At 39.4% G+C, this 1,153,433-nt stretch overlaps 7 protein-coding genes, 1 non-coding gene and 1 pseudogene across 15 annotated transcripts; 6 read left to right on the top strand and 3 right to left on the bottom strand.

The window, feature by feature from the left end:
• The first annotated feature begins 212,075 nt into the window (after positions 1-212,075).
• On the top strand, positions 212,076-396,358 carry SLC25A13 (solute carrier family 25 member 13). 4 transcript variants are annotated; one of them, XM_047844756.1, is made up of 19 exons: positions 212,077-212,274; positions 226,065-226,129; positions 242,549-242,602; positions 252,108-252,250; positions 283,175-283,290; positions 304,769-304,908; positions 320,481-320,627; positions 322,733-322,871; positions 323,621-323,714; positions 323,935-324,019; positions 327,807-327,894; positions 328,392-328,550; positions 342,083-342,135; positions 343,692-343,772; positions 365,241-365,381; positions 383,149-383,287; positions 394,326-394,484; positions 394,578-394,668; positions 395,186-396,358. In XM_047844756.1, exons 4-19 carry the CDS (start codon positions 252,141-252,143, stop codon positions 395,370-395,372), a joined length of 1,929 nt encoding a protein of 642 aa, XP_047700712.1. In that variant the 5' UTR covers positions 212,077-212,274; positions 226,065-226,129; positions 242,549-242,602; positions 252,108-252,140; the 3' UTR covers positions 395,373-396,358. The 4 variants fall into 4 exon arrangements, with proteins under 4 accessions (XP_047700691.1, XP_047700712.1, XP_047700701.1 ...); XM_047844735.1 differs by lacking the exon at positions 226,065-226,129 and having other exon boundaries at positions 212,076-212,274; XM_047844745.1 differs by lacking the exon at positions 226,065-226,129 and having other exon boundaries at positions 327,810-327,894.
• Positions 396,359-412,258: 15,900 nt separating this feature from the next.
• Positions 412,259-725,912, bottom strand: DYNC1I1 (dynein cytoplasmic 1 intermediate chain 1). 3 transcript variants are annotated; one of them, XM_047847119.1, is made up of 17 exons: positions 725,778-725,912; positions 694,716-694,832; positions 687,385-687,499; positions 684,298-684,388; positions 669,900-669,959; positions 651,080-651,195; positions 538,969-539,058; positions 531,493-531,655; positions 529,358-529,457; positions 520,562-520,687; positions 483,900-484,046; positions 479,622-479,735; positions 477,007-477,140; positions 473,358-473,502; positions 434,511-434,651; positions 430,233-430,358; positions 412,259-413,189 (listed from the first exon to the last, which is right to left on the bottom strand). In XM_047847119.1, exons 2-17 carry the CDS (start codon positions 694,821-694,823, stop codon positions 413,079-413,081), a joined length of 1,887 nt encoding a protein of 628 aa, XP_047703075.1. In that variant the 5' UTR covers positions 694,824-694,832; positions 725,778-725,912; the 3' UTR covers positions 412,259-413,078. The 3 variants fall into 3 exon arrangements, with proteins under 3 accessions (XP_047703075.1, XP_047703083.1, XP_047703093.1); XM_047847127.1 differs by lacking the exon at positions 725,778-725,912 and adding an exon at positions 724,086-724,162; XM_047847137.1 differs by lacking the exon at positions 669,900-669,959.
• LOC125161386 (small nucleolar RNA SNORA62/SNORA6 family) lies at positions 512,412-512,565 on the bottom strand. The gene has a single exon (XR_007150591.1). It is a non-coding gene; the product is annotated as a small nucleolar RNA SNORA62/SNORA6 family (small nucleolar RNA).
• On the top strand, positions 663,181-663,919 carry LOC125159168 (60S ribosomal protein L7a-like; annotated as a pseudogene).
• A 137,607-nt stretch (positions 725,913-863,519) lies between the features above and the next one.
• PDK4 (pyruvate dehydrogenase kinase 4) lies at positions 863,520-876,223 on the top strand. Its single transcript, XM_047849802.1, has 11 exons — positions 863,520-863,872; positions 864,814-864,955; positions 866,342-866,413; positions 867,181-867,365; positions 867,528-867,614; positions 868,098-868,175; positions 869,897-869,973; positions 871,988-872,086; positions 872,286-872,396; positions 872,698-872,811; positions 873,945-876,223. The coding sequence occupies exons 1-11, from the start codon at positions 863,743-863,745 to the stop codon at positions 874,086-874,088; spliced, it is 1,239 nt and encodes a 412-aa protein (XP_047705758.1). The 5' UTR covers positions 863,520-863,742; the 3' UTR covers positions 874,089-876,223.
• Positions 876,224-914,140: 37,917 nt separating this feature from the next.
• On the bottom strand, positions 914,141-973,185 carry ASB4 (ankyrin repeat and SOCS box containing 4). Its single transcript, XM_047850294.1, has 5 exons — positions 972,999-973,185; positions 963,459-963,758; positions 925,332-925,822; positions 915,483-915,596; positions 914,141-914,400 (listed from the first exon to the last, which is right to left on the bottom strand). The coding sequence occupies exons 1-5, from the start codon at positions 973,183-973,185 to the stop codon at positions 914,212-914,214; spliced, it is 1,281 nt and encodes a 426-aa protein (XP_047706250.1). The 3' UTR covers positions 914,141-914,211.
• A 52,435-nt stretch (positions 973,186-1,025,620) lies between these two features.
• On the top strand, positions 1,025,621-1,054,429 carry PON2 (paraoxonase 2). The gene is made up of 9 exons (XM_047849816.1): positions 1,025,621-1,025,770; positions 1,035,719-1,035,789; positions 1,042,014-1,042,069; positions 1,046,938-1,047,103; positions 1,047,643-1,047,769; positions 1,049,246-1,049,446; positions 1,052,032-1,052,113; positions 1,052,854-1,052,982; positions 1,053,620-1,054,429. The coding sequence occupies exons 1-9, from the start codon at positions 1,025,697-1,025,699 to the stop codon at positions 1,053,776-1,053,778; spliced, it is 1,065 nt and encodes a 354-aa protein (XP_047705772.1). The 5' UTR covers positions 1,025,621-1,025,696; the 3' UTR covers positions 1,053,779-1,054,429.
• A 9,085-nt stretch (positions 1,054,430-1,063,514) lies between these two features.
• On the top strand, positions 1,063,515-1,098,871 carry PON3 (paraoxonase 3). Of its 2 annotated transcripts, none has more exons than XM_047848704.1 (9): positions 1,063,515-1,063,650; positions 1,065,169-1,065,239; positions 1,072,763-1,072,818; positions 1,078,090-1,078,255; positions 1,081,778-1,081,904; positions 1,085,855-1,086,055; positions 1,087,070-1,087,151; positions 1,087,404-1,087,532; positions 1,098,753-1,098,871. In XM_047848704.1, the coding sequence occupies exons 1-9, from the start codon at positions 1,063,577-1,063,579 to the stop codon at positions 1,098,807-1,098,809; spliced, it is 963 nt and encodes a 320-aa protein (XP_047704660.1). In that variant the 5' UTR covers positions 1,063,515-1,063,576; the 3' UTR covers positions 1,098,810-1,098,871. The 2 variants fall into 2 exon arrangements, with proteins under 2 accessions (XP_047704660.1, XP_047704659.1); XM_047848703.1 differs by lacking the exon at positions 1,098,753-1,098,871 and adding an exon at positions 1,090,432-1,091,361.
• A 12,954-nt stretch (positions 1,098,872-1,111,825) lies between these two features.
• Positions 1,111,826-1,146,290, top strand: PON1 (paraoxonase 1). Of its 2 annotated transcripts, XM_047849212.1 has the most exons (9): positions 1,111,826-1,111,903; positions 1,118,839-1,118,909; positions 1,120,308-1,120,363; positions 1,121,593-1,121,761; positions 1,127,142-1,127,268; positions 1,131,183-1,131,383; positions 1,132,568-1,132,649; positions 1,143,345-1,143,473; positions 1,145,965-1,146,290. In XM_047849212.1, the coding sequence occupies exons 1-9, from the start codon at positions 1,111,830-1,111,832 to the stop codon at positions 1,146,121-1,146,123; spliced, it is 1,068 nt and encodes a 355-aa protein (XP_047705168.1). In that variant the 5' UTR covers positions 1,111,826-1,111,829; the 3' UTR covers positions 1,146,124-1,146,290. The 2 variants fall into 2 exon arrangements, with proteins under 2 accessions (XP_047705168.1, XP_047705169.1); XM_047849213.1 differs by lacking the exon at positions 1,143,345-1,143,473.
• The last annotated feature ends 7,143 nt before the right edge of the window (positions 1,146,291-1,153,433 follow it).

The following is a 1,153,433-nucleotide window of genomic DNA, read 5'->3' as shown; positions in this document are numbered from 1 at the left end:
GCCTTAAGGAAGTATCTCTTTGTGGAGATGCCCTTTCTGTGGGATTCCCCACTTAGGGCTGGCCTCAGGCTTTGCTTTTGTTTCCTGCATCTCTTATAGCTATCAAAGTGGAAGTGCAAGGTATCCAGGGTGTGTCAGAATTCCTTAGAGAAGAGGCAGCTTTGAAATTCACTCATCTTCCTGCTCTCATTTGTTTTGGGAATTTATAGATTCCTTATTTTCTTGTTAGGTCAATAATTCATTTAAAGGTATTGTTAAAAGCTTTCCCCAACTAGCTGTTCCTCTTGAGATCTAATCTGCCATATTTCAGGAAATAGAAATTATTCAATTATGTCTTTACTTAATGTTTCTGTTTTAATTATGCTTGCTCTTTATCAAGCATATCAATTATATATATGAACAACCTCAATTCTCTGCTTCCTAGCAATGACTTTTTTCATTCTCCTGTTTTTCTTTTCCCCACTGTGTTTTATTAGAGCTGCTTATATGCTTGTCCCATTTCTCCTCTCATAACTCTTGGCAATTTCAATATCCAAATAGAAGACACTTCTAGCACCCTGGACTCGGGATTCCTTACTCTCCTCTCCTCTGTACCTCAATCAGTCACTCTGTTAGTTATATCTTAGTCCTTGTCATTACCAATAACTGAAATTAGTCCATAATCTCAATTTCAACATTTCCCCTCTGCCCATTGCCTATCTTTTTAGCTCACTCCTTCTAGGATTTTAACACTAGTAATTCTTCTATTCCTCAAGAATCTACAAGCTAATGATTGTACAGCCTTTTAGTCTCTCATGTCTATCCTCACTCCTACACTTACCCAGTTTGTATTCCATGGTCTAACATTAAAATCACCCTCTTGCATAAATCAACTCCCTGGTTCTTCTCTGGTTTTGACACTGTCAGTCTTGGCAAATCCCGATTTTTCTGTATTCACCATGTACCACTGTACAGCTGAATATGGCTGGAGAAAAGCACATTCATATCGACTGGCTTCCCTTAAATTTATGGCCATTAATGTTAAGAGGATTTTTTTGTGCTGCCTGATATTCATATTGCATTTCTCATGACTATTTATGTTTGCATTCCCCTATAATTACTCTTCTACATTTTCTCTTTCCTCAAACCATCCTTCCCCATACTCACTCTTTTTTTAATTTATTTTTTTTAATTTCAAGTTTTTATATAAATTCTAGTTAGTTAACATATATGATAAAATTGGTTTCAGGTGTAGAATTTAGTGATTCATCACTTACATATACCACCCACTCCTCATCATAACAAGTGCCCTCCTATATTCCCATCACCCATTTAGTCCATCTCCTGCCCACATCCCTCTATCAACCTTCCATTGTTCTCTATAGTTAAGAGTCTCTATGGTTTAATTCCCTCTCTCTTTTTTCCCCCTTCCCATATGTTCATCTGTTTTATTTCTTAAATTCCACATGAGTGAAATCATACGGTATTTGTCTCTGACTGACTTATTTTGCTTAGCATAATACACTGTAGCTCCCTCCATCCATGTCATTGCAAATGGCAAGATTTTCTTCTTTTTGATGGCTGAGTAATATTCCATTATAGATAGATATAAATATAGATATAGCTATAGATAGATATAGAGATACAGATATAGATACATAGATGATATAGATATAGATATAGATATAGATATAGATATAGATATAGATATACACACACACCCCACAGCTTCTTTACTCATCAGTTGATGAACATTTGGGCTCTTTTCATAGTTTGGCTATGGTTGATAATGCTGCTCTAAACATCGTGCATGTACCCCTTTGAATCAGTATTTTTGTATCCTTTTGGTAAATACTTAATAGTGCAATTGCTGGGTCATAGGGTAGTTCTATTTTTAATTTTTTGAGGAACCTTCATACTGTTTTCAAGAGTGGCTGCACCAGTTTGCATTCCCACCAACAGAGTAAGAAGTTTCCCCTTCTCTGCATCCTTGCCAACATCTGTTTTTTCCTGTGTTTAACCATTCTGACAGGTGTGAGGTGGTATCTCATCATGATTTTAATTTGCATTTCCTTGATGATGAGTGCTGTTGAGCATCTTTTCATGTGTCTGTTAGCCATCTGGATGTCTTTGGAAAAATGTCTGTTCATGTCTTCTGCACATTTCTTAACTGGATTATTTATTTTGGGGGGTATTGAATTTGGTAAGTTCTTTATAGATTTTGGATACTTACCCTTCATCTGATATGTCATTTGGAAATATCTTCTCCCTTCCATAGGTTGTCTTTCAGTCTTGTTGTTTCCTTTGCTGTGCAGAAGCTTTTTGTTTTGATGAAGTCCCAATAGCTCATGTTTGCTGTTTCTCTTGCCTCCAGAGACATGTCTAGAAGTTGTTGTGTCTGAAGCCAAAGAGGTTGCTGCCTGTGTTTTCTTCTAGGATTTCACTGGTTTCCTGTCTAACATTTAGGTCTTTTATCCATTTTGCATTTATTTTTGTGTATGGTGTAACAAAGTGGTCCAATTTCATTCTTCTGCATGCTTCTATCCAGTTTTCCCGACACCATTTGTTGAAGAGACAGTCTTTTTTTCCATTGGATATTCTTTCCTGCTTTGTTGAAGATGAGTTGACCATAAAGTTGTGGGTCCATTTCTGGGCTTCTATTCTGTTTTTTATTTTATTTTATTTTATTTTATTTTATTTTATTTTATTTTATTTTTATGAAATTTATTGACAAATTGGTTTCCATACAACACCCAGTGCTCATCCCAAAAGGTGCCCTCCTCAATACCCATCACCCACCCTCTCCTCCCTCCCACCCCCCATCAACCCTCAGTTTGTTCTCAGTTTTTAACAGTCTCTTATGCTTTGGCTCTCTCCCATTCTGACCTCTTTTTTTTTTTTCCTTCCCCTCCCCCATGGGTTCCTGATAAGTTTCTCAGGATCCACATAAGAGTGAAACCATATGGTATCTGTCTTTCTCTGTATGGCTTATTTCACTTAGCATCACACTCTCCAGTTCCATCCACATTGCTACAAAAGGCCATATTTCATTTTTTCTCATTGCCACGTAATATTCCATTGTGTATATAAACCACAATTTCTTTATCCAATCATCAGTTGATGGACATTTAGGCTCTTTCCATAATTTGGCTATTGTTGAGAGTGCTGCTATGAACATTGGGGTACAAGTGGCCCTATGCATCAGTACTCCTTTATCCCTTGGATAAATTCCTAGCAGTGCTATTGCTGGGTCATAGGGTAGGTCTATTTTTAATTTTCTGAGGAACCTCCACACTGCTTTCCAGAGCGGCTGCACCAATTTGCATTCCCACCAACAGTGCAAGAGGGTTCCCGTTTCTCCACATCCTCTCCAGCATCTATAGTCTCCTGATTTGTTCATTTTGGCCACTCTGACTGGCGTGAGGTGATACCTGAGTGTGGTTTTGATTTGTATTTCCCTGATAAGGAGCGACGCTGAACATCTTTTCATGTGCCTGTTGGCCATCCGGATGTCTTCTTTAGAGAAGTGTCTATTCATGTTTTCTGCCCATTTCTTCACTGGGTTATTTGTTTTTCGGGTGTGGAGTTTGGTGAGCTCTTTATAGATTTTGGAGACTAGCCCTTTGTCCGATATGTCATTTGCGAATATCTTTTCCCATTCCGTTGGTTGCCTTTTAGTTTTGTTGGTTGTTTCCTTTGCTGTGCAGAAGCTTTTTATCTTCATAAGGTCCCAGTAATTCACTTTTGCTTTTAATTCCCTTGCCTTTGGGGATGTGTCGAGGAAGAGATTGCTACGGCTGAGGTCAGAGAGGTCTTTTCCTGCTTTCTCCTCTAAGGTTTTGATGGTTTCCTGTCTCACATTTAGGTCCTTTATCCATTTTGAGTTTATTTTTGTGAATGGTGTGAGAAAGTGGTCTAGTTTCAACCTTCTGCATGTTGCTGTCCAGTTCTCCCAGCACCATTTGTTAAAGAGGCTGTCTTTTTTCCATTGGATGTTCTTTCCTGCTTTGTCAAAGATGAGTTGGCCATACGTTTGTGGGTCTAGTTCTGGGGTTTCTATTCTATTCCATTGGTCTATGTGTCTGTTTTTGTGCCAGCTTCTATTCTGTTTTATTGATCTATGTATCTGTTTTTTGCCAGTACCATACTTTCTTGATGATTATAGATTTGTAGTAGAGGCTACAGTCTGGGATTATGATGCCTCCCAATTTGGTTTTCTTTTTCAATATTACTTTGGCTATTCGCGATCTTTTGCATTTCCATACAAATTTTAGGATTGTTTGTTCTAGCTCTTTGAAAAATGCTGGTGGTATTTTGACAGGGATTGCATTAAATGTGTAGATTGCTTTGGGTAGTATAGACATTTTAACAATATTTGTTCTTGCATCCATGAGCATGGGATGTTTTTCAATTTCTTCATGTCCTCTTTCTTTCCCAAGTGTTCTATAGTTTTCAGAGTACAAATCTTTTACCTCTTTGGCTAGGTTTATTTTTAGGTATCCTATAGGTTTTGGTGCAATTGTAAATGGGATCAATTCCTTAATTTCTCTTTCTGCTGCTTCATCATTGGTGTATAAAATGCAACAGATATCTGTACATTGATTTTCTATCCTGTAACTTTGCTGAATTCATTTGTTAGCATGAATTCAACAATTTTTTGGCAGACTCTTCTGGATTTTCTACATAAAGTATCATGTCTGCGAATAGTAAAAGTTTGAAGTCTTCTTTGCTGATTTGATTACTTTTATTTCTTTTTGTTGTCTGATTGCGGAGGTTGGGACTTCCAGTACTGCATGAAATAAGAATGGTGAGAGTGGACATCCCTGTCTTGTGCCTGACTGTAGAGGAAAAGCTCTCAGTTTTTCCTCATTGATGATGATATTAGCTGTGGGTCATTTGTATATATCACCTTTATGATGTTGAAGTATGTTCCATCTATCCCTAATTTGTTGAAGGCTTTTATCAAGAATGGATGCTGTATTTTGTCAAACATTTTTTTCTGCATCTATTGAGAGGATTATATGGTTCTTACCCTTTCTTTTATTAATGCGGTATATCACGTTGATTGATTTGCGAGTATTGAGCCACCCTACAGCCCAGGAATAAATCCTGGGCTGATCATAGTGAATAATTCTTTTAATTCACTCTTGGATCTAATTTGCTAGTATCTTGGTGAGAATTTTTGCATCCATGTTCATCAGGGTTATTGGCCTGTAATTCTCCTTCTTGGTGGGGTTTTTGTCTGGTTTTGGAATCAAGGTAATGCTAGCCTTAGAGTTTTGGAGTTTTTGTTTCATTTCTATTTTCTGGAACAGTTTGAGAAGAATGCGTATTACCTATTCTTTAAATGTCTGGTAGAATTCCCCTAGGAAGCCATTTGGCCATGGACTTTTGTTTGTTGGGAGACCCATTCTCACTCTTAGCACTAACTTTACTTCCTATTTCGCTGAGAAGCAGTTAGAATAGACTTTCCAAACTCTTCCAATGCCACTCTACTTACCTATTTGAACCTAGACCAGTCTGTTTTTCTTCCTTTCATGAATGAACATTCTGTTTTAAGGCCATTTTTTACATGTCACATCTTGTCTGCTTGGGAGCATCATTCCAACAAAACTTCTCTCTCCTCAGCATCATCATTTCCCCCCTGCACTTCTCCATTATTTCCTTCTTACCTCTATTAATCAGTTCTTTGTTTAGCAGCCACAGTGCTAAAACGTTCTTTGTTTAGTATATAAATGTAAATCAGAACATTTCATTCATCTGCTTATAATCCTCCAGTGGCTTTCCTTCATACTTGGGATAAAATTTAAATTCCTTAACCCAATTTGCAAAGCTATCTGTAATCTTGCCCCAAACTATCTGTTGAAACCCTGTTGTACTATGTTCTGTCTTGTTCACTATATTCCAGTCACAGTAGCCTTACAATACTTCCCACCCTATAGCTTTGTTCCAGTTTTTCTGTCAAGCTACAAGTCTCTTTCCTTGATATTCATGAGTATCTCTCTTTCCATTCATACTTTTGCTTGAAGTTATGTTCACAGAGAAGTTTCCATGATCATCTAATCCAAAGGAGGCAATGTCTATCACATTACTTTTAATTCTTAGTACAGCACTTATCACTCAGTGTGTGATATTTTCTTATTTATTGCTTATTTACCAATTGTTAATCCCTTCCTTCTAAATTTTTACCTCCATTATAGTGTGAACTTCCCCCTGCTATATATCCCTAGTACACAGAACAGTACTTTATATTAGACATTCAATAAATATGAATGAATGAATGAATGAATAATAAGTGAATGAGTGGAAAGCCTTCTAACTTACTTTTAACAAATTCCAGTGAAGGTAAGTCAACCTTCTTACTAAGACATATGTTACATTGCCTTATTTTAACACATTTATGTAATTTTAAATTCATTTTGTATGTATTTTGAATTCATTATAACAAGGGAAAGATGGATTTCCATTAAACTTTAATTTTACTAAAGGAATTACATGTGGCTAATAGGAATCATAATTAACAGAATTACTTGGATTTCTTCCATGCTGTGGATGTAAAAAGAAACCAGTGGTAAATGTTCTGCCCTTTTAGTGAATATGATAGAACAAATGTACCAGACATAGTTAGAAAGATGGAGTCCTCACTTTTCCATCTCAGGTGCTAAGGACATGTAAATGTAACTTGAGAACTTCAGACCACCAGAGCTTTCTCCTTTTACCCAGGGAAAGTGAGTCTCTATGTACTTGTCACCTCTCCATCTATAGCACATCTTTAATGTTTCACATTTTATATTTCCTTCAGCTGAGTATGGAAATGTTTAGTTACTTAAATGGTTCCAAAGCTACTGTTAAGTGAAAATACTTAAATCTGGAACAGATGTTCAAGTATTGGGGTAATAAAGATATTATTTAGGGCAGCTGAAAAGCAGATAAAAGGATAGGGAAGATCAACTCATGATGGATGAGCACCTGCAGCCAAAGCAACTGCAGTAAGAAGCAGCAGGCTGTCGGCATCCAAAGGTGTGGGAGCCTCTGCCATTTTGTGAGGGGACAAAGGCCATCAGTATAGAAGAAAAACCATGAGGCTCATCTGTTTCTGTTTGCCTCATGACATTTACTGATGGGAGAGAGTGTGTTTTAGAGCATGAGGAATCGCCAGAGTGGTGGTTTCTCAAATTGTTCCCCAGAAGTTGTAGCAAGAATCCTGTGGGTGGATGAGTAGATAGGACTTCAGCTCCCCCATCCCCACCTCCATTGCTTCAACCTAAGCAGTTCTGCAGAAGATTTCATTTGGATAATAATATTTTGTTGTATGGAAGTTTACAAATTTATTCTAATTTATCTCGAAGAGTTAATGTAGAAATATAGCTACAAAAGTCCTATATTTCTTTTTAAAGAGTAATGGGCAAGAGGCTTTGCACTAAGTTCAGTTATTCTAAGCCTGTAATAAATAAAATGGCATATATTCTAAGCCTATAATAAATAAAATGGCATATACTGGCTTAGTAATAGACAACTAGATCAACTAAATAAGAGGTACACAAACATATTAATAATACATAGAAATTTTTTATATAATAAGGTATTATTTCAAATCAAATAGAAAATGATAGATCATTCAATATATGATGTAGGAGTCCTATCACACAATTACTGGATAGGTTAATAATTTAACTATGAAAAATAAAATCCTATAAGTACTTGAATAAAACATAGCTGAATGAATGTATTTTAAAACTTGAGATGGAAAGAAGTAAACAGCCAATCAGGACACCAAAACCAGAAATGATAAAGGAAACTTTTTAAAAAATGTTTATTTATTTTTAAGACAGAGAGAGAGAGAGAGAGAGAGAGAGAGATCATGAGTGGAAGAAGGGCAGAGAGAGACAGAATCTGAAGCATGCTCTAGGGTCTGGGTTGTCTGCACAGAACTCGATGATGCAGGGCTTGAACTCAGGAGCCATGAGATCATGACCTGAGCCAAAGTCAGATGCTTAACCAACTGAGCCACCAGGGGAACCCCCATAAAGGAAACTCTTAATTTTAACTATGTAAAAAGTAAAGATGCCTATATGGCAGAACACTAAAAGAAAGATTAAAAGATAAAAAGCAACTTGTGATGAGCACTGGGTGTTGTATATAAGTGATGAATCACTAAATACTACTCCTGAAACCACTACTACATATATATTAACTAACTTGAATTTAAATAAAATCTTGTAAGAAAAAAAAGACAAAAAAAAACAAGGAAAATATTTGAAACATACAGGCAGATACAGGATTGATATTCTTGACATGTTAAGTACTATTACTACTATAAAACAGCCAAATAGAAAAATATACTATAAGATGTTAATTGTACTTTACTAGAGAATTTAAATGGCCAATAAATACATGACCTCATTAGCAGTCAAAGACATTAATTTTAAAAACTTTGGTTGATAATGTACAATTTTGTCAAACATATATAATAAAAAGTACTCTAATATACTCTAGGTGGCTTTACAATTTGGATACAACCTCTGTTGGGGTACAATTAAGTCAATTTCTATTGAAAGTTAAACTGCATACCTTTTAGCCCAGAAATTATATTTCTAGGAATTTATTCTAAGGAAATAATCAAATAAATTTGAAAAAAATAATATAATAATACAGAATACATATTAATTATATAACCATATTAATAAATAATATATATATTCTAAGTATATTATATATATATATATATATATATATATATATATATATACACACACACACAAAGATGTTCAGGGGTGCCTGGGTGGCTCAGTCGGTTGAGCGTCCAACTATTTTTTTAAATGTTTATTTATATTTGAGAGAGTCAGACAGACAGACAGAGTGGGAGCAGGGGAGGGGCAGAGAGAGAGGGAGACACAGAATCTGAGCTGTTAGCACAGAGCCTCACGCGAGGCTCAAACCCATGAACCCTGAGATCATGACCTAAGCCAAAGTCGGAAGCTTAACCAACTGAGCCACCCAGGTGCCCCTGAGCATCCAATTATTGATTTTGGCTCAGGTCATAATCCCAGGATCATAGGATTGAGTGTTGCATCAGGCTCCATGCTGAGTGTGGAGCCTGCTTGACATAGTCTCGTTCTGTCTCTCCCACACACTGTCTCTCTCAAAAAAATTGTTCATTGCAGAATTGCTTGTAATAATGAGGAATTTGAAATAACCTATGTCCGCATATAGACTATTATCCTGTATGTTAGTCAGGATAAGCTAGACTATGTTGCTGTACTAAGCAAATTCTGAAATCATGAAAGCTTTATATATAATTTTTTTTTTCCTTGCTCACATTGAGTGAGTGCATTGTAAGTCTGGTAATCTCCTCAGGGCAGCTCCTTGTCCAGGCTATCTCCATCCTGTAGCTCCATCATTTCTATTAATGCCACTGTGGCAGAGCTGAAGGGCAACACAAAGGCTCTTCACTGCCTCAGGCTGTAAGTGACAACATCATTTCTACTTACAGGTAATTGGCCAGAACTAGTCACATGGCTCTGCCTAACTTCAAGGCAACTGGGATGTGTATTCTTCAGTGTTCCTGGAAGAAGAAAATAGGATATGGGTAAACTGTAATGATCTCTACCATATTTGGCATTAAAAATGCTATACATCTTTATTTACTAACACTAAAGGATGTCCACAATACATTATATAGGAGGAAAACATATTTTGGATAATTCATTTGTATAGGGGATGGGGGTAAATGGCAATGCAGACTGGAAAAATGTGGCAGTATATATCTCCACATACACATTGAAAAATGTGGAAGGAGTTATATACTAAAAAGTTAATAGTAAAGGTTTTTAAGTGATGGGATTATGGATACCTAAGTGTATTTAATTCAGATTTAGATGATAGCAGCGGTCTCAATCAAGCATAGTAATAACTAACACTGTAGACCACTTTAGTTTACACTGTGCATTAACATATTCTGGTTCACTTAAGCCTCTCAATAATTACCTGCTTATCTGTGTTTAACACATGGAAATCTACCTCAGAATTTGAGTGATTTACCCAGTATTAGTAAGTAGGATTACAAGGATCCACCAACTCTAAATAGCATGCCCCTTATTTATTTATTAAGAAATGTAGTAATTTCTTTTGGATCCTGATTGAATCTGTTATTCCAGCAGACTCAGTCTTCCCGGATTCTTCCTATATGGATTCTGCTCTAAGTCGGAGATTAGCCGAGAAATGTATTTTTTTAATAAAATAAACAAATGTGGGGTTCAGGAAGACCTTATATCTTTATGTTTCTGCCCACTTTCTTTCACATTCATCCCATGCCTTGTGAAATATCTTCCACATTGATCTCTCATGTAGACAGTTTTTCAAGAAAGAATTAGGTCAAGGTCTTCACTTTCTTTTCTTTTTTTAAATTTGAATTCCACTATAACTAACATACAGTGTTATATTAGTCTCAGGTGTATAATATAGTGATTCAACACTTCTTTTTTTTCTTTTTTTTAAATTTTTTTTCAATGTTTATTTATTTTGGGGACAGAGAGAGACAGAGCATGAACGGGGGAGGGGCAGAGAGAGAGGGAGACACAGAATGGGAAACAGGCTCCAGGCTCCGAGCCATCAGCCCAGAGCCTGACGCGGGGCTCGAACTCCCGGACCGCGAGATCGTGACCTGGCTGAAGTCGGACGCTCAACCGACTGCGCCACCCAGGCGCCCCGTGATTCAACACTTCTATACATTACTCAGTGCTCATCGTGATAAGTGTACTCTTCATCCCGCCCGCCAACCTCCCCCTACACCTTCCCTCTGATAACCATCAATTTGTTCTCTATAGTTAAGAGTCTGCTTTTTGTTTGTCTCTTTTCTTCTTTGTTCGTTTTGTTTCTTAAATTCCACCTCTGGGTGAATACCATACTGAAATCATATGGTATTTGTCTTTCTCTGGATAACTTACTTCACTTATAGCATTATACCCTCTATATCCATCCATGTTGTAGCAGAGGGCAAGATTTTATTCTTTTTTATGGCCAACTAATATTTTCTCTCTCTCTCTCTCTCTCTCTCTCTCTCTCTCTCTCTCTCTCTCTCTCACACACACACACGCACACACACACACACACACACACCCCATATCTTCTTTATCCATTCATGTATCAATGGACACTTGAGCTGCTTCAGCAATTTGGCTTGTAAATAATGCTGCAGTAAACATAGGGGCACATATCTTTTCAAATTAGTGTTTTAGCATTGCTTGAGTAAATACCCAGTAGTAGAATTACTGAATCATATGGTAATTCTGTCTTTAATTTTTTGAGGATCCTCCATACTGTTTTCCACAGTGGCTGCAACACTTTGCATTCCCACCAGCAATGCACAAGAGTTCCTTTTTCTCTACACCCTCGCCAACACTTGTTGTTTCTTGTTGTTTTGATTTTGGCCATTCTGACAGGTAGGAGGTGATATCACATGGTAGTTTTGATTTTCAGTTCCCTGATGATGAGTGATATAGGGCATACTTTCATATGTTTTTGGCCATTTATATGTCTTCTTTGGAGAAATGTCTGTTCATGTTTCTGCCCATTTTTAAATTGGGTTATTTGTGTTTTTTTTTGATGTTGAGTTGTATAAATTCTTTATATATTTTGGATACTAACCCTTTATCAGATATGTCATTTGCAGATATCTTCTCCCATTCAGTAGGTTGTCTTTTAGATTTGTTGATGGTTTCCTTTGCTGCACAAAAGCTTTTTATTTTGATGTAGTCTCAATAGTTTATTTTTGCTTTTGTTTCCCTTGCCTCGGGAGTCATATCTAGAAAAAATGATGACACTATAGCTAATGTCAGAGTAAATACTGCCTATGCTCTCTTCTGGGATATTTATAGTCTAGGCCTCACATTTGGGTCTTAAATCCATTTTGAGTTTATTATTGTGTATGGTATAAGAAAGTGGTCTAGTTTCATTCTTTTACATGTAGCTATCCAGTTTTCCCAACACCATTTGTTGAAGAGACTGTTTTTTCCCGTTGCATATTCTTGCCTCCTTTGTTCAAAGATTATTTGACCATGTAATTGTGAGTTTATTTCTGAGCTTTCTATCCTGTTTCATTGATCTATATGTCTATTTTTGTGCCAATACCATACTGTTTTTGACTACTATGACTTTGTAGTATATCTTTGAAATCTGGGATTGTGATACGTCCAGTTTTGTTCTTCTTTCTCAAGATTGCTTTGGCTATGCAGGGTTTTCTGTGGTACCATACAAATTTTAAGATTATTTGTTCTTGTTGTGTGAAAAATGTTGGTATCTTGATAGGGATTGCATTAAATCTATAAATTGCTTTGGATAGTATGGACATGTTAGCAATATTTGTTCTCTTGATCTATAAGCATGGAGTATCTTTCCATGTCTTTATGTCATCTTCAATTCCCTTCATCCATGTTTTATAGTTTTCAGAGTATAGTTCTTTCACCCCCTTAGTCAAGTTTATTTCCAGGTATGTTGTTATTTTTGGAGCAATTTTAAATGAGACTGTTTTCTTAATTTCTTTTTCTGCTACTTTGTTATTAGTGTATAAAAAAGCAATGGATTTCTGTACACTGATTTTTATATCCTGCAACCTTACTGAACTCATTAATCAGTTCTAGTCATATTTTGATGGAATCTTTAGGGTTTTTTTATATATAGTATCATGTCATCTTCACTTGTCATGTTTTTCACATGACATGTTTCACTTCACATGTCATCTTTTTTTAACCTTACTGCTGGTCCTCTGCTCTATGCTGTCACCCATTCAATTCATCCTACTTCCTATTCAGTGATCTAAGTGTGCCACTTTCTTCATCTAAGGAGCCTTCCCAGATTCAACTCATTCTAAGCTGACCCTTTCATGGTTTTGGATTCCCTTGGAATTTATGTATAAATAATCCTGCTTTATAAGCTATATGCTTGTATTTCCATGTGTGTAACATCCATTACAGAGTTTTGGACAGAGACCTTTATACTTAATCCTTTTTCCCTCTCTCATATGTGTCAGACCTGCATTTTTCTGAATCCCCTCTCTCTCTATTCCTACTCCCTTTCTTTTTATTCTCCTAATCACTTCCCCCAATAAATCTCTTGTATGCCTATTCCATCTTGGCAAGTATGTCTTCTTTTTATTATTATTCTTGTTATTATTATCATTCAATTTATTTAAACTAAAGCGAAATAAAACAGAGCTCTGAATGTCAAAGTGAAGTAATTCATTGAAGTGTGGGTAAATGGTGAGAATTACCATGACTCTCCTAAGATGAGTACTTCTTGAAGGACCTGAGCTGCCACACATAGTGTCTGGTAAATGCCTAATAACTGTTTTTGAATGAATATTGGTGAAGAGTTTCTTCTGTCCACTGCACTTCAGTGTAGAAATAAACTGGATGTTACGTATAACATCCTAATTTTCCTGCTTTATGATTCTTTCTTTTTGACAGTGTAGACCAGTCACTCTTGTTTGTTTTTTTTTTTTTTTTTGAAAGAGAGGGGTGTGTGCCCGAGTTGGGGGGGAGGGGCAGAGAGAGGGTGAGATGGAATCTTAAGCAGGCTCCACACCCCGTGTGGAGCTGGACATGGGGCTCTGTCTCACAACTCTGAGATCATGACCTCAGCCAAAATCAAGAGTCAGATGCTTAATCAACTGAGCCACCCAGCCATCCCAAGACCAGTTTTTCTTTCTTTTTTTTTTTTTTTTCTACCCAGGACAGTTATTCTTAAGTTTTTTTTTTTTTCTACCTTTCCATGTGTCACACTCCCTAGACAGCTGTACAAGAATGTAGAGTAAGCTATGGACAATCCTGTCCTGCTAGTTCAAAACCCATTCCTTTTCTCTCTCTCAAGAGAGTACGGCATCATAAAATGACCTGGGTAATCCAGAGCTACTTTAATTTATTTTAAACAGTAAATGATTTTTAAGCTTTGGACCCCTTCCTATTACTAGTTACAACTTCTTTCAACATACTTCATAATCAATTCTGACATACCAGTGTGTGTTGCAACATCACAGTGAGGATATTGCTCTAATCACAAGAAAACAGTCTGTAAGTGTCCAACAGATGACTGAGCATGAATAAAATCATGCTTTGTGAATGAAATCATAAAACATTTTGCAATCAAAGTAATAAATGTAGTTCAGAAGATATTAACGCACTTCAATTGGTAATTGCGTTTGTCATTATCAAGTGCTCTATAATATAGTACTTAGTTATTCCAAAGTCACTAAGGTATATTAAACAATTAAACATGAGTCTGGGGAATAGCTTTGTTTAGTCTTTTTCAATTATAGAACCATGTATCATGTTCAGTGTTTTCTCTATCAAGTATATGAGACAATACTATTTTAAAACAGAGTTTAAAATATATAAAAATATATACAATTTTTGTAATATAACAGTTGTTATTTCAAATGATTTTTACTCATATCTTTCCCCCAAACTTTCTATACTATCTTGCTGGACTTATTTTAAGAAATAAAATATTTAAACCCTAGATGTTTTTCATTGATAAAAACCTATTTTTAAATGCAAGAAAGTTTAGGGGTTCCTGAGTGGCTCAGGCGGTTGAGCATCTGACTGGCTCAGGTCATGATCTCATGGCTCATGAGTTTGAACCCCACGTTGGGCCCCGTGTTGGGTTCTGTGCTGACACTCAGAGCCTGAAGCCTCCTCCACATTCTGTGTTTCCCTTTCTCTCTGCCCTCCCCCTCTCACGTTCTGTCTTTCCCTCTCTGTCTCTCTCTCTTTCAAAAATAAATAAACATTAAAAAAATTTTTTTTTTAATTTTTTTTTTCAACGTTTATTTTTATTTTTGGGACAGAGAGAGACAGAGCATGAACGGGGGAGGGAGGGACAGAGAGAGAGGGAGACACAGAATCGGAAACAGGCTCCAGGCCCTGAGCCATCAGCCCAGAGCCTGACGCGGGGCTCGAACTCACGGAGCGCGAGATCGTGACCTGGCTGAAGTCGGACGCTTAACCGACTGCGCCACCCAGGCGCCCCCATTAAAAAAATTTTTAATGCAAGAAAGCTTAGCTTTGAATAGTCTTGTGGTCTTTGAATGGTGACCACTGGCCACCATGGCAACAGCCTCATGACAAAAATATGAAGCTCAGATCATTTATAAATTAAATTATTAAGTAATACTATTTCATTACATAGCTAAATATTGTTGTATACATGTAAAAGCGTTCCAACTAAACAAAGCATTTTATGATGAAATAATCAGGTCCTGGATTTCTAACACCACAGTCCCACCCTACCCCATCCTATCCATCTTTTTGTTTGTTTGTTTGTTTGTTTGTTTGTTTGAAAAAAGGATAACTAAATGAGTACATTTAGAAACAGCAGTCATAAAAATTGTATCTGGAAATGAATTTAATTTAGGAAAATTACTCTATAACTTTAATGTGTGAAAGTTATTTCTGGCAAGGTTCTGCTCAGGTCTTGGGGCAGTGTACTTTTTTTTTTTTAACTTATTTTTTTGAGAGAGAAAGACAGAGTGAGTGGGGAGGGGCTGAGAGAGAGGGAGAGGCTCCGTGCTGCCAGCACAGATGCAGATGCAGATGCAGGGTTTGAACCCATGAAACCGTGAGATCATGACCTATGGAAACGGAAACCAAGAGTCAGATGCTTAACAGACTGAGCTACCCAGGCACCCTGGGACAGTATACTTTTAAGATAACTCAAATATTAGCACCTTTGGGGCAGCTTCTGATGAAAAAACTTTTAGTGAGCCATTCTCTTTTGAGGAAAAAAAATACATATTTATCAAAAAAGACAAAAATAAAGGATTCCTTTGTGAAATTAATGGGATTTGAGCCACTATTTCACGGGTGGACTTGAGGGATCCACCTCTAGATAAGTTTTTGCTTTGGGACATTCTTTGTTGAATCACAAAAGTCCAAGTCCTCCACCCTTTGACAGAGACTCACAGCAGATATGACACTCCAGTAAACATTCAAGTAGGGTGAGAAACTTTCCCAGTTTGCCCTGGGACTGAGGAGTTTCCTGAGACATAGAAGTTTTCATTCTAAAACCAGGACAGTCCCAGACCAACAAGAATGAGTTGGTCATCCTACCAACGCTCTGGCTCCTGAACCTCTTCGGTTGTTTTTCCAGCAGTCCGTGTTAGGTAGTATTCTTAAGGAATGTTTTGGCTCAGTTGGAATGCATTACATCTTGCAGCAATTCTGACAACTCTGCCATTCTCCAAAAATCTGGGGGAGGAAAGTTGGAGACCCCACTTCTTCCCTAGACAGTCAAGCTTTCCTCTGGGACTAGCAAAGCAGTATGATCTATGAACTCCTAAACTGCCTGTCTCAATTTCTCCCTTATCCACATGGCCCAGGTATGGTATACAGGGGCATTGAGGTTCTGAGGCAACCCCATGGGATTATGAAACTTGATATGCCAGGCCTTTGTTACTACACACACATTTTATCCACAGTGGGTCATTTATTCATTCATTTAATTCAACGAATATTTGTTGAATATTAATATGGGATGGCACTATTCTACATGCTGCAGATACTGTAATAAACAAAGCAGAATAAGTACCTGTGCTCAAAGGGCTTGCATTTTAGAGAGAAAGAAGTGGTCAATAAAAAAATATAAACAGATAAAAGAACCAGATATTTCTGTTGATCATAAGTGCTGCAAGATGCTCATTAGCAACTACTAATAAGTAGCAAATAATAAATTTCTAAAGTAGAGCTTCTCAAAGAGCTTTTTAAACTATAATGTGCACATGAATTGCCTGAAGATCTTATTAAAGTGCAGATTTTGATTCAGTAGGTCTGGAGTAGATCCTGTGCTCCTAACAGGGATGGTGATGCTAATATTCCTGGTCTGTGAACCATACTTTGAATAGCAAGATTCTAAAGACATGTTAGGGAATTATGCTTGGAATTATACTTGGAAGGGAATGCTCAAACTACCAACCCTATTTAAGGCAGATAGGCTCAGAATGGGCATTGCTCTAGGTTTCTTAGCAAATCCCAACTATCAGATGGGATTTGAAATTGAAAACAGAAAACATGGAAACTCCTAAGAGGACAGGATGTTTTCCAAAGAGCAGTGGAAGCCATAGCATACTATCACATTCCATCTAGCTATAAACATTAAATGAAATTCTTTTTTTTTAATTTTTTTAATGTTTATTTATTTTTGAGAGAGAGGCAGAGGGGCAGAGAGAGAAGGAGACACAGAATCCAAAGCATGCTCCAGGCTCTGAGCTGTCAGCACAGAGCCCGATGTGGGGCTTGAACTCACAGAGTGCAAGATCATGACCTGAGCTGAAGTCAGAGGCTTAACTGACTGACCCACCCAGGAGCCCCTAAATGCAATTCTTATATTGTTCATATACAGGCATCTGCTGTGTTGAGACTTCATCTTAGTTCTTTAAAACCATAGCTCAGTGTCAGAAAGTGAGCCAAATACAACCCTCTTATTCTGCCCACTGTCCCACCCCACCTCAACTTCGACCTAACGTATCACTTACAAATAAACAACAGGATTGCAGGGGGTACAGGTGGACTGATCATCTATCGCCACAGGACATGCCTCGCAAGGAACAACTTCCTTTGCAACCTCCTTTTTAACTGAGCCGTGAGAAAGGGCAGTGGAGTAGCAGTGAGTAAGCAAGAATCCTATGCGTGTGGAAGATCTGGGCCCACTGTGGCTCATCTAGGTACCACTTTACAACTCCCATCATCACATCAGTGGAACCACAACAAGCTCTGTGCAAGCCAAAGGGGAAAGTGTCATTGTGTAACTGAAGACAGCTGCTTCCATAATAGAACTAATTGCACACTGCATCACAGAACTAAATTAGTAGTGAAAACAGTTATAAAACCCGACAGACAGTGAAACATGACTCACTTAGGAACTGCTGCCAGTCAGGCACATTGTCATTGGCCACTGTTCAAAAACCCACACCTGCATTTTTTGAATAGTAAACATATAAGATGTAATTACTAGTAAAACATATGCCACTTTTCAAATGTGACAACGCTATGTTTTGTCCTTGGGACCATGAGTGGCATGGGACTAAACTGACCACAGTACTCATTCATCCCCAGGAGTCTTAGTAGATGAAGTAAAACATAACCAAACGTTCTGAGCCCCTATTCATACATGAAAGGCTGTCTTTAGATTAAACAGTCCTAAGGGATCTATGCCTTCTGGGCTGTCAATCAAGGAAAAAATAACATGGAGATATAAGAAATATCCATTCTAAAAAAGTGTGTGAATATATGGCCCAACTTAAATATTCAAGCTTCAGTGAGTTGGGGTGTCTTCCGTGGCTTCCCTCACAGCTACACAGTAATTGCTGTCTCAATAAAAACCAGATGTTCCAAGAAGACTTCATCTGTTCTTGCAGGCCAAACTCCCATTTCTGACTTCTCTGCTGCAATCTGCTTTAGTACATCTATACTTCATACCAGATACAATTGAGAGGATGTTACTCCACAATGGGTAGGTGGTTACTAGTGATAGCAAACAAACTCACTGGCTTCTGACCAACAAGGTGGAGGGTAATGACCACCGGAGAAATGCTTTGGGCTAGGGCATGGCAATTTATCTTTAAGCAACAGTTCACACCTTCATCTGACATTTTTTAAGTATCCAAATTGTGTTGAACTACACATGTCAGCTAAGAAGGTGAGTGGGATTTTATTCTGAAACAGTTCACAGAAGAAAATCTGTTCAATGTCCTGGTGAGAATTCTGCCTGTAGAATGTTCCTGCTTTCGCTAATGGAACCCTGGTGTTGCTGATGAGTTGCAAAACCATATAGTGACTAATCCTTCTTTTACCTACTAATTAATTAGTCAAACCTAAACAATAAATACAGAAATACTTAAGAGAATTCTGCTGGGGTTTTTTTGGCACATAAAAGGTGGGTACTAAAAACGATCAGTGTTTTCTTCATGCGAAAGACAGCAGAGAATTATGTAAATATTTTCCAAAGGTCATAATACTTTACGAGTTCTAGAGATGGTTGTGTAAGCAAAAGGAGAGATGTGACAATTGATTTGAGGGTGTGAGGGTGTGTATTCCATTTTATTTATTTATTTATTTTTTTAGTTAGTTATAAAATTTAATTGTAAAGATCAAGCAGTGGTTATTGGTCAAACCAATCCACATTAATAGCTCTGAAGTGTACAGACATTAGTTTTTAAATAAAGGTGACAAATACCAATCAGATTCTTATAACACTGTTCAGGATCTAAATAAACGTGATTCTGGACATAATTCAATCCACAAGGCTAGTTGAGTGATAGTGCAATCATCAATAATTAAACCAAAAGCATAATTTTCCAAATCACTTTTTTTTTTTCCAACGTTTATTTATTTGTGGGACAGAGAGAGACAGAGCATGAACGGGGGAGGGGCAGAGAGAGAGGGAGGCACACAATCGGAAACAGGTTCCAGGCTCTGAGCCATCAGCCCAGAGCCTGATGCGGGGCTCGAACCCACGGACCACGGGATCGTGACCTGGCTGAAGTCGGACGCTTAACCGACTGTGCCACCCAGGGGCCCCTCCAAATCACTTTTAAACAGAATAAATTCTAGCTTTTGTAAAGTCTAAAGCTACAAAAAACTCAAAGCAATGTAACTATTTTTCTACCTGAGATCAAAATAAGTTTCTTTTTTTTCGATCTAAACATAATTCTTGGCATTGAGGTAAATCTGAATTCACGTGATACACTTTGTCGAACTTTTCCAAAAAATTTAAGCCCTGCTTTAGAGATAAATCCTCATGTTATACATACATATTTACATATTTTTTCTTCAAAAACTAATGACAATTTTATGAGGTTAATAGGCATGTAATGGGACCATGATAGTACTAATAATGTGAAAATAAAAAACCATTCTTTTATACAAAGTGTTCCTATATGGTGCAATATAAAATGCGATCACAGAATCTATGTACATACATGAATCACCAAAAGTTCAGAAACTAAGCTCACTTTAAGAAAATTAATTTTGTTTTTTTGGAGTAGAGGTTGCCAAGTTGTGTATAACAAAACTTTTGTGCATAAAAGCTCTGAAACCAAGTCTTAGCCTAAATTGGCAATAAATGCAACTTAAGTGAAAAACTAAACCGAACTAAATCTTTACTGTGGCTTTGCAACTTTTGCTTTGTGGCCTGAAGGTTTTCCTGAGGTAACAACCTCTTATCTCTTGCCTCTCCTTCTTGCTGCCCCCCCTCCCTGCCTCCAGCTTCCTTTTTCATGGCTGTCTTTGGTAATGCTTCCAAATCTTGAAAGCAGAAGAACCTGCTAAAGTAAATGGGAAGGATGAAAAATAATACTGTATATGTTGTACAAAAACCAATCTAAGAGTATAAACCGAGGGAAAAAAATACTAGAAGGAAGGCTGAGCAGTTGTATTGCGTTTTAGATGAGGAACCTGTGTGTAGCATTTATAACTTGTGTTGCAATTGGTTACTTACTTGCTTCTTTTCAAATAGTGAGTTCCTTGAATATAGGAACCATCTTATTCATCTTATTTTTCTTAAATATGCAAGGCCCTGGATTAGGCCTTATAGGGGAGATAAAGATGAATGAAATATAGTACTCTGCCTTTAAGAAGCTTACCATGGAAAAGATAACCTCTCCTACTAATGTTCTCTGACATGTAAAATATTTCCCCCAACCTTCCATTGCTCTATCCTAAACTTCCAATCTTTATTTTTTAAATTGACACAAAATTGAAAATATACCAGTGTATTAGTTTTAGGTGCACGACATAATGATTTGATATATGTATATATTGTGAAATGATTACCACAATAAGTTTAGTTAATATCCATCCCAACACAGTTACAATTTTTTTCTTGTGACGAGGACTTTTAAGATCTACTCTTTTAGCAACTTTCAACTATTCAATGCAGTATTATTAACTATAATCACCGTGCTGTATATCACCCAGAACGTTTTTATATTACAATTAGAAATTGTACCCTTGGACCATCTTGACCCATTTCATTATCTTCTTATTCATTTTATTTCTAATCTTATTTTTTTTTTTTTGAATCTCCAGTTAGCAGTAGGTCACAATCAATCTTGATATTTGTAGGGTCCTTCTTAGGCGAATTTGCCTCATTGGTCACTCCCAGATTCAAAGTGATTGACAGGCGTGGCTAAGAGTAACTTCTGCCCCAGAAGCCAGAGCATGCTGCTTCTCCTCAGAGCACCAGAGAAGTCTGCAGAGCAGCTGCTCATCCTACAGGCTGATTCAAAGGGTAAGGCACGAATGTTCAAACTAATCAGATTCTCAGGTCTCACCCTTCAGGGGCCATTTCTGAAGAAGGCAAGAAGAGGATCTGTTAGGCTGAAGTGTCTCCTTAGTCTATAGCATTGCTAGACCAGTCATTGAAATGTAAGCATGACGATTTGGATCCCAAACCTCTTTTCAGCTTTATCAGTAGTTACAGAATTGAAATGCTAAACTGGCGGATTTACAGCAGAGAATAGAAACTTTCATCCTGTTGTTGGCATTTATCTGCATGAGCCAAATGTGGATAGCTTTGGAACGTGTAAATATTAAATAGTGAAGGTTCAGGGCTGTGTGCGTAGCTCTAAAATAACTAAGGTAAAATGTTTAAGAAGCCTAGATTTTCTGGGAGTGTTTACCATTAAAGTATAAAACACTAAGGAGTAAATGTATTTGTCAAGCATTGAAAATCTTTCAGAAATCATGTTATCAGCTTCTTGTTAGCAATAACATAAAACATGGTGCCAGCCAAGTGCTAATAAATAGTCTTTTATGCTGGCAGCACACTAATTCCTCGGTCTTAAATTTTTTTTCCCTCTCATATGGCAATATTTTAGCAAGCTGTTGAGTTTTACTACTTCAGCTTCAGAAACTGTAACTTCCAAAGCATTGGGAGCTTGTGATTTCCTTCATTTAATCTTACTTAAAAATATATGAACTGTTACTACTCTTTAAATAAAATTGGTAAGGAAATTAGAAAACATTGGTCTAAATTTTTGAAATATCAATTCACTAAAAGACTAGCGCCTCTACAATCCCAGGATGTGGGAGTCAGGTTTCCTTTTGGATCATTAAAAAAAGTCCCAAATGCCATGAGTGGAAGGGCTGAGAAAAAAGCACATCTACTTCCTAATTCTCCTCCCTCCCAGACTTCCTACAAAGAGAATGAACCCATGGTAAGTTATAAAACAGACCCAAGAGATTCTAAGACTAACATGGGGCTTGGAATGGAGACAAGGGTGAGCCTAACCACGTGGCCTGCTCAGCAGAGTTTCTGAAATCTGTCCTCTCCATTCTTTTCCTGCCTTCATTGCCCTAGTTGAGTTATAAGATCCTTGCATACCATTCCCCTGCCCTATTCTCTACTATGCCACCAAACCAATCTTACAAAAATCAAGTCTGACAGTGTTTCTTCCTTGTTGAAAACTCCTCTGTGGCTCCTAATCACCAAAAAGGAAACTTCTAAGTTCCTTAGCATGGTGTAAGACTTGTCCAGGACTCCCCTTTTCCCCGGTGCCCAGGTCCTTTATGCTTTGGTGGTATAGGTCTGCAGGCTGTACCTAAATTCATTGTGCTTTTCAGGTCTTCAAGGCTTCTTAATGCTGTTTCCTCTGCCTAGAAAGTCTTTCCTCAGGACTAATCTCATCTGGAAGTTCTTGCTGAAACACATCCCCTTTCCTATCTTCCACCCATGTTCCCTCCCCCACCTAATTAAATTAAACTCCACCTTTGGATATCTCTCTAACTGGTAAAAGCTTCAACTATTCCACTTTATTATTATTACTACTACTAACATTATTAGTGTTATTAGCAGATTGTCTTCCTTTTCTAGAATAAGTTTCTGGAGGGCCTTGGGAGCAGGTTTTTTTCTTGTTCTTCCCTATACATCCCCACCCTACCACAGTGCATGGTACATGCAGCAGCTCAGTGCATGTTTTAATAAAGTCCCAGAGTAACTGCGTGACAATCAACTATCTAAAAGAATAATCTTAAGCCATGCTATGTGCCATAGAGACTTCTAGGTCAACCTCACATTACAAAATGAAACTTCATGTTTTCTTTGTTAGCTCATGCAAATGATCTAACTCAAAATGCCCTTTTAAATTTGACTGCCTAGAAACTCAGTCATTAATTTCATTTCTCCAGGATTAACGGAACCATCTTTAGCCCTTCATTCTGTTTTCCATCCCCCAGCCATCTTCATTATTTGGTTCTTGTTTTGCTTTTGTATTGGTCTGTACTTCTTCACTTATTTTTTATTATGATGTCTTAAATATTTTGAAAGTAAATCATAACAAAATCTCAGAAAAGAATAAAGAAATCAAATAAAATTTCCCAAAAGTTGGTTTACTTTCAAATATATATTAAGTATGGGTAATAGTTAAGAAAGACAAATGAAACAAAGTTGAACAGGACAAGGAAAGGGAGAGAGTGGAGCATAGGGACAGACAGAAAGCAAAGGCAAAATGTTTATTATTCCAAGTATGAATGTTTGTCTTCCATGGTACAGTCAGTGTGACTATAAAATAAATGTGACATAGAAGATTTATTAAGCACCAAACTATGTAGGAAATGCTAAGAGTAGGAAATACCATCTTAATTGTTCAGATTCCAGAATGATAAATGGAAGGAAATTTATGTTCCCTCTTTGTCAATTAAGCAGGTAGCACATGTAGCTAACAAGACTAACAGGCAATTCTTCCCATCTGTGAAATTCAGGTCTTGAAAACTCCTTTGGTGAGGTTCAGTAATTATTTTATGGAGAAGTAGTTAAACGTAAAGTATCATGAATAAGCTTTTAAAATTTGATCAATACTAATCTTAAAATTAAAGATAGTTTGCTAAATAAAGGAGTATGCAATACTATTTTTAAAGAATCTATTAAGCATCATTTATAGGGAGAAAACAAAGATCTTTTATTTAAACAATGACTTATTTCTCTATAGCACTTTCTTTTTCAACGTTTATTTATTTTTGGGACAGAGAGAGACAGAGCATGAACGGGGGAGGGGCAGAGAGAGAGGGAGACACAGAATGGGAAACAGGCTTCAAGCCATCAGCCCAGAGCCTGACGCGGGGCTCGAACTCACGGACCGCGAGATCGTGACCTGGCTGAAGTCGGACACTTAACCGACTGCGCCACCCAGGCGCCCCTCTCTATAGCACTTTCAATTTACATTATACTTATCTGATCCTTACAAAAATCCTATGAGAGAAGCAGAGCATACGTTAACAAATTTTAAAGAGACAGAAGCATAGTAGGTGCTTAATACTGTAACTGAATATAGAATGTTTCTGTTATTGGTGGAGATGATTAAAAAAATGGATTTATTTGGAACTGAGCTATTTATGTTAAACGTGAAAAAATCTATACTATGGAAAATTATGAAATAAAGGGATAAGCTAGCAAAGGTGGTTGCAGGATTGTGTTTCTCAGAAGCCTTTACAAAATAAGGGATTCTCATTTCATGGTAATGGTTTAAAACTGATGAATCCAGGGGCGCCTGGGTGGCTCAGTCGGTTAAGTGTACTTCTTCAGCTCAGATCACGATCTCATTGCTTGTGGGTTAGAGCTGCGTGTCAGGCTCTGTGCTGACAGCTCAGAGCCTGGAGCCTGCTTCAGATTCTGTTTCCGTCTCTCGGCCCCTCCCCTGCTCGTGCTCTGTCTCTCTCTCTAAAATATAAAATAAAAACATGAAAAAAAATAAAACTGATGAATCCAGAATATTGGAGCCAGGAGTAATTGGTTTCCTGCGTTCCATGCTATGATGCATAAACCATTATATTTAGGCAACAGTGGCAAAAGAAAAGAAAAACTTCAAATCCATGATAAACATAAAATGCAATTTGCATTTAAAGACTTAAAATTTATTATAAAAGTGATACACATTTTAAAGAATTTTAGAAATTAGCCAAAATAGCAAAAAACATAAATCACTCATAATTTTACCATCCAGAAGACCACTGGCAGCATTTCGGCTCTTGGAGGATTTCTTTCCTATTAACCTCCGTGTGTGTGTGTGTGTGTGTGTGTGTGTGTGTGTGTGTGTGGCATATATATATGGCATACTGTAGGAGGAGAAAAAAGCTGGTTGAATGGATATATTTACTTTATAATTACACATGTAAATGGATTTTTGTCCAACTTTTGATTTCTGATACATGGTTTATTAGTTATCTATTACTCCATACCAAATTACTCCAAATCTTAGTTGCTTAAAATAACAAACAAGTATTATTTTACAGTTTTGGTGGGCAGGGAGTTGGCCATGGCTTAGCTGGGTTCTGTGCTTTATGCTCTTTCAAAATCCTGAAATCAGCAACCAGCAACTGTGGTCTCATCTGAAGTGTTCACTAGAGAAAGATCAACATTCAAGCTCACTCACTTGGTTGTTGGCAAGATTCAATTCCTTGAGGGCTAGAGTTTACCTTTAGTACTTTGCCAGAGTCTCCAACCTGGTAGCTTGCTTCATCAAAGAAAGCCAAGGAGAGAGTCTGCTGGCAAGAAGGAAGTGGCAATCTTATGGAATAGTTTTAAGGGAATCCCCACACTTCCATGTGTTTCAAGGAATCTCACTTGGTTCTATGACTGAAAATGTGAGAACGATCCTTCACAGTTCTGGGAAGAAAAAGGGAAGAGTAATCATTTGGAAATATGACTAGTGTTCTTCATAGCAAAAGCACACTCTCCAGGGGTTAAGACTTGACCAGAGCTTTATCCCAGCTGAGGGGCATTTCTTCTGCTCTCCTCTCCTCTAGCCTTTCTGTTGCACCAGAGAGGGGGAGGGGGAGCTATCCCTTGGAAGAAACACTTGTGAAGTTCACAACTCAAAGACATAGGTCTAAAAAATAGCAGTTAATCATAAGATTTTAGAACGTTCCCTCTCCCCCATATTTTAGCATCAAACCAACATCCGCCTCCCAGATGATAGTGGATTACCGCTGAAATTGGTGTAAGGAACAAATGTGCTCTGAGAAAGAGTGTTTAGGAAACCCAAAGTGAAGAGGGGAGACAAAACTTTAACATGAAACACAGCCCAACTCTTAGTCAAATTAACATAAATCCTCACACTAAATTTCTAGTGTTTGCTTCAGTTTCTGTGTACCTCAGTTTCTATTACTTAATATAATATGCTGGCCATCAGCAAAAAATTACAAAGCATCTTAAAAGGTAAGAAGAAACACAATCTGAAGAGACAAAGCCAGCCTTAGAATCAGACTCAGAAATGACAAAGCTTTCGGAATTATCAGAGAATTTGAAATAAATGAGACTAATAATCCAAGACTTCTGGGGTGCCTGGGTGGTTCAGTTGGTTGAGCATCCAACTCTTGATTTAGGCTCAGGTCATGATCCCAGTGTCATGGGATCGAGCCCTGTGTCGGGCTCTGTGCTGAGCATGGGGCCTGCTTAGAATTATCTCTCTTTTTCTCTCTCTCAGTCCCTCTTCCCCTCTCAAGTGCTCTCTCTCTCTCTCTCCCTCTCTCTCTGTCTCAAAAAAAAATAATCTAAGTCTTCTAGTAGAAAAAGTAGATAGCATGCATTTGGTAACATAAGCAGAGAGTAGAAAGTATAAGAAAAAATCAAAAGGAAATGCTAGAACTCAAGAACACTATAACAGAAGTTAAAAATGTCTTTGATGGGCTTATCAGTATACTCAACACAACCAAGGAAAGAATCAGTGAGCTTGAAGATAGCCCAATAGAAACTTCCCAAGCTAAAGTACAAAGACAAATAAGAAAACAAAACAGAACAGAACCTAAAAGAACTGTGGGAAAAATTAAAGGTGTAACATCATCATAATTGGAATACTAGAAGAAGAAGAAATGAGGATAAAGCAGAAGAAATGTTTGAAATATTAATGGCTGAGAACTTTCCAAAATTAATGACAGATACTGAACCATAGATGCAGGAATGTCAGAGAATACCAAACAAGAGAAATACAACAAAACAAAACAAAACAAAAAACAAAACAACTCCCCTCCCTACCAAAGCACCTAGGAATATCATATTCAAACTTAAGCAAATCAAAATCAAAGAGAACACTTTGAAACAAGCCAAAGAGGTAGGGGAGAAACACCTTACTTATAGAAGAATAAGGATAAAAATTACAACATACTTCTCATCAAAACTATACAAGCAAGAAGAGTAGAATTAAATATTTTAAAGTGCTAGAACAAAAAAAAAAAATCACACCAACCTAGAATTCTATAGCCAGCAAAATTATCCTTCAAAAGTGGAGGAGAAACAAACTTTCTCAATCAAAACTTGAGAGAAGAAACTACTAGTAGACCCATCCTGCAGGAAATGTTAAAGGAAAATTTTCAGGAAAAAAAAAATTACACAGGTCAGAAACTTTAAGGTATATAAAGAAAGGAAGAGTTTCCAAGAAGGAATAAATGAGGAAAAAATAAAATATTTTATTTTTCTTATTCAAAATGCATTTAAAATAACTGATTTTTAAAAACAACTCTAGTAACAATGCAATAGGTGATTATAGCATACAGATAAGAGAAATGAATGGCAGCCATGTCACCAGGGACAGTAGAGAGAAATTGGAAATAGTAGTCTACTACAAGACACCTCCATTAAATGTTGGTGTATGATGTTATTTATTTATTTATCTTTATTTTTGAGAGGAGAGAGAAAGCATGTGAGTGGGGGAAGGACACAGAGAGAGAGAGTGAGAGAGAGAATCCCAAGCAGGCTCTACACCCTCAGTGTAGAGCCCTATGTAGGGCACAATCTCATGAACGTTGAGATCATGACCTGAGCTGAAAGCTTTAAAGCATCTAGGGCAACCACTAACATTTTTAAAAAAGAAATAAATTGATACATTAAAAGATGAATTAAAATGGAATTATATAAAATTCTCAAATAAAACCAGTCAAGTGGAAAAAGAGGGGACAATAAACAACAACAAAAAAGCAATAATAGAAATGTTACAAATACAGTAGATATTAATCCAACTCTATCAATAGTCACTTTAAATGTGACTGGGAAATTGTCAGAGTGGATAAAAAAAAAAATTAAAAAAAAAAGGACCCAACTATGTTGTCTATGAGAAATCCACTTTAAATACAAAGACTCAGATACATTTAAAGGGATGAAAAAAGATTCTAAGACTAATAAAAGTAATCTGGGTAGCGATATTAATTTCAGACAAACCTAACTTTAGAACAAGGAAAGTTATCAGGGGTAAAGAATAGAGTGGTCAATTCTCCAAGAAGACATAACAATCCTTAATGTGTATGTACCTAACAGAAGAGCATCAAATACAGGGCAAAAACTACAGAAGTTCAAGGACAAGTAGACAAATCCATTATTAGTTGGAGACTTCAATGCCCCTCTGTTAGTAATTGATGGATCAAGCATGAAGACAATAAAGACTAAATTACTGGAATAGCATGATCAATTCACTTGATCTGATTGACTTATGTAGAATGCTCTATCCAACACAGTCTTCTCAATATCACATGGAACATTCCATAAAAGATTTTAGAGCCATAAAGAACTTAGAAGTATTGAAGTCATAAAAATTATGTTCTTGGGGCACCTGGATGGCTCAGGTGGTTAAGCATCCGACTCTTGGTGTTGGCTCAGGTCATGATCTCATGTTTGTGGGTTCGAGCCCTGTATCGGTCTCTGTGCTGGCAGTGTGGAGCCTGCTTGGGACTCTCTCTCCCTCTCTGGCTGCCCTCCCTGCCTCTCTCTCTCAAATAAATAAATAAACTTAAAAAATTTTTAAAAATATGTTTGGATCACAATAGAATTAAATTAGAAATCAGTAACAAAAAGCTAGCTGAAAAATGTTCCTAAATATTTGGAAGTTAAGTAATACACTTATAAATAATACATGAGTTGAAGTCACAAGAGAAAAAATTTTACATATTTTGAATTAAATGAAAATGAAAACATGACATCAAAATTTGTGGAATGTAGCAGATGTTTAGAGGATGATTTATAGCATGAAATGAATATATAAGAGAATAAGATGGACCTGAATTTAGCCAGATCTGCCTAAATGTTTTGTTTATAAGCAAGATTATTTAACATACTAACAAATTTAGTGGTCTAGGGTTATACAACAAAAGATTTCACAAATTCAACTTTACATAGATTATTTAGTAAGGTACATAAAAATATTATTGAAATTTAGCCTATTTTTTGCCATACATGCAAAAAATACAAAACATTTGTTTGCAGATAGCTATCTTGAAGTGAGAATATAAGTTAAGCAATAGCCATCATTATTTTCTATACAACCTATGGTATGACATAAAATAGAAGTCTTCAAATTTTGAGGCTTAGGATTTCCTTTGCACTTTTGAAAATTATTTGTAACCCCAAAGAAATTTTATTTATGTGGGTTTTATCCATTTGTATCTACCACATTAGAAGTTATAACGGAATTTTTTTAAATTTTTTAAAAATTTTTATTTATATTTGAGAGAGACAGAGACAGAGACAGAGACAGAGCACAAGCGGGGAGGGGCAAAGAAAGAGAGAGAGAGAGAGAGAGAGAGAGAGAGAGAATCTGAAGCAGGCTCCAGACTCCAAGCTGTCAGCACAGAGCCGGATGCAGGGATCGAACTCATGAACTGTGAGATCATGACCTGAGCCAAGGTTGGATGCTTAACCGTCTAAGCACCCAGGCACCCCCCCAGAAATTTTTTAAATAATTATTTATTCATTTATTCTTAAATAATAATAATACCCCAGATGTTAATGTAAAGAACATATTTTAATGCCAAGTAACTATATTTTCAAAAGCAGAAACAGTAAAAGGAGTGACATTATGTCTGTTTTTGCAAATCTCTTCAATATCCAGCCTAATATAAGGTCATTAGTTTCTCATATCTGTTTCTGCATTCACTCTCTTGTGGTATATTATTTTGATCAAAGTATATGAGGAAAATCCAGCCTCATTACAGATGTGTTATAGGAAAAAGGAGGAATATTTCTTAAAGAATAATTGCAAAGTAGAATCTGAAACTGTATCAATGGACTTGCCCTGATTTTCATACAATAGTAATACATTAAGTGTATTTTGTACTTTTTCTTATACCTCATATCTTTTCCCCCTATTAATAACATCTTACATTAGTTGGTATATTTGCTGCAATTGATGAACCAATATCAATACACTATTATTAACTGAATACGATACTTACTCAAATTCCCTTAGTTTTTACCTAATGTCCTTTTTTCTATTCTGGGGTCCTGTTGAGGATCCTATGTTAAATTTAGCTGTAACATTGGATAGCCTCCTGCCTAGACAGTTTCTCTGACTTCCCATGTTTTTATAACCTTGACAATTTTGAAGAATTTTATAGAATAACTTTCTCTTTTTTCAAGTTTATTTATTTTGAGAGAGAGAGAGAGAGAGAGAGAGAGAGAGAGAGAGAGAGAGAGTCTGTGCACATGTGAGCGGGGGAGGGGCAGAGGAAGAGAGAGAATCCCAAGCAGGCTCTATGTTGCCAGCACGGCTTAATCTCATAAATCATGATATTATGATCTGAGCTGAAATCAAGAGTCTGTTGCTTGATTGACTCAACCACCCAGGTGTCCCTAGAATGACTTTCAAATGGAATTTATTGGATGTTGCCAGGATTCTCTTCTTAACCCCCTTTCTATACTGTACTCTTTGGAAGCAGCTCACTTTGCACGGCTTATCCTTCAAGAATGAGGAACTTGCTCAATCTCCAGAGGGTAGAGTGGTTTAGTTTTTTTAAACTGAATTCCACTTAAATCCAGGACAACTCGCTGAGAGAAGCCTGAAGTAAATCCTCTGGAAACGTGGACTCTTCTTATTCTGTGAATACCTATAGTTCTCAGAAAAGTGTGGAATATGTAGCATATGTTTAGATTTTCATTTTGGAGAGAGGGCGCTAACAGTTTTCCCTGGTAACAGTTCTGTTCATTCGTGTGTGTGTGTGTGTGTGTGTGTGTGTGTGTGCGCGCGCGCGTGCGTGTGTGTTGGGGGTGGGAGGGCGTAGAGGGTGTTTATGAAATCCTTCTAGGCTATTTTTTATTTTTAAGCATGATTACAAAAATAAGTCAAACTATTCATTGGAGTTGATCTTCAACTCAATTTTTTTCACTAACTGTATCATGGAAATCTTTCCAAGTCAGTGGATGAAATGGAAAAGTATGACTCCAAGAGAATGGATAAAGAACTTGGTCTTTGACAGAAGGAAAACCAATTCCTCCACATCCTGAAATTGAATATAGTCTTTGGTTTACCTCTGAACTTTGTTTTCCTGGCTCTATTTCTACTTTGCAATCCATACTATCTTCTGTTAATTTTGTAAACTTAGGTTTTTTCTTCTTTTTGGTTTTAATGACTGGCAGTATGAATCTCAACTTTTATTGAATATTTTTATGCTTATTCTTACCTACTTATCATTCTAGATTAAAATTAAAATTTGATTCATATGCAAAAAATTAGAATCCTAGCTGGAATTAAATTAATTTCAGAAATTTACATGGGGATAGTTTTCATTTTCCTTCTCTTTTGTGGCCATCAGGTACAAAGAATTGAATTTATATTACTTCTCAGTTCATAGCATATTATTATTATCAATCACATTTTACTTGTTTGATTTCATGTTTTTTTTCTTCCTTCATTCCTTATTGGTATTTACACTTCTTTTTCATGATAGGTACCCATTTTAGTATTTGAAATACTATCTCAAGTACATGTGCATCCTTATATATTTCTAGTGACTTTATTGATGTATTTTTGTAAATGTATTTTTTATTTCAATGTATTTAAACTAAATAAAATATTCACCCACTTCTACTATGCCCACACCCACCTCTAGCAACCACCAGTCTGTTCTCTGTATTTATGAGCTTAGTATATATATTTAGATTCCACATATAAGAGAGATCATGAATATTTGCTCTTTCTCTGCCTGACTTGTTTCATGTAGTGTAATGCTCTCTAGGTCCATTCAAGTTGTCACAAATGGCAAGATTTCATTCTTTTATGTGGGTGAATAATATTCCATTGCATATAATACTACATGTTTTTATCCATTCATCCATGGATGGACACTTAGGTTATTTTCATATTTTGGCTATAATAAATAATGCTGCAATGAACATGGGGGTGCATATGTCTTTCTAATGAATGTTTTTGTTTTCTTTAGAAAATACCCAGAAGTGGAATAGTCAGATCGTATGGTAGTTCTGTTTTTAATTTTTTGAGGAAGCCTCATACTGTTTTTCATAGTGGCTGCACCAATTTACATTTCCAACAACAGTGCATGAGGGCTCCTTTTTCTCCACATCCTCACCAATGGTTGTTATTTCTAGTCTTTTGAGTCTAACAGATGTAAATGATACTCATTGTGGTTTTGATTTGCATTTCCCTGATGATTAATGATATAGAACATCTTTTCATATATGTCTCCCATCTTCATGCTTCTTTGAAAAAAATATTTATTCAGATCTTCTGACTATTTTTTAGTTGGATTGTTTTTTCTTTGGGGGATTTAAAAATTTTTTTGCTATTGAGTTGTATGAGTTCTTTATACATTTTGGATATTAGCCCCTTTTCAGATATTTGAGTTGCAAATATTTTCTCCCATTCAGTATGTTGCCTTTTCATTCTGTTGATGGTTTCCTTTGCTGTGAATAAACTTTTTAGTGTGATGTAGTCCTGCTTGTTTATTTTTGCTTTTGTTACTTTTGCTTTTAGTGTCAGATTAAACAATCATTACCAGTACCTTTGTCAAGGAGCTTACTGCCTAAGTTTTCTTCTAGGAGTTCTATAGTTTCAGGTCTTATGTTCAAGTCTTTAATTCATTTTGAGTTAATTTTTGTGTATGGGGTAAGATACTTGTTCAGTTTCATTCTTTTCAATATGGCTGTCCACTTTTCCTAGCACCATTTATTGAAGAGGCTGTCCTTTGCCCCATTTTATATTCTTAGCCCCTTTGATGTAAATCAATTAACCATATATGTGTGGGTTTATTTCTGTGTTCTCTGTTCTGTTCTATTAATATGTGTGTATATTTTTATGCCAATACCACATTCTTTTGATTCCTACAGCTTTGTAATGTAGTTTGAAATGAGAATGCATGATGCCTCCAACTTTGTTATTCTTTCTCAAGATTTCTTGGGCTATTCAGGTTCTTTTATGATTCCTTACAAATTTTAGTACCATTTGTTCTATTTTTGAAAAATGCCATTGGAGTTTTGATAGGGATTGCATTAAATATGTATATTGTTTTAGGTAATATGGGTATTTTAACGATATTAATTCTTCCAATCTATAAGCACAGAATATCTTTGCATTTATTTTTGTCTTCTTCAGTTGCTTTCATTAATATCTTGCAATTTTCAATGTACAGGTTTTTCACTTCCTTATTTAAATTTATTCCTAAGTATTTTATTATTTTTCTTTTGGTATTTTAGTCTTTTTGACGCAATTGTAAATGAGATTGTTTTCTTAATTTTTTTCTGACAGTTCATTATTAGTGAATAGAAACACAACAGATTTTTTTATTTTTGTGTATTGATTTTGTGTCCTGCAACTTTACTGAATTTGTTTATTAGTTCTAACAGTTTTCTGTTCAGGTCTCTATGTTTTTTATGTATAATATCATATCATTTGCACATAGTGGTAGTTTTATTTCTATTTTTCAATTTGGATGTCTCTTATTTCCTTTTCTTGACTAATTGCTCTGGCTAGGACTTCCAATACAATGTTCAATAAAAGTCCTGTCTTTTTCCTAATCCTAGAGGGAAAGCTTTCAGCTTTTTACCATTGAGAATGATGTTAGTTATGGACTTGTCATATATGGCCTTTATTACATTGAGTTGCATTTCTTCTATACCCACTTTGTTGAGAATTTTTATCATAAATACATGTGTGATTTTTTAAAATGCCTTTTCTGTTTCTATTGAGATGATCCTATGATTTTTATTCTTCATTTTGTTAACATGGTGTATCACACTGATTTGTGAATGTGAATCATCCTTTCATCGCTGAAATAAATCCCTTTTGATCATGGTATATGATTCTTTTAATGTGTTGTTGAATTTTCTTTGGTAATATTTTGTTGAGGTTTTTTTTTTGTGGCTGTGTTCATCTGTTTTTGTAATTTTCTTTTCTTGTGGTATCCTTGTCAGGTTTTGGTGTCAGGGTAATGCTGGCTTCATAAAATGAGTTTGGAAGAGTACTTTCCTATTCTGTATTTTGGAAGAGTTTGAGAACTGGTTGTTAATTCTTCTTTGAATATTTGGTAGTCATCACCAGTGAAGCTGTCTGATCCTGGACTTTTGTTTCTCACGAGGTGATTCAAACTCCTTACTAATAATTAGTCTGTTCATATTTTCTATTTCATCATGATTCAGTCTTGGTAAGTTATATTTTTGAAGGAATGTTTTCATTTCTTCTAGGTTGTCCAATTTGCTGGCATATAATTGTTCATGGTGATCTCTTATGATCCCTTGTATTTCTGTGGCATCGGTTGTAACATCTCTTTCATTTCTGTTTTTATTTGAGTCTTCTCTTTTTTTTCTTGATGATTCTAGATAAAGGTTTTTAAATTTTGTTTATATTTTCAAAGAACCAGCTCTTAGGGGCACCTGGATGGCTCAGCCGGTTAAGAATTTGACTCTGGCTCAGGTATTGATCTCATGGTTTGTGGGTCTGAGCACCACTTTGGTGTCAGTGCAGGGCCTGTCAGTGCAGAGCCTGCTTGGGATTCTGTCTCTCTCCTTCCCTCTCTCTCTGTCCCTCCCCTGTTCTCCCTCTGAAAATAAATAAATAAACTTAATTAAAATAATAAAAAATATTTAAAAAAGAACCAGCTCTTAGTTTCACTAAACTTTTATATTTTTTAGTCTCTATTTCCTTTATTTCTGCTGTAATCTTTGCTATTTCCTTCCTTCTACTAACTTTAGACTTTGTTCCTTTCTTTATTTCTTTTTCAGGTATGAAGTTAGGTTTTTGAGATTTTTCTTTTTTCTTGAAGTAGCCATTTATTGCTGTGGACTTTCCTCTTAGAACTGCTACACTAGAGGTGTTTAACAGCAGACTAGATGAAATGGAGGAAGGGTTCAATAAACTTGAAGACAAGGTAGTGGAACACAGAGCAGCAAAAAGGAAAAAGTATGAGGAAAAGTGAATAAAGCTTAAGGGGTTTGGGGGAGAAGAGAGAGAGAAAGGAGAAGAGATCACATTTGAAGAAATAATGGCTAAAAAATTCCCTATCCTGGGAGTGCCTGGGTGGTTCAGTCAGTTAAGTGTCCGACTTCTACTCAGGTCATGATCTTGCAGTCAGTGGGTTCGAGCCCCGCATGGGGCTCTATGCTGGCAGCTTGGAGCCTGGAGCCTGCTTCAGATTCTGTGTCTCCCTCTCTCTCTGATATTCTCCTTCTGTCTCTCTCTCTCTCTCTCTCTCTCTCTCTCAAAAATAAGTAAACATTAAAAAGAATTTTTTTAATTCCCTATCCTGGAGAAGAAAATGGATATCCAGATCCAAAAAGTCCACAGAGTTCCAAATAAGAGGAACTCAAAGAGATCCACACCAAGACACATTATATTTAAAATGCCAAAAGTTAAAGATAAGAAGAAAATATTAAAAACAGCAAGAGTAAAACAACTTGTTATGTACAAGGGAACCCCCATAAGACTATCAGCAGATTTTTCAGTAGAAACTTTGCAGACCAGAAGGAAGTGACATAGTATATTAAAGGTGCTAAAAGAAAAAAAAAAGAAAACTGCGGAGCAAAAATACTCTACCCAGCAAAGTTATAATTCAGAAATAAAGGAGAGATAGTTTTCCAGGCAAGTAAAAGCTAAAGGAATTCATCACCAGCCTTACAAGAAACGCTAAAGGGACTTGTTTAAGTTGAAAAGAAAGAGCACTAATTACTAGCAAAAACACATATGAAAGAATAAATCTCACTGAGGAGGTAAATATATAGTAAAGGAAAGTGGATAAATTACTTATAAAGCAAGTGTAAAGGTTAAAAGACAAAAGTAGTAAAAATAACTATGATTAATACAATTAGATAAAGGATACACAATATTTAAAAATGTAAAATGTGACATCAAAAACATAGTACATGGGGTGGGGTGAGTAATAATGTTGACCTTTATAATGTGATAAACTTAAGTTCTTATCAACTGAAGACTGTTATAAATATAAGTTGTTATATGTAAGTCTCATGGTAACTACAAAGCAAAAACCTATAGTAAATACACAAAACATAGAGCAGAATATAAGCATACCACTAAAGAAAGTCATCAAACCACAAAGGAAGAGAAGAATAGAGCACACTACAAAAACAGCTAGAAAACAATGAACAAAATGGCAATAAGAACATGCCTATCAATAATTACTTTAAATATAAATGAATTAAATTCTCCAATCAAAAGACATACATACATAAAGAAATAAGAATACATTAAGAAATAAGACCTGTCTATATGCTGCCTACAAAAGACTGACTTCAGATGTGAGGTCACACAAAGACTGAAAGTGAAAGGATGGAAAAAGGTATTCTATGTCAGTAAAAACCAAAAGAAAGCTGGAATAACTTACTTATATCATAAAAATAGACTTTTAAACAAAAACTGTAATAAGAGGCAAAAAAAGGGTATTATGTAATGATAAAGGGGTCAATCCAACAAGAATATAAACACTTGTAAATATTTATGTACCCAATATAAAGCACCTAAATATATAAAGCAAATGTTAACAGACCTAAAGGGAAAAATAGACAGCAATACAATAATAGTAGAGGACTTTAATATCACACTTACACCAAAGAGTAACCATCCAGAAAGAAAATCAATAGGGAAACATTGGCCTGAAATGACACATTAGATCGGATAGACTTAACAGATATTTTGCACTTTGAATGGATCTTTTACTCATGTCTAATTTTATAACATGATGCATTGGTCATTTGGAAAATGTTGCTTCATTGAGCTATACAGAGTTCCTAAATGTTGACACCTTTTATAATTCAGTAGCAACAAATCACATTCATTAATATCACACCAGTCTTATCCAAAAAGCCTGTGAGTATTGGGAAGCTGTCAAGCTCACAGTGGCAGATACAAATTTTCCAAAATTCTAATTTTTGCTTGAAAGCTCAAATTTTATTGTCGGCAACAAATACTGTCAGTTGTTTTCCTTGAAGTGACAAGTTCACTTTGTTCATTTTTGACAAAATGTCTGCCAGATACCCAAGTCTGAATAACCATAGTTTTTCAGTCATTCTTTCAAGCAAAAATGGCATTCTATTAAAAAAAAAAAACAGGTAGTCTAGCTTTCAACTCAAATATCTGCACAGATGCATATAATACTTCTGTATGCGGTAGAAGTGATTTATATGTACTTTCCATTTTGTCATACTGTAAAGAAGCAAAGTCATGCATTGAGACTTAATAAAATAATTTTTAGTACTTCATCAAAGATATCCTGGAGCAACTCTGACTTTTTTCCCCTATAGGTGCATGATGATGAAAAATATGACTATTAGTTTCATGCCACTGCCTCTATTTGGACTAAGGCAATGGCACTAATGCCCACCATTGCTTTTGCCCCATCAGTTCAAATGTTAAGACAGTAAAAAAGGCAGATATTGCCTTAGTATTTTTATGAAAGTAGTTTTGATCCAGTGGGCTTCTTGACGCGAACCTCACAGACTTCAAAAATTCCTATAAGATATATGAAGAAAATAAAAAGGCCCATGCCATTCACATCCAGGTAATTCAGTGCCCGTTCTGTCTGCTGCCATCATAAGGGCATGATAATCTTCTGAGGGAGCATCTATAAGCATGTTAGAATGGAGAAACTAAAGTAGAAGTAACCATAATCCACTAATGTGAGGGGTTTTAATTTTATCAGAGAGAAATTGTAAATGAGGGTAGTAATCTAAACAGCCTAAAGATTCAGGGTCACTGTACAGTATGGTAATTTTGCAGGTGACTGTTCTAAAAAGTAATTATAACATTTCACTTTTGTCAAGTTGACGTAAGATTGATGGAGATGGTAGGGGGAGAAACTGCTTTTTAGGGGAAATGTGGGAAGAATCAGCTATCAATAGAGCTCAGGCCATCACAGGTCCTGTCATTCCTGAAAATGCACAAAGCTAGCAGTGAATGAAATGTTGGGCCCAACTTCATTTTGTTGAAAACGGAGGAGAGCACATCTGAGTTGACATAGCAGTGTTAAGAATGTGGCTTGTTCAGATATCTGTGGTTTTGGATATCAGCTTGTTTTGCCCTTACAGTCATGTTTCTCTATCTATAAGAAACATAACCTCTGCTCAGGAAGTGGTGAGTTAAAGGCAAGTGAAAGACATCCGTGCATTCTGGATGTCTGAGGAATGCATTAGTACAAGTAGTGATACCAATCTATACCAGGAGGACAGGCCTTTTCTTATTAATAAACATGTTTCAGGGGATATTAACCAATACCACAGCCTCCTCCAGTCAACTGCTTTAATCCTCCTTCTCAGTTTTATGGAAAAAAAATCTTCTGGGGGCTGAAGTAAAAGCAGAAGTGGATGTAAACAAAATTAAAAAGTCAGGTTTTCAGGCTGTATCTGTAATAAGCTTTCAGCTGAAATGAAATGTAATTAGTAAGCACGATAATGCAGTTTGCTTCATTTAGCTCTTCAGTGGGTTTATAAACAAATTCTATCGGTTAACTTGTAAAGCAGATGCATCCACTTACACTCTGGCTAAGCATGTTAGAGAAGACAGACTCATGCAGGTGCAAGGAAAGCAATGGGATGATCCATTTTTCAATTTACCAGTTGGGAATGTTGGCAGCAATGACCATGCACCATTTTTAAATGCTCCCAGTAAAGAAAGTTAAGAAATATTTCATCTGAGGGATTAAGGAAGAAAAACTGGGGAGCAGCACTCAAATTCTTAAAATAAACATAAATGTTACTCAACTGTCATTTGGAGTCTGAGCGTATATTTAGTAACTGACTACTGTTTACTCCTACCAAAATTTAGCAGTGAGTGTGAGGTGGGATTGAAATCTTTTCAAACATTTCTGTACTTTTATATTTTACTCACATTACCTTTTTGATGCAAAAAAAATAATTTATTTGAAAAAGTGAATAAAAACAAAACTTTGGGCTCATCCCAGAAAAGATTTTTAAAATACTAATGAATTATCCTTTTAAATAACTTTTAGTCTGTTTGGATTTGGGAAAATCAAATCCTTTCACTTTGGAATGGTCACATGGAAGCCCCTGAAAAAAACTATGCTATTTTTTATTCGAATTATATGATCCACATGCTTAATTAACATGAGAAGAAGTTCTAGTTTTCCCAAATTAGAAATTTGCATTTTCATTCATGTAAAACAAATTAGGGAGTCAACACATTGAAGGGCAGAATATACTCCTAGCTATTTTGTAGGGAAAAAAAAATCAAGAAATATTAAGAGACTGAGAATGTTCCCCCCCCCAAAAAAATTAGAAGACCAGTTAGAAGATATGGCTGGCCTAAAGGAAAAACTCTTCAATCTTTATTGTGCCAAATTTTCTCAAAATTTAGATCAAATTCTAACTGCTCCAATATAACCTCCACTAATTCTCATTCCGACTTCTGTGAAAATTCTATGGCTCTTCCTATCTGTGCTATTTTTGTGGCCCTCAACCCAGCTGCCCTGTGCTATTTATGTGCATGTCCCACCCCCACCCCACCCCCAACAAGATGGAGCAGAAACCGTGATTTATCTCTCTTGGCATTCTTAGAGGCTAGCACCATGCTCTATGGTTGGGAATCACATATATAGTGATGCTAAGAGAAAAGAGTATGTGTGTATCTTTAGGAGTGGCTCAGACACAAGGAAATGATTTTTGACAGAGTGGACTTCTTTACCAAAATTTCACAACAGGTTAGATATTATAAATGCAGGTCATATCTCTTTGTCTTGATGGATTTAGCCTCAATAATGGCTCTAAAACAGCAAGTACTGAAAATGACTACATTGTACTTATGTAAAAGCCTTCAACTAAAATGAAAAAACATACTTACAAACTAGGGCACCCTAGGGAGTCAGCCTAAAATTTGTTCATCAGAAATAACTGTGATTGGGTTTTTTTTAAAGCTTTATTAGGACTGGCTCTGTCCTATGAAACATCCTTATCAGAACATTTTGCATTAGACTTGTGATGTTTAATGGTGGGTGAATCTTATATTCTGACACTTGATGCCCACCTTGAAGGTTGTAAGATAACACTATCCATCTTTTTTGTAACCTACTAATGTGCAGATCTGTGAACTCACCTAAATCTTTGAGTCTACTTTCCCCAGTGAACAAAACAAAAAAACAGATGTTTTGACAGGTTCTCATTCATTAATACATTTATTCAACAAATATGCATTGACCAAATACTACATCCCTGCTTCTGTTTTAGGCATTCAGGATATAGAAATGAATGAAACAGGAAAAAAACTTCTTGCTTTCATTATGTTTATGTTCTATTGAGGAATAAAAACAATGAGCAAACATAATAAACAATGAGCAAACATAATAAAAACTGATGGAAAAAGAGAACAGGATAAGAGAAAAATGGGAGTATGAAGCTGGGATGGGAGGTTCAATCTTAATGGTGTTAATCAAATTAATGGGATAACGACAGTTAAGCCAGCACTGGAAAGAGATGGGAGTTAGCCATGAAAATATCTTCTTCAATTTTCTAATAATATTTGAAATTTTACGTTTGGTTCATACATTTGGCTCATTACATTTGGTTCAGACATACATTAAGTCTGTGCATTTGGTCTTAGCACACACATCTCACATTCTCAACTTGCTTTTTTATTCATTTAACAAATATTTACTGATTACATAGCATATGCCACATACTACCAGGTTTTAAGGATATATTAACATAGTCCCTGTATCAAGGAGCTCAAAACCTAATGGGTGAAGCAGACAAGTGTATAAATAAATTATAATGCTCCAAGAGGGCTGAGTAGAGGCTATGGGATCCTGAGAAAAGGGAGAGTAACTAACTTTCCAGAAAAACTAGAAAGTCTTCTTAGAGGTGATGGTGACATTTCAATGAGATCTATAAAAACACTTGATAGGGAAAAAAATCCAAGATGATAAAAACATTGGGAATTAATAGTACGATGATTCTTATACACATAGAAAGTACATAGGATTGCCATTCATAATATTTTCTGGAAATACACAGAGAAATTCTGAAATGTCTAGATTCTTGCCATATTAACCATCAGTAATAATAGGGTAAATGCTAACATTTCTTTAACACTGAGCATCTATGTGTTTTGATCCTTGTCATGTATTCTTATTTCAGCTCTCAGGAAATTTTCTTTCAAAGATTGATAGACATATGAACAATTATTGAGCATTTTCAGTGCAAAGCCATTAGACTGGATCTCACACACAAAGAATCTTCACTTACATTTTTCCTATCACAAGATAACTTTCATATATGTATTATATATTTATAATTTTAAAAGTGCTTTCATGCTGTATTACATGGTCATCTTTCTATATCTATGGCCATTTTATCCACAATATCTCCAATCTTTTAGTTCTAAGATACTGTAATCCCTAGAAGATAGGCTTTCTTCCTGTCATCATAGCTAAATTATATAATACAAATCCAGATTATTACAATAGTTCTTTTTATTGTGGGCATCTAGCATAATGCTTAATAAGAATCTGTGAATGTAGGGGCACTTGTGTGGCTCAGTCAGTTAAGTATCTGACTCTTGGTTTTGGCTCAGGTCAGGATCTCATGGTTCATGAGTCTAAGCCCCATATCAGTCTCTATGCTGATAGTGTGGAGGCTGCTTGGGATTCTCTCTCTCTCCTCTCTCTCTGCTCCTACCCTGCTTGCACTCTCTCTCAAAATAAATAAACTTTAAAAATTAAAAAAAAAAGAAATAAAAATCTGTGTGCTAGATAAGTGTTTCCTTTTCCTTCCTCCCTGAAGGAAATGATCATATCCTTTAAGACCCAACTTAGCTTATTAGAACTAGGAATCTTTTTGCCCTACTCCACCCCACGTGGATTGTTCTTTTAATTGTACATAGTTTCACCTCTTTTCATCTTCTCTTGCCCATCCCCTGTACATCTCAGCTTTTTAAATTCTACTCTTAGGTGTCTTATAGGCTCTATAATTTTTCTCCAGTTCCATCAAGATTTCTGATGGAATTCAAGAGGTGACACCTGCTTAGAAATGTTACATTGAATCATTTTCTGGCCTTTGGCCCTGGAGAGGAGTCACTAGGAATGATGGACCACTGGAAATTTTTGTCCCTCATTGGGTCACTGATACTAGAAGTGTGGTCATGACTTCTGAGCAAAATTCTGGGGCTTGTCATTCTTTCAACCAGCACTCAACTAAGGACATGCTCCAATCTCCCTACCATGTTCTTGAACAGACTTCTCAGAGCCACACTGGGATCATGACACTCATTCCCACTCCACCTGGACCTGGTTTCAGCTCCCAAGTTCCCTAGATGTAACCTCCATGTTGCCTTTACCTATGGTGGATGTAGACAAGCTCTGCTACATCCTGGGTACTGTTTTATAGCCTATCCTAACCCCTATCAGAGCAACAACTCTTTCTTCATATTCCCTTAAGTTGTTGCTAATTCTCTTCCTGCTTCTTCCTTCTACCACCATCTATCCACTGCCACGCTACCCCTTCCTCCCCTCCTCTCATCTCCAGGCTGTTTTTCTCAGTCAAGATGATCTATAAGATCAAGTTTTGATCTTATAGACCCTTTCCTCACACTCATCTCTCTCCTCAGCATTAGAGCCAACCCTGCTGTGGTCTTCATCTTTCCTTATCGCCATGCTATAGCTGTAACACCAACTGGAGCCATAAAGAGCAGCTGCCCTAGAACCAACTCTAAAACCAATCAAAACATGACATCTACAGAGATCCATGAATATTAGTTGAGAGTTTTTGCATTACTAAAGTACTGTCTTCTGCAGAGTGTTTCAGGAGGAGCAGAACAACTATTTTTATGCTAGGAGTTAGGGATTCCCAGAGCTGCTCCACAGTAATTCAGAATGCATTAGTACCACGGTGAAAGCTCTTCCTGTACGTATCACCAAGGGGATTTTTAAACTCAAAGTGTGTATTTGTTTTTAGAAAAGAATCACAGTTACTATACATGAAAAGCATTTTATTTGTATCTCCCCAAAGATGGTTGAAGTTAGTGTAAAACACCTGGAAAACTATTTCTGTAAAGTGATGGTCCTTTTTAGAAGTGCTACTTTTCTTTGCTCAAAATAATTCTAAGTGAGAATGCTTCTCCAAGAATTACAATTTCCCTTTTTTCTTCCTTCCTTCCTTCCCTCCTTCTTTCCTTCTTCTTTTTTTGCCAAGAACTACAGTGATGTGAATGCTTTCCTAATGCAAAGAATTTTGCCATACTTGTGATTATTGCAGTGCCACATTATTTGGCCTGAGTAAGGGGGAGAAAATTCATTTTTCTTAATTTGAGATGAAAATTAAAAGATAAATGGCATTATTATATGCAAAAGTTACTTGTAACTGTGATCCACCAAATAAATACCCAGTGGTGTTATCAGTAGAAGTAGCATCTGAAATAAGCTACATTCAGCATGTTATGAAATTCAAGGAGGACTTCATGGTAGGGAAGAAAGTGGATTTGAAATTGGTTTTAATTTTAATTTTATTTTTTAATGTTTATTTATCTTTGAGAGAGAGAGAGAGAGAGAGAGAGAGAGAGAGAGAGAGAGAGAGAGGAGGGGAGGGGCAAAGAGAGGGAGACACAGAATCTGAACCAGGTTCCAGGCTCTGAGCTGTCAGCCCAGAGCCTGATGCGGGACTTGAACTCATGGACCACAAAATCATGACTTGAACTGAAATCAGATGCTTAACTGACTGAGCCACACAGGCACCCTGAAATTGGGATTTTTACTTTACAAATTAATATTTTTTAAAATTTAAAAGTGTTTATTTTATGTACTCTTTCATCTTTTTCTTTTCTAAAATTCGTTTTTGGGGGAAGTGATGTCTGCAGTCCACTATACCCTGGTGACTTTTTCATTACTTGACATTAGTAATCTCTAGAGCATGGAGTAAAAAGGTGATTGAATCATAGAGGATAAAGTCAGTTATTTAGTGACCATCTAACATATTTTTTTTTCCTCTAAACTAATATGAGTTGCAGGATAGACCATCTTGGTAATAGATGTTTTTGTGCTGTTCACTTTTTGAGATAGATACTGGATAAATTGAATTCAATTTCTTCAGAATGGAATATATATTAGAATATATTTTCTAAGTGTGTCAACATAGTATATTTCAAAGTTTTGTACAGAAAATCATGGTGACAGGCTGCTGCTGGTGGGGTTGGAAATCTCTACTCCATACTTGAGCAGTGTTCCTCAAACTTCAGTGTGCATACAGATCAACTGGAGATGTTAATAAAGTGCAGATTCTGATTCAGTAGATTTGGGATAGGATTGAGATTCCGCATTTCTAACAAGCTGTTAGGTGATGCCAATGTTGCTGATTCAGAGACCACACTCTGAGTAGTAGCAAGGCCTAGAAGTCAAATTGTTTTATACTAGAGATAGGAGTACACACATACATATATATATAACTGGCAATTAATTTTTGATAACATGGGGCCAATGTGAGTGTGCAAAAACTCCTATCCATATACCATAAATTGTCCCTGAGGGATAAAAAGCACTTCCTATCCCACTAGATTTAAACCTGGGATCTGAGTTTTACCAAATCAACTAAGTGCAGGGAAACTACCCTACAAGGACCTGACATTATGACCCACACTTACTCTTACTGTGAGAATTACTGGCAAAAGCAGAGGGAAAGGAAAATTTCTTGTAGATTTTAATTATTTCCAAAGAGTAATAAACAAAAATAACTCAGAATATGCCATCTGGGGCATGGGACTTAGGACAAATAGGGTTTGCTTTCCAAGAATGGTACTCAGGAGAGAAACCAACAGCTAAGCAGGGTATGTCTGAGAGCTAACAGCCTGCACATTTCACTATCTCATGAAAAGCATAATTTACAGAGTTGTGGTAATAATAACAATGATAACGATGTGAATTAATAAACTCACCAGTGAAACCACCATTCAAATACATTTTCAGTAATTTAATTAGCCTCAGCTGCACTTTCTCTGTCAATCCCAAACTTACAGGGATTGAATTGTTAAGTACATTTTTCACTCTGTGATTCTGAGAAGTTTATTTTTACCTGGCAAATTATTTTAAATGTGAGACAAAGCAGGGCCACAGTAGTGAAATCATATAGGAAGTCTGCGTTCCTGCTCCCTGGGCCTGGGCCCTGGCTGCCCCCGGACTCTGGTGCACAAAGGGCTGGTGTGAATTTCAGATCCTGGGTCTGCTCTAAATCACAGCAACTGGAGAAATTAGAAATGACACCATTTACCCAGGGGCCTTTGCCGAGGAGTATTTTTTTTGGAACTTTTACATCAGTCTCAGAACTCACTGGCTTCATTAAGTCATGTGTGTCATTGTGTTAGGAAGGAAGGAAAGAACATGTTATTAGCTAGGGATTTTTTTTCTTTGCCCTCCATCAGGCTCCTTTCTCATTTCATTTCATTGCATGTGGTATTTCCCTTCCCTCCCAAGATATCTTTTGTATCTTTCATCTCAAGATTCTTGATGAAGTAACCTATGTTCACTCTCCTGGTGTACGCTCTGAGGAAATAGATTTCTTTATGTATACATAGTTTTGGAAGTAAACTCCACAGCGTAACTTGAGAGATGGTTCTATGGGTCATCATTTAACTTCACGGTTGATACAATCTTTTTCTTAACCACATCTTTTTTTTTCCCTTTCCCTTTAAAACTTGCATATGCAGAGAGCAAGGGAAGAAATCGTGAGAAATAACATTTGTGTCCACGTGTACGTCTGCGTGTGCGTGTGCGTGTGTGTGTGTGTGTGTGTGTGTTAGGAGGATGATTGTCATTGAAACTGATAGGTCTAGTCGATAACAAAAGCTGTCCTAGCCTCCCACGGAACACAAGCCCTAAGGGCTGAAAGAACAAAGCCATTCTCAGAGATGAGTGGGAAGGGATGTGGGGTCAGGCACAGCCTCTCATCCCTGTGGCACCAGCCAGAGCCCACAAACCATTTTATCATCCTCTGGCCCTAGGAGATCAAGGAAGGCAATGTTTGGAAAGTTCACTTCAAGGCTGAGTTAAATATTCCAGTCTTTTGTTTGTCCTAGTGGCTTTCCCCTGACTTTTCCTAGGATACTCAGCATAGTCTGAGTCAAAGGAAGCTTCTAGGCACCCCCCCTTTTTTTATTCTTTTGGCTTGGTTTGGGTAGAGGCCTTCATTCAGCATTCCCTGATTTGCTTCCATGCCTGCCCCTGTATAAATTTAGACCTTTAACTAATAGTTGGAATAAAAAGAAAATCTTTTCTCTTTACATTGAGGACCCTGTTCACTTATATGTCAAAAGCAGCTTTGACTATTGTTTGTTGAAACTTTGCATATTTTATGTTTTTTGAAAAGTTTTTTAAAAAAAGTTCTAGGCCTAGAGAAGTACTTTGGACTCAGAGAGATATTTTACTGTTAAGATTAATATGTCTGAAAAATATTCTTTGCATAAGTATATCATGCTTAATGATATTATTTCTGAAATTTCTAGTAACAGAATGTCCATCTAAAAAATATAAAAGTCTGGGGGTGGTTGAGGGCAGTGGGAGTGGCTATTAATAAGTATGGGGTTTCTTTTGGGGTGATGAAATTGTTATAAAATTGGGGTGATAAGTTGTACAACTCTGTGAAAATACTAAAAAAATATTGAAGTGTGTACTTTTTAGAATCACCGGGAGAGCTTTTAAAATTTACTAAGTTCCAAGCCCAACCAAAGACCAAAAGAAACAAAATGAGTATGGGGAAGAACCCATTAGTATATTATAAATATCTTTTTATTTTTTAAAACTTTGAGTTGACCATTTGATTCCAAAGTTGCAACAGTGTAAAGAGTCTCACCTCCAGCTATCTCTCCATCCACCTTTTCGCCTGCCCCCCACACTAGAGGTAACCATGTTTAATAGTTTTTGTGTATCTTTCAAGTGCACTTTTCTATAAACTAGTGGTTTTCAAACTGTAGCATACATAAGATCACATGGAGGGCTTGTGAAAAAGACAACTGGGCCCCACCCTTGGAGTTTCTGATTCAGTAGGTGTGGGGTTAGGCTGAGAATTGCATTTCTACCAATCTTCAGGTGATGCTGCCCGTAGAACCATGCCCACAAAAAAAGGAAAGGAATCACAACAAGGAGAAATCACTGATGGGAGTAAGAAAAAGGGGGAGGGGGACTAATAAATGAAACAAGATTCTGAGGTTGGTAGGGAGGGTTTAGAAGAACAGTGTAGATGAGACGAAGATGGTTAAGGAAGACCTGTCTTCCTTAGACAACCTAGTGAAGGAAAAGCAAGACTCAAAATATTGAGAGACCTGAGGCTGGAGATAATATCACACCATCCATTTAGCACTATCCAATATGGCAATCACTAGCCACATGTGGCTACTGAACACTTGAAATATAATCGATGTGACTGAGGAAATAAAAATTTTAATTTTATTTAATTTTAATTAATTGGAAATGAAGACAAAAAGCTGATACTTGATTCAAGTAATGGCAAACTTTTAAATATGTTTAGGACAACTTGGTGTATGAATCTATATTTTTAACTGTACATGTTATGAAATCTTAATACAGTAAAATATTTCTTATGAAAATCTAGTGTCTGAACTGATATGTACTGGAAGCATAAAATATATACCAGATATTGAAAACTTAGCATACAACACAATACAAACCTCAATAATTTTTATATTGATTACATATTAAAATGATATTTTGATATATTGTGTTAAAATATATTGAGTATATGGAAGTAATATTATTAGTTATATAAAATTAATTTCTACTATTTCTTTTTACTCTTGTAATGTAGCTTTTAGAAAGTTTGGAATTATATATGGACAGCACTGGTCTATATGGTATCCAGTAAAGTAACCACTAATTACATGCTGCTATTTAAATTTTAATTAAAATGAAATTTAAAAAATTCAGTACCTCTGTCCCACTAGCCCCATTCCAAGTGTTCAACAGCTGTACATGCTCAGTGACTACCATATTGGACAGTGCAGATATTTACATCATCACAGGAAATTCTATTGAATGGTTTTGGTTTATACCTTTTCAGTGAATTAAGAGATCCTTTCCCAAGGGTGGTGTTGGGAATTTTGAGGAGAAGAGTAAAGGTCTAAAACAGTAGATGTAGAAAATGCTTCAGGGAATTCTCAAGAGATGAATAAAGGGATTGGAAGACTTCACTGAAGCAAGGCAGTTGAAGGTCGACAGAGATATAATGGCAGTATATCAAGGGATTCTACCTGGGAAGCAAGTGCCTTGTTTAACAGGCTAACTAGAACTCCGGACCAGGAAAGAGAATAATTAAAGCCAAAATTGGGTTGGAGGTAGTACAAGATTGTTTAGGATCAAGGTACAGAATGAACATCAAAATGCTGACAAAGAACAAGTTAGTTAAATATAAGATGATAAGAGAAATGGAAGATGGGTGAGGTACATCATCTGACAGAGAAATTTCCAATTTGCATTATTGGCATAGAAAATTTCAAGTGGTGAGAAAGGCTAAAGTTTCACTTTTTAAGTGTGTAGCTGAGTTTAGAGTCAATAATAAAGGGTGCAGCCAGCATACTTGAGTGTTAGTAATGTGGTTATTAGAATTTCTAAAGATGATAGCTGGTAAGAAAGAGAGAAGATCTGCTAGGTACTGATATTGGAAGAGTGGCCAGGAGTTAGTGGGTGGCTGTGGTCAGAAGAGGGAAGAGTTGAAACAAACTGATGGTCAGAATCCCAAAAGAGAAGTTGTGGAGGAAAAATATGGGAAAGATGATCAGAAATCATAGAAAGCAAGGAATATGCTGCTTCATAAAGCCACTCTTAACTTCTACCATCAAATGTGATCTTTCCCTCTTTTGAACCCTGAGGCACTTTGCACTTCTTTGGTAAATGTTTTGCATTCTTTGAACTGTGGCTATTTATATACTCACTGAACCACTCCTCCTACTCCTCATCTCCCTAACTCCCCTATCCCTTACCCTTTATCTGATACACACACACACACACACACACACACACACACTCTTCATCTGGCTATCTGACTGGAAGTTCTTTGAAAGTTGGAACAATGTTTTTCCTCTTTTATTCCAGTTTGTGGATATCAATAAATTCATACTGAATTAAGCTTGATTGAGATTCATATAAATCAAAAATATAGAGGCTAGATGTACAAATATAGGTGGAAATCAGAAGCATATCTGTAATGAAACATCACAAAGCTCTGTCCTCTATGTCTTCTTGTTCATTATTTTCATCAGATGTTTGAATGAAGACATCCTTAGGCAAATAACACAAAGCTGAGCCACAGTACATCATTACAGAATTTTTTAAAGTTCATTTATTATTTTGAGAGACAGAGAGAGCATGAGTGGGGTAGGGGCAGAGAGAGAGAGATGGAGAATTCCAAGCAGGCTCTGTGTGGTCAGTGCAGAGCCCAATGTGGGACTCAAAACCACAAAATTGGGGAATCATGACCTGACTCGAAATCAAGAGTCAGACACTCAGTTGGCTGAGCCACCCACGTGGCCCGCATCATTACGGAATTTTTAAGCAGAAGAAATCTAGTGCCAACATGCAGGACAGATTCATGATAAAGATGGGGCCCTGGAATAAGGGTGTGTAAGCATCTCAGTATAATTTACTCAGCATCTTTTTGTAAGGTACTATGCTCAGCTGTGCACATGTATGTGGCTATGGCAAAAGTCCCAGGATAGAGTGCTCATGGTGCAGGTGCAGTGTAGGAAGTGCAGTGAGATAAAAATGGGGAGGCAGAAGAGCAGTGACCACAGTGTTCTGGTCCTCAGGACAGTGCCAACTAGTTGACCTGCGTGTTACACTTAGAGCAAACTAAAAGTCCAGGGACACAGAAAGCCAAATAGAAGAAGTTAACATCCACCTACAAAAGGACAATAGTTTGAATCCTGTGACTGATATTTTAATCCCCCAGCACCCAGAGGTCAGGGCTTTATGTGCCAGGAATGGATCAGTTACACGAATATAATGGTAATGCAGAGCATGTGCTTGGGGCAATGTGTCAGTCTATGTCACCTTGGATGTCCTGAAGACTGCACATGACATATGCCAGGATATCCAAAATGCTAACATTGACTTCCTTCTTACATCACTTCACATCCTTTCATGGATAATTAACAATTTGGCAAAATTGATTTTGAAAAGAGGGGAAACAAAGACAAAATTTTATTTATTCTTTTCCTTCTTTTCACTTAAGATCTGTTTCCCTCTGTGCTCCTTGCAGTTCAAGTTCATTCTGTAGACAATTGAGTCTCATTTTGCTCTGGAATTTTGGATAACTTTATAGTTTAAGGGCAATCTGTGAGTCCCCTATCTACGTTTGCTTAACCTGGACCATCAACAGGAAAATGAAGCCTGGTGAATTCTGCCTCAGGCTCTGGAAAGAGCATGGCAGCCCTCTGGAAGTGAAATGGAAAAACTTAGTTGGCCCAGGGAGGCCTCCATTTTGGGCTGCAAATTTGGATATTTGGATCCAAATCCTCATTCCATGTGACTCCAGGGGAGCTTTGGTCAGTGTGTAATTCAGTGTGGGTTGGGCAAGGAAAAGACAGAAGAAAGTGAAACTGCCAAGTTTGAGGCCTATTACGCATTTGTGACCTGACCTAGAGTATGGTGCCGAGTTGTGTGTGGGTAACTCAACCATAAAAAGGCAGCTGTGGTCTTATTAGTCGTGAACTTGAGATCATTTTAGTAGAAGACGAATTGCCCCTAAATGATTGATCTGGTATTCAGAGGAAATGCTGTTCTCCCTGCTTCTCCCAAGTGGAGACACTAACCAGACGCTTGTCCCACACCCAGAATGTTATTTGTGGTGTGGCTGGTACTGTGGCCTGCTGGGGGATGATGACCTTGGACTGACAGTTCCCCCTTAAGTAGCAAACTTATGTTTTTCATCTTAACATGATATGCCAGAGGCACTGAGTAACAACCTACATCCTTTCACACACCTCATGTCTGTGCCAGGTTTAAGCTGATAAAAGCTGGAGGGTTTTTTTTTCTAAGTAGCCTGACTGAGGCTAGAAATGGGGACATTCAATAAGAGACAGAAAGCCCTCTCTTTTTTTGCCTATAGGCCCCCTTGAAGAAAATCACAGAGACATTCTGTGAGCTTGGACTCAAAGTGGCTTAAAATTTCAAGCCAAGGGAAATGTCCCTCCCCTTTCTTTGTGAGGTTTTGCAGCAAAATAACCTGTTTGCTTGAGATTAGATTTGTCAGCTTCAGCGCTCTATGGGAAGGTCTGACCTTGAGTATTACGGGGCTCTCAGGAAAATCAGCAGTGGAGGAGAAAAGCAAGCCTGCGGCCAACATCACCTGGCCCAGCTCACATCTGATAAGAACCCGGAAGAGGAGAGCCAGGGCAAAGGTGAGCCCAACCTACCAACCTCTGTCTTCTAAGGCACAAAAAAATAAAAATCTGGGAGCAGATGCTGGAAGATTTTCCCAAAACATAGACATGGCCCCCTTTTATTTCTGTTCTAGAAGAAAAAGTAGAGCATGGATTTTCTTCCTATGCTGCTTCCAAATCTATGTGATGGTGCTAGATTTTCTTCTGAACTTTTTTCCTACCCTTTGGCCATTATAGCCATTGTTGTTGGGGGTGGAGGGACAACTGGACAGTAAACCAGCAGGACTGAGGTTACTTTCATCCTGAAAATGCAGACTATTTCCAGGTGTGAACTAAAAGGAATCACACATTATATCAGGTATTTGATGAAAATAAAAGCCTTGGGAATAAAAATATCTTCTGTTTGGATAGCATTTGATTACTTACAGAACAGTTTCTCCTATAACCTGATTTGATTCTCACAAAAAGCCCTATGAAGTAGGTTGGCCTTGTGTTGTTATTTCCCAATTCCACAGATAAAGCAACTGAGTCTCCAGCTGATTCTTTAACTAGTCAGAAATCACAGAAGTATGGAACAGAGTAGGCGTGGTCTGGGGATCTTGTCATTTCACACTGTCCTCTGCCAAAGTCTTGTCTTAGGCTGCAAAATAACAAGTGATGATGAATGACCCGTGGCATCCTTTGGTGTTATGCTTCCACTGTGACCCCCTCTACTAGGGTGATTATAATGTCTTCCTTCTAGTTACATAAAGCCTTACCTCCAGAGATCCATCAAAACTCTTTCTAGTGGCCCCTTTTCCCCCATCTCCTCTTCTTGAAAGTACACAACTGTCAGATGATCCTTTTCATTCTCAGTAACCAAATAACCTTGCTCTTTTTAGTCTCTGCATGTGATTTAAAACTCCAGGAATAAATATTCATTACTTTTACCGTTTTGGCCAGCATAGGGAGGCTTTGTGGATCTTTACAGAAGAGTTTGTTTGTCTGTTTTTTTTTAAACACAGAAAACTTTCACGATGGCAGATATGCGAGGGTCTTGTACTGGTGGCTGTCTCTTCCTAGAAGGTTGTGCCTCCACATACCCAAGTTTTCCTTCCCTCACCTCCCTCAAGTCTTCACCCAGTCTCCTGAATGGGCCCCTCTTCCCTACCACCAGCCTATTTAAAAATGTCGACCCACACCCCACCCCTACACTCCCAGCCCCACTCACATTTCTTTTTCCATGGCATGTATCACCTTCTAAAATATCATATAGTTTATTTCTTCACCAATCACATTTTCTTAATACCAAATAACCCCAAGCCACTGATTTGCCTCCACTTATGAATATTACCATATGTATTATATACATTGATATCTATCTTGATTTCAGCTCAGGTCATGATGTCACAATTCGTGGAATTGAGCCCCACATCAGGCTTTATGCTCACAGTGTAGAGTCTGCTTGGGATTCTCTCACACTTTCCTTCTGCCCCTTCTCCACTGGTGCATGCTTGCTCGCTTGCTCACTCTCTCTCTCTCTCAAAATAAATAAATAAACTTTTAAAAAATAAAGCTATTCAGTCTTTGTTAGCATAAGGACAGAATAATGTGTGATGGAGCCATATGGATGATGGAGGCACATAATGTACTATATGGGCCCTTTTTCATACCAAATAAATCTGTGAGTATGGGAACAATTAGTGAAGGGAGGAAAAGATGATGTAAAGCATCACCTCCTTTACTAAAGGACTGAATAATTCACAAAGAGACATATATCTGCCAAGCTAATCAGAATATTGATTCTGTTTAAGTTGATCATTGCCTTCCCGATAAGATAATCTACTTAGGAAACAAAATTCTGAACTGAAGGTTGCATGATGAATATAGATTCAGAGCAAAGGAGCTTGGTTGTATCTGATGGGCAGCAATGATATCCCAACTCCAGTAACTACAGATCTGAACAGTGTACACTAGAGCTACAGAGAGTGGGCCAGATATTCACACCAACAATCACTTGGTTATATCTGCAGCTACCACAGACACAATGACATTGGCTGCTGGCCCTAATTCTTCTGTTCTTGACTTAATGATGACATTACCCTTCTGTTGTACTCCTTAATCTGTCACTCTTTCTCATCCTAATATGTACATGGATTTCACTTACATCTTTCAGTTTACAAGCTCCCAGTTTATTGTACAGGTTGGTATCCCTGTTACTAACTGGAGACAATGTGCAATTCCTTTCCTTCCCAGACCCCTATTTGAGTAAGGGGAATACAAGGTGAATTCATCTCAACACATGTCTTCAATACATGCACCCAGTAGCATTAGGGAATGGATTGTAATATACACTATACAGATTAAGTGAACTGTGATTTGCCTCAACCAAAAAATTCACCAGTCTGGCACTAGCCCATACTGTTTCCTCTAATTTCTAACACCATCCTACATGATAATTATTCCTGTACCACCTAGCCTAATGCCTTCAGCTCCTTAAATATAATACAAGTACTTACACATTTAAGATCTATGCCTTTGACTCTATATGTATCTGTCTAAAGCTGAAATATACCACCATGAATGAAAAGATTGACGGATGTGACTACTGTCAAATTAAATATACTAGAGGCATGTTATAATAAACATAATAAAAGTTACCAAAACCTTCTATTTGATATTTAACAGACTAAACTTAATAGATGTGGGGGAAATATTTGTCATGACTATTTTGTTACTATCCCAAACATACAAAATACTTAGTGTTATTCATTAGAAAAAAAAAAAAGACAGCCATCAAAGATGAGCAAAGGACATGAATAGGCAATCCTCAAAATGTGAACATCAAATGGCCAGAAATTAAAAAAAAAAAAATGTCAATCTTACTGGTGACCATGGACATATTGGTGTTAAAAATAATGACATTCTGGTTGTTTATCTTCCAGGTTGGTAAAAATTTTAAAAGATTTTATGTTGAAAAGAGTGGAGAAGGAGACACTCTCATGCCACAGCTGGAGTGTAATTGAAACATTTTAAAAGAGAAGTTTGATAAGATCATTAAGCACAGGAATCTTTGACTTTGCAATTCCACTTCTATATCTTATAACAAGACTCTCAGAAGAGCACAGAGATATTTGAAAAAAATATATTAATGGCAGGATTGTTTGTAATAGCAAATTCTTCTTCCCCTAAATATATATCATAAACTATATGCAACATCCACAAAATGAAATCTATGCAGCTATTAAAATGAAAGAGCAGATCTATATGGACTGATGTTGGAGAATGTCCACAATATATTTATGAAATGAAAAAAGCAAGTTATAGAGTAATATCTACAGTGTAATCTAATTTTTATAACAAAGATTTTTAAAACTTTCTAGTATAGTTAACATACAGTATTATATTGGTTCTTAGGTGTACAATATAGTGATTCAGCAATTACATACATTACTCAATGTTCATCCAGATCAATTTACTCTTAATCCCTTTCACCTATGCTTCCCACCCACTACCCTTCTGGTAACCATCAGTTTGTCCTCTATAGTTAAGAGTCTGTTTTTTGGTTCATCTCTTTTTTTTTTCCTTTGTTTATTTGTTTTGTTTCTTAAATTCCACATATGAGTGAAGTCATAGTATTTCTCTTTCTCTGACTGGCTTATTTCACTTAGTCTTATACTCTAGATCCATCCATGTTGCAAATGGCAAGATTTCATTCTTTTTTATGGTGAATAATATTCCATTGCACGTGTGTGTGTGTGTGTGTGTGTGTGTGTGTGTGTGTGTGTCACATCTTCTTTATCCATTCATCTATCCATGGACACTTAGGCTACTTCCATAATTTGGTTATTGTACATAATGCTACAATAAATATCTGGGTGCATATATCCCTTTAAGTTAGCGTGTTTGTGTTCTTTGGATAAATACCCAGTAGTGTGATTCCTGGATCATAGGGTAGTTCTATTTTTAGTTTCTTGAGGAAACTCCATACTGTTTTCCTCAGTGGCTGCACCAGTTTACATTCCCAGCAATAGTGCATGAGCATTCTTTTTTCTCCACATCCTCACCAACACTTGTTGTTTCTCGTGGTTTTGATTTTGGCCTTTCTGACAGGTGTGAGGTAATATCTCATTATGGTTTTGATTTACATTTCCCTGGTGATGAGTGATGTTGAGCATCTTTTCATGTGTCTGTTGGCCACCTGTATGTCTTCTTTGAGGAAATGTGTGTCATGTCTTCTGCTCATTTTTAATTGGGTTGTTATTTTGGTGTTGAGTTGTGTAAGTTCTTTATATATTTTGGATACTAACCCTGTATCAGATATGTCATTTGCAAATATCTTCTCCCATTCAGTATGTTGTCTTTTAGTTTTGTTGGTTGTTTCCTCTGCTGTGCAGACAAAGATATTTTTATGAACATAGAAAAAAGGCCTGAAAGTAACGACATCAACTCTTTTGATAAGGACATTAGTTTCTCCTTTTTTTTCTTTATTTTGTACTTCTCTAGTGTCGAATTTTTTTTGTATAGTAACATATATTACTTATAAAGGTTTCCTGGGGCTACTATAACAAAGTTCCATAGACTGGATGGATTAAACAATAGAAACTTATTTTCTCCCAGTTCTGGAGGCTGGAAGTCTGAAATCAGCATGCTGGGAGGGTCGGTTCCTTCTGACATCTGTGAAGGAGAATCTGTTCCATGTCTCTTCTCTGGCTTCTGGTAGCCTCAGGCATTCCTTTGCTTATAGATGGTGCTTTTCCTGTGTCTTTACTTCATCTTCTCTCTCTGCATCTGTCTCTGCATACAAATGTCCCCTTTTTATAAGGAGACAAATTGGATGAAGGCCCACCCTAATGTCTTCATTTGATCATCTGTCCTCAGTTTGTCTTAATGTCCTTAATCTGATCATTTTCTAGGATCCTGTTTCCAAATCAGATCACAAGTACAGGTACTAGGAGTTAGGATTTCAACATCTTTTGGGGTGAACACAATTTAACCTATAGTGCTAATTATGTAATGAAAGCAATTAAGAAAACCCAGTTTATGCTCTTCACTTCCACATTAACTTCTTCACCTTCCTTCTGTATTTCTGTCAGTGACTCCCTTGTGAGTCAATATCAAAGTCTGGGCTTCTTCTCTGATGCTTTCTCCTTTCCAGCTTCCCATCCCATCAGGGGTAACAGCCCATTGATGCTTTTTAATAAGTGACCGCTTGATCACAAACCCATCAGTACACAGGACACAAAGATTTTTATCAACAATAAATAGGGAGTTTAGAGCATCTGCATTTCTACTAAGGATATCAGATCAAGAAATAATACATGTATTACAGCTCTTGGGAAAGCTTTACTCGAGCCTCTTTCCCTTTTCTCACTAATCCTTCATAATGCCCCAGTTTCATAATGTGATTTAGTGAAATTAAACTCGAACAGCCCCAAATTATATAATTAATTACATTTGGCTTCAATTACATTGACTAATTGATCCAAGCCTGCTCCAGGCTACCTGCAGCCTGAGGTGGAATGAGGCAGGTGGTGAGGGCTCATTAGCTTAGTAGTTCATGTGTGCTAGCTAATTTGATTTTTTAAATTGTTATAAATCTCAGACAGATCATACCATAAGTCAGGTGAGTCTCACTTATTCCAAGCACTCCATGTTATATATGTTTCTATGATTTCTCATCAAGGGGTTATGTGGCCCATGGGTACAACCTCCAAAAGTTGTGTCTGCTTATCAATTTATAAGGGAGTATGTGGATGAGATGGTTGAGAACTTTAGATGCTAATGATACAACTTTAAAGCCTGGCTACTCGACATGTCAATGCTTGAGCCATAGCAGCAGCACCTGAGACCTTTCCAGAAATGCAGACTCTCAGGCCTTGCCCTACTAGACTAATGAATCAGAATCTGAATTTTAACAAGATCCTTGAGTGATGTATTTGCATTTTATTTTTAATTTTAAGAAACCCTGTTTTAGAGGAAGTTTTGTGAAAGCACGTAATTCTCACACCAGTGGTCCAACTGTGAGACCCAGAAAGAAGGCAATCAAAAAGAGCAATGGTCATTTTACATACTGACTCTCCACACCACCATCTTTTTCCAACCCCTCTTTCAGGTTTTCTCCCTCATGCAAGAACATGCCTATGCTTCTGACTATAATCACTCCCCTTGGGGCACCTGGGTGGCTCAGTTGGTTGAGCGTCGGACTTCGGCTCAGGTCATGATCTCACAGTCCGTGAGTTTGAGCCCCACATCACACTCGCTGCTGTCAGCCTGCCAGCACAGAGCCCGCTTCGGATTCTCTGTTCCCTTCCTTCTGCCTCTCCTCACTCGCACTCTGCCCAAAATATATTAAAATTTTTTAAAAATCCCTCCTCTTTTTCATACTCCTGAAAAATCTTCAATCTGACATTCTATATTATGTCCCCAACCTAACTTTCTTGTCGTATTGTCTCTTCCAATTTTTACTGTATACGTCAGCCTATAGATATATTCTTTAGACAACTTGGACGAACACCATGTATTCTTTATTGGATTTATTTGCATAGCCTCTCACACTGTCTTCTAATTGCAGTGTCTCTTTCCACAAAACCTTTTCATAATTCCTCAGTCAAAAATGATCTCTTTGAGGGGCTCCTGGGTGGCTCAGTTGGTTAAGCATCTGACTTCGGCTCAGGTCATGATCTCACAGTTTGTGGGTTCCAGCCCCGTGTCCAGCTCTGTGCTGACATCTCAGAGCCTGGAGCCTGCTTCAGATTCTGTGTCTCCTCCTCTGGCTGCCCCTCCCATGCTCATGCTCTGTCTCTGTCTTTCAGTAATAAATAAACATAAAAAATTTTTAAAAATGATCTCTTTGAATCCTTATCAAATGTTGTACCTCTCTTTAACTGGTTATATTGTCTTATAATCATTATCTCCTTACAAAACTGGACCAGCACAATGCCCATACATAGTAAGTGATTAATAACAATCAGATGACTGACTGAATGAGTGAATGAATCTGTGAAGTCAGGACTTATCACATTATTTCTTAAGACCAGTTACATTCTAAGAACTATGATTCTATTTGTTTTCTAACTTCCGAGGTGTTGATATTCAGCTCCTTCTCACATAATATTCTCAGACAGGAATTAGACTCCACCAAGGACACTGCCCTGAATCAAAAACACAAGACGATACCATATGTTTTCACTCTTATGTGGATCCTGAGAAACTTAACAGAAACCCATGGAGGAGGGGAAGGGCGGGGGGAAGAGGTTAGAGTGGGAGAGAGCCAAAGCATAAGAGACTCTTAAAAACTGAGAACAAACTGAGGGTTGATGGGGGGAGGGAGGGAGGGGGAGTGGGTGATGGGTATTGAGGAGGGCACCTTTTGGGATGAGCACTGGGTGTTGTATGGAAACCAATTTGACAATAAATTTCATATATTGAGAAAAAGAAAAACAAAAAACAAACACACAAGACGATGTCAGTCTTCCTCAGTCTACATGAAGCCCAGACTGATGGTGGCTCCAGTGGCTACAGGCAGTCACAGACAGAGGCAATCTTTGTATGATTTGTGTGCTGACAGCCCTTCTACCTCACCCAGTTACTGTGAGCCATTCAGCTTTCAAGGCATAAATTTACCCAAATAATACTCTTGTTAATTTAGAAAGGATCTCAAAGGAGCATTGATGGGAAGAAGACAAGATGTTTCTAGCCAGAGCTAGAAGATGAAGTACCTGAACTATTTGCAATGACCACTTATAGAACTTCTCATCTGGATTTTTAAAATAGCATTTTTAGACATGAACCTTGGAAACAGACCTTATTTTATAAAAGTACATCACATTAATTTCACCTTCCTTGATATTGGCATGCTACATGGTGGTCCGGATTATACTATTTGAATTCTGATCCAAGTTCCAGCTTCTCCTTTGAGAGTTGTTACTTTGCTTAAGCAAAGTAAGAGCAAAGAGAGTTGTTTTTTGCTTAAGCAAAAAACTTCAAAGGTAGCCATGAAGGAACTATTTGTAATGTGAATATCAATGTTAAGAATAGGTAAATCAAATTTCCTGTGGACAACTCCAGAGTTTATATGTTTAAATTAAAAGTAATTGATAGGATTGGTAGGATTTTTTATTATGGTAACCTATACATAACATAAAAATGTACCATTTTTTTAGTATTTATTTATTTATTGATGGGAAAACTGATTTTTTTAATTCAATTTTTTAAATTTACATCCAAATTAGTTAGCATATAGTGCAACAATGATTTCAGGAGTAGATTCCTTAATGCCCCTTACCCATTTAGCCCATCCCCACTCCCACAACCCATCCAGTAACCCTCTGTTTGTTCTCCATATTTAAGAGTCTCTTATGTTTTATCCCCCTCCCTGTTTTTATATGATTTTTGTTTCCCTTCCCTTATGTTCATCTGTTTTGTCTCTTAAAGTGCTCATATAAGTGAAGTTATATTTGTCTTTTTCTGACTGATTAATTTCGCTTAGCATAATACCCTCCAGTTCCATCCACGTAGTTGCAAATGGCAAGGTTTCATTCTTTTCCATTGCCGAGTAATACTCCATTATATATATATGTTATATATATATATATATTATATATATATATATATATAATATATATATATATATGGTATATATACATATACCACATCTTCTTTACCCATTCATCCATCAATAGACATTTGGGCTCTTTCCATACTTTGGCTATTGTTGATAGTGTTGCTATAAACATTGGGGTGCATATGTCCCTTCGAAACAGCACACCTGTATCCCTTGGATAAATACCTAGAGTGCAATTGCTGAGGCCTAGGGTATTTCTACTTTTAATTTCTTGAGGAACCTCCAGACTGTTTTCCGGTGTGGCTACACCAGCTTGCATTCCCGCCAACAATGCAAAAGAGATCCTCTTTCTCTGCATCCTCGCCAACATCTGTTGTTGCCTGAGTTGTTCATGTTAGCCATTCTGACAGGTGTAAGGTGGTATCTCATTGTGGTTTTGATTTGTATTTCCCCGATGATGAGTGATGTTGAGCATTTTTTCATGTGTCGTTTGGCCATCTGGATGTCTTCTTTGGAGAAGTGTCTATTCATGTCTTTTGCCTATTTCTTCACTGGATTATTTGTTTTTTGGGTGTTGAGTTTCTTAAGTTCTTTATAGATTTTGGATACTAACCCTTTATCTGATATGTCGTTTGCACATATCTTCTCCCATTCCGTCGGTTGCCTTTTAGTTTTGCTGATTGTTTCCTTCACTGTGCGGAAGCTTTTTATTTTGATGAGGTCCCAGTAGTTTATTTTTGCTTTTGTTTCCTTTGTCTCTGGAGACGTGTTGAGTAAGAAGTTGCTGCGGCCAAGATCAAAGAGGTTTTTGCCTGCTTTCTCCTCGAGGATTTTGATGGCTTCCTGTCTTACATTTAGATCTTTCATCAATTTTGAGTTTATTTTTGTGTGTGGTGTAAGAAACTGGTCCAGGTTCATTCTTCTGCATATCATTGTCCAGTTTTGCCAGCACCACTTGCTGAAGAGACTGTCTTTATTCCATTGGATATTCTTTCCTGCTTTGTCAAAGATTAGTTGGCCCTACGTTTGTGGGTCCATTTCTGGGTTCTCTATTCTGTTCCATTGGTCTGAGTGTCTGTTCTTATGCCAGTACCATACTGTCTTGATGATTACAGCTTTGTAGTATAGCTTGAAATCTGGGACTGTGATGCCTCCTGCTTTAGTTTTCTTTTCCAAGATTGCTTTGGCTGTTCGGGGTCCTTTCTGGTTCCATACAAATTTTAGGATTCTTTGTTCTAGCTCTGTGAAGAATGCTGGTATTATTTTGATAGGAATTGCAATGAATATGTAGATTGCTTTGGGTAGTACCAACATTTTAACAATATTTGTTCTTCGTATCTAGGAGCATGGAATCTTTTCCCATTTTTTTTGTGTCTTCTTCAATTTCTTTCATAAGCTTTCTGTAGTTTTCAGTGTATAGATTTTTCACCTCTTTGGTTAGATTTTTTCCTTGGTATTTTATGGTTTTTGGTGGAATTGTAAATGGGATCGATTCCTCGATTTCTCTTTCGGTTGCTTGATTGTTGATGAATAAGAATGCAACTGATTTCTGTGTATTGATTTTATATCCTGCAACTTTGCTGAACTCATGAATCAATTCTAGCAGTTTTTTGGTACAATCTTTTGGATTTTCCATATAGAGTATCATGTCTTCTGCGAAGAGTGAAAGTTTGACCTCCTCCTGGCCGATTTGGATGCCTTTTGTTTCTTTGTGTTGTCTGATTGCAAAGGCTAATACTTCCAATACTATGTTGAATAACAGTGGCAAGAGTAGACATCCCTGTCTTGTTCCTCATCTTAGGGAGAAAGCTCTCAGTTTTTCCCCATTGAGGATGATATTAAGCACTGGGTCATTCACATATGGCTTTTATCATCTCGAGGTATGCTCCTTCTATCACTACTTTCTTGAGGGTTTTTATCAAGAAAGGATGCTGTATTTTGTCAAATGCTTTCTTGCAACTTTTGAGAGGATCATATGGTTCTTGTCCTTTCTTTCATTGATGTGATGAATCATGTTCATTGTTTTGTGGATATTGAACCAGCCCTGCATCCCAGGTATAAATCCCACTTGGTCGTGGTGAATAATTTTTTTTTTAATGTATTGTTGGATCTGGTTGGCTAATATCTTGCTGAGGATTTTTGCATTCATGTCCATCAGGGAAATTGGTCTATAGTTCTCCTTTTTAGTGAGGTCTCTGTCTGGTTTTGGAATCAAAGTAATGCTGGCCTCATAGAAAGAGTTTGGAAGTTTTCCTTCCATTTCTATTTTTTGGAACAGCTTCAAGAGAATAGGTGTTAACTCTTCTTTAAATGTTTGGTAGAATTCCGTGCTCACTTCAGCAGCACATATACTAAATGTTTGGTAGAATTCTCCTAGAAAGCCATCTGGCCCTGGACTCTTGTTTTTTGGGAGATTTTTGATTAATAATTTGATTTCTTTACTGGTTATGGGAAAAATGTACCATTTTTAAGAATACAGTTCAGTGGTATTAAATACAGTCACATAATTGTACAGCCATTGCCACCATCCATCTCTAGAAGTTCATCTTTTCAACTGAAACTCTGCTTGTTAAACACTAACTCCACATTCCCTGATTCCTCACTTCCTAGATAACACCATTCTACTTTCTGTCTCTATGAATATGATTACTCCAGGTGCCTCATATTAGTGGAATCATACAATATTTGTCCTTTTGTGATTATTCATTTAGCATAACATCTTCAAGTTTCATTCATGAAGCATGCATTAGAATATCTTTGCTTTTCAAGGCCGAATAATATTCCATTGTATACATATATACCACATTTTGTTTATTCATTTATCTGATGAATGTGTTGCTTCCACTTTTGAGCTATTGTAAATAATAATGCTATGAATACGGATGCACTAATTGTAGTATGGGTTTTTAAGACAATCTAGCAGTTTGAACATGGAGCCAATGTGTTTGGAGGGAAAACAAGCTATAGGTTTATTATCCCATTAATTCAATGTCAAAATTTGCGTCTATGCTGATCACTCACCATGCATTAAGTAACTAATTCTGACCATCAGTCGCCAGCTTATGTAGCATATAGTAACTATTAATGTGAAAAAGAAATCTAAGCAATATAAATGAGCATTGTATGGATTTCACTTGAGTAGTAAAGATAGTAAAGATTATCTTTTATAGTAAAAATTGGTATTCAATTAAAAAATAAATTTCTAATCAAATCATTATACTTTTTAAAAAATCCCACATGATTTGGAATTACTAAAGCTGAACAAATCTTAATTTAAAATAAATTTTTCCAGTTTTTCCCTTTGACTCTCTGAAGATTCTCTACAGTAGCACTACCTAGGAGCTTCCTCTCATGTCCTCTGGTATTTGGAATGAGGGTGATTTTCCTTGACCACATTCTATATTGTATTTATCCACCTTATGCCACTAGATTTGTTGCCAAAAGTGAATGTGGTATTAATGGGATGCAGTCCTATTGACAATAATAACAGCATGGATTGCTAACCACATGATAAGATCAAGATGCATTTTTGAATTGGCTGTATTTATGTTCCAGATGCAAGATGATTGTCTGACAGCAGAGGCAACATGATTTAATAGTTAAGGCCCATGGCCAGGAATCGGGAAATCTGGGTTTTATTCCTGGCTTCATCACTTAGGCCATGTATACATGAGTGGAGTATTTTGTAATTGTGCTGTTCTTCTTGACCCCAAATTGTTTCCCACCCTGCTCCTGCCACCAAAAGTGTTTTACTATGTTCAGTTATAATACAATTGCCTCTCTTCCTGTTCCTTCTACTTCTTTTTCTCTTCTTTTCTTACTAAATTGTATCAACTTTGTATTATATAAATACCACATTAATACATTTTATTATCATTTAAAAATTCACAGATGATGTTGACTCTTCTTTAATATTCATTTTTCCAATCCCAGGCACCTCTCCATCTCTTGTTTCCAATGTTGTTCCTTTTCCCTCTTGCTTTTATTTAATTCATTTTCTGGTTGTAGAGACTCATTCCATTTCTACCCCACCCTCTTTTCCATATTTACACCAGTTTGAGTTCTACATATCACCATAAAATTCTTTTCTAAAATACATCATGGTGGAAATTCAATTTCTAATCTGACATGTAAGAAGCCTGGAAGTTGCCACTCTATCCTAACATATCAAAAGCTAAACAAACTGAAAAATCAACAACTATTCTTAGATCCATCAGAGAAATGAGGTCACAGGGCAAACTGTTGCCTCCCAAATGGGAGAGATCAGCAGGTGAATACGGAGAATCCCAACTTACTGAAGTAGAATTCCACAAGTAGCAACCTCCAGGGGAACCATGGCCAGGGTAGGGAAATCTGTACTGTAATTGATGAATCGCTGCAGGCTCAGTGTGGACAATTCTGAGAGTTAATCTCTAAGGAGTCTGAGTCATAGGAGATCCTCCATTGTTTTGTGAGTTTTATCCCCAAGAGTTCTACCAAGTCCTCACAGGGAACTTTAGAGAAAAATTTCCTCATGCCAGTAGGGGAAGGGGAAAAGGAACCATTTTGAAATATGCCAGAGCATTCTTTTCTTCTTAGCAAGGTCTGCCCACAAGAGAAACTAATTAACCAGAGCCTAACCTGCTGTGGTTTTATCAGAGACTAGCCTGCCTGGGGAAAGGGAAATATTCAAATCCAGGTGGATCTAGACTTCTATGAGAAGTAAGGGAAACACTCAACTCCAGCCCCTTCTAGTCTTCTATATGGGGGAAGGGAAATAGCCAACTCCAGCCCACACTAGGCATTCTTTACCACCTAAAGGGAGTAAGAGAACTGAGAAGCACATGTAGAATTTACGATCCAGAAGTATAAACTTACTGAAAGACTGGGACCTAATCATAGGGCTGTGGAACACTTCCCCCTCTTCCACACCTCATATTAATAAAGGCTTATTAACAGCAATTTCTTTTACCCAGTATAACATGTCTGGCTATTAAGGAAAAAAATCACAATATACAAAAAGGCAAAAAAACAAAAAAACAAAAAACCCAGACGCTGAAGAGATTCAGCATCAAAACCAGACTCAAATATAGCAAGTATGTGGGAATTATCAGATCACAAATTTAAAACCACTATGATTAATATGCTAAGGGCTCTAGTTGATAAAGTAGACAGCATGCAAGAACAGATGGATAATATAAACATGAGAGGGAAATTCTAAGAACCAAAAAGAAATGTAAGAGATCAAAAACACAATAATATTAATGAAGAATGCATGGGCTTATTAGTAGACAGGACATGACTTTGAGGAAAATCTCTGAGCATGAGCATATCTCAGTAGAATCCTCCAAAACTGAAAAACAAAGGAGAAAAGGACTGAAAAACCAGAAGAGCATATCCAAGAACTGTACCAAGAACTGTGGTACAACTACATACACATAATAGGAGAAGAAAGAGAAAAAGACAAATTATTTTAAACAATAATGATTAAGATTTTCCCCCAAATTAATGTCAGATGCCAAACTACAGATTGAGGAAGCTCAGAGAACACCAAGTAAGATAAATGCCAAACAACAGCAACAATAAAACTACACCTTGGCACATCATCTTCATATTATAGAAAATCAAAGATAAAGAAAAATCCTGAAAGAAGCAACTCATGGGGGAACACCTGGCTGGTTCAGTTGATAGAGCATGTGACTCTTGGTCTCAAGGTCATGAGTTCAAGCCCCACATAGAGCTTACTTAGAAAGAAAGAAAGAAAGAACGAAAGAGAGAAAGAAAGAAAGAAAGAAAGAAAGAAAGAAAGAAAGGGAGGGAGGGAGGGAGGGAGGGAGACACCTTACATATAGAAGAGCAAAGACAAAAATTGATATCTGACTTCTCTTCAGAAAGCATGTGGGTAAGAAGAGAGTAGAGTGAAATATTTGTAGTGTTGAGAGAAAAGACTCAACGACCTAGAATTTTGTATCCTGTGAAATTATCCTTCAAAACTGAAGATGAAATTAAGACTTTCTCAGACAACAATAGTTGAGGGAATTTGTTCCCAGTGGACCTGCCTAGCTAGTTAAAATGTTAAAAGAAGTTCTTTAGAGTAAAGGAAAATGATATAGGTCAAAAACCTCGATCTGCATAAAAGAAAGGAGTGCATTAAAGAAGGGATAAATGAAGATAAAGTGAAAAATTATTTTTCTTCTTCTTAATTGGTCTAACAGATAATAGTTTGCTCAAAATAATAACAGCTATGTATTTGATTATTATGCTTATAAATATGCTTATGTATGTTGATATATAAGCAAAATAAGAGACAAAAATGATACAAGGGATGGGTGAGAGGGATTAGGAATATTTTGTTATTATAAGGTATTCATACTACCTGTGAAGTGGTACAGTGTTGTTTGGAAGTGGACATAGATTAGATGTAAATGTATATTGAAACTCTAAGGCAACCAATAAAATAATTTAAGAAGAAGCACAACCAACATACTAAGAAAGGAGAGGAAATGGAATCATATAAAATGCTCAATGTAAGGGGCCCCTGGGTGGCTCAGTGGGTTAAGCGTCCGACTTTGGCTCAGGTCATGGTCTCACAGTTTGTGGGTTTGAGCCCCGTGTCAGGCTCTATGCTGACAGTTCAGTCTCTCTCTCTCTCTCTCTCTCTCTCAAGAATAAATGAAACACTAAAAAAAATTTTTTTAACTAAAAAAAATGAAATGCTCAATGAAAGCTATAAAAGACAGAAAAATATTGAAGAAAAAATAAGAAGAAAGAAAAAGGGCAACTAATGGAATACAGTAACAAATATGGTAGATATTAATCAAACTGTATGAATTATATCACTTTGAACAGCATTGGTCTAAATGGACCAATCAAAACACAAACATGTCAAAATAGATCAAAAAACAAGATTCAACTATATGTTGTCTACAAGAAACCCACTTTAAATGTAAAGACACATATATATTAAAAGTAAATGGATGAGAGAAGATATACCATGCTGAAACTAATCAAAAGAAAGCAAGAGCTATATTAACTTCAGACAGAGCAGACCTCATAGCAAAACAACAAAAGTTATCAGAGTAGAAGAGGAGCACTACGTAATGATAAAGATGTCAATTTTCCAAGAAGACATAACAAGTCTTAATGCGTATGCCTGAAAGATGAAAATGAAGAAAGCTCTAAGCATATACCAGTGGGCTCCATGGCAGACCTAATAGGAAGTGAGCAGTTGTGGGCACTGCGGGATCCTTGGAAATGAGATTATTTGGCAGTACCCACAGGCAGTATTAATGGTCAGTCTGTCCCTTACTCTTCTTGCTGAAAAGATCATCGTGAATCCTGACCCAATGCAAGCCCACCAATAATCGTTGTCAGTGTCTTTACACTGTAACATCAGCAATCCTCATTTAAGGGAATTATGAGGTAAACATTTTCAGTTTAGAATATCTGTTGGCCCTGGAATTTTCTAATACTTCATAAAGACCTTGATCATTGAGAGTGCTTCTAACACTAAAATATGATGCTAAGAATTTAGGAAACACTGTGTTATTTCAGCACACCAGACATCTAAGAGCAATAGATGAAATAGAAACCTCCAGGGACATTTACTTTGGCTAGACTATCTCAATGATTTATCTGTCTCCATTATTCATGCAATCAGTGATATACTGTCTCCCAGATGAAAACAAAAGTGATGAGTTTTCCTAGATTAATCCTTTTTCTCTTACAAAGTAACCAAGGCTTTTTGTCTAGTTGGAAAAGAGTGGCAGTGGGGATATGGGCAACCAGCATGAAGATGCTTTCAGAATAGCAAGCAGGTTTTCACTTTCAAGTCTGTGCTATAACCAATGGACACAGAGCTCCAGAGCTCTCTTACTCACCAAATGTTCATAGTTCAAGAACAATAATAACTATAAAACAGAGTAGTACATAGATTGTTAAGTCCTTGGAAGTTACAAGTGGGATCAAATAGTTTAACAACTTATTAGGCATGTTTTTAACAAGTGAACTAACTGATTACAGCCATTGGGGACCTTACTTATCTAAAGATAAGCTTAGGCTTCTAGTAGAGAAATAATGGCCAGCACATTTTGCTGCTGACTCTCCTGGGTTATTTTATTCAGCATTTGATCAATACTTGATTGTTAGAGGACTTTGCTAATCCATTATTTAATAGTTATGACTGCTGAGTCTTAGATTAGCCTGATACAGGGGGAGGCCCCTAGAGAAACAGAGAAATCCAAGCCATTTCTAGGGCTGAATCAAAATGAATTACCTACTATGAAATGTCTCTTATGGTGAAGTTAGATAGCTAGTCCACATTCATTTGGCCCCTAACTCAGAACACAATGGCCAGTTCCAAGCACAATGCTTTACACACAAAAAGCCCTCAAACACATGTTGAATGAATGACTGCAACATGTCAATGAATTTGGGCATGAAATTATTTTCTGTTGGCCTGGAATTTATTCTTTCATTGGAAAATACAGGAGTAGAAAACATATCAGAATATTTGATATACCCCAAATAATAGTAGCTTGTGCTTTTTTGTGGGTTTTTTAAAAAATATTTGCTGTAAACCAAGTACTATCCTAAACATTGTATATGTGTTAACATCTTACATGTGTTACATGTGTTTATATGTTTGGGGTTTACATGTGTTAACTCATTTTACATATTATATATGTAAATATCTCACAATAAGTCTGTGATGTACTTTTACAGATAGAAAGCTGGAACACAGAGATTTTAAGTCATTTGTTCAAAGTCATATAACTTGTACATGACAGAGCCTGGATTCAAACCTCGGCTGTCTCTTTACAGAACCTGCCATCTTAACAAGTATTCCAAACTGCCACTACTTATCCATAACAAGTGAACAAAAGCCTTATTAAAAATCTACATTTATTTTGTGAGGGCATTTCATGGAAAATTTTCTCTGTGATAGAGATGAAATATAATAGAGTGGCTTGAAACACTAGCATTGGAATCAAAAGTTTGACCGGTGACCCTAAGCAGGTTATCCAGCCTCGTCAAGCTGACTTTAATTTGGAGCTAATACTACTTGCCTCAGAGGACGTTTCTGAGGATTAAGTGAAATAATTCACATAAGGCACTTAGTACAATGTTAAGTACACACACAAAATAATAATGTAATAATAATAATTTGCACTTTTTGAGCATTTACTATGTACTTTGTAAATATCCAATAAACTTTAATTAAAATAGTTAAGTGTGCTCAGTGTAGCTCAATGTCCACCATATTTGGATGATTTTTAATCTTTTAACAATGAGGGCACACTTTTCATCACTGATTCAAGGACTTTATGGGACAATCCTTATTAGCCTCAAGCTAATAGTTAATCTAAAATGATGATTCTTTCTATGAAAGGTCTATATATTACTAAGATGCCCTAATCAGAGAGGTGAAGAAGGCTAGGCCATTAAACTTTGCTCAGACCCACTCCCTGTTGCCTATGAGTTAATGTTACCAAATGATCAGTGAGGAAACATTTCAAGACCTGCCTTGACCATTTCTTTCCACACAGAGAAGTGGACTTTTATGTTGACTCTGATGTTGTCATAACTCTTAGGCATGCTTGGCTTCTGTGGTAACGCAGGACAGTGAAAGGTATAAGTCTGGACTAGCGGGGATGAATTAGCTCTACCAAGTACATAATGATCTTAACTGGGACTTAAACTTAGGATGTGACAGGAGTAATGGTGACCTTAGGTATGATTCCAACTTCCAGTGATATTCAAGAAGTCTGATCTCAGAGTAGGACACCATGGCAATAGTCTTTAGACAGCAGTAATAGCTAAAGGTCAGCTGATAACATCTTGGTTCCTTGAGTTTCATAATAAGAGGGTGCTTGTTCTTTCACACCATCCAGTTGAAGCTGGATGTAAATGTATGGTAAAGAGAATAGGGACAAAATCCAGACCTTAAGAAAAAGGTGTAAGAGCTAAATGGGTTGTCAGGGCCCTTGCCAAATGCAGTCCAGGCATGGTAGGGAGCTGGATGGAGAGAAAACAAGGAGCCAAGATGAAACTCCAACCTCCAGTCCAAGAACATGCCTTAGGGCATATGAGGGAAGGCTGCAGCAAAGATGGTGAAAAGAGCTTCCTGGGTATCATATGGAAACTAACAGTATAGGGAAACACAGATGACTTGGAATACTAGCGGTGAATACTTTGAATCCCCTCATCCACTAAAGCTGAAATCTCTACTGGGATATATTTGTGGGCTTCAGGGTTTCCCCTGGAATATGTGCAAAATACTTGTGTGTGTATGCAAATTTGTAGTCTTAGGGGGAGAAAGAGTCATAGATTTCATCTGATTTTCCAAGTACTTTGTGACCCAAAAAACCATTTATAACCACTAGTCTAAATGAAGTTCATATAGACTTTGTAATTTGGTAATTACACTAATGAAAGAGAGATATACCCCACATTTACCTACTTTTTACCTTCAAGAATAGGGTAAATATAGGTGGTGAATAATAAAATCATAGCACTTCTGTATGTTATTTATCTTTATTTTCAAAGAGGACCCTCAAGAATAGGGTAAATATAGGTGGTGAATAATAAAATCATAGCACTTCTGTATGTTATTTATCTTTATTTTCAAAGAGGACCCACCTGGCAGTGAGAGCTACCTGCCTTCAGTGACACATACAAAGAGGCAACACTCTGCCTCCTTCAAGACTGCCCCCTGGCACATGGGTGCACCTCTCTTTTCTTAGTCCAATGTTGTTTATATCACTGATACTAAAGTGCATCTGCAGAAATTGTTCTTAAACCCCTATTTGCAAGGGAGTGCCAGTGTACAAGGTTTTCACTGATCCATGATGAAATGAGAACAACAGGGAAAATGTGATGGGTTTTCTTTCATAAGGTTAAATTTATTCAATTCAAAGAACTATCCTTTACTTTGATATGGACAAAAGGCTGTGTTCTTACGATTTATTCTATGTTAAACAAAATTCTTGTATGTGTTGATAGTGATAGTCGATGGTAGTCTGCTCTCTGATTTTTTTTCTGCTTGATCTATGTTTGTCCTCAATTTAAAAAATTTAATCAAAGTGTAGTTTACATGCAATACTATATTAGTTTCAGGTGTACGACATAGTAATTTGACAATTACAGACATTGCAAAATGCTCACCCCAATAAGTATAGTAACCATCTGTCCACCATAAAAGTTATTACAATATTATTGACTACATTCACTATCCTGTACTTTTCATCCCTGTGACTTATTTTATAACTGTAAGTTTATATCTCTTAATCCCTTTCACCTACTTTGTGTATCCCATCACCTTCCCTTCTTGGCACCACCAATTTGTTCTCTGTATTCATGAGTCTGTTTCTGTGTATTTGTTTGTTTACTTGTTTTGTTTTGTAAAAAGATTCCATATGTAAGTGCAGTTTTATGGTGTTTTTCTTTTTCTGTCTGACTTATTTCAGTTAGCATAATACCCTCTAGGTTCATTCATATTGTCATGCATGGCAAGATTTGATTCTTTGTTATGGCTGAGTAATACTCCATTATATATAAATATATATGTGTATATATATTTATATCATTATATATAAATATATATATATTTATATCTTTTTTTATCCATTCATCTACTGATGGATACTTGGGCTGCTTTTATATCTTGACTATTGTAAATGATGCTGCAATCCACATAGGGGTGCATGTATCTTTTCAAATTAGTGTTTTGTTTTCTTTGGGTAAATACCCAGAAGTGGAATTGCTGGAGCAAATGTTATTTCTACTTTTAGTTTTATGGGAAACCTCCAGATACTGTTTTCCATAGTGGCTGCAACAATTTACACATCTGCCAATCATGCATGAGGTTTCCCTTTTGCTGGTCCTCAATTAAAAATATATACATATTTCTAGCCCATGAAATGAAAATTGTGGGAATCAGTTCCTGATTGATTCAACAGCAATGCATCTAGCCTAAAAGTCAGTGCCACTCTCAGATCAAGTGGTTGTTTTTTCTACTCTGTGACTTGTGATTACTCATTTGATGGATTTTCCAGAGGAGAATGTGAACTAAAATAGGAACAATAGCCAATTTATTTATTTGTTAAGATATCTGGAGTAGACAACTAGAATAGCTTCTGGAACTTTGTAAGTGCTCAATAAATGCTCATTGAAATGGAATGAAATTTGAAATTGTGCAAGGTATAGAAGAAAGCCTCATTCAGTTCTCTCCTAAGCACTGGGAGTCATGCCACATGACTGCCAACGATGGAGGGCTTCTCACTTCCTGTGATTGGAAAGTGGCTTTTATGAAGAGGTGAGGTATTACAACAACAATCTATTTATGAGAATCTCAGTTCTGATTTTATTCCTGACTTACTTATTCAGTGGCATGACTTGAAGTGGACTTACCATCCTACTTGCAAGGAGAGAAAAAGGGTCAAACTGCCCCTGTGGTCTAACAGTCTTGAGATGAGGACTTTAAGGATAAGTATATGGACATTATTTTATTTTATTTTTAATTTTTTAATGATTATTTATTTTTGAGAGAGAGGCAGACAGAAAGAGTGTGAACAGGAGAGGGGCAGAGAGAGAGGGAGACACAGAATCGAAAGCAGGCTCCAGGCTCAGAGCTGTCAGCACAGAGTCCGACGTGGGGCTTGAACTCACAAACCTTGAGATCATGACCTGAGCTGAAGTCACATGCCAAACCGACTGAGCCACCCAGGCACCCCGGAAGTTATTTTTAAAAATTCCTTGATATCATCGTGGACTTCAGGAATTGTGAAGTCAAAACATTTTTATCTTAAGATAGTTAGACCCATGTATTTAAGTTCATGTAATTTTGAGAATAAATGTAATTATTATCGATGCCATTTATAGTAGTATATTAAGACATTTTGGTTTTTTAAAACATCTATGTGCCTTCATTCTTTATCAGGTGAATAGTGTGTTGTCTATAGTTAAGGCTAGCTTATTAAATAGTCTTTTTATAAAATTATATTATATGGAAAACATTAAAGTAAATGTCTTATACAAAAAAAAGTTGTGATGGAGCAGAAACTGTTATTAAACTCTCTTTCAAAGATGACTCTATGTACGAAATACTTTGAATGGTCTTTGTCCATGTAACCTTGGGCAGATCAAGTACCTCTCTCTGCTCCTCAACTGTATATATAAGAGTAGAATCTACCCAAAAGGTTTTTTGTAAGGATTAAATGTGGTAATACATGTACTTTAGTACAAAGCATGACAATTATTAAGTAAACTTTACCTACTATCATTATATTCTTATAATTATTGCCACACTTTAATTGAAGTACCAATTGTAGAATATTCTAACAGGAAGAAAAAAGAGCTGTGAACAATCTTACATTGTTTTGTTCTACTATTAAGTTGCAAGTTCCCTTCCACTCATTTCTATCAGAACTTCCTGAGAAAATTCAGGATATAAATACATTCAATCATTCTCCATCTCAACTCATAACAACACTCTGAGAAAGATCTATCTGATCTCCAACAAAATGTACACCTAAATCATGTAAGCATGCATGTATGTGTGTGCACACACATAAAACAAAGTATCGTTTTTAATGATATCCTTTAAAGAGTTTCAGTAAACTTCCTCATGTGAGGTTTATTTTTTAAACTGGCTTATATTTTATTGCACACAGTGCTATAAACAATATAGAATGTTGCTTAAAAGCATGAGCCTTGGAGGTGGACTGCCTGGCTTCAAGTTTCAGGTCTACGATCATATACAATTAGTTATCCTTTCTAATCCTCAGTTTCCTCATCTTTAACATCTGCCTTACAGAGGTGAGGCTAAAGATAAATGAGATACTGCATGTAAAATACTCAGCCTCATGCCTGGTGCCCAGTAAGTGCTCATGAAACTTTAGCTATTATTACTTTTCATTGTAGATGTTGTATTTTATTTTTTCTTACGTTTATAAATATTTTGAGAGAGAGAGAGAGAGAGTGAGAGAGAGAGAGCAAGTGGGAGAGGGGCAGAGAGAGAGGGAGAGAGAGAGAATCCCAAGCAGGCTCGGTGCTGTCAGCACAGAGCCAGATGCAGGGCGGGGCTTGATCCCATGAACCATGAGATCATGACCTGAGCCAGGATCAACAGTCAGACGCTTAACTGACTGAGCCACCCAGGCGCCCTTAGATGTTGTATTTTCATTTCTAGAAAGTCTATCTGGGTCTTTTCATATCTTACATTTTTGTTCTCACCTGTTTATGTTTTCCTCTAAATTCTTGAGCATATGGAGAATATAATAGTTGGTTAAAATCCCTGTCTTCTAGTTCCATCATCTTTGTCATTTCTAAGTCTTTTTCTACTGATTGATTTTTTCCTAGTCACAGTTCATAGTTTCCTGCTTTATTGCACACCTGGTAAATTTTATTACAGGCTAGGCATTGTAAATTTTGCCTTTGATTGCTGGTTGTTGTTGTATTCTTTAATTAATGTTAGATTTCAATATGACATGCTGCTAAGTTACTTGGAATAGATTGTTCTTTGCAAAGCTTGCTTTTAAACCTGATTAGGGTTGGTTCAAGAGACTTTGGGCTACAACTACGTTAGCCTCCTACTGAGACAATATCTTTCTAAGAATTCTATCTCCTATGTTATGAGTTCTTTCCATTTTGGTTGATGGGAACACAACTATTCCTATCTCCGTTGATCTCCCTACTCCTTTCCGGTGGTTCTTTCTTTGGTGTCAGGTAGTTTACTCTTGTGCATGTACAAATCCCTTCTCAGCCAAAGACTCAAAGAGACCCCTCTGCAGATCTCCAGAGCTCTCTCCCTTTCTTCCCTTCCTTTCCCTACCCTTGTTTCCCATCTCTGCTACCCTGTCCTTTTTTCTTCTCTCTCTTTGCCTATATAGCTCCCTCTCCCCAATACTCTGTCCCACAAACTGTATATGTTTTGGCCTCTCTGAACATCAATTAATCTCCTTCAATTCACTAAGACCACCAGATCCTGGGTTGCCTTTCTCTGTGCCACAGCTTGAAAACCACTTTATTCATTAAGCTAGAGGACTCAGCTTGTTTGCTCCCCTTCTCTCGGGGATAACTATCCTGTACTGCCTGTTGTCCAATGTCTGGAAATTGTTGTTTTACATATTTTGTCCAGCTTTCAATTGGCTCAAGGTGGGAGGTACATCCAATCCTTGTTACTCCAACTTTGCCAGATGTGGAAGTCATTGGTCGTTATCTCTGTGAATGCCAGTTTTAGGAATAAGACAATCCTTAGGCTCAAGTCAAGTTATAAGGAGTAACAAATGTGAAACATCACAGACTGTACACGTTTATGCATGTGGTTACAGGCTGTTATCAAATACACGCACAAATCTAGATCTGCAATATCTTGTTTTTCTTTTTGGTTTTTACTTCTTTTAATATTTGGCTTTTGGATTATTGGTGATGACCCAGTCATGAAAAAAACACAAATTAGGGAAGATTTATATAATTTAAATCCTGTTAAAAGTATGATTAAGGCTTTTATGAGTGACTTGGTAAATTAAAATTTTCCATTGGAGAGGAAAATTTGATTTTTAAAAATTTTGATTTTACTCTGAATATTGATACCATGCAATCCTCTGATTATTGAAAGTTAGACTGCTCTGACATAAATACATTATAATAATTAAGCATGAATATGGATCTAAAGTATGGAACCCACCCATGCAAGGTTTAATTTTTATTATACAAACAAATACTAATATTAAGCAAAATTACATTGTCCAATATTAGATGAGCTTGTAGGGTGTGTGTGTGTGTGTGTGTGTGTGTGTGTGTGTGTGTAAGAGACAGAGAAAAAGCATGCACATATGACAGGAGTGAATTAAACTAAACTTCTTGCTTAAATAAATATTTTAGTCTTTCATATAGTCTTGCATAATCTTCAAACTGAGGATTATAAATCCATAATGGAAAATGAGGAATTAAGACTTCACAAAAATTGCCCTGAGAGTTTGATCACTCTATTTTTAGGCAAATCAAATGTACTACAATGAGTGAGATGGCTCTACAAAATATTCATTACATAGAAATTGTTCAAATGAGAAACACCTCCCGGATCCACAAACTGTGGTAAAATGTCTTATAAAAATTACTTTTAAATCTTACACTTCCCCTTTGAGACAATATTGTTCCTTGAGAAAGTAGTATTTTTTTTTCTTATTCCTAAATCTGTCTTCGATTAAACTGGAGAACTCTATAAATCAATAATAACCTTTTAGATATCAACCCCTTCATAATTATGCCCTCCAAATCCAGGGAATTGTTTGCACACTTTCTACAGAAATAAATGGAGGAGAACATATGTTCCGTTGATTGGGGCAGTATGAAGATGGAGATTATTTTCCAGGACTTGTGAAGTTTGGCTTTATTCTCCTTTATATGACATTTGAAAAATTAATTTATTTCACACAGAGAAACAACAGGTCAGGTGATGCTATGCAGTTCTGGAGGGAAAAAAAATTGCCTGTTAAAAACTGATAGGGTTTTTATGATAATAAGGCTTTCATTAAATCTAATACTATACACCCAGTGAGTTTAAAGGAATTCTTTATTTTAGTCAATTCAGTCTCTGCGTATCTTTCTGATGCTTCTGGTACATTTCCCAACAGGAAGCGGCTAACAACCCAAATAAGAGTGATCTCAGATTAAGAAACAACACAGGCATCTTAAAGGCTCTCTATTTGTAGGATGAAATGACAGCAAGCAGAGAAGCCTGAGGCTGTTTTCCTAGATGCCTACCCTGTGTGCCAGCCATCTGTGTTCATTTAGATGGAGTGTGTGTGTGTGTGTGTGTGTGTGTGTTGCGCGCACGCCCGTGTGCGCGCATGTGTGTGTGCATGTTGGGGGAGGGATCTGGAAAGGGGGGGCGAGGGACAAATCTCAGGTTGCAGGTCTGAATGTGGGCTCTGATACAGAATGCAACCTTCTGCCTGTTGCTTCTCAAACAAGACCCCTCATCTGCTGGTCCCTCCAGAGAAGTAATTTCACCAGTACCAGCTGCAAGGGGAATGTTTTGTGTTTTCTTTATTCAAACTGAAAGATGTTAAACAGAAATTTTCAGAAGCACTTTTGTTTGGAAAAGGGGAAAGGAAGATCATGGAAACTGGAAAACATCCATGAAATTAGCCCCAAATCATGGCCAATACTGATCATTTCCTGACAGGCTGTCTATCAGCAAAGCCACAACAATAGTTTATTCAGGATCTTCTGGTGCCAACAGTGATATACCAGTACTAAATGTTGGTACAATTGTGAATGTTTTTAACTTTCATAACTGCAACAGCAGGGAGAATAGCACTTTACTGTTAGGAGTCCTCCAGATGCTTTGTGAATAGTCCTCTCTAACAGACTGCGTTAGCAGGAGTTGGAGGAATATCAGGTTAAGCCAAAGGCCCCACATGCCTATTTAACTTACCTAAGGATAATGAAAAGGAAGAGAATAGAAAGTAGGGATGCACTTGGCTGTGTTAGCTACAAATTTGTTATTTGTGAAAAACCTATTTAAATACAATGTCTATAAATAGGAGATGGAAATGAGCTAATTTGACTGTATGATTTTATTTATTCATTATTCATAACCAAAAAATTTTAGCTGCCATGAGTTGATGTACTTATCTATAAAATTTCTCAATATTTCTATGGTCTGAGATACCATTGCAAATTTCTTCCAATGTTATATGCTCTCTATTTATCTCCTTATTTCTCTATGTCTATCTCTCAGTTTCTCTAGTTCTTATTTATCTGACTTTTTTTTTACTTATTCTGTTTTTAAACATGTTTTAGTCAATGTTGCAATTCTAACACTCATGCATTGGTCAATGTTGCAATTCTAATGCAAGAGGAGGGCATATCAAATGCTAGGATTAATCTTCTGGATGTCACATCTGCTTACACAGGAATGATTGGTATTCCCAACTTAGTGTGAACTTACCCATTTACGAATCTGTTATAAGGTGTGAAACTGTCCCTTATAAGCCCTCTTCAAGGAGAAAAAATTGTTTATTAATGGGACTTAAAAGCTTATTTTGAAAATAGCTCCTAAATTTAGTTGTAGAAAGAACATTTTATATATCCTATTCTGGCCTGTATTTAGGGTTTGGACATCATCTGGACCCTTAGGAGAAGAGAGGGGACACTTACTATTTCACGTATTTTGAGAATTATTTAAAATGAGAAACAGACTCACCTAGGTAACATTTTGCCTTGAAAATTGACTAGCCGTAGTATGCACACAACAATGCAAAAAATACATAAGGAACTATTTTAAAAGCTGCACTCTTGCTATTCTGATAGTGGACAACTTCTCTGAGAGATTTCTTCCTGAGTGCAAAGTGTTTTTTGTCTGAGGGCTCTGGTACAAACCTGTCTTCACATTTTGCAATCTGTGCACTCCTGTTACTTTCTCTTATTTCATAAACCAGCAAACACTTACCTGTGAAAATCCTAAGATTCTCACAAAATTACAGGGCAAACGTTTTATATCCAAGAAACTTAGCTTGTGGTTGGGGGAAGCAAAAACTAATAAAGATAGGAAATAAATAAAGACCATATATGTTTTGCAATAAGAAATGACTTTGCAAGGGTATTAGGTGAATGGAAAACAATGGCATAGATTGGAGAGAAAGCTTGCCTTGTAAGGCTAACCTTTTTTTTTTTGTATCATTCCAAATTAATTTATTCATATTTCTTGTTGGCCTTAGAAAAGGTGAATCATAAATGAATGAATGACTTGTAAATGAGTAGATGCATAGGTAATTCACATAGATCTAGTTTCAGATTCTTGCAGAACCATCAATGCATGTTTAGAAGTACCCACAATGTTTTGGGTAGACACTTTGCAATCTCCTATGAGTTAATGCTATCTTTTCTTAACTGACCGTGACTTTAAAACTAAGAAGGTCTACTACTCAACAGCACTAAAACAGTCTTAATAAGAAGTAACTGAAGTGACATGTTGTCCCTTTTAAATAGCATATCAGTCACATAATATAGAAAACAAATATGTGATCATTGAGCATGTCTAATTATACCAGCTGAGATAAAATGTAAAACAAAAAGAAAGTTTGATTTTAAAAGAAGAGTAAAGTGAACTTAGTGTAAGGCTAACACTGAAGATAGTCCTTGGAGGAGAGAAGAATTCAGGGAAGAAGCATAAAATAATGTTGCATAGATGAGAGGAAATCAGATAATTTACTGCTTTTAAAGGCAGACAAAGCAGCCTTAGTGTCTGTTCAATCATTTAATGCAATATTTGAACTTGAACTTAATGCCACTGTAGAATCTTTAGCAGGGAGTGTCATGATGAAATTGTTGTTTGTTTGTGGGTTTTTTTTTGGGGGGGGGGATCATCTCTTTGACAATGATGTTGGAGGACTGGTGGCAGAGTGGTCTGGTGTTGGAGTGATCCACAGTGGTCAGACCTGGGTAAAGTTCATGTCAGAGTTAATGAGAAGAATCCAATCTGTGGGAATTTTGAAGGAATGCATCATAAGATATGATAGACTAACTATAGGAGGAGATGAGTGGCAGAGTCCTAGATGACATCAAGAGATCTCAAGCTTGGGAAATTAAGGAGAATGGTGTTATCACTCAAAGAAATGAGAAAGTTGGGAACATGGTCAGGAAATGCATTTTTTAAATTGTAAAATATATTGAGGCTATGGTAGCTTCGGTTAACACTTAAGTATTTTTTTTAACACATGTTTTTTTAAAAAAACACTGTAATGGGGGCACCTGGGTAGTTCTGTCAGTTAAGCTTCCAACTCTTGATTTTGGTTTAGGTCATGATCTCACGGTTTGTGAGTTCAAGCCTGCGTGGGACTCCATGCTAACAGTGCAGAACCTGCTTGGGATTCTCTGTCTCCCTCTCTTCTCTGTCTCTGTCTCTGTCTCTGTCTCTGTCTCTATCTCTGTCTCTCTCTCTCTCTCAAAATAAACTTAAAAAACCCCTCTAATGATCTAGAAATTCCTCTTCTGTATATATACCCAAAATAATTGATAGTAAGGACTTGAACAGATACATATATGCCCATGTTCGTAGCAACAGTACTCATAAGAACCAAAAGGTGGAACAACCCAAATGTTGACTGACAGATAATAGATAAACAAAAGGTGATACAGGCATACAGGGGGATATTACTTAGCTTCAAAAGGAAGGAAATGCTGGTGTATGCTACAACATGGATGAACCTTGAAGACATTATATTAAGTGAAATAAGCCAGACACAAAAGGATAAATATCACATGATTCCGCTTATACGAGGTACCTGGAATAGACAGATTAGTAGATACAAAAAGTAAAATAATGGTGACCAAGGACTGGAAGGGATGTTAATGGAGAATTATTTTCTGATGGGTACATTTTCAGTGTGGGATGATGAAAGAGTTTGGTGATAAACAGAGTGATGGTTGCACAACAACGTGAATGTACTTAATGTCATTAAACTATACACTAAAAATGGTTAAAATGGTAAATGTTATGTTTTGTACACTTTACCACAATTAAAAAAAAGTCACCATATTAAAGAAAGAATATGCAAACATTAAGAATGAATGATGGAAGTGTTTCCAGAAAACAAACAGAATCTATTTGCCTGGGTTCAAGTTTAGATTCTGCCCCTTACTAGCTGTGTGCCTCCTTTTTCTCATCTCTGAAATGGGGACAATAATGAAAATTAAAACCAATAATGTATGTGAAGCTCTTTAGCACTTAGGTGTTCCATAAATATTATTTTCCTTTTCAGTTAAAAAAAATCACTCTACAGTTTGAACTTTTCCCCTCAACATAATTAGACTTAAGATGTTTTAATGTACATCTTTCTTGCCAAACAGAGACTAACTTAAGAGATAAGATAGGATGGCTCTCAGGGAATAAAGAAATGCCATGCTTATATGGGAAAGGCACCCTCTTTCTGATGCAAAGACTGAAAATACATGAAATACGTGGAATGAACCAGTGAACCAGTAAATACAAGACTATCTGTGACTGGCAACTACCCCCGCAGCATAAACCACCTGTCCTGATCCCAGAAACATCTATCACATAAAATTAATTGTGTTTGATTTTTACCTTAAAAAATCTTTATAAGGGATTTTTATAAAGTATTCAGTATTATAATAGAGATGTGAGAACTAAACTAGAACTTCCCAGTCCTCTGAAAGCTCGCGTGGTCTACCCTGAAATGGGTAGATGGCTCAGTCTTTCTCAATGGAGTTCATTAGCAGAGAAAATGGGTTAAGAGAGAAGTAAGACAGTGTTCTGTTGAACAGCTGTCACGGCCAGTGCTTTAAAAAGGAACTGGAAATTATTATAACTATTACGTGTATGGCTCTAAAGATTTTTTAAAACATCATAAATGTTACAAAAGCACTTACATATTCTCATAACTTCCAAATGCTGCATGTTCCTGGTTTATTTAAGAAGGAATTTTCTATCGTAAAGGGTGTCAAAACCAGGAATACACCAATGGAAAAATACTTTTGAATAAGTGATCAAATCTCCTAGGTTATTTTTTTCAGAGATACCTGCATTACACAGACACAGTGATACAAAGCAGGATATGTGGGCTTAGATATGTTATTAATTACATTGTATCCCCCACATCAACATATTTAAAAACTACAAAGAACTTCAGAGATCATTTGTGGTAGAGCTGAGACCAGAATCCAAGGCACCAATTCTCAGTTCATTGCATATCCCACTCTATACACAGCTGCTCCAAGGGATCACAGGGCAGGGTTCATGGAGCCCTATTAAGGCCCCATACCCTATATGGGCACACACTCAGAGACATTTTGACAACTCTGCCTGTGACCCTTAGAAGCCACCTTATCCAACACTAGCCACAGTCACTTTCTGATTTCCAACTGTACTTAGAACACCATCATACCTCCCAACATGTGGCCACATTCTTCTTGGCTTTGTTGCCTGGTTGTTAGCCAATGCCTACCTCAACCCTGTGAATCACGGCCTCTCCTGCACTGATGTTCAGACAACAGGTGTCTTTTCTCCTGCTTTGCATCACAGGTATTCTGAAGAGACACCCCTGTAGTCTTAATTCATGGAAAACAATCATTTTACTGTACAAAATTCAAAACCCTAGGGAGGCAGTTTAGTAATTTAGCATTTTTGTTTCATATGAAAATATTATTTCTAGTTTATAATGGGAAGTTCAAAAACATTGTTTCTTATCATTAAAAGCTTTCAGCAGTGTGTAATCTGGGCTCTTTATGGGTAAGTTTCTTATAAAATGCCCTGAGGAACAGCATACCAGTCTTTTACAAAGAGATACCTTCAGTATCTTCTGTTGCCTAAGGAAAAAGTCTTTAATTTAGAGCTGAATTAGTCATACAGATGAACACTTTAAAGTCCTTGAAATCTGCAGTTAGTTTTAACAAGCTTTTAAAATAAATTAGGAGTGTGTTGTATCTGTTGTGTTGTGATGACTGTGAATTAGAAGAAGAAGAGAACATACAGCCTTATCCATTCAAGAACTTTTTTTAACTTTGGCATCATACTCTGTGCTAGACTGTTTATGGAAGTTGGATAATATATGGATATTGCCCTTAGGGATCTTCCAATTAAGTTAGGGCCCTATAGTGAGTGGAATATGTCCCCCTTCCCCAAAATTCATGTCCACCCAGTATCTCAAAATGTGACCTTACTTGAAATAGTGTCTTTGCAGATACAATTAAGATGTAAGTTAAGATGAGGTCATATTGGATTAGGGTGGACCCTAAATTCAATCATTTGTGTTCTCATAAGAAGAGAAGAGGACACACAGACATAGATACACAAAGATATATGGGCGAGAAGGCCATGTGAAGGGAGAAGGCAGAGATTGGAGTGATGCATCTACAAATCAAGGAATGCCAAGATTGCTGACAACAACCAGAAGCTAGGAGCCCCCACCCTGGATCCTGTAAGGGATCATGGCCTTGCCAACACCTTACCTTAGGACTTCTGTCCTCCCGAACTGTGAGGAAATAAATTTCTGTTGTTTTAAGCCACCTAGTTTATGGTAATTTGTTACAATGACCGTAGGTAACTAACGTATGCCCCATCTTCAAAACAGTCTGACTTCATTGGTCTGGGGTGGACTTGGGTGTCAGTATTTTTATAAAAGCTCCCAGGTGATTCTTTATTTGGAAACTATCACTGTAGTTTGATACATTTCGAAGTTTCCAGGGTACTAGCAGCAGCAACTGGAAACTTAATAGAGATGAAAATTCTCAGGCTCCAGACAGCCCTACTGAATCAGACATTCTGGGGGCGGGGCCCAGCAATTTGTAGTTTATCAAACTCTCCAAGTGACTGTGATGCCAGTATTTGTGAACTCTGGTTGAAAAGGGAGGCTTCGTATGAAGCAAAGGAAGGTAATCAACAAACAGGAATGGAGAAGAGCAATAGGCAGGGACATTTTATAAAGTAAGGGAAGAGTGTTTATGTGTCATGGGTGGTGCTAAGAGAATGCACCTGAGAACCTCAATGCCAGGCATCGCCTAGAGGCAAAGATGTGTCTCAACAACCATCTTCTAAGTTCAGTTTTTGAAGACAAATCTTTCAAATCTGGGGACTTTCTTTATAATGTTATTACTATTAGGGATTAGGATATATGGCCACCCAGACTCTACATTAAATTTTTTTCTGGAACAAAAATGCCACAACAGGAAACCCCAGCCTCCATCACCAACAATGATCAACAATTAGAGAGCTACCCACAAACAAAAACAGTTCTGGGAGAGCTCGGGTAATTGCAACACATCCGGTGCTCATGTGTTGGAAGATTTAATATTGTTAAAATGTCCATACTTCCCAAAGCTATCTACAAAGTTAATGTAATTTCTATCAAAATTCCAATGAAAGTTGTTCACAGAAATAGAAGAAAACATTCCTAAAATTCATGTGGAACCTCAGAAGACCTCCAAATAGCCAAAGCAATCTTGAGAAAGAAGAAAGCTGGAGGTATCATTCTTCCTGATTTCAACCTATATTACAAAGCTAAAGCAATCAAAACAGTATGATACTAGCATTAAAACAAACACACAGACTAATGGAACGAAATCAAGAGCCCAGAAGTAAACTTACATATATATGGTCAACTAATATTTGACAATAGAGTCAAGAATACTCAATCAAGGACAGCCACTTCAGTAAATAGTATTAGACAACTGGATACTCACATGCAAAATAATGTGATTGGACCCCTATCTTACACCATTTACAAAGATTAACTCAAACTGGATTATGGATTTAAGCACATACCTGAAACTGTAAAATTCCTGGAAGAAAACATAGGAGAAAATTTCCTTGACATCAGTCTTGGCAATGATTTTTTGGATATGACACAAAATGCATAAGCAACGCAAGCAAAAAAGTCAGCAAATGGACTACATCAAATTAAAAGCGTTTGCACAGCGAAAGAAACAAGCAACAAAAGTAAAAATCAACCTATAAAATGGGGGGAAATATTTGCAAAGATATATTTGATAAGGGGTTAATATCCAGGATACATAAGGAACTTATACCACTCAATAGCAAAAATAAACAATCTGGTTAAGAAATGGCAGAGAACTTGAATAAACATTTTTCCAGAGAAGACATACAAATAGCTAACAGGTACATGAAAAGGTGCTCAACATCACTAATCAAAAGGAAAATGGAAGTCAAAACCACAATGGGATTATCACTTCACACCTGTTAGAATGGCTATTACCAAAAGACAAGTGTTCTCAAGTCTTTGTGAGGATGTGAAGAAAGGAAACCCTTGTACACTGTTGGTGAGATTGTAAATTGGTGTAACCACTATGGACAACAGTATAGAGGTTCCTTCAAAAATTAAAAATAGAACTACCATATGATCCAGCAATCCTACTTCTCAGTACGTATCTGAAGGAGGTGAAATCACTCTCCCAAAGGGATATTTGCACTCCCATATTCACTGCAGCATAATTCACAATAGCCAAGATAAGGAAACAACCTACATGTCCACCAGTGGCTGAATGGATAAAGAAAATGTGGTGTGTGTATATATATATATATATATTTATATATATATATATACACACACACAATGTAATATTATTCAGGCATGAGAAAGAAGGAAATCTTGCCATTGGTGACAACATGGGTGGAACTTGAGGGCATTTTGCTAAGTGAGGTAAGTCACGTGAAGAAAGATAAATACTTTAAAATCTCACTTACGTATGGAATCTAAAAACCTCAAACTCATAGAAACAGACAGTGCATTGGTGGTTGCCAAGGGCTGGGGGGTGGGGGAAATGAGGATATGTCGGTCAACTTTCAGTTATAAGATGAATAAATTCAAGGGATCTAACATACATATGGTAACTATAGTTAACAATACTGTATTGTATACTTGAGAGTTGCTATGGGAGTAGAATTATAGTATTCTAACAACAACAAAATGATAATTAAGTGAGGGGAGGGATGTGTTAACAAACCTTATTGTGGTTAAACATTTCACAATATATAGGTATATCAAATCATCATTTTACACCTTAAACTTATTCAAGGTTATATGTCAATTATATCTCATTAAAGCTAGAAAAGACAAAAAAAAATGCATCTGTACCCACATACCTGGAGGTAGAGGACAAAAGCAATCTGAGCACTTGAACACTGGCTTTCTTTGCCACTTCTCTCACCCACAGCCCAAGGAACAGACAGGCCAATACATCTCACTTGGGCACAGAATTCCACTCTTCACAATCAAGCTGTGCAAGGGTAAAGTAAACCACTAAGGTGGGGATAGCTGGAAAACATGTACCTAGGTGAAAAGCTTTGGAAAATTCACTTGGCCAGCATTTGGTAGAAAAAAAAAAGTCATCTATTTTGGGGGGAGGGGGCGGGTTTCAGAGATGAATAGTTTAAGAATCCAGTTTAAATATTTTTATTTGTTTGCTTGATTTTCATGCTCTCGGCCTCAAGCAGAAAGCTTTCCCTGGCAACACTGACAAGATTCCTTCTCAAGTTGCTTTCATTGTATCCACATATTCAGCCTAACTTTTCTTATGTCCTTATGGCCGGGTAATATGCTTGCAGCTTAAGTTATTGTTTCTACAAGCACCAAGGTAAAAAATACTAATTTTTTTATTGGTCTTTTTCTCACTTGATCTACAACAGGGGTTAACTTCTCCTTAGCCCTAACCCACACTGGCAAAACTATTCAGTAGGCAAAGTTTGTCTATGAGGTCATGATCCCTCTCCTTTTGGGGTGCTCATCCCAAGTAGCCCATACCATCAAGATGACTCACGATTGCTCAGGGTACCCCATCCAATACGGGTGGTCCCCATCTATCTGCCATGCCTCAAAGTGCATCAGTCCTGTGGATGAAGACCCTGCTTTCCTTTAATTAACAATAGTGATGATGGGTTAATGGTTGTTATTTGTTAATTGCCGAGGTTACTCTTACCAGAGAAAAGTAGTATTTTAACCAAAAGGAAGTGCAGGTATCTTGTTACCAGCAGAAATGTTAATAATCAGAACTTCAAGCTCTTGCAGTAATGCGTATGCAGTCACAGCCTAAAGCCCTGAGAGTTGCCCAAACAGTGGTGCATTGCTCACTGACACCAAAATCATCTCATGTGAGTATCTAAAAATGCAGATTCTCGTGTTCTACCCCAGACCTCCAGAATCAGAGTCTCTGTGGTTGGGAACTCAGGATCTGGATTTCAACAATCTTCCTATATCATTGCTGGTACATTGGAGATTGAGAATCTCTGGCATCATAGGAAGAACTCTGGATTCAGAGTCAGCAGGCCTGAATTTTAATCTCTTGTTCAACAAGTACCATGTGGTTCTGAGCAGTCTGTGTCACTCATTTTGTGACTTAGTTCCCTACTATCAAATGCAGAGCATAATACCTGCCTTGCCCACCTTATAAGGAAGTCATGAAGCTCAAATAAGTTAAAGCCCCAAAACTGCTGTATAGACTGCAGGGCTGGGAGTAGGGGGGAGGAGTGTGAGACATTTATCCCAGGACACAAAATTTAAGGAGGCACAGAAAAATTCTGTAATCAAGATAAATATTTTAATGCAATATTGTTAAAAATAAGAATTACTGCACCAAATCCATGATGAACAAAATGTGAACATTGCCAAAAAGACAGGATCGGTGTGTCTGAATTTTCCTTTGGCTTCAAGCTCTAGTATGCCATAGCAATGACATCCTTGATGAGCCGATCTTTATTTAAAATGTTGATGTTTTGGGGTGCCTGGGTGGCTCAGTCGGTTGAGCGTCTGACTTGGGCTCAGGTCATGATCTGTCTGTTGAAGAGTTTGAGCCCCGTGTCAAGCTCAGAGCCTGGAGCCTGCCTCGGATTCTGTCTCCCTTTCTCTCCACCCCTCCCCCACTCATGCTCTGTCTCTCTCTGTCTCAAAAATAAATAAACATTAAAGTGTTGATGTTTTGTTCATTGTGGGGACTTTTCGTATTAATTTTGATTTTTAAAAGATACTCCATCAACATATTATTTTCTTGATTACTCAATTAAATTTTGTGCCTGAGGCAAGCACCTCACGGACCTCACTGGTCTCACCCTAGTCTAGGCCTTAGAAGCCAGAATGGGTTGTGCATTTGCAGGTTATTTTTATCTGACTCCCAGTCTTCCAGCTCCAAGTTTCTCTCAAACAGTCGCATGCACGTGTTAACAGATCATCCTGGCATCTTGGCTGAATTCTGACTGAATGGTGGGAACAGGGTCCCAAGAGCAGAGGACAGTGCTCTCAGTGCTTTTCAGGAGGCCTTCCTTCCCAGCAGCACTGGAGAACTCTTTGTTGGGATGTTTGATGTGTGAACCAGTCTAAGTCCAGTAACTAGAAAATCTGCCCTTGTTTTGGAGGAATTCTTCCAGCAGTTACACACCCATACCAAGGAAGTTTAGATTTGCAAGTTCTCTCACCCATAGCTTTCTACTTCAGAGGCTGTTGTTACGGATCAAGGGCTGGCTTCCATCCCCTTGAACTGGAGGCAAAAATAAGTGATACCTGGCCTGGATAGCTGGTGACCAGGGATTGGAAAGATAAGTAAGGAGCCTGAAGATGAGGGAGTGGTGTCTGTGATCTACTGAGCAGAAAGCAGCCCCCTCCTCTTCATGCTGCTGCTGGTCTCCCACCCCCATCACTCAATTGTAGCAGCTTAAAATCTGGTGATAGGACAGAGGTCAAGGTGGAAGTCTCCAAGGTGGGTGTCTCCTCCTATCAGCCTAAGAGATCAGGGATAATGTCTTTAACTTCTTTCACAGGACCCTGATATTCATGCAATGTCTGTGATATAGGGATGAAAAGGGAGGGCAGTGATAATATAAAAAGGGAAAAGGCCCAGCATGAGAAACCCAGCTGGGCAAGCCCCCAGGACTCTGGGACCGTAAGAGTAAGCATTAAGCCTCTGCAAAGCAGCAGATATACTTGGAGATGCTTAACTCCACAGCCACAGTTGAGTGAATGTGGTTCTGAGAACAAGAGGATGACAGCCCCCAGAAGGCAAAGAAAGTAAAAAAACAAAAACAAAAACAATTAACTCTTCAAGTCCTTGGCACTAGACTCTGAAACTAGAGACAAATAGTGTTACATTCTCAGTTGTGTGACCTTTCCATCTGATATTTTCCTTTCTTGCTGCCCTGGTCCCCATGTAGTGATTTGTTTAGGGTAAAATGTTACACATATCTGAAAAACTTCAGTGGGTGCGGTAGGCCAGATAATGCCCCATAAAAATATTCAGGTCCTAATCCCCAGAAACTGTAACTATGTTACCTTACATGGTAAAAGGGATTTTGCAGACGTGATTAAGTTAAGGATAAGGAGATGAGTAAATCATCTTTAGTTTCTTGGTTAGCCACTTCTGTTTTCCCTTTGCTTTGCTTTTCCTTTTTGCTTGCACTTTTTTGTCTGAAGATTTATCCTTTCCAGCTGCATTTTATTTATTTATTTATTTATTTATTTATTTATTTATTTATTTATTTTTTACTATGTTGCCACTTTTGCAGAAGCAAGTTTAGCTGACAACTTTGCTGATCTCCTCTTGGGCCTCTCTGTCACCATCTGTTCGGTGGGGCCGACCTTCCTCTTTGGCATCTTGGCAGCAGGTAGTACACAGGCTGGGTGCCTGTAGGCTGCAGCACAGGACAGCCTTTGCAAAGCTGGACTGCGTGGGTCTGCCACCCCTGTCACCACCAGCCAGGTCTTTATAAGAGGGCGGCAGGAGAATCTGAGTGAGTGGGAGGAGATGTGAAGACAGAAGCAAGAGTCTGGACTGATGCACTGGAAGGGACCTCTAAAAGCTGAAAAAGTCAAGGAAATGACTTCTCCCCTGAAGCCTTGTGGAGGAGTGCAGCCCTGCTCACACCTTTATTTTAAGTTCTGATGTCCAGAACCGTTAAGACAATATATCTGCATTGCATGAAGCCACTAGTTTGTGGTAATTTGTTACAATAGCAATTGAAAATTAATACAGTGGGTAATTGGTTAACACTAGTCATTCTGATTTTTTTTTAATTGTACCTAGATTTAAGCAAGCAATGATTTTTGCCTTGGGAATAATTTGGTAATATAGGCTCAATACTGGCAGAATATTTATTTTCCTTTGTACCTGGAGGACCTCAAAGTTTGTAGGGGCTGAACATGGCATAGCGCTCAAGCCTAACACTTCGGCAGAACACAGGATGATGCTATATGCAGTTAGGCACCTAATGCATGCTTTTTGTCAGTCATAATAAAAATAACAACTGATTACGGCTCAACTGATCTTTGCCAAAGGAGCAAAACCAATACAATGGAGCAAAGATAGTCTTTCCAACAAATGGTGCTAGAACAATTGACATCCACATGCAAGAAAATGAATCTAGACAAAGACCTTACACCCTTCACAAGAACTAATTCAAATTGTATCACAGGCCTAAATGTAAAACACAAAAATATAAAATTCCTAAAAGATACTATAGGAGAAAACCTAGGTGACCTAGAGTTTGATGATGACTTTTTAGATCTACTACCAAAGATAAAATCCACAAAAGAAAGAATTGATATGGTAGCCTTCATTAAAATTAAAAACTTCTGCTCTGAGAGTGACAACATCAAGAGAATGAGTAGATTAGCCACAGACTGGGAGAAAATATTTGCAGAAGACATAGTTGATAAAGAACTGTTATCTAAAATATACAAAGAACTCTTAAATGTCAACAATAAGAAAACAAACAACCCAATTAAGAAAATGGGCCAGAGATGATAGCAAATACCTTAACAAAGTCGATGAACAGATGACAAATAAGCATATGAAAAGATACTCAATATCATATGTCATCAGTGAAATGCAAATTAAAACAACAATGATTAGGGGCACCTGGGTGGCTCAGTTGGTTGAATGTCCGACTTTGGCTTAGGTCCTGATCTTGTGGTTCATGAGTTCAAACCCTACATCAGGCTCTGTGCTGACAGCTCAGAGCCTGGAGCCTGCTTCGGATTGTGTCTACTCTCTCTCTGCCCCTCCCCTGCCTGCACTCTCTCTCTCTTTCTCTCAAAAATAAATAAACATTAAAAAAAATTGAAACGACGAGATACCACGACACACCTATTGGAATGGCCAGAATCCAAAACACGGACAACAACTAAATGCTGATGAGGCCGTGCAGCAACACTCATTCACTGCTGGAAGGAATGCAAAATGGGTCAGCCACTTTGGAAGATAGACTGGCGGTTTCTTACAAAACTAAACTTACTTTTACCATATGATCCAGCTATTGTGCTCCTTAGTACTTAGCCAAAGAAGTCGAAAACTTGTCTACACAAACACCTGCATAAGGATGTCTATAGCAGTTTTATTCCAGTTTCCAAAACTTAGAAACAACCGAAATGTCCTTCAGTAAATGAAAAAAGGTGGTACATAAATTTAAAAAGGTGATGCATTCAGACAAGGGATAATTATTCAAATAGTACTAAAATGAAATGAAATACCACGCCATGGAAAGACATGAAGGAAACTTAAATGCATATTATTATGTGAAAGAAGCCAATCTGAAAAGGCCACATACTGTAGGATTCCAACTACATGACATTCTGGAAAAGACCAAAATGTGGGGACAGTAAAACGTTCAACACTTGCCAGAGGCGGGCACTTAAGGAGGATAAATAGGTGGAGAACAGAATTTTTAGGGCAGTGAAACTATGGACTTGGGGTAATTATAATATGTCAGTGTAGATTCATCAGTTGTAACAAATGTATCACTCTGATGAGGGATGTTATTAATAGGAGAGGTTGTTCATGTCAGGGAGCAGGTGTCACATAGAAAATCTCTCTACCCTCTGCTCAATTTTGCTGTGAACATAAAACTGCTCTAAAAATATAAAGTCTTTATTTGAAAAATTGGGGAGTAAATAGGATTGTCCTTATATGGTTATTGATCAAAGAAAAATAATGAATATTCAAATATCAAATTCAAATGAAGCTTCAAATTCACATTTCAATGTCAGTTTTCAAATAAAATAACAAGTATGAAGTCATGACATCCTTGGTAAATTTTAGCTCCTCAAACTAGCACAAGGGAAAGAAATGAAGCCATGACATCCTCCTAAGCTGTTTCTAGGACTGTATTACCTCTAAACTGTTTAAAATGTTTATTTATTTATTTAATTTATGTTTTAATGTTTATTTATTTTTGAAAGAGAGAGAGAGAGAGACGGAATATGAGTGGGGAAGGGACAGAGAGAGAGGGAGACACAGAATCCCAAGCAGGGTCCAGGCTCTGAGCTGTCAGCACAGAGCCCAACACCAGGCTGGAACTCACAAACTGTGAGATATGACCAGAGCTTAAGTCGGACACTTAACCACCTGAGCCACCCAGGCACCCCATGTGTTGTCCCTAAAAGGTCCAACTTACCATTGTAAGTTTCTGCTAAAGATTAATAGCTCGTCTGGAAAACAGACTAGTCCATTCTCTCCTTCTATTAATTCTTCTTGCTTAGCATTTGTCCTCCAGTCATCTCTTTGCTTAGAACAAAGCCAGGCAGCTTGTGTGTAAGCTATCCATCATCAGGACAGAACCTGTTTCATAATTCTTAAATGCCCTCTGCTGTGTCTAACACTGTGCTTTGAATTTTATTTCTGGATTTTTATTTATTTAAGTGCTTTGACTGGTGTCTTAAGTTTAATTTCTGCACTGTACTCACCAAAATGAAAAAGAGATCATTCCACCAACTCTAAGGGTGTGAAATTCCACGATGGGGGCAAGTGCTTATAGTATTTAAAGAATGCAGAAGCTACACTGATAACTTCTCATATGTGAAAACAAAGTATAGGAAATAACTGGAAGGAAATGTTACAAAATGTTAGCAGTAGCTTCTCCTGGAGAGTCTGATTATAGCTGATATATATAGAACCTCCCTCAGACCTAACTAAGCAAGAGGTATTTTAGAGTGGTCCGCATATCACAATCACACACAAATAAATTTATTAAAAATACATGGGTGCCCCTATCACTGAGGATCTGGTGCTCAAGCTGGCACAGCACAGCCCATAACTCTTAACATCCACCTTCATGGCCCCACTGTTCAGGCCCCAGGGAAATGCATTTTCACATCTCTCACCCTGTATCACTGAAAGAAAAGGTGGCAGGGATTGAAAGCTACGAAGGATCATGGGTTATGATGCTGACATTGCTTTGGAATGCTTGGGGGATGTGAGAGGAAAAGAGCTGGGTTACAAGGAAAGTCAAGCTTGTGAATTACTCCTCTAAGGTAACAAAGTATTATTTCTCATAATGCCAAGAATTCTTCTGACTTCTCTTGTTTTAATTTCTGGTTCCCATGGTATTCAATTATCACAATATTTCACAAAAGCTGTAAATGGTGGCTTAAGAACATTTTGCAATTTTAACATTTCATATTACTCTTAAATTTGCCTTCATGTATCATGCATGTGTCATGGTACCAATGCTCTATATTGGCAACTAGATGGACAATAGAATGTTCAAAATGTGAATAGTTTTATTTTTATAAAAATAATAAGATTGAATTTAAATGTTAATATAGTCAATACAATTTTGTCATCTATTAATTATAATTTGTATTTTACCTTTTAAAGTTAGTAGACAATTCTGAATATTTTAAAAGAAAAATTTTTAGAAACATATAAAATAAATTTTAAATTTAATTTATATGTTCTCATAAATATGTTCAATTGTGTATACTTTGAATACAATTATAATTTTTGAAACACTTTAGACCAGCACCATGAGTTGAAAACTCATGGTATCTATCTTGAATATAACAACAAAATCAATGATTTTGCTGAAGTAAAAGCAAAAAAATTAATTTTATGGAACAAATACATAATCTAGAAATTATATTAATCTTTATCACTCCTTCAACTATCACCAACCTAGTGACAGATGAGTTGGATATGTACAATAATAATTAAATTTAATAGATTGATATTTTGCCAGACCTCACATACATTAAAACCATAGATTTAGGGGCGCCTGGGTGGCGCAGTCGGTTAAGCGTCCGACTTCAGCCAGGTCACGATCTCGCGGTCCGTGAGTTCGAGCCCCGCGTCAGGCTCTGGGCTGATGGCTCAGAGCCTGGAGCCTGTTTCTGATTCTGTGTCTCCCTCTCTCTCTGCCCCTCCCCCGTTCATGCTCTGTCTCTCTCTGTCCCAAAAATAAATAAACGTTGAAAAAAAAAAAAAATTTAAAACCATAGATTTATACATATGCTTTGGTTTTTATCATTGTGAAAGTGTATTTGTCAAGATAGGAGGATATAATACGTTTTCTTTACCAGTTTGTATGAAATCCCATCCAAGGCGTCAAAAAAAATCCCTTTGGGTCTATGACTGAGGGAGTGTCCATTCAGTCTCCCATGCCATACAAGATATAGATTAAAGCCATGATGGATTGTCCTCAAATGGGAATATCCCTGGCCTGTGGCAGAACAGGAAGAAGGTGGTCTGGAGTAAGTGACCGATTCACCCTGAAACAGTGGTTTCACCAAAACAGAGACTTCCCAGCAGCTCCAGACCGGGATTATAAAATGTGTTAGGAGCCAGATCCACTGGGAGAGGGCCACTTATTTCCCCAGACTGACATGATAAGAACGATTCACAGAAAGATAAAAACCTGGGGGAAATTGATCCCCACAAATAATGTGTCTTGTGGTGAGCTTCCTTCAGTTGTTTCCTTCGCCCCAACACTCTGATATGTTTAAGATAAAAAGTGCTTGAACTTGACAGACAGCTAAGAGAGTACCGATTGTCTCAAGAGCAGAGATTCTTTGGAAATGATAAGGTGCAAACACTGTCAAATGGCTCCCTTTGCATTGCCCTGCAATCTCCAGCCATAAAGGCTGCCGGGACCAGCGGGGGCAAAGCTCTCAGCCATCCCCCAAACACCAGGCTCCAGCTGTCTGAGGGCTCCCTGGACTACATAATGACAGAGGCCTACTAAACAGCCTGGCCCTGGGTTGTGTTTGTTGGGGGAATACTGGTCCTAGTAGACAGAGGGAGAAGTGACCCTTAGAGGATGCTGTGTGGTCCTGGTGGGGAAGGCTAGTAAGCAAGGTAGCCCCAAGATGAAGCCAGCTGGGAGCCTCCTGCTCTTCACCTCTCCTTTCTTGTTTAGCTGGGAAGCAGGTTCACTGCTGAAGCCAGGTCTGGGCCCATGGATCTGTGTCTTCTGGGACCAAGCTGCCGGAAAATATGTCCCTTGAGAGAAATGATAGATTTTCGGCACTCCTCAGGATTCCAGATTGTATGTAAGGTGTCAGTACAACCTGAGGGGACTCTTGTCTCATGAGCCCAGACAGAATTTGGTCTAAGAGGCTAGAATTAAGGAAGAGGACAGGAGTATTGGACTAAGGACTGAATGTTGCTTATCCCTCATAGTGGCTCATACACTTGAGAAAGCCTGCCAGCCTCTACCCTGAAGCACCGTATATGTATCTTCATAAAACATCTGGGTATTGGTACCTTTGTTGTTCAAATTCTTCATCCCTGCACCTATTTAACAAATATTTGTTTAGAGTCAGCTATGTGCCAGAAGATTGAAACACAGTAATGTGAAAAAGCACAATATTGTTGAGCCCCTTGGATTTCTTTAGAAATGTCATTCTCAGGGCACCTGGGTGGCTTAGCCGGTTGAGCGTCTGACTTTGACTCAGACCATGATTTCACGGTTCATGAGTTCAACCCCCGCATTGGGCTCTGTGCTGACAGCTCAGAGCCTGAAACCTGCTTCAGATTCTGTGTCTCCCCTCTGCCCCTCCCCTCTGGCGCGCACACGTGCTCTCAAAAATAAGTAAACATTAAAAAAGTTTTTAAAAAGCAGAAGCGCATTTTTATCTAGATGGAGTAGTTAAGGTATAATTTGGTTTGAAGGGGGAGGGAAGGCTTAACCTCTCTATGCCCCAGCTCATCAAATCTATTAATTTAGTATTGTAAATTTTAATATGGAAGTACTGTCTGTCAGGATCCTCTAACTTGTGTTACTGTTTTAATCTAATCCTTCTGGAGCAGCGGTCCCCAGCAAAGGAGGCCTTCACAAGTGAGTGTGTTTGAGCAGTGTTCCCCCAAGGGAGAGAAGGAGACTGTGAGGATAAGGTGTGAGCAAACCCACTTTTGATGATGTATTTTCTTGGGCAGGGTTCACCAAGAAATAAAACCGGTTCTTTGCAAAGGTCCTTACTTTTGATGTTACAAAATGCACTCTACAATGCAAATTTTCCACCTGAGAGGCTCGGTCTGGCCCTGTGCATCCTTTGCTCACACATTTGCTCTGTGCCTTCTTTCCCTGCGCAGCCCCAATTCTTGTTCTTGACACTCTGTATACACCAAAGGCCAGTAGATTTCCCAGCGGTACTGCTTTCTGATAGTAATGATAGAATAAATAAATAAAAATTTACAGCTAATTTCTACTTTGCTTTTGTGTGCCAAGTACTTTTCTATTTCACTTATCTTCACCATCTATCATTTTCCTGATGAGACACTGCCACAAGGAGACTGGTCCAAGATCACATCGCAAGAACACAGCAGAAAGCAGAGCCAAATCTGTTTGATCCTCAACCTGTGGTCTAGATCAAAACACTGTGTGCCTCCTCTCAGCCCCTCCAACTCCATCGTGTCCCCTTTTTCATTCCTTATATCATTGATCTGTCTCCTATTTGGTTTCTTTAAACCCATTACAGTCTTTTGTCCATTTTCGAAGTGTCTTCAGGGAACCAACCTTGACAGCATTGATTTTTATTTTCTATTTTCTTAATTTCACCCTATATTATTTTTTCCATCTATTTTCTTTTTTATTTTGCTGTACTTTTTAACTTCTCCTGTCTGGTGATTAGTCCATCCATCTTTAGCTTTTGTCAATACAGGCCTTTAGGGAATACATTTCTCTCTAAGTACAACTTTTCCACAAGGTTTGATATTAGTATTTTAAATGATTCAGTTCTGAGTAGCTTCTAGTCTCCATTATATTAGTTCTCTGATGCATATGTTATATGAATTGCTTTTTAACTTACAAGTGTACATTTTAAGTTGTCTTTCCTATGTCAATTTCTAACTTGATTATACTATGATCAAAGAGTACTAACTGTCTGATACTAGTCCTTCCTGTTCCCACTCATGGTCACTTTTCAACATTTCCTGTGTGCTTGGAAAGAATGTGTATTTGCCAACTGTGTAGCATGGTGTTCTATATAAATTTATTCTATCAAATGTGTCAATGTGTTGTTCAGTTCTTCTACATTGTGACTTTTTATTTTTTTATCTGTCAGTTGCTGCAATAGTTGTGTGTATTACATCTCTCACTGTGGTGGTGAATTTAACAATTTCTCCTTTTCATTGCATAAAAAGTTCCTTTCAATGAAATGAGACTATATTTCTAGGTCTAGATATATCTGAAATGGGTACAACTTCCTAGTGAATGGCATCAGTAATCATCACATAACAACTACCTTCAATAATACCTTTTTTAAACACTTAAGGCCTATGATGTCTGATATCAATATTACACTTGTCTTCTCTTAAGCAGTATTTGTCTGGTATATCTCCCTCTATCCTTTAACTTTCAACATTTCTGGTGAAATGTCTCTATGTTATAGGAGTGCTTTTGGGAATGCATTACTGAATTGGGTTTTATTTTTTAATTCAGTATAATAGGAGAGTCTAACCTATTTACACTTATTTTGACTTGTGATGTATTTAGACCATCTTCTCATTTGTTCCCTCTTATCATATTTTTCTGATGTTGTTTTCTCCTTTTCTATCTGAATTTAAATTTTTTCCATTTAATTTTTTCTATTGGTGTAAAAATTGTACATTTGTTTTATATTATTTTAGTAATTTTACAAATATTAACATGAATAATTTTTTTTAACATTTTTTTTCAACGTTTATTTATGTTTGGGACAGAGAGAGACAGAGCATGAACGGGGGAGGGGCAGAGAGAGAGGGAGACACAGAATCAGAAACAGGCTCCAGGCTCTGAGCCATCAGCCCAGAGCCTGACGCGGGGCTCGAACTCACGGACCGCGAGATCGTGACCTGGCTGAAGTCGGACGCTTAACCGATTGCGCCACCCAGGCGCCCCAACATGAATAATTTAAGCCAAATGTAATATCTTTGTTTTTTTCAGAATACAAGTCCTAATAATGCTTCCATTCCTGACTCACACCACCTCACACACAAATGATATGCAGTTGTTATTACCTTATTTCTTTAGCTCTACATGTTAAACATTTATTATCATCTTGTATAGTTGATATTTATTTAGATATGTTGACATGTTTGCATTTTCTTTGCTTAACGTGTCTTCTTTTAGGCTTTCATTTGAGGCAGTCTTCTACTTATGAATTTTTAGAAGCTATCTTGTATGACCTCTACCTAGAACAGAGAAAAAGTTAAGCAAGTTTACTCACTTTCTTCTTCTAAGGAATGTTTTCTCTATTCTTTACCCAATTTTAAGAGGTCCATGCTTTTTTTTTTTTTTAATTTTTTTTTTCAACGTTTATTTATTTTTGGGACAGAGAGAGACAGAGCATGAACGGGGGAGGGGCAGAGAGAGAAGGAGACACAGAATCGGAAACAGGCTCCAGGCTCCGAGCCATCAGCCCAGAGCCTGACGCGGGGCTCGAACTCACTGAGGACCGCGAGATCGTGACCTGGCTGAAGTCGGACGCTTAACCGACTGCGCCACCCAGGCGCCCCAAGAGGTCCATGCTTTATACAGTTGGTATCTGATCATACCTTCCACCTTAGGTGTGCTCTTGACTTTGTCACTTGCCCCCCATTACAGCCCTTGGAAAACTAAGCTCTAGGCTTCCAGGCAACTACCTACATCCCTCACCTCTCTGGACTTCTATTTCCCTCTAAGAATTTCCTTTATGGTTTGGCCAGTTTAGCTATGCATTTAAAATTATTTTCTTTTTAATAATGGCCACCAGAAATAGGTAACAATCAAGTTACAGGTGGAGAAATTACAATGCAAAAAGAGATCCAACTTGATTTAGGATCACACAGGATACCTATGTCATGGATCTTGCAATTTACTTATGTTGTACCAATCTTGATGCATTCCAGAGTCATCTCGACAGTACCTATGAAATGTGAGACCATTTGACGTTGGTGGGTACTTTTCCTGCAGAAGTTGTATCGCCTACTACAAATCAATTACTTAGGATGAAATGGGGTGTGTGTGTGTGTGTGTGTGTGTGTGTGTGTGAGAGAGAGAGAGAGAGAGAGAGAGAGACAGAGAGACAGAGAGAGAGACAGAGACAGAGAGGAAGTGTGCATTATCCTAGAGATCTTTTTCTTCTTAGCATTTAGTTTACTGACTAGTGTTTGACTGAACAGGAAGCATAATTTTCAATCTGCAAATAAAACTTTCGTTCAGCAGACATTTTGCAAGCACTCAGGTTACAAAAATGGCTAAAACATTATTTCCCTTGAAAAATGCTGTGTACTACAAGAGAACACATTAACAATTATATTGCAATGTGATTAGAGCTATAATATTAAAATATATCAAGTACTGTGAGAATAAAGTGGACAAGGAGTTATAATGGGGTGAGAAGGGAACACAGAAATTTTCACGGAGTCCTGAAGGCCACATTGGTCCAAATGGGGATGGGGAGGGAAATCAGGGCAGAAGGCATGGAAAAACACACCTTATTCCTGAAATGCAAATAGTTCTACACGGCTTAGGTAGAAAGTAAAATGGAGGGCATTCAGGTTAAGAGTAGTTCTTGTGGAAAGCAGTACAGACAGAAAAAACCTAAGTTTTGGTTAGGAGATGGTAAGAAAACTCAGTTTATCTAGAGAAAATGGTTTGGGGAGAAATGTAGAGTTAAAAAGATGTTAGAAAGATAGAAGATACCATATTGCACATGATTATTGACAAAGAATAAAGATGCAAAATCTCCTGTGTCACAGATTTACTATTTAGACTAATGCTTCCAAATGTTAATGTACATACAAATTTGCCTTGGGTCTTATTAAAATGCAGATTCTGATTCAGTAGGTCTGAGTAGGGCCTGAGACCCTGCGTGTCTAAGAAGCTCTCAAGTGATGCTGAGGCTGCTAATCCATAGACCCCACTTTGAATAGCAAGTATTAGAATATACCATGGTTTGCCCCAAGTCACTTATATAATTTTAAAGGTAGGTTCTAGTGCTATCCGTCCAAACTCACGGCATATTACTACTATTTTCTAATAACCTATTTTTTAAAGCTGCATATGAGATGTTCCATATATATTTTATTGCATTTAAACTTTAGAAGTAGAGGAGAAGAAAAATAACTCCTGTATATCTTTCTCTTCTTTCAGGATGCATATGCTTCTGGAATCTCATTTCTTCTTTTACCAAATGCAAAATCTCTTCCAAAAGCATATTTATTAACTTAAGATTTCTCAATTTATGAATACTTTATGTCTATACCAGATAGTCCCTTTAACAGAGAAGTCTTAAAACTAACTAGAAATTGGGGCACTGGCGTAGCTCAGTTGGTTCAGAGTCTGAGTCTTGGTATTGGCTCAGGTCATGATCTCACAATTTTGTGAGTTCAAGCCCCATGTTGGGCTCTGTGCTGACAGTGCACAACCTGCTTGGGATTTTCTGTCCCTCTCTCTCTCTGCCGCTCCCCCCCTCGCACTGTCTCTGTCTCAATAACAATGAATAAATAAACTTAAAAAAAAACTAACTAGAAATTTATTGAAGTCTGTAACTAGATCTCAGAGAATTTTATATGTCCCACAGTACCTAGCATAGGATTTTGTACTCAGTGCATGCTCATCTGTCTGTTGAATAACCCACATATACCCTAAGTTGTTTCACAAGAATTTCATGACTACATGGAAATAGATTGTACACATGATCGTTTTGCCTCACATTCATGTAAATTTTGCATTTGAAAATACTGGGGTTCCTTCACTTCCAATGTGAGTTTTGCACACAGTCTATAAATCTTGCTGTTAAGACATTTTCCTTCATTATCCTAAATTTATCTTAATTTCAATCCAATTAAAAACTGTTTACTAGAGTTTCCCCCCCGTATAATTGAGCACAGTATAGTTGATTTTTTAACTGTAAACATACATCTGTGAATAATTCCTAAATGCCACAGTGTATAGGAGATCCTGCAGCATAATGGAAGTAATTTATTTTCAAATTGCTCCTATTTCTCTTATGACTTGTTTGCAAAGCTTTAATAAAATCAAGTCCAGCAGGTATGACAAGAGGTTGACCTCGTTTCCTAAGCATTATGCATGCTGCCCACACAAAAGACTCTTAAGGGCCTTACATAGCCCATAAATTCATACATCCCAAAATTTGTGTCCTGAGTTAGTGATCACAGCCAAGGGTAGTGGCAATACAGCATGGTACTTAGAAGCAGGGAATCCAAAATCAGACTTGTGAGGTTCACATGCCATCTCCACCACTCTCCAGTTGTGTGACTTAATTTTTTTTTAAATTTTTTATGTTTATTTATTGTTGAGAGAGAGAGAGTCTGTGTGAGTGGGGGAGAGGCAGAGAGAGAGGGAGACACAGAATGAGAAGCAGCTCCAGGCTCTGAGCTGTCCGCACAGAGCCCAACATGGGACTGAAACTCATGAACCGTGAGATCATGACCTGAGCTGAAGTCAGACACTTAACTGACTGAACCACCCAGGCGCCCCTCCAGTGGTGTGTCTTTCAGCAAGTTATTGAACCTTTCTCAGTGTTAGTTACCTCATCTGTCAAGGAGGATGATAACAATATCCACTTCGCAACATTATTGTGAGGATTAAATGAGTTGGTGCATGTAAAGAATGAGAAATGTCTATTAGTAGCCAACCCCTATAGCAACCAAGTTCCATCCAGGCAGCAGATGGAGTTGCCACACAGACAGTAAAAATCAAACATAAACATCTACCAAATGATTATGCAATCATATCTACATGGTGTGATTATTCTGATTACCTTAGTGGTCTAATGTCATTGACTAGCAGAGTCAAAAAACCCCATTTTTCAGCAAAGAACCTTTCAGCAAAGAACCTGTTTAGTTCCTAAACAAGCTAACTGTGGTACTCTGTGTCTCAACAGATCTGCATTTTCCATAGACACTTGAGCAATGTGCCAGTTTGATCTGATTCATCAAATTGGTGTTGAGCTTCCACTTTGTGCAAGGCACTAAGTTAAGATGTGTGGAAGGACAGAGAGATGAATATTGATGCCTATTAAAATGCCTTTCCAGGTGCCAGGCACTGAGCTAGGTGATGAAGATATAAAAGAGAGCAAGGTACATACAGTTTCTGTCCTTGGGGAGTTTCTAGTTTAGAGGGTGAAAAAAAAATTATAATAAAGTCTGCATGCTGTACTGGGGAAGACAAAGTGTTATGTGAGAGAAGAGTGAGGTAAGGAGGAGGTCAGGGATGATGTCCAGATGGAAGTGGCATCTAAGTTGAGAACCAAAGCATGACTAGGAATTGCCCAGGTGAAAAGATAGGGGGAGTACCAGGGAACAGCATAGGCAAAGGCTCAGAAATAAAGAAGGGCCCAGCAGTCTTCACTGGAGAAACTAACAGGAGTTAAGTATCTCTGGAGTGTATAATCCAAGAGTTAGAAGAGAGAGATGCTGGTAGAACCTTGTAAGCCATGGTAAAGAGTTTGGATTTTATGTTAAGGGCAAAGGAAAAATATTAACAGTTTTAAGCAGGGAAACGAGATGTTCAGATAAATAGGCATTTTAGAAAAAGCCCTCCGGGGCGCCTGGGTGGCTCAGTGGGTTGGGCATCCGACTTCAGCTCAGGTCATGATCTCGCGGTTCATGAGTTCGGGCCCCGCATCGGGCTCTGTGCTGACAGCTCAGAGCCTGGAGCCTGCTTCAGATTCTGTGTCTCCCTCTCTCTCTGCCCCTCCCCTGTTTACATTCTCTCTCTCTCTCTCTCTCTCTCTCTCTCTCTCTCTCTTTCTCTTTCAAAAATACATAAACATTAAAAAAAAATCTCTCTGACTGCAGAGTAAGGAATGAATGGACAAGGCTTGAGTCAGGAAAATCAATTAAATTATTGTGATTATAAAAGCAAGACTTGGTTGTGGCCTAGACTCAGATAGCACTGTGGAAATAGAAAGTAGTGAATGGTTTCAGGCGATATCAAGAGAGAATCAGTAAGAGTTCATGATTGATGAGACGTAATGAGTGGAAGAGAAGAAAGACTCAAAGGCGACTTTGAGATGAGATAGATGGAGGACACACAGTAGAGATCAAAGCTTCCTGTTCCCCGTCGTGTGCAGTAGGAGTTAGGACATAATGTGATCATGGACCTGACAGAGATGCAAACATGCAAGAAAAGTGTGAACAAATAATTGTTTAGGGACAAGGGGCTTGGAAACATCTTCAAGGTTAGGAGGCATTGGAATTGGATTACATTTAGCAGGGACTATTAGTTTGGAAAGCTCAGAGATATTTTCATTCTTCAGTGGTGTCAGTCCTATAGCTTGGATCCTTTGCAGTGGCCAGAGGCCTCAGGGCAGGCCAGGCTTTCATGAAAAAGCTCTGACAGTCAAAAGTCAGAGGTACCTCGATCTCGTCATCAGGACCTGGAATTCCTGCCTGAAAACGTCTGTGGCTCCATGTAGCATTTCTCAAGCTGCAGATATCTGAGGTCATGTCCAGGTCTTTGTCAGCTGTGGAACTGCTGCTCTAAAAGCGTGCTTAGCAAAAGCCTTTCCAAAATTGTCAGAAACAAATCACTCTCCCTACCCCCTTAATATTTCTTTTTTTTTTTTTAAGACAAAAGCCAAATTTTGATGTAATTTTCAAAGCTTTGCATACCAGATTCTGTCCTGGTGTGGATGTTAATGTAACATCAGATCTCCAAGAAATAAGCATTGCTCTCAACCTGGAATCTGAACACTGACCCTTTCTGCTTCAGCCCTGCAAACCTGAGCTCTGCAATCAGAACTTTCAGCAGCACTGTGAGGGCTCAGAGAGGAGTTATCCGGCCTTTTAAATTGCTAGCCCAGCACATGTGGGATACATCTTTAACCACAAAATATGTTTTCTTTAAGGCCTTTCCTCAATTGTGAAAACTTAAATTTAATAAGGACTGAGGAAGCCTATAAATCAAACACAATAAAATATTAAATTATGCACCTTACTCCAAGTGGGGTACATATATTTTATCATTGAAAAGTATGGGTCTGGGTATTCTGGAAATTCTGATTTCTTGGGCAGTCTGGGGGTTGGGGAACAAAGCTGCATTAGTTTTCAATTTATAGAACATGATGTTAGTGATTTCATTAACTTAATCTAATATTATTTCCCATATTTAAAGACAGAATGAGAACCTTGTGTTTAGATTGTTGTTGGCTTTAAAAACATAAATGCGAATGTACATGTGTGAGTGTGTGTGTATGTGTGTGCATACATAAAGAAATAAGGGCCTGGCTGGCTTTCCATATAATGGGCTGAGTTATTAGTACAGCTGCACATTCTGTGTCTCAGGGGATTAGAAGTGCAGCCTGAAATCTCATTTAATTACAGAGCATTGACTACCATGGACCTCTTGCATCTGGACCCAGGAATAATAGAGAGAATTTTCTTTGAATGGTTTGTAGTGTTCAGGATAGAAACACATGTAGCTCAATTTCTTACATTTGGTTAGGAACAAAAAGCAAAAGTTCACAGATGGTTAGCTCAGCCTATTAAATAATTTTACTAAAGTTCCTTGACTCTCTTCTTTGGAGGCTTAAAAAAATGCAGTTCTATTCTCTTTTAGGTATGGAGGTAAAAGGACACAAAATTCCTCAGCTGACCTGTAAATGAGTGTAACAATAATACTTATGTAGCAGGTTATCATGGGGATGACACCTTTTCAGGTAATGAAAAGGAAGGAGACCACAAAATAGCAAGTGCTATTCAATGTTGGTTAAACACTACTTTACTCGTTCATTCCTTTATGCATTCAGTAAAAACTTTTGAGCACCCACAAGTTACCAAGAACTACTTCAGATGAGGGAAATAGAGTAGTGAATATGAAAGACATGATTTCAGCTCTAAGGCAGTTTACATTTTGATGGGGATAACAGATGATAGGATTCTAGAGAGTAATAAATTCTGTGCAAAATATGAAGCAGGATAAAGAGATAATCAGCAGCTGTGGGGTTCCTTTGGGAAAGACCCTTTGTAAAAGTAACATTTGAACTAGAGACTGAGTGAATTAAATGACAAGAAGCCAGCCACTGGCAGAACACTCCAGACATAGAGAAAAACAAACACAACAGCCCTACGCTGGGCCCATTTGAGGACAAGAGAAGACCACAGTGGCCAGATGGTACTAGGCAGGACGGTGGTACAAAGTGAGTCTTGAGGGAAAGGCAGTGGCTCAGCAAGTAGGGGCAGCCTTGTAGGCCTTTCTGGAGTTTGGACTTTATCATCAGAGTTTTGGGAAGGTATTGGAGGATTGAAGCAGGTAAGGGACATGTTCTGGATTGCATTTGAAAAAGAAAATCATTCTGGCTACTGTGTGGAAAATGGATGAGAGGTGGGGTGGGGGATGGCCAGAGTTGTAATGGAGACACCAATTAACAGGCTATTATAAGAGCCAGAGTGAGAAGAATGATGGCTGCATGCTGATGGTTACATGGAGACAGAGGAAAACAGGCATCCCAGTGGGTACATCAAGCAAGAAGCTGCATCTGTGACTGGAGTTCAGGGGACAGATCTTAGAATTGTGAACATGAGGGTCATCAGCAAACCGAAGATTGATAAAGTCTTGGGGCCTGATTGTCACATGGAGAGATGATAAAAGGAGGAAAAATGGGCAGCGATGTACTTGGGAATCCCCAAAAATATAGTGGAGGAGGAAAAGCCAGCAAAGGAGTGACCAATAAACAAGGCAGGGAAAAGTGTGTTGTTCTGATAGCCAGAAGAAAGGATTATGAGAAGGAAGTGTGGTCTATGAACCAAGTGAAGTTGAAATGAAGATGAAGATAAGAATTGGAAAAACTCAATGGATGTGATGACCTTGACAAGGGGACTAAAACCTGATTACAGTAAGCTGCAGACTTGAACCTGAGCGATGTGGAGAACAATTTTAGGCCACCCTTCTGCAAAGTTTTATAGGAAGGATCAAAGAAATGAGACTTGGGTCAAAAAACATTTCCTTTAGTAACTAATACTAGGTACTAGCTACCATTTTTTACCCACTCACTATGTACCAAGCACTATGTGCTTTATATCACTGACATCTTAATCCTTAAAATTCTGTCAGATAGATTTTATCATTTACTTTTACATGAGTCAACTGAGGCAGAGAGAGAGAACTGGCCCAAGACCTTGCAACTAGTAATAAAAAAAAAAAAAGAACTAACATTGGAACTCAGATCTCTCTTATGTTAAGGCCCCTGGTTTTTCCATGAAACCGTAATAGCTGATGACACATTGGCTAGTGTGTGTCAGTGTGTGTGTGTGTGTGTGTGTGTGTGTGTATGTGTATATGAGTGTGCACGCTCCAAGTGTGGGTGTATTTGGGTATCAGTGGTCACACAGGTCCTGGATTGCAGACAGTATGAATGAAGCAAGCTCAGGGGGACAGGGACCAGCAGCTGTCACTGCTGTTCTCAGGCATTTTTACTCTATTCTTTTTACACCTTCTCTACCTATTCTTCTTTTTTATTTTCCTTTCTCTTTCTCTGGATTTAGCCTTATAGTCTTTTTTGATTGTCTGTTTGGTCTTCTTTTCTCCCCTTTCATCTTTCTCTTTGTGTAGGACCAGGCTCCCTGCCTTCGTTTCTTCCAGAGTTACTTCAACAAACAAATCAAAGCACACCTGGTTGAAGGTCCAAACACTCCACCACTACAAGCAAGGAGGAGCTTTGCAGAGGACTGACCAGTGGGATAGAGCAGCCAAAATGCAACAACAGAGTGTGCTCAACACACTCCAAAAACACTTCCTGAAGTGCCAGGCCCTGTGGCATGTATGAGCCCTTTTTAAAAGAGTAGTACTGGGGCGCCTGGGTGGCGCAGTCGGTTAAGCGTCCGACTTCAGCCAGGTCACGATCTCGTGGTCTGTGAGTTCGAGCCCCACGTCGGGCTCTGGGCTGATGGCTCAGAGCCTGGAGCCTGTTTCCGATTCTGTGACTCCCTCTCTCTGCCCCTCCCTCGTTCATGCTCTGTCTCTCTCTGTCCCAAAAATAAATAAACGTTGAAAAAAAAAATTTAAAAGAGTAGTACTCACAGGCACAGGACACATAACAAGCTATTAAAATATGCAAAAGACAGAAACTTACCCAAATTAACAAAACAGAAGAATTCTCCCCAAAAGAAAATTCAGAAAGAAATCACAGTCAGAGAATTGCTCAAAACAGATATAAACAATATATCTGAATAAGAATTTAGAATAATAGTCCTAAGACAAATAGCTGGGCTCGAAAAAAGCATAGAAGACAGCAGAGAATCTATTGCTGCAGAAACTGCAATGAATCCATGCATACACTCTTACCCATATTCTCCAGCAGAATGTGTACACACCGGAAGCTGAGGATATTGACTCGATATGTTAGCTAATATATTCTTCGTCTGTATGAAACATATCTGATACCCACTCACACTGGCCAGTGATCTCATGTAACTGGAGCTTCAGAGGTGAGGCAGGCCTCTGGATGATATGAACCGTGGCTCATCAAGGAGCCCTCCTCCTTCCTTCTCTGTGCTCTGTAGCCCTCAGCACTGGCTTCGTCTTCATGCACACTGGATACCTTCTGGTGTAAACATGCCATATGTTCCATTGTTTAAATCCAGAACAGATAGGAAAACCTCTTTTCAAGCATAGAGTGTAACTATGCTCTACTCGAGACAACTACAACCATGTTCATCCTTTTATCAGTCATTGGAGAGTTGTAAGACAGTGACTGGCTTAGATGAACTGGAACCTTTCTTTGGAGCTCAGGCTCAAGGATAAACTGTCAAAATCTGGCTCTATTTGGAAACAATAGGAGATAGATATTGGATACAGAATTCCCAGGGTCTGCCTGTAGCTGCAAACCTGTGTAAGTAATCTGTGAAGGGCCACTTTACATGTGCCCACCCCACAGGATCTTAGGAAGCACAGCAACACAGGCTGGGGAGTTACTAAAAACTTTGCCATATTCCTTTATGATGTTTCTGAAAAAGGAATTCTTCCATATTCCTGAATTTGTTCTTATTGGCTATTTTCTTCCACTCTAAGATCTGCAAAATTAACTAAATCTACCCTTGTCATTTTGTCCTTTCCCCTTCCAAAGCTAGTCCTTAAATTTATGCTTTGACCTTCTAACTAATCCACGGCAACCACTCTTACCAGTTACCCACAGCCTCCTTGCTGTGATTCAGTGGATGGGTTCTATCCTTAGCTTATTTGATCTCCATGAACATCTTTGTCCTTCCTGAAATACTTTTTTCCATTGATTTCCCTAACACTACACTCTCCTGGTTTTCCTACTGCATCTCTGTCCTTCCCTCAGAGTATCTTCCTCTACCTACCCAATAAGTGTTCTACTATGAATCTCCATCCTTGGTTATCTTCTCACTTTACATAGATCTGCTGAGTAATTCACCCATTCCTGTAATCTCAACCACCATAAATATCAGTGCTCCTAAACCCTTTTGGTTCGTGGGCCCCTTTGAGAGTCTTATGAAAATTCTGGACCTTGTCTCTAAGAAAAAATGTGCAGGGACACCTAGGTGGCTCAGTTGGTTAAGCATCCAGCTGTTGATTTTGGCTCAGGTCATGATCCCAGGGTTGTGGGACTGGGCTCCACACTCAGGGTAGAACCTGCTTTAGATTCTCTCTCTAAAAGAAAAAAGAAAAAGAAAAAATATGCATAACCACAATTTTTTCCACACCATTTTAAGAGGTTCATGCTTCAGCCCATTAATGGATTTTTTCAAAAGGTAAATCCTGATCTACACCACCAACAATCCCGAACCTTTGTCTCTATCCATCTCTCTTGGTCAAGACTCATCTATCAAATTGCCTAGTTGATATCTCTAATTGAATATTCCACCAGAACCACATATTCAACAAGTTTAAGACCTACTATCTTCTTCTTACCCTAAGCCTGACCCTTACAGATTTAATATTTTTATCCTCCAATAAGATTTTATATTTTTCCTTGTTGGGTCTTGTGCAATTCTTGTTAAGTTTATTCACAGATATTCTGGAAGTGCTTATATTCTGGAATGACATATATTTACCATTTCTATTTTTAGGTACTTACTGCTAGCACAAAATAAAAGCTATTTTTGTATATTTATCAAATATTCAGGCACCTTATTAAATTTTGCTAGCCTTTTCATTATAGTCTCTTGGATTTTCTAAATATAAATTCAAAGAATTGGTAAAAAAAACGACTTTATTTTCCTTTTCTAATGTTTTTGCTGATTATTTAATGTTGTGATCTTACTGCATTTGCTATTCTTGCTACTGAAAGTGTGGAATCAATAGAATGAGCATTATCTAGGAGCTTGTGAAACAAGGAAGCATCTCAGCCCCATCTACAGACCTACTGAGTCAGAAGCTGCATTTTTAAAAGATACCTAGATGACTCATGTACAGTAAAGTTTGGGCAACACTCCTACATAATATTCAAGCATTATTGAATAATAATGATGATAGCAGGTAGCATTATCTAGTTACTAATTTTAATTGAAATAGGCTCTATGTTTCATCATTTAAATGATCTTGGTAAATAATTTTTGTAACACAAAAATAAATTCCTTCTCTTGCTATTTTAGAATTTTTTATTTAGAATGACTGCCTAATGTTATCAACTTTTATATAAATGATAATAGCCTTTCTACTTTAATTCTATTAGTTTAATATAATTAATCATATCAACAAATGGTGCAGTTCGTTATACCAACAAAGTAAATGTATCTTTTGACAATTACTTGATCTTATTTCCTAATACTTTAATTTTTTCTACATCTGTAAACAATTAGTCTCTAGTTTTCTTTATTGGTTTGAGGTATTAAATTATAGCTGATTTTATAAAATAATTTGGGGACTATCTTTACCATCTTTGTCAATAGACTGGCACAGTGGTTGACAAACCTAGTTTGCACAATATAATTACCTGGGGAGCTTTAGAGAAATATTAATTTTCAGGCCCTGGCTCCCAGAGATTCTAATTTGAGTAGTCTGGGACTCACCAGAAAACAGTAATTTTTAATTAAATTAAAATAATAGTAATAATAATAACAATAACAATAATAACAGCTCCACAGGTAATTCTAATGAGTTTCTAGGACTGAGGAATATTGGTCTAGAATCCTTTAAATAACTTCAGAAGTTGAAATGCAATTTAACCATTATCTTGTCAATGGATGCTATTTAGTCACCTTCTCAATTTCTTCTATGGTAATTGTTCCATTAAAGTTTACCATTTCTTTAGGAATGAATTTTAATAAACTATATTTTGCTCTTTATTAGGTTAAGGGCATTTCCTTCTATTCCCATTTTGCTGAGAGTTTTTATTATGAGTGGCTATTCAATTTTGTCAAATGCTTTTTCTGCATCTATTGAGATGACGATGCATTTTTCTCCTTCAGTTTGTTAATATGGTGAATTACATTGATTGATTGTGAAATGTTAAAGCAGCCTCTCATGCCTAAGATAAATCACACTTGATTGTGAGATGTTATCCTTTTTATGTATTGCTGGATTCTATTTGTTAATATTTTGTTGAGGGGGGAAAAGACAGAAGCTCACCTTTACTGGTCATTCCTCACTTTCCTTCCTATAGGTCTGTTATTGTTTACTTCTCAAATTCTTCAGATAGGTGTACTCTATCCAGATTTTGTACTGTATCCAGATTTTCAGTTGGAATCACTGGAAGAGATAGGTTGTGGCAGGTTTACTCCATCTTTACTCACACCAGAAGTCTGTCACTCTTTTTGTGTATTTTTATAAACAGTACCCCAATCTGTTAGTCTGTTTTTAAATGGGAAAATCCAGCCAATTTACTCACATGGCTCACATTCTTGATTTTGTTTCATCTTACTTTGTGTGTGTGTATATATATAGTGTATATAGTGTGTATAGTTTATTTCCAGACTAGACGTATTTGTTTGCCTTACATGACCTCTATTCCAGGATCATTGTCTTAGCCTTGCATTATGTGTAATGATTAAGCACTTAGATAGATGGAAAGATACTTTATACTCCTTTGCTTTTCTCTGTGTCCTCTTTCTTCATCTTCCCTTATCTTGAATTCTCTGTTCTGTGATTTTATTTTGGTTATAGTGTCTTCTCAAGTATTTTCCTCAGATTTGATGAAACGATAATATATTCAGTAATACTTTGTACATTTGCAAACAACTTTTTACATCCCAGTAGTTGAATCTCAGAAACCTAATAAGCAAAAGAAGGCAGACACAAATGCATATATGCTGGATGATTCCATCTGTAGAAGCTTAAGAATAAGTAAAATTGATCTATGTGACAATGATTAGAAAAATGGTTACTTTGGAGAAAGGAATGAGAAAGTCTATTGGGGTGCTGGAAATGTCTGTTTCTTGTTTTATGCGGTGGTTACATGTATTTATACATAAGTAAAACTCACCAGGCTGTATGCTTAAGATTTTTGCACTTTACTGTATATGACATATACCTCAATAAAAAAAAATAACAGCTTTGAAGGGAATGAAAAACATTAATAAATCAATAACTTAAGTATGAAAGAAAATTGAAAAAGAGAACCAAGAATGCCTTTACTCCATAAAAGGTACCAGACTAAAAACTGTTAAAGGCAATTTCTAGCAAAACTCTCAGGAACAAATATATTTAATGCTATCTAAAATGTTCTGATTTTTAAATATAGAAAATAAAAAGATTCCCAAATCATTCCGTAAAATGAAAAGATGACTTCGTATTTTTGTCCTTAAACTGGCTAGAAGAAAGAAGCATCAAGTACCCATATTCTAAGGAAAGCCACAAACATTGGAGACATCTGGACTTGTTAGGAGTGGCTGAACCAGTCCTCCTAAACCAACCCTATCTCCCCCCATTTAAGAGTGGTAGAACAAGGGAAAAGCTGAAAAGGCAGCGAGGCCTCCTCATTCCTCACCCCCTCCTCATTTTGCCACTCCCCACCGCCCAACCCCAGGACCCTTTGGCTACAGGTTAAGCTTTATCTGGAGGAAAACAGATTCAAACAATTAAGAATGTACATAGTTGACATCTATCCTGTCAAGTTCCTCAAAGATCCATAATACCCAGTCAGAATTTCCATCAAAAACTGGTCTCCATGTAAATAAGTCAATAATCCATGAAACATGACTTTTTAAAATTTAAATCTATTTAAAAGCTAGAAATCAGTTGGAAAGCATGACATACCAAGTGCATGCTACTCTTTTACAGAAGATAAACATGAATTTTTAAGAGAACGATCAGTGAAGACAAAATCTGTTTATGTCAATCCAAGTTCCTCCTATTCTAGAAAAAGCATCTTCTGTAACATGCTTACATTTCTTCACTAAGGGCCCACTTTCATCCTTTCTTTTTGAACTCTGTGCAAATGAAATTTCTGAAGCAATCATTGCATTTGCTGGAGCTGAGGGTCTGTTTGCATTTCCATTTATTTCCTCATTTCTGGGTTCTGCATTCAGGCATAGGGAGAAAAAAAGTTAATAGAGCAGCAGGCCTTGGTCTGAAATCAGCACTGAGAGTATCAGTGCACGTAGAAATAGATCTTTTTGCAAGGTTGAATGGGGCTGATAAAATAATAGATTGTCCTGCTGTGTGGAAGCGACAGGGATGCAGCTAATGGGACTCACACAGGTTCCCAGGACCCACCTAATAGTTGCACGGTTGCAGTGAGAATCCGATGAAAAAGCAAGCTCTAAGTAAGGTGCTAGAGTTAAATTAACCCAATATATAAAGTCTCTCTCTCTCTCTCTCTCTGTCTCTCACTCTGTGTGTGTGTATTGGGAGGCAAAATTAACCATTAACATACACTAGTTTGATATATCCAGCTTCTGTTCCGAGTTCTAGCAATGTTTTAGCAGTCCTTTTGGAAACACGCCTCATGTTTCAACCATATCCTGCTGAAAGAACAGGCTCCCAGGGACATGGGGGTGTATATGCCATTAAAACCCATCAACTGCATTGTTAAATTATACAAATATCTCCATGCAGTTATCAACAGAAATGTAATCTTCTGAACAACATCACACAAATAAAATATTTCAGGAGACACGGCAGAAGTCAAAATGCCCATTTGGAATCCCCAATACTTAGACTGTTCTTGGTGATTTCTAGCTCATTCAGCATCTTAAGAGCCAGAGGGACATATTCTGCAACTAGAAAGGGCAACATATCAGGGCAACTTCATTCTCTCCCCATAGGCTGACCTGTGGCTTTTGGCTCTGTCACTCCTATCTTGACAGACAGAAAGAATGCACAAGGAATGTGTCATTTGGATTCGGGAGGTAAAGGTGGTGGTAAAAAAAGAGTTGGTAACCATACAATGAGTACTCATCAGTCAAATTAAGAAGTGTGTGTGGTGGGGCTTGGGGGGAGGCACCTGTTTTAAGAGGAAAGAATAAATAGCTCTAGCTAATAAATGCGTTCTCACAGTAAAGCAAAGTATGCACATATTATTTCCTTTTGTAGGGTTTGTAACCACTTCCTTTAGCTTTGTTCATTTTTACCAAGAATAGAATCTTAAGTTAAATGGAAAGAGCTAAAATGCTGGAATATGGAATCTTGGGATTAATGAACTAGTAAGGGACACTGCCCTTCCAGGGGCCTGGGGAGGCTGTACTGTGTAGCTTTCCCTACACCCCTGAAAGTGCAATTCCTGACCCTACCTTATTTCAAGGTCCTACCAGGATACAGGGCTATGTGTGTTTCTCCAGTCCCTGTATAAAGAATTAGAATATTAGGACATAATGCAACTCCTCAGTGTAACTCCATGTTAGGTCCTGGAAGAGTCAAACATTGAGGTATTGAGGAGGCAACCAGGGACAATCCAGCAGGTCCTAACACATGCCCCTGTGAGCAATGTTGCAATCAGCTCACAAGCCAAAAGAACTTGAGTTTATAGAGAGCTGGGAACAATAGCATAGACTAGGCAGGCTTGGCCTTGCAAAGAATCTGTGAGACACCCTCAACATTACCTTCCTCTGAAAGGCTTGGAGACCTGGGGGACGTTAAGAAGACTAGTAGTCATTCTAGATGCTTGGAACTCGGCCTTTCTCCTACATGCACTTCTTGTCTGGTCGCATCAAAAAAATGTAAGGTTGAGGAATGACCTGAATGTTAGAAGATTTTGCTCCAGATAGGAGCAAAGGAGCAGAGCCCAGCATCCATGTAACTGTATGCTCTATCCGCTTCAGTTGCTCCCTGAGGTGTATCTATGTCCTCACCAGTGCAGCCTGACCAAACTCAAATTCTGCCATGGGTGCCTCTGAGTGACATGGGTAGTGCTACTTCTTAGAACTGTTTCTGAGCTTATCATGCTACCCATGGTAGGTTTTCAATAAATGCACTGAATGATAATATTCCACCTTGAGTTGTTCCTTACCTATGACTTGTTTCCCCAATAGGATCATAAGCTGGGACAACATGTTACATTTCATCACGTGCCTCACAGTTCCTCAGCGAGCACCACACGCAAGAGTGCTCTGTAGAAACACTGATTCCTTAATAGTTTTCTGTGCTTACAAATAGATGGACATTTTCTATTTATGCTTATTTCTTCATTTACATTATTCAATGTGTGGCCTTTCAAACTTTCACCAGCAATGACTGCTAGTCTAACACACCAGCCCTAAGTGGATTTAGTCTTCCCAGTTCTGGTAGAGAAATGCAAGAGACAGAACATCTCATCAATTTTATATATTTTGGTAATTCATATCCTCTTACCGAGAATTACAACCAAAAGAAAAAAAAAAAAAACAACAGAAACATTGTCCGGTAGGTAAATATAAATTTTCTCTCATTCCTTATATTTATCCATTTTCAAGACCACTTTCCATTTATTTAGTTCTTTTTTTCTGAAGTGTTTCTAAGGAAAAATAAAAGCATATTTCCCTTGAGGTATACTGTTTGGAATGAATTATTCAAAGGGCAACCCAGCAATGTGTGGGTTTCCATAGGTAACATGGCCATCCACCACTTTAAGGAAACACAATATAAATAGATAAAGCAGTTAGCAGGTAATTACATGCATTAAAGAAAGATTTTCCACTTTCCAGAGAATTACTGCAAGCTCCCACGTTGCACTGAACATGAATTTCAACTTTTAAATTCTGATTTGCATAAAACTTTTCATAACAGAGGAGTACCTATCACAAGAATTTCTCCTTTACTAGGATTTGGCTTGGCCCACACAGACTCGTTAAGTGGCAGCAGATATGCATTTCAAAGCTTTTTTGGAAATGCCAATCCTACGTTGAAAAACCTGTGTGAGCTGCAATTAGGAAAGCCAGACCTAAGGATGAACATTATCTGCTAATTATAATGAGGAGGAGCCTGAGGGAGAATCTTCTAAGCCCATGAGATTGCATCTGCATTTGAAAGAGTGATGTCAGACCCCTCTACAGCTGTGACCCTCAGGTCTAAGCCAATCAAAGGCTCAGTGTGCAGCTGGGCTAGGTCATTTGTTCTCCTAGATCTTATCAGACTTGACTCCTCCGTTAGAACTCCCCTTTCTCACTTTCAGCCTCAATTTTCCTCTATTCACAAATACTCAGAATAGAAAGGAGCTTAAAGGTCTTCTAATCCACTGATTTTCAAACTTTTTTTTTTAAATCAAGGAATCCTTTCCTCAAATGAAGGTTCACCCAGAAACCCAAGAGGTAAAACAGAGACACCTGGATGTGCTCTGGTTGATGAGGGGAGCTGGGCCAGCAGCCTACCTGTGGCACTGACCTGCCCCCCTCCCAATAAAGACTTCAAGATAGAAATGCCACTCCCTCCACATACAAATGAAGAAACTGGAGGTTGGATTCAGTGTTTCTCAAGAGGGGCATTATTGGCACTCGGGGTCAGAAATAACCTTCCTGTGTAGGATTGATTCTTCATAAGTCACTGAGCTTCCCTCGCTAGGTGCCTGTAGTACCCTTCCATACTTGCTTTGACCAAAATCAGGTCTGGTTCTTCCTGGGCTGAGAATCACATGACCCTGGTATGATTTGCCCATGGTTAGTCAGAGGGCAAGGCCAAGATGAACACAGCTTTCCTGATTCTCAGCCTGTTGTTTCCTCTCCAGCATGTGACTTTCCTGCCATCAACAGATTTCCCTCCTTCACCCCTTTTGAAATTTGCCCTAACAGGCCCCTGTCTACTGAAGTCTGGCTTCTACTGGTCCATGAGGCTGCCTTATTGTACCACTGCCATTGTTGCTCCTAGTGTGGAAGCCAGGCAGGCTCTCCCATCTAGAATAGAGATTAACGTAGACAAAGAAAAGATATCCCCAGCACTTTCTCAGTTTATAATTAGCACAGATTTAACCCCTGTCCCCATGGCCAATACAGCTTCTTAGTGAGATGTGCTTTTCAATTTGCTAGCCCAGAACTGATTTTTTTTTCTTCATCCCAAATTGTACTGATTCTGAATCATCTGTATTTTATATAACCTTGATTCTAGTAGATCATTTCTTGGCTGCAATCCTCAGCAAATAGCAAAGGCTTTGGACCAAAGAAAGCTGGTTTGGTTCTTACCTTCTCCATTCGTCAGCTGGGTGACTTTCTAAAGGACATCCAGATTTTCTGAGCCTCGGTTTCCTCATTTGTAAACTGGGGAGAAAATTTCCCTTGCACGATCCAATGCAATAATGCACATACAGTACTTAGCACTATTAATTGCTTGTTAAATGGCTGGTGTCACTGTTAAGATTATCACCTTCACCATTTCACCACCTTGGTGTAATTTGTTGAATAAAGTAAATTCCCCCTAAGGTAAATTTCATAAGGTTGTCACATGGAGGTAGTTAAGCACCCATCCTAGCTACCTTGCTCAGAGTTTCCCCATCAACTTTCAAGCTTACCCAGTAATGTCAGCCTGTATTGGAGGAGAGCAATAGACTCCCGTCCTCCTCCTGCATTAAGACTGGTGGATATCCCTGTAGACGCCCAAGAGATCTTATTTCCCACTGATAGAGGGGTCGGCAAATTTCCAGACCTTTTAAAATGGGTTTTTACCAACAGTCTATCAAGTCTCCAGAGGGAACTATCATGTCTGAGACAGCCAGGATCCTTTTATTACTGACAGTTTGAGCTGTGTGGTTGAAATCATTTTTGACAAGAAAAAAACAGGCTCAAGTACAACGAAAGCACAGACTGTCCACAGTGACCAATTTTCAAACTTCAAAATCTGCACAAGTGCTTAATTATGCCACACAAAAAAGAATTTCCATCAAAGTTTGATGTAAATTTTTGTCTTTTGCACTCAGTGCTCAAAAACAGTTGAACAATTTCAAAAATCACAGCTATTAAGTCATCTAAACCAAACACATTGTTCTGAGATATTTGCCAAAAGTTGTTTCCGCACACAATTTGCTTTGCTGAATCAATTAGTTTTTGCAAAGTTTTATTTGTGTAGAGCATTTGTTAGATGCCTGCTTAAAATCTATCCATATGGTTAGCGTTTTAAACAATATGTACAGATGTTAAGTGTGTTTATGAAAATGTACGCTTTATTGAAAATAGTTAAGACTCAATAAATCATAACAAATTGAATATTACATTCCATGTTGGGATTCTTTTCATAGAACAGATTCAGCAGCTCTTCTTAATAGAGAGACTGCATGTGTTTCTGAGGAAATTTTGCCTAAGGAAAGACTGGCGCAGATTCCCTAGCTACATTTCCTTGCTCTTTTTATTCTCAATGAAACAATAATTATTCAATTAATCTTGTCAACAAGTGGAGGCTGGATTCATTTCAGTTGTTTACTAATTATTGTTGGATAGATCTTTAGATCCTTGAAAATGTTGTCCAATTGCGACAAACTACTAATGAAGCAAGACTTGGTTAATTACGGAATAAGAGCAATTAGCTTGTCAGCAGTTAATTCCAACCGTCCCTGGAGAAATGCTACATTTAGGGATACGTACCACAGGAGCTATTGACCTCTAAACCTTCCTCCTTTTTCTGTCACTGCTGTTTAATGGAAAGTCACTTATTTTGTCAGGCTAATAACTGAGATAATGAAGTAGCCTATGGCTCCAGCTTGCTACTCTGTTTTTCTCTTGCTAATTTTAGAAAGTTTAAAAATAGATGAATGGATCTATTTTGGACATTATTTAAAAAGGAAAACCAAGGTGGGACTTCACAGAATCCATTCAGGCCTGTTGCCCACCCCCAAAGTTATCTGGATCTCATTAGTCCTCACAGAGCTTTCTCTGCCAAGACAAGTTGGTTGTGAAATTTTTTAATTAAAAAGCTTTTTTGATCCAAGCCAGTTGTGTTTGAAAATTTGATTTAATGGGATGTGGGAAGATGATTCTAAAAGATATTCTCTTGTTTCCATGTTTACTGACAAAAACTATCTTTAAAAAACAATGGAATTAGGTAATTCAGCTGTAGCTTTTGTGTGTGTGAGGGGAAGGTGGGTGAAGCTGGAATGAGGGTTACGTATCATAATAGATCTTAAAAAATATCCTAGGACAACTCGACAAACTTGACTTTACCAAAGAGTAATAATTTAAGCCAGGATGATTGTTCTAATCTTGGACCTCCCAGTTTCAGTGTAAATTCTCTGCAGAACATTCCCTTCACATCTAGACTGTGGCTAAATCTGGCTGAGACTCAGACTGAAATATTTCACTGAACCAATTTGCTGTTTCCTGTCTCCCCATTCTTCCAAAAGGCTGGGATGGGAAAGTGCCAGCCGTGCCTCTTGGAAGACCAGTCGGGGCCATGTCTGTCTTCCCCATGGTCTGCTTCAGAACTTTACTTCCCTCACCATTACCTTTCTCCTTGGGAGCAAAGGATACAAAAGTAACACAGAAGAGGAAATGAAATGGGGGCATTTTAAGACATTTCAAAACACTCAAAAAAAAGACTATGCTAATTATAAAATATTGTTATCTGTTGATGTATCTCACATAGCGTATGTATTTTGTTCTTACTAGAATAGTGGATATGCAGAACAAAACTAACTCAATTATTTTCATCTGACTTCTTGATATGCACATATTCCACCAATATACTGCACCTTCAGTTTAGTGATGAGTAAAGAAAGACTGAAAGGAAAAGGAGCTATGGGCTGCCTTATCTTCCCCTTTCCTTTATGTCATCATTTTCAGCATAAGTGATTGACTAATACAGCAGTGATACAAGTAAGAGAAGATAGGCCTGGGTTCCCTGGTATTTGTGTGTCTTAGAACACTAATGCTTTCTCATGTGTTTGAAACAAATTCTGGTCTGAATAGAAAGCATGGTCTTTTGGGGCTGTTAATAGTAGCCCACACTCACTCGTAGATGTAACATAATTACTTTGTACTTGCTTTCAGTGTTGCTGAACTCTCAGACATGGTAGGTTCACCTGAACTGAGTCCTTACAGGGGCATTGTGAATGCTATCTGCGAATGGGGCATCTGGGAGGAGACGCAACTTTATTGCATGTACCTTCTCTGCTCAAATGCATGTTTTTTTGTTCCATTAGACTTCATGCATGAAACATAAGTTCCAAGACAAAATTACTAAGAATTTCAAAATAGAAACAGCGGAGAGATAAACCAAGCATGGGGGCTTTCCAGCACAGAGTTCTGTGCAATGGCACAGGTCACATGCCCATGAAGTCAGTTCTGGGTAGGTGGTTGTACCAAAGGGAATGCAGGCTACAGAATGGAATGCTGAATCCCAGGATAGGGAAAATGAGGAACAGGGGAGGTGAAACACTCCTAATCCTTGTTTTAAGCAATTGCTCTCACTTTTGCCAGGAAGTGAGAGTACCAACAACAAATGGGCCTTGTACCAAGAGAACACCAGGCTGCAGGCTGTTGCTGGCAAGAGTATCAGAGGTGACTTACCCCTCAATAAATACAAAGTAATTCCTCTCAAGTTGTTATTCAGCATTTTATGGACCCAATTTAGCCTTTGTGCTAAATTACCTTCTACTAAGCACAAAAGTATGTGAATTTTTGTTTCATTTTTGTGGGCATCTGGCAACAACCAGTCTGGTTAAATAAAAGTTTATTATAATTTTTCAACTGATTTAGTAAAATTGGTATAAATATGTAGGTTTGGTAAATTAAACAGCTTTCAAAGTCCTTTAAACTCATTACATTTGCAACCACTTTAGAATTTACAAAGTGCTTTTACCTTTAGAATCCCCATTTAACCCCCATAATAACTCTGTGAGGTAGAATAGGCAGACGTCATTATTCCTGCGTATGGGCACGTTTACCAGGCCTCTGAATTGAATTTCATGAACCTACAGCTCTCCATGGCCTCGGCTGATTAGAAAGGTGGAGATGCTTAATGCAAGGGAAATCAGACCAGAAGCTAGGCAGTGCAGGACCTTGTGCGACCAGACTCTGAAGATGAACTGAGTCAATTGGATATATCTCTCAGCAGAGGTAAGGTAATTTGTGCAATACAGACCTCTTTATAAAGCTCATACTGAGTCGCAAATTTCTAAAACAGATCTATTGAGACACTTTCTCAAATTGCCTCCTTCCTGGTATTCTCCATTTCAGTAAAAGGCACTTCTATCCACGTATTTGTTTGGCCAAAGCCAAGGAGTTTTATCCTTGAGTCCTCCTTTTCCCTGCATCCAAACTCTCAGCAAGCTCTACCAGCTCTGTTGATAAATTTAGTCTATCTGCTTCTTTTCATCATGGCTGCCCCCCCCCGTGACACCAGCTACAATCAGTTCTTGCCTACCTTTGCAATAGCCACAAAGCCGGTCTCCCTGCTTCCATTCTTGCTCCATTGTAATCCATTCGCCACACAATAACCATGTATAGACCTTTATAAAATTCAAGTCAAACCATTTACATGCTTCAGAAGTTTCAGAAGTTCTTTATTGTTCAAGAAATCATTGCTCTAACTTCCAAGGGTCTGCATGATCTGGAACTTGTATCCCTCTACAAACCTGACTCATACCAATCAGCCACACTGGCCTTCCTTTGGTAATGGGAGCCCATCAAGCTCTCTCTCCCTCAGAGCTTTTGTACTTGCTAGTCCCTCTGCCTGGAATGTTCTTCTGCCAACTCTTTGCAATGCTTATTTTCTAATATATTCATTTAAAACTTATTTATTTCTTTTGGGGGGGAAGGGCAGAGAGAGAGAGGGAGAGAGAGACTCCCAAGCAGGCTCTGAGCTGTCAGTGCAGAGCACAAAGCGGGGCTCAAATCCACAAACCCTGAGATCATGACCTGGGCAGAAGTCAGATCCTTTACTGACTGAGCCACCCAGGTGCCCCTACAATGCTTATTTTGAAATCATTTGGGGGGCGGGGATTAATTTAAATATCACCTCCACAAGGAGGGCCTTCACTGATGTCCCCATCTGAAGTAATTCTCCACCCCCAGTTATGTATGCCCTAGCCATCTCCTATTTATTCCCATCATAGAATGTGTCACAATCTGTCTTATTTATCAGTGACTTAATTTATTTATTGATCTTCCCCCCATGAAAATATAAGTTTCATGAGAGCAAGGACCTTGTCTAAATTGTTTATCATTGTGTCCCTAGCACATAAAACAGTACCTGGAATATAACAGGTGCTTAATAATTTTTTTTATTTAAATGAAGAATAGGGAAGTAGCCAAATGGATATATCAAAGTTGCCTGATGTAGTGGAGATTGGGGCAACATGAAATATATTGAAGACTATGTGCAGGTGGAGGAAATAAAAATTATGCATCAAGAAAGGAGAAATGGAAAATGAACATGATTGCAGAAATGAGCCAAAATCTGAAAAAGAATGAATACATGCCCTAGAGCTGCCTTCAAGTGAGAAGAATGTCTTAACTCAAGCACGGGTGTGTCCTAATAACAAACTCCAGACACCAAAGTCCCAAGATTTTTAAAATAGAAAACTAAAGGTAATTCTGCAATCTTTTCTTCTACTACTGTGGATTTCATCAAGATTCTTTTAGCTACAAATAACAGATATATAATTCAAGCTAGCATGAAGAAAAAAGAGGCTTTTATTGACTAATAAAACTAGGAAGTCTAAGGACATGGTTTAGACTGGTTTAGGCATGGCTGGACCTCGAAGCTCAAACTATATCATTTACTCTCTCTCTCTCTCTCTCTCTCTCTCTCTCTGTGTGTGTGTATATATATATATATATATATATATATATATATATACACACACACACACACAGTATATATATATATATATATATATATATATATATATATATATACAGATTAGATAGATGGATGGATAGGTGATTGATAGATAGATAGATATCCATCCCCATTTCTTAAACTTGCTTCCCTCGGTGCTATGGATTCACTCTTAGACAAGTTCTCACCTTTTGGAAGAAAACATAGCCATAGTCACATCCAAATCCATATTCTTACAACTCTTGATACTCTCTCTCTCCCAATGAATTTCACAGGACTCTTTTAGCTGACTCAATTTGTGTGAGTCCAGAAGGCTAAGTCACTGTGAATGGTGACTTGTCAAATCTTCAGGCCAGCAAGCCAGGCACAGTGACAAACAACCCATGAAGACCACATGGAATAGGTGACATGTGGCTTCCCCAAGGAGGAGATGCTATCAGACAAAAATGACACATTTTCTACTATTGTACTCGGACCCCCTCCCAAATGCCTCACAATTCTCTCCATATCCCTGCTCTTTATTATGACAAGGGCTTTGCCTTAGATTCCCTTCTCTCTCAGCTGTCTGGTGAATTCAGAATAAGATGTTACTCTGAGAGTACTTCATGCACACCTCCACGATAGCCAATTCACTGCTCAGTGTTCTTTACCTTTGTTTACATGTACCTTTCTTTGTCAGATTGTGAGAGTCTTAACTTCAGGATCAGTGAATCAGTGCTCAGCATCATAGGTGCCCCATAAACAAATGGATGTGTGACTATTCACATTTAAAGGTCACACAACTAATGAATTCTTCAAAACTTACGTGACATTATAAGACTTATGGAGAAGAGTTGTGACTTTTTCAGCTACTGCAGCAAAAGCCTTAATTTGGGAATTAATGTTGAAAAGAAGCAAAACAATTCTCCACTGAGTAAATACAAAAGGCCTTAGAACGTTCTACTGAAGTAACTTGCATCATTTGAGTTCTGGAAGTTCAGGGTACTTTTCAATTTTTGAGTTCCTTTCACAGTCCTTCCAACTGTCAGTATTCCAAACAAGCAGTTGTCCAGTGCCCACCTAGTTAGTGGATGCCATAGGAGTCTGACTGCACCAGTGCCTAGGGACAGAAAGGTGAGTGAGACATGTTACCTGACATTGAGGAGATGCACTATAGTCCATAAAGCAGTCAGACACAGCAGCCTATGTGATCCTTTAACATCAGGTAAATCATGTCACTCTTCTGGGCAAGACCCCCACTGATTTCCCTTCTCACCTGTGATAATCTCCAGACTTCTTACCATGACCTACAAGACCCTCACAGCATGGCCTTCACCTACATTTCTGACCTCATCTTCCACCACTTCAGTACAACCAGGTTTCTATCTTAAGCCCTTGAACTATTTCTCTGCCTGAAACACTCTTCCCCAGATATCCATAGTTCAGTCCCTCACTTTAAGCATTAGATCTATGCTTAAATGCTTTCTTTTTTTAAAAAAAATTTTTTTTAACGTTTATTTATTTTTGAGACAGAGAGAGACAAAGCATGAACGGGGGAGGGGCAGAGAGAGAGGGAGACACAGAATCGGAAGCAGGCTCCAGGCTCTGAGCCATCAGCCCAGATCCCGACGCGGGGCTCGAACTCACGTACCGCAAGATCGTGACCTGAGCTGAAGTCGGATGCTCAACCGACTGAGCCACCCAGGCGCCCTTTAAATGCTTTCTTAACAAAAAAGACTTTCCTGTCCAGACTACCCAACACCCAGTTCCCAGCACCATTCCCAAGCCCCTGTACCAGGCATTCTCTTTTTTTCAAGTACTTACAGCTAATTGATGCATATATTTTTTGACAGTATCTCTGTCTCTCATACACACACACAACTGTAAGCTCCATTAAATAGGAACTTGCAGTTTTATTCATATTCAACAAGTAGCTGTTGAGTTAATGAGTGAATGAATACTTTAATACAAACTTTTTCAATGTATATTATATACAATTACAAAAATTATTCTCTTAATACTGCACTGATGATAACTTTTGCTAATGAAAACTGAATCCCAGTGTTTAGCTAGTGCCTGGCTTTAGCTAGTGAGGCTATTTCTTATTTCTAAAGAACCATTAAAAGCAAAACACTGAACCAGATAATGTGAAGGGCTCATATAGGGTTAAAATAAGATTCAGACTTTCAGGAGACTGACCTGGTAGAAGAGAGAAAATCCACACCTTGTCATACAAATGCAGTCAGCAACAGGAGTCTAAGGACAGACCGTGAAGGCTCAGAAGAGAGAGAGAATTTTTGTGGGGAGGATTAGAGAAGACTTGAAGGAAGAGCTGGTGTTTCAGTTAGAAACTGAGGAATAGGTAGACATACAGGAAAGACAATTACCCACAGAAGAGACTTGGAAAACAAAGTTATGATCCCACAGGAGAAAGTCCAGTCTAACTTGACTAACACTTCTGGGAATACAGGAGAAAATATGAAATGATCCATTGAGGTCATAGGAGCCTGTGAAGATATGAAGTAATTTAGGCTGTGGGAGGCTGGTGTGTAAACCTGTGCTCAAATATACACTGGGCCTCTTAGACAAATGTAACATTTTGAACCTGGTTCTTTAGCAAAATTCAAGTATCAATGCCTCCTTATCAGAGTTCTAACAAAAGAGCATAGTTGAAAGTACTGCCACACGTTATATTTCATTAATGTGGGGTTTTTGTGTTTATTATTGAGAAGACATTGCCTAATCATGGAAGCAATTTGAACAAAGGCATGACACAGTTAGAGCTTTTCCTTATTATCAAATTACTTGACAATATAGTGTGATTTGGTTTTCTTGTGAACCAGCGTTTTTGAAATGCCAAACACAATTTCCTATTCCCCTATGTCAGCCGAAGACATAATGATAGCATTAGCCTCTTTTTTATACATAGGCCACAACATGGAGTATCTGAACTTAAACATTCAGAAAAAGTTGGAAAAAGTTATGATGTGATACAGCCTGACTACAAGTTTGATGCTGCCTCTTCCAGGCACTGGCTGTGTGACCACCCAGGACACAATTTCTCTGTGTCTAGTGGTTGGTGTTGTGAGAATGAAATAAAATAATGCATTAGAAGTACTTAGTATAGAGCTGGGCATATAGTGAGTACTTAACAAATATTAGTTATTGTAATGTGATTGAAGTTTTCTTAGATCCTAGCCTGATGAGGATATAAAACTTAGTAAATTGGTTTTCACACTCCTTGTTAACAATATGAGCTATAAAAGTTGGAGTTTGGAACAGTAGTAAATTTCATAAGTTTGAAAGGTATGAAAAATTAGACTTCATCAAAATAAAAAACTTTTGTGTATCAAAGGACACTGTCAAGAAAGTAAAAAGACAACCGGTAGAATAAGAGAAAATATTTGCACATCATACATCTGATAAGGGTTTAATATCCAAAACATATAATGAACTCTTGCAATTCAACAATAAAAAGACAAAGAACCTTATTTTAAAATGAACAAAATACTTAAATAGACATTTTAGACATTTCTCCAAAGAAGATATGCAAATGGCCAACAAGCACACGAAAAAATAAATGTCACTAGTCATTAGAGAAATGGCAAATCAAAACCACAATGAGATACCACTTCACACCCACTAGCATGGCTATAAAAATAACACACACACACACACACACATGCGCACACACAGACACACACACATGCGCGCGCACATGTGCGTGCACACATACACATACACACAAACCCAGAAAATAACAAATGTTGGCGAAGATATGTACCTTGCCGGTGAGAATTTAAAATGATTCAACTGCTGTGGAACACAATTTGGTAATTTCTCATGAAGTTAAATATAGAATTGCCATATGACTCATCAATGCCACTCCTAGGTACATACCCAAGAGAAATATAAACATGTACTCAAACAAATACATGTACATGTATGTTCATAACAGTACTATTCACAATAGCCAAAAGATGGAAATGGCCCAAATATCCAACAACTGATGATTGGATAAACAAACTGTGGTATATACTTGCAATGGAGTATTATTTGGCCATAAAAAAAAAAGTATGGTACATACTACAATGTGGTTGAACCTAGAAAACATGGTAAGTGAAAGAAGCCAGACCCAAAAGATCACATATTGTATGATTTCATGTGTATGAAATATCCAGAACAGGTAAATTCATGGAGACAGAAAGGAGATTGGTGGTTTCCAGGGCCTGGGAAGAGAGGAGAATGGGGAGCTGCTGTTTAATGGGTATGGGGTTGTGAAAGTGTTTTGGAATTGAATAAAGGTGGCAGTAGCAAACACTGTGCATATTCTAAATGCCACTCAATTGTCAATTTTTAAGTAGTTAATTTTATGTAAATCATACTTTAAAAATACATGAAAATAAAAATATTCCTTCTGTAAGGATATGAGCATTATAGCCTTTCCTAATTAATCTCCCCTGCTTTATACACCCATAGCATCTGTTTCCTCCATCATAGCATGCCATTCCAACGTGTCCTATTGGTTTACATACACATCTACTCCGGGGGTCAGTAAACTATGGCCCACAGGCCAGATTTGACCGACTACCTGTTTTTGTGTGACCCACAAGCTAAGAATGGGTTTTATGTTTTTAAATGGTTGAAAAAAATAAAAAAGAATAACATTTTGCAACACATGAAAATTATATGAAATTCAAGGATCAGTGTCCATTCAGAAAGCTGTATTAGAATATGATCACTCTTACCCTTTTATGTATTGTCTCTGGCTGTTTTCATTCTACAATAGCAGGGTTGAATGGTTACAACAGAGATTACATGGCCTACAAAGTGAAAACATTTACCATTTGCTCCTTAACAGAAAATGTTGTTGACCCCTGATCTACTAGATAATAAACTTCTAAGGGGAGGGAATCTCTCAAGCACTCAGCCTTATAGTCATCTATTAGAGGTTTGATAAGTGGCTTTTGCTTTAACACCACTGTAAATTTTTTGGTATTCAAATGTGTGCCACGTGATTCCTGCTTCTATGTGCTAATAAAATTGAAAGCACTAATTTCTTTATATTTCTACAAAATTTGACACTCACTTAGTTTGGTATTTAGCATATGAATTCTACCAAAGATTTTTTTAACAGAAACTCATGCTGCAATAAGAAGTTATCATTCCCAAAAAGAGAAGTAATTTTGCAGTCTTTTTAAAAATATATAAAATAGATGTTCATGTTGAAATCTTGAAAATTACACTAATGTACCATTCAAACTTTAAATGTCAGTACATAAAACTATGTTAGTTTTCTAGCACAAAAAATAAATTAAGGATTAAAAAGTTCTGATCCCTAGCATCACTTTTCTTGGGGATAAATTCATAACTAGTATAACATTAGTTTTTAAAAACTTCTATATTTAATATTTAATTTATTAGGACAAATTGAATCCTATAATTGGTTTTACAAAGTAAGACTATAGGTAAAGTGAGAATATAGGTAAATATGTAATCACTAAACATTCCCGGAGTAGATTTGGGGAACAAAAAGAAGCAAAAAAACTCCAAAAATAAAAAAAAAAAAACAAAAAAAAACCCATAGAAACTAGGTTTTTTTCCTTGGTGTAGGTGACACATGAGCCAGAATCTTTGTAAGATAAAATGGTACTGAATAGAAATCTCTTATGTTTCTCAGACATTTTTCTAGCAATTTTTTTTTCTGTCTCTGACTTTTAATATCTTTCATTACTTGTATCTCTCTATTTTGCTCAGAAGATTGTCTGGGTTGCATGGGACTGTCAGTTTCATCAAACAATCAGTTCAGTAACATCAATGTCATACGAAGAGTAGCTTATTGGGGGTCTGGAGATCTCAGTGTGAAGCCAAGTGACCTTGGGTCTGTCCTTTCAACCTCTTATCATCCCTGAGAAAGAAGGTGACTCCATGATCTCTGAGAGTCTTCCATCCTAACATTCTAGGAGGCGAAATAATAAGTTAAATTTATTTTTGACACTGTGGTTGACAAATTATTCAACAGGTATAGGTGAATCACATTTTTATAGCAATATATAGTTTGGGTCTTTTGATTTCTTATTTCTCAAATATTCTACATGTGCCTGTTAGTGAGGTAGCCCTATATTTAACAGGGCAATATGAGTTTTCAAAGTATGAAAAAGCTATATAAATGTAACTTATTGCTATTAAATAAAATCACACATTGTTAGGGCTAGAAGGGTCTAGAATTCACCTACATGACATCTTATTTCACAGATGAGAAAACTGAATGAGGTCCAAAGAGACGAAGTACTGGAGATTCGAGCTTTTCCATTATTCCATTGTTGCCCCATTTATGGTTAGGAATTGCATTCCAAATGTTTGCAGTTCCTGCAATATTTGCCTATATTGGCTTTCTCAATTATAATTTTTCAGGCAATAGTCTATTTTCCCACACTTTTAACTTTCCTATTCCCATGGCTTGATTTCAACCTAGTCTGTATGTCTGCAAAACACTGCATTCTCCGGCTGGGCTTATCAAATAGTGACATCTAAGTAGTGTATTTATATTTCATCCAAGCATAAGAAGTATATCGCTGATTAGAATTCAGGGCTAATAATATAAGATGAAAAAAAAAAGAAACAAAGATGAAGTAAGGGGGAAATTTTTGCCTTATTTGGACCATTTTGATGTCAGATTTTTCTTCAAAACTATGGTTTTGTATAAAAGGACATAAATTAATCTGTCAGATTATACCTTGTTAACAACAACAACAACAACAACAAGAATCAGCAGCAGTAGTAAGATACTCCTGGCAAAAGTCCATTCACTCAGTCATTTAAATATAGTGGACCTCTGTAAATAGCAAGGCATTGTAAGAGACTCTGAATGAAATGAACAGAGAGAGTCCCTTCCTTCCTAGGAAGGAATTTAAGAAATAATAATAATGACTTATATTTACTGAGTTCTTACTATATGCCCTATGCTATGTGTCTGACATGAATGATCTATTTTGATTCATCTTTATCATAATATGTTATATCCTATTAGATTATATTGATATCAAGTTTAAATGAGATCCTGGATAAAGCTTCTAGGACAGTGCCTGGAGCATATTAGATTCTCACAAAATATTAATTACCTCCCTGTCCTCCTTTTATTTTACAGAAAATATCACCATTTTTCCTTCTAAAAAATATACAGTGGATTTCAGGGTGAATAAATGATGTGACCAAAAGAACCAACTGATTGAACATAAGAAAAAACCCCAAATCCAAGGTGCAGCTTGGGCAGTACAATGAAGTTCAGCTGAAGGTAGAAATGGAAGAAATAGCCATCTGAAGGAGACAAAGGCTGATGCACACAAGAGATGCTTGGAAATGGGAGGTAAACATAGTTGCTGTACCATAAAGAGTTGAGACAAGAAGAGGTCTGGGCTCTGCTTAGTCATGGAAAGGTTCCTGCAATCGGGGGAGGCCCAGGTCCAAGGAACACACTGAAGAAAATGTGGGCAGAGGCACAAATGACAGATTGGAGCCTGTCTCATGATGCCCCAGCCTAGAGCCTTAACAGCATGGCTTCCAGAACCACAATAGACCAACATTTTCCACAGAGATGGGGAGGAAGTTGCTAGAACAAACACTATCCTGAAACTTGCCCCAAATCTGAACCTAATCAAACCCCAATGTTTTCTTGAGGTTAGAAAAGGCCTGGCTTAGCATTTTTAAAACAATATCTATTTGCCTTTTGTCTCCCATTTGCAGCCAGAAGTGGAAGTTCTAAAAAGCCATTAAAAACTTTGGGTTTTATTTTGTATTTATTTCTTTACTATATGCATTGCCTAGCCAAAACCAGAAAATGCTGGAATGGCACAAGTTCATTCTCCTGAGATATCTAGATCAAAGTCATTTGGAACTGCCTTGGCTAAGCAACTGAATTTTTCCATTCTTATCCAAACCAGTGCTTTAATCCCTCACAATTTACTCATATGCATCCACCTTCTCAAGTGATCCGAGGCATTTCTTTCAGCACACACGTTGGCCTTCAAAGGCTAACAAGCAATTGTGTGCTGGCTAAAGCTATATTTTCAAGTCTGTACCTACTATCATCCAACAAAGAGAACAAGAACTTCTGGCAACTTTGTCCACTCTCTATATATTCTATACAGAATGAAAATACAGGAAAGGCAACGTCAAAGCCCCTCTTGCGTAGAGATTTATTATTTTTCCAGTGTGTTTTACACTGCTAAATTACCCTCCCTCTTATGTTTAAAAATCACTTTGACCAAGTAAAATTTTAAGGCAGTTCATGTCATTCAACCACCAATTTACTAGAAAACTGGTCTCATTTTTTTCATAAGGTCTTAGAGAGATATCTCTTGGGTGTCATCCAAATTTGCCCTATCAAAAAAGCGGCATTTCTGTTGGGTAACCGACAGAAATTGTCTCATAGGTCACCTTATTGCCTCATAGGTCACCCTCATTCTAAATGACTTTGATCTATAAATGCATTACCTTTCAAGAAATTTATTGAGAGTGTAATGTGTTGCATGTCACAGTCTTAATCTTGTCTTCATAAAAAAATTTTCAGTTTATCTATGGTAGATTTTTGCTGTGGAATTTCTTATTTTGATGTTTTTCCCCATGGACCACAATAGCAAACTAGAGTTTGTCTTACCAAAATGTCAATTTTCAGAGAACAATTCCACCTTTTCAATAAGGTGAAGAAAATTTATGATGTCCTACTCAAATCTGCTGAGAAAACATCACAGTAATGCCCATCCTTACCTATGACCTATTTTAGCCTCAGCTCCTCTTTGGGTACGAGTATTTCTTCAAGGATTTTATACAGCCTTGGCTATTCCAGCCTGTGTATTTGAAGCCATGTTCATTAGCACAAGCTTTTTCTAATGCTAAATGAAAAACATGTTTATGATCAGATAGATGAACTTCTAAGGTCAGCATCCCTGTGTCAATTTCTGATGTTTCCAAAATATACAAGTGATTCTTAAGCTTTATAAACCTCCACCTGCTTCTTCCTTTCATGTAATTTGCCTTTGTTCAGTTATTTTGTGCCACCCCTGGAGTGTTTTCAAATATATTTCAAACCCCCAAGCAACCCCATTTCAGCTGATTGACTTCAGAGAACTCTAATGCTGGCCAGGCATTTTGCTGCAACCCCATTTAGACTCAGCAGGAAGAGCAGATTTAAAAGGCAGATTACGTTTTTAGCTTTTTAAAAACTGCTTTATTAGAGAGGCTAAAAGCCACAGTGGTGGTAAGCTGAATTCTTTTGAAATACAAGCAACTTTAAGACATCTAGGGAGCAGTTCCTCGCCCGTGGAGCTCCTCCCTTTGGGTTTCAATGATGGCAGGGACTAGCTGATTTCAGGCATTTTCCTTAAGGGTCCTTGTAATTCCAACAACAGAATTCATAAAAGCACCAAAGAGGTTTCATTTAAGGGTCGGAGACCTTTGAAAAGCAGCTCACCGAGGTTCCCACCCCTGGACTTCTGGCAGGCCATTTTGTGTGAAAGGGTTGGTTACATACTGGCCTCCATTAATTGTAGGGGTTGGCCAAGGGACAGTAGGTAGGGAACCATGGTGAGGATGTAAAAAGTCACTTAGAGAAGAAAAGTGAATATACTTGTAGGTCTGATTCCTATGGCAGGCAGCTAGGAGCCTAAATGGATAGATATGTAGGTAAGTAGGTGGTAGATAAATAGATGATAGATAGATAGATAGATAGATAGATAGATAGGAGGCCACAGTAGTGACTACTGCTTCAGCTGTCATCTTAAAACATGTGCTACAGGTTATCAATGCTTTCCCTTTCATTTATTTAAACTGTACCAGGAGCTGCTTGTAAAGTGGTTGACGGTCCATGCAAAGCAGGTGGGTATAATGAGATTTCTAGAATCAATGAGATCCTATATGGAAGATTCGTTTTGAGATTTGGGCATGAAATGAATTGTAAAGGGCTTCAAGAATGTTTATAGAGAAAGTGCACTAAGAAACAGTGGATCCTATTTAAAGGTAAGATACAGGCTTAGACCAGCGATCTAACTAATCAGAGAGGGCAAATATTTGGCATCTGTGTCACCACCCACTCCCTCTGTGCCCAAATAGAACATTAGCAACTAATCATAACTTGTATGCCAAGCTCAGACACAGCCTTAGAATCCTTCTCACAGGCTGTTGCAATCTGGATTAAGCAGGGGGTATTGGGAAAGATGCATATGGGATCGGATGTATATAGATCAGCCAACAAAAATTCCCGTGGGTGAGGCAAACAGGTGACAGAATTGAGTGCCGCTGGCAGGCTGGGGACTAACAGAATGTCAAGTGCAAGCCCCATCTGGATAGGGCAGCAGGTACTCAGCTTCAGACTTTACCCCATAGGAATCTGGGACTCATGCCACCAGATTTTTCAAGAGTAAATAGATATCCAATTTTGACTTGGAGTGTCTTTAATTTTAAATGTTGGTCCAGGGGAAAAGTAATGCCATGTAAGCCAAACCAAATACAAATGCTGTAAAAAGTAAATTAAAATACACCTGCAGACTAATGTAGCCTCCAGGCTTAGAAGAACTGAAGAAAGATTCCAGTTTGCTCTTATCTTGCCTGAACAACTTTACTATCATCCACAGCTTAAAAACAAAAGAAAACCATCTCACCAGGGCTTGAAGAGGGCATGTGACAAATTGCAGAAAATTATAGCCAACGTTTTGTGGTTGCTGATCTCCCTTGGGTTACATACTAGCAGACTCCTGAAAAAATAGGCAAACTTCAAAGATCAAAGTTTCCATGACTGTAGAGGGGACCTTTTTAACCAGCTTGCTTTTGTCCAGATCCTCCCCTTCCCCAACCCCTTTTTGTCAATCACAAAGCAGTTGTCTCAAAGCTCAAATTCTGACATTGTCAGAGACTAATGACAACATCAGAGCCCATTTGTTGCTTATTTCAGTATTCCAACCCTCTCTTCTTGGTCTCCCTTTGGGTTGTTTACATACAATTTCCTTCTGGGTGGAACTTTGTTTTTCCTTTCCTTCTTTTGAGGCTGTTGTTTTTTCTTAAAATAGGAGGTCATTTCAGGCAGAAATGTGTTTTCGTCTCCTTGCTTCCTCTATGGCTGGGACTGGGGCCCTTTTGGAAAGAAGGAAATTTCCACTTTGTTTACAAGGAGGGATTGGTTTTCTTTGGATATGCCGTTCATTTGCTGGGTAGGGAGCTTGGAGTTCCTAGGATTATCTAAGGAGATCAGCAAAGTCATTTTAAAGGCATTTGTTTGGTTTTTTTTAAATGTTATACACTCTCCTTTACTTATTCTCTAACGGGTTCAGGTTTTTCCAATGAATCTAAACTTCCCATATGTCTGTCCCTGCATCTCAGCTCTCTACGTTGGCTTCCCAAGATCTTTCTGCTTTACTTGTCAATCTGGATAATTTGACCAACATTCTGGACCAATTCCAGCATGAGTCATAGTTTTATATTTTGAGTTGGAAAAGTAATTTTCCCTTTCCCTTTAAAATGCAGCCATGACCCATGACTATTACTGGAAAAGACAGACTTGATCACGCATACCTTTCTCCATCCATCCTCCATCTTCATGGGCCATATCTGTGAAGCAATCAATCCATCATTTGCATCAAATGATGTCAATATGCACCTAGATGGGTGTGGAATGTTTAGGCACCATTGACTGTTTACCTTGGACCTCTGGAAGAATACACTCTAAGTTAGAACATTAACAACAACAACAATTTCAAGCATTTCAAAGTCAAACAGAATCAAATCCCTCTAGGTAAGTCTTGTGATGACTGGTAGGTTTGATGTAAAAGAAATATTAATTTTAAAATAGTGTATTCAAGGCCACTCCCAATATGTGACTTATTTAAAGGACAATGTTCACTAACAAATAATACTCAAAAACCTCAATTAAATGGATTCAAGCAGTCAGATCTCAATTTTGATTGTTCGGTGCCATCCCATTCTATAAATGCTTGTTGTTTATTCTAACCCTGAGAACAGAGGTAAATAATAAACAATAAGGTGTTGATAAGAAGGACTGAAATCAGAAAATATGTGAGCAAAGCAGTTTAGGATGGTGGTTAGGACAATGGATTTAGAGCCAGGCAGATGTGGGATGGGCTCTCAACCATGTTGGTACGAGTGGCCTCAGGCAAGTCATTCACTGTCTCTTATTCAATTTTCTCATCTGTAAAATAAGGATAATAATAGTACCTACTTCACAGCGTTGTTGTGGATTAATAGGTTAAAGACATAGTAAGTGCTCATCACCACCTCCATCACAATAATTCTAACCTTTATAGGGTACTTACTATGCATCATGCACTGCCTTCACTTGAATAACTCTGTGAAGTAGGTATTATTTTTCCTCTCTTCCTTTTACAGATGAGGAATTTAGAGGTTCAGTTAAGTGACACAGAGCTACTAAGTACCCAAGCCAGGATTCCAACCCAGGTGAGCTGGCATTGAGTCTGAGTCCTTAAACATTATGTTGCTTTTATTATTAACATCTTTTTAATGTGTAATGAGTCTTTATTATTCTGGGTGATGTTTAAGGTTATCTCATCTTTGACTCAACCTATTATGTTGCTCATGAGTGCATATACAGTGTTGTACATTGAGCAGAGATGTTCAAAATGGCAGTTCTGTTCTCTATTATATAATCAGTTCTGTCACACACACACGCACACACACACACGACCTCTACTTCCTAAGTCAAAGGAGTAATTGGTGTAATTCAAAGATATTTTCTATGGTATAAAAAGAGAAAGAGGTTTCTAATACATTTTGCTTTTTTAATTAACCAAGAATTAGTAAACTAAACTTCTTGCTCCACTTAGCATTCTGGTTAACTGAGGTTTTCCTGCATAATAAAATAAATACACATGGTTGAAATTACACAAATAGCTTCTATTCCAAAAGGTACAAAGTGAGGTGCCTGGGTGACTCAGTCAGTTGAGCATGACTGACTCTTGATTTCGGCTCAAGTCCTGATCCCAGAATTGTGGGATCAAGCCCCATGTCAGGCTCCATACTGAGCATGGAGCTTGCTTAAGATTCTCTCTCTCCCTCTCCCTCTCCCGCTGCCCCTTTCCCCCACTTGCACACTCTCTCTCTAAAATAAAATTTTTTTTAATTCAAAAGGTACAAACAGCTCTAATTTATCTAGTTTCTAAAGAAGTAAAAATTTTAAAGTAAATTGTTGGTGAAAGTCCAAATAACGTTTTCATGGTTCTGAGAAATGAAATTTGAAGAACTGGAAGGAGAAGGAGGGTATGACATCAGAAACATAGATATAAAACAGGGCCACAGGTTTGTCACAGTAATGATATTCTAATAATCAAGAAATTAAACATCACAGGATATGTTTACACTTTTATAACAATATGCTATTTTTTAATAGAGGTTGCATTTATTTTATCATGTGTGACCTTATTTGATTTGCACAGGAGAAACAATATTTACTATTGGATGAAGTAGGTATCAGAAATAGTATCAATTCATTTTATGTAGGAGGAAACTGAGGCTCAAAGATCAAATGGCTTGACCTAGATCACATGGCTAGTTATTTGCAGAGCCAGGACTGATCATTTCCTGCTATTTCTACTAAATCTCAATTCTCACTGGCACTTTTTCTAACCTTAGTTTGATAGTTTACTTAGACCAAGATGGCTGTTCCCCAAGGGTTGGGAATCAGGAATGATTTGTGTGGGGAAAAGCCCAGAATAAGAGGTGGTTATGCATATGCGTATGCCCCCCCCCCCGCCCCCCGCAAACAACCTCCAAAAGTCCTAGGCAGTGTTGGAGGAAAAGAGGTCATCGGCCGAAAAGAAAGAAGTTGCAAAGAACAAATGTCCCGGTTTTCCTACATTTGGCTATACTCATCCCATATTTTATTTTGTGTGAGAACTAGTGACTCTCCAGTTAAACTGCAGTGATTGAATCCTGGCTCCACTATTCACTAACCTCTTTTTTTTTTTCGGCTTATTTATTTATTTGAGGAGAGAGAGCACAGCATGGGAGTGGCAGAGAGAGAGAGAAGGGAGAGAATCCCAAACAGGCTCCAAGCTGTCAGCACAGAGCCCCATGCAGGGCTTGATCACAAGCCATGAGATCATGACCTAAGCTAAAATCAAGAGTCAGATGCTCAACTGACTGAACTACCCAGGCCCCCTGCTGTCACTAACCTCTTTATGCCTCATTCCTTTGTTGGTGGTGTGGGATTTATAGTAGTACTGATTTTGTAGGGTTGATGTGAGAATTCAACAAGAGAGCCTGTCTAAAGGTTTAGCATTGTAACTGACTCATGGTAAACACTTACTGAACATCAACTATTATCATCATGATTATTTCATGCAGAGGTGTAAGTGGCAGAGAGGATTTGAGCCTAGCCAACCAAACTCTAGAGACCAGTTTCTTAACCACAATCCCATACTGGCTTTGTACTTGTACTGCCTGCGCATATGGAAAGCACTTTACCTGGATACCCATCAGCATGGCTCATTTCCTCTCTGGATATAGACCACTGCTCAGATGTCACTTCCCTTCCTGGCTGTCTGATCTAAAACAGTACTCCTTGCTTTATGTGCTGCTGCAGGTTTTTCATAGTACTCATAGGAACTTGATAATATGTTGAATATATTCATTTGATTTTTCATGGATTGCTTTCTCTGCCATTAGAAAGCAAGCTCCATGAAGGTAGCATCTTGGATTTGGCTCACATCACTATCGAGTCTAGTACACATTCGATTGTTTGCCACATCAATGTATAAATTAATGAGGAAAACACTCGTTAGTAGCTAACATATTGAACCACTATCAACAAAGGAACCAAAATATGAATAGAATCTAGTTCCTTCTGTAAAGGACTTGCACTTTAGCTAGGGAGGGGCCCTGGGAAGGTGGATAGAAACACACCTAACCACTCTGATGGAGTATGACAAAGTTGGACGAGTGTTGCCAGGCTTCTGGGCACTCATACTCTGTGTCTTATCTTCTTCCTAAGGTGCTGACTTCTCCACCAAGTCAGTCTGACTGTTTAACCTTCCCTAATGAAATGTTCCAGAAGTAAATCTTATAAAATCAAATGATACAATTTCAGAAAGCTGTTTCAAGAGAGTTTAAATGCTCCACCCCACTATCTCTATAAATCAGACATAGCATTCTCTCAAGGGTGACATTCCCCAGAGAGCATAAGAGAAAGCACATTAAGTTCTACTCAAAGCACATTTCGTTTTGGTATAATCTACTCCCAAGAGTAAACTGGGGAAGTGGATACTTTACAATTGTTAAAGATCATGGGAGAATGAAAAGCAAAATAGGCACTCAGCCTCATTCAGCCAAACTACTGGACTGTGTCTCCTGTGTGTGAGTCATTAATCAATCCCATTAAGTTATAATTCTTTGCCAAGCTAAGAAAACACAACCCAAACAGTAGCGAACACTTCCTCCCCTTGCCACTTACCCCTAAATGTGAAGAGCAGCCTTCTAAAAACTTCAGTCTTCCTGAGATTAGCAGGTCTGCAAAATGTCCATTGGATTTGTCCAGAGAGAAAATGTGCCAGATTTGATGAAGTGAGAGAACACTGCTTGATTCTGACCACTCACACTCAAAACTATTTCCATAGCCCAGATAAAGCAATGCAGAACTACACAGGATGACATGACTGAAATAAAACAAATCATTTACAACATGACTTCCTGCTAAGCAGTGTTCAAGAAGTCCCATGGTGGATAGTTGTTAGCTAACACAGAACAGACCCAGGGCTCTTGAATAGCAAATCCTTTTATATGACAAATGACATTGTGTGTGTGTTGATGAATGGTGACCACAGGAAAATGGCATGATATAATAGAAACATCAATGGTTACAGCTGAGGAAGACTAAACTGTACTTCATCAGAGAAACTCACCTTGATTGGGTGTGATAGACCAAAGGGATATATAAGCCACTGGGGCAGTCAAATCCACATTCATAAATAAGGACATAGCAAGTGCCTAGTGTGGCTTATTTAAAGGGCAATACAGGTGAGCATAATTAATCAACTGTCTGGTATATATAATATTATGAGTTAGGGGTTAAAGAAATTAAGGAGCACAAGACACATTCCTGCTGCTAAGGAGGAGGAAAGTACTAACTTCAATGTGACTCATTTAATTTGATTCTCTTAAGAATCTAGTCGGGTAGAAAATCTATATAAAACCCTGTTCTATAAAGCCCCGTTTTATAGATAAAAAAGCTAAGGCTCAAAGTGGTAAATGATGTGCTCAAGTCTTAACATGAGTGAACTCCACACCCGAAAAACAAATAACCCAGTGAAGAAATGGGCAGAAAACATGAATAGACACTTCTCTAAAGAAGACATCCGGATGGCCAACAGGCACATGAAAAGATGCTCAATGTCGCTCCTCATCAGGGAAATACAAATCAAAACCACACTCAGATATCACGTCACGCCAGTCAGAGTGGCCAAAATGAACAAATCAGGAGACTATAGATGCTGGAGAGGATGTGGAGAAACGGGAACCCTCTTGCACTGTTGGTGGGAATGCAAATTGGTGCAGCCACTCTGGAAAACAGTGTGGAGGTTCCTCAAAAAAATTAAAAATAGACCTACCCTATGACCCAGCAATAGCACTGCTAGGAATTTACCCAAGGGATACAGGAGTACTGAGGCATAGGGGCACTTGTACCCCAATGTTTATAGCAGCACTCTCAACAATAGCCAAATTATGGAAAGAGCCTAAATGTCCATCAACTGATGCATGGATAAAGAAATTGCGGTTTATATACACAACGGAGTACTACATGGCAATGAGAAAGAATGAAATATGGCCCTTTGTAGCAACACGGATGGAACTGGAGAGTGTTATGCTAAGTGAAATAAGCCATACAGAGAAAGACAGATACCATATGTTTTCACTCTTATGTGGATCCTGAGAAACTTAACAGAAACCCTTGGGGAGGGGAAGGAAAAAAAAAAGAGGTTAGAGTGGGAGAGAGCCAAAGCATAAGAGACTGTTAAAAACTGAGAACAAACTGAGGGTTGGTGGGGGGTGGGAGGGAGGGGAGGGTGGGTGATGGGTATTGAGGAGGGCACCTTTTGGGATGAGCACTGGGTGTTGTATGGAAACCAATTTGACAATAAACTTCATATATTGAAAAAAAAATTAAAAAAAAACATGAGTAAGATGTGGAGCTTGGACTTGACCTCAAGTCTTGGGCTCTTACTGCTTATATCACTGTGCATCAGGCTCCATCTTTAGACAACTGGAAAAAGGAAAGCCTTCCTTCAAACCTAATCCTGAGGCATATTAGAATCTAACTGATAACTTTAAACGTTTAGTCACTTCAATATATCCTTGCAAACATTATTTAACTTTCTTTTATAAAACTATTGTATGCCAATATGACCAAAATAGCCAGATGATCTCAAAACTGAAGCTCTGCTTCCACCTGTAGTGCCATTCAGGATTCAAGGGTGGCAGGCTGGATGTGAGGTGCTTAGGAAGGTAGACAGCCCTGAAATTCTGATTTTGCTCTGTATTGGATCCTGCACTGTGTAAGTGGACCAGAATTAGTGTGTTTACTTTCTATGACTTACAGTTGAGGCTGTCTTTCACTTCCTTCACTTGGCTTCCTTTCAGGGAGCTCTTACTGCACTTTTGGTTCATATACCACCTCTGGATATTTTTGACCATCAGAAGATATTGTGCCTTCATCATTGTGATTATGGTAGCACTTTTACTTCTATTTCTCTTCCTACTGGAACAATGTTTTCTACTCTGTGTTACCATTACCTATGTATATTTTTATGTCACATCTGCACTTAAAAGCCCTTTAAGACAGTATCTATAATCATATATTATCTGTTAAGAGATGACCATCATAAAGTCTTAAATTTGATAAGTTTCAAACTCAACAGTTTGTTGAATAAATAACTTAATATTTCTCTAGTTTTCACTCAGCCTTCTTTCATCTTCCAAGGATTTCTGCTTGACTTCAGTCTTGCCTACAGAAGGTCCCTTTTCACCAGTTGTCTTTTTATATTGCTTGAGTTCTATGGTATTTTTTTGTTTCTTTTAACCATTTCTTGAACCCATCTTGAGGCAAAGTTCATAAAATTTTCAGTTCTATCAAAAATGTTACTAGTGATCCAGTCAAACCAGGTTCATTATAGAGGAAGAAAAATTGCTGATCGGTATTTGAGGGAGAGGTACTTTTCTTTTTCCCACAGCTTTGAAATGCCCCAGTGAGCAAAAGTGTTAGATTTACCTTAGTCCTGAAATCTTTGGATCTTCTGTCAGATTAGGAATTCCTGACAAAGTATGTCTTAAAGAGAAAGATGGGAGTTGAGACAGATAGTAGATCATGTAATTCAAGTCTCTTTATTTTACCTATAAAATGGAATCCCAAATGGTGACGTAGTTTGCCTGAACTTACCCATCTGCTTAGTGAAGCCCAAACTAAACCCAGGTGTCCTAGTTACTGGTCTTTGAGGTGTTTTGTTTTGTTTTGTTTTGTTTCTACCAATATGAACTGCCTCTTTTAAAGAAAATAAATCCTACTGATATTTTAATTCCTGTTTTTATTAGATGGTTTTGTTCCTTCAATCTTCCTCCTGTCCTCCTGCCTATCCAGAGTGCTAGGCCACTCTGAACTAAGACCTCAGTTCCCATGGTTCCAAGAGACCCAATGGAGAAGGCACTCCCAAGTGTCCATTGACTAATGAATGGGTAAAGATGTAGTGTGTGTGTGTGTGTGTGTGTGTGTGTGTGTGTGTGTAGATATATATACTGGAATATTACTCAGCCACAAAAAAGAATGACATCTTGCCATTTGCAACAACATGGATGGAGCTAGAGAGTATTATGCTAAGTGAAATAAGTCAGTCAGAAAAAGGGAAATGCCATATGATTTCACTCATGTGTGGAATTTAAAAAGCAAGACAAATGAGCAAAGGGAACAAAAGAAAGAGAGAGAGAGAGAGAGAGAGAGAGAGAGAGAGAGAGAAACCAAGAAACAGATTCTTAACTACACAGAACAAATTGATGGTTGCTAGAGGGGAAGTGGGTGAGAGGATAGGCCAAATAGGTGATAGGAATTAAGGAGGGCACTTGTTGTGATGAGCACCAGGTATTGTAATAAAGTGTTGAATCACTATATTGTATACCTAAAACTAATATTACACTGTATGTTAAGTAACTGGAATTCAAATAAAAACTAAAAGAGAGAGAGAGAGACAGATTGAAAACACTCATCTCACCCCTTGGGCCATGCCACTTTCCGTATTTAGACAGAGGATCTTTGTTTTAAATCTGTCAGCCTAGAGTTCTTCAATAAATGGCAGAACTAAAAGATCATGCCCAGACTTACCTTGGTTGGTAGAAACTAATCTACAACTTATGAGGCGAGTGATATTATACTCACTGTAGCATACTTTCACTTAAGAAGCAAATGGTTTTATTAGAGTCTTTTGTTATTATATTATCATCTTAGCTACCTCATTTTCTAGTATGACCTTCTATCTTTTTTTTTACCTTCTATCTTTTAATATTTTTCCTTTGTCATATTTATTCTTGTTTGTTTTGAGATATGATTATTTTGTAGGATATTACTTGAATTTTAAAGATTAAAAAATTATATAAAAATGAATTTATCAAGTGCAATGTATTAGCATAAGCTCTAATGGAAAGAGCCCTAGATGTGAAATCAGAAGATTGGAGTTCAAATCTAGCCTTTCACCAGCTCTATGATGGTTGCCAATGACAACTTCTCTGAGCCTCAGTGTGATCACTTGTAGAATAAAGATAATAATCTATAATACAGACTCTGGGGAAAGATGAGCAAGAAGTCATTAAATGGGTCTGGTGTGGTGCCTGTTGTGGTCCATATGCTCTACATGTTGACTCAATCTGAAACGGAATGATTTTCAGGAACATAAGAGCAACTTTGTTGATCAGAGTTTCTTTCACCATTGTTCTGGTTTCTCTTTTCTTCTAGTATCAGCACTTTCTATCGTGTGTTTTAGAAATGCCAAATTAATTTTTAAAAATCAAATTTAAATGAAATGGAAAGATATCATGGTCCACATTACTATACTACTTATTACAAATGTACCTCTTAAGAGTGTAGAAAAGTGTTTATTCAGAAGTAGAGAAGTAGGGGCACCTGGGTGGCTTGGTCGGTTAAGTGTCCAACTTCGGCTCAGGTCATGATCTCACGGTCCGTGAGTTCGAGCCCCGCATCGGGCTCTGTGCTGACCGCTCAGGGCCTGGAGCCTGTTTCAGATTCTGTGTCTCCCTCTCTCTCTGCCCCTCCCCTGTTAATGCTCTGTCTCTCTCTGTCTCAAAAATAAATAAACGTTAAAAAAATTTTTTTAGGGGCGCCTGGGTGGCGCAGTTGGTTAAGCGTCCGACTTCAGCCAGGTCACGATCTCGCGGTCCGTGAGTTCGAGCCCCGCGTCAGGCTCTGGGCTGATGGCTCAGAGCCTGGAGCCTGTTTCTGATTCTGTGTCTCCCTCTCTCTCTGCCCCTCCCCCGTTCATGCTCTGTCTCTCTCTGTCCCAAAAATAAATAAAAGTTGAAAAAAAAAATTTTTTTTTTAAATTTTTAAAAAAAAAATACAGAAGTAGAGAAGTAGATTAAACAGTTGTTAAATTCAGGCAACATTGCACTTAGGAGGGCAGCAGAAGTGCGAATGTCATCCAGAGGAAAACATTAAACAGGGAATGCATAATCTTTCAGAGTGTACTAGAAAGTGAGAAATCTGCCCTAAATTAAACATTGAAGAGGTCCTGGATTTTTCTTCTTTTTTATGGAAATTGAAATGGCAATCTGAACAACCATTTTTTTAATTGAAAAAAGCAACATTGATGTTTTTAAATGCAATTCCAAAATAGTGTTAAAACTAATAAGTTATCAGCAAGCACATGACCCCACAATCCAGATATTTTCTTACTGCATTTTACCTTCCACATATACACAAGTTTCAGATAAGGTGCAATCATATTTTGAATTCTACTAAGTCTCCCTTATATTATAAACATTTTCCATTTATTTAAATGGCAGCATGATATATTTCACTGTGCTGTTAAATCTAAATTCAATTAACTCTTCTCCTAATCTTAGACATTTATTTGGGAGTTGATTTAAATTCTGTGATTAAGAGGTTTTAAGTAGCTCCTATAGTTTTCATGTCAGAGTTTTCTTGCTGTCTCAGTCCCAGGGATCATCTCAGTTATGCAGAATGTGACAAACACATGTATAACAAAGAGGTGAGTAGGAGATAATCAAGCTCTCCAAAGTACTCTTATGGGTGAGGGAGGATAGTGAGGAGCAAGGAAGGCACAAAAACATCTCGTTGTTTGTTTTTTAAATTTTTATTTATTTACTATCAGAGAGAAAGAGTGAGAGAGCATGAGCAGAGGAGGGCAGAGAGAAAGGAAGAAAGAGAATCCAAAGCAGGTTCCATGCTGTCAGCAGAGAGCCCAACGCGGGGCTCAAACCGCAAACCATGAGATCATGACCAGAGCTGAAATCAAGAGTCAGAGGCTCAACTGACTGAGCCCCCAAAACACCTTGTTTAATGTTTGTCTTTAGTGATTAGATTGAATGATTATTTGGTTCCCTTATGTGAATTTGTTTCACCAGCCGCTTATTCTAAAGCTGTATTCCCTTTGGCCAGGTAGAGACAGCCTAAAAACAGGTGTAGGAACGAATTCTGGACATATTCTAATGTATATCTGAATTGTTTTATATCCTGTCTTGTTATAAATAAGATTTAGGACAGTTCTCTTTGGGGATTTTCTGAAGGACTTAAGGCCTTTAACAATGCTTTTTTCCCCCACTATTCTTATTTCCACCAGCTATAGAAGTTGAATTATATTTCTTAGAGTTTTACTTCATATTACAGGTATGTAATATCTTAATTACTTTTTATTTACTCTCTGTAGCACTCATGAACAGTTTCATATTAGCATTCAGGGGTTATTGACAAATGGTGTCACATTTGTCTTTGTTGTATCTCTTGTGTAATTACAACCTGGATAGAGTATTATTTGTTCAACCTTCTGAGGGCACAGAGCAATTTTTTCTGGTTCATATCTGTGCTAATCAGCTAAAAGTAATGGGTTAGGTTATGAAAAAGCTAAATGTTGAAGATTTCTGAGTATAGACTTCATGATCATATGCAACTAGCAGGTCTTTGGAACCCCAGCTGCATAGGACCAGGAACGTCCCATCAAATTTCTATATTTTGTGCAGTGCCAGGAAGGCGTTTTGGAAATACAAGGAAAAGGATATGAGCACTAACAAATATAAATCTTTGCCCTCTATTGAACTTTAAAATTGAAAAACTTGTTTTCCACATGTGGCCCTCACAACAACCCAGTGAAATAGGACAGGAATGATTATCCACATTCTATAAGAATGACACTGAAACTCAAGATTTTGTGACTTGCTCAAATCCATCAGAGCTAGAGAATGGAAGACACTGGGTTCAAACCTTGATACTCCTGTCCGTAATCCAACCTGCTTTCCATCATTCACAGCTGTAATTAAAACATTTACTAAGTAATTCTTCCCTTTGAGGGTTTTCTGTAATTCCTAGTTGCAAATTTCTTTTACCACAAAGTCAATGAGAAATCTGTGCTTGTGAAAAGACTTCTTCTTTTGATGTGCTTTTACTCCCCATGAAATGGCCCCAACAATTCTCTCCCCTACTTAAGAGCTCATTTTATTTGTTGCAATGGTACCCAGTAGAGAGTGGGACTTCTCAAAGCGGCTAACAGATTAGGGCTTCATATACCACATCTTGAAGGACAAGATACATTGCCCTCCCTGGCTAGTGGTAACTCTTCAACAAACCCAGGTTGCTTTTCTCCTGGGTTCCCATATTTCCTGTCTTCACTCAGCCAAAGTCCACATTCCTTTCCCTGTCACCACACACAGTTTGACCCCAGGCCAGTGTGGCAGCTTCCTCCATCCCTTTGAGGTCACAGCCAGTGCTGCTCTGTGGACTCATTGGCAGTGGGCATTTGGGGACAGCTGCTGCCAGAGCCTTCTGCAACAGCCCCTGCACCTTGACAATGGCCTTGTGTTCTCCCTGACTCCCTGAGTGGAAGACCCATTCTGCTCAGTCTAGGCCTCCCACCAAGTGTGTTACTTGGGGCCCTCAACTGAAACAGGATGGTGGTTGACTACTGGAAGTTACTTGACCACCATTACCTCCTCATCACCCCCCAGCTGCTTAATTCAGCCAAAGGTGTCAGGACTCCACCCTAGAGAGGTTTGGGATTGTGGTGAAAAAAATGTGAATATCTTGTAAGTCTCCACCCCTCCCCCCCCCACCCCCACACACATACCACCATGTTGCTTGAAAAGATGAGAGGGGTGGCTGAGTGCAAAGATATTTTTGCATCTAGTTTGAAAAAAAAAGTTCTTGCCCAAAGATCTGAGAACATTTTTATTATGAAAACCTGGGATGGACCACTATGAGGAAGATTGATGCTCCCATCAGCAAGGTCAGAGAACAACAGTACCTTCTACTGGACAGAAGACTGAGTTTACTGGTGGTGCTCTGTGTAGTGGCCCCAGGAAAACATGGATGTAACTGTTGGCTAGTGTACAGAAAGAGAATTCATGACAGAGGACCCACCATTTCTACACTCAGCAGATCCCATGAAAGGCCACTGCTATGGGGGTGGGTCTATTCCCACAAACAAGTTCCAGGTCTTGAGAGTCACCCTTAAAAAATAATTAAAGTTATTCCCTATATATCCACACCACCCCCAACTATCTACTGTAATTTTTATGAGGCTGCTTCCACCATCAACACTTATTAAACACCCTCTCACCTTGACACCCACCTATTCATTCCTTTATTCATTCATTCAGCACCAGACCTGTGCTAGGCAGTAGGGATAAGTAAGACCCAGTGTCGTTGAGCCATTCTGTGAGCATCCAGGACTGGGCTGGGCAGGAACCTCTATTCCCACACTTTCTCTATTAACTTCCTATTAATTCTTGTCTTGAGTCCTGTTCTTTGCTAAGTGGAATGTTGGGAGTAACCATATAAATTAACCAGGCTGCTATACTAACCAGGTAATATGTTTCTCCTCCCCTGTAAATTCAAACATTTGGGTTCTTAAGAAGGTTATTCAAGAATGATCCTAATGCTGGGGATCCTGGGTGGCTCAGTCAGTTGAGCATCCAACTCTTGATTTTGGCTCAGGTCATGATCTCACTGTTCATGAGTTCGAGCCCTGCATTGAGCTCTGTGCTGACAGTGGAAAGCCTGTTTGGGATTCTCTTTCTCCCTCTCTATGCCCTTCCCCTGCTTATGCACGCTCTCTCTCTCTTCATACACAAAATAAATAAATAATCTTAAAAAAAAAAAGAATGATCCTAATGTTAAGTTCTTCAGGCAATTTGACCAATAAACACAGAAGGTAAAGGGACTGGTGTGTTAGTTATATGTCCCTCAACCAATCACTTATAGTTAGTGGCTACCTTTTGGTTTGTTTGTTTTTAGTGGCTACCTTTTTAATTGATGCAAATACTAGCTCTGGCCAACAGGTTAGAACACAAAGAAAGCTTGAATTTCCTTAGGCAGAATTATTTGGTATAAGTATGTCTTTTTAGATTTTTTCATTATTCACTAATGTGTGTAAAAAATGTGTAGCCAAGTCGTTAAAAATCAAGTAAGCTACAATGATATCATCAGGAAGAGAAAATAAGTAATGTTAATGTTAAGTCAGAATACTTCTTTGTACATGTTGGAGAAATGAAGGAAAATAAATAACTGAGCCATATCTACTCATCATTAGAACAAATTTCCTCCTCGATAGAGATTATTTGCAGGATAACAGAGGATAATTGCCCAGGGCTTTCTAACACTAAGATGAGGCAAGACCCAAGGTATGGTACAAACTCAAGGGACTGAAAAAGTTTTCTGGATTCCCTCCTTCACCTCTCTCTCTCTCTCTCTCTCTCTCTCTCTCAAAAAGAGAGAGAGAGAGCACATGCACACATGCACATGTGTGTGGGGAGAGTCAGAGAGAGGGAGAGAGAGACTCTCAAGTAGTCTCCACACCCAGCCCAGCTTGATGTGGGGCTCTACCTCATGACCCTGAGATCATGACATGAGCAGAAGTCAAGAGTTGGTTGCTTAACTGACTGAGCCACCCAGGTGTCCCCATCCCTCTCTTTGAAAAGCCAAACAACCCCAGACCAATAATATCAATCTCATTATTAAAAATGTCTTAAGGGGGCGCCTGGGTGGCGCAGTCGGTTAAGCGTCCGACTTCAGCCAGGTCACGATCTCACTGTCCGTGAGTTCGAGCCCTGCATCAGGCTCTGGGCTGATGGCTCAGAGCCTGGAGCCTGTTTCGGATTCTGTGTCTCCCTCTCTCTCTGCCCCTCCCCCGTTCATGCTCTGTCTCTCTCTGTCCCAAAAATAAATAAACATTGAAAAAAAATTTTTTTAAATGTCTTAGGAAAATTTATTTTTTTATGGTACCACTGCAGTGGTTAAAATATATGTGTCAGGCACACCTGGGTGGCTCAGTCAGTTAAGTGTCCAACTCTTGGTTTCAGCTCAGGTCAAGATCTCACGGTTTGTGGGATTAAGCCCTATCTTGAGCTCTGAGCTGAGCATGGAGCCTGCTTGGGATTCTCTCTCTCTCTATCTTTCTCTATGCCCCTCCCTGACTCTCTCTCTCTCAATATAAATAAATAAATATTGTGTGTGTGTGTGTGTGTGTGTGTGTGTATAATCCAAAAAATTATCTAACATTTAATTTAGAGATTTCAATTAAACTTAAACCCATATTCTGGGGGGAAGGGAAGATGAGAGGAGGTAGAACAGAATGGAGAACAATAAATCAGATTTTTCTTTGAAATAGTACTTGTATTCTTGAAGCTCATGTCTAATTTCATTTATAAACATTTCTTTTCCATTGTAAACAATTCCAGGTCGATGGGTGGTTTCAAGTAAGCCATAGTCTCTTCAAATTTTCATTAAATATGTTAATAATAACTCATGGAGTTATGGCAAATTGAACAGAGACCTTCTTAGGCTTTGTAGTCCTTTCTCTTTATTCAGGAAAGAATTATGGGTATTGGAATACTTATAGACATCTGTTAATTAACCCTTTGCTAACTTGTCTCATTAAGAATCACAAATTTCAAATTAAACCAAAAGCCCTTGGTTTAGATTTCTAATTACTGAAAAAAATGGCAAACTTTGAAATAATGATAACAGCATTTTGAGAAATAAGACTTTGCAGTCACCCACATATCTTGAACCGTGTATTACATAAAAGACTAGTTTCTGCTGAAAGTAGCTCCCGCATTTGTCATAGGATAGGCTTTCCTCCTATCCTGCAGTTCGGTGTGTTAGAGTTTGGACATAGGAAGGAACTCTCATTCACACCAATTCCTGCCTGCAACTTTAACTTTCCAGAGATCAAAGTGAATCTCCTGTGGATGTTGTCACCATGAGTGACAGGCCAGCATTGTGCAGTGCAGTAGATCCATTCACAGCACAAAAATAATAGTACTTCTTCTTTAACTGGCTCAGTAAAATCAAAGTGATGGTCTTAATTTAATTTCATCCTTCAGAAGCAAGTCATTCCTGAGCCTACTGTTACTTAAGAGAGGGATAGATTGTGTATAATTGCTTCCTAGTTAAACGTTTTACTGCTATCCGTCAACTTTACCCTACTTTTGTCTGCATCTAACCATCACTTTAAAATATAGGTCATGTGAATATTTAAAAAATGGAAGAAGAGAGAGGGGATCATTCACAATGAGCAAAGATAAGGAATCTGTATTCCTTGAGTTTCAAAATAATCATGAGTCTTGGAAACCCACTATTCCAGCTAAGAATCCGGTCATGTGGTTGGTTGTCTAGCCATTTTTCTTGAATGAACATTTCTAGTCAACTATTACTCTTTTCAGAGCATTCAGTTTTGTCTTTTACTGACAAAGACCCAGCATTTTAAAATCAATAAAAAAGCATTTCCAGTGCCGTTCTATTTTCTAGTAGAATCCAAGAACCTTTCAGAATTCCCATGCAAGATAGCACATTTTACTAATACAAATTTATACAACCTTTCTGATGGCCAATATTATGACTATAAATGTGTGTATAGTGTGACTGAGTTCCACTTTCAGAAGTATATTCAATGAGATAACTGAATACATACAGTAAAATATATGTACAAAGATGTTCATCACATTGCTGTTTATAAAAGTACTGGGAAAACTAAAAGTCCATCAGTGACCAAACTGATGATATATTCATGAACTGGAATATGCTATAGCCAGTGAAAATGATGAAACCTCTCTACCTCTATGGACGGTGAAATATGTGTGTATTTTTTTCAGGATGTGTATGTATTCAGGTTATCTATAGTTGTATAAACAAATGTATGAGGGTATGTTTAATTTTTTTTTTCAAACAGTGTTTTATAAGATGTGTAAGAGATTCTGTGCATAGAAAAAGCCCTCAGAGAAATATGTCAAAATGTTAACAACAGTTGTACCTGCTTGTACCTGTTACACACCAGCAGTTGTATCTGGGATCACAGGTAAATTTATTCTTCTAGTTTATATGTTATGTAATTTTTTTTAGCAAGCATGATTATCTTTCACAGTTTCTTAGACCTATGTTCACTTTAGAGGAAAAATATCTCTTAACAACAGAAAATATTTTATCAGGGTTTTGTGTTCCTTAAAGGAAACCACTCATGCGAGGAAAAAATTCTGTGCATAAATATAGTACATTTTATTCATCAGGAGTGATTAAGGAATGGGGTGTTATAGTTAACTGAGAGTAACTGTATGAACTTATGTGGGTACAGGTCAAGGACACATTAAAAAAGTACTACAAAGTGGCTTTTATCCAAACTTTTAAGACCTTCTATTTTTAATGACTGGACCCAAACCAGAAATAGGCATCTCTGGGTCCAGCCACCGTCACTCACCTACATGCTTGGCTGTAAACATACCCAATTCATCCTCCCTCTTCTCACTCACAGACTCACATACAAAACAACTTGAGGGACTCTAGCCAGTGGTATTCATGCTGGGTTTCACACAGTTGCTGACCAGGGGCTTATCAGCAGAAGAGAGACTGAGGTCCCTCTCCTCCACCTTTTTAATCCTGGAATGATGCATAAAGCATCTTTTGAAAGAAGGGTTCCATGTCAACAGCAACAACAACAGGCTGTAAGGCACACTCTTATTTTACAAATAGGGAAGCTGATGCCTAGAGGGAGTAAGTTACTTACTCACCAAAATTTAAATGCCAGGACCAGAATGCAGGTTTCCTGACACTGTTCTGTTAGCCACAGTTTTCACAGAACCATCCAGGCTCCTCACAAGAAAGGATATCGGATAAGCAAAAAATCAGACCCAACGAAAGAGGAATGTTCTTGTCCCAAATCTGAGGTATTTGGTTTCTGGCTGAAAAGTAATTAACAGTGCTTCAATTATTATGGCTTTTATGGAAAGCAGCAAACCAAAATATAAAACTCTTTAAAATATCTAATGCAAGGCCTCTGAACAGCCATTGTGTTAAATGTCACAAGAGATTTTCATCTTAGTATTTAGTGGCTGGCAGGAGATGACTCAGGACCATGGAATTTAATTTTAAATTGTTTTCAAATAAATTCACAGGGTCCAATAACATGAAACTTTGGAAGGTGACAAGGTGGTTTTGGAGATTTGAAAGTTTTTGGAGCCATATATCAAAGGCTACCTCTGACAGTTATGGGGATTTATCGTGTTCTCAACCCCAATTGTTTCTAAAAGCTCTCAACCATGCTTCTCTGTGCAAGAGAATTAAATTTGGAATTCTTGCCGTCTTCCACTGCCTGGGACTTCAAAATCTCTAACCTCATGTACCTAGAAACGGCTCAAACATTCTTTTCCGGGGCTGTCATTAAATCCCCATTTTCTGGATGGGGACACAGAGGGTGCAACCATTGGTCAAGGTCACCCAGTGAGTCAGTGGCAAAGCTGGGAATGCAACCCAGACTTTCTGACTCCCTTGCCTGTCCTCTGACCATTAAACCACACGCTCCTGACCAGGATGAAACAAGCTTGTCTGTGTCAGTGTTTGGAGGGAACTGAGTGAAACTGCAATTTTTAAGCATTCGTATTCCATTTATTTCATCAGCTAATGGGCAGATTGCTCCAGATCATTTTTCACTCTAAAAAACTTAGTTTTATTAATTTTTCAAGAAAATACCATCTTAATTTGGAAGAGCAAGAAGGACGACTTTTTTCCCATTGTATCACACTGTATAACACTGGCAGTGTGGCCACTTGGAAAACCCACAGAAGCTGCCTCCTTTTCTCTGCCGATGGCCGGTTCCTTTGCCAGTTTCTCCATATGGCCTTCCTTGTACTGGGGTCGGGCGTCCCGTGGTTTCTGGCAAAGGCAGGTCCCATGGACAAGCCAGGCCTTGACGTGGCTGTTCCTTCTCCTGCTCTTTTGAATGCTCCTTGACCACAAGAGAACCCAGTTCTCCCGCCAGCTACACCCCACATGCCACTTGAAATGTAGTCAGTGGTGATGATCCAACAGGGCGCCAGCCAGAGTCCAGAGCAACTTTACTAGGGACAAGGGAAAAGCAATACAACCAATTCTCCTGCCAGTGAGTACCATCTCCTGCCAAAGACCACAGCGGGGAGAAAGCTTTTCAAAGCTGAGCAATGGGACCAGCCCCTGGGTAAACTCTCCCTCTATTTCCCGAAGCCCATGAAGTTGTTTCTCCCGGTGTTGTATACCTGTCATGTTTGATCATAAATATTTCTTTCTCAAAGTGAACTAAATTGTTTATTCTCTAAGACCTGTTGCCATTTTGGGGACAACTTTGCAAACTCTAGGCTGGGGTTTTTTACCAGCTTGCTCAGTGTCCTCTCCTTGTGTTGGCCATTAGTTCTTGTGCTCTGCGATGACTTCCCTCCCACGAGTTGTCCACGGAAGCTGGAGCAGCAGAGAAATGGAATCAGGGAAGGAAAGGGTATGCCATTATGGGGCTATCCAGAATCCTCTTTCTTCTCCCTGTGCATTTGTTAAACCTGCTCAGTCCAGGCTAACCATGCAGTGGTCAGGTGACTTTGCCCAAAGTGTCCTCAAAATTTAGTGCTACCCCCCAGGGCAAGTGCCCCACCTGCCTCTGTGCCCAGCCGCCTGTCCTCTGCTCAGTGGGAGACTTGAGGACTAGGGCTCTCCCACTACATTTTGGAAGGGAGTCCCAGCTGACACACAGGGTGGCCCCAAATCAATTTCCCTAAAGGTCTTAAAATCACTAATACTGAAAAAACTGATTCTGCTTATCTACCCATCACACATGGCTCCAAACGCATCATACTATCCTATTCTGCACTCTTTCTGCAGGAGCTGTCAAATGTTGTATTCCCATGAGAAGAAACAAGTTTGCTTAATGTGACAGCACTGGATGTGCTCCAGGGAGAGTGACAACATAATTTTGTTTACTATTCACTCCAAGTTCTAAAGAAGTAAACTTCATTAACTTTTCTGATAAAACACAAAGACTCTATTATTTGCCTTACCCATAAAATTAAAAAAGAAAAAAAAAACAACTTTGATGTCCTCAAGAAGGCAGGGTTTTTTTTGGTTTTGGTTTTTTTTTTGGTTTTTTTTGAAGTTTCTGTTGCTCTACCCAGGTGATCTAGAGGCTGATACTGCTTCAGTTGGCCTCTGACCTGTGATGAAAACGCCCAGGTCAGCAGTTCTGTGCAGCGCTCAGCATAAACCTGTCTGCCCATCATGTGTATTTAATGGTCTACCTGGCAATGTGATGGGTAGAACAGACAGGTGATATATCTCTGGCTAATGTTATATAGGTATACATTTTTCCTTCACAGGGCAACAAAACTATGAAGGTAGATATCTTATTCAAAGTAGTCTCTCAACCAAAAAATAAGACATTTGAAAATAAAACATAGCCACAGAAACCTGACTTAAGTCACAGATGGGTTTAGAGAGACTGAGGTCCCAGGAAGAGAAAGTGGGGAGAGCAAATCAGCCTGGTTCTCCACCTTCCAAATCTGGTAGAAAAGCTGATGAGCCCTGTTGAAGACTGTGTCTTCTTGAGTCTCTGTCCACGGGGTAGAAATCTGCTCCTAGGATGAAAATTGTAAGGAAAAGTATCTGGAAAAATAATTTTTAGAAAACGGCTTTCAGTTCGAAAAAAAAAAAATTAGCTACAAAACCAAACCAAAGCAAACCCCCAAATTAGATATTGGAGCAGATTACCTTATTTTTTTATGACTTTTTTTCTGCCAAAAGAAAATGGTCATGTGTAAGATTGTGTTAGCAAGCACAGGCCCCAGCCTCCGACTGCTCACAGAAATTAAACTGCTTTCAAAGGGAGTAGCAGGCGAGACGGCCCAAGAAAAAGAGTTTAAGGCCTTTTGCATTCATTAACATTTATTTGGAGCATGATAAATCTTCCATATATGTCAACCAGTCGTCTTTTCTGCTTTGTTTTAAAAGTGGCATTTGAAGATCTGAGAGTAAACAACTATGTGAAAGTTTCCTTCACAAGACTTTCTTGTTCTATTTTTCCTCCCCTAATAAAATGGTGTTTATGGCTTAATATACAGAGTTAGAAAGAACTTGAGTAGGAAGGCATAAAGATTTAAAAATCTACAGACTCAAAGAATAGAACTGTATTTGGAGTAAAACAAAAAAGGCAAATTATGGCTTTTAATTTAATTTTTTATTGTGGTAAAATATATATATACCATAGCATTCATCATTTTAGCCATTCCTAAGTGTACAATTCAGTGGCATTAAATACATTCACAATGTTGTGTAACCACCACCATTACCTATATCCAAAACTTGATCATCTCCGATAAAAATCTGTCCCCATTAAATAATAGCTCCCCATTTCCTCTCCCCCCACAGCCCCTGGTAACTTCTACTTTTTTAATATAAATTTACCCATTCTGGGTATCCCATATTAAGTTGGATTCACATAACACTTGTTCTGATTTTTATCTGTTTTATTTCACCAAACGTAATCTTTGAATGTTCATCCATGCTATAGTGCGTATCAAAATTTCATCTCTAAAAAAGACAAAATTTTACCGTAAACAACCAGGATTTTGAGCTATTTTCTTCTTATCTGTAGCCCTTCTGCTCCGGGGCTTGTTAAGTCTCTGTCGAGAAAAGCAGAGGTCTCTGGTCTTCCTTGGCTTTGCTTCACTTTCAGTGTCCTGAGCACTTGGAAGTTTTTCCCTGTTGCCAGAGAAGCCCAAAGAGATGCTGGGCTTTGTTTTTATTTCTCTTTCAGATCATTTGGTATTGTGAACAGACAAATTCCTGTCTTAAAACCAAAGGACTAAAAATGTCATGTTGAGGTACTTATGGTCAACCCCAAAAACATTTTTTGGGGGCCCTCTTTGACCTGAATACTTGCTGTGATTTTCCTTCAGTTAAACTGGGGAGAGATATAATGTGTAGGCAATGGACGTTTAATACAACCCACATTCACGACTTCTCCCCCCTTTTTTTATTACCTTTTAGCCTAGTGTTTCACAACCCCATTGGGCCTGAGTATCTCTTTACAAATATTTTGTTAAGTCCCTTTTAAAGTCCTAAAATGAAATTCATAGGCAATAAAACTTGTATACACCTATTTTTAAAACTCAAGATAATGCCTTAAGCATGATATAAATTAGATATAAAAGGAGAATGATTTTTAATAAAATAATATATATTCCAATAATATGTACCCCAATTTTCTTGGGAATAACTACATTGAAAGACAGGATGAAGTAGTCAGAAGCTGGCATTTAGACAGAGAACCACCTTTGACTTCAACAATTATAAATACAAAGCAAGACAGATGTGTTATATAGACAACTAAATCCCTTGAGCAATGTTGCAGTTTCCCAGCACTTACATAAATTTCCAAAACAATGAACAACATTTTTTAAAAAGTTCTGAACAAAGCACAAATTTTTTAATCCTAGAAAATTTAGAGTGTGATAAAGCTGTGCAATAAATGCATTGTACTTGTATATAAAATGGGATGGGGGTGCCTGGGTGGCTCTGTTGGTTAACATTCTCTGACTCTTGATTTTGGCTCAGGTCATATTCTCATGGTTTATGAGTTCAAGCCCTGCATCAGTCTCTGCTCTAACAGCATGGAGTCTGCTTGGGATTCCCTCTCTCCCTCTGTCTCTCTGCCCCTCCCCTGCTTGCTCACTCTCGCTCTCTCTCTCAAAATAAATAAATAAATAAACTTTAAAAAATGGAATTGGATTTTTAGTTCAAATAGTAAATAGGTTTATCCAAATTCATGACTGTCCAGTTGGACATTCAAAAGTCATATGGGGTACAGAACAATTCTTCATTGTGCAAGACTGTCCTAAAGGACATATTATTTTCTATACAGCACTGTGCCAGGACTGTGTTGCATAATGTTGACATCCCTAACATTTGCCCAGTAAATGTTAATAATGGTCTCTAATCAGTGTGATAATCAAAAACCAAACTCACAAATTTTTGTAATAACCCAGAAGTACAGGTAGAACTGATCTAGTCTTCTAGAGGAGGGAAGCCAGCAGGTGATTCTAAGTGCCTCTAATAATTCCCAGGTGTGTTTGTATGCCCAATTTCCAGAGGGGTCTGGAGAGAGAAAGGCTCCAGGGACAAGTCAGGCAGGAATGCTCCTTAGATGGTTGCAATTTTTTTTAGTGATTTTTTCGTGTCCTTACCCATGCCATGGGCCTGAGATCTTATCTTCTGCCTTTTTCTTCAGACACTCCATCCACCACTACCTTTGCCAAAGTTCACAAAGATAAGAAAGTACATAAACAATTTTCCTGTGGTGTAGTGGAACCTCTGGGATGAACATGCAAATTATGTTGTTAAAGCTTCAAAAAAAGTTTCAGGTTCTTTCCTCCATTTCATTCTTCCCTTCTAAGCTCACTCCTAATTGTAGCCTCCAGACTGATGCTGCAAGTCTTGGCGTAGCTCCCATACCATTCAAAAATCTAATAATTCCTTTCTGTATGTGTCTCCAGTCCCACCTCCAACTTGGTTCCTTGCCTACAATGTTCTCGTAGTTTGCCCGAACCAAACTTGGTGGCTTCCTGCGTTCTGTGGCACAATCACCCTGGAAACTGAACTTTCCACTTTCCAACATTTTAGTGTTCCAGGTCCTCTCTACTGAGTGGCCAGTCTTGCCACATTTCAAAAATATGTTCTTACAGAGCAGATTCCTTGTATGCCTCAGAGAGTCTAAAATTTTTCTCCATCCCAGCTCAGTTACATTGCCTGCTCAGATCCCAAGATAATCCTATCAAGTAGATCAGGAAAGTGACATCTTATCACTGAGGTCACTGAGATGGGGAGATTTATTGACTTGCCAAAGTTACATAACTAATAAGTAGCAAAAGTAGGAAAATAACAGATTTTGGTTTGCTTATTTGATTTTGTCTTTATTTTCTTACTTTAATTCAGTAGACTTTTTAGGGATTAGTATCAACCCCATTAAAATAGAAAACCTCTTTGGTGAACTATTTCATATTTACCCTTTCTACTCTACTTCAAGATTTTGCAAGCCTCTCAAAAAACCTTCTTGCTTTTCTGTCAGTGCAGTTAGAAAAAAACCCTCATTTCCTAGTCTATCATCATATCCCCAGAAGTGCTTCTGTCCTTCAGATGGTTTAAGGTGCCCTTCCTTTGACCCCTTCCACCATTCTTATTTTTTCTGGACCCACAAAAGCCAGATTGCCACACCAAAACATGTTTGTCCTATATTTTGGGAGCAAAGGTGTGATAATATTTGACATTTTACCTCTTGCACTGTTGGTGGAAATGCAAACTGGTGCAGCCCTCTGGAAAACAGTGTGGAGGTTCCTCAAAAAATTAAAAATAGAATTATCGGGGTGTCTAGGTGGCTCAGTCGGTTCAACATCTGACTTCTCAGGTCAAGATCTCGTGGTCCATGAGTTTGAGCCCTGCATGAGGCTCTGGGCTGACAGCTCAGAGCCTGGAGCCTGTTTAAGATCCTGTGTCTCCCTTTCTCTCTGTGCCCCTCCCCTGCTGGTGCTCTGTCTCTTTCTGTCTCTCAAAAATGAATAAACATTAAAAAAAATAATAAAAATAGAATGACCCTATGACCCGGCAATAGCACTATTAAGAATTTATCCAAAGGATACAGGAGTGCTGATTCATAGGGGCACATGTACCCCAATGTTTCTAGCAGAGCTATCTATATCCAAATTATGGAAAGAGCCCAAACGTCCATCAACTGATGAATGGATAAAGAAGATGTGGTTTATATATACAATGGAATACTACTTGGCAATGAGAAAGAATGAAAACTTGCCATTTGCAACAACGTGGATGGAACTGGAGGGTATTATGCTAAGTGAAATAAGTCAGAGAAAGACAGATATCATATGTTTTCACTCATATGTGGAATTTGAGAAACTTAGCAGAAGACCATGGGGGAAAGGAAGGGGGGGAAATAGCTTCAAACAGAGAGGGAGGCAAACCACAAGAGACTCAAATGCAGAGAACAAACTGAGGGTTGATGGGGGGGTGCGGCAGAGGAGGGGAGAAAATGGGTGATAGGCATTGAGGAGGGCACTTGTTGGGATGAACACTGGGTGTTGAATATAAGCAATGAATCATGGGAATCAACTCCCAAAGCCAGGAGCACACTGTATATGCTGTATGTTAGCTAACTTGACAATAAATTATGTTTAAAAAAAATATTTGCCATTTTAGTTTTGAAGCATACTGTAGGCAGAAGAGCACTTTGGGCTTGGACTTTTTGGAAGAGTAATTGCTGTATATTCACCATTTGCTGAGGTGCCAGCTTCCCATGGGTTTTGCCCTGGCCCTGATCCCAGGACTGCTCTTCAGCCCCTTCTTGCCCTAATATCCAACCCAGTTTTCAATGCTTTGCTTGCGTGCTGCCTCCTCTGTAAAGTTTTCTTTAAACTTGCAGAATAATTTATTTCTCCCATAGCATGTCATGTGGTACCTGCTTAGCACCTGTTTCATTCTGTGGGATATTATAATTAAATGCTCACAAATATTTGTTTTATATTCCTTCTTATTTATGCTTTGCATTAAATTTCACTCATTTCCTTACTCATCATTGTTATTGTATCTCTTGGCTTTTTTCTAGAGTTTCTTCTTTCTGGAGTAAACTCTTTCTGGAGTAAACTCTCTCTGAAAGGATCTGTGGGTGTTAAATGTCTTGAGTGCCATATGTTTCAGTTAAGAAACTTTTGACTACACATAACACAAATCCCTACTCAGATGATTTTAAAAATAAAGGAATTCAATTGTCTCACCAACAGGTCCTGAGATAGGGCAGCTGCAGCCACAAAGACACCATGGAAAGGAAGAGTTCTTCTCATCCTCTCATGCTGCCATCCTCCAGCTTTCTCTTCCGCTCTGGAATTAACTCTCTGATTGACAATGGTTACAATCCCAGGTATCATAGGCAGACATGACAATGTCCAAGAGAAGAGTACACTGCCTCTTCATCTCTTGATCTCTTGAAAGGAAAAGAGACCTTTCACAGAGTCCCCTGGCAGACTTCTCTCCACATCTAATTGGCCAGCACTCAGTCACCCAGCTCTTTCTATACCAACGACTGTCAAGGGCAATGGGATTACTATAATTGGCACAGACTAATTAAAATTGACCCTTTATTGAAGCAAAAATAAGATAAAAACAGGGAGGGAGACAAACCATGAGAGATTCTTAAATACAGAGAACAAACCGAGGGTTGCGGTGTTGGGGGGGGGGTGGGCTAAATGGGCAATGGGCATTAAGAAGGGCACTTGTTAAGATGAGCACTGGGTGTTTTATATGTAAATGATGAATCACTAAATTCTGTTCCTGAAGTCATTATTATACTATACGTTAACTAACTTGGATTCTTAAAAAAGAAGTAGTTAGTTCTATGAACAAAATTAAATGGGAAAGAGTGATATTGGAGTAATATTTCTGCAAATATGATGCAAATGCAGCAGCTGCATGAAGTTCTAGCTAAAATGTATTTTAGTATATATTAAATAGCCATTAAATAATTGCTAAAGAAAGTATGCATATAAACTGCATAAAGCAATGATTGTGAAAAGATATGGATAGATAGGAAGGAGCAGGTTATGTTCATTAGAATATTGTGATTTTTGGAGTCCAATAGAAAGTGATTCAAATAACACTGTAATCTCAGCTTCTTCTGTGAAATAAGAATAATATTTACATTCATAGTATTATTGTGAGCCTTTAGTGGTTTTAAGAATATAAACAGAATAACTTGCATATACTAAGAATTGCTAATGAGTATAATCTCTCCTTTTCTTTGGGTTTACTGTAGTATAATATCACACATGGTACAAATATTGAATATTTTCTCAAGGGAAAAATATGAAAAATATAAATTAATTTCTGACTCCTGCTTTTTAATAAATGTTATAAACAAACTAGAAGACATTTTTTCTAAAAAAAAAAAAAAAAAAAAAAAAAAAAAAGATTTATCCTATTTGGGCCAGAAGGTGAGGGCAAACACCACTATCAACCTGAGACATGGATAACACTTGGTTTGTTGGAAACATTTACAGGAAGGCCTTCCAAGAATGTGCATGCCCTGAGGAAGAGATTTCAGGTCTGTGCTGCTTTAGCATGTATGAAGAAGTGAGGGCAGCAGAGATATTGGTGACAATAAGAGTTCTTAGTGAGGGCAGCAGCCTTGCTGGAGAGAATGATGGGAAGTGGGACAGCAGCTACCTGCAGGACTTTCTTTCTAGCTCTGGTGTCAGCTAGAGACTTCATAGGTCTCCCCACTGAACCAGCTTGTTACTAGGTTACCTAGGGAAACAGGGACAGAGTTCCCAGGATGTGTGATAGAGTTTGTTCTGCCTCATCCTTAAATCACATGGAGGAAGAATGAGCATCTCAGAAAAGCAGGGCTCTACCTGCAAGAGAGAAAGCTTTTAGAGTAGGCTATTGAATGTACTCTACACCTGCAGGCTTGAAACCCTCACCAATTGTGGTTGAATCTTAATTCTAGACTCTAAGGTTCTTTTTCTTTCAATACTCTGAAGATTTTGCTTCATTGTCTAGTCTCATCTAGTACTGCAGGTGAGAAATCTGTGAGTTATCTGTTTTGATTCTCTAGAATAGTTTTTGCAATTTTTTAAATCTTTAATGTGCCAAAATGTCATAATTTTGTGCAAATATGTGAAGTTGTTTCATCTTGTTTGGCGCACAGTATTCCTTTTCAATCCAAGAGCATGTTTCTTTTTTTTTCAGGTATTATTTCTTTTGTCATTTACTTGAGGGTTTCCTCCATTATCTCTATTTTATTCCTTCAGACTAACCCAGGAGACCCATGCATCATTAAACAGACTTTAGAACTTGCAAATATCTCATCCAGGTCTCTTAACTTCTCTTGCTCACTTTTCATTTATTTATTCCTTGTGCTCTGTTCTGTAAGGACACTTGCCCCAATTTTCAGCTCACTATTCAGCTCTTTCGCTTTTCTTTTCTCTGCTCAACCCTCCACTGAGTTTGTTTTCCTAATAAACTTTATTATTGAAATATAACACATAGAGAGAAAAGTGCATAAATCCTAAGTGTACAGGTTGATGAAACTCACAAAGTGAACACACGTTTGTAACCCTCGCAGACAAAAAAAGAGGACAGCACCAGGAAAGTTGCCTTTGCTGCTTTAATATATAAGGTGTATTTTTCTGTTGTGTTAACTTAGTGAAGTGAAAGAGTAAAAATAAAATGGAACTGCTGTACACCTCTTTAACTTAGTTTGCTATTCTGGCCAAGTGTTCCTTCTGTTAGCGCCTCCATTCTGTTCCTAAGGCAAAGAAAAGTTTTGTTCAAATGAGATAAATATGAGATCTCAATAAACCTACTTTACTTTGGATGCCTGGGTGGCTCAGTCAGTTAAATGTCTGACTTCTGCTCAGGTCATGATCTCATGGTTTGTGAGTTCAAGCCCCACATTGGGCTCTGCATAGACAGCTCAGAGCCTGGAGCCTGCTTCTGATCCTGTGTCTCCCTCTCTCTCTGCTCCTCCACCACTCATGCTCTGTTTCTGTCTCAAAAATAAATAATCATAAAAATTTTTTAAATTAAATAATAAAAAAAGATCTAGTTTACTATGATATTGCTGATAAAATTCCTAATTATTCCCTCTTGCTCATATAATCGTTCTCCTCACACTTCCACTCAATATCGTTCATGACTTTTTATGGGCAAACCAAACCGAGTGGAATTTTTTTCTGAGCCACACCCTCTCCTAGAAATCTAAGAATGGCTTATTACACAAGGGCCCTGCCCTAGTTGGGAGGGTTAAAAGGAAAGAACTGTTTCCTCTCAGTAAGAGATGTATGGAAATGACAATTCTCCCTGGACCATCAAATCAATGTAGACTGGCCTGCCTGTTTCCTTAGGAATGATCTGGAAGAGGGTGCTTCAGAGGTATACTATCTTCCTAGCTAATGCTAGGAAGCTAATGCTTCTTTCCTAATGCTCTGCCTGCCCCTCTCAAAGTTATCATTCATTCTTCTTGTGGAGGACTGACTGTTTTAGCAGATACTCCCAGAAGGAGAAAAAGCTCAAGAAATTGATCACAACTTGCAGCTCCCATGTGGGTCCAATGAACTCTCAAAAAATATCTAGGTCATTCAGTGGCTGGAAATTTCTGTAATTAGTTCAATTCAGCAGATGTTTATTGAGCACCTACCTTTTTAAAAAAAACTCATTTAACAAATATTTATTGATGAACTACTCTGCAACAGGCTCTGTTTTAGGAGCTATAGCAGATACAGAAAATAAGATGAGACCTGTGTTGAAGGAAATTGCTGTTTAGTCAGAAGGAAAAGGCATACAGAAATAATGAAAACCTGTAACAGAAAAAGGCACTGCCCTGGAGCAGTATAAGCAAATGACCTTGGGAGAGGAAGATCGCACTCAGATCATCAGTAAATCAGGAGGGCTTCATGGAAGATAGCATTTAAGATAAACCTTGAAGCTAGGTAGGAATTTGACAGAGGTGGAGGAAGGAAGAACATTCCAAGAGAGAAAACTGATTAAAGAAAGGCATGGGATTAAAGAAAGGCAAAGGAGTTGCATGTGCCTGGAATGACAGTAGAAACAAGTAAGCAGAAGTTGTTTTTAAAAAAGAGAAGAAATTGGTTTATGGGTACCATACTTCTAGATGGCAACTCTAACCAATAGCCAATGGAGGTTGTAACATCCAAAACAAACTATTTTATAGAAAAGGATAGGGTTTCTGAATAAAAATAAATGATATTTTTGTTAATCTAGTATAGTCTGGATTAAGAGCAAAGTGTTAAGATCAACCTTTTCCTTAAGGAATCTTCTTTTTTTTTTTTTTTAAGTTTATGTATTTATTTTGAGAGAGATAGAGAGAGTGTGAGTGGGAGAAGGAATAGAAAGAGGGAGAGGGAGAATCTCAGGCAGGCTCTGTGCCTTTACTGCAGAGCCCAACACAGGGTTAAATCCCACAAAACTGTGAGATCAAGATCATGACCTGAGCTGAAATCAAGAGTTTGGGCACTTAACCAACCAAGCTACCCAGGCACCCCAGGAATCCTCTTTTTAATAAATGGATTAGAGGAACAAAAATGTTGCCCACTTCCCGTAGGTAAAATATATGGATAAGCTAAGTTAAGCATTATTAAACAATTAATTCCAGCTAAAAGGACCATGGAAGACTTTGTAGAAAATACAGATTTAAGCAGGGTTTTGAATGATGGGGCAGGGGCTGGAGAAGAGGCACATGGGAAGATCAAGCTCCCAGTTCTATTTATAATGCTCATGGAAGAAAGCACGGAGATCATGGGCAGTTGGTGCCTATGGAATCACTTGCTCTCCATAGACATAAGCTACGGGAGCACTCTGGTCCAATTAACTGTGAATATCAAATGAGCTTCCCATTAGCTTCAATTGCTATGATTGATAGACATTTTGTGAATCCTGTGCAATCTTCCAGGCATTTAAACAGGGCTTTCTTTAGCTTCTGTAATCATTATTACAAAATAATACCATGTGTGGCCCCATCCCTATAATGTGGGGGACAAAGGAGAGAAGGTGGGTAAGGCTTCTGGGAGAAGTGGATGATGACTTTAAGATCCCAAGGTCAAGATGAAGGTAGAGAGAGGGAGGGCATCCCAAGCAAAGAGACTGGCAGGTAAGAGTGGCAAGACAGAATTTTGTAGAATCAAGAAGTGTCAGTAATTCTGGAGGACTGAGGTAGAGGAAGATTAAATAAAGGGAGTATGAGCCACATCCAAGGTCTTGTATCCACCCTAAGAAGTTTAGCTCTTATCCTAAAGGCAATGGGAGTCATCAAAGCATTGTCAATGGGAGCAAACTTTCACTTCAGAAAAACCCCTCTGGCATCTGGAAGAAAGAAATGAGTGGTAGGAGGAAGGAGGAAGGAGGAAGGAATGCACCTTCCATTGCAGTTTCACAGCCGCAGCCGAAGCAAGGTGGGCCCACATCAGAGTCTGGTAACGAAGACTTGTTTTTAAGAGCTGGAGAACACACTTACATTTCAACCGCCTGGTTATGTCGTTACGGTCTCTCAACACCCCTGGTTTGTCAGATCATTGCTCAAGCCAATTTCTTAAACCAAAGGGCTTAGGAATAAGAATATCACATACACTGAGGAAATTTTACTTTAACTTTCCTGAAATTGGGAAACCAACCTCTTGCACAGTTCAGCACATTCCTCAAAGCTGCTCTCACTTTCCTGCCTGGCTGCATCAGGCAGCAAAGAGGGCTTCGTTGCTAAGACAACCCCATACAAGGCCCTCCACACTACGCTGCCCTCTGCTGTGCTCTCTGGCTTAAACCCTTTGGGATTGCTTGGAAAATTACAACTAAAACTAGCGATGCTACTTCTTCACTTACCTTTCTCAGAAATCCTCCTAGACATCCTGTTCTATCAACCATGTTATTTCTGTGTCTGTCTCTCCAGCCCCTAAGTCTTTTTCTTTGAAAGGAAACATGGACTTTCCATTCAAATTAGGTTTCGTTTTCTGATATTTTCAGACCTTAGTTGCTTTAATTCTGTTTGTTTCAAACAGGTCCAAGGAAGGAGTGGAAAGGGAAGGGGAGAGGATGCATCTGATCTAATATATGTTGCCCAGGCCTAAATGTTATGAGGCATCCAGGTACCAAACCTAAATGCACTTCCTTGTTAAAACATATGACACCATATGTTAAGTAAGAGCAATATAGTACATCTGGATTCAAAAAAGGTATTTGGCAAAGTTTCAGTATAAGGAACAAGGTGAAGAAATGGGGAATAGGTAAGTTTGTGTGGTTAGCATGATCCAAATTTGACAACACCCAGAGAGTGTTGATTAATGAATTGCTGGCATCTTGTAGGAAGGACTCTAGTCTTAACCCCATCCTATTTATCAAATTCATAATCACTTGGATAGCAACATATACTATTAATTTCTTGAATGAGTCAGTGCAACTAGTGCAATGCTAGGAACTTAGTAATTGCTCAATCAATGTTGAATTTAATGGAGAGGAAACTATTGATACTTTACCTGACAGAATCACAACTGGGCTGAAAGAAAGTAAAAACACAAATACAATAATATTGAAAAGGGATAGATTAGTTTTGTGCTCTTGGGCTCAAATAATCAATGGTACAAGTATATGATTGAAAAAGCCCAATTTAACATGTGATTTAAAAATTAGGATTTAGCTGACTACAAGACATGCATTAATAGGTTGCTTTTCTCTCACTACAAAACTAATGCAGGCTACATAGCATCATACACAGATCAAGGGAGATAACAGCCTATTTGCCACTGAGCTGTTTAGACATCTTGAAACTGTGTTTCATACTACACTCTGCATTTTAAAAAGATTATTAATCAAGAAACTGTGCCCAGATGAGAATATGTACAGTGGAGGTCCTATGAAGAAAACGTAAAGACATTTGGATTATTTGCCCATATTACAAAATAAAATTTATGCCAGAGTTTGATGGGAGTCTTCATGATAGCTACCTTCACCTGTTTAAGACTATCATGTACAAGCAGGATTCAAATTATTCTTCGTTGCTCTAGAGAGCTTAGCTTAACTTAGCTTAATTATGAGTTTGAAAGAGGGAAAATAAAGTAAATTTTGGCTGTAGATAAGAAATAATCCCTTAGCAAATAAAATGGTCAACAAATGAAACAGTGTTTCAAAGTAATACTGAAAAGCATGTTTCTTTTAGAGAGAATTATTAAATGAAATAGATTGTTGGATTTTAAAAAGTACTTTATATTTTGAAGTCCCTTTCATCTCTAAGACTTCCTGATTATGATCATAGTTATGTTGTCTGAAAGGAAAAAACCAAAGTGTTAAACCACCACAACCAATTAATCATCATGCAGGCCAAAATGATGCTCAGATTTAAGAAATCCTAGCTCAGAGGAGCCTGGGTGGCTCAGCCAGTTGAGCGTCGACTCGGATTGCAGCTCAGGTCATGATCTCAGGATTGTGAGATTGAGCCCTACATTGGGCTCCACACTGAGCATGGAGCCTGCTTAAGATTCTCTCCTCTCCTCTTTTCTCTCTCTCTCTCTCTTTCACTCTCTCTCTCTCTCTCTCTCTCTCTCTCTCAAAAATAAATAAATAAATAAATAAATAAATAAATAAATAAAAGGTGGGGGGGGGCACCTAGGCTACTTAGTTGGTTAAATGTCCAACTTCAGCTCAGGTCATGATCTCACAATCTGTGAGTTCGAGCCCCACAACAGGCTCTGTGCTGACAGCTCAGAGCCTGGAGCCTGCTTCAGATTCTGTGTCTCCCTCTCTCTCTGACCCTCCCCTACTCACTCTCTCTCTCTCTCTCTCAAAAATAAATATTTAAAACTTTTTAAAAAGAGAGAAATACTAATTCAGTTAAATTCCACAAGTTTTTTGGGATTACTTCCTTTGTACTAGGCACTTTGTAGGTGTTGACTTTATAACTCAAGCTTACAATCTTGTGGTGAAGAATGATCTAAGTAGATAACTTCAGTATGTTTCCCATAACAGTGCCTGCACATAATAGGCACTTGTATTAGTTTCCAAATACTACTGTAAGAAATGATCATAATTTAGCAGCTTAAAACATCACAATTTTATTAGCTAATAGTTCTGGAGGTCAGAAGTCTGAAATGGACCTCACTAAGCTAATATCAAAATGTCAGCATGGCTAGTTCCTTTTGTAGGCTCTAGGGGAGAATCTGTTTCTTTGCCTTTCCCAGCTTCTAGAGACCACCAGTATTCATTGGTTTGTGGCCCCATTCTTCCAACTTCAAAGCCAGTGATGTCAAGCACAGTCATTACACTGCCCTCTGTCTGATTCTCTATTTCCTACCTCCCTCTACCATACTTGAAGGCCCTTATGATTATGTTGGTCCCACCCAGATAATCCAGGATAATCTCCCAATTGCAAGGTCAATGGAATAGCAATAATACCTTTGCCACTGTATTAGTCAGCCCAGGGTGCCCTAATGGAACACCACAGACTAGGTGGCTTAAAAACAGAATTTTTTTCTCATAGTTCCAGAGGCCGGAAGTCCAAGATTAAGGTAATAGCTTAGCTTATTGAGCTAAGAGTTGGTTTCTGGCGAGACCTCTCTTTCTGGCTTGCAGACAGCCACCTTCTTGCTGTGTCCTCACATGGCCTTCTTTCTATAGACACGCAAACTCCTGGTGTCTCTTCCTCTTCATAAAGATACCAGTCCTATTAGATTAGGGCCCTACCATTATGACCTTAATTGCTTCCTTAAAGACCCTATTTCTAAATATAGTCACATTGGAAGTCAGGTCTTCAACATATGAATTTGCAGGGGGACACAATTCAGCCCATAACAACCATGTAACTTAATATATTCCCAGGTTCCAGGGATTAGGGAATGCATGTGTTTAGGGGGCCATTTTCGTGCCTACCACACTCAATGAATGTTTGTTGAATGAATGACTGAACGAATGCAAAGGCAGGAGTTCTCACAGGGAAGCTCAGAAAAGATCCTTAGGTCAGCTTGGTATCTAAGGGAAGGATTTCTAGAAAACTAACTGTGGATGAATATAAAGTCAATAGGGAAAAGAGTAGGAAAGAATATTAAGCATCACACAGTCCAGTGCTCAATTTACAAACAAAAAGTGAAGGGTAAGGGAGGTTAAATGATTTGCTATTGGACCTGTTGATGAGAACTTAGATAAGGGTGTGAGCCTCTGTTTCATCATCTACAAAATGGGAGAGTAACAGCTTCTACTTCATATAATTATTGTTGAGTTCAAAAAATAAGTGTGCTTGGAATAGTCTCTTGTGCATAATAAATACTCAGTAAATGTAGGTAACTACTATTATTATCATTATTATTACTATTACTAGCAACTTCTAATGCTCTTATTATAAAACGGTTGAAGACCTACCCACTGACTGGTGCTGAACTAGTACCAAGACACAGAAATAAACAAGAGTTTCCACCACTGTGGACTTCAGTCCACAATGAGTCACAAGCCTAAATGCCTATGACGGCCACACAGGCATCTGTGATCTCTGTGAGTGAAGTGAGCCAGATGGGCCTATGGCAGGAAAAGGGCCCATGTCTGATGTATGTGTAGCACCTACTGAGTTCCAGCCAACTCTTGCCTCATAGCGCCTAGCCCAGCGCTATCAGATATACCATTTTTTCAAGGGAAGCTGCATATCTGAGTGTATATATATATATATATATATATATATATATGATAGCAACTCTTTACACTGGCGACTCCTATCACAAACATCTGTGGACCAGATTTGGCCCATAGACTACTAGTTTGCAATGTCTAAGGTGAAGAAAGGACTTGACTGATTAACCAGCAGTTCTTAACCTGGAGTCCTAGATAGAATTCAGAGGTCTGTGAGCCTGCGTGGGGGAGGAAAAAACCTATATTTATTGATGTAACAATTTGCATATCTCTTATATATCTATTTATGTTTCTTTTTATTAAATAACAGAAAATAAATTACATATTTTTCTAACCCCTAGTGGAAATTTAGCCTCTCCTTAATTACAAATATCAACAGACCACAGGAGTATTAGGAGTACCTGTAACTATCACCCTTGGAAACCACAAATATTTTTACATCACATTGCAGTGTTGTAGCATCTCAAAGTATTTTCTATGCTCATCACAGCTTTGCAATTACAACAATTTATAGATCCACTGTAGGTCTTGTTGTTTAATTGTATAATGTATTTAATGTGTGTGTGTGTACATATGTATACATGGCACATATAATACCGTATCATGAATTTGCTTTTATTCTAATATTTTGATAACTATTTCATCATGTTCGTTTATCTTTGCAATACTTTTTCATTTTATGAATTGAGAAAAATTATTCTGAGAAGGGTTCCCTATGCTTCACCAGCCTACAAAGGAGTCCATGACATGCACTACACACACCCCTACACACACACACACACACACACACACACACACACCAAGAACTCTTGAATGAGGGCTCAATGAGGGAAATGAAGGATAAAGGCGAGACAAAAGACTTCTCCAAAAGCAATACTCATAATTGTGCATCTTGGTTTGCTCTTTGATAAAGTATTAGTATGTAGCCATGTGGCAACTGCCAATCCCTAACTGTCACTTCAGCAGTAACATTAATTCTTTTAGTCCTCTCAGGTACTACAGTTAAGTCTAACTTCAGCTACCGGGAGTGACTGAGTCTTGGTGAAACCCAAGCTTACTGTTGTCAAACTTGATTATTAAAGTGTGCCGCCTTAGGAACCGCATCTTGTTCAGTAAACAGGTCATGCTGGAACTTCAGCAGTAGTTACAGATAAACTTTTTTTGTTTAGGTCTTGCTGGGCTGAGGAGCTTTTGATTGTTTGCTTGCCATCCCATTCAACCAAAGCCTCTCTCTGCTGGTAGATGTGGCTGGTTACTTTCCCGGTCTGCGAAATATGTTTGGCCTGCTCCAGTCTGGGCTGTCTGCTCTGCTTGCTGGGTTTTGCAAATCTGAGCTCAGTTGTGGGTTTATTTAGTTCCAGGAGAGTGGGTTGGCTTTTCACATTCCTAGGTCTCGTGTGTCTGAAGACCTTCAGTTTGGCTTTGCGAATGATCCTATGGTGTAACCCTAGCTCCTAAATGGTAACATAAGTTTGGTAATAATAATAAAACAGAAATAGGGAGCTATCAGAGATTATTAGTACTGGCATATGAATTAAACCATATTGTAACAAATCTGTTTCAAGGGTAATAATCTTAGTTTGGACAGAACTAAATTCGAGACCTCAGCCTCGCTGGCATTTTCCACATCCACTTCCTCTAAATATAAAGCTTTCCAGCTAACCTTACATGATGCATGCTCTCAACTAGTTTTCAGATAGTCCTCTAAAAGGAAGTCATTTCTACCAAACTCTGCTTTCAAATGTCCTGATTTTTTTTTTGAGTTCCAGGCAGCTGAATGCTCCCAAAGTCATAAATAAGAGGGCCCCCATACCTATGTATGGTCCCCAAGGGCAGAAATATTTGTTTTGTTCATCGTGGTATCTCTAGCTTGGCACAGGATAGGTGTTCAAAAAATATTCGTTGGTTTAATAAGTAAATGAATCAATGCAACATGAATTAAGTATAATTACAATGCTTATTTCAATAATTATTGAAATGATTATTTAAGACACCATTTAAAAATATTCATAAACTCCTAGGTCCTATAAAAGTGAATAAACTGGTTTCACTAGTGCCATAAACCATGGTTAACCTCACACCCTCCTTCATGTTATATGAACTCTAATAGTTTCTTAGTTATATAAAAGCCTATTGGTAAGCAAAACTGTGTATTTGGTATGTTTTTATTGATGCCATTCCATTCTCCTTTTATCAATGCTGCCCTATCTTGGGGGTCCCAATTTCCAGTGGCTCAGAATCCTTACAAAATCTGGTACATTTGATATAATTCACTTAGAAGATAGTTCCGTCCTTACTCCAGACACTGAACATCTCCAAGCATTGCTTCCCTACCATCAAAATCTATCTTTTTTTTTTAATTTTTTTTAACGTTTATTTATTTTTGAGACAGAGAGAGACAGAGCATGAATGGGGGAGGGTCAGAGAGAGGGAGACACAGAATCTGAAACAGGCTCCAGGCTCTGAGCTGTCAGCACAGAGCCCGATGCGGGGCTAGAACTCACGGACTGCGAGATCATGACCTGAGCCGAAGTCGGCCGTTTAACCGACTGAGCCACCCAGGCGCCCCCAAATTTATCTTTTTATGTGCTATTTATTCTCCGCAGTACAAAGCTAACCTGAAAAGCTTTATATATGTAGGTATGTCTCAGCATGTTATTATTTAATGTAATATCCTTCTCAGTTGGTGCATGTGTCTTTCATTAGGGGCAAATATTTCAGCCATCCTGGCTAAATGGCAAGAGAATATTGGCTTTTCTGGGACCATTACATATTGTAACACATTGGCAGCTACCTACTTCATCTGTGCATAAATCCAGGTAATGCATGCAAAGGCTTATTTTGCCTCTGTCCCACCCAAGCGTTCTGGGACACTTGGGCAAATTGTTCACTGTCTCTTGAAAAGGGAGGATAGAAGAGGCCCAGATAAACCTAAGAGAGCAATGGTTCTGGTTGTCTAATATGCTTCATATGAAATAAAGCAAGTTAAATGAGAAATCTGTAAGAGATGCTAATGTTTTCTCACCTCACTTGACATCAGACTTTGACAATAATTTAGGAGCCATAATAATTTAAGAGCCTATATATATATATATATATATATATATATAATCTCACAGCTCACAGTATATAGGATTTATGAAGACAATAAAATGATGATTGAAAAATGGCCAAACTCACATCTACAAGGACAGCTATGTAAATCTTCCTGAACCAGAGGTTATATATGGCATAGTGTGTTCTGATAACTATTTCTACTTCCTCCACTGTCAGGATCTTTGACATCTAGAATGACTTTTCAGGCCACTTATTTATTACTGGCCATACAGTTCTGATGCAGGTTTCAATACGTCTAGCCTGAGCTGTCTGAGTCTTCAGTCTCATCAGGATTATCATCTTCACTACTCATTAATGGGAAGGAAGTTCTAAATTGACATTTGTTGTAGAGGAATTACTTCCTACTTGCGATTCCTTCAAAATGCAAAAGTATGGACATCAGGATACTCCCTATGTACTAACGTTAAATATGCCTGTCATGAGCTTGGAATGCTATTACCCAATCATTCTCTGTCCTGCCTAGTGTAGGCACATATACACATCTTTGTTGGTAAGAGTAATGCTAAATTGCTACAGCAAAGAGACCTCCTCCCCAAAAAACTTACTGGCTTAAAGAAACAAATAAATTGACTTCTTGGTCATGTACCGGCCTGAGGTCAGAATTGCTGGCAGGTATTTCTGCTGCATGGTGATCATTCGGGAACACAGGCTGAAGGTGGCCAAGAAACCTAGTAACACCCTAAATTCCATGTACGAAGTTAAAAATAGACCAAAAACTGGTAGTTTTATCACTTTATAATTTAAAACATGATTCATAAATTGACTTATCTCTTTACTCTATAAATTTGACTCTAAAAAAAAAATCATGGCATGGTGACTATTTTTAACTTCACATGTAGTGGGCAAACTTGATGAAACCATACAGAATTGTCTTTTTTTTTTTTTAGCTCTACTGAAAACCAAATAAATGAATCAAAAAACTTATTTCTTGTATACAATTCTTCTGTTTAATACAAAATGCCAAGGGTTGATAACAAAGGTCTAGGTTTTTAATGTCTTATTTGCCATCATGTTACTATGTCACTGCCAGGTTGTCCATTTTGTAGAGGGAGCTAAAATTTAAAATATAAACAAAGGCATGAGTTCCTTTGTGTTCCATTTTTGTTGACACTGGATTTTTCTTCTGAACAAAAATAAAGCCTTTCCCCCCACCATAAGTAGTGACTTTAAATTGACCAAAAAGGAAAAATAAAAAGACAGTAATGTGTTGTCATATGCCAGGAGACAGTGGTGACAGTTTTTATTTTTATAGTGCATTGTGAAAGGCATCTAACAAAAGAAGTTTGAGGGACTGCTAAGAATAAAATACATTTAAATGTCTCTGGCTTCCTTTTAAAATATGACTAGAAGGATGATCAGCATTTATCTCTGAGGGATAAATAGAAAGTCAAGAAAAGGAAGTCAGCTTACAAATGAGCATATTTACCAAACCCAGAAAATAACAAAGTCATGCTCTTCACCTTCATTGAATACAAATTTGCTTCTGTCTGTGGAGAGCCACGATACTTTATTCGCTAGAACTGTCACGTGGTTTCTCTCCTTGGCTACATGTTTTGGGCAAGTAGACCCACAGCAGCTGAGCAAACACACTGGAGTTATATGTAGCTCAAGACCACCGCAAAGGCTGCTGGAGGAGGGCAGCACAGCCACCCTGTGGAATCTGGGGAGTGGCTTCTGAGAATGAGGTGGTCTCAGGGGCATCAGAAGCCTGTTATGGATGCTGTGCCAAGATGCTGAGACTCCCAGATCAGCAAGGTCCCCCAGATCAGGTTAAGTCTGGGGTCCCCTGCCTGCCTCTGTCAGACAGCCAACGACTCTCGGTGTTAAGTCCCAGGGAGCTGCTTCTCAGCCCTCCCACGGCTGTCTCACAGTAGTTTTGGCCCAGATCATTTCCTGCTACATTTCCTTTCTCCATCGCCATGTAGAAACGTGTGATGGGGCATGAAAAGTAGTATTGCGAGCCAAATAACACACTCTATTTGAAAAGATTGGTTTGGTATCCTCAAATAAAAAATAATTTTGCTTGTAATTTCAAATGCTAGCCTACAAACTTGAAAGAAACCCAAATGACCACAGGATGGGGTGGTATAGACTACAATGTGGTAGAGAACATTAAAAGGAGATATGGTAAGAGCCTGGGAAGAAGGGTCCTTAATTAGAAGATGTGGCTCTGGTGTTGGGCTTGAAGGCATTTGACTATAGTCAAGGCCTTTCCATGACTCAAAAGTCTGAGGGGAGGTTAGTTACACATAAAATCTCTGCTTACACTGTCTCTAAAAATTAATTATACCAAAGTATACTTTTTCATTTGTATTGTTGACAGTCAGGATGTGGCCTCATATCTTGTAGTATATCCAACATTAACAGAAATAGTTACAAACTAAGGTTATCAAATATACACGTATATAGCTAATGCAAAATATTCTTGTCAGGTAATTCCGTTGGAAAGCATTCTCTTCTTCAATAGCGAGTGCATACGTGTGCACACACACAGAGCACTCAAGGAAGGACTGAAAAGAGAGAGATGAGTAAGGAAAAAGAACGCAGAAGTGGGGCAAAATTGGAAATCCAAACAAATTTATACCTGAAATGATGTGATTAATAAAGTAGCCAAGGAATTGTCCTCCAACGTGAAAGTAACACAAGAACAGAGTCATTTTCCAAAGCTCCATGAGAATAAGAAAGTCATTTCACTGTGTGAACTACAACAATATACACAACACTAGCTCTCTTTTCTAGTCATAACAAAAATTACTTGAAACATATACAGAGTGAAGGAAAGAATTTTGGTTTTGAATATTGAGAATTTAAAAAGAGAGAAGTTATTTCCTCCGAAGGCTGAAAATCTAGCCATATGTATACACACACACACACACACACACACACACACATATATATGCATATATATATGTATATATATGACTTTATAAGTTAAAATTATTTTTTCCTCCTGTACTTTGAAAGCCTGAAATAATTTAATCTTCTTGCAATTTTTTTAAAAGAATAGACATAAACATTCACATTATTGAGCATATATTTAATGGAGATGAAGAGCAAGAAGAAAATTTTTAATGGAGGCATTTTTGCCAAAAAAAGATTTGAATGAATTTCATGATGGTTTAGAAAAATAGAGTAGGGCATGTTCCATGTAGATTAATGCTGTTTGGAAAGTTATAGGCTAGATTTTAAATCCATTTTATGATAATGACAAGTTATTTTAAGTATTGTTATTATATGCTGTTAATAAGGTAAACAAATTCATAAACTGAACTTACCTTCTTTCATCATAGAAGAATTCAAAAATGTTAATGCCTTGAAAGACAAATAGGAAAGGAGATTAGCCTAGATTAAAGGAAACTAGAGTGACATGACAATCATATGTAACGTATAATCCTTGATTGTATCCTGAAACAAAAATAACTGCAGTTAACTGTATTTTGTGGAAAATTGGAGAAATTTGGATACAGACTCTTTATTAGATATTTATTGAATCAATATTAAATTTTTTGGATGGTTTTGTAGAATATCTTAATTCTTAGAAAATACATGATGAAATATTTATGAGAAAAGCGTCAAGTTGCTTTCAAATATACCTACAGATATAGACATATGTGTGTGTGTGTGTGTGCGTGTGTGTGTGTGTGGAGAGAGAGAGGTAAAAGCAAATGTGGTCAAATGTAAACAATTGGTGAATCTGGATAAAGAATATATGGGTTTTTCTTGTACTATTAACTTTTCAGTTGATTTGAAATTGTTCAGGACAGTGGGTTACTAAATAATAGATGAGAGGTATTTCACTTTTTAGCAGTATTTCAGGTAATAAATGAAGAAAGGATGATATAATTAGTCTGTCTCCATTTTGCAATCCCTAATGTGCTCATGAATCTAAGCACTGAGCATCAATGGTCATGAAAGGAAAGACAGTCGGATATCATGTGCCTTTTAAGAGAACACACCACTAAAATCATACCACTCCTGGGGCACTCAGGTGGTTCAGTCGGCTAAGCATCCAACTCTGGGTTTCAGCTCAGGCCAGGATCTCACAGGGGATGGAGACCTGTGTTGGGCTGTGCACTGACAGCATGGAGTCTGCTTGGGATTCTCTCTCTCTCTCTCTCTCTCTCTCTCTCCCTGCCCCCCCACTTGCTCTTTATCACTTTTTCTCAAAATAAATAAACATTAAAAAAAACAACACACACCACTGTTGTAAAGTGGTCTTGACAAGAAAACAGGTATCAAACCTGAGTTAAACTTCTAGGTTAGCTTTTCTCAAACATCAGCAAAATCAGAATCACCTAGAATCATGGTTAAATCACAGATAACTGGACTACAAGCCCAGAGTTTCTAATTGGACTAAGGCTTGGACGAGGTTTCAGTGATTTGCATTTCTTTTTTTTTTTTTTCAACGTTTTTTATTTATTTTTGGGACAGAGAGAGACAGAGCATGAACGGGGGAGGGGCAGAGAGAGAGGGAGACACAGAATCGGAAACAGGCTCCAGGCTCTGAGCCATCAACCCAGAGCCCGACGCGGGGCTCGAACTCCCGGACCGCGAGATCGTGACCTGGCTGAAGTCAGACGCTCAACCGACTGCGCCACCCAGGCGCCCCATTGTGATTTGCATTTCTAACAAGTTCTCCAGTAACGGTGAGACTGTGGTCTGGGACCACCCTTTGAGAACAACCTTTCCATATCAACATATTAATTTACAAGAACTACAGATGACAGAGGGATGTGAAATAATACCATAGGGATGCTGTCAACAAAAGGGGACTGTGGGTAAGCAAAGGAAAAAACAATCTGTGTTCTTAAATACATTGCAATTTAAGCACAGGCAAAAGGGGAACCTGTAGGTTAAAAAAGATTTAAAAAATGTACCAATCAGGGGCGCCTGGGTGGCTCAGTCAGTTGAGCGTCCGACTTCGGCTCAGGTCGTGATCTTGCTGTCTGTGAGTGCCAGCCCCATGTCCGGCTCTGTGCTGACAGCTCAGAGCCTGAAGCCGGAAGCCTTTTTTGGATTCGGTGTCTCCCTCTCTCTCTGCCCCTCCCCCGCTCATGCTCTGTGTCTCTCTCTGTCAAAAATAAACATTAATAATTTTTTTTAATGTACCAATCAATTGCAATATGTAAAATTTTACTTGGATTCTTATTTAACTGTTGTTTTTTTTTTTAAACGTTTATTTTTTTTTTGAAAGACAGACAGGGGCGCCTAGGTGGCGCAGTCGGTTAAGCCTCCGACTTCAGCCAGGTCACGATCTCGCGGTCCGTGAGTTCGAGCCTCCCGTGGGGCTCTGGGCTGATGGCTCAGAGCCTGGAGCCTGTTTCCGATTCTGTGTCTCCCTCTCTCTCTGCCCCTCCCACGTTCACGCTCTGTCTCTCTCTGTCCCAAAAATAAATAAACCTTGAAAAAAAAAAAAAAAGACAGAGACAGAGCATGAGCAGGGGAGGGGCAGAGAGAGAGAGAGAGAGGGAGACACAGATCTGAAGCAGACTCCAGGCTCTGAGCTGTCAGCACAGAGCCTGATGCGGGGCTTGAACTCACAGACCGTGAGATCATGACCTGAGCTGAAGTCAGACACTTAACCGACTGAGCCACCTAGGCACCCCACTGTTTTTTTTTTAAAGCATTTCTTAACATTTATGAGACAATTAGAAATTTGACCATTAACTAGATAAATTCTGGTTAATTTTTTAGGTGTGTTAGTGGTATTATTATTATTATTTTTTTTTTTTTGCAAAAGAAAGTTCTTTTTAGGTGTACTTCTTTTGAAGTTCTACTTAGATGAAAATTTTAAATGTACATATTCAAATATTTACAGATAAGAAAAGTCAGAGGGGAAAAATGAAATAAATAAATAAATAGCTTGGTAGCTTCACTGATTTTTATTCTCCACAAGAATGTTTTTTTAGTCTTGCTTGTTTCATCATTAATATTCCTGTCTAGCTTTTTAAAAATCCTCCTTTTCCCCTATGATGACTCAGTTCTTGGACATCTGAGATGACCCTCACAATTATTTTCATGGTTAAATTCTCTTTGCATTGGTGCCAGTATAAGTGTTTCCTGAATCCAGAGTACACATGTATTGATTTCCTCATTATTTTGACATTTTGAAATGTCAAAATACTAAAATACCAAGCATACCCACATTCAATATAAGTTCCATTTTAATTGCAAGCAAAAATATGAAAAATTATGTTTAGTTTTATTGAAAATACCATATATAGAGTATATGACGAATGTATGCATACCTTAAACAATAACAATGAAAACCAACCATCAACCACCTTCCAGCTTAAGAAATAGGAGACTGTTGGGGCGCCTGGGTGGCTCAGTCAGTTAAGCATCTGACTTTGGCTCAGGTCATGATCTCATGGCTTGTGAGTTCGAGCCCTGCGTCGGGCTCTGTGCTGACAGCTCAGAGCCTGGATCCTCTTCAGATTCTGTGTCTTTCTCTCTCTCTCTGCCCCTCCTCTGCTCATATTCTGTCTTTCAAAAATAAATAAACATTAAAAAAAATTTAAGAAATAGGAGACTATCAGTACCCTAGAAGATCCCTAAGTGCCCATCTAAATCACATTCCCCTCCCTGCTCCCTGAAAGTAACCACTAGGCTGAATTTCATGCTAATTAGTCCTTTGCTATATTAGAGTTTTACCATCTAACACTATAGTTCTGTCTGTTTTCATATTCATATAAATAGAATCATACTATATGCATTCTTCTGTGTATTGTTACTATTTTACATTATGTTTTTGAATTTCAGTCACATAGAAATGTACAGCAGTGGGGTGCCTGGTGGCTCAGTGGGTTAAGCAGCCGACTTTGGCTCAGGTCATGATCTCACAGTTCATGGGTTTGAGCTCCATGTCGTGCTCTGGGCTGACAGCTCGGAGCTTGAAGCCTGCGTCAGATTCTCTCTCCCTGTCTCTCTGACCCTCCCCTGCTCATGCTCTGTGTGTGTGTGTGTGTGTGTGTGTGTCTCAAAAATAAGCATTAAAAAATTTAAAAAGAACAAAAAAAGAAATGTACAGCAGTAACCCATCCATTTTAACTGCTGTATAGTATTCATTTATTCATTTGTATAGATATTCCAAGATTTATCAGTTCTTGTGTTGATATTTTACCTCTTCCTTTCTAAATTTTAAACTTTTTAATTTTTTTAAGTTTATTTTATTTTGAGAGGGAGAGAGAGAGAGAGAGAAAGAGAGCAGGGGAGGGGCAGAGAGAAAGGGAGAGAAAGAGAAATCCAAGCAGGCTTCACACTGTGGGGAGCCCAATGTAGGGCTCGAAACCACGAACCCATAAGATCATGACCTGAACTGAAACGAAGAGTCAGATGCTTAACCAACTGAGCCATGCAGGTGCCCCCCAATTTTAAACCTTTTTATTTGATAGCACTATTACCTCAATTACAAAATTACAGTAAAATGGCAATGGGCAGCTGACTTATTGAAGTCAATTCTTGCTGACTTTTGTGGAATGACTCCAGTGTTTCCATTAATCCCGGCGCTGGCTTTTGGAACCTTTCTTTATTCATTTACTCTGTTTCTTCTGAGGATATCATTTTGTCTTGATTTTTCTGTGTCTTCTGATGTCACTTTTGGTATGTTATATTTTCCTAGTTAAAAGTTATTCTATTCAGCCAGATTTTCAAATATATTTTCAGAGCTGAGTGTTCCCTTTGACTCTTTTTATTTCCTCTGTTTCTGCCATTATTTCCCTGTTAACATTTCTTCTTTCTTTCTTTGTTTTTTTGTCCTTTTTAAATTAACTTTCCTAATGTTTTGTCTGTTTTATACTTTTAAAGGAGTTTTTACATTTCTGTATTAGTACTATATTTTCTATATTCTAAATCATGAATTACCTTGTTTTTAATTCCTTCCATTTGCTTTGCTTTGCTTTTTTCCAGCCAGGTGCCAAAACTTTATTACTTATTTACTCTTTAGATTCTTCTACTAAATTATTTAGAGCTATTGAATTTTCCTCTAAAGACTGCTTTAGCTGTATCCCATGTTTTGATAGCTAGCATTCTCATTATTGTTCTTTTGTGGAAAAATTCTGTGATTTTAGTTTGAATTTCTTTGTTGACCCAGAAGTTGTTTAAAGAGAACTTCTAAAATTTTAGGCAAAAGAAATTTTTTTCATACTTAGTTGGGAGTATATGATTTCTTTTAAAAATTATTTTAATGTTTATTTATTTTTGAGAGAGAGAGAAAAGGGTGTGAGCAGGGCAGGGCAGAGAGAGAGGGAGACACAGAATCTGAAGCAGACTTCAGGCTCTGAACTGTCAGCACAGAGCTTGATGTGGGGCTCAAGCTCATGAACCTTGAGATCATGACCTGAGCCAAAGTCACATGCTTACCCAAGTGAGCCACCCAGGGGCCCTTGTAGTTTATGATTTCTGGTGTATACTCAGAAAGCAGCTGAAAATATTTTATATTTTGAGGGTGCAGCTTTTGTGGTAATATATGTATCAGATCCATCTTATTAACTATTGTTTTTAGGTCTTTATATGCTTACATACAGATTTCTCATCCATTTTGCCTGCCGTTAACTGTGTCTTCTTTCCAAGCAAATGGCAGAAGTGTTCCACCTGCGTCCTTTCAGTTAGAGATGGCTGTACTGATTGCTCTGGATAATAAAATGTGAGCAAAAGCAGCATGTGGCACTTCCAGGGAGGGGCCTTTAAACACTGGTGCACTATTTATTTACCCATTAGCTTGCCACAGAACCAGAAAAGGAATTTGTAATGAAGGAGACTTCATCAGCCTGTGTCCCTCAGTGAAGAAGGCATTGAGAATAGGCCCCTGTTCACCCATGATGGACATGTCGTATAAGCAAGAATTTAATTTTATTAGTCTAAGCTGCTGAGAATTGGGGACTGTTTGCTATTTAGCAGGATACGCATAACCCAATTCACATGAATACAGCAAGTGTACAGCAGAGTTCAAGGTAGATTGATTAAGCAGCTCGGTATGTCATCAAAGACTCAAATATTTCCACCTTTCACTCTTGACTTCAGCTTCTCACTGATAACAAGGGGTGCAGCAGTTCTAGGACTTATACTCAGAACGAAATAGCAAAAACAAGAAGAAAAAGCATATTTTCTCTAGCTCTCTCTTCGGAGACAGGAAACTCCCTGATGCAATCCAGCAGAGGGCCCTTTATACCTCATTGACTAGAACTGTGTCCCAAGCCCATTTCAGAACCGATCACTGGCAAGACAGATGGAATTTTCATGACTGACATAGACTAATGGTCTAGGATAAAACAGATGCTGGGGTAACAATCAGAATGTCTTCTACTGAAAGCAAATAATCTGTATTAGTTTGTTTACATATGTAGGAACCATTATTTTTAAATATTTTAATAGTTAAAAAAATACACTCTAGAATTATCTTTAAATATAAAACACAAGAAATGTAAAACAGTCATTAATTTTCTCCAAATTCTGAATTTAAAAAATTTTGTTTCTTTGGTGATAGTTTATATATTATCATTTTTATCTCACATAGGCCTTTTATTTATAAAAATATCTACTTACATGCTGTGAATAAAAACAGAAATAGTAAAAATATGTAAATTTATAACCCAGGATACGCAATGATCAGAGTGTATTTGTATATTGGCAAATATATATTTCATGTTACCTGAGAAAGACAACAAGTATCACTTTAACCAAGGTTCCCACACTTTCTGACAACTCAGCTAAGTTTGGCTCTTTTGTTTTACTTGGCTAAAATATTTATTCTTGTCCAGACATCAATCAATTACCATGTTTGTTATCTCCTCAGACACTGCTCATGTTCAGTTTATTTATTTATAGCAAATGGTAGATAATGTTAATGATACTGTGGAATTTTTGTAAGTTAATGACCTTAGATTTCAATTTCCTTTGAAGTTTTAAAAAATTTTAGGGGTGCCTGGGTGGCTCAGTCAGTTAAGTATCTGACTCTTGATTTTGGTTCAGGTCATGATCTCACAGTTCGTGAGTTCAAGCCCCACATCTGGTTCCACCTCCTCACTGACAGTGTGAAGCTTGCTAGGGATTCTCTCTCTGCCTCTCTCTGCCCCTCCCAGGTCACTCATGTGTGCACTCTCTCTCTCTCTCTCTCTCTCTCTCTCAATTGCTCTCTCAAAATAATAAACTTAAAAAAATTTTAAATCAAATTAACAAAGATTTTACATTTAAATTAGTTAAATTTTTTTGTTTTATTACCTGAAGTGTAACATGGGCATTAAAAATTATCTTTTGGTTTTTATTTATTTTTGAGAGACAGAATGAGAGCAGGGGAGGGGCAGAGAGAGGGAGACACAGAATCTGAATCTCACTCCAGGCTCTAAGCTGTTGTCAGCGTCAGATGCGAGGATGGAACTCTGTGAACCACTGAATCATGATCTAAGCTGAAGGAGGATGCTGAACCGACAGAGTCCCCCAGGCACCCTGTAACATGGGTATTTAAAATTACAGTCTTTTCATTGGTTCCCATTGAATGAAAATTACAGTCTTTTCATTCATTCCCATTGAATGAAAGGTAATTCAGAAACTTTTAAAAGCATTTAAATACAATGGGTTCATATTAGAATCTAACAAACAGTTGGCAAAAATCACTCCCAAACTAGATTATAAGCTCTTAGAGGATAAAAATCAAGTCATAAAGCTGCTGCATCTGGTATACTAAGGCTCAAGAAATACCTGTTGACAATATGATGAAATGAGAAATAATCAATTTTTTCAAATTAACTACTTTTTATTGAAATAGCTATCCATATTCATGTTTTTAAAAAATGAGGCAAATATTACCATTTTCTTTCAATTTACTTAGAGACTATGCAAACAGGTATAGGCTAGTAGTTTACAAATGGGGGTGTACTATACAGTGTTTTACAACTTTGTTTTTCACTTGGTAAGATATTTCAGAGATCATTTCCCATTAGTACATAAATCTTTTTAATACGTCATATCTTTTTGTATGAATAGATCTTAATTTAACCTGCACCCCATTTATATGTGTTGAGGTTATTTCCAGTCTTTTGTTTGTATAAGCAATGTTGCAATGAGCATCTATTTTTGTACACTTGTATACGTGTATCTGTAGGAGAAATTCCTAAAAGGGAGGTGTGTGTTTTCACCACTTTACAAAGCAATGATATGAGTCAGACTTGCCATTTTTAAGACATTATTCAGAGGATATATCCACAAATAACTAACTCTAAAAACATTACTTGATTAGTAGGAAGATATAAATGTTGAATGAACCCTGTTCTTGTATGAAAACACATCTCTATTTTTATCTCACCACTTTTTCTGGTGAGTTCAACCAGTTGCCATTACCACAGGATGATTTACTCATGATTTTCAACATGACTTAATTAATTTGGGAGGGTTTAGAGATATTTCATACACTTATAAATATGAGAATAAGTGACTATTAAAAATAACAAAATAAATACCACTATCAGGAATGTGTGAGAATAAAAAGAGTAGTCTGAAAAATAATGTTTTTCAAATGCTCCTTGTATTTCCTTTGAGGCTCATCTCTCCTAGGATTACTTGGTTATTTGTTTTAATGTTTTATGGGTCCTTTGTGAAATACTGAAGGTTACTGGATGTATGACTTAAGTTTTGCAAATCAAATGTTTCTTTAAAATTCAACAAATTTTCAATGAGGCTTAATTAGGCAGAGAGGTGGTTCAGAACTCATTTTAAAACATGCATGATAATTAGGGAACATCAAAGAGTATTGTTACATTCTAAACAGTAAACAACCAGATGTTAATGATTTAACAAATTCTAAACATTATCCCACAGTACAGAGAACTGAAGCTTTGTTTTTTTAAGACAAGTGTAGATTAAGTAGATGATTTACTCAATTCGTCTTCTCAAAAAATAGCTTCACCAAAGACAGCATCTATCATTGCAAGGTCGAAGTTCATGGAATCTAGAGCTGAGAGACCATAGGTATCTTCCCATCCACCAACAAATGAGAACACAGAGTTGGCCAATGTCATATTTGGTTACCAACAGTCTGAACTAGGACACAGTTTCCCTGGCTCTTAATCTATGTCACTTTCTACTATATTGTGCTGCATCTGCGTTGAGGTATGTAAAAGACCTCACAACACTAAGTTTACTGTGGTATGTAATTTTTTTCAATCGACTTAAAAAAGTCTTTATGTTGAAAATCATGGATAAATTATAGAGATACACCAATGAATTAGGGAGAAAAAGTTTCTCTCAGGAGCCCACGTTCTGGTGGGAAAAGGGCATACCCATGATTAGAAAACGCACTAGGGAAGAATTAGAAATCCTGCTTGGGCTGATTAGCCTTTCTCCCCTGGGCTTGCTAGGAGTGATGACATGTGTGTCCCATTATGTCATTGTTGCCATAAGATCTACCACATTTTAATTACAATCATAATCTCTTACACCCTTTACAGATTTTAAAACATGTCTCCATTGCTGTGTGCGATCCTCACAGTAAATTGTGAGGTGGACGTTGTTATCTCCACTTTCTAATTAAGAAACCCACCCTTACAAGGGAATGACTTGCCCCAAACCCCCCAGCCAGAAAGAGGTAGAAGTAGGACTGGAACCCCAGGCTTTCTGGTCTTTGGTCCAATGAGTTGGCCAATATAAATCAACCTGAATTTCCCAAATTCCAAATATTTAGTTTTCTGGGAATTCTGAGGTTACTTGAGAAGGGAGATCCTTCAGTGGAAGTTTGGGTAACCTAAATTTCCAAATTATAGCATGCGTTCTTGGAAGAGGAAAATAGTAGCGCCCAAAAGTTCCATGGAAGTGCTTGTGGCTGTGAGTGAGCTGTGAGGACTACATTTTGCTAGAAGCATGAAACCACAGTCAGCTTTGAGCTCCTCAGTTTGTTTGTTCCACTCCTTGTCATGGGGATAAGGAAACTTGAAAATAAAATATCACTGAAATTGAATGTGTCTGGAAAGAAGTTTACCAAAATGTTACCAGTCTCTGGGTGGTTGGGTTACAAGTTAATTTTATTTTCTTTTTCTGCATGTTCCCACATTTCCTACAATAATTATATTACTTTTATAATCAGAAATTATATAATTCACTGATAGCTATTTAGAATTCCCAACCTATCCAAAAGGGAAATTTGCACTTTCTTGAGCTGGATACTTAGATGGACAGATATTTGGAATCTCTACTGACAAACACATCCTTTAAAAAAAATCAATCTGTGAGTAAGCTATAGAATTCATCTAGCTATCCACCCATTCTTCTAACAAATATTGATTGAGCACCTACAATGTGTCAGGCATACTTAGACACTGGGACAACAGCACTGAACAAAACAGATAAAAATCCTTGCCTTCATGGGTCTTCCATTTCAGAAAGGGAGAGAGACCAAAAAATGAGTGTGAAATGAATATAATATAATATGTTAAATGGTGCTAAATGATAAGACATAAAATGAAGCAAGGAAGAAGAAGGGAGTGGTTGGGTGGGAACATTTTGGATAAGGCATCCAGGGAAGGCATATCTGAGTTGGTGACCTGTAAGAAATGAGGTAGTGAGCCTGATGGATTTCCAGAGGAAGAGAAATCCAGGTAAAGAGAGTAGCAACTACAAAGGTCCAGGACAGGAATATACTTAACATGTTCTACAAAGGTGGCAAGGGTATCTAGAAGATAGTGAGGAACAGGCCAGAGTAGAAGATGCCATCAGCCAGAAGGGAATACAATCTGACTTGTATTTTAGGACCATTTTGGCTGCTGTGGTACCGATGGGTGGAAGGCAAACCCGAGGCAGAAGCAGGGAAGCAGATCGGAGGAATACCGCAAACCTCAGCAAGTGGAGTCAGTGGCTTGAACCAGAGTGGCAGGAATGAAGGTCTTCAGAAGTAGAGAGTGCCTGGATATGCTTTGAAGGCAGGGCTACTGGGATTTGTTTATAGATTGAATGAAGGTTGTAAGACAGTCAACAGTGACTCAAAAGTTTCCAATTGAGCAACTAGAAAATTGTGTTGTCATTTCCTAAAATGAGGAAGATCATGGGAAAAGCAGATCTAAGGTGGACAAAATCAGGAGCTCACTTTTGGACATGCTAAAATTCAGATGCCTATCCTATATCGAAGTAGAAATATTGATTTGACACTTGCATATACTGTCAAGTTGGGAGTTGCCGGGAGTTGAAGGGAGTGGTTTGAGCTAGAGATATAAAGTTGGGAGTCATGAACATCCAGATGACATGTGAATCCAAGAAGCCAGATGGGAGCAACCAGGAGCAAGTGAGAACAGATAAGAGTAGAGACCCAAGGAGAGCCCTGGGTCCCACCTACATAGAGAGAGCAAGGAAACAAGAACCAAGAGACAGCCTATCCTGGCCACCAAGTGAAAACCCAGTTTAAAACAAAGAGGACATGCATCAGGTGGTGATGAGTCAAATGTAGCTGAGAATTACTGTGCCTCAGTATTCAGTTATTTCTCAGATAAATTTGAGTAGTGTTTGTTCCAGGGATTAACAATTCTTAATGATTCTGCCAGAAGAAAAACATTTTAAAGCCCATAGTATCACTTCTTGGCATTTTGGCTAAGATTGAGAGTAGAGGCCATGGTACAATGAAAAAAAAGAAAGATGGGAAACATGGATGGGAGGACCAGCTCCACGATTTATTGGCTGTGTGACCTGAGAGAGTCATTTAGCTACTTTAGTTCTAGTTTCCCACATCTGTAAGATGAAAGCAATACTAGCTATCTCATTCCATTACTATGAGGAATAATGGGAATAAAATCTCTATCGTTGTTTCTTTTTTTTTTTTTTAATTTTTTTTTTAACGTTTATTTATTTTTGGGACAGAGAGAGACAGAGCATGAATGGGGGAGGGGCAGAGAGAGAGGGAGACACAGAATTGGAAACAGGCTCCAGGCTCTGAGCCATCAGCCCAGAGCCTGACGCGGGGCTCGAACTCACGGACCGCGAGATCGTGACCTGGCTGAAGTCGGACGCTTAACCGACTGCGCCACCCAGGCGCCCCTCTATCGTTGTTTCTAACAAACAAGAGACACTCAATAAATGTTAGTTTCCTCTTTGTTATTAAATGGCATATTTGTTGAGGGCAGTGTGATGGATAGAAATATGGTTAGACCCTATACTATATTTTAGGCTCTATAAAATTGGTCCTTGGTGACCCAAGTCCCTATTGTCCCCTCTTTCTATATTACTCAGGTGCCAAATATATGTCCCTTGCTAAACTTTAAACTTGGCTTCTCGAGCTAACAAACACCAAGCTGAGGAAGGTTTATAAAATAACTAGCTCATGTTCTCCACGTTCTTAACATCACCAAAGCAAAGAAAGGCTTAGGAACTGTTCCAGAGCAAAGAAGAATACAAAGACATGACAAACACATACAATATGTGCTGCTGGACTGGATCCTGGACTTTTGGGGGCAGGGGGGCTGCTGTAAAGGACATAATAGGGACAACTGACAAAATTGGAATATGGACTGTATACTTGAATATATATTGTTAATATATTAATAATATTAAATTCCCTGAATTTGATAGCTGTGCATGGATGTCTAAGGGAATATCCTCTATTTAGGAAATGTCACTAAAGCATTTCAGAATCAAAATTCTTCAAAAATTATTATATATAGAACAGAGAGATAGAAAATGAAAAACAAACCTAACAACATGTTAGAAGTTGGTTAATCTGGGTAATAGGTATACAAAGTATCTTTGTATTATTCGTGCAACTTTTCTGTACATTTGAAATGATTTCAAAATAAGAAGTTGAAAATATTACTTTCTGGGGTATGCTGTTAATTACTTCATGCAAAAAGCTTCTTTCCCAGGGGCGCCTGGGTGGCTCAGTCGGTTGAGCCTCCGACTTTGGCTCAGGTCACGATCTCGCAGTCCGTGAGTTCAAGTCCCGTGTTGAGCTCTGGGCTGATGGCTCAGAGCCTGGAGTCTGCTTCCGATTCTGTGTTTCCCTCTCTCTCTGCCCCTCCCCCATTCATGCTCTGTCTCTCTCTGTCTCAAAAATAAATAAACGTTAAAAAAATTAAAAAAAAAATAAATAAAAGCTTCTTTCCCAGATTGGGTTTGGGGCAATTTTTCTTTCACATACATTTTATATGTTCTTTTGTATATGTGGCACATTTCACAACAAGAAATTAAGCAAAAATAATGAGGAATGTCTAAATGTCTGTATTTCCACAGAAATATGAGGGATGAAAAATGAAACTGCCTTTGAATTACAAACACCTTTGGTTATGGAAACATCACACACACACACACACACACACACACACACACACATGCATGTTATACTTGGTTTATGTCTGGAAGATACAAAACAAAACAAAAAACCAAACACTTAAAAAGTGATTACCTCTGAAGAGTCCAATTGCAAATTTTTCTAATAATTTCTTTCCTGTTTGAATTTTTTAAAATGATTGTTCTTCTAATTTAAAATATATTTTAAGATGGATAATAAATGATACTGTTAAAACTTGAGACTCAGATGACACTTTTGGAATTTGTGGCCCAATAATGAGGGGGTGGATTTGAAAGAGAGAAGCAGAGAGTTTCTCCTGATGCAAATATACAGATGAGAAAAACTAGAATTTGTCAGTCTTCATCTTTTGTCTAGGATCTTCCTACAGCAGGAAGCAGAGGTATCACTGAGCATCGACAAAGCAGCTGTTGTTTAAGAACTTACTGGCCTGCAGATATTTAGGTAAATTATTCTTAATCCCCAGTTCCCTGGCTTCTGAAAATCCAGAACTTCCTAGGATTTCTGCTAACTTCTGATTTTAGGATTCTGATTTTTTTCTGCTCCTTCATCATCACGAACCAACTTGTTGCTGCCTAGATTTGCTCTGCTGCCTTTCACAAGGAATCCAGGTACACTGCTAGTTTACAACTGAATAATTTAAATAAAAACTTGAAGAGTGGTTGAAGTACCTTCACCAGACATTGCCAAACCCTCCACCCTCTCCCTCCTTCACATTTCACTGACTCCCAAAAATGGATGCTCCCATCCTATGAGACTAAAGTTATGTGCATACCCTCAGAAATGTAGTTAAATTCTATCCTAGCAGATGTATCTCCAGTGGACCAGCTGGGCCAATCTCCTTGCCCAACTCCTCTTGGAATTCTGGTGAATAAAGTGCTCCTTAATAAAAGTTTGTGGTTATGGTTTACACATGAAACATCCAATCAGGCACAGTTGTGTCAGGAAGTGAAACGGATTCATAGAAGTCAATAGGTTTTTGAATTATCAAAACACTTACCTGAAATGCCCTGATATCCCCTCTGCCCTTCCCTCATCCCCCCTCAATCTTTAAGACTTGATTCTGGGATCACTTGGTGAAATTTTTTTTTTTAACTCTCTTCTCCATCTGCTGATGGAGGCTGATCATCTTTAGACACACACCGTAGTTGAAACCGTGCAAGTAAGTGAGGTGGTCCAAAGCGTCTGTGGAATACAGAACAACAGCAATAAAAATAAATAACTTCATGATTAGAGATACAGGCTTTAGATGCTGGCTGCCAGAACCCAATCTTTGTTCCTTTACTGTCTAATTTCATCATGCCAATACTTGCTAGACTAAGTGAAGGGAAAAGAGAATGATACAAATTCCTTTGAAGATTTTGGGCAATTTGTCTCATTTATTTCCATGAAAATGAGGACATGTAGGGAGGTGGGAAGAGTTTATAAGGAAATCTACTGACAAAGTTTAATAAGTCTTCCAATGAATTGCTGTTTTGCTTCTCACCTTCAAGTCCGCCATACATTTCCTTCATTCTTTTCCTGGTTATTGACCAAAACATTTGTGTTTGTCTCTCACCAGAGCAGGGAAAAGGTCATGAAAGGTCTTTGAAGACCTATCCCAGTAGGAATATTGAAGCTAATTAAAATCCAAAATAGAAGAGTAATGTTCATCTCTAAGTTAACATCTTTCCTAGCCTTCTAAGCTATAGAACTCCTCATGAAGTGTGGCAAGCAAAATAATGGCTCCCCAAATATGTCCTCATCCAAATCCCTGAAACCTGTGAATATGTTACCTAATATGGAGAAAGAGACTTAGAAGGTGTAATTAAATTAAGGATATGGAGAGATTATCCTGGATTATTCAGTGGGTCCAATGTAACCATAAAGGTCCTTGTAAGTAGACACAGGAAAGTAGGAGTCAGGAAAGAGATTTACAGGTGCTGTGTTTCTAGCTTTAAAGATAGAAAAAGGAACTGTAGGCCAAGGAACACAAACGGTCTCTAGAGGCTGGGAAAGACAAAGAAGCAGACTCCTTGCTGGGGCCTCCAAAGAGAACAAAGGCCTGCCAAAACCTTGACTCTAGCCCAGTTTAGACTCTTCTGACCTCCAGAACCAAGTCATGATAAATTTGTATCCATGAACCAAGTCATGATAAATTTGTATCCATGAACCAAGTCATGATAAATTTGTAAGCTACTAAATGTGCGTAATTTGTTACAGCAGCAGTAGGAAACTAATATACCAAGTCACCTACATTTTCTTCTTGTACTTCCCTAACTGAAATTCTGTTGTTCAATTGATTTGCTTGTTAGTTGTCGCCTCACTACTCCACTCCCTTAAGAATGTAAGGATCTCCACAAGATGAGGAGAAATCTCATCTCATAAGATGAGCTTCAGACTGAGCCCATTGCCTGTCCCTCTGAGTGACAGAATTACTAATAACACTGTTGAAATTAGGCAGTAACACCAGAGACCAGAAACCAGTATTCATTGTGATGTGTTCTTAGCAATCTACTACGTGCCAGGTACTTGGGAAGTGTTGGGATGGAGAGAGCTATAAATGTAGCTCCTGACACCTGGGACATCTCAATCCAATCACATAGAGTAACAAGGTAATACTTACTGTAAAGTTGTTTTTTGAGCAATTAAGATGCAAATAGAAAGCAATGTTCTTTACAAGAAAGACATGGTGGCATCGCGGTGAAGAATTGTGGCTTTAGACTCAAGGCATTTAGTTGAAAATCTTGACTGTTACTTCTTTCCCCCAGGATGACCTGGAGTAGTTAATTAACTTCTTCAGCCTTACCTCCTTGTCAGTAAAATGGAGACAGTGAGATTTATGCCACAGATTATTGTGATAATTAAATTAAAGGAGAGCATCTATACAAAAGCCTTTAGTGTAATGGCTGGCACAAAATAATAGTTCAATAAATGACAACTTAAAAGTACAATTAATTTGTCAATATCCAGAAGCAATATTTACAAAAGTAGATGATTTCCTAACGTTTCCTCACCAGGAACCTCCAGAACTGAGTTATTTTACTTTGAAGAACTTTGCTTACCATATGTTCCCACTTCTTTCCCCATTCCCAAATCCATAGTTTCTGCTCAATGCTGAAATGAATTGCCCAATCAGATTTGTCAGCTAGGATTTCCCTATGCCTACTTTCTTTTAAGGGATGGACCCCAGCCAGAAAAAGGATTTTATTCTCCAAATAAAAACACAAATGTGGGTTATGGGCCACCATAAGAAAGCAGAAATCTATAAGGACACCAAGATTCTTCCTTTAGGGTCAGGATGGATGAGGTACATTTGTTAGGGAAATTGTGTGTGTGTGTGTGTGTGTGTGTGTGTGTGTTTATACCATAAAATCCCTCATTGTTCATTTTGTGCTGGACCATTCTCAATATGACTTTCATTGTTTTCTTTCCAACACCTCACTGCCAAGCTGATTGGAAAGGCAACTGATTCTACCTTTCAAAGGTTAAATTGTAAAGTTAAACACATATGCCAGATTTTCTCTTTAACACATAAAAACGCTTTGTCTTATTTATTTTCCATCTAACTCAACACACAAAAATACTCAATCTTACATTCTGAATTTTCACCAGCTAATGCAAGAAATAATTCAGAATAATCAACAGACAAACAGACAAGTGAAATAGAATGGAGACCCCAAAAGTAAACCCAAGTATATATGGTCCACTAATATTTAACAAGGGAGCCAAGAATACTCAATGGAGAAGAGATAGCCTTTTTAATAAATGGTGCTGAGAAGATTGGATATTCACAAGTAAAAGAATGAAACTGGATCCCTATCTTTCATCATACACAAAAATTAACTCGAAAGACTTAAATGTAAGACCCGAAACTATGAAGTTTCTAGAAGAAAATGCAAGAATAAAATCCCCTTGACATGGCTATTGGTAATCTTTTGGAAGTCACCCCTAAAGCACAGGCAACAAGATCCAAAATAAGCAAGTGGGATTACAACAAACTAAAAAATTTCTATAGCAAGAGAAACCATCAACAAAGTGAAAAGACAACCTACCAAATGGGAAAAAATATTTTCAAAGCACAAATATGATAAGGGCTTCATATCCAAAATATATAACATACTCCTACAACTCAAAAGCAAAACAAAACAAAACAAAAAATAGAAATAATCCAATTAAAAATGGACAAAGGACCTGAATTGACATTTTTCCGAAGAAGATACATGAAAGGCCAACAGGTCCATGAAAAGATGCTCAAGATCACTACTCATTAGGGAAATGCAAATTAAAACCACAGTGAGATATTACCTCATACCTGTTACAATGGTCACCATCAAAAAGACAAGAGATAATAAATGCTGGTGGGGATTAAAGACAAAGAAACCCTTGTGCACTTCAATGGGATTATAAATTCGTGTAGCCATTATGGTAAACAGAATGGAGGTTCCTCAACAAATTGAAAATAGATCTTCCTTATGATCCAGAAATTCTAATTCTGGGGATATATACAAAGGAAAAGAAAACACTAACTTGAACAGATATCTGCACTCCTATGTTCATTGCAGCATTATTTATAATAGCCAAGACATGGAAACAACTTGTGTCCATTGATAGATGAATGGGTAAAGAAGTTGTGATATACATATACAACGGAACATTATTCAGCCATAAAAATTGAGGAAATTCTACCATTTGTAACAACATGGATGGACCTTGAATGTATTATGCTAAGTGAAATAAGTCAGAGAAGGACAAATACTGTATGATCTCACTTACATGTGGAACCTAAAACAAAACAAAACAAAATCAAAAGAAACCCACACCCAACTCAGAAAAAGAGACCAGATTTGTAGTTACCAGAGGTGGGGGGTAGGGGAGGAGGAATTGGAGGAAGGTAGTCAAAATGTACAAACTTCCAGTTATAGGACAGATTAGTACTGGCAATATAATGCACAATGTGATGGCTGTAGTTAACACTACTGTATGGTACACAAGAAAGTTGTTGAGAGTGTAGACCCCAAGAATAGTCATCACAAGAAGCTAATTTTTTTGTGATGAGTATTCTTAGGATCTATTCTCTTATCAACTTTTCTATATAATGCAGCAATCTATGTGTGATGTTGTTAACTTTTTTCTTTTCATATTGTATCTGTATAAGGTGATGGATGTTAATTAAACCTATCATGGCAATGAGTTTACAATATATTTAAATGTAATTCTCATGCTGTACAACTTAAATTTGTAAAGTTACATATGTCAATTACTTCCCAGTCAAGTCCCTTGATTTTTTTTTTTTACTTTTCTTTTTTTTTTTTTAAGTTTTTATTTTAATTCCAGTTAGTTAACATTGATTAGGTCTTAAATGGCGTAATTACAATGTGGAAGCAGATGTGTCTCCTTTCCTTTGTTTCCCAAATATAAAAAAAAAAATCAAGTAACAGTCCCAGTGCTAAAGCCAGAGCTGTGGAATGAGGGTTATCACCTGTAATCTCCTCATATGCGGGCGTCTTTCAGAAAATCCAACCTTCCCACTGAGTGAAGGATCTCGTCAAATATGGCACCTTTCCTCCATTTATTATGGCAGCTACCCAGGAATCTATGATAGGGTCATTTTCCTTTTGGAGAGGTGGGAAATTTGAGGAGAGTAGTCTATGGAGTCATGCTTGGACGCATATACCCCTGGAAGAGTGCTTGTAATTTATGATGGGCAGTGGCTGGGAGCTGCTGTTAATCAGAGCACAGTCTCCCCTAGAGAACACAGTGACTATTGAGTCTGCCTTTCTGGCTTGCCTGCTGAGACCCATGTGGAACCTCAGCAGGCACAGTACGTGGTATGTAATTCCTGGGCTCTCAGAAGGCAACAGAAGCCAACTTCAAACCATTGCAAAAGAATTCAGGCTGTTTAACAGTGGGGATCTTCCAATCAAGGCACATGAATGAATGTCAGCCTCCCCCATTCAGAAATATAAAACATGGCATATATTTTGCCAAGTGTGTAAGTGTGTGTAAAGACTGGAATCTTTCCCTAGCTCAGCGTACTGAAATCAGTTCAATTCGTCAAAACTACTTATTGAATTCCTTCTTTATGTATAGCTCTGCATACCACATTGATCTGTGGTAAACAGAAATGAGTGATGAAGTCAGAAAGAAAGCAAAGTCATGTTTGTAGAGTCCATTCTAGGTATCTGCTTTAATTGTTTCTTAACTGTTTCTCACAACACCCCTGAGAGGCTGTGCAGTTTAGATGAATGGTCCAGCCTTGTGTAAAGGAAAGTCAAAATACTGCAACTTATGTAAGATAGAAATTTCTTTTTTTTTTTCCTCATCTAACAGTCCAGAAGTGGGTGCTCCAGGCACTCTCCATCTTATGCTCAGCCATCTCTAGGGTGTTATTCCCATCCACATAATCCAAGATGGCTCTGCACCTCATCTACATTCCCTCCCGTTACACCTATCACTTCTGCTCACAGTCTGTTTCTTAAAGCTTACCCTCATGGCCAAATCTACCAGGGAAACATAGGCCTTCCTAGAGGCAATCACATGCCAGTCTACAAAGCAGAAATTCATTTACATGAGAGATAAGGAAGAAACAGATCTTGTAGAACTTAGATCATTATAATGATTTCCATTTCACAGGTATGCTGAGATGCATACAGGTTAACTAACCTTCCCAAGATTCGCGGGCTTCACTATATTATACTGCCTCTCTGTAATGTCATACACTAGTTGCTTTAGCCTTGTGGCTAAGCTGTTTCTGTCAGAATAGAGTCCTGGATGCCAGAATTATGCATTTCTGAAGTTCTGCATCCTTTATGTAAAGGGAAATGAGACTGTGATGAAAACTATTTAAGGTAGAGAATTTTTTAAAGGATTTGGGGATTAATTGTTTTATGGGAAATTGGGAAGAAAGGTTTTTTTTTAATGTCTATTCATTTTTGAGAGAGAGAAAGAGAGAGAGAGAGAGAGAGAGAGAGAGAGAGATTGTGAGCGGGGGAAGGGCAGGGAGAGAGAGGGGAACAGAGGATCCGAAGTGGGCTCCATGCTAACAGCAGACAACCACTCAGGTGCCCCTAAGGTAGAGAATTTAAGACATTCCAAAGCTCTCATTTAGCAAAGGAAAGTCAGATTTTGAGTAAAGGGCAAGAAGTCACACAAACTAAGCAGCTAGGGTAGCAAGGTAGGAAATAGGAAAGACTTATCTAGGAGAAGTCAAGGCAGAATCCTCCCTCTCTCTGGCTTTATACCCTCCTGACAGTGGTAACCGTCACAACTGTTCGTCTGTCATTGTAACATGAAAGTAGCCATATATTAGAGAATACAAAACAAATGAACATGGCTATGTTCCAACAAAATATTATTTATGGACACTGAAATTTGGCTTTCATGTGTGAAATAGTTTTCATGTGCCACTAAGTATTATTCATCTTTTGATGATTTTCAACCCTTTCAAAATGTAAAAATCATTATAAACTTCTAAGGTATTTGAAAACAGTTAATGGTTACATCCATACCATGGACTACTACTCAACAATAAAGGAAATAAACTTTTGATACATATGACAACTTGCATGGGCCTCAAGGGTGTTAAGCTGAGTGAAAAAGTCACTCTCAAAGGTCACATCCTTTATGATTACATTAAATAACATTCTCAAAAAACACAAAATTACATAGATGGAGAACACATTAGTAGCTAGGGATGAGGATGTTTGGAGATAGCCGTATGGTTGTGACTACAAAGAGGTGGCATGAAGGAGATCTTTGTGATAATGGAATAGTTCTGTGTCTTGATGAGGTGGTTTCTACATGAATCTACACATGTGATAAAGTGGCAGAGACATACACACACATGCACATACGTTGTGCCAATATGGATTTCTTGCTTTGACATTGTATTATAATTATGTAAAATGTAACCACTAGGGGAAACTGGGTGAAGACTACATGGCATCTTTCTGTACTGTCTTTGAAATTTCATGAAAATCAATAATTATCTCAAAATTTAAAATTAAGGGGCACCTAGGTGGCTCAGTCAGTTAGTGTACAACTCTTGATTTCAGCTCAGGTCATGATCCCAGGGTCATAAGACCCAGCTCTGCCTTGGGCTCCCCACTGAGCATGGAGCCTGCTTAATATTCTCTCTCTCTCTCTCTCTCTCTCTCTCTCTCTCTCCCTCTCCCTCTCTCCCTCTCTCCCTCCCTCCCTCTGCCCCTCCCCTGCTCATGCAGGTACACATGCTGGTGTGTGCTCTCTCTCTCTCTCAAATAAATTAAAAAATAATAAGAAATAAAATGGACAAGGGACATAAGTAACTTGCAAAGAAATACAAATGGCCAATAAGGATATTTTAAAAATAACTAAGTCCAGTAATTAAAAATTGATGGCAACAAGCATTTTGCTACAGTATCAAAAACATACGATTAATATTATCAAATGCTGGCAATGTTATGGAGAAATGGATAGTGTCATACATTGTTGGTAGGACAGTAAATTGGTGAATAAAATTTGGAAGATAAGTTGGTGGTTTCTGTGAAAATCTTAAAATAGGCATGTCTTTGGTCCACTAATTATACATCTCAAAATTAGTTCTATGGATATACTTATACGAGACCACAAAGATGAGTATAAGAATGTTCACTGTAGTTTAGTTGGGTTTTTTATCTTTTTATTTATATAGAATAAAATTATCTCACTTAAAATAAACAAGTCAATGATCTTTAGCCAGTTTATAGTCACACATTACTAAAATCCAATTTTTAACCATTTCCATCACCCCCAAAAGATACCTCCTATTCATTTGCAGTCACCCCCTGTTTCCATCCCTAGCCTTTGGCAACTACTAATGTATTTTGTCTCTATATATTTGTCTTTCCTGGATATTTTATACAAGCGATGCATTTTAGTTTTAATTGAGACATATTCAATATTCAACAACATAAAATTTCTTTCACTAATGCTCTGGTACCTATGGACGAGTAACTATGGACATAATTTAAAATCCTGCTTAAATTTAGCTTAAAAGCATCAAGCATACAGCTTCAATAGGAAGGAGATTGAAGGATATTAAATATTTGTAAATTTGCATGTATACGGTCTTCCTTCAGAATTTGATAAGCAAAATCTGTTGAACTTTGTCACTGAGTAATGCCATGAAACTTTTATATGGTTCCCCTTCCATAGGGAATACAAAATTGATCTGTGTATTTTCAAAGTGGGAGGCATTGATACTTTGACAGAGTTCTATTACAGTGACAGTATTCTTATTATGCCTAGTGTCTAATGTACACCTAATTGTATTATACCCAGAGAGCTGTTATGCACTGATTACCAACTGCTGTTTATAATCTTTTGAATGCATTTTTCTGATGCTGAAAAAATTCATGGGAAAAGTCACAAGAGGGAGAAAATGGAAGAGAAAGTGATCCATAAACAATGGGGCTTCATATAGCTCCATGTGGCTACATCAAGCCTCATGATGTCTCAGAGTCTCTGACAAGTTCTAGGAGCATAATAAAATTCTAGGCTTAACAGCAATAAAGCAAATGGTAGCTTCTGATTTAATATGTACATGGGTGTCAGGGTTATGGTAACACTTGATATCATGAGTCCTTTGAGAAGTAGGCCCAGTGGCAACTGCTGAGCCTACTACACCCCAACTATAAATCATCAGTCATCCTAATCAATCAGAGATCAATTTTCCTGTAGGGAAACCGCTTATTTAAATGTTCAGGGCTATTTTCTATGTTTGTTATGATCCAATTACATTTTCAAATATTTGAGAGGTTCAGTAGAGAGAGAAAATAAAAGGATTTGGTTTCTTTGAGCAGCGTAGGTGCTATTGATACCTGCAAATTGAGCCATCGTGACAAGAAAGCAGGAAGCATTGGGTTGTTCCCAATTGGGACCAGATACTGAAAGTCTGCTATGTCCTTTCCATGTGGCAATGATTTGGGAGGAAAAGTGAGAGAGTAGTGACAATAGTAACATCTTCCCCGTGGTGGAATGAACAACATTGGAAAAGAGAGTGGGAGAAGAGTTTGAGAAACTGAAATGAGTGCAGCTTGACTAAAGGAGAAGTTGCAGGGAGGAAAGTGGCAAAAGATGAGGCTGAAGTTGTATACAGGAGCCAGCAAGCAACATTATGTTCTTGGGAATTTCAGGACAACAGGGAGCTATTGAAAGATTCTGAATAAAGGAGTGGTCTGATGAGGTTTCGTTGCAGGATGAAGAACAGTGTGGAGGAGAATAAAGTGGGGCAGGGAGATCATTTAAGAGATTTTCAGAATTCCTCAGGAGAGATGATCCTGCTTACATTACCATAGTGGTGGTGGTATAGAGAAGGGGTATTTACATGGTAGAATCTACAGTACTTGAATCTACAGTGATTGAAGCGATGTGGAGTGTGAGAGAAAGAGTGGAGTCAAGAGTTCCCCCCACCCACAATTGTAGTTTGGGCAACAAGATGGCTGATGGTGCCATTTGTTGAAATAGAGGTCAAAATGAGGAGGGGCTGTTTGAGATAGTGTCCAATTTGGACATATTAAAAAAGTACTTATGACCACAAGATAAATACATACATAATTAGTATGAGTCAGAAGCTCAGGAAGAGAGATAAGGAAAGAGATAAATATTTGAGAGTGAGACATTGAAGCTATACAGATAGATGAGATGGGGCAAGACTATGGAGAAACTGGGACCCAAAGAAGGTAAAAATATCACAAAGATAGTATTGTTGGAGCTGGGATCACCATCCTTGTATAATGGCCTTGCCTAAGGACCAGAAGAGAAAGTAATCCAGCATGGTAGTTGAGAGCCTCAATTCAGGAAAAAGAGAGTAATTTGAATCCCAACTTGGTCACATATAAATCAGTGATATTAGGCAAGTGACCCAGTCTCTTTATGCCTTCCTTTCTTAAGGTGTGGTCAGATAATAATAATAGGAGCTTCAAGAGTATTGGAGACTGAATGCAAAAGCATATCTAAAGCATCTAGTTCAAGGTATGACATATAATTGGGTATCAATAAATGGTAGTTCTTACTATCATATTCAATAAATGGAATGAAAAGTTCCTTTGAAGATCTTTACCTATAGATTATGTTGAATGATACTGTCTTTAATATTTTAGTTTAAATTTTGCCAACTTTTCCCTTTAATTCTCATTTAAAATTCTTAATTGTAATTGACACAAAATTGTCACTTTTTCTTTAAATGGTAGTTGTGATATTGGGGATTGGTTGGCCAAAGACCAAATTTTATGTGCTAGAGATGACAATTTACAGTCTATTTTGAATAGGTCTGCCTAAGGTGGAGAAAGACACAAGAACCACTCACAGTGTCACACTTATTTCCATTAGGGGTATTGGTATTACATATAAAAACAGTAAATTTCTCTATAAATAATAGAGTACCATACGTGGAAGGGAAAGTGCCTACAGCATAGGCAGTACTGCTTAATCTATTTTGGGGAAGAAAGAGCCCATACAAAAAGAACATGATAAATATGCTAAATTTATACAATATGTGCTCAGTGATAAATATTCTAAGCATGTACTTCAATAATTCTCTCATCAGCACAGCCTTGTTACCCCCACCATCAGCAGATACTGATAATTAATCAACTGAAATGAATCTTTACAGAATAAACAAATCTGTTATACATGAATGATGATTATGTCTCTTTCAGTTGTGAAGGCTTTTCATAACTTATTCATGCCAGCGTTATGAAGACTTTTCCCTCAGGGAACAAATCTTTTTGGTGAGGCCTCCTTTTAGACTATTACTGGTGATCAGTGGCATTTCAGCCATATTCAGTGGATGTAGGTAATTGTAAGGAGCATGTGGGTGTTATTCCATCCCGTTCTCTGGGAGGGAGAGGGTAAGCCCCTTAATCTGTTTCCTAAGCACTTGCAGTCTTGCTGGCAGAGCTGGGATGGCTTGCTGTGACTGCACTTGTGGAAGTGGACATGATAGCTTTGTATCTAGATCTGGATAAATATCTATACAGGCTGCTTTACAGCTTATTCATACACACATTAACTTATGTGGACAAGGAATATGGAAAGAAAATACAGTATGCCAGACAAAAACAGGGCTTGGGTTGGTTCTGATGGAAATAAAAACAGTCTCATGAATAAGGTGTCCAGATACATTCCAACCAGTTCCTAATACCATCTTCATGCTCCTATTAAAGATAATTCTTGGGGTGCCTGGGTGGCTCAGTCTGTTAAGCATCTGACTCTTGATTTCAGCCCAGGCCATGATCTCGTGACCCATGAGATGGAGCCCCATGTTAGGCTCTGTGCTGACATCACAGAGCCTGCTTGGGATTCTCTCTCTTCCTCTCTCTCTCTGACCTTGCCCTGCTCTCTCTCTCTCTCTCTCTCTCTCTCACTCTCTTCCCCTCCAAAATAAATAAATAAACTTAAAAAAATTTATTCTATACAGGTCTCTTGCATGTTTGCACATCTAATTAGTAGAGGCTCTATGGCCTTTGCTCCAAATTATGTAAGGACATTTGTATAAGAAACAGCCTTGGAAACTCCTGGACACAGAACAGCATGCTTACTGTCTCTTATAAAAGATTTAGGTTTCCTAACTCAGGGTTCCTCCCCTATAATGCAAATAACTGCATGTACAAGTATCATCTGGCCCTCTTTGTGCTGTCCTGTGGGAACTAAGGCTTAGGGAAACCAAAACTGATACCCTGGCTATCGCTATTACTGTGAACAATAAACTGTCCTTTATCTTTGACCCCGGAGTCTCATGTCTTTTGCCGGCATCCATGGAAACTTGTTAGCTTGCAAGTAGACTAAAATCTCAGAGCCCTTTACAGTTTTTGACACTGGATTTCAGCATGTCTGATATTTAATATGAGTTATTTTCAGTTTTAGTGTACCTTAAAAGTTTGTCTGTGTTTCTAATTCTTCTAAAGTAAATGTGGGATAGAGAGAATTGATTTGTAGTCATTACAGAGGGAAGATATTTCTGAAAGTGGAAAGCTAAATGGTCAAAGCATGTTCTAAATCATCACAGTATAGAAAAATTATAAAATGCTTTTCTGTATTTTAAGAATGAAAATTAAAAGAATGAAAGAATGAAAAATTAAAATGTTTTTCTAAAGAGTCAGACATAAAATTTCAAAATAGGAAGAAAACTTAAAAATGAGTTGATTCAACTGACTCCCTCTATTAAAAAAAAATAAGGCATATGAGGACACTCATTGACCTCCTTTGCATTCTCCATAATGGCTTTTGTAAATAAATATTCTAAGCATGTGCTTCAATAATTCTCTCATCAGCACAGCCTTGTTACCCCCACCATCAGCAGTGGGGGTTAGACAATTAGAACAAATATGTAGAAAGGTATTTATCATATTTTACCAATGATAGAGAAAAATGACAAATGACTTAAAACTCCCAACCATTAGAGAATGGTTGAAGTGTTGACAAATTCTTGTGATGTAATATCAGGTAACATTTATAATTATGTTTTTCGAGTGTTTTAATTAGTGACACGATATAATTTTTATGACATATTGTTAAGTGAGACAGTAGGATATACAAACTGTGTAATCCCAATAATATGACACATCATTATAACACACACTCATGCATACAAAGAAAAGAACTGGAAGAAAATTACTTTAAAATATTCAAGTAGTTATAACTGGATTGGGGAAGTATGGATGATTTTATTTTTCTTCTTTGTTGTTTTCTGTGTTGTTAAAACTTCCTATATAGAATCAGAATTTTAAAATAAATGATCCTTTATGAAACAAACTCAGTCTATGTTTAGTCCACCACCAGGCTTATTTTAGCCTTTCTCCTTCCCATTTATAACTCTCTTTGCCAGTGTGCAAGTGTTGGGTGTGGTGCAGTTTTGAGGGCTGGGTGGGGTAATAGAATTGTATTTCATTTCTCAGCCTTCTGCTTCATCCAGTTCATCTTATCCTATCTTCACGTGAAGTCACATATCCTGAAAGTCCCTCAACTTTTTACCTCTGGGATTCCAACCCCATGCCCTGGCATTGCCAACCTTTTCTTAGCTTGCTGCCTGATGGTGCGCTTGAGTACAGACTGGGGACACGTTAGGCAGAATGTCTCCTTGACCCACTCCCATCTCCTCCATCAGTGTTCCCTTTGCTGTACCAACTCTTCCACCCTCTCCCTCTCTCTACCTGCCCCTTCCCCATGCATGCCTGCATGCACACACACACACACACACACACACACACACACACACAACTAGCTCTAGATCAGCACTATTCAATAGCAACATTATGTGAAACCCTCAGTAATTTAATATTTTCTATTAGCTACATTAAAAGAAACACATAAAATATATTTTAAGAATACATTTTATTTAACCCAACATGTCTAAACTATTGCTATTTCGACACATCATAAATTTAAAAGTTATTTAGGGAGACATTTTATATCTGCTTTTCTATACTAAAATCTTTGCAGTGCAACAGGCATTTTATATTTTCAGCACATCTCAGTTCACACTAGCCCCATGTCAAGTGCTCAGTAGCCACATGCAGCTTGTGTTACAGCATTGGGCAGCAAAATTCTGGAGGGATCTTTCCCCCAACAACTTCTGTTCCATGTCCCATTATCCTGGGCCTTCCAAACGTGTAAATGGCTCTTTGGCTGGCTCTACTGGGACAGCTGTCTACATTAACCAGGGGCTTTGGAGGAAATACCTGTAACAGTTTGTGACAGGAGATCATGTACCTTTGGTGGTTCTGCCTTATGAAGTAGGCAGTCACCTATCCAATCTATGAATCTTGCCAGAGTGTGTGACTAGATCAATAGAGATCTGTTCCCTTATTAAAGGACAGAGGCCATCACTGTCCTTGATACATCCCATCCCATCCCACTCTCACTAAAGTATGGTTCCTATTCCACCTATGTCTGAGGTTGGCAGACTGGCTTTCTGTTTAAATGAATCAGGAGAAGAAAGGTGATCGAGCATCTTCAAAATTAAGCACATTCACTTCATCGGTAAAAATACTGAGTCCTGGAGGGGGAGAAGTGATTTGCACACAGTGATAAAGCCACTTAGTGGCAGACTTGGTTTGGAACTAAAATCCAGGTCCCCTCTTGGTCCATCACATGAAGTCTCAAGTTATTTACTTTTGGTGATGTTGATCAAGTTATTGAATCAGGTCATTTACCAGGAGAAAGGTCCACGATCTACCCCAGAATTAGAGCCCATTAGTCTGATCTCTGTCTAGCTCCAATCTTTTTGTCCCAAGTAACTTTTCACACCAAAGCCTAGAAAACGGACAAGCAAACAAACACAAGCGATTAACTCACTGTCACAAAGTGCTAAAAAGACCAGAAACGGGATGCAGACATAGAGGGTAACAGGAGTTCCTTCTTTGGAAAGGAGGTCAGAGAAGGCACCCCTGAGGACCTGAGGATGAAGAAGAGGATAAGGGAGTGAGACTGTGGTGTTCCCAGCAGGCCAAACGGTCAGTGCAGAGGCCCTGGGCCGGGAAAGCTCTGCCCGTAGAGGAACTGGAGGCAGTCAGGAAGTAAGGCGTGAGACAGCCTGAGAGGCAGGAGGAGCCACATTACGTGGAGTCTCATGGTGAAAAGCTAGACATTTCAGTAAGAGTTTGAATTCTCCTGCCCCTTTTGGTATCTGGTGAGTTTCTTCTTAATTTTAGCTGTTGATATTTAAAGATCTTGGCTGCATTACGACCTTAAGAGAATGAGCTCCACCACCTACAAGAGTCCTTGGAGGGTGAATGCGCTGGCCTCTCTTTCCAGCAGCAGATCCCTAATGGACTCAGGCAGTGACAGCAGGAGGTAAGATAAAGCACTGTAGAGGCTGTGGCCCTGAGGCTGGAATTGTGATTGTATCCAACTGACAAACAAGTTCGGACATGGACCATCTGGTCCAACATCCTTAAATTGGGAACCTAGGGCTAACGTTAATAGGTTGTTCATAAATACTCAAGTGCTCTCCTGTTCTCCGCCTCATTGCTGTTTCAATTTTCAGCTTCCAAAGTAGATTTTCCAATCCTTCTAAATGGAATGAAAGATTCTGGGACAGTGAGCCTAGGAAGAAACAGTCTTCATCCGCGTAGCAGAATACTGGAAGCAGTAATGCTAGAATAGAATCAGAGAACATCAGAACAGCAAGGAGTCAAGGAGGACAGCTGCTCTGACCCTTTCATTCTAGTGTGACTATTATTTATAACATATTTTTACATGCCAGATGATTTATACATTCAGTTCAATAGCATAGCAACCTTGCAAAATGGGTATTTTTAAAAATTTCATTTACAGATCAGGAGACTGAGGCTCAGAGAGGTTTACTACTGACCAAAGGTTGCACAGCCAAAAGTGACAGAGCTGGGTCTCAAATAAAGGTCTGATTTTTAACTCACCATGCTATCTGAAGCTAGTTAAACAAATAGACAGATGAGAATATAATAATAAGAGCTAGTGGTAGAATCTACATGACCCAACTAGTTCTCATTTTTTCTACATCTTGATTAGCTATAAAGAAGAGTGCAAAAGAGATAAATAATACCTGAATAGAGTTCATTGCTGTTGTTTTGGTGGTGGTGTTTGCATTTTATAAAAATATAGGTCTCCTTAAACCAGTTTTGGTAAGATTGTTTTACTGAGTATTTTCTTCTTCTTTTTTAAATGTTTTATGTTTATTTATTTTTGAGAGAGAGAGAGTAAGCAGCGGAGGGGGAGAGAGGGAGGGAGCGACAGAATCTGAAGCAGGCTCCAGGCTCTGAGCTGTCAGCACAGAGCCTAACACAGGGCTGAAACCCCTGAACTGTGAGATCATGATCTGACCTGAAGTCAGATGCCCAACTGACTGAGCCACCCAGGTGCCCCCCAAGTATCTATTTTCTTAAAGAATTATAGAGCTCTTGATGAAGAGTTTTAGGAATTATTGCCAAAGAAATGGCTACACTAAAAGAAATGTTCCATACTACAAATGGCCAGGGATGGAGAGCTCCCTGTGCATATTACTGGCTTCTGCTCCTTTCTGCTGATCTGACGCTGGCCTGCTGAAGCACTTGACTGTTCTGATACACCCCTCCTGAGTGCACTGAGGGCCCAGGGTAGCCTAAGCGTGATTTGCCACTGCTTTGAGTAGCCTGCTGGACTCAGGGGATCTCAGCCAGATTCATAAGCACAGACTTGGACCTGGTGAAAGATTTGGGGTATTCTGGTTCCAGGCCATAGAAACAGAGCTCAGTCTCTTCAAAGACTTGACATAAGTCCTGTGAGTAATTACTGGGATCTTATGGAACTATGGTTAAACATATTAAATATTCTACTCTAAGAACTATGACTTCTCTAAGATTTGCTACACCAATGATACCATCTTCAGAACCAGGTGTGTTAGGCAGAATAATGGCTTCCCAAAGATGTTCATGTCCTGATCCCCAGAACCTCTGAAATATGTTACATTACATTATATGGCAAAAGAGAATTGAGGTCCGAATTGGAATTAAAGTTGCTAATCAGTGTGAGCTGAATTGTATACTCCTCAAAATTTATATATAGAAATCCTAACTCCCAGTACCTAAGAAATGTACCTGTATTTGGATATAGGGTATTTAATTAAAATGAGATCCTTAGGATGGGCCTTAATCCAATATGGCTGGTATCTTTATAAGAAGGAAAGATTAGGACACAGGTATGTACACAGGGAAGACCATGTGAAGACACAGGCAGAAGACAGTTGTCCGTTAACCAAAGGGAGAGATTTACTAACCCTGCTGAAGAAACTAAGTTTGCTGACACATTGTTCACAGACTTTTAACCCCCAGAATTATGAGAAAATAAGTTTCTATTGTGTAAGTTACCCAGTCTGTGGCACTTTGTTATGGTAAGCCCTAGCAAACTAACACACTGATCGATTGACCTTAATATTGGAAGGTTATCCTGGATTATGTGGGTAAGCCTGATGCAATCACAAGGGTCCTTAAATACAGAAGAGCAAGGCAGAAGAAGCGATCAGATTGATGTGGTATGAGAAGAACTGGACCCACTGTTGCTGGCATTGAAGATGGAGAAGGAGGACCATGAGCCAAGGAGTGTAGGTAACCTCTAGAAGCTGAACGAGCAAGGAATAAATGGATTCTCTCCTACAGCCTCCAGACAGGGAGTAACACAGCCCTGCCAATATCTTGATTTGACCCATTTGGAACTTCTAAAGTGTAAGATAATAAATTTATGTTGTTTGCAACACTAAATCTGTGGTAACTTGTTCCAATTGCAGTAGGAAGTCAATACACAAGGGTTCTGAGCATGGTCTGTACAACACAGCAGGTTACAAGGCATGACCCTTACTTCAGCATGGTTTGGACATCTGTTGCACTCATACCATTAGATGCTCTTCAAAATATTCCTACTATTTCCTATTTACCCACTTCTTTTGTTAGTGTTGTATAAGATATTAGTGAACGGTGCTGGAATAAGGTACTGGGACAAGCAAATGGTCTGGTCTAACACCTTCACATAGGAAATTTCGAACATGCTTTGAAATTGTGGATGAAGCCAGGTCACCATGGTGTCCTTAATTTAAACTTCTACTCATTGGCCCTTGTCGGGTGATCTTCCTCAATCCTTAGAGGTATTGATGCTCTAGGTGTAGGACTTCATGTTTTCGAAGCATACGTTAAACGGATTTTTACTGAGTGCCTTGTACATACCAGATAGTGTTGCAGACACTGGGCATGCGGCAATGAGCCAACAAAGATACAATCTCTGCTTTCATTCCAGTGGGGGGAGGGAGACAACAAATACCTAAATAAATGTATGCCAGGTGATGCTAAGGGATAGAATGGAAACCTAAGCAGGAGGTGAATGAAGTGGGGGCAAGAGATTTCTCTGATATGACATTCGACGAAGACCTGAATGGTAGATCTGTGAATTCTCTGAGGGTCAAGACTGTGTCTTCTTCACCTTTGTTTCTGTGCGCAGACCACGCTGGCAGGGGCTGTAATGATCAACGCTCACCCCATGGAAGTATAATGTATATAGTCCCATGAATACTGGTCAGCATCAGCTATCTACTCCATTTCACTCAAGAGTCCTTTATGCTCTTGAGATACACAGCAATCACATAACTCAGAACTTTTTGGGGTACTGTGTGCCATCTGTTGTCCCAATATCTTATTTAGATACTCTCACCAGTCAACACTGTACCCTGGGGACTTGAAACTAATTTAAATTCATCCGCAAATTTGTAGCTGCCGTAGAAGACTTCAGAGGTTTCCTATGCCTCCTGCCAAGTGTATAACTTCAGTGCTTGGGAATCTAATCATTTATGCCTGAATTGCAGTATTTGGCCCTTGACCATTAGGATGAATTCTGTGTAAAGTTAGTAATTGTGATTCCTTTTCCCCAGCAGAAGGCTGGTTGCTGTTATGGCCCCTATTTCCATTTTTGGGTAACTTTTGATACTCGCATCTTGCATTTGGTGAAACTGAAGGTCTACCCACGAGGGCAAGTGTTCACATGCTTGTGTATACCTGTTCTGCTCCCAGAAAGTAGCTGTTCAAGGCCTTGCTTCCAGAGCATATCTCAAAGCTTTGGGGATTTGTTTTAAATCACACTTTTCTCAAGATGTCTTGTTTCTTTATCCTGACTACTTCCTCCCTCCCCTTCTTTCCTTTTTAACTAAAAAAAATGTTGACATAGCTTTCTCTGTTGGATTTACTAAGAAGCTAGGTCATATTCATTTCTGACCTATCTTTAGCCCACTCTCGGGGAAGGCTCATCATGCTTGATCTGACATGTGGCAGGATTCCAAAAACAAAGGACTGCCACAGAAGGTCCTGGAGCCTGTGCAAAGTCAGAACTTGGGAGCTCTTCATTTAGTTATGTCATGGTGCTCCTTTTGCTCTGTCACACATGTCCTTTACCAGCCTGGCATTACCTTTGCAAAACGCAATCCATACAAAGGATCATACTGCAGTTTGTAGTACATGGTCAAATTTCCGGTAGATGATGTGTTTTGCTGGAGTACCCTTTCCAGCATGCTGTAATCTGGTGGTGGTAGTGGCCACAAGAGTGGCCTCTTGTTTGCTTGTTTGTTTTTCAGGGAGCTGAGGAAAAGAGCATGGTCAAAGGGCACCAACAAAGTGTGGCTGCCCTGGGAAAGGTGAAAGCTCAGAGCAGGACACACTGTTCACTCTTCTGAATTCCTGGGGCTTGAGCTCATGCTCAGGCTGTGTGCCTTCAGAGCCCATGAGCGTCCCTCATGATTTGGACTGGCTTTCCTGGCCGGCCAGGTTGGTGTCTGGTGCTTCAAGACTGATGGCTTTGGGACCTGTATTGGTTTCTTTGTTGCAACAAAGTACTGCACACAGGGCAGCTTCAAACAACAGAAATTTATTGTCTCATAGTTCTGGAGGCCACAAGTCCTCAGGGGAGGTGATTATCAATCAAGTAGAGCTGTGCTCCCTGTGAGACTCTAGGTAAAATCCTGTCTTTCTTCTTCTTGGTTCCTGGTGCTGACTGTTGATTGTTGGCATTCCTTGGCTTATAGCCCCATAACACTAATCTTTGTGGTTTTTTTTTGTTTGTTTGTTTTGTTTTTTACCATCTGGCCTTCTCCCTGTGTGTCTCTGTGGCTTCTTTTTTTTTTTTTTTAACGTTTATTTTTGAGACAGAGAGAGACAGAGAGAGACAGAGCATGAAGGGGGGAGGGTCAGAGAGAGAGGGAGACACAGAATCTGAAACAGGCTCCAGGCTCTGAGTAGTCAGCACAGAGCCCGACGCGGGGCTCGAACTGACGGACCTCAAGATCATGACCTGAGCCGAAGTCAGTCGCTTAACCGACTGAGCCACCCAGGCGCCCCTCTGTGGCTTCTTATAAGAACACCAGTCATAGTGGATTAAGGGCCCACCCTACTCTGGTATGACCTCATCTTAACTGATTACATCTTCAATTTCCAAATGAGGCACATTCTGAGGTAAAAGGGATTTGGACTTTGGGGGGACACAACTGAACTTCCAACCCATAATTTTTGGTCAAAATTTAGTGTCAGCTACTTTTAAATTGTAGGAAAGAGGATAGTCTGGGGGCAGAAAGAAGGGGTGAGTATGAGACATGTCGCTTACCAGAGTGCTCCTCAGCCTGTCAGGACATGATGAGTGGTAGGAGGCAAAGTGGCAGGTGCCCAGGCGACTTTATCTTCCTGGATAATGTTTCACATCATGTTAATGTTTAAACGTTATGTGGAAATCAAGGAGCATCTTTCCCATTTCAGGGCTTGTGACGGTTAAACTTCTTTAAAATTTCATATTTTGGATAATTCCAGAATGAAGGAAGAAGCTTAATAACTGAGTCTGACTCAGTTGAAGCACACTTTGTTCCATATGTGGATATACCTGCACCCACAGTGTGGTAGGCTTGGTAGGTGGACTAATGGCTCCCCACCCCCAAAAAGATGTCCACATCCTAAACTCTAGAGCCTATGAATGTTACCTTATATGGTGGAGACTTTGCAGATATGATTAAAGATCTAAAGATGGAGAGATTATTCTGGATATCTGGGTTGGCTCTAAATGTCACAGTAAGTGTCCTTATAAGGGGGAAGCAGAGGAGATCTCAGACAGAAGATACCATGTGAGGGAAGCAGAGTCAGAGACAGAAGATACTATATATGTTAGCTTTGAAGATCAGGAAAGGGGTCGTGAGCCCCTGGAAAAGGTAGAAAACAGATTCTGCCCTAAATCTTCTGGAGAGAGCACAGCCTTACTGACACATTGATTTTAGCCCCTTACAGCTCATTTTGAAATTCTGGCCTCCAGAATTGTAAGAGAATACATTTATGTAATTGTAAGAGAATACAAGTATGTGGTGGCTTTGTTACAGCAGCCATAGGAAACTTATACACAGAGTATGATTCCTTCTATTTAAATTTAAAAATGCAACTCTCGGGGCGCCTGGGTGGCGCAGTCGGTTAAGCGTCCGACTTCAGCCAGGTCACGATCTCGCAGTCCGTGAGTTCGAGCCCCGCGTCGGGCTCTGGGCTGATGGCTCAGAGCCTGGAGCCTGTTTCCGATTCTGTGTCTCCCTCTCTCTCTGCCCCTCCCCCGTTCATGCTCTGTCTATCTCTGTCCCAAAAATAAATAAACGTTGAAAAAAAAAATTAAAAAAAAAAATGCAACTCTCTCTGAAAACTTACCATGATGAGCACTGAGTAATGTATAGATTTGTTGAATCACTATATTGTACACCTGAAACTAATATAATGCTATATGTTAACATACTGGAATTAAAATAAAAAATTTAATAAAATTAAAAAAAATAGATCTCTCTCTTTCTCTCTGCATAAACACATAGAGATATCAAGACTTGAAGAAAATACAGTAAAATGTTACCAGTGACTAACTCTGGGGGTAGGATTATAAGTGATTTTTTTTGGTCATTACTATGATTTCTTAAATTCTTTGAGACTTCTAGAGAAAATCAAACAGATTCTTGATTCTTTTTCTTTTTCTTTAAAAGTTAAGGAACTATTACTCAGTCTTAAAAAGTCTTAAAACTCTGGCCCATGCTGCCAGATGGATGAAAACTTGCAGACATTATGCTCATTGAAATAAGCCGGTCACAAAAAGACAAATACTGTGTGATTCCACTTTTATGAGGAACCTAGAGTAGTCAAATTTATAGAGACAGAATGGTGGTTGCCGGGGGCTGTGGGGGAGGGGGCCTGGGAGTGGTTGTTTAATATAAAGCAAAGAGTTTTAGTTTTGCAAGATGGAAAGAGTTCTGGAGATTGACTGCACAACAATGTGAGTGTGCTTAACATGACTGAACCATACGCTTGATATTGGTTAAGACAGATTTAAACCACACGTAAATTTTTTAAAGTTCATCTACATTATAAGAGGAGAGCTTCAGTGATGCCCTTAAAAACAAACGTGCACTGAACGATGTGCTTTCTGTTACGTGAGGTTGCGTTTTCTCTGTAACTTTTAAATTCTTTTTTTTTTTTTTAATTTTTTTTTTTCTTCAACGTTTATTTATTTTTGGGACAGAGAGAGACAGAGCATGAATGGGGGAGGGGCAGAGAGAGAGGGAGACACAGAGTCAGAAACAGGCTCCAGGCTCTGAGCTATCAGCCCAGAGCCCGATGCGGGGCTCGAACTCACGGACCGCTCACGGACCGCTCACGGACCGCGAGATTGTGACCTGGCTGAAGTCGGACGCTTAACCGACTGCGCCACCCAGGCGCCCCTTTAAATTCTTTTACAGCAGCTGGAGCCACCTCTCCACATGAGCTTTAGGTTCATCCCCTGCCATTCTTTTCTCTGTCAAATCTCTTGTGTTTTGCTTTTGTCTTTATTCTTTCACTCTTTGCGTGGTTTTTCTCCTCCACCTATGAACATGTTCAAGTTTTGGGGGGCTTTGTTAGATCTCTTAAGGGTATGTTAATCAATTGCTCCTTTTTAAAATGCTTCTTTTTCTGGCTTTTACAACATAATTTGTATATTGTACATCCTTTTACAGACACACACTTGTATAACTGATCTTCTATTACTGATCTGTGGTGTCTCTCCAACATCCATACCAGGGATGTATGTGCAAGGCAGGGTGACTCCCTTTCTTTCTCTTATCCCCACATATAATTATTCAGCACCGGTGACTAATTTTATCTCCTCTGTATTCTTTTAGCCCTATCCCATCTCTGGTTTCAGGCCCTCAGCCTGTCCTGTCAGAATGTCCCAATAGTTCAGTCTTGCCTCATCTTCCACACTGCAAGCAGAGTGATCCATCTATATTGTAAACCTTCCCATGCTTCTTCCTGTCTAAAAGCCTTTTGGTCAAGGTGCCTACCCTTCAGCATGGCACCCAACACCCTCATGACATGGTCCCTAGCTGTCCATCCAGACTCTTCATCCACCAGTTAAACAGCTCATGTCACCTTTCATGATCAACGACTTTCATAACTTGCTGTGGTTCTCCAGCAATTTCTGGGCCTCCTGCCTCTCCTTATTTTCTCTGGCTGGGAAATCTTTGCCTTCCACTTCGTTGGCCCAAGACACAGCCACTTTCCTACATTCAGCTTAGGCACCATCTCCCCTAAGGGACTTCCAGAGTCCTCAATGTCCCTACAGTGTCCTGGGAACAGGTTGTTGCCTTAACAGGTTATTTACATAGAAGTTAACTATCTATGTGTCTGCCTCCTCACTAGCCCTTGAACTCTTTAAGGGCTGAGTCCATCTCAAGTCATTTAGGTGTTTCCAGCACCTAGCACACTGTAGCCCCTCAATCAGTGTTGATTAATTAACATAATTATGTAATAAACACTTTTGTTTAAAGGTTATATCCGTAATTAACAAAATATTTAAAACACTTTTCCCTGACCACTATTGCCTTAATTATAAATTTTGATGGCAGAGATAAATGAACGGAATCTTGATGAAGAAAGCTAAGATATCTGGAGGTTATACATTTAATTTTTCCATTATAATTTTGACCTATTTTAGTAGGGCCTATCTGGTCGGGGGCGGGGAGATCTTTTGACCTCTATGATCCTAATAGGCAGCGCTGAAATCAAATAGCCTCACAAATATATGTTCTGCATTATACATACCCATTTGGTAGTTAAGAGTTTACAGATTTGGCCTAAAAGTAGATTTGCTAGTGATACTACTTTCCTATCTTCCCACTGACTGGCCAGTGCTTTTGGATGCATTATAGCATAATACAGAGTGGAGTCCCTTCAAAAGGGAACCTACGAGGAAATCTGGCTGAACAGTGACCCAAGGGGACTTCCCACCCGGTGCGTGTCCCTCCTTGCGGGTCTCAAGGGCCCTGGAATAGCCCCTGGTATGGCGGAATCCGGCAGCTTCCCTCGCAAGGCCAACTACCCCTAGGAGGGCGGATCGCACCCCACCACTGCCCCACGGCCCTCGCCGCTGGACAGCGCAGCCGGGGTCACGTGCGTGAGGCCGGTCCACCGCCCCCGGACCCGAGCCCGCCCCGGCCTCAGGGCAGAGGCTGTAGGATCACGCGCGCCCGGGCTGCTTGGGCCGGGCGCAGCCAATGGGCTGGCGGCGCCCGTCTGACCCGCGCCGCCGGGAGGGCGTGGGGAGGCAGGCCGGGCGCGCACGCTGCCGGGCTGTATCGCCATCCCTGCTGCCGCCGGGACGGGAAGTGAGCCGCCTGGACCCACAGTGAGATCCAGCCGCCGAGAGGGTCCTGCAGCGCCCGGACCCGCACCCGGAACGAAGCATGGCGGCCGCCAAGGTAAGCGTAGGCCCGTTGCCCCGGGGAGCGTGCCGGCCGGCCGGGGCCCGAGGGCTCGGGCGTTCACGTGCCGCCTTGGTGCAACGGGGAAAGCAAATAGAGAGGGGCCCGGGGCAGCTGTTCCACCTTGCAGCAGCGGAGGAGGGAGGTGACCGCTTCTCCCGGGCAGCACATGTGGCCCATGCGGGGACGGAGGCCCGACCTTGCAGTAGAAACTTTGTCGGCTGAACCCTCCCACTTGGCCCGGGAGGGAAGTCGGTGCCGGGCTGGCGCTCGGCGGGCTGAGCCAAGGTCGGCTTAGAGAAGCCAGGTGCGCCCGGGGCGAAGGAGGGCCCGGGGTCATCAGGTCCCCTCGGCCACCTCAGAGCACACCTGCTTGTGACCCCGGTTGTTATTGACTCGGGCTTTTTCCCGGCGGCACCGCCCGGGCTGAAGCCGGATCCTATTAGGTTTCAAAGGCTCCGCCCTCCCGAGGGTGGGGAAGTCACCTTGACTTCCGTTTTAGAGACTGTTCGGAATAGTTGGCCTGCACGCGTGTGGGTAAAAATGGAGAGGGGCCCCGCCCCGCTCCCCCCTTCTCATCTTCCAGCCCCCTCTCCCCATCTGACAACACTTACATACCGGCCTCTGAGCATTTGAGAGGCTTCTTTTTAGAAATGACAAAACAGATTGTCCTGGGAGCCTGTAACTCTTGTGAAGTTTTACTTAAAAGGAATTCTGCGTAATGTGAATCATTCACTAACCCGGAGGAAAGGCAGCTCCGACAGCTTGACCTTTCCTCTTTTCACCATTTTTTGAAACCTGGACACCATTTCAGTCTCTTTGGACTCCATTTCAACTTTTCTGGCAGAATACCATACTTAGTCCCAATCACTTGAATCATTGGAATTTATTGCTTTTAATTTTAAGTTCACGAAGGCAGCCCTTTAATCAAGCCTATACAACTTCTTAGTTCATTTTAAGTGCAATGAACTTAAATATACCCAACATTTCAAACATTTGTCCTTAATCAAAACTCTGTGATAACCCTCAAGAGGAAAACATGGCCAACACATCATACTCCTATTTATTCAAGCAAACTAATCACATTTGCAATGGAAATTGTAAGCAGACAAATATATTTAAATGCTGTTCTATGACTTAAGTTTCTCCAGACTCCCCAAATCTGCAGGCTTCTTCATGTTTCTAGACTATGTGGCCTAAGTGGCCTTTTTCTTTTCTGTAATGACTCTTGAGTTCCATCCTCAGGAGTGTGTTCTTGGGTGTGTGCATGAGTGTATTTGTGTGTGTGTGTGAACATATTGGTATATATAACCATTTTTAGGTAGATTCTTTGAGGATCACTGGTATTTATTTTTGGTAACTACATTAACACTTTCAAACTCAATGGCTCTTGACCTTTTCTTTGCATTAAATTTGTATCCAGTCAAGATTTCAAGGCCTGATGTGAATTCATTCCTTCCAAGTGACTTCTTCCAGGAGACAGGTGAAAATAGATTCCCATGCTCTTATTATTTTTTATATCTGCATGTGAACTAAATAATTATACTTAATTTGGAGATAAAATAATTGAGGAGTCTAAACTGATGAATGTACATGTAATTTGAGTATAAGAAAAGGATCATGAACTAGTATGAAGTAAAATAAGTGACATGGAAGCAGATTTAACTTTTTGGTTGTATATTAAGCTATCACATCATATCAATAAGTGCAGTTGAATTGTAACCAAGTAGTGAGGGGGAAGATGAAACATTTCATTTTTACTCTTTGGGAACTTGTGTGTTTGTTTATTTATTCATTTAGCCTTGCCTCTTTTCAGGATTTCTGATGGCTCATATTATATATACATATATTTATAATCCAAAAAGATATCAAAATCAAGTCAGAGTAGATGAGAAAAGACAGGATAAAGGGAAAGGAAGATGCAGCCATGACTAAAATTAGTGGAAAATAAGGAGGTACTTGCTAGAGGTGACTGCATTTTCTAGCAGCCAGAGTAAAGAGGAAATGATCGGCAAGGTCAATCAGTTACTTGGGAGAGAAGTCTCCTTGTACTGAGGGCAGTTTCTCCCCATGTCCTTTTATGTGCTGTGAGCAAACTGCATTCAGAACTAGCTCATGACCACAAATATATGTCTGTGGGTTCCATAAGGCCATTTTTAATAATGTCCCTTCTTGTAGCTCCAGGGCAGTGCAGTAAATGTAGTCTTAAAAGTTCCCAAAACGGGCTGTGCTGGTCTACTTTAGTCTAAGAATGCCTCTTACTTAGTGGCCTTTGGGCACTATCCTTGTGAGGTGATTCTGTCAGTTGCGGGTCAGTGCTGGGTGGACTGAGTTAAAGGCTGCGCTGTTAGCCTTTTCCTGGCGTGCAGTTAGTCCATGTTGCTGCATTGAACACAGAGCCATGGGTTTAACAGTCTCATTTACAAGCAGGATTGACATCCCCTCTTAAAACTTGAAGAGCCTGCCTAGGAGAGAGCCCACTCCGATGGAATGTCCCAGAGGTTGGGCCAAGAATCTGAAACTCAACAATTGTAGGTGAATTTCAGCACTCACTGTGGAGAATTGTTTGAATATTTAATTAAGCAGGTCTGATATTTTCTGGATGAACTTAACCACACCTAGCAGTTTCTTGATCTCTTGATCATTTATTCTGAGTTTCCTTGTTCTTTTTTTTCCCCCTCCAAGTGTAACTAATTATTCATGTCCCTCTTCCTTTAAATAGTTCGCATAGGAAGGCCAAGAGGCCAAGAATCTAGTCTTTGGTCTGCTTTTATTTTGATTTCTGCATGAAGACTTCTGCATCATGATGCAAAAGATACTTGTTTTTTCGTGAGGTAACATTGATTTAAAACTCTTATTATTTTGAGACAGACTCAAAAAACTTCCATTCTCTTGCTGCCTACTTTCTTAAGGTTCCCTTCCTATATGGCAAATGGTAAGTGGTCTGCCTGTACTATTTGTGTCGTTTTCAGTATTTCTTTTAAAACCTTCCAAGCACTGCCCTGCATGTATTAAAATGTAAATGAGTTTTTTAAATGATATTTCATGCAACTTCACAAAAAATGCATTTTTAAAAAGTAGTAATAAGGGGAAACCTCCCCTTCCCCTTTGCCCCCATTTGGTTGTAGCGAACATTCCCTCTTGGTCATTGGTTGAATTTGTACATTAATAATGATGAAATGAAACTAGATGAAACTTAAAAGTTAGAGAATGCTTACTTGAGTTCAGGCGTGAGAGATGTTCAGATATAAAACTGGACATGGACTGATAATTTGGCCTAGAACTAAAGGAAATTTGGAACAAATTGAAGCATTAATAATAATGAAAATTTGGTCTGTAGGACTAGAACACTTAGGATTGATACTGCATTCTTGGAGGAGTTGTTGCTATGATCACTGATCACTGACTGCTTCAGAGTTGTATATCATGTTCTTTCTAATGTTCCAAATGGGACTAAACTGAGGATGTGAAAATGAATTGGTCTCCTTTTGGGCCTTCTAGAAAACCACAACTATACTATAGGCTGAATCCTGTCATGGAAGTGCCCTAAGTAGTGGTTAGTGCCACAAAAGGGGCTATGGAAGCACTGGGGAAGGAGATGGATTCTGTGGGGGTGGAAGGAGGAAACCTCTCAAAAGTGGTGGTATTTCAGCAAGAATGGCTGGGGAAAGAGCGAAGACCCGTTCCAGTGATAAGAAACCACAAATGTAAGGCTGAAGTGACAATACTTGCTACTTGTAGGGGATAGGAGAGCAGGTAATGAAATCCATAAAAGAGCAGCGAACCCTCCCTGAGTACTTACTAGATAAGAGATTTGGTCTAATGCTTCTTGTTAGTAACTTACCTGTATCCTGTAGCAGTCCTGTGAGTTACATGCTATCATCCATGATTTACAGATGATGACTCTGGACACCAAGAGTTGATGTAAGTGGCTGAAGAGCAGATAATTAGGAAGTGAAGGAGCTGGAGTTCAGGTCCAGCCAGTCTGGCTCCAGAGTCTGCTCTTACCCTGTGCTCCCTAGGGTCTGCCTGCGTGGTAGTTTGGGTAGAGAATAGAGCGCATGAGAGAGGGGAGATGGCTTAGGAGGGAAATTAGGTGCTTCAGAGTAAGCCAGATTTTTATGTAAGAACCACTTACACAGTGTCTGCTATGTGCCAGGAACTTACCCAAGTGCTTTACAAATAATAACTCAATTACTTTTCATAATAGCAAGGAGGGTGCTATTTTTGTCCTTATTTTAATAGGTGAGAAAACTGAGGTCCAGAAAGGTTAAGTAATTTCCTTAAAGTTATATAGTAAGTAAGTGATACAGCCTGGATTTGAACCTTGCCAGTATTTTTTCAGTGTCTTTGCTCTTAACCTGTCTCCACCTCTCCCAGGCCTTAAAAAGAGTTCTGTTTGCAAAGGTGCATGTGAAAATTCACATGCTATCAGTTATGGACGTATGTATTTCCTGGTCTTCCTAGTCCAGTAGTTTGTAGCACACTGTGACACTCAGTGTATGTTTCATTGCAGTGTTGATTTGCTATAGCTTTCTTTAAAAAAAAATTTTTTTTTAATGTTTATTTTTGACAGAGAGAGAGAGAGGCAGAGCTTGAGTAGGGGAGGGGTAGAGTGAGAGGAAGACACAGAATCCAAAGCAGGCTCCAGTGTCTGAGCTGTCAGCACAGAGCCCGATGCAGGGCTTGAACTCACCAGCTATAAGATCATGACCTGAGCCAAAGTCCGATGTTTAAATGACTGAGCCACCCAGGCTTGCCTGGCTTTCTTTAAAAAAAAAAAAAAATTATTTTTATTTTTTAAATTTTTTTTTTAACGTTTTATTTATTTTTGAGACAGAGAGAGACAGAGCATGAATGGGGGAGGGGCAGAGAGAGAGGGAGACACAGAATCGGAAGCAGGCTCCAGGCTCTGAGCCATCAGCCCAGAGCCTGACGCGGGGCTCGAACTCACAGACCACGAGATCGTGACCTGAGCTGAAGTCGGCTGCTTAACCAACTGAGCCACCCGGGCTCCCCCCAAAAAAAAAAAATTATTTTTGAGAGAGAGAGCGAGTGAGCACAGGGGAGGGACAGAGAGAGAGGGAGCCACAGAATCCGAAGCAGGCTCCAGGCTCTGAGCTGTCAGCACAGAGCCCCACGTGGGGCTTGAACCCACTAACCAGGCCGTGTCCTAAGCCGAAATTGGACGCTTCACTGACTAAGCCACCCAGGCACCCTGATTTGCTATGGCTTTCAAACCACATTGCTGAGGCCAAGAATTGTCATATACCTTTTTTTAAAAAATAGCTTTATTGAGAATTCATGTACCATACAATTCACTCATTTAAAGTGTACAATTCAGTAGTTTTCATATATTCACAGAGTTGGGCAACTATCCATGCTGTCATATGCCTTTGTAGAAATCTTAATCCACTGTTTACTACTAAGGACTTGGACTGTATTTTTAAGCTCCATGCTTTTCTCATTTCTCATCCTATAACAATGCCCTATTCAAACGTTTGTTAATGAGGATGAAATGAGATTTGGGCTTATCACAGATCTTCTTTAAATGGGAAGTTTCTTTCCCTTATGGTAAAACCACTAGGTATTTAGTGATATCATAACATCATAATAAAGCAGAGCAGTTTTTGTGCTAGACAGGAAGGAAAAAAAAAGTTTGAATTGTTTTTATGCTACCACGATGATGGTAAGTTTCTGTGGTTCTGCTGAGGTTTGGATTTAGAGTTTCTTAAATTGATGGAGCTGGTGAGGAATGGGTTTAAATAACACAGTGGTCCTCTCTCCTCCATACCAGTCCTGTCCCCTCTTGCTAGGTAAAGAAACGGAGTCCCAGAAAAATGTGTAATTGGACCAAGTCCCCTGATAAACCCTTTTGCTTTTTGCACACAGGCCACATGCCTTCACCAATGTTGGTCAGCAAATAGAGAACTGGGGTGGGTAGGAAGGGTTCAAAGCCGAGCTATGGTGTAAGAAAGTCAGGGAGCAGGTCTTTTTGAATATTGAGTTCTTCATAAGATTGGTGGAGGGGCTCTGACTCCTGCTTCTTTGACCTGATGTCCTGTGTCCAGCCTCTGCTTTTGTTGAGTTCTCAGATGGAATCATTCCTCCCTGAGTTTTCCACTATCTGTGATGATTAGGCCTACTGAGCATGGTTTCTTCCTACTCTCCTTGCCCAGCATTTGCTGCTTCCTAAGCACCCATCCTTCCTGTCATGATGCCTTGGATGCCTTTGAGTGAGTCTTGGAACAGAGGAATGTGTGAATCTGCAGACGTGTGCTGGTTTTGCTGGGGAGTAAGGAGGATGTGCCCTTGCTGCAGTGATATAATTCCCTTAGCAAATGTATTTAACAGCAACTGAGCAAGCACTATTTTCATGGCCTGTTTAACCAGACCTTCTTGTTGGGTTAAATCGCCCCAATTTATGGTGGCTCTGGTCTGTTACCTCAGAATTATTCCCAGTGGTTTATTTGTAGCGTGGTGGTCTGGTTTGTTGATTAGAAACGTTTATAAGATAGAGTACTGGTACTCACCATTTCCTTTGGAAATTTGCTGTGCAGTTGCATGAGTGAAAATAGGCCCTGATGGTTCCTTTTGAGTTGAGGTGCTGACAACATAGCAAAGTTGGCAGTGTTGAAATTTTTAGTAATTTAGCCTAAATAAACCACTCTGTTTAATGACTGTTATTAGGCTGGTAGCTTTGTCTTGGTTTCCACACGTAGTCACAGTTTCCACATGTTATCCATGAATATTGTTGACTTGATACAAGAGTCAGATATTTCAAGATACACTTATTGTTCTATGGTAAAACATCTTTTGTGTCAGACTTATGCAGTACAATTTGTAAGAAAACTGTAAAGTGTAGGGGAGGGAAAAGTTCTCCCGGACTCTCCTAGGGTCCCTGGCTGGATCTGAATATTAAACTGACAGAAACAGACGGGAGAAATGTATACAAGTTTCATTGAATTTTTACATATACATGGGAGGCTTCACAAGAGAATGAAGACCCAAAGAAGGGACCAGAGTAGGAAGCTTTTATTCCTTTTAAACAAAGAAAGAGTGGATTTGTGAAGAATTGACAAGACAGAGGCATTTGGGCTAGGAGTAGTAAATGGTGAAGAAGTAACTAGGAGATAAGGGTTAGTTTAATGATGTTTAATGATGTACAGTTTAATGATGTACAGCTTTCTGGGTCCCCAATTCCCCATCTCTGGTGATAAGAATGTCTTTTCTCCTCCTAGTGCAGGGAGGGTACCCTGGTACCCTTCACATGGGGATTCTATGACTGATTTCAGGAAAGAGGGCTGTGGGGAGAAGGTCAGAGTGACTTTCCTCCTTTTGCTGTTTTCTCAGACTCCTTCAGCTTAAGATTTTCCATATGCCAAAATGCTACATTGTGGTGCAATATGTCCTGAACTCCATCATGAGCCTGATTTGAACAGGCTTGTAGCTCCAGGTGCCTGTTTAGAAGTTTCTCCAAGTTAGACACGTGATTTTTATATTGTCTGATTCTGGTCACAGTTCTAGACTGAGCAGTTGAGGAGCTCAGAACTGCTTTCTTATATGGGAAGAGGCTGCAAGAATGTTTTGTTTTGTTTATTTTTAAATCAGTAGCTCTGGTTTCGTGAGGAGCTAGACAGGCAGGAGTGGTTATATGCCCACTTCTTCCACTAATGGTGAGAACTTGGACAAAGTCTAACTTCTCTGGGTACTTAGTGTCACCTTATGGAAAACAGGGACCATCTGTGATGTGTGTGATGAGCAAATGCAATGTAACATGTGAAACCACTGTGAATTATCAAGGAATGTCAAGAGATGTTGTTGCGGGCTGTGGGACATTTCCACCTAACTGAAAACCGGGGGACAAAGATATTATTTGACATACCTGAACAAAACGTAGCGTGCTTTTCTTAAGCTTGTGATCCATTTTAGTATTCACCATAATGGCTAGCCTCTGGCTGCTTAGCCAAATTCTCTGAGTGGTCCACCTGGAGCTTGGCTATTAGAAGTTTTGGTCCATGGACCCGCAGCATTGGTTTACTTGGGAGCTTGTTAGAATTGCAGCATATTTTGAGGAATCTCCATAATGTTCTCCAGAGTGGCTGCACCAGTTTGCATTCCTACCGGCAGTGCAAAAGGTTCCCCTTTATCTGCATCCCCGCCAACATTTGTTGTTGCCTGACAACGTTATCCATTCTGACAGGTGTGAGATGGTATCTCATTGTGGTTTTGATTTGTATTTCCTGATGATGAGTGATTTTGAGCATCTTTTCATGTGTCTGTTAGCCATCTGGATGTCTTCTTTGGAAAAGTATCTGTTCATTGCCTGTTTCTTTACTGGATTATTTGTTTTTTGGGTGTTGGGTTTGATAGGTTCTTTATAGATTTTGGATACTAACCCTTTATCCGATATATCATTTGCAAATATCTTCTCCCATTCTGTCAGTTGCCTTTTGGTTTTGTTGATTGTTTCCTTTGCTGTGCGGAGGCTTTTTATCTTGATGAGGTCCCAGTAGTTCATTTTTGCTTTTGGTTCCCTTGCCTCCGGAGACGTGTTGAGTAAGCAGTTGCTCTGACTGAGGTCAAAGAGGTTGCTGTTTGATTTCTCTTGAAGGATTTTGATGGTTTCCTGTCTCACATTTAGGTCTTTCATCCATTTGGAATTTATTTTTGTGTATGGTGTAAGAAAGTGGTCCAGGTTCATTCTTCTGCACGTCGCTGTCCAGTTTTCCCAACACCATTTGCTGAAGAGACTGTCTTTTTTCCATTGGATATTCTTTCCTGCTTTGTCAAAGATTAGTTGGCCATATGTTTGTGGGTCCATTTCTGGGTTTTCTATTCTGTTCCATTGATCTTTGTGTCTGTTTTTGTGCCAGTACCATACTGTCTTGATGATTACAGCTTTGTAATACAGCTTGAAGTCTGGAATTGTGTTGCCTCCAGCTTTGGTTTTCTTTTTCAACATTACTTTGGCTATTTGGTATATTTCTGATTCCATACAAATTTTAGAATTGTTTGTTCTAGTTCCGTGAAGAATGCTGGTGTTATTTTGATAGGGGTTGTAAACTACCCTACAATCTATCAATTGCACTGCTACGTATTTATCTGAAGAATACAAAAATGTTGATTTGAAGGGGCACATGCACTCCAATGTTTATAGCAGCACTATCAACAATAGCCATATTATGGAAAGAGCCTAAATGTCCATCGACTGATGAAAGGATAAAGAAGATGAGGTAAATGTATATAATAGAATATTACTTGGCGATGAAAAGGAATGAAGTCTTGCCATTTGCAACAACATGGATGGAACTAGAGTGTATAATGCTAAGTGAAATAAGTCAGTCAGAGAAAGACAAATACCATATGATTTAACTTATACGTGGAATTTAAGAAACAAAACAGATGAACATAGGAGAAAGGAAGAAAAGATAAAAAGAGAGAGGGAGGCAAACTATAAGAGACTCTTAAATACAGAGAACAAACTGAAGGTTACTGGAGGGGTGTTGGGTAGGGGGATCGGCTAGATGGGTGATGGGCATTAAGGAGGGCAGTTGGGATGAGCACTGCATTTTATATGTAAGTGATGAATCACTAAATTCCACTCCTGAAATCATTATTACATTATATGTTAACTAACTTGGATTTAAACAAAATTTAATGATTTAAAAAAGAATTCCAGCATTTTTGACTTATGCCAGGCCAAAGATTCTGTTGCATTAGAATCTGCCTTTCAACTAGATCCTCACGGGACTGCATGCACATTAAAGTTTAAGGAATATTGGTCTGGAGCTCTCATTACTGTGTAATTAAATGTAGCTACCTTTCTAAACCAAGGGTGCAGCACCTTTTGAATTGGTTGGAAGTTAGTCCAACTTTTTGCAGAATTAAATACATAGTGATAAAATTCAGTATAAATTTTAGGGTTTTTAGGGATTCATTTTGATTCCACATTGGGGTCAGGGTATTATTTTTGGAACACATGTCTGAATTATTATTTAAGGAAATGTATGATTATTATACAAGGGTTGTACTTTTCTCCATTTCTTAACTACCCACACATACTTAAAGTTCCCGAATATGAACTTACACGTATTCTCTTTTTCGATATTCTCTCCTAAAGGTCACCAGTGACCTCAGTTCTGAAACTGTTGCCCTATCTTCTTTATTACTGGCCTGGTGGGACCCCCCCCCCCCCATGTCCCACCCCTTTCTTCTTATAGCACCTTCTGTCAGCTTTCATAATGTCCCCTCTCATGGGTGGCCTCTTAACTCATATTATTGCTTTATTCTCCTTTGTGGGCTTCCTTTCGTCCTTCTTTTCCCCCCGAAATGTTGGTGTCGTGAGACTGTCTTCCCCCTGGAGGGTGATGGCTCCATGTAACTCAGTCTGGGCAGCTCTCTCAAGCAGCAGCCTTGCGTTTTCAGCTGTTTGTTGGAAATCTCAACTTTTCTGCCTCAGAGATAATTCAAACTCTGCTTACCTAGAATTGAATTCATCTTCTTGGTCATTCCTGTCTTTCAGTCCGTAAATTAACTTTCCTGCTGATTAAAATGTCCGATTAGTTCAATTGAGTACCTGATGTGGTCAGCCAGGAGAGACCATCAGCAGTAATTTGGATATGGACAAAGAGATGGGTCTGTGAAACCCTTCTGCTGCCCTTCTTGTGTCCTGTCTCTTCCATTTATGCCCAGGTCTTCATTACCTTTTAGCCACAGCGTTTCTATAGCTTCCAAGCTAGTCTTGCCTTTGGTCTGTTCCCTTTCCTTCCATCTCCATGCTACCCAGAACCGTCAAAGGCAGCTTCTAAGATTTGCTCTTGTTCCCATGCTAATAGCAGTACTGTGTTCACATGGACAGCACCTAACAGTTTTTAAAAGATGTATTCGTGTGTGCGATTGATACCAACTATCTGTCAGCTCATACTGTACTGGGCTTCTAAAATGAGTCAACTATCAGACTTGTTTTCAAGAACTCACAGTCTAATGGGATTAAAATAACCAGATGATATGAAGACCCAAGCTTCAGTATTTTATCTTTATTATCAACAGGGTAGCCGGGAAGGTACTGTAGCCTTGTTTGACAGGGCAAGTTAAGGTTCAGAAAGGTTATGCAAGTAACAATAACAACAGCAGGTTCCATTTATTTAATACTTATAAAGTCAGGCACTGTTGTAGGCACTCTGTGTATATGAAGGAATCTAGTCTTCTCAACAGTTTTATGACATATAAGTGCTGTTCTTATCTCCATTATAAAGATGGGCAACTGCATCTGAACAGAGTATTTAATATTTAAGTCTCTTGAGGACAGAGAGGTTAAATGATTTGTCCAAGGGCACAGAGTTTAGAATTGGCAGATTTGAAGACAAGCAGCCTGGGTCCAGAGTCCACGTACATAACCACTGTGTGACATTGCCTTCTTTAATTTACCTTGTCACACAGTGTAGTTTCATGTTGCCTACAGAATAAAATTTAATCTCTGTAGCCAGCCAATGCCTCTTTGATCTTGGCTGTTGTCTAGTTTTTCCAGTATTACTGCACACTCATTCCCTTCGGATATCCTTCACAGTGGTTTATGAATGGGACCCCTGTTTGCATTGCTGGCCAGAAAGCTATGGCAACAGTGTAGCAGGGAAAAAGGGAGTCTGTTTGTTTGTTTGTTTGTTGTTTAACTTAGAGCTCAGTCAGAGACAGATATGTTTCTTGTCATTTCTCTATGTTGGTCAGCTGGGTTTTTTTCAGTTCTCTTTAGTTCTTAGGAAAAGGGGTCTTAGTTTTATTTCGCCATTCATTGAAGCACCTGTCAGGATGTTAAAATCCATGTCCTAGGTTTACAGTTATTATGGCTGGTGTGTTCTAATCAAGATTCAGACACAAGCCACACATGGCATTTGACTGATACACCTTTTAAATCTTGTTAATCTATATGTTCTCCTACCTCTCTTACTCTGTTTCCTTGAGGTTTATTTGATGAGGGAATTGGGTCATCTTTCCTATAGTTTCCTACAATTTGGATTTTGCTGATAGCTTCCCCCTGGTGTTCCTCTGGCCCCAGTGTTTTCAGACAAGTGATAGATATGGAGGCTTGATCAAGTTTAGGGTTTTATTTATTTTTATTTTTTGTTTTGGCTAGAGTACCTCCTAAGGGGTGCTGGGTGCCTCTCTCAGGTTATGGGGTACTTGGTACTGGGTACAGCATCAGGGGGCACATAATTCTTGGTTGTTTCCTGTGTTGTTATGTTTGATCAGTGGGGCTTGGATGTTGCTTTTCTATGCCAACAAATGTTTGCATAATGGCTTATTTTATTTTTAAGGTTTATTTATTTATTTTGAGAGCAAGAGTGAAAGAGAGAGAGAAATATCCCAGGCAGGCTCCACACTGTCAGTGCAGAACCTGATGCAGGGCTCAAACTTATGAACCATGAGATCATCACCTGAGCCTAAGTCAGACATTTAATTGACTGAGCTACCCAGGTGCCCCAGAATGGCTTATTTTAGTTGGCTAAATTTTAATATTAACAGTCATTCTCATGTATTATGATTTTCATTCTTGAAACACACACGTGCATGTATATATGTATATATATTACAGTGAGTGTGTATCACAGTTATTACAAAAAATAATGGCTATTAAAATCATTTGGATGTTAATGGCTGTAGAGTTTGGAATGGTGAAAAGATTATTGCTGATGGTTGCCCAATATTGTGAATACATGAAATGGCACTGAATTGTACACTTAAAAATGGTTAAAGTGTTAAGTTTTACGTATATTTTACCATGATAAAAACAAATCAGTTATAAATGGATTGTAATACATTGAATTAAAAAAAACAAAACAAAACCAATACCATCATTCTATGAGTGAATAGTATTCATGCTCCAAAAAGTGAAACTGAGGTAGAGGGTAGGAGGTAAAGTTCTTATTTAGCGAAGAATTGCCAACCAATAAAGGTAGAGGGCTTGATTGAATTAGAAAAAGGAAAAAAAATCATTTTGCAACCTGCAGGTAATAATGGATTCGCACAAGGGTCTCCAGTCGATGCCAAAACCATTCAGTGAAAGATAGTTGGAATTCCTATGGTCTCAAAGTATCTCCTTGTAAATTACTTACTAATTACAAAGGAGGAAGAAGGTACCTTTACAATGAAGGACTCTGCCGCAATCTGTGATCCAATTTAACATCATCAGGAAATGGGACAAGCTATCATCACTGATGTGATGTAGTAGGAAGTACCCAGCATATGCATAACTTTTGGAAACTTCTTGCTAACAATGTTGAATCTGAATCTAATCATGGAGAAACAGACAAATTCAGAAAGTAGGACTTTCTGTAAAACCTCTGGTCTGACTTCAAAAATGTCGGTGTTATGAATGAAAAGGCTAGATTAAAGGAGACCTCCAAAGAGATGTGACAGCCAAATGCAGGGCTTGGGCTTGGATCCAAAATAAATAAGCAAAACAGTAAAATAAGTAAATGAAAGAATGCCCAGTTGGCGTAACTCGAATAAGGAGAATATATTAAGCGATTCTGTATTAGTTTACTAGGGCTGCCGTAACAAAGTACCACAGAGTGGCTTAGACAACAGAAATTTACTTTCTCACAGATTTGGAGGCCAGAAGTCCAAGATCAAGGTGTTGGCAGAGTTGGCAAGGTGAGAGAAGATTTAGAATTAGCTCTTTGGCTCCTCGGTGACCTTTTTGACCCTGTGTCTTCACATGGTCTTCCCATTGTGTCTGTGTCCTGATTTGGTTTCTTGTGAGTGTTCACACACTTATTTTATTGCAGGTTGATGTTGACTCTGAGTTTGCGGATTCCTCTTCTTTCCATTGCCCACCGTCTCTGTTCCAGAGGTAAAAAAAGCTCAACCCCTGGTTCTCTTTTTTGGTGGTTCTTGAAGATTTGTTAGCCCTATTTTGGTGTCCATCGGCAGGTCGAGAAGAGCCTGGTCTTGACCTTTGTCCAGTTTTCTGTTGGACTATTTGTCTTTTCACATTGATTTGTTCTCAGAGCACTTTTAAATTAAGAACCTTGGCCCTTTGTCCTATCTGTTGCACATTTTTTGTGTAGTTGTTTGATGTTTAACTGGTTCATACTCACTTTTGATTTCTTTTTTATGTTACATATTAATCTTTTTGTTTATGGATTCTGGGCCATCAGTCATGTTTAAATACAGCTTCCCCACTTCATATAAGAAACCACTTGTGTTTTTCTAGTACTCTTTCTCTCTTTTGGAAGATTATTTACTAATTATCTGCAGTTATTTTGATACAAGATGAAAGGTGGGGAACCAGTTTAATTTTTGTTGTTGTTGTTCAACCCCAGGGGGTCACGAACTTTCACTAGTGCCACATCACCAGCTGGCATGACCTGCTGCCAGCCCAGGCCAGACCTTCTGCTGGCTGAGGTTCTAAAGGGAAAATACCGTCAGTTCAGAAAGCCAAGAGAGCCTCCCTTGGGGCTCAGCTGCCTTCCAATGACTCAGTCAGCTCTGCCGCTGGGAACATGGAAACGGTGTCAGTAACTGGGAACCAAGGCACTGGTAGATTCTCCCCCAGCATCCACCACTTTCATTCAGTCCTTCCTTCCCCTGTCTCCTCCACACTCACGGATAACACAGGAAGTCACATTGCTGGTTAGTGATAGGGTGAGAATTTAAATGTCCATTTGCAAAGCCCATAAAATAGGGGCAGATAGCATTCTGTGAGGGAAATCTGGTTGGACAATCTGGAAAATCTTCCCAGAAGAATTGGCATTTGACTTAGGTCTTGAAAGAACTGCAGCATTTTTAAATTTTCCAGAATGTGCAAAAAAAATATAGAAGAATATAATGAACCCCCCATGTTCCTATCTAGTCAGTTTCAGGAATTATCAGCTTATGGCCAATACTGTTGCATTTATATCACTGTCTCTCTTCCATCCATCCCCCTGGTGTTTTCAAAGCAAATCCCCAACATATTGTATATGTAAATATCAGTGTTTATCTCTAAAACAGATTTTTTAAATGAACAACCAAAATACTATCATACCTAAAAAAATTCGGTGATTCTTCAATATGATCAAATATCTGTTCTGTACATGTTTTATACATTTCCCCCTTTCTTAATAATTTATTAAATAGTTTTTTTTATTGTTACCTAAAGAAGGCCCAGGCATTGCAATTGGTTGATGTGTCTTAATATTTCTTAATGTCTAGGTTCTCTTGCTCTTTCGATCTTGTCTTCTCTCTTTTTTCTTCTGAAAGCCAGTATAACATAATGGTTGAAATCCTGGACTCTGTGTTCAAAGTATGACTCTGGGCAAGTTACTCTATTTGTACCTCGTTTTCCTCATTTATGAAAAGGGGCATAGTTGTATTTCTTTACTGGGTCAATGTGCTCATGTTTGTGAAGCTCAGAGCCAGGCCTGGGACATAGTAAGCTTTACAGAAGCGTGAGCTGTGGGTTTGGAATCAGAGAAGTTGCTCAGAGTAACATTGCAAGTCAGCAGACTGTGGGAGAGAGCAGAGGAGGGCTCATGTGAGTGAAATTTTGTGCAGTCTTGAGGATGCGAATCCTGGCTGTGCAGAGGGCTCCTATTTCTTTTTCTTTTGGCTTCCTGCTGGGTTCTTGATATTTCTTCAGTTCTATGATGTTGATGCACAGAGGAATTTTGAACAGGTAAGGTATTATTTAGTGGAAGCAACTTTTCTATTGTCCTTTTGATTTGCTGCTTTCCCTTCCTCTGCATTTATTAAGTTAGCTATTCTCTTGCAGAAGCCATTTTAACTTTCTCTGGCATTATCTGGGCTCCAGCAACTTGTGATCTCCTAAGTAGAACCTTTCAGCACTTTATAAATATGTCATATACTTTTTATATTCCTTTGTTCCCCATCAAGAACATACATCCCAGTCTTCAGAACAGCACAATCAGTTTTTATTCATTTAAGGAGCAGTAGTAATTTGACACTTGCTAATATGTAACAAATTATATTGGGAGCTGTAATTACAATTGCAGCTGGTTCCTAATTATACTGTAACCTTGATGCTTTAAAAAAATTAAGACTGAGTTCAACCTGTAATACTGGAGAATAATATTCTACATTAGACAGGTCTGCCTTCTACTGAACCATGGGCACTTAAGTATCATAATGCCAAATTAAAAATACTTTTTTTTGAGAGAGAAGGCACAAGTGAGTGAGGGGCAGGAAGAGAGAGAGAGAGACAGAGAGAGAGAGAGAGAATCCCATGAGGGGCAGAGAGAGGGAGAGGAAAAGAGAGAGAAACAGAACTCATGTTTACCCAAGGCGGAACTTGAACTCATGAACTGTGAGATCATGACCTGAGCCAAAGTCAGATGCTTAACCCACTGAGCCAGCCAGATGCCCTTTAAAAGAGTTTAATTTGAATTACTTTCACCTACAGTGTTGTCCAGAAGTACCCTTCATAAGGATAGCTTCAGGTCCCCATCCTGGCTTGCCAAATTCTTGGCACATCCTCCCGGTATTAAAATTAGTGTCAAAACAACCTGGGCTCTTGGGTCATTTTTGACTCTGTGATTTACTACTACTCACTTAAGAGTAAGAGTCTTATATCCTCAATTTCCTTATGTGAAAAATGGTGATGTTAATGACTCTTCACCTTAAATAGTTTTAGTGATGTTTAAATGAGGTCATTTAACTCATGAAGCCTTCTAGCATCATGCCTAGCATAGAGTTAAGGACTCAATAACAGTTAGCTGATAAGTGTTCATTACTATAATCAATAATGAACAATCCAGCTCCAAAGACTTTTACCTCTGCAACCCCCAACTCCAGCAGAATGATGATCTTAGTTCTGTCACCACTCTAATTTGTGATAGCACGTATCTCCACCCACATTGTATCAAGCACTCATTGGTAAGCCTGTCATTTCCCTCGTGGGGCAGGGTCTCTGGTTTATTTGGCATTGTCTCCTCAGTGCCTGGCGCTGGGCCTGGTACATGGTATGCTTCCCAGAGGCGATTGCATTGCATGAATGAACAGCACCATCTAAGGCAATGGTCTCAAATCAGGGTGGGGTAGTTTTGCCCCCAGTGCATATTTGGCAAGGTCTGGACACATTTTTGGTTGTCACATCCCCGGTGGCAGGGGGGAGGAGGGGGAGGAGGTTGCTACTGGCATCTAAAGAGTCATGGCAGGGGATGTTGCTAAACATCCTACAGTGCATCTGATAGCCCCCTATAACAAAGAATGATCTGATCCAAACTGTCAATAGGGCCAAGGTTGAGAAACTCTGGTTTAAGGCAACCTGACTGCCTGGGTTGTGGCCCTGTGGAAAAGGCATGGGGCTTAGGGTAGATCAACCTGTTTGACCTGCATTTTTCTCAGCTATAAAAGAAGAAATTCCCACCTGCTTCAAAGGTTCTTTGAAAAGAAAGGGAGATTATAGAGGTGGGTGCCTAGTGACTCAGCCTACTTAGGCTCATCTTCATTGTCCTGGCCACTCATGATTTTTTTTTTTTTTTAAGACTTAGTATTTTTGAATAGTTTTAGGTTCACAGCAATGTTAAAAGGAAGGTTCAGAGAATTCTTATATACTACCTGTGCCTACACATGCATAGTCTTCCCCATTAGCTTTCTTCAGAGTGGTACGTGCATTACAGTTGATGAACCTACACTGACACATCATTATCATTAAAGTCCCTGGTTTACATTAGGGTTGACTCTTGGCAGTATACGTTCTATGGGTTTGGACAAATTGTGTAATGATACGTATCCATCGTTGTAGTATCATACACAGTATTTTCACTGCTCTAAAAATCCTCTGTGCTCTAACTGTTCTCCTTCCCTACTCCCTAACCTCTAGCAACCACTCATCTTGTTACTATTGTCATACTTTTTGCCTTTTTTAGAATATCTTATAGTTGAAGTCGTACAGTATGTAGCCTAATCAGATTGGCTTCTTTCACTCAGTAATATGCATTTAAGTTCCCTTTCGTGTCTTTTCATGGCCTAATAGCTCATTTTTTTTTAGTGCCAAATAATATTCCAATATCTGGATGTGCCACAGTTTATCCATTCACGAAGTATACCTTGGTTGCTTTCAGTTTTCAGTAATTAGAAATGGGACTGCTGTAATTATTAAACATTCAGGTGTAAGTTTTCGATTCCTGGGTCGTATGGTAAGAATATTTCAATTTTTTAAGAAACTGCCGATCCGTCTTCCAAATGCTGTACCATTTTGCATTCCTGTCTGTAATCGATGAGAGTTCCTTTGGCTGCACATCCTCACCAGCATTTGGTGTTGTCCATGTTCTGGATTTTGTCAATTCTAACATCTTGGTGTTTTAATTTGTATTTCCCTGATGGCAGATAATGTGGAACATCTTTTTATATGTTTACTTGCTATCTGTACATCTTTCTTGATGGTTTTGTTAAGGTCTTTGGCCCATTTTTTCTTTGGGTTCTTTTTTTTTCTTACTGTTGAATTTTAAGAGTTCTTTGTGTATTTTGGATAGAGGTCCTTAATTGGCTGTTCTATTGCAAATATTTTATCACAGTCTTTTGTTTATCTTCTCAGTTTCTTGACTGTCTTTTGCAGAGCAGACATTTCTATTGTGATGAAGTCCAGCTACTCAATTCTTTCTTTCATGGGCCATGCCTTTGTTGTTGCATCTACAAACACCTGAGCGGAGCCCAAGGCCATCCAAGTTTGCTCCTGTGTTATCTTCTAGGAGTTTTACATTTAGGTCTGTAATCCATTCTAAGTTAGTTTTTGTGAAAGGTGTAAGGTCTGTATCTAGAGTCTTTTTTTTTTTTTTTTTTTTTGCATGTGGATGTTTAGATGTTCAGCACCATTTGTTGAAGAGGCTGTCTTTGCTCTGTTGTCAGATCAGTTGCCTGTGTTTATGTAGATCTATTCCTAGGCTATCTATTGTATTCCATTAAAGATTGGTAATAATCTTGTTGGAAAATTGACCCTTTTGTCTTTCTGTAATGTCCTTCTTTATCCCTTATAACTATTTTGGGATAGTTTGCTTCAAAATGGGCTCTGGCAGAAGTTAATATAGTTACTTCTGCTGTCTTTTGATTAATATGTTTGTGGCATATCTTTCTCCATTCATTTACTTTTAATCTGTAAGTTTTTATATTTACAGTGTGTTTTTTGTAGATAGCAAATAATTGGGTCTTATTTTTTGATACATCTTACAAGCTCTGTCTTTTAATTGGTGCTTTTAGACCATTGATGTTTTAAAGTAATTTTGATTATCTTGCTTGGTGTTTTCTGTCTTCATGGTTTGTGGTTTTGTGTCTGACATTGGTTTGGAGGAAGTTCTCAGTCATTATTATTTCAAGTAATTCCTTCTGTTCTTTCTTCTCCTTCCGGTTTTCCTGTTATATGTATATTATACTTTCTGTAGTTGTTCTGGAGTCCACTCCGTTCCCCCCCCCCCCCAATTCCTTTTTCTCTTTGCTTTCAGTTTTGGAGATTTCTATTGAGATGTCCTCAAACTCAGAGATTCTCCCTTCAGTCCTGTCCAATCTACTAATAAGTCCATCGAAAGCATTCTTTATTACGCTTACAGTGTTTTTGATTTCTGGCATTTCTTTTGGTTCTTCCTTAGCATTTCCACTTTTCTGCTTACATTGCTGACTTGTCCTTGCATGCTGTTTACTTTATCCATTAGAGCCTTTAGCATATTAATCACAGTTGTTTTATATTCCTATTTTGATAATTTCAACATTCTTGCCATATTTGATGCTGGTTTTGATGCTCTGTTTACTCAAATTGTTTCCTCAGATTGTTTTGTTTTGTTTTGTTTTGTTTTTTTGCCATTTGCTATGCTTGTAACTTTTTCTTGATAGTCAGACGTGATGTACTGGATAAAAGGAAGTGCTGCAAATAGGCCTTTGGTAGTGGCATGGGGGGGAAGCGGTAAAGGCAGAGGAAGTGTTCTGTAGGCCTGTTATTAGGTCTCTGCCTATTAGAGAGCCTGTGGTTCTGGCTAGTGTACTTCACAAGTGTTTCTCAGTTTTTTTTTTTTCTCTCCTCTTAGGTGGGAGAGAATGGCTAGAGGTGCCTGGAATAGGGTATTTACCTTCCCAACGGTAAGCTAGGCTCTGATAATACCCCAGCAGGTTAGGCTCTTAGTAAATAATTTCTCCCGAGTATAGATTTTGTTATAAAGAACAGAATGCTTGGATGCCTTTCAGAATGGTTCCGTTTTCTCTCCTCCTCCTAGAAGTGCAAAATGAGTTTTCTCCTTTATTCACTGTCAGAAACAGGTTGAGTTTCAGGAGGTAAATATGGAGTTTCAGGACACAAATATGGAGAACCCCCTATGGCTGAGTCCCTTTACAGTTTTTAAATCTCTGTCTTGTCCACACTGAGCCTCCAGTGGTTTGTCATTTACAGTGACAGGTTTTTCCTACACTGACACTGGTTCTTGGCTTGGGTTCTAATTGGTCCTTCAGGTAACTTTCTGAAATAGATAAGTAGATTTGTCACTTCACCCATTTTATAGATGAGGAAACTAACTTGGAGACGTTAACTGACTTGTCCAGGGTCACCAGGTTAGCAATACACTGGAACCCAAATCTTTACCCTGAACCTGGTGATGTTTGATTATGTCACAGTGAGCAAACACCTCTGTCTCCAGAAAGAGTTGAAAATATAAACAGAAATAGATCTATTTTAGAAAAGACTCATAGTCAAATTTTTGACTCTTGGGAACATTTACTGGAATGCTAACTTTAGCTGAATAACAATAATAAAATCTAAAATTAGTGTGTTGAAAGTAATTTTAGCATAACAGCACACAGCTAAAATACCACCATTCATTTCTTAACAGTTGTACTCTGTTTCTTAATACAGAATTGTAATGATGATGGCTTTATCATTGTTTAATATTTGTCTACAACAGTGCAGAGTTAAATCCAACACACTTCACAGGCTACTGAATCCTTCTGATAAACATCTCCAGCACCCCTGAAATGACCCATTTGTGTAATTACCTGGCGGGTTAACATTTGTGGTATCTGCTGCCTTATAAGTCTCCTGTTGAGTGATATGAACTTTTGAGGGTTGATGACACAGAAAGGTTGTGGTTTGAAGCATGCTTAACAAGGCATCTTGCCTGTATACTTGTTTATATTTCAGTAACTTTTTCATAATCACTGCTCTTCCTTTATTAGAACTTAGGGAAACTGTAGGGTGAGGAATGAGGGACTTAGTGAATTCAATGAAAAATAACTTTTCTTACCTTTGATGAGACACCTCATTCTTTCTTATTTTCAAGTTAATGGTAACTGTGGTTTTGGGGAATTCCAAACTTTCTTTGCAATTACTGATTGTATCAGTCAAGGTTCACTTACAGAGAACAGCAGAATCCACTCTAGCTGGTTTAAGCAGAAGGAGATTTATTACAGGGTATTAAATGGCTTACAGAATTTGTTGGGAAGGTGAAGAAACAGACTTAAGGTTGAGCTTTCAAGAGTGCCTCCCAGGCACAGCAGAGCAGGCCACCAAGGGAGCAGTCCTGAAGTGGCCTGCCAGAAGGGGAGTGTCCAGAAACATCCTGCCACTGACATGGGTAGGAAGGAGGTTGCCACAGGGAAATCAGACACTCGTAGCCATGATGTTGCTGGCAGAAACAGCAGAAGCATGGCCCCCAACTTCCAAATCTTTGCTTTCCAGAATTTTGCTTCCCAATCTCCTCCAGCTTCACCTGATTGACAGCACTTAGGCCACGTAGCTGCAAGGGAGTCTGGGAAATGTAGTTTTCACCTTTCCAGTCTGTACAGTACATGAAGATGTGTGGTGATTCAGTTCAGGAAGATAGAGGGGAAGAAGAGTTGGCCCCAGTTTCTCAATTCTTAGGCCACACCCTAGTATTGCTTTCCCTTGGGATTCAGGTCCACCCATGACACTTACTTCCTCAGATTCAAAAGACCAGAAAGGAACGTTTCTCCCTCCACCCCCTTTTGCTGCTTGTCACTACATGCACTCCCGTGCTTACACAGGGACTAGCTCACTTTTGATGAGCTGCCTCTTCTGGTTTTTATTTCATATCTAAGGTAAATAATTACTTCATGACAGTAGAATTTTCCGGGTAAACCTGTGCTTGCCTTGGCTTTCAGACCTTTTAGGTTTGGGAGGGCTGACTGAAGGCCTGGTTGTGCAAGATGAAGTTGAGATCTTGGGCCCTAGCTCGGTAGTTCTCAACCGAGCCCCACATTATCATCTCGTGATGGAGCTTTCAAGGTACCCATTTTAGAGATTCTGCTTGGATTAGCCCCTGCAGCCTAATTCGATAGGCCTGGACATTGATAAAACCCAGAAGTCCCTCAGGAGACTTGAATGTACAGCTGGGACTGAGAACCGCAGTCCTAACCAAACTAATGAATTGGACATTAGCTAAAGCTGTGGTTCTTTTTTTTTAATTTCTTTTTTATTGTTTGTTGATCTTAGAGAGATACACACAGAGTGTGAGCGGGGGATGGGCAGAGAGAGGGGGACACAGAATCTGAAGCAGGCTCTAGTCTCTGAGCTGTCAGCACAGAGCCCGACGTGGGGTTCAAACTCAGAAACCACGAGATCATGACCAGAGGTGAAGTGGGATGCTTAACCGACTGAGCCACCCAGGCACCCCTAAAGCTTTAACAGCATCAGCGTCATCATCAGGAGGACTTGTTAAACTGTGAATTGATGGCCCCACCCTTAGAATTTCTGATTTGTAGATCTGGGGTAAGGTGTGATCATTTGCATTTCTAAATGGTCCCACTGGAGGCTGATGGTCCGGTGCCCACACTTTGAGCACCAGCAGCCTAGAGGAAGGTATCTATTTTTATTGACTGGATTTGATTTCTACTTGCCTGGAAGACTTTCTTCCTTAGTCAACATTTTTGGAGCATCTGCTTAGTTTCTGTTCTTTGCTGGAGTTGGGGATGTGGACATTTGAGGAGGTCACGATCTTACATCTCTAGAGCTTTTCACTGGAAGAGGAAAGCTTTTCTTTTCTTTACATTTCCTTCTTCAAGTTAGTATCCCTTATTCTGTGTAGGTTTTCTTATGTTCTTCCCCGCTGCCCTCAGACCTTGCAAACTGTTTGGGGCACACAATTCTGTACCACTGCGATTTGTTAATGAGCCTACAACTGTGGCTTGATTTCAGTATTAGAAAGCCACTTAAAAAAAAACATTCTTACGTGTAGGAAAATCTTGCCTGGTGTTTTCCTTTTTTTGGCTGCTTGGACTCATATTAAAATGAGAGTGAATTTATTTGTCCTGTAAGGTATCTTTCTGGTCCTCCTTGCCATGTTTCCTGTCCCCGCCTTTTCAAAACCGGTCATTTGAAGTTATGTTATTGTTATTTTTTTTTTATATATCTAGGATGCACCTAATTCATGTATCTGTTTCGCAAGTGTTATTGACAGCCTGTGTAAGCTATTATATCTAATGTGTGTCCTGTCAAAAATTTTACATATTCAGTGGTCCTCAAACTTTGCCCCATGGAATGTTGATTCATAGAATTGATCTGAAATTTCCATACTAAAGTTCAATAAAGGTAAACCTTTCCCATTTTGTGGAAAAAATATACAATGCATAGTTTTTTTCAGTTTTAACCCCCTCCTTTTTCCCGCCCCCTCCCCCCCCCCCCAGGCTTGGCTATTTATGAAAGTTAGCTGCTACAATACAAAATTCTCTATTGTATTGATTTAAGTAGCAAATGGTGATATTTCATAGTATCTGCCAAGAACCCTTCACCTCCTTGGTTATTTTCCTAACTATGTTTGAAAACTAGTTCCTTTATTTAAAATACTTGCTACAAAATTTTTGTTTAATGGTGAAATCTGTTCTTACAAATGCAAATTCAGAAGAATGATGATCAAATCAGGTAATTAGATTATAAGAACAGTAGCTGTAAATATTTACATGCTGTTAGTATAAGAAAAAAAATACCTAACAATGAAATTCAGCCTTCTGGAAACAATCTCAAGTTTGATGAATCTTCAACAGGCTTGTTAAAGTGATGCAGAGTGTGCATGCTGGGCAGCTGTTTGAGTTGGCTTAAAAAGGGAGACTACATTTCTAGAGTTCCCCTTTTCCAGCTCCTAGAACTTTCTGGGTATTGATTTTGCCACCAGGTAGGCTCCATCTCAGTACACCTTCAGCACACTGGTACTTCTAGCTCTAACTTTCTGTGGTCTTGAATAAAGCTGTGTAAGTTCTTCCTTGACTGCCCATGATACCAAAACAAGAAGATAAGATGGGAGGTAGAAGTAGAACTGGGAATTCTGAATAGCCCCACAACACTGGGGAAATAGATGGGATTAGTGCAGAGGTGAGGAGACCCAGGAAGCTGGTAAAATTTTTTTCGGAATCCATCACCTATTGAGCCATAGTTACTTTGTGCTTCAGTACAGTGTATGCAGGACCTAATACATATTTCAGTGGGCCTCTGGGAAATTCCATGGTGTATCTAACTTTGAATCCAGTCTCAAGAAGTAGCATTGGTTGGGGCTAAGCTAGCAGAGGAGGTGAGTTAGGAAAACCTCTATGTTTAGTGGTTTGGTGAGTGTTCTTGAAGATCCATGAGTTCTTTTCCCCTCCTTCCTTAATTTTTTCCTTCTCAAGTTATGAGCCATCACTTCAAGAGTAAGCATGGTTGAATATAAACACCTTTCCATAAGAATATGAATAATAGATTCCACACGTTTAGTGCTTTAACTCTGTGTCCTTTTTGGTACTAAGCACTTTATGTAATTTTCTCTTATCACTCTTTCAACCATCCAGGACTTCCATTTTGCAGATGAAGAAAGTGAGGCTAAGAGATCAGGGATGTAGCTCAAGGTCACACAGTTAGTGACTTTAGAGGTCACACTTGATCCCCAATCATAGGTGGCCTGACACTAAAGCCATATTCTTAATCACTGGATGGACACTATAAATTGGTGGTATTAGGAGAAACTGGGAGATTCTTGATTTCTAGGCATGTATTTTGTTAATGGTTAACATAAGTTATGGTCTGTTTGAAGCTTCCTGCAATGTGGCTCAGTGGAAAGACCAATACAGTAGGGGATGGAAGATTTGGGATCTGATCCCAGCTCAGACAACACTTAGAAATGCAAGTATGAATTAGTGACAAATCTGACTTTTGGGGAAAAAATTGACTCTCTCTGAGTCTTAGTTTCTTCTTCTGTAAAGTGGGGCCAATATTATGTACTCTCCACGTCTCAGATTTTGCTGTGGGGATCCAGTGAGGTAATGGTCTTACATTGAAAATATAAAATGTTCTATGCACATTAGATGACATGACTTAGAATTGTTGGGTCCCTATATGGATTTTTTTAATATCTATCTTACAGTTTCCAGTTTCTTTATCCTTTCATCCATGGATGGACAGTTAGGTTGTTTTTGTGTCTTGGCTATTGTAAATAATGGTGCAATGAACCTGTGGGTGCAAATACCTTTTTAAGTTAGTGTTTTCATTTTTTTCAGATAAATGCCCCAAAGTGGAATAGTTCTGTTTTTAATTTTTTGAGGAACTCTGTACTGTTTTCCACAGTGGCTGCACCAGTTTACATTCTCACCAGCAGTGTGTGGGGTTTCCTTTTCTCTACATCCTTGCCAATACTTGTTATATCTTATCTTTTTGATAATATCCAGCCTAACAGGTGTAAGGTAATATCTCATTGTAGTTTTGATTTGCATTTCCCTGATGATGAGTGATGTTGAGCATCTTTTCATGTGTCTGTTGGCCACCTATATGTCTTCTTTGGAAAAAGGTCTCTGGGAAAATCTTCTACCCATTTTTTAATTGGATTGTTTGTTTTTATGTTATTTAGTTGTAGTTCTTTATATATTTTGGATATTAGCCTCTATCAAATACATGTTTGCAAGTACTCTCTCCCATTCAGTAGGTTGCTTTTTCATTCTGTTGATGGTTTCCTTGCTGTGCACAAGCTTTTTAGTCTGATGTAGTCCCACTCAACTTATTTCTGCTTTTGTTGCTTTTGCTTTTGGTGTGATAGTAAAACAAAACAAAACTCATTGCCAAGACCTGTGTCAAAGGGTTTACCACCTGTGTTTCCTTCTGGGGATTTTATGGTTTCAGGTGTTAGGTTCATTAAGTCTTTAATCCATTTTGAGTTAATTTTTGTACATGATGTAAGATAATGGTCCAGTTTCATTCTGTTACATGCAGTTTTCTAGTTTTCTCAAAACCATTTATTGAAGAGACTATGCTTTCTTCATTATCTCTTTTTAGCTGCTTTGTTATAAATTAATTGATCATATATGGCTGGGTTTGTTTCTGGGCTCTCTATTTTGTTTCACTGATGCATCTATTTTTATGCCAGTACCACACTGTTTTACTCACTATAGCTTTGTGATATGGTTTGAAATCAGGAAGTATGATGCCTCCAGCTTTGTTCTTTTTTCTCCAGATTGCTTTGACTATTTGCTTTTTGTGGGGTGTGTGTGTGTGTGTGTGTGTGTGTGTGTGTGTGTGTGTTTGTTTTTGGTGGTCGCATACAAATGATAGGATTGAAAAATGCCATTGGGGGGCGCCTGGGTGGCTCGGTCGGTTGGGCGTCTGACTTCAGCTCTGGTCGCGATCTCACAGCTTGTGAGTTCGAGCCCCGCGTCGGGCTCTACGCTGACAGCTTGGAGCCCGGAGCCTTCTTCGGATTCTGTGTCTCCGTCTCTCTCTCTCCCCTCCTCTGCTCATGCTCTGCCTCTCTCTGTCTCAAAAATAAATAAACATTAAAAAAAAATTTTAAAAAAGAAAAAAAAGAAAAATGCCATTGGAATTTCAATTGGAATTGTAATAAATCTGTACATTGCTTTGGATAATGTGGACATTTTAACAATTGATTCTTCCAATCCATGGGTCCAGAATATCTTTCCATTTATTTGTGTTCCCTCTGGTTTTTCATTAATGGTTTGTAGGTTTTAATATAAGATTACTCGCCTTAGTTAAATTTCTTCCTAGGTATTTTATTCTTCTGATGCAATTGTAAATGGAATTGTTTTCTTTATTTTTCTAATAATTTGTTATTAGTGTGTAGAAATGCAGCAGATTTTTGTGTATTGATTTTTATATCCTGCAACTTTACTGAATTTGTTTTTTAGTGCTAATGGTTTTTTGATGGGGACTTTAGAGTTTTCTGTATATAATATTGTGTCATCTGCAAATAGTGACAGTTTTGTTCTTCCTTTACAATTTGAATGCTTTTAATTTCTTTTTCTGGCCTAGTTGCTCTGGCTAGGATTTTCAATAACTATGTTGAATAGAAGTGGCAAGAGTGGACATTCTCCTCTTGTTCCTGATCTCAGAGGAAAGGCTTTCAGCTTTTCATTGTTGAGTATGATGTTGGCTGTGGGCTTGCCATATATAGCTTTTATTATGTTGAGATACATTCCTTCTATACCTACTTTATTGAGATATTTTTATTATAAATAGATTCTGAACTTTGTCAGGTGTTTTTTCTGTCTATTGAGATGAAAATATGATTTTTATTCTTCATTCTGTTAATGTGGTATATCATATCAGCTGATTTGCGGATGTTGAATTGTCCTTACATCGCTGAAGTGATTCTACCTGATCATGGTGTGTGGTCTTTTTGATATACTGTTGAATTTCGTTTGTTAATATTTGTCGAGGATTTTTGCATATGTGTTCATCAGGGATATTAGCCTGTAATTTTCTTTTCTAGTGGCATCCTTGTTTGATTTTGGTATCAGGTAATGCTGGGCCCATGAGTTTGGAAGAGTTGCTTCCTCTTCTATATTTTGTAAGAGTTGGAGAAAGATTGGTATTAATTTTTCTTTTAATGGTTGGTAGAATTCACTAGTGAAGCTAGCTGGTCCTGGACTTTTCTTTTTTGGAAGTTTTAAATTACTGGTTCAATCTCCTAACTAGTATTGATCTCTTTAGATTTTTCTATTTTATCATGATTCAGTCTTGGTAGGTTTGTAATGTGTTTATGTAATATGTAATATGTTTCTTGAATTTATTCATTTCTTCTAGGATGTCCCATTTATTACTATAATTGTTCATAGTAGTCTTTTATGATCTTTTGTATTTCTGTGGTGTCAGTTGTTGATGTCTTCTCTTTTGTTTCTGATTTTGTTTGAGTTGTCATTTTACTTGGTGAGTTTAGCTAAAGGTTTGTCAGTTTATCTTTACAAAGAAACAGCTATTAGTGACATTGATGTTTTCTATTGTCTTTTTAGTCTCTATTTCATTTATCTCTGCTCTAGTCTTTGTTATTTTCTTCCCGTATGGATGGTGTTCTCCTGTGCCTTAGATCTTAGCAGAGTTACAGAGTGAAAGCTTTGTTTCTTTCTCTCAGAGAGGTGTAGTCCTGGTGGGGAACACTGAATGTGCATGTGGGGGTTAGTCATGGAAGAATGCTATGGGAATTTAGGGCAGGGGAAGTTCACTCTTCCCAGGGAAGACTTTATGAAGTGCATGGCATAATGAATTAATTAGATTTTAAAGGATGTGGTATTCAAATGGAGCAAGAATTGTTCACTTTGTGGAAACTTACCTTTGCTTTTAAAAGGAAACTCAGCTAAGTACCTAGGGTCACCATATGCCTTCTAAAAAATACTTATGGACTGTCTTGAAATGTGGAACTGGAGAGTATTTCTCTGCTGTTCAGAGGGTTGAGGGGCGCCTGGGTGGCTCAGTCAGTTGAGCGTCCGACTTCGGCTCAGGTCATGATCTCTCAGTTCATGAGTTTGAGCCCTGCATCGGGCTCTGTGCTGACAGCTTAGAGCCTGGAGCCTGCTTCAGATTCAGTGTCTCCCTCTCTCTCTGCCCCTTCCCCGCTCATGCTCTGCCTCTCTCTATGTCTCAAAAATGAATAAATGTTAAAAAAAAAAATTAAAAAAAAAAAGAGGGTTGAGGTGTTTTTATGCTGTCTCATCTTCTCCAGTGGTGTTTGGCCTATTCTACCTTTCTCAGAATATAAACCTGAAAGGAGGGAATCTTCTCCTGAAACCTTTAGGTTGGCACTATCATTATTCTTAGATTGGTTAGCATTCTGTTTTTTCCTCCTTAAATGAACACCAAAGAACACTAATTCAGAATTTTAAAGATTACCAAATCTTATGGATAAAAGTAGCATTGGTGGTTGCAAGTACTCAGCTGAAATTAAAGGAGTTATCAGTCTTGCTCTGGGAAACAAGGTGACCAATCAACTTGTTTCAGAAAAACTACCTCTCCCATTCCAGTGATTAGTTAATAAAATTATTCCTGACAGTGGCAGGCCAAGAAGCTCAGGCAGTTACATATTTAGAGACAGAGAACACATTGTCCAAAGATCTCAGAAGAGCCTTTGCAAACACACAGAAAGGATTTAGAACAATTTGCATAAATCTCCCTGTGGATAGTGCCATGGCTCCGGTATTAGGGTGGTTCCAGGAACCCCTCCTTGGCTGTATCATGGGGTGACGCTGTGCTTGGTGAGAATTCAGTCTCATGACGGTTTTTGCCAGCAGGATTGGGTGATGGGACACTGAATAAGCCCACTGTTTGGTTCCACATAAGGACTCTTTTGTGTTAGCCTGGGGTAGCCATATTCAAGTTTGTCTTGCTTTTTCCCCACTAATGTTTTTGGACTTTGTGGGCTGGGGAATTAAGCACAACACCTATTCTGAGCTAATCTGTCAAATTTTGTTCTTGAAAGGTAACCGTAGCCCCTTGTATTTCGAGAATGTGGAGAATAATAGTCATACCTTTGGAGACTTCTGACTTCTGAAATTAAAAGTCGGGGAAAGGAGGAGAGCTCACATGGCATGCCCAGATAGGCGTTCATGTGTATTCCTGGCGGAACTGTGGGAAGTAATTCCCTTGGTTGTTAATATGATTTGCCTTGTTCACTAACTTCCTTAAGAAGTATGTTCTCTTGCATAGTTAACAAACAAGTTGTACTTTGATATTTAATATTCCTCTATGAAAGGGTATGGGTCACTTTGGTGTGTAGTTTAAAAAATGCCAGGTGATTCCAAATCTGTTTCAGCTTTTCTTTTTTTCTACTTATTTTTTGGAAAAAATGATATTCATTAGACCACATATTAAGAGCTTTACTGGTTTCTTGCACAGCCTGTTATCATTCTAGAAGCCACATAAGGAGTCCAATTTAAAATCCAGGGAGCAGTTTATGCACTGGGGAAATTTGGTGCTCTAACTACAAAAACGAAATCCACTAATTTCTAACCTGGAGTTTATTTTCTTTCAGTCTGCTAGCTTGATGTCTCAGCTTTGTTCTAATAATATAAACATTTTTATGTTTATTTATAGGTGGTTTTAACCAAGAGAGCAGATCCAGCTGAGCTTAGAACAATATTTTTGAAGGTCAGTATAAAAGAATCTATTTTGTTTCTTATTTGATTTGTGTTCTCAAATTTTTAAAGATTATTTTCAAACAGCTCTTTATTTCATTGTTATATTTTTTGAAAAAAATCCCCAAAGGTATCTTTACATAAGACTTAGGAAAGAGATCTGTTACAATTATATGTATTTTTTGAAATGCATCAGAAACTAGTAGGTGATTGTTTGTGATGGTAATATGGTTTACATTTTAATTCCTTTTCTCTCATATGGTGTCAGATATTGGAAAGGAGTTGCTGGGGCATTTAGTCTCACGACTCATTTACCTTTCCAGGATTCACCTGTGCGGTTTGATGATCATGCTTTTTCTCCTAAGATGTTTAAAGCTCTTTGTAAAATTCCCATGATCCTTCATCTATCCGGAGACAACTACCCTTGCCTCTCTTTGTAGAAACCCATTGTTGTCACCCTCATTGTCATTACCCTCATTTAATTGCAACTGTAGTGCCAGGTGAGGAGCCCTTGGTGTGAGTAACAGTACATATTAGATCACAACAGATATCACATATTTCCTTGGTGTCTTACATTTCCCCTAGGTTGTGACATTGGGCAGTGAATGAATGATACTCTAATTAAAAGTCTACCTCGGGTCCCAGACGGTGAACCACATGTAATGTTACTCACCTGGAATTAAAGGACTCAGAAAAGGACACTTTTATAAAGATCATTTTAAAAGCATATATGTGAGCTTTTTCTAAACATGATGGAAAACCAGCTGTGCTGTACAGATAGAGGACCAGGGCTTCAAATGAGAAACTTGACTGTCTGTCATGTCCCAGATAATATGGCTCAGAAAGTTACCAATGCTGTGAGCATCACTTTCCTCATCAAATTGTGTTACTATTAAAAAATAACCAAGAAATCAGAGAATTTGAACACTGACAGGGTTATCTGGTGTTAAGGAATTGTTACTGATTGATTTTTAGGCCGGATGATGGTATTCTTATTGCGAGAGCTACAAAGAGTTTTTTTCTCTTAGAGATACACACTGAAGTATTTACAGATGAGATTATGATGTCCGAGATTTGCTTTTAAATCGTCCAGTTTTGGTGAACTATGGTTGGTGTGGTGATGGTTTTTGAAACTGGTAGATGGATCATTACATTTCTTACCCTGTTTTCTCTATATTGTACATGTGTGAGCATTTTCATAACAAGTTACAAAAATTTTTAAAGATTCAGTGAAAAAACTTGGATGAAAGTGCCCAGTACCTGATTTGCATTAGATACTGATTCAGTAAATGCTTGAAATTAAATGATTCAAACACGACAGAGAGAGGCTTCAAAAGGAAATGGTTAAAAATATGAGCAGTTTTTGGGGGAGGAAACGGGATAGATTTGTGAGGAGGTTTGGATTATGTGTAAGAAAGTAGAGTTGTTGGGGCGCCTGGGTGGCACAGTCGGTTAAGCGTCCGACTTCAGCCAGGTCACGATCTCACGGTCCGTGAGTTCGAGCCCCGCGTCAGGCTCTGGGCTGATGGCTCAGAGCCTGGAGCCTGTTTCCGATTCTGTGTCTCCCTCTCTCTCTGCCCCTCCCCCGTTCATGCTCTGTCTCTCTCTGTCCCAAAAATAAATAAACGTTGAAAAAAAAAAATTTTAAAAAAAGAAAGTAGAGTTGTTTATAAATTTGGTTTTAGCCCAAGAGGACAACACTGTGTAGAGATTCTAAGGTAGAAAAGGATTCTAGAGAATGAAAGGACAAGGAACAGAAATGCTTTGTTTCTCACCTTGGCCTAGTTGTTGCTCTGCATTCAGGGCCCACCATAATTGGGATGAGGTGTGTATGAGGGAACCATAGACATTGTTAGTATGTATATTTAAGGTCTATATTATAAAACTCTTACGATGTAATTCGGGAAGACCTCTTGCAGGAGAAGAGCACTTGAGCGGGCTGCCAGAGAGTCTAGAAAAATGGATAAAGCTCATTAACTTGACCTGGCAAAGTCATAATCATTCTTTGAACTCTGTTACTTCGGTTTAGCAATAGTTGTGGGCACCCTTCTGACAGGAAATGGGGACAGCTCAGAGTGTCTTAATAGGTGGTGCATCGTGGATACCTACTGGTCTTTTGGCACGATTTGGTGGAAAGGCTCCAGGTAAAACCTGCGTCTACCTTTTGAGGCCACATGGCAGCTGGCGAGGTTAGTTTAAGATCCTCCTTTGGAACAACGTGTCTTTTCCAGCTGCTCCATGTCAACAGCAGGCAGGTCTATGGTGGAGGCAAATATTGGTCAGGGAGACCAAAGGAGGGTAGGAATTGCATGCAGAGTTCTGGAGAGTCACCTGTGAGATTTCTGTGGATGTGGGTCTGAGGGCTGGGGTGGAGTCATTGGGACCAGCTAGGGAAGTGCTGTCTTCTCTTGGGGTGGCTAAGACAACGTAGCTTTTGAGTGAGAGTGTGGCTTTGAGTCCAAGGGGACGATGGTGCCAGGAAGGGAGGCAGGGGCTGTCTGTGAAGAAAACAGCGATCAGCAGTTTCTGGAAGGGATTGTGGATCTGGCAGAGGTTCAGGTGATCTCATAGGGCCTGGGCAGTGTAGTACCAACACAAATCCACCTTGGCTCAGCATGCGGGGGATCTCTTGTTTACCATCTGGCACAGATGGTGTTGTGGTGGGAAGAGAATAGGGATCGGGCTTGTGGGGGCTGTGCCAGGCACGTCTCCACTGTGGCTGGTCTTTCTAGTTATGTATGGATCAGCAGTAAGCACTCTATAAACCTAACTACTTTGCTGACTCTCTGTGACTTTTTCCTGACTTTTCTTCCTAACAAATACCCTACCTTCTGTGTATTAAACTAGTTAGAAGGTGCTTCTGTAGGGGTGCCTGGGTGGCTCAGTTGGTTAAGTGACCGACTTTGGCTCAGGTCATGATCTCGCAGTTTGTAGGTTCGAGCCCCGTGTCGGGCTCCGGGCTGACAGTTCAGAGCCTGGAGCCTACTTCAGATTCTAGGTCTCCCCCTCTCTCTACCCCTCCCCTGCTCACGCTCTGTGTCTCTCTGTCTCTCAATAATAAATGAATATTAAAAAAAAAAGAAAAAGAAGATGCTTCTGTAGCTTGGGGGAAGTAGACCTCTGGACCAGATGTGCCAATAGCAGGGAGTTGGCAACTGCGGAAGTCAGAGAGAGCCAGAGGATCTGGGAGAGATAAGGAAAGCGGGGTCCTGGAGGACTGCACTGGGCCCAATTCTGACTTATTTTGTTTTATCCTTAAGAACGATTCAAATCAATGCCACTTTCTTCTTTCTTTTTTGGGGGGGAGTTGCTTACTGTGTGTTAAGTACAGTGTTAAGCGTTGGGGATATAAAGATGCATAATTCATGGCCCTTGCCGTTTACTATTTCACTGTGTGTGAGTGTAGAAAAAAGCCATAACATGGTTGATAAGCATTATATGGCCTTAATTAGTAGGAAGCTGATGTGGGGCTAATTACATCTTGCTAGCAAGGGTCATTGAAGTTACAGAGAGGTTGTGGTGTCTCAGCTGGGCTAGACAATGAGTAGGTACTTATCAGATGGAGGAGGTAGTGGAGGGTTGTGGGGCAGAGGAAGACTGTTCTGGGCAGAGGAAACAGCAGGTGTGAAACAAAGGTTTCACTCAAAGTTCTGTGAGAATGCCAGGTGGGGGGGTGGGCTGCAGCACAGGCCCCTGGGCAGTGCACTGGGATGGTCGGTAGGACGGGACTTGGTATAGGGCACTCCTAGCCCGAGGCATTTATTATGCAGCCTGTTCTGGTGATAAGTGGGTGGTAACATTTTGTCTGGGTGAAAGTTGAAGTCTAGGTGTGCTCAGTTTTGCTTCTAACCTAAATGTTTACATGCGTTTTTTGCCTGCCTGACACTTCTGGTGCTCCTTCGTGTTAATTTGGACAGATGCACTGAGTGCTTACAGTTTAAATAAAGCTCCCAGAAACTTTGCAGTGAGTAGGATGTGCAAAATAAGTATAAGCTGGGACCATGTCTTCAAGGAGATCAGCTTGTATACAAGAGGCCAGATTTACAGGCATGCAGCAGGTAAGAAAGAATGTAGGTTGACCTACAGGTATGTGGTTTAAAAATGCCACAGGAAATGGAGAGAGTGGTCCCCGTGGTGGGGAGTGGTCAGAGGAGGCTCCTTGGAAAGGGAACTTGGGGAGCCCCGGGATGAGTGGGGCTGGAGAGGCAGGGAGGAGGGCAGGTGGGGAGTTCCAGGGGAGAGGGCCACATTTGACAGAAGGCCTGGAGATGGGTTTGGGAGCAGACAGCCTCTCCAGGTTGAAGGATTCTTGCTCCTTCTTCAAATGTTTATTTAAATTCAGCCTTGTGCCAGGGAGTCTGCCAGGCATTACAGGGTGTGGGTGACAAAATTAGAAAGATAATTGGGAATTTGACGTGTCTGCTGAACAATAGGAAGCCATCGGAGGTTTTCCGAGTCATCCAGTGACACTGGCAGGATGGGTTTGAGATTTGGTTGGTAGTGCAGGCCCGTGAGTTTGGCAGTGTTGGGTGCATCCCTGGTGTGAGGCCCTAAAGACTTGATTGGGGTTGTGGCGGCAGGGGAAATGGTGAGTGGGCAAGGTAAAGACATTTTGAAGGACTGCTTGATGAAAATGGTCTTGTGTGATGAGTGAGAGGGAACAGGGGATAAATATGACCATTGGATATACCGTCTGGGTGAGAGAGGTGCCAGTAATTAAGAATGGGGAAATTGAGGAGGAAACCATTAGCTCAAGGGAGACCAAAGCGGGTGATACCTAGTGTTTACAAGTACAGAGGTGGACGTAGCTGAATGCCTGTAGTGTAAGATGTGGGAGGTGGGAAAACTGGGTAAAGGGACTAGACAAGGGGAATAGGCCATATTACAGTTTGTAATAATAATACATACTGGGTTGCACTCGGGTTTTTATAATGATTCTTTGTCAACAAAACATGTGTATTTAAAATTTGTGTTAACAAAATTGGAAAAACTTCTTTTTTGAAAACTATTGAAGTGAAAACCTTTATATTCATTGACGAAAATTGAAAAAGCACAAGTGTGTAAAGAAAAGTAACTTGTGATTCCACCCAATAGATACAATCTATGTTTATATATAAATGTGTATTTTATATACCTATCTCTCTGTATTTCTGTCTCTGTGTATGTATGTAAATCTTTTTTTCCTTAACAGGAGAAAAAATACCGTTTTATCCAGTTTTCCTCCTCACCTGATGCGTTAGGAAACCCTTTTCCTGTCATTGATTGCATTTCTACAGTATTTTTAGTGTTGTGTGCTCTTCCACATACAGTGGTTTTACTCTCGCTCATCTAGCGGCTTCCTGTTATTGAAGGCTTTGTTGTCTTGTCTCCTGTGCTAGCAGTAATGCTAGTTCAATACTCTTGAACCTGCATTTTTGCATATAACTTGTGTATGTTTAATCATATTAAAACTTAAAAAAAATTGTAAGGAAGAGAGCCTTCAGGTCACTTGTAAAATCTGTTCCCAAAGAAGAATCCGTGGTAGCTGTGAAGTCCACTCCCCTGACAGGGGCCCCTCTGTTCCCTGCTGCAGGAGCAGTGGAGCACCTTTGTCAATATATTCTTATTATGATCGTTCTGTCCATCAATTGGAGGAACAACCTTTGATATTTTTACTATAATCACAAAGCAGACTACTCCAGCCTCGGTGATGAGCTGGTTTTGCAAACTGAAGGAAACTGTTTTCTGTGTTCAGATTAACATGTTCTTACATTTACAAAATTATTTATCACTTCCAAAAAATGGGGCAGAAAATATCTCAATGATTTTCTTTTTTTTTAATGAAAACTATTGAGGTATGAATCAAGTGCACAAATCATGAATGTACCGCTCCATTAACATTCACGAAGGGAGCACACCTATGGAACCAGCACCCCAGGAGCCATCTGATGCCCCTTCCAGTCACTATGCACCCCTCCTAAGGGTAACCAGTTGTTTGGCTTTCAACTTTATGTAAATGGAATCATACACCATGTTTTCTTGTGTCTCATTTCTTTTGCTCTTGCTCTAGTTGTTCAGATTCATCCTCCTTGTGTATGGTGGTTTATTTTCATTGCTGCATTATATGCCATTGTGTGACTGTCCTACAGTAGTTCATTTACATATCCTACCGTTGGTTGACATTTGAGTTATTTTTCATCTTTTTGCTATCCAAAATAATGCTTCCGTGGACATTAAAATGCTAAAGTACGTTTTTATTCTTTCTATATATGTATATACATATGTGTGTATGTACATATACATAAACACCACATATGTATATATACACACGTTTCTTTTAGACATACTTGTGATCGAAATTGCTATTTCTATGGTTGTCTGTTCAGTTAGAGTACATATTCCCAAGCAGCATTCTAAAGTGGTTTAGCAGTTTACTCTTGTAACACCAGTGTATGAGAATTGCATTTGCTCCACATTTTTGCCAACACTTGTTATTACTTTTTAATTATCCTGTGTATGAGTTAGAGGTATGGGATTGTAATTTTATTTCGCACTTTCAGTAGAATTTTTTTTAGGGGTCAGCAGCTTCACAATGATTCTAAAGGTCATTTCGGGGAAAACCAAAGAGTGATCATGGCCCAGAAAATTCCCAGGACGGAAGTAGTGCGTGCCTTCATTTGACAGATGTTTATTGAACATGTTTCACTCTCTGCCTGCCACCAGTCCGGGATGTTGAGGATGCTGCAGTGAGAAAGGCAGGAGAAAATCTTGCCCTGACAGAGCTTTCCCTCTAATTGTAGCAATTAAGATCCATGTAATCTTGCAAGGATTCCTGGTGCAGGGATGACAAGAACTGTCAGCCCGTCCGGCATTCCTCCCTGGAATTTGGCAGCCACCTCGGAGGAGAGCCTCTTTCTACCTTAGGGAGCCATTCATTGCCAACTGGTCAGAACTGGTGTTGAAGATGGACTTACTTGCCAAGCTGTTCCCTGATGACCATATGATAATCAGTATGTGTTGAACATGTCATAAGAATGATTTCATTTGTGCTCCTGGGACAACCGAGAAATTAAGTGGGGAAAACTAAAGTTGAAGGATCCTGACCTCAAACCACGTGAAAAATCAAGTACCAATGTATTGAAACTTAAAAGATAAACCTACTTGAAAAAAGCCCAGAGAAAATATGGGTGAATATTAGTCTTGAGATGAGGAAGGCCTAGTTTCTAGACTTAGAAGTAATAGAAGGAATTGCAAAGTAATAGAAGGAATAGAAGGAATAGAAGGAAAAGAATCTGTAGACTCAATTATATAAAAATACCAAACTGGAAAAATGTTTGCAACAAATCTGAGAGACAAAGGACGGGAGAAAGGGCATGGTCCAGCACTGCTGGTGGGAGTGTAAATTGGTACAATCTTTTCTGGAGAGCAGTGTGATAATAAGTATCAAGAGCCTTCAAGTTCCTCTCCTTTGACTCAACAATTTCTCTTCCAGAAGTCTACCCTTTGAAGATTGTTAGGAATTCGGATAATTGTTATGTGCAAAGCCAGTTACCTTAGCTTTATTTAGAAATAACCTAAACATCTACTGGTGGGAGAAGAGTGAAATTGCATTTTAAATAAATTAATTATTCACCACTATGAGCAAACATAGGTATAAGTCTAAATCATAGGATCGCTGTAATAATTAGCAGCAACATTCCCTTTATATTTCTTGTCCTCTTTTGCCTCGGGAAAATCAAAATCTAATTCTTCTGCATTTCCAAAAAGACATTTCAATGCTAACTGAAGAATACTGGGATTCTTGGACCATTTTTGAGCTTTTCTTTTGTACCATGCTAGAAAATGTTCAAACTGATAATACAGAACATTTATAAAGTGCTTATTGTGTGTAGCACATTGTGCTAAGTACATTACATGATTATTCATTTATTTCTAGCATCAACTTTATGAAGCAGGTAATGTTGTTACCCCCATTTCATAGGTCAGGAGCTAGAGACCCAGAAAGCTTTACTTCCCTGAGGTCGTACAGGTGGCAAGAGGTAGAAGCAGAGCTCGGTGCAGGCTCAGCCCAGGCCTGAGGGACTCTAAAGCTTGTTACTGAGTATCTAAGCAAGAGTTTATCCTGCATTGGAATTAAAATGTAGAAATAACAAGGGACTTTTAAAAACAATTTTTATATTTATTTATTTTGAGGGGCGGAGAGAGGGAGAGAGAGAGAGAGAAGGAGAGAGAGAGACTCCCAAGCAGGCTCCTCGTTGTCAGCACAGAGCCCGATGTGGGGCTCAATCCCATGAATGGGGAGATCATGACCTGAGCCTAAATCTAGAGTTGGTCACTTAACTGACTGAGCCACCCAGGTGCCCAGAAACGGTTTTAATGGGACGAGCTGCAGAGGGAATGGAGGTGCTGTCATCGGCACTTCACGCCACTGTGCTCCCCACATCGTCCATTGTGGTTCCTGTCACCCATCCAGCCTTGTTCTTCCTGTAGCTCACAGTCCTCACTCCCCCAGCCCCAAATCGCTCTTCTGTCCTCAGTATCAAGAGGTCCTCTCCTGCTCCATAAGGATACCATATGATCCCATGTTGTTTCTCAGCACTTCCCATGGCCTGAGGGACTCCACAGAACAGGAATGAGCAGGTTCCCGCTTTTAGGAGTTGGACTGTGTCGCCAAGGCAAGAGGAACACTGTGAACAGGCATTGGGTGCCACCTGTCTCTCGTTGACCACTTCCACTCTAGAGCACCCTTTCACATATTCTTCTGTGAAATCCCACAGGAAACCATGCAGTTCATAGTTTGCTTTCTAGTTTAGCCTGTTTGTCCTCCTTTCCTGCATTATTGATGCCCTTGAAACAGGAATAGGGGTAAAAGAATTAGGTCATTTCCATCCATGATTTTATAATTAATTTTTTTTTTTCTATGTCCTTGCCAAAAACAAGATGTAATTTGTTTTTCCAAATTTCTGTAAGCCAGAAATTTTCATTCTCATTCTCGGCACTGATGACGTTTGGGGCTGGATCACTCTGGTGTAAGGGGTCACCCTGTGCCTTGTAGATGTTTAGCAGCCTCCCTGACCTCTACAACTAGATGCTAGGAGCATCCCTCCCCCCTGGTTATGACAGTCAGAACTTGTCATCAGACACTGTCAGATGTTCCCCTGTGAAGAAAAATAGAAACAATGGAGGAAGTACCAAGCTAGAGAACACCCTCCCCATCTCCTGCCCACCAAAGACAGGTAACATATAGAAAAGACTGGTCCTCATAGGTGGACTTGGCTATTAGGGGACATTGATGTTTGTAAGCTGGACAGTCAAGCTAACCTGCCTTCTGTTGAGAACCACTGTTATGAACCTAAATCTTGGCAGACTTCATGTGTTTTTGTTTTTTCTATGAAGTGTTGGGAAATAACTGTCCTTGGGAAGAGTAGATTATCTTATCTGATGTTTTATCCTTTGAATATTTTCAGCTTTTTCAAATATTGATCTCATGATTATATGCTTTTGAGGGTAAAATATCTTTTTTCTTTTTTCCTATACAGTATGCAAGCATTGAAAAAAATGGTGAATTTTTTATGTCTCCCAATGACTTCGTCACTCGATATTTGAACATTTTTGGAGAAAGCCAGCCTAATCCAAAGACTGTGGAACTTTTAAGTGGTGTAGTGGATCAGACCAAAGATGGGTATGTTGGTCATTTTATTTATTTTTTTGTTCAACAGAGCTTTCTGTTGTTTTAAAGATTAAGAAGTCACTGAATACCTTCCCATCTCTTAAAAGCATTTTCTCTACCTATTAGAATTAATTCATTATTTTAGAAATAATACCTTTAACATTTCCTTTAAAGTCCTTATCACAATTGACGATTCTGTGTGTGTATTTTTTTTTTTTTGACGGTAAAGTGGCTTATAGTTCCAGAGACTTTTTAAAAAAAAAATTTTTTTTTAATGTTTGTTTATTTTTGAGACAGAGAGAGACACAGCATGAGCAGGGAAGGGGCAGAGAGAGAGGGAGACACAGAATGTGAAGCAGGCTCCAGGCTCTGAGCTGTCAGCACAGAGCCCGATACAGGGCTCGAACTCCCGAACTGTGAGATCATGACCTGAGCTGAAGTTGGACGCTTAACCGACCAAGCCACCCAGGCACCCCCCAGAGACTTTTCTTTTAACATTTGTTTATTTTTGAGAGACAGAGAGAGAGTGGGTGGGGGAGGGGCAGAGAGAGAGGGAGACAGAATCTGAAGCAGGCTCCAGGCTCTGAGCTACCAGCACAGAGCCCAACGCGGGGCTCAAACCCAGGAACCATGAGATCATGACCTGAGCTGAAGTCAGATGCTTAACCAACAGAGCCACTCAGGCGCCCCTATAGTTCCAGAGACTTACTATAGTTGATGACTGGTGTGAGATATACCAGAGTGTTTATATGTATACTGGTATTTTTCAAGGGAACTGTAAAAATTGTGAGTAAATGTAAAACATAGCTCTATGAACATAACTTTTCTATGATTGTTCCCTCTGCTCAAATAACTTTTGAAATCTTCCATATGATTAAGTCATATGAATCTAACATACAGAATAATAGGATGATTCCAAATCTCCAAGAAAGGTATTTTACCCAAGCTGGAAGAAAGAGACAGACCATCTAAAATTAAATGATTCTTTGCAAAAGGCCTTTGGGTTTTTTTCCCCCTACCTGTGTTCTCACATTTTAAAAATGAGCTTTGCCTGATTTTGCTTAAGATTGCAGTTGGCATTTACCATTAGGTGCAGAATTTTGGGCTCCAAACTCTTACTAATACAAATAACAACATCCCCTAAGAGCCACATATTTTTTTAATATGAAATTTATTGTCAAGTTGGTTTCCATACAACACTCAGTGCTCATCCCAAAGGTGCCCTCCTTAATACCCATCACCCACTTTCCCCTCCCTCCCACCCCCCATCAACCCTCAGTTTGTTCTCGGTTTTTAAGAACCTCTTATGCTTTGGCTGTCTCCCTCTCTAACCTCCTTTTTTTTTTTTTTCTTCCCCTCCCCCATAGACTTCTGTTAAGTTCCTCAGGATCCACATAAGAGTAAAAACATATGGTATTTGTCTTTCTCTGTATGGCTTATTTCACTTAACACTCTCCAGTTCCATCCACGTTGCTACAAAGGGTCATATTTCATTCTTTCGCATTGCCATGTAGTATTCCATTGTGTATATAAACCACAATTTCTTTATCCATTCATCAGTTGATGGACATTTAGGCTCTTTCCATAATTTGGCTATTGTTGAGAGTGCTGTTATAAACATTGGGGTACAAGTGCCCCTACGCAACAGCACTCCTGTATCCCTTGAGTAAATTGCTAGCAGTGCTATTGCTGGGTCATAGGGTAGGTCTATTTTTAATTTTTTGAGGAACCTCCACACTGTTTTCCAGAGTGGTTGCACCAATTTGCATTCCCACCAACAGTGCAAGAGGGTTCCTGTTTCTCCACATCCTCTCCAGCATCTATAGTCTCCTGATTTGTTCATTTTAGCCTCTCTGACTGGAGTGAGGTGGTATCTGAGTGTAGTTTTGATTTGTATTTCCCTGATGAGGAGTGACGTTGAGCATCTTTTCATGTGCCTGTTGGCCATCTGGATGTCTTCTTTTTTTTTTTTTTTTTTTTTTTAATTTTTTTTTCAACGTTTATTTATTTTTGGGACAGAGAGAGACAGAGCATGAACGGGGGAGGGGCAGAGAGAGAGGGAGACACAGAATCAGAAACAGGCTCCAGGCTCTGAGCCATCAGCCCAGAGCCCGAGTCGGGGCTCGAACTCACGGACCGCGAGATCGTGACCTGGCTGAAGTCGGACGCTTAACCGACTGCGCCACCCAGGCGCCCCTGGATGTCTTCTTTAGAGAAGTGTCTATTCATGTTTTCAACACACATTTTCTACATACAAATATATGCACACACATAATTTTCTTTTTTGGTTGTGCCATTTGATTATAAATTGCAGACATCATGATAGTTTAGCATCTATCTTTTAAGAATAAGAACGTAGGAGAACAAGAATAAGTAGGAGACCACGTAACTGCCATACCATAATCTTTTAGGAGAATTAACAATAATGTGAAGTATCTTCAAAATTCCAGTCTGTATTCCAGTATACTGGATCTCTCCACCTCCCTCCCACTTCAAACGGCTCATTGTGGTTTTGTTTTGTTTTCTTTTCTTTTTAAATCTAGGATCCAGACAAGGTTCTTGTACTACCTTTATTTGTTTTATCTCTTTTAATCTAGAACAACCTTCTAATTTTTTTTCATGATATTGGCTTTTAAAACCTGGGCCAGTTGTTTTATTGAAGGTTCCACATTCTGGACTTGCCTGATTGCTTCTTCAGGCCTGGATTCACGTTAAGGGGCAGGTTAGGAGAGATCCTGTACTTTCTGCTGTACCTCGTCAGAAACATGTTGCAGCATCAGTGATGCTAAGTTTGATTGCTTGGTTAGGGTGGCGTCCCCCCAGATTGTATATTTATGATAATTTTTGTTTGTAATTAGTGAACAGATACTTTGAGGACATGTGCATATCCTGTTTCTCAGCAACTCTTCATCCACTGGTGTTAGCATCCACAATGATCGTTTCCTGAATCGGGTATCACATTGTGGTGATTTTTCTAATTCGGTCATTTCTCCTATATTTATTGTCTAGCACTCTTTGTTAAGGAAAACTTTTCTCTCCTCTACCCCGTTTTCTTTCTCTCTTCTTACCAGTATAAATTCGTGGAAGTTTTCATTTTAAATTCAGTGTATTATAATCTATTACTATTGTTCTCTTAGATGCTCAGATTTGGCAAGGGGGGGCCCTTGGGCCTAGCTCCTGTGCCCTCGTCTTTGAGTGCTCTTTGCTTTAGGCAAATCAGCCATTCTAGGCTCTGGGTGGGTGTTTCTGCCTCTAACCTGGGAATCACTGTTCTCTTCAAGAAGTCCTGGTTCCTTTAGATTGGGAATGGTGCTTAGAAACTGAGAGCTGGGCACTGGCTTCTTGTTACAAGGTTGTTACTACTTCTCTGTTTTCTCAGTAAAAAGAACAGAGAAATATACTTTAAAAAATCAAAAGTTCATAATGACATTTCCTATTTAAATTTAACATTACAGGATTTTTTTTTCTTCTATTTTTAACTCAGTGAACATTTTGGTTCCTAATTATATTAATATATTTATGGATATTAACTTCTATAATTGTGATACCTTCTAATTTTTTTTTCCCATCTCTATCACCATTAACATACATGCTTTTCCTATTTACTTTTGTATGTACTCTCCAAAAATAGTAGCCTTCGATTCAATGAGTTAGAACAATGTGTAATATATGTTGTGCATATATATATATATTCAAAATCTTATCACAAATCTCAAATGCTGGCTTTGTTTTCCTGGTTTTGCAGATGAGACAGCTGAGGCTCTTAGTGATCAAGCAATTTGCCCCCAAAAGGTGCCCAAGCTTGTCTGGCTTCAAAGACCTTGACCTTTCCAGTGTCTCAAACTGCCTCTTCTCTCATAATCTCATCATCCTCTTTAACTTGACATTTTTTTTCAGATTTTGTATTAACTTAAATCTCAGTTTTTCACTGTGACAGAGAAAATCTTAGATGGCCTCAGTCCATTGCCTTGTGACTTTTTTTTTTTTTCCCAGTTGCAGAAACCTGAGTTTCGAAAGGGAAAATAACCACCCATAATCTTTTCATCCCCACACGGTGGTTTAGAGTCTTTTTTAGTATCTTCTATGATTTGTTAACCTGCATCAATATTTTTCATAATCTGAATGAATATTAATTGCAGTTCTTTTATAATCTTTTAGACTATATCAATCAATTTCCATATTTCCATATGCTGTTCACATTAACAGTGTTAAATAGCTTCATAGTCTATGAGATTACATACCAACCATACTCTATGAAATCATGCCCTTACAGAGTTGTTTCAGTGTTTAGTTTTCCTTTTGTTTAATTAATTCCTTTGAAAGAACTTAGAGCCGTTCCTGGACACAAGGGTAGAAGTATTTTAAGTTTCACCATATGTAGTGTGGTAATTCTTTCCAAAAGCACTGATCATGTTGAAGAACTTGTCCAAACTATTTATGCTTTCTGAGCCAGTAGCACACGGCTGCTGTTTGAGCCGAGACCTGCCTAAGACCCAAGACTGTTCAGATGTTCATGTGCCATTTTCCCTGACCCTGACCCAAGCTCCGCAGTATTTCCTTCACAAATAGGTATAACCATACATCTGTTCTCAATGTAAAACTGTGAATGCCTTCATTTCCCCTTCCTTTGGAAGCATAGCATTTCTCAAGTTCACAAGTCACAAATCATCTTCCCAAATCAACTACTGTTCTTGAAAAAATTACACGGTGAAGCCACATGCTGGCCCATGGAAGCACAGCACATACACCAAACAAAGGGAAAACACTGGCATGGGCTCCATTTGGCCAGGCTCTCTTTGGGTGTAATGACATCTCTTGGCTGGCCAGAGGGATTCTAGTGCATAATCTTTTTCAAACTTGAAAAACTGTTTGTAGATTGGTAACTTTAAGATTTCAAAATAACGGCAGCTGTGCTGACCCAGATGTCATGGTGAATTGAAATAGTCATTTTTAGGTAGATAATGGTCCACCAGCTGTGGTTTCTGGAGTGGATAAGCCAGGTCCTGCATATTTTAATATCTCCAGTGTCTGATCCAGTATCTGGCCTCTGGTTCACAGCAATTTGTTGACCAAATATGAGTAAATCTACTAAGAAGTATTTACTCCCTTAAATTATGAGAGCCCAGGAGTATTGAGGAATGGAAGTTCTAGTTCAAATTCTAGGTTACTCACTGTAGTAGCTGAATAGTGTCCACCTGGAGATGTCAAGTCATAATCCCTAGAATTGGAAATGTGACCTTATTAGGAAAAAAGTGTCTTTGCAGATGTGATTACATTAAGGATCTTGAAGAGAGCACCCTGGCTTATCCATGCCTTAAATGCTGTAAGTATTCTTTTAAAAAAAAATTTTTTTTAATGTTTTTATTTTTGAGACAGAGAGAGACAGAGCATGAGCAGGGGAGGGGCAGAGAGAGAGGGAGACACAGAATCCGAAGCAGGCTCCAGGCTCTGAGCTGTCAGCACAGAGCCTGACGCGGGGCTCGAACTCATGGACTGTGAGATCATGACCTGAGCTGAAGTCGGACGCTTAACCGACTGAGCCACCCAGGCGCCCCTGCTGTAAGTATTCTTATAAAAAGTAGGGGCGCCTGGGTGGCGCAGTCGGTTAAGCGTCCGACTTCAGCCAGGTCACGATCTCGCGGTCCGGGAGTTCGAGCCCCGCGTCAGGCTCTGGGCTGATGGCTCAGAGCCTGGAGCCTGTTTCCGATTCTGTGTCTCCCTCTCTCTCTGCCCCTCCCCCGTTCATGCTCTGTCTCTCTCTGTCCCAAAAATAAATAAACGTTGAAAAAAAAATTTAAAAAAAAAAAAAAAAAAAAAAAAAAAAGTAGAGAGACGTAATACAGACATCAGGGCTACCAGCAGCTGGAAGAGGCAAGGAAGGATTCTCCAGTGAAGAGTCTCCCTTTGGTGGGTGTGCAGCCCTGCTGACACCTTGCTTCTGGACTTCTGGTCCCCAGAACTGTGACGGAATGAATTTCTGTTGTGTGGAGCACCCTAGTCTATGGTAGTTTGTTACAGCAGCCCCAGGAGACTAATACCCTAACATAGCTCTTTTCTCCGTGGTTCAGAAAGCCTGTACTTGCAAAGAATATGCGGGGGATGGAAACCAAATAGCCTGATTCTGACCAGTTTTTTTTTCCAGTAGTAACTTTTGGCTAGATCCCGACATTTTCCAGGCAGAAACCTCTGCTGCAAACCCTCTCTGTGAGGGCACAGTCCCTCTCTGGAGGCTTCACTTATGTATAGGGTTGGGCTGAACTCTAGGCATGGAAGCTTAAACATCTGTGCACTGCTAGAATTTATGGTAAAGGGATTCGGATTTTCTGGAGCACTCTTGGTTTTGATTCAGTGTTTCATTGGGTAGTGACTTGGTCAGACTTCCGTTCTATGAGCTGCTTGCTCATATTCTGTAATGCAGAGGCTGGCATACCAGGAGCACAGAAAATGCAGAGCATAGTGGAGGGAAGTACATAGGAACTTGTACTTCATACTAAGGATTGTAGGCCTTTATTTTGAGAGCAATGAAGAGCCATCAAAGGATAATTTGAGTCTTGGCCTAATGTGCCTGTCTTACAGCCCACATATAGTCTCTGATTTCACCTGTCCCCACTTCTCTTCTAATTGCCTGTTGTGTTTAGATTCCCCAAATTCCATTCTTTTAATAGATTTAATAATGGGTTTAATCAATTTGTGAAATTCCTTGAGAGAGATGATAAGAAACTTTGAATGCCCAGTCCTGGAAGCCTTTTGTATGGTGGACCTCATGGGTAAGAAGGGCTTGTTGCATTAGGTAAGAAGGGTTGAAGAGAAAGGAGAGGAGGAAAGCAAGGAGGAAGAGGAGTAGAAGGACTTCTAGGGCCCAGACCCTCTTACTTTAGCTAAACAGTATGAACTCTGTGCTTGACTTTGGATTTGTCTGTATGATTTTTGATGTGTGTTTTAGATTTCTCATCATTATGTTTTTGTTTAAAATGGGAATGAAGGTTTTTTTTTGTGTATCATCCAAGGGTAATTTTTATACATTATTCACACAACTATCTACCAAGAGCAAGTAAAAATAAATTTTATGTGTGTCCCTTTGAGCTTTGCAAACATGTTTTCTGTTTGTTGTTTATTATTAACTGATATCTCACTAGAGACAGCTGGGACTCAAAAGCTGTTTTTCCTAGTACGTGACCTTCTTACTTGGGGAGACTAAGTGGGGGCCAGAATAAGCTGGATGTGTTTGGGTGCCTGGTCTCTTGGGCTCAGGATGCTCACTATCTAGTATAAACTGACCCCTGTCTGTGTGGGTGGGCCTTGGCCAGCTCTGGCATCTAATTGGTTTGCTGAGATCATATGTATGAATTTAACACATACACGTTTTCCATCTCAGGCGTGGAACTTCTTTGCACTCCATGCAAGAATAGAAGTTGGCTCTTCTTTTGAAAAAAGGAATATCACTGGAATCTTCTCCTGAAATCATTATTGCACTATATGCTAAGTTGGATGTAAATTAAAAAAGAAAAAAGGAAGATCAGAAACCCTGATTTCTTTCTTTTTTTTTTTTTTTTTGTTGTTGTTAATGTGTGTTTATTTTTGAGAAAGAGAGAGAGGCAAAGAGAGAGAATCCCAAGCAGGCTCCGTGCTGGCAGCTCAGAGCCTGACATGAGGCTCGAACCCACAAACCGGGAGATCATGACCTGAGCTGAAATCAAAAGTCGGACGCTTAATTGACTGAGCCACTTAGGCGTCCCAGAAATCCTGATTTCTTAATGAGCTGACATGTCCCTTTTACCACCATCTCAGTCCCCGCTCCAGGGACAGTGCCAAGTGGGGAATTTGGTGCTGTACACCTGTCCTCCTGTATCCCAGGTGTCCTAAGGTGAGCTCAGGGAGGACAGAAGCCCCCTGTGGAGCGGAAGGGCAAAAGCTTCCTTGATCCTGATTTTCATTACGAATACAGACCATGAAAGCCTTCTGACCTTTAGGTTTATTGAATCAAAATGATAGCAATATAATCAGCAAAGAATTGCTTTCTCTTCAGAGTACAGAGAATCATTCCTGGGCCAATTCTCATTTTGAGGCATAAGGAATAAGGGTGTTAAAGAAGAAACAATAAAAAAGAAATTGATGATTTAAAAATGTGTGACTAAATCACACATAAATCAAGTCTGTTCTCTGCCTTTCGCATGTTTGATCTTAATCTGAGGGGAAAAAAAAAGTATGGCCTTTAAATACTTCACAAGGTGAAGGAGGATATAATAATGTTGTTGATGATAAAATCATTTTTATATACCTGTTTTCACTTTGTGAGGTTGTTGCCATGAAATCCAGGCCTTGGCCACATGCTGGGAGTTAATGAGGTTTACAATTGGCAATGCTTAAAGAGTATTAGGGTAATGTATTTAAATATCAGCAGTTCATAGTCTGAAATGCTCATCTGTCAAATATAATCCAGAATCAATAAGAGGAGGTCTTTCAATTTGCTAATGAGGAGCGTTTTCTACATACTGGGGTGGACACGGATTTCAGATAAACACCTGAAATTCATAAGCTATAGAATTAAGCAAAGGCATCTCTTTCATTAAAAAAACTTGATAATAATCAACAGCAGTCACCTGAGAAGCTTAAATTTTCTTCTTAGTCATCAGACTCCCAAATTAACCTACCAAAACAAAAAGCCTCATTAGCAGCTCTCATTGAATCAGTGTTATTTTTTTCTTTCTCTCAAGGTGTCTGATTAACCCCCTTTCTTTTTGCATTTCTCACTTTGTGTTAATATTTGATGTCTGAAATCATAGGGGGGTGCGTGCGATGTGGTGGCTAGACGGTGTCTGCAAGGAGCAAATTAAAAAGAATTCTTAAAAAGGTTTGTATTATGTCGCTGGTATATTAGAAAACCTTTAGGAATGTCAGGTGTCTGGGTTTATTTTTCTTTTTAATTCGGGAAAAGGTTGATTAATGACTGGGTGTTGATTTCACTTCTCATTCATATGTAGGGACATCCCTCCTCTTCCCCCCATCTTCTCTTACATACCAAATGCAGCCCCTCTTGGAGAGTGTGGCTGTCAAGGGAAGGTGAGAAGTAGGGGCCATTCCTGTAGGGGAAAGGGGAGTGAGTTTTGGACAGATGACAGCATGACGTAAGCTCAGGGGAATGACTGTAGAGTGTGGAGATCTGGCACGTGAGAGAGAAAAGGAAGAAATTCTAGTGCATTGTCTGAGGAGGAGGTGCGGTCTTGTGAGAACTGGGTGAGTTCATCCAGAACAGCTCTTCTCAAAGTGTGGTCCCTGGGAGCCTCTGAAAACCTTTTGAAGGAATCCGTGAGGTCAGAGCTGTTTACATAATAATACTCAGAGTCACATCTGCCTTTTTCTAAAAGTGGTGAGTAAAACTTGTGAAGCCTTAACACCAGTTAAGGAGTGCCACCAAGCCAAACGAGAGGAGGGAGTAGTCATGCTCTTTGCTAGCACACATTCGCAGTGACGGTAGTGATGAGGAGGTTAATTCCACTTCAGAATGGCCTTGGAGAAGCAGTATAAATCATTGATTTTTATTAAGTCTCACCCTTGAGTACACATAATTTGAAAATGCTGGGTGACTAAATGGGAAATAGGCATAAAGAATTGCTGCTGGTTATTGTCATGTGGTTGGTCGTCTGAGGAAAAGCATTTGAGCAGTTGATTTGAGTTGCTAGCTGAGCTAGGCATTTTTTTTTTTTTCACAGAACGCTGTTTTTATTTGAGAGAAAATTTTCATGTGACAGCTTCCCAATGCTTAGACTTTTCTGATGTAATTAGTGGGGGATATTAATGAATGTGAGTTTTTAATACAGTGTAATGAAATGTGCCAACATTTCGAAGATTGGCATAACTTAGTGAAAGTATTTGCCAGCTGTCCAGTATAGGATGTTTCAAAATCATGCACGGGTGGAAGACATATTCACAGTGCCTGACAGACCTATGGATTTTAATGTAAGAGTGGGATACTGTTTCAGATTCCACATTGTAACTAATCTGTAAGGAACTATCACTTGTTAGGATTTGGTGGTCTGTAGAATAGCCACAGTGATCTGAAAAGGCTGCTGAAATACTCCTTCCTTTTCTACCTATGAATCTGCATAAGGGTGAAATCCTTCATATCCCTCTAACAAAACAACGTATTATAGCAGATTGAATGCAGCTGTCTTCCATTAAGTCAGATATTTAAGAGATTTGCAACGACATAAAATGCTTCTTTTCTCACTACATATTCTGTTTTAGAAAATATAGTTATTTTTCATATAGATACATGTTATTTATATTGCCATGTAGTAGACTTATTCACTTTTAAGTGAATTAATCAATACTTTAAAATTTTGCCTGTTTAATTTTCGATACAGTAGATATGATACATATAACCCACATAAGTAAAAGCTGTTTGGAATCCTCAAAAATTCCTAAGAATGAAAAGGGGCCCTAAGACCCCAAAGTCTAAGAAATGCTGAGCTAGAACAATGGAATGGCAGGCAAAGTATAGGGCAGAGACATGTAGATGTGGTGGTAGGATTTGGAGGAAGTTTTCTTCTGGTTTCCTTGGTTCTGCTCTGGGAAATAGATGAGAGGGAGGATGTGGGTTGAGGTACTAGCGGTTTGAGGAGAGAGGAGAATATATTATGGTTCCAGGTCTGGTGCTAACACTTTCCATCCCTTTTCTTATTTAATCTTCATAACGAGTCTTTAAAACAGGTACTTTCATGCCCCACTTATAAAGGGAGGTACAGAATCAGAGTTCAAAGCCACCTAGTTAGTGAATTGCTGGAACTAGAATTTGGACCTAGTTCTTTTTGGCTTGTGCCCAGTCTACTCTACTGAACTTTCTACACATAGAGGAGAATATTGAAAATAGAGCATTGCATGAGAACTCTGCCTGTGTCCTTGCTTAGGAGTTCTGATGCCCTTTGAATGATTCTTAGCCTCCAAGACTCATGATTTGGCTAGCATAACGTGGACTTAAAAGCTCCATGAGCACTACATCAGCCGTCATTCACACCCACAGACCTTTGAAAAACTGCCCTCACATTCTTCACATCTATTGTTTCTAACCCAGGAATAGTTTTTGGATCACTCTCCCCCTTTCACTCTTAGACTCAACCTTGAGGTCCCGTTGCATACCATATTCTCAGAATTCTTCTCTTTCTTTACTGGGCCAACTAAAAATACCAACCCTTCCTCCACATTCTTCCCAGCGTGTGGAGGTGTTCAGAAAATGAAAGAGCCAAAACACGTTCCCTCCCGCTTTCTTTGCTTGGTTGTTTAGTCTTGCTTTAGTCTGTACTGGTGGGGTTTAAAACTCACATCTAAAAGGCTAAAGGAGAGGGAATCATGCGTACGCTCTGTTTCCTGGCTACTTGCACATCTGTTTCTCTACCCGTGGCAGTGTCCTAGGCACAAGATGTGGCAGTTGCTGAAATTAAGAGTCTTGCACGAAGCTGTGAGGGATTCCTGAAGTGAATCATGAGGAGATTTTAGTGCCTATTAACTTTCCCATTCATTGTGGCATAATTGTCAGAGCGTCACTTCCTAGTAAATAGATTGAGATTCTCTGACTTTAATGAAGGTTTCTGAGGGTAACGTTTCCACCACAATCTGATAAAAAGGTTTTGGGATTTTCAGTCTAGAAGAGTAAGAGATGGCAGAGGATAACTGTTGAACCTGCGTAGAAATTATAGAGTAACTTAGTATCTGTAATAAAGGATGTATAGTACAGTAAAGTAGCCTTGTGTTACAGACCTGAGGGAACCTCAGTACTTAAAAAATCTAGGTTAATTTCATATTTAGTAATTCACTTAACCCATACTTATTGGCATTAGCTATGTGCCGGGCATAGTTCTAAACCAAATGGTAAGCAGTATGCTCTGATATAGCAAATGGACAATGTAAACCAATAGATCTATGGTATAGAGGCAGGTAACTGTATGTATGAAAGCACGGGAAGGAGGTGGTGAGTGAGTGCTCAAGGGTGCCATGGTGGATAGGGTGGTCAGGAAAGACCTCTGCAAGATGCCATTTGGGCAGAGACCTCAGTCAGAGTGAGCTATGTGGGAATCTAGGTCTTCAGTTTCTGGGTGGAGGGAATAATAGATGCAGATGAGATAGGAAAGTGTTTGATACGTATGAGAAGCGGCAGGGGGACTCGAGACTCGCAAAGAGCAGGGAAGTGAAGGAAGCCAAAAAGGTATCCAGGGCCAGATTTTATTAGATCTTGTACAATTTTATTCCACGTGTAGTAGAGGTCATTGGAGAGTCTGAGCATGGAACTGACATGATGTGAATTAAATGTTGAAAGGATCTCCCTAGCTGATTTATGGGGAATAGAATGAAATGGGCAAGAGTGGAAGAAGGCAAAAGATGGCAGGCTTAGAGTGCCAGTTGTGGAGATGGTAAGAAGTGGTTGAATTTTTTGCCAAGTGGTTCAAATTTTGGGGTGTTCTTGCTAGATTGGCCTCAAGACTTCTGTAGAACGTGTCAGTATTGATGTGCTCATTACACATACACGCGGAGAGCTAGGCTGTTAGATGTTTGGGTCTGGACTTAGGGGAGAATCATATTTATCTCATTTTGGTAAGTGGGGGCCCATTTATATTTTCTCCTTAGCCCTTTTTGGTAGGATCCATTTGTATTTGATAGCTTACTTGCTTCCTGGCAAAGCAGAATGTTGTTTTATGGACTTACTGCTCTGGACCTGGAATTGTCCACTCTTCATGGAGTCTTTATTCTTTTTAATGGGCACTTGTATTTAGAGACCACACTGTAGGTATCACATGTGCTTCTTTTGGGTTGCCATTGCTTTGAGGCCTTTCCAGTGGCTAATGGGGGAAAAGTTTTCAGTCCACACTGGCATTTCTAACTCAGAGTTAAACAATTGACAAAATTAAATTCAAAGTATTTTTATTCAAAGTATTTGGTTTAACTCTAACTCAGAGTTAAACAATTGGCAAAATTAAATTCAAAGTATTTTATTCAATTTCTCTATCATCTCTTTACTCTTTCATTGAAAAACTCTTGGCTCCCGGCAACATTCATGGAATTACCTATTTGCAATATGTAGGTTACATTCAAAACTATTAATAACACCAGTATTGCTGCTAACAGATATTGAATGAAGTTTAAGATTCTTTTCAGCTCTGTTTGTGCATAGAATGTGTCTCACTAAATACTTACAGTAGAAAGACTGTATTCTAAAGTTATTTGAAACAATTCATTCCTCTGTGTGGGTTGGCCACCAACTAGATATATGGTTAGGTTCATTCGTTTCAGTTTGTCTTCAGTTTTTAGGGATTGCTTTTTTTCTTTTAGAGTTAATTTAATTCTTGAATATGTAAAACATGTTTCCCAAGTCAAAGCTGTATTGACAAAAGCAAGGTATACTCAGAAATCTGACTTAAGATGTCTGCCTCCTTCACCCTATCTCCTCTCTTCCCTTAGAAGAGATAACATCAGATCCTATGGGTTGAGGGCTCAGTCTCACAAGACCACCTCCCTCTGGTTTCACTTCGGATACCAGTTGCAAAGTGCAAGTTGTTAACTTAACTGATCACCCATAAATCAGAGGTTCTTATGACCCCCACCTTGAGTTTGGTAATTAGCTAGAGTGGCTCCCAGAACTCAGGAAAACAGTTTGCTGTTTACCAGGTTTTTATAAAAGGATATGATAAAAGGGGCACCTGGGTGGCTCCGTTAGTTAAGTGCCTGCCTCGATTTCAGATCAAGGCATATTTCACAGTTTGTGAGTTCGAGCACCATGTCAGGCTCCATGCTGATGGTACAGAGCCTGTTAGGGATTCTCTCTCACTTTCTCCCTTTTCCTCTCTCTCTGCCCCTCCCCTGATCACTCTGTCTCTGTCTGTCTGTCTGTCTGTCTCTCTCAAAATAAATAAACTTAAAAAAATTTTTAAACAAATTAAAAAATGGGATATGATAAAGGATGCAGATGGTCATCTAGATGGAAGAGATGCATAGGCATGGTATGGGGCAGTGGATATGGAGATTCCATGCCCTCCCCCAGAGCTGCCACATGTTCACCAATCTGGAAGCTCTCTGAGCCCTTTTGGGATTTTTATGGAGGATTCACCCATTTCTAGCACCTCTGTCCTCTCTAGAGAATGGGGGATGAGCTGAAAATTCCAAGCTGTCATCACGGCTTGCTTTTTTCGGTGACCAGCCCCTATTCAGGAACCCACCCAGAGTCATCTTACTAAAACAAAGACACTGCTGTCACCCAGGAAGTTCCAAGGGGGTTAGGAGCTCTGTGCCAGGAAGAAGGGGCAGGGATCTGTCTATTTTTTCTGTTCTATCACAGATCTGCATAACAAAATCCAGTGATAATATTTCTCTTCAGGTTAACATATTTTCTCCCTCACACCTTCTGGAAATACTGCTTTCGGGACACCCATCCCATTCTCTTGCCTCCCTGATTATTCTTTCTGAGCCCTGTTTTCAGATACGTCCTCATCTCCCATTCTCAGAGCTCAGTCCTTGGGACTTCTTGTTTCTTCTCACACTTCTTGGTGATCTCATTTCCCTTACCTCATGGTTCTAAATACTCCATAACTTTTGCTTTTATATCTGTAGCCCTCTCTTCCCGGTTGAACTCCACAGTCCTCTCTGTTCAGCTGCTTCCTTGAGATTTCCATTTGCATGTTTAGCAGGACTTTGGAAACCTCAAGTGTCCTAAACTGGATTCCTGGTTCTTTTCTCCAAAAGCATTCTTCTTTTCTTATTTGCTGTCTCAGGACGTTCTGTCTCACAGTTGCTTAGGTCCCAAACCCTGGAGACATCCTTGCTTCCTCCTTTTCCTCTCACTTCACATTTAGTCTTTCGTCAGATCTACTTGGCTTTACCCTCAAAATATGGTAAAACTCCTTCCCTCCAATTTCTTAGCATGGTGACTAATATCAGCTGCTTCTCAGGTTTCACGGTACCAATATAGACAGTACGAAAAAGGAAGGTGCCAGAAAGTTGACGAAGAAAGGCAAAGACCTAGTAGAAGTCCAAAAAATGAGAGAAGGTCCAAAGGAAAACTCCAAGACAAGCTCAATTGCTTTGTCTTGTTTCCTTAAAGGCAGAGGAGACAAATTATAACAAGTGTCTGACTCCAAGTTCATAACTGCTGTGGCCCTCTCTGGAGGGCTGATGGTTTGAGGCTCCCTGACTGGAGCATGCTAACAAAGAGCCCATGTAACCCGCACTGGGAAAGATAGTGATGCACCAGCTGCTGGTGAAGATGCGTAAAAGCTGCAGCAGGGAAGCAAAGGTACATACCACTGAAGTTCAGCTTCACTTTTCTCTTTTCTTCAAGCTCATCTAAATGTAAATTTTCAAAAAGAAAACTGTATTACATGAGCACCAAAAAGAGAAAAAAAAGGGAGAAGAAACTAAAACTCTTCATTAACTCACTCCATAGTGATTCTGTGCAACTGGTGAATGGCATGTGGCCCCCAGTTGGCTAGTTCTTTAGATTGATTGCTAGTGAATAATCGAGCTCCCAGTGTGACCCTGCATTTCACATGAGTTAGGTGTTTTTTTTTTTAATTCCATTTGTAGCATTGTGGCAGACAGTTACAGGATATCCAGAATGTGACCATTTCTTTCCTTCTGTGCTGCTAGTATCATTGTCTGAGGCAAGATCATCTCTCACTCAGATTATTGTCATAGCCTCTTAACAGATCTCCCTGCTTGTAGATTTCCTTCAGTCTGTTCAGCACAGAAACCAGAGTGATCCCGTTCATACCTAAGTTGGATCATGGCACTCTCTGGCTCTCCATTTCACTCAGATCAAAAGCCCGAGTCCTTACTGTGGCCAGTGAGGCCTAGCAGTGGCCACCCACTTTCCTTCCCTTCCCCCCTACTTCATCTGCTTCTGTTCTTCCTCCTAATACTTTGTCCCAACCCCTTTATTGATCTTGCTGCACCTTGAGCACATCATGATTAGTCTCACCTCAGGGCCTTTGCACTTCCTCTTCCCTCAGGAAGCTCACTCATTTCCTTTAGGTCTTTGCTCTGATAACACTTCCTTAGGGAGGTTTTTCCCTGCGCATACTATTTTAAGTTGTACCCCCACCATGCCTTTTCCTTCATAAGGATTTTATTTATTGTTTTATTATCTCCCTCTCCACCTTCTGGCACACACTTGCCTGTAAGCTCCAGGAAGGCGGGGATATTTGTCTGTTTTGTTCACTGCTGACTCTGCAGATCATAGGTCAGTGGGTTGGCACATGGTAGCACTCCATCAATATGTTTTGAATGACTCTGAATGGATTGGACACATAAAGTGCCATGAGTGTATGACATATTAGTATTGAGATGATGAGGGGATGAGATTCTCAGGTTCTCTTTTTGGTTCCATATTGAAATTCAGCATGTTAAAATCCCTGATTGTCCTTTTTCTCCTAGGAACACTAACATTTTATGCAGGCTGTCTCTGTAACAGGTGCTGAAATTTTTAGCAAATCTTTTATCTTCTCCTGTCTTCACTTTTATCTTCTCTAAATAGGCTGGTGCCACCATAGTCTGGGGTCATTCTAGTTTTTGTAAAATTGCTCTGAGGAATTCTTTGCATCGAGAAAACCACTCATAGGATTAGGTTCGTGATCCTTTTTAGACTCCTACCCTGCCCTTCAGCACCTTGTGAAGGCCTCAGTGTTCACTGCCTGCTGTCCCCTCTGGTCCATTCAGCTCTGTCCCCTGCCCTTCTCCGTGTTTATGGTCTAGTGAGTTCAGACCTTCTGCAGTAGAGTTAAAGAAATATAGTCCTGTGTTACCTCTTAATGCATTTTAATTCACATTATCCTTCTGGTTATTGATGTAGAATATAATTTTTAAATTCACTAAGGGTGTTACATTTCCATGGGAGAAAACCCTTTTTGAAAGTATCTGAGGACAGGGTGCCTGGGTGGCGCAGTCGGTTAAGCATCCGACTTCAGCCAGGTCACTATCTCGCGGTCCGTGAGTTCGAGCCCCGTGTCAGGCTCTGGGCTGATGGCTTGGAGCCTGGAGCCTGTTTCCGATTCTGTGTCTCCCTCTCTCTCTGCCCCTCTCCTGTTCATGCTCTGTCTCTCTCTGTCCCAAAAATAAATAAAAAACGTTGAAGAAAAAAAAAATTTAAGAAAGTTTCTGAGGAATGTGTAATTCATATCGAAACCCTCTTTCTATGCCTTTTATGATGTCCTGACCAGTGCTTGCTTTCTTCTTACAGTTTTTGGGTTTTTTCTGTTTTGTTTTTTTTTTTTTTTTGAAGTCAGGAAGTAAAACAGTCACCAGCTTACTGAAGGAAAAAGCATTAAAGCGCTGATGTTGCTTTTCCACAATTAGCAATAATTATAGCCAGAAAAAGCAAAAGCGCCTCTTATAAAAAAAGTCTCTCTATAAAAAAGTCTTATAGCTTAATTTGCTTTTGCAAAAATATAAAGTACTCCCAACAGTTTCTAATTTTGATTACTCTTTACAATCGCTATTCTGTGTTGTAATTGTCTGCTTTTAAAAAAGCTTGGTATTGTGAGGAGACCTTTAGAAATAGGACTTGTTAATGAATACAGAGATAGTGTGGAATAGGATGGGGAAACCTGTTGGGCAGAAAATTTTTCCTTTCTTACCTGTTTTCAACATTTATATAGGTTCTTCCAGAGAATAAAATAAAATGTAAACCTATGTAGACCAGGCTCAAGCAGTTATAATAAATGCTTTTGGTTCTTTTCATGAGAATCTACATTTGTGGGTGGCCTGTGTTAGCAGGTGAATTCATTATATTTTGTTAGTGTTTATTTGTGTAGCAAAATACAATTAAATATGAAAAATTTCTTTTTTCTTTTCTAGACCTTTACCAGTTCTTAGGCAAGCAAATTTTGTTCATGTAGTAGAATTTTAATTAATCTTTACTGGGGATAAGGATGGAAATAGCATTTTGTATATTGTGGATTTGGGGTAAAATCCAGAAACATCACTTCCACTGTTAGGAGCAGAAATCAATTTTTGTTTCAATTCTCAGTAACATTTCTGAAGTGATTAGGCTACTTTTTGCAATTATGGCAGTTTATACAATTTAGTTTTAATTTAAAAATTTTATTTGAAATCCTAGAGTGTCTTAGATAATCATTAAGAACATAAATTCTCATAGAAGCTTCAGTGATGTGACTGAATCTCTGCTGATCCCAGTATATCCTTGGAAATGTTTGACTTAAAGATTGATTGGGGCTATCAATTTGTTTCTCATGATTTACCTCATTTTAGAGCAGAGTGCTAAAACGAAAATGGAATATACATTTAATATCAAATATATATATATATATATATATATATATATATATATATATTTGATGAGCACCATTTGGAGCTCATTTGGTGCTCATATATTATTTGATATAATATCGTATGTGTGTGTGTGTGTGTGTGTGTGTGTGTGTGTGTGTTTTCTGACCACATCTCAGCCCATGGACCGAACACAGTGATTAAGATTTTATTCAAGCAGCTACATGAATATTCGTGGAATAGTGGAAGGGGAAGCTTGGTACCTGAAGCTAAGTCATTGCATTTTGTGTGGCCATTTCTTCCTTGTTGTGGATTAGAAAACAGATGTGGGAGGGAGAAAAAAAAGATCTCAGCTCATCATCCTAGTTGTATCTGGGATCTCCATCCCCATTACCAAGAACTCATGTGTTCTTGGCAGAGCTTTCTTTTTAGTTACTCTTAGGTTGACCTGACAGCTTTGCAGCTCACTCCTGAGCCTGGAACACTTTTGATCTCCACCCCGGTCGGTCTTGAACCCCATCCTCTACTTCCTTTCCAGGCCTTTGAAGCCTGTCTTCCTCCTATACTGGGAAAGGTGAGAAAGTATATCGGAGATGGCTGTGCCCTTTGATGACTTGTTTCCATTTTGTGCATGCCCTTTAAAATTAACATAGAATATTTGGAGGCCCTTTGTAATGCAGGTGATAGAGGACAAACTGTAATTGCTTTTTGACTGAAATTTTAGACTTACATAGAATTACCACGTGCCTCAGAAAAATCAGAAGTCTGTTGTTTTGGAACGGAAAGGTGTGTGGGGAAGTTCTAAGTGTGGAGACTGTGTTTGTAAAGCAAGCGCATTGTTTTGCTTTTTTTTTAATGTTTATTTTTGAGAGAGAGAACATGTGTGAGTGGCGGGTGGGGAGGCGATGAGGGGTGCAGAGGATCTGTAGTGGGCTCTGTGCTGACAGTAGAGAGCCCAGTGTAGGGCTCGAACTCACCAATTGTGAGATCATGACCTGAGCCAAAGTTGGACACTTAATCGACTGAGGCACCCAGGCGCCCCGCACATTGTGTTTCTTAGACATGGATGTTTGTGTGGAGTGGCATAGGATGGAGGGCTGATGCAGATTATTGGGGATGGTGGCTACTCTTGATGGAGGCCGTTGGCTCTGAAAAACTGTATAAACTGCATGTTGCCATATCCGAGCTATGGAACACATTAGTAACTTTTAAATATTTAAGATATTTTAGATAATGCATAATGTCTCCCATACTTTCTATTTATTGCTACATGCCTTGATTTTTAAGTACCTTATCCTCTAAATTAATGGTGGGGTGTCTTCTCCCCACCTTGTCAGAAAACAGTAAAAGTCTTATGATCTGAGATGCAAGTGCTGGAATTATTTTGCAACTTTGAGTAAATTTAAAGTAAACTTTGAGTAAAAAACCCAATCCTTCTTTGCTTACATTGAATATTATAAGAAGTGTTATCCCTGAAACTTGGTCTGAATTCTCCTATGTTATCAGAAATTTCTGCAAATTCAATTTGGAATCAACACGTGGGCATTGTTTTGTTCTTTTTCGTCGTCTTAAATACAGAAAATCATAATCTATTTTAAGCTTCCTATAAATGATGGAGCACTTGTTTACATGGGTAAAATGACTCTATCTAAGTAGTGTATTGAAGTTCATGTTAATGTTTGCTATTTAATGACACCTAATGATATTCAATGAAGGGTTATGCTAAACCGAAGAGAAAATGTGTTACCCAGGCAACTGCCTCAGGCACACTAAAGATGCAGGCATATGGCTCTATAGTACACATTATTTCAGCATCTTTAAGCATAAAGAGCCACACATGTAATTGACTGTGAAAAATTACTGCTCAGTTACTGTATTGTACGGTCATAATAGAAGTAAATGAATACGTCATTGTTGTTGGAACAAGTCTGTTGGGAATCACTTGTAGACTCTACTATTTAAGAAGCAAAAATACAATAAGAAGAAAATAGCTGGTTTAATTAACATGTAAAATTGGGTTAATTTGAATTCAGCTGGCACAGCAAATATTAATGTTGGCTTTTTTGTGTGTGTGATATTTGGGCTCAAGCCTGTGTACTTTATTTCTTCTTGCCCACAGCATGAATAATTTTATTTCTTAAAATATGATAAAGGCTATTTCAGTCACTTAATTTTTGCTTTGCCAAACGCTTATGTCATCACATTGAAGAAGGTTTTCATGTGTATCCATAATGTAAGACTTACAGTTGAAGGGAAAAAAAAGTTAAAATACTTCTGAGTAATCGATAATGTTCCCTGAAAAGGGACAGTAAAACTTAATTTCATGTGTTTTGTAAAAATTTAGTTTACTGCTTATTTTTGATTTTTTTTTTTAATAGATGAACCAGGAATTGTTGTTGGCAGATGCAAGAAAGTAGCACATTTGCTCTTGTCACTTTCTGTGTGTCTGTGCTTAGGTGCTTATTTGTTTTCAGACATCACTGTAATCATCATTACCTGGCTTCAAAGATGCAGAAAAGTACACTGAGAGAGGCGTTGTGTCCCAATTAAAAAATCATTTAACTCAGTCGATATCTGGTGTTTTCAAATGCTATATAAGCAAAGAAACACCCATAGTTAATATGGGCATCTGCTAAAAGTGTTCATGAGAAAATTCTGTTCTTCAGCCTGTCTTCCGGGCTTTTTAAGTACTCACACAATCTCTTGAGTGGAAGGTACCTTTTGTGCTTTTCAGCTCTGAACCAAAGGAACAATCAAACTGAAGACTCAAGTCAGATAAGTAAAGGGTTCCACAGTGTGTGCTCTACTGGAAGCGTTTAAACCACCTGGTTACTCTGTGGCAACCAAACAACTAACCTGCTGCTTTATGCAGAGTGATAGCCAGTGTATAGTGGTCACTTAAAAAATGCTAGTGAACAAATTCGGTGCTTACTCGCATTTCAGGTCCTGATTTCTTACCTAAAGCTTATATCCCCATTGTCCTTCTTCATTTACCATGTTAATGAAGTTGAAGCCTTCTCATCCAGCCTTAGAAGAACAAAAGAAGATCTAGGAAATATAAATATATTTTCAATCTATTTTGCTTACCTAAGTGAATTTTCCATTGTGGTTTAAAACTACTTCCCCCTCCCTTTAAAGAAAATTTTTTTTTAATGTTTATTTATTTTTGAGACAGAGGCAGAGCATGAGTGGGGGAGGGGTAGAGGGAGAGAGAGAGACACAGAATCTGAAGGAGCCTCCAGGCTCTTAGCTGTCATCACAGAGCCCAACGCGGGGCTCAAACTCACGGACCACGAGATCATGACCTGAGCCAAAGTCTGACGCTCAACCAACTGAGCCACCCAGGTGCCCTCTCCCTTTTTTTCTTTTAAACGAGTGGTCTTTCTATTCCCTTTTAATTCTTTTCCTCCTTTAAGGCAACCTCCAATTTAAAATGACTTGTTTATGTTTTTTTTTTAAACTTAATACCCTTATCCTTTTAAAAGAAATACGAATCTTTGGGTAGATCTCAAAATGCCGTATACCCCATGATGTAATTAAGGTACAGGATATTTATGCTGCACATTATTAAATTCTGTCAATATTGGTTATTAGACAAAATGGAAACAATGTCATATAAGATAGCTTTTTAGGTTCACCCCCCCCCCCCCCGCAATGCTTATTGGCATTTAAGAATGAACAGGATATTTGTCTAGAGCCTTACAAGGATAGAGAACATGATTTGTCTCTGGGGGCATTCTTTTCCTTGATCCAGTACTACTCTTGTGGGCATTGGCCGTGATCAGAACTTTTTTATGACTCAAGGTTTAAAAGGTTGGAGAGGTGACAGGACATGACATATTCTCCTGAGGTCATTGGGGAGTGGATAGTAGTATTTAACAAAGAAGAGAAGAAGGAATGGGGTATAGAATGTGTATAGGTGGGAGACATTTTTGAGTGTGTAGTTCAGTGAACTATTAACAAAAAGTAGAATGGGGGTGAGTCATACCTGTTAAATATGTTTGATCCCTCTGATAAGGAAATGTTGGAGGTATAAGAATGCCCTCTATAAATCCCAGTAGTTGGCACAGGCAGCTTTGGGTAGCCCAGCGCTGTTTGGAGTGAACTGCAAGGCGTGGACAGACAGGTAGATCTGGAAGTATGGGCTTATCACTTACTGGGTCAAGGTCACAATTACAAGGGAGGGCCTATGATATTTATCTACGTTTGGCAATGATACATGATAACACTTAATGACCCACCAAACCCACTGCCCACCATAGAGGCAGTGATCTATGCAGAGGTGATATTTATAGGCTAAACTTGTGATAACAATACAGTAAAGTTGCTAATAAAATCTTTAATAGGTTTTCAAAGCCAGGCAGTAGCATGCTTGTTTGAACAATATTCAGTCTGCCAGATTTCATTGGAGCCAATGAATTTAAATAGCCCCTTGGCAAATGCTGCAGTGAGGTTTGAACCCAAGTGCATGTAGAGCTGAGGAGCCCAGCTGGCCTCTGGACACATATACTCCTGGCAATGCCAAGGCCAGTGCTGGAAGAAAACGGGATAGTAGACTGAAATGCATTGGATAGATCCTCCCTCATAGATCGGGAGAGGAGATCTGCTCCAACTTGTCCAGCAAGATCATTCAGCCACTTAGGCAAAGGAAGAAGTAGAACTTGGGCCTTTTTCCACTTTACTGCTGATGATTTTAGGACGTAAAATCCATCATCTGCCTAACTAGTAGTTTTCATATCCTCTGTAACTACAGGGCCTCAGAGTTTGTGCCTCTGGTTGCCATAATCTCTGCATCCACAAGCCACTGGGCTTCCGGGGTGGGGAGGGGGGTGGGGGTGGTGGTGCCTGATTTGCCCCTGGGCTTTATAAATTGTGTGCTGTGACTTCTTGGACAGAGCCTGGATTTGAACCCTTTCCATTCTGTTCTCTCTCCTGCTAAGCTTTAGGCCTAGCCTGCTGCAGCCACTGGGGACTGGGCTCACTTCTTCTCCGTGCAATCCGTGTTCCTCAGTATCCTGAGTGTTCTTTCCATGCAATCCCATCACTGCTGGGCATAAAGCCCTCCAACAGTGGCTGTCCCCCATGCATGCTTGCATTGAAATCCACATAGCCTCCTATGCTCAACGCACTCCCTCATCCCCGTCTCCCTTCAGCTTCCCTCCTCCCCTGTTTCCGGCCCTCTGGTGGCTCCCTGCCCCCGGCCCTCTGGTGGCTCCCTGCCCCATGGGTCTTGCCAAGATTGGCCTGTCTTAGGGCCAGCCTCTCACCGAGGTTCTTCTGTCCCAAATACTCTTGCTCCATATCTTCCCAGTGCTTTCTCCTCATCATTGAGACTTACTGCCACCTCCCAAGAGGCATTTGCGGGCCACATAGGCAGACAACCCATGTCCCATCCATATCATTCTCAAGCTTGGCTATACTTGGGAAGGTTGAAAAAAAAAAAAATGACTTCTCAGGTCCCTCCTAAGACCAATTAAATAGGCTCTCTGGGGCTGAGAAGCACTGCTTTAAAGCATTTCTTTTATCTTCTACACAGAAGTTAGCTGATTATGAATCATCTTATTTTTACGTATGTATATTTGTGCTCATTGCCTGCCTTCTCCACTACAGTGGAAATCCTTGAGATGTGGATTCTGTCCATCTTCTTCATTTTCATGGTGTCCTTAGTGCCTAGGGGCTTGCCTGGTATATAGAAGGTGCAGGGAACATATTTGCTTGGTGGCCTGAACAATGTATATTTGCAAGGCATTTGGGAGGGAGATAAGGAGGTGGAAAACCCCCAAAGCTATTAAAGATGTTAAAACGATAGAGGCCAAAACTCTTTTGCTCAACTGGAGATCTCAGGAAAGCCGAGTTCTGTGTTTGTTTCCCCCCCCCCCCCCCCGACATTCTCAGATACTTGAACCTGGGTGGTCTGGTGGTTGGGACCCAGTTTTTGGAGTTCGATTTTACTTTTATCTCTGCCATTAATCCTGGACAATCGTTTGGCTTCTGTTGTAACACACGGAAGAGGGTTATAAGGAGAAGTTATTTTTGCGAAGCGCTCTTGTGGTTAGGAACCTTAAGTAAAAGTGGTAATTGGGTTTTGATATGGTGCATTGTCTACATCCAAACTTCCTGAAAGCTGAACAGATCAGATCCTTATGTGCAGTTGCTTAAATTTTCCTAGCCACAGAGTTGGCCTGGAGGTGGGAGCCAGGCAGGAGATGAAAGGGACCGCATGGGGCATAAGCTGCTGCTGAGCGAGAATAAGCAACAGCAGGAGGAAGAGAGAAACTGGAGGTTGTCCACCTCAGATAGCCAGTTAGTGTGACTCTTTCCATCATTTGTTTCTTTTTTCAGTACCCCCCTCCAAACACCCCCATTCCTTATTCAGGCCTTCTGCCACTACCTAAGTTTATTAAATCCTTGATGTTTGGTTTCATATAAATTTTAATTTTTCTCTTATTACAAAAGTAATTCAGTATGTGTATTACTGAAAAGAGTAGAAAATATGGGCAAGCAAAAAGAGAAAAACCCTAAATTTCTAATATTTTAACTACCTAGAGAGAACCACTGTTAATACTTTGGCATACATCCTTCACACTTTTGTGTATGTGTATAAAGTATTATTTTTGTCCATTTTTAACAAAATGGGATTGTTTTTTAGATACATTTGTATAACCAATTTTTTACCTAATGTGAATTTGTGTATGTAGCAATTATAGTGGTTGGATAGTATTCTATATATGGATGTTCCTTTATGTAATCAGTCACATATGTTTGCATATTGAGGTTGTTTTCACTTTTTGCACTAATATCAACAATGCCACTTGGACATCCCTGTACATAAGTTTGTACACCTTCATTTGTGGGGTCAAAGAGTGTGGGCGTTTTTAAGACTGTTGCTGTGTCGTCAGATTGCCCTGTCCTGAGGGTGTGGCACCATATACTTGCATGCCCTCGTTGTAAGGAGCCCTTCCTTCCCTTTAGGTCTTCATGGTTCTTCCCTGGGTTCAACCAACATGTCTCCCCAACTGCACACTCTTCTCCTTCCAGCACTGCCAGATTATGGTTTGAAGCACAAAGTCATGTTACTAAGCACCACTGCACCTGCCCTTACCCCAGTGACCTTGCACTTCTAGTGGCTCTTCCCTCCAGCCCTCCTTCCTTGGTTCCTGGCTTGCCATCTGCCCCCTGGGCCGTCAGTTCTTGGGGGGCAGGGGGTGCACTTTTCCCCCATGTATTCCCAGTACTGGCCTCTGCTCAGCACATAGAGGAGGCACTGATGCCTCATTGCCGTTGCCAGCCTGTCCTTCTCCCACCCTCCATCTCTCCTCTAGCCCGTCTTACCTCTTCTGCAAGACCAAAGGTACATGTCCACTTGGTCATATCTTCCCTCTGATGTCACTTGATCTTACTGACATTCTCCATCACGTTCCTCTCAGTGTGATAATAATCTTTCCTTCCTCTGAATTGCTAAGTAATTTATCTCCGCTTCTGTTACTTGCCACTTTTCCCCATAATATCATGGTATTCTCTATATTTTAAGTGTCTCCAGGCTGAGAGCTATTCCTTGCAAAGCTGAGAGGAGGAGACCTAAAGTTACACCACTGTAAGGACACTCAGGCATCATTTTGGTACGTGTCCTTCTAGTATCTTTCTGTGTGTATAGGTGTGTCGTCTTACACAGCCCTAAGTACAGCATACTGATGCAGTCTACTCTTAATCCCTCTTCTCCTTGGCTCTGTATTTGGTTGTAGTATGTGGTGTTTGGGCTACCTTACCTGGACTTTCAAGGAGTTGTAAAGTTGCTGCTGTTAAAAATGGCTTTAGAGTAAAGAGAATGATGGCTCTGGTGGTTTGAACACAAAACAACTTCCTTAAAAAAAAATCTCTGGAGGGGCGCCTGGGTGGCGCAGTCGGTTAAGTGTCCGACTTCAGCCAGGTCACGATCTCGCGGTCCGTGAGTTCGAGCCCCATGTCAGGCTCTGGGCTGATGGCTCAGAGCCTGGAGCCTGTTTCCGATTCTGTGTCTCCCTCTCTCTCTGCCCCTCGCCCGTTCATGCTCTGTCTCTCTCTGTCCCAAAAATAAATAAACGTTGAAAAAAAAATTAAAAAAAAAAAATCTCTGGAGCCAGGAAATGGAGTAGAAACCTACTCCTCCCTCATCTGAGTGGTTGTAGGCCTGTGAAAAAAGTGACTTGTGGGTTTGCTTCTCTTCGCTGACCCACGTCGCACTATCAGTTGCTGTAGGTGAACACTGGTGTCACACACTGTTCCACGGACACAGTCATGGAACAGTCATCAAACATGGAACATCAAACATGGAACAGTCATCAAAGTTGTGTGATTTATTTCTGAGGGCATCCGGTGTTGTCAGAGAAGTTTTGGGTGGAAAAGGAACCAAGTGAGCTCACCAGCCAGGTCTGAACTTGATTAAGCTTGTATTCTTTGTTGTAATTGACGCTAATACCCATTAAATCTGTAAAGCAAGACCGAAGGACTGTTTATATGAAATATGTGTGTGCGTGTGTGTGTGTGTTTAAATAGCATGCTGCAAATGAATATATAGTACTATGTAATTATTCTGATAGCTTTCTAGTCAGATTACTTTGAAAATCCAAAATGATCTTGCTGAACAGTAAGACATTATGATTTCATGGTTCATCTGTATACCTCCTACATAGATGTATAATACTTGTATCTAACAGGATTACCAAATTACATACCTTTTTGGTATCTGTAACATGCCTAAAATACCAGAGTATTCATTGGCCAGATATGGTTATGAAACCACATTGACACTGCCAGACAAGGATTTGTTCACCCACATAGATAATGTTCAGGTTTCTCAAACCATTTTGAGAGAGGAAAGATGCTCTTTTTATATATTTAAGCCTTTCTTTCTTCAGACCATTAAATTAAAAAAAAAAAAAGTGCCTCTTTTCTGGAGAACACACTGCTCAATTCGCTTTTAATTAACCTAACGTCTGTGCAAGGATAATTGAGCAAATAGGATTGTTTTCTGCCTTGACAAACTGCCAGCAAGTTAAACTGGGGAGCACTGTGGCTGTGTGGTTGTTGGTACCTGCTCAGAGGAGCCCTGGGGTTGGAGTGGCAGTTAGAAGCAAGTAGCCCAGAAACACCTTCCCCTCTCTGCTGCGGCCACGTCGTAGAGGATGCTGAGTGTGCCTCTGGATGGAGATGCTTCTGGACAGTTTCATTCACAGCCTTAAGTAGCCTTTGTTTAAAACCTCCCAGATCTGTGTTTCCAATCTTGGCCTCTGTGTTGGTTCTCTACGGCTGCTGTAACAAAGTACCACAAATGAGATGACTTAAAACACAATAATACATTTACTGTCTCACAGTTCTGGAGGCTGGGATCCAGGGTGTCAGCAAGCATGGTTTCTTGTCAGGGCCATGAGGGAGCATCTATCTGTTGCACGCCTATCCCCTAGCGTCTAATGATTTGTTGGAAATCTCTGGTATTCCTTGGTTTGTAGAAGCATCTGCTCACTGCCCCTTTATCTTCACATGGTGTTTTTCCTGTGTGTATGTCTGTGTCCACATCTCCCTTTTTTATGTGGACTTCAGTCATACTGACTAGGTGCCCACCCTCTTCCAGTATGAGCTCATCTTTGCTCATTGCATTTGCAACAACCCTATGTCCAAGCAAAGGCATATTCTGAGGTCCTGGGGGTTAGGACTTCATCATGAATTTGAGTGGTGGGGTTCAACTCCTGTCAGCTCCTCTCCCGAGTTTCACGCCGGTCCTTTTGGTTTCCTGCTGGACACCATGTTCAGTGTCCCACTGGTACCTCAAATGCAACATGGTCAGATTTGGTCTTACTGGCTCACAGTCCCTTCTCTCTTTTTCATTTTTTTCTCTTCTTCTTTATCTTTGGTGGTGGTATCATCGTCTCACTCAGTTATCCAGGTTGGAGGTCTTGGGAGTAGCTAGACCTCTTCCCTGGCCCTCAGCCTCCAACATCCAGTCACCACGAAATTTTGTCATTTCTGCCTCAACTGCATTTCTCTAGCCTTTCCTCTCTTTTCAGTCTTGGTATGGTAGCTCTGGCTTACACCCCTGCTGTCCCCAGCTCGTAGGCTGTCTCCCTGCATCTCGTCTTTGTCCTCTGTGAAATTCATCTTCCACACCAATTCCTTTTCTGTGATATGAACTTGATATTTATTAACTCCCAAAGCCTTCAGTGACTTCTCACTGTTTACAAAAAAGTCGAGATTTTGTAAGGTGACCTTTAAGGTCCTGCTCAGGTGGCCAGCGTTATAGCTCAAGCCACTCTTCACTCCTCACGACCTGTTAGATGCAAGGTCGGCAACACGTGCAGCCTTCCCTTAACCACAGCACACCTCATTTCTTGTCACCTCTGTTCTCTGCTCCGCTCTTTCCTCAGTGTGGAACCACCTCTCTCTGCCCTTCACTCTTCTTTCCACTTTCCCCTACCAGCTGGAATTCTGTCTCAGTCAGATGGAGACCAGGACGCCTGCTGTTTAGGCCCAAATGCGACAAGTGCTTCACCATCACACAGTCATTAACTTCTGATTTCCTCAAAAGTAACATAAGGAGGTTGAAGTAGATGATCTCTAAGATCTTCTCAACTTCAAAATTTCTTCTTTAGGGGCACCTGGGTGGCTCGGTCAGTTAAGCATCTGTCCGACTCTTGATCTTGGCTCAGGTCATGATCACACAGTTTGTGGGTTTGAGCCCTGCCTCAGGCTCCGTGCTGACAGCGTGGAGCCTGCTTGGGATTCTCTCTCTCCCTCTCTCTCTGCCCCTCCCTGTGCGCTCTCTCTCTCTCTTTCTCAAAAACAAACACACATTTAAAATCTCTTCTTGAAATGCCACACTTCCATGAGGTGTTCCCCAGTTTTGTAGCAGAATGGATTGCTCCTCCTTTTATGCCCCTAACACTTTATTTCTTCTTTTACCTTTGACCCTCAGCTTGTGCATTCTGGTGGGTATATGTGCACATGACTGCCTTGCCCTCGCCTAGTAGGTTGTGAGCTCCTTGAGGCCCAACTCCGGCCTTGCTTGCACGTAGATTCTCAGTGAGACAGACTGAATGGTAGAGAAGGTGCTCTGGGCATGCATTCCTCTGTAACACCTGCTGTTCCCCAATGTCTCCGTGCATTCAGAAGGTTGTGTTTTGGGTGGTGAATGACAGCGATAGATAGTATATTGAACACTCCACAGGATTTTCCTTTCTTTGTGACATTATTACAATCAGGTGACATTCTGGGAAACAGCTAACTTTGTTACATGTACTTTGTACAAAAATGTGTTCTCTCTATGAGATGTTTAGAAGTAATTGTTTTGAGAAACATAGGAAAATGCTTCTGTTTTCTTCCTCTATATCCTCCAGAAACTTGGACTATTTCAGTGTATCATTGGAATATTTGGACAATTAAAATACAAAATAGTGACAAAGAACATTTCTAGAAAAGCTTTTGTTGGTGCATGTACTCCTTGGAAGGCACAGCATCTGTGACTTGTCATGTTGTTCCAAACAACCAGATTTGATTGTGTCATGACCTTGCTCAAAGACTTTCTTTCTTTTCTTTTCTTTTTTTTAACGTTTACTTATTTTTGAGAGATAGAGAGAGACAGAGCATGAGTGGGGAAGGGGTAGAGAGAGGGAGACACAGAATCGAAAGCAGGCTCCAGGCTCTGAGCTGTCAGCACAGAGCCCAACGTGGGACTCAAACTCACAGACCGCAAGATCATGACCTGAGCCAAAGTTGGACACTTAACCGACTGAGCCACCCAGGCAGCCCATCAAAGACTTTCAATAACTGCTTGCTTCCTAGAGAGGAAAAACCAGGCCCTTCTTTTGTTTTCATGCCCATCTCTGGCCTGACACTTCTAATCTCATTTCACCATCTTTTCTTTCATGTACTCTACAGTTCCTTGCCATTTTCCTTGTACACGCCCTAGCTTTCTTGCATCTGCTTTTCTGTAAGCATCCCCCAACAGAGTGCCTGCCCTTCTGTGCCCATTACTATACACCTGAATTTCACTCATTTTTCAAGGCCCAGCTTGTATTCCATTTTTGCTACAAAGCTTTTTTTTTGCTTTCCTACCGCAATTCTGTTATCATATTGGTCCCTGTCTTAGGTTGGTCTTCCCTTTATACTATTTCTAGATCTAGGCTAGTGTTATGTGCCTTAGCAGACTAGAAGTTCCTTGGTGTCACATTTCATATCCATTTGTATTCCATCACCCCTAACCATATTATCCCTAGTTGAAGCCACATGCGGTCAGTAGGTATCGACAATAAATGAATCTTTGTGAACCATTTTTACATGGTGTATAAAGGTATCAATGAATGACAAAGCTGTGCTGTTTTGCTGCTACACAGTCACATCTTAATCTAAAATAAGCTTTAATTCTAGAGTCCAATGATTTGCCTGAAACAGAAATGCTATGTTGGCTAATACAGTTTACATTTGAAATTATAATTCAAACCTGTCATGTTCTTTAGATTCTGTACATTGTTATTTCAGTCCACTGTATATGAAAGGAAATGCTGAGTGTTTATAAATGTTTAGGTTTGAATTTAATTTTTTGACAGTGACATTTAATTTTTTTCCTCAGTGTGTATTTGTGTATGCTTTTATTTTCTGCAAGCTACTGATTTTATGCTTTGTGCTTGTTTTATGTTGCAGATTAATATCCTTTCAAGAATTCGTAGCATTTGAATCTGTCCTGTGTGCCCCGGATGCTTTGTTCATGGTGGCTTTTCAGCTATTTGACAAAGCTGGCAAAGGAGAAGTTACTTTTGGTAAGGGGTGTGAGTGTGTGTGCACCGAAGTAAGTGCACACTTGAGTGAGCATTTCTTTGCCCCCGTGAATGAAGTGTACGGAAAGGCTTTTAAGAAGTTCAGCACATCCCATTGAGCAAAGATATCTCCACGATTTGGTGCTCCAGTTCAGGTCTTGTTCTTGTTGGGAAAAAAAAGGGGTTCTGGCTCAGTTTTGATACTCTGGTTTAGTTTTCAGGCGAGGGAGAGTGCACCTGACTTTTTCACAGGGTCGTAGACTGCGTGAATGCGGCAGGACTTCTGTTGGTCCTCTTCATGATCCGTGGTTCTTCCCACCCGCACGATGAAGGCAGTCATAAACTGCCCTTGAACAGAAGGTTCCGTGCACCCAGTCCTTGGAGTGCTGACCTCAGCTCCACAGGGTAGCGTGAGTGCAGAGCCCTGCACAGGACGGCAGCTGAGGGTAGTATGCGCAGAGCAGTGTTCTTTCGAACGGTGCGTACCCCCTTAGTCGGGTTGGTGGTGGTGGCTGTGCTGCCACCTTCTTTATTTTGAAAAGCCAGAACCAAACTCACTGGGATCAGCTGCAGAGCTGCAGAAGACCCAGAAGTCTTTTAAGTATTAGGAGAAAGGAAGTGGCAGCACAGTGGTAGGTTCCTTATGAAAAATAAACTGCTTACTGCGGTTTTTAAAAAGTGCAAAAATAAACTTTTTACACCGAAGATAGAGTTGACAGAAAGTACCACATCTTTCTTGGACCATGTAGGATCCAGCATATGGTGCTTGTGCCTGCGAACCTGCTGTAGATGCCTTGCATCTGGGAAAGGGCCCTGTAGGGCTTATGGAGTGGTCATTCAGGGTCGAGATAGCTCATGTGCCTATTTGAAATGTCTTTTTTCGGGCGCCTGGGTGGCTCAGTCAGTTAAGCGTCCGACTTCAGCTCAGGTCACGATCTCACGGTCCATGAGTTTGAGTGCCACATTGGGCTCTGGGCTGATGGCTCAGAGCCTGGAGCCTGCTTTCGATTCTGTGTCTCCCTCTCTCTCTCTGCCCCTCCCCCATTCATGCTCTGTCTCTCTCTGTCTCAAAAATAAATAAATGTTAAAAAAAAAATGAATGTCATTTTTCATAGTTTCTAATCCATTTGGACTTCTTGGGCTTGTCTTACTTGACAGATTGTCTTACTTGATGGGAGAAATGCACAGATGGGAGGAAAATACAGATGGTATAATAGAGTACCTTCTATTCTAGAATGGTTCAGGAATTAGAGAGACTCACCTACTTCTAGCTCTGCCTCTTTCGTCTCTGAGCAGGTTAATTATCCTCTCAGGTCTTCATTTTCCTTATCAGAAATGAACATAATAACTACATAACATATAGATAAGACAGCATAATAGACTTATTCTAGAAGCCTTCCCCTTTGACACCCTTTTTTCCATGCTCCTTTGACATGACAGTTATTTACAACTAGATCAGCTAGCTTTGCAAGCGCAAAGGCAAAACATGGTTTTGTTTCATGCGATCCAGAAGCTCAGATGCTTTTCATTAGCACTTCATGAGGATGATTTCATATTTAAAAATACCTAGAATAATTTTAGTTTTTTTTCCCATCACCTGATTCCTCTTAGTGTCACTGTAACCACAGCTTTTCAGTGGAACCCCAATAAAACATGTCCCCATTGAAACTTTCAAGTAGTTAATGAGTCGCTAGCTCACGGTGGTGTTGATTTACCCAATGGAAACCAGTTGGATGGAAGTGTTACAATAGCATTTCCTGGGAATGAACCGAGGAACGCCTGTACCTTTGAGTGAGTTGAGCACCAGCGTTCACCCTTTCTGTAGCATGTCTGGAGGGAGAAGTGTGAGAGAGCCGGGATAGAGATGAGGGCACTGAGAAATGGACTGTAGATGCTTTCCTTCCATCATGAGCATGAAGCAGGAAGGGCTCTTGGTGGCACCAGCCACACCACTGGCCTGGCAGAGGAAAGAGGACACTGTCCCCAGTACAGGGACGGATGTGTGTTAGTGTGAGCAGAAGAAAAGAAAGGGTGAAGAAGCAAGAGGCAGGAGAGGGGGTCATCTATGAGGTGTAACAAGAAGAGTGGCCTGAGATTCTGTTTATGCTTCCTCCTAGCAGTTTGTTGATGGGTTTCAACTTCCTGAGCCTTATTTTACTCATCTATAAGATCAGGGTAATAATAATTTGCTTTACCAGGACTATGTGAAGATGAAAATATATACTGCATGTAAAAGTGCTGTCTGGGGAACAAAGGCCTCTATAAAAATACTACTAAAAGAAAAAACTTGAAGAGAGCAAAGGAGGATTTTCTTTTTCTTTTTTTTCTTTTCTTTCTTTTTCTCTTTCTTTTTTTTTTTTTTGGTGGTTGGGGGGCAAGCCCTGCACTTTTAACTTGCAGCATAACCACTGGCCAATTAGCCAGTAATTTTCTTACTATCTGTTCTGTCCCATCTCTGAAGGCATAAGAGATTGAAATAAGAAATCATGGCTTCGAGGAACTACAAGTCTGATTACATCAGTTGCATGTAACTTGTAGAAGAATGTGTGGCTTCTCTCCCAGTACCGCCCTCCACAGGCAGTTTGTTATAGAGCCTCCCTATCTCACAAAACATATACAGGATATGTGCTGTATCCATTTATGATGAGCTGATGGGGCCCTTGCCCAGTGTGTCAGCAGCAGCGGGGGGGGGGGGGGGGGGGGGGGGGGGGGCAGGGAGTCATACAATGTAGCCTGGTCCTTTCTGAGGGATCCATCCCTATTTGGGATTAAACTAAAAGGGTTATGCATACTACAAGGAAGATCCCCAAATGACCATCAGCTTGCAAAATAATAGCTGACTTTCAACATTTTTTCAGAAAGTAGAGAAGCATCATCCAGGAGAGGTGGGTGCTGTGTATAATAGGGTTTTACCCCAGTAAACTGACAAAATCATATGGGGGACATGGGAGCCTAAGGAGTGTTTTGACATCAGGTATCTTTAGAAGAAGCTAGCAATAAGTATGTTTTCCAAGAAAGTCATAATGGGGTTGAAGAAATTTTTTTAAAAAGTGGAGTTGGGCAGAAAAGAGGACTGACTTAATCTTGGTCTCATAAACCCCCAGAATTAAGAGAATCCCAGTCTGTGAACTGGGTGTCTCTCTGTGTGATGCTGTTTGAGGTCTGTGCAGTAACACTCCTATGTCTGGTTGCATCCTTAGCTCCTTGTAAACCCTTCACCCAAGAATGGCCCTTTTGTGTTTCAGAAGGTTGCCTGGGTGTGTGTCTTTGGGAGGGGTAAGCCTGAAGAGGTGAGAGAGGAAGGGCTCTTTTTTTCTTTTTTTTTTTTTTTTTAACCTCCCAGATTGGCTCAGTCAGGTGGGGTCATGAGGGAAGCACTGTTTCACAGGATACAGAGGTTCATCTGGGGCCTTCCCTTGGCCCTGTAGGCAGGCAGGAGAGTGGCCTCAGCTCCCCAGGTTTCCTGGCCTTGCATTTCATCCAGAGGAGAGCAGTAACATTCTTCATCTGTACACATAGTGGGTTTCCACGTGAGGGCTTATTGGAAGCCAGGCTTCCATGACTGAGCTCAGTAGGCACCAGTGTTTGTCAATAAGTCAGCAGTATTCATGCTCTCACTAATGCTGATTCTGGTACACACCAAACAAAAATCAGGTGGTGTGAGGGGCAGATAATCAAGTGTCACATTTCAGTGAAGGCTTGCCCCACTTTCTCGAGGCCTCATTTATGTTTAGCATGTTTTCATGTCTAGATTAGTCCCTGTGTTTGCTACAATGAAAAGATCCTGATTAGGCCAATTTTGTTCCTTTGGTATCTAATTCATTATGTTCACCTGTTTCATTTGAGGGAAAGTGTATCTCCAATATTTTGTTCTTACCGTATTTTCTTACTTTGATACCTGATATTTTTAAATGCATTCTGAAATGTCAACAAATGTGTAACGTGGGTAACAGGATTTCAGCATAAGAAAAAAATTCTACTTAACAGTTTGCAGTTCTGTATGTGTAGAGAAAAAACATTTTGTTCTATTTTTTTTTTTTTGCATTTGTGGCCTATTTTATATATGATGGTGATTTTTTTACTTTTAATCTTTAAAGCATACTGTATATAAGCATAGCATCTGTACAGATGAATGCACAAATCATAAGTGTACATCTTGATGAATTTTTTCACAGTGTGTATAGTTGTTCTGTCATCATCCAGATGAGAAAGAGAATAGTGCCAGCACTCCCTGGGCCCCTTCCCAGTTATTGTCCCCCAGGCCCAGTTGTCACAGCTGACATCTACCGCCATTAGTTGGGTTTGCTTGTTTTTAAACTTGACAAAAATGGAAAGATACAGAGTATACTGTTCATCCTGACTTCTTTTACTCAAATAATATTTGTGAGATTCAGCCACGTTTGTGTTGTGTGTATTTTTACTTTGTTGTTTTTCTTTGTTGTATGTATAGTATTCCTCTGTAGGATTCTTTCCTAATTTGCTTATTCATTTTGCCATTGGTAGACGTTTTCACACTTCCAGTTTTGGCAGCTGCAAATAATGGACTTTGAACATTCTTTTATACATCTTTGGGATGTGGGTGTGGCGAGCATTTCTAGGAGTAGAATTTCTGGGTCATAGAAAATGTGTTTATTTGGCTCCCATAGATACTGCCAAACAGTTTTCCAGAGTGTTTGTGCTAGTTTACATTCTCACTGTCAGTGTGTAAGAGTTCTCTTTATTCTATGTCTTGGCTAACACTTGGTATTACTAGTCATTTTTATTTTAGTGATACTTTACCATGTGGCTTTAATTTGCATTTTTCGGATTATTACTGGGTTGTGCAACGTTTAGAAAAGATTTACTCGCCATTCGGGCATCCTCTTTAGTGGTGTCGTGTTTGTCTGGTAGAGAGTGTTCACAGGTTGTGTATCTCACAGATAACTTCACTCTCAGACTTGTACTTCCACTCACTTAATAGAGCCCCAAGGAGTAGAAATTCTTGATTTTAATGTAGTTAAATGATCAGCATTTTCTGGTACAGATACTGCTTTCTGTATCCTGTTTAAGAAATCTTTGCTTACCACAAGGTCATGAAGATAGTATCTCCTATGTTCTCTTCCAGAAGTGTTTTCGTTCTCCTTTCAGATTTATATTTTTACTCTTCCTAGAATGTGTTTGGGTTTTTTTGTTTACTTTTGCGTGTAGTGGGGGTCACTCCCCAGTCCCCCCCCCCCCGGATATCTAGTTTCCCAGCACCATTTATTGAAAGGATTGCTCTTTTATTGTCCTACAGTGATACAGCGATGATAAATCATTCCTCTGTTTGAACTCTGTTCTTCTGTAATTGTCTTTCTGCAGCATCCTATACTTTCTTAATTACTACAGATTTGTAATAAGTCTTGATTTCAGATGAATCCTCCAACTTTATTTTTTAAGATTATCATGGCTGTTTTTGGCCTTTTGAATTATCAAAACAATTTTAGAAAAAGTAGTTTTCACAAAAATCCTGCTGAGATTTTGAATGCTGTTGCATTGAATGTTTGTAGTATGTTTATGTATATCTATATGTGTATACATTTTTGACTGCCGTAAGGTTTCTTTGAAGTATTTAAATAAAAACTTATTTAGTAATAAATGTTAGTCTGCCTGTTGCACTGCATTTGGAAAATGTAAGTTGACGAAGACACAAATTTTGAAGGGGACAGTATATATCTGTGATTCATCATCTAAAGATGCTAGTGGATGTCTGCCATTTTGTAGATGGGTGTGTTGCCAATAGGAATCCATGCTAAACCTTTCAGAAGGAAGGAACAGGACCTATATTTTACCTCTGAACTGAAGAGTAAGCATAGTTTTTTAAAAAAATACATAAATATTAGTCGATTTATATTATGTTAACACATTGAATATAACAAATGGAACGGAACTTCAGAATACTCAGAATTTGAACATCATTGACACTGTCAAATTTTGACTAATGTAGTGGGAGAGAAGGATGTACAAAAGAGAGTAAATCATGGTGGCAAGCAAGCAGGATAGGAAGAGGAAAGAGGAAATGGTATTTTTTGATGGTCTAGTCATTTAACCAAAGTAAAGAAATAATAAATAAAGTCACATTATATTAATCATAAATCTCTACACCATTATATAAGGAGATATTCATAAAAACTTCAATTTGTAATATTTAAGGCCTTACCTCTTTAAAATATACATTTTTTGAGTATCAACGTGATTTCCTTTTTTTTTTTTTTTTTTTGAGCATTGCTTTTATGCTAGATCAGGGACAATAGACTTTTTCTGTAAAGGACCAGAGAGTAAATAATTTAGAACTTTGTGGGCCTTAGGGTCTCTGTCACAACTAGTCAACTCTGTTGACTGTTCCCATGGACAGTGTGTAAATGAATGAGTATGGCTATCTTCCAATAAAACTTTGCTTATCAAAACAGTTGGTGGACTAGTGGAACATAAGTTTTCTTACCGGTCCACCAGAGTATTAACAGGAACATATACAAGTTGATGATGTTAATACTAGGGATTAAGACACTTAATGGGTATGTTCTGATGATATTTGGGTGATTACAATGATTTATGAAACCAAGAAGGTTCTCCTCTGTACACAATATGGTTTGGTTGTCTTTGTTGAGAAATGGCTTTTGGGGCACCTGGGTGGCTAAGTCAGTTAAGCGTCCAACTTCGGCTCAGGTCATGATCTCACAGTTTGTGAGTTCGAGCCCTGTGTCAGGCTCTGTGCTGACAGCTCAGAGCCTGGAGCCTGCTTCGGATTCTGTGTCTCGCTCTCTCTCTCTGCCTCTCCCCTGCTCACACACTCTCTCTCTCTGTCTCAAAAATAAATAAAACATTAAAAAAAAAGACTGAGAAAGTGACTTTTGAGCACAAATTTGAAAGAGGTAGGGGAATTGATCATATAGATACAGGGATGGAGGAAGGGGAGAGATTGTCCTAGACTAAAAGAATGGCTGTCGTCCAGGTTCAAAGACTGGACTGTAGTTGGCACATTGGAGGAACTAGAAGGACGACTTGTGTGAGTCAGAGAGAGCCTCATAGGAAAGGAACTCAGAGAAGTAACAGATCAGATGAAGTAGTAAGGCTCTTCCGATCAAGGTTAGGGCTTGGACCTTGATGGTAAGTGAACTGGGAAACCATCACAAGATTTTTATTTTTTTTTTTAATTAATTAATTTTTTTTTTAGCAGAGGAATGATATGAGCAGGTTTATGTTTTAACAGGATCACTTTGGCTGCTCCTTTGAGAATAGAGCATGGAAGGGACAGAGTAGAAAGAGAAGGATCAGTTGGAAAGCTATTGTAGTAATCCAGGTGAATGATCATGGTGGCTTGGACCTGAGGGGGGTGAGGGGTATTTTGAAGAGAAAATCAACAGAGTTCTCTGATGGATTGGATGTGGGCTGTGAAAGAAAGAGAGGAGGCAAGAATGATTCCAAAGTCTTTGGCCAGTTGGAAGGGTGGAGTTATCAACCAAGATGGGAAGGGCTGCAGGCTGGGGGTGGGAGGAGAACAGGAGCTAACTTTTGGATGTGGTAGTTTGATGCCTAATAGATACATCAATGAGGATGTCAAATAGGCACTTAAATTGAGTGTGGAATTTGGGAGATAGAAATTTGGTAGTTATCAGCAAATAGTGCTTGAAGGCATTTAAGTGGATGAGAGAAAAGAATTAGTAAAGCGGGATGTCTCTCAAATCTGACTATAAGAGTGGAGATACAGAAATGACAAGATTAAAAAATCTTCCTATGAGGGTTTACATTTTAGGGAGAAGGTAAACAAATCTATGGTGATCTGTAACGTAAAGCAGTCTAAGTGGGTAGGAGAGATAGATGCTATCTGAGCTGCCCTAGAGCAACAGTGTCTGAACACTGAGGTGACATGTGGGCTGTGGATGCCAGGACCTTGGAGCTGTGGAGGTCTGGAGGTGATGTTCACATGGGAGGTGCTGTGACAGTCTAGGCAGGAGATAATGGAGTCCTGGACTGGACTTGTACCTCTGGACCCACCAGGGTCATTCATGAGAATCAATCATATGTGACTTGGCTGTGGGGGAAAAGGGGGTCAAAGAAAAGGAGGGAGGACCCAATGGTAGCTGCTGAGCTTGTTCTGCTCTAGAGATATATGGTGTTACATAATCTCTTTAGAGAAGGAAAGTACCTGTCATTTTTATCTTTAAGTTTATTGATCACTTATTACATACTTGCCTCTGGTCTGAGTGCTTTCTATGTAATTTGTTACTTAATCCTCACAACCTAGGAGGTTTATACTATATAATTCTCATTTTTCTGATGAGGAAATGGCCTTGGGTTTTTTTGTTTTTTTAAAAATTTTTATCTTAGAGAGAGAGAGAGAGAGAGAGAGAGAGAGAGAGAGACAGAGCACAAGCGGTGGAGGGCAGAGAGTGAGGGAGACAGAAGCAGGCTCCAGGCTCTGAGCTGTCAGCACAGAGCCCAATGCGGGGCTCAAACCTATGAACCGTGAGATCATGACCCGAGTTGAAGTATAACCAACTGAGCCACCCAGGTACTCCTCCTTGGGAAGTTTAAGTAACTTGTCCACAGTCATGGAGTTGCCAGGGTAGCAGCCTGGTGACAGCCAAGTGTTTGTTGTTGACCACGTCCTGCTGCCTCCCTCTGGTGGTGGTTGTGCTCTGTGAGGCGGGCTGCCTTCTTAGTGAAGGTAGGTGCCAACTGATCGGTAGTGGTTTCAGTCTATATCAGACATGAGGGGGATTTAATAATTTTTCATGAAGTAAAGAATAATAAGCAAATGCATTAGTAAGGAGTTTGTTTCTATGACTGCAGTGGAAAGTAATGATAAGGAAGAATGTACCTGGATTAGAGTTCTTGGTATATATAGAAAGTTGCCCTGGTAACACACATGTCCACGTAATTTGTTGCCGTGCATTTGATATAGTCTCTACCCAGGAAGCTTTATCTTTTGACATGACCAGAATTCTAAGTACAGGGGGAGTCCTGGAGTGGTGGGAGGTAGGGAAGTGGTCCACGGGTGGAGGATGTTAGAGGAAGCCTTTGATTGAAATATGCAACATAAGAGCTATGGGTGCCATTTGATGGAGTGCCCATCACAGGCTCCTGGGCAGGAATTTTTATTTAATAGGAGAGGCAGTTGGGAGTCCCACAGGGTCTTCAGAGGACAGGAACCAGATCCAAATGATCCTTGGAAAAGGTAGGTTTTCTTGCATTAATTGGAGTGGGGCACAGCCAGAGGCAGACATGCCTATGATCATTGTGTGGGCTTTGCAGTACCCGTGTGAAGCAGGCAGATGACCACTCCCTTTATGTGAGTAGAGGAAGTGAAGGTCAGGGTTTGAAGGTGTGGCGTAGACACATTGTGAATAGTGATTTCCCACTTTCATTTCCCCAAGTTTCTTATTTGAGGATGCTCGGAAAGCAAAGCCTATTCCTTAGTATGAATTTTCAGAAAGAGTGTGTGTGTGTGTGTGGGGGGGTTAATCTGACATATTTAGTGCACCCACCAGTGATTGGTCTCTTCATGATGTTAATTTAACTATTCCTATCCTTTGATATTTCTTCTGTTGTTGGATCTGCAGGAGGCAACAGTAATAGCTTAGCTCAATGGTAGTGGAGGACCTGAATCTTACTTTTGTCTGGCAAACATCACAATTGGACCCCTTGAAAATCCAAAGTATATTCTATACCACAGCACTTCCTTAGGTTGAAATCTAAAATTTTTACTTGCCTAATGCTATTGCATGTTTTTCTGTTTCTTTAACTTTATCTTTTCATTACAGTGAACAAAATTTCATGAACCGTTTTATCATGCAATTTTAACAGGACCTTTCTTTTGTGTGTGAGACCTACCCACGATCTACAGAACTAGTGGCATGATCTCTCATGCCCTTCTCTAGTTCATTCTTTGATGTGGATGGTGACGTGTCTGGAGGGGCCTTTCTGGGCTCACGGTTAGATTTGTCCCATAACACCTGCTGTGGCGACGGTGGAGTTGGCACGCTCTGGGGATAGGCAGGCTGGGTGATGTGACGACATATGCGGAAACAGTCTGCTTCCGTCATTTTGACTCAGGGTGCAGAAAAGGAGCAGTTAAAATTATGGAAATAAATTTTTGAAGGTATGCACCCAAACTTAATAATAAATATAAAAAGCTAGAAGAATGGAAGTGTTAGACTAGAAGAGGACAGAACTCACCCAACATTTTTTTAATAAGCTCACTGGGAAGAAGATCATTTGTTGTCATGTTTGTAAAGACACTTGGAAAATGAAATATTCAAAAGCTAAGCGAGGGGAAAAATAGTTAAGAGTTGGAAGGAGCATTATTTGGGGGAAGTTCTTTGTTAATATTGATTCTGATTTGGGGGTTTCAGAAAAATTGTGTGTTATTTTGGTGAAAGAGGCTTACTGCTGTACAGTAGATTTTAGTTTTTATGTTAACTCTGAGACTCAAGTCCGTTTTCTTATACACATTCCAATAGAGAGTAAGAATATTGAATAAGAACAGTGTGAGTCTTGAAATAATTTCCACACTGATAAGAATTGTGGCATGCCTGGGTACAGAGTGTCTTGACTGAGTTCCCAGACACTGCTCAGAAGCTGTTCCAGTTCATTGGGTCAAAAATCCACTATTTACGAAAAGCTAAATACGGATTTGCACGATTGACCATAATGGGTTCAATTTTCAAAGATCGTAGTATCAGGGAGCACTTCCAGGTGGTGGGATAATTTGAGAATCGTCCGTGCTCAAATGGCTACAATATTGTACTTGTTGCTACTTCATCACTCCATTTTAAAAATAGGGCAGGGGTGGGGGGGAAGGCCTGTTGAGAAGGTGGAAGAATGTCAATTGGGGACTAAATCACAATAACCCTGTGAAGCCACTCCTTAGTTAACAACTGCCTGAAGGTTAGCTGTTCTTTAGAAGGTGTGGAGAGGCTGACTGGGGGCTTCTGCCCCTATGGTGTGCGTGTGCATGTGTGGGTCAGGTGGAGGGAGAGGAGAACGTGTGAATAGGGGAGAAGGTGTCGAGAACAGAAAGCTAACAGTAAATCCTAAAAGTTGGAGCACTGGGAAAATTTGACTATTTTAAGCTGTACTGCTCACTTAAAAATAGGAAAATTACACCATTATTCTTTCAGTATGAGGGAGAGATAAAAATACAGTTTTTCTAAATTGGAAAATTTGCTGTAATCTTGCTGCTAATGACTGATTTCTTCCAACAGTTGCAAGGCAGTTTTTGCTCTGATAGGTTGATAAAGGAAACAAAATCAAGAACATATTGGAAGTTCTCAGAGAAAATTACAGTTTAGGTATGTGTTGGGGGTGGATAGTTAGACATTTTAATTGAAATAAAACAGTTTTATACTAAATGGGATCACTGTGGGTGTGCATTTGTAGTACATCTGCTCTTGAAACATTTCAGTAGGGTTAGATATATGTTCATGCTTTTGCAAGAACATTATTTTTGATTACATCTGTCTAAGGAAACTAGCTTAGGAAATTGGTTTGTAAAACAATATAGATATATTTGCATTTAGAGAATGAGGGATTCCAAGTACTGCTTTAAAAAGTTGGAATGTTTCGGTTGTGTTCTCTAGGGGTGAGGAAAGTTAACAATAATTAATGCAACAGATGATTAAAAACAAGCTTGTACGTCTGGAGAGTGACTAATCTGTGCCTTCAAACATCACTTTAATGGACCTACTTTTGATGTTATTAAAGACTGCTAATGGTTCATTCTACCCAACTGAAAGTAACTCTTCTAGCATATAGATTGAAAACATCTCAGTTGACCACTCACTTTTAATTAAAAAAAAATTTTTTTTAATGTTTATTTATTATTGAGAGACAGAGCATGAGCATGGGAGGGGTAGAGAGAGAGGGAGACACAGAATCAGAAGCAGGCTCCAGGCTCTGAGCTGTCAGCACAGAGCCCGACGCGGGGCTCGAACTCACAAACCGCGGGATCATGACCTGAGCTGAAGTCAGACGCTCAACCGACTGAGCCACCCAGGCGCCCCGCTGTCTATTTTAGATAATGCATGTGATAGAAGATTAATACAAATGCTAGGTATCTGCCAGCCTTTAACTTTTTTTTATTTTTGTGTACCAACATTTGCAGTAATGAGTTAAACAGTGTAGTAATCTTGTGGATTCATAGAGCCATCAGATTTTAGAATAGGAAGGATTCTTACCAATAAGATCATGGGTTTTTGTTGTGATAGCGTGGAGGTGTTCATTACCACTGTGGACTCCCTGGTTCCATCTCGAGTCTACTGAATTAAAATCTTAGGGCGTGGGGCTTGGGAATTTGTTTTAAAGAAGCTCTCCAAGGATATGTCATTTACACTGCAGTGGAATAATGGCTGGTGTAGTTTCTGGCTTTCTTTCATGAATATGGAAACAGGCCCAAAGAGAAGGGAAAGTGACTGGTTTTGTAGGAACAACAACTTTGTTTTCTGGCTCTGTGAGGTGGAGGATGCTTTTTCTAGGATGCCCATGACTTCATCAGAGTAGTCCTGTCCCTCTCTAAGTACAGAATTGGAAGAGTTGGAAATTAGCCCTCATTTTTACATTCACCAGCATCACAAAAGTATGACTTGGGTACAGTATTCAGCCCAGCTTGCCTGTGTGTGTGCAGTGTGCGTGTGTGCTTACTTTTTGAAAGCTACTTATCACCACTGTACCTACATGTTCAGAATAATAATAATAGCAAGTATACGGGGGCTTACAGAGAACTCAGTTTTAATGAGAAGGGCCGCATGTGTGAAGTACTTACTGTGTACTTACTCTATTTTAATGGCACTTTCCCCCTAGAACTTTCTTGAGCGAGTGTGAATTGTAGCCAGAATACTTCTTTCCTCTCCAGACCCTTAACTGTGATTAATATAAAAAGGCACTTGTCAAAAGGGTTTGAAATGGCAGCCTTGATACTGGAGCATGTGGCAGTAGAGATAGGTCTCCATCCACTCACTCCATTATGTTATTTAACTTACGAATTCAACAATTTGTCTTTTGCTCCCTGCTTAAAATACGATGGCCATATATGCTGTTGTTAACAATATCAGCAGGGTGGGATATTATTTCCCTTAGAGTGAAACCATGACTTTCTTTGAGGATTAGGCACGTGTTAGAAAAAAGCACCCCGGCAAAGCTGTTCAGAGAGAACGTGCGGGTTGTTCGCCAACTCTCCCTCTGCCTCCAAGAGGGATTTCTTTCCGGTTTAATAGAAACATCCTTTTTGTGTTATTGTATTAATGAAATTTTTAGGATCCATGGGAGAGATATTATGCTTTAGTGTTTAAAATAAAGTGGCTTGATGAACCTTTTTTATTTGAATGGGAAACCAGTTTTCCTTGATTTGCAGCTTCAAAAAGTGGATCTTTTGGAAATTAAAGTGCATTAATTTAGTTATTCTGTGTGGAAACAAGAACATAGAAAGTTAAATTTGCATAAGTGAAGACCTCGATGATTTCAGATTATAGTGTGGTGGAGGTTAAGGAATAAGAGTCCATAGAATTTGTAAAAACAAATTCAGTCTAACCACTTAATGGCATGTGCAAGTAATTTGCCAATTAAATAGTCCTACTGTCTGAAAGATCTTCAAAGTAAAGAGTGGAGGTTCTTAATCGTTCTTAATTTCATACTTTCAAAAACATAATAGAAAATTACTAAATTTTTGATCACTTTTCATTCAAAAGTTTAATGTATGAGCTAAGAGAAGGATGGATTTTAAGTATTTGAGGAAAATTATTGCTTTTTGAGAAATGTATATGATATTTCCAAATCACACTGTGCCTGCCTTTTTTTTTTTTTTTTTGGTATCATTTGTAAATATTTGATTCCCAGATAACAATTTTTATCATCATTAAGACTTGAGATTTTGGAGTTTTACCATTTTGATGGTCACCTACTATGTTTAGAACATTGTGATAGGCACATTTAGCTCCAGAACAGTGCTCCAAGATAGATATTTTACTCCCATTTTACAGAGAGAATTGAGTCAGAGTAAATCATTTGCTTAATGTTAAGAGGCAGATCTGACAGTCCCAGGTTTAAAAAAAAAAAATTATTGAAATATAATGCATCCACTTAAAGTGTATCATGTAGAGGTGTTTAGTATATTCACAGGTATGTGCAACTATCGCCACAATTGTAGAATATTTTCATCACCCCAAGTATATTTTTCTCTCTCCATACCTTAGCAATCCTTACTCCCCCTTCCTGTTTTCTCCTTGTCCCTCTAGTCATAGGCAACCACTAATCTAATAAGCATTTGCTTATTCTGGAAATCTCACATAAATGGAATCATACAAAATGTGGCCTTTACAGACAGGCTTCTTAATATGTTTTCAATGTTCATCCATGCTGTAGCATGTTACAGTACTATATTCCTTTTTATTGACAAATAATACATCATTATGGACATACCACATTTTGTTTATCCATCCTTTAGTTAATGGACATTTGGATTGTTTTCGCTTTTTGGGCATTATAAATAGTGCTACCATGAACATTTGTGTACCAGTTTTTATGTGAACATATGTTTTCATTTCTCTTGGATGTATACCTCGGGGTAGAATTGTCAGGGGATTTGGTAACTATGTTTTAACTTTTTGAAGAACTGCCAAAATGTTTTGCTAAGTGACTACGTGGTTTTACATCCTCACCAGCAATTTATGAGGGTTTTGATTTCTTCATACCCTCACCAATGTTTGTTATTAGTGGGGATAAAGTGATTATCTCATTGTGATTTTGGTTTGCATTTCCTTGATGGCTAATGATGTTGAGCATCTTCTCGTGTTTATTGGCTGTGTATATGTCTTCTTTGGAGAAATGTCTACTCAAATCCTTTGCCCACTTTTAAAATTGGATGATTTGTCCTTTTATTATTGAGGTGTAAGCGTTCTTTCTATCTTCCAGAGTCCTTTCTTTATCGGATACATGATATGCAAAATTTTCCTCCCATTTTGTAGTCTATCTTTTCACTTTGTTGGTGGTATCCTTTGGAGGACAAAAGTTTTAAATTTTGACAAAATTCACTTTATGTATTATTTTCATGTGTTACGTGTGTCATAATCTAAAAAACCATTCTTAATCCAAAGCCACAGAAATTTATGCCTATGTTTTGCAGTAAGAGCATCATAGTTTTAGCTTTTACACTTAGGTCTTTGCTCTGTTTTGAGTTAGTTTTTGTATATGGTGTGAGGTAGGGTTTCTAACTTCTTTCTTTTGCATGTTTGGATATCCACTTGTCCTACAACCATTTGTCAAAAAGACTGATCTTTCCATTTTGAATTGTCTTGTCATTCTTGTTGAAAAGCAGTTGACCAAAAATGTGTTTATTTCTTGACTCTCAATTCCATTCCATTGGTCTGTATATCTGTCTTTAGGCCAGTACTACACAGTCTTAATTACTGTAGCTATGTAGTAAATTTAAAATGCAACTTTATTCTTTTTCAAGGTTGTTTTGGCTATTCTAGCTCCCTTGAATTTCCACATGAATTTTAGTATTAGCTTGTCAACTTCTGCAAAGAAGCCAACTAGAATTTTGATGGGATTACACTGAATCTGTTGAGCACTTTGGGGGAATAGGTCTTCCAGTCTATGAAAATGGGCTATTTTTCCATTTATTTAAGTCTTTAATTTCTGTCAACAATGTTTTGTAGTTTTGAGATTATATGTTTTGCTTGCCTGTTGTTAAACAGGCAATAAACATTGTATTCTTTTTGAGGCTATTGAAAATGGAATTGTTTTCTTAATTTCATTTTCGTGTCTAGAAATGTCTTGTTGGACTAATTTATTGTATGGTTTTAACAGTTCTAATCGTTCTAATAGTTTTTTAGTAGATTCCTTAGGACATTCTATACACAACATCATATTGTCTGTGACCCAGCTCTAAACATCACAACTTTTTCTACTATAACCATACTCTATAGCCTGGGAAATTTATTATCTTAGGAGAAATTAGTTGACTTTTTGAAGTTATATTTAGGAAGAAACAGTTGCCAGTTTCTAATTGTCTTTTCATAATCTTTAAAAAACTACAGTAGACTTTTAGGCCGGAAACATTTGTGGGGAAAGCAGAGTCCCACAAATAAAATCAACGGATCCTTGTGCTTATTTGGTGAGGTCTTGCTTTCAATAATATTGCCGTTATTTGGTGATATTATGGGAACTGTATGCCTTCCAAACATAGTTTGTTTGGCACAGACTGAAATAACAATGATTATACTTTAAGAGATAAGCATTCTAATTTGTTTTTACTTTCAGGAGGAGTAGTGCCTGAGCTAAGAAAAGTATGACTTTAAATACCCAAAACATATAATCTGATGCTTCATTGCGATTTCAGTGCTAATTCAGTTTTGCTTCTTTGCCTGTCTGACCTCAACCTGGGGGTAAGATTTTAAGCCTTGTGTTTTAGACTAGGAGGGATCTTCTAGTCTTCCTTTTAAGTTAGTTAACTCATTCCTTTTAAGTTAGTGATAAATCTGCCATGTGATGGTTATTTGAAAGCCATCAACTGGTAAGTTACGAGTTCTAGTTACATATGCAGTTCACTGAGTCCAATAAGTAACCAAAAAGCCTAGGATATTTAGGGTTTCCACTTTCCCATCTAGGAATACAAGTTAGGTTTGGAAAGGCCCCGGGATGGTAAAGGTGTAGGTAGGATGGCCTTCAGGTTGATTCCTGGAGTCTTTCATCATAAAGCTCACAAATTTCCCATGGGAGCCAGAAGACAGAGCAGAATTTGAAAATCACTTTGGTTATTAGTTTCTGATTTTCCAGCTATAAAATAGGAGGAGTACTCTTACTGATCATTGCCTTACGAGGCATGGAGAAATCTTAAAACAATAAAATGTTAAATGAGAAAGCTATTTGTGCTTCCTGAAAGGAAAAAAGAATATTAACCTGAGGTGTCTTCCAAAGTGAAGGGGGGAAATTCCAGGACCCTATTGTCACTATTGGTCTCATAGAGGTTTCTGTTCATGAAGCTACAGGAAAATGTGGAGCCCAAGCATTTCAGAAAGCAGGTGCCCCAGAATGACTTATCAGAGCAGGAGGAAGTGCTCTCGGACTTAGGAACCCATTCAGTGTTTTTGGAGAAAATGTGTGAGTTTTCAGGGTGGTAAAATTTAATGTTTTAATTCTTTAAAAGAGTTGATTAGTGGTGAAAATGAGTAGAAATATTGGTCGTTTTCCTCTTTAGTAAGAATCCTCCTTTCCCCTCAAACAGTCATCTGGTTTGTCCAGCTAGAACGACTTGGCAGTCTCACGATAGCAGAGTACGTAAACCTCTGGTAGGTAAGTGAGGAAACTTTTGTAGAAATTATACTAAATGGTAAAAAAATAAACAAAAAACAATGAACAAACAGAAACCCCTGGGTCTTTTTCTCTGCAGTGTCCCAGGATCAGCTCTTCTTCCCACAGCAACCTTTCCTTCACCATAAATGTGGCATCCACATTTATGCTGGTGAGTGAGGCTAGTGTCTGCAACTACCCGGAGCAGGATCTGTCATGTCTCAATGACCCCAGGTGGCTTTGGTCCAGAGCGCTCTGATTGGAGCCTTAATTCACTTCAGAGGAAATGAACCCTTCTTCATGCTATTTGCCCTCCACTGAAAAACTCCCTCACAGATTCATCTCAGTAAATCCTTGCCAGCCTTCAGGACCCAGTTCACGTTCTATCTTCTCCAAGAAGCCTCGTTCTCTTGTGTCAGTGCCTCCCTCCTTCAGCTTCTGTTTCCTTACCATAAGTAGCAGGTTAGCACTTAAAGTGGAATAGTTTTGGGATCTGCTGTTTAGTTATGTCTTGTGGATTAGACTTGGATACGGCACCGTGTCTTCTACCACCTTTCCACTTCCCACATGGCTGGTGCAGTGCTCATAAGCTGGTGCTACTTCCAGGTTGATAGCTTGCTAGCTGGGGACTGGCGTTCTTACCATAGCCAGAACATCTGGGAGCTGGTAATGGAGCACATAATGATTCAACCATTCTATATGTTACTTGGTGCTCACCATGATATTTAAATTTTTTTTTAAGTTTATTTATTTTTTGAGAGAGAGAGACACACAACACAAGCCAAGGACAAGGAGAGAGAGGGAGAAGGAGACACAGAATCCGAAGCAGGCTCCAGGCTCTGAGTTATCAGCACAGAGCCCAACGTGGGACTTGAACTTACCAACTGTGAGATCATGACCTGAGCTGAAGTTGGATGCTTAACCGACTGAGTCACCCAGGCGCCCCTACCATGATAAATGTAGTCATCATCTGTCACCACACAGCACTGTTACCATCTTATTGACTGTATTTCCTATGCTGTACTTTTCATCTCTATGACTTACTTATTTCATAACTGGAAGTTTGTATCTCTTAATCCACTTTATTTCACTCATCCTCTCATACACCTTCCCTCTGGCAATCACCAATTTGTTCTTTGTGTTTAAGAGTCTACTTTTTTAATCTTTTGGATGTTGCTCATTTGTTTCTTAAATTCCACATATGAGTGAAATCATATGATACTTGTCTTTCCCTGTCTGACTTATGTCGCATTATACCCTCTAAGTCTATCCTTATTATTGCACATGACAAGATTTCATTCATTTTTATGGCTGAGTAATATTCCATTATTTACACACATACATACATACATACATACTATATCTTCTTCATTCATCTATGGATGGACACTTGGGTTCCATATCTTTGCTATTGTAAATAATGCTGCAGTAAACATAGGGGTGCATATATCTTTTCAAATTAATGTTTTTGTGTTCTTTGGATAAATACCCAGTAATAGAATTACCTAATCATACAGTGTTTCCATTTTTAATTTTTGAGGAACTTCTGTACTGTTTTCCACAGTGGCTATACCAATTTGCATTCTTACCAACAGTGCGTGAGGGTTTCTGTCTTACTACATCCTTGCCAGCACTTATTTCTTATCTTTTTGATTTTAGTCATTCTGACAGGTGTTCAAATAGCTCATTGTGGTTTTGATTTGCATTTACCTTTCCCTAATGATTAGTGATATTGTGCATCTTTTCATGTGTCTGTTGGCTATCTGTATGTCTTCTTTGGAAAAATGTCTATTTGGGTCCTTTGCCCATTTCTTTTTTTATTTTTTTAGAGTGAGAGTGTAGGGGAGGAGCAGAGGGAGAAAAGGAGAGAGGGAGAATCTTAAGCAGGCTGCAGGCCCAGTGCAGAACCTGATGAGGCAATGGATGGATCTCATGACTGAGATCACAACCTGAGCCAGAATCAAGAGTCGGCTCAACCGACTGAACCACCCAGGCGCCCCTCCTCTGACCATTTCTTAATCAGATTGTTTTTTTGGTGTCAAGTTGTAAAACTTCTTTATATATTTTCAATATTAACTCAAGATATATTATTTGCAAATATCTTCTTCCATTCAGTAGGTTGCCGTGTTGTTTTGTTGATGATTTTCCCTTCACTGCACAAAAGCTTGATATTTTGATGTAGTCCCACTAGTTTATTTTTTCTTTTGTTTCCCTTGCCTGAGGGTATATATCTAGATAAATGTTGCTATGGCCTATGTCACAGATATTTTACTGCCTATGCTTTCTTCTAGGAGTTTTATGGTTTTATAAATGTGAGACACATTTAGGTCTTTAATCCATTTTTATTTTATTTTTGTCTGTGGCGTAAGCAGGTAGTCTAGTTTTATTTTTTTGCATGTATCTGTCCAGATTTCCCAACACCATTTGTTGAAGAGACTCTCTTTTCCCCATTGTGTAATCTTGTTGCCTCCTTTGTTGTAGATTAACTGACTCTAAAAGTGTGGGTTTAGTTCTGGGTTTTCTGTTCTGTTCCATTGATTTATATGTCTCTTTTTTGTGCCAATACTGCACTGGTTTGATTACTACAACTTTGTAATATATCCTGAAATCTGGACTGTGATACCTCCAGCTTTGTTCTCCTTTTTCAAGATTGGTTTGGCTATTTGGGGACTTCTGTGGTTCCATACAAATTTTAGGATTATTTGTTCTAGTTCTGTGAAACATGCTGTTGCTACTTTAATAGGGATTGCATTCAATCTGTAGATTGCTTTGGGTAGTGTAGACATTTTAACAATGTCCTTCCAAACTGCACTGGAAGGAAATAGAAAATTTGGACAGACCAATTACTAGTAATGAAATTGAATCAATAATCAAAAAGCTCCCAGCAAACAAAGGTCTGAGACTGGATGGCTTTACAGGTGAATAATGCCAAACATTTAAAGAAGAGTTATTACCTATTCTTCTCAGACTATTCCAAAAATAAAAGAGGAAGGAAAGTTTCCAAATTCATTCTACGAGGCTAGCATTGTGCTGATACCAAACCAGACAAAGCCACTACAAAACAAGAAAACCACAGGCGAGTATCTCTGATGAACATAGATGCAGAAGTCCTCAGCAAATACTACCAAACTGATACTATATGTAGAAAACCATAAAGACTCTGCCAGAAAACTCTTAGAACTGATAAATGAATTCAGTAAATCACAGGATACAAAGTCAATATACAGAAATCTGATGCATTTCTGTGTATTAGTAAAGAAGTAGCAGAAAGAGAAATTAAAATAATCCCATTTACAATTATACCAAAAAGAATAAAATACCTAGGAATAAACTTAACCAAGGAGGTTAAAGACCTGTACTCTGAAAATAAGAAAACACTGATGAAAGAAATTGAAGACAGTGCAAACAAATGGAAAGGTACCCCATGCTCATGGATTGGGAGAACCGATGTTATTAAATCCTCAAGAACTTTTTAATAACTTGATAAATGACTGTGTTTAAGACTTGTATAGTGCTATATGTGTTTATGTATATGTTTCCTGCCACTAAAGATTGAATTATATCCAGTGTGTCTAGAAAATCATATTTGTTGAAACAAAACATGTGATATGATGATGTTAGATTTAGCTTATTACTTGGGTTTGGTTTCCTGCTGCCTTTTAAGCGTGTGTGTATGTGTGTGTGTGTGTGTGTGTGTGTGTGTGTGTGTGTGTGTGTCTTTTTTTTTTTTCTCTTTATGGGTAGGATTGTTAATTTTGATTTCTTGACTGCATGAAGATTCCAACTTTTATTTTTGCCATGGTTTTATAACCTGTGTGGTTTTATTTTTTTTATTTTTATTTAAAAAAAATTTTTTTTTAACGTTTATTTTTGAGACAGAGAGAGAGCATGAACGGGGGAGGGGCAGAGAGAGAGGGAGACACAGAATCGGAAGCAGGCTCCAGGCTCTGAGCCATCAGCCCAGAGCCTGACGCGGGGCTCGAACTCACGGACCGCGAGATCGTGACCTGGCTGAAGTCGGACGCTTAACCGACTGCGCCACCCAGGCGCCCCTAACCTGTGTGGTTTTAAAGTTGAGTTACTTTTTACAAGAAGAAAGGAGCAATGCCCTTTTAATAACGGATTGTACAAGGATAAACCTCATTTGTTTCAATCAATCTTTCTTTTCTCTTTTCAGAGGACGTTAAGCAAGTTTTTGGACAGACCACAATTCATCAACATATTCCATTTAACTGGGATTCGGAATTTGTGCAACTACATTTTGGAAGAGAAAGAAAAAGACACCTGACATATGCAGAATTCACTCAGTTTTTACTGGTGAGTGTAGCTCTTAGAGAGTAAATAAGTAAAACTGGGGTCCTGGTTTACCTGAAAACTGCTAACCTGCCCAGACCATTCTTTTGGAAGTATTTGCTTATTAGTGTGTAGAACCAATAGGATTAGATGGGTTCGTATAGACTGGGTAGAACCCTTTCACATTGAAAAGGAATATTCACTGAGGCCCCAGGAAATCAAGTGATTTGCTGAAAAGCTACATAAATCAGGAGGGGGCAGAATTGGAACTTGAATTTTTGGCTTATGATTGGTTCCACTGCTATTTACCAATATTTTGTTTTTCCTTGAGAAATGAACATGTCACCATCAGCATCTAACTGCAGAATTATTTCTCTTGAGGCCTTTTATAGATGAAGCATGGGGTCTGCAACCTGACTCCATATTGAAATTGCCTGGCAAGCTTTAAAAACTATTGTTATTTAGGTTCCCCACCTCTAGAGGTTAGATTTGATTGGGGAGGTGGGCGGGGAGAACCTGGGCATCGGGGTATTGAAAGCTTCACAGGTGCTTTTCATGTTTGAGATACCAAGTTTGAGAATCACTGTTCACTTTTGTCCTCATCCAGGGTTGAACTCTGGGAGTTGTTTACATTTCTGGAGTGAACCTTCCTTGGCCTAGTTCTTCACACCTTCCTCTTATCACCCCCACCCCCATTATGTTCACATCATTGAGCCACTGATGATGCCAATGGAAGAGTAGTAACAACATATGTTACAGTCTAGTTTTCTCCCTGAAGCATGCTTTGTTAATTATTTTAATTCTAATATTAACATTTAGTCACTAGAGGTCAAATCTGTGTGGTCTGTAGGCTATATGAGAAACCACTCTTTCTTTCGGACTTCATGCATTTGTTTTATTTCTCTAACAATTAAATTTTATTTCTGTTTTATTAAATATAATTTTAAAAGATATATGTAAGGCCATTACTTTTCTGTGTTTAAATTCTGGGTCTTGAGGGAAGATTTACCAGGGAAATCACCTTTTATTCACTAGAAATGTCCTCAGGAAGTATCCTGATGCCCCTGTTTCTTTTGTGTGCCCACAAAACTTTGCCAGAGCCTTCTGAGAAATGGTTGGAAAATGGAGTGGGGTGGATATGGAGGGCACAAGAACACACACCTGTCCCATATGCTGTATTGTGTAGGCAGTTAGCATTTTGTGGTATCTACACCTAGGCACCAGCATATGTAATAGGTGGACTTTAATAGGTACTTCTCTTTTTGACTTTTAAAGGTATTGTTATGATATATAAAATTTGTCATTCTATTTTGTTTGCTTTTATTTTCCCAGCCTTAAAACAAGATATTTTAAGCATACCTTTGTATTTTTATTTTAAATGTTAATGTCTACGAATCCCCATTTTCAGTTCTATATAAACACAAACCTACTTAAATAACTCAGGAGGAGCATGGAATGTGAGTTGTTGGATTTTGCTGTTGTTTACACAAGACATTGGCGCGCAGTAGGAGGTGGTATTCATTTTGATGAGGAATAATTACAATAATGCTATTGAGACAAATGCCTCAAATTGACTTTATGGAACACAGCCTAATTAACTTTTAGCCTTAATGGGATGTTAGCAATAGTAAGGATGATCATGTTTCCCTTTTAAGCAGGTATCAATTATGCTGAATTGAGTCGGCTGTAAGCCACTCCAGCGGCTTCTAGGCCTTCTTCAAGATATGGAGAAGCTAGAGTCAAAGATTAGATGACTCAAGGATTACTGATTGTTTCTAGCTACAACTTGTATGGCATTCACTTACATTTGACTCCTTTTTACAATGGTAAATGGAAAAACATCCCACAGTCCTGCATGGGATGATTTTGACTTTGTAGCCCGAATACAAGTGCTTGCTGAACATACACTAGGTTCAAATGGTAATGGTGGATAATTATCTGTTAGGGCCTTGCCTTTGTGTTCCACTCTAGGTCCACATTTAAAGGAATTAATGGATGTATCATGGTAGACTTTATGTGAATGTCAGTGAAATAGCCAGTTTTGATGTCTACTGTAGGGTCACCCCTTCTCCCCACCCAACCCACCCACTCAGATGTTTTATCTGCTTCCTTTGAACTCTTTTCTGAATGCAGCTATAGCTTCAAACCTCTACTTCAAATGCTTTGTTTGCTTCCTTTGGGCTCTTTTTTCTAGGCAGGAACTTCTTAAAGATATGAGAGAGCTTAATCTCCTATATATTTTGGGCTCTTGCTTTGTCAAGCATGCACCCGCCTTTCTGCTCTAGGGCAGGGCTCACAAATAGGCACCAGCTCCCTGGCTGGCGCCAGGGCTGTGAAAGCAGATGCTTGGCCGCTTAAGACGTGAAAGGGCTGCCACCGTGCATGCTGCTACCTGTCACCTGACGAGGAAGAGGAGCGGCCATAGGGACAGCTGAGAAGTGTTTGTGTTTCAGGGAGGCTTAGTGGTATGTAGAGAAAACACTGTTCAATCCCACAGAAGGTCTTAGACGGGAATTCGGGTTGGTTCCAGCCAACTCAAGTCTCACGTGCGTGAGTTTCTTCTGCTTTATGTGTGTACACCTGTTTGTGACTGGTGAGCAGAGCCATTGTCTGCAAGGTCAGGTTTCTCTTTTCTTCATTTAATAAGTGTTTTACTGTATCTAAGCAAGTGTGAGTGTGTTATAAGCCACCATGTGGCTGTGAGGACTTCCTGTGTTCACGTGTTCGTCTGCATACTATGTGGGCAGGCTGTGCGCTCACCGACCTGGTGCTGCTCATGGGCATGACCTGAATGCTGTGTTCTGTGCTTTGGTTTTAAATTAGTGAAGTGGTGAATCAGTTTGGTACTTTTGAGCAAAATTTGCCTTGCTTCTACTTTACATGTAAATGATAGTGTTTTGGCAAGAAGCAGGGATTCAAAGCCTCTTTATCCTAGAGTCTTGTTCCTGGCTAAGAGGGATTTCAGAAACGAGGGGACCACGCTCCTTTTACCCCGTTATTGACACTATTGTATTTACGGCTGCTGTTCATCTCCCGGTCTGTCGTCTACCCTTAACTGCGTGAGTGATGGTGTGTATGTGTAAATGTGAGTACAGTTTTATACGTGGGTATGTGTATGTGTATTTTTTAAAAATTATAAATGTTTCCACATCCCTCTATTCTTAGTGCTAATTTTATGTTTGCCAGTTGAAAAATAGATTTTAATATGCTTAATTTTTCAGAAAACGATTTGGAGGAATATTCTTTTATGCCTGATGGAACTCCTGTTCATAAGTGGTATTAACTTTAACTCTCTGTCCTATGCAAGTATTTCTCGTGCTGTGATTATTACTTCCTTCGTTGGGATAAACCACCCAACTGAGCAAATGTTTGCTGAACATGCAAGCTTTGTTGAGAGGCCTTGTGCACAGAAAGGGCCAAGAAAGAGGTGCAGAGATAACAACTTCTTGGATACTTGCAGTGCACAAGTCTAGGGGTTGCTCTGTGCTTATCCGTCCCAGGGGCTCAGAAGGAACAACTGCAGGCAGGTGTGCACGGCCTACAAGGCCACTCTCTTGCAGCAAAAACCCTTGGGAAGGATTTTCAGCTAGAAAGCCGAAACCGACATTCAGGGTGTGGTTAGGGTAGCCGTCCAAAGCACAAACTCAGGAGCCAGATATACCTAGTTAAGGGCCCCATTTTCCAGATGAGAAACTAAGGCCTTTCACTTTAGAGTCTCTTTGCAGTATCTCATTTATGATTTTGATTTGCATTTCCCTGATGACTAATGATATTGAGCATGTTTTTATGTGCTTACTGGCCATTCGTTATCTTCTTTGAACACATGTCTATTCAAATCCATCTCCAGTTTTTTACTGGGTGGCCATTGGAGGCAAATGTGAGGACAGAGTGAAAGGCCTCTTCAACTTTTCTGCCAAATTCTTCTGTAGAGTTGGTACTGAGATTCACTCTGGAAAATAGAAGTAATAGTAGTAACAATCTTTATAATTTACAAAGTGCTTTTAAATATTCTATTTCTGATAATAGCATCCCAAAACTCTGAGAGGTAATTATCGTTATCCCCTATTATATGCAAAAGAATAAACGGACTCTAGGTAAAAGTTTGCATTTACAGGTAATTTTCTGGGGAAAATGCTCCTGGCTTTCATTGGGTTCCCAAAGGAGTACCCCAAAAGAGTACACAGAAACTATTCTAGAGCTAAGTTTCTTCCATAAGATCATACACATGTGAGGGATTCAAAAGTACTGTGCCGTTGCCATTTTATTACATTGTCTCCAGGGCCTGGGCTATGAAGAGTTAGTTTCTGTTCTTAGAAGGGACTGTGCTTCTGAATGGGGGAGTACAGCCATGCCTTGCTGGACACTGAGCATTCCTGACGCCTACCCCTTCAGATATGATTACAAAAAGACCCTTAGTAGGGATGTGTGTTACTGTCATTTCCAGTGACTATTTGATGATTTAAAAAATTTTGTTTTCTCTAACATTTATTTATTATTGAGAGACAGGGAGACACAGAGCGTGAGCAGGGGAGGAATAGAGAGAGGGGGAAAGACAGAATCGGAAGCAGGCTCCAGGCTCTGAGTTGTCAGCACAGAGCCCGACACAGGGCTTGAACTCACAAACTGCAAGATCATGACCTGAGCCAAAGTCGGTCGCCCAACCAACTGAGCCACCCAGGTGTCCCTTGATGATGTTTTATAGTCATATATTTCACATATAATGATAATAATTTTAAAATAATGTACACGTAGGAGAGTCTAGCTGCTCCAGACTCAGAATAGAAAAGTCTAAGATTGCTATCAAATGTAATATATGTCTCAACTAGAAATCTGTTGTTCTTAACTGACTCTTTCATAGCATTTTCTGGCTTAGAAAGTGCTTTTACTTGTATTCATCTTTACAGTCATCTTAAATGTTAAGCATTTCCTATTGTTTCTGTATGAAAGATGAGCAAACAGAGGCTTGGAGTAATTTTCTGGACTTGTTCAAGGTGAGATAGGTGAAACTGAAGTTGATTTTAATTTTCCTAAATGTCTAGCAATGTTTTTCAAATTCTGTGTAAAATTTTTCCAAAGTGATTATTTTATTTTTAAGTTTATGTATGTATTTATTTATTTATTTATTTAGAGAGAGAGAGAGAGAGAGAGAGAGAGAGCACATGTGAGTGAGCTGGAGAGGGGCAGACAGAGCTGGGGAGAGAGGATCCCAAGCAGGCTACTCACCATCAGTGCAGAGCCCGGTGTAGGACTCCATCTCACAACCATGAGAACATGACCTGAGCCGAAACAAGAGTCGGATGCTTACCCGACTGAGCCACCCAGGTGCCCCCCGAGGTGATTATTTTAAAAAGTAGAGTCCTTGGTCTCTCTGCCCATCAAGGGTCTGATTCAGTAGGTCTGGATAGGGCCTAACAACCTTTCAGATAAGCATCCTGAATTGTGCAAGGGCCATACATTGAGAAACTGGTCTGGACTATAAAATCCTTACTATTTAAAAGCATACAGAATCAGGTCTTCACATTTTCATCCCAGTATCCATAGGAAGCTTAGACAGGTAAATATGATCAGATTTATGTTTCAGAAAGATCACCCTAGCTGTTGTGTGGAAAATCCAATGGAGAGGGATCTCACTGAGGACAGGAGGACCTGTAGGTCACTTTCTAATCCAAGAGAGAAACAACAGTGGCCTGGGTTGGATGGTAATGGTGGTGAATCAAAGCCAGTGGATTTAAGAGAAGTTGAGGGATAGGCCTGATCAGGCTTGGTGATTTAGTAGCATGGAGACAGTTCAGGATAATATAAAACTCACAGTTCACACCTTTTTTTAGGTGAGTTTTAGGCTTGGGCAAGTGGAAGGATGGTGATGGTTTACCGAAATGCGGAGCATGGAGGAAGCAGTCTTCACGAGGGGCTGCAGACCAGTGCATTGCTTATAATCACTGTTCACTTGTGTGTGGCTGGATTGTCTCCAGCTCTTCTCCTTAATTCCTTGGAATTAAGATAATACACTAGGAGGCCCACCTATGGGCCCACAGACTTAGGCATTTCTAAGAAATTCTGTTCCCCGTTTTATGGAGCCAGGAAATTTCTTCTGTTTCCAAAGGCCTTCTTCCTCTTGCTCTAGGAGAAGGAATTATCAAGAAATCAGCAATGCTCTGAATTGGTGAAGAGGCCAGGTTTTGAAGTTTGGGTTGCTTTAGTTTCCCAAGAAAACAGGATTGCTATCTTGGGAGGGGATGGGGCTATAAATGTCTTTTCCTCAAACAGAGCTTAAGAGTTACGTTGCCTGACCCAGTGGAGAGCCCTGAACACAAAGGTGTGGGTGCTTTACCATAACTCTTTATTCAGGTCCCCCTATTGTCAGAAGGGGATGATGGAACGCGGGGAGGTGAATGCTAGTTGATAGAGCTGGGAGTAGCACCTGGGAATCAGCACTGTGTCTCATGCCCTAGACTGGACACACACACTGGTAAGGGCTCTTGTCACATCTCGAGTTTCATGGCAGTCCCGTTGGATGCTAAAGCATATTCATGCTAAAAATGCAACCGAACAACTTTTGTTCTTTTTGTTAAGTGAAATTGACCATTATTTTAGCCTGTGAGTCAGCGTGGCCTACAGATCCAGCCTAGTCTTTTCTGTATAAAATGGACATTTTGGTTATTCAGATCTTGAGCCCTAGAGAGTAGAGCTCTGCGAGTCCGCTGTTCCCAGGTGCTGGTGGTTGTCCCATGTCCCTCCAGGGGTCATAGATTCACTAATTAGCTGTCGTCTAGGCCTTACAGTCACCATCACTTATGGTTTGCTGCTCTATTTGCTGTGGCATCCTGGTAGAAGGCAACACTTTGAACACAAAAAACAAAGTGTTCCCCATCACCACCAAACAAAAGGAGACATAACCTTCAACCATGGCAACATCAAATTCTCAAGTTTTGGAATCGATAGAACACTTCGACTGTGAACAAAAAACAATCACTAGTAGTGGAACTCACTAAAGCCACAATTGTTTAAGCAGGTTAGTGGACAATAACAAAGTCATTGTTTAGGACTGAGAAAGCCAAGTGATTTGTACCTCCCTTTTGTCCCTCACTTTGCCATCTGTATTAGTTAAAATCTCTAGACCATGGATCTTTAGTAGAGACCATGATTATATCTGCATTTTTAACATGTGAGTGCTTTTTATGTTGATCTTTAAGTTGGACCAGATGGGGTCTGTAGTACAGCTTCGGTACTGTTTCCTAAATACAGCATCAACTTGATATTTCAAAATGAAATAATGAGTAAAAGTAGCTAATGTTGTTTGCCCTCAGCTCTTCCAGGAGATTAGATTCTATTTTGCATTCAGTTGGAAGCCATTGCCGGTTTGGTGATGGGTGACCAGAGATGTGGTAACATCCCAGTCAGTCGGAGAATTAGATGCAGGGCACTTTTCATTCACGTCGCACTTGCCCCTCTCCGGGCAAAGGAAATCAGAATTCATTGTGCTGTTGTGCCCATGGTGTTCGCCAGCTTGCTGTTTTGTTGAGCAGCCTGGTGTGCAGGCTTTTACAGTAGCATCCTGGTAAAAATGAGCACTCTGTACAGCATCTCCCCAGCTGCTACCCACTGTGAAGTTTAACATTAAATCAGAAGAGCAAGGAAATCGAGATGAAAACGTCTGTACTTGGTTTCTGCGGAGGTGTTGCTGCGCATGTGGTGCCACAGGCAACACCACTTCCAAAGACTGTTTTAATTAAAAGCCCCACCCAGTGAATTGGGGGTCAGATTTCACCCTGAACTCTGCAAGTCTGACTGCATGGGTGGGATATGGGGGGGCACAGAATTTGGAACTATTCACAGTGTGGGAACTGCTCATCTCTCTACCTGTTCTTTTGCAAGGTCTCTTTTTAACTCTGTTTAATATGTGGATCTTTATTTTAACTAGACTTTCCCCTCCAAATTCGCGTAGGATTATGAAAGTGAAGTGCACGCATATATGTTGGACAGTTTACAAGTTCTGATACTCAATGTAATACAGAATTTATTTGAAGTAGGATTAACTGTGATACCATATTTTTAAAGCAAACCTTTATTCATTTTGTTTCTTGTTTTCATAAAGAATTACCTGCATTTTCTCTGGAATTCTTCTACCCCCCCCCCCACACTCCTAAACAAGAATTCTTTTGCATCATGTCCTTATTGATAACACCCTGCTTTTTATTAAAGTTTTAGATATTTTTTTTCTTAAATTTCAAAACTGTACAAAACATAAAACATGCAAACTAGCCAGGGGTCTTTTTTCTTGTTTTGGTGTTCTTGGCTTTGTAATATAAATCATCTGGATCTGCTTGCTTGTTTTGAAGGTCTGTTGGTCTGTTTTTTGTTGTTGTTTTGTTTTGTTTTTGTTCTGATAAATTATCCTCAGGCTGAAGCATAAAACTTGCATGTCTGAATAGAGGTGGAGAGAATTTTTGCATTCAAAATATACCCACCTGAAAATTGGAGATTATTAAGGAAATGACAGGCCTGGAACTATTAGAAGCATGAATGTTGGACCTGAAGTGGTGTAACCCCCTCTATATGTTTATTTCTGTACAGCTAGCAATTTTGAAGAGTTTGATTTTTTTCTTTCCCTCCAGCAATCTGAATGGGTGTGTTGAAGTAGGTGGAAACTGCGGCAGTAAAAGCCTATTCCGTTAATCATCACGCACCAGAATAGCGGGAACAGAAAACCGTTCCCTGGCAAATAAGAAAGAGAAATTGGGCCTCCTTTCACATGCTTGAGCAGAACTGCATTCCAGATAGCTGTGCTGCTCCTTGCTCGGCGACCTTCCGGCCTCAGGTGAAGGACGGCCCTTTCTCCTTGGTCCCCGCCGTCCCCATCAGCAGCACTTCGCGGGCACCCTGTGCCTGGCACCCATGGGCTGTGCTGTCTTCCCAGCTCTCTGGCTTTCCCACAAGGTCACAGACCCTCTGGTTTGTTGTCTGTACTCCCTTCTTTAGATATCAGTTCCATTTTTTGTCATCTGTCTGCTCTGTGTCATATTTGTGTCATATGTACTGTGGGATGACCTCATCTGTTTTCTGCAACTGTTATTTCTTTCTTCTGGTTTTTGGGAGGCTTTCCCCTAAAGGGAACATGCAGTCCGTGTAGGTTAACAGGTTAAGATTGTGGGTCCACAGCCAGATCGTGCAGGTGCCACTCCAGTTTCATTCTCAGCATCCTCTGACTCTCAGCTGCTCTTTTCCTCATTTTCCCATCCACAAAATGGAGATGATGGTAGGGCCCACCTTGCAAGGCTGTTGGGAGGATTCAGAGAGATGAAACAGGAAACACAGTAGTCCCTGGAGCAAAACACACTCTTAATAACACTTAGTAAATGTTAACTTTTGGCTTTCTTCCCCCTGAAATCCTCCTATCTACATTTCCCAAATTTACATTTCTGTCTGTATCTCTAGCTTTCTTTTGTTTATAGCTCAAGTTTTTTATTTTTTATTTTTGAGAGAGAGAGAGAGAGAGAGAGAGAGAGACAGTACAACAGGGGAGGGGCAGAGAGAGAGGGGGACACAGAATCCGAAGCAGGCTCCAGGAGTTGAGCTGTCAGCACAGAGCCCGACATGGGCTCGAACCCACGAACCGGGAGATCATGACCTGAGCAGAAGTTGAGACGCTTAACCACTGAGCCACCCAGGAGCCCCTGTAGCTCAACTTCTGTGTATAACTTAAACTCATCTGCTTCAAGTTTCTCATTGTGGTCAACCACCTCGTCTTTTTCCTTAGGTGTTTTCCTTTATGGTTGATTTTTCTATCTCCCTCATCATCCAGGGTGAGAATTCTTTGAGATCTATCTTGCTCCATTTTTATATACAAATCCTCACCAAAACAGATTTTCTTAAAATCTCTTTTTCAGTTATCTGTTACAGTGCTCTTACATTATGATTTTACCCAAGGCAGCATATAAGCTAGTGGTTAGAAATCTCATTTTTGGAATCAGAAGGTATCTCGGCATAGATCCCGGGCCTGCCGCTTCCTAGCTGTGAGACCTTGGACTTGTTAGTTAACCTCTCAGAGCTTCAGCGGCCTCTCTGTGAAATGAAGATAGTATCACTTCAGTGAATTATTGTGAGGCTTAAATGAAGTACATTTTTTAAGTTCTTGGCATGCCCCTGGCCAATAGTAAGTGCTTAGGCATTCAGCTATTACCACTATTCTCCACTGTAGCTGGTCTTCATCTCTCTGTTTTTATGGACAGTTCAGAATGACTCAGCAGAACCACTGTTCCTTACTAGGGGATTTTTTGAAGGACTCAAAGAAATTATACTGAAAGGGTCTGTAGAGGATTTTAAACCATTCACCTTGACAAAAATCAAAGGTACCACTTAGTAAGTGGCCGTCATGCATGATGTGTGGTTTTTACAACCCTGTGTGTAGATACTGCAGGGGCTCTAAGATACATACACCCCTAATCCTCCTAGGAGTGTCATGATTGATATTTGAGCTCTTTTCATTCCTGCTCTGAACTTCAGATTTTTGTCATCGTAACATATTGCTTCCATAACTCCTTCACTTAAAATAAATAAAATAAATTCCTTGACGTATGTTCCCCAGCCTGTAGTTGGACAGATATTGCCAGTGACTGGAAACGTGCTACTTTATAGTGTAGCCCATTTCATTGCTGAACAGCTGGACAGATTAAATACTTTTGTGTTTTGTGCTAAAATCTGATCCCTATGTATTTTTTTCTCTGTTCTTTTTTTTTTTTTTTTTTTTAAAGAAATACAGAGAGCCAGTCTGACTTCTTTCTTTTACCTGATGGTCCTTTAACCTTTAAATATTTGAGTGTAACTCTTGGTTCTCTCATTGTTCTCTACTTCTCTGCTCATTTTGGAAATGACCGCAATTTTACATGTGCCCTGCCCCGTGCATACCAAATACTCTGTGTCTCACTTTTATCCCCCTGGGTTCAGATCTGGGAACCATCAGGGTCTTGGATCTACATGTATGTGTTAGGTTTTCTTTAAATAGCTTTAGAGGTGTCAGTGAAAAGCTTTGATTTTAAGTCACTCTGCCATCAATAGTAAGCCTGAATATTTATTTCAAAAGTCATTCATTCTCGTGTTAAGTATTTACAGAGTTTCTTTCTGTTGGCTCCCACAGGCCTCCTTATTTGTCTTTCTCTTCCACAGTCTCTTGCGGCTGTGAGTAGGTGAATAAGGCCAGGAGAAGAAGGCCTTTAGATTTGGTTCCCCTTCTCCACGGTCTCTGCTGTTGGGAAAACAATCCTAGCACTCTGCGCACACAGAAGACTTTTTCCTTAATGAAAAAGTCTCAGAGATGTTATTGTTTTCTCATGAAAGCTGGCAATGAAAAATCTAGAGCATCAAGAATAATTTAAAAGCAAACTAAATTTTTGTCTTTTCGTAGTTATTAAGATTCCTGTCAGATGTATTTTGTAGTTAGATTCCTGACAGCAGCATTATTCAGGCTCCCCAGGTGGTATATTTGGGTGTCGGGAGCATTGTCAGCGTGCACAACTGCTTGGGTTTGCATTCCACCTTCACTGCTTCCGGTAAGACCTCAGTTTCCTCAACTGCCACGATGAAGTTCATTAATACTGCCCATCTCCTAGGGTTGCTATGAGCAGTGAGTTTATTACTGTCAAATGCTTTAGAACAGCATCTGGTGCATAATATTTTTTTTTCAATATATGAAATTTGTTGTCAGATTGGTTTCCATACAACACCCAGTGCTCATCCCCAAAGGTGCCCTCCTCAATACCCATCACCCACCCCCCATCGACCCTCAGTTTGTTCTCAGTTTTTAAAAGTCTCTTATGCTTTGGCTCTCTCCCACTCTAACCTCTTTTCTTTTTTTTTCCTACCCCTCCCCCATGGGTTTCTGTTAAGTTTCTCAGGATCCACATATGGTATCTGTCTTTCTCTGTATGGCTTATTTCACTTAGCATAACACTCTCCACTTCCATCTACATTGCTACAAAAGGCCATATTTCATTCTTTCTCATTGCCACATAGTATTCCATTGTGTATATAAACCACAATTTCTTTATCTATTCATCAGTTGATGGACATTTAGGCTCTTTCCATAATTTGGCTATTGTTGGGAGTGCTGCTATAAACATTGGGGTACAAGTGCTCCTATGCATCAGCACTCCTCTATCCCCTGGGTAAATTCCTAGCAGTGCTATTGCTGGGTCATAAGGTAGGTCTATTTTTAATTTTTTGAGGAACCTCCACACTGTTTTCCAGAGTGGCTGTGGTGCATAATATATGTTCACTAAATGCTATTAACATGGTTGTTATATTGGCTGAGGTCATAGCTTCATTTCTTCACCCAGGAGAAGAAATAGTCACAACATAAACAGATGGCCTTCACAAGACAACCCACATCTTCTGTAGGCTGCTTTTAGTTTGAAGAAACACTTAGCTAAATGTTTTCACTATATCCTACTATTTAGAGAACTGTGTACAGTTAGCTTCTTGCTTTTCGTGGAATTTATGATGTCCTCAGTCTTTCAGAGCTGTTGGAAGTGTATTCTAAAGTTGTTCATTGGAGTTCAGAGTGTGTTCATGTTCTGTGATCGAGGGATCCCTGCTAGTAAATGCATAATCCCAAAGTGTAGGCACGGAAATGGGTAGTGACACCATCCTTACTACATACAGATGCACTCCCTGTTCTGCCACATGAGCATCCACCCCCACTGTGATGTCTGTTCCCCACTTCGAAATTTCGAGCAGGTTGGTCTTAGTCTAAGTTCTAAGGAAATGATGTGGCCAGGAATTCTGAGAAATGGGGTGGTCAGGGAAAGGGATGCCATTTTTGGTGTCATGGTCTGAGGATCCCTAAGACTAGTTGAGTTATAAACTAGGGGAAATGATAAATAACTGAACATACCTTCTGCCGTTATTGAGAGTAATCTTGCCTTACAATAGCTTTAGCAGTGGGTCTGGCAATTCAAAGGAGACTGTTCATTTACTTCCAATTGAATACATACTGTGGTCATTTTTCACTACAGGGTGTTTAACAGTTGGTTTCTTCCTCTTAAATTGGAGGCACTTGTACAGAGAACCCCTTTTTGTTCAGTGGAGTGTGATTTCTTCATTCAATTGGTTTTATAGACTACCTATCATTGAAGATTATGGCTGTGGTTTATTGAGTGCCTAGTATGTCTAAAGTATTCTGCTTCCACCAGGAGAGGGATGAACAGGACACAATCTCTTTTCCCTAGCAAGGTTGGGGAAACACAGGAATCTAAACAACTGATTCAAATAAGAGGAAATAAGACAAGTCTTATAATTGAGGTTAAAGCAGGGAGCCACATGATCAGATCAGTTGTTTTCAGTTAAGAGACCTACTTATATTTACCTAGGTGGTGGCGTTTGAGCTAAGCCTGGAGGATGTGGTAGGATTTCAGGAACTAGAGAAAGAGGCTGCAGTCTACACCAGGAGGAGGGAGGAGTGTGGACAGAGGTAGGAGTGTGTGGAAGCGCTGGGAGGGCTGAGCATGGGTGCTGGAGACTAGGCTGAGAGTAGCTCCTTTCAGGGTCTTGAGTTTAGTGATGTGTGATTTCATGGTCTTTACAAGATGTCCACGTGGAGGTATACTCTGAGCCGTTATGGATTCTGTTCCTGCAGATAGTGGTGGGAGATTGGGATCTGAGAGTCAAGCCTTCTGAGAAATCCTTGAGACCTAGGGGAGTAGAGTAAGGAGACTTGAGGACAGAGCGCTGACAGATGCCTCCCATTTAAGTGGAAGTGGTACCAGGGAGGTAAGGGTCCCATAAGAGACTTTGGGCAGGGACAGGCTCGGATCAGAACTGGCAGATGCTGTGACTGAGAAGAGGCTTTTGAGCAGGATAAAAACTCTGATTCTGACTATTGTATTGTCTTTTAAAATTTTTTATTGTAGACATTTTCAAACTATACATAAGTAGAAAAGTATATTATACTGTGACCCACCATGTCCCCATTGTGCAGCTTCAATTATTATCAATATTTTATCAAGCTTCCTTCATCTCCCACCTTTCAAGGGAAAGAGAAGGGAGATAGGGGACTTTTAAGCACCATCAGGCTTTTATCACTTCTGCTGCGCTTTAGTTTGCACTACGTCATAAGGACAATTTGTTTTTATACTACTCTAAGTCATTATCTAGCCAAAGTTTAAAAAAATAGAGAATAGTAATTCTCTGTCAGCCAATTAAACTTCTTTTTGTTTAAATAATTTGAAGTCCTTGAAAACCACATCAGCAGTGCTTTTTAATTCTATAGAGATTATATCTTACTCTTTTTCTTCCTTCCTCCCTTTCTTTCTTTCTTTCTTTCTTTCTTTCTTTTTCTTCCTTCCTCCCTTTCTTTCTTTCTTTCTTTCTTTCTTTCTTTCTTTCTTTCTTCGAGAGAAAGGTGGGTGGAGAGGGGCAGAGAGAGGGAGAGAGAAAACCCCAAGCAAGCTCTTCACTTGGATCACGGAGCTCGATGCAGGGCTTGAACCCACGAAATGTGAGATCATGACCTGAGCCAAAATCAAGAGTCTGAGGCTGCAACGACTGAGCCACCCAGGCGCCTGGAGATAAGATCTCACTCCAAGGGCGCATTTGGGAAACAGGCAGTGTCGTGAGGAAGATAACAAAACGTTGTGGAAGGGATGCCTCTTCTACATGGCACGTGATGCGTTTTGATGGGAGGCTGTTTATTTTATATGTACACTTACTTCCTGTGAATAGCACTGGACATCTAAATCAAGCTTCCTGTCTTTAGATCATAGGACTTACAATAATAGTGGCAGTTTTGCCACCTCTGACCCACATACCATTCAGTTCCTAATCCTGGAGCAGGGGTCCTTATTTGGGACCTGTGGCCGTCTCCGGAGACTTTTTTTTTAGTAAGCTTCATGCCCAGTGTCAGGCCCAAGACCTGAGCTGAGATCAGGACTCAGATGCATAAGCAACTGAGCCACCCAGGCGCCCCAGCCAGAGACATTTTTGACTGTCATGCTCTTGGGCGTGAAGGGGCTACCATCATCTAGAGGAAGGAGAGAGGAGAGGGATGCACAGGGCAGCTCCCCATAACAGAGGCTTAACCTGCCCCAAGTACTAGTAGTGTCAAGGTTGAGAAACTATATATTAGCAGAATACCGTATTTCAGAGGAGAACCGCCCTTTTTAGTTTGGTATTACATCACATGTTTGTGTACCAGGTTACTAATAAGAATTTTTCTATCTCCTTTGGAGAGAGGTTAATGTCTTCTAGATGTTTCAAATTGGATCTCCTGTATCATCTAAGTTGGGTTTGGCCATGTCTTTGGGCCTACCAAACTTCATTCCAATTTTTGTTTTCTTTGTGTCCTTGGACTCTAGCAGAGCATGGAAGTGATTTGGTTTCTCTGGGTAGGAGATTTTAGGTAGAATGCATTTTCTGAAGACATGCTCATTGGTCTGAGCAAAGTTCTCTCTTTGGAGGAAGATGATAGCTTGAAGGTGTTATTTCACAACAGGTGAGTTTTGTTAAGTCAAGATATGATCTATATTTCTTCACCCTGATTTGAAATTGAGCAGTCTTTTGTAGTAATTGAGAAACATAAATTATTCCACTTTCATTTTTTGTAGGAAATACAATTGGAGCATGCAAAGCAAGCCTTTGTGCAAAGGGACAATGCCAGGACTGGAAAAGTTACAGCCATTGACTTCCGAGACATCATGGTTACCATCCGCCCCCATGTCTTGACGCCTTTTGTAGAAGAATGTCTAGTAGCTGTAAGTTGTAACTTGACCTAAGTTGTAACTTGACCTAAGTTGTAACTTTTACCTGGCAAAAGCTCGGTAAATAAGGGATTATAAAAACAATTCTTAAAAATTATGTAGAGTTTTTCAATTCAAACTAACGTTTTCTTAATGTGATCTCATATATTATCAGACTTCCCGACAGGGTATGTTTTGGCTAGTTTTAGTGGGTAGGTTGATTTGTTACCTGGATAATATGGAATATCTCAAAGAAACGTGTGAACTGGGTTTTTAAAAAAAGGTAAAAACAACTTTATGATTTCATGTTAATTTTGCTTTATATCTCAAAGTATGTCAATATGTCATATTGTCATAGATCATATGTCAAATGCTAATCTTCACTTTTGTCTATTCTCCAAGGCAAAAATTTTTTTTTAAAAATAGTGCATGCAGATGTATTTCTTTGGTCAACAGAGCAGAATCTCTAAACTTTAGATTCACTCATTCATTCACCATGTGTGTTTTGAGGCAACAGTGACACATAGGATGGGTGAGCCCTGTTCCTGTGTTGTACCTTCCATGCCAGTGGGTGCCCAGCCCCTTTCCCTACCTCATGGACCTGGAAGGTATCCTATAACATTCTCTGCTGGAGGTTCTCAAGCCTTGGTCACAAAGCATAAGAATCACCAGGGATGCCTTTCTTTTTCTTAAAAATTTTTTAACATTTATTTACTTTTGAGAGAGAGACAGAGCATGAGTGGGGAGAGGCAGAGAGAGAGGGAGACACAGAATTAGAAGCAGGCTTCAGGCTCTGAACTGTCAGTACAGAGCCTGACGTGGGGCTTGAACTCATGAACTGCGAGATCTGATCTGAGCTGAAGTCGAACGCTTAATCGACTGAGCCACCCAGGCGCCCCAGGGATGCTTGTTAAAAGTACAGATAACTAAGTTTTCTTCCAGGCCTATGGTTTTATCATCTACAGGTGCTAAGGTCCTAGAATCTAATCTCGAAAGCTTCCCAGATCATTCTGACAATCACACGGTTTTGGAAACCCTTACACTGTGGTTTGGTAGTCCCGGGGAGACTTTTGGGGTTTTTTCACCATGCTCTGGGTTTCCCACAATGCTTACCATAGGCAGGAACTCAGGATAGCTTTTCACTTTTTTTTCCCCTGGTGCCTCTTTTTGGAGGCATGGAATTCTGACAAGGCCTTTTCCACTCTGGCACTGTGTTAATCTAACTCCCTTTCTTGCCTTCCTCCTACCCTTCGCTATTCCATTTTAAACTCTTATATCAGCTATTTTAAATGATTACTAAGTGAAGATTTATGTGGTTGTTACTTTATAAATAAGTGCTTTCCTAATAAAAATATTTTGCCTTGTTAGGGAAGGATAGAATTTGAAACCCCAAACTGAAGTTCCATTCATAACGGACATGCTATCTGTTTCCCTTGCCCCCCCTTGTGAAAAAAATACAGTTTCTTACAAATTCCGATTATCAGAATTCTGACCAATTTTAACTCCTTTCAAAGCACGTGACATCTCATAATTTTATCATAATACGCTCGTTTGCTAGAAATCCCACCAATGTAAAGTCTGTACTTAAATGATTATTTATTGCTAGTTATAAGTAACATGACAGATCATGATATTAATGTTGGCTTGACCACTTTTCATACTGTGTTTGTGTTGGAATAATATAGTTTTACATGTATAAGCACACACACATGTGTATGTGTATGGTGTAGTTGTGCATGTCTGAGCCTCTCAGAATTGCTCATTAGGTGAAATAAACAAACTTATAAAACATTTCCAATTGAAATTTGAACTCTGTAAATTACTACTGGTCCTGTTGTTATAATCCTACACATGTATTTATTTAGTGTTCCAGGACTTATGTGTGGAGAGTATAAGCTCTGGTCATGATTAGTTGCAGTTACTTTTAAAATTCACTTATAGCTTTTTTATTTTTTTTTTTTTAATGTGAAAGGAAAATACTTATGGCCATTTCTTCTCAGGCATGCATTCTTGATTACTTCCAAAACTAGCATTTGATATATGTACTTCAGAATCTTCTTCATTCTATAAATCTTTTGTTTATTGTTCTTCTCCCATCTCTTATTTTCCACTTATTTGAGGCTGCTGGAGGTGCTACGTCCCATCAAGTTAGTTTCTCCTATTTTAATGGATTTAATTCACTCCTTAACAACATGGAACTCATTAGAAAGATCTACAGCACTCTGGCTGGCAACAGGAAAGATGTAGAGGTGACTAAGGGTAAGTGAGAATAAGTCTGAATTTTTGCCTGCAAGTATCTTGGTGTATTATTATTAGGGTGAAGAAGGCAACGGAGAGTTTATGTTATAGATTTTTCTATCCCATTGACACATATTAACCATATGGTACATGTGTGTTCTCCATCCTTTGATCAGACAAACAAAAGTAAAACAGTCTTCAGCAGGTTTTAAATAAACTGAAGACAGTCTTTGAATGAGGGAACCATGCAAAATTTCTTAAATGTTTTCAAATCATGCTAAAACCTGAGCTAAATTTGCAGCCTCTAAAGTGGCCTTCAAAAATACGTGAGGAATTCCATAAACTTATACTGGTGACAACCTCAGAACAAGATATCAGCACATTAATAGGATTTTTTTTTTCTTTTAACTGAGAAGTCCCTTAAGAATCCCACAGCATCATTAATAGAACCTCCCAGGACAGATGCATGTGAAGCTTCATACCTGCTTCCTTGTTTTCTCGGACTTGTGATTTCAATAACATAGTGTGTCATTTTTTCAAAGCCTTCAGATGAGACACAAAGCGTTTAAGGTCAATATTAGAGAAACTGTTCTGCACACTCCTTCCAGATGAATGAAAGAATTGCAAAAATTCTTACCCTATTTGGATTTACTTGAATTCTGTGATAGTAAAGTTTTGTGATGTTCACTCATTCCAGTGCCTTGAGTTAATGCTGCATTTAGTGGCTATTCCTTGTTGAATCTTTCCCTTTTAACTCTTTTTCCATACAGAGGAGTTTGTTCTGGCAGCTCAGAAATTTGGTCAGGTTACACCCATGGAAGTTGACATCTTGTTTCAGTTAGCAGATTTATATGAGCCACGGGGGTAAGTTGGCCTTTTTTTTTCTTTTTTTCTAATTAGCTTAATAAAAGGAGGTTAGGAGTTGGGGGTGGGAGGGCAGCAAACTGGGAGAAAAAGAAGCCAAATTAAAGAGGACTCCAAAATATGGGAAACAAACAAGGGAACGTTTTAAAATTCCATAACACGGATTTTAATGAACTTGTATTTTGTTGTCGCTTGTGCTTGTTTTTTTGTTCCCCTCCAGACGTATGACCTTGGCAGACATTGAACGAATTGCTCCATTGGAAGAGGGCACTCTGCCTTTCAACTTGGCTGAGGCCCAGAGGCAGGTGGGCAAAGGGAGCAGACTTGCTCCCTTATGTTTCTGTAGTAGGGTACCCCCAGACCCTTTCTACTTGGTGGTGCCTTGTTGGTGCTGGTGTCTCACCTTCTAATTTAACATCTTGCACCAACAGTCCAGACGATTTCCAAAGGCTACAAAGAGAAATTACTTTAGAAAGGTTCTGATTAATAGACACTAGTTACTTTCGAAGATGGGGTGATTTCCTAACTGCATGCAAGTCTACCTCCCTTCCTCCCCACCCCCCCAAAATAGACAGAAGCTCTTTTCTTCTTCCCTAAATCTTGTGTTGAGAGATGTGGGACAGAAGTCCCATTTTGGTGTCGCTGTCCCGGCAAAGCAACACATTGCTCACGGCAAGCTGCCTTTGCTCCGAAGAGAGGAACTTCATCAGCTCATCGTGTAACTGCCATGCCTTCCGTTTTTCTGAATATCAAAATGAGATAATTTTGTTTAGTCTGGAGTAATAGTTTGAAGGCTTTTAGACTTCTTTTCTCTGTGAAAGGATTCATAAGTTATGTGGAAACAATTTGAGGAATGCTAAATTTTATTTTATGGTTAACAGAAACCAATCTCTTGAAGTCATGAGAGTCAGAAACTTAAGACATGGGCCCTCCTCATTTAACTCTTGCCCTACTCTCTATAGATCAGGATTAGAGAATAAAAGCTTTCATAGCATGTGTTGTGCTTACACGATGTTTGTAAAGTAAATCCAGTCACAGAAGAGCGTCATTTTAGAAAAATACCTCCTTTAAGGCAAAGCCATCTCTGAATCCTATGAGACTTAACAGTTTTTGGCTTGGAGCTCTGGGTCTGTACAGAGACGCCAGTTTGACCACAATGGGTTGATGCGGGCTGCATTTTTAGGACTGGCAGGCCTCAAGCCAGCACCCCTTCTTTCAGCCCCCCCTCCCCCCCTCCCCCACGCTGAATGCACTGGCAAGTTTTGTGTGCAGCATGTAACTCAAAGTGGTGGGTGTGTGCTCAGTAAATCCTAACTAGGCACCTCTGGAAAACCAGCTGGCTGTTGTTAAAAGAGGGAGCTGATTTCCCTGAGTGCAGGGGAGAGAAGTGTATAATCACGTGCAGCGGTAGAAGCAACATTGGTCTCCTCCCTTTGATTTTTAAACACGGCTTACCAGATGATTATCTCTTCGTCTCTATGTGACTGGCTGTTATAGAAATTTGGGGATTAAGAAAAAGCAGAGGTTTTTTTTTTTCTTTTTTTTTTTTTAAGCTTCCTTCTGTCCTCCAGCTGACAGTGGTATCCCACAATTTTTCCTTCCTGCCCTCTGCAACTTTTGAGAGATTTTGATGGGTGCTCATTGATACTGGCCATGCAAGGTTAGACGAGATTGATGAGATTTACAGCAGGAAATGATTGGCTGCGGCTTAGAGGTGTAGAGCAATTCACAGTGGCCTTGCCTGGAATATTCTTTGCTATGTGAACACCAGTAGGCCTGACAACATTGACAGGACTCAAGCAATGGAGGTCATCCACCTGGTAGGCTCTGTGCTACCATTTATCCTAAACAGAGGAGTGCAGGAATAGGAATCTTTCTTGTCTCATGAGCTTGCTACATTTCGAGCTTCAGAAAAGTTACATGAAAGTCTGGGATTTTGTTTATTTTGTCTTTTAGATGAAGAATTAGTGGTAGCTGTACATCTGCCTCTGCCACCCCCATCCATTATTTTCAAAATACTTTCACTCACTATTTTGATGCCAGAACCTTTCTGAGTATTACCTATTTGTATCTATATAAGAAGTAGTGCCTTTCTTAGGGATGCATTTGTCAAAATGAGGGTTCTCGTGATTTCCATCTATGCAGAGATAGAACTGGAAACACCCCATGGCATTTGCAGAAGAAATGTTTTACATTCCTGAAGATGCATATTTCTATGTAAAGCTATTTTCAGTTAAATGACTCTAAAGGAGATTCCAAGTTATCTCATTGTATTAGAATTGTGTTACATTGACAGCAGCTAAAATTCAGTGGGTTGATAGCTGGGGTTGGTAATTATTTTCATTGTTCATTTATTTTAATTATCATGACTTTTGGAAAAACAAATTTTACTGAATATATTTATTCATTCAACAGGTATTTATTAAGCACTAACTATGTGCCACCCTCATTTGACAACTTTATATGACATAAAATTACTTGTATTTATGTAGACAGAAAAATGCAGTGCTCTAAAATGTTTTGGCATCAAAAACACAGTAAGGATAATAAGGTCCAAAGAACAAAAAAATAACAACTGACTGGCCTGAAGTGTGAATTTAGAAAAAGTGGGTAAAAAAGAGGAGAAAGTAACAATTACCTGCAAGACAACCTCCTTGTTAGGTCCACTGTAAATATTTTGAGTTATCTTTGTGTATTGAGGTAGCCAAAATGTTTTAATGTGGTTTTTTTTTGTTTTGTTTTGTTTTTTTAAGGAGAGAGACAGAGCATGAGTGGGGGAGGGGCAGAGACAGAGGGAGACACAGAATCCGAAGCAGGCTCCAGGCTCTGAGCAGTCAGCACAGAGCCCGATGCGGGGCTCGAACTCACAAACCGTGAGATCGTGACCTGAGTGGAAGTCAGAAGCTTAACCAACTGAGCCACCCAGACGCCCCTTAATGTGTTTTTATATGCATACACATACCCACAAATAATGTTGAATAGAAATAACATATTGCACACGGTCTTTAACATTGTTCTTAAAAGATTATGAGATATTTCAAACATTTATAAAGTTAAAAAGAATCATATCCTGAATACCTGTCTACCTGCTGTATTCTTTTTAACCTGTTTTCACTTTATAATACCTTATGAACATTTTTCTTAACATTAAGAACATTTTACAATGACATGCAGTTTCATTTTAAGGCTGTAACATTTTTTAAAGTTTGTTTATTTATGTAATCTCTACACCCAGTGTGGGGCTCAAACTCATGACCTTGAGATCAAGAGTCGCATGTCTCCAACTGAGCCAGCCAGGCACCCCAAGGGTGCAACATTTTTAACTGGTCCTCTCTTACTGGACATTTAGGTTATTCTCAGAGGTTTTGCTCTTAAAACAGTGTTGCTTTTTAACATTCTGTTAGCTTGATCCTTGTTTACATACATGATTATTTTCTAGTCTGATTTTTTATAAGTAGAATTGCGGGGTCAAAGGTTATGTACAAGAGTTTGGGTGTATATTACCAAGTTTCTCTTCAGGTTTATTCTAGATTAAATGGCAGGTTTGAGAAGCCCCATTTTTATCAACTCTTGCCAGACTGGGTGTTGCCATTAGAAAAGAAACTGTGGTGACAGATGGTAGTTAGATTTATCATGGTGAACACTTCACAGTGTAGCTCAATGTTGATTCACTGTGGTTTACACCTGAAACTAATACATTGTATGTCGACTATACTTCACTAAAATGAATAAACAAAAACCTCCCAAACCTGCCAGTTTGCTTGATGATGAATGATGTATCATTAATGTTTTTAAGTTTGTGTCTCCTTGATCACTAATAAGAATTAAACATTTGAAAATAGGTTTATAACATTTGGGGGGGGTACATAGTGGTTTTCATTTTGTTCAAATTTGATTTTCAGTACTAACAACAGTAATAGCTTTTCCTTAATTAGGACAACAGAATCTAACCCTACCTTCCTCTTTGATGTTTCAGTTTGTGTCCTGAATTTGGAACCCGGTGGGCAATTTAAAAAAATCATATGTGCTGATTTCTGTTCTGTCCTTCTTTCTGTCTCCTGTCTTCCCTCCCCGATTCCCATGTGTGCAAAGAAGAAGGCCTCCATCGACTCATCCCGACCAGTTGTCCTGCAGATTGCAGAGTCGGCCTACAGGTTTGGTCTGGGTTCCATTGCTGGAGGTTAGTCATGGATGAGTGCAAATTTTTCACTTTTATTATGCCTCTGATATTTTTTTCTCTGATTTCCACCTTGCAGTATTAAAGGACAAAGCCTTCTTTGGTCTTTCCAAGCCAGTTACCTGTCTTCACCTCTGAGATGGAACAAGAGCAAAGGGAACTTCCCCCCATACCTGCATGTGATCAGGGATTTCGAAGTGGCTTTTTCTCTTACTTATCTCTTAGCATCTACTATAGGCTTTTTAAAGATGGGTGAATAATAAGGTTAGGCTGTAGGTAATGCGTAGGTAAAACTTTGAACTGTCTATGACATCATTTTATCAGAGACACTTGAATGAAAATCCACAATTGTTTATTAGGAAAATGAGTACAGTTTTAAAATCCGTACATGCAGAATTTGTTTCTTTCCTTGATCAGGCTTCTCTTTGATGTTAACCACCTTCCCTTTTCCTCTGACTGACATTTCTTCCTTCTGAAATACTGGTTTTATTTGATTTTAGCTGTCGGAGCCACTGCCGTGTATCCCATCGATCTTGTAAAAACTCGAATGCAGAACCAACGATCAACGGGCTCTTTTGTGGGAGAACTTATGTATAAAAACAGCTTTGACTGTTTTAAGAAAGTGCTACGCTATGAAGGCTTCTTTGGACTGTATAGAGGTTAGTGCCATTTGCTGAATTCATGTAAGGTGAAATAGTAGCCGAAGGTTTGGTTTTCCATCTGTGTGCCTGAAAAGTATTAGGGAGACTGCATTACAGTGGAAATGCAGCAGATTCTCAATTATCCATGCTAATGGGAGTAGGCTGGAGGCATCTAGGGCATGGCTAATCAAAACAGCCCATAATCTGAAAGCCATTTATATTGCTCTGTAGTATGTTTTATTTCTTAAAATAATTATTTTTTATAAATATCTTTAGTGGGTTTTTTAGAAGGCTCATATTGTTTGTCTTCTTGAAAGAATTCCACTCACCACCTAAGAGGGAAAGTCATCTTGGGAACAGGACTGAGCCTACTTGGGATTAATGATTGTCCTTGAATATACCACATAAAAGTCTGTCAAGCGGATAACCAGGGGTTCAGTGGAGCCCTCATTTACTGCCTTTTAGTTAAAGTTGCCCCTTCCTTCCTCTGACTCTGTACCCAGTGGAGTTGATTCACACGCCACTCTAACAGGGGGTCCTGTCCCACTTCATCTAAGCCCTGTCCTTCAGTCATCTAAGGTTCATGAAGCAATGAGAACAGTAGTGAGATGTATGTCATCACTAATAGAAAAGATCCCACAGGTCCTGACTACCCTTCCATTGGCATTGGCCTAAAGAGGCTTGACGTGGCTTCCCCACCTCTCTGTATTGCCTTAGACAAAGAGAAAAGAAGAATTTTGCATCAGCTAGAATACAGTATTGCAGGGCGGTTCCAGCTGAGCCACTTTGCCATTTGGCAACTGCGCGACTGGCGGGGTCTTCCCTGCCTTCCAGTGCTTGCTGTAGAAGAAAACAGTATTTAGTACTCTGCAGAGACAGACCTTGAAACTGGCAGTCATGTAGACCTGGGCCTGTAGGCCTCTTCTGCCATCTGCTGACTCTAGTCTTCATCTTAAGCACCCAAGTTTAAAAAAAAAAAAAAAAAAAAAAAAAGACCCCTCTTGAAATCTCTCACCTTAGAAACTAAGAGGTTTTAAACTCCAGAGAAGGTCCGTTTTGCAGGTTCTATTGTGTAGGTAGATAACTCCCATCAAAGGCCTTTTGATCTTTTCTCTGCCCTCTTTCCCTCACCCCCTGCCTCTTCTTACAGTTGAGAAGGTCTTTGACCCCAGGTGATTGATGATGACCCTTACAGGGTCACTGCCTTCCATTTGAAATACTTTTCTCTCCTGGTGACAACAAACCTCACAGATGAAATGTCTCCCAAGTAGTACAAGGTTAATGTCACAGTGCCTGCTTTGCAGTGATTCAGGCAAAGGCTGCCACCTTACCTGTCCGTGTGGGTTTTCTGCCTGGAAACATTTGAGCCTCAAGCCAGAAGGAGGACAGAGCCTTGTCGTTGCTTCACAAACTACTTTTATGGCCTTCTCTTGGTATTGGATTTAAATGTCAAGAGTGCCTTTAGGATTGTGAGAAATACTTTTTGTCTTGCTGAATTTCTTTAATATGCTTGTGTTGACCTGGTTTGATTTAACATTGAGTCCCTTCTCTTTCCTCTTTGACCAATGTGACAAATCTTGATTCTTGGTTGCATCTGGATTTTCTTCCTTGACCTATTCTTTTAACCCCATAGACAGAACAGCTTAAAGCATACCTGAGTACTGGTTACTGGGCTAATAATACAGGCTATCCCACAAACCTCTTGCTGTTTCAGTGATTACATCTGTAAGATGAGGGGGACTGGTTTTAACTCTTAAGGGAAGGGGAGTCAGCCTACTAGAGACGGAGGTTCACTTTGAAAACCAAAGAGGCAGTCCTTACCTTTTTCCTGGTTTAGTAATTTAAGCCATTTATCTCACCTGTTTTGGGTGCCTAAACCCTAATGGGTTCTCTATCAGAGGATGCTAAATAAATAGACTGTGAGTCTAAGAGTAATTGTGGGAGTCATCTGTATTTATTTCTCTGTTTTCTAGTAAATAATTATAAAGCAACAGATCTACTGTAAAACCTTGTTTAGCTTTGTTCTATAGTTTGGATCTTAAGAGCAAATAGATGATTGGCAGTTCAGGTTTAAAAAAAAATGACTTATAATCTTGCTTTCTAAAAATGACCTGTTCCTCTTATTGACTGGTTGGGGACCACTTCTTCTTAGTGCCTTACACATAATCATTAATTAATAATAATTGTATGTAACTGCTTATTTGTAAATGCTGGGCGAGAGAGAGCAGATGAAAATGGGAATCTGTCAGTACTAGCAGAAATTATAATGGAAACAACAAAGACCTGATGTATTCCTGGGAATCGGTATTATAACCCGTGTGTACAAAGTCAAGATAGAACACAGCCTACATGAGATTCTTTGACTATAAATTTCTTATTAAATGTAATTTTAGTGTTTACAAATTTTATTCTAGGGCGCCTGGGTGGCTCAGTTGGTTAAGCGTCCAACTTTAGGTCAGGTCGTGATCTCGTGGTTTGTGAGTTCGAGCCCCGCATTGGGCTCTGTGCTGACAGCTCAGAGCCTAGAGCCTGCTTCAGATTCTGTGTCTCCCTCTCTCTCTCTGCCCCTCCCACACTTGCGCTCTGTCTCTCTCTGTCTCTCAAAAGTGAATAAATGTAAAAAAAAAAAAAAAAATTAAAAATTTTATTCTAGGGGAAACTTAAATTTCAATTTTGGGAATTTAGAATCGCCTCTGATAACGCTTCATCCAGCAGGAATGAGAAGGTGTCAGAGGACATCTTGGATTTATAAACATGTTTTGAAATATCAAGTCTATTTTTTCCTATTATGGAATTTTGCTTAATGTGTAATTTTTCTGCATCAATACATATATGATTGCTAATATTTCCTGAATAGTGTAATTTGGGAATGTTGCATAAGTAAGGTCTCTCCCCCTATTTTAAAATTATCTTTATGCATATTTCAGAAAAAAGTTGACAGTTAAGCTTGAAAGAAGGTGCTTGCAGGGTGTATCTATTAGAAGGTTAATAAGCATCTCTCTCCCTCTCTTTTTTCCTTTTCTTTCCATAACAAGAATCCAGCCCTCTAAAGGGACACTGTTTTTGTACTGAGAAGTAATTCCTTGTGGCACTAAGTAATTCCTTAGTTCTTTCTAAGGAACTCTTGAGCACACTCCACCGCAGGTTATTTTTCACTTTCCTCTCTCTGGCAGTCACCAGCATCTGCATGCGGTCCTGGAGGTTGTCCAGTGGTGAACAGGGAGTGAACTGGGATCACTGCCCTGGCGTCCAAAGGTGACTGATAATGCAGCTGTGGGGAGTGTCAGCAACCGCAGCAACTGTCCTCAGTGGACATGGTGCAATCCCGTGCCCCACCCCCACCCCTGAGTGCCACGAGTGATTTTAGTATTGGGGTTTCTTCCGTATGACTATCCATGTCTCTCTGCAGTTCCCTGTCCCCTTGTCTCCAGGAGTTTCTTATTTGGTGTGTGTTGTGGGCGGGGGCGGGCAGGTCAGCAAGGATCCCCTTGGAAATCCTGTAAGACTGACTCTACAGACCTCCTCTATTATGTAGACTACTTTCTTTACAAGAAAATGATCGATATTCCAAGGTTTTTCTATAATATTTGAAAATCAGACCCTCCAGGCTGAGTCTGTCTGTATGGAGGGAAATAACACCCAAGGTAATCCAGATCTCCCTGAAGTACTTATAAAAGTCTTCCTGTGTTTCCTCCCCACTCTGCAGCTTGATTTCATGCTCTCAGGTGTTTAAAATCCTTAATGAATTACCTCACAGTTCGTTTGGGTTGAATGAACCACATGACCAATGAGTCGGTTATTAGCCTGCTGTCGACTGGGCATATTAAAGAGAAACAATTGTGAGGCACCTGGGTGGCTCAGTCAGTTAAGTGTCCGACCTCAGCTCGGGTCATGATCTTGTGGTTCACGAGTTGTAGCCCTGTTTCAGTCTCTGTGCTGACAGCTCAGAGCTGGGAGCCTGCTTCAGATTCTGATTCTCCCTCTCTCTCTGTTCCTCCCCAGCTCACCCTCTCTCTCTTTTTCTCAAAAATAAATAAAAAAATTTAAAAAAAATTAAGGAGGAAACCATTTAGTGGGTAATCATCCCCAAATAAATGCTCTTGCCGGTCCAGGAATAACTGATTTCTGCCTTTAAACTTTGCTATACTCTCCTCCCTCAGATGTTTCAGGTAAAGAGATGAGCAGCCTTAGAAACTGGGAAATGCTTGGGGGAGGACCTTTGGGGAGAATGACAGATTCAAGAGAAATCAGAATCTATGAGAAATACTTCTTTTTTTTTTAATGTTTATTTATTTTTGAGAGAGACAGAGACAGGATGTGAGTGAGTTGGGGCAGAGAGAGAGGGAGGCACAGAATCTGAAGCAGGCTCCAGGCTCCAGCTGTCAGCACAGAGCCTGATGGGGGGCTCGAACTCACAAGTTGTGAGATCATGACCTGAGCCGGAGTTGGATGCTCAGCCGACTGAGCCACCAAGGCGCCCCAATGAGAAATACTTCTTAAAGGAAGGTTTTTGTTTTTGTTTCTGTTGGTGGAAAGAGCTATAAAGAAAACCTGCCAGAAAGAGAAATTCAATCATTTTATGAATTAAACTTAATTTGGAGCACTACTTAATCTGTGAGGTAACTGGCAAAATAAAAAAAAAATTTAATTAGACTACTGATTGTTGTGAAGTCTTAAATGGGTCTATTTCAAGTTGTCTGTGTAGTGCAAAAGCAGTCACCTTCCATCCTGGAATGTTCTCAAGGTGACATCTAGAGGATATTGTGATGATATCTCAGGAAGTTATTGATATGTTTGCATTCTGGAAGGAAGTTTTATCAAACAGCTAATTTAAGTGAGGCCTCTTGTGGTTAATGTCTCTACAGAAGGGAGTACCCAAATTACATGGGTCCATGGTGAAATTCCTTCTTGCGTAATTCTTGTGTATAAAAATAGATTTAAAAAAAATTCTAGCACCCAAATAATGGATTCGAGTTTCTACAACTGTTTTGCATAACTTAAGAACACATGTGTTTTGGAACCAGCTACAGGGAGTCCTTGAACTGCCCCAGTCATGGGTGTCTGTCCACATCCAGCAGAGCTTCTAATGAGCACAAACTAGATTGGTTTGAACCTTATTTTTTTCAGGTAGTTTTTGCACATTTCAATTTAGGGTAATAAGGTTTTGAAAGGATCAGAAGGCAGATATTTGCTTCTAGGAAACTGTAAGCTTGGATAATCACATCTGCAGAAATCTACAGTGAGCCAACTGTACTGAGCACAGGGTGTTAACGTAGGAGGCAGAAAGAGCACAAAGTCAGACCAAGGTGGGTGGGTGTGTTGTCAGAGGCCTGACAGGGCCAGATGAGAACAGCAGCGAGCTTAGAAACTTGGGAAAGATGATGAAAAGATTGAAGGAAACGAAGCCCAGCAAAGAAAAGGTTGAGTGAGGTAGCTCCTGGCCTCTAGGATGGTAATTTATAACCAGCTGCTGCCACTGCTGAGGCTGAAGCAAGGGGAGCGGATGAAACCTCGGCAGCAAGGAATTAGTTGAGCTGGAAGGAAAGATAAGCATGAGTTGCCGTGTACCAACCATAGTGAAAAACTGAAGGAGGGGGATATGACCTTTCTTCCCAATGATCTTCACTTCTAGGAAACCAGCCCCGGAAACAGAGGAGTCAAAGGAACTAAATCCTTCCTAGACTATAGTCAGCATCATTCGTTCACATTTTGACAGTCTCTCAAAGGCAATCTGAGCCATGGCTGAGATATCAGATGGTTCTTGACATGTGCAGTAAAACACGTAACCCGGACGAGCAATCATTTACATCTGAACATCTGCACCCTGCCCCACTCCCCCTGCCATTTCCCCAGCTCAACTGCACAGTCGAGGGTGGGGTTGGGGTGGTTCCCCAAGAGCCCGCTGCAGACCTGGAGTGAGCCCAATGATCTGAAAGGGGATAGCCGAGGTTGAGGGGGGTGGGGTGGAAGCGCCTCATGCCTCAGGGCAATATGAGTCAAAGGTGGACAGACAAGCAGTTGGAGGGGGAGGGAGGAAAGAAAGCTTGAACAAGTGAAGAGAGAAGGCCATGGAACTAGGAGCAGGAATAAAAGCTGTGAGACTGGGTGCACAGAGTGCTGATAGGTCCAGAATGAAGGGTAATCTGATGTTGAAAGCAAGGAGGGGCTCTTTGGGAAGATGAGGGCAAGTGTGGTGGCCCCTACGGGGAGGTCAGGAGGGTAAGAACGTAACATCAGAGGGGTTTCCTCCGGGTTGAAACTAGATAACACAAGAAAGTGCTTCACATGCCTTTTGCCAGAGGAGATGCCCTGATCTCCCCTACCGAACTCTGCTGCTCGGCTCTGCCCCACATGCCTTCTACCGTGTTGGACATGCTCTGCAGTACCTGTGTCCAAGCTTGGCTTGTTTTTGTCTGACCTGAGATAGAGATGCTGCATCGGTTATGGAGATTCTTCCTTGTTGTGGCCCCTTGGTGTCTGTGCCCCCACCTGTCTCCTCCAGCCTGGTCTTTTGGGATAGCTACTGCATGGTGGTAACCCTTCTCCATGGACTGTCCGCCTGGCTCCCGACCTGCTTGCTGCTCCACCTGAGCCCAGTCCACAGTGCGTTCTCGACTCTGACTCGTTCACCAGGTTGTAACCTGCCACTTGGCCCTGCTGTTCGGTGCCTTCAGTGTTTTAAAGAGCCTCATATTCAGGACCCAGGAGGGGTGGGTGGAGGGATGATGTGGATGCCCACCATACATCCACCCTCCTTCTGTTGTGTGAAAGGGCCAGTCCACGCACGGCGCTAGCCCAGTGCCAGGCGGGACCCAGAGAAATGTCTTGGAACAGTCTGGGCCAGAAGAAAAGCCTTTACAGAGCAAAGGAGAAAATTGGAGCAGTAAGTCTACCCGAGTGAGCAGGGAAAAGCAGAGCACATGGGGGCTTGAGTGCGGTGGGGGAGCTGAATTTAGCTGAGTGCTGCTGCACAGTCACCAAATTCTTAGTGACTTGGGACGAGCTGCTTAGCCTCCCTAGATGCCAGTTTCCGTGAAGGAAGAGGATAGTGATGATGGTGATGTTGATGAAGATAAGAACAGACTGCAACAAAAATCACTTCTGTGGTACTTCCTGTGTGTTTGGAGGGCTTTATGTATATGAACTGATTTCATCTTCAGAACTACCCCACGAAGATGGTACTGTGTTTGTGTCCATTTTATAGATGTAGAAACTAAGGTACAAAGAGATTGGGTAAATTGTCCATAATCCCACAACTAATAGAGAACGGAGCCAGCATTCAGACGCGGCATCTGGACCCAGACTCCACACTCTTAATCATATGACTCTTCGGCTGCTCAGTAGAAATTGCATGGTAGAGAGTTGCTTATCTTCAGAGGTTGGGCACTATTTAACTTTTTTTTTTTTTTAATTTTTTAATGTGTATTTTTGAGACAGAGAGACAGAGTGTGAGTGGGGGAGGGGCAGAGAGAGGGAGACGCAGAACCCAAAGCAGGCTCCAGGCTCTGAGCTGTCAGCATGGAGCCTGACATGGGGCTTGTCACAGGGCTTGACACGGGGCTTGAACTCACGAACCACGAGATTGTGACCTGAGCCGAAGTCAGACGCTCAACCGATTGAGCCACCCAGGCACCCCGAGCAGTGTTTAACTTTTTAACGGAAACATTTTATTTTAACTTAAAAACGTAAAGATATGTTATTTCTGTGCTACTTCCTTATCTTTGCACAGAGTAAGCAGACTCTGTCAGACCAGATGCGCCCTCACATCTTGGGCACAGATCTTCTAAGGATAGGCATAATGCTATGAGGACAGCATTATACTCCTTACTTAATTCTGGACTGTGAATATGACTCAGGCCGAATTGCCTCTTGTAAGGAAGAGAATCAAGGATATGCCTTGGACAGGTTGATGATAGAAACATGACCTTTTTGGATACATTAAGAAGGTTGCGAGTAGCATCTAGCTCTTTGTATACATTTACTCATATAATTATTGTAATAAACCAGTGAGTCATCATTAGCATCCTTGGTTTTACCAGTGAGGAATCTAGAGTTCAAAGAATAACATCCCCAAGATCACTCAGCATGAAAAAGGTACAGACCTGGGAGTCAAGCCCAGGTCTCTCAATCTCCAAAGCCCAGGATCCAAGCCATTCATTTTGCTGCCAAGCCATTGGAAATAAATAGCTTCAATTAGGAGCATTATTAATGAGTTTCTTTCCTAGTTCCTTCCAACTCTGAGACTCTATATTTCTGAAAGATTTTTAAGTAAAGAATAGCACAGTAGCCCTCTGATCCAGCATACTGCTCCCAGGAACCCCTTTTTGGGTGCCAGATGAAGCTGGAGTTGGAGGTTCCTGATGTGAGCTTCGTTCCCACATCTTCAGCTCAGTTCCCATTGGGTTGCAAAAGGGATAGTGTGATTTATATCTCAACCCCATGAAATTTGAAGACAAAATACTATATTAATATTGTACCCTGTAAATCTTTTCTCGCATTAGCAGCCTTCTGGTAAAGTTTGCCAAAGAAGCATTGCCATATGTGCTGATGGAGCTGAACTAAAATGAGAAGATTAGAAAACTAACCACACTAATAAATTTCATTTGAGGCACTTGGAAAATAGACTGCTGTTTTGACAAGTTAGAAACAACACACACATCCATTCTCTGTTTCTGATGGTTAAAATGAGTTTCCAGACTCCAACAGAAACATCTTATATTAGAAGCCTAATTTTTCTGCTGAGTTACCCAGATGTCATACATATATGTACTTTCAACTTCAGTGTGATCGTACTGAAGTGCTGTAGCAAGACTGGCTGTTTTGGGCGTTACTGAGCCATGTTCCCCTGCCCCCTTGCTCCCCCCCCCCCCCCAAGCCAAGGAACCAAGAGGGTTATTGAAATTCCCAACTCTGTGACTTGCCATTGTCCCACGGATCATGACCACTTGCAAAGGGCATTGGTGTCAAGGCCCACATCTGTAGTGCCACTCAGATTGCCGTCAGATTGCCGTCCACAGCCACCTTTGTTTTCGCATTTAGCCAGGCCAGTTGCCACACGAATGGTACTTACCCAGGACTCCCCATGTACCAACATCTGGCCCAAGTCTTAGGCATGGATCTGTACTTTGGTTTTATTCTTACTGAGTTGAAGGTATTCATTTGGTGAAACTCAGGGCTTCTAATAATATTACTTTAACCTCTTAATTACTCTCCGAGTCTTAGCTCTCTGCCTTGATCATCTGTCTTTCACCTGCCTCTAGAACTTTTTACTTTTTAAACTTTACTCTCTACTTTAAAAGCCATCCCAGGTATCTACAGAATTTGGTGCACTCTTCTTCACGTGACATGGGAGAGAAGTTGTGGTACAGGGCACCAGGTAGGGTAACCCCCTACAATCAGACCGCCTGGGTTCAACCTGTTCCCCCATCTAACAGATGAGCGACCTTGGGCAGGCTCCTTGCAGTCAGCTTCAGTGTCTGTTGATGGGATAAACATAACTTTGCACTGAGTTACTCTTTTGACTCGAGTGGATTAAATGTTGATTCACAAAAAGCCCATAGAGCAGTGTGTGGCATGTAGTAAGTGCCCCCCAATACCGGCCGTTGTCATCGTCCCTACCGCTGCTATTTCTGACCAGCCTTCACTGATCTTGTCCCAACCCTGAATGTGCCACGAACTTGAGATTTGGGGGCCTTTCACTCACAATTCCCTCTGCCTGGCCACATTGCCCTGCATGCTACCCACATCCTTAAAGATCTAGGCCAGGGACCTCCTCCTCTTTGACGCCATCCTCCCTCCTCTAAGAAACTGGTGTTCTCCAACACGTTCACATAGTTCTTTTGATACCTCTGGGCTGTGGCACTCACCGCTCTTTTTTAAGGTGGTTTATCTCCTTTTGGGCACACCAAGACACCTAGGGTTCCCTTTTCTTTTAAACTGAGAATCTCTCCTGGGGGCAGCACAGATTTACTATGTCCGTCCCAGTTCCTTCCAGTCCCAGGCATGCAAAAGGCACTTGGTAAATGTTTGCTGAACAAATAAATATTTGCTGCCCTATATTTAGTCTTAAATACAGGTTTTTTTCTCTTTTGTTTGGTTTTGATTTTTGCTGTTCACGGTGCATTACTAAATTTGTAGTGAGAAAGACAAATCTCAGTAGCTGAAAATGCTGGCTGAAGTGATTGTACCTAACACCGTAGTCATTCGGCTCTGTGGGCTGTTTTTTATTAGTCATTTTAAAAGACTGTCACAGGGTAGTTCTAGAGACAAGAGATCATCATTTAAATCACAGTGCTTTCAACTCATCCATGGTTTTGGTCTACAATTTAATGATGAGAAAAATACATCTAGAAAGTAAATATTTAACTAAACATTTTGGTCCCTGACCTGAATACAGAGTGACATGGGAATCGTAAATGCTAAGATGTAGTTACAGCAGCTCATCCTGATATTCTACCTGTAGAAATTAACATTGTACTTTCATAACATAATAACAAAGCCTCTCTTCTCCTATTAGAGACATCATATTACCTCATAGGGTATAAGTAAAAGATTCACAAGCGAATGTAGTTTAGAAGGAGAGAACACGGCCTCCTTTGAATAAGAGCACTTGCTTTGCCCGATAGTTCATGTTTTCTGTGCTGCTCTGGGTTATTTAGATTATAAAGAGCAAAGCCCTATTCAAACTAGCGAGAGCAGAGCTTGGGTAAGGGTTTACTTGAGAGAGAAGGAAGGCAGAGCTCTCGCAGTGATCCCAGGGCGGGAATGTCCCTAGAAGCTGGCCTCGGAGGGACCAGAAAGAAGGTGGTCCAGGCTCCTCCTCTCATCTGCGCACCTTTCGTGGGCTGTGTTCTCTCTCTGGCATTTGCTTCCCATTGTCTCCTCTCTGCCATCTCACTTCCTTTTCTTGTCCTTATTTTCTTAATGCTTCACTGTGGCATTAGCACCTCCAGGGCTTCAGTTGGCCACATTCCCCACTCCACAGGGCGTCTTCTCAGTTTGTGCCTCTGTGCTAACTGGCTCTTCACCTCTGAGGACTCGGTTATGCTCCTGGGGGAAGATTCCTAACTGGCTAGCTCTACTTCTCTCCCCGCCCCCACCAGGAATAGAATTTAATGATTCAACACTTACACATAACACCCAGTGCTCATCCCAACAAGTACCCTCCTTAATGCCCATCACCCAGTCAGCCCATGCCCCCACCCAATTCCCCTCAAGCAATCCTCATTGTATTTAAGAGTCTGTTATTTAAGAGTCTGTTAAGGTTTGTCTCCCTCTCTGTTTTTATCTTATTTTTCCTTTCCTTCCCTTCCCCCTGTGTTCACCTGTTGTGTTTCTTAAATTTCACATGAGTGAAATCATATGGTATTTGTCTTTCTCTGACTGATTTATTTTTCTTAGCATAATACCCTCTAGTTTCTTCCATGTTGTTGCAAATGGTAAGATTTCATTCTTTTTGATTGCTGAGTGATACTCCAATGTATGTATAAACCACATCTTTTTTATCTGTTCATCAGTTGATGGACATTTAGGCTCTTTCCGTACTTTGGCTTCTATAGATAGTTGGCTGGCTCCACTTATGGTACCAGATCACAGGGCCCAGGTTGCTGAACTCAGTGGCTGCATCTATCTTAGGTGTCTTACCCTCGTCCAATCAGCTGTGGTCCTGGGGTGCAGCAGGCTCAAAGAGTGGCTGCCTAGAGAAGACCTTGCAAACTCATATGAGGATTAAATGAGTTAGTAAAGTGCCTGACACACAATGAACAATTTGTGAGCTGTTTTCAAGTTAGTTCCTTTTAAACAACATTCTCATTAGCATCATCCTCATCACTCAGTTCCACAATGAAATGAGCTTTCTCACATTTTTTGTAAATGATAAAGCTGTTTCATATGTACTTTTTCTAGCACCAGAAGCACAGAAAAACACCTCTTTCTTGTAATGATATCAGCAGAGCAAGAAAATGATGAATGACAACTGTCAGTTGTCCTCATTGCCATGTTGGCATTGGGGGGGGGGGGCCCTTGGTGAACTGATGCTCAGACCCTAAAGTGTAGAGCCTTTCCCAGCTGGAGCAGATTACCATGATGTCGGAAAGAGGTCCAGGGCTGTCAGATGGATGGATGGATCAATCGATTGATCGCTCTGTCTTTACAACAAGCTCAAATTATCTTTGAAACCCTGCGCTACTCAATAAAACATGTCTGCAGGCTGGATACACACAGCCCTCATGCTAGTAGCAACTTTTGTCCGTGGGCTTAGGAAGAATAGTGTGTGCCAGTCTGGTCTCTCAGAAGACTTTGCAAGTGAACCCTTTTATGTCGATGAATTAGAAAATTGTCCTTGATAAACAAAGGCTAGCATCATGAAGCCCCTCTCGAGGACAGCAGTATGACACCGGGAACAATGTATTCTGATCCTCAGGGATAGCTTGCTGCGTGTTTCCAAGAAAAGGCATATGCCTTTGATTTTATTTTCTCAGAAAGAACAAATGAAAATAATAATATTTTTTAGTTTACCTATATAGGTCCGCTCCTGCTCTAAGTTCCTTTCCTGGAAGCGGCCATAACCTCTCCCTTGTGCTCTGATTCGTAATTCCCACTCAGCCTACATGTTTAAAACTGAACTCTTCACTTCTCACCCCTTCATCTCTACCCAGGTATTCATGTCAAACCCACTTTTTCTTTTGCTGTCTCCTCTCCTGACCCACACACGCACGCGCACACACACACGTGCGTGCATGCACCCACACCCATTAGTATGTCCTGTCTTTTTTCCACCCAGCAGCAAGAATTGGTCTTTTTAAAAATATGAATTAGCATATCACTCTCCTGATTGAAGCTTGTAATTACTTTTCATTGAACTTAGAATATTATCAAACTCAGGACCCTGGCCTACCATGTGGCGGTAGCATCTGGCCCTGACCTGTGTCACGCCTCACTCCTGCTTTGTGCGAGGCAGCTCACCAAGGTTCACCCTCATTTTTGAGCACACCAGGCTTGTTCCTACTCTGCTTTCTTTGCCTTATCTGTTCCCCTTCCAGAAATGTATTTTTCCCTAGTTGTCACATCTTCGGAAAAGCCTCTCCCTTGCTTCTGTCTGAGGCTGGTCCGAGCAAGAACCTTGTTTGTCTTGTGCTTGTTGCTAAGTGAATGAATGGCTAAACTGTGGGCCTTTGGGGGTAGGAGGGATGAGAAGAGTGTTAGAAAAAATAATCTATTCACTACAGTGCACTTATTTCACTTACTTCAGAGGCAGAAGGGAAAAGAACAAACTTACGGAATAATGAGATTTCCTATATCACTAATACTGTTGACTTACCCAACGTGCAAACGACCCAGAATATGAGAGGGAATTTGCTTGGGCCTGATGTGGCTCTGAGACACATTAGTACTTACACATACCATTCTGAGTATTCTCGTTAAAAGGAATAGCAGAAAATCGCCGCAAAGATTGCCCCAGTTTTTAGATGGTGATCCCCTCTTTAGAGCTGTTGATTTGTTTAGTTAACAGTAATTTATTTAACATACTTCTACTTTTTGTTGTCTTTTAGGTCTGTTGCCACAGTTATTGGGAGTTGCCCCAGAGAAGGCCATAAAACTTACAGTAAGTCTTTTGAGTTGATGCTTCTTAGGAAGGGAGTTTGCATACACACAGGAGTCCAGCAGATACTCTCATGGGAAATAGTGGGTTTGTGTTTCCTCAGAGGCGCTGGCTAATCTCAACCGAGGCCCTCGTGACACCCAGCTTCCCGCTGTCCTCCACTGAACACCGAACATCCACACATGTGATGTTGTATTTGAACAAAACTTACGGCGGCTGCTACCACCACTACCGCCACTGCCACAGCGGCAGAGGGGGCAGCACTTGCCGCTAAGTTTGCCTTGAGACCGACCGTATGAGACACAACACGTATGATCTGCTAGTGTTTAATCTCAAGCAAAGTGTGACCCAGAGGTTAGATAAGGAAAGTGTGGTCCACGGGGTTTAAGTGTTTACCTGTGTTCACACAATTCATCACTGGGAAGATTAGAATTCAAAACCAGATTTTTCTGACTCTGAAGTTCAATTACATGTGCTGTTTATAGAATTCATGTTTTGGGTATATTCTCTGAGCATCTGCTGCACCACATGTTCAGGAGTCTGAGTTCTAGTTGAAGTTGATCCTTTATCCACTGCTAGGCTCTCGTGTAACAGACGGGCGATTTTCAGGAAGTTTGTGGAATGGGTGGATCCTGCCTTTCTATCACGAAGGTCATAAAGCCCCAGGAAGTTCAACTCTACTTTTAGACTGGGCTCTGTAGCCATGGTGCCTGAGATTTTTTTACCGTGTTACTGCGTGACCTTGGGACACCTAATCTTCTCTAGCTTGTAGCTTCCAAAACCATGATTGATTTTTAAAATTGCTTGTAGTACATACCAATTTGAGTAGATGGTACTTAATTAATTAATGTTACTGATGTTGAGAATCCCTAGATACTGAATTTCTATCAAGCTGAAAATTCTGCTTATTCAACTTTGTCTCAGTAATGAGTTTTGTTTTAGATTCAATTTTGTTAGAAGACTTGAAAGTGATTTTTAATCAAACTCTGTGAAATAGTTTTTAACTTCTAAATCATATGTTTTTATTTTGTCCCTCATGTCACTATGTCTCTCTTATGCTCTTGTGGTTGCCAGACATATTTACATTTTAGGCTTATAAGTCATCTCTTTCCCTTTTCCTTCTCCTTCTCCTTCTCCTTCTCCTTCTCCTTCTCCTTCTCCTTCCCTTCCCTTTTTTCTTTTCTTTTCTTAACATTTTATTTTTAAATAATATCTTACTTAAAGAGTAATTTCCACCCCAATGTGGGGGTGGAACTCACAACCCTGAGATCAGGAGTCACGTGCTCCACCGACTGAGCCAGCCAGGTACCCCTGGCCATCTCTCCTTCAGTTTCTTTCTCCCTGAAACATCTGGAAGATACACAGATAGATAGACAGACAGAAGACAAACTACATATGTAGTTGAGGGTACTTCTCAAACTCTTACGATTCTTAATTTACTCAGTTTATGATTACTTCAGTATACTTAGAAAAAGAACATACTTACAGTTGTATATTTATGTGTGTTTAATGCCTTTCTTTATGTTTTTCATCATCTTCCATAAATATTTTTCTTTAAGGTGAATGATTTTGTGAGGGATAAATTTATGCACAAAGATGGTTCGGTCCCACTTGCAGCAGAAATCCTTGCTGGAGGCTGTGTAAGTACCTTTTACAGAACTCTGTGTTTGAAAAGATTATTGCACATGTATATCCCCACCATGGTAACCTAACGTGGACTAAGGCTTCTGTTCAACCACAGATCCTGTGCAAGGGCAGAGCCTAGCCTTCACGGACAACCATTCCTGAGATGGAAGGGTAAACGTTCCTGATCTTATTGCCTGTTAAGTCATGCCTGTTAAATCCATCATTGCTTTTGGTTGGTTCTGCAGTAGAGGTCATTTGTGGCAGAAGTGTTTGGCCTTTGAAAAAAACCTTTGCTAACCTTTTTCTGAAGTTAATTTCTAGCACGTTCTTTCCTCATGGCACCCTCTGCTGGGTCAGGCACTTAAATTTGTCGTTTGGAGTCAGCAGCCATAGCTCTGTGCTTTGCTTTACCTTACAATACCAGCGACTCCTCAAGCTTCTCTGTGCTTCTGGAAAAAGGACACTGGGAAAAAACTGGCTGACTGTGTTCCGCATTGTCAAAACTGCTTGGAATGAGTATTTCTTTATATGAATGAACAACCTGCATCTTGTTCTTAAGCTCTGCAAAACATGATGTCTTGTTTTATCTCATGTACAGGTTTGTTCATGTGAATGCAAATACTTTAAGTAAATTAAACTCTTCTACAAAGACTGGCACTATTTAAAGATAAGGTTGGTTAAGTAAACAGACTTTGATCACTAGGGCAATACAATATCGGTATATTTTCCATCTAAACCTATGTTTCTTGTGAGAAAGATGAGGTCACTTACTTTTTTTAATTAGCTTGTTCTCTGCAGGGAGTGGTACTCACGAAATAATCTTTTCTTGAAAATCATTGCGTTTAGATGGCAATGGCATCTAAAGGGCAAACACCTGAGAATATTGAACCTTTGTTTGGAAAGGGCTTATTGTCCTCACATTGAATGGGGGTTCCTTGAATGCAGCAGGAACTAAGAAGTCCTAGTCCTGGTAGTTCTTAAGAATTAGGTGGAATTTGGCTAGTGCCTGACTTTCTTTCTGTTTGATCACTGACCTGTCATAGACGGCCAAGTAGGATCCCCTTGTCCTGTAACTTTAGGAGCATTCAGGATGGAAAAAGGGAGGCTTTAATGTCTTAAATAAAAAGAGCACACAATAATAATCAAAAAGAATATTATTAGAAGGTATAATAGCTACTCTTCCTGGTAAGCAGTCTTCATTTGAAACAACCATAGTGTTCATTTGAGTAACTAGATTTTCTCATTGCAAAGTGGCATGGCCACAGTCTGTCTGGCCTGGCCTCCAGGCTGGCGCACGGGACTTGAGCTAACAGGGTGTTTCTGTAAGTCACACGGGTTTGCTTTTCTGAAGAAGTCAGGTTTTAAACCTGCTTGAAAAGACATGATTGTAGATCTCTGTAAGAATTTAAAATGTGAAATTAATTATGTGAAACTGCTCGAGATTTTGGCAATGATCTGGAGGTTTATTTTCTTTTTAATGAAAACATTTTGCCTGCACCCGGGCCTGGGTGCCGGGGAGATGGGTTGTGGCGCGTCCTGTCTGCCGTAGGTGGTCTTGTTCTCTTGTCTGTGGTCGCCCATTTTAAACCCAAAGCACAGATTGGCATCAGAAGTGGATGCCTCGTCATTGTAAAGAGGCGTAGCCCTTCTTCAAACTTGATCTAAACACGGGCTTAAAACTGGAGCCACTTGGGCTTTGCAGCTACTTAAACTATCTGTGAAAGGAGGTCTGCCGTCCTTCATCTCAAAGGCTGGTAGACAGCGGGGTCCTCGATGTTTCAAGTCTCCCGTGTTGCTCCCGCCACCAACGCTGCTTTAAGATGAGAGAGTTTATTTTTCGAGTAAGCAATCCTGTAGGTAGCAAACAATCCAGACCCTTCAGATCTCTGAACAGTGGGACGGATGATCCCATCTTCAGTGTGTTTTTAAAGCAGCTGCACCTTCCCTTGCCAGCTGCGACAGCATTTTCCCATCCTTGGAGCCAGACACACACCTTAGAAAGTCCTGTGAGCTCCAAAGCCTCGTCTCTCCACCTGGGAATACAAAGGGCTTTGAAAGCTTGGGTCACGTGGCCAGTCCCCCTTCTTAGTTCACCCGAGCATGCCAGGCAATGACTTCTGAGTCCCCGGGGAGCTCCCCTTGCTTCGTTATTACTGAGAATTAGTACACATGGCTGACTTTTCACTTGTAACTGAAGCTGCTCATTTCTTTGAAGAAAGCCTTTTCTGTTTCATTGTCTGTTTTCTGCAAAAACAGGGAAAATCCGTCAGGAGGCCTTTGTCTCGTTACCTTCTTAGCACTTAGCAAAGCTAATAGTCTGTTTTATTATATTGTTTCAGAAAAACAACCACAATGATAGTAAATTGGGAGGAGGTTTTTGGAAGAAAAGGGAATAAAATTAATACCCTTTATTAATTTATTTTTGAAATAGTAGAATCTCTAACTGAAGAGATAAATCTTCGGTGTCATTGATGTGGATAAAAGGGTTAAATCTGGCTCAATTTTTAATGTCATTGTTTGCACTGAGATTACATTTCAGTTAAAATTTGATTTCAGTTTTCTGAGCATTTCTGTAGATTCACACTTAACAGTAGTGATATGTTCAGCACAGTTCAAGACTAAACGAAATGCTGAGCCTGGGGTTTGCAAACTCTGAGTCTGAAAAGTTCTTTGTGGTTTGTGTTTTCTCCATACCTTGGTTTTCTACAGGCTGGTAGTTGTAAGAGTTTTGACAGAGACCCAGATCCTCAGGCATCCCTGCACAAGTATATACCTTCTGTTTCTTTCCATTTTTCCCCTTCTCGGGTCAGGAGCTCAGCCCCTGTAGGGGGACATGATTGGGGGTCACTGTCAGTGATGGTGGGGCTCACAGTAAATATGGCAAAGGGAAAGGGGTCTGTCACTACCCATTTCCAAGTAGATTCCCAGTGACTTTAAAAACATACTATCTCTCACCACGTTGTTATTACTGTGTTGCTGCTTAGAAATAACACAGGTAATGCCATCTGGTCTGGAAGCATCTGTCCTTAACATAATAATTGTGTGTTGACTGTCTTCTCTGTATCCAGTGAAATAAGAGGATTGAAATCCTGAGAGGTCTGGGATCTTCAATTCTTGATCCTTCGATCTTAACAAGTCTTCAGATAAGGAAATGCAAGTGGTGCCATTACTGTTTTCAAGGACAATATAAAAATGATGATTAACTTATTTGGCAGGAAAATAAATCCCCATTGAAATAAAAAGAAATGAAATAATATTCACCAGGAAAAAAAAAAAGTCAAAGGATGAACCTCTCTCTTTTAAAGCTCATAGTCAGTAAAAATTACTTGCATACCAATAGAAAATAATAGCATTCTGTAATAATTTTTAAGGAGACAAGTAAACATGCTTTTCGAACAATGGTGCTTTGACGATGGGTCCACAGTAGTCTCTTCCTGTTGAGATCCATACACATAAACACACAGATGCTGATTGGTATGTATGTGTGTGTGTGTAATATATCTAATGCTTATGGAAGTTTATATTCATTTCAAGTGACAGAAAGAATTGATGTGCTCACATCACTGGTTTTGAAAGGGATCGGTGAGATTATGACCACTGATGAAACATGGCATGAAGAGCAATCTTAATTGCAGTCTCCTGCAATATGACCCTGACGTTGTTGCCTGTATTCCCATTGTTACCGGTGATTCCTGTATGCATATTTCTATGCCTGTATAGCAGTGTATCAGAGACCATTTTTTGAGGCAAGTTTTATCATCCATCTTTTTTACATGACATTCAGCCGCAGTTAATCCTCACTGTTTAAAAAACAAAAAGAGGGGCGCCTGGGTGGCTCAGTCAGTTGAGCGTCCTGCTTCGGCTCAGGTCATGAGCTCACAGTTTGTGAGTTCGAGCCCCGCGTCGGGCTCTGTGCTGACAGCTCGGAGCCTGGAGTCTGTTTCGGAATCTGTGTCTCCCTCTCTCTCTGCTCCTCCCCCGCTCATGCTCTGTCTCTCTCTCTCTCAAAAATAAATAAACATTAAAAAAAATTAAAAAAAAAAACCGATACAAGACACCGATGTGCCTACCACTTAACGTAAGACATCAAATTTAACACATGCAACTGGAGGCCCTCCCATATCTGACACAATAGGTTTTCCCTCTTCCATCTCCCAAGAGATAACCCTATCCCGAAATTGGTGATTTTCATTTCCATGCATGTCTTTATACTTTTTATAAGTGTAAACTTGAGCCGCATAAATATTTGCTTTTGGAGGCTTCATTCTGGCTCCGTGCTACAGGAGCAACTCATGATTCTTAGGTTGATGCTGTTGCATTTTTCCCACTAGCGCAACTCCTATGCTTTGCTCGCAAGAAAAGAATATATTGTAAATGGGGATATTCTATTCAAATGTTGTCATGTGGCATACAGTGAGTATGCCTGTTACAGATGTGTGGATTTACATGATTTTATACAGCTATGATTGGAACAGTGTATTTATTTAACCAATTTTTTGTAACTTGGAGTTTCTTCCCTAAAGTCCTTTCTTCAGTCTCACCATTTAAACTGCTGCCGGACACTAAGTAGGTTTAAAATGATAACCCTCCCCACTGCCAGCACACATGCTCCCTGTGTGCCTTACTGCCCTCACTTCTTGCCTCCTTCCTAGTGGGAATCATATTAGTGTTCATGAGGAGGACAGGCGCTCTAGTTATCTATTGCTATATAACAGGTCATCCTGAAACTTCTTTTATTGTCGCACATTTCTGTGGGTTGACTGGGTTCAGCTGGGTGCTTCTCATTTGTGATCTCCATGTGATATAGCTGCAGATAGCAGCTGGGGCTGCAGTCATCTGAAGGCTTGACTGGGATGGATGTCCAAGATCACCCCCACTTGTGGCTGGTACTGATGCCAGCGAGGCTGTTGTCCAGAGCACCGAGTGTGGCTTCTCTGGGTAGCTTTGGCTTTTCAAACCTTGACGGCTTGATTCTAAGCAAGTGCTTCCCCAAAGTAGGCATGCTAAGAATCCTGGGCAGAAGCTGCAAGACTTCTTAGGACCATCTGATTTTGAATGTCACTTCTGCTCTCTTCTCTTTGTCAAACAAACCACTTACACCAAGGTTCAAGAAGAGAAATCAGATTCTATCTTTCAATGGGAGTAACGGTAAAGAATCTTTAAACTATCTTTGGAGGGTTCAATAGGCAGTATTGTAGGACGAGAACATCCTCATTGTCCCCTACTTGATACGATTTTATAGTTAATCCCACGCCTTCTCCGAGGATCTGTTGCTGATTCTAGAACCCATTCCTGCTCCAGATTGCTCTTGATTGCAGGGGCAGAAACTCATTAAAGTAGCAATAGCTGAGTGAAGGTTTACCTTGAGGGTGTACATGACATTAAAGGCTCTTGAGAATTGAGGCAGCCCTGGGAACTGGCTGCTTCCTGCATTTTCTCCTGTTGGCCATCTTGGTTTTTCTCACAGTGACTTTGCATCTCTCTGCACATTTCTTTAAAGACTGTTTTTTTCAAAGCAGCTTTATGTTCACAGAATTGGGAGAAAAATATAGAGATTTCCCAAATACCTCCTACCCCTACACATGCATAAAGTCACCACTATCAACATCCCTCACCAGAGTGGTATGTTTGTTACAATTGATGAACCTACATTGACGCATCATTACCATTCAAAATCCATACTTTACCTTAGGGTTCATTTGTGGTATTATATGTTCAATGGGCTTGGACAAATATATAATGAAATACATGTATCATGTTAATAATCACACAGAGTATTTTTCCTGCCCTAAAAATCCTCTGTGCTCTGCCTATCTCTCCCCTTTGCTTCCACCCCTAGCAGCCATTGATCTTTTTTACTGTCTTCATAGTTTTCCCTTTTCCAGAATGTCCTGTAGTTGGAATCATGTAATATGTAGCCTTTCCAGATTATCTTCTTTACTAGTGATATGCATTTGAGGTTTATCCATGTCTTTCATGGCTTGATTGCTCATTTCTGTTTATACTCAGTAATATTCCTTTGCCAGATGTACCAGCAGTTTATTAATTCTCCTACTGAAGAACATCTTAGTTTCTTCCAAGTCTCAACAGTTATAAATAAAACTGCAATAAACATCCTGGTGCAGGTTTTTGTTGAAAATGTAAGTTTTCAACTCCTTTGAGTACATATGGAGTACAGTTGTAGGATCTTACATTAAGAGTATGTTTAGTTTTATAAACAAACGAAAAAGTATGTTTCGTTTTGTAAGAAATTCTCCAAACTGTCTTCCATACGGCTGTACTATTTTGCATTTCCACCAGCAACAAATGAGAGTTCCTGTTGCTCCACCTCCTTGCCAGCATTTGTCATCATCAATGTTCCACATAACTTTTTTTTATTTTTAGAGAGAGAGCATGTGAGTCAAGGAGAGGGGTGAGGAGTGGAGGGAGGGAGGGAGGGAGGGAGGGAGAGAGAGAGAGAGAGAGAGAGAGAGAGAGAGAGAGAGAGAGAAAGAATCCCAAGCAGGCTCCAGGCTCAGCACAAAGCCCAACACAGGACTTGATCCCACGATCCTGGGATCATGACTTGAGCCGAAACCAAGAGTTGGACACCCAACCAACCAAGTCACCTAGGTGCCCCTCCCCTTTTTTTCCCTTTTCTGCATAGCTGTTTATTTTGTTTATTGTGTTTTATTTTGTTCCTGATGGTGTTGACTTCTTCAAGAATTCTCTTCATGTCCTTGCTGGCCATCTTGCCTCTCTCCCTAACAAATGACTTTCAGCTTCTTTTCATCCTCAGCCCCAGCTAATTAGTGCAAGTAGCTCAATTTTGTTTCGTTTTGTTTTTCATTTAATTATTAGAGGGGGAATTTGATTGGCAAGCATCAGCTTCATGTGTCAGGCTCTAGATCAGCCTTGAGTCATGACCCCACTCAAATATTAATAACTTTGCTAAACAAAATCATTTGTTTCAACCATCTTTAAATGCATTCAAACACTTCTTGTACTTTTATTTTGGTTTTAGCTTGAATTCTGTATGGATCCTTTGAATAATAGTGTATGTACTTTTGTCATAAAGTATACCCAAAGGCATATTCTTTATGACTGAGTTTGAAATCCCTTGAGGTTTTAGACCAAATCATATCAGACCAAGGAGAAAAATTCCTCATGGAATGAACACATAGCTCTGATAATCAGCTTATGAGTCAGATTGCCTGAAGTGGATTTAAGTCCTTCTTCTGTGATCTTTCTCTTCTCAGGGTTTTATGTGAAGATGTGGTCTCACAATGTAGTTTTCTTAAGGCAGACTTTTTATGTGTGATGGGTCTTTGCACATCTCCTACTTATAAATACAGAATGATGTAAGTCTCAGTCATTAAGTTCAATTTCTGTGAGGTTGCTCCTGTGTGACATGTCAAGTAACCAGGATTTATTATGATTTATATTGAGGCTGTGGAAATAAGGTTATTATTTTTTTAATACTTGCATATTTATTTGTTTATTTTTAGTTTATTTATTTTGAGAGAGAGAGCTTGAGCAGGGGAGGGGGAGAGAGAGAATCTGAAGCAGGCTACACACTGTCAGTGTAGAGCCCAATGTGGTGTTCAAACTCATGAACTGTGAGATCATGACCTGAGCTGAAATTAGGATTCAGACACTTAACTGACTGAGCCATCCAGGTGCCCCATTGCTTGCATCTTTATAGTTCACTTATAGTTTAATGAAAATCTAATGGTTAGTTAGCTCGTTTTCAGATTTTTGTCATTGTTATTGTTTGGAATGTTCTCTGGGAGGTTTTTTGGCATACCCCAAAATGTATGCCCATATTGTAAGTTTCTTTCCTTCCTCCCTCCCTCCTTTATTCATCAATGGCAATTTCTATTTTAACAGATGACTTTTAACAAGATTGAAGTGAACTAAATTATTTTTGTTTTCATAAGCTTTACATTATCTACATTACTTTTCATTCATTTCCATATATTTACAAACTTAAAATTGTACCAAACACATATTTTAGTCAAGATCATATCATAAACATTTTCTATATATCAACATATATTGTGCCTTTTAATTATGAAAAAAATAGCCATATTAAAGCTAAGGTAGAAAACAAAGCAAAAGAAACTGGCCATAATTCAATTCTGATATTGTAAATTGTCTTAATTTGTGCATATGCTTTATCCCTCTCCTTCCACTGTGTTGATGCCAAGGCTTAGAGACTGTATGAGGTATTATGTAGGACCTGTTATGTTTGTCATTTATGGTCTGGCTTTGCCACTTAAGGAGCTCTTCCTTTATTAGCCTTGTGCTGTCAGCTAATTGCATCCTGGGGATCATCGGTAAATGTTGCCTGAAATAAGACATCTATAAATGCTGAGGACAGGACCTACATCAAACTATTATACCTGCCCCTAGCATTGTGTCTGATATATGGGAGAGGCTTTAAAATACTTACTGAATGAATAAATGCTTGACTAGAAGGTCTTGAGACAGCAGTGAACATAAGGCAGTTATTTGATATACTGAGTTGCTATTAATGTAGATAGAAATAGTCATTGAAGGAGCAGTAACTATAGGAATCAGAGTGTGAAGGAATTGATGGACTTTAGAGAATAGCAGTAACACGCCTACATATGTAAATATCTAGGATGTTTCCTAAGAAATGTTTTCCATGATAACTTGGTAAGGGAACCAACCTTTAAAAAACTTCAACTTCTGTTTATTTGGCTTCGTTCCAACCCCTATCTTTATACAGAACCTTAGGAACAGGATGAATATAAAACACTTGGGGCATTTGATAGAGTTTATGTATTATTACTTATGTTAGTAGAAAAGATTTTATTGAATGGTTAACATGTGAAATTATCATGTCAGAATCATGAAGGAGTCATACAAAAGAGTGGCTTTAAAAACAAAAGAGACTAACAATGAGATTCCACTACCCATCTATTAGAATAGCTGAAATCTGGAACACTGACAATATCAAATGCTGTGGAGCAAGAGGAATTCTTATTTATTGCTGGTAGTAATGCAAAATGGTGCAGCCGCTTCAGAACATAGTTTGGAGATTTCTTACAAAACTGAACTTACTGTAAGATCCAGCAATTGCACTCCTTGGTATTTACCCAAAGAAGTTGAAAACATATTTTCAACAAAAACCTGCACAAAGATGCTTATAGCAGCTTTATTCATAGCTGCCAACACTTGGAAGAAACCAAGATGTCCTTCAGTAGGTGAAGGGATAAATAAACTGTGGTACATCCAGACAAAGGAATATTATTGAATGTAAATAGAAATTAGTTACTGAGCCATGAAAAAACTTGGAAGAACCTTAAGTGTATATTACTAAGTGAAAGAAGCCAATTTGGAAAGGCTACATACTATGTGATTCCAACATAGAATCCAGAATAGAACATTCTGGAAAAGACCAAAACTGTGGAGACAGTAAAAAGATCAATTGTTGCTAGGGGTGGAGGAGAAGGGGAGAAATGAATAGGCAGAGCACAGAGGATTTTTAAGGCAGTGAAAATACTCTGTGTGATACTTTCATGATGGATCTGTGTCATTATACATTTTTCCAAACATACAGAATGTACCAAGAATGAACCCTAAGGTAAACTATGGGCTTTGGATGATTATGTGTCAGTGTGGATTCATCAATTATAAATGTAGCGCTCTGGTAGGGGGAGTTGATAATGGGGAGGCTATGCATGTGGCGGGGTGGGGGGGGGGGGTGGCGAGGGTATAAGGGAAATCTGAACCTCTCCATTTTTTTGTAAGCCCGAAACAACTCTAAAAAAAAGTAAAAGAGTCAATAAGTAGCAAAAAATGTTAGCTATGGCAATATCTAAGTTTGGAAGTTTCTGAGAAGCCCATCAGGCAGCTCTATCACAGTTTGACCAGAAAGTCTTCTGGGGGTGGGACTAAGGGACTGGGCTAGATGGGAATTCTGCTGCCTTTCTGTTTCTAGGAAGAGCCCTTTCTCCAGATTTCTGCTTGACTTGGAGCAAAAATAAAAGAGCTATCGGATGGCACTAAGGGTCCATCAGGATGGCCTCCCTAGCTAAGAGCTGCCCTTTGGTGGCTCAGAAATGTCATCTCATTAGGGGAAAGTTCAACTGGTGAGAGACCCTGAGCCAGCCTGATGTCTCTTTTCTATTTTCTCCCATCTGTGGCAGAGCCTGAGCCTGATTTGACTCAAAACAGTTCAAACCCCAGGCCATCCTTCTGGTTATCTAATAAATAGGGGAGGGGCTTGTTATGATGTGAAAATATGAAGAAAGATTGGGCCACAGCTTTCGTATGCTTTAGACACTGAAGGTCTGTAAATCATTAAATGATTCTGGTAGTAGCAGTCAAAATAGACATGTATCACAGCCAGAGCCCAAATGTGAACATATTTGACAGATCTGTAACTTCATTGCTTTTTAATGTCAGTCAAACAGATTCCACTTTGGTTTCTTAGCCAGGCTTCCATACGCCTATTAAAACCCTATGAAGTTGAAAATATGAAACTTAATATTTGTAAAACATGTGAACAGCATAGCCTTTTTCCACCGTGCCATGTAGTTAAGAAATTAAGAGTAGGGAAATTTCAATTTGGCATCTCTTGAAAACAATTACATGGTGAGAATCTATTCTCTTTTAAAGTTTCCTAATAGTCCAGTTACAGATTTTTTTTACTTAAGAGCTTAATTTACACACCAGTCAGGAGACAATCCTGTTTTGTTTCATGTTTAGAGGTGTGCAATTAGACAGTCAAATTGGTTCGCTAGGGCTGCCATGACCAAATGCCACAGACTGCATGGCTTCAATAATAGAAGTTTATTTTCTCGCACTTATGAAAGCCGGAAGTCCCGGATCAAGGTGTCTGCGGGTTTGGTTTTCTTCCGAAGTCTCTGTTCTTTGCTTGCAGATGGCCGTCTTCTTGCTGTGTCTTCCCATGCCATCCTTCGGTCTGCATGTTGCCTGTGTTCTAATCACCTTTAAAGACTCCAGTCTTGTGGAACCAGGGCCCACCCGTATGACTTCATTTTACCTTAATCACCTCTCTGAAGGCCCTGTTTCCAAATACAGTCACGTTCTGAGGTATAGGATTAGGTCTTCAACACACAATTTTGGAGGGACCCAATTTAGCCTATAACACTAAGGGTTAGGCTAAAGGTTCTTTTCTCAACTTGCAGTGAGAACTGAACTTCTTGACTGTACAAAGTGATAACCTCTCCTGTGATGGCACTGGGCACCGGATCCAATACTTTCCTTTCAGAGCAAGTTAGAGGGTGCGGAGCCTCTTGGCCTCACATCCCCTCACAGTTGCCATCTTCTTTGTGAGATTGTTGAATTCCTGTATTCCGTGTTGCGAAGTACCTGACTACTGTTGGGTACTGTGTTTTAATTTAATTCATTCACTACTATTTGCTGAATACTTCTTTTGTACCTGTGATCTTTTTTTTTTTTTCTTCAAGTAAGCTCTATGCCCAACATGGGGCTTGAATTCACAACCGTGAGATCAAGAGTCGTACACTCTGTGGACTGAGCCAGGCACCTCCCTGTGATCTTTCTATATGATGATAATATCTGTACTACATACAAAGTATTTTCATGTCTCCATATAACATTGAGTTAGTAAGAGAATAAATAGAAAATACCTTAAATCTTAGATTTCTTAAGAAATCTTTATTTTTCACTTTAAATACCAAATACTGTCATCATTTGAGTGTTCATTTTATATGTAATGTGTATCATTAGTAATTTACTAGTGTAGACCTTTTTTGTAGTTACAATCTTATTTGTATCCAAATAATCAAAATACTGTATTTAGGTTTTAGTTTAAAAAAGCCATATTCCATAACTTCATATTAATCTATTTTTGACACATGTAAGCACACATTTTAGAATGTCAGTGTGCAATTAGATATTCTTAGCACATGTCATTTGTGAAAAGCACTTTAAATCTAAGTACATTCAATTGAGCATAATTAAAATATCAAGATACACATTCTTCATATACATTTTGCCACTTAATTTTTTAAGTAGCTATAAGTATCTACCATGTGAATTCAAATTAAAGGGAGGTGATTAAATACAGTTATATTTAATGCTTTTAGTTTAAAATGTAGCAGGAATTGCACTGTGTTAAAAAAAAAATACCCCGCTATGTTTTCTGTGGACAGCAGATTGATGACAGGATTGATTTTTTTTTTTTTTTTTTTTAATGCAAGACTGTTAGTAGTTTCTGAATATTCTCAAGACTTTTGGCTAGACTGGTTTGGGGAGGCAGATCATACGAAGCATGCCTTTTCATCTTGTGAGTTCTTCTGACTCAACTCCCCAGGTCCCAAGAAAGAATGTTCAAGGATACTATCCAGGTTAGGAAAGAAGCCTTGGAGAAGGGCTTGTTTAGTTCCTAATAGGTGAAAGAAAATGGATCCTAGGGAAATAAGAACTGGAGCTTCTGGACCAGACCTTTACATAATGTGTTTAGGCTGTGGCTATTTTCCAAAGTTTAATAATAAGCAGGCTTGGTAAGTCATCTTCAAGGCATATAACTTTAAAACCTACTTGTTCACAATTATTGGACCTGAACTATGTTAGGCTCACTTTAGTGCGAAGGTCCCTGTCCTTGGAGAAATTGGGCAGTGCATTAGGGTCCTGTAGTATGTTGCCTTTCTGAATGTTTCTTGACATTCTGTTTTTAAAAAAGCAGATGAATCACCTCCCAGAATAAAATTACCTATGCAGCATCCGAAGTGTTAACAGTGAACTTAATCATTACGTAACATAGCAAGAGGAATTTGGGTGACAAAATCGTGAAAAAGAAGAAATCAAGCTTATAGTCGCATCTGGTCAGTGAGCCAAAGCTGTGACGGAAGCCACGTTTCAGGTTCTTTGCAGACTATCTGGCCCATTTCAGAGAGGGGGTATTAGAGGGAAAAAACCTGTAATTTTACTTTGAGCCATGAGGAGTGTGTCATGAAAAATTAGAGCATTTGGAAATAACGATGCTTGTGTCGATAGAGCCCTATTCATTTGAGAAGCTTGGTGCTTGGGCTTCATGCTGACATAGTTGTAGCTTCCATAGTCCTATGTCCCTTTCTGGTTTCTCTCAGCCCTCCTGGATGTAAAGGTGAGTTTATGAAGATCATGGATTTTAGACAGGAATCACAACCACTGAAACTGCCCTGGAGACATGAACTTGGATTTGTATTGGTAGCAAAATGGGGCATCCAGCATTCACCTGGGACAGCTTTAAAGGCCCGAAACATTAGAAGTTGATCATAAAGGGCATCTGTGTGGCTTTCCTTCCAGCAGTCAGATTACCTGGTCAGAAGAATGTGCACTGTGCCTCGTTTTCAGCAGTGGGAACCTAGTCTCTGTCTCAGTTCCTTGTGCAACCGGTGGTGCTCATTTTCAAAGTGGTGTGCTAGTGTTGGGGGCAGTTCACACCTACATGGAACCACAGAAAGCATCCCCACAGGCAGTGTATGGTCAACTCTGCTGGATAACTCTCTTAGCTAGCCATTGTCATTTTTACCAGCTCCTGCAGCAGGACGTGATTGACCATTTCTCTGTAACAAAAGTATTCAAAATTAGAAGTACCCACTTTTATGGAGTGTCCGCTTGAATTTAATTAATAAAGTTAAGTGAATTTAAATTAAATAAAAACTCTCTGGTTATGTGGGGCACCACTCTATCACCCATCACTTAGGGTGGGCCCCCGCCCACTTTGGCCCCCGCCAAACTTTTTTTGCTCGAGACTGCTACTTCCTGCAATCCTCAGTATAACTATGTTTCCCTCAAAAAGAAAGTTTAATGTACAGGTTTCTAGGAAAAGAAAAAATCGGAACTCATTTGTACTGGTTGAGGGAGTTTGGTAAGTTGAATGGTAAGCAGTATCATTGATTGAGTAGTATGCCAGGCACCGGGATGAGTGCTCTATGTACCTGTTTCCATTTTATTTTCACACAGTCCTGGGAGTAACAGCCAGAAATGTGCTCTGTCAGGTGTGTGTGTGTGGGGGGGGGGGGGGGCTGTTCATTAGTTTTGTTCAGTCTTACACATCTGCTGTGGAGTTGGCACACAGTTTCCTTTAAAAAAAAAATGCTACAAAGCATTTTGTCACGTTGATACTAGCATTCACTGTTAGTGCAGTGGGCAGTAAACATACCTAGCCTCGTCCGTGTGAGAATCCACATAAGACTGAACTGACTCATTCCTCATCTTCAGGCCTGTGCACACAGTGGGGTCTTAATGGGGAACCCACTGGGTGCTGCCCCGTGGCTCCAGTCCTTTCAGGCAGGTGCAGATAAGCATGCCTAAACAGCCCTTCAGCACACTGCATCCTGCTGTGTCTCCCGTCCGTTTGAGCTGCGGGGTGGCAAGCATGGGCCACTGCATCAGACACCTCTTTAGATGTCACTAGGTACCTCAGTGTCCTCCTGTCTGCGCACATCGGACTAACTTCACTATAACTTTGTATAACTTCTGGAGAGCCAGAATGTGATGTTACTCTTGTTCTCAGGGGTCATTTGTTGTTTTGTGTTCGGTTTATGCTTCAGAACTTCCGTTGTCTCCTTGTGCCAAATCCTGATCCATTTGATTCTGTTTGTCTTTGAATCATAAATAGTAGGGAAATCCCGGCTTCACTGTCTGTCTGCCTTCCACTCCCCTCCCCCACCCAGAACTTGTGTGCTATTTTGCGTAAGTGTGACCTAATCCTCCTCAGCTCCAATTTATCTCTTCACTGTCCCCTAGAGCTGCTCTCCTTCATGACCCTAAATGCATTTGCATTCTGCCTTGCTTGCTTCCATAAATGACATCATTCTCTCTCTTTCCCTTCCCTTAAAAAGGTAGATTAACACATGGGACACCTGGGTGGCTCAGTCGGTTAAGCGGTTAAGCGTCTGACTTTGGCTCAGGTCATGATCTCGTGGTTTGTGAGTTTGAGCCCCACGTGGGGCTCTGTTCTGACAGCTCAGAGCCTGGAACCTGCTTCGGATTCTGCGTCTCCCCCTCCCTCTGCCCCTCCCCTTCTCGCTGTCTCTCTCTCTCTCTCTCTCTCTCTCTCAAAAATAAACATTAAAAAAATGTACATTGCACAAATTCTGATTCCCCAGCATCCACTTTTCCATCTTTCCAACCACAGATCACACGGTGAGCTGGACCTTGCCTCCCTGTGCCAGCAGATATTGTTGGCCATTTTGTCGTTGGCTTTTTCCCTTCCAGAAGCCCCTCTCTTGACCTCTGTGCCTGGATTGCTGTGCTGTGTGGCGGAGGCTTCTTGTCACTTAGGTCTCCACTGTTGGTGTTTCATCTCCCTGCACCCCACATGAGCTCCTGCCTTCAGTTAGCACAGATAGGGGATGACACCCTCCTCTGACTCCTTCCCTAACTCCCAGCTCGCTTTCCCATTGCCTTCTGGATGTGTCACCCTTACTCTGTGCCCCTTTGTTCCTGTTACACACCTGTAAAAATATGGGTCCTTTCTTTGATCCTACACATTCCTTCTCCCGCATTCTCAGCAGCGGGGCCCGGCGTTCTCTGCTGCATCCAGTGCTCAACCATCCACCCCCATACCTTCTTGCTGGTGTAATTGTTCCAATTCTGACCTTTCTTCTCTCTCATCTAGTCTGCTAAAACCCTAATTGTTATCCCTGGCTTTGGGCTCTTCTCCCCTACTGAACTCTCCCTTCTACCACCCGGTCCATCTTTCCGAGACACAGATGGTAGTCACGACACTCTCCAGGTCTAAACCCTTTATAACCTGCATTCCTCCCGCCGCACGAGCACAGGAAGGCACTATCGAGGCCTTCTGTGATTTGGCCCCAGTAGCCTTCTCCAGCCTTCTTCTCTCGTGGCCTTAAGCAGCTGGCTGGTTCTTCTGTGCTGCCAGGATACGTAGTGATAAACGGTGGAAGTGCCTGTCTGGCTTCGGGCAGGTCTGCTTTGAATATAGACTCCATCTTCCTAGCTCTGTGATCTTAGGCAGATTATATAAGCTCCTTCACCCTTTCGGTCTCCATTTGCTCACTTATAACACTGGAATAGTATTATTAGCTACCTTATGTTATGAGGACCAACGGAGAAAATTCATACAGAGCTCTTGGTGTAACGTGTAGTACATAGTAAACACTCAGTAAATGCTAGTGGATGATAATGTTGATCTCCTCATAATTATCATCCATATTAAAACTTCACTGGACACACGGTGCCGGGTCTCTTTGCTCTCTAAGTGTGCCAGGCCTTTGTCACTGTGCCTTTGTGCCCTTCTCTGCCTGGATTAGCTAAATCCTAATTGCACTCAGTCACCAACTGATGTGTTACTTATTTACGTGCCTTACCACCTCCCCAGGTTATCCCATCCAACAGATATCTTACCTTTCTTCAAATTGCCATGGCAGTTTATCTGGACCTTACCTCTTCTTGTTTGTTATAATTCCCTTTTCCTATGTGCCATGTTTTTTCTTCGTAACACATATATTTATTGGACTCCATAGAAAATCCTTTGCTTGCTGGCTGTGTAGCTTTGTGTAAGTGCTGTATTGGTTTGCCACCCTGCCATAACAAAATTCCACAGACTGGGTGACTTGATAACCAATTTATTTTGTCATGTTCCTGGAAGCTGGAAGTCCAAGATGGTGTCAGCAGGGTTGGTTTCTTCAGAGGCCTCTCTTGTTGGCCTGATGATGGCCCCCTTCTCGCTGTGTTCTCACACTCTCTTTTCATTGTGCACATTTGTGTCCATATCTCAGTTTCTTCTTACTATAAGGACAAAGGCTGCATGGGAGTAGGGGCCACCCATATGACCTCATCTTACCTTAACTACTTTTGTGAAGGCCCTGTCTCCAAATACAGGCACTGTCTGAGGTACTGAGGGTTAGGACTTCAGTATATGAATTTTGTTGGAACACAGTTCAGCCCATAACAGTTTCTTTAATCTTTTATGCCTCAATTTTCTCTTATGTAAAATCTGGAAAAAATACCTCTTTAGTGGGCTGAAGAGCTGTACTCTGTGCAAAGCAATAAATACCCTGATAGCCAGTAATGGATGCTTAATGAATATTTATGACCTCACTCCTATTTCAAGCTCCTTGAGAACAGGAATGTTTTCTCACTCATCTTGTGCCCTTGCAGCTCTTAAGACAAACTTTGAGCACGATTGCTTATAAATGTTTGGGACTTTTATGATGTGAATGAATGAATGAATGAATGAATGAATGATCAGGTAGCAGAAGTGAGTCTGCAGTAATAAGCATGTGTGTTTCTTGGATAGATCCAGATGCTGGGTAGGAACTAAGGTTTCAGTAATAAAGAACCTGTAGAAAGGAAACTTATAGACACCTCAGCGTCCCCACTGTAAATATAATGTGCCATCCACACAGAACCAGTTCTAGTGCAGTGTAGAAAATCTCTGCCTGTCCTACTTGCCGCAGATTCCAGAAAGTCACAGGGAAGTGATTTGTGACAAAATTCCACACACACACACACACACACACACACACACACACACACACACACAAAACAGCATCATCACACAGCCAGGTCTCTCAAGTGATGAGGGACACAAAGACATGCACAATAGGTGTTCCTGTTCGCGGTCTGTGGATTCAGCTATCTTTGATCTCACGGAGGAGGGACACAGGTAAGGCACTGTGAATGGACAATAGACTGGGAGAGCGGCAGCCAGTGTGCCGCTCAGTGATCAAGTCGTGGTGATGCCCAGACACTGTGCATCTGATGATAAGCATCTTCTCTTGGTGCCTTGGAGTCTCTCATTTCCTTCCAGCCTGACTCCAAAGGACTGATTCATCTTTGGTACCTGTACAATGTGCCACTTTGAGTCTGGAAGTTCTTTCTTTCTGAGCCCACCCGAAGCCAGGAGTACATCATTATTTTTTCTCAGTATCACTACACTTTCTTCCCACTGCGTCTGTTCCCTGCAGCTGTCTGAAGTGGATTTGACTTTTGCATTGTCCTTAGTGATTAGAATTCACTGTGCCGTGCTAAAAGAATTGGTATCTATCGATTGGCTGGGAGTCAGGGAATTGAGTATTAAGTTCTTATTTTGTATATAACATTAACTTTTACAACTATTAGTGCAGATATAAGGTAACGAGTAAGACAGCGATCGTGCCTAAGGATTATACCCTTTAATAACGGCACCACTTGGAGACGTACAAAAAGTTTGTTGTGAGGTCAGATGTGAAACATAAAAGTTGCCCTCTGAAAGAAACTGGAGAACTGGAATTAGAAGTCACAGCTGTAAGTAAGCCTGTCAAGCAGCCTCTCAGAATTTAAAGGGATCATGGAGGTGATCCAGTGAAGTAGAGCGATTCTCAAATCTCACTGCACATATTAATCAGGTTTTTTAAAGAGCAGTTGCAGAATTTCTTATTTATCTGAAGTAGGATTTGGAAGCCAGTACTTTTTCAGAGCTTCGCAAGTGACCGTAACATGCAGCAGAGAGGGGCACCATCACTTTGGGAGAGAGGAGAAAAAAACTCTACGGTGACACTACTGTGTCACAGACATCGTGCTGGCTGCGGTCCGTTTGCCATCTCCGCAAGCCTCATATTGAGTGAGGTGGTTTGACAAACGGGACAGGGACTCAGTGTGCACATGCGCGCAGGTGCCTCTGCAGCCGCTGTTGATGAGTGTGCCTTGCATTCCTGTGCTGTTCTTTAAGAAGATCGACAATGCAGATTCCTGTCCGTTCTGCCCTTGATAGAGATGCTGTTACCCACATTGGGACTTTTATAAATCAGCCTCGGGTTGGATTAATTCCAGCTCAGCAAATCTTTCTCATTCTGCTCCCATAAAACAATTTTTACATATTTATTTTTTATTCATTTTTGCAACTCAAGAGCTTGGGTCAGGAAGCACAGGCATGATCCTCATTGTACCATTGGTGCTGTTACTAAGCCAGGTCCATTTCCTCCCTTCCTTCTGACAACTTTAACTCCCTTATGTCATGTGGAAAGATGCAGGTGCAAACCCACAAAATACTGAGGAGCTGTAGACAGGTGGGGACTTGGCCTTTCTGCCTACCCGCAGGTCCCAGCAGTATGGGAGCAAAGAACAGCTGTTCTGAGCCAGAGAAGAGGGAGCCAAATGTCTGTGGGACCAGAAGAACACACCAGCCTCTGGGCATATCGCCTCATGCTCTCCTTCCCGCTATCCAAGGGCCTTTCTTGGACCTTTTGATGAATCTAACCTAGGTTTTTTCCTGCCAGGATTGTTTGGCCCACCTCCTGAGAGTCACGTAGGAGAGCCAAAGGTGAGGGGTGAAACAAATAAGCAAAGAGAGGTGGTCTGTGTGGCCATCAAGACACTGGACCATACTGCTGCCTTCTAAACAGTTGTAATGTGGTGAGAGGGGTGGGCTTGGTCTGTTTTTAAGATCAAGTGTGTCTTGATTAAGATATCAAGTTGGTAAAAATAAAAAAAACAGTTTGATTTATAGAGAATTAATGGGTGAACATATTTCTTTACTTTTTTTAGCTAACATTGCTATACATATCAGATAAGTTATGCAGAGGTATTTATTTTTCTTTATAGAAGTAATATATAATCTGTGTAGAAGAAATAAGAACACAGCAGAAAAGAAAATAAACCACTTGTAATCCTACCACCTAAAAAGCACTACATTGGTGTATTTTCTACACGACGGTAAGGGATAACAGGGGGGAAAGCTGTAGATGCATTTGAACATGAGAGTTTATACTTCCCAGTATATATATATATTGGACCTTTTCCACAGTATTTTCTTTGGCAGCGTAGTATCTCCATTGCATGACATACCCAAATTCATTTAATCCATCTCTCATCGTTGGATATTTATATTGTATCTAATTTTTATTTCCAAGTTAATTATAATTTCAAGATCATCTTTGTTTCTCCAGTGTTGATTAGTACTGGCCATTTTATGAGGGCACATACATTGCTTAATGGGGTCAGAGAATCTAATAAGAAGTAGTTTTGTATGATATTAATCCAAATTATGCTTGTTACCGTGATGGCATCTACTGAGCTGTAAAATATCAGCACCATATCTGGTCTAGCGTGGTGGCGTCACTAGGTAATAAAGATTCTGAACTATACTGTGTGTCAACCTTAGTTTGGAAGAAATAAAAATTTAATATATTTGTGACAAGAAATAACAAGCTGAAGTACAGTGAGAAAGAATGTAATTGCGTATAATAAATACAAGCTGAGCTTCAAAATAACTAGCTTAAAACTTCCCTTATAATACACTTTATTGTTTAAGTACGTTTTATTCTTTTTACTTTTATTTTTTTAAGCGTATTCATTTTGAGAGAGAGAGAAACAGAACACACAAGCAGGGCAGGGGTACAGAGAGAGGGAGAGAGAGAATCCCAAGCAGGCTCTATGCTGCCAGCACAGAGCCTGATGCGGGGCTCAAACCCATGAACCATGAGATCATGACCTGAGCTGAAGTCAAGAGCCAAATGCTTAACTGACTGAACCACCCAGGTGCCCCAAGTCCACTTTAAAGATTTCCACTGATGATCTCGGAGGTGGGGCACCCAGCCACTGCTGGAATGAAATAATACACATTGCTCAGAGTTTGGGGCATAATTGATTTGATGCATATTTTTACTACTTTGACATTTATCTTCTATAAAAAGATTAATCTATACACAGGTAATACATACATAAAATTATAAGAATATGCAGCTCCATGAAATGGTGTTTGATGATGGACCTGATTTTTTAAGAGAAGACAAAATAGCTTTCATCTAAGTTTACGTGTTCTCTGGCAATTCTTGAATCATTGCCAGAATCATAGAGTCCATCACGGGAGAACCTGTGTCCTCCCTATCTCCTCCTATTCTGACAAGCAGGTTTGTGTCTCTTTATTTGGATACTATTTGATTTTCATTTTAGTGCTGCCTTTGTGCCCTTGGCTTTGAGCCCTGTGATAGCAGTTGTTTGTGCTTCAGGGACTCCATTTCATTTCCATGCAAGGACTTTGGTGAAGCCACGAGACATCTGTCTCTCCTCTTTGCCCTCTTTCAACGTCTGCATGAGGGAAATAGGACCTCAGTACCCAAGACCTCCTCCTTGGCAGTAACTGTATTTTGATTCAGACTCATAGTCACTGTCTTTTTTCTTTTTTAATGTTTATTTATTTTTGAGAGAGAGAAAGAGACAGAGTGCAAGCAGGAGAGATATGGGGGACGGGGGAGATATAATCCAAAGCAAGGTGCAGGCTCTGAGCTGTCAACCTAGAGCCCAATGTGGGGCTTGAACTCATGAACCACAAAATCATGACCTGAGATAAGTCAGATGCTTAACTGACTGAGCCACCCAGGTGCCCCATCTTAGTCCCTGTTGTAATTGATGGAACAAGGATGGAAAACTACAGTCTCTTGAAGATAGAATATTCTGAGCTCCATAGAGGATAATCACACCCTCTTCCCGACCTTCCTTACCCTTACTCTTCTGTGATGCTAAATCTTTACTTTTTTCTCTTTTTCTAGGCAGGAGGCTCCCAGGTGATTTTCACAAATCCTTTAGAAATCGTCAAGATCCGTTTGCAAGTGGCTGGAGAGATCACTACTGGTCCCCGAGTCAGTGCCCTGTCTGTCGTAAGGGACCTGGGGTTCTTTGGGATCTACAAGGTAACTGTCCCTTTTAGTCATTTACTTGATCTGTGTTCATCTCCTAAATTAGCAGATGGGGTGAACTATGTAAATAAACTTCTCATCAGCATGAAATTGACTCCTCACATTTTGGTACCTGGAGAAGGCATTCTGCTGGGGCCCATAGGGTGCCTTCATGCATGCTATCAAAAAGCCATCCTTGGCGGCCGCCTGGGTGGCTAAGTCGATTAAGTGTCCAACTTCAGCTCCGATCATGATCTTGCACTTTGTGAGTTCAAGCCCCGCGTCAGGCTCTGTGCTGACAGCTCAGAGCCTGGAGCCTACTTAGGATTCTGTGTCTCTCCATCTCTCTCTGTCCCTCTCCCGCTTGTGATCTGTTTCTCTCTGTCTCTTAAAAATAAATAAACATTAAAAAAAAAATTTTTTAAAAGCCATCCTCAAAATATACTAATCACAGATGACTATGATGTGAGTATTGCTCAGCAGTTAGCTCTTTCCAGCAACAGTGGCTGGAGCTTTATTTGGATTTGTTACCCATACAAAAAGCTAATTCTCAGTGCTGTCCTCTGTGAAGGATAGAAACAAAGATCACAGGGTACCATTTTTCAGAAGATAAACTGAGCTCAGTTAAAGGAGAAGCCCGTACTAGATTGGGAATTTATTTTCTGATCCTGTATATTCCAACCTTGTCCATATATATGCCTTTGTCATAATTCTTTTGAATCTTAATCAATTGTCATTTAGAAAATAGTTTTTCAGAATAATTGCAAAACCAGGCTTTCAGAAAATTCTTGAAATTTATTATTCACACTCCTCTACCAAGAAGTTGAACTGGAATATCCTAGAACTACCTCCATATATCCCCAGCCATAAGGCTTTATCAAACATAAGGTGTTTACAATTTTTCAGTAAGAAAGTTAAAAAAAATTTTTCACGGCCAACTTGACTAAGTAAAGTTTTAGGGATAAATAAACCTGAAGTCAGATGTTTACTCAAAATAGTTTTCATTTATTTACACACAAACATACAAATTCCCATCATAGGAAATTGATATTACTTTTTCCTGTCCATACATATCAAGAAATATTTTATTCAAACTCTTTGTAAGAATTTTGAATCAGTGTTTGGATCGCCACCTTGTGAATCAGCCATTCACATGGTATTGCCGAGTACATTGTCTGCGTTTTTATCCCACGCTGGCAGGGTGAAGCACTTTTGGGCTCCGTGTGCAGCATTGTCCCTGGAAATTTTATCCCACAGACACACAGCATGAGGACAGTTGTTTCTTTTTTCCTCTTCCCAGTTCATCCTGAATGGACATACCTGGTCCCATAAACAACTTATCGTATTGCTTTTGAGAGTCCGTGTAAAATGCCTTGTTTTGACATTCAGCATTTATGAGATCCTACCCCCAGGAATACTCCCCCCTCCCCTTTTCTTTAATTCAAGTTTTGGAGGTGATTTTGGTATAAACATCCAGTGTTAGTGATGATTGAGGTTGTTGCAGGCAAATCCGCCTGTCCCCAAATGCTACTCTGTACTTCTCAAGGTCAAGTGATTGTACCCCATGATCCAAGACTTTGTTAGACTTGAATATAATGTGACACACCTTTTCTGGGGTTAGTTTTAGGGGGGAAAACTTGCCTTATATTTAGGCATGTGTGGTTAGGAATAAGCATGCAGATTTTGTAAGTAGTGCCCAAAATACTCAGCCTGTGGTTGTGCAGGGAGCACACTGTTAGAGGCATTTCACTTACCAAATTATTCTCCAGCTGTAAAGGAACAAGCAGTATTATCACAAAGCACAGCACTGATAAATTTGAAGAAGAGTCGTCTTTTCTAAATTTTTAGGCTCTCTGCAGACTGTAGCAAGCGTGGCAGCACGTACGTCATTTTGACAAGATGCCAAGCAGTCTTTCAGCAGGTTGTCTGGTGAAAAGCACTTAGGTACTATGGCAATGACTGCTATCGAAACGTCTCGAAAGATAAAATGGTAAAAACTTGTTTGCTGACACAGAAACGGAGACTGTTAAACTACCTGCAAATGATATAAGACTGAGAGTCCTTTTCATCTTCACAGTATTTCAAAATCTAAATCCCTGCTAACACCCCTTACAAGAAGTTGGTCTCCTGATTTTGCAGTTCGGAAAATAGAAGCTGCCGATGACGGGTATCTGGGCTGAAACCGAGGCTCAGAAGTTTCTTGTTTCCACTGCTTTCCTGAAATGAGCAGGATTGCTCAAGTTTGAGCAAGAGACCTCTCCCATATAAAGGTAGTTTAATTACTAGCCTGGTGGTTTAATCCAGTTCAGAGGCATTCCATGGGGCTTGTTGCTGCCTTAAAAACGCTGCTTTTGGAGTATTGGTAATTACCAAGTGAAGTCACTAACACTTTGAGCTTCTGGAAACTCGGGTGTCTGTGCAACTCTGCAGTCCCATCCTTTCTGCAGGCCATTGGTGTCAGCAGCCAAATTCACTAAGACTGAGTCTAGACTTCACTCAGCAGAGCTCACCTCTCCATTCTGTTGGCTCAGTCCAGCATTATCACCCTCGGCGACCCTCCTTTATGTTCCCCTGTTCCAGCCACGGGTTTTGTTTCTTGCGAATCTCTCCTCTCCAGTTTTGCTCATCTGACCCCACCCTTCCCTGCTCAGAAATCTTTTAGCAAGTCAAGATCTATCGTTTTGGGGAATGCTGAAGCATTGGAGCTTTGGGACTTTAGCATTTCCATGATTTGCTGTGATTTTGTTTCAGGGTAGTGCTTTTTAGTCATAAAGGTTTTTCTCTGTCTCTAAAAAAAATTTTTTTTAATGTTTTTATTTATTTTTGAGATAGAGAGAGGCAGAGCATGAGCAGGGGAGGAGCAGAGAGAGAGGGAGACACAGAATCTGAAGCAGGCTCCAGGCTCTGAGCAGTCAGCACAGAGCCCGACGCGGGGCTCGAACTCATGAACCGTGAGATCATGACCTGAGCTGAAGTTGGAGGCCCACAACCGACTAAGCCACCCAGGTGCCCCTCTGTCTCTAGTCTTTTTAAGTTGGGCAGAAAAATGGAAATGGCCTGGAGTGACCTAACAATGTAGAACTTGGTATGTGTCCCTGCAGGTGGGTCTTTAAAAAGAGAACTACTGTCCAGGTTTTAGTGGGGACTGGTGATCTTCATTCTCCTTCCCTTGGATCTTTTGTTTGCTGTTGTTTACATGACAATGTAAGACCCGGGAGGAGTGTGTGGTGAGTGGCTCTGTCTGTGTGTTTAGGCCTGCTGTTTAACCTCACCTAAATTGGACTTAACCAGTCTTTCTCTTTTTCTCCTGAATTGACTTGCAAATTACCCAAGTATTCTGTGACTTCCCAGTAAATGGTAATTAGGACGTTTGCTTTAGAAATACATTTACAACTGAAAAAAAAAGTGGATTTGGTAAACATTTCACATTCCTGAGGTTAGAAATGGTTTAGAACAGATATAGTGAACTCTGCAAACAAAGCTCCCCGCACCCCCCCCCCCCCACCTTTTGGTAACATTTAGGGAGATTTAGTCACAGTGCAGACTAGGTAGGTAATTGAAGTAAAGGCAAGAAAATTAACTGCCACTGAACGAGCTATTTGAATATAATGTAGTTTAAAAAAAAAAAACTACAACATATATTACTTTTCTTAAGAATATATGAGCATGTATTTCCCTTTCCCTACATAAATTTTGTTTATTGCATAAGCCCCTGGAACATAAATAAAATCAATTCCGTCATAGAAAAGAAAGTGGTATGCATCTTTTGAATGGTACCTTGCCCATAGGAGCCAACAGAGCTTTGACAAGGGAATGGTTTACACTGTAGTAATGGAAGGAAACATCATTTAACATTAATAAGGGCAACACAGCTGATATAGGCTAAAAAGTTGCTTCCTTAAGCAATGGACAAGTTCATGGTGCTTTGTAAAGGCAAAAACATGGTCCGTGAAGCGGTGACAGCCAGGATATCAAGCATTGTTGAAAACTGCTTTCAGATTATGTAATCACAAATTACACTCCAGCCTAGAAGGTGGTCACTCAGGAATAGGAGCCGTATCGACTGTGTTCTCACCAAAGGCATTTGTCCCTCTGCATTTAACAGAGCATTCAAATACAATTTTCATCTACATGCAAGTATGTGTGTATGTGTGTTCATTCACATAGTGTGTATAAATCAGTCACTGGAGCTGCTCTCCTTAAAATCAGAAAGCAAGTAGTGATACATCAGTACATTCTTATTCTGCTAATTATCTCAAAGAGATGTTGTTTGTGTGTGTTTAAAATAGAAGTTTACCTTTAAACAAAAATCAAATAATTCAAAAGGTATGTGAAAAAGTAAGACTCTCAAACCCTTACTGCTTCCTTCTCTCTTCAAAAGGTAACCACTATTTTCTTACATATCCTTAAGAAAAAAAATCTAATTACATCCGTATTTATCTCCTTTTCTCTCTGTGTATCTATCACAAATTGTATCAGTTTCAATGTTGTATGTGTGTGTGCACGCTTTAACAGAAAGGGAATATTTTTTTTTTAATGCTTATTTATTTATTTTTTGAAAGAGAAAAAGGGAGCAGGCCAGGGAGGGGCAGAGATAGGGAGACAGAATCCCAACCAGGCTCCGCGCTGTCAGCGCAGAGCCTGATGTGGGACTCGATTCCACGAACTGTGAGATCATGACTTGAGTTAGATGTTAACCAACTGAGCCACTCAGGCTCCCCAAATAGAATATCTCTAAATACACCATATATCTTTTTTAAGTTGAAATGTATAGTTGACACACAATGTTATAGGAGTTTCAAGTGCATGCAGTAGACCTTAAAACTCTTTCTTCGTTGTACTTAATAGCTGTGTACATTTTTTTTTTTTAAGTTTTTCTAAGAAGTTTCCTATTGATGAATATTTGTGTTGTTTCTAGTTTGGGGATACTATAAGCAATGACAAGGTGAATATCCCCTAAAGTGTATTTTGACATAATTTTGTGAGTATATGCAAATGATAAATTCCTAGCAATGAAAATGTCTAGGTCAAGGGGCATGTGCATAGTTTCAGTGTGAATAGATGTTGTCAGATGACATCAGTTTATCAATTTGAGCTTGATAGTGTATGAGTACACAAGAATACTCAATTTAGGAGCTTTTAAAAATACCTATTTTTCTGAGTTCCTGACCCCACCTGAAGAAAACAGTTGTCCCATCATTACTTTGAGGACACTTGTGCCCTGCTAATTTTCTAACATCAAGGGCCATTACATGGTTTTACAGCCACCAAGGTGGTAGTTCTCACCGTCTTACTTCTCCCACATTTATCTTTCATCTGGGTGTCTGTGAAAGCCTCCTCATGGATTGATTCATTTTGACTCTTGACTCCCTTAAATCCGTTGTCCCCACAGCAGCCAGAGTTGGTCTGTTTAAAATGTAAATCAGATTAATTAATTCACTCCACACACTTTTAATGAAAGCTGACTACTCTGGTAGGTTCAGATGCAGCTGTGAAGAGCCAAGTCCCTGTTCAACGTTTGGTGGGTAGAAAAAACCATCAAGAAAGTAAATTTGGTGAGAGGTGGGGTGGGGAGTGGCAGAGATGGGCAAGACAGGTGAAGGGGTGGGAGATAACAGGCTTCCAGTTATGCCGGGAATATGCCATGGGGATAAAAGGTACAGCATAGGGAATATAGTTAGTGACATTGTAATAGTGTTGTATGGTGACAGATGGTGGCTACGCTAGTCGTGAGCACAGCACTAACATCTAGAGATGGTGAATCACTATGTTGTACACCTGAAACTATCAAGTTGTGTGTCACCTACACGCAGTTCAACAAAAACAAATCTCTGACATCAGGTGGGTGTTAAGACTTTGAAGAAAAAAGAGGCAGATGAGGGTGAGGAAAAGGCTCAAGGCAGGATGGGATGTGGGGCAGGGGGTGCATTTTTTTAAAAATTTTTTTTAACGTTTTATTTATTTTTGAGACAGGGAGAGACAAAGCATGAACAGGGGAGGGTCAGAGAGAAGGAGACACAGAATCTGAAGCAGGCTCCCGGCTCTGAGCCGTCAGCACAGAGCCTGACGCGGGGCTTGAACTCACGGACCGCGAGATCATGACCTGAGCCGAAGTCGGCCGCTTAACCAACTGAGCCACCCAGGCGCCCCAGGGGGTGCATTTTAATAGGTGATCAGGAAAGCCTCTCACATGAGATCTTATTAAGCAGAAACCAGAGGAAATGAGACACGAGTGTGCCCTACAGAAACCATGTCTTCCTAATGGAAAACCATCTAGCAGCTTCCTGTTACACCTAGAATAGAACCCCAGCTCCTTCCCTGTGGCCCTATCTTCTCCACCCTCCATTTTGTACCATCCTCTGCTAGCGACACTGGCTGCCTTTCTTTTATTCAGATATTCCAAGTTCACTCCCTCTTGCTTTTCCCTCTGCCTAAACATTCTTCCCTTCACATCTTAGGTCAACAGACGCTTGCTCAGAAAGACAACCACATCACTTGCTGTCATGGTCTCCCTGGGTGTGTGTGTCTGCTCATCTAGAGTGTACTTTGATACCAGAGACCTACCTTGTATAACAGTTTCTGACACATATATAGACATTTGATAAATATTTGTTGAGCAAATGAGTGATAAACAAAAGCCAGGTGTTTCCAAGTTATAAACAAGGATATTAGAGCACAGATAGTGAGTGAATTACTTTGGCAAGTAATGACCAAACACTATGATGGTGGGACGTCAACTGTAAAGAAAGCAGCTAATTATATGAGAACTTGCTTTCTCCTTTTCAGAGGCATCCATTCCTTCACCCAGCAAGCTCTGCCCTGGGTGCCGGGGATACAAACATAAATAAGAAGTGCATGGTTTTATCAGAAGTTTACCATCTCGTGGGGTGGTCACACCAGTAAAAAGACCCTCGGAGTACAACATATATGCAGTTGGGAAGGGCTGTCAGGGGTGTGCACGGGTTCTAAGGGAGGTGGGGCTAACTCCACAGCAAGGTCTGGAAGGCTTTCTGGAAGGGAGATAGCCTTAAGGGAGGAGTCATCGTTCACCAGTGGAAGCCAAAGACAAATGACATGGTCAGGTTTGGGTTTGAAGAAGGATAATTCAGTTTCAGTGTGGACAGTGCCATGTAGGAGGGCAAGACTGAAGGCTGGGTAGCCTTTTAGGGGGCTGTAAGCCAGGGATGGTGGGGAGAAGGGATGGCATTAATGTAAAGTGATACCGGTTAGAAATTCACAAGAGGATATCAAATACCTCAAGGGGCTGGGGTTTGTATCTAATATGGTGTGAACTTGAAATAATAATGGAAATCATATGATGTTGTCCATATTATGCTTAAAGGTTGAATTAAGAGAAAACAAAAAAAAACTTTTTAAATCTTTCTGTTGCTGTGTTTCAGCTGCCATCATTTGTAAAAAGAGGATAGTAATAGAACCTACATATTCACAGGATTGTTGTCAGGATTTACTAAAATAATGCATTTAAAAGACATAGGCTAGAACTGAGCACATAGTTTGCATGATGTGTTAGTTATTATTAATTTTAAATTATAGCATGTCAACTAATAGATTCTTGCAGAGATATCTAGCTCCTTCCACTCTGCCCTAGTCCTAGGTAATTTTCCCTGCTGTGTGCTCAACAGCTATCTCTAGGTCATGCATTCTTCTTTGGACTTTAGAAAACCAAATAAAAGGAGACAACTTGAAAAATAATTATTTTTATAAAGCACTACTCAAAGGAATTGAGTGTGCTAAAGGGGACTAGAAAAGATTCTTAAAAATATTAGAAAATCGGGGTGCCTAGGTGGCTCAGTCAGTTAAGTGTCCAACTCTTGATTTTGACTTGGGTCATTTTCTCAGTTTGTGAGTTTGAGCCCTACATCAGGCTCTGCCCTGACAGTATGGAGCTTGCTTGGGATTCTCTCTCTCTCCCCCCCTCTCTCTTTGCTCCTCCCTTGCTCATGCTCTCTCTCTGAAAATAAATATACTTTTAAAAAAATATTAGAAAATGACTCTATTTTACACCCAAAACTAATATAACACTGTATGCTAACTGTATTGCAATTAAAATTTAGTACTTCATAAAGAAAAGAAAAAGTATTAGAAAATGATTAATTTTCTTATCATTTTTCCATTTGTTGACCAAATATTTGTTGAGGGCTAACTCTCTACTAGGAGCTGGAGTTACAAAGATGAATATGGTACCATTGCCTTCAAAATAACCAGTACTAAGGGAAGTGAGAGAATATAAACATGTAGCATCATAGTTCTTTAATAATTACTGTCATAGAGTTTGTTAAAAATTAATTTTGGTAGGCAAAATAGTTTTTAAAAGAAGAAAATTCAGATAGAAAAGAGTAAATAGCAATAAAATGTTGGCCTCCTAGTCCCACAGATAACCTATTTTTCCAGAGTCAAACATTTTTACCAAGGTTGCGTTTTATTCTTTTGTTGTGAGTTTCTTCTGTTTCTGTTTTTTTGCCAAGTGCATGCAGGATTAGTTTGAACACAATACTTTTTTATTTTAATTAAACTTTTAGAATAAAATATGTGGTCTTTCATGTTTAAAAGTATTGAAAATTATGCTACTAGTCCATTGTTGATAGAGTGCTCTGAATATATTTTCTAGAAGTGATAGACACATTTCTGCTAATCTGTCCTTTCATTTATCTTGTTTCTAATTGTGACTAAATTATGCATTTAAAAGGTATCCAGTTTAAGAAATGTTTATTGACTGTAAAATTAAGGAGATAATATGCCATGTGACAGCCCACAAGTCCCATGTGGAGTATGATCATTTAGCAAACCAGTGTAAACTTTTTGGTAGGATTAGGTCTTTTGCCAAATAAAAGACTGGCTCTTAGCCTGATACATATAGAACTCTACTGTGATTCAGGTATGAAACCATATAGTAATCATACCTCAGCTGCAAGTTGTTTAAAGAATATATTAGCTGTTTCCATTTTCTGCTGCAACAGGGCAGTGTGCTTTTCATTGATGATGGTAATTACCTTTTCATTGTCACCTTTTATGGAAAAATCCTTTTGCTAAGTATTATACTGAGTACTTCATACCATTTGTTGGATCCAAATTCTTACGTCAGTAAAAATGTTACTCACATTTAATAAATGAGGGACTTGAGGTACAGAGATTTTACGAACTTGTACCGAATACCAGCTAGCTAAGTGGCAGAGTGATAAACTGAGCTCAGGTTTCTGACTCCAAAGCCTGTATTCTTGTTCCTACAGTGTCCTTCTGTTGGTGAGCAGTGGCAGAATTCAGATACAGATCCATATTTAAGATGGCACATGTTGGGGCGCCTGGGTGGCGCAGTCGGTTAAGCGTCCGGCTTCAGCCAGGTCACGATCTCGCGGTCCGTGAGTTCGAGCCCCGCCTCGGGCTCTGGGCTGATGGCCCGGAGCCTGGAGCCTGTTTCCGATTCTGTGTCTCCCTCTCTCTCTGCCCCTCGCCCGTTCATGCTCTGTCTCTCTCTGTCCCAAAAATAAATAAACGTTGAAAAAAAAAAATTTTTTATAAAAAAAAAAAAAAAGATGGCACATGTTGACTATGTGTTTTTTAATGTTTGTGTATTTTTGAGAGAGAGGGAGCGTGAGTGGGGCAGGAGCGCGGCGGTGGGGGAGGGGGACAGAATATTCAAAGTGGGCTCTGCACTGACAGCAGACAGCCCAATGCAGGGCTCTAACTCAAAAACTGTGAGATTATGACCTGAGCCGAAGTTGGACACTCAACTAACTGAGCTACCCAGGCATCCCATGACTTTTTTTTTTTTTTTAGTAGAGTCTCCTTTTCTCTGAAAAGTCATTTTCTTCAAGAAGAGTGGCATGTAGGAGGATAGAACACGAAGAGAATACCCAGCTCAACTAGCTGATCAGCCATAATGATTGATGATGCAGAGAAGTGGCCTTCATTGAATGTGCTGAAGGATATTGGAATAAAGAGCTTTTTCCTTCTCTTTGGACTTTGAAATCTACATCAAGGAGAAAAAGTTAAAAAGGAATTATCAAGGGTATTGCCTGTGTAATACTGCAACATTTTGAAGGAAACTTGTTGAGGGAATGTGTCAAGAACAAGCCAGCTTGAGCATCTTCTCTTTAAGGTATTAAGTTCTCCCCATAGGGTTTCGAGCCATTGGCAGTTAGGATATTTGAACTGATAATCCCATTGAAAATAAATAAAAATGGGTAATATACTTTAATATATTTTGTTCAAGCCTTTTCAAATTCATGAGCTAGTGAGGAATATTCAAGCCAAAATTTAGGTGGGATAAGCAGAACCCTAAAGCTGGCTTTGGCCTTCAAGGCATTTGCCAAACACCTGAACTTGAGCATTAATTTTTGATGTCCCAAGGGACAACCAGGTACTGCCTAAAGTGCTAAGTCTAAAAGAAAGGGGTAGAAAAGGTGAGGCAAGCAAGACACTTAGGTCACAAAATGTAAGGAGGCACCTAGTCTCGGGTGCTGACCTTGTATTGAACATCTCTGGTACTGAGTGCCTCCTTCAAGTCTCTACATTAGGGACCAGTCTTGCCTTATCCAATTCCTGGTCCTGAAAAAGTTCATCTTCCATAAAGCTGGCCCTCAAAGGGTTATACTAACCTCAGTGTAAGGGCAAAGTAAAAATGCTCACTTTTACTATTCTGGGCTATAAGGAAACTTGCTTTGCTTTTGGAGGGAAAGAAAAGGGAGAGTGTTCCCTCCCCTAGAGGTAATTAGGAATTTTAACCTTGTCTCACATGGGTTTGAATGCTCAATTTATGTTTCTTGGGTGATATGAAAACTCTCAAGCTGGCAAAATCTTAAATTGATAGTATCCACAGGTATCTGACAGGAGCAAACACACATTTTCTCAAAAGGAGCCCACCTTCAACCCAGACCTCAAAGAATTTTCATAGATATTGTTGCAAGGAAACTGAACAGCTCATAGTCTAAAATCTGAAGTCACACAAGGCAACAAGGTACTTTAAGAAAAGATAGCAAAAAACAACAGGCAGCATTTTAAACCTACTAAGTCTTAAAATTTCAAAATTATCAAAAATAAAATTAGTGTTTTTTATTTGTTTTAAAAAATTAAAAAGGGTGAAAATATTTTTAATGATTAAAATTTAAAACTGAACATTTCAAAATTCTGGTTTTAACAACAGATTAAACACAGATGAAGAGAGAATTAGTGAATTGGAAGATTCTAGTTAGAACTTAGCAATGAGAGACAAAGGGAGATTGACATAGAGGAAAGTATGAGATGGTTTAATAGGTATAAAAGAAAACCAGAAGGAAAAGAGAGATGATGGCTAAAAATGCTCCACAACTATTAAAAGCTATCAATCCACAGATTCAAGAAGTACAACAAATAGCAAGTGGGACATTAAATAAAAATAATCTAGACTAAACATGTCAGCGTGAAGCTGCTGGATACCAAGGCTGAAGAGAAGCTCATAGATGGCCAGAGAAAAAAGCAAATCGCCTTCAAAGGAGAATGGTTGAACTGACAATTAACTTAAAAACAGGAACAGTGGAAGCCAGAAGACATAGGAATGGTGTTTTCCGTGTGTGAAAGAGAAAAACCTTTCAACCTAGAATTCTAGACCCTGTAAAAATGTCTTCTGGGAATAAGGATAAAATAAAGACATAGCAAAACTCAGAATGTATATAACCATCAGGCCCTTACTAAGGGAAATTCTAGAATACTGCAGGTAGAAGGAACGTGATCCAGATGACAGTTTTGAGATGCAGTAAGGAAGGAATGACAAAGTGGTAAATGTTTAGTCTAAGTAGAATTGTGTGAATTTAAATATATGTGTAATGGTAATTATAATGTGTCATGATTTTAAAGCTAGAATTAAAATACATGACCATAAGATGGGAGGGTTGCTTATAATGTAAGTTGTATAAAATGCATGTATTATACAGGAGGAAGTTAACAAAGACCATTAAGTGTGTATATTAAAATTTCCAGGGTATAAACTCTTAGAGTAGTAACAGATTGTGGAACTTGCAAATAGTAGGGAGATGTCAGGGGAAAGAAGGCAAGAAAGGAAAGAAAGAAAAATTGAAAAGGTGGATGTGTTTTATAGATTGGATTTATGAAGGTGACATGCTCAGAGACCAAAATTTCATGTCATAAAACTGTGCCACTAACTAGGTTTCCAGCCTGTCTCACTATGAGCATCATTGGTGGCAAAGCAGTGTGCAATAGACGAGTAGAGAACCAGAACCAACATAGGAGTGGCATTTCCTGCAAAAAACAAAAACAAAAAAACAAACAAAAAAACCTTGAGTTGCCAAGATGCTTTGGTCAGAATTGCAGTGAAATTAAGGAGAAACCAATATCCTGAAAGTCCCTGGCCTAATGAAACTAAATAATAGGTTTTGATATTTTATATTCAAATTGAAGTAATTTCAGTGTCACTGATACCAAGTCTCCAGTTGTTGGCTGGTTCATTTGGTTATAACACCGGTGACACAATCACGTAACGGGTCTTGGCACCAGTGATATTTCCCATCAAGATACTGAAACTCACCCTGTTTAAATCCCAGGCACGTGGGCCTAACTCTCCCTTGACTGGGCAGGAGCAGTGCTGCCAGACTGTGTATACAAGGGTTAACTCACTTGGGAGAAACCAAGAGGCATGCTAAGGGATCAAGACATGACATGCTGCCCATTGTTTGTAGCTCCAGGATCAAAATATACAATTATACATGCCAAATAAATTCTAAACCTGTAAGGTAGAAAAGGAGGGGTGGCTCTTACTACAGGTGCCAGAAGCATTAAATAACCTCCGCAGACAAGGTGCACCACTGTTGTCTTGAATGCTGCAGGTCCCTCCGTCTGGCATTTTCCCCCATGCTAGACAATGTGCATTCACTGCAGGAGTCTCTGTTAAGCCTCTGTCTCCCAGACCTGCTGGCTCCTGGTGCCCGGCCCTGACACAGAGGTGCCTTTGTGAATGTAATTACCTTCCTCTGTATTAGAAATGTTCTGTTTAGAGCTGTAGTTGCAGGTACAGCTACAATAAGCAGGAATTAGCATGCAAAAAGACCTGCTGTGGCCCTGACTTCTTTATCAGCAATCATTCTTAAGGCTTGTTTTGTTCCTCAGATTGATTGGGTAGGTGTGATACCATCCAAGATGAAGAGCTTTAAAAGAAGAAAAAAAGATATTGGAGATAGCTAGCTAGCTGTGTGTGTGTGTGTGTGTGTGTGTGTGTGTGTGTGTGTGTGGCAGAGAGAGAGAGAAATCCTGTTGTATTCTATCTTTTGACAGTTTCATGCCTGACAGAGCTGCCAGAGTAAACTTGCGTGGATGATTCCAGCAACTTAAGAACTGATTAAACTCCCTTGGGCTTTCCACAGTGTCCATATCAAAAAAAGCATGAGAAGCAAAAGAAAGAATTCTGATGCCATGGTGATACTATGGCCAGTGTCTCTGAGCCTAACTGGCCTGTGTCAGTTTTAGATTCCTAACTGTAAGTTAAGTGAGACCAACCCTTGAAGAAGTTTTCCTAGACTTTAAGTAGAATGATGATGGAGAGGGTTTAGAATGGTACAAAATAGGAATGGAGCCAGAGTGGATAATTAAACTAGATCTGAGTTTTGATTCTAGTTTATTTATATATAGGTCTCCCCTGAGATGCCTTTTACTGTTCCTGTCTGTTACTTAAGAAGGCCCACTAAATTAAAAAATACAATAATTTTCCCTCTTTGGAGAAAGTGCTTTAATGAATAGTAAGAGATTAGATGATTGCTTATTGTATTTATGAATTTCCCCCCAAGTGACTCTACTGTGTGCACAAAGGAAATTTGGGGCTAACCAGAGTGTCTGAGGGCAGAGACGTCCAGAGAACCAGTGAGGAAGACCTAAGGCAGGCAAATGTGTAGATTTTCTTATAGGGCAAGAAGATTTAAAGATTTATTTTAGGTGGCACACACTTTGTAATTCATTAATTTTTTAATGGCCAAAGTAATGATTTTTGTGTTGCTGACGCAGGCTGTTGGACAGCATGGAATGTTGCCCTTTATTATAAAGTTGCCTGTTCAGAATGGCAGATCACTTAGTAAAAATTGTAAGTGGCACAAGTAGATTTCAAGTCAGACAGGTTTGTGTTGTGATGTAAGACTGGAGAATGGGTATTCACCGTGAAGTGAAGGATTTATCAAGGAATCTGGGAGAGAAACATTCTCCCTGTTGGAACTTTAAAAGCCTTTTCCACATCCTGCTTCCCTTTTCATTGCACTGGAGCCACAGGTCAGGTATTGCCTGAGGCAGCCTTACAAATTGGCACCTGCCTTTGTGTCTTAGACCTGAAGACAGTGGTGGGGAGAGGAGGCCAGGGAAATTTAAGAAGTCTTTTTCTCTAGCCTTTTGCAAAGTTAGCTCTCCTTGGGAATTGGACTTAGATGCCTGTGGTGTGAGAGAGGCCACGGGCACCTCCTGACCCTGGAGAGTGATTTGCTGCAGGGAGACGCCTGAGGTGCTGTGCTGTTGAAGGGTACAGGCTCCAGGAGAGGCAAGGAGACACAGCCGTCCTCGTCCCCCTCCCTCCTTACGATAGTACTGCAGGTGTTACCTCCTCAGGACTTGTGTGGTTATTCCCTCATTTATTCCTAAACCCCTGGCCCCGTAGGATAGCTTTCTTTCTTGGCTTTTCCTTCTCCCTTTTCTGAAATAATTAGAAACCTATGGCCTCTCTTCACGGTCTGACGTTCAGTCTCCAGCACGCATAGATTACTGGACCACATTGTCTGATTCCAGGTAGGAAAAATACGGCATCCTCCTGACCATTTTTCCTTTGGTGTTTCATAGTGCAGCTCCACTCTTTCCTTAGATTTGTTCTTGTTTGTCTGTGTTTTGATCAGGATGTTTCTAATTTCAGATCATGTCTTCCCATGGCCTTCTGATCATATTGAAGACACATAACATTAGAGGGGCTAGCAGCTGTCTTCCTCTCCTTTTTTCAAATTTTAATATCCCAGTACAAAATTATCAACTAAGCGCTGTTGTATCCCCCTAAAATTATAGATCTTTATTTGAAAACTAAAAGCTTGGCTTTGGTTTCTAATATATTTTTCCAAGAAATTGAGTTTGTTTTCCCAGTAGGAGCCTGACAGCATATCCCAGAGCCTCTCGTTTCTCTTTTTCATTGTGTTTTCTTTTTTGTGTGAGTTGGCAAAGTCAAATCAGTGTCACCAGAAACATGCCCCAACTGACAGCCAAAGATTTTGCCGAGTGTTCTCTAGCCCCTGGTTCCTGACCCCAGGTTGCTTATTTTCTGAATTAGGCAACGCTGATATAGGCAAGATATAAGAGCATGAAGAAAACCCAAAACATCACGGAGAAAGTGCAGACAATGTGGAGCTGTGTGGAATTCACTGCCTGTCTACCTTCTGGTTAAAGAATACTCCAACCTCCCAAGAAAACCCCACAAAACCACATACCATGAATTTAAAGAGAAGAAACGGATAACTCAGAACCACAGAATGATGGTCTCAACCATGGAATGGTTATTAATGCTACTGATGAAGGAAAAGCTCCAAAACATGTACAGTTGCAGTGGTTATCTCTAGCTGGTGAAAATTAAGCAATTGTAATTTCTAATGCTTTTCTATATTGTCTGTGATGAGCAGTAAATATTTTATAATGAGGGGAGAAACATTTTGAAGGAAAAGTATTACCAGCAAAAAAATAGACTGAAGTTTGGCTCTAAAATGTGAATATTTGGGAGGTGAGGGTGAAAGTAAAAACTAATAGGTTTAGTAAAAAACACGATTTGTGGGAGGAAGAATTGTATCAGCTTATTAAAAATTACTCTAAAGAGATTGTTTAAAAAGTCAGCATTATGGCAGTGTTTCTTTCACTATATATGGAGAGCCAGATGTGAAGAAGATTTAACTGATCTTAATTTAAATTGGTTATTTGGCATCTAATTTGAATATCTCCCAAACACTGTCTGCATGGGAGTAAATGACTAGCACAACTCCTAGGAAGGTTTGGAGGCAAAATGAGGAAAAGGAAGTGAAAATAGTGAAACAAACGGGTGAAAGTGTTACCCTCACACAGTAATGATCACAGGGGAAGGACTGGATGCTGTGCATGGATATTGGCATTCTACTGTACTTTTCATCCTTGAAAAAGCTGGGGGAGGTGGAAAGATTGGAGAGTCCTATCCTGAGTTTTGGACTTTCTCTGGGCACTGCCTCCAAGGATCTCCCCTGAGGAAGCCAATAGTTTGGCCCTTAATAAATGTGCAGTTGATGGATTAATCATCCTGAGCATCACTTTGCATGTATAAAACCACTTTGTGGTTCTTCTTTTCAGTTAGGCATTTAACAGTTTTGGGGGTAGACAAGATACAAAAGTGTGGGTTGATTGGCAAGCAGTACATGATGTGGATTTGCCCTCCCCCTTTTTTTAAATATCTATATAGAAAGGACAAAGATATCTTAACACATTCATGGGTGAGTTGACTGGGAAGTAGCCAACACAACAGAATCCAGATTCCAAGCATTTGTTCTGGTTAGAAGGATGGGCGAAGCTAGGATGAATTTAAATAGGGTGAAACAAAGTCCTAATTATGTTACTTATTTAAGGCAACTAATTAAGTTATAGTAGACCTAGGTTACTAGCAATTCGTATGAAAAAGACTATGGGTCTTATTACCCACAGTCGCAGTTTGAGTCAGGAGTGTTAATGATGGAGTCAGAAAGCAAAGGCTGTAGTAACAGATCTGTAGTGTTAAGGAACCTTGACAGTGGAGCCTAGCATCAAGCAAAAATACCTGCGATCCAACATCACTAGACCTTACTAAATGTCACTGGGCTTGGCTAGTTCTGTTGAATCTGGATGGATTCATTATTTTCTTTGAAGAATCTCTCAGTTTAGTGGAAATTTTTAGGTATTAGAAATCTGTGAAAGAAATGGTATTAAATCATTAGGTGTTGAAAAGGGGTGACTTCCTTCCCATTTGGCCTGCCTAAAGTACAATATATGTCTTGTGGTTTTCATCAGAACACTACATTTCTAGGCACACATCAGTTCTCAAGGCCTCCCCATGCATTATTTTGACACTAGAAATTGTTTGAAGATTTTGCTCTAGTTGTTGATTGCTCTGTACACAGCTCTTAAATGGTAGGAATTATTGTAAATATTTTAAGGCTTTAGAATAAGCATTTATCAATGTTTCATACCCTTGGGGAGAAGGGGCAAATATGTGAATAAATTAGGGGATCCACGAACCCCTTCAAAAGGTATATAATTTTTTACGTATGTGTAATTTTTTTCTGGGAAAGAGTCCAACACTTTCATCAGAGTCTTAAACAATATAAAGAACAAACCTCTTCCCTTGCCACCTATATAATTTGCTTCCTAGTATGTAAACAAAGGGGCCTCTTGGTTTTTGCTGTCCATCTTCTGAGTACAGACCCTCCTTGAGATGCCAGTGACTGACTTGCCATCGGTAGGGATTTAAAGAGATGTTGTGGGCAGAGTTCCAAAAGTGTTTTAATCAAAATCTAGCCATTGCAATAAACAAGAAGTGCCTCCCTCTTTCTCACATCGCACAATGAAATTTGTTTTATTTTTGAAAAACAAAATTCAGATTTGTTACTTGCAGAATTTGGGTTATTTTTTTTCTGTTCCCCTTTCAGTTTGTGAGTACAAATTTGGTCTTCTCCAGGAATATTTTGTCCTGAGGTAAGTTCCAGAAAAGCTTGATCTTCTCAATGGGATATGTGTTTCATGTGGTTTTTCTTCCTTTTCAAATGTACAGGGTGCCAAAGCATGCTTTCTGCGGGACATTCCTTTCTCAGCCATCTACTTCCCGTGCTATGCTCATGTGAAGGCTTCCTTTGCAAATGAAGATGGGCAGATTAGTCCCGGAAGCTTGCTCTTGGCTGGCGCCATAGCTGGTGAGTGGCCCTCACAGGGCTCTGTTCTCCCCCTCTCCCATGTCACTACCTTGGAATTTTTTGCCTATAGTTCTTGATTGGGCACATGTGAGGTAGGCTACAGATTGCTTTGAATGGCTACTGAAAAGAAAGGAGAAGAAATTAACCTTCTGGCAGAATAGATTAGGCAAACTTAATTTCTTGCCAGGAAAATTTGGTGCCAGATTAGGCAAGCTTAATTTCTTGCCAGGAAGGTCCAGAAAAATTTGGTGCATTTTTTGGCATTGTTGAATTCCAAGTTCCCTATAGTTTCATAATTCCACTTCACAGCATACCAGTGATGACTGTTTAGCTGAAAGTTTTTACAAATTTGAATCATTGTGCTTTAAAGTGTCTAACTGAAATGGTACATAAATGCTTGTCCAGAATCTAGATAAAAGTGACGTAGTACTGACTACTGACTCCTCATCGCTGTGTTACAGGAACAGGGTGTGTGTGTGTGTGTTCATTGAATCCCAGAGGGAAATGACTCTCCTTGTTTTTAGTGCTACAGTGACTGTGTCAATAGAAAAAAAAAAAAAAAAAAATGATGAGGGGGAAGGTTGTCCTCTACAACCCAATGTAAATTCCCAGAGGAAATTTGATTATAGCCACAGCAGGAATCAGTTGGATCTTTGATGCCCCTGGTTCAGAGATCCTAAAGGCTGGAACAATCCGGATTCGCTCTCCAGGTGGTAGCAAACATTTAATGAGTTAACAAACCCTAAGGCAGTCCTGGGATGGCTGGGTCCAAACATTTTTGATACAGGTGTTGTTCTCCAGAGAGCTGTTGACTTGAGTCTCAGGAGAGCAAGCCCCTGATCTGAGAAGTTGTTTGCTGTTTTGTGGACCTGCCTGTAACCTGGGGAGCCCCTAAGGCAGGAACCCATGGAGCTTTTCTTTAATTCTTAGTTAATCCCTTTTCTTTCAAAGGCAGTGATGTTGGTAAATGAGGCAAGGTTGCCCTTTCCTGGCTGCTCAGGGACCCTTGTTGTACAAGGCCACTCTACCTCTATCAAGAAAAAAATAATGATTTCGAGACTATAATATAGAATTCCCAGTTTTAATACCAACTTAGCCATTGGTTGACTGTGCCCTGTTGTACGTCACTTACATGTGTATACATGATAATATTTTCTGAACCAAAAGGTTATAATGCAGTGCATTTTGTACATTGTACAATATAAATAACTTATTTGAAATAAGGTAGGACCTACTGGGGAGAACTGCTACACCTGTTGGTAGTGTGCTGCTTGGGCAAATTACCTAACCTACCCCAAGCCTCGGTGTCCTTGGCTGTGAATGGAGATGATAAGTGTACTGACTACAGAGTGTGCCTGTGAGATACAAGTGGGAACACCCATGTGAGGGACTTAGCATAGTGCCTTGCATATAGTAAATACTCAATAAACGTTGGTCAGTATTACATCAAAATCAAGAGAATCTGTCTGTAAATTATTCCAGGTATCGGTTGTAAAATCAGAGGATATGTATTAGAGCTCAAGATCAAAGTCTAGGCCTCTCTCCAAAATACAACAGAAATAGTGCCTGTACTCTTCTCTTGAAGGCAGATAGCCACCCAGAAGGGATTTTATCTTTGGGTAGGAATTTCCTAGGTAATCCGTGCTACCAGAGCTGTAGAAATTACTAGCAGGTGTTTTTGGGTTTTTTTGTTGATGTTGTCATTTTCTCTTTGGAGGTTTATTTTCTTCCTTCAGTTTTTTTTTCTTTGTTTTTTTTTTTTTTTTTTTTAATGATTAGGAAAATAATATTGCTAAATTGTAAAACACTTGGAAAGTGTGGAAAGTAACCGAAAGGGTAAATAACAAAATACTATCTGTTACTCCACGACTCTAAGATAATCCCTATTTAACATTTCTGCTAATTTGTTCCCCCTTGCATCATTTTTAACCATGCATAGTTTTGGGGGTTTTTTAATTTTATTTTTTATTTTTTAAAATTTACATCCAAATTAGTTAGCATATAGTGCAACAATGATTTCAGGAGTGGATTCCTTAGTGCCCCTTACCCATTTAGCCCATCCCCCCCTCCCACAACCCCTCCCATAACCCTCAGTTTGTTCTCCATATTTATGAGTCTCTTCTGTTTTGTCCCCCTCCCTGTTTTTGTATTATTTTTGTTTCCCTTCCCTTATGTTCACCTGTTTTGTCTCTTAAAGTCCTCATGTGAGTGAAGTCATAGGATTTTTGTCTTTCTCTGACTAATTTTGCTTAGCATAATACCCTCCAGTTTCATCCATGTGGTTGCAAATGGCAAGATTTCATTCTTTTTGATTGCCAAGTAATACCCCATTGTGTATATATGCCACGTCTTCTTTATCCATTCATCCATCGATGGACATTTGGGCTCTTTCCATATTTTGGCTTTTGTTTATAGTGCTGCTATAAACATGGGGGTGCATGTGTCCCTTCGAAACAGCACACCTGTATCCCATGGATAAATACCTAGTAGTGCAATTACTGGGTCGTAGGGTAGTTCTATTTTTACTTTTTTGAGGAACCTCCATACTGCTTTTCAAAGTGGCTGCACCAGCTTGCATTCCCACCAACAATGCAAAAGAGATCCTCTTTCTCTGCATCCTCGCCAACATCTGTTTTTGCCTGAGTTGTTCATGTTAGCCATTCTGACAGCTGTAAGGTGGTATCTGACCATGCATAGTTTTAACTATGATCACACTGTGGATATGTGGTTTTCACTTAATTTCATAGCTGAAGCATTGTTAGCCATCACAGCACAATGGTTAATGGCATGTGCTGTGTGCTGTGAGGCCAGACTGGGCAGATTCCAATTCTAGTTTCCCCACTTAGAACTGTGTGACCTGCAGTTGTGTAACCCCTCTCTTCTTGTTTCCCATCTACACATGGGTAAAAAACGGTCTTAGTCTCATAAAGTTATTTTGAGGTCAGTAGGTACACATTAATAAATGGAAAGATCCAAGAAAGTACCTGGCACATAATAAGTATTTTTAAATGTTCAATAATAACATTATATGTTTTAAAACTTTGTAAACATAGTTTTTAACTGTCGTATAGTTACCTAACCCTCAATCTTAGATTTTTAAATTTTTTTCAAAAAAAATTTAAATGTATTATATTGTAAAAAATATCTTTGTGCTTAAAGGCTTTTCCCCTACTCTGGGACATTTTTTCCTTGGAGATATAGACTCTCTAAAGTGAGTTTGCTGGTAAAAAGCATGACTGTTTTTAATGCATTACTACATTATTCTTGGAAGTTGGAACTGGTTTATGTCCCCATGCTGCCTTGTTAGCGGTGCAGCTGTCCCAGCATCTTTCAGAGCTGTTGTTCAGATACCTTCTCTGTTCGTTATCTATTGCTGCATAACAGATTACCCCAGCACTGACCAGCTGGAAACAGCAAACACTGATCATCTCACAGTTTCTGTGGACTGGGAGCAGCTTATCTGAGTGTCTCTAGCTCAAGGTCTGGTGTGAGGTTGCAGTCAAGATGTCAGCCAGAGGCTAGGCTGAAGTTGGGAGGATTCACCTTCAGGGTGGCTCAGTCACATGGCCATTGGCAAGAGGCCTCAGTTCCTTGCCACATGGTCTCACTGTAGGTCACCTTGGATGTTCTTGTGACAAGGTGACTGACTCCCCTTCCCCCGCCCCCCCCCCCCCCCCAGGAGCCAGCTCAGAGAGGGATGAAGGGAAAGGGGAGACCAGGGTGGGGAGAGAAGACAGGGGAAGAGAGCAAAGCCCCAGCTGCCATGTCTTTTGTGACCAAACCTTGGAAGTCACACTCCTTTACTTCCACACAATCCTATTGGTTACACCCATCAGCTCTGTGTCATGTACAAGGAGACTGAACAGAGGCTGAGGTGTAAATGCAGGAGGTGAAGGTCATTTGAGTCATTTGGGAGCTGAGTGCAACACTTTCATTATTATCCATCTGGTTCCCTATAGGATGGAAAAATACAAGACAGACTGTCATCCGTTTTTTTTTTTTTCTTCAAAGAACATATTAGCCTCAAAGCTTGGTGGGCTTGCATATTGCACAAATCTGTATAAACCATATAAGGAGAACTAAACCACTTTCTTAATAACATCTATCAAAAGACAGGGGCAAATAACTACTATTCTCATTGAAATTAGGGATAAGACAAGGATGTCTCTATCATCCTTGTTTTTCAGGCTTATTTTGGAGGTTCCAGCCAATGTAGTAAAATAGGAAAAAGAAGTAAGAGGCATAAATATTATCAAAGAAGAAATGAAATCAGCATTATTTGCACATGATTGTTTAGCTTCAAATCCAAACAAAAAAATGCCTAAAAATGCATCTGAATTAATAAGTAATGTATTTTGTTATAAGATGAACATAAAAATCTGTATCTAGTGATAAGCAGTTTACTGATGTCATGGAAGGAAGCAGGACAACCAGCTGCTGAGTGTAGATCCTTGCTGGCGTGCTCGGCGGCCAGATCACAGAATTCAGTGTGGAGAAGGGCAAAAACACTTCTGTTTACACATGTGTGGTGCCCAGTGCAACATCATCATTAAGGGTAGTGAACACAAAAATGCACACTTGTGTGGGCTGGTGTATGGAAGATGGGTCAGGCCCCCGCATTCCCTTTGGGGATGCTAATGAGAACAAAGGCATTTCCTAGGTAGAAGACATACTGGTGGAGGATGCGCAGAATCCCCGGAAGTATGTCTGTCCGAGGGTCAGGGTGATCTTTGTCATTAGGAGAAGGGAGAAACGCTTATCTCAAAATAAGCACAAATAGCAATTTGACCACTGACTTTTTTATTGTAACACAAAAATGTCTTACTACTATTTTTATGTGTATTCTTATATAAAATATCTCCTACACAGAATACATGTATTTTTTGTTGAATAATTGTATTATAAATAAGATGGATCTGGGATTAAATTAATATGATCATGCTTTCTATGTTTTGATAGTAATTTCAGTATTTAGTAAGTACTGTCTTTTTCTAAAAATTTTATTTGACCTGAAGTTAGATTGTTTTAGTAGTATTTTAACAGAGGTGGTTTTTGATATCTCAAAACCTGGAGAATATTGATTTTTTTTTTCAGATATATGTATATGATTGTAAACTGGGAATATCTTTACTTATTTTTTAGAGAAAGCATGCATGCAGGGGAGGGACAGAGGGAGAGGGAGAGGGAGAGAGAGAATCTTAAGCTGGGCTCAGTCTCAGGACCATGAGATCATGACCTGAGCTTAAATCAAGAGTCAGACACATAGCTGACTGAGCCACCCAGGTGCCCCAGAACATCTTTAAACACTGAGAACATCTCCATTATTTCACAGGATAGAGTAAGCCTAACCAATATTTGAATTTATGTTCATTGGCCAGCATGCCTCTGTGTGTTAGAAGGTGGGAGCCAAAGCAGAGAGCCTGAAATTAAGAAACTAAGTTTTAATTCCCTGCAGTGAACATGTTGCTTTTTGATTATTGAAGGGCATTTCGATATGGCTTACAGAGAATATCAAATAAAAGATATCTAGTATTTCTCAAATTTTAGAGCTTCATCATTGGAGGTGATCTTAATTGACAGTGATGAGATAAAGGATAAATCAAATTTAGATTAAGTTGTAACTCAGGAGTATCTTTAAAAGCTATTCAATACACAGTTAATGGAAGTGCTGTATGTGTGTGATTGTCTGGATGGTTTTGCAAACGTATTAAAAGAATGAAGTTAGGAGAGAAGTACTATTGACATAAATTTGTTAGTTATGTGGACATAAAGGTTAAAATAACTTAAGCAATTCTTAGATCCTTAAAAAAAAGTAATAGGAGAGATTGAATCAAAGTAATAGACTGAGTATATTCATCTGTCTCTCCTTTCAACCCAAATACCTTAAAATGTCGGGAAATACATTTTTTAAAACTCGTATTGGCACTAGAAAATATTAGCACCAGCCCTCGGAAGGCAGGAAACAGAAGCATATTGACTCAGAAACTGGACTGGAGGGTGCCACAACCCAGAACACAGGCAGGAAAAACTGCTCTTAAGGTAAGAGCAGAACCAAAGAATTTTAACCAGTGAGTGAACAATAGAATACCAGGAGTGGGGGAGGGCGTGAGGTAAATCTTTAACGGGAGTGAAAGAGCCGCATTCCTGGCAGGAAGGTGGGGCTCAGTCCTCCCTACTCCTTTTTTGTACCTACTCCTTTTTTGTACGTAGCTTTGGGCAACAATTGAATCCAGGCTGAAAGCCCCTGGCTTTTCTCTTAAGAAAGGCACCGATTGCCTGGAGAAGGCTGAGTGTAAGGAACTGAAAAAATGCCGGGTAAGGCTTAAGGTTCCAGACCTTCACCACAGATGGAATGAGTGCATGCCTGCATGCATGCATGAATGAATGAACCAACGAACACACGAACGAACGCAGCTCTTCGCAACAGGAGCATAAGATAATATCTTCGACTCCCAGAGTGAAGCACTCCACGTTTCAGCAGCTTGGAAGGTCCCAACCCTGCTAGGCCACCTCCCCAACCCCTGTCCCCAGTTAACAGGAGTCCCTCGTTTCACGAAGCCCATTGCTGGCCCCCAACCCCCTCCCCCCATTTGGGAGAGAAACCTGCCAGTGAAACTGACCTAGGTGGTGGTAGAAGCCAGCACTAAGGTAATCAGTCTGTTCTTTGAACTTGAATGTATCAATAGACAGCCAGAGGTCCCCAGACAAGGAGCAAGAAGAGAAACAAACCGAGGAATTCCAGGAAAGGCAGGCAATTCAGAGAAAAGGGGACTTTTAAGAACTAAGGATCTGCAGAGAGATTTGAGAGGAACATTCTTAAGGAAGCTTTCTTGAAAATTAGTAAAAGAATTGCCAAAATTAAAAATCCATGCATCATCTGAATGATAGAATGGGCATGCTCAAAGTCCAAATTAGACATCTGGAAAATGAAGCCGTGGAAAAACAGAAACAAGAACTACAATATGGAGCGAAAATATAGAGATAAGAAAAGGAGAAAATGTGTTAGAGACATGTAGGATTAGTCCAGGAGGTCTAACTTCTATTTCATAGGAGCTCCCTAGAGAGAAGTATTATAAAAGGAGGACAGAAAACAAATCAGTAATAAAAGCTCACTTCTCATGTTTTCATCTGCAGTCCTAGCCCTTTCAATTTAAAATGCCAAGGAAGGGATGTCTGGAACCTCGATGGCATTCCCAGACACACCAGCATTCAGGAGGGGGGCAGGTCTCAAGTTCATTTCTCCCATAACTCAAAGTTTACGCCTCACAGATATCTCTAAAGCAAAATGAAAAGTGAATTTAAGGAAGAAAAAACTATGGGATATTTGAAACAGAGCAAATAAAAGTTAAACCTGAGAGTGATTTCAGTAACTGGTGACTTTGATAATATGTATTTTTATATAAGAAGGGCTTGGGGCGCCTGGGTGGCGCAGTCGGTTAAGCATCCGGCTTCAGCCAGGTCACGATCTCACAGTCTGTGAGTTCGAGCCCCGCGTCAGGCTCTGGGCTGATGGCTCAGAGCCTGGAGCCTGTTTCCGGTTCTGTGTCTCCCTCTCTCTCTGCCCCTCCCCCGTTCATGCTCTGTCTCTCTCTGTCCCAAAAATAAATAAACGTTGAAAAAAGAAAAAGAAAGAAGGGCTTGCTGGCAAAGGGTGCAAATGTACATTTATTGTACATATTGTAAATAGTGTACTATGTGATAAATGTACATAATATTTAAATTGGGTAAGGGTAGAGATCAAAAGGGGAACAATTAGAAACAGAAAATAAAAACCACAATATTGGATAGCAGAAATAAGTCTAATAACCACAATTATAACCACAATTGAATGTATTCAGTGCCCCTAGTAAAAAACAAATGCCTATTCTAGACGAGTTGTGAAAGGAAATCTAGTCATCTGAAGTTTGAGAAAACAGTGACATAGAGCAACTGAAAGAGAACGGGTTGAAAATATGTATTAGGCAAATACCAACAATAAGCAAGTTTAGCAATATTCATGTCAGACTGAATGGAATTCAGGGTTTAAAAATAGCACTTAGAAGCACAGAGGCTTATTTTGCACTTATAAAAAATAAAATTCACTAAGCAGATAGTGTCTGCCTAAATAGAGACATAAATTGAGACAAGCTGCAATGGACCAGAAATTGGGTCTATTCGGAACCAGCAGGAAAGTTGCAAAGGGGTGGGGGAGGGAGAGCACAGCATGTTAAAACATTTGATGGGCGTTCAGGCAGCATCCAAGCAGTATTCCTTGGCTTAAGGATGAGGAGAGATTGCTTGCCACATGTTCATTGGTTAGGAGATAGATCTCAGTCTTGTGCAAGTCAAGCATTTATGGGTAATTAGTCTATCTGTTCTCAAGTTCTGTTCTTCTGAGGGAGCATGCCTGAGAATCTCCTACTCTCATATCCTCTGGTTCTATTTTAAACTAAAATCCTTTCATGGTATATTGCCATCAACCCCTATGTAGTATCAACGTAATATTGTTTTATAAAACCTCAGCTTAAGGGTATGATAAGAACATGATATATTCCCATTCCAAATCTTGACACTTTCCTTAGAAGCTGATCCATCAAATAGATACTATATATAAGGACGAGGAGGGAATTTGTGAATCCCTTCACCTTGATCCAAAATAAACAGATATTAAGTTCGTATCCCATAAACAGAGAAGCACAGTCTTTACAAATACTAATGGGATATTTATGAAAATTGAGGCTGCCTTGCCCCAAAGTTATATTTTGCTGGTTGTGCTTTCTTTTTATTATAAATGAACTTCTACTCTCTAGGCGCTGGGCCACCTTTAAAGCGTTGTAATTTTTTATTGGCTAAAGAACACCCCCAGTTGTTCTTGTCACAGAGGTAGTAGGTAGGTCTCATCATCTGTGTCATTACTGAAGCATCCGTCAGGCTGCTGTTGAGGAGCCTAGACGAAGCCTCTCTGTTTCCTAGCCTCCACTTGCTCCCCCGTGTTTGGGAGTAGAGAAACCGAGACCTCTTGGTTAGTGTTGTCTTAGCCTTTTGGAAGCCAGGAGAGACCAGGCAAATTTATTCAGAGTCTTTGCCAACCCTGGCCACCAAAATCAACAGATTTCTGGTGGCCAAGCTCTTTCTGGTAGATACTGCTTTCCTGGCCTTGCTTCAGAGCAACATAAGGCTGTTCTCCAGGTTAGTTTCCCTAGTCTTCTATCAGAAATCCCCATCCACAGTAACTCCCAGGCCCTCCCAGCTGTCAGCCTGGGAGAGGTGAGGGTGAGTGGGATACGATGAGAGTCCCGGGCAGCTGCCGTATTTCCAGCCCCCAGCTCTCTCTCTCTCTGTCTCTGTCACACACACACACACCACCACCACCACCACCACCACCACCAATCGGTCTTGCCAGATGAACTTGCTAAGCGTCTTACACACGTTTCTTTTGGCATATTTATTTCATAATCGGGATCTTTCCTCTCTGCCCCCCAGTACTTACTTCTCTCTTTTTTCAAAACAAGGAGCTATTTATGAAAACTAACCGAAGGAGACTTTTTTACCGATGTTATGTATGTCCCCTGTCACTCTGACATCCCTGCCCACTGTTGCAAGGAGGATTTTACTACATGTTGAAAGCAGACAGCCTTGTTAACCTCTTTCTAAACCAGGAAGTAAAACGTAATGGGTGGTGTGAACACAGTGGGTTTCTGAGCATTTTTCCTGTTTCCTTCCATTATGTTGGAGGATAAATTCCTGGCTCAAAGTTAAAATAATTCCTCCAAGTTAATAGGAAATTCAGTATGACTTATCCAGTGAAGCATTGGATATAAAGTGAGCTTTTTCACATGCAACAAATGTGATTAATTTTAGAAAAAACAGTTACTTACGTTGGGAGTTTGTGAGGTGGTCCGTGAAGATGGAGGAAGAGCTGTACCTTTAGTAGGATAAATACAGACGTGTGCTGTGCAGAGCTCCCCAGGCGCGTGCACACACACACGCACACGCACACACACACACACGCTGTAACCTTAAAGCTGTCTGTTAGAAGGATGAGATGTACTTGTGAGCCAGACCACGTTGGTTTGGACAGAAATTCTTACAGAATTATTAAGCCTTAAAAAAAGCAAAGGAGATTTATGCATCTGCATTTGACCAATTTGGTTTGGAATAGGTTCATAATGGAAAAGTAATAAAACCATAAGAGACAGTGTCTTCTGAGTACAGTCTCGCTTTTAAAAAATCTAAACATGGGCTGCCCCATTTTGGATAAAATGACTGTAGAAAAATTTCCCACTGGTAATTTTGGGAGGGTTTTGTTGCTGTTGTTGTTCCTTTTTCATTGATTATTAGCCAGTATAAATTTTCAGCTTTCTGTCAAATATTTTTTCTGGAGATGTCAGTTTTAGGAAAAAGGAATCCTGAAGTGTTATCTATGGGAGTCTCCACCTCTGATCACCACCCCCCTTCCTCCCCCTGCACACACACACACACACACACACACACACACACACACACACACAGCTTGCTTAGCCCTCAGCCCTCACTGAAGTCTTTTTCTGGTGTAACTGGAGAGGTTAGGCTTTGGTGGGTAAAGGGTGGTTGAACATGTGCACGAAGGCACCTCCCGTGACTGCCAGCAGCCACAGAAAAGCGTGAAGAGGAAACACATAACAAACTTCACCTCTGAAAATCGGACCTAATAACTTTGCAAGTGACTGATTTAGATGGGAAAGTAAAAAAAAAAAAAAAAAAAAAAAAAAACCAAAAAACAGCCTTTCTCCATTTGTTCTCAACCACTTGAAGTAGTGTTACTGACAAGTCATTCCTTAAAAGTATTAATAAATATGAAGCTCCCAAAGTGGTTTGGGGCAGGGAGGTGAGGAGAGTCTTAAGGAGCCTCCATCACTGCAGACAGGACAGTCCTGGCCCTGCTTCCCAGAGGACAGCAGAAGAGGCATTTGATTTCATCAGACTCTTAACTTTCTTTCCACGACCAGCAGTTCAAAGCACAGTGATTTTTATATAGTGAGAATGTGACCAGACTGTGATGGTGGTGCCTTTCCTGCAGGTATGCCGGCGGCATCTTTAGTGACCCCTGCTGATGTTATCAAGACGCGATTACAGGTGGCCGCCAGGGCTGGCCAAACCACTTACAGCGGGGTGATGGACTGCTTTAGGAAGATACTGCGGGAAGAAGGCCCAAAAGCTCTGTGGAAAGGAGCTGGTGGTATGGAAATAATTTGTTCTTAACTAAACCTTTGATATCAGGTAAATTTTTGAAAAATCTAATTGTATCTATTATTTCCCCATTTTTTTAAAGCTCGTGTGTTTCGATCCTCACCCCAGTTTGGTGTAACTTTGCTGACGTATGAATTGCTGCAGCGATGGTTCTACATTGATTTTGGAGGCGTGTAAGTATCCCGCTAGATCTGCAGCTAAGTTTCAGCTCTTCCAGTGCCCTGTCATTATTAAGATGGGTGCATTAATCTAATTCCTAAGAATGAAGTAGAAAGGACGTAGGAAAGGGGCTCCTGGATGGCTCAGTCGGTCGGTTAAGTGTCCGACTTCGGCTCAGGTCACGATCTCACGGTTCGTGAGTTCGTGCCCCCCGTCAGGCTCGCTGCTGTCATCGCAGAGCCTGCTTTGGATCCTCTGTCTCCCTCTCTCTGTGCCTCCCCAGCACCTTCTCTGTCTCTCTCTCCCGCTCTCAAAGATAAATAAACATTTAAAAAAAAAAAGAAAGAAAGAAAAGATGTTGGAAAATACTGAAATCATGTAACCAAACACATTTCAAAGGGGAACGTACAACCAACTAGAACTCCACAATTTCTTTATATGAGGCAGATTTTAACAACTTTTAAATGTCATTTTTACCAAGATAAGAATGATACAAAACTCAGGTTCTCACCCTGTTTTCTCTCCTTTTAGGAAACCCGTAGGATCGGAACCGGTTCCTAAATCCAGGATCGTACTACCCGCTCCCAATCCTGATCACGTTGGAGGCTACAGACTGGCCGTTGCAACGTTTGCAGGGATCGAAAACAAATTTGGACTGTACCTACCTCTCTTCAAGCCATCCACATCTGCGGCACAGGTCACCGGTGGAGGCCTGTAGTGGGAGCAGCCCCAGGGTGCGGCTGCAGCTCTGTCCACTGTGGTAGAGAACACCTCACCTCCGATGGAAACAGTGTTTGCCTCCTTTCATTTCCATCTCTTGTTTAAATTCGAGTCTTTTATAAGGTGAAATCATTCATTTTCTGTGTGCTTTCTTAACCAGAGCGTTGTGAAATTACTCCTAATTATTCTTTGGGCCTCTGCTCACACATCTCTGTTTATAGCTGACATTTACTGGGATTTGGTCAACACTAACATGATTTGGGGAGAAGGAGCAAGTCTGAATAGAAACTAGTGCTGCTCTCCTCAGATTAGGATTATAGTCCCAAAGAGACTACTGAATGGCGATCATGGTGCTCAGAGCAAAGTGCTTCATGCATGTTTAAGCTGGTAGGAAGCTGGGTACATATTTATCACAATAAAAAAACACTGGAAGAAATGAAAACAAAATTATCAGAAATAGCCAGCCTTGGCTTCAGATTTTAAACATGTACGAATTCTGTTCATGGATTATATTATGAAGATTTTATGTGAAACCATTTTTTTTTTTTTTTTTGGTGTCATGAAAACCACATTGAAGATATCATACTCTGTTAGTAGTACCAAGACTTATCAGGCAGATGTCTTTGTAGTCAGGGAAGTCCTTTTGGTATTTTATTCTATAGACAGAGAAACTATGAGACGCAGCACCTCTCCTGGATGTGCTGATTTGGGGCAAGCTCTCATATGATGCAGTGTGATGATCACTGCCTATTTCAGGAAACATTGCAGGGAAGGGCACATCCCTCATACTCGTATCTACTTTACTGCCCCCATCCCCTGCCCCCAGCAGTCGACACCTGTTTGCTTTCAAAATCCCACTTGTCTTGAATCATGTGTAAGACAAATATATTCTAATACACGTTTTTATTTAATTTGTGGTGCCTTGCATCATGGTCAGAAGGCTCAAGCGTTTGTGAAGGAGGAAATAAACTATTTTTAAAGCTATTGAATTGTTTGCTCTTGTGTATGTCACGTGGTGAATGACTAATAATTGTCACTATTGGACTCTATATGTTTCATTTTCAGGGTGGTTTTATTCATATTGGCGTGGATATATCCTCCTGGCCCTTCAAGGTAATGTGTAGCCTGATTTCCACTGTGCCGACGTTCAGAGTGAGTAAAAGAAACGACATTTAACCCTCGATAAGCAAGGAACCCAGCTGACACTTTTTCTCCAGTCATCCCCGGTGCTTTGGGCCAGTTTCTTACCATGAGAATCAATATAAATTTTCATTTTATAATATTAATTGGAAGTTTCACTGGAAATTGGGCATGAAAACTGGCATGAAATGACAATTGCATTTTCTAACCTTTCTGACTCTTCCTCATATGAAAACCAGATATCACTGTATCTGACATTGGGTGTTATCTGGCCAACCCTATCATTTGGAGAATGAAGCTAGTCTTGAACAGAATCTAGGGCTTTCAGACTACTGAGTGACCTAAGAGCAGTCACTTTGAACTTTCTGAGACTCCCAAACTTCCCTCCATGAGTCAGTCTCAGTCTTTAGGTCAATAGGTTGACATTAAAAGATATTATTCAAAATTGGGGAACATCAACACCATCCACGAGTCTGGTTTTTTATTCTAAATGAACAAAAGCTTTGTTCTCCTCACCAGAAACAGGACAAATACATATGTGGCTCCCCTCCCTACCACTCCCTCTGTCTACCCATCCTTCCCCCCAACCCCTACTCACTGTGACCAGTGATATTTATATTTTAATCTCAAAGACCAGGCACAGAACTCCAAATACGTCTTAGAAATGTGGGTGGTGTTGCAATACCAAATCAACTCGAGCTATATGGCATTCTGAATGCAGACAAAAGTCCCTGAGTGTAAGTAAATCTTGGCATTCCTTTTCCTGCACTTGCTGGAATTTTGTAGAAGATCACATTCTCACGGTATAAACGGTGACCCAAATGTCAGAAAAGGTGTACTGCACTGCCCGCTTCTTTAGGAGCTGTTGCTCTATTTACCTGTGGCTGAGGGCAATTCTCTGCAGTAGAGGAGAAACCAGAGGAACCAGGAAGTCAAAGGAAGGAGATGGGGCCAGGGGACTGTGTTTCTTTAAAATCCTGGGCTTATTCTGTCCAGGATAGGCAGTGACTGGAGACACTTTGAAGGAGGCCTCATTTCCATCTGAGTTCTGCTCAGTGGGTGGCGTGACTGTGACATCCTTGAATAGGCCTGCAATCACCATGTGGTGAAAACCACGTCAAATTTGTTCTGGGTTTTCCTTCTTCCTGAAGTGACAGCACAATGCATCGGCAGTGCTGCGGCTGCCGCTGCCGTTCGTGCAGCCGGTCGTTTCCCTCCTTAATGCTGAGGAACTGAGGAACTGAACGAACAATGTGTGACTCCCACAAGCTGCCTGCCCACCCAAGGGGTCAGCCTCCCCCTGCTGTGCCAGCCTCGGAGTCTTTCAGCTCTGCCCTAGGCCCGCCTCCTGGTTGCTTTGGGGGTGGGGGAGAGGCCTGATTTTTGTAGCAGCTTTTTTTTTTTTTTCAAGGAGGGGAAAAAATGTGAAGCTGACCACAAAGTGAACACACTGATTCTTGGGTTCCAGTCGTGGCTGGGTTTCTTGAGGCTGGGTGGCATCCTGTCGCCAAGCTCATGCTGCACCTCATAACCCACAACCATTTGCTGAGCTCCCTGGGGTCGCCTTAATCCCAGCAGCCAGGGTTGCACAGGGGAAAATAAGAATTCTGGCACAGAAAGGAGTCATTTAAGTGCTTATTGCATTTCAAGCTTCAGTTTTTACTTAGCTAAAATATTTACCATTGCTGGAAAACAATGTTGAAAATTTTGTGCTTATATGTTATTTAATGGTGTGGCCTATGTAAACCTCAGGATGCTTACATTTTGACAGTCTTCTGGAAATGTTTAACAGCACATAACTCAGTGAGCAGGGAATAAAAACGGGAAGAAATTGTGCTTGAAACTGTTCGTAACCTCGTCCGGCTATATGTCTTCAGCAAGTCGCAGTGGAAGAGGGAGCGAGGGTTCCCGTAATGGAATTTGAGGAGTCGGCTGCCTTGCAGGCCCCGTTTATCAGCCTTGTAGATAACCCTCTCTAAAAGTCATCCTGTGCCTTTTTTAACGGCAGAAGCCATTCTTTTGGGGATGCATTTGTATCTCTGCCACTGAGCAAAAGCCCACTTTAAATTCAGGGTAATCAAATGCTTTCAGGATGTGGATTTTTCCAAAGATGTTTAAAAGACACGTTCATTGGTAAGAGCAGTGAAATGTTCTTTCCCCAAATGGTCCTGCCCACAGAGGGGGTGTGCCTTTTGTTTCCCCTTTGGGGAATAACCCAACCCTCACCAGAGAGTTCTATTTTCAATGTTAGGGAGGCCGCAGGGGGTCCACTGCTTCATTTTAAAGGCCAAGGCAGCTAAAAAGCATTGCACCCCTGTCTTTTAAAACCATGCAGTCTTTACTTCGAAATCCCAGACTGGGCTTGAACAAGGGTGGAGACCGAGGCTTTTGTTCGGTTTCCACACTACCTGGAACTTAGTAGGCTCTTGGTTATTATTTTCAAGGATGGATGGATGGAGTTTTGGGACATATGTTTTGTTTTTTTTTTTCCAATGAGTAATCTCTGTTACTTTCCTACTTTACAAGCCTTTTCCGCTGCTGGAGTTAAAACCATGACTGAAAACAATCACAGTCTTCTGTATTGATCACATCCTTTAGAAGTCATAAATAGGTCTTTTATTATTAAAGTTACAGCTATTTAAAATTGGTTTTAATTACTTATGTTGACTTAGGAACTGTCATACAAACGAGAAGATATTTAAATTTCCTGATCGTTGTTAAAAATAACAGCCTTTAAAAAATCGTATCTTTTGAGATTAGTGTTACGTTAGGGTTGAGATATGTCACTGTGTCGTATGTTTTCCTTATCGGTGAATATTAATTATTTACAACTCATTCTCTCTGTTTCTCTCACTGCCTGATGTTTGTGTCCGTAGGAGCACGGTGGCAAGCTTTCCTTTAGAAGCTGCTGGGACAACGGGAACTCTCTTTCAAAAGGGTTTGTTTTTAGCTAATGCATTAATTGACTCCAAAAAAGAGTCCAAATGGAACACTCCGCTTTCATCTGCTGGGGTAACCTAATAAAATAATGTTTGTTTTTAGATTCCCGGCTGTTAAGGGGGTTTTGCTCAAGGCAAAACCACAGTCCCCTCGAATAACTTCAGAAGGAAAGCTAAGAAGACACACTAATTGTGCCTGTCTGAGGCTTGCTTCTCCCGGGTCCCAGGCACACCCCTAGCACACTGGGCTGGCCACCCGGGCCTCAGTGCCCACCACCACTTTGATTCCATTAGACAGGGCTCCTGCCCCTTTGCAGGACGCTTAGTTTGGCAGTGGAGCTGTTCTAAGGTGATCTTAAAATAGACGCAAGCTGTCAGAACAGACTTGTGCAAGCATACCATAGTCTGTCCTGTATGGCAGGGAAAGGGAAATTCGGGGCTTAAGGCAAAAAGACTGATTAAAACACCATTCCCTGTCTCTTATCACTCCCCTCCACCTTCTTTGCTACCTATCCCAGCTCTTGCTCTGGTCTTGCTGGGCTGCTTTCAGATGAGAGAGGGACAAGTCATTCTGCCTCCACCCTGGAGTATTTTGGCCACTAAGAACTCACTCATTAAATATGAGGCTTGACATGCCAGTCATGATCTCATTCAGTCCTCTCCACAACCCTTAATGTAGGTACTGTGCTTTTTCCTATGCTACAAATGAGGAAACCCAAGACTCACAGAGGTGAAGTGTCTTGTGCACGGTCTCTGCTAGCAATGAGGGGGCTGGAATTGGAATTTGGGTCTGATGGCAGCCCAAGCCCTGTCCTTTACCTACAAGGGTTGCTCAACAAAACTCAGCCCCTGAAATTCTTATGATAGTCTTTGCCCAGATTTCTTATTGGCCCCAGTTCTCAGAATCAGACGTATCACTCCTTAGCATAGAAGGGAAGGGTGATCACTGATTATTTACCATAGTAAGTACATTTGCTGATTCAGAGAATTGCAGAGCCTGAGGACCAGGTGAATCCTAACAAGCCTTTTGAGGTCCATCTTAAACTATTTTATGGCCTATTAAAGTCAGTAAAGAGAGCATTAAGGTAAACTCAAAGCATCTGCCCCATGGTAAACGTCTAAGATGGAAAGGTAATGTGGAAAAAGCAGAGATAAATTTACAGACTGTTACTGTGCAACGCGATATGATGTGAACTGAATTGGACCATCTTAAAAATCTCTACTATAATTAGAAAATGCCATTGTTCTACAGAAGTTGGAAATAATGGAAAACCAAGTTAAAAGTAAATATCTATGGGTACTTGGCCTCAAATTATGTCTGGAGACAGTTTACAGAATGTGGGATTTGCTGGAATTACTTTGGGTTGTAAAATGTCCGTCACCACTAATGGTGGAAAAGTCTTACTGTATTCCCAACAAGTTCCCTGCACTCCCTCAAGCCAAAGGAGAGGACATGTCCCACTGCACTCTGCTGTCCCCTCCACTGTTCTTATGTAAACCAAAGCAGACTAGTGACTGACCCACACTAAAAATTAACTGAAAACATATATATATCTTACAGTGTGAATTTCTGTTTTGAGGCAAGATTTACCTACATAAGTTCTGAATATACAGGTGTGCTCTATCAATTTGAGAATTTAGATCTGACAGCCACTCGTGTAAGAAACTACTTTTTCTGATAACTTTGTCATTTGAATTAGCTCCAGAGTTATAAAAGGCTTACCCTCTTGTTAAAGTAAAATCAGAAAATGAAAAGTTGGGGCTGAGAAAAATTGAAACGGGGTTCTTTTTTTTTCTCTTAAGACAGAGGTGAAGTGATTGCTGATGCCTGTTGAATTTTATTGCAGAAAGTAGAGATTTCTCCACATGTACGGTCTCAGCCTTTGTCCTGCCTCACTACGCAATGTATGCATTTCCTTCTTTCTAACTAAAGAAGCAGTTCATAGGCTAATATCTTGGTTGCTGTAGTCTGAGGTAATAAATAGTAGGGCAAACAGTAGAATAACCAAAAACTTTAGAGGATCATCTGGGGCATGAGATATCCATGGGGCTTTGAATAGTTCTACCGCATTCCTGAGCATCTGGAAGGACACACAAACATACTCAGAATAGTGCATATGCTCAGGAGAGACCCAAGAAGGCCCTAAGCTCTCAACTTCCTGCTAGCCTTGAGGCTCTCCAGAAAAAGGAAGTGAAGACTAATGCAGAGTTGTAAACGGCCTAGCTGAGTGTTAAAAGTGCACCTCAACACACACGAGCCCTTTGGCAAACACTGGAAGAGTCTTTTGGTTTTAGGCATTTACAGAAACCTCTGTCCACTTGTTGGCTAAATATCAAGTTAACAGAGATTTCTTTAACAAAGGGCCACACATGGCACAGAATACATATTGTATGGAATTCAGAGAATTTGCTAAACAGTGATTACAATAAGCAACAACAACAAATCCTGGGGAGGGGAAGAAATCTGATTTCCAGAGTTGTACATTATAAATATTCAAAACATCTAGTGTTCAACGAAAAAGTATAAGACATGTAAAGAAGCAGAGTATGGCATATACCCAAGAAAAAAAAAAAATCAAGAAGAACTCTGAGGAAGCCCAGATACTGGATTTTTCTTTCTAGACAAAGGTTTTTAAACCAGCTATTTGAAGTCTACTCACTGAATGGAAACCAAGTCTAAAGAACTAATGGGAAGTATAGAATGTAGTAGGCAGAAGAAAGAAGAAGCAAATGCAAGGAAGGAGCGTTTGAAATATGCAATCTAAAGAACAAAAAGGAGAAACAAGAAATTGAACACAGACCTGTGGGGCACCATCATGTATGCCAACATTGCACATAATGGGAGTTCCACAAGGAGACAGAGGAAGGGCAGAATTGTTGAAGAGAGAAAAGTTGAAAACTTCCCAAAGTTGATGAAAAACAATCTGTCATTCCAGAAGCTCCATGAAATCCAAGTAGGACAGACTCAGAGATCCAACATAAATACATCATAATCAAACTGTCAAAAGTCAAAACCCGGGAGGCCATCTTGAAGCTACAAGAAAGAAGCAACTCCTCATATACGAAGGAGCCTAAATAAGATTAGCAGCTGATATCTTATCTGAAGCCATAGAAGCCAGAAGGCAGTGGGATGAAATATTCAACATGTTAAAAAAAATCTGTCAATGAAGATTTCTACCTCTGATAAAATTATTCCTCAAAGATGAGGGAGAAATAATATTCCCAGATAAGCAAAACCTGAAAGTTTGTCACCAGCAGCCCTGCCTTATAGCAGGCTCCAAAGAGTTCAGGCTAAAATGAAAGGACACTAGAGGGAGATTTCAAAATAATAAAAGGGTCAGTTATCGAGAGGATATAATAAACGAAATATTTAAGTATCTAGTAACAGAGCTTCAAAGTGCATGAGTAAAAACAGAACTGAAGGGTAAATAGACAAATCACAGCCATATTTGCATATTTTAACATTCCCTTCTCAGAAATTGATAGAACAGAAAATAATCAGTAAGATTACAGAAGATTGAAACCATACTCTCAGGCAATTTAATCTATTTGACATTTTTAGAACCACAGGCCCAGTATCTGAAGAATTCACATTCTTTTTAAGTGCACATGGAACATTGACCGAGCTAGACCATATGCTGGCCCATAAAATAAATCTTAATAAATTTCGGAGGATTTGAAATATAGAGTATTTCTTACTCTGTATGTTTTCTTACCAAGCAGAATCAAACTAGAAATAAAAACAAAGATACCTGGAAAGCTTTCCAAATATTTTGAAGTTAAACACATTTCTATAAAGCCCATGGGTCAAATAATACATTACAACGGAAATTAGAAAATATTTTGAACAGAATGATAACAAAAACACAACACATCAAAATTGGTGGGATACATACTGTAAAGGCAGTACTTAGAGGGATTTTTATAACTTTAAAGGCCTAAATTAGAAGAAAACAAGTGTTTTACAACCAATGATCTAATTTCCACTTTAGGAAGTAAGAAAAAAGGGCAAATTAAATCCAAAGTAGAAAGAAGAAAAAATGGACAAACTAAATAGAGAAAAATAGGCAATTCCAAAAGCCAATTCTTTAACAGATTAACAACATTGATAATTAACAAGACTATTTTTTTAAAAAGACAAATTACCAATATATCAAGAATTAAAAAGAAGACATCACTATGATCATATATATATATGTGTATAATGATGGAATAGAAGATGAATGTTAATGAATTTGACAAATGGACACTTCTTGAAGAAACACAACTTGCCAAAATGGAACGAAAAAGAAATAGAAAATCTGAATAGCTCTATTTCTATTAAATAAATGAATTTGTTGTGGAAAAACTTCCTTCTAAATAAAACTCCAGGGCCACATGTCTTCACCAGTTAATTCTATCAAAAATTTAAAGAAGAATTAATACCATTATTACACTCTTGCACAAAATAGAGGATGTGGGAACATTTCTCAGGTCCTCATGTAAACATAATCATATAATTAAGACTGACAAAGACATTACAAGAATAGAAAATTAAAGACCAGTATCCTTAAGGAAAAATTATGGGAAATTTCTTAAGTTATCAGCAAATAGGGGACACCTGGGTGGCTCAGTCAGTTAAGCATCCGACTTTGGCTCGGTTCATGATCTTGTGGTTCATGAGTTCAAGCCCTATATTGGGCTCTGTGCTGACAACTCAGAGCCTGGAGCCTGCTTCAGATTCTGTGTCTTCCTTGCTCTCTGCCCCTCCATGACTCATGCTCTGTCTCTCTCTCAAAAATAAACATTTTTTAAAAATTATTAGCAAATAGAATCTAGTAATGTATTTTGATCAAATGACATTTATTCCAGGATGGCAAGGTTGGATTAACATTCAAAAAAAAACAATCACCCAGTGTAATTCATCACATAAATAGAGTAGATGGAAAAATTCTATGACTGTATCAGTAGATGAAGAACAGAAGTATAACCTATTCATAATAAAGCCTTTCAATAAGCTAAGAATAAAATGGAATTTCCTCATGATAAAAGTGAAACATTGCAACTCTTATAGTAAGATCAGGAAAAAGGTAAGGATGTCTTCCTTTACCTCTTCAGTACAACATTGAGCTAGAAGCGCTAGCTAGTGTTGTAAGGCAAGAAAAAAAGAGGCTGGAAAGGAAGAAATACAGTTTTCATTATTCTCAGTACAATTTTATATGTAATAATAGGATCTATGAAATCTAGAAATAATATACTTAGTAAATTTGCAAACTATAAGGTCAATATACAAAAAACATTTTATTTCTGAAAACTGGCAAAAACTATTTGAAAAATAAAATCTAAATTACAACACTTACAATAGAATAAAGAAATTAAGTACCTAGGAATAAATCCTAAAGATGTGCACAACCTACATACTAAAAACTGTTGTGAGGTAAAGAAGACTCAATGAATGGAAAAACATAACCTGTTAATGGGTTGGAAGATGCAAAATTGTTAGTATGTTCATTCTTCCAAAATAGCATATAGATTAAATGAAAGCCAAACAATACGGTTTTCTTTTTTACATTTTTCAATGATTCTAAAATTACATAGAAACACAAAAGATCTAGCATAGCTAAAACAGTCTTTCAAAATGAATAACAAATTTGGAGAACTTACACTACCTGATTTCAAGACTTAGTAAAGGCTATAGCAATAAGACAATGTATTACATAAAAACAAATTGCTCAATGAAATAGGATAGCGGTTCCATAAAAATACCTGTATGTAGGGGCACCTGAGTGGCTCAGTCGGTTAAGCGTCTTGATTTTGGCTCAGGTCCGGATTTCGTTGTTCGTGGGAACAAGTGCAGAGCCTGCTTGGGATTCTATCTCTCCCTTGTGGCTGCCCCCCGACACCCCGCCATTCTCATGCGCACACACATGCTCTCTCTCAAAAATAAACATTAAAAAAAATTACCTGTATGTAATCATCAATTGACTTTTTACCAAGGATGCTAATTCAATTTAATGATCAAAAAGAAAATGATTTGTTCGTATATATTGCCAGACTAGCTAAATATCCACAAACTTAAAAAAATAATCAGTTTCGACCACTGCCTCATTCCATACGCAAACATTAAGATTCATCATAGAGCTAAATGTAAAGCCTAAAATAGTAAAATGTTCAGAAAAAAAGATAGTATCTTTGTGATCTGAGGCAAGCAAAGAGTTGCTAGGAAGAACCATAAAATACTAATCGGAGAGGATAAAAATGGGCAAATTGGATTGCAACAAAACGACATTTTTGCATATCACAGTATTTTAAGGGAATGAAATTCTAAGTCACAGATTGGGAAAAATATTTGTAACACATATATCTGACAAAGGAGTTCTATAGGGATTATATAAAGAACTTCCTTTAATAATAAAATCCAGTGTTTAAAAATTGCCAAAATATTTGAGGAGCTGTTTCACAGAAAAAGATGTAATACGACACGTAAGAATGGCCAATAAGCACATACAGAGGTGCTCAAAACCCCCAGTCATCACATATATGCAAACTAAAACCACAGCCTGATAGTGTTTCATACCCACCCAAATGGCCAAAATGAAAAAGACCAACAATACTAGATACTGGAGCAGTTTGGTACAGCTGGAACTCTGATGCTTTGTTGGTGGGAATGGGAAATGGTACAGCCACCTTGGAGAGCGCTTACCAAGTTTCCTGGAAAGTTAAACAAAGATCCACATATGACCTAGAAATTCCACTCCCAGTTTACCCAAGAAAACATGTTGCCTACAAAAAGAACTGTACTAGAATATTCATAGCAATGCTAGACAAAAAGTCTTCCAACTCGAAATACTAATGTTCAATAGCTGGTGAGCGAATAGATGAATTGCAGACTAGTTGTAAAATGGAATACCAGTCAGCAATTAAAAGGAACATATTACTCAAATATTCAGCACATGGACGAATTTCAAAGGAATTCTGTCAAGCAAAATAATCTAGTCATAAAAGTAAGACATGCTGTGTTATTTCACTTACATGAAGTTTAACAACGTAACAGGCAAAACTAATCTGTGTCGACAGAAATCAAAACAATGATTGCAAGAAAGGGCCATGAGAGAATTTCTGTCCTTATTAAAATGTTCTGTATCTTGTTTTGTCTGCTGGTTACGTGAATGTACACAGTTGTTAAAACTTGTTGACCCAAACACTCCACATCTGTGTATTTTATTGTATGTGAATTACACCTCAATAAAAATAGAAAAACACTTTTTCTCATTTTAATTTCACTTATAATTTTTAATTATCCCTCTCTTTCAGTACTCTAATTGGGAGCATCAGAAGCTTTTAAACTCATCTTCAGGTGTTTGTTGTTACTTTAAACTATGACTTCTTATTGATGTTGATGTTAAGCTGTTAGGGAACCTATTACTTTCACAGATAAACGGTTAGTTGAAAAATCAGAGGAATGACCTTAATTATATTAAAGGGTGAAATTTTGAAATATGTGCATGGAGGTTTATAAACTCAGGGCTTTCAGCCTTCTGGACAGAAGAAACAATGAGTACAAAGGCCCTATGACTAGAAGTGCTTGATGTGTCAAAGAGTGAGGTCAGAGAAACGGGAGTGGTTTAGAAAAGATTAAGTAACAGGATGTAAGTAAGATCAGATAACAAGTAAGAGTCAAATCTTATGGGGGCCTGTGGGCCGCTATCAGGATTTTGACTTTTACTCCAAGTGATGTGAAAGCCATTTTTGTGTTTTGTTTTGGTTTGTTTTTTATTGAACTAGAGTTGACATCTCATGTTATATTGGTTTCAGGTGTTCAACATAGTGATTTGACATTTAATACATTACAAAATGCTTAGCACGGTAAGTGTAGTCACCATCTGTCACCATACAAGTTATTAAAATATCATTGACTATATTCCCTAAGCTGTTCTTTACATCCCTGTGATTTATGCCATTGGTATGCTTTGCCTGAGGAGTTAAGTGTTGTAACAGTATCATTCAAGTGACTATATTGAGAAGAGGCTGAAGAGGTCACAGGTGGAAGCCAGGAGGTCAGTTAGGAGATCACTTCAAGAATTCATGAGTGAGGTGATGGGGGCTTGGCCTAGGGCAGTGATGCGTATATGTACTTACTTCTGGCCACTTGTCCTTCCACACAAAGTATGTGACTGTGTGTATAACTCACAGCTCCATCGATTGGAAAGTTTTTCCCTCTTTACTGTCTTCCAAGGTCACCCTTGAAAATGGTTATAATGTAGCTGTCATCCATTCTTTTTTCCTTTTCTTTTTCCTTTTCTTTTTCTTTCTTTCTTTTTCTCTTCCTTCCTTCCTTCCTTCCCTCCCTCCCTCCCTCCTGCCTTCCTTTCTTTTCCTTCCTCTCTCTCTCTCCCTCTCTCCCTCTCTTATTTTTGAGAGAGAGAGAGAGCCTGAGCAGGGGAAGGGCAGAGAGAAGGGGGTGCAGAGGATCTGAAGCAGGCTCCGCCCTGACTGCAGAGAGCCCACTGCAGGGCTTGAACTCATGAACCATGAGATTATGATCTGAGCTGAAGTCAGATGCTCAACCAACTGAGCCACCCAGGTGCCCCAGCTGTCATCCATAGGTAAACCAGGCTCTGACCTTTCCTTTTTTTTCAGCCAGTCCTACCAAACCCATAATCCCCACATATGACCATGTACACAAGCATGGCCTTCCTTCTGTGTAGCATGGGAAAGAGGTGCTGGTGAAATCCTGTTGGGTGACATTGGACTTCTGGGTTCCTTGCTCATGCAGCATCCTCATGCCCTCTGGTTCTGCTCAGATGTACATCCTGAATGCACAATTTCCTTCTTATGGAAGAGGTTTCAGGTGGATCTTTCTGACTTTATGACATGGTGAGGCTGACAGGAGTCGACTTATAATGGGCTGTTTGGATGTCTGGTATCTTCATATTCCATGGTGAAGAGCTCTACCTCTTCCATCACCCAGTCACATGCCAGGAGCTATTTCTCAAAAGTCACCTAATTCTTTGCTTCAGATAGCATGACTTTCCTTTGGAACCCATGGGCCACTGTTTTAATTTCCCTACTGGGGCCTGCCATAAGTTGCCATATTTTTTTCCCACCATTGACATTTCTAATACCATGGCATCAGCTGGTTGAATGGCTGAGTAGAGCTCCTTGCACTCCAATTTAGATCTGCTGCAAGGTCCTTTCTTATTCTGAGCCCTACCCAAAACCTTGGAAGCCACCTGGTATAACAACAGACCAGAGCAGTATTCTTAGACATGGAGTGTGTTGCCTTGAGAACCCACAGAGGCCTACCAGGTGCTGTGCCTCCCTCTTGTGTTGGGAGTTCTAAGGGATATCCCAGCATAGACCTATCCATTGGATTTCTAAAAACTCCCCTGAAGTAGCGAGTTCCCACATCTTCCTTGAAATTATCTCCCACCCTCTGGAGTATATATACCTTATTGGACTTCTGGTGCATTAGTCAACCCTTGTTTATCCTGCCCAATCAGTGTGATGCCATTGATGTGATGGATTAGTGTAATGTTCTCTGGGTGTTCAGTCAAGTCCAGACCTACATAGAATATGGTGTAGGATAAGAAGTGAACAGAGACAAAAGTGTAAATGAATATTGTTCTTATTCCCGCATAAGTATAAACTCTTTCTGATCTTATTATATAGTTGGAATAGAAAGTAATGCATTCATCAGTCAGCCACATACCATGTACCAGAGGCCTTATTAATCTGTTCCAAGAAAGATTTCACATATGACACAGCAGCTATGATCAGAGCTCCTACTTGGTTTACCTTGCACTACTCCAGTTATTCTCCAAGATCCATCTAGTTTATGAAGGGGCCAGACTGGTGTATTAAATGAATAAATGTCAGGGACCACCACTCTGCATCTTCTAGGGCTTTAAAAACATCACTAATGTTTGCCATGCTCTCAGCCCTACCCTGAGATGTAATGTTTTTCATTTACTGTCTTGGCAAGAGGAGGCGGAGTGTGGCAGTTTCAGAGATCTCCACTTGGCCTTCCTTCTGTGTAGCTCTTACTCCAGAGAGGGACCCAATGCCAAATATGTTAGTTCCAGTTGAACACATAGGGATTGGGGAAATGGTCACTGTGTGGGTCCACAGACCTAATAACCCCATTGTGACCTAGAAATGAGTGAGGACTTTATATACTGCCTAGTCACCATAAATTACTGGTCTAACTGGGGACTGTGACACAGATTTGGGTTTCAGTCTGAACTGAGACCCTGTATCCAATAGTTGTCGAGGTATCTGATTTTTCTTTCTGCGTTGTGCATTGCTCTGAATCAATGGCCATAGGTCCCTTCAGGGAAGGACTGAGGAAGTCGTCACAATACATGTTTGCCATGATGTCCTTCCTGCTAGCAAGCTAGACACGTCTTCAGTCGGTGAGTTCTAGATCAAAAAAATTCGCTCAGGTCTGGGTAATGAGCAAAGGATTGTGATTTTCTATTGAGGTAACTGCCTTCAGCTTCTTGCTCCTCCATTCTTGCTTTTATGTTTTTGGTGATAGATGTTAAGCACCATTTGAGCTGACCTGTTTTTCTCTTAGGATGCCTTGTTCTTTGGATGGGTAAAGCCTCCTTAGCTGTTCCTCTGATCTAGCTGGCCATTACAGTCATTGTGGCTTCCTGGCTTCTGGGGGTTGACTACCACCAGTTAACTAGCCACTGTTATTCTAGGGTCTTATCATCCCCATAGATACTAAGAAGTCCTGCTCTGTGGCTGCCTCTCAGCCTTGGTGTACAGAGAAGGCCACCACTAAAATTCCTAAAGATGCTTATGCTTTTCTCACTGGCTCGTTGCTGATGGCGTTGGTGAAGAGTGTGTGCTCTGGGCCTCCCTATGGAATATAATTCTTGGATGTGTCTTCTAGCCTTACATAATATATCCATTCTAACCTATATACTTCTTTCAACCTCTTTGTTCCTTTCTGTACTATCCGTCAGGGCAACTCAGACATTTTCACTTCATGAAGTGAAGGCTTTTCAAGACTTCTAAGAACTACTGTATCAACCATCCTCCTCTGGGGTCGTTGCCAGAGTATAAAATCACATATCCTGAAAAAGTATCTCAAAGTCAGTGGATTCTTGCCTATCCAGTCTTACATTCTGGTTCCCTTAAACTCCTCAAAATCCAATTTCAGTGCTACTCCCCTGGCCCCTAATGGTATATGTTAATTCTTGCAACTCTTTTGGCGAATAGTCAATCTCTTTACTCTCTTGTCAGGCCCAGCATGTCGTCCCCACCTAGATCATGCTGGGCAAGCCATCAGACAGTGATATTGGTCTGACCCTGAGAGAGAGAAGATAGGAGGGAGGGAGAGAAGGAGGAAAGAAGATTAGTTTTAGATTGCAGTACAGTTCTATAAAGTTTCAGTAGTGCTTATGGGGAGTCCCTGAGCAAGTTACCTCTCAGGGAAGTTTTACATCTCCTAGGAACAGGCCTGCCTCAGTATCCCTGCCGTGCTGTAGTCAGCTGAGAGAAACCTGTGGAAAGCATGACCTTCAGCAAACATGGGGGTGGATTTCAAAGCAAAGCAGGTGGAGCTGTCAGTTATACTCTCTGCAGTAGGAGATCAGAGAGGCAAATTTTCATGGCCGCCACATCCCTTCCAGGACACAAGCCGGGATGACTTGAATAGTTGCGGGCTGGCTGGGAGTCTGTCTATCCTCATGGCCTCTACATGGTCACCTCAGGCCTGTGTGTGGCCCAGAGGTCTCAGGATAGTTGTGCTTCTTTTACAGATACTTGTACTTCTTGGCTTAGGGACCAAGAATGAGTATGCCCAGAGACCTAGAAGGAAGCTATAAGTCTTCTCACAACCGTGTCCTGGACCCCACACAGCATCACTTCCTCCATATTCCATCATTTATACCAGGTCAGCCCAGATTCCCCATGGAACAGCACTATGCAAGACTATTTTGGAGACTAGCTACCACAGTGGGATGCATATGTATATAAACTCATGTAATGTTTCACGTGCTTACTACAAGGGGCTCTGGCCTTTGTACTTTTCAGTCTTTACTCATGGAATCATTCAGAGTTTGGTCTGTAATAGCTACATATTGGTTATTGCTTTATTCTTGGTCGTGTAGTATAAGCTTGAGAGGCTTTTTTTCCCCCTGATGCTTTTATTGGGTTGTTTTTAAACCTATTTAAGACCCTCATATTTTATTTTTAAAAATTTAATTCCTGCCTTCAAAGAATTTCAATATCTATATACCATATGGCACTTCAAGAAAAAGCATATCATTATTTTTAAAAGAAATCTCACAGTTCAAGGAGTCCCTACCACCAAAGCACCGTGGAGATTCTCTCCCTGAAAAACTGAAAGTCTGTCTTGAGATGTTTTAATTCTCTCTAGGCATGAAATGATTTTTGAGAAAATTTTCTGTTAAAATTGTTTACAGACATATTTCCAAGTCCAATAGCAAGAAACATAAATTTACGGTGTAAACTTTTTAAAAAGAAATATGTAGACCATTTGGTATATCTCCATCTTAACCTGTTTTTCTTATTTTAACATTTGAGACCGTCCTGGGGCAAGAGTGGCTCGGGTAAAGGAGATAAGGGAAAGCTTTCCAGAAAACCACACACATTCCCTCGTAAAAATAAAACCAGAGTCTTGGTTTAAGTCCAACCAGGCTGGTTGCCTATAAGTTCATTATCAATCTTTAACATGGCCCTAACGTATCTCCCCCACCCCCTTGTCATAGCAACATTCGAATCAGTCTTTCCCCAAGCACAGGATTTATCCACGCTGGTGCAGACCTGGTTTGGAACGTTTTATTGGCAATACTGGTGTCATATTCAGGAACCACAGACTCTTGTTGGACTGTGTTAGCTTGAATGACAAGTATCAATGGTCAACTATATTTGAAATATTGTCAAAGTACCTAGAAATAATAGGCATTAAAATTCATTCCGTTCATTGCAACGAACCTCTAAAGATTTCTTGTCCTCCGTGGAACTGGCATACTGTAATTGTTCTTTGGAACTTAATGTAACCTCAACAGCAGCAGAGAGACAATACAGTCCTCTCATTATGCACATGCTCTAGGATCGTTTATTTTAATGCTTTCAAATCAATATGTTCCATGCAGCACACCACAATAAATAAGGAGCAGCAATGTTCTTCTAGTAAATCCGTTCATAATGTGAGTCACCATGTAAAACACCACATCTCAAGTCTTTGGCCCTGTGCCATATCATGAAGCACGCCACATCTGCACCTGATCATATCTGGCTTCATATGGATTTAATAGGACTATGCCAGAAGTGCATGTAAGAACAAATTTAACCAGAGGTTTCCAGCTATTAAATACAGCTACTAAGTAGTTAAAAGGCAACAACTAAACCCGTAAAGCCTCCCCCTCCCCTCCCCCCCCATTTTTGAGACAAATAGAAAGATAGAAATGATCTGGTGAATTTCAGGTCAGGGGAAAGCAGGGTGGGATACATTTGGAATACTTGGAGCAAAGCTGGCACAATATGACACCCAAAATGTCACACAACACTGTTACTGAATGGACACTGGATACAAGTGGAATCGATGACTGCAGAGCTGAGTTCTAGAAGGCGAAGGTGGGGGCTAGGGTGGGGATGGTTGGTTTCCATTAGGCAGATAACTCAACGGTGCCTTCCTCCTCGCTATCAGCTCTGTTGGCACGAATCTCCACGAGGGTCCTGGCAAATCGGGTCCATTCATCATTGTGGGGAACTGCAAGCTGCAAAGTGATTAATGGAAAATGGTGAACAAGGGATCTTAAAGGACTGAGAGCTTGACGCCCACAGGACTGTTCCTCCTGAAGCAGCCATTTCCCTTGGAATATAAAGGAAACCAGATCTTCGTCTTCCTTGAATTGGCCCTGAAGTGTTGCTCTTAAACTGACAACTTAAGAGAATAAAGTGACTCATGGAATTTATGAAACTTAAAAAAAAAAAAAAAAAAAACAACTTTTGTAAACTATACAATTACAGTAGCCAGTTAAAGAACTTTCAGTAATGAAAATTCATCATAAGACCAGAGTTAAAGTGAACATAGCAGATAAAAACTGCATATAATTGTCTAGGATTTTGAAATAACTGTGGTGTTGCCTTTCTAAGTCAATGCTATTGATCCTTTCTTAAAAGTGTTGCTAATGTGCTAATATGCATGGCAAAAGTATAGCTTACATATACAAAGAAATCTTACTATGAAATAATGATACGGCTTTTTCAGCAAGATCTTACATGGTGATAAGTAGCTAACATTTGCCAAGAGTTCTGTTCTAAGTGCTTTACATGTATTAACCCATACCTCACAGCCCTAGGTAGGGTAATCTTGGTATTTCCTTTTTACAGAAGAAGAAATCGAGGCACAGAAAGATTAAATCATCTAAAATTGTGTAGCTAGCAAATATCAATGCCAGTGCCATCTAACTCCAGTATCTGCATCTCTAGACGGTATCCTATACTGGTTTGCCAAAAAAGGGAGGTTTATAAAATTTCCCAAAGCATATCTTCTTCTATGCACAATTCAGTGAGGAGAAAATCCCACCGGATACAAGCTACATGTATAAATTCTGTTAGCTGATTTAAAGGATAGTGATTTCTCTACACAGCATCCAGAAATGAACTGCTTAAACATACATTGCGAATGTTTGAAATAGAATAGATAAGTATTTGATGATGAGAAGCATGATCAAGTAGAAGTCTGAATGGTTTTTATATAGAATAAAATTGATGTAGAATGTAGAGTGATTTTCTTAGAGGATTGCCCTGTAAGAGGGTATAATCCATCTATAGGTACTAGGTTCTATAAACATTAATAACACATTCGTCTCAATATACATTTTTGAAAATAAAAAAACAGGAAGCAAATAAAGCTAAGCTTTGAGATCATTTTTATAGCTGAAAAGTTACCCACTATATACAGCTAAATGATTAGAACTTAACATTTTTATTACAGGGGATGATAATGTCAGATGCTAAGACAACTTTTTGGGGGATGTCATCAGCAGTCTACAGAGTATATCTTGCAATTAGTGTTGTAGTACTGAGGTTTAAATGTTTCACTAATATAATTCTGGAAATGATATACAGGTAGGGGAATAAGTTCTACTGATTTTGAGAAATGCATATGAATTTAGTCATATGAATGAGTTTTGAATGGTTACTTCCCTAGTTATTGAAATGAATTCAAATTTCTTCTTAGGCAATGACATAAGTTCACAATAGTATCGAATGACACTGTTACCCCCTTTGCTCAGTCCATTTTCCCTACTTTGAGCTCTTTTCCTAGGTTCCACCAATCTTCATTTTTCTCTTCAATTTTAGAAAATACCGTACTGGGGAAATGAAGCCTTCAAACTTCAAATGCTACTACAAAAGAGCTAACAAAAAGCCTGAGCAGCAGCGGGTTGGTATCATATTTATATGAAAGAATAGGTTCACTACTTCCTTTCTCTCCTCCAACTCCTAACAAGTCCTCCCAAAAAGAACCACAGAACTAAAGCCTAGGAAGAGACAAAGCCAATCATGATAACATGATTATGACTTTTTCCAATACATAAGGGATAATGAAACTCTAGCTAAGGCACCTCATAATTTCATATCACTTTAAGTCCTGGAAAAAAGCGGTCCTCACTAATAATACATTATACAATATATAATAGAGTATATTGCTCTAGGAGTTTGGCTCCTTAACGTAACAGTATATTCTTGGTTGAAACGGTACAAGTTAACATATGATGCCATGCATAATGTTTTATTGATAGCAATATATAGAAACTATATGCTAAAATAAGAAAACAGGTAAATATGTTTCACATAGTTTCATTCAGTAGTAATGGCAAGGCCATTAAGAAACGATACTAATTAAGACTGTGAGCCATTAAGGTTTGAATATATGCCCAGATACATACAGTTTGAGACAGAACTGAGTATCATTTATGACGTTTATGTTGCACATCTAACTGGTTAAAAGTGAATTTTATCAGATTTAAATGTTTCTAATAAAGGAACAAAAATACCCTACAATAGAACTACATTTGAGCTTTTCCCCAGGGGTGGGAATAATAGTACTAGAATACCAACACCTGTCCTTAAAAGTACAGGTTTGCCCTCACAAAAGCATTAATAGTATTCTAACATATCTTGTCCTCTCTTTGATCTGTGAAAGTTCCATTTAGGTTGGAAATATTAGAAGTTTAAAAAAAAAATCCTGCCAAGTATTTTTCTGTCTAGAATACCATAAACTTCACAAAAATGTTAGTTTGCTTTGGTTCACAAAACACAAAACCACAACAAAAAACATTCCAGAGTCACACACAGTGCAAGCACAACAGCTTCTAGAAACTTAAATTTACCTACCTCATCCTATTACACTTTCTCATTTAGTTGACTATAAAAATAAGCCACAATGACTGTAATGTTAGATTTAGAAGGTGAACTGCACACTGCCCCGTTTTTAGAATTAAGTATCACCGTCAGGAAGCACTTTAAGAATAATCTTAGCTTGAATGTGTGAGCGTGCATTCACAGGCTGTTTCCACACCCAAAGTAACAATTTTTGGCGTTTGAATTACTTGTAGGTAAGATCAAACAGTGGTCCTAACAAACAAGAAGACCAATCCTTTCATTTTACATCTGCGGCTGTAACCAGCATCCATTTGGACAGAACTGTCCCTCTTATCCTTGGCGGTTCCTGGCTTTTCTAACCTGGTTCTCTCTGATTAGAAATGGCTGGAAAGGGGGCACCTGGGTGGCTCAGTCGGTTAAGCGTCCAACTCTTGGTTTCAGCTCGAACCATGATCTCATGGTTCGTGAGATCGAGACCTGCGTCAGGCTTTGTGCGGACAGTATGGAGCCTGCTTGGGATTCTCTCTCTCCCTCTCCCTCTCCAAATAAATAAATAAACTTAAACAAACAAACAAAAAACAAATAGCTGGAGGCTCAAGAGCAAAAATTCATTTCAGACTTTCTCTAGGACATCTTTAATCCAGTAATACCCTAATCATTAAGTAGGAAAATTCTTTGTTCATGTTTCTTAGTTAAAGAGTAAGACTGCTCTCATGTTCTTCTAACCAGAACACAAACGCATTCAATCAGCATGGACTGAGGACCAACTCTATGCCTGGTACTGTGCTAGGGATTAAAGATACAGCAGTGAATAATATTTTCTTAGGTCAAAATGTGTGAATACTGGTACAGGTGGGGTTTTTTTTGTTGTTTTTTTGTTTTTTTAACTGACATTCAAAACATGCATAGCCTAAAATTTATTTTCTTACAGTGACAACCGTAACATGTCCCGATGTGTGTTGTGTGTCAAGTAAGTAGCAGGAAAGCAAATGGCATGTTAATGACAAGGCTTCAGCATCTCTTTAAGTTTCCATCAAGGCATTAAAGGCTAAACCTAGAGCATCACTGTGGATTTGTTTTCCACTTGAAAAAAACAGTTTAGAATAATTTTTGAACAATATTTCATGATAGGAAAAATAGTCACAAGTTTTTCATCATGATGAATAATTTTAATTAAAATAAAAAAAGCACTGTGAAGGAAATGTCATATCCCATTGTTATATCAAGGGAATACCATAAAGAAGGATTTGTAAAAATTCTTCCAGTATCGTACTGAACCACAGTGGATCTGGAAACATTTTCTGCCTTCAGATTCATCTGCCAAAGTCCACATCCTAGGTCAGGGATGATTCAGATTTTCCCAGTGCTTCATGTACAAGGTGCACCCAACAAGCCCATTCACACCCCCTACTAGAAGACTTTTCTAATTTTTTTTGTGAAATGTATAAAGCATTTTTATGCCACAAGCACCCATGGCTCTAATTCCCGAGATGATAAAATCTTCCCTCTAAGGGTGATGACCTTGTATAGATATGATATGAGCCTATTTTTACAACCGAGGGAACTAAGAACATAGATAGTTTCTGAGGTAGCAATTTGGCCATAAGGAGGAGGTAAAATGGAGCTCAGATTTGGACAGGAGACTTAAGTCCCGTTCTCATCTTGGTTACTGGCAATGGTCAGGCACTTAACCTCTCATTGCCTCAATTGTAAAATGGGGATGATAATGTCTGACCCATTTATCAACAGAGATGTGAAGAGGATGAGAGAGGTAATCTAAGTGAAGAAAATACCATGAGTTCTTCATGGAATAGTCATGCATTCTTTCTCTTTAAACTGTCACTCAGATTGAACACGTTCTTCCGAATGATATATGTAAATGGCATGCATACCGATTCAATAGCATTTTTGTGGTTTTGTTTTTATTTTCTTAAAATAATTCTGATGTTTACTATGTGAGGACATTAAGGAACAAGGCATGGACCTCTTTTAACAGGTAGGAAATAGAAGACCGGGGAGCTAAATGATTTGCTAAAGATCGCCTAACTTTCACACAGTAGAATGGGCCAATCAGGAGCCTCGCCCCTTTAGGAAATGCCAGCTTACTGGCAGAATGGCAGGCAAGTAAGTGTTTTGAATCACCTGCTAAAAGAGTCTAAAGACTGTAGTTAATCTTCTAAGATTCTTAGAAGATAAAAGGTCAAAAATAAAAAGCAAAAGTGTAAAAGCTGTGGAAATTTTATGGAAGTTGATCATTTTAGTCCCCTCGACTCCCTACTTCTGAGGCTGTTTCATGGATCTGCCCCTCCTGTCTGCCTGAAGGGAAGAGAGGGCACCTCTGGATGCTGCCCCAGCCCGTCCCCCCAAAAACTAGCCTAACCACTAGGTGTCTGGCCTGGGTTTCTGGTGCACTTAAAGACAGGCAAAGATTGCAGAATAACTAAATTTTGAGAATGGAGCCAAGGTTGACTTTTTCCACCTCCAGTATCAGCCAGATCACAGTTTCTTTCCCTGCTTTGCCACTTACTTGCAGTATGTCCGTATGAAGACTGTTTTAACGTCTCCGATCTTAACTTCCTCATTTGTGAGAAAGGAATTATGAGACCCATCTCCTAGGAGCGTTGCGAATATTAAATAAGACACATGCACACCCCCTCCACTGCCAAATATAATGGGTTTAGCACAGTGCTTGGCACATTATGAAACTGGAGGAAATGATGTTTTTTTTTTCCTATTTGTCCTTCATGCTTATTCTCTTTTCCATTTGGAGGGGGTAATTTTTGCTCCTTTCCTTTTCTTTCTTCCATTTCCTTCTTCTCACCTGTATAGAGCTGCATTTCTTTTTAGAAATATACCTTATTTTTATTACATTTGATTTCTTGAAAACCCACACAAATACTTTCCTAAATAGCCATACTTTTAATAATACCTAAAGTTCATGAGCTGGATATGAGGAAAGGGTTCTTTCAGATCACAAGAAAAATTCTGCCGGAGTACTTTTTATTGCTCATTTAAAAAATCAAACTTAAAGTATAATTACTCCTTATAAATATACACATCCACAGATATGTCTACATATACATGCATATTTTTAATTTCTCAGGTATGCCAATCCAGCTTCCCCTAGCTCTGTCCTTGTTATGGCACTTTCTACAGTGGGATTCTACATTTTTAGCTCAAGTTATAAAGCTTTGTAACCACTGAACACACTGTTATAAAAATCAAATGGCTTTTTATGACCAGGGTTAAATATCATTCATGTGTCCCTTTTTATAAGCACATGGCTAACAATTTTGAACAGTCCACAGTCAAGCCTCCCTCATTTGTTAGTAATTTTAAGGGGTTTATAGTACCTGGCAGCTGATTTGAAAAAGCTGCATTATCTGCAGTAACTCCTACCAGCTCAATGCTGATTTTTTTATGGTAAAAATATGTCTCGAGCATTGCTTATATAAAAGTAGGTTAATTTTTAAAAATCTTGGACAATTAAGACAGGAAGCTATTTTGTAATTTCAGTTTGGTTTCTCAGACACATTAAGCACGGCAAACAAATGAAAATGAGTAGGACTCCAAGTTTGGGGACAAGTATTCCATCGATGTGTGGTTCATCAGCATCTTTATAATCTTTTAATTAAATGGAGTCACTATAAAAAAGCCTGGGACGATTACGTTAGCCATCGATTCTGAACAGATAAATGACAACTTCTGTATGAACCCCAAAATTAAAGTTTTCTGTTAAAAAGATATCTTGCAAATCACCTTTTCACTTTAATATGCATTGGTTTTTTGTTGTTTTTAATGCATTTACAGAGACCGTGGAAGCGAATGTGGGTTTCCACAGAGACTAAACCCCTCTAAGCTTTAAAAGGTTTTTTAAAAGTGCAATTATTAACGGCACCCCAATTCAGGAGATTGTGGATTTACTGGTAACACGTTTGTGTTCAGAGGAAGCCGATATTTCTTAGGACAATTCCCTTTGCCACACACACAGAGGGAAGCAAAGTGGGAGGTAATATGCAATGAAACAGCCGCTGGAAAGACCAAGCTTACTCGCTTCACATAAATACAAGCTCCACTGTATTTAACTCTTGGGGGAGTCTAGCATCACTGGTAACAACGGATGAAACCACGGACCAAAATTCCAAGCCAGAATGCAGTATACAGAAGGGGTAAATACACTGCAGTATTCCACCACAAAAAGATAGTCTGTGTGGTAACTTAGTATTTACAGCACTTTTAGGGAAGGCCAGAAAGTAGAAGTTACATTAGTCTCCATTCTGTAGCATCTGCTGTTCCCGGTCAGTAGGTTAAAATTTCTGTGAAATTTAGCAGCATGCAAACCTAGAGTAATCTGATGATTATTTGGCTATTTTTGGTGAAGAAAGAAAGAATTTATTTTATCATAAAATCCTATTCTAAGGGACCCCTCATCCACCCGTGAAGCTTGAGATCTCTCTGCCAAAGTTCTCTTTGCTAGTATCTTTAAATGGGTGGTTGATTTTTATAGCAGGTTAGAACACTACTTTAAAAAAAAATCCATTACCACCCAATTAAGGAAAGAGGGACGAGACATAAAATCAAAGGTAAATAGTAATAAATATGGGTCTATATCAATTTCAATAAGTCAGCAACCATTGAAGGAAATTATTTTAAACACTTCTTTTTTTTTAATTTTTTTTTTCAACGTTTATTTATTTTTGGGACAGAGAGACAGAGCATTAACGGGGGAGGGGCAGAGAGAGAGAGGGAGACACAGAATCGTAAACAGGCTCCAGGCTCTGAGCCATCAGCCCAGAGCCCGACGCGGGGCTCGAACTCACGGACCGCGAGATCGTGACCTGGCTGAAGTCGGACGCTTAACCGACTGCGCCACCCAGGCGCCCCTAAACACTATTCTTAAAAAATAAACACTTCTTCATGTTAAAATTTCACATTATAGGAAGCATGAAAAAATTCTGGAGTTTTTACCTGCAGAGAGGGAAAAAAATCACACAGCTGAAGAAGAAAGAGTTAATGTACTAAGGTCTACGGACGACCTTGTTCACATTTGTATTAAAATCTCATCCTTTTTTTTTTCTTGAGAAATCTCTTAAGCATTATTTTTTTCTATTATTTGGAACAATCTATTCCTCTGTCCAAAAGATGGAAAAAGTGCTAAAAACATTGGCTGATGGGCAATAATGGAAAATAAACTTTTAAAACTTCAATTACCACTCTTTTTCTAGAACAGAAAAGATCAAGAAAATGACAGGGAAATGAAAAAAGCATGGGCTACTCAAGCTAGTCTGTCATATTAGCTGACTAAACATATATCCTTTCTCTTCCTGATATTATTAACTATAGGTTTTCTAGTAAATTCCTAGCAACCACTGCATCTAAGCAGTTTTGACAAAAAGAAAGCTTATTGCTAAACACCTTAGAAACATTTACCGAGGTAATAAAAGAAATGTCATTCCCTCCTACTGAATGTTTGGGCATAAAAGAGGTATTTTTATAATGTAGTTCATGATTTACCATATCTATAGTGTCCAAAAAAAGCACAATGAAAAGGAAGCGTTTTTCCAGTGGTTTGACAACTATTTGAATCAGCTGTTAGGCTTTCATTACACTAGTGGCCAATCGCTCACTTTTAAAAGCACAAGAGGGCGGGGGAGTGGGATAGAGATTGGGGAAGAAGGACAAGCCCTCTTTTTAAAATGTTTTCTATATATCCTTCTCAGTGCAAACATAGTTAAATGGATTATTTTTCCTGTCCATCAGTCGATAGCCAACTTGGAGGCTGCATTCTGAATGCTTCACACAATTAAGCTTTCCCTTAACCTTCAACTTTCACGTGTGAAACATTCACCCAAATATTTATAGAGTGCCTGTTATGTGCCAGGCACTGTGCAAGGCTGGGCTATCCCACTCAAATAGACAATTAATTGTTAAGTATCTACTTTGTGTATGTTTCTGTGGACATGCCACTCTAAACATTAGAAAAACCTTACTGAGGAATGTGATTAACCTAAGGAGGGCTGCCAAACTGAAAAAAAAAAAAGAAAAATCTAAATCAAAAGGGTGGCTGGTTTTGAGGCTACTAGAACACGTTCACTTTTTTACCAAAGGTTCCTTAATGTTAAGATAAATAAAAATGAAATATTTCATCTACATATTGAGAAACTATTAGCTGGCGATGAGGGAGAAAGATTTTAGGGAATGGACCACTGATCAGTTTTATCTGCCACCCTAAAAAGGAAGGGTGCAAAATTTCTTCAACAATGTTAAGCTTTGATATTTCCTAAATGATAAATAATTCATGTTTTAAAATGGAGAAGATGTTCTGATAGCTGACATTCTCAGAAATCCATGCAAACCTTCTTTGAAATTAGAATAGAATGATTCACTCCCTCACTTTGCAAGTCCCACCTATATAACATATAAATATTTACACATAAACACGCATAGGCAGGTACTTGATTTCCTATCGTATCTTAGATGCACCAATAGTAACACCTGTACTCCTGTAAGAAACAAACAACTCTCCATTTCCATCCAGGCCAGTGTTAATCTAGCCTCACAGATGATTGGAGCCGCTTCATGCTCGGCTGGTCTAAGCTGTGATTTGAGGCTACTGTTCTAAGCAGTAATTTTTCAAGATAAAATTTAGCAGTTTTGAAATTCTAAAACTAAACAATTTTGTCAGCCATGAAAAAATTTAACACTATAATTAATGACTGCTTCAAGATCCAAACTGCTATTGAAGATGACAGTTTGAAATTACAGAAGAATCATAAAGATGATTAATTATACAAACTGGTACTTGTTGCAGAAGGTTTATATTCATAGGCCATTTATCACCAAAATGGGAATATATGAGTTTCATTGAATATTGCAAATTAGTATGCACACATTAATTTGGTTTTTATAAAGTTAGATATTAGGGTTTTCTTTTCATCAAATCAACTTCTCCATAATACATAAAAGTCGTTAAGTGTTTTCTTATCAATCCAGAGAAAAAGTAGATTGAAAAGATATTAATCCTATAAATTCATTTTTATAAACTAATGTACCTGAATAAGCATACTATTTATATAATAATTAGTTTAATTACAGTCTTTCACATATATAATTATCAAAATGAAAACCATGACTACTACATTCACTATAAGATGAGTAATTATAACATTAATTGGAATTAATAGTGCTTTTTCTTTTTCCTTTTTCAATTAAGCACTTTTCCTAGAAGAAATCAAGTTAATATTAAAATTACAATCTTACATTTTAACCAAATTATTTTATTTCAAATACATGTAATTTATTATGACAAGAAAATGAATTAACATATTACTTCAAAGTAGCTTATTTTATGTAATTATATTTATTAGCACCCCAAATCTGCTCATACGGATATGCCTTGGTGTTTTTTGACTTAACTGCACAGTGTTGTGGCTATGGCAATTAAAAATTCAGGTAAAAACTGAAAAGTCCCATTGAAAATCCCAATGCTTTGTTTCTATGCCATCGAATATCTAGATATTGTCGACAGAACTAAGTATTTGGATTTTCAGTTTTTATCTGGAGGTTTGGCACCACAGAATAACTTACGCCAAAGTCCTTTCTTCTCCATGGAGGGATATCAGAAGAAGTGTTTGGCATCAGCTAAAGAAAATAATATTGTTTATTCACTGAAGAATAAGCCAGGACTTGCAAAGACCTTCAAGAATCTAGCAACTTGTGGCCACACTCACTTAATGAGAAACACAAGTGTTTGGGGTGATTATAACTGGACCTTCGTAACCCGAGCCCAGCTCCCTCTCCCTTCTGGAGGCTCAGCCATGCTCTCAGCTTCGTCATCAGCGGGGGATAATAGCCTTCATAAAGCACCATCATTAAATGAACTGATTTCAAATCCAGTTCTTTTTCATTATGGGACTCTTATTTGAATTAACCCCGAAATCTCAGTTAAACTTCATATTTTGTGTTCTGCACACCCCTTCCCCACGGAGCGGGGATTATTTATATTCAGGGCACACACTTCTTGTGGAAAATTGACCTAGGCCCTGTCCTACTAGCAAACACAAAGTAGTTCCACAAAGCAAACAATTATCGACTAAGTGTAATCCACTTACAAACCAGAAACGTATTGTATTTATTTTGCGTCACTCAAATTCTCTTGCACTCTCAGCACTTCCAGTTTCTCAGATGCCTCTATACTGAACTGATATTTTAGGTGCAAGAGAGATGGCTGATCGAATCGCTTTCTTTTATCCCTGTGCTAGCGGGCTACGGAAACTGTTTGAGGCACTTTTTAATAGTCCCTGGACATTACACCTGGACTACCATTCTGAAGTGTATTTCACAGGCCATTTTTCCTGTCGGGATCCCAAATAAACTGTCATCCTAATTTTTCATTTGAGCTTTAAAATGCACTCAGATGAAGATTTAAATCGTGCAGGTACATTTAATCTCTCCTATTCACCTGCAGTTTTCCTTTCCAAGAATTTTGCAAGACCCTTGTAATATATTAACAAATGTCCAATTTACTGTATTTATTGAAATCTGTAATAAAATGACTGCTATTCTTTTAGCCCCCAAAGAGTCGTATGAAACAAGCGATTTGAAATGCCGTCAAAGTTCAGGGTTAAAATGCAAAGATGAATTCATGTTTCCTTAGGTAATTAGTGCGTGGGATACCAAACCAATAATAGCTAAGGGTGCACAGATTTATTCGTCTCCAAGTTTGTTTTTAAGTTGCCGTTTTATTTTTCAAGTTCTGCTGTAAGCTGAAAATGACTTTGGAATCTTATCATTTGGCTATTGTAGAAATATAATCAGGGATTTGAAACTTATGTGTGTTTATCACAACTGAAAACAAAATCTTCCCTGGAAGAGGTTAATGGAAAAAGAAATAACAGGAGGTGGAGAATAAACTGCTTTTTTTAAAACTGGAGCTGCAAACAGCATTCTAACTAATTCAGATAAGCAGCAAACATAGTTGTTAGGGGATATTTATGACAGCCCATCTATGTGACAGCACTGAAGCATTAACAATAGCAACGGGCTTTCTATAAAACACATCTGCAAGACAGACAGGTAGATAGGCTGACTATCAATCATCAGGACACGTGAATAATTCTATACTCACTGGCCCATGTACTATTAAAATCAGCTTCATATATATATGTATATGTATATATATATATATATACACACACACACACACACATACATACATACATAAAAGCTTGCTCTTCAGTAAAGGAGGCATGGTGGTGGGTAATTCTTATTTTTAATTCTTTAGAATATGTGTGTTCACACATCATTTAAAAAATCCAACAATGATTAACAGTCCTCTTTGGGTGTATTCTGAAGCAGCATACACACAGTGTTTTCAGGTTATATTTGGAGTTAACTTATGACTTGTTATCTTCTCCGCGTTTCAGTTAATTGAATGGGATCATACAGCTTCACAACAAACAGACTGCATCCCACAGTTTGAAGAGAAAGATCCTCAAAACTTATTCAAGAGCGAGGCTCATCTTTAACTTTACATTTTAGAAAATGTAAATGGTGCATGCAAGCACTGTCTATTTTAATAACTTTTAAGATGCACAAACAGAATAAAAATTATAGCCAAATAATAAAAGGGATCTTCTCTGTCTTTCACTGAATTCACATAACTTCCATTTATGCTAATGGGAGTTGAGCACCTGCTCCGCAAAGAAAATAGACCCCTGTCTGTGAAAATAAATGTGTGCAGTATATTTTCCAGCTACAATGCTAAAATCAAACAACCAAAAATGTGTGCTATATAAACAAAGCATCATGTGGCCTACCTGGAAACACTGCTGTTTTATACTCTACCTCATTAGTCATATATCCCAAGATATTACTCATACCTTAGCCATTTAAATGCAACAAAAAGGAAAAAAGGGGGTAGGGGGCAGATGGACATACTCAATCTGCTGATTTCAGTGAGCTCATACACAATCCTCTGTTTACCCCTTCAGAAGTTCATAATAAATTGCATCAGCAAATCTGGATTCGAGCCATTTCTCTCTGCCATCATCTTAAAAGTCATGGAAGATAATTGTACATAATAGAAGAGGGCATGATCGTGTGCTGAGACTCCCGGTGGCAGCTGCAGCCTCAGCTGGGACAGGAGATGAGGCAGACGGTTGTTAACCACCGGTGGCACCCAAGTCCCTTTCTGCATGGCTCTTCTGGTTGGGCATCAGGTCTCAGAGGAAGCAGGTCTACCTAGATTTGAATAGGGACATCTCCACTGGTAGTCACAGAAATCTCTTATCAGGCAGTACTTGATGATGGTGTGACAATTAAGTGACAGAGAAAGGCTGTCCCTCTCCACTCCAAATCATAGTAGGCATCATAGAGATCTTTTCCCCAAACTCTATTATACTTTCGGTTAAAATTACGGTATGATCAAAACAAGGGTATGGGGAGTGAATGAGAATATCCATACGGTTTCAGCTCTGTTCTTCTGGGCCTCATGATGTTTATAATCTACAGCCTTTGCTATTCCATTCAACATTTTTAAATAGTCTTAAGACATAAGTAATAAGATCATACAACATGTGCTACAAATGACCACCTTTCTAAAGACTTCTCCTTTTTCCTAACAGTCTAGGTCAAGGCCATAATTTTTCATTTCTGATTTGCATCATGAGTAGAATTAAGAACGATACTCTTGTGGCAAGACTGGCTACATAATTTTGCAGGGGGGTGCAAACATGAAAATGTGGGGTGCCTTGTTGAAAAATTTCTGAACGGTTGCAAGACGGTGACAGCCAAGCATGAAGCCAAGCTGAAGGAACCTCTATGCACAGCACCTGTGAGACTGCACAGGTAACCCAAGCAGGAAGCAGGAAGCCAGCCTCACTCTCGGAATAGGACCTTGGTGAGAGGGAGGCTGCTGCCCCCTCCCCTCTCCTCAAATCAACCAGGGAGAAATGGACATGAGGTGTCTTCCTGCAGACAGACACCTATTCAGTGTACTGAGGTCTCAAAGAAAATGGATCAACAAGGCATACTCTAGAAACTACCATTTACTTTCTTGTGCAGATTGTATTATAAGGCTTATTTAAAAGTGTTTCATCTTCTTTCTGAGAGGGTTCCATAAAGCAAGATTTTCCATCCAAAGGCCAGCATGACCCTGGTGAGGGGTTCAGTTTTAATGGGGACCAGAGGACCAATTCTGAATACAGATAATGGTAGCACAGTCTACTAGCAATTTGATCCTCAATGCCATATGTTTTCTTTCTCTCTATATTTTCCCCTTTTTAAATCACTTCCTGCTCAAACCCCTTCCCTCTTGTCACCCATGCACGAGCCTTAGATTTGACCTCAAATTCTAAATGGGGCCAGTTTGCTGTGAAGACACTCTGTCTGGCTTTCTGCAGTTTAGGTGATTTGGAAGGCTGAGGACACACTGTTTAGAGGGTGCCCTTCTCTAGTAAGTACAGCTAAGCTCTGTCAGTTCTAGACTGGTGAACGAGACAGCGGTAATTACAATAATGGCGGCATTTGCCCATGAAGTGATCTACCGTCTCTCAGAAGTGGACTTCAGCTAAGGTCCGCTTCCCTTTCAGTACATGGAGACTCTGTATATAGAGTTGGCCTTCAGAGATTTAGAATAGGCATTAGAGATGAGCAAAGAGAAAAGGACCTCTCCCCTTTATCTTTCCAAAGAAACAAATATGAGCTACATTTGTAAATACCTTTCAAAAATACTTAGGAAAAAAAACTACAGTGAAGACAAAATTATCTTAAGTCTGAGTTTTTCTGAGCTATAGATTGCTTTGTGTATTGACTAAACAATACAGAAAAAAAAAACTGTTCAAATGTATAAGCCTATCCTGATTTTTTTTTGGTCATTCAGGGAAGGACTAGAAGATTATATAATATTACCTACTCTCAATAAAATAGTATATCCTTTTTTTTCCGGGTAGTGAATTTGTAGGGATAAACAACCCTACAAATTGTTTGGCCTATTATGTGTCACAGAGATTTTTCTATAGCCTGTCTAGACTCCAGACAATAGACGAGACTGGTCTATAGTTGCAGACATTTCTATAGTCTGTAATATCACTTAGGAAAGTAAGAGCAATAATACAAAAATGAAAACCAGGCTGACCTGCCACTACGATAGTAGAAATATGAGTATAACAACACTTTACAATTTCGAAATGATGATAGCAACCTAGAAGGAAGTTTTAGCAGCCACATATCAGCCAAGGCAACTTTTGCAAAATCATTTTTTGCTCCTAAAATATGAGTCATATTTGAGTAATTCTGTCCACAGGCTATAAAATCACTTTATTACAGAACATTCTGTATATATGTCATATTGTGTTATTGCATGGGGATTGTGTGTATGTATATATGTATGTATGTGCATACACATTATACATATATGTTACATATAGATAACAACAAATACATATATGTGTGTGTATATATATATACATATATATGTATATATATATAATATCTGTGGTCAACGTAAAGATTTTTCAAAAACTTTTCTTGAAACAGACCAGATTGTTAAACTATTCTACTTTCCATCCCTTTTGGACAAAACATTACTGTTGCATATGATCTTAAGAGGATTAAGTGACATTATGTATAACAAGCAAGGGAGGTAGAGAACAGAGTTTAAATTTCATCTACTTTCTGCCATTTCATCTCTGAGCATGCCTCCACATCTATTTCTCTCCCACAATTACACTTGTTATAAACAAAAGAGAGAGAGAAAAAAAAAAACCTTGTTTTTTAATGTTCTTCTTTGCTAGCTTTTTAATTTTTTAGTAAATGAACTAATGAAGAAGGTTTTTGTTGTTGCTTAGTTTTATTTTGATGAAGACAGTGTAAAAGATGCATTGAATATAAAGAATAATCATTGAAGAAAACATTGCTATAAAGCCATTGGCAGTGTTTTTGATTCAGAAGGTATTCTCTTTCCCAAAGACTCCAAACTACGTCAATAGTCACCAGACCATTTGTATCTTCACCACTGGGGATGAATATTAACAGAGTCTTTGTTGCTGTTGGGATGACTCAGCTTGTGGCATCAGGAGTGGTTAAGGAGGTGTCTAATGAAATAGATAACATGCAGTAAAGCTGAGAGGTTTCTGAATGTTTTACTTAGCAGTGCACATCCCCAAATAGAAAATTCCCATCTCAAGAGTCCTTCAGTTTCTCTTTCTGGCTGAATTAAAAGCGGCAGCAACAACAACACCTAGTTCGTTTCAACATAATCAACCCCACATACAGTAGTGTATAATAAATCGTTGCAGTGTAGGACAAACCATCCGGGACTCTGCCAAATGTACAGAATGCCGACTGATGAAACCATACGGAACCTTGTCAGTGTGATCAGCTAAACCCATCCACCAGGCAGGCACAGAGTACTTCCTAGGTCCAGGGAGTTATACATACAAATGTGGTACATTTTCCCCCTGGAATGCAAATTCTAGATTCATATTACACCAGAATAGCATTACACAGCACTCTTGTTTTGTTTTGCTTGAAAGTTCAATATTTTCTTTGTCTTTAAGGAAAAAATTCTTTAACCTCATTGCAAATGAAAGCTTTTGTCAACACTTTCCCATTTAGTAAAAATAGATACGTTTAAGTACAATTGATTGATAATGTAATATTTAAATAAAGATAGCATAAAAATTTAAAGAGATTTATCTGAAATACAAGATATAGATTTTTGCTCTTCGATATGTGCCATGATGTTCAGGAATACTTCATATATAATGTAACACATTATGTATGTAATACAATGTAGCTATACCAGAGATATATATCTCGTAGAATAACTTTGAATATCATGAAAATAGTACAAATTCGGATTCACTTCAGCTTCTTTAATATATATACTGTGAAGGGAGCACAACCTCAGCCTCTTTAATTGGCTACATTTTAACTAAAGAGTAATAGTATACACTTTAAGTGAACATAATGAAAACTGGACTTTTTGTTTGTTTAACAAATTCCAAATTCAATGCTAGCATGATGCATTGGACAAACTTTCCATTCTCGTGAAATTGGTGGGAAGTGCCATGCTTTATCACAGGATGGGTGGGAATTCTATAGCTCTCTGAAAGAGCCTGGATCATTAACTAAAGCGGCCCATGTATGGAGACAGAAGACCAAATTAGGCCCTAAGGAAGTCTTACCAAACTCCCACTGAAGTCAATGGAAATTTGCAAACGCACTTGAGAGGGCTCTTGTCGCCCACAGGTCATGTCAATAATTTCACTAGATCTTTAGACACACAAGTCAAAAAAAAAAAAAAAAAAAGAAAAAAGAAAAAGAAAAAGAAAAAGAAAAAAAAAAGAAAGAAAAAGGAAAAGAAAAGAAGGAAAAAGAAAAAAAAAAACCAAAACACCCAAACCTGTAAACCAAAAAATATGTACCTCTCCAACATCGTAGATCCAAATTCGGCCTTCTGAGTCTCCAACGGCAACTTCTTTCCCGGCTTGAGCCCAACGAACACGGTTTAGGGCAGAAGCCCCTTCAATGGCCACACTTGCTGTCGGGACCTGTCAAAGAGGTTACAACAGCAATAAAGAATCTCTGAATATGAATTTAGATACACAAATTTAGCATGATACGTTTAACTGGGTGAGTCACCACTGCCTTCACGTGCATGAAGTAATATACGTCCCTGTGCAGGGGTAAAAGGATTCATTGTTCTTAAATCACATGCTCCACTGAATTAAGGGGTAGAGAGGAGACACTTTAACAAAAAAGGAAAAGAGGGAGAGTCTTTTTCCACAGTCAATGGGCAATGAGTGACAAATATTTCTCCGGATTATGCAGGGTGTACATCCAACATACAAACACAGCAGCTAAATGTGATACTTCACGATCAGGTCAAGATTTATGGATCGATGGAGAGAGAGATTTCAGGATTTACCAAGATTAAGGATACTATAAAAGGCAGGAAGGGGGTTTATAGTGGAATAAAGGTCATATTAATGTGTGTCTTCAGGGAAAAAATATGTATTGATCCTCCAAAACCTCATCAGGGAAGGGATGATCAGAAGAAGACAAAAAGTGCAGGTGGAAAAGCTTCAAAACCTCAAATTCTCCTCTTTTTTTCTTTTCCTTTTTCCTATTTCCCCCCTTCCTGTCAGTACCAGGATGGACGAAGCACTCTATAAGTTTGGAGATGTCCCCAGGCTGATACCCTGATGGACTGCAGCCCCTGTTTGTAGAAGAGGCCTTCCATGTCCTTTAACAAACACTGAAACCTGTCAATGCTGATAATTACTATCATACTAGTTATTGAAATACACTGAGGTGCTGAAATGGAACCTGCAGCATTTATGACAAGAGCCGTAGTATTAGGAAGACGTTTTAGGGGGCCCACCCCTCTGTATCAACAGTTGTGTAAACTCTTGTCTTTAAGTTTGGAACTTTATACCTGATGTAAAGATCGCATCTCTGCTTCTTCTCCAAGAACGTGGAATGGGAAATGACAACAGGCCATTAAAAAGCAAAAGAGTAAATGTTGAAACAAAAAGAAAAAAATAGAGTGAAAGGAGGGCCCTAGAGATCATCTCATGCCACTGTTTAAGACCTGTGTCTCCTAAACAGGTCGTTTTAGGATGGAAACTCGACGTACTGTGCCTCAGCTCTCCCGGCGTTCTGCTATTCAAGGAATTGAAACCATCTGTTTATGTGAGATTATTGACCCAATACCTATCTTTAAAATAGCAATAAAAACTCCATCATATGTAAGAATCTATGTTTAAACTTAATCTTGAAATCAATAAAAATTCTTTTACCTGCTTAAATCACTGTATGTCAATTGTGAGCAAAAATGTAAAACGAAAGTCCCCAACTCATTTATTTTTTTAAAAAATACACAATTTCTACAATAAAGGTGCCTGCTGTGCCGGCAGGAGGTTGAATTTTTAACCAAACCTTTCAAAGGCCAAAACAATGTGAATTTAGATGGGCCATAATTCTGTCAATATGCTTTATTATTAGTGCGCTGCTCAGAAAACAAATCTGAGATTCAGCCATACAGTTTTCAGAGTTAGTTTTTAACACCATAATTTAGGGAGATCGTACAGGATCATACTTTATAAACCTAACTCTGTTCAACATCAGATTTTATCAATGAACAATCTCAAAAATTGAATAAAAATGTTGAATCTCAATATGAATGTTAAAAATTAATCATTCAAAATAAACTGATTTCTGATACACTTTAAATTATGCCTAATACATTTGAAAGAATCATATTTATTAAGAATTAAGTAATATAGCAAACTGGGACAAATACTATTTTAGCCATTTAAAAATACCTTCAGTTCAAATATTATAAATGGTTAAAAAAAAGACTATCACAGCCTATTATATGTGCTAAAAAAGTATCAAATGCATGAAGTAAATGATAAAATATATTTTATTAGTTTTACTCATAATGACCCTTCAACAGGTGATCAGTCTATAACGAAATTAATCCATATATTGAACTCTATCTCTCTTACTTCTGTACTTTGCTTTCACAGTTATATTCACACTTTTTAAGGCTCAATCATTTTAATTGCAAAGACAGCATATCTACTGCCTAAATTACTACATTGTGTGGAGTGATACTCAGGTAGGTGAATATGAACTATCCTTGCATAGGAGCAATTGGAATAACTTGGTCTAAAGGTACAGTAATTTCAACAACAACAGCAACAAAACCCACTGGGAATTCAGGTTCTCTCTCTTTTTTACACAAATTTACATCCTAATCCAACAAACACTTGAAAAATCTTGTTCAACTTGATAGGAGGTAAAAGTCATTCGAGAGTTTAAAAAAGTGTTCAGTTCATTACCGGATTTGAATCAGACTCGACATTTCTACTAGTATTCTGAAAGCAGAATTATGGTTACCACAAAACTAAGCAATTTGCATGGCCCATAATGATTTTTAAAAAATATTTATCTACAAAACTCTTATGTGGTTGTCCCTTGATACCTAGAGAAAGAGAAGGGAAAAATTATATTTGGCAATTAATTTCCTTTTTGACAATTTCATTGTGGACATGTTAAGTTCATTTTACCTAGAAAGCAGACTACAAACAAAATAAGAACAGCTACATAGGAATTATTAAGGCATGTGTAGAACTCACTCCACTGCATCGTAGTTGGGCATCACCTAAGCATCATTTCTACTAAACCTGATTTCTGATACAAGGGGTCTCCTAAGCCAACCTGGAAAACGTGTGTCTTTTGGTTGATTTAAGTGAATGAGTTTATTCTAGCAGATAGAAGCAATATGATTTTAATCAACAGTGATGAAAGACCTTGGGAAACCATCACAATGTGGAATAACAGCATCTTTCTATGAAGAGCAATAATGTTATGAACATTTCAACATCCAAAAATGATGGGCATTGCACACATTTATGCCTTTTGCTTATTTTCAAAGATACTTCATCACATAACTCTTATCTTTGTCACACAGTTCTTGTAGCCAAAAGAAAATAAAAAAGACTCAAACTGAAATATTTGAAAATGTAACTATTTGGCAGTGGTCAGAGATGCATATAATTTTGCAAGTTACAGAGGCTCCATAATAACACCTGAGGGATATTTCCCTGCCCCCTCCCACAGAAAATACTAGGGGGCCTGCTCCTCCTCAGATCCTCCAGCTATAGGCTTCCTAATTAAAAAGGCTGAGCTGCTTCCTGCTCAAAACACTTCAAAAGACCTTTCTCTTGTTCTCCACTTGTACAGTTTACATGCTTGTTCCCCTTACCTGTCCCTTCTTATTTACGGAGAGGTGCCCTGAATCAGAAGCCGGGAAGTGCTGAAGAGAACGTTTTATTTTTTAAATCGAAGGACATTTAATATTCATGTTAAAAAAGACACAAGCCTTCTCCCCAGTAGCTGAGTTAGCACCTCAGTACTGTTGAGGGTGTGGGCAAAAGGAAAAATGCACATGGCAGAATTTTTTAAAACATAAATGTATATAGCATAATTTTTAAAAAGAATATTTCCTTATTATTCATTCCCCCCTTTTAAAAAAAAGGGGGGGGGAGGCCATTTTTCACTTCTCTAAATGTGACATGTTGATATCCTGCTTTTTTTTCAAACACTAAGTTTAACATGTTCAGAGTTGCAAACTATTGTAAAAGTCTGCCTGTAAGTTCAGCATTTTAGATAAAGATGATTTTACCTTGTAAAAATCAAATGGAGGATGGATCTAAACATAAAGGGTCAACAGAATCATCTCTTATGAATTTAAAATAGAAAGTGTACCAATAGCAAACACTGACAAATAACCCTTTTTAAAAGCTCAATCTCGGGTCAGCGTCCACAAAAGCTTACTTTTCCAAGTGCTTGCCAATGGAGTTATTTCAACACTGCTCTGAAATATGCCTGTGTATCCTTTCCCGCAGGGAAAGGCGTGAACACACAGCGTTTTGCTTTTTGCAAAGGGTCGTCCATTGTCCAGGATCGGCCACGGTTTGGGGATGACGTGAGATGAAATGATTTGGGGCCAGTGCATCTGCCAGTTCCCTTCAGAGCAGTCAAGAAAGGGGGTCGGCAGCCCAGCTGCAGTTGAAGGGTCAGTCCAAAAAAGGCCATTGGGAAGAGAGAGGGGGAGACGGAGAGAGGCCGGCTGCGCCCTCCTCCCAGCCCTCCCCCCCCCCCCCAACTCGGGCGCCTGCGCCGCCGCTCACCTCGGTGTCATTGTTGAGGTTCCAGAGGTCCAGGCGCCCCATCCCGTCCACGCAGGCAAAGAGCGCGGGATGCACGGGGGACCACATGACATCGTACACATAGTCTGCATTGTCTTCAAAGGAGTAGAGCGGCTTGTTGTGCTGTAAAGCAGAGAGACCGTGAAGACTTTGTGGCGCTGCCGCTGCCTCGGGCTGTCTAGCGAGCCTAATTAAAAACTTTGCACATTCACAAAGTGTCATAAAACTTCCCGAGATGAAAGTCCTCGAAAAGGTGAACCGCAGCTTTAATGTGACTAGAACTGTCCAGTGGCATAAATAAATACCGGGGGGCGAGGGGGTGGGTGGGAAGGGGGGACTCTTAGGGGACTGGGGGCTGGGACCGGCGGGGGAGGCGGTTTCAGACACAGGCGTACGAGACATTCCATGCAGGTGGACGGGGCTGCCCATTAGCTCGGAATTCTCGCCAGGCTACGCTCCGCGAGTCGCTCGGAGCCCAGACCCAACCGCGCTCGGCCTGCGGGGATCAGACCCGCGGGGATGCTCTGGAAGCCCCCGCTTGGCCCGGCGGCCCCGGACCTCTTGCATGGAAGGCAACGCCTGCCACCTCGTGGTCTTTTTCTGTAGCTGCATGCCTGCTTCCAGGCCAACTCCAGGCCAAATTCGTACTTTAATGGTTCCTTTGCGGCGGGAATGGGAACACATATTTTGAAGGGATTTGTGTAGCTCTTTTGGGAGGTTAAAAATCTCGCGGTTCTAAGACCCTAGTTTCTTTGCCTCGTCAGGTGGACTGGCGTGGCTCAACGTAGAATCCCTGAACCTTCACAGAAGATGAACCACATTTTCTAGATCACCCAGTATTTCCAACAGCCCTGAAATTGGTGTTTTGGGGGAAAGCATTAGCACACCCCCCACTGCATACAAATGCTTCTACTCCAGAGGGATACAATAAATTAAAATGGCACTCTTGATTTCCAGTGAATATTGTCACATCAAAATAGCACAGAAGTCAGAGGCAAGTTTGAAAGTACACCAGAAATAAAACGTAATTGGACTTCATGAATTATTCATTCCATCTGGCTTGTCTTATTCTAATTTCTGCATAATGGCTTTACTAATCCCTGATCAATTAATGTAAAATGAAATTTAAATGATAATGAAAGCCCTAGAGATAAAAGAAATTAAGTATTCTTATATCCTCTGACAGAAATCTAAACAATGGGAGTTTTTTTCCACAATGTCTTCTTCATCCAGTCAGCTGTCTGTATTCTCTTCCTGGGTTCGGCTAAATGCCTGTGCAGGCCAGAGGAATAAGATCAAAAAATATAACACACAATATGAACAATCAAATCCTTTATGCATAGAATGTGCAAAGAATGTTTCTGTAGGTAACAGCTCCAAATGTTCGAGTGAACTCCCAATGTGTATGGTTAGCAAAGGTAAAATGCATAGAATGCACTTGCTGATGTGAAAGTGAGAAAAATCGGTGAGAGACAAAAACCTAGAGCAAAGATTTGTTAGGGTAGTAACTGTGATTTCTCTTTCCATGAATTATATCGCTTTGACATTGCTCAGAAATGAACACAATTCTAATACTATTGTAGCAACACAGAAGATTTTAGATGGGCCATTGTGCATGCAGGGGGTAGGCAGTAGATGTGTGAGATGTGCTGTATTTGCAAGAAGTGTCTAATGGGGGAGTGATTTGAAAAAGAACATATGATATTGAGACCTCAGAAAGAATTAAATGGACATCAGCCTTACATTTTTGTATTTTAATATTCTATAACTCTTTTATGCCAGAATGTTTATCGTATACCATGCTTGCAGTGTGATTCTGAGGTAAAGTTAATTGTCAACTTGCTATTTACGAATAGCTTCTTTCTTCCTCTTGAGCTTTGGACTAGGTGATTCAAACTTCCTTCTCCAGAGAATCTGAATATCCAGTGACAACTTAAAGTGGCACGATTGTATCATTTTTCCTTACTGAGATGGAGTAGCTGGTCCTTCACTGACCACTTGTAAATATTAAATTCTAACTCTTAGTACAAGACTATTCCCACCCCAAATTCTTGATTTTGTAGCTAGCCAGTCACTATTTGTTAAACAACATGAGTGACACAATTTTCTCAAAGTCAAAGCATGGAAAAGACATACTGAAAAAAGTCGATTCTCAGTATCCTCTCTCAATAACCCAGCTGATAGCAGAACTGAGTATACAGAGGTCTAGATATAGACTTACACATACAGACAGACATTAAACACAGATCATATTTACGATCCTTGTTTTGATCAATTATAAAACCACCCAACCTTCAACAGCCATTTTCTAGAAAGCTGATATTATTTGATACATTAGTTCTCCCAATAAATTACCCCATTAATCTCTACTTTGCTTCTTTCCTTTTTTTTCTTTTAGTTGCTGCTTCTGTGAGAAACCCAATCAAAATTGTAATACATCCTGGAGACTTCACTTTTTAAACATCTGGAAATAACAGCCATTGTTCATGCTACCAAAATCCAATTGTCTCATGTTTAATAGTATTGTATTGTAATGCTAGTACTGTCTAGGTTTTTCTCCAATTTCCTTATTACCCCAGCCTCTAAGACTGAAGGTTGCATCGCAAAAACCACTGCCACGTTATTCTAGGCTACAGTGTGTGCAAGTTTAGGGGAAGGAAGAAGGGCATATGTTTTCAAGGGCTTTGTTTTAACCTTGATAGATTCACAGGTTGGGAACGTCTTGGTCAGGATTGAACCCACTGTCAGGGGACCAAGTGGACTGACAGCTAGGAACCCCTAGTTCCTGAGTACAGCATTGTGTGAGCTGTAGGCATGAGCTAACACCCGTCTTACATCCTTAGGCAGTGCTATTTTGAATATTAGCTGTACTTTTTTTGATCAAGGAATTCTTCATTCTCTTTTCTTTGGGGCTCAAAAGGTAATCTGAAAACCTCATTAAAAGTTTGGTGATGAGTGCACTTGTGTTGAGCACCTGGTGATGTATGGAAGTGTGAATCACTGTATTGTACACCTGAAACTAATATAGCCCTGTATGCTAACTAACTGGGATTAGACTAGACTTAAATTTTTTTTGCCTCAAATGCTTACTGTAAAACATTTTAGAGTAGATAAATAAATCATGAAATATCAACTTTTTCATCAAATGTATCAAAAGCATCAGGATCTAAAGATTCTGTTTTTGAAGTTTGAAACATAAATGTCTGCATCTACAAAACTGCTGTAGCTTTATCACCGGTATTAGAATACTACAAGTTTTGAAAAGGTGCAGAGTGTGGGGACAGATCTGACCAACGATTTTTGAGGAGGATCCAGTCATATCATTTGTGTATATTAAAGCTACAGAAGCTTGGGGATTTTAAATATTCACTCCGTAAAATACTCAAGGCCATCTAATAAGCTAAATATGGCTTCACAGCACATTACTGTAGAAAGTGTTTTTCAAAACCTTCAAATTTCATGAGACAAAAACCTCTTCACCTGTGTGTCTCCATTCCCAGTGCCGTGTTTAGTATCAGCACACTGTTAAAGAAGAGAGACAAGGACGCTGCACTGTTACCTGACGTATTGCATGTGTGACAGACACATGCCAGTGAAATAAAGCCACGACACCCTGTGCTTTAGACAAGTTTCCGGGGCTGTGCCAAAAATCCAAAAATATCCAGACACAGATCAGCTTGACTTTAACATCCTGCCTCGCAGAGCAGAGAAGCAGGCGACCAGTCACCTCCCAGACACATGAAGGGCAGGGAAGGGTAAATTGTTGGGTGTTTGTTCTGCATGACTCTACACACACATTGTCTAATTTAATCCGCATAAAATCTCTGTAAGGTAGACGGTATTTACAGAAAAGAAAATTATAGTTCGGGAACGTTAGTAGCTTTCTCAAGGCCACGAAGATTGTAAGCAGTGGAGGTGGATTTGGTTCTCTGGTTTTCCTAGCTGTTTAAGCACATCCTTTATTTGAGGGAACCGTGTGGTCCTCTATAAGACATAGCAGTGGTCTTCGGTCTTCAGAGCAAATACAGCAGCTCTGTTACCTGTCGTTCTATTCAGTGCAACCAATATTTACTAACCACATGCTGTATAACTTGTAGAAAGGGTTAAAAAAAAAAACACCCTCACAGAATGTCGGTTGCATTTCCCGAGTTGATTATTAATAGTCGTGAAGATGTTACCCATACAATTCCAAGCATCCTTAGCACTTTTTGACACCAGCAGAAATCTTTTTCTTCAAAAAACTGGGAATAAGATGGAATGGCCCTTTTGCCAGCAGGGATAAACAGGAGGCCACGCGATACAGGGTCTAATAAAACGATGTCAGGAGGCAGAGCTCCGGGTTCCAGCTCACCAAATGTCTATATAGCTTCGAGTGAGGGGTTACAATTACACGATCTGAAAGCTGAGGATAACATGGGGAGCGTGGGCCAGAGAAGGTAGTAGGAGAAAGTGTACACAAACTACAGACCATGGAAAATTTCACTGAACAGCCTTGGACCTTAGTGTTTTCATCTATAAGATGGAAGGTGGGAGCTACTGACCTTGAGAGTTGCTGCTGGCTTTCTACGACTCTGTTCTGCACTAAGGATTGACTGGAATAAAGTTTGCAAAAGTTTTTTAGAAAGAGCTATTCAGAGATAAGTATTATAATCAAAGCCATCTTACTTGATGCTCTGTGAAATCCGTTTCAGTGATTTTTAGAAATTTTTTGTTTCATAAAAATATACATATAAAAACGTACCAGTGTGGTTTTTGGTGAAACACCGAACATTATGAAAGTAATAATAGGTCTCTTATTTGACCAAGTAAAGAAGGCATAATGGATATTATGTTTACATGAGAGAAGGAAGCAAGGAGTGAACTCTGTTCCAGAGTGAACCTGTACAACATCCATGAACGTTTTACAATTAAGACTTGATCTCTAGATTTGAGCTTTGATTTTATAAGTATACTTCTGAAAATGACCGGAGCTGCATATTTTTCCAATCAGTTAACTATAAAATCATTTCATGAAAGATTAATTTCTATTTCTGATGTCAGATATTTATATATACTGAAGTCACATTTAGAGAATATAATGTTTGTTTTATTTTCTCTGTGTTATTTATTTTCCTCTCATCAGAATCTCTAGGCATCCCAATAGGGTTTAGAATTTTGAAGGTTGGTGAATAGGAAGATTTGTGTTAAAATGCCTCCTAACGCCTCCAAACACTGTGGTTCTTGAGGTTGTATTTGCCTCTAAATGATTAGCTTTCAAAGCAGATTTAGTAGAAATGTTTACCCAAACCATGAAAATTTCTTTTGGAGTAGAGGGGAAGTGGGGTGGGTGGTGGGGGGTAATGCATGGGTTGGTGGGGAAGGGGCCAGAAAACTAAATGTAGAATTTCTGTATCTTTATTCTGAAATAAAAAGAAAACAAATGGAATCTTACCTTGAAACTGTATCCTGTTGGGAAAAAATGATGACCAAAATACTAAACAATGAGTAATAAGAAAATGTCCTTCAAAAATTGTCATGTGGGTTCCTGTCAAGTAATTAAAATAAATAGCCAGCCAGTTCTTCCAGGAAACATTAAAATGTGAGACCACAATATCACTTTAAAAAAACCACCAAAGGACCCCAAAACTTCAGGCTCACACAAAAATGGATGCCTCTACCATAAAAAGAAAGTGCTTAAACAAACAAACAAACCAAAACTCACAAACCAAACCAAACCCAAAAAAAACCAACTTTCTTGGCCAAAAAGAGGTGTTGTGAATTTGGTACTATCATTAGAAAACATTATTTGCAACTTAATTTGGAGTCCTTGTAAAGCATGAAGTATCCTGTATTTAATCGTAATTTCTATGGCTAAATATTAAAACAGTACAGACCATACCTAAATGGCAACTTTGCCTGTTTCTATCATGATCAGAAATTCGAAAGTAGCCATAAACACTTTGGGTGAGTTGAGCTTAACAGCATATGGATAGTGCGTCGGTTTGCCGTTTACATGTATTGACCAAAAATATATTAGGACTTTAATTTGAATTAGTAAATTTACAGTAATTGCAAAGAAATTTATAGAAATCCAGGAATGTAGCATTTGTCTCTCAACAAATGTAGAAGTTTTGCTAAATAAGTACTGAAGCCACATAAAAGGTGTTCTTTGTTGCACTGCCTTCCTCGACTGCTTATTTGCATGGAAGAATCCTCCTAATCCAGGAGGCGCCACCAATAAAGAGGATAATTATCCATATAAAAGAATGTATACATATTCACAGGTTTTGACTAGTATTTGAGTGTTTAAAGCCACGATAAAAACTACAAGCTTTGCCTAATTCATAAAAGGAATATTTCCCGCACTGGCATGATTTTTATGAATATCAGGTCTACCTAATGGTTTTTTAAATGGGCATTTTCGGGGCACCTGGGCAGCTCAGTAGGTTAAGCGTCTGACCCTTGATTGCAGCCCAGGTCACGATCTCATGGTTCGTGAGACAGAGCCCTGCGTCGGGCTCTGTGCTGACAGTGCCACAGAGCCTTCTTGGCTCTCTCCCTCTCTCCCTCTCTCTGCCCGGCTCCTGCTCATGCTGTGTCTCTGTCTCTCAAAATAAATAAATACACTTAAAAAATAAAAAAAAAATATGGGCATTTTCATAGCACGAATCTGCACAGAATCCATTCAAAAACACTGAACAAACTGGGATGCTCTCTTAAATTGCTGTTTGTGTCCATCTCAGCTGCTCTGGCTCTTTAGGTATGTTCTGCCTTCTTGCTTGAGTAGAGGGAGGGCAGAGAGGGTCACTGTATTGCCAAAACCAGGGGCAGCAGAATTGCCTCCTGAGTGCCATGGAGGTGGCTGGTCTCTAGACTGATTCTCTCTGGACTGATAATTCTAAGGACCACGTGGCTGTAGGAGGCAAGGCATACAACAGAACCACTTTGGTTGCTGCTGCCCCAATTCTGTTTCTCCTATGGCTAAGCGGTTTCATATCCAACATGGTATCAGTTAGAGTAAGAAGCATTCAGTATATGTACATAAAGATCAGGTTGCTTAGAGGCTGTATTAGAGGTGGGAGGGAAGGATGTTGGTATTAAGGATGAGGGGGTGTAGAAGATGGTAACGGATTGGACCTAGAAGCAACCAGAATTGTGGTTGCATTATTGTCTTGGAGACTTGAAAAGTTAGAAGAATGAATACATAAGGCAGCACAGTTTTGTTTAATCATTTATTATTTAATGCCAAATTGTTTAGCTGCATTTTACTAGTGGGTAGATAAAGTGGCAGAACATTTCGCTCTTTTTTTTTTCAATGTTTATTTTTGAGAGAGAGACAGAGCGCGAGTAGGAGAGCAGCAGAGAGCGAGAGGATGAGAGAGAATCCCAAGCAGGCTCTCACTTCAGCATGGAGTTGATGTGGGGCTCGAACCCATGAACTGTGAGATCATGACCTGAGCCAAAACCAAGAGTTGGACACTCAACTGACTGAACCACCCAGATGCTCCCAGATATGTATAATTCTTAAAGAAAGATTTAAAATGTATAAAATTATAAACCTAGATACATGCATTATATCTTGATTCATATTTATTTCTAAAGTGCCAGGTAAACATTTGCTATTCTCCAGAGCTAATCTGACATTAGTGGTCTCACTACACTTAGTAAATATGACATTTAGACAAATTTCGTTTTTGCTCAAGAAGTCCCATAAACCAGATTTGTCTCATCAAATGGGTTTAAAATCTAATGGTAAAATTATTTAAATTAAAAAAAATTTTTTTTAAACATTTATTCATTTTTGAGAGATGGAGGGAGACAGAGCGTGAGTGGAGGAGGGGCAGAGAGAGAGGGAGACACAGAATCCGAAGCAGGCTCCAGGCTCTGAGCTGTCAGCACAGAGCCCAACGCGGGGCTCAAAGTCACAAACTGTGAGATCATGACCTGAGCTGAAGTCGGAGGCCTAACCTGACTGAGCTACCCAGACACCCCAAATTATTTAAATTTTTGATTCTACTTCCTGCATCAGCAATTGATTTTATATATATATATATATATATATATATATATATATAATATATTATACACACACACACACACACACACATACACACACATAAAGGGCATATTTTCAAAGGGTCAAAGCAAGTAGGTTTGCACTCCTGTGTCTTCTGGTGTTAAATGTAATATATCTTTTATATTGTATCTAGGGGTCCCTGGGTGGCTCAGTCGGTTGAGCGCCCGACTTCTGCTTGGGTCATGATCTCATGGTTTGTGAGTTCGAGCCCACGTTGGGCTCTGTGCTGACAGTGCAGAGCCTGGAGCCTGTTTCAGATTCTGTGTCTCCCTCTCCCTCTCTGCCCTCCCTCCCTTGCTCGTGCTCTGTCTCTCTCTCTCTCTCAAAAATAAATAAACATTAAAAAAAATCTATCTATCTATCTAATCTAATATTAGTAGAGCTGATACTTGTATTTATTTCAATCATGGCATGGAAAAAACCAGTAAGGAGAATCCCACAAAGCAAAAGTTCAAAATATTCTGTTTAAGTGTTTATTTTTTTTTTATTTTTGAGAGAGAGAGAGAAAGAGTGTGCATGTGCACAAAAGTGGGCAGGTGGGGGTGTGCAGAAAGACGGGAGACCAGAGGATGTGAAGCCTGACGTGAGGCTTGAACTCACAAACCATGAGATTATGACCTGAGCTGAAGTCAGATGCTCAACTGCCTGAGCCACCTAGGTGTCCCTAAAATATTCTGTTTATCTGTAGAACATATACTTCCTATTTTGCAACAGATTTTCTTACCTCATTCTGTTTCACCTAAGCCAAATTGAAATTAATTTCTTTAAAAAAATTTTTTTAATGTTTATTCATTTTTGAGAGACAGAGAGAGCACAAGAGGGGGTGGGGCAGAGAGACAGAGGGAAACACAGAATCTGAAGCAGGCTCCAGGCTCTGAGTTATCAGCACAGAGCCCCATGCAGGGCTTGAACTCACAAACCATGAGATCATGACCCGAGCCGAAGTCAGACACTTAACCGACTGAGCCACCCAGGTGCCCCTGAAATTAATTTCTATTCAAAAAGCAAACAGAAGCTAAACGTGACGTAAAGAGATTCAGGACATTGTAAATGGTCATGGGAAAATAAACTACATTAATTATGAGCTCTGAACAAACTGCAAGTTGAAGAGGTCACATGAGGCTGGCCAAGAGGGATCCACACTAGGGTTTGGTCCCAAAACAATTTCTTCGGGTGGTAAAGATGAGTTTTAATTTATCTTCCAACATCAGACATACAATGTAGTTTAGATCAGGAGGTGGGGGTGGAGACATCTTAGAATCTCACAATCATGAAGATAGTGTGTCTGTTATTTGTTATTCTCATTCTCTCTTCAGTATTGTTGCTTGGAAGGAAAAGGGTAGGGAAGGCAACTCATGAAATAAAAAGGCAAATGTTTCCACTCAGGTTAAAAGAGCAAAAGAAAGGATTCACAGCCCTGCTTGCACATTGGGAAAGCCCAGTCAGTTGAGTGAATCTTAAGTCTCAAAAGTGTTTGTACTTAAATGGATTATTCACAACTTCTGTATAAATAACAGCTACAGGTACGTGTTGGTGGGTGAATATGGGGGTGTGTGGGTAGGGGTAAAAGGACAGGAAGTATGAACACAGGCTAAGTCTGGCTATGACTTGATGATCACATTCTTGTGGTTTCTTTCAAAGTTAAAGTCCTCTCCCCGAATGAGCTTAATAAAGGAACCCCTCATCCCCCTCAACCCCCACTCCCTCCCCCTAAAAAAGAAAAGAATTTGATGACTGGCACATGTAGTTTTATCGAAAGCCAATTTTAATGTTTGCTATTTGGTGCTTGGAAGGGAGGGTAAGGGGGACTGAAAATAAGGATGAGGGGAGAAAAAAGTCAGACGCCACCTGAACGTCGTGTTTATCAGAAAGGCAGCCAGCAGGGCTTTGGGGTTGTGGGGGAAAAAATGCATTCTGTCATCCGGTAAGTGTTACTGGCAGTGAACTATTGATTTTGTTAATCTTCTTTCCTATTTTAAGTGTTATGCTTAGATACTGGAATAGCAGAAACTTTAACTTGTGATTTTTATTGTGTTCTGGTATTTTAAACATTTCACAAAATGTTAGCAGAAGGAAATACGCTCAAGGCCCTTTGTTAGAATTATGTAATTTTTAGATGTTTTCATCTCAGTTTAAAATAATCTAACCCATTTTAACAAAGTAGGTTGTTTTACTTAGGATACCCACATGTATTAATCCATCAACAGTGGATTATTAAGGACCTACCCTACGCTTTCCACTTTGGGCAGTCAATAGAAGAAATATAAGATCTACCTCTGTTCTTAGGGACTCACAACCCAGGTAGGAAAATGAAAATTGTGAAATAAAAGGAGAAGGATATTATTTATTTGGAGGTCTATTTTCTCAGTTTGTTCCAAAAGGATTTATGGTGTCTTACAAATTAAGTGTTCTATAAAGTTAAGAATAAACACACCACAGAGGCAGGTAGAATAGATAACTTTTACTAGGATTGTGAGATAAGCTGATTATTACAATCTGGTACTGAAACAGCCCTAAATGTCCTGATAACTAAGACAAAACACGTCGTAACACAAGAAGGTATGTAAATTTCACCATCTGAAGAAAGAAAGATTACAAATTCCTCCTCCCAGACACATTTTTTGGGAAAAACTCAAGGAGGAATTTACCATGTCTGTGAATCCCTGGAAAAGAGACTGGCTTTCTGTCTTGTTTATACCAAAGAAAGAGAACAAGGATGTAGCCAGGTGCTAAATTCTGTGGTACAGATGTTCGGTGCCAGAGGAATTCGGAGATTCGGGGTGGGTGGGGTGGGGGAGTGGGTGTTGGTGGTTACCATGGTCTGATGTGGTCAAGGAAGGGATTATCTAGGACAGGTGATGGAACCCGCCTTGAAAGATGCCTAGGCTTTGACAGATGGTAAGGAAGCCCGTCAAGGAGGGGAAAGCAAAACATGCAAAGACCTGGCTGTGTAAATCGGCATGGAATTCCCAGATGAATGGAAAGGTGAAAAGTGGGGACAGCCTGGTGGACTCTGAGAATTTGTCCTAAGGAATAACAGGAAATAATTTGGGTTTGTTTAGGGCAGGATTGGGGCCATGTTACGAATAGTCTTGAGTACAGCGTTCACACTTTTTGATGCAACGAGGTACTAAGCTATTAAACATGTATTGGTCAATGGGCAGAGCATTGTAGTTTGTGCTGAACAGATGCAGAGATGTCTATATTCAAGTGTTTTCAGCTTTTCCAGTGTGGGCAACTGAATGATGAATATCATTAATTGAGTAGAAAGAAGAACAAACCGAATAGAGGAGGAAGATCTAGTTTGTAATATTTTAAACATGGTGCATTTGAGTCTCTGGAGATGACACTCAGGTGAAGTTGGCAGTGGGAATGTAGGTCTGGGATTCAAAGAGAGGACAGGCTTGAAGTCCATGACAAGGAATCATTCACAAGAAATGCTGAGGGACAGGAGAGAGCAGGGAGGAAGGAGAAAAAGAAGACTGTGACAGAAATTTTGAAAAACTGGGCCAAGAAAGTGAAGAGGAAAGAACCAGTGGAGAGCTCTAAGGCAAATCAAGAGACATAACTAGGGCTGGAGAGGGCTACAGGAATGAGAGGTGGAGAATATGAGTACTAAAAAGAAGCCACTGCACTTAGCAGTTAGGGGCTCATCTTGGTCTCGGAGCAAGAAGTGTCTGAAGATTAATAAGGTTTGTTGAGGAGTGGATGGGAAATGTGGCAGAGGTCGGTATGGATGCCCATTGGCTCTTCAAGTGGTTTGGCAAGCTAAACCAAATTTTAGGACATGGTCGTGATATTTTAAGTTAACCCATCCATTAGATATAACATCTTTGACATTTTAGACCATTTCTTATGAGGGTATATCTCTTTTTAAATCTTTTAAAAAATTTATTTATTTATTTATTTATTTATTTATTTATTTTAATATGAAATTTATTGTCAAATTGGTTTCCATACAACCCCCAGTGCTAATCCCAACAGGTGCCCTCCTCAATGCTCATCACCCACTTTCCCCACCCTCCCACCCCCATCAACCCTCAGTTTATTCTCAATTAAAAAAATTTTTTTTTAATGTTTTATTTTTGAGACAGAGAGAGCGTGAGGAGGGGAGGGGCAGAGAGAGAGTGAGACAAAGAATCCGAAGCAGGCTCCAGGCTCTGAGCTGTCAGCACAGAGCCTGATGCGGGGCTCAAACTCACAAACTGCGAGATCATGACCTGAGATGAAGTCGGATGCTTAACCGACTGAGCCACCCAGGTGCCCCTATTCTCAATTCTTAAGAGTCTCTTATGGTTTGCCTCCTTCCCTCTCTGTAATGTTTTTTCCCCTTCCCCTCCCCCACGGTCTTCTGTTAAGTTTCTCAGGATCCACATAAGAGTGAAAACATATGGTATCTGTCTTTCTCTGTAGGACTTATTTCACTTAGCATAACACTCTCCAGTTCCATCCACGTTGCAACAAAAGTCCATATTTCATTCTTTCTCATTGCCAAGTGGTATTCCATTGTATATATAAACCACAACTTCTTTATCCATTCATCAGTTGATGGACATTTAGGCTCTTTTCATAATTTGGCTATTGTTGAAAGTGCTGCTATAAACATTGGGGTACAAGTGCTCCTATGCATCAGTACTCCTTGTATCCCTTGGGTAAATTCCTAGCAGTGCTATTGCTGGGTCATAGGGTAGGTCTATTTTTAATTTTTTGAGGAACCTCCACACTGTTTTCCAGAGCAGCTGCACCAGTTTGCATTCCCACCAATAGTGCAAGAGGGAGATTTATATCTTGAACACTTGGCATCAAGCCTTGCAAGTAGGAGACAGACAAGATGTATTGAAAGTGGGTGATGAAGCAGGAAGCATCTAGGTGCAGTCCCATTTCTGCCTGACACTCATGAGAAGAGCCTTGAACTTTCCTCTAACTCTTTGGACCTGCAATTCTTTCTTAGTCTCCTCAGGGTTAAAACTCTGCCTTCCCTGATTAAGTTTTGATTCAGCATCCTCCTTGGCCTACTTCTTGTTCTTCTGGTGTGCTACTTTGGTTTCAGAACCTTTCCCCTCACTCTGGTACCTTGAAACCTAATCTCTGATGAAGGTCATGGTTGCTGCTCAGTCATGGCCAAGATTTCAGCAGGCTTGTCCACTATAGGCAAGGAGCCAGGAGCAGGGTACTGTTTTGAAGAGGAAAAGTGATATGAAAAATAGTAATAGAAACTAGCCTACTAGAGACTTGGACAGCAGGAAATCTAGGCAGGAATTTCCTGTGTACTATAGGAAAATGTATGTCCTAAAAAACAAACAAAACTTATCCCTGGATTGAAAGCATCAGTATGTGCCTGAGATGTTTTGTAAGATATACATGTCAATTGGTGTGTGAGTATTTGTATGTGTGTGTGTGTGAGACAGACAGACAGACACACACACATACATACACACTTTTCCATGGAATATTCTTATTCTTATATACTTGTCTGGAGAAGAGCAGTGATGTCCAGGAAGAGGAGAATGGTGGACTATGAAAAACCTGAATCAAAATACCACCACACAGCAGCCTGATTACCCTGCACCAGTTAGTAAATGTATTCTGAACATGGTGACAACGGTGAAATGGGTCTTTGGATTCAGCGATCACAAAGTCACTTCTTACATTAACACCATTGCACCAACCATTCTTGCTACTGTCTCTCAACATCCACAGGTCCCTCAGGATTCTGCTGCCCCTGGGAGTCAGCCTTGGGTGGACTGGAGCTCTTCAGGCACTAGGAATGAGGTGTGTGTATGTGAAAGAAACTCATGGGGAATTTATTACTGTTAACTTTTATTACTGTTAACAAAAGCTTCAGTTCTGAAGAACTCCCTCTCCCCAGTGCCCACCCACTCTGCCAGCCTGACTCTCTCTCACGCTTCAGATGGGTGAGAGCCAGGAGAGACTGTCAAGTAATTTTTACCTCCTGCTGAGCTAGTGACGGACTCAGTACAAATAGCTAATTTATAACTGTTAACAATTGACCCTTAACCAAGGGTCAATTGTGATAATGAAATATTCTTAGCTCTTGTTATGGGCTGAATTATGTCAGCCCCAAAATTCATATATTGAAGGTCTAGCCCCCCAGTACTTCCCATCAGTACTTCCAAAATCCTGATGACAGGATCTTTAAAGAGGTAATTACAGTTATGGCGGGCCCTAATCCAATCTGACTCGTGTCTTTCTAAGAAGAGAAGATTAAGACACAAACATGTACAGAAGGAAGAGCATGAGAAGACACAGGAAGACCCCCCACCTGCAGGCCAAGGAGAGATGCCTTAGAAGAAATCAACTCTGCCCATACCTTGATCTTGGACTTCTAACCTCCAGAACTATGAGGAGATAAATTTCTGTTGCTTTAGCCCCTCTTCTGTGGTACTTTGTCATGGAGGCCCTAGCAAACCAATACAGTTCTCAAATGAAAAGGAGCCTCTCTTTCTTCTTGGCCTCTAAGGCACAGCCACATGGGCACATTCACCCTACAGTTCTGCACAAATGGAATTGCCCCAAGAGTGCAAGACACATACTGCTTCTGAGCAGCTATTTTCTCCTTCCTGAACGCGTCCCCTTGTGGTCAGTGATGGCACTATCTTGCATTTTACTGCACCTTCCACTAAGGGGGCCTCTGGCGAATATAAAAATATCCTCCTTTTGGAGACAGCAGAGCCTCTTTTAAATTTCTCACTTAGCTTTAAATCATACCTGTAGTTCTGCAGTGTTGTTGAGACATTGGGGACAGGTGAGGACGGTGTGGGGGTGGGGGTGGTGAGAGGTGGGGTGGAAAACTGTGGAATTCAATGCAATCTCAATACAAATGGGCCAAACCATCGCAGGGATGGAACTAAACAGGAACCAGAAATTACAGTTCTGTTCAATTCAGTCACTTCAGCATGAAGACAGAACTATTTTTTTCCGTGCTTGAGATTCGAGTTTATTTTGATTTAATCTTGTCACCCTCTGCAGGCTCAGTCTTGGCTCCCGTTTTTTTTAGGAAAGGTAGTTGGAGGGTGAGATGGGGGATGGGGTCAGAGGGCAGGAAAAGGCAAGGCAAGCAGGCAGGGCAGACGGAGAATGACTAGGGTCCTAAAGCTGAACACTCTCATCCAGGGGTTGGGCTTAACCTTTAAACTCGAGCAGGCAGGCCCCTGCCCAGCTTTCCTTATCAGCCTCCTTAAAGGCTAATTACTGCTGAATGGGTTCGTGAGGTTGGAAAAATTTCAAAGAATTTTTGAATACATCTCTACAGTTCTCTTCTCTTTAACAATAGGATCTATCAAACAGCGAGGGGAAGGCTCTGTTTAAAAGCACCGACAGGGGATCAGAAGAATGTGTTTGATTGCTAAAGTGACTAATTTATTTTTACACAGTGTTAATGATGCTACAATAACCAATATCTATAGCCTGGTTTTGACAGTTTACTGCACGGGTTCTCATTGTTTAAAAAAAGAAGAAAAGGGGGAAAAAAAAGAAAGTACGAAAGAAAGAGAGTGTTTTATTTTGCTACATTTCCATTTGTTAACAAAACTCCTCATAAGCAAAACCAGAGGTCATTAGCAAACAACCAAAACATGCCTGTCTCCAGAAGAATACAACTCCCTTCATCATTTAAAATAGAGCTCTGCCGAAAACCCAAATCATGACAAATCCTTAACATGAAAAATTCAGTGCAGACTTGAAACCACCTGACTTTACTTTGGGTTTGTGTTCCTTAAAATTACCTAGAAAATACCATAATCTTCTCTTCGTGGGGCTGGATGGGGGCCAGGGCCCTGGCTCCAGAGGCAAAGGGCAAAACTAAAAATCATGTCTGAACAGACAGCTCCACCCTCTCTCCCAAGTCCACTTGGCCCCGTGACAAAAAGCGAGGTCTAAAGCACATTCATCCACGGCCTGGGTTTTTGGCCAAAACTCAAGACTCTTATGGGACAAACAAAAATGAAATCCAAAATGTTATCACCCTCGCCTTTAGAAGTCAAATGGGCTTAAATGATCACACCGCATACGGTGAGTAGTTCACATCTGCAGGGTGATAGGGAACAACAGAGCCATGTTAACATGTAGCTTTGTTTAGAAGGATCCTTAGCTGAGAGTTTAAATTCCAAATAAGTTTGATATTGTGTGTGTGTACATATGTGTGCATGCGTGTGTGTGTGTGAGAGAGAGAGAGAGATTTCCACACCAAACGAAACGCTCTGAGAGTGAAAGGTAGAAGGCAGGCACTGGGGACTCCACTGTGGGGGCCTGTTTGCTTGGCACCCCCAGACCATGGCTAAGCCTCTCTATGCCCTTCATTCTCCTTCACCGAAAGCTTCAGTTCTGAAGAACTCCCTCTCCCCAGTGCCCACCCACTCTGCCAGCCTGACTCTCTCTCACGCTTCAGATGGGTGAGAGCCAGGAGAGACTGTCAAGTAATTTTTACCTCCTGCTGAGCTAGTGACAGACTCAGTACAAATAGCTACATTGAGAAAGCACCTCCACGCCACAGATCGCAGGGCCAGTTCTCTAACAAGGCAGTCCCGGACTATGATACCACCATCTGGTCCCACTGGGGCAGATCAGTGCTGAAATGGTAAGGCCAGGCTTTCCAAATATGCTTTCCCCTCGTCCCCTAATCAAAACCCTGTGCTCTAGCCAGCCGTCTGCGTTCACAATCTCCTCTGCACTCTGAAAACCTTCTGGCCTTCAAAGCTTTGTTCGTGCTGCTTTCTACCCTTGGAGAATATACTACCCTCTCTCCTCACACATTGTCCAATCCTGTGGTCCCAATCAAGCCCTGCCTAACCCACATTTCCCCCTCAAATACCCACACAGGCACAGAGATGTCTCCGTCCCCCAGGCCCCAGACATTGTTTTCTGACTTCTTTTTAGGCACTGTGTCTGGGGCTGCCTTGGAGTCTGTCTTATGCAGTTATATTTAAATATATTCTTACTTCATTCCTAAATTGTTGTTTAGTTTTCCATGTAGAGTGAGGTTTTTTTTTTTCCTTAAGACTTCATTATTCAGAGCAGTTTTATATTCATAGCAAAATTCAGCAGAGAGTACAGAGGTTCATTTCCCACATATCCACACCCTTCACCAGAGCGGTATATTTTTACAAGTGCCGAATCTATATTGATACATCATTATCACTCAAAGCCCATAGATTACATTAGGGCTCACTCTTGGTCAGATACATTGTATGGGTTGGGACAAAGGTGTAATGACATATATTTATCACTGTACAAGGCAGTTTCATGGCCCTAAAATGCCTCTGTTAGGGCAAGGTTTTTCAAACAATTCTGGAGGGCTGGGGGTTTAATTCTTGGGGGGAGGGAGATTCTAGGAGTTCTCTGGGAGAAATATTAATTTTATATTTTCCTTTAGGGAAGAGCCAAGAGATTACGTTAACCTGCTTCGGATCAGCCAGATGCTGCTTCCTTGTAGATGTGCGTGTCAGGGTCAGGCCTGCGGGAGTGTTTCGGTTCAGTCATGGCAGCCTCGGGAGGGGAAACACTGAGGAACCGTGAATAGAAAATGACCCATTCGTCACTCTTGGAGTCATCTCACAGCAGTGAAGACACAGTCACTGTATCACCACTTCACTTTCAGAGGAACCTGATGTGTCACACAAAGTTAATGTGGTTCATGTAAGTGATTATTTTGGGGGGTAAATTTAATTTGTAATTTTGGGGGAGCCATAAAATTATTTAAAAGTTATAAGCTATGGCTGATATATATTTTAAAACCCTGGGTGTCTTCTCATTTCTCTTTAGAATAGAATCCAAGCTCCTCCTTAGGCCGCAAGGCCATGTGTTACTTGACCTCTGATTGCCGTCTCAACCTCCTCTCCTGCCATTCTAGTTTTGCTGAAAACATGGAGGCCTTTGTCTCGTTCCTCATACAAAACAGGTCAAGCTTTCTCCTTTCTTCTCAGCCATTTACATTTGTTCCCTTCACCTACACTAGCCTCCTTCCCCTCACCTTCACAGAGCAAACTCTTTTTCATCACTCATGTCTCTCAGGTGTCCCCTCCTTGGAGAAGACTGCCTCAGTCATCCATCTAAAGTAGCTGTCCCTGGGGCACCTGTGTGGCTCAGTTGGTTAAGCAGACAACTCTTGATATTGGCTCAGGTCCCGATCTCACGGTCGTGAGATTGAGACCTGCATCATGCTCTGTGCTGAGTGTGAAGCTGCTTGGGATTCTCTGTCTCCTCTCTCTCTTTGCCTGTTCCCCACTCGTACTCTCTCTCTCTCTCTCTCTCTGTCTCTCAAAATAAAGAAATAAGCATTTAAAATAGCTGTCCCTAATGTTCTGTCACTCTCTACCCCAACCCTGCTTCATCAGCTTCCTAACGCCTACCACTATCTGAAATTTATTACGTGTAGATAGTCCTTATTTATGCATGGATTCTGTATTTTAGGATTTGCCTACTCTCTGGGATTTATTTGTAAGCCCCAAATCAGTGTTTTGAAGTCATTCATGGACAAGAGCAGAGAGGAGAAAAATTTGAGTCACCTGACATGCACATTCTCAGCTAAGGCTGAATAAAACAATGCTCTGCCTTGTTTCAATTCCCATACCATAAACGAATGTCCTTTGTGTAGTTTATTTGGTGCCATGATTTTTCATTTTTGTAGTGTTGTTGTTGTTGTTGTTGTTGATTTCACTGTTTAAAATGGCCCCCAAGCCGGTGCTAAGTATTGTCCAGTGCTCCTAAGCACAAGAAGATTGATGTGCCTTACTGACAAAATATGTATTAGATAAGTTTCCCTTAGACATGAGCCCTTGGCTAGAATTCATCGCTAACGAATCAACAATACATATTTCATAAGGTGTCTTTCAACAAAAATACACTTAAAACAAGATCATGTATTGATTGGCTGATGAAAATGTGGTGACCAGAGGCTCTCAGGAACCTTATCCTGTATTTCCCCTAGAAGCAATGGTTATGTGATTATCAATTCATTATGGCAACTTTACAGAACACAACTGCCATGAATAACAATCGGTTATGTTTGTTTCTTTCAATGTGAACGTTTTTTCTTCCCATCCAGAATGAACATGCCTGTGAAGTCAAGCACTTTGTCTATCTTTGTTACTTTGTTATTTTGTTCATTGCCTGGGCCACAGTAAGTCCTCAGTAGTTATGTATTAAATGAATAAATACAAGGTGTGTATACCTTATTCTCTGTTTATATGCATTTGAATTGTAAGAAAATAATTTATATAATAATAATAAGGTAATGCTGGAAGTTTTTTCTTTAAAGAAATTCTATTCTTTACTCAAGTTTGAGTAACAAAATGTATACTATGCATCCATTCGTAGCAGGAAACATGTCTCTTTTCTACTCTTGTGGAAGTCCTTGGCAGGAGGTTGAACACATATTAACTCCTTCTTGACTGTTGGTTTAATGAATGAATAATCAATCAAATATACTATTCCTTTGATTAGAAGGATAGAGAAGGCAAAATTTGCCTTTACTTAATGGAAGAATCTTAATTGTTATCATGGGAGTGAGAACACAAGCCACAGACTGAGAGAGGATATTTACAAAAGACACATTTGATAAAGGACTGTTATCCAAAATATACAAAGAACTCTCAAAACTCAACAATAAAAAACAACTTGATTTAAAAGTGGGTCAAGACTTAACAGACGCCTCACCAAAGAAGATACACAGATGACAAATAAGCATATGAAAAAATGTTCCATATCATGTCACCAGGGAAACACAAATAAAAATGTCAATGACATACCACTCACACACCTATCAGAAGGGCCCAAATCCAGAACACTGGCAACACTACATGCTGGTGTGGATATGGAGCAACAGGAACTCTCATTCACTGCTGGTAATAATGCAAAACACTACAGCCATTTGGGAAGACAGCTTGGAAGTTTCTCACGAAACTAAACATACTCTTACCGTAGAATCCAGCAATTACTCATCGATATTTACCCAAACGAGTTGAAAACTTATGTCCACACAAAAGCCTGCACCCAGATATTTATAGCAGATTTATGCATAATTGTCAAAATTTGGAAGCAACTAACGTGTCTTTCAGTAGTAAAAAAAAAAATATCCTATGTCATATGAAGACAATGGAATATTATTCAGCACTAAAAAGGAATGAGCTATCAAGCCATGGAAAGACACGGAAGAACCTTAAATGCATATCACTAAGTGAAAAAACCCAATTTAAAAAGGCTATCTACTCTAGAATTTCAATTATATAACATTCTGGAAAAGGCAAAACTTATAGAGACAGTAAAAAGGTCAGTGGTTGCCAAAAGGCAGGGATAAGGATGAATAGGCAGAGCACAGAGGATTTTTAGGGCAGTGAAAATATTCTGTGTGATAATATAAGGATGAATATATGTCAACCTACATTTGTCCAAACCCACAGAATCTACAACACTAAGAGCAAACCTTAATGTAAACTATGAACTTCAGGTGATTGTTAAAAGAAATTGCACTGTTATTATATTCTTACATGTTTTGCAGTGACAATGTGTAGATCGGTATGTATACATTTATGTGTTCATATGGCTGTACAGTTGGTTGGACAGAAGGGGGAAAAGATCAGTGGAGTGGAAGGATACATGGAGAATGCAGTTTTCAGAAATATCAATAAAGAAAGAACAGTGGTGTCTTTGTAGGTCTGTAGGATGCAATTGTATTTCAGTCACGGGGGAGCCTGAATGAGGATTGAAATAAATTTGCAATAAATATAAAACTTCAGAGTTTATTCTATTGTTAATCAGCAATATAACTGTTACTGGATTAATTTAATTTGTATGTAATTGGTTAAGGAGATAATCAGCCTACATTAGATGTTAACCATTTACTACTCTGACTGAAAGCAATGGAGAATACAGAATAGATATGAAATATGGCCACCGACCTCCAGAAAGCTCATAGTTCAGTGGAAAGAGGGAAACAATTAACAAATAAATACAACAAAAGACATTTACATTGTATTTGAGTGCTCAGGTTTTTGGTGTTGATTAAAGTTATGATAAGAATAGTTTCATGACCATAGAGTGATGCATTATTAAACCAGAAAAAATGGTTAAAGTTATTCAAGCATCTGAGTCCACTACTAAATGGCAAATAAAAATATTAAATGTTAAAACTGTTTTTTGTTTGTTTGTTTGGTTTTTAAAACACTGATTTCTGACTGACTCCATTATGATCCATGTGAGACAGAAAGAGAATGGGACTAAAAGGATATCTGAATCACTCCTCTCAGGACATTGGTTTTCTTTTTGAGAAAATTTGGGAATTAAACAGGGGATCTGTAGACTTCTCCTCAGGTCTGATACCTATGACTTAAACCAGATTTTCTCGTTGCCTTTCTTTCTGATTTCCATACATGGACTTTGATTCTATGAAGGACATGAAGTCTGTTTATTTTAAGTGGTGTATTTATTTAATCATGATTCTATGTGGTACTGGCATCGGACCTGACTTCACAGAAAGCTCTTTCCATGGCTTTCAGAGTCTCGTCACACACCTCCATCTCCAAATACTGTTTCTAAACACTTAATTCTTCCTATACTTCAGTCTCTCTCTATTTTCTCTCTAGATATATTCAAATTCATTAATCACTTCCATCCTTACTAGATTTGTTTTTATTTTTGTTTTTTTTTGTGTGTGTTTTTTGCTTACTTGTTTGACATTATTACTGGAAACACAAATTGGAAAGATTGTGTTTAGAACTTTTGAGACTAATGGTTAGATGTTTGTCCAAAAGGGTAGAAAACCATGAAATGCAGGTTGAGGTGTTTGAAATGATTAGGAAAGCAAGTAGGGCCATGTCAGTCAGAGTTTCCAGAGCTATGTTCCAAGGAATACTGTTCTCTCAGTATGCTTGGGCAAAAATGAGTCCCATATCCAGATAAATTTGGGGATCTCTGCATGCCATATATCCAGCCCATTTCTGAAGAATAAGTTAAAAAGACCTCCCTGCTAAAGATATTCGTTCACTTTAACTCTTTCAGTATCTTTTAAAATCAAGGAACTCTTTCTCCCACCATTAAAAAAAATTCCTGTTTATGTTCCACAAAATACAAACACTGTTTCATGTTGTACTAAAAGGAGATGGTAGAATGAAAGGTTATAGGAAGATTACCTAGGAGGATTATGTAGGAAGAATGAACATGGAGAGACACCAACCTCAGAGACATTGGTATTAATTTTGTCACAACCTTGACATGGTCATTCCCTGCTCTTAAGGAACTATTTTTCCAAACAGACAGACTTTCTGAAGGGATGGTGGGGGGCATTGTTAGAAAAGAGCATGGCTGTTCTAATTCATTACAGATGTAGATTAACACAAAATACTGTAGAAAGAAGAAACAAGATCATACACACACACATACTCAATAGATATTTCACATTTCATTTTGATGGTGCATTTTGATAGATTGCTATATTAAAGAAATTGTCTTAATAGCAAAAGAATTAAAATCTCAGTTCATTTACAGATCTTTGTTAAAGGAGGGCAATTAAAGGAGAGAAAAATCAAACCAATCAGGCATAAATTAAATTTCGTAAGTGGGTAGAAGCCAAGAGCCTCAAGCATAACCTTCCTGGATTGGTGACCCATTACACCTCTTAATGTAGCTGGGTCTGGCAGAGTTGTAAAGGGGAAATCTGGTTTAAAAGTTAAGTTTTTAATCATTAAGGAAGGTCCTAAGTGAGGAGGAAACTGACAACTTATAAGAGACTTCTTCTTACTTTTGACTTGGGCTTAGTTCAAGCCAATGAACCAGGGGACAGGAGAGAACACTATTTCACTCTACCGCCAATTCCACAACATTCCTCTCCAGAAACTTCCACAGAGCTGGTGAGTTTCCAGTAGTAAACACTGAGGTCTGTTTCCCCAGAATTTATGGGAGGGCCTTTTACTCTCCTTTGGAAGAGAAAATAAGAGTTTTCAAAGATTAAGTATATTTATTTTTCCTCTACAAAACTTTTATTTATTCTTTACAAAGTACTAGAAGAATGAGAACTTTCTCCCAATTTTTATTGTCCTAAATTGATAAAGTAGTAATTTGTCCTAAATGGTCCAATTCTACTCGTTCCATACTGAGTATAACCTTGGCAAACTAAAACATATCAGACACAGGATAGAGATGGACAAAGTAATATCCTCTCCAAAAAAAAACTGTGCAAATTGTACTAAACAGTCAACAAAGTTAAAGAAATAAGTAGAAATTGTAAAAGTAATTGGCATTAGAATATGCTAAGAAAAAATCCTTACACGTACTTTCTTTAGACCTGGGACAAATGACAGTTTCTCCATCTTCTTGTCCTGCCATATTTAAATCCTCTTTGAGAAGTCAGGACATGATGGGGCAGGGACAGGTATGTAAAAACTAATGGGCTCCGGGTGAGAATTGGAAGCACCAGTGACACAAGTTTCTTGAAACTGGGAAAGATGAGGAAGAGAACATACCTTTGGCTCAAAAACATAAAAATAATTATAAGTTGATAAAAAGAAAAGCCCAATTGCAGATACACTGTAAGAATAAGTAGGGGCGCCTGGATGGCTCAGTCGGTTAAGCGCTGACTTGGGCTCAGGTCATGATCTCACGGTTTGTGGGTTCAAGTCCTGAATAGGACTCTGTGCTGACAGCTCAGAGCCTGGAGCCTGCTTCCTATCCTGTGTCTCCTCTTTCTGCCCCTCCCCCACTCACGCTCTGTCTGTCTCTCAAAAATAAAATAAACATTTAAAAAAATTTTTTTAAAAACAATGGAAGAACAAGTAAACATAAAGCTGGCAGAAAGTTCAGATGAGACAATTTTGCAGCAATCCATTCAAGATGGGGTCCCAGGGCAGCGTATTTACAAAAATACACCTAAAATTATGTGACAGCACTAGTACAATGCCAGTCATGTGGAAGTGTTCAGTTGAATGCAGCTTCTATTATTATGATTATTATCATCATTATAATCTTTATCATCATGATTGGGCTTCATCTGCATATTTACTATTTATTTATTTATTTATTTATTTATTTATTTTTGAGAGAGAAAGAGCATGAGTGGGAGAGGGGCAGAGAGAGAGAGGGAGACAGAGCCTTCTGAAGCCGGCTCTGTGCTGACAGCAGACAGCCCGATATAAGGCTCGAACTCATGAACCATGAGATCATGACCTGAGCTGAAGTTGGATGTTCAAGGGACTAAGCCACCCAGATGCCTATCATCTGCATATTTAAGTGTAGTGGTGAATTGGGAAGGAAGCCTCATGAAGGGTTGCAAAGGGTCAATCAAGATGCTCCTATTGAATATGGTAGAATTGGAAGAGTGTTCATTAATGCTCCAATTAAGCAATGTTGGGATAGGAGGGGCTAATGGATGTGTGGAGGAGTTAAGGTGGAACCTACATATTGCTGGTAATCTGATGAAGCAGTCATCACATGTAGCACATTATGCTAATGCTGTGGGTCAGAGTCCTGAGGGGAAGCTGACATGTCTTCAGTGCTTAGTCTCATTCTACATGACATTATGCAACAGGCCATGAGGCCCCATTTACCATGAGTTATGGTTCTTATCATCTTCAGAGCAAAGTCTATCCTCCAGCATGGCATCACAGACTGTCTTCCATCATCTGGTCCCTTTTTGTCCCCAGAGGCACCCTTTTATTATTCCCTTCTAGTCACCTTGCACCGCTGCTCCAGCCCAACTAAACCAGTTTAATATCTAAATATCAACAAAAACTATATTTAATAGTAATAACTATATTGCTACTTCTTTCAATAGTACTTACTACTCTCTGCCTGGCATTGTTTTGAGAGCTTTATATAGACTTAACTCATTCAAGCTTCCCAAGTCCCCTATGAGACAGGCAGTATTGTAATTGCCATTGTATAGATGAATAAACAGCAGCACACAGAGGCAGAGTAACTTTCCTAAAGTCACACAAGTAGGGTGTCAATTATCCCATGCTTTGGTTTTTGGATATTCACTTCCTTTTACTTGAACGTTTTTCCCTGTTCTCCCTTGACCTAAATCCTTCAAACCTCAGTTTGGATATCACCTACTTTGAGAAGGTTCTTTAGCACATTTCCTTCTCTATCCTTTCCCCACCAGCTTCAGTTTGAGTTAAGAATTTTTCTTATAAGCTATGATTTAGAGAGAGTCGAGCCCCCTTCTTTCGGGGGAGGGGGAGTCATATTCCACAAAGGACAGACTTTCCCAGGGGTATCTTTAGAAAGCATTCCTGCATGCACCTGGGCACCTGCATGCACTGAAAAGGGATCGTCAGCCTGTTGAGGAACCTCTTCCCTTGCTCACTTGGGTAAATACCCTCTTGAGTGCAAGACATGGCTAAGGACACATATTCTGGTTGCCCAGCTCTTCAGATCATTCTCACAAATTAATTGGAATCCTACTCATCTACTTTGTAAGAAAAATATTTAAGAGGCCACTCTGCTCCTGGATGGTTGCCTTAGATTTTTTTCCCCCAAAATTATATTTCTTGAATATTTCCTAGGAGGATTTTTAAAGCTTAACCTCAGTTTTCTAATTATTATATTTCTAAATTATGACTATGAATTTTACTGCTCAAAACCACTGCTAACTAAATATTTGTTACAGTATGTCTTTAATATACATCTCTTAAAAACCCAGGGATTATTCATCCATGTATTAATTCAGTGATTTATTAAGTGCTTACCAGGTGCCAAGCAGTATGCCAGGTACTGGGGATACAGACAAAATAATATGAGCCTACTTTCAGGGAGCTCATGGTCTTACAGGGAGAGGATAGAAATTCTACATACACCAAATGTGATTCAGTGACAAGACAAAGCTATTTTTATTATTGCAGTATGTGTAATAACATTTTGTGTATTTAACATTTATTATAATACATAATCATCTTTGGTGAATTCATTTTAAAGGGAAAAAACAATGTTTTTCTTAAAAAAATTTTTTTTTCAACGTTTATTTATTTTTGGGACAGAGAGAGACAGAGCATGAACGGGGGAGGGGCAGAGAGAGAGGGAGACACAGAATCGGAAACAGGCTCCAGGCTCTGAGCCATCAGCCCAGAGCCTGACACGGGGCTCGAACTCCTGGACTGCGAGATGGTGACCTGGCTGAAGTCGGACGCTTAACCGACTGCGCCACCCAGGCACCCCCAATGTTTTTCTTTAAAAACAAAATTTTTCCAATTTCTTTTATTCATAAAAAATTGAAATTATCATTCCTTCCTAGTAGCTAAGATGGAAAAAAAATCAGGTAAGATTGTCATCTTGTATTTAAACTCTGGCAGAGGATGTCATTGTGAAATAGGTAATATTTATTGATTTCACAGTAGTTGCTTGGCAATTGAAGATTATCTTTCTAATTTGTGCAAAGTCATCATCCTTCAGGCACTTGGAAAATCTGGTTCTTAGATACTCCGTTTCATTAAAAGATTAGAGAGAGGACAGAGAGGACTGAGATTAGGTTAATTGTACAGTGTCAAGACACATTTGAGAGAAGTCCATGATTTCCATCAGTCAAATGTGTGACGTGAAAGGTTCTTGGATAACAGCATCCCAGGGTGCTGTCCGGAAGCCACATCCAATGCCAACACATGGGTTAAGTCAGACTGTATACCTGACCAGTCAACAGAAAAGAATTGAATTTTAGGGCCCAAAGTTTTAACACAGAAAGGATTCAGAAGCTATGATCCATACAAGCAGAAGAAATTCAAATTCTTTGAAGACTAAAGGAATAGACTGAGCTGGCCAATACACAAACAGTATCAAGAACCTAAATCCTTACGAAGCTGTACCAGGACCAAAATAAATATTAACTCAATATTTAATTGGAGCCCAATGAAACTTTCCAAACTGGATGCAATGATAAAAAGTCCAAAGACTCATAACTTGTCTAGCCACTAAGCTAAACTACAGTACAGGAAAAAAATTACCCAAAACCTCAGCAAACAGAAAAGCTGAGTGGAATAATGAATGTTTTAATCCAGCCAAGAGTTCATACTTCATTTCTAAGTATCAACTCCAGTATTTCTTGATGGACGGGAAATGTAATGGGCTAAGATATAGTAAAAGGTAAGAGTTGGTACTCAATTGAATTTATTCAGGCAATGCATTTCTTGTTATTATTTTTAAAAGAATCATCAAAGATAGACTTTTAAGTATGCAGCTTTTTACTACTCTCTTAAAAACAGCCTCACTGATATATTAAAGAAGGATGCTCCAAGGGACTATTCAACATTACTGAAACAGCAAAGTCATGAAAGGAAATGAAAATGGCAAAATGCCCACAGATCAGGCAAGAAGGAGGTCAGGGCAATTTTTGAAGGAGGAGGTTTAGTGGTGATTATGGAGATAAAGAGGTTGTAGGAGGTAAAACTGCAGTTTGGTGGGAAAAGGCAGAAGATAAACAGGATGGGAAAGAGGCAGCAAGGTCAAGAGTGGGTGTCTGTGCTTTGTTGTGTTTTCAAAAAGTTAGAGGGAAGGGCAAGTTGGGCATATGGGGAAGAGAGACAGATGATGCTTATTGTGGGACTTCACATGGGAAGATCTCCCACGAGAAACTTCCATGTGGACAGGTAGAGAATTCACACTCTCTGTAACTTCCATGCTCTACCCGCACACACCCGTTAGGACATGTCTGATTGTTTGTTCTACCTATTGAGGTTCATTTGGACCCTCTCATATACTGCCTCTATGATAACCAACCATAACAATACTATTTTTTTAAGTTGATTTATTTATTTTGAGATAGAAAGAAAAAAATAGAGTGTAAATAGGGGAGGGACAGAGAAAGAAGGTGAGAGAGAATCCCAAGCAGGCTCTGCAATGACAGCGCAGAGCCCGTCTTGGGGCTCAATCCCAGGAGATCATGACCTGAGCCTAAATCAAGAGTTGGAAGCTTAACCGACTGAACCACTCAGGCATCCCAACAGCACTATTTTCTACACATGGTTATATTTTTACTCTTTATCCACTACAGCAAGGGTCATTCTTTCTTTCCCTTGCATGGAGTTAAAATACAGTATGTTGATAATCACAGTGATGAACAAAGCTCTCTCACTATCAAAAATGGTTGTGCTACTATGCTTAAAAAAAAAAAAAGTACACCATTAATTATTTTGCCTTAGTTTCTGACAAAAAAAAAAAAAGAAAGAAAAGAAAAGAAAAGAAAGAAAGAGCGAGCCTCTGTCACTACTTATTCTTTCTTACTAAGTTAACTCTGATAATGAAACCAGAAAGAATCGTGTTAAAATTTTAAGGTTCTGTAACACCATTAGGTAGGTTAATTTTCCACCTACAGCCAATGCAGTTAGTTAGTGTTCATGGACTAAACCACTCTTTTGGGAACTGCTCAGAAGCCCAAATGTCCCCAAAATATACAGTATTATGTCTTTCCTTTAGCCTTTCCCAGTTCATAAATTCAACCTGTACGATCTTCATGGGAAATTTAAATGAAACCATATATAAAGTTCACAGTAATATTAATTTTTCAAATCACAAAGAGGATTGGCAATGACTAGCATTTTCTCCAAATAAGCTTTTCCATTAAACTACAGTATTTCTGAAATCCTAGGTACAGAAATTTTATGTTTTGGTCTTGATCTTTGAAGTCATAGCTTCTCTCTGTCTAAAAATGTGTGAAGTGCTACTGTCTCTTTGGCAATCACATTACTTATGCAGAGTGAGTGGATATGGACTTTGCTGCAAGCCTCAAGATTGCATGCATTTTGCTCAGTGTGCTAATTGCAGTGTGACGTTCTCCCCTGGAATACAGATGTTCTGTCCTAATATTTTATATTTGTGTTAGAAATGTGAATTCTTGGTAGTAGAATATATGAAATGCATGTGTGGGGGTGCCTGGGTGGTTCAGTCGGTTAGGTGTCTGACTCTTGACTTTGGCTCAGGTCATGATTTTGCAGTTTTATGAGTTCAAGCCTCGTGTCAGGCTCTGCACCAGGAGCACAGAGCCTGCTTGGGATTCTCTCTCTCTCTCTCTCTCTCTCTCTCTCTCTCTCCCTCCCTCCCTCCCCAGCTCATTCTCTTTCTCTCTGTCAAATTAAATAAATAAACTAAAAAAAAGCTTTTTGGGGGGTTATCTTTGAGCTATGCTTATTTTTACACACAAAGTATTATATTGCAGCTACTTTTAAAATTTTACTCCTGACTGGTTCAAAGTCTTATTTCTTAGCATCAACTCTTTCTACCATCTGAAGGATTCTTTTTTATGTTATTCAATTTGCAACTTGCTATGTTCTGAATGTTTGTGTTCTCTCCAAAATTCATATGTTGAAATCCTAATCTCCAATGTGATGGTATTAGAAGGTAGGGAACTTTGGGATATACTGAAGCCATAAGGGTGGTACCTCATGAGCAGGATTGGTGCCCTTATAAAAGAGACCCCACCGTGCTCCCTAGCCCCTCTGCCATTTGAGGATACACAAGGAAGTGCTGTCCGTGAACCAGGAAGAGGGACTTCACTGGAACATGACCATGCTGGCATCTTGATCCTGGGATTCCCAGCCTCCAGAACTGACTGAAATATATTCCTGTTGTTTAGAAACTGCCCAGCCTGGGTATTTGGTTATAGCTGTCCAAAAGGACTGGGACATAATTTTAAGTGTGAGGGGATCACTAACTTGATTATCAGTGACCAAAACCTTCTTCACCTTTGTTTAAATGATCAAATGACTCCAAGTTGCACAATGAGTTTAAAATAAAGATTACCAAGTTAACCATTATTGTCAGAAGCATCCCAGAAATAATTACCCATCTGATTTTTGTCTCTGTTCTCCACCTATCTGAAAATTCTCATTGTCAATAAGAATGGAAAAAAAAAAACCTCAAAGCCTTGATATCCAGTATTTTCTTTCTTTCTTTTTTTAATTTCCAGTATTTTCAGAACAGTGTTAATATTTTCACTTTGCCCTTTATATGAAGACTGAAAGTTTCAGTAAGTCTTGCAAAAGCGACTAGTAATTTTAGATGTTGCTACCATTTCCTTTAAATTTTACACATGTTTAGATTAAGAAGAGGAAAAGGACTCTAGCAGGTGTTGCCAAGAGTATAAAGTGTAACCATTGCTCCTAGGACTTCATCACAAGAGGTTATGATTAATTTGGTGTTTCAAATATATTCATAGTACAAATCTCTGACCAGAACAAGAAGGGTGTTAATTGTACCAGGAAACCTGATTTGGGGAGTGGGACAATGATTTTCATTCTCCTCCCTGCCTCCTGAACTAGCGCCCCAGTTTCCTAACACAACCCTGAGGAGAAAGGACCCCTCAAAATAAACGAACTGTCCCACCAGCTCTGTAGGATGGGAGTTTCAGACCGAAATTCACATTGGATTAGAGCATGGCTCTTCAAATTCTGGCAGCATGGGGATCACTTGGAGGCTTATTAAAACACAGATTGCTGGCTCCTTCTGTGCATGTCTCTAGACATGCAGAATGTCTGGGGTGGGGGAGCATTAGACATCACCTATGAAATTCATCTTTGATATTTGGCCCCAGCTGGTCCTCAAATTGGTACCATTCAGACATCTTCTGGAGGCAGGGGGCTGTCCCTTCTCTTACATGACCTGCAGCTCCCCTCCTCTCCCTACCGTATCCCACTTCCCATAGTCATCAGTGGATGAGCACACCTCTGACCTCACCAGAGAACAGGGACCTTCTCTCTCTGCTCTGCCTTCCACTTGCATTCAGCTAAACCCATCCAATCTTTCTCCAGCCTCAGCAGTGTCCTGCCTCTACTCCCCTCCCCAACCCCACACTGGCACCTGATATCATCCTTCTCAATTTTCAGTCTACTCACTATCAATCTGCACTTTTCACTGGCTCCTCCATAAGATAAAAACAGAGAGGAAGACAACCATAAAAGACTGTTAATGATAGAGAACAAACTGAGGGTTGATGTGGGAGGGGGGAGGGGGCATGGGCTAGAGGGATGATGGGTATTAAGGAGGGCACTTGTTGGGATGAGCACTGGGTGATGAGTCACTAAATTCTACTCCTGAAATTGATACTACACTATATGTTAACTAACTTGAATTTAAATAAAATCTTGGGGGCACCTGGGTGGCTCAGTTGTTTAAGCATCTGACTTCGGCTCAAGTCATGATCTCAGTTTGTGAGTTTGAGCCCCTCATCAGGCTCTCTGACGCTAGCATGGAGCCCCCTTCAGATCCTCTGTCCCCTCTCCCTCTGCGTGTCCCTTGCTAGTTCTCTCTCTCTCTCTCTGTCAGCATAAATAAATAAAATCTTGGGAGAAAAAAAAAACATAATAACCAAGTCCTTCGTGGGCGTGGCTTTTCCTGCTAGCCACCACTCTGTCTCCTTCAGTTCTGGCCCCTAGTCTGAAAGAGTGATCTTTGTTTTCTTGTCTCCTGTCTGCTCTTCTTGTTCTGCAACCAGCCTCAGTCTGTCTTGAGGTCAATGTCACCTTCTTCTTGTCTTTTCCATCCATGTATTCCTTCTCTTCCTGAAGCAGTTGTGGTTCCCACGTTGCACCCTCTCTTCTTCAATTGACATTTTCTTCTTAATTTTCTCTTGGAATCAATGACTGACTATAGGTTGATCACTGCCATATCTAGATTTTTTTAAAAACGTAAGCTCTATGCCTAATGTGGGTCTTGAACTCACAACCCTGAGATCAAAGCAGATTTTTACCTACACTCTTAACCCTGAGTTCCGGTATTTTCCATTATCTTTTAGGAATTTCCAGGTGCCTCAGCTGGAGCATGCCCCAGACTGCTAATTTTCTGCCCCCCAGCGTAAGCCTGCTCTTCCTCTATTTTCTATCTCATGTCACTGGCACCATCAGTCTTCTACTCAGATGCCTAAGGCAGAAATATCAGAATCATCATTGACTCTGCTCTCAAATCCAGTCACTTGGTCACATCTGCTTGCTTCTTTCTCTTAGACTTGTGTTCTCCACAAACTCACCATTGCTGCCACTGCCAAAATTCTGACTTTCACCTGGATGGTCAAACTAGCCTTAAAACTGGATGTCCTGTCTCTGGGCTTAGCATGCTGGTGTGGAAAAGATCACAGCTTTGGGGGTCACACTCATTTGGGTTTGAATACCCCAGGCTCTCATTGAGCACACCAGGGATGTTATTTCAACTCTCTTATGTCTATTTCTTCTTCTACAAAATGGAGTAATGCAACTACTCATGAGTTTACTGTGAGGAATTAATGGACTATATATTGCATGTAGTATATTTAGCATAATGCCTGGCATACTGTATGACCTCAGTAAATGGTGTTCTTGCTCCACCACCCCCAGTTCCTGCAAATTCATCTTCCATAGAAAACTCCCTAGAATTAAGTTTTGATTAATTTGGTCCTAAAATGACTTGCCATAATTTATAAAATAAAAATAAATCTACACAACCAAGTATAAACCTATCTTTCCAGTTCATCGCATGTATTTCCTGAGTGGATCCCTACCTTTTAACCATTCAGATGAAAATGGCTTCTTGTTGATTCAGCTGCTAGAATGCAGCCTTGTCCTCTGTTTGCCAGGTAAAGTGTCCTAACAAAGTTTCTGCTTCAATGTGAAGCCTCCCCTGACTGTGGTTTAATGATGAAATCTGGTGTGATGGGGAGGTGGAGGGTGGGCAATGCAATGTACTTTAATCTTTTCTTCTTGCTTGCTGTCCTCACTAGAATTTGCAAAAATTAGCATTCTGTTCAGAATTCCAGGCTCCTTTTTTTTTGTATCTCCCCTCCCTATTTTTGCTAAATTCTCATAGCATTGTCTAGAAATCTCTGTTAGTACTTGTTTTACCTGCACCAACCACTCAGTGCTCTCCCCCTTTCTAGATGTTTCCACCATGCTCTCCATGTCTCCCATTCCATGATGAGCTCACTTGCCTCCATCTTCAGGCTTTTCATGGAAAGCTCCCTCTGCTTCCTGTCTCAGGGGAACCTCCCTCCCCGCTTCTCTCATAAGCTCACCACCGCCCCTGCTGTGTCCTCCAGGAGAAAGTGTTCATTACTAGATATTCTATTTCAGAAGAGGAAGAGGGTCAGCTTCTTATTTGCTCTCCAGGGTGTAGATGTCCTATAAAAAGTCCTGCTTCTTTTAAGCTCAGGCCATTCTCTGTATCATCCTTACCTTTTCTGATCTCTCTTCCTAATTCACAGGTGACTTTAGCATGGGGCTCGCTATGTACTTTTCTATCCCAGTCAGATCCCCTCAGCTCCAATGAACTTCACGTCTGCTTGACTTCAGTTACAATATGACCACACCCTGGAGCTATTGCTTTGTTTTGTTTTGTTTTTACCACTTGGAATTATTTCAGCCGTTCATTACTAAATCCAAACATCCCACTTTTTAACAATTATCTCTTATTTTACTAATTCTCTTACTCAATTCCTTCCTTCATACCTATTCTTTGATCTTCTAGGGGCTTCCGACCCCTTGCTCTTTTACCTTCTCCTGTTTTCATTTCCCTTCAGCTCCAGAGCATAGAATCCTTAGCCTCTAACATCACACATGCTCTTGTCCTTATTTCCAATCTCATGTTCTATTGTCTCGCCATCGCACTCTGGGAAAGCTTTGGCCCTGGATCCAACTAAGTGTCCCCCTCATCCATATCCATATCTCTGCTGCTAATCTCTCTTGGAGGAAGTCGGCCCTGAAGATCGATGCCACTATAATTAGAATGACACCTCCCAGAGTCCATCTTTGCTTCCTTAATCAGCTCTTCCTCTTCTCTCCCATGGCCAGCTGCAACCTGCTCCCTTCAGCACCTCGGCTTCCCACTCAGCAGACTACCTTACATCCTGCTTCACTGAGAAAACCCAGAAGGGTTCCCTCTGCTTTTGTTCATCACACCTACGCACTTGCGTATTCACACCCTTCCTTTCCTGTTCCTTTGTTACAACAGATGACATGCCACTGCCCAAATATCAATATTACCCGTTGCCCATGCTATGCATCTCATTTACCCCAACACCTTAGGGCCCTTTCTCCGTTTTACACTTGCAGGTTTTCTACTCTTTTTCTTTGCTGGCTATTCTACAACAGCAACATCCTCAAGCGTCTCTGTGATCTTTAAAAAAAAAAAAAGAATAGACAAAAGGAAAACTCTCTCTCTACCTCCCATCTTCCTCTCCTCATAGCCAAACTTCTCGAGTTTTCTTCAATGCTTCCTTCCTTCTCACTCACTCCTTAACTCCTTGTTATTCATGTACCATCCTCAACATGCCAGTGGAACTGTACTTGCCATGGGCACAGTGAGGCTGCCAAATACAATGGATGCATTTTAGTCTTGACAATACTTCCATGAAGTATTTGTTACTGTTGGTCATTCCTTCTCTTTTATTTTTTTTTTAGTTTTTTACTATAGAAAATTTTAAATGCATTCAGAAATAGAAGAATATCAATATCCAGCTACAACACTTATCAATATGTCGCAATTTTATTCATCTATATCCACATGCTCTCCCTTCCCAACTGATTATTTTGAAGCAAATTTCTTACATCATGTGATTTCTTTTGTAAGATTTCAGTGTGCATCTCTAAAAGGTAAAAACACTTAAGATGATCAAAATATAATTATCACATCTAAAAATAATAATCCATAAATATCATCAAATGTTATAGTCAATTTTCCCATTTTCCTGATAACCTTCCACTTTTTTCAAAGGGTTGCTTGTCTGGATCAAGATCTATACAGGATTAGTATTTTAAGATTGGTTGAAACGTCTCAAGTATTGTTTGGTTCTATTTTGTTTTGATACATAGTTTCCACCTCCATTTCTTTTATTTTCTTTGAAAAAAAGGTTTTCAAAGAAAATGTTGCAGAAAGGAGATCAGCTGTCCCATAGATTTCTCCACAGCCTTGATTTGACTGATTCCATCTCTGTAGTATTATTTAGTATTTAGCTTATTTATCTCCAATTGCTTCTAAATTTAGAGATCTGGTGGATCGATAGGATTTGAATTTTATTTGGGGGACAAACCTACTTCAAAAGAAGTATTCTATACTTCCATAACTGTGAAAGTTGTTTCTATTTTTATAATGTTATCAGCAATAATCATTACCTAAATCATTAGAGGTTCCAGAGTGGTGATAAGCAAATCTTATCTTCCTCTATTAGCTGGAATATTTCTAGAACATAACTTTATCAATTGTTTAGTAGCCCTGACATACAAATCATATAGAAAAGACAGAATAAATGTTTAAATCTTTCAGAATAAATAATTGATTCTTTCTTTAATTTCCAAAATATTGAATTTGTTCCCCTAAAATTCTCCAAATATGACTAATGAGGTTTTTTCCCCCTTTTTTCAGTATTATTATGAACTCATGAATCTATTACCCTTATTGATATTCTTTGGACAGCAGAAGCTTATTCAAATTGGCTGCTAAGACCTTTGACAAGAAACATGCAGTGTTTGGTAGCTTCCTTGATTTCTATTATGATGAAATATTCCAGCTTCATTTTATACATTTCCTGCTCCAGATCTAGAATCAGTAATTTCTTTTAGAATCTCTGGTTTCTTTTAGTGAAACTGGTATTTAGAGAGCACAATCTGGACACCAGGAGTCTCATTGCTATTGAATTGCTCATTGTTTCTGGACCTTTTTGGTAAATAGAGCTTTGAATATGTATTTTTTAGATTTAAAGGTTTTTTTTTAAACATTTATTTATTTTTGAGACAGAGAGAGAGCATGAACAGGGGAGGGTCAGAGAAAGAGAGAGACACAGGATCTGAAACAGGCTCCAGGCTCTGAGCTGTCAGCACAGAGCCCGACACGGGGCTCAAACCCACAGACTGTGAGATCATGACCTGAGCTGAAGTCAGACGCTCAACCGACTGAGCCACCCAGGTGCCCCTATATTTTTTAGATTTAAAGGTAACATACACCACAAGTTTTTACTGATGCATACAACCTGTCTTCAGGATTACTACAGAGATTTTACTCAATTCATGCATTTGTATCTTCTTTCAACCCAGCTGATATCACTTTTCAATGACACAAATGCAGCCATTTCATTTATCTCATGATACAAATACAATGGTATGAGAGTAAAGTAACAATACAACCACCAGCAATGTGAGTATGAAAAGTAGTTAAAAATTTTCATCGAGTTCCTGCTATCTTTAAAATATATCCTTTTCGGGCTGTAGAGTCAAAATACAGGATTTTAAAGTCACTTTGAATCATTCCATACTATAAGGGTTTGCTTCCCATTTGAACCACAGTAAGGGTGATTCATTTCATGTTACTTCACATTTTTTAGGAAACACTTTTAAAATTTATTTCATTTTGTAATTATTAAAAATATTTACATTGTTCCCAAACCAAAAGTACACAGTATTTAAAAAAAAAAAAAAAGTATAGCTATTCTCTTTGTTTCTTTCAGCCTCCTGCCTCCCTATGAGTAATAATTTTGTGTATATATGTCTATCATTCCAACATCTTAAACATGTATAAATATTAAACAATGACAATGTACTATTTATACTTTTCTCCACCTTACTTTTCTCATTTAAAAATACATCCTAGGCACCACTCCATACTAGTATGAAGAAACCTTCTGCATTTCTTCCTCTCCTTGAATGGTTCTCTCTTGTGTGGATGTTCACTACTTTTGATTTGTCCTGAGCCCTACTGACGGACTCTTGGGTCCTTTCCAGTCTTTTGCTATTCAAAGTAGCCTTTCAATGAATCTCCTTCTGCAGATGTCTTTTCTTATTTTTGCTAGTATACCTTTGGCATAGATTCCTAGAAGCAGGAATTGCTCTAACAATGAGCAAATATGCATGGTGAATTATTTTTTACATATTACCAAATTCTTCTCTCCAGTGTTGTGCCATTTTCCATTTGCACCAGCAATGTATGAGAATGGCTGGTTCTTTCTGTCTTATCACAGATTATATTGCTTTTGAATTTTTGTCAGTATGATAGCTGAAAAGAAGTTTCTCAACTTGGTTTTAATTGAATTTCTCTTATAGGTGAGTTGTTTTTCTTACAGTTGAGGCCAATTATGTCCTCTTCTTCTCCATTAATACCCCAAAGTTATAATTTTTCCCCCTATTTCTTGGGTTGGTGCTCTTTTAAAAATTTTTCTTTTTTAACGTTCATTTATTTTTTGAGGGACAGAGCATGAGCAGGGGAGGGGCAGACAGAGAGGGAGTCACAGATTCCAAAGCAGGCTCCCGGCTCTGAGCTGTCAGCATAGAGCCCAGTGCGGGGCTCGAACTCATGAAATGCAAGATCATGACCTGAGGTGAAGTCAGATGTTTGACTGAGCAACCCAGGTGCCCCAAGGGTTGGTGTTATTTTAATCTTCTTTTCTAGTTCTTAAACAGTCCTGTTTTTCTGGATCTGCTCTTCACATTTATTTTTTTTAAGTTTATTTAAATGATTTACTTTGAGAGTAAAAGAGAGAGGGAGAGAGCATGAGCATGCAAGTGGGGGGAGAGGCAGAGAGAGATAATCCCAAGAAGGCTCTGCACTTCAGCATGGAGCCCTATGCTCCATGCCCTATGCAGGGCTCAAACCCACAAACCATGAGATCATGACCTGAGCCAAAGTCAAGAGTCAGATGCTTAACTGACTGAGTCACCCAGGCTCCCTGTTACTCTTAACATTTCTTTTAAAATACACTCCTTGGACTATAATAATGATTGCTATTCTTTTTTTTTTTTTAACGTTTATTTATTTTTGAAAGACAGAGAGTACACCTGCACAAGCAGAGGAGGGGCAGAGAGAGAGGGAGACAGAGGATCTGAAGTGGGCTCTCTGTCCCAATGCAGGGCTTGAACTCACAAACCCTGGAATCATGACTGAGCCGGTCAGATGCCTAACTGATTGAGCCACCCAGGTGCTCTGTGATTGCTATTCTGACTGCTACTAAGTACGTACCCGCAGCCGAGAGGTCTCCCTCTGCTTCCGTCCCACATATCAAACCGTCTGATGGAGATCATGAATCGTGCCGCCCAGGCACCTTAAATTTAACCCGCACAATGCTCTTTGCCGACGCGCCCTTCCTCTAATGTCTCCATGCAGTGAATGTCTTGATAGATGAGCACAGATTGCTAGTTGCTCTAGCCATAACTTGGGTTTTTTCCTGATGACTCCCTCTCTCACCATCTTTGTATCAGATCAGTCACCAATTTCTGTTGCCTGTACCTTATAAACAGTTCTCAAATCCATCTGTTTCCTTCCACCCCAAACTACTGGTTTATGCTGCTTTCATTTATTCCCTGGACTACTGCGCCGTTCTTTTAGATGGTCGTTCCTTTCTTGGCTATCAAACATGGTCAGAATTGCCTTTGAAAGCACAACTAATACAGTGCCATTTGCCAGCTTAAAAGCCACCAAGGGCTCAAAAAACAAACAAACAAAAAACCCAAACCCCCAAACCAAAACACAAAGTCTCAAGTCATATTTCCATAAGTACATATGCATGTAAGTCAGTGCTTACAGAATCCACACTAAACTGCTACAAGAGCGTCACCTCTGGGGAGAGGGCTCAGATGGTAGCACAGGAGGGGATGTTGTGGGCAGGATTAGTGTTAGCAAAGAAGGATTTCCATTTTATTATTATTTGAACTGTTGGGATTTTTCCCATTTAGAATGCTTTCAAGTATTACTTATATATTTTAAAATAAATAAAATGGATGGAGAAACTGAGCTTTTAGCTCTGAGGCAGACTGCGCTCACCAGCAGGCTGTGAACAATAAAATTGTCCTCTTTGCCTATGTGTTACCTGAGATCTTAAATCAGGGTATTCTTACCTTTGTGGTCCACAGTTTGACGGTCCAGTCAAATGATGACGTGACAAACAGGTGTGAAAAGTCAATTGGGCCCACAGCCATGTGGCAGTTAATTCCAGTCACTGGCCCTTGGTGACCTTCAAAGACCTCACCAATACCTGCTTTGCTGCACGAAGACCACACATGAATAGAATTTCAGTGACCTCTGCAAAGCAGCGATTAGTTAAAAAAAAAAAAAAAAACCAAACTTGTCTCTGCATGATTACTTCTCTGTAATTTAGAAGAACAACCATAAACCACCAAAAATGAAACCACTTTCACAGTTATCTTGAGAGAAGTAAAATTCTAGACTACTTTTAATGATTAAAAAATAATATGGAGCAATATAATCTTTTTAACCTTCACAATTTAGTATCAAATTTTGGCATTTAAAATTCCTTTTTTAGAAGTTTCTCAAATCCTATCATCGTTGGTATAGCACATCAATGGAAAACATACATACTTTTTTATCTCAGAAGCTTTCATATTTATTTAATAAGACTCTTATGATGACATTGGGCACACATTCCATTTTAACTCCTTTGGGAACCCCATTGGCTACAAAACTCCACATATCCTTGTATACTTGCATTTATCTTTTCAAGGGAATTTCTTAAATAAAGTTGACTATCTGAAAAGGTGCTATTTTGTGGAACCCCTTGCCCACCACAATATGATATGCAAAACTTCAATGTGATACTTAGAAAATAATGTTTTTGCTAAAAGAAGTTTTCAAGTCTATGAAATATAACTTCTATAAGGGCTGGTGCCTGTTTTTTCTTGTTGCCAAGTGTTTGGCATATAGTATGTGCTCAATAAATATTTGTTGAAAGAAACCACAAAGGAAAATAGACAAACATAGGCCTTCCCTCCCCACCCACCAAAAAAAAAAAAGAAGCACACTTGAGAAGTAGTGATACACATTTTGAAAGTTATCCGAGGACATATGTCGCTTATTTAACTAAGCTGGGATTATTTCCAGCCCTGTTATCACACAGTAGTCTGCACATAATCATACCCACTTAAAAAATATACCAGAAATTCTGGATTTTAAAAATCCATGTGCATGAGGTTATAAATATGACAAATACTTAGGGATTGTGGAATCTAAATATTATGTCAAGAAGAGCGAAATGAATTAAGTTATTAAAACATTTGCGTTTCTGGAACACCAATAAATGTCAGTGTGCTCGGCAAAATCTGAAATCATGAGAAAATGCTACAGTGCATGTTCCATGTAACAGGCACTCAAAAATTATTCCCAGTGAAACTGCTAACAGCAGTTCCACACGTGATCATTTAAACTGTTCTAAAGAACACGAGGAACTGATCTTTGAAGTGGCCCCTGGTGAGACTCCACTTGCTCTTAACAGCATCCTGAAAGAGTTTATAGGGTGCAAAATGAGGACCTTATTTAATTTATGGAAGTGGATTTTCACCTTCTCTATGTTAGTTGAAATATAGAAATCTCCCACCACTTCCCCGTAGCCCTATGTGACCCATTTAAAATTACTAAGTCAAATTCTTGCTATGTTACAACTTTATTAAGATCTGTATTTTATATTTCAGATGGATGGACCAATGTAAGAAGCAAAATCAAGCTCGTTGTAAAAAGATTTGTGGTTTTTACCTTGGGTACCCTTCTTTGGAACCATAGTGCATATTCTGATTGTGCTTAAAAAGGACAATAGCCACAGAACAAAAATGTTCATCATGTAAAACAGTATTCACATTAGAGAAACTAAAAAAGAAAAAAAAAAAACCCTGAAGGTTATCAATGAACATGTTCTGTAGCCTTCAGATAATTAAGGTCCTGAATTACGCCACCGGAACCTATATGCCTGTTGATTCTAATAAATGTGTAGATAGACCTGTGACTCCATAGTTGGTCCACAGCACTCTCTGGGCCTCTCTCATACCATGTATGACATTCTACCTGTATGGCAGATATTTGTGCATTTATCTTTCCCACTATCATCACTTTCTTGAAGGCAGAAACCAGGTTTAAATAATGTCTGCGTGCCTGGAAGCATCGAACGATGCGCTTTGTTCAAAGTAGGTGTGCTGCGAATGTTTGCATGAATGAACAATTTTATCAGATCTTTTTATGCTCTCATAAAACCTTAATGCATGGTTTTCGTCAGTTTTATGGGCATGGAACCATGAGGCATATCTTCCTACTCATCTTTAAATCATGTGAGCAGGGGAAATACTGCTTGTTGCTATGTGTAGAACAGTAGGAGCGTCACAGCTCATATTGTGTGAATGGAAGAATCACATCACTTATCGCTTCTACAAATCACAAAAACACAGGAGTATAAACTTGGAACAATTTCTGATTTCTCATTAAATCTAAATAGCCTGGGCTGAGTAGAAGAGATGAAAAATCAATTGAATTAGAACTCCTAAAGTGAAAGAAAATTAAGCACCAGGGCGAACACAGCGAACCTTTCAAGAGATGGTGAAGCCACTCATTAAGCCTTGCATGCAATTTTACAATAATTCTAATTATTGGATTCTACTTCATCCTGATGGTTTTCCAGGGGCATCTGCCGATCTCTCAACCAAGGCTGAATTCTTACCACTTACAAACTTCATGGTGACTTGTATCTCATACCATTCCAGCCTCCCTGAAGGGGAGGAAGAGCCCCAAGGCATTTCTCTATATTATTTGGGGACTGTCATTTCTCTATGCTCCATATAGATTTTTAGCTCCTCACATACCATGTGTCAGGCCCCGGGCAGAAAATCAATGATGAAATGGAAAGAGTTTAGTAAGAGAAAAATGGCAAATGAATGAATAGTTGAAATAAAACTAATTAATGGATTAGTTAATGCAATTAATGCAATTAATGCAATTAATGGATTGTAGAAGCAGGTATAAAAATATACAAAATAGCAAACCTATCTTACAGCCCGTGGTCCCATCTCATTTATTCTACTTACATGTTCTCTATAGTACTATCATCTTAAGCCACATATTTCCTTGTGTATTAGTTTATTGTCTTTCACCCTCAATCAGAATATGATCTCCACTTCTGTTTCTTTCCTTACCGCATCCGCATGATGCAAACGTGCTGGGCACATGGAAGGTTCTTAGTAAGAATTCCTTGAGGACATGAGTGAATGAAAGGAATGAAAATTCTGTGAAGCCGTAAAGGAGGAAGTGGTTTTGTCTGCTTAAGAGAGTCAGGAGAGGCTTCAGTGTGGAAGGACCTCTGCTCTGGCTCTTGAAGTCCAAGGAGTTAATCAGGCCAAAAAGAGAGAAGTGCCAGACCTGACGGAAGAAATGGAGTGTGGGGACATACGGAGGTGTGTGGGATAAGCAATATTTGGGGGCTGTCATCCCTGGTGTGTGCGTGGCTGCTGCCTGAAGGCTGAGGCTTGCAAGGCTCTTACATGATATGCTAAGAAGCTTGGACCTTTTTCCTCAAGGCCTGTGAACCATCCAAGGCTCACTGTGGTTAATGATCAGAGCAGATGGATGCCATAAGGTAACAGAAACTTGAGGTATGCTTTGTATGCCTGCAGATATCGCCTTTCTCATAACGCAAGGTGGTTATAATCCAGAATGCGATAACAGACTTTCGGAAATGAGAAACACGTCATCAGTAAGAAAACACAAAATCACCTTCCATGACGGCAGGCTGTGTAGACCGTACCCTCCTCACTGCCAACCACGAAGTTATTGACGTCTCCCGTCGGGAAAGCCATTCCGGTAACAGCCACAGGCTTGGACTTATTGTACACCAGCTCCATGCTCTCCTACCAAAACACGGCGTGGTTATATTCCTTCTGTCAACTCCTTGCCATGCCAAAGACAGCATGGAAAAATCATTTGGCTAAGTCGTCTGTTTGCTTTTCACACAGCGTTACAAAAGACCCTGGCTGTGCCAGAAACCACGCTTTACTGCCCCTGACATTCATGCTTCTGTGTATCTCTGGTTTCAGGCCGGCTGGATCTCATCAGCGTGTGCTGCTGCTTCTTAAGTCAGGCAGAGATGACAGGTGAGAATTTCAAAACTAATGGTGCAGAAACTAAAGATAATACTGTAATGGTTACACTTGTCAGCCCCAGGCTTTAATAAAACACACAATACCCTTGTATTTACAAACATTTTCAAAATCAATTGTTCGTGAGAATACACGTGTATTAATATCAGATGTACTAAGCATATTGTCAAAGCAGGAGTGTGTGTCCTCCATGGACTAAAACCAGAAAGTTGTCACTCAAGTCATAAAAAACAGATTTCAAAGGGGACACGATTTCATGAAGGGCAACCGTTGGGTGTATAGGCTATATGCCTACAGAGGACGGTATTTAAATAAGTCTTTAAAATAACAAAGGAAAGCCTTTATTTTATCTAAGATTATTTTCAAAATCAGGAATCCATGTATCTTAAGAGACATTCTGCTGAATGAAGTTTAATGACAGTGAAGAGTAATTAAGTGTAACCAACATCCCTAAATGTTTCTGGCTATTTACATCAAAACAGCCTACTTTGTGTACCTGAAGTAATTTTAAAAACTCATTCTAGGGGATCATGCCATTATAGTTGCTAAGGAGTTTAGTCTTTTTGTGCAAACGAATAAGCCAGGTTGTCTTAGCCAAGGAGTCCAGAAATTGGCTGTGTGTGCTAACGGTCTGGGTAGATGGTGTGGTCATGTGACATGCTCGCAGTACATGAGATCCACACACATAGTGAGCGCATCAGGGAGGGGGCATTATGACAATACAGAAAACGGAACCATCCAGTGGTCTGCTCCATTGCTAAAATTAGCAGCAGGAAAGGTACGGTCTCTCGGTCACCCACTTGGAACACAGAGGGACCAGGGTGACGACTGGATGCTGTCTGCTTGCCATCCATGGATATACCATGAAGCTTTCAATCTCTGTACCAGGACAGGAGTCTGTAGGCATGCTAAAATTAATAAGAACCATCTTGTATCCCCTGTACGACTGGTTTTAACTTAAACAAGTACACATTTAATCAGCCAAATGGGCAATTAAAAATTCCTAACTAGAGGGTTCACTCTTATATCTGTTTGTAATCTCCATGCTTTTAAAAGCAGAGAACATATTGCTGAGAATTTTAAGACAAAGCTATAAAATACCCACACACAACTCCCAACTTGTATAATGGTAATGCTTAGTCAGAATAGATGAACTTAAATAGTAAGGAGCCTATTAGCTCTCTCTCCCCCCACCCCAAATTATAAAAAGAATTTACTTAGTCTTAATATTCTCCACATCTGTATTTTTGGAGACTTATAGGAGGTTGTTTATGGTTTCCACATTTCCTTATGTGTCTTGAAACTCCAATGTCTTCGAAAATTGGGAGGCAGACATTCTAGGGTCATTATTCCAGGAAAGGGAATAGGAATGTTAAAATTTCGAATTATCTCCTAGATATGTTTATAATTTTCCTGATGTTTCCTCACATTTTTGTCAAAGTCTCTAACAGTAAACTCCTCTCTGTGTTTTTAGTTGGAGGACAATGAACTATGTTTTTTCCCATAAAGAAATGTGGACAGAGTGTGTCTATGCATGTGTGTATGTGTGCATGCATGCATCTTGAATACATAGATATATTCTGCAAGTTGCATTTCGATGGCTCCCTGCAGTGGTCTCTTACCCTTGTGCTTATTTGTTTGGTTTCCATTACTGTAATCAGTAGTGGTTTGGACGTTTTGGAACATTTTCATTTTCAACTTCTCATTTGTTGAGCAAGGAATGGCAGGAGCCATCCTAACAAACATTCCAGAGGAGAAAACAGATGGTTGGACAAATTCTTCATACACACAGGCATCCGTCTAGGCTAAGGATGCAAGCAAGGGCTTGGGTTTCTGTTTTGTGGGGATACCTTTCCTTCAAGGCAAGTGCCCTTAAGGGATTGCTCTGTTGAGCTCCAACTTCGTTTGCATTTGTTTAACAATGCTTTAGGGTAAGTACAATTCATACCACAGGCAACTTCTATAATTACTATGCTTTAAAATGGATTATTTCATTTTCACTTGAAACTGACCTAAGGATTAACGTATTACAATAATTACATGATTTGTGGTAAAGGAAATGGGTTTTGGCTTCGGGAGGAGACTGCTGAAAGCAGGCCCCACTCTTTCAAGTGCATCCATTGGTTTTAGCTCCCATAGGATGTGAGGGTTTGGCTTTTAGGAACTATGTTCCATTAGGCAAGTATCTCTTTTAGCCAGGATGCTCTTATGTGTAGGGGAAAACAAACCCACCTGTGGAGTTGAGAGCATGTCCAGGCTCCAGGAACACATTTTACCATCGGTAGAGACAGTGATGAGGTTATGAGCATTCTGGGTCCCAACAACATTTACACAGTACACGGGATGCTGCAAAAACATAAACATGGAGGATTAGACGCCAATCCAGGAGGAAATGCTTACGCTGAAGTGTCAAACACATTACTCTAAAACAAGGATTAAAGGGTGACATAAGCCTACAATAATACAAGCCTCAGGTCATTTGCCACTTTTGATTTGAACCTGATTTCTTTCTAAAAGCTCTGGCATCAACATGTAGTAGTGGAAATACTTACCAAGCTTCACCTTGCTCAGTCAGAGGCGGTCCAACAGAGCCGAAGGAAGCTGCAGCCAATGATGACTGATGGGGCAGAAGCAGCACATAGTTTGGCTTCTAAGCTCACCATGAGTGATGAAAACAGACAGCTTTCAAAAGAGTGGAACTATTGACTTTTGGAAGGAATATGTGTTACTAAATCTGGAGTTTAATGCATTCTAGTCACCGTGCCAAACATTTGTTAACATTCTTTGTAAAAAGTGGTTAATATTCATCAGCCTCTTTAATTTGAGGGGGAGATATTGGTAGCAGGACTTACTGGCACAGTGCACCTTGTGATAAAATTAGGTTCTTTTATGTTACTGCAAAATCTAGGATAATGATAGATTTATTTTTCAAAATATCATCTGGGCTACTACGGAGGCTTCGATTTGGCCAGGGCCTTGATAAAAGTCACTTATACATCCCGGGAATCATAAGCAAGATGCTCTTACCTCCTGTCATAACTCTAGCAGGCAGTCCCCACTCTGTAGAATCCTAAATGGTAAGCTAAAATCATTTGCAGCTGCACATTAAATACTAAATGGAAGGTTAGCATAAGCAGAACCTAGCAGTAATGTGGGTTAGATTTCAGGCAGTTTAGCCATCACGGGCCAAACCACAACTTAGTTGGTGCCTCTCTGTGCAAATAGCTGACAGCCTAAGTCTTACTCTTGATGAGTTACTGTCCATAATACCTAGCCACAATGACAATGAAACAATCTTTAATATTGGAAAGTTGATATTATATACAGGATGGTTCCCAAACTATTATTATCATATAAACTCCTGGTCAGAAGGAGTCATAATAATCATCGAGGACAGCTACTCATTTGTCTCCACCAAGAGGTGGATCCAAACTCTTCTGAAACACCTTTCTCAAGGGTAACCAGTTTTTTGCCTTGATTCCTGGGGAGTTCTTCTTTCCACCACTGGGGATAAAGAAAGCTCAAGGAGATACTTTAGTTCAGTGCCCTCTGGGATCCTACAGATCAAGTCCAAACAATATTTATAGACTGCTGTTTTCTCACCCCTCCCTTCTAGTCTTATATAACTCAGACTAATCATTGCCAATTCCTCCAATGGTTCTCAAGTACCTGGCTTTCAGGCTTTCAGTTCCCTCCTCATCCTGGTCACTCTGTTTTGAATATGTTATATTTTGTCTGAGCTCCTCTTACAGTGAAGTTATGAGAAAGAAACACAAATGTCGACCTATATTCTGGCCAAGAGAATATAGAAATCTAGGGAGTGTTGAATTGTCACCTCTCATATGATAAAAAGTACACCAGTGGTATTGTATGCTAAGATTACATTTGCTTTTTTGGCAACTGTGTCATCCTCTCTTTTACCATGCTGATGGGCATCCAACTAAATAAACCCCTAGGTCTTATCCACACCATATTCCTGCAGAAATTTTCAATCAGCCTTGGTGGATGTGGACAGTGGTGAGTACAGCAGGGATCTGAAACTCAATGGTATCTTGATCAGGTCTCTAAATTTCAAGAGGACCGACTGGTTGTGGGACTGTGGACAAGGGTTTTTCCCAAGCCTCTGGTGTGTGCAAAACCTGCAGCAGTGAGCATTCAAACTCAAGGCCCAAGTCACACAGCATTCAAATCAACTAGGAGAATGGAGGAAACAAATTCCCACCTAAAAACAGCAGACAGAAGAATGGAAGGGGAGGTCCAAACACTGTTATGAATCTGAAATCCACCTAGTGTTTTTCAGCAAGAGTCCAATGGGGTTTCTTTGTTAACCACCAAGCATCAACGCAAAGCACTAAAATCCTAGTGGACTGGGACTCCTAAGGGTGCATATAGAAGGGAAAGGAAAGCATCTAGAAGAATGTATAGAGCCAACTGCCTGGAGTAAGAATGTGCATGGTAGCCCCTCCCTGGCTTTAATCAGTACTACTGGCCTGTGCTTTCATGAGTAATAAAACTTGGCTTAAAAGAAAAGAGAGAGATGTAAAGAAACCAGAAGTAGACACGTGGGCATGCCTACACACACACACATACACACACACACACACACACACAACTCTATTTAATGGAAAGAAAAAAACTCAATGCTACAGCTCATTTTTCCAGTATAGATGCCAGATTGTTTTTATTTATTTAAGGAATAAACTTACTGTGTGGCAGAAGGGTTTTGCTTTAATTAGGATTTCCTGTTGTCCCAAATGCATATGTGTGGTGGGTGTGAAAGGAAATTAGTAATCTGTGGCAGGCCTCTTTTTCCTTAACCACTTTTGATCCTGGTACCAATCAGCCAGGCATTAGTGGAAGTTGAAAGGCAGTCACAAAATTAACTGTGCCCTTTTAGCTATGGATTCAACAAAATGCAGCAAAAGAGAAAAAAAAGTTTTCTTTTCAAACAGAAATATGTTACTGTTTGATAATAATAGTATTTAATTTTTTTTTAATGTTTACTTATTTATTTTGGGGGAAAGAGAGAGAGAGCGAGAGAGAGCTCTCACAAGTGGGGAAGGGTCAGAGAAACAGGGAGAGAGAGAATCTCAAGGAGGCTCCATGCTGTCAGCGCACAGCTCAATGCCAGGCTCCATCTCACGAACAGTGAGATCATGATCTGAGCTGAAAACAAGAGTCGGACGCTTAACCGATTGAGCCACCCAGGTGCCTGATAATAATTGTATTTTAGCTGTGATGATCATATCCTAAGTTACTTGAAAAAGAAAGCTTAACTCTTTGGAAGAGCTCCTGGATTTGGATTTTCCCCAAAAGCTTATTGCTCTAATGTTTGGATTTATAATATTTGCAATTTCACAAGATAGGCTCATAAACACACCAGATATGCACATACAGCCAGGAAGAGGATTCATGCTACTTGAGCAAACACCTGCATCAAGCCGTCTTCTCCTGGGTCACAATTTTCTGTTATTAGTTTGGAGAAATGGGGTAGGCAAGAGCAATTTTCCAAGATTCCCAAGAACTAGTTTCACCTGCATGTGTCTCAGACCCAAGTCAATCAGAATTAGGGCTGACTTGGTATTTGTCACTTCCCATTGTCAATCTTACAAGAATGGAAGAATTTTCCTCTCCATGGTCTTAGCTAAAGCAGCTCCAGTCCTTTTTTAAAGCTAGAATGGTTTTGAGGCCAGCTGATGAAACAAATGAGGTGACCACATTAAGGAAATTGAAACAATAGTAGAGCTGTATTTTTGGGCATAATTTGGGCATTTCAGAGAAAGAACATCAGTTACTCTGAATGTCAAGGTAGCAAGGATTGATGGAGACATGCCTGTCTTCTCATTCCTCCTAACAACTGCTAAACACACCTGTCATTCTCTTAAAGGAAATGACAGAGTAGTTGTCTTATGAACACTATACTGAACCTCTTCTGCTAAATTGTGGGTAATGGTTTTGAGATGTTGACTTTTAACCCGAGGGATTATATTGTCACTGTAGACTTTACCGTTGAAACTTACAACCATGCATTCCAGAATTTAAAGTCATAGCACTCCCTCAAATCACAAATGGAAAAGGACTGTTGGCAAAAGTCCCGTATACCATCCCTCGACATGAAATGCTTACTCCTCAGGGCCCATTTGAAAATACGAGTTTCCATGTTATACTGTTAACGTGAAGGGTTACTTTACAGCAATTTCACCGATGCCTCTTCCAAAGTTTCTCCCTGTGTCTTTTTCAGTTTTAATCCATCCTCACCTCACCGATGGTCTTTGGATCCAAAGAGATCCTTTAGATGTGTGGAAACTTGTAGACCATTAAGAGATTTTTTTTTCCAAATTCAGTGCTTCCTTCGCCTACTTTTCACGCTGCTTTATTGGTCAGTCAGGTTACAGTCACTATAAATTACATACATTCCGGCTTGGAGTTACTGACCGCATCCGTACTTCCATCAGTCATCCCCTTACAGGGCTTGGGTGGCTGACAGGGAAGTGACAAAAGCTGACTTACGGTGTGTGCAGCAGCTGACAAGGGTGTCCTCTGCACTGGTGTCCTTCGATGACTGCGATTATCCCACAGGACAATCTGGCCCGAGTAAGTCCCACCAACCACCAAGTTGGGATGGAAACGAGCGAAGCACACTGACATCACAGAGGACTGGGAGGAGAAAGGGGGAGAAACGTGTACTGTGAAATGGTTGGAGAAGGCTTGTTTCTTCCTGAAGAGAAAACAGTTCATCACATCAACTCAACACATCCTGGAAAACAAAAAGCAGTTGTTAAATGCAAAATTAGTAGACCGTTTTGTACCTAAATGCAGACTTTTTTCTTGAGAAGGTTGGTCAACGGTTACCCCTTGAAACTTGAAATTTGATGTCCTGGCCATGTCCTCAAATAGGCATAAAACCTATCTTATGTGCATCTTTGTTTTGTGGTATGTAAAGCTTGGTTTGTGGACAGTTCCCATTTATCAATAAAATTGCATCAGAACAAATATTAATTCTCCACTAAAATCTTTACAAAGTAATTCTTTACTCTGAGGGCATGGCTACATGAAATTATACTATATACAGGGTTGGCAAAGCCTCAAGGACTTTGAGACGTGGTGCTTTTTTGGGATTTTTGTTTTTGGCTTAATGTAGACTTCTAGGAAGTATACTGACCTCAGACTGATCAACTGGTTCCTCCCTAAATTCCCTTACCTCCCATGGGCATTCTCCTGACCTTAATCCTGCCCACTTCAGACAATTCTTAATGTTATTCTTTGCCCTATTTTAACAAAGTCAGGAGTGGATTTCAGTCCAACTCTACCAGGGCCTGTCATAGCATCACGAATGTGGTTTTTGAAATTCCACAAAAGACTACTGGACACTACATTATATAGGAAATTACTTAGGACCAGGATACACTTAAAATCAGGTTAAGTTGGCTGTTTCACATTTGTTAAAAAGTCCATTTTTATTCCCATAGAGCTTTCATGTTTGCATTTATTTATATGTGGAAGCAATTATTTTTAAGAAATGCATTTCATCCTTCCAATTAAGTTCAATGAATGACCTTGTGTATAAGAAAGGCACTGTACCAGGCATAATGGGAATACAAAGGTAGTCATTGCCCTCAACAAACTTGCGCCCTGATAAAGGAAACTAAAAAGCATGCATGCTGATGACCAAAACTGCATTTGCTGCTAGTTCATACGTGCTAGTCCAAGCCTTCATATGAAATAGAAAAGGGTGCCTCTTTGCATAGACATAGTCACGTGGGAGAGGTGCCTGCCATGGCTAGTGGAGAGTGAGGTGGATCTTTGTCCTCACTTGTCCCTTGGGTTTGATATCCTTGCACAATTTGCACACACAAGTGTGTGAACGTGATTCATGCCATGACTAAATCACAGCAGCATGTGTGTGTGTGCATGTATGTCTTTGTGTGTGTGTGTGTGGGGGGTGAGTGTGGAAGATTAGCTGGGAGAGGGGAGAAAAGAGGAGAGTGGAAAGAGTGGATGGTTCAAGAGACCTCATGAATGGGAATGAATCACCCCTTGAAGTACAGGTGGAACACTCAGCACGTGGAGAGGAAAAGAAGCAGGCACTCCTGGGAGATGAGATGATAGGGAGAAGATTACAGGCACCCAAACAGAGGCTGGTGAACAGCCCACAGTCTTGTTTGGCTGGGAAGAAGGTTGCATGGTAGAGGCAGACGGTAGGGAATGTGGCTTAAAAGGCCACCCGGGCCAGACAAGAGAGGGCCTTGAATGGCAGGCACTGTTTGGAATTTTTCCCACGAGCAACAGTGAGAAATCACAGCATTCTGAAGAAAAATGGGAGAGGATCAAAGGTTGTAGCTGATAAGCCAGCAAAGTAGGAAAGTGAATGAAAAAACATTATGATTTTTTCCTGACTGGAAAGCTAGACATCCATTTCTAAAAAGATCAGATCGACTATCAACCTAACTCTTCCTTGTCTGAAGCAGCCTCAGCTACGCTGAGGTAGAATAAAGAATGCAGACTATTTTTCAGTGTCATGTTTTCCTAGTTTGAATGATTTTCAGTTCCAATTCCTTGAACACGATTAGATGGAGAACATGCTTGTGCCCCAATCTGGTTTTCATAAAGTTCAAGAATAACTCTCAATAATGATACTGAATTAAAGAAAAAGAAAATAATGCTGGTCAGCTTCTTGTTTTACACATCCCACAGAAACGATTCTTAGTTTTCAACTGATGAAATTCTTATGTTGTTTGAGCTATGTTGGAAACATTTTCTTTAAAGCTTCAGACTTAAAATTATCCAGGTGGTATCAGCAACTGAATTTACCAAAGCTCCAATCAATATGGATAAAGGAATACCATTAAATTAGGAAAATCTAGAACTCAACCACTTGATTGCTTTTGTGTTTGACTTAATTCCCAGCAAACACTGTTCCAAACTTTGAACAGTTTGCTAAGAGACTAAACTAGAGAAAAGTAAGCAGTGGATGTTCTTCTACGAAACTGAAACGCATAGTTGTCAATCACCTAGAATCCAACTCCAGGAAGTGAGAATGCTTTCTAATCCCTACTTTTTCATTCATTCACTTGTTTTTCATTCATTCATTCATTCATTCATTCACTCATTCATTCATCAAACACAATGATGCCCACTGAGTACTAATGAAACCATTTCAAAAAATTTTAAATGTGATAAAAGCTCCCACTCTTGAAATCAGAATTCTATTTGCATTTGACAAAAAGTCAAATTCATGCTAAACAGAGTCACAATCCCTTAGAGCCCTGGAGTTCTGCTACCAGAGTCTACTTTGTTTTGCTGCAAATTAATCTTTACAACATCTCCATGAGGAAAAAGAGTAGACACATTTATTTTTATATTTGGAAGATTAGAAATGGAAGAGTAGTTATGTGATTGTCAATTTCACTTATATTTTAAGCTCCATACATTAATTATAATATGCATTCTACATATTATAGACTATAAAGGTTCAAAACAGATCTCCAGGGTATGCTACACTTGACATACTATCATTCATATGGAAACACTAAGGCAGTATGATCTCAATTATCTAGATGTAAAGTTTAAAATTTAGTCATTTCTTGAGATGTTTTTAAGTGCCCCAATGTTTGATGTAATGGTGACAAACATTTGGATGATTGACTGAATTTTTTTATTTTTCATCCGAATATTTAGGTTCTGTCAGTCACATGGAAACAGTCCCCTAATTGCAGAGAAAGCTCTTCTTATTTGGAAAGTCTGCATCAACCCCGAGGAATAAAGTCTTGGAAAAACCCCTGTGATCTCCTGCTCTTCGTACAGCTCCTGATCTACTTGTTGTTGCCAATGGTCTTGGAATTTATTGACTGTCAGCATAGACAGCAAAGGATGATATCATCCTGTCAGTTATATCGATTTGGTAAAGGGTAAAAACAGCATTCCAGAAGCATTGACTGACACTATTAAAATACGTGGGTTTTCTTGTTGTTCTCATTTGCACACTACATTTTCTGAAGACATATTTTATGGAAAACATTATCAATAATATTAATGTTACTTTAAAAAATGTCATCACTTTCCTAAGCATTTAAAATTTTGTAATTAATTCAGTTATTCAGGGTCATAATAAAGTGCTATTAAGTTGTATGGTAAATACAATTTAGACAAGCAAAATTAATTGAAAACAAGAAGCTTCCCTACCTTGTTATTCTTAGTTTTATAAGAATATGTAACTATATAGATATTTTTGGAGTTTTAACTTATTACTTATTTTATTTTATTCTTTAACATATAAGAGGCTTAGATTTATTTTGAGAAACAGCATATGCATTTAAACATTCAAATCAAGTAGTTTACACGAGTAGAAAAATAGTGCTAAAGTTGATGAGAATTTCTGGATAACAATGTTATGTTAATAACATTAACATTAATTAACATTAACATTAATGTTAATAACATTAACAATGTCTAATCAGTATAAGTTTTTCTGACACCACAGTCGAACGTTTTTATAAGGCTAGTGATTTCATCAATATGGCTCAGAAATATGATTAACTAGTTACTAGTACGTTAAAAACTTGATGTAAAACTGGTGAGTGTGACCTGATATATTCCAACACAGGTGACACAGAGACAGTATCACACCAGGAACCACTGTATCCAAGGGGGCAAGCACCACATTTTGATTATTTCTGTATCATAGTTCCATCAAATCAGGACAAGCAAGATTTTGAGACTATGTTTTAAGGATCAGGGCGTCTCTAGTGACAGGTTCTGGTTTCCTACGCAGACATGGCAGCCCAGATGGTCCTGGGGAAACTTTATTTTTCAATCTTGAGCAGACCGCATGGTTACTGGCCGTCCCCGCAAAGGCAGCCTCTTCCCCTATGCCTGTTGCCACACGTTCACTTGCACACGAGCTGACCCACTATAAAGGATTCCATACACTCATCATCTATTTCAAGAAAAGGCAGTTTGTGTTCCCCCATTCACAGGGTGAATTCAGAGACGAGACGGGTGGAGACGCCACTTTCAACGTCTCCCTTCACTCCCGACACACACAGCATCAATTGCAGTCGGCCCCAACCCCTCCTTCAGCGGCTCTGGGGGCTGTTTTCTATTTTATAGAGCTAATCCTGGCCAGTTGAGGGTCGGTACTTCCCCTTAACCACAGACCCAGATGCCCAGGGCAAACAGCCTCTGGTCACTGTTGGTTGGGCAGCTTGCTCCTTATGTTCACATTTGATACGGTTGCCCGAGTCCTTTTGTGTATGGCACCCTGCCCACTCCCCAGCCACCGTGCCTGGGTTGGTGGGGAGAGGGGTCCTGCATTCAAAAGCATCTCCTATTTCAAGTACCATCTCTTCTGGGGAGAGGTTGGTCCCAAGAGGGAATGGCCATATTGTTGCCATATGCTCTTTAATGGTGGCTGACATTTTATTTGCCTAAAAGTAAATGCTTAACTGTCAGAGGGCTGTGAGGCAGACAGATCAGATGCTTCTGGCTACTAGTGAGCTAGAATATATTTCTGCTAAGTACCTAAGAAACCCACAAAGATATTTCTTTTGTTAATGAAAACACGCATAATTAGAGAAAACTGCTGTCGAAAACCCCTCTTACAGGCAATCATGTAGCACCAGGGATCTGACAACATGGAAGGTGCGAAGGTGGTAAAGCCAAGACATGAGTCATGAATTGGGCACTTAACTTTAATTGAAATGAAGGAACGGGTCTCTTTTCCTTTCAGAGCTCTCTTTCCTTTTGCCTAAGTCTCTATCCCAAGGTGCACAGTTCATTCATCTAAACTCTAAGAGTGACCATCTACTGAAAGTTCTCACCCCATTAGTAATGGAAGTGCCCAGGAGCAATGACTAAATGAGCTTGCTTGCTACCTCTTGACTCAGTTTATATGAAAAAAAAAAAAAGCAGCTGATTTTAATATTTGATTTCCCAAAGATTAGGAACCTCTCATTATGATCATCTTTCCTATGATCCCTTGGGATTTTTGTACCTTTCAGTAGTGAGATGCTTCTGTGTACCAAGAGACAGACATGGACTGTGTACTGAGAATACAAATTTGGTGGACAAACCACAATGAGATGCCCACGAGGATGGCTATGATTTAAAAATGTTTGCATGTCAATTACACCTCAAAAAAGCTGGGGGTGGGGGGAACCAAAAAAGGGGGGAATACTAAACACTGGTGAGGATATGGAGAAATGGGAACACTCACACAATACCAATAGGAATGTAACATAAGGCAGCCATTCTAGACAACATGCTGGCAGTTCCTGAACAAGTTAAACACAGAGTTAACATATGATCCAACAATTCCACTCCTCGGTATACACCTAAGATAACTGAAAACATCTGACAATGCAGAAACTTGTACACGCATGTTCATAGCAGCATTATTCATTATAGCCAAACAGTGCAAATAACCCAAGCATCCATCAACTGAGGAGTAGATAAATAAAATGTGGTAAATCCATACCATGGAATATTAATCACAAATAAAAAGGGACACAGTACTGATACAGGCTATAACATAGATGAACGTTGAAAGCATCATGCTAAGTGAGACAAGTCACAAAAGGCCACATATTGTATGATTCTATTTATACGAAATGTCCAGAATAGACAGATTCATAGGGACTGAAAGCAGATCAGCGGTTGCTTAACATGGAGGTCAGGGGGACAATGGGGAATGACTACTAATGGGCATAAGGTTTATTTTGGGGGTGATAAAAACTTTCTAGAATGATGTAGTGGTTATGGTGGCACAACTTGGGGAATACACTAAAAAAAAAACCCCACTGAATTCTATGCCTTAAAAGGGTGAATTTTATCTCAATTTTTAAGAGAGTTAGTGTGCAGACACCTTCTGATTTCATGGAGCTTACCAACCTTATTTCTTATCTTTGGGACAATTGTCTGGACTATTTTGATCATTCTTTCCTCAAACAAAGTTATTTGATTTTTTTTTTACTTCCCCTTGAACATTCCCTTCAATTTCTACTCTTTGAGAGGCACTGAGGTGGAAAGGGAGGGTTGGCACACTTGAAGTCCCTAAAGCTGACCTCCTGCTCTGACGCCTGCTAGCTGTGTGAATCTTCTAAGCCTTATTTTTTTTATTTTGTGCACATTTTCAAATTATTTTAAAAAAACTATGGTGAAATACACATAAAATTTATCATGCTAACCATTTAAAATTTTTTGTAATGTTTATTTATTTTTGAGAGAGAGAGAGAGAGAGAGAGAGAGAGAGACAGAAACTGAAGCAGGCTCCAGGCCCTGAGCTGTCAGCACAGAGCCTGACGCAGGGCTCGAACTCACGGACCGCGAGATCATGACCTGAGCCGAAGTCAGACGCTTAATGACTGAGCCACCCAGGTGCCCCTCATGTTACACCATTAACCATTGGTGTAAATGTTACACCATTTTTAAGTGTACAGCTCAGTGACATTAAGTACACCCGCACTGTTGTGCAACCACCACCGCCATCCATCTCAGAACATTTTCACCTCCCCCTACTGTAACTCCATGTCCGCTAAACACTAATTCCTCATTCCTCCTCTAAGCCCTTAGCAACCACCATTCTACTTTGTTTCTATGAGTTTGACTACTCTGGGAGACTCACATACATGGATTAGTGTAGTATTTGTCCTTTTGTGACTGGTTTATCTCACTCAACACAATGTGCTAATGGTGTTAGTACACCCATGTAATGCTCCAAGTGTTACTACATTCATGCTGTAGCAGGTCCCATAATTCCCTTCCTTTTTAAGGCTGACTGATATTCCATTGTATGTTTATGCTCCTGTTTTGTTTATCTGTTTACCTGTCAGTGGACATTAGGGATTGCTTCCACATTTTGGCTATTATGAATAATGTTACTATGAATATGGGTGTACGTACAAATATTTCTTCAGGATCCTGCTTTCAGTTATTTGGGGTATATAACTGTAGGTGGAATTGCTGGATCATACTCTATTTCTAATTTTTTTAAACTGTCATACTGTTTTCTATAGAGGTTACATTTTACATTCCTACCAGCCATGCACAAACGTTCTGATTCCTCCACATGCTTGACGGCCCTTGTCATTTTCTACTTTCATCCTGTTTTGTTTTTTATAGTAGCCATCCTAATGGGAGCCTGAATTCTCAATTCATAACAGGAGAATGATAGTTCTCACCCTGCCTACAAGCAGGTCATTTTCTTTGCCTCTGTTCCCTGGGGCTGTTGGAAGATTTGAATTTAGTAATGCAGTTTAAGACTGATAAACAATATGCCCCCATATAGTGCCACACATGACTACTTTGCGATTTGGAGAAACATTCCTGTGGAAAATGAAGGTCCAGAGGACTCCTCATTTTGCTTAACGAATCCTTCCTAAGCAATTCTCATAGTAATGCTTGCTCCTGCCTTGGTGATCGAGGTTGACAAACTGTCTCCAGAAGTGTTACTGCACCTTTTGTTACATGGTTTAACTCTTTGGAGTCCTTATTTTTGACAAGCCCTGCTTCCTGTCTGGGACACTGACTCTATTTCCTGTTCCACAGACCTTCATGGCTGGTTATACTTCCTGTTGCGGGTGGCAATTCCAAGTCCTGATATTTAATAACTTTGGATAATGAGGAAGAGAAGGAAGAGGGAAAATGGTGCAATGTTGGCACCAGAAATGACTGCAATAAAGACCAAGATTAGATTCATGTCACATTGTCATTCATATGCATGTTCATAAGGCAAGCACTGCAATTTTGGGTGACATTAGGATCTAAATTGTAGTTGGTAGTACATTCAGTGCAAGTACTTCTGAATACCACAAAATTTCAGGGCAATGGGATAATCTGCACACTACTCCCAAAAAGTTTTCTGAAATCAGATTCTTTTTTTTTTTTTAACCATATTTCACACCTTGAATCAGTGCTGGGAAACTACTTATATGTGATGTGACTTTGTATCTAATTTTTACTTACTCATCATTCACCTGTATCATCCATATAGGTGTGTGGACCCCTTAGGCTGTGTTCTAAATCATTGTTACTCCAAATTTGCTTGTACCTTAGCATCATCTGAAGAGCTTAAAAAAAGATTCCTCATGCTCAAGGCACATCCCACACCAACTAAATCAATTTCTGGGGGTAGGATTCAGGCATCAAAATTTTTAAAAGTTCCACAGGAAATTTCATGCGTAGTTAAGTGAAAAGTACGGTTTTAAATCAGTGGTTCTCAAACTTATCTGAACACAAGAAGCACTTAGAGAGTTTATTAAAAACAGATTCCTGGGTCCCAGCCTGGAACTACTGAATCAGGATTTCAAAGAGGCCTGGTGGTCCATGGATTTAACACATGCCCAGGATCTTGTTGAATTGTTGTTGAGAAGTTTGGAGAACCCAAGTCGAAAACAATGAATTCGTAGACTATGACCCAGTCACAGTGGGATGCGTTTCCTTTTGCATCAATATAGGCCATGCCTGGGTTGTTTCCTTCATGGATCACATGCTTTGGTCACAACCTGCCCAACAGAGACACATGTAGTATAATAATTGTTCATCTGCTACAATGCCTCGCTTAATTCCCTTCAATTTTATTTGCTAGTTTTTACATTTCCTTCCCCTTTCTTCTTCCTCTCCCTTCCTAAAAGATTGAGCTCTTAGAATAGGATCAATAAAAAGGGCAGTGAAGGTTTGGTTCCCAACTTCCCTTCAGCATCACTCTTCACACTGGCACCAAACATCTGAAAGTTCTTATTTATTAGTAAGAGGGATAACAAACATCATCATTGTCACACCATTTACATTGTTATGCGCTGTGGGGGTGTTCCAAAAATTTTGAGTACCTACTAAGTGCCAAACCTGGTATATATTGCTGTATCAGTCCTACTAGGTGAGTAATTTTTGCCTTCATTATTTCAGATTAGGAAACCCAGGCATGGACACATAAAGCCACTGACTTGGGTCAAATGAATACTAGGTGGCAAAGCCCAGATTTGAACTACAGGCTGGCTGATTTAGAAGCCAGTGTGCCACGAAACATTGTATCAGTTGAAAACCAGGTGCATTTTCTCTTGGAGGTACACAAACTCCCACTCCTAAGCACCACACCTCTGACTTCACACTGCGGACTGATAATCACTGACTAAGCCTCATTCATCCCCACATGGCAGACAGGGATTTGGGGCACCCTGGCTGCTACAGTGGCCTTGAGTCTCCAACCCCTCTCCGGTTGGACTTATGTTGCCGGTATAGAGAATGATCACGTGACTCAGCTCTTAGCCTACCAGTTGTGACAGGTGACAACAGAGCTAATTAGTACCAATTGTGGTGATATTTACCATGAGGTGGGTACTTCCTGCTGCGAACTGATTGAGACCAATTAATCATTTCATAGGAGTCTACTGAACAGCTAGCAGCTGGAAACCGATTGCATCACTACTGACAAGCTCTGTATTTATTGTCACTGCTTTGGGAGAAAAATGTTGTGTTTGCATCTTGTCACTATGCAGCCACACCAAAAATGCCGTTCCAATACAACAATTTCTTCGTAAATGAGTGTTTATCCCCCAAATAATTATGTGAATTGTTATTAATTATTGTAGAAGGGAAGAGTGCCCCTGAAAAAGCATTAACAAGACCAACCCAACAGCAAGGTGGGAAATCTTGGCAAAAAATCCTTTAAAATGCAAAGCCATTCTGGGATATCTGGGGTGGCTCAGTTGTTTAAACAACCGACTTTTGATTTTGGCTCAGGTCATGAGCTCATGGTTGTGAGACTGAGCCCTGCCCTGGGCTCTGTGCTGAGCCTGGGGCCTGCTTGGGATTCTCTCTCTCCCTCCCACTCTGCTCCTTCCCTCCTCTCAAAATAAATAAAGAAACATTTAAAAAATAAATAAAATGCAAAGTCATTCTTAGAAAGTAACTGCTTCAGACTATCACCTGCACAAAGCATTGGAAACATTCCTTGTGCCAGGTGTTGGCCTGGATAGGACCCACCTGGTGTTACACTGAACAACAACTGGGAAATTCCTATTTCTTTATAAAAGGAAAGTTTGTTTCCTTTACAAACTTGGTTTATAAAAGGAAAAGTGGCTCCTACACCCCCTTTTTAAATTAATATATATATTTTTAATTTTAGTTAACATAAAGTACAATATTGGTTTTAGGAGTAGAATTCATTTATCCATCACTTACATACAACACCCAGTGCTCATCACAACAAGTGCCCTCCTTAATGCCCATCACCCATCCAGCCAACCTCCCACCTCTCCCTCCGTCAACCCTTAGTTGTTTCTCCTTCATTAAGAGTCTCTTGTGCTTTTTTCCCCTCTCCCTTCTCCCCCACCTTCCCATACGTTCATCCGGTTTGTTTCCTAAATTCCAATCCTATTTTAGTCATCACAACTAGTAAGAGTTCTATAGAGAAGTTGGCACAAATTTATATTTTATTTTTTCATAAATTCCTTATAATCTAGATTTTTAGAAAAGTAGTGAATATAGAACAGTTTCCATACACCTCACACCCTTTTCCCTACTGTTAACACCTTCCCTGTTGTTACATTCATATAGCACATTTTTCACAAGGAATAAATCAATATCGATACACTGTTACTGAAATCCATGCTTTGTTCAGGTGTTCTTAAATTGTACCCAATGCCCTTTTCCTGCTCCAGGATTCCATCCAGGAGACACATCACCTAGTCATCATGTCCCCTAAGGTGTCTCTAGACTGTGACAATTTCTCAGACTTCTCCTGTTTTTGATGATTTTAACTGTTTTGAAGAGCACTGGTGGTCAGGAATTTCCTAGAATGTCCCTCAACTTGGGTTTAATTTTTTTTCTTATCATTAGGCCTAGACAAAAATCTTTTTAGGTCTTACAAACATTTGAACAAAAAGAAACCCGAGTTCCAGGTCAGTTAGTGAAAGGGGATTATAACACACACACACACACACACACACACAGTCCATTTTTATAAATTTGTTCTAAAAACTTTACTATGGATAAAGCAAGGTGGGGCTGTACCCCCATATCTGGAAATAAGGCTCACTAAAACATGCTCAGGTCAAAGAAGCTTTCTCAGTACAGACTTCTAATCATTTACTCATCATTTAGTGTGTCTTTTTCAGGGAATAAGAAACCCAGTTGCTATGCCTGGGCTGGAATAGGATTGTGTTGCAAGCTGAAAGTGAACTTTTGCTTTATAAAAAGGACAAAAAAGCATAGGAAGAGATGAATATAGGGGTTGCTTTATATGTTAATGAGCACCAGCTTTCTTCAAATCAAATGTCTAAATCCTGCTTAATTAAAAAAAAAAAAGGAAGTTGATATTTGGATATGTCATGTGTTGACATCCACCACTTTGACTTACGGGGGGTACGAACTAAAGAGAACAGATTACTTTATTCAAGAGAGAAGGAAAAGACTTCCAATTTGACAGGAAAGAGTGTAGGCGGCATTAACTTCAGTACTTGTTAAAACATGAAGGATTAATAGCGAAAAAAGGGAGGGAAGAATTGTGAATGTCTCCAGTTCAGTATCTTCAAAAATGTTTGTGGTTTCTGAGAATGGCACACCCGACCACATGAAAGTGACGCTAAGGGACTCAGCCACACGACTTCTCTAAATCCAGAGCTGGGACTGCTCTCCTTCTACCATCAAACCATCTTACTTGAAGTGTAGCCACAAATTAAATTTATTTTTTATTGAAAAAGTACTAAGTCCTTACCAAGAGGGCAAACACAGCATTCAGAAACACTGGTCCCTCACCCCCTTCCCTGCCTCCTGCCCCCCCCCCCCCACAACCTTGACAGAGTAAGCCATGTAAACCACGTAAAGAAGAGCCAGTTCGTAGTCTATGAATTTTTCCTTGGCCATGTACACAAGGCAGTGATGGCTTTCAGCTGAATCTAACAGAATCCGGTTATCAGCTATTCTTTTTTACAAACACAATAATAAACAGGCTGATCAGATTCAGACCTGTTGTATTGTCAAAGAATGTCTAAAAACGATTGCACGATAGATCTGTCTTGCTTTGTGGACAATTTCTTTCTGAATTTGTAGGATTTGGGTTTTACACTTGAGATGCAAAAAGGAGGAAGAAAATACAGCCTCCCTCTGTCTGTCACTCAACAACCCCCTGCTGATAAAATAAATCTACATTTGGAGCATCCACCCAAAGAGTCATGGAATGTCCCACATTAGATTATTACCAAGCCACTTAGATCAGAAATTATAGGGGGACCATTAAAAAAAAAAAAACCTAAGGCATTCCACTATGCAAACGCTCTTCACATGGGTTTTTTGATTGACTGTAGTGGTTTTGCCAGCTGTGACAGTGGATGGAATCAGTTGGATCGTTTTAAATTTAGCAAGAAAATAAAAGAATTTTGCAAAAATAGGTCCTTTTTCATATTAAAACTACATGGTGAATACAGACCTCGGGGGAAACAAATGGGAAGTGAGGTCCTCCAGCCAAGAAGTGATGTGGCACAAAGGCAGAAGCAGTCTTTGTCTCTTTTCATCTGCCTGGAATTACTTAGATACGCTGATGCCTGCAGCATGGAGATGAACCAGATGACCTGTTAGACTGTGTCTAGCTTGGTGGTTCTATTGATACATTACTACTTTGAAGTGCTGAGAAGGACCAGAAAAAAATGGTGTAAGTGCCTGCTAAAAGATGGATGCAAGAGACAAGGGTGAACTGACTTTTGTGATTGTCACCCAATCCCGAGGCCCACCCAGCCCCCAATTTCCACACCAATGTTTTTTCCACTGAAGATTCTTTGATGTTTAACAAGAGACCCAAAGAACGAAAGAGACTAGAGTGTGGAAAGGGTTAGAAATCTGTCCTGGTTGCTCATTTCTTTTTTTTTTTTTTTTTTTTTTTTTTTTTAATTTTTTTTTCAACGTTTTTATTTATTTTGGGGACAGAGAGAGACAGAGCATGAACGTGGGAGGGGCAGAGAGAGGGAGACACAGAATCGGAAACAGGCTCCAGGCTCTGAGCCATCAGCCCAGAGCCCGACGCGGGGCTCGAACTCCCGGACTGCGAGATCGTGACCTGGCTGAAGTCGGACGCTTAACCGACTGCGCCACCCAGGCGCCCCCTGGTTGCTCATTTCTAAGCAGAAAGAAATCCCCTCTCAACATAACATGTAGGTGTACTTAGAAGACCAGAGGATAAATAGGTATCAAATTCCCCAGTGTTCAACCTGAGCTGGTTTTTATTTTTTATTTAAAAATTTTTTTTAATGTTTATTTATTTTTGAGACACAGAGAGAGACACAGCATGAGCAGGGGAAGGGCAGAGAGAGGGAGACACAGAATCTGAAGCAGGCTCTAGGCTCTGAGCTGTTAGCACAGAGCCCAATGTGAGGCTCGAACCCACAAACCACGAGATCATGACCTGAGACGAAGTCAGATGCCTAACTGACTGAGCCACCCTGGTGCCCCAGTCTGGAGCTGGTTTTTAAAAGAGTGACAAGGGGCGCCTGGGTGGTGCAGTCGGTTAAGCGTCCGACTTCAGCCAGGTCACGATCTCGCGGTCCGTGAGTTCGAGCCCCGCGTCGGGCTCTGGGCTGATGGCTCAGAGCCTGGAGCCTGTTTCCGATTCTGTGTCTCCCTCTCTCTCTGCCCCTCCCTCGTTCATGCTCTGTCTCTCTCTGTCCCAAAAATAAATAAATGTTGAAAAAATATTTAAAAAAATAAAAAAATAAAAGAGTGACAAAATAGAGAAATAAATTCCGTGACAAACAAAAATGTATGAATAAAAAATCCTTTGGGATCAAATGGCTAAATTTATAGCACTTTTGAGATTTTTCTCTGTCCTTTTTTTGTCTCCTAGGGGAAAACCCTACCTCACAAAACTCAGAATGTACAAATTAAAGGCCATTCACATGGAGTTTGAAGCTTCTAGTTTTGGGAAAAGAGTGTAGAGCCATATGAAAGGCTGTCTGTCAACAGAATCCTGTCTGAACCATGTCCTTCATTGGATGATATGGGTGATAGTGCTGGTCAGCTGGAAGAAAGAAACGTGATGGTAATTCCTAAACACATGTGTCAGAGTAAATCCAATATACATGCCAGTCAGTTATGATAATGGAGTGGAATACGTTACTTTGTGCATATCTAAATAAAAATACACACGGACAATATTTCTTTTCCTTTTCCCTAAAAAAAATGATTTCCCCCTAAAAAAATGTAAAAAAAAAATGATCTCCCCTAAAAAAAATGTAAAGAATAGCAGCAGTTTTTCATAGTAATCTGAATTTTGTTTATAGACTTGTGATGATGAGCATTTTATTTTTGGAACTGGTTGCTACAGTTTGCTACAAGATTCACAAAGTGCCCAGCGTTATTTCTCAAGTGTTGAAAAAAGAAAGGTGTCCAGTGTTCCTGGGGAACCAGAAACAATATGAAACCAGATGATGAAGAGTTAAGAAAAACTTCTCAGCCTGCTAATGAACTCCATCCTGCCTTGGTGAGACCACCCTCCTTTTAAGTAAGAGGTAATTTAATATGCATCTAACTCAGTTGTGTTTGGGTTTCATCCAATCTAAGAGTATCAGTGTGATAAATTATAATGAATTGTCTGCAATACTTCACAAAGTGACTATAAGAGAACTGAAAAACAAGATCTCTCAGCCTGATTTTCCAACTCCGTTTGAATACTTTTTGCCTTATTCCTGTCAGACCACTCCGAAACTTGCAAATGTTTCTTATAGCTCCCTCACACTGAAAAGTTATGTGCTTCGAGCTCCATTTGATTAGATCCACAATTGTTGGCTGTCTCTATTAAATCAAGCCCCACACTTGAAAATGACACCAACTGTGAGACCAGCCAAATAATAAAGCAAGAGAACTAACATGGCTTCTTTAGTTTCCAAAAGGTTTCTTTACATGTTAATTTCCTTTTGTAATCCACACTGTGTGCTCGGAAGTAGGTTAGTGAAATGGCCTCCATTCCTACTTCAGCTTTTGAAAAAGCCAGCTGGATCCAGACACTGTAGTGTCTGTAGGAAAAATGGGCAGAGGCTGAAAAGGGGGTCAGGAAACTCAAATTCTAGCAGGGGCTTGTGGTACAGCTGTGTGACTTTGCTCACGTGACTCAACTCCTTTAGGATGTACTTTCTTCATTTAGGTTAAGAACCACTGTCTGAGGGAAAAGGCCTTTTCATTTAATGGCTTTAGGTAGCTCCAGCTCTTCAGAATGCAAAAGCAGGACTGTTATTCTACAAATGATCCGTCCTAAGATCTATAGATGATCTATCATAAATAAAAACGAGGAGATTGGCATTAAGCTGTTTCCTGTGTTGGTTGGAAGACAGCAGTCTTTAGGGTGACACATGAAATTTGTGCGGGAGGACCAGGATGGGATTTTTTTACCCCTCCTATTCATAGACTACGGATGGGCTGGTGATCAAGACCAATTTTCTGTGTGAAAATCCTGTTAATTCTATCAGGCTTAACGTCCTCATGGGCAAAATACTGGGCATATTGGACTTGTAAGCCTCACAAGGGCAAGAGGTATGCTTTTCTTTTCTGTGTTGAGCTTTGTGCCTGAGACGGTTCCTGAGAACCAGTAGGTACTTGTATTCATTTCCTATTGCTGCTGTAACACTTCCACATACTGAGTGGCTTCAAACAATACAAGCTTATTACCCTATGCTTCTGGAGGCTAGGAGGACTAAAACTGAGGGGAGAGCAGGGCTGCATTCCTTGCTGGAAGCTTTAGGGGAGAATCAGTTTCCTTGCCTTCTTTCCAGAGTCTACAGGCCGGCCCCATTTCTTGGCTCACAGCCATCCTCCATCTTCAAAGCAGCAATGGCTGGTTGAGTCTTTCTTCTATCACATCATTTTGATTCTGCTTCCACCATCACACTTCCTTCTAAGCCTGGCTCTCCTGACTCCCTCTTTCACTTATAAGGACCCACCCTTAAAATTACATTGGGCCCACCCAGATAACCTGGAATGATCTTTTCTTAAGATCTTTAATTCAATCACATATACATAACTGCCACATGAGGGGACATATTCACAGGTTCCTGGTATTAGGAGGTAGACATCTTTGGGTGGCCATTATTCTTTCTGCCTACCACAGTGTTCAATAAGTATTTGATCAACTTGTAAATATTTTGCAAAAACGGTAGGGTAAATACTTTGAGTTATTTGTAAGGTTAGCCAATTCCCATCACCCATCACTAACCAAAGTCATAGTCACGTGTGCATGTACACTTCTGATCTCTCTCAAATCTACAACCTTCATACTCATTCAGGCTCATGCTCACCTGACCTTGTTTAGGCTTTAAAAATGCATGCTGGTTCTATTTTACTCTCTTTCATCTGGTAGACAGAATATAATCTGTTGTGACAGATTTTCCTGACCAAGTTGAGTGAATTGCTCACTGTCACACAGAGGCAAAAACGGAGCCAGAATAGAGATGTAAAACCCCTTTCTACTTCCCTTGCATCCCATCTCATACTCAACTCTTTTCTCCAATTACCATTGCAAACAGATCAACCAACAAAGAAGAGAGGGGGGAATCTTCAGGCAGAAGTAAAGATGCATGCATCATATTGCAATCCTACCAGTGAAAACCCAAGCTTCGTTCTGTTATTAACAACCTCCAAGTCATGTACCTTCCCCTCCAAAATAAATGCTTCAAATCGAGGCCACAGTCCCCGAACTGCTCTCCCACTAGAGATGCTACTAACCACCACGTCGATCAAGACCCATACACCTTCTGTCGAAACTCTTTCAGGTTTTTCTCTTGGCATTAAAATATATATGACAGCAAACTACCTCCAACTGCCACCCAATCCTCCTCCCACCAACACAGGTAAAGTTTCAGGATGATTTTGGCAGGCAACCCATAGGAACCTTAGTGGTGGACAATTACCTATTTTCATTTTGAAATTTTCAATTATTTTGAAGCAACTGATATTTTATGCAGGTTAGTTTGTGTCACTTAGGGCAAATTTCTACCACTTCTCAGTCAAAGCAATTACAGGAATCCTGTCTTATCTTTGACTTAACTGTAACATTCAGAAAGGGATGACAACCTAATGTATTTGTTTAATGCCTATTCTATCAAGGCAGCATATATAACTGGTATCAAAGAGTAACTGGGAATAATTGTAAATTAATTTAACACTGCACTTAAGATAACGACAATAAGGGATAAGTAATGAAAACTTGATTGACACGCAACAACACTTCAGCATTCAATACCCCAGGCATTCTCTTCTTCTAAATCTGGCAACCAACCACACCACATTATATCAGTGACAAAGTCCACAGATTTACTTACTGGTTATCTCAAGTACAAATAATATATCTCTCTGTGGCCTAGAGGAAATAATTGTGTGAGACTTATAAGGTGTAAATTCTCCAGAATAATTTTTCCTGCAGTTCTAGTAGATCACCAAATATTTAAAACCTACTGTTTGCACATATAAGCTTCCTGCGGTGGGTCTGACACAGCACATAGGCTCTCACTAAGGAATGTGAATTTCTATGGGAAAATCTAGTTCAAAGGTAAATAAACCTCTAATACGTATTTTTTTTCCTTATTTAATTCCATATTCTTGATCATGAGCCTTAAAATGTAAAGAAACTGATCCGGAATTAACATCAAGAGGCAGGGAAAATAAACACAAAATAAAGTTTAATTTCTAAATAACTACTCCTGGAGTCAGAAAATGCTGTAACTTGGTGGTGATAATGTCTTTCACATGGCAAATACGAGGTACTGTGGAAAGTTCCATCTATGTCTATATTGGCCAGCTCAAATGTAGAGGTGAAGAACTTTGTCAAAAGGCAAAACAAACCAAAAAACCCCCAAAACCCTACAACTTTTTAAGGCAATGAGGCTAGGAAGGCAATGAGAGTTTCATTGTCCTGTATAATTTGAATAACAACCTGAGTTTTTCACCCCCCCTTTCCAAACTGTAGACTAGGGTATAGCTAGCTACAAGCTGTCACACATCTGGAAGACTATTTTAAAACACATTCAAATGTTTTGACTACATGATGCCAAGCATCTGGCAATACAAACTTCTCTTAGGTATTTTTCTGCTATAGAATTCAGTCTGTGTAGACAGTGGTTGTGCCAGATTTTGAACTACATGTTTTATTTGCAGAATGACAAAAATATATATGCAAAGGTAAGGTTTTCCTTATGCTTTTGATTTAGGTAGACTTAACTTAATGATGTTAACAGAGTTGCCATTGATTCTTGCATTACTTGAACTACTGTCTAGTGGTGTTCTCCCCCTGTCCCCAAAAGCCCTTCAGTGGCCTCTACTGGTCAGTTCCTCCCCAGGAACATTCTCTCCCAAACGGGCAGCATTCACTCACTTGTCTAAATAGTAACTGACTTTATTGGTTTCATTCCACAGCAAGGATGAGGGAAGGCGAGGTTTCTAGTTTTCCCTGTCTAATAGGAACCAGCCTTAGGCATACCTGTGGTTCACCACCCATCCCCAAACCATTTGCAGGATCTTGAGGTAGGAGGTAGGTATTCTTCATGTGAGGTCGCCCCCCTCCTAATGCAAGCTAGCTCAGGCTTCCAAAGGCTGTTTCCACAAACTAACCTAACCATCCCTATCTCCACACCACTTTCACCTTTTCACACTAAGTCTTAAGTCAGATGACCCCCACAGTGGGGGGTGTTCTGGGTAAAATATGCACTAGTTATTTCAGTTTTATAGCTTGCAATCTACTGCAGATCGCTCATTCTTGTTTTTGACCTAAGAGAACAGGGATAAATTCCTCACAGGCAGGGTACAGACCATATTCATCATTGTGGCCTTGGCACCTAAGCAGGGTGCTAGGCACAATAAAGGTCTGTTCAATTGTTCTGGATAAAATGCAGTCCATTCCGATGTTGAAGTAAAGATCACTACATTTCAACCCTGAAATTAACTTAGCCAGGGAGTCCAGTTTGGGCCTAAGCAGTGTTCGCAATTTGGATAATCATGAAGAGCAGGCGCATGGGGTGGGCCTGCCAGAACTCTAATAGCATTAGGGTGCTACTGGTAAAATATAAAAACTGTATTTTTTTTGTATTATGTATTATGTATTATGTACTTTGTATTATGAACTTTGGAGCAATGTATTATTAAGGCCTCCTTGACATAAAGACTACACACTTAGGGGAGAGAATCTCTGTCTCCCTGTTTGTGGACCACACCCTGACTGGCTTGTTCTGGAAGCTGCTGGGCTGTTCAGGGCTCTGGAACACGATCAGCAACAATGGCTCCGCAGCAATGAAAGCCAGCACATGGCTGTGAAGCTCACTCAGGAGGTATGTGACAGCAAGCCCTGGGTGTCTGATGGGGTGGGAGCACAGGGGAAAGTGGTGGGGCTTGGATGCTGGAGGTCCAGCAAGCTGCCTTTAGCATCATGGGCCGTCCTTGAGACCTTATTCGTGAACATACTTGTGACTCCCACTGGGAAGGCCCAGAAAACAAGAGGGAAGATTTGAAGAGCCCAGAGAGCTTAAGTTGCAGATGGGGTGAGAACTATAGATGTATGGTTTGTGCTGTTAACAAGACCTCATTAAATCAGTCTGGTGTGGCTTAGGAAAGCCAGGATTTGACAGATAGATGGACTAATACATAGAGGGAAAATGAATTCGGTGACATCAAGCAATATAATATTTTTCTATTTTATAATATATTTAATAGCATAAGATGTTGCTAATATATTTAACAGCATAAGATGTTGCTATTTCCCTTTTAAATATATTCCAAATCAAGTATTTGAAGCAGTTTTATAATCCTCTGAGCTGAAAATATAGCTAAGAAACTCGTAGAAAGTCTCCTAGAGGATTAACAGTTCCATGGTGGAGAATGTATTTTAATTCAGAATTCGTCAAGTAAAGCAGCCTCCTCTGTAGGTTTTACAAATAAAAGCAACTGGTGGCTAATATTTCTAACCTTCAATCAGTTTTCTGTGGATGAAAAATCAGAATCAGGGATTATTGCTTTTACAAAGAATGTTTAGACATCCCAGTGACATGATCACTATATAAAATATAATTCAAATGATCTCAGTTTAAACACTGACTTTGACAGTTAGTAAAATCATTTAATTTTCTACTATGGAAACTATTTTAATAATTTTAACCACTTTTAGATTATATCAATTCTTTGAGATGAACGACGATGAAGAAACAAACTAATCTCTGTAAATTGAGCTCCACTGCAAAAATGATCTCCATTCTTCAGCAGGGATATTAATGGGTAACCTTTTGAGGGCCTCTTCCTTGTATTTCTCTTCTTCTGCCTCTTCTGTCTCACACGGCTCAAAGGAAACCTAGCTCACGAAAACAGACTTACTTAATGATCCCCTTCCCTCGGCTTTCTCCCATTCTCTTTCATTCACATTCCCAACTTTACATCTCTCTTCTCATTTTCCTTGTTTCTTTCCGGGGAATGACCACCTCAAAGGATTAATTCAGAACAGGCAGCAGAAAACGGTAACAAGAGTGGGCAAATCAGGATGTGGATTTAAAATCAAGAGGTATTTTAAAGGAGGAGAGTTTCTCAAATTAAACATATGTTAAGAATATGGGTTTGTTGTTCATGGCATACCTGCTGCCTGTGATCCCACCCTCATCGGATCAGCCTTCAAGGGCAGAGCATTCCCTAGTGGAATAATAAATACAGCGGCTTGAGTGAATATGGATCTGGGCAGCCCAGCGACCCTCCTTTCCTCTTGGTCTGACTTCACTGTTGGAACACAGGTGGTCACTGAATGGGCTGAAGTAGTGAAATGGATCGTGGCCCCTTGGGCTCAGAGCCAGAGATAGAGAGAAAATTCAGGTTCCAAGGAATCAGGCTTTGGGCACATAAAAATTCTAATGTTCAGTCCTGGCATTTATACTAAACTTTGCTTTAACTGATATTGCCTGTTTTCCAAGGCATCGTCTTTCTTACTTTGTTATATGTGAACTAGGCAACAAAAATCCATTAGACTTTCGAAAAATAGGTTGTACGGATGCTTAGAGTGCTTCTCTTCGCGCTGACCTTCCATCAACCTAACAGTATGGCAAGCTGTATTCTGTAGGTAAAAATGAAAGCCTTGCCTTATGTCAGCACTTTCATTCTTCCTGGTGTATCATATCAAGTAGTTCTCTGCTGTCCCAGAATTATGTGCCCAAATATTGTTGATAGGAACCAGTCATACTTATGCTCATTAAAAGGTTTCAGTAGGAACTATGCAGAATAGCGATATATTATGTATTTGTTCACATATATCCTTCCTTGCTTTAGAGGAGTTTTGAGGTGGAGAGCAGTAATTAAGATACTTATGATTTGAATGCTCTCTACTGATAGACAAGATTCAACAGTCTTGGATCTCTCAGGATAAGCATCCCTGATATGAACATAAGAAATCCATGTGGGTTTTGAGGGAAATATTTTTAGTGTGGTGTTGAAATAATATAGGTATGAGAAGCTCAAGACCCCTCTCTCCCATTTGTTTTGATATTATTCTTAGGAAACAAGAACTGCCTAACAAGCTGTGAAATTACCACAGAAGAATAAAGGATAACTGGCTTCCCTTTACACTGTCTGAAAAATAGTACTTTCTAACTAAATGAATAGTGTTGGGTAACAAATGATTTCTAAGTCCCTCAAGCATTTCATAAAAGTCCACTTATGAAGTATAGCATATAGACAACAAAACCTTCCTAACTCTTCGTTAAAGCAGTCAGGCCTCTGACATTTGATTACTAGTTCAGGTTATCACACAGTCTTGGTGTTCATATATTTTCATATTTCTGTAACAATGTCCCAAATCAGCAGAGAACCTGATATATGAAAATTCCTATATATACAAAAAATAGTTTAGAGGATGTGATTATGTGCTTTTCAAAAAAAAATTCATTTATTTATCAAGGTCTCCTTTAGTGAGCCATATCTGATTGAGAACTGGCCTTCTTTCTCCATGTTGTCTGAATCTGTGATGTTTTAAAGAACTTGGCTCAGATGTCCCCCTCACAAAGGGAAGAACATATTATAATGTTCTAAAGGCAGGAGGTTTGTGTTAAGCCTGTCTCAGCAGCTTCAATACAGAGACAGGAAAATCCAACGAAACCCAGTTCCAAAATTTAGCAAGTCCTCATAATTTGAGCAAACACATTAAAGAAGATGCCATGAAGCAGGTAGACAGTATGATCAAAAGTGTGGCTTGGGAGGTCATGGGAGGAGAGAAGGTAGAACACAGGTAGAACTTTCCTTCCACTGGTCACCTTCCCCCAAAGTGAAGTCTCATCAATTTTAATGGCCATAGGTTGATACCACATCGTTACACCTTCAATGAAGTGATGTCAAAAAAAGCCAGCTGAGGACAAAGATGGTGAGACACATGACGAAGGGGGTGGAAGGGAGAATATTGTATTTATGTGTTCATCCCCACTCTTGCAGAAACCCAAAGTCAGCTGCCTTGCTTGAGGGATTGTTCCCCTTGACATTTCAAGGTCATGTTGCCTCTGTCCGTGATCCATAATCCTTTAAGACAAAATGCCATTCTGCTGCAAGCACACTGGAAAACTCTGCAGCACTGGCCAGAGATGGGATGGTTTGCTCTGGGACAGGAGCATGAGCAATGCTCAAGCCAGGCAAGATGACAACTTGGCAGGGGAAGACAGAATCGAGAAGAATTAGAGAGAATTCAGGCATCAAATAGGTGGTTGGCCCAGAAAATCACGAAGTTTCCTTCAAACTCTGAGATTCTACAATTCTGCATATTAACAGGTCTCATGGAAAGGGTTAACCCATATATGAGAAACAATGTACACACGAAAAGCAAAAGGGAAAGCAAAAAAAATCCCTTCCTACACCCCTTAGATTACAACATGGCTAAACTATTTAAAAATGGTAATTTGACTTAGCTAGGGATTTCCATTTAAAAATGATTATAAGATGCAACAAAAATATAATCTCTGGTTACAAATATTAAATGGGTATGGATGCAGAACTATGGGTCAGTAGTTAACATTGGCCAATGCAATGTCTCTGCTGCTCAAACAGAATTCAATTAAATTTATGATGGAAATCTCCATGAATGCTCACGAAGTATGTGCACAGGGTCTGTCCTCTCTCGCCTACATTTCTGTGTGTGTGTGTGTGTGTGTGTGTGTGTGTGCGCGCATGCACGTGCGTGCGTGCTTGTACTTTGCTGCTAACAGAGCACATTTGCTTTGACTGTGGAGCTCTTTCCAGACATTAAAAGCCACAATTCTAGTTTTTATACTTAGAAAACACTCAAAATGTGTTTCTTTCTAGGGGAAAAAATACTGTGCCACCTTTGAGAGTCAAGCCCTTTGAATCCCATCAACTGTTGTGGGAAAACTTCTGATTCTATTTTTGCAGAATCTTTGTCTCGTATTTTCTGAAAGGCTTTGAGCTCTTGCACGCACAATCTTCTAGCGGCAATTTTAGCACAGTTGAATGCTTTTATTTGTGTGGCAGGTAGGACACACGATAATACACACCACTAAATTAATACTGTTCCCATACAAAAATTTTTTTCTAGGACCTGCTTGCTGGTTGCCTCACTGTGGGATCAGAAGGTGGGATACTTTGATTTTAAACACAAGGGAAGGGACAGTGGGAACCAGGCTTTTAGTGATGGAACTTTTCAGGGCCCCAGGGTAACTGTTACACATCTCGTGTGGAAGAACACAGTGTGTGACATCAGTGTCCACACACAGCCCCCACTGAGATTAAAAACCACATATAAGGCAAAATAATTTACTAAAATGTTGATAAGAGCACTCTGTTTACAAAACATGTGCAGGGGGAAAAGCTGACTAAGTCAAAGGGAAAACTTGCGTGTAAGCTGCTTATCAACTATCCTTAGTAAGGTGAGGAGATCTTGGCAGCACTTTGGGGGACATTTTGACTTCTCTTTGCTTCATGCTCTGGAGTTATTTTTTCTATTTTTTTTTCATGCTGTCTCTGTAACACAACCTCTTTACACAGTTTATCTCAGGAAATGACAATTGGCCGTCGAATCCCATACAAATTGATTGGATATGACAGCTCAAAGGAATAAATATTCTGCAGGGAAGAAAGTTTCTACTTATACTCTTGTATTTTCAATCCTTTTTTTTTTTACCCCTTCTTCCTTAATTTTATTATTTCAATTAGATCATTTAAAAATCAACACATCACATACCAACCTCCCCTAAGAGCAATCATAAGATTTGATGATTTTTCTGATACACAGGCTAGGGTTTCAAATTTGCATTATTTTATCTACTGAATTAACTATGAATTCTAAACCAAACTAATGCTGCCATGTGTTTTTAAACATCTCTAATCTAAACCATCTGGAGAGGCATGGTTTTGCAAAGGCATCCTTTTCAGGACACTCTGTGGATTTTGTCACTGCTTGAGGTTTTGGCAAACCATCAACATTACTATAATTCTCTTTTATGAAATATAGCTTTTGACTAGGATTTTAGAGTCTTGGGTGTGTGCGTGTGTATTTATATGAGTGTGGGCACTTGTGTGCAGTTTTTGCTTCTGTCCCTTTCTTTTTTCAGAAGATGATATTTACAATAAACTTATTTTACTTTTTTAAACTTATTTAAAGAAACAAAGGTTTTTATTGCGTATAAGGAATAAATTTTATTTCATCTACTCAACATAATGTCAGACCAAGTTATTAAGAAATGGAGAAGGACTAAGGAATCTACTCCTGAAATCATTGTTGCACTATATGCTAATTTTGATGTAAATTAAAAAAAATAAATAAAATTAAAAAAAAAAAAAGAAGTGGAGAAGGACTTTTAAATAACCCACCTTACTGGATGTAGGTGCTGGGAATACTTTCTAAACAACTCATTAGAAGAAAACATATCAGCTTGGGGCGCCTGGGTGGCTCAGTCGGTTAAGCGTCCGACTTCAGCCAGGTCACGATCTCGCGGTCCGAGAGTTCGAGCCCCGTGTCAGGCTCTGGGCTGATGGCTCAGAGCCTGGAGCCTGTTTCCGATTCTGTGTCTCCCTCTCTCTCTGCCCCTCCCCCGTTCATGCTCTGTCTCTCTCTGTCTCAAAAATAAATAAACGTTAAAAAAAAAAAAATTAAAAAAAATAAAAATAAAAAAAGAAAACATATCAGCTTTAGAAACCACAACAAAAAAAGTGTAGATATAAAATTATTATGGCAACAATGATTTGTGGGCATGTAAGATATGAACTCAACACATTTATAAGGAGATTACAACTGAAAATTGACTAAGTTAAATATTTTGCCTAAGAAAAGCAACACCTTATTTATTTCTTTGGCTAATAATGCCCATTTCCTTTAAAAATTAGAAATCAAATACAAGCATGGTAAAAGCAAAGTGTAGACTACTTATTACAACAAAGGTTAGAAAACTTCTCCCAGAAGTAAGGATGATGATTCTACTTCCACGGATTCTCTTCAATAATAGTGCTTTCAGGTAATTTCAAGAATTAATCACAAAAAAATGGAATGGATAGCCTTTTGTTGAGAGTCATTGTCTGAAATCAATTAAAATAATAATGTGACTAATGGGGAATATGTACATCTCTGTAAGTTATAATGACGTGGCATGTTCAAACAACCTCTTTCATCCAAAAATATTAGGCAACTTAAAGATACACATAAATCAAAAGGTTTTGGTCAAGTTTGTAGAGGGGAAAAAAAGGTCTATTTTTAAGAAATACAATGGCCTGGATTCCAGAAATGGATCTGTGCTTATGAGATAAAGATGCCAAAGCAATGCACTAGCACTCCTCTCAGAGGTGGTAGCACCTAGAACACTCTCAGTGGGTGCTAATGTGGCCTGGGGCAATACTACAGCCCACCTTTCTGTTGTTCACTGTTTCCTTTCCCAAAATGACATCCTCCATAGCTACAACTTTGAGGGAGAGGGTTCCTTCTGAGACTCCTTTTTTTTTTTTTTAAGAATTCCTGATATTTTTTTTAACTTGTTTTATTTTTTTTAATCTACATCCAAATTAGTTAGCATATAGTACAATAATGATTTCAGGAGTAGATTCCTTAGTGTTCTTTACCCTTTTAGCCCATCTCCCCTCCCACAACCCCTCCAGGAACCCTCAGTTTGTTCTCCATATTTATGAGTCTCTTCTGTTTTGTCCCCCTCCTTGTTTTTATATTATTTTTGTTTCCCTTCCCTTATGGTCATCTTTTTTTTGTCTCTTAAAGCCCTAATATGAGTGAAGTCATAGGATTTTTGTCTTTGACTGACTAATTTCACTTAGCATAATACCCTCTAGTTCCATCTACATAGTTGCAAATGGCAAGATTTCATCCTTTTTCATTTCCGAGTAATGCTCCATTGTGTGTGTATATATATATATACATATATATATACATATATACATATATACATATATATGTGTGTGTGTGTGTGTGTATATATATATATATATATATATATATATATATACCACATCTTTTTTATCCATTCATCCATCGATGGACATTTGGGCTCTTTCCATACTTTAGCTATTGTTGATAGTGCTGCTATAAACATTGGGGTGCCTATGTCCCTTCGAAATAGCACACCTGTATCCTGTGGATAAATGCCTAGTGGGCAATTGCTGGGTTGTAGGGTAGTTCTATTTTTAGTTTTTTGAAGAACCTCAATATTGTTTTGCAGAGTGGCTGCACCGGCTTGCATTCCCATCCTGATATTCTTTCAAACCTGCTTCTGTCTATATTAAAATGCTGAAGGATAAAGGAAAAGCACAGTCTGATATTCCAGAGAATGAAAGCCCCATGTAGGGGGGCCCTGGGTCATATGTCTTTAGGAGGGACAGCTCTTAACAGGCATGCTAATTTGGTCTTGGAGGAAAGTAGAACATTTGTCAACCCCATCTTCCTTACTCTTGCTTCAGGGTCTCCAGAGTGGGTTCAGTATGGCAAATGGCCAGCTAGTCTATATAGACTTCAGTGAAGCCATATGAGCTATGTAGAGACCAGGGGGTTCCTTTATGAAGCCTGTGCCTGAGGCAGTCAGTATGAGAAATTAAGCCAAAGAAGCAAATACATCTGTACCTAGCACATGGTGGAAGCAGAGTAGCAGGGATGATATTGAAGCTGTGCACACCAGTACAGCATTACCTGTTATCAAAATTTCAAGATCATTTTGTGCTTGTTGGTAAGATGCCTTCCTCATGTTCTCCCAGTGTTCCCCTGCTTCCCAGTCACCGTGGTCCCTTCCTCCTGCACCTCTAAGTCACCATCTCCCCCATTCAACAACTACAGATGGAACACCTAATACAAAGCAGGGCCACATCTGTGCTATCTGGATGGTGCCATACAGATTACTACATATTTGGAATTTCATTCCTGCATGTTACATCACTGTAGCTGACACTGAGCAAGCACATACTCTGTGCCTGCCACTAAGTGCTTTATATATATTCATTTATTTTACTGTCGTGTATGACTTGCCCATGGTCACAGAGCTTCTAGGTGGTGGGACCCAAATTACAATCCCAGGCTGTATGGCCTTATATAGTGTTTACCTGTCTCCTAGGACCCAGTAAGTATCTCATCATCATCATGTTATGAAACAAACATTTAAATGATTGAGATAAGAGAATTTTGGAATTGTCTCAGATTCCGTCTTCACCTGGCAGATCATACAAAAAGCACACACAGGGATCTGACCAATGTGAGGGGAACTGGCCGAGTGATGGGAAATAGGGCATGGTGGGGCCTGGGAAAAAGTGAATAGCTCTTGGGGAGGAAGGCGGCTTCTTCCCAGCTCCAGCAAACTGCTGTGAGGACCTGGTCATGGTGGGTACTCCATAAATATCTGTTGAATGAGTGAATAAGTGAATGAGTGAATGAATGAATCTAAGTTAGGTGAAATTCTTTAGGAATATATTCAAGCAAGAAAAATAAGAATGCCAAGGTTTAAGCTTCTTCCCACGTGACCATCATGCAATGATACTGAAACAACCATATGTAAAGAAATGTTCACCTACTACTATAAACCAAATTGTATCCCCCACATTTTTTTTACTTGTAGAAAGAATTACTATCAAACTCCACTCATTGGGCCAGAGAGCCTTGTGGTGTTAGCAAAAGACTTGCCCTTCATGTAACGCACTACCAACACTTGTGAGTTCTTCGGCCAGCCAGCAGCTTCAACTCCAAGCTCTCACAATGTCCAGATTCCTTCACAAACATATGTTGAAGTCCTACCCCTCAATGTGTTTTTAATGGGAGATGGGGATTTTGAGGTAATTGGCTTTAGATAAGGTCATGAGGATGAGTCCTTGTGATGCTATTAGGCACCAGAAGAGCTTGCTTTCTTTCTCCCTCTCTCTGCCAAGTGAGGATATATCCAGAAGGCAGGTGTCTATAAACCAGGAAGAGAATCCTCACCAGACACCAACATAGCTGGCACCTTGATCTTGGGCCTACCAGTCTCCAGAATGATGAGAAAATTATTTTCTGTTGTTTAAGCTACCCAGTCTATGGCATTTTTTTATGGCAGCCCCAGCAGATTAATACCCCTATAGAATCTCTTTTATCCCAACAATAATCTTCAGAGGTAAATAGAATTCGTTCCCTGAGAACACCCGTTCCCCTTAGACCGAGGCTACCCTGACCTCAGTGAATGGCTGGGTGGCAGGGTGGTGAGGACAAAGGGAGGGACAGGCTAGAAAGCTTGCTCATATTGCCGTCTGGCTCTCATTGCACAGCATCAGTAATTCCTGGGGCAATTCTCTGATGAGGCACACCTGGAGAAAGCCCAGTTCAGACAGTATTAGTCCAGGGCATGGGAAAGGAAAGAAGGGCATTCAGGGACTGAATAATCTTCAGTGTTGGGGTTCTGTGCCTTCAGTAATATATGCACATGAATGGGGCAGAGCAGACACTAGTTAGTCTCAGGTTTCATCATAATATTACACTGCAGCATGATCACTTGCAATATGAGATGGCAAGACAAAGGAAACACTTAAGAAATGATCTGTTCAAAGGTGTATTCTCATGGCATTCTCTGTATCAAATAGCTCACTTGGTCCCTCGTAAGGTGTGCAGCCTCCTTCATTGCTATTTTCAGATAATGGATCGTCTACGATACAATCCGTTTTGCTATAATCCTGCTGATAATTCTAATTTCCCTAGATGGATTCCAATGGTCAATTCTGCTTGTGCTATTTTTGGGGGAGAAGATTCCAGAAAGAGGGCAGATAAAGAGTGAGAGCTGGCAAGGCATTTTCCCTGCTTCCAGCTTCCTGGGCCAAAAGAGAAAAAGAAGCCCCTGCTGTTTGATTTAATAAGGATCAGTGTCTAGCTCAAGCCTCAATCATCAGACCAGTCATACTCAATTGGTATAAAAGAAGTATTTCCGAATGTCCGTGTTTCATTTCAGCATGTACATGTAAACTCCCTTAGGATTTTTTCTAAAGGCACAAAACAGCCGCTGTGCTGCTGTTCCTCTTGTCCCGTCTATATAACTTGTATCTTTTTTGTAAGAGCTTAATTTTACATTTACACCATATGCATTCTTCAATTTTCCATAACTGTGTACTTCAAAAAGTGTATCACAATCTACACAGCAATGGTTGAGGTGTCCTCTTCCGGGCTTCTCCAGCCTGCAGTACCTTCATCATCACAATGAAAACTGGGTTTTAATTACATTAGTTAGCATGTTCTTTGTCCACTTTGTTCTCTAATGACTAAGCACCTATTATATACTTTGATTTTGTCACCCCGGGAACTCATTTTGAATATAGAGTCCTACTTGTCAGAGAACTTTCTTTTCCTTCATCCTGTTACCCTTAAAGGTAAAAACTGCCAGTTATTTTACCAGCAAAACATGGGTTTATTCAGGAAAAAACAGAATTGCAATCCAAGACAAACAAGGTGTAGCAAAGCCATAGGCAAGTGGGGGAACAAAGGAGAGGCATGCTTTTTGAGGAGAAAAGGGGTAAGTTGGGAAGGCTGTTGTGAACTAAAATCCACTGGAGTAACCTGGGAGCTCAAAGTGTGGTGGCTTTTCATTGACTGTTGCCTGTGCGGGGGATGAGGAAAGTGCTTCCTCCCCTGGCTGGAGTAGTAGAGCAGCATCCTTGTGCAAGGTCAAGTCCGTCTCTTCCTCTTGGGTCTGCAATTGACTATGAGCCATAGGGTATGCATGAGACCTCCCCCTGTCAAAACCTCCTGACTATTTTAGTGAAGTTTCCTGTTATTAATTTTCATAATCCCCTCCTCTTTTTTACTTCTACTAAGTAACCTCTCCTTGCTATATTCCAGAGAAAAGCTTAGAAAATACTTTTTCTTTCCTTTTTTTTTTTTTTTTTATCAGCCAGGCCATATGAAAGTTACCCTTCCTTTAAGTAAAATAAAAATCCCTGAGCGAGATTCTAACAATTCTATGGTCATAATACTCCTTGGAAGATGCATTTAAATTAATTTATGTCTTTGTGTCTATAGCTGTTTTGTTGACTTGGATTATGGACCACCAGCTGGGCTGGGGAAGGGACAAAAACTGATGGGAGAAGAAATCAAGTTCATTGCAATAAACCTCATAATTCCATTGAGATGGCAGGAAGTGTCTTTTCCACAACGTGACAACATGGCCTCGACGACTCCCCCAGGTGACTCAGCAGTGTGGTCAGCTAGGACCAGGGCTGCAAGTCCTGACTTTCCGTCCCCCTGCTGACCACCAGTCTACATTCCCTCCTGTGTTATCATCACTCTTCATGAGGGCAGCTCTCTTCACGGTCAGCGGGAACCTCACCCAGAACCAAACACTGTAAGGCCAAAAGCCATGAATTGCAATCTCATCTGTACCCTTTACAGAATCTTAAGGAGAAGCAAAGCCACACATAAGAAGAAAGTTAAGTGAGGATTTTAAACACTGGCACCAATGAAATGAGTTGGGATCACTCCACTTCCCGGTTCTGCTTTCCCTCTGAAATGAGGAGGGTTTCAGGTCATTGTCAGTTTCAGGCCATTGTCAAATAATCTTTAAAAAGAGAATGCTAAGAACAAAGAAACCAAATCAGGAAAAAATAAAAGTAAAAATAAAAACCTCTGACCAAGCCAAGCCTCTAAATATAGCTTTTCCACTTACCTCAATGCAGATAATTCTAAGATCTATATTCCTGATTCTATTCATTCCATTTAAAAGAGAAAGACCACACCAGGGTAAGCAATGCAGGGTGGTCAGAATGCATAATCTAATGACAGTGTGTGCAAGCCACTACAGAGGATGTCAGGAGCACTGCCAGACTGTGTGGTGGGCTGACTGGCTGATTTCTATGCACAGTCCACCAATGTTTTCCAAGTATGGACACAGCTCTTACAGAAATGAAAATAGAAAATGCAGGACCAGAGCCCACACTAAAAATTCAGTTTAGCAAAGACATGAAACTGCCCATGGAAGTAAAAGGTATTTGGCCTTGCTTTTCTTAACAGGGAGAAACGAATCTTCATACTGCAATCTTTTTATGATTAGGATAAAAGCCTGTCAGTCTTTGCAAAAGAACACTGAGCTGATGTCTGTGTTTTCTGCATTTGCTTTCTAGGGCCTGAAATAATGCTTTTCTGAGCTATTGGATTTGTTTGCAATTATAGTGTTCTGGAGATTATGAAGAATCAACAAAGATCAGCAAGAAATGGATAACTAACGCAATATTTAAAAATGATAACAGTATAGTCATCAAAAGGCACCCATTGCTTCTTCCTATCTACACTCCTTTTTCCTACTAAGCAAACTCTCTAACTTTGAAATTACTGGAACATCACAGATGAATGAGGAAGCACATTCAGACTACCTGATTTCAGCGAGATAGTGTCTAGAAGGGACCAGTTGTAGTAAGTAAATTTTACCGAAGATCAGAAAGGTTGTAGAAGAAAAGTGATAGGTCAGTGAGTTGTGGTTTTGGTTTTTATCCTATATATTTTAATTCTGTGGGCTCTCCAAATTCTCCTTTATGTTGAGAAGATGGTAAGGAGAGCTATGGTAAGGGCCATGTCTAACTGATCTCTTATAAAATGGCAGGCTGCCGAAAATACATCTTGTATGAACTACACAGCCTTTGCTCTCAAGCCCCACCTGGCCCCATCACTGTGGAGCATGGCCTAGCTGATGGCATGATATAGCTGGTAGAATGGGCCTTGGTTCCAGTATTGGTTCTACTGCTCATGAGCTGCAGAACCCTTCAAGTACAACAAAGAAGTAACATCTTGGCTCCTTCCCTGTTGTAAGGATCAGTGAGATGATAAAGGGAGAAGCACAAAAAACGTAAATTATTTGAGTTCAGTGCATGGTAACCAAACTGCCCTTATTATTGCCCATCCCCCACAATAGTCATCCGCTAACTCATCTATGACTTCTCTGGCTGCCAAGTTACCCCTGGTTTGGTCTCCCACTAGCTCAGGCATACTCAATATTATAGCACTTAGGTTTTCTTTTGGTAGCTACTGGTATTACCTGGCTTTTATCCTACTTTCGAGGATATCCACTTAGCAAGGTGTCTCACTATCCCAAAATAAATGGTACTCTCCAATTCATATTCTCTCTATGTCATATTCAAGGGGGTCTTGAGCCCATTCCTGGAAAAACAACTCTGGGTCTTCTGATCATTCACCACAGAGGCAGATCCCAGCAATGAGTGAGTTGAGGAAAAGAGTGTGGGTCTCCGGGGCGAGGATGGGTAAGTGGGAAGGGGCAGGGGCAGGGGAATTGGTTAGGAAATTTCTCAGTTTGAGTCAAGTAGGAGACCAGTGTCAGAAAAATAAAGTCAAGACACAGAGCTCTAGTTTGGGTCAAAGAGGAAAAGGGACGTGTGGGGCAAGAAGAAAAGTCCCACACTTCCAAATAAAACAGCCAACTAGTTTTGCCACCTTATCATCCCCCTTCTTCATATCTCCTCTACATCCTGGTAGTCCCTGCATATTCATATTACTGCATATTCAAATGAGCTGGCAGCTTTTAAAAATGCCCAGGCTGGACCTCAGACTAATGAAATCAGAATCTCTGTTGGTGGAATGCAGACATCACTAGTTCTTAGAGGTCCAGGTGATTGCAGTATCAGATAAGAAGGTGAAAGCAGCTCTGATCCATTTCTTCTCTATTCACCCGTCCCCCATGACACATAGCTAGAGATGTTACCTGGCTGAATCCCCTACTAATGTGGCAGGAGGCAATACATGTGCTTTGTGGTAAAAAAGACCTGATTTCAAAATTGGCTTTGCTATTCACAGATACCTGCCCTAGTTTCATGACTTCTCTGAGCTGCGGGTTCTCATCAGGAGAGTAACAGGGCTTTATGACAGTGAATGTAAAGATATAAAGAGTAGATTCTCAATACGTGTTAGTACCTTTTTTTTTTTTAATAAATTCAATGTCATGGAGACATTTTCCATGTCCTCAAATTATTGCTTTTTCTCATGTCTTAGGAAAGCTCCCACTCACTTAAAGTCTAATAATTTCAAGGTTGATCTCTCTAGGTATATTTGCTTATTAGCCCAAAGTGATATGGAATCAGTAGGACTCCAGGAGTTATTAAAGACATTGATTTCCTGGATCGCTCTGAGGTGAAATTCAGGTATGATGGTTAATTTTATGTGTCAACTTGGGTAAGCTATGGCACCCAGGTTTTGGTCAAATACAAGTCTAAATGCGGGTATGAAGGTATTTTTAAATGTAATTTACATGTAAATCAATAGACTTTGAGCAAAGTAGATTATCCTCCATAATGTGGATGGGCCTCATCCAATCAGTTTAAGGCCTTAAGAGCAAAGACCAGTTTCCTGAAGAAGTACCAATTCTAAACCTCTGTCTCTGTCTTTATATCTATCTATCTATCTATCTATCTCCTATTGGTTCTATTTCTCTGGAGAAGTCTGACTAATAATACAGCAGGGATCCTCAGAAGGGCTTCATAATAATGTTTGCTGTGCCCACTTCCTCCTTTTCCTCCACTTCAGAGAGGGATCAAAGCTCTTTCTCGTTCACCTTCCCAAAGTTGGTGATACATTCTACCCCCTACACTTAGGTCAATTTAAGAGAAATAATTTAGGATCAGAAACTAGGTACTGTGATGGTATTTAGCAATTAGGTTTCCTTAAGATTTTGTAAATGCGTCTTTCATGAATATGAAGGGCCATTTATATGAACTACTTGTTTATATCTGAGTAGCACAGTCATGATGTTCAATATCTTGAAATGTGTGTGGTTAAATTCTGTAGCTATCATTTGATACCTAGAATATCAGAGTCTTCTCGGTCTTTTGCACATGTCATTTAACCAACTCCAAAGTTTAAAAGTATTAGAATCCTCACTTTTCTCCCAGTGAGAAGGCTGGACAGAGTTTAGAACCTTCTGGTCACCATAAGAAGTGAAGATAATAATAGGAATTTGGGGGATAATGGAGATATTTTAGTCAACATCTTTTGGTCAGATATGGAGGGTACCTCTTTTTTTTTTTTTTTAATCAGGAGTTTATTTTCTTCTAAAATACATATATTGGATCATTTAAGGGAGAAACTAAAAATGATATTAAATGTGCACTGGTGAAATCTTCAGTAAATGATCCCAAAGTTACCAGGACAGGAAACAGAGGATGCTCCTTTCAGTCAATACTGGTATTAACTATTGTATGATAAAATAGTTAATTTTAAAATTCCAGGTAATTCCAAAGACCTAGGAAGTCTGCTTCTTCATTCAGCATTATTAGGTTCCTACTGACCCTTACTACGACGCAATGTTGTGAATAGTAAGCATATTATTAAGTGGTTATCGTCACAGGCTACCTATAGCCAGTTAATATAATAAATCTAAAATATAATAGACATGTACATTGAGCAAAACAATAAAATGTGTTACCTCATGTTTTTAAAAAATCAAGATAAGCCTTTAACAGAATGAAAGTAGCTTAAATGGCACTGTTTTACAAAAATGTGCTTCTGCTTATCCCATAATCCTTTCAGTATTTTCCTGGTAATTCAGCAAACTTCTTAAAACTGAACAAAATTAGGATTTTGTGCTTCTATGTTTACAGAAAGAGCATATCAAACTGACAAATTTGATAATCTTAAAAAAAAAGAAAGAAAAAACTGTTCTTATTTCAAAGGTCCAAAAAATAAGGGTTATTTACTATGCCAACCTAGACTTCTTGTTGTTTTTAAGATAGTAAATTAGAAAAACATGGCCAGAGTTAGAGGTTACTCAATCAGGTTGAAGCTGGGACTTTTATTCCAGCAGCTCCTGTTCCCCAAATTATATCTGATAATGTTCTAAGTCTAAACATATTTGAGTTCAAAATGATACTCAGCTCTTAGATATAAAATGTCACTAAGCTTCCAAATATCAACAGGTTTACCTACCCTCCTCAGCTGGTGTATTTGTATTCAGAGTAATCTGCCACTCAGTACCTCTGAATTGTAATATTTGAGGAACTGAAACTTTGAGCTGGTATGTTTGTTTTGTATTTTCCTATGCATAATCACAGGATAGGAACATTAATAAAGGGGTTGGTGTATTGGCCACTGTGGAGGCGTATGATTTAGGTAGAGTCATGGCAACAAAGCAAAGCTGAAGGTGTGCAAGTGTAAAATAGACCTCAGCCTGTATTGTGTTGAATAGAAGAGAAGACAAATGTGTCAAAAGACACAAGGAGTAAAATATCCAAAACCGTTTGAAATGATCATTTCTCAAAATTCAAGAAAGGTTCATAAGTACTCCCCTACACCAACTACAAAAACATTATTATCTGGAAGCAAGATGGCACCTGTAAACTTAAAATTGGCCAAGTTCCTTTGAACTATATCTCAAAGAGAGGAAGAAGCTTGAAATGGTAGTGATCTGAGGATGTCCACGTGGGTTGGCAAGCATATGTTGCTGCTAAGCAGAGGAAGTGGTACACCAGGATTTCTTCATAAGCGTGAGCTCTTTATAAACTCATCCTCATGAGGGCTGTTTTAAATAGAAAGAAAATGACACACAGTCCCTGACCGGGCTTCCTAACTGTTTGGAAAGAGTTGCCACTTTCCCCAAACGTTAGGTTACTGTGGGGGAATTTTCCAAAACTGTCAACAATTCCATTTTTATACTGGGTTCTTCCTCTCCACATAAGACAGATGCAAGGCGGCATGAACTATATTTGGTCTTGTAGGAGACGTAAGTTATTTTTACTATGCTGACTCCTACCTGACAGTGAAAGACGTATTCTGGTGTGGTTTTCTTAAACTTCATGTTCCAGACCAAAGCCACTCCATCTGGTTCATGGGGAGCATCTTCATTGTTGTTGTAGGAAGCAACCATCAGCTCGGGGTACTGGATGGAAAAGGTCACAAGGATGAATTATGTCAAATTGCCAACATAAGGAAACTTCCTTATTCCTACAGACACATGCTATATTACATCATTTAAATGACACTGTTTTAAAAATATAATTTATTGTCAAATTGGCTAACATACAGTGTGTACAGTGTGCTCTTGGTTTTGGGGTAGATTCCTATGATTCATCGCTTACAAACAACACCCGGTGCTCATCTCAACAAGTGCCCTCCTCAATGCCCATCACCCATTTTCCCCTCCCCCCCACCATTGGCCCTCAGTTTGTTCTCTGTATTTAAGAGTCTCTTATGGTTTGCCTCCTTCCCTCTGTGTTTGTAACTATTTTTTCCCCTTCCCTTCCCCCATGGTCTTCTGTTAAGTTTCCCAAGTTCCACATAGGAGTGAAAACATGATATCAGTCTTTCTCTGACTGACTTATTTCAGTTAGCATCCAGTTCCATCCACATTAGTGCAAATGGCAGGATTTCATTCTTTCTCATTGCCAAGTAGTATTCCATTGTACATATAAACCACATCTTCTTTATCCATTTATCAGTTGATGGACATCGAAGCTCTTTCCATAATTTGACTATTGTTGAAAGCACTGCTATAAACATTGGGGTACATGTGCCCCTGTGAATCAGCACTCCTGTATCCCTTAGATAAATTCCTAGTGGCGCTAGTGCTGGGTCATAGGGTTGTTCTATTTTTAATTTTTTGAGGAACGTCCACACTGTTTTCCAGAGGGGTTGCACCAGTTTGCATTCCCACCAACAGTGCAAGAGGGTTCCCATTTCTCCACATCCTCTCCAGCATCTATAGTCTCCTGATTTGTTCATTTTGGCCACTCTGACTGGCGTGAGGTTGTATCTCAGTGTGGTTTTGATTTGTATTTCCCTGATGAGGAGTGACGTTGAGCATCTTTTCATGTGTCTGTTGGTAAATGGCACTTTTTTTTTTATGTTGTGGCATACTTAATACCAACGACTACTTCAGCCTCTTACAATCTGCCGTCTGTTTCCAGTGTTCCAGGTGTGCTTACCACAGTCACCGATAAGTACCAAACTGCACACATTACGGGATCTCTCTGCATTATCTGACACTTGGGCTGCTCCCTCCTTTCTCTTATATTGGTTTCCATACATCTTTCTCTCCTGATTCTTTTCCTCACCATTCTTTCTAGTCGCTATAGGTTCTCCTTCTAATACCTATATTCCAGTGGGGCGGTGGACTGTTTTCTGCCCTTTTTACAAAACTCTGTCCATACATTCTCCCTGGGTCATCTCATCTACTCCAATGACTTTAATAAGCTTTAAAATGCTAACAATGTTCAAATCTATATCTCTAGCCTTGTTTTCTCTCTCAGCTACAGGTCTTTTTCACACTGGAGATTTCTCTGAGCTACCCACACACACATCAGATACAATGCATACAAAATGCATACGGATGAGCTTATTGCCTTCTATAAAAACCTCTTACTCTTCTACTGTACTCTGTTTTTGGTGCCTTTCATCTAACATTCACCTAGCTGCCCAAACCAGACACTCCATGTTCATTTTTACTTCCCATTTACTGTGTTTTACTACTTCCTTAAAACCTTTCAAAGGCATATTTTCCTTCCACCCTTAAAGGGAGGATCTCCTAAACTAATTTCTTATCTGAATACAAGCTACAGCTGCCTAAATGGCTTCCTTCTTGCAGACTTTCCAGGCCCTACCCTCACCACTCCATTCTCCATCCTTTGTTAATATGACTTTACAAAACAAACATTTGGCTAAGTCACTCCTCTGCTTAAAAAACTTTAATGGCTCATCATTACTCTCAAGAGAAAATCCAGGTCATATAGAGTCTTTCATGATCAGTCATTTTCCACCTTCTCTGCTTAATCTCTTACCACCTGGCCTCCCTCCTCAACCCCCACACCCTCATGGACTAGTTCTGGGGTTCATAGGTATAGCCTCTATGCCTAGGAGTTTAATACTCACTCTTACTAGAATACCTCTTATGTGTTGTTTCATTAACTCATTCTTTTAAAAAAAATTTTTTTTTAACATTTATTTACTTTTGAGAGACAGAGAGTAAGCGGGGTGGGGCGGATGGTCAGAGAGAGAGGGAGACACAGAAACAGAAGCAGGCTCCAGGATCTGAGCTGTCAGCACAGAGCCCGACACGGGGCTTAAACCCATGAATCGTGAGACCATGACCTGAGCAAAGTCAGACAGTCAATTGGTGGAGCCACCCAGGAGCCCCTCTTTTTTTTTTTTAAGCGTTTATTTATTTTGAGAAAGGGAAAGTGCATGAGCAGGGGAGGAGCAGAGAGAGAGAGAGGGAGAGAGAGAGAATCCCAAGCAGGCTCCACACTGGCAGTGAGGAGCCTGACGTGGGACACAAAACCATGAACCGTGAGATCATGACTGGAACCAAAACCAAGAGTCAGATGCTTAACTGACTGAGCCGTCCAGGTACTCCTGACATTAATTCATTCTTTAAAATTCAACACATGCCTCAAGTCCTTCAAACAGTCCTAACTTTCTACCACCCTTCCTCATCTCTCATAGGCTCCCTTAGCATTATTGTGTGTCCCCCCATTAGAGCACTTGTCAAACTGTACTATGGTGTTTTCCCACTTATGTCTCTTACTAGTTTGTAAGCTTTCTGAGTGTAGGGACTTATTCTTATTAACTTTTAAATGTAGTATCTTGTAACCTCTAGCAAATAATCAACTTGTGTCAAAATCTGTTGAAATACAGATGCTGTTTTTATTTTAGTGACTCTGTGCTCAGTAGAAAGACATATTTAATCCTTTGTTGTCAAATAATGTCGACAATTAAAAGCATAAGTGCAAGAACCACAATGAGTAAAATAATAAGGACTCTAAAGTGAACAGAAATACCTACTTACCCTGTGTGAATTCTGTGCTGTGTATGTAATTAAACAAGCTGGGGATGAATCTTGTGAGGGGTGTTTATGAGTTAGAATCCATTGCATGAAAATGCCATTCCTACTTGGCATTCCCATAAGGCGGCACCATTAAAAATAGCATCAGGATTATAGCAGATTATATCACTCTTTGCTCACAGATAACTTAATTTTCCATCCTTTCTATTATATATATATATATATATATATATATGTATATACATACATATATTTATATACATACATATATATGTACACATACATACACATATACATATACCCACACATACATCTTCTATTAGAAGATGGTCCTTATAACTTTAAACATCAACTTTTTTTCTATCAAAAACAATTAAACCTGAGTCTTCTAGTTGGCTTTATTAATTTTGCAGCAACCTCAGCTTAAGAAAGCTGCAGGAAGTTACAATTGGTTGGTGCGGAGGAAGTATAATCCTACAAGACACATGTATACAGCCACCAGGGGAAGTAATCATTCTTTATTAGAAAACGTTCCTCAGTGACTGAATCGAAAGCCCATTAGGAAAGGCCTTTGATTCAAAGCCCATTCAAAGAAACTAATATCCAGATAAACACAGAAGTCTCCAGGTTATCCATCTGAAGTTTAACTATGTCACATGTGAAAGGCAACTCTATAAACACCAACAGCCCTGCCGCAGTGACCAATGAGCAGCCAGATGTGTCTGCAATAATATCCCACAGCTTCACATCTGGGTCTCATAGTTGGCTCCCACTTGTAGTTTTTTTTTTCTTTTTTCCATTAAAAATAGTTAAAATCATTTGGCTTTAAAGCTTATTTTGAAAATAGGGAGGATTTTAGTAAAATACCAGTGAAATACCTTTCGTGTAATTTCTATAACTGGCATCACAAATCCCAAAGATACTGATTTAACTCATATCTCATGCAAGCTTTTATGATTTCAAAGTCCCTTCTTATGTGCCTTTTCCCATTGTTTGTTTGAACATGACTAGTCCTATTTTCTTACTCTCAAATGAAAAGCAAATATCTGAACAATTATTTAAAACCTGAATGTTAAAATTATGATGTCAAAGGGAATATGAACAACTAGGAAGTTTATAGTTACTCATCAGGCTGGATTATCCAATCTTTAACCTAGGAGAATTTTACCTGGAGATTACCAGATCTGTTCTCAAGCTATTTGTTCTTACAGAGAATAAAATCAGACATTTATCAGAGAAGAAGAAACCAATATGTTTTCAGGCCCATTACGTGTCAGACGCTGAGCCGGGTGATACATTTACTCATTGGCTCCTTGCCATCCCCAAGAGCAAAGGTGGTTTTACCAGCCTTACAGATGAAGAAGCCGAGGGTCTTAGAGTAAGTAACTCATTGTGAGTTATGTTGCTAATAAATGAAGATGTGAGAGCCTTACTTGAAGTCTGTTTGGTTTCAAAGGCCATGTCCCTTCTAGTCCACTGTGACGTGTCCAGTGCCTCCTACGTATATGTAATTCACTGCACCAGGTGAAATGTGGGACAAGAATGTCAACAATAACATGCTTAGCTCTATAGAAGCTCACCCTTACGTAGAGGGAGGAAAGGTAAGACACATGTATGAATAACTACAATACAAACTTAAAGGCAGAGCATGATAATGTGCTACGGTGGAAGTGTAGAAAAGGTTCCTTGGAAGTACAGAGGAGGAAAGAACCACCTTAGTTGGGATAGGATGTGGCAGGGAAAGAAACTGGAAAAGACTTCTAAGAAGAAAGGATCCATGCATTGGGCCTTACCAATGGGTAGATTATTAGGAGAGAAGAGAAAAGGGAATGTGGGCAAGGGTACAAATATGAGTGCAGGAGATGTATCTTGGTCATCTGCCTGGTTCACAATAATTCTCTCATTTTTGGAGATTCCCTCAGTACATAGGTATCTAACTTCTCAGGGACAATTAGTTCATTGCAGGGTTGATACTTGACCCAGCACAGATCACATCCCCTGAACTGGCTATGGTAAATTTTGAACTGAGATACAGAACCTATGGGCTGGCATATGAGTCAGGTTATGACAGCATCCTATTGGTGAGGTCCCTCAAGCAGCCTGGATCTCTACTCTTCCCGAATCCCAGTTCTTCTTTTCTGTGGATTTCCTAAGTGCATGGGTGCCTCTCCAGTAAATCACCCGTTTTGCTTACGCTAACCAGAGGTGAAATTTTCTTAACGAATGCAGCATGGAGCACATTCAGGAGGCTTCAGGTTGTTGCATTTGGCTTGGAGGTAAGTTATATGAAGATGTAAACAAGCAGAAAGAGCTGGAAATGCATCTGGGCATCCTCATAGATGTTGCCAAGTACAGGCTGATGATTTTAGACTTTACTTTGGGGACACTAGGAGTTATATTCAGCAACTACTAATACTACTGCCACTACTACTTTCACTGGCCACATTTATGGAGCACTTTTCATGTACCAGATGCTTTTTAAGTCCTACTGCTTTAAGTACATTAACTCATGTAATAGTCAGCATATGAGCGAGGTATTATTACCATCATCTTATGAATGAGGAAGCTAAAAGTAAAGAGAAGCTAGGCAACTTGCTCAAGGTGATACTGAGAGTTTATAAGTAATCTTTACAAATATTAATCTGGTCAAAGTGCTTATAATGGCTCAACAGTATACAGACTGGAGGTAGAAAGACCAGTTAGGAAGCCACTTCCTAAGATAAGCAAGAAGTAGAGGGCATGGCATAAAGTCAGTGTCAAATCCACCTGCTAGTGGACTTGAGCTGGTATCCATGGGAGTCTTCTTGCTACTATAAATTTGATTGGATGTGGAAACTAAATGAACTATCAAAGATTACTCAGGTTTGTACCCTGGATAGCTGCAAGGTTGGAGGATGCATTTTACATGGAAGAGGAGTATATATGGTAGGAGTAAGGTCATGGATGTGGTTTTGTACAAGCCTGGAAAAGCTACCATGCGGTATGTGGACAGTATTATTGGCTCACACTGTTCAGCAATGGTCAGTGAACGACAGGGCTGACAGAATTGCCCGAATGCCACTGTTTCTTCCAGGGAATGATGTTTGGTGAATATTTACAAATGTTATAAAGTTTAAGTGTTCCTGCTCCAGAAGCCCAGAAGATCAAAGCAAAGCCGCGCAGAAACCTTACGGTTTCTTCCTTGTTCTCCCCTCTGTTCCACTCAGGTAAACACCCTAGACATACAGGCCACTATTAGACTCTGAGACTGTGCCTCTTGCTCTTCTTTCTTAACATTACTGAATTGCATCCAGAATCATTTAGAAGAGTCTGCATCCCATAACCATATAAACCTGGTCCTTGGAACCCCATAAAAATCTTATGATGTAGGAGCCAAGGATTCCAATTCCTTTTTCTCATGCTCCAAATAAAACATGCTTTTCAGAAATGCAAACCTCTCCTCTACAGTGTAGATGAGTAGGTTATACAAAAATGGTGAAAAGTACACGTGGTCTCTCCATGGTAGAGTTTCTGCTCTTTATAGTTTCAGTTCTTGCAAAAGACGATCACACAGACCCCCGTGTGGAAATAAATCCTTCCACGGCCAATACGGCCATCACATGCTGCAGCCATGCAGGCCCCAGCCCCGTTGATGCTCTCTCCGCCAACTCCTCAGGGAGCATTACCAACCGGCCCCGAGAACACGGTAGAAGTCACCTTTGAGGAATGTGTCAGATAAGGTTCCTGTGTAATTTCCAGACTCAGAACAAGTGAACAAGCCGAGCTAAGTGTTTCCTCAGGCTTGGATCCGATTTCTGTGCATACACCCGAGCGTGCTCACGGACCACCCACACGCTGGCGGGAAGTGGCTGGGCCAGCCCTGCTTATATTAGTCTCTGCACGATCATGCACTGTGTGCTCTGTTGTTTGCATGTAAAAGGAGGTTCAAGAGGAGAGAACACCGGCCCACTTGGTGGTTGATGACAGTCCAGTTGTGAGGGATTACACTCCTCTTCAGTTCTCCTGTTCTCCAGTAGGATTAAACGGGGCTCTTCACATCATCTGTTTCACAGCTCTGCCTAGAACACACTCTCCTCCCCTCCATTGGTCTAAATCCCAGTCTCCCAGAGAGATCCTGCACTTGCTATCTGCCTCATATCATTCAGCACTTATAACCTCTCTTGGTTCCAGATTCAAAAGTCCTTTGTGAAAGGCAGTGGTAAAGAGAATAGCCCTGAAGTGCAAAGGACTTGAGTTCAAATCCCCACACTACCACATCCTGACTGAGTGACTCTTAGCAAGTTACTTAGCTTCTCTGAGCCTCAGTTTCTTCAGTTGCAAAATGGAAATAGTAATGACTGCTTCATCTGAGTTATGAGGCTGAAATAAGGTAATGCCTTCAGAGAAGCCGGCAGAGTGTTTAGCACATAAGAAACACAAATTAAAAGTTAGCCATGATTTAAAAAAAAAAAGCTAGCCATGATTATTATTCCCAATAAAAACATACCCTATAAGAAAACAGAAACTGTGTTGCACATCCATGCCCAGAACTTATTCCTATTTTCCTCATTGCCATTATATCGTTGTCATTGCAGGAAGGAACATAGCGTGGTTGTTACAAACGTGGGCTCAGAGGTCAGACCACCTGGGTTCAAACTCTGGCCACCTCACAACTAGGCTGTGTGCACATTATTTAACTGCTCAGTGCTGGGTAATCTGTCAAGTAGTTGAGTTGGCTCTTCAGCAAAGTGACTTTGATAAATTTGCCTACTTTCACTCTGAATACCACACTAAGGAGCATAGGATTTTCTCTTAGAGGCAACAGGGAGTTTTAATCCAGGGAGTGGCGTGATCAGATTTGCATTTTAGAAAGATTATTCGGCTAGGGGTCCAGAGGGAAAACCATAGATGAACAAGCACGGATGTAGAAAGACCACTTAGAAGGTTAGCATTATCACAGATGTAAGGTGATGCATATGAGTGGAGACAGTCTATCTTGGTGACAGACTGGGTCTGGAAGATTAAGAGGGGAAAGTTGTTAATGTTAATGATGAAAGTTCTGCTTTAGGGCCTTGGGTATATTGTGATGTCTTTCACTTAAAGAGAATGCAGTAGGAAAAAAATTCAGATATGTGAAAATAATGAATTAGTGATTACAGATTCTAGGAGACACCTGAGTGGATCTGTCTGGTGTGTAAAGTGGAATTTAGGAGGGGGATGGGTGGGAGATATCAATAGGCTACCATGTAGTGCTTGAATCCACAGAAGTGGAAGAGGTCTCCACCAGACAGCATATCGGGAGGAAAAGGAGAGGCTGGGGGCACGACCACGAGGACCACAGCAGTGTGCGAGAAAAAGAAGTTTTGGGGAAGTCTGAGAACTAGCAGAGACTAATGTTGTGGAACTCAATGGAAGGATATTGTTCTTAGAATACGAGGAAGTCAACTAAGCTGGATGACAGAGAAGTCAGGGCAGATGAGGGCTTAAAATAGCCCACAGGATTTGATGGATAGGAAATCCCTGGTGACCTTAATGATAGCAGTTTTACAGACAAGATGGCCTGGCTCCTTGTCTGGTACCTAACACATAGTAAGAACTCAATGCATATGGATGACAGGGTGCAAAATTTAAACTGAAAGTTTAGTAAAATGGGAAAGAAAACCAAGAGGCATAGAAGAAGATTGTAGGTTGGCGAACACATCTAAAGTAACGGAGAAAATCTCTCATTTTTAAAATACAAATGCCACGAGGACACAACCCAGTTTGTCTCGTCCCAACAATAATTCTTACCTGCAGGGACCAATCCATGCAAGTGACTACTCGGTGCTTGGACCAATGCTCATCGTAGAATTGACGATTGAAAGAAAGGTTGGCTCCAGCCTGGACATCCCTAGGAGGGTTTAAACATCAGAGACAAATGTGATGCTTCAGAAAGGGGCTTTATCTCTGCTGCTCATATGGAAAGAATGAAATGGCAAGAGCATGGCACTCGCTGAGGCCAAAGCATCAATTTACATAGCAAGCACTGATCATAAATAAATGAACTAACAGTGGTGTCCTTTATGAAAAGTTTTCCCTAGCCTGGCCCAGGAAAGGTTTCCATGTGTTGTTTTAAACCTGGTATGAAATGTCAAATAATTATCTGGCTCTCACCTTGACCAGTCCCGAAAGCCTTCTCTTCCTCCTAACAAGTTCTATCTTGAAGCAGAGTTTACTAGAAATCTCCCAGCTATCAAGGGAGCAGAGCCCACTTGCAGATTCTTTGATATCAATACCACCTCATCTAGCCTTAGACCAGAGATGATACGCATGTTTCTATTTACCTGTAATATCTGAGTGGTTGTAGTGTTGCCTCCCTGCTCAATAGCAAGTGGTAAGTTTTATCATGAGACAGGCATAGTGGAGAGTGGGGGATTCACCAAAAGTAATAGATACTTAACATAGACCAAAACATTATCTGGGCCCAGGAATACATTTTGGCCAGTGTTTGCTTGGCTGATACTCAACTGGCCACAAAACCTCCTTTGCAGAACCCTGCACTGGTCATGCATTTGCTCCACAAGACTGAGTGCAAATTGAGTAATGCTGCTTCTGTGCCAGTAGCTTTTGGACCTGCACAAAAAGCTACCTATATTTCTTTAGCATCAGTTCAAAAATTCCTCCACACTCACTTTCTTCTGTTCATTTGCTTCATCCCACTGCCTTGCACCCTGTATCACTTGTCTTATACAGCTCTTGTTCAGATGGTGACTTGGCTCCAGACTATTTACTTGGGCTCCAAATTGGCCGACTTAGGACTCTTTTTTTCCTGCTAACCCTTCTTCAACTCCACCACTGCAAACTCAGGCAAGAGGTATGCACACCCAAGTAACTGCCAGGCACCCAAAAGGAAACAGGACACAGAAAATCAACTGAGCCACAGAATAATGGCTTTTTCAAAGAACAAAAGCATCTCATAATGTGTATACGCAAACTATTACTGTCTCTTTGGAGTAGTCTAATGATGTTGTCAACTGCTTAGAATATTTTCAGAACCTCCTTTTGAAACTGCTTTTGGAGCCTCTGTTACATTCCCTTAAGCATCCTCAATGATGATACACTGTTCTTTGAGAATGTATTTGAATTCTAGAAACAGCAAAAAGCCAAGTCTGATGACTAAGGCAGGTGATCTCAACTTTTCATATTGTTGTTGGCCAAAAGAAATCAGTGGCTAGATTTATTTCTTATAAATTCTTATAAAGTGGCTAATAAACCTGGCTAGATTTATTTCTTATAAAGCTCATAAAGTACCTTCCAGTATACCCACAGTGATGGTTGACGGCTGCTGCCTTTCACATTACATATGCTACAGTCTCAGATAAAAGTCATTTGGAGGATCATTTGCTTTTATTGATTAGTTTTTAGTTTATCTTTAAATATATCCCTGCACAGGTGTTGCCTATAAGACACATACACATATACTCATGGTATCAAAAAGAAGAAAAGGGTTGCAGTCTCTCTTAGCTGTTCCCCACATCAGTGAAGGGCTCCCATATCTCATGTTTATTTTGTTCAGCTTCCTGTTTGCTTAGACATCAAAAATAGATCTGCTGGATACAACACAAATCTCCTTTGCTGCTTATAAGAATGTTTTCTCAGAGGACAATGTACGTGACTCTGCCAGTCTCTATCACCTGGACTGTTCCCCAGATATCAAGTTCAAAAGCATTTCACGGAAGCACATGATAATTACAGGGAAACTCTAAGCCAGAAGTTATAACCAAAGCCCTTAGTCAAAGCTGTTCAGCAAGATCAACCCTGGAATTTCATCCTCCTCTGATTTGTTTGGTTTAAGATTTGCCTAGTCAATACATAAGTGAATTTAGAATCAACAATAATTTATCGCAGTATTTTTTTTTAAAACAACATGCACACAAGAAACTAACCCATCTTTTTCCTCTAACTCTCGACCGCTGTAGTCAAAGAAGATGTCAGAGTCTTCTGCTAGTGCTCTTTCAATTACCCGTATTGTCCGATCAAAAAAGATGAGAAATTCCTCTGAATGAAGGATCTGCTGTTTTTCTTCCTCTGTCAGCTCCCGTGGAGGGGCTTTTTAAGTAAAAGAGATTGTCAGGAAAGAAGAAAAGGACAATTAAAACATTTCAAGAGGAATCCAACTCTTGAAAGAGACTATTTACCAGAAAAGTGATCAGACAGTGAAACAAACCATTGTTAATATTGATTCTAAATAATTCACACCAAAGGTTTTTATAGATGTTTCCCCTGATAATTACAAAAAAGATTTCATATCTAGACTAATTACTACTTTGAAGAGTTGAAAAAGATTACAAATGAAAATAAATTGGTGTTTTTAGCAATCAATTCTGAATGTTACTTTCTTTAAAACAGAACTTGAAAAACAGCTCAAAGAGTACATAATAGAAAAATCTGTAAAACTAAACATATTGCATACTACTATAAAGCTGCACATGTGAAATCACTAAGAAGTATCTATAATATCATCTGGGTAGCATCTTTTCTCTCTACTAGATACATTCATTCTATTTTAGATGGTTAGTTGCTAAGGCCGGCTGACTGTTATATAGGTTCCATTCAAAAACTGAAACATGACCTTCCAAACCTGCTTTCACCTGAGATACCTTCTGCTTCTTTAAAAAAAATTTTTTTTAAACATTTATTTATTATTGAGAGACAGAGAGTGAGTAGAGGAGGGGCAGAGAGAGAGGGAGACACAGAATCTGAAACAGGCTCCAGGCTCTGAGCTGTCAGCACTGAGCCCGACGCAGGGCTCGAACTCACAAACCACGAGATCATGACCTGAGCGAAGTCAGATGCTTAACCGACTGAGCGACCCAGGCTCCCCGATACCTTCTGCTTCTAAACAAACGTGGAACAAATAAACACTTCTAGAAGACACCTCAAAATAATTTTTATGCCTTCTTTTCTAGCATGATTAATCTTACTGAACTAAATTTGAAGACATAAAATGAGAAAAAAGAGATTAAATAATTAGCAGTATGTCACAGTGTCTGAAAGTCAGCTAACCTCAGAGTCATGATTAGGTAACACAGACTGTTCCTTCAGTGGCAAGGTTTACATAAAATGATAGAGAAAAGATTAGGAACTCCCCCAGACCGAAAAGCCCTCAGAGGTAGAAACTGTCAGCTGAACTTCTGTGGTTCTTCAGAAACCCCAGGTCAACAACCTTGCAGAAAGCACTCAATACATGTTTGATGGCTTACTTTCTGTAGGACCAGACGGTCCTGGAATTTAAGTGACAGGAGGAGGGTAGTGCAATGCAATCAGTGTCGAGTTCCTAGAGGAGTCTCTCACCCACAGTCTTGCCCAACACTTCCGCTACCATCCCCATAACCATTTCTACCTGACCACTGGCTCAGAAAACCATGTAGGTGCAGTCAGTGGTAGCAGGTTTTATGCAACTTTTATTTGTTTCAATTACTAGCACCCCGAAGCCATCGTCCTGTGAAATCTGAACTGTCTGGAAGCCCTCCTGTAGACCCAAGGATCTCAAGCCTTTGATGTTCATAGTGTCTTTCCCCTTCCCACCTCCCCGTCCCTGACCCAGACCACAATGCAGGGCATCTAGCAGGTCTCCAGAATCTGTATATTTACAAGAAACTGGAATTATTATAATGCAGTTGGTTCACACCTTGAAAAATGCTCTCCGGACAATACTATAATGAAACATGATTCACCTACTAGAACAGATGATCATTTCACAAAACAGTTTACCCTGCAGTTTCTAGTAGCCCTGCATATAGTTAGACACATTTCTTTGCTGCTGAAGCCTCCAGGGCCCTTAATATGCCAATGTGTATTGGGACTCTCCAGGAACCTCCATCAATACCTGCTGAGCAGAGTTGCCCACACACTAGTTTGTGAAACGGTGAAACTGGCAATGCGTGGCTGTCAATAACAAGGACTCTACAAAACCAACCTGGAATCCAACATTGACTCTGCCCTTTGCTAACTTTGATTTTTTAATCAATTAAAACTCTCGGAGTAGCAGTTTTATCTATAAAATGAGGTAAAGATACCAAAACTTTAAGTCAAGCGTTCAGTAACTGGTAATTGAGTAGTAATTTATTAGTCTACTTTCTAAAACTCCCATAAATGAGGCATTTGGATTTTTCACTCTTATGTAAGTTCAAGAAAATAGTAAAACTACTAAATGTAACCGGGCAAAAGGAAAAAAAAACCCAAAAAACTTTAGGTTCATGTTGTTTCGATAGTACTGTCACATAAATAAATAAATTTTACTAAACAAGGATACTATAGGGTCAAGAAGAATGTCTTATTCTAAAAGCCCATGTTCATATCTTAGTTACTATTGATGTATGACTTGAGACCCATCTGAAATTAAGCAGAGAAATGGTCATTTGTTTCTCCTTATCCTTTTTAAAAATAATATTAAAAGTATATAACCTACTCTCTGTTTATCTTTTTGAGTTACTTCTATTTCACCTGTATCTTTCCTTACAGGTCTATTACCTTGAATAAAAAGTAGTATCTGTGTAATTTTCTGTAATTTTTTCTTCCCTGTATCTTATTGTCACTTTGATCTCAGCTTTCAAGACATACAACTTCTTCTCTAAGAGAAACATAAATGGCTGATCAAAGTGTATTTGCAGAGGCCAAGTTCAGGTAGGTGAAGCAGTAACCTCTCCAGATATTATGTTTGACAATACAATATTTGGCTTGAAATTAAATTGCTACTGAAGCAAAACAAAGGATATATTTTATATTAAGCTTTGATGTCTAACAGGGATCAAATGACATGACTTGTTAGCATAAAATAATAAGATGCATGTACAGACAAGTACTTTTTGAAAGTCATAAACAATATTCAACTTAGGAATTAAATAGGGCTATAGTTATTTTTGATAAAAAATCCCAAACCTCCCGTATTTAAAAATCTTTAAATTGATAAGTGTTGTTGCAATGTAATGAAAACATAATGGAGTATCCAGGAACCGCAACCAAAAGCTGCATTCAGAGATAAACCTCTCCAGACATCATATTTCATGAAAGAAAATTGGTTGATTAATGGAATCCGCAAGGTTCAAACTACAAGCACAAACAATTAGAATCAGAATTGTATTACTCCAGGGTAGACCCCAAATTCTCCCTGATATATCTGTTTCTGTAGCTTTTCCCTATCCCTGACCCCTAACGAATTATTTTCAACATGTTCACTGCATAAAAAGGTATTAATTAATGTAATAGCAAAAGACATATGAGGGCAAAATATATAATTTTTGGCATTGACAATCATTGGTTTTTCTTATTAAGTTAAGCAGAGCTATTATAGCAGGTTTGTTGTTTGTTTTTGCAACACAAAACGTAGAGTATTTCTGCCAAGAGTTAAAAATATTTTATGCATGTAAAGTGGCCTTTTTTTCCTTAAAAAAAAGAGAGATTCTTTATGAAAAGTCGAACACATAGATAAAACTAACATATGATCCAAATGGAAAGACAGTTTTCATACTTGCCAAAATTTACCTGAACAGTTATATTTAGCTTGAATAACAGCTGTGAAGACAATGTACTGAATTCATGAAATCTGAAGTTTAGAAGATGGTCTAAGTCTATGACTTCGTGGTTGCAAGATTAAAATCTAGTATACGTTTTATTTTAGAGTCTTCTTTTTTTATAATAGAAATGTTAATTTCTCTTAGTTTTGTAGATGAAAATATTTGTATATGTGTCTTTATGATGATTCTATCCTATTTGGTATGTTTTCTTTAGTTTTTTTTTTTTATTGACGTTAATAGGTATTTTTCCATTTATTTCTTTAATTTACTCTATTTACTATATATCATATTTTTTGGTTTCGGGCTTGGGGGATTTTTTTCTCTGGTAAATCTATAAAATTCATAATGAAATTCACAATTTATATTGAGTACTTTACAATCTTTCCTTGAGTTCAAGAGCTATTTTACAAAAATATTCATTTCAGAAATGTCTTGCTTTGTTTAAAAGATACAGCTTTGAGTTTCAGTATGAAAAATTAAATCTTTTAAATAGTCTTCAAGAATATATGTAAAAGACAAAAAATAAAGAAGTAAATTCCCACATAGCTTAAATATTAAACCCAATTAAATAGGGACAGTGGCTCTTAAGGGATTTTACTGTGAGATCATTGCATAAATATGAGCAAGAAAACCAAACCAAGCTAATAAAGAAGGATATCCTCCTCTGAAGTTAATGTGAGGTTTATGAGTTAATGTGCATTTACAAGAGCTAGGTCTGATTCTGTTGTTTTAAATCTCTAAACATGAAGATCCCTGAACACTTACATATAGAAATTTCCTAAAATTTGATTAAAAGCTAACATGTACCTGCTGTTTTCTCTACTCCATTGTGGAAAAATGGAGTGAAAACAGTAAACTATCAAACCCTTATTTCTTTACTGCTTAGTGCATTTTGATATCATATGGGCAAAAATGTCAAAAGCTAGTGAGCACTGTTTTTTTTTTCCCATCTCCTGTTCACCGTTTTTTTTTTTTTAACTCCAAAAAAGGCTAGATTTCTCAAAAATGTGCTCCCTGGTTTGAAACCGTGGATGTCAAGTTTCAGCCCAGAGCAAATTTTTATGGCTGAGTAATAAATCCCTGAAACTCAAGGTTCGTAAGGGAAGTGCTGACACAGCCCTAACTACTATGCAGCCGTGTGAATGGCGCCACGATTATATCTGCTAGAGATTCTTTAAAAAGTTTGCAAAATACTGTCTTGCTTAAAAAAAAAAAAGCCAGAGAGAGTCTGATGCCAACATAAACATGCTTTTAACCCATTATGTGCTAATTTGCAGAAAAGCCATTAATAGAGAAAAAGGCACACAGAGCAGCAGTACAGGAAATGTACTTCAAACTCCTTTTTGACTTTTAACAGGACTTTAATCAATTCCATGAAGCATGAGTAACAGTTAAAACTGGAGGGTGTTTTTGCTCAGAACTTAAGAAGGGGGTTGCAGTGCTTTGCCAGAGAAGACAATTTGGGGATTGGGGTGGGGGTGGGAGGGAATCTGCCAAGACACACATAAGACACCTTGGCTCCTTATCACCCAGAATAGCTTATGGATGTTCTGCAAGAAGAAAAACCTTTTATTTGTTTATTTTAATAAATCCTGACTTGGTTTGTCTCTTGCTATACCTGTGTTAAAAAAAAGTTCTTACAATTTGAGGTAAAATCTCTCCAATCAAATGCATTTAGACTCTCTCAGAAAAAATAACTCTCATGCCCTCTGTGGATGCCACTCTTAAAGATGCTGAATCTATTCCCTGCCTTTAGTCGTAGCCCAGAACTTGACAGTAATCAAAATCATTCAATGCCTGAGCAGGCTGAAGTGAGTACATATGATCAATGTGTACCCATTCCTATAAAAGTCCCCAGCGACAACGATGTGCCACATACTATGCTGGAGCCACAGGCATCTTTAATTTAATTTTTTTCTTTATTTCAGAGACAGAGAAAGAGAGAGAGCGTGAGTGGGGAAGAGGGGCAAAGGGAGAGAGGTAGAGGACCTTAAGCAGGCTCTATGCTCAGCACAGAGCCTGGCGCAGGGCTGGACCCCACCACCTCTGGGATCATGACCTGAGTTGAAATCAAAAGTCAGATGTTCCACCGACTGAGCCACCCAGGTGCCCATCACAGGCATCTTTAAAATTTAAAAATCAAATGAACTTTTTTTTTTTTTAATTTTTTAATGTTTATTTATTTTTTGAGAGAGAGAGAGAGTTTGAGCAGGGGAGGGGCAGAGAGAGAGAGGGAGACACAGAATCCGAAGCAGGCTCCAGTCTCCGAGCTGTCAGCACAGAGCCCGATGTGGGGCTCGAACTCACAAGCTGTGAGATCATGACCTGAGCCAAAGTCAGACGCTTAACTGACTGAGCCACCCAGGCCCCCTCAAATGAACCTCTAATGAAACTTCTGTTGGTCTATATTTGGGACTTAGCAGGGAATATGGAAGTATCTTTTAATTTTTTAATAATGTATATTTATTTTTGAAAGAGAGAGACAGACTGCAAGTGGGGCAGGGAGAGACACAGAATCTGAAATGGGGTCGAGGCTCCCAGCTGTCAGCATGGAGCCCAACATGGGGCTTAAACCCACAAATCACAAGATCATGACCAAAGTCTGATGCTTAACCGACTGAGCCACCCAGGCGCCCCTGGAAAAATCTTTTAAATCTGCACTCTGTGTTCAGACATACTTCGTTTGTCAGTAAGAATGACGATTTCAAAATTCTTTTATCTCCATGGGCTAAGAATTTCACAGGGATACAAAATTAGATTTTTAAGGATAGAGCACCCGGAGGATTGATTGCCTTCCCTTTTCTTTTTTCTTTCTTGCTTTTGACACCCAGTGCTATGTCAGGATGATACCATCATGATAAAAGGTATAGTCTTTGGTGTCAACAGCAAATCCTGCTCATGCACTTCTACAATGTGTGTCCTTGGGTAAGTTTTTAGACCTCTCTCTTCCTGGTTCTCCATCTATAAGGTAAGAATAATAATAGTATCTGCCTCAAAAGGATGTTCTGAGATGTAGATAATACCTGTAAAGGGCACAGGAGAAACCTGAGTACACGGGAAGCCCTTAATAAATGCTCATCATTATTATCACTGAAACATGGAAAGTTTCGCTCTTCATACAGGCAGAGCTATGGAAGCACACTTTGAACAGTAGAGTTAATAGTAATGATCATTGCTAATATTTCTGTGTAGATCACATGAATAAACTTCAGAATTTATTAACAAAATAATTATATCTGCTTCTTCCCTTTACTATTATCATTCAGAATATCCGATGCGGTGCACTAGGTAACATGACAATTGATAACAATTATCTTATGTTTTCACTCTTTAGTAATAATTTTACTGAATTGTGACTGGACTTGTTGCTGGAATTGTGGCTAGCTTGCATTTTATTTACTTCTTTCTCTCGCACATGAGAAAGTGGCAAAGAAAGAGGGAAGGAGGGAGAGAGAGAGGGAGGGAGAGAGACACAGAGAGAGAGAGAGAGAGAGAGAGGGTGGGGGAGAGAGAGAGAGAATCCTCAACAGGCTCCAGACTCAGCACCAAGCCTGATGCAGGGCTCAATCTCATGACCATGAGATCATGACCTGAGCTGAAATCAAGAGTCAGATGCTTAACCCACTGAATCACCCAGGCACCCCTCTATTTTATTTACTTCTATCAGTCAAAAAATAGATGACTCTTGCTTTGGGGATTACAGTTTATGGTGCTAAATGTAATGTGCGGAAAACCTTCCACATAGGGAGTATGCGTTTAATTTTTACTTACCAGGATAGCCCCTAAGTTGGTAAAAAAAACAACAATAACAATAAATTGATGACTAATTTACCTCCCATACCATACCTTCTTTCACCTCCTGTTTTTGGTCTTGGTTTTCCAGTTCTGAATCATGGCCAACTTTAGGTTCTACCATTTCCTCATCTTCCTCATCCTCTAGAAGAAAGAAAGAGAAAAATGCATTATTTTCTTTCTTTCAAATCAAAGCCTTTGGTTGATGGTGGGAGGTAGGGCCAAAGGGTAAAGTTCCAATCATTTAGGGCAACTTCTAAGTAAATCAGTCCTCAATGAATGCCCAAGATATATGTTCATGAATATATGAATAAATTATCTCCAAAAGGGGCCTCTTTGAAAGTCCCCCAAGCTGCTGAGAAAACCACCCGAGTCGGCACCTGCTAACATCCATCTCCAGGCCCTCACCACATGGGATGTCTTGGAATTGCCTCTCTGACCTCTGAAGCTTCTTCAGAGATGACCCAGGAACAGATCTCAAAATGTTTCCACCTGGGGCACATTCTCCACAGGGAACACCTGCTGTACAGACGACTCATTTCCAATTTAATTCTCACCAAATTAATTTGTTTTTGACCTACAGGAAAGGGTTAAATACAGGTCTGACCCTAGGTCAAATGCCATTGGCAAGTAAACAACCAGGGGGTAGAGTCCCAAAAGTCACTGCCATTGGCCTGGGAGAAAGCAACCAACCTGAAATCGCATTTACACATTCAGAGCAGCTCATGCATTAATGTGAATTTAATGAGCACCAACAAATGGACCCAGTCTGCTACCACTGCCAGATGTTATAGTGCCCTTCCTGCCCTATGCAAATGTGTGCTCGTTCTGTCTGCTCTCAACCTGCCTTTCTTAGAGGCCCCTTTCATTATAGAGTGCTTGAAATTATCAGCCACAAAGTAGAAGAGGTAGGGGGGAGTCAGGGTGTCACAAGAAAATCCAGTGTAGAGAAATAAAATAATACAAAAAATTAAAACTTGCTTTCACAGTTTAAAAAATATATTGTCTTCTCTCTTAAGTATAATATTCACTGTAGGTTATTTATTTCATTGGTTCAGATGGAATTTAAAAGAAATGACTTCACTTCCTCCCCTGCCCCTACATTCATTCATATATTCATTCATCCATCAAATATTTACAGACTTTCTGTAAGATCTCAAGCTCTATGGATAGTCTCATTTCCATCATAATAAATCCTGAGATTTACATCAACTAAAAATTTCAGCCCCAACCACTTAGGGAATGCATTATAAATGCATACCTAAATGCCCAAATAACTATCTGTAGCCTGCAAAGCAACTCCAAAAGTCTGACTACATTAAGCAAGTGATCTGGGGAAGAAATATCAACTTTAAAATTTGAACATATAAAGTGTAGCATTGCAATTTAGATATTAAAAAATTTTTTAATGTAAATTTTCATTTAAATACAATACTCTAAGTGCATATGTGTATACTGTGGAACCAACCTCATTACTTTATAACCACACTATAAACATATCAGAAAGAATGTAGAACACTTTTAAGGAAAATGGTCATTTATTAGTAACACATTTATCATCAGTACATTATTTCTAATACATACCTAAGAGGTAAAGAGTTGCACTTGGAATTTTGAAAAGAACACTGAGTTACTCTGATTTTTAGACAAATAAACCCTTAAAGTGTTAAGTTATAAGCAGCACATTTAAGTCCTTATCCATATATAAAGATATTACTGCTATCTACCCATTAACAACCTGCTTGAAAAGTCGTGATCCTGCACATCATGTATCCTGATCCAAAGACCTGACACAAAACCTTAGGAGGTACTAGCCTCCTCTTCTGGTAAACCTGGGATGGAGAGGCAATCTTCAAAAGTCCACTAATCTGCTAGTAAGTGGCTCTATTTCTGAACCTTCTAGAGACATTTATTACTTTTTTTAAAGTTTTAAAAAATTCATTTAAATTCAAGTTAGTTAACATACGGTGTAGTCTTGGTTGCAGAAGTAGAACCCAGTGATTCATCACTTACATATAACACCCCGTGTCCATCCCAACAAGTGCCCTCCTTAATGCCCGTCACACATTTGACTCATCCCCCATCCTCCTCCCCCTCCAGCAACCCTGTTTGCTCTTTGTATTGAAGAGTAGAGACATTTCTTTAAACTTACTGGATTTAGCAGCAATGCCCTGACACTTACAAAATGCAAGTAAATACAACAAATACAAAACTGATAGGGCATGTATTATGAATTGAGTCCTGTTTTGCCCTCCCCCAACCAAATATTTGTATGTTGAGGTTCTAACGCTTAGGATCTCAGAATGTGACTTTATTTGAAAATAGGATCATTGCAGATATATTTAGTTAAGATGAGATCAGACTGGAGTAGGTGGGCACCTAATCCAATATTATAAAAAGGAGAAATTTAGACATGGGCACACATAGGGAGAATGCCAGGGGAAGCTGAAAAAGACTGGGGTGATGTTTCTACCAGCTAAAGAATGCCAAAGATTGTTAGCACACAACCAGAAACTAGGGACAAGGCACAGAACAGATTTTTCCTCACAGCCATCAGAAGGAACCAACCATGTCAACACCTTGATCTCAGAATCACCTGGCCTCCAAAACTGAGACATTCCATTTCTACTGCTTAAACCACCCAGAATTGTAGTACTTTGTAACAGCAGCCTGAGCAAATTAATACAGCCAGTAGAGTGCCCTGCTTTCTATGACCCTATAAGGTAGTGGAAGAGATACAGGACATATACCATAATAACACCTAAGGCAAGGATGTAAAATCTAATTTATTTACCAGAACTTGGTACCATCAGTCTAATAGATGAAGAGATAGATTAATCTCCCCCAAAGAAACTCACAAGCACATCAAATTTTCAAGTTTTGTCTGGTTTGCCTGTTTTCAGATCCACGATCTGTAACCATCAGGCATACTGCCTCCTTTGTCAGAGCATGATGTGAAATAGAAAGGCCTTGCGGAAAGGCCTAAAGTAGAAGCTCAGTTGCAGTGTAAGGACAGGCTTGGAGAGGCTCTTCGAGGTGGATATGGCGTGGCCTCCATAAGAATCGCTCTTCTGCTTCTAAGAGGCAAGTACACACAAGGCTCAGCTGAGGAGAAGTTAGGTTTCACATCCTGGACAGCTATATATGATGGGCTGTCTTATTTATTAAGGATACATATGCTGCATCCACATTCTATTCACATTCTCATGTTGGAATCCACTGCCCTGAGACCAGACTGTCAATGCCTACCATAAAGCATTAGTTCCTCTGGCTGAACAGATTCACAAGTTGGGCAGGGATCAGCACATCAAAGGAAGTAATTGATCTGGGTCTGAGCCTGGAGTCTACATCTTGCCAGCCCCTTGATTTTACATAATTCATAGAAACTCTTGGAGGCCCTGTTTCTTCATCTGCTGAATTGGGATAATAATCCTTTCCTAAAATCCAGTGTTGTTGTAAGAATAACCAAATTAAATAATTGATCTGAACTTTCTTTTTAAACCAAGAGAGTTGGGGATACCTGTACACAGAAACCTCCAAACAAATGTTGCATTAGCTTGCATTTCAACCAAACATTTATTGAGCACTTACTATGTGCCAGGTGCTGGGAATATGAGAAGGAATAAGACAGACAAAAAAAAATCCCTGTGCTCATGGAGCTTCATTTGAGGTAGGGGAGAAAAACAACAAACAAATAAACAAAATATATATTATATCTGATAAATGTTGTGGGGGAAATAGAAAGCCAGAAAGGGAGACTGGGCATGCTGGTAAGGGGAGGAAGAGTTTAAATTTAAAATAGAGTCATCAGAAAAGGCCACACTGAGGTGACATTTGAGCAAAAAGTTCAAGGAGTCAAGGGAGTGAGCCATGTGAAGATCTTGGAGAAGACCAGTAACAACAGATTCTTCCATCTTATTCTGTGGACCCAGGGGTTTAATGGGTCACAGTTTAAATTAGTTTATTATCAGTTCTGTTGACTATAGAAAATAGCTGTGCTTTCATTAGAGCCATCTGTTTGTACATTCCCATCTTCTAGTTCTTAAAATAAAGTCGGTTTCCCCAAATGACTCGGGTTAGTATCACATTGTATCAAATTCTTGGGGCACCTGAGTGGCTCAGTTAAGCAAAGAACTCTTGATTCCAGCTCTGCGCTGACAGCATGGAGCCTGCTTGAGATTCTCTCTCTCTCTCTCTCTCTCTCTCTCTCTCTCTCTCTCTCTGCTCCTCCCCCATTCATATACTTTCTCTCTCTCAAAAATAAGTAAATAAACATTTAAAAAATAGTACCAAATTCTCATCTCTCACAGCTATAAAGGTCTTTATTTTCAACATTAGTTCCTGGAAGAGTCAAAATGCAACATTGTGACGGAAAGTGTTCTATAAGGGCTTGGCTCTAAAAAGGGCTAGGTTTGTGATAGCAATGTGTAGGTTTATACACAAAGTATGCAGGAAAATCACAGGTTATCTAATTATTTAAATAGAAAATTCTTCCCCAGAGAACGTTTTTGATGAATGTAAGAAAACCAAATACTTACAGTGTTTATAATACGTGCAAAGTCCTACAATGAAATACTGTGAATAATAGAAAAACAAATAAAAAAAATAATATCTGACCTTTTAAAGTGGTTAAAAACCAGTTGCAGGCATTAATTTTTTAGTGGCCACAGAATTCTTTGTCTTTCAGCCTTTTAAAGACACAAAGCAAGTGTTTCAGTGGATTTGTTAAGGAAATAAAACACAAGAGACTGGTTCGTTTCTCTGCATACTGATATGTTTGCCTTGCTCAGCAAAGAGAGTGTATTTTTCTTTAAGACTCTGGTTTCCTTTCTGGTGCAATTGGAATTACTTCTGTTGAAACCATTTTCAAAACAGTTAAATAACTTTAAAGAAAAGGATTTATGTAGACCCGCTACAGACCACTGATATATGAGTTGTGCCACTAGTTCATACCCGGTTACATTTCCTCTGAGATTGGAGGGGAAAAAAATTACCACCCATGTATGGTTTCCTGTACCAGGTCCACACAAGAAATTAAACTAGTGTAGGCAGAAGTTAATTACCTGTCAGCCCAAGGGGCTAATTTCAAACAATGGCATCTTTTAGGCACTTTATTTTATTTAGCACCCAAATTCTGCTGTCCCCGGTCACTGCATGCATTCCTTTAAAGTTGGGGAGATCTTTGGTAACCACTGTCCTTCTCCTGAAGATATCCTAAAGGTCTAAGAACGAACACTTGCATGTTCAGTGGCAACCACACATAACACACTTAGCACAAGGCCTGACCCTCTGTGTGAGCTCTGGAAGAGTTGTCTGTTCTACCCACCTGCGTTTCAGAGTGAAGTCAAGGTTGTCCATCTAAAGGTGCTGCGGTCCTTTAATTGTTGATCTGCTCTGATGGCCTCAGAGTTGAGACTTTGGAAGGGGAGTGCCGGGGAATGTCTGTCACTGTTTGGCAATACAGTGTGAAAACTCCTTTCTGCCCAGGGGTATCCCTCTTGTAGTACTGGTATATTGGTAACATGCTGAGTCCCTGCTTTCTTCTCCTGAAGCCCAAGGGGAGACATCTTCCTGCTCCCCAGCTCCTACTGACCAGAACAGAGGCAGGATCCAAGCGATAGTCAGACTGGATGTTCCTAACTGGGCCTTTGTCTTTGCAGCCAGGAGGCAAAACCAAGGGAATAGTAAGGATTAATTTTTGGCAGCATGCCGTAGTAGCAGCAACACCCGACATCCTGGCCAGATTGTTCCAGAGGTCCACAGTCTGGGTTCCCTTGGTCTCTGCTCCTTTTTAAGCCTGTTCCTTCTGCCTCCTGTTGATCCTGTGAGCACCAGATTTCCTTCCAATAAATCTCACCAGGGGTGATGTCAACACCAGATTTCCTTCCAATAAATCCCACTGGACTTAGTGCCTGCCGCTTGCAACCAGAACCCTGAGCAACACAGGGCGGCCCTCTGTGAAGAGAAGGGCTTGTTTTTACAAGGTCAATGGGTTCTCACTTTCCTCTGCTCTCTCAGGGACTGCAAAACCCCAGGATAAGAGGGTCTGAGTGCCCAGCCCTCACCTTCCTGCCCAGCTTCTGGCTTTTCATGAGGGGGCTCTGGCCCCTCCATGTAAGACCGTTGAGTCTGGTCAGGTGGAGGAAGGCTGCAGGGAGCAGAATGGGTCATTTCACTCTACCCTTCTCGATTCCAAAGGGCATCTTGCTGTTACCAAAGGGGAAGGCACAACCCAATATCACATGACTATGAATCCAACAGGCTAATGACTCTAGATGCACAATTACTTTATGTACCGCTTAGAAAACAGATTACTGCTAATTAAGCTATAACACATCATGAATTCTAACATGAAAAATTGTGAATGCTGGAATTGATAAAATAATTTGTGGCTTAGAAATGAAGAGAAACTAGCTTCCCAAAGATAAAAGGGATGGCAAGGACACAGAGTCAAGTCCAAATCAAGCTTATTGGTATACTACTATCAGTGAACAGATTTGGAGATACAAGGCACATTTGTTTTAAAAGATATATTGCTTTCAACCTAAGAACAAATGCCCTAGCCACTTAATATATAATTCTATGTATAAATATTTCAGAGGATAACTGTTTTAAAAACATATTTAAAATTTTTCAATAGAAAAGCAGCCTGGAGCCTGATTCGGATTCTGTGTCTCCCTCCCTCCCTCCCTCTCTCTCTCTCTCTCTCTCTTTCCCTCTCTCTCTCTCTCCCTGCCCCTTCCCCACTTGCACTCTGTCTCTCTCTCTCAAAAGTAAACAAACATTAAAAATTAAAAAAAAGAAAAACAAAGAAAAATAGAAAAATTAGGATTTATTTTTCAATTTAAAGCATAATTCACTCTAAGGAAGGTATTCTTTGCAGGTCTGTGCTTTGCTTCATCTTTTCTCATATCAAGTCCACTCTGGATAATACTTACACCCATGTCTTCCATCATCACCCACAAACTGAAACCTTTCCAGACTCCAGATTCTGTATTGCACATTCCAACATGAATGTACCACAGGCATTTCACATTTGACATGTTCAAATCAGAACTCCTGCCTTCTCCCGAGACCTGCTCCTTTGATTACATTCTCTTTCCTGCCCTGTGGTACCATCATTCACATGGCTTCACAGTTGGACACCAGAATATATATCACCCTTCAATTTCTCTTGGGCACCGGGACCTGTAAGAAGGGTCTTTAAGTCCTGTCAATTCCTCACTACCAGTTTTGTTCTGTATTTCTACTAGTTTTATTTATTTTTTATTATTTAAAAAACACATCTATGTATACTTTCTACACCAAAACAACAACAATGACAAAATTCCACCAAACCAAAAACAAACAACAAAACCAAAACTCTATAACTCCCTAAAAATGTTAGGGTAAAATCCCATAATTCCTTGTCTTTTCCACCTCATCTTCCATTCTGAACAATGCACAACCACCTGATGTCCCAGTAGGTTCATGCCTCAAAAGCACTGCATGTAATTTTTTTGTGTCTGTGTTGGTCTTCCCTTCAATATCCAGGAGTTAATTATAACTAGCCTTTGGTGATACAATTCCAGAGCTTTAACACTTCCTCCCAACAAGATTTGTTGACCCCTTTCATTGTTCCACCACCCCACCTTGTACCTTGTATATATCTCTATGACAACACATCTCAGACCACTTAAAATTAAGTTTATTCATCTATCTCCACAACCAGATGAAAAGTCCCCAAAGACCTACTCTTGTTAGTATCATCAATGTCAAGTGCTGAGACTAACAAAATCAAGACAGGTGCTTGATCTGGAAAGATAGTTATGAATCACATCATATAGGACCTTGCATGACAGAGCAAGTTTGGATTTCTTTCTAGAGATGAGTATCCCCCTTTTAATAAACACAAATCTCATGTAGTCCATATTATTTAAAATTTCAAAGGGAATTCAAGGCACTGGTAATGCCAAATATGGCTTTTGAAACCTCACTTATCTCCTTGCCAGTCAGCCCTTTACGCACATTCTAATATATTTAAGAGGTGGCTTGACTCTTGATGAAAACTATTCTTCCCAACCTTTCTTACAGAGAACCAGAGGCTTTTAAAAACACAAGAGAGAAAGTCTGATTTTGTTTAAGAATATGGAGGCAAGATGGAGGGTGGAGGAAATTGGGAAAGCCTGGAATAAGGGAGACAGTGAGAAGGTAAACTATAGCTGTAGTCCAAGCAACAGACGATGAGAACTTGACCTAAGATGGTTCAGTTGCCAATGGGCATGATGAATTGGACTGAATTTAGACATATGTTTATACAACAGACAGTGAGGGCTCTCGTACAGAACTCATTCAAGTCACCCTATCCTTGGACCAACTTTGTGTACAGTTAGCCAACTTTGCCAGGAGTCCAAAGAGAGCCACCCTCCCGATATGTATCACGGCGGCCAAAATAAAGTATAACGTGCACCACTGAATGCTTACACAAACCAAGGTGAGCGCCTCTGTGCTTTAAAAATATGCAGGAAAGACATATTTTGTGGGATTTTCAGTAAGCACTTTGTTAAATATACTACATGGTAATATTTAAAAAACCTTCACTTTCTGGTCTAGAAAAATCTGGCCAGAGTAAAGAAAACATACATTTCTCATCATACAGAGCGCTCCTGTTAACACTCTAGGCCACATCAGTTCTCTCCTAAGGCTCTAACATGACAGTACTTGGAAAGTGTACTTCCTGGTGGAATGACACCCAAGGCATTGCAAATGGGAGGAAATGAAAGAATATGTTCAAAACGAGAAAGGAAGCCAGAGAATAGTACTTTTTAGCAGCTGTTTCTGAAACTTGTAACTGTGCTGATATATAATACGTGTGTGGTAAATATGTGTTGAGTTAAGCTGACACAGGTTAGCCAGCTCTCATGGAAGGGCAGAGACCAGGAAGAGAACAATGCCCTTCTCAGAGATGTCCAGGCAGGAGTTCATGGATAACTTTAGCACTTGATGTTTGGGTATGGGAAGGCTTGATTGATCTGTATTTCCACAAATTTTCCTGCTTAAAAACCTTTAATGGCTCCCTATTGCTTAAATTAGCTCAGCATTTAAGGCTCATCCCCGTTTGACCCCAATTTAATTCTCCAATGTTGCTCAAAGCATAATAGTTCTTGACTCCATGTGTATGAAATAGGCCAAGTTTGTTGTCAGTAACCACCCTCCATCCTACCCCTCTTTAGTCTTGTATATATTTCAGGCCCCCTGTCTCTCAAGCTTTCTCAGGAAGTCATGGAGTCTGCAACCACAGAGGAAAGCAGTTGGATGAACTAATTCACACCAATGGATTAGAGAATGACAACCCAAATAAACTAATCTCCAAAGGCAAACTACAACTTTCACAGGACTTGGGAAGAAGAAAGATTTTGAAAGAGCAGAGCCAACCCTCAAATCAGTCCCCTATTTTACATTCTTGGAGGCAGAACCATCCATTGCACAATTACAGAAAGCAGCATTCCTATCGTGCTCTATGTGAATATGTGAATAGGGCTTCCTGGAATTACATAGAGCATAGACTCTGTGTCTATCCTTAACAGTCTTATTTGTATAGATGTCTACACACACATACACACACACACTCACACACACACACACACACACACACACACAATCTGGGCAATAATTCAAAACACTTGTAAATGTAGTTCTTGGCTGCTTGGAAAGGAAGAAGCTCTAGTTTCTCCTGTTCAGACTTAAGTCTCTTTTGCTGCCTACTTTTGAATTTGGATAATCCTATACCCTATTCCTTGTTTCCTCTACCATTTTTCCAAATGTGCAAATATGTACTTGCTCCTAGTGGGAGTGCTGTTTGTGAAATGAAAACTGGGCTCCCAGGGAAAGAGATGCCATCATATTTACTTTCAACAGCAAGTGTAGATATGTCCCAGAGGAGGGTGAAGCTCAAGGTCTCCAGGTGCTCAAGTGGTTATTGTGTTATGTTAACTGGTAAAAACAGAGGAAAATAAGTAGAAGCCTTTTAGAAACATTATGTTGCCTGTAAATAAATTGTTCATAACAAGAGAGTGCTACCTTCCATCTCTAAGAATTGTCAACTCTATTAATGTCAGAACAATCACATCAATCATGGCTCATGTAGATCATCCACTGTTGCATGTCCTCTGGTATTCTTTTTATTCATAGGATCAAATCTTGTTAGTTCTATCTCTTGGTATCTCTTACCTCTTATCTCTTTCTCCATGCCTAGCCGTGCTACAAACAGCATTGTCGGATTAACCCTATTAAACAGAACTCTGTTCACATAAATGTCCTTGTGAAAGCTGTGATGGGTCCCATCACATGCAGAACAAAAGGTGGATTCTTGGCCACATCTTCAAGCCTTCTACGGCCTGGCCCCAGCATGTGCTTCCTGCCTGAATTTCCTCTACTGACACTATGGCTGCTGCACAAACTTCCACATTCCATCTACCCTTTGGTTCATGCTTCTCCCTCAGTTAGACTCTCTCCTTCCCTTCCTTTTACAAAATATGAGCCTAATAATGTGTCAGGCACTATTCCAGGTGCTGGAGACACAGCAGTGAACAAAACTTCCTGCCTCCGTGGAGCGTGCATTCTAGTAGATAACGGAGAAGATAAGCAAGTCAAGTATGTGGTAGGTTGGGGAGTTTCAAGTGCTGGAGAGAAAAAGCAAAGCAGGGAAAGGAGGCAGAAGTGGTAGGCATCACAATTTTTACACAGATAGCTTGAGAGGTCCTTGCTGAGAGATCCCATTTGAAAAAAAAACCAAGGAACTGAGGGATCAAGCCTTGTGGATACCTGGGGAAAGCATTCTAAGTAGAGGAAACAAAAGCTCAAGGGCAGGATTTTGCCTGGAGTGCTCAAGCCCTCAAATGCCTTCACATCTTGCCCACATGTAAAATCCAGCTGTACTTCAAGATCCGATTCAAATGACCCCCAGTTCCCAAATCTCTCCCATTCTCCCTCATTTGGAGGGATTTCTTCTTCATTTAAGGCTTCAAAGCACTTCATCTGGGTCTCTTTTAACTACTTTTTTTTTCATCTAAAGAATTATTATGTTTAAGATGACAGCATTTATCATTCTCCACTTTATCTACTACGTATTTATTTTAAGTAGAATACCCCTGTACTTTCATGAGTTTACCTCTCCAACTGAGAGTCTCCATTTCTTGGGAGTAGGATGCATTAATTACTCATATTTATTTATCCCAGGATGATTGTTAAGTATTTTTTACTGTTTTAAATGTTAGTAATCTCACTTCTCCAGTAGTTCCAGTAGTAGATTTTCTGAGGGGTTTCTCATTAATTTAGCTGGATCCCAAATCTCCTCATTTGATTTCAAATTCTAAGGTTCTTTTCCTTGATCATGAGGTCTTGTCATCACTGACAGCAACAAATGTCAGAACTTATTCAGAGACTCTTTACACTCCTTGCGAAGTTCATGGTCCTTGACTTTGTTTCTTGTCCTGGTCACTGTCATTAGATACTTACTCGTCACCTAACGCATGCTCAGATCTGTTCTAGGCCTCATGGAAAAATGATAGCTATTAATTTATCAGATCATATGCGTCAAGCTTTGTGGTAAATTTTTTATGTCCATTAGACTGTTTAATCCTCATAAGGACTCACTGAGGCAGACACAGTGAGTTCTCTCTATATATGAGAAAATTGGGGCTAAGAACAGAAAGATGATCTGCCTCAGGTCACAGAGTTACAGGAAGCAAAAGAGCCAAGATTCAGACCCATGTTTCCCCAGCTCCCAAACTCTCTCAATTTACTGTTAAAGCCTACCAAACAGTATAAAGGTGGAAAAGGGAACTGTAATGGACATTTGTGGCTTTGACCACCCAGAATCCACCATCCCACTTCTTGGAATAATAGTCCCTTTATTCCTCTTTGGTGCATCCATCTCTTCCCAATCCCAGCTAAATAAATCCTACTTAAGATTTAGGGGATAATTTTGCATCTGAGGCAACGACCAATGAGACTTAATCTCAGTATTTTACTTTGCACCACCAGTAGAATGACCATATCACTAGTGTCCCATTTGGGATACTCCTGGAAGGAATTCAGAGCAATGAATATTTAAGCAGGGCTGGCAGATTTCGTGAAGGAGGAGTGCCTGGGTAAACTGGGACATGTGGTCACTCCCTGCAAGAGGGAAGTGGATGATACCTCTCTTATATTGGACTGCATAGCTATTCTAGCTAAACCAGGATACATGCTCACTCTAACCATCAGGAGGTGGATTCCTCTCCTCCACTGGACTGGTGTTACACTAATGTGGCACTGAAGCTGTCCTTCATCTGACATATGGAGCGTGAGCAAGAATCAGTAAATAAAACAGGGCCAAAAGACGGACAGTAGTAAGTAACAGTTTGACGCCTAAATTGAACAGTAGCTGAAGCCATCATGTGCCTAGAATTTAGGGCCTAGATTTTTGTTCGTAAGAGCCAACAAAATTCCTTTGGGCTTAAGTGATTCTGTGTTGGTTTCTCTGTTCCTTATAACCAAAGAAAGTTCAAAAGGTCAATAATGAATCATTGTTGAGTACCCAATTTTGTATTCTGTATTTTCACTACATGATCTCCTGGAGCATGCAAACTATCCTGCAAGGTAGCACAGAGTTAAATGCAAGAGTTCCATGCCATGCCACTCAGCTTCAACTCCTCCTACCATTTAGTAGCAACTTTTGGCTACTGACTCAACTCCTTGTGCCTCAGTTTCCTCAGCTGTTGAATACAGAATTGCCCTCCTTGGAAAATGACGATTTTTGAATTGCTTAATATATGTAAAGAACATTTTAAATTATTGACGAGGAAACTGAGACTCAAAGAAGTTACATAAGGTGCTGAAACTCAATCGGCTACTAAATTATAGAGGCAGATTTTGAACCCAAGACTTTGAGGCTCCAAATTCCTTTCTGTTTCAGCACTGTGTCCACAATGTCTCCTGGTTGCTTGAACTAGGCTCTGAAGGATGGAGATACCTCAATGGTTTCAGAGGAGAGAAGAAGCATGGCCAGTGGAGAGTAAAGTTCATGAAGTGGCAAAGCAGTTTAGGAGCACAGTTGAAAAACAAAGCTGCCCCCATGTTCTGTCCAACAGAGCCCAGCTTCCCTTTCCTTGCCTATTCCAGTTTCTGTGTGGCTTTAGCACTGCAAGTAGGCTGCATCACAATCCATGTGTAGGTTGAGAAGTGTTTCTATTTACTGCAGGGAGGTCCACTCGGAGAGTCTTGTTTTCTCCAGTACAAGACCATGCCTACGGGACATGCCCTCCTCCAGCTCAAACTGCATGGGTTACATTCTTCCCTTGCTGACCTGCTTCAACCGAGCTAGCTTCCTAGGCTTTTCTTGATCCTGCCAGGAACTTCCACGTCTCCTGGCTTTTGCATTTGCTCTTCCCTCTGCCAGGAATACTCTTCATTCAAATATTCACATGTCTTTCTCATGACATTTTTAGAGTCCTTGTTCAAATGTCACATCATCTGTGAGGTCTTCCCTACACGACCTATATAATATGGCGACATGCCTCCCCCCACTCTGCCCTGGCACATGGCACTTGTTTTCCCCTTACTCTGATTTTTTTTTTCATTTCATAGCACTGGTTTTGTACGTTTATTTATATATGTATTTACAGTCTGTCTCCCACCACTGGAATGGGAATTCTACAATATCAGTGACTATGACTCTTCTCTGCTGTATCCAAAGCACCCAGAAAACAGCTGGGTATGTGGTAGGTGTCAATAAATATTTGTTGGATGGTAAGATGACTGAATACACAAAGACCAGCAAGACAGTGCTGCATCTTGAAATAAGCATGTAACTCCTGAAGGCAGCAGGGTGATTGAAGTCCCTGTTATGGAAATCAGGACCCCTCCTACCCCACTACCACCTTGTCATGGATGTCCATGACCCTACAGATCTTGTTCCTTGAAATGGGAATTAACTATCCCTTCAGCATTCTTATTCTCTATAAAATGGAAATGAGATCATGAGTACTTTTTACTGACTATCATTTCAGCATTTTCTCATTCTGGTGTCCAGTCCCCAGCCCAGAGAGAACTGATACATTTTCCATCTGGAAATACATCAAAATTCATCACAGTCCAATTCTAAGGGAAGATCATTAGCACATTTGTTTGCTTTTATCCTGGCATTAACAACTCTATTTGGGGCTAAATTATTTCCCCTGGTTTCAATGTCAAGTTTTCCCATTGGCTCAAATATGAAGTCCCTTGTCTGTCAGTGCAATAATTTTCTATTAATTATAAAAGAAGAAAGCTGGCAGTTTGAGAGTCTTAAGGGAAGCATTTGTCTAATCCAAGAAACGGATTTTCCAGTTACTTGGACTAAGTACAACTCTCAGTTGTGGTCAGATTCACAGATTTCAAAGTGCCCCTTGTTTTTACTTTCTGGTCAGTCTAGACAGACATGGTTCTTTCCTTCATTTTTCAGGCTGTTGAAACACCACATTGGTCACAAGAATCTGAATCTCCAGAGAATCAATGGAGCAGTCCTTCACTAGAGACTCCATAACTTTCTATTGAACACCCCTCTGAGTAGAACAACTTTGGTGGTGCTAGGAGAGACTTCACTTCGAAGTCTCAATTTGAATGTAAAAATGATGCTGTGACAACACAAATAATGGTCACTACTGTCCTATCTGTAATGGAAACATAGTCAAGTGGTTAGAGCATGCAGTCTTTGCCTGTTCTCAGTTATTTCAGTTTCATGCAGAATGTCCTCACCCAAATGAAATTGCCCTTTTTAAAAAAAATTTTTTTTTTTAACATTTATTTATTTTTGAGGCAGAGAGAGACAGAGCATGAACGGGGGAGGGGCAGAGAGAGATGGAGACACAGAATTGGAAGCAGGCTCCAGGCTCTGAGCCATCAGCCCAGAGCCTGACACGGGGCTCGAACTCATGGACCGTGAGATCGTGACCTGAGCTGAAGTCGGACGCTCAACTGACTGAGCCACCCAGGCACCCCTGAAATTGCCCTTTTAAACAGTAATTCTTCTATTCATTATAACTGGACAATGTTCTTGAGAACCTGCTATATGCAAAGCCTTGACTACATCTCATGTGGGCCACCAAAATGAATCTAGAGAGATGCTTGAACTCAAAAAAGTTTGGCATTTGAGCAGAGGAATGACAACTGCATGAAAATATCTCCATCAGAGGAGAGAATGCCTGGAGAAGTGCTATGGGAATTCAATAGGGGTCAAGTTAACTTGTGGCAGGGAGAGTACAGACAGAGAGAGAAGAAAGGGAAACAGATTTTTTACGGACTTTAATTTTAGTCAGATCTTGAGGACTGGTGGCATCTAGATAGGGATGTAGAGATAGGAATGCAGAGTATCATTCCAAGAAGAGGAAAGAGCATTGCAAATGCATGACAATAGAAAGATGTATTAATATCAGGATAAATACCAGGGTAAGTAAATACACATTTGCTATTTGATCCACTCAGCTCTGTTGAGAAACAGCACTTTAAATCCACATGGCTTCCACTAATGCCAAAGAGGGTTAAGGAATCCTAGGTACTTAGTAGTGCCATGACCCAGGAGGATGATTTTCCCATCAGACGTTTTGAAGTAGGTAAATTCTGTATACGTTTCTTCTCCAGAGATAGCATAGGGAGAACATGATCTTATTCATGATCGTTTGTTACATGATGAGTAAAAGATTGGTTTCTAGGCTCCTGTAAGATTTATTTTCTCATCTGTAAACCAGGGATGCTAATTAATATCTATGCTAATTACATAACAAAGCTCTTGTGTAAAACAATGAAATAATGGATATAGAGATGCTTTATCAGTGGTTAAAGGGCTACAAGGTGTTATTTATTAAGGTTGGGTAATTGTAATAATAATTATAGCTTCTTGATGTCCAATGGCCCACATAGCCACAAAAATGTGCAAGGTTGGAAGAAGATTATGCAAGAGAAAAGAGGAGAAAGGCATTCCAGTTAGGACTCATCATAGAAACAAAAGGCTGGAAAGATCCACAGAGACAGCTATTATTGGGTTGTGGTAGGATTTGGGGATAAAGAGTGTAAAGTGCCTCACACATCAGAAACAAAATACAAAACAAAGATTCAAATGTGTGAGACAGAGTCTAAGTCCTGTCGAGACGAGAAAGAGTGTGTCAGCTGTGGCTCATTAGACAAACGTTCAGGTAGAGCTGGGGCTTCCTGCAGACATGAGCTTGGCTTCAGAGAACAGGTAAGAGTAAGATGGGCAGGGGGAAGGGAAGAGTGGTAGCATCTATATCATTTAGGTGAGATGTTCTGGGTTTCCATTCCACCCAATATTTCCCTCTTTAAAGGCACATAAACATTAAATTCAGAATTGACTTTTCTCTGTACTCTTAGCTCCGAGCCCAGCGCTTGGGACATAAAGGGACTCCTTACTTTTGTGCTGAATCATTCTGGGTAAGTGACGAAGGAAGGTGTGAAGTCAGGAGAGAATGAGCACATATTCCAGGGGGAGGGAAGAAAGTTGTGTGATAAGGGAGCAAGAGACAAGAATGGTGGTAAGGCAGGAAGCTATGCGACAGCTTGAAAGCTAGGCTAAGGCTTTGGGTTTTGATGGAGCAGTGAGAGCAGGGAAATCACTAGATTTAAAATCACCATTACCTAGTAGCAGTATACTGAACAGGCTACCGCTTCAGCCCTAGCTGTAATGCAATCTTTAGGTGGGCCAACAAAGGAGAAAGAAATAAACATGACCACAATGATTTAATCATGGTGCTCTATTGAAACATATTTTTTTTCTACCACACATGCCAACCTTCATTCCTGCCCCTGGCTTCAGTTGAGGAAGCCTCAGGGCTTTGAAGTATCACCTCCTATTATACAGGGAGGCTTTGTCATCATTTTCTGCCATTCCATATTATTCCTATAGCTTTCACATAAATGCAGAATCATAAAAAAAACAAACAAACAAACATACACTTGAAAAGATCCATAAAGAGCTAGGGAGGGACTGTTGGGAGATTTAAGGAGTAAGTGTATGAACCTCATAGTATGGTGCTCTGAAAAGTAGAAAACTAGGTAAATGGAAATTACCATTCTTGTTTTCTCCTTCTTTTCCTCCTCTTTCCTTTCACCTTCCTCTTCCTCCTCCACTTCCTCTTCCTCCTCTTTCCTGATGAACCAGTCTTTTCACTTAGTGGATGAGCTATGGCCATCCATGGAGTTCAAGGCTCTGCCCAAGTTCCCATAGCTAGCTATTCAGAGCTTGGACTGCAACTCAAATCTGCCAACTCTGTCCCCACAGCTCTCCCCACCCCTCATTCTGTAGCAGCAAGATTATCACAGGGAGAAAGAAGAGCCCCAATTCCAATTAGATTTGAAGCAGAAATGTACCTCTGAAGCGGATTATCTGACACTCTCATCAAGCTTCACCTGTCAAGATGGCTACTATTGCATTTGCTTATCACCCCTCTCTAATCCAAATTTTTCTTTCTAAATGAAGTCATTAAACCATACAAAGTCATTAAAACACCCTTGTGACTTCCAGCCAAACCACTGCAGGCCATCAAACCTTCATAGAGCCCATACTTGGAAGAGGGAAGTTTGCAAGCACAACTATGCACCATTAAAATTTGAAGATTCTCTTTTGGACAGGCTAATGAGAGCAAATCACTCAAACAGGTCTAGACGATGCAAGGTTTTGTACCTGGGTCGGAGCCTGCTGGGGTCCCACAGGCTTGGCTGCTCTCCTATCCATCTGCAAAGGCACTTTCTTCCCTGTTTTGTATAGTGTCAAATATTGGTCTTTTAAGGCAAAGTGAAACCTTCTGGATCCACATTATCCGCAGCTTCTGGGGGCCAACTGAGACAGAATATTTTGTGCTAACATACTCAGAACACCTCAAGTTTCCCTTACTGTTTTACTTCCCCTTCACTTGGAAGCAAGCAAAGCAAGTTGGCAAACAGAGTTTTCTATACACTTTGGGGGACAAGAACAAGGGAAGCTGGTGGGCCTTTTCCTCCAACCACTTCGTGTGGTGTTAGTGCAGCCCTTCCACAATGTTGTTGATGTGATTATTCTAAAATGAAATTTGTGACTGTCATCTCCTTTCTTAAAATCCCAGATTTCTTCATTCTTCACATATGATAAAGGTCAAACTCCCTAACCTGGCATAGAAAATCTTCCGTGATTTACCGCTTGCCTAGTTGGTCATCCTTATGACAAACCACTCCCCTAGTCCAGGCTACCTTCCAGTCATTTAGCCGACAAGCACTTGCTCACAGGAGGCAGTGTGTTAAAATGGTTCTGAGTACAAGCTCTGAAGTCGGGCTGCCTGGGCTCAGGGATGCTGCCTTGTGTAACGACAGAGGGGAATTCTTCACATTATACCTAATATTTATTGAGCACTTAAGTGCTAGGCAGAATTCTTCCTAATGGTTATCGCACTTAATCCTTACAAAAACCTACCAAGTAGGTACCAGCCCCATTGAGCAAGTAAGGAAACCAAGGCTCACCTAACTTCTCTTGCCACATTAATTAGTTCATGCAGTTGGTAGATGACAGAACTGGGAATATAAATGTAGGTCAAATTTAATTTCAGAACTCAGGGTTTTAACCACTCTGTCTCATTGTTCTTTCCCCCAAACTCATCTTCCTAGATTCTCTTATATTTGAGATTAAGAACCAGTCAATGAGCCAGCTGAGACAGAACTCTGGTATCCATTAGAAATGCCCCTTCTATGTCAAGTCCCTAGATTCCATCAATTGATAGATTGGATCTTAATCGCTAAAATTTGGTCTTCTCCTTCCTCTTTAACCTACTGCCTTGGACTTGTTTTATGTCCCTATCAATTTCCTCTTGAATTACTGCTGCTCCCTCCTTACTGGACTCTCTGTTTCTGGTCTGAGCCCTTCCATTTATCCCCTACACTGTTGCTGAAAGGAGCTGCCAAAAGGCCCTGTCTTGTACCTGTTAGAATTCTGCCGGTGCATTTCCATCATGGCTTCAGGCTCAGCACCCAAAGCCCTGCAAGATCCGGCTCTGACCCATCCACTTCATATTATACCCTGCCCTGAGGATCCCTTGGGGCATTTGGGATCTCTTGCAGTTCTCCATATTGTGCTACTTTATCCCTCTGAGCCTTCATACGCATTTCTCTGTCTCCCTGGAACATTCTTACCTGCTTCTTCTTTCAGTTAACTCTTATTCATCCTTCAAAACATAGCCTTATGGCTTCAGTTTCATCTCCTCTGGATCACTTTTCCTGATCCCCATTTGACTCAACTGCTTCTCCTCTGTGGGGAGCAGCCTAGTCATTTATCATTTGTAACTGATGATTGTCTGTCTGTCTCCCCTATGTCCTAAACAATTAAAGAGCAGTAATGTTTTATGTGTCTCTCATTGTCAAAACTTGGTCAAATGCCTGCCATGTAGTAGATGCTTAATAAATATTTCTGTGTATTAACAGACAAGTTATTTATGACACATCTTGGGACAGAGGCAATGTCAATTCTTACTGGTATAGTTTAAATATTATTTATCTTCAGATTCTGTACGTGGTAAGAATTGCCCTTTGACTGGCTCAGAAAATTCATGTCTAGAAAAAAGAGTTTTGATTGCTTTAATTAGAACTCAACTGAGTGTCTCAAACAAGTGGTGGTATACATATTTTTTGGTTACAGTATGAAGTATACATTCCTTAATCATTTTCAGAGACTCCTAAAATTAAAGTTATCAGATCTTTCTGAGAAATAACAGCACATCTGGAATCTTATGAGAGTCTCCATATGATAGTGGTTCTCAACCCGGGGTGATCTTGCACCCCCTGTCCCCCACCAGGGGACATTTGGTAATGTCTGGAGATGTTTTTGGTTGTCACATCTGGGGGTGGTTGCTACTGGAATCTAGTGGGTAGAGGGCAGTGATGCTGTTAAACATTCTAAAATGCACAGAAAAGCCCCCCCCAAAGGACTTAAGCAGCCTCTAATGCTAAAAATGGTGAGGTAGAGAAATCCTTGTTTATGGTTTTTCAGATCCACATGCTCTCCAAAGATACACATCTGAAACTGTGATGACCCAGGGAACTCTCAGCCTATATTCTTCCTTTCAGTGGAAGCTCTCATGAGGGGTGGTATTTCCTGTGGGTGCGAATGTGGCTTTAAGACCAAGGCCAGAACGATGAGCTCTTTGTGCTTAAGGACGGAGACCTTCACTCCTTTCAGAGCCTCCTTCTGTCCATGTCTTCTCCTATAAATCCCATGGTCAGCAGAACATACTGTTGCTCCAAATGAGTTTCCTCCTCCTGAGTGCTGTCTCCAGATGATGGATTCAGGCTGTAGGAGTCATTTCCCCCATCTTGACACATCCAGTTCATGTGAGTTCTTGGGGGGGATAAAACCTGCATGCTTGCAGGCCTCGGCGTCCTCCTTCCTCAGATCAGTAGGCTCGAGTCAGGAATTCCCAGACAAGACCCAGAGAGTGGTTGCTTCTAGAGAATGAATAATTCAGAAATCTTGAGGTGATGAGTAAGCAGCAACAGAAGGTAAACAGCTTGAACAGTGCATTTATTTGGGAAGGAAAGTTGACTTTAGGGTCAGTTATGTGATGCAAAGAAATGGAAATGGGGTGAGGGAAGCAGATTGCCCTGAGATCCACCTTCCAAGTACAAGGTTTTGGTTTTGAAATTCCAAACAACAACTCCCGACATCCTCTGACACTTGGAAGTTTTACAAAAAGTTCCAATGAATACTGGCTAATTTCTAGTGGTAATATTCCATGTAATGAGTATTTTAGCCTCATTTCATAGTAAAATATTTATAATCATCTGTTCCTTATATTACCTCTAACACATAATATATTATTAAAATATTATTATTTTAAGCTAAGGAACAGCAGTAACTCAGAATAAGGGTTTTCTGGTTACACAAGTCATTGATCTAGCTGGACTTTAAACTCCATATATCCAGGACTGCAGAACAACCAGATGAAGCAAATATTGATGTAGTGATTTGGCACCATATTGAATGAACTGAATGACTAACTTGATTATTAAATGTGTTTACTTTAATAGCATCATGTAGTTCCAAAAACTGATCAAATGAGGAGCCTTACTGAGTTTCCGCTGTGCAAGTTGAGGGAGATAAAGGGGGCTAAATACAGTTCCTTCCCTTGGAAAACTCAGAGTTCAGTCAAAGAAAATAGCATTTAAGCACTTAATACCACGTATTTACTCAGCAACTCAACATGTATATTCTAAGAAGATTCTTGTCTTTGTGCTGGGTGACCTGAGTGTCACAGAGTAACTTCTCCTTTGTGCTGAGATACAGTAACATATTTTTCAAGTCAAATAACTGTAATACTTCTCAAATAGTAGCGACCTTTATTAGCTAAAGCATAAATCTTCCCAACTTGGCCAGACATACTAAGCAAGCACATGACTCTCGATATCAGGCACCACTCCCCCCTTCCTCCCCTCAAAGCTCCCAGAGATAAGGAATGTTACATACAAGTGGAGCTAGGTTTATAGAAAAGCGCACCTTGCATTAACATCCTTAATACGCATTCAAGAGGGAATGAGAAAACTACTGTAGATTAAGTTCACATTCATGCCAAATAAAGACACATTTAATATATTTTTTTACCCTGAATTGAGCTTTTATTCCTTTCATATAAGCTGATTCTATCTGAAATTTTTCTGTGAACTGAATCATGTGTTTCTGAAGGTGAGAATTTTCATACATCTTTGCTTCTTAAGCAAAGTGATGGACCAGTTTCTCTCTTTTTAAAAAATTTCTACCCTGTCACAGACTGACCTTTTTGTAAAATACAATCTACATGAATGACTGGAAGTCACTGTAATGCTGAATCCCTAAATGTCTAAATGCTTACTCTCGTTAGAGTGGGAGAGAGCCAAAGCATAAGAGACTCTTAAAAACTGAGAACAAACGGAGGGTTGATGGGGGGTGGGAGGGAGGGGAGGGTGGGTGATCGGCATTGAAGAGGGCATCTTTTGGGATGAGCACTGGGTGTTGAATGGAAACCAATTTGACAATAAATTTCATATATTAAAAATAAATAAATAAATAAATAAATAAATAAATAAATAAATATAAAAGAAAAAAATAAATGCTTACTCTCACTTTCTTTACCTACTTCATTATGAGTTAAACAGTCTGTGGACTGGACCCTCTGTGGAGCACATGTTACACATATGATATTCATGTGACATATATGATATTCAAAGACATTTAAAAGCCAGAGTAAAGAAAGTAACCATCCATGTATCTTTAACAGGAAAACAACAGATACAAAGTCAGAATATCCAAAATGGAAAATGTTTAAAATTTTTTTAACGTTTATTTATTTTTGAGAGAGAGAGAGAGAAAGAATGGGGAAGGGGAGGGAGAGAGAGGGAGACATGGAATCGGAAGCAGGTTCCAGGCTCCGAGCTGTCAGCACAGAGCCGAACACAGAGCTTGAACCCACGAACCGTGAGATCATGACCTGAGCTGAAGTCGAACGCTTAACTGACTGAGCCACCCAGGTACCCCAAAAAATGGAAGTATGTTTAAATTTTAGCATTCAGCCCTTAGTGCCTAGACATTTTAAATGCCTGGTCAACGTGAAGGTGTCGAGTGGCTAAAGAGCAAGAGATATTCTACAAACACTATTTATGCCAGCACTGTCCAATGGACCTTTCTGTGACGTTGGAATTTTCTATCTGTGCTGTCTGATGTAGGAGTCCTGAGCCACGTGTGGTTATTGGGTACTTGAAATGAGGTTAGTACAAAGTGAGGAACTGGATTCAAAATTTTATTAGATTTTAATTATTTCAAAATTTACATAGCCTCGTGTGGCTAGTGGCTCCTATACTGGACAGTGCAAGTCTGCCTAACAGTGATAGCGACAGAAATACTTTTAAATAACCAATTTTTTAAAAAGAGTTGGCATGGAAAACATTAAAGAGTGGAATTGCCTCTTTCTAGATTTGAACCCACAGACCCTATCTCTCTCTCCTTCCTTATCTGCTGCACCCTCCCCACCCCTCAATGTTCTGGCCTTATTACCACCTTGGAGTTCATGGTTTCTTTCAGCATCCACAGGGCTGTTGCCAGAGCAGTGGATGATGACAGAAAGTATGTGAACCCCTTTTCTGCATAACGGCTCATGTTAATGAGGTCTCCCCTGTTCTCAAGACAGTCAAGGCTGCCTGGCCAACGTGTTGAACCAAGGTGTTTGTGCCTGCACAGAATTAAGTCACAAGGAAAGCACTTATTTCTGACAGCAGATTTATAATAGGAAAATCTCAGCAGGGACGAAGAGTTGGAGACCCCAGCCACAGGCTTTTCATAAACTTTGCCTTGATTTCGTGACTCATTCGACCAGCAAGGAAGGCAAACTGCAGAGGTAATCCTATCATCTTCTCTCCAACCAGCCCTGTTCCATCTTCTTGGCTTCCTCGCGCTGCTAACATGAATTCAAATCATCTGTGTTTAAAGTTAAACTCCGTGATTGACAGTTCTTTATAGTCTCAGTCCTATTGAAGATTGTTCTAGATATCTATCAGTTATTACTACAAGCGCAGTATGATATTCAATACCGACAGTGAAAATTGTTTTTAACAGTGTAATGTCTGATCTGTTTTGAAAGTGATTTTAAAATAAAGAACTAACCATAACCAGGTGGTGAAAACCCAAACATGTTTCTTTTTTCTTTTCCTTTCCTTTCCTTTCCTTTCCTTTTCTTTTCTCTTTCTTTCTTTCTTTCTTTTTTCTTTTTCCCCCGATAGAGCCAAGAGAATGGGGGAAGAGAAAGTAAAATATGTCCTGCAAAAGGCTGTCCTACTCATACGAAAAGAGGCAAAGTATTTTGCTTTGATTTTGCAGCATCTGTTTCTTTAAAAAAAGAATGTATAATAGTGAACAAGGTATTTACAGTCATTAAAACTTTGGTGATCTTATTTTTTTTTTTAAGTTTATTCATTTTTGAGAAAGAGAGAGAGAGCAGGGGAGGGCCAGAGAGAGAGGGGGACAGAGGATCTGAAGTGGGCTCTATGCTGACAGTAGACAGCCCGATGTGGGGCTCAAACTCACGAACTGCAAGATCATAACCTGAGCCAATGTCAGATGCTTAACCGACTGAGCCACCCAGGCACGCTTGGTGATTTTATTGCTAAAAGATGCTAGAGTTACTTGTAAAAAATGCTATTGCCTAAGAGATTATGAAAATATACTCTAATATGTGGGTGTGTATGGATGGGTACTTGTCTGTTTTGTCCTCTGTAATATCCTCAGAACTAGAGCAGCTAGGCACATAGTAGGTGAATGAATATTTATTTGATGAATGAATGCATGAACTCATTAAGATACGGACCTAGCATTGTAATTCATTACTGTGCCTGATGAAGGCCATCAGCCTGTCTGAACAGTACAATACTGTTCCATGGAGACCAAGTAGTTTTTCAGTCTGGCCTTAAGCCAAACTCTGTTGGATAAGCAGACACTGAAGGTCTGATGTGATCAGTCATTTCCTGAGCTCCACTCTGAACTCAGCCACACACCTTAGCAAGTGTGTTGATAAAGGTCAACATGATGAGTAAAAAAAGGACAGAGGAAGAACGAGAGTGAGGGAACAAGCTCATAAAGTGGAAATACATTGAAACATTTGGGGTTTTTTTTACGCTTATTATGTGGCACCTACAAATTTTATATCTCCATTTACACAAAGAGGTTTTTTTTTTGCCTGATACAGAAATAACACAGCATTCACTTCAGAAGAGACTGCAAGGGGGAGGGGAGCATAAATGCACTGAGTGGGGCCATGCATACCCTTGGGTTTGCTGAGGTTTTCCGTTAGAACCTCCAGGTCAGGAAGTAGAAAGAGGTTGCTTTGGTTTTACTAGTAAAGTGGGGATAAAAGGAGTGGGGGGGGGGGGTATGGGGCTCTGGGCTTGAATGCACGTCTTCATCTTGATGAAGCACCTCTTGTTGCTGACTTCCCAGTGGCATTTTCAGGATTCCTGTAATCACTAGTTGTCACTCTCCACCATTAGTGAAAGAAGGGAGTTGCAAAGGGGAGGAAAATACAAGCTAAAAAAATCTACCACCTTATGTCAGAAGTGATAAATGCATTAACAGCGATTCAGAACAAATCTGAGAGTCGGAAGGACAAAAAGATGCCATCAAAAGGAAAAGAAGGTAAGCAGGCAATCTGGGGCCAAACTGGCCTTAAAAGAGCTAGAACGCAAAAAAAAGAGAGGAAAGAAGGACGAGAAGAAAATGAAAGGAGAGGAAAAAAAAAAGTCAGGAAACAGTAAGAAAGATCATTTTGCTCTACCATCAGACTTATTCAGAGCCCGAGCACACATTTCAGAATCAAGCAAGCGACCAAATGCATATTAAATAAAAAGACCCTTCCTTGTTTGTCAATTTGCCTTTTTTTTTTTCCATCTGCAAATAATGAAACACAAATGGTTCCGAGGGAGACTGAAGGGAATGCATTCCAGGAGGCTGTGGAGAACCACAGAGAAACATTTACAGAAAAGAAGCGTCAGGGCGGGGTCCTTCCTGACCTCCACTTGGCTGGGAATCTGGCTGAAGTCTCCCAGGCTAGAGGCCTGAGGGCGCTCACACACAAGTAACCCTTGAGAAGTGCAGCTCTTCGCTGCACAAACACCACAACACACAGAAAATCTGCTGTGTGGGCGTGCAGTCCTCCCACTTGAAAAGAGATGGTGATACGCCGTGTGGTGGAAAGATTTTCTTTCTCATTGTGTGAGCTGGAGGCATTTGCAAAGCGGGCAAGGCACACGTTTAGAATTGTGCCATAAGAAGAGATACTTTAAACTTAACCTCAAATAAGAAGGTTGTATTGGATGTATTGTTTAAAACTGTAACAGACAAGCAGTGGTAAAGGAGGAAAGAAAAAAAGACCTCCTCAAGTGCTAAGCAAACTTTCAAAAGCCAAACCGGAGAAGACTTATCCCAAATTGATCCTCAGTTGGACCACCCCTTGTTTTATCTCAACTGTGAAAACACAGCACCCCCAGAGCACACCCCATCCTTCGTAAATACAGCCCATGACTTTCAAGGCCTCACCAGTTTTGTGAAGAGGAAGGCCAAGGCTATATTAAGGACGAGATCGAGTGAAGTCATGTTTTCTTCACCACAGATTTGGGGGCAGGCCTGGGGAGGAGAGCTGGAGCCTCAATGAAGAAATACCAAATATGCTGCCTAGTAAAAAATCAATTTCAATTATATCACAAAACTTCTGGAACTGGTGCTATCTACTGAGCAGAAAATAATGATAATAGTAAAGTGCTATTTATGAAAACTTTAAAAGGTATAATCACTGTTACCAAAATACACTGCTCTATTTTATTCAACCCTGTTCATTCTTAGTTCAACAGATCATTTTATTTTGAAGAGTTACAGGACTAGTCGCAGGGAGAGAAAGACGAAAGGAAACAGTGATGCTTTGCAAACAGGTACTGAACTTTTCACATACCCTGACATGGAGGTGATCTGAAACTTAAGTGGGTTATGATTATTCTACACTGGGTTAATTATTATGATCTTCACTGCTCGGTATTTTTATCAGTATGCTTTTGTTGGTGTTTCTCAACTGATCTTGGCCCTGACTGTCACTTCTGTTTTATAAGTAAGTATGGTTATAGTTCCACCTTTCCCAGCTGACCACGGTGTTGCTTCAACATCTGTGCCTTGTCTCTTGGACTGAATGTGACCTCTTGACTCTCTGGTCATAACCCTTAATTCAATTTTGCCAAACTCTGCTGAGAGAGTGGCAGATGTCAGAACCGGACAACGAAAAAGGAAGCTCATGGTTCACCATTCTTACTAGCAACACAAGCTACTTATTTATAAACATGTTAGACTTAATGGCATATATTGAACAGATATATCAATAAGCTTTTTCATTGATTATACCATACTAAAGTATATTTTTGGTCAAAAAAGCAAGGAGAAATAGATGTGGATGAGTCATGGCAAGTCCATTAATGTTCATAGAAAAAGCAAGTGAACAACAAACAAAATCAACCAAACAAACAACAATAACACAAAAACCCAAAGTGAACCAGAGCACAACTTTCAAAATGTGCCTTAAAAATGGTGAGGAGTGGGGCACCTGGGTGGCTCAGTCGGTTAAGTGTCCAACTTCAGCTCAGGTCATGATCTGACAGTTTTGTGGTTTCGAGCCCCACATCAGGCTCTGTGCACTGACTATGTGGAACCTGCTTAGGATCCTCTCTCTCCCCCACCCCCCCCCCCCAACTCATACTGTCTCTGTTTCTCTCAAAGTAAATAAATAATAAAAAAAAATTTAATTGTGAGTAGTAACATTTTCATAGTCTAAAGATAGCAACTGTTGATCATGATATGTTCCTAATGCTCTGTAATAAGAGTCCTTTTAGAAATATAAAAACCTCACACAGCCCTTACATTTTCTAAGCAACCATTTCCCCTATTTCCTTTAAGGGATACATTTTTTTAAATGAAATATTTTAATTTTATTTTTTTTATCTTGTATAGATAAAGGAATTTTTTTTTTAAATTACATCCAAGTTAGTTAGCATATAGTACAGCAATGATTTCAGGAGTAGATTTCGTAATGCCCTTACCCATTTAGCCCATCACCCCTCCCACAACCTCTCCAGTAACCCTGTTTGTTCTCCATATTTAAGAGTGTCTTATGTTTTGTCCCCCTCCTTGTTTTTATCTTATATTTATATTTATTTATAATAATTATATATTAATTAATTATAATATATAATTATAATTGTATTAATTAATATATTATTTACATTATTTTTTGCTTCCCTTTCCTTGTGTTCATCTGTTCTGTGTCTTAAAGTCCTTATATGAGTGAAGTCATATGATATTTGTCTTTCTCTGACTGACTAATTTCGCTTAGCATAATACCCTTTAGTTCCATCCACATAGTTGCAAATGGCAAGATTTCATTCTTTTCCATTGCCATTGCCATTGCCATTCCAATACTCCATTGTGTGTGTGTGTGTGTGTGTGTGTGTGTGTGTGTGTATATATATATATATATATATATATATATATATATATATCGTCTTTATCCATTTATCCATTGATGGACATTTGGGCTCTTTCCATACTTTGGCTATTGTTGATATAGCCATGCTATAAACATGGGGGTGCATGTGTCCCTTCGAAACAGCACACCCTAGGCTAAATGCCTAGTAGTGCAATTGCTGGTCGTAGGGTAGTTCTATTTTTAGTTTTTTGAGGATCCTCTATCCTGTTTTCCAGAGTGGCTTTACAGTTTGCATTCCCACCAGCAGTGCAAAAGAGATCCTCTCTCTCTGCATCCTTGCCAACATTTCTTGTTGCCTGAGTTGTTAATGTTAGCCATTCTGACAGGTGTGAGGTGATATCTCATGGTGATTTTGATTTGTATTTCCCTGATGATGAGTGATGTTGAGCATTTTGTCATGTGTCAGTTGGCCATCTGGATGTCTTCTTTGGAGAAGTCTCTATTCATATCTTTTGCCCATTTCTTCACTTGATTATTTGTTTATTGGGTGTTGAGCTTGATAAGTTCTTTATAGATTTTGGATACTAACCCTTTATCTGATCTGTCATTTGCAAATATCTTCTCCCATTCTGTCGGTTGCCTTTTAGTTTTGCTGATTGTTTCCTTCACTGTGCATAAGCTTTTTATATTGATGAGGTCCCAATACTTCATTTTTGCTTTTGTTTCCCTTGCCTTGAGAGACATGTTGAGTAAGAAGTTGCTGCGGCCATGGTCAAAGAGGTTTTTGCCTGCTTCCTCCGTGAGGATTTTGGTGGCTTATTGTCTTACATTTAGGTCTTTCATCCATTTTGAGTTTATTTTTGTGTAAGGTGTAAGAAAGTGTTCCAAGTTCATTTTTCTGCATGTCACTGTCCAGTTTTCCCAGCACCACTTGCTGAAGAGACTGTCTTTTTTCCATTGGATATTCTTTTCTGCTTTGTCAAAGGTCAGTTGGCCATGTTTGTGGATCCATTTCTGGATTCTCTATTCTATTCCATTGATCTGAGTGTCTGTTTTTGTGCCAGTACCATACTGTCTTAATGATTACAGCTTTATAATACAGCTTGAAGTCCATAGGGATACATTTCTTTATTAAAAAATATATATATATCAAGCCTCCTAAGATTGTGATAAATATTTACCAACAGGGGAAAAAATTCAAAGCAAACCCATCTAAAAATCAAAGATTTCTAATATACCAGTTAAAACATTTTGAAGATTAGATTATAGGAAAAAGAAAACCAGAACAATGAGAGATTAACGGCAAATTAGTTCAAGGCCCTTTATTTAAAAAAATTTTTTTAAACGTTTATTTATTTTTGAGACAGAGAGAGACAGAGCATGAACGGGGGAGGGTCAGAGAGAGAGGGAGACACAGAATTTGAAACAGGCTCCAGGCTCTGAGCAGTCAGCACGGAGCCCGACGCAGGGCTCGAACTCACAGACCGCAAGATCGTGACCTGAGCCGAAGTTGGACGCTTAACCGACTGAGTCACCCAGGCGCCCTGACAGGGCCCTTTATTTAAAACATTTTTTTTCTAGTTTTATTGAGGAACAATTGACATACATCACTATGTAAGTTTTAGGTTTACAGCAGGATATGATTGACATGTATTGTGAAATGATTACCACAATAGGTTCACCAACATCCATCTTCTCATATAAGTAGGATAAAATGAAAAGAAAGAAAAAAGAAAAATATTTTCTCCTATGATAAGAACTCTTAGGATTTATTCTCTTGACAACTTTCCTATATGTCACACAGCAGTGTTGGCTCTAGTCATCATGTTGTATGTTCCATCCCTAGTGCTTATTTATCTTATAATTGGTCATCTGTGCATTTTTATCAACTTCCTTCAATTCTTCCTCTGCCCACCCTCTGCCTCTGGTAACAAGTTTGATCTCTTTTTCTATAAGTCTGTTTTTTTGTTTTTTTGGTTTTTTTTTTAGATTCCACATATAAGTGAGATCATACAGTATTTGTCCTTGCCTTATTTTGCTTAGCATAATGCTATCAAGATCCATCCATGCTGCTGCAAATGGTAGCATTTCCTCATTTTTTATGGCTGAGTAATATTTTTTTATCCATTCATCCATCAATGGACACTTGGGTTGCTTCTATGTCTTGGCTATTGTAAATAATGCAGCAATGAACATGGGGGTGCAGGTATCTTTTCAAGCTAGTTTTTTTCCCATTCCCTTTGGATATATTCTCAGAAGTGGCATTGTTGAATCATATGGTAGTTGTATTTATATTTTTTGATGAACCTCCATATTATCCTCTGTAGTGGCTGCGCCAATTTACAACAACATCAACGGTGCACAGGGGTCTCCTTTCCTCCACATCCACCCCAGAATTTGTTGTCTCTCGTCTTCTTGTGATGGCCATTCCAATAGACAAGGCCATTTATTAATCTTCAGGCCAAAGGGAAAACTGACAAGTGCACTGTTTTGTGGATTTATAGACTTCTACTATTGAGGTCCACTTTGGTTATAATGGATGTGGGTTTTTTGTAAAAAGGACGGTGTTTAAATCAGCTGAAAAAAATACATCTCCATCTCATGCATTTGCCTGCTAATTACAGTCTCTGGCAGTAGTAAAGAACAAGAACAAAATCCTCACAAATCCTCACTCGTGAGAGCTCCATGCTGAATGACTTTCATCGCAGCATTTAAAGGAAATCCAGCCAAGCTACTGCACGGGCCTCATCTACCAGTTCTGACAATCCTCCGGGGTTTATTTTTTCCTTTTCCAGCAATCTTAAGAATTTTTCTTGCAGGAAAGCAAGTCCTCATTAAAAGCCATCTACTCTGGTTTGAGTTACTGGCCACTGAGAGCCAAACATTAAAATGTGCAATAAATTAGCTTTCTTCAAAGATGGGGTTTCCAGAAAGTGTATGCATCACACTCTCCCACCCCTCACTGGCCCTGCCCAGGGCAGTCACGGTTTTCTAAGGATCAGTGCACCTGCATGAGTAAATGTATAAATCCCAAAGATTACTTATATGCACATTGTAAAACCAGACCTTGAGATGCATCTATTTCTGAAGTACCATTTTCTAAGTACCTATATTTTTCATACGAACACTTCTACCTTGACCACATTCTCCTTTTTGTTCATCTCAATTTGATCTTGGCTCAAATGCAAACCTTGTTTACTTTTCACAAAGCCCATACATTTCCTGACTTTCATCATCATTGTCTTGCACTCTTGTATGCAATGGGCCACATACCTGCCTGTGTTGAGTGGGGTTGTCAAGACAGAAGGAGACCTAGCATGTAGGACATGACTCAGGAGACTTTACGGTCTAAAAGGAAACACCAGACAGATGTAAATGAAATTACATCATCACCCTGTAAACCCCATGCAGACACTAGTATAAACATCTGTATAAGGCTGGCAGCCCATCCACTATTAAAGAGTTGCTGCATTGGTTGCTTCTTTGACGCCCACTTCTCACAAAGTTTACCCTCAGCACTCATTTATTCTACATGCTCCAGTTTCCCCAAACCTGTACTTGGGTCAAATTATGCCTCCTTGTTTAGAAATAATAATCATAGTACTTACCTCAGGAAGTTGTAAGAACTAGACATTGTTAATTCACCTACAAGCCTGTGCAAGCCTTTCCTCATACTAGATCTGCAGTAAAGGTCATGGACAGCTCTGGATGCATTTAGCCCAAGGCAGCTACACCAAACCTACTTCCCTTCTGTTCTAACAAATCAAAGGTGTTGACTCCAGACAAATCTAGTGAGCTGTTTTAGTTAACAAAGCCATTCCCATTTTGTCATTTCTGAATGCGGTCTTTGGACCTCCACAATGCAGCTTGACAATATGCTGAATGGTAGTAGCACTGGCCCATTCAAGGACCTTGAGAAAGCAATGTCTTCCATTGTATCCATTCTCTGGCAGGTCCAAAGGTCCACTCAGATCTTCAGCTTCAGCCTGACTTTCCTGTCACCATCCCAAAGAGTTCAGAGTCTTTGCTTGGGATGCACCTGAAGCAAGTGTCATACACACATGCATGTCAGCTGAGGTTATCTTGTCCTGAAGATCAGTATACTAATGGCTTCAAATCCTCAATGCCCTTGGGAGACTCTTGAGAATACCTCTGCCATGGAGGGATGATCATCTGTGGCTCCTGCTTCCTGCCTCTGCAGAATTGTTATTCCCCCACTCTTGATCACATGGCTTTTCATTCTTTTTTTTTTTTAAGTTTATTTATTTATTTTGAGAGAGAGAGAGAAGACAGCATGAGTTGGGGAAGGGCAGAGAGAGAGGGAGAGAGACAGAATCCCAAGCAGGCACCACACTTTTAGTGCAGAGTCCGATGTGGGGCTCAAACCCATGAACCATGATACCATGACCTGAGCCGAAGTTGAATGCTTAACCGACTGAGCCACCTAGGTGCCTCTTTTCATTCATTTCTGCCCCGATGTTGACCCCCAAATGGAACTCACCTCTTTTCTATAACTGCCACCCAAAATAATCCATATGCAAAGGCCTGTTTTTGTAGGAGACTTTATGGAAGGTTTGAAGAAATGGAAAGAATTTACAATGCAGCAATGCAAACCACTTAGAAATGCTTCTTGGTCTTTTCTATTCTTAAAAGTTCCTTGGCCACTCTACCATGATGCTTGAAAGTATTTTCCTCCTCCCTTTTCTGTCTTCTCTCCCTCTCTGGTGCAAACCTCCACCCTGCCCCTAAATTTCTCCCACTGTCTTATGCAGAGGATTTCCACTGCCTTAGCTCCTGTACATGCCCAAGCTGGAAAAGAAGAAACTGGAGAGAGGTCAGGGTTCAGAGGAGTGCGGGATGGAGGACCTGCTCTGTCACCTTATGGGGACACGAGTTTCCTAGGGATTGAGGGAGCTGAGCATACCCCCCCCCCCAAGCCTGCCATCTATAGTAGAGGCTCTGGGGTAGACCAATGGTGGTGGGGCCTAAGAAAGCCAAGTAAAGCATGAAGCAGTACTTCATGGATATCTTGAAACTGTATAAAACAGTTGGTTGTCTTATGTTTTCTGTAGCACAATTTGGTAATGATTTTGGCCCTAGTGTTGAAAAGACACAACACTCTCAAGGAAGAGAGACTATAACGATGTAGACAAGCACATACACCAACATGATCAGGGATTTACAGTAGAAATGCACCAGAGATTCACAGAGCATTCACTGTATGCTGGGCTTCTTGCACACTCTATGTCATTTAATCCTCATCAACCATCCTTCGCTGTTACTTCCATTTTGAGCACAGAAGACACTGCAACTCAGGGAAGTTAGTTAACCTGGGCTGTCTCTCCAAGATACTAAGATTGTTATCTGCATCAGTTCTGTCTAGACTCATTCCCTTCAGTGATCCAGGGCTATCTTTGTTCCTTTCTTCATGCCTGTGTCTAACTTTAGCAGATGAGTGAGGTCTTGCTGTCTACTTTATACAAAAGAGCATCCCCCTTCCACCTGGCTCTCTGTGTCTCCTCTACTGTGTTCTTTTCTCCTCAGTAGCACAGACCACCATCTGACACACTCTGTGTCCACTTGTTCAATTTATTATTGTATGCCCCCCACCACCAAGATCAAAGTTACATGAGGTAGGGGCTATGCCAGCCATGTTCACTGTATTGTCCTTAGCACCGAGAAAAGGGCCTGGCTCAGGGTAGACACTTATTAAATATTTATCGAATGAATTAATTAATTGATGAATGAATTGTAATTGGCACAGCAGAGACTCTGCTCTACTCTATTTTCAAATGGTGCCCTCAGAGAATGAATGGGGTGTATATTCCTTACATGCTTGAATATGTAGTAGATTTTGAGTGACAAGAATCACATCTTCTGGGGTGCTGATGAAGATTTTGTGGAGTAGGTAGGATTTTACAAGCTTTGTTATATTTATCTACATGTTTATTTTAGCACCTCGTATCATCATGCTTATGTGCTTTCCCAAAACTCTAATTTAAGATGAAACAATCCAAAGAGGAATAGCTTTCTCATTAAATATTATTCTATATTTTGATAAATTGGTGTTTTTTTAAAAAAAAATATCCACCCCACTAATTCTTCACTAAAGAAACAAAACAAACATTTACCCCATTAATCCTCCATAATAAAAAGACAGGTTCATTTCTTTTGTATTAAGTGTCTCTTGGGTTACAAAACACTTGATGTTTAATGTTAAGAAAATGAATGCTAACTTAATGCTTCAGAAACTTGTCCTTTTCCCAGGAGTCTTTTTTAAAATAAAGAAAACAAAAACAAGGGTATTCTGAAGTGAATTTATTATAAGAGATAGCTAAATTACATATGGCTATTTCATATCAATTACTTTAAAAGGTGTACATTTTCTCCTTTATAATCCAGACTCAAGTTGACAACAACTATGAATTAAATTGAAGGAATAGTTATGAAAAATTAGGAATCTTGAGTAGGTCAAAGAGACTACAAATTTAGTAGAAATACTTTATTTAGAAGACTTTATTATTAAACTGATATTGTAATTTACTACAAAATAAAGCCCTTTCCAGAAACAATAAAACATAGAATAAACATTAATTTTCACTATAAAATTTTGAGGGGCAAATAATACCTCTTTTCCCCCCTCTACTTCCAAATATAAACAAGCTGTTTATTCTACAATGGTTTTTGGAGTGCCTGAAAAGACACTATCATAAATGCATCTGATTAAGATCAAACTTTTATCCACAAGAAACTTGTCTTTAAATATAAATATCTCAGTAGGGCTACCCATTACTAATATTTCTCCTACTATCACTCTTTTATGCTACACTGTTACTAATTCTTGCTACTGTAATTAATACTGTTATGACCCACATCCCGCCCCACCATCACTAGCCCCTTATAGTTGACAGAAAGCTTTTAATAAACGATCTCATTATATCATTGTAAGAGACCTATGAGATTTCCATACATAACTCACAATTCATATTGCACATGAAAACACTGGGCAGAGAGAACTGTAAGGTTAAAACCTTGGCCAAACTAAAAAAGTAGCAAAGTCATTATTTGGAGCTGGGTCTATTTGGTGCCAAAGGGCCTTTTACAAAATTAGGATGTTACAGTAAAAGTATTCTAATTTTTATATTTTTTTGAGGAACCTCCACACTATTTTCTAGAGCAGCTGCACCAGTTTGCATTCCCACCAACAGTGCAATTGTGTTCCGGTATTATGGCTGGAGCTAGATTAATAATAGTAATAATAAAAACTTTAAGGACAAGCAATGTGATTTTTTCAATGTTTCTTCACTTCTAAAGTGAAAAGTTTCTTCATTCCCTAAAGAAGAAAGTAATAAAACTGATGCTAAATATAGGGAGATCAAAATCTCTCTCATGAGGAATGCAAACTGGTATAGTCATTCTGGAAAACAGTGTGGAGGTTCCTCAAAAAATTAAAAATAGATCTACCCTATGACCCAGCAATAGCACGGCTAGGAATTTACCCAAGGGATACAGGAGTGCTGACGTATAGGGGCACTTGTACCCCAATGTTTATAGCAGCACTTTCAACAGTGGCCAAATTATGGCAAGAGCCTAAATGTCCATCAACTGATGAATGGAAAAAGAAATTGTGGTTTATATATACAATGGAATACTACTTGACAATGAAAAAGAATGAAATATGGCCTTTTGTAGCAACGTGGATGGAACTGGAGAGTGTTATGCTAAGTGAAATAAGTCAGCAGAGAAAGACAGATACCATATGTTTTCACTCTTATGTGGATCCTGAGAAACTTAACAGAAGACTAGGGGGGAGGAGAAGGGAAAAAAAAAAGTTAGAGAGGGAGGGAGCCAAACCATAAGAGAGTCTTAAAAACTGAGAACAAACTGAGGGTTGTTGGGGGGTGGGAGGGAGGGGAGGGTGGGTGATGGGTATTGAGGAGGGCACCTGTTGGGAGGAGCACTGGGTGTTGTATGGAAACCAATTTGACAATAAATTTCATATTTAAAAAAAAAAGTATTCTACATTTCAAAGCAATACATTTCCATATGTGATTATTCTGCATTTCCCCTAATATGTTAATCATCCTTTTTAGCCCCCAGTCTTTATCTTTTCAATATGAAAAACAATCTTTATTGCATTAGCTAAACTGCAATGTAGCCACAAGCAATGAGCTTCTGTCTTTGGAGACTCAGAACTTTATCAAGTTCACTGCCACCGTGAATGTTATTATAACTTGAGAAATAGGTAGTTTATCAGATTAGCCTGCTAAATAAAGTATCAGTGAGCAAAGATACACAACCAATTTGTTATGTGTAAGATTTACCCACCTAGATAAAAATGGTCTTTGCCCTTCTCTGGGCTAAGGTAAATGAGAGAAAAATACCACTGACCAAATGGATGATAAGAAAACATAACAAACTGCTAAGGTCTCACCAAGAGGGAATTCAGGAGCATTTTAAGTTATGCACAGTAAAGGCAAGCCTCAGGCATAAGAAGGAAGAGATATACCTGAGTAATAACAAGTATAACTCCTTTTGCTGGAAGAGATGGGGACAATAAATTACAGTTCATGTGTACAGCAAATACTATGTTTAACCATTAAACTATTATATGATTAACATTTCTAATGTGAAAAGAAAAATGTACATTGTATGTGAGTATATACATATATTGTGTTATGCATGTACACATACATGTGATGATGTACTTATGTTATCAAAATATTCATACATAATATATATTATGACTGCTATACACACACAGCATCAAAGTGCTAGCACTGCTGGGTTAAGATGTATTTATGTCTGCTTGTAAACATTCCTTTTTTGTTGTTTGTCTTGCTGTATTTTCTATCTATTCAACATTGAAAATGGATTGCTGACAGAAATAAAAAGCAAAATGTAATAAAATTTTTGCATATTTTTTGTTTTAATATTGTGCTGAATGATTTGGAATGTTTCAGATATCATGACACTTCATTCTTAATTACTCAGCAAGGATTTCATCAAACAAGCACATCCTCCTCCTAACCACAATCCCATTATCACACCAAGAAAATTAATGATGATATCCCAATATTGCTTAATATCTGATCTTTATGCACATAACTTTACCTGTCCTTCAAATGTCTTTGATAGCGGCTTACTTTTTGGACCAGGACCCAAATAAGGCTCACATACTGAATCTGGTTGTTATGCCTCTTCAGGATCTTTCAGCCTAACTGAGCACTATCCCTAATCTTTGTTCCACCCCTTCCACACATAATTTTTGTTTAAGTTTTTTTTTTTAAGTTTATTTTGAGAGACAGAGAGAGAAGAAGAGGTGCAGAGAGAGAGAGAGAGAGGAAGAGAGAGAATCCCAGGCAGGCTCCGTGCTGTCAGCGTGGAGCCCGATGCAGGGCTCGAACCCTTGAACCATGATATCATGACCTGAGCTGGAACCAAGACTCTGATGCTTAACCAACTGAGCCACCTAGGCACGCCACACATAATTTTTTTAAACGATATTTGCTTTCAGTAGATATTCACATTCTTGTAGACTATCTCATATTCTGACTATGTCTAATCATTTCCTCATGGAACTTTTACAGTTTTGATTTGTGAAACTCTTTGTTCTCTGTGCTTTTTTCACAGCATCTTGTTCTTACTTTAGGAGTGTAAAATCATCTCTTATAACTCAAAATATATCAACTACAGCACTCTTTCCTGGGAGAGGGGAAATTTTCCTCTGTTCCTTGAAATATCTTTTTCCTCCAGACTGCTTTTTGTTTGTTTTTATCTTTGTTTCATGTATATTTTACAAACACACTTGAAAACTAGCCACAGATGAAAATCACAGATGTGGTTGTCTCTAAATCTGGGCAATATCTTAATGTCTACTTCCCAGAGTCTAAACATTCGGAACTTATTTTTAAGAGCTGTTCAGCTTGTAGCTATTCTATCTGGGACTCTCATTGATCAAGTCCAGGGAGATAAATCATTGCTAACCACCTAGCAACCAACCTTGGCATTAGGTTTCCCAATTATTTTCTTTTCTTTCTTAGCATATCATCCGCGTATATACTTGAATCTTTTTTGGTTCCTTATTTTATATGGCAACACACATATTTTATTAATTTCTTAATAACTCTTTCCCTGTAATAACTATTCTTATTGTACATATATATCATTCTTGGCTTTAATATTTCTTTGCCTAGTTAGTAGCTGGAGGAGAGTATAGTAGCAAATTTAAGGCATATGTGGTCACATCTGATTAGCTTTTCTAATGGACAGGAGGGAATGGATTATCTGTGCTATCAGATACTTCAGCTAAGATTTAAAAATTAAACAAAAGCTTCAGTGTTTTTTTTAAGTTTGAGATGCTACATGTAGTTTTTAATATTTTAGTTTCATGTATATTTATCTCCTTTCCTTTTTCTTCTGCTAATAGTAAAACGGGTTGCAGGGCGCCTGGGTAGCTCAGTTGGTTAAGTGTTCGACTCGGTTTTGGGTCAGGTCATGATCTCACAATTTTGTGAGTTTGAGCCCCACATCAGGCTCAATGCGGAGCCTGCTTGGGATTCTCTCTACCCCACTCTCTCTGCTCCTCCCCCACTCGTGCTATCTCTGTCTCTCTCAAAATAAATAAATTTAAAAAAAAGGGTTTGCATTCTAAAGTGATGGTATGAGGTGGCAACTTTAAAAGTCAAGGAGAGCTTAGAGCTCAGTTTTCATTTGCTTCTTCAGCCTTCATGCCGGACGGCCAGTATTTCTTTGTGCATGAACCTCTGCCTGAGAAATGGTCGCTTCCCCATAGTCTAGACACGTGTCAAAATTCAACTTACCTCTAAATGATTTGTCACACCGGATTTTTTGAGGCGAAGATGGCGGTGTAGGAGAATGCTGGGCTCACCGCGACCTTCTGATCACTTAGATTCCACCTACACCTGCCTAAATAACCCAGAAAACCTCCAGAAGACTAGCAGAATGGAGTCTCCGGAGCCAAGCGCAGATGAGAGGCCCACGGAAGAGGGTAGGAAGGGCGGAGGGGTGGTGCACGCTACACGGGCTGGCGGGAGGGAGCCGGGGCAGAGGGGCTGCCCGCTGGCCAAGCAGAGACCCCGAGTCTGAGTGTGTTCTGACAGCAAGCGGGACTTGCTTACCATCTGGGAGGTCATAAGTTAACAGTTCTGCTCAGAAAGCGGGAAGGCTGGAGGACAACGGGAGGGAGAGTTGTTGAGCCCCGGACGACAGAGCTCAGCTTGGCGGGAACAAAGGCGCTCTCCCTCACCCATCCCCCAGCCAAAATCCCCAAGGGAACTGGTTCCTTCCAGGGAACTTGCTTGTACCGGCACAAACACCAAACGCTGTGCTTCTGCGGATCCATTCCTCTGGAGGATCTGACTCCCTCCCGGTACCACAGTGCCCCTCTCGAAGTGGATCACGGAAGGATAAGTGAGCTGAGCCTGCCCCTCCCGCCCCTGTGCACTTCCCTGATCCACCCCAGCTAATACTCCAGATCCCCAACACCACAAGCCTGGCAGTGTGCAAGTAGCCCAGACGGGCCACGCCACCCCACAGTGAATCCCGCCCCTAGGAGAGGGGAAGGGAAGGCACACACCAGTCTGACTGTGGCCCCAGCAGTGGGCTGGGGAGAGACATCAGGTCTGACTGTGCCCCGCCCACCAACACAAGTTATTCAAGACAGCACAGGGGAAGTGCCCCGCAGTTCCGCACCACTCCAGGGACTATCCAAAATGATGAAACACAAGAACTCCCCTCTCAGAAACTTCCAGGAAATAACGACAGATAACAAACTGATCAAAAACGATTTAAACAATATAACAGAAACTGAATTTAGAATAATAGTCATAAAATTAATCGCTGGGCTTGAAAATAGTATACAGGACAGCAGAGAATCTATTGCTACAGAGATCAAGGGACTAAGGAACAGTCAGGAGGAGCTAAAAAATGCCATAAACAAGCTGCAAAAAAAAAAAAAATGGAAATGACCACAGCTTGGATTGAAGAGACAGAGGAGAGAATAGGTGAACTAGAAGATAAAATTATGGAAAAAGAGGAAGCTGAGAAAAAGAGACATAAAAAAATCCAGGAGTATGAGGGGAAAATTAGAGAACTAAGTGATGCACTAAAGAGAAATAATCTACGCATAATTGGTATTCCAAAGGAGGAAGAGACAGGGAAAGGTGCTGAAGGTGTACTTGAAGAAATCATAGCTGAGAACTTCCCTGATCTGGGGAAGGAAAAAGGCATTGAAATCCAAGAGGCACAGAGAACTCCCTTCAGATGTCACTTGAATCGATCTTCTGCATGGCATATCATGGTGAAACTGGCAAAATACAAGGATAAAGAGAAAATTCTGAAAGCAGCTAGGGATAAACGTGCTCTAACATATAAAGGGAGACCTATAAGACTCGTGACCGATCTCTCTACTGAAACTTGGCAGGCCAGAAAGGAATGGTAGGAAATCTTCAATGTGATGAACAGAAAAAATAGGCAGCCGAGAATCCTTTATCCAGCAAGTCTGTCATTAAGAATAGAAGGAGAGATAAAGGTCTTCCCAAACAAACAAAAACTGAAGGAATTCATCACCACTAAACCAGCCCTACAAGAGATCCTAAGGGGGATCCTGTGAGACAAAATACCAGAGACATCACTACAAGCATAAAACATACAGACATCACAATGACTCTAAACCCATATCTTTCTATAATAACACTGAACATAAACGGACTAAATGCGCCAACCAAAAGACATAGGGTATCAGAATTGATAAAAAAAAAACAAGACCCATCTATTTGCTGTCTACAAGAGACTCATTTTAGACCTGAGGACACCTTCAGATTGAAAGTGAGGGGATGGAGAACTATTTATCATGCCAATGGAAGTCAAAAGAAAGCTGGAGTAGCCATACTTATATCAGACAAACTAGACTTTAAATTAAAGGTTGTAACAAGAGATGAAGAAGGGCATTATATAATAATTACAGGGTCTATCTACCAGGAAGAGCTAACAATTATAAATGTCTATGTGCTGAATAAGGGAGACCCCAATATATAAAACAATTACTCACAAACATAAGCAACCTTATTGATAAGAATGTGAAAATTGCAGGGGACTTTAACACTCCACTTACAGAAATGGATAGATCATCTAGACACACGGTCAATAAAGAAACAAGGGCCCTGAATGATACATTGGATCAGATGCACTTGACAGATATATTTAGAACTCTGCATCCCAAAGCAACAGAATATACTTTCTTCTTGAGTGCACATGGAACATTCTCCAAGATAGATCACATACTGGGTCACAAAACAGCCCTTCATAAGTATAAAAGAATTGAGAGCATACCATGCATACTTTCAGACCACAATGCTATGAAGCTTGAAATCAACCACAGGAAAAAGTCTGGAAAACCTCCAAAACCATGGAGGTTAAAGAACACCCTACTAAAGAATGAATGGGTCAACCAGGCAATTAGAGAAGAAATTTAAAAATATATGGAAACAAACGAAAATGAAAATACAACAATCCAAACACTTTGGGATGCAGCAAAGGCAGTCCTGAGAGGAAAATACATTGCAATCCAGGCCTATCTCAAGAAAGAAGAAAAATCCCATATACAAAATCTAACAGCACACCTAAAGGAAATAGAAGCAGAACAGCAAAAACAGCCTAAACCCAGCAGAAGAAGAGAAATAATAAAGATCAGAGCAGAAATAAACAATATAGAATCTAAAAAAACTGTAGAGCAGATCAACGAAACCAAGAGTTGGTTTTTTGAAAAAATAAACAAAATTGACAAACCTCTAGCCAGGCTTCTCAAAAAGAAAAGAGAGATGACCCAAATAGATAAAATCATGAATGAAAATGGAATTATTACAACCAATCCCTCAGAGATACAAGCAATTATCAGGGAATACTATGAAAAACTATATGCCAACAAACTAGAAAACCTGGAAGAAATGGACAAATTCCTAAACACCCACACACTTCCAAAACTAAATCAGGAGGAAATAGAAAGCTTGAACAGACCCATACCAGTGACGAAATTGAATCAGTTATCAAAAATCTCCCAACAAATAAGAGTCCAGGACCAGATGGCTTCCCAGGGGAGTTCTACCAGATGGATAAAGCAGAAATAATACCTATCCTTCTCAAGCTGTTCCAAATAATAGAAAGGGAAGGAAAACTTCCAGACTGATTCTATGAAGCCAGTATTACTTTGATTCCTAAACCAGACAGAGACCCAGTAAAAAAAGAGAACTCAGGCCAATATCCCTGATGAATATGGATGCAAAAATTCTCAATAAGATACTAGCAAATCGAATTCAACAGTATATAAAAAGAATTATTCACCATGATCAAGTGGGATTCATTCCTGGGATGCAGGGCTGGTTCAACATTCACAAATCAATCAACGTGATACATCACATTAATAAAAGAAAAGATAAGAACCATATGATCCTGTCAATTGATGCAGAAAAGGCCTTTGACAAAATTCAGCAACCTTTCTTAATAAAAACCCTCAAGAAAGTCGGGATAGAAGGAACATACTTAAAGATCATAAAAGCCATTTATGAAAAGCCCACAGCTCACATCATCCTCAATGGGGAACAACTGAGAGCTTTTTCCCTGAGATCAGGCCCACTCTCACTGCTGTTGTTTAACATAGTGTTGGAAATGCTAGCATCAGCAATCAGACAACAAAAGGAAATCAAAGGCATCAAAATTGGCAAAGATGAAGTCAAGCTTTCACTTTTTGCAGATGACATGATATTATACATGGAAAATCCGATAGACTCCATCAAAAGTCTGCTAGAACTGATACATGAATTTAGCAAAGTTGCAGGATACAAAACCAATGTACAGAAATCAGTTGCATTCTTATACACTAATAATGAAGCAAGAGAAAGACAAATAAAGAAACTGATCCCATTCACAATTGCACTAAGAAGCATAAAATACCTAGGGATAAATCTAACCAAAGATGTAAAAGATCTGTATGCTGAAAAGTATAGAAAGCTTATGAAGGAAACTGAAGAAGATATAAAGAAATGGAAAAACATTCCGTGCTCATGGGTTGGAAGAATAAATATTGTCAAAATGTCAATACTACCCAAAGCTATCCACACATTCAATGCAATCCCAATCAAAATTGCACCAGCATTCTTCTAGAAGCTAGAACAAGCAATCCTAAAATTTGTATGGAACCACAAAAGGCCCCAAATAGCCAGAGTAATTTTGAAGAAGAAGACCAAAGCAGGAAGCATCACAATCCCAGACTTTAGTCTCTACTACAAAGCTGTAATCCTCAAGACAGCATGGTATTGGCACAAAAACAGACACATAGACCAATGGAATAGAATAGAAACCCCAGTACGAGACCCACAAACATATGGCCAACTCATCTTTGACAAAGCAGGAAAGAACATCCAATGGAAGAAAGTCTCTTTAACAAATGGTGCTGCGAGAACTGGACAGCAACATGCAGAAGATTGAAACTAGACCACTTTCTCACACCATTCACAAAAATAAACTCAAAATGAATAAAGGACCTGAAAGTGAGACAGGAAACCATCAAAACCCTAGAGGAGAAAACAGGAAAAGACCTCTCTGACCTCAGTCGTAGCAATTTCTTACTCGACACACTCCCAAAGGCAAGGGAATTAAAAGCAAAAATGAACTACTGGGACCTTATGAAGATAAAAAGCTTCTGCACAGCAAAGGAAACAACCAACAAAACTAAAAGGCAACCAACGGAATGGGAAAAGATATTTGCAAATGACATATTGGACAAAGGGCTAGTATCCAAAATGTATAAAGAGCTCACCAAACTCCACACCCGAAAAACAAATAACCCAGTGAAGAAATGGGCAGAAAACATGAATAGACACTTCTCTAAAGAAGACATCTGGATGGCCAACAGGCACATGAAAAGATGCTCAACGTCACTCCTCATCAGGGAAATACAAATCAAAACCACACTCAGATATCACCTCACGCCAGTCAGAGTGGCCAAAATGAACAAATCAGGAGACTATAGATGCTGGAGAGGATGTGGAGAAACAGGAACCCTCTTGCACTATTGGTGGGAATGCAAATTGGTGCAGCTGCTCTGGAAAGCAGTGTGGAGGTTCCTCAGAAAATTAAAAATAGACCTACCCTATGACCCAGCAATAGCACTGCTAGGAATTTACCCAAGGGATACAGGAGTGCTGTTGCGTAGGGGCACTTGTACCCCAATGTTTATAGCAGCACTCTCAACAATAGCCAAATTATGGAAAGAGCCTAAATGTCCATCAACTGATGAATGGATAAAGAAATTGTGGCTTATATACACAATGGAGTACTACGTGGCAATGAGAAAGAATGAAATATGGCCCTTTGTAGCAACATGGATGGAACTGGAGTGTGTTATGCTAAGTGAAATAAGCCATACAGAGAAAGACAGACACCATATGTTTTCACTCTTATGTGGATCCTGAGAAAGTTAACAGAAACCCATGGGGGAGGGGAAGGAAAAAAGAAAAAAAAGAGGTTAGAGTGGGAGAGAGCCACAGCATAAGAGACTCTTAAAAACTGAGAACAAACTGAGAGTTGGTGGAGGGTGGGAGGGAGTGGAAGGTGGGTGATGGGTATTGAGGAGGGCACCTTTTGGGATGAGCAATGGGTGTTGTATGGAAACCAATTTGACAATACATTTCATATATTGAAAAAAAGAAAAATAAAAGTCAAGGAGAGGTAAGGGAAAGTCAATGTGGGGTTTCCAAAATTTACAAGTAAAATCCACCAAGGTGGATAATATTTTTGATGATATTGGCATTTGACTAGGTGACCTTAAAGTTCCATTCAGTTCTGGGGGTTCTTCATTCTATGACTTTGATGTTGTATTCTATAACTTTGGTTTTAGTCTATGAATGGCTGCCTTCATTCCCTGTCTACATGAAGCCCAAACAACAACATAATTGTGTTTGTGAGAGCAAACTATTTATCAAACCATTTTATTTGTGGATATATAACTGATTGGTTTTCAATGAGCTGTTTCATTATTTTATATGTTTAGCCACAGTTTTAAATAATGGATGCCTTAAGAATCTTGCCCCTAGACCTACTAAGAAGAAATTCCTACTTGGATGTTGATTATGGTTTGTTTGCCTTGCCTTTCCTAGCAAGGGCTATAATTTGGGAAACAAAGCTCTTGTCTGTAATTTAATATGTGCCCCTAATACCTAATAATGTACCTTGCAGGAACTCAAGAAATACTTAGTGACCATCTATTAATCTGACAAAATGTCCAGTATTGTTTCACATCTTCCACTCATTGAGACTAGTCATAGATGGTTGTGCTCAGGCTGTTTTCTCTGCCTCCACATGGTTTCTAGGCCGAGAAATTAAACAACAGAGTTTCTTCTAGTCAATTCCCTCTTTTCCTCTGTTCCAAGACCAACAGGAGATTATTGCTGGCACTTAAAGTAGCAAAATCTCTTCTATTCTATTGTAAGCTATGGACTGTGATTGTTTTCTAGGCAAATCTTGCAGCCACACCAATGGTGACACAAACTGAACTAATGAATTAAAAAATAGGTGGTTCTGAGTATTGTGTTTCATTTCACGTTACTCCTTTTATTACTACGGCTCACAATAAACCTAGCTAAGAATAATGAAGGGGAAAAGACTGTGGGAGGCATAGAAAGAGGAAATTCAGGTGAGTGTCTCATCAACACTAAATATTTACCTGATTTTGTGTGAGGTTTAAAAACACACGTCACTCCCTTCAGTGCAGTTTCACATCACCTCCGCAAGAGTTTGGATTCAAATGGTATGTCTATCATAACCCAAACTATGAAATGTTTAAAAGGTATTTGCATGCAAATGTAGGTGTTTGCCAACCACTGTTGCCATTTCTAAAATGCCAAAAATGTTGATTCACAGGAGCATCAGTTGCTTTACTAGAAGCAAAAAGTTGCTAAGATGACTCCAGCTAAGGTTGTTTATTTGTAACCCAATGATACTGTGATGTACATGAACAAATGGCCTGACAGTGTCAGGAAGAAAAAACTTCCAAACTGCTTAGGTCATTGATCACTTTGGACAATTCTTTGTTGTGATTGTTGAGGCAACCTAACGTTTTACCAGAATAGAAACTACTCTATTATGAATTTTCATACTTAAATCATACATTTTTAAGGCCTACAAATACCAATTTTCTTACAAACTATAAAACTTCTAAACCATGTGCTATTGTAAGTCTTATTCCCCTTGAGTTATAAAAATGCCGGGCCAGTGGAACTGGAGTCAGTTGACAGGGTAAGTCATCATCAAAACCTACTACTGTGATCTTAAATAAACCACTTAAATTTTGTGAGGCTCAGTATCCTCATCTAGAAACTGAAGGGGCTCAACTTGATCACTGTGGAGGTTCCAGAAGCTTGACATTTTATGGTTTAATGTTTCTAACACATAGAGTGTAATCTTGACATTTTCTCTGACTACAGTTCACATGAGGGCAAACTTACAAATACCTAACCTAAAGACACTTCTAATTCCCTCTTATGTCTTTTAGGTAAAACAACTTTCAGTTCTACTCAGACCTTTTCCCAGAGTAAGCACTGCCTGGAAATCAGAAGCATTAAATGCCTGTCCTGAGTAATGTGCAGTGCCATGTTTTAAGTCCCTGAATAAGTTAACTAACCCCTCTTTCTTCATATGAGCATGATCATTATGTAACTTCTCTGCTCTAAAAATGTGCTCCCGGGCACCTGGTGACTCGGTCTGTTAACCACTGACTCCTGATTTCGGCTCGAGTCATGCTTTCACAGTTCATGAGATGAAGCCCCACGTTGGGCTCTGTGCTGACAGTGAGAAGCCTACTTGGAATTCTCTCTCCCTCTCTCTCTGTGACTCCCCCCCCCCAACTCTTTCTCTCAAATAAATAAATAAACCTAAAAGGTTTTTAAATGTGCTATCATATTGCATATATTATTTTCCAATATTTACAGGGAAAAATAGAGATTTTTCACTGGCTTTTAATGCTGCATTCTTTTTAACAGTAAAAACTGAAAATAAACTGCATGTTCACCAATAGAGAATGACAAAATAAATTTAACTTGATCCTACTATGAACAATATGCAACAGCTAAATAAACATAATGAAATAGAACAGCATGTCTTGATATGGATGACAGATCATAAAGGCATATTGTTAAATGAAAAACTGCATGGTATAGAACAATATGTACTACATAATACCATCTATATAAAAATAAATAAAATTATATATAACTTTATATATATACATATTAATATCACAAATAAAATTACATGTTACTTTAAATATATATAATTGCAAAGAAAAATATCTAGTACAGGGGTCAACAAACTTTTTCCGTAAAGGGCCAGTTGGTAAATATTTCAGGCTTGGAGGGCCACATGGTCTCTGTGTAGCTACATGATTCAGCTATTACAGTGTGAAAACAGCCTGAAACAATATGGGAACAAATGGGCATGTCTGTGTACTAATAAAACTTTACTTATAAAAACAGGTGGTGGGGAGCTGGATTGGAACTTGGGTCATAAATTGGCTGATCCCTGATATAAAATAATACATAGTAACCTGATTTAAGAGTTATCTATTAGGAGGAAGCCAGAACTGATGAGGAATAGTCAAGGGGATTTTTCTTTTTATCTTTATTGTTAGATTTTGCCTGTATATGGAGAATGTATTCATGAATAACTTGCATAATTAAAAACAAATTTAAAAGAATAATAATAATTACAATAATAATTAAAAGCGATTTCACTTGCCACTTAAAGCAGCAATACTCTCATTTGACAAACTTTTCTAAGATCTTCCCAATATGTATCCCATGAAGCAAACTTCCTGCCCTGAAAATACCAGGGTGTTGTTCTCCTCTCAGCTGTCCTGGGCACATCAAAGTATGACAGCACAGAGCCTGCAGAGCTGAAGGACAAAGAACACCGTGGCAGAATCACACTCTGAAAAGCTCGTGGAGCAACCAACCTCTCCAGTAAATGAGGACAAGCTGCCCTGTGTTATGTTTCCTTTTTAAATATTTTTTTTACATCAAAAACACATTGCAGGGTAGTGAAGACTTCAACGGGCATCCTACAAAAACAGGCTGCATAATTCTGATATTGAGAGCCAGCCTAGTTTTAATTAACTGCCAGTACTCAGCCACATCCTCAAGCTTCAGATAGCCAATAACAATCTTGTAATTTCTAAATGTGAATGCCACTCAGGTGGAGACTAAATAGGGAGGGTTTCAGCTTACCTTTTAAAATGTAAACATGAACTTTCAGATATCCATAGCAACCAGACCTCCCTCCACTTTAGACACCTCCAAAGAAAGGGGGGGCGTGGGGGGGTGAGGAAAAAGCATTTCTGTGGTGGGTGGCATGTAGACAGTTGCCTATTAAAACGATAACATTGAAATAGAAACAGCCAAACCTTTCATCATTTATTGACAAACGACTTACAAGACTGCTAGTGAAATCCTTTAAAAACCTTTTCAGACATGTTGGAAATTAAGACATCAGTAGCAAGTGAAATTGACAAGTAATTACAATTAATGCCACCACAATCATTAGTAAAACACATTTGGCTATATATTTGTATGGCAATAGTTAATAATAAAACAGAATCCTAGGAACACCACCATGCCTAAAAGCTATCTGATTTTTACTAATTTAGTGACGAGCCAGGCTAAAACAAAATAAAGAAATCATGAGCTGGGATACTAAAACGTCCTGATTCTGAAAAACCTTGCCGGCTCTGGATATTGGGAGCCCTGAGTCATTGCTCATTTCCAAGGTTGAGAAATCAGGGCTGTCTTTCCAGCATTCATGAATGTAACCTTTCTATCCAGTCACCATTTCCTTGGAAAGTGTTTGGTTTTTTTTTTTTAATGTTTATTTATTTTGAGAGAGAGAAAGAGAGAGAGCCCAAATGGGGTGGGGTAGGGGGTAGAGAAAGAGGGAAAGAGAGAATCCCAGGCAGGCTCCACGCTGTCAGCTCCCAACATGGAGCTCAGACTCACGAACTGTGAGATCATGACCTGAGCCAAAATCAGAGTTGGACACTTAACCAACTGAGCCACCAAGGCACCCCTGGAAAGTGTTTGTTAAAAGCCAGTTGTTAGAATCCAATTCAGTTCACAAATTAGATACTCTCCAGTGTAACATCAGCAGTAGAATGGAAAAATAAAGGGTACGTTAATGGGGCAGGGTAATGGGCAAAATGAGGAATGGCAGAAACAGGCTACCAGTTATGGAATGAGGAAGTCATGGGGATAAAAGGTACCACATAGGGAATACAGGCAATGTTACTATAAGAGTGTTACATGGTGATAGATGGTAGTTATACCTGTGGTGAGCACAGCATACTGTATACACTTGCTGAATCACTATGTTGTACACTAAAAGCATCATGTGTCAACTATACTTCAATAAAAAATTAAATGGTACATTTATACAGTGGAATACTATATAGCCACGAAAAGAAATGAACTACAACTACACACAAGAATGAGTTTCTTTCTTTCTTTCTTTTTTAAGTAGGTTTTCTGCCCAGTGTGGAGCCTAATGTGGGGCCAGAACCCCCGGCCCTGAGATCCAGACCTGAGCTGAGATCAAGAGTCAGATGCCCAAGTGACTGAACCACCCAGGTGCCCCAAGAATGAAGGGATATCAAATATAATGTTAAAAGAAAGATACCAGACATGAAAGAATACATATTGTAAGATTACATGTGTAGAAAGTTCAGTACCAGGCTAATGTTAGAAAGTGGGAGAGCAGTTACCCATGGTGGGAGCGAGGCTGAAGGTGGCCTTCTGTGATTTTCCCATAGACTCCTGATACTTCTAATAATCGATCTGCAGGCTGTTTGCATGGGTATGTTCACTTTGCAAAAAAATCAAACTGTGTACTCCTGATTTGAGTACTTTTCTGTATGCTTATTCTGCTTTCAAAGAATTTATGGACAACAGCCAACAACCCCAATAGAACAATCATTGGGCAGCAGATGTGCGAAGCATATGCTGGATCGAGGATAAATATGATAATCTTTATCTTCCAGAAATTTAGAGAAAGAAAGAGTGGGGGAGATGAATTTAAAAAGCAAAACTGCATGATTTGAACATGGCACGGGCTATTGAAGAGTTAAGTAGAAGCTCTGCTGGAGCCTCATTGTGAGAGAAGTCGACAGAAGGGGACACCAAGCCACACCTTGAGCGATGAGTTCATAAGCACAGAGTAAAGGAAAGGGGGCATTCTAGGCATGAGCATCATGGGAGCTGAGGGCCTGGCAGAATGGAAGAGCAGGACGCACATAGTTTTAGGAAATGAAAATCACCCACCTGGGGGGTGGGCGTTGACAATCACAAAGTACTCATCTTGATGTATTTGTTGAGTACATAACTTTTTCAAAGAGCACTTTTTTCATATCCAAGTGCAAGGCTCTCATCTTCAAAGAAGTACCTCTAAACACAGATGAATCAACTATGCAGCACCAATAAGTTTGGGGGAGAGAAGAAGAGAGGGAGAAAAGAAAAAAGCCAGGCTGCTCACAAGAACATTCATGACCAGCTCAACACCAGCAGCAGCAATCACCCATTTATGCTTCACACTTGATATGCATTTTATCCTCACACCAATTCTAAGAGCTTGGAACTACTATTATGTCCATTTGGTAGATGCCAAAACTCAGGCTAGGTGAAGCCTAAGGCCACATGGTTGGTAAACAGCAGAGTCACAGCCGGGACCCCAGGGATCTGATTCTGAGGCTGGCCTGCCCCAGTGGCCACATTGAGCTGCACATGGTCCTCGGGTGTTTGGCATCATCTCTCTCCTTGCAGCCTGTGGACCAGTCAAAACGCCCCTGGAAGGTAGGTTCAAGACAGTCACCAATCCACCCAAGTCAGGACTTCAGCTTCTCAGGCCTTACGACATCTGAGAGGTGACCAAGTGACCACTCTGGAGAGATCAGGACAAGCTAATGGAAAATATCCTTCCCACACTGTCTACTTCCACCCTCCCAGCCTAAAGGGGAAAGCCGACCTCAGTGTTGCTAATTCTGCTTCCTGGGTGGAACAGTAGGGAGACACAGAAGACATGACTATCCACCTCTGTTTCAGGCTAAGAGTGGCCTCCAGGAGCTTCTCACCTCCCACTGTTCTCACTCTGAAAGGTCTGTAAATCTTGTAGCACCTGGAAAATGTGCTTCTTGAACAAAGGTGGCTTTAAAAGGTGAGATATGTGGACTAGTTCAGGTCTGAGCCATAGTGAGCAAATACCTGGGGAGAGGTTATTGGGAGACCAGAAATGAGGACTTGGCATCCTTTTGCTGAAGCGACAACTGGACACTGAGGACACTGCAGCGCCATCTGAGAAATATCTTTAAAGAAATGTGTGCTATTCTGAGGGAGGAAGCAAGGCAGCATTCACATGGAAGGCAGAAAGCTTTGTTTTCTAAGTCAGACTCTCCTTTTTATTTGTCCTGGCTGTTTATCCCACAGTGAAGGGTCTGATAGCAAATGGCTCAAACCACGTTAAATGTGGCCGGCAGGGCATAGGCTTCCACCCCGCCCTACCACACAGCCCTCCTGCTATTTCAGGCCTTGGGTTCTGTAAAATAGATGCCACTGCCCTCCATCCTGGGTTGTGTGAAATTATGCAGTGGTTTGGTGAAGTCAACAAATAACAAGAATGAACCACATTTGGGGAAATAAAAAAGCAGCTGGCATCAGTTCTGGTCTTCAAAAGGCAGAAAATAAGGATAGCTATCCTCTGTTGCCTCTTATCTGAAAGTTGGATTTTTAAAAACTTTTTATTGGGAAATGATTTCAAATGAAGGGATAAGTTGCAAAAATAAAAACAGAACAAAGAACACCCAAATGCCCTTTGCTCAGACCCATCTATTATTAATATTTTACCCCAGTGACTGTATCATTTGTGCTCTCTTTTTCCTCCATCCCCCCACCCCCTGCCCATACTTCTTTGTGTATTTCCTAATTCCTGGGATATACTTGTACATGACCACAGGACAGCTATCAACTTCAGTACATTGAACATTGATGTAACACTTTCAACTAATCTATAACTCGTATTTGATTTTGAAAGTTAGCCCAATAATGCCTTCCAGCCCAACACAAATGCTACCTCTGCCATGGTCCTATCCCTGACATTTTTCTCTCCCTTTGAGACACTTGTTTAGCACTTAGATATACTTCTCTTTTGACTATTATTATGTACTGCCTTGTATTGTATGGTCATTTACCTCCTCAACTAGACTGTAAGTTTCTTAAAGGCAGGGCAAATGTCTCTTGGATGAATTACCAGGTATGCATGTGTACATATATACTAATATTAATGGATATAGAGTTAAGTAACTTGTATTAGATGTTTTAAGACTTCCATTACATCATCTTAGGAAATGAACAGCTTTTCCTTCTTAGCCCAGGAAGATTCACATACTTTACCATAAGAACCTTGAAGTGGAACTATTAAACCCACAACAGTCTTTGCTCATGAGGTGAGATGACTTTGTTGAAATATGTTTATAAAAACTTCCTAGTGTTGTCATATATTTTGGGCACGTGAGAAGATGGGTTACGGTCTCAGGGCACCATCACAAATGAGAGACGTAGTTTGGACAACACAGTCCATATGTAGCCATGCACTGGGCATTAAATTAAAGACAGTATGGCAAGGTCTATCCATATTGAAAGTCTCAGGAGGTGAGGGGTGCCTCTTCATGATTATAAAAGACCAAGGGTCACCAAGGTAGCTATTAAGGTAACTATGAGACAGAAAAGTTGGTTTAAATCACAATGTAATTTCTTATATCCCTCACTTGCATTTTACCCTTACTACAATTTTGTGTACCTTTTATTCATCTAATCACATATAGAAGGATAAGATAAATTAGAACATCCTCAAAAAGAGTGTCAGAAAACTGTCCATGAAGCCACACTGTTCTACCTTCTCAAACAGAAGTAATAAATAGGTTTCTTTTTAAAAACCCTCTCAATTCTATCATCCAGCAATAACTACCATTAATACTTTGGTATAATCATTTCAGTCTTCCCTATGCATATGTATAAAACAGATATTATTTTATCAGGCTCAGATCATATTCACATACATTTTTTGTAAGCTGTTTATTCCGGAATATGTTTTATTTTATGTTTTCACTTAAAAGTATATCATAACCTGCCATTTTTAATAGATATATAGTGTTTCATTGTATGGATGTATCATCACGTATGTAACTAGTCCCTAGCAATAGATCTATCTATTTAATTTTGTGATTGCAATATAAAACAGGGAGCTATTTTAGTTTCAGTTCTAGTTTTCAGAAGGTAGTAAATAGGACAGGTATCTTCTGTTGCCTCTTATCTGAGAGGTGGATTTTTTAAAACCTTTATTGGGAAATGATTTCAAATTAACAGATAGGTTGCAAAAATAAAAACAGAACAAAGAATATCCATATGCCCTTTACCCAGATCCATCGATTGTGAATATTTTAAACAATGCTGCAATAAGAATTCTTGTAGTTTTAGTCATATCTCTTCTCTCATTCTTAATGACTTCCCTCAGGAATAATTCCTAGAAATGAAATCACTCAGTGTGTACAGTTTTAAAGCTTATGATGATAAGTATTGCCAAGCTGCCTTTCAGCAATATTGTGACAATTTTAACTCCTGTAGCAATGCCAGAGAGAGCCTCTTCACCGGTTACCTTTTCCAACACTGGGCATTATCTTTGACAATTAATTATATGCAACACGGCTCCTTGTTTAAATGTGGATTTCTTTGATTTAGACATCACGTGAAGCATTAAATAGCTGAATTGGAAATTTGCAGTCTCATTTTGGGAGTGTGGGGCCATAAATATTTAAAAAGATAAAAAGAAAAAGTAAAGAAGATAAAACAATATTTAAACATTATTTTAAAGCCAACAAAACATAATCCCATTCTACATAATAAAACAGGCATAAGAAGAAACAAGGAAGGTTTGTTCCAAGTTTAAGCACAATGTCACTTGTGAACACAGCTCTTACTCTGCACCTATGAAGGATCAGATCATTTTCTAAAGTGCCTGTCAAATTTTGGCTATTTTCTATTTTCTAGAGAGCTGAATGTGAAAAATCAATAGAAATGTTACAGCATTCGTGCCGCCTTTACAAGGGTTAGACAGACTCATGCCCGCAACTTTCAAAGCCATTTCTGTTTAGAATCTTGGGAAGGAACCTATTCCAAACTTCCAGAATCACAGCTGGCAGGCTATAATTTAGAGTTGCATACAGGATAATGTGTATTAGTCCATTACCAAGCTGTAAGTTGACACCAACCTTTGGAATTGCTTTCTCAGAGGAAATGTTGAAGAGCCAATGCCTCAATCATTTCCAACAGGGCTGGGAAAAACATTCAGACAACCCATTAGATCCTTTCATCTCACATTTTGATGATTTTCATCAAAAGGGAGGTGGAAAGGGGGTGATTAGACACAAATTTTCACTCCGGTAAAAATCCAAACATGTATTTTTAAGCTCAAGACATTGATAACATATTGGCAAGTTCTTGTCCCCACTTGCGTGAGCCATACAGCCACCCAGAATATCCTAATGGTAATGAACATGTCCAGAAAGAGGGGATGCTGAGCAGATACTAAAGCAAATACTGCAATCCAAATTTGACCACCAAAGGGCATTTTTGTGAATACCAACAGAAACCTAAGTCACCAAGGATCAGGTTTGAGATTTTCAGTTGCCAAAGTCTCTGCTGAATTGCATTCTAGCTGTGAGATGAGAGGGTTGTTCTTTAGTGATCTATAAGAGTCTGTAGTGGTTATACAAGTTTGGCTAAGGCCGCATTACAGTCAACGGAGGAACTCAGGGAGAGCCCACTCTAGGACAGGTCAGAAATGTAGGCTCCATTCCTGCCCACAGAGTCTAGGTTGCTTTTGCCACAATTCAGGAGAGGCCAGAGACTCTGGCTTCGGCCAATACAAGCTGACCACTGTGCTGTACCAGCTTTCCTCATCAACCAGATCCAAACTTTGTCTATGAACAAATAGAACCTGATCGAAATCTAAGCTTCCCATCAAAATAGGTGAAAAATTTCCTTCCATTCTTACCAAAAACAGAAAAACACTGTCTAGTATCCAGATCAGCCTGCCCAATGTAAATACAATGTGAGCCACATATGTAATTTATAATTGTCTTGCAGCCACATTTAAAAAAATGAAAAGATGAAATTAATTTTAATGATATATTCTATTTGACCTAATATGTCCAACATATTATAATTTCAATATATAACCAACATAAAAAATTATTGAGATAGTTTCCATTTTTTTCCACTCTAAGTCTTCAAAACCCAGCATGTGTTTTATATTTACAAAGCATGTCAATTTGAACTAGCCACATTTCAAGTGCTCAATAGCCCCATGTGCCTAATAGCTACTCTATCAGAAGGAACACAGGGATTAAAAGGTGGATCAGTACTACCAAAGCACTATAAGGACAATGCAAGGTGTAAAACACAGAACACTGTCTCCTGACCCTTATACTCCATAAACCCAGCAATGCAAAGAAACTTGGAGAGATGCTCTGTGAGTCATCCATTCAGTGACCATGCGTGCTTTCTAACAAGCTTGATGACACTGCATTCCAGTGAGGAAAACTGTTCTCAATAGTAGCTCCAAATGCAAAGCCAGAAGCCTCTCTTGCTTCCCCTTGACAAACAATGCAGCTGTGAAGAGGTGCCCAGTGTAAAGAACATACACAATTGTATCCATGCCATCATGGTGCCAATTCCTGAAAGCCATCATGCCAACATCAAGCTCCTGGAAGTGACTGTCATGCAGGGCAGGGCCTGAATCTTAAAAATGTATTAGTAAGTACTACCTCATTATAATTTTCCCCTTCACTCAAATGCCATTTGTATGATGAAGTCATATAATTTCCATATGTGTGCATTTTGTTCAAAGCAATTAAAAAATGATGAGCAGGTATTATGAAGAAGTTTAAATTGCTTCCCCATAATGACATACCATTGTTTTAACTGTGTAGAGAACTCCTCAAAATAAGCTGTAAAATGTTGCTATCCCACAAAAATGATTCTTCAAGCACAGTCTTCCTCCATATAACACAACCTATAATTTAGCAATAATAATAACACTTTACAAGTGGATGGTCCTTTACTGTTTACAAAGCATGGTTTATACAGTCTCATTAAGCTTCACAAGAAACCTTGTGAGGCATGGATGGCAAAACACAAATTCTTTGCCACTGGCTTTCTTCCAACATTTTACTTCCTTTGGGCGCACTGACTATTTACCAGGTCAATGTAGGGGGTCTCTCTGTTTTTTTTTAATACTATCAATGAATCTTTCAGGTTGTTTGACAAACCACGTCCTAATGGTCATTTGGTTTTCACACTGAATAAGTCAAAGTTCTTGTCCTACTCAATCCTGGTCAAATAAATTCTACTAGCCAAAGAAATTCCCTTATAATTCAGTTAATTCTCATTTTTAAAAATGGTAGGCTGAAGTTTTGACCCAAAGACTGATTTAGCCTTTAAGTCACTTTATGTGTAGTCCTGCCTGATGTGTAAACAGCCAAGCCTCTGAAGAAAAACTTCCTGTTGTCCAATCTCACCAAGAAAAAATGTGTGAAAATAAAAGGTCCCTGAAGAAATTAAAACTTGAAAGTCAAAAGACGGACTTCAGATTTTTCTGTTATGAGAATAGAGCCAGGAGAGAGGTTTGACAGGAAGAAATAAGAAACTAAAATAAGAGTCTTGCAAAATGAGTGTGCTCAAAACCAGATAACTCAATGCCCATTTTCAGGGAGGGGGGAAAATATATATATACACACACACATATACACATATATATATGTACACACACACACACACACACACACACACACACACATATGTATGTATGAAAACTAAGAAGGCTTTTGAAGTCATAAAATAATTAATTAAATAGCTCCACCTTTTTCAAAATCTTTAAACATTCTTCAAAACCTGGAGCCCTGGCTCAGCTGGGTGTTGCTTTTACTTGGTATCTATACCTAAAACCCAAGGAAGAAGGTTGGAGGGAACATGTTTGTACACGGGATGAACAACAGACCAGTTGGCTGACTGTGTATATGCTACCTACATCCCAGCTCACTGCCTGACACACAGCCCTGCTCCCCCAGCATGGAAACAGGAGGGAATGAGAAGAAGGACCTGACCTTCATGTGTGGCTTTCACTTTCTCTTATTTTAAATGCCACACATGGAGTACAGTAAGAATGCCAAACCGAGCAAAACAGGTTCTGGTTTCCTTAGTTAAACAGCTCTGTATAGCTGGAAGTCCCCTCACGCCAAAGCAAGTTAGCCAATCAGCCCTTCCCCAAAGATTTTTGCCTTCTGTGTCTTACAGAAATGTAAAGTTACTCACTTTGGTGTAAACTTTGAAATACATTTCAAAACATACTGGAGCATGTTTAAGGAGGTTTTTGAATGGCCAAAACCACCTTTCAGTATTAAAAATATTAAAAGAGAAAAGAAAAAATCCTGAAGAAAAATTTGATTTGCCATTTGATTTGAAGGAAGATTAAAATATAACATAGCAGCTGTTCAATTTTATGTCATTGAAATTCCAGTTTCATAGTTTTTAATTGCTACTATGAAAAATTCTTTGATTGCACTTGATGAAATTAAGTTTTGCCTTTTTAATGATTAAACATGGGAAAATTCAAGTGTGTTCTAGTTAAGAATTTAAATTATTGTGTGTGTTTAAGAGATGAAGTGAAATCTACTGAGACATTATTTTATCTCATGGCTAGATACAATACGCAGTAATTGCATACAGCACTTGCTGGCTCTCAGTTCTTTCAAAATGACTAAAATATTCCTTCAAAGAATAAGACAGCAAGGATTTACTGGGTTAAAGGAAAGGAAACCATAGGATCACACTGCTCATAACTATATTGTGACAACAGTTGTTTCAGAGAAGGAAAATGACATATTCATCATCACTTGTGTGATAGTCCCATGAGTCACTGGTCAGTCAACACACTCATAAATATGGTGCACATTCAGCTTCCAGGATTTCATTTTGGAAGACAACCAGGGTGTCTGCAGACAAGAGAACAGCCAGGGAACCCACTGGCTCCTCAAAGACCTCCAAATCACACAAAGATTTTTGATGATGAAGCCCAGACCATGTGTTACTTGCTGTAGACAGAAAAATCCATCCCAGGCTATAGCCGAAGACTACAATGAAAAAAGTGAGCTACAAAGGAAATAATGGATGTGAAATGGGACTGTTGGGCTACACAAAAGGGCTCTCCCAGAAAATGTCTCTTTGTCCTACAAATGTATGGCATGTTTAGAGATTTATAATATTTTTCAACTGTTTGCAGTCATAATAGCATACTATATATAGTTATGAAATAATAAAGCTTCAAAAATGTTGGTAGCTCTATCAATACCCATGATAAATTTTACATCTCTTATGACCAGTCGCAATTTTTGGATGAAAAATTCATTACTTCATCTCAAAGGGAAGATGTTTTACTTTCTTTTAAAAATACTGTACTTATTAACACAAAAAATATAATGCCATTTCAATAAAGACTATAACAAACTTGATTTTATGAAGTTAGCAATCATATTAGCAGGGATTGTACATACAGATCGAGAGAGACCACTTGATTATTATTACTTCTAAGCAATCACTGAAAACTATATAATTCTTGACTGAATGCTAAGGTGGCCACTCACCACTAAGTAACTCAGTTTCCTTCTTGGTGGGTGGTCACGGTAATCCTAAATATGGGGAGCAAACTTTCTTGTACCTTGCACTAATAAACACTTCCACAAAGTAGAATACTGGGTCTATTTATAAGCAAAGGTAATCATGATATTCATACTCCACAAATAGCACCTTTAACAATTATAACTATATAAAATAGTAAAGCTTGGAGAACACGTGTTATCCAGTTTCAAGTCATCTCTCAAAAATCAACCACGCATTAGGACAATAATATCATTGACATGTAGGGCTAATATAGGATATTAAGGATTGCCATTTTATTTTATTTATTTTATTTATTAGTTTTATAGAGAGAGCACAAGCAGGGGAGGGCCAGAAGGAGAAGGAGAGAGGGAATTTCGAGCAGGCTCCATGCCCAGTGCAGAGCCCAGCTGTGAGACCATGACCTGAACTGAAATCAAGAGCAGAACGCTTAACAGACTGAGCCACCTAGGTGCCCCAAGGATTGCTTTAAAAACAAACAAACAAAAAAAAAACAAACAGAAAAACAAAAAACAAAAAACCTTTAAATTTTAGAATAGTTTTAGTATTACGGAAAAGTTGCAAAGATAGTACAGAATCTTCTCATGTACCCCTCACCCAGTTTCCCCTATCATGAACATTTTATATCACTATATCATTTGTAACAATTAATGAACTAATCTGATATATTACTATTGTCTAAAGTCCATCCTTTATTCAGATTTCCTTAGTTTTTACTTGATGTCACTCGTCTGTCTGAGGGTCCCATCCAGGGTACCACGTTATATTTGGTCATCATGTCTCCTTACGCTCCACTAGACTAACAGTTTCTCAAACTTCCTTTGTTTTTGATAATGTTGAAAGTTTTGAGGATTACTGGTCTGGTATTCTGTACGATGCTCTGCTACTGGAATTTGTCTGATGTTATTCTCATGATTGCACTAGGTTACGGCTTTAAGGAGGGAAAACTACAGAAGTAAAATGTCATTCCCATCATATCATACTAAGGGCACATGTCATCAATATGATTTATCACTGTTGATGTTAACCTTGATCACCTGGTTAGTGTCTATCTAGTTTCTCTATCATAAAGTTACTCTCTCCACCCTCTTTCCATACTACAGTCCATGGAAGGGAGTTACGATGTGTAATCCACACTTAATGAGTAGGGAGTTATGCTCCACCCCCTTGAGGACATAGTATCCACGTACATTCTTTGGGATTATTTTGTATGGGAGGTTTGTCTATTTTCCCTGATTTATTTAGTTATTCTATTATTTATTTACATCATTACAGACTCATGGATATGTCTTTTACACTTTGAGTTATAATCCAATACTCAGTTTTGAATCATGAATCCGATCCAATTCAATGATTTGCTATTATTTTGTTGCTCCAACTGTTGCAGCTTTGGCCATTGGGAGCTCTTTTCATTCACTCCTAAATATTACTTTTTAAAAAGATAACTACATCTTTCCTGTTTTCACTTAATGTTTTCCCCCAAATTATATATGAGAAGAACATGCCAATTTTCATGTTGGTTTTTTACTCTTTTAAATGTCAAACCCAGATTCTTAACTTTTGTATGCATTGGCCCACATAAAGAGGTCATCAGGGTGAGTTCTTTCCTTATGCAGAGGACTATCAAATTCTTCCCTGGAGCCCAACTATTCCTCAGAATGAAGACAATGGGCCATTCTAGGTATTCTTGTAAACTGTTGTAATTTTTTCTCTTTTACTTTGTTTTACATATTTTCCTATAAAGTTTTGGCTGCGTAAAAAAGCTAATTTCTAAATGTTTACAAATACAAAATTGAACATCACATGTAATTAACCTTATGTTTTTGAAGCTAACCTATTTGTGAAAATAGAATGGCCATCACATGACATTCACAGCCAAAATTACCGTGGCCTATTTCTAACTAGACAATCCAGAACTAGCTTTTTTCTCACTCTGAAAAAACCCCTATGCCAGTGGCATTGAGTCTGTAATCAAATTCCATGTCTGGATTTTATTTTATTTCTTTGAAATACTGTAACTTATAGAAAACATTATTTAGCTATTTAAGTAGAATTAATTGCTAATTTATAACAATGCATGGCCTTATATAAATATATAAAAATATATAGCAAAATTCTAAGTTTACCATTGAGAAAAAAAATCATCCTGGTGTAATTAAATTTTGGTTTCATGAATATCTGGGGGTTGCCTGCCCTGTGCAAAGGTAACAGCTTACTCAGTCTCTCCCGTCTTGTCTTTCAAGACAAGAGTAAAAGGGGTTTCTAAAACTGTTGAGCAGTACTCTTTAAGATCTCATAAGATTTTAAGTTCTGATACACTGCCTATTAAAATGGAGAAGGCATGAATTTAGGGATATGAAAAAATTTTAAATGTTTGTTTAAAGGAAAAAATGGGAGAATGGGGATATAATAAAGAAAAAAATGTGTCCCAACAATAGAGAATTTAAAATAAACAATACAAAGCAGCTTAGAGAAAAGTCAGCTCTGCATAAATGTCCCCCCAAGGCCTCAGCAAACTTCTGTTCACCTCTAGGAAGTTAGTTCTTTCTTTTTCCTGAGAAATTTCTTCAGCCTGACTGCTTAAAGGTGCCAACAGCAACAAACCAGGACAAAAAAGCCAACTGCTAAAAGACACAAACACACACACACACACACACACACACGCGCGCGCGCACGCGCACGCGCACGCGCCCTTGCTCTTCCTGCTTTTTTCCTTCCACACATTTCCATGATTTCCCTCAGGAACCAGAACCTGTTTTGCCTCCACCAGGAAGAGTGGGGGCACCTCAGCCTGTCTTCCTTGGTTAGTAGGTAATAGAAGAGGATGCAGAGAAAGGAAATGGCCAAAAAGAAAACTTCGGCCACTACAAGCCCACGTTCCCAAAATAACACCAGGGAGTGATAACTAGTGGACACTTAAATCTTGGGACAGAGAGTTTATAATATGGTCTGTACAGTGTGGAGAGGCATAAAGAAAACCTGCCTGGGGAAAATTAAATTAGCTGGATCACTTCTCACTGGTAATCAAATTAAATGGATTCTCCTGTGAAGCAGAAACGTAAGGCTTTTTACCTTTTTTTTTTTTTTTCCTTTCAATGTGAAGAAAGGGAAACAAAGGCAGAAGGGTCAATGGACCTTCTGAAGGCCACCCAGAGAGCCTCTTGGGCTTCAGCTTCTCTTTAAAATAAAGGTTTACTTTAGATACTCAAATAGATATTTTTAAATGTTGTGCAAATCCAAAACCTCAACCACTGGTCCCATGTTTACAGTTCAGGATTATACAGATTTCCCTTGGTCCTTCGAGGCCTCACCTAAGAGGTTTGATTGATGATCTCCTGCAGCCCCAGGCCAAGGGACAGAATGCTTCACGGAGAACGTAGCCATTAGCTAATGGAAGACATTTTTCATCCCAAGGAAGGACAGACAACTGCAGCCAGCTACAGGGCCAGCCAAAAGTGGCACCTACCAGCTATGAAGGACAGCGAGTGCCCAGTGCCCACATGGCGAAGAAAAACCGCATTAAACAGAGTTCAGATTCACCAAGAACTTTATCAGGGTGTTTTGGAGCTCCCTGACACCACCATAAAAATGAAATGCAGATGTGATTATTGTTGCATGTTGCACCACAATGTCTTAAATAACTTGGAAATGTTCCTGGTTGAGTAAAGGGTGGGGGAGATACCTGTATAAGTGGTGGAGGGTCTAGAATTTCTTTGTAGAAAGAGCTTAGGTATAGCATTTTCTTTGGAAGGATACTAGGGAGAGAGTTGGCTAGAAATTTTTGACTTGAAACTGTGTTTGCATAACAGTTTATAAAATACTGAGGGGCTGTCAGTAGTTCATCTCAAAGAATGGAGGTCCTGGTAGAGATATCAAGGTTGCTCCTCAGATTGGTTCTTAGCGTTACCACTACAAGAAGAGAAATGCCTGCACGAAAGGAGAGAATGCTTTTGAGTCTATTATTTCATTCCCACCTCCCACTGACTTCTGTCTACCAAGGCCTCCGACATCCCCTCCCCAGTCCACAACCTGGATGGCCAAGGTTGCACATATATTTTCTTGTCATTGTACCAGGTCAGGGGATAACTGGCAAGGCTAGCTGGAAAGGGAAAGTGTAAACAAGTTTTTATTTTCCCCTTCTTTTGGCTCTCCATGAATAGAACTTTCACATAAGAACCTCAAGCTGATGGAAAAATTAGATAATCACACCCGGTTGCCCTGAACTCATCCTTACAGTGGGTCAGCTAAGGGCTCTGCAGATGTGTGAAGCAAAACTAATTGCCCAGTTTTCTTGATGCCTTTGGGGAGATGAGATGGCAAAAGACACAAAGAAATAATTTTGAAAAATTTAAGACAGTGTTCTCATTCTGATTGCTTTGACTGAACAAAAATAATTTCCTTGTATGTTTTTAAAAGTGCTGAAATCAGGCAGTAAGTAGTTTTCTAAAAAGTAAACCAGCAGCGCCCTCTACTGGCTGTTTTCTGTAGTTGTGTGAAATCTAAAATAGGGCAAAGTAGCAAAGCTGGGTTGAAGAGACACAGGAGAACGTCCAAGGGGAGACTGTATGTCATGGAAAATCATTGATATTCAAATACTAAAGGTTAACTGTGAAATCTTAGTCATTTATAAATGTTCAGGTAAGTACTCTAAGACATATAAAAACCAGGCCTTTATAATAGAAAATACATAAAGAAAATGGAGAACAACGTATTTTTAATAGAATACAAATGTCTACTGATTATACTACTGTTTTTATAAATAAACATATTCAAATATTAAACAAAATTTTCCCCTTTAGAGGAAACTGTACAAATAAACACATAGTGATATTTCTGAAATTCACATAATTTAAGCCAGTTTTTCCACTCTTATCCAAGTTCTGCTTACATACTCCAGTTTCAAATTTAAGGCAAGGAAAAGCTCGCCAATCAAAGGCTTTTATTGGCAATGGAAAATAAAGTCCCAAAGCCCACAGCTAACTGACTTTATATGGGAAATATTTGATTTTGAGAAATGTTTTTATACTTGAGAAAGATAATTTTTAGTTAGAAACATTTCCATCTGTGGCTAGTTTCTTTTAAATAAATATTTTGAATACAGGGACCAGTATGACTTCTAACTGTTCTTTGTTAGGCAGTTCAGACACAATGTTCTAGTACTGGGCATATACTCCCATAGACAAATCAGTTCTCAAGGCTGTGTGAGCCCACAGATTCGTAGAGGAGGGATAACTGGTTATTTACCCAAAGGCAAATCAACCTCCTTTCATTTCGGTGAGTTCACCTCTGTTTTCTGTTGTCGGACGCATACTAATGAATAGACTACCAAACACAGCTCCAGTTTCTGTGCCTGTGAGCTGGAATGGGGGACACTTTTTGTTGACATGTCCCGACTTAAACAGAAGAAATATTCTAACCTTTTTGTTGACATGTCCCGACTTAAGCAGAAGAAATATTCTAACCTAATTGAAAAGCAAACAAGTAAAATATTCTGTCTTTGTTCATGTATGGATTTACATTATATAAATGTATATATCCATTTAAAGTGAAAAGGAAAAACTTCTGATTTCATTTCATTGACAGAGGAATTCTCATCTCTAAATTTACGGATTTTATTTGACTGCAATTTGCCAGAGTCTGGTAGGCAGTAGGCACTCAGGAGAATTAACTGAGTATTTTGGAAGTTTCTCACACAGGTCAGCTTGTATAATTTTTACAGTCATAAGGGAATAAGAGGATCATTTGGTCCATTCCACTCCATCAGGATGTGGCTGCTCTTAGTAGGCAATAAATTATTTCAAAAATTAGCTTTTTCAGAAGTGTACAGAAATACAACATAAATACTCGTTAATGATTTGGGTTCATAAAACGCAAATTAAATAGAAAAATAGAAGCTTCAGAGATCTACCTAGGTTCAAATCCCAGCACTACATCTCTTTATAGCTGTGTGACTTTGTACACATCAATTAAACCTTCTGATCCTCTGGTGCCTTATCTGTTCATACTTTTCAGAGTTGTATTGGAGAAGATGTTTTAAGATTTCTGGCACATAAATGTTTAATGAATGATAGCTATTACTATATTTATTATTGTTATGTGTGTGCCCTCCTTGGCTGTCTTTGTGACTGTACAAAATCTTATGCTTTCTGAATTAGGAAGAGGTTAATTACCTCACATGGAAGGAAACGACAACACATGAAACAGCTCATTCACTTGTCTCATCCAAGCTGTAACTGAGTTCATTCATGTCAGGGTCAAACAGTGTATCTTGAAGAGTGTAGAGTAGAAAATAAAATGCTGGACGACTGAATCAAAAGAATCTCATTTTGATTAAAAAGCAAACATATGAGTCACTTTAAAAGAAGGGTACAGCTGGGGCACCTGGGTGGCTCAGTCGGTTAAGCATCCGACTTCGGCTCAGGTCATGCTCTCTCGGTTCATGAGGTCAAGCCCCATGTCGGGCTTTGTGCTAACAGCTCAGAGCCTGGACCTGCTTTGGATTCTCTGTCTCCCTCTCTCTGCCCCTCTCCCACTCATGCTCCATCTCTTTCTCTCAAAAATAAAAATAAGCATTAAAAAAATTAAAAAAAAAAAGAAGTGTACAGCTGATTTTATTGGCTCACTTTAGGACACGATCACCAGACTCTGGTTGCTCAAGCAAGACCACCGTAGGTGAAGGCTGCAAGATCATGAGCCACAGGCAGGCACAGCTGGTACCCAGAGGAGAGAATACAGGGTAGACCTTATAAGAAATTTAAGGAAAACATGAATTAATGCAAATGCCAATTCCTCACAGGCAGATTTCTTTCTCAAATTGCATACCAGTGAAGCCACTAATAAATTATTAGGTATCTTCATATTGAAATGCTTGTCCAACATTAACTAATTTGACCATATGATATTTTCAAAGGGATAATTATCATTCTCATCTTGCAGATGGGGAAATAAAGCAGGATGATCATCACATTTAAAAAGGAACATTATTTCATATTATGACTAATATCATATTTGGTTGCCAATTTTATTAAAGGGTGAAAATATTCTGTCTGCATACAAAAATGACATGACTGACCCCGTATGGGCACGGCACGTGTTTTGAGTTTTCTTTTTTAATTATTTGCTCCCTCACTTAATCCACAACCCACAAAAAAGGATTTCAAGTGGCTTATAAAAAGAACCAAAATACAAAAGGATAAAATAAATAACCAAGGAAGTTCTGATGAAGAGAAATAATAAAGCCATGGACAAGAACAGCAGCCCCATCATATCCAGCCGCTGGAAGTGGCTCAAAGCTTCCTGGCGGATTAAGGAAATGAAAACATGACTCATGGCAGACATAAGACAAAATGTGCTTTGGTGTGTGTGTATGTGTGTGTGTGTGTGTGTGTGTGTGTGTGTGTGTGTGTGTGTTTTCCAGGAGTGACAGGTCAGCTGCTTCTATTGCGCCTCCTTGCCTGGTGTTTCCTGTAACCTATCAACCCAATGCCTACCTGAACTAATGTATATTGTTTTGGCCATGAAATAGGTCAAAGCTAAAATGCTGCCAAGTGGATCAAATGTACAATTCTGCCCAAGCGCAGAGCTTCTTGACTCGTTACACTTACGGGCACTTCACTTATGAGTTAGAGTGTGTTGTGAGCTACCGATCTCCTCAACCTAGGTTGAGGATGAGAGTGTCTCCTCCATTTACCACAGTGGGCCACACAAATATTGTCATTTTGATGTCAGAAATATCAGGAAGTACATCTCTACACAACTAATGGACTAATAAACCATAGCTTTAAACCAGGCTATTAGTGAATAGCCTCAAAATCAAGCTTATAACGCAAAAGATTGGCAAGGTACCATTTTCTTAATTCTCTGTGTCATCCATGCGTGGCATTCCCCATGAAGCTCTTTTCTTTACCTGAATTCCCTTCCTTTCAGTTCTCGCATCATGAACCACCTTACCTGGAGGCAAAGGTCAGTTTCTGGAATAAGGGTCAAGGTTCAGACTCATTTCAAAAGAACCCATATATAATATCCATCCATGAACCTGAAGATACAACTATATTAACATCTGTTTTTTCCACCCAGTGTAGAGCCATGAACTGGGCTCTGGCTCCTAAATAAAGACGCACATCATGAAAGGAACACTAGCTTGCCTTAAGTAAACAAACTAAAGGAAAAAGCCTACATAAAAACATTAACAGACTATCTTTGCCAATGGAGGTAGAGCGTGAATCAAGAGAATTTCATCATTTTTTTTCCCCACCAACTTGCAAAAGTTGATTCTCATTTTGGGCATGGGGGAGTAGCTATTTCCAAGGATGCATAAAACCAACCGATTGCCACAATGCTAACACACAGGAAGTTCAACTTAGTCTGCACCCCACAGATCTCCTGCCCTTAGGACGATCCTCCCACTGTTTAGAAGTTGATCCAAAGGCAGAGGAAGGACAACAGCTGTGGGATGTTAGCCCTGATTAGGGTTAGTGCTAATGAAGGTCTAGACACAGACACAGGCTGCACATTCTCCTCCTGCCTCACACTGGTCCAAAGAGAGGGGCAAGACTATATGCCTGGTTAGGACAGTTCCTTCTCCACTGCTAAGGAGCTGCTTGATGGAGATTCTTCCAGTGGGAGACTCTTCACATGATCAGACTCTTCAGTAACAGGACTGGTCTCATTATTAAGTATGCACCCTTTACAGCGTTGCAAATCAAGGGGTGGGAAAGAAGTGCTGTCTAACCTGAGCCACATTAGCTGTATGCCTTGAACAAGAAAGACTCAATGTCCTCTGTAGGAAAATGTCCTCATGCTGTGGAATACAGAACAAACCAAAGTAACCCCTTCACTCCCAAACTGTTTTTCCTTTTCTTTCTCAGCATCAGTGATTAGCACTAAATGATTAGCACTACATGAGAAGTCTTAAAAATAGATTGGGTTAGGGGCGCCTGGGTGGCGCAGTCGGTTAAGCGTCGGACTTCAGCCAGGTCATGATCTCGCGGTCCGTGAGTTCGAGCCCCACATCAGGCTCTGGGCTGATGGCTCAGAGCCTGGAGCCTGTTTCGGATTCTGTGTCTCCCTCTCTCTCTGCCCCTCCCCCGTTCATGCTCTGTCTCTCTCTGTCCCAAAAATAAATAAACGTTGAAAAAAAAAATAGATTGGGTTAGCTTACACGTTCATAGATTTGGATGCTTGGGATTCATCCTAGAGATGAGGAGTAACCTTTAGAAACTCTGAACTTTTCATACAGATCATTTGTAACTAATTGCAGAGGCCTTGAAATATTAGCCACATATGTGTGTGTGTTTGTATACTTTAGCCATAAATATATTTCTAATTTCACTGAATGACAGTATAGCCCCCTGTAGAGTGGTGGTTGTCAAGATAGAGTCCCCAGACCAGCAGCACCTGGGAACTTAGTACATATGTAGATTCTCAGGCCTCACCCAGACCTGCTGGGTAGGAAAGTGAAAAGGGGGATAGAGGTCTGCAATCTGGTTCTAGCAAAGGCGGTTCTGATGCTTGCTTAAATTTGAGAACCACTGCTTCCTAGTATTCTTTCCTATTTCCCTAGCTGGTTCAACCATTTTTCTGAAGTTAAGTTTGGACCTCTCTATCCTTCATGAGCCCTTTTGCAATGAGTCAGCCAGCTCTGGGGAGTAGTGCTTGGTTTTGTTCCTCCCATCCTTGCTTTCCCTCTTCTAACTTCCAATTGGCCATCCTTGACATGTGAAGGGATCATCCAAGTCCACACAAGCAGCGTCTCCATGCTGCCTCTCTGGAGACTCTGCACTGACCCCACTTCATCCATCTGCCTTATTTTCGGGTTCTGGATGCTTCCCTCTCCTCGACCTGATTTCTCTTTGCCAACATGACTTATCTCCTGGCTTCACAACACTTAGCTTTGGTCACTGACAAGTTCAAACCTCCAAACTTGTGAGTTTTCCCTGACTTCAAGATCCCGGCCCTATCCCAATATTTGGCAAATGTGGGATTGGCTAGTCTTGTTTGTTTGCTTTTTGTCGTGTGCCTAGCACTCATAATTCTAGCTATTATCTGAGTTCTAGCTGCACCCACACTTGGGTGAGATCACCTGTCCAGAACTTTTCCAAGCCAACCTCCTGAGAGTCATGGCCCCAAAGCGTAGCTTTCATTGTGCTAGCCAGCCCTTCTCACATCCATTTTTAAAAGATTATAAATCTTTCATATTCACCCCTGTCCAAAGGAATCATGATCACAAAACAGGGTGATGATGGTGAAGATGATGATGGCCATTATCATGACAGCCATTGTTTATTCCATGCCAGTCATGTGCAGCAGTGTGTTACATGCATTATTTTATTTCATTTTCAATACAACCTTGTGAGAAGGTGCTGTTATTAGCTTTATTTTACAGCAGAGAAATCTGGTGCCTTTCATGGGCATGTAACTAACCAGTGATAGAGTTAGGACTTGTACCCAGTCTCTAACCTATAAATGGTCATAATACTAGTATTGATCCCTAAGCTTCCAAATGCCTTGACAAGGCATCCAAAGCCCAATACGTCCTGATTTCCCACTATTCTTTTATGAGGACACTCTACTCTATTTGCTCCAGCACGCCAGCTTCCAAATCCTTGCTAATATTGGACCCTCTCCCTGGGAAGCCCTTCTCTTCCCTTGAGCCTCTGTCTGTTTTCATCCATGCCTCAGAGACCAGCTCAAGTTTTACCACCTCCAGAGTGCTCCACAGATAAGTGCTCACCTTATGTGAATCATACTTGTGTGGATGAAGGGCTGGAGTCATCAGATATTATAATAAGAAATACAAAATATATGGCACCTGGACCCAGAAGTCCTGAATGCCATTTCATCTGGGTGGGAATGGGAATAGATGGGGTAGTGGGAGAGTAGAAATCAAGTTAGGAAGTCATGTATTTCAGGTATGATGCTACAATGGCTAGAGTTACAATTTTAGCTCTAGGAGTGAAAAGAAAGGGACAGGAACCAAAAAAGTATAAAGAAAGAATTCATAGGCCTTGGGATAGACTAAGTAAGGGATGGAAATGGAAGGAGGGACAATTTGAAGTGAGTCTTCCTTCTTGATAAGTCAAAGTAAGGAATGAAGCTTTCAACCCTGTAGCATTCCTACTAGGATGACAGGGTAGGGAAAAGCAAGAAAAAGAGACCAGGGAAAGTCTTGTAGGGACCCAGCAGCACAGGGTCAACCCTGCAACCAGTCTCCTGACCTGATTCCACTTCCAAAGTGCTCTTGACGCCACAAGTGCAAACTAAATCTGCTCATTTGTTAAAGAGTCACTGGAACATTTGGATACCAATTTATTTAATGGGACAACTTCAATGAGATAATCTGTGATTTTATCTGTCATGGTTGCATTTTAACACTCATCTTCGTTCTCTGCCCATGTGTGCTTTCCATCCTCAATTAATCATTTAATTAATTAACATGCTGACACTTCCTCTATGACAATCAAAGAAGAATGCAGAATTGAGCATCTATTAAATGCAGAAGAGACTTTGGTTAACGAAGCGAAAGTATTCCAAGTGTAGACAGAATAACAGCACTCCAAAGATGTCCATGTTCTAATCCCTGAATATATGAATATGTTATGTCATATGACACAAGGGAAATGAAGTTGCAAATTGAATTAATGTTGCTAATTAGCTAATTTAAGATATAGAGAGTAGCCTGGATTACCAAGTAGGTCCAAAGGAGGGGTCTTTAAATGTGGAAGAGACAGTGTCAGAGTGAAGCAATAAGAGAAAGACTTGACTGGGCATTCCTGCCTTTGAAGATGGAAGAGAGCCACAAGCAAAGAAATGTGGTGGTCTCTAGAAGCTGCCCAACACCGGAAGGTGGATTCTTTCCTAGAGGCAGCAGAAAGAATGCAATCCCTACTAACGCCTTGAGTTTAGTTTAATGAGGCTCATCCCAAGCTTTTGACCTCCAGAATGGTAAGATAACATGTTTTTGTTGTTTAAGCTACTAAATTTGTATCATAACAGCTCCTCATGAAACTAGTAATCTCTTGGGGAGGAGGCAGGGCACGGGGATAGGCAAGAAACTAGTAAATCTACAACAAAAACGTGATTAGAAACTGAGGCAAATGTCATGAGGGAACAGATCCAGGTGCTGTGAGAGAGACCTTTCCAACATCACCACGCCAGGGCACAGGTACTTTCTGGGTGAGGGGGGTCAGATAAAGTGCAGGTAACCAAGTGGAGACTTACGATTCAGACAAGTCAAAGGGCTGGAAAGCCAAGGAATCCAGCCAGGCAGAAGCAGTGCTCGGATTGTAGTCCTTGGTTAGTCAATGCAAAGCACATATCCAGAAGCAAAGAAGTGATGCAGTATAAAAGAGAGTAATCAGGGCTCTGGGGCCCTGGCAGGAAGGGGTCTGGATTCCGGAAGTCTGGGAGGAGCAAGAGGACAGTACCTGGAGTTCATCTCACAGACAGTGTCTTGTGCTTTTTGTGCCCATAGAGACTGATTGCTGTGTGTAGATATCCTGGGGCTGTGTTTGCACGGAGAATGAACTGCACTGGGGGGAGGAAAAGTCAGCTCTGTATTAGGTTGGGGGTATAAGAGAACACCCAGAGTTGCTTGTATGGTTATAAAATGCTTACTTAATTAACAAATTAGTATTCATATTTGATCTGGAAAATGAGCTACATTTTGGAATTAGGACAATGAAGTCAACAGAACTTGAGGGATATGGTAAGGCTAAGAGGGCATGAAAACACAAGTGGTAGTGGTTGCAATGTCTGAGGAAAAGGGTACTTATTGAAATACTGTCCAAGATTCAGCTGAGCCTATAGGCAGCTGCAGTGCTGGCTTCCTTACCCTTGGAAAGTGAGTGAGTAGTTGTGATCATGTACAGATTCAGTCGGGGTCTTCCTCTGCTAAGGACCATTCAGAGAGGCTCAGAGAGAGATTGTGGCAGGCCTCCATTTTGTGAAATCACAATATGTTTTACTAGGAGGGGAGGAAAGCTAGGGCATCAGCAAACATTTCTTTATCCAACACTATTTATTGTGGCAGGTGGTAGGCAGTGTGCTGGGTACTGCAAGACAGACGCCCTGAGTTCATGCAGATTATGGGCGAATAACCCAATCAGGAATATAATTGTAGGTTACAATAAATGCTATACAAAAATAGGGTGATGTGTCTAAAGTAGGTGGTAGTGGGTAGAGAAGGAGTGGGGCACTGTTGGGTCAGGAGGACATGACTGAGGAGGTTGCCTGTGGACTGAGAGGCCCTGGGACTGTCCTGAGAGCTGCAGAAAGTGTGGGAGAGGTTGCTAGAAACGGGGCAAAGACTGTGAGTCGGGAAAGGACTCAATGCATCCAGAAGGAGCAGAGAAGAAACTAGTGATGAATAAGGATGGAGAGCGAGTCTCAGACCAGGTAATGCTGGCCTTGAAAGATATGGTAAGAGTTTAGATTTGATTTCTAGGGCAACTAGAAGCCATGCAGGGGTTTTAGGTAAAAGAATGCTGTGATTTATTTATATTTTATAAAAATCTCTCCAGCATCATCCTGTCCTTCTTCTGCCAGTTCTTGGTCTTTCTCCTTCCTCTCATTCATGCTTCAGGATCCAAATTCCTTTACATTCTGGGAGAGTAGAGGGGTGTGATCAGGTCAGTGTTGTCCACCCTCTATCCTTGGCTCCAGCACAAGGAAGGTATGTGGAAGATGCTCAATAAACATGTGTTAAATGAATAAGTGAAAAATGAATCTGAACATGTCTTTGTCTTACATGTAATCTGCAATAACAAGGTTCGTGCAGCCAAGGATGTGGTTAGAAAAAACTCCTCATTTCTACTACAAAATACAACTTGGATATTTTTAGTGCTCAACTTTCCTCCCAGTTCCTCCAGAGTTTTCAGCTGGGCTCACTTTGCTGTTTCATTACTGGACTCCTCTTCTCCTCCCCATGAACTTTTGTCCTGCCATTCTTTCCTTTTCGTTCCATATTTGCTTTCAACCCAAGTCTGTCTTCGCTATTTAATCATTCTTTACATCCTCCTTTTTCTTTCTGTTCCAGTAACAGCCCCAGCGCAGACACTGTCTGGAGAGCAATTCTCAGCTCTTTAATTTCCCCCCTTGCAGTCCCATAGACCTTCTCTCAACCTCTATTCCCTGAAGTTTCTGTCTTGTCTTGAAGGTTGTCTTTTGTTTTTTGTTTTTCTGTGTGTTTTTGTTTTGTTTTTAGAGGTCGAGATCACAGTTAACAAGGTACATTTTACTACTGACTCTTGATAGAGCAGAACACTAGCTTTCCAGCACTTTCCACTGGGAGTGCCCTGTAGAAAGCCCCGCTCACTATGTATTTAAGCCTGGCAGACTCTTTCTAAGCCAGACACCAGGGAGAATCAAATCCAGGAATCCTAGATTCCTGGGCTGCATATGAATCCTCAAGGGCTGTGGATGCCCTCCTGCATCTGAGGAATGGGAGAAGACCCTCCACACATACCCCTCCCCATGAAAAAGAGGCCAGACTACCAGACTAAATTCTACAGATCAGCTAGAAAACTGCCAGGTTGAAGAGATGTTCAACTGGTAATATTTAACCACTTGGTGTATTACTTCCTTTTGAAGGAAAACCATGAGTCATTTTTTTACTGTTTTCGGACACAAAACGCTGCATAGTTTCCCCAAAACTGTTAAAATTATCTCAGTAATGCCTACCAATATTTTAAAAATATTAGATATTTAGGGTATAACATATAGATGCTAAATCTACTTATAGATTCAGGTGCCATTCAGGTGCTAAGTGCTTGCTTTTAGACTGAAATGTAGAAAAAATAACTTGCTAAACTAGAGTTGTCCATGATATAGTTCCATAAACAAATACATTTATTGTTTCATTAAACCATATACAAAAGTATATACATTTATACTAAACTTCAGATGTATGATCAGAAATACTATCTCCCTACATGGTTGCTTTAACAAAGTGAAAGAGAATATTTCATGATCTTCTTCCTTAGACAAGATACTCATAGACTATTTGACTGAACTTGCCAACATCTAAACACCATTTTTTAAAAAGATTTTTATTTTTAAGTAATCACTACATCCAACATGGGGCTTGAATTCATGACCCTGAGATCAAGAGTCACACTCACTACTGACTGAGCCAGCCAGGTGCCCCTGTGTTTATTAAAATATAAATTATAGAAAGCAAACCATACTCATCAATTGTGTAAGCTTTTATATATTACATTTAGTTGATTTTTTACTTGCAGACTTTTGATTCCTTTTATTTCTTACCCCTCATATTTAGCATATTTTGTTTTTAAAAAAGTAAACTCAATTTGCCTATGATTTTCTAACTTTCCATCTGATAATTCCGTTAAACAATATTTACTGAGTGCTGAATGCATAAAACACTTTCTGGGACATAAAATGTTGAATAAGACACATTTTCCCACATGGGGATTGCATTCTGGTTAAGAATTCACAGAATGATGACCAAACTGACTGACTGGTACAAAGTGCAAGTTGGAGAATGAAGACTCGTACTAGGGAGGGCTACAAATTTTGTGAGGAGATGGGTCTTGGGCTTTGACCCATGGAATAGGTAAGGTCGAAACAATTAAACAATAGAAGGAAAAGCATTTGAAGGGTAGGAAACAGTAAGACCAGAGGGACAGGGACAGGTATGTTGACTTTAGTGTAGAGATCATACTAGACCGAGCCAAGGGCTCACAAGGAGGAAGTAAGGAGAGGTTAGACAAGTAAACTGTAGAAGGTTTTATGTGCCAGCCTACTCTCCTGGAAGACAGAAGTCCTAATGTTTCTTCCCAAAATGCATGGAGTCACTCTGGGAATTATATGATGGCTTACAAAAGTACTCATTTCATGACCTTAACTCATTTTCTGGTATTCACTTACTTAAACTTATGAGAATAATGTCCCTTAAAGCACTAAAACATGGGGCAAGAATATGTGCTTGTATCCAAATATTTTTCACTGTTTTTGCATTACCTGAGAAGAATGGGACAAGAAAAAGCAAGTAGCTCAGAGATCAACAGCCCTGTCTCTGAGCTGCAGATTTCAAAGGAGATGCTCTGCAAGCAGATCTCAGTAAGGAAGCTGGGAATTGCAGCTGCTTGGAGAGCTTAAGTGATTTAGTTTAATTCCTCTGTAAACTGTATTTTAAATGACTATGAAACCACATTTCTGTGACTGGTATTGTTTAAAGGGATGGAAGCCCAGCTAAAATGCTTTGGTTTTCTTTCATAAATACTCAGGTTTATTCCACTAAGGTTTATTCTCCCCCACCTCCTTAGTAGTCTCTGAGAGTCAGCTTCTTGCAAGTCGTGAAATGACTTGGGCTGCCCACTGTCCATCTTGGGGGCTCTGTGCTTAGCACATGTGCCTTATTTTCTTGGAGGTCTAGTGGACTGTGTTCTTTCAGGTTGTCTGCTAGGGTTGCTTTCTATAAATAGAAAAGGCAAGAGCAAACTCACTTTACTCTGACTTCCACAAAGATAAATGTTACCCTGCCTCCCAAAATATAAGTATTAAACTTAAAGATCTGTTTCTTACAGCAATGCTAATTCTTGATTTCACACTGAAGAGAAAAGCCCATTCTAGGAATGAGTGGAAGTAGAAAATAAATCCTTCACCATAATCAGGGACTCATTGCGAGCACATGGTAGAAAACCTCTAAAGGCAGTGCTTTTAAAACCATTGGAAAATTTTGATTAAAAAAGAAGAGCCATATCTGTGTGAAAATAGGAATAGGCATCAGTGAAAACTGAGCTTCTCTGTGTCAAGTGATCAAGACCTTTTTACCTTTATCTCATTTAATTTCCATGGTTATCCTATACAGTTTTCCCATTTTCAAATGTAGGAACTATAACTCAGGAAAGGAGAGGAAGTAATGTGGTCAAGATCATAGTTATAAGTGATAAAACAAGAATGGAAAGCCCTGTGTCTCTGGCTCACAACAGCCCATGATATACCCATTACACCACAGCAAGGAGGTTTCCAGAAATAGTAGAAACTTAAACACGTAACTGAAAAGGGCCATTGTCAGAACATGTCAGAAAAATTACAGTTATTTCTCCCCAAAAAAGTATGTCTCTGAGTAATAATCTTAAAGGCATCCTTAGTGGTAGGGCATGATAAGAAGGATCCCCCCAGAAGCATGCAAGCCAGTTGGAGATTTTAGACATAAGCAGATTAAGACATAGGCAGATTAAACAACAATTTATAAAAGACAATTTATCATTAATATGGAAATGAATGGTACATGTTACAAGGTGATATAGTTGAGATGAAGGAGAGTTCTTCTTATGTTGGGGTGGTCAATGAAGGCGTCAAAGCAAAGATGAAATTTAGGGCTTGACCCTGGAAGATGGGCAAATTTTAATGTACTCGAAATGTTGGCAGGAAAATGAAATGTCATCTGTAAAAAAGAAAAAGCCTGGACACAATAGAAGGTTATCAGAAGCTCAGTCTCCATCTTTTCCCCAAGAGAGACAAAGCCCCCAGAGAATGATTCTGGCAATAAAGTAGAAGATAAATCATTCAGCATGATCAGGGACCTCATGTGAGGGAGAGAGGCACAAGGCAGACTAGAACAGTCAAAATTAGAATGAATCTTTGAATCTAGTTGATAAGTTGGGGGGAAGAGTGGAAATAAAGTGGACTCTTAAAAAAAAAAAAAAAAGGCCCAGAGATTATGGGTCTGCAGTTGACTAGGTCTACAACTCAAAGTACAGAATCCTGTCAACACACATATTTTTAATTCCTGGGAGCTATCCAAGGTACTGACCGATTCCATCCCAATTTCTGACCCAGTGGACCAAGGTCTATCCCAGTGTTTCTGCACATGTAACACATTAACCTCTTTACTTTTACCACTCTGGAGATAACTGTTATTTATGACTTCAGTTGCTTTCCAAGCCAACTTACACCTTGTCTATTTTCTGCTTCAGTTTATAATTCTAAGCCATCAACTTTACGCCCCAATTGGCATTCCACTAGGTAAAGAAAATAGTAGAGGCATTATAGGGAAAAATAACATTTTAAAGAAAGGTCAGAAACAATAAATTGACCCATGTGTTTAAACTAGTTACTGCTACAGGGAAATTGTAGAAATGAGCCTTGAAATGTAGGTTGAAATTAGCCTATAAAAAGTCTTCATCTCAATAATAAGGAGTTTTGACTTTATAAAATAGGCAATTTCAAACTTCTGAAACTTATTCAATGGGAAAGTGATGTGACAAAAAAAGTGTTGGGAATATCATGCCAATGGATTAGAAAGGAAATATTCAAGAGGTAAGGCAAATAGCTCCTTCTTTGGAGCTATATATCCATATCTATATATCTTTAACTAACAAAGTCTTTTCAGGGATTTAGGATTTCAGTAAAGGATTTTCCAAGAATTCAAGATCACATTCCATTCTTCTCTGTACAAAAAGTGTATTCCTAAATCCAAATCTAGTTATATTTAATCAACTTGTAGATTTAAAAAGAATGTTTTTCTGTTGTGTCCTGTGCCTGTCACTGACTGATAATGCATCTTTTCCTCTCCCAGTCTCCTGCCATTTTTGTTATTAATAATACGACCACTTTCTCAGTGCTAAATATCCGTCACTACTCTCATGCAAAATTTCCTCAGGTAAAATACATAACTTATAGCTCATTATTGTGTGTTCCTGAAACATAGCCTCCTACTCCATCCAACAGTCCACCCAGCAGTTGCTTTGAGATCCTGCTGCCTCTATCTTCCATAGGTAGAGGGAAAGAGGAACTAGAATCAAGAACCTGAAGTCTGGCTACAGTCCAGGTCCTTGCTAGAAGGACTCTGAAAGTGATGTAGTGTGGATTATGTAATGCTGATGATCCTGTACCATAAGGCTGTTGCTATATTTGAGACAGTCTAGGTCTTATATATCCCTTAAAATAAAGGGATCACTAAGCCCAGTTGTAAGAATAGTATATATATCTCCAACACAGTAAAGCAAAACTGGATTTTTAATCTTCTATTTTAGCTGCAAAATGTTGCCAAACTGTCAACACATTCTTAGGTCACTGTTTGCCTTTAGGCTCTCTTTGGTAGTTCTTTCTGCCCTAAGCCAAGTTCTTCCACAGGAACAGCCACTATTTCCTAGCATTCTGGCATTCAACTAACTGCATCTTGCCAATGATGCACATTCTCATTCTTCAAAGTCAAACCAAGAAAGATTTAGATTCTTCCCCTACTAGTTATTGGTTGTGCCCTTAGACAAGCTGTGCAAACTCTCTAATCTTCAGGTTTCTTATCTGTCAAAGAGGAATGGTTGGCCTTGTGCCTCATAAAGTTATCTTAAAAGGAAGCACTTAGCAAAACTTGACAAAGGGAAGCATTCGATTAGGAATTGTGGTGGTAATGAGATGATGATGATATTCTATCATTTCTATTCTGACAGAATATTCATCTGAAAGCCAGTTTTCCATGGGTTGAAACACTTCAAACCTTAAGTCTCTCCTTGAGTCTTCCTCCTTATGTATGTTCACCTTTTATCACAGTGCCATATCTTTTCTTCATCTTCCCATTTTCTGGGTTCCAGTCCTTGGCATGAGTTACTACTCAGCTAGAACCAGGTATGATTAGCCCTGCCATGCTCTGCTGGAGGTAGACAAGAATGCATCAGAAAATACAAAGTGCCTCAGTCTTCAAAATAAACATTTTCCACACAATTTTCAAAGCATCAGGGTAAAATATGATGAATCACTTTGGAGAGGTGGAGTTTGATCTAAGCTTGAAAAGTGGGAGAAGGTAGATATGTTCTTCTTTTCCACCTTCAATATATTTGCTACTAAGACACTAACTGTATTAAATTTGTCCCACACTTCAAGTTTCTACTTAGTGGGGGTAAAGGTAGCAAAGGTAGATATGGCTGTGGAGTACTTCAATACTGTGCACTACAAATGGCGTGCACCCCTAGGATACCTCATGCCCGTTGACAATTTTGCAGTGCTCAATGACATTTATGACTGTCCCTAAGTTAGCCTGGAAACAACCAGTACTTTTTTATTTTTATTTATTTTAATATGAAATTTATTGTCAAATTGGTTTCTATACAACACCCAGTGCTCATCCCAACTGGTGCCCTCCTCAATAACCATCACCCACCTTCCTTCCCTCCCACCCCCCATCAACCCTCAGTTTATTCTCAGTGTTTAAGAGTCTCTTATGTTTTGCCTCCCTCCCTCTCTAACTTTTTTTTTTCCCTTCCCCTCCCCATGGTCTTCTGTTAAGTTTCTCAGGATCCACATAAGAGTGAAAACATATGGTATCTGTCTTTCTCTGTATGACTTATTTCACTTAGCATAACGCCCTCCAGTTCCATCCACATTGCTACAAAAGGCCATATTTCATTCTTTCTCATTGCCACGTAGTATTCCATTGTGTATATAAACCACAATTTTTTTATCCATTTATCAGTTGATGGACATTTAGACTCTTTCCATAATTTGTTGAAAGTGCTGCTATAAACATTGGGGTAAAAGTGCCCCTATGCATCAGCACTCCTGTATCCCTTGGGTAAATCCTAGCAGTGCTATTGCTGGGTCCTAGGGTAGATCTATTTTTAATTTTTTGAGGAACCTCCACACTGTTTTCCAGAGCAGCTGCACCAGTTTGCATTCCCACCAACAGTTCAAGCCAGTACTTTTTTAAAAGCAAAAATTGAACTAAAAAGATAACTTTCATAGTATTCTCCATGATGGAAAGGTGGGGTTAGAGTTTTCAAATGTGGATTAAACCAAACTGAAATACGATGGCTGATTGTTTTAATAAACTGAAGGCATGCAGCTGGGTTTTTCCTTGGCAGTAATTCTAATAGCCTGAATAAAGAACATGTTGAACTCCCTACTATAAGGAGAAAGCTCTTGGAATATTTCGTTAGGAACAGGAGACAAGTGGATTTAAAACATATCATGTTTTCAGACGACTAAGTTTCCCTTGCAAGGAGGCATGGTATAAATATTACTTTAAAAATGCCATGTTTCTTGAAATTGTATGGTTTCCCCAATATATAACATGAATGTAAACAAGATGTCTGTCAAGCATAGCTATAACATATTGCTTAACACACCAAACTTATAATACTCACCTATTATTCTCGGTTCTCTTAATGAAAGAAACTAAGGACACTGCATAAATTCTTCAACACATGTTTCATTTCTCCAGCTGCCTTGTGCTGTAGAACATCATGCTAACAAGAAGTGATGCTAACAAGAAGTTAAAACCAGTATAGCAAATGGGGCATTTAAATATGTATAAACATACTGGCATTCACAAAGAAAGGAGTTATTTGGGGGGAACTAAATGGATCCCTAGACAGGCATAGTTTAGTTTAATATTCCATGTATTTTTCTACATGCTAACCGTTTTGGTCTTCTCAGTGGCAGAAAAAAATATTCTGTTAGAGAACAAGAAGTCAGCATGAAATTATCTCCTGGATTTGTATTCTAAACACAATTATTTTGGGGGAAAGTTAAAGGTAGACACCTGAACTTCACCATCTTTCCTTGGTCACTCGAGGACCGCTTTTAAATACCAGTATTCGCAGATAGCAGCAAAAGAAACAAAAGATTGCACTGTTTTTCTAAACAAACATCCTGGCAGCTCATGTGACTTCAGGGAACCTGGCCATTTTATGCACTGGTCCACTGGAGCTGGAGGATAAGTCTGAGGTCTCACATCTTACTCTCCTAAATGCTCACCAGGGAAATCAGTTCCCGTTGTTAACTGAGGCCAAATCTATATCGCAGTCATTTCTAGTATAAGTTCAGAATAAAGAAATGACTGGTCTTTTAGCCCAAATTAGACAGATACTTGGCCAACCCTTAAGCATAGGGAGACACTCATCTAATCATTCAAGGCTTCGTTTGTCCATTCACGTCCTCTGGACTCCACAGCCTCCATCAGTAAGTACTCTCAGTGAGCAACTTTGTAGCAGAGAGTTGAACATCTTCAAAATGGCATCTTTTGTCAATTAAAGCCTGCTTCATATTAAAAGGGGGATTTAGGGTCCACATACACACAAAAAGCAACATATTGAAAATCAACTGTCTGCAGGGAGGGGATTGGGGGGGATCAGCTGGGAAAGAGCAAAACTATTCTTAGAATCAAAAGACCTGTTGACCTAATAGACTATTAGAAGTGGTGTTCAGCATATACTCTGCTTCAGCCTGAAGATTACAGTGTACTCTGGTTCATTCATTATTGTTCTTTAATATGGTAAGTTGTAGCAAACAGATGCAATGATACAGTCTATTAAACATTCAGAGAACCCTGTCCCTTGACCACAGCCTGTATAATGCCTCAGGTTCCAGGAAACCAGTCTCACAGACAGTCAAAGTTGGTCTGAACAGGTTCCAAAGAACTCTACTCCAGCCCAACCAGGCATTGGTCAATTACTACAGAGCATCATTTAAACTGAAAGGGATAGTTATCTAGGCCTACAATCAGCTGGAAACAGAGCGGCTGCCGTGTCAGCAGTCTGCCTTTCCCAGAGGCTCCAGCACACTTAGTTTGGTTCTTTTGTCACCAGTCATTTGCATCCAGGCTGACGTGGTTGCTTAAAAACAAAGGCTGCCAAGTTTGTTAGTCACACTTTATTTCCTTTTCTTCCTCCTCTATACCAAAGAAACAACCGAAAAGGAAATTAAAGATTCCTTTAATAGTTGACATTTGATTTTTATACCATTTCTAAATGGGGTAATATTTCATTAATACACTCAGCTTCTTTGGAAGGGCACAGAGCAAAGTAAATTCTTTGTTATTCCTTTAACAATGTACAGCTCATTCCCTGTATGCTATTTACACTGAAAATCCCAGGGGAGACAGATGGTATAGATCTTCCCCAAAAAACTTTTCATTCAGTTTTTACTAGAGTTTCTTTTAGAAATGGAGGATGGATGGCAAAAATTAAATACCATAGAATCCTTTTCCCAAATAAACCCCAAGAAAAGCCCAAGAAAAGAAAAGCCCAAGTCTGTTTGGGGATCAAACCCTTGTATTTTCCTGTTCTGATATCATTCAAAACGAGTTTTAATGGTGAGTGGATAGTTTCCGTGGGACAACCATTTTCCACACAAATTTCCATTCTGAATAGCCTTAGCAATGACCTCAGCTTGACTCCAAATTTAACTGTACACATCTAACCTCAAGTGCAGCTTCTCCAGCAAACCCCAGGTTGTCCTTATTTTGCTTTCTAAAGCAATGTGTGTACTGTAACCAGTCCATGATGATGGCGATTATTATATTAATAAAGCTACTGTTCCTTGGAGATGCGGCTTTGTGGTTTCCAAACAGCCTTCTATCCTAGCCAAGAAGGAGGCAAAATTCTTGTACGGGTTGTTTTGCAATGGTTTGTGGCAAAGAACAGCAGAATGCCATAAGAAGGAAACAAGAATTAAAAGGGAAGGGAAATTTGAAGAAACACACAAACTAGGATTCCTTTCCAGTGGTATGCTAAGCATAGACTATAGAGCACTGCTGGAAATAAAGTAGGATGAGACTCCCAGCCCATGTAGCCTGAGGCGCCCTCTATAGACGAATTCTCCAAGTTTGTGGCCAGAGAAGGCAATGGAAATATGTAGGCAAACTCCTTGCAGTCATCATCAGGGCAAAATTATGTGCTTCATGGAACAGATAGTGTACGTAATACAGGTTAGCCCCTACCATGATAATAAGTATATTATTTACCTGCTATTTCTGCCAGCTACTCTAAAATCAGGAACTTGGGGGAATGAGAAGGTGAGAGAGATTTAGAGGTAGAATACAGATCAGATAACAACGAGGAGTCAGAAATATCTGAGAGATATTGATACAAAAAAAAAAAGAACATTCTAAACTTGCTCTAAGATAAGAAATGTAGTGATGTAACTTTTCTTCTCTCTGCTCTGAATATCCTAACGTGCTGGGGATCTTGAATAAAAGTGGTTCCACATGTAGGGTTATCCTTACCTGTGATTTTCAGCTGGTTAGCAGTTTCATCCCACAGTGTGCCCAAGGGAATGGTTTTGCTCTCCCACCAACTGTTATTCCCATCTCCATTTTTCAAGTTTTGACTGAGAACCTCAAATTAACAAAGTAAGAATGTCCTGGATGACTTCTGGCTTAGTGGGACCAACAGAGCAGACCTGGCAGTCTGGAGTGGGTAAACCTGGAATCCAATCTCCAGGATACCCGGTTTGTGGAGAGGCTAACCATTGAACTTCACAACATTTCTACTAAAGAGTGACCAACACAAGATTCTGATTTAATAGCCCAGGGAAAGTTCCAGGCATCAGGTTTTGTTCTTGTTTTCTTGTTTTGTTTTGTTGTTGTTGTTGTTGTTTGTTTTGTTCTTTTTTTAAAGCTCCCTTGGTGATTCTAATGTACAAGCAGAGTCGGGATCCCTTACACAGAGAAAGGCCTGTCGTTGATGACTCCCACCTCTGGATATAACAGGGTTCCTGCTCTGTTGCTTTGAAACTCTAGAAGTCCAAAGGAGTTTATTCATTTATTTAATTAATATCAATTGATTGTCTATAGTTTGTAAGGCACTGTCCTAGGTGATAGCAATATACAATGAACGAGACAAAGTCCCAGACTCATTCCTGAGTTTACATTCTTGGCAGATAAAATATTTTTAAAGTACTTGGAGAATCTGAAATGTAAAAGCCTACCTTTGCCTGGGGAGACAAAACAAAACAAAACAAAAAACAAAACCACATACAAGTAGCCAGATTGTTATCAATAAGGAATAACTTTTTTAAAGAGATTCCCGTTCCCAAGAAGAAATCATAGGGCCTCATTGTCAGGATAAGCAAAAACGGTCCTCATTTTTTAGGGCATTGAATTTAATCGATCTATTCTTCCAGTCTATAAAAGTTTTCCTCTTTTACCTTGGCATGCTGAAAATAGTCATTTTAAAAAGAAGACAAACTCACAATTTAAAAGTACGTAAATAATTCCTCTGCATAATCTCAGGTTGAGGGAAGGCATACAGCTGAAAGGGACTCTTCCCTTTGTAAAAAGCAGTAATTTCGTGGATTTTTCTTTCAGATATAAAAACAAAACAACAACAACATAGAATGTGGATCCTTCCCTGTTTACTATTTTACCCACACCATGAACTTTTGTAGCTGTCTTAATCCACAAATCTAGGAACAAGTGCCTAGTAAGACATCATTTAGAATGACTCATCCTTTATACCCAGTCACCTCAGGATGTTATTTATGTAAATGGAGTACAAAGGAGAGAAAGGATGGAGAAATGGGGCTTAGGAAAAATCAACCTTTTAGTCATGTTATCTAAACCAGGGACAGATCAGAAATACAAGAGAGTCTTGGAACAGGAATCCAAATTCAGCAGTGAGACAATCGGGTAAAAAACTCTGTGGGACTTCCTAAATTAACAGAAAACCCAAAGCCCCCTGCAGGTGGCCAAGTTTGATATCCCAATCATTAATATTTTACATGTGGAGTTTTCATTAGGACAAGTTTACCATATGATGGACAATCTGTGTATATTTGCAGATGTGGTGTGCGTGGCCGTCAACCCTGCGTGGAGAGGATAATTCCCAGCAATCTCCACCTGACTGTTGCTGAAGGCAATGTCCAATCAAAGTGCAGAGCTCAGCGAATAAATGAGTTGCTTTGACAGGAAATTCCAACAGCAATTTTAATTCTGATCAGGCTTCAGGAAATGGAAAGAATAAAAACACATCAATTATAGTGACAGGAAGTTTTAAATCACATGGCAAGCAGCTGCTGCCAAAAGATGTGTCTGCCAGCTTTGTTAAGGAGCCCGGTATTTTGGTGTGACCAAAATTTTACACCAAAATGTTATAGGCTGACATCACTCCCTAATTGCATGTTATCTCTCTACAAGGGTAAAGAAAATGACACGCTACTGAAAGCATATCATTATTACAAAAAAAATAATAACTCAACTGTAGGGGTTTGGAACGCATTTTTAAAAATGAACACATACAAACATACTCCTCTACAGAGAAAGCAGATCTGCCTGCCAATTAAATTGTGACTGTCCACAGATCATTCAAACCTTGTTTAATCAACACTTGGGGATGAGTATTCATTCCATTTCATGATAAGGGGATATAGATCCTTCTTGAATAGTCTCTCTCCCTTTCTAGTGTATTTCTTAATACTTTTAATCTAGGTCCAAAAGAAAGGATGTCAAAAAGAAATCTTAAGCAACAGAGAACAAGTCAACACAGAATGGTCCATAGGGCTTGGTGGGGGTCGGGGCTGGAGGAGAGGTGGTTTTCTTCATAGTATATCGAGTAGGCTCTACTTTCAAAAGAATTTTAACTTAGAGTCACTCTAGACAAATTATAATATAAATTCATTTTCCTAAGATTTATAAAGTGCCTTTCTATAAAGTTCAAAGGGAGCTGAGAACTTTCTCTGGTTTGTTGCCTTTCCTGCTTCCTGCTTAGGAACCTGGGGATAGATGTTAATGACCATGTGCTCATAAACGGCCCATGGAAGAGGTTATAACTCAAATTCTACTTTTCCTCACCCAATTAAAGGCTTCCCCTTTTCCTAAAATTCCATGGACCCTGACATTTAACTGATAAAATCCCAGTTTATCAATTTCCATCGATAAACTAGAGACAAATTTTCCATGTTGGTCTTATAGGTTGGAGGCAATGACACCAAGCACGTATTTAAAAATCCAACTTCTAGGTAATACTTACTATTCTCAGTATGTTACACTAATATAATTAGTACGTCTAGCAATATTTACCAACATTTGACACATATCAGGTTTTAGAAATTTAAAAATATTCCCTTGGGTTGGATACAAACAAAGCAAATGTTATTTTTTAGCTTTTGTTTGAGACTAAATAGAACAGAAACAGAACTGATGAGAAAGATCATGGATTGACATTCTAAGCTTCTGGAGGGTAGAAGTAATAATTAAGAACCATTTGTAGTTCCCACAACACGTAGCAACACCATGAAATAATAAGCAACTTGCCTTCTGATTTTTCACCGGCCTTTCCTGTATTTGTTTTCGGGCTGCATGATTAGGTGGAAAGAGTATGAGATTCTGATTCAGACTGAGCTATGTTGAACCCAGTTCCTAGTGTTAAGCTGCTGTGTAACTTTAGGCAAATTTCTTATTCTCTCTTTGTCAGCTATCTCATTTGAAAGTAGGAATAATGATAGTATTTAATTCATAAGGTTGCTGAGAGGATTAAATAAAACATTGAATTTAAAGTACTTGGTGTAAGACTTGACATAGAGCAAGTATGTAATAGACATTAGATGATATAATAACACTTATTCTTATTAATGTTGATATTAATAATCCTCTCCAGTTTATCTCTTTGCCTCACATTTTGCCATGATGTTTATGACACTCAAGCTTGGTACATTTCTCCATGAAAATCTTTCTTTTAGCTTAGCGCTAAAAGAAAGGACACTAGCTTAGGGCTCAGGGTTCTTCACTGGATAAGCCTTAGCAGATGGTCTCCCTGTTCTAGTCCCATCTAAATCCCCTACATGCTGTGTCTAGATCTGCCTGAGAAAGTAGCTCTCTCCAGTAACCAAGCTATTGCCAACCCTAGTTTCTCTGCTGTGGCCAAGCTCTCTCTATAATTAGCCCAGCAGCCAAGACTTCATAGACTGTGGAGGCTTAGTGCCTTCTGCTGGCTCTTCTTGCAAATAACTGTCCTGGGAAGGGAAACATGGAGAAGATGGTTTCCCTGGCCTCCTTTTCTAGCTTTCCCTGAGCTCAGTCCTTCTCCAAGGCCAACCAGCCTTACTTTCATTATGAATCACTCAGATCATACCTGGCAAAAGATGGGAGTCATATTATTATTACCTACAGGAATCCATGAAGAAGTGGTAACTACTTAGGTTTAGAAGCAGATGCACACTCATACACCCTACACTTGTACTGGTAACAACTTTGGATCTCCAAGGATGCTGGATCTGGATGGATGAGTGACAGGCAGGTAATTAACAGCATCACAGGATAGTAGTATAAGACTAACATATTAAATAGCTAGCAAATTTCTTCATATGCAACAGCAGAGGACAGAACTCAGGGCGTCATCAGATATTCTATATTGTTTGGGAAATGGTTATCCACTGAGAGACCACATATATTTTCATTTCACTTCAAAATCTTTATTTCAGCCCTTCACGGGGTGGGTTCCAAACCCAATTCTCCCAAGTCCCAACCCAGTCAGCACACCACTGTTTCATTTAATATTTTTGTTTCCTGTTCTTGCCACTTGGCTTTGTTTGACATCTGTCTATATTAACTATATTTTTCATTGACATTACTAGCTTTGGCAGCTCAAAGAAACAAATCCTTTGAGTCTGGCTGTGCTATTCTTCGGTATTTCCTAGATCTCCAGGTTATGCACTGTCAGCAGTCTTTGTACCTAAACCTGCATGCTTGGTAGTTGACATTCATGGAGTGCCAGCAATGTGATGGACCTTGGATAGCAATGGGAAGAAGGTTCATGTTTTCAGCTCAGCAATTTATGAGAGTCTAAAGCCCACACAGCATTTCTTATTACATTCAACTTTAAGGGAATTATTGGCAGTGATATTTTACACTTGTCATTTGTAGAGTCTTAAAAAGGACTAGACACTTGCTAGCCAAACTGCATGAAATCCAAAAGGTCCTTTATAAAGTATTATTGATATTTCTGCTAAACAGACATTATATCCTTCCCTACCCTTCCCTTCTCTGATTATAAAAACCCAGGGAAAATCTCGAGAAATATATGAACAAGACTTTCTGAGTCACAGGTCCATATTGCAAGTGCTAATTGAAGCACTCTTTTATTTATATTTCTCAAATTATTTTCATATAATTGTTGAGTGTTTCCTCTGATTTCTCAACATCACAGCCTTAAGAATTAATAAAGACATCTTACTTTGGAAATGAGTCTTATTTGAAGTATTTTGAGAGAGTTCCAACACACGCTAGTGTTTAGTATCCAAAAACAAAAAGTTATTTTTTAACCCTCCCTTTTCAAAGTCCACTGTGCCAAAATATATAAAGAGTTAGTAAGAAACTAAGAAAAGAAAGGTAAGAACCTAACAAATTTAACTATATTTCTATTTGCTTCTCTTACTTATTACTGGTTTTGATTTTTACCTAGACTAAAATGCAAAACAGTAAAATAAGCTTTCTAAATGGCTATTTCCTTTTGAAGACCATAATCTGTGTTAGTTTGCTAGGGCTGTCATATCAGAGCACCTAAGACTGGGGGTTTTAAATAACATAAATTTATTTCCTCACAGTTCTGGAGGCTAGAAATCCAAGATCAAGGTGACACCAGGGTTGGTTTCTTCTGAAGTCTCTGTCCTTGACTTGTAGATGGCTGTCTTCTCTCGGTGTCTCCACATGATCTCCCTTTTGTGTGTGTCTGTGTCCAAATTTCCTCTTCTTTTAAGCATATGCTTAAAAGGTCATATTGAATTAGGGTCATTCTAATGACCTCATCTTAATTTAGTTACCTCTTTAAAAGACACTATCTCCAAATATGGTCACATTTTGAGCTACTGGGGGTGGTTAGGACTTAAACATATGAATTTTGGAGTGACACAATTCAGCCCATAGTAGCCACTAAAAATCCTTTTCAGGTATACCTTCTATTGCATCACAGATTTATTTCTTAGAGTTATGTTCAGGCTGAATTTTAGTAAACAAGCAGTTCTCAAACTGTGGTGCCTAGCAGCATCAAGTTCACTAGATAAATTGCTAAACATGCAAATTTAGGGGACACACTTCAAACTTTCTGACTCAGAACTTCTAAAGGGGTTAGAGGCTGAGCAGCCTGTGTTTTAACATACCTTCTACATGATTCTAATGGATGCTAAAGTTTGAGAACTACGTAAATTAACCACATGGCAATTTTAACATACTATAAGAGATATTTTGAATGGAACACTGTAGTAGATTCTTTTACAAAGCAAAGAGCCTTTGTGAAAATACGAATAATCACCTTTTAATTTTTGTATTTTGGAAATTCTGAATTTTAATGCTGGTGGCTTTTTTACAGGAAGGCACATCAGTATTTCATCTAATTAAGTCTGATGTTCATTCTTGGCAATTATTTTGAAGTATGCATATATGTGTGAATATATATATTGCTAACCCATAACTTTAGCTTATTAATTTTTACTAGGTTCACTAGTAACTGCCTCCTGTGTTCTGTTTCAGTTTATTCAGGTCAAACCCCAATTTCAGTTCCTTCCAACTACTTCTCCCAAGCATTTCTCATTCCTTGAAAGGAGATCTCCCATGCTGAACTAAGCACCGATCAAAATTCCTTACGTCACATTACTTCAGAATTACCAAAATTACAGATTTAAGTGGAGGTCCTTCCAGTTTTTTCCTCTTACATTCTAGAATTACAAATCAGTTCAATTGAGAAGACAGATGCTTTTCTGGCTATTTTGTGCTCAGGAATAGAAAAATTACCTCTAACAGTTACTAAGTCATGTTTTCATTGTTGTTGTTGTAGTCCTAAATATTTCAGCAGCAAATAATGAAACACACGAAACTCAGAGGTGGCTCACCAGAATGAATTTTATTCCTTTTGCAGACAACCAGATCTTTGGCAATTTTTGTCTAAGAAAAATTATATTTTGATAAACACTTGCATACACACACACACTTTCTCACTCACTCATACACGCAGATGAGCACTTTACTCCTGTGGAGGCACTAGACAATGACCAGGTCACTACTCTTTTATCATCTAGTAAAAGTAGGAATTTTGACCTTTTCTAAGCCAGTTTAAAAAAAGCACCTTCAATCTAATTTTATTTTTCTAAATTTTTTTTCAATTTTTTTAATGTTTATTTATTTGTGTGTGTGTGTGTGTGTGTGTGTGTGAGAGAGAGAGAGAGAGAGAGAGAGAGAGAGAGAGTGTGAGCAGGGGAGGGGCAGAGAGAGAAGGAGACACAGAATCAGAAGCAGGCTCCAGGCTCTGAGCAGTCAGCACAGAGCCCGATGCGGGGCTCTAACTCACAACCGTGAGATCATGACCTGAACCTAAGTCAGACGCTCAACTGACTGAGCCACCCAGGCGCCCTTAATTTTATTTTTCATTTAAACAATGTTTAATCATCTGAATGATATGCTATGCTTGATTAGTCTTTAGACTAATGATATTTTCGTGAATCCATTCAACCTAAATGGAAATGGGATGTTCTAATATTTTTTTAGGTTTATCTATTTATTTTGAGAGAGATGGGGGGTGGGTGGGGAGGGGAAGGAAGAGAGGGACAGACAGAATCCCAAGAAGACTCAACACTGTCAGTGCAGAGCCCTATGTGGGGCTCAAACTCACGAACCATGAGATCATGACTTGAGCTGAAACGAAGAGTCAGACGCTTAACCTACTGAGCCACCAGATGCCCCAAGGTGGGGTGTTCTAAAGCTATGCTAGCCTGGCAGAAAGAGAAATAGAACATTAGTGGCCAGCAAACAGGGCCAATGTCATCAAGACATGCTGAGTTAAGGAGATTTATTCTGTAGGACAGTAGCTCTTAACAACTCAATGGATCATAGAAACTTTGAGATTCTAATTAAAACTATGGAAACTTTCCTGAGAATAATTCACCCAGACCCGTGCACCTTTCTAAATATAGTATCAGTAGGCTTGCAGGTACTAAAATAGGAACTCTCATTGTTATGAGATAGACCTTGAATCTAGTCTTGGACTCCATTCGAACACCATCAGAAATGGAGGATGGATATTGACTCTTTTCTCCAAAGATCTGTGTAAAGACTGTGTGCAGTTTGAAATATATATACTTAATTTTTTTAGTCTTTAGTGTATAAAGAAATCAGTAAAACCTAGTCCCTACTTATGGGGAAGGGTGATAAGAGGTTATGACAGGAGATACAGATGCCATAATGGGGCATAAAGACATTTTGTAGAAGTTTAAATGACAGCGATATGGCATTCCATTAAGGGAGGGGGGAGGAGGGTAGAGCAAGAAAAACTTCATTAGAGAAGAACATTTACAGGATGGGAAGAATTTTAAAGATGTAAGCAAGACAAGAGGTGGAAGAGAGAAGAGAGAAAAGGTATTTCAGGAGGAAAGAACTTCAGTAAAAAAGCACAGTCAGGAGACAGAAGTTATTTTCCAAATCTCCTTTGATTAGAAAAGTGATCCTTAATCCTGGCTGTGCATTCTCACTGCCTGGAGAGTTTTTAAGACCCTACCCCAGCCCCATTAAACCAGAATTTCTAGGGGTGAAGCCCAGACGTCTATATAGTTTCATAGCTCCCACGTGTTTCTAACATGAAGCCAGGGTTAGGAACCACTGGACCAGAGCAGAGAGACTGAGCTGCAGACGGTGGGAGATGACATGAGACTTGCTAAGTAGATCAGTTTTGTGCACTGGAGGGCCTCCTATGCTCACATGGCATTTTGCACTTAGCCAGAGGTCACAGAACATTTTTTGGGAAGGGGTGACATGACGAGAGCTGTCCTTTTGAATTATTTTTGGTGGAAAGCTGCCCTGTCATATACATTAAACACATACAGATTGAGTAAATAGAAATGGGACATTGACTCTCTCTTCCATGTCTGGTCATCATGGCAACAAAATGCCATCACTTATAAAGGGCATTCTTCCAACATGTTCTTTGTGATTACTGCTGCTCTCTTCCATATGTTCTTCAATGAAACTGAAGATCTTTTCACCTATTTTCTCTTGATTATCTGGAATTCTCTAAAAAAGTTTTTTTCCCACTTTTTGCCTCCTTGGCAAGGGTTTGTGCAGTCAGTTAAGCAGCACAGTTGGTCAATGTGCTGATGTCAAAATAAGATAACCCTAAAAATGCTTTGAAAAAAATATGTATTTTCTTCTAAAGGAAAGAGGCTGTCTGGTTTGAGGCAGAGTGGTATCATGGGAAGAAGCTTAAAGTCAGGAAGTACAGAGTATGGCTCCTGGCTTGGCTATTTGTCAGCAAGTTAAGCTCCCTGAATCTTAGTTTCCTTATAAAATGTGAGGTGGTGCAATCTGTCTGGCATAGGAGTGAGGACTGTAGAGAAAATATGTGGATAGCAGGTCGCACAGGACAAGTAATAGGAGCTCGATAAAGGGCAGCTGCTATTATTAATTAATGTCACAAATCTTAAAAATCTTAAGATTTTAAATCCTCCTTAAAAAGTAGGATTCATAATATGGTCTTTGATAGCTCAGCTTTTCTTCAAAGAAGTTATTTTCATCTTCCAAAATTAGGGGACAAAAAATGAAGTGCAAAGAACCTATTACTCAATGACATTTTTAAAGAGATATTGCTACCTAAAACAATTCCAGTTTTAAGAAGCTAAGACCAGCTGTATATCTCACAATAAAATTTCTAAAATAGCATGCCTTTCAAATCTGGAAAAAGAAAGGGTTTCTGGAAGTGAGAAGATATTTGGTGATTTTGAATCCATACATGGAATCTTTTATGGAAACATTAAGACATCTAGTTAGAATGTGTGCAAATAGTAATTTTTAAGCAAAGATTTACGAATACTGATCACAAGCATTGTGTTAAGCATTTTACATGGAATTTTATTTTTACATGTACTACATTTGATTTTCACTACAACCCTATGAGGTTTCTTCACTTGAAGAAACTAAGGCTGAGAGAAGTCACAGAGGACACTGCTATGTGTGCAGCCTGTATGCTATTTTGTCTCTGTTATTTCTTTAAACTCTCTTCATTGTCATGCTTGGTGTCTGTTTCATTGACTTCTCAGAAAATCACAGTCCCAGATTCCCATGATCATTGAAACACTTCCTCTCTGCAATCTTACGGAGTCTCCTGACCGTGGCCCTGCTGGGTTCTACAAAATCATTTGACATTTTGTTATGTTCTTAATATGGATAATACCAAAGATTGCATTCCTTGGTAGCGTTTCACCATTTTCAAAGACTAAATATGGGGTGAAAAGGGTCAAAATGAGTTACTTTGGTGCTGTTCTCCTATCATTACCATCAAAGACTAATTTCTAGAACCAGAATTTGAGTCCATTCAATCAGAGGACTTCACTGATACCCTCTACAGAGTATATTAAATAATTCATTCTTTTAAAATATTAAGAAAATGAAGATGTCTTTATTTAAAAAAAAAAAAAAACGTTAAGTTCTATCATTGATATCTTCCAAAACAATGTTTAAAATGGATGCTGAGAGCCATCTGTATTATAATTCTTGTTTGTTAGGGAAGAATTGTTAAAACTACCTGGCCAAATGAGCTAAATTTTAAGAGGAAATTTCATAATGGCCTATTTTTTTTAATACTTCAAAGAATAATACATATCACAGATCTTCCAAAGTGTTGCCAGATTGGAATTTCTTAAAAATCTTTCACTGCCAACATATTGCTGGTGTTGAAATACAATCCATGTCTCTCCCAGCTTCGACAAACATATTTAACACATTTATGCATACATTAGTTAGTGTAAACATGACTCACTTAAGTAGAGAGGGTTTTTTTTAATTTTAATATTTCATCACCATGTCATTCCATGGAAACTACCTAGAGGCTACTATGAGGGAGTTTCAAACATCTCTCATATAAAACATCATTATACATTAGCAGAAACTCCATTCAGTCAAGAAGAATGGCATATTGGCTGGAGGCAACTCTATAAACCACATGCAGTTTTAATTAAATTCATTAAAAATGCTGTGTCTCTCAGTAGATTTGAGGGCAGATAGAACCACTTAACAATAGCCAAGACCTAATCCAGTTTGTCAGAACTAATAATAATACAAATGCAACTTCTCACACAGGGACACATCCAAAAAAGTTCACAAATGAGCAATTGTGGTGATATTTTTTAAAGTAATATTTATAAATTATTGCAAGATGTTACCAGTCTCAGACCATGGTTGCAATGTCTAATTCCAATGAGTTGATAAAAGGTGCTATTAATAAAAAGGCACATCTTGGGCAGCTGACATAACTAATTGATCAAGTAATTTGAGTAAAAATACAAGATTTACTAGGAAACCCGGACAGGGATGAAATCACTCAATTTTCCAAAAGCCAGAAGGCCTTGAAAAAAAAGGAGACCACAGAACACTTTTATGTCTAACCGAAACCAAATAAAATGATCCCAGCGTACAAATAGGCTTCAGATGATATAATGTGACGAGAGATTTCAACTATGTAGGCAAACCTTTCATTTTCTTACCCAAATATGCCAAGCCTAGGATTACCAAAATAGAGAGGGAGGGGAAAAGTCCTATTTCCTCAGTATTTTGTCTCTAAGGGTGGCAAGGAACATTTTTTCTCTCCTCTTTAAATTTCACCATACCTCACTGAACTAATGCTCAACATAACACTTGGACCTCACGATCTGGGTTAAATTAAAAACAAAATAAGATAAAATGGACCCAGATGAACATGAATTTACCTAGACTGACATTTCTAGAAATGGTTATCGGAAGATGCATCACCACCAGCCCACCCATGAATCCCTTCAGCAGCTCAAATCACTGCCTCTCTGGAGCACCTGAAGACAATTGGGACATTATTTAGTTTTGCCAGATGACTCTGCTGAGGTTTCCACTGTGTGTGAACTAAAGAGAGAAGGAAACAACTGGTCAAATCCAGGTACTTTAAGAAATATGGCATATCTCTCTGTCCTCTTGGGGAAACAGGCACATTCCCCCAAAACATGCTGTAACTAAGAAAAGCCCAATTTTGGCAAGAGCACTGTCCTGATCCATCTCATGAAGGGAAAATTGGTAATACATATGTATTTCCTCAGTCCTCCAGCATTGAAATCAATCTCTACCATTGAGATAATAGTTTAAGGAAAGGCATCTTCCAATCATTTTCTCACTGTATCTTCATAATATCTTCTTAAGGAAAGGGTTGAAAAGAGATGTGAATTTTATGATGTCTAGACATATCAAGAATGGTTGTTCAGAAGAATGACTCTTTTGTAAGTAGAAGCTGTAGTGGAAAAAACAGGAAAGGAAGGGAATTTTAAATGGTACCCAAAAATAGGAAAACACGTATGGTGTTTTCAGCCAGAGAATTATGGAACCAAGGGAATTAAGAGATTAGTGATGCACAAAGCACATCCCACCCTCTGTGAACAGTTAATAAATTACAAACTCATACACATTCACCATATTCTTACATGTTTTGTATTTTCTTCCTGCCTTGGAACTCATATTACCCAGCCTTCCATTCCATGCATGTCCATATGTCTGACCCCAATTGCTTACTTAATCAAGAATATGAATGGATTTCCATTCGCCAAATGACACTAGAGAATAATCAGAGCAACTTAGTTTATTCCCACTTTCCTTGAGCCATCTGCTAAGTCTTACTTCCCAATACCAGAAAAACATCATGGCAACAGCCAAAGCCTTCAGTATGCCACACTTCTAGAGAAAATGGCCACTTGCTTTATTGACCACAAGGTATCAAATTTCACAGTACAACTTTTGGGCTGTTAAGTGAAACCAACTATTCTCCCATAGCCCAAAAACTTCCGGATTTTATGAAAAGGAAAGCTTCTCAGTTCAATTTGTTTTCCTGCAACAAAATTATCCAGATTGTTATCAAAGTTAGAATCCTGAACTGACAATTTCATAGGAAATCTTATTCCACATTAGGGCTCTATGATAATAACCAGGGGCTGATTTGTTTGTTTCCTTTTTCACAAGTCATCAAGTGTAACAGCTTTCATGGATCTTAGCCCTCACAAACACTTCCTAACTTGCACAGTCTCCCACAGACAGGTCCGACATTATACACATTCATAGACAAGTAAAAGAAGTTCAGAGCTCAACATCAAGTTGTCTTTATTACTGCTTCCACTCTGACCTTGAGATCCACTTCTATAAATGAGCTCTTTCCTTGTTGCTAGAATGTAAACCTCTCCCCTGAACACTGGTTACTTTCTTTTCATCTAATTACCTAGGGTCATTAATGTTATTCTCAGTACTTTCATCCCTCCAGAACTGATATCTTTCCATGATTTTCCTAATACTTGTTGAGATTCTTAGAGGACCAAATAAATAGCACCCGAATGAGAAATAAGACAAAGATAGAAGTGCAATTTGACCAAAATAACATTTTCATTACGGATAAAGTCTGAGTAAGAATGTAGTTTACTGAGAAAGCCAAATAGACTTGCTAATTATTTTCCTGAATTAGGCAGATTTACCCACTCATTCACAGCTAAGGCCAGGCTGGATAGACCTCCCCATTTGAGTGTAAGAAGGACTAATGGCACAAGGGAGCAGAACATAACTTGTATGCTTACAGGTATCCTCATTACAGCAACAAAAGACAGAGACTGCCCAGCTTATATTTCTAAACCTACTGATCAGATAAGTCACCATATCTCCTCTGAGGGTGGAGGCTGGGGGTAGAGGAGAGTGAATAAGGGGTTGGCAAGAAGCCAGGGATATTACACTAACTGAGCTTAATACTGAAGGAAACAACAGATGTGGTCAGAAAGAGCATTCAGTTGTTTCAATTCTCTCGTACCATGTGAGAGGCTTGGGTTAGATTTACAGGGTTTGGCAGGGTTTGAAGGGTCAAATTAATAACACTATTCTTTCCTGTCCAAGTTCTGAATTAATTGAGAAGTAAGGATGAAAACAAAGACCAAACTATCATCATTACTACAGATAAGAGAGAGGCTGGCAATTGTAGCTTACTGTGAAAGCAAAACTGGACTTGCTGTACCTCTCCCCCAGATATGGGACCCTGGAAAGGCTCACATGTGGCAGAGCAAGCACTCTTACTGATGTCACTACCTCTACCTGGTCTGGAAATGACAGCAGTATAAAGAGACCAAATTTCCCATGCCTGGGAACACTGATAGATTAGTTATAATCAAGAAATGCTGGCCATTAATTATTGTCCACCAATCTTCACACAATTCTACTCTATTTGAGAAGAAAGGCACAGGAGTCAAGGGTTTTGAGGAAATTTTGCTCTTGCTGGAAATCAGAAGAAAAGAAATGTAGGCATTTCCTTCATACTGTGCTGCCCCCCCCCCACACACACACACAATGAAGCCTAGGTCATATAGTTGAATGTCCATTGCCTTCAATTGGATATCCCAAATTTGAACCCTTTGCTTGTGTAAACCATATGGAGATGGTGTGGAGCTCTACTGCCCCCATTTCTATGTTCTTAGCTAGTTATTTGTTTACAACTTTTTCTGCATGCTTTATGACACAAGAGCTGAGCATGTTTCACTTTCTACTTCTTGGTTGCCATCACTTACTCTACTTTGACAGTTTCTCTTCTTTGAAATTACTTGTTCTTTACTTACTTGCTATTGCTCAAATAGAGTTCCTTTTCACTTAAGAGTTTTAATGCTAGCTACTATACACTATAGAAAATCAGCAAAGAAAAATACTGGATATTGGAACATTTCTTTACATAACAAAATACTCAAAAGAGTTATTATTCCATAGTTATAATATAATAAAATATAACTGATAACAACTTTCAGATTTTCATTGCCTCAGTCCTGACTCTCCTAAGAGATGGTTTCAACCAATGTTTGCTAACAAAAGGCATGCTTGCTTCCCCTAGATGCCCGTGGAAGACATCTTTAATTGACACAAGGATGGAGAATCAGACTCCTTCTCAATATAGCAATCCAGATGGTCACTACCAGTGTCTTGACCTTCAAGATGTATTTCTATTTTGGATAATTTTATACTGTCATTTTTTAAAAATGTATCACCTACCATCAGAAGTTTTTGATACTATGTTATCTTCACATGCCAAATTTTCAGCCACCTCAGTATTTTCTCAAAAAAAGTTTTTTACAACCTTCCTCACACCTTTTTCCACTGCAAACTACTATTCTCACGGTACCATATTTCACTCTTGGACATCTCTTTGTAGGCCAATGCATGATCTCTTTTGGCTATAATTTGCTTGCCTATACTGCTACCATATTCTCCTATCACACACACTTGCCCACTATTTGTATCGACCCTGTGGAACCCTTTCTGGCAGTTCTGATGTCATCAGGGTTCCCACTGTCATTCCTGTGCCATCACTCACTAATATTCTAGAATGAGATTTATACCTGCCATTTTATTTTTGTTTTCTGTATATCTCATGTCTAGTTTTCCTTTTATTTTTCTTTTGCTGCTTTCTTTTACATTAAGCAAATCTTGTCTGATAGAACATCTTAATTTTAAATAATTTTTTCATTATTTTTATTTCTTGCTTCAGATTTATGTAAACTTAATTCCAATGAAATGTAGAAATGTTACACCTATATTGCTCTATTCCCCTTCCCCATTTTATGCTGTGTTATTGTTATGCATAATATATCTACACATGTTACAGAGCCAACAATACATTACTATAACTATTACTTTATATAATTTTATGTATCTTAAAGAAGCTAAGAGAAGAAAGAAGCAATTACGTACTTATAGCTTTTTTTAATTTTGCCTTTGTACTTGGTTCTCCTTATTTTTTCTTATGCATTCAAATTATCATGTGGAGTTATTTCTGTAGGCAAAATGCAGCTTTGTGCCCACCCCCTTCCTTTGTGTGGCTACCAGCAATAAATTTCTACATATTATAGTTCCAGCAATATAATTCTATGCATAGTGTTTTATATAACTGTTATTTAAATTAGTTAAGAGAAGAAAGAAAAAGAAATATGCACTTATATTGTCTTCTGTAGTTACAAAATAAATTGCCTTTACTTGCCTTCTTTGTTTTCTCCTGTGGATGTGAATTTGGGGTCACTTGCCTGAAGAACTTCATTTAGTGTTTCTTTTTTTTCTTTCCTAAGTTTTTTTATTTTTATTTTTGAGAGACAGAGAAAGACAGAGCACAGAGTGAGAAAGGGCAGAAGGAGAAGAAGACACAGAATCTGAAGCAGGCTCCAGGCTCTGAGCTGTCAGCACAGAGCCTGACACGGGGCTTGAACTCATGAACTGCGAGATCATGACCGGAGCTGAAGTTGAATGCTTAACCAACTAAGCCACTCAGGAGCCCCTAATGATTCTTATAATGTGGTTCTACTAGCAGCAAATCCTCTCAGTGCTTGTTGATCAGGAAATGTCTTTATTTCACCTTTATTTTTAAAAGAAAGTTTTGTCAGGTTCCCATTTATCGTTGCCAGTTTTGACTTTGAGCACTTTGAATACGTTATCCCATTGTCTTCTGGCTGCCATTATTTCTGATAAGAAGTCAGGTGTTAATCCTATCGGGCTCCCTTGAAAGTGAAAATTAATTTTTCTCTTTCTGCTTTCAATATTTATGCTAAGATGTGTCTTTTGTGAAACTCTTTGAATTTATCCTGCTTGGAATTTGTTGACACTTTTGGGTTTGTAGATTAAAGTTTTCATCAAGTTTTGGAAGTTTTCAACCATTATTTCTTCAAATATTTTTTCCTGCTCCTTTCTCTCTCACCTTTGTCTGGCACTCCCAACACATACATGCTGGTTCACCTAATGGTATCCATATTTCTCTGAGGATCTCATTTTTCTTCATTCTCATTGCTCTCTGATGATTAGATTGAATACTCTCTATCAATCTATCTTTGAGTTTGCTACTTCTGCCAGTTTAATTTACTGCTGTGCTTTCTGATTTTTTTTTTTCAGTTTTTATACTTTTCAAATCCAGAACACATTTGGTTCTTTTTTTTTTTTATAACTTATATGTCTTTGCTGATATTCTCTATTTGATGAAATAATACAAGCACACCTTTACTTACATACATAAATATATGTGTCTATATATATGTATATGTGTGTGTGTGTGTGTGTGTGTGTGTGTGTGTGTATAGAAAGAGAGAGAGAGAGAGAGAAACTAGTACTATTTTGAAGTTTTTATCTGTTGTATCAAACATCTGCTCACTTTCATAGGCAGTGTATTTTGTTTTGGTTTGGTTTTTTGCCTGCTTTTTTCCTGTCAGACTTTCCATTTTCTTTGTATGCCTCACATTTTTTGTAGTTGTTGTTGGAAACTGGTTATTTTAGTTATTATATAGTAGAAATTTTGGGCTCTGGTTGATTCCCTCCACCCACCCCCCCAGGAGTTGGTTATTATTATTTGCTGCTTTATCTGTTTAGTGACTAGAATTATTTTGGTATAATCTGTTCTCCTCCCTCCCCATATAGCGTGAAGCCTCTGACATTGCTCCTTGGAGGATGTAGCCTCAGACATGTGCAAAGTCATTCCGGAATGACAATATTTTTCAGTCCCTTAAACTATCCCTTTTCTTGACTATACTCCATCCTTAAGTTCCACTAATTGTTGGCAGATTATGCTATGTCATGGAGCACAAATTTCTCCATGGATTGATCCAATTAAATTCAGAGTCCTTCACAAAAATAGTTTTTGAGATCAATTTTTGAGACTATCTGATCCTAGGAAGGCTCTTCTTAGCTGTCTATTTCTGTGGTTCTATCTGGTAAACTAGCTAGCCTATGGTTTCGCTTCTATCTCAAATGCATCTACCAGTTGCTTCTTAATTGCTTTACACCATAACCTCCACCGTTTTGAGAATGCCCTTTGGCCTGAACATCCCCACACTCTGTTACAAATGAAGTCAGCTTCTTTGGGAAGAAGCTCTATGTTTTATGGACTGCCTTTTCCCCTGAACAAAATCTCTGAACCAAGGCTGTGGAGCTGAGGGAGGGAACAATGGCATACCTCTCTCTGAGTGACACCCTGCTTTCAGAGCTGGATGCTTGGCAGAGTGGGGTCCTGCTGTAGCGTCTGGTCTATTTGGTTTGCCTCCCCTAAGTGGAACCTCTGCTCTGCCTATGAATTAGGGTGAGGGGTGACTGAGGCCACAGAATTTTTAGAATGCTGAATCTAAGGTAAAGTCTCCATCCCTCAAGTCTGGGCTAGGCTGAAGAAGAGAATACCCACCTCTCAGTTGCATTTGCTTGAGACTTAGGGTCTATAACATCTAGTGGCAGATATGGAAATGCTAATGTCCTGCCCCTCCCAGAAAGATAATGTAGCAGCCTTCCAACTGGGAGCTGGTGGGAGAGGCAGGTCTGTGTTCTTTGCTGCACTCATTTTGCTACAAGCTAAACCAGGAAGAGACAGGAGGGAGTTCAAATACCACAGACTCTTCCTGTGCTTACCAAGTTTTAGTAAGTTTTCTTGAATAAATGTTTTTTTCATTTTCTGTATGCCCTTGGGATCATTTCCAGAGACTTTAAATAGGTGTTGTTTTTGTTTTTTGTTCTCTTTGTGTGTGTGTGTGTGTGTGTGTGTGTGTGTGTGTGTGTTTTAATAATGCTCACTAGTTTTACTGGGAAGCAAATCCACAAAGCTCCCCATGTTGCCATGCTGGAAGTGAAACCTTTATATACTTCTTGAGTTAGTCAATATAGCAATTGTTATTCTGCCGGAAATAAAAAGGTTTATTATACCCTGTTATTTTCTTTAATCCTGGTATTTCTTGAATCTATTATTGATGAAGAGCAATGAACAGAAACATCCTCTTCATTTTGGCATGCAATGGGACTTATATTTGAAGAGTATTAATGTGCTTTTCTATTTGTCTTTCTGAACATAATGATCTTCACTCTAGTCTACCTAGGGCACTCATTTGCTAGAAGAGAGATGAGAATTTGATACAAAAGAATGAAAATAAAGCAGCTCAGGCAAGATTCAGTTCCCTTCTCAAAACAGAGTTAGGTTTAATTGAAGGAGAAAGAATATTCCAAAGTCCTTTTCCTTACCAGTTAGAATATCAGAAACTGTAAAGATCATTCCTTCCATGCACACCTTCCCCCAATCTATGGGGGAACTTAAACACAGGAGTTTATTTCTAGGTAAGTGGCAAGGGAAGGAGCATGAAGAAGAAGAAGAAGAAGAAGAAAAAGAAGAAGAAGAAGAAGAAGAAGGGAGACATTTTTAGACATATCTGGACTTCCACCTTCCACTTTCTGGAGAGAAGCATCGGGAAGGGTGTGATGTTAAATAAACTGAAAAGAGAGAAGCACAGGGACCCTTGTCCTGTTTGGGAATCTAGGAGGAGACCATTATGCAGCAGGTCTCATTTGCCACAAGGCACCCCAGCATTACGGGTGGTCGGCAAGATAAAACAGAAGAACTGATGAGTGCTGCTGAGCCTCCATCAGATCCTCCGAGGTATGGACACTGAATCGAGGACCACTCTGCCATGCGGGTCTCCTGTCGTAAATAAAGAGACTATGTGGCTTGGACTGGGGATTGACTTCTAGACCAGGGGCTGGATAGAGGACAGGGCATTGACTCAAGGTCTGGAGACAGTGAAAGCTGAGAGAAAATCGAATTATCAAGAAGGAACTCCTAGGAACATTGCCAAGGCAGAGGGACAGAAGCTAGTCCACCAGCCACATGCTGTAGCACTGGCTGCTGGCACCCAGGTGGTCAAAGAACATCATATCAAAGAACAGCAGATGTAAGCCAGCTTACTGTCAAGGACTGGCAAGAGGCCAGAGTCCCTGTCATCCCTCCCACTCCACCAAGACCATGAGATCACGTAAACCTCACCTTTATCTCCTCTACACTTGCCACGTTCTTAGGAAGAAAGTGGGAGTGACATTTGAGCGTTTCCACCCAGTTTTAACAGCACATGCCAATGACGCTGTTTAAAAAAATAAGAGACTGCACTAACGTTCATTTCATACATTTTCTCCATTTTCCTTTGACAGCCAGTAGTATTATAGATAGCTGCAGACAAAATGAAGGGGCTCCATTCTCTTTGCACTTCTGATTTATAAGATGGGTAAATTCTATAGCAACACTGCAAGTATATGAGCTTGCTGGGCACATAATAAATATAATTTTTTATCCTCCCCTTTTTTCTTTTCAGATCAGAGTAGGCATTTTTTAAATATATATTTTTGGCTGCCCAGCATCCAAACATTTTTTGGAAGGGAGTATACCAAAACAGATCAAATTAGAGTCAGAGCTTCCCTTAGCATTATGGAAGTGGGGCTAGGGGAGTTATTCCTCTGCCTGGCCCCTCATAGTAATGCAGGGCATGTAACCGAGGTCTAGCTAAGTGGACTTCCATACCGCTCTTTAAACCTCAAGGGACTATTGTCAAGGTTCAGAGAGAAGTACAGGTTTTCAAGGCAACAGTGACTACAGAGATTAAATTCTGAGCGTAACTGTGAGTGTCCAATAACAGGAAGTCCAGGATGCTCAGGTCTTACCAGCCTGAACCGACATCAGTGGCATGACCTTGAGAGCTGCTGTCTCCATCAGTGTGGGCTGCCATCACAAAATACCATAGACTCAGTGGCTGAAACAACAGAAATTTATTTTCTCACTGTTCTGGAGGCTGGGAAGTCTAAGATCAAGTTACTAGCCGATTCAGTTTGTCAGAGCTCCCTTCCTGGCTTGCAGACGCCTCCTCACTGTGTCCTCACATGGCCTTTCCTCTGTGTGTGCACGTGGAAACAAAAAGAGACAGATCTCTTTGTTCCTCCTCTTCTAAGGCCATCAATCCTATTGGATTAGGATTCTATCCTGATGACCTCATTTAGCCTTAATTACATCCTAAAAGTCTTATTTCAAATACAGTAACATTAGAGGTTAGGGCTGCCTTGCTTCTTTCTATTCCTGACCTAATTCTAATTCACCAATTCTATCAAGTATCTCCTATCTTTCCAACAAATCCTTGTTCTTTTTAGGTTAACCAGAGCTAATTTTTATTATTGGCAACCATGAACCCAGACTGGAACAGATATTAGTATCAGAAGACAATCACTCAGGGAATTGGTGTTGGTTATTTGCCCTAATAGGGGCTAAAGAAAATAAAAACTCAGAGTTTGGGAATGAGAACCTGTCAGCCATAACAAATAGCTGGATAATTTTTCTCCTGTGGTGATCTTTAATGAAGTGTCCATTGAAAAGAAGGATTTAAGGGATCAAAGTGTCACTGCCACTGAACAGTGTGAATGGCAGGAAGAATTTAAAGACATCAGGTTGAGGTGGATGCTTCTAATGAAACTGGACAGCTTAAAAAAGAGATGACAAACTCAAATCTCTATATTTTAGCTCAAGGCATAGACCCAGGGAATTTCTCTGGTTGTGATAAACATCTGCATAAATGTCTGCCAAAAATCAAAAGCAAGTTTTAAATTTTGTGGGCTCCTGAATAAAGCCCTTTGAGTTGCCAGACTCACCAAGTTGCTCATGTGAAAGTGACAGGGCTGATTAGTAAATAATGGAAAACTGAACTTGGGGAAAACTACCGAGGCTTGGGAATAGCCCCAAACCACATCCTACACTAAGCCTTGCTTGACAACCGGAGGAGACCCACCTCATTTCTTTTTGCATCTTCGCCATCTTATATCAGGGCTGAGCCAGCTCTCTGGCTGTATCGATGGACCTTGATCATCCCACCTGCCACACAGAGCATCATCCCAGCAGGATCTGGAAAGTAAGCTTTCACTGAAAAAATAACTAGTACCAAGCTTCTCTTGGTTTCTGCCTATCCTCTGAGCCTACTTTTTCAATCCTCATGTTTATTCTGTCAGTTACAGAATATCCTGCCATTCAAGCTCTTTCTTACTCAAATTAACCATAGTTTCTAGGGGTTGAAACTGAAGTCTGGAGCATTTCCCTCACCTCTTACCTTTTGACCTATTTTTCTTTTATCTCTTCCATTGTCTGGTTCATAAGGCAGACAGTTGTGATTAATCTTTGAGCCAAGTGAGGTCATCCATCCATTCCCATACCAAATATTAAGCACTGTGGTAGGCTCTAGTGGTACACAGAATTAATGTGTCTGTGACCAGAGATAAGGACCTATGAGAAGGAATGCCCTGAAGGGTCAAGGGGACTATATTTGTAAATGGACCTGGGAGAAGCAGTTAGTGATCTAAGATTACATATTTACTTGATATCTGGTCTATAATTTGGTACTAGTTATTTTTTCAGTGAAATTTACTTAGATCATCCACCTACAATGTGTAAGACTTGGAGTCAGATTAGGAAAAAAAAATCTTAGAACTGCTTTTGTGTACTTAACATGAGCTTCCAGTCCTGTAGCCTTAGTTGAGCCTCATTATTCATCTTCCTGCTATGAAGAGGCCCTTTAGGATACCTTAAGGTTGTAAGAAATACTAAAGGGGTGGATCCATCATAGTAGCTTTAGAAGAATAATGTTTTTATTTCATGCAAAATCTTTTACTTCTGAACTCCATCAGCACATTAGCCCTTGACCTAGAGAGTATATTATGTTAGTTAATTAATTAAGTTAGTTAGCTAACTGATGGTTAAACAGAAAGTTACTAGACCATCTGCCTAAGATATAACAGTTTATTTTCCAGTATGGTATTGTAACCACGACAAAATCTCATTTTGAGCTTAAAGTTTACATGATGCTCTAGAGCCATTTTTCTCAATTCCCATCCCCCTTGTATAGAACTACAGATAACAGAAGTATAGGAAATAAGGCAGTGTGCACTGGCACCAAGGCTTGCTCTGCATTTTGTTTTTTTTATTGCATTCTGTTTTCCTTAGTTAAAAACGCTTCTGTTTTTAATTGGAAAGAATATTTTGGATAAATTAATTTATTTGACTGTACCATCTATGGCACTATCACTAGGTGCATAAAATAGTAAGTTAACTTTTACCGTGAAGCTTCTCCTTTGGAATATCAAGACTGGCTAGCATCTAAGCCAGTATTTATTTTAATGTGCAATCTAAATCAAGAACCAAGCCATCAAAGCTCTCCTGACCAACAGCTAAAAAGGTGTTTCAGAGACAGGGAAAACAACTATCTTTTTTTTTTTTTTTAACCAGAAAATTTGTCTATTCAATGTAAATAATATCTAAAAAATAATGTCTAAAATGTCTATGTTCCTAAAGTAGCCCATCTTTTTGTGTTTGTTTTTTGTTTGTTTGTTTTGGTTTGGTTTTGTCTTTCAAGAGACTTGCCAAGATGATACGAGGTTAACAGTACTAAAGAAAACTAATATGCTAGGAGAGGATCCCTCAGCCACTGACTTTGTTAACAATGGGCCTGAAGCCTCTACAGTTAGCTCTGAAAGAAGATTAAAACTTTAATTAAGTGTCAAAGGAGAAATAGCAGGCATATTTCAAGAAAGCAAAACATGGCAGATGTCAATATTCTTCTGGAAGAGTACCAATTCTTATCTATGGAACTGAAACTAAATATGAAATTAATGTGTGTCATCTTCACTAGGGAGTTTTAATTTGCATCCAGATGCCAACATGGGTTACCTCCAAATACCTGGCTGTTCTTTGAATAGTATGTTTAGAGAATGTGATCACCAGATGAAGAACTTGAGCTAAGGCTATAACCCCAAAGCCTGTGGTCTCCCATGTTATCTTCAGAGGTTTTAGGATTTGCTTCCACTAAGAAATTATAACCCTAAGAACTGCCTGGTTTCGTATTTAAGGCTCCAAATAAATATTTCCACTTTGATTCTCTGGAAAATGACTTTATTTGGCAATTTTGTAACAAAGAGTTACGCTCTTGGGGCCACTAAGGTGTAGGGAGATTTAACTTTTTTTTAAGTTTACTTATTTTGAGAGACCGAGGGAGAGTGCAAGTACACAAGTAGGGGAGAGGCAGAAAGAGAGAGAGACAGAATCCCAAGCAGGCTCCACATTGTGGAGCCTGATGCAGGACTCAAACTCATGAATGATATCATGACCTGAGCTGAAATCAAGGGTCAGATGCTTAACTGGCTGAGCCACCCAGGTGCCCACACTAGTCATTTTTAAATATACCCAGTGGAAGCCATTACCAAAGTGATATGATATCCACCAGCATCCATTTGAAATTACTACAACAAAGTCTTCTTTTAAGAGTCATTTTACATTGTTATTTTTCTCACCTCCCCCACAGAATTTTGACCCAATGAAATATGTATATTTTTGAGAGTTTTTTAAAATCGATTATCCTGTTGTATTTCTATGCTACCAAAACATGTTTATAAGTGGGAATTGTTTTATTTGTAATTTTGTAAAGCTCTGTGGGTTAAAATGTTTTTCTCTATTATTATAACATTTTCATTAACTAATAATTTACAAAACCAAAGGAAACATACTAAATTTTTGGCACATCAGTATTGCAAAAACATAAAACCTCACTTCTTTAACAATTCTTTTTTTTTAATGTTTATTTGTTTTTGAGAGAGAAAGAGAGAGCACAAGTGGGGGAAGGGCAGAGAGCGAGAAGGAGACACAGAATCTGAAGCAGGCTCCACATTGTCAGCACAGAGCCTGATGCGGGACTCAAACTCATGAATGATATCAAGACCTGAGCTGAAATCAAGGGTCAGATGCTTAACCGACTGAGTCACCCAGACACCCCAGGTGTAGGAAGATCTATAACTCAACTTTAAGCAGTTTAGAATTCAAATCTTGATCATTGTCTCCAATCACTTCACACAGAAAGAGAGGGGAGCAGGAAGAGGGAAAAGGGCATTAAGTGTAGAGAGCTAACAAGGAGGTCACACACGGTCTTTAGCAGTCCTTTGTATAGCATGAAGACACAGCAGAAACAATGAAAACCCCATTGTTTATGGGAGATCTATGAAGGGAGAACCCAGAGGAGAGCCCACAATTGTCTCTATCATGGCAGAATGAAGCTTATTTGTGGACTTGCCCTCCTGGGCATACAACTTTGCTCCTGTCCAATCATCTGACACCTGCTTCGTCATAGCTGATCTCATAAAAAGGAAGAGAATCTGTGACATCATCATGTCCCTGGGGGAGCTCTCTGTAAGTCAGGGAGGTCTCCTCACCCAAGTGTCTCTGTCCATCCATGGTGAAGTGAACACCAGGCTGGGTTTGAAGGTCTCAGCTTCTGACTCTGTGAAATGCTGGTCTGTGGTAGACTTGAGCTTTCCAATAAAGGAGCTATTAACCCCGGGTGGCTACTGAGTACTTGAGATGTGGCTAATGCAACAGAAGAACTGCATTTTTACTTTTATTTAACTTCAAACACTGGTATTTGATTCTATTACTGAAAAGCTTTTAAATATGTTTGGGGCAACTGTGGCATATGAATCTGCTGTTTCAACTGTAAATTTTAAGAAATCTAATTACTATTCAAGTATTTCCAATGAAAATTAAGTGTCTGAATTGTGATATGTCCTAAGTATAAAATACAAGCCAGATTTTGAAGACTTAATACAGAAAAAGAATCTACAATATCTCATTGATAATTTTTATACTGACTACATATTAAAATGATAATATTTTTAACATGGATTAAATAAAACATTATTAAAATTAATGGCTCATTATGTTTCTATTGGACAATGCTAGACTAGACTACTCTAGACAACCCTCATACTTATAGCTTCTGTATTAAGTGTATGCTGAAGAGGATGGGAAGCCGAAGTGGAAATGCTCTTCAACCAGTTAAGAAAAAAAATGTTTTTAAAGTGCAAATGTGAAACAAGAACCTTCCTTAGCCACTTTTCTGTGCACCTCTTCCAAGATCAAAGTATTTAAATAGTGTCTCTGCTCTCTGCACAGTAAAAACTTGGTGACTGCTTTGCTCTATCCTGGTCATCCCATGATTTTCTCCTTCAATTCTCAGAACTGTGCCATGTTCATCAGCAGTTAATGCTTGCACCAGCCCCAGGACTGAAATTAGTGGCCTGGCAGAAATGGCAACACTGAACTCCCCTTACCACACAATCTCACTCTCATGACTTTTCCTTTAAAAATCCATAAACCAATGTAGCCGTAATGCATATATCATCCTCCTTCCTCCCTGAAGGATAGTGAATACCTTCTCTTCCTTCTTTCTTATTCCTCCAGTATCATGCCACTCTCCATTTCTTCCATTGATGTCCATTGAGCCCTTTCCTTGTGCCAGGCACTGTGTGCAGCATGGAAGTGAAGGACACACAGCCTGCTTCAGACAGACATTTAGATAATTGTTAAATGCAGCACAATAAAGGAGAAATGCACTGTGCCCACAGTAGGAGGGATGCCTACTGGAAGTGTAATCACCAAGGAGCTGACCTTTGACTGTAATTACCAAGGAGCTGTATTTGACTTCCCAAAGGAAGGCAAATAGGAGAGATGGCATTCCGGGCAGGGAGGCAGTAGGTGCGAGTATGGAGGCTGAGGCTGTGTGGCACCTTGGAAAATGAAAGCAGGTTGGTCTTTCTTGGGTATAAGAAATAAGGCATGGGAAGAAAGTAAAAGGAAGGTGAGTAGCCAACATGAAGCCATTAAGTTCCCATTTATAAGATATCATGAAGAGGAGAGGAAGATCAGAGAATACCTCAAAACTATCAACAGGTTGTGTAAGTTTCTTCCTCTCCTTCCAGAGCAGCTTACACATTACCAGCAAGCTAAGAAATCCTCATTCTCCCAGAGGTCATTATAGAACTTAGGAGTTTCCAATATGTCTGTGGCATCATCACCTTTGTCATTCAACAGCATTTATTGGGTACCTAGCATGAGCCAGTCACTTACCTACTATAATAAGGATGCAGAAGACCGGCTTCCTAACTAATTTCAGGAAGTCACAGTCAGTCCAGAGAGTATTAATAACAGGCAACGCACAGGTAGTTTAGCAGGGATGCATAATTTTTTTCCTTTCTTACTACTTGGGAATAAAAGGCATGTGTTTAAAATGTTTTGGGAGTAGAAATAACCTACTCCCCAAATCAGTGTTTCCTATTCTCAGCCTTTTTCTCTGCAACTAATGACCTAAATTTGAATTGGAAAAAAAATAGTATTCACATGGACTTCATTCCCCAATCTTCCTGGTTTAAATCACTCTCTGGAGTGTTTCTCAGAACAGGCTATTATGCTCACAAGTTAAGAGAATGTTGGTGGAGAAAAGAAGCTTAAGCTTAGGCAAAGTACCTTCCCCTTCATTTTAAAGTGGTAACATGTAAAAAACTGAATGCACTTGAACTCCATTGGATATAGAATGTATCAATGCTCTGATTTCACTCGTTTGAATATTGTTGAGTTTCCCATAGTTCCAAAATGACTTCAAAAATAGTATTCTTTCCTACACTATGGGTAAAAATATGCTATGGGTCTTAGATACACCACAGTTTTAAATATTATCCATGCAAGAGCTTCAGTGTGTCATAAAATTCAGTAGTTCATTGTTTCCTACCTCCGAATGGCTGCAGTTGTCATGAAAATATTGCCATGGCTCAAGCCCCAAATCAGAAGCCAACCCAAACCTGCCATGTGGTCGATTCTCCCTGCAACTGCCTGCTGCTTTCCCCAAGCTCCCCCTCTGCCAGCTCCCTTCACCCAGCAGGTAAAAGGCAAGCAGTGGGCACCTTTGTCAGCCAGGCAGCTGGGCGACTGCAGGCAGCCAAAGGTCAAAGAATCATCTGTGGCAAGAGGACAATTTGCTGAACCCAAATCTAAAGTTCTTCCAGTCTAAACCCATCGGGCAGTGCTTAATGTCTAGAGCTACAGTAGCTAGCTTTGAATTCAAATCTGTATTGTGGAATTTGAACCATTGAAACACCCATCACCACAAAAAACCTCTATGAATCTTGTTAACAAAACAGGAAGACCTTCTGCCAATAGCTGAGAAATAAATTCCTTCTTTCCTGCTGCTTGGACCACAGCATAATGAGGGCTCCCAAGCTCTCTTTGCAGTAATAAAACAAATGCCCAGGCTTTTCCTTTTGATGTGTTCCAGTTTAAAAGTTTAGAGTTGATGCCTTTTCATCCTTAATTTATCTTCCCTTGTAAATATTTCTGTACCCTTTCCAATATCTGAAGTCTACACATTTTCAAAGTATAATTCACTCCTTCTCCGATTTCAGTTGTATAACTTTATGTTATGGGTCAAATTTTGGGCTAAATAAACATACCTCAGGCTACAGCCCTGCAAATACCTCTGGCAGCAAATTAACTCAAACAAATGTTTTGGTTGGGTGCTGAGGTTGTTTTTTAATAATCTTTCTGATCTGCCTGGAGGTCCAAGGATAACCTAGGTGAACTCCAAAAAGCTTTTCTAACTTTGTATTTTCTGCCACATTAATAGAAGGTTCTTGAAGTTGTTTAAGTGGTTGGTTTAAAATTCCACCACCAGAGGGTGCTACTTGTTTGCTTCTAAAATTCATTTCACTCTCAGATTTGAAAGATGGAGGCCCTGTCACCAAAGACTTGTCCCTGCAACACCCAGTATTACCCAGGAAAGGTTTCCAGAAGACCTGTAGGCAACGCTCTACTTCAAGGAATCAGACTTCACTTCGCTTTGGACATTACATGTTTGGAACCAAAATTGAAAATCTCTGTAGCTTGCACAAACCCAACTGCACTAATTTATATATTCGCTGCAAAGCAAGCAAGACATTCGAATCATTTTCCATCCTCATGACTTGTGTTCAGTATTTACTACATGATGACAATGAAACCCAAACTCTAACATTCTCTTCACCACACCAAAAAGTAAAAAAACATAAAGTAAAAAGAGAATTTGCCTAGCTATGCCAATCATGCTGTTTTCCAACAATGTAAACCACTCTTACACACATATATCTCTTCTGCTTGAGTGTAATGTCTCATTTCTAGGGAGCATTTTATAATCTTCAATTTCTCTTACTGTATTTTTTTTAATGACTGGGATTTGCATCTGACTTTTCCACGTGGCGTTTTCTGGTATGCATGAGGAAAGCATGGAATTCACTTCCCATTCACCTATGCGGAGTGTGCATGGAAAACTTTTTTAAATTTTAGATTTTAAGTTTTAAATGGTAAGACACTCTAGTGTGTTGTCATCTGAATGGCAAAGCCAATCAGGGGTCAGTGAAGTTTTTCTATGAAGTTCCACACTGTAGTAAAGATTTCTGGCTATATGAGGTGTAAGTTCTGTGTCACAGCTACTCAATCCTACCATAACAGCAAGAAAGTAGCCACAAAGACTATAGACACCAATGACTGGTTGTGATTGTAGTTCAGAATACTTTATTTTGAGGAACAGGTGGTGTTCTGCTACTTGCTGACTCCTGAAAATGATGAATCTTAATGTACACATTGTTTTTATCGATAAAATTCAGAAAAGTTTCTATAATGTCATCCTGTGATGATTTTGTCCTTCCTCATACAGTTGTGACGAAGCGTGACCTAAGTGATCCATTTTAAAGCTCATGGGTCCTTTGGAGGAGTACCACTAGGCTCCCTGTTCAGAACTGTCAAAATCTGAGCCAAAGGAGATCTGGACTTTTCAGTGTGTCATCATGTTTATGTCTTATGAAGATCGGTTGTGGTAAAGATATAAAACCAAGAAGGATGTGACACCCTGGCAATTTCTCCTAGAGATAATATGGAAAGCAAACAAAAGACATAGCTTATTTACCTTCAGACTGATGTGTAGCCAGAGGAGTCTGGGTCTCCTTGGAGTACGACACAACTTCCCTGGGCAGAAAATCCACCTGGGTAACCTTCGACACACCCAGCCTGTGCAGTCTTCGTCTGTAAGTAACAAAGGACAAACACTTAAAAGAGGGAAGGTGTTCTTTGCAGAAAAGCTATCAGTAATAATGCACAGAACCAACACAAACCCCAACCTGCAGTTTCTCAGTGCAAGGGGCTTGGGCTGGACGCTGGGACACCTGGCTTCTTAGCCCACATTGGCCCTAATTTTCTGGTGATGTCAGATAGGTCCCTCATGCTGACCCTCAGTTTTTCTATCTGTAAAACAAGGTCTTGGTCTGGCTCAGAGGAGACGCTTCCATTCTGAGCACCTTTGATTTTGTTTGTTTTAAATCAATAAAGGGAATTTTCATTGGTAATACAAGATCCTAGCCTCTTACATGAAATAGACAAAGGAAAAGCAGTGATTCTCAAGTCAGAAGAAAAGAAAGATGGTTTCTTAATGGGGTAACATGTTTGCTATGATAGCATCGAGAGGAGCACATTCCAAGAGGGAGTATAACACTTCTCAGTTCTCCAGAAGAGGAAGTAACACAGATCAGCATGTGAACCTGTGTAAAGGCACATTGCTAAAGCATAGGTGGGTCAAGAGGGCACTGGGCTAAGAGTGATAGGATTTTAGCTTGGAATTCCCCAACTGTGACCATGTGCAAAACAATTTCTAAATATTTATGTCACGCTTCAAGTGTTTTCAGATGTTTCTAACATCTATCACATCATCTGTTCTCACAACACCTCTAGGAGGCATATGGGAAGATGTTATCACCATCTCCATTTTATAGATGAGGAAAATGAAATGCAGTGTAAGAGACATGTCCAGGTATATAGAACTCATACATGGTTAAAGTACTGTTGGCCTGAATCCTGGTCCAGTGCCTTTTCCACCAAGCCAACTCCTACCTAGGGCTCTTAATGGTGGTTTCTGAGTTACTGCAGAAATCTGAAGTGCCTTCTGAGTCCCCCAGGAACATCCAAATCATGGCGGCAGCAGAGTCTGGTGCTTAAGTGCATAGACTCTAGCCCCTCCACTTACCAGCTGTGTATGTGATCTTAAACAAGGTACCTAACCTCTCTGCACCTCAGTTTTGTCATCTATAAAATGGAGATATTACTAGTACTTGCTATTAGGATTGTTATGGGAACGTATATATACGACACACATATGATGCATATACTACATATGTATTATGTGCACATATGTACATAATTTCCACACTTATATCTTAAAACAGTTTCTGGAACATTATTTTTAACAAATAGACTTAATATTAGGATGGGACGTATTCTACTGTGTCTCTTAAAAATTTCCAGGCATAGAGTATGTATGCTTCTCTCTGACAGGTAATGAAAACTGAAATAAATGCATAGCTCAATAGCACATACAGGGAATCCTAGTTACACTCCCTAGTTCTCTATGGCCAGTAGAAGCACATTTTATTCATATTATTGTTTTTAATTATTACTAGCAGATGGCACAGACTCATTGTATTTTTAGTACTTCTAGCAATAATAAAATTTAAAAAATGCATGTCACAGCTGGAAATTTCCTCGTACAATCTCCCAAGCATTCTAGGAAAAAAAGTTTTTCTTCTTTTCTAGGAGTTACTCAAATGACTGAGTGATATCAAAGATGTGTACAGAGTAGATGTGCACAAAGTTCTCTAAACGCCGGTTAGAAAACAAACCTGTTTGGCCATCTCTGAAGTGCCCATAACCAGGACCATAGTCGTAGCTGCACACAGGCCTGGGCCTCACAAGCCTCACTCACTCACAAGTCTGCACCACAGAGTGTCAGGCTGGGTTCCCAGAACTCGGTGCAGCCTCCTCACACAGAGTTAGTGGAAAACACACAAAATACACTAGAAACAAAGTTGCCAAACAAGGTAAAAGGCTCAAAGTTTCAAAGTAAGAAACTCAGGTATTAGTTTAACATCTTAAGTCAGAGAAGAATGTTTTCTTTCCTGAAATAAGTCTTTCTCCAAGCACTTGAAAAAACAAGCATGAATAGACACCCCAGGACTGCTTGGGGTAATGCCCCTCCTGCTGTTTCATAGCCATAGCCCAGAGCATCTTTCTGAGGTTGAGAGAGGTCAGGCTGCATCACACAAGCAAAGATATGGAAAGAAATGTATGCTGGTATGACAGCCCCACCTTTTCAAATGAAGTCACCCCTGGCATGAAGGTATCGCCCTGGATCCTAGACTTCTATGGGCATCTATGTGAGGCCCAGAGATCTCCATACTCCCACTGAAAGGTACCTACACCTTCAGGCAGGGATTCTAGGGTTTCTTGCTGATGGGACATAAGCCATAGACCTATCTTGATGGGTAACCATCAGCAGGCATTGGAAATAGGAGGCTGACATGTAATTTGATAGTCCACCATGGCAAATCAAAACCAACTGATAAGACAGTATGGCATAATGGTCAAGTCATGGACTCATTCAGAAACAAATATGGCTTCGAATTCTAGGCTTGGTCACTTATCAACCGAATGGTAGGTGAAAGCTTTGAACAAGTGACAAACCCTACTAAGCCTCAAGTTTCTTATCTGTAAAGTGGGTACACATCACTGAGTGGTTGTGAAGACAGAATGAAGCTAATACTTGCAAAGCACTTACTTCTGTGCCTGGCACATAGCAAGCAGCTCCTGGCTTAAGCATCTCCACTTTTAATTTATTTATTTTTGACTGGTAATGCTTGTATTTGTTTTAAAAAACCAGAGAGGACAGATTTATGAACGCTCTATATTAAAGATTCTTTAAGACAGCAGATTTGAAGATGATCTCTTTCAATGAAACATGAGAATCACCCACCAATGTCTTTATATGGGCACATGTATCCTTTTGGCTGCTTGGGAGACCCTATTTGCTTTTCCTTTAACTGAAAGCATTATCACCATGACACTTCTCAGCTGTCAAAACTTAGTCTGCATGAGTGACCTTATCTCACTAAACAAAATGTTTCCTTTTCTCAAAAACTATCAAAAAGTTTCCACCAGTCCCTCTCTGATGCTGTATTTGCAAACCCAAGGTCCCAATTCAACCCATGCCATCAAGAATAAATAAAAGCTAAGTTGTGATGAAGTGATTCTCCGCATGTGCCAATTGGTTGATACATCAATGAACTTGTCCTTTTCCCTTGAGGGTGATTTTGTCTCAAATGATTTATAATTTTAAAGCAACCGCTTATAATGCTTCTTATGGGGTAATGGATACATTACTGTGTCTTTCCCTGCAGTCTCCACATTGATTCAGCTGCATTTATAGCAAATGCTTTTATACTTTGTGGCTATTCTGCTGTTGCTTTATTAACTGTGTAGTTATAATGCAGATAAACACTTTTTATATATTATCTTATTATATCCTCATTACAATTTTACATCCTATTACAATTTTACACTTTAAAAAATTCAGGTTCAGCGATAGTAAGTCATTTGCTCAAAATCACAAAGGTAGTAAGTGACAGACCCAGGGCTTTGGCTCTGTCAAACAGCAAGTTAAGGGCCATGTTCTTAGAAACTGTTCTCTGTTGACCCTGTCCTCTGATTTTTTTTCCTAATGCTTTATGAACATTGCCTCACTGAGGCACACTCTTACAACCTAATATAGTAGAGGGCCAAGCACATGTGATCATTTTATAAGTATGAGAAAGGATTCCTGAGACACAGCGAGGCCTATATTATTGGAGCATAATCGAAGGATCCTGTTTGCAAGGTGAGCACCACACAATGGTTCCCAGTCCTAGCTGGTTCAGACAGGCTGGCCAGTAGGTGGCACCCTTCCACAGCAAAGACCTTCCTCTTAGGTGTGTTCTCTGAGTCCTCCATTCTGAGTATTTCCTAGACCAGTCCTGGGGCCTGCATGTCAGTGGATCCAGAATCCATCCATTTATACAACTCTGTGATAGAGGCCTTCTTCAACTTCCCTTTTTGTAGAAAAACATTTCTACAGTTGTATCAGCTGAAAAAATTATTATAAAATGTTTAAAACATGAAGTACACAGTAGTTATTTCCTTTAAGTACGAACTTTGAGCATCATATATTTTTTATTTTTATTCAAGCCTTATCAATTCATATTTCTTTTATACAAGGATACAAATTAAACTGCTTAGCAAGAGAGGGGGAAAAAAACCAATGTAGCACTAATGTCACTATAATTCCTTTTCCTTCTAATGAGGCTATAAATTCCATACTGGCTCTTCAGTTCTGGTTCTGGGATCACTTAGCTGCCATCCCACTCCCCCTCCTGCAAAGCTCATGCTTTCACCTACGTACAAGCAGATACTTCTGCTATCACCCCTCATACAGGCCACTGCATTCACCTCTTTTCATGTCTGATATGACTGCAAGCTTGCTTATTTATCCCTTACTGATTCATCTCTGTAGCTTGGGCCTCAGTTCAGGGTCAGGTACAGAGGAGGCACTCAATCAATGTTTGAGGAAGGAAAGGTGGGAAGAAGAGAAGACTAGAAAAGGGGAAAGGCAGAAGGCATCCTACAGAAGTGTAAACTGAGATTTTAATTGTCAAATGCCAGGTGGACATGGCATTATTATTAAATTATATTGTGTATTTTCACCTTGGTAGTTTATTCTAAAATAAGAGGCTTTAATAGAATTTTAAATACACCGAATTAAATGTGTATCATGTTCTAAATAATCATAAGAGAGCGAGTCAGTGTCACTTAAGAAGTACAATAAGGCTTCATATATTTGGATTCACTGTGACCACATTGAATAAATATAGAGGGAACCCAAACAGAAGTCCTAGAGCAGGGGCTCCCAAAGTGTGGTCCTTGACCAGCAGCCGCAGTACCGTTTGGGAACAGGTAAGAATGCAAATTCACAGGCCCCACCTGAAAACTACTGAACCAGAAACACTGCGGGCAGAGTCCAGTGATTCCAATGCCCATTAAAGCCTGAGTACCAGTGAGTTAGAAACACCGGACAGAGACTTCACCGTTTAACCATATTCACCTGGGGATCCCCGAATGTAGCCAATTCCTAGAGGATGAGGCCTTAGTCCCACTGAAAAGGGAGGAGAGGATGTCCCTGGACCAAGTTTATAAAGCTCTATGAGACGGGCCAGACACAAAGATGAACAAAGATGAAGAAGAGATAAGAGGCAGGCAAAGAGACCAGTGCAAGTCTTTCCTATATCTAAAAACTAAAGAGTCAGGCAGAGGATGCCAGAGACACTGGGCAATGAACCCCGATCCCTCACAAGCTAACTTGGCATGGTCCTAGAATGACAGAGGGTCCATATCTCCCCAGGGCTGGGGTGGGACTCCCACTAAAAGTCCTGGAAGCCTCCTCGTCAACTAATCCTGTCAATTTGGCTTAACAAGCTGGCTGAGGAAAGTTGCAATGTTTCTTCTGAAAAGAAAGATCAGATTTTGACTAGGAATAAAAAAGTGAAGCTATCTGAAGTCTGAGAAGGTCACTGGCTGGTGCTCAGGATGTAAACGTTTCCAGTTCACCACAAGCATAGTCCAATCTACCCAGGTTCTGTCCATTTGTCCTTGGTTGGACATTCTGAATCACAAGAAGAAAACTACTCCCTTGAATGAGTGGAGACAGACCCCCATTATTTTTTCTGTTTTGAGTTCAACTGATATCTATCCAACCACAGTAAGGTTAGCATGACTTTGCTAAGCTGCTTACAAAGTTTCGTTATTCCAGAAAGAGGAAAACCCCAAGTGTGACCTAAGCATTGTCTATGATGTCTACCAAAGTTGACAAAAATAATGGTTATATCTCAAATAGAAGGATTCTGTCCTATCATTAACAGCATGAGAAACATGCGTATTGCCATTGGAATTCTAATAAATATATACTACGTGGCTCCCGTTTCAAAAGTGGATGACAGTTGAAGAAAAACTTCACTGATATTTTTTAAGTGTTTAATACTTTATCTTTTTTTTTTAAATTTTTTTTTAACGTTTTTATTTATTTTTGGGACAGAGAGAGACAGAGCATGAACGGGGGAGGGGGAGAGAGAGGGAGACACAGAATTGGAAACAGGCTCCAGGCTCCGAGCCATCAGCCCAGAGCCCGACGCGGGGCTCGAACTCACGGACCGCGAGATCGTGACCTGGCTGAAGTCGGACGCTTAACCGACTGCGCCACCCAGGTGCCCCAAGTGTTTAATACTTTAAACATTCTTTAATACTAAAGAGAGAAAATACTTGCAAAGCAAAGCGTTATCTACCAAAATGGGATACCCTGGTCTTGTGCCTATGTTCTGAAAAGGTCTCCATTCTTTTCAAAGCCACAAGCATCAGAACTTCAGCTTCTAAAGCCAGTGCACCTGTAACCTGAAAATATGGAGACAGCCATTGTTTTGGGCCTACATGTGGAGTGCTAAAGAACACCCACTAGTTGTCAAAGAAACTACTATCTATTGCCTTTAAAAATAAAGGTGGGGTGCCTCCAAGAGACTTGGAACTCATGCAGGTAAAACCCAGAACAGATATTCTCAGAGACAAGGAGTTATTCAGCCAGATGCCAAAGTAGGTCAAGGCTAAGGAATAAAAGAATGTCTTCACTGGACCCAGACTCAATCCTGCTGGGTTTTATTCCTGCATATTTGCATGTGAATATTTCATCCCATGATATATTAATGGTGCCGCCAAAGAATGTTTCTAGTGCTGCTTCTAAAATTCCTTGAGGCTTCTCAAAGAAGATTTCCTAAGACATCAAGAATGGGAATGGTTCCATTTTCCTTCTTGTCCAAACATCTTATGTGGGTATGCACAGTGTCTTTGACAACTGGCAAAGAAACCACTTCAGCCAACATCATTATCAGCAACCACAATTTTTGAAACATGACACTATCCCAGATCCTAACATTATAAGCAGAATAAAGAGATCAAACATATACATCAAAAGCAAATAGGAATGAAAAGTAGCAAATAATAAAAGCCAACATAAGTGATCCACACAGTAAGTGGGACAGGAGAGTATAATGGGCAGATTACCATGTGCTTCAATAAATAAAGTTTCACTGAGACTAAAGGCCTGATGTGAGTCTTGAAGGATAAGATAGGTGAGTCTACTCAGGTAGAAAAGAATGACGAGGGTAACCCAGGGAGGCAGTCTTGTGCAAGAAGATCTGGAGACCAAATTCACATTTCATACCTGACAGATCAGGTTTTCAGGGGAAAAAAAAAAGTTTTAAGCTGAAGAGCAATGGAAGATTAAGTTTTGAGAGGTACACTGTGAGCAGATTATTCTTAGAGGGCTTAAAATCTTGGGCTAAAGAACTTGAACTTCATGCTGTAGATAATGGGAAATTACTGAAAGTTACTGAGTAAGAAATTGACCACTGCAAAGAAACATTTCAAACTTGTTAGCATAGCAACCATGTAAAGAATGGTATCAAATCTCTTTTTGACAAGTGAGCAACCAGAGGCTGTGTGTGGGACCTTACAAGCTGAGTGTGGGGGAACCACAAAAGGATCTATAAGCAGAGGGTGGGTGGGTTCAGTAACCAAAGAGAAAATCCAGGCAAAGCATTAGTTCAAAGGAGGCAGCCAGAGACATGGTTATTGGATTTGTGACCGGCAGTCTAAGAAATGTGGAGACTTGGTCCAAGGTGGTAAGAAAGCACTCTGTAGTTATGGCACAGGGAACAGAAAGGATATGCCGTACTTTGGTGACTCTAGAAAAGAAATGAAGGTAGACCTTAGCAGTTTACTTGGTATGGAGGGTGAAGGAAAAGGAGCAGACTGGTGATTATTTCAAGGCCTCATGCCTTATGGGAAGAAAAGTGAATGGTGTAACTGGAAGACAGAGGAATCTGCAGAAAGATATGCCTTGGGGTAAAAAATGAGTACCTCAGTGGATGAGTTTCTGGTGAAGGGTTATCCCATTGTACGAGATATAAGACCAAAGCTCAGAAAAGAAGACAAAACAGAAATTATGGCCCTGGAAGCCACCAAATGAGAGTCAGATGAGAAAATGCTGCATCCATAGAAAGAAAGAATATAGGCAGCCAAGGGCACAGAAACTCACGTAATATGAAATGACAAAGGGTAATTTGTTTTCCAAACACTGTACCATAGTATAATTAGTTGTGTCAAGGTGTGACATCTCAAGAACCGATTCCTTGCATTGGGAATGGGACACCACGTGGAGGAAAGGACGATGGGGGGCCACACAATGGAAGTGAACCTGGCAGGCAGCCCCTTACCACACTCCCTTTATCACCTATGTTCCAAGTGGGTGTTTTCCTCCAAGAACTGGAAAGCAACTTGATGGCTGACCTTTTCTGATTACCTCAAAAGAGATGAGTTTCCATTTTCTATGTTCACATTTTAAAAATCATTTGAGAGGTATTTATTTCATTTCCATGATATTTACTTCTTACTGTGCAGAGATATTAGTTTGGCAGCTAAAGTATTTTTGCTGAACAGAAGCAAATGTCAAGTCTGGCTCAGTCAACAGGCACAGCCAAAGGGTTTGCCTTGAATTTCATAACACAAGTAAATCTTGCAAATTTCCAGGATAAGAGAAAAGTCAAAATAGTCACGGTTACAATACAGCTTGGCAATATGAGTGGGGGTTCTGCTGTCACGTGTCCACCTTACAAAGGAAAACTGAAAGTTAAGAATTATAAGAACAGGCAGTACAGAAGTGTGTTCTCTCCAATATTACATAAAAAACAATAATAATATAAAAATTTGGTTGAAATGGCCTTTTACTGACTTAATATTCATGAACAACCTTCTGTAGAAGTTGCAACATAAAGCTATAAATTTAAACAATTCTTTAAGTCACTTAGGACCAAAGTATAAGCAGACATCCTTGCCAACTGGTCATACTCATTTTCCTGAAATGGAATAAAAAAAAGAATAAAGTTTTATGAAAATCCTGCTGCTAGTGTGGAACAGAAAATATCCTCTACCTGCTTACTCAAGGTTCTTGAGAACAGAAAACAAAGACTGGCAGATAGCAAGTAGCATCTCAAGAAATGTTTGAGGACTGGATAAATGAGTACCTTAAGAGGTAAGTAAAGTGTTTTCTCTCTCTCGTGACTTTTAATTGAATTTGTTAAAACCAGTTTATTAAAGTTTTTCATGGGTCAAATTTTACTATATACTTACAGACTCTGAAATGCATTTTACCATTACCTTTTGATACACACAGGTTATAAGCTGCTGTTCCATATTTCAATTTCCACAGAGTGTGTGATTAGGTGTTATTAAAAAGGCAGAGATTGACAGTTCTTGAGTTCCAGCCCCACATCGGGCTCACTGCTATCAGCTTGGAGCCTGCTTCAGATCCTCTGTCCCCTTCTTTCTCTGCCTTTCCCCCACTCATGCTCTCTCTCTCAAAAGTAAATAAAACATTTTTTTAAAAGGCAGATATTGGGGTACCTGGGTGGCTCAGTTGGTTAAGCATCTAACTCTTGGTTTTGGCTCAGTTCACAATCTCACAGTTTGTGGGTTCGAGCCCCACATTGGGCTCTGCACTGACAGTGTGGAGCTTGCTCAGGAATCTCTCTCTCCCTCTCCCTCTACCCTTCCCTTGCTCACATGCTCTCTCAAAATAGATAAATAAACTTAAAAAAAAAAAAAAGGCAGAGACCATCCATATGCTCAAGAAGAATACAACCCACATTTTTCTCAAGAAAATACTAGACCTTGTTACATAGGAAACTTTAAAAAATTAATTCAAACCAGGGATTTAAACATAATAACAACATTTGGTAAAACCTGAAGAACAAGCAAAAAGAGGGTTACTTCATCAAACACTAATGAGGTTATTACTGTTCTGTTAGTCAAATTGAAACGATTTTAAATGTGAAAAGTCCTCTAAAACTGCCTGTCTAGATTTTCTCAAACACCTACCAGCATCTTGAAAATACATGTTTTTCTAGTGCCTTCATAGAGCTACTTTAATTTCTATTCTTGACAGAGTGATCTCTCTATTTCTCCACAGCAGTATGGGATGGTGCCTCGTGGATTCAGGAGTTAACACTCGCCCTCTCTCTCAGCTGAGAATAAAGGAAAGGTTGAGAGGTAGGAGAGGTCACCACCTTATACCAATGTCTCCCAAGGATAGAAGGCATCCCTAAGTGCCTCCTTCAGGAAGGAGCAGCCACATCCCTCACAGCAGGTTTCTTCTCATTCTCACTTTGTTCCAAATATTTTTAAAAACCTACCAAGAGTTTAATATACAATGACACAGAGGACATACAGTTGTGAGGCTCCGATATAATCAGAAGGTACTAAATATTCCTATATGTTATTGGGTTTAACAATTTTGAGTGATGGGCCACAAAAGACCCTTATTGCTTATTGATATCTACTCGTCATTGAGAATCTTTGCTTCCCTCTCCCCTTGTGCTGACTCAGCACATCTCCTTAAATACTGACAATCTCATGGTGGCATCTGTACTTATGTTTCCTACATAAAAGAACAAAAAATATTTAAAATATAATCCCTCTCTCAAACTTCCCCATCGCAACCCCAAATTTCACTTCCCAGTTTATGCAGATTTGTTTCTATACTGTGATCTTTTAATTGACTCTTTTTATCCTATTATTTCACTTTCTACTTCTATCATCTTCAATTCACTTAATGTATTGTAATAGCATAAGAAAGCAAAGCATTTTTGGTACTTTCATAAGTATTTGGTTAAAAAACAAATGGGTCAAATTTATTTTCTCATTTTATTTGGAATTTTCTTAAAGCTTTCTTTTTCCTAAATGTCATATTATCTCCCTTATTTGTCCACGATGCCATTTTCTTTACTGATCACATAGATAACATACAAATCAGAATCAAGTGACACAATATTTGTGCTGCTAGCCAGGGTGGAGTGATAGAAAACAGATTTATTCTAAAAAAAAAAAAAAAGACAGCAGTTTGAATGAAACAACGGTTTGTAAGATACTGGGGGTCAAGCAATGATGGACACTAATATATGAAAGAGGGAAACAAAAGATGAGTCCAATAACTGCCCCAGCTTACTGCATTCAGAGAGTTCTCAGGCCATGGTGCAGGGAAGTAATCCAGGTGAAATCTAGCAGACTCCCTAAGTTAAGGAGACAACTGAAGAGTCTAGGGATACCAAGGCAGTTAGAATTCACAGGACAGAATAATAGAAAGGAATACTACAAAAAGAGAAAACTCAAAAGATCTTCAAAGGGTTTCCCTTGAGGATTCAGCTTAGTGCTAATATAGTGCAAGTATGTGAGGAAATCATCTGAGGCCAAGGAAAGAACTACCTGCAAAAATTAAAGGTAACAGTTCTGGGCACTCACACAGTTAGTGCCTGTTCCCACCGACTAGGCTAGAAAACCTCAAGATTTATGGGTCATTGTGTACAGTGCAGGAATTAGCCCCAGGCTGAGCACTGCATCAGTCCCAACTAAGAAATCTTAAAAATAGGACTTGAAAGGATCAAACTGTTCCCAAGTGAATTAACTGTATCTTAGAACAAATCTCAAGAAGATTTCTATAAATTCAGATATAGACAATACCTAACAAACTAATATTCACAATGTCTGACATAACCAAAAATCAGCAGACCTACAAAGAAACAGGAAAAAAGGACTATAATGAAAAGATATGTCAATCAATTGCAACTGACCCAGAACTAAGACAGATTAACACTGTACTTCAAGTGTTCAAAAAGTTAAGTAGAAACATGTAAGATTTCTCCTTTTAAATTTATTTATTTATTTTGAGAGAGACAACCAGCACAGAGTTCAATCCGGGGCTCAAACCCACGAACCATGAGATCATGACCTGAGCTGAAGTCAAGAGTGGGAGGCTTAACCAACTGAGATACCCAGGGGCCCCACGCATATAAGATTTCTTTAAAAGACCCAAACTGAACTTCTAGAAGGAAAATTACAATGTATGAAATTAAAAAGTCATTGAGTACTTTTTTTTTTTTTGAAATACTAGAAACCACAAAATAAAAGATTAGTGAACATACACACACATACAAACAATGGAAATTATCCTAAATAAAACACAGATCCCCTTTCTCTCTCCTCCAGCTATCCAAGATGCCGAAAGGAAAGAAGGCCAAGGGGAAGAAGGTGGCCCCGACCCCTGCTATTGTGAAGAAGTAGGAGGCCTAGAAGGTAGTCAATCCCTTGTTTGAGAAAAAGCCCGAGAATTTTGTCATTGGACAGGACATCCAGCCCAAAAGAGACCTCATGCACTTTGTCAAATGGCCCTACTACATCCAGCTGCAGCGGCAAAAGGTTATTCTCTGTATGTCTAAAAGGGCCTCCTGTGATTAACCAGTTCACCCAGACCTTGGACCACCAAACAGCTATTCAACTGCTTAAGCTGGCCCACAAATACAGACCGGAGACCAAGCAAGGGAAGAAGCAGAGATTGCTGGCCCGGACTTACAAGCTGCCGGCAAAGAGGATGTCCTTCGAGCTGGGGTTAATTCTGTCACCACCTTGGTGGAAAACAAGAAGGCTCAGCTGGTAGTGATTGCACATGATGTGGATCCTATTGAGCTGGTTGTCTTTCTGCCTGCCCTGTGTCATAAGATGGAGGTTCCCTAATGTATCACCAAGCAGAAGGCCAGCCTGGGGCACCTGGTCCACAGGATGACCTGCACCACTGTCACCTTCACACAGGTTAACTCAGAAGACAGAGGAGCTCTGGCTAAGCTGGGGAAGCCATCAGGTCCAATTATAATGACAGACACGATAAGATCTGCTGCCACTGGGGTGGCAATGTCCTGGGTCCAAAGTCGGCGGCTCGCATCGCCAAGTTGGAAAAGGCAAAGGCTAAAAAACTGACCGCCAAACTGAGCTAAGTGAACGCTGTTGAATTTTCTGTACATCAAAGTAATAAAAGGCTCTCTCTCAGCCTGTGTCAATTGGCAAACACCAAACCAAACCAAAACAAACAACAACAGACACAGATAGAAAAGAAAAATAAGTAAATAAAGCAATTTAACCATGGAAAATTTTCAAGTAACCTAATATACATGTGATTTGAGTTCCCAGAGGAGCAGAAGGAACAGAAGAAAATATATGCAAAAATAATGGTCAAGTTTTTCCAAATTTGTTGAAAACTCTAAACCCAATGATCCAAAGACTCTCAGTGAACCTAAGCACATAAAACATGGAAAAAACTTTACCAAGGTACATCGTAATCAAATTGCTCAAAATTAGTGAATTTCTGCCTTAACAGAAGACCTTTCCTTTAAGAAATGTTAAAGGATATCCACCAGGCAGAAGTAAAATTATACCAGGTGGAAATATGGATCTATACAAAGGAATGATAAACACCAGAAAAGTATTTACTACATGAGTAAATATATAAAATATTTTTTCTTAATATTTTAATTTCAGTGATAATTGGCTACTTACACAAAAATAAAAATAAGGCAGTGTATGCTTTATAACAGAATTAAAAACAAAATGTATGACAACAATACCATGAAAATCAAGAAGTTAAATATAAATGTAAACATATTAAGAAGTTCTTGTACTATACAGGAAGTGGAACAATATCATTTAAAGGTAGATCGTGATAGATTAAAGATATACATTATAAATACTAAAGCAACCACTAAAATAATAAAGCAAATAGATACAGCTAATAAGTCAAGAAAAAGTTAAAATAGAATAATAAAAAATTCAATAATACAAAAGGAAGCACCAAAAATAATAATAAAAGGAAAGAAGAATACATAGGACAAATAGAGAACAAATATCAGTATTACAGATTTAAGCCCAACCATATCAATAATTACATTAAATGCAAATAGTGCAAATATCCCAATTAAAAGACAGAAACTATTAGAACAGATAAAAATATAACACCCAATTACATGTTGCCTATAAGAAATGTACTTTTAATGTAAAGAAACAAATAAAAGTAAAAGTTAAAGAGTGAAAAAAGATATACCATGCTAACACTAATCAAAAGAAAGCTAGAGTGGCTAATATTAATGTCACACAAAGGAGATTTGGAGCAAAATATATTACCAAGGACAAAGAAGTTCATTTCATAATGATAAAGACATCAATTTATCAAGAGACATAAGAATCTTAAACATTTCTGCACCTAATACAATATTTCAAAATACATGAAGCACAATCTGACAGAATTGCAAGAAATAGGAAAACTCAAAACTTTAGTTAGAAATTTCACCCCTCTAGCAATAATTGACAGAGCCAACAAACAGAACATTAGCAAAAGATACGGAAGATTGAAACAACATAATCAACCAATTTGACCTAACTGACATTTATAGAACATTTATGGAACAACAGCACAACACATCCTTTTCAAGGGCACATAGGACATTTACTAAAACAGATCATACTATGGATCATAAACTAAATCTGAACAAATTAAAAGGACACAAATAGTACAAAATATGTCCTGTAACCAAAAAATAATTTAATTAGAAATCAATAACATAAAGATCTCTGGAAAAACCCCAAATATGTGGAAACTAAATAACACACTTCCAAATAGCTCATCACTTAAAGATGAAGTAAAAAGGGGAAACTGAAAAGTATTTTGAATTCAATGAAAATGATTGAAATATATCAAAATTTGCAAGATGCAGTAAGTAAGGGGAATTTTATAGCACTACATACCTATATTAGAAACGAAGAAAAGTCTCGGGGTGCCTGGGTGGCTCAGTTGGTTAAGCATCTGACTCTTGATTTCAGTTCAGGTCATGATCTCACAGTTTTGAGATTGAGCCTGCACCAGGGGTTGGGATTCTCTCTCTCTCCCTCTCCTGACCCTCCCCCATTTGCACTTTCTCTCTCTCAAAATAAATAAACATTAAAAAAAAAATGAAGAATGATCTCAAGTCAGTGACCTCTGCTTCTACTTTAAGAAACTAGAAAAGGAAAAGCATATTAAACATAAAGTAAGCAAAAGAAATATCAGAGTAGAAATTGGTGAAATAGAAAATAGAAAAATAAAGAAAATCAATGAATCCAAATGCTGGTTCTTTGAGAAGATCAATAAAATTGATAAACCTCTAGCCATACTTACCAGAAGACAAAGATATAAGACAAAATTTGCCAATATCAAGAATGAGACAGGTGACTATATCTACAGATTCTGTAGCTATAGAGTAAAGAGATAATAAGAGAATAAGAGAATACATATACAAAATAAGATAATAACAGAATACATATACAATTTTAGGCCAATAAAGTTGCCAATGGAGATGAAATGGACATATTACTTCAAAGATACAAACTGCCAAAGCTCATTCAGAAAAATACAGATTTCCTCAATAGCTCCACCACTATTAAAATTATTGAATTTGTTTTTTAAATAGTCCCCACAATAAAATCCCAAACTCAAACCATTTCATAGACGATTGTATTCTACCACCTATTTAAGGAATCCTTGATATTAAAATTATGTCACCAAAAGCATGATCCATAAAAGATCAAATTTGTAAATTGGAATTTGTCAAAATTAAACAGGTTTGTTTTCTTAAAGACACTGTTAAGAGAATAAAAAAGACAAGTCACAAGTGGGGAGAAAATATTTACAAACTACACATCGAATGAAGGATTGTATCCCAAATATATAAAGAACTCTCAAAACTCCATGATAAGAAAACAACCAGGGGCGCCTGGGTGGCGCAGTCGGTTAAGCGTCCGACTTCAGCCAGGTCACGATCTCGCGGTCCGTGAGTTCGAGCCCCGCGTCGGGCTCTGGGCTGATGGCTCAGAGCCTGGAGCCTGTTTCCGACTCTGTGTCTCCCTCTCTCTCTGCCCCTCCCCCGTTCATGCTCTGTCTCTCTCTGTCCCAAAAATAAATAAACGTTGAAAAAAAAAATTAAAAAAAAAAAAACAACCCAATTCGTAAACAATAAGGGCAAACGATTCAAGCAGACATTTCATCAAAGAATATTCATGTGGCAAATAAACACATAAAGAGATATTCAACACTATTGTCACTAGGGAAATGCAAATTAAAACCACAGTGAGATACCACTGCACTCCTCTAATAGTGTTTAAAAAAATTAATATTTTTAAAAAGTCAAGTGTTGTCAAGAATCGGGAGGGATTGAGGGCTTCATGCACTGCTGGTGAGAATGTATCCTGATAAAACCACTTTGAAAATACCTTGACAGTCTCTTAAGTTAAATGTACATGCACTATATGATCCAGCCATTCAATCTGGTGACATTTATCCAAAAGAAATGAAAATATATGTCTATAAAATGATCTGTACATGAATGCTCATCAGTTTTATTTGTAATGGGCAAAAAAAACCCTGGAAACAACTCAAATGTACATCAAAGTGACTGGATAAACAAACTGGCATATCCAGACGAGGACTACTCAGCAATAGCAACGAATGAACTAGTGATACACATCCCACGTGAATCAATGTCAAAATAGTTATTCTGCATGAAAGAAGTCAGTCAAAAGAGTGCCTATCGCATGGTTTCATTCATATGATATTCTAGGAAATATAAACGAACGTATAGTGACAGAAAGAAAACCAGTTGTTTGTTTTGAAGGTTGGGAGGAAGCAGGATGAGGGTTAAAAGGGCTGTGAGGAAACTTTTTGGGATGATGAATCTGTTTATCATCTTTGTTGTGGTGATGGTTTCATAAAATGTGTACACCTGATAAAACTTACCAATCTGAATAAATGTGTGCAGGGTTTCTTTTTTTTTTTTTTTTGTCAATTATACTTCAATAAAGCTGTTTAAAAAAAATCAAGTGAATGTCAACTATCCTTCGATTAAAAAAAACAAAGGGACAGGGCAAGCCTTGGGCTATGGTCAACCCCATGCCAAGCATCAAGAAGAGGAAATAAAATCTCCAGAAAAATCTTGTTGCCAGAAGTATATTCCATAAAACTGTGTATGAGAGAAAGACTGCCCTACACCGACTGTCAGAAAAGGGAAATTTTCACTAATCAGTATTTGAAATTGTAACTTGGCTAAAATCATCTCTTCTCTCAAATAGTCTGAATGCTCCTTACAAACTCTCTACGACCAACCACTCAGCGAACAGAAAATCTCATTTCTCATCTTTCTCTGACTCACTGGGCCTGCTCTGAAGTAAAATGTGACAGGCAAGGTGGGAGCCACAGATACGCCACCTCCCCAGAGTAAGTCACAAGTTTTAATCTGCATAGTCAACTGAGTTTTAGCTTAGAAAACACATATAAATGGGAAAATTCCCAACTGTTCCACATCAGCAAGTGTAATTTAGCAATGCCACAATCTGTCTAAAAATCTGTTAATTTAAGCGCATCGGGTAGAGTCTGTGCCAGTTCCATCCTCTATTTTTTTTTTTAAACACAATGAAATATTGAAGGATTGCACTCTGAAATTCCCCTGAATTGTAACATGCTATATCTTCATGTTTCTGTGCTTGATTTAAGCCACATTTCTTGGTCATTCAAATAATAAAAATTGAAATATGACATACAATACACTACAAAACTAAATAGCCAAGAATTTAGTAATGTTGAAAAAGTGTTTTCGGTTAGTTACCTGAAGTGTTGGGATATTTCTTTGGTTTAGCAGGCTTGTGGGTTTTCTGAGAATTCTTGCATACAAAGGGACACGGGCAGATGGCATTTAATCTAACACCCAGCCAGCCCTTCAACCTCCCGGGACACCTACAGCAGGCACTGACATTGATAGAAACCCACAGATACATGCCCAGGAATCTCAGGAATTCAAAATAAATAATAAATAAACAAACAAGTAAATAAATGGCCGCTTTGAGATTTATGGGGTTAAATTTAGAAAAAAATGATAATTTTATAAAATACTGTAATAAAGTGTGCTATTCACATATGGAGGGACCGAGTGGCATATTTGGTAAATGTTTGTTAACTGGCTTGAGGGAAAGGGAGCAAGCCCTGGTTTGTAGCATTTGCCAATTTTTATAGTGTAAATCCTTCCACCATGGCTGATTTCACTGAATGCAAAGTTGGGAAGAGAAACACACAGGCTGGCTGTCCTGAGCTTGAGCAAGAGCTGGTATAAGCACCCCTCTGGAAATACCTCATGCATCACTATGGCTAACTCCAGTCCCACAGGAGAAATAAATTCAGTTTCTAGGATATGCTTGTGTGTTTTATTCTTTGGGGATGAGTTTTCTATTCTGAAGCTATCTTTTAACCTGTGACAGTACAGTTCCGTCTGGAAAAAAAAAAAAGATCTTTCCAATGTAGGAGATATTATCCATCAATATTTGAGATTTCTTAATATTGAGAAATTGAACAAATTTGCTTTTTCTTTAACAGGAATCTTTATATGTTCAAACTTAATTCAAAATAAATGCTTCCTGTGAGTCCCCAAAAAAGTGAAAAGGAAAGGAAACACACAAGACAGGACATTTTCATATCAATTTGAGACAAAAATTAACCCTAAGGCAATTTGTTAGTAGAAGCAAAGGATGGTAAGGGCATACTCAAATGTATCTCCTCCCACAGAATACTTGCGCCCCACCTTGAAGCAGAGGGGTGGGTGTATGTTTATATTTTTGTTTTAGAAGAGAGTTGTTTTGCAGTGATAGGAATTAAGGAGAAATCAAAAGCCACCTTTTTGTGGTGTTTTCCACAAAGAGGGACTTTCTTCAGAGCTTAACTTTATAAGGAAAACTAACAGAAGGAAATAAACTTCTCCAACTGGAAGTTCAACAAAAGGGGGAAAAAAACATGAGCAAACAACAGCTCCAGCATTTCAACACAACTATAGCAAAGAAATCATAAAAGGAGTAACAAAAGAGCAGACATATACCCAAGTTCTGAGTCTGACTGCAGCTGGAGCACTGAGGGGTCTGTGTCCCACTGCAGGGTCCTAATCGTGCAGCACAAAGGAAAAAGAACACAGAGAATTAACAAAAGGGGAGGGAAACAAACCAAACCAAACCATGTCATTCATCAAGGCAATGGCATCTACAGCACATACACAGAACATCTCCCCGCTTCTCCACCCTGCTCCGGCCCCAGGTTCAAGGGAGACCCCATGAATATCAAGTGACCAGAGAAAGTGAGGAGCAGTCCTTTCCTTTGAACATCTGTTTGATACTGGAAGTTATGCTTGTTTTCATGAAAGGAAGCCTTGAGCTAAATACTGACACTCTACCCACATCCCCACCCCTTTTTAGTTGGTTCTGCTTTTTTACTCAAGCCTGACTGATTTGATCATGGAAACTGGTTCATGTTTCTCTGAAACCCTGGAGCCCATCTACAACCTGGGAACACAGAGCATCTCCCTTGTGGAGAAGAGACCAAAGGCAAGGCTGCAGGGGGGCCAGAGCAGGAGCGTCTGGGGAGGTCAGACCAGATGGAGGATGACTTCCAGGCCTGCTGAACTGCTGGCTTCCTCAAGTCAGTTACTGCAAGTATAATGCATTGGATTTAGAGGCTCACGAGTATTTTGGTGTTCCACTGAGATGATCACCAGCAATAACACTTGTCTCTATGATACCGGCGATATCATATCTTTTAAATATTTCACAAGAGACAGCACAAATTATCAACAGTTACCAAGGCATTCAGTTTTTCTTATTATTTCTCTTTCAAAATGAAAAGGGATGGGGAACGTGGGTGGCTCAGTCAGTTAAGAATCTGACTCTTTTTCACATTTCCGCTCAGGTCATGAACTCAGGGTTCCTGAGATCCAGCTGGACGTCAGGCTCTGAACTGACTGTGTGCAGAACCTACTTGGGATCCTCTCTCTCCCTTTCTCTCTGCCCTTCCCCCGCTCATGCTTCTCTTTCTCTCTCCCAAAATAAATAAGCATTTTAAAAAATATATAAAAAAAATAAAAGGGGATAGATAGTTCTTCTATAAACTGAGTGCACACAAGAACCTTTCTCAAACCCCATTACCTTTTGCTTAATCTAAGTGTGGCCCACAGGCCAGGATCGGCAGCATCTCTGGGAGCTTGTTGGAAATGCAGACTCACGTCTCACCCCAGACTCACTGACTGCACACTACCGTTTAATAAGGTCCCAAGCCATTTGCAGGCCCCTTAAAGTTTGAGAAACCCTGCTCAGTTTCCTGGTCTCTAAAGACTTACCATGGCCTATGAGACAATTTAGTTTTAAGCTGACCTGGCCTACGGGAATCTTCCAAACATGTTTAACCACTGTCTCCCACTCACTGTGTCCTCTTTGATATTCTTCCCCTTAAGAGCTGTATGTCTTCCCTCAAATGCCACCTGCTCATAGAGGATTTCCTTCTCTCACTACCTTGTAGCACTTCCTTGTCAGTCTTCATCCCTGTCCCTTACACCATTTTCCTTTCTTCATAACATCCATGGCTTTATTATGCATCAGTGTATTTATTACTGTTGGCTATTTCATCTAGATGTGAGCCTTATAATAGGTGGGGGTGGCTGGGTGGGTGGGCTATATCCCTAGATTATAGAGATATGCCTAGAAAAGTGCCTGGCATACATACTTACATAATACAATATTAGTTGAATGCATGAATAAGTGGATGGATGATCTCCCTCTGGTTTTCTACAGGGATTACATGCAATTATACCTATAAAGCTCAAAGTAACTATTTGGTAAACAGTAGTTATTCTTATTACTACCACATTCACTATATCTACTACGGATATTTCTTTGAGTCAATATCCTACCTATAGGCTCCTCCTGCAAAGGTAACAGATGCAGAGTCACAGCTTTCCTTACCAGCTCTGGCTGTGCTCTTGTCCTCTTACCTGGATGTTCTGAAACATCATAACTAAAATCCAGTGAGAATACTAATCAGCCACTGTTTCTTAGACCAGTGCTTCTCAACTTTCAGTGCGCATACACATACCTGAGAATACTGTTGAAATGCAGATTCTGATTTAGTAGGTCTGTGACATTTCTAACAGGCTCCAGGGGACATAGATGTTACCAGTCTGTAAGACCACACTTTGAGTAGCAAAGTCTTGACTTAGATCAGTGGGTTTTCAAACTCTGACAAGGATCAGAATGATATGGAGGGCTTATAAAACTACAGAATGCTGATCTCCAACCCCAGAAATTCTGATTCAGTAGGTCTGGGGTGGGGCCTGAGAAGTTGTACTCTAACAAATTCCCAGGTAATGCTTATAGCTGACCCTGGAACCACCTTTAGAGAATGACGGGGCTAGACTACTGCTTTCATTCGTCAGCAGACAGAAAGCATCGTAGATCCTCAAATATGTCAGCCTCTAAACCTGTGATTAACTCAAACCTGGCCTAAGGCCCAGGCCACTTTCAGACCAATTAAATCAGAATGTGCAGGGTGAGATCCAAGCATCTGTATTTCTGAAAACTCTCCAGGTGATTCTAATGTGCAGCCAGGGGTGAGAACCCCTGGTCTGGACTCTTTCTCTGCTCGAGAAATGCAGCCTTTTCAGGTTCTGGACACTGATTCCTTCACCTGTTTCAAATGGTGGAAGTAACAGAATCTGTTACAGTGATTCATATTTGCTAATCATGTATCCCTGGAAATCAAACCGCTTATCTTTAAGGGCATTTCTTTGGCTATAGACAGAACAGCAGCCTCTGGCTCTGGCTGACTGTGAGAAGCATTCCCCTATAAGGGGTGGGGTCAGCTACTTGGCCCTCAATTTGCCTTGAGGTTCCTTACAGGACGACCTTTTTTGATCTTTTCACTTGTCCCAGGCAGGTGAAGAATGCAGCGGCTCCCAGGTGGTCTGGCTGTGCTGTTACTTATCTGACAGCTCATCTGTACTCACTGTATCCTTAAGAGGTAAAAATGATGATTCCATCAGAACCACTCAAAAAAGTCTACAGGTCAGCAGTCTGGAGTTTGCCTTTACTCAGGCAGAACAACAAGGGCTGGTCTATGTAACAAACCCACAGCGGTCCTGCCCCACAGTCACACATATATTATTTAGTAAAAGAAACCATAGTCATCGTCAGTAATGAGCAGTGGGATAGGGAGTCAAGCCAAGGATGCTACCAGGTGTGCCTCTTTTATTTTCTTCTCATTTTCCCATTATTATCTGTGGGGTGGTCAGACTTGGACAGAATGCACTCTCTCTTTGAAAAAGAACTTAAAGCCAATACATTAAATGGGCAAAGGTTGTCTCTGTCTCCACGAGTAGCCTAGACATGTGTATGAAACGTGGGCTGAATTCCTTCTGTGCAAGCTTGCAGAACTTCTCCATAGATGGCAGGACCTTGGAGAGGGCCACGCCTGGTTCTCTGGGTGAGAGATTTGTGTTTGGGATGTGACTGTACTGTGCATCCTGACGGAGCTCTCTGTCCTCAGCAAAATGAAGATGCTAGCCTAGAGACCATTTAAAGGTTTTTTGTTCTGTTTTGTTTCTGCCTAATCTTTTAAATCATTGGTTGATTATTAAACTGCCTTTCAGTTCTCTCTTCTCCAATTGGTACCGTTTTTATAACCAATTGACACAGACCTTACTTCCCGATCATCTTCATATCAAGTTAGTGTATCACTGAAAATAAAATGATGGTTTCCCCACAGCTTCTTGGGTAGTGTGAAATCTTGCCAGGTAGCTTATTTTTTTAAATGAGGAAGTAGTGAAATTGTAAGTAAACAAACATTTGTGAACCTCATGAACTACCCCAAAATATTGTTATATAGAAATCACCCTGCTTAGTAGAGTAACTGGTTCTAGTCAGTCATTTTTGGGATGGACCAATCAATGCATGCAGGGAGAGGATATTTTTGACAAGAGCATTCATTTTCTTATTCAATAAATATCTATTAAAGGCCTAACGTATAAAATACTATGAAAGAGGATGAAAAGAATTCTCAAGAAAACTACAACTCTTATAGAGAGATAAAACATGTATAAATAGTTTGGTAGAACTAGGCAGAAAGTAAAACATGCCATATAAGCCACAGATATGGTGTGGGACACGCATGGGACTTGCACTTAAGAATCTTACATTTTAGTGAAGGAATGAGACGTATGAATGTTTGTACTTAATGATATAATGATAACATAGACACAAAAAAGAAAGTAGTTGTCATTACTTGCCCAGGCCTGGCACAGTTTAAAGTTTCAATAAATGTTAGCTGAAAAAATAAATAAATGCCACAAGAAAGATGAATAATAATGACAGCTATCATTTCCTTTCAGTGAGTGTTTACTCTGTGCCAGCCTACCAGGCATTGGACTCTACTCATTATCCTTTGGAAGCCACAGAAGAGGAACACTCTCCCTCTAAAAAGATCAAAGATTCTATTTGACCTGGTTTTGGAAGGACGGGGTTAGGATTTGGATGTAGCAGACTCATTTTCATCAGTGCCTAGTTTATTGGGTTTAAGCAGTTGACACGGTTTACTAGTTCTAATAAGAGCCTGTTATATTTTAGGTGTCAATTTACCAATTTATCATGAGACAATAACTGCCAGGCAGAGCAATTACACACACTGGATGAAGTCTTCTCTCCTTGAAGGCCAGCATCCCGAGAAGCCAGATGACCAGTAGTGTGTTTGGGATTAGAGAAAGTGAAGCTGAATGTTTTACTACTACAGCTTTTCCCTGCCCTACCCACACCCCCACCCCCTGCCCCACATCATGTCTGCCTCTTTCCACAAAACAAGACATACTCCCACTCAGTGCTCTCAGAGTCTCCCTTTTCCCCCAGTTATGGGATGCCCAAGTAAACCCTTTCTGATTGATGAAATCTTTCTTTAACTATGTCTGTTAGATTTTGTCTTTTGTTCCTATATGGAAAACCATCCTGGCATTATTTGTTTGTTCATTTTTAAGAGCTGCATTTGTCTGCATTCATTAGGTTTAGGTTATTTCTTAGATTAACTCTCTGAGGGTCTAAGAGAAGATTTCTGATCTTTCATGGAGAACCTGATGTTTGCACAGATTCAGAATAACCCAATAATTCTCTGCCTACTCTGGAGTAAGGGACACTGTCATGGTTTTATGGTCCCACAGTTAGATTGGCAGTTTGAGACCTTTCCCAACTTTGTTTCAAACTACTACGTACAGAAGCTTCCTACCTCATGGAAAGTAATCATTGACTTCTCAACCCTATACGTGCCAGACAATGTAGCCTCTGGCATCTCATCTCAAAAAGCCTACCATGTAACATTTAGTTCACAATTTGGGAGACAAGGTGTTTTTCAATACATTTTTAAAAAAAAATAGACAAAATGTCAAAATTCTTCAAATTAGCAGTGACCTATTCAGAGACTAACAGAACTTTATATTTTAAACTTTCTACCAATTCATCAGTAACTTCTTATAAAATTCTCCCTCCATTGGTCCAATTTTATTTGCTCAGTTTTGGTTTATTAAATAGAAGTAAAAGTTCAAAAACAAAACAAAACGACAATCATCCCTGGCCATTTGTTCAAAGTATAATTTAGGAGTGGAACACATGAAGTCTGTATTGCATATACCTTACTCTCTGATGAGTGTGTAACTTCTCCCTGTTCAGCTTTTACCAACAGCAAGTTGCTGGTTTCCATTCTTCTTCCCATCTTTATTAAACCCCTGAGTAGAAAGCCTTGAAATTCTTCCCTAAAGAGTGTCTTTGCTTTGGCCTTTTCTTTGGTTGTAAGAAACTAATGACTGATAAATATTTGGAAGCCAGTAGTTAAGAATTCTGTCATTTGTCATGCTAACACTCAACTTGCATACACTTCTGGTGGCATTTAAAATCAGTTGAATTCTTTTGAATAGCAGCATGCCAGTGTGTAGCAATAACAATTAACACAGAATTATTCTGGACTTGTTTTACTTCCAGAAACTCAACCTATGGAAACAAAACATGATAAGCAATAATAAAAACAAAAATGATGCTGATGGTGATGGGATGGTGGTGATGGTGATGATGATGACAACCTCCAAATCATCAAATCCCATGGCCAATTTTGGCATCCCTACAAAGCCAAGCATTCCCCAATCAGGGATACTCCTTCCCTCACCTCTGTACCCTAACCCTAGGTCATCCCATCCATGTCTATTGACCTTCTGCAAAAAATAACCACAAAGTCCTCATCACCGTTGAGCTCCAAGTCCACTTTTTCACATGCCTTTTGGAGATACTCATATGCACACCAGAGCCATTTCACCCTTCGCGTCTCATCTGTCTTTTGTTTCCTTTTCCACTCCACAACCCTTGTTTAGGCCTTCAAGGCTTTATATCAGACCAATACTTCCCCACCAATCCTCAGAGTTGAAGGCTTTATAAAATTACAGTGTCCCAGGCCTCACCTAGACCTGCGGTTCAGGTACCTGTGTTTGTAACAACTTCCCAAGTGAATTCAATAAACAGCCACCAGGAATGGGAGGCAGGGACTGCAACTATCACAAAGGTCATCCTTTTTTTTCCAGACTCAGCTCTTTAACATGCATTCTACTTCCCATACTCCCCAGCCCTTTTCCTTTGTGTACGCATTTCCACCATCTGGAATGCCCTTTCTCCCAACTCGACTTGTCCAAAGCATATGCATTCTGTAAGGCTCAGCTCAAATGCCATGCTCTCTAAATATATTTGTCCTCAATAACCTCATAACCTCATTCAGAAATAACTTGTCTCTCTGGGACAGAAATAGAGAAACACTTGGGCTTCTTATTTTGCAGTTCTCTTTGATAATCTACAGACCAAAACCTGGATTGAAGACCACATCTGAGGATGACTTACAGGAAATAATGAGCACTGTTACCAAGCCCAAAGGTATCAGCATCAAGCCAAACACACTGATAGTCCCCACTCTGACTTTTTGCCCTGACTCCAGTGGCTGGATTTCTGCCTTGCTTCTGTGACAAAGTCCCCACCTTATACCTCAATCCTATAACCACTGCCAGTAGTTCTCCTTCAGCAAAGTCCACCTTCAAACAACTTGTCCAGCGACCTTGAGCTATCCTGCTGTTACCTCTGTCTTCATCACTCTTCTTGTCCTGCACCCATCCCACACAATATTTTGCAAGCTGAGCCTGTGCATAAGTATGTGCACATAGACACACACACATACACACAAGTCAGTAAATATTTACCAAGTACCTAGTATGTGTCAAGACTCTATGTAGGGTAGTAATGAAGCAAAATCACTTGTCCCAAATGAATATACTACAAATTAATTATAGATGATTTAGGAATAATGGTTTATGACATCACTGCTCATCTCTGTGAGTACAAATATTTGAGAGCTGTAATTACATAGCAATATATTCTTAGATGGCTTCAAATTAAACCTGTCAATTTACTGGAAACAGCCTCCTTACAAGTGAGAAAATTCCTTCTCTTTATCTCCCTTGCAGGTCTAACATTTACTGTGTATCTTTCACACAATAAATTCTTAACTATTTAGTGAATGAGTAGATCTGTTCTTGCCTTTTCTGTCAATGGGTGGGAGGAGTGAGGGCAAGTTGATTCCCAAAGAAATAGTTTTTACTTTCTTTACCAGAAAAGGAAAGAATAAAACAGGGCATGTCTGGCCTAATACCGTTGATGTTTCCCAAGCTGAGAGCTGTGCTGAGAATACAAAGAAGGCCAGCTATCTTCTCTGCCAAATGAACTCAGCAAACTTTATTTAGTCCCTGAAGCCACTGCACTGGACCTCAACTTCTCCCACACATTCTTCCTTTTCTAAGGTGGAGTGACAGCTCGAGGGCAGAATACCGAACTCCCCTGAATCCCAGAGTCTCTGAACTCCTGTTCCACGTGTCATCTCTGTCAAACAAATCACTAGTCACTAATCAGATAAAGAAAACAGTTTGGGCCAGTGTGAGCATAATGCCAAATAGAAAGCCTCCAGTCAGTGTCACCCCCAAACACTTATTTTTCTAAGTGCCATTTCCAAAGGTAATGCACTGAATAATAAGAACGTTTAAAAACCTGGAATATCACTCAATCTGTCACTGTCCTTAACGTGATGTCAATTAATTAAGGATGGCATTTAAATAATGTGTTCACGTTTTACTTTCCAACTCCAACTATTTCCTTATGTGGGATTGGCAATGATGATGATAAAGATCTTCTGATATCAGAAAGAAGACTGAGACAGTGAGACACATACTTATATTGGGTCCTTTAAAAAGTATTTTTCTTAGTTTACTGTGTGAGAATCTTTCCTCTGTTGGCTACCGAACACTGAGCTCTGCTACAGGCCACACCAAAGCCATGCAGGAAGCCCATCTGAGCTGGTTTCAAGAAGAAACTTAAGACTTCTCATCACAGAGCTAGGACATGTCTTTCCACATCTTTCATGGACGCTCTACTGTCAAGCAAGCAGTTTTTCTACGAGAAAGCTCAGCAACCCGTTGCTTGCTGTGTTACTGGGACCATAATGTGTATGCTTTTATAGTACATTCTCCTCAAGACAAAACAGTAAGATATCACAAATGTTTCATCCATTCACGTGCTACATAAAAAGAAAATCATAAGGTGTGCCTTTTATTTTAATTTCCAAAGAGACTGAATTCTAACCAGCCTTGAATCAGTGATATTGGTCTCCCTGAAGTGCAACTAACTGGTGGCATTCTATCAACTTTTTCTTACATAACGGTAATTTAAAAAATTCTGTATGTACAAAATGTTAATAGGCTTATTAAATTTCCTCCAAGGCTTATTAAATAATTACATTATTTTATTGTACTTTTTCACCTTTACCAAAACCTTAATATCTTCCCTTTCGCCTCTGATTCATCAGAGCCCCTTAGAAGAGGATGATGGTTTCACCAAAAAAGGATCAAAAGTCCTTTGAGGCTTATCTAGTGCTAGAGAATCCTATGAAATTCAATTGTGGATAAAAACAAAAGTCCTAAAATTTTCTGTTTGGCATTAACCCCATGTTGCCTCTTAGCACATTTTCCTCTCCTGAAATCACTGAGAGAAGAAAAGTGATAAGTAGGTGCAGCCCGCACAACTTGACCACAAACAAATTATTCTACTTTCCTTATTTGAGAGTTCATTGGGCAGTAGATCAGGGAAAGACAGAGTTTATCAAATATCTAAATTTTACCGAAGGATTCTGTCAACATGAAACTTAATATTTACTACATAGAAGCCTAGTGTTTAAATCAAACAGCATAGGGTGTGCAGACATCTGCTCCTTTGCCCCAAATTCTAATCTGGAGTGCACAAAAAGCTGAAAGTCTGAATGACCTCTAATCCATTCCCCGTTATACCTTTGTTCTCCTGTTCAGTGCTTCAGAAGACATTTCTTCTGCTGCTGCATTTAGGACCCCTTGGGAGGGACCTTACCTCCCTAGAGAAAATCTATGGATATAAGAGTTCTGGTTAATAGATGCTGAGAGCTGGGAGGACAGGGATCGATTTTAAATACAATAGGATTATGTTGGGGCAATTGGGGAAATCTGAAAAGAAGTGTAGATATTAGATAAGATGAAAATGTATTGAAATGGAAAAAGAGAGACACTCAATTAGAAAAGCAAATGCAACAGCTTGTATAATGATATCATTTAACATATATATGTTTTGGACATATATATGTTTCGGACATATATATATTTTGTGAAAGAACATACACTAAGGTGTTAAGAATATACACTAAGAATATAATTTCCAGTGGTAGGAATATGAATTTTCTCTAAATTTTGGTTGTCCATATCTTCTAATTACACAAAATGCACTGATGTTTTTTCCATAATAATAAGAGGATGTTAAAAATAAAATGTGGGGGAACTCAAATGTCCTAATCACTTGGAAAATAGAACTAATGATGGTGTTAAGACCATATATGGTTGAAAAAGAAGACAGAAATTAATTCTTTTACTACCATCATTCCCATGCCACTTCTCACCAAAGGCACACATCAGTAACCTCTCCTGACTATTTTGCTAAAGATGCTATGGGATAGGTATTATTATTATAATAGATTGTATAATATTAACATATTAACACATACTTTATTTTTCAAATCATTTTGAAAGTTTTCTTCCTTGAATCAGGTTTGGGACATGGTATTACTTACACCCTGGTAGTCAGGTGAACTTTATGAGATCAATACACCTGCCTGGGTTTAGGCAGGCTAGTACAGCCTCCAATTTAGGTTTATCCCTGAGAAGCCAAAGGTATCTTGACTAACCAAGAGAAGGACCCTGGTGCAAAGCCCCCTGTGATCCATCCATGTGAATGAGAAGAATAAAGGTGGGTGAATGATTACCGCTTAGATTCATTTCTGGTTGAATCTATGAAAGTTAGGGATTAAGAGTTGGACAACCCAGAGAGTGGTGTCCAGGGACATGGACCACAATCCATCCTTGGCCTTGTCACGTTCAACTTTTTTACATGATTACTTAGATGAAGATACAGCATCATCAAACTTGAAAATGACACCAACAAATTTTATGAGAGAATCTAAAGAGATCTCTTCCCATTGGAAACAGGTGAAAAAAAAAAAAAAACACAATAGCTAAAACTCACATATGCCAGACTCCTTTCTAAGTGCTTTACAGATACTAATTTATTTAATACTAATAATAACCTTTTGGGTTAAGTCACCTATCACCCTATAGGTGATATAGGGATATATCACCTATATCAACTGTTGTCAGAGATCATGTAGGGTAGTGGTATAGATTGTGAAAATTTCTGACAATCTGTCTAAGTTAAAACCTAGCACTGTAGTTATGTTCTGTGTGAACTTGAGACAATTATTTATTCTGTCTATGCCTCAGTGTCCTCATCTGTAAAAATTAGGATAATAGTTGATTCATTCAACCAACATTTATCAAATATCACTCACTCCCTGACCTCAAGGAACTTGCCATTTCCTGAGGAAGGAAGACATGTATTATTCAACTAAATATAAGTCATTCTTCTTTCAGGGCTATAAAGTACTAGATGCATCACTCTTGTGTATAAAAGATATAGGCTGTTGGTTTGAGATTAATAAATACTTAACATTTTGAGAAAAAATATTTTTGTACTCCATTTACAAAAAGTTTTAAAATATGGGTATAGGTGTTTAAATTTCTCAAGTACCATTTAACTAAATACTACTAAATGATCACTCTCCCTTCTGTGATCTTTTGATATGCTGAATTATGGTAACACATTTTCTACACTAAAATATCCTTGAAATTTTTAACCAATCCTAATTAATCATAGCATAGTACCTTCTTAATACTGTGTTGGATTTCAGTTGCATATAGTATATGCAGGATTTTTAAATCTAAGTAAAACTAGTCTTCCAAATGTTTTATTAATAAAATAGATTTTTTAATATCTAAGAGCTTGTTCTTTGCCCAGTACGATTAACTGAGCAATGATTGCTTCCACCAAAATTAAGAGAAAGAAAAATGCCACAAATGTAAATTGCAAATGAGAAGCAGGCAATGCCAACAGAAGCAGAAACTGCAAAACAAATTGTGACCCTTTAAGTTAAAATTAAATCACACTAGTATAATTGAAAAATGATTACATATTTCTACTTTCTATTCACTGGTTTTAAAACCTTTACTCAACTGCTCTTAAAAATCAGTAAAAGTAATTTTTGTTATACTTGACTTTTTTAAAGCCCTACTTTAAACTTTTCCGTAAGGTATATTAAATGTGCCACTTTGCAAATTAACCACTCACAGAAGTTACATAAGAAATGTTTGCCAGTTTAGGCTCTGTAAAGAAAATTTCAGTTTTGGTTTTAGATTCTGACAGATGGATCAGAGAATGTATGTGCACCGTTAGGTAGGACCAGATGTGTTAATTTGATTTCTGAGTTATTTTCTGAAAGATTTTCCACTTTTCAAAGAGCCCAAATTCCACACACATCAGCAAATTTGTGACTACAGAGCTATATTCTCAAGATTTACCAACTCTTTTTCCCAGTCATGTTTTATGACGTGTTAAAGTTAATAGTAATTGTTTTCAAAGAGGTTTCTTCTATAGAAAAAGATATTCCAAATGGAATTTTAAAAACTGAAGTTTTAAGGTTCTCTTGAAATTAATTCATATCTATTTATAGAAGCAAAGACATAAATTTGCATGGGATTTTCCTTAGTCCAAAATAAGGGCAAGATATCCTAAGATATTCCTAATATTCCTATTCCTCAAGCAAATCTTGTGCTCATTTTTTCTGAAAATCATCATTTCCTCAGTGTCAATTTTCTTGCATTCCTATGAAACCTGCATCCAGGAAGGAATCTGCTCATTGACTTCTAGTTGCCCACCCTTGCCAGAATGGTCCTATCAAGAATGGAAGCTAGTTGGAATTTACTCAGGGTGGGAGTAGACAGTACCTCTTCCAAAGTGATTCATTAAGTTACAAAAACATCATATAAGTGGGAGAAAAATGAAGAGTGATGTTCTCTGAGAAGAAATATTTGCTGCTGTCCCCAGAGCAGTAACAGCATAGGTCAGCTTTCTCTACAGTTTTCAAAAGGGTTCATCAACTGTGAAGTCAGTAATAGAATTTAATGCTGCCAAATGCACCCCTTGAAGCTGAGCATTAATGACACAACACCATCATTGTATAGAAACAGGCAAATATATTAACTTAATGATAGGCCAATGGACCCCCTAAGGAATGTAATTATATTGTGCCAGCTCTTGAACAAATGTTAGATCTTACAGAACTGTGTTATTGTTACTTTTTTCCCTCCTCTCAAAGACCTTTTGAAGTGTTCAAAGCAAAAGATGAGAGAAGACGTGTGCTGCCCCCAAATCACAAAGGCGATTTGCTAAAATAAACCAGCCTGGTGCCCACAGAATCTCTACTTCCATTTTTCTCAAACTGAAAGTAGTGTCCACTGGTTTCAAAATTCCCTGTATAAAACAAAATGCTCAATTCTGAAACACACCAACAGGCAGACATGGGCAAGACAATTCCAGTCTTACTTACATATTGGTTTCAGAAAGAAAAAAGGAAAAATACACACACAAAACGCAAAAACGCTACAGCTCAGGCTACTACTAGACTATTCTGATTTCCATATTTTTCTCTACCAAAAATGCCTCGACCTCGAAATAATGTCCTTTCAAAAGAAAATGCTAATGATAATGTGTTAAATGGAAAAAGAAAAATGCAAAATTGTCTACCTGTCACGCAGTAACACACATGGTAACAAGAAATATACACAGGTAGACAAGGATAGAAAGATACATGGACAAGGCAAAGGCTGATTTGTTAGAACACTAGTGTGGTGGATGATTTTTTTTTTATTTGAAGTTTTAGTAAAGTATTTTATTTTATTTTATTTTATTTTATTTTATTTTATTTTATTTTATTTTAATTACGAGTCAAAGACAGAGGTCACAAATTGCCAGCCCAGAGACAAAAGCCGTCCCACAACTACTTTTAACAAAGTCATTAATGTTTAACATTAAGGAGATTTTTGCATGAAGCCCTTAATTTTTGGCTTCTAATGAAAAATGGAAAGATGTGGAAAAATCGGGTCCGTATTTCCACATGAGCTCAACCAGCCTGAGCTGTGAGGAGACCATCTGCCCTAGCCACGGTGCTTCTCAGCCAGTTGCCACAGGCCCCCACGCCCAGCTCATTAACATCACCTGCCTGTGGCACCTGCATATGGGAATCCTAGCAAAGGCAACTGGCTTAAGAAAGTTACCCTGACTCCATGCATGTTAATGAGACTTCTCTTCGCATCTTTGCCTTCTGGATACCCCTTCAGTGGTCAAATTAGAAAATGTCTATATATTCACTTTCAGAAGTTACCTAATCAGAAGACAGAGCAGTCAACTCTGATGATCATAATAATTAGTAATAATAATAAAAACACTTTGGGGACTGAGTTATCAAACTAGTCATTAGTCAATACTATTAAGTCAATAAGCACCACGCTTAAAAAATTAAATTAAGGGTTAGAACATGTTAGTGTTCTATTAACAAAAATTCCCATGGAAACCAAACCAGAGTAGAATAATAAGAAGCTGGATATATATTCCACTTGCCTTTGATCCTTCTCTTTCTTTTAGGCCTAAGCTAATGGATGTGGTTGTGTTTGTCAAACAAGACACATGGTGCTAAATTAGCCCACTCAAGGAAAAATAAGGTACAAGTTTATCATTTCTAGTGCTCAAAATCATTTCTATGCCACTAAAACAGCAAGCCACCATAAATCTAAATATAAACTGACTGAGTATAAATGCAGATGCATGGACATTTAATAGCACACAACAGAGTGGCATGGTGTTTTTTGGCCTCTGTTTTCTTATAATATTGACATCCCCCCTGGCCTTTGTTAGAGGGACAGTTCTTACCTTGTTAATGGTCCCAGGTCTCCTGAGTCTTGGCTTCCAGCTTCACTGGGAGTGCTCACTGATTTCGAGGAGGGAGACATAGGGGTTGGGACTAAATAATGAAAATAACAGGTATCCCATGTTAAAAAATGCAGCGACTGCACTGGAGAAGAGCAGTGTCAGACAAATCAAAACAAATGGGCCCAAATTAAAGTGGTTGTATGGCCAGGAGAGATTAAGATGGGATAAGGAAAAAAAAAAAAAAAAAAAAAAGGAAAGAAAAGGAAGAAAGTCAAGTGAATTTTTCATATTTTGGAAATTAAAATTTGAAATGAATTTAGACAGAATTAACTTAGGGATTCTAAGGCCATGTCCACCTTAACAAAGTGAAATGGAGAATCAAAATAGCTATCCAGATATTTCAACTCAAATATCTCTCTAGGGTGACCTATCCAGATAATTTCAATTCTCCACTTTATTTTGTTAGTATAGATGTGACCTATTAAAAAAGTGGGTGTCTATAAAACTTTGAAACATTATGGAATAAGTAATTCTGAATAATTTTAAATCGTCAAAGAGAGAGAGGAAAGTCTGTTGTATGTCTACATTGGAGGGAAATCAATTCTCTGTGGAATATAAACTGCATTTACAATGCGAGACTAAATAACAGATAGAGAAAGGGTAAATGTTGAACCTGGTAATTTAAAAATCTTTTGCAGGGGCGCCTGGGTGGCGCAGTCGGTTAAGCGTCCGACTTCAGCCGGGTCACGATCTCGCGGTCCGGGAGTTCGAGCCCCGCGTCGGGCTCTGGGCTGATGGCTCAGAGCCTGGAGCCTGTTTCTGATTCTGTGTCTCCCTCTCTCTCTGCCCCTCCCCCGTTCATGCTCTGTCTCTCTCTGTCCCCAAAATAAATAAAATTGAAAAAAAAAAATTTAAAAAAAAAAAAAAAAAAAAAAATCTTTTGCAAAACAAAGGAAAATGCCAGGCGGCTTTATTTTTACATTTAATGAATAGTTTCATCCCATTGTATTGTTTACTGTGTTCGGAACTTGCTTCCCTTTGCCTGCGGCAGCGCTAGAAGGCACTGCCATGGGCACAAAAGTAAACAGTCATTCTAAAGACCGGAGAAATAAGTTCGAAGATTGAGGTCAATGCAAGCTGAAGATCTGACACAAGGATAAGAAAAGAAAAAAGGTACAGGAAATGTAAATGTATATATATTTTTTTCCTGTCCTTCAGGTACAAGCCAAACGTCCTTCAGATAGAAGCTGCACCAAATAGCCAAGATGGCTCCAGGCCAGACAAATTCAGGGGGTTCTCAATATCACACATGCCAGAGAAGCCATATGGGCAGAAAGAAACTTCAATACATAAGTGTAGATTCCCATTTGGTTTCAATCATGTGCAATTTCCTTTTATTTATTTAATAGAGTAAAGGGTTTAACTATTTTGTCCAAATCCTATAACACAATGGCAGATCTGTCATGAAACTAGGAATTTCGTGAGCTCCCATAATTAATTCACTGATTACCCTCTGTAGTAAGTCAGAGGGTAAGTTGGAGAGATGGATGAAAACTGAAAATGGGCACCACTCTCACCAAGTCCCCTGGCAGGAATGCAGGGATAGCTCAGAATTTGGCCATAGTGGTCATGGTTTAGAGATATTTAACTGTTTTGTTCTTAAAGTTTAATTGTTGGCTTTATTTAGAATAGAGGAAAATAGGACATACGACTATGGGGCTTAACCAGTGTTCACACTGCAACAGAATCTCAAAGGCTATTTTGGGGCAAAAACATAATGGATTACTGCAAAGTGTCTACGTTATGTCACAAGGCAACTAAGTATTAAGAAGTTTGTCAGCTCCTCAAAGAAGGTCCATCAGCCAAATATCCCAAAGGTTACATCTTCCATACCATAAAGAAGTTAAACGAAGTAACCAACATCTTGTAGGGGCTCCTTCTATAATTGTTAGACATATGATTTTACCTAATGCAAACTGAGGGTCAGTATAAAATACTTTTTCATGGTGTTTTAATTGTGTGTGTATATATTACATTATATCCAGTAACACTTAATAATTCATTAGCTTATTACATATTGCTTTTTCTTACTTATATTAATAAAATACTTGTCATTTTGTTGTACATGGGACAATTTTTATTCTTAGTTTAAGTAACTATTGAAATAAATAAAAATTTATTTTAATATAAAAGCCAATGGTGGGATTTAAAAAAACAAACCATTTTGAAATGAAGACTTGATATTGTATCTACTTATATGCATTATTTTTAAAGTCTTTTTTTTTTTTTTTTTTTTTTTACTATATTGTCTATCATGTAGTTTCACAGACACCCCAGGATTATCCTGAAATGTATGGAAAGCAAATGGATAAAGAGAAATAAAATAAATGATCACATGAGAGATACACAATGAAGTGACAGAATAAACACATCATGTAGAAGTTTACCTTCAACACAAATAAACCAAATAATTCAATATCCAAACCCTAGTCACAAAATGAGATTGTGGACAATTAACTACAAGTGAATGAGTTGGAGGAGGGGTGTTGCAATAAAAATGCCAATTAGCAGTGAAACCAAGATCTACAATAGACTTGAATAAATTTAAACTTGTTAAGTAGCTGTTAATTTGTCACTATTTTAAGTTTTCCTTCACATTTCCCACTGAGCTTTCTATTTTCATCATGGAATAATTCTATGCCTGTAGTGGTTATGAAATTCATAACCAGATTCACAGTATTTAGGTTGGCAGAGAAAGGCTGGGATTCAGTGATGGAAATGAAGAACAATTTAAGAAAAAAATTCCAAGATTTCTTGTGTTTACCATGTGGCAACTCGTTTAACAAGTATAAAATAATCTACTAGTACACAGTAGAGAAGGTTGACCATATAATCAGTCAATAAGCAGCAATCTGTCTTTCCATCTCCTTCCAGCCCCCTCAATTCCAAAAATAAATACAGCTGAACCATAAGCCACAGAATTTCTTCAAAAATAAAAATAAAAGAGACATAAAAGAATAGTAAACGCTGGACATGGTAAATCCCATGCAAGCCAAATTTAAGAAAACAGTGACACCATTTAGGTACCTAGAGGGGGCTCCGGTGATATACCAATGCTTTGCAAAAGAGCCTCTGTCTCTCTGCGTTTGCGATCCAGATCAGAGTCGTCCTGAACAGGTTCTTTCTTTTGCTGCATATCAGCCTAAAAAGAGTAGATGCCAGTAAGAAAATTAATAACAGAACTAAGTATATGCTTTTCCTGGCTTAAACTGAAAGTGGTAAATGAGTGGCAGTGAAGACCAAGCAAAAGCCATAAATAGATATAATCATGTGTATAAAAGATGAAAAAACACTGCAACTGCTCCACTTAATAATTACTAACCCCGTGCTTTCTCTTTTGTTTGAAGGGTTTTTTTCCCCTGCTTTTATCGCATGGTATGAAAGTTTCTCTCACTCAGTTTTGAAAGAAACCATCAGAGTTAAGTATTTCTGACTGGGATAATATGGATTATTATTTTTTTAATTGTTTGCCTTTTTCAACCCCATTGTCCCTTCTGGGAAGACATACTATCTATCAATTCTTGATGAGTGCGTGTTTATAATATTCACGCCCCATGTTGGAATTATGAAAACAAAGAATTACTGGGATCTGGCTAAAAAATAAAACTAGTTCTGAAATCTGTAACTGTAAAATACACTCTGTATCAGCAATCTAATTTTACCATGGTTTAAAATAAACCATGCTACAGTATTTATTGAGGCATGTGAGCAATATTGATATCTAAGTGTTGTTACTTAATTCTGATTTTCACAGGCTTCCATTAAATATATTAACTCAAGGGAGAAAATTATCTTGTAGAAAAATATAGAATAAAAAAATCATTCAGAAGAAATTTCCCAAATTCTGTCAAACAAACACAGGGCTTCATATAGACAGATCCTGTGTCTGGTTCGTGTTTTCTATAGGATAGGAACAACAAAATACAGGTTAAAGAAGGTCATTGGTGGGATTCTGGGCTAATTAAACATTCAGGTCTTTTCTTTTTCCTAACACAGTTAATTGCTTAAGACAAGGCATTTATCCCACATCTGAAACATGGTAACATCCTGCTTCATGATAAAGCTTTGAGAGTTTACAAAAGTGAAGCTATCTTAAGGTTGTCAAAAGCCAATTATCCAGTTACCAAACACACCCTTCTCCCCAGGGGCAAGTTGGGTACCCTAACAGGTATATTATCTGCTTCAAGGGTAGCCGGGTACATTTCAAAGCACCAAAGCATAATTTACATCGTGGCATCTGAAGCAGAAAAAGTCCATGCAACTTTTACTTCCAGATGATAACCTACACACTGATTATAAGCAAAATGCATCTCTGCACATAATGCTGGGCTCGACACTTTTGTTATTATTCATCTCAGGCTTAAAATGCTCTCATATTTGAAGTCTATCTGTCATTTGAGGAAAAACTGTCATTGTGGGGGTTGATGAAGGCTAATGAGAGCACTAGAGGCTTTCTGGCACCCTCACCTAGCCCAAAATTCTGAAATGACAGCTTAATCTCTATCCGTGAAGATAGCAAAGTTCATATTCTTTTCCAATTTTAACATTTAAACTTATTGAAGAAAGTTCCAAAGTGTATGCACACAACAGAGGCAAAGATAGAACTAAAATAGGAAGAAGGGCCTTACAGAGTGAGGATCTATAAACATTCACATATCAGAAAGTCAAAAAAAGGAAGGAGGAAATCAAACAAAAGGGAATTGCCATAGAAGTTACTGAAATACAAATGGAAAAACTAAGATAAGCAAAATCCATCTTAGGAAGCCAGTATGAAACAATATGATTTTACAGTGGAGAGTTTAGCCATCACTGGACTTTCAGCTTTACTGAGAGCAGATATGTGTTTATTTTGTTCACCACTATATCCTCACAGTAAAGCTGAGAGGTTAAGTGTCTGACTTGAGCTCCAGTCATTAGCTCTCAGTTCAAGAGTTTGAGCCTCATGTCAGGCTCTGTGCTGACAGCTCAGAGCCTGGAGCCTGCTTCGGATTCTGTGTCTCCCTCGCTGCCCCTACCCCACTCGTGTTCTGTCTGTCTCTCTCTCTCTCAAAATTTAACATTAAAATTTTTTTAATGTATTGAATAAATGAACAATTACCTCCCTTTGGTAATTGTTATTCTATAACTATAGAATCTCAGAATTCTACATCCTTCTGCCAACTGCACTCTGTTCAGCAAGCGCCTTTACAACAGCACTGTTAGGAGTCCTCTAAACTTTCAGTGACCCAGTGTTCATAACAGAGTCATTGCTATATCCTAGCAACAAAAAGAGTCATTAACCTTTCCTCATTCTTTTAACAAAAACGTAGTGAAGGACAACAGAGTGTCAACGGTAATGAGACAAAGAGGTTCTAATGGAGCTTAAATAGAGCGAACCGAAGAAGATCTGCCTAATCCTTTCCTTTCCAATAAACTTAGAGTATATTATCTAAAACTTTCTGTCATGTATGTCCTATGCAGAAAGGCACAGAATTTTTTTTTAATTTATTCTTTAAGCATTAAACATTTAAGAAACACACTAGAGGGCATGTCACACATCAGCACGCATAACCATACACTGTGCAAAAACAGCACACCTGAACTCCTCCTCCAAAATTTCATTCCTTTTCATACAGGTGCCTCTACAACTCATTCTCTGCCTTCCACCTTCTTTAATTCTTAAGGAAGAAGGCAATATAATGACATATATTAGTAAGGACAAATGTCCATCTAGATGTAACAAAAGCTTAAGAAAGCTATCACCACTCAAAGGTGACAAGGAAAATGCAAACTTAGGTAACTGGGGCTTATTAGAAATAAAGGCAATTCCTATCTGTTACCAATTAGCACCTTAAACTAAACAGAGTGATACTACATCCAAGGCAGTTAGTTATACCAAGTGCTCTAGTCACGAAACTTTTGATTTTCTCCATGTAATTACTGTAGAGTCCTAATATATTTTAATGACTCAATAGGAGTGATTTCACCGTGCTAGCAATTAAAAAATGTGCTAGGTGTCTTTCCCAGAAAACGCTATTTCTGTTTGCAAAGAGTAATCACAGCTGAGACCCAGGGAGGAAAATCAAAGAAAGCAAATTTGTCAGCTGAGAACTGTCAGTCACTTTTTCAAAGACAGCTCCATAGTTATTAGAGGAACAAGTGAGGACAGGCCAGGAAACCTCTGTCCGTCCTACCTTACAGCAATCCAGCAGAAGGCCAAGGACAGGACGAAACTTCAGGGTGGCCCCATTAAGGACACCTCATTGCATTAAAGCCAATTTTTCATGAAGTTGGGACTGAATCTGAAATGGTGGCCACTATATTTATTTTGAAATCAGATTTCATCCATAATACCACAACCAAGAAAACAGTTGACATCCAAAGAAGCACAGAGTGGTAATTTTATACATGTATAGCTTTCTGGGTTCTGTGGAGATAATCAACCTAGGTGGTCCTAACTCACACCAGTTTTCAGTCCTGGTAAAAAAATAGTCACTCAGATTGGCATTAAGAAGCATTTTGTTTCCTTTTTATTCTAAATTTGTGTCATTTAAAATATAAGCTTAAATAAAGTTAAAAATCAAGCCTATAAGTTAAGGCTATTGCTAACACTCTACAAACACCACAAAAACTAGAAAATCTTAAAACTCAGGAGTCAATGACAGTTGACTGGGGCATCCCATAGACTCAAGATCAGAATTTCCAAGGATATTTGCAGGAAAGAATTCCAGATGTTTGGAAAAGGTGTCTATGACCAGCATCTCAGACTAGTGCTAACTAGTTGCTGTGTTCACTCATGCACTCAATCATTCTTTGTTTAACCCTTTATTGAAGTCCTGGTAGGTGGCAGGATCTGTGCTAGACATTCACTTGAAAAACACCAGCCCTGTCCTCAAAAGCCTGCCCTCTCTTAGGAGAGAAAGACGAGTGAAGATGCAAACATACTGCTTTGTGCTAACTGGTTTGATGAGGTCAAGGATAGGGGCTGGACTAACTAGTCATGGCGGGAGAAAGGTATAAGAGAAGCTTTTCTGGAGGAAGTGACGTTTGAGGTGAGAACTGAAAGACAGGTAGTTAACAGTCAGGAGAAGAACAATAGAGAGAAGTAGGGGAATGGTACAAGCAGTAAGTAAATATTCACAAACTCCCTGTCAAGAGAGAGTGTGGCCCATACGGGATATGTAAGTAGCTGAGACTGGCCAGAATGTGGATTTAAGGAGAAAGAAGATGGGGGAGAAAAGAAAGTGCTGTCTTGTCCATCCAGGATCTGATGACCACTCTAAGTTGGAGAAGGGGTAGTAAAAGAATGACCCCAGGTTTCTGTTTAGGGCCACGGGCTGGAAGAGGGGATCCTTCCTGAGACTGGAGATAAGGGCGGCTACCCTTAAGGCTTTGACTTCTGGGGCCCAGTATCCTCATTTGAAAATTCCAGGTTTCTTGCAGCTACAAAATGCTATAATTCCAGGAAACTGGAAGACTTGAATTATAAGATCCGTCCAATAACAGTATTTTTGGAAAACGGCCTCATCAGCAGGATCCTGACAAATGTATGTAGCCAACTGTACGGGGTTGCATTCTCCTATTCTGGTTGCCAATCTCAGGAGCAGAATAACCATTGCTTCTTACTGACCAGTTCCTCTGTGCCTTATGTTCTCCTTACATCCTCATAGAACTCTGTGAGGTAGGCACCAATATTTTCCCCATTTTACACAAGGGAGAACAAGGTCAGAAGGGTCTCATACTCACTCAAGGCCATTCTGTGAAGGGCAGAGACAGGTTTCCCAGCCACATCACCTCAAAAGCCTCGGGGCAAAATCACTGAATTTTCCCGCCTCTGTCTTACGGCAAAGTCTGCTCAGACAAACCAACTCATCACAGTCTACAAAAGTTACTCTGACCCAATTAAGGAAAGATCTTTTGCAGGGGGAAATGGGTTGCTGAGGAACAAGACAGGCTTTAAGGATGGTGTCATCCAATGAATCGCAAAGTCTGGCCCCGGTCGGACCTTTCGAATCAAAACCTTTGAGATGGAGAGTGAGGGCTCTGTACTGCCACGGGAGCCCATGGAGCAAGGTCAGGATATGACAGGCTTAACCCTGTGGAAACAAGGAAACTAAGACCGTTGCTTTAATTCCAGGCCCAGAAAATACAGAGCCCAGGTGTACCACACTCCCCACCACCTGCCACTGGCTACCTCCTAGGGCTCCATCTGCTGTGTAACGGGCCAAATCTCCATTGGGCAAAGCTGCCGGGTACAGAAACAGAAAGGGTGGCCCGTTTCGATCAGCCTTGTTTGCCTGCAATTCCCCGCGCCACCCCCCCCCCCCTTGGGTGAAGTGACAAAGACGAGGCAGACAGCATAATTTGGAACCGGATTTCCCATACCACATCACATTTTGTAGTAATTCTATGAAATTCAAGTTGGATGTTAGAACGTCAGTTTAAAAGGAAACTGGTTATTAGTAAAGAATAACAGGTGCTATAAAACTATAGTAAGTGTTGACATTTGAAGGAAAGGAAGCATAATAACCTAATGCCTTTTTTGGCTTTGCCTGGAAATGAATAGCCATTCCTTGTCAATTCTCACCTCTACTTCACTCAAAGACTGCATACATAATAGCAAAGATCACCAAGAGAAAAACATTATGTGCACTGTCAAGGACAAATAAGACCCTGGCATCAATCAAAGTGTAATGGAACGGGAGAGATGTGAGATGGCAGGAGGCTAAAACACAATTGCAATTATGTTTTACTTTGTTGGGAAATAATTGTTACAAATTTGTTACCTTGGTTTCCCACCCTTATAGTATGAAACAGAGCCTATCTAGATTGTAAGGCATCAAAAGACATTTTCTTTTCCTTACAGAACGACTCCAAGTATGGGACAGCTCTGGTTTCTAAACACACGAGTATATCACACATAAAGTTTCCTTCTCAGAAAACTATTCCAAACCACCTTTGGCGTCTGGTTTCTGTACAAGATGTGGGCTATTTCTACATGACCGCAACAAATTGGAGAATTAAAAATAAATTATTTGTTGGATTCAGCTAGGAGAAGAAAACATGACATGACAGCAACACACTGAACCGGGAATCCAGAGCCCTGGATTCTGGGTGTGGCAGACAGAAAGTGATATTTCATCTCTGGGTTTCTGCTGCTTTGTGGGCATAACGAGGGGTGTCAGTAGAAAGCCTCTAAAATCTCTTCTAGTTTCAAAATGTCATAATTCTGTGTCCATGGAGCAGAGTCTACTACCATACTACCTACCCTCTCCCCAAGAGGGGGGCATACTGCTTTCCCTCTATCAGACCTAGGATCCTTGTTTATGCTGAAAAACACACATCCCTTAGGAAACCATGGAGATCCATTGGCATCATTTTTCTATTGTTCTCCTAAAATGTTCTGGCTAGTAGTTTGTGTGTGTGTGTGTGTGTGTGTGTGTGTGTGTGTGTGTGTGTGTTAATGTTTGTTTATTTTTGAGAGAAAGAGCTTGCAAGCAGGGGAGGGGCAGAGAGAGAGGGACACAGAGGATCCAAAGCAGGCTCCGCACTGTCAGCACAGAGCCTAGTGCGAGGCTCGAACTCACGAACTGTGTGATCATGACCAGAGCTGAAGTCAGACATTCAACCAACTGAGCCAGCCAGGCACCCCAGGCTAGTAGTTTTGAAAATTTTTTTTCTTAAAACTAACACATATTGGGGCTCCTGGGTTGTTCAGTCGGTTGAGTGTCTGACCCTTGATTTTGGCTCAATTCATGATCCCACGGCCTGTGGGATCAAGACCCTCATCAGGCTCCATGTTGAGCATGGAGCCTGCTTAAGATTCTTTCTCTTGGGGTGCCTGGGTGTCTCAGTGAGTTGGGCATCCGACTTTGGCTCCGGTCATGATCTCTCAGTTCATGAGTTTGAGCCCTGCATCGGGCTCTGTGCTGACAGCTCAGAGATACTTTTTAAGAGCCCTAACACATATTAAACACCTACCAGAGCCTGGGTACTACCAAGTGCTTTACAAGATTAACTCTTTTAATTCTCACAACCCCACAAAAAATATATATTAGTATTCCTATTTTAAGGATAGGAAACCAAGATACAGAAAGGTTAAGAAATTTCTAACAATAGAGATTTCACGGACCACTTTCAGGGTGCTATTCAAGTCTAAGGTGAACCTGGGGCTTGGAGACCTCTGGACCATAGGTGGTGCTTGGCCAGGACACAGCAGGTGACAATGATCTCGTTACTCTGCGTATGCAGATACCCACTCATTTTATTCAGAGATCCTAGAAGGATTCTTCTAGAGCATCCTCTTAATCATTTGACCAGTCCCTTAGAATCAAGTGATTTTCCTTTTTCCCTGCAACACCCCAATACCCAGTATTTACCTCTTTCTTTTTCCTCTCTTCTTCCTTCCGTTTCTTCTCTTCTCTTATCTGTGCTAAGCGCTGTTTTTTGCGCTCTAGCTCAGCTTTTAAGTCACTTTTGTCAGACATGTTGGTTTCCTTGGAGGAAAAGAAAAAAATGTGAATATATAAAAATAACCTTTCTGTATTATCATTGCAAAAATCATTCAAAAGCTTGAAAATGTGACTTTTTGACCAGAACAGGTTGTATTATGTAGCCTATGTCGAAGAATCAAAGAAACAAATGAAGTTAGATCTGGTCTCATGCTATGTAAATACCTTCCTTTTTATGTATTCATAAATATTTGAAGAAATACAATGGTATAATCTGTTCTGGTCTGAAGAATAATAGCAACTTCAGAATAAGCAAGACACTTTCTGTGCAAGTTTCTTAACAAATAAACAATAAATAAATAAATAAATAAATAAATAAATAAATAAATAAGAGAATCAAAAAAGAACTTGCACCATGACTTCCAATTTAGACGATAATGCACCAATTCATCCCCACACTGAGAAAAGAACATAGGCTGTCATAAACCCTTAGAGATGTGCCCTGCTCAAATTTCTATGGACTCAGTAAACATTCCTCCACTGAGCCTGGGCACATAGATTTCATTTTGCTTAGCATTATATGCATCAAGGAAGACAGCCGCTAAAGACCTAACATGTTAATCTTCTTTTTCTGTAAAACTCCTCCCAAACTGTCACAATTAATTTTGTCTCCAGTACAATCCTATCTCTATAAAATGTTCATCTGCATACTGAACGCAATAGTGCTTATCCTGGCACTTTCCCTTTCCAAAGCAAAAGATGTCTATGAACACATGAAATAGTAGGTAACACCATGGCAAGTTCTTGGGAAAATTTATCTGAATTAAATTTAATATCTACGTTAGTGGGGATGGTGATGCCAATGGTGATGATGCCAGAAATATTTGCAAATACAATGAGTTCAGAGAATACTGTCACCAGTTACCAATGATTAAATTTGCCTGTTTCATGCTCTCAATTGGAAACTAAGAAAATGGAAACACTGAGAAATGAAGAACCCCCCTCTGACCCAAATTCCAAAAATAAAGCAAAAAAACAAAAAAAATCCAAAATGTCATGAATATTAATTTACATATTATTTATATGCAGCTATGATGAATATATAATGAATCCCTAAGTAGATGACAGAGGAATGAAAGGCAAAAAAGAAGCAAAGAATACAAAAGAATGAAATATCCTCAAACTTCCTGTCACTGCCTTTAGAAGGTAATCAAAAAGCTGCAGTTACCCTAAGACACACTTCCCCAAAAATACTCATAGTTGGAAAATGCACTTTACTGTACATATTCCTTCTGGTTCATGGTGTAATGGCAAAGAATTGTGAAATAATAGCAATAATAATCACAATAATTAATCTTTGTAATCAACTCATGAACACACCCTATCTTCATTTCTCAACAAATATCATCGAATAATTAATCTTTGCCAGGCATGGTCTAAGGCATCAGAGTACAAAGATGAGGAAAATCAGATTCTCCCCTTCAAAGAGTACATAACTGCACTTTGTAGGCATGTGGGATGGCTGGAGATGTTCTCTGAGATACTGGCCTGTGGGTTTCTGAGTGCCAAACATTTATTTGTTATCACATTTAATCATAACAATCCAAGGAGACCAGTGTTGTTATTAATACCTTGCTTGCATTTCAGATAATGGAGGCTCAGCAAGACCTAAGAACACATAGTCAGTACATGGCAGCAGCTAAATTCAAGCGTGCCCATGCTCTGAACTACTCCACTCTGCTGATTCCAACGTACAAGTTAAGCAGAATGCAGAGCAAAAGAATAATTAAGATCTACTAAAATGAGCAAGCATATGCTTTGAGGAGGAGAGGAAATGTAAGGTGGATATCAAATGAGGTCAGAAACTAGCAAAGAAGGGAAGATACCGATATGCAAAGACCTATAGAATGGGAACCAGCACGCTAAGAGATGTGGATGAATCCAAGCCAAGAAATATAAACTTTAGTTGGTAAGAATGTATTTGTGGTGGCAACAGGTAAAGCCTTTGGAAAACAGAAGAGTTCCATTTGGTATAATGAGAGATGGGAAATCACAGCAGCTTTTTGAAGGGGAAAGTGACCAAGTAAAAATGGAATCTGCTTAAGCCTACTCTTGTCCCTGCCTGGAAAACAGATAGGAGCAGAAACTAGAAATCAAGCAAGCTGCCTAGAGGTTGGTGATCTACCTGGATCGATTGCACCTGCATGAGGATGGTGGGTGGATGTAGAGACCGAATGTAAGGAATGTGGGCAGATGAAAGCATGCTAAGAAGGAAGAAGTAACTCTTGATAGCCTTTAGATATGGAAGCAAAAGAGAAAGACTCAGACACAATTCAACTTTGAGAAAGCAAGGAGGATAGCAGCGAAGCTGGAAAGAGAAGGCAGGAAAGAAATAATGAAAAAACTTGTAGTATGTTGTGATTTGGGTGTCAATGGGATTTCTGGGCAGAAAGAATGCATAGATACTATAGATGGGATGAGAAGCTGGATGGGGACCGGAGCTGTGGAACAGAATTCTGAGTCATCCACCTACGAAGTTTAAAGCTGAATCACAAATTCAAAGTCCTACAGGAGCCAGGCAGATAACATGAGGACACAAAGCAGTGACTAAGACCAGGCAGAGAGGAAATAACCTGCCTGAAGAAGAAAGCTCTATCCAGCTCCATGGTTGACATGGAAAAATATGAATCAAAGCAGTTAGATCTTCTGATTTCTTTTTAAGAGAAACCATGGAACTGACAAAACTCAGGTTTATCACTAAAATATCATTTGCCAATAATTTTCAACACCAGTGGGCAAAATTCCTGGCAGGAGAAAATATGACCCTAATTACAGAAGCCATCTGTGAAATTACATATACTCTTCCTTCTCCCATAGGGACCAATCAGATTTATGTTTTTGACATTTTTTGGCCATCAGAAATGAAATGTCCAATCAAAAAGATCACTATTAAAGCAATAATTGTGTCATTCTGAACACAGCCAGTGGAAACTACTTAGAATTTTCCCCCACACATTTCCCCAGTTGCAATTGGACTTCTTCTAGTCCACCGAAAGGGCCTGCCACAAATTCAGCTACATACTATGGTCATTAAGGAGCAAACTATGTAATAAGAACATCCTATATTTGTTGTGATTTTCTGGTTGACCATAATTCATGAGCAGGAAGTAAGGTGTATATTTAGTACATTTCTGCAAAAAGCAAAGTTCTTCTTACAACTGATAAACATGTCTGACCATGCTGGTAATTTAAGTTGGTGTTACCAGCCGCACAGCCAATATTTTTAAAATAAACAACAAAAATGCCAACTGAACTTTTAAAAAGTATTAGGTAGTGATGTTTCAAGTAACACACTTTTTAAAGGTCGTAGAGACACAATGGCAAAAGATAGCTATAGAGTATCTTCCACTTACTGACTTTTTGGATCTACTCCAAAATAGACATTTTGCACCAACACCAAGTAGAATAAGAAATCTCAAGAGAACACCTCATAAAGGGTTTGGGAAGTACACATTAGAGTAAATGAATGGCCCTTTACACACAGTAAAAAGGCTGCAATCGTGGCACTAAATGCAGTGTCAGCACTAAACTCCCCAGGCTTTCCCGGGGGGCTTGCCACTCCGACTCACTAAATCTCCCTGCACATCAAGCAAAGCAAATTGAGGAGCAAAGCATGGGGGACATGAGTTATAGAGCTTCCTGTGGCTAATGTAGGTCATTGCAAAGGCAATTCTGATGCTCTCAGTTTAAGAAAATAAGAGTCAGAGCTACCTGCTGCTAATTATTGCTCACCTACTTCACACACACACACACACACACACACACACACACACACACACACAAAGCTGGTCTCTTTCATTTAAAAATTAAAAAAGGGGTCAGGAGAGAAATCACACCCACCTCTGGGTGTAAGTCTGTTCATCAACCTACTCTGCCACCAACCAGCCAACTACAGTTTACCTCTCCCCTGTCTTAGGAACAATTACAGCTCAGCCTCACCCACTCCATCCATTCCAGGGTCAGATGATGTATTTTTATGATGCCTGCTCAGCTCTCCTCAGAGCAGAGTCCCATATTCCAAATTTGTTTTCTGTTGGTGACATTCCTCTTACCCACACTCTCTTACAACCTACCTTCACTTACCCAACTCTCACTTTTTACCTCCTCCCACCCCTGCATCTTAGCTCACGCTCTCCTACAAATTCTCCAGATTTACTACTGCTGAATACAACCCCACTTCATCTCTTTTCTTTCTTTTCTTGTCCCCCAAGTTACCCACCCCTCAACAAGAGATATCCAAAAGTTCAAATCAGCTACTCCATGTCCTCTGGGCTCCATACACTAATCCCCAACACTTATTATTATTTTGTTTTCAAATTTTAATTCTCTACTTCTGATTCCCCCCCTTTTTTAAAAAGCAGAACATTATTATATTTCAACACACAACTTCTGTACAACCAAAATTAAAACATCACAGTAAGATGTTGGAGACAAAACACGGCATTTCATTTACAATGCATGGCGAATGGTTAACATTCCTTAGTCATAAATAATCTCTTACAAACCAGTAACAAAGGCACTAATATTCCAAGGGAAATGAAAAAAAAAACACAGAGGAAAATGAAATAACAAATGACTATTAAGGTTTAAGGACATATGAAGATAATTGAACTGAACAATAACAGAATAAAAGCAACTTCTTTGTAGTATCACATTGACCAAGATTAAAACATTGACATCTAATGTTTGCACAGTTTTAGAAAACAAAACAAAAAAAAAAAAACACTGGGAGACAAGATTGATGAGGACAGTCTATACAATTGGGGGGAAATCTCTACTTTTGACTCAAAATATAAATTTTGGATATGATTAATTCCAATGAAGTGGATATACTAGGACTATTTCAACAAATTATTTGGAGAAATTCAAAATAATTTACATATAAGCATGTTCACTGCACAGAAAATTTGTAGCTAATGGATTTGTCTTTTTATCCCTGGTTCAACCTTTATTCCCTTGCTCCACTATAACTCATCTCCACCCATCCTCCCAAATGTCTCAGTTCTCATAACTTTTGCTTCAGTCCATCTCTGATCCCAGTAAAAGGCCATTTAATCTCAGTTAAATGAATCAATATAAGAAAAGAACTTAGAATCATGCCTAACAAATATTAAACACCCAAGAAAATTGTTTTTCCTCTTCCTCCTCTTCATTCTCTACTTCTTCCTTTCCTTCTCTTCCCCTTTTTATATTATTATTACTATAATCATCATCATTATTATTATCATTACTATTACTATTACTGTTTTCTACCATGCCAACCCTTTCCCCCATCACTAAGTCCACCTTAATTCAATAACCAAAGTCATCATTCAACGTTCACTGCAATCATTTAAAAAATATTACAGTGAGAAATAATTAAAGGTATATAGCATGTTACTGATTTAGTAGCAATATTATCAGAGTAAGAAAACCCAATCTGTGATCCAAGAGAGTCTAAGGCACTTCAGAGCAAATAGAAGGAGCTTCTCAATCTAATGGATTATAAAATGGAAGTTATGTGGTTAAAGAGATGTTACTCAAATAAAAATATTGTAAAAAATTAAATGCAGTCATTTAATTTAGTAATAGTAAAATTCTTCTCAATTTTTCAGTTGAACACAGGAATTACATATCAAGCTGTCCCAAGTAGACATCCTCCCGTATCTCACCTACTTCCGCCCAGAGGACGGAGAGGCACATGGAGAAATGGTTTCTTCTCTAACGAAGAAGTTAGTTGCAGGGAGGGTTAATCCTGCCATTCCATTATAGAAATGGCTCATGATCCTAAGTCTCAATGGAGGAAGAAATGGGGAGAGAAAAGAAGGAGGAAAATGTATGAGAGAAAAACATGGACACTGAGGAAGGAAGAAACAACCCAAGTCATTTTCACACTGGCCCTTGTCTTTCCAGTTAACCTTGCATTTCCTTCACACTTCTTAAGTCCACACACATCCATAAAGAAAAGAAAGTTTTCAGTGTTTCTTGAATGCAATGAGACCTATAGCCTACATTTTCATTTCTGCATGTACCATCATGGGATGGTTGGGTCCTGTTTAGAACCAAGTATCTAACAGAGGAGAAGCAAAGGGTTTAGCTCTGTTTACACAGCTGCCAAGTAATAGACTCTCCCAAGGCTTAGCGTTTGAACAATATAGACTTCTATTTCCTTTTGGTTGTCTACATTGGCAGCAGTTTGAGATTCCATTTCTAATGCTGGCATATGCAAATGTATTTTTAAGCTTAAAGTCAGAATCCTAGGAGGTTTAAATCATTGCCCAGCTGTGGCCAGACTCATTGAAAAAAATATCCAGAAACAAGTTCTCTTTTTCTGCCTGAAAACAATTGTTCTTGTCAGCTCTTTACTATGAGCTATTGAACTTTTCATCTGCCACTAGGTATGCATAAGAAATTTGATCTTTCCCAACCTTGTTTCACCTGCCTGGCTTTTCATAAAATGCAGCTGACTTCTCCCAACTGGATAGGTGGACAAGGGATGATACAGACCACAACCATTTGTCCATTTATACAGTGATATCTTGCCTTCTATAAAAGGAGGGTTATAGAAGTCTCAAGAGGGATTTGGCTGGTGAAAGACATGAGAGGGTTATTTGCTAAATTTTTACAGCCAACAGGACACTGTGAAAACAAAACTTTTTTTTTCCAGTTAATATTTTTTATTATGTAATGTGAGCTTGGTCGCAACAAGGTACACCTCTTCATCAGGAGTTAAGTCTAGAATATTTGCTGAGACTTGTTCCCTCATCCAGGTTGGGTTTTGGTTTTTTTTGTTGTTGTTGTTGTTGTTTAGTAATTTATTGTCAAATTGGTTTCCATACAACACTCAGTGCTCATCCCAAAAGGTGCCCTCCTCAATACCCATCACCCACCCTCCCCTCCCCCCCACCCCCCATCAACCCTCAGTTTGTTCTCAGACAAAACTTTTAATAAAATCCATCTTATAGTCGGAAGTTGCCCGGGTCTGGTCTACTCATACTGTTAGATGAGCAGTTTTTAAACGTTTTGCTTTCAGCATCCCTTGATACTCTTAGTTCTCAGTGATGCCAAAGAGCCTTTGTTTATGTGGGTTACATCTATCAACACTAACCATGTTAAAAATTAAAACCGATAAAACTTTAAATATTTAATAATTCATTTTAAAATAACTATAAACTTGTTACTTACTAATATAAAATTTTTATGGAAAAAATAGCCATATTTCCCAAGGCAAAAAAACAAATAGTAAGAAGACATTTTACATTTTCACTTATTTCTTTAATATCTAGCTTAATAGAAGTCAACTGGATTCTTACAGCTGCGTCTGCTTCCAGTCTGTTGTGATATGCTATTTTAATTGTGAAGAAAATCTGGTCTCACATAAATATGTATTCCAAAAAGGAAGAGTATTTAAATAGCCTCTTAAGGTAATTGTGGACATTCTTCGATATTACACCAAAATTCAACAGATGTCAGTTTCCTAATGTTCTGTTGCAATGTAATTATGAAATGACATCAATTGATGAGCTTTTTGCACTCTTTTTGCACATTAAAATCTATTGGTCTATCTTAAACTTTGAATGAACCTTTGACCCATGTATGATTTTATAACATTATGCACTGGTTATCTAGAAAATTATTTAGAAAAGTATGCAGACTTCTCAAATGTTGATACATGTCACTCTCCAATATCCAAAAATCAAACTTGGTAATATCACTACCAAACTCTTAGGAAAACTCTTTAGGTATGGTAAAGCTGATATAAATTTTCCAAAATTCTGATTTTTGCTGCAAATCTTAAATTTTGTCATTAGCAGCAAATATTGTCAATTCTGACAAGATCATGCCACTCTCATTGATTTTTGAGAAAATTTCTGCCGAAAACCCAACTCTGAATAATCCTAGTTTGTCTGTGAATTGTACTTTCAAGTAAAAAACAAAAACAAAAACAGTGTTTCATGAAAAAAGGCAGGTAGTTTGGCTCACAACTCAAACTACTGCACAAATCCTATCTCGAGACAACCACCGAACTTTGGTAGGCAGCAAAAGTGCCTTATGTGTTCCCATTTGTCACACAGTAAAGACATGTGCTCAAGGGTAGAGATTTAACATAACATTTTTTTTTTCTGCTTCATGAAGGACATTCTTAAGTGAAACAGGGTTGGTTGGTTGGTTGGTTGGTTTAAACTGCAAGTGTGTGGCAGTGAAGGTTGATGCCAGTACTGGTCTAGTTTGGTGCCACTGTCTCAATTCCTGCTAAGTATCAGCAGTGTCACCCACCATTGCTTTCACACCATCACTGCAAATGCCAATCTGTTGAAAAAGAAAATAAAAATAACATTTTGTGAAAATTGTCTTGACCTTACAGGTTTCTGAAAACATCTTAGGATCCCCAGAGATCCTCAGACCACGCTTTGCCTTACCTGCTTCTTATAAGGTGGAGTTGATTCTAAAGCCTATAGAGACTGAACGAAATTTTGCTATTGATATAAATAACCTAAACAGAAGGGTTTGAGTTCTTTCTTCTGCAGAAAAGAAAAAGTGAAAGACACAATAGTAGAATCACTGAGAACAGAATATTTCAGATTAGAGTCAAGCAACTATAATGATTTGGAAATACCTGGAAGATCTAAGGCCTGTGGATATAGCATAGGGAAAAGTGGAATTACAGAAAGAGTAAGGTCTTGAAGGAAAGATTCCATAAAACTATATGTGAAAGACTTGCTTAAACCAGAAAATAGGTAAAGAAGAAAAACTGAGATAACTTCTCTCACTGCTCATTCTCCTTCTCCCCTCACTACACACACACAAAAATTAATGGAGCTCACTCAGCCTCGCTATGAAGTAAACTAAACTAGTGGCTAATAAAATGCAGACTTCTATGTTGTGAAAAAAGTGTTTAATTCTTTTGTTCTTTTAATTTTGCCATTTTAATAATTACAATTATACATGTTTGTTTCAAGACAAGAACATTAAAGATTATACAATCCAGTACCAATATTTTACCCATAAATAGGGAAAGCAAGATGCAGAAATCTAAGCTCACCACCATTAAGTGGACAGGTCAGAACTGGAAACACCAGATCTCCTTATTCTTGAATACTTTCGCCAAATAATGCTTCCTTTTCAGTGTTTACTTAAGATTTTACTCATTTGAATCAAAAGGAAGATCTTAAACAAAAGGCTTTTATGGTGGATCTTGATCTGTTTATAGCCAGTCCAATCTTGTGGTCGCTCTCTACCACCACCTGGTGGCAGAAAGTGTAAATTGCATGGGAGAGCTGACAACAAGAGAAAAGGCTTCACCGTTGAAATTGCCAAACACACCACCGCAGCCAATACTGGGTAGTTCAAGACTCCAAGAGTTTCATCCACAGATGAAAGATCTATTTATGTCAGTAGAGAACTACTGTTTTTGAGGAGGGGAAAAATTTTAGTCCATGAGTCTATGGACTCATCTATGTTGATTTTTCTGGGGTCCTCTTAATTTTACTCCCACTGGGTTAATTCTTGACTAGGAAATCAAGCGATACTGCTAAATTAAGCCTTTCGTATCTCTCTTGCTGGATTTGTGAGCTATATTTAAGATTGTTGTGTCTGCATATCATCTCTAGTCCTGCTTGCACTGTTTCATGATTCTGAGCTACCCAAGTCATACTGCTAAAGCTGTAAATCAAGCATTGGCAATTGCAGCACATTAAACAGAAGAGACTCTCAAGCACTCAGCACAGAAGCCCATTATGCTAGAGAGAAAAATCAATCCATAGGGTATCTGCCCTCTCATCTAGTTAACAGAGTAGAGATGAGAGCCCTTAGAAAGTAAAGGCCTCAAAAGCTGTTGTCATCTTTGCCAGAAAGTTCTGGAAAATTTTGAGTTATTTCTGACCCCAACAGTGCATCCCACGAATTTAGAGACTCAACAAGCTTCTCTTTGTTAAAAGAATTGTTCCTCAATTAAGGGAATCAGTCATTCATATCTTAGAGTATCTTAGAGGAACTATCAGACAATATCAAGAGTCCTTAGGAAATGAGCATCTCAAGTAGCATCCTTGAAAGAGTATAAAACTGAAGATGGAACAGTTTGGACAATGAGAGGGCAGTATTTTGGCTCTGTGGCCCTAAGAATTAGGACAGAAAAGGAACCAGAAAATAGAAGAAAGGAGACAAGAGCCCTCTGGGGAATAATACCACAAGGGAAACTAGAACAAATTAAGAAGTGAGACCTTGAACAAAGAATCCTATAGAAGTACCTAACCTCAGGTCAAAATAGATGGGAACAACGCACCACCTGCCAAGGCCACATATCAGGTAAAGAAGCCAAGTAAATAAGGGTCCCATCACTATATATAATATGAGATCACGTATCTGGGCTCCTGGAAGTTCAAAAGCACTTCAGAGCAAACAGAAAGGAGCTTCTCTACCTAAACAGGCACTCTTGAGGAGTACGTGAAAAAGGGCGACTACTCCACAGACCATGATGCACAGTGGCTCCTCAGCCTTATATTGCACACATAATGGACATCCAATAAATACCTGCTGTCATATAAATGGTTAAAGATGGCCCCTATGTTATTCACTTATTGACATTATGCTAGGACCATCAGTTCAAAGCCCTCTGGCACCAAACACAAATGCTTACACATTCAGTTGCTTTAAATACAACTCAGATAAGCTTATATTAGCCATTTAGACCCCACTTGCTTTACATATCCCACAAAACTACACCCAATACTTGCTAGCTATGGATAAAACAACCCCCGGAGACTTCCACCTGGCTATGGAACAGCATCACCTAGTGGGTGGTGGTGCCAACCTGCAGTGTCCGGGTCTCCTGCTGTGCAGGATGTCCCTTCTCATGCAATACTATCCAAGTACCACCCACTAAAATGCGTTGTGCAATGCTGCCACCTCATGGTCCCATCTTCCCCTTGATCAGCCCTGAAATCCTCAAACTCACCACAAACCCACAGCCAATTTTCACCGTGCCTTCCAAATTCGTCACCTAATATTTCCAAGCCTGCTCTTGCCTACCCATGTCCATTCATGCTGCCCAATACCAGTCTTCACCTGGCTCATCTGACAACCACGATGCTCTTCTAACTGATCTGCCTGTCTCCATGCTAACCTTACTCCCTGATGACTTCCACATCCTCCACACTGCACTAGGGTGATCTTCCTGTCACTCAAGTCCAATGAGCTCACTCCCTTACCTAAAACACTTCCACGACTTCCTTCTAGATGCAAAACATGTCCCAACTCCTTACCATGCGCAGAAAATGCCTTTTTTGCCCATCCCTCTCTCCATACATCCCTCTACTTCCTAGTTCACACTTTCCTGTATTGAGCTGTTTCCTTCCTTTGTACCTTTGCAAATTCCAGAAATGCTCTTCCCATTGTTCATTACCTGGTGATTCCTATTCATCTTTCTCAGCTCAATCACATTCCCTCTAGAAAGGCCTCCTAGGGCTTTAAGGCTGGGCCAACCATTCTGCCATGAGCACCCAGTACATGGTCTGCTGGAGCACGTGCCTCCCTGCCTATGTTCTGTTTGTGTGATTCTCTCCTCCTGTTACATTGAAAGCTCCACGAAGGGAAGGGCCATGTCTCGTCTATCTCCATACTTCTGGTGCCTGGCAATGACTGCTCCTGAACTGCTAAATAACCATTAGACAGGAATGAGAAATCTGTGATTTCACTATCAGGAATTTCCTGATTGTCAATAAATTGTGTCAGTGCATTAAGCTTTTAAATCACCGAACTCAGAAGTTCTTCCTTATAATGCAACCAAATTCTATTCCCATGGAAAGGGGGTGGGAATTGATTTTTCACCCACTAGTACAAATGTGCAACCAACACATGATCCTAATGTTGCCTAATCCACTGAACTATCTTTTCCTAAATCACTACCATTATATGCCCATTGATGTAAGTTTTTCCTGTCTGGTTTACAATTTGAATCTCAGGTGTCTGACTCTAGAAGGATTATTTAGCAAAATCCATTCTATTTATAATTGGCAGCCTCTATTGTTTATCTTAACCAACAAATTCAAAAAATCTGGAATCTATTGCTTAGACTACCTTGAGGATAAATAGTCATACTGACAGTTGAGCATTCTTTTTTAAAGTGATGTAAAAATATCAGTGCTCTAGAACAGAGCCAAATATTGTACTAGAAGCTGTTTCTCTGAGTTGCAAAGATGGTCAGTGAGCATGTCTAAAAATAAACAACTCCCAAGTAACCTGTGAGGCTGATCTTTAAAATAATTGACAACAAGCAAATCTTCAGACATGATCAGCTTTGGCTTTGACTCTGCTGTCCCCATAAAAGGGCCAGATTTTCCACGCAGCAAAGTTAAATCAGCACTGGCCAGTCAGCCTGCCTAAAATGGGCACTCTAGCCTGGTAGAAAACACTGGTAAGTTCAAGCCACCCAGATGTTCTTGCACCTTACAAATAAGGGCAAATTTAAACTATCATACCAAAAGAAATACAATCAGGATATATTAATAAAAATAAGGGGAAGAAGAGTTTTAATGTTTGAATCATGAAGTCAGAGTAGATTTTCTCAAAGTCACTCAACAATATAAACGTTCGGAAAGTCAATCTGTTTTAATCTTCTAAAAATACAAGCTATTAAGGTATCTCGACCTCTTAAAACCAATTAATTCAATACCCTCCCAAATTAACTATGAAATACTGGTGAATTTGTAATTAAGCCTGCCTAATTTTAAAAACCATTGATCCCTGCTGTTATGTCTAGCAGAGGAACACTCCTCAGAAGAGGGACTCAAATCAACACCTCTGACATGTGCAAAGCCAGGATACCCTAGTGTCTGGAGCATGTGCTCTTAACTGCTTCATATGCCTGTGCTTTTAGGTTTTCTCATCCTCCCTTGCTCCACTCTACTGGCCCTAGCATCTCTACTGGTTCATTCTTTCTCCTTTGTGTTCTTTCCTTGCTGAAGCCACCCACTTTATGTCAGCAGATTTTCTCCTCATGTTTGTTCTACAGGCGATAAAGAGTAAGAAAGCTGAGAAAAACACAAAGCTACTAAAGATCCCACAAATCCGTGTAGTCAGTGGTACTACTGTGCTCACAGGACATGGGGAGAAGGTTCCTCGGAGAGGGTGACATAACAAAGTGTCACAGAGGAAGATGAGACCTGAGGACAGCAGAAGAGCAGTGTCTCCCAGGCAGAGGGAAGCAGAGACAAAGAAGGAGAGGTAGAAACAAGAATGGCCAGTCTGTGGGACAAGTAATTTGATATGGATGGAACACTAAATACAAAAGGTAGAGGAAATTGAGGGCGGAAATGCAGCCAGATAGCAGATCCCAAAGGTTGAGTGACCAGCCACCCCAGTTTGCCAGGAAGTGAAGGGGTTCTCTGAATGCAAGACCTGCAGTGCTAAAACCAGGAACTCCCAGGCAAACCTGGACAAGTTGGCCACCCTACAGCCAAAGGGCTGCTATGCCATCCTTTCGGGAGGTCTGAACTTCTCTGAGGCAGCAGGGAAACATGGAAGGATTTGAACAAGTACAAGACCAGGTATTTTATTCCTAGCTTGCAATACACACACTACAAGAGCCTTTTTAGACATGGGTTGCAACTCACTGGTGAGTTACAAAATCAAGTCAGTGGCAGGTGCAGGGAGCAGTTCTACATGGTAAGGGAAACTACTGTTTCATCGAACTTTTCTGACATATATATACTCACTTTTAGGTCTGAATATTATTTATTATTGTTAGTTGCAGTTAAAGGCATTTGAGATACATTGAACTACATCAATTTTAAAAATGGCAGATTTTAAATTATAAAGTAGTCTCTACCTTTGTCCTTTCTCAGCCAACATTTAGCATGACAGGACACCCATAGATCATGATGATATTTGTACAGGACACTCGAGTATGCAGAGAAAGCTGTTCACCATCACAAGAGACTGACTCGGGCTCTGCCTATCCTGAGAGCCAAGAGGTTAATATCCAAGTACACATGGAACCTGTAGTCCATTTGCAGAGCACGGGTGGGAAAGCCTACCATAGAATGACCAAAGCAAGCTCAGCTCTATTTGTTTAAATCTACCAGAGAAAGAAAGTGGAAAAAAAAAAATCTATCCCTGGATACTTCAAGGCACAAGCACATCAAGACAAATATACTTAGAAAGATTACCTCGCTTTTCCAGTTACCCATGAATGTCCATAAGAGTGTGGAAAATCAATACTGCCAGAAATGCAGGACCATGACATATTTCCTGCAGACATGTCAGCATAAATGCCGAATGACCCTAGGATTTGGGAGTTTGCTATTTGTCCCATCAGCACAACTTTTATATTCCTTTTAGAAAGCAAATACCCATCCAAAATACCCATTTGCAGCTAAGCTAGAAAGCTTAGCTGCAAAATCCCAAGCCTGGCCCTGCACACAGCATTCTGTATGTGAAGACAGAACCTGGTGGTATGAGGCAGTCAATGTTCACAACAGATTTCTCAACCAGTCCTAAAAGGCTTAAACCTTTCTGATATTCATGTGTATTTTTTACTTCAAGACTTAAAAAAAAATTTTAGCTAGAGTCACTTTCAACCATCTGTCTCTTTGAGTGAAAATAGGATGCAGGCTTGTATGTATTGGCTTTTGAAGAAAACCAATTTGGCAGACAGAATTAAAGAGAAAGAAGAATTATATCTCAATTTTCAAGACCACACTAAGGAGTAACAAAATATCCAATGTAAGTAGTAACTTACAGGGACACACCTATCTCCTTTTCTACCCATTAAGCCGTCCCCAATCCTGACCATTCTTGATTGAACATCACTCAGATTAGATCTGTGTCACCCGGTCATAGCCTTGGGAAGTGGCAGAGTTGAGACATATGAGTGACTGTCTCAATTTGAGTAGCATTACATGTGATGGGAGATGATGATAGCAGGTACACTCCAAGAATTTGGAAATAATGGAAATATGGCATGATCACTGTCTGAGAGTTCAACTAGAGTTTATCTTAAAACACAGGACATCACCCAAGTTAGAACTATAATGACAGTACCAAAACATCACAGCTAGGGATGGCAAAATGTAATGGAGAACCACCACATAATTAGTAGTGAACAACAATAAAAACTGTTATAATTAAAGGAAAATGTATTTGAAATGATAGGAAAATAGGTGTGATTTTTTTTTCAGGTTTTCCGTAGTATGTCCAGGGAAAAGGACATGCTTTTCCGGTCGGTTGACATAATTGCTTCTGTGCATCTATCAGGAGGCTCAGTACAGTTGCATCAGGACACCATCTTGAAACATCAGCTATGACAACTGCTCCCCATGCTCTGGTTCCATGTACATCCAACCTTAAGTCTTCCACACTTCAGTTCAGTGCAACTCCTCAGTCAGCCTTCCAGTTAACTCAGGCCAAACACCTTGGAGCCATCCTTCATATCTCTGTCAAATCCCATATCTGAACTATCAGCAAATGATTCAAGCTCTACTTTCCAAACCCTTCCAGAATCAGCCTGATTTCACCACCTCCCCTGCCATCACCCTGTCCAAAGCACCAACATCTCTCATCCCTATTATTGAAAAAGCCTCTGAAATGGTCTCCTACCTCCTACCCTTGCTCCCTCTGCCTTGCAGTCTATTCTCAGCTACAACAGTAATTCTTCAAAACACAAGCCAAATCATGTCACTTCCTTGAATAAAGCTTGCCAATGGCTCCCATGTCAGCGTAAAAGCCAAAGTCTTACAACACTCTCCGTGGCCCGACACAAACCAGCCTCATTACCTTTCAGATCTCATTTCCAGAGAGGTTCTTGCTATTCCTCAAATACATCAGGTACACTCCCACCTCAGGTACTTCACATTTGCTAGTTCCTCTGCCTGATACTAAAGTCTCTGAACAACTGGCTTCTTCAAAATATAAGTCAAATTTCACCTTCTTGAGGCCTTACTTGATGACCCTCTTCAAAAGAGTAAACTATTCCCCTCATTGCACCTGAAATCTCAAGTCTTTTCTACTGTCTTATTTTTCTTCACTATGTGTATTACCACCTAACATATTCTATACCACAGTTAATTAAGTATCCTTCATTGTTTGTGCCTTCCCCCAGAATTTAAGTTCCAATGAAGGCAGAGATTTTGTCTGTATTGTTCACTGATGTATTGCCAATACTTAGAATAGTGACAGGTAGAGAGTTCATAATAAATATTTGTTGAATGAAGGAACAAAATTGGCTTCGAAAACGTGTCTGCTTGAGCTCCTTCCTCTCCTCCCAGCCTCATTCTCTGTAAAGTGTCAAAGCTCCATTGGCTTTGAGATTCTCCTAGGTTTGCTCAGCACCCTCCTTCTCAACCCTTTTGCCGTGATCCAGTGACTTTAATTGCCATATGATTGCCACACCTAGAGTCTGCCTCCCTTCCCAGTTCTTTTGAATGTATTACATGATTGGGTCTCTGGACCAAGCATCCAGGATTACCCTTGATACTCTTTGGCTAGTACTGACCCAACCATGCCCAGCTGAGATCTCTGGTACCAAGGACCTAAGAACCTGAGTTCTCAGATTTCAGATCACTGACCTATAAGCGAGGGCACTGTGATCCTAACATGGGAAGTTAGGTTTCTCTTGCCAGTCATTAAGTGGACAATTTATATTTGTTGCCTGATATATAGTCTATACTTGCACCGGGTTGTGTGAATTCGTCACTAGACTGCTCAAGAATTTTGGCTACATAAGAACACTCTAATATCTAGACCCTCAGAACTAAAATTCAAGACCTGAATCCTGCCTGTGTGTATAGCTGACTGCTGACTGGCCCTGATGGTGGCTCCATCTCTGCAGCTGCAGTGCGACAGCTAACTTGCAGGTAAGAGTGTTGATGCCCAAGAGTGTCGCCTGCTCGTCGTGTTCTTAGCACAGGAGCATGAACCTACATGCATATGCACATACAGCCACCTGACCCCAAAACCCTTGGCAAATCAGAGCACGTTTTCTCCCCACCTGTCTGGTCCCTGCACAGTGACCCTCTATAGGAAAAAGCGGAGGGTGGAGGGGAAGAATGGGATGGTTTACCTGATGGAAGGAGATGTGAGAATACTTTGGTTATCTGGGCAAGGTTCCCCAGAGACAGAAGCACACTAATCAACAAAATGTTCTAATTTACTGGGGCACCTAGGTGGCTCAGTCAGTTAGGCGTCCAATTTTGGCTCAGGTCCTGATCTCGCAGTTTGAGTTCGAGCCCCGCATCTGGCTCTGTGCTGACAGCTCAGAGCCTAGAGCCTGCTTCAGATTCTGTGACTCCCTCTCTCTGCCCCTCTCCTGCTCTCTCTCTCTCTCTCTCAAAAATAAACATTAAAAAAATTTTTTTAAATGTTCTAATTTACTAAGAGCAAGGAAGTCCAAGTAGCTGGCTCCTGGATGCTAAATGTATCTTTATGTTAATGCAATTTAATGAATACTCACTGAGCCCCAGTGAAGCAAAGCACCATCCTGGATGCTGTCAGGCTTACACAAATAATTGACTTACATTTATCGCAAAAATCTTATTACACGTGAAGGGGAACAGAACATCTCACCCCAAAATATGCCTTTTTGGCATAAGGATTATATGAAGCGCATTACTTTTAAGAAGCAGCAGATACAGAAGAAGCTCTAAAAACCTAGTAGAAATTATCCTTTTGTAAGAGACACTTCAATTTATAAGGAAAGTTTGCATTTGTGAGGGTTCTCCCTCTCTGCAGGAAGAAGAGGATGATTCAGTCTCTAGGAACTATTATCAGTGAAGAAAGCATGGACTTAAATCTGTAAAACACCCTTATTCTTGGTGACCTCCCATACCTGACTCCCCACCCTCAACATCTTTTGCCTTTAACTGTAAATGGTACTTAAGGTGGTGGCTTAATCCATTTTGGAGAGTTACTCAGTTTTCCAGGGTCTCTCCCATATATACAGGAGGTATACAAGTTATTACAATTGTTTTGTTTTCCTCCTGTTAATCTGTCTTTTATTAGCGGCAGAGGAGGGAGGGGGTGGGGGGAAGGTTCTCAGCCAAGAAGAACCTAGAAGGGTAGAAAGAAAATTATGTTTCTTTCCCCACATATAGTAGGATCTGAAAAGGGCAGTTCCACTGCTAGGGACAGTGGGCTAAGTGCATGATAAAGGTTTAAAGCACAAGGAGGGCATGTAGGAAGTAGAGCAGAGTGAGTGAAGGAGGGGCCATGAGAACCAGACAGGGAAACATGGGTAGGATGCGAACTGGGGAAGCATTTCCAGAGGAAGGAGATGAGCATGAGAAAAATGACAGCCACAGGAGGTAGCAGTCTGTGCTTCGGGGAATGGCAAACAGTTTCATTCGACTATAGGCTAAGGTCAAATGGGTTCAAGGTGGCAGGGGTGCAATGAGGGACAAGCAGGAAAGGTTTGTGCTGGGTGTTACATTCTCAGGTGATAACTGAGATCAATTCTTTCTGCTCTTTGGTCCTGTCTCCCTTCAGAATCAAGTTATCTATTTTAAAACCTGCAAGGGTCTTGGAAAAAAATCAAACATTTCCATGTGAAGCCAATCCAATCTATTCAAATGTGTTAAGCAATGCAAACAACTAGAATTAACACTTCCCTTCCATATCACACCTTTACTGTATATGATGAAAAAGTGAGAAATCAAGTGCTCAAAATAGATACTTTAGCATTTGTGATAAGCTCTTTGCATAAGATAAGCATTAGGGTGGGGACTTCACCCCGCCCCCAACCCCAGTAGGCTCCTAGTTTGCTTTTCTTCTTGCTGTAAAAAGAAAATGGTAGTTGGGGATTTCTGTCATATGCCTTTGAAATGATATATTTTCTAGCCTCTGCTGCTAGCAGAATAGAGCCAATCCTGAATATTATCAGGGCACATTAAGAGATTACTCAATGAACAAATACATGAACAAATGAAAGAGTGAGCCCTCAACTGCAAGATCATGTGGCCAGTTTGGAATGAAGCTAGATGCAAACATTTTGTGTTTGTTTTTAATGGTTGTCATAAGCTGTTAAATTTCCTTCCACCCGCCCTGACACTGCTATGGCATTCCCAGTGTCTGGCAGGAGTTTAAGGAATGTTTAACTGAATGAAAGAATGAATGGTTGAATGTTACAACTTGAACAATTCCATGGGGAAGAAAGTAGACACGGATTGTCACATTTATTTTTCCAGTTTGGCATCTGCCCTCTTATTTATGCTGCCCCAAGTGAATGGCAAAACCTGGCCAGAGATAAGAGTGATGCAAAGCTCTCTCTAGTACATAAAATCACAGGTTCTTAAATCTGGAGAAAAAATAACATGGAGATTACTAAATCCAGGTCTGGCCTCTCATTGGTAGAATAATCCCTTCACAGAAAATCCTCACTTCCTGGTGACATGCTTGAACTCTCACTACCATAAAGGTAGCCCAGTCTTTTTTTCTTTTCTTTTTTTTTTTTTTTTTAACTTGAGTCAATCAAAGGTTCTGCATTATATTGATATGAACTTTCCTTTTCCCTGGAAGTTTGGGCTAGAGAGGTGTCCCTCATACTTACTTGCCAAAAATAGAGTCCTCGTGCCCACACTTTCACCTGCTTACAACCCACAGGCTTTCTGCAGCATCCAGTCAAGTTCATTCACACTGTACTCAAGGAGTGGTGGGGGAAGGGAAGATAAAAAGAAAAAACCCACAGAGGAGAGAAAAGGTGTACATCTGCCAAGATGAGCCACACAGCCTCCTCTCCATCACAACCAGCCTCTAGCTCTTTAAACCTTTACCTGTGGTATGAGTCTTGAGCTCCTGCACCTTTTAATTTTCTGGACACACAGAATGCTTGCATGATTTAGCCACAATGGATTTGTATCACAGTAGATTTTAATTTCACATTGCTTTGAAATGCTGGGGATAGAAGGAGGGGGGCTAGGAAATGTGTCCTCAGCAGACCTGAATTCCAAGATAAGAATGGAAGCCAACTTGATACTCTAAACTACAGTCTCTAGACTGAGGTTGCCTCACAAGCCAGGGAAAATGCAGGCTGACCCTTATGTTGTACTCACCCAGAGCCCAGCACTGCTCTGTTGGGCATAGACAAAAATGTTCAATAGGATCCTGATTCAGAAGGCAAGGCTTCCAGAATCCTAAGTATTACCAAGCCCACATTCATTTGGGGCCCAGAGACCCAACGGATGACACATTCAGGAAGTCAAATGTTTGTACTGAACACATCAAAATGATCCAGGGGAAAAAAATTTAAATCATATAAGAAATGGAAAATTAAGTAGGATTTATTCTTTCAGACTCACCACAATATTAGGAAGTGGCTCTATTATTATCACTCCTGTTTAATAGATGGAGAAGATGAGATACAGGGAAGCCAAATAACTTGTCAAGGCCACACAGATAGTAATGGGCAATGCGGAGATTTGAACTCCAGCTGCAGAGGCCAGGATCTCATACTGCCTCTTGACCACTGTTGTGATTTGTTTTGGGATCAGATCAGATCAGACCCAAGAACAAAAAATAAAGATGAAGATAAAAAATTAATGATTTTGCCTAGTTGACATTGGTGTCTGGTGAGCTTGAAAATTCAAATAAGTGATTATTCAAAGAAGTGATTAGTTATTAATCACTTCCTTTCTTTGAACTTTGTTATTCCTCTATTAGGTATTTACCATGTTTTATCTCATGTGAGGTATGTGGTAACACACAGCCACATGTTATATATCTTTTCTATCTTTCCCTGATTAGACATCAGTCCCATAGTCCCTAAGGTCTATACCTTGTTCATTTTCATGCACCCACAAAGCATTCAGTCGTACTCATTATTCATTATTAGTAAAATCTAGATTTGGAAGCTCACTAATTCCAGGATGCTGTTATTACTCATGAGGCTAAAATCATTCTAATGAATTTCATACTCTATAAGAGCATTCTTTCAGGTACAACTAAAGTTGAATACTGAAACCACCACATGTGGGTTGCATGTCAGTGAGCTTCCTAGGGATGCCTTTTAGAAACTGTGGTTAGCAGCAGGAATAGGCAGAACCCAGGGAAGTTCACCCCTTTAATAGTCATTTAGGTTAATCACAAAAATTCCTGTTCCCCCACTCTGAAACTCTACCTAACAACTCCTTGGTAGCCAGGCAGGGCCATCTGATTTGCTTCAGTCAGTGACCATGTATGAGATTGGGGCAATATATACCAAGATGAAGCCTCTCTCAGCATGGGTCTCTGAGTGGGTCTGGTGAATGGGGCCCCTTGTTGGCTCACACCTGACATGTAACATGAGCAAGAAAAATCTTCTGTTGGGTTACTCTGCTGATGCTTGGTGGTTGTTTGTTACTGCATTGTGATGCAACCTAACCGGATAAATACACTCCTGTGGCCCAAATCCACTCCAATGATCCAGCATTCTCATTGCTCTCCACCTTTGGATTTAGTGTTGGTAACTGCAAGTACCCCCTTTTTATCATCCCCACCTGCACTTCGCTATGGAATGCCCACTGAGAGGGTGTGCCAAGGATTCTCTCCTTGACCAAATGGTAGTCAGTCTCCTCCAAGCTCTTTTTTAACTTGGCCTCAATCCCTTGGCATGCTTTCAAGAGTCCCATTTTAGCAAAAGTCCTGCTAAGTCAGTTTAGCCAGAATCCTCCACCCTCAATATCTGATCACCAATATCAAACTGATATCTGATGAAGTTCCTCATCCCCTACCATCTTCCAAGTGGTGTCTGATCACCTCGCCTGCCTTCAGCAAGAATCCTGTTAGGTTGGCTTATCCTGATTCCACTCCCCTTGCCCTGGATGTTTCCTTTTAGTAATTTTCCATCTACTGACCCCCACCCTGACTCCTTGGCTATAAATCCCACTTTTCCTTAGTGTATTCAGAGTTGATCCCAATCTCTCTCCCCTACTGCAAACCTCCAGTGCAGGGGTCTAGACATCTATCAGAATAGTCCCCCTGAAAAAAAGCCTGCCTTACCATTTCTTTAACAAGTGTATGAATAACTTTTTCTTTAACAGGCATAGAGACTAAGAAAGCACTAATTGTCATTATTAACCACACGGTCACCAGAACATGTATCCTGGTTAAAGCAACTTTCATTCTGAATCTTCCCCCAGAGAGTTTAGAAAATACTCTTTCCGTGTGCTGCCCAGATGTACCTGTCCAGGGTTGGGGAAGGCAGAGGTGGTATTGGCAATGTTAAGAGGTGATCCTTCCAATTCCCTGGCTTATCCCCAAAGCAAAGTTCTGCCCATTTTACTCAGGTAAATGGCTCTGCCTGGGCAGAATGTACTAGGGAAAGGGAACATTTGAAGAAAGTATTTTCCTTTTCCCTTACAACTGTTTTGCAACCTGACTTTTCCATCTATTTTAAACTAAAACCTACAACTTGTTGGTCTTTCAATTTTAGCTATTCATACTTTTTAATTTTTAAAACAAGGAGCTCTCAAAGAAAATGGGCACGATTCTCCCCTTCAAAATCTACAGGGATATGGGATTTCATCCTTGTTTGATATGCCAATTACTTTTCAGCAGCATTTGAAAAATATTAAAAAGCCTAAAAGAGGAAGCAAGAAAATCTGTATTGGAAACCCCAAACCATGTCCCTGGGTGGTCCGTATTTGCATTGGGAGATTTAGTTTGGCATTTTAACTTATGTAAATAGATTCTCACTTTCCTCTGAGTCTGAAAGCATTCAAAGAGGGAAGATCACCTTTCCAAATCAGCGGTAACCTATACCCTCTGAGAGTGAACAAAGTCACACTTTTCAAGGAAACAGGCAGAGAAGTTTTTTGTTATTCTTTCTTCCACAAAATACACACCAATTCCCACAACCCCTTGCTATTTTGATACTGGTGGGGCAGACGGTGAAACGGGAGACGTGCCATCATTTTAAAAGGGGACACTGTGAAAACACACATCCCCCCACAGGGCCTGCTAACTAACTTGCCAGCCACCCAAACCACCAACTACTGAAATTCCACAAGCTGATTCCGAGACACAATCCCATGGTCATCCTCCAAGCATGGGCTCACTGTAACAGTCAACAACTAGATAAACTTGTAAAGGCCTCCATATGTGCCTCACAGGATCTAAATTGCTTTTAAAAGGAGTGGACTTCATTCCATTTCAATTACTAAAATCTTCTGCTTGTTAAACAAAGAAATGGGTACTATTTCAGGTCAGAGTAGACCATCTAGCTTGCATTCTAAAAGGGAAATTGATGGTAGGCAAAGTCTATACAGTACTGTGTCACCATTTACTCATTGGGGCTACTTAAAATATACACATTACTCTTGGCTTCACTCTAGACATTAGCATAAAATAGAAATCTGACAAATGAATCAAAATCTCCCTTTCTCCCACTGGAAGGAAACCAAAGACACCAAACCAAAGATCAAAAAATTAGCCCAAGGGGCTCATAAAAGAAACAGAAGACTCAAACCATCCTGCCTGCCATTTCTAGAATGAAAAGTTGTCCCTTTCAAGATCCCTTTCTCACAGCAGAAATGTTCCACATGATCCTAATTCAGGAAGGCAAGGATTCCAGAATTCTAGGCATTACCAAGTCTACATTCAAATTGGGCCCAGACGTGCAATGGAAACTACATTTCAGGAAGTGACTGTTTTTACTAAACACATTAAAGTGATCCAAGGGGAAAGAATTAAATCTTATAATAAAAAGAAAATTAAGTGGGATTTATTCTGGCTAGTATTTCAAATCAACAAAGCTTGTTGAGCCTCCACCATGTGTAAGACCCTCAGCTGAAAGATACAAGGGTATCTCAGGGAGCCTGGAGTGTAGTGGGGGAAAGAGGCATGCATATAAGTAGTACAATTCAATATAAAAAAATTTTTTTTAAAGCATACCTATGGTTCAAAGGAAGGCAAGATCACACATATCCCTGAGAAGAGAAGGCTAGAGAATGATATAATTGCTGCTGGATAATAAGAAGCATCTTCCACACACTGAGTGTGTAACATGTATTGAACCCTGTTTTCTCATTATCTGTAATCTTTATAATAACTTTGCAAGCCAGGTATCATTATCCCCATTTCACAGATGAAGAAACTGAGGCTCACATAGCTTAAGTGAGATATCTGGCTTTTTCTTTCTTTTGTCTTATGTTGTCTTTTAGATGTTGTACTCTTATGTTGTAAAAGACCAAACAAGGAAATGGACTTAAATTACAACAGGAAATATTCAATAGAAAAACAGAGTGTCTATTGACATTTTGAGCAGGATAATACTTTGTCACAGGAGTTGTCCTGTGCATTGTAGGATATTCAGTGGCAGCCCTGACCACCACCTATTAGATGCCTGTAGCCACTCTCCCCAGTTTTGATAACCAGAATTGCCTCTAGACATTGCCAAATGTCCCTAGGGTGGACAATCACCCCTGACTGAGAAACACTGATCTAAAACACACTAGAATAAGTCAATTTCTTCTGTAAATCACTACATAGGGGAAAGACAGCCGCAGGGCAGGAGATGGGACCCTTGACTTTGCAGGTCCTTCCAGCCCTGCCCATTTTGAGTCTGAGCCACACAGACAGAAGGCCAAGGACCTAACTCCCGGCCACTGCCTACAATGACCTATAACATACAACACCTGTGCTAAATAAATGCATGCTCTGATAATTGGCATTGTGTGTCCCTGGTGCCCATCAAGGGTTTCTAAGAACTGTGCAAGCATGAGAAGAACTAATGACATTTTAGTTTCCAGATCTGAAGCTTCTGTCTTTAATCTTTCCAGAAACTGACCTATCAGAGAACATGCCTGTGATTTAGAATCATTCAGGGCTTCCTTTCCCACCTCCATTTTTGCAAAAGCCTTTCTTCCCCATTACCAGAGGGGGAAAAAAAAACCGTGACACTTGAAGCCCCAAATCCGACTGTGATGCTTGACCACAAGGTATAAAAATACCCTTTTGTTGAGGAGCTTCTTCAGGTATTTTTTTATAGCGAGATTGAGATAGTATTTAGATTGTAATTGAATTCAAAGAATTACATCGTTTTATTTTTAAGTATCCAAGTTTACAATATTCTGGAAATCACATTCGTTGTGATTCTTCAAGTTTACAATGAAAACAGTTAGATGCCAACTTAAAATGTGTAGCATAAGAGAGCAGCAGAATTTTTAAAAATTCTTTAGAGGTTATAGAAGAAAAAAAAATTGAAGCATAATAAAGCACACTGGTATTGGTTCCCAGGCAGATCTGTTGATCAAGTGCAATCATCCTGTGTAGTGCCAGAGACTCATTACTTTATTATAAAGAATGCCCTTGACTCCAACATAAATTTCTGCTTTGTGTGTTTGCCACACTGATGGCATTAGCTGGTTTGTGCCCCAAAAATGAAAACAATGGGTCATTCTTTAAGAGTATAGTAAAAATATGGGTGAGGATAGAAATGTTAGGGATTCAGTAATATTTTGGAAATAAAACTGCTGCTTGTGAGGATCTCAGGATTGATAAGAACCAAAAACTAAAGGGTATGTAGGTTGTCTGGTAAGCAGAGGTGCTCCCAAGATTTAGTACCAAGTTAATGTTCCGGATCATGACACAGTCACTATATCAGCTAAGCCCCAGAACACTGAGCAGCTTCGAATTCAGCTTTGAAATAAATTAATCTTTGCAATGAACACAGTCTTGGTTTATATCCACTCCTGCAAAGTCAACTTTCTGGACTGTCCTCATTGTAAACCGCTATGCATTTTGTGTTCAGCCTGATACCTAGTGACACTTGAGAATTAAATGTAGGGGCTTTAGCACACCTCAAGGGAAAGCAGGACTTGCTTATTCTCCAGTACACTGAGAGACGTCTAATTTTCTTGTTCTCTTTTGATAATACATTTAGGCTTTTCCCATCAGCACGTGGGGGACTCTCTGTCTTGAAGGACTCTCTGTCTTGCCACAATGAAAAGCTACACTAAACGGTATTTTTTGGCATCCCACATAGAAAAACAATGACATACGATGGGAACAGAATAAACAAACTTTGGAATCTGGCCAACCTGCATTTGAAATCCAGCTTTCCCACAAACTGGTTTCAGGTGGCCTTGACAAAGTGGCTTCATGTTTCCAAGCATCAGATTCTTTGTTTGTCAAATGAAGATAAGAATGTCAGCCTTACAGGGCTGTTAGAATGATTTGATGAACCTAAACATGAACAGGGTAAGTACCTAATGGATGGCAAGCAACGCTAAGGCTTCCTGCCATTCTTGAAGATCTCACTTGGTTGCAGCGTGCATTAGTGTAAGTTGGTACCACCCCACCCCCCACCCCCTGCCTTCAAAATGCCTTGGTAGCAAAATGCCAATAATGCTCTGGTAGCTACAAACATTTTTTTCTTGGTCGGTGCTCATAGGATAGTTTTGCCTTGTTTTCTACACATTTCAGCAGAGTGGCCTCAGCTCCTAGCCCCTCTTCTAAACTGTGCCTGTGAACCAGTGGTTCTTAATCTCTTTTGGTCACAAATCCCACACCCCGCCCCTTGCCACCAGAAAGTTGCATTTCTATACATATGCATTAAATTTTGCATCAGTATTATCGGGTTCGGTGACCACCAGAACACCATCATGTGCCTGCTCTCCACAATGCCTAGGACTCCTATTTAAGAAGCCTCCTCTGAACAAAGAATCAGGAGATGCTTTATGAACATGTGGGCTCCTCAGGGTTTGCACCTGGACAGTAGTGTCTATGTTCCAATGCAAGCTTCACTCTGACATTCTGGTGCCAGGCTTTCTGTAGAGAGGAAGCAAAGAAAATCAGCCCAGGATATCTATGAAAAGTTCTTAATCAAGAGGAATATTTTTTATACAGATCTGGGCAAAAGTTTATAAATTTCAAAGAAATAAAATGAGAGTCAGATTAACTTAATTCTCAAAAGAAGTGAACCCTAAAAGTTCATTGTCCTAGCAAAGTTCCCCAAAGAACGCATTTTCTCACATTTTATAGGGGGTGTAGAAGTCACAACATTTTCTAGTAAAAGGGATCCCTGATCAAGGAAATGACTATTTACATGGCACTTGGGATCCACAAAGTATCATGGGTAATTACCTAATTTCATTAAGGAGAGAGAACCAAATTGGTACTCGATTTCAGAAGAGCTATAGTGCTACATTGAGTTTGCCATATCATCCATAGTTATCAATCTGCTGACAAAAAGTATGGCCACCATTGAGGCTTAAAGGACATGACAATGGTCCATAGGGATGTTAGGTAGCAAACCTGAAAGAGACAGACAAGTTCAGCTTTTTCTTGTTTCTGATAGGGGATGCTAGCAAAACTGGGTGAGCTCTGGTTTGGGAGTCAAACAGACCTGATTTGAACCCTGCATCTGCTATTGATTATCTATAACCCTGAATATGTCACTGAACTCAGTCACATCATCTATAAAATATGGTCGATAACATCTATTTCATAGGATTCATATAAGGATTAAAACGAAATAACATGAGAAAAGAGCTTGGTATTCAGTATATGAAAATTAACCAATATAATTGTTCTGTAGTATGAAAGAGTAGATTCAGACTGCTTAGGGTTCAAATCCTGCCTCTATAATTTATCAGTTGAGCAATTTTCAAAAAAGTTAGTTGGCATCTTTGTATCTTTGTTTCCTCATCTATAAAATAGGATTACAAATAATATATAACTCATAAGATATTTGTGGATTAAATAAATTAATACATGGAGAAGTAACGTAAAATCCAATGCCTGGGCCAAGTGCTCAACGCATTTTAGCAAATGTTTCGGTAAGGTAATACATTTAGAAAACTGCTCAGTATATTATTAACCTTTGCTTTACTTGGCAGAGCAAAATGTAAGGCAAACAAAATGATGAAGGATATACTTAACTTTGCAAAAGACCTTTTCATCTGAGGCTAGGTTAAGTTATAGAAAGAAACAGGTGATGGAAAGAATCAGTAGCCCATTTAGGTAAATCACTTTGGATGAAGCCTATGCACAGTCTGTGTTGAGAGACATGGTTTGAAGACTTGGTATGTATTTTACAAGACCAGACAGAGAAGTACCCAAGATGAATCCCCAAAAATTACCTCAGTGCTGGAGTCAAGGAAAAGGCTTATTGGGGCACCAGTCCATTGAATGTCCAGCTCTTTTCAAAAAAAAATTTTTTTTTAATGTTTTTATTTATTTTTGAAAGAGAGAGAGACCGAGCGTGAGCAGGGGAGGAGCAGAGAGAGAGGGAGACATAGAATTTGAAGCAGGCTCCAGGCTCCGAGCTGACAGCCCGGAGCCCAGCGCGGGGCTCGAACTCACGAACTGGGAGATCATGACCTGAGCCGAAGTCAGACGCTTAGCCGACTGAGCCACCCAGGTGCCCCTTCAAAAATTTTTTTAAACATTTATTCATTTTTAGGCAACAGAGAGTCACAGAGCATAAGTGGGGGAGGGGCAGAGAGAGAGGCAGATGCAGAATCTGAAGCAGGCTCCAAGCTCTGAGCCATCAGCACAGATCCCAATGCGAAGCTTGAACCCACGAACCTCAAGATTATGACCTGAACCAAAGTCGGACACTTAACAGACTGAGCCACCCAGGCACCCCGAGTGTCCAACTCTTGATTTCGGTGCAGGTCATGATCCCAGGGTAGTGGGACTGAGCCCCTCATGGGGCTTGTGCTGAGTGTGGAAACTGCTTAAGATTCTCTCTCTTTCTCTCTCTCTCTCTCTCTCTCTCTCTGCCCCTCCCCCATGTGCGCTCACACCTTCTCACTCTCTCTAAACTAAAATTAAAAAAAAAAAAAAGGAAAGGTTTATTTATTAAATGTAGACTTGGGAAGAAATGTTTGGGGAAGTAGAAGGGCTGGTCAGAAAGTTGACAAAGCCCTCTCAGACATAAAGCATGATGACACAAATGCTGGTTGACTTCCTCTTAAATTTTGTTTATTTTTGTGAGAGAGAGAAAGAGACAGAGAAAGAGAAAGAGAGTGCGTGCACGCACACACACACACATGCACACACACAAGTGGGGGAGGGTCAGAGAGAGAGGGAGACAGAGGATCCAAAGTGGGCTATGTGCTGACAGCAGACAGCCCAATGTGGAGCTCGAACTCACAAACCATGAAATCATGAACTGAGCCTAAGTCCAGAGGGTAAGGAACTGAGCCACCCAGGTGCCCCTGACTTCTTCTTATAATCTCAGAAGTTTGTCAGAAACTAGGCACCAGGGACCACCACTGTAAGAATTGCCTCACTTTCTTATTATGGGTTAAATTTTTTCTCTGTCCATATCCCTAATAGTGATTATACCTGATGATGTAGATCTCAAACACCAAAGAGCTTCAGGACATGTTTCAGTAGAAGAGGAAAGGCTGGGGGTGTGGAGGGGCTGAGCCATCCCTCTGCAGTTGGGCACTGTGTGCCTGCATCCTCCGGTCCAAGTGGAGAGGAAGCAGGTGCATCAGTGCCTGAGGCCCAAGACAAGGACAAAAAAGAGAGACACAAGGGATGTGCTGGGCCAAAAACTGGGGCCAGACTGGACAGGCTGTACAAAGCCTCTACTGGGCGCCAAAATATATTGTCCTAACATCCTAATGATGATGCTGCAAGATCTTACAGAAAAATGGCTCTTGGAGCACTGAATCCTCAGAACTTAAACAACATTGGCAGGTTGGTTCCCGTGAAGAGAACATTTTGATGACTGAGTATATTTTTATTGAGAAACATGGTCAAAAGAGCAGAGTTTAAGGCCTTTGTTTCTCACACAAAGAACTTCTGGACAAAATTTGGCATTTTAAATCATCAGAGGAAGTATTAATCACATTCCCACCGGCACCCTCAGGATGCAACTTGCACTGAAGTCTCCATTCCAAATTTCCTAACGCTGTCTCTCACTATAATCTTCACAGTGAAAATATGTTCATAGACCGTCACCCATAGCTGTGCTAATATTAGCCATACGCTGTCTTCCGCAGTTACCCATGCCTTACTGTCAGCTATGCTTTCTGCTAATCTGGAATATTTGGGAGCAATTTTTCACAACCCTGAACTAGAATAAGTCTACAGTGCACACTTGAAAGGCATTCCAGGCAAGAAAATGGCTGGCCATTTGTTCTTGCCCCTTACCTAGATGAGGTAGAGGCCAGAATAGACTATATTCCATCTTCTGCATTTTTGCTGAGTCTCCGATTTCCAAAGTAATTTCCTGTCCTGATCCTGGGTTTCCACTTAACCTTATTAACCAAGACACAAGTCATGAGACTCTCGCACACTCAGTTCCCATCAGCGCTGCTAGGATCACTGCCCTAATGATGACGACGCACAGATTTATAAGGCCACAGCGATTCCAGAGTGGGGGTAGGAGAGCCACGCGGCTAGGAAGGTGTTTACGAAAACACATCCCCTAACCACACTTTTTTGCAGCAGTGAGAGAAACTGGCATCTTCTTGCGTGAGTGTTTAATTAATGCCCTGCTGGAAGTACATTCGCTCCCTCCGACTTGGCGGGTAGCAACAGCATCTAAGAGCTCTGCAGACAGCTGAAAATGTAATCAAACAGCATCCTTTCCCTTCCCTCTGCAGCTTCCCCTCCCCCAGGGGCCGTCAGCTGGTGGCCCACAGGGGTGCGGATCTCACCGCCGCTAGCCTTCTGCCGCCCAGGACCGGACCGAGGCGGGGCACACTGGGACGCCCCTCCCAGCCCGCGAGGTGGGCGACAAGGTGATGACACCACGACCCCTCCTCCTCTGCCCCCGCCTCTGGGCTCTACCGGGAGAAACTGCAGCAGGGGGGTGTCGCTGGGGGGGGGGGGGGGCTCTGGCCGCCTTAGGGCGCCGCGTGAGCACGCAGGAGCCTGGGGAGGGGGCCGTGGCAGAGGTCCGGCTGCGGCTGCGGCGGCCCAACTACTGCCCGGCTACCCGCGCAGACGACCCTGGGGCTGGGAGGGTCGAGGGGCGACGCGGAGGCGGCGGCCGGGAGAGCGCGACACCCCCCTCCTGTTTACCTGGACGCGCTCGGCGACGGCGGCGGCGGCACTGGGCTCCCCGAGCGAGCGCGGCAGCGGCCCCCGGGGGGCGGCGGGGTCGAGGCTCGAGCGGCTCCAGAGGGCGGCGGGCCCGGCGCGCGCAGGATGTGCTGTCTCACGCTGCGCCGGCCGCTCGGCTCGCGCTCCTCGGGGACCCAGCACTTCCTCTCTCTCCGCGAGCCTGACACTGACAGCTCCCTCGGAGCACCCAGTCTGCGGGGCTCGCCCCGCCCCCGCCCACGCCCTCCACGCCCCGCGCCCCTCCCGCGGGAGGGCCCTCCGCTCGCAGCCTTCTCACCCGTCTCGCAAGGGAGGGGTGGCGCCGGCCCAGCAGCTGGTGGCAAACCGGGGGCCTGGGGAGGTCAACCCGTCTATCTGTACAATCGGCAGGACTCACCTAAGTTGCTGCAAACAGAGGAGCTTCGGTGTTTTGGGAGCTGTTGCTGACATGCCAACATTGAACAACTTTCACTCCCAGACAACTACTTTAAGGTCATTTAAGTAGAAATAGAGAAAGCTCAGCTCCATCTGCTACACACAAAGACATAGGTCTGATTTATCCCTATTTTTTTCCCAGAAGAAAAAAAATGTATATATAGCTCGCCTCCACAACGTTGCTTCTTGGATTCCTAGCTGTTAAAAATCTGGGTAACCATTCTTGAACTCCCTCAAAGCTTACTGTAACAGCTAAGTGGTAAACCCAGAAATGGAGTTTGGGCTTCTAATCAGTGCAGATTTGGCACCATTTTATAGCTAAGTTTTTCGTTGTGCTTCTTGAATATCTGTGAGGTCACTGTCCACATTAACATGGAAGTTACTGAAGGACAAAGACTGTGTCTTCTTCGCTGTTGTATTCCCAATACCTACAACAGTGTTTGATGCATAATAAATGCTGAGTAACTGTTTATGAATTTATTTAATCAAGTGCTACAGTAATTTCAAAATAAATAAATAAATATAGAGGTAAATATATTATTATACCTACTTATGAAATGGCCATCCTTTTTTCCAATTTTGCCTTCCTGGCAAATTATTGTGACCATAAGTCTGGCTAAAAAATAGACAAGTGGAATGTCTTTTGAAAGAAGGAATTCAAGATATTGCAGAGAAAAAAACTTACGAAACAAACACTTGCCATTGCCATGTATTGGATACTTAATAGAAATCAAACTCTACGTACATTTTTCTTTTAAGTTTTTTATTAGCACTGTGTAGTAGATAAAATGCCATCCCCATAGTTAAAGGACTGAATCTCAAAGAAGTTAACTACTTTGCCCAAGTTCCCCAGCTACAGAGTGATGTAGCTGAGATTGGAACCCCTGTTCACCTGACTTCACTGCTTGTACATTACCAACTGGTATTACTGTCTCTCCAATATGGGGGTTATTGTATGCCCACTACCTGCCAAATCTAGGAACTTCAGGTGGTCCAAAAATGAGGAGAATATAAGCCCTTTTTACAAAGAAGTTAAAATCCAGTTGAAGGTAGAAGGAAGGGTAAACATATAACTAAAGGCAAACAGGGGCATCTGGGTGGCTCAGTGGGTTGAGCAACCGCATCTTGGTTTTGGCTCAAGTCATGATCTCATGGCTTGTGAGACTGAGTTCTGTGGTGGGCTCTGTGCTGACAGCAGGGAGCCTGCTTGGGATTTTGTCTCCCTCTCTCTCTGCCCCTACCCTCCTCATGTGCTCACACTCTCTCTTTTTCAACATAAATAAACTTTTTTTACAGGCGAACAATAAGGAAATGGCCAAAGCAATACAATATGTTAAAAGAACTCCAACAAGAGCTCATCTGGTTGGAGTGGGGAAGGTCATAGGAGAAAATTAGAATTGTGAATATGGATAATATCTGAAACAGATAGATAGGGGTTTAAGAGTAGAAATGAGGGGCGCCTGGGTGGCGCAGTCGGTTAAGCGTCCGACTTCAGCCAGGTCACGATCTCGCGGTCCGTGAGTTCGAGCCCCGCGTCAGGCTCTGGGCTGATGGCTCAGAGCCTGGAGCCTGTTTCCGATTCTGTGTCTCCCTCTCTCTCTGCCCCTCCCACGTTCATGCTCTGTGTCTCTCTGTCCCAAAAATAAATAAACGTTGAAAAAAAAAAATTTAAAAAAAAAGAGTAGAAATGAAGAGGGAAGAACATTTCCAGGCATAAACAAAGCTCTAGAAAAGAGAAACCACATGTACCCAGCAAATGCTGAGTGGTCCAGCTTTTCGAAGTATGGCAGACTCATGGGGGAGCAGATTGAGACTTAGGGAAGGCTGAAAAGAAGATAGTGGAATACCACCATTACAGATATTTGAGCAGGAAATGACATTTGGTAAGGGTCATCCAGGAGCTTCTACGGATAAAGGACTGAAACAAGTAAAGACTAATTCAAAGTTCATTTTAAGAGCCTAGGTCAGGATTAGGAAGGCCTGAATTTGTCAAGTTGTGTTTATCATAATGGCTTATGTCCCCAGCACAAATTTTTAAAAAGTGCTTATAATTATTTTCATTATCATGTGTACAGGCATAGTATAGATATTGGGTGTAGGACTAGAAATAAATAAGAAATGAATGATCTCTATATTCCAGAGACTCAAAATCTAATGAAAAGACGCAATCAGCTTTAATACCAAACAGACTAATAAAAGTAGAATAAAAAAGGTAGAAAGACATTTGCCATGAGAGATCAGGAAGGGGAAAATGCCTTACAGTAGGGCATCCTCATGATCTGGAGGCATTTGTTGAAGAGGTTCTGGGTGTATGTATACAGTTGGATACGAATCTTGACAGATGGCAATGTGCATTTGAGAACGGGGTTAGATAGCATGCATAGACTTTACCTTAGTTTTATTGATAGATCTTATTTTTTTAGAGTATTCTAAGTTTACAAAAAATTTACGCAGTAGTACAGTGTTCCCCCTATACCCCCTACAAGTCATAAACTGCTCATTGCAAATATACCCGTTTCACCTCTTAATCTATTTAATGCTCCAAAGTTTGAAAGAAGAGCCCCAAGAATTAGTTAAATGGTTACTATAAAAAACACGCCGGGCAAATTTCTAACTTACTAGCCTTTAAGAAGTTGCTAAAGAGTCTTGCAGAGAGACAGTGGTGTGGCTAAATTCTCCTACTCTGGAATCAGACTTTCTGAGTGTGAGCTTAAGTCGACTGCTTACTGGTTTTGTATATTTGCACACGTTAGTAGACTCTTCTGAGACTCAACTCTCCTAGAAGTCAAAAGGGGGTAATAATGACACTTGTCACCTGTGATATTTCAATGAATTAATCCATGGGAAGCACTTCACACAGCCCCTAGCATATAATTAGAAACATTCAATAAATGTTAGCTCTAGTTTGCTATTATTAGTTCAGTCAGCATGAAAAGTCCCAGAGCTTTGTACTCTCTAAACTCAGTGTCCAATCTGTGATATTACCAGACTTCAGGGACTACTGAGACCTTGGAGTCACTACCAGCCTTCAAGAAAGAGAGTCTTCTGTCCTCATGCACCTCATACATCAGTGCCAGATACAGGTGTGGCCCGCAGCTGGCTCCCTTGTCTAACTCACTTGCCTAAAACCCCATTTCACCCAGGTTCCAGCAACATTCTTATGTACCAGATGTCTTCCTATCTGCCCGAGAGTCTCCTCTGCAAGTTTTTCTTCAGTCCATTATATTTTGGTTGGAAGAAATAAAACTGAAGATTAACCCCAGTGATCCAAAGGCTCTAACACAACAGAAAAGAAATGTGAGCCATCTGAGTTGGCTTTTAAAATTGAAAGATAACCAAGAGGAAAAAAAATGCTTGAAAATATTCTCCAGTTAAGACAACATATGTTCTACATAGTGCTCAGAATAAAAACCTGTAAGAAAACTAATTTAAAACCACTGATGAATGTCATATATAGTTTTGTGTAGGATATATATCAAGTGAGACATGTTTTATGTATTTTTTGATTATATGACTAAAGATGGTCAGTTTGTGCCAAACCAAAACAATAATAGATGTTCAGAAAAAAAGGTGCATTATTAGTATTTTAAGATTTACTAGAAATCGAAGAGTGACTTAGGATGAAATCAATGATTGCAATGTATAAAGCAACCCTTGCTTTTTGTCTTCTGGACACTTCATTACAGCATGTTGTCTATGTTTTTATAGATGCAAAGAACCTACAATAAATAAATACACTCGCATAAAATTTGCTATCAGTTTTGGAAGAATGAATTCAGAGATATCTGTTATATAGTTTTAGATTTTTTAAATGCTTTTTGAATAACTTCCAAAGACAACTCCACTTATACTATAATTACCTATATTTGGCATGTAATTGTGTTATAATCACCACCCCCCTTCACTTTTGCCTCCTTGTATCTGTTCCTCCCCTTCCCCCTTACATTTCCTTCCATCAGCTTTTCTTTCAAAGATGATGCTAAGCCAAAATGCATATTTTTTAACAATCTGTATAAAATAACACAATTTTTAGTACTAAAGAAATGTATAAATCAGAGATATTAAATTGAGGTCAAGAACCCAGGCCCTGAGTCAAGAATACCTGGGTTAACTAGCTCCTGTGATTCACTAGCTATGTGGTTCTGCACAAATTGCTTAACCCTGTTACGCCTCAATATATCTTCATCTGTAAAATGGTCATCATACTGCCCATCTCTTAAGATTGTAATAAGAATTGGGGCACATGGGTGGCTCAGTCGGTTAAGAGTCCAACTTCAGCTCAGGTCATGATCTCACAGTTTGTGAGTTCCAGCCCCACATCGGGCTCTGTGCTGATGGCTCAGGGAACCTGCTTCAGATTCTGTGTCTCCCTCTCTCTCTGTTCTTTCCCCTACCTCACTCTATCTCTCTCTCACTCAAAAATAACTAAACATTAAAAAAAAATTTTTTAAAGATTGTAATAAGGATTAAATGAGATAATTCTTATAAAAATTGATACAGTGATTAGCAACAAGTAAATTTTAAATGAATGTTAAATATTGTTATTATGTGGATATGCACAGCAAAAGGAATGAAAGGTAACAGAAAAATATTACCAAAATGCTGGCTATTTTGGGTGATTCCACTACGGATTTTTTTTTACATGTTCCAACAAGCCTGTTAGATATGAGGAATATTTCACTAACAGCATTAAGTCACTTGAAAACAATAGAGGTTTATACCATAAGCTTCTTTCTTTTATTTATTTATTTATTTTTTTACATTTATTTCTTTTTGAGAGATGGAGACAGAGTACAAAGCGGGGGAGGGGGGGGGGCAGAGAGAGAATGAGACACAGAATCCCAAGCAGGTTCCAGGCTCCAAGCTGTCAGCACAGAGCCCGATGCAGGACTCGAACCCACCCACAAACTGTGAAGTTATGACCTGAGCCGAAGTCGGATGCCCAACCGACTGAGCCACCCAGGCGCCCCTAAACTTCTTCCTTTTAAAACTCCCTAAACGTACACTAAATCTTATTTGGCAACAGTTACAATATACGTTGTAGACATCAGAAACAAGAAGCTAAAGATGGATGAAGCCTTACACCTTCTTGCTAACAGAGGAGTCAGGATAAGGATGGAGTCAGGATCAAAGAAGATGATTGTGCCCTCTCACTTCTTGGATATATACCAAGTATCATGTTCTTTTCTCCCTGCACACCACTTCCAACACATACCACTTAGGTAGTTATTGTGCTACTCTGGTTCCATTGAGATGCAATGAGCCATGAAGGAATCCCTCCCCAGGGAGCTTATAATGATATGCTACAGTATTCTCTGGAACTAGAAATATACACTGCCCCTGTCTATCCTCTAGGGAGGTGCCGTTCACGCTAGTGATGAATGGATAGAGCTATGTGGCCAGCGGTGCCCTTGTGACCTCCAGGTCCTTGCTCTCCTGCATTTGCTAAGTATTCAGGTGAAATCCTTTATTTAGGATATGAGTTCATCGAGAGGACATGACCACCTGTTGACCAGCAAACTGGACCCAGCAATCAGAGACTCCTCACCCCCTCCCTCCCCCTCCTTGAAATGTACTTCTGCCCTCTTTTCTCACAGTGAAAGCCGTTTTCAAGGACAGCCTTGAGAGAGCAATGTTATTGAGAGAGAGAGAGAAAAAGAGAGCATGAGCAGGGGAGGGGCAGAGAAAGAGGGAGACACAAAATTCCAAGCAGGCTCCAGGCACTGAGCCGTCAGTACAGAGCCCTATGCGAGGCTGGAACTCACAAACTGTGAGATCATGACCTGAGCTGAAGTCTGACGACGCTTAACTGACTGAGCCACCCAGGCACCCCATAAACTTTTAAGATTCTGGCAGGTGGGCATGGAAAGCTACCCTCTTGTGGCCGCTCCAGACAAGCCTCTAATGTAAGTTCGCTTGTGTATAAAAATCGCCACCTATGAATCTTTTTTCCGTCTCTGTCTTCTGTCTGTCCTTGCCTTTCATGTATGGGGGCCAATTTGCAAACCAACAGGGTAACATAATTCACATTTTTTGACCAGATGATTTCTGAAAATACGGTCTATCGAATATAAGTTTAACTCATTTATGGGAAGATAGTGAAAGAAAGAGATTATGGTTCCATTTAAGTTTTTAGCAAGAAAACCAATTAGCACATGAGAAAGCCTTCAATGTTTTAATGCTCCCCTATAAGAACAAGATCTTAAGGCTTACCCAGACCATTTCTTTGCCTCTTGCGTTTGCCTACCATATTTTGAAAGATTTCCAAATCGATACTTTAGATTGAATTTTTTATTATTGCAAGTGTATGTGTGTGTATTCAAATTCTGAATACTGGTCTGAAGTGAATAAAGGATGATTCATAAATATTTTAAAGAGTTAGCTGTATGTCCATTTGTCATGGAGCCTTCGGGTAATTCTTTGCTTTGCTTTTCTCAGTTTGCAAGAAGTGATCTAATAACAGTAGTGAATAAACTTTTTTTCAATGTACTTTAAAGTTCAATTTAATTTTTCATCTTCTGTTAGTGAACTATACTTAATAGTCTCTTTTTCACCTACCTTTTTTATTATGGTTTTCTTACCATATGGGTTAAAAGCAATAGAAGATAAAATATCATCAGCTGCCTAGAGGTACTGTACATCCTTCATTACTTTGACATCCTTCATATTACATAATCATTTGTAACTCAAGCTTTTTCTCTCACTAAAGGCTCATGTCGAGGAGATAAATTGCCGAATTGCTGAACTGTTCAAGTAGTTTCTTTTTTTTTTTTTTTTAATTTTTTTTTCAACGTTTATTTATTTTTGGGACAGTGAGAGACAGAGCATGAACGGGGGAGGGGCAGAGAGAGAGGGAGACACAGAATCTGAAACAGGCTCCAGGCTCCGAGCCATCAGCCCAGAGCCTGACGCGGGGCTCGAACTCCCGGACCGCGAGATCGTGACCTGGCTGAAGTCGGACGCTTAACCGACTGCGCCACCCAGGCGCCCCTCAAGTAGTTTCTTAATGTTCCAACTTGTAAAATATAAATAAAGTCATATAAAATCAGGTTGAATTAGATGATTAACTACCATTAAGAGTCTGATAACATTGTTTTTTTTCTTTATAGTAAAAGAGTTAAAAATACAAATAGATATGTGTATTTTGAGAAAATGCTTTGAAACATTTCAGGGTAACCAATTAATAAAAATCCATGTTTTGTTCAACAGAGCCAACAAATAAGAATATATTTCATGTTTCATTTCTGTGGTGGAGTGGAGGAAAAGAAAGAGAAAGACAGACAGAAAGTTCCAGAGAAGCAGAAATAAAGAAGAAAAAGAAGAAGAAGAAGAAGAAGAAGAAGAAGAAGAAGAAGAAGAAGGAGGAGGAGGAGGAGAAAAATCAGAGACAGGGAGTCCATAACCTTTGAGATTAGACCTCATTATAAGGTAAAGTAGTCCTGTCATTATTTCAAACAATTTTGGACACTGGATCAATTTTAATTGGTTTAAAAAATGGTTTAAAATGGTTTAAAAATGTTTAACAAACGGTTTAAAAATGTTTCCATCTCTTCTTGGAGGGATATGGCTTAATTTTTTCTTTCCCTCCAAAATATTTGTTTTTTTTTTTCAATTTTATTTAAGCCCAAGTTAGTTAACATATAGTATAATAATGGTTTCAGAGTAGAATTTAGTTATTCATCACTTACATGTAATACCCAGGGCACATCCCAACAAGTGCCCTCCTTAATGCTCATCGCCCCTTTAGCCCCATCCTCCCACCTAACACCCCACCAGCAACCCTCAGTTTGTTCCCTATATTTAAGAGTCTCTTATGTTTTGCCTCCCTCTCTCATTTTATCTAATTTTTTTCCTTCCCTTCCCCTATGGTCGTCTGTTTTGTTTCTTAAATTCCACCTATGAGTGAGTGAAATCAATATGATACTTATCTTTCTCTGACTTATTTCACTTAGCATAATACATTCTAGTTCCATCCACGTTGTTGCAAATGGCAAGACTTCATTCTGTTTGATCACAAGTAATGTTCTATTGTCTCTCTCCCTCTCCCTCTCTCTCTCTCTCTCTCTCTATATATATATATATATATACATATACATATACATATACACTACATCTTCTTTATCCATTCATCAGTCAATGGACATTTGGGCTCTTTCCATAATATGGCTATTGTTGACAGCACTGCTATAAGCACTGGGATACATACACCCCATCGAATCAGCATTTGTGTGTCCTTGGGTAAATACCTAGTAGTAAAATTGCTGGGTCGTAGGGTAGCTCTATTTTTAATTTTTTGAGGAACTTCCATACTGTTTTCCAGAGTGGCTGTACCAGTTTGCAGTCTCACCAGCAGTGCAAAAGTGTTCCCCTTTCTCCAAATCCTTGCCAACATCCGTTGTTTCCTGAGTTGTTCATTTTAGTCATGCTGACTAGTGTGAGGTGGTGTGTCAGTGTGGTTTAATTTGTATTTCCCTTATTATGAGTGATGTTGAGCATCTTTTCTTTAAAAAATAAATTAACGTTTATTTATTTTTGAGAGAGAGAGAGACAGAGTGTGAGTGGGGGAGGAGCAGAGAGAGAGGGAGACACAGAATCTGAAGCAGGTTCCAGGCTCTGAGCTGACAGCACAGAGCCCAATGTGGGGCTTGAACCCACGAACCATGAGATCATGACCTGAGTGAACTCGGACCCTCAACCAACTGAGCCCCCCAGGGGCCCCTATTGAACATTCTTTGATGTGTATGTTGGCCATCTGGATGACTTCTTCAGAAAAGCGTTTATTCATGTCTTTTGCACATTTCTTCACTGGATTATTTGCTTTTTGGATGTTGAGTTTGATAAGTTCTTTATAGATTTTGGGTACTAACCCTTTATCTGATAAGTCATTTGAAAATATCTTGTCCCATTCCATCGATTGTCTTTTAGTTTTGTTGGTTGTTGGCTTACTTTTGTTTTCAACCATTAAGGTTTATTGTTAGAGATTTATTTTCCAATGGAATTTTTAGAATTTTATGCATGCATGAGGGGATAATTTAAGGGTTGACAATTCACTCAACTCTTAAATGTGTTCTATTCATGAATTTACTAGATACATAGCCTCAGTGGCCCTTTGAATTTCGCAGCTCTTTAGATTGCCTTTTGCATATGTGTGAAATTGCTACCTCATTCCACAGTGCCCACAGTCAGAATCAGAATATACTTTTGAGCCATTTTCTCCAAATCAGATATAAAGTTTGGTTACATAAGTATTCTATCAGGTATAATTTATGGATGGACATTGTTTAAGGCAGGAAAAAAATAGGAGCAATCAGTATTTTAACCACCATTCACAGATGACCAACTATTCTTCAAATCTTCAGATATCCTGTAAATGAGAATGACAGGGTGACAGGAGAAGAGAGCAAGGGTGGCCTTTTTTATTGGTTATAACATCATTGTCAAAGCAATATCAGTGTACTTTATGCTTTATGGATATGAGTCATCCATAGGATATACCTCAAGTGTTGGAGAAATGAGAGGGTTTTTAAACAATAGAAAAGTGGGGCACCTGGGTGGCTCCACTGGTTAGGGATCTGATTCTTGATCTCAGCTCAGGTCTTGGTCTCAGGGTTGTGAGTTCTAGTCCAGCACTGGGCTCCATGTCTGGGTGTGGAGCCTACTTAAGGAAAGAAAGAAAGAAAGAAAGAAAGAAAGAAAGAAAGAAAGAAAGAAAGAAAGAAAGAAAAAGGAGAGAGAGGGAGAGAGAAAGAAAGGGAGAGAGAGAGAGAAAGAGAAAGAGAGGAAGGAAGGAACGCAGAAGGAAAGAAAAGCATACGGTTTGGCTCTCATGAATGAAAAATTGCTACTCTTGTCAGTGTATGCTCCTCTTTTTTTTTTTTACATTTACTTATTTATTTTTGAGAGAGAGGCACAAGCGGGGGAAGGGCAGAGGGAGGGAGACAAAGAATCGAAGCAGGTTCCAGGCTGTGAGCTGTCAGCTTAGAGACCGACACGGGGCTCGAACTCACAAACCGTGAGCTCACAGACCTGAGCTGAAGTAGGATGCTGAACCAACTGGGCCACCTGCGCACCCCAGTGTATGCTTTTCTATTATAACAACTAACATCCAGTAAATAATTTTCCAGCACCTGCTATGTGCTGAGCACCAAGAATTCAGCTTCCTACTATGTGATAGGCTCTTCCCCATACATTATCATTATCATCATGCTGATGGTTGATGCACAGCAAAGCTGAGACTCAGGGAGGTTAAGTAACTTACTCAAGCTCTTACAGTTTATAAAGAGTAAAAGCCAAGCCCCTAAATCAAGATGTTTGCTTCCAGAACCCAAGAGCTTCACTTACTGTATAAACACTGTGTATCTTCTGGGGTTTCATTTAGTTGCTATAACCAATCTTGCATAGATGTCTCAGAACTGGAATTTAGGCCAGGATATCTAGGTCAGAAAACATTTACTTGACCTTGGACAAGTTATGTAATTTCTCTGACTTGGGTTCTTCATTTGTAAAATGAGAATAACACCTACCTGTTGGAGGAGGTCAATGAGATGACATGACTGTCAGTTGACCCTCAAACTGGACCCAGGCAATAGGACAATAGGAGGCCCCTATCCCTCTCCCCTGAGCTTGGAATGTACATTCTGTCTCCTGTTCTCAGAGCCAGAGCTGTTTCAGGGGCATAACCTGGGACAACAACGTGTTGTTGAGCCCATCTGCGTGGTATACATGACCCACCCCGTTAAGGCCTATATATAAACTTTTAAGATTCTGGCAGGTGAGCTTGGAGATCTATTTGTTTTTGTGGCTGGTCACGATGAGTTTTGTATCGAAGCTCCCTTGCTTTTTCAGCCTGCCACCTACCAACCTGGAGTGGCCTGTCTCTTTCTTCCATCTTTCCCTGCCCTCCGTGTATGAGTTTCAGATTTCACCCAGGAAGCTGCCAAGTTCGGGAAGCAACACCGCCTCACTGGACTGCCCTGAGCATTAAATGAATTAGCATGAGTGAAGCATTAGAACAGTGTCACATACATAGAGAGGATCATTGTTAAATCTTGTGAACTATTTGTTATTTAGCACTGTGTTCTTACAGATTTTCAGTTTCCGGGGGTATTTGGTTTTTGTTTTGTTTTGTTTTTAATTCTCTACTTTTGAAGTTGAAAGATGGTAAGACAAAAATGGTAGCAGCTGTTCAGCTGTTAGTGCTAAAGGAAGAAAGCTGCACAAAAAGGCAATGGAAAAAACATAATTACTTCAAGAGACACTGAAAGGAAGAAAAAAAAAAGAAGAATATCCCATGTTAGAAGAAGGGTTTCTAAAAGCTACCCTACAGTAACACACACACATGCATGCACATCCTGATAATCATCTCTATAGAAATCAAAACCTGGGGATTTGATAGTGCAAACTAGCACATTACATCCAAGACAATAAGTACGACGACAGGGTAAAATAAACAGGATATAATAATACAATCAGATATTCAGAAACCTCCCCACACTCACTCCCAGGCATTTTCTCCCTGCCACCTGCTCCTGTTCCTGAGGCAGCCGTGTTCAGGGCCGTGCTTACCTTGGGTCTGTGGCCTCCCTCCACCATGTCTATGTGCCTTGTATAGTTGGCCTTCTGCAGCTTGTGCTACACTCTGGCTTTTAAAAAGTTTTAATCAAGAATGGTGTTCAAAGTCACGGGAAGTCCTCTGAATCCTAAACACAGTCAGCCCTACGGACAATTTTTACCGACCCTTTTGTAGCAATGGGTGGTAAGGAAGAAAAACATCAATTCTAGCAGCAAATTGCATGAGGCTGGTTATTACTAATTAACCATTACAAAGCCAATGGAGAATGTGCTCAGAGTCTCTAGAGTCAGTGCAAACTAATGCCGCTAAAAATGACCTCTTAGGATATGGCTCCATTAACTTCAAGTCTATGTTTCTTTTTCTGTTCTTATTCTTTCAATTTATATAATAAGCTTTGACCTTTTATAGAAAGTTTTGACCTTTCTCTTTACAATTCCTAAATAAGGGGCTTTTCTTCGTGTGTGTGCATGTATGTGTGTACCTGTGCATATGTGTGCTCGGTAGGGGCAGGTAGGTAGGAAGATAATGACACTCTAGTATGTGTTTTTGAGCAAATGTTTAAGACCTTGACCAGGTCACTTTCTCACTGATGGCAGTACATTTCTTTCTTTCTTTCTTCTTTCTTTCTTTCTTTCTTTCTTTCTTTCTTTCTTTCTTTCTTTAATGTTTACTTATTTCTGAGAGAGAGAGACAGAGTACAAGCTGGGGAGGGGCAGACAGAGAGGGAGACACGGATTCCCAAGCCGGCTTCAGGCTCTGAGCTGTCTGCACAGAGCCCTAAGAGGGGCTCAAACTCACAAATTGTGAGATCATGACCTGAGCCAAAGTCAGAGGCTTAGCCAACTAAGCCACCCAGGCGCCCCAGTACATTTCTTTTATCAATTCCAACAGCAAAATTTTATAATTTGATGGTTCTGTGACTTGGTAACTGATTTCGTGGTTCACAGACATGCTTAGCACCTCTACTTGGTTTCTAACTATGAAAAAACCATGATGCCTTTGTTAAGTGGGAAGAAAGTAAAGTTAACCATTTAAGTGATTAATTTACAAAATGAAAAATCAAAGAAGACAAAAACTCCCACTTGCCAAGTCACTCAACATTTTACTAAACTCTGCTTTATAAGTTTGGTCTAAAGTTGAGGCAGTATAACTAAACAATTCCAAAATACAGTGATTTAAAGACAATGGAAGCCATGCTCACTCAGAGACTCAGGTTCCTTCCACCTTGTTGCTTTGTTAGAGCCAGACCTTCGCCTGCACAGTGGAAGCCGGTCCCAGGTAAGGGGCGTATGGGTTGTGTGAAGTGGGAAAGAAGGCAAGCAAGCCCATGCCTTATGGCCCAGATGCTGAAGCACACAGGTCGCATCTCCATACACTTAACCAGGAGGAATTCAGTCATGGGAGCACACTTAGCTAAAAGGGTCTGGGAGCTATGTCTCTACTGGTACCTCCGGGAGCCCAGCCACAGGTCTTATACATAAAAGAGACATCAAAGTTTGGTGGATAACCAGCTCTTTCTGCCACATCACCTGAGTTCCTAAATTAGACTTGGTAAAGTTCTAGATATTACTGATCATGTTTTCAAATATCCAGAAATAAGATCAATAATTTGTTTTGGAAAAAAAATAATACTGAGTATAGGATGTAAGATGGCAAGAAGTAGATAAATAGAAAATCTCATATACTTTCAAAGAGATGTTTGGTCATTATTTTTCTGGGGGATATTTGGTAATTAGCCCAATACAACATCCTCAGTAGTGGAAGTTGAGGTGGTACAGTCAATTATTAAACGGCCTTGCCATCTGGTTGTCAAGCATACACATAGAAACCCACGGAGTGTAAAGAAATGTTCTGTATTTCAGAAAAGAGCCATATTTTCCAATACAAAACGAATCCAGAATGGTTCAGGGGTTTGAAAGTAGCTTATTTACTCTCTTCAACTTTTTATCACATCTACTTTGTATATTTATGCCCTTTTGCCCAGGCTGACAGTGCTTTCCCATAAGCCCAGATCTTAGTAATCCTTGGGGAAAATCTTTCTCCTCCTATCCTCCCCCAATCAACAGTTTGTAATTTTTACCTTTTTGACTCCTTTTCCCCAAAATATGGTTCCTTTAGCAAAGCAGACTGTTAATCATTTGGATTCATCCAGATCTAGTCTGGGTGATGTGAATCTGGTAAAGTACCACAATGGAGTGTACGTGAAAAATCAGCCCCTTCATACTGCCATATTGATCTCCTCTTAGGATAACTCTTGTTCATGGTTTTGCTGTTGTTTTTTTTTTTTTTTTAAATTCTCCTTCTCTAAGTCCTACTCAAGGTTTAAAAATAGTGAGGGAAGGGGGTGGGGGAGTGATCTCCAGCTTTTCATAGGTCGGATAAGGCCTTGTCTAGGTTTCCTTCTACCTCTGTAGGGAGCTGTCCTTTATCCTCTGCTTTGAATCCTGAACCACCCACTCATCTTCAACAGTGCTCCACGTTTTTCTTGGTGCTTCTCCTAAACACACTGATTAGGCCCAACAAGCCTACATTTTACCAGCTCAAAATGTAAATCCTTGCAGGAGACCTGGCCTCCTCCCTTTGGTGGGGTAAGAGCTATATCATCCCTATCCACGTTTAAGGATTCTTGGCCCACATATCACTCTCATCTTGCTCCTTTTATCCATTCATCATCTAACTTCTCTCACAAAACCTAGAGGATTTCTTCCTGGGCCTCTCTGGGAGCATGTTAGTTCTGTCAAGGATGCTGCTGTCCCCTGCTCTGTATCAGCTTCCTCAGGAGTAGGAAGCTTGTGCCTAACAGACCATGCTTCAGTCTTTACTTGGTGACATGGATCCTAGTTTGTTTACTATCAGGGCTCACTCCTAGGAGTCAGGTATCCTACCTGAGACCATGGCACCGTTCTTGGGTGACTAGGTGGTTGTTTTCAGCGTCATTTATCCTATAGCAGCAGGCAGCCTCTAAGCCTCTCAGAATTTTCTTTTACTTTGTTACATACGGGAGTGAAATTATTATTTTATTCCTGTGTCATAACCAGACTTTGAAGGAAAGCTGGCACCACTGTCAGGACCTGGAGATAAATAAGGAATAAGTAAAATAAACAGCTTCTTAGTGGTATTGTTTTCAGGAACTAGGAAATGTATTATGAGATTTGTTTTGTTTTGTCCTGTTTTTCTGGAGAGACTGAATTTGATTCTTTTTTTGAATAATGGAAGTTCAACCTTAGATTTTTGGTAATCCATAAATTAGAGGATAGCTCTAAACTATTTTATTCCTTTTACATGTATTGAGATTTGTTTCGTGGCCCAGCATGTGGTCTAGCTTTGTAACTTCCACCTGCACTTGAAAATAATGCATGTTTTGCTACCATTGGTTAGAGTGTAGTATAAACTGTCAGTTAGGTTAAGTTGGTTGTTCAGGTGGTTCAAGCTTTCTAGATGCTTTTTTCTTGCTGTAAGGATAAGAGGATAGCTTCCAAGTGCTTTACATGTCACAGCTGAAACCAGAAGTTTCAAGAAATTTAGGTAAAACCTATAAGGTAAACCCAAAGAAGCCCAAGGAAGGAAATTATAAAAATAAGGACAGAAATCAATGAAGTAGAAAGCAAGCCTCTGATAGCAAAAGTCAACAAAAGAGGAAGTTGATTTGTTTAGAATTGTTAAATATCTAACAAGACTAACCAAGAAAAGAGAGAATGGACAAATGTAAATATATCAGAGCTGGGAAGGGTGGATCTCACCAGAGATCTTCTAGGGAATAAAAGTAAATAAAAGTATATTAAGATACTATAAACAATTTTGTGCCAATAAATATGAAAACACAGATTATATGGATATATTACCAGAAAATACCACTTATATTACCAGAAGAGGAGCACCTGGGTGGCTCAGTTGGTTGAGCATCCGACTTCAGCTCAGGTCATGATCTCGCAGTCCGTGGGTTCGGTCCTGCAACTAGGCTCTGTGCTGACAGCTGAGAGCCTGGAACCTCCTTTGGATTCTGTGTCTCCCACTCTCTCTGCCCCTCCCCTGCTCGCATTCGTCTCTCTCTCCTTCAAAAATAAATAAACACTTAAATTTTTTTTAAAGTCTACAGAAGAAATAGATATCAAAATAGACTGATAATAGTCAAATATTCGTAATTTCTATAGTGTAGATTTAACAGTAAAGATACTAATCGTTAACAAAAACCTTCCTGTAAAGAGAACTCCAGGCTCTGATAGATACACAAACAAGTTTTATTTTTTAAAAAAGCAAGAAATAACTCTAAACTTTTCCAGAAAAATACAATTAGGGGAGAAAGAATGCATATGGGGTATTGAGCAGCCAATGAACAGCTGATATTTGCCAGTGATCTTTGCCCAGCAAATAAATCCCATTTATATTGTGAAACAAAACAAAATAAAACCTGAAACAACCCCCCTGCCAAACCTCACTGTATATGAGTTCCTGTAAGAGGCAGAGATTTTATCTTACTATGTTAACTAAAGAATACTAAATGTTTCCTTACTTACCTGGGATTTTGAATGTGGAAGAAGAAACACAAAGACACAGAGAAAGTTAGAGATAATTCATGGTGATAGAGTCAATATGGTGCCCAGCCACCACAGTGATCCTCGTAGACTATTCCTATGGCACAACCATGGAGATGCTATCTGCTTCCCGGTCTAGTGGGAATCCTGCCTGTGATTTGAGCCAAAGTCTTTCACTTTCTTGTCAGATCTGTGAGCTACATAATAGCATTGTAATAAATTGTTTTTCTGTTTAGTTTCACCCAAGTTCAGAGGAACACATATATGCATTTACTTAGTTCCATGAGGGGATATTGCTGAGAAATTACTAGCTCCTTCCACAGCCCATTTATGTAGTATTGCAGTCCTTTCTAGAAACTCTCATTAATTACTATTAGTTTATGCTATTCCCAGTGTAGGGCTCTGGCCTTTAGAGAAGACTAATCCTTTCCCCCACTTGAAGACTCCATTATTTTCTGTCACTTTAAATCTTTCCACTGAGCTCTTTCCAGACTTCCACTCTCATTTGGGATTCCTGTGAAAGTTTTAAGTTACTTAATTTATGGCTGCTGATAGATAGCATAGTCTTCAGGATGTAAGTCCTTTCCATCCCATACAGCAATAAAATAGTATCAGAGATTTAGCATAGTAATGTAACAGAGTGCCTATACTTTTTATTTCTTAGCCTTGACCAGCCATAGAAGTAGAAAGTACAGTTTGTGGAGTTTCTATCTATTGCTACCTATTGCTACCTATTCAGGCTCAATTTAGCACTGGTAAGGACATTAGCAGTAGTTTGATATAAGTCTATACTATATAAGATATTGTAACTCATATAAATCGTAAAATTTAACTACCATATCCTTCCTTATCTCTAAGAATTTAATTTATGAGTGATGTAGCAGATCTAATTATCAGACTGAATCAACCTAGCTAATTCTATGGGTTTCTTTCCTTGAAGGTACTCCTGATGCAATATCACTTTCAAGCCTTCCAACTTGGCATTTATGTGAAATAGTATTAGGGTTGAGAAAATTCAGTACACCACTTAAATGTTCAGCATGGCTGCTCCTAGATTTTTTCTCACCTCTCTCACTAAAGGATCCAGAGGTCCTCAATACTTCAAATTCAATACTATTCCCTGGCTGTGGGTTCATCTCCTGTTGAGAAACAATGTGTTCATCACACGTCACAAAGTTGCCACAGTGCCAAACCTTATCAAGGTCAGTTCCAACCCTGCCTCCTTCAGTAGTCTATGTACTCAGGCTCCTTCCAAAGTCCCTCTGAGGACATCAGAACTTTCATGTATTTCATATTTCTTTCTGCTGTTGAAATGTGGCTGGGCTTTGAAAATACCCTGAGTCATTCTTTTAAAACTGGAAAAATGCTACCAGACATGGTATCTCCCTTCTTATTCTCTGCATTTATGAGTATCTGACAATAAACCCTTATAAGACCACAGATCCTAGCCCAACAGTCTATGATATTCTGAATTCAAAGTACAATTTATTGGTCAAATCATTGTTTAGTTCACAATTCCTACCAAAGCCCAATTTTTTTCCAGAGTTTCCTGCATACCATGATAATTAGCTATACCTCAGGATTCTAAGACATGAATTTTCTGTCTTTAATTAAGAACTCTTAAATATGATCTCTTAAATCATTTATCTCAGGATGATTTTTCTTTTAAAATTTTTTATATTTATTTTTTTTTTAATTTGTGAGAGAGAGAGAGAGACAGAGCATGAGTTGGGGAGGGACAGAAAGAGAGAAGGAGACACAGAATTTGAAGCAGGCTCCCAGTTCTGAGCTGTCAGAACAGAGCCTGATGCGGGGCTTGAACCCACAGACTGCAAGATCATGACTTGAGCTGAAGTTGGATGCTTAGCCAACTGACCCACCCAGGTGCCCCTCTCAGGATGATTTTTTTCTAAAACATATTCCCTATTGTGTTATCCCATTCTGTAAATTCATGTACCTTCTTTCCTACATTATAGGTTTACCTTTAATAATTCCATGTATTCTTTGTGCCCTAAAAAATCACCAAGAACAAAGCCATCCAAACTAATATCTGAAAGTCCTCCCACAGTTCCCCTGCTTCTAGCTACCTTCTATATAGCTGCCAGCACTCATACACAGAACATGTTCTGAGACTATGGCTAATAACCAGAAAAGGCTAACTAAATAACACCTGTCTTAGCCTGGGTTTACCAGAAAGCAGAGCCTGAGTAAAAGGTTTATGTCACAATACCTAATTGGGGAATGTGACCAGGGGGCAAAAATGAGAGAAAATGGTAGAGAAATAGGAAAAAAGAAAAAGAAAAAAATGCATTATTGGTTTGGTTACCCCTTTGTGTGACTTATTGCTCAATCCCATGGGATTGCCTGATAGTAAATATTAAATTTATTTTAATATAATATAATTTACTTTAAAACTGGAATGTTAAGTTGTTAGAGAATATGTTCCTTGACCAAGATGGTATTAAATTAAAAATCAATAACAAAAACTGGAAACAACCCAGTTACCCTTCAATGGGTGAATGGTTAAACAAACAAACTATGGTCCATTCATTCCATGGAGTATAGATAGATAGATAGTTAGCAATGAAAAGAAACAAACTATTGACTTAGATGAATCTCTGGAAAATTATGCTAAGTGAAAAAAACAATCCCAAATTTTTACATACTGAAGTGATTCCATTTATGTAACACCCCTGGGATGACAAAATTATAGAAGTGGAGAACAGATTAGTGGTTGCCAGGAGATAAGGAGCCTGAGACAGTGGGAGGAAAAGGAATGTGGCTGTAATGGGCAACAGGAGAGATCCTGGTGGTGATAGAAATATTCTGTAACTTGATTGTATCAGTGTCAATATTTTCGCTGTTTTTCAAGATATTGCCATTGAGGGGTAAAGTGTACATGGGGTCACTCTGTATTTCTTACAACTATCATGTGAACCTACAATGATCTCAAAAAGCTCAATTTAAAGAAATGAAAAAAAAAATAACCCTTCTCCACAATTCACGCGATTATCATTATTTCACTGTCATTCAAGTGCTAAAACCAAAATACAACCCCAAAATCTTACTTTCCACTTGTGTCTCATTCCATTAAACTATAGATGAGAACCTTAGTAATTAAAATGCTACTGCATGCCAGAAGTTATCGCCATACCATGTGACTCCAGGAATTGGATCCTTACTGCCTTCCAACTTGTGAGTGAACCAGTTTTGGAATCCCAACCTGAGGGTCTGCTTTCAATGGCCACTGGTAATACTGTAGACTGGTTCCCCAAGATGCAAACTCTTAGACAAATCTTAAATGCCAATACTTTATGGAAGAGGGTGATCCAGGAAGCAGAGAGACAGTGAGATCAAATCACATAAGAATCAAGAGCTAATACCAAGATGGATTCTCAAGATGGCCACTCCTATGGATGACTGGTTATGTGGTAGTCAGAATTCTAGAGATAGTCCCCAAGATACTCACCTTCTGGCTATTCGACCAAACACTATTCTAGGTACTACAGTGAAAGGACTTTGTAGATGGAATTCAGGTTACTAATCAGTTGATTTTTTTTTTTAATTTTTTTTTCAACGTTTATTTATTTTTGGGACAGAGAGAGACAGAGCATGAACAGGGGAGGGGCAGAGAGAGAGGGAGACACAGAATCGGAAACAGGCTCCAGGCTCCGAGCCATCAGCCCAGAGCCTGACGCGGGGCTCGAACTCACGGACTGCGAGATCGTGACCTGGCTGAAGTCGGACGCCTAACCGACTGCGCCACCCAGGCGCCCCTAATCAGTTGATTTTAAAATAGGAAGATTATTTTGGATTATCCAGGCAGGTATAATCTAATCACATGCATCTTCTTAGAAGCAGACAACTTTTCCTGGCTGGAGACTGAGAAGTTAAAGATATGGAAAAAGGGGAGATCAGAGAGATTTCAAATGTGAGGAGGGTTCAACATGCTATACTGTCTCTAAGATGTAAGGACTTGAGAAGGGACCTAGGAGCCAAGGGCATCCTCCAGGTAACAGCCAGCAAGAAAACAAGAACCTTGGTCCTGCAATCACGATGAACTGGATGCTTCTAACCACATGAAAGAGTTTGCATTCAGCTTCTCCCCAGATCATCTGGAGAAGAGTCTCTAAACCAGCAGACACTTTGATTTTGGTCTTGTGAAACTAAGAGCAGGGAAGCCTACCAAGCCAACTTGGACTTGTAACCTGTAGAGTTTGAGACAACAAATTGGTATTGTTTTAAGTCACTAAAGTTTGTGGCAATTTGGTATGGCAGCAACAGAAAATGAGTACAGTTTGCTGCCTAAAATCTAACTCCTGACTGAGTGCCTAAGAAAGAACCATTTATCCATTGAGTCTCATCTCATATTAGTGAAGGTGACTCCACAGGGTGATAACTGCCCTCCACTTTTGAGTTACACATGCATGAAAGTCCAGCAGTTTCCTACCATCTTCTCACAACATAGCATCAATTAAAAAGCCCTGGGGCAGGAAATGATTAGGGCAGGCCTGAGGGAAGGTGCTATCATGATACACATGTAAGAAGTGGCCAGAGTCAAATTTGTTTTCATGTTTACGCCATAAAAGTGAAGACTGAGAGAGAGAAAAGAGCAACTATCTTTTTCAGGATCCCAGATCTATAATGCATCCAGCTGTGACACCTCTTACTTTGCGCAATGTCACCATATGTGCTAGCAGCAGTCCCACTGAGGTGGCATAAGGGAGATCATTGAGGCCAAGGAGGCAAGAGCTCAATGTGCTTGAAGGATCATTGTTATGAACTGAAGGTCATGTCCTTCCAAAATTCATATGTTGAAACCTTAACCTTCAATGTGATGCTATTAGAAAGTGAGACTTTTGGGAAGAAGTTAGGTCATGAGGGTAAAGCCCTCAACGAGTGGAATTAGTGCCCTTTAGAAGAACCCTCAGAGAGCTTTTTCATTCCTTCCACCATGAGAGGACATGGCAAGAAGAAGGCAGACTGTGAACGAGAAAACTGGTTCTCACCGGACACCAAAGTTGCCAGCATCTTGTCCTTGGGCTTCCCAGCCTCTAGAACTGTGAGAAATAGGTCTTTATCATTTAGCCACCAAGTCTAAGGTATGTTTGTTACGGGAGCCTAAACAGACAAAGATTGTCATAGAAATAAATACCAGAGTAACCTGAGCCACTTATTGGCAACACTTGGGCCCTGGTGGGGAGTAGAAGATACGGATAATGGTAGGGAGGTGGTGTCCCTCCGGCGAAGTGACTGCTGGGGCCCAGCATGAATTTCTCCACCAGGAGCCATACCTTTTTATGGATGAGTTGTGAGGCTGGGCAGATGTTCCTGGGTCCTCTGAGGCATTGTGGTCCTTGTTTTTCTACTCTGAATTCCAAAAGAGAGGTTCCGACTTGCTGCTCCTCCTTGACACAACCAAATACGTCTACGTCCAGGCTATGGGCTGGGTCCTGAGAGCTGGCAATCCCCAGCCTACACGAACGTCATCTCTGGAAGTAGGTCGTCCTCTCCTGTGTGGTGATAAGAGTTGCTCCACAGCTTCTCTTTCCCGTCTCTCCCCTTGTCCGGAGACTCTCTGGGCTCCAACCACCAAGCATTTCAGACCGCCTTTGTCTTCTCCGATTTATTATTCTACATCTACCACTTGCCAGCTACCCCAGCTTGGGCCAATCATTTCAACTTTGGTTGCTTCTGTTTCTTCATCTGTAAGATGGTGACAAAAAAAGGCAACACACATACTGTATAGGGCTATGGTTTGGCTTAAATGGGTTAATATAAGTTAAATGTTGAAAACAGCGTCAGACCTAGAGTGAGGGCTTGCTGGTGGTAGTTAGTCGTCATCGTCATTGTGGTATCAATATTATTATTAAATAGCAAAATACTCATATCATCCTAAATATAGAGACTTAAATAAATTATAAACAGCCATGAAATGGAACCCATACAGTTGTTTACAAATGAAGAAGACTTCACAAGACTTATTAATCTGGGTAAACTGCACAACAGCTTATCTAATATTTGTGTAAAACAATATGGCAAAGGAATATATACTTATATTTGCTTACATATGCATAAAATTGCTTCAGAAAGATAACACGAGAAGCTAATAATAGTAGTTTTTCTATTGGGAGCATAAAAACTTGGCAGATGGGTGACAGTGATGAAAGATTTTTTCACTGCTCATTTTCATACTTTTCAATTTAAGAGCCATGTAAATATATTATCAATTCAAAAATACAGGGGCGCCTGGGTAGTTCAGTCAGCTGAGCATCCGACTTCGGCTCAGGTCATGATCTCACAGTTCGTGAGTTCGAGCCTGGTGTCAGGCTCTGTGCTGACAGCTCAGAGCCTGGAGCCTGCTTCGGATTCTGTGTCCCCTTCTCTTTCTGCCCCTGCCCTGCTCACACGCTGTCTCTCTGTCTCTCAAAAATGAAGAAACATTAAAGAAAAAAAATTTTTAACTACAGAAAATACCTCAAAAGTGAAAACATAAAAGAAGGATTCTAACTTAATTCACTGGAGCTGGGGAACCCTGAGAGTCATACTGAAATCTAGGCTGCATAAAGGGCATGACTGGTTTTTTTTTTCTTTGAGAATTTCTGATAAATTACAATGCTGAGAGATGAGAGCTCACAAGACTTATCTCATGGCAAGGGTGGCATCTGCAGGACAAACTGAGAATTTATCGATTTATTTATCTTTGCTGAGCAGAAGCGCACTGCAGTGGGGCATGGCTTTAGGTGGGAGATCTTGGGTTTCCCACTGGAACTGATAGACAAAAAAGTTTGCGTAAGCATTGATGCAAAGACAGCAACAAAGGCATGTTTCATAGAGGGCGTCCAGAAAAAGCACTTCTCATTCACTGTGTCTTTCAGCAAAGGTATTTAATAGCCTCCAAGGCATGGCTCCTTCAGGAATAAAATATGGAGAATGAAACCTGTTTTTCAGAGTTGTATGGATTTGAAAAAAAGTGTATGAAGTTCATTGTTTAGCTCCTGGCTGAACATTCTAGGAATTCAGTAACTAGTACCTATTAATATTGTTAATAGCCACGGTCCACTTGCTGCGAATCAGCCCATTTGCCACCTTCCAAAAACTATTCAGTCACACCAAGCATGACCTAATTTTCGAGATTATACTGAAGAGTCACAAAGCAGTCACCTGAGCAGTGATCAAGTGCCATCCAGGACCCTTCTCCCTTGTAGCATATGGCTTCTGGGACCCCTGAGTCCTTGCTCCAGAATTTCCCCTGATCCAGCAACTCCCTACCTGTGCCTCCTTCCCTCCTTCTCTCACTTCTTACTTGTGCAGAACAACTATCCTTCCACTTCACATTTCTGTCAAATAAAATTTTAAGAAATTGGACTGAGGCACCTGGATGGCTCAGTTGGTTAAGCATGCGACTTTGGCTCAGGTCATGATCTCTCAGTTCATGAGTTTGAGCCTTGCATCTGGCTCTCTGCTGTCAGTGTGAGCCCACTTTAGATCTTCTGTCCTTCTCTCTCTCTTTCTCTCTCTCTCAAAAATAAATAAACATTAAAAAATATTTTTAAAAAACTAGACCTAAGTGAGTAGAGACTATGCAAAATACTATTCCAGGGGTGCCTGGATGGCTCAGTCAGTTAAGACTCTCAGTGGCTAAAATTAACAACTCAGGAAACAACACATACTGGTGAGGATGTGGACAAACGGAAACCCTCTTGCACTGTTGGGAATGCAAACTGGTGCGGCCACCCTGGAAAACTTTTGTGGAGTTCCTCAAAAAATTAAAGATAGAACTACCTTATGACCCAGCAATAGCACTGCTGGAATTTACCCAAGGGATACAGGAGTGCTGATGCATAGGGGCACTTGTACCCCAATGTTTATAGCAGCACTTTCAACAATAGCCAAATCATGGAAAGAGCCCAAATGTCCATCAACTGATGAATGGATAAAGAAGATGTGGTTTATGTATACAATGGAATACTACTCGGCAACAAGAAAGGATGAAATCTGCCATTTTCAGCAATGTGGATGGAACTGGAAGGGAATTATACCAAGTGAAATAAGTCAGTCAGAGAAAGATATATGTCATATGTTTTCAGTCACATGTGGAACTTGAGAAACCTAACAGAAGACCATGGGGGAAGCGAAGGAGAAAAAAAAAGTTTCAAACAGAGAGGGAGGCAAACCCATAAGAGACTCTTAAATACAGAGAACAAACTGAGGGTTGATGGGGAGGACAGGCGGGGTGGGGGAGTGGGTGACGGGCATTGAGGAGTCACTTGTTGGAATGAGCCCCGGGTGTTGTACTTAAGTGATGAATCACGGGAATCTACCACTGAAACCAAGGTCACACCTTATACAACATATGTTAGCTAACTCGACAATGAATTATATTTAAAAAAAAAAAGACTGACTCTTGATTTGGGCTCAGGTCATGATCTCACCATTGTGAGAGGGAGCCCTGTGTCAGGCTCTGCTCTCTCTCTCTCTCAAAAAGAAAAAAAAAAAAGACTATTTCAATAGGAAGAGGGAGACTTTCTATTAGGGAGGGAAAAGCTCCTCAAAGATCTAAAGCCTGTCAATGGTCAGGCAGAAAGGACTTTTGTTTTATGAGAAGACAAGGCTAGAAAAACTGTAAGTGGGGGTGGGATGTGCAGGTGGTGTAATCAGACAGTAGAACAGGAAATATTGTTAAGGAGGAATTGCTCCAATGCTCGCTTAACCTCAGGGGCCAGAGTTTAGCGCTCTGGCAGAAAGAGAGAAGCCTGATTAAAGTTTGGACAAGGTATGGAAGTGGGCATTTTTTTTCAAACTAGCCAGTAGGGACAAACAATTCAGCTTCTCTTTGATGACAAATGATGGGAATTTGGAGAATCTGTGTCTGGCTTTGTCTTAAGCAAACAAGGGTCTTATCTCTGAGTCTTATTTAAGTTGTGTGGGAAGGGTGGTTCTTTGCACTAAACCTTTTCTCAGAACACAAGAAAATGGGGGGATTTCTTAACCAGTGCAGTTTTCCAGGAGCACAAGGCTCAGGTCAAGTGCAACATTGTCACTTCCAAACTAGCACATCACACCTCACCTCCACTGCTGGATGTTTGGGGCCATTTATTCACCATTCTCTGCCTCTATTTCCTCACCTTTCTATATTTTCCAGGAGAAAGAATTACTGAATTATAAATTACAATATATATAGTAATATACAATATGGTACATTATTATATATTATGTTATATTTATTATATGTTATTTGTTTTGTATTATAAGATATAATTATTATCTATAAAATATATATGTAACATATAATATAGTATATATTTTATATGTATTATTATATATAATGATTACAGTTCATATTACTGACAAGAAAATTGGGTCCCTACAATTATATTAAGTTGCACACATCATATGTCACCCTAAATACTTCAAGATGCCTTTCCTAAGGACATTCTTCCATGTAACCACAAGAACAATATCTCACCAAAAAATTAACCTCATTGGTATAACATCTTCTAATATGCAGTCCATATTCTCATTTTCCGAATTGCCCGCCAAGTGACTTTTATTGCTCCCTTCATCCCCGAAACAATATCCAATCTAGATTCACACACAGCATTGGATTTTAGGTCATTTTAGTTTCCTTGAGCTTCGCCACTCACAGTGTGATCCATAAATGAGTGTGATCAACATCACCTCAAAATGCAGAATATTGGAATGCAGCCTATCAGGCCCTGCCCAGACCTGCTGAATCCGAAGCAACTTTTGAACCAGATCCCCAGGTGATCTGAATGCACCGTAAGGTCTGAGAAGCATGCTGTAGCACGGCACTTCCACTCCCCGCCCCGTGATACTGAGTTTTTGAGAAGTCTAGAACAGTTGTCTTTGTTTTCACTACTACCTTTATAGTCACTTATCTGAATATAAAAGTCACAAGCATTCTAGAATGTTTAGGAAATGGGTTTTTTTCCTTCTCCTTTGCACTTTTGCGTCTGAGTATGCTTTGATATGTTAAAAGCATCCTTTTCCTTTTCCCTCCTTTCTTTTGATAATGTAAATAACATATGAAGACACTATTGTAAAACTTTACATAATTTAGACCTCTACAATGAAAAGTTTGCATTATCCTTTATATTTTCTATCACTTGTATTCTCCTCGTCAGATGTTAGCTACTGTCAACTGATTCATATTTATCTGTATCATTCAGGGTTTAGGCAGGGAAGCAGAACCATGATGAAAATTATGGAAAAAAAGACATTTACTATAGGAATCAAACCTTACAAAAATGCTGGAAGTGAGGAAATGAAAGTCTGGAAGGGGAGTCAGAGCATAGGGTGTGGGAAGCAATAGCATGGGGAAGCCCAGTCCTGGAGCTTGTAGGGAAAGCTGAGAAGCCAAGTGGGTCTGACCAGTAGTGTGGGCTCTGGAGTATGAGCTCGTGGAGAGGACTATGGGAAGCTATTCCTTCTGCATAACTTCCTCTCTGTGGATCCATAACCAAGCATCTTCTAATCAGCTCAGGGCTGCTATTAGACATCCGGGCCAGTGATCAGAAAGACCACACAGACAGGGAGCTTTGCCTCACTTTCCATCACCATATCTGATCACAGTAGCTTCCTGAGAGTAATGGCTGCTGTTTTGCTTCCATCTTCCAAATGTTATATCAATTCCCTTACGTCCAACTGTGGCTTGAATAGGAAAAGAAGGCACAATCCAGCACAGCGTCCTAGTTAACCCCTTTAAATAAATCAGTACATATGTATACTCACATTCTTTGTAGAATTGGAATCACAATGTGCATTTTGTTTGCCACTTTCACATATCGCTTCACAGAGTCTTTTGAGGTCCTACAGTACATGTTGCACACGAGACCAAAGTACTTCTTTTTAGTTTTTGCATCCCCTTAAGGCAGTGTTTTTTCAAACTTTGTGGTTCATGGAACTAACTAGTGTGTCAAAAGCCCTATTAAAAAGAATAGGATAGAATAAAATAGAAAATAAAAAAGTGTGTCTCCCTGTGTAAGGATAATTATTGCTTTGTGAAACATTTGTTTCAGTTAAATACATGTGTGTGCTGTGGAAACAGCCTGAAATACATAGCTTGCTGTGAGTAACAGTGATTAAGAAAAACACTGCCTTGAGATTTTCTTTTTTTTCTTTCTTCTATTTACCTCCCTCCATTTTTTCGTTACATTGCTTATTTTGACAGATAAGCCGAGTTTGGGAAGGAATAGGTGATTTTTGGGCCAGTGGTTTTTGAAATAGAGAAACAGTTAAATTCACCTTTAAAACATAATATGGCTATAGATAGTATCTTATCTATTCTCAGTCCAAAGTTGCTAATGAGCATTAGAAGAAGGTTCTTCAGTAACCTGTGTAAGGAAAGATTTGTGTGACCAGAAAATCAAGTGAAGTGGCCTCAAAAGTGCAAAGAAATCTCTTTGGAGACTACTGAAAGAGATCACTAGATACAGTTTCTAAACTTCCAAAATCAACAGAACATATGCTGGTTTGTTTGGTAACAGAGACCTCTAGAGAGCTCATGTTAGAATTGCAACAAGATTTCCCCCCTCCCCCTTTTTTTTCAAATAATTTTAAAAGCTAACAACTTTGGTTGCCAACATAGATTTTTTGGAGCTCTAAAAAAACATAGAGATCATTTAATTCTGTGTGTGTGGGTCCTCCTATGATTTATTACTCACTTTTGATATGGCAAACAATTTTATAAACAATATCTAATGTGATTTCCACAACAATTCTATGAGGTAAATATTATCACTTTCTTCTTGGTTTTTAAAATTCATTTTAAAATGTATTTTTTATTTAATTTTTCTTTTGTCCAGCTTTATTGAAGTATTAATTACAGATAAAAACTATGTATATTTAGGTTGTACATGGTGATTTTTTAGGGTATTTAGCATGATTTATTATGCATATACATTGTGAAATGATTATCACAATCAGGCTAATTAACAAATCCGTCACATAGTTACCTTTTATGTGAGAACAATTAAGATCTACTCTTAGCAAATTTCTAGTATACAATACAGTGCTAAAATCACTGTGATGTGCATTAGATCCCCAGAACTATTCATCTTATAACAAAAGTTTGTGCCTTTTGATCAACATCTTCCATTCTTTCACCTCCTGGCAACAACTATTCTACTCTCTGATTCTATGAGTTCAACTATTTTGATTTCATATTTAAGTGCCATCATATAGTATTTGTCTTCCTGTGTCTGATTTATTTCACTTAGCATAATATTCTCCAGGTTTATTCATATTGTCATAAATGGCTATTCTCAAAAGAACAAGAAATAATAAGTGTTGGTGAGGATGTGGAGAAAAGGGAGCCTTGTACACTCTTGGTGGGAATGAAATTGGTATGCCATAGTAGAAAACAGTATGGGAGTGCCTGGGATGTTCAGTGGGTTAAGTGACAGACTCTTGATTTTGGTTCAGGTCATGATTGCACTGTTCATCAGTTTGAGCCCGCCATCAGGCTCTGCATGGACGGCACGGAGCCTGCTTGGGATTCTCCCTCTCTCCCCCTCTCTCTGCCACTCCCTGCTTGCGCACTCTCTTCTCTCTCAAGGTAAATAAATAAACCTAAAAAAAAAAAAAAAACCAGTATGGAACAACCATATAATCCAGCTATCCAACTTTTGGATATATATCCAAAGGAAGCAAAATTGGTATCTGGAAGAGATATATACACCCCATGTTTGTTACAGAATTATTCACAATAGCCAGGACATGGAAGCAACCTAAGTGTCCATCGATAGATGAATGGATAAAGAAAACATGGCATATATACGCAATGGCATATTATTCACTTTTATTTTGTAGAAGAAATGAAGTCTCAGGAAGTAGAGCAATATATGTAAAAGCAGAAAGCTAGAACATAACAGAGCCAAATCTGAAATTCAGGACTCCAGAATACCCAGGTCAACAGTTGTTGGAATATACTACAATATCAACATCATTCACTTTTTTAAGTGAAAAGGACTTAAAGATCATAAGGACTCATTTTCTGTTTTCCTAAATAGGAAGACAGATGCACGGAAAGGAAATAGTCTGGGGTCACACAGCAAGTAAAGAGCAGGGCCAAGGATAGCATTATTGACTCCTGGTTTTCAACCCCCAGCTATTCCAACTTTGACAAATGCCTACACTCATGTAACTACCATCTTACTCAAGATGTAGAACAGTTCTATTGCCCCCAAAATCTCCCTGTGTCACTTCATAGTCACACTTCCTTCCTGTCCCCATAGCCTGCAGCCACTGATTTTTTGTCCCCACCATTTGCCTTTACAAGAATGTCATGTAAATGGGATGGTAGAATATTGTAGGTTTTTTTTTTTTTTGAGTTAGCTTCTTTCATTTAGCATAATTCCTTTGGATACATTCACATTATTGTATTAGGAATTTGTACCTCTTTATTGCTGCATCATATCCCATTGTCTGGATGTAATATGGTTTGATTATCCAGTCACAAAACTGAAGGATATTTGGGTTGTTTCCAGTTTTTGGTGACTAAATAAATTTGTTACAAACATTCATGATTAAATTAAAAAAAAAAAAAATTTTTAACGTTTATTTATTTATTTTGGGACAGAGAGAGACAGAGCATGAACGTGGGAGGGGCAGAGAGAGAGGGAGACACAGAATCGGAAACAGGCTCCAGGCTCTGAGCCATCAGCCCAGAGCCTGACGCGGGGCTCGAACTCACCGACCGCGAGATCATGACCTGGCTGAAGTCGGACGCTTAACCGACTGCGCCACCCAGGTGCCCCAACATTCATGATTAAATTTTATGTGAGCAGAGGAGTAGGATTATTGGGTTGTACGATAAAGATAAACCAAACTTAAACTTTGTTGAGAAACTACTAAAATGTCCAAAATGACTATGCCGTTTTGTATTCTCACCAATTACAGGTGTTCAAGTTGCTCTGTTTCCCTCTCAGCACTTAGTATTATTGTTTTTCAAATTTTAGCTATTCTGATATGTGTGCAGTGGTATCTCATTGTGCTTTTAATCTGTACATCCCTAGTGACTAATGATGTTGCACATGTTTTCATACACTTTTTTCCCTATCTGTATATCTTCTTTGGTGAACTATATGTTCAAATCTTTTAATCATTTTTTATTAAGGAGTTTTTAATCACTATTGAGTTTTGAAAATTGTGATTATATATTCCTTTTTAATTCAACTTTTTATTTTGACATGATTGTAGATTCACATGCAGTTATAAAAAATGATGAACATCCTACCCATTCTTTCCTCAATTTCTTCCAATTATAATGTCTTGCAAAACCATAGTACAATATAGTAACCAGGACATTGACACTGATAGAGGCAAAATATAGAACATTTCCATCAACAGAAGGAACCTATATATTGCCCTTTTATATCCACACCTACTTTCCATCTGCCTACATCCCTTCCTTAACCCTGGTTGACAACTAATCTGTTTTTTTTTTTATTTCTAAAATAAAACTCTTAAATTTATTTCAATAATGTTATGTAAGTGGAATATTACATTATGTAAACTTTTGAGATTGGCTTTTACCATTCAGTATAATTCTCAGGAGATTCATCCAAGTTGTTTGTGCATCAAAGGTTGTTACTTTTGTTTCATTTCTCTATTTCTTTAATTTTACCAATTTCTGCTCTTTATTATTTCCTTTCTTCTGCTTGTTTAGATTTATTTTTCTCCTTTTCTTTCTAGGTTCTTTTTTTTTTTTAAGTTTATTTATGTATTTTGAGAGAGAGAGAGAGAGAGCAGGGTAGGGGCAGAGAGAGAATCCCAAGCAGGCTCTGTGCTATCAGCACAGAGCCTCAATCGAGGCTTGATCTCATGAACCCTGAGATCATGGCCTGAGCCCAAATCAAGAGTCTGAAGCTTAAATGACTGAGCCATCCAGGAACTCCATCTTTCTAGGTTCTTAAGATGGGACTTTAGATTATCAAAGTAAGATTTTTTTTCTATCTTCTAATGTATGTACTTTGTTCTATAAATGAGGATTGTTTGATGATATGGTCTATCTTGATAAATGTTCCATTGGCATTTGAAAAGTATGTGTATTCTGCTTTTGCTGTAAAGAGAACTCCTTGAATGTCCATTAGATCCTGTTAGTTGATGGTATTATTGAGTTCCATATCCTGTTGACTCTCTGCCTAATTGTTCTATCAATTGTTGACAGAAGTGTTACAGTCTCCAACAATAATTGTAGATTTGTCTATTTCTCCTTTGAGTTCTATAAGTTTTGTCTCACATACTTTTCAGCTCTGTTGCTTGGTCCATACTCATTCAAGATTACTCTTCTTAAATGGGCTGAAACTTTATTGCTATATAATGGTCCCCTCTCTCTTTCTGGTAATGCTTTTTTATCTGAAGTCTACTTTATGTGGAATTATAGAGCCATTCCTATTTTATTTTAATTAATGTTTACACAATATATCTTCTCCCATGTTTTTGCTTTCAACCAATAAATATTATATTTGAAGTGAGATTTTTTTGTAAACAGACTATATAGTAGGTCATGTTTTATGATCCACTCTGCCAACTTCTGTCTTTTAATTGATATATTTATACTATTTACATTTAACAAAATTATTGATATGTTAAGGTTAAAGTGTGAAGTTTATTTTTTATTTTACTTTTATTCTTTTGTTTTTATTTCTCTATTTTTCTCTGCCTTACTATAGATACATTGAATAGTTTTTAGAAATCTAATTTCATTGATTTATCGTTTTTTGAGTGCATCCTTTTTTGTATACTTTTTTAAATGGTTGTTCTAGCTATTACGTTATGTATATGTAAACCATCATGGTCTACTAGTGTTATTATTTTACCAGCTCATGTGAAGCATAGAAATCTTTCTTTCTTTTGTGTTCCTTTCTCCTCTCCCATTTATAATCGAATTTTAAAAATATTTTCTGTAAATAAGGAGTGTTCTCCTCTGCATATCAGACGGTGTTATAATTTTTGCTTCAACTATCAAACATAATTTAGAAAACTCAAGTGGAGAAGGAAAGCCTATTGTATTTACCCATACATTTGCTTACCATGTTTTTCCCCCTTTTTCCTGATGTTTGAATGTTCTTTTATCTTTTTCTTTCTGGTTAGAGAAATTCATTTAACCATTCTTTTCTTTTCATTCAGCGTTTGCTGGTGGCAAATCTTCTCAGTTTTCCTTTATCTGAGAATGTCTTGAATCCCTGTGCATTTAACAAATATTTTCACCTGGTATAAAATTCTGGGTTGGCAATTCTTTTCTTTCAGCACTTAAATATAGTGCTACTTTCTTCTGGCCTCTGTGTAATTTCTAATGAAAAATGTGCTGTCATTTGAATTATTTTCCTCCTACAGGTATAGTGTCATTCCTTTTGGGCTGCTTTCAAGATTTTTTTGTCTTGAGCTTTTATAAGTTTACTTATAAAGTATTGGTGTATTGGTGTGCATTTCTTTAGGTTTATCCTGTTTGGGATTCACGGAACTTTTTGAGTCTATAGATTTATGTTTCTTGCCAAAATTTGGGATTTTTTTCAGCCATTATATCTTTAAAGTAATTTTTCAAAACTGTCTTCTTTATCTTCTCTACATGGGACTCTTGACACAAATGTTAGCTCTTTTCTTATAGTCTAACATGTCTCTTTGTCTTTGTTAATTTTTTTTCAATTATTTTTCTCTTGTTCACTTGGGGTAATTTCAATTGTTCTATCTTCAAGTCACAGATTCTTTCCTCTTTCCCCTCCCTTCTAGTGTTGAGTATATCAATTGAACTTTTTATTTCAGTTATTTTATTTTTCAGTTCTAATATTTTAATTTGATTATTCTGAGCATTATTTATTTCTTTGCTGAGACTTTCCATTTCCCTCCTGAAGCTTTCTACTTTCAAAAATTTATTTTAAGTAAGCTCATGAGTATTTGTTGAAGCATTTTATCATGACTTCTTTAAAATCTTTTTTCAGACAATTCTAACATTGCTGTCATATTTGTGTTGGCAGCTATCATTGTCTTATTTTCTTTCAGTTTGAGATCTACCTGATTCTTGGATGACAAGAGATTTTCTATTTAAACCTAAGCACTTTCATACTAAGTTATGAGATCCTGGATCTTATTTCAACCTTCTGTGTTAACTGCTTTTTGTGTCATTACTCCACCAGGGGAAGGCAGTGCATTGCCTCATTCTTGTGGGGTAGAAGTATAGTCACTCAAATCACTCATGAGCGTTTATAGTTTGTGCTGAGTAGGCATGGGTGTTCCAGTGCCCCCTGTGATCTCTACTAACACTGTGGTGGAGTTGGCTTTGTTACCACTGGGCAATGTGAAAGTCCTGACTGTCCACTAGGCCTCCTCTGACACCACCCAAATGAGGAAGGGAAGGGTGCCTTCTTACTGCCGGGTGGGATAGGAAGTCCACTGACACCGTGGTGGAAGGGGGCTTTGTTACAGAGCTGTAGGAATGAAAGTGCCAGCTCTCTGCATGGCCTTTGTTGATATCATTCTGGTGGGTGTGTTATGGGTCTTGTTATAGCCTCCCAGGGTGGAAGTCTACGCCTCAACTCAACCCTTGCTGGCATGAGTGGGAGTGGAGTTGGAGTGTTTTCCTGTGGCGTTTGGCTGCAGTAGAGTAGTTATTGTCTAAAATGTCTTGTCTTCCTAGGTTGCTTCCTTTCTAGTTCTTAGCTAGAGATAGCAGGCTTTTGTTGTTGCTATTTTTACCTGTTCCCATGGGAATTTCTGGCTGGCTACTTCTTTATTACCAAGTCTGGGATATAGAAGACAAAAAGAAAACCTAGGGAATTTTCTACTGTGTTGTTCTTCAAGTACCAAGGTCCCTAGTTTATCTGCATTCTTTTTACCACCTTACAGAGTTTTCTTGTTTTTTCACACATAATGTCCAGGGTATTTAGTTATAGTTATTGGAGGGATAGACGAGAGTACATGTACTCTATCTCTCTGGAAGTCAGTGATTGTATAAATTTTGAAAATATTTTCTCCCAATCTATGATGTGCTTTCATATACTTAGCAATGTCTTTGGGAGAGCTGAATTTTTAAACAATTTTCTTGAGGCATAATGACATGCAGTAAACTGCATATATTTAAATTTACAATTTGGTAAGTTTTGATGCATATATACACTTACATGCATCACTACAATCAAGAAAATCACATATTCCTCGTCCTCAAAATTGCCTCATTTCCCCTTTTAAATCTTCCTTCCCACTTGTAACTGCTCCCCCATCTCTGAGCAATTATTGCTGTTATAGATTACACTGTCTGCTATAGATTGCACTGCAACATACATACACTATATATTACTATGTATAATCACTGTATATTACTTTGCATTTTCTAGAATTTTATATAAATGGAATCATATACTGCATACTCCTTTTTCTGTTTTCTTTCATCAAGCATCATCATTTTGACATGTATCAGTAAATCATTCTGTCGTATTACTGAGTAGTGTTTCATTGTATGGATATTTATTTATTTATAAAATTACAATTTACTTATATATTTACCCGTTGATAGGCTTGGTTTGGTTTCTGGTTGAGTTATTTCAAATAAAGCTCTGTGAACATTTGTATATGAGTCTTTTTAAAAATATATATTTCTTTTCCCTTGGGTAAGTAACTAATCGTGGAGTGGCTGGATTACATGGGAAATGAATGTTTATGGTTTTTTTTTTTTAAGTATATTTATTTTTGAGAGAGAGACAGAGTTTCAGCGAGGGAGGGCAGAGAGAGCAGGAGACACAGAATCTGAAGCAGGCTCCAGGCTATGCGTTTGTCAGCACAGAGCCTGACGTGGGGCTCGAACCCATGAACCGTTAGATCATGACCTGAGCCAAAGTCAGACATTTAACCAACCAAGCCACCCAGGTGCCGCTGAATGTTGAAGTTTTTTAGATACCACCAAACTTGCAAAATTCCCACCAGCATTGTGTGGGAGCTTCAGTTGTTCATCATAACTGACAACATCTGGTTTTGGATAGTCTTCCTAATTTGAGTCATTATACTAGGTGTGTAGTGGTGGGTATCGCACTGTGGCTTTAATTTGTATTTCCCCGATGGCTAATGATAGTGAGCATCCATTTATGTGCTTAATTCCATGTATCATCTTTGGTGAAGTTTCTGTTAAAATATTTTGTCAATTTCTATTAGGTTAATTTTTTTCCTTATTATTGTTGAGTTTTGAGAATTATTTATGTATTCTGGGTACAAGTCCTTCATCACATATATGTTTTGCAAATATTTTCTCCTCCTCTGAGGATTGTCTATTCATTGTCTTAACTGTGTTTTAGGGGCTTTTTGTTTATTTGTTTGTGTGTTTGTTTGTTTATTTTGAGAGAGAGACAGGGAGACAGCAAGCAAGTGAGCAGCAGAAGGGCAGAGAAAGAGGGACGAAGAATCCCAAGCAGGTTTCATGGTGTCAGCGTAGAGCCTGATTCAGTCTCCAGAATGGTGTGATCATGACCTTAGCCGAGATCAAGAGATGGACACTTAACCGACTGAGCCACCCAGGTGCCCCAGAAATCTTTTATTTTGAGGGAATCCAAGTTATTACTGTGTTCTTTAGTGGATTGTGTTTTTGATGTCTTATCTAAGAAACTTTTGTCTAATCCAAAGTCACAAAGATTTTCTCCTACTTTTTTTTTGGTAGTTTTACCATTTTTAGTTTTACCTTTCAGTCTAAGATCTCTTTTGAGTTAATTTTTGTATAAGACTGTGGTATGGATTCAAGTTCATGATTTTGCATAAGGATAGTCAACTGTTTCAGCACTATGGTTAAAAAAGCTATCTTTTCTCCACTGCATTGCCTTTGTGATTTTAGAAAACACACACACACACACACACACACACACACACACACACACACCAAAAAACAAAACAAACAATGAAACCACAACCAAAAAACAAAAACTCAGTTATCCATGTATATGTAGGCCTTATCTCTGGAATCTCTCCTACCAGGGGTTGGCAAACTATAACCTGTGAATCTAATATGAATAGCTACCTGTATTTTTTTAATGTTTATTTATTTTTAACAGAAAGAGAGAGATAGACACAGAGTGCGAGGAGGGGAGGGGCACAGAGAGAGGGAGACACAGAATCTGAAGCAGGCTCCAGGCTCTGACCTGTCCGTACAGAGCCCAACATGAGGCTTGAACTCACAAACTGTGAGCTCATGACCTGAGCTGAAGTCGACACTTAACCAACTGAGCCACCCAAGTGCCCCGCTACCTGTATTTTTAATGTCTATAAACTAAGAAAACCTTCTACATTTTTAAATGGCTTCATTTCAAATACATAAGAGCTTCGATTTTGCTTCTTAGCCACTAAGCCTAAAATATTTAACATATGTGGCCTTTTCGCAAACTCTTGCTTTAGACTGTCCCATTGATCTATTTGTCTACTTTTACACACGAACCATGCTACTCTAATTGTTATAGCTTTATAATAATTCTTGAAATCAAATAATATCAACCTCTTTAGACAGCAGAAGTTTTACATTTAAAAAAATTGTTTTTAATGTTTATTTATTTTTTAGAGAGAGACAGAATGTAAGTGGGAGGAGCAGAGAGAGAGGGAGACACAGAATCTGAAGCAGGGTCCAGGCTCTGAGCTGTCGGCACAGAGCCTGAAGCAGGGATTGAACCCATGAACCGTGAGATCATGACCTGAGCCGAAGTCGGATGCTCAACTGACTGAGCCTCCCAGATGCCCCAGAAGTTATACAATTTTTACTACATATTGTGCTTTTGATGAAGTATGTAAAAATTCTTTGCCTAACCCAAAATACAAAGGATTTAGCTAATCTTTTTTTATACACGTTTTGTAGCTTTAGATTTTACATTTAAGTCTACAATCCACTTTGAGTTAATTTTTATATATAGTGCAAGGTCTGAGTCGAAGTCTCTTTTTTGTCCCTCTCTATGCATGATGTCCCATTGTTCCACCATGATTTACTGAAAAAAACTATGCTTTCCCCATTTAATTGTCTTAGAATCTTTTTGTTTTTTGAGAAATTGAATTTTGTCCTTACAGTTAATCTTTTAACTGCAAATCAACTGGAATTGTGTATTTAGCCATGAAGTCAACAAAAGTTACATAAAGCACATTGCCTCCAAAGCTTTTGCAGCTGTAAGTTTGAGTGTTTTGAGTATTAAGATTTTTCTTGTGAAATACAAAATTTCGAGTTTTGTTTACTGTAACACTTTCTACTCATATAGTCATGGTTTTTATGCTCAAATTTAATTATCGTTTGGAAAACTAATGTTGTATTGAAGTAGCTATTTATAATCACTAAGACTTATAGTGCTTTCTAAAGCCCTTAAACACTTACTGTGATTCAAAATCAAGTTTTTAATTTTACATAACTTATTTAAATTAAAAACAAAACAAAACAGTTCACCCATTTCTCCCACACCCCCATCCCTGTCTCTTGCAACTACCAATCTATTCTCTACATCATGAGCCTAGCTACTTTTTCTTTGTCTTATGTTATTTATATGATATTTATCTTTCTCTGACTCATTTCACTTAACACTCTTGAGGTCCTTTCATGTTGAATGAAAAAAAATGAAAAAGAACAAAATAACAAGATTTCATTCTTTTTAATGGCTGAATAATATCCCATTCACCTTAATCCATTTGTGCACTGATGGACACTTAGGTTGTTCCATATCCTGGTTATTGTAAATAATGCTGCAATGAACATGAGGGTGCAAAATCTTTTTGAATTAGTGTTTTCATTTTCTTTGGATCAATACCTAGAAATGGAATTACTGAATCATATTTCTATCTTTTGGGGGAACCTCCATACTGTTTTCCATACTGGTTGCAGCAATTTACATTCTCAGAAACAGTGCACGAAAATTCCCTTTCCTCCATATTCCCTTGTCTTGTTGATGCTAGCCATTCTAACGAGTATGAGGTGATATCTCATTGTGGTTTCTTTGCATTTTCTTAATGATTAATGATATAGAGCATCTTTTCATGTGTCCAGCTCTTAGTTTTGTTGATCTTTTCTATTGTTTTTCTAATATCTATTTCATTTACCTATGCTCTGATCTTTGTTATTTTCTTCTTTCTACTAATTTGGACTCTGTTCTTTTTCTTTGAGAGATAAAGTTAGGTTGTCTATTTGAAACCTTTCTATTTTTCTCAGTGTAGGCATTTATAACCATGAACTTCTCTCAAATTACTGCTTTTGCTATATCCCGTAAGTTTCGGTATTTTGTGTTTCCATTTCATTTGTTTTAAGATGTTTTTTATTTCTCTTGATTTTTTTCTTTGGTCTATTGGTCATTTTGTGTAGGTCTATTTGTTCAAAAAAATAACTCAAATTTAGTATTTCCTCATTTTTTTCTGTCTGGATGATCTATACATTGTTTAAATTTGGGTATTGACGTCCCCAACCATTATTATATTGTTTATTTTCCCCCTCAGATCTGTTAGTATTTGCTGAATATATTTAGGCGCTCTAATGTTGAGTGCATATATATTTACAATAGCTGTATCTTCTCGATGAGTTGACCCCTTTATCATTATTTAATGCCCTACTTTGCTCTTCTCATTATTTTTGGCTTAAAGTCTCTTTTGTTTAATATAAATATAGCTACCCTCACTCTCTTTTGGTTTCTACTTGCATGGAATATCTTTGTTCATCCCTTCACTTTGAGCCTGAAAATGTCCTTAAAGCTGAAGTAAGTCTCTGGATGGTAGCATATAGTTGAGTCTTGTTTTTTTAATCCATCCAGCCACTCTGTACCTTTTGATTAGATAATTCAATCCATTTACATTTATAGTATTTATTTGTATGTATGGACTTTCCTAAGGCCATGTTGTCAATTGCTTTCTGGCTGTTTTATAGTTTTATAATTCCTTTTTTCCTTTCCTGCAGCCTATCTTTGTGAGTTGGTGATTTTCCATGGTGGTATGCTCTGTTTCCCTCCTCTTTGTCTTTTGTGAACCTACTATATGTTTATGTGGTTATCATGATGCTTGCACAAAACATCTTATAAACAGTCCATATTATTCTTATAGCAACTTAACTTTGATTATATACAAAACTACCCTTTTATTCCCTCCTTTTTAATCTTTTTAATGTTACAACTTATCTCTTTTTATATTATATTTATATAATATTTATATTTATATAATTTAGATATTAATTTATATAGTATTTTTATCTTATACTAGCTATATTCTTAATATTTTTCCTTTAACCTTTATATTATAGTTAAGTGGTTAACACACCATCTTACAGAAATAGAGCTAAATCTGGCTGCCGGCATATTTAAGAAAAGAACAAATTATATTCAAAATAAGCAGAAAAAAAAGAAATAATTAAAATTAGGGCAGAAATCAATGAAATTGAAAGTGTGAAATCAGTAGAAAAAAATAAGTTAAACAAATAGCTGGCTTTTTGAAAAGTTTAATAGAAGTGACAAGCCTCTAGCCAGCTTCACCAAGAAAAAAAGAAGGATGCAAATTACTAATATTAGAAAAGAAAGGGAAAACACCACTACATATTGCCCTGACATTAAAAAGGTAAAAATTCTATGGACAACTTTAGGCCCACAAATTTGATAACCTCGATGAAATTTACAAATTCTTTGAAAGCTACAATCTGCCAAACACAAACAAACAAACAAACAAAATAGACAATCTGAATAGGCCTATTTCTATTAAAAAATTGAATCAATAATTGATCACCTTCAAAAAAAGAAAGTGTCAAGACCAGATGGGTTCACTAGTGAATTCTACCAAATATTTAAGGAAGAAATTACACCAATACAATCCCTTTCAGAAGATAGAAACAGAGGGAATACTTCCAAACTAATTTTATGAGGTCAACGTTTCCTAAAATTAAAATCAGAGACATTACAAGAAGGGAAATTATAGACCAACATCTCTTGTGAACATAGATGCAAATATCTGTAAATTTGAAGGTAGATCATTAAGAATTACAATATCTGAACAACAGTCAAAAAGGCAATTGAAAAAAAATGAATAGAACCTTAAGAACCTATGGAATAATAATATAAGACATAACATTTGTGTCATCAGAGTCCCAGAAGAAGAGAGGAAAATGTGTGGGGCTGAGAAATTTTTGAACAAAAAATGGTGAAAAACTTCCTAAATCTGACAAAAGACATAAACTATAGATTCAAGAAGCTGAGTAAAGCACAAACAAGATGAACCCAAAGAAGACCATTCCCAGACACATCATAATCAAACTTCTGTAAACTAAGGACAAAGAAAAAAATCCTAAAAGATCCAGAAAGAAAAACAAAAACAAAAACAAAAAACAACCACATTTCAAATAACACAATTCAAGTAACAGTGAAATTCTTATCAGAAATGATAGGAGTCAAAAGGAAGTAGCAAAATATATTCAATTGCTGAAAGAAAAGAACTATAAACTCAGAATTCTATATCCACCAAAACCAAAAACTTTTTCAAATGAAGACAACTTAAAAAAAAATTGTTGTCAGTAGACCTGACCTAAAAAAATTTCTGAAAGAAGCTACTCCAACAGAAAGAAAATAATAATAGAAAGAACCTAGAGCATCAAGAATAAAGAGAGAGCCATAGAATGGGTAAATATATGGGTAAATAAAATAAAATATCATTCTCCTTATGAGTTTTGAAAAATTATTATTATGATAGTCAAGTGGAAGTAAAATTATAAAATTTTCTAATGTGTATCTACATAATTAAATAACATACTAACAGAGTGAATAAACACCACGACCAAACTATATGCTATTAGCAAGAAATTAATTTTGTTTGTTTGTTTGTTTATACTGAAGTACAGTTGACACATACTGTTACATTAGATTCAGGTGTACAGCCTACTGATTCACTAAGTCCATATGTGATGCTGTGCTCACCACAAGTGTAGCTACCATCTGTCACCATACAACACCATTACAATATGATTGACTCTCCTCCTTATGCTGTAACTTTTATCCCTGTGACTTATTCTTTCCATAACCAGAAGCCTGTATTCCACTCTTTTTCAGCCATTTTGCCCATCTCCTCACCCACCTCCTCTCTAGCAACCATCAGTTTGTTTTCTGTATTTATGGATCTGTTTCTGCTTTTTGTTTGTTCATTAGTTATTTTTTTAGATTCCATATGTAAGTTATATTTTTTAGATTCCATATATAAGTGAAATCATATAGTATTTCTTTCTCTCAGTCTGATTTCACTTAGCATAATACCCTCTAGGTCCATCCATGTTGTCACAAATGGCAAGATCTCTCTCTCTCACACACACACACACGCACACACACACACATACATCTATATACATGTATGTAGATATATACATGTATGTATGTATGTATATGTGAATGTGTGTATGTACCTACACACACCACATCATATTTATCCATTCATCTATTGATGAACACTTAAGTTACTTCTATACCTTACCTGTTGTAAATAATGCTGCAATAAACACAGGGGTGCATATATGTTTTTGAATAGTGTTTTTGTTTTATTAGGGTAACCAGTAATGGGATTACTGGATCATATGGTATTTCTATTTTTAACTATTTGAGGAACCTCCACACTTTTTTCCACAGGGGCTATACCAATTTACATTCCTATTAATCTACCTGTAGGAAGGTTCCTTTTTCTCCACGTTCTTGCCAATACTTGTTATTTCTTATCTTTTTTATTCTAGCCATTCTGACAGTGTAAGTGATATCCTACTGTGGTTTTGACCTGCAATTCTCTGATATTAGTGATGTTGGGCATCTTTTCAGGAAATTCATTTTAAATATAATGATGTAGTTAAGTTAAAAGTAAAAAGGTGAGGAGTGCCTGGGTGGCTCAGTCGGTTGTGTCTCCAACTCTGGCTCAGGCCATGATCTCACAGTTTGTGGGTTCGAGCCCTGCATCAGCCTCTATGCTGACAGCTCAGAGCCTGGAGACTAATTCGGATTCTGTGTGTCCCTTTCTCTCTGCCCCTCCCTTGCTCTCGCTCTGTCTCTGTCTCTTTTTCTCTCTCAAAATAATAAATAAAACATTACAAAAAAATTTTTAGTTAAAAAATAATAGAAGTAAAAAAGATGAGAAAACTATACCATTCAAATACTAATTAAATAAAGTGAGAGTGGCTATATTAATATTAGGTAAAGTAGACTTGAGAGCAAAGAAGATGCAGCACATTACATAATAACAAGGATCATCCATCAAAAAAGACAACACAATTCTCAATGTGTGTATACCAAACAACCAATCTTTAAAATACATAAAACAAGGGATGTCTGGGTGGCTCAGTCGGTTGAGCGTCTGGTTTTGGCTCAGGTCATGATCCCACGGCTTGTGAGTTCGAGCCCCGCATCGGGCCCCATGCTGACAGCTCAGAACCTGGAGCCTGCTTCGGATTTTGTGTCCCTCTCTCCCTCTGTCCCTCCTTAGCCCATTCCCTCTCTCTCTCTCTGTCTCTCTCTCTTTCAAGAATAAATAAAACATTAAAAAATTAAAAAAACCAAAATACATAAAGCAAGAACTAAGAGAAGTGAAAAAGAGAAGAAGATCAGCAAGGATATAGCAGAACTGAAAAATACTATCAATCAATGTGATCTGACTGATATTTATAGAACATTCCACCCAGCAACAGTAGAATACAAATTCTTTTCTATTGCACACAGAATATTCACCAAGACCATACCTTTGGTTTTAAGACAAGCCTCAGCAAATGTATCATACAAAAAGTTGAAAACAGAAAAACAATAGAGAAAATAAATCAAATCAAAAGCTGGTTGCTTAAAAATATCAATGGAATTGATAAACTCATAACAAGATTGATAGAGAAAACAAGAGAAAAGATGCAAATTACCAATGTTAGGCATGAAAAAGGGAATACCACTGCAAACCCTGCACATATCAAATGAATAATAAAGGAACACTATCACTGACTGTACATACATACATTTGATCACTTCGATAAAATGAATGAATTCCTGGAAAACCACACGTATTGAAACTCACCAAAAATGAAACCCATAATCTGAATAGTCTGATAACTACCAAATACATTAATTTAGAAATTAAATAGCTCCAGAAAAAGAAATCTGCAAGCCAAGGTGGTTTCAATGAACATTTCTCCAAACCAGAATCAACACCTTCTATGTAATCTGTTTTGGAAAATAAAAGAGGAGGCATGTCCAACTCATTTTATGAACCTAGTATCACACTCATACCAAAATTACAGATATTAAAAAATAAGAAAACGATAAACATAAAAGTTCTCAGTAAGATATTAGCAAATTATATTCAGTAATAGACAAGTATTCTGTATCTTATATATATATATATATATGTATACATAAGATATGTGTGGCTTATAGTATAAGAATTATGTATCACAACTAAGCAAGATTCGTTCCATAGATAAAAGTCAAGTTCAAAATTTGAAAATCAATGTAATCTGACATATTAATAGATAAAAGAAGAAAACCCACATAATTATATAAATAGGCACAGAAAAAGCATTGAAAAAATATTCAATGTAAATTCTCAGAACACTAGGTATAAAGGGGCATTTCTTCAACCTCATAAAGAGCATCTATAAAAATCTACAGCTAACATCATAGTTAATGGTGAATAAACAAATGCTTTTTCTCTAAAGTTAAAAGGCAGGAAAGAATGCTCACTCTTATCACTCTTAGTCAACATAATGCTGGAAGTCCTAAGCAGTGCCTAAGCCAAAAAAAGAATATCAGGCATACAGATAGGAAAGGAGTAAATGAAATTGATCCTATGTGCATATGACATAATTGTCTACATAGGATATCAGCAACCTTTTTCTGAAAGGGGGTAGGTAGTAAATTATGTTCAGTTTTGCAGGCAATATGGTCTCTGTCACAACTATTCAACTTTGCTATTATAGCATGAAGCAGCCATAGGCAAAACATAAACAAATTAGCAAGGTCTTATGAAAGTTTATTTATAAGAACAATGGGCTGAATTTGTCACCATCCATCCCTCAAAAACAAAACAAACCAAAAAAGCCCTAGAACTAATATGTGAGTTTGGTAGGATCAACAGATACAAGAGCAAAACACAAAAACTCAGTCATATTTCTATATACTGTTCATAAACAAATGGAAACCAAAATTTAAGAGATAAAATTAATTAAAATATTTTTAAAAAATGAAATACCAGGCATAAGTCTAACAAAAGGTTTATAGGACTGTATGCTGCAAAGTATAAAATGCCGATAAAATAAATACCAATAGAATAAAGCAGCAATAAAATAAAGAGAAACACTATGTTCATAGATTGAAAACCTCAACATAGTAAAAATATCAATTCTTCTTAAATTTATCTAGAGATGTGATGCAATTCATATCAAAATTAATATCAAAATGTATTATTAAAAATACAATATTTCTGTAGATATAGTCCGTCTTAATATAAAATTCATATGGAATGGCAAATAAACTAGAATAGGTGAAAATATTTTTGAAAAAGAAGAATAAAGTTGGAGAAATCGGAGTACCTTATTTTAAGTCTTATTGCGTGGCTGCAGTAATCAAGATAGGTTTATAGAGGTATATACACATGGATCAATGGAACAGAAAAGAGAGATTAAAAATAGACCTACACAAGTATGGCCAACAAAGTTTTTAAGAAATGTTTATTTATTTATTTTGAGGGGGATATGTGCAAAGAGAGAGTGGGAAAGAGAATCCCAAGCAGGTTCCATGCTGTCAGCACGGAGCCCAACATGGACTCAGTCCCATGAATGTGAGATCATGACCTGAGCTGAAATCAAGAGTTGAACACTTATTGAACTGGGCCACCCAGGCATCCCCATAGGTAACACATTTTTGACACAGATACGAAAAAAATTCAATGAAGAAAGAATAGCATTATCAACACATGGTGCTAGAACAGGTGGACATTCACAGTAAGAAAGACAAATTGTGGGGCCCCTGGGTGGCACAGGCAGTTAAGTATCTGACTTGAGCTCAGGTTATGACATTACAGTTCATGAGTTGCAGCCCCACATGGGGCTCTGTGCTGATAGCTCAGAGTCTGGAGCCTGCTTCAGATTCTGTATCTCCCTTTCTCCCTGTGCCTCCCCTGTTTGCTCTCCCCCCCCTCTCAAAATAAACATTTAAAAGATTAAAAAAAAAAAAAAAGAAAGATGAATTGTGATGTAAACCTGCCAGCTTGCACAAAAATTAACTCAAAATGGAACATAAGAGAACATGTAAAACTATAATACTTTCAGATGAAATCGTTTAGAAAAAATCTTCATGACCTAGGGCTAAGCAAAGAATTCTTAGATATGACTGAAACACTGAAATGGGCACTTAACCAAAGAGGGAATATGGGTTGCAAATAAGCATAGAAAGAACTGTTCATAACATTCATCATTCTGAGTGAGGAAAAGCCAGTATTTAAGGTTTGCATACAATATGATCCCATTCCTATAATTTTGAAAGGACAGAATTATAGAGATGGAGAAGAGATCAGTGCTTGTCAGGGATTAAGCAGGTAGGTGGCAAGAGGGTATGATTATAGAAGTGTGGCACAGGCAAGGGCCTTTGAGATGAGGGAACAGTTCCTTATCTTGATTATGATGGCAGCCATGTGAATCTATACAAGTGGTTAGATTTCTTAGAACTACAAAATGTAGCGCAAAATGTAGCCTGGTGGAATCCAAGGTTTGGGTCAAGTCAATAGAACTGAGCCAGTATTAACTCCCTAGTTTTCATATTGTAGAATGTTACTATTAGGAGAAGTTGGGTGAGGGGTATACAGGAACTTTTTGTACTATTTTTGCAACTTCTTGCAAGTCTATGATTGTTTCAAAAAATTATCACAAAGGAACCCCTGAGCTGCCAATGCTACTGACCCTGCAACAACAATTTCATGCCAGTGACTTTGAAAACCTAGATTAAATGGGCACATTTCTAGAAACATATTACTTACAAACCTGACTCAAGAAGAAAAAGAAGGTGTGCCTGGGTGGCTCAGTCAGTTGAGCGTCTGACTTGGGCTCAGGTCATGATCTCGCGGTTTGTGAGTTCGAGCCCCGCGTCAGGCTCTGTGCTGACAGCTTGGAGACTGGAGCCTGCTTCGGATTCTGTGTCTCCCTCTCTCTCGCTGCCTCTCCTCCACTAGTGCTCTGCCTCATTCTCTCTCTCTCTCTCTCTCTCTCTCAAAAATAAAGAAACATTAAAAAAAAAGAAAATTTAAATACTTCATGTATACACATTTGTAAAAGTTGTAATACATTTCACACAGTAAAGACACCAATATATTGAATCAAAATTACAATACATTTTCCCACAGTAAAAACACCAAATAAATTCTATATAACTTTTAAGAATAAACCTTATTCAAGGATATAAAGACGTGACACTCCATAAGCCAATGTGAGTAATGTCGCTGATACCAACTTTGCCTCTCCAATAGAATATGTACTGCTAAATTGATTTTGTTTTCTCCATTATCTTATAATTTTAAAAATTATGTCTGTTCCAATGTTTCATTCAGAGTTTGATATTAAAGATACTTCATAAATCTGGTAATTCCTATCATCCAGGTTGTTGAAATCTCCATTATAGTGTCATCTGATCAGCCCAGAACCCCCAGGGTCATTATCTCCATCACAATATTTATGATATGCAGCACCATCTGCTTGGAAACACAGGCTTCTTTCTTCCCTTGTTTTTTTCCCCTAATTCTGTCTAGATCCTGCACTACTTTGAATCATAATCACCATATCTTTTTACTGCCTAGTTTTCTCTTCTTTAGTTAGTCTAAACATCATAGGAGCACAGAATCAACCCTCCTTCTATTTTAGGCATAAAAACATAACTCTATACTTATTTTCTTTAAATAATCATACTTGCCTAGTTTGGTACCCTAGCAAATATTCCTTTCACTGAGTTACAAAACCTTTCACATTTATTCATGGTTTAAAATTACTAATGAATTTCTTTCAGCTCATGACCTCAAACTATTTTGCTTGAGTTTTTCACGCATACAGGAGCATATCACTCTAAAAATGTGATACTGTGCATATTTACATAAGGCTAACAGAGACTCAGAAGAACCTGTATGTTCTGAAGGTGAGGAAAGGTCAGGCTCAAGTTTAATTACAATCCCAGAGGAGAAAATGTCATGTCATTATGTGGATAAATACATGCTGGTGTCAGTTAGGTCACAAAAACTGTATCAACATAATTCGTGATATTTTTCTTGCAAAATGAAACAGACACACAAGAGTTTTCAAAACCGGTCCCAAATATTGAGAGCAGTGAGGAGTGGGAAGATGGGCGGTGCTGGTTTGATATTAAGAGATTCATGACAGCTAAATTGTTCTTGGTGTGATGAGCTTGCTCATGGGAAGTTGAGAAAAGCTAAATAAGCCTCCAAGTGGGGGCTGGGCTGAAACAGGACGAACCTTGTAGGGCGGCTGGCCTTGTGAGCATAAGGCTACTGAAGGATACTAAAGTACAAGAATATGCTGGCTACTGGCTACTGAAAACTGACCATGTGCCTGGCCCCAGATTTAGCACACTATATGTACTCTTTCCAATATTATACAGCTCTTCAAATGGGGCATGTTTGTGCATGTGAAGATACTAATGCTCCCAGAACCCGCAGATACAGCATGATACAGCAAAAATGTGCAGCCTCAGCAAACTTAAGTTTATCTCACCACTCTGCACTTCCTACCCGGTGTGACCTGGGTAAGCATGTCTTTGGTGCAGTCTCATCAGTCATTAGTAAAGCTTTTCTGCTTAGCTATTCCACTGGGGACTCAGCATTCACCCTTGCCAATACACGTCTCTCAAAAACCTGATATCAACACACAAAAATTCTCATTTTGTCCTGCAGGTGCCACCGTGACCATAGACTATCTCTTTCTTGGTCTTCAGCTCTGACATCTCAAGACTGCCGTAGACCAGAAATTCTAGAAGATGGAAGAAACCACTTTATGTGGCTGACGTTCATATTCATAAACCCACACATGTGTTCCGAATTCTACAACTCCAAGATACGTAGTAGGGTTCTATTTTCCCTTTTTTAAAAAATCATTTCTAATGTTTTGAATAGAGAATATTTATATGATACAAAGTTCAGAAAGCGTGGAAAGGTATATAATAATCTCCCTCTCATCTGGCCCCCATCTACCTAGTTCTTATTCAGAATGCCTCAAAACAGGTAACCACAGTAATTAGTCTCCTGTATCATTCCAGAGAATTTTAATGCATATGTACATACAAATATAAACACATTATTTTGCCTCCTTTTATTACATATGACAACATATGATACAGACTGTTCTGTACTTTTTTCCTACATAAACCTGTATATGAGTTTTCTATAGTAATGCATAAAGAACCTCCTTATATTTTTTAAACAACTACATACTATTGCATTGTATGAATGTACGATTATTTATTTATGGGTATTTAAACTGATTCCAATTTTATTGTCTATAATTATGTAATACTAATAAAAATAGCAACTGATTTTTTTTTTCTATTGTTGCTGTAACACATTACCACAAACTTAGTGGCTTAAACAACCCCATTTGTTACCTTATGTTCTATAGATCAGAAATACAGAGGAGTTTGACTGGGCTCTCTGCTCAGGGACCAACCAGGAGAAAGTTAAGTTGTTGGCTCAGCTGGGCTCTTATCTGGAGGCTCCACTTCCAGGTTCATTTTGGGTGTCAGCAAATTTCAGTTCTGGGGGTTGTGGGACTGAGGTTCCTGCCTCTTAGCTGGCTGGCAGCCAGGAGCCCCTCCCTGATCCCCAGGGAGACTCATTCCCCTCCCACAGCCCCTTCATTCCTAATTAGTATGAACACACAGCACCAAGTTCTTCTCACAGCTTGGAATCTTTCTGACTTCCCTTTCTGCCACCAGAAGGAGGAAGCTCTCTGCTTTTAAGGAGTCATGTGATTAGGGGCACGTGGGTGGCTCATTTGGTGGTTAAGCATGGAACTTTGGCTTGGGTCATGATCTCACTGTTGGCTCAGGTCATGATCTCATAGTTCATGAGTTCGAGCCCCAGGTTGGCTCTGTGCCAACAGTTCAGAGCTTGGAGCCTGCTTCAGATTCGGTGCGTCCCGTCTCTCCCTGCCCCTCCCCCGTTCACACACTGTCTCTGCTCTCAAAAATGAATAAACATTAAAAAAAAAAAGTCTTCTAAAAAAAAGGGGGAGTCATGTGATTGGATCAGACCCACCCAGATAATCTCCCTATCTTTTAGAAATTCTACTTACCACGCTATCACTCATCTTGCACGTACAGCCTTTTTCCACATAATTTATATTACATATCCTTTCTACAACCCATTGCATTCGGATGCTATTTCCATTTTACAGATTAATAATCTGAGAAAAAGAGAAGATGTGTAACTTGCCTATGGTCACAAAACTGTGAGTGGTGGGGCCAAATGCAGTCATTCTGTCCCCAAACCTGTGCTCTGGAGTATGTCCACTTGCTGCCTATTGCACGTGGAGCTGTAGTGGCTAATTCTTTAATGTTAGTCATTGCACCACCTAGAGTCCTGCAGGAACCAGGATATGTTCAAAGGAGTTTAACTGGAGAGAGTATAATGAAGTGATCATCTACAGAAGGATGGGCAAGATTAAGGGAATCCTCAAAGGATGGTGAAAACTAGAGATGAAGCAAAATCCACAGGTGGTTTAGCATCTCTGGGCTTGAAGTGAAAGGAAAGAAAACTGTTACCTGGGGCTGGCAAGAGCTGGGAATGTGGGAGACAGAAGCTGTGACCATAGAGGAGCACAGGAATTGGCAGAATCACAACGAGGCAGGGGGAGAGTGGGGGGGGAGGGTAGTGAGGATAAGTCTCTGTCTGGCCTTTCCCTCCTCCTGACTTCCAGTCTCCTTGCATTGCTCAATCCCAACTAGAAGCCAGAGAGGAAAAATCCCAGGTGGTGCACTCTCTAAAGTTTAAGTGCTGGGGTTCAGAATAGGGTACAGAAGAATAGAGAATGGCAATGAGTGAGTTTGGATCACATGGTGGCTTGCTGTCCAGGGGTCAGAAATGCAGTTTCAGCTACAGCCTGGTTGCAAGCCAAATGGACAATATGTATTGACCGAAAAGGCTTTAATTCAAAACCCTCTCTGTATATTATCTATACTGGAATTAAAATTAAAAACTTGGTAATAAAAAAAACCCCTCAAGATCTTCCCTGTGATGTTGGGCCTTGCAGAACATTCGTATAGCATCCCTATCTGCCATTGTCAAGTAAAGGCAGGACTGCTGGATCATATAAGTCCCAAGAGCAGGCCAGTTGCACCTTTGTCTCGATCCATGGTATCCTGGACCTACCTCATACTGTCTGGTAAGAACCAACTATTACATTTTCAGAAACTTTGTGAGTTAGTTGATGTCACATTGGTAGCTTGGGATTAGCCATGATGGGAGTATTGACACCAGAAAAGGTAGCAAATGCTACAAATTAGGGTTTTGTTTTGTTTTGTTTTGTTTTGTTTGTTTTTTGCTTTTTCTGGAGAGCTATTGTTTTTATTTTATTTTATTTTATTTTATTTTATTTTATTTTATTTTACATCCATGTGAGTTAGCATATAGTGCAACAATGATTTCAGGGGTAGATTTCTTAATGCCCCTTATGCATTTAGCCCATCCCCTCTCCCACAATGCCTCCAGGAACCCTCTGTTTGTTCTCCATATTTAAGAGCTTCTTGGGGCACCTGGGTGGCTTGGTCGGTTAAGCGTCCGACTTCGGCTCAGGTCATGATCTCATGGTCAGTGAGTTTGAGCCCCGCGTCGGGCTCTGTGCTGACAGCTCAGAGCCTGGAGCCTGTTTCAGATTCTGTGTCTCCCTCTCTCTGCCCCTCCCCCGTTCATGCTCTGTCTCAAAAATAAATAAACGTTAAAAAAAAATTAAAAAAAAAAAAAGAGCTTCTTATGTTTTGTCCCCGTCCATGTTTTTATATTATTTTTGCTTCCCTTCCCTGGTGTTCACCTGTCTTGTGTCTTAAGGTCCTCATATGAGTGAAGTCATATGATATTTGTCTTTCTCTGGAGACCTGTTATTAAACATTTATCAGTATACCACTGGCCTGACTATCTTTTGCTCAAGTCCCCAACAAAATTGGTTATCTTATGGGTTAACAAATAAAGGGGCTGCAGCAATGGAGCCAAATATGGAATATCTTGGCTATAAATTCCAAAGAAGCTCACTATATGTTGTCTCTATTTATTTGCAGTGATATTGTTGGGTGTAGCAACTAGTCTCTCACACAGATGCCCAGACCACTGACCCCTAGAGACTTCACTGATAGAACAGGTTTCTGTGCTTTCACAAGGTTTGTCTCCTCCTGTGTGGCATGCATGTATGTGTCTTTCTAAGGTGCTTGCTACTTCCTGTTTACCAGCTCCAATTAGCACAGTGCAAATTTAATGGGTCTATGAGTCAAAATACTCTGATTACCATATGCACCCTGTGACTTGTTAAAATAATCATTCCCGTTTTATCTCTGATGGTCAAGCAAAGCCACTTTGATAACTACCAATCCAGGTACATCTACCATTTCCACTGAAATCAGGCTCATTTCTATGGAGGCGTCTCCCATCACATGCCTACCAAATCTAGCTTTTCAAAATAGTGCTTTTTAAGGATGCTGCTGTTCCTTTCACCAAGGAATTCCTTAAAGTCTTGGTAAGTGTCTTCTGGTCCTCTTGCTGGTTATAATTGGGATGGGAAGTGGTTATGCAACCTATGTATAAATAGATCCACTTCTACATTCCCATCAACTTAAGCCTTTGAAGTATGTCTTCTACAGCTTGCTCAGAAAGTTCTACCATCACGGCCTCACTAGCTGTAGGCCCATCACCTAGGTTTCAAGTAACTGCAGCTAGTTGCTTGAGCCAACACATTAAACCACACACCCTTTGTGGGATTCATAATAATATATCTGGCCTGATACAGCCTTATGTTTCATCTAACACACTTAGAATCAATGCCAGTGGTTTTTACCAATAGTCTTGCTAATACAAATGAATATACTTTATCTCCTCCCAGAGAAGACCTTGCAATTCTCCCTTTGGACTCTCCAGTGTTTAAGTATCATTATGGGTCTAGAGGTAAATTAGGGTTGGTGAGTCTGGGTGGAGGAAGATTTGGCTCCCCTTATGAGGTGACTGCCGTAAGTTTAAGTCAACAAGGGAAATATATGAAAAGAAAGTCAAGATCCCTGGGGAAAGAGAAGGAAAGGATGGGCTGTTTACTCAGGGCGGAAAGATTTAAGGAGATTTCAGTATTCAAAATTCTCAGCCTCATGTATAGTTACCCAAATGCTCTTATTTCAAGTCTCTGAATCCCACCCTCATTAACTAGTGTCTTCATTGGCATATGACACCTAGAGAGGTTGAACATTCAGCTAGTGCTGTTTCTCTACAACACATACAGTTGGACTTTGGGCCTGATTTTCAGTCATTCGTGCCCTCTAAATAGGAATTATTTAAGGCCACCACTGAGACTTCTTGATTCTCTTGATTCTCTTCTTGTTCTTTGAGTTGAAAGTTGAAGTCTTTAGGCTAATTCCCACCCCTCCCTCTTTTTGTAAGCTCTCCAAGGCAGTCAGGAGAAACCAGGATAAAAATTGTAATCCCCATTGTTACCAGAGCAGTCAAGACCCATAGTCATTTGATCATGCCTTGCCATCCACTTGTACTACATCCTATACCAGTAACTCGAGTAATTATGACATTGCTACATACCATGAATTACTAGTACACTACTTCCTCTGGCAGGATATCTGTGAGATTATCAAGGATATTGGCAACAGAATCCATTTTGAGAGGATGTTCCTTTGGACCATTCTTGATACTGGTTAATGCATCAGTCAAGGCCCCCACAGGACAAAAATGACATATTCAAGGAATTTAACTGAAGAGAATTTAGTGAAGGAAATATTTTAAGATAGATGGTACAATAGTTAGGGTTCTCCAGAGAAACAGAACCAACAGTATAGATATAGAAAGAGATTTATTATAAGGAATTGGCTCACAAGATTATGGAGGCTGACAAATCCAGAATCTGCAGATCCAGTGTCCCAATCTGAGTCTGAGGGTCAGAAGCTTCTGTAACACCAGGAAGAGATGATCTTCCAGTCTGAACACTTTCAACAGGAGAATTCTCCCTTATCAGTGGCAGAGTATTGGACTTTTGTTGTACTAAGGCCTTCAGCTGGTTGGATGAGCCTCACCCACGTTATAGAGGACAATCTATCATTTAGTCTACTGATTTAATGTTGATTTCATTGAAAAACAAAACTATTACAGATAAGTAGGGTTAAGGGAACTGAAAAAAATGATGAATACCAGGGATTAGCTGTAGAATATACTTGTCACCAACATTTTGCCTTCAGGGACAATGGGGCAGAATTGGAGTCATTAGAGTCTGGTGATGGCTATAGTTATGGAAGGGGCCAATTGACATTAGCTATAGTGATAGAGAAACAAAATCTCTTCCAGAATCACTCTTGTCAAGGCAGGAGTCTGTGGAATAAATATCTTGACCTCTATCTGCCTCTCCCTCTCAATCTCCTGCTGATGTTCCATCCCTCCATTAACATTAATCCCATCTGAAAAGTAGTCAGAGGTTGAGGAGTTTGTGTGATGCACTCAGTAGATATCAGTCTCCTGGACCAAAAAGCATGGCAGAAAAGGACTAAAAATGGAAATGGAGTGGAGAAGCAAATAAAGAATAATCAGAACACCGGTCTTTCTCTTGTACATGTATATACTAAATTCATAGAGGTAGTCTTTTTGGGTCAAAGGGCAAATGCATTTGTAATTTTTATAGACTTTCCAAATTTCTCCACTTAACGATTGTAGCAATTTATATATGATCCAGTCCTCTATGTGAATGCCTTTGACTCACCACTTATCCAACCACATGTTATCGAGTGTTTGGATTTTTGTCAATCCAGTAGGTGAAAAATGTTATCTCTATGAAGTTTTCTTATGCATTTTTTTTTCTGAAGGGGCATAACATATTCATATAAGTTAATAAGAACCAATTCAGTTACAAAGTAGCAGGAAACTCAGCTTAATCTGGTTTAAGCAACAGAGAAGAAAAAAGATTCACATTAAAGAAGTCAGTGGTTGTATTGAGAGACATGCCTTGACCCAATGACTCAAAGGATGTTATCAAGGCTGGCTTTTCTCCCTATCTCTCTGTGTTCCCATCTCTGTTTTACTATCTCTCTCTTTCTGTGTCTCTCTCCCCTTCCCTCTGTTTGGCTCTGTTCCCAGATGGTCTCCCTCTTGTAGTGGCCCCAGACAGCACCAGGCTTTTGTCCCCACAGTTCCAAGTTCAGCACAAAGACCTAGACCTGATTCTTGTTGACTTCGCTTGTATCACATGTCTGTCCTTGAACCATCACCAGGGCAGGGAGACGTGCTGCTCCATGCGTCCAGGCCTGAGTCACAAGATCACACACCTTCCTACCTAGGCCTATATTTTCAAAGATGGCCATGTCAATATAATGCAGCTCCACTATTTACAATAAAAGTTGTGTTCATCCACACCCCAGAAGGAGATGGGATAAACAGCCCTAAGCTCATAAATAAAGCAGTTATTGCCCCAGTCCAGAATCTGCAGGTGACAAGTATTCTTAGTTGGGTCCTAATGTGGCTTCTCATAGTCCAGCAAACGATGATTAAATGAAAACCATCACTCACATTATACATTTACAGGGAGAGATAATGACAATTGAAATTAAAACCTTCCACTTGGAAGAGAGAAAAATGGGGAACATCCCACAGTGGCCTCTGACCTTGAACACTTACCAAGACTGCTGACTCTGAGGTGAAATGAGCTCATTAGTCATACAATTTGACCACTCTGGAAGGCTCTCCCTTCTCTTTATCTTCCATGGGCCCAGGTGAGGTGGGGACCTTTGGTGAAGATGCTTCTTTATGGTTGCATCTGTTTAGCATCTTATTTCCTGAAGGAGTAGGTTTGCAGGCCTGGAATAGCCTCAGAGATTGTACAATTGCAGGCTACTCTTTGTTAGGTTAAGTTTTCTGTGGCTGTGAATCTCCCTTAAGATGTCAGGAGGCAACAGCCCTGCAAGGTATTATTATCCTTATTTCATACATGTAGATTCTACAGCTCAGAAAGAAATGTGAAGTGGCTTTGCCTAAAGCCATTCAGCTGGGGAATGATACAGCCAATATTTGTGAAGAGGAGTCTGCCTTTTCCCCTCTGTTCCACAGTGCTTCCCTGTGTACCTTATAAAAAAATAGTTTTTCTGCAATATCTCTATTATTATTAGCAAAAATTTCATATCTAGCAACTCTAGTGGGAAATTCATGTTCACTGCCTCTCCTCCATGCCCTACTAAATTTCTCTGTCAAAGTAAAATAATGAAAGAAAAAAAAAAAACACAGAAAAATTCTCACTTTGTCCTGCAGGTGCCACCCTTGTCATAGAACATCTATTTCTAGCTTTACAGCATAGATCTCTCAGGGCTGCAATAGACCAGAAATTCTAGAAGAAGCAACAAACTGACTGCAATTTATGTAGTTCAGTGGCAGCATCCATAACCTGTTTTTATTGTTCTGTAGTTCCTGGGTACTAGTTAGGACTTGTTCAATGTTTAATTCATTTACTTTTTGAATAGGTAATATATTTATGTGACTCAAAAACAAATGAAAAGTACAAAAAGAATATAGTGAAAAACTTTTCCATTTCACCAAGTCCACACCAAGACTACCAATGTTATTAGTTTCTTGTGTACTTTCCAGAGGATGTTTTATTCATATACAAGAAAAGATGTTTTTTAAAAGCCACCTTCTTTTATTTTTTGTGTTAGTATATACACTATAACATTTTCACCCATCTTCATTATTATATACAATGCTGTAGCTTGGAAACAAGTTTATTAGTATGCAAACATTTTTTCTCTCCCCCCTTTTTTTATAGCTTCAAAGTATTCCCATTGTATGGATGCACCTAAACTTATGGACTCAGTTCTCCACTGATCAATATGTAAGTTGATTTCTTTGCTATACAAAACAATGCTAAAATAAGTAGCCTTATGTATAGTTCATTTTGCTTGTGTGTGAAATATCTGATGACATTTGAGAATGCATGTATTTGCAATATTTATAGGCATTTCCAAATTGCCCTTCACAAGGCTTGATCCAGATTATTCTCCTGCCAAGGATATATGAAGTTGTTTATTTCCCCACAGCTTGGCCAACACAGTGTGTTTGGGGATTTTTGTCAATCAGTCTGAGAGTGAAAAAAAGGTATCTCAGTTTTGTTTTTTATTTTTCTTATTGTAAACAAGTTTGAACATTCTTGCTTAAGAGCCATTTGAATGAATTAGAATCCCTTTGACTGCAAGTGATAGAAAGCCGAATTCCATGGTATAAGCAAGAAGATACTTGTTTTCTCCTGACTAAAAAGTTTGGAAGTAGATGTAGAACTTTCAATGGGCCTTAATTGAAAGATTTAAATGTCACCAGGGCCTGTGATTTCTCTTGTTAGTTAGCTCATTCGTGTTCTCTCGCTCTCTCTCATTCTTTTTGCTGGCTTCCCCTCTCACTCTTTTGCTTCAGATTCATTCTGTCTATACCCTATCTTCAAACAGTTTCTGCCCTAATTCGTACTGACTTGCATTGAACTGGGCATTCAGTGCTTTGATTTTCCAGGCTCGAGTCACATGATGGAGTCAAAATCCCACCAACTAGATGGAGTGAGTGAGGGATGGGCATTCTGGCTGTTCAGTGGAAGATCAAAGAGGTGTTACATGGAGAAGGATGAGTAAGCACTGGCTGATTAACAACACAGATTGGTGCTGTATGTAATCTACTCCCTTAACACCATAATATCTACACAGGTACCCTTTTATTCACATGTATCCCTTGAAAAACACACAAGCCAAAATTGTAATGCAGCCATAGTCCATGCTGTAAAACTGTACTCATCCCCTTACCAGAAGGAGATATAGTGACTTATCTAGTTATTGGTCCAAGTCCAAGATTTCTCGGTGATGGGCAGTCTCCTTGTCAGGTCCTGATGTGACTCCTCTCAGCCCAGCAAACTATGGTTCCAATATAACCATAATACACACATGAAGGGTCAGAATAAGAACAGAATAAATACAACAAAACATCCACTGGACAAGGAGGAGAGTGGGAAATGGCATAAAGTGGTCTCTGGTCCATGGCATTTCACATGACATACAGGAGAGGAAGAACATATCCCTGACCAGGAGGTAATGTGACCTGGGTATTCTAGTCAGTCCTCTGGAAGGACCTCCTTTGTCCTGTATCTGCCATGGTCCCTACGGAGCTGGTTACTATGAAGGAGGAGGCCCCTTCTGTGGGCTACATCTCTTTAGCAGCTCTCTTCATGTTGGAAAGGACCTGGGGGGGGGAGGGACGTGGGGGGTTAGGATTACCTTAAGCGTTGAATAATTGCAGCATGTTGTTTGCCAGACTTGGCATTTCTCTAGCAAGATAAGTCTCTTAAAACACTGTGAGACATTAACCTGCAATATAGACAGCATAGTTCACATTTTACAAGAGTACGCACCATGGCTCAGAAATATTAAGTTCCTTTACCTAAAGTCACACAGCTGGGGAGTAATAAAGAGTGAATGACAAAGCCGCTATTTGCAACCAACGTTGTTTAGCTCTAAGGCCTACGCTTCCAAAATGTTTATGTGAAAATTATATTCACAATAACTAGCAATTCTAATGGGAAAAATCACCACTTCTCCTACCTATGCTCTGCTAAACTCCTCTCCTATTCTTCCCCATTCCCTGGACCCAAAGGACAAACAAATTGAGGTATTCTGTTTGTCCTGTAGGTGCCGCTATAACCACACGATGTTTCTCTAGTTCTGCAGTCTGATCTCAAGACTGAAAAGGATCAGAAATTCTAGAAGATGGCATCCAGTCTACATAAAATTCAGTCTAAGACCCCCCTCCCACTCATGGATTTAATTTCCCTGGCTTCAACATATAAGTTAGGACTCTTTTCCCCTGAAATTTTATGTCTTTCATTTTTGAATAGGTTATATAGGCATAGGTTTCAAAAAATTAAAATGTACCAAAAAGTCTTCTTTGAAAAAAAAATCTCCCTCCATTCCCCTCCCTTAGCTACCAATTTTCTCCTCATAGCCTTTACCATGGTAATTCTACCAATTTCCTCCTCATAACCTTTACCATGGTAATTCATTTTTTGTTTATGGTCCCAGAGATTGTAATGCATATGCAGATAAATATTAACACAGATTCCTTTCCCCCATTCCTTTTTAATCCCATTTCCAGCCTGCTATTCACATTCCTCTGTTCCTTTTTTTTCTACACAACTATATATTTGAGAGATTTCCATGATACGTTCTTAAAGAAACTTAGTTCTTCTAATGGGTTTAGAATTCTCCACTACGTGAGGGAAACCAGTTCTCCATGAATGATGAACATTTAGGTTGATTCTTGAGTGTTTGCACTTCCGAACACTGCTCCACTGAATAACTTTGTGCACGTCTCATCTTGCACGTGTGGATTTATACACCTGCAGGACAAATAACACAAAAGCATAATTATGAGGTCAAAGGATACATATATTTGCAATTAAACAAATAATGTCTAATTTGCCACCTCTAGGGATTGTTAAATTCACGCTCTTCCCAGTAAGATAAAATATTTCCCCACAACTTGGCCAATATAGCGGGTGATCAATTTTAGTTTTATTTTTTTGCCACCAGGTGGAAAATACTATCTCATTTTTAATGCATTATCTTTATTATGAGTAAGGTTGAGAAGCTTTTAATATGCCGCATTAGAAATGATTAGGGGTCGGGACATCTGGGTGGCTCAGTCAGCTGAGTGTCTGACTTCGGCTCAGGTCATGATCTCGGGGTTCATGAGTTCAAGCCCCACATTGGGCTTGCTGATGTCATCCTGTCAGCGTAGAGCTGGCTTAGATCCTCTGTCCCCCTCTCTCTGGCCCTCTCCTGCTTGTGCTCTCCCAAAAAATAAATAAATAAATTAAAAAAAATAAGAAATGATTAGGGGTCTTTTAACTACAAGCAACACCCCCCCACACCCTGACCCCACAAAAAACAAAAACAAAAACAAAAGCATAACCTCACTCTGGCTTTAGAAAAGGGGATTTATTGACTTTACAACGGAAAGGTCAAGGGTAAATGCAGAGCGTCCAGCATGTCTGGATCCAAGGGTTCAAAAAGCGTCCTGAAGCCCTGCTTGCTTTCTCTTTCTCTCTCCTACTCTACCCCTCTCTCTATATGCCTCTTCCCAGTCTCCCTCACTTGTTGGTCAGGCAAGATCCAGGACCGTATCCTTGAGACACTTCTGTGGGCTGTGTTTATTTAGCATCTCACTTCCTATTGAAGTGGTTTCAGAGAAGGCCTGGGGATACCAGAGGCATGGAGCACTCACAGGCCACTGGTGGGGGCAGGGTTGGTACTACCTCAGTGACTCAATTCACTTCTAATATTAATAGGCACCAATATGATCAGGTAGTTTTATCCACATTGTACAAGTAAAAAAACTATGGATTTTAAAAGATATCAGTGCCTTTGCCTAAAGCTACACAGACAGTCAGTGATAGGGACAGTATTTGTATCCAGGTGGATATGACAGTATATCTACAGACATTAGCCAAGTACTTTTGTTCAGGAACTCCAGTGGAAAACCAATCACCACCCCCATCATGCCTTAGAGCCAGCTCTTAGAAAAAAATAAAAAGAAAAAAAGAACCAAACAGAAGATTCTCAGTGTGCCCTGTAGATGCCACCATTGCTACAGGATATCCTTTTTTCAGCTGCGCAACAGCTCTTCAAAGCTAGATTCTAGAAGATGGAAGAAAGCCTGCTCCTTCTATTCATGCGGCTGATATTTCAGAGCAAGCATTCTACATAGAACTTAGAATTCCAGAACCCCACTCTGCTGTGACTGTATCTTGCTTTAAAAAAATATCTGTTGAAAATACTTGTGAAGAGTTTATACAATTCCAAAAATTTTTAAATACAGTGAAATAAAAGGTATACAGTAAAAAATCTCCCTCTGAATCTTAGCCTCTAAATATTATGTTCCACTGTCCCACCTGATGGATAGCTACTCCTCTGTTTCTCTTCTGTCTTTCCTGAAAGATTCATACACATGTAAGCAATGATGAAAAGATGTTTCTTTCCTCCCTCTCTTTTTTAAACAAATATTTTACATGAATATATGCACTTACACATTTTTCTCTTAGTATAAATTAAAGATATGTCCATATTGGCACAAAAAGAAATTCCTCATTCTTTTTTACTGCTCATATATTCCTCTGTATGAAAGTACCTAATTTTTTCATTTATCCAGACCCTTATTAATGGATGTTTAGACTGAATAGTGTTACAAACAGTGCTGTAATGAATAAATGTCTTTTTATTTTACATTCTGTAGAAGTGAAATTGTGGAACTAAAAGGTAAATGCATTTGAATTGTGATAAACATTTCCCAATTACCTCCCTTATGATTGTACCACCTTCATACTTTCACCAGTAAAATATGACAACTACTATTCCTCCAAAGTTGGTCAGTATCATGAGTTATCAAGATATTAGTTATTTGCAAATATACCAGTTGAAAACTGGTATGTCAGTGCGGTTTTATTTTTATTTTCCATATTATAAGTGAGGTTAGGCATTTTTTCATTTATTGAAGACCCATTGGGTTTAGAAAACCCAACTCCTTGTGACTAAAATGCAAAGAAGAAATTTATTATTCACATAACTAGACATGAACGTTCTTGGAGATGGAGATCTCTCTCTGTCTCTGTCTCTCTCTCCCCCCAGCTTCACTCTATCTTAGATAGGCTTCTTTCATGTGGTGACCCCTGGAGTTTGTCTTAAAACTTCACAGCTCAAGGGCTAAGTCAACTGACTTAGCATCCTACTCTTGACTTCAGCTCAGGTCATGATCTTAACGGTCATGGGCTCAAGCCCTGAGTTGGGCTCGCACTGAGCAAAATTGCTTGGGATTCTCTCTCTCCTTCTCTCTCTGCCCCTCCCCTGCTTGTGCTCTCTCTCTCTCAGAATTAATAAATAAGTAAAAAAAAAAAAAAAACCAACTTCACAGCTCCAAGGTTAGCAAGAACTTCTGAACCAGATCCTCTTATTATTGACTCAAATTGAATTTTATGTTTGTATTATTATGTCTAAAGATTATAGTGTTCTGATTGTCTTGGTCTGAGTCTAATCTCTCTTCTTGTGCCAGAGATGGGGTCAACTTTACCCACACTAATGTAGATTAAGGGTTGGAGTTAAGATTCAGGGATTAGGATTAGGATTTCCTTGAGGAAAATTAGAATTGTGTAACATAAAGAAAAATGAATGAATACTGAAATAGGTACCTAGCCTCCACACTTATCCTTCTTGTGTACATATGTCTTAAGAAATGCTTGGGGCGCCTGGGTGGAGCAGTGGGTTAAGCGTCCGACTTCAGCCAGGTCACGATCTCGCGGTCCGTGGGTTCGTGCCCCGCGTCAGGCTCTGGGCTGATGGCTCAGAGCCTGGAGCCTGTTTCCGATTCTGTGTCTCCCTCTCTCTCTGCCCCTCCCCCGTTCATGCTCTGTCTCTCTCTGACCCAAAAATAAATAAACGTTGAAAAAAAAAATTAAAAAAAAAAAAAAAAAGAAATGCTCATATCTACAGAAAACATTAAAAATAATTTACCCCTTTCTAGAAGGGTGCAACCTATTCTTTATTGCTTCAAATCTGGGATATATAGGTGATACCCAATCTTGGTCAGATCTAGGCTTGAATCCTCACAATTACAGGAATTTTTAGTAAGTGTTATATTTACTGTAAATAAAATATTAGAGCAATTTCTACTAGATCATAATATTAGTCACTCAATCGATACACAAACTATTCACTGATAAAAAAAATACTGTAATGATAATAAGAACTATATGGGAAATGTAGAAAATGGGGAACACAACAGTGATTACCAGAACATCACCCATATTGTGCCTTAGAGTTCCTTAGTGATACAATCTAGTCATTCTGTTTTTTTCTCTAGGCCATTTTTCTTTGTTTGAAGTAGTCTTATTGGGCTGTGATCTTTAATAGCTCACTTCCTGTTGGAGTGAGTTTGGGGGGCCTGGGATTGCCGTAGGGATTGAATATCATGGACCCGTTGTAGCTGAGTTTTAAAAAGAAAACTTTAGTGAGCACCACATTTACAAGGGTGGTGATAGTATCTGCATTTTACAAATGGGTAAACTAAGGCTTGGAGAGGTTAGGGGGTCTTTGCCTAGTTACAGACGTATGAATGACAGGGAGAGCATCAGAATCTTTCTTTAACACACTGCCATCCCAAACTGCTGTCTATAAAATAGCTTTGTTTGCAGAGTTTACATTATTAATTATGAAAACTTTCATTTCTAGCCACAGCAAAGGGAAACCCAGGATCACAATCCCTCACCATGTGTCTTAAACTCTTCTGCCTTTAAAGGGGGAACAAAGTAACAAAAAATTCTCAATTTGTCCTGTAGGGGGCCGCCTTAATCACAGAATATCTCTTTTGAGACTGCAGTCCTGAGCTTTCAGGACTGCAATAGACCAGAAATTCTAGAATGTAGAAGAAGCCCAATAGGTCAATATACATCAACAGTTCAGTGCCAGGATCCCTACACACATGATTAGTTCTAATGAATAAGTCAGGACTCTGTTATTTTCTTTTAAATACATGTACTGAAGTTTTGAATAAGTAAAATACTTATATGATTCCAAAATAAAAAGAATAAAGGGATATTCACTAAAAAAATCTCCTTTTTAAATTTGCTCCCTAAGTTCCCAAGCCTGCTTCCCAAATATTTAATAACTCATTAATATCCTGCATACCCTTCCAGAAAGTTACATGTATACAAATACATATTCTGTCTCATTCTCTTTTGATACAAGTGATAGCATAAAAATAATTGGTTCACAGAAGAACATGTTTTAAAAATACTACACATTAAAATAAAAATTCCTGAATTTTTTTAACATCTTTATAGTATGCCACCATATGGATGTATCATACTTCATTTAATCTCTTGAGAAGCATTTAGTTTGATTCTTATCTCTAATCGTTACAAACAGTACTGTAATGACTAATCTCATATATATGTTGTTTTCCACATGTGTAAGTACATTTGTAGAACAAATTTCTAGAAATGGGTCTTCTTGGGGCAAAAGTCCATATATGTTTAATTTTATTAAATAGTCCCGCATTACCCTTCAAAAACATTATAACCAACTTATATTTCATCAGAAACGTTTGAGGATGCTTATTTTTTCACAGCTTATCCATCATGGTTATGTTACCAAAAGTTTGGATCTTTTGATCTAATTGATGAAAAATGGCATCTCTTTCATTTTACATTTTTTTTGATAAGATTGAAGAATTTTTCAAAAGTTTAAAACATTTTCAATTTTCAACTGATAGATTCAGAAAATCAAACACTATTAGGCTAACGGGAAACAATGGTGATTAATTTTTTTGTAAGGCATGTAGGTACTTCATTTTAGCTTCCAGATTTCTGGTGACTTGGCCCTGTGTAACGTAAACCTCTGAGAAGCATCTAGGTTCCATCTTCCCCTCAGTTCCTGTGCTACAGAACAATGATGGTGTCTTGGTCCTGGGGCTGTTGTTCTCCTCCCAGATGTTAACCAGTCACCACCAAATGTGGGACTCTGGGTGAACAGCTTGCATGGAGGTATGGCAATGAGCTACTTACATTAATGAGGTTTTTGAGGGGGGACAGTGGGGTGCATGGGGTCCAAAGCTGATGACCAAGAAAGAATTCTTGAAGACATCTTTGGTGCAAAAAGGTGATTTTATTAAAGCACGGGGACTGGACCTTGGGCAGGAAGAGCTGCCCCCGGGGAAGGTGAGGAGAGACTGGTTACAGACTATGTAGTTGGGGGAGGTAAAGTCCAGGAGAAGTTTCCAATGAGATTTTCCTATGCTAAAGAAAACTCCCAGGATACTGGAGACCTAGCTATTGTCAGCTAGGGTTTCTCCACCCTTCTCTCCTCACCCCAGCAAAGCACTAGCATTAAGACAGTAGGGAGTTCCTGGAGAAATGTTTTATTTGTCTGCCTCAAGTATTTGTCAATGGGTTGCAGGTTATAAGGAAATTTAGTTCTATCTGCCATTTCTTTCTGCCTTTGTTTCCCACATCACTATGGAGGGGTGATGTTGGGACTCCAGGAAATAGAGTCTATAATTTTCTGGAGATTAGGCTCTTGATTGCCTTTTTAGTAAGATATTTGTAAATAGATGGAGACTCAGGTCCTGCAAGACTATGATCTTTATCAGTTAACCATTTGTATTTCCCCTTTCCTTTGTTCTTGGGCAGCCAGGAGTGCCCAAGGAATATCACACATATCTCACCTGGGGGTGGGGGAAGGTTGTTTGCGGCCTGTCAGCTTGCCTTATGCTCCCTCATCAACAAGACTCATTCCACCTAGGAGTGGATTTTTCTACCTATTTCTTTGCTTCTCCTCAGCATGTAGATCAATCTCCTTATAGAATTAATTTACTCAGTCTCAGGCTCCAGTTCAAGATGGTTGCCATAGTCACTTGGTCACACCAAAAGGGTTTTATCTTTTGAACCCAGCAAAAGCAAAATCACTCGATTCTTTTACCACCCCTGTTCTCTTCCCCAGAATGTGGTCCATATTTCTTCCTTTTTGGTCAGCCATTTCCACAATCATCTCTTCCCACCACTTCCATAGTCCTGTATGTCTTTTCAAAATTACCACAACATACATTTATCATCATGTGTATGCTATTGTATTTATTATACAACACTCATCCCCATTCATTTGCTTTACTTACCTGGCTCCTATAGTTAACCTGTCTTTGGACCTATAATTAATCTTTTGTATAATTTGAGAGAGCAAAGCACAATAAAGGTCACTTTCAAATTCCAAGTCCAAATAGAAACAGGAAAAAACATTCTGGAGTGTAAGACTATGCCTACACTGATACAAAACCAATTACTTAGGAAAAAAAAAACAACTCTTGTCCCTCCAGGAAATTCAATTATTTATTTCTTTTTTACCAAATTGGTTTAATTGACCAACTGTTTTGCTTTTAGATGAACACAACTTCAGACTGCTGTTTTATAAGCTAGTTAGAAGTCAGGAAGTCCATGATAAACTAGAAAATATTTCAAAGGATTAGATGAGCCTCTTCACAAAGAGTCTTTGTGTAGAAGTTGTACATGTACATTTGGGAAGAACATGAGTTTGGAGCCAGCAAGCCTACATCAACTACAATCTTAGTCATATTTTTTGCTGGGGTGCTTGAATAATTATTAAACCTCTCTGAGCCCACATATAAGATCATTAAGAATCTACTTTCATTTACTAAATATTAATTGAGTCCACTATGATGTAAGCTCCATGACATTTGGAACATAGTAAGTAGCCAGTAATATTTGTTGTAGTGTTGATTATAACCTAGACTATGTGCTATATCCCCTGTGTACAAAGGGTGATCAAGATATAGCTCCCTACACTCAGGGACATTTAGGAACTGTATGACCAGCCAAATAAGAAAGCAGGACATTTCAGTAGGGGTTAGTGCAGGGAAGAACATATGAATTTGGGAAACTACCATCAATTCCCTATCCCTATACAGTAGCATAGAGGCAGAAAGGAATGGTGAGCCGTGAGTTTGGAGAGAGAAAGTAGGGATATATCATGAAGGGTCTGGTGGGTCTAACAAAGGCATTTGTCTTCCATCTCAAAGCAAAAGGGAACCCTTGAAGAGTCTAAGCAAATAAGTGTCATGATTGGACGTGTGTTTTCAAATGTTCCCTTTAGCTGCTATGTGGAGAAAGGACTGAGAAGGAGCAAGATTCTGTAGAGAAACCAGTATATGCAAGAAAGAGTGGTAGCCTCAACCAGGAAAGAGCAGTAGAGATAGAGAAAAGGGAATTAAAATGTAGACGCTAAGTGTAATGATTGCTTAGTTGGGGACACCAACGGAATAGGAGGAAGCTGAAATTTCTAGTTCTTATAACCATGTGGATAACAGTGCTATTCACATAGATAATAAGCACAGGAAGAGGAACAAGAACTTTTGGGGGAGGCAGTGGGCAGAAATAATGAAAAAAAATTACATGTGATAATCATGTGATATTAATGGTATATCCGTTGGAGCTGTTCAGTTGGCTGTTGCAGATATGGATCTAAAACTCAAGAGAGACATCCATGACATATCAGTTTGAAAGTCATTAGTATGTAGATGCTAACTGAAACTAGGAGCAGATGATATTGGTCAGGGTGAATGCACAGAGCAGAAAATAAGAGCCTAGAGTCTACAGTGGCCTTAGGCCCAGCAATACTTAAGGCAGTGGCTGTGAAAAATGGCTACACGCTGAAATCACCAGGAAACTCATAAAGAACAGTGATGCTAGAACCCTACCCCAGACCAATTAAATCAGAATCTCTGGAGCTGGGGTCCCAGCACGAGCATTTGTTGAAAGCTTCCCAGGTGATTGTAATGTACAACTATGGCTGAGAACTCTGACTTAACGGGTATGTCGAAGCAGGGGAGAGTTTGGGTAAAAATCCAGATAATATGGTCTCATAGAAGTTCAAAGGACAGAATCTTTAGAAGAAAAGGAGTGGCCAACAGTGTCACATGCCTTGAATAGTAGCAAAAATTATCACTGATGGTTTGAACAGTATCAGGAGCAAAAAATTATTGTCAGATTGCTATAGATTATTAGTTAGGATTCTGATGCTAAAAGCCTCTAATAGCATTGGCTTAAATAAGACAGAAGTATATTTCTTATTCAAGTCCAAGATATCGGAGGATTGTCCGTTCAGTCTGGAATGGTATTCCATTGTTTCAATTCCCAAGAGCCTTCCACCTTGTTCCCGTGTCATGTGTGGTTCCCATGTTCCCAAGTTCTTTTCATGACCCAAGTCAGCTCCCAGTGTTTGAGTTATTTCATCCACATTCTACCAGTAGGAAGGAGATAAAAAACAAGAAGTGCATACTCTCTCATTTTAGGATAATTTCTCCAAAGATACACATACTACTCCCTATCCAATCAGTCAGAATCTAGAGACATGGACACACAGCACAGCAAGGGAAGCTGGGAAATAGAGTCTTTATCTAGATAGTCCAGTGCCCCGCTAAATATTGGGGTGCTATTTCTATGGAAAATGGGGAGACTGGACTGTGGGGACAGCTAATATTATCTTTTAAAATAGGGTTGATAAGTGAATGGGAGCAAAATAAAAACAATGTAAGAAAGTCTTTGAAGATTTTTAGCTTTGAAGAGGAAAAGAGCATAAGGCATTCACCATCTGGGGACAAGAGGACACAGTGCAGTTCTAAACAATGGTTTGAATGTTTGTTGATTTAGAATGGAAGAGACTAAAACATGTTAAAAGGTTAGTAAGAGCACTCAAAAGAAAGAGAGGGTTTTCAGTCAGAGAAGACACAGGGAAGCTTGATAAAGCCAAGTACCTGAAGAGGCAGGGAAGGGCGGGCTTCCTTTTTTGAGCTGAGCTTCTAAAACTTTTTTCATTCTTTACCACAGCTATTACAAACTTTCTTCATTCTCTTCAAGTCTCCCGCTACACTACCTCGGTCCTAATTCTTAGTAGATAAACTCAAGTCCTACACTGAAAGAAGGACCCATAAACTTCTTTCTGCCCTCCTCCAGAATAACTGTATCTGTACCCAGTCTCCTACCCATTCTCTCATCTAGACTTCATCCTGCCAACCTGAGCTCTAGGACAACAGCATCAGTATTCCTGAAAGCATGCAAGAAATGCAGACACTTAGACCCTACCCAGACCTGCTGAGTCATAATTTGCATTTTAACATGATAATGGGAGATGACTAGAGAAATACAGAGTGGCCAGATGATGTTGAGGGCATAAATGAGGGTGCAGACCACACACTAGTGGTGAAACGGATCTGCGTGGTTGTATCGCTTTCTCTAACAGTACTCAGCAGCCCAGGTGTAGAAGCATAAAAAATGGATTAACTGTTTTGAGAAAGAAAAGTGATTCCATTCGGAGAATACCTAGTGCTATGTCTGGCACCTAGTAGACCCACCAAAATGTTAACACCCACATCTTAAATGCAAACCATATAAGGTATGAAATAATATTAATAATTGTTGAGGGGTGTCACCAGCTGCCTTTTTCCTTACATCCTTTCTTCATTTATGTCAGTGAATATGCCTATTACCTACGCATGCTCCCTTATCTCTGGAGTTAGGAAGCTCTGCATGCTTATAAATAATCTGCGGTGCTTTTTAAAGACAGATTTCACCTACTTCCAAAGATTCCAGCTCAATAGATTTGGAGGTGAAGGAGCATATCTGTAATTTTAAAGCATTCTCGATGATTCTGATGCACCTGGGCCATAGACAACAGTGAGAAATACTGTCCTCAATCAGGTATCTTTGCAATTACGATCCTGTTGCCTTTGTCATTCTGTCTGGTACACCAGAAATTCCTCTTTTCACCCGTTGCTGACGTGAAATCTCAGTTTAATACTAGTGTCTTCCAAGAATGCTTAGCTATCCTTAGCAATTTTACCCCATAATTAAGGTACTTCTGCAGCATTCTGATAGAGATGCCTACATGATATATGCATGGAGGTACCCTGTGCTTGCTCATTATGTCCTGTGACATTACATTCCCCAGTCTTCCACGGCCACTTTGGACTGCATTCTCTCTAAGTGTAGGTAGGGGTCTTATCTCTGACTAGAGCACAGTTTGACACTGGAAGGAGCCCAGTAACTGTATGCCAGATGAGTAGATAGGTGAACAAATATCACAATGTATGAGAATCAAGAAACAGAAAAATTGACGGCGATACCAAAAGCAAGCAATGTATTGGAAAATGAAGATGTGAGAAACGGAATAAAGTAAAGAAAAAAAAATGGGTTTAGCAGGAAGAGAATCATTAGAGCTTGGAAGACAATGTGGGTGATTTAATCACAAATAGTTTTAAGAAACATGAGAAAAGGAGTCTGCAGGCAACTTGAAATAGACTCTTAAGTACCTGACAAACCTGAGAAAAATAGGTAGCGAGAAAATCAATGCATTGAAACTCAACAAAGCTTCAATGTACCATCCCTTTTCAATCACTTGGAAGGAAAATGATGTTTAGTACATCCTCCTTCTTCATGTTTGGACCTTTAAATAGGGTATTTGGATTCACAGACTGTAGCCAGCTCAGATGGTCTCTCCTTCCAGCACACTGCCGTACTTTTTAAATGACACCAGGCTTCCAAGCAAGATTGATTGTAAACTTGAAAAGGTTATATGTGATGTAATGAATAACACATGCTACTCCCTCAAGCGCGTCTCTGAAACGGCACACACTCAGGATCCTGTATGTTATCATAGTTTAGAATAAAGATTGGGAAGGGATCTTGCAGGCAAGCCAAAAGAAAACTTCCCATTATATTTGCTTAACACACTGCTCTATCTTGAATTCATTCACTCATTGAATGCACAGTAATTAAAAACTGACTATTTTTGGCGTTCTGTAAATGTTTGTGAATGAACGGGTGGATGAAAGGATATTACGTGCCAGTCACAATGCAAGGTGCTATGAGGATAATAAGATAAACATAGGACCTAATCTTAATAGAGATTGCAGTCTAGTAAGGGAAATCAGACATAAGCAACACTTTTCTAAATCACATGTGATGGGCCATCACAGCGTTACACATTTTACTATGAGAATATAGACTACAGGGAAAATGGGATTATTTCTAATTACAGTGCTGGAGAACTTTTATAAGAAATAGTATTAAACTGAAACTTGAAGAATCTGGATGTGCAGATCTGCGGGGGTGGGGTGTTCAAAAAAGAACGTAAGATAGACTGTGTTGGAAATATGTGGACGTTGGAGAAGGGATTAATTTGAATAAGATCTGGAGTTTATGAGGATGACATTGGGTAATCATATTGGAAAAGTACACCGAGAGCTTCCATAAAGGTTTTTTAAAGTTTTTGATCCATTAACTTAGCACAGGATCAGGAACTGCTAAGATTTTTGGAATGTTTATTATGGAACAGACACAACGTAATTCCATAAATTATCCCACTTAAGGTTTCACAATAACCTCATATGTAGGTTCATAAGGTCCTCCTTATCAACATATAATTGGTGCGGAAAAGCCCAGTTAAAAGATGCTTCTTTAGATGGAAAACATCATTTCACGGTAAATTGTTGGGGAAAAGTGTTTGATCATTATCTTTAAAAATTAACAATGCACCATATATTTATTTTACCTTTTTTTTAAAGTTGATTTATTTTTCACAGAGAGAGAGAGAGAGAGAGAGAGAGAGAGACAGAGCATGGGTGGGGGAGGGCCAGAGAGGGGGAGACACAGAATCCCAAGCAGGCTCCACGCTCCGAGCTGTCAGGAGATTGCAATCTAGTAAGGGAAATTGGACTCGGGGCTGGAACTCACGGACCGTGAGATCATGACCTGAGCCGAAGTCAGATACTCAACCGACTGAGCCACCCAGGCGCCCCTATTTATTTTACCTTTAATCAACAACACATATATAGTATAATTTCAACTTTGTGCTAATTCTTAAAACTAACAAAGAATAGTTCAAATGGGGTTTTTTTCGAGGATGAGTGTACTTTTTCCTAGAAAATGACATGATTGCATAATGCAATATTCTTTTCTTTACATTTATATTTTCAACATGATCATAAAGAATCCTGACTTTGTAAAATCATTTGAATTCGTCATGAATTTCCTCAGAAATATGACGTAAAAATTATTCTCCTTTGAAGCGCCTATCATGTCATTGTTCTGGTAAATTTCTTTTCATGGAGTGTTAACGTGCTTAATTCTGTCAAATATTTACCAATGGCTTTGTGTGTAAGTCAAATAGTTTTTCACTTTTGCTGACCTCATGACATCCTGCATCATTTGCACTGTTTACATTCTCATTTTAGAGTCAGTTGCACTATATTCCTAATAGTCATTACCATTATCTGAAAATGCAGACGGTTTGAAACACTTCAGTGGGAGTCTGACAGTCTTTGACAAGCAAAGCCAAGGCACTTGAGTGGGGAGGGGTCAGTTAAAGAGGTCAATTCATTAATCAATATGTTCATATTATGGCATGGTTTATTTTTCTACAACAGCTTGAATCATAAATATTGAGATAGTGAGAACTCCCTGTATGTTAAGATTCTTATTACACAGATGTCTGAGACCCACAGAAGTCAAACAATGTGCCTATGGGCCATATAGCTGATAAGTGATAGAACCAGTATTTAAAGGCAGTCTAACTGGGTGTTTAACCAGTAAGCAGTGAACGGGTGTGTCAAGTGTTTTTAGCTGTTGATTGGGGGGTAAGTCACCACCACAAGTTTACAAAACATGGAAAGCTCATCCTGCTTACTTGTAAGTGATATTTCCCCTAAGTTTTAAAATTACAAAGATTCTTAATTTTCAGTCTTTTATACCTAACATATGTAGTCAATGTGTTTAAAGATTTTTAGCTCAACCCACAAGTTTTGATATAATAATCTCTTCATTGACCCATAAATTATTTACAATTATGTTTTTAAGTTCCTAAACAGAGAAGGAGGACACTCTTTTGGCTGTTCATTTTTCATTTTATTGCATTGAGATTTGAGAATATTATCTACATGATGTAGAATCTAAGTTGAGCACTGTTTGTTAAGAATTGTTTTGGAAGCTTATGGAGTCAGTTTTTGTAAATGACATACATGTGTTTAAAAAGAATGTGTGGGGCACCTGGGTGGTTGAGTGTCCCACCTTGATTTGGGCTTAGGTCATGATCTCATAGTTTGTGAGTTCGAGCCCCATGTCAGGCTCTGTGCTGACAGTGAGGAGCCTGTTTGGAATTCTCTCTGTCTCTATGCCTCTCTGTCTCTCTGTCTCTCTCTCTCTCTCAAAATACATAAAAACAAAAAACAAAAAAAACTTCAAAAAAAAGGATGTGTGCTTTTTAACTGTTAGGTATAGGATTCTACATAAGTATAGTAGATCAAACTTGTTAATTTTCCCGAAACATAGTCTAAATCTTTATAATTTAAAAAGAAAAATTTTAATACATACTTATTTTTGAGAGACAGAGAGAGACAGAGCATGAGCAGGGGAGGGCCAGAGAGAGAAAGAGACACAGAATCTGAAGCAGGCTCCAGGCTCTGAGATGTCAGCACAGAGCCTTATGCGGGGCTCAAACCCACAAACTGCAAGAACATGACCTGAGCCAAAGCCCGATGCTCAACTGACTGAGCCATCCAGGTGCCCCATCTTTACAATTTTTTTATTTGCTTAATCCATGAATTACAGAAAGAACTGTATTAAAGTCTTATAATGTGATTATGGACTTGTCAAATTTTCATTGTAATTTTGCCAATTGTTTTTATTATTTTAGGTTTATTATTTTGAAGTTTACAACTTTGTATCTTCTTGGTGATTTTGTTCCTTTTCACTACATAGTGTGTTTTTTCCCTAATATATATACTTTAAAATTTGCTTAAAGGCTATTTTGTCAGATATGTTATAGCTATATCAGTTTTCTTTCTTTTTTTCTTTTTTAGGCTTATTTATTTATTTTAAGAGAGAGAGAGAGAGAGGCAGAGAGAGGCAGAGAGAGGGATAGAGAGAATCCCAAGCAGGCTCCACACTCAGCACACGACCCTGCAGAGGATTTGATCTCACAATGCAAGACAACACTCAACCAAGTGAACCACGCAGGCATCCCTCAGCTTTCTTTTTATTAGTGTTTTCCTGGAATAATTTATCCATGTTCTTAGTTTCAGCTTTTCTGTGTCATATTTTAAATGTATCTGTTATAAGCAATGAATGGAATTGATTTTTTAAAAATTCATTCTAATCCTGTCTATCTCTTAACTGGAAATTTAGTTTACTTATATTTATTATGATTATGGATATATATGGGTTGATTTTTGTCACCTAAAGCATTCTATTTAACACACTTTTTTTGTTTCTTCTACTTATTGTCAGGATTCTACCTAATTGATAGTTTTCTTTATCCTTCACTGTCCCTCATTTAAAGGTTATGCATTCTATTTTTCTTCCTTTAGTGATATCGTTAAACTTTTAACATGAATTCTTGACATCACAACATCAAAACTCGATCAATATTTTACTCTCTTAGAATGCTTTAACTCCAAACTTGAATTTTTGACATTCTATTGTGTGCTAGTATTTTTGTTTTGTTTCTGTATCTTCAAATATGTCACTCTTGTCATTGCAAATGCTTAGATATACCCACATCTTTATGAATGTGATTGCTCATCACTGTTTCTTTTGTCTATTCCTTCTTCACAAATTCAATTTCCTTCTTTATGAAGTATATCACTTGTAGTTCTTTTTAGCAAGGATCTCTGAATGATAAAACTTTCTAGCTCTAGTGCAAAAGAGATTCTCAAATAGCAATTTAGCTGAGAATACAAATCTAGGTTGATAGTTACTTTCTCTTAGCACTTTGAATATCTCTTCCCACTGTTTTAATTAACAAATTTTCTGTTTAATAGCTGTGGCTTGTTGATTAAACATATTTTGTTTTTTGTTGCTTTTAAGATTTTAGTTTCTACATCTTCACTGTGATGTGTGTAGGTGTAGATTTCTTTTTATTTATCATCCTTGGACACGATGCAGTTCTTGATTCTATAAATTCATGTATTGCATCATTTCTACAAAACTCTCACAGCTTCTCACAAATACTTCTTCCCCATTTTTTCTATTCTATCCTTCTAGAACTCCTTCCTATGAAGGGAATGGGGACCTTCTAATTCTACCTTCCATGTTTTGTAAATCTTGCTTGGCTTTCTTTTCTATCTCATAATTTTCCGATGCTACATTCTATCTAATATCCTCAGACTGGGTGTCTAGTTCAGCAATTATTCAACTGTCTAATCTACTATTCACTTATCAGTTTAAAAGATGATCTGTATTTCTCTTTCTTATTCTTAATTTAGAATGTGATTATTTGGGGCCTATATTTTTTTGATCCGTCTTGGGGTTTCAATTCTTTCCCATCTTTATGATTTTAAACATACTTAATTTATATTCTGTTTCAGATTGTCATTCTCTTATCTCCGGTCTGGGTGGTAATTCTGCTTTTTTGTTCACTCTCACTCATCATGAATGCCTTCCTTACGTACTTTGTAATTTTTTATCATAAGTGCTCTTTTTTAGCGTGACTATTTTTTTTTTTACTGTGAAAATCCCATATCGATTGCCTTGTTGAGTGTCCCTCCAAAGTACTAGGTTTTTGGCATTAAGTTGGGCTATTTTTGCCCTAGAGACATTTTTTATATTAATTCCTCAATCTGGGGTTGAGGGTTTAACCTAATAGGGCAGGTAAAGTTCAAACCTTAGCGCTATTTGAGGCACAGATTTACAGTATTAAATCATCAGAGATAACGTCCGGTTTGATTTTTCTATGCAGAACCCAGGCAGAAAAACATATAAATGTATCTGTTATCTCTCTTTTCTAGGAAACAAATTTATTTCTTTGTCCACCTTGTACTGAAGGTACAGTCATTTTAGAGTATCAGCTTTATGTGGGAAGCAGTTCCAACTTTCTTCCTCATTTGCACCCTCTATTAGTCTGCATGGGCTGCCATAACAAAATGCCCTAGATTGGGTGGCACAAACAACAGAAATTTATTTTCTCACACTTGGGAAGGCTGGAAATCTGAGATGAGGGTGCCAGCAGGGTAGGGTTCTGGTGATAACTCTCCTCCTGGCTTGCAGCTAGCCTTCTCAAGGTGTCTTCCCATGACAGAGACACAGAGAAAGCTCTCTGGTGTCTCTTCTCGAAAGGGCATTAATCCCATCAGACCGAGGCCCCACCCTCATGACCTCATCTGACCATAAATACCTCCAAAGGTCCCTACTCCAAATGCCATCACAAAGAGGGTTAAGGCTTCAGCATATGAATGGGGGAGTGGGAGTGACACAAACATTCAGTCCATAACAGGCTTTGTCTACCTTCCATCATGGGCATTCAAACCAGCCTTCTAGTTTATCAAGGGCAAGACCCTGATTCTCACCCACACTCCATTGCAGCACCTACCCTTAGTCCTCTGGTCTACCGTCTTCACTACATTTCTGGAAACTAGGGACTTCTTTTGCTTTCTTCGAATCAACTATCTAGAATGTTTAGCTTTTCAAGGCTTCTAATGTTACCTTGTTGCCAGCACCAGAAGTCTCTCACATCTGGTCTTTATCTCTCATTTGTGTGACCTAAACAAGTCTTCTGAATTTCCATTCCTTTCCTATTAAAGAAGGATGATGCACACAAGTATAATTTTCATTCATCTCACACAGTAATTCTGAGAAAGAGCAATTAGAGATAGCAATATGTTGCAAATTAAAAATGTTAAATATAGCAAAAGCAAATAGAGATTCTCTAATAATGCATTTTAATTATAATGCATTGATATAACACATTTTATCTGAGGATATTAAAGTGTATTATAACTACATTATAATTCCTTGAAGAGACTATGAATGTTTCCACCCCAGCAACCATAGAACAATAAAAGATCATTTGAGATTCGATTGTAAATTAAGTATTATTGACTCCCTTTTTAAAGATTATAAGTACAGTTTCTAGAATGTTATACTATTGGTGCAGAGAAGGGCATTTTTCTCAGGATGTGAGTTGAATAACTATAGTGGTTTATTTCAAAGATGCACCCTACAGGGTAAGTAGTTCCGAGAAAAGTGAGAAGGAATTAAACAAACAAACAATCTGTTGGAGGCAGTAAAAACATTGGGAATTGGGGGCCCTGGGGGCCCTTTAGTGTCTTGCTATATCCCAGTGGCTCTGGGACAGATCACATTCTCCCAGTGCCTTTCTTTTTCTCTCTAAAAATGGAGAAAAACAAAGTATGTTGAAAATGTTATTTACTATTAACCATGAGGTCAAACCCAGCAGGGTTACTATCTGGAGAAGAAGGTAAATGGAGAAACTGAGCTGGCCTTCTTCATAATTTACAAAAGGCAGATTTTGGAATTTAGATCCATATAGTAAGATTAATCCTTCAAAGAACAGGGCTAAAATTCATGAAATCAAAATGACTTCCGTGGGATCCTCCAGAACAGAAATTAGATCAAACTCAAGCCAAACCTGCCTTTAGAAACAGGTAAGACTTGGTCTTAAAGATTAATTTACAAAACAATCAGGAAAAGGGGATGGTACCAAAGGTTAAGTCCTTCTTATTAAAGCCCTCAGGCATTCTCCCTGCTTGTATTTATGGAATGTGACTTCACTGTAAATACCTAGAGGTGATATTTAGGTAACTACAAGGCTATACCAGTTGCTAAAATACAGAAAGACTTTAATACCAGTTGAAAAAAAAAGCAGCTGTCCTAAGTGTCCAAAGTGCTCTGGCCACTCAGCCTGTTTCTAATTTCCCTGTACCTTCTGAACCAAATCTCTTCAAAATAAAGATTAACTCCTGGCAGTGCACTCCAGAGTATGTTCTGAGGAGATATTGGGATACCATTGATTAAGTGTTTTGCATGTTGTCTTAGTCTAAGTCTGCAGGTCTAATTCAAATCAGAGTCTCCAATGTTTAGATTCCAATGTTCAGATTCCAATGTTTAGTCTTCCAACACACGTAGCTTAATAATCTGATTTTGGGGGAGCCCCATACTTTGGCTTAAAAAGCCTATTTTGAATTTTTATCTTCCTGATCATCATTGCTGCAGTATGTAAATACTAGTGGGCCCTAGAGTTTTAGATCTTACAGGTGAAATAAATTTTAAAATATTTTTCAAACCATCTTCTGCCACTGTTATGCCACTAAAAAAGAATAGAAGGGCACAAATTCAGAATGAAACCCCCAAAGAACTCATGAAAGACTCACCATATTGTCTCTCTTTCTCAATTCACCAAGGACTAGTAAGAAATTAACCATAGACTGGTAGTGATCAGTGGTATTCGCAAACCTGTACTGTATTCCAAATACTAATCAGTTTCCAAGCTTAGGCCAAAAGAAGCTCGCCCGATTCAATTGTTTCATTTGCTCATAGTTTGGTATTATAGACCCTGAACTGCACCCTACCTCTGAAGTATAAAATAAAGACAGTGTTAAGTGTTGGTAACGTCCTATCACTTCCTCCCACGCTACTGGAGATGAATAGGAGCCATACAATTCTAACATTTACACCTGGTTCCCTGTCCTGAGGCCAGGCTGAGTCCGGTATTTTGTAGCCCATCCTTTTCTCCTTTCTATGCAACATATTGGCATTGTACACTTATTTATGTGTGTATTATCCAATAATAACGTAGCTTTCTGGTAATGCAAATTGCTGTACTAGCAATTTGAAAATAGATAGTTAAACCTGATATCAGGAAAACTAGTCAAAGCCATTCCTATGGAAAATATTTCACTGGCTTTGAATACAAAATACAGGTAAGGAAGGACCTTTCATCTCTATACCCAACTGCATTAAAGAATGAGTGCTTCTAAGGCATGTTATATAACTACAGGAAAAAAAGTTTATCTGACACTTGATAATTTTACCAAACTATATGGGGAAGAAAGAAAAAGCTTTAGTAGCAAAACAGAAAGACATAATTGATTACACTATTAAGAAGCTGTTACAACATGAAACAAACATCATAAGATCGTAAGAAGACTCAGCTAATAATGTATTTCTGACATCAATAAAATTAGTTGTTTTTCATCTGGGTTGTGAAATTTCTGATTTGTTTTAGCCTCACGTATTATTCTATTATGGCGTGATGATTCTCATTAATGCTTCCCTAAGCCCTATCAACAGATAGAGTCTAGACTCTAATTATCTCTATATTTAGTCAAAATAGTCAGGCTTCATCTGTTTCCAGAACAGTTAATGTATTTGGCTCATTACTCTGAAAACACTGAGTACAATTTAGCTCACTAAAAATGTGTCCAGCATTAGCTTATGTAAGGAGCAGAAAGGTCCACTGTGTGATGAGTTTATTCTTTTCCTATGGCAGTGAGGAAATAATAGCTATTATACTTGATCACTTACCATGTACAGACACCATGTACACTTTTATATGCATTATTCACTTAGTTCTCACAACAACAAATTATTATTCCCATGGAATATTTAGAAGCTTACCTAGAGTCGGGCACCCAGGCAGATGCGGGACCATCTGATTCCAAAGCCTGAAGTTTTAACCACTATGCTATAGAAGAAGTACTTGATTCCAAAGACTCAGACTTTTCTTCCTGATGTTCATACAGACCACATAGAGTTATGTCCTTCAGAGATGAAATCTGGTACTTTGACTCTGACATGACATTATTTTGAACATGAGGATGGCATTTATTTTATTTTATTTTTCTGGGAAGAGTTAGTCCCCTGTTCAGAATCCTTGAATGAATTTCCATTGCTCTTTGATATGAATTTCAAAATGTATGTGCTCCCGGACACTCGGACTGTCCTCTGTTCCAGTCTCCTTTACTTTCTGGTTTAACCATGCCAGCTTTCCACAGTTCCTCTAACACTCCAGGGGACATTCTCCCGTCTTCTTCCCTCCAACTCAGACATTCCCTTTTCTCCTACTCATAAGTCAGTCTTGGTTAAATGTCATTTAAGAGGACTTCCTTGACTCTGTAACCTAAATCAGGTCCCCCCTATACTGTTTTTCCATAGGATCCTTTGTAGCCATTATCATAGTTTATAAATATACACTTAAATATATACTTAATGTCTCCTCTTACTAAAATGTCAGATTCAGCAATATCAGGAACTGTGTTGGTCTTGCTCACCACTCAATACTCCTAAATCGCCCCCCTTCCACCATACTTGTCACTAGGGATTACTGAATGAATGAATGAATGAATGAATAGTGATAATTTATGCAGGTCCTTTGTCTTTTCAAGCAGAAGCTAAGGCTAGTCTGTATCCATGAAACTGAGCAAAGCTGTATGATCACATGGGCTTGAATCTATGCTTTTGGCTCTGGCAGTAGACTGAATGTTTTGGTTTTTCCTGAGCCATATCCCTGAAACTGCTATTCAAGAAAATAAAAATAAGCATAGGACTAACTATTCTCCAGAAGATTACAATCTTAGAGCATGATGGAAGCATGATGGAAGAAGAAGGGAGACTGCCTTATATTTTTGGACTTGTTAATACTGACCATAATGGTTAAAGACAGTACATAAAGAAATCTATCTTGAAGATGGTGCGCCTGGGTGGCTCAGTCTGTTAAAGTGTCTGACTTTGGCTCAGGTCATGATCCCCCAGGTCATGGGTTTGAGCCTATGTCAGGCTCTATGCTGACAGCTCGGAGCCTGGAGCCTGCTTCGGATTCTGTGTCTCTCTCTCTCTCTGCCCCTCTCCTGCTCATGCTCTCTCTCACTCTCACTCTCAAAAATAAATAAACATAAAAAAATTTTTTTAGAGATGGTGGTGATAAAGATATATTAGTTTAAATTTTAGACTCATTTCCTTATCATTGCAAATAGTCAAAATAAAGTATGTATAAGTAGGATTAAATAACTATGTATAGGATTATAGAATTAACAATATTTTTAGAGAACCTGATAAAAAGAAAAAGGCCTTGGTGACTTTGAGGTCATTCATTCTTAATACTGAGGTCTACAAGCTTTGTACCTTTTCTATACCTATTACACATTAACTGTTATTTTATGGGAGTAAGTGGGTTGAAAGGAGGCCCAAAAGGAGAAATGTCCTGTTGAAAATCTATTTCATATTAAATACTCTTCCATGAGAAATTAGCTTTTTTCATTATAAAGATAATTCAAGTTCATTATACAAATTTTGGAAACAATGAAAAATATAAACAGATCATTCAAATCCCAGCAATTTCAAGAAAAGCTTAGGTAACATATGGTGTATTTCTGTTCAGTCTTTTTGGTGGGTAACTTTTTAACATAGTTGCAATAAATTTATACCATACAAGATTGATCATAGTTTTTGAAGTTTGTCATTTATGATTTATAAAAGGAAATATGCACTCAATTACAAAATATTTTGGGAAAATAGATAAAATACAGGAAAAAAGTGAGTATTACCCCATATGCCACTACCCACAGATAACTACTAATCCTGTTTTGACATATGTCTTTGCAATCTTTTTTAAGGATATTTTCTTAACTTGGTATATCATATCATATACATTGATTTTATAGCAGTCAACACAGAGATATTCACAGATTCTAGAGTGTTGCAGAAAAATTTCTGAGGGCTAATATTTGCTGCCTATTGCATTTCTCTTTAGTCTCCCCACATGGTTCAATAGAATGAAGCATTCTATAGCACCATGTATTTTATTTCAAAACTTCCTTTGTTGATTTCATGAGTGGGCTAGTACACAAGATTGGACTGTCAAATCAGACACATCTGAAGTGTACCCACACCGTAACAAGATCTATTAATAATTTCAGGACATGAGAAATCAAGAGGCAAGGACAAAGCAGGCAGTGGTCTGGGACGTCAGTGGTGGCTCCATGGGTCCTTTCTTCCCACATCAGACATGTACTCTCTGACCCAGAATGATAGATTAGGCTTCTGATAAGGTTTTGTGGTTTACCTCACAGGGAAGGAAGAGTGCTTAAGTTATGAAATATCTCCATTTTATACTCCAGAGACTTAAGTAACTTATGTGAGCTTCTTTAGGGAACCATGCATCATAGATCTATAGATTCTGGGTTTATTTACTAAGTAATCCTTAACAAGGACATCCTGCTAAAGCATTCTATGGGTAAGAACCCCCCAAATAATATCTTTTGGTAAGTATTATTAGTCTACTTACCTGGAATTCTAGTTGACAAGGAGATTAGACTGGATTAATCTGCCTATTTCCTTCTCCCTGGCCTAGTTTGTCCCAACACCCTAAATGAAAGTGAATGGATCTCTGACAGGCTTTTTAAACTCTTCCATTCTAAATAAGAAACAGGAATAGAGAAAAAAGTTCATACCATTTAACTCTGCATTCTCCTACTGCTAATTCCTGCACAGAAGTAATTTACAGTGAATACATAGTCAGTGGTTCTATTCCTCTGGTACCCTTTCCCCCCCCGCCTTCATTTTGGAAAAATTCTTAGCCATTTTCTCTCCAAGCATTGCGTCTAATCTGTTCTCTTTTTCCTATCCCAATTGAACAACAAAAAGTGTGTTAGAAACTCCTAGAAGATTACAAAGGAGCAAACCTAAGTGACCTTGGGTATGGCCATGACTTTTTAGATATAATACCAAAGACACAATCTATGATAAAAGAATAAGTTGGACTTCATTAAAATTACAAATTTGTGCTCTATGAAAGATACTGTCCAGACAATGAAAAGACAAGCCACAGATTTGGAGGAAATATTTGCAAAAAACATATCTTATAAATGACTGTTATTTAAAACATATAAAAAGGGGTGCCTGGGTGGCTCAGTCAGTTGAGCGTCCGACTTCAGCTCAGGTCATTATCTCACAGTTCGTGGGTTTGAGCCCCGCATCAGGCTCTGTGCTGACCGCTTGCTCAGAGACTGGAGCCTGCTTTAGATTCTGTGTCTCCTTCTCTCTCTGCCCCTCCCCCGCTCACGCTTTGTCTCACTCTGTTTCTCAAAAATAAATAAATGTAAAAAAAATACATATATATATATATATATATATATATATAAAGAACTCTTAAAACTCAACAATAACAAAACAATCCACTTTAAAAATGAGCAAAGGACCTGGGGTGCCTGGGTGGCTCAGTTAGTTAAGCGTTCAAGTTCAAATCGGGTCATGATTTCATGATTGGTGAGTTCAAGCCCCTCATCGGGCTCTGTGCTGACAGCTCAGAGCCTGGAGCCTGCTCTGGATTCTGTGTCTCCCTCTCTCTGGCCCTCCCCCACTCACACTCTGTCTCTGTCTCTCTCAGAAATAAACATTAGGAAATTTAAAAAATGAATTAATTAATAAATGAATTAATTGATTAATTGAAAAAAATAGGCAAAAGACCTGAACAGACACCTCACCAAAGAAGATACACAGATGGCAAATAAGCATATGGGAAGATGCTCCACCTCATGTATCACGAAAGAATTACAAATTAAAACAACAGTGCCACACCACTACAGATTTATTAGAATGGCCAAGCTCCAAAACACTAAAAACACAAAATACTGGCCAGGATGTGGAGCAACAGAACTCTCATTCATTGCTAGTGGGAATGCAAATGGTACAGATGCTTTCGTAGAGTTTATGGTTTCTTACAAAAGCAAACATACTCTTACCATACATTCCAGCAGTTGTGCTCCTTGGTTTGTACCAAGATTTGAAAGCTTATATCCACACAAAAATCTGCACACAAACATTTATATGGTAGCTTTATGCATAATCGCCTCAGCTTGAAAGCAACCAAGATGTCCTTTGGTAAGTGAATGAACAGTGGAATATTATTCAGCCTTAAAAAGAAATAAGCTATTATGCCATGAAAAAGGCATGGAAGAATCTTAAATGCATATTACTAAGTCAAAGAGACCAATCTGACAAAGCTACATACTGTATGATACCAACTGTATGACATTCTGAAAAAGGCAAAACTATGGAGACAGTAAAAGGGTCAGTGGTTACTAAGGGTTAGGGGGAAGGGAAAATAAATAGGTATAGCACAGGGGATTTTTAAGTCAGGGAAACTACTCTGTATGATATTATAGTGGTGGATACATGTCAGTATACATCTGACAAAACCCACAAAATGTACAACACCAAAAGTGATCCCTCATGTAAACTAAGGGCTTTGGGTAATAATGCTATGTCAATGTAGGTTCATCAGTCCTAACAAATGTACCAGTATGGTGTGGGAATTTGACAGTGGAGGTGGCTGTGCATAGAAAGTGGGTAGAAATATGTGGGAAATCTCTATACCTTCCATTGATTTTGCTATAGGCCAAAAACTGCTCAACAAATAAAGTCTATTTTTGAAAAAGGGTGCTACATTTTCTCACTCTAACTTTGGTGACAATTAACTTCTTTTTTATATTTTATGTCTTTATTCCTTTCTCTGCTCAATTCTGGAGATTTCTCCTAACCTATATTCCAGGTTATAATTTTCTTTTCAGCTGTGCCTAATCTCCATTTCAATCTGGGTAGTTAAAAACATTTTTTTAAGTAAGTAGAATTTAGTTTTTAGAGAAGCTTTAGGTTTACAGAAAAATTTAGTGGAGGACAGAGTTTTCATACACCCCTTTCTCCCCCATTATTAACATTTTGCATTAGTGTACTGGCACATCCGTTACAGTTGAGGAACCAATACTTATACATTGTCATTAACTATAGTCCATAGCTTGTATCAGTATTCACTCTTCGTGTCTTGCAGTTCTATGAGTTTTGACAAGCGCATAAAGTGGCGTATCCACCATTACAGTAGCATACCTACGAGTTCTACTGCCCTGAAAATCCCCTCTGCTCCACCTATTCACCCCTCTTCCCCTTCCTTCCATCCCTGGGCCCCTGGCAGTCACTGATCTTTTTACATATCTATAGTTTTGCCTTTTCCAAAATATCATATTTCAGACTTGCTTCCTTTACTTTGGAATATACAAGGAACATTCCTTCATGTGTTTTTGTGGCTTGATAGCTCATTTCTTTCCTACTGTTTTTTGGGGTTTTTTTGCTTTCATTATTATTTTTTTTAATGTTTATCTTTTGAGAGAGAGACAGAGCATGAGCAGGGGAGGAGCAGGGAAAGAGGGAGACACAGAATCCGAAGTAGGCTCCAGCTGTCAGTGCAGAGCCTGACACGGAGCTCAAACTTACCAACCTTGAGATCATGACCTGAGCTGAAGTCGGATGCTTAACCGACTGAGCCACCGAGGAGCCCCTCTTTTTTTTTTTTTAATGTTTATTTATGTATTTTGAGAGAGAGAGAGGGAGAGAGAGCACTAGCAGAAGAGGGGCATAGAGAGAGGGCGAGAGAGAATCTCAAGCAAGCTCTGTTCTGTCTGTGCACAGCCTGATGCAAGGCTCAATCTCACGAACTGCAAGATCATGACCTGAGCTGAAATCAAGAGTCAGTAGCTTAACCAACTTAGCCACCCAAGCGCCCCTCATTTCTTTTTACGACTGACTAATATTCCATCATACAGAAACACCAGTTCATCTGTTCACCTACTCAGGGATATCTTGGTTGTTTCCAAGTTTTGGCAATTCTAAATAAAGTTGCTATGAACATTTGCGTGCAGGTTTTGTGAGGACCTAAGTTTTCAACTCATGTAGGTATATACTTAGGAGTGCGTGGACTGTATGGTAAGAGTGTGTGTGGTTTTATAAGAAACGTCCAACCGTCTTCCCAAGGGGCTGTACCATTCCCCACTCTCACCAGTAATCACTGAGATCTCCTACTGCTCCACATACTGGCCAGCCAGTACTTAGCATTAATGTTTCGGATCTGGGCCTAGAATTCTAATAGACGCATAGTGGTATCTCATTGTTTTTTTTAGTTTGTAATTCCCTAGTAACGCAGGGTGTCGAGCAGCTTTCCATATGTTTGATTACCATCTGCATGTCTTCTGTGGGAAGTTTCTGTTAAGATCTTTTGCCCACTTTTTAATTATCCTGTTGTTTTCTCAGTGTTAGGTTTTAAGAGTTTGTCCACTTAATTGTTAATGTTGTTATTATAATTTCTATTTCTAAAAGTTATATTTGATCCTTTTATTTTATTTATTTTTTATTTTTTTTAACGTTTATTTATTTTTGAGACAGACAGAGACACAGCATGAACGGAGGAGGGGCAGAGAGAGAGGGAGACACAGAATCGGAAGCAGGCTCCAGGCTCTGAGCCATCAGCCCAGAGAGCCTGACGCGGGGCTCGAACTCACGGACCGCGAGATCATGACCTGAGCTGAAGTCGGACGCTTAACCGACTGAGCCACCCAGGCGCTTGATCCTTTTAAAAATCTGCCTTGCTAATTTATTATAGTTTCCTATTCCCTGAAGGTATTTGTAAGCTTTTCCTTTATTTATTTAAACTTACCAAGTTATTGTAAAATATTTGCTTACACTTCTCATCCCTTGTCTTATGGCTCTGTTTCTGCTATTTTTTTTTTTTACTTTTTCATACACACTTATCTCCTTTGCTTGTGTGCCTTGTGATTTTAGACTGTGGGCTGTATATTGTCTTTGAAATGTTATTTGTGGAGAATCTTTGAGGCCTTGGTCTAAGACCTATTTTGATTAATATTAAACTAAATTCACGGTTTGATGTTTTTTGAACTTCTTGGATGATGTGAAAGCAGACTGCAGATCTTCACAAGGGCCGGTAGGTAAACACAGCTTCCAAGGGCAAGAGACAACAGCAAAAGCCCAGCTCTGTTGTCATGTAAATTTTTCATGATCCTCCTCCAGGTTTTCTTTTCAGGTTCCCCTTCAGGCATCAAACCCATCAAACCAACTCAACAACTTGTGAATCTCAGGACACACTGTGTATTTTTCTACTTCTCTACTCTTGTACATTCTGTTTATGTTCTGGAATAGTCTGTTAACTCTATCCCTCTTGAAGTCTAATTCGTGGTGGGCCAAATTCTAAATGTCACTGCCTCCAAATCAACTTTCCTCTTCATACTAGATTTTTTTCCTGCTAATACTCAACAACCTCTCTTATATACCAGACTGAAGACATGAGATTGAAGCTTTTATAGGCCAAAAGCAGTTGTATGTTGTCAATTTCATAGAAGTCAACCTAAAACCTAGTGCAACATTTTGCAAACAATCAGCATGTGCCTGATAAATATTCACCTAAGGGGCGCCTGGGTGGCTTAGTTGGTTAAGTGTCCTACTTCAGCTCAGGTCATAATCTTGCAGTTCCTGAGTTCAAGCCCCACATCTTGCTCCGTGCTGACAGCTCAGAGCCTGGAGCCTGCTTCTGATTCTGTGTCTCCCTCTCTCTCTGCCTCTCCCCTGCTCACGCTCTGTCTCCCTCTCTCTCTCTGAAAAATAAATAAACATTAAAAAAACAAATAAATATTTACTTAAATGAGTGAATGAACAGTTTTATAAAAATAAATGCAATATGGTCCATCAGTGGAAGAAGAGAAGTCTAACTTAATACTTTTGGAGTAAGGAATATAAAATTGATCCTTCTAGATGTATGAAGAAATATGTGTCTATGTACACAATCTTCATATATATATGAAATTGCTCAAGGAAATCAGAAATCACTATGGCTAGGATTCAAAAAAGAATAAGGACCCTGAAAGTATCAAGAGTTACCAATGCTTGCAGCTCAAATTCACTTTATAAAGCTGGATGGAAACTGATAGCCTACATATACTCAAATGTACTTTGAACTAATTGAATACAAGGGACTCCTTAAGAACAAAGTGTTATTATGGCAAAAAGACTATTGAAACATCATATGGTAATTGGAAAATAAAGTCAGGGATTGCAATTTAACTTAAAAATTAAAGGAAATTCATTTAAGAGCTCTCTTGGCATTTCACTTCTTGTTACTAAAAATCTCCTTTTAAAAGCCGGATTAACCAGATTGTCCATTAACATTGATCACATTACCTAGATAATTGCCAAATCTCCATCCTACTTAGGCTGTGTGAATGCAGCATAATGTAAAAGGAAGAACAACGAATCTTGATGCGTAACATACCCTTTCCACACAAACTTTTTACTATTTTTAAAGCAATCCTTTCTGCCATGTCCCTACTGTTCCTTAGAACTGTCTAATATTACATAAGCGTGGAACAGAGCCATTAGCAAGGATTTCTCTGATGCCATAAAAGCAGTGCCCCTGCTTTGCCCTCTTATGTAACGAAGGACGGTGTTCAAAGATAAATATGAACGGGACTCTTCTAATGTAACGAAGGACGTCAAAGATAAATATGAGCGGGACTCTTCTAAGATTGTTTTAATAGTATCTGCAATAAAGACTCTGAACTGGAAGGCAAAAATCCTCCTCCCTTTGTGATTTGGCTACTTCACTTGACAGAGCTGTCCTTATGGCTGAAGCTTTTTATCTCCAGGGAAACAAAGAATGTACTCTGAGCTCAGTGCAAGTCTCCCACAACCCTCCCTCTTAAAATAAAATGAGTACATTTCGTACACCTGCAGAACGGGAATAATTTAACAATAACTGAAAAAGATGATTACAACTTTGATACTTGACTCAATGAACTGAGACATATCCACCTGGAAAATTAGGAGTCTTGCCTTTTGACAGAATTACTTAAAAAAAAAATTGTGGTGATGTTTTCTGTGCAGGTGTGTGAGATTGTGGTTACTTTCCTCTTAATTTGCTCAGGTTTGTGTGTGTGTTGCACCGCTGGTGGACAAACTCTAGCATCTCTACTATTATAAACCAGAAGAACTCTCAGATGTATATTTAATGGCCATTTGGGGTGTTTACAGTGTCGCATAAGCTTTTAGAACATGTTTGCTGGGGAAAAAGAAAAACAAACTGAATCAGACTGTTTGATTTACAATTACTACTAATGAGGTGTATAATCTTTGGCGGGCTCTTGAACCTATTTTTTAACCTTATCTTCCTTTCTATAAAGTTAAAATGAGACTATGCCCTTTTACTTTATTAATATGCAGTGGGGATTAAAACATATTTCATAAAAGCTCTTTATAAGGTGCAATATAGCATGCATACATAAGGTATTACTGTTGTTAATTTCTGTCACAGAAAGATAAAAACGTAATGAGAACAAAGAATACTTTGAGAACTATCGGTGTTATGCATCACTTAATAACAGGTTGGTTTTATTTCCCAAATTACTTTCTTTTGCTGTTCTCCTACAATATTATTCAGACCGTTAAGGGAAGATGGTGCATCGTGTGAACAGAATTATGTATGGCCTATTCTGTAATGCAAGTGGGAGCTCTGTTCTCTGATTGTGGCATTATAATCTCCCATTATAGCATGCACTGTAAATCATCCTGCAGACAGAAGACAGGGCTGAATCCTCACATAACCTGCGAACAGTGACACTCTTTATAACAAGGTTACACTACTCTGTCCTCGGCATGATGGCGATCGTCTCCAGCATACGTGGCCCTACATTTCCATTAGACAGTTAGATATAACGATCAATAAAAGAAGATCTATTTCTATTCCATGGAGCAGCTTCTAAAAGGGGCACAATGAGGAAAAAAACACATCAAATGAAACAACAGACTGAGAAGTTCAGAGCACACCAATCAAACCAATAATAAAATAATAATACCTTATACTTGCAGGACACTTTTTTGGTGAAAAAAATAAGTCTTCTCATGATAATTTTATTTGATCTTCACAACCTCATGGATTAGGAAGGCAAGATGTGCTTCTTGCCATTTTTAGAGATATTTAGAGGGGTTAAATGACACAGACATTTTCCAATTCCTACTATTATTCTCTTTCTAATATTTCTTTTTATGCAAAAGGCAGACAAAAAACATTGCAATATTTTTAATTATATTTTTATATTATATTTTCGTGTCTTACCTTCTCCAGTGGAGTTTGTGACTAGGTGAGTGTAATGTAAAATGAAAGGAGAGACAAGGAGAAAACACTAAAATTGTGTTCTTCAAACTGTGTAAAATTGTAATGTTTTATCTTCGCATATTTGACTTTGGAATGGCCATCTAAGACTAGTGTGTGGCGTCCAACAGATAATTTTTCTGTAGTTCAAATTAATTTGATTTTGATCATTTTACTGCAGGCTTTGTGTGAGCACCTTCAAATGCATTGAAATGAGAACTGTCTATTGTTTGTTTTTAATGATTTCCCAGTGATTTTCCGCATTGCCATACATCCCTCCATGTATGTCACACACTCATGCTACTTTCTACGTTGCTCTTACCCAGTAAATAAGTAACAAATACATGCATGCATACGTTAAGGATTGGTCAGATAATCTTCCAGTTTCTGTCACAAAAATGATCTCTTCCATGCCTCGAGGAAATTTTGGGTTTTTCAACAGAGAAGGATCTCTTTAATTAGGGCCTGAACATTTTGGGAACAGTGCTTTGAAAGTGTATGGGGCGCCTGGGTGGCTCAGTCGGTTAAGCAGCCAACTTTGGCTCAGGTCATGATCTCGTGGTCCGTGAGTTCGAGCCCCGCATCGGGCTCTGTACTGATAGCTCAGAGCCTGGGGCCTGTTTCAGATTCTGTGTCTCCCTCTCTCTGACCCTCCCCCGTTCATGTTCTGTCTCTCTCTGTCTCAAAAATAAACGTTAAAAAATTTTTTTTGAAAGTGTTGAATGGAAGGAGACCCAATGAAATAGGATAATGCCATCCATAACTCTGTGACTTCTGAGTATTTTATAATCAATACTCTTTCAAAAGTTAAGAAACCAAGGCTCAAAGAAAGTACTGCAGCAAAGAGTTTGGTGCAAGTCATCTGGATATACACCCAGTATCCTTCCTATCAGACATTTCTTTGCTACCTCATGATCCTAAGAATCTAGCTGCCAGCTACCTATTAATTAATCTGCTAGAAGTTATATGATAATTAATGATAGGTGTTTAGACTTAATGCTTCCCAGAGACACTGAAAAATCTGGAAACTGGTTGGGTTTTTTTGTTTTTGTTTTAAAGAACATCAGCGTCCAAAAGAATGAAATCATAAAGATCAAAGGACAAATTGGAAGGGTTGACATGTTTGTCCATCCAGTGCTCCTGTTAAGTCACATTCTAAAGAGTGTTTGTTGATTAATTTATGTATTGTGCAGGTAGGAAGGAAGGGAAGACAAAAGCAAAGCAAAATATTATGTATATGTTCATGTCACATGCTGCTTTGAATCCTGACCCTACAGAGATGTCCTTTGTAATATTCTCCATAACACAATCTCAAAGGGTCTAAATATAACAAAATTACATTCCTTCAGTTAATTTTTTTATTTGTTTGTAAGTATATTCCAGGTTTGAATTAAGTTTTTGCCTGGAAAACACAATCTATTGCATGTTTTAACATTTTCTGTCTTCTGTATACTGTCCATGGAAGCCCAAGGAAAGATTTGAACTAATTTTTGCTTATTTTATTTCTTGCCTACTAGGTTCTCCCTTTCATTCCATTTTCCTTTACCTCAGTCAAGGCTACCCGGACTTTAAACTTGAATTTGGATTATGAAATCCTGGGGCAACACTAGGTGCTGTACTAACTAATAAATAATATTTATTTAGTGTAGACATTGCATTAAAGATTACATAAAGGTGATTTTCATACTTGGAGATAATTTTTTTTAGTCTTTCACTTATATATTACTATGCAAAAAATAGGGTTTTACTTATTTTAATTTGAATATAATTGTATTTGAATATAAATTGAATATAATTGGTATTCTTTATAATCCTATGTATTTTACTTTGTGCATTTAAATGTATTTTTCTGATTAGGATTCTATCTCATACTGCTAAAATGTCCATGGCATGAAATTGGTTAATAAGTTTTGCTCCACATGCTGGGATACTGCAGGTCAACAGAAGACAACAGCCTCAAAACACACATTTCTAGAAATTTAATAACACAGATACAAAAGGGCTTATTTGTTGTGGTGGTGAAATACAATTAATTTAAAATAGAGGAAGTACAACGTATAGATACAACATATGTGAACTTAGTTCATAAACTGTGGAAGATTATGTAAATAATGGTGTTATTCTTATCACTGTTAACAATGTTGAAATGCAACTAATGATATTTACGATCTCTTGAAATTATTCCTTTAGCTAAGCTTTATGGGATTTCTAGCATTTCACTCCTTTGGTAAGAAAGTTTTTGGGACTCCTGGGTGACTCAGTCAGTTAAGTCCGACTTTGGCTCAGGTTATGATCTCACAGCACATGGGTTTGAGCCCCAGGTTGGGCTCTGTGCTGACAGTTCAGAGCCTGGAACCTGCTTCATATTCTGTGTCTCCCCCTCTCTCTGCCCCTCCCATGCTCATGCTCTGTCTCTCTCTGTCTCTCAGTAATAAATAAATGTTTTAAAAAGTTTAAAAAAAAAAAGAAAGTTTTAAAAGAATAATCTTCAGAGGCACCTGGGTGGATCAGTCAGTTAAACATCCGACTTGACTTTGGCTCAGATCATGATCTCCTAGTTTGCAGTTTGAGCCCAGCTTTGGGCTCTGTGCTGAGAGCTCAGAGCCTAGAGCCTGCTTTGGATTCTGTGTTTCCCTCTCCCCCTACCCGTCCTCTGCTCACATTCTGTCTGTCTCTCAAAAATAAAATAAAAATTAAAAAAAATAATAAAAAATAAAAGGATAATCTTCATTCAGAACACAAACTGAATTATAAATTACATATATTTCTCCCTAAAAAGGACAAGATTTACATATATTTAATATGATAATTTCCCCATTTCAAATTCTGTGCTCCATATTCTGGCCCTTATGAAAAATGGCAGATTCTGGAAAAATACCATATAATAACACCTCTTTAATTTAAAATATGAGATTTTTAAAAAATATGTTTTTTCTATTCCTACAATTTTCTCTGCTGTTAAAGGTTTTAAATTTTAAAGTCAGAATTTGATTTTTTTCTACCTTCATTCCAAAATTTCTTATGAAGGGAGACATACATATCACTCTAGACAAGAGACAGTTCATGGAAGAAATGGAAGAAACAGCTGAGGAACTCATATTGATAAACAGATTCAATGCAATCTATCACAATTATACTTGGTTTCTTTGCAGAAATTGAGAAGCTCATATTAAAAAAATTCAAGAGACCCAGAATAAAATAACATAAAATAGCATAAAACAAAATAAAATAAAATAAAATAAAATAAAATAAAATAAAATATGAAATGAAATGAAATGAAATAAAATAAAATAAAATAAAATAAAAAATAAAATAAAATAAAATAAAATAAAATAAAATAAAATAAAATAAAACAAAAATCTTGGGGCGGGGGGAACAAAACTGGAGGGCTTAAAACTCCCAATTTCAAAACGTACTCCAAAGTATCAACAATCAAGACAGTATGGCACTGACATAAGTGCAGACATAGAGATCAATAGAATAAAATAAAGAGTCACAGAATTAACCCATTTATTTCTGGTCAATTGATTTCCAACTAGGATGACAACACCATTCAATGGGGAAAGAATTGCCTTTTCAACAGATGGTGCAAAGACATCTGAATAGCCACATGCAGAAGAATGAAGTTCAGCTCTTACCTTATATCATATTAAAAAATTCACTCAACATGGAACAAAAACATAAACATGAGAACCCAAACAACAAAACTCTTAGAAGAAATCCTAAATGTTAAGTGTAAATCTTCCTTACCTTGGGTTTGGCAATGGATTCTTCAATATGACACCAAAAGCACAAAGCAAAAGGAAATGAGCTAGTTGAACGTCATCAATTTAAAAACTTCTGTACCTCAGAGAACCTCCTCAAGAAAGGGAGAAGACAATCACAGGATGGGAGGGAATGTTTGAAAATCATATAGATGATGAGGGAGTTATATTTAAAACATGTAAAGGGGCACCTGGGTGGCTCAGTTGGTTGAGCGTCTGACTTCGGCTCAGGTCATGATCTTGCGGTCTGTGAGTTCGAGCCCCACATCAGGCTCTGTGCTGACAGCTCAGAGCCTGGAGCCTGCTTCGGATTCTGTGTCTCCCTCTCTCTGCCCCTTTCCCACTCATGCTTTGTCTCACTCTCTCTCAAAAATAAACATTGAACAAATTTTTAAATATGTAAAGAAATTTTACAACACAATAATATAAAAAGGCAACCCAACTAAAAAATGGACCTGGGTTTGGAGGACTAAAACCAGAACAACTGTTAAAAGATAATATAAGAAACAATTAGACCTACAGATGAACTTCCAAAAACTGAACTCACTTGCCCCCAACCTCAGCAGAAGACTGGGCGCTTATACTTGGGTGAGAAGGACCAGAAGGCTGTGGAAATACAGGTATAACTGAAGGTATGAATAAGGCTCTGAAACTTAAAACCGATGTTTTCAGGGAAAGCTTGTTAGACTCCTAGAATACTGGCAATCACACTTATACCCCCAAGCAGGATATTAGATTTCTCCTTGGAAAAACTAACCAGCCCAAGGGAAAAAAAAATTTTTTTTTAAATTCCAGTATAGGTAACATATAGTGTTATATTAGTTTCAGGTGTACAATATAGTGATTCAACATTTCTGTACATCACCCGTTTCTCATCAGCAGTGCACTCTTTAATCCCCATCACCTATTTCACCCCCCACCCCCACCCCCAACTACCTCCTGTCTGGTAACCATCAGTTTATTCCCTATAGTTAAAAGTCTGTTTTTTGGTTTGCCTCTCTCTCTTTCCAAGAAAAAAATTGAGGTACTTTCTCAAAATACAGTGCAGTCTTTGCTTAATCACTCTACTTCAGGGGTCAACTCTGGTCATATTAGCAAGGGTAAGGGTGGAGGGGTTGGGTATAACAAGCAAAGCAGCAGAAACCACTCATGTGAGCAGAAGGTGAAAGGAACTGCAAAAAGGCGGGGTATAGGCTAGCCAGAAAACCCAACTGTCCGTGGCATGTTTTCAGGATAGATATGTTTTGGGCAAAAGAGATATGAGAAAAGAATTCCATGCAGAGGAAACAACTGAAGCGAAGCAAGAAAGTGCAGGTCCCCTCTGAATACCAATATATGGTTCTGGTTAGCTAATGGGGAAGGCAAGGGAGTGCAGAACAAAATAATGTTGGAAACATAGATTCTATGACCTTCAGACCTAATCCACCCTTCATCTTTGCCCACTGGTTGCAGCAGCCAGCGTTCCGTTTGTCCTCTTCTGGTGGTTGTTGTGTTTTGTACTGGTAGATTGCTGAGAGGATTTGAACACCAACCAGTTCAGACATGTTTGCAAAAGCTCATGGATGTCAAGCGGTGAGAGGTTTGTATAAGCACCCAATCCGTCTCCTACTTAAGACTGTATGGGGAACATTTAATATCCTAAATCCTCGGTTAAACTGGTTTCATAATTATTTTTCCAAGTGGAGTTCAAACCAAATTCATACTTAAGCATTTAACATACTGTGAGAGAAAAAGTGATTTTTCAAGCATCCAGTATAATATCCAATCCTGAATGCCATTGCTTGAGAGAGAAAATGGTTTTGTAAGAATGGAAAACTTACCTGGAAAAATGCCGAGATAAAAAATATATCACGGTTCTTTGACAGAACACAAAAAATGGACAAATATCTCTGAAGATGCATTTTTGAAAAGGTAAAAAGACACTAATAGACAACATTAGGAATAAAAAATCAACAATGCTTTCAAGATTAAAAAGATAATAAGTAGCTGTTATGAACAACCTGATATAATGCATTTGGAAACTCAGATGACATGAATAAACCTCTAGAAAAAAAATATGACTTACCAAAATTTACTAAGGAAGAAACGAGAAATGTGAACAGTCATATTACCATAAAAGAAATTGAATCAGAAATTTAAAACCTTCCTATGGAAAAACCAGGCCCAGTCAGTGTTTCCAGGAATTTCCAGAAAATAGATAAAAAAAGAAATGTCTTCAAACATTCAAGGAAAAATAATTTCTACCTCATACAAGCTATCTCAGTGTATAGAAAAATGGGATTATCCCTAGCTTACTTTATTAAGCCACTTAAAATTTGATACAAAACACAGTGAAGCATGAAAACAAAATTATAGACCAATCTTGCTCATGAACATAGATACAAAAATTAGAATATTAGATACAAATATTAGACTATTATTATGGATTAGCAAACACAATCCATAAGTGTGGGTGTGTGGGTGTGTGTGTACACTTTAAGATAATGCATCATTTGGATGATCCCAGGGTTGCACGTTTGATTTTACATAAGAAATCAATTACTATATAATCATTTTATTAGTGAAAGGAAAAATCATATAATCATCTCAATAGAAAAAGCAATTGATAAAATTCCACATCCTTTCTTAAACTGAAAGAAAATAAGTTAGAAATAAAAGAGAAGTTCCTTAAACTGATAAAGGGTAACTACAGAAAACCTATAGGTGGCATCATATTTAATGGTGAAATATTTAAAGCTTTCCCTTGGAGCTTAAGAACAAGACAAGGGCATCTTTTAGCACCATATGTATAATATCATATAGAGGGTATAGCCAGTAATCAGGCAAAAAAAAAGTAATAAAGGGTGTGCCAGTTGGAAAGAGAGAAAGAGAACTCTCATTACTTGTGGATATAATCTGTGAATTAGAAACCTAAAAAAAGCTACAGATAAATTAAAGTTAATAAAATGATATAGCACAGTTGCAAGATATAAAACTCAATATACAAAAATAAATGTCAACAAACATAATTTTTTTAGGAGATATATACAATAACAACAAAATTATAGAATACCTAGGAATAAATATAACAAAATTATCCAAGAACATTATGAAGAAAATTATAAAGCTTTATTGAAAGACAAAGAAAACCTAAATAAACATAGGTATGTACACCGTATACATACATGAGAAGAGTTGATACCATATAAAACACCACTTCTTCCCAAAAGGATTGGTAATTTCAATGGTATTCCCATCAAAATCCCAAAGACACTTTATGGTACTTGGCAAACTGATTTAAAAATTTATATGGAAGAGAAAAGGGCCAAGATGAAGAAGAAAAAGGGGCACTCACTTTATCACATACTTAGAATTATTATAAAGCCATAATAATTACAATGGAGGGTACTGTCACAGGATCATCAAATGAAACAGAATACAAAGCCCCAAACAGATCTACTTATATGTGGATCTTTGATATTAACTGGTCGTGGGAGAAAGAATGTACTTTTCAATGAATTATCTTGGTACACCTGGGTATCCACAAGTAAGTAAAATAAAATTATATCCCTATCACGTACTGTATTTAAAAATCAGTTCCACTAGGGGCGCCTGGGAGGCGCAGTCGGTTAAACGTCCGACTTCAGCCAGGTCATGATCTCGCGGTCCGTGAGTTCGAGCCCCGGGTCGGGCTCTGGGCTGATGGCTCGGAGCCTGGAGCCTGTTTCCAATTCTGTGTCTCCCTCTCTCTCTGCCCCTCCCCCGTTCATGCTCTGTCTCTCTCTGTCCCAAAAATAAATTAAAACGTTGAAAAAAAAAATTAAAAAAAAAATCAGTTCCACTAAATTAAAGTCTTAGATGAGAAAGGCAAAACTAACAACATTGGAGAATATCGTTATGGCTTCTGTATAGAAGAGGGTTTCTTAAAATACACAAGCCATAAAGGAAAAGTTAAATTCTACCATTTAATTCAAAAAGATATAAAAATGATTACAGGAAAAATGCACAAAAGAGAAAAAGGAAAAGAGATTTTTTGACACATAAATCTGACAAAAGATTACCATCCAAAATATGTTGAAAAATAAAAAACAAACCAAAAACCCTCCTAAAAATCAATTAAAAACAAAACAATTAAAAAACGAAGGACACAATTTTGAGCATGAACTCTACAGATGAATAATCATAAATGGAAACAAACATGGGAAAACATGCTTGACTTTATTATAAATGATGAAGTGTAAATTCAAACTACAATGAGTTAAAATATCATACCCACAATGGAAATTAGAGTCTGGCAACATTGCATACTGGTGAGAATGTGCGAAAAGCAAGGATTTTATACTGCTGATAGTAGTATCTATAGTTGCTACCACCAAATGCAATTTGTCATTTTCTAATAATATTGAAAATGTGCATATCCCATGACCCAAGAATTCCACTCCTGGAAATCCTCACACATGCACCAAGACAAATACCCAAAATTGTAAATAGCAGCACTGTTTACTATTTCGACAAATTCTGAACAATCCAAATACCTATCAACAATGGAGTACATACATAAGGTGTGTGAAACTATAATGGATTACTATGTGCTAGTGACATTTAATAAATTTCAGCTACATAAAACAACATGAAGTTAAAAAGAACAATTTGATAAAAAATATATATGGCATGATTATATTCACAGAAAGCCAATATGTTGTTTAGGGAGCCAAGGAAAAGGTAATGCTATCATGAAAAAGAAAGCAATTATAAACACAAAACATGTATAATTTAACTGCTGGCTCATAATTATTTGAGAAAAGAAATGGGACACACAAGAAGCTTCAACATTCTTGGTGATATTCTGTTTCCTCCCCAGAAAGTAGGTAAGTGGATGTTCACTGCATTCATTCTTTACACCTTACACATATTCCATAAATATTTTCATTTTGACTGCACATCTCAGTTCTAAAAAGTTTCATGTTGTTTAGATATATCAGGCCCAGTGACAACTTTTCAACACCCTACACGAGCACCATCTGAGAGTCTGTGTCCCAGTTCAAGGATTTAACCAGCTGAAGCCTGTGGCAGCAAAATCCCAAATGCAGAAATGAATGCATCAGACCATTGTAACCTGTCACACTCAGTCACCTCACCTAATTTCTCTTGTTCCAATTCATCTCCCAATTATAAATTTAACATCCCACGTAGATTTGCCCACAGGGAGAGAGGGTACCGATCAACAAACATGAGTCACCGGAGAGCCTGATAGCTCCATTTCTCACTGTAATTTAAAGCTGGCATTCTGGCTGATATTTTAAGTTCTGTAAGCATCCTCAGGGACAATCTATGCCTGCTGAAGAGAAGATGGAAAGATGAATCATTCCAAGGACAAGTGGAGGGGGAAGCTGAGAAGGAGGCAGAAAAGTAGAAGGGAAGAAGTTGTCCAAAGCCACAATTCAGATGCAATAACAAAAGACTTTATTTATGTATGTATGTATTTATTTATTTATTTAACAAAAGACTTTATGATAGAGGCACTTAAACTGGTTGCAGGCTGAACTCTGAATGTTTATGAAGCAAGTACGCAACTTATAAAAAAGTGAGTGCCATCGTGGAAGACAGCGGCCTGTAGTGGTAAGAGCAAAGTTTTCAGAGTCAGATTTGACTCGTATATTGCCTTTCTCACTCATGAGGTCCCTGGGTCTTGGTATACTCACCTGTAAATGAAGATAACAGTACTGGTAATGATTAAAGGTAAAATACTACAGCTCTTCTCAAAGGGGGCCAGTTTAGTAAAATGGAGGAGCTTGGCTTTGATGGCAGACCCAGCCTGATTCCAGCTTGGCCATCTTCTGGTTATATGGTCTCCAAGACTCATTTTTCTCATTTACAAAATGGGATGAGGAGACGTTACCTGAAGATGTTATGAAACTTAGAGATGATAAGCCTAATGTTGGCAATTAAGAAGTGTTCTATAAAGCTTGTATAGCGTTATTGTTACTGGATGTTGAGGCACTATTAAAAAAGAAAAATCAAAAATGGCTAAGACAAGGAGCCAGCAAGACTCTGGGGACAAGGAGAAGCCATGGTTATAGTCCATTGGCATGAGCTGAGGCAAGTGGGCACAGAGGAGTAGCAACCTTGCTACGAGGGTGCTGGCTATGGTGAAATAAGGAAAATGTGCCAGGCAGGAAGGAAACTAGCCTTGGATTGGTCTGTTTGTGGGCATCAGCCACTCAGACATGGGGACTTGTACCTAAAGACAGATCTCTATTCACTGGAAAGGAGGGTAGGAAGAAGCAGAACTGCCAATCAGTCCCAGAGAAACTTGGGTAGAAGAGTAATCAAGATGAGGACTCCAAACCAGATGTAGTCGTGAGGCAGATAAGATGTGGGTCTTAGGAGGTGGAACTATGGCACAAGTCTAAGCATTAATCACATCCTCAGAGCGAGAGGCCACAAGATCATGGCAAGGCTGACAGATGGCAGAGCCGACTTTGGCTTTTTCAGTGTTCTAACCAGACTGAAGTAATCATGCTCTCCTCTGAGACAAGAATGTTCAGGACCTCCAAGCTGACCTAAGGTACAATGTCTGGGGAACTCACGCTGGCAAGAAGATGGAGCATTGCTTAACCTGGAGATAGAGTGCACAGAGCAGAGGGAAGAGTTCTGTGAGGCAGCATGCTGGGCAAAAGCTAGATGCTGGCCAGTTGCACCATCCAGAACAGGGCCAGGCAGAGTCCTAGGCATTAGGATGGAAAGCAGGTGTGAAACCTGGAGTGCTATCTGTGCCAGCAAAGGTTTCCACAGATTGCAATTTATATGATGTGTGACGTCTTGAGAAACAACATGTAGATGGGAACAATCAAAGCCACAGAATTTACTTAATACCACCGTGCAAGGACTCTGCTGCAAAAAGGAGGGGGCTTTATCTCCAAGGAGCCGAGCACAACTCATTTTCAGAATGGCAGAGTTGGCTATGGAGCCCACAGGGAGGTTGGTGCCCATGGCATGCCCAATTACAAACCCACACTCCTTAGTCTGAGCCGCTTCACTACTGATTCTTAGGAATGATAGAGCAAAATGCTGTTCACAAAGATGTCTGCCCCCGAGTTCCTGGCTATGCTGAATGCAAGTTTGGTGTTTGAGGAATAAAAATCAATTTTCTAAAAGAGTGCTGTGCAGAAGAGTGTGTCATTTCAAAGTATTATGAAGAGTTCTAGAAGTATTGTTGACTTGGAAAATCACTTTGAAGGGAATACAGTTGTATTTCTTGAAACTAATCTAATTTCAGAATCACTCTTTCAAGACCATTTTTCTTCCTAGTTTACCTCTCACTGAGGACATTGGAAATGTTCTAATAGAGTCAATATTTGCTTGCAGCCCATTTAGGTTTCCTCTATAGCTTTAATTAATTTCAGCACATGCATTATGGTTTGGGATGCAGACTTTCACTTGGCCTAAACACGATTCATTACTCAGGGCCCCAAAGAGTGCTGTGATTTTACATTTGGTAACACAGGTAGCTTTCTCTGTCACTCGTAATCTCTTTTATTCATCAGCAGCAATGCCAAATAAAACACCTGGTTCCTTTGAGCATTAATAAGAAAGGTTTGCTTTTTCCATATTCCCTCCAACTTGAGAAGAAGTAAATCCTCTCAAATTCTACCTCCCACATCAGGGGTTTATTTCATTTCAAGTTGGAATGGGGAGCAAACTCTTGGGGGAAATAACTGGACTTTCTAATCCCAGTGTAAAAGGTTTAAGGTCTTAGTTCACAACGCAAGACTTTAATTAATACTGTTCCGTGTTTCTTCTATTCACCCTTTATTTTACCTGGTTAAATACTCAATGTATTTTAAAATGTCTTTGCTTTATTGCACATGACATCCCTAAGCCATTAAATCTGTCCATAAAGTCATCATAATTATAATTTCCCACACTTCGTTCTCTCCAGTATTCTGGGCAGCAGTGGGAAAGTCCTCATGTCCCTCCTCTGTTCTGGTTTAGAGATAAGTTTAAATATTCTTCCATTAAAAAATCTTTTTCCACCAGCCTCACCCTCTGTGGCTCTCCAAAATTCTGACATTTCTCTGCAATATTCCTTAGGGTTCAAACTTAAACTAGATGCAGGCTTATTTGGGAGAATTGCACTTTTGTTTATATACAAGGAAAATAAAATTGCCTTAAAAATTGTTTTTAAGTGAAAACACTAGAGCTGTGTTTTGAACTGAGCAGCAGGATTTATCACTTTTCTTTGGGAAGATTTGTTTCAGAATCTTATTGTCATTCTGTTGAAGAACTGCCTGTGGGCTAGTCTGAAAGAATGATATTGAGAAAAGGCAGGAGCTAGATTGTGTTGCATGATAAAATTACAGGGATTCTCAACTTGTCCTGTGGCAGCTAGAAGGAAAGAAAGTATTAGGGGCCCCACAAAATGTAGGAAGTGGGAAGATGGGAATTTGCAGACCCCAGCAACCTGAGGCATTTGTGGCCTCAGAAAAAGATGTCAGCTAATAGATTTCCCTGTAGAGAAACTGGCCAAGTTCTTTAGGAATAATGAAGTCAGTCATCCAGGTACCTTCTTCATCTCTCTGTTATCCCCAGATCTTTTTAAAAATCCTGTGACAATACAGCTTTGTGATAGAGCTGCTATGGGGAACGAAAGAGAGGGTGGCTTGTGCCTGAAGGAAGGAGACAGAAGTCAGCAAGCAAGAGTGTTAACAAAATATACATGGGTGGCAGAGGTAAAGCGAGGGAAGGCATTCTGGGGTACATACAACAAAAAGCAATCTGAAGGATGTATACTTCTCCCATCCAAGGAACCTCACAAGCAGTAGAGAAGGAGCCGACCTTCCCAACACTATATGGCATGGGGATGTAGCTCAAATAAGACATGTGCCCAGAATGCTAGAAGACTCAGAAATCTATGAGTTATGCATAACCCACATTTTTTTTCTTTTTTCTTCTCTAAAAAGTCAATATCATGTCACCTTCTGATGATACTTATGCGGAAAGCACTCATTGCCATGCTTCTTACAGTTTATTCTCTTTAATCCAAAGGAAATGAATCCAAAGGAATTGGTTCTTCTCTGCCAATCCAACTCATGAAAGATTTGTTTTGTTAGACACTGACAAAAGAATTTCGTTCTGTATCACATCTTATAGTGGTATCTAAACATTCCTATGAGGAAGAGCATCTTAAAACTAAGTCGTATTGGGGCGCCTGGGTGGCGCAGTCGGTTAAGCGTCCGACTTCAGCCAGGTCACGATCTCGCGGTCCGTGAGTTCGAGCCCTGCGTCAGGCTCTGGGCTGATGGCTCGGAGCCTGGAGCCTGTTTCCAATTCTGTGTCTCCCTCTCTCTCTGCCCCTACCCTGTTCATGCTCTGTCTCTCTCTCTGTCCCAAAAATAAATAAAAACGTTGAAAAAAAAATTAAAAAAAAAAACTAAGTCGTGTTGGTTTCTGGCTGTTCCATTAGCTACACTCCTCCTTAACTTCATTCCTTTCGAAGATGGAAGCAAGAAGACAAAGTTCTGACTCTGTATATCCAGATGACATAAAATGAAGATAAATTTGAGAAATGCCGTATCTCCTACCTCACAGACATTGAGTTCTTTGCTTATGGCTTCTTCTCAATATCAGACTCCCAGCAGCCACTACAAGTCAGTTAGGACTAGCATGTGAGATGTAGTGGACTCTTCCCCTGGGTTCACCTTTTACTGCGGACATTGCTGCAGCCAGTACATCTGCTCACAGGTACATCCTGATAGTACCTCACATTGGTTCCACCACTTATCTCTTGCTTTCTGACCTACGGTTTTTCTGCCACCACCTTGAAGGACCCTTTGGGAATCTGTCATACACTGTCACATGTACAGCCAGGAAACACAAGGGAGTTAATACTCATAGGGCAACTCTTGACCAATGAGGGATACAGGCTAGTGGGAAAAGGCCCCATGTCCCCTTTTTCCATCTCCTGGGTAATCCACTCTGAGGCCCAGTCTACACTGCTTGTCAGAGAGTCCCAGATGTCAACAGCAGTGACCAAACCAAGAAAACACCGTTGTGCTGGCTCCCCCTCCTTCTGTCCTTTACTATCCACTGCCCTCTGCTGCTTTCTTTTCCTTTTTTTTTTAATTGTTTATTTATTTTTGAGTGGGCGGGAAGGGCAGAGAGAGAGGGAGACAATATCCAAAGCCAGTTCTGCACTGACAGCAGACAGCATGACGCCAGGCTCAAACTCACGAGACAACTATGAGATCATGACCTGAGCTGAAGTTGGATGCTTAACTAACTGAGCCATCCAGGCTCTGCTGCTGTTTCTTGAGACCACTTCCCAAAATAAACTACGTGCACACAAGCCATTGCTTTTTGAGGGGAAACAATACCTTAAGTAGTGAAACAACAGTTTTACACATAAAATAATTTGTTTTTTATTTTGTTATGCTTCTTTTATAACCCCTCCCTCAAGAAACCTACAAGGGATCTAAGCATATGGCATGACAAATTGTCCTTTACACCTCTTCATTGCCTGACATAAAATATTGTCATGTAGATGAATCTCTAATTAATTTGCTTCATATTTTCATTTTTAAAAATAACGTATAGATGTTAAAAATATCTGTACTTGGTTTTGTTGTTGATAATTTAAAGTAAACAGAAATTTCCACTTACCTTTGAATTTTACTTTCAATCTGGCTTTTCCTTTATTCTAATTTAGTATGTTGACTTATTTTTATGCTTGGCACTTGTTTTTATGGATTATATGAGATGGTTCTGATAGAGTCTAATGTCAAGTTTACCAGAGTTGTCCCTTCTCTCTAGGAAATTCTGACTGTTAACGCATGCTTTAAAACAAAACAGGAGGAATCTGAGATGTCTGAGGACAGTCAAGCCTTGGAGTTTGTTCTCTGCTGTTGCTGCCTGGTTTCTGGGAATCCATGGAAATAGGAATTGTGGGTCAAAGGTTAAAGGTAAGTAGTTAGGATGTACCTCAGTAGCCAATTGTGATGAGGGCAATGTAACCAATATGTAAGTAATCAATATAACCAATAGCTAGAATAGTCCAATTCCAAGTCTTAATGTTAGAATAGTGCCCCTTCCCATCTGTCCAGTGACTGCAAGTTTCTTTCTACCTGTGTTGTCACTCTACCTTTGTTCACTTTCACAGTCATCTTTTAGCAGCCATCTCCATTCTGGTTCCATTCCTGCAGGTGGTGCTGGATATCTCCTGCCCATAAAGCTGGCTATCACAATCTTTTGCTTAGTTAGGAGTGTCTGAGGGTGTGCACAGGGTGTGAAGTGGTGGTTTATTTCCCAGGGCCACAGAAAAATCACCTTTCATCATCTTTAACTATGTGTTTTATCTTTGATGCAATGTCTAAGTGATTGGAGAGGAGTTTTTAGTAGCAAGAATAAAGGATGAAGGTCCTTGTTTGTTTGTTCTGGCTAACAACCTACTCACATTTTAATACTCTTAAGACGTTCAAGGCTAGTGCTTTATAATTTGTCGTGTTATTCTTTTGTAATGTAAAAGAACTTTTACATTATTTCAAAGGCAAAGGGAGAAGCTTCTTTAAGAAGTTAGCCTGTGATAAGTTAACTCTAGATTTTGTGTGAGTTAGGAGTGCACAGGAATCAAGTAGATCTTACCTGGTTGCATTGCAAGGAACGGTCATGATTGAATCAATGAAAACTAAGCCAAGGTGACCTCTACAATGAAATAATGAGCATTTAATGGTCTTAGAAAACAGAAATTTTGATAACATTATTCCTTCTTTAGGTGTGAAGAAGAGTTGGGGCCAATCCTGGATCTCAGGTGTCAAAGTTTTCAAGCAGCACAGAAAAACAATAGTGTTTCCTTAGAAAGGAAAGTATATATATATATATATATATATATATATGCACTCTCTCTCTCTCTATATATATACTCTCTCTATATATAGAGAGTATATATACATATTATATATAAATATATATGTGCTTCTTCAATATCATATAAAAATCTATATAAATTAAAAGATACTTGCACTATTATTTAAAATAGTGAAAAGTTAGAAACCATCTAAACACATTATATGTTTATTGGTTAAACATATCAATCAATAGAATATTTTGCAGCCATAAAAGTAGAGATTATGAAGACCCTGTAGCAACAATATAGAAAACACTTAAGATATCTTATTAAAAGGCAAGGTTTCTCAACCTCAACACTATTGACATTCAGGGGCAGATCATTGTCCTTGGGAGTGGGGGGCTCTTCTGTGCACTGTGGGATGTTCATCAGCACCACTGATCTCTACCCCTAGATGCTTATAGCACCACCACCCCAGCTGTGGCAACTAAAAATGTCTCCAGATATTGCCAAAAGTCCCAGTCTGTGAGCGGAGTGTGGAAAAATACCCAGGTTGAGGACTATTGTTAAAGGGGAAAATCAAACTACAAAATCGCTTCTATACTATAATTAAATCTAATGAAATTAGGTATGCTTCTAGATCAGAACAAAGATTAAACAACAAAAAAAAAAATAAGAACATTGATTTATTAAGGTGGTGGGATTCTGAATATAAATTCTTAATATAAATTTATAAATTCTTAATAAACAAAAATATGTAGAAAAAATATCAGAATTGGAGTAACATATTATAATTGTAATTTCTTAATAAACAATTTATAAATTTATTGTTTAAAAACAACTTATAAATTCTTAATAAACAAAAATCTGTAGGGAAAATATCAGAATTGGAGTAACACAATATTACAATTGTATTATTTTTGCAATATAAATGGAATGGTGTAGTTAAAATTATAAATGAATGAATGGTTTTTTTACCTGTAGTCTTAGTGAAGCCTACCCAGTGGACGTCAGTCACCTAGAGCAAATTTCATGATTTATCTTCTAGAAGTTTCCTACTCACCAAATTATGATAACTGAAACATAGTTATTTTTGTACCTCTTGTTTTCCTCAATGACGGAACGTTAGTGTATTAGTTTGCTAGGACTGCCATTACACATACCACAGGCTGACTGGTTGCTGTAACACATACCACAGACTGGGTGGCTTCTGTAACACTCACCACAGAACAGGTGGCTTAAACAATAGAAATGTTTTATCTCCTAGGTCTGAAGACTAGAAGTTCAAATTTAAGATATTGGCAGAGTTGGTTCCTTCTGAGGGCTGAAAGGGAAGAATCTGTTCCAGACATTTCTTGGCTTATAGATGGCCATCTTCATGTACACCTGTTTTGTTTCCCTTGTATCTTCATTGTCTTCCCTCTGTCTTCTGATTTTCCATTTTCATAATGATACCAGTCATACTGGATTAAGGTTCACCCTATAGACTCCATTTTAACCTAATTATTTCTATAATGACCCTATCTCCAAATAAAGTCACATTCTGAGATACTAGCAGGTTAGGACTTCAACACATGAGTTTTGGGGGGGCACAATTCAACTCATAACAGTCAGATTCTCAAGATGAGCAGGAGGAGCTATTTTTAACTGTAAACAAAGCCCTGAAAATTCTGATTGGTTTGGTTTTAGGTTGGCTCCTCACACATTTCTTTCTAATGGACAGGTGTCCCTCTTTCTTCCCCTCCTTAACCCATTTCCTCAAGGAGTATCTTGCCTTGGGAAGTCACTGTTACTGATGAGAATGTGTGATATCTTCCAGGTGGTACTGGGGCAAAGTATTAACCATTGGTTTTCAGTAATGTTTTAATAACCTAGATAATAAATATTTATATACTATTAAAGTGAGCTTTTTTCCATATGCATCAACTCAATGTAGACCAAGAGCTGAAAATAATATGCCTTCTATGGATTAAGAACAAAGTAGATTCATATATTGAAAAAAAAAATAACCTAATACTATAAAATATAATCTAATAAATTAGATGGAATGATAAAAAAATTGTCAATAAATTTTATATATTGAAAAAAAAAATAACCTAATACTATAAAATATAGTATAGATGGAATGATTAAAAAAAAGAACAAAGTAGAAAATTTATATGCAATAGCCATGGATGGATTTATTTCCATAAAATGGCATTCTCTGCAGTTTCAATTTCATGCAAAGAGTTCTAAGAATTCCAAGATGCTACCCCATAGACCTCTGCTTATTTGATGTGCAGTGGAGGAACCTATCTTGGATTCTGTCTTAATTTCTAATCTAAAAGGATTTAAAGAAAGTAGTATTTTCAGTTCTAAGTCTCAAAAGTTTACCATATTCTAGAATTAGGTCAAACAGAAGACATAAATTATGCTTTCTATGGATTATATGAACACACACTCAAAGTTGATGTTAAACTGAGACCATTTCATAGAGATTCCAGTGTACATTTTAAATGACTTGGCCAAGAGTAATTATTAAGTAGCATTGGGACATTTCACAAATAAGTCAGATGTCAGAGGGGGTCTAGATGTCTGTGTTTATCTATGCTTTTCCTATATGAGCCAAGTGGAAACCCATATTTGGAATTCAAACTCTTCCCAGATTTCCACAAATCATTTCCAATGACTTCAAGGATATATTGGGACTTGGTACACATATGGAAGATCCAGGGATTACTGGGAACCTAGAGAAGGGCATTCTGATAGTTCCTAAGCCCCTTTCTTCTTACTGTCTTTTCTTGTTTTCTCCTTTCTGTGTTCTCTCCACCCTATACCCCTCCTCAAACCTCACCGTCCCTGCAGCAGCAATGACAATTCCTTCTCTCGGTTCATGCAAAACATGGAATGCAGCATGTCAAATTATTTCCTTCAATAAATGTGGTGCTTTCCCTTAACACAATCAGCAGAATAAACTTTTCTCTATTCCGTTACACATTGACCATGTAAAACTTTCTTAACCTATTTAAAGGAATACAGTGAAAGTCACTCTATAGGGTCAAAATGGATATACGATGATTGGCAATGACTTCCAGACTCTGATCAGCCCCATCTCAATCAAAGAAAGCTAAAGTTTATTTGGGTGGGATAAAAAGAAGGTGAATACAGAAAGGAAAAGAGGAAATAATCTCAACTTGAGGAAAGCAGGAAGAGGAAAATGGGTTCCTGAATCCTGAATATTTTCCTGGTCCAAACTGGCCATGTAATTGAGAAACTTTAAGACTTCAAACTTCAGCAGGTTAAAGGCAAATATGGATGGTATACTTGGGCCCTGGAACTTCTTGCATTTATCACACACTAAAATTATTCAGTATCTTACATAACTGACGTTTTAGACCTCACTTATGTTATGATGGGGTTTTATATGAATATGGAATTATTTTTAAAGCCCTTTAATATGGCCTAGCACTCTCAAAATAACTACCCCTTTAACACTAAACAACAACAACAACAACAACAACAACAAAAACCCAAAACAAAACAAAACAAAAATCAGACCAGACACTTCTGAAGAAAGTAAAGTTCTTAACAAATTAATAACAAGAGTTGGAACTCCTACCGCCCTTCTGATGGCAACGACACGGGTTTTTCCTGGACAGCATGTTTCCTTCCCCAGGAGACCTCATCAAGACTAGATAACAGAAACTTATTTTTCCTCCAAAACATTTATTTGGACTGATATTCAGTTAATTATCTCATGTTTCTCCTGGCTTGTATCCATATGTTTTAAAAGCTATGTGGGCCCATGCCTTCCTACTGGTGGCCTCTAACTGCAAGCCAGGTCTGAAACCACCTGGCAATTTGGTGAATTCACACAGGCAAGCAATCATTTCAGTTAAATAAATAAGATGGGTAGTTTTATGTCCCACCCCACCTCCCCTCAGTGAAACTTTCACTCTGTACTGGTGTAAAGAATTTTGCAATGACATAGAGGTTGAAAGTAGGGGAAAACTGATTCTGTAGTGCTTCTCTGGCTAAGATGTGTAAGAAGAAGAAGAACAACAATAGCATCAACTTCTATTTATTGAGTGCTTACTGTATTGCAGGTACCGTGCTAAGCACATCATATAATTTAATCTTAATTAGAAACAATTTTGTAATCTATCTTTGTCTTTTTCACTATAAACAAAGAATTTTGTGTTCATGACAAAATATCTAACTTATAAAAACAAAAACTCTAGGCGTTGGTGCCTACTCCCTGAATTAATTGAGCAGATGTGAACAATTATAACTGAAACTCCAAGCATTGCTGTCACATGGAAGAACAAGACTCACAAGAAATGACTGTGATATTTGATTTTGTATTTGCCTCTTCTTTTTTTTTTTTTTCTTTTAATGTTTATTTATGAGAGAAAGAGAGAACCAGCGGGGGAGAGGCAGAGAGAGGGAGATGCAGAATCCAAAGCAGGCTCCAGGCTCTGAGCTGTCAGCACAGAGCCTGACGCGGGGCTCAAACCCATGAGCTGTGAGATCATGACCTGAGGTGAATGAAGTCTAACGCTTAACTGACTGAGCCACCCAGACACCCTGATTTTGTATTTGCCTCTTTTTTTTTTTTTAACATTTATTTATTTTTGAGAGACAGAGCATGAGCAGGGGAGGGGCAGAGAGAGAGGGAGAAACAGAATCCAAAGCAGGCTCCAAGCTGTCAGCACAGAACCTGATGGCGTGGCTTGAACTCAGAAACCGAGAGTTCATGACCTGAGTCAAAGTCGGATGCTTAACCGGCTGAGCCACCCAGGCGCCCTTATATTTGCCTCTTAAACATACACTGCAACGTTTGTTTTCTCTATTCATCTACCTTGTGGGCATATGCTAATGTTTGTTACCCGGTGCTCTGTAATGGCCACTTCTCATGAGATAGAAAATACTCATATGCCTTACAAGAAACAGCCTGATAATACAATACAATTTGCCTATGTGTGTCAGCACTGCTTGCCCTCTGCTTTCACAAGCAACTTTGATATGTCTTCTAGACAAGTAAGGATATTGGAGCAATTTCGGTTTTAAAGTTCCTGTAGCATCGTTTTTTCATGAAGACTTTTATATTTAATCCCAAAGCCATGCAGTCTGTTGGCCATGCAGTCTGAAGCGGAATTTGGAGACCAGAGCCAAAAGAGTGGCCCACAAGTTATAGGTTGCATGTTGGTATTTTGATCATAGGCAGTCTGGGTTTAAATCTCCCTTCTACCATGTATTAACTGTGTGACCTTAGTTGTTTTACTTGTCTTCTTTAAGCTTTAATTTTCTCATCTTTAAAATGAAGATAAGAATAGTGACTGTCTCATGGGGTTAGTGGGAGGGCTTAGGGAGGTAAGGCACACGTGTTCACGTACTGCCTGGCATAACAAAAGCTTAATAAATACCAGTTATTATGAAAGCGACTCATCCCTCTGCCACTCTTCGGGTATGCAACTTTGGCCAAGTCATGCAATGGCTCTAACCTCTGTTTCTATAGGGAAATAAACCACACTAGATATTGTCTAAAATCTTTTTCAGCTCTGACTCTCTGAGAATCAAAATCATTCTGTACGTGCATAGCAGATAGTATTCACCAAACACTCTACACACTCCTCTGTATTTCTCAGTGCCGTAATTAGTTTGGGATGTCATAACTAGTTTTGGCCAGTGGAAATGTGAGTGTGAATGATGTTTACTTAAAGATCAGCATGTGGCCTAAGAGGCTTGCACGAAACAAGGAAGAGGCCAAGGCACCTAATATGGCATTGTTTTATGTGCAGTTCTAGGATTCTTTTGGCATTTACATATGCCACCCTCTTTCTCATTAGCTGGGTTCCAGGTTTATTTTGCTGTATATCTAAGATGGCTCTGACTCTTACATAAAAAATTCTTCAATCTGTTTTTGTACAACCTTACCATTTCTTCTGGTATCTCACTGGTCTTTATAAAATTCTTGAAGCACAATTAATTTTCTTATAAATACACTAATTGTAAGAAGCAAGACTTTTCACATTGAAGGTAAATTGGAAAGGCACACAGTATCTGGTAGTCCTACCTCACAAAGATTGTTGTGAAAACCAAAGTAGATACCAGAAACTGAAGAGCGAAGTGTTGTGTAGTAAGGTGAGGTGGGTGACATGATTGATGGAATGAGAGGTATATTGGAAAGGCACTAGAACCCATAAAACAGTTTGAATATCTGATATAGGAGATCAATATTTGTGAAGAGAAGAAACACATGAAAGTCAAAATACGAAGTATGGCCAGACACCTACACAGGAACTTTCAGAAGAGGAACCAGTTGCCTTTGTTACGGTATATCTCATTTCCCTATTTTCTTTCTTTAAGAAGAAAAGAGTACCAAACTTAATATATATATATATATATATATATATATATATATATATATATAACAAATAATAGCTCCTTCTTCAGAATAACTGAAATTCTAAGAGCAGTAAGAATGGTGTTTTTAAGTAGCCACATACTTCCACATCTCTGGATAATTTAGGGAAACTGGAATTCTTTGAGTTTGCGTCCATATTTTCTTAACTAGGAAATAATGTTGGTGGACATACATCAATGCCATTTTATTAATAATTATTGATTGAAATGTGAATTGGAGAAGTAAATAAATATTAGTGATTCATCTCTCTCCATCATTTATCAAGATGGGTTTATCCACGCCATTTGTGATTTGGATGGAATGTTGGAACACAGACCAATGCTCCATAACAAACAAGATAGATGAAAATCTCAGAAGATGACTGTTGACTTAATCCAAACAAAATATCTCCTGGTTCCATTTGCTGTTGCCAAGTCTCAGTAGAGTGCTAAGAATAAATATAGCACAAGTGCGGAAAGGGGTCTGTTTGGCTTTCTGTTTGTGATCGTTCAGGCAGATGAGTGATAGAACTGTGAGCTGTTCTCCACCAACTGCCTGGCAGCCACCAAGTCATTGACGTCAATGCTCAAAATGAGGCATGCTGTGGAAGCAGTAGTCCTTCACCAGGTAGAAGAAAAAAGTAAAGAGGTGACCTGAAAAAGAGAATGAGGCATGAGGCAATGAATTGGGTCATTGAGGCAAGAATTATGAATCAGTTCTCTATACCAACAGTTACCATCCAGTGAAGCCACACTTTGGACCCTGGTAGAGGGAGGTTTCCTAAAAGGGAGTTACATGGGAACTTGGTGGGTGATGTGAAGAGGCACTTAACAGTATTATATTAATATCAGAAGAGCAATGATCCATGTATTCTTTGAGCCTTTGAGCTAGGTACATTGTGTAATTTACAGGAGACCTGTTTCTCCAAGATAGAGCCAATAGTTGGCCATTTCCTCTCATATTCAAGCTATGTATTGAATACACTACGATTTTAAAGAGGCAAAAATCTATGTTTAATAATTGTCAGGGATTCTATATTAGATATAACTAACCATCAAATGGTGCCATGACACTGACATACTGAATAGCTGTTTTGTTCCACACCCAGTGTTTACATATCAGTGAGAGGCTTACTACCAATAGGGATAGAGAACAGGAGTGAGAAGTGTAGACCTGGAGAATGGAGGGAGGAGGTAAAGTACCATGGGAATAAACAGTACTGAGAACATGGTGCCTGCATTTCAATAATTTGGTCTTCTTCTGGCCACAAATTCCCTAACTGGAGGAGGAAAGACTCGCCAGCCAGCTGGTCTCCCCTCAACCTCAGTCCCTACCTCTCTGCCACACACACACACACACACACACACACACACAATCCTGAAGATTTTATTTCACTTGCTTTTAAAAAAAATTTTAATGGTTTTATTTATTTTTGAGAAAGAGAGAGAGAGAATGGGAGCGAGCAGGGGAGGGGCAGGGAAAGAGGGAGACACAGAATCTAGAGTAGGCTCCAGGCTCTGAGTTGTCAGTTCCCCATGTCACAGGGCTTGAACCCACAAACTGTGAGATCATGACCTGAGCCAAAGTCAGACACTCAACTGACTGAGACACCCAGGTGCCCCTATTTCACTTTCTTGGTCAAATGCACTGGCAAGAATCTCCAGTACAGTGTTGACTAGAGATGATGAGATAAGACATCTTTGCCTTATTTCTGATTTTAGGGGGGAAAACTTCAGTCTTGAACAATATCAGCTGTGACTTTTTTCTTGGTGTCCCTTATCAGGTTGGGAAAGTGCCCTTCTATTCCTAATTTTTTAAGTGTCTTTGCCATGAAAAGGTATTGGATTTTGTCAAATTTCTGCTGCATCTATTCAGATGATTATGTAGGATTTTTTTCCTTTATTTTATTAATATGACATGTTATATTATTGATTTTCAGATGCAAAAACTAACCTTGCATTAATCCTACTTGGTCAAGGTGTTTAATTCTTTTCATATGTTGTTGAATTTGGTTTGCTAGTATTTTGTTGAGGACTGCAACTACATTTATAAGAGATATTGGCCCATGTTTTCCTTTCTTCTAATGTCTTTGGGTTTGGTATCAGCATACAAATGGTCTCATAGAACGAATTAAGAATTGTTCCCCACTCTTCTATTTTTTAGAAAGTGTATGAAGAATTGGTATTAATTCTTTAAATGTTTGGTGGCATTCAAAAGTAAAACTGTCTAGGCCTGAATTTTTCTCTGTGCATAGTTTTTTTTTTTTGATGTCTAATTAGATTTCTTTTCTTGTTACAGGTCTATTTAGACTTTGTATTTCTTATTGAATGAGTTTTTGTAGCTTGTGCCTTTGTAAGTTATCTAACTTATTGGCATACAATTACTCCTATTATTTCTTTTTAATTCTTTTTTTATTTCTGTAAGGATGATAGTCATGTCCCCACTTTCTTTTCTGATTTTAATAAGTTGAGTCCTCCTTTTTCCCTTGCTCGGTCTAGTCTAAGTTTTACCAATTTTGTTAATTTTTCAAAGAAGCAGTTTTGATTTCATTGATTTTTCTCTTTTTCCCCTATTCTCTATTTCATTAATTTCTGCTGTAATCTTCATTACAGCACTGAAATGAGAAGGGAAGCATAAGCTATCTTGTTCAAAATCCAGTCTTATGAGTGAAAATAAGCAAAGCCTCAAAATCATACTAAAGGAAGCTAATCATTGCCTTAAACTGTCCTTAGACTCTCAAGTTCAATCACCCACTACAGAAGTTGGTTTATGTGTACTGATCTTCCTTGACTTTCTCTGGGGTTATATCCCAATAAACCAATCACAAATTAAAATATCTTCAGTTGAAACTACACTTAATATACCTAAACTACCAAACATCACAACTTATCCTAGCCTACCTCAAATGTGCTCAGAACACTTAAGTTAGTATACAGTTGGGCAAAATCATCTAAGACAAAGCCTATTAAAGTGTCAAATATCATGTAACTTATTGACTATTGTACTGAAAGTGAAAACCAGAATAGCTACATGGATACAGAATGGATGTAAGTGTATCAGGTGTTTCCCTCCTGATCGCATGGCTGCCTGGGAGCTGTGTGTTACTGCTGCTGCCCAGCATTCCTGAGAATATCCCACCACATATCATCAGCCCGGGAAAAGATCCAAATTCAAAATTTGAAGTATGGGTCCTATTGAATGCATATCTCTTTCATAGCATCATAAAATTGAAAAATTATAAGTCTAACCATTGTCAGTCAGGGACCATCTGTATAGCAATCTTGAATCCAAAGCCTTGGAGTTAGATCAAAAAATATCACCCCCTAACAGCACTCCTCATCAAAATCACCACATAATGAAATCAAGTAGTCTTCTATGGAGGTATAGCTTCTACCTTTTCTCTCTCCCTAAAGTGAGTTTATAAATGCTTCGCTAGTCAGACAAAGGTGAATCCCATATCACCAAAGGACTAGAGCAATTGTTCACAAACTTTTCACCACCAATGCAACTTTTCAAAATTTGTTTCAACTGTGCCCCCCATGCCAGTGGAATCTTTAAAAGATTTTGTCTACTAAAAAAGCTGCATATGTTTTAAGCAACACACAATTTGTTCTGCCTGCATTATTACTATTTTTTTTTTTGGTCAGTATTAATGTAGTTTGCAAATGATTTATTAATAGCAAAGTTTATGGTGGTATAATGAACTCACATAAATTGCCATAAGAGCTGAAAGGTTATTAATAAATAAGATAACTAGTAATCCAGTCTTTTAGAACACAGAACTCTTGGTTGCTTAATATTGGTCATCATCGTGGCAGATTCAACCCGTTTAAGTCAAACACTAAAAACAGATGACTTGGGTGCCTGGGTTGCTCAGTTGGTTAAGTGCCTGACTTTTTAGATCAGGTCATGATCTTGCAGCTCTTGGGTTCAAGCCCCACATTGGGCTCTGTGCTGACAGTTCAGAGCCTGGACCCTGCTTCAGATTCTGTGTCTCCCTCTCTTTCTCTGCCCTTCCCCCACTCATGCTCTGTCTCTCTGTCTCTCTGTCTCTCTCTCAAACAGTAAAAAAAAAAAATTTAATACATAAAACCATATGACTTCTGAGAGTTGCATTTGTCTTAGTAGTCTTCTCTTAACTATTTCTTTGATGTCATTGATGGCCAAATTAAGCAGGAATTGTAATAACTTGGTCTTAGTAATATGATCAACACACAATTTAGAAGCTTTGGTCAGCTCCATGGTTCCCAAACTGTGTGCCAAGGGACCCCAGAATATTACAACAAATTCACAAGAGCACACAGAAAGACATTTTAAATTTTCCAGGAAAACATGGCAATTTCTCTTGGATACCACATAAACTATCAATTTGTGTGGATATAAATATTTAATAAACAGAAGTATTAGAAATTTCTTTCAAGGGGCACCTGGGTGGCTTGGTCGGTTAAGCAGCCGACTTTGGCTCAGGTCATGATCTCACGGTCCGTGAGTTCGAGCCCCGTGTCGGGCTCTGTGCTGACAGCTCAGAGCTTGGAGCCTGTTTCAGATTCTGTGTCTCCCTCTCTCTCTGCTCCTCCCTTGTTCATGCTTTGTCTCTCTCTGTCTCAAAAATAAATGAACGTTAAAAAAAAAATTAAAAAAAAAAGAAATTTATTTCGACCTACGAATGCTATGAAAAAATTACCAAATCACTGTGATCCAGAAAAGTTTTACAACCTCTGGATTATCTATTTTAGTTTTCCCCCACAGCCTTATTAAGGATAGCTACAAGGTTTCATCAGTCTTTATGAAATATTTAAAAGAGCTACAAGAAACTTTTTGGCTTCCAGAGCCCTTACTTAGTTAGTAAGATAGACTAAACTGTCTCTAAAATCACATAAACAGAACAATACTTCCTTTTCTTGATCACCTGTCCCCCCTCCAAAATTTTCTAGAGGAAGAGAATGAGCAAAGAGGACACATTTAGGGAGACACTCCATTCATTTAACAAAAAATGACCAAGCATATATTTAGGTGACACTTAAGTCAAAATCTGAATGAAGAGGGAGAGAGTCACATAAGTGATCAGAGAAAGGGTTATAGGAAGAGGGTTGCAGTAGGTGCAAATGTGAGAGCATGTTTGCCATTCCACAGAAGAGTGTGGCATGGCCAAGTTTGAGCCTCTTGCATTTGACTCTCAGATACTGGTTAGCTTATAATACTCACTTTGTGAACCTACAAAGCCAAGAGTCAAGTAAGTTTAGGCATGTCTCAGTGACTTGACCAAGATGCAGACCACCCCATTAAGCCTAGCAAAAAGAGCCTGCCCTTCCTTCCTCCCTCCCTTCCTTCCTTCCTACTTTCCTTCCTTCCTTCCTTCCTTCCTTCCTTCCTTTATTCCTTCCTTCCTTCCTTCCTTCCTTCCTTCCTTCCTTCTTTTCTCCACTAAATCCTTGCTGAAAGTCTACTATGCACCATCCACTATTTTGGCACTTATTATGCAGTAGTAAATAAAACAGACATGGCCCCAGCCTGCTTGAAACTTGCAGACTAGCAAACTAGGAGCTCTTGTAAACAAAAAAATCTTGAGCATGATAAGTATTTAATGCTTGTTCAGTGAACCTGGCCCAAATTAAAAGATAAATGTTTGATCAATGAATCAATGTTTGAATGAATGAGCAAATGAAGAGATGGATTGGCTGACCTTTAAGATTTTATAACTCTGAGATTCTTACCATAGCAGGATAATTAGAATTTTTTTTCTCTTTCCCACTTTCTATTCCTATATTGGTGTGAGTGAAAAATGTTGAGAAAGAATTAAGCTAAATCTGCCAGTCATAAAACTTCATAAGAAAATCAATTAAGTAGCTCAAAATCATTTCTGTACTTTCAGAAAAAAAAAGAAGCAGCTGCCTGATGATATTTTTAATTGAATTCAGAAGCTATTACCTACAAGAACCTTTAATTTATTCTTACCCAGTCAATCGAAAACAATTTAAGCAAAGCAGAATCTGTTTTCTTCTAAGTTGCAACTGAGCTGAGAGCTGTCATGCCAAGTTTCACCCAGTGTGAATTTCAGCAGCTGAATGATAAACACCAGTAAAAGAAACCCTTTTCTAGAAAGCCAGTAGGACTGCGTTAGCCAAGTTTATGCTACTAGGCAACAACCTAAGAAAACCAATATTCTGTTGCTAATTACCCATCTAAAAGGCGAGAGAGGAAATTACAGAAAGAAGCAATCTTCTTAATAATTCCCCCATTACCCAAACCTGAATCATCTCTTACCCATGAAAGGATGAGCATAGAAGTTTCAGAGAATCCCAGTTCTCATTAAAGTAAAAAAAGAGATTGCCTCTCTAAAGGAATGGGCTTAAGGGTTCTAGGCAAAGGTTTTACCCCCATATAGTAATTTACAATTGTAGTGGTTGAAAGTGACAGGCAGGGTAAGCTTCTGGGGGCCGAAAGGGTGGTAGCCACAACCCCAAATTGATGTCAATTCTGTCAGCCACATTGCAACCTGGCCTTTCTTGGTTCAACCATTCACTCATCACATGTGAACAAGACGAAAAAGCTTACAGTGTAATATGGGGGTCAAATGAGATACAGGTAAACAAATAAACATCACAAAGATAATTGTGCCTGGAAGAAAATTTCCAAGGTGATATGACAGGAAGGAACTTAAGAAGCATCATTTAGTAGGGTGATTAAGAAAGGCCTTTCAGAGTATTCTTCTGGCCTAAGGTTTTATTCATGTTGCAAATGCTCTTTGTTCTTTTTAAATTGGGTCTAACCAGACTCCTGTCACATTAGCTAATGGAGCTTTCTCTCTTTTCCAGCCAACTCATAATAAGTCTGTGACAAGGAAGGGAAAGGAAAGGAGTGGAGGAAATTCTTAGCACGATGGCTGAAATAAGCCAACATAAGAATACCAGGAGTGGGGAGCCTGGGTGCTCAGTCAGTTAAGTGATCTCACGGTTCATGAGTTCAAACCCCGCATCAGACTCTCTGCTGTCAGCACAGAGCCTACTTTGGATCCTCTGTGCCCCCTTCTCTTTACCCCTCCCCAGCTTGTTCTTTATCTCTCTCAAAATAAAGAAATAAACTTAAAAAAAAAAAAAGAATACCAGGAGAAAACTCACTTCTTCATTTATGACCATGGCATAAGCAAATTCCTTAGGAAGGCTAAAAAAGCAAGAATATTAAAGAAATAGTTGAAAACTTGGATTTCATGAAAAATTCAAAGCTTTTGCGCTTAGAAAGACATCACTTAAAATAGGAAAAGGGAGACCACAGGCTGAGAGAAGATATCTAATATATATACAAAATACATATGTGTATTTGTATGTATACCCAATATTATGTGTATACATGTATGTATACATATATGTGTATACATGTATGTATACATATATGTGTATACATATATGTGTATTTATATGTATATGTGTGCGTATATACATATAGGACATATGTGTGTATCATATTTCATATATATCTGAAAAAGGACATGTATGGAACATATAAAGAACTCTTAGATATCAGTAAGAAGAAGAGAAACAACTCAATTTTTAAATGAACAAAAGGTTTGAATAGGAACTTCACAAAGGAGGATACACAAAAGGCCAATTGTACACGAAAACATGGTCAACACCATGAGTCATCAGACAAGTACAAATTAAAAGCACAATGAGATATCCCTTCACAACCCACTAGAATGGCTGAGATGAAAGAGTAACCACACCAAGTGTTGGTGAGCATGGGAAAAACTGGAAGTCTCTTACAATGCTGGTACACACACAAACTTGTATACAATGTTCATAAAACCTTCATTCATAATGGCTACAAACAGAAACCTACTGCTCATCATAGGCAAATAGATAAACAAGTTGTACTATATCCATAAACTGGAATACTATTCAGCAATAAAATGAGCTACTAATGCATCCAACAACATGGATGGATCTCAGATTCAAAATACACCAGGCACAAAAGTATATGCTGTGTGATACCATATATATGAGATTCTAAAAAAAAGGAAATATAATCTACAGTGATAAAAAGCAGCTCAGGGTTGCTGGAGTTGGGGTTCAGAATGGACTGACTGTAAAAGGGTATAAGGAAAATTTTGGAGGTGATGGAAATGTTTTGTAATATGGTGGTTACAGAGGTGTTTGTATACATCTGTCAAAACTCTAAAATGTACACTACACTTCAAAGAATCACATTTTAGTGTATGTAAATAATAATAATGTTGATTTTAACACAAGGTTGATTTTTTAAAAACTTGCTTCTTTCAAAAAGTAGTCTTGGGGCGCCTGGATGGCTCAGTCGGTTGAGCCGCCGACTTCGGCTCAGGTCATGATCTCACAGTCCGTGAGTTCGAGCCCCGCATCGGGCTCTGTGCTGACAGCTCAGAGCCGGGAGCCTGCTTCGGATTCTGTGTCTCCCTCTCTCTCTGACCCTCCCTCATTCATGCTCTGTCTCTCTCTGTCTCAAACATTAAAAAAAAAATTTCTTTTTAAAAGTAGTCTTAATGTTTGCTTATAGTGCTGGTATAGGTGTGTCATTCATTGAATCAATTCACAAAATTTTAGATTGGAAAATTAGGCAGATATGGAGCCAATATAATAGCCATAGCCTCCAATATTGACTGAACTGGTTTTACTAAATTTGCTTTGAAAGAAGTTCTGTGAAGAAAAAGTCTCTCTGATCCAGTAGATTGTAGAAAAAGACTGGATCCTCTACCTGTACAGTCACGTTATATTTACCATAAATTTGGTTCTGAAAATCCTATGAGGAATATCTAGTGGAACACAGTTTGGGAAATTCTGTATTAGTTGATCAATGTAAATCTGGAGGGAAGTGTCTTAGAGTTTTTAATCATCCATATAAGTTTTTTATCTTAAAAAGGGTGGTTTAGTATGTAGCATTTTCCACATGTATTTGAGTACAGTACTCATTTTCAGCTGCCTATTATAAAATTGGTGTTCCATTCCATTTTCTTACAAAAATAATTTTTTTAGAGTTCTTACAAAGAACGTGGTCCTTGAGTCTATCCTTAAAAACAACTTGGCCAAATGGCAAAAGCTAGATTGTCAAATTTTTAGACGACACAAACTTTTTTTTTTTAATGATAATCTATGAATATTACAGAGTTTGAATTTACTAAGATCTTGGATAGGCAATATGGATTAGATTTAAAAAAACTATTAGGTTTGGAAAATCAATTAGTTAAAATATATATGTTTTGTGGGGGAGAGAGGAGAGCAGGCTTTGGAGTTTTAGTTGACAATAAACTCAACGAAAAGTATAATATTGCACCATTAAAAAACAATTCATCCCTAGTCCACACTATTAACAGAATGATGTCAAGAACAATAAGAGAACCATTATAAATAAGTACCACTGTAGATCTACAAGACAGAGAAAGATCTGAGAATAATGCCAAAGGAATAGTGTCCAAAATCTGGGGAAAAGAATATGCCATCATTATAGTATTTGCCTCCAAATACGTGGGGAAATTTCATGGAATGTCATTCAAGCATCTTGATTGCCAGATTCTAGACCTATTTTTAAATGCTCCAATTGAACCTAACTAGGCCTATTTTAATTAGAAATTCGTTCACAAAATCCACAGAACGTGGGAAGACCAGGTTCAGAAAGGACGGTGGGAACTCAGAGACAGTGTGACCAGAAGCCCAGTGGGGGTCACACACAGGACAAACCTTGTCCCTACAGGCCTGCCTCTATCATTAATGGTGAATGACCAGCACCCATCCCATGTTCTTGCATTTGCAGCACTCACTCACAATTCAACACCGCACTTGATGGCAAAAAATTTGGACCAAAATCATGGGCCTGGCCCTGGTTGGATTTATTCTGAGTTCTTCCAAAAACCAGAAATAGCAGTAATGAGATGGTTATTGGCCTAAGACCCTGTAAGGATATCCCTGCTTGAAGAGGGGGTTTATACTAAATGAACTTTTATCAAAGATTCGCTCTCAATTTGGGAAAGGGGATAATTACTCAGTCTCATTCAGTGAGAGCTTTAAAATCAATAATGGAATAAAATTTTTAAAAAATAAAATAAAATAAAATAAAATAAAATAAAATAAAAGACAAACAAGATTTTAGGAATGGAATGCACCTTAGAGGTAATCTACAACAATTAATCTTTATCAACATGGAAAGTGGGACCTAGAGTAATCACATGAATTTTTTTCACAGATTCTCAGTGAATGAGAAGTGTAGGGGCCAAGGGCAGGCTTCCCCAAGGTGGGCCATTTTGGCATGAAGACAATTTTGAGTTAAAAGCAATCAAACCCCAAATGACTAAGAAAAAGCTGTTTACCATTCCACAGCTGCCTAAAAGAATTTCAATAGAGGACCTGCTCTAGGACTGCTCTGGAACTATCACCATAGATAATGACATTATAATACAAACTAGGTATGGTAGACAGGGAAGAACCTAGCAAGTCCTGTTTGATCAAAGTCTTCTGTGTGTGTCCCACTCTTTCTGTGTGGCCCTATGAACTTTTGTTTACCAAACATTTACTTTTTCATCTTCCTGTGAATTGCATTCCTTCCCTTTTGAAGTCTCAGACCCCTACCCTCTCTTCTTCCTAGTTCAGAGTGACATATATACATCATTGTGCCTGACTGTCTTTGGAATTTTCATGTCTATGTGGATTCCTTATTTATACAAAATTAAATTTGATTTTCTGCTGTTAATCTGTCTCATGCTGATTTGATTCTTAGTCTGGCTAGAAGGACCTTAAAGGGCAGAGGAAATTCTTCCTCCCTGGCAGTATCAGAAGAAACATAGAACCCAGGATCTCCGTGCCTTTAACCTATCCTTCTCTATTATAAAATACAGCTTCCTGGAGCACCTTGGTGGCTCAGTTGGTTGAGCGTCTGGCTCTTGGTTTCAGCCCAGGTCATGCTCTCACCGTTCGTGAGTTCAAGCCCAGTATTGGGCTCTGTGCTAACAGTGCAGAGCCTGCTTGGAGTTCTCTGTCTCTGTCTCTCTCTCTCTCTGCCTCTCCCCTTCTCTCTCTCTCTGTCAAAATAAATAAATAAAAATTAAATACTGCTTCCTTTTTCAACTGGAAATCTCACTAATATAAATATACTGAGATCCCCATGTCGACGTATTGTTGTTAACAGAATGAATGTGAACACAGAAAAGTATGATCATGTGGGGGCAGGGAGGAAGTTAAGGGGGGAGGTAAAGACAAGATAAAAAAATCCATTCAAACCTAAATGAATTTCTTTTTCTGATATGACCTCTAATTTGCCAGCATGTCCTTGGTTTTCATGCTAACCTTTTCTGGTAATTAAAGTTTGAGTGTTTAAGGAAAAACAATGCCTTTAACTATTAGCAAGACCTTAGGAAAATGTCACTGTGAAGGCAAATTATTTTTCATCTGCTTAGTAAACTTTTTGACTGATGAAAAATCAATCTTTCACCAATTCTTCTTTCGGGTGTTGTGTGTCTGATATGTCTCCTATGTCATCTGGAAACAACAGTTTAAATACTACTTTAATGAGAAAAATCACCCATGGCCAGTCTGCTACTGCCTTAAATGGATTTGTGGCTGATAAGTGACTGATAAGATGTTTGCTTGAAACATTTTTGGAAGGACAAATCCATTATTTGTTGCCACTTTTTTCAAGGTCCATGGAGAAATTAGCTTTAATTAGTCCTTTGGTTGCCAGAACACAGAAAATCCTCCTTTTTCTTGAGAAAGAAGGGCAAACATACTAGACACTGATTTTGTTCAATTCTTTAATAAATCAAAATATTGAAACTAGTGGTTTAAACCATGAGACGGCATTCTCTGAATGACAGAGTATATTACATTAATTCTTTCTCCTTATCGTAGAGGCAGAAAAAAATAAGGATTTCCTTAAATGTTGTGTCAAATATCAAGATAAAACATGGAAACTTCGGTCATTCAGATACTTCATGTATATGTCAAATCTAGCCTCCCACTTGCTTTCAAATTGATATAGGGTATGGATTCTCTAACTTCTCCCATCCTGAAACATAGAATCTTTTAGCAACCAAGGATATAGCATAACCCAGAAACATTCATTTAAAAGAAAATCAAAAGAGGGGTGCCTGGGTGGCTCAGTTGGTTAAGCGGCCAACTCCTGATTTTGGCTCAGGTCATGATCTCACACTTTGTGGGTTCAAGCCCTGAGTCAGTCTCTGCACTGACAGTGCAGATTCTCTCTCTCCCTCTCTCTCTCTGCCCCTCCCTGTTCAGGCTCTCTCTCTTTCTCTCTCTGCAGATAAATAAACGTTAAAAAAAACTTAAAAAACAAAGAAAATCAAAAGATAAATAAGAAAGAAGAATAAAGGACATTGATGGACAGGGAAAAAGAGGCTATGCAAAAATTGAAGCCCCTCATCACTATTATAGTTCTCTCTGCATGATTTCTGGGTTCATTTTCTTTAAAAAAAATTTTTTTTATTTAATGTTTATTTCTTTTTGAGACAGAGAGAGACAGAGAGTGAGAAGGGCAGAGAGAGGGGGAGACACAAAATCTGAAGCAGGGTCCAGGCTTGGAGCTGTCAGCACAGAGCCTGATGCGGGGCTTGAACTGCCAAACCCAGGAGATTGTGACCTGAACAGGAGTCAGACACTTAACCAACTGAGCCACCCAGGCACCCTTGGGTTCATTTTCTAATAGCAACTCGACAATCCTCTCTTCTGTTGATCAGTATCTCTATTAGAGATACTTCTCAGACTCTGAATCTTCTTCTTCTCAGACTCTGAATCTTACCATTTGGCTGATTCTAGACATGATTTTCAGTGACATCCTGTTTCCCACCCCATAATACCACAGGTCAGAAGGGCTATCATTGCTGTTTCTTAGCTAGCTCAGTCTTCTTAGAGCAGAGCTCACATTGTGCAAGTCTCCATCCAGACTTCTAAGCAACCAACTTCTTTCTCATTTGAATTTCACCATTAATTCACCCTGGAGTGTTGGTCATGACATCTCTCTTTACATCCCTGATATTTCAAGAAGAGATGCTCATAGTGAACTAACTCTGGGAACCATCTGGAAGGAAGTGTTTGCATAACCCTTTTCAAAATAACATCATGGCAGGGTTCCCAATTCACAGCCACAACATCCTGTGGAATCAGCTAAACTGTTTAAAAAGCCAACAACCAATTTGAGTTAGAACAATTCCATGGGCGCTCAAGGCAGGAACCTATTTATTCCTAGAATCTAGGATAGAATATTGGTATTCTTACATCATGATCCAGACAGATCTGAAACAAGTTTGACCCCCTCTCCTCAAAACCTCACTTAACACAAGTATGGCTTTTTCTCCATTCTATTGCATTTTAATGCTAGTCGTGACCAATTAAACTGTTTCCATGATCCACTAATTGATCATGACCTGTTATCTAAAAAGCACTGCTCTAGAGCATGGAGAATTTCTCTCCTAATCTGAGGTCATTTCCAACTCCCGTGTTTTAGAGATTCTAAAGCACTGCTCTACACGAGGGCCACCTGAGACACTATAAAAGTTAAGGTGGCTCAGTCCCCTGACTGGAGAACCGGATTCAACTGGTACCAAGCAGCAGTCATTTGTAAAAGTCTCTAAGCATTTCTAATGTGTGGCCAGGATTAGGAACCATTGCTTTAGTGTAGAGCAACTAATAAGAAAACCTACAAGATCCTTTATTGCAGTACACTTGTCCAAAGAATCTCTCCTTGTAAAGTCATTTTACGTACTACAAATTTGTCACTCCATAGGTTGTTTATCAGTTTGCCACATTCAGTACAGGATGATCTTTAAAGCACTTTACAATCTCTTGTTTTTCCACTTGAGCAGCAGAATTCTTAAAGGCCAGGAGCTCTGAGCGCTTGGCCTCTTGCCTTGGACACCACGTGGAGGCAGGCACGGTTATTACAGAGCCGCCTCTGGTCTATGTGACCTTTCCCCTAGTAAGCTTAATTTCCATGAACAGAAACTAGATGCCTGAGAGCTGACGCATGGAAAGTGACTGCTGGGCCATAGCAGTGACCCTTCACCTACTAAACTTCCCCTTGTTGACTCCATCCCCAGCCGGAACAGCCCAGGCTGTGGGTGTGGGACCGACCTTTCACCCACTTAACGGGAGAGAGGCCCTGCATCTGCGAGCTTCTGCAGGATGGGCTGTATTTCTTCCTTCCAACACAATGTTGATGAAAACTGTGCGGCAGAGAGTTACTTAATTTTTATTTTCAAACAAGAAGTGTAACTATGAATTAGGGCTCTGGCAGAAAAAAACAATCCTTTTGTTCCAATAGGCAGTGCATTTTGAGGTGCCTATTTGCTGCAAGAAGCCGTGGGAGAACCCTATTGCAAAACGGCTGAAAGAAAGAACACAGACGAGTGAAACACGGCCAGGCCCCTTTCTTCCACCAAGAGCATAAACATGTCACCCAAACTCAGCATTGCCCGATGTTGCCGGATGTTCCTGTTTATTTTCCAAAAGATTGAAAGCAGAAAGGAATGTGTGTCTTTAAAGTGTGATTACCGTTAAAGCTCAAGAGAGTATAGTTTTCTCTCCAGTGAAGTCTACCTGATGGTGTACATATGAAGGACACCAGAAAAAAAAAAAAAAATCAGCATCCTAGAAGAAACAAGCTGTTGAGTTTCCAACATCTTTTTGGTTTGTTTTTGAGCTCAGTTTTACACAGTTTCCTGGTGGGCCAGGAGGACAAACAGGCATTGTTAGTTCTAAAGAGTCAGAAAGGCTAATGTAAAAAATCTTAGACTTCCCAAACCCCAGAAGAGTGTGGCAAAGATTCCCGTTTAAACTGAGATTTAGAAAACTCATGTTTCCTACTAGCTATGTGTCCTGGGTGACTTAATGACTCCCCTGCCTCAGTTTTTCCTCTGCACGTGAAAGTGCTGGATGAAATGAAGGACTGTCATGTTTGCAGTTAACAGCTTGTCACTCAGGGGCAGCTTTTCCCAAAGGGAAAAAGGAGGGTGGAGGCAGGGGTTGCAGGCCAAAAAGTGGAGGCTGCTTGGACCTCTAGCCCTGGAATAACCAGGGGTTGCATCTTACAGACCCCACTCACTGATTCACCGGTCTTTAGAGTGCTATACTAAGAAGAATTCTGGGCCAAACCAGACCAAACAGGAAAGGATGTTATGATCTATTGGTGGTGGTGTTGGCCACCGCTGGAGAGGGAAGAACTTGTACAACGTGTGCTTGCTTAAACTAGTTATTTTCAAACAAACACAGTTTTAGTATGACATCTGGCTGGCTGTCCTTTTAACTGCTAAGCAGCGTGAAAAAGAAAAACCACAGGCCCAAAACAGCCTCACAAAGACTGACTTTCCAAACCCGGGCTTAGTATCTAACCTAATTGCAATTTCAATCTCCCCAGAAATGGAGTCCTAACCCTGGACAGTCAGGAGTTTCCCTTCAGTGAAAACGAGTCTGCCACTTGGGCTCTCTTCATCCCCACCAGGCTCCCCTAAGGAAGATGAGGTGATCTGCATGATAAGACCCCTGGCTTTTCCCTCCACTGGAATCCTTTTCCTTTGCTAGGTACTTTCTGTCCCCAGCCTCTTTCTATAAAAGCCTTCCATTTTGTGCAACTCCTCAGAGCTTCCCTCTACTTGCTAGATGGGATGCTGCCCAGTTCATGAATCATGTAATAAAACCAAATAGATCTTCACAATTTACTCAGTTGGAATTGTGTTTTTCTAGCAGCATATAGACGAACAATGCATTGCACATACTAATAGGCCAGTACCCAAGAATTGATTGAGTTCACCAGGCAATAAGGAATGTGTGTATCACTGACTAATTTTTCTCATGTTTAAGTGGATATTCAGTGAGATGTTGACATGGTTTTGACCACCCCCTTGCAGTGGGTTAAGCAAAGAAATCACAAATGGAAGTGACCTCTAAAATTTGTCTTCCAGATGACCTGGTGCCTGATTTGTGTTCCTTTTATTGTCTGGAACCCAATCAGCTCTACACAAACCAAGGCTGAACTTTAGTTTTCACTTTTAGTGTTTTGATTTTCCAAACGAGAGATTCCTGTTTGGATACTGTGTGTGGTGAGGGGCCAGGAGCGAATGAGGGTTAGAAGGAGAAGAAATGTCCTACTTGGTGATAATCTCAGGAAATTTAGGCAATGATCAGTAATCAGAGAAAAGGAAGAAGCCACAGGCATGGAAGTAAAGTTTCAGCTGACTGTAGTTCAATGTCAGTCCACAGAAGGTAATGGGCAGGGATGATAAGGGAGAGAAAGAGCTAATTTTGGGCTCTTCAGGCCTGGAATCTCCACACCTCTCAGTATACCCAGTGGGGTTAGAACAGAAGGCAGGAGAGCACAGATCCAATTCCCTGTCCTGATTCTGCGTTCCAATTCGGTCAAAAGCCTATTCTGAATGGATATTTGCCAAATACTTTCACCTATTCTTTTGCTACATTTCAACTTTTGAAATAACATGTTTTTCTTTTTTTCTTTTTATTTTTTTGATCTTTACCTATTTTTGAGAGACAGAGAGACAGAGTGCCAGCAGGAGAGGAAGAGAGAGAGAGAGGGAGACACAGAATCTGAAACAGGCTCTAGGCTCTGAGCTGGGGCTGACGCGGGGCTCAAACTCACGAACCATAAGTTCATGACCTGAGCCTAAGTCAGACCCTCAACTGACTAAGCCACCCAGGCACCCCACATTTGTTTTTCTTATAATTGATAAGTACACATGTTTCATCGTTTAACATTTGGAAAGGCACAAGAAAAATAAATGTAAACACTAATATATTTACCCCCCCACCCGCCACCCGCAATAACCACTATGGACATTTGGGGGGTATTTTCTTTATACATATGTTTGTTCATATGTCTGTGCATATAAATACTAAAAATATTAACCATGTATGTTAACATTTCTTATTATCCCATGACCCCTTCCCTCTTTGGGCAGCTGGACCATGATTCACAAAGGAAGCCAAAAATACCTATACATGTTTGGGACATCTGTTTTACTGAGGTATTATGAAACATGTTTTCTTTTTCTCAGATCCATAAAAACCTATGTATGGTTTCTATAATCTACCCACTAATCCCCTTTTAAGTTTCATTTGAGGTTTTGTCAAGTTTTCTTCAACTTTTTTTCTCTTTTGCGACCCCCAAACCAGAGATTCTCTTTTTGTTCAATAAGTAATAGGTAATCACCTTGATGTGATTTATTGTGTATTTATTATGCTCCAAATCTCTTCAAGGCTTAGGCCTTTGAAACTCATTTTCTTTACCAAAACACAGCAAGGGTAGAAATGGCTGCAGGTGGAATGAGGCACAGGCCTAAATCAGCCTTCTAGAGTTTTCTGCAGCCCAATGTGCACAGTCATAACAAAGGGGCACTGAAGAGGATGGGATATGAGACGATGGTCCAGTATGTTTCAAGAACAACAGAATGAAATGTTCCCCATGAACCCCAGAGTAGATAGGGGCTACACAGAGAGAGACAACTAGACTCAAATAGGTCTTTTGGATGGGAATGAAGGATAATGGAGCTGCAATTTGCATTAACCAACTATCTAGGACCAGATTCAATGAGAAACATCTCAGTGGATGCTAGCATGGCTAGATGACACCAAGCACTTGATGTCCACTTGGCTCGATACTTTGAGCCTATATGAGCTACTGGGAACACAGATGCAGCCTTGGGGGAAAGCATGGTAAAATCCTACATTAACTAAAGGGCCTCAGAATAGACATTAAACTGACGTATAGGAAAGCAAAAGGAAAAATGTCAACAACTGCATATTTGGACTGAAATTTGTACACACTCTATATATTTAGAATGATTTAACCAGGATTGATTCACCCAGCAGGTGAAACAGAGAGAGAGTTAGGAGTTTTCCTAAGACTATAATCATGGTGTTGGACCATGGAGTCCACACTGGGTAAGAAGAGAAGAGATGGCATATAAAGTATGAAAAAAGGCAAAACAGGAGTTTCGGTGAGTTTGATAGATGAGTCAAACACTGTAGGAGAATGGGAGGTGGCATACAGGAAATGACATGTTTGTTTTTGATATTTTGGATGTGGTGGTATTATTCGTGAAGAAAAGTTCTAAGGTGTGGTTATGGAAATGGATAACTAAGATGAACTGTAGATAGATATTGATAAGTTGAAGAGATGGATGAATCGAGGTGTGAAAGTATAGGTGGATCATTCACAGTGATGTTGAAATCAACAAGAATGATGACAGGAATCATGCTGTCAAGGAAGTAACCAAGTACTCGATAAAGGGCAGTGATAAAAAGGTAGCTAGTGGTGTTACTTGATGCCTTGTCTTCAAAGGTCCTGTGATTTTAAAGGAGAATGGCTGAGTAATGTTTTGAATGCAGAGACAAAGCAAACCAGGTGTGGGAAGAGGAGGATACCCATCTTGCCTTCAGGCCACGAAATACTTGGAGTTGAGAAGAAAAGCCATCTACTTAACAAGTAGTATAAGACAGGGGTGCTGGGTGGCTCAGTCGTTAAGCATCTGACTCTTTTTTTTATTTTTTTTTAACGTTTACTTATTTTTGAGAGACAGAGACAGACAGACCATGAGCAGGGGAGGGGCAGAGAGAGAGAGAGAGAGAGAGGGAGACACAGAATTTGAAGCAGGCTCCAGGCTCTGAGCTGTCAGCACAGAGCCCAACATGGGGCTCGAACTCACGAACTGTGAGATTATGACCTGAGCTGAAGTCGGATGCTTAACTGACTGAGCAACCCAGGCGCACCAATTAAGCATCTGACCCTTGGTTTCAGCTCAGTTCATGATCTCATGGTTCCTGAGCTCAAGCCTCAGGTCAGCCTCTGCACTGACAGTGGGAAGCCTACTTGGGACTCTCTCTCTTTCTCAAAATAAATAAATAAACTAAAAAAAAAAAAAAGTTTTGTGAGCCATGATGTTCACAAGTTGTGAGGAGAATATAAAGGGAATAGTCAAAGAAGAAACTGGGGATGTAGGAAGTTTGAAGACTAATGCTGAGTTCCAGAAGGCAAAACAGATATCCTTTGAAGATGAGCAAAGAGAGTGAGAAGCTAAGTCACAAATCAATCAGGAGAAGAAACTAGTCAAAGTTGGATGAACTGAGGGGAGGAAATGTCAAGTCTTACCTGAGTTAAATCAGGACTTGAGGCATGAGAGGACTGGTCCTGGTAGACTCTGAGGTCCTACAGTACAACATAGAGCCTAGAGAGCCACTTAGCTGAACTATGTAAAACCAGATGACCAGTATTCACTGTTGTACCTAGATATGTTATGACAGCCTGGAGGAGAAGGGTCCTGAAAATGATCCCATCAGGAACACAGGCTTAAGAAGACCTGAGTCGATATTCTCTCCAGGGGAAAACAATCTCACAGGGGAAGTAATGATGCCTCTTCCTTGGTTAAGAGATAGTAAGACAGAAACAGCAGTGGCACAAGAAAAGGATGAGAATAAGATGGTGAGAATGAAAGAACTAATGAAGTAGGGGAACTAGGGATAAAAGGGGTAAAGAAAAAATGGAAAGTAGCAGGTGAATGACCTATCATTAGCAAAAGGTGTGGTTACAGCCGGAAGATCTTCGTGAAAGCCACAAAAAAACTAGAAAGAGTGAGGAAATGAGCCAAATTGAAAAAAAAAAAAGACAATGAGTTAGGATCAAGGAAAAGGAAATCACTCTGGCTTTCACGTTTTCGGGGATGAGGCTGTCCCCACTGGTGATCAGGCACGTGAAAGGGACATTGGTAACAGAAATGCAATGGGTGTCAAATCACTGAGATTAAAGAATTCAAGGAACTAGGAGGACAGAGAGCTAAACAATTCATCCACCTGGCCTTTGAATTTGCCTAGGATCTACTTTCCAGATCCCCAATTCTGCCTTTCAATTTAGTGACAGTAGTCCAAGATACCCATTGCTGGACCATCATCACTCATTGCATGGCATTTATTTCTCAAAATGCTCTCTCTCAAAATACCCTCCTGAACCTCTGCACTCAGGGATAATATAGTCATGCTGGAACTGGCAGTCATGCAGTTAGCAATAATGATGGTCTAGGTCCTAGGTGCTTCAATCCACTGTGTCTTCATCCATAATCCCCTGGGAGAAGAAAAAAGTAAGGTCAAATAAGTGAAGGGGGACAACCTTTCCCACAACAGTGTATTTTATATATTGTTCATTGGTCAAGCACTATTCTTGGCTTTAGTGTATAAAGCACTAGGTCATACAGCATGGACAATGTAATACAGAGGTATAAAGTAAGAAGTGAGAGTTATTGCACAATTATACACGCCTTCAATATCATGATTGAGTGTTGGGTGTGGTTCCTTCCCGGTCTCTTTACATGCATACATCAACTTATATTCACATATATAGTTTTTCTTTTCTTTTTCTTAAAAATAAAAATTTGACCTTAGTATATACATGTTGGTCAGTGTTATGTTTTACAATTAACAAAATATAGAGGACAATTTTCTAACATAGATGATGTCAGTCTAGGTCCTCTGGTAAGCAGATGCTGAGAGAGTAGTACAAGAGGGTCTGAGTTTTTTGATTTTGGGTTTTTGGGGATTTTGGAGGTTTGGAGAGAAACAAAAGCATACATTCACCAAATCAGTGGCCGTATAATATGTACCTGGAGCCATATTAATCTGCTTTAGCACAAATACCATGTGTAGCACAGCAGGGTTCCGACTCCATTGGTTTATAATAGTCTAGGGTAATTTTCAAGGAATCACCCAGTTTCCACAGATGAATTCAGTACACATATGATGGGACCAACCCTCCTGAAATACTTATAAGGATGGAACTAATCTCCATCATTCCCCACAGGATACTCTATTGGCTTCTGTTTGCTACCTTCTTTGGGGCCAATTTCAGAAGTTTATATTTGGCCCTCCCCACTACGACAGCTCTCTAACCTGACAGTCCACGGACCTGATGTGGGATTTTTCCAAATGCCAATTGCCATGTTTGTAAATCCCAGTTATATATACATTCCAGGAGCAGGGGAACGACCTCTGTCTCTGCCCAGTGCAGGACTCCTCTAATGGAATGCCTGCTCTGGAGCTCCCAGACGGGTTGGTTGAGGGATGGCCTGTGAAAGGCTAAGAGGGAGGAAGCAGTATTGGATAGAGAAAGCTGGCAGACAGTGGGGCATAGGTGACATCTGTGGAAGGAAAGGGAGAGCAGGAAGCAGAATTGAGCTGGGACAGACTCACACCACAATGCAAATGTGACAAAGGCATGGCCAACCAAAAGAGGTCCTCGGAGCAAAGAATTGCCATTAGCAGAGTCCCCATTGAGAAGAAATGGCCAGCCGAGGTGCTTATCCATCACTGGAGGCCACGTGGGAAGAATATGGCCTTGGCTCAAATACTGCACGGATCCCAGAGGTGCTGCAGCAGGATGCTGTCAGCCAACTGCCTCCTTGCAACTAACAGTTGGTATTTTAGTGCACCGGCGTGTCGTTTACTTTTATCCGTTCCCTCTTGAGAAAACATGTCATTTTCAAAATTTTGTTCTTACAGGCAATACTGCAATGAACAGTCTTGTACACCTATCTTTATGCTCTCTATTGGTAAAACTCTAGGATATGTTTCTACAAGTGAAATGACTGAAACATGTGGTGACTATCCTTACAATTTTTATAGATTCTGATAGTAGCTTTCCAAAAAAAAATCGCCAATTATGCACTCCCACAAATAGTATAGGAGAATGCTTAGTTCCCCAAGACTTGCCAACATGAAAAGCTGTTATTAGCCTTTTTCATCATTTGCCAATCTGCTGGAAGAACTATAATGTATCATTATCTTATTACTTTTTGTTTTCCTACTCACTCATTAGTTTGAACATATTTCTATATGTTCATTGCACATTTGCTTTCTCCTTTAGTTAATTTTTTAATGTTTTGGTTTTTTTTTTTTTTTTTTGAGGTGGGGAGGGGCACAGAGAGAGAAGGACAGAGGATCTGAAGAAGGCTCTGCGCTGACAGCAGAGAGCTGGATGCAGGGCTCGAACTCATGAATCATGAGATCGTGACCTAAGCCAGTCAGAAGATTAGCTGACTAAACCACCTGGATGCCCCTCTTTAGTTAATTTTTAAATTCCTTTCTTCCTTTATTGGTTTCTCAACACAAATATCAGACACAATTAAGAAATTTCTTGGGTGGTGGAGAGAAAGAATACTTAGCCCATATTTGGAGCTGAAGCAAATATTCTTTCTTCCCCCAAAAGGCATGATGTGTTAGCTTCAGGATTCACTCGCTTTTTTTCTGATAACATTGAAGCTATAGGTGCCAAAAAGGAAAAATGAACTGTTTTACTTTGGTGTTACTTTAGTGGGGGGAAGGATTTTAACCTTTATAAGTGTAGAGGTGAAGAATGAAACCAAGGGCTTCTCCAGAAGGAAGTATTGTACATAGAAAAAAGAATGAGCTAGAGCTGTAGGCTGGTAGAACAGGGGAGCCTTGTGTAAAGGAACTGGTGAGAGGCTCCCCCATTTATCTTCACTTCTCAGTAATGGCCTAACAGCTTTTGAGTCTCATCTTCTCTTCCCCAGTTACCACTGCCATGACTGTTTCCCCAGTGGTTTCTCATTAGCTCAAAGTGTTCCCAAACAAACTCTCATTTTGTGTTCCCCCTCCTCAGTCAACTTACCCTTTCCTCCTGACCCTTTGACTTCCCTGCTTCTGTTAATGAAATCACCCCCTCCCAGTAGTATAGGGTTAGAACATCATAGAACTCTTTAATTCTTCCTTCTCAGATTTGCAAAAGCTGGAGATCCTACCAGTAAAATAGCTCTTTTCATTCTCTCTTCCCAGGGCCCCAACACCTTTCCTTTTGGTGTGCCTATGAGCTTCATTCAATCTTCATCTCAGACAACATGTCTACTCCTCCAAGGAAGTCTTTCCTGACCTCCCCCAGCCCCAACACATATCTTATAGATACCTCATTATTTTTTCTTTAGATTATTTACATGTCTTTCTCCCATTCTTGAAAACAGGGACTATGCTTTTTTTCATCTTTATTTCTCCAGCACCTATCATAGTGTCTGGTACAAAATGGGTGTTAAATGAAGTTCCGTTGCATTGAATTAACTGCTAACAAATTTGAGCCCCAACAGTTCCAATGTTGCCTACCTCAGGAATCTCAAAGTCTTCATACCAGCATTTAAGGCTTTCATGATATAACCCTAAGCTCCCATTTCCTCCTTCCTTTGGGTACTCAAGATGGCAGTTAGACCAAACTAGTCATTATTTCTCCACTATATCCCTAGCTCCCACATCTGTGCTTTTGCTTAGGTTTAGACATCCTTCCTCACTGTCTACCAATAATTTGCGCAAATCTTGCTCATGTTTCTCAAGCCACCTCCAAAGCCAGTTCTTAGAAGAGGTGTTTTCTGATCCCCAACATAATCTTACTTCCGTACATACCTGAGCACCATTATTATCACCACTAACATGACACATTGATCAAATCTCTTTTATAAACTATTTTTAAATGCATTTAATTGTAATTTTTTTTTGCTCTGAGGATTAAATGAAAGTCCCATGAATAAAAAAAAATGTTTTTTAATTGACCATTGCTTTCCATCACCCATTATTAGCCTGAGAAACTTGAAAGAAGATGTTTTCCCACCAACCAAAGCATCTAGTCCAGCTCCTGGCACTAGGAGCCTCTAAAAATACCAATTACAAGAAACATCACAGACCAAATGGTGATTTAAGCCTTGCTTTCCCCAATCTCTTCATCAATATGCTTTCACCAATATTCCCTTCTCATTCCCCAAAAGAAGACTGTTCAATCTCCTATAATTATCACTTTGTCAAAGAGACTTTTCTTGCCTACCAAATCTAAGATAGCTCCACCCATTATATTTTTCATGTGCATTTTCTTCATAGCCCTCATTCTAATTTTATGCATATGCTTCTAGCCCATTTGATTTTTAATGCCTATTTTTACCACAGATCTGTAATCTCCATGAAAGAATAGAACATGACTATTTTATTCTTTGCTGAAACAGCCATTTGTTAATTAATCATTTGTCTCTTACATATTTTGTAAATAATTTCTCCAGATCTGCTGTTAGTTTTTTAACTTTAAATATTCTATATATATTCTCCCTCTATATGTATATATATTCTATTATATATGTATGCATACACACAAGTTCTTTTTAAATATATATATATATCTTTAAAATATATTAAATACATATTACACATTAATATAATTATATATCATATATATACATATATACAAATATATGTATATGCATATATATATTTAAATGCTCCAGTGCAATATGTCCCTAGAAGTGAAAAAATTGAAAAGGCATCTCTTTAAGAGTCTTGAAGCATTTTGTCAAATTCCATATGTCTAGCCCTCTGACAAAAGTGTGGCTTGCATTCTTAAATCTCTACCAGTGGCCTCATGTTATTAGATTCTGAAAATTTCAGGAATCAGGTGCATCAAGCAGGGATGCTGTGTTCAGCACTGTGTACAAGGGGGAAGCTTTGGCACTCTCCCCCTGCTCATTAGCACCAAATCATTTGACAGTCTTCTCACGGTTTACCTTTACTTGAATGAATGCACAAATCTGTCCATCCCCATTGCCCTCAAATAATAATTCCCTTTACTTCCATAGCCACTGGATAACCTCCAGGATCTGTGGTCAGCCAGAGAATACAAGTGCCAGTGTCTTTCCAGGACACTCTGTAATCATGGTAATACATAGCATCTTAGCCAACTGTGTAAACAACTTTACCAGGCTATTCCAACCCAGTTATCATAAATGTTGCCAATTATAACAGTTTCTATCATAGAGAAATGACATAGAAGAATGTAATGCACTGTGTGAGTAACCTGGTAAATATTATTGGATGGGATGACATGGAGACAAAAGTTTGGTGACCTCAGTACACACTTAGCCCTGAGCCATCATATGACTTCCCCTGATCTTTAATCATCCCACAACACACAGGAGGGTAGCGCTGGGTAAGCCAGGGGAGCACTCAGTGGGGATTTCCTAAATTAGACTTGCCTGTCATATACCATTCCCATTGCCTTTCCTCTGCAAATAAAGAGTATAATTCTTTATAATATACATTTTTGCCTATTCCAAATCCCACATACATGGGAAGAAAAGCAAATGCATTCTTTCACTTCTGTTCTTAGGATGCAATCCAGGGGGGATTTTTACCTTAAATTTACTTGCTTCATCACAGAGAGTTTTACTTCACTGTCTGGCTTCTTGAACATGGTTTTTGTTTTGTTTTTCTTTTTTCATTTTTTTTCCTCTCTTTCTCTTTTGGCTTCTCCAGCTATGCAAATATGGAATAAAGGATTCAGAGTACAAAAACCTATCTCCAGGAGCAGATGGGTGACTCAGTCGGTTAAGTGTTGGACTCTTGATCTCAGCTCGGGTCTTGGTCTTGGGATGGTGAATTTGGGTTCTGCTTTGGGCTCCCTGCTAGGTATGAAGCCTACTTTAAAAAACAAACAAACAAACAAAAACAAAACAAAGCAAAAACCTGTCTCCAAGTGTGGATGCAACTTGGAGCTTCCCCTGTGTTTCCAAAACTGTTTAAGCTTGAGTAGGCATAAGCAGGGTAGGAATCACAAAGAGAGCATCAGACTTGGTCCGAACCCTGATCTTCTACAGGGAAGGGGGTTCAGAAAGGACAATATAATAGCATAAGTAGTTACAATATAATGACAGAAGTAACAATGTCCATAGTGGGAGAAGGATGGAGGAGAGGCAATCAGGAAAGATCTCTCACAGCACATAGTTTGTGCTGGACATTTAAGAGTAGAAAAGAATGTCTTAGGTGAAGATTTGGATTAAGGACATTCTGTACAGGAGGTCAGAGTGAGCAAATTCTCTGGTGGTAGAAGAAGGCAAGTTAAACTGACATATTGATCCCTTTTTAACTGTGTTTTTCATTAAACCTAATGAAGAGAGTTAAACCTAATGAAGACAATGTATTACTGGAGAAAAACAAATTGATGGCCTTTTATGGCCATAAGAAAAAAAATGTATTTGGGACAGTTACCCAAGTCTGAGTCCCAGCAAAAGGAACTTTCAGTTCCTGACTTGTACCCTTTGCTCCTGGAGAAAAAGCTGGAAGAACTCTTTAGGCTATTTATTTCTTCTAGGCAGAGAAGCTCATACTTTTGAGTGCAGCTGATTGGCTACTGTAAAAGCCCGCTCTGAGCAGGAACCAATCACATCCCGGAGCCCAGATTCTTGGAAATAGTTTCTGGCCAAGAATGCGTGACATTGAGACAGCCTCCCACTTGTAAACAAGGACGAGTCTGGGCGGGTCCCCAGCCTACGCGATCGGCGACCCTGTCCCAAGGGGCTGATGATCTTGACCCCAAGTACCTCCAAATGTCCGCTTCACCTTTCCTCCTCCCCCCGCTTACTCCTCACAGCCTCGGGTACTGGTGCCAGGTCTCTCCACCGACAGGACCCCGCGGCCGGGGGCGGGGCCCAAAGTTCTTTATCTGAGCTGATTGGCACGGCCCCAGTTCTGGACGCGTCTCCAAGTCCCAGTGACTCCTCCCCTTTGGAATTGGGGGGAGCGTGTGGGGACACAAATAAAACCACGGGAGGCGGCGGGTGGTGGCCAAACGCGAACTTGAGTCTCCAGCTGCTCTCTGTTCCTCCGACTCACAGCCGGCCACCTCCACTCGGAAGCACCCCCCGAAACTCAGCCCAGGCCAGGTGCACAAGCCAGTCTTCTCTCTCTAGAGGCGCACCGCCCCCTCCTCGGTCCCTGATTTTGCTTTCCTCAGTCTACGTCCCTTAAGCCAGCCCCAGCGCTCGCCAGGCAAGGTGGGCATCAAGATGAAGGCGGCCCGCTTCGTGATGCGCAGCGCCGGCTCGCTGAGCGGCGCCAGCCTGGTGCCCCGCGAGGTCGAGCATTTTTCGCGCTACAGTCCGTCCCCACTGTCCATGAAGCAGCTCCTGGACTTTGGTGAGCTGGGAAGTAGGGCTGGGTGGGGGCGCTGGGGTTGGGGAGCTGCCTTAACTTTCAGCCCTTGTGCAGGGAGGGCTGGGCTCACTGCTTAAAATAACTGGGGTCCCCAATCCTGCTGAACCCTGGAGCCTCGACGCCTGTGCACCCTGCCCTTTCGTAGATCTGTCCTATTTCTGACACTTTGTGCCTACAGGTGAAGGCCACTTGCTGACCCGCTGATACTGGATGGTTTGAGCTCATCTTTCCGTCCAAACCTTCCAGTCAAAATACTTTTTGCTTTCAGTCACCATTTCACAATGGATTAAAAACTTTATCCCCTCCTCCACAACATAATACTTTTTGGAGAAGATTCCTAATGTTATAAAGTAGCCTCAAGTTAATTGAAATTTTAGCCCTTAACCACCTTCCACCCATTCACAGGGTATATACATATCTCTGCATTGCTGACAAATTTGTCTCTTCCATATATTTGCATTACTGCCAAAAATGTTTGCAAACTTTCTGCAGTAATCTTATGAAGAAAATTTCAAGGATTTAAATGTGATATTATTTAATACTAATCTGGAAACATCATGACTCTTATCCACCCTCTTATCCCTCTGCTCCAATTTCATATCTAGAACTCTCTGAACCAAGTTGTCTGGTTAACATAGTGGTGTTGACTGAGCTACAGTATATTCTGACTTCATGGAAATTAATCCTCTTTCAAAAAAAGAAAACAATAATTCTCATATTGGTCATCTAAAAAAAAAAAGTAAAGAAAAAGACAATGAAGAAGGAGATACTTACTTATGAATTACCTATAAATAATAACCCAACTGAGGGTGAACTATAATTGTATGATGTGTGTGTGTTCAATATTGGATATTTAATGATATTCAAATGTATCATTTGGATCTACTTTTCTCCAAAAACTAAATAAATGTTATTTATTACAGGTTCTGAAAATGCATGTGAAAGAACTTCCTTTGCATTTTTGCGACAAGAATTGCCTGTGAGGCTAGCCAATATCCTGAAGGAAATTGACATCCTCCCTGATCGATTAGTCAATACCTCTTCAGTGCAATTAGTTAAAAGCTGGTAAGTGGTCAATCATTCCAAAACAGTCTCTGTTTTGAAGACAAGTATCTGAGTATGAATTCTTATAATTTATTAACATCATAATTGGAAAACGGGTGGTCTGAACAGTAACTATTTTTGAAAGATGTGAAGATTTTTTAGTAATTCAGAGTAAGTTATCATAAGGACAGTTATATAGCTATAAACAGACATTTTATCCTGAAAAAGTACATAATTTCACAATATAATTGTATTTTAAATAATAAAAGACAGGGTTTGATATTGCTAAAGAAATCCTACTCGAGAAACAGACAGGAATGACTACTACTTACAGGGTCTAATCTTTGTTACTTACAAACTGATTAACAGCAGGCTTTGGGTTCAAATCCTGCCTCTGCAGGATTCTCTATGCCTTAATTCCTCCATCTGTGATAGAGGAAGACAAAGTATATGCTTCAAAGGAATATGTGAATGAAATTAAATGAGCTAATTCGTTAAAGTACTTAAAACAGTACTTGGCACACAGGCAGCACTTAGTAAGTGTGTTATCATCTCATTTTAAAGATAAGGATACTGAGGCTTGGAGAGGGTAAATCACCCAAAGGAAAAGATTTTCAGAGAACAGGACCAAGGTATGCAGACAGTCACCTTGCATCACTCTAATCCACTGACTGCACAGCTTTTTGTTCATTGATTCAAGAAATGCATATTATATAATATTATATTATATTATTAAGCAATTATAATCTGAAACACATATTAAAAATTACCGTTTGAAACTCATATTAAATCTGTAGTATTTACTGACTTTCATGACTTCTACTCACCTATGAATGAATATAGTGGGAAAAAATAGGACGGAAGTCTTCCTTAAAAAGTTATTTCTAAATGCAATAGAAAAAGAAAACATTTGTCAGATAAAACAAAAAACTGACTACTGATTTGGAATGATTAAAGAAATATAAATTTTACGTTAGAAAGTTGAACGTTAAAGTTGTAGCTTCATATTTTTTTAAATTATATTGTTTTCCAGAGGTCTTGAAAGAAAGTTTTAATTTTATTTATTTATTTAAAAAATTTTTTTTTAATGTTTTATTTAGTTTTGAGACAGAGACAGAGCATGAATGGGGGGAGGGGCAGAGAGAGAGAGGGAGACACAGAATCTGAAACAGGCTCCAGGCTCTGAGCTGTCAGCACAGAGCGCGACGCGGGGCTCGAACTCACGGACCCGCGAGATCATGACCTGAGCCGAAGTCGGAGGCTTAACCGACCAAGCCACCCAGGCGCCCCGAAAGTTTTAATTTTAGACATAGTTCTTTCTCTTTTTGAAAGTCATTTTGAAATGAGTTAGCCACTTGTATCTGACTGCTCAATTTTGAAACTTAAAGCACACCTGTCACTTTATAGGTATATCCAGAGCCTGATGGATTTGGTAGAATTCCATGAGAAAAGCCCAGAGGACCAGAAAGCATTATCAGAGTAAGTTCTATGCATTGGAATAAAAGTCTAAAACTTTGGCTATTTCCAGACATACTCCTAAGATTTTTTTTTTAGACATAAATTAAAGGAACTACAACTCTGAATGACAAATAATCTCCCCTTTCCAAATGACAAGTTTGGGCTTGTTGGTTTTTTAAAAATGATAAAGAATGATAGCATTGAAAATGATGCTGAGTACGAACAAGTGTGGAGAACTTTTTATGTTTAAGGAATTCTATTTTTACTATAAATTTAGTCTGATGATGGCATTTGCAGGTGGATTTAGTATTGCATAATATTAATAAATGTCATTGTCATGGGAAATTGGACACTTCCTTTCAGAGTCACTGACAGTTTCTGACTATAAGAATAAGAAAGAAGAATCTTTTTATAAATCTGACAAGAAAATTCAAAAGTGTTTTCCCACAATGGCACTCTAGAATCCTCCTTTATAGTAATTATTTTTTAATTATTATTTTTTAAAGAGAATGCATAAGGAACTCTTAGAATGAATTCACCAGTTAGAAAGCTGGTATGTTTACATGTAAGTTAGAAGCCAAATAAATCTGTTTGTGATACTATTTCCTCTACATAGTCAAAGAATCTGTAGCAAGAGCCTTAATAAAACTTCATCCAAACATTTTATCATTTGAATTTGTTAGATGGGTACTTACAAAAAGCTTTAGCTTTCTTTGAAATAATCTAAGGACTATAAGTGAAAGAAACTTATTTGAACTTTCACTAACTATTCATGTGTTTTGGCTTAGTTTTGTAGATACTCTCATCACAGTTCGAAATAGACACCACAATGTGGTTCCTACAATGGCACAAGGAATCATAGAATATAAAGATGCCTGTACAGTTGACCCAGTCACCAATCAAAATCTTCAGTATTTCTTGGATCGATTTTATATGAACCGTATTTCTACCCGGATGCTGATGAACCAGCACAGTAAGTTAGTTCATCATGTTCATGGCATACAGAGATGGGTGTAGAATATAAGCTACACCCCAACCAGATCTTCTGTTATTCGGGGGCTCACATTCGTTTACAACGGTAGCTTTAATCATTACTATCCTGATGTTTAAAACAACTGTTCTTATTTGTCAACAGTTCTTATATTTAGTGACTCACAGACAGGAAACCCAAGTCACATTGGAAGCATTGATCCAAACTGTGACGTGGCAGCTGTGGTCCAAGGTAATTTCTAGATTTCTGTATTCCTCTGATTAAAAATACATGCTATATGATTGACATGTCTATAGTTAAGGTGACTTTGTGAATGAATTTGTATTCAGAGTGTTCCATTTATATTTTATAAATACTGTCATGAAGGTCATTTGCTTTGGAAAGTCAGGGGTTTAAACATTCATTTATAAAATTATAAAAATCCAAACATGAATGGCTAATCTCCATATTCTTATATATTTATTTGATCTCCGAAGTGGGCATAATCCTATTGCTACAGCTATAACTTAACCACTGCCTTAATTTTTTCTTCAATAAAATATTTAAAAGGTATTTTTTCAGGTAAATAAACACGTACTCTAAAGAACATTTCAGATATTTAGGGTACAGGGTAGTACACAACTAACTACATGAAAGATTACATGAAAAGATTACATGAAAATTTTACTTGGCATAAGTGTATTTCATCATTATGAAAAAAACCTTCTATTTCAGATGCCTTTGAATGTTCAAAGATGCTTTGTGACCAGTATTATTTAACATCACCAGAATTAAAACTCACACAAGTGAATGGTAAGCTATAAATAAAACATATTTTAATTTATAGAAAATTCACTACTCTCCCAGTATGATTACTTCTTGTAAATACAGAGCAACTTCTGTGTTGCTTTTCTCGCTTCTGAACTTGTCTAGAATTTGTACGCTTCTTTTTTGAAGCCACGGATCTCTTTATCTCAACTGGGAAGTTCCAATTGAGCATATTCAGTTGCTGCTGCTGATTCATAAAGAAGAATGGTTTAAACAAATAATTTAAGATTTAGAGTAGCCACAAAGTTCCAGTATCTTAGATCAAAAAGATAGCTTATTACAGAATATAGGAGTCGGGGAGGCCAGAAATAGGAGGAACCACTGGTTGTGGATGTATCCTCCTGGAGAAGTTACTCATAAGATTGGGGGGAAAAACACTTTAAATTTACTGTAAGAAATAAGCTAGTCCTAGAAGGCCAAATACTGTATGATTCCACTTATCTGAGGTATATAAAATATTCAAACTCTGAGAGGCAGAGAGTTGAATGGTGGTTGTCAGAGAACGGGGGCTGGGGGAAATGGGGAGTTGCTATTTAATGGGTGTAAAATCTCAGTTACATAAGATTAGTAGGTTCTAGAGATCTGCTGTACAACACCATGCCTATAGTTAACAATACTATGTTGTATGCTTAGATATTTAAGAAGGTAGATCTCATGTTAAATGTTCTTTTAAAAATGTTTTTAAATTAAAAATAAAATTATTTTAATTGCACTATAAGTATACACCACTGTTCTGGAAGCAAAGCATACTTCAGTGACTTCAACTCTAGGGCACCTGAAAAGACAGGGTCTTCCTACCTTGAAGTGATAATATGATGAATGTCAGGCTCTGTTTTTAGCTTATCCCATGGTGCTTCTTAAAGAAAAACAGTAAAAATTAAGTTGTTGGAATTAAAAGTGCCCTAACTTATGGACTGGGGATATGTAAATATAATTGCTGAATTAAAAATAGGAATACAAATAAAGATTGAAAAATACCTCTAAGCATTAACAGCACTGTTGCATAATACTTGTAGATAAACTGCTTGAACTGTTTGATCAAATAAAGAGGGAATTGTGCCAGACCTTCTGTTTTCTGATTCAGACTTTGCCAAGGCCTGGAACACCAGAGAATAATACTTTTATTTTTCTTCTCAAACAGTATTATGAGGTTTTTGTTTCTCTGTTTTCTTTAACCTCTCGGTGAAATGTAAGCATATTTTGCCTGTAAGATTTAATGTTTGGGTGATAAAGATCAAGAATAATCAGATATGCTGTTTCCCATAAAATATGAAAAGTATAGTTAGCATTAATTTCAATGTTATGCTATGGACATATTTATTTTTTTTATTCTTTCTTAAAATGCATATAATTTTAACTCTGAAATTTCCCAGTACAAAAGTTATGAAAGCAGAAACAAATAATCTACATAATCTAATTTCATAATCACCCTTGTGACACACTTCATCTGACTTTATACATTGTTAGAGAAATGCAAAAACTTAATCAGAGAGCACAAGACAGCAACTGTAATAGCATTTTGAAAATAAGCCAGTTGTGTTTACTGTTTAAGGGGGAAGCTTCTTGGGGAGAGTTTCGGAGTACAGAAAGATGGGGAGTATTCTAATCTTGAGAATAAGGGGTATCTGTTAATTCGCATAGATATGGAAGTTTGTTTTAATGAAATATTTGCTTGCTGATTTTAAATGAGTTTAAATTTTTTCTAGGGAAATTTCCAGGCCAGCCAATTCACATTGTGTATGTACCTTCTCACCTTCATCATATGCTCTTTGAACTATTCAAGGTATGACACTTCACAATATAATTTCAGTTTTGTGGGTTTGTTTTTTTTTAATTCACAGGTTACATTTTTATTTCCTTTATCATTTCCCACTCAATGGGAGCATCACTGTCTTCTCCCGAACATGATTCAGTACTCCTAGCAGAAGGAAGCTCCAGTTAATGTTTGAAAGGGCACATGCAGTTCATTGTAACATTAAAACGTACTTGAGAATGCACAATATGATTCACGATGTCTTTAGTGCTCCCTGTTCTTATTATTTTCTCAGGTGTCCAACAAAGCACTAGTCATTCATGCATTTGTTAAGGAAGGTCATTGGGTAAATGTTCCAGTGAATGAGGCCTTGTTACCTCCACCCCCACAGGACACTCCAGCTCCAAATCCAGACATGGCAGGGCTCCAACCTGAGTCTGGAATATACTCAGAAGGCAGGGAAGGCAGTTCCTTCCATGATCAGCTTTAACATGCATATGAGTCACCTGGGGTTTTGTTAAAAATGCAAATTTTGGGGGCGCCTGGGTAGCTCAGTTGGTTAAGCAACCTTGGGCTCAGGTCATGATCTCACGGTTCGTGAGTCAGAGAGCCCTGAGTCAGAGCCCTGCGTCGGGCTCTGTGCTGACATCTCAGAGCCTGGAGCCTGCTTCAGATGCTGTGTCTCCCTCTCTCTCTCTCTCTGCCCCTCCCTCTCTCTCTCTCTCTCTCTCTCTCTCAAAAATAAACATTAAAAAAATTTTCTGATAAAAAAATGCAAATTCTGATTCAGTGGAACTGTTATGGGGTTTAGAATTTTTAATAAGCCAACAGGTGATGTTGCTGGTCCACACTCCACACTTTCAATAGCAAGACTGTGGTTCAGTGCTTCTCAAACTTCAGTATGCATTAGAATCATCTGGAAACCTTGTTAAAACACAGATTCTTAGCCTCAGCCCCAGATATTGCGATTCTGTATATCTGAGAATTTGCATTTCTAACAAGATCGCAAAGGATGTGAATGTTACTGGTCTGGGGTAGCCAGGTACCATGGATCAAATCCTGTCCTAGGTTTTAACATCAAATTAAAACTGTGCTCACACCGAAAAAAAAGCTCCGTGATGTTTTTCAAGAATCTCTTGGACTGACAGAGGAGGAAGCCTAAAAAAAGTGAAATTTGCCTCTAATTCTGATACAACTTTTCTCAGACTCACTGTTTCCTACCTTATTCTAATGTTAGTGCAATGAGGTATCGATTGTACTACAAACATCTGATCTATTTTCTTTTACTTCAGCTAATGATTAGAACTTGCTATTATATACAAACCAGAAAGCAGATAATGTACTACAAAAAGGTTAGAGAGGAAAATGGGTGAAATAAACCAAAACTTTATCTTCCTGAGATTCATGCATTTGTCTGAAAACTTGTTTGAGTTTCTTCTTCTGTTGAAGGCCAAAAGATGCTTTTTTCGTTAATTTCATTTATTTTTAAATTGAATAGTCCAACTCCTAGAGTTATTTTGCCATCATTGGTAAAAGTTAAGATGATAATCAAATGCAAATTGAAATTTAATTTAGAATTATTTACTATCTTTTTAAATAGTAACAACCTTTCCCAGCAAGTTTTATAAAAGCCAATAAATTGGTTCAATGATTCACTGTTCATTTGTTATGTAATAGTCTTTGGTGCTTGGATGTAAAATGTAATGGAAAGACAAAAAAGAGAGAGCCAGGAAATGGACTATAAAAACCAATTTCTACATTTAAATTAAGCTTACAAATAAGAAGTTGACAGCTAGCAGAATTGTTTTTCCATTAGACATTACTCCCAGGAGCTATATTACATGGTAAATGAATATTTTTCATTATACATCCTGCATGACACATTCATAAATGGCTATTTACAGAGCTGTTTTACTACTAACTTAAAAAAAAATAGGAACTTTGAATTACCCTCTGTGCTGCTTTTATTTTAAACATAAAAAACAGTTATTTATTGTTTCTCATTCTTCTGCCATTGAATCCCTTATGGTTTTGATTTCCTTAGAATGCAATGAGAGCAACAGTTGAACACCAGGAAAATTGGCCTTCCCTTACACCAATTGAAGTGATTGTTGTCTTGGGAAAAGAAGACCTCACAATTAAGGTAACCATTCTCTGTGTTTCTTTTGAGTCTCTCTTGAGACAAGTAAAAATGTATCCATAAAATCAAGCTCTCTGCTTTTAGCAACAGATCAAAGTCTTGTATACCAGGTGATTTTTAAATGAAGGAAAAAATACTTTTCTGTAGATAAATGCACATTGTTTTTAATGTATAGCTTTGGTGACTTGTTTGTTTGCTTAAGATTTCAGACAGAGGAGGTGGTGTTCCCCTGAGGATCATCGACCGCCTCTTTAGTTACACATACTCCACTGCGCCAACGCCTGTGATGGATAATTCCCGGAATGCTCCTTTGGTAAGACCGATTAAATGACTAAGTTCATCCCAGCCACTTATTCTAAATGTAAAGCAAGGATTACAAAGACGTGTTTAGTCAAGTTAGTCAGTTTAGTTAAATTGGGCATGGGGGGTTTGAGGAAGAATGATACAGCAAGCTGAAAATGGTAAAACAATTCTACAGGAGGTGTCTGATTGGAAGCAGAAAATATTTATCTAGGTTCTAGAACATCAGTTTCGGGGAGGATAACTCCTCCCTCCATTTTGTATTTCAGTGATCAGGTATACTTCTTTGCCACTAACTGATTTTTCCCCTCTAGGCTGGTTTTGGTTACGGCTTGCCAATTTCTCGTCTCTATGCCAAGTACTTTCAAGGAGATCTGAATCTCTACTCTTTGTCAGGATATGGAACAGATGCCATCATCTACTTAAAGGTATCGTTTAAATGCAATAGAAACAATCATAGTTCTGAAAACAATGCCTCCTTTACAGACCCGAGTTCCATGGTCCACAGTAAATACCCCAAACTGAGTTAATGCAAATAATGATGACTACAAGTCATTTTATTTTCTGTTTGGTATGTGTAGATATACAATTTAAAATGTACTATGGTAACTTACCAAACTGGAAGTGGGGCCAGGCTCCCTGCCTCAAGTGAAGCAAAATTATTTCTCAAGAAGCATGCAAGCTTCCAAATGAGGAGATGCTCATGTGAATTTTTAAAATCAACACCTTTTGGCATCTGTGAGAATAGTGGGGAGTATATGCTAATAATGTTCCAGCCTAGAAAACAACTGATATCAACATACTGAAGACGTTAAGCTGACCTTATTAGAAATCCAGGGAAGGAAAAACTAACTGCTCACAAGCTGTCAGTGGGATGTCTGGCATTTCCTGATTAAACTTTAAAACTTGGTACATGTTTTTTTTCTATTTCTGATAAAGCCTCAATTTATTTGTTAAGGTCACTGCCCTTATTCGTTAATCATTTTCCAACTGTTTTGACTGAACATGTATTTACAGATTTTAGCGACTAAAACATTAAGCTTGCAGGCTCCCATTTTGTGCAAGGGAATTATTTGCCAAGAGGACTTTGACTACCTGAAATAGTTAATGTATTCATTTCTTAAATGAGCAAAAGTCTTCAAAGTACTGGGAAAGATTAAAAGATCATAGATTTATAGTCTCAGATTTTAATTAATTGTATCGGATTAGGGCTCTATCACAGATACAAAGGTTTTCGTAAAGAAAGAAGAGCTTTGCTATTCAGCTCTATCACATCGGCAATATCCAAACAAGGGGCATGTGTAAATATGGAATACAAATTCTGTTCCCCAATTTACAATTGTATATATACTGTTTCAGCCCCTATAGGGTAGAAATAACATTTGCTTTTTTTAGTTTTCTTTTATACATGCCTAGCATACTATGGATTGTGGTGTGTTATTACTGAATCAATCAAAGGGATATATTTGAATGTTTGAGTAATTTTGAATAATCACTTCAAATACAAATTATGCCATGAATAACTTCTTTGGTTTGATTTTTCTTCCCTGTCTTCTTTCAGGCCTTATCTTCAGAGTCTGTAGAAAAACTCCCCGTCTTTAACAAATCAGCCTTCAAACATTATCAGATGAGCATTGAGGCTGATGACTGGTGTATCCCAAGCAAGGAACCAAGGAACTTGGCAAAGGAGAAAATGGCTCTGTGAAAAGGGACACTCAGGACACTCGAAGGGATCAAAGTGGGCCTATGCCAGTGCTGCTTCTTGAGTGTTTGTGTGTGAACTCCTGTTTCCTCAAAAACAAACAAAAGCAACCCCTTGATCACAACAGTGGTGCAAAGAGGAACGACACCCGTTTCCGTGACCCAGGAGAGCGTAACGTAGGCATTAACAGATGGCCAGTCTCTATTCTTTTAATGTAGCCTAACGTATGAGCTTATATCAAATCCTGAAGCAGAATAAAGCCTCAAGTGTCCATGTCTTTATCAACAAGAATGGGTGTAAAGTGAAGATATAAGCTAACAGTTTCAATAGACTGATATTTAGGCCTCTGGTTGATGGCAAAAGACACTGGTATTTATTGCACACCGAATGTCAATATGCCAGTATTCCCCTGCCATCAAAGGGCTGGGGCGTAGTTTAGGCTATGAGATTAGACGTGTACATAAATGTACATTTCTATGCGCTGCAGTGGGGGTAAGCTGGTGACTAAATAACATTTACTTTGAACGTTATTTGAATGAGGAAGAAAGAATCAAGACATTTCATTCAAAGTTGCAGCCAAGGCATTGGGCCCGTGTAAAAATCTCAGAAGAAAACCTCTTCTGATAAATATAGTGTCTTCATTATGCTGCTTTCCTGTTCACACTTCATGTAATAAGTGAACAACACAATATTGCCAGGTGCCTGCCTAGTCTTGAGTGAGTTTTAAAATATGCACTGAATTCAGGATGTCGGCAATTAGCAGGGGAGGAGAATTGCCAAAGTGATAACAATGATATCTCTCACCTTGCTTTATTTTTAAATGAAATGGTAGGTTGGAAAAGCCAATGTTAGGGAAAGAAATCATGCATTCAGAACCTAACTCGGTAGCAGGGGCTGTTCTCTACCCTGTAGTGGTGGTAATCCAATGATGGTATCCATTTTCTAGCTTAACAAGATATATTTTTGTTATATTTAATTATATCCTCTACACTCCTGCATTACTATGTCTATAAAAACAATTTATAATTTTCAAATGGCTTGGGGACGTTAGAATTTAAATACTTTTTGGGATATTTTTAACAAATAGCCTGGGAGTAAGAGGTTTTCATGCCAGGATGCTTTCATTTGAATCATTGAGAGAGGGCTGATAAATGAAAGTTGTAATGCATATGGAAATTTGTGGCGCTCAAATATAATATGTAGGTTGACAGGCCAGTCTACTATATAACTCCCACAAAAAGAATGGAAAAATGAAGGAAGGAAGGAAAGAAGGAAGGAAGGAAGGAAGGAAGGAAGGAGGGAAGGAGAAAAGAAAGGGAGGAAGGAAGGAAACAGAAGACAGGCATCTTGCTTTTTTCCCTACAAATTATTTCAAGAAATTATCTATATTTTCATAGATAAATTACTGGCAAGAGGATGAATGGATGTCTTTCAAAACACAATGGCTTCTTTAAATGGTTCTCTCACTCTTGTGAGATAATAGGCTTTAATGAGGTAATAAACTCACCTGTTCAAATTGATGTATAAACCGGGATTTAGAGAAAAATATAGAATCTTCTGCATTGTTAAATAATCGGTACTGTTTGTATATGTTGAATTTAACATTTTTGTGTAATTTTCTTGTGGCCTAGAGTTGTGGTGTTTCTTATAGTGGCCAAAAGGGCCTCAAACAATTTGTTGTGGATGTCAGACTTATCATGAGAAGTCCTGCATAGCAACTTTTCTTGATGGTGGGACTCTGGCTCATGCATTTATCGATTACACAAAACTATTTACAATAGGTTATTTGACTTTTCAGTTTTTACTTACTGAAATTTAAATGTTGCATATAAATACTTGTATTTACCAAAGATTTAAAGCAGTTGATTAATTAACCCAAACACTGTGAACTATCTTTAAAATACTAGAGAAAAAAATGTTAATATCTCAATAACATCAACTGGGTAAATGGAGTTCTACGAAATAGAAACAGTCTACATTGGTATTTGTAAAATCTGTGGAAGAACTTTAGGATTCTAGCAGTTGGATACTGAATGTTCAGGCCCACTTAAGTTATTGATGTATAAATTGTGTTTTTGTTTCTATGTACAATGAGATGTAACCATTTTTATAATAAATATTTTTATTATAATAGTAAACATGGTCTTTTGATTTTCATTTCTTAAATTAATGGCAAAGTACTAAGAAAAATTTGAGGTAAAATTTTCCTCACTTTGTATTCAAATCTAATTTATCTATGTATTGGGTATAGCCTTTTTTTTTTTTTTAATTTTTTTTTTTTTAACGTTTATTTATTTTTGAGACAGAGAGAGAAAGAGCATGAACGGGGGAGGGGCAGAAAGAGAGGGAGACACAGAATCTGAAGCAGGCTCCAGGCTCTGAGCCATCAGCCCAGAGCCCGACGCGGGGCTCGAACTCACAGACCGTGAGATCGTGACCTGAGCTGAAGTCGGAGGCTTAACCAACTGAGCCACCCAGGCACCCCTGGGTATAGCCTTTTAAAAGTATTGAAAGTAACTAAAAATCTTGATTTTTAAACAAAAGATAAGTACTGTACAGCAGTCCAGAAATTTCCGATTGTTCTTGGGTATGCCCCAATAGCACATAGTACATAGTATGATTACTTCCATAAATATATTCAGTAATAATTTCTGTGATGCATATATTCTGTATAATTTTTGGTACATTAAAAGTTTCATTTGGTGACTGTTTTTACATAATAAATACAGTAAAGTACCAAAATAATGATAATTTACATTCCCAAACAACTTCTGGATTAAATATCTGAATAATAATAAGGTAGAAATTGAATAGAAAATACTAAATTAATCTTTACACAGTCTTTCTTAACTAATTTAATCCTGCTTTATCTTTAGACAATATCCTTTGCCTACATTCATAATGCCCTTATGGCAAAGTTTTGTAAATAAAAAAGAAAAAGGTGGGGGGAGAAGAAAAAGGAAGAAAGAAAGGAAAGAAAAAGAGAAAGAGGAAGAAGAAGGAAGGAAGGAAGGAAAAGTGGAATAGGCTTGTCATAACTAAGTTCTAAAATCTTCTCAGAATAATCATATTTAAATCAGAAATGTCATCGACCTAAGGCATTAGACCTGAAAGAGCATATTGTAAAGCCCTTTATCAATGATACTCAGGGGAAGTACTCACCATGCCTCTAAGGAAAGTGCATGCACACATGTGAGCACACACAAACATGTACACACACACACACACACACACACACACGGATTTAGGGGTACAGTTTTCTTGGATTAAGCTGCTTGGAAGGTAGAGGCTTAGTGCACTTTGCAGACCCAGAACGTTCATCCACATTTCCATAAAAACTGCAAGACTTCAGTCCCCACAATTCTGTATGTATGTATGCACACATACATCTTTTTGACTCCAGTCCAAGGTTACTAATTTTCAAGTTAAACAAAGTTGGCCAAATTTTCATCAAACCATCTTTATACCATTTCTCCCAAATTTCAAATTTGGCTAGAAACTGCAAAACTTTTGATCTTAACTACAATGACATGTGCAGAAAGAGAGAAATCACTGTGAGCTAGCAGCTTAAGTATTGACCTTGATAATGTCTTCATTTTCCTAGTATACTTTCAAATAGTGCACTTAACACTTAGATGTGTACCAACACTGCAAATGTCCATGAACTCTTCCAGATCACTTCCATATGGCCTGGTGAAAGAATTGAGGGACTTTCATAATTTCACAGGAGCTTAGGAAAGAAGTCCCTAAGCCTCCAGCCATGCACACTTAGAGCAGCAGGGTTTTTATTTCCATTAACGTTTTATCCATATATCTCTCTTTTTGATTTTTCACTTTTTTATCTTACACCACAGTTATTTAGGCAGTCCATAAACAGTCACCGGATAAAAATATGAATAAATGAATAAACACATAAACATAAAATTTCATACGATTTTATGCTTTAAATGATATCCAAGGAGTTTTACAACATTGCAGAAACTCTGGAATACTTTTCCAGCAAGTTAAATTGCGACTGGTCTTTGTTTAAGATCACTCTCTGTTGGTCATCTTTGGCCATTGGAAATTATCACATATTTCAAAACAAATGAAATAACAGGTAAAAGTTATTACCACTCAGGAAATTTCTTGAGCAAATGGGTCAGTATTTCAGATCTATGAATATTTTTTCTTCTTGTTCACCTTGGACTCAGATGAAAAAATATCACCATCTGTATTTCATGGCCCCTTAATGGAAATGAGCAACTGTCTTTTAATGAGATTTTTCGGTCCCTACTCAAGTGCAAATAAACATTAGAAGCCACTCAAAACCAACAGAAATGTCAGTAGCCTTGAGAACATGTTGAATCTACTAAATGATGTGAAAATGATGTGAGCTGTCTTAGTGATAAATTCAGCAAGAAAATGATAAAGTTTATCAATGCATTATGAGACATCATTTTCATGTTTACTGCTACCATTTAATGTAATGAAAATAACATGGGACTGGTTGTCAAATAATGCAATAGAGCTAGGAGTTATTTATTAACATACTGTTTTCCATAAATGTAAAAGGATGTTTTAATATCTCAGACAAATAACATACTGCATAGCCAAATCTTGAGGCTTTTTTTCCTATCAGTTCCATTAAAACTATGCCCTTTAATGTTTCTAGCCCCAAAATATACTTTGATAGTTGGTAGAATTGCCCTTGACTCAGTGTTTTTCTTTTAAATTCAATTTAAAGCATAACAAAATTTGTTCAAAATTACAAATTTATGATCCGGAAATAAAATTAAAAATTGAAAACAAAAGTAAAAGCCTTACACTGTGTTCTTAGGCAATTATCTTTACCTCTTTGGGTCACAGTTTTCTCTTCTCCCTAAATGAGATCTAGCTATGTAAGGCACTTCTAAAGTTTTGAATCTATATTTTCTAATAATTCTTTACTGCATACTCTGCCTCCAATCTTTCTCCAATCCAAATTAGGCTTCTCATAATATTTCTGCTGACTTTCCAGTGCCTAAAAATCTGATATTGATAGTTTTCTGCATGACCAACCTCACAGTTTATACCTCCCATTACATACATAGCTCAAATCCCATTTTCATGGACTGAGCATCCCAGTCCAAAGTGGCCTCTCTCCCAACTTTCTCCTCTAAAGTCTCACATGGTTAAGATCATTTTAGTTTTTATTACATAATTCTTAAGCTTCTTAGTTACACGTTATAGAGAGGTATAGAATCCAGAAACCCAACTAGACAATGTGTTCCATGCAATCCAAGACCATTAATCTTTACCTATATATATATAAAAAAAATGAGGTTAGCCCTGTCTCATGCATAATTGACATTGAAAAGCATTTCTTGAGAGACAGAGAAAAACAAGAGAACAATTCCTAAATGGGCAGATGATTCTATTTATCTAAAATCAAAGCCACCCATCTTAATATTTTTTAATGACCCTCAGCATTTCATCTTAATCTGGGAAGGATTCATGTTTTATTTTGTGATGGATTATGGCTGTAATATATACATACAAACTAACCAAAACCTTTTATTTAAGGCTTAAAACCAGGTCTTTGTCCTCAAGGAGCTTAGAGTCCTAGAAAAGAATTAAAGAGACACAACACACATGAGGAGTTAAATCATGACCAATGATTTCAATAACAGTTCAAATCAACAATAGAGGAAATGCCATAATTCTTAACATATATAGCCAGACAAATGCACTACCATTAATTGCTATAGAAATTTAAAGAAGGAAAGGTGATTTCAGGCTAAATTGACTAGGTGGAAAGAGGCCAATTGACATGGAGGAGATGGGGAGAAGACCATGAAGAAAGTGTCTGGAGAGAAGTTGGAGCTCATCTGCAGAGAGTAATGTCTGGATATAGTACGTGAGGCATCAAGGAGCCAATTACTAGGATAGTGAAAGGATCAGCACAGATCTGTTGACTAAATCTTAAAATCATATATTTCATTGCCAGTTTATTTACAAAATACGTTGCAGCAATCAACGCAATTTTCTTAAATGAAAAACTAATTTCATCTTCAAATAACAAAAGACAACATCCTTGGTATGTTAATCAGTGAGTGAAAACAGTGGGTTTTCAGCCTGACTGCCTAGAGTTCCATGCCACCTCTGCCACTTAATAACCAATGGGAGTGATACAACCTCTCTCTGCCTTAGTCTTCTGGTGTGTGAAATGGGGATAATACAGCATCTTCTTTATAGGGATCTATGAAAATTAAAATGAACCTATATGTAAAGCATTTATAACAGTTCTTGGCACATAACACATCTTATATAGAATTAGTTCTTCTATCCATAAGGTTGTTTAAGTTTTAGATACTGGAACCTTCTGTTGAGCTTCTATACGAATGAGTTGATAGCAATAAAAATAAAGTACCATCCTTCAGATAGGAAGTCATACAGTGTGAACACACAGTATCAGTGACAGTAACAAATTTGCTCTAATATTTCCTATTGCCTGATTTTGACTCTGGGGTTAGATTGTTAGGTCAAAGCATGCTTTGTGACCCAAAAGTGCTGAGCAAGACGAAAACCTCTTCAGGTAAGAATCAAACATAGACCTTGACCTCTCTGGTAATGCCATCCAACCAAAAACTGGGTGGATGGTGATGCCACGTGTTACCTAATGAGATCTATTAACTCTTTTGGGTCCCTTTGAGAGCGCTGCACAAGGCTGCCCCTCCCTGAACACGGAGGAGATGCCAACTCACCACACTTAATAAATAAACACACGGACGGCTTAATGCACACTTTGCCCAAAGCACACTCTCAATAATTATTTGTTGAATGCATGAAAAGAGACTTAAGCCATTAAAGCAACAATCAGGCTTTAGATGTTCCCTAAGCAGCCTCTTTCCCCTTCTAAATATTATATTTCATCTTGTGAAACAGACCTCCAAATGATAATAAAAACAAGCACATCACATAGTCTTTAAAAAACCTTTGAAAATAGTTCCCTGGCTTGTTGGAAAGTAGAGAATGTTTTCCTCCTTTTTTTTTTTTCTTAGAATGTTTGACAATAGTTCTTTGTAACTAAAAATATACCCTGCATTCTGTATAGAATCAGATGTGATTCTTATTTTTACATATTCCAGATGGTTCCGGGCAGGATTTCACTTACTGTGCACCAATTTGGGGGAAATTATTTTAGGGATAATACTTGCCACTGAACCTGAAGAAATGATTTCTTAACCAAAGAATCTATAGGTTAGAATGTTGACTTGATTTTTTAAACTATATTTTTCATTGGCCAAAAAATCTTTTTTTCATGTATTAGAATAGAAAAATTGTTTTACTGAACTTTTTTCTTCTCTCTCAGAATCCTTCCTAAATTGAATATTACATAGGCAAAAAAAAAAAAAATTCTGTAGAACTGATGATGTGGCAGGTATTTTTCTAAGGATTTTGTAGTAATTAATTCATTTTTTCCCCTCACAACTCATTATATTATTAACTGCTCTGCATAAATAGCCTCCCTTTATCCTCACAACATTGGTGATTTTATTATCCTGCCCATTTTACAGATAAGAAACTGAGCCACAAAGAAGTCCAGTAAGTTGCTGCTGTCAAGGGACGGAGCTGGGATTTCATTCAAGGCGGTGCACACTCCAGAGCCTTCACTCTAAGGAAACAATCCATCTCTGAGGAATGCACCCAGGACAACAACAGGTCAGAGTGATGGCTGAGGCCTTACAAATGAGTAACCCACTGCTAATCTAGCAAGGAAAGGGACAGAACCACTGGCCCCATCAGCACTGAGCCTACTGACCAGCTGCAAGCCCCTGGATTTCTCCAAACAATATTACCAGAAGACCTCACTTATTTGCAGAACGATCGCGAGCTTTGGATAATTAAACCACTCTCACTTTCTACTGAATAACACTTAATCATTCTTCAGGCATTGAGGCAATTCACTTACTTGCTCAGCAAGCAATCAACAAAGATTTCTTAAGCACCACATACTGCCAGGCACTAGGAATACCATAATGAATCTCAAGGATTTCTACACTCAAGGACATTATAGTCCATTTGTGAACATAGAAATTAAATTTGTAAATATTGACATGTTTTAATATCTATATTTATTTATATTATCCTGAGAGTTAGAGACAAGATTTCTGGGGCAGAGAAAAACTATTTGTATTTGCTTACATTAAAAAAAAACAAAAACAAAAACTGCACCATTTCCCTAGCCCCAATATTTCCTCTTCTGAGGTTGATACGATGAGAGCCAGATATCACATTATACTTTCTGGAGTCTCTTCTATAGGTGAAGAACCCCAAAAGAATGTGAGAATTTACATAGAAGAGGCATTACTGTCTCCCTTCCTTCTCTTCATAAGATGATGAGAGAAAACTCTGCTCCCTAAGATACACTAACTCTCCTTTGGGAAAGAATAGGAAACATCCTGAGTTTTTACCTTTTGGAATGTAAATGTTTCCAGGGGAGATAGAAGACAAGTTTCTCTGAAATGAACTCCACACAAGGGTCATATCCAAGAGTACTCTTGGAATGTCTCCATGCCTCCAGACCTTATCATTCCTTGAAATAAACAGATACCTCCAGGAAAGCGAGTCTCTTACTATCTTAAGTTTCAAAGTTAGTTCTTTAACCCAGGTCCTGGAAAAATTTGCCCCCAAAACCCTAACTATGCAGAAACATAAAAATATTCACTTCCTGACCATTATGAGGATAGTGACCACCACAGACGACACATTCAGAGTGCAGTGGAAGGGTGAAATGAAACCTAATCTACGCTTAGCGAGGGAGGGGCGGTCATGGAAGATATCTCTGAAGACTGACGTTTGGTCTGAGGCATGGAGAGGAAGTTAGTTATGCAAAGAGCAGGGCTGGTGGGGGGTGAGGGGGTCCAGCTAGTGGGATGATTAAGGCAGGTAACTGAAAGGTGGTTTCAGTGGAAGAAAAGCCGGCTGTTGACTGAAATCTGGAGTAGAACTGAACTTGGTAATGAAATGGGAGATGTAAGTAGAAACCAGACCATAAAAGGCCTAGCCAGCCTTGCACATTTCTTTTACAATCTGGCAGCAAGTCAAGGCACCTGGCTGGCTCTGTCGGTAGAGCATGCAACTTTTGATCTTGAGGTCATGAGTTTAAACGCCACATGGGGGGTAGAGATTGCATTAAAAAAAATCTGGCAATAAGTCAGAAGTTTTTAGGTGGGGATAGTGGCATGATTTCTGATTGTTGTTTTTAAAAGTCACTAGGAACTACATTATGTGGAATGGATTTGATCGAAAACGGAAAAATTGGAGGGGGTGGGAGGCTGAATCTCTAATCTCTGTGATGTTCACAGGCCACGACATCGAGCTTTTTGACAATTTTTTAAAACCATTTTTTGTCAATCGTTCTCTTTGTTCCTTTTTTGATGTTCCAGTCTTAGGGAGATCATTTGCTTAGTGGTTGGCAGTTGTAAACCTGCATTTCAAGCTTTTAAGAAAATACAATGCACCAGGGAGATTATTATGATAGCTATAAGCAGGAAAATTCCCGATGTTTGCAGTGTACTTCAGAGCCATGACCCCTAAGACTCAAGCCAATCAAAGAAAGATCTCATTGGAGGACTCACCCATTGAAACCAAGTGGGTGCTCAGTGAGCAAGCTGAGTTTCAGCCTCCTCAAAGTGTTAACCTAGATACAGCAGATAGTATGGACCACAACGCAGACAGCATCTTGCTCCCCTAAAAGACAATCAGGGGCTATCTTATTATCAAGAACAATGCTGTTTAGTTAAAAAGGGTCCAAGGACTTTTCTTGGATCTAGCAGCAGATTCTGCAGATTCTGCAGTATTTTTAAGAGTTAAGGAGAGGTTCCTGGTTACAGTTACTCCTAGCCGGGGAAGTAGGGCTCTGGCAAAGGAAGTGTATCCTGAAGCATGAACGACTCCTGGTAATTCCTGTTTCAAACTGTAGCTTGGGACTTGGAAGGTGACAGTCATGAAAGCCACTAAAATTTTAAGCATCTAGAGACAACACAACCAATTTTATTCTCATTACCTTTGCCTTATGTTCTCTCTCTCCCTCTCTCGCTCTCTCTCTTTCACAGAGTCTGGATACAGAGTTCCCCAAGTTTGAGGTTGTTAACCAGAGACAGGGAGACAGACCAGGGGGTCTCCAGCATCGTGACAGTCTGAGAAGTAACCCCACCCCCACCCCCACCCGCCTCCCTTAGCCATGGCCTGGGAGATATAGATGAATGGCATTATCTTTAGAGGCCAATACCAGAGTAAAGGAAAGAAAGACTCTCTGGGCACAAAACTCTCTGGGCTTAGGAGAGAAGGCCTAAAAACTCCTATCAGGCTCTGAATATCCTCTTCTGACTGGGACAAATTTCTGACCATAAAGTTATTAAATCCTTTCAGACATCTTGTCAGTTTTCACCTCTCACAGTAAATACATATAGCAACATTAAACAAGCCCAAGGACCCAAGAGGCATCCTCAGTGAGGATATAAAAAGTATCTTCACAAGATCTAGATCAGTGAGGATACAAAAGTTGTCTTTACAAAATCTAGAATCACTGCCAAAGGTAGCCTAAGGAATGGACAAGCTGCATGGCCCTGGCAGGTAGAAAGCTAATCCAAGTTCTTAGGATCTAAAATGAGACAAGTAAGGCAATAGCTAGAAGAGAATAGGATCAATAATTGATTGGTCTGGATATGGAAAGGAAGAGACAATATAAAATTTTATTTCCTTCTCCGAACTGGCCTTAAGAGTTAATCTATTTTACAAAACCTTTTGAGGATTATCCCTAGGTTTAAGAAATTCTTTAAGGCCCCTAGTTTGGCCTTTGACCAGAGAGTGAAAGATATCTGAAGAGGATTGCCTATAGCTTCAGATGGTCTAGTTTTAAGAGGCAGCTGTTAATAGTCTCTTCAGAGTGGAAAGGCAATTCAGAGAGGATCACCAGATGAAGCACTGAAATGAAGGAGGGTAGAAGGCAGCAGCAGGAATCCCCTCAGTCTGATACCTCCATCTTATGGTCTTTTAGATACCTTTTATTTCTTTCTCACTAGTCTTTTGCAATGAATCTTTTAGTGAAACTATTTTGGAATTTTGAAAACTTTTGGAGGCTTCTGCATGTGAGTTTAAAATAGAGATCTTGGGGCACCTGGATGGCTCAGTTGGTTGAGCATCTGACTCTCGATTTCAGCTCAGGTCATGATCTCACAATCATGAGATCCAGCCCTGCTTCAGGCTCCCCCCCCCCCCTCCCTCTGCCCTTCTCCTCAGCCTGGGTTCTCTCTCTCTCTCTTTCTCTTTCAAAAAAAAAAAAAAAAGTAAAAGTAAAAATAAAAATAAATAAAATAAAATAGGTATCTCATTCTGTTTGTTTAATTTTGGAACCCTTGTTTTCAAGTGCACTTCTTAAACAATCATATCTAATTGGGACATTCCTTATAATGGCCACGGTAAATCTAGGTTGTCTTTAGTAAGATTTTGTCATTTTCATAAGTATCTACAGCTTCCAGGACAACAGTCCTTATACATACAGTAAGTGGTGGTGATGGTTATGGTAGGTGCCAGTGATTAACTTCCTCCACCAGGAGAAGGGGATTGGTGGGCATTTTGACAACTGGGGTTCCTCACACATGAGTGCTTTGCAGTGAGTCTTTGCTGTAGCATGCTACAGAGAGGTGGAAAGGGGGCTGTTGAAATGGAAGGTTTGTCTGTTATACTCCATCACATGCCAGGACTGTGAGAGATATGAAGGAAGCCTAAAAATTGTATTATATTATAATAAAAAGTTAGAAAGCTCTATAAAATAACATTTAACCAAGCACCATATAGTTTCATACTAAATAAGTAGCAGGGAGAAGAGCTATTGGTCATCAAGGGAGCTTCCTAGAAGGAAATAGAACTTTCTAGAAGGAAATGAGCTTTAAAGAAGTTTACAATCTGGCTAGGAAAAAGGATATAAGCAGACAGCAGAAAAGGGAAAAACTATAAGTAAAAGTCCCAGGGCCAGAATACATATGGTGTGTGTGTGTGTGTGTGTGTGTGTGTGTGTGTGTGTATTTGAGTAAATATTGTGTGTATAAACCCATATGTGTTGAAGCTAACAGGGGGAGAGAAAGGCAATAAAATAAAGGCAATACATTTTATGATGGGGAAATGTGAAATAACATTTGGGATTGGTGGGATGGGTACCGATTACCAAGTATCTTGAATAGTGTAGACATGAGCTGACATACAGGAGGATGCCATCATCAATTTTGACCAAGGAGCTGAATGATCAAAGCAGTATTTTACAAAAAATTAGAACTACATTTGTGTACAGAATAGTCTGGAGAGGAGACAGACAGTTTTACAATCCTGCAAAAGTGCCGTTGAAAGTCAAAACATATTTAAATCTTTGTAGAGCTAAATTGAAGAACTCCCAACAACATATTTTCTTCCTTCCTTCTCAAAGGAATGCTGACGTGGCAAGCAAAACAGCTTCACCATGTCTTTGTTCCTTCTTTTCACAAGGAACATAAAAGAACTGCTATGTTCTTCTCATCTGAAGAGCTCAGTGTACAGGGGCTTTAAGTTCTACCTATGAATTTTCTTGTGGGAAGTTTTCCTTTCAACATGCATACTAGTTATTTTTATTTGGTGTATTAAAATCAATTTCCAAGAAAAAAATAAAAATAAAAATAAAATAAAATAATAAATTCATTTCCACTTTAAATTGATGAGGAAACCCTCCTTAAGAATACAAATACTAAAAACCAAATGCCAAAGACTTTAAGTTATTCAATGAAGAGTGGGGAATAACAACTCTTTCCCCCAATGGTCACAGATTTATCTTATCACATAGTTTGTATCTCTACTAAAGATATTGCGAGAACAAACAATTTTTTGAACTATGGTTTCAAGAGGAACCCCAAAAGAATTTTCTCATCAGAAGTGGAAACACTAAAACAAACTCTTAAGGAAGGTTATCGATCTTCCTAGCCTTAAGGGTTTTGCTAACATTGGAGGTCTGATTTGAGCTTAGGTGATATTCAAACATGTTATATGCAGAGGCGGCAGAGATCTAGAGAAATTAAGGTGAAAGGAATATTAAATACAGAGACCTATTTTAATATTGAGAATATTTTGAGAATCATTTGACCTTTACATATTGAGAATCATTTGACCTTTACATTTAAGACAGACTCAAATTTACCAGTCTACCAAATGGCAATCTGAAGAGGCAGACATCAGAAAAACATGTTCTGCAGGATGAAGCCAGAGGTAATGAAGTCATTCAAGAAAGAGTAAGGACCCACAAGAAGGGGAAGACACAATTTTGGAATTTTGAGTATAGGATGTTTCTGTGACTTGGATTTTTTTCCAACTCAGCTTCCATCAAATATACTTTTTTAAAGATTAATATTAGAAAAATCATACTACTAGTGTGGTGACTTCCAACTTTTAGGTATTGGGTTCCATGCACTGCTCTGGAACGCCTCTAAGAGAATGTAACTGGGAGGAGCTGCCATAAGAAAGTACCACAATCTGGGCAGCTTAAACAATAGAAATTTATTGTCTCACAGTTCTGAAGGCTAGAAGTCTGAAATTAAGGTGTTGAAAAAGTTGGGGGGGTTCTGGGGGATGTGAGAGAGGATGTGTTCCATGCCTCTCTCCTAGCTTCTGACAACCTTGGAAATCACTTGGCGGGTAGATGATGTTCTCCTTGTGTCTTCACATTATCTTCCATCCCTCTGGGTTCACAGCTCCCCTTGTTATAGAGACACAGTCATAAAAGGTTAGGACCCACCCTAATGACCTCATCTCAATTTGACCATTTGCAAAGACCTTATTTCCAAACAAGGTAACATTCACATGTATTGGGGGTTAGGACTTCAACATTATTTGCTGGGACACAACTCAACCCAAAACACGCACCGTTACGAAGTGGTGAGGTCTCAACACCAACCATAATGCCACATTGGCACCTAGTGCCATTGCTTCTGACATGGAGCAAATCCAAGTATGGGGGCAGTGTTAGGTAGAACAGGAACAGAGGAATTGCTGGCAACAGATTCTTTTTTTTTTTTTTTTTTTAAAGATTGGGTGAATTAAAACCACTTGGTGGATATGTATGGCTTATGAAAGCCCACACATTTGAAAAGTCTGCACCAAATTTTACCTAATGTCCAGACCTAGAATACTACAAATGCTAATTTAATACTTCTCTTGTAATGTTTCCATTTTCCCACAGGACCTACATGAGGCTTTGTTTTTAATCCTTTATTTAAAATACAATATGAGGAAGTAGGTCTTAATTCAGCATAAAATTTTGTTTAGCTTGAAAAAGAAGACAGTTACTTTAAAAAAATCTTATTAAAACTTTAGTTGCTTTTTTTTCCCATCCCCCAAAGAGAAAGAAAAGCACTATATTCATCAAAAATATGCCACTGGGAAGATAATGTAATTAAACTTAATTTATAGGAAACAACCAACAGCCATGAAAACATCTGACTCTCTAGAAAGTTTTGGAAAACCTCATTTGAAGGAAAAGTTCCAGAACTTGGCCAATTTTCCTCTTTTTGCCAGAAAAAGAAGGCACTGGGTGTTTTGACTCTGCCCTTGCAAATAGAAGAAGTTCCTACAAAACCAGGTTTGCATTTTACATAGCTAGGAGGTAGAGAGTCCAGTATCAAAAGCAAGGTCTTCTGCTGCCTTACTTAGTGCCACTGGCCATAAGTTTCAAAACCCTTCAATCTTACATAACAATTCCCTAACTACAGTAAGCATTCTTATTTGTACCAGTTAGAAATGGTTTCATCATTCTCACAACAAAGTAGATTAATATTATCTTAAATAGATAGGGTTTGGAGGGGGAAGGATTGTTTTCGTTTTGTTTCATTTTTTGCTTCGTTTTGCTTTTCCATAATCCAAACTCTGGAAAGAGTCTAGAACATGAGTAGTGATTCAATCATGTCATTCAGAATCAGGCTTTTTCTACTCTACCATTCTCAGTAAGTTGACTTTTTGTTTTTATTTTGATCGCTTCAAGATGGCTGTCAAGCACCAGCCTTCCTGTGTGTGTTTAGGCTGAAAGAAGGAATCACAGGAGCCAGAGAGCCACCTTTTCCTCTCTGTTGTTTTTATTAGGGAGCAAAGACTTCCCCAGAAGCTTCCAGATTATCCTTTTTCTGTCAGACCTCAGTCACATGTCCACGCTTAGTTATAAATGAGGACAGGAAATTGAGTATATGGTAAAGGGGCATAAGATCATTATGATTTGTTTAGACTAGAGCTAAAAACCTCATGACACTGAATCAAATCATGGTTCTGCAATCGAGAAAGAATGGGGGAAACGGCCTTTTGAGTCGAGTGTCTCCTGGGACAACCTGGAGGGGTATGTCAGAAGGCTTTTAAAAATCCATAAATAATTATATTGGAATGGAAAGTACAGCAGAAAGATTAAAACAATTAACTAAAGGAACAAATGAGAAAAAATAGGGATTCTTTATCACTTTGAAAAGCTCAAGAAATACCATTGGATAAAATCAGAGCCTGTTACAATAACAAGCATTGACTAAATTAATAATAGCATTAATATAGACACAAACTAATTATTTGCTAAGCCTTAATAGTCATTTGCCATCACATATTTAAATGCTGAATGGAATAATTTCAACAAGTGGTTGTATGAACAATTTTACAGTATCTAGAATGGAGCTTTGAAAACTCTAATGTGTTTACAAGTATGTGGGAATATTTTCAAAATGTGGATTCTGATTCAGTAGGTCTGGGTAAGGTCTGGGAGTGAATTTCTAACAATATTCCAGGTGATGTTAATGCTTCTGGTCCATGGGCCATACTTTGAATGGCAAAGATCTAGAAAACAATTCATATCTCTTTAATTATTTCAGCATGGTCAATATGAAGTTTACTTTTGTTTGAGAGTTTTGCAGATAATTGCCCTTGGTTTTGTAAGAAAAACAAAGACTGGTTTCTAGAATGTTAGTAAAGATGCTTTTTGAATAATTTGTTGTTACAAACATCATTTCTGCTTTTTTTAAACTTTATTTTAGAAAGAGAGAGAGAGCATGAGCAGGGGAGAGGGGCAGAGGGAGAGAGAGAGAATCCCAGGCAGGTTACGCACTGTCAGTACAGAGCTTGACATGGGGCTCAGCACAGGGCTTGATCCCACGAACCTGGGATCATGACCTGAGCCAAAATCAATAGACTCTCAACTGACTGAGACACCCAGGTGCCCTCATTTTTGTCTTTTTCACATAGTTTCAGTCTCAACCAAGTACCAGACACAAGTGATTTTCCCTCTTTGTATTGTTGGAAAACACCCATTTCTGTTCTAATCCCAAATGCCTTCTAAAGATAGAGAAGTCTTTTTTTTTTTTTTAAGTATGAAATTTATTGTCAAATTGGTTTCCATACAACACCCAGTGCTCATCCCAAAAGATGCCCTCCTCAATACCCATCACCCACTTTCCCCTCCCTCCCACCCCCCATCAACCCTCAGTTTGTTCTCAGTTTTTAAGAGCCTCTTATGCTTTGGCTGTCTCCCTCTCTAACCTCTTTTTTTTTTTTCTTCCCCTCCCCCGTAGACTTCTGTTAAGTTTCTCAGGATCCACATAAGAGTGAAAACATATGGTATCTGTCTTTCTCTGGATGGCTTATTTCACTTAACATAACACTCTCCAGTTCCATCCACATTGCTACAAAAGGCTATATTTCATTCTTTCTCATTGCCACATAGTATTCCATTGTCTATATAAACCACAATTTCTTTATCTATTCATCAGTTGATAGCAATTTAGGCTCTTTCCATAATTTGGCTATTGTTGAGAGTGCTGCTATAAACATTGGGGTACAAGTGCCCCTACACAACAGCACTCCTGTATCCCTTGGGTAAATTCCTAGCAGTGCTATTGCTGGCTCACTGGGTAGATCTATTTTTAATTTTTTGAGGAACCTCCACACTGTTTTCCAGAGCGGCTGCACCAGTTTGCATTCCCACCAACAGTGCAAGAGGGTTCCTGTTTCTCCACATCCTCACTAGCATCTATAATCCCCTGATTTGTTCATTTCAGCCACTCTGACTGGCGTGAGGTGGTATCTGAGTGTGGTTTTGATTTGTATTTCCCCGATGAGGAGCGACGTTGAGCATCTTTTCATGTTCCTGTTGGCCATCTGGATGTCTTCACTGGATTATTTGTTTTTTGGGTGTGGAGTTTGGTGAGCTCTTTATAGATTTTGGATACTAGCCCTTTGCCCGATATGTCATTTGCAAATATCTTTTCCCATTCCATTGGTTGCCTTTTAGTTTTGTTGATTGTTTCCTTTGCAGTGCAGAAGCTTTTAATCTTCATGAGGTCCCAATAGTTCATTTTTGCTTTTAATTCCCTTGCCTTTGGGGATGTGAGAAGTCTTTCAAAGGATTCAAAAACCCCCTTTGTTTTGTGAGCACTTTGAGAGATCTGGCTTTAAGGTTTTAGCCAGAAGGTCTTTAGATGTAAACCAATTATTTAACACTTCTGCATTTATTACCTTCAGCACACCTTCCAGATAAAGTATGAAATTAGGGAGAAGTTGTTCTTTATTCATCTGTGTGCAGCTGCTTGAAAATGACATTTTAGTCGCCCACTAGGCAGAGCCAGTATTGGTGAGAGGAGGCCACAATAAGACACAATAAGGGATCAAGGTCTTTGAGAAGGACCTCAGGGGTCATGCAGAGCACAAGGGCTGATGCAGCCACGTAGCATTTACCTCTGTGTAGTGGGGTGCCAGGAGGCTTTCCCTCATTGATAACAGAATGCTAAAATCAAACACTGCATCTTTTCTTATTTTAGGTTGATAAACTTCTTGACATGGTGCATGTTTTATTAAGGATCTTTTCTTCTAATATTTGGTAAGGACTGAGAAGTCAAATGCATTTGTTACCTTTAAGGTTCTGTTTCTTCATTGGTAGTATCTATATGAACATAGGCTGAAAGTGACAATCAGGTTTAATAACTATGGACACTGAATTGTATAGCATCTCAGAGCCAGAATTAATCTTTCTGTCTGTTATGGACTGAATGTGTGTTCCCTCAAATTCTTAAGTTGAAACCCTGTTAATGCAACGCTATCTGGAGATGGGGCAATTGGGGGATAATTACATGAGGTCATGAGCTGTTGACAAAGGGGACGATTGGAGGGGGGATTCATGATGAGATTAGTGACCTTATAAGAACAAGAAACAGGGGGGCGCCTGGGTGGCGCAGTCGGTTAAGCGTCCGACTTCAGCCAGGTCACGATCTCGTGGTCCGTGAGTTCGAGCCCCGCGTCAGGCTCTGGGCCGATGGCTCGGAGCCTGGAGCCTGTTTCCGATTTTGTGTCTCCCTCTCTCTCTGCCCCTCCCCTGTTCATGCTGTCTCTCTCTGTCCCAAAAATAAATAAAAACGTTGAAAAAAAATTTTTTTAAATAACAAGAAACAGGAAGATCTCCTTTCCCCATTTCTGTTTCCTTGTGATCACAGAGGAAAGACCACATGAGGACAAAGTGAGAAGGTAAGTGGCTGTCATCAAAACAGGAAGAGAGTTCCTACCAGAAACCAAACTCCATCAGATGTTGCATCTTGGACTATCCAGCCTCCAGAACTATGAGAAAATAAGTTGTTTGAGCCACCCAAACTATGGTATTTTGTTATTACAGTCTAAGAAGATTAAGACATACACACTTGTTGTGTCCATTCTTTCTCTCTGTCTCTTTCAATCTTTCTCTCTTTCCCTAAAGAACTCTCTTGGAAACTGTGAACAAATATTATAAGTATGTCATTGGTCATTTCCTCAGAGCAGGGTCTAGTCTGGCTGATTTAAGCAAAAAGGATTTTTTAAAAGACCATTAAAAGGCTTACAAATTAACTGAGAGAGAAACTTTCCAGGTTGAGCATCCAGGAAGAATTTTCCAAAGCCACTCCACACTGTGGTGGCCCCTGGGAGCTGCCATGATAGGAAATGCCATCCAAGCTGCTGGACAACGCATCACGTTGCTGCTACAGTTGGATTTTAAGCCCTCTCCCCACTTGCTTCAGTTCTGAATTCACGTTCCTCATAAACACATCTCTTTGGCAGAACCTGAATCGTGTACAGAACACTAGCTGCACTGGAGTCTGAAAAGTGTTACTTTTAGCTTTCCAGCATCTACAGTTTAGGAAGGAGGTTGAAGAGATTATTAATTAGGTAAAACCATAATACCAGTAATAATAAGCACAATAAGATGGCACAAATTTCAAACTCACTCAAATCAACCTATGAAATCCTAGCTTCTGGCACCTCATGGAATATCACCCAAATCACACACTAAGTCACACATTTGTCTAGGCACCATTCACTCTAGACATGCTTAGCTTTTCACCAACTGTTTTCATCCCCAGACCTATCTCTTACCCTCCTCAGATCCACGATGACTCATCCATCCCCACCCCAGAGTGCTATTTTCCCTGATTCCTGATAAAAGCAGGCCAGCAATGGTTGACTGGCTTATGCCGTTCCAATGGTCATAAAACTCTGAAAACATTATTTAACACTCTGGTTATCTCAGGCTTTCCTGCAAATCGTGGGGGGAAAAGGCTAGCTTTTGACGTGGCCTCCATCACTCTCCTCATGGTAGAAACCACAGCAGCTCTGATGGTTGAGTCCAATCCCAGCAGCTGTCTGGAGGGCAGATGGGACAGTTAACCCATGGGCAAACCAGAGACGAGAAACAGGAGACAGAAAGAAGTCAGTAGAGAGGTTCTTTGCCCTTCTTTCCACCAAAGGACTTTCTGAGATGTTCTTCATAACTGAGCAAATTTTTGAATTTCCTGGATAACTGGAACTCAGTAATGTGGTTTTTTATTTGTTTCTATCCATCCTTTCTTCCTCATTCTCGCTTCTCTGGGATTGCACTCCACGAGAAAGAAAGCATGTGTTCATAGAATTAACCCCAGACTCTCTTCTCAGGTTCCCCGGGCTAAGATAATACATTTACAAATAATATTCCCTGCAGCATGGAAAGACATTTCCTCTTTGCCAACCCACACTCAACTTCTCCTCAAAATCTGGGTCAAACATCCTTCTTATCACATCTCATCCATTCTATTTTTTTTCCTGAATGTTTTCTGTGTCCATATTAACTTGTGCTTTTCTTCACTTGTTTTGCCCATATGACTTTTCATCTTCCTCAAGCTGGTAAGGGAATGGACTGTCTCTTTTTTAAGATATATTTTCACAGTTACACTTAATGCAAAGGATCTACCACAGGAGGGTATCCAACATGGTGGAGAGATGAGGTGACTGTCCACCCTCCAGCCCTTTCCTGCCTTCATCAGCATTTCTGGCAAGCCCACTTTGCCTTCCTGAGGCAACCCCAGACTCTCTGGGGCCAATAGGCTACCCCTCCCTCCCTGGGTCTACCCTACAAGTGCAATTATCCTCCTGTTTGCCTGTAGTTCTCGCTCCACTGCCCAGCCTCAAAAAACAAACTTGGTTACTTGGTTACATTCTTGATTACTCGGCTAATAAACAATTTATGCCAAGTTACTAATGACTAAAGGGAGAACACCTTGGGTGTATTCACATATTTAAGAATATCCTATAAACAGTTGCCTTAAACCAATATAGACTTATTCTTAAAATGTAATTTGGACACTCTAGTGGCTTAATGGAGAAAAACTTTCTGAGCACGATGATTTTAATTAGCCATTGCAGTGACAATTTTCAACCTTCTAGAACTCGTGCTTCTCATTGTTAAATACCAAAGCACCAAAATTTTTGTTGGTGTGATCTCATTATTTCAGTATTTAAAGAAATCTGTAATCTGAATTATTAATGCTTTGAGAAGTACCTAGAGAGTTAAGTACAGCATTAAAAGGGGTCTGGTCTACTAGCAGAAAAAGAATGAAACACTAACCCAGATTTTCCCAGATCAAATTCACCCTAGTTCTCCTTGAAAGAAGTTGGTTTTGTTTTTTTGTTTTGTTTTGTTTTCTTGTTAGAGTTCTGGGAGTATGCAAAAAAGAGCTTCCTAAAAGAGAATTATAAGGAACAAAGACTCAGTCTTACCCTCAAGATATCAGCACCTTGAATGGGGTCAGGTTGATAGCAAAAACAATCAGTGTTTACTGGTGGAAACTCCTTATCTGTCTGATTGATTTGTTTTGTTTGTTTGAACAAAGGCTGTTTCATAGCAGAAGCTAAGAACCAGGCTTCTTACAAATTGACTGCTGGGCATTAGTAACAGAAACTACAGCTCACTGTCACTAAAACTATTGAAGTCTTTATTAAAAATAAAAATTTATAAAAGATTGTCTTTATATTATCACATAGATGTGATGTTATTTGTCTATAACAAATTCAGAGAAAGATACTTTGGCTTAGTTTGTATTTATCTTCTCACTCTTTCCCCAGCTAGCATACAATATGAAAAAGCTTTTCTAGTAGCTGGAAAAATTTGCGCAAATACTAGGCTCGCCATCAAAGATAACACCATTGATACGCATTGTTCTTAAGATCATACTGCCAAAACCCCAAGTAATTCAACTTATTTTCAATTGTCAAGATTGATTTTCTTCATTTTATGTAACATATTACTTAGTTTATTTTGTATACTTATTTTTATTGCTCTTTTCTTATGATAATATATGTTAATATTTATGTTTTTGAAACTTAAGTTTACTGAATGCTGTGCCAAATGTGCTTATACATTTTATTTGCAAAATATACCAAATTTCGCTGATTTATATTTTTTTCTGATTTCTAAATACAGTAAAACCTTGGGTTGTGAGCATAATTCATTCCAGAAACATGCTTATAATCCAAAGCACTTGTATACGAAAGGGAATGTCCCCATAAGAAATAAATGGAAACTCAGATGATTCATTCCACAGCCCAAAGATAGTCATATAAAAATTATTACAATGCTGTAATATAATACAAAATAATAAAGAAAATACAAAATATAAAGAAAAATAAACAAATTAACCTGAACTTACCTTTGAAAACCTTTGTGGCTGGTGTGAGAGAGACAAGAGAGAGGAGGGTTATTGTGTAGGATGACTTTCACTATCACTAATGGAATCACTGCTATCTATTGGCTCAATGGAATCTTTTTTCTGCATGGGAGTCATTGTATATGTTCACTCAGATGTTGACTACAGTACAGTATTAATAAACTCTTGTCATATACTGTATTTAATGTTACTGGCAATAAGGCAACGGAAGAAAGGGTCTATATTTGCAGGCAGCCTGACCTAGAATGAAGCAAAGCACTCTTAAGCTTACTCTTTTAAAAAAAATTTTTTTTAATGTTTATTTTTGAGGGAGAGAGAGAGAGAGAGACAGAGTGCAAGCAGGGGAGGGGCAGAGAGAGAGGGAGACACAGAATCTGAAGCAGGCTCTAGGGTCTGAGGTGTCAGCACAGAGCCCAATGTGGGGCTCAAACTCATGAACCATAAGATCATGATTTGAGCCGAAGTTGGTTGCTCAACCAACTGAGCCATCCATGCGCCTCGAGTTTAGTCTTGTAGGGAAAAGCAAAGGACTGTCCATAGATGCTTTGAAGTGACAAAAAATACACTAGTGCCAGTTTTGGGTACCTTCCATGTTCTGAAAAATCACTGATTTCTGCCAAATACCTCAGCCTGGGACCAAGCGTCCAAACGTGGGAGACAATCCCCCACCATCCTGTAGCGAGAGAGAGAGAGAGAGAGAGAGAGAGAGAAAGAGAGAGAAAGGAGAACCATTGGCTCAGTTGTGATCATGCGACGTTCAGCATCACGTACTGCTCGCATTGCAAGACATCCCTTGTTTATCAAGTTAACGTTTATCAGAAATGTTTGCTGTCTTGCAGAACGCTCACTGAACAAATTACTCTCAATCCAAGGTTTTACTGTACCGTTTTTAAATAAACTCCAGTATTCATACCGGGATATCAATAAATTATGAAATAAATACGAAAATATTTTTTCTTTTTGCACTAGCCGTTTCTTAAGTAGCGTTAATTCAAAATAATCTGCATGCCGAAGTGGCACATTTTGAGGGTGGCCCGCCCTTGGCCTCACACCAGCGTGCCATTCTGCTCCAACGGCATCATCGTGACTTTCAAAACACCACATAAATGACCACCAGTTTTAGTTGACTGACTGTGCAAGGGAATGTTCAGTGGATTTTCTCTGTGCCACCCTCCCCCTGCCTCTCTTGTGACCAACTCCTAACCTCTTCTTCCCATTGGTGTCTCCTGACCCTGAAACCTTGGAAACAGGAACACAGCTATTTTCTGAATGTCAGCTGTGTGCCTAGCCCTGTGCTACATGCTTTACATAATCATTTTATTTAATTTTCACGATTATTCACTGCGGCCCTTGTGAAAATCCTCATGTTACCGTTAACAAGATGGGTGCTAAGCGGGGTTGAATAACACACGAAACAGCACAATGTTGGGGTCTTCTGGCTCCTCTCCACCAGGCCCAGTGTCGTTTTCCTTCTTCAAGACATTGGGACTCTTGGTCTCCTCTCTGTGGACTAAAGCTTGCAGGCATTGCTTTGTCTACACACCTAGGCAAGATATTTTGTTTTTAAGAACTTTAAGTATTTCCTCAATAGTTAACTAGTAGTTTGCCTTCAACTAAATTGGACGTGAGAAGAAATGACCTTCATGATCTCCTCAACCCCCTGGGGGGCGGGGGGAATCTACAAAGTGACAAAGAGCGCAAATGCCTGGAACAGCAAAAGGAACATGGTGAAATAGCTCAGAAAATATTCTGAGAAACCCTTCATGAGGAAAATGGAAACTTGAAGCCATAACGAGCACAATATACTTTTTTCTAGACCAAAAATACAAACTGAGTATCTGATCTGCTCTTCAATATTAAAACATACATAGTCATTTTCTGAATATTTATTCTCTTTAGGTGACTGGGAATAACATATCTCTTCCATCTGTGGAGCACCACCTGTTTGCTGAGCATTTTATATTTGTCAGCAGTTTATTAAACACTGTGAACTCAGCAGGTTCAAACTCCATAGCATTTTATTTTTCTCCAATCGCAGCTTTAAAACATGCTCCATTGAATCTCCCCTTCTCAAGACTTTATGGCAACTCCAGCAGATGCCAGTTTTCTGACCTTCTCAGATTATGAAGGATAAACTCCAGTGCCACCCACTTCAGTTTCTTAACCAATTGAAATGTCCATCTCCTTCCCCAGACCCAAGGACAGGCTTGAGGCAGAGAGATGAGCAAGGAGCTGGGATTCTCTTGATGCCTTCCCTCTACAACTGCATCTTCTTGATGCAGAATTTGCAAAGGGAGCAGAAATGCTTTTACTTACCTGTTGCCCTTGTGATCTGCTCCCTCCTCCATGGAAACCATCCAAATGCAGCACCTCCTGGGAAACACCTGATGATTCTTTGGAAGGCCCTTCAGAGGCCTCTCCTTTGCGTGTCTGCCTCTCCTAGGGAATCAGCTCCAGCAGACCTTTTCCAGTCTCCCTCAGCTCCCATTCCTGTGTAATCCACCCTGTATACTCGCTGCTGGGGTCTCTTGCTTCAGTGAGTCACATTTTAGGGTGGGGTTCCATCACAATAATTCAAGCCTTTCGTGATGTCCACTTGGCCTATGGAAGACTCGTGTATCTTTTTCCTGCCAGATAATGGGAGTGTGCCCTATTCCCCCACTGCTCATTTTCTCTATCCCACATTCTCTCCCCAGATCTCTTTCCTATTGCCCAAGTAAACACAAAGGGCAGCTTGGAAAATCCATTACAGAAGTGGAAAATGATATTCTAGGCTCAATTCTAGCGCCCCTCTCTCATCTGTACAAATCATCCTCTTGGAATACACCATTGGCTTATTTTTCAAAGAGTGCCCCTCAAGAGTGGAAAGAAAAGACATGGAACTCTTTCTGAGGCCAAAGATGGACAATTTAGTAGTTCCCCCAAGCCTAGATTAATGAGTAGAGACTGAGTAGGGGGCAGTAGAATGAATTTGCTCCTTAATAAATCACAATCATCTCTTTGTCCTCGAATGATCATCTATCTGTTCTGAGACAATGAGAAAAGTCCCACTCAGTATCTTGTCACACATACAGTGTTTATGAACTTCACACAACTCTGCATGTAGGTATGGTGCTGCCTCAGGAAAGTGAAGCTAGAAGAATAATGTTACAGTATGAAAGCAGGGAAATTTCCATCACCTCGCATCATGTTTGGCACATGATAGGGCTCAATAAATATTTACTGAATAAATAAGTAAATAATGTGAATGAATAAATAGCCCAAGGTCATGCTTAGGAAATGGATAAATGGCATTCAAACTCGCTCTTTTTACCCGTCAATATCTCCCTAAATAAAGTATCATCCTCACACTAGCAGTGATTATAGCCACAACTCAGTGTCATAACAGTTCCTCAGTCTGACTCAGACATCTCTTTTAGTGAAAGATCTAATTTCTCTCCCCATATTGGAATCTGGTCCCATGAGGGTTCCATCCACTTACATGTGAAACCAATTAGCAGGTCCCAAGCCCAGAATGAGCTTATCCTGCCTGGGCTTGGCTTTCTATATTTTGCTGTTGCATATGGTTGGTGAGATCTCTCCATGGCAGAATCCTTAGCATTCACACAGATCATTCTCCCCTGAGCTTTTCTATTTCAGTTGCTTAATAAGCAATAGTAACTGTGTGACATTTATCATCTCTTAATTACTGTAGGTTCTCAACTTCAGGGCTATAAAGGCTGGTTAGTTACTTGTAGGGACTTTAAACTCAAAAAGTATTGGATGCATGGATGGATGGATGGGCGAACTGGGTGAATGCCTACATTTCAGGTCCATGTGATGCTTCTTGGTTAGTGTCAATTTCATAAACCAGAAAAGCAGTTGAATCTTAGAAACTTAACAGAACTAAGCAAATAGTTTTCAAACAAGAAGCAATACCTTGTACAAATAGGGAATATATGAAAAACTCACTTAAAATATTTACCTAAAAATTGACACTTGATTCTTTTTTTTTAATGTTTATTTATTTTTGATAGAGAGGGAGAATGCCAAGGGGGGAGGGCAGAGAGAGAGAGGAAGGCACAGAATCTGAAGCAGGTTCCAGGCTCTGAGATGTCAGCACAGAGCCTGGTGTGGGGCTCAAACTCACAAACTGTGAAACCATGACCTGAGCTGAAGTTGGATGCTCAACCGACTGAGCCATGCAGGCACCCTAGATGCTTGATTCTTATAGGTATTATTATATGGAAGAACAATTTTTAAAAATATTTGGTTTTAGAGCTGGGTGGTGATGGAGACACCAAGGATTTGGAAGCCTCGGGAAGAGAGCTGGAGAGACACCTAGTACCTCTGAGAGAAAATAAAAGTTTTCTCTTCTCTTCACTTGCACTGGCTGAATTTCAAGTAACCTTTGTGCTCTTTGCTGGAGCCAGAACAGAGGGTGAACTTGGGGGGACAGCACTCAAACTCTGCCTGTCCCTGACTGAAATGGGCAAGGGCAGTAGTTATTCTCCTTGGGTGCTACCTCCCCGGTCCATGGTCTGGGCCTCTGACATACAGAACAGATGAAAGTAGAAGAAACATATTTGCATTTGGCTTTGGATAGCGTAATTACAGTCATCCCAAATGTGCAGTGGCCTCTAGTAATCACTGAAAAACCTGTAGATTGAGAAGTGCAGGGAAACAGTCTGTGGACTTGGCTGGGAAGGCTAGAGGAGCAAGGAGGGGTGGTGGCAGCCCAGTGCCACACAGTGTCCCCTTCTGTGGCAGGAGAGAGGCCTTGGTGTCTATTCTTGGCATTGATCTGACTCTCTCATAAGTTTCTGGCAAACTCCCAGGGAGAACAGCATGTTCCCTGCTGAGTGTATAAAGGGCTTCAAAAACATGTTTGTGTGTGCAGCCCAGTAGGCAGGGCCTGGCTTAGTCACTCCGTGCCACCTCCTGCCTTTGCCTTTCTGGAGTGTCAGGGGGAAGTTTGCTGCTCAGACCTGCTATGTAACTCCTCACAAGCTGGTCTGGCCCCTGGGCCCAGGCTGGGCACGTGGTTGGTGTTTTTGTGATGCCCATATAATCAGTGTGCAGATCAATTTTTAGGGAACCAAAATGCTCCTGTAGACCATGGTCCAAAAAATATTCTGTTGCAAGGAGTAAATATAGATTGAGTTTCAGCTAACTTCCAACTATGGTCACAAAGGCCTCCTTTAGAAACTTGCACCTGTTTTCCAGTGTTAGATCTTCTGGCTGGGCACGATTACTCATCCTGTGGGAGCTAAGATAACGCAGATTAACACCAGCTCTGGGTACTATTTGCTTAAAGAGACTGACTCACTCCGTGCTCCTCATACTACCTTTTCAGGAGAGTGGAATCTGAGCAGAGGGAGGGATTAGTCAGCTTGGCCTCAGGGACCCCTGAGGGAGCTGCTGGGATTTCCAGTAAACAGAAAAGGGGTTATCAGAATGACCACGAGCTCCTGGGTCCCGTGGGCCGGCAACCCAGGTCCACTTGTCTTGGATGCTAAGAGCAAACAGCAGCCAAAATATTGTGGAATACCTTAGACACAAACTATTATAGATCATAAGATGTTATCATTACAGACGTATTCTTCTGGATGAGGTGGGGTCCATAAAAATGGGGTTTGCTGTAGAACTTTCTGAAATCAAACTATTAAAATTTCTCCATATTCGAATGTATTTAACACTCTCTCCAACCACTGCTAACATACCTCTCCCAGTATGGTTTGCACTGTAGTTTGCTGATTGCACAGTCTTACTATAGTCCTGCCCAGCCCCTCCCCCCATGCAGTAACTCTCTCCTAAGTGTCTGAGCTTTCCTGGTCTTCTCCTTCCTGCTGTCCCATAAGCCCTTCAAATTCAACATGTCCCAAAATAATCTTGTCCTAAGAAACAGTCTAGTATAGTGGTTTAAAAACAAAACAAAACACATAGGCATTGGTATGGGACTGATTGAGCTTGAATCCTGCTTATACCTCTTAATTAGCTGTGTGATCATGAACCATTGCATAACCTCTCTGTCCTGCAGTTTACTTGTCTGTAAAATACAGCTAAGAGTACTTTCCTCATAGGGTTGTCATGTGAATTAGATGAGTTAAAACATGTAAAATAATCAGCACCATTATATTTGCCATATTAGATCTGCCATAAATAATAGTTAAAAGAATGAAGGAAGAAACACATTTAATGGTGAATCCAATGTTTGATTGGTCAGGCTACTAATAAAAAAAAATAATAAAAAAGAAGTCAAAATGTGAAATACAGACTTTGAGAAGCCCAGAGCTGAGCAGCAATTTTGACAGTTAGTAATTAGGTAACTTTGGTCAAGTCACATATCTTTTCTGATCTTCAGCACCTTACATATAAAATAAGGATGATACTAATAGCTACCAATTGTTGACTGCTGACTATGTGGCTGACGTTATGCTAAGCACTTTATAAGAATTAGAAATAACTAGAGAGATTTAATAATCATATCAGAACAATCCCTGGTGATAGACGATATATTCTTTTATTCATTCAACAGTTTGATATCAAGTGACTACTAAGTGCCAGAAGTTGAGATTCAAAAAGGAACAAATTACAAAATATTCGAACCAGCAGTCCACCAAAGAACCTGAATAGTCAATAAGCACATGAAAGCTGTTTAACATCTTTAGCTCTCAGGGAAATGTGAATTAAAACTACAAAGACATGGGGTGCCTGGGTGGCGCAGTCGGTTGAGCGTCCGACTTCAGCCAGGTCACGATCTCGCGGTCCGTGAGTTCGAGCCCCGCGTCAGGCTCTGGGCTAATGGCTCGGAGCCTGGAGCCTGTTTCCGATTCTGTGTCTCCCTCTCTCTGTGCCCCTACCCCGTTCATGCTCTGTCTCTCTCTGTCCCAAAAATAAATAAAAACGTTAAAAAAAAAATTAAAAAAAAAAAAACTACAAAGACATATGAATATAGAGCCATCAAAATAACTAAAATTAAAAAGACTGACACCACTAAATGTGGACAAGAATGTATAGCAACCAGAACTCTTATATATTGCTGATAGAAGTGAAAAAATGTACATCACTTTGGAACACTGTTTGGCATTGCTTATAAAGTGAAATAGATGCCTCGACTGACCTTTCAATTCTGTCCCTTGGTATTTACTCAAGGGAAATGGAAAAGTGTCCACAAAAAGACTTGAAGAAGAATGTTTATACAGGTTTGTCCACTGTACTAGTCAGGGTTCTCCAGAGACACAGGACCAATAGGACTTGAGAGACAGAGAGAGAGAGAGAGAGAGAGAGAAATTTTAAGGAATTGGCTTATATAATTTTAGGGGCTGGCACATCTAAACTATGAAGGGCAGGCTGGCAAGCTGGAGACCCTGAGAAGACTTTATGTTTTCACCGTGAGTCCGAGGGCAGTCTGGAGGCAGAAAAAGACTGGGGACCTCAGTCTTTTTCTGATAAAATCTTCAACTGATTGGGTGAGGCCCACCTTATAATATGAAGTATTATGAGTTCTAGTAAACTCAAAGTCTAACTGATTTAAGTGTTAACCACTGCTAAAAAATATCTTCATGGCACTGTCAAGATTGGTATTTGACCAAATATCTGGACACCATCTTCTACCCAAGTTGACACATAAAGTAATCACCACATTCATCATTACTCCCAACTGGAAATAAGATCAGCAGGAGAATGGATAAACGTCTTGTGTACATTCATAAAGTGGAATACTAGTAAGAAATAAAGAGGTACAAACTACTGATACATGTGAAAACGGATGAATCTCAAAATATTATGTAAAGAGAAAGAAGTCAGACACAAAAGGTTATATGCTGTATAATTCCATTTCTATGAAGTTGAAGAAGTAAATCTAACCTCTGGTGGTAGAAATAGTACGATGTTGGGGCGCCTGGGTGGCTCAGTCGGTTGAGCGTCCGACTTCGGCTTGGGTCATGATCTCACAGCTTGTGAGTTCAAGCCCCGCGTCGGGCTCTGTGCTGACAGCTCAGAGCCTGGAGCCTGCTTCTGCTTCTGTGTCTCCCTCTCTCTCTGCCCCAACCCACTCGCATTCTGTCTCTGTCTCTCTCAAAAATAAATAACATTAAAAAAAATTTTAAAAAAAAAGAAAGAAATAGTATGGCGTTGCCTAAGGGAGGTGAGAGTTTACTGGAAAGAGGCAGGAAGAAACATTCTGGTGTAATCAATGTGTTCACTATTTTCATTGAAGTGTGATTACACCGGCATATATGTTTGTAGGACTTCATCCAATTAAATATTTAAAAATCATGGGGGCACCTGGGTGGATCAGTTGGTTAAGTGTCTGATTATCTCTGCTCAGATCACGATCTCATGGTTCATGGGTTCAAGGCCCACATCGGGCTCTGTGCTGACTGTGTGGAGCCTGCTTGGAATTCTCTCTCCATCTCACTCTGCCCCTATCCCACTTGTGCTTTCTCTCTCTCAAAACAAATACACTTTTAAAAAAGCATTTAAAAATTATGTATTTTTCTATTTGTAAATTTTACCTTAATTAAAAAAACAAACAAAAAACAAAAACAAAAACAAAAAAAACTCTCAGTTACAGTTCCTTCCATCCTAGCTGGGGAGACAGATAGGCAGAAAGACATTGTCAACATGATGTGATGAGTGAGGCACGTAACGTAATTAGCTTATTAAGGCTTTTAAAGAGTAAGTGGGGAATGGGCACTAGTATTTCTTTTTTTTTTTTTTTTTTTTTTTTTTTTAAAGATTTGTTTTTTTTTCAACGTTTATTTATTTTTTGGGACAGAGAGAGACAGAGCATGAATGGGGGAGGGGCAGAGAGAGAGGGAGACACAGAATCGGAAACAGGATCCAGGCTCCGAGCCATCAGCCCAGAGCCTGACGCGGGGCTCGAACTCACGGACCGCGAGATCATGACCTGGCTGAAATCGGACGCCCAACCGACTGCGCGGGCACTAGTATTTCTTAAAGCACCTCAAGTGTTCTAATGTGTAGCCCAGAGTGAGACCCACTACCTTATCAGTGCCCCACATAGGCTGAGACTTTGTCTGCCATTATTTACCTTTGAATCTTCATCACCTGGTAGAAGGTCCAGCTCAACAAATATTTGTTGAATAAATTCTGTTTCCAGAAAGAAAGAAAGAAAGAAAGAAAGAAAGAAAGAAAGAAGAAAGAAAGAAAAGAAAGAAAAGAGATGAAAGAAAGAAAAGAGATAAAGAAAGAAAGAAAGAAAGAAAGAAAGAAAGAAAGAAAAAAGACCTTGTACCATAATCATCACCTGCCTTCTAATTCTGTCAGCTTTTTACTTATATAAACACTTGACCATGAGTCTGTGAGAATTTTAAGAATAGAACCCAGCAATCACAAAAAGATTTCATCTTGCCTATCAGCTCCTAGCACATGGCATTGGCAGTCTAGATACCGTGTTGAGAGAGACTCTGAGGCTGAGTCAGGGTTCAAAAGGAGAGAATACCTTGATTCCTTAGTATTGCCTGCTGAAGGAGTGAAAAGTGACGTGCCACACTTTTTTCATTCTAAGAAGCTCAAACTGCGTACCACAAATACCTAAATAAGAAAGGCAGGCTATGCCTATAGAGAGGATAAGTTAAATGTACCAGTCATCCCAAGGCCAAAAAAATATTTAAGGACTACTGAAAACCGAATCAAATATCAACACATTGCAGGAGAGTTGGTCTATTTGACTCACGTGGATGTGTCCAGGGTCTACACACGTACAGATTTCCTTCTGTGGGTTGCAGCACGTACTAATGACATATCATTGACTAGGTATCTCCATACATTCCACTCACGTTGGTTTGCTAGATGTGCGTGTGTGTAAACTTTTCTGGCATGTGTGGCATCTATAAGTCACATGGCTAACTGCTTCTTAGTATGTGTGACCAGCTATTCTTCTAGACTATCTTAGGAAGGGACATTAAATGAATGGAATTACTAATGAAGTTGTCTACCTCAGTGCCACACGAAAGAGAAACTATGTGCAATGTTTTTTCTTCCAGATTATGTAACCAGAGGGTAGAGACCTGTGGTTCTAGTATCTCTTCCTGATTCCCAGACCTCTTTCCAACCAAGAGCAGAGCAGATTTGTCTGAAACTGTAGCCAGAAGATCAACGCAAGTTGCCACAGAATACCCTTTTGCCTTCCTTGAGCTTTCCGGTTTAATTTTCTCCAAGGCTGTGTTTTAGAAGAGCTGCCAGTAGTCCACAGCTCTGATTCATGGCAGGGAGAAAGCTCTACACTGCCCCCTTCAGGCCAAGTTATAAGAGCAGAGCACCATAACCAACTGGGCTTGGAACAGCTTGCCACAGAGAGCTGTCCCATAGGAAACTCATCGTGTTAAATAAGATGCAGTAAAAACCACAAGTCACTTCTCTGGCCGTGCACATGAATGTCCTAGAAACTGTATGTCCTCCGGCACATGCTATATAATGCCCTCGCCCACAGCCGACCCAGGTAGCGTCTGAGCATTTTCTGGGGTTCAGCTACAGACGGGAACCCTGCTTTAGAAAATGCTTTCTGTGCATCATTTCATCTAGTTTCCAAAAGAGCCTTGTAAATCAGATAGCTAATTCCTTCTATCCAAATAAAGAAATTGACACCTGGGTTAAGAAACTGGCTCAAATTCACACAGATATTAAGTGGCACAATCAAGATTAAAATCCCAAACTATTGAATTCCAAAATGCGTATTTTTCCTTCTGGGCTGCACTGCATTGCTCACAGATGGGAGCAGACACTGCAGTTTCTTTGTATGTATCTTTATTGAAGAACTACCCAAAGGTTACTTAGAAACGATTTGCAGCTGCCTAAGATTTCCTGAATGGATCATCCTAAGAGGTCTTTCCTTGCTGCTCAGACTTGAGCAGAGTCGGCAGTCCTGGGGCCCCTGAAGGACCTAATCATGTCAGTACTTCTGGGAACAATTTATCCTTTGAACACTGCCATGGAGAGAATTATATGCAGTCCTAGAACTTCAAAGTTTGCCTCTGTTCCCTCATCCCCTCATGTGCTGGAAGGAAGACTTCCTTCCCTCCATACCCGTGTCCCAGTGCAATTGAAAAAAAATACTCTTGGGGCGCCTGGGTGGCGCAGTCCGTTAAGCGTCCGACTTCAGCCAGGTCACGATCTCGCGGTCCGTGAGTTCGAGCCCCGCGTCAGGCTCTGGGCTGATGGCTCGGAGCCTGGAGCCTGTTTCCAATTCTGTGTCTCCCTCTCTCTCTGCCCCTCCCCCGTTCATGCTCTGTCTCTCTCTGTCCCCAAAATAAATAAACGTTGAAAAAAAAAAAGAAAAGAAAAGAAAAGAAAAAAAACACTCTTTGGGGCGCCTGGGTGGCTCAGTCGGTTAAGCGTCCGACGACTTCGCCTCAGGTCATGATCTCACAGTTCGTGGGTTCTAGCCCCTCGTCGGGCTCTGTGCTGACAGCTCAGAGCCTGAAGCCTGTTTCAGATTCTGTGTCTTCCTCTCTCTCTGCCCCTCCCCTGTTCATGCTCTGTCTCTGTCTCAATAAATAAACATTAAACAAAAAAACATTAAAAACACCACACTCTTTAGCTTTTGATATTAAAAAAAACCCCCAAGGTTATATAGTCGCTTCTTTGCTTGAGTAGATCATTCCATATTATTGGAGTGCTTTACATGAGAAGAAAAGGGTTAATTAATGTCATGTTTAGACTTTTTTTCAAGTCTAAATCTTCAGAATTGTATTGGGGAAAGCAGGGAAGAAGAGGGGAATGATAAAGGCAGTTATCTGTATCAAGCATCATGAAAGTGCTCTGAACATGATAAAATACCATATAAATGTTATGTGGTTGTGTCATAATTATTCACATAATTATGACACATAATATTGTGTCATAACTATCATAAAAGTTATGTGGTTAGAAAAAGAAGTAACTATGATAAGAATAATACTCTCTTGGTTTCCCATGGTGCTTCCCCATTGTTCAAGATACTTCATAGTCTAATCCTGCCCCCACCCTGCCAACCTCATCTTCCACTCTCTACGACAAAGATTCATCTTCTGCTTCCATCAAGGTTGTCTAATTGGTGATGGTGAATACTTGTCATACATTTCAACCATAACCCTTCACAGAGGCTACTGACTTACCTTAAATGCCTCCCTCTCCACTGCCCTGCTCTTACTCAAATTATTACTCAAACCCCACCCCTCTTCAGGTCACAGCTCAAGTCCACTTGCTTGACCACTGCTCATAGTGACCTCTGTGTTCTCTCAAGGTCAACAGCTCTTACCATCTGGACCACCACCGAGGCTGTCACTAACTTGTCACTTCCCTGTGCTTGTGTGTGTCAAGATCCCTAGAGGAAATGAATTGCACACTCAGAAGGGGTGATTGAAGATAATGTCATCACTACAATGCATAGAAGCGTAGGTAGCAAAGAATGATGAAGTGCCTGGGACACAGACAACAGGAAGAAGTGTCTGCTACCCTTAGGTCTGGAGAAACAAGTGGAGGAAGCAGTTTGTATAATCCAAGGGACACAGTAGCTCAGAAGTGCTCCTCAACGGAGCTGTGCCTTGGGAAAGGAATTCAGCTGCCATCTAGAGGAGGCTCAGCAAGAAAGGAACCAGGAAGTGTCCCAGTCTCCATTTCCTCTTGCCCTTCAGTCTTCAGTTGGTCTTGCCATTGACTGAACCCAGCAGGAAGCCAGGCAGGCAGGGGTTCAGCTGACACAGCCCATGCATGCTGTCCAGCCAGGACCCAAAAGAGAGAGAGTTTATGTTTCGAAGTGCAGCTCGTTTGTATGACTTGTTGTTGGAATCAAATTGGTCATAACCTCCCCTGGTTCCCACTTTTGGTCACCCAAACACTGACTTTTAAGTTCCCATGAATATGGAATGGGGTAGTGAGTAAACATCTTCCTTTGTGACTGTGGACAGTGTCTGGGCTCCTGAACCTTGAGAAGACCCCTGGTACTTAACTTCTACCTCTAAGATATCCTTAAACTCCCCATGAGAGTTCTGTTGTCAATTCTTTATGCTCAATAAGCACTAAGAACTAGTCCTCCAGTGTCTCTAATCTAGGACATACAAGGTGGCATCATTATTTTATTTCCTTGGCTGGATTAGCATATATTTGCATAATTGTTATCCAATATCATTGAAGCATACCTATATCTGAGAAAACCAATTACTAAAGAAGAATTTTAAGCACCTTAATCCACTTAGTGTTGCTAAAAAAAGAGAGAGAGAAAGAAGGGGAAAGAAAGCAACTGTTTTTTGAATGATCCTTTTTTCATATTTCATGTATTGCTTTGCATGGGTGATAAGTATGACTCAAAATAGAAAGCAGGCAGTTTATCATCAAAATATAGGTTTTGAAAACCATTTCGCATCAACCATTTTATGGCAGACTGACAGAAAAATAGCTCAGGTAGATAGTACCTAATTAAAAAAAAAAACCACAGTATATTTTTTATTCTTACCTTTTAGTGAAAACGAAGAGAAACATTGTGCCACTGATGGTGAATCTTGCAGCGAATTGGCATCAACACCCCCTTTTTCCTTCCACTTATTTCGCAGAACCACACCTTTAGTAGTACTGAATAAATTCTTGAAAGCGAAAGAATAATTGAAAGAAATTCTTCAGCCCTCCCTGTTCATTCATTCTGATGTGCAATAACCCTCACCTGTAGGAATCTTATTGCTAACCTACATTCCTTCTGCTACAAAGTTAACCTCCTCCAAGTCTTTCCCTCTTTGAAGATGGAAACATGAAGACAGCTGCTCTCTGTCCACATGATGAAGTTCAAGTGACTCCATAACCCTCATGAAATAGTAAAAGGAGCCATTACCTCCTCGATAAACCCATTTAGGAAAGGGCAAAGTTTCCTAAAGTAACTAATTCGCTTGTTTGCTAATGGTCCAAATCCATGTTAGTTCGACCTTCATCCCCCACCTCAAAAAATGCCCAAGAAGGTCAAGGACCCAGTTTGTCTTGTTTCCCTGATTGATTCCAGCTCTGAGCAAAGTGCCTAGTGCACGGTAGGAGCTCCAGAAATATTTGACAACGTGAGAAAAATGTACCATGTATCACCTTTGGCTATAGTTTCACTCTAAGAATACATCACCTTACTGGAAGAAGCCTCTCCCTAAATAATAATGATTATGAAAGTAACAAGGATTCTTAAAAATTGAGAACAAACTGAAGGTTGACGGGGGGGGGGGGGGGGGGGGGGGGAGGGGGAGGGGGGAGGGAGGGGGAGGGGGGATGGGTATTGAGGAGGGCACCTGTTGGAATGAGCACTGGGTGTTGTATGGAAACGAATTTGACAATAAATTTCATATTTAAAAAAAAAAAGAAAGTAACAAGGACAATGATAATAAAATGCTTACTATTTTATGTGCTTTAATGTATAAGCAATTTAACCCTCTGATGGGGTTTTAGGACATGCCAGCCCAAAGTATGATACTTTGGCATATTGGATATTTTAAGCTGAAGGAGTTTGAGAAAGCAACAGAAGCAAGAAGGTGGCTCTGATCTACCCCACACCTTCTCCCCTGGGAGGTGCCCTCCCAGTACCTGGAGGGAAGACTCATCTTTATCTTTTAAAACAAAGGAACACCAGAGAAGAATCCTAACAAACAGGGCTGGCTAATTTTCCCCTCATGCTCCTTAAGGACCTGTCATATTTTCTACACAGCTGCCCACTCTTTATCAAGCTTAACATAACCATACTCAGTTCTGTTTCTTCAGATCCTCATTTCCTTATGAAGGGTCCAGTGTCACGTAAAACTTGTATGCTTTTCTCCTATAATCTTCGTCAGTTTAATTTTCAGACCCAACCTGAGACCCTAAGAGAGTCAAGGAAAACTCTTTCCTCCTTTACACCTCAAAGCAATCATATACAACTTTTATGATATAGATTCCATATTATCCCCATTTTATAAATGAGAAAGCTGAGGCATGAAGCATATGCCTAGATAATGGATCGAATAAGGTTGGGAGGCAGAAAATGAACCCAGATAGAATAGGCACCAGAGTCAGGACTCTTAACATCTACCTGGAATGTATCTGTTTATACTCCTAAGGAAAGTGACAATGATTTTCTTCCAGATACTAGCCATGGCGTCTGTGTTTTAAAGAAAACCAGTGAATAATTGAGTTTTTTGTTTTTGTTTTTAAGTTTTGAAGGTGTGCCAGTTTAAAACTTGAGTTCTTCACCATCGGGTGAGTAACAAAAATATAAAGCTCAGCTGTTTTTTCCAGCATTGATAACCCAATGCAAATTGTTTGTTACTTTTCTTGTCTGTACAATCAGCTTTTGACTGCTGTGTTTTTTATTAGAAGCCCCTGAATTCAGGACAGAAGGACCAAATGACAATGTAGCACTACATGATCAAGAAATGTGTCTAGGGGCGCCCGGGTGGCTCAGTCGGTTGAGCGTCTGACTTCACCTCAGGTCATGATCTCATGGTTTGAGTTTGAGCCCCGAGTCAGGTTCTATGCTGACAGCTCAGAGCCTGGAGACTGCTTCAGATTCTGTGTCTCCCCCTCTCTCTGCCCCTCCCCAGCTTGTGCTCTGTCTCTCTCTGTCTCAGAAATAAATATTAAAAAAAAAATTTTTTTAAAGAAATGTGTCTAGATCCTGAGAAGGGAGAAAGCTGGATAGATGGTCTTCCCTGGAATTAAAGATCCTTCCTCACATGTAACTTACGAAAATGAAGAGGTCTGTTTTCTCAGGTCACTAAATGACTATTTACAGAAAGTTACAAAAGTGGCATCATTTCTTCTGTTGCTGTTGCCCCTGGTTACGTGAATGGGGAGAATGAAGACAAATGAAAAGCCCAGGAGGACACAGATGGTGACAGGTGGGAGAGAATGATCTGATACCATTTCTTCATTATCTTTAAAATACTCTTGTTCCTACAGCAACTGCCTGCCTTTTATTTGTGTTTACCCTTTACTTTCTTTTGAAAATATTATTCATTTACAGGCACATTTCCTCATCCTCTTTTTCTTTCTAAATGTTGAAGAAAGCAATGACACATGTAGAGCTCTTCAGAGGTCTATCGCTTTAGTCAATTGGAAAAAAAAAAAGTCTTGTCGGTGAATAAACAACTCCTGAAGATGAAAGGAAACGAGGGCTTTATTTAAGTCCTCTAAATAAAAGTTCAGAGATGAGGAGAAATAACTTTTAAATGTATGAGTAAACAATTCAAAACAAGTAGGCTTGTATTATGTGCTAATTAACATAAAATGTTTAAGTACAAGCAAGCAGATTGAGAAATGTTTTCTAATGCAAGGAATATCCTCTCCCCTTGCCCTCAGCATTAAGTTTTATTGACAAAGACAGTGCATCACAAATGTTTTGGCCAGAATATTCCTGAAGGTGAGGGCAACATGTGTCTCCCCCCAGCACCTCTTGCTGCAAGCAAACCATTTTCTGAAGGACCATGTTTCACATGACTAGTTTATACAAATTCAGCAACCTATTCCACAATGTATAGATCTTGTTTTAGTCCAGAACAGTCCTCTCAAAATATTTGAGTAAAACTGAAGAAAACCAGAAAGGTTGTTGCACCTACTCATGATTTTTCCTACAGAGCTCAGGGCGTATGAAAATCCCAGTCTACAAGCACAGTCTAGGTGGTGGGCTCGCGGAATATGTGACATCATCTCTACTCAAAACTCAAGCATCTAAAGTTAAAAGAAACCTGCCCACAACTGGCAAACGGATTTGTTTGTGCTTAATTACTTCTGCTCTAACCTCTAAAAAAATGGTGCTAAGAGGCAATGGTCTTGTCTGAAAGTGATTAGCAAGAACAAAAAAGTGAAGTGAACTTGGCCTCACAAACCCTGAGGTCCAGAGGTTAATAACTATATTTCACTTTCTGCAAACCGCTAACTAACAAGCCTGATTGGCATACTTCTCTTTCCAAGTCTTTCAAACTTTTACCGTTTTCAAAAAGTCTCTCGATTTGCTTTCTGTAGCCAGCCATTGCTAGCAAAGGGTTCCTCATCTTCCAGCTAAGATGCTCTGAAATGTCAGGGTAGTACACAATGAAGCCAAGTAACCAACTTAAGTTCTTCCCTTCACACACTTTCTGGTACACCTTTTACTAAACTTTCTTGTGGCATACAGGGGAGCCACTGAGTGTGCAATATTTTTCCCGAGGGGAGCACTGAACAGGAAGTCCTACTAAAATAAAAAAAAAAGTTTCTAGATGTTGGGAGAAACTGAAAGTGAATCCATTTACACTAACAGCAGCAGGAGCTCCCTTTACGTCACACAGTCCCTTCACTCTTAATATTCATGCTTAAAGGAAAACCACACTTCGGGTCAGAAACACGACTTTGAAAGACAAGCGCTAAAAATGAGTCTGCACCTGTACTCTTGCCCCTGACATTTGACACTGCAGTTCCCTGCTCGTATGTCCGGATGCTCTGCTAAGCGGTGAGATTCTGGAGGGCAGGAGTCCTCACCTTACACTCATCTTTGCTTCTCCAGTCTCTGGCTCAATAAGCATGGGTTGAAATGTCCATTTTTTGACTATTAAGTAGATTTTGCTTTTCGTTTCAAATTCAACTCAAAATCTTCTTGTTTTGACTATGCTCATGTGCTCTCTTCACCAAGAAATAAGTTAAAGAGCTTAGAGTGGGGATCGGAGTTTGCAAAACTAGTGATAGTACTCTCTGCTAAGTGGTTACGGTGGCAGGAGGGAGGGTGGGGGGAGACACCGAGATTAAGAGGCCAGTCACAAAAGCCTATGATTTTGCTAACTCGACAGTAATGTAAACTTATTACTGACAAGGGAGAGGACGAGATTGGTTGTAAGAAAACCTGGGTCCCATTTCAATTGAGATGATATACGAAAAGTTTTACAAAAATGTATCAGGCACCAAGTAAAAACACTATACACACTAGTTATCACTGCTGTCGGTACCTTCTGGATCCATTCTTGTCTTTGAGAATTCCTTAACTTTACGTCTTGTTTATTTCCCCTCACCATGATACCCTAGGATTAATGACATGGAGTTTGTAAAGTGTTTTGAAATCCCTGAAGTGTTATAATCAACCCAAGTACCGTTTTATTTATGCAAACTGTGTCTACCCGGTGAGTCCACTTAAATATCTAGGATTGGGAACTTCTGTCTCATAAGGCTTAATAAATGATTCCCTCTGGCTCTAAAAGCAAGTACTTTTTCAATGACAATGGGAGGGAAAGCAAAGGAATTGCTCTGTGACATCTGTTGTGCAACGTTCTTCGAATGGCGCATCTCGATAAATGCATGAGAGTCCTCGGAGAGTTACTGCACACAGTGAAGAGAGAGTGGTAAAAATCCCAGTATCTCTGCAAAGGAAAAAGCAAGACAGGTTAAAACCAGAAAAGCCCCGGAGTCTACTTCAAAAGAAATCCACAATGAGGCAGTGAGTCCCTACTTTGTACACAATGGCAGCTTTCCAGCGTCTCCCACAGTGAGACAAAATTAAACACGAAATTGGGATGGGGGCTGAGACGGTGGTGCATGAAGAGAGAAGAGAGACGAGGGGGATATAGTACTCTATGCCACAATTCCGAACCCAGGAAATGAGATAAATTATACTTATGTGAACTGCCTGAGCCAGTGTATATCAAAACGGGCAATGTGAAATTAATCTAAATGCTATTGTATACACTTGACATGCCTTATGTGGCCCATACGCTCAGATATTTATTCTATTAATGACATGAAAGCCGGTTAAGTGACTTTTTAAGGGTAAGATAGTTAAAAAGTAGCAGCAGAATAAGACTGCACCTAGGCGGCAGGGCTCTGAGCTGCATGAACTTTGCACTTTGCTCCTGATACCTCCCCACGTGTTGGAGACAGCCTGCGAGGGCTAAAACCAAGAACAGGAGGCTCTGTGGGAGGACTGGTTTGCAAAGGGAGCAAAGTCCATTTGCCGAGTGGGAACTCAGCTTTGTCAATGGCTTTCTGCAGAACTTATTAAGGATTTTTAATATGGCTCCTGCCTACTTCAAGGCTTCAAGCTATTGAAAAATGAATGACACGATCTACATGAAAGACACATCTTCTGGCAAAAATATTATACATGAGCAATTGCAATTATTATTATTACTGTTATTACATTATTATTCAAGTATCTAGATTATTGAGGAGAAAGTAAAATTGTCACCTCTGTACCATTGTTCAACATGCCCTTAAATGGAAAAGTCCCCCAAGACATTCTCAAACACTACAGACTTGATGCATCTATTTATTCTTCTTCTCACACCTGCATTTTATAGCCATATGCTTCATGTGACAAATAAATATTCGAGTAGGTCTTACAGGCATTCTGAAAGCCAGTTCTTCAATTAAAATGTTCTGTACTTCCACTGCAGTCTTGAACTACTTTATAGTGAAAACCATGGGAAGCAAATGGATTCGCTACCTCCAAGTCATCATCTGGGATGGCTCTTTTCCACTTCACGTTCCACCTGATGTGTTCATAGGCATTGACTACAACTTCAATTGCTTTGGGACAAGAATGGCAGGCCTGTATCACCTGGAGAGGAAGCAGACAGGTTTATTTGTTCAACACACATGTACGATTCATGCATTCCCACAAAGACACCAAGAACTGATGGATCTGTTAGGCTCCTTGCAGCCTTCAAACGCTTTTGCGAAGTCTCCCGCCTTTGAGTTTTCAAACACACTGCCAGCCCCAAGGCGGATGGGAAGATTAATAAAATCACAGGACTTCCCTTCAACATTCAGGAGCAAGTGAAAACGAGGTGCTAACGAAGCAGGTGGAAGCCTGATGAAATGCACATCTTGCCCTTAGAAGCCTCACCCCTTCCCAACAGCTTCTGTGTCCACCTGAACACCTCCAGCTTCTCTCTGCCAAATTGGCCTCTCTCCGGAAGTCCTTTGAGTACGGCCTATTTTCATTTCAAAGGGACCCAACTGGTTCTGCAATGTTTCTGCCAACTGGTCCATAGGCAACCTGCAGCACAAGTACTCTGGACTCCGAATTTACTCACCTTTCTTTCCTTTGCCAACAGACAAGCAGCCCCAGCCACAGACTTTCACCTTTAAATTTTCTCATCGTGAGTTACACATCGGTTCCATTTTTCCCTTGAAACTCCAGAAAACTGTGGAGTTCTCTTCACTGGACTTGAGATGCAGAGAAAGCCCCCCATTGCTGACATTACAAGGGACACATGCCTTCGCACTCAAACAACTTTATCCAAAGAGAAGTTCTTTCTGCTTTCCCAGTCCTTTCCAACCTCAGCCTACTGTTGCTGGCCAAAGGGACGCAACACTGGATTTCCCCACCTCCTTTACAAGTTTGTCATAAGTGATCTAGAATTGCATTTTTTAGTGTGGGCTGTTAAGTACCTATCGGCTTGAGGCCCCAGGCAAAAGTGAGGCAGAAAAATTATCATTCTAATGCCATGTGCGTGTGTGTGTGTGTGTGTGTGTGTGTGTGTGAGTGTGTGAGTGTGTGGTCACCGGAATGGAGGGCCCATGTCAGGAAAGTGCTGATGTTCAGAGCAGGTAAGATGGAACCAGCTGACAGTGCACCTGCACTGCCAGTCTGATGAGCTTGGGACTGACTTCACAGGCCATAGGAGGCTATTACATTTTCTTAACAAGAAAGGGTTATATTCAATCAATTCATTCCATTAGGAGGCCTTTATTGAGCGCTGTGTTTAGCAGTATGACAGTAATTCCGAGAAGTTTATGACCTGTTTTTTGTCTTCAAGGAGTTTACGGCCTAGTTGAAGAGAAAAGATACACATTTTTCAAAGAGAGAGCAATGTAAGCCAGTAAATAATAAAAGACTAACTTAAAGATCATCAAGTGTCCCTTGGGCATCATGAGCAAAAGCACAAAGGAGAAAACAAGGATATGAAGGTCAGAGAACAGTGAGGAGGCTGAATGGGGGTGTATCAAACGGCTTCTCAGCTAGCTTCACTGTCAGTCCTGAGAATGGATGGTAACTGAAGCTCTGAGAAAGAATAGTAGGGCTTAATGACTACTCAGACATGGGGAGTAAAGAATGCAACTTTCAAGACTGAGATCAAGGACATATGGGGGTGCCACTGACAGAAATGAACAAGTTGGAAGGGTATACTAATTGGGGAGTTTTCAGGTCCCAGACAGGAGGATATGTCATATGCAATGTCTTAATGTCAGTCAAAAATGTGCATGATAGCACTCCACTGAGAAGGCCAAGAAGGAGGTGGAGATTTGTACATCACTAAAGAATGTGCTGGCTAAAGCCAAGTGGCTCAATAATGCTCTAAATGGGAATAAATGCAAATGGTAGAGGACCGTGGTCTAAAGTTTGAGGAATCCTAATAGGCAGGAGAGAGGAAGAAGGAAAAAAGTAAGTTGTAGCTATCATTTTTTGAGTACTTATTATTTGTCAGGGACTATGTCAAATCTTTGCATATTTACCTTGCACAATCTTCAAACAACTTTATGAGATTAGCTCTACACTTATACCCATTTTACAGATTTAGAATCTAAGAAAATTTAAACTCAAGGTTATTTAGCTCATCAATGACAGAGCTAGGATTCAAACTCAGGTCTGTGTGACTCCAAAGGTCAAAAGAAAACAGGACCTGTCAGAGTGAAAGACATCAAGCTAGGAGAGCTTTGGAAGCTGGATTATCACCAAAGCCATGAGGATCAGAGAGATGAAGACAGATTAGATACCACAAGATCTGATTAGAAAGCCAGTTTACTAAGAGTTGGGTGGATTCAAACAGGGAGGAATCAGCTTGTGAGAGACAGAGGATGGATACACAGCTGTAACTAGGGCTGATCTATTCTCATCTTCAAGACCTTGGTGCCATAACATACACGGTTTTAGAGACCCCATAAATAACTTTCCCTCCTGACTTTAGAACCTATTAAAAAATAAGATGAAGGTGACAATCCAAGATCAGAATGTCGTTTTTATTATTAATACAATTGATTACATATAATATCTTGAATTATGGGGCCACATCAAGCTTCCTTACACTACACCCCGAATATAAATTTGCATCACCAAATTACAGGCCTTTGCCTGATGTAAAGAGGGTGTTCCTAGAAGCTTACCACAAGGAATAACCAAGAATTCAGGTATTCTCTAGGCCCACAGTTAATCAAGCAAGTTCAGTTCTTCCTCCCAACTTATCAGTAGGTTAAGTGGAAAGTGATAAGGTTGGAGACAGAGGTTTGGGGTGGGGAGGGTTATTTTAGCAGAACTTCCCTTACAAACACATGGGACCAAGGAGATGGCAGTTCTTTTCTATTGTAACAAATCAAAACCCAGCTCCAATGGCCAAGACCCAATGGGAATCAGGAACAACAAAATATGGTGAGATGAAGCAGAGTCATCAGAGTGGGGATTCTAGGAAAGAAAGATTTTTAAGAACTTGTTGAAACACAGTTTCAAATCAGGAGGCATGGCCTCAGCAGAGGACTGTGTCAGCCCCAGCAAACAGGGCAACCAGAAGGTCTCAAGAAGGAATAAAGAAGTTTTATTGAAATACAGGTTTGAGTCAGTGGTATGCAAAAAAATGTTCAATTACAGGCTTTCTGAGGAAAAAAAAACCTGTGTATATTTATATGTACATAAATGCATTATAAATGTTTACCAATATAATGTGCAGCCCGCAATTTATAAATAATAAAATGTCCAATACTCTTTATTTCCAATTCTGTAGAGCTGATTGGTTCCCACAGAATGCCTTCACGGATTTTGTATCGATTTTGTACAGATATTGAATTGCATTCATAGCCAAAATCTATGTCTGCCTTTGAATAACACATGTAGTTCTTATGTGAATGTTGCTTGATATTTTTATTACACGGAAGAGTAATTGTTCCACAAATGTGAGGCAATGAAGACAATATTGGAACTTCACTCATTCATCAATGACATGAGTAATTTTTTGTTGAAATATATAAATGTTTTCGAATACTGGAATCATACTTCCTCACTTTTTGGTGCTACCCACTTTTTAAAAAAATGTTTATTTATTTATTTTGAGAGAGAGAGAGTGCACGCACAAGAGACAGGCAGAGAGACAGGGAGAGAGAATCCCAAGCAGGCTCCATGCTGATAGCACAGAGTTTGATCCCATGACCATGAGATCATGATCTGAGCCCAAATCAAGAGTCAGGCACTTAACCAACTGAGCCACACAAGAGCCCCCACACATTTAAATTTAATCTGTATTAGTAATATTCACCCCATTAATTTCTTAGGTCTAGACATCAACAAAGCAACAAATCAAGGTCTGGTCAGTAGCATTTGCTGATTTCTGTGGTGTAAATACTCCCATCATGGTCTATTCACAGCTACCAACCTGAGGTCACTGAATGTATGGTTGGTAAGAAATGTGCAGTAACAAATCATTACATAATATAATATTTCCACTACACAGGTATAATAGATGCATGTAACATCAAGAGCATTGATATATAGAGTAAAGTGATTAAGAAATATAAAGATGTGCACCTGGGTGGCTCAGTTGGTTAAACATCCAACTTTGGCTCAGGTCATGATCTTGTGGTTCATGGGATCGAGCCCTGTGTTGGGCTGTATGCTGACAGCTCAGAGCCTGGAGCCTGCTTCAGATTCTGTGTCTCCCTCTCTCTTCCCCTCCCCTCCTTGTGCTCTGTCTCTCTCTTAAAAATAAATAAACATTAAAATAATTTTTTTAAGAAATATAAAGAAAATAATTGGGAAATAATGTGTTTTAAATACCTATGATCTTTGTTTTTAGTATACTTTACTTGTTGTAAGTTTATTTTATTTAATTTTTAATAATGGCTGCACTTAACAATCAGCTCACACAATTCCTGATAAGTTGTCAGCCCTCATAAGCCACGGTGAAGCAATTCCAGCATTCATTTGCTTTTAGTTGTCTCATATTTAAGAAGCACCGTTATAAGCCATGACAGAGTAACTGTATCTACTGAAGCTCTAAATCAGTCAAAGTGGCTGGGTCCAAATGAACACAACATAAATACTTGCTTAATGCATAGGAACCACTCACATACATATTCTGGGCAGAGTGCCCAAAACTGAGCTGCCGACCATGACTTTTTCAGCCGTGCCTAAACAAATAAAGAGGAATCCTGTATCATCAATCCATAGGGAGTAAGGAGGTGGGTTGAAGCCAGAGAGCCATTGGTAAAGGACCTCTGAAAAGTCATCATTTTTTGTGTTTACAAAAAGTGTAGCTAGAAGAACTTCCATCTCGGTCCTTGGCTGTTAGGGTAGTAATTTTTCAGCACCTTGGTCTCAGAAAATGGAGGCAAATGTGGCTGCTCTTTTCTCTACAGCTGGGATGAGGACGGCAGATGGGTAGTTCCAGGTGAAAGAGACCGACAGAATCTGAGGCTGACAAATTAATTTGTACACTCGTTATAAACTACTAACGCAGTGTCATAGAATGCTACAGTCCCAAGAGACCCTAAAGGTTATTCAACACCCACGCCCCCAATTTGGAGAGGAGAAAATTGAAACCAGAGAGGCACATAGTAAAAGGAAGCATGAGAACTTAATCTCAGGTCTTCTTAATCTGAGTTTAATGTTCTTTCAAATATATTCTGATTACCTTATTTTACTTCTTAGGTAACGGCCGGTGAAATTAATAGTTTAAGGACACAAATCTCATTGCACAGATATTTTGACACAAGAAACACTCTTTACCATAATTATGTTAGGCTGAATTTTGTTGAAACTTCAAACTAATTCTCTTTTAAATGTAAAGATGTTGCTGCTAACATAAAAATAGCAACTATCCGGAACTCCATAGACATCCTTTTCTAAAAACCTCCAGACAAATCCATTCTGAAAGGATGATATGTGGTGAGAAGTACATTGGTAATCAATTGATAATCCAAAATACAGATTTAAATGTCAGAGTTACTAGTACAGGGATGATAGCTGAAATTAATCCAAGGCTTGAATCAAAAATATATTTATACTGGAATTATAAAAACAAAAAGCTATAAAAGTATGGAGAAATGAGACAGCTTGTAATGAGGTTTAGCACATAGTTTCAGGGTTCACTCCGAAAACTGGCCTCTGCTCTGCATTAATTCCCTGGGTGCATTCACTCTACATGGAAGCCACACTGGTTACATTTAAAGACAAAATGCTCACATACCCAACACAGGCAATTTGTCCCCAGATATTCCTTACTTTCCCCTTCTGCCAACACCTTCATCACAGATGACCAACATTTTGCAACACATTACCTACTTCCCAACTAGGGTTTGCAAATTTAACAAATACAGACTGCCAGGTTAAATTTGAATTTCAGATAGACAGCACAGAATTTTCAGTGTAGCCATGTCCCAAACATTGCATGGGACATGTTTATATTAAAGATTACTTATTATAGGGGCGCCTGGGTGGCGCAGTCGGTTGAGCGTCCGACTTCAGCCAGGTCATGATCTCGCGGTCCGTGAGTTCGAGCCCCGTGTCAGGCTCTGGGCTGATGGCTCAGAGCCTGGAGCCTGTTTCCGGTTCTGTGTCTCCCTGTCTCTCTGCCCCTCCCCCGTTCATGCTCTGTCTCTCTCTGTCCCAAAAATAAATAAACGTTGAAAAAAAAATTAAAAAAAAAGATTACTTATTATATATCTAAAATTCATATTTAACTGAGCATTCTGTATTTTATTCAGCAACACCATTCATAGCCCCTATTCAGAAAAAGTTCCAACTAAGTTATGGCTACAAGAACACCATCCATTCATAGTTCAGGAGCCTAATTCACACATCTGGTGCCTCAATTTGCACCTGGTATACTCCCATATATCACAGAGAGATAACTTGCCACCTTTCATGAGGCTAAAAAAAAGAATTAAGTAGTTCTTAACCTGCAGTCTTTCAATGCACGAAGTCCAAAGCTCCCACTGCTGTCATTAGGTTTTGCTGACACTGACCACTAAGTTTTCTGCTGACAGAAGATGGTTCTCACAGCAGGAAATGCTCCTCTGAGGAGCCTGACAGCCTCCCAGCTCTCTTCACTGGCATATCAGGATTCTTCCAGAACTAAGACAGTTGGACACACTGTCTTCAGGCTTCAATAATTATTACACTAGGCAACAACAATGATAAAGATCCTTAAGAGACAGCAATCCCCAAATCATCACAATACACTGATTCCCAGGAACCTTGACCATCAAATGAGAAAGGACTATTGTGGACCCAAAGGGAGAAGATTCTGCTCCTTCTTTGTCAGCCTGGAAAACAAGATGCCCAATGAATTTCACTTTCTGTCTCTGGGATCTCTATTCTTTCTTCACCGAGGAACAACTGGACAACAATTTCTTCCCACGCTGGTGGCAACTGGAGACACCTTTGGATACTTCCCCTCATCATCTGACCCCTGAAAGCATAGATTAAAAAACAGATTCAAGATAAATCTCCCTGCCACCCTTCCCCTACAAGTGCCGCCTCTGTAAGCCACGTCAGCAGAGAAACTCTTAAGACTACCTCTGCCCTTTTGTGTTGATATATCTGTGCGGAAAAGTACTTAATGATCAAAAAACTTGCTTGTATTCTGGGCTTCATTTGCAGCATTGTTCAACGGCAGAAATCATCCTTCCCTCTCCCAAACCCTCATGTACATTTCCCTCCCCTAGAAAAATGTCTTTCTTGCCCTACAAGAAAACCCAATCTTGGCTCCCTGGGGTGTCACTTCCTTCTGAATTATGCTTTGAGAAAAAAAAAATCAAATGTCCTTTTGTACCCTGGAAAGCAATTGCGGACCCTATAATTCTTTTTTTTTTCCCTTATGTAATTTATACATTGGCTTTCAGTGAAATACACCCTCTACAAATTTGCTTTGTATTTGGAAGACAGCATCTTCAGCTCTGACCTTGTTCCTTGTAAATAAGGAAACTGAATTCCCCATCCACATGAGAACAAATCACTTTATCTTCTGGATAAATGAGTCAGTCATTTACTTGTCGTAAAGATGACTCTCTCTTTGGAAAGTCGGGCTGTGGAGTAGTTGTGCTAAATCACTTTGAAGCATCTGCATAGTAAATTGAATAGTTTTTCTTTAGTTTTCCTTTGGAAGGGGGCCAGTGCTCTCACACTGTCTGTTGGGTAGCAACAAAAATATTTATAATACAAGCCATCAACCGGTAGCCAATTCTATCCTAAATCTCTTTAGCATATGGCTAAACCAGAGGAACTCAGAGAAGCAAAACACAACTAAGAACACACTAACTCTGGATAGTGTCCTTGGAACACATAATCGTACACCTATTTTACAGGCTGGTAGAGCCACCAAAATTAGGCTGGCAGGAGGGACTCCCACAATAAGACCCAGCGTGTGTTTTGAGAGGAGGAGTATGAAAGGAAACCATTTTATTGAGTACCACTACTGGGCTGGATGGTTAACATATCTTACTCACTTACTCCTGAAACGTTTTTGAAAAGTTGATATTTTTACCTTCATTTTTTAGATGAGGAAATTGAGATCTGAGAGATCAACGACTTGTTCAAACATCACACGGCAAGTAAATGGCCAAGCCAGGACTCATCACTAAGCCTCTGCCTCTAACCTTCTTCACTGTCACCTCTCAGAGGAGTGCCTTTGTGAAAAGAAAGGGATGTTCTTCACATTTGCAGGAAAGACTTCTTGCTGGAGAACAGAAGCTCCATGGGAAGGCCCATTCTCCTTAATCTGGCTCTCAACGGGGAATGAGGAGAGGGTATTCTAGTTACTTTTGCAGAGACCTGTTTCATCCACAGTCAACTAGCAGTGAGTCTCAGACTAAAACTCAATAGTTGGCCTCTGGACAGTCTCACACGTTGTCTCTCCTGGTTGGAAAGGACCCTGTGGGTAAACCAGGCCCAGAGCACTGATTCTACTGATCAAGAAATATGTAATAATAGCAAAGGGATTGCCATCACTTCTTCAATGGTTACCACAGCCCTGGCACAATGCCAACACTTCTAAAATATTATCATTTAATTCTCAAAACAAACTTATGAGAAGGTTATTCTTTTTTTAAAAATTGTCTGACTTTCTTGATTTACTTTGAGAGAGACAGAGTGAGCAGGAGAGGGGCAGAGAGAGAGAGAGAAAGAGACTCACAAGCAGGCTCCGCACCATCAGCACGGAGCCCAGTGTAGCGCTTGAAGTCATGAACCACGAGATCATGACTTGAGCTGAAACCAAGAGTAGGGCACTTCACTGACTGAGCCATCCAGGTGCCCTGAGAAGGCTATTATTCACAATCAAATGAGGTAGGTATGTTTCTCTGGAAGCTCCATGCCCTTCATCCCTCTCCATCCTCTTCTATAGAAAGAAGGTGGCCTTAGAACATAAATACACAGAAAATTATGTTTCATGGAGTGAGCTGTATTTGAAAGAGATCACTTGTATGTCTTCTGGAAGTTGCACTGTGAAGATGGCCAGCCTAATGAGGTGTGTGTGGGGAAAGAAGATGGACATAGACCAAAGGAGTGGTACTCACAGATGTGGGACTGGGTGGGGGCAGAGACTGCAAAGACTGTCAGTGACTCCAGAGAAAGAGTAAAGAAAGGTTTGCACCATCCCCTGGGCTCTGAAAATACCTGTGTGCTACCAGTAAGATTAATTTCTTTCAAATGTAGGACCGACTCTGCATATTTTTGCCAAGCCATAAGGACAGAGTGTACCCATTTCACAGGGGAGGCATTTGAAGCTCAGGAGGTTTAAGTAATGTATTCAGAGTCAAATTCTTAGGTAAGTGGCAAGACCTCAGTTTGCTTGACCCCAAAGTCTATGTTTCTTTATTCCTGGCATGAATAGCTTGGTTTCTCTAGAATGAATGAGTTACTGGAGACAATGCAGAGACAAAAATTTAAAGCAGGAACAATTCCATGTGTAATTTAAAATATATTCTGCTTAAAAGATGGCGAGTATTTGCCTGTGTGACACTACTGACCTCTCCAGTAGCCTTAAAGTGGCCTTCTGATCTCTCTCAATTCAGTCCTGGCAGAAGCTGCTCCCAATTCACTGGTGCTCACCCGAGACATGGAGAAATATCTGCCACTCTCGTTCTCATTCTTCGCTCTCAGCCCCAGATTTCAAACAAACTTGGACCACGACAAAGTAGCCAAGGTTGTGTGTGCAAACGTGAGGACAGTTGGAATTAGCCCAAAGATTCAAGCCTCAAATAAGCTTGAGTCACCAGAAGAGTTGAGACCAAACCATCCTTGAAGTCTCTGGGAACCCTGCTGACTACCCTGTTCTATACTCGGCACCTTTAGATATAACCTCACCTTGTGGAACTGTGGAGGGTATATTCGAGCAGCCCCATGGTTCAACAGCAGTTGGTAGCAGATCTCAGGCTGGGCAGCTGGGCGCACAGAGGTGACCTTCAGCACATACTGAATGGCAGCACAGCCATTGATATCCATGAGATTGGCTTCCGCGCCAGCCTCCAGCATCATGTGCATGAGCACGTGGTCACAGTTCCAGGCTGCCTTGTGCAGGGGAGATTTGAAGTCGTCATCCCTGGCGTTGACCTCAGCTTTGTAGTCCAGCAGCATGCGGCAGATGAGGTGGTGGTCCCTGCTGTACTCCTGCTCTTTAAAGCGGAGGGCCCAGTAGGTGGCGATAGCCAGCGGGGTCTCCATGTGGGCGTTCACACTGTCCACGATGGCACCGTGCTCCACGTAGAAGGCCACCAGCTCAGGGAGGCCGAAGTGGGCAGCTGTGTGCAAGGGCGTCTCCTCATCCTGGTTGTTCGTCTTCATGTTCACGTTGGCCCCTAGAAAGGGAGATTGAGGAAGACAATTTCGCAAACATATTTTGCCATTATGTCCCAAGTTCGAGAGACTTTTCTCACCGCCTCCCTTTCAACCTCTGATTGCCTTACAGGATCCGTTCTTTCCAGGGTAACTTGGTCTCCTGGGAAACCAGGCGTTTGAAACAACAGTGCCATCTTCTGGACAATCAGCAAATGTACCGGGGTTGGGTAGGGGTAGGGAGAGAAGGGAGGATGTCCGCAGAAAAGCTGGAGCGCAGTTCCTTGAGTTTTAATTCTTACCCCCAGATGGATGGGGAAATACAAAGTGATTCCTATAACTAAATAGCTTTTATCGATAAGATAGCAAATATCATTGAAAAGAAAGTTTATATTGCAACCTTTGAAGCTCAGTTGGTTTTAAAAATCATCAATTTCTTTTCATATTTCACAAAATCCTGTTCTTCTCTTTCAAAGCTGGGAAACCCGAAAGTTTGGTCCAAGCAAACTTTAGTGTTGTGGAACTTGCCCAGCTCTGACTGAAAACAGCAGGTACTAGAGCCACTCAAGTGCAAGGCCCCCCTGGGGTACACTGGAGAAAAACAAAAAGCACAAACACTGACCACCAAACTAGACTAAAAGGTCATATTTTGCTTGGAAAGGGGTAGAAGCCAGTATAATAGAAATACTCATTGAAAGAAAGACAGTGACTTCAAGACAAATTTGATTACAAATTTGTAGTATTTGGAACGTCCCACAGAAATTATTTAACCAAACCCACTTATCCAACACACCAGGAAAGTGAAGTGAATTTTATTTTTCTGATAGAGAATGTTAAGTACTAAAATGGTCAACTTAAGAACCTGAAATTTTCTTCCTTGCCTAATTTAATGGAGTGAACGCGATGACCCCTGGGGGTCTACTCTATAATCAATTCTACTGGAAATTTTTATAGCTACTTCAAGTACAAATCTGGAAAGGTATTATTATTACGATTACTACTATTATTATTATTATTTCAGCAACGAATATTTACTATGCACTTACCATGTGCAGCATTCTGAGCTAAATGTTTTCCATATAGTGCCTTATCGAATCTTTTTAGCAACCCTTTACAATAGGGGCAATTTTTATCCTATTTTTACAGATGAAGAAATTTGTACTTAGAGAGGCTAATAACTCTCTCAAGCTAAGAAGCAGTAGAACGGAGGTTTGAAAGCAGACAGCCTGGTTCTGAAATCTCTTACTACTGTACTATTCTACCTCATTTTTCTAGAAGTCTTTCCTGTGCATTGCTCTCTTTTGGTATTTGAAAACTTGAAAGTAGTAGAGAAATCACATTGCATTTTGTTAATTTTTTAAAAATTGGTTTTTCATGGATTGCTCCTTTGTGCCCTTTTTTATGGCATCCTCTGGTCACATGGAAACTGCTTGAGAAAGGCAATACTCCCACAAACATGCTCAGTAGCCTATACAAAATCAACCCCCCGGTGAGGTTTCTGAAAGCACATTGTTCTATAAGATCCGAGGCTGCCTGTACTCCCAACTTGCAGAAAGCAGAATTCTAACCAAAGACGGTCTTGTACAGAGTCATCTGTGTTCATCAGTATTCCACCCCTGAGAAATTCTGGGTCAGGTGTCTTTCCAGGTCAGCCCTTCTTTGCTCTGTAGGGAAATGGAATGAATAAGAATGTCTTCCCAAAAGCCAAATGTGGGGTCACTTCAGACACTGGAGAAATTTCCAGTAAGGAAGGGAATCAAAGGGTCAGAATGAAATTTTTACAGGCCAACTTGGAACAAACCACATCCTTTATTTTTTAATGTACTTGGACATTTACAATTGATCCTTGACCTGTTCGTACAACTAGATGTGCTGCATAGTTTTCTTTTCTGAATAGGCGATCTTTATTTTTATATTCGAATTGTATCTTTGAGTGTAACTTTTCCAGAGAATATATAAAGTAGGATGATTTCTTTTTTATTTTAGATTTTGTGATTTATTCAAGAAATTAGACACCATAAATATAAATTCTTGGAACCTTTTTAAAAATATTCTTAATGTAAAAATACAATGTAGGGGCCCTTGCGCGGCTCAGTAGACTGAGCGTCCGACTTCAGCTCAGGTCATGATCTCATGGTTCGTGAGTTCGAGCCTTGCGGTGGGTTCTGCACTGACAGCTGGGAGACTGGAACCCGCTTCAGTTTCTGTGTCTTCCTCTCTCTCTCTGCCCCTTCCCTGCTTGTGCTCTCTCTCTCTCTCTTTCTTTCAAAAATAAATAAATACACATTAAAAAAAAGAAGAAAGAAAGCAAATACAATGTGTTAGTTGCCTAGCACTGCCGTAATAACAAAGTGCCACAAACTAGGTTGCTTAAAACAATGGAAATTTATTCACAGTTCTTGAGATGGGAAATCTGAAATTAAGGTGTCGGCAAGGTTGGTTCCTTGTGAGGGCTTTAAGGGAGACTCTGGGTCGTGCCTCTCCCAGCTTCTGGGGATGGCTGGCAATCCTTGGTGTTCTTGGTTTATAGGTGTATCACTCCAACGTCTGTCTTCATCTTCCCATGGCCTTGTGTCTGTGTCTGTGTTTTCACACGGCTATCTTCTTATAAGGACGCCAGTCATACTGTGGTAGGGGCACGTCCTGCTCCTACTCAGCTAATAACATCTGCAACAACCCTATTTCCAAACAAGATCACATGCTGAAGTACTGGGGATTAGCACTTCAACATACAGTGAAACCTTGGTTTGCAAGCATAATTGGTTCCAGAAACATGCTTGTAATCCAAAGCAGTCATGTATCAAAGTAAATTTCAAGAACCATTGGTTTGGTTGTGATCGTGTGATGTTAGGCGTCATGTACTACTCATATTACAAGACATCACTCGTTTATCAAGTTAAAATTTATTAGAAATGTTTGCTCATCTTGCAGAACACTCACAGAACAAGTTACTTACAATGCAAGGTTTTACTTTATCTTCTTTTGGGGAAGTGGGGCTAAGATTCAACCCGTAACATAAAACATGCATTACATAATATATAAAGATATGTATGTATAGTTTTTTAAAATATTGTAAAGCCATCACCCACAGAGTCATATTCCAGGTCAAGAAATGAAACACCTCCCAGAGCCAGAGAAGACCTCTACTTTCCTGCTGTCTTTCCCCATTGCCAGAGGAACCTAATATGCGTTTCTTTAGAGTTTTGCTACCTTTTTATATATCTCTAAACAAGATAGTTTCATTTTTTTGAACTTTATATAGATGAAATAATAAACACATATTCTTCTATGACTTGCTTCTTTCATTCAACATTATGTTTGTGAAAATAAGCTATGTTGTGATGTTTAGCTGTCTTTTGTTCATTTTATTGTGTTCTGTCTCACTGCACAAGAAATTCACAATTTATCCATCCTACTGGGTATTGGAAATTTCTAGTTTCAGGCTATTGCCATTACTGCCGCTATGAGCATTCTTGTACATTCTTGTACCCTGGTGCTCATGGGTAGGATTTTCCCTGGGTTCCATACCTATGAATGGAATTATACGATCATTGGTTATGCATATCTTCAACTTCATTAGATAGTGTTAGGCAGGTCCAGTTTATGCTTTCATAAGCCATGCGTGAGGGTTCTTGTGCCATATTCTCATGCATGTTTGGTATTTTTGGTCTCTTTAATTTTAGCCAATCTGCTGGGTACATAGTAATATGTCATTGGGTTTAAATGTTTGTTTCCCTAATTAACAATTAATTTAGACAAATTTAAATATTTTTATTGACCAATACTGCCTTTTGTTTACTCTTCTAAGCATTTCCATGTTGTTATAGAATTACTTTAAATGTCATTTAAAAATAACTACCTAACAGTAACTACATAACTCCATGCAGTGAGTTTACCCAACTGTTGGATAAGAAGATTTTTTCCAAAATTTTGATCTTATAATTAATGCTACAAGTAATAAATTTGTATGAAAATTTTAGGATTATTTCTTTGGCATAAACTCCCTCCCCCCCCACACACACACATAGAATCATTAAGCTGAAATGTGTGAACTGTTTTAAAGACTTTTATGAATAATTGTTAAAAGTTATATAACTCATTGATGTATAGCAGTGATATTTCACTCATCGGTATGTTGTTATATAATTTTAATTTTTTTTGTCAGATTGTAAGTAAAAATGATCTTCTTTACAAAAAATCTAGGGGGGCCTGGATGGCTCTGTTCGTTAAGCGTCTGACCTCTTCATCATCTCGAGGTTCATGATTTCAAGCCCTGCTTCGGGTTCTGTGCTGACAGCTCAGAGCTTGGAGCCTGCTTCAGATTCTGTGTCTTCCTCTCTCTCTGTTCCTCCACTGCTCATGCTCTGTCTCTCTTTCAAAAATAATAAACATTAAAAAATTTTTTTAATCTAAATGCATTTGATTATTAGAGTGTGAACACTTTTTCTGTAATTATCAACTAGTGGTATTTCTTCTTTAGTTAATTGTCCAGAGTTTTGTTCTTTTATACATTAAATACTTTCTGCTTTGTTTACATTTATAGGACTCCGCCATTAAATTAAAATGTAGGCCTACATTATCATAATCGCTATAAATTTTGTAACCAACTTTTTTGCTTTTTATTAAACACAATGATGTTAACTTCCTTTTTTTAAATATTAGAGTGTGTTGTACTTCTCAGAGGTAGCATTGCTATCCAGATTAATTATAATTTTTTATAGCTTTTTATAGATTTTTAAAATATTTAACATTTGATTCATCTAAAACTTATTTTGGTGTAGACAACAATTTAGGAAGAATTGACATTCTTAAAATATAGACCCTCTTCATACAGAAATCTGGTCTATTTCTCCAAATGGTTTTCTTTTTTTTCAACAATTTTTAATGTTTATTTTCAAGAGACAAAGAGAGACCGAGTGCTAACAGTGGAGGGGCAGAGAAAGAGGGAGAGACAGAATCCGAAGCAGGCTCCATGCTCTGAGCTGTCAGCACAGAGCCCAACACGGGGCTCAAACTCACACACTGTGAGATCATGACCCGAGCCAAAGTCAGAGGCTTAACCGACTGAGCCACCCAGGCACCCCTCCAAATGGTTTTCTTTTACACTCTGTAAATTACACTTCCCAAAAATTTGTAGCAATTTTCATTCTAGTGGATAAATTATTTCATCCTCGGGTAGATTGTTTCTGGAGTAAAGTAACTTTTAATGAGAGAAGGCCTTTCAAGAACCTTTTAATTTATGCAAGATGATCTTCAGAAGTACTCTGGAATGGTAGCAAAAGAGACAGACACAAATTTTAATTTGTACTGCTTGATAAAGAACAAGAACTTTTCAGATTCTGTCTGTGGGCAAAAACGATAGATATTTGTGTACACTAAGAATGGGATGAAGAGAGGAGATAGAATAAGAATTTGAACAGAAAGAGTGATTGCTGGCCACAAAAATGACCAAGCATGGCCCTAGGGAAAAAGATAATGCTGAAGCCAGGATTACAGAGGGACATAGTACCAGTCAATACTAAATTTTTTTTCTGTTCTCCCATAGCATGTGAAAGTTTTCTTTCATTACTCTCCAATGAATAGAATCAATTTCATCACATTTTCTTCTCTTTTTTTCCCCCCCAAATAAATTTAAATTGCCTCTCAGTGCCCTTTTGTTATATTGCCCAATCATCAGTGCCTAGTCATCATGGGGCTCCCTCTGCTGGACTTTGCTTCTCCCTACAGGCTAATACGGCCGTCAGAAACATCCTCTCCAAAGCATCCACATTCCCCCCAATTTCTGTTCCCTCAAGAGCTGCATAAGAGTGAGAGCAGAGAGCAAGTCTCTGTCACTGCACTGCAGAAACTCACTTGTCTATCTTCCCAGACTCAGGGAATCCACATCGCCCACCATATCCCCAAGCCAGCCCCTGACTTCCTTCTGTTCTAATGGATTTAATTTCTCAAAAAGGCTGTGTGTGAGTGGGGAGATCCGAGGTGAGGTGAAGGACAAGGCCAGGCCAGCACGTCTCAACCCTTTATGACATCCTTCCCAATTCTTCAAGGAAATGCAGACAATAACATCCACCTTCGTATGTAGTCTTCTAAAAATAAATATAATGTCTAACCTCTACAGGCAAAATGAAAGTACTTTCTAATAATCAACACCACCTAGTTACGATTATTATACATTCTATAAATAAAGTATAATGATGTAGTATAAAGTCAATATGTTAATGACTATACTGGAGGCCATAATGAAATAGTGATTTGCTTGAACCCATATGTAGAACCTAACAGCTACGAATTTGAACCGACACAGGTATTTTGTATTGTAATTCAAATGCCACAAAGGTCATTGCCATAATGAATGTTATTCCAAAATGAGGAAAAACATTGGTAAAGTTCTGAATAAATTGAAGCCCAATCTTGCCCTCATTTATACCATAACTGCTTTCTTGAAAATATTCATACTTATTTGCAATTCAAAGGTATTTTGTACTTATATGCACAATGGGGTTAGGTTAAAAATCTGTGTTACTACATCTAAATATCTAGTATTATATCAGCACCAAATCTAAGATGTGTTACACATTATGAAATAATTCAAACATACAGAAAAAAATGTGAAAATATTATAACAGACATATATATATCACTGCCCATATTTGACAGATAATAATTTTTGCCATATTTTCTTTAGCTTTATTTTTTCCAAGACAAAATTTTATAGAAAAAAAATCCAGCTCATTTCTCCTTTCTTTCCTTTCTTTCTCCACCAGAATAACTACTATCCTAAAGTTGGTTTTTGTCATCCCCATGTAAATTTTCTTTCTTTTATAACTCATATGTGTACCCATAGACCGTATATATTATTATTATTTTGTGTTCATAAAAACTATATAAATGGTATCTCACTTTTTAACCTGTTTTTATTAGTCAACATTATGATTTTTTTATTTATTTTTAAATGTTTGTTTATTTTTGAAAGAGAGAGAGACAGAGCACGAGCAGGGTAGGGGCAGAGAGAGAGGGAGACACAGAATCTGAGGCGGGCTCCAGACTCTTAACTGTTAGCACAGAGCCCAATGCGGGGCTTGAACCCATGAACTGTGAAATCTTGACCCTAGCCAAAGTCAGACACTTAACTAACTGAGCCACACAGGCGCCCCAACATTATGTTTTTGAGTGGAGAGCTGATTTTTTTTCACATCAGCTGCTGAATAGCTTCTCAGTATATAATTAAACTACAGCTTAGTTAAACTTAAACTACCTCTACTAAAGACAGTTGCTAAACTTTTTCGTAATAACAATATTTTTTAGGTAGTGCAGGAATTTCTTGAGAGAGAGAATTAGAATTACTGGGTACCAATGTATGAGCACTTTTAACTAGATTAGATTATACTCACCAGTGGTTATACCATTTTATATATCCATCAATAGAGTTGAAAGGTTCAGTATCACTTCTAACACTTGATAGTATCAAACTCTTTAATGTTTATCAATTAGATGGTGCAACACGGTATCTTTTTTACTTCATTTGCATTACTCCTGGTTGCCAACAAAGTTGAGTGTCTTCTCATAAGTTTACAGGCAACAAGATTCCCACTTACATTAATTGCTTCTTCATAGCCTCTGCCCATTTTTCATTGGGTTGTTTATGTTTTTCTTATTTATTTTCAAGATATAAGTAAGATCCTTATGGAGATAATGGTAAAGATTTGATCAAAGGCAAAGGACTTCAATTAAGTGGGACGTTTTGCTGTGTTCATGGATAGAGAGATTCAGCATTGTAAGGATGCCAAGACTTCCTGAGTTAATCTATAAATTCAATGCCATGCAAACATTTTTTTCACAGAACTTGCACAGAGTAAAGAGCACATCAATTTTGGAAAACAAAAGTAAAAAGAATGAGAAGGAAAGAAGAGATTGTGAAGAAGGGGAACTTATCCTACCAGGTATCCCTGCAAATTGTAATTAAAACAATGTAGGATCGATGCATAGAAAGACAACTAAACCAGTGAAACAGAATGGAGAGCTTAGAAACAAACCTGTATACAGAAAGCATCTGTAAAGCATCTTCAAGTTTGCAATAAAAAGTTAAAATATTTCTTGGTTTTAGCTTTCATGGCATATTTGATATTCTTTTTTAAATATTTTAATCTAGTATCATTGTAACAGAAAAAACCTACATGTAAGCAAAAAAGAAAACACTCTATTATTTTAACTTCCTTTTTTTTTAAAAATTTTAGGAGAAGGGCAATGTCACCATCTTTCCTTGAAGATTTGGCTAAATTTCTTTCATGCTTACGTATCCTGATGTATCTTTTTCTGCTTTTGTTTCTAAGCTTTCTCATTTTACATTAGATTACTTTTACAAGGTATACATTACTGGATTTTTTAAAAATCAGTAATAGAGTATGCCTTTGCATAAGTAATTTAAATAAACTTGTCACTCATCAGCCATATGTCTTTAAACCACACTGCCCCTATGAGCAGCAGGTGCTGGGAACCAAAATAAAGGAATACATGCGATCTGTTTTCATAGACCCATCTTCTTCAATAAATTTATGACAGAGCTTCCTTTCAGATTAACTTACTTTCATTAGATAAATTTTTATTATGTTTTTATTAAACCATAAGGTACGTGTTTAAAAAGAAGTATAGAAGACCTTGATTGACAATTTCATTTGTGCATTTACAAAGACACATCTTTTTTTTTTTTAATATTTATTTACTTTTGAGAGAGAGAGAGAGAGAGAGAGGGAACAAGCATACACACACAAGCAGGAGAGGGGCAGAAAGAGAGGGGACAGATGATCTGAAGTGGGCTCTGTGCTGACAGAAAGCCCAATGCAGGGCTCCAACTCTGTGAACCACGAGATCAGGACCTGAGCCGAAGTTCAGCATCTAACTGACTGACAGGCCCCCCTACAAACACACATCTTTTAGCTATATTTGTTTTTAGATCTTTGGGCAGTTATTCCCATAACTCCAGCTAACTTACTTTTTATCATTTATTATCAAACTTAGATGGAATTCTTTACTTTCTGATATAAAAGGCAAGTTTTTGTTTATTTGTACTAATCCTTTTCTTTTTTTTTTTATTTAAAACACTTTTAAATGTTTATTTAGTTTTGGAGGAGAAAAAGAGCGTGAGTGGGGGAGGGGCAGAGAAGGAGGGAGACAGAATCCGAAGCAGGCTCCAGGCTCTGAGCTGTCAGCCCAGTGCCTGACGTAGAGCTCAAACTCACAAACTGTGAGATCATGACCTGAGCCAGAGTCGGATGCTTAACCGACTGAGCCACCCAGGCGCCCCATAATCCTTCCTCTTTTCAATGTTTGATCTTTTCATCATGTTTTAATTCTTCTGTTGGAATATTAAAACTTTTTTGCACCTAAGTCTCTGCCATTGAATTCGTTATGTTAGCTCCACCACGTGCTTTATGAAATGAGGTTATCTCCCAGCTATCTCCCTCCTACACTTACATGCTTCATTTCTGACAGCCACAATTTATATTGTCAAAGCTGTAAGGTTATTATATTCAGTTCTGCAAACCTCAATCTAGTCTTCAGGGTTTTGTCCATGGTTACTGATAAAAGTTTTCAACCAATAAACAGTATTTAAATGATTATGACTTAGAAGTTGAGGTCATTTTGGCCTCTAACTAAAAATGCAGAAACATGAGCCATGTTGCAATGCAACTGGTAATTCCCAACCACGGCTGGCTTTGCACAGAACCCCTCACCCGGAAGGGCGCCACATTTGGTTTAATGCTTTATTGTCACCATCTTTGAAATTCTTAGTTTTTTTTTTTTTTTTAAATAAGAGGCCTGCATTTTCATTTTGCATTAGACCCAACGAATTATGCAGTCTGTCCTTGTCTCAGCCCACACCCAAAAAATCAATTTGAGTCCTTACAACCAGTGCATGATATGTTATGAATCCCTTAAACAAGTGGGAAAGTTTTATTTGACTACCTGCGACCTAAGAAAGGAAAAAAAGGCAAGTTAGTAAGTAAACTTACAATGTCACCTGCTGCCTGAAAGGTTTCACCTCAGAGCATACTGCCATCTGGCAAATGGTGAGCTGGCCCACATGTTCAGGGAAATCAACATGGTGGAATAGGTGACCAGTGTGTGTCCTGTAGGACAGCAAGGAAAATAGGGAACTCATCCCTTGTTTATCCTACCTACCATTGGCCCCCACGTTCCTCAAATTTATTAATCTTATCTGGGGTTGTTAATCTTGTGTTTATTTACAAAAGTAATAAAAGAGATCCTTCTAAAACAATTTTGACTAAGGCATTTGATTTTTTTAACCACTGAACTATAGTTATTTTAATTTATTTCTCTGTGCTTATTGGTTGCAGTCCTTTAAACATCTGCCAAATGAGAAGGTGGCTAAGCTGGATTCCTACAAGAACTTTCCTGCTCTTCTTATGTCTCCTCCCTTTCTTGTGCATCATCTCTGAAGGGGTTTGGAGCCCATTATTAGTAAAATGGATAAGAACAAATAGAAGCACGAGATGAGGAAAGAGTATGTATCCCTTCCCTAACTGGATGCTTCCAGTCTGCAGTGGACTTGAGCAACAGAAGAGGAGAGTTTAAGTCAGGTCTGAATTATCAGCCCCGGATGTCCAACTTTTGAGTTGAGAGTGACTTTTGAAGCTTAAAGTGACTATACAACATTTTCTTACCTAAACGTTGCTGGAAATGACATGGACCCACCTGAGTTTTCTTCCCACAGTAGGGGAGACACTCAAGCCTCTGAATAATTTAAAGAGAAATTTATTATTAAATTTAATAATTTAAACAAAAACAAAATTCTTTTATGAATAACATCCCTTGTATTTTACACGATCCAGTCAAAAATCAGGTGGCTAGTAAATTTTTCATGCAGGGCACCTTTTGGCATATTTTCTAAGAACTCAAATACATGAGACTATTTTTCTATTGTCATCATACAATTAAAATAACATGGAAAGAGAGGCCTGGGTGGCTCAGTCGGGTAAGTGTCCGACTTCAGCTCAGGTCATGATCTCACGGTTCATGAGTTCAAGCCATGCGTTGGGCTCTGTGCTGACAGCTCAGAGCCTGGAGCCTGCTTGGGATTCTGTGTCTCCCTCTCTCTCTGCCCCTCCCCCACTCATGCTCTGTCTCTCTCTCTCTCTCTCTCTCTCAAAAATAAAATAAACATTAAAAAAATTTTAAATAATAAAATAACATTGAAAGAGTATAGAATTCTTGGGTAATTTTCTCCACAATATTCTGTAACTTCATTCTACTCTTTTTAAATACTAAACATTATATAGAGTAATGAAAACCACTAAATCTTTTGTTTCTTTAAAAACAATCTTCTTTCTTTTATTCAATCATTTGTACACTTTTACTATTTTTTTTTTTGCTGTTGACATTGAATATTTTATTTAAGATGTATCTAGGCTTAATTTGTTTTCATTAATTTTGCCAGGAACCAAACTTATCCATTTCATCTCCATGTGAATTAGTGTTTTTAGACAAGAATTTTAAATTCTTAAAGTCTTAAATTTTAGACCAATTTAACTATTCATCATATTAAAAAGGAAATATTGCTTTATTATTGAAAACTATAAAACTTTGTTTTGGCTTAAAATTTTCATCACCCACTAATTATCAAGTTATGGTTATTGATAAGAAACTCACTCTCACAGTTTTTTTTTTTTTAATTTTTATTTATTTTTGAGACAGAGATAGAGCATGAATGGGGGAGGGTCAGAGAGAGGGAGACACAGAATATGAAGCAGGCTCCAGGCTCCGAGCTGTCAGCACAGAGCCCGATGCGGGGCTCAAACTCACAGACAGTGAGATTGTGACCTGAGCCAAAGTCAGATGCTTAACCGACTGAGCCACCCAGGTGCCCCAACTCTCACAGTTTTTTAAAACCCCAATCCTCAAATACACCAGTGAAAACATGGTAAATTACTCATGGCTTTCTTTTTAACATCACCTTGACAAAATTATGATTTCCTTAGAAAAATAACTAAGGGTAAAAAGTATATAGTCTCTGGTTATAGTGGCCTGCACATAGGGAGACGTGGAGAAAATATTATCATAGGTCATAATAGGAAGGGTTTGAGAAGGAATTTGGTTCAATTTATTAACTTCAGGTAGGCATTTAGATTCCTCACTAGCTACTAGTTTTGTCTGAGATGTCTTCTTCCCCCTCTGCTTGAATGTCACCTGCCTCAATTTGGCCATGCTAGGGCTTGATTAGGCTTTTGTGCAGGTAAAAGACAGTACATTTGTTCTGTGTTCTTTTATGAAAATATTAATAATGTCTGCTACTTTTCCAGCACTCACTAAGAGTTTTACATATATTGTCTTGCTTGTTATTAACAGTAAGCATTCTTTAGAAACATCTATTATTCAAAGGTTAGATTTCTTTTTTCATATTCAGGGCTTTTCATTTTCTGCGTGTTCTGGGATTGTTTCTCAAGTCTGCTTCTTTGTCAAGGATGCAATTTTGTACAGTGTCAAGTTTGTTATTAACTGTCACCAAAGCGTATTTTCAGTTGGCTGCTTTGTTCTAGTTTCAATTTTGCCCTTTCAATCTACAATCTATGGCAAATATATTTTCCTGTATCTTTCATAGTCTTGTCTTAAATGAAATCTTAAATGAAATACCATTTCCTGTAAAGCCCCGTTTCTCTAATACTCACATTCTCCAGGGTCTGGAGTTGAGAACTACCTTTTTCTAGATCAACAATGGTCTTCTGAGCCATTACTCTCTCACTCTTGTGTACAACCCTTCATCTGTTAAGGTTTATTATCACCCAACAAGGTTACTTTTTATCCCTTCTTATCTACGATCTCACAAACTCCCAATCACTCTCCCATTTGCAGTGAGGACATAGGTATCTGGCTCAGTCTTTCTTTTGTCTCTGTCCTGATACCATCCTGCAATACCCTTGTGGATGTCCCATCCAACACGTTCACACGCACAGTTCCTAAATCTTCTGAGGCAGAGTATATTACCATTATTAAACGTCTTGTTGGTCCTTCTTGCAGTGGCTCCCCTGTTGAAGGTTTCTGCATCTCTGCCCTGCTGAAGTCAGTTTGAATGACTGATTCTAATTGCTTAGCTGCCATCTCTATCCTTTCCTTAGCTAAGCTGCTCAACTTTTCCTTGGTCACCGATAGATTTTTAAATTTTCCTTAGGCTAGGATTTAATCAGGACAGACAAATCATGCTGTTGTAATTATGCCACTCACACATTAGTGTCTTGATGCAGTAAGGGTGTATTTCTCACTCTTAACAATGCATTGTAGTTCCAGAACAAATGTACTCTGTTTGATCTCTCAGGAATCCAAGCTACCTCAGTCTTATGGCTTCACCATCTTTGCTTGAGGATTCCTCCACCATCACAATACCGTGGGGAGAAATAGACTTTAAAAGTCCTGCATGGGCTTTTCACTGCCTGGAAGTGACTAATTTATTCTGTTCATATGTCATTAGGCAGAAGGTACATATGATCCTGCTGAACTGCAAAGGGACTAGACTAGAAAGTATGGTTTCCATGAGCCTGGAAGGGAAGAGAACTGGATACTGATGACACTAGTTATTGCTACCACGGCTGAATTGAGTTTCTGTAGGTCTCAGTAAACCTACTGTAAACCTCAGTAAACCTCAGTAAAAATACGGACCAATTCAATACTTACCTTTACCTTCTCCATTTCATTTCAGAGAAGAGGAGTCTCCCCCCAGTTCAAGACAAATAGCTCCATCTTTGCAACTGATCATGTGTGCAGCAATGGGATGTTGTTCCACAAATAATATCTCTTTACTGTCCAACACCTCCCTCTCCATTAACTTTTTGCCCTCATCGAATAAACATACTTAAGCTTCTCCCAACACTTATCTCCGTTTTAAGCACCCTCCGATTTCTTTCTATGTCTTTTTAGCCAAACTTCTTGAAAGTGAAGTTTCTACTTTCTGCACCATTTCCTCACCACTCACAATCCCCTCAGCCCATTACAGCCTGCCTTCTGTTCCCTCCACACCATTGGAGCTGCTCCGACAGAGTTACCAGTGGCTTCCAACTGATCATTCCCATCTACAATTTTCAATTTTCATCTTACTACGCTTCTCTGCTATATCCAATAGTGTTGACAACTGACTTCCCTGGAATGTTTTCTTCTCTTTCTCTGGATATTCCTTCATTATTTTTATACAATTCTTTTTCTTCTCATTCCCTAGACTGTATTATTTCACATTGGATCTCATGATTCTTTTTCCCTGGACTTCTTACTGTGCATGACTTTCTTGAGCAGTCATAACTACTCTTTTCATTTCATTTATGAACAGATACCTTTCAGGGGCGCCTGGGTGGCTCAGTCGGTTAAGCGTCCGACTTCATCTCAGGTCACGATCTCATGCTCTGTGAGTTCGAGCCCCGCGTCGGGCTCTGGGCTGATGGCTCAAAGCCTGGAGCCTGCTTCCGATTCTGTGTCTCCCTCTCTCTCTGCCCCTCCCCCGTTCATGCTCTGTCTCTCTCTGTCTCAAAAAAAATAAACGTTAAAAAAAAAAATTAAAAAAAAAAAAAAGAACAGATACCTTTCAGAACTATATGAATGACCACATATCTGATAAGGGACACATCCTTCTCAAGGTTATATAGCACATTTACAAAAATTGATTCTATACTAACTAGGTCATAAACTCATCTTCACAAATTCCAAAGGCCAGGCATCACTACAGACCATTTTGTTGACCATAACGCAATTAGAAGTTAGCAACAGAAAAGACGAGTTTAATCTGAAATCTATTTGCAGATTGGGGGCACATTTACAAATGACTGAATGGTCAAAGAAGAAATCATATCAATTAAAATATCATTAAATTTAAAAAGGGGGGGGCACCTGGGTGGCTCAGTTGGTTAAGAGTCCAACTTCAGGGGCGCCTGGGTGGCGCAGTCGGTTAAGCATCCGACTTCAGCCAGGTCACGATCTCACGGTCCGTGAGTTCGAGCCCTGCGTCGGGCTCTGGGCTGATGGCTCAAAGCCTGGAGCCTGCTTCCGATTCTGTGTCTCCCTCTCTCTCTGCCCCTCCCCCGTTCATGCTCTGTCTCTCTCTGTCTCAAAAAAAATAAACGTTAAAAAAAAAAATTAAAAAAAAAAAAAAGAACAGATACCTTTCAGAACTATATGAATGACCACATATCTGATAAGGGACACATCCTTCTCAAGGTTATATAGCACATTTACAAAAATTGATTCTATACTAACTAGGTCATAAACTCATCTTCACAAATTCCAAAGGCCAGGCATCACTACAGACCATTTTGTTGACCATAACGCAATTAGAAGTTAGCAACAGAAAAGACGAGTTTAATCTGAAATCTATTTGCAGATTGGGGGCACATTTACAAATGACTGAATGGTCAAAGAAGAAATCATATCAATTAAAATATCATTAAATTTAAAAAGGGGGGGGCACCTGGGTGGCTCAGTTGGTTAAGAGTCCAACTTCAGGGGCGCCTGGGTGGCGCAGTCGGTTAAGCATCCGACTTCAGCCAGGTCACGATCTCACGGTCCGTGAGTTCGAGCCCTGCGTCGGGCTCTGGGCTGATGGCTCAGAGCCTGGAGCCTGTTTCCGATTCTGTGTCTCCCTCTCTCTCTGCCCTTCCCCCGTTCATGCTCTGTCTCTCTCTGTCCCAAAAATAAATAAACGTTTAAAAAAAAAAAAAAAAAAAGAGTCCAACTTCAGCTCAGGTCATGATATCACAGTTTGTGATTTTGAGCCCCGCATTGGACTCTGTGCTGACAGCTTAGAGCCAGGAATCTGCTTCAAATTCTGTGTCTCCCTCTCTCTCTGTTCCTCCCCCACTCATGCTCTGTCTCTCTCTCTCTCTCTCCTTCAAAAATAAATAAAAACATTAAAAAATATATATATCATTACATTAATTATATGTTAAAATAAATTAATGATATCATATCGTTAAAATAAATTAACGAGGGTGAATAAACTTCATATCCTCCCAAAAGGGAGAGAACCCAATTCAAAATGGGCAAAGTATCACTGTGAAGAAGATACATAAATGGTCAATAATCACATGGAAAGATGTCATTAACCATCAGGGAAATGCAAATCAAAACCACACTTGGATACTACCTTATACCCATTAGGATGGCTATGGTCAAAAAGACAAATAATAACAAGCGTTAGCAAGGCTATGGAGAAATAAGAATCCTCATACATTGATGGTGGGAGTGTAAAATGGTGCAGCCACTTTGGAAAATAGTATGGCACTTCCTCAAAAAGTTGAACACAGAGTTCCCGTACGAACTCAACAATTCCACTCCTGGGTATATACACAACAGAAATGAAAACACATGTCCACACCAACATTTGCACTGGAATGTTCATAGCAGCATGATTCATAATAATCCCCAAATGTAAACAATCCAAACATCCATCAACTGATAACCAGATAAGCAAAATGTGTTATGTCGATACAATGGAATAATAGTCATCAACAAAAAGGAACAAAGTACTTAAGCCGTGTTCCATTTCATTGGTTCAAAAAGTACTGAAAACATTATGCTAAATGAAAGAAGCCAGATACAGAGGACCGCATATTCCATGATTCCATTTATACGGAAAGTGGCAGAAGAGGCAAGTACACAGAGACAGAAAGTGGATTAGTGGTTGCCTAGGGCTAAAGGGTGGGGAGCAGGGGCTGGAAGAAAATGGAGAATGATTGCTAAAGGGTACAGGTTTCTTGTTAGGTGATAAAATGTCCTAAAATTGTAGGGATGATTGCTGATTGCGTAACTCAGTGCAAATACTAAAAGCCATTTATTGCAGACTTTAACTGGGTGAATGGTATGCAAGTGAGTTCTCTCGCAATAAATACCTGCTAAGAAATATCTGAATGGTCTTGAGCTGACCCCTGAGTCTCAGACCTATATGTACAACTGCCTTCGGAACAAATCTATTTGGAGGCCCACCGAGCACTGACATTTAACAGGTCCCAAACTAAACTCTTTTCCTTTTTAATCCTCGCACTCATGTAACCTATATTTCAATAAATAGTGCTGCTCTGGCCCCAGCGAATCAAACTGAAACTCAGAAATTCACCTTCTGTCCCTCCTTCTTATTCATCCTCCTGCCCCATCTCATCAATTGTCGAGTGTTGGCACTGCTGCTTGTTTGTACATCCCCCTCCATATGCTGAGAACAATGTATTTAAAATGCATAACTGACCATGTTGCCATCTGTCTTAAAATCCTACAGGAGCTTTGGGGCGCCTGGGTGGCTCAGTCGGTTAAGAGTCCGACTTTGGCTCAGGTCATGATCTTATGGTTTGTGGGTTTGAGCCCTGCATTGCGCTCTGTCCCGACAGCTCAGACCCTGGAGCCTGCTTCGAATTCTGTGTCTCCCTCTCTCTCTCTCTCTGCCTCCCTCCCCCCGCCTTGCACTCTGCCTCACTCTGTCTCTCAACAATGAATAAACATTAAAAAATTTTTTCTTTTTTAAATCCTGCAAGAGCTTTCCATATTCTATAAGAGATGGTTTCAGCTTTTTATCATAAGAGATAAAACCATCCAAAACCCAATTTCAGCCTCTGTGACTTCTACCCTGCTATCTTTTGTCTCACACTTTGCTTTAATTACTGAGAAATCCTGTGTGTTGTTCTTTGCAAACACCTACGCACCTTTGCTTATGTTGTTTCCTTGACCTGCAATGACCTTAATTTCTTCTTTCCTCATCCTTCAAGTTCCAGTGTCATGTCTTCCAGAAAAAAACTTTCCTCCCCCTCCCCAGGCTGTGCTACTTGTCCCTCCACTATAAAAATTTTATTTTCTCACTCTAACGAGTAACAGATTTGGGTGTCTTTTTCTTTACTTTAAGATCCTCGAGAACCGATGCTATTTCTATTTGTTTTTGTGTCCCTCGTATGTGGTACATTCATCCATTCAACAAATATTTATTGAGCCCCTACTATGTACCTGCTACTGTTCGAGGCTCTGGGAACACCCTAGTAGGTGAGAGAGACAATGTCCCTAACGTCATGGAATTCATATGCTAGAGAAGACGAAAAAGTTAACTCACGTGTAGGGGCACCTGGGTGGCTCAGTCAGTTAAGCAACCGACTCTTGATTTCGGTTCAGGTCATGATCTCAACAGCTTGTGAATTCAAGCCCCTGCATTGGGCTCTGCTGGGGATCCTCTCTCTTATGCTCTCTCTGTCCCTCCTCCACTCGTGCACTGTCTCTCTCTCTCCCTCTCTCTATCTCTCTCTCAAAAATAAATAAACTTAAAAAAAGTGAACTCACGTATAAAGTTACAGGAAGAAAAATACGAAGCTGGGGGGAGTGATGGAGGATGACAAGGGAAGAAGATGAAGTATTTCACGTACAGGCTCTGAGGACATGACGTTGGTGCAGCACTGAAGGAAACCATCTGAAAAGCGGGGGGGGAGGGCTTTCCTGGCGAAGGAAACAGCAAGGGTGCGGGTTCTGAGGCAGGCAGGAACAAGGTAGATGTTTTCAGAAAACGCAGAGAACACAAGCATCGAAAGAAGTGAGTAAAAGAGGGAGTGGTAGGAAATGCCATTGGTGAGGCCAGCCTTGACCAGAGGATGGCAGGCTCAGCAGATGACAGAAAAGACTTTAGACCACATGCTGGGTGTGAGGGGAAGCCTCAGGGAGGGAAATGGTCTGATTTACCTTTTGCAAAGATCACTAAGGCTGGATGTGTGGAGAGTGGATGGTAAAAAAGGAGATCATGAAAGCAGGGGAATTATTGAAAAGTCTGCTATCGGAGTCCAAGAAGAAATAATGTGGCTCTGGTTTGGGTGGTCCCAGTGTAGTTGGTTTGAAGTGGCCAGACTGGAGATATTTTGATGGCACCAACAGGTCTTGTGAGGTGTGAGGGATGAGGGAAAGTGAGAAAATGGAGGTGCCTTCTAGGCCTAGGGCTTGAGCAATGGGAAGAACAGAATCGTCATTTGTTAAGATGGAGGCAGGGGCAGGAAACAGTTTCAATCTGGACATGGGAAGTTTGAGATGTTCATTCAACATCTAGTGGGAGATGGATCATATGTAGTTGGGCAGGTGAGCTGGAGCTTGGAGAAGAGGGTCAGGCTGGGTGATACAGATCTGGGAGTGAACCCCATTTGATGGCATCTGAAGCCGTGGGACTAGATAAAATCACCAAAGTGAGTTTAGAAGGGAAAATATGTTTTCAACTGAGTCCTGGGACCCAGTAACGTTTAAAAGTGGGAAAGAGAAACAAATCCAGGAATCAAGACTGAAGAGAGCCAGTGAAGAAATAGAAAAACGTCTTGGCTCTATAAATGCTTATTAAACCAAGCTGGTTTTCACATGGCCTCTTCTCATAAGCTTTTTTAACAGCTAACTGTATTTTTTTTTTAAACACATTGAAAACAGGAAGCAAATATCACAAACTATTTCCTTCTGTCTACTGAAGCGAATCTTTTTCATATCAAAGCTTATCTGCCAACTCCTCAGAATATTGCTTCTTATCCCTGGGGATGCAGACTTTTCCTCATACAGCCCATGTTTATTTATTCTTATGTTTATTTTTAATTTACTGAACCTTAAGGCAAAGTTATCTTTCTAGACATGAACAATCCAGATGCAGGCACTGAGCTCAGTCACCTTATACTTACTTTATTTTTTATCTTTTTAATTCAAAAAAACCCCACGTTGATGAAAATTTAGCCAAATAACCATAGATAAGACTGAATAACTCAGACTTTGGAAAATGTACTATTATCATACTATTTTGCACTAATCTTTATGGGCTCATGAAGTCAGACCATATCTTAGGATTGGGGATGGTGTTTTTGCTGAGGGGAATGAACGCTGCTATTGTCATTCAACTGAAAAAAGAGATTAATCCTTGGGAAGTTTGTGGGGTTGTGTATTTTTTAAAGGCCAGAAATTTGGAGAGAGCGAATAATGATTTCTTCCTCTACCCCAGGACAAAATTCTGTTTGTTCTGGAACAAGTGGAAGCCTAGGCCAGACTCGAGGGTGGAGGGGAATGGCCCGGGCCGCTTGGAGGCGGCTGGAATGACAAAGGAAGATGAGGAGGAATGAATGAGAATGGTACCCCCACTCCTGAGGCAGAATTTGAGGGGGAGGGGAAGAAGCAAGTGGGGCATTAATTAGGTTAGCAGAAACCTACTGCATGAGAAGAAATTCGCCAAGCAACAAGGGGCCTTCCCTGTCCGGTGGCAGCAAAGCAGTAGTGGTGAAGCCTATCTCAGGAGCCAACATTCTGGACCATGAGTGAGGATTCCTTTAGTCCTGAGGAAACATGTGGCTTCTTTCTACCTCCAGGGGCCTACAGAAGGAACAACTGCTTGAACCCAGGTAAGTCACTCTGTGGATTCATCTAAGGAAAGGAGGTTTGGGGGAAGACTTCTTGCTAACACAATCTGTAGAAAATTAGAATTATCCTAATGTACCCGGGGGTACATATGAGTGATATTGTCCATGTCCAAGATGGGGAAACCAGATATTTGACTACATAGAACTCTAGGACAGACCCTGAGGTTGAGGAAAGAGGGAAATTATCACACACACACACACTGCCCCGCCCCCCCTCAACCCCCCCCCCCCCCCCCAGCTCCCTTTGCATTTCTGCCTTTATCTCAGCCCCTTATCTGCTTAGGTTTCATAGAGGCCATGTCCCCTTCAAACTTTGGATGGAATTAAGTACAGGGCTTCAACATTTGTGTCTATTTTTCAAAGAAAGCAGTTACAGAATTATCCTCTCTCCTGAGTTGTCAGGGTAACATTCCTTCCCTGTGGGCCAGCATATTTTTCTTAGACTCTCAGTTGGACTTCTTTTTTGTCATCTTCGTATTTGAGAGCTCTGTAAGACAGGTAGGGACTGATCATCTGAGAATACAAGATCTTCTCTAATTCCTGACATGTAGCATGCTGTGAGTGGTATTCTCAATGGATTTAGACTGCTAAGTTAAGGGGAGGAAGAATTTGTGTGCCCTAAATCTAGACTGAATGTGTGAGTCAGTCTCTTTCTTTAACTCTTGGGGAGGGCCATCTGTCTTGTTTTATTTAAGAGTGTATACCATGTGGCATCTCTTCCAGAATGCACATCCCAATCCATTCCTTTGATGATGTAATTAATAGAAATTTCACTCATTCTTTGACTTACAGTTCGTTCATATATTTAGCTTATACAGTTGTTGCTAAAGGATTTGGGGGTCAATTTTAATGTATTTTTATAGATATTTAACAGAGAGCAGGAAAGATATATTACCCAGGTCTGTGTTAGCCCAGAAGAACCCTGGTTTGGCAAAGAAGTCATAATGTTGGTGAGATAGTAGTTCAAGTATCAGCTAGGAAGCCCAGGCTGAGGTGAGAAAGAAATGATTCGAGGAGGGGCTGAGAGACTTGAATATGAGATGAGGTGGTCCCAGAGCTGTGAGTGTGTTCGGATCAGGAATCTATAATATTGAAATCCATCCCCAGGGATGGAAGTAGGGAAATGGACCCAAACTGAGAGACAGATGACCACATCCTCAGTAGGGAAAGACTAGTATTACAGTAGATGACAATAGGTATAATGGATAAAAGGTGAGTGTATTAGTTTCTCACTGCTGTCATAACAAATTACCACAGATTTAGTGGCCTAAAACAACACAGATGTATTATGTTATGGTTCTGTAGGTCAGAAGTTCCACATCGGTCTCCGTGGGTGTGATGGTCAATTTTACCTGACAACATGGTTGGGCCACAGTGCCCAGATATTTGGTCAAAAATTATTCTGAATGTTTCAGTGAAGGTGTTTTTTTCTTGGGGTGAGATTAATGTTTGAAACAGTGGATTTTGAGTAAGCAGATAATGTGTGCACCTCAGCCAATTAATCGAAGGTCTGAACAAAACAAAGACTGGCTTCCCCTGAGCCAGAAGGAATTCTACCAGCAGACTGCACTTCTTCCCTGGTCTCCAGGCTGCCAGCCCACCCTGCAGATTTTGGACTCATACCCCCACAATCTTGTGAAGCAGTTCGTTAAAACAAATCAATCAGTATCTTCCCCCTGCCCCCCGTTGATTCTGTTTCTTTGGAAAACTCTAACACAGTGGGCTAAGATCAGGTATCAGTGAGACTGTGTTCCTTTTGGAGTTTCTAGGAGAATCTGTTTCCTTACAGTTCTCAACTTCTAGAGGCCATCCACATTACTTAGCTCATGGCCTCCTTTCTTCATCTTCAAAGCCGATGGTGGAGGGTGTAGTCTTTTTCACAGGGCAGAACCTTCCTTCCATAGTCCCATTTCTTCTGACCACAGCCAAAAAACGTTCTCCAATTTTAAGGAGATGGATAATCCAAAATCAGCCTCTCATGTCAAGGTCCTTAATTCAATCGCATCTGCAAAATCCCTTTTGCAATGTAAGGTAGCATATTCATAGATTCCAGGGATTAGGATGTGGACATCTTCTGCCTACTATAGTGAGATAGAATTTGCCCTCAGATCAGACACTGGAGGGAAGACTGATGTATTCAGGGCTGAGTTCAGTTCTTGCTTCTGGTTAAAAGTCCCAATTTCACTCTTTTGTGTCAGCATTGTGACACATAATAGCACAAGTCTATTGTGTGGCATATTAGCACTGTGAGATGCATTAAAAACAAGGACTCTGTGGTTAAATAAATTTGTAGATCTCTGTACCTTTGTATATACACATTTCACATTACCGTATGAAAGATTCTGCAAAATCCTCAGATGAGGATCTCTGTCTAATTTAACATGTGTTTTCCCAAACTATTTGACCAAGGAACTGTCCTTTTGTAATACTGTCCTTTTGTAATTAAAAGTCCCAGAATCAATGCACTTTGGGAAATGCATTTCTAGACAACACAAAGGTAAGAGGTGGGAAAAGAGTCACATATGAAAATTCACAAACCTTGTTTGAGTTCTCTAGAATCAGCTTAGATTATTATCAACATCCCCATTTATTACATGAAGGTTGAGATTCCAAGAGCTTAATTCTTGCCCTCACTTGTAGAGAATAAATGGAGGGCTATCAAGATTTGAAACAAGGAAAGTCGATTCCAATACTTACTTCGTTAAGCACATACTTGAATGCATCTTTTCATATGGAGCTGTATTTGAGCCCCTTGGATTGAATACCACCATCCTGGTTTTATCGTCTATGGTGGGGAAGGATCCAGCGTTACATAACTTAACAATCTAAGCCGCTTCATCAGGGCTGTGTACAAGACAGTTCTAGAAGGGGCTGAGCGAGTGGCAGGTTTACTGATTGACATGTCCGGTCTGCAGTGGAGACGGATTACAGGATAAGGCAACAGCACAGTCCCAAGACTTATATTACTGGCAAGGATTGTAAGTAGCAAAGGGAAGGCAGCACCACCTAGTGGAGAGAGCAAGCGCATTGCATTGAGGTCATTCTATCTTCAAAACCTGCTCTTACCGTTAAGCAATTTGTCTAAAGCTCAGTGTTTTCATCTGTTAATGGGATAATAGTTTAACCGCATAGAATAACTGTGAGGATTATGGCAAAAGAAATGCCATATCCGGTTATTATTATTATTGTTATTATTATTATTATTATTATTATTATTAAATTATTGACTCCAGGCCGACTTTTCCTTGGGGCTCTTATTCAGTCCTTTCCTCTTGCCCCCACCCAGTTAATTCAACGTTGCTTGCAAGAAGTGAATTTACTTCCTGCCCTTGCCACCCTGCTTTTGGGTTGGTGTGGCCCTCTTAATTGAAGAGTGATTCTGAGGGCTGCTGGGACTTCTAAGGCTGCAAGTAAATGAAAGCAAAAGATGCTGTAGGAGCTTCCCCAAAAGTATGGAGCCCTCTGTGGCTCTCAGTTAAGCTGGCTAATACCTCTTCTGCCTACCAGGGGGATGTTTTATCTCAGAAAAGATCCACTCTGTTCTGATTAACTTTCTAATCAGTAGAAACTTCTTCAAGAAGGTGGTATATGCTTGATTCTTAGCTTCCAATTCTGATGCTTTTTGCCATTCGTCATATTTGTGTGTTTTCTTGGTTAGCTAAATAGAAAACTGAGCTGGGATCCCCAGATCCTTGTTTGATTTAACCATTTTACCTCCAAATCTGGGCCCTTGAGTCTCCTTCTAAAACGGTTTAGATTATCTTCCGTTAGTTATTACTTTTGGAGATTACAAAGAAAACACTTACATTTCTGTTTATAAATCTGATATCTTTAACTAAGTGGTGTTTAAAATGTTCGGGAGATAATCCTATCCAGCCTCCTCTGAGTAAGAAACAAATTAGAGACATGCTGATATAAAAAAATAATAATAATAAAGCAGTGCAGGCCCATGAAAATTTTATCCTTCAATTTCTAGTGTCAGATGCTTCTAGTTATAAAACAAAGATAACATACCCAGACTGAAAACTCACAATGCAAGTCACATATGGCCTTTGATAGGAGTTAAAAGTAGAGAGAACCAGTCAGAGAAACCTTTAATACTGACAGGGGAGAGAAGGCTGGAATTAACACTTTCCCTCTAAAGAAGCACTGGGGAGTCATCTGGGGAAGCAATAAGCACCCCGAATTTTAAAAAATAGGCTTGGGGTAGTCATATAGGTGAAACTAAGCAATTAGTATTTGGAGGAAAAAAAGAACTAACAGCTAAGGTTGGGGACAAGGATATTTAACTTGCACCAAGTTGTTTCTATTTATTTTAAACCTTGCTATATCACATTATTAGAGGCAGAAATTAGAAATTGATCAGTGTTGCTTTTAATTAAAGAGTTTAATTTTAAGGAAAATTAATTCATGGATTTTTAATATATCTTTTTCAATCATTTTATCCACATCTTTGCTGGAGCAAATCCAAAAAAACAAAAAACAAAAAAACAAAAAAAATGAAAAACAAACAAAAACAAATAAAGTCATTAGACCTAGAAGGCAAAAAGCAGCTTCTGTGTTGAGGGTCTGCCTTGCAACTTCAAGCCTTCCACGCACCAGGAAATGCAAAGTGGGCATAAACAATTGCTCTGGAGGGACTCGTTTTGGAAGAAGCATTGACAGTTCTTCACATCTTTTAATTAAACACACTTCTAATATAGCCAGCTGTCTTCTCAATTTCTTTTCAAGAAACGCCTTTAAAACCATCTAATGGTAGTGAATGTTTTCAAGCTAATGGGATTCTGATACAGCATTTACACTTCTCTTTTATATAGGCAATGACACCTTAGGACAAACTTTTCTCCTAATTTTTTAATTAGCCAAATGTTTCAGAAAGATAAGCTGTACACAATTTTCAGCAAGGCATAGTGGGAGCCTCACGGACCCAAACCAGGCAGAACTGGGCCTGCCTGAATCCTACCAATTTTGTGAACCAGGGCCTTATTTAACCTCTCTGAGTTTCTGATTCCACATCTGCAAAATGAAAGGAGTGGTATGCATGGTTGTTGCAAGGATTAAATGAGACATTTTATTTTAAAGTACCTGACATGCCACACCGTAGATGCTTAATATATGTTATTTTCCCTTCCATTTTCCCCTTCATATGCATATATACCAGCAACATCAATTTCCTTTATATGTAAAGCTGATGCTGTTAACTTTATTAGGCTAGATTTTCCATTAAGCATTTATTCTTATTCATTAGCTAGGAGGACTGACGCACAAAGATATTAAATTATTTACTCAAGTTTAATGAATGAAATTGAAAACCTTTTTCCCCTGCTTAACATGAATGTGCCCTTTTCAGTATGCAGAGCTTTGTTGCATTTATTCAGAAGCTATCGCTAAGTGCTTAGTTTGGAACACAGGATTAATGAGCCCGGAGACATGGCGTTGGTCACCATGGCAACCAAACTAGCTTTGCCCTGTTCCAAGCTCAAAGAAAAGATGCAGGATGCTTAACTCTGGCCTGCAGTATATAGCTGGGTGTTCTTTTTCATATGTCTGACTCCCCATTGCTGCTTCCAATTACTCCCTAATTCTCTCGAAAAAAAAAAATAAATAAAAATGAAAGGAACATCTCAGCTTCTTTAGGGCTCCGCTTTTTCATCTATACCACCTCCCCTCCTTCGTGAATACATTTATCTCCCCATCAGTTTCTGAAGATTTGGCTGACTGATTCACATTATCCTTTGCCACTCAAATTCTGGGTGATTTTAACAGCCACATGGAGGACCACCCAATGCCCTGGCGTCTCAAAATCTGGATCTCGTTTTCCTCACTGACTTAGTCCTTTTCTCTGACCTAGTGACTCCCACCCACTCTCATACTTGGACTCAGTTATTAATTAGTTTGGACTGATCAGTCTCCAGACAACATGAATTCCCACATTTGATTTTTTGACCATAGCTGCTCATCTTGGTATCTTGGTTCTGTTAGAACCCCTCTCTGTGACCTCTTTGTCCCGTACATGTTCCTTACTTTCCTCCTCTCCCTACCCAGTTGACTTCCATATTCCATCATTTCAATAACTCTTTTGCCAAGACCTTAAACCCCTTCCAATTCTTCCAAGAACCCACCTGTTGCAATGAATGAACCCAATTATCCACTGTCTCGGTGCCTGCACCCGAACAGCTGAGAGCTGTGTAGCAAAAATCACACTACAGGTGAAGTACCAACTGAACCAGACTGGATACCACCTTGAACTCACACACAACACTCAACTGCATCCTCAAGACTGCTCAGCAATCCAAAGATTCTCTTTCTGTGCTTAATTTATTGTACTGTTCTCCATAATGATTGTTTCAGACATTTTCCACTTCCTTGATTCTTTTTTTTTTAATTAATTTATTTACTTTGAGAGAGACAGAGAGAGAGAGAGAGAGAGAGCACACGTGAGCTGCATAGGGCCAGGGAGAGAGAAAAGGAGAGAGAGAGAGAGTCCCAAGCAGGCTCCGTGCTGCCAGCACAGAGCCTGATACATGGCTCCATCTCACAAACTGTGTGATCATGACCTGACCTGAAATCAAGAGTCCCAACACTCAAACCAACTGGGCACCCAGGCACTCCTCGATTCTTTAACGCTTTCCTCTCTGCCTCCACTCTCAGATCTGCTTGCCTCCTATTTTACATAAAAAATACCTTTCAGATGGAAACTCCTTAACACCTTCCTACTACACATATCAACTCTCATCTTCTCCCCTTTTTTGCCATTCAGCTACATTGGAAAGATGCTCTCCTCTCTAGAGTCAATCCTTCTACATGGTTCTAGAACTCATTTCCTGAACTTCTCAGATTCCTCACACCATAAATTATCCCACCTCTTTCCTATGTCTTCAATGTCTGCCCCCCTAAGGGATTTTGCCATTGGTTTTTCAAATGCTCAGGTTTCTGTTATCTTCTCTCCACAAATACTCTTCTTTAGAAGGTTTGTTCATACTCTTAGACAACATTTTTTAGTTATCAGTCCCCTCCACTGTGATTTCTGCATCCATGACTCAACTGATGTTACAATCTCCAAGTCCCTCCATGTCATTAAATTCTATGTAAACTTTTTAATTCTCAACTGACTAGATTTCTCGATAGTGTCTGACACTTCTGCATTCTCCTTTCTTCGTACTGTCTTCAATGTAGGAAAAGAAGTTAGGAATGTAATGGACCATAAACCAAGAGCCATCTTGCCAGTAATAGCGACAGGATTGCTCTGGTTCAACCCCACTCTCCTCCTTAATTATAGTACCTATATTTAACTAAATATCCAATGAATACCCCACAATCAGCAACCAATATGGACTATTCACTGGGCTATGTGGAGCAAAACTCTGCTCTCATGAAACATAGATGGGTGAGGAAAACAGATACTAATCAAAGAATTAAACAAAATGTAAGTTGCACAAAGGAAAACTATGTGCTATGAGAATTCAGAATGACATAGGGGCCTAATCTCATTTAAGGGAATTCAGGAAGAATGATCCTTGGAATTGATGTCTGAACTAAGGCTTTATGTGCTAGAAGTTAGCTCAGCCAAGAGGAGAGGGCAGAACATTCTAGACCACAGGCATACTTCTTAATCATTCCCAGCCCTGTGCCCCAACTCAGCACCTAGAAAAATGACAACTAAGCCTTAACCCAAGAAGAAACCAGGCAGAGGCATTTTGGGTTTTTGTTTGTTTGTTTATTTGTTTGTTTGTTTGTTTGTTTGAGAATCTGACCAACCTAAGAAAAAAGATCCAACGATACTATGTAAGAGATTTCTCAAATAAAAGGTTCAGCCAGATCCCACATAGCAAAGCTAATAATTAATTAACCTTACTCATACACTGAGTTTGTAGTCACTCCATCTTAACTATCAGCAGACAGCTAAAGATTATAAAAATTTAAGGAAAGCCTTTAATAGGGTAGATAGAAGCAATTTTAAAAAACAGAGAATAATACTCTGAAGTAAATTTGCCAGGAAGGAAAGGATAAAGATAAAGAAATATAAAAGAGGAGAGACAAGATAAGACAATAGAGAAACAGTGTAGGAAGTCCAGTATCTAACTAACAGCAATTCAAGAGACAGGGCATACAGAAAACAGAAGAAAAGAACTCAGGAATATTTCTCAGAACTTAGAAACATACAGCTTTTGGGGTTGAAAAGACCCAGTACAGTGGATGAAAATAAACACAACAAGGCAGATCATCATGGAATTTTAGAAAGCTGAAGAGAAAAAGAAAATTCTAAAACCTCCAGACAGGAGATAATAAGTCACATATAAAAGATGAAGAAATAAAATGGTTTCTAACTTTTCAGCAGCAGTCCTGGAAACTGGGAAGAAATGGAGAAATGTCTTCATTATTCTAAAGGAAAATGATTATCAGTCTAGAAATCTATGCCACATGACGGTAGGATAAATGCATTCTGGGGGTTGTGTAGTCTCTTGCTCCCCTTCCCAGAAATCTACTAGAGGAGGTACTCAAGCAAAACAGGCAACACACCAAGATATGGAAACACTCAGGATCCAGGGAACAGGAAATTCAACATGGGTGAGAGGCAAAGGGAATCTTTAGGGTGATGGGAAATAGAGGTCCTAGGAGGGCAGCAGTTGGAGCAAGTCTGAAGGTTCTAGAAGGGATTTTTTTTCTAAGAAAATGAAAATGACCATATACTTGTTGAATTGAAAATTTTTCAGAAGAGATGAAAAGTATTGGCAAAAAGTTTGGGGTTAAAATGGTGATGATCTACAGAAAACAAACAAAAAGAAACAATTAGCACCAGGGAAAATGAAGTATATAAAGAAGTTACCGTAAGTTTACTACAAACCTCATGGTTGTAATATCGTCATATTGTGAGTATGGAAGATAGGAAAGGTACTTAGATTGGGGAGTCGGTGTAGAAAAACAGCCAGATCCTCATCTTCCATTATGATAAATAAATAGATTATCAGAAACTGCTCATGTTGCTACTTATTCTTTTCAATTTTATGCATAAATGGTATTTATTTAACAATATGGAGATAAACATCAAACTAATCAGGCAAAAGGAGGGAAAGTGGCTACCACTTAGGTGGGAGTCGTCAAGAACTACAGTTTTCATCATGAACCTTGCACATGGTCTCTTCTTAATGTCTTTCATTCAATTTTTATATTTTTTCCACCCTTTTGTTGACTATATTTTCTAGGTCGCTTAAAGTTTTCACGATATATGTAAATATATCTTTTCTTACATGATGATTTCTTGCCACTTGGTTCTGGTATATACAATACAATTGATTTTTGCATATTGATCACAAATGCAGTACCTCTGCTGAACTCAATGACAAATTCTAATCATTTGACCTTAGCTTTTCTTTGTTGTTGTTGTTGACAAACATATTGTGTGAAATAATAGCAGTTTTGCTTCCTGCTTTCCCATCTTCGTACATCTTATTTCTTTTTGTTTTCTCTTTGTGCCGGCAAGGACCTCCAGGACATAACTGGTGAGAGCGGTAGGCTTGTTTCACTTCTGGTTTTAAAGGGGATGCTTCTCAAATTCACCGCCAAATAGACCATCAACTTCAGAAAGCACTGCTGAAGGCAGGGTCTCCGACGGTGTGTTGTAATCTTACATGGGACGTTATTTACTGGGCTGGAATACCTGCCTGGGTGGGAGACATGGCCTGGAAATAAATTTCAAGTTCACTCATTCAGAGCTGAATCACTGGAGACACTGCTTCTAGGAAAAACAACAGCCAGAGATGAGGCTTTTGAGTCATTCTTTGCCATCTGAGAGAAGAGGGTCTCTGGGCAGATGGAGGTCAAGAATTCCATTGCCCATTATTTACTGTTACTGTTATGTTCTATGAATGGCCAGGGAGCTTGCCCTATTTTTTATAGTGACAAATCAATTTTTATGGTGATACAAAGTTTCTTTTAAAATTGGATTTAATAAGTAATGTCAGTTTGAAAAAAATACTAAATTCATATTATACAGGTGGTACTAGCCATAGAGCAGATGGGGCAAAAAACCCCAAAGTTGTTTGCAAAGGACTGGGATGGTCATATCTGTGCTATTACGACATATCATTGAAGAGCCAGAAAGACACAGAGGGTGACAGACTGGGGAGGGGGTGCCTGTCCAGCCAGCATACCTGCTTCTTGACTAAAGGTAAGTCCAGTGACATTCTCGCCTTGCTATATGTTCTCATCATTGGACAGGGAGTTTCCTAACATGTGGGTAACGTGTCATTGTCACACCAAGTAACAGGGGATGGGCTTTTAAAAGGCACGGTCTCCTTTACATTGCCCTCATGCTACATTCTGGTAGGAAACATTTGAATTTTTATGGCTTTCCTGCAGTAACAAATTTTCCTCCAACTGTCAGGATTTGCTTCATGCAGAGTAAAGCAAGCAGCTTTCATTTTCCTCTTACGAATGGGAATAGGTAGAAATAATATGCTGCTATTCAGCCAGCTGAACCTGACCTGACTCTCTTTATTCGTAGGGAAATGCAGGATTCACAGAGAGGACATTTTCACTGAGGTAAATAAGCCCTCTCAGCTGATGAGCACTATTATACTAATACCAAAGGAAACAAAGGCCAGAAGATGGGGGGCATTAAGTAGAAAGGCAAACAGAAAAATAGCAGACAAAATCCAGCATGGGGACAAAGCAGGCTCTGCAATGCTGAAAAAAATAGGGGAAAATCCTTTAAGCGAAAATTGCATGCAATTTTTTGGCCTCAATTAGCCTTTTCCACAAAGAGCACTTTTTTTCTACAAAGAGTCCATTAAATAGCAAATGAAATTACATTGGTTTTCAGTTGCCATGGCATTGGTTCTTCCTCTAATGGACTTCTCTGGTCCGCAGTTTAATGTTAGCCTAACTTGCTTCCCTTGTCTGTTGCTGTCTCAATTCCCTGTGTCCAGCCACGAGGTGATGTATGTGACTTCTCCTCAAAGTGCCTAGGACATAATCCAAGAGGGAGAAAATTCATCCCTTAACTATCCCCCGAGAGAGGGTGAAACTGACCAACAACCGCATTTCATTAACCATGAACATAACAGTTTCCATTTATTAGATGGCAGTCGTTCCCATCCATGCACTCAAGGCGCCTGGAGCCATTCCCAGATCAGTCAGAGACCATTTATTGAGTACTTCCTATGTGCCAAGCATTGTCCAGAGGCTGAGGACATAAAAATGCAAAAGAGAGAATGTAAGATGCTCACGGTCTTCTGGAGTTTCCAGACTAAGATATCTACTGTAAGCCCTTACCCTTTCTTCCTATTTCTGCATCCATAAAATGGGTAGAATTTTCCCCATTTATCTGATTCACAATTTGTTTTGCTTTTGATATATTTACCAGGTACCACACTTAAAAAAAAAAAAAACACATGTTATCCTAGGAGTAAGGATCTAGAACAACAAATTGACTTTTTTGAAGTTGCTTAGTTAGCTACAGCTAAACATTAGCTATGATACCAGGTGTGACTCTGAGATGCATGATCATATATACTTTTTAGAAAAATAAGTTTATGCAGTTCATACTCTCCTCTAAATTTTTTTTAAAACATTTTCCATGTCAACGAACATTTTTTACAACATAATTTTTAATGCCTATATGATATGGAAGTAACACAGCTTGAAAATTTTATTTTATTTTAAAATTTTAAAATTTTATTTATATGCAAACATTCTTCAGTTTTTCAGTAATAAAAGTAAATCTCTGAGGACAAAAATAAATTGGGCAAATATTTTGTGACTCTAAATACATTTAAAAATGAAAAATGTCAGTATATATATTTTAAATTGTGTTTTAAACGTATTCCTTAACAAGTCAAAGCTTCTGATGCAAAAATACAAAAGAAAACATAACATAACTACAATATTTTGAAGACTCTTGTAGAATCAGGAGAAAGTCTCTTAATTTCTAGTGTACTACAGATTGCATGACCAAGCACAATTCTGTTACATGCTAAATGTCTTCTTTCTTTCTCATCAGTTATCTCTTTGACTCAGTATATAGCCCTGTTTAGAGCTAATACCTGGAGTTTGAATTGGAGGCCCCACAGAAATGATAGCCTATCTCAGCCAAAAGGTACAAAATTAGCCCTAAATCCCAGAGGGGGAATTTCTGAGTTACAAAAGGTTTCAAGCTTATGACATTGCCCTCCAGACGATACCCATTCGCATCCCACGAAGGGTGTGTGAGAGCACATCCCTGTGTGTGTCAACAGATATACTGTCATCGTTTGTATTTTTGTTAAATGTAATAAATGACAACAAAAGCACCTGCCATTTTAATTAACATTTTACAGATAACCAAGGCAGGTGATCATTATGCTATCTTTATTTGTTGTTTATATACTTGGGTTTTATTTCCTGAAATACCTTGGTCTTTTGTTCTCTTTTTCTCTCTCATTCTTCGTTGTTAATCTCCTTACTTTAATTTTTAAGATTTCTTTCTAAAGGAAAACAAACCAAAAATCTTTCTTTCTATGTTAAGGATATAAATAGGGCCCTTGTCTACACAGTCTCAAATATTTTTTCCCCCGCTTTATGACAGCCTTTTAATGTTATAATTTGTTTGCCACTCGGACATTGAATATTTTTGCTTTCTCTAATTCATCTTTCCTTTATGGCTTTGGCCTTTGATGCCACGGATCTAAGAGTAAGTAGATCTTTAATTGACTTCCACTCTTCCTCTTTGATTGTTATTAGCCTCGTTCATTAGTGTCAGCCTACAGGGAGCGAGCATTGCTTGGTCTCTCCATACCCCTTTACTCCTTCTCATCTCCAGGTGGTCTCCCTATGTCAATAGGGATAAAGGAGATGGGCAAAAAGCCCTTGCTCTGGGAATGAGGCTCCCTCTGATTACAGCTCTGGGGAGTGAAAGCCTTGGCAGCTTTCTGTCAGTCTGTGGTTGATGAAGTCACATGAAAAGGCAGCAATATGAAAAGTCAGTAATTCAACAAATGATACAATTTCTTAACTTTCTAAAAATGTTTAAAATGACAACCTTAAAATTTTAAATTAGTGAATTAAAATATAAATTAAAATAAAAACTAAATCTGAAAGCCATCAACGTATAAATAAATGTGAACGGTGGTAATGGCCGCGTGCCATAGGTGGCTAAGCCCTGATGGACACCTGCCCCTCTCCATGCATCTCTGCACTGGACCTTTCCTCTCAGGGAAGGCAAGAAGGAGAATAAGTTGGACTGATTTTCCTTCCCACCAAATACTCACAGGTTGAGAAGACCATGGCATCTTTAAACTTGTTTCCCCATTCTTGCCCTCATGACACCTCCATACCTTCCTATTCTCATCACAATGTCCACCCTTTCTGCTCTCATTTTTGCCTGATGACTTTGCCTCACACATTAATTGTATAAGTTCATACCAGACACGAACTCCTTCATCTCACCACCACCATATCAATGAACACTCTTTAAAGACATCTTTTACTTTAGACCATCTGTTAAACATGGGGATGTGTCTCACAGTCTCTGGATTTCACCCCATCTCAACCTCAAAGATTTGAACCTTTCAGTTATTCTGTCTCATGCATTTTTAACTGTTTGCTTTCTGCAAACCATTTCCTTTTACACAATATTTCCTTTTATCTCCAACTACAGATAACACTCTCTTATGTCCCCTAGCCCCCTTCAGCAATCATGCTACTCATACGCATACATGTGCAGCCAGACATTTTTTTAACAGTCATCTATACGTGCCATCCTTAGTTTCTGACCTCTCATTCACACCTTATACCATTCTAATATGGTTTCTACACCCACCATTTCCCCCAAACTTCTTTTGTCAGTGATAACTCTGTCACCTAATCTAATGAACATCTAATGAATCAAGTCTCTCAAGTAGCCATTGATACAGCTGACCACCTCCTCCTTCTTCAACCTGCCTCTTTCTTAATCCCTATGATGCCAAAAATGCTCCTGGGTTTCCTCCTACTTCACTTACCAATCCATTTCACTCTCATTTATTGGCCTCTCTCCCTCCTGCTAGTATCTAAATGTAAGAATGTATCGGGGCTTGGTCCTAGATTCTCTTTTCTTTTTCCACACCTTTCATCCAAGTGATTTCATTGATTTCTTTGGCTTCAAATACAATCTATAGGCCAACAATTCCTAAACTTACAGCTTCAGTCCAGAACTCTCTTCTGAAATCCATACGTTTATGTCAAGTGCAGCCTTGACTCATTCACTTTGAGGTCTAAAAGAAATCTGAAACTTCTCATGTTTAAAACTGATCTGGGGAAACTCAATCTGATTTTGAGACTTAATATAAAACTACAGCAATTAAGTGAGTGAAACATCAGCAAAAAAATATATAAATCAATGGATTCATACATTTCTGGCCACTTGATTTTTGACAGATACCAAGGCATCTCAAAGGTGAAAAAATAGTCTTTTCAGTAAAAGATATTGAAGCAGTTGTATATATAAGATAATTCATCCATATATAAAGAAGATGAGCCTCAACCTGTACTTTATACCATATACAAAAATTAACTCAAAATAAGCCAAACACCTAAAATTGAGACCTAAAGTTATAAAATCTTTAGAAGGAAACATAGAAGGAAATCTTTATTACTCAGATTAGTCAAAGATTTCTTAGGCAGGACACTCAAAGCATAAATCATAACAGGTAAAAAGTGATAAATTGAATTTATTAAAATTAAATACTTTGGCTCTTCTAAAGACAGAAAGAATGAAAAGTCAAAGAATGAATAAAAATATTTGCAAACCACATATCTGATAAAGGGCTAGTATCCAGAATATATAAAGAACTCTCACAAATCAATAATAAGAAAACAAACAACCCATTTTCATGAAGGGGAGAGGGAGCAAAAGATATGAACAGACATTTCACCAAAGTGAATACACAGCTGGCAAAAAAAATACCTGAAAACATACTCAACATCCTTGGTCATTAAGGGAATTTTAATTAAAACCATAATGAGATACTTTATATACCTATTCAATTTACTAAAATAAATTTTTCTTTTAATCTGACATTACCAAGTTCTGGCAAGGCTGGAGAGCAACTGAACTCATACGTTGCTGGTGAGAATGCAAAACGTACAACTCCTTTGAAAAACGGGTTAGCAGTTTTCTTGTAAATTTATTACAATCCGTCATCCCACTCCTCAGTACTTACCCAAGAGAAATGAGAACACTCCCATATAAGAATCTGTAGGCAAATGTTTATATCAGCCTTTTTTTTTTTCCAAAATTGCCAAAACTAGAAACAATCCAAATGTCCCTCTACTGGGGACCAGATTAATTGTGTTGCATCCATACAAGGAATACAACTCAACAATAAAAGATTCAATATACTGGCTAATGCAACCACACGGATGAATCTTAAATGCATTATGCTAAGTAGGTAAAAACAGACCTGAAAGGCTACATATTGTGTAATTTAATTTATATAACATTCTGAAAAAGACAAAATTTTAGGGACAGAAACTAGATCAGTGGCTGCTGGAGGTGGGGATAAAGTGAGGTGATTAATTGCAAAGAGTATCAGGGAACTTTTTGAAATGACTGTGATGATGGTTTCATGACTATGTGTTTCTCAAAAATACCGAACTTTACTGTGTGTAAATTATAGCTCTATAAACATGATTTTTAAAAAACTAATTTAATGATCTTTTCCACATATATGCTTCTTCCTCAATTCTCTCCATCTTAGAAAAATGGCATTATGGGGCACCCGGGTGGCTCCATCAGTTAAGTGTCCAACTTTGGCTCAGGTCATGATCTCACAGTTGGTGAGTTCAAGCCCTGCCTGCATTGGTCTCTCTGCTGTCAGTTCAGAGCCCACTTTTGATTCTCTGCCTCCCTCTTTCTCTGCCCTTCCCCTGATCTCTCTTTCTCTCTCTCTTTCTCAAAAATAAATGAAAACATCAAAAACACTTTTTAAAAATGGCATCGCTCTCCACCCATTTTCTAAAGCCAGAAATCTGGCAAGGATGCTTGAAACTTCCTTTTCCTTTACCCCTCATCCATATATAATCCATCTCCAAATGCCACTGACTCTGCTTCCAGAATATATTGCAAACCCATCTTCTAATCTTCCTATCAAACTTTGCCCCTTGATACAAATCACCATCCTTTCTCACTTACACTGTTAAAATCGCTTTGCTGCTGGTCTCCCTGTTTCCATACTCGGGCTCCTCCAGCCCTATTCTTGTATAACTCCAGATTGATGATTTTAAGTGAAAATTAAACCATGTCATTGCCATGCTTAAAACTTTTCAGTGGCTCCATTTCTAAACCCCATACCTTGGCCCTCAGCAAGCTGTATATGATCTAACATAACCAGTGTCTTCGTGTGGCACTCCCGGAACCCTCTTGTCCCTCCCACCCACCCCACACCCACGGGCACACTGGCCTTCTTCCATCTGTTGAATAGTTCAGTTGTTTTGCTCCCTTAGCAACTTTGCACATACTGTTCCTTGTACCTGGACTCTTCTTCCTCTTGGCTTCTTTTTTAATGGCTAGTTCCCTCTCGTTCATAAAGTTTCAGCTTACATGTCATATCTTTAGAGAAGTCTTTATACATTTTATAATAGTTCACTCTTGGCATTCTCTTCCATAACACCTTGTTTTGCTCCTTTCCCAATTTATTATTATATATTTACAAATTTATTTTGATAGTATTTATCTCCCCTATTAGAATATGATTTCTTCCTTTTTTAAAAGTTTATTCATTTATTTTGAGAGAGAGAGACAGATAGAGAGCAAACGGGAGGGGCAGAGAGAGAGGGATAGAGAGAATCCCAAGAAGGCGCTGCACTGTCAGTGTGGAGCCTGACACAGGGTTTGAACTCAGGAACCATGAGATCATGACGTGAGCCAAAACCAAGAGTTGCACGCTTAACCAACTGAGCCACGCAGGTTCTCCTAGAATATAGCTTCTTGAAGGCAGAAACTATTTTTTTCAGTTACTTAACACATTAATTGACACCTCATGAGAACTAAATAAATATTTGTTAAATAAATGTGTAAACTAACAAGGCTCCTATAATGAAAAAAGTAATGATTTCAATGTGATCATCATTAAATAACCTGGACCAACACATATAGTTATATAAATATATACATACTTATGCAGTTTTAGGGCCCCCTGAATGAGGCTTATAAATGGGATGCCTACTACATTACCTAAAGTAGGTAAAGATCACTAAGTTTCAAAACCCTAGGTGTGGAAGTGGATGACAACGTCATCCACCCAGAAAGGCTTACCTCTCCAAACCAATTGCTTGGCACAGAGAATGGAGCTAGGAGTTGTACAGAAGTGTAAAGCTGTGTGTCCACTTAAGGAGTAGCAATTCAGCTTTGCTCCACGGTCACAGAGGATTTTAACACAATCCAAGTTGGCCATTTCACAAGCCACATGAAGGGGGGTTTTCCCATTGGGTCTACAGTTGATTGTAGCATTGTGGTCCAGTAACACCAGAAGACACTCCACATGACCAAACAAGACAGAGAGATGCAGGCCTGTTGCCCAGGAAGACTTTAATTTATAACTAGGCAGCCAATAACCTGAAAAAGAAGAGGGAGAAAGTTTCATTTCGTGGCCTAGGATTTTTCTCTGTTTTGTGAGGATTTTTGCAAGGTCTTATACTTTGGTCACATCTTTAAAATTGGGGGGAGTGATTCAGATGTTGTAAACTAGTAACTGATGGGTCTGCAAATAGAAGCATACTTGGATGTACTTGAGTGGAACAGGCACTCGTGAGTCTCTCTGTTTCCACTATTCTCCATTATCTTGTTCTTTTATTTATTTTATCTTCTTGGCCCTTCAAGGCATTTGAGTTTGAGACCTCATTTACATGATTGCATTTTATTTTAAGTGGTGAGTTACATGAGATTCTTATTGTTTTAAGTCCTAATCATGTTCTTGAGTGATTCCAAAGCTGTTAGTTACAAGCTTAAACTTTTTAACCTTACTTTACTGGTTGTTGTCAGTCTAAAATATGAATGTAGTTGGTGTCTTTAAAAAATTTATCACGCCAAGCTTTTATTTGCCTGCCTGTTGGTTTATACAATTCCTCTTTCAAAGAAGAATTTAAGGCAACTCACAACGTTTACACAATACCAGATTTTCTAACGATCTAGAAAACAAGGGCAAAGGGAAAAACTAAGGTAGGAAAATAAAAGTGATCAATGGGTAAGATAGGTACACAAAATATAAACTGTGTCCCATACACTAGAACCACATTGAAAATTTGCCTTTGAACTTCCTAGCAGCCAAAATAAATAGGAAAACATGATGTATTGCACAATTAACCATGCCCACAAGCTATGCACAAATCAATTGCCCAGGAGAAGCATAGCTGTTCCTAGAACTGAGATCTTAGATAAATTTTTCCCATTAGTCGTTGGAAATGTTCTCTCTCTCTCTCCCCATCTCCCTCTCCCTCTCTCTCTGTCTCTCTGTCTCTCACATGTCTCACAAGCTATAACAAACTTAACTGTATATACCTTCTTTCAATGTCAATACATAGAGCCATGGCATTAAGCCCACTACGAGTGGGTAATGGAAATAGCTTCAGAAAGATAAAATATTGATGGCAGGGTGAAGATGTAGACATAACAGCTTAGAAGAAGCTCTAGGGCTGAAACAACAAAATATATTTTAACATGGGCAAAACAGAAGTTTGCTTTTAAGGTATAAAATCCCACCATGCAAGTACAAGGTAAGCGGAATATGGTTTAATGGTAATCTATTTGAGAAAAGACCTAGGGATTTGAGTTGACAGTATTCTCAAAAGGAGCCAACAGCGGGATGGAGCTGCCGAAAAGCTAATACAACCTTAAGATACGTTAATAAAAGTGCAGTGCCCAAAGCAAGAGAGGTAAAAGTGGTAATTTTTACTGGTTACATGAGGTCAGAATAAATCTAGACTATTGTGACTACTTTTGAGCACCAATGATGAGCACCAGGAGGGCACTCAGAGGATGATGACCACGTTACCAGTGGGCCTGGTGGTCAGGAATCAAAATCCTCTCATTTAAGTGAGAAACATTACACACATGCTACTCCTGGGCATTTATCCTACAAGTATAATCACTCATGTGTGAAATGCCCTATAGGGGCCACAGTATTGCACAACTTCCAAGGACACCATCTGTACTGAAATCTTTGTGACAAGTATAAAGTTCTCAGGAGTTATAACCTGGCCTGTGGACAAGAATAGGCATCACACTACAGCATAGTTCTTAATGGTTAACAACTGGAAACAATCTCAATCCTCGTCAATATTTGGAGATTGTTTAAAAAATTATGGTGCACCCATATAATCGAATACTATACAGCTATTATAAAGAAGAGAGCAGTTCTGTGTATACTGGAAAATGGTATATCTTTGGAATGGATATGGAAAAATCTCAAGATATATTATTGAGCAAGAGAAGCAGGGGCTGACCAGTGCACTTAATACGCTATCATATGTGAAAATATTTATCAACACCTAGAACAAGAAACTGGTTATAGTGGTGGCCTCCAAGAACTGGGGGCTAGGGGACAAGGACATAGATTTATGTGTCTTTGGATGCCCCCTTTGAGCTTTTCAGTACATTTGTGCTTGTATAACTATTTGTAAAAATAAGTAAAATTAAAATAAACTATTGCCCCCCTGTTTGTAGGGGAAAAGATAATTTAGTTTAAAAGGCCATTTATAGGGGTGCCTGGGTGGCCCAGTCGGTTGAGCATCTCACAGCTCGTGAGTTGGAGCCCCACGTCGGACTCTGTGCTGACAGCTCAGAGCCTGGAGCCTGCTTCAGATTCTGTGCCTCCCTCTCTCTCTGCCCCAACCCACTCACATTCTGTCTCTGCCTCTCTCAAAAATAAATAAACATTTAAAATAAATAAATAAATAAATAAAGGCCATTTATAGGGATGTACACAATATCAATTAATCATGAGATAATGAATGAACCCAACCTGAAGTTTGTTTTTCTGTAGCCTACTCTCCAACCTAGACACACACACACACACACACGCGCGCAAATCCCTTTCCATTCCATTAGAATTCTACGGCCATTTTGCTCCCCATCCCTCTCAGCTCTTCCCTTATCCAAATCTGCTCTTTAAAAGGAAATCCAAAGTTAATTCATACTAAAGTCTAATGAACTGAGGATTTTTTAAAGTGTGACCCTCTTAGGATTATCTGAATTTATGTAGGAATCTGTATTCAACTAATCTAACTGAGTGCTAAGATACTAATTTGAGATTCCAGACGCTGAGAAGGGAAGTTATTCGTTGATATGGACTTTTCTCTGGCAGAGACAATTAGTATCACAGGTACTGCCAGAGACAATTAGTATCATAGGTACTCTGGGGCTGTGGGATTGTCATTCCTGTGCCTGTAGTGTGTGTATGTGTGTGTGTGTGTGTGTGTGTGTGTGTGTGCAAACAGGCACTCACACTACATGTGTACGTGTATGTACCCATTTATACATTTCTATTTAGCTATGTACATTGAATCTGTGTTCTGAGCAGAGTTTTCAGGCTATACGGTATGCAACCTGCTTTTGATCATGAATGAATCGCAACAATACCCAATACCTAATCAGTCATTGTAATGCTCAAATCTCCTCAACAAGCAATTTGCAAAGCTAGTCTCTTCTAACTGCCTTGGAAAGAAGCTGGTTCCAGATCTGGAAACCAGAGTATGTTTTGCCTGCTGATTAGCAGCAAAGATTTGGCAGCTCTGTGCACCAACTGATTGGAAACTCGTGCCTGCTTCTGCAATGGGAAGAAAAATGATCTCGGAAAGGAAGCAGTAGAGAGCTGATTAAGAAAACACCATTTTGATGTGAAATCAAAGAAAACACCGAATGTTAGCACTGGAGGGAAGATTATCCAGTCCAAGCCTTTCATTTTCCAGATGAGAAAACTGCCACTTTTTCAGCCTGCTAGAGCCATAAGTCGCCCACTTCAGTCCAAGCTAATGGACTCAGGATATCTGCAATGCAGCGTTTCCATCTGTCTTTGTCTTTGTGGAAGCAGAATAGGTTTAGCGCCAAGCCTGCTTCACAAATCACGAGGAAGGAAAGAAGGTCCTGAATGCATCTATAATATGCCACAGCTCTGATATGGAAATGCATTTGCTTGTTGATGTTTTTTTATTCTTCCTAGATTCCCAGTAGCACGTAGAGAGTCTATCCTGCCCATTTATTATATGAATCTGTCATCCTTAGCCTCTCAGCCCCTTTCATCTGCATGTCCTTTGCTCATAATCATTAACCAGTAAATCAGCCCCGGAGACAGCTGGGTTTTGGGATTCAGCCCACCCCCTGGGTGAACTTGTGCTTATAACTCCCCTCTCCTAGATGGAAACGTGTGTAGGTGGTTGGCAACAAGACACTGTCGCGGTGCCCGTAGAAACTGAATAGAGAAATAGGAAGGGGGCAGATTGTCAGATACAGATCAGGGCCGATATACTGAAGAATATCTTGAAGCCATGTTGCAGAACTTTTTGGTGATGCTATGTGTGTGGGGAAAGGGGGGTGGATTCTGGATAATTCAACCCCCGGCATAGCAGGAAAGCCTCCTGTCTGTAGAGAAAGGAAAAGCCCATAGCAAGAGGCCACCCACATACACTCACACCTTAAAATGGGGCTGCAGTCATGGGGCACCTTGTACCAAGGAGCAAGAGTCCTTTCCATCACACCTACCCTCTCCGAGGACCAAACCTGAAGTAAAGCCATCCTCGAAAACCACGGTGATGCAGCACCTATTAACATTCTTGTGTTGATACTGAAATGCCAAGACATCAGAATTTGTCCTCTAAAATATAACCAGCAACAGTAGCAGCATAACAGAAATACAGTTAACTAATTGGGTATAATCATTTTTTATACTCAGCCTTCTTTCCAGGGCGGAATTGTCCCAGGGCTTCAGAACCTAGCATGTGATTGATTCTTAGCATTTATCTTTCGAAGAGCCCCCCCTACGCTCACCTCTGCAGATGCCAGGCTGCTCTCTGTGTGCTCAGATGGGCACAAAGTGCAGGAATGGAGCAGAACCTGGCACAGAGCCCCCAAGTGGGAGGGTGAGGAAGCTGCTGCCTCCCACTAACCTGAGCCACTCACGCTTCCGCCCCCCCCCACCCAGGACTGCAGTCTGTGTAGCCATGGCTCTAAGCTCTTCTTGAGCCAAGTGTTTAAATGAGAAGAGAAGAGACCACAGATCCTCCCTCCTATGCAAAAACCCCACAGAGACTCTCAAATACAGGCCATGCCCATGTGGATTTATAGTATCTACAGTTACTTTTCACCTTCCCCAGACCATGACACATAATCTGTTTATATAATTTCCCCTTCATAACATCGTAGATTATCAGCATGCAGGGGATTTAGAGAAGGTCCTGACAAAGCCTCCACTTTACAAATAAGAATAAGATTAAGTAGCATAAAGGGCTCACGCCTGTATAACTGGTACTGACAGATCCACTCAAACCCCGGGCTCCCCCAAATCTTTAAATAGCCACGGGTGATCTGACGGCTACACGCATTTCACTTCTCAACCAATAGCACCTGTAGGCAAAAGTTCTAAAGGGATTTTAGAAGTTTCACCCCTACAAAAATATGCAGAGTAATCATGTGTGTGTGTGTGTGTGTGTGTGTGTGTGTGTGTTTACTTTAAATGTGAAACCGAAGAGAGATGCCTGAGTAGCCGAGTGGAAAGCCCCCAGCTCAGGAAATATGGTAAGGAGAAAAGTGTTTGGGCTGTTTTTGGAAGAAGGAATCGATTCTGCTCTGTGTTTAGGGGGGATGTATACATCTCTGGTAAACTTTCAGCTACTCCTGGGTTCTGCAACAGTTATCAGCTATAATGTTATCTGAGTTCAAAGAACCCTACACATGAGAAGCTTCTGTTATTACAGCCAAAGTTTGGACACACTGCTCGTGGCGGGATTAGCAGACATTTGCTCTGCCTGTGTCCATGTATTTACACAGTCCTGAAGGATTATAGACTGACGCATAATTCTTGACTATTTTTTTAATAGCTAATGTTTTCAGGATAAATCTCAGAACTCCCCCAGCAAAGAAAAACAAAGTCAGCTTGAAATGCAAAATTTAAAAGAAAAACGTTTGAACGTTCAGGGAGGGATAAGAACCCTAAGATGGTAATAGGAAAGTAGGAGAGCGAATTTCTGGCAAAGAAGAACATGAGGTGATAAAGAGTCTGTTCATTAAGAGAGTGGAAATAAGAGCTTTTGAGATACTTGGGAGGAAGTTGTGACTTAGTAAAGTAGATAGAGTACCTGCCAGAAAGTTTTCCTGTGAAATCATTCATTGGTTATTTTAATTAAAAATATGACTACCAACCGAAGTAGCTGCTGCTGTGGGCCATAAATGAAGTGCTTAGAGTGCATTACACTGATTAATAAAAGGACTCTGATTAACCTTGCTGACGAGGGAAATTCATACCCAAGAGATAAGTATGATATTCTGCCTGTATCATTAACGCGCCAAGGCTCATACATCGGAAAGAGAATCGAAATATGTAGTTGGAAAAAGCGTTGGAAACAGCTTTATGGATGTCGGCGTTTCCAGGGCAGAGAACACTGGTGAGAACCAATAGGAATTAGCTCTGGGTTTTCTTACAGATCCTGCTTTCACTCTGGATCCTGGGCGCTTGGCTCTAGGAAACTTTGTATCACGGAAAACCCTTGACCTCGCAACTCCTTGTATGGGGCACTTCAAAAGTTGGGCGTGTATTTAACGTTTCTTCACGTCATTCCCATCTTAAAGCGGTCGTCTGGTAGAAGGAATTTCGCTTGCCTGTTTTTGCTTTAAAGACACATGTCTCTGTTATGCTCCTGGAATTATCCCAAATGCCAACCAGAATGTTTTTAATGTTTGCTTTACAAAGTGTGAGGCAGATGTTTTTGGGGTTTTTTTTCCAATTAATAAAAACATGATTTTATTTGAAGATTTGATCATGAAGTTTAACATAACTTTAAAAAACATGATCTCTCTAACTTTAAGAATCATTCTTAGGTACTGGGTCTGGGCGGGCCCCACAGCTTGAACCTGAGCTCTGGGATTTTGTTCTTTGTTGCTAGAGATGAGGAAGCAGAAGTGAATTTCCAGATGCTTTGTTCTGCCTTCCTCACAAAATCCACATTTTACATTTGCTTCCATTAGTGTGCCAATTGGATTGTGGACTTGGGGAAGCAATGTTTAGACCCCAAGTTGATTTCCTTGCCAACAGATTTCTGAGTTGTCTTTCCAAAAATTATAAACCGACTTGTCTACTAGCTTAGACATACCATATTTAGGGGGAAAAGTGTGGTCGCTTTCTGAAATTCTATGAAAAATGCTGTATGTCCTAAAAGAAGTAAAAAAGGTTGGGGATAAATTGTACCCCTGTTGATATGCTGCAGGACAATGAAATATTGAATGTGGGTTATATTATTAATCATAGAAGCAAATTTAAAGGTAGCATGGTATCTTTCATAGGTTTGAAACATTGTCTTGCTTAATAAGCCACAAAATAATCAAAACCTGAAGATTCCCACACTAAAAGTAAACAGGTAGTGTTTCTGTTTCCACATCTTAATGCTGGCTATATAGGTTTGTTTATTTTGTGAAAATTAATCATGCTGTACACTTATGATCTGTACACTTTTCTTGGTGCAGAGCCTTTCAAGAGTGCTTGAAAAAAATAACTAGTGAAGAGCAATCCAATAGCATTCAATGTCCAAAAAGTCTGCTATCATTTAATAAAGTCTCACAAAGTTTAATCCAGCCACTTAGGTCGACTTTGCTTGGCTAGCAACTAAGATTCTATTTATCACTTCCATTCCTGACTGAAATATTAAAAGGTTTGATAATTAGGCTAGAAGACGTGTGAAAGTGTGAAAAAGAAAGTTAGAAGAAGCTTTGAAGAAAGATAAGACTTTAATCTGGTTTTAAGATTGAAGAGATAGATTCTTATACCCATACATGTATTTTCTATACATACAAACGTGCTCATGCCCACACACACAGTTCCTGTATAAACCCTGAAGATATGACCACATATCCTATTGTTTCTGTGCATACATTCATCTGGCATGCATAAGAATCAAACTCTTCTTTTTTCCTTTCCCAGAGGGTGTAATTTGCTGTTTCTCTAATTGAAAGGCATATTCTGTGGTCCTAACACTATGAAAACACCTGTTAGCATGAATGAATATTTAGCTCTATGAACACCACGGGAGTCTGGTCATATTGACAGAAAAGATTAAAAATGCATCTTCTTCTGATTCAGGGGTGATGACACCATTGGAAGCAAAAGAAACAACACCCTTTTTCCCTCGAACCTGCCCTAAAATGCCCTTTCTCACAACCTCAGAACCTTGGGCAATCCATGCAGTTTGGCATGCTTAGGAGATGGGAAAAGGCAGTCTTTACAGCTCAGTGTCACATAAATTATGCCAACTTGGACCTCAGTTATTTTACATGAGCACCCAGTATAAGCTTAAAACATATCTTAAAAATGTATTTAGCATTCGGACAGTCTTTCACCGAACAAATCCATAAGGTGAAAGTAATCTGATTACGTGGGACACACTCCTTCTTTCTAACAGAGCCCAATCAACTACTTAAAAAACAAAACAAAACAAAACAAAACAAAACAAAACAAAACACAAAAAACAAAAAACCAACCAGACCTCTTTGTTATCTTCTAGCTAAAATAGCAATGTCAATGTATGATAAAGCCCTTCAGTAAGAGTCACAAACACAGTAACTGGCCTCCACTATTATACCCTTCCTTCGGAACTAACAACCAGAGTATGGAAAATAAATGTGAAAACATATACCATTAACATTGTTTCTGAACATTGATGGCACTGATGATTTGTATGCAAATGAAGAGTACTTTCCACCTGAAAAAAGAACTGCTATCTCTCCGCAAATGCTGACCTTATCGTCTCTTTTGTTTAAACAGAAGTGATGGAGAACGTGGTGTTTGCTTGTAGTCTGCTCACCAGATGGCCTCGCTACTCAAGTTCCCCCATTAACTAGCTGATTTGGGAAATCAGAATCTGCACACTTCTAATTCATTTCTCATTTCCTAAGCATGGATTCCAGAAAATCCCCAGATAAAAAAAAAAAATTCAGTTCTCATTTTTGTTATCCTTAGTTCTTTAAAAGGCAGGTATTCTGTATGGAGAATATCTACAATTTTGATCTATTCTTGTAACCAAGGGAAAAAAGTTAACTTTTTGGTGTTTCTGGTTTCAGATTTTTGCCTGAACTAAAAACTCATTGACATGTTGAGGACCAAAAAGGTGCCTCAAGGCAGAGCCTTCCCCATTCAGTAACCCTCCAAATGGGGGCAAAATCCTCTTTTTCATCCAGATAGATACAGAAATGATATATCTTTAAGTGGTTGTATTAATAGACAGTTAGCAGTCACACTGGATTAGATTTTAGCAGTCTGTTTAGCCATAATCTGGAGATGTTTTCTTTATTCTATATCATCACAGGCAGAAGAAAGTTAGAAACAAAAGCAAAGTACATTAATAAATATAATTGTTCACGATTTCAAATTCCAGACACAAGGATAGAAAAGGAACAGAACAGAAAAGAAAAGAAAGAAAAACATATTTATACCACCCATGATGGTGTCTAGTTAAAAAAGAGAAAAGATTAAATCAGAAATATTTTTAAAATACATACTTAAACCCCAAGAACTACTGGTTTAGAGTGGGTGACTGACACTGCATTTAAAACAAATACGTTTTCTATCGATTTTACACTCACACCTATAGTTTTTACCTTGTTTATAAGATGCCAAAACCATATTCTCATCTTCAACTTCAAAAACTGTGTCCACATCTATTTGACTTTGGATTAAAATGGCCTTCAATTTTCCGAAGTCATTTGACTTTAGAGCCTCAAGGAAATTTCTCTTAACTATCTTGGCAGCTGCAGATTTAGTGACAGGGGTGTTGGTGCCCTCCATCCTTCCTCTCCCTCTGGAAGCTTTGTTGTGATTTATCAGGAGAGTAGCACCAAGCAAACAGGCACAAGCGAGAGCCCACAAACTGTCGGCTAATTTTATCCCAAAGTTATGCTGATCCGTTCTATTTATATAGGGATCATTTCAAACTTCAAAATATCCTTCTTGGCTGTCACTCCCTTTTCAGGTCTTTTAAACTGGTTCTACACTATCTGATTCATTGAAGAATATATTGTGTCAATATCAAGGAAAACCCTCACAACACACTTTGGAGAACGAAATGTCAGTATTATTTCTTCTATGATCAAAGCAATAGTGTAAGATTTAAAAGCTCTTAATGCTTTTTTTTCCTCTCTCAGTAAAAACATCTGGTGCCCAACTGGAGATCCAGCCACTTGCTTTGATTAACCAATAGGCAAAAATGAAAATTTGTTACAGTTGCTGATATGTGCACTCCTGCAAACCTATAATAATTGTGTAACATAAGCCTGTAAAATCAAGCACAGTTGTGCACATTTGAAAACAAACAAAGTTTTCAAGTGACGTGGACTTGAAAACTTTCAATGTCAAGAGAGAAAGTGGGGTAGGGTATGGTGGATATTACTGTTCTAGGTAAAAAAAAAAAAAGACTGAAGAAACAAAACAGCCAACTGCAATGAGTGAATGAACTTTATTTAATGCAGTATTTAAAAAACAGAAAAGAGTATATATTGAGGGCAATTGTGGAAATATGAATATAGATTAGATATTACTTCATAATTTGGAAAAACTATTGATGTTTCAAGGCGTGATGGAGGTATTATGGTTAGGTAGAAACATATTTTTACTCTTAAGGGATGCATTAAGGAGTAAATTGTCATGATGTCTAAATCTTTTCAGATAGTTCACAAATGAAAAAATAATATATGTATGTATGTAAATAATATGTGTGTGCCTATATACACACACACTTGTGTGTGTGCACATGCAAGTGTGTGGGGGGGCTATGATTAGAGGCAGAGAAACAAAAAAATGTAGCAAAAAGTTGAAAGTTGGCAAATCTAATGAAGGATCTATGGGTGTCTGTTATATTATTTTTTCAGCTTTTCTTTTTTTTTTAAAGTTTATTTATTTTGAGAAAGAGAGAGAAAAAAAAAGCACGAGTGGGGGAGGGGCAGAGAGAGAGAGAGAGAGAGAGAGAGAGAGAGAGATTGGGAGAGACAGAATCTCAGGCAGGCTCTGTGCTGTCAGCATGGAGACTAACGTGGGGCTGAGATCACCACCTGAATGGAAATCGAGTCAGACACTTAACTGACTGAGCCATGCAGGTGCCTCTCAGGTTTTCTAGAAGTTTGAAACTTCTTCAAATAAAAAGTTAGACAGAGAAATAGTCAAATTTTAAATTTATAAATCATTAAACATTAGAAAAATGATGACAGTAAGTATAAATTTGAATGCAGTGAAATCACATCTTATATATTGTTGGTAAGAGTCAAAACTGGTGCAAACTTTTTGCAGAATAATTAGCAACATGAATTTAAGAAAACTTAAAATGATAATACTAAGTATTTGGTTCTTAGGATTTACTTAAGGATGTAAACATGGGTGCATACCATAGCACAATTTGTTAATTTATTTTATTAATGTGTTACATAAATACAAGAAGGTGGAAAGGGACAAGTCATAAACATACAGTTCCTTACATTTTTAAGAAGTGAACGCTCCCATGTGATGGACCTCCATATCAAACCATAGAATCGTCCAAACACACTTGAAACACTTTTTATGTCTCTTTCGAATCAAAACACTCACCTGACTCCCCAGTGACAACCATTGTCTTGACTTCTAATCCTGTAGATTCATTTTGCTTGTTTTTTAATGTTTAAATGTTTTGTTAATATTCTTTTTTTTTAAAAAATTTAATGGTTATTTTTGACACAGAGAGAGAGAGAGAGCCAGAGAGAGAATGGGGGAGGGGCTGAGAGAGAGAGAGAGGGAGACACAGAATCTGAGGCAGGCTTCAGGCCCTGAGCTGTCGGCACAGAGCCCGACGCGGGGTTTGAACCCACAAACCATGAGATCATGACCTGAGCTGACGTTGGACGCTCAACCGACTGAGCCACCCAGGTGCCCCTAAATGTTCTGTTAATATTCTTAATTTTTAAATCTTCAAGCCTAACGTGGTATAAAATATTTCGCCTGAAAAGGATGGACAAATGAATATAAATATATGTGTGGGTAATTACATTGTTAATAATAAAAAAAAGTTCTTGGAAGAAATCTAAATGACCAAGAGTAGAAAATTTCATAAACAAATTATGACATAATCATGTAATTGAATACTCTTCAGTCATTATGATTAGGTAGATATATGCTTATTAAAAATGTCTGAGATAAACAATTTATAAAATAGTATGCATAGTATAAATATCTTTAAAATATCTATATTTATATGATGTACAAATATGTATTCTTATATGCTTATATAATTTGTTTATTATATTATATATGCTTATGTAGTCTGTATATATTTGTATAATATACAAGTGTATAAATACATATACTTTATGCACATATAGGAAGAAAAGTCTATAAGCATCTATTTGCAAAATATCATCCACTTTTATTTCCTAGTGGTAAGATTACATCTGATTTTTTCTTGATCTCTTTCTTATTTTCTGAATTCATCTACAATAAACATATTACATAATACATAAAAAGTATTTCTGTATATGTATATAGGTAACATATTATTAATAAGGATAACTTGTTAACTCAGAATAACTACTTAGTGCGAATGAATGAATAAATAGCAAATGAAAAAAGAATTATTAACTGATTATTTCCAAGGTCCTTAGTACTGTGCTAGGTGGCAAATAATGTGCAGCTGTTCCTTTTATATCCATACGGGCAACTCACATAGAGGAATAGCATTTATAGATATGTTTTGTCCCTTTTTGACAAAGCTAAGAGAAAAAACATCTCTGGTGGAGGAAACAAAGAGATCCAGAAGTTGTGCACTTTTGGAGGATAATTATTGCTGGAAAATTCCACCAAAATGGAATCTATGTAAAATGAAGACTAAATTTCACAACAGGGGGAGAAAACTCATTTTAAATTCATCTTAAAAAATAAAAGCAAATATTATGAGAAATATTTTTTCACCTAATATTTAACAAAATTTAAGTGGACAGAAGCTATATGTAAGTTGTAAGACCACAATATAAAAAAGGGGCACCTGGGTGGTTCAGTCAGTTGGCCGTCCGACTTTGGTTCAGGTCATGATCTCACAGTTTGTGGGTTGGAGCCCCACATCGGGCTCTGTGCTGACAGCTCAGAGCCTGGAGCCTGCTTCGGATTCTGTGTCTCCATCTCTCTCTGCCCCTCCCTGGCTCATGCTGTCTCTCTCAAAAATAAATAAATATTAAAAAAAAAAAAAAAGACCACAAAATAAATTGTCTACCATTTCCTGGGTAAGATAACTTTTCTGATCAATTTTGTAACAACATGAAGCAATATCCTGTATCTTTGGAGTGACTTTTGTCAACCTGATATAAAAAGGATCATTTTTGCAAAAAGTATTCAAGGGCTTCATCAGTTTTGCCAAGGGCCTGTCTTCATCCTTGGATACTCCAATGACTTTCAAACACAGTTGCTAGAATTCCCGCTGGAGCACTTATCAACTCCTTTTGTTTTCAGACTCTTCTTATTCAGTTATTAACAGAAATGACCCTACCAAATCCTCATTAGCAAATGGTTTTGTATGAGACTGGGCAATTCTCTTACATTTTCATCAATTTCCTGATGTCTTACCTCTTTTACAAAATTTGCAACTTCACTTTGCAACAGACATCAGATAATGAGTGCACTATGGACTCAATAGTCAAGGATATGTTCTCAGATTTGAGTTTGCCACCTTATGACCCTAGGGACTGAGATAACTGACAATCAGTTGATAGGCCCCACAACTCTTAACAGTAATAAAGTTTTAATCTAACCCTACATTCCAAATTTTACAGTTTTCTGCTTTCAAGAAGATACAATGAGCTTAGGGGAAAGGGAGGCAAATACCAGTGAATATGGAAAAGAAAATACAAGGTAAAATGTAATTCTCACATCCTGGTTCACAAAGCAATCCATTCCGTTATTGGAAAATTAAAGTTGGTATTTTTGTTACATTGAGCCAAAATTGCCTATCCATAATTTTTTTCATTGGGTCTAATTATGAACATGCAATCATACACTTATTTCATTTTCATCTTTGATGAATTTCTAACATTTGAAAATAGTATCCTATCCCTCATCAGTCATTTTTTCCCTCAATTAGTATCAACTATTCCTTATTTGGGGTGTTTTTCAGAATTCTCTTGTCCTACCTACTCTCTTCTGGATCCTCTCTAGTTTATTGCAGAATGCCGCTCTTAAATTTGGGGGCCTAAAATGGAATATAATATGCTAGAGGGAGCTGAAAGCTAAGGGAGTATGATGGAGGTCACACAGCGACTCTTTGCTTTTGTTGAAATTGCATTGTGATTCCTTAAGGGCACTTTGCAAGTCTGCCTTATCTTATAGTTGTAATTTCTTCAACAGATATTTATTGAGCACCTACCATGTGCCAGACATTTATTCTGAGCACTGGAGATACAGCTGTGAACAAAAGAGACCAAAGTCCCTGCCCTACAGGATTTAGTATTGCTGATGGACTGAAGTGAAAATGGAAGTCCCCAAATCTTTCCAAACTCCTCTACACCAGAATTTGTCACAAAGCTGCAAATTCACTAAATTTCATAGAGAAGCAATGTGGTTTGTTTATATTCAATTAGTTAATCCGATCCTCCCTTTACGGGTTTTTCACCTTAGAGGCAAACGGAAGGACAACTTAATTTTAGTCCAACTTAATATGTTAAGCCCTATTCAAATTTTTAGCAGTCTCTTTAGGTAAATGCTCAGTCGCTACGGATTAAATTCTCTATTTTTGGGAGTTCTAACTTTCCTCTAAGATGGTTTCTGGAAATACGGGATATGTTAATAAGAATAATATTCAAAATACTAATATTTAACAACCAGCATCAGTTAGAAGAGGCTTTGATCATAAATAATCAACAGGGCCAGACTAGTGCATACCAGATGAATATCAGTCAGGGGTAGGAGTGTAGCTTATATGATCTCATGGGAGGAGAAGGAGTCCTCAGATGGACTCATTGTCCTGGGAGCCCTCCTTGATTTCCATGGCAGAGTGGCACAGTGGCTCCTCTAAATTGTTCTTGACTGTATTCAGATTTCTGGCTCCCACCAATGGAGCACGTGATCCTGGTCATTTGTCTCCAAACGTGATGTCTTCAAACACTGCAGCCTTTTGGCTAGGTTACTGCAATGCATACAGAGGAAATTCCAAGTCCTCTCTCCAGGCACCCTGCCACCCCCTCACACTTCATGGGGAATAGCAGCTTTGGATAGCCTTTTTCTTATCACCTTTTTAGGGCAAGAATAGACATGGACCTTAGCTGATGGCTGGAGTTCTCCAAGGAATCTACATGCTTCCTGATGCTGGCCATTAATCTCTGTCCTTAGACAGGAATTTCTGGTTGTTTCTAAATCCCTTCCCCCCTCCACTGCTCCACCAAAGTTCACCCCTGGAAGAACTATTAGGTACCTGAACAGGGATGAGAACACAGCATCTAATTCCTCTATCAACCTGTATTTCTCCTCCTAGTCCCTCCAGAAGTCCAGCCTCCTGGCTAGAAAGGTCCAGTCTTAGATATTTTGCTTCCTTTTTAACTTTACCTTTTTCCCCCTAGCAAGCTTGACCTCCCTCCATAGGTAGAAAAGTTGTCATCTTTGCATTGTGGAAGAAACTCCATGATCCTGAGTTCTTTGGGCATGGTCCTTGATATACAAAAGAAGGAGGTAAAGTGATCTAGAAAAAAAAAATCCTTGTTTTCTTAATGCCTGCTTTTCACTATTATCATCTTTCTAAAAGTCAACATTGGGACTAAATTTGATCAATGGCCCATTTATCCTAGGTTGTTCTGTACTTTCTCTCCTTGGGTTGATAAACCTCTCAAGACTTGGCCCTGAAAGCTACAAGAAACATGATTTTCAAATAAATAAAAAAACATTGCTGTTAATATTTGGAAACAAGTTTACAATTTCAACTTAAAGAAAGAACTTACTTTTTCCCACAGAAGCTATTTCAGTCCCATCTCTTGGCCATAAAAATAAAAAATCTAAACCTTGTGGAATAATTTGAGGAAACAAAGCAAATTTCCATGAAGAAATGTATAAAATGGAGAAAGTTACCTGTATTATTATGCTAAGAAAAAATCAATCAGTGACCAATCTACTTGAGCAGCAGAGGATAAAACTAAGAGATAATCACTTGCACTTACAAAACAAACAGCAGTTTAATTACATTGCCCATCAAAGTCATTCTAACATATAGGAAGCAATGTGACCAATGCTAATGAGACAGATTTGAGAGCTGCTTACATTGTCCACACCACTGCTTAAAGTCACCATATCTCCAGGCCTCAGGAGGCCAGATTTCACAGTGGTCATGTTTCATGCTGTCCATCCAGGCCTGTCAGAAACCCCTGTCTCTTCAGCTTTTAAAAATGAAAACTCTTCAATCTGTAGATGAGTTTTTTATTAGTATTTCACAACACGCCCAGGACAGTGTCCTCTGCCCTTGGAACAAAATGAAGAGCTTTCCGACAAGGTGATGATATTGTGGCAAGTGGCCCAGAAGACCCTCTTGTACTCTCTGGGGACCTACGGGGGAGGCAGCGGTCACAGAAGCCTGGCTGCTTGTTTTCTTGATGTCTGTGCACAACAAAGTCTGGCCACTCATAGTGTCTTCTCTGGAACACAAATAGCTCCTTGGTCCTTTATGGCATGTAAACATCAATTTGATGCTACTCAGCCAGCAATTACCTGTCAAATGCAGTCAGAGGGAATAAATTCAATGCCAAGGCTTCTAAAATATACCTACAAAAGCCAAAATTTCTATGAAAACAGACCCCACTGGGCCTCTCTGACTCTCCCGGGCAGATGAATTAGGATGTCCTTGCCATCAGCTCGCAAAGATGGTCGATAGGATGCTCCGACAATCCCTTCCTTCTTAGTTGTGATACTTAAGTCAGGCATGTAACATTGTACTCATTACATGTCACCTTGTTTTGTTTGCTATTGCTTCATTTGTGTTAGTGTTGATGCTCTGTATAAAGAGCTTTTGGGTTTAGGTGACACCAACACATGGAACTGACTTAAACATTAAAGAAGACTTATTTGTTCACATAATGGGCAATTTCATTTGTGACACGAGTTTCAAGAGAGCTCTGATCCAGGGTCTACACTGTCAACGGGGGTCTTGCAAGTTGGTGGTAGTGTTAGCAGCAGAACTATAACTGTTACCATTATTTCTAGCTTACAGATTAGGAAAATCAAGAACCAAAGACTGGAGGTGAATTATTCAAGGTCAAATGGCAAATGAGTAAGAGATCCAAGACTCAAGCCTACATCCTGAGACTCCCAAAACCAATGTAGCTATTGAACTAAGACTTTGTATAGTTTTGTTTAGGTTAATAACAGGCATTATATTATGATCATTGAGTACCCTAGGGGAAAAAATCTGCTTACATTTATCCCTTAATTCGATGAATATTTATTGGGAACTTTTTGTGGGCCAGGCACTATTTGGCTATCTTTTGCTACATCACGAATAACCCCAAAATGTATCGGCTTAAAGCACCAATAATCATACGTCTCATGGTTTCTGTGGGTTAAGGCTACAGACAAGGCACAGTGAGAAAGTCTTGTCTCTGCTACATGATATTTGAGGTTTCAGCTGAAAGACTCAAAGGCTAAGAGTTAGAAGATCCCCTTTTAAAATGGCTTGGTCATTTGGCTAACAAGTTGGTGCTGACAGTTTGGTTCCTGTCCATGGACTCCATGGTGCTGCTCAAATGTCCTCATGATATAGCAGCTGGCTTCCCCCAGCATGGAAAATCCAAGAGAGCGAGTCAGGAGGTGCAATTCCTTACTTTATCTAACCTAGGGACTTGTACACTGCCATTTCTAACATGTTCTGTTTGTCACACTGAGCAGCCTGATTTAGTGTGAGTGGGGATAAAAGAGAGACATGGTCACTGGGAAGTGAGAATCACTGGGGTCCATCTTAGCTACCAGTAGTGATTCTCCCCCACACTGTAGATACATGCAGAAAGTTCGTACTTATGGAGCTTGTAGCTAGTAAAGGAAATCAGACTATTTAAAAAGATCGGACAGTAAAATACATAGTTTGCCAGGGGGTAATACATGCCACTGAGCAAAATAAACCCGGGAAGGTCTAGGGTCATGGCCCACCCTGTAAGTCACTCTTGTTTAGATTAGAAAAAGGTGTGCTCCTCTGGGCCAATAAATAAGGAAAAATCTGCTGTACTCTCAAGCTGGTCCTGGGAAGATATTATGGCCCTGGAAAGCATTACAATTTCAAATATATGATCAGAGGCATCCTCATTTTCCCTGAACAAAAACTTGAAGGAGGTGTGAGACCGAGTCATGCTGATATCTAGGGGAAGAACTTTCTGGGTCACAGGAGCTGGAGATGTTAAGGCCCTGAGATAGGGAAAAAGAGGTGGCCTTAAGAGGCCATCTTTATTTAGATGCTTCCACCCCTTTTAGGTTATTTTTGAAGTTCAATAAAGCTTAGGAGTGGAACTGATGGATATCCATTTATTTCAGTTTATCTGCTTCTCAAACCCAAGTGCAATTCAATTCTCTCAAAGTTTGGCCTAGGACAACATCTTCATATTTACTGTTATGTCTGGCCTGATACCTAGTAGTATCTCCAAACTGGCTTAGAACTGATGATAAGCTTATTATTTTCCACAGATAAGCAGTAAAGGGCATATTTTATTTTATTTGTGGGTATTCTATACTGAAGTGGAGCAAACGCATGCAAAAAAAAAAAAAAAAAAAAGTCCAAACCATAGTAGGGTTCCAATTCTCTATCTTCCAAGGCCACTATGTCACCCTTGATATTGGGGCATGGCAATACGATTATAACAGAGACCTAAAAAGCAGTAGAATTAGAACTATGCTTGTATAACAATGCAGATCAATTCTCTGTGTTAAGCATACTATTTCATGAGAATAATTCCCAAGGTTGTTAAGAATCCAATGAAATGATATATATAAACTTGCTTTGTACATTGTAAAGCATTCTCAAAGCATTACAGGATTTCTATCGCTGCCTTTCATATCACTAGAATATCAGGGCATCACAACTGTCCCAAGAAAGACTATATGGTGTTACCGTAAAAGAGCCTTGGATTGGGAAACCTGTATAGTGTTCCCAGCTCTGGTGATTATTAGCTGCGTGTTTGAATAACTGAAAATATTTCTCAGGGACTCAGTTTCTTCTAAGTAAAATAAAACCTACTAGACCCACTTCTCAGCTTTTAGTTTTTTTCTCTCATTGAGTATATAGTGTCTCCTGGATATTGGCAAAGCTCGACAATGTTGTACAAGGGCAGAAGTTTTGGCTATGATTTTCTTAACGGGCTGCCCATCACCGTTGCCCACAGACAGGCTCGGGTTCCATCTTCAACCAGTGGGGGTCGCTGGAAGAACTCTCAAAACTCTGCCAGGTGTAAAGTTTTGCGCATCTATACTCTTGGTGGTAATTACAAACCGGAAGTGTGGTTAGCTTGAAATCTGTTTTTAAAAATCCCACGAATGGCTGAACCGATTGCTCTGTAAACAGGGTCCAGAATCCTACTCAAGCACATCTTCCCTTAGAACTCTGTGGCCTGGCATCACTCACTTTGGAACGCTGAAGTGATTGTTCGGCCACTGCTGCACACTTATTGAAACTGGTATCAGCGAACAAGCCAGCTGTCTTTTCGTGTAAGAGTGTTTAAACTGAATTCGTAGCGAGTCGCTAAGCTTTCCTGGAGCACCTTGGTCACTGGCAGGATGTTACATTGTTCTCTTTCATTTGCTCCCTTTATGGGTGGCAGATGACAGAATGGCTGAATGGACACAAGTAATAACCAAGCTCTAGTCCACCTGAATTTTGACAGACTATATATTTAATGTCATCGTTGACTGTGAAAGACAAGGTTTCTTGAGATAAAACATCCTGCGCACCCAGAGGGGCATTAGCTTTGTGCTCTAGGTCGCCTAGCAACTGACCTGCGTTTACATGCCCTTCCACTTTAAATATCAACACCAGCTTGTATTTCCATCCCTCACCCTGCTATGCACATCACAAAATCAACTCCGGGGAATAATTTGTCATAATTTTGTCTCATCAGAACATTAACCTCACGATTGTGCTCCAAGCAGTATTTGAATCCTCTTTCCACTCTTGACAAATTTATAAAGCAGAAGATGTAGTTAGGAAAGAAAATTGCCCTTCCCTTTCAGGTGTTAAAGACATCAGACTGTTCTGAATTGTCTTTACTAACATTCTGGAACGTTTTTTAAGACCTACAGCTCTCAGAAGCCAGGAAGCTGTTTACCAATTTGAAAGATTCATCAAGTTTATTTTCTATCTGTGGAGATACCTAAACTATGAATGCCCACAAAATGCATGAAAGCCGTTTGCACTGGAACGTGCTGAGCACAACACATAATCTCTGGGTTCTTGCAGAGAAAATTTTGCATGATGAGTCATGCAGACAAAGCTTCAGTTAGGGCCGCGGGGGGGGGGGGGGGGCGGAGAGGAAGAGAGAGCATATTTACAGGAAAATCATAGGGAAAGAAAAACAACATTCTTGCTTTTTAAAGAGCTTGTTTACTTGTTAGGTCAGAATCACAGAATTAACTGGAAAACGGTTTTGACTTAAGTGTACCAAACCTACTCCATTTAAGAAAGCACTGAGGCAAGGTAGCGTATGTGCCTTGCTCAGGATTACATAGTTAATTAGTGGCAAACTGGAGGCTCTGACCTAGGGTCAAGTTTCATAGTTCCAGCTTTCAGACCACATGATGCTACCTCCAGACAGTTCCCTACCTCTCATCTCTCTCAATGGACTTCATGGTGTGCAGAGAGAATGTTAGTTTACATGATAAAGACTTTCTACTGTCTTTAAAGTGGATAAATTTATGAACACTTGACAAATTCATAAAATAAACAGGATCATTTATTATTTTGTATATGTGATAATTTTTAATGTGGTCACTATATACATGGGGGTTCAAAAACAGACACAGAATTAGTCCCCTGGAAAATATCTTAACGATGCTGCTTTAGAAATGAATCAACAAATCCAGCTTCCAACAACAAAGCACATTTTAAAGCCGCAAATATTTCTCTGGAGAGAGCATCAAAATTAAAACCCTGTTGTCTTTTATCAGCTGTCCTTACCACATCAGGCCGCATGATGGCAGTGTTCCTCGGCAAATGAACCTGGAGGAACAGCTGCAGGATCCCTGAGGGGGAAAAAAACCAAACTTGAGCCAATGCAGATAAAACGTGATCTAGATTTAATCGCAAATATAGATTAAAATTTGGGGGGGGGGGTCTTATCCACATAAACCATATCTTTCCTTATCATATTTTCCTAACAATGAATTTCACTGTTCAGAATTTTCCACGGGTTTATGATGTTATAGATGAATTTCAAGACACAAGCCGCTAACAAATACATAAATATAAATTAAACGTTGTTTGGGGGGACGGGTCGTCCATTTCTTGTTTGTTTTCACCGCAGTGGTATTAAGGACACTAATAAACTAAATACATTTTGTACCGGGTGTCTTCAGATTCTTTCTAGACCGTTATTGTTTTAGGAGTCTCTGTCTCTGGGTGTGGGAAAGCAAGACAAGCTTGCTTCTCATGCTCACAATTTTCCTCTTAGGCTGAAAATATTCCCTGTAAGACCAGAGTGAGATTTCCTGAGTCTCTTCTAAAAAGGCGTGAAGCCACAGATGGAAGTTAAAGCAGCAGCTACTGTCAGTCAAGGCCCCAGGCAAGACTGTGAAATCAAAGATTTGTTCCCGTTTCCCAGCCGGTCCTTTCTAGTGTCTATACGCTGCCCTTGATAGCTCCAGGGGGTAAAAGAGCTAGGCTTGTCCTCGGGATCTTCCTTCTATTTCTTGATCCCTCCTGGGTGGACTTTGTATTTTCAACCTGGGTTGTAAGCTTTCTATAAATCTTACAAAGAATGCATGTTGGTTACCTGCGAGGGAATATTTGGGGACAAGCAGGCAATGTACCTCTAACTCATAACAGCTAATAGCCTTGACCAAAAGCTATCTGATGACTCTCTGGGCTTGGTGGGTAGCCCTGTGACTCCATTCCACAATGCAACAACTATTGACGGAGTTATTATTGTGTCTGGCACTGTGATAGGCGTGGCAGAAAGATGAGTAGGAAGCAGCCCCTGATCTCAACAACTTACGGTCCAATCAAAGAAATCAGACAATACTGGCTACATAAGAAGACAGAATAAGCTATATATACTGTGGAGGAAATACCAAACACAGGAGGGGAAGGGCTGGGGCATTATACAGGGAGAGATCACACCTTCCAGTTGAAGGATCAAGAAAGATTTCATAAAGGAAATGATAACTGACATAAGATTTTGTTGGAAACCAAGAAACTAGGGTGACTTGATACATTTGATCACGCCTTGGCACCATCCAGAAATGTACTCGCCCCTAAATCTCCACTTATCAAAGTCTCTTCCCTGTCTTATGTCAACTCTCCTGCATGCAGAGGGTGAGGGCATAGGGGAGAGAATGGTAATCCAATTTCACTATAATAAGAAGTATGTGAACAGGAGAAGATAACATTGGAAACATGACTTGGGTCTATATATATGGGGGGGGGGGAGACTTGAATTCAAATAGAACAGTTGATATTAAATTCAGCCTATAGTGGGAATCACTAAAGCCTGCCAATACTCTGGGTTGTAATTTTACTTCCAAATTCGATTTCCAGTTGGGCATGAGGAGGGACTATTAAGGAAAGATAGTCATTAAACATAATTTATGATCTGTCTATTCCATTGCTGCCTGGATTATGGCAGTGGTTCTCAAATTTTAAGATATTTCAGAATTATTGGGAAGGCTGCTGCCCCCCTCCCAAAGTTCTGATTAAGTTTGGGTGAGATCTGAGGATTTGTTCAATGTCAGTACTGCTGGCCTGGGGAACACACTTAAAGAACAGCTGGTTTATGGGCTCTGTAGGATATTTGCTAGGTTAGAGAAAGCCACCTGATTCTAAGGGTCATACTACAAAAATACTTAAGTCTCTCTTCCTTAATTATTGTTTTTAAATTTCAATGATCAGGAACATCAGATAATTTTTTTTTTTTTTGTCTTAACCACAGTCCTATTTGGGATAAAAAACATTCTACTACTGAAAACATGGTATGCATAATGATATAATTTTTCTAAATTTGTTTTATTTCCATCACAGACCTCATTGATTTGCAGCTGTATGTTAAGAAATCATAACCTGTTACTGGGGATTAGAATAACTTAGGATATTGAAAATATATATACAAAAACAATAAAGACACAAGAAAAACATTTACATGATAATGAGTGAGACAACAGATGATCCCATTTGGTAAATTTTATTTCTTTAAAATACTAAAACACACAAGTTATTATTAAGTACTACCACTATGTATATCCTACTTTTGTATTTGGTAAAAAAAAAAAAAAAGAAACAAAGAAAAATGCAAATAGCTAAGGAAAAAAAGATATATATATATCCATATATATATATATGGATGAGGCAATCATTAAAGCGAATAGGTGAGAAAAGTTAAGGCTAAAAAGTGCAGGGGCGCCTGGGTGGCGCAGTCGGTTGAGCGTCCGACTTCAGCCAGGTCACGATCTCGAGGTCCGCGAGTTCGAGCCCCGCGTCAGGCTCTGGGCTGATGGCTCAGAGCCTGGAGCCTGTTTCCGATTCTGTGTCTCCCTCTCTCTCTGCCCCTCCCCAGTTCATGCTCTGTCTCTCTCTGTCCCAAAAATAAATAAACGTTGAAAAAAAAAATTAAAAAAAAAAAAAGTGCAGGACACTTAGGCTCTTGAGAGCTAACGGGAGGTCAGGAAAGTGTATAACCTGACCATGTGATCTTCAGTCTGGGCCAGAGCAGTCATGGGTGTATCTCGACTTTTAGCAAATATCACATGTAAAAATCCAACATTACAGAAAAGGTCAGGGTTCATTGAATGTTATGACTTTATTTATGACTTCATTTTACAGTTGAGGAAAGTGAAGTCTAAACATAACCAATATGCCCAAAGCCACCCAGTTTCTTCTTTCCATCCCCCAGCCCACCTAACCGGATAGCCAGTGTGAGTAAATACCCATCCCCTCTCCCATTTCCCACACCATTCAGCGGCAAAGACCACAGAGCGGCATTTGCTTACACCAGCCCTAGAGTCCCTCACTATTGTTCCCCATCTGTTGGCTCTGTCTCTCCAACAATGATTGCAAATGCCTCAAAAACAGGAGCCGCTTCTTCATCCCTTTCCTGAATTCCCTATGGATACATTAAGGGGCTGATTATTCCGTTTATATATATAAAAAAAAATTCTCCAAATTAGAAAAGCACCCACAATAGGATCTGTATTCTATAAGCTCTTTCAGGTTGCAAGAGCAAGGGAGATCAATTGTGCTTCCCTCGTTAATGGGGGTTTATTGTGAGGACAAACAGGACGCAGACTCAGCAGCTGCACACACAGCCGGGCCCCACCGGGAACTCCTCACTGCGTGTTATTGTCCCGGATGAACCTGTAGCTCTTGCGGCCGGCCGAGCAGCTGCTCTCCTAACTTAACTGCTTACCCTCTCTGTGCCTCGGGTCCTTCACCTTTAAAATGGAGATAATAATAATAATACCTACCTCGCTGGCTTGTTGTGAGGATTAACTGGGCTGACACATGTAAAGCCCTTATAAGGGTGTCTGGGGCATAGTAAATGCTAGAAGATGTTAGCCGTCATTATTAATTCAGCGTAGCCCCACAGATCTTGAATATAAGGGTTTGGGCTCCTCTGAATGAGAGAGACACAGAATTCCCTTTTTGTCTTCTTTGAGAAGATGGCTTTTTTTTCCCCCTTATAGTTTCTGTTCATTGGTATCATTGCTGCCCTGGTGGAGAAAATCAGCTCACTACCCTTCACTTCAGAAAAGGCCTCGGAGCAACCGATTCCATGGAAACTCGCCATTGGTGAGCATTTGTTTATTCTAGTGCCAGACTGCTCAAGCATTGAGAGAGGAGATAGAGGACTTATCAGATTGGCTTCCTTGTACCGAGGCAGTTTGATTTTCTCTACAAGTTCTGGCAAATCTTGACTTAACCATAGCATGCCTAAAATATGCAAATACCGTGGGATGGCAAACACAAATTTCCAGGAGGACCCGAGTTGGAATTTTATACGTAGACTTATGTTACTCTGCAGGGGCCCTCCTTGGGGTCAGCTACAAATCTAGCTGAGGTTAACAGTGTTTTATCATTCTGCAAAGAGGCTCTCTTGTAGTTAACCCTGCTGTTGAATTTGGAGCCTGTCCTGAGCCTTTTTGCTCCAGGCTATGCACGTGGACCTTGGCAGAGCATCATTAAAGCCCCTATTAGTGAGAGCTGACTGCTTTCCCCTGTGAGGAAAAGTATTACATTGCAGTAAAATGCAAATCCACTAACAGGCAACTGCAGATTTATAGCACTGCAGTTCCAGAGGAATCACAGGGAAATAGAATCTTCTCTCCCCTGGTAGATCAGAGCTACAGACTTCTCCAGATTGCTCAGGATTTCCACATAGGACTGGCTACATAATTTGTGGGACCCGAGTGCAAAACAAAAATGCAGGAACGTTTTGTTCAAAAAGTAAGACTTTCAAGACGGTGACAATAGAGCATTAATCCAAGTGCTGGGTCATTCAGACTCCAGGGTCCTGAGCGACTGCCCAAGTCACGTGCCCATGAAGCTGGATCTGATTCCATGTGTCACTGAAAAATAACAACACTTTCCATGTGATTTAGACACATCTTATGGCCTATGGGGAGACAACCTTGTTTGCCTAATTCCCTCAGTCCTAGGCACAACAACAGGATGGGGGGAGAATCAAAATGGCCTGTGTTGTTGTGCCTCTGCCTACTTTTATTACTGATATTGTAAGTCCCCCCTCCCCCCACCAAACACACACACAAGCACACATACACACACATCTCCCTTTGCTGTGCGTCTCAGGGCACCGACACTCCTCCTCTGGTCCTTGTGTTTTTCTGTTTGGCATCCGGTAAGAGATCAAATGACACAATGCTTAAAATCATGGACTCAATACTACTGCTAATTGTGCATCCCTGGGCAAGTCACTTAATCTTTCTGTGCCTCAGTTTCTTTATGTATAAAAATGTGGATAACAATAGTACCTACTGGAGAGAGCATAATATGTTAGCACACATAAAATTAGATTTGTCCTTGGCTTACTATAAGTGGTCTAGAGTTTTAGCTGTTACGAACCTGCCACTTTTGACCCCGCTGTAGCCACTCTTCTGTTGCTACCACCACGGTCGTCTGGACTCCTACAGTGCATGTTGGGCCATTCACTTATTGAACAAGAGGGCATTGGGCCAGGACTCCAAATTCATTAAAGGACCAACATTTAGACAGTTGTTTTTATTTCCAGATAAGGTTAGATATGCACAGTCACAGAGATACACTGACAGCATTAGAAGGTCCCCTGCTGCTCTTACCAATGTAAAAACCATTTTAAGTGCAATACAACACAATTTTGGCATTTCTTCATTCTTAAATATATTGGAGGCTGAAAAAATGAAGGGGGGCCTGCTCAGCAGTGTCCAAGGCCATTGGCAGGACCACTCCTGACCTTCCTCTTCTTTCCCTTGGTTGGAAAGGCAGGACTGGAATCCACACTGTTTTGCAAATGAGGGACCCCAACAGGAAAGAGATGGTAAAGGAACACGAGGTTAAGAATATACGTTTCTTCTGAGTCATGGCTGCTGGTGGTCAGGCAGGATATATACTTCAGAAAACAGCAGTAAGAATGAAGCCAAAGAGGAAAGGAAAAAGGGAGATGTTTCAAAGAGGTCATCAAGAACTAAATCACTCTGGTATCAAGGAAGGCCGAAAATGGAAACGTGACATAAATGGGAGTTGACTTTAAGGCGCTAGAAGAAAACAGAAGTTGAGCTCACACTGTAAACAGGATGCTATACTATGAGTTGTGTGAATTTCTTTCTCTTGGTTAGTGACAGATTGGAAAGGAATTTTTTTTTAATTTTTTTTTTTAACGTTTATTTATTTTTGAGACAGAGAGAGACAGAGCACGAATGGGGGAGGGTCAGAGCGAGAGGGAGACACAGAATCCGAAACAGGCTCCAGGCTCTGAGCGGTCAGCACAGAGACCGACGAGGGGCTTGAACTCACGGACCGCGAGATCATGACCTGAGCTGAAGTCGGACGCTTAACCGACTGAGCCACCCAGGCGCCCCTAAAAAGAAGAAAGGAATTTTAAATGAAACATGGAAATGTCTTTCCTGATGGGGGGGAAAAAAGAAAACCCCAGCTTTCATTTCTATTGAGTTCATGGATGGGCAGAGCTTTGAGACGTGCTATTATGTAACTGCGAGCATTATCAGCCCTCCAGCTTACATTCAGCCCTCACAGCTGCAAGGCGTGTCCAACCAACAAACAGGAAATGAGAAAGGAGCCTCCACTGCAGCGGTCAGCAAGGTTTTACCAGCCTCTGGGAGGCGCCCAGGGAGACAGAGAATCTTGAGCAAATGTGATCTCTCTGCTTTATAGATAAAAAGAGAATTTTATTGCACAAGGCTTATAAACGTGGCCTTGGCAACACGTGTTTGTTCATTTGTTTAAAACTTTTAATGGGAAATTGTATTTTATTTGCTTAGATCTGTGCATTTCAAGAGTCTTTCAAAAAGCGTAAAAGAGCTCTTATTGCAGCATAAAGATCAAAGAGAGTTGATTTCCTCCCATAGCTATTTCTTACTTCTTTTTTTTTTTTATTCTGGAATGTTATTTTCTTCTTCTTTTCACAAATGGTGCCCAGAATGAAAAAGCAATCTGTATTTAAATGTTTGCATTATATTTCTTTTGGAATTCAAGAAATTGTGTGTGCCCAGGCGTTTAGGGGTCAGATTACACTTATAAGAAAACTAGAACAAATATTCAGAAATTGTATACCTGCAATTTGAGGGCAATGTGTTCAAAATTAAAAAAAAAAAAAAAAAGAAACTTTTTCCAAGAAGAGGCTCTGTGCACAGGATTGGGATGGGGCTACTCTGATTCAGAATCTGTTGCCATAGCGACCGACCTGGGTGCCTCCTGGGCTCTGTAAGGGAGGCTGGTGTGGTAATTATATAAGCCGAAGCGACGCTGAATAACCCCAGGAAGGCAGGACCGCCACAGTGCAATTTCTAGGAAACCACTATTTTAAAATTCATACATCATAATGCCTTCTCCTTTTATATGGAAATGTACCTTTTTAGTATTTTTTTTGTATATAAATCTGATAAAACTGATATAGTGGACAATAAAATTCACTAAATCTTGAATATAAGAAGTAAGCCACATGGACCATATTGTATACTCATGAATTTGTTTCCAACAGTTACATTTTTTTATGAATGAACACTGAACTAGCAATTAAATACCTTACTTTTTCTCATAATATGCCACATGCAACTTGGTCCTTTTCTTTAATATGTAATATATAATAATTATAAAAGTATAAGCAGGTGATTGCTTAGAACAATAAATCAATGCCATATTTAACTAGATAAACAAGTTAAATAGGCTAAGCATGAAGGGCAATTAATACACATTTGTCAATGAAAAATATATTTAAGAAGAGGAATTCATACAAATGTTCTCCTTCTTTATCACATTTTACGTTTCACATTGCCGCATGTCATAAACCTTCTAGGAGAGAGATAATTACTTGACCTATAGGAAATTGGTTTCTGGTGATGATGTAATGTTATTTCTTCATTCAACAAATAGTTACTTATTGAGAAAACTAAATCTTTCACCTTGAACAAATCTTTTCACTTCCGCAGGCCATCATGTTCCCCATCTGTGAAATAAAAGTTTGTACTGAGGGTCTTTCCAGCTCAATCACTTCATCGTTCCAGAACTCACAAGATAAAATAGTCTGTCTATCAGTCACTTAGAACTTTTACTTTGAAGTGAGAAAACCACTATTTATTCAGTATCCATCGTATCCTGACACTGAGCCAGACATTTTACTTATTTGACCTATGGCACTGTAATCCACTTAAGAAATGAAGAGACAGGTTGTATGATTTTAATCTGTCCAACTCAATTTTTTTTTTAACGTTTATTTTTGAGAGAGAGAGAAAGAGAGAGCAAGTGGGAGAGGGGCAGAGAGTGAGAGAGAGACAGAATCCAAAGCAGGCACCTGGCTCTGAGCTGTCAGCACAGAGCCCCATGCCGGGCTCTGACCCACGAACCGTGAGATTATGACCTGAGCCAAGTCGGTTGCTCAACCAACTGAGCCACCCGGGCGACCCTCAAATTTTTTCAAATATTTTTTTAATGTTTCTTTGTTTTTGAGAGAGAGACAGAGTGTGTGTTGGGGAGGGGCAGAGAAAGAGGGAGACACAGAATCAGAAGCAGGCTCCAGGCTCTGAGCTGTCAGCACAGAGCCCGACACGGGGCTCGAACTCACAAACTGCGAGATCATGACCAGAGCCGAAGTCGGACACCCAACCAACTGAGCCACCCAGGTACCCCCTGTGCAACTCAGATATCACGTGTTGTGCATGGCACCAAGCTGCCCACAAACTAGTGAAGGATCTGCAGCTACCTCTATGGATGGATGATTTTTTGTGAGGATAAAGAAATGGAAAGTATGATTGTATGGTATGTCAAAAACTCAGAGAACACTGTTTTCTTTTTAATTATTACAGAATTCTGGAATCAAAGTATCAAAGTGACAAAAGACTAAATTGAACTCTCGTGAGATAGGGACGTCCAGATTCATCCAAAGGCAATGGGATGTAGAAAGTAAATGCTGCGTACTACAATGCTGCGTTGTACAAGTACAACCCTAAAAATGGGACTTGGACATTCGATTACTGTTTATTAGTACCCACTTGAGTCTCGTCATACTCAGAGGATTAATCATGGATCCAGGTCTGATCAATTGAATTTTAGAAAAATTAAATATGGTAAAAAATAATTATTGTAATGAGCACTTAATATGACAGATATGACTCAGTACAGGCTTTCTTCATTAACCTGAGTGTTTTTCCTACTACTCCCCTGAAAGCACTTTCTCTCTCCCTGTATTTGAAGATGAGGCTGATAATGATGCTGCCATTTGGGTGTCTATATTTATTTGCAAAGCCGTTGTGTATTCTGCAAGCTCCCTCCATTGCATACATGTTTTTCTGTTCAGTAGTTTTACATACTTTTTATTGAATCGATACTGGCCTTTTCCTGGTCTGCCCAAAGAAGAGGCCCCCCAAATGCTTTACAACTCAGTGAATACAATTCTGTCTCTTTATCTTTGAGATTTTTTTTTTTGCCTCAAGTCCCAGTGTTATACCCCACCTCGTTTTTTGTTGTGTGAAAGAGTGGTCTGATGACAGATTTCATTTCCCAGAATTTATTACCTATTGTGTATTTTGCTGTTCAGCCACAATGACCCCATCTGCATTTAGGTTGAATGGGGGCCCCACCCTGACCCAATTTAATAAAAAAATAATGAGGCCACTCGAAGCTCATAGATGTGTCAGCACTATGAAAAGGGTCTATAATCAATGCAAATGCGATGTTTTCCTGCTTTGTGGAGCACAGAGGTTTGACACCCATCTCTTTTGCTGGATCAAATCAGACTCCCTCTTTGCTTTGAGAATCTAATGAAAGGTATGGACTCTCCCCTCAAAAAAAAAAAAAAGCATGTGACTGGATAATTTATTGAAATGTTAATTGGTGGGTTGTTTCATGCTCTATTTTTTCCTCCCTCCTATTCCAAGAATGTGGTCAAGCCTCTTGAGATGTGAATGGTGCCCCTGAGGTCATACAGAGCACAACCTGCCAATCCCTCATGGGAGGCCTCCCGAAAAGTTCAGGAGCCTTTGTATACTGTCCTAGGGTGGGGTTGGGAGAGTATCAGTAATGACCAAGCTTGGATTTCCTGCCGTCCGAGGCAGAATGGAGCTTGAGGTCAAGTTTAACTTGATTTAAAGTTTATTAAATAACGTGACGATTTTGTACCCTTGTGTGTAGATATAAGTTCCCATCCTCTGTACAGTTTGATGTTCCCACACACCATTTTACACACTCTTTCTAAGGGTTTGTGATCATTCCCCATCCCCCAACCCTTCCTACCCCACTCTCTGAGATCAGTAATAAGAATTTTAACATTTATTAAGTGCTTACTATTGAGTTTTAACAAAGAATGATACACGTGTTTCTCACGAAGGGAAGCAAGGGTTTGAAAGGTCAAATAACTTTCTGAAGGTCATACAGGCTTTATTGATAGAGGCAGGGTTTGAATCCACAAACACGGGGTAGTGGTAAGTTATACGTTGTCACAAAAGCCATTGCGCCAAGATGCTATCCTCAGGACTGTATTTTATTTCTTTTATTTCTTTCTTCGTTTCTTTAAAAAACCCTTTAGTAATCCACAACCCTGAACCTGGTCATAACATCCTCAGTGTAAATTCCCATACAGAGAGAGCAATCACCATTCATACTCTGACATGCGAAAAGAGTCCCCTGCTCATGCTGTTACCTGTTAGACCCGGCACCCCGGCGCACCTCTCAGAAGAAGCGTGGCCTTCACTGCCTACTTTACCTCTCAAGACTTGAGATTCCTTTTCAGAAAAATGGGGATGATAGAAGTGCCTATGATACGAGATTGTTGTGTAAATTATATCAAAAGCTGGGCACATTAATTACTTGGCATAGAGCCCAGTACATGGGAAGAGTTCAATAAACGGCAGCTCATTATTATAATTAAGCCGCGCTATTCTCACTGTGAAGACTTGCCCTCAGTTGATATTTGTTTAAAGGCAGGGAAGGCTGTGAGTGTGAGAGGTCTTCTGTGACTCCTTTACGCTTTTAAATTCTTCCTTGACACTACTAGAGTATTTTGGACATACTTCATTGTTGCGTTTTAGATTCCATAAAAATTATATTTTCATGTATCTGCTTTCCCTAACTAGACTGATAGCATCATGTTGATATTTGACATCTCAGTATCTAAGAGAGGAGCTAGCACTCAGGCAGGGGACTCCAGGGACACCATTCATATTGTATTCATTGTCAACGGTGCCAGCCCCCACCAGGTGGACCTTGCTGTGACCCCAGCCCCCACCAGGTGGACCTTGCTGTGACTGGGGTATGCCCAGAATAAAACATGGCTCTAATAACAATGATTTTGTGTATTGGAATATTAGGCATGAAATCATATTTGAAACAGAATAGAAAAGAACTGTATTTTCAAATATTTTCCCACCTAGTATTAACTTTTTTCCCCCAGCTTTATTGAGATACAATTGATATAGAAGTATTCATCTTTTTTCTGGTTTTCGTAAGGGGTCACTTAATTTTCTACTGTAACAGAAAATGCGGCATATAGCAGTACTCTAAAAGGCAAGATGCATCCAGTCGTAAGTGGACTAAAGATTTTGTTGGATGCCCTCTTAAGATTTAATTTAGAATTTAGTATTGAGAAAAATAATGTATCATTGACAAAACATAAAACTTCTTGCCTTTCCCCAGTTTGTATAAATTGAGATCATTATTAAGTCAAGATTGGTAACATAAAATGTCTTCAGAGCTGCTGCATAGAACTCCTGTTCCAGTCATTTAAATGAATTCTCAAAGACTTGAAAAGAATCCTGATTTCATTCAATTTACTATTGATGTGTCTCATGGAGAGAAAGGTTGACTATGAACAAAATAGTCAGACTTGAGGAAGGGTTTCAGAGAAAGAAAATGAAAAGCATTTAAATTTTAAAATGTAAATCAAGCTTTTTGCTTTAAGACAGAATATAATTCAGGCCAGACTAATTTCAAATTTATGATAATTTCATTAGCTGCATTGAAACTTTCCTTGATCCAATCTGTAAAAAAGTAGTTTGCTAATTTATAATTATAAAATATGGGAGATATTTAAGGCATTGTTTTCAAGCACTATTTGCATTTGTTGTTTTCAAGCACCATTTGCTCACAAGCTGCTAATTATAATTTTAATTCATTTATTAATCTAAGTCTAACAGAATCTCCAGTAATGTTTTATTATTCATTACGAATGTTATTGTAATTACTTAAAAATTATATAAACGCATTTATGTTCAAATAATGTAATCCAGAATTTTTAAGGTAATTAAACTTCATTTTCTGGTGTAGGCTTTGTGTTAACTTTCCATTTACTCAAAAAGATTTAACAGACAACCTCTAAATTCATACTCTCAACAGTATAGTGAGGGATGCAACTGCTATGAAGCAGTTAGTAAATGAAACATTCTTACAAATATGTTGAAAGCCTGTCATTTTTTTTTACTAAGTTGCAAAATTTTTATCTGTCTTAAACACACGCTCATCAGATAAAATAATTTGTTTAAGCTTTCTAATGCAATAGGCCATCTTCCCACTTCAGTTAAAATTCTTACATGCCCACAACTGTCATCATTTACTTTTGTTTCTCTAACTGTCCATATTGATTTCAGTGATAAAATAGTAACAGTAATTATTCTAATGGATGATTAAATTGAAGACAACTACTATTAATCTATGGTTGCTTTTCAAATAGTACTATTTTTTTTTCTATAGATAATTTTATAGACCTGAACGATCCTCTAATCTTCTTCTTAAACCTCTGACAAATCTTTTTAGAAATGGTTCTGAGACCCTCCTTTCACTCTGGGTTTCCCTTGGGATTCCCACCTAAATTCTTCTTCCCTCCTTTTATTTGCCTTTTAACTCAACTGTTGCCATGGAGTCAACGGTAGCAATGATCCCCAATCAATAGCTGTCTGATTTCTCAGATTCAGCTCAATGTAATAGCTGTGTCTCTGTGGTATTTTTTATATTTGTAAGACCAGCATCATCTCAATTTTAAATATTCAAAGCTTTATTAATTGATGCATATATTTTTCCTGCATTTTGTATTTCTTTGCATAAGATTTTGCTATTCTCAATAAGCATGACTTAATGAATGATAACTAAAATAAATTCACAGAAATAAATGTTCTTTGTTTTCTGGTTCTAGACTGATCCCATGTGGAAGCCTCTATCTTCACAGTGAATATCTAGAAATAACAGAAAAGATGTGTGATTTAAACATCTATTACCACAATAACCTTGGAAGAACCCTAGAAAGATGCTAATGAAACATATAGAATTAAATATGGGGGAAACACTACTAAAACATTAATGGGAGCCTGCTGGTTCTAGACAACATGGAGGAAACACATTCCATTTTATTCCTTCCAGTAATCACAATTAAATTTTAGAAACCTAATGTAAGACACAGAAGAATCTGAAAGTAGGAGAAAATAAGTGGAATGGCTAGAGACCTTGGGACTTAAGGAACACCCTGGCAGTGAGTTCTCTGAGTTTTTCTTGCCTTATAAATACCTGTCTGAATGCTAGACAGGCCCACAATTGAGAAACACCAAGAGTCACAGACAAAATAGCCCCAAGAAAAGTCTGATTTCTCTAGCCAGAGGACCAGGAAAAGGGTGGTCCAACAAGACAGAAACACTGTAACCATATCTTCCTGTCCTTGAGGTAAACACTGTGAAAAACACCACATTCCTCTCCCGCCAGAGCCCAGAGCCAGGGTGCAGAGCTCTGTTTTTGCCCTTCTCTTTGTGATGAGGGAGAGGTGCCCTTCCCCAAAGACCTTGTGGGCAGAACTCTGACTTCCATATGCTCTTTTCAGCAGCAGTAGTGCTCTTCCCTGCAGAGTCTTGGGGCATAACTCGGACTTTGACTGTCTTTCTACAATAACAGAAATGTGCTCCTTGTGCACAGAGCCTGTCTGTAGAACTCTGACTTATAACCCCATTTTAGTGAATGGGAGGGGACCATTGCCACTTAAGTCAGAGGATAAAGACTTATCTTCCAAACTCTGCCCTCTGCAATAGAGCTGGTGTCCCTCCACCTACTCAGTGCTGAGAGGCTTGGCATGCAGTGTTGTCATCTGAGCAGCACAGGCAGAGCAGATCAGAATAATATGGCAGGGGCTTGAAAGACTACTGACATTTGAACTACAGCACACAAAGAATATCAAGATATGCGTTTTGAACCTAAGCAGGTTACTAAAGAAGATTCCATAGGAACGAGGGTCTTATAACAGAATACTCAAAATGTCCAAGCTACAGTATAAAATTTATCATATGAGGAACCAAGAAAATGTAGATTTAAATGAGAAAAGAAAAGTACCTAGAAAAATACCTAGATGATAACACAGACGTTCAGATTGTCTGAACAGGATTTTTAAGAAGCTGTCAAAAAATGCTTCAACAAGCAATGTGAACACTTCTAGAAAAATAAAAATTAGAAAATATCATCAAAGAATTAGAAGATGTAAAGAAAAACAAAATGGAAATTCTAGAACTGAAAAATACAATGATCTAAATAAAAAACTCAGTGGGTGGGCTCAATAACAGAATGGAAATCACAAGGAAAGAATTAGTGAACTTTAAGGTAAGTCGATAGAAATTATTCAAACAAAAATAAGAAAGAAAGAAAGAAAGAAAGAAAGAAAGAAAGATGTTTTAAAAAATAAATTGAGCCCTAGGGACCTATGGGATAATAACAAGAAATCCAACATTCATGTTGTCAAAGTCCCAGGAATAAAGTAAAAAGAATACAGGACTGAGAAAATATATAAAGCAATAATGGCTGGGGCGCCTGGGTGGCTCAGTTGGTTAAGCATCCTACTTCAGCTCAGGTGATGATCTCGCAGTTTGTGAGTTTGAGCCCTGCGTCTGGCTCTGTGCTGACAGCTCGGGGCCTGGAGCCTGCTTCAGATTCTGTGTCTCCCCATCTCTCTGCCTCTCCCATGCTCATGCTCTGTCTCTCTCTGTCTCTCAATAATAAAGAAACATTTAAAAAAATTTAAATAAATAAATAAATAAATAAAGCAACAATGGCTAAGAATTTCCCAAATTTTATAAAAGATATAAACCCACAGATTCCAAAAGCTCAGTGAACCACAAACAAAATAAATCCAAAGAAACCCATACCAAAATATATCATAGTCCAGATTCTGAAAACTGAAGACAAGAGAAAAACTTTTGAAAGCAGTTAGGGGAAAAAAACACAATATATTACCTACAGAGGAATAATGACTTAAATACTAGCTGATAATTAATTAGAAACCAGAGGTCAGAGGTCAAAATTTTTCAAGTGCTGAAAGAAAAGAATTGTCAACCCAAAATTCTATATTCAGTGAAAATATACTTCAGAAATAAGAGGAATAAATATATTCAAATATTAAAAACAAAAGCTAAAGAATTTGTCACCAGCAAAATAAAAGAATAACTGAAGGAAGCTCTTCATACAGAAACAAAATGATTCCAGAGAAAAACTAAGAACATCAGAAATGAAGAAAGAACAGCTTAAAGGGTAAATATATTGCTAAGTCCAATGGGATATTTTTCCCTTGTAATTTTTAAAAATTGTGTTCAATAGTTAAAAGTAAAAGGTTTCTTTTTTTCTTTTGTTTTTTTGTTTTTTTGTTGTTTTTTTTTTTTTTACTGAGCCTGGGTGGCCTGAGTCTAGCTCAGGTCATGATCTCATGGCTTGTGTGGGATTGAGCCCCACATCAGACTCTGTGCTGACAGCTCAGAGCCTGGAGCCTGCTTCTGATTCTGTGTCTCCCTCTTTCTCTGCCCCCACCCCAAGAATAAAATTTAAAAAAAACACAAAAAAATAAATAAAAAATAAAAATGAATCAATAAACATTAAAAAAAATAGAAATTATGACAATGCCTGATACAGTCTCAATGTATGTAGAAGTAATATTTTTGGACAACTATATTACAGAGTGGGAGGGTAAAGTAACCTAAATGGTGGTGATGTATTCACATGCAAACTATTTAACAGTAGACTACAATGAGGTATACTTAATATAACCCAGAGAACAAACACTCAGGAAAAAACTATATGAAGAGACAGACCCAATAAATAACACCATAGATAATCAAAATGAAATACTAAAAAAGTACTCAAGTAGCCCACAGAAAGATAAAGGGGAACCTGAGGAATTAAAATCAGAGGGAGCAAATAAATAATAAAAGAGCAGACATAAATTCTGAAAAATCAATAATTACCTTAAATCTAAAAGGCCCAAAGACATCAATTAAAAGACAAGGATGGGCAGAGGGATTTTTAAAAATGACATGACTGTATATAGTATATATAGTGTATACCTAACATGCCTCAAATGTAGTGATAGGTTAAAGGTAAAAGGATAGAAAAAAAGAGAGCATGAAAACACTAATCAGAAGAAAGGTGAAGTGGTTATGTTGATATTAAATGAAGTAGACTTAGGAACAAAGAAAATTACCAGAGACAAAACAGGACATTACATAATGCTACAAGGGTCAATTCACCAAGAGGCTAACAATCTTAAATGTACAAGAGAGCTGCAAAGGAAGGAAGAAAGAAATACAGAAATCCACGATTATCATTGGGGACGTTAACACCCCTTTCTTAGAAATTTGTAGAAACAGCACAACATCTAAGTAATCTAGGTGTCAAATAAGTAGTCTGAGAGGGACATTTTTTAAAAAATCAACTGAATTAAAATAAAAACACAAAACTGTGGAAAACCATAATGACATATCACTGCATACTTACCGGAAAGGCTAAAAAATAGAAGAGAGTGACAACACCAAATTCTGGTGAAAACCTCAAGAAAATAGATCTTTCACACATTTCTGATTGGAATGCAAAATGGTATAGCTACTCTGGGAAATAGTTTGGCACTTTCTTAAAAAACTAAACACGCAACTATTATACTACCCAGCAATTGCACTCCTGGGCATTTATCTTAGGAAAATGAAAGCTTATGGTCACACAAAAACCGACAGATGAATGTTCATAGAAGCTTTATTTGTTACAGCCAAAAGCTGGAATCAGTCCAGATTCCTTCAACGGGTGAATGGTTTAACTAGCTGTGGTACATTCATTGACCATGGAAAATTACTCAGCGATTATTTAAAAATGAACTATGCAGCAACTTGGATGAATCTCCAGGAAATTCTGCTGACCAAAAAAAGTCAGTCCCTTAAAATTACATACAGTATGATTCACTTTTATGACAATTTTGAAATCGCAATTTTAGAAAAAGAAGACAAGGCAAACCTAGTTTCCCTGGGTTAGGGAAAGGAAAGGTGGAAGAAGGGAGGTATTATATAAAAGGGCAACATGAGGGACCCTGGCCGATGGTGGTGTTGGAATTTTTCAGTATCGTGACTGTGGTGATGGTTACAGGAACCTGCAGAGGTGATAAAATTGTACAGCACTACGGACATACCCAAATGAGTACAAGTAAAACTGGTAAAATCTGAATAAAATCAATGGATTTTCTCAATGTCAATATCCTAGTTGTGATAGTACACTATAGTTTTTTTAAACATTACCATTGCAGGGAACTGGGCGGATTGTATAAGAGCTCTCTCTATTATTTCTTACCACTGCAAGTGAACCTACAATTATCTCAATAAAAATTTCAGTTAACAATATCTGCTCTATATGGCTAAAGCAATACTTAGAAGGGAATGTATAGGAATAAAATGCTTAAACTTTAGCCCCCTGGCCAGTAATTTTTGCTCAGAAAGCCCTGATTGTGCAGAAGCTTGAACATACTAGTTGTTTCTGAACAAATATGTGTGGTAGATTTAAATGTAAAATGTAATGCTATAAAACTTCTAGAAGAAAGCATGAAGAAAGTCTTTGTGACCTAAATTTAGGTAAAGGTTGCCTAGGTATGACTCCAAAGGCATGATTCATAAAAGAAATAAACAATGAATTGGAGCTCATAAGAATTTAAAATATTTGCTCTGCAAAGTACCCTATGTTTTTTTAAAGATTTATCTATTTTTGAGATAGAGCACAAGCAGAAAAGGGGCAGAGAAAGAGGGGGACAGAAGATCCAAAGCAGGATCTGCACTGACAGCAGCCACCCCGATGTGGGCCTTGAACTAGGGAGCTGTGAGATCATGACCTGAGCTGAAGTCGAATGCCCGACTGACTGGGCCACCCAGGTCCCCCTACAAAATACTCTATTAAGAAGATGAGAAGACTAGCCAAAGACTGGGAATAAGATAAACAAATTTTCAAATCACATATTCAATAAAATATTCATATCCAAAATATGCTAACATTCTGAACTCAATAGTGAAACAAACAATCCAGTTAGAAATGGGTAAAAGATTTGAATGAACACTTTAACAAGGAAAATCTATGAATGGCTAATATGTACTTTAAAAATGTTCAGGGGTGCCTGGGTGGCTCAGTCGGTTGAGTGTCTGGCTCTTGATTTGGGCTCAGGTCATTATCCTGGGGTTGTGGGAATGAGTCCCATGTTGGGCTCCAACACTGAGCCTACTTAAGATTCTCTTTCTTCCCCTCTTCTGCTCTCCTCTCCTCTCTGTCTCTCTCTCTCTCTCTCTGTCTCTCTCTCTCTCTGTCTCTCTCTCTCTCTCTGTCTTCCTCTAAAAAATAAAAAATAAAAAATGTTTAACATGATTAGTGTAGTAGACAGAATAATGTCCTCCAAAAGATATCCACCTCCTAATCCCTGAAACCTGTGAATATATTATTTTATTTGGCTAAAGGGACTTTGCAGATGTGATTAAGATTAAGGACCTTGAGATGGGGAGATTATCCTGGGTTACCCAGATTGACTCAGTCTAACTCATATGAATCATAAAATGATGAGAACCTTTACTGGTTACAGTCACAGATACACAACAACAGAATGAGGATCAGAGAAATGCCATGTTGCTGGCTTTGAAGTTGGAGGAAGAGCCACAAGCCAGAAAATGCTGGTGGTCTCTAGAAGCTTGCAAGGGCAAGGAAATAGATTCTCCCCTAGATCTTCCAGACAAGAATGAAGCCTTGCCGACGCCATGATTTTAACCCAGGAATGCCTATATCAGACTTCTGACATATAGAACTATAAAATAATACATGCTTTGTTGTTTTAAGATGCTAAAGTTGTAGTGATTTGTTATGGCAGCAATAAAAAACTAATACAAATAAGCATTACCAAAATGCAGATTAAAACCGTGACCTGGATCTCCATGGTTAGAATCGCTAAAAAAAAAAATTACTGGCAACAGCAAACACTAGAGAGGATGCAGAAATTGGATCGCTCATCAATTGCTAACGGGAATATAAAATGGTACAGCTACTCTAGGAAACAGTTTGAAAGTTTGTTTAAAAACTAAATGTGGAGAAACACGTAGGTCACTCAGTCGGTTAAGCATCTGATTCCTGGTTTCAGCTCAGGTCATGATCTCATGGGTTCAAGCCCTGCATCAGGCTCTGTGCTGGCAGTGCAGAGCCTGCTTGGGATTCTTTCTCATGGCCTCTCCCCCACTTGCACTGTCTCTGTCTCTTTCAAAATAAATAAATAAACTTAAAAAAAACAACTAACCATGGAATTATCATATGATCCAGCAATTGCACTCCTGGACATTTATCTTCGAGAAATGAAAACTTGGTTCACACAAAACCTATAAAGTAATATTCATAGCAATATTATTTGTAATAGCCCAAGCTGGAAACAATCCACATGTCCTTCAATGGATGAATAAATAAACGGTGGTCCATCCATACTATGGAATAATTCTCAGCAATAAATAGAAACAAAACACAACAACTTGACACATGCAACAACTTGGATGGATTTCAAGAGCATTATCCTGAGTGAAAAAAAAAAACAAACCAGTCAATCTCAAGGGGTTAAATATGGTCTGATTTGCATAACATTCTTAAAATGACAAATTCTAGTGATGGAAAACAGATCAGTGGTAGCCAGGGATTGGGGTTGCAGAAAATGTGGGATCATTAAGGGATAACATGAAGGACTTTATTTGTGATGATGAAACAGGTCTGTGTTCTGATTGTGATGAAAGTCATTTGAATCTCTGTGGTGAAATTACATAGAACTACCCTCCCCCCAAAAAAACACAGTATATAGCAGCATCATTCATAATAGCCAAAAAGTGGAAACAACCCAAATGTCCATCAACTGATGAATGGATACACAAAATGTTATATATGAAGACAATGAAATGTTATTTGGCAATAAAAAGGAATGAAGTACTGATACGTGCTATCACATGGATGAAAACATTAGGCAAATCTATACAGACAGAAGGTAAATTAGCGATTGTCTAGGACCGGAGGGAGGAGAATCAAGAGTGACTGGTAATGGATACCATTTTCCTTTTTGGAGGTAATGAAAATGTCCTAAAATTAGATTGTGTTGATGGTTGCACAACTCTGTGAATATGGTGAAAATCATTGAATTGAAAACTTGAAATGAGCAAATTTTGCGGTATATGAATTGTATGGCATATGGTATATGAATCATATCTCAATAAAGCTCTTTTTTTTTTTTCTTAAAGGAGTGCACGTAAAAACTGGTGAAATCTGAATGAGGCCCATACTTGAGTTAATAGTACTGTAACAACATGAGTTTCTTGGCTTGACAATCTACTACCTACATCGTACTGAGTGCAGAGTATAGGGGAATTCTTTGCACTGTGAGCCTTAAACCATTTGAAAATAATTTTAAGAAAAGGAAGCTGCTCCATGCACAGGGCTGGAAGATTTGAAATAGGAGGGAGCCCTGGGGCACTGATGGCAAGATAACAGGGTTACCACAGTGGGACCTGCCAAGTATATCAAGCACTCCATACTTCTCTCTGTGTCAAGCAATAGACAAGAGTGGTGCCAGCCTTGAGGTCCCAACAATTCATGTAGCGGCCTCTATTGAACAGGAAGGACTATGGGGCACCTGGCTGGCTCAGCCGGTTAAGCGTCTGACTTTGGTTCAGGTCATGATCTCACGGTTTGTGAGTTCAAGCCCCGAGTCAGGCTCTGTGCTGACATCTCAGAGCCTGGAGCCTGCTTCGGATCCTGTGTCTCCTTCTCTCTCTGCCCCTCCCCTGCTCATGCTCTGTCTCTCTCTGTCTCTCAATAATAAATAAATATAAAAAAAAATTTTAGGAAAGGAAGGACTAGGGCCTTAGAATAATGGTCACAGTCAGAAGGAATGAGCAGTGAGCATCTCAGAGACTGACCACAGGTACAGCCCAATCAGTAGTCTCTTCTGCTACTCCTCTCAGGTGACTGGAGGCAGTCTGCCAGTCCACTGCCAGGATCACTTCAGGAATCTCCTCCATGTGCATGCTGGAGGAAATGGGTAGAGCTTTTCCACAACGGCCTCACAGGGCATCACAAACACAAGACACACATATGACTATCAGTTGAGATAAACCAGCATCACCACATGGAAGAATGCAAACACACAGAAATAGTTAATAGAGTGGGCAGCATTGGATTTTAGAAACACCATCATTACTTTATGTGGTACATATTTCTCGGTCTCGCCAATGTGTACTAGTCACTTTTTTTAACCTCTGGAAATACGACAGTAACCACAACAGGCAAGGTCGCTACGTTCATGGACGTTCCAATTTACTGATGAAGACCATGAAAAAAGGTAAATGAAATAAAATATCAAAGAGCAAAAGAGGAAGTAAAGGGTGGGCGAGGGAGAAAGAGAATGTATGTGTGAGGGCACTAAGTGCTATTTTGGATAAGGTAGGTAGGGAATATCTCCCCGAGGAAGAGGTAACCTTTGAGCAGAGATCTGAATAATGTGTGCGAGTAAGTCTTATCATATCCAAGGGAGAAGAGGGTGAGCAGGGAGGAGGAACAGGTACATGTATTGGGAGGGTTTGAAATGTTGACAACAGCAGGGAGACCAAAATGTCTGGAGCGGAATGGGCAAGGTGGGGAGAGTTCAGAGAGCCACAGGAACCTGATCATCTAGGACATTCTAGGTCGTTATAAGAACTAGTGATTTTATTCAAAGCTTAATTAATACATTATGTTCCAAGAGATGCAAGAGAATATTTTAAACAGCAATTCTTTAAAAGGAATCAATCGGCAGGCATGTAAATTAAAGGCTTCATCTTTGAAATGAATCATTCAATAGATGAATAGAAGAGCCAATGGACACAAAAAAGGAGCAAATTAGGAAGCTGGAGGAAAAACCCAAATATTTTTTCCCCAGAATACAGGACAAACACACAATTAAGAGGCAAAGTAAGAAAAAGAAGGCAGAGGCTCAAAAAATCCGTCCAGAAGAACCAAATTTTATCTAATAGAAGCATTAGAAGATACTATTATAAAGTCCTTTTAGGAAAAATGGAGAAGAGACAATATTCAAAACAATACAAACATAGAATAATTCTATTTAAAGTCTTCAATATATAAGAAACATTAAACTCTGCATATAATAAAGATATGAATACTTATCAAATATCCATGGATCATTATAAAAATTGACCATATATGACACAAGATACATGTTTATTTTATAAGGTTATTATAATTTCAAAATGGAAACAAGGCAAAGACTGCCCAAGATATAAAATTAGAAAGGCGCCTGGGTGGTTCAGTCAGTTAAGCATTCAACTTCAGCTCAGGTCATGATCCCACAACTTGTGAGTTCGAGCCCCACTTCTGGCTCTGTGCTGACAGTTCAGAGCCTGGAGCCTGCTTCAGGTTCTGTGTCTTCCTCCCTCTCTCTGTCCCTCCCCCACTCACACTCTATCTCTCTCTCTCAAAAATAAACACACACACCAAAAAAGAAAATTAGAGGCCAGTTTCACTTAAGAACATAGAGGTAGATCCCTAAATAAATACTGGCAAATCAAATCTGATGGTATATTTTAAAAAAATGACCAAGTAGAGTTTATCTTTGTAGATTAACATTGTTCACTATTTTTAAAAACTATACATGTAATTTACCATGTTAACAGGTTAAAGTTGAAACAACATTGTGTTAGATGATGCAATTAAAACATTTCAACATTCATTATAAACTTACATTTTATTTTTTAAGATACAAGAGATTTATTAAGGAAAGGCTCTCAGAATACACCATGAAGTGAATGGGGGAAGGACAGGGAAAGGAAAGAAGCTGAGTACTGGTGTGGTTTCATGTGAAGTCCCAGCCTTGGCCTGCTTGGCTTTTCATAGAATGGTCAAGCCAGAAGTTCTCGGTGATCCAGAAATCACATTTTCCAGTATTCAGGTGACTGATGTCTTCATTTATCCTTTCTCCAATGCTCTTCCTTTCTTTATGTAGACTTGAGTTCCTGACCTATACTATTTTCTTTTCTCTGAAAAACTTATTTTAACATCTCTTACATGGCAGATCTACTGGCGAAAACAAATCTCTCAATTTTTGTTCATCTGAGAAAGTCCTTATTTCTCCTTCACTTTTTTTTTTCAAGTTTATTTAAGTAATCTCTACATCCAACAGAGGGCTCGAACTTATAACCTCCAAATCAAAAGTCATATGCTCTTCTGACTGAGCCAGCCAGGAGCCCCTCTCCTTCATTTTAAAGGTTAATTTTATTTTATTTTAAAAAATTTTTTTAACGTTTATTCATTTTTGAGAGACAGAGCATGAGAGCGGAAGGGGCAGAGAGAGGGAGACACAGAATCTGAAACAGGCTTCAGGCTCTGAGCTGTCAGCACAGAGCCTGACACGGGGCTCGAACTCACAAACTGCGAGATCTTGACCTGAGCCGAAGTTGGACACTCAACTGACCGAGCCACCCAGGTGCCCCTTAAAGGTTAATTTTAAAGGGTACAGAATTCTAGGTTGGTAGGTGGTGGGGGTGGGGAAGATCTCGTCTACACTTTAAATATTTCACTTCACTGTTTTCTTGCCTGCATGGTTTCTGAGGAGAAGTCTGATATAATTCTTATCTTTGCTCCTCTATAGGTTTTCCCCCCTCTGGCTTCTCTTACAATTTTTTTCTTTATCTTTGATTTTCTGAAGTTTGAATATATGTCTAGGTATAGGTTTGTTTTTGTTTGTTTCCTGAGTTTTCTTTGAGCTTCCTGATTGTGTCTGACATCAGTTTGGGGGATATCCTCATTATGATAGAGTAGGCGGTAAGGTAGACATGAGCTGGAGACAAAGGTGGTGATACATAGGTGACACGTTAGAAGCCTGAGAGCACAATATTCTGACTTTGTGGGGTTTTTTTTTTGGCTTTTTATTATTTTTATTTAGTTTCAGGTTTTTATTTTAATTCCAGTTAGTTAACATATAGTGTAATATTAGTTTCAGGTATAGGATTTAGTGATTTGTCACTTACATACAGCACACAGAGCTCTTCAGAACAAGTGCTTTCCTTAATACCCATCATCCATTTAACCCATCCCCCTGCCCACCTCCCCTCCAGCAACCCTCAGTGTGTTCTCTATAGTTAAGAGTCTGTTTCTTGGTTTGCCTCTCTCTCTTTTTTTATTTCTGCTTATGTTCATTTGTTTGTTTCTTAAATTCCATATATGAGTGAAATCATACGGTATTTGTCTTTCTCGGACTGACTTATTTTGGTTAGCATAATACACTCTAGGTCCATCCACATCGTCGGAAATGGCAAGATTTCATTCTGTTTTATGGCTGAGTAATATTCCGTTGTATTTATATGCCACATCTTCTCTATCTGATCATCAGCCAATGGATATTTGGGCTGTTTCCTTAATTTGGCTATTTTTGATAATGCTTTTTTAAACATTAAGTCGCATGGTATACCTTTGAATCAGTTTTTTTGTATCCTTTGGGTGAATACCAAATACTGCAATTGCCAGATCATAGGGTAGTTTTATTTTTAATTTTTTGAGGAATCTCCATACTGCTTTCCAGAGTTGCTGCACCAGTTTGCATTCCGACCAACAGTATAAAAGGGTTCCCCTTTCTCTGTATCCTCACCAACAATTGTTTCCTTGCATTGTTAATTTTAGCCATTCTGACAGGTGTAGGGTGATATCTCATTGTGGTTTTGATTTGTATTTCCCTGACGATGAGTGATGTTGAGCATCTTTTCATGTATCGGTTAGCCATCTGGATATCTTCTGTGGAAAAATATCCATTCATGTCCTCTGCCCATTTTTTAAACTGGATTACTTGGATTTCTTGGGGGGGGGTGTTGAGTTTGAGGAGTTCTTTATAGATTTTGGATACTAACCCTTTACCAGTGTGATTTGCAAATATCTTCTTCCATTCTGAAGGTTGCCTTTTAGTTTTTTGTTATTTTCTTCAATGTGCAGAAGATTTTTTATCTTGATGAGGTCCCAATGGTTCATGTTTGCTTTTGTTTCCTTTGCCTCAGGAGACGTGTTGAGTAAGAAGTTGCTGCTGCTGAGGTCAAAGAGGTTCCTGCCTATGTTCTCCTCTAGGATTTTGATGGTTTCCTGTCTCACATTTAGTTCTTCCATCCATTTTGAATTTATTTTTGTGTATAATGTAAGAAAGTGGTCCAGCTCCACTCTTTTGCATGTAGCCGTCCAGTTTTCCCAGAACCGTTTGTTGAGGGACTGTCTTTTTTCCATTGGATATCCTCTCCTGCTTTGTCAAAGATTAGTTGGCCATACACTTGTGGGTTTATTTCTGGGTTTCTATTCTGTCCCATTGATCTATGTGTCATCTGTTTTTGTGCCAATATCACACCATCTTCATAACTACAGCTTTGTAATACAGCATGAAGTCCAGAATTGTGATTCCTCCAGCCTTGGTCTTCTTTTTCAAGATTGCTTTGACTTTTTGAGGTTTTCTTGTTGTTCCATATAAATTTTAAGATTGTTCTAGCTCTGTGAAAAATGATGGCCTATCAAAATATCACTCACTTTGTGGTTTTTAACATCCTGGCACTATGCCTTCCAGCACCCCAGGGAAGACAGACCAAAAACCAGAGTGCTCTTCTCTTCAAACTCTGCCCCAGGATAACCTATAACTTCATTATAGTATATTTACATTCTGATTTCCACCCTCCTCCCTCCCAATCTTCATCCCCACTCTCTAGGTGGGGAAGATGGCCATGACATTTCTGGCAAGAACATTATAGGGCCAAAAACTTCCCCTCACAACTGGTAAGAGGCATCCCTTAGATGACTGGAAACAACATCAATTGCAGCCCACCCTACCTATGACCCATAACTTCTGCAAACGTAAAAAAGGAAAGACACCCCTGTCCTCAGTGACGTTACCATCTCTGGGACTGCCCACTTTCCTACGCTGAGAGTGTCCTGTCCTTAATAAACTGCTTTGTGCTTCTCACCTTCCTTCCGGCTGTATTTACTTGAAGGCTGATCCTCACATAAATCTTTCTAATAGGGAATCCAAGAACAGAGACCTCCATTCACCCAATGCAGACCCTCCCACTGATAACAATTTTTGCTTCAAATATTGTTTCTGTTCCCTTCTCTCTTCTTCTGGTATTCCCACTTGGCATTTATTAAGCTGTCCATAACTGTCTCACAGTTCTTGGATATTCTGTTCTGTTTTTTCAATCTTTTTCCATTTTGCTTTTCAGTTTTGCAAGTTTCCATTGTCATAGCCCCAAGCTTGGAGATTCTTTTCTCACTGTGTCCAGTCCACTAATAAGCCCACCAAAGGTATTCCTCAGTTTTGTTACAGAGTTGCTGACCAGTAGTATTTCCTTTTGATTCTTTCTTGGGTTTCCATCTTTCTGCTTACGTTATCCATCTGATCTGGCATATTGTCTATTTTTTTTTCCATTTGAGCCCTTGGCATATTAATAATCGTTGTTTTAAATTTCTGGTCTGATCATTCCAACACCCTTGTCATATCTTGTGCTTGTTTATTCTTCTTACACTGTGTTTTTTGTGTTTTGATATGTCTTGTAAATTTTGGCTTAATAGCAGATATGATACACTGAACCAAAGGAATTGTTGTGAGATGACCTTTAGCAATGATGTGGTTAGGTGTGGGAGGAGGGAAAGTGTTCTATAGTCCTACAATTAGGTGTCAGTCTTTCAGTGAGCCTGTGTCCCTGGACTGGGAAATTTAGTATTGTTTAGTTTTTTCCCCCTTTTTGGTGAGATAGCATGGCGATAGGGAGCTGGAGTTGGATTCCCTTCCTCCAGGTAGTGTAGGCTCTGATAAAACCCCAGCAAGTTAAGTTCTGGTAAAATAATTTCTCCTGGGGGCAGACTTCATTGAGAAGAATAGAATGCAATGGCATAATTTATTTTATTTTATTTTTCTTTAAGAGGAGAGAGTAAATGGAGGAGAGGGGCAGGGAGAGAGAGAGAGAGAGAGAGAGAGAGAGAGAGAAAGAGAGAGAGAGAGAGAGAAAGAATCTTAAACAGGCCCTATGCTCAGGGCAGAGCCCAACGGGGAACTCGATCCCATGACTCTGGAATCATGACAGGAGCTGAGACCAAGAGTCACTCACTCAACCGACCAAGCCACCCAGGTGCCCCCTACAATGGCATATTTTGAAATGGTTACTTTTCCCCACTCTCTGCCAGAAGGAGAGGGTTTTTTTCTTTGCTAGTCACTGTGAGAAACTAGTTGAGATCCTAGCAATAAAACACATGAAAGTGTGGGGATGCCACACCCCCCTCCCAGGACTGGATCCTCCCGGAGGTTTGAACACTCAAACTGGTCCAGATTGAGCCTACAGAAATTCACTAATTATAGTTCAGGTTTTCCTACCACAGCACTGGTTCCAGAAGAGGTTTTTCCTTATGGGTTTCTGTTCCAGTAAGTTGTAATTCTCTGCATCTTCCTGTCTGTCATTCCAATGTGGGACGCAGTGTTTACCCGGTGATTTCACTTCTCTGACAGATGTAAACAAAGTTGTATATTTTTCAGTTTGTTCAGCTTTTTATTTGTTGTAAGGATGGAATGGTGATTTCTAAGCTTCATTAACTTGAAAAAAATAACTTACCAAAAATCTAAGCCATATTCAATGATAGAACTTTAGACACATTTCAGTTAAAGTCATTTTTGCTCTTTTTACTATAATTCAATGTATCTTGGAGGGTTTAGATAGTGTCATAAAAAAAGCAATACAATATATAAATACTAGAAAAGGTGAAAAAAGGCCTTCTTTATTTGTAAAAAATACTATTTTCTGCTAGAAAATCCAAAGCGATAAAATAACAAACTTCTAGAATTACAAAGAAAGTTTAGTTAGGCATAAAATACAAGATTAATTTCTAAAATAATATTTCTATATATCAGTAAGAACAAAGTAGACAATATAATTTTTTAAAAGACTCTTTCACATAAGCAACAAAATCATAAGTATTTGAAGTAAAGTTGGTTTAAAATTTGTATAATACCTTTGTGGAGAAACTATGAAATTTTATGGAAAAACATAAAAAAAGACTTGGATAAATTGAAAAGAATTCAACATTTTGTTAGAAGTCTTAAGCAGTGAAAGATATAGAAAAAGCAAAATATAAATGGTGGAAAGAAAGATTTAAAATTGGTCTTTTTTGCAGTCAATAATATTGATTGCTCAGAAAATTAAAGTGAATCCAAGGAACTGGCAAGATATTTTCTTGGATTTTCAGCGAGAGAGAAGAGAAGTATGATCTACATGCAAAAATTAATATCCCTCCTGTATCCATTTAGCAACTAATAAAAAATATGTTAGAAAAAGTAAGTTCCTATTTGTAGTGGGTTGAATAGTGTCCCCCTAAAATTCATCTCCATCTGGAACCTCAGGATATGATTTTACTTGGGAATTAATCTTTGCAGGTGTAATTATCTAAGGCTCTTGAGATGAAATCATCCTGAACTTAGTAGAGGTCTTACATGTAAGGACTGATGTCATGAGAGAAAGGAGAGGGTGGTTTTGGAGATACAGGGACAAAGGCCACACAAAGAGAGAGGCAGAGATTGGAATATGCAGCCCCAAACCAAGGAATGCTAGGAGCCAGCAGAAACTCAAAGAAGCAAGGAAGAGTCCTCTCCTCAAGCCTTTGCCTATACAGTGATTTCAAACTTCTAGACTCCAGAACTATGAGAGAATAAATTTCTGCTGTCTTAAGCCACCAAGTTGGTGGTAATTTTTTATGACAGTCTTAAGAAACTAGTATAACACTGATGATACCACAAAAAATTATAAATTCCCTAGGAATAGTTCCAATTATAAATGTACTCAATCTTCATGACAAAAATCCTATATTTTTACAGAAAAGCTAAACGAAGACTTAAATAAATGGACAAGTACCAAGGTCACAAATGAGATGATTCACCATTTTAATGATATCAATCCTCCAAAAATTAATCTATAAAATCAGTATGCCACATATCTGAAGTCATTAGAATTTTTCATAAACTTTTACATGTTAATTATGAAGTTTATATGGAAGTGTAAAAATTTAAGAATAACCAAGACATTTTTGTTTTTATTTTTTTTCTAATTTTTTTTTTAATGCTTATTTATTTTTTTTGAGAGACAGAGAGAGACAGAATGTGAGCAGGGGAAGGGCAGAGAGAGAAGGAGATACAGAACCCAAAGCAGGCTCCAGGCTCTGAGCTGTCAGTACAAAGCCCACCAAGGGGATTGAACTCACAGACCGTGAGATCAGGACCTGAGCTGAAGTCGGACACTTAACTGACTGAGCCATCCAAGCACCCCAAGATATTTTTGTTTTAAAGAAGATAACTGGGCTGGAGCAATTAAATATGTCCAATCTATGTAATCATATTATGAATTTATGGTGATTAAAATAGTGTGTTATTGGCACACTAAAAAAATAGATCAATATGAAGAGAACAAGGATTCCAGAAACAGACCCGGGAATATATAAGAAAGCCAGATTACAGAAGAATTATAAATGACAAGCGAATATCCAAAAAGATATTTGACCTCACCAAGATTCTTAAGAATGCAAATAAAGAGGTAAATGAGATACTTTTTTTCACGCAAGAGTCTGGGGGGAGAAAGTTTAACAATATCAATTGATTATTAACAGAGGAAAAGCTGTTTTCATATTGCTGATGTGTTAAAATGGTACAGCCATTCTGAAGGGCAATTCCACAGTAATCAATTAATACTGAATATATGTATCCTCTAAGACTTAACAAATCTACTTCTAAAGCATGTACTCTATATAAACATGTGTACTTAGCACAGGAAAGCACCTTCAAGATTATTTATTGCAGAATGATTTGTGACAGGAAAAAATTAGAAACCATCTGAATGTCTATCGATACAGAAACAGTTACATAAACTATGGCACATCTATGCAGTGAAATATTATGCATCAAAGAATGAGTGCTGTTGGGGCGCCTGGGTGGCCCAGCTGGTTGAGCATCAGACTTTGGCTCAAGTCATGATCTCACGGTTTCTGAGTTTGAGCCCTGCGTCAGTCTCTTGTGCTGACAGCTTGGAGCCTGGAGCTCAGAGCCTGGAGCCTGCTTCGGATTCTGTGTCTCCCTCTCTCTCTGTTCCTCCCCTGCTCCCACTCTGTCTCTCTCTCTCTCTCAAAAAAAATAAAGATTAAAAAAAGTAAAAAAAAAAAAAAGAAGGAGTGCTGCTGTGAGATCTAGTAACGTGGAAAATATACATAGGTGAACACACATTCAGATATATAATTTACATATCTATAAAAATTTTATGAGACTTTAGTGATGGGAGGTATTGACAGTGTGTAAAAAGATTTCAGGTAAGATTCATGCAACCTCAAAGATCTTTTGAATTAAATGGAAACACATTTACCTATTTTACCCTTGGAAAGGAAAATTAATCAAGTGATGTTCCCACTTGGGTAAGATTTCGCAGTCCAATCCAGTAAAGATAGGACTCAAATCCAGGGATGCAAACTACGTCTGTGGCCAGCCCACTCTTATCGTTATGGAGTCATTGGCTTTGGAAGGATCAGTGCATATCATCATCACAGTGATCCAGTTATATAACACTGTATCTTCTGTCTGTTGTAAAACTCCATCAAGCAAAGAAAACAACTCCAAAATTATATGAGAAAGTAATCTCACACATGGTGTAAGATAAGATTATTATTCTTTAGTAGGTAACATCTCTCAAGCCTAAGAAAATTTGAAATTAAGTATATAAATGTCAAGACAGGGGCGCCTGGGTGGCGCAGTCAGTTAAGCGTCCGACTTCAGCCAGGTCACGATCTCGTGGTCCGTGAGTTCGAGCCCCGCATCAGGCTCTGGGCTGATGGCTCAGAGCCTGGAGCCTGTTTCCGGTTCTGTGTCTCCCTGTCTCTCTGCCCCTCCCCCGTTCATGCTCTGTCTCTCTGTGTCCCAAAAATAAATAAACGTTGAAAAAAAATAATAATAAAAATAAATAAATAAATGTCAAGACAAACAAATCTGTGTTTTCAATAAGTTAGCATTACAATTTTTGCATATATTTACATTATATATCCCTGTAATATTTAGAATTTGGTCTAATGAAATAATAGCTAACTAGAACAACAATCTTGTGATTCCAGTGTAATGTTTCTAGGCTTGTGATTTTAACTTAATATCTGTGCTTCATAATCATTAGTGAAACATTAAGAGAACTTAAGAATCACCTGTTTATAATTTTTTTGATATATGAGTTATTTAAGTACTTGGGAAATTTTGTTTGTTAAATCAGATGATGTAGAACTTTAAGAAGAAATAAAGTATATTAGTTTCATGAACATAGGGTGAAATAAAAATTTAAATAACTAATTTTATAAATTGGTTTTAATATTAACAAAAACCTCCTATAAGTGATTGTTGAAATTTGTTATGAACAGATAATACTTGTAAGCACTGCTTTAAACGTAAGAAATGGTTTTCCTATTCTGTAACTTTAATAAACTATTAACTTTTATTTCAAAACCAAAAATAACCTCTAAGGGTGTTTTCTGTAACAAAAAAAGCCACCCTCAAGGCACCAAAAAAAAGAATTAGCTGACACTATTATTTAGTAAATCCACATTCACACATTAATACCATTTGTGTCTATAGGTACAAGTAATAGACAAAAAAAAGAATACATATGAAAGTGTGAATAGTGTTTTCCCTCAGAAAAAGGTCGGGGAGATTTTAATTTTATCAGTTACCTTTGAATAGTTTGCAGTGAAAAAGCATTCATATATTGCTTGTGTAAGTAAAAATAAAGGAAATCTTTTGTCAAGTCACGTGTGCCCATTTTGGGTTCTATAATTAGGGTCACTATATTTCTGACTTTCTATGTTGTCTCAAAATAAGTCTGTTTAAGACAAAGTTATTCTTGCTCCTTTTATAGCAACATAAAGCCACTCTTCTAGCAGTAACATTTCCAACCACCTTCCTACTTGAGAGGCTTTATATAATGGGTAAAACTTAAAACTACAAATAAGACTCAGAATGTAATTGTGGTACTAATGTTGAGAGTTTAGTTGTATTTGTCAATATTATCATGGCAAAGGTGAAACATCCTCTAATGGTTTAGGGAATATGAATGAAAAGAAGTAGAAAGGCTTGCTCGAAAGGGGGCTCTGGGGTGGGGAGTTATTGACATACAAGACCTTATTTTCCAAGCATAGCCTGGAGAAAACACTTGTTATTTCAGAGAGTTAAAGGCAGAACTCCTCTAAGACTGTTGTTTGTTTGCTAGCAAAAAGACCTGCAGCCAGGTTGGGAGTGAAATGATAGGCTTTGAGACATAGTCTGGAAGAGACGGCAGAACAGAGGGAAGGCTGAAATCCTTGGCATAAAGATTTCATCCTAAGGCAAAAATGGAAAGGTCCTAATATTGAAGCCGAGTGTCCTTGGATCGAAGTCCTTTTAAAATTATCATCTGTGATCCTGTCTTGAAGAACAAATAGGCAAAATAAAGAGCTCATATACAGAGGTTTTTGGAAGATGGGATGTTTAATTAAAATTGCTGCTGCCTGTTAAAACCTTGTGCTTAGAAATTTTATTAGTTTGTAAAATTATGGGGTTTTAAAATTTATTTATTATTATTATTCTTAAGAAATAGATCAGTAGTACATATTGTCTTTCCTGGCTGAGGCTTTAGTAATATCTGATAGGATTACCAAACTCCTCAATAAAATTGTGTGTAAAAATTTGCCCAGGACAGGAGACGGCTCCACCCTAACCTGGAAACTAGAGCCAGGACTGAAAGATCGACCAGACTTCCTTTGCTCCTACATGCTAAGCCTTAGAAGAGCAAGTCTCAGGCTGTCCAGGTGAGACACCCAACTCCTGGGTCCAGAACCACCCCTCTCTTAACCCAGGTGAGCAGTGGCTCTCCCCCTGCCAAAGGGCAATCTCTAAGGATGGTGGCAATAAAAATCATTTCTGTTCCCACATAGTCAGAATGTTAGGTACAATTAATCCATGAAAGGCCCATTGAAATTATTTACAGAGAAACAACCTCCAGGGGGTTCCTGGGACAATAAGAAAACACAGAGAGTGCCAAGAGGGAGAAAGAAGTGCTGGAGAAATGGATTGATGGGCCAGGAAAATGGCAGGACAACTGAGTTCAAAGCGGAATAAGGACCAGAGAGAAAAGTCCAGTGATGGAGATGACTGGGAGCTAAAACGAGGATAGGTAGAATTAGATAAAGTAACAGTAACTTTCATACTGTTTATTTGACTGTGCTGTGATGTTACTCTCCTCCAACCCCCACCTACCCAAATCTCCAGTGACGTATACATTAATTGCCTTAGTGGTTCTTAGTTGATAATGAAAGGGAATGGAGGGGAACTGCATGCCACAGGGTGGGGGGAAGAGAAGAGACACAAGGTACAAGACACAGAGCAGAGACGGAATTCCAAGTAAACAAGAGGGAAGGGTGATATGAGCCCCTGACTTCATGCCAAGGAATCTTTGTAGAGATTTAGTGTACAGCTTATGTGACATGGGGCTTGAGCAAGTGTAAAAAATATATTAAAGAGAAACATAATCCCAAGGTTTGGTGGTCTGGGGACCATCAAGGACTCTGTCATGTGGATTACCCAGTCACGGACACTAGACATGGAGAAATTAAAAGCTCAAGGAATGGGTCTATGAATTCGAGTGGGCTCAGATTTATCATCTACCTCTTTATGCATTCATCTGCTCATCCATCTATCACAGATTTCATCTATCAACCTGCCCACCCTCAATTTTCCTCAATAACATTTGCCTTTTCACGGTTTTTTCAATGTTTGAGAATTTTTTTTTCTTTTCCTAAGTAGAACTAGTAAACACCAGTGCAGTCTGTGGCCACACCATCTTACACCCAACAAAAACCAAACTTCCACGCAAGCAGGAAAATTGGGTGGAGTGAGAAAAAAATTGTTTTTTTCTTTTTGTTTTTTTTTCTCGCTGTTTCCCTCTTTGGTGGCAGGAGGTGGCTTACCAGAGATTTGGGAGATTGCCTGGGTGAGTTTTTCTAAATCATCTGTGGTGCCATTAGGACAATTGTCAATCCCAAGTTGCTCTATAGCTGCCCTTGGGCTTGAAAGGGGTCAGCAGTCAGTGCTCACAATCACTGGCCTGGTCTGAGCAGACGCTGCTGGCCCACATGCCCACGATCCTTTTTTAGGTCTTCCTTTGTGTGTTCCCCACTGTCCAATTCTGACCAATTTCCTTTACTAGGAATTTTCCATTATTCCAATGGCCTGCCTGGACATACTCCTGTTATTTCTTGTGACTTATGGACCTGTAGGCAGTGTCTCACATTGCTAGAACTGGCTTCATTTTCCATTCTTAGACTCTCAAATAACTTTGACTTCTTCTCACATAGAAGAGTGGCAAGACTTTCTTTTAAAACATTATATATACATATACATATATCTATACATATCTATATATACATATAGATATATGTATATGTATACATATATCTATACATATATATACATACATATAGATATATTTATATGTATATATAATAAAGAATATAAAAGAGTTTATTAGAAATGAAACGTAAGTTTATCAAGAATTCAGAGGGCGTCAGTTAGTATCCCTTCCCTCCATCTCTGCAATTGATCATACTTCATGTAAACATCCATTATGTTTTTAAGTCATAAAATGTGAAGTCAACATATATGAGACCCACTATGTATGCTTGAAAAAAGTAACTGGCCTGCCCCTAACTCCCATGCCAATAGGGAGCTCGTCTTCCCCCTAAGGCACCCAGGCAAATTCAAACTCCACAGCTTCTGTGAAATACAAAACAATGAAAAAAAAAAAAAAGGAACAGGCTTAGAAAGAAATAATGACAATAATAAAAAAACATTGCTTGTAGGAATAATAAATGAAAGGCAGAAAATGAAATAAGTCTCCAAAGTAATTCCTTAAGACCCTCATGTCTCTCTTCCTAAAATAATACATATCAAATAAAACCTAAATTCCTTCTGCTTGTCTGTGCCATACGCACAGTTCATCAGCAGAGTAATTGGGGTTCTAGGAAATGGGGGCATTAACCGAATAAGGATTTTCCTGGTCTTGATAACATTGACTCTACAGAGATAGCTCTTGGCCTCTCCAACTGCCTATCACTGTCCCTTCTCTGACTACGGCAGTGGTTGCCTTCAGCTTCCACTTGTTAAAATGTTGTCTTGTCCTCCCAAGCTGCAGTCAGGTTCATGATGTCCCTGACGATGTCAAGGACTAGCTCCAGAATCTGATAGTCGGCTGGCTAATCTTGACTGCTCCTCAGACGTTTCCTTGAATGGGCTTTGAGTGTCCTGTCTACAGCTGAAGGCTGCTGTGATGCTCTCCTTTTGTGTCCTGTGGCAGGCTCAGTTCCATCCATGGCACTGCTTTTGTCAGCCTGGGTGAGTCAAAGCTGTTCACCAGGACGAAGAGTAAATGGCAGGAAAGGATATTCAAAAGAAGAAATAATGCATTTTTCAGAAAACGTGCCTACTTGCAGACATTAGCTGAATAGTTTTTCACTAGTTCTTACTAGATAAGGGCACACCGTCACGCTCAGAACTTAGGAAAAATGTATATAGTTATGGTCTACTACTCTAAATTGATATAATGCTATTTCAGTGAAAAACCACCTTATACAGAATCAGCACTGTGAAAAGTGAAATTAAATGGAGTATGTATGAGTAAGAGGCAATAGCTTTCAAAAAGTAAGACATCAAAATAGGGTCCAAAATTTTTCAAAAGTGAAGTGAGAGAATGAGCTGAAAAGATAAGAGGCAGTAGCAGTAAAATGAGATCTTAAAATTGAGGTTTTGTAAGTATTGTAATTGCTGGTAGTGGCAAAATCTTATAACCATAGGAGTAGGTGGCAGATTAGGGTAACGACAAAGTCATTGGAGGAAAAGAAGTCATGGAACTAAAAGGTTGGGTCTGGAAAAGCTACAGATGCAAATGTTAAGATCACTAAGAATGAATACAGATAGTACAAAAGGAATTGATTGTGAGCCAGGAGCTAGAACCTTCTAGGACAGGGAGAAAGTGTCCCAGCTGGGGGTCAGAAGATAACACAGAGGGGCGCCTGCATGCCTCAGTGGGTTAAGAGTCTGACTCTTGATTTCGGCTGAGAACACGATCTCATGGTTTGTGAGCTCGAGTCCTGCCCTGGGCTGTGTGCTGACAATGCAGAGCCTGCTTGGGATTCTCTCTCTGCCCCTCCTCCACTTTCTCATAAATAAATAAACATTAAAAAAAAAAGAAGAAGATAACGCAGAAAGTTGTCGAGGATATTTAGTGAAGACAGTGAGGATATAGGACATTCTGTTGTGACTATGAGTTCCAAAGCACATAAAAAAGGGTTTTGGAAGTTAAAGGGGAATAGGGAGATGGGAGAAAGTACTCAGTCAACTGGGAAGAGAGTCTGGAGAATAAAGGTTGACTAGGGAGCTGGGTTTCAGATGGTGACCACATAACATAGGGATAAAAGGCCTAATGAGATTACATAGATATTGAAGGTAAGGCATGAGTGTTGAAAAAGAGAGAGGTCTTGACAGAAGCATGTTTCAAGGCTCTCTTGTTACTCCTACCAGTGGGGGTATAGAAGCCAGGAGAGGAGCCATCTTACCCAAGCACAAATAACTTTGGAGATTTCTTTCCAAACCACTTCTACCTCCATCTTTCACATGGTTCCCAGTCCCTATAAGTGAATAGTAAATAGGTTTCATTTTCCTGGCTAGGGAGTGACTGCCTAGAACACCATGGCAGGAACAACTTCAAGACCATGCCCAGATTCAGGAGAAAAGGCAAACAGCCACGTCTATGCCAGTCTTTGCTTTCCCTAGTTTAAGGTAATTCCCTGAAGTTCAATTCAGCTCCTAATTCTCTGTAACACTCCTCACATTGCAACCTGCCTCCTAGCCACTTATACAACCAAAACGTTTTAAAGACTTTGACCTATATCACTTCACTTCAGGCTACAACCTCTCCCCTTCTTGACAGACATTGATTCAGTCTGCTGTACTGTCTTCTAATGATCCCAAAGTCTCCTTGTCTAGATAAGACCTCATCCCTGAGCACCAATTGTCTGCAATTGTCACCAGGACTTTGAGTACATCAGATGTGCTCTTCAAACCTTCCTGTCCCAGTTGGCACAGCCCCATTTTCCCTTGTTCAACTGGGGAACATGTCATCCTCAACCCTCCCTTTTCTCCCATCTCATCATTCACCACTTTCTATGCATTCAACCTCTGACATTCCTTAAATCTGCTCCCTCTCCTCCCTCCCCACTGCCTCTGCCTTGTTCACATCTGTCTCTTCTCTCAAGCAGACTTGGGAAGTACACTTCAGCTCCCCTTCCCACAGCCATCAGAGTGACCTTTGCCAAACACAGCTGTTTCTCCCTTCCTTAAAAGGCTTTAGTGGCTTTACGTCACTTACAAGGTAAGATCGAAGTTCTTAGCGCTTGACACACAACATCGCATATGTCCAGGTACCTCTCTCTCTTGCTACCCTATGACCACCACCAGGACAGGAATGTGGACCTCCTTTATTTTGAATTCCCAGTAATTGCTTAGAGATGCAGAACACACTCAATAAAGGTTAAGTGATGTAAGCAGGCAAAGGAAAGTATAAAAAGCAACCTTGTTTTGGGGCGCCTGGGCGGCTCAGTCGGTTAAGCAGCCCAACTAGGCTCAGGTCATGATCTCGCGGTGCGTGAGTTCAAGCCCCGCGTCAGGCTCTGTGCTGACAAGAGCCTGGAGCCTGCTTCAAATTCTGTGTCTCCCTCTGTCTCTGACCCTCCCCTACTTGTACTCCAACTCTCTCTCTCAAAAATAAATAAACATGAAAAAAAAATTTTTTAAAGCAACCTTGTTTTAAAGACCCTCTTGTGTCCATTGGCATGAGATGATTTTCCACAGCTCTCACTACCAGCTCATTCATTTCTCTTCTTGCCACGAATAGCAGAAGTATAGAAATCTTTATATTGGACAATTAATAAGAGATATATGAAGGGTGGAAATGGGGTCTTGATACAAATTTTCTAACATTGGATTCTGGCTTCGCCATTCTCCAGGTGTGTAACCTTGGGCAAGACACTTAACCTCTATGACCTCTTAACCGCTGTAATAATAGTACCTGATTCAAATGGTTGTTCAAATGGGAATTAAATGAGGCAGTGTTTAGAAAGTGTTTGGCATAGGAACTGTTCAGTAAACAATAGCTCTGGTTGTCACTCTGAAAGAGGTTGCATGCAAGGTTCATTCATTGATAACTGGAGGCATTATCGTTGTTAGATGATAAGAAACATGCATATATTTCCTAGACTGGGGGAAACATGTCTTTCCTTTTTCTGCAGAGTTCAGGCCATACATAGTCAGCCTGTGAAGGAGACTGGGAGTTTTTGTCTCTGGTCTCCCCAGCTTTTCTTTCCCAGTGTTTTCTACACCTTTGTCCTCTTCCTCCAAGGTCCTGCTGGTCCTGTACAGCCCTCTGTAGAAATAGGCTCGTGTCTAGTGGGGACAGGTAGGCTATCTTATTGACTTTCAACATTATCTGAGAATTTTTTTATTCATATGTCCTAGCTATACCTTAACCCAATTGAATAAACCCATTCATTTCAAACTTGAGCTCCATTATTGGAGCAAATACCTTGTATTTTGGATTTGGGTGTTTTTGATCCCTAAGGACAACAAGTTCATATTGTTCAACCTAATCATTGAAGAATTATAATTTGTTAACTATAAATATTAAAATATGTATATAAACGACTTTTGTCATTGCATTTCTTTATATTTTAATATATTGGATTCTCAATAAAATGACTTGGGAGGCAAAGGTCTCCTTTACTTTTCTCTGAGAAGCCATAGAATGAAGCCATCTACAAAGCAATTCTTTCTTTTACTGATAATAATTATAATAATTATATTTTATAACATGTCTTCAATATATTTTTGTGTTAAAAGATCTACCCCCTTTTTAAAAGAGAGGTAAGGATGGGGAGAAAAATAAAAGGAATATGGAGGGACCACCTCGCCATCACATAGTGTATGAAATGACAATAATCATGAGCCACCTATTCCGCAGATTACCGGGGACATTACACATGATAACACAGGCAAAGAACTTTAAAGAGTTAAAAGCACAATCATGAGAGGCAGTCCACTTACAGTGTGCTCCAAAGACCATTTTCAATCTGTGAACTCTTTGTTTTTGGTCCATGGTGAGATAAATATGAAAATTTGAAAGCAAGCATTTAGAAACTGTTATAGAAATTTGACAAACTCATTTTCTGTCTGTTGAATCAAATAATAAAAGATTTGGGCTTGTATTTTGTGTCTGAGTTTTTACTTCATTTCTAGTAATTATTTTCATTGTACTTCACAAAGGCGAAGAAAAACCTGTCCTTCACCACACATAGTTTGAGAAGCATTGATAAAAGGTATTATTATTTCTGAAATTTTGCTTAAGAACCATTAAATTTCGAATTATAAACTAGTTACATGTCATTATTTGAGAAACACTGCTTCAGACCAAGTGTAAGGAGTTGCCAGCATTCAGATAAGTTCCAGAACAAGTTTGTTTTGTATTGGGCAACTTGGTTATTTAAGAGTCACTTTTCTCATGAAATAACATAAACCCAGGGTTATGTTCTTGGTGTAGCCTAGAGATCTGTTATCTCAAAAGATTGCTAAACTATACTATAACATTTAATAACAGATACATACTACAACATTTAGTAATCGGTCTTCTCCATCCTTCTACAATGGAGAAGATAGACTTCTGATTTCCAGATCAGAAAATCCCTCTCTTCCCCATCTGTCTGTGAGAAATAGCGATTCCCAGCCTTAGTTTAGAGGTGGATATGGGGTAAGAATGGGGGCTACTTCTGCAGAAACTCTTTCGACAGTGACACTCAGCACAACACTCAGCAGGAAGAAGAGTATGGAGATACAGCACTTTTACACAGAGTGATGAGGGAATTAGACTGAGTTTCAGGGAACTCACTCGTCGTGTTCATAACATCAATCGAAAGTTTCTCCAAGATTTTCTGAGATTGAGATTATGCAGGTTCTGCCGAACTTGAAAGCTCTGGTTCTTTACAGCAAATATCTCCATCCTAAATCCTGGGGTACTGTTCCTTTTGTGGCCCAGCACCTGTTGGGTCTCAGCCTCCTCCTGAATTGAGATTTGTCTGTGCCAGAGGGACCCATGACACATGTCTGTTCTTTCAAAAGACAAGTGTTTTTCTCCCTACCATTCAATATAACCTAATATCCTGTAGGACTGAATCAGGGAAACACACATACAGAAGGAGAGGAGTTTTGGTTTTGGTGGGGGGAGGGGCAGATGAGAAATTAGCATCTGCTTTTATTTACAGGTTGTTTAAGAAAGTGATGTTTGTTGAAGATTGGAAATCGTGATGGTTTCTGCCTACACGCTGCAGGATGGCAAATAAACCCTGGGAACCATTGGAAGCTTAGTTCAGGCATACTCGGTCTGTCTCAATCTGAACCAATAAGCTTCTCTTTTACATTTGTTTTTCTTTCTTTCTTCATGTTATGGCTCTTAAAGTAAAAGAAAGCAAAAAACAGTTTTCCCATATACTGAGCCGAGATCAAAAAGTGTTCAAGTCTGCAGGCCTCGGGCCAGATGAAGGATTACCAGGAACAGAATGTCTCTTTCCTTCCGTCTACACCCTGGTATAATGAATAGTGATTCCAGCATGAGGTTATTTACAAGACAGGACTCTGTATCTTTTCCTGTAATGAAAAAGAATCTTTAAAACTTTATCCAGAAGTTTCCTACTGGGATAAGGAGTAAGGAATGTCTTTGAAGACTAGGAAAATGAGAAAGGAACGCGGGCTGCCTGAGGTCCTTGGGGTTGTTTGTTTGGGATAGGAGGCGAAGGAATTCCAAATTTCACGCCCTCAACCTAAACTGGGGCATCCTGGGAAAGCTTCTGGGGAAGCGGGTGGTGACAAAGGCCAAGGGCCGGGCCGAGGGCGGAGCCGGGGCGGAGCGCTGCCGGAGCGGGTAGGCGGGCGCCGCCCACCGTGCTCCCCGGCCAGCGAGAGCTTGGCGGCGCCGGCTCCCGAGCCATGGGGAGGTTGGTGGCTCTGAGCTTGCTGGGGATAGCGCTGGCGCTCCTGGGCGAGAGGCTCCTGGCGCTCAGGTAGGTGGGCCCTCGCGCACCGAGGCGCCGGCGCGCGGCCCGGCTGTGGGACGCCTCCCCGAGCTACGCCCGCGCTCGGGTCCCCAGGCCCGGGTGGCGGCCGGCTGCGGGAGAGGGCGCAGGCCATGCAGGGATTCTCCAGCTGCCGGGCAGAGAACTCCGGGTTGTTCTCAGATACCCAGCTTGTGAAACACCTCCACCCCCACCCCAGCTTCTAGCAAAACCCAACGCAGTTTGGGCTGAATCTCGAGACTTTCTGGGAAGTTGAGGAGCCCCAGCGAGTGCTTTGCAAGCACTCCCAGGCAAATCCAGCTCTTTAAACTTGGAAGCAAAACTATTACTCATGCACTGAAACTTTCATTATAAAGATTTCTTTCAAGTCATTGGTGCTGCTTCTCTTTGTTGCCCAAACCAGCCTCCTTCTTTAATAAAGTTGTGCACCATCCCTCCCCTGCGTAAGTTTGAGAAACTTTTCATCTTTCTAATCTTGGCGCTGTGCATCAAAGATATTTGAGATATTCAGCGACTGGTCTTACATCACTTCCTTATTTATCTCCACTGAGGAACCCTGAAGCCAGAATGTCAAACAGCACAAGCCTAGTGCATGTCCCAATTTAATTATAATGAAAATCACGGATGGGTAGACATCCTAGTTTCTAAGTTACCAACTGAAATTTTATAAGCCTCGTGCAGATGGATTCCAGAAATACTGAGCACCAATTCTGTATGGTGTGCTGTGTTGGGCTCCTGTAATGGAGTCAGGCACTGTCCTCACCTTTAAGAAGTTCACCCTATTACAGGGGAGAAGAGAAGTAAAACAAATGTATCAATTTGGGTGTCCAGGACAGGTACAAACCAACCCCTGCAGGCTTAAGGAGGAAAGATGGAGCCCTTGAAGGTGGAGTTCAGGAGAAAGAGACTATTTGAAATTGGTCTTGAAGGATGGGTGAAACATACGTGGGGATGAAGGAGGCCATCCCAGATGAAAAACGAAGCATGAACAAAGGGGAACGGGTGGGGAAGTTTGCAGATTAGCAGTAGACCAACTTGAGGGGAGTTAAGGGGTCCAGGGTAGGAAAGGTTTTGAGATGGTTAACTAGGAGTTCAAAAATTGGGGCCTGCTTTGATAGGCAAAGGAGAACTATTGATGTTGGTGCGTGTGTGCGTTTCAACAGGAATCTGTTTAAACCATATAAAGCATAATCAGTTGCTGTGTTATAAAGCATAGTTAGTTGTGCTACATAGAGGCAAAGCTGGAAGGACGGATTGGAGGAGAGCAGTTCTCAATCCTGGCTGTATGTTAGAATCTCCTGGCAGGCTGATGCCTGGGCTGCACCCCCAAAAATTCTGATTCAGTTGGTCTGAGTGGGGCCGAGGCATGAGTGTTCTTTATTTTATTTTATTTTATTTTATTTTATTTTATTTTATTATTATTTTTAATATTTATTTATTTTTGAGAGAGAGCGCACACGAGCATGTGAGTGAGGGAGGGGCAGAGAGAAGGAAATAGATCTGAAGTGGGCTCCAACTCACAAACTGCGAGATCACGACCTGAACTGAAGGCAGATGCTTCACTGACTGAGACACCCAGGCGCCCTGAGCGTTTATTATAAAAGATTCTCCTTATAATTCTAATATGCAGTTACAATTGAGAAGTAGTAGAATAGAGAGTAAGCAGATATGGGGAAACTAGTTAAGGTATTGCAGTGGTTTGGAGAGAATAACAGAACAGGGGCCCAAGCCTGAGCCCCAGTGATAAGGGGGAGGAAGTCAAAGGTGATACCAGGGTTTCTGTGTCTACTGACCTATAGCTGGAGCTTTATCTGCTGATAAAGGGGTGCAAGCTGGGGGAAGTGTGTGACGGAAGAATTCTTACTGGTAGGAAATGGACATGTTGGCCTTAATTTTCATGTTACATAAATGCCCAACTTGCTCTGCAGGACATTTTTGAATTGGATGGTTTTGTACATTCTGTCCAGCTCTCAGTTTCAAAGGCAGTACCACTAAAATTCACAAGCTCATTAAATTGTCCTGAACTTCAAGCCATCAGTGTTCCACAAGTTGAAGTTTTCCCAAATCATGGGTTTTTCTTCTTACCAATCTTAAAGTTTTAAATTTAAGTCCCTTTAAATGAGTTATAGTTGCAAACCTAAGAAAAAGTAAATGAAGCTTATTTACATAGAATGCACCTTACAGGTAATTTACATTTTAATGCATCTTTTCTTTAGAGAGATTTGACTGTAATAAATTTTACCAAGCAGTGACTTTCCAGGGTGGTAACTTCATCGGATAGTTGAAGCCCTCAATCGGCTGATGTGAGAATGTTAGGATATGTGATAGGTGGCTAGATTTAGAAAATAACGCAGGATGCCCAGTTAAATTTGAGTTTTAGACAACCGACGAACCATTCTGTAGGATAAGCGGATCCTATGCAATATTGGGGCATGATTATACTAAAATATCATTCTTTATTTGAAATTCAAATTTGGGCATCTTGTCTTTTATTTGGCAACCCTGTGATTGTGCCTGCTCTTGACAGATACAGGTGGGGTGCTCAAATGCATCGCATCTCTCCTTTCAGACCCTTAGCGTCTATTTTGAAAAGCAGCATGTGGGGCGCCTGGGTGGCGCAGTCGGTTAAGCGTCCGACTTCAGCCAGGTCACGATCTCGCGGTCCGGGAGTTCGAGCCCCGCGTCGGGCTCTGGGCTGATGGCTCAGAGCCTGGAGCCTGTTTCCGATTCTGTGCCTCCCTCTCTCTCTGACCCTCCCCCGTTCATGCTCTGTCTCTCTCTCTGTCCCCAAAATAAATAAACGTTAAAAAAAAAAAAAAAAAAAAAAAAAAAGAAAAGCAGCATGTTCCTACCTCCCCATAAGGAAAGGCCCTTCAAAAAACAGGCTTTTGTTTTTGTTTTTTGTTTTTTTGCTCTCATCTGGTACCAGCTATTTCATTGTTCTATTTTTAGAGATGGCGCTTTGGCACTCAAGTTCTTTCTCTCCCCCCAGGGCGCCCACTTAAATTTCAACCTGAATTTCAGATAAACAGTGAATAATTTTTTTTTTTTTTTTTTTTTTTAGGATAAGTATGTCCCAGATGGATAAATGGAATCAAAGCTGTCTCTTTCCTTCTGAACTGTAACTGGCCAAAGTTCCCAGGGGAGGATGGCATATTACACCCAACTTTTCTACTCCTCCCTAGTTGAGCAATAAAGGGGAAAATAGAAAGACACAAATTTCCCTGGGCCAGTTGCTACCTGCTGCAAAGTACACATACTTGAATGAATCATGAGACTTGAGTACATCAGAGACCTATGCGTTGGCAGGAATCCCCAAACAAGCATCTGAATATTCCGCTTGTTGCATGATAGATTTTATGACAGCCGCACCAAAAAGCTATCCAGTCTGCTTTGGAACTCTTCTGAAAGTTCAGGTTTTATTTTTAAACTACCATCCTCCTTATCATTTATTGTGTGACTGCTGTGTGCTGATCACTGTGTCAGAAGTTCTTTATAGTAAACCAAAATGTACATTTACTGACGTTTGGAAAGAACTTCCTTTTACATTTATGCCTCCATTCAGTCTTCATATATGTCTTCTTTCCTATATTATACGTGTTAAAACTGAGGCTGGAGGAAGTCAACTAGTAGCTCAACAGGTAATAAGTGCTGAACGTAAACTCCAAACTAGGTCTTCTCATTTGCCCCCTGCTTCCCCACAGCCTCCTAGCTTTTCTGCCTTTGGAGTAAATGACTTACTCCCAGCTTAACATGCCTAATCACAAATTCTTCGTTACTAAGTACCAGCATTAAGGGGACTCAAGGGGTGAAAATTCCAAGAGGTTTTACAAGTCTGTATACAAAAGATAAAGCCCCTGTTTGTCTATATTTAAGCCTGTACTTAGAAGATAAAGCCCCATCAGTGGTTTGTAAATTCAAAGGCCATGAGATATGGAACAAAGTAATGCCAGGTAGTAACACTGTTTTCCTAGTTTGCTGAAGATGAGGCAATATAATAATTAACTGCCCCTATCTCATCCTGTTCTGGATGGCTAATGCTGTTTTCCTAAGTGAAAGAAATAGAAATTGATTTCATGGTAATGACTGTTGGTTAAGGGTTCATGCCCTGTGGCCTAGATGGCCTGAATTCATTCCTTAGCTCCACTATTTACCTGGGACCTTGGCTTTTTATTTCACCTTTCTGTGCCTCAATGCCCCAATCTGTAGGATACTCCATAGTGGGGCTATGAAAACATGAAGTTCATTCTTGTACTTGTAAAGTGCTAAAACAATGCCAAATACGTAGTAAGTGCTCATTGAAAGTTACCTGTAATGACAATGTTCAGGCAGGGTTCTTAGACTTTTGGGCCATAGATCTGTTTGGCAGTCTGGTAAAGTCTTGACTCCTTCTCAACATTATGCTTTTATTTTATTTTTTAGTTTTTGTGTGTGGTGCCCCTCTTTTTTTTTTTTAGTTTTTATTTTAATTCAATTTGGTAAACCTGCAGTGTTATTTTAGTTTCAGGTGTACAATATAGTGATTCAACACTTCCATATATCACCCTGTGCTTTTCACAAGTGCCTTCCTTCATCCCTATCACTTATTTCACCGATCCCTCCACACCCACCTCCCCCCTGGTAGCAATCAGTTTGTTCTCCATAGTTAAGAGTCTGTTTCTTGGTTTGTCTCTCTTTCTCTGTTTTCCCCTTTGCTCATTTTTTTTTCCTTAAATTCCATACATGAGTGAAATCATATGGTATTTGTCTTTCTCTGACTTATTTTGCTTAGCATTATTGTCTGTAGCTCCATCCAGGTCATCACAAATGGCAAGATTTCATTCTTTTGTATGGCTGAATACTGTTCCATTGTGTATGTGTGAGTGTGTGTGTGTGTGTGTGTGTATCGCATCTATCACGTCTTTATCCATTCATCAACCGATAAGACACCTTGGTGTCCATCATGTTTTTATTTTTTTATTTTTTATTTATTTATTTTTTTTAATTTTTTTTTCAACGTTTATTTATTTTTGGGACAGAGAGAGACAGAGCATGAACGGGGGAGGGGCAGAGAGAGAGGGAGACACAGAATCGGAAACAGGCTCCAGGCTCTGAGCCATCAGCCCAGAGCCCGACGCGGGGCTCGAACTCCCGGACCGCGAGATCGTGACCTGGCTGAAGTCGGACGCTTAACCGACTGCGCCACCCAGGCGCCCCGCATCATGTTTTTAAATGCATAAAATGCAATACATAGGGCTGTAAAACAAAATTAAATACTATTTAAATGTTTAAATACTAAATACTTAATTTAAATACTTAAATGGTGTTACCAGCCTATTTTAAAAATCTAGTGATACAACAACATGGGATTCTTAATTAAAGCCTTAAATAGATATAAAGGTAGTTGAATATGTAGCAATAGATATTTTGAAGTTGCAGTGAGTATAAATGGTATTTTGAGATATCTACAGCAACTGAAATGTGATGTAACAATGTCTGTGATTTCTGTTATGGACAGGGAGACATAGGTACTGCTGGTAGAAACTTCTGTGGCTTCTTGCCTGCAGTCATCGTTGAAGGAGACTTACTTTCAGTTAGGTTTAAATAAAGATATATATTTTTTTCCCATTTATGTTCATGGATCCCTGAATTTTACCCACGACTCCATAAAGGTCCCTGGACCCCTGCTGAAGAACCTTGATGTACCTGTTTCTGTTAGGGATCATTTGGGAAATGACTGCTGGCTCAGTTGAAGGAAGACCGTGTATATTCTTTGCTGCACTACACCTATCGTATAGTTGTAACTAAAAGAAAAATAACAAAATTTTAATGAAAAAGAAGTGAGAAAGTGAGAAAAGCAGAAGGAGCCTAGAGCAGTAGCGGTTGCCTAGAATATTATGTCTGAGGCTGGCTGTGGGTTAAAGGGAAAGAGTGCTATGATTGATTGACAATGTCTGCATGACAGCAGACAGCCATCCCTGACCTAATTCAGTCACAAGGATGCTGTGGACATAAAGTGTTAGGGAGCAAATAGGCTGTAGCAAAAATGTCACTTATTTGTGTTTGTACCATTTATTTGTTTACTTATTTATTTATTATTTTTAAAAATATATTACTTTAAAAATTTTTTTAATGTTTATTTTTGAGAGAGAGACAGAGTGCGAGCAGGGGAGGGGCAGAGAAAGAGGGAGACACAGAATCCAAAGCAGGGTCCAGGCTCTGAGCTGTCAGCACAGAGCCCAACATGGAGCTCGAACTCATGGACCACGAGATCATGACTTGAGCCAAAGTCAGATGCTTAACCGACTGAGCTACCCAGGTTTCCCTATTTATTTATTTTTAATTTGGCATAAATATATTTGAGCTGACTGATCTCCTAGTCCAAAGAGGCTTGTGTAGTTTTCTCATATATATACTCCCTAGACTTCTTAAATTGGTTAACAGGAGTGTTTTCAGTTGCAAATAACATGCATCAAATTAATTATATATAAATAAAGGCTTATTTTTCTCACATGATGAAAACTTTGTAGGTAAGTCATTCTATAGCTTTTCCATCAAGCCCGTGGTCATATAAAAAAATTAGATTCTTCTAGTTTTGTCCTTCAATCCTTCACTGTTGGCTTTATGTCCTCATACTTGTCGTGTTAAGGATACTGAATGGTTGGTATAGTCTCAAGCACTGTACGTGTGGTCATATCATGAAGAAGGGAGAAGGGGTGATGCCAATGAGCTCTCATCTTGTGTCTGCATTTTCTTTTTTTTTTTATAATATTTTTTTAACGTTTATTTATTTTTGAGACAGAGAGAGACAGAGCATGAACGGGGGAGGGTCAGAGAGAGAGGGAGACACAGAATCTGAAACAGGCTCCAGGCTCTGAGCGGTCAGCACAGAGCCCGACGCGGGGCTGGAACTCATGGACCGCGAGATCATGACCTGAGCCGAAGTCGGCCGCTTAACCGACTGAGCCACCCAGGCGCCCCGTGTCTGCATTTTCTATCAGGAACAAAAATATCTTTCTCCAAAGCCTGGGTCATATGATTGCGTCTAAATACAAAGGGGGCTGGGGAAGCAAATATTTGGCTTGTCTGTCTCTGCAGTGGAAAGGAGCAAGGAAGAAAGGGGTTGAGAATGGCTTTAGGTTTGTTGGCTAATAGGTCCTACCAGCCTTAATGCAGAAGTTCACTAATGGGTAGGGAACTGGTAGTTCTACCAGGTAAAAAGCCTAGCAGTATTCTACAAAAAGGATGTGAAAGTCTTGATGGGCCACGAAGGTTGGAAACAAAAGCCTATCTTTTCTTCTAAAGGAAAGAGAAGAAAAAATGATTTGATTAACCGGAAGTTCTGCACAACTCTTGTGTGACTCCAGTTTTGTTTTGTTTTTTTAATTTAAAGTGTATTCATTTTTTTTTTTTTTTTTTTTTTTTTTTTTGAGAGAGAGAGAGAGCGGGGGAGGAACAGAGAGACACATGCACAGAAACTGAAACAGGCTCCAGGCTCTGAGCTGTCAGCGCAGAGCCCGACGCGGGGCTCAAACTCACGAACTGTGAGATCATGACCTGAGCTGAAGTCAGCCGCTTAACCAATTAACCAACTGAGCCACCCAGGTGCCCCCTGTGTAACTCAGTTTTAATAGTACGCAGTCTGCATTTCTAGAGATGATATTGTACAGCTAAACTAGTTGATGAAGTTTACCCTATTAGCAGTGTGTACTCATCAGTCATTTGTGCAGACCTAAGTTGTCTGTAAAAATATAACCCACCTAAATTGTTCAAACACATCTGAATTGTATTTCATCCATATAGTTTATCTTGGCAATAGGTAGATGATAATCCTCTCCCTCTTTTTGTAGAGTTACAGGGACATAATAGTAAGTTGTATAAAATTGACACCCAAGCCAATGCATGACACAGAAAGTTGATGAAGCCACAGCTGAGACCTACTGACGTATCTCCTTCTGTTTCTGGAGTCATGCAGTGTCCACTGAACCTGAGAGGTCATCTAACCTCATCCTTGCTTTACACATAAAGAAGACCGATGCCCATAGAGATTAATCTGCTGATGGTCATGCAGTCTTGCTGCTAAGGCAGAAGCACAGATCTCTTCCCTCCTTTCTGACAAAAATACCAGAGTGGGTTAGAGCACTGCCTTGGAAGGTTCTTCCCAGCAGGTGTCAAACCTCAGCAAAGTTGCTTCACCTCTTGAGTCACTTCCCTCATTCCTAAGTAGGGACAAGTGTACCTACTTCTTAGGATTGTTGTAGCAATTCAATGAAGTCATTCAAGTAAATCACATAGAACAGTGGCCGACTCAGTGAGTTTTAACTGTTTTTATTATTGATTTTCTTTTACCACCCATGGCTATCAGCAGTGGCATTCCCGTTATCACTCGTATTACTGCCACTCTACTACATTAGGCTAAGTATACATATTTTCCCTTTAAATCACTCCGGGGGTAGGGGGCCTTGGTGGCTCAGTCGGTTAGGCTTCTGACTCGATTTCAGCTCAGGTCATAATGGCATGGTTCCTAGGATTGAGCCCCTCCTGGGGCTCTGCGCTGACAGATTCTCTCTCTCCCTTGTTCTCTCCCCTATTCTTGCTCTCACTGTCTCTCTGTCTCTCAAAATAGATAAACTTCAAAAAACATAAAATGAAATAAAAAATGAAAAATTTGATCCCTCCGGGGACTTGTAAATGTGAGATTTATTGTATTTTGTCTTGCTTTGCGTTAACATTGTATTTTATGCTTAATTTTCATTACACCTACATATTTTATATGTTTACTTTAGTTGCTTTTAATTTTAATTTTCTACTTTATTTATATTTGATTCACTTTAATTTTTATAGCCTTATTGCTATATTGTTTTAAGAAATTTGGATACTATTTGAGTTACATGATTCAAAATAACAGACTGATGAACATTTTAATCAGAAACACTATTTATGATATGAGTTGCCAAAATATAAGGTTGCTACCACCTGTTGGTAATCCTGAGTTAGGTAGGCCTCGACTTTCTACCATGTTGCTGAGATCGGTAGATCTCCCCATATTTGGTGTCTAGAAGTCAGACGCTGTCAAGGGTATGAATGGAAGAGGGACAAGCAGCAACTTACCGTTGTTGTCTCTTAAATGTGTGATATATGTGACAATGTCAATCACCCTGCAAGCACTCTTAACATTTGTGACTGTAGAGAACAGAAAGAGAAGGGGAGAGAGTGAGCGAAGAGAAGGCAAAAAGCCTATATAGCATGTGGCTTCAAAAGAAGAACTCCCCCACCTGTTTGCCCAAACTGCTTTGTGGCCTTCTCTGGTAGAGGGGGGACCGTTCATTACAGTTTGCCATTTTCTCATGATTTCTTCACTTTATTTTTTGCCAAACAGCAACAGCAAGTAGTTTTGCTGAGGTAATTGATGTTCTCAGAAGCTCTCACCTAATGAACACTGTGCGGGGATGGGATCCCCTCGACCCAGTTCTTGACAGCTGCTTGTAGGGTATCTTCTGTGTGCCTGGCTCTGGAAAACCCATCTTCTCTTGGCCTCCTGTCAGGCACCGTGTCACTTTGCAGAGGGTCTGAGCATTTTCCGGCTCCTCCGGGCCCTCGGTAGGAAGACAGGGCTGCTAGCTCCACATCTGGAGCTCTTCCCACAACACCAGAGCTGTGCGGAATGTGACCTGGTGCTGTGTTTATATTTGCACAGGAACTTGCATTACAAGTTTTATTTGTTGAGTTGTTGGCTTTCTTTTATGATCCACATTCACACATACAACTTTGTGATACGCATTTTTATTTTAACTTCATTTCTGGTGCTCTTTAATGTTCCTACCCTTGTTTTTCTGTCTTCTCTTTCATCTGCTTTAGATTTATGCTATGTTTTATGTATTGCTGTAAGCCTCTTTAAACCCTGTCTGCAACAAAGCAAGGAATACATAAACAGATAGATTTTTTTTTTTTAAACAGGAATCGACTTAAAGCCTCCAGAGAAGTAGAATCCGTAGACCTTCCAAACTGCCACCTCATTAAAGGAATCGGTGAGTATGAGAAAATGCTTGTTATACTCCTTACATTGTTTGGCCAAAAACACGAAAAAACTCATTAGCAGTGTTTTGGCACACCACTAGCGTTCATCAGAGGAAAAATCACATTAAGTCAATGAAAACCTCTTTGGTCAGTCTTTTTTTTTTTTTTTTTTTTTTTTTAATCTCATGCACCTGTATTTCTTTTGTCCCCCACTCTCCCTGCAATTTGTTAATTATTTGTGTAATCCTATGTTTGTTGCTTGATTTCTTGCTTGTTTAGTGACTTTTCTGAACACGTTTTATAAAGTTTATATTCTTCGCTGTGTGTGGCCCCTGGAATCTGTGCTCTGTCAGCCTAGAGGTCAGCTAGTGAAGGTGTCAGAAAAAAGAGAAGTTACAAAATGGAAAATGAAAATCTCTCAACAAAATCTCCACCCCACACAGAAATAACTCCAGAGATAAAGTTTTCCTTATCTTTCCTGATACTTCCAACTCAAATGCAAACAAATACATGCATATTTCACAAACGGCATCTTAATATAAGATTATATTCTGCAACCTGCTTTGTTCTCAGTGGAAGGTGAACAGCTTTCCACATCAACTCATGTAGACCTACCTCCTTCTTTTTACTGTTTGCACATACCGTGGTTTATTTAATCATTTCCTTCTTGATGCACATTTGGATGGTTGCAGTTTTTTGCAACCACAAACAAATCAGTGAACATCATTGTACATGTAGCTCTTGTATGTCTGTAGGATGACTTGTTGACGGTGAGATTGTTGTTCAGGGAGCAGACGTGTTTTAAGTTTTGATAGTCATTGCTAAATTGCCCTGGATTGGCATTGCTAATAAAGTACTTCGTATCTATAACCACATTCACTACAGGCAGAGTTCACAGTGCTCTTTGAACAAAAACAAAGTAGTGATCCTTTTCTGGATCAGACACAAGAAGGCTTCATTTTCATGAAACCTATCAGTTTTCAGAGCAGCCTTCTGTACTTCAAAGTTTCTTTCCAGTTGTGTTATTCGCCTTCCCTTTCCGCATCTGTTTTTTATGTGCCCTGTGTCCTATTTTCCTTTGTTGCTTTAGTCCACCTTCTTAGTTCTATCTCCCTTGCCTGGACTCCGTGACTTCTTGCTCCTGGGGCTTCTCCTCTTTGTTGCCCTTACCGTTGCCCACACACTTAGCAGGACGATACAAACTCAGTATCAAATACCACGCGGGCAAGATCTGTGCTGGATAATGCAGACAGTTCTAGAAATAAGGTTGTCTGGACTCCCAAGAAACTCAGCAACTGCATCCTGCCTTCTGGCTGCATTCATGAAGAGCCCCTTCAGAATGGCCACTAAGCAAAAGCCAGATGGCATCTGTGAGGGATGTTGTACAAGGTTGGGAGGGTGAGTCAGTGATCTCGAAGGTTACTCCTGCTACTGAGTTAATAATTGTCAAATTATTAAACAGCCCTTGGCCCTGTGGAGCCCACCTTCTGTGAATTCAAGTCCCAGAGTAGACAATAGGGCACAGCCAGACACATTCCAGGATGAACTGCCAAGTGTATTGCTGTTACAACTCACTGGGATGGAGGGCTCCTCAGAGAAAAACAAGCCCAAAGACATTTGTATTCTGAACAGGCGTCTGTCTGTGTTTGTGACCTTTATGTTGTGATGTGTGTGAGCTGCTGTCTGGAATTGGAAAGAATGAGGAAATATGTCACCTATGGCCCTTCTTGTGAAGTGTTTAATGCCTCTGAGGCACTTCAAAAGGCAACAGAGCGAAGACGATGAGTGATTAGAAGCACATTTGGGATACATTTTTAGATCTAATTAGAATTGTGCTTTTTTTCTTTCTATTTTTTTTTGTTTTTGTTTTTTTGTTTTTGTTTTTGCTTCTGTGGTTAACACACACTGTATGAACATTCGTTGAATGCTATGTTGGTGATGCATAGTGGTTAATAATAGCATGTAATTACATGTTTTTAACAACTGTCACTTATTCAGTGGTCTTTGATTATAGGGAATAACAGTGTGCTGGGCATATACATGCCCATACAGGCAAAAGCAACTTCTTATGGTAGGCAACAAGGGTTGAAAGGTTCTCTTTGTCAGTTTCCACTTTGGGAAACAGTAGTAGCCACGCACTTGAAGCCAGCTATCCCTCCAAGAGGTAAGACCACTTTCCCTACACTTCCATCCCCATCAACACCCACACCCACACACACTATGGTGCTGCATTCACCGTGACTAGAAATGAACTCTTCGCAACTCTTGGGTGCTCTATACATATCATCTCATGTCTTTCTGTTTTAATAAATAATAATCACCTATCACATGCCATACCAGATGTGTGCCTTCTGCGGGGGCACCAAGTAAGCTCAACTATCCTGTTTTTTGGTTTTCCTTCCGATTGTATCTTACGGACAGAAACCAGGCTCTTACACACCCATGATTTGGCCTAATATCAACATCTAAATAATAAAAAAATTATAATGACAGAATCTAGTTAAGTCTATTTATAGAGACTTAAAAGCTTAAAACATTTTCTAAATGTCTTTGAAAATGCGGGCATTCAGAGTCCTGGACTAAAAGAAAATTTTGAATGGATTGTCTCTCTTGAGTTAATTAGTGGTTTTGTACACTTGGCAATCAAGACCTTTACAATAAATGCTGCTGGGGAGATTTAAAAGAAAAAAAAGCATTAAAGTTGGTAGCCCTTGTGATCATTTACTTTATAGTCTACTATGAAAGGAAAACAAAATGTACACTACTGTGAGATAATAGATTTTTTTTCTTTTTTCTCTTCTGTATATAATAGATAAGGACCCAAGACTCAGAGACGTTTGGCAAATTCTCTTTGCAATATAGTATCTTTTCCCAGAGTGACTAACACACATACCTCCCTCACCAGTGAACCAAAAAAGTGGAGAAAAATAGTTACGTTACATATCGGATACTCTATTGGGAATGGCAAGGGCTGATTTGGTGTTATAAAGTTACACCTAGAGGAGAGGAGAGAGAAATTTATTCCCTTTTACATGGCAGTCCAATCCAAAGATAAGCAAATGGCCTAGGTGATTAGATGGTTGTGCTCCATGTGGCTAATCTGGGACAAAGGTTGATGAAGCAATACAAGTCTCTTCAACATATTGCTGCTTTCTCCAACTGAGTCTCCAACTGGAGACTCCAACTCCAACTTTTGCCATTTCCCAACATGAAGGGATAGAAAGAAAATTTATGTGGATATTATTTTTAGCTTATTTTACCCAGATATTGCATACATATTGTACTCTCGCATCCTGTTAACCTGAACCTAGGCAAATGGCCACAAGTATCTCAAGAAAGGGTAGAAAATGTCCTTAGCTGGGTTGCCATGTGCCTGTAGCTGAAAAGGAAGATGGGGAATATGGATACTGGGGAGCAGTTAGCCATCTCTGACACAGATAATTACCAAAGATATACTAAAAAATAGATCAAAACCTGATGTGCTAAGTAAGTAGAAGACTTTCTAGAGCAAGAGGGTTTTGAAAGAGGTTTTAACAAAAAGTACCAAATATGGATTGGGGAAGATCTTGGTGGGAGGAATGGAAGCAAAACGTTTTGGGAAAAAGCTAACATGTGGAATTGACCACAGTCAAATTTACAAAGTAAAGTGTCTTTAGAGAGGAACCAGGGGATGGTTCTGACAGAAAATTCATTCACTGCTACGTTGTATTTTCTTTTCTGTGTGCTTTTAAGTCAGAAGGAAAAGACTTGAGTCCCAGCTTCCCAGTTTGTGACCTTGAACGATTTGCTTAACTATTCAAAGGCTCTGTATTCTTTACTCTAAAGAAAGAGATAATAATATTGCTTCCTAGGGATATAGAAATTGTGTGAAATAATGTATGTAAAGTCCTTGTGAGGAGTCTAGCCCTTGGTAAACACAATATCTAGTAGCTATTATTATTAGTACTAGTACTACTGCTATTACTGAATTAGAGGAGAAAAAAATTTCTCCAGTATTGACTACGCTTGCAGTAATCACACCCAAGAGGTGATAGGAAATGATAAAATCCTGTTGTAGTAATGGATATAGAAATGAAGATGGAGGGAGTAGATCTGGAAACTATTCTAAAGAAAGCTACAGATAAGACTTACTATTTTTTTTCTTGGAATTAAGTGATGGGATTGCACAAAGAAGTTATGATGTAGTTGAAATGAAAATACCTTTCACAAACATTGGTCTTTTCTTGATTACTAAAACGATACTATTATTTGTAGAAAATTTTAAACAAAGAAAAGTATAAAGAAGAAATGAAAATCATTCATAATCCTACCACCTAAAGAACCATTGTTAATTTTTTCTGTATATCCTTTCTTGTTCTATGTGCATAAGCATGTATATGTTGAAATTAAATTGTTTCAAGTAATTTTTCAAGAACAACAAATTTTATTTATTTATTTATTTTATTATTTTTAAAAAATTTTTAATGTTTACTTATTTTTGAGAGAGAGGAGCAGGGAGAGAGAGAGAGAGCGAGAGAGAGAGAGAGCAGGAGACACAGAATCCAAAGCAGGCTTCAGACTCTGAGCTGTCAGCACAGAGCCCAACGTGGGGCTCAAACCCACAAACCGTGAGACCTGAGCTGAAGTCAGATGCTTATCCAACTGAGCCACCCAGGCACCCCACAACAAATTTTATTTAATTGGCTTCCTACTAAATGGGTCTAGAAAGCAAAACTTGGACTGACATGTGCATGTGAGTGTGTGTGTATGTTTGTGTTTGCATATACATACATGTGGCGTAGAGTCCCCTGGTCCCTGCTCATTACCAGTTGAGAACCCTGGGATTAGAGTCTAGTGATTCTTAACTTTTGGGGCTATTAAAGACCTTTTGTTCAACCTACTGAAAGCCAAGGTTCATCCTTTTCATAGGATTTCTCAGCCATACATCCAGGTGCCATTTTGCATTGCATACAATTTCAACCAGTTCATAGATTCTGGAACCCATTTGTGGCTCCTTAGGAATCCACAGACCAGGCTAAGAACTCCTCCATCATGCCATGCTTAAAGCATGTGTATGTGTGTGTGTGTATGCATATATATGTATATATGTGTGACTGTATATATGTGTATATATATATATGTGTGTATATATATATATATATATACACTCACACATATATCTTCTTGCCAAGGAGCAGGCATTGCATGTATTCATGATTGCAGTCTTCTTTACAAAGTGAAGTTCTTGGCATTTGTATTTTCTTTTGCTTTTCTCCACTGTGATAGAGCAGGCGACACTGGAGGCAACCAACCAAATGCAAACTCATGAATCAAAACCAAAATGGCTGTATAGATGCTGTTTGTTTTTGACAACCTAGAAATAATCTTGGAGAAATCCTTTGGAGAGGTCTTAAAGGGGAAGATTGGATTTTGTGGACTCAAAGAATGTGTCATGATTTGGCTTAATCTAAGCCATTTTTATTCCTCTTTTCTTGTGTTTGGGTCTATTATCTGTCTGCAGAATTTACACAGTGAGACCACTGGGAAGGTCTTATGTCTAATTATTTGCTGTGCTGTGTGGAGTGCACTGAAGACAATCAATAAACAATCAATAGTAATTGTAGCCTGCTCAGAGACAACCGTTAGAAGATTCAGCTGGCTTAGGTGCATGGTATTTTTCATTAATTTTCTTTTGCTAGTTGTTTTCTGTAGTTTAAAGCTTAAATTTAAAGATTAAATGGAAAGCTTTCTTTGCTTATGAGAACAAGCAGACGTTGTTTTTAAAAGAGGGAATATATAATCCCAGGTGCTTTATCTCTGTTAATGAGAGAAATGTCTGTGTTTGCTTCAGATTGAATGAGCAGAGAAAGGGACAAGGATATTTGCATGGTTAAATGACTATGAGCCCTTCACTCTGAAAGTAATATTCCCCTGATGTCAATTACTTTTGTACAGACATCTGGATGTTTATCATAAGAGTGTACAGATGTCAGCTTTTTCTGTATTATATCTGGAAGTGTGGTGATTACTTGACTTTGATTTGAGTAAACATAAAATATCTAACATTTAAAGTTAGAGGTTCACTGCAGGAAGGGATTTCGATGGATGTGTATTAAAGAGAGTGCTTCCTCAGAAAAAAATTGGAACTATTCCTAAAAATTCAGGCGCTGGTAAAGTAAAGAAAGTCCCTATTGTGCTGTATCTAACAAATAATGGAATTTGAACATAACGTGTATCTGTTTCCTTGGACTTCCAGAGGCTGGCGCAGATGATATTGACATACTTCCCAATGGTCTGGCTTTCTTTAGTGTGGTGAGTATCTCCTTCTTTCCCCAGTCTCAGTGGAGGATGTACAAGAGAGTTTGAGGAGGCCTACAGGACAGGAACTTGTTTTTTTAATTCCTCACTTTCAAAACTATGTTTTGAACAAAAAAGACCATGTAAACGAGGTTTGGGAAAATGTCTTCAAGCTTATCTAAACGTAGAGATAAACAAGTCTTTGCCAGTTGATGAGCTGCTCTTTACGTGCCTACTGCATTGCACTAAAATATTCCAATGCAATCTGTGTTTCAGAAGTTTGTTATTAAAAAGGATATTTTGGGCATTATTATGGATATTCCATACTACATTATGTTCTTTTAAGTATAGCATCCATCAGGGCGCCTGGGTGGCTCAGTCAGTTAAGCATCTGACTTCAGCTGAGGTCATGATATCACAGTCTGTGAGTTCCAGCCCCACGTCGGGCTCTGTGCTGACAGCTCAGCGCCTGGAGCTGCTTTGGATTCTGTGTCTCCCTCTCTCTCTGTGTCCCTCCCCTGCTCGCGCTCTGTCTCTCTCTCTCAAAAATAAATAAACATTAAAAATAAATAAATAAATAAAATAAATAAAGCATCTCTTTCTTTCCATTTGATCCTCCATTTTAAGCTTATACTCTTGCTGTTATTGTTTATTTTCAAACACTATACCAACTTTCCCAGACGAAGGCTTTTTTCTTTTTCTAGTTTCTTTCCTTTTCCCACTGAATAGCCTGTCATAAGTGAAAAATAACCAACTAAGTTTATTTATAACCTTCACTTTTGCCTTCATTCCTAGAAGATGAAAAATAGTCACGTTTCTGGGTATACAGTAGAAAGTCTTTAAAATTGACTGTGTTCTGACCTTCACCAGTAGCCTCTAACTGGAAAACTTTGTAAGTGGGAGATGAGGAAGTTCTGATCACCCTTCTTCCCTGGCTTGGGTGCCAGTGACTGTCTGTGGCATTTTTGTGGGTTTGGTTTTTCTTGAGAAAGATGTACCAGATTAAAAACAATTTTTTTTAATGTTTATTTTTGAGAGGGAGAGAAAGAGAGAGAGACAGAGTTCAAGCAGAGGAGGGGCAGAGAGAGAGGGAGACACAGAATCCCAAGTAGGCTCCAGTCTCTGAACTGTCAGCACAGAGCCCGATGTGGGGCTTGAACCCACAAAGTGCGAGATCATGACCTGAGCTGAAGTCAGATGCTTAACCGACTGAGCCACCCAGGTGCCCCAAGACGTATCAGAATTTGAAGGCAGCCTGTAATGATTCTGTTCCCTCTCAGCATCCATCATTTTCAGGCTCTGAGACTCAGATGTGGAAACCATAGAGGAACTTTTGAAGAGTCACAGCACTAATAAAACAGTTGTGAGAGGTATGGGAAAGCTGAGAGAACTTGGCTTAGAGGAGAATGAGGGTTAGAACACTCTTCAGGTTCCTGATAGTTTTTAGGTGAAAGACTGAACAGTTGGTTGTTACCACTGAGGGAAAAAAGAAACATTGTAGGCTTTGGCAGACACACTAATATTTATATGAAATTTTAAAAATACAGTTTCAAAAGACAAGTTTTATTTAATTACCTACACAGAATGAGTAAAATGATATTTCTAGTAGGTCTCTGGGTTGTTTGTTTCGAAGCACATGCTTGCACATGTCTATAGGCTTAGGAGAAAACACTGGGATTCCTCATCAAAATTATTCATAACTACAGGCGCAAAAATCCTGAGGAAAGTAGAAAGCACTTGCTGAGGTGTGTGTGTGTGTGTGTGTGTGTGTGTGTATGTGTTTCTTTTTGGTTTTTGTTTTTTTGTGTGTTTGTTGTTGGTGTTGGTTTTTTGTTTTTTGTTTTTTGTTTTGCAAAGGACGTGTTCTCAGAGATTTGTATAATCCAGAACTCACCTGTTTCAAGATCTCAGCCCCCATAGGAATAAATCTGAATTAGGAGGAGTGAGGTCTCCGAGCACATAAATCTATAGCCATTTTCACTAAGGGGCTTAGAATAGTCATAATGATCTTGTAGGCATGTCAACAGAATTTCTTCAGCTTTTTTGTCCTTCCTTGGTGATATGACTGTCTTTTCTTTTTTTCAAATTTAGAAATAATCCCACTTTACTGCTGTTTTTTATATTACTCAGCATTGTCTCTACTATTTCCCAGAATGCACTTATTTCTAAATGAGTAACGAGTAATGTGTACCTCATGGCAGCTGTTTGTTCTTCCTCCAAGCATGTTAGCCCATGTAACCCATCCTGTTCCACACTTTGCACAGCTGTGGGTTTGAGGGTTACCTCCAGCCCCACATCACCCTTACTGAAGAATTGTACGACACAGAATAGAATACAAAAAAGATTTAAATGACAATGTGAATGCACTTAACATTACTGAACTCTACACTTAAAGTGGTGAAGGTGATCAATTTTGGTACATAATTTTGCTGCAAGTAAAAATAAGTAAAACTTTTAAAAAGAGGAAAAAAACAGATTTATGTGATGGGCAATATTAAAATAATCATGAATAGTTATCACCATCCCTGCTTTCTGTGCATTGAAATCATGCTCTTGTTTATGGGACAGTGCTCCAAAATAGAAGTGGCACTCCCATGTAGCAATAGTACAATTCCGGTTTTCTGCTCGCTGAGCCTGCCAGCCTTGAAGTTAGAGCATTTTGATAGATTTTTTTTTAATTGGGGAGAATTCCTGTTATGTTCAATTTTGTACACAAAGTGAGACTTCATTTTTGTACACTCTTTTAAACTTGCATAAAATATGACTGAAAAGATTTGAAAGAGAAAAGACCTAGGTCATTTCAGTGGGTCCCCAGAAAACACTGAATAAAAATGCAACAGTTCATTCCTGCTTGAAGGATCCCAGAAAACTAGACATAGAAGGTAATTTCTCTGAAACCTACAGCAAACATCATTCTCAGTGGTGTAACATTACCACTGGTGCTACCTTCCCATAAATGTTTAAAAAAGGGACACAGCGCCCCCAAATACTGTGACCATCAGTAATCTACTAGAGCTCTTTTTATTATTTTTTTTAATTTGAAACAATTTTTTTTAAGTTTATTTGCTTACCTGGAAAGAGAGCATGCATAAGTGAGGTAGAAGCAGAGAGAGAGAATCCCAAGCAGGTTCTGTGCTGTCAGTGCAGAGCCCACGGGGCTTGAACTCACAAACTGTGAGATCATGACCTCAGCTGAAATCAAGAGCAGATGCTTTAACTGACTGAGCCACCCAGGCACCCCTCTACTAGAATTCTTAATAACCCAATAAAACAAGATAAAAATAGGAAGTAGAAAAAAAAGTCAAAACTGCCATAATTTTCAGACATTGTCATTACCTGCTTTTTAAACAATCCAAGAGATTCAACTAACAGACTGTTTGACCTAAGGGGAGAGAGAGTTCAAGGAAATGGTTGGATCAGACTATTCAGAATGAACATGTAAAACTCCTCGCCTTCTCATGCACTAGGAAAAAACAAAAAGAAAATGCAATAGTCATAAAAATAAAAATAATGTTCCATTCAGAATAGCAACTTAATTTTCAAATTTTATACAGGAAAATAAATGAGCTATATATATATATATATACATATATATATATATATATATTCATGTATATATGTATGTTATAAACAAAGCTATAGAGATTAAAAAGTGGTATATTGGTACAGGAATAGGCATGAGTCCCCAAACAGATCAATATATAAACAGGGGTCTAGTACACGATAAAGGCGATAGTTGCAATCAGTGGGAAAAGGACAAACTACCTGCCGGGCACTGCTCCAGGCCCTGGGATCTAGCAGCAAACAAAGGAGGCAAAGTCCTGGCTCATGTTCCAATGGGGAGAGAATGAATATGTGTCAGATGTAGTAGTACTTTTACAAGAAATAAAGGAAGGTGGGGCAGTGGAGAGGGACAGCCATGCTGAGGGTGTGGTCAGGCTGCCATTTATGTACGTGTAAAAATGTATCTATGTCAAATGGCAATAAGTGACCTTTGACAACAGAGATAAAGGATCTAGGAGCCTTAGGTATCTGGTGGGGGGTGGGGGGTAGCGTTCCTAGGCAGAGGGAGCAATGGATATAAAGGCCCTGAGGCGAGAATGTGCCTGGTTTGTTCAAAGACCATCAGGGAAGCCAGTGTGGCCAATAGGAGATGGGAGCAGAGACCTAGAGTGTTTGCGGTCGAGGAAGGTGTAGGAGGGTGAGCAGGGCAGATCATACAGGGTCTTTAGTAAATCATAAGAACGTCCACTTTTTAATCTGAGTGAGATGGAGTTTTGGTCAGAGGCATGACATCCTCGGCATAATTTGGATGCTGATGGGAGACCAGTCTTCCATAGGGAAAAGCCAGAAAAAAGCAGAAAGGGCAGTTGTGAGACTGTTGCCACAATTGCGGTGGTGGTTTGGGCCAAAGCAGTCACGGAAAGGGTCAGGAGGAATGTTCACATCTTTATGAAGGGATATATTTTCAAGGTAAAGTCAACAGGATTTCCTGACAGATTGGATCTGGGGTGTGAGACAAGGAGGGGAGTCTTGACTGCAGCCATTCACCAAGACTTCAGTCCATATGTAAACTTTCACTTCTCCCATCCTCAACTCTGCCTGGTATCTTCCGGGCCACCAACTTTGTGGTTACCCACTTAAGAGACTATACCCCTGGTCTTGTGCCTCAACTCAGAAAAATCATTTCTTGTTCGTCTTGCAGCTCACCAGCCCCCAATTCCTATTTTTCCTATTGTCTCCTCTCTGCTTTCTTGCCATTTGTAGCTTTAATACCACCACCTTTAATCAAAGGATCTATTTATCTTTTATTTATACTGCCCATTTTAGCCCATAAACACACTTAAGCCCCTATATTTAACTTTTTCCTCTGTTTTGAAAAGGGTTTAAAATGTCCAGGACTCCACAGCTTTTCCCCAGATAAGCCTGGAGGGATACTAATGATGGATCTAAAAGAAGAAAACCCGAGGGCACTGGAATTAAGAATCAGCCGTGGGTTCAATTTGGCTTCGTTTAATCCGCATGGTATCAGCACTTTCATAGACCGCGGTAAGAGCTGATGAGCTACCCACATTAAGAAACTTATCATGGTTTGCAAATGACTGTGGAACATAGATTTGGATCATTTCTATAGTAAGAGAAGAACAATTAACTCATGAATTATTTCTGTATTCTTCATACAAATAAGTTGATCATTTGCCTCTCCAGCTAGCAGCAACTTAGGCTACATTTGAAATTTCTAACAGTTAACACCTGAGAGAATGTTTAGATTTCATAACCTTTTTCACAGACCTATGATTATTGCATTAAAAAAAAAGAGCTATATTTCTGAATTAAACTATAAACAGATTATTCATGAATTCTGTATATGGAGTGGGAAACACTCTTTCTTAAAGGTCAGGGGACCAACGATCAGAAATAACACCAGCCAGACGGTGATGGGAAAGAAGGGGAAGAAGAATGATGTTAGGTCGTCTAACAGTTTATACATTCAACCTTTCCTCGCCTGTGGTATTTAAATGTCAGTGTCTGCCCAGAGGTCCTATGGTTATGTCTTGTAAATTAACTCTGTTCTTTCAATTCTTTAGATGACACAGTTTATCTCTTTGTTGTAAACCACCCAGAATTTAAGAATACAGTGGAAATTTTTAAATTTGAAGAAGAAGAAAATTCTCTTTTGCACCTAAAAACAATCAAACATGAACTTCTTCCAAGGTACTCAGTCCCTTTGTTCATTCTCCGATTTATCTCTGGCATTTCCGTATATTCCCCACGATGGTCCTTCTCAGCCTTGAGAAGAGGTAAAATACATGTATATATACGCATACATAAATATGTGCGTGTGTAGCTTCCTTGTAGAGCAGGGAAAGTCATTGGCACTCATAATAATCAGCGCTCTGTGAGGATTCCCTTGAGAAATGATAAAACACTGGATTACAGGGGAGATGCTCTTCAGGGCCATCTTGGGAGTAGAAGACAAACCTCACTGTTTTTCCTGCTGTCACCTTCCATTTCAGATGACTCATCATCCAAATACTAATAGTTGTCCTGCCAAGGAGGAGTGGCCTGGTTTAAATGAAGTCTGTGTGCTTTGTATGGGACTGATACAATGTGCTTTCACAGGGGTAGTGCTAGCTGTGGGCTAATGGCTCCACAGAACTGGAGGGGTACAAACTGGGAGTGCATCGCTCCTACTTCCCGAAGATACAGCCAGTTGATAATGTGGCCAAAAGAGAATCATGTGTATCATCCCAGCTCAGCGTGCCTTAGCCTACTGCTTCTTTTAAGTCTGAACTTGATGCATATTTTTAATATCTCCATCCCTGTCTAGGACTTATGCATGGAACTTCCAATCATTCTTCCAAAAATGCACCTCATGATACATAGGAGCATAAATACTGTCCAGGCAGCCTCTGTATCACGGTACTCTTTCAGAAAGAGGGGACTCACCTTCCCTGTAGCTCTGTTTTCCATTTAACAAAGAAGAAAGAGGCTCTCTCAGAAATTTTTGCATAGGGTAATTGGAATTTAAATTTAATAACACCCTTGCCTAACTAGTTTTAAAAATGTAATTGTTTTTCGCGTATAAATCTCTCACCTGAAGCATTTTACTATGGCAGTTTCATCATCCGCCTCTCTGCAAGTGTTTATCGAGTGCTCACTAGTCTCGGCAGGTCAGCTTTGTGAGTCAGGTAGAAATTGAACAGTCGGCCTTTACTTTGACTAATCTCTAGGCAGAGCAATACAGGAAAATCTAGCAACTGAGTAAATGGAAGCTAGGTAAATGTTATTGATGGCCTAACCAGCTCACCAGCCAATGAGGTTCTACCCAGCTCTGTACCATAGACAGCCGTGTCCTTTCATACTGTTGTTAAACCCTACATTTCTTGCTGTCAAAAAACATACCCTGTTGGCACCAAGTTCTCTTTTCTTTTATAATAGTCCTGCCATAATTGCTAAATGACCTGTCTTCAGATTACCTGTTATCATATAAAACTGTTCTCTGAAAAAATGATATTATAGTAGATTGCATGTGACTACAGCCATTTGATTTTAGCTGAGCTTTTCCTGGGAAGGCTCGTACCAAAAAGTTTGAAGCACATATTGTGTACACCTTCTAGAGACCTAATCTTTAGTATGGAGACCAACTGGCTTGTTATTTTCTCTCACACATTATTTTTTCTCTTTCAGTGTGAATGATATCATAGCTGTTGGACCGGCACATTTCTATGCCACCAATGACCACTATTTCTCTGATCCTTTCTTAAAGTATTTGGAAACATACTTGAACTTACACTGGGCAAATGTTGTTTACTACAGTCCAGATGAAGTTAAAGTGGTAGCAGAAGGGTTTGATGCAGCAAATGGGATCAATATTTCACCTGATAAAAAGTATGATTCTTTATTAGAGTATCTTCATTTCTCCTTAGTCATGGTGCTGGGCCAAATTCTTCACTTTGCTTTTGTTTTTTCCCTACTGTAAAAAGCTTTCTTGATATTATTTCGGTGTATGGTATATGTATGTATATTATATACATATATGTGTGTGTGTGTGTGTGTGTGTGTATTATGTGTTTACATACAATATCTAAATTTTGGTATATATCATTGTAGAACTTAATTTTATAAATGCAAATTTTTATGAAGTGGGACCATATTTACATAAACATATTAAAGTATGAGGTATGTGTTTCCTTTAAATAAATATGTCTTTGTTTTATTAGCTGTATATTATTCCATTATAGGCATGATCCTAAACTAATTAAACCAATTATCTGTTAATGGATATGCAGGAGGCTTTTTCTCTGTTGTTGTTTTTTTTTAATAAAAAGTATTTTGTATTTCTCATTTACCACTGAAGCTTCTCCAGCTATTTTTTAAGTATTTATTTTATAGCTTATTTATTTATTTTGAGAGAGAGAATAAGCATGAGTGGGCGGGGTGGGGCAGAGAGAGGGAGAGGGAGAGAGAGAGAGAATCCCAAGCAGGCTGCACTTTGTCAGCATTCCTCCAGATATTTTTAAGGAACAGCCCCCTAAGTGAGCATTGCAGCAAGATCCACCTTCAGGTTTGGGGATGATACAGAGAGACCTGGGTTCAAATGCCAGCTGGGCACTGGCTAAATGTAGTGCTATGAACCCTTCCTCTTTCCACATTTGTACATGTGTTTCTATAGAACAAACCCCTCAGAATAGAACCACTTACTCAAGGAGTGATCCCTTTAAATGTTACCTTGTATAGATTTTGCCAAATCGCCCCCCCCCACCGAGTTATCTCACTGTTTCTATATGTCCAACCATCGTATACAGAAAGGATATTAAGTTTTATTAACTTTCCCATTTACTCCCTGAGCACACTGAACAATTTACTACAAATATAACAGGAAAGAAATTTGGCATTCCTTGGCAACTAAAATGTCATTTTTCATGACATAATTTCTGCTTTTGATTACAGAAAATGAATGTGGAATCATTGTAACTCTCCTGTGAAATCTGTTGTTCTCCCCAACTCTTATCTTTCCATTATGAGAATCAGACTTTCCAGCACCCAAGCTACAAACAATACTAATAAAAGAGGATTCAGCTCTAACTCCTTCTCTTTCACCTTCCTATCCACTGGGGCTTCTGCCCTCATTCGAGTCCCCTTTTCTTTCCCTCTGACACCTGCCTGGTTTAGGTTCTCAGCCTCTCTGGCTAGCGTATTAGACTTCCTTCCAACTTGTTTTCAGTCTACTTCCATTTTTTGCATTGTTGTTAGTTTTGTTGTTCTGTATTCCCTTAGCCTTTGAGGCCCTCCAAGAGAGGGGGCTCTGTGTGCTTCCTCTTTGACTTCTCCTGCTGAGCACTGCCAGGTGCAGATCAAATGCACAGTACTTGTTGAATGGAACTGACCATTTGTTATTATGCCACTTTGTTATTCTAAAAATTCAGAGGGACCCAATTGCTTATCAAATCAAGGCAAGCTAAAGGGTTAGACTTTCTTTAATAGGCGAGCTTCAACTTCGCTTTTCAACTGTTTTCATACTTTCCCTGCTTTAGACAAAGAACTCATTATTTTGCAAATATGCCTCTCTCCTTCTTGCCCCTGTGCCTTTGCTCACATGTTTTCTGCCTAGAAGGTGCTTTGTCCTCATTTCCTCAAATCCGGTCTCTCCTTCCATATCCACTGCAGATGCGTTTCCTTTGTGAAGCCTCCTATGTTCTCAGGAGTTAGATATTTCTTCAGTCTCTAGACCTGAAATATTTTTCACGGTACCGATCATGTTGTATTATTTGTTTAATGTGTACAAACCAGTCTGATCATCCCCACATGCTATGAACTTTTTAGGAAGAGTCTGCCTCTTCTTTATGTCTGTCACAATACTGAGTTCATGGCTTTACACAAGATAATTGCTCAATAGAACAGTTGCCATGGAACAGTCAATTCAACGAGTAAAATTACCGTAAAGGAGTCCATTAATTCACCGTCCTTAGATGTAGATGGATTGTTCTGAATAGATACTTATCTCTCACTCTTAAAATTCTCAATATGCTAATAAATATTTTATCAAATGTGAATGACTATTAATAAATAATAAAGTGTGTCCTGCTTTGTATATTTCTACATGAAAATGACACCTAGAAATATCAAATTATATTGTGGGATGTAAAAACTTTTTTCTGGAAGTCAAACATTTGTTTTGTTGTCCTTTCAGCAGCAAATATCACAGATTTTATATTCAAGATAATGTCCTGTATTATTTTCCCCCTTACAAACCTTTCGAAAAATAATTTAAGCAATTCCGGGATTGTTTGTAGCAACACTGAATTGATTTTGAAAGCGTACTTTTTAAATAAAAATTGACCTTTATCAAGTAGTCCCTGAGGGCCCATCATTGATTAACTTCTTGGCAGGTTATTAAGACTTATTCTTCCATACTGTGTTAACGAAGCTTTATACTGGCACAGAACTCTAACTAGTGTGTCCTTTCTGTGAAGGTACATCTACGTTGCTGATATACTGGCTCATGAAATTCATGTTTTGGAAAAACACCCTAATATGAACTTAACTCAATTGAAGGTAAAATACTTATTTTACATATAATAAGTAGACCTTAATCTATTACACTTTGTAATTACATAGTTATACTATATTGCCACAGTGCTTCACTTTGAAGAGACTATGATGCCAGTGTTGCCATTCTGGGTTTTTAAATATTTCCTGCCTAAACCAGGCAAGTCTCCTGTCCCCAGCAATCACAAGGACTGAGTGATTACACGCAGCAGAGGGTTGGGAGTGATATTTGCATCAGATTTAGAGCCATTCCATGCAGTACTGGTAGTACCCAATGAATTCCAATAAGAATTTTCACAATTGAAAAGACTAATAGACGGATTCCACAATGAAGATTTATGCACATTGTCAGCTCTTTCAATAATAAATGAAGGTAGAAATTGGGTTCCACACCATTATTATTTTCTTCCTGCTTGACAACACATATTTTAGATTGATTAAGAATTTCCTATTTTGCTTTGAATGAGTTCCTAGAGCTAACTGATCATTGTGCATCTTTTAAGGGAAAGGGAGTCCATTTTTTAGAGAGATGGATTATCGCCCTAACTTTCTTAATTTCAGGGAAGATGAAAAGTGACTCTAAGCCAGTTTATTAAATTTATTTTAGGCAATATTGGTGCTAAAAGGGTGGAAGCAGGGAGCTGTGTATAATTTTCCCACGTGTAAAGAGGCGAGAAAGGTTAGCCCTAAATTATTTAATCAAGTTTCTCGTGTCATTTAGATATTGACGTTTTTTCATTTGGAAGGTACTCAAGTTGGATACACTAGTGGATAATTTATCTATTGATCCTTCCTCGGGGGACATCTTCGTAGGCTGTCATCCTAATGGCCAGAAGCTCTTCGTTTATGACCCAAATAATCCTCCGTCGTCAGAGGTTTTTCATATTTTTTAAACCTTAATTTTTCAACTTTAATGACTCAAGTCCTTTTGAACTAATAATACAGTAAACTGTCACAGGGATGGTTTGTTTAGCCCTTTTAAACCAATAATTCAATAAACTTATGCAGTGATTTTCTAAGTGCTGTAAGCCAATAATTGGCAGAATTTCACTTATTCAAATACTTTCAGAAAGATAATCTTTTGATGTACTAAATTACGGTGGAAACTGGTCAAAAGGCATTTTCTATAAAGACATGTGCCCTCCTTGTGTGGTATACTGGCAATTTCAAATACCTAGCTTATTGTCAGCTCACCCCATGACATGACTTCTGTTCCTGCTAAAGTAGTGCGAAAGTACTCACATTGGTGTGGAAATATTTCCATTAATGCTCAATTACTATAATAACAGTAAATCCTGTGTTGGCATGCGCAACTAAATGGTTTAAGAAAGTACTTTCTTTGAAGGTTTAAAAAAAAGTACTTTCACTTAAACATTCAAAAGATTGGTAACTGCTGTTTTCAACAGCATGTCCTCTTAATCATTGTGTCATTGTGGAAGACAGGGATTATTGGTGATTGAGTGACATGGGTGTATGGTGGTTCTGTATTAATCTTTTGTATCCCCTGAATAGGTTCTCCACATCCAGAATATTCTATCTGAGAAGCCTACCGTGACTACTGTTTATGCCAACAACGGATCTGTTCTCCAGGGAAGTTCCGTGGCCTCAGTATATGATAGAAAGTTGCTCATAGGCACTTTATACCACAGAGCCCTATACTGCGAACTCTAAATTGTACTTTTGGGATACAAGTGTGCTAACTTCTTTTAACAATTAAGTTTCTATGAATTGCTAATTCTGTGGGGATTTAACCATGAAAAGTGGACCCAGAAATGTATGACACGTATAGTTAATTTTATTTTATTTAGCAAGGAAAGCCCCCTTTAGTTCTGATAGCACTTTTAAAATAAAAGGAAAAAGGACAGTGTTTAAAACTGCTGAGTAAAGGAGAGAGAACACAGCTGCTTCCAGTCAACTGGATACACTGAACAAAATAAGCCTCATCTCTCTGCCTGCCAACTGCCAGAGCATGCGTTCCACTGAAAACAGGGTAGACTGCATTTCCTTAAAATGTGAGTGACCTCAGCTCCAACAGTGTGACCACTGTGACTGTTCAGAACTACTGATAGATAACATTAGGATGTTTTCTACTTACATCTTTGTATACTATTAACAAGTTGGGAGTTAGATTAAAGGCTAACTGAAATCCAAGTTTTGCCTGTTGTTTAATTCTCAAGGCATGTCTGCAGGAGGAGAATGGGAAAGTGGCCGCTTCCTTTTGGGGTTTCCTTGGGATCAGCAGGCATGGCAACGTTAATTTCTTTCATTGAAAGCTGAATGTAAATGAGCTCCTTCTTTGAATAAAATGGAACAAAGAATTAACTAAATATTGCAGCTGGAATTCTCAGTGAGTATGGAGTATTTCATCAGCTCTCTTCTTTAATGGGAGCACACATGCCTACAAAGGAGAGATGAGAGGTTGGAGCTGGCAGGTCATGGCACCTCCCCATTTGAACACCACTGTGAACTTCACTGGGAGAGATGAAGTCAGCCGTCCAGGGCCAGCCACACGGTCAGTCCTAGAAATGCTAGGGACAGGACCAAGGGTGTCTGCCTCCCAGAGGAAAGTTCTTTCCACTCACTAAATGTCCGGTTAAAATCATCTTAAGCCTTGGAGAGAGACTTGCATGTGTTTCTACCCACTGTACCCTACCAAGGCACTTTGCCTCTCATACTTTTTTCCCATTGTCAGCATCATTATCATCAAACTATTTGGCAGTTACTTAAATTTGGCAGACAAGGCACCAACAATTGTATGTGCATTATCTCATTGAGTCCTGATTACAGTCCTGAGGGAGTAGGTATTGTTATTACATAACTATTAACATTTCACAGGTGTTCAAGGTCATACACCTAGTGAGGGGTGGCTCCCCATCTATTTCTGATGCCAGAGGCTGTACTACAGGAAGAAATAGAAATGTTACTCACTACAGGAAGCTACTGCCATGGAACTAATGGGGATCTCCTTATTTACTCATTTACCTGTTATACAGTTTCTTCTGTTTTTTTTTTTTAAGGTATCAATTTGAGTTATACTTCTTAATGAATCTTTTAATGACTTTTTTTTTAAGTTTATTTATTTATTTTGAGAGAGCAAGAGAGCAAGCACAAATTGGGGAGGGGCAGAGAGAAGGAGAGACAGAATCCCAAGCAGGCTCTGGGCCATCAGTGCAGAGCCCGAGGTAGGGCTCGAACTCACAAACTGTGAGATCATGATTCAAGCTGATATCAAGAGTCAGATGCTGGGGCACCTGGGTGGCTCAGTCGGTTGAGCGTCCGACTTCGGCTCAGGTCACTATCTCACGGTTGGTGAGTTCGAGCCCCGCGTCGGGCTCTGGGCTGATGGCTCAGAGCCTGGAGCCTGCTTCTGATTCTGTGTCTCCCTCTCTCTCTGCCCCTCCCCCGTTCATGCTCTGTCTCTCTCTGTCCCAAAAATAAATAAACGTTAAAAAAAATTAAAAAAAAAAAAAAGAGTCAGATGCTTAACCAACTGAGTCACCCAGGTGCCCCTTAATGACTTAAATGTAAACTGCAGAACTATTCTTAACCTTGGCCTCTGTCTACTTGACCTGTGTTTTTATTTACATTTTAAAGTAGTCTCTTACTGACGTATATTGGAACTAATTCATGCTAAAATAATGATTGTTTTCATTATCCATAAGAAAAAAAATAAGTCAACAGATGAATAAAGCAAGATTAAATATTGTTCACTAGAGATCCAAAACCAAGAAGCATATGTTTTGGATGATAACAGTGACTATCTAAAAATATACATTCATGAAAAGTAGAATAGTGTAGGCATAAAATATACTTGTTTTCTGTTGTATTTGTTAGAAATCTTATTTGGACAAAAGTAAATATAATTGAATAAGCTCATGTATTATTTATCTTAGAAATACAAAGAGAATTTTTAAAATAAATTCCAATTTTGGCCTGTGTGGGCCAGGGATTTTGTTTTATCTAATCACAAAGGCAGCATTTATATATGGTAATCTTATTGTGATCATAGATTGAGTTTAACAGTTTGGTGGGTTATTAAGAAGCCGTCATTCGGGGCGCCTGGGTGGCGCAGTCGGTTAAGCGTCTGACTTCAGCCAGGTCACGATCTCGCAGTCCGTGAGTTCGAGCCCCGCGTCAGGCTCTGGGCTGATGGCTGGGAGCCTGGAGCCTGTTTCCGATTCTGTGTCTCCCTCTCTCTCTGCCCCTCCCCCGTTCATGCTGTGTCTCTCTCTGTCCCAAAAATAAATAAACGTTGAAAAAAAAAATTAAAAAAAAAAAAAAAAAAAGAAGCCGTCATTCAAAAAGACTGAAACTGCAATTAGGATATGTCACCACTAGGCGGATCCAGGGCCCATAGGAGTGCGAGTGTTTTCATTCTTTTTAATCTGACATCCTGTGCAGTGACAATAGATATCATTTTGGTTTTTCGCAAAACCTGAGCTCTTTTTCAACAGCTAAATGTGAACGTGAGCACCTAATACACGAACAAGGGAAATTAAATATAAGCAGTGATACAGTGCTTTTTTTCTCATTGTATATATGGATTAATTATGATTAACTCCCCTAAGGAGGTTTGTTTTTTTTTTTTTTTTAATTTTTTAAACTTTGATTTGCTCAGTTTTAATCTCATCCTGGATTCACAACTTAACTAGGCTGGTGAATGTCTATCCGGCAAAGCAATGAAAAATTAAACAGCACCCACCACTAAACTGCATTTCCTCCTCTCTTTAGCTACTCAATAATCGTCATTCCTCACTCGGCTTTTCCACAGAGGGATTTCTTTTTTTTCTTAATGTTTATTTATTTTTGAGAAAGAGACAGAGTGCAAACGAGAGGGGCAGAGAGAGAGGGAGATGCAAAATCTGAAGCAGGCTCCAGGCTCTGAGCTGTAGCATGCACAGAGCATGACTTGGGGCTCAAACTCACCAACCGTGAGATCATGACCAGAGCCAAAGTTGGACGCTTAATGGACTGAGCCACCCGGGTGCCCCTTCACAGAAGGATTTCTGAGTGTGGAAGAAGGGTTGAGAGAACCCCAACAGCTCTCTTGGTTTTCTGCTCCTGGTTTTGAGGATTTTTATTCCATAAAGCAGAAGGCAGAGAAGAGGAGAAAAAAAGCCTAATTTTTATTATTGCAAAGAGGATAACTTTCAGTTCACTCAAAAAAGTTTTTTAATACATGGAATGGCGTGGTGTACCCTACCTCCTGTCTCTAGGACCTGTAATATAATAAATTGTTTCTCTGTCTTCTCTTGTGGCCACACTTGGCTGACCACTTCATAAAAGAATATGAAACAATTGATTTACTTTGCCTCTTTTTCTTTCCCCTTCCCCTTCCCTCCCTCCTATCTTTTCTGTCGTCCTTCCCTTCTTCCCTCCTAAAAATATATCCCCCCCGCCGCCGCCACCCACCACCAACCCTGAATGTAAGCCCCTTGAAGGCAAGGGTATCGTGTCCACAATATGTCTTCAGTGCTAAGTAGGTGTAAGGCTCATCAGATACTACTCAATGTGAACGACAAGAAATGTTCCTTCCTTGTCTCCAATCTCCCACAAGTTAAATTCAATGGAGGTGAACACACCATTCCACAGCACAAGTTAAATTGAGTGGATGTGAATACATCTGGTGTTCCATCACAGCACAGTGTTACATGTGATCTGTAATTCTTTGAAACAAATGTTCACATTGACATGGGAAGCAGTAGGAATAGCAGCAGCCCCACATCCTGTTTGTTCATGAATTTCATCCAAAATATGGGTCATTTGTTTTCATAGACATTTCTTCTTACATGTCAAAGATCAAGCTGATATAAAAAGGTACACATTGAGAAGTCTCTTCCTGTCCCATCTGCTCCATTTACAGGAACCAATTTATTAGTTTCTCATGTATATCTTTCCAACTTTTTAAACAAGATTTTATTTTTAAGTAATCTCTACATCCAACGTGGGGCTCGAACTCACAACTGTGAGATCAAGAGTTGCACGCTCCACTGACTGAGCCAGCCAGATGACCCTCTTTCTAATACATAAATACAAGCAGATACAAATATATATTCTTATTTTTCCCCTTTACTTCACAGAAGGTAGCAGACTACGCTGGGGTCTGCATATTCCCTTTACCTAAGGACAATTTTTGGACATGTTTTCATATCATTACAAAGAGAACTTCGCTAATTCTTTTTTTTTTTTTTTTAATTTTTTTTTTCAACGTTTATTTATTTTTGGGACAGAGAGAGACAGAGCATGAATGGGGGAGGGGCAGAGAGAGAGAGGGAGACACAGAATCGGAAACAGGCTCCAGGCTCTGAGCCATCAGCCCAGAGCCTGATGCGGGGCTTGAACTCCCGGACCGCGAGATCGTGACCTGGCTGAAGTCGGACGCTTAACCGACTGCGCCACCCAGGCGCCCCCTCGCTAATTCTTTTTTTATAGCTGCCTCGTATGCCCTTGTTTACTTAACCAGTCCAGTTGTTTACTATTACAAACAGTGCTACAAAAAGCAATCGTGTGCACGTCTTATTTTGTACGTGTGCAGATATATCTATGGAATAAATTTCTGAAAGTGAATCAAAAGGCGTAAAAACTGGGTCGAAGTCTAATTTCATTTGAGTGTTTGATAGATATTCATAACTCACTATAAGAATTACAGCATTTTGCAATGTATAAGAATTTCCCCCCAAAGCATCACCAGCAGGTTTTGTTGTCAAACTCTCAAATGTTTGCAAAAGTGATATCTTAATCTGTTTTAATTTTCATTCTATTATTACAAGTGAATCTAAGCACATTTTCAAATATTTAAAGAGATTTGTATTTTTCTGTGAACTTTTTTTTCTTTTAGGATGTTGATTTTTTTAAAAAATGAAGTCCTAGGAGTTCTTCATGTATAAAGGATGGAAATATTTTTCCAGTTCGTAACTGTAACTTATCAGTTATGCAATTCTTGATAGGGTTTGGAAGCACAAGAAAATGATGTTTCTCATTAGAGCAGAAAGCAGTACACAAGTTCTCAAGCTCATGGAACCCAATTGTTCCATCACTTGTGGTACTAAGTTGGAGGAGACATGATTCAGATTTTTCTTCAGAAAAAGCTAATGTAATAATAAACAAATGTATTTTAACAATAAACAGTAAATTGGACAATCCAGAGCCTGAGGGCGATGATCATGATAAACATGACTTTTTTTGCTCTACATTGAAGAAAACTCAAAAGATTTTTCCTATGATATCATAATGGAAATTGTAGCTTTCAATGGACTCTGTGTTTTTCTATCAATATTGCTCCTGCACTCTGGTCCCCGTATCCAAAATGGATAACCCTCTCCACTAGATTTTCCATGCCTAGGCACTTTCCTTAACTTGTCCCTGTTCCTCACCATCCCTCTGCGCACAGCCAACCAGTTGCCAATACTATCAGCCCCCCTTCCCAAATATTTCTCAAATCCATACAATTCTCAGGACATTAGGAACTAATTCATCCCCACTGCTTCTCCAATTACTTCTCCAAGGCCACCAGGTGCTCTGCCTGCCTCCAAGAGGGGTAAGCCCCTTACCCCTCCTTAATCCATTCTTATTGCAGAGTGATGTTTCTAAAACACCTACTGGGTCATGTCACTCCAGTGGCTTCCCACTACCCTCTAGGATCTAATTTGAGTTTCCTAACTTGGCCTGCAAGGCTCTGCCAACCTCTCTGGATTCAATTCTTACCATCTTCCTCATAGTCCCTTTTGCTCTAGCCCAATGGTCCTCAAAGTGTGGTCTCCAGACCAGTAGCATCAATATTATATGCAAGCACGTTAGAAATACAAGTTCTAGGGGCGCCTGGGTGGCGCAGTCGGTTAAGCGTCCGACTTCAGCCAGGTCACGATCTCGCAGTCCGTGAGTTTGAGCCCCGCGTCGGGCTCTGGGCTGATGGCTCGGAGCCTGGAGCCTGTTTCCGATTCTGTGTCTCCCTGTCTCTCTGCCCCTCCCCCGTTCATGCTCTGTCACTCTCTGTCCCAAAAATAAATAAACGTTGAAAAAAAAAATAAGCTCTAAACTCTGGGAAGGCTAAGAATTAAAAGTTTCAAAAAAAAAAAAAAAAAAAAAAAAAAGAAATACAAGTTCTACTACCCCAAATCTAACAAATCACAAACTCTGGGGCTGGAGCTTAACAATCTGTGTTTTAACAAGCCCTCCAAGTAATTCTTATCACTTTCAGAACCACTGCTCTATCCTTACTGGACTTACCTCATTCCAGTTCTAATTCCCCAGTACTTTGCAAATACCATGCCGTCTTTCTATGGGCCTCACCACCCCATCTTTTGCCTGACTAACTCGTACTTCTGGTCATACAGTCAATCTCACCCAATGTCATGTAGTACGGTCCCGTAAACTCAAGGCTCAAACCCAAATCTGTCACACACAAATGTCTATTACTAACAAGGCACAACAATTGTCCTATCATCTGTTGTTCTGTAAATTCATTAAAGATCCAGCTCTGTCCTCTGTATTTCAACAAGCATGTGACAGAAAGGTTTAGTCTGAGACAAAGTTTCAAAAGGAGGATTCAACAAACCTCGGATCAAAAAGCAGTATCTTCCTTGTCAATAGGGCACGCAATAATGTTCTAGAGTCAGTGCTATGGTCTTAACATTTGTGTCTCCCCAAACTTCCAATGTTGAAATCCTAACTGCCAAGGATATAGTATTAGGAAGTGGGGCCCTTGGGAGGTGATTAGGCTATGAGGGTGCAGCCCTCATGAATGGGACTAGAGCCCTTATAAAAGAGGTCCCACAGAGCTCCCTTACCCACTCCATTTTAGGACACAGAAAAACGACCACAGTCTGGGAAGTGGGCTCTCACCTGACAATGAATTTGCTTGTGCCTTGGTTTGGGACTTCCAAGTCTCCAGAACTATGTGAAATAAATGCCTGCTGTTTATATAAGCCATTTCACTCATGCTTTTCTTGTTATAGCCGTCCAAATGGACTAAGACAGCCACACACCCCTACCTCTGCCTAAAGTGAAGAATTTGAAACCAAATTATAGATGACACAGGACCTGCAATAAAGTGCTCAAGAATATGCCTCTTTCCTTCTCCCTGTCTTCATGCTATGCTGGGAGGCAGCAAGCACAGTGATAAGGAACATGTACTCTAGAGTCACTGGACTCGAGTCCAAATGGAATCTCTGACCCTTCTCAGTTATTTTACCTTAAGCAAGTTATTACTCAGCCTCTCTAGGTATCTCTTTCCTTATTTGTAAAATGAGGATGATAAGAGATAATGTGATATAGCATGCAAAAATGCTTAGCACATAGGACAATTATTACTATTTCATCATCCACTCTATTTCTTTTTATGTTCCCAGTTTTTCCTTCTGCCAAGTCCAAGTCTTGCACCCATCCTTCTAATCAGTTTTATAGAGTATCTGTTAAGTACACCATTGTGAGGCTGGCACTGGAAGACCCAGTGATCAATGGGATGGGGGTCTACCCCACAATGAGCCTACACTCCCAGGTGGAGGTTCAGAGTTAATTGATGGTTAGTGTTTATTGACTTCTTACAATGTACCAAGTGTGGTGTTGAGCACTTTGCACTCATCAGGACCTTTGACTTTAAGCCATCTAGGAAGCAGATACTCTTCTATAGAAGAGGAAATCTGCAGCATAAAACAGTTAGTGGGGCACCTTATGCAATCACGGATGCAAACCCAGGCAGCTTGAGCCCCAAGACTTGCATGCATTCTTGTGTCACACGCATTGACCCCTCAACTTGGGGAGCATTCCTTTCTGTCTCTCTCACCTCCTAAATCCTTATGAAAACACCATTAAATTTTTCCTCAGCTTGGACTCTTAAAATTAATCATCTTAAAAATAATTATCTTATTCATACAACTCTAGACGTTACAGCACTCCTTCAGGATAGCCCTTCTTCCACAGCTTTGATAGAAGCAGCACTGTGATGGGCACAGGCTCTGCAGCCAACTGCCTGACTGCCGCTCACCAGCTGTGTGACCTAGGGCAAGTTACACAGCCACTCTGTGTTGTAGTTTTCTCACCTATTACACTGGGATAATGTTAACAGCTTCAGAGGTTGTCCAGAGAATTAAAATAGTTAACAAAGGTAAAGTACTAAGTTCAATGCAAGGCACATAGTCGGTGCAGCATAAGTGGTAGCATTGTTATTCATACCATAATTATGTATTCATGCTGTAATCATGTGTCCCATAGATCAGGGACCAACTTTTCTTTTCTTAACATCTCCAGTTCTGGTAAATCTTGTTCTCAGTTGAACTCAATAGAGCCTTTCTTTCTTTCTTTCTTTCTTTCTTTCTTTTAATTTTTTTAATGTTTATTTTTGAGAGAGAGCGCGAGAGAGCAGGGAATAGCAGAGAGAAAGGGAGACACAGAATCTGAAGCAGGGTCCAGGCTCCCAGCTGTCAGCCCAGAGCCCGACGCGGGGCTCGAACTCACGAACCGTGAGATCATGACCTGAGCCGAATTCGGAAGCGCAACCGACTGAGCCACGCAGGCGCCCCTAGAGCCATTATTTCTTTCTCTTGGTAAATAAAAACAGATTACGCTCAAAGAGGCACTTTTTGCTCTGTCTTAACGCCTACGAAAGTCTTCCCCAGCTCCAGCCAGCCCCTCTCCTTCCAACCTAATCTTCATTACAAGAGGGGAAAATTCATTCCTCTCGTGGCAGGAGCTCAAGACCCAGCAGAAAGAAGAATCAAGGAGTCTTTTGAAAGGCTAACTTCCCAAAGAAACTCTTTTTCCCTTCTCCACTTTGGGCATCTTCTTGTTACCGATTTATTTATTTTCCTTCACTTCTGATGTTCTTTATCCCATCAATGATGGGGATACCGACAGTCACAAATCCACCCAGTCACAAACGGAACTGCGCACCCACCATATTCAGCATTCTGAGACAGGGCACAAAGGCCAGGAAATAAGGCCCGGTGCCCCAAACCCTGGAGAAGGGTGAGTTAAAGTTCATCGCTTCGATATCTTCGCGTATCGCTCCGTCCAGTGTCTCGGGATCAATTCTCCAGCTCATCTTGACTTCCCGAAACGCGAACTTTCGGCTGTGAACTCAGTTCCCCGCCTTGCCCCGACCCTTCATTCCGTTCGAGCTGCTGAGGGAGAATTCCGCTGCTTTTAGCAGCAAACTCCCTCTATCGTCCCGCCGAAGGGTGTGTTCTTGCCGAAGCTGCACCCCAGACTCTCTCCTGCACGTGCAGCCTTGAAGACAAGAGGGAATCCCCGCGAGCAAAGGTCTCCTTGGACCTGGCCCTTGGAGACGACCGTGAAGCCAGGGCGGCAGGGCGTGGCGGGGCTGCGAGACCCAGACCTGGACCTCCGCCACGCGCAGGCAGCGCACTTGAGGCGGGCGGGGCGGGCACCAGCCAGGGGGCGGGGCCTGGAACCTGCCGACCTGCCCTCCGGGAGTGCACAGCGCCGGCTTGTCACCACGGGGTCCCGGAGATCATGGGGAAGCTGGTGGTGCTGACCCTGCTTGGGGCCGTCCTGGCCCTAATAGGGGAGAGATTAGTGGCGTTTAGGTGAGTTGGCATCTTGATGGGGGTGTCCTTGGTTCTTCCTCTCTTCTTCCAAGTTTTAAGGGCTGTCCCATGCCGTCTTGTGCCGCCTTCCTAGCAAGTAGGAATGAGCATATTTGGAACTTCACTCCTGTTTCACCCAGCGAACTATCCCTTGAGAAGCACTGATGTGGAGAGTGAGCTGTTTGCCTTTCCTAAAATGGTAGCACAGAAACACCCCTCATTTATTTTCTGAAAGTCATGTCCCCCACCCCACCCCCTCTTCCAGGTTGCCCTTAGCGTTCTGCTCCTGAGAAAAACGAACTCAGTTGGAAGTGCTGGACCTGGAGGGGACTGGGCTACCAGCTGGATGTTTATGGCCCAGGCATTGCCCAAGACCAGCTAAACATTGATGAGTACTGGGATACAGAACTCATCCTAGATGAAAAACTAGCCAGACAGCAGGGAAATGAGCTGCAACCCGCAGGTGGTAACTGGCATTTTGCAAGTATTAGGACCTTTTGAAGTGGAAGATGTAGTAGTGATAGCCAGAAATATCTCAAGAAAAGTCAGTATACTGGGCTAGAAAGAAATATTAGGTATGATAAGCATTTCTGAGTGTGTCTTAGGCCTCTGCTTGTCTTCACTTGTCTTTGGGTTGTTTTTATTTATTTCTTTAAGCAGAGGCTGATCTCAGAGATTCACATTAGAATCTGTTGAGAAGCCTGATGCCTTTTGTTAATACGTTCTAGTTCAGCTTGAGAGTGTTTATTGTTACATTTGTTCCCAGTGCACCCGAGTGAGAGAATCATAAAAAATAACAATTATAAGGTAGATCTAAGGTGCATTTTAAAACAAGTGACAGTAAGATAAGCTTAAGTGTGGAATCTCCTTGAGTACAATCTAATAAAAATTTCAAATTATCCCTGGTATTTAGAAGAATGGTTCACTGTGAAAACAGGAACACTACAGTGAAAAATAATTGGGCCAATTGTTTACATTGTGGTTAGTTTGATGACTTTATAAACTTGCAAAATAGGTCGGCATATTTCTTTTTTAAATAATGTAGTTAAAGCAAAAGCTACAGGGTTTCGCTATTAGGAGACACTTGAGTTTTGGGAAAGCATTTTTGTGGGGAGTCAAAAGACAAGACTATAGGAGATTAAGGGGAGCCAAAGTGCAGATTTATAATAGGCAATACTTTAGCCAATTAAATAATACTATTCTGTACATTTAAAGTAATAATACTGTTCAGTTACCCATATAGTATCATTTATGGGGCAGCACAGTGTGTAGTCCATGTGTAATGGCATTTTAGTCTTTCAGCAGTAAGTGGGTGAGGTTAGCTGATGTAGGCACATTACCCACATAACGTCCACATTATGTAAATAAATGTAAATAAAAGGAGGTGCCTACTTACTTGTTACATCATCCATAAATGATGAGAAACAAAGTTAATGAACAAGAAGGGGATCAGAGACCATGTTTCAACGTTGATTTTGGATGGTGTACATTGACCTCCAGTGTTTTTATCTTCTATAGACAAAGAATGAATGCATCTCGAGCAGTGGAGCCAGTAGACCTCCCAAACTGCCACCTTATTGAGGGACTTGGTATGTATGTGACAGTACAATTTCTTGGTCACTAACCACCTGACGGAGGCTGCCAAATAATTTAATTCCCTGCTACTCCTTAGGTTCTCCTCCCGGGGCCTCTGCCCCATCCACTTTACCCGAGCCACCTCACACCAGGTCTCCAAGGGCCCTCCTAAATGTCAAAATCTGTGGCTTTTTCTCAGTCTTGCTTTCCTTTCTGACATCTCTCCACCATTTCAAGGCTGTCCTGTCCCTTACTAAATGTTCCTCCTGTCCCTTCTGGGACATTTCACTCCCCTCTCTCTTTTTCTGGTACCTACCTTACTTCTTTTCTTTCTTCTTCTGTCTCCTTGGTGATATTCCTGGTTTCAAAATATATCTGCGAGTACCATGGAATATTACTCAGTCATCAAAAAGAATGAAATCTTGCCATTGCAGCGATGTGGATGGAGCTAGAGTGTATTATGCTAAGGAAATAAGTCAGAGAAACACAAATAGCATACGATTTCACTCATATGTGGAATTTAAGAAGCAAAAGCGATGAACATATGTGAGGGGGGAAAGAGAGAGGGAAACAAACCTTGAGAGACGCTTAACTATAGAGAACCAAGTGAGGTTTGATGGAGGGAGGTGGGTGGGGCATAGGCTAGAGGGTGATGGGTATTCAAGAGGGCACTTGTGATGAGCGCTGGGTGTTGTACGTAACTGATGAATCACTGAAATCTACTTCTGAAACCAACATTGCACTGTATGTTAACAAACTGGAATTTAAATAAAAACTTGAAGGAAAAAAAAATCATCTGCAAGCACCAAGAGAAACATGACCTAACCCTCACCCTCCAGAACCTCACAGCCTACTCAGGCAGCTTTAAAAAACTTAATGAAGGGGCGCCTGGGTGGCGCAGTCGGTTGGGCGTCTGACTTCAGCCAGGTCACGATCTCGCGGTCTGTGAGTTCGAGCCCCGCGTCGGGCTCTGGGCTGATGGCTCAGAGCCTGGAGCCTGTTTCCGACTCTGTGTCTCCCTCTCTCTCTGCCCCTCGCCCGTTCATGCTCTGTCTCTCTCTGTCCCAAAAATAAATAAATGTTGAAAAAAAATAAATAAAAAATAAAAATAAAAAACTTAATGAAAACCCCATAGGGGGCTCCCTGACCTCTCAAACTGCAGGCCTTCTTTTCCAGTCTGAAACTACTTTCTATTTTTGTCATTTCCTCCCTCCTACCCTCGGCCACAACTAGCCCTTCTTTAGACTTCTGTGTATGGTAACCCCCTCCTCAAAGGGACTCAGTTGCATATATAGCAGCCTTTGTTTTCTCCTTGTCCCTCATTGTTCCATGTGAGACTCCTTGGGCTCCACCTCCTCTGTGGTCCCACACGGGGCTGATCTTACCTACTCAGCTGCTCGTTACTACTCATTACTGCTCTTTACTACGACGTTCTGCTCATTAGTACTTGTCTGCTTATTTGGGCTCCAAGTGTCCCATTCTCCCTGACACTGCTACTAGAAAAACAATGCCAGGTAGATTCTGTTCACTGTTCAGGGAATACACTTCTTCACTTTCTCACGGTTGCTCATGAAATCTTCTGATTTCTTCATCTTTGCTTGCTGAGACAGGCTGCAAATTCCTCTCCTACCTCTGAACTCCCCAGCACTCTGAAACTCTCATTCACTTCTGACACCTACCACAGGCTTATTTTATGGCTAGCAGTGTTCTCTCTTTCTCTCACTAGCAGACTGTAAACTCCCTAGGGTCAAGGACTGTGACTTATTTATCAGTATGTGACAGGATGACAGCATAGTTTATTTTGATATGAGTCTGTATTTTATTTTTCTTGATACATATATTTCTTTATATATGATATATTTTGACTCTCTTCCTCTCTCTCTCTCTCTCTCATATATATATATATCATATAACATATATCATATATATATGAGAGAGTGAGAGAGGGAGAGAGAGAGGGAGATAGCCATTGAATTTGGTGTCTTTCTATCTTCCTCTCTGTCCCTTTTCCCCTCCAGCAGCTTCCCATATCTCCAACATATGTCTCTACTCCATTGTAGGTTCCTTTTGTTTTCATAGTTGCCTGTCAGAATCCTTCTTTCATATATATATGGAGAGAGAGAGAGAGAGGGAGGGAGGGAAAGGAGGGGGAGGGAGAGGCAGGGGTTTGTGTTGCCCCCTAGAAAACAGAAGGAACTGAAAACAAATTCCTTCCTGACTTTTGTTCTCAAAAATCTGAGTTCCTTCAGAAGGTTCTGATGGACAAAGGATAAGAATATGTGGATTTTTTTAAATAACAGGGATCCTTTCCCCACTGCCTGATGGCATTCTGGGAGTGGTGTCAGAAGCCCAAAGGAATAGGGACAAAATATCCTCAAGGGAGGCTGGATTCTTTGCACTGGGTGTCCCAGCCTGAGCAAAGATCACGTGCCCTTCCAGGACCTGGCAGTGGCAGAACTACGTAAATGACATGAAATGCACAGGCTTGGCAGTGAGTAATTTGGCGATGACTAGTGTAGATTAAAGGCCAGATGGACTTCCCCAAACATTCTGCTTTTTAAAAACTGGCCACCTACACTATTTGCACAACCCTGGCAGAAGACCCAGTAGTGACTGAGACTGAATTTCCCTTCAGTTTAGTGGAATGTGGATTCAGGGTAAGATTTCATTGGATTTTTTAAAAAAATAGGAAATGTAACATTCACTCATTTGTTTACTGTTTTGTGGAGTAATATTCATATTTATTTCACATCTATCTCTCAAAAGATATGAGCCGGCCAAATAATGTAGAGGGGTAATTAAAGTAGATGATTTCTGAAGTCTAGTGTGACTTTCAGATACATAATTCAAACAGATTTGCGAAGCTAAAACTAGGGTTAATATTGTAAGACATAGATCAATGTTCTGATTATCCAAATATTTTGAAAAGAATGGCTTAAATGGTTGGAAACTGGCTGGGAGCAGAAGAAAACAAAAGGGACTTCTTATGTCTATTGGCATATTTCCATTTTATACTTTGGAGAACTACACAAGTTTGTCAATAGGACAGTGTTGATACATATCTAAAAATAATACCGCTGCCTTATTAAAGGCCTGGTGTCTAGAAACATTCTGCTGAGTCCTTTACAAACACTTACCTCATCCTCACAACCGACCTGTAAGGTGGGTGCTCCTTCTGTCCTTGCAGATTAGGAAATTGACACACAGAAGCATGAAGTTACTTGCCCAGTGGTCTGGAACCAGCGGGTGACAGGCCTAGATTATGAGCCAGGGTGGTTTTCTTCTATGCCTTGTAGTCTTTGTTGTGTGACACTGCCTCTCTTATCTACTGACAACACATTTGGTTACAGAAGTGTCAGAAAGTAGGATGGCAGCAGAAAACAAAATCTGAGATGCAGAAAGGTGAAATATTAATAAATAAAGCTGACCAAAACAATGCAGGCTGGATATTTAAATAAAAAATAGCTAGTGAGACGACCCTCACAGGACCCAACTATTTGACGAGTGAAAAGCTTTATGAAGCAACGGAAAACCACTAAAGGATTTTAGGCAGGGCTTGGTGGGCAGTAACAGAGCTGGAGGAAAATTCTGACTTACATTTTCTTCAAGATCTAGGCTTTTGTGGTTAATTTTACTGATGGAAGAAACTTTCCTTCCCCCCCCCCCCTTCCCAGTATTCTTTCTATGAAGAAAAGTTGAAAAGAGAAATATTTCTAACTTGTAGAAATCATATCCCATAGCTCCTTCTGTATTAGGTTTATCTTTTTTCCAAGTCTTTGAAGGTCAAGGATTGTTTTAACCAGGAAGTGATTTGGCTGCCCTTGGCATCTAATCAAAGCCGCATTTGAAATTCAAGTAGCTTTACTGGGGCTCCACCTTTGGCAGGATTATCAAGTAGACAGTCATTGAATTTGGTGTCTTTCTATCTTCCTCTCAGCCCCTGTTCCTCTCCAGCAGCTTCCCATATCTCCAACATATGTCTCTACTCCATTGTAGGTTCCTTTTGTTTTTATAGTTGCCTGTCAGATCTTCTTTCCTAGATGTGAAACAGTAATAATATTATTTGGTCACAGTGTTTTGTGTGTGACACTTTCTCAATGTGCCTGTAGAAAATGAACAAAGGCCAAAGAAACAAAGTCATGCCAAGTAGAGGATGGACAGGTTAAAAAGCAGTAGACACTTCTTCATAAGACTGATTTTAGACTTATCAGTGGAGTTTTAATGGTAGCTGTGCATAGGCTAACGAGTATGTAGGGAAGACTCGGGGGAGGGTGTCCTGGGGCCTCTTACTCCCCCAGGTGTCACTGTTGCTGAGATACACTGTGTTGTCAGGCAGGTGGAGTGTAGGTGGGGGAAGTAGACGAGGAGGGGTGTGAATACTGTGCAATCAGCTGGTAATTCTTCTTCACATCTGAGTGGAGAGCACCAGCATCCCTGTGCTCCAGATTAAGTAAATAAAGACAAATACAACACCTTCAGAAAATACCCACTCCTATTGTAGCTGAATTATTGAGGGAGATTAGTGCTGTCATAGGAGATATGTGAAATGGCATTTGGAAGATAAAAGAACCAAACCAAAGAACACACAATTCAGGATGTCTTGTACTTAGAGATTAACACTCACCTGTCAACAGTTTAACCCAAAGACAAGACAAAGTTCAAGAAACTAACATGGTTTATCTTATTTTGTCAGTCAACCAGTTTTCATTGAGAATTTTTATAGTGAAAAGGCAGGTATTATGTTGGGTACAAAGCTAGAGTAGTGAATGAAAACTGGTCCTTATTCCCAGGAAGCTTATTATCTAGTAGGAAATCAACAAGTCAGCAGAAGGCTGCAGCCCAGGAGTGAAAAAAATATCATGGTGTAGGTAGTCACCGGTGACCATATTAGCACATAAAATGGGTGCTGGAACTGAGAGAGGTTGGAAAGGCTGAAGAGGTGGCCCCCATGCTCTTCTTTAGAGCCCATGATACTCAGCCCAGGGGAAGTGAAGTGGTGTGAGAAAGATGTGGGTTGCCAAGAAGGGGCAGCAGCAGCATGTGCTCAGGCATGCAGGTGAATGAGTCTGACACATTTCAGGAACTACTAACAGAAGAACCGCAGCACAGCTGGTATAGCCAGTGGGAGTGGGAGTGGGAGCCATAAGAACTGCGACTGGAGCCAACATGTGGAGAATTTGGAATCCAGGCCAAGAGGTTTAAGACTTATGTTGCCAACCCTAGGAGACCTCTGCAGGGTTTTAAGCAGGACAGTAACAAGATCAGCTTTGCAATTTAAGGTGATGACTGTCAGCAGTGCAGAGAATGGCAGTAGGGAAGCAAAACCGACCTGTTAGAAGGCTATTAGGGAAATTCAGGGGGGATTTCTAGAGCTCAAATGATGGTGATCGGTTGGATTTGGGGAGTAAGGAAAAGAAAGCATCAAAGATAGCTCCAAGTTTCCTAATTTGTGTACTTGGGGGATGGAAGTGCCATCCACCGAAATCAAAATATAGAAAATGTAGCCGATTCAAAGGGGAAATGTCCAGATCAGTGTGGGACACATTAAATATGAGACGTGAAAAAGCCAGGTAGGAATGTCCACTATACAGGTGAATGTAGAGGTCTGGAAATTGTTGGAAAGGTTTGGGCTTGATACAGAGATTAGAGAGTCAAGGACGCCTGGGTAGAAGCTGAAGCCATGGAACTGGAGTCGACTGCACAGGTAGAATGACTACTCTGCCATGAGAAACAGCCAAGGGCAGGTACAGCCTGGAGAATATCCACATTCATAGCAGAGTTGAGAAGGAGAATAAGGCAAAAGGAAACCGAAAAGGGGTTTTCAGAGAAAAAAAAAGCTGGTTCAAAAATTAACCAACCTGTATGCAATGTGATTTTTTTAATTGCTTTATTCAATTTGCTGGATTCTCCCAGTGTCTGTATTATTCCATGTGGAAACAGCATTAAATCTTCCAGGCCATCAAGATACCATTGATACATAAATCTTGATTAACGGGACTGTTTGGAAAATGGAAAGCTCCGATTAATTTAATTTTCAGGTTACTAGTTGGGGATTAGTTTCAGTAAATGAATATATAATTAAATCTTCCTCTGTTCTCTAGTTTTCAGTGCCCATTGCTCATTATTCTGTTGATTCAAATTTGCATTTTATTTGGCTTTGTCCCACTTTTCTTTTCCCCCCTCCCCTTTTGCTCAATTGCCTTTTGACACACTAGCAACCCATTATCCCATGTAACCATTTCTCCACATGTTCCAATTACTATAGCTGTGTAACAAACCACCTTAAAACTGAGTGACTGACTTAAATGACAATTATTTTGCTCATGAATTTGCAATTTTAGCAGGCTCAGTGGATACAGTTCCTCGCTGTTCTACTTGCATCAGCTAGAGTGACTCAGAGGCTGGGAAATGAAGTTATCTGACACTTCTCTAGTATCTTCTCTACCTTGTGTCGTGTCTGTGTGCTCTCTTCCTCCAAACTTCTTACATTTAAGTTCAGGGTCCCCAAGGTGCGTGTTGACAGAGACAGAGACAGAGATGAGACAGAGAGAGGAGGAAAGAGAAGGGAAGGGATGGGAAGAGAAGAGAGAAGAGAGGAGAAAGAGAAAGAGAACCAGGAGCATTTGCGGTTATGACTTTACCTTGTAGGTCATGTGGCATCACTTCCCTCTCATTTATTTGTCAAGGGGAGAGAATTCAAACCTTACCTCCTGATGGAAAAATACGAACATCACATTTTAAGAAAGGCATGTGGCTATGATGCATATTGGTCCCACCATATTTATAAAATACCGTTTGCCACAATAGATAACCATTGCCTTTACTCTCAGTCCTGCTTGCTTGGGAGCACCTCCGATGTGGGTCTATCTCTCTATTAGGAGCCATGTGAGCCCTCTTTTCATTCTATTCATGGTCATAACTCACTTGTTATATGCTTTTTTCCATAGAAAAATGCTTGGGACCAGCTCTCAATGAGAAAGAGAGTTGACTACATTTTTTCAAATTTGTCTATATTTGTTAGTCTTTCCTAAGACCTATTGCTTTATTCCAGATAACAATTACTCAATAATTTCCCAATATGATTGGATGATGATATATTTTTAGGCCTCAACAAGTTGGAAGAGAGAAATATTTGGCTGAGAGGCCTTTGAGAGACCTTCGCAATGAGGACTTTGCAATGTTATCACTCTGTTTGTGAGATCAGTCTTCTATGGGGAACAAAACTGAATCTCTCAGGGCATATCCTAGAAGTTGTTATTCAAAGAACAAATCTAGGATATGAATTTGTTTTATAGTTATTTGCTTTTTCCTCCTGAAAATTGAGTTCTAAAAAAAGAATTTAGTATTTAGGGAATCTGACTCAGGTTTTACTGTAGAGTAGCATGCCTATGGGATTCCTGGAAGTTAATGTAGTTTCCCAAGTAAATAGTTGAAAAAGTTAAACATAGTTTCCAACAGAAGTTTAAAGTTTTGCTTGGGAGATTTTGTTTCTAAGCCTTCATTCATGCATCTTTGTGATCCTCCACTTCTTTTACAGAAAATGGCTCTGAAGATATTGATATACTTCCTAATGGGCTGGCTTTTATCTCCAGTGTAAGTATTTTCCATGCCCCTCACGTACTCATGTCAATAGCTATACAGACAGTACATTAATGTTGCCGACTAGAGCTTCCAGATGGACCCCTACACACTCATCCCAACTGTGGCTAAATCGGTCAACTAAAAAAGCCAAAACAGGATTCCAGTAGGCTAATCATTATACCACAGGAGGGCCCTGGCTTGCTTGCCCCATGTGGGCAGTTCATTATGGGCAGTTACATATTCAATAGGGGCTCAATAAATGTATACTGATTTCCATTCCAGTCCTAGATTGGTCTCCAGATTTGTCCATCTTCGCCGTATTTTGCTGGACCTCAGCTTCTGGTAGTCATCTTCTCACTAACTAGTGATCCTCTTGCTACACCTACCTGTGTTTGGAGCTCAGTAAATGTTTGCAAAGTATGTGTTAACATGTGTCAATTCAAAAGCCTGAGCGTTTTGGATCTTGAGGTCCCTGTCGTTCCTTCCAACTCTTTCAAAGATAAGTAGAGAAGATCCTGTGTTTTATTTCCAGTACTACCTTCACAGGTTTGGGATGATCAAGAAGCTATGTGAAGAATGATAAATAAATTAAATACAACAAACTAAAAGGTATATGCTATGAAGATGTTGAAAATTGCCATGTATTTACTGAACCGTTGCAATTTGGAATGAGACCTAAGATTTTGAAAAAATAAACGGACTATATTTTCAATGTGAATGCTGATTGCTGGAATTACGTGCCCTAATATTCCATTTTGACCAGTACAATACTACCATATAATATGAATTTTAAAATCTGTATCTTTTTGGCTAAAAAGGGACACACACAGTAAGACTTAAAGGCCTTAATTTCTAACTTCTTAAGTATGCCTCATATAGTCAGGGTCTCATTTGGATTTTAAATTGCTGTTGGGGTGATATTGTTGGGGTGGGTGGGTGGGTGGGAGTGATTTTATTTCTTTAGTTTTCATCCAAAGCCAAAGATAAAACAAAGCTTGTCTAGAAAAGCTTTCTATTTGTTGACTTAAATTTTCTATTGTCAATGTAGATTGTTAATGTTATGCCAAATAGACTTTAAAGAATGATTATTCTACAACTGGAAGATTTCTTCTTTGCTTTTACGAAATAATATTTGTAGTTCCAACTGTGTACCTTCTATTTTCACTGTAACTAAAAGTACTGAACTATTTCAGTGGAGAATCTAGAGATTTTCATCACAAATAATTCCTTGAGAAATGTTAACATGGAGCTTTAAGTAACAGAGCTCTTTTTTTGTAAACTAATGAATGACTCATAGGCTAAGGATGATATTTTTTACTCATTTTCAACCCTTCTGAACTTCAAGTCCCTATTCTTGTTTTTTCCTGTTGCCCATTCTTGCTATCATAGAGCATATTTGGAAGCTGCTGATTTAGAGAGAAATTCTGTGCAATAGATATTTTTAGTCTACAGAGAGGTGCCAAGCAAGCTCTTTGCTTTCTTACCTTGGGACTTGGCATTGGAATGCTTCTCTTTACCTGCTTTCTTCACACATTATGGGCCAGCTCCTAGTTCTCTGTCAGGCCTCACTATGGTGGCACTTTAATTCTGCAGGAAAGTCTTCCCTAACACTCTTTCTGGGCAACGTGCCTCTTCTATGCTCTCTCACATTCTTTGTGCTTAGTCTCTTACATACCACACTATATCTGATGTGGTCATTGGTGCTGTCGCTCCAGATTTCAAGCTCCTCGTGGCCAGGACTTTGTGCATCTGTTGCCATGCTCAGCACCTAATATGCTACCTGACATGCATGGGGTACTTGAATATTTACTGAATGCTTGTGCTGGAGAATGAGGGCAGTATGGAATTTCAATGCCAACTCAACTCACATACACATGTTGCCTGTTGGAAAAAATAAAATGCCTGCCCCTCCAGGTGATTTTCACTATTTTCAGTGGTGAATGACATTGCAAGAATGGCTTGCATTCACTTGCTACAAATTCCTACCCAACTGCCTCAAACAGAAAACAGGGTGCATACGAAGCCACTTATTGGAGGTGTTTCAATCATCATGACACTTAATCTAGATCAAGTTTTGTTTTGTTTTTTTACAATGGCCCACCCTTATTTACTTATTAAATCATTTCCATTTCTAGAACATTCAGTCTTTGAACTGGCAGTGCCCTTTTGTGTCCCTAAGCTACCCAGATGCTTGATGTTCTTCCTTGAGCTTCCTCCCTGAGCAATGTTGCCTGCTGTCAAACCTTTCTTTATGGTGTGTCAGAAAGAGTGTGTACAATTAATGATGTGAGTGACTCAGTGAATTCACTTCTCTGGGCTTAATTTTCCTCAGGTGAAAAGGGAAGAAGTAGATGTCTTTGACTTTTTTTTTTTTTTTTTTTTTTTTTTGGTCCATTGTTACCACCACCTAAGCCTCTGGGCTTGGTGGCGGTTTGACTATGGGGAAAGGGTAGGCTTGAAGATGGAATTTCATGACCTTATATTGGGGAGAACAGTGAAGCTCTTCACTGAGAATAATAGATATGGATGAGAAGAAGGATTTGAGGGGAGAATGTTGACTTTGGTTCTGACAATTTGATTTTGAACTACTCTTAGGAAGCAGTTGGAAATGCAAGCTAGAGCTCCAGAGAGATGTTCTAGGTAAATGTGCAGATGTGAAAATAATTGGTAGAGAAGAAAGATCTGAAACTTTATGAATAATATGTATAAGGAGAAAGTATAGAGCAAGAAGGAAAGAAGGATGGATGAGGATAGAAGGGGGAAAGGGCAGAAAGAGAAGCAGAACTTCAGTCTGGAAATCCTACTCTTGACTTTTTGACAAGGAATAAAGGGGTACATCATAGTGTCAAATGCCATAGAGATACAAATAAGGAAAAGTGGAGGAGTTATCAAAGAAAATATTCTGGAGGGCACTGGTATGACCTTTATAGAGGCATTTCTACCAACTGGTGAGAGTTGGAACAACTCAAGGCAGGCAACAAGATCAAGTGATGTTTCTAAGAGATTTGACCATGAGGGGAAAGCAAGATAAATATGTGTTTGAAGGAAGAGTAAAACTAGAAGATTTGTTTCAAGAAAGGAGATATGAACAATTTTTCAGGCAAATGAAGGAGACACTGATGACAAACAGGTGGCAAAATTAATAAACTTAAGAACAGATAGAGGGATACCCATTCCTTAAGAATTGTGGGATAAAGGAAGAAAAATTGATAAAATTGAAGAATTACGGAGACAGAAAGGAGGGAGTCAGAGAAAATTCATGTTGAATGGCATGTTTTGTTTTGTGTTTTTTTTTTTTCAGAGAAACAAAAGGTAATGAAATAAATTCAGAATATAATAGAATTCAGACTAGCCCTATATAAAAGCTGGACCAGGGCAAGGGGGAGGGTGGGAAGAATTTGATAAAGAAGCAGTAAGCAAAGGGTGTGGCTTCCTTAGAAGACTGGGTGTTGATTGATGATGACAGATTCAAGGTCTGGAAGGAGAAGTTTGTGGCGAGGGCCATGCGGATCCCTCCTCCAGCTGAGGTGACCTAAGACAAATGAAAGGGAATAGTACCCCCTCTGATGTGCTTCAGCAGTGCCATTGTTGTCTGCGGGAAAGCCAGGCTTCTGGTAAGATTTAGATGTAGAAGTACTGTTCTAAAAAAGAAAGCTCGAAGATGTATGTGGGTTGTTTGCAGCTGAAGATTGACTCCTCCAGGGTGGGGGTAGGAATGAAGGGCAGCGGAAGGGTCAAGAATAGTATTATTAAAAGTACACATGTGTATGTATATACATATTTATAAGGAAGGGAGGAGCCAGGGAGACAGAGTAAGAAGGAAATAATTTAAATCGGCTATAAATGGAAATGAGGGTACAAGGAAAGATATGATGTTGATATTAATATATATCAGAGTGATGGGGAAGTGATAGAAAGAGGAAGTGAGCTGAGTTTTATAATTGGTGTGGCACAAACCAACCCCAAGTTTTGACACAATGACCCGGGGTGCAGCAAAGGCCCATTATGTTCAGGATACCTAGTATTGGTTGATAACCACACATAATTGGCTCTTTCAGTAGAAAGAACCACTGTTCAAGTTACTGGAATAAAGTTTTTGCAATATTTGAAGACAAGGATTTATATCCAAATTTTCAGATATATCTATAGGAACAAAATAGGTCAGAAATAGTCAACTTAAGAGACTGGTTCCCCATTGTGTATATAAACCACAATTTCTTTATCCATACAGAGAAAGACAGATACCATATGTTTTCACTCTTATGTGGATTCTGAGAAACTTAACAGAAACCCATGGGGGAGGGGAAGAAAAAAACAAAAAAAAAGAGGTTAGAGTGGGAGAGAGCCAAAGCATAAGAGACTCTTAAAAACTGAGAACAAACTGAGGGTTGATGGGGGTGGGAGGGGGGGAGTGGGTGATGGGTATTGAGGAGGGCACCTTTTGGGATGAGCACTGGGTGTTGTATGGAAACCAATTTGACAATAAATTTCATATATTGAAAAAAAAATTTTTTAAAAAGAGAAAAAAATGAAAAAAAAAAAAAGAGACTGGTTCCCCTATGTTAATTCTTGGCTGATTCTACTATTTGGCGCTAGATAAAATAATGGATGGGGGCAATATAATGAAAGCATACACCCCTTCTCTCTGCTTTGAGGAAGGTTAGTTGCAGATTATCAGGACTGGAGAGGATCTTAGCAATCATACACTTTAGCTTTCTTATTTAATAAATGAGGAACCAGAGGCATAGGCAGGCCAAGGGACTAACACAAAGTAACCCAGGCTAGTGTCTTACGTTATACTTTTTGTTTTTTTAATGTTTATTTATTTTTGAGAAAGAGACAGAATGTGAGCAGGGGAGGGGCAGAGAGGAAGGGAGACACAGAATCCAAAACAGGCTCCAGGCTCTGAGCTATCAGTGCAGAGTTCAACAGGCTTGAACTCACAAGCCACAAGATCATGACCTGAGCCAAAGCCAGACACTCAACTGACTGAGCCACCCTGGCGCCCCATTGCATTATACTTTTTGGTTTAACCCTTTGTCTCTATGTTAATAATTGAATATGGATTCTTCCCATTTCCAATTCCCATTCCCAATGGCCTAGATGACATTGGTAGTCTCTCAGATCAGATAATGGAAACAGCTGACTGGAGTGAAAAATCCCAGAAACCTAGAAGAAATTTAGAGCTTTGAATATTTTTGTTAGGCTTTGAGATTTTCACTTCCACATGAAAATATTGTGAAATGTATATATATATGCTTACTTATTTTATATTTTTTACAGGGATTGAAATATCCAGGCATGCCAAACTTTGCATCAGATGAGCCAGGACAGATTTTCTTGATGGATCTGAATGAGCAAAACCCAAGGGTCCAGGCACTAAACATCAGTGATGGTTTTGACAAAGCATCATTTAATCCACACGGAATCAGTACTTTCATTGACAAAGGTAAAGCCTGAATGTTTAAAAATAAGGGGGAAATGAGGGAAATACAAGCTGCTCAACCTCAATGACTCAACATAGATGTGAAAGGAGGGAAAATTCTATTTTACCATGAAGATATATACTTGCAAAATAATAAATGTGTATCAAACATTTTTAACACTGCATTAAAGAAGGGTGACTAGAAGGTGGTCATTCCTTCTTCCTCTTATCTCCTTCTCTTTTCATTTGACCTTCAAAACCAGTTTAGAGATTGTTCTAAAAAATCTAATATATAAACTAAAGCCTCTTTGAAAATAATTGTGTGACATTAGAAAACATAACATGAAAGAAAACAAGAGATACACCAGATAGAATCAAAATTAAAAGCTTTCTGCTTCAGCGGCACCCGAGTGGCTCAGTTCATTGAGCATCCGACTTTGGCTCAGGTCATGGTCTCACACTTGTGGGTTGGAGCTCCACATTGGGCTCTCCACTGATGGCTCAGAGCCTGGAGCCTGCTTTGGATTTTGTCTCCCTCTCTCTCTGCCCCTCCCCCGCTCACACTCTGTCTGTCTCTCTCTCTCAAAATAAATAAACATAATAATAAAAAAAATTTTTTAAGAGCTTTCTGCTTCAAAAGACACCATGAAGGAAGCAAAGAAACAGCCCAAAGAATGAAAGAAAATATTTGCAAATCATATATCTGATAATAGACATGTATCCAGAATATAGAAATCATTCCTACAATTCAACAACAAAGACACCCCAATTAAAAAATGGACCCTTGGTCTACTAATGGATCTTAGTAGACATCTCCAAACAGATATTCAAATGACCAATAAACACATGAAAATTTATGTGTTTAGTGTCCTTAGTCAAGAAGGAAATGGAAATCAAAACCATAATTAGATACCACTTCATTCCCACTAGGATGTTTCTAATGATAATAAAAAAAGCAATCAATGACAAATGTTGGCAAAGATGTGGAGAAATTGGAACCCTCACCTCACACTTTGTTGGTAGTATTAGAAAATGGTACAGCTATTTCTGAAAGCAGTTTGGCAGTTCCCTAAAATGTTAAACATAGAGTTATCATAGTATCCCCAAACTCCACTGGTTGGTATATACCCAAGAGAATTGAAAATATAGGTCCACACAAAAACTTACACACAAATTTTCATAGCAGCATTATTCCTAATACCCCAAAGGTGAAAATAACCCAAATTCTCATCAAGTGATGATGAATGCCTATGCAATAGGACATTATTTGGCAATAAAAAGAAATGAAGTCCTGATGCATGCAATGCTTGCAAACATTATCCTAAGTGAAAGAATTCAGTCGCTAAAGACCACATATTGTATGATTCCATTTATAGCAAGCCTGCAAAATTGGCAAATTCATAGAGACAAAAAGTAGATTAGTGGTTGGCAGGGGCTAGGGGCAGGGTGGGAATGGGCAATGACAGCTAATGGGTATGGACTTTCTTTTTGGGGTGATGAAAATGTATGGAAATAGATAGTGGTTAAAATTGCACAACTCCATGAATATACTGAAAACCACTAACTTGTACGTTTTAAAAGTGTGAGCTTAGAGGCCCCTGGGTGACTCAGTTGGTTAAGTGTCCAACTTCAGCTCAGGTCATGATCTCATCGTCAGTGAGTCTGAGCTCCGTGTCGGGCTCTGTGCTGATAGCTCAGAGCCTGGAGCCTACTTCAGATTCTGTGTCTCCCTCTCTCTCTGCCCCTCCCCCTCTCAAAAAATAAAATAAAAACATTAAATATTTTTTTAATTAAAAAAAGTGCGAGTGTAGTGATAAAGTGAATTATATCTCAAAAAAGCTGTTATAAAAAATGAAAGTTATTAATACATTGCATATGCTTTAAAATAACAGTTGCTCATGTTATTATTACTTGTTAATAGTTCATAATTCCAGACTAATTTAATGTGTAATGTTTGTGGGTCCACAGGGCAAGTAGAGAACAAAAACGGTGGTCTTATTTCTAATCCTGTGTCTTTTACTTGGGTGAAATTAGGGCTCCAGCCTCTATTGAAATTATTTGGGTGACCATATTTTTTTTGCTCGACCTCTATCTAGACACCATCATTGAAGAAAGTATAATGAGTGACCAGATTAACTTGGAGCTATCTTATTGCATAGGATAGTGTTGGATCTTTTGTTGTTGTTGTGGTTGTTGTTGTTTTGTTTATTTGTTTTAGGCGTGAGAAGTATGGGTTGGTTTTTTGGTTTGGTTTTGTTTTTGTTTTTTGAGATGGAACCAGTTTACAGATCCACCCTCAAGCATTTAATCAGACTTTCTGGAGCTGAATATATTATGATTGCAATGTTATTTGTTACCTCCTTTAATTGTACGTTTAGTTAATAAGGGCAAAACATTATACATAAATTGGAATGGAATGAGAAGACAAAAAAATCAAAACTATTCTGACCAAGCATCTCTTATATGGAAGGAGGGGTCCAATAGAGGCCTAAAGAAGGTATAAAACCAGAGCAGCGCATACGATGTTCCTGCTGTGTCTGGCATGAGTGTCTGGCTGAAGGGCCATGTGGGAGCTAAAATCCAACTGGGGGTCTGCTTGCAAAGCCTCAGGCCCCAGAAAGAGCTGGGTCAGACTAAAAGAATGATCCATCTGTGAGGGAGCACCTTTCCTTAATTTGGGTAAAGGTACCTGTGTGTTTCAGGGACCATGCATATAAGCTCTGCGTCTCAGGGCTTGGGCTCACTCTACTGCATGGTTGGAAACCCCATCAAGAAAGGAATAGGGGAGATGAACACAGATCAAGGTCTGAAATGGGAGGATGGGACCAGGCTGTTTCAAACTCCAGTGCTCATCTTACCTAGAACTTCTGTCAAGTCAGAAAACAGTGTTTTGAGAAAACAGATTCCCACCCTCAGTCTTGTTCACAGCAGTTCATATTTCACTATGAAAACAGGTGAACATTCTCAGGGTCGGTGATGTCTAGAATTGATGTGCCAGTTTTTTCTTGAATTCATTTTCACATTCCATATCCATTGGGCTCGCTAAATATTGTTACTGCAAACTTAGGTAGTTGACTTGTGTCAGTTTATACTCTAGCTGGGACATGTTGCTTGTTTTAAGATATTTACTCAGCCCCGACATTTCTTGAGTGTGTGTTGCAATGTAGGCATTTCTCACAGAAAAGAAACTCACTTCTTTTGTTGAAGGGCCACCCTGGGAAACCACATCCGTTTATGTACCATTGTAGTTCTGTGTCTTCCTGTTGTAGAAGGTATGGAGGTACAGCTGAGGAGACCACTGAGAAAAGTTTTCCCTTGGCTCTGCCACTTGGTGGTGCTGAAATTGTGCCTGAGTTATTCAGCTCCTGAGCCTCAGTTTTCTCAGTAAAATGGAGATTCTGGCATTTGACCTGTCAGGTGTACTGTGGGGATCAAATGCAAGGTGTGTAAGAAAAGTGCTTGAACATGACCAAATTCTATACCAAGTCTAATAATAGTTGCAACAGAAGTAAACTTCTTGGAGATTATTCCTTTTTTCCACTTTAGACCATACCGTGTATCTTTATGTTGTGAATCACCCCCACATGAAGTCCACGGTGGAGAAATTTAAATTTGAGGAGCAACAACGTTCTCTTGTACACCTGAAAACTATAAAACATGAACTTCTTACAAGGTATGGAATTAAAGTATTTTGCACTTCTATTTATTTTTGCACCTCTGCTGTGTGCTTTGTTTTCTTTGGTTCAGCAGGCTTAAACTTTTGTTTTGTAGCGTTTTTTCCTAAGGCTTTCAAGAGGTTCCTATGGTGAGACTGCCCGGCACCTCACTAGAAATTGCCGTATTCAGTATTGGATATCTTTATATTTTCCAACTTCGTGAAAGCATTTTAATCCTATAAAGGTGCTCAATTAGATTGGCAGCTCTAATTCCATCCTCCATACCACAACAATGCAATACCTACTATTGGGCTTTCTTTAAACACCTACACCTTTTTCTAGTTGTCCCCGTAGGTTGTATTGTGAGAGCCACACCCACTGGGTGTTATAACCAGCCTCCAGATGGGCCGTTCCTTTGTTCAATAAAAGCTTTAGAGCAGAATTTGAAAAAAGCCTGTGGGCACATATAAAAATTCACATTTATTAAGCATTGACTATGTGCCGGGCACTGTACCAAATACTTCATTTTATTCTCACAACAGCCTTTAGTAATAGGTATGAGTAAACTGGGATTTATGAGGTTTCGAGTTAAGTAACTTGCTCAAGTTGCATAATTTGTAAGTTGCAGAACCAGGGTGTAAACCTAGACCCATCTAAATTCAAAGCCAGACTCTCAGTCACAGTGGTGAAAATCCTTTTTACCATGTTGAGAAAAAAATAAGTTTTTTAGTGGGTAGTTTGCCTATTCCAAGGCTGTAACAAACAATGAAGAATTTGTCTTTTATAAAATGGACTCACCACTGAAAGACTAGTTCCAAGACAGGTTAATCTTGTCTTGAGATAGAAGGATAGGGAAAGAAAAGGAAGGTCACCTTCTGTGCTTTGCTCTCTTTCTTAAAATCACATATCAATGTCTCCCTGTAGAATTTGGGGGTGACAAAAGCAGAGGGCAGAAGAAGTAAGAGAAGTTGGGGTCACTGCACTCTTGCCAGGAGACATTGTATGGGGTTCTGAGGCCCAGTGGGGACAAGGACTGCCACAGGCTGCCTGAGAAACAGTGGACAAATCTCTCAGCTATGCTTCAGTTTCCTCAGTGAAGTGGGAGTTCTCTCACTGGCCTGACTTGCCTAACTGGTGATTTTGAGAATCAAATGCAATAACATATGACCTCACCGAACGAGTTCTTTTCAGTGAAGGTACAGCCTGAGGGAAAACCTAATACACAACTACTTTATTAGAAAGTTAGCGTTCCAGGGGCGCCTCGGTGGCTCAGTCAGTTAAGCGTCCAACTCTGGTCATGATCTCATGGTTTGTGGGTCGGAGCTCCACGTCGGTCTCTGTGCTGACGGGTCAGAGCCTGGAGCCTGCTTCAGATTCTGTGTCTCTCTCTTTCTCTGCTCCTCCCCTGCTCACTCTCTGTCTCTCCATCTCTCTCAAAGGTAAATATTAAAAAAGAATCAAAAAAGAAAGAAAAGAAGGAAGGAAGGAAGGAAGGAAGGAAGGAAGGAAGGAAGGAAATTACTGTTCCAGGACACAGAAGTGAGATACCAGCCTTATGTAGGGAGATGCAAATGTTATGGGTTGAATTGTGAGGAACTTGACAAGATATGTTGAAATTTTAACCCCCTGACATTTCAGAACATGACTTTATTTGGAAGTAAGATTGTTGCAGATGAAATCAGTTAATATGAGGTTATATTAAAGTAGGGTGTGTCCTTAATCCAACATGACTGGTGTCCTTATAAGAAGACAGACAGGGAGAATGCATGTGGGGTGGAGAATGAGATTGAAGTGAAGCATCTACAAGCTACAGAGTGCCGGGGGCCTACTAGAAGCTAGAAGAGGCAGGGATGGATCTTCCCATAGAATCCTCAGAAGGAGCATGGCCCTGTCAACACCTTGATTTCAGACATCTTGCTGCCAGAACTTCGAGACAGTTCTACTGTCTGACACCACCTAGTCTGTGGCACTGTGTCACAGCAACCCCAGGAAATGCACACAAGGGAGAGGCTACAGCAAGTGTGTTATCAAGCCAGCCACACTGCTAAGTGCAACTCACTGCTAGAAATCATGGCATTGTCCTCCAGTAAACAACATAAGCCTCATTTCAGGACAATCTGGCAAAGATAATAAAGGGAGAAGAGTTTACTCAGCAGTTCCTTCTCCTGTTAGTAAAAAAGGAGTTCACTCTTGCACATCCCTGGTTGTTGCATGTGCAAGTCAAGTCTGGCGATATCCTGTACTTTGACATCAACACAGAGAGGCCCGGAAGTAGGAGCTTGAGGCCCATAACAGACACGAGCTAAGGCAGTATAAGACTGCACTGTGGGAAATGTGTCAGGGCCATGCAGAAATGGTGGAAATAGTGCCAGGTAGAACCTGACAGGTGAAGCTTTGAGGACCTAAAGAGGATTTTTGAGAGGTGCCCTGATACACAATATTTACCAAGCATTTCAAGGGGTAGAAAGGGTACTATGGAAACAAATTGTCAGAAGGTCTAATTTAATCTCTGGTGCCAGCCAATACTTTCTGGAGGAAAGAATGCTTAAGCTGAGGACCAAAAGATGAATAGCCTGATGACCTTGGTAAAGTCATTGTACATTAACACCTCATAGTATTTTTTTAAGGGTTGTTTTTTCTTTTGAGACAGAGAGAGAGAGAGAAAGAGAGAGAACGTGAGTGAGGGAGGGGCAGAGAGAGAGAGAAAGAGAGAGAATCCCAAGCAGGCTCCATGCCGTCAGTGTAGAGCTCAATGCGGGATCAGTCTCACAAAACATGAGATCATGACCTGAGCCAAAATTAAGAGTCACATGCTCAATGGACTGAGCCACCCAGGAGGCCCTTAAAGTATTTCTTGAGTCATCCAAAACAGTTTTCTAAATTTAATATAAAAATATTTACACTTTTTTTTTTACATTTTTTTCAACTCACTGTCTCTTTTTTACTTTTCCAAGATGTAAATGGCTTTATTGCTCTTTACTCTTGTAAGAGTGTGACTTATTTCATTTTTAGAAGTTTTAATGATAGGGAAGGACGTAAACAAGAAGGAATAGTGCTCACAACCCCAATATAAAGAGCAGGATGGACTGGGTTATGTTACAATAAGAGAAAAGGAAAAACTTTAACATTTTTAGTGGCTCAAAACCACAAATTTTGTCTTGTTTTATTATTCAGGCTACATATCCCATGTAAGTGATTTAAGGACTCAATTTTATATTGTCCTCATGCAGGGCCATACTTTCAATCATCAGAAAAGTTGCTGGTTACTGTCAAAGAGTAAGGGAAGCATGGCGGATCATGCACTGGCTCTTAAAGTCTTACGTCTGGAAGCCACACACATCATTTCATTTCACTGACCAAAAGCAAGTCACATGGCTGAGCCAGACATCCAGGGCATGGAGAAGCCTAATTCTAGAAGAAAGAGAACCAGAACTATTGGTGAACTGCACTATGACCAGCACAAATAACCATTATTAACATTTACGAGTCAACAATTTGGAATTGAGGTTTATTTGTATATTTATTTGTTTTTGCTGGCTTCTGTGGAAGGAAAGATTGAGAAAATAATAAACAACTACAAGAAAACCCATCAGGTACAATTAAAGTCATTTACTTTGTGTGGAATTTTTTTAATGTTTATATATTTTTGAGAGAGAGCACGAGCGGGGAAGGGGCAGAGAGAGAGGGAGACAGAATCCAAAGCAGGCTCCACACGATCAGCGCAAAGCCCAGTGTGGGACTTGAACCCACAAACCATGAGATCATGACCTGGGCTGAAGTCAGAAGCTCAACTGACTGAGCCACCCAGGTGCCCCTGGAATTTTTTAATCCAGACTACTTCATGTATACTTTTTCAAACTGATGAACATAATTGTCTTGGAGATTTAGCAATTTTGACCACAATCAAAATCTTTAAACACTCCATTGGTTTTGCCCTTTCTCTTTTTTTTTTTTTTTTTCACTTTAGCGTGAATGACATTGTGGTTCTTGGACCAGAACAGTTCTATGCCACCAGAGATCACTATTTTACCAACTTCTTCTTGGTACTATTAGAGATGATCATGGATCTTCGCTGGACTTATGTTCTTTTCTACAGTCCAAAAGAGGTCAAAGTGGTAGCCAAAGGATTTAGTTCTGCCAATGGGATCACAGTCTCACTAGACAAAAAGTAAGCTTTTATAATTTTTCAACACTTTGCTTTTGACATTTTAGTGGATTCCTTCCTTTAAGTGGTGGTTATTTCCTTAGGCTTAAGTAGTCAATATAAATGTGGACGGATCAGGTGTGGCCAGGGTTCACACTCTTATGTGTGATCATAAGCATACCATACACCCTCTTGCATGCCAGACTTCCCCCAGCGAAATGATATAAGGTTCTTATTCCAAATTTTCATGTGACTCTAGAAACACAGTTACTTAACACACTTAAAAAGAGAATAAATGCACAATATCTCTGCCCTTTATGAGAGTAATGGTGTTTAATCACCACACTGAGTTATCCAAAAGTTCTTTTCAGAGCTCACTTGACTTAGATTGGGCATTTCGAGTGCATAAATTTCAGATTTACCGACATACTACAGCAGACTTTTTTTATAGGAAAATGCAATTTTATTTTATTTTAATTTATAAGAAAATACAAATTTATGAAATTTTCTGAGAAACTCTTAAAGTGTTTTAAAATGGAAGGTTTTTTTTTTTTAAAAGAAAAGTTCTCATGAATATTAATATGTGAACTTGAGATAATAGAGGCAATCCCTATAGAAAACAATTCTAAAGGTTCTCTCTCTTTTTAAAAAGATTGTGATTGAGTTTCATGGTCATCTGATACTTCTTTTCAAGCACTAGTTTTTGGAAACATAGACTCTTTTAGCCTCTTATAGGTCTACTTACCTCCATCCAACTTAAGGAATAAATTGTGACTCATAAGTAACGAGACTGAGCCTGTATGTCATCTAGGAACATCAAGTTCATTACTTTATAGTCATCATCTCATATTCAAAGCTTTTATAAAGTTCTTGAAGAATATTAAAAGTAATACTCTGTTATCTTCTTGTACTATGGTTTAGGAAGACATTGCAGTGGCACTTGGGATTGTTGTGAATTTTTATGCCTCTTCCCCAAAGTAAAATTAATGTTATCTCTCATTATTACTTGCTTACATGTGAATGTTATTTACTTCAAAGGTATATCTATGTAGCTGATGTATTGGCTCAGAACGTTCATGTACTGAATAAACGTGGTAACTGGGATTTAACTCAAGTGAAGGTAAAAGTACCTTTGGCTTGCCCACACAACATGACCTCTTATATTAGCTCCCATGCCTGACCTAGGAATGTGCTCCTTGAAAGGAGGAAACATGACTATTTTGGAAGAACCATCAGTGCGTTTGTGCTTGCCCTTCTAAAATTTAGTAGCAAGGGCCCTTAACAAGATCTGTTTCAGAAGGAGCTGGTGGGAGGGAAGAGCGGTAAATAAGAAAATTGAAACAATGTCTTTATATTTCCTCTTTGTTGGAAGGTAATACAGTTGGGCACGTTAGTGGATAACTTAACTGTGGATCCTGACACTGGAGATATTTTGGCAGGATGCCATCCTAATGCCATGAAGCTCCTGATCTATAACCCTGAGGATCCTCCAGGGTCAGAAGTAAGTTCCTATTCTTCTCTGAGCTCACAGGCAAAGCTTCAAGAACAATTTGTTGAGGTGACTTGGGAGAATTTAGTGGGTCACATGTGATGTTCCAGAACTGAACAAGTTCTACATATGGGAAAAGCAGAGATTTGGGCAGGATGGGGAGATATGGCCCATTAACCCTTTCAGGTCTCCTGGTGCCAATTTAACATCAGTGCTAGACAGCATTTCCCATCCTTACAAGGGCTGTAGTTGCTATCAGGAAGAATAGGTAAGAATGAGCTTGATTATTCACATAGACCTAGATTGCATATCATATGTCCAATCAGGATATAGGCTCTGACAAATATATGATTTCACTCATATGTGGAATTTAAGCAACAAAACAGATGAACATAGGAGAAGGGAAGGAAAAATAAGATAAAAACAGAGAGGGAGGCAAACTTTAAGAGACTCTAAAATACAGACAGCAAACTTGAGGGTTGCTGGAAGGGTGTTGGGTGGGGGGATGGGGTTGGGTGTTGGGATGAGTGATGGCCATTAAGGAAGGCACTTGTTGGGATGAGCACTGGGTGTTATATGTAAGTGATGAATCACCAGGTTCTACTCCTGAAACCATTATCACACTCTATGTTTACTAACTTGGATTTAAATAAATATTAAAAAAAAAAAAGGATATAGGAACTGAGTAGAGCCTGAAATTAGGAAAAGGGAGAGTCCTATATGGAACCATCTTCTTTCACACTACCTACTATGAAACTCAAATGGAAGGATTTAAATGACTGTGGCCTCAAAACAAAATTAGTTTTTGCCAGCAGGTTCTAACATATATGATAGTGTTGAAGAATGTCTCATTTTAAAGATGTTATTTCTGTTATTTAAAATCTTTTCTAAAACAATAGCATAGACCATTGAATTTTATATGGCATGAAAAACAATAGCAGCATTTTCTACAGAACTGAGTTTAAGAATAGCACATCTCTAGCAAATCCAATATAGAGATAAATTCTTGGCACACATAACTCTGAGAGATTTATTCACAAAAATTTATTGAGCACTTATAATGGGTCAGACTTTGTTCTAATATTTGGGATGTATCAGAAAACAAAATATGCAAAAATTTCTACTTTTTGGCGGGGGGATAGCCAGTTAACAATAAGCATAAGAAATAAGTAAATTACACAGTAAGTTTGAAGGTGGTAAGTTCTATGCGGAAAAATGTATAACAGAGTAAAGGGAATCAGGATTGCTGTAAACAGGGGGGCGGGCAGTCCTATTATTAAATACAGAAATCAGGGTAGGCCTCATTGAGAAGGTAAGGTTTGGGGAAAAACATAATGTTTGAATCTAGGTTTGGGGAGTTGGGAAATAGAGATTCAAACCCTAGCCTGTTAATTGGCCCTGGTAATATATACTTAATTCCTCCAAAGTGATACATATTACTTTTCTACACACACCCAACAATGTCTGCTTTAAGACAATAAAAATATGATCCATAACATGATTTTAAATTGTTTGGGATCTTTCTCATGTCTCTATTTTCAAGTTTATCGTTTGTTTATTTAAAAAAATTTTTATGTTTATTTTTGAGAGACAGAGATAGAGCGTGAGTGGGGGAGGGACCAAGAGAGAGGGAGACACAGAATCTTAATCAGGCTCCAGGCTCTGAGCTGTCAGCACAGAGCCTGACACAGAGCTCGAACTCACGAACCGTGAACTCACCAACCCTGAGATCATGACCTGAGCCGAAGTCAGACACTTAACCGACTGAGCAACCCAGGTGCACCATCATTTGTTTATTTTTGATAAGGCTTCTTTCTTCACAATGACACCCTTTACTTGTAGTTGAGACTAATGTTTTTTACATGAGTTCCAAGTTTGAGTATTTTCATGCAACAAACCTGAGTGAAGTTATAGGATCTTCCCTAAGATGAAAAAGCAAAACTCAACTAAACTCTATTCTAAGAAGTGTCGATATATATTCATGACTCATGAATTTCTAATTGGTTGCCTTTAATTCCTATCATGTCCTGTTTGAGTGAACTTCTTCATCCAGGCTATTTAGAAAACTGGGCACTTACATGTTTACTGATTAGCAAACTAAAGTGTGTTAATCTTGAGGATCAATAACAGTAGTAGGCAGGGATATGTCAGACTGAATTCCAAAGTATGCATTTTTTCTGCTTCCCGGCCACTTTGTAGATGTGAGGGGAGCCCCCGCTGTGACAACTACTATCCTACTGGTTATGAGGTTGGGTTGGCTTGCTACCTGGGTGTCTGTCATTTGGTCCTATGTTTCCCTCCCCGTACAGTAGGCCTAGTCAAGGGCCAGACCGTTCCCATAGAGGAACACTATTCACTCAAGAATTAGATAAGAGTGGGGTGCCTGGGTGGTTCAGTCGGTTAGGCGTGCGACTACTCTTGGTTTCGGCTCAGGTCATGATCACACGCTTTGTGAGTTTGAGCCCTGTGTCGGGCTCTGCATGGACAGTGCAGAGTCTTCTTGGGATTCTCTCTCTCCCTCTCTCTGCCCCTCCCTGGCTTACTCTCTCTCTCTCTCTGTCTCTGTCTCTGTCTCTCAAAAAATAAATAAACACTTAGAAAAAATTTTTTTAAAGAATTAGATAATAGCACTCACTGGATCTCAACTTGTTCCTTTAAAGAACTATCAAAATTAACTAAACCACCTTGTTTGGGATTTTGGCTAATGTCAGATAACCAACCAGTCCACTTGACTGTGTAGATATAATTAGAACATTAACAGTTTCATCAGAATAAGAAAAAAATAATTGCACACAAATTTTAGTCTATTGATTTCTGGGAAATATATTAGTCCTGGAGTATTTGAGAAGGAACATGTCACTGGCAGCTGTTTTCTCATATAGCATACTGACAAATATTCTTTTCTTGACAGGTGCTTTGCATCCACGATGTTTTGTCTGAGAAGCCCAAAATAAGCACCAAGTATGCCAATAATGGCTCTGTGCTTCAGGGAAGCTCTGTGGCTTCTGTGTACCATGGGAAACTTCTCATAGGCACCGTATTTCACAAAGCTTTGTACTGTTTGTTCTAGACTCTAGACATTCCAAAAAGTCTTGTCAACCAACGAAAGACAAAACTGCAAGCTGCAAAATAAAATAAATGTGTTTATTTGGGGTCTTAGGGATTGCAATGTGGGAGACACAGATTTGACTGGAATTGAAAGCTTGCTCTAGAGAGACAAAGGAGGTTGGAGTTTTTAAAGAGGAAAGGGGGGCTTACTGAAATTGTTTGAAGAAAAGGTGCTCAGTGTTGGTATGGCTACAGTGGCACCAATCCATGTGTGATTGGTTGCTAGGGCTAGACAGTGCATTTAGGTCCATTTTATTTTTTTATTTGATTTCATTTTATTTTTTGAAAGAAAGTGCATGCACACACACGCGCGCACGCGCACACACACACACACACACACACACACACACACACGTGTGAGTGGGGGAGGAGCAGACGGAGAGGGAGAGAGAGAATCTTAAGCAGGCTCCGCACCCAGCATGAGGAGCTCAGTCCCAGGACCCACAATGGTGAGATCCATGACCTGAGCCAAAATTAAGAATGGATGATTAACTGAGCCATTCATGCGCCCCGTTTATGCCCATTTTATGCGCCCATTTATGCCCACATGGTAGATGCCTTGGCTTTTAGTTTGTTTATCACAAATTCTGAGAATTTGATAGAGAAATTGTGCATAAGCCCCACCTCCTCAGTGTCCTCCCGGCTCCATTTTAAATAACTCTGTTAGTAATGGTTATTCCATTTTATTGTCTCCGTTGTCAGTCAACATGTTTGGTAAAAATAAAACGCTAATTATGTGGTAAGTGGAATTGAACATAAATGACAAGTACTCACAAAAGTGTATCTGGCTTTTCTTACGGATGGAAGTAAAGAAGCAGAGTGATTACATAATATCCACAAAATTGCAAGTCAAGTTAGTGACAGTCCAATAAGAAGCCATACCTCTCAATGCTTTTTTGTCTGTATTGCCAATACTCTTTCTATAATAAGGTGTGCAAGCTGTGGTGAGGTATCCAGTTCACCTAGGGCTCCTAACCATGAAGCAAAACTCCCTCCTACCGCTGACCTTCTGAGCCTCCTGCTGTCCAGATCAGGAGCAAAGCTCATGCTCAAACACTATAATCCCCCTTCTCTTCCTTTGATTGTGCTAGACACAAACTGCCAATTGAGTTCCTAGTCCATGGATAAAAGCAAGAATTGACACCATGAGACTGCCCAAAGCCCTCTTTAAACTTGTAGTCTTTCTAGTGCTGGAAATCAGGTTCTGGAAAATCTGACAGCGACAGCCCTCACTGGCTACCTTAGGGCAGAACAGGGCATCTGTCCCTTTGTAAAATGTCTTTATTTGTAGTGATACCTGTATCTGAAGTGATATAATCAGCTTGCCTCTGAACCATGAGATGGGGCCTTAAGGCTGTGATCCTCAACTGCTTTAAACTTTTTCTTTTGGTTAATTCAATAAACACCTATTAAGCAATGTCCTATAGACTTAAACTTAAGGAATCAGAAATAAATAATATGATTCTGTCTTGAAGTCCTCTCTTAAGGACAAACTCAACTTTAGTTTCATGAGAATGAATAGAAATGTCCCTTTCTTGGTCAAAAACCAGGACAACCTTTAGCAAATCACTAATGGGGATCAGTATACCCAAGCACCCCACCCTCTTCTCTTTTTGTGACTTCCACTCAGGAGTAGTTGGTTGATTTATTTTTCCCTCCTCTGGGGTGGGGAATTGAGGAGGCTTCTTTATTTCTGAAAGAATTTTGTTCAATTAGATCTAAATTTTGCTGAAAAGTTTTGTATCAGAGTAAAATGCTACTATGTAGTGCATGTAACCCTTTCTGATTTAGACAGTAAGAATGTAGTTTCTATTGCTTCAAGGGAGAAATGCTTCAACAGAATGTTCTAGTTAGTTCATAGATTTTAAGTTTCAAAAGCCTAACCATCAGAGAAACACAGAAAAATATAATAACTAAGAGAATGTATATAGTTTTAAAAAATATATAACAGTCTTATTTTCTGTCCCTAACCCTTACACCCAAGAGATTACATAAAGTTTACCAGACTAGAAGTAATGTGGAGAAGACTAAGGGCCTTTAGATGCTGGTGGGTCCTGAGAATAGGCCTTGCCCTGCCTTCCCCCCACGCCAAGTTAGGAAAGACTGGATGAGAAAACCCATATAGATATTTGGAGGATCTGATTGCTGAGAGATCAGTGTGTCCTTTGATAGAGAGGACCTAAGAAAGTCACAATGCTCTAGGGTTCTCCTTCCTGTAGGTGCTCCCAGTCTTATGTGATTATCTTGAGCCTCTTCTCTCACTTGGTGGGTGGGAAGGAGAGTGATTGCCCCTCCTAATAAATGTTGCATTTTGAGGACTCATTGTAATCCCTTCCCTGGTCTTTCCATTTAAATTGCCAGAGATGTGGGCAGGGATATCAGGGTGATGATTAGGGGTGATTCAGCTCAAGAAGGAAAATAGTAAAGATGAGAGCAAAAACCAATGTGGTAGCCAGAGCCAAGATAGCCCCTAGTGATCCTTACTTCCTGATACTCATTCCCTTGCATAGTTCCTTCCTACATTAAATATGGCTATCCTTTGTCATCAGCAGGATATTCTAGAAATGATGATGGGTGACTGTCAAGGCCAGGTTATATAAAAACATTACCATTTGACCTTGCTCACAAAAAATGTGCATCACGATAAAAGTTTCTGACTGTTTTAAAATGCTAAGTTCGGGAGTACTTTGTTATAATAATTAGTCAACTAATGAAACAGGAAACCACGTATAATGTAGAGACTCAACAAAAGCCAAAAAGTTCATTCTTTAAAAAGATTAATAAAAACTAATACACATCTGGTGAGACTTATCAAGAAAAAGAATGGCTCAATTAACCAGTGTCAGAAATGAAAAATAAGACATGCAGGTTCTATAGACATTAGAGAGATAAAAAGAAGAGTTGATGAACTACTTTATACCAACAAATTTGAAATTTTTATGAAAAGAACAAACTTCTAAAAGGATATGACACTCTATTAACTAGGGTAAGACTAAACTACTGTCATACATAGAACAAACACAATGCCTTTTAAACAAATGTGTGTTTATTTGTCTTTCATTTTCCAGTTCTGAGGGGAGTGATTGATGGCCCCTTTATGGGGACATTCAGAGACTGGTTGGGATCTTGCAGGAAAGAGAAAGCACACTAAAACAGGGCTTTTGAGGGCAGTTCTTTAAGGGGACTATTGGTACAAGAATAGGAAGTTTAAGGGAAATGACAAGATACACTAAAATATCTCAGTGCTAGCGAAGGAGTGGGAGAGATGGAGGGTGGAGTGGGGGGGGAAGGCCAAGGACTCTTTCTAACCATAGGTTTGAAGGAACAAGGGTTGGAAGCAGCTACTAGAATCAGAAGAGAATAGATAAAGTGGAGACAGTCGCAAAAGATGCTGTGGTCATTGGTAGTTCCTGGAGGCAGCCACCCTGTCACGATGGAGTAGAGAGAAAGCAGAGGAAATAAATATCTTGACTTTCCTCCCTTTCACTCTCCCAACAAGAAGCCAGAAGAAAGGAAAGCTATTAATGGAGCCCACAAAGCCTCCAGGATGCAGAGCAATGGGGACTTTCACAGAGAGTGGATCTTGAGCCGCAAATGTCTTCGTCATGTTACTGCACCACTGTCCAGGGGATTGTAGTTACCTGCATGCTGAAAGCTAGGTCACCACCACATCTGTGTTTCATCAAACTGGAAGGAGAAACAGGAAAGAGGATGTCAAGGAGAAATACCCAGTGTCTTAAGACCCAGGACTGGAAATGGTAGTCATTTCTTCCCTTACTAATGTCAAAAACTAATCACATGACCACACCTAACTAACTATAAGGAAAATTGAGCAATGTAACATGACTGGAGAAGCATATGTTCCAGGGAAAAGAAAGAATATATTTTAGTGAACAATTACTAATCTGTGCCACAGTCCACTCTTCAGCCACTAAATATCCCTCTGCACCCTTCTCCCTTGCCAAGGAATATATGCTAAATTTCTATCCAATTTCTGTATCCAGCTCAAAGCACAGGATCTCTGGGTAAGGTCTTGACCTTTGCATTAGGTCCATATATGGCTGCATGTGGCAGCCTAGAAAATAAAATTATTCCTCCCCCCACATCCAATTACAATGGTTAAGTATGAACGGAATAACTATAAAGAACACTCCTAGTAAAAGAAAGGAAGAACAGAGTACACTCAGCTCTGTAAGAGTGAGATAATTCCACCAGAGAGGAATTGAGAAGATTTTCTGTCTTGGCAGTGATATACTTTCCTATATTCTCTATGATTCCAAATTTTGCCCTTTGGGAGTATTTCATAGTACATTATGCTTTAAGGCCACAGCTGAAGTGGATCTTGGAAAGGGTGTAATTTTAGTAGCCTCCTTCCTACAGGTATCGTTTGAGAGTCTGAGGACATTTTCAGGCCAGGCTTTTGGTTGCTTTGGAAATTTAAGTATCTAAGAAATTTGATAGGCTTCTGCGTCTGTTTGTTTTCTTTCAATGCCATGTGCCAACCACAATGCTCAGATTTCTCTTTGGAACATAGTTTTTTAAGCCCGCTTTACTTCTGGTTTCCATGTCTAGCCATTTCTCCCATTTAAGTGCTGTTTCATTTGAGGCTATCTGAATAATGGGTAAAATGAGGCGACACCATTAATATAATCTTCCACAGTGCCAGATCCCGTAGCTTTCCTAATTGGGAGACATGTGGGAAAAGCTATGAGTCATAACAATCCTACCTCCTGCTGTTGGGACACAGAACCAAATTTCTAGAACTTCTCTGTGGTCTTCTGCTTTATGTCCACTAGTTTCTACCCGAGCACGTGATTTTTTTACTGTACTCTACTAAAAACATCAAAGAGCAATGAACACATGTCAACATTCTTGTTACTCTATGGGTAAGTGGCCAGCTTTTCAGGTTACTTCAGGAAACAGTTTTATTACATATTTTTGTGATGACATTACAAGGGTCTCCAATTTTGCAGCCTGTGATACCTGTTTTCTCAATTCTAGTCTAACCACATATTCAAGGCTCTTCTTAGAAACCTATTTCTGGGTTCAAATTTCTATATTTCTAATGTCATGCTAAGCTGTTGCATCAAAGTGACCCTAAATATAATGGCTTAAAGAATATAGACATTGCTGAAGGGTACTGCATCATAGTAAGTAAGAGCACGGATTAGGGAACCCAATTTTCTGGTTTTCAATCCCAGTTCAGTCACTTACGAACTCTGGCCTCTCTGAGTCTTAGTTTTGTTATCTTTAAAGTAGAGATAATAATAGTAACTACCACCTAGGGTTGGTAAAAGGACTAAAAGAGTTAGTATATATAAAACTTAAAACAGTGTTTATTACATGCCGGTGTTATATAAGTGCTTGATAACTTAAAAAATACATTTATCATCTCTTTCACATAAAACATCTCAGATGAGTGTTCCAGAGACAGATCAGTATGAAAATTCAGATCCTTGTGATACTTCAGGGGCCTAACAGTTTTCATGCACTTGGCATTTCTTCTGTAGAGCATTATCTTCTTCATGGTCAGTCATCATACTGGATTCCATCCCATGGAAATGGGAGAGAGTATGAGGAGGCACACGAAACATTAGGTAGCCCCACCCCAGAAATGGCACAAACTGCTTCCACTGACATTCCATTAATAAGAGCATAGTCATATGGCTATACCTAATGGGAAGCGAGGCTGGAAAATTTAGTTTAACTGGGTAGCCTTGTGCCCAGGAAGGAGGGATTTGGGTAGGTAGCTAGTGTCATCTACCATAATACCTTAAATGGACTCACAAAAAGAGTTTGGAAATCATAATTCTATACTCATTAAAGAAGTTGAGTTAGAAGTTTAAAAACAATCATCACATTAAAAGACACTAAAAACTAGAGACAATCAAGTGTTGATAAAGTTGAAATGGGTAAATAAATTATAGTAAATCTGTACAGTGAAATACTATTTAGCGATGTATGCCACAATTAGAGGTATATACAATGACACGGACGAATTCCACAAATAATGATGAGCTAAAAACAACAAAATGAATACATGTTGTATGCTTTTATTTTTGGAAAATTCCAAAAGAAGCAAAATTAAACAATGCTGTTTGAGGAGGCATTCATGGATGGTTGAGTTAGAGCAGAGAGGTTCTATTTCTCTAGCTATCTCTAGCTATCACAAAAGTTAGGATAGGGGCTGCCTCTAGGGAAAGTGGGGATTATAGTCAGGGAATGATACATGGGGAACTTCTGGGGGTGCTGGCAATATTACATTTCCTGACCTGAATGGTGGTTTACATTGATATTTCTTTTATAATCATTCTTTTTTTTTTTTTAATTTTTTTTTTCAACGTTTATTTATTTTTGGGACAGAGAGAGACAGAGCATGAACGGGGGAGGGGCAGAGAGAGAGGGAGACACAGAATCGGAAACAGGCTCCAGGCTCTGAGCCATCAGCCCAGAGCCCGACGTGGGGCTCGAACTCACGGACCGTGAGATCGTGACCTGGCTGAAGTCAGACGCTCAACCGACTGCGCCACCCAGGCACCCCTATAATCATTCTATAACTGTGTGTATATATATATATATATATATTTTCCCATAGATCTTTGGCACAAACAATGTATCTCACAATAGAATTTTCATGCATATGGAAGTGCTAAGCTGACTTCAAAAAATAAAAACGAAGGGCAGAAGTAGGCCTAACAATAAAAACAGTTTAGTATTTGTGAAAGAAAAAAACAAAGAGATAAATCAACGGAATAGAATAGGTATCAGAGGTATGTCTCGTTGGGGATTTAATATAAGGTAAAGTTAGCAGTACCAATTAATAGGGAAAGGATATTTGCTTACAAGATGGCATTGGGAGAGTGGATTTACTTTATGGAAGGCAATAAAACTATGTCCTACCTAACATCACTAGCTAACTACCAAACAGGTGTTTATGACCTTTGGAGTTAATAGAAGACACAGTAAGAGGGTATCTTTATGACCGAAGAGTAGGGAAAACCTTTTGGAACAAAATTTCAAAAATACAAATCCTAAGACAAAAAAGTTGATCGAATTTGAGTCATCAAAATTAAGGCTTTCCATTTAAGCAAGGACATCAATGACAAAGATGATAGATGAATATCAGAATGAGAAATATTTGCAACATTAAACTGACAAGGTATTATTAAGCACAATATTTTAGGAACTCTAGAGAATAACAAAATGGAGATAGTAACCCCAGAGAATAAGAGGCAAATGGTGTGAAGAAGCAAGCAATTTACAGAAGAGGGGGGAACAATGAAGCACATGAAAAGATGCTCACATACTCAGAATCTTTGGTAATTGGAGAAGTGTCATTTAAAACAGCACTCTAGGGGCGCCTGGGTGGCTCAGTCGGTTGAGCAGCCAACTTCGGCTCGGGTCATGATCTTGCGGTCCGTGAGTTCGAGCCCTGCGTCGGGCTCTGTGCTGACAGCTCGGAGCCTGGAGCCTGTTTCAGATTCTGTGTCTCCCTCTCTCTGATCTTCCCCTGTTCATGCTCTGTCTCTCCCTCTCTCAAAAATAAATAAAACGTTAAAAAAAATTAAAAATAAATAAATAAATAAATAAATAAATAAAACAGCACTCTAGGTGTCCCTGCGTGGCTCAGTTGGTTTAAGCACCCCATTCTTGATTTCAGTTCAGGTCACATTCTCACAGTTCATGAGTTCAAGCCTCACGGCTGGCTCTGTGCTGACAGCGTGGAACCTGCTTGGGATTTTGTCTCTCCCTCTCTCTCTGCCCCTCCCCTGCTCTCTCTCTCTCTCCCTCTCTTTTTCAAAAATAAATAAACATTAAAAAAACATCACTCTAAATGGCTTTATACCTATTAGACTAGCAAAAACTAAAATGGTCATATTGCCAAGTTCTGATGGGGTGGTGGGGATACAGGGGACATAGGGAACTTCCCTCATCTTTGGTAAGAGGGTAGATGGTTGCAGCCACAATAGGTGAGATCCAGAGCTCAAGGAATCATGAAAACTGTGGGGTTCAGAGCCGTGTCTGTAGTCAAGGCCCATACCAGCAAAACAGATCCTTGCAATACAGCTTCTTTCCTCAATAGGTTTCACATGTTAATCTCATTAAAGCCATTCTGATTTACAGACACAAAACTATATCTGCACTGTGGCCTCAAGATTGCTGGGGAAATATAGGTTCTAGTTTCTACCTCTGCAGAACAGGAAGGCACTTTAGAAGACAAGAGGCAGACCACCTCCTCCCCCACCCCCGCACCTGAGGTTCAGGTACTGGTATTTAATAAAATGTCTCTACACATATCTACTATGTGCCAGGGTTTTATTTATTAAAAAAATTTTTTTTAATGTTTATTTATTTTTGACAGAGAGAGAGAGAGAGAGAGAGAGAGCATGAGCGGGGGAGGGGCAGAGAGAGAGGGAGACACAGAATCCAAAGCAGGCTCCAGGCTCTGAGCTGTCAGCACAGAGCCTGATGCGGGGCTCAAACTCACAGACTGCAAGATCATGACCTGAGCCAAAGTCAGACGCTCAACTGACTGAGCCACCCAAGCGCCCCGTCGTGCCAGGGTTTTAAAACTGCACCCCAAGGATATGGAAAAAGAGGTGGGAGGTGCAGATTTAGCGTTTCCATCAACACCCCACAGGAGTACGTACCTGATGCACACTCGCTATTATTGATGTACTTGTGTTCACATTGTTATTGAAGGAATTTGTCTATGGCAAGAAAACAAATCATGTGCCTCCTGCCAAAACTCATTTTTCACACACAATGAGGTTGTTCAGAAGAGCAGTTTACTGGAGTAAAAGACCGTAATTAGCACAGTCAAGAGCAAGTCATCCAATTGAAGAAAACGAAGAGGAATGTGCTTAAGTGGGAGCAGAGAATGTAATGGAAACCCAGTTTGATACCATAAAGAACAGACAGTAGATAAAACTCAGTCCATCAGGGATGACTTTGGAAATGGTGAAATGAATACATACCACAAAATTGTGCTCTTCCAGCTCCAGGTCTTGCCCACCACATGAGCCCTGTGGTTTCTAACAGCTAACTGGTGAGTCACACAAGCCTGTAGAATATCACTGATTTCATTAAGAAGTAAAACCAAAATGAAGTGCAGATGGAGCATTATGTGGACTGTTAGCGATTTCCACCACGGAAAAAATAGTGGCTTCTGCAGCGAATCTGAAGATTGTCTGTGGGTAGAATGTAAACTCAAGATCTTCGAATAATAAACTGTGCATGAATGGATTCTAGAGAAGTCCATTAGCATTCAAAACAATCACATCATATGCTAAAAGTCACACACACACACACACACACACACACATACACACAGAGTACACCCATAATAAGTGGAAATAGTAAAGTCAGATGTCCACTACCATTAACACGTTTAAGTATTTTGGTCCTTTCCCTATCTTTGTTTTTTGCTGCCTTCCTTCCTCTCCAGAATTTTTCCTGATGAGCACTGTCTCATATCATGTGCTTCTGAAATCCTCTCCCAATTGCTACTTTTAGGGAACCAGACATAGACACTGAACGTCATTCCCATTTGCCCAAGTGAGAAGCCAGATACTCACCTTCTCAACCCCTATCGTAGGTTGGATAACTGTAGCCCAACTACTCTGGTTCTTTTCTTGGTATACTATCCTCAGCAGGCTGATGATACATCCCTGAGCTGTTGATCTCAAAAGTGGCCATATGACTTGGTTTGGCCAATAAAATGTTAGTAGAAGTAATATATGTCACTTTCAGGTAGAAATTTTAAGAGCTGGTATGTGTTTCACTGTGTCTCTTTTCTCTTTGCCCCCAAATTGGTAGTGTTCTAGATATAGTCTGTTCTGCCAAACTGGATTCTGAATTGGTAACGACAGGAAGCAGACCTGCAGGCAACCTGCAATGGGGATATAGCATGAGTGATAAATAAACCATCGTTGTAAGCCTCTGTTACAGGATGCTGCAGTAGTTCATTCTTTTTCATTTGTTGTGTATAGTATTTCATTGTATAAATATACCATAATTTATTTATCCATTTCACTATTGATAGATATTTACATTGTATACAAGTGTTTAAAACATATGCACCAAGCTGCCATGAACTTTCTTTTCCAGTGTACTTCAATGCACACATAAAAATATTTCTGTTAGGTATATACGCAGAATTGAAATCGCTGGGTATTGACTGAAATCACAATATGGCAGCTTCAGTAGATACTGAAAAGCAGTTTTCCAAAGTGGCCGTACCAATATATTCTCCCACTAATGACGTTAGAGTTCTAGTTGCTCCACTTCCTTGTCAACACTTAATAGTGTCCATTTTCCTTTTTATAAAAAAAATTAACTATTCCAATGGGTATGTTGGCATGTCTCATTGTGATTTTTATGTGCGCTCCTCAGATGAATAATGGAATTAAACACCTTCTCCTGGACTTATTGGCCTCTTGGAGGCTTCTTTTGTACAGAGAATGTTCAACTGTTTGGCCATTTAAAAATTGGTTGACATTATTTTTCTTATTAATTTGTAGGTATGAGTTCTTTGTGAATACTTGTATTGAAAATATATTCTTGCACTTTTTAAAAAAATTATTTATTTTAATTTACATCCAAGTTAGTTAACATATAGTGCAATAATGATTTCAGTAGTAGAATCCAGTGATTCTTCCCCTACATATATAACACCCAGTGCTAATCCCAACACGTGTCTTCCTTAATGCCCCCTTGTCCATTTAGCCCTTCCCCCATAACTCCTCCAGCAACCCTTAGTTTGTTCCCTATATTTAAGAGTCTCTTATGTTTTGCTCCCCTCCCTGTTTTTTATTTTTTTGCTTCCCTCCCCTTGTGTTCACCTATATTGTATCTTAAATTCCACATATGAGTGAAATCATATATTTATCTTTCTCTGACTACTAATTTTGCTTAGCATAATATTCTCTAGTTCCATCCACATTGTTGCAAATGGCAGGATTTCATTCTTCTTGATTGTCATATTCTTCCACTTTTTGGTGAGTCTTTTCATTTTCTCAGTCATGTCTTTGATAGAAAATTTAGTTTTAATGAAATCCAATGTATCAATGATATTCTTTTATGGATGTTGCTTTGTGTTAACCATTTAACCATAAATATGTTATGCTTCTTTGTTATCTTATAAACGATTTATTGTTTAATTTTCCACATTCAAATTTCTCACCTATCTGGCATATCCGTTGATATGGCAGAGGGTATCCGTTGAGTAGAAATCAAGATTCTTTTGTAGCCACATCTATATCCAATGGATACAAAATTATTTATTGAAAAGAAAATCCTTTCCCCACAGGATTGCAGCAGCACTTTGTCATAAATAAGGAGAGCATCCACGTGTGGGTTTACTTCTGGGCTCTTTATTCTATTCCACCAGATGATTTGTCAATCGTACCAATATCAGATTGTTTTAATTATGATAGATTTATAGTAAGTCTTGATTTTAGGTAGTAAAATCCTCCAAATCTCTTCTTCCTCAAAATTTTTATGGCTACTCCTCTCTCTTTGCACTTCTATTTAAATTTAGAATCTGCTTGTCAATTACTACAAAATTTTGCTAGGATTTTGATTGGGATTGCCTTGAATGTATACATTCAAAGGGGATCATGAACATTATTAAAATATGAGTCTTCTAATCATTAATAATGCATGTTCCAGATTTTCTTTTCCAAACTTGGATTTATTTATTTATTTGCTCTAGTTTAATATTTTGTTAAGTTTATTTGTTTATTTTGAGAGACAGAGAGAGACAGGGAGTGAGAGAAAATGTGAGCGGGGAAGGGGCAGAGAGAGAGAGAAAATCCCAAACAGGTTTCGTGCTACCAGTGCAAAGCCCCACTTGGAGCTCCATCTCACAAATAGTGAGATCATGACCTGAGCAGATGGCCAGAGTGGGACACTTAACCGACTGAGCCACCCAGGTATCCCTTGCTCTAGTTTAATATTGCATATGGGTGATAATAATGAGTTTCCTTGTCTCTCTGTCAATCACCAGGGGAAGCTTTCAATTTCTCATCAAATATGATGTTTGCTATAATTTCCCTTTTGATTACTGCTCTTAAAACACTTTCATTCCATTTTTAACTTATTAGGAGTCTTTTTTAGTTACAAAAGAATATTGAATTTTTAAAAATATTTTTCTGCATTTATTGAGATTATTTATTTATTTTTTTATCCCATCAATTGTACGATTGATTTTAAAAAAAAATTTTTTTTAATGTTTTATTTATTTTTGAGACAGAGAGACAGAGCATGAACGGGGGAGGGTCCAAGAGAGAGGGAGACACAGAATCTGAAGCAGGCTCTAGGCTCTGAGCTGTCAGCATAGAGCCGACGCGGGGCTCGAACTCAGGGACTGTGAGATCATGACCTGAGCGGAAGTCGGACGCTCAACCGACTGAGCCACCCAGGCACCCCTGTATGATTGATTTAAAGCTCCAAGTCAAACTTGTATACTGGGTGTAAACTTCACTTGGTCGTAATATATTATCTGTTTATATATAGTGGATTCAACTGGGTAATTCATTAAGATATTAATGTCCGTATTCATGATAAATATTGACTGTAATTTTAATTTTCCTTTCTTGTAATAAATTGTCAGGTTTTAGTATTAAGATTTTGTTGGCTTGTAAAAGAGTTGAGAAAGAGTTTTTCTATTCTGTGGGAGTTTATATAAAAATTAGTATTTTTTCTTCTTTAAGTGTTTGCAAGATTCATTCATGAAGCTATTTAGGACTGAAGACTAAATTATAGATTCGATTTCTTTAATAAATATAAAAACATTGAGATTTTCTGTTTTTTCTTGTGTGTTTTTTTGCAATTTTAAGAATTCACTATTTTCATCTAAATTTGTAAATATAGTGGAATAAAGTAGTTCAAAATATGCTTCTATTTTTAAAAATATCTTTAAGACCTGTGGCAATATTCTGGTCTTCATTTCTCATATTTAGAATTTTTAATCCCTCTCTCCTTGTGGGTCTTACTAGGCATTTATAAATTTTATTAGTATTTTCAATTATCAACTTTTGAATGTTTTGCCCTCTCTATTTAATTTTTTTAAAGATTTATTAAAAAAATTTTTTTTAATGTTTATTTATTTTTGCGAGACAGAGAGAGACAGAGCACAAGTGGGGAAGGGGCAGAGAGAGGGAGACACAGAATAGGAAACAGGCTCCAGGCATAGAGCCAGATGTGGGGCTCTAATCCATGAACCACAAGATCATGACCTGAGCCAAAGTCCAACGCTTAACAGACTGAGTCACCCAGGTGCGCCCTTTATTTAAATTTTTACTGTAAAATTCACATAACATAAAACTCACCATTTTAACCATTTTAAAGTATGCAGCTCAGAGGCATTTAATATGTTCCCAGTGTTGTGTAACCATCACCACTATCAAATGCTAGAACATTTTCATAACCCCAAAAGGAAACCCATACCCATTAAGCTGTTACTACCATTACCCTTTCATTACCCTCAGTCAATGGTAAGTACTAATCTGCTTTCTCTGTGCATTTCCCTCTTCTTGCTATTTCATATAAATGGAATCACACAATATGTGGCCTTTTGTGTCAGACTTCTTTCACTTAGCATAGTATTTTCAAGGTGCATCCACAGTGTAGGATGGATCAGGACTTCATTATTTTTTATGACTGAATAACATTCTATACAATGGATGTCCTTTCTTTAACTCTGTTTTTTATTTCACCGATTGCTGGTCTTATCTTTATTATTTCCATCTTTCTACTTTCTTCAGGTTTTTCAGTTTTTGAGATGCAGCTTAGATAACTGAAGCAAAGTGGTATATCTTTCTGTTGGTTTTGCCTTATACACGTTGAGGTACTGTTTTTAGGTGCACATAAATTAGAATCACCAAAGCTAGACATAAACATTTGGGGCGCCTACACTTCCTAACTAGATGACTTTGCATAAAATGGGGTAATCACAGTGGTCACATTCCATTTACCAGGATGTTGTGAGATTATGTAGGTGGGAGCACTTTTTTAAAGTGCTCATTTCTCCACTTGAGTAGAATTTTAGTGTTTGCTCTGCAATTGTTTTACGTCTACATTTGCAGATATTTTCTCATTTATTTCATACAACAAACCCACAGGAATTATCTTCATTTCACAAATGTTATTTCTGCTACTACAATATTTCAGAAAGTGACCGTGAATCTAGTATTCAAAGTCCAGTGTTTTTGTTTTCATATTTTTCACCTATAGTTACTAAAGCTGCTGGGCAGAATGGTGTTACTGGAGTTCTAAGGACACTGGAATTTCACACTTTACTGCCAACAAGGTTCAGCTTGTTCTAGAGAAAGAATACCAAGTGCTCCCACCAAATTAACCCTTTTGTGCTTGGCCAAAATTAAACTTGGCAACTGTGGCTCTGGTTCTCTGCCAATGTATTGACAGTTTTTACTGAATCCTCAGCGAATTTGGGTTTTTGTGGAAAAATAAAAGAATCAGTACTTGTGATTTTTACCAAGGATGTTTTGGAAGTAACACTTTAATGTGTGTGAATAAATTTTTAGCACATGAAAACAAGGTAAGAAAGGAAAAGAATTATAAAAGTCAGTGTGAATTTTTGACCGAGTTTTGAGTTTTTTACAAGAGTTTTCTTTTTTTAATGTTGGGTTGTAAACTGCTGGTAATAAAAAGAAGCTCTAATTTAAAAAACCTATAACTTTCCACAAATTTAAATTTTTCATATTTCATGGATTTGAATAGGGTCTTTTTTATACATTTTAACAACTTTGAGATGGGAAATTAGTATAGAATTAATAGTTTCTTAGCATTGTGTTGTAGATTAATTGATAGTTTTTTTTCTTTCCTAGTATAATAATAAAATAAAGTAATAAAACAATAAAAATAAAATAATCGTATATTTAACACCAATGGTATTTTAAAGTCAATAAAATATGGTATTTTAAAGTAATCCAGAGGCTCCTGTAATGCTTTTCAAACATTCATTCATTTCTTTAATCAATATATATTGGGCACCTAGCCTGTATTTGGTGCTAAACCAACCATCAGGGCTATAAAAATAAACAAAGCAGTATTATATGGGTTTATAGTCTAATGAGAAAATCAGAAAAGTAATAAGGTATTAATAATACAGAGTGGTAAGAATAATAAAGAAGCACGGGGCAAAGGACACATGAAAAGGATATTTAAGAATTAAGGATCAAGAAAGACTTAGCCAAAGTAAATTCCAAATGTGTCCCTGAAGGAGCAAGTACTATTTGGTTATATCACAAATGTGGAATAGAGAGGTTTGGGGAAAAAAGTGTTTCAAATGAAAGAGTAGTTGTAAAAGCCCAGAGCAACATTCCCACAGACAGCAGACCCTTCAAACTAACTGATTGTGGAGATCATTAATTACTCAAGTTATTTTCACTTCTAGACAAGGATTCTTAGTATCTGGCCCTGGCACCGAGGGCTTCAGTGAAATACTGAAACCTGGCACAAGTGTTTTGTGTATTTCTGAATCCAAGGGAAGAATTTACTGCATTCATCAGGGTCACAATGTTAGTTGAGTCCCTTCAAAAAAAGTTAAGAATGATTGCTGTAAGGTGTCACAGAGTAAAACAAGTAAACTGGAAACAATATTCATGTATTACCTAATTTATTCAATAAATAAATTGGTAAGTTAATAAATTCACTGGATCAGAGGATGAGTGGCATCTCCTTGTCTGCTCCCCAACTCACCCCCAGTCCCTGCTCCTCCTGTCTCCTTTATGCCCCATTCGCTGCCATTTGTTCATTCTTTCATTCCTTTTCCAAATTTTGAGCACCTACTGTGCCAGAAACTGTTCTAAGAGTTGAAGAGAAGGTAGATGACAAATTAGTCAAGGTCTGTGCCCTTCTCAAGTTTACTAGTGATGGAAGGCAGGCTGCCTACACGTAAACAAATAGATAAACAAGATGCCTCCATATGGTGAAGAGTGCTGTGAGGCAGGGATGATGGAGTCTTTAAGAACCTGCATACCCGGCGCCTGGGTGGCGCAGTCGGTTAAGCGTCCGACTTCAGCCAGGTCACGATCTTGCGGTCCGGGAGTTCGAGCCCCGCGTCAGGCTCTGGGCTGATGGCTCGGAGCCTGGAGCCTGTTTCCGATTCTGTGTCTCCCTCTCTCTCTGCCCCTCCCCCGTTCATGCTCTGTCTCTCTCTGTCCCAAAAATAAATAAAAACGTTGAAAAAAAAAAAAAAAAAAAAAAAAGAACCTGCATAGAACATCCACAGTCAGTCACAGCTGACTGGAGCACTATGTGGGTGAAGAGTCTTGGAAACTCTGTCATGCCAGGAAATAGCCTCTTAATTGCTGGATCATGACAAAGTATGTGTGTGTTGGGTGGGGAGAGTTCCAGGGGAAGGGGAATGGTCACCATTGTGGAGGACCTCTTGGGGGTTTGAGGAAGTATTTACTGACCAGAACAGAGATATGTCATTATTCTAACAACCAGTAGCTTTGTACTGGTGCTGGTAGCTGTACTTAGTGACTGGTGGTGGGCAGAGGGTGCAACAGGAGGTTATTATAAATAGTAACATTGAAAAAGGCCTCATAGGAGAGGTGACGTTTCAGCTAATACCTGAATGGCAAGAAAGAGAAACTCAAGGAGCAGTCAGGGAGCAGGTGAACATGAGGGATGGGGAGAACATTATAGTCAAAGGATAGCAAAAGCAAAAATGATGAGGTATAATAAGTCTGATATGTTTACAGAGTGATAGGAAGGCTAATGTTGCTGGAACATTATGCTGAGTGAATGATAAGAAATTAGGTCAGGTGATAGGCATAGTCCAGCTCTTGTATGGCCTTTTAGGCCATGATAAGAAAGTAAAATGAGCAGTGGGGAAATGATATGATCTGATTTACATTTTTAAGAGCTTGCTCTAGCTGCAGTGAGGAGAATGGATGGGGGATGAGGAAGAGAAGAGTGAAGAGGAGTTTTTTTGAGCCTAGAGACAATGGTAGCCTGGGACAGAGTAATAGCTGTGGAAGTAGAAAAAAGTGAGCAGATTCAAGATTTATTTGTAAGTTGTGGTGGTTTTAAAGATACGTCCACACATCCTTTGCTATGCCTCCCCTCAAGAGGTAGAGCTTAATTCCTCTCCCTTTAAAAGTGGAGTGGAGTTGTTTGCTTCTAACAAAGAGAATATGGCAGAAGTGAAGAGGTGTCACTTCTGTAGTAAGATTGTGGTTTCCATTTGGGGGTCACGCTCTCTTGCTCTGTTTTCCACGCTGGGGGAAGCCAGCTACCTTATTATGCTACAGTTCTGTGGAAAGTCTCATAAGACAAAAGACAAAAGACTGCCAAGAACCATGTATATGATCTTTGGAACCTGATCTTACCTCTTCCACCCCACCCCAGATGAGCTTCAGATGAGAATACAGCTACATTGGTCAAAGTTCTCCAGAAAAACAGAACCAATAGTATAGATAGATAGATAGATAGATAGAGATAGATAAAAGGTGACTTACCATAGGAATTGGCTTACATGATCATGAAGGCTGAGATATGCCACAACATGCTATCTGTAAGCTGGAGAACCAGAAAAGCCAGTGGTATAATTCAATCCAAAGACCTAAGAAACAAGGGACCACTGGTACAAATTCCAGAGTCTGAAGGCCCAAGAACCAAGGGCAGAAGAAGATGGATATGTCAGCTTAAGTAAAGAGAGAGAGAAAGAGCATTTGTCCTTCCTCCACATTTTTGCTCTATTTAGGCCCTCAAAGATTGGATGATGCCCACACACATGAATGAAGGTTGATCTTCTTTACTTATTCAGTTTACTGATTCAAATGCCCATCTCTTCTGGAAACACTGTCACAGACACACCTAGAAATAATTTACCCGCTATCTGGGCGTCCCTTACTCCAGTCAGGCTAACACATAAAATTAACCATCTTAACAACTCTGGCTGACAGCTCAGCTGCCAATTCACAAAAGACCTTGAGTCAGAGATACCCAGTTATGCCACACCTAGGACACTGATCCACAGAAATTATCAGATAATAAATGTTTGTTCTTTTTAACTGCTATATTTTTACCCACTTTGTTGTACAGCAATAGATAATTAATACAGAAGGAAGGCTTATGGGACTGACTGATATGTTTGGTGCAAGGAGGTATTAGAGAAAGGGCTGGGTGAATGAAGATTGGTTAAGTGTGGAGAGATTGGAGGACATAATATTTTGGATGGGGAATCAAGAGTTCTGCTATGGACACATTTTGAGGTGACTATTAGACATTCCAGTGGGAGTATAAACCAGGCAGCTAGTCAGTGAGGACAAAATGAGTGCTCACCAGTCTATCAGTCATTAAATGTTTAATAAGGGACTACTTTTTTGCCAGGCTCTTTCCCAAGCTTTGAGGTCATAATGGGAAACAAGACAAAACCCCCAACCTCAAGGAGTTTGCTTTCCATTAGGCAGCAACACTCCACAATCATAGAAGTATATTAAGAAGATGATTTCAAAAAAATGAGTAATTAAAAATATAGGATAATGTCAAAAAGTTTCTAGAGGTGGGGTGTGCTACTTTATCTAGAAAGATGAAGAATGATTTATTAGAGCCACAGTAATAGACTTGAGCTAGGTGTGTATATTTTGGAAACACTAGCATACTAATGGTATTTAAGTCCACTGGAATTGATGGATCACCTCAAGAGAAAGTGTAGAAAGAGAAGATATTTTAGAACAAGTCCTAGGGCTTCATCATTTAGAGGTCAGAGACAGGAGGACCTGCAAAGAAGATGAGGAAAGTAGGGGCGGTGGGGGTGGTGGTGGCAGGAAATGCAAGAGGGTGGAATCACAGAATGCAAGAGAGGTAAGTATTTGAAAAGAAGGGACTGATGATCTGTGCTCAATGTGGATGAGTATGATTATAGCAGAGAAGTAACCACTAGATTTGATAATATGGATATTATGGGTGGTTTAATAAGAGCAAATTCTACAGTTGAGTCAAAGGAACACAAGCTATGTTAGAATGGGTTAAATAGAGAATGGGAGATAGGAGACATTCCCTAAAGTTAGTTGCTGAACCAATCATTTTCCTTTTTTTAAAAAATTTTTTTAAACTTTATTTTTTTTAAACGTTTTATTTATTTTTGAGACAGAGAGAGACAGAGCATGAACGGGGAAGGGGCAGAGAGAGAGGGAGACACAGAATCAGAAACAGGCTCCAGGCTCTGAGCCATCAACCCAGAGCCCGATGCGGGGCTCGAACTCACGGACCGCGAGATCGTGACCTGAGCCAAAGTCGGACGCTTAACCGACTGAGCCACCCAGGCGCCCCTTAAACTTTATTTTTGAGAGAAAGAGACAGAGCATGAGTGGGGGAGGGGCAGAGAGAGGGAGACACAGAGCTGGAAGCAGGCTCCAGGCTCTGAGCTGTGAGCACAGAGCCCAACGCGGGGCTCGAACGCACGAGCGGTGAGATCATGACCTGAGGTGAGATCGGATGCTTAACCGACTGAGCCACCCAGGCACCCCTGAACCAATCATTCTCTTAAGCTCATAAACAACGAGTAAGGAATTTGGGCAGGGTTCAGCAGGTAGATTCTTCTGCTCCACATGGCGTCAACTGGGGTGACAGTGGTATTCAGTTGGTGGCTGGACTACTCTGGAGTGTCCAAGAAGGTTTCATTCATACATCTGCTGCCTTGGTGTAGATGGCTAGAAGCTGGCCATTTTCCCTCTTCATGTGTTCAGAACCTTGCATGTGGACACTCCAGTGGAGTGATCAGATTTATTATGCTGAAGCTCAAGGTTCAAAGACAAGTATTCCAAGTGACAGGAGGTGGAAGCTGCTGGTCTCTAAGACTGTTCCCGCAAACTTGAATAGCACCACTGTGTTTTATGAATTAAGGCATTCACAGAGTCAGCACCCACTTGAGGGGAGAAGTCCTGTGCCTCAGTTCTTAATAGGAGAAGTATCAAAGAATTTGTGGCCATCATTGAGCTGTTACAAGAGATGATAAAATGGAAGCAGCAACTGTTGGCAAATCTTTCAGAGATTTAAATCTATATATCTATATATCTATATTATCTCTATATAGATATACATGTATATATATATGTATATATATATGTATACATGTATATATATATATGTATATACGAGAGAGAGAGAGGGAGAAGAGAAAGAGGGCATAGTTAGAATGAGCAGTGAAAGAGCATTTTCCCCAGAATACTATGAGTGACACTAAAGCACACTGGCATCTGGTAGCATTATTCCAGAAAAGAGGACATGATGGATGCTGCAGTAGAGACAGCTGTAACTGGGACCAAAATCCTTGAGAAGAAAAGGAAGGGAGGGGCTGGCCTTTAGTGAAGGAGGAAACACTTCATTCATGGTAATAGGAGAGAAAGGAGACATAGGTACAAAGAGGCAGCTTCTTTCCAGCTTTGCTCAGAAGTCCCCTTATCAGTGAGGTTTTCCCTGACTCCCATTCTTTGAATGGCACCTCAGTGCTCTGTATCTTTCTTCCCTGCTTTATTCTTTTCCATAGAATATGTGCATATCCATAATACATGCATGCATTACCCACAGCACTATACAGGCAGTAGTGCTATATTTTACTGATTTCTGGCGCATAACAGGTACTTGTCAAGTGTCAGCGAGTACCCAGAATAAATGAACAATGCAGTGATGTACTTGCTGAGCTGTAAGGTCAGGAGTGGTGCTTGGAGATTGAGATGCTAGAAATCCAGATGTTTGAAGATGACACACAGCGGTAGCCTGGTGAGAGTAAAGTTAGATCTTAGGGCTTCTAATCACAGCCCTTCCTTCCCTTCTTTCCTTCCTTCCTTCCTTCCATGTGTGTGCCATTTCTGGCTGAGTCACTGTGATCACATTACTGAACCCCTCTGAGGCAAAGGGATTAGGACCTTGTTGGCACAAAGTGAGCGCTCATAAAAGCCTGGCTCTCTTTTCCCACAGCTCTCCATTTCCACCAATCAACAGGCTGTCCCCTTCTTGCAGGGCATAGGCAGCCATTCTCTGCCTCCCCTCTCAAGTCAGGGAGCAAGCAGCTCCTGCCTCTGCAGTGCAGCGGGGAGGGGAGGGGAGGAGCCTGGAGGGAAGGTTGGACCCAGGGACTTTCCCCGAGAGGCTCAGGCCACAGGCAAGCCAGTCTCCTGACCGGCGGGTTTATCAGTCCAGCCATCCATTCCTATCCAAGCCATGGCAAAGCTGATGTTGCTCACTCTCCTGGGGCTGGGACTGGCACTCTTCAGGGATCACCGGGCTTCTTATCAGTAAGTTGGGCTGTGGTGAGGGCTGCAGCCCTGGTCCTCCCCCCGCCTCAGCAACACCAGGAGCGCCCCTGAAAGTAGGGTGTAGTCTTTTAACTGAAAGCCCGAGGGAAGCTTTAGATGCACATCCTGCAGGGTTTTCACAAATGTTTGTCTAACTTTCGTGTGCCACTTGAAAACATGTCCTTGTTCATGGCCTGAGACATGGGGTAAGGAGAAAAATTGTCACTGGTGTGATGGCCAAGTTGTTGGCATACACAGATTGATTTTTCATGAAGATCTGTGTGCCTTGGCAACAGAGTCACTTCTCAATCTCTCTTCAGGATAGACTAAGGATCCCCCCCCCCCGATATTGTGTAGGTTAGGGAAGAGCCATGGTGTAAACCCCAGCCACAGTGTAAATCTTCCCAGCTTGCAGATTGTCACCTTGAGGCCACACAGAGACACAGAATGAATGTGGAGCAGATCAGGTATGAGCAAACACACCCTATGAGGGTCTACTCCCCACACCCCATCCACTCCAGTTGGGCAGGGGTGAGGGGTGTGGGAAGGAAAGAACCCTGGCTCAACCCGCATTTGATGTCCTGGGTTCTTGCTATGTCCCTTCCATTATGAGATCTTGGGCAAATCACTTCACAGCTCTAACGTCTGCTTGAATAAGCCTGAGCCAATAATCCACACTCATACATGAAGCAGCTAACACAGTGTCTGGGACACAGTAACTATTCAATAAATGTTAGTGCTCTGCTTCCCTTAAAGTATTTATAAACCCTAAGGTACTGTAAAAGGGAGGAAAGTTTTTAAGAACGTTTCAGTAGTTTGATGGTAACTTTACAGGGGTTCAAAGTCTAGAGATCACCCTAGTTCCTAAGGTTTAATCAACATCTTCTTATTTGCTTTGAAGTAAAACATTACTAAAAATCAAATTGAACATTTTGGATCTTTAAAAAACTTATATGACCCTAAGCTTTCTTTCAGAACAACTTTTTGCAAACTATTGGGTTTTTTTCTTCTAATTGTTAATTATTTTTATAATCACAAACTATCAGAGAAGGGTAATGGAGAGTTAGTGATGTGGGTTTTAAAATCATGTAAAAATTACAGTTTGTGGATTTTCATTAATCATAGTACTCTTTGGTGCTAAAGGAAAATCTCTCTCTCTCTCTTTCTGTATACACACACACACACACACACACACACACACACACATCCCTCAGCATATGTGTAGATCATGGTATTATCCTCGGATGAAAATAAATGAGATACAAAGATCTAAGCCCCCTTCTAGGCTTTATCCTTTCAATTCTGAATCTGTACCTGGGTTTCTTCTGCCCCCATTCTTGCAGAGGCCCCCCACCAAGATGTCTCCCAAAGGATTACAGGTCTGCAAGGAGGGAGTGAGGGTCTATCTTTCTGGTTTACCTTCCTTAATTTACTCTGAGAATGAAGACTGTAGGCATTTTGTATATGTTTTTGTGTAAAAGCATAGCTTCCCTACCCCAGTCATAAAACGTTTCTCTCTCAACATGTGGTCTTAGCCTATGTGATTCACCATTAATACTTCCCCAAGTTTGTTCCTTGGAACATGAGCCACAAGATTTGCTCCACGAAAAAATATGTTCCTTGGACACATACATTTGGGAAGTGTTTTCTACTACAGCCTTTCCTACAGATTGGCAATGCATTCTGGCATACGGGAAGCTTTGAAAAATTCTTCAGCTAAAATAAGCAACAACAACACAAGCCATCATTTCACAGACTTATTTGCCCACACCTCCATTCCCCTTTTTGGGTACCATCTATCAGCATCCCGTAGAGCTCCCTGGGATGTAGTGTGAAAAGGACTATCCTATAGCAGTGATTTGCACCAAGGCAAATTTCAACCCGAAAAAGTTGGGACCTATCCTTGGGCAGCAAGGGGACCTTGGCCTTAGTTTCTGGGCCTCTAGCCTGATTCTGATTTTTCCGAAAGGACCAAAGTACAAAGTATAATGGATGATAGCCCGACATAACATCAGTCCCTGCAAGTCCCTTTGTTGGTGTTACCTGTGGTTTCCTGTCATGGATAATGCGTCTACAGGAGACACTCTGCTGTGGGGCTGCCACAGTGGGAAGATACGGGGTCTGGTTTGGAATTAGGAACTTACTGCTTTATTTTCAGCACCTGGATTCAGCGATGGGGGAGGGAGCCTTAATCTTTAAACTTCTGTCTGTAATCAGACCACCGAGAAGGGAAGAGGAAAGTGTGAGGGAGCTGGACCTCTGGTTTTAGAATGGAAAGGGGGTCTGGAAGAACCTCAGGGACAGGAGCAATGTGGGGCCAAGAGGTTGGGGGTTATGGAGATGGAGAATGGGAACAGCCCAGGCAGGAGAGGGAAGGGAAATTGCATGCACTATTCCAAAGGCCCCGAAGCCTCTTTCCTCAAACGGGCTGCGGACCAGATGCGCAGGAGGATCATCTGGGAGCTGCCTCTAGTTGTAGAATTCTAGGCCCCACCCCACACTACTGAATCCTCATTGGCATTATTTAATAGGTCCCCAGGGACATTTGTATGCACTTCTTTAAAGGACCTGCAAATCCTGCAGCACCCATGCCAGAACCAGATCAAGAGATTCTGGAGGATCAGTAAATTACCTTTGTTACACTTTTAGAAATAAAGCCTTTGAGTCCCAGAGAAGATTGTGAATCTGCCCAAGGAAGAGAAGGGAAGAGATTGTGCCCTGAGGCCTGCATCAGGAGCAAGCTAACCCCCACCGTTTTTTCTTCAGAGATCGGGTATATTGGAGTGGGGCAGGTTCCCAGGACACTGCATTGGCTTAGGGCTGGAGGGAACTTGCAGGACACAAAAAGTGTCTTGGGGGGTTCCCTGATGCTTTTGAGGTGATGACAGCACAGAGGAAGGAACTGAGAGGGCTCCTCTGGACCAGCAGTCTCCCCTGTCCATCTGTGAAGTCAGCTGTTGTGACCTTGTGGGGTGTGCATGGGCAAGTCCAGGGAATGCCTTGGACTATGATATAAACAGCGCCCTGTGGGGTGTGGAATGTTACAGCTGGCATCTATAGCAACTTCCCCACTCCGAAGTTGCTGATTGCAACGCGTGACACCGCTGTTTCCCGTCATTAAAAGCTAGTGTTTGCCTTTCTGCCACCTCATAACCTCTCCACACTCCACACTACAGGGGGAAGAGGGCAGGGGTGGATTCCAGCAGACCTGGGCTGGATGCCATTTCTTCAACTTCCAAGTCACTCTACCATGCTGGGCCTGTCTCTCCACCTGAAAAAATTATGGGATAATAATACATATCACAGTAGGATAAGTATAAAATCTGGGACATGAAAGGTACTCTGTAAATGTTAGCTTTTATTATTGCCATATGCTTTTTCAAAAATCCACCTATGAATGATCCACCTAATGAGCGCTGTTTGAATATATAATATAATAATTCCTCATGTGACCCTAAGTTAAGGACAAATAGCTCTCCAGTCTTCCCTATCAATGCAACCAACACCATCTTCTCCATCTGATGCACCAGCCTAGTAATTCCAGAAAACAATTTAGCAGACATCTACGGGGTTCCTTCTCTCTGCCGGCGCTGGGTTCCTGCTGGGTCACGGGGACGAGCAGGATGCGATGCTATTTACTCATAGATTTCAGAGTTTACTGTGAGCAACAAGACCAAAAACTGATAACTGCAAAACACTTGGGTAGGAGACCTGATAGCTGTATATGGGGAGGTTTGTGAGGATAAAGGAGTTATTCCTATCACAATAGACCAAGAGGAGCTACAGAAAGTCATGAGTAGGAGTCTTCCCCCTGGATTAGGAGGCATGGGTATTTTAGATGGAGGGACAAGCTTGAACAAATGAAAAGTGGTGTGAAAGCAATATAGAAAAAAGGGCCCCTAGTATCATGACACCTCATTTCCAATCCCAGCTCTATGCCTTTAAAAAAGCAACAAGAAGCAACGTACTTTGTTTCTCTGTGCCTCCGGTTTCTTGCCCATCAATCAGGTGAAAATTAATCATCATCTCAAAAGTAACAAGGAGAGGAGCACTTGGGTGGCTCAATCGGTTAAGCATCTGACTTCAGCTCAGGTCATGACCTCACGGGCCGTGGGTTCCAGCCCCTCATTCAGCTCTGTGCTGACAGCTCAAAGTCTGGAGTCTGCTTGGGATCCGGTGTTTCCCTCTCTCTCTCTGCCCCTCCCCCACTTGCTCTCTGTCTCTGTCTCTCTCTCAAAAATAAATGTTAAAAAATTTTTAAAAACATTTTTTGAAAAAGGTAACAAGGAAATCAATTGAGGAAGTATGTGTAAGAGCCCTTAGCACAGGTCTTGGCACACAGTAGGTCCCAAAAGAGAATATTGGATGAATGAGGAGTGTACAGTGGCAGAAAGTAGACTGAGGGGGCTGCATACGGCCCCAAGGAAAGTTCCAGAGTGGATTTCTTAATACATAAACTAAAGAGCCTCGCTTTCTTTTGTAAGAAACAAGCACATCTTTGCAAAGAATAATTCATAGCAGGGATTGTGTGATTTCTGGTCAGACTTCAGAGGCCTTAGGAATCAGGGACACATCTCAGACATCGAATTTTATCCCTTGGACCCAGAACATTTGGACTTAATCAAGCTCTTGACCAGCTATTTCCTGGTAATTGAGACTCAGGTAAAAACATACGAGCTGGATTATAGTAACACCGGGAGAATTGTCTTTTGGTGCTTCCTCCGGTTTGTAAGTAGTGTTACCTATACATTTTGCTTGAGCAGGAGGACTGGATGTGAGCTTTGCGTTCATACCTGAGTTCCAATCCCAATTCAGCCGCTTCCTAACCTTGTGGATTTGGAAAGCCATTTAATCTTAGTCATCTGTAAAATCAGGAAAATAATAGTACTGCAGAGAGGTGTGTGAAGGTTAAATGAAGGCATGTATACAGTACTTGAACTGCAGTGGCAATGATTATTCTGTTGAGCTATGATTTGCTTTTTAGCCACAAATGTGAACTGAAAGCAACTGAGTGCTGTTGTCATGCCTCCTTGATCATTCTACCTTTTTCAGGTTAGAGGTTGTCTTCCATTAGAGAAAAGCCTGAATTAGGATGGGGCCGATCTCTTCTGCTCTCTTTTGCATTCTAGGATCCCATTAGGCTTGATGAGCCTTTGAGCCAAGCAGTGTACCTATTCTTCCTGTGTGGTTTTGACGCTAAGAAAAGCTAATTTGGCTACCCTTGGTATTTTTCACAGGTCTTGGCCCACTCAACATTGAGTCTCTTCTTCTGTGTCACTTTTTTTGTGGTGTTTTGTATAGGATCTGCACCTTTAACATCTTTTGTGTCTGTCCTTTGAATCCCTTGGAGCACTTTACAAATACTCACGGAGCTTTCTCTTGCCCACTGTTTTTCAAAATGGTGGTCCACAATAGCAGTTTTAGTAGATTATGGTCAGCATTTTAAAATGAATGAAATAGACTTGAATAGAAAAGTTAAGAATGTATTACGTATGTTAGGGTGAGTATTTTTTTTTTTTGTTTTAGGGGTGTGGGGAATATGCGCATGCACACTTGTGTGTGTGTGTGTGTGTGTGTGTGTGTGTGCCATGCAAAATGCTTTTCCTGATGCATCATTTCCCCTTTTATTTCTTTATTGTGAACTTTCATGATTATAATGTCAGGTTCCCATTTTAAAAATACCTTTTAGTTTCTTAAGTCGTGGGGGCAGATCCCAACTTTCCTTTGAAAGTCCACTTTGTAAGTTCAAGTCCATCATTCAGGGAACCACCCTTTGCTTGCAGGCCAGGCCTTCCCCATCTAGTCTTCCATCCCTGGAACTCTAGCACCCCGCCTGGTGTCTCTCCACTCTGGAGGTGGTTTGGGATAAACTGTGGCGCTTTAACAAAGCTGTTAGGTCAGACCCTTTCCAAAGGTGGAATTGGTAGCCAGTGCCGTTGTGGTAGGAACATGTCATGCTTTTTTCTGAATGAAAGGATGAAAGGTCAAACGCCCCCCAATTCCTATCATTTTATACCAAATTGAGAATTTTATCTAGAATGTCCTCTAGCCCACCCTCTTCCTCTGTGACACTAAATTATGAAGAATTTCTCAGCCTATCTCTAGCCAAATAAGATTTCTGGGGGTCCTTGGATAATTGTTGCTACTCACTAAGACTATATTGTATCATTAGTTCTCAAAAAAAAAAATGTTGATTGTTTAAATCCCTTGGTTGTGCTGATGTTGTGGTCCAGTTCTTTTAAATGCCTCATCAATAGTTTTGCTCTGCTTAGGCAGCCTGCTGGTACTTCCTTCTCACATCTGTCCTTTTGTCCTATGTCCTCCACTCAAATATTCCCCATGATGTTTATGCACTCAGATTTAATAAGTTGCTTGTGTGTGTGTGTGTGTGTGTGTGTGTGTGTGTGAGTCTTTTTATATTCTGGCCTTGGGTGTGATTTTCTAAAGTTATAAATCCTTTAGGCACACCTGTGTTTTTCAAGTGACACACCCGAGAGCAGATGCCCAGTCCAGGCTTTGGAGCCAGACTGGGCAGATGGGTAGGAGGCCCATCTGTCAGCAGCCCTAAAACATCAATGGAGTAAATTGGAACCATGTTGCTATTTAACCCAAATTTCCACATAGGACTCCTTACACAGCAGATGAAATGGTCCCTATTCCTGCCAAAGTGCACAGAGCTGTGGAGAGGACACTGTGTATTTCTTTTGTGGATCTATCCACCTCTGTTAAATAAACACTGAATGTACCCAGAGGCCCCACCAGCCTTGCTCTGGCCTTGACTGGTAGAATTGCTCAGACTGCAGGGACCACTAACCCTGGGATTGAAATCCAGACAAAGTCCAGTTAAGGAGAACTTTACAGGCAGCTTACTTGTGCAACTTAATTATCATTTCTGAATAGTTTTATGTGTGTTCTGTTCCTTTTTTCTCCCCCAGAGCACGACTTAATGCTTTCCGAGAAGTAAAGCCAGTAGAACTTCCTAACTGTAATTTAGTTAAAGGAATAGGTAAGTATGAGAGCGGAGGGAGTATCTCATTTGAACTTGCAGTATCACCTTGCTATTTATTTGATTAATACACGTGTTTAATTTTGCTCAAAAAGAGAACTATGAACCCAAAGAGAATGGTTAAGTCAGTAGTTAATTATAAATACCAACACACTTGACCTTTGATTTCACCAACACATTGCCAAGGTATTGACAGTTTTTGATAGTTTGTTTTTGTTTTGTCAGTTTAGCAAAAACAATAGTCAGAACAATGATTTAATGGTAATACAACCTGAGGAGATTACAGAGGAGGGACAGAGGATGGAGAAAAAGCAGTGAGTAAGGGGACAAATTTTAAAAGGTCTTTGTACACCTTGGCAGTTACCACAAGGCTTCACCTCTTTTAGTATCAGGGAGGAATATTTTTCCCAGAAGTTCTCAGCAGATTTCCCCTTAGATCTCATTAGTCAGAGGTAGACTACAGGCTGCTGCCCTAGCTGCAAAGGAAGCTGGGAAAGTCATTATCTGGCTTCCATTGTGGAAAGCAGGCTCTGTCAGCAAAGATAAAAGGATAAGGAAATAGCAGCTGGTAGGCAACCAACAGGGAGTGTCACAGGACTCAAGTCCCCAGATGGTTTCAACCATCTTTGTTATTTGAGGACAGCTTGTTTGAGATCCATGCTTTTGTTATGTTTTGTTTTGTTTAGAGTTATCTATCTCAGTTGACTAAGGTTGGACAGTCTAGACCATAAGACTTAGTCAGCATCAATAAGGTTGGCCAGGTATCTTTCAGTGCAGTTTTTCCTAGAAAATAGATATGATATCAATATTCAATATTATTGGATGTTTGTAAAACAAACATGTCTACTAAAAGTGTCAATACAGGGAGCCTGGGTGGCTTAGTCAGTTAAGTGTCTGACTCTAGATATCGGCTCAGGTCATGATCTCATGGTTAGTGAGTTCAAGCTCCATGTCAGGCTCAGTGCTGGTGGTGCAGATTCTCTCTCTTTCCTTCTCTCTCTGCCCCTCCCCTGCTCATGTGCTCTCTCTCTGTCTCTCTCTCTCTCTCTCTCTCTCAAAATAACTAAATAAACTTAAAAAATAAAAATGCATATGGAAACCTATTTGACAATAAAGTATTGTCACTAAGTATAACATCAAAACATCAAAAAAATAAAAAATAAATAAATAAGTAAATATATTAAGTGTAAATTTTGATTGCACTTAGTTATATTAATGTCTTCTCATTTTTATAGAATCATATTAGTCAGTTTGAATAAATGAAAGGGTTAATTATTCTGGATCTATCAAATAAGAGCTAAATAGCCTCTTTTTCCAGTTAGGAGTGATAAAGAAAGGATCAGTAGCTCCCTGCAGTAGCCTGCAACAATCTGTACTGACTAGTCTTTTTTCTGGCAGAATCTGGCTCTGAAGACTTGGAGATACTTCCTAGTGGACTAGCTTTCATTAGCTCCGTAAGTGTTTTCTCTCTTTTACAGTGCTCTACACCATTTTCTAGAACAAGCAGCCTAAGTCTTTCATTTAAGCCTGTTATATACCAATGACCACCTTCAAATAAAATAAGCAGTCATATGGTTCAAAAAACAAAGAGTATATGCATTTACACTGGTGTTAAAATTACGATTATGTGCCTTCTATGCATATTTGTATTCCTATGTGTACGCTGAACTCTAATATTACCTTGTCTTCCATTTAGTGAAGATTTGTAAGTCCAATGAGTTCAAGAATGGCTTTCCATCAATGGCCTATTCCTTGAGGCCCTTAAGTGGTATACTCAAATATTTACTGAATTGGCTGTATGTGTGTATACATATATATGCATCTATATGTATATATATGCATATAAATATAAACACTCACATGTTGGTTAGATTTTACCTTTTTTTTTACACTTTCCAGAATAAACCCTTTAATATAAAATTGTTGATAGGTCATTCCACAATTTCCACACTTTGAAGAGTGAAGCCATCATGTTTGTTGAACTTCTGCATACAAATCACTGTGGTCATGACATACCTTAAAACAAAAGAGGCCAACACTCTTGGCTACCTGTTGTAATTTATTTAGTGCAATTTCCTCCTTTGAAGATGCAAAACTAGTCATCTTCTACAGCAGTGTCTTCCAAATTCCTTTTTTAAGCAACAGAATACATATTCCAAGCAAAATCTTATATGGGATTCCAACATCAAAAACAAAAACATAGCTGTGTTGTTCTAATTGAAGGCTAAGAAAGGAATTGTTGACTTCCCCTAAATCTCTGTCCTTGAGATGCTTCCAAGGAACCTGCCAGGAGACATTTTACAAACCATAACCAATGTTCTCTCTATATTCCTTGCTTTATATGGTTGAAGCTCATTAGCAATTGGCCATTTGGTCTACTTTTCCATTTTTGATCTTTGTCATGATTTGGGAGCTGTGGTATGAGACAGGGCTTTTCTCTGCTGCTCCTGCTGCTGAAGGGATGGTCTGTGACTGTGTGTTGTGTGGGGTGGCCTGGTGGAACATATGGCTTCCAGACTTCCAGAACCCTTCATGGTCCTATTGCACAAGCCAACCAAGAGGCTTCCCATGCAGCCTTATGGTCCGAAGCAGATAGTATGAACCCATGTGCCATCTATGACCTCTCTCAACTTTTGAGATATTTGTAATATGCCCATTTTTTGTCTGCTTAATGTTTTATAAGGGATTAAAGTATCCTGGAATAAAGAGCTTTGAACCTGATAAACCTGGCAAAATACTTCTGATGGACCTAAATGAAGAAGATCCAACAGTGTTAGAACTGAAGATCACTGGAAGCGAATTCGATCATTCCTCATTTAACCCTCATGGGATTAGCATGTTCACAGATGAAGGTAAAAATATTTAATGTTTGTTAAAAACAAAACCAAATTAAAAAAATGTTAAAGTGAATATTTCCTTCCATTCCACTGAAGTGTAGTCATGGTTAATGTTACTATTCTGTTAAACTTGCCCACTCTGTTAATTAAATATAATATTATAACCACTTTAATGCTTGAGAATGCTAACATACTACAGATCTGTAAAGCACTTATTTTTAAAAATACCAACATTCACATTATCCCTATAATTACAATAGCAATAATATGTAGCCCTAATCATTATGGGTTTTCCATTTTAAACAATTTTACAGATACAGAAATTTACAGGGATAGATTTTTCTAACTGAAGGCATCAGCACTGACAGAGATCAACTGACAGAGAGTCACCATGGTCACTTTTCTCTCAGCCCTGTCACCTTCAGTGCCTTTCTGTTCTCTGGTTTCTCTGTTTTGTCTTCAAACTAGTTTTCCACATTTCAAAACTATCAACATATTGCCCCTATCCCTTATGCCTTCCTCTCATTTTTCCCTTCCTTCCTTCCTTCCTTCCTTCCTTCCCTTCTTTTTTTTTTTTTTTAAGAGAGAGAGAGAGAGAGAGAATCTTAGGCAGGCTCCATGCCCAGTGTGGAGTCTGATGAGGGGCTCGATCCCATGACCCCGCAATCATAACCACAACTCTCGGATCATCACTTGAGCCCAAATCAAGAGTCAGCTGCTTAACCGACTGAGCCACCCACTGTCCCCATTTCTTCCTTTCTGTTTGCAACCATTTTCTTTGTCTCTACATTAAATCTCAAACCCAGATGCACACAGAAACCCCTGGGGGATTTTATATCAACTGAATTTTTTTTCTTTTAACCTTTTTACCCTTGTTTCTTCCACTCTCCACTCCCCACCTCTGGCAACCAATCTATGAGCTTTGTTTTTTGTTTTAGTTTTTAATTCTACATATAAGAGCTATCACATGCTTTTGTTTTTCTCTCACTTAGTTTGCTTAGCATAATACCCTTGAGGTCCATCCATGTTGTCACCAATGACAGGATTTTGTTCTTTTTTATGGCTGGATAATATTCCTGTGTGTATGTGTGTGTGTGTGTGTGTGTGTGTGTGTGTCTGTTCATCCATCAGTGGACACCTAGGTTGTTTCCATGTCTTGACTATTGTAAATAATGCTGCAATGAACATGGGGGAACATATATCTTTTCAAGTTAGTGTTTTAGTTTTTTTTAGATAAACACTTTAAAGGAAATTCCTGGATCATATGGCAGCTCTATTTTGAATTTTTCGAGGAAACTCCAAAGTTTCGAGGAAACTGTTTTTCATAGTGGCTGCACGAGTTTCAATTCCCAACAACAATGCACAAGGATTTCCTTTTTCTCTATATCCTCACCAACACTTGTTTTTTTGTTTTGTTTTGTTTTGTTTTTGTCTTTTTGATAATAGCCATTCTAACAGGTGTGAGATGGTATCTCATTGTGGTTTTGATTTGCATTTCCCTGATGAGTAATGATGTTGATCACCTTTTCTTGTACCAGGACATTTTCTTGGCCCTCTGTATGTCTTCTTTGAAAAAAATATCTTTTTGGATCTTCTGCCTGTTTTAAAATCAGATTATTTACTTTATATATTTATATATTTTATATATTTTGGATATTCGCCCCTTATCAGATATATGGTTTGCAAATATTCCTTTCCATTCGATAGGTTGCCTTTTCATTTTGTTGGTGGTTTCCCTTGCTGTGGAGAAGCTTTTTAGCTTGTTGTAGCTCCATTTGTTTATTTTTGCCTTTGTTGCTTTTGCTTTTGGTGTCAGGTTTAAAAGAATCATCACCAAGATCTATGTCAAAGAACTTACTGCCTATGTTTTCTTCTAGGAGGTTTATGGTTTCAAGTCTTCTACTCAAGTCTTTAATCCATTTGTAGTTAACTTTCGTGGATAGTATAAGAGTGGTTGAATTTCATTCTTTTGCATGTAGCTGTCCAGTTTTCCCAACACGATTTTTTGAAGAGCCCATCTTTTCCCCATGGTATATTCTATATTCTTGGTTCCTTTGTCATAAATTAATTGACCACAAGCCATATATAGGTTTATTTCTGGGCTCTCTATTCTGTTCACTGATCTATGTGTCTATTTTTATGCCAGTACCACATTGTTTTACTTTTTATAGCTTCATAATATAGTTTGAAATCAAGGAGCATGACACCTTGCTCTTCTTTTCAAGATTGCTTTGGCTATTTGTATTTTGGTGTGTGTGTGTGTGTGTGTGTGTGTGTGTGTGTGGTTTCATACAGATTCCAAGACTATTTTTCTATTTCTACAAGAAATGCCATTGGAATTTTGATATGGATTATATTGATTCTGTAGATTACTATAGGGACATTTTAACAATATTGATTCTTCCAATCCAAGAGCATGCTGTACCTTTTTATTTGTGTCTTCAATTTTTTTCATTAATGTTTTACAGTGTTCAGTATATAGGCCTTTCACTTCCTTGTTTAAATTTATTCTGAAGTATTTTATTCTTTTTGATGCAGTTGGAGATGGGATTGTTTTATTTCTCTTTCTGATAGTTCTACTCAGCATATAGAAATGCAACAGATTTCTGTGTATTGAAGTTGTATCCTGCAACTTCACTGAACTTGTTTAGTAGTTCCAACAGCAGGGAGTTTTAAAAAGCCTAGTGAAGGGGCGCCTGGGTGGCCCAGTTGGTTGGGCATCTGACTTCGGCTCAGGTCATGATCTTGGGTTCGTGAGTTCGAGCCCCACATCGGGCTCTGTGCTGACGGCTCGGAGCCTGGAGCCTGCTTCAGATTCTGTGTCTCCCCCTCTCTCTGCCCCTCCCCTGCTCATGCTCTGTCTCTCTCTGTCTCTCAATAATAAATAAATGTTAAAAAATTAAAAAATAAAAAGCCTAATGATCAGATCCCAGCCCCAATAATTCTGATTCAGTAGTCGGTTTGAAGAAGGCCTGGGTGGCAGTACTTGTTAAAAGTTCTCCAGGTGATAAAATATAAGGCTGGAGTGGAGAGCCACGTCTGTACTCATGGCCTCCATCTCCTCCGCAGACAGTCCCTCTTTCCATCTTTCTTTCAGACTTTCTCCGCTGCGAGTGACTAAAACTGCTGCCCTAAAGTCACCAGCAATGTCCTTATTAACAAACTTTCTTTCTCCCAATTCTCCCTCCCTTCCTTCCTCCCTCCCTTCTTTCCTTCCTTCCCTCCCTCCCTCCTTCCTTCCTCCACCTCATTTTATGCTGTTGACCACTTTCTCCTTCAAGTAAATTGCTCCTTCCTGATATTCCAATATACTTATCTATTTTAGTTCTAACCCTACTACAGGCTTTTCCCTGTTCATTGTTTCATCATTTATTTCAAAATCTCTGAACATTCCCCAAAAGACTGATCTTTTGCTTCCTTTTATTTGCTCTATTTCAGAAAGTTCAGCCAAGTCACACCCCTTAACTGTCCCTGCTTTCCAAGAGAATACTGTTAATGGGGTATTCTTTTTTCTTTTTTCTTTTCTTTTTTTAGTCGGCTTTTCAGTTCCATTTCTGTAGCTTACTAGATTATTCTATTTGGGTTCCTCTCCTATAGCTGCTTTAAACTCAAGATGTTGAAAACTGATTTTTCATCCTTTTATCTTTTTTTCTTTACCTATATACCCCATATGAAGTCTCTTCTTTTATATAGACGTGTATAGTCCCCTTTCAGTGATCTCTCCACCCATTTATCAACATCATATTTTATTTTTAAAACATTTTTAAGTGCAAAGAAATACACTGTTGGGTATGTGTACACTTTTAAAAATAAAAAGGAGTAATATTACACAAACCCTTCTATAAAGTGTTTTTGCATTTATCATTACGTTATGGACTCCCTTCTCTGATTTCTATGACAGTGCATTTAGAGCTCCTTTGCAATGGCTGTTTAGGATTCAGTTGCATGGGAGTGCTGTAATATTGTTCTTCTGTTGATGGATATTCAGTCTGTTCCTGCCTTTATGCTCATTGCAAACAATGCCAAAATAAACATTCTTGTATATATATCTTCTGTGAATATTTCCTTCGGAAAAATTCCTAGAGGTGGAATCTTCTGCACACAACATGAATCTGGGTTTCAGTCCTCACTTACATTTGATTTCTGACTCCCCCACTCCTCAGCCATCATCAGGGACTTTTGATGCTTCCTGTCAAATGTCCTCCTATCCTTTCTTGCCATTTCTTGTCTATGCCACCCTTCTGGCCCGATGCCATCTCCCCACACACCTGGATTACTACTGTAACTTCAGGTCAAGCTACTCCTTGGCTCCAAGGCCCCAGTGACTAAGCCCTGTATCCTTACCCTAAGATTGGCCTTGGCTAGCTATATCTATGGCTGCAGGCTTCCCACTTTTTCTTTCCCTCACTCTACTCCATCCAGAACCTTACTATTCAGTGAATGTGCCAAGGAAGCTCCTGCCTCAGGCTTTTTGCACACTCTCTTCCCTCGTCTGGAAATGCTCTTTCTCTACATACTCACATGGTTTGGTCTCCTATTATCATTTTGTTTTCTGCTTTAACATCACTTCTTCAGAACTTCCCTGACTCTCAGGAAGAAAACATCTCATTACCCTTCATTCGGTTGTCTGGTTTTAGTTTTCCCTTTGTAGCACTTAGCACCAGTTAAAATAAACACTTGTTTGTTGAATGGACAAACTATAAGGAGCCTTCTAGTTGACTTCTCTGTTTAAATCTCTTCAGTCCAACCCACTAAACTTTGTATTGTTTTTCCTTAAACACCAATTTGGTTACATCAAAGGTTTCCAAAGACTTGCCGCTTCTAAAGGCAAAGACTGTAATAATCTAACTTCGCTCGCCAACACTAATCACACCTTCTTGACCACTTAGATTGGCCTCTTTTATGTCTTAAAGCCATACTGACTCACGGAAGCTGCTTCCCTTTGATAGCATCTCTCAGGTGTTCTTTTTATGGAATTGATCATTTTACACTGTAAATCGTACCTGAGCACACCTTCTCATATTGGTATTCTCCACATCTTTTATCTCTTTTATCTCAGCTCTGCATCTTGCTGAGACCATTTGCAATAGAAAGCTTAACAAGCTCTTTGGAGTTTTAGTGTCAAGATCTGCTCATTCTTAAGGTGAGGATTCCTCCCCCACCCCCACCCGTCCCTTGGAGTTTAGAGGTTTTTAGAGACTGTCACTACTTCTTCCTTTAGCCATTTTTCTTTGGAGCAATCACAAGTGCTTCTCTCTACAAGGAGATGAAAATATTCCATCTGCCTGACACCCTAAGTACTATTTGGGGGTGGGTTGAAATTGCTTTCTGGAGACAGGGCTGACAGCTGAGAGCTCAGTTAACGTTTCGAGTTTTGTTTTTCATCTCTTCTCAGATAATACCGTGTACCTGCTGGTGGTGAACCATCCAGATTTTAAGTCCACTGTTGAGTTGTTTAAATTTCAAGAAGAAGAAAAATCACTTTTGCATCTGAAAACCATCAGACACGAACTTCTGCCTAAGTACTGAGATACATCATATTTCTATTTTCCTTTCAAACCAGTGGATGGTTAATCTACCTTTAGTTTTTCCTTTTAGCCAGAGTGGGAGGGGGGAATAATGGCTAGTCGACTCTCCTTTCTAATGATCACAAACTCCTCCAAGTGTTCTTCTGTGGATACTTTTGAGGATTAAAACCCTTGACAGAAGACCTATTCTCTTCCTTTTTCATTTCCCAGGCTGCCCGGATGCTGACTAATGGCTCCCGGCCCAAAATGTCCATTTGAACTGTTATCAAGAAATAACTCTGATCTTCTCCAAAACCACACTTAGTATTTCAAATCCAAACCGGTTTCACAGATGAATTCCACATCTTGAGCTTGCTTATTTATTCATTCATTTATTTTTGTATTAAAAAAATAGAATCTTAGATGTTTCTATGATTAGAAACATATACCCAAGGGAGATCTGAAATCTAGTGCCTCTAAGACCTTCCTGTACTGCCTCTACTGCTGTTGTTTGCACGTGATTTGCGTAAGAAATTTATCTGTGGTTAACACTCAGCTCCAATCCTAGACTTTTTGATAATATAACACAAGGAAAAAGAAAGCACTCAGGGATCCCTGATCAACCCCACATAAAGTCAACTTCCTCACTTGCCTTAGGATTTGGTTTATGAGGTTAGTGATGGATTTGGGACAATAATCTGACGCTGTCTTCCCAAACAATCTTTATCCTTTAATCATTAAGATTTTCTAGAATCCCAGCCTTTATTTGAACAACTAACAGCATTAGCAGGATTTGTAAATCTAGATTTCTTTTAAACCTTGTGTTATTTACATGCAGGGGGCCTAGCAGAATGCTTAGCATATCACATCGTATGCACTCAGGGTTCCCAGTATCCCCTCCTCTTTTTTCTTACCTGGTGCTTTCAAAGACAGAGAAATTGAAGTTGGAGAGAAATGGAGTTACTGGATGAAGGCCAATCCACCAATTAGTAGTTGAGTAGGTACTATATGGCTCAAATTTTCTGCATCCCTGGGATGGGTGAAAATTCAAAGAACAGCTTCTGGTGGGACAGTTCATTCATACATTCATTCAACAAATATATTGTGGAAAGAGAATGAGAATACTGAGTGTCTGGCAAATATGCCACATATTAAGATCTCAATTAGGAAAAAGTATGCAGAATGGAGAAGGTGGGCTAATAATAATAATAATAATGGTAATAACAATGAGCTTTAACTATTAGTTAGGTGCTGCAATAACCAATTTAAACTGATGACTTTATTATCTTTTACAAATGCCTTCTTAATTAAGTGTTATTATTATACCATTTGGGATTTAAAACAACAACAACAACTTTGAAGCTTGGAGTATTTAACTTGCCTCAGATGATACTATCAGTAAAATGTGTACAGCTAGGATTTGAACCCTGGTAGCTTGAGGCTGAAGCTGTTCCTCTGAGCCACTATGAAATAGTGAAATTTACTTTATTTGTTTCACAACTAATCTTGGAAATCTCAGATTTTTCCAGTCTCCCAGGGTTAGAGTATTTTTTCTGGGCCAACTGCAAGATTATTTGTCTTTGGCAATATAGAACCAAACCAAAAATAACCATAGTGCCACAATTAACCAAAATTCTGCTCTTTGAACCAAAGGACTAGCCATGTATATTTTCTGCTTTGTATCTGATGGTTGTTTATACTGCTGTTTATAGCATCAATGTTCCTGTTACCAATCTATTATGATTTAAGCATGTTATTAATTATAACACAGTAGTCATTATTGGTCGTCTGCTATATGCCAGGCATAATGTCAAAGTCTTCGTACTCATTCTTTTATTTTACTTCCCTAACCTCTCAAGGTACAGAGAGGAAATGGAGGCTTGGAGTTTAGTCACATGCTATGGCCCCATATACGAAATAAGCAACATCAGCATTCAAATGGGGTCTATAAGATTTCAAAGCTATGGGGCGACTGGGTGGTTCAGTTGGTTAATAATGCTTCGGATTTCGGCTCAGGTCATGATTTCACCTTCCTGGATTTGAGCTCCTCGTCAGGCTCTGTGCTGACAGCTCAGAGCCTGGAGCCTGCTTCAGAGTCTGTGTCTCCCTCTCTCCCTGCCCCTCCCCAGCTTGTGCCCTGTTTCTTTCACTCAAAAATAAACATTAAAAAAAAAGATTTCAAAGCCATTACTCTGACACATCCATCTCTGCTCCGTTTTATGAAAAACAGGCAAATGATTATAAAGTATACTCATTTTGGATATTTACTTTTAAAAAGGAGAGGGAAAAAAAGAGAGAGAGGAAAGAGGTTTATGGCTGGAGCCTGTACACACTAATCCTAAATTCCTAGACCTTTTTGCTCATGTTGTGATAATGGCCACCATTGACTGAGGGTTTACTGAGTGGCAGGCTTTCCACAAAGCACACAACAGGCATTGTTGTGTCAAATTAAGATTCTGACCCTTAGTCTTAGACTAATGAGCTGTATGAATTTGGGAAAATTATTTAACCTCTCTTTACAGATGAGAAAACTGAGGCCCTGTATGCTTATCTAACTGGCCCAGGAGCCCAGAGCTGCGTCAGAGCTGATGTGCTGGCTATTACGCCCCTGCAATAGAGCGGAGATAATTCTCTTCCAGATAATAGCCCTGGGGAACTTCTGTCACCTCAATCAGCAAAGAATGACTCACTTAAGTGTTCACTGTTGTACCTATTAAAGCAGAAAAATGGACTCATGTATCTTAGATTTTCAGTAACAGAGAGAGAATCAAAATCAGAAAGAAAATATGCCATAGCGTGCTGTTTCTGAGCATTCTTGTTCATGGACATTTTACTCAGTTTACAATCATGAAACTTTAAGGCCTGAAGTGACCTTTTATTTATTTATTTATTTATTTTTTATTTTTTTTTTCAACGTTTATTTATTTTTGGGACAGAGAGAGACAGAGCATGAACGGGGGAGGGGCAGAGAGAGAGGGAGACACAGAGTCGGAAACAGGCTCCAGGCTCTGAGCCATCAGCCCAGAGCCCGACGCGGGGCTCGAACTCACGGACCGCGAGATCGTGACCTGGCTGAAGTCGGACGCTCAACCGACTGCGCCACCCAGGCGCCCCCGGAAATGACCTTTTAAAGCTGATATATAGACCAGTCCATCTCATCCTTTTACAGTTAAGGAAACTGAGGCCAGGGCTTCATGTGAAATCATTGATTTTGCCTAAATTGCACAGCTAATAGTAGCAAAACTTTAAAATGCAATTCTCAAGATTGCCCACTGGCAGTCTTCCCACTGTCTGATGATGTCTCAGATTGTTCTAGATGAGAGTGAGTTCTAGATGAACATAAATAAATTGTGCCCTGATAATGATTCTTGGCCTAATTAAATGTCTACTGAATTTAATGTATCTACACACACACACACACACACACACGCACATCATAGCACTATTTTTAAGATACAATTAATATGATTTTTAAAAAAATCTTTTTATTTATTTTTGAGACACACACACACACACACACACACACACAGAAAGCAGAGGAGAGGCAGAGAGAGAGGGAGACTAGAATCCAAAGCAGGTTCCAGGCTCCGAGCTGTCAGCACAGAGCCTGACATGGGGCTTGAACTCAAGAACCTGGAGATCATGACCTGAGCAGAAGTCAGATGATTAATCGATTGAGCCATTCAGCTGCCCCTAATAGGACTTTTATGTTACAATGCTAGAACAACTTTTTGGGGGGTTTTTTAGAGTAATTGTTGTCTTCAGGTGGGACTAATGCCGTATTAATTCTGTGCAGTAATAGAGTGAAACTCGATCCCACATCTTGATTTTTAAGAACAGACATTAATGAATGCTAATCAATGCATAATCCTGTAATGTGCAACACCTTTGCCTGTATATATCATATGTGTGTGTGTTTGAATTTGCAGTTTGAATGATATTGTTGCTGTGGGACCTGAGCACTTTTATGCCACAAATGATCACTATTTTGTTGACCACTACTTGAGGTCCTGGGAGCTCTATTTGGGTTTAGCGTGGTCCTATGTTGTTTACTATAGTCCAACTGAAGTTCAAGTGATGGCAGATGGATTTGACTTTGCCAACGGAATCAACATTTCACCTGATGGCAAGTATGTGAATTCTTTCAAATCTCGTACATTCCCCCAGATTCTTGTTAGATATCTTTTGAACATATTCATTCTCTAAATAATGTGGCAGGTTTTAACATGTTATCCTGGTAAGAGGAAATTAGGAAGAACTTTAAAATGTCTTAATTTTTCAGGGGATAAAATTTATCAAACATAATTTCTATTTTGTGTAGGCATACTCTTTAAATTTGTTTCGTGTGGGTGGGGGGGAATCTATGCTAAACATTTAGTATTGCTAAATAGCTTTGCTTTGAGGGAAGATTTTTAAGTGCATTATAAGACGAACAGCATGCAGTTATATATCTCAATAGTGCTGGTTTTTGACAAGATAAAGAGGTTGCACCAAAATGCAAATCAAGACACTGCTTTTTTAAGAAAGTGTTACTATGGGGGAAAAGTCTGCCCTTCCATCCCCTAAAAAATTTAAAAAGAGCTGTATATCCATCCTTATATCCTTCCTCATCTTGTATCATCATGCATTTCAGAGGGTTAGTAACATAATTAGAGGAAACATCATGGACAGCTTTCAATTATTTATAGCACTTCCTGGTTTTCCAAAATAACAGGTAATAAATCATTATTTCTCTTTTTGCTCTGGGATGCATTGACCACAGTTCTCTGTGATGAGTGTGGCATTGCACTGTGTGCAAAATACTAAATGTACAGGGTCAGGACCAGACTCAGGGGAAGAGGGGAGGAAGACTTCTCTCAGATCCAAGCCGAGCATCTTGTGTTCTCTCATGCTTTCTCTGGCCTAAAACAAGAGCCTGATGGTCAAGGGGCTTTCCTGCAGCCTGCCCGAGAGAACCCATTATCCTCTGAAATGCAGAATCTGGGGTTTGTCACTCTATTGACAAACTAAGAGAAGTAGTATAATACATTTTGCTCCCAGATGTTAAGAACTGGTACTAGGACCAAGTCTCTTCTCTTCTAGTCAGGGACAACTAAGTTCTTATCTTTAGAAATAACTTTTCAGAAATTAAAACTCTTTTGTGTACTATAAACTCATTGAGGGTTTTTTTTCAGAATTTGGTGTGCTTTGAGATGGGCCCTGTTTTCCGGTCTCTAAGCAAAGTTCTTTCTTAGGAAGAGTTATTACAACTTCACCGTAACCTTTTGAGTTGCATTACTTCAAGTGCTTTGATGTCGCTCTTTCTTCTTTGAAGGTATGTCTATATAGGTGAATTGCTGGCTCATAAGATTCATGTGTATGAAAAGCACGCTAATTGGACTCTAACTCCATTGAAGGTAAGATGTATTAACACTATAAGTTTGCAGAGTGATAATTAGATTCTAATTGATTTGTGAAATTAAAAGTGAGCAAAAAAGGATTGTCTAATTGGAGTGGGTGAGAACCAATTTTTCACTTCTCTATTAAGAGTCAACAGCACCGTGTGTGTTTGTTGTTCACTTTCATTTGGCGGCAGAGTGGGAAGCAGCAAACCAAACATCCACCTATGAAACTTTGATTCCTTCTGCCCTCGTGAATTTTCAGTTGGGTGTTGTATAGCTCAGTTCCCCTTCCCTTCCTCTCCTCCCTCCTTTCTTCCCTCCTCTTCTCCCTCCCCTTTCTCTCTCTCCCTTTTATTTTTTCCTCCGTGTTGATGGAACAGCAAAGAAATGGCCTCAACTGGTATTTCATATGACAGCGCTCTTCACAATAATTATAAATAATATACATATAAAGCCCCATAAAATATAAAGTACTCCCAGTGACCACCACACGCCCCAGCAGTCCATCACTTTGCAACCTTTGTCTCAGTGCTTCCCCCTCTTGATCTCCAAGGTTCCTGAGCTCAGCAGGGGCCCTGCCTCAGGTGGGACACTTGTTCCCTCTGCTCAGAGGATCTTCTTCCAGATCTCTGTGGCTCTTTCATTCATATCCTTCCAGTTTTCACTAAAATGTCCCTTCAGCAAGGCATTCCCTGGCCACCTAATCTAAGCTTGCGACTCTGCTCGCCTTGCTACACACACACACCATTAGTTTGCAACCTCAGGGGCTTCCTGGTGCAACCCGAATGCACCTCGCTCTACATGGAGGACAAGAAGAGACCAAGAAAGAGGCAGACCACTCCAGATCGGTTGATGGCAGGTTTAATAAACAAGGGAACTTATTTACTTGGCTTGTCTTAGGCAGCTGCAAGATGAGTTTCTCTCCACACCTGCCTGCCAGAATCTTAAAAGTTTATATAGAGGCCTTAATGGGGCTTAGTCACAGGTACCATCCAGATGGGCTCTACAACACCTACCTCTGTCGAGGCTGTGCCCTTGGAATGGTTCCCACTGTGCAAACAGTGGGCAGAATGTACATTTCAAGGGCAGGGAAGAGGATGAGTAGCTTTCAATTGTCCAGGTCCAGCTCGAGGGTCAACCAGTGGTCATGTCCTCTCAATGACCTGCTCCAACACTCCATCCCTTGTGATAGCTCTTACAATCTCATCCACGCCCCTCTTTTGCAATGTGCCCAGGGCAGTCAGCAAGGGGTTTCGATAGCATGTGTGCAGCTTGTTTAGTGGCTATCTGGCTACACTGGAGGCAGATACTATAGCAACAATATCGGTACAGGCAAGAGTAAACACAAAGTAAGGCCATGATTCCCCAAATCAGTGGCGATTTCTTCCTCCAAGAGCCCCCAAATCTGAACCACTGATTTATTAAGTCCCCTGAGCTGAGGGTCAAATCAGTCAGGGTATTCACTTGTGTCCTTATGTGATTTAATAAAGATGACACATTAGCAGACTCCTCAGGTATGGACACACAACATTCTGTTTGGATAATGGCAAAGAGGTGGTGATAGTGTTCGAGGCCATCCTATTTTGGATGACAGCTTTTATCATTAGAGACATTTCAATGTTCAGTACAGACAGGCTTTGTTATCATTTAAGGTTTGCTGGATGAAACTGGTGGGGGGGACAATGGAGGGAACAAAGCCAGTGGCCAACTGATCATGCCAGTGGAAATAGAGTGTGCCCACCTGGCCTGGAAGGGAGGGAGCTTGGCAGTTGTTATGGAGGGGTGGACTCTCCCGCATGTCCAGGAAAAACACAGAGTGTAGGGGCCCAACCACATAGGTAGAAGCCATGACCAAAGATTGGGGCCACATGAGCACTGGGCCCCACTTGTGGCCACCCAATCAGTACCTGGGCAGTGTGACCTGTTAGCACCAAAGTAGTTGCCATCCTTTAATATGATAGAATAATTATACGGTACCAGCGATATCCATCCCACGGATACATTCCTGGTACAATTGGGTTGGTTCTGTTTAGAATGATTTTTCTGTTCCCAACATAGGGGTATCTGGGGGTTCCACTGTCTGTAGCCCTGGTAACCCACATAAACCCATCTCAAATCTGAGCATAGCCACCCCTAGCTCCAATGATGGTATTTCTAGGATTCTTCAGTCAGCAGTTTGATGGGGTGCCTGTGTAGTTTGACAGAAAAAGAATGCCCATGCCCAGTGTTACTGATAGTGTGTGCCATAAGCTGGTTTTCTGGATTAGTATTGGTAATATCAGATGGATTGAAAGTACTACTCCTAACTTGCTGTTTCTTAATGTACTACTTTAGGGCTTTTGGATCCCCTCCCCAGCATGGTGATACCTACTAAGGCAATCCTGACCAGCAAGAGAAGGGCAGCTCTCCACATATCTGACAATTGAATTGATTTTTTTTTTGTCAGGCATATGAGTGGTCCACTGTAGAAAGGTATTTTCCTCGGGTGCCCATTCTGTGACTGGACACTACAGGAACAGCAGAAGTTTTCTGGCCGAAAAAAAATAGACATTTAGTAGGAACTTACATGGAGATCGTCCCCTTCTTTAAGAATTACACTTGTGGCCTCATCCTTAGATGTTAATGTGGCTGCAGCTTTAGGCATTTGACCATGTGGTGTATACCATACATGTTGGCCAGGAAAGGCAGCACCGTCAGGCATGAGGAGGATATGCCAGACTAGGACCCCTACCCTTTCCCCTCTTTCAGATACAGCGCATTTCAACAGGTCCAGCCTACAGCAGGACAGTGGGATCCAATGCAGCCTGAGTAGTTCCCCTTCACCCATCCTATGCAAAGTAAGTCGCCCATCCTGGAGGGACATCTCATTGCAAATTCCAGTAGATAATGCTTTGCTCAGGCATGATGGGGCTTGGTGTTTTCAGCAGCATAGTTCCTTGATCCATGGAGACAGTTGGCACAATGGCTGCCTCTCATGACTTCTGGAGCCTTTCAGTATTGGGTGCCTTGGTAGGGGTCCCTAGTCTGGCATCTGGAGAAACAGGGCCCTACTGGTGGATCATTCAAAGATATATAGCCCACCCGGCCAAGGTGGTTTTACTTGTTAGTAATTTCATTTGCTGCTTTAATATTCCATTTTTCCTTTCTACCACTCTTGCTATTTGTGGGTTATAGGGAAGACGGAGCTTCCATTCAATGTTGTGTTATTTTGCCCAGTTTTGCACATGATGACTTTTGAAATGTGACCCCCAATCACTGTCTATTCAATGATGGTATTCATCCATATTACTCAGCTTCTCTAATCCCCTGATGGTGGTAGCCATGATGACGAGGGAAAGCTTGGTTTAGGCCAGATGTGGTGTCCACACAAACCAAGGCATATTTAGAACCGCACTCACAGGCAAAAGGCTAATGCAGTCAATCTGCCAATCCCAGCGGATGGCCTCAGACTTCTTTGGCAGTTGCCTTGGGTGCTGTTTAAAACATAAAGGGCATGCTGCTACTGGATTGACTAAGTCTCTGTATTTTGAGGGCAATGGAGCCTCCTTGGAGATATACCCTCCCACCAGGGCACTGGGATGGCTACTTTTTTAATGCGCCCAATCTCTGTATCTACGAAAGTGTTAGTTGCTAGTGCTTATACCCAAGCCAGGACATCGGCTTCCTGATTGCCGAAGGGTTTCAGTCCCTTGTGAGCTGAGATGTGGAAGCCAGTGAGGACTGACTGTCTCAGGTTCTTGCAGGCAGGCTCAAATATTTTTCCATGTATCCTGACCCCACCAGGGCTTACTCATGATTGTTCACCTTTCGCTTTGCCATTGTCCAAGCCATAGGATTAATCCCTTTAGAACAGCCCAACTGTCAATGCAAAGGGTTAATGGTCAGGGCTCATGAGTCATCACCAAACGGCCCCTCCCCTTGTCGGGGCTGCGGTTTCTTTCCGATTCCATCCAGATGGTGTCAGTGTCGGGCTGAATAGAAACTGCAGCGCCCCTGGATGGATTCCCTTGACTAGATCCATCCCCCACTCCCTCTCTGCAGGCTGTTGGGGCTGCCATAGGAATGGGGCCTGGGAGGGGTGGTGCATCTTTAGATCTACATACTCTACAGGGCCTGGTAGCGCCCTCATTTCTAGAGACAGTGGCTGGTGGACAGAGTGCTCCTCTGCGGCAGATAGGAATGCCACTTGGCCAACATGGGGGTTTGAGCCGTAGCCAAACCCACTTATCTCCACTGAGATAAGTCAGTGGAACATATTCTCAATCCACCCCTTGAAAGGAAGAAAAATTCTTACTTTGACATACTCTTCCTTCCTGAGAGGCTCCACCTGGAGCAGCACTGTATATACACTGCCGGGAACTGTTGCCCTATGGGGTATATGGAGTTTCTGTCCCCTTCCAGAGCTGGGCCCAAAATCCTCGGGGAACTCTGTCCTCCTGTGATCCCCAGCCCAGTACCCACTTCATACCTTCTGGAGTCACAGACCCATCTAACTCAAACGGTAGCCCTGCTTGGGAGATGCCCAGAGCTTTAATACCCTAAGCTTTCACTAGTACTTTTGTCTTCTCAAAGGTGACTTGTTGCCCTTATCCACAGACCCACACATGTCCTTTTTTTAATCAGTCCATATAAGGGACAGAGACACGGTGCCGGATGGGGAAAAAAAGTTCTCCCAAACCCCAAAATCCCCACAAAGGTTTGTACCTCTTTCAGGTTCTTAGGGATTGTTAAGCTTGCATCTTATCAATCACAGCTTCTGGAACATGTGTCTGCCTAACCAAATAACTCCCAAAAAGTTTATGGCAGTTCCTGGGTCTTGATTTTTTGTGGGCTCGTGGCCCATTCTCTCCCTTGCAGCTGTTCCAGGAAAGCTTGGAGAATGTCCTGCAGCATGTTCTTGGATGGTTTCTTCTATCTCCTTATGCTCTGGAGCAATTTATACTGTTTGACAGTTACCATTTTCCCCAAGGGTGACAGGCCTACTGGTTCCCAGTGGGTGTTTCCTTCCAACACTGGTTTGATTACTACAACCCAGGTCCGGACTTCACAGATAGAGGTTTGCAGTTTCACCTTGTAGGATGTCAATGCCCAATATGATCTATGGTATTGGAGAGACAGAAACCTCATATTCTTGGAGTAGAGGGGAACACTAAATTTGTAGTGTCAAAAAACTTTCTTAACCATAACCATTTGTTCTGTGTAACCATTGATGATGCTGAAAACTTCTCAGGCTTACCAGGTATTAGAGTACATTTGGATCCAATATCCACCGGTTACTTCTGGAGGACCAGTGAGTAGTGTGTTCAGCTTGAGGCCTCTGATGGTCCCCAACTGCCCTCACTTCCAGGCAGTCCTGGCCTACATCTATCCCTGGGGTACAGGAGGAACTCCCCCCAAATAGGACTGTGTTCCCAAAGCTTCTGTTAGAGCAGGCAGGGAATCAGGGATGGGAAGGGGCAGACGGAGCAGGTCTGAATTGTTGTTCAGGTTTGATGGCTTTCCACAGGCCAATGAGTACAGTGCTGAGTTGTCAGTCCTTCCATTCATGTGGGGTCCCTGCAGCAATCCGGTTAAACCACATTTGCTTCCGGGTTATTTTTACTGGACCTTTACAGTCATTTGGGATAGCCTTTTGTTTTTATGGGTGACTTCTCTGTCTCAAGTCTTTCCCACAGCCATTCCTAGGATTTGTCAGTTTTCCCCAGATCAACAATGGATTGCCCAACATTATAAATGTCTTGTCTCACAACTGGGCTCAACATGGACATGAGTGTCCCATAACGGGTGTTGGGGGTGGACTGGAGTATCCTAGCTTTCATTCTTGCAGTGAATGTGGCCTAATCAGGGCCTTCAAACACAGAGGCGGAGATTGCCTGTCTCATTCCCAGTTCCCTAAGATTGTTGTTCCTCCTGTATAGATTTTCAGGAGTCCACATGCCCAAGTAGGTGCCCCTTATTGGGCCAAACCTCACTGCAAGCTACAATAGTCTAATCTGTAATGGAGTGAGTACTTTGAGCCTTTGAGCTCCTTCCAGGTGCTACTAGACAGCAGGGTATGTGCTGATATTGCTCATTTTCTCTGCTTCCTGCCCAGTCAGAGAAATGTCATCTCCCGCCCCCCCCCCCTCCCCCCCACCGCCTCCCTGTATCCCTTAGGTGCACTAACCATGTCAGGATACTTTTCCTGGCTCTTTGCTGGAACTTGGCAGCTGTATCAATAAGCTCACTGGGAGTACATTCTCTCTTCGTGAATCTTTTCGCTCAGTTGGAGGCTGCCCCACTAGCTGGGGTTGTCGTGGTGCTGTTGCTTTCCTTTGTTTTAGGGGTTGGACAGCACGGGGCATTTTGTTCGTTCCACTGTCAATCACCACAGCATCCTCCTCTTCACTATCCTCACTTTTCCAGGGGCTCCACCTCCTAGAGTCCCAATCACACTTTGTCACGGCACTTGGACCTTAATCCGCCGCAGCTTGCGCCCTCCTAGCTTTGCCAAGTGTCACGCAAGGTCTTCAAATGACCATCCTGCTCTCTCACCTTGTCTGCCAGCTCCAAAGCTACAGAGTAGGGGACACCCACATGTCTTTCTCTGATCTCAACTCTTCTTCCGGCTTTCTTTTTTTTTTTTTTTAATTAAATCCATTTATTTAAAAAACTTATTATTGATGTATTGTTGACATACGACGTTATATTAGTTTCATGTGTACAATCTAGTGATTGAGAATTCTGCACATGACTCCATGCTCATCACAAATGTAGGCATCATCTGTCACCATACAATGGTATTACAGTATTATTGACTATATTTTTCATTTTTATGACTTATTGATTTTATACCTGAAGTTTGTACCTCTTAACCTTCTTCGCCTATTTTGCTGTCCGCTCACCCCATTCCCCTCTGGCAACCACCAATTTGTTCTTTGTATTTATGAGTCTGTTTTTGCTGTTTCTTTGTTCGTTTGTTTTGTTTTTTTTAGATTTCACATGTAAGTGAAATTATGTGGTATTTGTCTTTGTTGGACTTATTTTACTTAGCATAAAATCCTCTAAGTTAATCCATGTTTTTGCCCAAATAGGGGGGCAAGGAGAGATAAAAGAAGAAGGCAGACAGACTGGCAGGTGGCAGGTTTAATAAACAAGGGAACTTACATACGAGGCTTGTTTTGAACAGCCTTAGGACAAGTAGATCTCCACACCCGTCCGCCAGAATCTTTAAAGTTTATATAGAGGCCTTAACTGGATTCAGCCACATACACTGTCCAGATGGTCTCAATAACACATTACTCTCTCAAGGCTATGTCCTTGGAACACTTCCCACTGTGGAAACAGTGGGCAGAATGTACATCCCAAGGACAGGGGAGGGGTTAAGGAGCCTCTGATTGCCTGGGCCCAGCTTGAGGATCAACTGGTGGTCACGTCCTCTTGATGACCTCCTCCAACACACACACACATACACACACACGTGCACACATACACACTTATACTTCCTTTCTCCTTATAGCTTCATTTTCCCTTCAACATTTATTACTAATACTATATATTTAACTTATATTTTATAAGTGAAATACTCTATATTTTATTTATCTTCTCAACTGTCTGCCTCTTCTACTAGGGTGTAAGTTCCAGAAGGACAGGTAATTTTCTATTTGTTCCTGGAAGAGTTCACCAACACGTGGTAGGCACTCAACAAATACTTGTTCAATTAATATGATAGGGCTGGTACACTTCAGGGGTTTATCTTCTTCCCCTACCAATTATGATCTGGTCTGAAGTTTTGGGTCAAAAGAGGTAAAAACACAAAGGAGAGGAAAGAGAAAGTAACAGCAAAGTGGAGCATTAAAGAAGTAGTCCCTTGTCCCTTACAAAAAAGACATTTGTCTCTTGCCATAACCGCCCATGGCATAAAGCATTGTCACCATGCTTTGTGGAACTGTTCCTGTCAGTACATCCAAGGTACTGTCATGACAGGCTTTGCTCTGAGTAAATTACCTCAAAACTTTATCAAATGGAGCATCATGTTAGACATTAAAAATCATTGGCATAGCCCATTTGGTATTAGCTGACGTAAAGTGGAATTTCATACACTCATACTGGCCGAGGGAATAAAAACAGATTGTGGTTATAACAATAGGTACTTCTATAAATTGAAAGTTAAAGAATGTTGTAAGACTAGAGCCCTATCTAGTATATATATTCAACACAGAATGATAAAGGTGCTCGTCCTGCAAAGGACGTATTTCAGGGTTGACACCCACTTTTGGCAATAGGTAATGCCTACCTCCTGACATTACAATTCAGTTGAGGCTCCCCCTGTGACTGTAATGTTATTCTTTCTTTTGAAGGATCATATTAATTCAGAGTGGGTAATTAATTAATACCTGGAGTGTCAAGAAATTTGATAAATGAAAGGAGACTGATCTTAAAATTTGTGATGAGCTGTGGGTGGTCTATGTCCTGTCAAAATGTGGGATAGACATACAATGGAATATTATTCAGCCTTAAAAAAGAGTACTAATACGTGCTCCAACATGGATGAACTTTGAAGACCTTATGCTAAGCAAAGTAAGCCTGACACAAAAGGACAAGTATTGTGTGATTTCACTTTTATGAGGTTCCTAGAATAGACCAATTCATAGACAGAAAGTGGAATAGAGGTTATTAGGGGATGGTAGAGGGGGGAATACGGTGCTATCGGGTGCAGAGTTTCTGTCTGGGATGATAGAGGTTTCTGGAAATGGATAGGGGTAATGGTTGCACAGCATTGTGAGGGCACTAATGTCACTGAGTTGTACCCTTTAAAATGGTTAAAATGACAAATTTCATGTTATGCATATTTACCACAATAAAAATAATCTCAGGGTGCCTGGATGGCTCAGTCAGTTAAGAGTGTGACTCTTGATCTCAGCTCAGGTCTTGATCTCAGGGTCCTGAGTTCAAGCCCCACGTTGGACTCCATACTGGGCCTGGAGCCTACTTAAAAAAAAAAAAAAAAAAAGGAATTATCTCCTCCTTCACAGAAAGGAAAAAAAAGATTTCAAGACACAGCCGATGAATGGGTCCCACTTTGATGCATTCCAGTTCTCTAAAAATTGGGATGTTAACAGAGAACACAGTTTTTCCCAATGAGAATAATTTATTAAGTTTCCTTTATCAAGGAATGTCAAATTTTCCACTTGGCTTTGTGGAAGCATGAAATGTGTAAATTGTGTGCACTGTAGTGAGTTAGTCTAGCTAGGAATTGCAGATTTGCAAGAGTTCATTGCTGGGCCCCAAAGGGTCTCCCTGCTGGAGCGTCAGCCCCCCCCCACCCCCCCCCCCCCACCCCGCCCCCTGGCAGGAGCCAGGCCTGCCACTTCCTGACGCATGCTCCAGGAGCTGAGCTTCTTGTAGAGCACACGGAGGGAGCTCAGTAACCGTGTGTCAAATGAACGGGGCCCCCAGGCTTTGGTGTCCTTTTCTTCTCTCACCCCCAGTTTACATCTCTGTAGGCTTTCGACTGCCATGGAATTCACCAGTTCGGCAGTTACCCCTCCCAAAGATAATAGCAAAGCTCTGAGACCAACATTTTCCTCATCTAACGAAATGACTGTATCAGCATAGAATGTCTGACACTGTGATAGATGGGGGTTTGGCGGTGGGGGGCAGAGAAGGCCCAGGGCTGATTTTGGCCAGAGGATGTTTGCTTGGCTGCCTCCTTTGGCCGACCTTGCTTGCCTCCAGGGTAGGAATGAATGATGGCTCTGCATGGAGACTCTGCTGTGACGCTGGAGCCCTCCAGTCCCTTCATGGGCATGTGGGGATAGCTGTCATTTTGAGGAGGAAGCACGGGGCAGGGCAGCGCTGGTTTGCCCTAGCCGCCTGCCCACACTCTGGCCTTTGCAATGAGTCACCACCAGTTATTACATGGTCTCTGGGCGCTGAGGTATGCTGGCCTCTGTTTGAGGTACACGGTAGATATTACTTCTCCAACTGAGAGTTAGAGGTAAACAAATAGATGTGATTTCTCCCCAGTAGAAGGCAGCCAAGATGATGAATGGTGGAATTAAGAATCATTGGTATTATTTATGATCCTGGTACAAAGCCTCGACAGCAATCTGTGCAGTCATCACATGCTCGCAACTTATATTTAGAAAATAAACAGCAGAAGAGCAGGGAGTTGAATAACATCAGGAAACTAAAGAAGAAACTTTTTCCCAACTCCAAGGCAAAAATTAGACCCTGGGTGATCATTTCTCCTCTGGCTGCACAGCCTATGATTAGCCATTAAAGAAGAGCCTACATTTCATTGACGTGCTCCTCAAAAATGAATCTACATTTCCTGGTTGTTTTCTGAATGCTTGTAAAAATATCATTTGCACATGCCGTTTTAGAAGGAACTGTTTTATGCAGCACTTAAAACTTTTTCTTCCTTTCAGTTTTAGGTTCATGCACAGATGTTAGTCCCAATGGTTTCATCTGACTTCTAACAATCCTTCTTGGCTTTCTGCATCTTCCCCTTCCCTCATCTGTCCTGGAAACTGATTAAATGCTAGCATAGATGGAAAGCTAGAGGAATTCCCTGAGCTGTACTGAAATGGGGAAGAATTGTGTCCTGGAACCAACAGTGTGGTGACAGAGAACAAGACGATGGCTTTCCCTGACCTATTGTTCCATCACCTCTCAATTTTTTTTCACTTTCTGTCCTTCCTTCTCTCCTTGGTTTTAATCTGGAAGTCCCTGGACTTTAACACACTCGTGGATAACATATCCGTGGATCCTGTGACAGGGGACCTTTGGGTTGGATGCCATCCTAATGGCATGAGAATCTTCTTCTATGACCCGGAGAATCCTCCCGCATCAGAGGTTGGTTTGAAAAATGAATCTGATCAGCAACCTATTCCCCACTGTTTCTCGGTTGAAAACATAAATCTCAATTATATGTGCAAATATAAGGAGGGACATGGATAGATGATCCAAATGATGAGATATAAAAAAGAGTTTGACTTTGGGAGGCATTTTAGTTAGAGTCTAGGTAGGAGACAGATGGTACATTTAAATGGGGTAATTTGAGGGGATTTAATAAGGGCACGCTATACACAGGTGTGGGCACACATAGGGAAATGAACAGAAGATAATGCATCACCCAGGGCTAGCAAGGGAGGCAGGAAATTGTTACCAGAAGCCAGAACAAGAGGAGAGCTGTGTGTGGAGAGGCCCCCCAGTTGGGGGACTCAGAGGAGGGTCCCTACAAGGAGGAAGCCTGGAACAAGTACGCCAGCTCGCTCTCAGTCCTCCCATTACCATGCTGCTACTCCTTGGTCGATCCTGACTCAGAGCCAGAGAGCAGGGGGAGCCTTCACAGTAGGTTTTTGTACAAGTCTGAGCAGAGTGGAGGGCTGGAGTAGGGTAGCCAGCAGTGGACTGGAGTTCATCAACAGTGAGTTTCTCCAATTTGAGTATTCACAATAGTTAAAAAAAAATCTAATGTACCTTCTTGCTATGGTCTAATCATTTCTTTGTGACCTGCCCTCCCTTTCAACCCCCTCTTTCTATGTGTCAGTATACAATGAACGAGCCCTAATGTGCAAATGGCCATCCTCTCTAAACCATCCCTGTGGAATGGGAAAAAAATCAGTCACTTGCTGGAATTATTTCGGTTTAAAAGACCTTTCCTTCCATCTTAGTTATGGTGCCCAAAGACCCCATTCATGTTCATGGTCTTTATTCAGTGGACTATTTTGGCAGTGCAAACAAGAATCTGAAACTCACTTTGCCATAGGCATTTACTATGTCTCATCTAGAGTTATCTATTTTGAGTTTTTCAGTATGTATTAATTATACTTGTTATTTACATCAAATAACCAATATAACTTTTGGCATAGTTTATTGCTATGTATTCTTTTTAAAGCCTAGTTGTAAGAGTCGTTCTCACTCCCACCCACCAAAAAAGATTTTTTTTTAATCCCATGTTTCTTAGATTTAAAAAAAGCCCCAAACCAAATGTTTGTTTCCAGTTACTTTATGGCCCTCCATACCCTTTATCTCCAGGCTTACAGGACAATTGTGATTGTGTTTAATGGCAGTCCTTTGTGCCTTTTGCTACCTCTTAGCCATTAGGATTGCTATATGGTATGTTTAACAGAACTGAGGACATGTATGCTGTGGTGTGTTCACTGTTCAGAACGGAGCAGAATGTTAGATTCTAATTTGCTCTTGCTTGTTAGCTCATTTAGTGAACTTCGGTCACTTGCTACAGCATGGACTTGGTTTGCAGCTCTGGAAAAAATACTCCCTTTCTAATGATGGATTTGGTAAGAAATAGCAAAAAGTAATAACAATCCATTAACCAATGCACTGCCCCATAGAAGGATGATTTAGTTTTATTAAAAAGAGGCTTACCTAAGCCAAGATGCATCATCACCTATTTCCTAGTAAGTAACTAACACGTCTGTCCTTGGGGCCTGCTGTTTTAAAGAGGTCCTTGTTACTGCTCCCTTGAACCCTTTGTATATAGGCACTGGCCATCCTAGTCCGCCATGTTTGGTGTTTTTGTATGTAGGTATCCTTTCTTCTAGTCATTGTATTTTATCCTAAAGTCTTAAGAATACGAAGTTAGAGCTGAAAAGAAACTTAATCTCGTCCCACACACCTCGTTCTACAAATGAGGAACAAATAATAAGTAGAAGATCCAAAACGTGACCCTGGGCCCCTGCCTCACAGGGTACTCTTTACACAGTGTGAATTATATGAAATCGCTGTTTTATTGACCAAAGTGGTCACATATTGGCTATTACGTGTGGTCAGCTTAGCATGCTACCACACTGTTGTGATCGACACAATCATATTTCTGCTCAATAAATGAAGGAAACTGAACTTATAAAATTTTATACATTTAGAGTTGGAAACTTTAGTTCAGAGGAGCAGATGTGTATGGTACAGAGATATGTTTTTTTTTTTTTTTAATTGCCAGAATTTAAAGACCAAATTCCTAGCTTTTCTGAAAACACAAAAAACTGGCCCGAATTCTAGCGTGGCAGTAATCCGTTACTAACAGCCTCCCTCCTCATTTGCCATAGTCCCTAATACTCCCTAATGTCTCACACCCAGACTGTGCTACTTACTCACTTCTGTTTCTTGCCTAGTCTAGGTAGTCCTATGTGTCTCTCTGTTCAAAGTCGCCTGATTAAAATCTGTCGTTTTGCCAGTGGGGAAACCGATGTCTTATATAAAGGGTAATTTGGCAACAAAATATGATTTACCTGCAGGCTTCTTCATGTGAAGACATGACCCTTATTTAAAGTTAATTTTGAGTGACTTAAAAAGAAATATTAAGCTACCGTTATTTCTTTGATAGGTGATCCGAATCCAGAACATTTTAACAGAAGAACCCAAAGTTACCCGTGTTTATGCAGAAAACGGTACAGTTTTGCAAGGAAGTACTGTTGCCTCTGTGTACAAAGGGAAACTGCTGATTGGCACCGTGTTCCAGAAAGCTCTGTATTGTGAGCTCTAGTGGGTCGGTTTGCACCCGTGCCGTGGATACTGTGAGCCCATTTCAGCTGTTGGCCCCATCTCAGGGGCCACAGCCATCTGATCTGAACAGTGACCACTGACCCCGAACTCAGACATCTGGAAGGAGGAAATCGCTGGTTAGCTGGGAACAGAATCAATGCAGAAGGCTTTTTGGAGGGTATGATAGATAGCAAATCAGTCTAGCAATATTTGAAAACCTCACTGACCAATAAAAAAGTCCTTTTCAGGGGCGCCTGGGTGGCGCAGTCGGTTAAGCGTCCGACTTCAGCCAGGTCACGATCTCGCGGTCCGTGAGTTCGAGCCCCGCATCAGGCTCTGGGCTGATGGCTCAGAGACTGGAGCCTGTTTCCGATTCTGTGTCTCCCTCTCTCTCTGCCCCTCCCCCGTTCATGCTCTGTCTCTCTCTGTCCCAAAAATAAATAAACGTTGAAAAAAAAATTTTTAAAAAAAAGTCCTTTTCAATAAAATGGCTGAAATTGCTGTGTCAGTGGTCAGGTCTTAAATAATTTAACGGTATGGGATCCAAATGCACTCTCCCTGAAGCATGTGTTCCCTGAGAGCACATGAGCTTATCGCTGCCTCCCTGAGTCTTGTTCAGAGAATACAGGAGCAGGATGATCTCATGTATCGTCATTAACTCTAGTCCTCACTCAAGGGGCTCCGGTTCGCCTGCTGGAAAACTAGATGTGCACCAGTTTCCCTCAGCTGCACGCAAACTTCCTCTGCAAAGCCATCGGACATACTGGCCCAGTCTGACTTCCATTGCCCCTACTGTGGATGACTTTCTCAGTAAACATAAATCTGAGTGACCCTATTTCTCCTTTTCCTTTGATTTATTCTATTCTCCCTTAGCAATGACATGAAGGAGCATCTTAACATTCTTGGGAGTATTGTCACACGAGTGTCTGTTATCTCAGCATCAATTGGACATTGTGGTTTCTTTGACCCAGTGAAAAGAAGAAGTTTGTTCGCGTCCATGAGTGGATACAGAATGAAGCCCATAATCGATTTGGGTGAAGCCAAATGCCCCCCAAAGACGAGATTGTTGTTAGAAGTGGTGGTGGCGGTTCGTAGTTTTGTTTTTTTTTTCTCTTTCTTCCTATTGTAACTTGCAGTGGAGGCTAAGAAGAAAACAATAGAAAGGTAAACAAAATAATAATAAGGATAATAAAAAAATCAACAGCCTTGGCCTATCTTCTGAGGGACATGACTCAGAAGAAAAGATGACTTTGTCATTTTCTTGTAAAAGCTGGGATGGAAAGGTTACCTAGCTTCATTTATCTATCTCCTTTGACAGGATGGATGATTTCCCTGGGATGCTACAGCAGTCACATTACAAACAAAGTTCTAGGGCACTTGCCACGATGACGGTCTGGTAGTTTGGGAAAAACGGCTGGCTGAAAAATTGAGAAGTGCCAACATGTTAACTTAGAGTCACAAACGGGAACATTTTGTTTGGCCTGGAGAACACTTTTCCTCATATCGGATTAGAGTTATTTTAGTCACGATTTCAGTGAGCATAAGATCATGTGCCCTACGAGTGCTCAATTATTCAGTGATGCTGTTTACAGCCCTCAAAGCTGGATTTCCTGAAATACTCTTTTTGAAACTATCAATGGGTGTTGTACGTATGCTGAAAAAGCCCACGCTTCTTTTAAAAGGAGTTGTTTGATATCATCAGTGAAGTAACCATACTCTGTTCTCTCTTGTTCTTGACAGAATAAGCAAATTCTGTCCCCAACCTACCCCCTAAAAAAGAAAGGAGGCTATCCCGTGTGACACAGCATACACTCAGGCTCAGGCAAAAAGGGACACATGCCTCCCCTCAGTGAGGAATTTCATAGCAGACCCTGAGGAAGACAAACCGGCCTAAAATTCACTTATTTTTTTGCACTGCCAAAGGTTTAGTCACAGATCAATTATGGTTCGTGTGTGTATGAGAGAAAGAGAAATTAATGTCCCTCATTTGCTATGTTCAAATCTCCAGAACTTTTAAGGTTTTCGAAGTAACATCGCAGCAAAGAACCCCATCCTGTGGGATGGGCTGACTCTGAGCTTGCCCCATGCTGTGTGAGGCCAGCCCTTTAATGCACTTGTCACAGACCTCTCCTGGCTGACAGGCGTCAGAAAGGGCGCTGGTGCAGCCGTGGCGGGAACCGGAAGCTGGCCGAGGAAGCTTCTAGTGCAGCATCTTTCACTTTATGCCCAGTTCCAGAACTACGCTTTCAAATGTAATTCTAGCTGCCAATTTACACTGTTCTGGGGCTCAAACTTATTTTTAGTTTCATTTCCATGGAAAACGTGCACTTTTGCTCTTGATTGATAGATACATTTTGACAGTTAATACAGGTTTACCCAGTCAAGGCTTGTTTTAGTTGAAGGTGAAAATGGAAGAGAAAAAAAGAATTACTCTGACAGATATCCGTATTTCTCTTTTTATTGCATTCGTTGTCTGACAACAATAATACTCATTGGCAAGAGATTTATTTACACTGACAAATTAAATGTAATCACAGGTATTTTTAGATTGGTCAGAAAACAGAGGACCATTGTGATAGTTTGCTTTGAACGCCTCTGAAAACCAAAGAGTAAGAAATGTCGTTTGAAACGGAACAATCTAGAGAAGTACATATTAACCAAGCACAAGAGAACAATTCAGACGTGGCACTATATTGTCTCTTCCATGCAAATGATCAGACACCAAAATGTACAAATTAAAAGTTTCAGATAGCATGCTATCCATACTTATCGGACGCAAAATGATTTTCAAACAACTCTTTTCCTTTAGTGATATATAAAGAAAGATTAAAATAAATCAACTTCTAAAAATGGAATAGAATTCATTCTCTCTTGTTTCTCTTTTCAGCTGGCTGGTTTTGTTAGTGATATGTAGCAGACGTACAAGTGGCTTAGCTGCGACACCATTAAAAAATACAAAAGCAATGCTTGTGATAACCATAAATAATATTAAGGAAAACATATACACACATATACTTAAGGGGTTTTGCAAAGCACTAACTAAACCTGATGTTGTTGGTAGGTGTCATCTAGTTGGAGTGCCTGTTAATTCCCACTTGTCAAGGTAATTTAACTATTTTTGGCCAATTGTTCTTTCATGGATGAACGGTTACATCCTTAGCAGAAAACCTGGGTATGTGGATAAAGCAGCTGAAAGAAAGAGAAGGGCACACCTTCCAACAACATACGCACGCTCATATCCACTTGCATTATATTTGGCAATGACCTGACCATGCCATCGCTCCACAAAAAAAAGTAAAGAAATGACCGTGTGATGGCAACACTGCCATCAGAGAGCCAGTAGTTAGTGGCTTAAGCATCATAGCTACCAAATACGTCATCGAAGAGCATGAGCGAATGCACAAGAACACAGGTATAATTTTTAGCCAAGAGACTGCGGTCCGCAGTTGAAAATGCCCAAAGCTGCCTACGTTTCTGAGGTTCAACTCAGCAATGTGCAATCTTGACATCAAAGCATTAACTAAACATTTGAGGAAACTTTATCTTACTAAAATACCAAGTATCTAATAAATCAATTTTACCAAAATATATAAACATGTAGAAGGATAAGTGCATTTAGTAGAAATACTTACATTAAAAAAATCTCTTAAAATCTTATGAGCCATTCCATGTATACACACACACAAAGTGGCGATAAGGCTATGATTACTGCTTGGAGTCCTAACTGAATTACCAAGTTCCTTATACAATGTACATATATTTTATGCCATGTGATTGCAGTGTGTGTGTGTGTGTGTGTGTGTGTGTGTGTGTGAGCGCGTGTGCACATATGTATGTATATATGTATGCGTGTAAGGTGGAAATATATTCACACATATGTAGTTCTGTACATCTCCACACACAGCATGCACATTATTGACAAGTTGCCTCTGGTTCTCTTATTTTTTACCTCTCATTCATTCTTGAATCTCTAGCAGTTTTGGGGTTGGGGCAGGGCCAAGGATCGGAAATCATCACATTTCTTTCCTTCCCCACTCTGTAGATGTGGAAGCGGGTCACAGGCCACTCACCTAGGCGAGCCTTCAAGTAACAACCATTCCCTCAACACATCCACACAGACACTCACGCACAAGCACTTAAAGACCCTCTGTTTACCATAAGGTGGAACTTGATGCTTTTATTTCCAGGGAGAAATTGATTCTGTAAGCTTTTCCCTTGCCCTCTGACTTCCTGGTTGGATGGATCTATTCTGTTGCTACTATAAGTTATTCAAATACTACTAGTGCACTGTCCAGTATTATTTTTTCCCCAGTGTTTTGAGCCAAAACTAAACTTCCTGAGACTTTAAATACGTAAGACAAATATAGTTTTTAAAAAAATCTGTCTATATACCCAGGCTCTTTTCCAGGAATGAGTCACTGAAGCATATTCATATTTCTTACAATACTGTTTTCTCTTGAGAATTTACTCCCCACCCCCGTTATCATAATAAAAAAAAAACAATTCTAGTGGAAAATATGGACATTTTATTTCTGGACTTCCTCCTTAAATGCTTAGCTTCAGAAGACCGTACAGGTAGATCCTTGATCAAAGGTAAATTTGAAAAGATATTTTTTAAAAAGCCTGGGCTTTTCTTTTCCATTTCACCTTTCATTCAGAAAGCACTGAGGACTTACCATTAACCAGGTGACTTGAACCTTAGTGCCTGCTGTCCACCAGAGTGAAATGCCCCTCACCAGGGCCCTGCTAGGACAGTAAATTTAACGGCTCAGATGGAATTTGGTAATTCTTGAATATGCCAATGTAATGAGGGGCTACCACATATCCAGATTATAAACACTTGTTCCAGAATTGTTGGGACTCTTTAGAATCTTCAAACACTGGGTTTCTTCTCTTGAAGCCTGGTCTATAGAACCTTTAATATTTATAATTGAGTTTGAATATCCATATAAATGCAGTATTTTATTTACTTTTTAAAAATATAATTTTAAAGCACATGTTAATCCTATTACACAAAAAAACCTAGTCGAGAATTCTTTGTCTTTAGCCAAAACCATAAGGGTAGCTCGGGCCTGGGAGAGCTTAAGATTTTGGGCTAGAGAGGACTAGAGGATGAAAGGCAGCAGCAAGGGTTAATTTTAAGGTTCCTCTCCTGTCCTCTTGCCACTTTGTTTCCAACAACAACAAAGAAACACAAAGTAGGTGTTCCCATTCCAGGCCCCTTAAAAAGCTAAGTTTGGAATGAGCACTGTAATACTGCAATCAGGAACTGTCTGTCTGTCTCGTGGGTTAAAGATGCTTCTTTGATGTTGAGGGCCAGAAATCCAGGTCAACCCCAGCTAAAGAAGGCTAGCCTAGAACGATAGCTTTATTGTCATGAAATTAATGGCAGACTTCATCAGTGTATCAGAAGGAGCAAAGTTCAGTTTCTGCCCTAATGTATCACTCTGAAGTACACTTCCGATTCAGGCAGAAAAAAGAAAAGAGAAGAATGAGAAAACTAGTACATAAGCTGTGAGTTACTTTAAGAGAGGTGGTCTTAAATAATCTGTTATAATAACTAAAGTCCTTTAATGGAAAACTCTGCCTAGACATTCAGCCCATACAATGCTCCCTGTCTACGGCTTGGCCTCACCACGCATTCCCTAACCCCCAAAGCATTACCTATACCCCAAAACAATGTGGCTATTGTTAAAGTCATACTGAGCTGTCATTTAGGAAATATAATTCATAGTAACCAGATACTCCCTTTTTGTTCATTTGCTGATAAATAAAAAACTGCAAAGTCTTTAAGGATCATGAAGCAACAATTCTGTGTTAAACTGTATGGACGCTGAAGAGCACTAGCATTAAAGTAGGAATTGTCGAAGACACTGGAACCCCGGTCAGGCATCATGCACTAGAGTCAAGAGAAGAAATAATACGAAAACCAAATGTTCATAAGATCTGAGGTCCTGCACTTTGTTTTCACACTCTTTGATCAATCAGTTTACACTCTGTCCTTTGTCGGACAGTCAAATCGAGTGCCTTTTATGATTTCAGCAGTTTTAAGTAGTAATAATATTAAAGTAACTCGCTAAGACCTAAAATTACCATAACTTAACTTAACAAACCAAAATAGTTACAATACAAACTAAGTGATTTGAGGAATAAGAATCTGATTTATAATATTTTCAGTTGATCACTGACCTAAACATTGGAAGTGTACAAATAAAGTTCAAGAACAATACTTTTAAGACATTTAAGAAAATGCAATAAATTATGTGCAGAGACTGAGACTTACAGACATTTCCAGTATGTACATCCATTTTCAAATAACACCAAAGTATAAACATAACTTAAAATAATCCTCCTCTATTTCCACTCTTAAAATGAATACAGAGAAAAACTTCCAGTGTGATCCAGATCACCTTTTCTCCCCCAAAGATAAGCAAAAATGGCCAAAATTTACAATAGCAAGCACTAGTATTCCCAGATTTTGACTAATGTAGTCTTTTAGTATTAGACAAGATCTGCTGAATTTTGTAGTTCGTGAATAGTGGTGGTTCCTTGTTTCTCATGATATTAATAAATAGCAAAGCACCACACATCTCAAATATTAATAGAGTATCCAGTATGGCAGTTTCATTATCATACTCCAAATGAAGATAGTCAGAAAAACATACATAGTGACTCTGATAATTGTAAAACACAATATTAACTTGTGTCAATGTTTCTGAGTATTGAATGATCTGTACCAGCGACAAAAGAACTGAAGTATAACAGACAATACTCTGTCACTGAAAAGGAAACAGGCCTTAGGGAAAGAACAGCATTATAAATTTCTAGTTCAGCCAATTCCAGATTTCAGATATTCAAGCAAGCAAAAAAAAAAAAAATCACAATATTCAAAATACAAGATGGTGCTATATGGGCAAGAGCCCTTTTACATTATCTATGACCTGTAACCTTCAAAAGCCTTCCCTCAAGCTCTGTGTATACAACATTTCTAGTGAAAGATATGGACAGAGGTCCCATTCCCCCCGCCCCCACCCCCACCATTACCCCCACCATGTAGTAAAGGAAGTAAAATACAAGTCCAAGAATTTATCTGGTCTCAACTCTTACTTTGAAACTCGTCCCTTGGAAAGTGGATGACCTTGTTTTTACAGCCAACGTAGGAAAGACAACCAGAAACACAAGCATAAAAAGCAAAACAACAAACAACAACCAATCATTTGAAATCTCTCCAGATAAATTTATTTTCGCCTCCTTCTGCCCTAATCTCCTACACTTGAATTAATTTGATGAAATACTGAAATCCTTAATACT

This window comes from Prionailurus viverrinus, chromosome A2, assembly GCF_022837055.1.
Source record: "Prionailurus viverrinus isolate Anna chromosome A2, UM_Priviv_1.0, whole genome shotgun sequence".
NCBI classification, from domain to species: Eukaryota; Metazoa; Chordata; class Mammalia; order Carnivora; family Felidae; genus Prionailurus; species Prionailurus viverrinus.
Note: the sequence above shows the minus strand (reverse complement) of the source record. Positions and strands in the feature narration are given on the sequence as shown.

Coding starts and splice junctions, on each gene's coding strand:
- PON2 (XM_047849816.1), top strand. CDS start 1,025,697: ATGGGGAGGTTGGTGGCTCTGAGCTTGCTGGGGATAGCGCTGGCGCTC. Junction 1,042,070..1,046,937: donor GTCTGGCTTTCTTTAGTGTG/GTGAGTATCTCC, acceptor TGTTTTGAAAAG/GGTTTAAAATGTCCAGGACT. Junction 1,052,114..1,052,853: donor TGAACTTAACTCAATTGAAG/GTAAAATACTTA, acceptor TTCATTTGGAAG/GTACTCAAGTTGGATACACT.
- SLC25A13 (XM_047844735.1), top strand. Junction 304,909..320,480: donor AATTCACTCAGTTTTTACTG/GTGAGTGTAGCT, acceptor CATTTTTTGTAG/GAAATACAATTGGAGCATGC. Junction 342,136..343,691: donor AGAAGGCCATAAAACTTACA/GTAAGTCTTTTG, acceptor TTTTTCTTTAAG/GTGAATGATTTTGTGAGGGA.
- DYNC1I1 (XM_047847119.1), bottom strand. CDS start 694,823: ATGTCTGACAAAAGTGACTTAAAAGCTGAGCTAGAGCGCAAAAAACAG. Junction 669,960..684,297: donor GACCTGGGACCATTAACAAG/GTAAGAACTGTC, acceptor CTGCACGATTAG/GACCCTGCAGTGGGACACAG. Junction 473,503..477,006: donor ACAGCCTGCCGTCATGGAAG/GTGATTTTGTGT, acceptor GTCTTCGTGCAG/CAAAGCAGGTATTGGTGAGG.
- PON3 (XM_047848703.1), top strand. CDS start 1,063,577: ATGGGGAAGCTGGTGGTGCTGACCCTGCTTGGGGCCGTCCTGGCCCTA. Junction 1,063,651..1,065,168: donor GAGAGATTAGTGGCGTTTAG/GTGAGTTGGCAT, acceptor TATCTTCTATAG/ACAAAGAATGAATGCATCTC. Junction 1,087,533..1,090,431: donor AGGATCCTCCAGGGTCAGAA/GTAAGTTCCTAT, acceptor TTTTCTTGACAG/GTGCTTTGCATCCACGATGT.
- PDK4 (XM_047849802.1), top strand. CDS start 863,743: ATGAAGGCGGCCCGCTTCGTGATGCGCAGCGCCGGCTCGCTGAGCGGC. Junction 867,615..868,097: donor CGTGGCAGCTGTGGTCCAAG/GTAATTTCTAGA, acceptor CTTCTATTTCAG/ATGCCTTTGAATGTTCAAAG. Junction 872,397..872,697: donor ATTCCCGGAATGCTCCTTTG/GTAAGACCGATT, acceptor TTTCCCCTCTAG/GCTGGTTTTGGTTACGGCTT.
- ASB4 (XM_047850294.1), bottom strand. CDS start 973,185: ATGGAGGGCACCAACACCCCTGTCACTAAATCTGCAGCTGCCAAGATA. Junction 925,823..963,458: donor CAAGCAATTGGTTTGGAGAG/GTAAGCCTTTCT, acceptor CTCCCTTTCTAG/GGGCCAACGTGAACATGAAG. Junction 915,597..925,331: donor ACCCTCCACAGTTCCACAAG/GTGAGGTTATAT, acceptor CTTCCTCTCCAG/GTGATACAGGCCTGCCATTC.
- PON1 (XM_047849212.1), top strand. CDS start 1,111,830: ATGGCAAAGCTGATGTTGCTCACTCTCCTGGGGCTGGGACTGGCACTC. Junction 1,121,762..1,127,141: donor TAGCATGTTCACAGATGAAG/GTAAAAATATTT, acceptor ATCTCTTCTCAG/ATAATACCGTGTACCTGCTG. Junction 1,131,384..1,132,567: donor AACATTTCACCTGATGGCAA/GTATGTGAATTC, acceptor TCTTCTTTGAAG/GTATGTCTATATAGGTGAAT.